The sequence below is a fragment of the Mustela lutreola genome, chromosome X (assembly GCF_030435805.1).
Source record: "Mustela lutreola isolate mMusLut2 chromosome X, mMusLut2.pri, whole genome shotgun sequence".
Taxonomy (NCBI): domain Eukaryota; kingdom Metazoa; phylum Chordata; class Mammalia; order Carnivora; family Mustelidae; genus Mustela; species Mustela lutreola.
This window is the reverse complement of record NC_081308.1, coordinates 8173799-9327231: the sequence shown is the minus strand read 5'-3', so window position 1 is coordinate 9327231 and position 1153433 is coordinate 8173799. Positions and strand designations below refer to the sequence as shown.

At 43.4% G+C, this 1153433-nt stretch overlaps 6 protein-coding genes, 4 long non-coding RNA genes and 1 pseudogene across 21 annotated transcripts in view; 3 read left to right on the top strand and 8 right to left on the bottom strand.

Annotated features, from left to right (window-relative positions):
- Positions 1-1202, top strand: part of LOC131822013 (uncharacterized) — an 8905-nt gene extending 7703 nt beyond the window's left edge. For all 3 annotated transcript variants that reach the window (XR_009350055.1, XR_009350054.1, XR_009350053.1), the window contains one exon: positions 681-1202. This is a non-coding gene — a long non-coding RNA (uncharacterized LOC131822013). The remainder of the gene's footprint in view (positions 1-680) is intronic.
- A 120032-nt stretch (positions 1203-121234) lies between these two features.
- TMSB4X (thymosin beta 4 X-linked) lies at positions 121235-123459 on the bottom strand. Its single transcript, XM_059156443.1, has 3 exons — positions 123320-123459; positions 122124-122237; positions 121235-121673 (listed from the first exon to the last, which is right to left on the bottom strand). Exons 2-3 carry the CDS (start codon positions 122221-122223, stop codon positions 121639-121641), a joined length of 135 nt encoding a protein of 44 aa, XP_059012426.1. The 5' UTR covers positions 122224-122237; positions 123320-123459; the 3' UTR covers positions 121235-121638.
- Positions 123460-123623: 164 nt separating this feature from the next.
- LOC131820749 (uncharacterized) lies at positions 123624-130950 on the top strand. Of its 2 annotated transcripts, none has more exons than XR_009349762.1 (5): positions 123624-124380; positions 126800-127298; positions 129172-129348; positions 130065-130222; positions 130852-130950. It is a non-coding gene; the product is annotated as an uncharacterized LOC131820749 (long non-coding RNA). The 2 variants fall into 2 exon arrangements; XR_009349761.1 differs by having other exon boundaries at positions 128951-129348.
- Positions 130951-150548: 19598 nt separating this feature from the next.
- TLR8 (toll like receptor 8) lies at positions 150549-181117 on the bottom strand. Of its 5 annotated transcripts, XM_059156437.1 has the most exons (6): positions 178738-181117; positions 177489-177655; positions 174932-175044; positions 166697-166847; positions 165816-166045; positions 150549-153723 (listed from the first exon to the last, which is right to left on the bottom strand). In XM_059156437.1, exons 5-6 carry the CDS (start codon positions 165951-165953, stop codon positions 150598-150600), a joined length of 3264 nt encoding a protein of 1087 aa, XP_059012420.1. In that variant the 5' UTR covers positions 165954-166045; positions 166697-166847; positions 174932-175044; positions 177489-177655; positions 178738-181117; the 3' UTR covers positions 150549-150597. The 5 variants fall into 5 exon arrangements, with proteins under 5 accessions (XP_059012420.1, XP_059012421.1, XP_059012423.1 ...); XM_059156438.1 differs by lacking the exon at positions 166697-166847; XM_059156440.1 differs by lacking the exons at positions 165816-166045; positions 166697-166847 and adding an exon at positions 154353-154407 and having other exon boundaries at positions 178738-181115.
- A 576-nt stretch (positions 181118-181693) lies between these two features.
- Positions 181694-202467, bottom strand: TLR7 (toll like receptor 7). The gene is made up of 3 exons (XM_059156442.1): positions 202290-202467; positions 201869-201955; positions 181694-186815 (listed from the first exon to the last, which is right to left on the bottom strand). The coding sequence occupies exons 1-3, from the start codon at positions 202302-202304 to the stop codon at positions 183666-183668; spliced, it is 3252 nt and encodes a 1083-aa protein (XP_059012425.1). The 5' UTR covers positions 202305-202467; the 3' UTR covers positions 181694-183665.
- Positions 202468-217124: 14657 nt separating this feature from the next.
- On the bottom strand, positions 217125-251654 carry PRPS2 (phosphoribosyl pyrophosphate synthetase 2). Its single transcript, XM_059157309.1, has 7 exons — positions 251441-251654; positions 243696-243879; positions 228565-228663; positions 227709-227833; positions 222266-222439; positions 221187-221346; positions 217125-219514 (listed from the first exon to the last, which is right to left on the bottom strand). The coding sequence occupies exons 1-7, from the start codon at positions 251560-251562 to the stop codon at positions 219422-219424; spliced, it is 957 nt and encodes a 318-aa protein (XP_059013292.1). The 5' UTR covers positions 251563-251654; the 3' UTR covers positions 217125-219421.
- Positions 251655-253553: 1899 nt separating this feature from the next.
- On the bottom strand, positions 253554-274627 carry LOC131821647 (uncharacterized). Of its 2 annotated transcripts, none has more exons than XR_009349956.1 (3): positions 274400-274627; positions 259746-259904; positions 253554-253800 (listed from the first exon to the last, which is right to left on the bottom strand). It is a non-coding gene; the product is annotated as an uncharacterized LOC131821647 (long non-coding RNA). The 2 variants fall into 2 exon arrangements; XR_009349955.1 differs by lacking the exon at positions 253554-253800 and adding an exon at positions 258693-258878.
- Positions 274628-294520: 19893 nt separating this feature from the next.
- On the bottom strand, positions 294521-845173 carry FRMPD4 (FERM and PDZ domain containing 4). Of its 4 annotated transcripts, none has more exons than XM_059157257.1 (17): positions 844841-845173; positions 491470-491586; positions 387559-387719; positions 382622-382724; positions 340888-340933; positions 332979-333083; positions 329807-329914; positions 325019-325150; positions 321107-321226; positions 315597-315733; positions 312670-312796; positions 310407-310496; positions 309606-309788; positions 307227-307365; positions 301917-302981; positions 300201-301487; positions 294521-298485 (listed from the first exon to the last, which is right to left on the bottom strand). In XM_059157257.1, exons 1-17 carry the CDS (start codon positions 844870-844872, stop codon positions 297161-297163), a joined length of 5277 nt encoding a protein of 1758 aa, XP_059013240.1. In that variant the 5' UTR covers positions 844873-845173; the 3' UTR covers positions 294521-297160. The 4 variants fall into 4 exon arrangements, with proteins under 4 accessions (XP_059013240.1, XP_059013239.1, XP_059013241.1 ...); XM_059157256.1 differs by lacking the exon at positions 844841-845173 and adding an exon at positions 843593-844105; XM_059157258.1 differs by lacking the exon at positions 844841-845173 and adding an exon at positions 608239-608675.
- On the bottom strand, positions 386028-386237 carry LOC131821281 (large ribosomal subunit protein eL38-like; annotated as a pseudogene).
- LOC131821280 (E3 ubiquitin-protein ligase SIAH1A-like) lies at positions 751904-753688 on the top strand. The gene has a single exon (XM_059157260.1). The coding sequence runs from the start codon at positions 752021-752023 to the stop codon at positions 752864-752866; it is 846 nt and encodes a 281-aa protein (XP_059013243.1). The 5' UTR covers positions 751904-752020; the 3' UTR covers positions 752867-753688.
- A 243072-nt stretch (positions 845174-1088245) lies between the features above and the next one.
- Positions 1088246-1140850, bottom strand: LOC131821892 (uncharacterized). The gene is made up of 3 exons (XR_009350010.1): positions 1140584-1140850; positions 1103149-1103278; positions 1088246-1088360 (listed from the first exon to the last, which is right to left on the bottom strand). It is a non-coding gene; the product is annotated as an uncharacterized LOC131821892 (long non-coding RNA).
- Positions 1140851-1153433: the final 12583 nt, after the last annotated feature.

Below are 1153433 nucleotides of genomic sequence, written 5' to 3'. Positions count from 1 at the left end.
GGTAGCATTCAGAATCTAAATTCTGCTCTTAGCCTTCAGGTGCTTATCCCATTCTCCAAGTCCTCAGTGGTGGGTTACAGGGCTCACAATAAGTCTTCTCAGTTTCTTAAGATGTCTCTTATGCCAATAAGGAGACTCAAAAATCTTGACAAATAGTATTATTCATTCATTTTGGAAATACTGGAAAAATCAAACCACTTTCAAGTACATCAAATGGTTCTCCCCAAAACTTAGTCTCTTAACTGTCTCTTAAGATAATATTCTCATATATCTCTATTAAGCACTTTCTTCTCTTGTCTAGAGACATGAGACTTTTTTTGTTTCTTAGGCTTTTTAACTAAAATAAGCCTGTTAGTTCTTTTGTTTGCCTTTCTGAGCTAAAATGTAATCATTATGCTCCTAACTTTCTTTTCTTTTCTTTTCCTTTCTTTCTTTCTTTCTTTCTTTCTTTCTTTTTGGACAATATCCTCATTAACAATTAATGGGTAGGATAAGATGGCATTGTGCCTTGTCACATATTGCCCAAGGCGCAGCATACTAGAAAATAAAAATCTAGTTTTGAAAATGGCTTGTGACCATACTTTTTAAATGGGAGAATCAATTATATAATAATCTTTCGCAATATTATTCTTTATATGATTCAATCAAGAAAAATAATGCTCTGCATCCTTTTTCCACAGCCGCCCCCCACGAGGAAGAAAATCACCAAGGGCTGATAGATCAACATGACCCAGAAACCAGGTTGTTTGGAGGCCGCCCTACTCCGCCAAATGTCCTAGCAGCACAGTAAAAGGGTCAAAACAAAACTCTGTGTTATTATTGAAGGCTTCTCTACTCTAATTGCATTTGTAGTTCAAGGAATTCTTCATGGTGCCTCTAAATTTTCTAAAGAAGCCACAGAGCTTAACACTTCTTTCAAGGATAGGGAGCAAAAGTCCTTTGTAAGTTTCCTTCCAGACAAAAGGCGACTGTGCCTTTCTGTGCATTTGGTTTCTTACACTCCGTGATCCCTATATTTGGTTTTCCTTAGCAATTCTATGGATCTACACCGAGCCATGGAATGGTTCTTTCATTGTGAACTTTTCACACAGCATATTTTTATTTTTCACTTTCAAAAATGATCTAAGACACTGGCTGCATTCAGAAACGTGTGCCAGGCCCCATCTTCTCTTCTCCTTGAGCTAGTTCATCCTGCTATTGTAACTTCCGTGAGGGTAGGTACTGCTTACATCTTGCTACTGCTATGCCCCTAATACCTAGGGCAGGACCCAGTATTCAATAGGGCTCCATGTGCATTTGCTGAGATAATGAAGTGAATCCTTTCCCTCAAAGACAAGGTATAAAGTAGGAGTTGCTCATTTGTTTAATGGATCTCAACATGCCATTAAACTTTGCGGGGCCAGGATCTGGAGATGTGGTTCTGGAATTTTCTGTGTGCCCTAAATGCTTCCAGAGACATAGTGAAGGCCGTGGACATTCTGCTCGGGCTCATCCGACAACTTAAACATCGACCGATTCCCAAACTCCCACCTGTAGGCTCTACCTTAAGTACATCCTCTCTTGGCTGCCCATGACTGATTATTTGTGAAAAGACATGCCCAGGACTGAGGGCTCTGAAAAGGAATGTGGAGGACCTAAAACAGAGGCTCGGAGATCACTGAAGGCCAGTAAGGGCCACAGGCAGATGTGAAGACAGTCAGAGAGAAAGGAGAAGAGAGGCTTACCCAGCACTGAGTTATTCGAGCCTGCAAGTGTACCCCAAACGCAAGGGTCTTGTGGGGGGAGCCCTTAAGTTAAGATCTGGCGGTTAAGCAAAGGAAATTGTGATCTGAAACTGAGCCAGGACTGGACGGCCAAAGCCAAAGAGTCCTTGTCTTTCACTTACCAGGAAAAGAGTGTCGACAGCCCTAGACTAGCACACAGTGAAACAGACAGGGGATTAGCAGAAAAAAAGAAAATGTACTTTAACTCATCATACTTCTTTTTTCCTTAAAGAATTTATTTATTTGTCAGAGAGAGAGAAAGCATAAGCAGGGGGAACAGCGGGCAGAGGGAGAAGCAGACTCTCCCCCATCTGCTGAGCGGGTAGCCTGATGCGGGGCTGGATCCCAGGACCCTGGGATCATGACATGAGCCGAAGGCAGACACTTAACTGACTGAGCCACCCCGGGCATCCTGACTCATTATACTTTTAATGAGCACCTGCTTTGCTTTGATGGAGCGAGGAGCTTACATGACTGCCTCTTATATACTTCAAAATTGGGAATGACAAGTGTGCCAAAAGGAGCCGAGCTAAAAGGAATCCTATTAGGGGTCATGTGTAACCCCACAATTCCCCCATACAAGAGAATAGTGCTCATCTGGGAGCAATGTCGTCCCCACCTCCCCAGGGACACTGGGTAATACCTGAAGACAATTTTGGCTGTCATACCTAATCAGGAGGTGCTTCTGGCCTCCAGCGGTATGAGAGAGACTGACCCAGCCAAGATGCCCCAGTGCTGAGAAGGAAGAAGTATGCACCAAAGGGTTTAGGGCACTTCTGTCAGCTGACCAGATTGTTCCACTGCTTCCTGTTTTGCCTGACACATTGTGGGGAAAATGCAGGATTCCCCTGGCTTGGTCTTTTTTAAAAAAAATCTATTTATTTATTTGACAGAGAGAGAGAGATCACAAGTAGTCAGAGAGGCAGGCAGAGAGAGAGGAGGAAGCAGGCTCCCCGCCGAGCAGAGAGCCCGATGTGGGGCTTGATCCCAGGACCCTGAGACCATGACCTGAGCCGAAGGCAGAGACTTTAATCCACTGAGCCACCCAGGTGCCCCTCCGGGCTTGATCTTCAGGAGAGAGGTTCCACTGGCTCCCCTGTGTTGTGGCAGTGGAAAGTTACCCAAGCTGCAATGAAACCCCCCTGGGAGCCTGGTGTTGGGGGTAAATTTCATCAGAAGGTGTCCTCAGGGAACACCAGGGCACTGCCAAATGTCATCGCAGGATCGGGAGGGCGATTCTGGTACAGCAGGCAGCAGAGACAACTCCCCCTGGGTTAACAGGAACGGCGTTGGCATCAGCTCTGTCCCTGCCTCCCCCGCAGCAGGGCAGCCAAGCAAGAAATAATGGGGCTGAAGCGCGAAGGGCAAACCCAATGGGCTTCCTGTTGAGCATGACTCTGCTTCTCTTTTAGTCAATTTTCTTCCAAGCCTTACGTCACTGGAAACAGGTAAAGATGTGCCAACTGCATGTACCTCCTTTCTTCACCCTTCAGTTTTAGGAACCGGCAAATTAAGCACACACGAACTAGCCGGGTCCAGATAACACTGCGGATTTGCTTACTTAGACTTCTGCGGCGGTTCTCTTTCTTTCTTCCAGGACACTGTGCTTCCATCAGGAGGCCACCCAGGCATGTCCTTGATCTGCGCTCCTTCCTGCTGACAGGTGTCCTGGCCTGTCCGACCCAGCATCTTGCAGGTCCAAGGGCACTCTCTTCATTCGTGTTCTGCGGCTGGAGCCGCTCCATTCCGCTCTCCTGAGTTGGAAGGAGCCCAGAGCCTTGGAAGCGGGCCTGAGTCCATGTTGTTTTTATGGAGTACAAGGACTGTTCCAAAAGTGATTATGATTCAGATGTTTCTTGCTGGCCCGTTCCCCAAATAAACTTGCTTGATGGAAATAAATTAATTTTATGGGTCACAAAAAGATATTCTGGTTAGTAAATTCACTCCATATCCATCGGATGAGCAATCAGGTGATGGTTTACAGAAGCCCTAAAAGAAGAATGCCAAACCAAAAAGCCCACGTGTCTTGTGTGAGCGTAGTGCTACCAAGAGGAGGGATAGACAAATGAGATGTTTGGAGAAAATTAATTTCAAGATGTCAGAGAAATCACTACGGTGGAGGCTATGGAGATTAATTGGCATGTGTATGGCGATAGTAGAAAGGAGTCTGATGGGCGATTGGGTCAGATGTAAAATGAAATATGCAAAAGAAAATATCTAACAAAAAAGCAGATTTCTTCTTCTTTTTTTTTTTTGCATACACAAAAAGCACGCGAACCCTGTTGAAGATAGGGGTTACAAAGATCAATTTCATTCTGGATCAGTTTCTGGACTATGCCTAGAATATCTCCATGAAAAAAATCCAACCACATTTTTGCAGTTATAACATATGCAAGCCACAGGATTGAGGAACCTGGTCCCAAGCCCATATTACTCTCATTATGACTTAACTGAAAGTACATAGTTTAGGAAGTTTCAGTAAAATGAATCGGTCAGAATATATTCCTTTGCAGAAAATGACTACTTACATTTCCAAACTCTCGCTATGAATATGGTCAGCCTTTGGAACTCAGATAAATAAATACAAGGTGAGAGTCTACTAGAGGAATTTATTATATGTGCTGCCGAAGCGAGCGCTCCACTAAAGGAATTTAAACAAATAGGAAAACCTAGCTACTTGAGGTTAACACAGGAAGTTGAAGGTTTCACATTCACAAACTAAACAGCCCTAGGAAATGAGAATGTATTATATACCAAAAGCGAACATGAAAAAAACATTTGCAGAACACTTAGAACAGTTCCCAGCACACAGCGTTGGTTTCCTTTCAAGCTGCCATCATAAACGCAGGAAATCTGGAAGAATATTCTACATCTAACTTTTAACATTACAATATACAAGACTGTTGTCTTTGGCTGGGTTCGAATGCCTCTAATGTAGAGGTCAGCAAACTGGGGCCCATGAGCCAAATCCTCCCCGCCGGTCTTCATAAAGCCTGAGAGCTGAGAACTGTCTTTACATTTTTAAATGGGAAAAGAAAAATCAAAAGGAAAATACTATTTTGGCACAAGGGAAAATTAATGGAAGTTCTAATTTCGGTGTCCATGAATAAAGTCTGTTTGGCACATGGCCCTCCTCCATTGTTTACATCTTGTATGTGGCAAATTTTGAGCTCTTTTGAGCTCAACAGTGAGTTTTTGAGCAACAGTGAGTCCTTTCAGAAGAGACCCTATGGCCTGTAAAGCCAAAAATATTTACTATCTGGACATTTCCCGAAAAAGCTTGCTGATCTCCCCCTTAATAGGCCAAGATAGTTTAGTCTGAAAGTAAAAGTACACACACACATAAACAGAAAAAGAAAACGAGAGAGAGAGAGAAATGAGTTGATTTTCTGAAACTGCACTTGAACCTTTCCTACGTATCTGCACCCACTTTTTAGGGCAGCCTGGCTGTCTCTGATCGAAGAGGGCCGTGCTCCCTGCAAACATGTGACTGCTCTTTCTGCCATGTGATCTGTGGAAAGCTCAGGTATGGTATGAAATGTGACACACAAGTTGGAATGAGTTCTCAGGGTATTTGGTTTAGGTGACCTAGGTTACACAACAAAATTAAAATAGCTGAAATATCTACGTAAATGAAAAATGAGTGTACACGGAGAGGGAGCACTCAGTCTTTAGAAGAAAGAGGAATGTTCTTTTTGATGGGACATCCCCCCCCCCACTTTGTGAGTGAGCTTGTTGGCTCGGAGTGAAGAAGTAGAAGGACCAGAGGGACTTCTATGGGTCCCCTTGGACTTCCATTCAGCCAATAGCACAGAAAAGTTGGTTGACTATGGGCCGTGGCAAAATTTCAGGATGCCTGTTTGTACTGACGCTATAAAGGGCAATGCGTATTTTGTAACAGCTTCCACATAACTTCATGGTGTTGGGAAGATAATCACTTGGGAAGTGATCTGCATGATACGTTTTATGAGACTTTTGCATGCTTCTTTTTTCTTGAATTCTAGTGAAAATTAGCATCAAGTCCTCAGAAATGCCAGAGGTTGAGGCAATCAGTTAAAGACCTTTGCTCTTTTTTTTTTTTTTAAGATTTTATTTATTTATTTGACACAGAGAGAGATCACAAGTAGACAGAGAGGCAGGCAGAGAGAGAGGAAGGGAAGCAGGCTCCCTGCTGAGCAGAGAGCCCGATGCGGGGCTCGATCCCAGGACTCTGGCTTTAACCCACTGAGCCACCCAGGCACCCGACTTTGCTGTTCTAAGTACAGTGTGGTCTGTGGGCCAGCAGCCTCAGAATCTTCTGGGAGCTTTTCAGAAATGCAAATTCTCAGCCTTCCATGGCCATGTCTGCTGAATTGGAATCTGCATTTTAACATGATTTTCAGGTCATTGGAAGACACATTAATTTTCAAGAAGCACTAATCAAAAAATAAATAAATCAATAAAAAGACACACAGGCCTCAGAGTCTTCAAGATCCTGTCACAGGTCCAGCTGGTGCTAATTCACTGGAGACCTTGGGCCAAGTCCTCACTGTGTTTTTGTCTTGGTCCTCTTCTCTCCAGAGTGGGGCTAAAATTGCCTTCCCCCAATTTTTGAATAATGCTCGTACTATCACATGAGCTTGGGAACATGAACCTGCTTGAAAGAATATCAATTCCTCAATGGTTATGAAATATTAGGAACACTAAGGGCTAATATCTACAGAAGCTTACCCACGTGTCCTGGTCTGGACTGACCTCTGAACATGGAACTTTCATTTCAGTCTCCCCAAACCACAGCACAGTGAGAACAAAGGCATGACCTCTGTTCAACTTTTAAACATTTTTTTATCTTTATATTTTAAAAAGGGAAGAAAATTTTAAAAAGAGAAGTTCCTTGGAGATTAATGGCTCAATGTCCCAGAGTGCAACAAAGCAACTTGAATGCGTTCATCAAAAATGGTGGCCAACCAGTTTCCTCTGGATTTTGCTTCTAGTAGGTATGAATCCGATGACGAGTACGCCCAAGACGCTGAGACCTCCCAGGCTCTTACCTACTGAGACTCACTGTATCTCTTATTTTCTAAAATAAGTACTTGGGATCACAGCTGAGGGAAGGTCAAGTCTTGAGAGTAGAAACTTAGAGATCTGACCCCAATTTCAAAACTCAATGCTAAAATATTGGCGATATCGAGATGTTTTGCACATTTTGCAGGTTCTACTCTGATCTGTTTAGCAGCGGAAACTTACAGCTTCCAAATAGTTCTGAAAAAAAAAAAATTGTGCTCTCATTTGAAAGTCTCTTGAAAATCTGATCTTCTGGCTTTGAGCTGATGTTTCTACCTAATTAACTTTGTGCAGGGCACTCTTCTGACAGCTTTTCCAGTCTTAACTCAACTATTAACCCTCTGAACAACCTTTTCTGGCAGGTTGGGCACTATTACTCTAGATCATGATTTAGATGGCCTGGATTACTATTCAGCTGAGGAAGCCCCGTGAGATAAGTGAGTCTCCTAAAATTAGAAAGTATCTGGGAGAATTGAATTTCAGACTGAAGGTGGTAGGTTCAACACTCTGCTCTTAATTACTACTCTAGACAACCTACAAGTAAGCCTACCTCTCAGGGATCTTTGTTTTTAACTTGGATTTTACTATGATTTGAAAATATGCTATTAAAGTAGAATCTGGAGGCTACATTGGCCAAATATTATCTGTTATAAGGAAGGAGGCAGTTTCGACAGCTTGATAGGGTTTGATCACTGCCCCGGCATCTGTAGTCTTAGCCTAGAGCAGAGGGGGGATTTTGTACTCTGCCCCTAAGGGAATGTTTGCCAGATGAAATTTCTGGAGGCATTTTTAATTACCACAACCTGGGGGGGCGGGTGAGAGTAGGGAGCTGCTACCAGCATCTAGCAGTTAGAGGACAGCGCTGCTTCTAAACATCGTACAGCCCAAAAAACAAGGATCTGACCCTAAATGTCAATAAAGCTGATGTTCAGAAACCTCCCACAGAAACCTCTGTGGGAATTATGAGTAGAAAGCATTTATTGGGTACTAGTTAAGAATATACCCAATCACAGACAAGAGAGGGTGCTGGATGTTAGATGCGACAGACAAGTGGAGAAATTGTTATAAAACCACAAGGAAGGGATGCCTGGGTGGCTCAGTCAGTTAAGCATCTGCCTTGGCTCAGTTCATGATCCTGACATCCTGGGATCAAGTCCTGCTTCAGGCTCCCTGCTCAGTGGGGAGCCCGCTTCTCCCTCTCCCTCTGCTGTTACCCCTGCTTGTATTCTCTCTCTCTCTCTCCCTCTCTCTATCAAATAAATAAATAAAATATTTGTGGGAGGGGAACACCCAAACCATGAGGAACATGCTGGAATGAAAACTGTGCAAGGTGCTTAAAGGTGCATAGGAGGGACTAGTGCCAATGACCTTCACCGTGACCCAGGGTGAGTCTTAGAGAAGGAGGAACATGAGTTCACAGCAGATAAGAACCTGCCCAAGGAAAAGGAGCATGGGGCTTGGGGGTGGTTTTACTTTGCTGCTAACTCCTAGACACTGTTTTTAGGTCTGGCATGCCCCGTTGTCGGCTTTCTGTCTCCGCGTACGAGGTGTTCCTTTGGTCACCCTTAAGGAGACCAGTGGAAACTTCAGGAACAGCCAGTTGTAAGCTGAACCAGAACTGCAAAGGGTGGAAAGACTCCACAGAATGTGATCAAAAGTAAATCCACTGTTGGACGTGACCCATCCTAAATTAGGGCACAGGGTGTTCGGATTGCAAAAAGTGATGGGTAATGTCAAAGCTCTGATTTACTGGGACCATTAGAAGCTTTAAGGGAACAAAACACAGCATCAGGCAAGGAGCTAGACGGTAATGACGGCACACGGTGGCTCTATTCTCCTAGTTAGTTTCATGAGCACCCACACAGGGGAAGATTCTTAAATCCTCTGATGCTCACCATTCACCATTATTTGATTTGGTTTTCACTCCCCAAAGGGAAGAGGTTAACCCAAAGGGGCTTAGAGGCAAAGCTGCAAATGGAATATAGACAACCACGTGGTCCACACGCCTGAGCACCACCACGGTGACCTGGTTTGGCCCTTGTTCTGAACACAGCACCCTCCTGGGCAAAAAGTCGACACCGTCGCGGCGGGGTGGGGACGTCACGGGGTTCCAGGTTTTCTCTGAACCCTTGCTTTTTGCTAAGAGAGAGGAAAGGTAATTTTACATGTGGGTCTTTCTCAAACCCAAGGGGTCTTTGGAAATTCTCTTCCCCAAGTTTATTTTCAAAGCTAGAACAGCGCAGGAGTGCATGCCTTTGGGGGGAAAGTGGGAGTCTGTTTTCATCAAACTGAATGTGTCATCTTACTGAAACTAGAGGTTCCCTGGGGTCAGCTGCTCTTTTGAGGGTTGGGAGGGAGGGTGAAGAGGCTGTGAGAGAGAAAGCATCAGCACCCATTTTCATACGGCCCCCACTGGGACTTCGGGTCAGTGGGGTTTATTTTCAGTGTGTACAGAGCGCGGCTTGTACAGATATACTGTGGATGAATCAGCTTCCAGTCCAGCAGCATTTCCACATGGAAAAGAGCTTGTGGGGAAGGAATGCATCAAAACTGTGCCCGGAGAGCCTTGCTGCTTCTTCCTGGAATTCATTCCAGATCTCTCTGTGAAAAATGGTGCGCCGCTAAAAGCCATGAGCGCCCTTCTGGTACATAAACTCAGATGTATGTCCTGTCGACTTTTATTTTCGGGAAAGTTTGTTTCCAAAAATGAGTGAAAGGCTTTTTGAAGAGATCCTTGTACTCCCAGAGATCTGTGAAAGTTCTAGAATTTGCTGGAACTGAGGCAATATGAAGACCAGCCAAATAAACACGTTCAGAATCCTACCAAGAGCTAGCTGTCAACAAACCGCTCTCACACGCTGGAAATGAAGGTCATGACTACAGAACAATCTGAAATCCACAGACCGCCCCCCAGCCTTTCAGGCCTGGGCTTCCCGGGAACATCTGAGTGAAATAGCTCAGGGCCCAGTCCCATATCCTGTGACAGTCTTAGTCTTGCCCTCAGGCTAAAGTTCCTGAACATTCCCGAACATTCCCAATATTTAGTTCCTTCTTCTTGGTTGTTGCCTCCTCTTCTTACTCTGGACTCCAGCCCCGGGGTCTTCCTCATTTTAGGTCACATTTAGGTCTCTTGCCATCTTTGGCATGGCTGGTTCCTACTCCCTTCACACAGAGATCTTTATCCTCATTTCCTCAGAGTCACCACGTTCCGGAGTTCTTGAGTTTGAAACCATGCGGGAAAGGAATGGGCGACTTCTAGTCGTTCCTCCACAGGCAGCCCCAGACCTCGGTCTCACCCCCATGCCCCACCCTTCTGCCACATGAAGTTCTGGGTCCAGATTTTGAAACCACAGATTTTCCTTAGAGTCTTTATTTCTGTCTTGATCCTGATCCCGTTCTGAGAGAGGAAAGGCCACATACAGACCACCCCCTACCCCCCCCCCCCCCAGCTTCTTTCAGGTGAACCCCCAAGGACCAGCAATTAGATATTTAAAGAAGGAAATGAAGGGTTTTCATAGGATCCAGGTCAAACCCAAGAGAACGTAAATTTCCAAAGGAGGGAGATAAGCCACTGAAGACATGAAATAAACAAGGGCGGGCCAGCACATGCTCCTGAGGAGCTCCAGGTGAGTAGGGAAGATGAGATTCATCCACAGAGAGAAACCTTGAAGTTGGTCGGACAGAAGGCCAGACAAGAAATAACAGCACATCAGATTAGAGCAGATGGGGAAGGAGGCTCTTGGGTCGGATGAGAAATCTACGGAGACATTAGATAACTCTTCCTGGATGGCGATTTCCTTCAACTTGTCTTCCTCCTCTTCCTCCTCCTCATGCCTTTCAAACCCTATTTTCTGAACCCGTTAGCATCACTACAAATGCCATATCCTTTGACAGGTTCAGTGGATGGTCAGTGGGTATCGATACCTCAACCATCACTTTCCACATTAGAACTTCAAAAAGAAGCGATACGTTAGGCCACCCAATAAACACCCTTTCTCAAAGCAAAAGGAGAACCGACGAGTTCGTAAGAAAGTGAAAACGTCCAGAACAAGTCTAATCTTCTACCTGAAGAGCAGGAGCTTTTATGAAATCATAACTTTGTCCTTCTTCGTGAAGCCAGGAAATTGTTCAGACCCACCAGCTGAGGCCACGGGGCATTCCCCTTACTGAGGGACTGAGCTAAGGTTGACCAGCAAAACACAAGATTTCACAACAGGAAGGTGCTGTTTCCACTGGTATCCATGGGTCAGGGGACCCCTCCTGTGGCCTGTGGGCCTCTGGGAGTAACTAGCCCAACAGGGGGCTTTGAAGCACACCCAGCTTCCTTCCCGAGGCAGCTCTGCCCCCAGCTTCCCGTGTGGCCTAGTCAGCCTCCCTTGAGGAGGCTGATAGGAGAGGATGGGGGTGCCTTCACGGGGCGCTCCCAGCAGGCAAAGGGGCAGAGCCCTTCAGAGTGGAGCTTGCTGGCAGGACTTCCAGTGAGGCCCCGTGCGCAGCCTGGCCCGCAGGAGGCCTGGCGGGTTTCCTCTCCTTCACATGTGGCCCTGTACATGTAGCTGCAAACTGGTTCTCCCCCAATCATAGGGAGAATCTTCTAAACAGGACTGAGTCCCTTTTTATATGATCATAGCAGCCTACATTTTTTTATAGACATTTGAAGAAAGTATAGACACGCATCAAGGAGACAATAAAAATCAGCTACAAAATAAAAGCCCAATATAACCTCTGCCAACTTGCGGCTCACCCCACCTTTTTTCTTTTTTTTTTTTAACTTCCACACCAACATGGGGCTCGAACCCACAATCCCAAGATCCTGAGTTGCACACTCCATGGGCTGAGCCAGCCAGGCGCCCCTGCAGGGTGTCTTCCTCCAGTCTTATTCCCAAGTGGGATTTTTGTTTTTTTCACCATTCAGACCATTTCACATGTACCTGCCTCTCTCTTATCTTTTTCTTCCATCATTCAGTGGCTATACCACTGTTCACAGACTGTTTGAGAAGTCTGGTGACATAGGTGGTTACCAGGGACACAAGCTGGTGCTGGTGGATGGCGGTCAGGGGTGACCACTGCCTGGCATCTCGGAGCCCCTCAAGAGACCACAGCCTCAAGGCACACAAATGAACAGATTTGTGTAACAGCAGTTTCAGCGCAAACACTCACCAGGGAAGCCCCAGGCTCTCGTCCACTGGCTTCCTGATCCGGGTCGCTCTTGTGGTAGAAGTCGGCTCCCTGCCGGGACCTTCTCCCCTGAACATGAAGTATAATTCATAGTTAGACCTTCCCGGCCCCATAAGAGGCGTGTTCAGAATAACACAGCAAGACACACTTGGCGTATTTATGACTTTGCACGTTTTCCACAAGGACACTTGCAGATGTTTTCCGAAGTGGCGGAGATGGCAGAAAGTGTGCGCTTTGTGACCCTTAACTCACTATTCTCACTTTGTTCCCGTTTTCTAATGTAGAATTAATGGACAATATGGAATAGCAACCAAATCTACTCCAATATGGCCATGTATAAGCAAATCCTTTTTGTGTTGAATAATCGAAAATGATTCATCAAAACTCCCTGTATGTTCTAAATGCTTAGGTCATTGAGAGATTCAAGTGGCTCCAAAAGTCCATCCTCCTGCTTTCTTTGCTTTCTTTTCTTTTTCTTTTCTTTTTTTTTTTGCCAGTCAGGTATTTATTTATTAAACATTAGACTTATTGAGTGTGGATTTGGAGACATTCATTCCTATAGGGATTTTTGCCCTTTGTAATTCAACGATCATAAGGGAGGTGATGAGATATTTAATGATGGGGAGGAAATATTTTATCAAACAACTGCTTTGCTGGGGAGCAGTGGGGCCGGGACGAGGTTACAAGAACCCGGAAGTAGGTCATCAGTACAGTTTTGTAACTAGTGATGAGAGTTAACGGGGTTGAGTGCGCACCCTTTTCCAGGAAATGGTCAAAGTTTTAACTCATTTAACGGCCACAACCTTGGAAAACTGAGCTTATCAGTAGACCCAATGTACAGATGGTAAAAAGGAGGCACAGGAAGGCTAAGTAACTCAGACACAGTGCCAAGATACAGAGCTGGGACCCGAGTAACCCAGCCCTGTAAGCTCCCCTCCGAAGCACGACACTATACTATGCTTGAAAGGTCTTGAAAGGGTCTCTGCTTCATTCATCTGGCAAAACCCCAGGAAACATTTACTAACATTCGCACTTACTGTGTGCCAAGCTTGTCCGGGGCCCTGGGAACACAATGGTCAGTATAATGAGACTCTTGCCCTCAAGGAATACATTTTGGTGGGGAGGGTGGGGGACAGATAAGTAAAAATAGCAACTATAATCTCATTTTACCTTCCAACAGAATCAAGTTCAAGCAATTCCAGACAGATCAGAATGACCAGGATTGTTAAAACTGGAGGAAGATTACATAGGCAAAGAATGGGCGGGGGTCCATAGGGTGCCCCTGACCACAGCCCAGAATGAATTCCCGTGCCCAGAAGGCAAGGAGGTCAGTGCTCCCGACGTCTGTCCCGCTGCGGCAGGAAGAACTGTGTGAGAACCGGGCCCAGCTTTGCACACGGAGCCTGGGAGTAGAACGCGAAACCACGCCAGATGCTCCCTCCCACAAAACGCAAGAAAATCAGGGACTATGGGTGAGCCTGTTCTCGTTAGTTCCACCTTATGCCTTTTTATTTTTGTTTCTAGCTCAGGCTATGAACAGTTAAAGGCACTCAGGGATGTGGACAGATGTTCTTAGAAACGTATAAAAAACTCTTTATAAGAAACCACAGAAATGTATTTCCTACCACTGCCAAACACCCCTCTCTCTTCCTTTTTTTTCTTTCATTTTTTTTTTTTAAACATTTATTTATTTGAGAATGAGAGAGCATTAGTGAGTACAGGGGAAGGGATAGAGGGAGAGCATATCTAAGCAGCATCCCACCAAGCTCAGAGCCTGATGTGGGGCTCAATCCCATGAACCATGAGATCAGGACCTGAGCCAAATCCAAGAGCAGAACACCGGACCGACTGAGCCATCCTGGCGTCCTCCCCCATCTTCTTTCCCTACAAAAGTGAGTCCTTCTGCTTTTGGTATCCTACCTAGCTCCTCCTGACGGGGCTTCCTCCCAAACTGGGGCCTGATGGCAAATTGTTAGTTGCTGTTTATGATGCCTCCCCAACCGGGCCCTCCGATTACATAACCGCATCACTGCTCATCTGGTTTATTGGAAAGTCTCTGGACTGGACAGTTAGGCTAATCACCCTCCTCTAGGACCTGTCGCCTACGATACTTCTCATAGCCACTTGTAACAAAGACGGAGGGGGCCCCCCTTCCGCCCCATCTTCTGAAGATTGTTTTCACTATGGCAAGTTTGGGAAAAGGGTGTGGTTGGCCAGATTTCTTTAAAGACGTTACAATTGAGCAATCACTGAAGTTGGCTGAAAGCCAACAGATAGAGCAGATAACAAGGCCGGATTGGCTTTTCAGCAGTTGTGATTCTATCCTGAACTAAAAACCTGTTTACTCTTATCTTAGGAAAAATCCAGGCCCTACTCTCCTTGCTTGTACTGGAAAGGGCAGGGTAGGCTTTGGGCTTATCAGCAACATGTTTATTTTTCCTCCAGTCCAGGAACCCTGATTCCTACTGAGACCCAAAGATGGCAGAAAGGCTTAGCAGCCGATTACAGAAGTATTCTGTTTTCTCTGAAGTTCCCAATTTTACCAGGCCCTTCCAAGCACAAGGGGCATTGCTTTGTTGTACCTGAAGGCGTAAGAAGGGAAACCTCTCCAGTTTTCCTTAGAGAGCAGAAGGCATGTGTTTGCTCTTTGTCCTTACTTGGGTTCAGTTTCCTCTGATGGCTTTTTTGAGTTCATCGCTCAGGCCACCAAGAGTAGACACAGCAAATTCGTTTGTGGAAACGGTCTGGCTTTGGTCTGTGGTATGTATTTTTAAATATAATTGAGTTGTCTATTACCGTTCTGTTTGGTAGCCACCCACATTTGGAACGCTTCCAGCTTGAGTGACAGACGTAGCTTTTTTCATTCCCATTTTAGAATTTATTTTAGAATTTCGATTTTGTCATTCAGGGTACAGGATGGCCGGAAGATAGAAACTCTCGATTCTCGGAAGGGCCACCTACATCATGTATGGGGCCCAGTAGAAAATGAAAATGTGAGGCCAGTGTTCAAAAATGATAAAGATGTTCAAGAGAGAGACAGCAGAGCACTGAACCCGGCCTGTGAGGCCAGCCCCGATCCTGGATGGTTTAGAGGCAACTGGAAAGTTATCCAGGCTCTGTGTTTTCTCTCATTCACTTTCCTACTTGCTGGTGTGAGGCTAATCTCCCGCCCTTCAGAAACTGCCCTGTTAAGTTGTGGACTGGGAAGATAACAATATAAATTGAAATTGACTGATGTGGCTTAAGGCCTTTCGTGGAGAAGATACTGAATAGTGGGCTACATCTCCAGTGCCTGATTACTTTTCATTCGTCCTTATTGTGAAACCGTGTGATAGCATGGGAGAAGAGCAAAACCACTAAAATGAAATCCAGATCAAAAAGCTGAACCTAGAATCATCATAGGACCCAGTAATTCCATACCTAGGTGTCTACCCGGAAGAGTTGAAAACAGGGGTTCAAGCAGACAGCTGTCCAGTGGTGTTTACCAAAGCGCTGTTCATCACAGCCTAAAGGTCAAAATAACTCAAATGTCCATGAATGGGCAAATAGATAAATCATGGTAGATGCAGCCAACAGAAGACGATTCAGGCATAACAAGGAAGGAGGCATCGATACATACAACATGGATGAACTTTAAATCGGTTCTACGAGGTGAAAAAAGCCAACCCACAAAAGGTCGTCTGATGTATGATTCCAGTTACCTAAAATGTCCAGAACAGGCCAGTCCATAGAGACAGAAAGCAGATTGGCGGTTGCCAGGGCCTGGGGGAGGGGGAATGAGAAGTAAATGCTAACACGCTTCCCTTTGAGTTGATTAAATGTTTTGGAACAAGATAGAGGTGATGGTTGCCTAACATTGTGAATCTACCAAATGCCCCTGAATTGTTCTCTTTTAAAGTTTAGGTTATGTGCATTTTACCTCCATTTCTCTAAAGCTGGAAGCCAAGGGAACAATCCCTTCCGGTGTAGATTTGAGGTGGGAAAAAAAGGCCCAGAGCATCCAAGCTATTGTCCCCAGCCACCCCATCATGGTATCTGGAGCCATGACCATTAGGATCACTCCAGAAAGATCCCGCTTCACTGCAAATAGGTTAGCAGGGAAGTGTGACACAGACGTACCCTGAGGCCAACTGAACAAATTCCTTGTTGGTGACTTTTTGGGCCTCGAAGCTTGAGAGAGCCAAGTTCAAGGGCTGAAAGGTGGTTACCTTGGGAGTGTGACCTCTGTTCTCTAGGTCACGGTGTGCTCACCCGCAAAATGAGGGAGCTGGAGTGGATGTTCCCTAAGGTTCTTTAAGACTCCTGTGTTCATCAGACTGGAGTGCACAGGGACTTGTAGGGGGGAAAACCAGAATGGGGATTGATCCCTGAAGTAAGGCAAGAGTAGGAAGGCTGAGGTGGTTTACACCTGGGGCCCATAAGAAAAGGGGGGATGAGAAAAGACAAAAGAATTAGGGGTCTGAAGGCAAACTGAGCCCAGTGCATGATTTGGTCTAAATAGGAGAGACTTACTATCCGAGTTCTAGAAAACAGTCCATTTGTAATAAGAGGTATAAGTCATGAGGTAAGGAGATGATTGATGATATAGAACATATAAGCCATCCATCACAATTTGGGAATTTTTTTTTTTTTTAATATTACAGACATTCAGAGATGAAGAGGCAATGAACGAATTCAGTGGAAGAACCAGACATTGGCGGCATAGATGCGGGCCACTGCAAGTGTGGGCTGTGCGCGAACAGCGGCAACATCACCTGGGAGCCTGGCAGAGAGGTAGAACGCCAGGCCCACCTCAGATCCGCGGAATTGGAATCTGCATTTTAGTAAGAGCTCCAGGGAATAGAAATGCATGTTAAAGTTTGAGACGCGCCATCTAGACCGTATTTCTGGAGATATCAGCTCACTACAACCTTATTTACACTCACACGCTTAGCCTGCTGTGCTCTCTACTACAGAATTTTTAGCAGTTGAAAAGTACTTGGACAGAGAAGAACTGAAAAGGAGAGGCTCGCATTGGAGGGGTCTATGAAGTCCGGACCTTGGTGGTGGATCATTGTAATTGGGGATCAGTTGCTCCATCTTCGAGCAAAGGGCCATGTTAGCAGCTCCTGGCAAACCTTCAGAATCTAAGGACTCTTGTAAAACAGAAGTAAGCAAACCCTTTCTGGAAAGGTCCAGTTAATACATATTTTTGGTTTCGCAGGCCCAGAATCTCTGTCTTTGGCACAACTACTCAATTCTGCCATTATAACTTGAAAGCAGCCGTAGATAACATGGAAATGCTCATGCCTGGCTGTGTTATGATATTAACTTTATTTGTGGACAATGAGTTTTGAATTTCATATAATTTTCATGTCATTAGATACTCATCTTCTTCTGATTTTTTTTTTTTTTTTGCAATCATTTGAAAGTATAAAAACCATTCTCAGCTCCCAGGCTATAGAAACACAGAGAGTGGGCTGGATTTGGGCCGTGGGCCAGAGTTTGCCGACCCCTGTCCTATAAGGAACACACTCAGCCTGGGGAGAAATAGGCAGAAGAAGTCTAATGTGCTTCCTACTCAAAATTTGGAGCAGATGAGGGGTGGAGAAACATGGACTTATAGTGTTCAACTCCCTGCTTTCAGATTTTGGACCATGACAGGGGGGCGTGGTGAATTCCCCTTTTATGTGGGCTAAGATTTCAGACACAGCAAAGAGAATTTATCACCCGACACGGCTGTGGAATGCTTTGGAAAGTTCACACGGAGACTCTAAAGAGTTTATGTAAAGAAGCAAGATTACAGAAGTGAGGAACAAACCAAATACCCAGAATTCCTTTTCTTCTGAAGACGCCATGTCACTTGAACAAATCTAAAGGAGACTTTCTATTCCATGGACTATGAAAGTCCTACGCCTAGAGAACTGAGCCCCAAGTCACTCAGTGACACTCTAGGTGCCAAGCCACTTCCTGCAAGAACTTCTAAGCCCTGTTGGTGTAAAATAGAAGCCAGAACTGCCATGATGTGATTTTTCCTCAATTAATTTCTTGACTTGCACATCATTACACCCTGGTGATAACTTGATGGGCTTATACAGAAGTTTCCGGGAATTAAACCCTTTGTGTTTGTTTCAAAGATCTACGGTACACTCTTCTTTTTCCACTGCAATTTAAAAAAAGACTAAAGTAGCTTGTTCTTAGGACTATTCGTGGTATAAGAAATCCACAGAAATAGGAAAGATGCCATCTCTGAAATCCTTCATCAAGAAAAGGAGTCCAAAATTCGATGGAAGTAAAGCTAATTGGCTGTGGAACTCTCTCTGGTAACTTGTTTCAGAATGCCAACCCTAGCGGGCACTTTCATCCCAAAGCTCTTTTGGCCTTAAGGCTAAGATTTGGCAAATCTTTTCTATTAACTAAGAATTTTTTTCTTCCCAATTATGTGAATGTTTGGAGTATAAATTGTCACAGAATGTATGGAAAATAATTTTACAACAGAGATCAGGAGTTTGCAGTATTAAAACTCTTTGACATCATTATTCCATGCTTTGAATCTATTCTCTGGAGAGAATCCAAAATATAGGAAGAGAACATGTGAGCCCGAGGATGTTGATGAGAACGTTACCACACATTCACAAAACAGTAGAAGCAATCCAAATTTATAACAAAAGGAAATAATAAAAGTAAATTAAGATTTTATCATAGGATGGATTATCATACAGTCATTGACATGCTTAGTATTTCAATTTGTGAGGTGTCCCCTCAAGGTACTAAAATATGAATATAAATCTTCTAAATTATCAAATGAAAAACTCATGTGTTTATATGTTTTAAAAACAGGAAAGCTAAAACAAGATTACAGAATTAAGCCCAAACGTCTAACAGTAGAAGTGAACGAAATAAACATAATTTCATTTTTTAAAAAATCTCTCAGATTGAAATAAAAAAAACAAAACAAAACTTCCAACTCTCTGTGATACACGGGAGAAGGATTTAACCCATGGTGACTCAAAGTGGAAGATGAGCAAATGCATTGAGCAAAGACAGAAAGAAATAAAGAAAGAAAGGCCAGACTCATGGCATAAGTACGTTCACAGTGTTGCACAGTCATTGCCACTATGCGTCTCTAGAACTTTCTTGTCATCCCAAACAGAAACTCTGTACACGTTCAATAATAATTTCCCATTCCCCTCTTTCCTTAGCTCCTGGTAACCACGATTCTACTTTCTGTCTCTACAAATTTGCCTCTTCTAGGTGCCTCCTGGGTGTGGAGTCATATATTTGTCCTCTTGTGACTGGCTCATTTCAGTTGGCATAATGTTGAGTTCATCCGTGTTGTAGCACATATTAAAATTTCATCCATTTTTTATGGATGAATACTATTCCATTGTAGAGATAGACCACATTTTGTTCATCTACTCATCTGTTGATGGACACTTGACTTATCTTGACTTTTGGGCTATTGAGACCAATGCTGCTGTGAACATTGGTGTACAGGCGTCTGTCCAACTCCCTGTTGTTGACTGTTTGGAGCATACACCTAGGAGTGGAATTTCTAGATCATATGATAATTCTGTAAAGTGAATATTTTTAAAATCTTGATGCAAAGTAAGGCCTTCCAGGCAAGATGTAAATTCAGAAGCCATAAGGGAAACTATTGATACATCTAGCTACCTAAAAAACATGAACTTCATAAAACTTTATTTCTAAAGCTAAAGACTGACAAAAACATTGCGGCATGAATGAAAGTGAGCTCCCACCAATCATTATGAACAAGATGGATGATCCAGCAGAAATCAGGCAAACAGGAAGTTTCTGGAGGAGAAGGGGGAGGAGACAAAAGCAAAAGAGCCAGTGAACTTCTGAAAAGATACTCACTCGCACTTAGAATTGAAGAACTACGAATCAAGACCCCAATGAGATACTGTTTCAGACTATGAGTGGCCCCCAAAGTTGAAATGCTACAACACCCAGTAGTGGCAAGAACACTGGTAGACATTCATGTACACTTTTTGGTGGACATGTAAATCTTCTCACCATTTTTGGAGAACAAGTTGGTGACATCTGTTGCCGTTTCAATGGCATGTAATTTTTGTCCCAACAGAGCCATAGATTACTGTATCTACACATCTATTTTTGTTATGCAAAAAGGATGGAAGAACCCTGAAAGTTTATCACTACGAGACTAAATGAATTACGATACCCCCAGACAAGGGAACGTATTCAAAGATAATGGTAATTGAGTTATTAAAAGAATCCAGACTTTCTGACCTCCTGTCTTCTCCATGGATTCTCTTCACCAAGTTTCCATATGTTTGAAGACCCCTAGAATGGTGCTTATGCGTGTGGGGGGGTAGGGGTGTGTCGGAATCTTTATTTTTCACTGCTGCTGCACATATTTTGTTTCTTGTCTTGCTAATGTCAATCCCAGGAGCTATAGAGGGAAGTTTCTTCCCAGTGAAGCTGCCATCTCCAGAAGAGACCCTAGGTCTTCTAGAAGTTTCAAAGGCCTCCCACTATCAAGGAATGCAGAACAGGTGCACCAACACTAGGGTGTCCCTGGGACCCTGGCAGGTGCCACACCTAAACTTGTTCTTGCCCCGCCCCCCAGGCCTGGAGTTCCAGGACGTGCACACGTCCTCCAGCTGTCTACCCACACGGCTGTGCTCCCCATTTGCCTGAGGCTGGGAAAGCCCATTTCTTCTCCTTTGGGAGTGTTAGTCTCAGAATGTCTGAACCGCAGTCATCAGTCCCCAAAACTTCTTCATTTTTAACCAAGAGGCCAAAAGGATTCCTAGTAACCTGTTCTGATAAGCCGATGATCCAGTGTTTGACACACAGTTGGGCTTTGCCCCCCGCCCCCTCCCCACCGCCCCATAATGACCTTTGCTAGATATGCTTCCACTCACTACTTCTGCCATCAAGCCCCAATTTGTGTGGGATATAAATACGCTGCTGAACATTAATAAGAGAGTTTAATTCTCCACTTGTGTCCCATAGTTGTTAATTCCTAGAAGCGAGAGAATAGGATCACAATCGGTTAAAAAAATCAAGAGCTGACATTATTATTTACATGATAATGCACGCCTCATTAGAGAAGTATTTTGATGTCCTCATCTTCCTAGCATGCATAATAAATAAAAAAGAAAGAAGTTTATGCTAATTTAACTCTAAAGTTTTAAGATAATGATCTCTATCTGATTTTATTAACTAGAACAGCAATCTATTTGGGCCCTAACAATTCAAGAAGAGAGAGTTATTTAAAATACAGGTTGGGGGGCGCCTGGGTGGCTCAGTGCTTTAAAGCCTCTGCCTTCTGCTCAGGTCATGATCCCAGGGTGCTAGGATCAAGCCCCATATCGGGCTCTCGGCTCAGCGGGGAGCCTGCTTCCTCCTCTCTCTGCCTGCCTCTCTGCCTACTTGTGATCTCTGTTTGTCAAATAAATAAATAAAATCTTTTAAAAAATAAAATAAAATACAGGTTGGAGGGCTCCTGGGGAGCTCAGTGGGTTCAGCATCTGCTTTCAGCTCAGGTCATGATCTCGGGGTCCTGGGATTGAGTCCCCGCTTCTCCCTCTCCCTCTGACCCACCCCTCTGCTCATGCTCTCTGTCTCTCTGTCTCTCTCTCTCTCAAATGAATGCATAAAATCTTAATTTTTTAAAAAAATAAAATCTTTTTTAAAAAAAATACCTGTTGCGTTATATAACTGCTGGGTTTTGGTAGCCATCGGAGATTTTCCATTGTCTTTTGAAAATAGTCCCGAAGTGCCTGTAATTACTGATTTTATCTGTTGGGCCTCTCGCCTAAACTCTTGGACATGCCCTCAACCGACTGTAGCCTGCTGGATCACTGCCCTCTTTTCTTTCCTGGTGCAGGCGGCGCGGGGGGCAAGCACGTGTGACCTCTCATGGTTCCTGTTCCTGTTCTCTCAACTCCCTCCATTGCTCGCTTTCCCCCAGCTTCACTGACACATCGCTTACATACAACATCGAGTTAGTCTAAGGGTACTGTGTGCTGATATTTGATACACGTGTGTATCACAAAATGATGACCCCAGCAGGGTTACTTAACGCTTCCTTCCCCTGGCACAAGGTTTGGTTTGGTTTGGTTTGGTTTGGTTAGGTTGGTGGTGAGAATATGTACAATGTACGCTGTTGGCTACTTTCGAGTATACCATATAGTCGTACACGGGCACCAGGTCGCGACAGTCACCCCGCCATATGTGACATCCCCAGAACTTATTCATCCCACGACTGGACTTCGGACCCTCTGACCAACAGCACCCCATTTCTCCCATCCCCAGGCCCCAGCAACCACTATCCTCTGCTGTTTCGGAGAGTGCAGCTGTTTTAGATTTCATGTATAAATGAAAGCATACCGTATTTCTGGTTCTCTGTCCGGCTTATTTCACTAGCACTTAGCTCAGTGCCGTCAAGGAAGATGTGATTCACACAGCGCACATCTTTTTCAAGTGTACAATTCGTTGCTTGCCAGTACATTCACAGCGACGAACAGCCATCACAACCACCCACTGTGGACCACTTTCAGCACCCCAAAAGGAAACTCTATACCCAGTAGCAGCCCGTCCTTCTTCCTCCGGGCCCCCAGCCCCCTGCAACCACTAACATCCTCTCCGTCTCTATGCGTTTGACTATTCTGGACATTTCATAGCGATGGAATCATACAACACATGGCCTTTTGTGGCTGACTAGTTGCACTCAGCATGTGTTCAAGGTTCAGCCACATTCAGCCACACAGCACACACCAATACTATGTCCCTCTTCGTAGCTGAATAATCTTCCGTTGTATGGACAGACTACATTTTGTTGCTCGACCTGTGGCTGGACATCTGGGCTGTTTCCAGTTTTTGCCTATTATCAAGAATGCTTCTGCGACTCCTGGGTGGCTCAGCCAGTTGGGCATCTGCCTTCACCTCCAGTCATGACCCCAGGGTCCCCAGATCGAGTCCCATATCAAGCTCCCTGTTCAGTGCGGAGTGTGCTTCTCCCTCTGTGGGCTGCTCCCCCAGCGTGTGCTCTTTCTGACAAATAAATAAAATCTTTAAAAAGAAAAAAAAAACGCTTCCATTGACATTTCCATTCTTGTGCAGACCAATGTTTTCATTTCTCTTGGGTATGTACTAGAAGGGGAATCGCTGGTCACATGCTAAGTCTACATTAACCTCTTGAGGGACTGTCAAACTGCTTCCCAATGTAGATGCACCATTTTGCAGACCCACCCACTGTGTGTGAGGGTTGGGTTTCTCCACATCCTCTGCAACATTCGTTATTGTCTGTCTTCTAGATCTCAGCCACCCCCCTGGATGTGAAGTGAGATCTTATCGTGGTTTTCCTTTGCAGTTCCCTAATGTCCAGTTACACTGAGCATCTTTTCATGCGGATCTTAGCCATCCGAAGAGCTTCTTTGAGGTCAAGTTTATTCAGATTCTCATCACTCTTTCTAATGTCTTTATCTCCCGCTTCCTTGGCCTGCTAGCAACCACTCACCCTCACCTTCACCCCCGCAGGTCAGCTGTGTGGGTTAGCAGGCGGACGTTAGTGCAGAAACCCATGTCCTGGGCGAGCCCACAGGGCTTGCAGAGAAGTTCTAGAAGAGCAGGCCTAGCTCTCAGGCTCTCAGGCTCTCAGGCTCTAGTCTCCTCCCATCTCCCCGCCCTGCTGCTGGGCTGTGAGTAATTCTTTGCTCTCTTTCCCACCACACCCAGTCCCCAATGAACGCTCACTTCCTGGTCTTGAAGCTGATACTCCAATTGTTAAGGACTTCTCTTTCTCTTTGCAAGAGGTCAGAACCCTGCCGTCTGCAGGATGCCGGCGCTGTACTTTGATCACCAGGGCGACCCTTTCCTACTGGGGAGCGACCATTTTCTACTACTGAGACCCCCAGCATTGGCGGGGGGGGCTCCCTGCAGCAATGCAAATCTGCCTTTGGCACAGGCCCCAAAGTAGCCCTCCCCTCTGTAACTGCCCTGAGTTCATGGACTTGCCTGGTTTTTACCCCAACAGGAAACACCTTCTAATCTGATCTCACCCAAAAGAATGCCCCCCATCTCTACTGCCACCCCCCACCGCGTACCCTCTTACTGAAAACTCATCCAGTATCTGTGCTTTTTTTCTGCCTCCACCCTTCCCCACCAGTCTTGGGAGGCAGGACCGGGCTACACTGCCCTGTCTGTAAGGATGAAATCTTGAATTAAAAAACCAAGGCAATGTGGCCGCGAGAAGCAATACAGCCAGGCTTTGAGAACTCTGGAACCAGACCACCTTGGGTTGAATCTCAGTTAACAAGTTCATCGATCGTTCCTTAACTTGGTTTCCCTGTCGGTAAGCAGGAGTCCCCACAACACCTACATCACAGGGATGGTGCCTTAGAAGAGCAACACACACATAGGTTTGCAAGCCCATATTAGAATTCAGTAAGGCTGTTTGAATGGATCACAAAGACGCATATTTCTTGGCAGGCAAGGAACTTCACAATACAGCATTACATCAAAGAAATAAAGGTCAGGACTGCAGACATTTGAAATACCCCTGTATCCCAACATGTATGGACCCACAGAAGCATATACCCTGAGAGGCTAACGGTAGTTTTTACTGAATAACAGAATTTTAATTGATTGTATTTATGATTGGTCTGTTCCTTATTTTCCAAGTTTTCAGTATTCATTATCCATGACTTGAATAATGTTTCAGCATAAAGAAAAGGATTCTCCGCTTGTCTCGTTGAACCCTGTAACTTCTTGGTTTCAGGTCCCCTTTGTATGGGAGGTACCAAAACTCTCATATCATTGCGACTGTTTTGTTCATTCGCTTGCCCACGTTGGGGGCATGGATTATATTTAGAGAGAGTAGTTGACCATTTTGGTCTTAGTCTTCCTACAGATTTGTTTCCTTAAGTACCAACTCTCCTGGAAGTTTAAGGAGGCAAAGTTTGGCTCCAGCAAGAAGTAAAATCCATGTTTCTTGCCTCCCGTTCTGGGCTTTGTCCTTACTGTGCCATCTTTGAAGATTTTATTTATTTATTTGACAGACAGAGATCACAAGTAGGCAGAGAAGCAGGCAGAGAGGGAGGGGGGAAGCAGGCTCCCCGCTGAGCAGAGAGCCCGATGTGGGGCTCGATCCCAGGACCCTGAGATCATGACCTGAGTCAGAGGCAGCGGCTTAACTCACTGAGCCACTCAGGTGCTCCTATGCCATCTTTGATTGGCGATCCTTAACCATTCACATTTGCTAAAGCCCACAGTGCCCTACTCTGGGAGATTCGTCAATCAGTTGTCATTTAAAGAAACATCCCACCACAGGATTAAAACCACAAATTATTTCAGCTGAGAGGTACCAGCAAGTTTGAACAATAACATTTGATTAATTAACCTGGAAAATCAGGTCAGTCCCAACTGGTTTCTGTCTGTAGATAAAACTTAAATCATGCTGCTTGTAATTACGAAATGTCAGAACAGTGTGTCCAACTGAGCAAAGACCTTGGGTTTAGTGTCACACGGCCCAAACAGCTGGATGCCTGGCGGCATGGAGTGGGGTGTTTGGGGGCTACTGTCTGTGTTTCCTTTTCTGTAAAAACCGGTAATGACTCACTCCAACATCCCTCATGGCCTTGTTCAAAAATATGCCGAATAAGCTCTGCCCAGGCCCCGAAATTTTATCATAAGACAAAAGATGTTCCACGCATCCCCGCTAAAAATTTCAGGATGACCTCCATTAACTAGGGTGGATCTAAAAACCTGGATCAGAATCTTCTGTGACACAACAGCTGGCAGCCTTGGACCTGACGTAAGGAAAAGATGTTATTATTCATGATCGAGGTGAAGAATTTCCTGACATTTCTTGGGCTGCCTGGGTGGCTCAGTCAGTTAGGTGTCTGCCTTTGGCTCAGGTCATGATCTCAGGGTCCTGGGATCGAGCCCCACATCAGGTTCCCCGCTTGGTGGGAGCCCTGCTTCTCCCTCTACCTCTGCGTGCCACTCCCCCTTGCTTGTGCTCTCTGTCAAATGAATAAATAAAATCTTAAAACAAACAAACAAACTTCCTGACATCTCTTAATGTGTCATCATTTACTTCTTAGCCACCTTTCCCCTCTAGTATCTATTCAAAACAAGTATCACACTCGGCAGGTACTTTTAAAAGACATCCGCCCAGAATTAAGACATGCCTACACTAGCAGAGAGAGACAGATGAAGGGATGGGCAAATGTTTGGTGATAATGTCCTCAAATCGCTGCATCCTTGGTCTTTCTTGTTTTTGTCCAGTTCTATGGTAATGTCTTCCTCCTCTGACTTCTCCCACACCAGCCTGTGTAGGACTGGATTGACTTGGCCTCCTGACCACAGAGGACGTGACACACTGTCAGTGGCATTAGAGTCTCCGGGTTTCTCAAAATACCTTCCAAAGCCACCCGCATCTAGATAATCTGGGCTATTGTTGAATATTGCAACAACCTGTACCTCACCACACAGCTACTGAACACACATATCTAGGAGTGGAATTTGGAAATCTGCATGTTAATCAAACTTGCCAAATTATTCTAGGCACACACCACAGTTAGAGAGCGGAGTGTCTGTTGGCTGGGTGAACATTCTGTCTTTTGGGAGACTGACCTTAACCCTCAGCTGGAGTATAAGGGATTGGGTCAAAGCCAGTGGCACCTCCTGGCTCCTTACTCTGCCGTCCAAGATGGTGGAGGGGTCAGGAGTGGGGCAAGGAACAATCCCAGCGCTGTGAAAATGATTCAGGGTGCACAAAAGGACACCGGTAGGAGAATGAAAAGGCAAGACGAGACAGGGAGAAAATATTTACAAATCACATAACTGATGAAGGACTCATATCCAGAATTATCTAAACAACTCTCACATTCCAATAATAAAAACAAAACAAACAACTCGATTTAAAAATGACCAAAAGATTGGATCAACCACTTCACTCAAGAGAGGCAGACAGCAAATAAGTACATGAGTAGATGTTCAACATCATTAGTCATCAGGGAATTATGAACTAAACCTAGCAGGAGATCCCACCACAAAGGGAAGAATGGCTATGATTTTTTTTTTTAACTGATAATGCTGCCAAAGATATGAAGCCATCGAAAATCCTACTAATGGCAATGGAAAATGGTCCTGCTATATTAGAGAATTGCTAGTTTTTAAGATTTCATTTATTTATTTGACACAGAGAGAGAGAGCCCAAGTAGGCAGAGAAGGAAGCAGAAAGAGAGGGAGAAGCAGGCTCCCCGCTGAGCAGAGAGTCCAATGTGGGGCTCAATCCCAGGACCCTGGGATCATGACCTGAGCCAAAGACAGATGCTTCACCGACTGAGCCACCCAGGAACCCCAGAAAACTGGTAGTTTCTTATAAGATGAACGTGCACTCATGGTGTCTGGATGGCTCAGTCTGTTAAGCATCTGACTCTTGGCTTCAGCTCAGGTCATGATCTCAAGGTGGTAGGGTCAAGCCCCATGTTAGGCTGGGCACTCAGCACAGTGTCTGCTTCAGATTCTCTCTCCCTCTCCTTCCTGCTCATGCTCTCTCTCTCTCTTGCAAATAAATAAAATCTTTAAAAAAGAAGAAGAAGGGGCAACTGGGTGGCTCAGTGGGTTAAGCCTCTGCCTTAGGCTCAGGTCATGATCCTAGGGTCCTGAGATCGAGCCCCGCATCAGGCTCCCTGCTCTGCGGGAAGCCTGCTTCTCTCTCTCCCACCCCCTGCTTGTGTTTCCCTCTCTCGCTGTCTCTCTCTCTGCCAAATAAATAAATAAAACCTTTAAAAAAATAAAAAAGAAAAAGAAAAAAGAAGAGGAAGAATGTGCACTCAGCAAACAACTCAGCACTCTCACTACCAACCCCAGTGTGATGGTATCGGGAGGTGGGACTTTGGGAGGTGATTAGGTCATGGGGATGGAGCCCTCACGACTAGGATCAGTGCCCTTATAAAAGGACTCTCTCACCCTCTTTTTTATTTTTTTAAAATATTTTATGTATTATGAAAGAGAGCAAACACGATCAGAGAGGGATCGGGAGAAACAGACTCATTGCTGAATGGTGCGCTTGACGGGCTCGATCCCAGGACCCTGAGATCACAACTGGAGCCAAAAGCAGATGCTTAACCGGCTGAGCCACCCAGGTGCCCCTTGCACTCTTTTTTTTTTTTTTTTTTTTTTTTTTAAATATGGCACACTTCACAAACTTGCATGTCATCTTTGGTGCAGGGACCACACTAATTTTCTTGACAGAGGTCCAGTTTTAGTGTGTGAGTTGCCAAAGTGAGCCCTCTCATGCTGTCTTTCTGCCATGGAGGCTACAACGAGAAGACAGCCCTCCACAACCTGCAAGAGGCCCCCCACCAGAACCTGACCAGGCCTGGCACCCTGGTCTTAGTCTACCTGCCTCCAGAACTGTGAGATATTAATTTCTGTTATAACAGCCTAAACTAAGACAATAGGAGAAATGGAAACACACATCCACATGAGCGTCTGTACAGGGGACTTTTATAGGGGAACCATCCACAGTCGCCCCAAACTCAAAACAACCCAAATGCTCCATCAACAAGGAAACACATAAACAGTCTGTGATACATACGGTGATCAGGACCTCTCTGCCGTAAAAAAGAACAAAGCACTGATCCGGTCGATAACACGAATGAACCTCAAAGGCATTATGGGGCATAAAGATAGGGAGAGACAAAAGACGATATATTGTTAAGATGCCGCTTATGTGGCATTCTGTAAAAGGCCAAACAGATCAGTAGTTGTCAGGAACTGGGGATTGGTGGGAGGCAATGGGCAACTCTTTGAGGCGATACGAATATTCTGTATCTTGATGGTGGTGGTAGTTACACGACTATATCTGTTTCTCAAAACTCCTGGAACTGTATACATAAAAAGGACAGATTATACCATTGGTAAATGATGCCTCACAAAACCTACATGATCAACAATAAAGAAAGGTCACAATAGAGTCTGTGGGCCCACAAGGGCATTTACACTAATATAGTCACCATCTTCCAAGTAAAGACTCACTTGTGCTGGAAGAACTGAAGAAGAAAGTGTTTCCAGAAACAATATGGCACACCACTGTGGAGGCTTCTGAGGTCTGCTGTGTGGGACTGGAGTGGTAGAAACATCGACTTCTATAATAAAAGATGCCTCTGCCAGAGTCCGTGGCCACTTCTTCCGAAGCAACCCCGCATGCCCTTTAGAATAAGAGAGAAATGAGCTCCAAATCATGGCGGATCCAAAATGTTGTACATTAAAACAATTCATACAGCATTTGAGCCTCCAGAAAGCAATATAAAGAATGTAGGGCCAGAGTGCCTGAGTGGCTCAGTTGGTTAAGCGTCTGCCTTCAAGCTCAGGCCATGATCCCAGCGTCCTGGGATCAAGTCCCTCATGGGGCTCCCTGCTCTGCGGGGGTCTGCTTCTCCCTCTATCTCTCCCTCTGCTCCTCCCGGCCCAAACTCATGCTCTATCACTCATTCTCTCAAATAAATAAAATATTTTTTAAAAAATAATGTAGGGCTAGTTGCTCCTGCACTGTTTACCAACCCCCCTGCGAGATCTAACCTCTCTTCTGAAAACAGTTCCAAGGCAAGTTCAGTCAACAGTCTCTCTCAAAAATGGAGAAGAAGATCAAGTAACAGGTGATCTTTTTTTGTCCAGAAAACAACTTTCTACACAGCAGGAGAGCAAGGGAAAAATAAATGTTTAATAATAACAACAAAAATGAAAAATAAAAAAAAAAAACAAAAAAAGATATCAAATCACCCCTTTGTTTTAATTTCCCAGTGCTAGATAAACAACCTGGGTGACTGACACTTCTTCTTTTCTTTTCTTTCTTTTTTTTTCTTTTTTAGAGATTTTATTTATTTGTTGTGACTGACATTCCTTATTCACTGACTCAATCCATTTGGTGCCACTCAGACAGGTCCAGATTTTTCTCCATGGATGGGAAGAAAGGGCCAAAGAGGAGAATGAGGATTTTAGGGACACCAGGTGCATGATGAGACAGACGGGGTAGACTGGATCACAGAAGCAGCATCGCAGATTCTATAAGAAGTTTTCCCTCAGCGAAGCGTAAGACGCATGTCATGGGTAAAGATCCAAGTTTTCAACAGCAGATAGAGTGGGATATGGGTCAGCCTGAAAGCAACCAGACGGCGCGTTCCGCTAGAAACACTGTACAAAACACCCACTTGGGTGAAAAGGGATTTGCCTTGTAATGAGGCATGGCCGTTGGGAAATGCACGTTGTGGAAAAACAAACCCAGTCCCAGTCTTAGCTCGACAGTCTCACGACAACACTACAGCGTCTTAAAATAGTTTCCCCTTCTCCAGTCACTTTTGCAAAGCTCTTTAGGATTTCTAGAGTTCAGTGGCACTCCAGTGGGGAGCTGGTACTCAGGAATGCCCTTCCGAAGGGAGCTGGCAGCTGGCCGCAGGGCAGGTCTCGGTGCCCAGGCCTCAGGAGAGCTGTGGATTTGACAGGGGAATAAGCCTTTCTCAAACCCTCACAATGGACGCCACAGAAGGATCTGATAGGCCTTGCCCTGCACAGTCCACGTTCCTCACGCTGCCTGCAGTTGTCATTTCAATCAGGGCTTCACTACAGAGCAAATTTTCCTTCTAAAATATTTTCTTTCATAGGGAACCTGTTCGTGTGGGCACTATGTCCGATCCACATGCCAGGCAAGACCAGCTTTAAAGACACGGGCTGGTGCATGTAGAAACGGGTATGAGAATGTGTTTCTGTGCATGTGTTTCTTCTATTCTCTGTGCTTTGTGACCCTCCAGCTTTCTCTATGGCTGGTTCAGTAAGCCACGCATAGGGCAGCACTCTATTTCTTTAAGAAATGACCCTCATGGGGGCGCCTGGGTGGCTCAGTCGGTTAAGTGTCTGCCTTCGGCTCAGGTCATGATCCCAGGGTCCCGAGATCGAGTCCTGCATTGGGCTCCCTGCTTACTGGGGAGTCTGTTTCTCCCTCTCTCATTCCCCCTCTGCTCATGATCTTGCATTCTTTCTCTCAAATAAATAAATAAAATCTTTTAAAAAAGAAATTAATGGGCAGACTTGGGAAAAAATAAATACATTCTTGTCTAAAAATCTGCTTTCTTGTATCCAAACCATGAACAGTGATACTAATTTCGATCAAGTTAACCAGACACCTTCTCTGCGGCCCAGCATTTTATTCCTAGGTATCTTAACCAAGGGAAATGAAAGCACAGGGCTGTAAAATACAACACGTATAGCAGCTTTATTCATCATAGGTCCAAGCTGGAAATGGGCCAAATGCTAGTCAACAGAAGAATGGATACACCAATTGCAGTGTATCTTTACGGTGGAAAAATACACAGCCTTTTTTTTTTTTTTTTTTTTAAAGAGAAAACTACCAATATACAACCACATGGATAAATCTTAAAAATACTACTTGGCGAGAAAGAAGCCAGATGATTCCATTTATATGAAGTTTACAAGTTAGTAAACCTAGTTTCTGGAGTATAAGACAGAATGGTTCAGTGAGGTATGAGGAACATGGGGGTTAGCTGGCTGGGAAAGGGAACAGGGGAACCTTTTGGGGTAATTGGAGATTCCATCTCTTGATCCAGGCAGTTGTTCCAAGAAAGTAAAGAGAGGGAGAAATTCATCAAGCTGTACAGGTAAGATACGTGCATTTTACCACGTGTAAATTTCACATCGGTTTAAAAACAAGAAATACCAAATGATGACCATGTCCCCTTGTTGCAGATGGGGCAGAATAAGGGAGGATTCCTGTTTATCAGCATCAGACTTGGCTTTGAGCTTCTTGACCTGCAGGCAGTGAAGAGAACGAAGTAACATTTCTCATAGTAAGCACACATTAACCACCGACTGAGCACCTAATGTGTTTGTTGATGTGCTGCGGTCCTTGGGAGACTTCACAATAATTCAAACAGGGTTCCTGCTTCCCAGTAGCTCAGAATCTAGTCGAGGACATACTGCATGGATGTTGACAAGAAATGGAGGTAGAAAGTGACAGCAGCCTCAGACGGGTTGGAGCCGAGCGCTGGGACCGCCAGATGCCTCATCCAGCATTCGCCGGAAACTGTTCCCAGAGTGAAGCAGAGGGAAGGTAAATGCCATGTTTTCACAGGGGAGAGTGCTTCAAAGAGAGCATGGAAAAGGTAAGCATAGAGAGGGAGGTGCAAATGAAATGTCCATTTTCCCCTCAAATCCTACCCTAGAAGGGCTTTGACTTTATCTGTATGGCAAGGATTTTCCCCTTAGCCTCAAGTGATCGATCTGGAGACACAAGGGGTGTCAGGCTGTGTTAGTTTCCTAGGGCCGCTATAACCAATGACCACAAACTTAGTGGCTTAAAACAAGGAAAATGTATTCTCATGGTTCTGGAGGCCAGAAGTTTGAAACCAGTACCACTGAGCCAAAACCAAGATGTTGGCGGGGCCGTGCTCCCTTTGTTTGGAAATTCTAGGGGAGAATCTGTGCCTTGCTTTATCCTGCTTCTGCTGACTGCCCACATTCCTTGGCTTGTGGCCCCGCTGTTCAGGTTTCTGTCTCTCCGATGAGATGCCTTCTCTGCTGTGCGTGTGCCATGCCTCCCTATGCCTCCTTCTTGTAAGAATGCTTGTAACTGCAATTAGGGTCCACCCAGAAAACGCAGAATAACCTCCTTATCTCCCAAAGCTTAACTTAATCACACCTGCAAAGACCATTCTTTTTTTTCACATTAAGTAACATTCCCAGGCTCCAGGGTTTAAGACCTGACATCTTTGGGGGCCATCATTCTTCCTGCTGCACGCGCCCAGCCCCTACGTTGGTTGCAAGGCGTGTAAACGGAGGCAAACACTGACCTCTCTCTGTCAACATGAAAGATGCAGTAGAAACCTGTATGCACGGTCCTGCCCTCCCTCCTTCCGTCTTCTGCCTAGTGGTGCTTGCGGGCCGCTCGCTTCCTGGTTGCTGAATGACTCCTTGAAGGAGCCCCACACAGAGCTTCCTCAGAGCTGTGGGTAGAATGCACGGAACCAAGACTCTCGGGCAGGGCTGCTCACCGCAGTGACAACCCACAATGTCTCCAAGCATCGTCACACGTTCCCTGGGGTGGGGCAAATTGCCCCCTGCCCTGTGAGACCCCTGCAGGGAGGTGATGGGGCCTCTCTGTAGCCCCAGGGGAGGCTGGGCTGCCTTATCACCTGTCTCCCCTTTCTCCAGTTCCCCCCAGTTTTAAGAACACAGAGGCCCACGCTGCTGGGTCTCACCTCCAGCCCGGGTGTCTTCAGCCCCACGGGGGAGGGCCTTCCACAGCTGGGTTTCCTGAGACTAGAAATAACTGGGGCTCAGCCGGCAGAGCATGGGTTCTCTCTGTCCAGATGGTTCTGGATGTGATCTCTTAGGGGTCACTGGGAACTTTCCTAACCTCGGGCCTCAGAGAAGCTGAGAAACCTTGCAACCTTCCCTAGGATCTCAAGAGTCAGAGGAGATTGAGGCCTTGAAGGTTGGGGTCCCAGGGCCATTCCATATAACTTAGGGCCTCTGTTCTTGCCCGTAAACACAGAAGAACGTCTCAGTGTTGTAGAGTGGTGTGTGGTTAAGAGCAAGGGCTTGGGCATCTGACCGTTGATGTAGATTCCTAGCCTCACTATTTACACGCTCAGGCACCATGGACAAGTAAAGCAAACTCTCTGGTTCAGTTTCTTCATCTGCAAAATGTGGATAAGAATAGGGAGTCCTTTGTGAGACCACGGTGGGACCAAAACAGACAGTACTTATAAAGTGGTCGCTAAATATTCACTTTGAAAAGTTAGGATGAGGTTTATTGGAGTTCCGTTATATCCTTCCACCAGACTTGATCATCCTGCACAAAGAATGCCGAAGAAGAAGATCTGAGGGGTGCATTTATTTCCTGGAGTCTGTGAAACGGACCTCCTGCACATCAGTAAGACACGCAGCATTCCTTCTGCAATACCCCATAATCTCATAAGCCACTGCTGGTTCTTTTTGCACAAGACAAGACTAGTTTCTCTTTCCTATGTATTTTCATGTAAATGGTACAAAGCCAGAAGCCACACTTGAAGTCGGGTTGTTTTTTGTTTGTTTTTTTAATGACAGTAAAAACTAAGTTCCCTAGTCTGGCTCCTTTCTTTGCTTTGAAGCTACCCTGTAAGTTCACGGGCAGGCTCAAATGTGTAGAGCTAAGACTTCTTTTATAACAGGGAGAGAGACACACACTTCTCAGAGCCTAGCTTTTCAAGCACATATATTATAAATTTAAGCAAATGAAGGAAGATTACGGCCAAATATGGGAAGAACATGATGAAAAACCTCAATCGTGATTGGCTTTTGACTTGCCCCAAAAAGAGAACATTGTGGTTTAAACATCGTCCCCAGGAAGTGTTGAAATCAACTGAATGGTTTTTCAAACTCCTTCTCATCATTTCAACCAGGGCCCAGCCTCACCACGATTGGCTGCTGGAAGAGCCAAGCTCTAAGTCCGGGCTGACATTTTCAACCCTTGTTTGACAGAACATAATTAGTGGAGAAGCCACACCCCAGTGGCCTTGACATTGGAGTCTCAAGAGCTTTCAGTCCCCATATTGGGTAGAATTTCAGTCGTCTTTCCTGCCATGCTGCCAATTTGCACCACTGTAAGCCGAGCAGCTTGAACAGCCTGAAAAGCAAGCTATTGCTCGGCTGGTTTTAAAACTCCCATTGAAAGCCCCGTGCTGATAAAAGGATGTGGATCGCGTGGCTCCAAGTTGGCCCCTCTCCTCGATGGCCTGCGATGATAAAAATGCCTTGCCACTGAAATGTCCACCGAGCATCTGAAAGCACAGGCGTTCGTTCCAGGCCAGCATAATCCGTTATCAGCAGCCCAGCCACTCCTGTTGCTTTTGTGATCAGAGCATGAGGCTCTTGCTCAGTCACCCCAGAAACTCTGTGACGATGAAGGCTATGCACGCTGCCCTCATCCTATGAGCCCCCAAGGCACCCGAGATAGCCATGCGGGAGCCCGTGCCCGAGCTGGCGTCCCTTGTCGATCATTTGCACACAGTCAGGTCCTCGCCTCCAAACCTTGATGAACAGCAAGTCAGCCCCAGGCATCCCCTGGAAAGCCCACGGGGAGCGTTATCCCTAGTGGAGAAACAGACTGACGCAGTCCGTTCTGGCCAGAAGCAGAAGAGGACCAGCACCGGTTCACCTCGATTGCCCACGGCACAGAGTGCCCCGAATGACCTCAAAGGTCAACTTGTGCATTCGCTTTCCCTTTTCACAAGAGCTAGTCACAGACACATGCCCCGTCCCCTTACTGGAGCCTCAACCCCTAACTGGCTAGCCTGTCATGAACTCTGACTGGAACGGGGAAGTATGGGTGTGGGGGACATAAGGGAAATTTTGGATGAGGCTTTTGTCTTTTTTTCATGTTCAAGTCCAGGGCCTTTTGTGCTTGTCTCTTTGATAAAGGTCGGTAGCTCTGACAAAATGGTCCTTGAGGGGTCACTTCCTTCTGGAATGACCCTGGGAAGTACCCTCAGCTTTAAGTCTGATCAGTTTTCCTCCTGGATCTCTAAATCCCACAAACGGAGCTGGTTCGTGCTGCTTATTCTCCCTCCAGATGCTGCAGCGTCATGGTCAGTCCTCAGTACCAAGGATCCTTTCAGTAATAAAGAAACCCTTATGGGACTGTAAATTGGCAGAGCCGCTTGGAGGGTGGGCCGATAAAGTGCCCCGGTCCTCGCGATGACCATTCGTAACCACGTCGTAGGAAAACAGGGCTAATGTGGCTAAAATACCACGTACCATGAAATAAAAGGGAACAAAACCGCAAGGGCAGAGTGACCTCGGTCCATAAGAAAAGAGACAAGTGTTCATGAATGGTATGTACTGGTGGAGACAACAAACACCAGAAATGGTGGCTAAAAGCTCGTGCAGTCCCGTGGGGAAGGAGGTGGCTGCTCCCGCACGCTGATTTGGGGACCACGTACTGTGATCCTTTGCCTAGCTGCCTGAGGAGGCAGGAATTCTGAGCTGATGGGCAGGGAGGGGGAAAACCCAGGCACTGGGGTCTGGCTAAAACAGTCTTCTGTTTTCCTGAGTCAACACAGGGGAAGAGAAGGCCTTGATCACCCATAGCCTTCAGATCGCACTGAGGCAAACCCTGGGCAGAGTTCGAGGAGGAGCCTAGAGGCCCCGGGGAGGCCCTATTTGGGAACCTGTGGCCATGGTCACAGTGCTCTCTTATCATCAGGAAACGGCTCACCTTGCAATTAGAACCTTGACGGCAGTGGTCCCGGGTGACCAGAAGCCTGTCCTTAACAGCACTGAGTATGTGTCTGTCGTAGCTTTCGAGACGAGAGGCCGGAACCCTTTGGGAAGGCACAGAGCTCACTTGGGAGGTCCGATGTGGACCTTGCATGAGGCCACGTCCTGCTCCCTGCTCTCTAGTTGGTCTTCACCAGGTGCTGGGCTCAGTAGGCAAGGCAGCAAGCCTCCTGACCTCCCAAACCAACCTGCCCGTGCCCACCTCATCTGTTCCACCTTTGAGCACCACCTTGCCACCTGTCAGTCATGTTCCTGATGCTTCCTTGGAAGTCCCTCTGCCAAAGCACACTGCTTTTAGTCCCCGAGATATCCCAACTCCTTCCCAAGGTCTACATGAATGGCTAAACCGGCTCTCCACTTTCCTCTCTCTCTCTTTTTCTTTTTTTTAAGATTTTATTCATTCATTCATTCATTCAGAGAACATGCAAGTGGGGGCAGGAGCAGAGGAAAAGAGAGAGAATCCCAAGCAGACTCTGCCTTGAGCACAGAGCCCGACAAGGGGCTCCATCCCAGAACCCTGAGATCGGGACCTGAGCTGAAGCCAAGAGTTGGCCGCTTAACGGACTGAGCCGCCCAGGCGCCCCTCCTCTCTATTATCTTGTAGTATCTGTGCACTAACACAGAGATTTACAGATGTCAGGCCCTCGTGCATACCTTAAGATACAAAAGTTTAAAGTTTTTCTCCCATCTTGGAAAGAGCACAAAGACAACGAAACCGGGACTGCAGTGTGCAGTCCTTCTCATGAACCACACATACAAAACAGGAAGCTTCTGGAGGGGCTCTTGCAAGCATGGGCTATAGAGTCATGGTTTCAGTGCAACAGGTAGATTTTGCAGCCGGAAATGTTCACACAAGACACCCTGTATGGCTGCTGTCCGACTGTGGTGTGTGTTAGATGCGGTTCCTTCACGGTCGACAAAAGCTGTCTGATTTCTCACACCGTATTTATTTGTTCTTATCGCTCCGCCTGAAGGTACCACGCGGAGGAGCGCAGACTGGATCCGGCCGAGGAGAGCCCTGGGAGCAGGGCCTCTGTTCACCTGCTCCTCAAGAATACCTAGCACTGAGCCATTTTCCCTTGAGCAACAAACCCAGAAACTTCTAAAGTGACCACTTGCCGAGAAGAGCCCCACTTCACTAATGCCGTGGAGGGAGCTCTTTTAGGAAATGAGGCTATGAGAGAGAGACGCTTTTAGCTGCGTGGTTATTCATCTGGCCTCCGCGCCAATCAGTGTCATTTACCACCACTGCGCCAACATTAACGGGGCATCCGAGAGGGCCCTAAAACCCCAGCTGCTCAGACTCTTCGGAACCACACGTTCAGATCCCAGGGGCACAGGGCCAAGCTTTTCCCTTCCAAGAAAGATGAAGTCCACAATTGAGGACGCATGCTCTTGGGCTTTGGAAGCAGCTTACGCTTCCCTATGAAGACAAAAAAATAAACAAAAACACCTCTTGGACCATCTATTTCAAATACAACCATACCACAAGACAGAGATGATACATCTTGAACAAGGTTTGTGTGTGTGTGTGTGTGTGTGTGTAAGATGTTTATTTATTTATTTGAGAGAGAGAGAGAGCACAAGCAGAGGAAGCAGGAGAAGCAGGAGCTGGACACAGGGCTTGATCCCAGGACCCTGAGATCATGACCTGAGCCGAAGGCAGATGCTTAACCCACTGAGCCACCCAGGTGCCCCAGAAGAGCACTGTAGGCAGAAGGGAAGCCTTTGTAAATATTGACATGTTTCCCCATTGAGGGTTTGGTGCATGTGTGTATGTATTGTTGTTGTTGTTTTTAACTTTAGACAGAGTTAGCAAAGGAAACAAAGCTGGTTCACAAGACCCCACACGGAGATGCTTTCTCTTTCATTCTGTTCTCTCCATTCCTCACTGCAAACGTTACGCACCTTGCTAAAGAACCTAAGAGACGTTTCTGAACAGGCAACACTCGATGCTTTAAATTGCCTGTTGGGCCCATGTTTCATCTCGCTAGAGCCGCCATGATGGCCTGCCTTCTTAAAACTCGTTAGTGATTTTGTAAGCCCACGTTTCTGCCATCGCATTCACCTTCTTTCTTGCTAAACTGCTGCTGAGAGGACAGTAAACAAACAATAGGACGAATAAATGAAACGGGCTTGGGATTCCTTTCCCATTGCTCTTATGGCCCATCTTAAATCCAAGGCCACAAAGAGAGGCCACGGCAGGACATCATCAGGGGGAAGCAGACGGGAAAACCGTTCCTGAAATCATTGAACACAGCTGCAGAGGGACGAACCTAGACGGCTCAGGGCTCGGGGTGGGAGGGCGTGGGCTGGGGAAGAAAAGTGGCTGAGAAACCAGCAGAGCCGGCCTTCCCGAGGGTTCTTTCGGGCCTGGGTGGGTTACGTCCTTCTTTGTAAGCTGCCTGTATGATCTGGGCATGGCTTCCGGCAAGAGATTTCCTGTGGAGGAAAAAGCACGTCGTGATCTCTGCAGTCTTGCTCCGTGTTCCCTCCTGTTTTTGGCTTTCAAGGGCCCGTCACAGAGAAGACACTAGGTGCCAGAATGCTGTGCTGTGGGGCAATCTACTTTGCAGACAGATTTGCTTGGAAAACTCTAAATTAATTAACATGAACATTCAGGTGGACATCGAGAGGTGCTCTTATCTGAGGGGGGTCTCAAGGCCCCGCTGGACACAGAAATGGCCTACGATTATACAGATGCCCAATCCTGACCCTTTCGGAATGACACATAGATTCTGAACGCCGGACAAATACTCGAGATCCGCCATCACAGATTACCCAGTTTCATTCATCTGCTGAAGGGAAAGGGTCTTCATTAGTTACCATCCTTTCAGAGCCGAGCAGGGATTTGTTCTCTAGTCTGTTGACTGAAACAATAAGCCCACAGGTTCTGACCGACCACTTAGCTACTTTTTCATTGGTAGACGTGACCGGGAACGTCCGGTGGTAGGATGGAAATCTCAAGGTCGGCCTGTACTAAGCTATTTTTGTGTGATTGCTTTTTAGTTTAAAATGACATCAGAGGTCAAAACCTGGAGCCTTTGTTTGGCAGATGAGAAAAAAACTGAAGCCCAAGGTCGTTCCGGTAAGTGATGGTACCGAGGGCCTCACAGCCCACACCCCCCAGTCATCCCCATCGACGCTCGTTGCACCGAACCCTCTAAGCCAGGGGCAGGACTTCCTGTATTCAGCATCTTCAGAGTATCTCCGGCCTCATCTTTCAGTAACAATCATCAGGTTTCTAACAAGTGAAGTTCAGTTTCCTCTTCTGGCCAACAGATGAGAAGAGCAACAAGTGTAAGCCGTTGCTCTCTCAGGCTGGAATTCTGCTACACGTCACATACTGCCCTGCCTCTGGAGATAGCACTAACCTAAATTCTAGTCGGCCTTCTGAAACTGTGGGGCAACTGTCAAACAAGCTAGGTTTTTGTTTTGTTTTGTTTTTTAATTTTTTATTTTTTATAAACATATATTTTTATCCCCAGGGGTACAGGTCTGTGAATCACCAGGTTTACACACTTCACAGCACTCACCAAAGCACATACCCTCCCCAATGTCCATAACCCCACCCCCTTCTCCCAACCTCCCTCCCCCCATCAACCCTGTTTGTTTTATGAGATTAAGAGTCACTTATGGTTTGTCTCCCTCCCAATTCCATCTTGTTTCATTGATTCTTCTTCTACCCACTTAAGCCCCCATGTTGCATCACCACTTCCTCATATCAGGGAGATCATATGATAGTTGTCTTTCTCTGCTTGACTTATTTCGCTAAGCATGATACGCTCTAGTTCCATCCATGTTGTCGCAAATGGCAAGATTTCATTTCTTTTGATGGCTGCATAGTATTCCATTGTGTATATATACCACATCTTCTTGATCCATTCATCTGTTGATGGACATCTAGGTTCTTTCCATAGTTTGGCTATTGTGGACATTGCTGCTATAAACATTCGGGTGCACGTGCCCCTTTGGATCACTACGTTTGTATCTTTAGGGTAGATACCCAGTAGTGCAATTGCTGGGTCATAGGGCAGTTCTATTTTCAACATTTTGAGGAACCTCCACGCTGTTTTCCAGAGTGGCTGCACCAGCTTGCATTCCCACCAACAGTGTAGGAGGGTTCCCCTTTCTCCGCATCCTTGCCACAAGCTAGGTTTTTTGAAAGAAGGCTCTTGGTGCCCCCCTCACCTGTCATTTCAACACGTTTAGCCAAGAGAAGCTTATGCTCAATTTTTACTGTTACGGTGGTTTCAATAATTTTATTGGGAACAGAAGAGCTTCTAGAGAATGGCAGACATTACAGGGAAACATTTAAGGATATGGCTTACAGAGTCTTTTTTTTTTTTTTTAAGATTTTATTTATTTGACAGACAGAGATCACAAGTAGGCAGAGAAGCAGGCAGAGAGAGAGAGAGTGGGAAGCAGGCTCACCACTGAGCAGAGAGCCCGATGTGGGGCTCGATCCCAGGACCCTGAGACCATGACCTAAGCCTAAGGCAGAGGCTTTAACCCACTGAGCCACCCAGGCGCCCCAGAGTCATTTTTTTTTTAAAGGTCATACTTAACATTTATTCAGTGGTTCTTTGCAGGGTAGGAAAGAGGAAGGAGAGAATGTTACTTACTAGGTTGCTTGGTTTATGTTTTATCAGACTGTTGTTCTGGTAATTCTACTAATTGGGGGTGGTTTCTAATGGGTCTATTTTTAGAACATGGGTTAAGATGAGGGTTTCTCAATCTCGGCATTGGTGACATTTTGGGTTGGATCCTTCTTTGTCATGACGGGCTGTCCTGTGTGTGTTGGGTGTTCAGTAGAGTCCCTGGCCTCTACCTATTCAATGATAGTAGCAATGCCCACTCCCCTGAATCATGACAATGAAAAATATTCCCAGATACCGCTAACTGTGCCCCTGCCGACGTGCCCCTGGTCCAGAAGCCCTGCGTTGGGCAATCTTTGGAGTCTTCTAGGCAGGTTTCACTGTACATCATCAGAGCTCTAAGAGGAACTGGCCTCTCTGGATATTTTTGGCTCAGTTTATGTTCCAAAAACTATGAAAACCCCTACATGATGACTCCTGCCTCACACCGTCACGAATCCGCCCTCCAACTCCCACAGTGAAAACACAAGTACCTGCTATTATTTGAGGAAGCTTAAGGCATTAAGCCTTCATATCAGCCTGCCTTACAAGTTCAGAAAAAGAATTGTTCCTTTGCCATCAGGCAAAATTCTGCTCTTTCCTATGGGGGCTAAGAACGAAACAATTCTGTAGCATGAGAGTGGCCAGTGTTGGGTCATGCTACTTTCACGTTCTCTGAGATTGCAACGTTCACAAAAAAATCCCACCTCCCCTCTGCTTCTTGAGCCTTTCTTTCCTCAGATGGGATCCATCGGAGCAGTGGGTCCAAGTCCAAGCCAGGACACAGGGATGAGGATTCATGGAGCATGTCCCTCAGCCGGATAAGAGAATGGTGACTGACACAGGGAAATCCTTCCTGGCCAAAGCAGCAATTCTGTGCCCTAGAGCTCTCTTATTAGAATTCTACTCTAAGGGATGCCTGGGTGGCTCAGTCAGTTAAGTGTCTGCCTTCGGCTCAGGTCATGATCCCAGGGTCCTGGGATCGAGCTCCCTGCTCAGTGGGGAACCTGCTTTTCCCTCAGCCTGCTGTTCCCCCTGCTTGAGCTCTCTCGCTGACAAATAAATAAAATCTTAAAAAAAAAAAAAAAAAAAAGAATTCTGCATCAAATTTTAGATACCTGATGAATTCTGACACTATGATATTCCGGTTCTTCCCGCTTGAGATAAACAGACCCACACAGAAATATGTTTTAGCTCTAACGCCGACACTGAGGAAGGGAGGTAGCGTTTCTTGTCGGGTTTTTGCATCAATCTCCAGCCACAATATAGACCCACATGAACAGAGACGCCCCATCTGCAAAATGTAAGAGCTTTAAGCTCATGATATGATTTTCTAATCATAGACTGCCTTGTGCAAGGTCTGTGAGCAAGAGTCTGCGGCCTGGCTTTCCGAATGCAACTTCCTGCTCGTGTACAAAAATATTTCAGGCAGAGATCTATTTCTAAATTCTTGTCCCTTCTTTTCTCTCCGTTCCTTTTTTTACCCCCCTTTCTTTCTCGGACCTTTACCCCCCTTCTGAAAAATCCACTTTGAAAACGAGTATGTATGTCCTTTGGATCTTCCACGGTCACCATCAAGGCCCTGCACAAATTTAATAAATGAACTCAACCACAGAAAGAGGTTTTACATTCCACTCCCCGCCTCCCGGGCCCCATCAAAGCTGTAATGATCCCAAATCTGCCTGGAGAAGAGAAGATAACGCTATTTGTTAAAAAAATTAGTTACCTTCTCCCAGGAGAATATATTTTCCACTTCCACAGCCTTCCATAATGAATAACTTCCAGCCCAAAGTAACTCCTTCAGGTTCAAAACTCAAACGAGTTGGAAGAAAGTTTTAACTTCAACCCAAAACGCTTGTACGCCTGTATGACGTATGCATATTGGCAAAGAATAAAAAACCATAATGGCATTTTACTATTAGATTTGATACTTCATTTTCTATGGCTATTTCCTTCAGAATCCACTTAATTGAATCATGTGTAATTTCTTGTTAGTGGATTCTGTGGACATTTTGGAAAATTCACACTAAGTGAACTCAGAATGTGGAAACATGCTAAGACCCTTTTCTTAATGGAGCTACATTCTGATGGTGGCAGTGAAGGGGAAGGCTGAGAACAAACAACAGACAGAATAAATCAGTAAAAGCACAGAGCTTTTTAGGAGGTAATAAAGTAGAGCAGAATAAAGGGAATGACGCTTGAGGCCGGTGTCATCGGAAATTAGGTGGCTAGAACAGGCTCCCTTGGCAGGGGACATCAGAGCCATAAAGGGGGTGAGGGAGGGAGCCACAAAGGTTAACGGAGAAAAGTGTCTTCCAGGCAGGGGGAATGGCCTGGGCAAAGAGGAGTGGAGGGTGGGAGCACATGTGACACAGAAGAGAAACCACATGCATGGAGGCCCGAGTGCCCCGGAAGGGGGGGGGGCGGGGACAGGAGGTAACAGGGCCAGATCCTACGAGACTTGGCAAGCCACTGTAAGGATTCAGCTTCTATTCTTAAAGAAATGGGGCGTCATTGCAGGTTTTAATACTAAACATTTTTTCTACCAAGGTAAAATTCATGTAATGTATAATTAACCATTTATTGATTCATTTGAGAGCAAGAGCACATGGTCACGTGTGATGGTGGGGGTGGGGGAGAGGCAGAGGGAGAGGGAGAATCCCAAGCAGACCCCCTGCTGAGTGTGGAGCCCAGCTTGATCTTACAACCCTGAGATCCTGACCTGAGCTGAAACCAAGAGTCAGACACTCAACCGAAGGAGCTACCAAGGCACCCCGAGAATCAACCATTTAAAAGCGACCAATTCAGTGGCATTTAGTGCCTTCACAGTGTGGGGCGACCCCTCCCCTTTTTAGTTCCAAAACCTCATCACCTTGAGAAAGCCCCAAACCCTTAGAGCAGTCACTCCCCATTTTACCCTCCCCTTCAGGCCCCAGCCACAACCAGTCTGCCTGTTGTCTCAATACATTTGCTTCTTCCTTGTTCTGGCTAAGTAATATTCCATCACATGGACAAACAGCAATGTGTTTATCCACTCCCCCGTCCACAGACATTTGGGCCACATCTGCCTTCTGGCCATCATGAATAGCGCTGCTGTAAACATCGTAGGTTTTTAAGTAATAAAGAGACGTGAGCTCCCTTCCATTTTATGCAATATATACAAGGCTACTGTACAACTTATCTGCTAGCCCAACTTCGTAAATCCATTTTTAAGTACGAAAAGTTAAGAAGTGAATCAGTGTTTCTCCCACTGTGCTCACTGGAACCTCGGCCGTGTGCTACCCTCTGCTTGACTACTTAAAATATCTACTCCCACCAGAACCATTCATTACATTTTTACAATTTTCCTCTACCATTGGCAATGAAAGGCCAATCAACTATTGAATATAAGAGTATCCTCAGTATCCAAAAAATTAATACCCAAAACTGACATAAGGATTTGAAGAAAGATAGGCAATAATGATTAAAAATGAAAATTCTCCAACCAAAAGGAGAAATCACCTTGCTTAAAAATACAGATGACTTGGGGTGCTGGGTGGCTCAGCCTGTTAAGCCTCTGCCTTTGACTCAGGGTCCTGCGGTTGAGTCCCCTATCAGGTTCTTTGCTCAGCTCAGAGGGGAGTCTACTTCTCCCTCTGCCCTCATGTGCATGTATACACACACACACTCTCTCTCTTGCAAAAATAAATAAATCTTTAAAAAAAAAATACAGATGACTTAATATAGCATGGTGTCCTGGGCTGGATCCTGAAACCGGAAGAGGTCAGCATCTGTGTCCTTGTGCTTCTGAGGCCAGGGCACGCCTGACTCAGAGAAAGTTTTCAGCCTTGGGGCTCATTTTGCCTCCTCCACCAAAGAATCCAAGTGCCTACACCTGCCAGACACTGCTAGGTGGCAGAGAACACATAATAATGACACATTTTCCTGCATCACAAAGCAGCAGTGAAAACAAAATGGCACCCAAGAGGGCTGGCTGAGAGGCCAGACCTCCATGTTCAGGGAAGCCAATCCCCCTGCACCAGGAATCCCACTCAGGCTGGAAGGAGCTTCTGACTCCTGGCTCTCCACCCCCTGAACTGTTGTGAGTTCCAGAAGTCCTTCCGATGAGGAAAATGAGAGGTATTCCAGTGACAACATCTCCCACTGTGCATGGGCTGGGCTGGTCAGAAAGGAAGCAAGAGGCCCGGCTGATCTCCCAAGCAAAAGCTGAACCTAGAAGCACTTTCCTTTTCCAGCAAGGAGCCTCCCTCAGATTTCCTCCCCAGCGAGTGCTTGAGGCCCTTGGAGAAAGACTCTGTGGGATTTACTGGGCTCTAAGCAAGCCTTTGTGATTCTGGAAAAGGCTGGGCCAGGGGGAAAAGAGAGTGGGGGCCAGAGAGAAAGGGCCCCTCCTGACATCTTTACCCAGGCAGAGCCCCATGAAGCGTTACAGTCAGCTAGCCTGGAAAACAAAGCTACATCCCCAAACTCAATTTTGGCTTCTTCACCTTCTTGGCAGGGTGGGGGATGGAGGCGAAGAGGGAGAAGGATGAGACCACAGGCTGACATGAGGTTTAGGGCACCCCAGGCTTGCTATTCTGGCCATTTAGCTTCTGAAGAAAATGTCATCCTCAGAGGAATTGGAAATAAGCCAGAGCTGGATCCAGGTGTCTCCCCACCCCACCCCTGACCAAATTCCCGGGGGGGGGGCAGGAGGAGGGCTGCTTAAGAAAGGATTCTTTTTTTAAGATTTTATTTATTTATTTGAGAAAAAGAACACAAGCAGGAGAGCAGCAGGCAGAGGGAGAGGGAGAAGAAGGCTCTCTGCTCAGCGGGGAGTCTCTTTCTCCTGCTCTCTTTGCGCCCCCTCCCCTGCCTTGCCCTCTATCTCAAATAAATAAATAAATAATCTTTTTTTAAAAAAGTTAGCTTTGAGGTCTAATTACCTAGGTTCAAATTCTAGCTGTGTGACCTTTGGCAAACAGTTAGCTTCTCGGTGCTTTTTTATCATCTGTAAAATGAGTAGATTGGTTCCTACCTCAGAGGTTGGCTACAAAGATTGAATTACTTACTACATGCAAAGTGACTCATACTAAATGCTAGTAAATGTCAGCTTAAATAATCTTGGTTTAGAAAACAGCTCATTGCACATGGATGAGGTCACTGGGAGTCTCATCAAGTCGAGGAGAAGAGGGACCAGAAAGGGTCATGAGGAAGCCTTCTGGGCACTGATAAGGTTATCTCTCCTGATCTGGTAACAGGTTCCGCAATCACATGGGGTGTGTGGGATTCTATCAAGTTGATCTATAGAAGTATCAAGACCTGTGAAGACTCTCAGATTTGACCCTACTTGCAAGCTGACAAATTAGCCTACTGTAATCTTGTGGATACCACCAGAAGCCACTCAACTCTGGGTTAGAAACAAAGGACCGTATTGTTCACAGCACAGCAGGCAACAGCATGAGCCTCATATATGCCTCAGTCTCCCCTGCTCCCATAGTCCCTGGGATTCCCAGGGCAACATGGAAGGGCGCTTCGCATGTTGCACGTACAGTGGATTTGTGTTAGGGTTGAAGAACCCCGAGTGTAGGGAACCCACATCTTTTAAAATAGGCAGTCAGTCTGCCTGACATTTGTCCTGGAGAGAAACATTGTCTTTATTACACTGGACTGGCTTTATTATACTGGACATTCACTCTGGAGGGAGACCCTACCTCTGTCTTCTGAGGCAGTTTGCTCTACAAACCGCTCTTGACAAGAGAATTCAGAATGAATGAAGTCAGTGCCTCTGCTCCAACACTTATAGGAAGGCAAGAGACCTAGGATGCATGGCCACCCCACAATAATATGTACACTATTCTGATGCACGTCCTACTTCAACAAAAAGGTTTTGGAAAGCGCAACCTGAAAAAAAAAAAAAAAAGTTGCTCTATGGTCAGATAGATTTGGGAAAATCTGGAGTAAATGTTTTCTCTTTAACATTGGACTTGACAGTGGCACCTGGGCGGCTCAGTCATTAAGCGTCTGCCTTCGGTTCAAGTCATGATCCCGGGGTCCTGGGATTGAGCCCCACATTGGGCTCCTTGCTCAGTGGGAAGCCTGCTTCTCCTTTTCCCACTCCCCCTGCTTCTGTTCCCTCTCTCGTTGTTTCTCTCTTTCTCTGTCAAATAAATAAATAGAACCTTTAAAACACACACACACACACATACATTGGACTTAGCAGGATCCTTCCTATGGTAACATGGATCATTCATCTTCAAACAGGGGACACGCACGTAGTTGTTTCTTAGTGCTTCTCAAACTCTTCCCACATATACGTACAAAGCCCCCTGGACATCTAGTTGAACGCAGACTCTGACTCTGCATTTAGATCTGGGGTTCCCAGGAAGTGTGGATGCTATAGTTGGTGGACCACCATACATCAAAGAGCAGAGGGCCAGGAAGCTCTTCTTCCAAGGAGCTCCTCACAATACTGGATACCCGCGATCGTGCTGGGCGAATATTCAGATCCAGCTCTGCTATGGTGTCCCATCAAATATGGTGGGCGGGGAATAACATAAAATTCTGAAAAGCAACAATCTCAGTGATTTGTAATTCCGGTCACTCAATGATGGGTAAATGTAAAATGCAAGACTACCAAAATGCTCAGGAAAGTTCTAGGAGGACACAGGTATTTCCTACAGGGTAAGTAAAAACCACGACTGAGGGCTGAAGAGCAACGAAATTGTAATTTTGCTGTAAATGGCAACCTCAAACACAAAAATCAATTGAACGTGATTTTGCAAAGCACAGGAGACCTAAGCTTCATCAACTTAGGCCCAAGTGGCAGAGGCCGGAGACCATTAGAGTCATTGGTGGAAGTTTCCTGAGATTCAAATAACAGGGAGTACTTAGGCCACCCTGATCCTACTGGGGTGACCCCTATAGGGGAGTGTTGGGGCCAGAAAGCTATTCCTGAGTACCTTCCATTCAGCACTGGAAAACTGGGATGTCAAGACTAGAGGCAAACTGGCCCTGCCTTCCCTAGTCCTGTCCACCATGATCTTCCTTAAAAGGCCGGTCCTCGACCCTAGCTGTGCATCAGCATCATCGGAGAAGCTTTGGAAATCCTCCAGATTCCCTGGCTCTTTCAGACCAGTTAATTAAGTATCCCTTGGGACAGGGCCCATGCTTTCGTAGCTGTAAAAATCCCCCCAATAATTCTGATGGGAACTGCTACCCTTAAGCCTCTAACAGATTTCAGTGAAGGAAGTGAAAGCCTTCACAGAGAGTAAGCGGGGCATAAATCCCCAAAGAACGCCTGCTTTCCTCTTCCGCATCTCTGATTCGGCTACTAAGAACCACCATGTTTTGAGAAGTGATCACCGAGAGCATGGTTCACTTCCTTCTAGAGATCACCATGTCTCATCTCGCTATAGCTCGTGTTTGGCACAAATGACAGGTCTCCTTTTTAGGGAACAGCACACAGGCAACTCCCTCCATAAGACTTCGTAGGATATTTGACCGGGATGAAATTGATTATGGTTCACGTTTGCGACAGCTGGGTATTCTACTTTCTCACCAGTTGGGGATGATAACAGTATCATTCTATTCAGTTAAGATTTCTGGGTTGGGTCACAGCTTTCTCTGCTTCCCAGCCATGTGACCACACTGGGCAAGTGACTTTGCCCCACCGATCCTGGCTTGTTCCTGCACAAAATGGGGAAATTCATGAAGTTCAAAGAGCCGTGAGGAGCGTGAATAGAAGGTAATTCATGCGAAGGGTTACACACAGTGTCCGGGGAGTAGTCAGACCTCCGTAAATACCAGCTATTTTTTTATAAGTTGCTTGAGTCTCATTCAAAGGCACGATGCCTAGGCTGGTGCTGGTCTGCGGACTGTTTACTTCCCCTCCCTCAATGACATATGTACATTGAGAGTAAATGGTGAGAAACTTTTAGACTCATTTGACAGAGAAATTATCTTTATCTGATCTAATAGTAACACCTATGTAAGCTTGCAGTCTGAATGCCTTTCTATGTAATTTTTCTAACTTGTTTTTATTTCACTCTATGAAAGCACTGGTCTCTGGGTTTGTACTTTGTCTGTTGTAGGTCTCTTTAATGTTTCCTAATGGTTCATTTTTATTTCACTTTAGGAAAGTTTTCTCCACAGACAGGACACGGAAGCACTGGTTTTTCCCAGAAAGAGTCTGAAAATAACCAGTTTAAAGATCAGTTTATGAATACTGCATCATGGAAATGAGTAGAAAACCCACCGCATTGGTTTCCTATGCTGTATCCCGAATTTAGCGGCTCAAGATAACACGCATTTACCATTCTATAGTTTCCCTGGATCAGAAGTCTAGGTGAAGCATGAAAGGCTTCTTGCTAGGGCCGCCATCCCATCTGGAGCTCCATGACCTCTTCCAAGCGTACGTGGTTGTTGGCAGAGTTCAGTTCCTTGAAGCACTAGGTCTGGGGTCCCTGTTTTCTTATTATTACTATCTGCCAGGGGCTTCTCTCAGCCTCCGAGAGGGCCCCTGAAGTTCTTTGCCATGTGGCCCCCTCAAAGACCCTCCCCCAACATGGCCGCCCACTTCTTCAAGACCAGCCAGAGAGAGTCTCTCACTTGGGTCCAGCAAGACAGTCTTACACAACGTAATCAAGGGAGTGACATCCCATCACCTTTATCATATTCTAGTGGCTGGAAGCAGGTCACAGGTTCCCCTGGCCCTCAAGGAAGATTATATAAGGATGTGACTCACTGGGGATCACCTTACTATGTGTTCACCACACCCATCCACAGATAATCTTGTTTAATGGGCTGAGTCTTCCACCAGTAAGCCATCCATCACCATATAACCCCAACTTGGCAGCAAGTAGTATGCATCCATTTATGAGAACAGATTAAAAGAATCATAGAGAATATGGATAATCCGATGCTCATCTCATACCGGCCATGAATGAGCCAATCTATAATTAATCCTGCAAAACCGCCATGCTACAATTTTCAAATAACACACAAAAAGGAAACATTACTTTCGATCTCCACCTTTTGCATCACCAATGCTTCTGAAAAATTGGTGTGTATGGCACATTTTTCTGCAATTATTTTCTGATGAATACAGAGTCCAACATAATTGCCCTTGAAATGAGATATTTAATGATATGAAAGCTAATGACCATGTCAATGGTGATTCCCAATAAAGATCTACTTATCCCCATAAACTCCCTGAAATAAAATGCTGTAGCTGTGGAAATTGTTTAACGAACCTCTTTAAATCTTGGCTACTTTTTATAGACTACAGGTGAATTTTGAGGGACTTTTTTTGAAAAGCCCCAGGCTCTGCCGAAATCTACTTGAGAAATTCCCAAAGGGCCTGGCCTGACGTCATTTGCAGCAGTATCTGTGTGGATGTGGAATTACTTTCCTTCAGGAGAAGCCCCAGTTGGACAGAACAAGAGTGGGAAAGCGCATTTCTATGCTTATGAAAGGTACCTCCGCACTTTTTGGACTTTTGGATTGTGTGCGGGATATACATCTCAAATGAATGAAGGAGAAAAAGGACAGAAAGCTATCAGTAATGGAGTGTGGTTAAAAACATCTCACAGTGTGGCAATGCAAGTGACTTGGTCGTTAACGGCACCACCTAATTGTAAAGATTTTTTGTGGGGAAGTTGATACAGGAATAGGGCAGAAGGGCTCATATGGAAACAGGTAGAGATTATTTCATGGGAAATCAGTTCCAGACCACATAATATTGATTGTAAGACAGCTAACTACGCCTCTGGCAGAAAGTTAATATTTACAGAAAGGCCACGTATCTACAATGCTTGGTTTAAATACATGATCCCAAAATACCACCTTCCCGGCTGTTGGAAATGCATCTTTTTACTGGGACACTTGGTCAGAAGTGATCAGATTGGAAAGAGTCCTGTGAGCTCACTTCCTTTTTTTTTTTTTTTTTTTTAAGATTTTATTCATTTATTTTATTTTAGAGTGTGAGCGAGCGAGCTGGGGAAGGGGCAGAGGGAGAAGGACAGAATGCCAAGCACAATCCGCCCTGAGCTCAGAACCTGACACAGAGCTCCATCTCACGACCCTGAGATCATGACCTGAGCTGAAACCAAGAGTCGAATGCTCAACCAACTGAGCCACCCAGGCGCTCCTGGTTTCTAAGAGGGTAATTGAGAATATGTCTTTCACAATCTTGAGGGACGTTTCTTAAAGCCCACACTCCACAATAATAATGGTGTGAGATTCCCTAGGCTCAGGGGTTGTTAGCTTTGGGGAGATGAAACAGAAGCAGCAGCAGCTGCAGAGCTCAGGGAGGCGTGCCGGGGAGACTCTCTTGCCGGACCACATAGAGTAGCCGTGAGCAGTGTCCTGGAGTTGAGAAGGAAACAAAGAATGGAGGCGTCAAAGGCAAACACACCCCCATTCTTCTATGCTTGCCCTGACAGGTTCTTGTGGCTCCAAGAACCATCCTGGGGAAGAAATACTCTAGGGCTTTAAGGTGGCCAATCTTTATTGGCTGAACTCATGCAAGATTGAGTTCAGCTCTATAGAGTAGTGCTCGCCAATGGAAATACAGTGTAAGCCACAAACATGAACCACGTCTGTAACTGACAAATTTCCGGTCACATTCGGAAAAGTACAAAGAATCAGTTGAAATTAATATAATACATTTTATTTAATGCACTATATCTAAAATATTATCATTGCAGTATGTAATCAACAGAGAAATTAGCAGGTGTTTTATATTCTTTCCTGGTACTAAGTCTCCAAGTTTAGGTATGTATACTACACTTACAGAACCTTTGAGCCTGAATCTGACCCATTTCAGTTGTCGGTAGCCACATGTGTATACTCTACAGAAAAAGGCAGGTCTAGAGAATGGTGTTCTAATAGATCCCTAGCTAGATGCAGAACATTCAAGATCACATGTTGGCAAGGTTGCTGTTCATCTAAAACACTAGAGAGTAAATCTAGAACATTCCACACGATCTTTCATGGAAAAATTCAGTCATCAGGAAATTTTTTCAAGAGGAAAATTGCCTATGAAGAAATTAAATACCAAAATATAAAGGTACATTTATTGTTATGTGCATATATTAAATAGTTGCTGGGCTCTTACCCTAGAAATACTATGTTAGTTATGCATAAATAGGTACACAGACACAATATTCAGATGTCCTTAATTTCTCAAACCATGATTGATTTGGGGAAACTGAAGCAGTCGTCTTTGTCATAGCCTCAGAGTAGTAAGGTGACAATGATTAATGTCCTCATTTTATAAGTGCATAATCTGGCACTGTTCCTTCAGGGACACATATGGGTTTTGGCCTCTGTGGTGAACTAAACAGTGTTCCTCCAAAATTCACATTTGGAAGCCCTAATCCCCAAGCAACTGTATAAGGAGATAAGTCTTTTAGGAAGAAATTACAGTTAAATGAGGTCATAAGGGTAGGGTCCTAATCTGCTAGCACTAATGGCTTTATAGGAAGAGAAAGATCTCTCTCAATCTCTCCATCTCTTGCTCTCTCTCTCCACCCCCACCCCGTCACCCCCTTATTGAGGACACGGCAAGAAGTTGGCCTTCTGTAAGTTGCGAAGGGAGTTCTCACCAGGAACCAAATCTGCTGGACCTTGAGCTTGGACTTCCCAGCCTCCAGGACTGTCTATTGTTCAAGTTGCCCAACCTGTAGTGCTTGTTATGGCAGCTGGAGCAGACTGATAAAGTCTCTATTCCTCAAGTGAACCAGAATTCAGGGTCCAAAGTGGATCTTACTGGTGGACATCTGTAGATAAGCTATACATCTATCACTAGAATGACTTTGCACGAGTTGCCTGTTCACTGCTCAATTACACGTTGTAGAGATGATTCATCATCCAGAGACTGACGTCTATAAATATCATCTTATTCTTTAGAAAAGAAAGATTCTGTGCCTCTCCAAGATGGTACTCCTTGCTCTTCTGAACCCATTAGTCTCATTTAGTCTCATTAGTCTTGGGTCATGGTCCCGGGGTCCTGGGATCGAGTCCTGCATTGGGCTGCTTGCTCAGCGGGGAGCCTGCTTCTCCCTCTCCCTCTGCCTTCTACTCCCTCTGCTTGTGCTCTTGCTCTGTCAAATAAAGAAAGAAAATCTTGGGGCACCTGGGTGGCTCAGTGGGTTGGGGCCTCTGCCTTCAGCTCAGGTCATGGTCTTGGGGTCCTGGGATCCAGCCCGGCATCGGGCCCTCTGCTCAGTGGGGAGCCTGCTTCCTCCTCTCTCTCTCTCTGCCTGACTCTCTGTCTACTTGTGATCTCTGTCTGTCAAATAAATAAATAAAATATTTTTTAAAAAAAAAGAAAGAAAAAAAGTCTTAAAAAAAAAAAAGGAAACAAATATTCAAGGATTTCATGGAATATGGTGGGTTGTACACCAGGGCTAGAACTAGAATACCAGCATGCTCCAGGCATGGCATCACTTTTACAGACTTTTTTTTTAAATGATTTTATTTATTTATTTTGGTGGGGGGCGGGGGAGAACGTGCATGTGCAAGTCAGGGGAGTGGGAGAGGAAGAAGCAGATTCCCCGCTGAGTAGGGAGCCCAATGCGGGGCTTGATCCCAGGACTCTGGGATCATGACCTGAGCCAAAAGCAGATGCTTAACTGACTGAGCCACTCGGGTGCCCACTTCTACAGACTTCTAATGGTAGGAGCAATTCAGGATATCGGCCCAGAGTTGAGGGAAGAGACCTCACACCTTGAGAGGGGGATGAGCATGTGCGTCCGGGGAGAGAAGGAACTGACGGCAAACATCATGGGAGGCCACCATGTGGGGATAAGAATCTGGGTGTTGGGGATATAAGAGAGGGGATAATTTTCTCACATCTTTCTTTTCCTCTGTACTTTCAAATGCTTCAGTGAGCACCATTTTCATAATACCAATGATTTTTAAATGGTGCTAAGTTTGTAAGAATAATGGATTAAGCGGTACAATGTTGAACGTCTGGAGTAAATACATTAGGGAGAGGATGTTTCTATGCTTTGTGAAACACGATACTTGCTGGGAAAGCCTGTCCACAAGAAGTTCTTGGATTTGCCTCTCTGCAGAGCAATAATAAACCAGCCACAATGGTAGCTGAAGCACAAGGAGAAAGACAGATTTCTTGCTGCGGACTAAAAATAAAACCTTGCCCCCTTAAGTACGCTGCCCCTTAGTCACGTGGCCTCCCTTGCATCTGTAGGAGGGCCAAGGCCTGTGCCCTTGCAGACAGAGTCACCCACTCAGCCCGTGGCCCTGAGCTTTCTCCTGCATGAGACCTTGTCCCTTCCAAACCAGTCCGGTGTCTCCTACAGGACCAGGAGGCTCCAGAATGTGCCGTCTGTGGGCCGCAGCACAGGAGAATGTTTTTGTGCCACCTTTAAGGCCGGAGCCTTCACTCCTTGCTAAGCCAGGCCTCTGTGTCCCCAGTGGTTCCCTCCATCTTCAGGTCCAATTTTGCTCCTCCACGTGGTGCTTCCTGGGACTTGACTCCACGAGGCTGCCCTCAGCGTGGGAAGGGGGAAAAGGACCACATTTGAAATGCCTGCTCCGGGAGAGGCCCAGCCTGGGGTAGAGAGCCACAAGGTTGCTGCAGCCCTGCAGAGCTGGCCGTGGCCATGACCATGACTATCTCCTCTCCGTCATTCAGGTCACCTGGAAGTCAGACTCTCATCTTTGCGACCCCCAACCCACCCCTGGGCTCATGCAAAGAGGGAGCCATAGGTGGTCCAAAGTATGGACCCACGGGCAGCCTGCTGAACCCCAGCTGGCAGGTGCCTCGCTCTCTCCTGTTCTCTTGCACGCACACAGGGCCAGTTCCCAGCTGTCCCAGGATGTGCATCCGCGCAAGGGACACAGAGCAGATGACGAGTGATCACAGCCGTCTTCTGTCCAGCCGGGCAGGAAAGAGGTTTGCAGCAAGGCCCAGCATTGTCACGCTTCTCATGACATTTTTATGCATGGAGGAAAATAGAGGGTTTTGAAATAAAAATATACCATGCTCACACACAACAGGTTTGTTATTGCTGTATGTAGATAAAGTGATAAATATTTTTTAATTTCTCAGATTTTATTGCCACGATGGTAAAACTTGGGAGATTTGGCGCACACAAAGAAAGGCTCTTGGTGGGACGCCTGGGTGGCTCAGTTGGTTAAGCAGCTGCCTTCGGCTCAGGTCATGATCCCAGCGTCCTGGGATCGAGTCCCACATCGGGCTCTTTGCTCAGCAGGGAGCCTGCTTCTCCCTCTGCCTCTGCCTGCCATTCTGTCTGCCTGTGCTCGCTCACTCCCCCCCCCCTCTGATAAATAAATAAAATCTTAAAAAAAAAAAAAAAGAAAAGAAAGAAAGAAAGGCTCTTGGAGGTCCTTGATAAACTCAGAGAGACCAACAGGGCCAGAGACCAGAGCTTTGGGAAGCACCCATATGGCCCCATCCTGGAGACAGATTCCCTCGGTTCTAATCTCGGCGTCTCTCATTTCTCTGAATTACCAGCTATGTGACCTTGGATTAGGTCCCATGCTTCTCTGTCCTGTTTGTCCATCGGCACACCTGGAATCACAGTAAAAACACTGCCATGCAGATTAAAGGAGTTCATCGAAGACAGCCCTTTGGAAAGGTGCCCAGTGCACAGTTTGAGCTCACACGTTAAATCACACTCATTTGCACTCACCCAAGCGCTCACATGCACCGGGCCCCACGCTGGCCGCCAGTGACCAAGAAATAACTAATTTACAGTCACAGTCCTCGGGGGACCCACATGGGAGAAAGAATCCCAGAGAAACAGACCCCATGTGTGTGGACTTGGCCAGGGCGTAGGGGACGACGCAGCTAGGACCTTCAGCGAAGGAATTTAAACATCTTGCTCCAGGAGCTGCTGCTGAGACAAATCCCTCAGCGAGTCCAGAATGTTCTGAACTGACATATTGGTCGAGAACGTTGACAGACCTGAGACTTATGAAAGGAGGGCTGGCTGGGAGTCGGGTTACCAGGGACATTCCTTTTCTGATTTGCTCTAGCGACTTATTAAATAAACAGCAAACATCTGCTGTGTTCCCAGCGCTCTACTAGGGTAGATGGACATCAAGATGATGGAGATCCCCCTCCTGCCTCAAAGGAACTCCCAGAACAGAGAGGAACTCAGCCCGGCCGTTATTCTGTACCACAGAAAATACAAGAAAAGAGGTAGTCAGGCCACCTAACCACCCTGACCCATTTCTTCACCTATCAGAGGAGCACAGCACTGCACCAGCAACATTTCTTTCTGATCTAAGACCCCGGCACTTGATTTGAATGTGACGAGTCCTTCCGGAAACCGTGTTTAGAGTTGGTGATGTGTGTGTGTGTGGGGGGGGGGGGGTCATCGTGAACACTGTTAGATAATTTCCACAGCTAATCACAAACACTACATTTAATCTACCATAACCCCAAATATAAGGATTACACAAGTAGCCATAATGGGGTTTTCCATTTTAGTTTAGAATTTGGACCTTTACATCCTGTATCCTATGATGGCATTGCTGGAATGGTCTAACCTTAGCTAATATTTACAGAGCTGTGCCAGAACTCGATTGATTTCCATGCAGAGAAATGTCTGAGCTACCACTTATATTTGCATAGGGAACATTGATTCTAATTACCGGAGTACTGCATGCCCAACTTAAATGTCCATAGACTGGTGGAAAGCGTTTCGCTAATGTAATGCTTTGGGTAATCAGCCAAAGCTAAAAGAAATGTAGGTCAATCAAATGGAAGAGAGAAGCGCCACACAAGTTTTGTAGTTGTCATTTTCCTTTTATAAAACCATACCTGTGAATGTAGGGAGACCTGTTTTAAGATCGAGTCTGAGACCCTGGTTCATTCCACGGCCTTTTGACCTTCCATGATCCCTCCTCCACCCCTAAGTGGTTAACATTATACCTGACCACCCCAAACCTTTTTTTTTTCCCCTTTTCTTAAGTACTAGATTCTTAAGGTAGGCTCTAAGTTGGGAGTACTCGATTTTTAAAAACATCACTGCATCCCCACCTAACCCACAGATCACAATCATGGAACGATGAGTCCCATACAACCAAGTTCTCTAGAATTCTACTTTCTGTCAATCCTTGCCTGAGTCACAGAGTCCACGTATCCCATGTTCCTGCCCACTGCCTCCCATCTTCAGAGGCCCAGTCAGCCTGATAACCAGTCTTCTCGGAATTATGGGCAAAGCAAGAGCAATGAGGTCTGAGTCAGGATCAAACCCCGGCCGCCTTAGAGGATACACCGGCCATGTTGCTGCGGTGATACGTGGCCTGTCTGAGTTAGACGCTGTACACAGGCAGATCATCACTGTGGCCAGTCTCACCACGTCCTTATCAGTGAGTCACTGGTTTCACTCTGCAACTATTTATTGAAGCCGGAGCCTGGTTTCACGTCGTCGTCAGACTCCAGGCTGTCTCCATCTGCTCGGGCGAGCAGATCTTTTCATCTTATCCTTGATGAGTCATCCTGTCTGTTTTCTGTCTCTAAGTCTCAAGATATTAACCTCTCCGCTGCAGATAAGAACAGCTCGCTCGGCCCCTCACCATGAAGCTCATGTCAAGAGTCTATCTTCCTAGAAAAGCAGCCTGCTGACACCAGGCAGGAAGCCTCTCTGGGAAGGGAGCTTCCTAGGCCACCAGGACAGAAGACAGAAGACAAAAGGTGCCGGAGAGCTCACTAGGGGGGTGGTGAGCAGGCCATGGGTTTAAGGCATCTGGCCACAGTTCCCCAACTGCAGTAGGATCAGAATCCCTTGGGATGCTGGGCAAAAGTCCAGTTTCCTGGGCCCCACTCTTAGAAATTCAGATTCAGAAGATCTGGGGTTCAGCTGGGAAACTGCCGTTTTAATCCATACCCTGGGGGACTGTGATACGAGGGTGTGAGCGCTCTCACCGTTCACGGGGAGCACAGGACAAGCACCCCAAAGCAGCTGCTGGTCGGGCCAACCTCGTAAGAGAGTGAGAAGGCTTCATCCCAAGGAGAGTAGTATTTGTACAAAAGCCAGAATAATGCAGTTGCCAAAAAGAAAAACACCGACGAACGCGAGCATATAAATACGGAGTGTCACGGGGTGTTTGGACTTCTCATAAGGTCATCTAACAAGAAAACTCAGGCAACAAAGATAGCTATACCAAATTCACCTCCAGACTTGAGACAGGCCCAGAAAGGATCTGCAGGTTCTCTGGGAGACAAAGTACCACGTGAAACAAAGTACCCCAAAGGGACAGCATTCTTGTTAGTCTTTAACACATTAATAGCACAAAAGATGAACTTGAACGGGTGGTTTGAGCCCTTTGATATGGAGTACCTTCAACTGAACATAGTACCTTAACTCAAGAGGTTCTTAGCTCAGAAATCAACATCCTGGGAGGCACAAGATAGTACCCCCCACCCTCACAAAGAATGATTCTCCAAAGGCCAATAGTGTTGATTTGAGAAATCCATTCTAAAAGAGACTTTGTAAAAACATAAACACGGTGCCATTATCGCACCTGAAAATAATAATTACTACTATATTTGAGTAAAGCATGAGATCCCTAAAGCAAGAATTGGGCCTTTCGTGCTTAGGGTTTTTATGGTAAAAAGATCTCCAGATGTGTATTAAGGTCTTAAAGTAGCTTACAACAATGGACTTACTGGGCATCAGTGAAGTCATCTGTCCTCAAGCTACTCCAAGAAGATCAATTATGATTCTCATTTTCAGATAAAGGCAGTAAAGAAGGCATTCCACGCTATAATGTTGCCTCTGCCAGCCCCTACCTATGGTCATGGATTTTTTTACTCCAGTTCGGCTTTTTTCCACAAGAGAAAAATTCAGCAGAGAGATGTGCAAAATATGAAACTATAGAAAGTGATATGCTTCGGCCCATTTCTGGGATACTAAGAATCATACAAATATGGGTGGCGGTTGTCCTTGTCACCGCTGTTTTCACTCACAATCTGGGAGCTTGTTTCCATTTTGGACAAGTTGATTATGTAGGCATAGGCATTCAAGACTGAGCAGCAGGGACCCTGCTGGCTGGCTCAATGGTTCGTGGTGCTGAGCAGCATCTGAAGGGGCTGAGAAGGGTCCCAAAACCCAGGGGGAATAAAGCTAAGTCTTCATTCCAATGATTAACATGGAGCTCTTGAATGTTGTTGCGGAGGCAAGTAGGAAGGACAAAGTTCGTGTTTGGCTAGGGAGAGGGTTTTTAAAAAAAGGTATGGCAAAAGAAGTAAGCATGACAGGAGGAATTGTTCCTCCTACATGAAGGCATTTAATTAAATGCCATCCTACAAGGAAAAGCATTCAGAAAACTGCAAGCATGAGGTGACCATGAAGGATTATTATTAGGGCTGAGAATCATTCAAAATAATTACAACAGACACCAAGGGATGGAGGTTAGATGAGGTCATGGGGAGCTAATATGCTGCTTTTAAGGAGGCATCGATAAAGGGGATCATAAATAAATGATAATGTTGTTCCAGAAACAGAAGTCAAGACCTCCCAGTGGCGATCAGTTCTCCTTTCTCATTTTTGGGTTATGAGGCATTCCTCATATTTAGGAACAGTTCTCCTGTGTGGGGGTCTCCGTAGAAGAGTTCCCAAAAGGAAAGCCAAAAGATGTCAAGCAATTCCCTCTCCCAGGGTGCTCTGCGACTGGGACTTCAGCACATGACCTATGCTCAGCGAATCAGCAAGTCCCATTTCTGACCCTGCGCCTTGAAGGAGGCCGGCATGAGGTTATTCCTCATGGCCCGTGGGTAGAGTCTGGAGTTTCCAGGTGTGCGGAGGTCCAGGAGTAGCAGTGTCCCCAGTGAGGCCCTGACTGAAGCAGAATGTGATCTCGGCCCTGAGCGTGGCCATCGGGCCCACTGTTGGTTCTTGCATTTTTTCTGAACCCAGTCTCTCCTTTTACTGGGGGTTATATGAACCACTGTGGCCTTCTAATCAATTCCTTTTTGCTTGAGCCACCCAGGGTTCGATTCTGTATTTTATAAACAACAATTCTGATGGCCTGTGTCACTGTCATCATCCAAGGGATACTTAAAATGGCCTGAGTTCTAAGGAATAACAAATAATTTAGGGCAAAGACTTCCATGAGTAGTTGTGATACTAGTAACAAGATTTATTGGTCCACATTTATATGCCAAATAAGCAAATTCACAGTAGTTTTCTAAATAGCAATCTTCACCATTTCTCTCGTGTTCTCTGTGTTCCTGAAATCTTCCCGCTCCATCTTCGTAATCAAAGTTCAGCGTGGATGTGAAGGGCTTCCCATAAGCATAATGCTGTATCACCGGGACACCTGCACGGCATGGTCACCTAAGCCTCTGACTCTTGGTCTCAGCTCATGTTATGATGTCAGTGACATAGGACTGAACCCTGTGTTGGGCTTCAGACTCTCACTCCCTCTCTCTCTCTGCCCCTGCCCCGCTCTGTACTCACTCTCCCTCTGAAATCAATCAAACTTTTTTGAAAAAATTCAGTATAAGTCACAGCATGCACTTGCCGCTAAGTGCTCGAAATACAAAAATATCTGCTAATCAGCTCACAGACTATACGAGAGAGAGTGAGCAAAGGCTGTGTTCTCAACTATTCCGGTGATGCCTCTGCTAACACACGTGCCCCACCTTCCTAAGTATTTACAACCCGCTTTCATGCCAACATGAAACATGCATCACATCATGAGATTTTAAAATACACTCTAGTTGACCTAGGGTTTTTTTTCCTTTTCCTACAAAGTTGCACAACTGAACAATGATATAAAAATACCACTTTATACCAGCAGAAGGAAAAAGGCTGGAATCAACGTAGGGAACTGCTTAAAATAGGCTCATACAACAGACTACAACGCAACCACAAAATAAAGCAAATGTACACGTAATAATATGCAAGGATGCCCAAGACTCACCACGAGGCTGTATAAAAGGCAGCTGCCGATGTGCAGTATGAGCCATTTTACCAACTGCTTCGCTTCCACTCACAAGGTTGCTGAGGAGGAAGTCAGGGGATATCAATTGCATATTTATAAGTGGAGTAAAAACTATTCCAGAAGCTTATATAACACGGCGTCTGAGCCCTCCGAGGAATGGGACTGAGAGAGGGTAAAGTGTGGCTTATGTGTCCTAAGTCCGTCTCAGTTTTAGACTCATATTTCCAAAGGTGAAAAGTGCTGTGATTGAGCTAACTAGGAAACATGGATTTGAATCTGTGGACTGGTCAGGAAACTTGTCCAAATTAATACGCACTACTTCTCATCAGTGTGATGAACGAGCTGCACTGATTTAGGGCAATACTGATTTGAATTGCTTTGCAATTCTCATTTTCTGGGACTAAGCTGTGACCTCCTGGTTTTTATGATGTTTTGCGATGATCTCAGTAATTGCCCTGGTGAATATTAATGGCCAAAGATTACCTCTGTGTCTCAGTCCCTTTTGTGTTGATAGACTCGTATGGGTTCATGAATCCTGACCCATCCGAAAACCGAACAGAATAAACTGGTGATTCAGAGGGTTCAATACTCAATGCTGATTACGTCTGAGTGACTAGTCATCGGTGGTTTTAAATCAAGAAGAGGACAGCAAACTTCTCTGAATAAAGCACCTTTGGAAAAACCATTCTGGGGATGGTCTGAGGTAAATACAGAAAAATCTCCTTCACTAAAATACCATCAGGGTCCCACAGTGGATTGCCCATACTCTGGCTGATGGACATTTCGCAAGGTATGAAGAGCGCGAGCACTAAGCTGGGCCGTTTCAACTAAAAGCTTTTCAGATGTCACCAGGTTGCAAAGTGAGTTGGGCCCCAGGTCTTGGTTCTGAGGTGGAAAGATCTCGATCGTTAGCTGAGACAGACAGCGATGACCAGGCCAGAGCAAAACGCTTCTCTCATAGGAGACTCAAGAGTGACCAATCATAGAAATGCCATGTACATGGCTTCAAACAGTCATTTAGGCCCGGAGGCAGTAGGGCTTCAAATACTCTACGGATATTTGTTCATGCCTTTTGCATTAAAATTCAGACAATGTGGTCACCATTTCCAAAATGGTCCCTAAGGGAAACTTTTGAGGCTCTCCAGGCCTAAAGTCACCACATCCCAAGAAGGCTCCAGAAACTCTTAACTAGTTCAAGAGTCTCATCTTCAGATGTGCCCAGAGGTCAAACCATTCAAGTTCTACAATGGCCACGGGAATCTGGACCCAAAGCTCAGGGCAGGGGGGTCAATTTCATAGTTGCCTTAGCAGTTTGAGTTCACGTAAAGGACTCGCAGGAGCCCCCCCGGCCAGCAAGCCTTCCTGCCTTTCCATGGTGGCCCTACCCACATTTGACAATGAGAGACGGAATCAAAATCTACCTTACCCAGAAGACCTTTCAACCATGCCAGAGCTGAAGCCATGAGCATGACAATGACAGGGGAGGTGGTCTGGGAGCATAGCTTTGGCCTTGGAGCTGGACTGCAAGGGCAACACAGGCCTGGCGCCATAATTTAAAAATACTGTGGGGGGGCACGTGAGGATGAGCAGGGAGGAAGGGGGGGAGGACATTACAGCGCTGGTAAGAGGCACCTTTTCCCATTCAAGTGGAAGGAATATGAGGAACTTTGATGCCAAGTTTTATAAATATTAATTGAAAATTCAGGACAAATCTCTTTCCTTTTTCAAAATGATTGTTTTGCCATCTTTGTGGCTAACTGCGACCTCAGAAAATACCCAAGTGTTGCAAGTCATTTCTCATCTCTCTGTAATTAGTTGCTTGGATCAACAAAAAGGAATCTGGGAAGTTTAATTTAATGTTCAGCGGGAATCTTAATAGCATAACAAAAAACAGCAGAGGCAGGAAGCAGAGAGGAGAGCACAATGGTGAGGGTGCTCTGACCCCTCAGCATCAAACAATAAAAAGCCCACAAAGGCACTTGGAGCTGGTCTGGCTCTGGAAACAGCCATTGTTGTCTTTGAAGCCCTCAGTGACATTGTTGAAATACATCTTCAAAAACAGGAAACTGGGTGATTTTGATTTTCTGGCAACCTCACCCTTTCTTGTGAACTGCCAACCTGACCGTGAGCTTTGATTCACGCTGAAGGATAACAGCAGAAACACAAGTGTTTCCTTTTCACTTAAGTGTCCCTGTTCTCAGAAACAGCGACAGAGCCAAGCCACTTGGGTTCATCAAGTTGCCCAACAGACGATCCTGAAATGAGGTCCGTACAGAGGATGAAAGTGCATTTAGCTTTCGTTTGGGTTTGTAGCTGGAATGGGGAGGAAAGTTCACCTTGAAGAGAGGAGCACTGAGTCCCTGATGACAGAGGGACTAGAGAATCAGTCATTCTGGGGGACGTTACTGCTTTGTCGGAGCACGACAGCCAGTGGAGAGAGAAATAAAATGGGGTCTCTTGGGTGTGAGGTGTCCTCAGTTCCTATTTCCCTCCACTGAATGGCCCAGAGAGTCATTTAGACCATTGACTGAAGCTCTCTGAAAAATGGAAATCGCAAGCAAAGGAAGGAAAAACCACCTTTTCTCTGAGAAGAGTCGGGAGTAGCAGAATGTAGAGAGATGAGAGCCAGGACTGCCGTTTGCACTTTTGCCTTCGTGGAGCCCCTCCGCAACCAAAATATATATGTGTTCGAAGTTTGATTTTTTAATGACTATGTTGGTTTGATGGGGAGTATCACCCAGGTTTTTTTCCCTCTGGTTTTTAGAAGAAACTGAAATAATTTCATGGGCCCTTAGCTCTGTGCCTAATGGAGAAGTTGCTGCCAGGGGTTTTTGTCAGATGTTAGTAAAAGCAAAGAAATTCATTTTAAAAAGCTCGTCATATAAAATATTTCCTGGCTTTTTAATTTTATTTTAAAGATTTTATTTATTTGACAGAGAGAGAGAGAGAGGGAGAGAGAAGTAGGCAGAGAGGCAGGCAGAGAGAGAAAGAGGAGGAAGCAGGCTCCTCACTGAGCAGAGAGCCTGATGCGGGGCTCGATCCCAGGACCCTGAGACCATGACCTGAGCCAAAAGCAGAGGCTTAACCCATTGAGCCACCCAGGTGCCCCAAATATTTTGTGCTTTAAACAGTTTATCCTTGTTTTAAAGAAAAAATGTAATTAACGTCTGTCAGGAAGAAATGCTGATGTTGGTATTGGAACTACATTTATCCATAAAATATTTGGGGACGTTCTTAGATTTTGATATAAGGATGAAAAAAATTACTCTTTTTATATTTCAAAATAACTTATTAGGAACAGAAGGAAACTGGCATTCTGATGATGCTGTTCTTTTTTTCTAGCTTTCTACTTGACAAAAATTGTATATATTTAAGGTATACAGCATAAGGTTTTGATATCTATTTACACTGTGAAATGATTACTACAATCAAGCTAATTAACATTTCCATCACCTCACATAATTACCATTGTTCTTCGTGTTTTGCTTTGTGGTGAGAACACTTAAGATCTACTCAGCAAATTACAAGTATACAATAGAGTATTATTAACTCCAGTCCCCAAGCCGGAGTATCACTCCCCGGAACTTACTCATCATCCTACAGAACGGACACCTTGTCCCTTTTGAGCAACCATCTCCCCATTTCTCCCATCCCCCCACTCCCCACCCCAGGCAGCCGCCATTCTACTTTCCGCCTCGATGAGTTCCACTTTTGGGGGGGTTCCACATAGAAGGGATTTCATGTAGCATTTGTCTTTCCATGTCTGGTTTATCTCATTGAGCATAACGTCTTCCGGTTTCATCCACACTGTCCCCAGTGGCAGGGTTTCCCCTCGTGACTGAATGGTGTGCCAGCACGCATGGGCGTAGTGTAGTGTAGTGTTACCACGAACAGAGCAGTACGGGTAAGTCTTCAAGATCCCGATTTCATTTCCTTTGGATCTAGTACCCAGAAGTGGGATTGCTGGATCGGATGGGAGCTCGATTTCTTCATTTTTTGAGGGACCTCCATATTGTGATCCATAATGACTGTACCAACCTACTTTCCTGTCCTTCAGTGCACAAGGGTTCCCAGAGCAAATAAATATTGCTATCCTCTGTTCATGCTCTAGCAGTGAGTGAAAGCCAGCTGTCACCTCTTTGGCTGCTACTAGAGAAGGCGTCAGTCTCAAGCAAACACTCCCTCGATTTTCATTCTAGAAATCAATTGAATCTGCTGCTTTATATCCTGATGCATTCGATTTCTTCTTCGGTTCCTCCAGCAGAAACCTTACGCCAGTGTGTTAGGCCCAGCCATCCAGCAGCAAGTACATACTGACCGGGGACACAAAGGCCAAGGAAAAACATGAAATTTGTCCTTACTACTTACAGCCCATTGACTAGGATCTTAGCTGGGATCTTAGCTGCCTCCATGTTAATACTCTCCTAAGGGCAAAAGGCAGTCTTAGCTTAATGTTATCCCAATCCCCAGGATTGTAGAAGTCTACTTTAACATACAAAAATTCCTTTGGAAACTTCCTTTATCTCTACCCGCTAAGATCTATGCTAACAGTCATCCCCAAGCACATGGCCCACCAGTGTTCATCCGATGGGTCTCCTAACTCAAGTTTTGTGAGACGGTAATAAATGATCTTTTCCTAATAATAGCTAGCCCCCTCAAGGTCCTAGAAACCTTGCTTCCAAAATTCCTTGGAGACTTATGCTCTCTCTAACCCCCTCCCAAGTAGAAAGTAAAAAATGGCGGGAGGGGGGTGCCCACGCCTCATGACTCCCTGTGCAGCTCTTTCTGCCCACGGGTCCTGTCCCTGTACGCGAATAAAACCATCTTTTTGCATCCAAGTCAGTTCAAGAGTTCTTTCTGGACTGTTCGCTCTGAACCCCAACAACCAATTCCTACATTGCTCTCCTTCTATTTTAATGGCCGCATTTAACACTGGGAATAGACCTGTCGTTAGCTCATTCGGAAGCTACCCTTCACATGGTCCCCTCAGTCATCCACAGCAATACAGAGAAACCGTAGCTCTGATCATGCCAAAGTGAATTCTACTTTTCCTTACAAGGCATTTTCTGGATTCTTGGAAGTAGGGAGCAGAGTGGGATTCTGAGGAAAGGTCCTCAGTGTGCCTTGCTAAGGATTAGGTTTATACGACATCTCAATTTCTCTCAAGAGCAAGGAAGATGAAGAATGCTTTCAGGCCCAGTTTCTCAAAGGGGTTTTGAAACGCAGGGGAGTATAAACTTTATATTAAATCCACACAGACCCGGTCAGGATGGGAGGCAACTTGTTGTCTTTAATACAGAACTTGGAAGCTCGGGGCCTTTCATTGAATGTGCAGCCCTGTGTAATGAGCTTCGTTTTTGCATTTAGAATCTCTCTCAGGATTGTCGAGAGAAGCATCTGGCCCCATCTGAACAGCGCCTGGCCCAGGGGAGACACTCCTCGGGCCAGCTTCCCCGATCCCTGGAGACGCCCCGACCTGCATCCCCAACAGCTGACTCAGATGCACTTTGGAATCACCAGCAGCAAAGAAATCACTCTGACTGAGAAACCCGAGCTAAGTCCATGGTTGACACAGGCTGTGGGGGGCCGGGGTGGGGGGTGTCTCAGTCTCCACACTGTTGACATTTGGGCCAGATAATTCTTTGAGGTGGGGGTTGACCTGCACCCTGTGGGCTGTCTAGCGTCTCCTGACCCCCACCCACTAGACACCCCCTTTCCCAGATGCAACCAAAATAGCCTCCAGACACCACCAACTGGCCCCTGGAGGCCAAAACGAGCCTCTGTTGAGAAACACCGACTTAGACGCGAAGCTTGTGTTCTGGAACACCTGCTCAATTATCCTGAGAACCAAAGGAAGGAGAGTAAGGGAAAATGCTTGGGAGCCAGTAAAGCTCCACCCCAGGGCTGGAGGGAGTCCCACATCCTTAGGCCCCCAGCCGCATCTCAGCACGGTTGCTCAGGAACTCAGCAGGCAAGGCGGAGGTGGCCCTGGAATTCCCCGAGGGACTGGTGGGGACGGCGGTGTGATTCTCGGGACTGGCCTGGCCGCCGTGGGGGAGGGCCCGAGCCTAGCGACTGGGGGAGCCGACGAAGGACCAAGGCAGCGTGTGCGGCCGGCCACCATGGGCCTGCTGTGGGGGTCCACATGGAGAAGCCAAGCCGGCCAACAGAGGAGCACACAGAAGAGAAGTGAGGGGGGAGGGGTGGGGAGTAATGAGAGAAAATTTCCTGGAGGAGATGAATGCTTTTGTGGATTCTGAAACCGCCAGTGCCCAACATTTGTTGCTGGATTTGAGCAAAAACTTTTGCCATGTGTCTAGAAGTTGGGGAAAATGCTGAAACAGAACACAACACAAAGCCCTCAGAGAGCTAGAGGATTCCTCGTGGTGGAAAACCTCCATCAACCACCGCCCCGTCCAACAAATGAGCAACGTCTGATTGGCTGTTGGGCTGAAATGGCTCATTTGGGCTACAGAGTATGGGTGCCCCTGGTCCTTACAGCAACAGGCACACAAAGGTGTTAAGACGTTTTCACAGTGATAGGTTGGGTTTTCTTCCCCCCTAACATTTTACCATTAAAAATTTCAAACATGGGACGCCTGGGTGGTTCGGATGGTTGAGCGTCTGCAGTGGGCTCAGGCCGTGATCTCAGGCCGTGATCTTCTGGCGCTGGGATCGATCCCCACGTGGGTCTCCCAGCTGGGCAGGGAGTCTGCTTCTCCCTCTGCCTCTGCCCCGAGCTTGTGCTTCCCCGTCCACCCCCACCTCTGGTTCTCTCAGATGAATAAAAAAATCTTTAAAAAAATTTTCAAACATAATGCAAAGCGGAAAGAATTTAATTACAGAACACATTGTTATATTTGGCTTATCCATCTGTCTGTCCTTCTGTCCATCTACTAATCCAAGTAGTACTTCTTTGAGTTCGTTCATTTTGAGCTTCTCAAAGAAGCTCGTACTTCTTTGAGTTTGTTCTCTTCGCAAAAAAAAAGAGTGAACGTTAAAAAAAAAAAAAAAAAAGCTTCTTCTACATTTGTTAGCAGGCATAATTATTATTTGTTAGCTAAGTCATAGAATTGGGTGGAGTACGTGGTTGGGGGTGGGCAGAGTCCGGCCTTCAGTTGTTAGAAACCAAGTCTCTAAATTACTATACTTATCCTAATAACGCTTGAGAAATAGCCTTTGAATTTGCTTAAACATTTCCTGTGGTCTTTGCAGATAACCTCCAGTGGGGGGAAAAAAAAAAAAAAAATTGAAGTGACCATATTGGGCCCTGAACCCTTTGGTTAGTTGACAAAAAAACTCTGTGAAAAATATCTTCTGCTTCCTCAACCCAGAGGGGCCTCGGATAGACTTCCTCCCTTTACAAAGGCTTAAAGACTCGCATATGGTGCTGTTTCTTTTTGAGAGACGTCTCACGAAGACTCCAGTTGGGGGGTGCCTGCGTGGCTCAGTGGGTTAAAGCCTCTGCCTTCGGCTCAGGTCATGATCCCAGGGTCCTGGGATCGAGTCCCACATCGGTCTCTCTGCTCAGCAGGGAGCCTGCTTCCCCCTCTCTCTTTGCCTGCCTCTCTGCCTACTTGTGATCTCTCTCTCTGTCAAATAAATAAATAAAATCTTAAAAAAAAAAAAAAAAAAGACTCCAGTTGGGAAAAGAGATAAGTTGTCCCATCTGAGAGTTCAGAAGAATTTCTTCCAGGTTTTGTAACTTGGACACCTGGTGTTCTTAAAAGAATGTTCTGTGGAATCCTCCTCGGTTTCCTTCTAGATGGTCAGGTCTGATAAGCAGTTTTGTAATCCTCATTTGTCCACACCTGACATCTCATCGGGCTTTGTGAGGGAGAACTGTTCCTTGATTTGACAATCTTTTAAGAAAAAATGAGAGAGCACTGAATTCTTAGCCAAATACTGCTCACTGGGGCGTGCGCGCGCGTGTGTTTCTGACAGACCCAGAATTCTGCTTTCAGCTGAACTCCTTGCTGGGGCTTTGGTAAGTTGTACTGATCCAGAGAGGATATAAAATAGTAAGAGTAGTCACACAAAGTCCTCACCAAGATTTGTCTTCTTCCTAAACTCTTACACATCTTAAGGTCAAAATCAAGGGAAACCTGAGGCAATTATGGCTTGAAATTAGCCAAGATGTCTGATCGGCTAATTAGGGTGCCAGGTGGCTGGAGGGGAGACGGTGTCTAGTGTCAGGAACCAGGGATTCCCTGCGGGTTAGCGCGAGCTCCCGGATATGAAGGCGGGCTGACCCCGGGGGTGAAGATGGCTTCCATCCCAACCGTGGAAATGACCTTATCCAGACAAATCTCCACATGAAGGTGTGGCTGGCCGGCGAGCCTTGGGCTGGAGCAGTGCCCACCGCCCCCACTGGCTGTAGCCATGTCCGTACCTAAGGCAGGAACCCACGTTGGGGTGGAGAGAGCGGTCTGGGACCAGCAAGGGGGTGGGTCAGAGGGGCAGCGACCCAGAGTGCACAGGGAGGAAGCAGGCCCAGGGGCACTCTGGGGTTCCCACACACAGAGGGTGAAAGAGGTGTAGACAAGCTTGTCCCCGATCTCTGAGGCTAGGGACCCTCACGTTTCCAAGCCCACCATTTTAGGCAAACAGACACTTGGGCCCTGCAGGCCTCTATGAAAGGCCTGGAGAGAGTCAAATTTATCCATAGCTTTGGTGGTCTAGAAAGAAGAAAGGGCTTTGGAGGAGCTTTCTAGCAGAGGAGACAGGCCTGAGCACATAGCTAAGGGGCCCCCAGTCAGTTGTTCCTTCTTGCATGACTTAAGAGACCTCTGGCTCCAGGGTCCATCCAGAGAGCAGGGCAGGAAAGGCATGGGCAAGGGGTCATCAGCACCTGTGGGGGCGGCCTCCACAGTTAAAGAACGGGCGAAAACAAGCCGTCCAAGCAGCCAGGCTATAACGGGGTATGCTTTGGATGGCCTTGATCATGGTGGCCTGTTGTTTGTTCCTTCCGAAGCAGGGAAGTTCACACGAGGGTGAACTCAGTGGCAGGGGGAAGGAAGCCCCAGTTGCAGGAAGACACAGAGCCCTGCTCCCAGAACATTCTGTCTGCACCAATCCCCTGTAAGCCATTTGCGGGGCAAGTCTAATTTTGTCGATTTGCTAGAGGACAGTGTAATGCCCAATGGGAGTAAACAAAGTATGATCGGACCCAATTAAATGTCCAAGCCTGTGGCAGGTCCTCCTCCCTCGCAAGCCCAACAGAGACTTGTGAATCATTTCCGAAAGTAGAGAATTTCTGAAAGCAGAGAATTAAGAGATCCATCAAGACATCTTAAAGCAACCAGTCCCCAAACCAGGCCTTCTTTTCAGTCGTCTTATTGTCATGGTGAACATTCTTTGCCTCCGTAATATCGTGACCTCTATATTTTAATGAACTTGAATGCCCAGAAAAATGTTGCCTAGGACTTCTCTAGAACCTGTCTTACTCCAAAACATTCAATGAAGAAAACCGGAGGCGAGAAAGAGTAAAAGGAGCAGAAACGGGAGAAACCAAATGAACCACACTTGGAAGAGACCGGTGACCGACTGAGTGAATAGACATAATAAAACGCACAGAAATTTCCAGAAGGGAACTCAGAAGCTGCCAAATCCAGTCATTCGGCAACGTCAGTACAGGCTGAAAGTGGAACACAGCTCAAAGCACAAGGGAATAAAAAGATTCAGCCCCCAGAATGCCAAGACTGATATTTGATATAAACCAAAACTGTAGGAAGGCTCAAACCTAATCAGTCCAGACCAGTGACAAGATGCTCTCCAAGGAGGAATCTGACATCTTGAGTTTAATATCGTTTTAACCACAGGAACAAACTTCATCAAGAATCTTTATAACGGGCAAAACAAAATATTTGGCTGCTTTTTTTCTTAAGGAATATTACCCATGAGCGTTCTCTAGTGCCATTCCCTGTCGAAAAGCTTTGTTGTCTCTTTCTGTTCTCGTCTTGTTTCCTAATTCCTCTTACATGCATTATTTGTATTTCCTGTTTATACATTTACTGTGGACATTAAGAAAGAGATCACGATTCATACTCTCGGTTTATTGTTCAAGAAATGGTTTGCAATAACAAATCCTTGAGATGAGAAAACCAGCTGTAACTGGCTCCGGAGCTCTTGGTCCCACCTGACTTCAGCCTGTGCTGGTTTTCCAAATGACTGGGGTATCTATTTCCTTTGTAAATTAAGATGCTTTTCCCTCTGGGTCAATTTATTGGGGCTGATTGGTTATGCTCTGCACTGCACTGGAGGACCCTGTCTTTTCTTTGGCTCACGTACTGTTGCCTTTCCCTATTTGCAGCTCACTGAGGGAGGCAAGTTTCCTTTGAATGTCATTAACGCTTTGTAATTAGCCAGGAAACCAACCAGAATACTAAATGCCCCTTTCCCATCACGGGGCAGCCCTTGTTTTGTTCTTCTCTCCTGAACCTCAAGCAGGGACTGATGCAGATATAAAGGCCCCTCTACACGAAGAGTGATTAATTTCACTGGGAAGTGAAATTTACACAGCACTATCAGAAGCTCGGCAAACTTTTCCTTCCAATTGCCATGGTTAAAGCCTTCGTGTTGCATAGCATCTTCGCTCCACAGCTTCCGCCTAACACAAACGACAAAAGGCCTGTGGATTCACAGGCGAGACAATCATGCTACTGAAAGGCAAAGTGCAGGAGTGCCAGAGGTCTGGAGTCAAGCAGACTCAGCTTCGCGGGGAGGCCTGGATAAGACGCACGTTATTTTTCGTTTTCGTTTTTGTTTTTGTTTTTCAAGTCAGCTTGTGAGGTGTGACTTACATATAATAAAACTCGCCGAGGCCTGGCATTTGGAAGTGCACTTTTCTATAATCCATGGGGGAGACTGAACCTGTTCAGAGTTAGGAAACTGGTGTGCGGGTCCTGCCCCTCTCCATCCCGCCACCCCCCGCCCCCCACGACTGTCGCTCTGACCTGCGTGCTGCCTCTTCCATAAAATGCAAGAGTTGAACTAGGTGACATTAAGAGCCCCTCTGAGTTTTCAGTGAATACTTTTGTTCCAGATGCTAGATGACTCTCAAACCAAATCGAACCGAAAACTTTTGTCTCCACAAAAAGTGTTGTTGTTTTTCCTTTTTTCGTTTTATTTATTAAACACAGAGTGGGAAAGAGAGACAGGCAGAGGGAGAAGCAGGCTCCCCACTGAGCAGGGTGCACGACACAGGATCAGACTCGATCCCAGGACCCTGGGATTATGACCTGAGCCGAAGGCAGATGCTTAACTAACAGAGCCACCCAGGTACCCCTCCCCAAAAGGTTTTTAAGATTCTTATGAGTGAAGTTTACCACTAAAAGGATGAAGCTTCTGTGGCTCCAAGTTTTATTTTTTTTAGTTACTGATACAAGAATTAACGGCTCCCTTGGGGTGCCTGGGTGGCTCAGCTGTTAAGCATCTACCTTCAGCTCAGATCATGATCCCAGGTTGCGGGGATCGAGCCCCGCACTGGGCTCCCTGCTCAGCGGGGAGCCTGCTTCTCCCTCTCCCACTCTCCCTGCTTGGGTTCCCTCCCTCTCTCTCTGTCTCTCTAATAAATAAATAAAATCATACGAAAAAAAAAAAGAAAGAATTAACGCCTCCCATCCCTTGCTTTTAAACTAACGTGCACCACACGCCCCTGCCTCTGTCACCCCAACTGTGCAGTCAATACCTGCACTGAGAACAGGAAATCAAGCTTCTCAGAAAGTTCAGGCTTCCTTGGCCAGGTGCCAGATGTTACTGGAGTAAAAGTGTGGAAGTCAGGCCCAAAGGGTTCTCTTCCTCCAGTTACACAGAAACTCTCTCCTTACACCCCTCCCTTAAGCCGACCGAAGCATAAACGCAAAACCATTTGTGCAGCTGGGGAAACATCCAACATTCTTCGGTTACAGATTTGGGGCCCAGTTTCCGCACTGTTGGAGCAAGACATTAGTTTGGCTCAACCTTTGGTCCGTTCTGCGTTGCTGCCCCCCCCCTCCCCTCCCCTCCCCTTCCCTCCCTCACACCCTCTCCCTTCACACACACCCCCGGCCCCAGCCCCCATGAAATGACTGAGTGCTTGCAATTGGCCACACACTCACATTCCTGGGTCCAGGTTTGTCTCTGGAACCGAAATGAGACACTTACTGACATCATGTGACGAGCTTCGCCTTTCTGGCAACGCTCTCCCCGTGTAACACTCCCAGGCTTGATTCCTGCAGCCAGGGAGGAGACCCGCAGCCACTCTCCGGGCTTTTCTCCTCCAGGGGGACCCCAAAGCCTCAGACTTGGAGGCCATTCCAATGGGAAGACTGCCTCATGGTCTAACTCCTGGCCTTCTGGCGGCCTGGTGTTAAGTCCTACAAGAGGGTGATTTCTGTGGAAGCTTGCCAGTTGGACTGGCAAAACCACACCAAAGCCTACATTCAGTTGGATTCACGTCCGAATCAGGTTGCATCCTTGGCATGGCATCTCATGGTCCTTGACCCTGATCTAGTGTCTCCAAATTGCACATCTTCGCTTGTGCCATACAACAAAATTTTTGTTTTCATTGTATTTATGGTCCATCTCCTCTCATTAGACTGTAAGGGTGTTAAGAACTGGGATTCATGGCTGTTTTCTTTATTACTGAATACACAGGTCATCGGGGCACCTAGGGGGCTCCAGCAGTAAAGCGTCTGCCTTCAGCTCAGGTCATGATGCTAGAGTCCCAGGATGGAGCCCGTGTCGGGCTCCCTGCTCAGCGGGAAGTCTGCTTCTCCCTCTGCTCCTCCCCCTGCTCATGCTCCCTCTCTAATAAACAAATAAATAAAATCTTTAAAAATAAATAAATAAAGAGGTCATCAGGCTGAGGAGGCTCTAATTCTAAGCCTGCAGATGCCTCAAGGTTACCAAGTTGAAACCCCAAAACAACCAACCGCAAACAGCCAATGAAGCTTGAAGCGACAGCCAATCCATCATTTCCTCACTTGGCTTCTGCCTTTTGTCCGCATTAGCTCTCCCTGAGGTCCTGTCAGCGGCGCACTCCTAACCATTTCCAGTTCAGCACTGCCCTGGCCAAACTGACGTTGGCTCAGATAAACTCTGCACATTTTTAATATGCCTCAGTTTCTCTTAACACTAGGAAAGGCACAAGCTTTGCAGCACAGTTAAATTGAACCAGTAACCTCTCATGGAATCCTCTTGGGATCCTTTTGGAAAACCGTTAAATAAATCGATGTATTTCTTGGGTCTATGATGAGCCAAACAACAAACACATAGAATAAAGAGAATAAAATGGCGTCAGCAGAATAATCTACCCAGGGAAGTAATGGCTAAGCTTCAAAAGATATAGCATATGGAACACGACACAGGAGTAAAAAGAAATGAAATATGGACAGAGAAAACGGGACAGCTCACAAAATATTTATGCTGAGTGCAAGAGGCCAGACAAAAAGGATATCTACTATATCCTTTCATTTATATAAAATTAGCCTACAAAATACAATCCATAGTAACCAAACAGGTCAGGGGTTGCCTGGGCACTGAAAGGGGGAAGGCAAGGCATTAGGACCAGGCACAAAGAAACTTTTAGGGATGATGGGTACATTCATTATCTAGACTGCAGAACTGGTTTCACAGGTGTGCATGTGGATCAAAACGCACATTTTGAATACATGCAGTTCGTTGTATGTCAATTACTCGTCAATAAAGCTGAAACACGCAAAAACAATACATTTAAATGCACCAATCAGGAACGGGCCTCTGAGCGCCCAACAGGCAGCTCACCACTTTGACTCTCGTTTTCCTGGTCTCTACCTCCTCGGCATCTTAGCATTAAGCAGACAGGCACAAAATGACCTGGTGTTACCGAGCACATTTTTGCTTGTCATGATCCCGTTTCTGTTTCAGCAGCAAAGGAACCATAACTATGATCCATCGACTTTCTGGTTGCTAACCTACTTCTCTGTCTCCATTTTCCCCAGAAGAGCCGCCTTGCATTTTTATCGCTCACTCAATGAGTATTTGTTGTACTCTTTTGTTTATGAGCTCTTTTTCGATTTCCTCTGATCTCTTTTGAATTCCGATCCTGCCTTCCAAGCTGCTGCATACCCACCTTCCAATTCCCAGTCTCCTTTCCATAAGCTTATCTTAAAATCTAGAGAGCAGGTGCAACCTAAGACTCATTGCTAAAATGAAGGGCTATGTTGTCAGTAGGAATGACTACCTAAAATGAAAAGAAAAGCGAGAAATTGATCTTTGCTTGACATACCACTTCCCTGCTTGGCATTCTTTCCTGGGAGGGCTTCTCCGCTTCTCCGGATGATGCAGTCATTTGGGTCACAGTCATTCCTATGTGTACTATAATTGACTAGGTCCCATTCACGCCCTTGTCATTTCAGGAGCTGTCTTCCTTTTTAGACACTCTTGGGTCACATTTTCATTGCCCACACACATCTCCACTTTTTAAAAATTATATGTGATACCATCTCTCCCCCCCCCCCCGCCCCCGTGAGGCTAGTGCAGGTATAACGATGAAGGAGAGACAACAGGCCCCCAACCTGGATTTGAGTCCTAGCCTTGCAGTCTTCTAGACTCCGAGACTGCCAGGGACTCTCCACACCCCGGTTTCCTCAGCAGTAAAACAAGGCCTGAGGATACTAACCTGCATTTTATTAAAACACAAGGATTTTATTGCTAGCGAGCAATGCATTATTAAAACATCAAGGCTGAATTGAGCCCTTGCTGAGTGCAGGCGCAGTGATGTTTCCCTGACAATCTCCCCGGGAGTGCATGAGTTCCCTGTTAGCCTTTGAGAAAATCCTAGCCTCTTAATTGCATCAATAGTTTTGTTTGTTTGTTTTTGTGTTCTCGGTTTTTATTTCCTCTTCTTTCCACTTGGACATGTTACTAAGCCTGAGGGGTCTTGGTTGGAGAGAGATAAATCCCCAAGCGGCTGACTTTTACTGCTATTGATCTAATTACACAAAGACCTCTGGGGCCTGTCAGACATTTGCTAATTGTGTTAAATCTAAGGCAGTGGGGAAGTTGGGTGGTTTTCTTGGAAATACCCAAGTTCAGAGATGTAGGTCATGGATCTTCTGCAGCTTTCTTACAGGGAATCAAACAGGTCCAAGTGATTGAAGTTCTCACATTCAAGTCAGTGTTCACCTCTCTCCAACCACTTACTAGTAGCCTAACTAGTACTTTCTGGCTGTGGTCCAGATTGAATTGCTTTGTAGATAAAATGGTTTTCTATATATAGTCTTAAATCAAAATCAAAATCTCTCTCTCTCATTTTTATAAAATGACCTATATTTCTGATCTGCAGTAGATAGCAAGGATGATTCTTGCAATCTGTGGTACCATGATCTGTGCACTTTTTGTTGTTAAAAAAGAAGATTCTGGGGGCGCCTGAGTGGCTCAGTCGTGAAGCATCAGCCTTCGGCTCAGGTCATGATTCTAGGGTCCTGGGATGGAGCCCCATGTGGGGCTCCCTGCTCAGTGGGGAGCCTGCTTCTCTCTCTCCCTCTCCTTCTGCTTGTGCTTTCTCTTGCTATCTCTCTCTCTCAAATAAATAAATAAAATCTTTTTAAAAAAAGAAGAAGAAGAAGAAGATTCTAGAAGAGGCCAAAGAGCAAGTGAAACTACCTCCCTTTCCTGCCAACCCAGGCTCCTCTAAATGTGACCCTCAGAGGACAGAAGAGATTGCCCTTTCTCCTGGTCAATAGACCCACTCCCCGAACCCATGGCTTCATGTCGGTCAAGTTTTCCTTATGCACACACACCTTTAAATTATTTTGAAAATTCAATCAAATCTTTATAAATTGGCCACCCACTTAAGGGTGCTAAAAGTCTTCTTTTCGCTTTGTATTTGCAGAAGACACCAGTGGACACAACATCGGCACTCAGAGAGATGCAGAGGGGTGGGAAACTCGTTAGCTGCCTGTTGAATTCAAAGGAAAACAGGTATTTCCTCCAGATGTGCAGGCCAAGGAGCTGGGCTCCTTCTCACAGGGCGGCACAAAACAGTCAGGCCCATTGTGAGACTTGGAAATAGTCACAGGGTATCCTCCTGTTCTGGGGTCGGGGGGGTGCGGGGAGTGGGGAGAGGAGAATCCTCACGGAGTGTGCACAGGATAAAAGGAAGGAGCTTCCAGGGCACCATCAGGGATGCTCCACAACCCTTGGAAATAATGCCCCACCCTGAGAGTGCCTAGGGCAAAGCAGGGAGACCCCGGCCTGGTAACCAGCAGGCTACCCCCCGCCAATGGGGTAGATTTGATATTTACTTCACCCGGGCCCATTCTGCAGGGGTGCTGGAGCCGGGCTGGTTGGGAAAAGAGCGCAACGTCTCCTGGGCAGCCCAAGGGTCCACAAGGCAACAGGTGGCTGGAAAGGAAAGATGTGTTCGGCTAAAATCCTGCTGCTGCATTTACGGGACACCAGGTCCCTGCTCCGACTGGCTTCCCTTGGCTCCCATCGAGCAGTTATTTGAATCAATGGACCCCAGCTACATGGAGAGCGGCTTCAGAAGGGAATTTGGGGACGGAGTCAAGCCACAGGAACATGACGCCCAGCCGAGGTGCCACCCGAGCTGACGCAGGAGGTGAGAGAGATGATGGCCTGATCTGACCTGCGACAACCTGCAGACCGACCTCTCTGGCAATTTGAGATTCCCTGAGGGCTGGCAAGCCCTGTTCCAAGGAGCTTCCCATTTCAAGTAAACAGGCTGTTGGGGAGGGGGGTAGGGTTCCTTTCAAGTCACTCTTATTTTTCTCTTGGCCAGAGGGTGGTGGCCCCCAAAGCAAAGCAAACACAAGAGCACCAACCCGGATCGTGTCCCCACGTGCAGCCCAGGCCCACGGCCAGTAACTCGGGCTTCTCCTTCCTCCGTCCCTTGCTAAGCCATCATCTCCACCTGTTGCCCACGGAGGATCCCATCTACCTCCAGCCCGAGGCCTCTTCCCCAAACTCACTAGAAGGACAACATCTCCGAAGTGATCCTACCCGTTGTACTGTTCTACTTTCATTACGAATCATCTGATCGCTTCACTTCCCTGCTTCGGACCTTCGACTGGTGTCCACTGCGTGAAAACCAGATGGCAGCAGTATAAGGGCTTGGGCTTTTTTCCCCATGGCTCACACCCTGGGGTTTCCTGAGAGGCAGCATCAGTCTTCTCTTCTCCCCTACAGCACAGCAGACAGCTTCTCACCCTCCAACCCGCCCCCACTTCCCCACAGGGCCTTTGCACTTGCCACCTCCCCACCTAGGACATTGTGCCTCCCTGGTTTCCTCCTGCTGGCTCACTCCTGTCATTCTTGCCTGGCACAAGCTCTCCTTCCCAGTAGCAGTAGCAGGGCTTCCCCAAACCTTCCAGAGAAATCCACCCCTCCCCCCATCCCTTTCGTGCTCTGTAGCGCATCACCCTGGTTTCTGTCCTTTGTGGGATTTCTCCCATTTAGAAATTATTGTCTTCAGGGGCTCCTGGGTGGCTCAGTGGGTTAAAGCCTCTGCCTTCGGCTCAGGTCATGATCCCAGGGTCCTGGGATCGAGCCCCGCAGAGGGCTCTCTGCTCAGCAGGGAGCCTGCTTCCCTTCCTCTCTCTGCCTGCCTCTCTGCCTACTTGTGATCTCTGTCTGTCAAATAAATAAATAAAATCTTTAAAAAAAAAAAAAAAAAGAAATTATTGTCTTCATTCCTTGACTGACTTGCTGATTGCCTATCTTAGAATTTATATTCTAAGAGCAGAGATCCTACCTGACTTCTTCAAGTTATATTTATTGAATGAATAAAGGCCAACAAACGCGGGCCTGCTGCCTCCCCCTGCCTCCCTACCCAGGATTCAACTGCGAAGACTCCAATTCCTGGAAACTTTGCCACCCACGCTGTACCTTCCCTCCCCCACCTCGCCTGTTCCCTGCCCCTTCCCCACACACCCCTTCCTCCCACAACCTTACCCTTCCCCTACCCACTCCCCCAACCCCTCATCTAGGAGTCCTCCATACAGGCGGACCCACACTCAGCCCTGAATTGCTGGGTCTCTCCCAAATTCCTTGAACCCTTCGAGGATCTTATTCATATGAGAATCCCCAACATAGGCTTGACCCACATGCTCAAGAAATACTTGCTGAATGTCAAAATAAACTAATGAATGGATGAAAAGGGCTTATTAGCACAGCCGGTGGCCATTTTTTTAATATTGGGTCATGCTGGGGCTGGGGGAACTTCTCCTGCACAGGCCCTGCGGTCTCTCTTGCAATGACTCAGCTCTTCCCCGGGGGCAGGGAAGCAGCCACAGGCCCTATGTTAACCGATGAGCAGGCTGGTTGCCAAGAAAACTTCATTTATAAACATAGCTGGTGGGTTGGATCTGTCACCTACCTAAGATCTCATACTCCTTGCTTAGTCCTAAAATGCCTTCAAGAAGATACAATTGTTTCCTTCTTGTAGAGGAGAAAGTGGAGACTCAGAGGGGCTGAGTCACTAGCTTCAAGTGGTAAAGCAGACCTTTCCACTCTAGAGCCTCTGCAGAAAGACCTGAGCACAGTTGTCTAGGAAGAAGGAGGTGCCTGTCAACTGGGAAGGACGAGGGGGAGTCAGAGGGGGTCCGCAAAGTGCTTTCTTAACAACACTTGGGCTCTGCAAGCAAGAACGTTTAAAATGAAAGATTAAGTGTTTTTCTTTGTTCTTTGGAGATGTGGAACATTTAAGTGATTTGAAAGGGGAAAAAAAAATGTCCTACAAGATATAGATTTGGAGAAGCTCCTTGGGCTCTTATCTGGCACAAAATGTTCAGATGTCCTGAGCTGTCTGTACCTGGAGGTCTGGGAGGGGGCTGGGTTTGGGGGAAAGGGATGGGGCCAGCTCCAGCTCCTATGGGGTCCCCTGTCTGCAAGCTTGTCTCCCCTCATTCTCAGTATTACCCTGGAGTTTGTCCGTGATGAGCCTTCATTAACAAGAAAAGGGAACCAGTTCAGATCCCTGCACAGGGACAGCAGGCTGCCCCGTGAGTGTGTAGGAACCTTGATCTGCGAGAGAAAGTGACTCAGTTCGACCCTGAAGAGACTCCCCCGACCAACTCTTGTCTGCCTTTGTTTTGGTATCCTATAAAAATTACAAAACAGGGGCGCCTGGGAGGCTCAGTCGTGAAATATCTGCCTTCGGCTCAGGTCATGATCCCAGGGTCCTGGGATCGAGCCCTGCATCGGGCTCCCTGCTCAGCGGGAAGCCTGCTTCTCCTTCTCCCTCTCCCCCTGCTTGGGTTCCCTCTCTGGCTGTCTCCCTCTCTGTCAAATAAAAAAAATCTTAAACAAAAATTATAAAACAAAAATAAAAAGGCTCTTGATCTCAAAGCATGAGGCACTAAGAAACTAAGCCAAGTTTAGATTTCTGTTTTGCATTGGGTCTAACTCGAGAATGTTCTCCCTTAGAACACGGAAATGAACATCGTCTACCTAAGCTAGGGCGGGTGATGTTAGAACCTCTTCAGGGTCCTACTTTGACTTTTGCCTCTGTCTGCTGACTATGGGGAGAGAAGGGAGAGAAAGAGGAAGAAGCTGGATCTGCCGCCCATGGCTCCGTGGCCTCAGACAGGTTACTTGACCTCTCTGTGCCTCAGTTTCATCTCTGTGAAATGGGCACGGGGATATGTGGACCTCACGGGGCTTTTCTGAGGCCTACACGCAACCTATATGATAAAAGACACCATTGTTACGAGAGAGGAAGTTCTCTCAGCCTTTACCATCAGCTGAAAAGAGGAACTGCGGAAGTTGTCAGTGCCACAGTGGGCCTTTGAGTCCAACCCCTCATTTTAAAAATAGAGAAACTGGGGCCAGAACATGTTACTGACACACGGCATTTAGATGCAAAGCTAGAGTGTCTGTCCAGACTGATGCTCTGAGGATGTTTAAAAAACATGTTTTCCACTATCTATTTTTATAATGCATGCCCTTACTACTGATTTAGTAACATAAAAGATATGCTTCATATATATATATGTGTGTGTGTGTGTGTATATATATATATATATATATATATATAACATTTTATAAACAGCTTCTCTACACATCTTTCTAGTAAAATGACACATACTTGAGTGAAAAGGCAAGTTGGTGTTTCAGAGTGTTTGTTTCCAGCACAGCCTTCCAGCATGTTCCTAGATCAAGATGGAGGGATTAAAAATAGTCCCTTGGAAATCCACTACAGTCTTGGCCCATCTAATCGATTATTCCTTTGTGATAAGTTTGTATAGCTCTTTTTTTTTTTTTTTTTAATTTCTTCCCCCCATACCCACAATATCTATTAGGTAAAAAATGAATAAAGTTTTTAAAGGAGGAATGCCACTCCAGGAAATATATTCCACAGAACTTCTCGCACACATGCACACGATCCCGGCAGGAGGACACTCGCTCAGTGGCGGCAGACACTTTCCATAACATTAAAATCCCTCTCAGACACATCATTTAAATAGATGCTTCATATCCCGTTTGGTTATACTATAATTTATCTGCCTGATGTCCTTTACTTAGACGTTCAGCTTATTTCAAACTTTCTCTCTCTCAGTCAGACACGCTACAAATTCGTGTGGGGACCTTTCGCACCCAGTCGCCTCTCTGAAGAGAGAAAAATGGTGAGGGGCTGGAGATCTACCGTCAGAGCACACACAACATCAGACAGAGAATTAAAGAAGACAGCACAATCAGGGAGTTAATTAAAACCTCACTGCACACAGCGTGGTGTCTTCTGATAAGAGGGCAGGGTGGGCCCCTGGTATTGAAAGCCTCTCCTCACAGAGAAAGGAATCCTCCCAGGACTGGCTGGCAGTCCTAGCTACTGATCTGTCACGGGCTCATCCTGTGGTGATTTATGGAGAGAAAAGTGTGCCCCTAGCTCTGATTTTTAAAGTACCCGGGGATAAGCACATATGGAGAGTTTCCTGTGCAGGAAATCTCAGGGGCTCTTTGTCCTGGGTACAGAGAGAGGAACCATCATGGCGGACGAGGCCATGAGCTCGCGGCCCTCGTCACACAGCATCCCAGCTTAGAGATCCTAATGAGACAATGGAATGGAGGGCGAAAAATACCACAAAAGCTCTTTTCACCACAGAATTCGGAACAGGAATTAAATCTGTAAATAGACCTTGCTAATGGTATTGCTGGGAACGAAACCCCGCGTAGCTAAATAAATGCAAAATTTATTTTAGAACAGAATCATCCGTTGTAATTAGTGAGATTAAAGTGTGAGTTGCTTTTAGGGGGAAACTAGAAACCGATTATTGGGGCCTACACCGTATCAACTGCTCCCTCACTGAGCCACAGAGAGGTACGTCGGCCTAGGCAGTCCCTTGGTGGGGGGAAGGATACAGGTTATCAGGGGACCAGAGTGTGTGGTGATAGTCAAAATGATTATTATTGACAAGCTGGGCTAGGTGGCTAGGTCAGATTTATCAAATCAACTCATCAATGCATTCATTGGATAGATATTTCTCCAAACCGGTTTAGAGGCAAAAGAAAAGAGGAGAGAGGACTTTGAAACTCTGTGTCATTCTACAGGTCAGTCATAAAAATAACAAACATTTAAATAGAATCTATGCTGTACTACAGTTTTTAGCAGAAAGGAATTCCAGCTGGCAGCTTGAAGATAGCGAGTTTCCCCTTCCTTTTCTCTTTTTGTTTGGTTGTCATGGGAGTCTGTGTTTGTGGGGAAGTTCCGAGTCTATTTGCTGCGAGAGACTGTCTCTGATTTCTTAGGCCAATGTTCTTCCAAGCAGCAGAAGAGCAGGAGGGTGTGGGTTTACTGAATGGGAGTTAGGCAAAAGTACTCTTCTTAAAACCAGACTCGATCAGAAAGGTGTCTATAGGAGATGGGTTCGTGGCCCTGTGGAAAACATCAGGCAAAATACGTCATTTTGTTCAAGCGAGTCTTATAATTTGAAAGTCTACCTCGAGCCTATCATTCAGGCAAGTACACAGCAAATGACTTCCTGACACACCCAGGGAGGCAGGAGAGAGATGAAAACATGTGTGAAAATTGTCATCTAATTGTCTGAGGTGCCTTAGAGAGAAGTGAGTGATCCAGAAAACGATGCGCACTCTCCGAGTATGAGCGAGGTAGGCGGTCCCCCCACACCGCTGGTGAGGGCAGACAACATGGCAGAAAAGCACGTGGCTGTCCAGTCAGGTGACCTGAGTGGATTCTGACAGTTACTCTACCTCAGTTTCCTCACTAAAATGGAAGACAAAACTTTCTGCCTTGAGGATGGCTGGAAGGATTATGGGAAATGGCCAGCGTCCACCCTGTGGTAGCCGGCTCAGTAAGAGGGACCTACTTAGTTCTACTCAACCTGGGTGTCTCTTCCGGGTCCAGCTCCCAGCAGCCCCTAAATGGCTGGGCTCCTGTGCACATAGAACTGAAAGCTCCCTTCAGGGTTGACAACAGAACATTGGGGGGCTCTGCTCCACAGGTGACCATGAGCAACCCCAGTCTATTGTCCCCAGTCCGGAGCGCTCTGATAATGGGTCAGGAGGTGGAAATCGTCCTCATGATTACTTGGCATGGTAGACTGGTTGCTTAAGTAAAAAATAATCCATTCTATTAGGTGTTTCACAATACACTCACCACAATCCCATACGGCATTCTGTCAGATTCTGTGGAATATGGGACAAAGGGAAATATGACGGAAAGCGGACCCAAACCAAATTATACAGTAGAGGTAGGTATGATTTGGGCCCCACAGTGGGGGGAGGACTACCAGACTGATGGTGGAGAATGGCGTCTACTATTTGCTAGTGTGTTTACGCAGCATTGTAAGCATTCGCCTGCCTGGTTCTTTTTATCTGTCATCCCATGAAAGACGCTGTTATTAACACAGCAATAATTAATTAATCATAATCATAATAACAACAACAAAAGGCCTTCTGTTCCTCCTGTGTGCACGACCTCATCCGTGCTCTCTCAACTGGCCTTTGCCACTGGCCCTGTCTTTCTCATTTTAGAGATGAAGAAACGGAACCTTGGAGAAGTAAACTCACTCAAGTCCTCCCAGCCAAGAAGCAGGATTACTGCCGCTGGAACTCAAAGCTGATGCCAAATCTTTCTTTTCCCTGTACCACACCACCCCAAGGAAAAGGAGCTGCTTAGGATGTGGGAACTGACAGGTGTTTGCCCTTTCATCCAACCTTCTCTCTGGAAGGTTACAGGAGGGAATGACATTTCTGCGCTGGGTTGGGAAGCAGGACCCGAGTCAGTGCGAGGGTCTGAACGGTGGCGGGGAGTTATGCCAAGAAGGCCTGGCCATGATTTTCTGCCTGGAAATGCTGAAAACCATAGAGCAATATTTCCACAGCACCTGGAATATGTCGAAGGCCAGTGGACGTGAGGGATCTGACAAGAGTGATATTTAATTTTACCATGAGCTTGCATCAAAAGACCCAAAGGTTTGAATTCCAGGCTGTGAAAGGCCAGGCTAAAAATGTGATGGACTGAAGCAATAAAGGGACCTTTCTTTATTGGTCGCCCAAGTCCTCAGCATGAACACGGCCAGAAGAAATGAGGCCTCGAGAAGATGCCGTGCTCGCTGCCACCACAGGGCCCTGCAGTGTCCCTGCCTGGGCCCTGTACCTCAACATAACAGGACAGCACCCTGCCTCCCTTCCCATTCCCAGGCAAGATGCTCAGAGTTGAACACTGGAAACTGTCCGACATTCCTCTGCAAAAGGAATTCAGTCGCCATGTCCCCTGGAGAATACGAAAGAGGCAAGATGGTGTCCTTTGCTGGCCTTCACAGCCTGCCCCGAATGCTGCAACCCCCCAAACCTGACAGTATAGGAAACAAAGTGGGTCTGTTCTCATGTTGCCTTTTGTTTGTTTGTTTGTTAAACTTCCTTATACACTGTGTCCCTGCATGAAAAATGAGCCCATGGTTTCACTTCCAGCGTGGCCAGCGTGCAGAGTGCTACACACAGGGCTTTGAGATGGAGATAAAGTCTGGGGGCAGGGTCCGGAATGTCACCTACTGTGAGGACAAGGGCCTGAATTCACAGCAGGAGCCACTGTTGAGATCGGTACACCCATCCACAGACCCTGCGGGGGGGGGGGGGGGGGCGGGGAGTAGGACAACAATCTACCTCTTATAGACATTTATACAGGAAGAGGAAAACCTACCTCATCGTTGAACCCACACAAATGTCAATAAATATTTATCGTAAAGATTCTCAACAGTATCAGGGCTCTGAAATTTGGATTTGAGAGATGTCTTCAGGAACAAAACTGACATCTGATCCCTGCTTTGTGGCACTTAGACTCAAATGGAGAGATCGAGACACCAGACCCCGAAAATGGTCTGTGAAAAGGGGAATTCGATTTAGGCCTTTCTTACCGCACAATTTTGCCATCAACACCATGAAGGCCGCTTCGGCATCAGATTTGCTCAGAAGGTCAGCCAAGGGACAGGAAACATCTTAAGTGAGATGAGATGTGTCCTGTTGGAGCCCTCCAGGGCTTTTCTTTACACAGATAAATTACAATAACACCGAAGTGTCATTAAGCAATGACAAGGGGAAAGAATACAGTCACCCAGACTTTCACTGCTAGAAGCATGGTGTCCCCAATACTTAGTATGGCCCAGAGGTAAGGGAGTTGAAAACCTGGGCTTTTAGTCCCTATTTTTCCAAGTGCAGAGTTGAACAAGATTGTCAAACCATGCGACTTTTCTAGTCTGGGTTTTTAAGTTTATAACAGAGGCAAGACATCTAATATCCCTTCAAATAATTAAAAAAAAAAAAAGAAGAAGAAGAAGAAGGCCTGTGACTTGTAGCTGTGTGAGCTCAAAGAAGGATGGTGTCACAGAGAAAAACTCAGCAGAACGGACGGGCAGAAAGCGCAGAGATGAGGCGGGACAATGCCCAAGTCTGGGGAAGGAGACAGACAAGTCCTCCAGACCAGTATGGCTGGTGCAGAAACTTCTGGAAGGCTGGTTGCAGGGAAGCAGACTGGAAAAGCAGCAGGAGGGAGAGAACTGGAAAGCTCTGAGGGCTGGGTACTAATGGTAGCACGTGCTGGTGGGGGCTGTTTCCTGGGCCTGCAGGCTTTCCTTCCCTGTGTGCTTGGCCTGGTTCCACTCCTTCTCGTCCTCCCCAGTGAACCAGAATAGCTACCACCGATCAAAGAGTCTCTGGCATCAGACTCTGCTCAGCAGCTGTGCCCTGTTGCCTGACTTCATTCTCAAAACAACCCGAAGGCATAATAAGCTTTACGGGCCTTCCCTGTCCTCCAACCGAAAGACCCCTTTGCTGAAAAAATCTCAATTTTTTAGAAAGATTTTACTTATTTATTTGAGGGGTTGGAGAGTACAGAGAGAGAAGCAGACTCCCTGCTGAGCAGAGAGCCCGATGCGGGGCTTGATCCCAGGACCCTGGGGGTCATGACCTGAACCAAAGGCAGATGCTTAACCCACTGAACCTCCCAGGCACCCTCAAAAATCTCAACTTTTGAGTGTTCAGCCAAAAAAGCAATGCAGGAAGTCTCTGCAGTTTCTCACGGTGCTTTACCTGTGTAAAGCTAGCCCCCGGGAGCACACCTACAGGACACATCCCATACCCACTTACGATGTTTTCCCTGTCCCTTGGCTGACCTTCTAAGCAAATCTGCTGCCAAAACAGCCTTCGTGGCATTGATGGCAAAGTTGGGTGATAGGAAAGACATAAATCGAGTTCCCTTTTTCACAGACCACGGCGCCGGCTTCTGTGGCTCCTGGCCGTGCTGAGACAACCCATCTGTGCTATGGGGCCGCCCCCTTGGGTGCCTATTTCTTTCGGGGGCTTTTAATCTCCAGACCAGGAAAGAGCAGACACAAGAAGAAAAGGACAGGCTGCATATTCACATGCAGTTAAAAGAGCGGCTCTATCATGCTTGCAAGGACAAGTTCAAGGGGCCGCTCTTCTTCCTGCGTCCAGTTCAGTTGGCAGCGGAGGTCCTTAACTTGCATAACATGGAGGAACCCAGAGCCCCGTTTCCTCATTGTAGCGCCAGACGCTGCTGGGGGGGGGGGGGGGCAGCTGTTATGAAACGGCCTGAGCTTCACAACAGGAAGTCCAATCCACCGCCTGTAAATAAAGCCCTTCCTTCCCGTTTTGCAGGCCTCAGAACTTCCCCCTCCTCGGTTCCAAATCCTTTTACAGATGTTTAGTGGGGAGTGTGCATTTGCTTCTCCCTCTCTGAGCTCCTCCACAGGGATCAGGCAGCGTGAACAGGCTTTCATCTACCTCTTGTTTTATGTTAAAAGCAAGCCGTGCCAGCTCCGTTGTTCCCAGAGAAAACTGGAAATCACAGGGGGGGGGGGGGGAACGCTCGCTTGACGGGGTCTGTCTTTCTTCTGGAAATACGTTGAGCTGGGATCTAGCAGCATCGCTTTGCCCTTGAGTCGCAATTTTCCTTTTCATCCACCCCAGCACAGCCTGCTCAAAACCAAATCGGGGAGCCTGAATCAGGCAGGAGTATTCTGTGCATAAATATTGGCAAATGGGATAAGAAATGTCAAAAGAGTTCTGGACGTAGCTGCTCTCGCTCAGCAACTATGGTTCCTGCCAGGCAGACAGGGAAAAGCACGCATACGTCCAGGATTGTGCACAAGAAGAGTGAAAGAGGTTCCTGAAAACCTGTGCAGCTGATAAACCCTGCACGCCCACGGCCGGGTCAGAATTCCTACCGACAGGTGACGTAGCTTCCTATCGCGACTGTGACACATTACCACAAGCCCCATGGCTTCAAACTATACAAATCTGTCATCTTAGGGTTTTGCACAACCAAAGTCTGCCATGGCTCTCACTGGGCTAAGAGCACGGGATTGGCAAGACTGCATTGCTCTCTGGAGAGTGAGAATCCATCCCCTTGCCTCCCCCAGCTTCTAGAAGGCTGCCCGTCTGCCTTGGCTCGCGGCCCTTCCTCCATCCCCACGGCCCACCACGCCAGGCCCCGTCCCTCCTCAGCTGGCACCTCTGGTTATCTCTTCCACACTCACTCCTTCCGCTTTCACTTTCAAGGACCCTAGCGATTACTCTGGGCCCGCCCAAATACTCCAGGACAGCCGCCCTATTTTCAAGTTCATCCACTGCAGCCCGGAGGCCACGGGCAATCTCAAGTCCGCTTTTGCCTATAGCAGAGTTGGTTCCCGGGTCCAGGGTTTAGGACACAGGCGTGTTTGCTCAGCCGTTAGCCTCGGTGCCACCAGAGGCAAAAAACCTCGATTTGCTTCTCTTAGTAGCATTAAGGGCTGTTTTCATTTTACTGCATTGAGACCCTCATGTTTACTAGGAACTCAAATGCAGCCAAGTGCAATGCCACCCGCTCCTGAGGGCTCTTTGGCCAGGCAATGTACTCTAGATGGGTGTTCATCTACCCCTTCGTACTAGAGCCTGCGAAATAGACAACGCAGATAATAATATTCTCCTTTACAGATGAAAACCGATCTGAGGGGCAGAAGATAGAGGTCTACCTGGCTACCAGAATCACTCTGGCTTTCATTCAGCCACGAAAGACACCCTTTTCCCTGCCTTTTCCACCTCCAGGCCGTCACCCACAGACGACCACCCCCAGACTCTCGTCCTCTTTTCTTGCCTTTAAAATAAAAAAAAAAAAAAAAAGAAAAGAAAGGAAAAAAAAAGGGATGCCTGGGCGGCTCAGTGGGTTAAGCCTCTGCCTTTGGCTCAGGTCATGATCCCAGGGTCCTGGGATCGAGCTCCGCATCAGGTTCTCTGCTCAGCAGGAAGCCCGCTTCCCCCTCTCTCTCTGCCTGCCTCTCTGTCTCTATATCTCTGTGTCAAATAAATAAATGAAATCTTCGGAAAAAAAAGATTTATTTTAGAGAAGGGGGGAGGGGTGGGAGAGGGGCTCAGGGAGAGAATCTTCAAGCAGATTACACACTGAGCGAGGAGCCTGATGCAGGGCTCAGTCTCACGACCCATGACATCAGGACCTGAGCTAAAACCAATAGCCATACGCTCAAACGACTGAGCCTCCCAGGCACCCCTCTTTTCTGGCCTTTAAGTCAGGCTCACCTGCCGGGTGAGGGCTTGAGCTAAACTGCCAGCCTCATGGCAACGCCCCCCACTCCACGCCCAGCAGCCCCGCCCTCACCCCTCCATCCACTACCGAAGTCTGGGTTTGCTGATGCATCCTGGGAATTGTGCAGAAGAGCACCGATGCTACAGCTTGGCCTCCTTTGCACCAGGAAAGCAAATTCTTGTGGGAAAACAGAAGTTAAGCTCTGATTATGGGAAGCAGAACCTGGGAACCCTCTGACTGAACCCTACTTCAAGTCCTACAGGTCAACCCTGCAATGGCTTCTGCCATCTGTGGGTGTCCCGCTTTGGGAAAGAAAGGCTTTTGGCTTCGTGTTCAGTCTCTTTCCCTGGGATACCCCATGATCTTCTCTGGAGACTGAGCTGAGGCTGTGTGGCAGTCACGCGGCCCCACTGGCCTACAGACATCGTTCCACTACCCACACCTCTGCTGTGTTGAGAATCAGAAGCACTAGGGCGAGGCACGCGCAGAGTAATGACCATGAAACCCACAACCACCAAAATGAAGTGGATGATTTTCTATCTGGGTGCTAGAACATTATAGGATTTTCAGCATCTTCCAGTACTTTCGGCCTAGGAACAAAGGCTCCTTTTTGTGAGTTCTTTACCATGAAATCAAATAGTTCAGTCAGCAACCATGTAGTAAAAGAAAAGAAAGGTCGATAGGGTTTCTTCCTAAGAAGCTCCAATTAAAAAATCTCACAAACACACATGCACGCACGTGTGCACACACACAAACGCAATTTCTGTCCATTCCAAGCAGCTGCAGCTTGAATGGCAGGCTCAGCTCTGCACAGTAATTTCCCTTTCCTGTTGAAGTCACGTTGGGTCGAGCCCTGCTAAACCTTCCCAGACTTCCTTCCCCAGCCGATTCCTCCAGTTAGGGACGACTTCGGATTTTCCCAGGCCCGTAGCAAATGTGTTCTCAGGCTTGCGACACAGCCGGGTCCAGGTTTGACAATCCCGAGACACTGTTTGAAACTACTTGGGTTGTGTGCGTCTCATGGTGGTATCTGTGCCTCAGCTCTCCCACGGGACAGGCAAACCGCTGAGGACTTACTCATCGTGGCCTCAGAGCTGGCCCAGCCAAGGTCCTGCTCAGAACAGGTGCTCAGTAAGGCGGGTGCAAAAATCTGCTAGATTAGCTCAAGTGGAATTAGGTAGAAAGGACGAGCTACTAAATGCAACATGGTACCCTGGATTGGCTCCTGGAAGAGAAAAAGGCGCATGTATGGGAAAAACTAACAAAACCCAAATCTAGAATTTGATAACACTGCATTTGTGTCAATTTCTTCGCTTTGATAAATGAACATGGGAACTGTACGATGTTCACACTCAGGGGAGCTGGATGAGAAAGTATATGGGAACTTTCTACTATCTTTGAAAATTAAAAAAAAAGTTTCTTTCAAAGAAAACAAGCAGGCTATATTGCTCTTAAGAGTTGTATCGTAAGAAAAACGGATCAAGCTTTTCTCCATCAGTCCCCACGCCACCTCTCTCCTGGGGCCCGGCTCACTGCACAGACCTATAGGAGGCCCTATCAGTAGGTGTCCTCTCACATACACCACGTCTGGACGTGTGGACACTTAAAAGTACAAGTGATTTAGCCATTAAAAGTGACAGTGAGAAAGGCCACTTGACTTAAAAAGGGTTTTTCCTTTCTCTTCCTAGAATCTTCTGCTGGAAACAGTTGGGGTTTGCCAAGCCGAGGCTCTGCCCGAGAGCCTCATCCTTGAGACACTTGCCATGGATGAAGATTTGGTGAAGGAGAAGGGGCAGTTTGCCTTTGCTATGCCTTTGCCCCAGGCAGGGGAGCAGTTATGGCTAGAGCGAGGTTAGCCAGAGAGGGCCAGGGAAGAGCAGGCTTTGGTTTCCTAGATGGCTTATGTGGGTCATGACAAAGCATTCTAGTGACTGATAAGAGAGATCACTTCTGCTTGCTACCTCTCCAGTTCAACTTTGAACAAAAGAGCCCAACAAAACGTCCAGAGTGAAGTCCAACCTCTGGGTCATCGGCTGGTGGTCCAGAGTGTTCCATTGGTCCTGCGAGCACGAGGGAGACTCCAACTGTTCCAGAGTGAATGACCACTTTCCCCCAGGGGTGACAAGTCCTGACTACAGAAGGAAGAAGGCAGCCTAAAAGATGTTGGCGAAAGCCCTGGTATCCAAAATCCGATGTCTCCCACCCTCTCACCTCCCCATCCTCATGTACACCGCTGTGGGGTCTCACTGGACACAGACCAAATGGTCTAAAGTGTCAAACTGAAACATAGGCCCAGGTCACAGTGAAAGCCTGTACAGCCACCAGAGCTGGTGGTTTTGCCTCCATGAAAATAAGGGCAATCAGCTTCCATCCACTTAGATCTATCAATTTCATTTTTTCTCACTACCTTCGTTCCCATTGTCCTCTGACAGAACCCGAGCTTGCAGAAACACCTGGGCAGCCCACCTCCCCCAGGCCCAGCCAGATAGAAGGGCAGGAGCTGGCTCCTCCCTCCCGAGCTGCCTCCTGAGACCCCAGGACATGACTTCACATGTCCAAGGTCAATCAAGGTTATCACCAGCAAGACACTGCAGCGAGTAAGCAAGTCCGCTCACAGGTGAAGAGCAATGAAGGCAGGTGTTCCACGAAGCCTGTTTCTGTCCCAAAGAAGGTCCTCGCTCCCGCTCACTCCTCCCTTCGGGGTGGCTCCAGCAGAGGACAGCTCAAGAAGGCGGCAGGCCCTGGGAGAGGACGAGTCCCCTCACCGCATGTCATGGCCAATGGCCCAAGCTCTCATTTGCAGACACAGATGGAGTCACGCTCGCAGCCCAGATGAGCACGCAGGGGTCGAAACTCCCAATCTGGGGGGCGAGGGAGACGCTCCCAGCAGTATTCGCGGCCACCGCAACCCTTGCTGGTGGCCCACCTCCCTCAAGCACACGTACCCCTTTGCCCCTTGCATATGTGGCATCTGCCTTGACCGTGTCTTCAAGCTAGCAACTTTGTCACATGACCCCGGTGGCGGCCGGCAGAGCTAACCCTCCGTCTGAAACATCTGGGTTTTGCCCAGATAATTGCGTGCCTGACATTGTAATTCAGGCTTGGCACTGGTGTTTCACAACATTTTCTTTTTTTAAGCTGGATTCTTCCAGGGGAGGGGAGCTGGGCAATGAGGAAGTGAAGAAAGAAAAACTAGACAAACTAGTGCACCGGCGCCTGGACCCTCGGGGCTCAGAGCATGGTCTCTGGACCGGCGACATCAGCATCACCTGGCCAGCAGAACCGCAGCCCCACTTAGACATTTTGAATCAGAATATGCATTTTTCACAAGATCCCCTGCTGACTCATGGGCACATTCAAGGTGGGGAAGTGGAACTGTTGTCCTGGGTGTGTCACATCGCCACGAAGGGTGCCAAACACCCTCACCGACGCTCACTGATGGCACAGCTAGGGGGTCCACCTCTAGACAACTCCAAAGCCACCAACCAGTCAATTGCCCCATTCTAAATATTAGGGACCTTTCCTGCTGGCACAAGTTGGTATGGAAATAGTGTTGGACAACTCGTTTCAGACTCATGAAAAACATTCGATATAAATTGATCACCCAGGGAAGAAACGATAGATGCTCACAACTGACGGTGACAACCCATTGACGGTTGTGGACAAGCCTCGGCTGGAGACAAGAGGAAAGAGCACTGGTCTTGGGTCACGAGAACTGGGTTGTATTTCTAGTGGGCCACTAGGCAGGTGGGGGACCATGGGCCATCGCTCAGGGACTCAGGTTACTTCATCTGTGCGGAGAAAGAATGGTAGCTAGCCGTAATCACCTTTGCGATCATAAACTATAGAACACAGCACGGGTTCCCCCACCCCCACCATGTTCTCTACTGCTTCTGTTCTATTTTACTTTTTGTCAAAGTGTTTGCCAGTACATCTGCCATATCACCTATTTCTTTGTTTTTTGCCAGCGTCCCCTCACTAGAATGCAAGCTCCCTGAAGGCAGGAACTCTGTGCTTCACGGTCACTGAGTCCCCAAGGCCCGTGGTGGCTGTCCCGCAGACATCAATCTTTCCCATCTCTAACATTCCACGACAGACCTTTTGAGTATTTATTTTTAAATGGGCCTCCAAACAAGAGAAACTCCAAACAAGAGAAATATCAACATCACTTTCAATTCTTCCTCATTTTCTGATTCTCTAGGGAGATCTCTGCACTCACTGCTCTATATCACCAGATTATGTTGTTTTCTCCCCCGGGGTCTGACTTTCTTTGAAGCCTCGCCCGCAAATCTATACATCACGTTTCCTTTAGGTACCTTTGCACAACTGATGATGGGTTGGTTTTTTGTATTTGTTGTATGCATCATATTCCCTACCCTTATTTATCATTCTGAGAAACAGATGTTTCCCAGGAGGTCCAGTATTTAAACAGGAAAACAAATCTCCTTCCCCCTAAAAAAAAAAAAAAAAAAATCCAAAGAAAGCTTGGAAAGACACTCACAGGCAGATAAGTAACAAGTTCTTTCAAAACCCCACTTACAAATGCTCCAAGCCTATAAGATGTTGTCTTTGACATACCTTCCATTTTTATATGACATTAAAAAGAAAAAAAAAAAACAAAGAAACAGAAGAATAGCTTGAGTAGGCCGGTTACAACTATGGAAATTCAGGAATGGCCAAAAAAGGAAAAATTCCAGTGTGGTAGCGTCATATGTTTTTCCTTATTAGTGCTTCCTATTTAAATGCTTAACATTTCTCTCTCTTAATAATCCCGAGCAACATTTTATTTTTTTTAAGATTTTATTTATTTATTTGAGAGAGAGACAAGAGACAGAGACAGTAAGAGAGAATATAGGGGGAGAGAGAGAGAAGCAGACTCCCCGCTGAGCAGGGAACCCTGACCTGGGGCTTGATTCCAGGACCCTGGGATCATGACCTGAGCCAAAGGCAGATGCTTAACTGACTGAGCCACCCAGGCCTCCCCGCCGAGCAACATTTTAGACTTCTCTCGCTCCCTGATTCATTTTCATATTTTCTCTAAGAACCAGTATGACAAAATCCTATGACAAATCATGCAGATAAACATTTGCCTGGAACAGGTTTGTCTGTCAGGACCCACATGAATCTAAAAGTTGCTAACGTGTCATTTACAGGCCATGTGCTCAGACCCCTTCGTGACGGGGACCTCTGCCTGGGGAGGAGACTGTGGCAAGTCATGGTGATGCACCATCAGCCATGATCGTCACACAGTTCAACTTGAGTGTCACCAATCCCACAGAGCTGCTTGGAAGACGTTACCACGTGTAGCCTCAATCCAAACAGATTTCTCTCTTAGCACTATTCTTGTTTTGTTTTAAAAGCTTTGAGACTAAGCACACTTCTCTACCTTCAACGGCTCAGTGAAAACGTCCATCCCAGAAATCCCCGACACACACCAAGTGTGGCAGACATAGAAGTAGGTGGGTTGGTCGAGGGCCTGTGAGGCTCTCCATGCCGCCATGTTCCATTGCTCTTGGTTCAACAGTGCCTCTCACAGAGTGTGGCAAGATCTCTTTTGTTGTTGTTGTTGTTTTTCTTCTTTTTTGGCTTTGAGTAGTGCCGTGCTTTGTTCCAAAAGACAAGCACCAATGGAAAGAGGTTGTATGTGGCTCGTCCAACCTCAGGGCTCTCATCCCAGGATCCATCTGCCCACTCACTGCTTCCTATGCGAAGGTGTTTCAAATCAAAACTAAGTCAGAACTGAAACTATGTGGGTTTCAGATCTCCTTTTCCATTTGCCTTTCTTGAAAAACCAGGCAGCCCTGTGTGGAGGGGTGTGTGTGTGTGTGTGTGTGTGTGTGTGTGTGTGTGTGTAGGACAGAGGACATACACACACACCAGGAACGGGGAGCGAGGCTCTGGGTGCGGAACCCACGATGACGCAGCTCACCTACGCACCACAGACCTTTAGAGAGGGAAAGGACCGGGAAGAGGCTGAGAAAGAACCTGATCCACTTGCATCATTTTAAGAATGAAAAGTTCAAAGCCAGAGCAAAGGGCCCACCTGAAGCCACATGGCTAATTAGAAGCCAAGACCAGACCCATTCATCTTGGTTACCTAGGTGCAGTTACTGTTAGGCCCGAATCTGGATCTGTTTGGTCTGCTACCCTCCCCCCACCCCACCGCCAACATCGGAGGACCACACCATTTAGAAAAGCTGGAGCTAGCCGTCTTCTGTTAGGGTTACAAACATTTGTAACCCTATGAAACAATGCCACTCTTGTCACTGGTTTTTGTGGTTGTTGTTGTTTAGGAAAATACATTTTTCATAAAAATATGTCAAAATTTAATACGATTGTTATTTTAATTACAGAAATATTCTTAAATGTCCGTTCTAATTTAGAACACTGGAAATACCAATATAAACCACATAAAGAGAAAAAAAAAATGCTGGAGCTGATGGCCAGTCCTTGCACATTATTCGAAACTAAGAAGCGTCTCCACTTGTTCTTGGAGAAGGCGGCACATGCCGGATGTAGACCCACGAACCGTTCTGACTAGTCCTTATACGGAGAGACACAGGTGACTCCCAGCCGGCTCTATGTACCCACCGTTAAGGTGACCTACATTCAGCACCCATCTGGCAACCCTAAGAGGCGAAGCAGTGCTGATGAGGGCGAAGCTAACTGGGCGGTTGTTGCAGGAGGGGGCAAGGGTCTGATGACGTTGCCAATTAGCTGAAGAAGCCCCTTACATCCAGCACCGCACCCCCCTCCGACACACACACAACCCAGACAAACAACAACAACAAAAACCCAGCCCACAAGGAAGGCGGTGGAGACTCCACTGGGGGAAGGTTTGTTCCAATGTCAGGATTTTCAAAACTCGTTAATTCCAGCCCCACGTTACGGACAACGCAGTAATCATAGAAGCCTCCAGAAGACAGCTTGCTGTGCTGGGAACTCATGGAGTTGTTTGCACAATTTTTAGAATAACTTTGTCGACAAGACGATCATGAAGACAGTGATGAAAAGAGCTCAGAGACAAACCATCTTCAAAGAGGACGAAAGCACACATAGAAACGGTGGCCAACAGGCCCCTATTTCTTCCCTATTTCTTCGAGAGCCACCGGGTCCAGCCTAGACCCTTTGTCCATCCAGTCGAGTGGTCCTGATGTTCCTTTCTGGAGGGATTAGGTCTTTGGAAACTTTCTGCTCGTCGGAAAACCAAAAGACCCTGCAATAGTGACAAAAGAAAGCAAGACAGGCTTCAAAGGACAAAGACTGCAAAGATAGAAGGTGTTCATGCATGAAAGTCTGGTCAGCTTCTCACCAGCTGGCGGTCAGGGGTCCTTCTCTTTTCACCCAGAGACAAAACAAGTTGGGGAAGCCAACGTTCTGCTTGCAAGGCCAGCGCACTGTCTCTCACTACGGCAAAAGGCAATCAAGAGAACGGACCAAGCAAGGCGTGAACCACTAGTTTCTGAAGCCATGCTATGCGGCAAACCCCAAGAGAGCGAAAAAGATGGCCTGATTCCCATCTGCTAAAACTAGACACTGAGGAGCAATCAGAAAACAAGGCAAAGAGACAGCCCAATGGCTCAGTGAGAAATCCCCAGAGGACCTTTACTCTGGGCCTCACAGTCCCGGGGTCTCACAGGGCAGTAAGAGGGATGAAAACCTCCATCATGGAACAGACACTTTCCCAAGCCAACGAATGTAACTCCTCAGCTAGAAGCTTCTCCCCTAATAAATTTCAAAGTTCTAAAAAAATAATTATAATGTCTTGTGGGAGGGCAGGAAAATTTTAGCAGGCACAAAGGGGTCACTTTTTTACAAGTTCAGAACCATTGCTATAGCAATATAAATGGGAAGTTCGGAGCGGGAGAGACCAAGGGATTTTGTAGAGGAGAAAGATCATGAAAGTTCTCAAAAAGGAGAATTATAATTCTTAAGCTAATTCCATGATAGTTTCTAGAATCCCAGAGGTGGATAGACGGTTCTACTGATTTTAGAACGGGGGAGGGGGGCTAGTTAGCAGAACGTGTGACTAAAGCCAAGGCTTGGAGGAAGAAGCATCAATGAAACCTCTGAAAAGGGTTTTTGTTTCCAATCCAAAAGAAAAAATTTATGACTTTTTTTTTTTTTACTGTACTGAATGATTTATTCATACATCGCATATATACACAGAAGTAGAAGAGAGAAATATTTCTGTAACTTTAGGGCCTGCATTTTCCAGCTCTAAAATGAGCAAAACATTGTCACAGTCCTTGCGGAGACAGAGCAGCACAGCTTAATTAAATTAACCCTCACATTTTTAGGAGGTTCTTTGCAATGTTTAGCTCTAATAGGCCATAGAAATGCAAATAACTGACAGGAAGTGAGAGAGTGCCAAGCCACTATGGTAGCTGAAGGCAGATTTTCTCAATAAATCTCCCCACAAGGAGGTGGGTGGGGGAGACTTTCGAGATGGGTGATCTAAACTTCTCACTCATGATTCAAGCCTAACATTATCCCCCACAGAAGGAGAAGGACAGATTAGATGGATTAAAAGAACAGAAGGACAAGGCCAAGTTTTCTTGCCTTCAACATACCCCCAACACTACCATTTGTGCTTGTCAGGGACCCAGAGGTGAATAAAATGCCGCTTCCTTCTCCCTCAGCGCTCACATGTGACTGAAATTTTAAAACCTTTAAGGTCGTGCAATTTTTTTTAAAAAAAGGAAAAAACAACAACGTTCAAAATCAGGGAAGGGAAATCCAAAAGCATCTCGTGCTTCCTCCCATTCTGTGCTGCGTTTCCCGGCCTACCCCCACTCCCTGCTTTACAGGACATAAATGATAGACATTTAAAAATCACTCCACTATATGTTGTCTTAAAACCAAAACCACACAAATCGCATGCCAGCACTAGCACAGAGAGAATGCTAATGTAGATTTGTGTATTTAACCACGCATTTTCCTAAAGAGCTAGAACAAATGGATCGAATCAGTGATGTCTGAGAGGCTTGAAGTTCATTATCAGTCTGCCTGGAAGGATTTGGTTCCTCTCTGGGCTTCTTGATTTTTCTTCCCATGTGTTTCTGCCCAGCTGGCTGCTCGAAAGGTCAGGAAGAAGAAACACTACTGCCTGGCCCCACTCCTTTTCATTCTGCAGAAATGGCTTGTGCTGGCTCCCGGGACCCGCTCACGCTTCGAGAATATCAGGGGCTTGTCAAGCAACAACTGCGCTGCTGTTTCCAATGCCAAATTCAAGGCCACTGTCTGTGTTTTCATTTGGTCAGCAAAGAACAGGCAGCAAAACAGATACGCTGCTGGCCTGCTGGTTTCAACACTTTCTTAGCAAGTCCTTAGAAGAATGTTCAGGCCGACGTTTCTGCCGTCCGGAAAAACTGCCCTGCACAGGAGCACACCAGGTTTCACTTCCTGTTAACCTTTAGCGAGCAGAACAGAGCAACTGAAAATGTTGTCGCTGCGAGCAGAGAGTCACTTCCTGGCTGCCTCTGGAGAGAGAGACCCTTCCCCATGACACATCTTCAGGCAGCATAGAGGGCCATCCGTGGCGTAGGACACCTTGCGTGGAAAGAAACATTTAAGTAATGTGGACTTTCATTCAGCGTCCTTTAAAATGAACCTCTCTGTCTGGTATTCAAGGGTGCTCTAAGGGGACGCCTGAGGGGCTCAATCAGTTAAGCATCTGCCTTTGACTCAAGGTCCTGGGATCAAGTGAGCACCAGGAGGAGAGGAGCAGGAGACACAAATAATACCCGTATTAGGTTGGTTGCTCCTTTCAGAAAAACGCCACAACTGTTTAAGGAACAGAGGCATTCATAAAATCGCAGTAGTCAAATTTGAGGAGCTGGTAACTTATAGGCGTTTGCTCTCGGGACTGTTCAGCGTGATTCACAGCATCCGCCGACAACATGAACTCCCGTTCACATCCAACACTTCTCTCCTTGTGATAAATGTGAGGGCTTCCTAGTTTTTCCAGAAAAGTCATCTTGGGTAGAAGGCTGAGCATCGAGCAATAATAAAGGTCTTCTATCCTGTGGTGCCCAAGGACTAAAAAGGAAACGGGAAGAGTCAGGTGGGAAGAGAAACAGCCATGGGAATCACACACGCAGGAAGCGTCAGGTGATCCCCGGCACAGTTTGGAGATAATCAAGCCTCCCTGACAGGAGCTGGACTGGCTGTTTGTCCCCCCACAGACATGGAAAAGATCAACACAGGTCAGAAAGCTGACTTGCTACTTCTAGAAGCCTTTGGTTTGGCTGTTGGTAAACTGGAAACCAAGCGAACCGTATTTGCCGAACTACCAGTCAGGTCAATCTGACTCTTGCTCTCCTCTGGAGGTAGGCAATCTGTGGGATGGTTTTGACCATCTTTTCTGGAAGATGAGTGAATGAGGTATATGGACGTCAATACAGCTTAGAACATCGCTTGTTCCCAGATTTATAGTCGCCGGGATAGGACCGCAAATCTCTTAAGGCCAGAGTCTCTCTGTGTTTCACTCGTGTGTTTCACAGGGTCTTACCACAGTGCACATGTCCTAAGCGTGCGCTGAATGAATGAAGTCTGCTCCCCGCCCACCCCCGCCCGCTCCAAATAAGTATGGAATAAATGAAAATATAATGACCCCATGTGAAGCCCAGACGATGTGTGTCTAGGTGTATTTCCACACTGTCAGATGTACCTGGAGGTTTGGAAACTTCTAGATGGTTGTCTCCACTACTCTATTTTCCTCCAATTATTTAATGACAAAAATGCAAAGATTATATACAGGGGTCCTGAAGTAAGGCCAAGAAATGGTCGACCAACCCTGTGGTCCCTTTGTTCCTACTGCCTTCTAAAACAAAATTCCTGTTTTATGAGAAATTGAGTAAGATCTTCATCAGCCATGAAGCCTGGTTTGCCAGTACTTGACGAGAGACTCAGAACACTGCTGTATGTTGCTGTCACTCTCTCTCCCTTCCTTTCGCTCCCTTTCTCTCTCTCTCTCTCTCTCTCTGTCTTGCTCGCTCTGTTCTCTTCCATAAAATTTTAGAACACTTAGCTCTCTGATTCCCTCTAATAGGAATTCTGAAAGCACCTGCTTGGCTCAGAATTCCAGAGGGGCCTAGTTCCTGGAGCCATGACACAGGCCCCTCTCCCCCCGCCAGGATTTGTCCTCTCTGAGAGTCCCCAGACACCACCCACAGCCACAGCAGTCCCGCTGAAGAGGGCTCCTCCTCACACAGGCCCGCTCCCCAGCAGCAGGCCGGAAGCCATCCTAGGGAAGAAGACGGCCATATAGTGAGCAGACAAAAGCCGGCCCTGTGTGCTTTTCTGTCTGCCCATTGTTCGGAGCCACGTGGGAACTCGGGGGGTGGGCATTCTCGGCATATCGGGAAGTCTGTCATCAGGGGAAACTCTTTGTTTTTTATTTCCAGGGATGTGAGCAGTTTAGACTGGTGTTCAGGGGAGGGCTTTCTTGACTTTTGGTTTTGGTTTTGTGGTGGTTGTTGTTTCCCTGACCCTCCTGCACTGAGGAAGAGCGTAGTGCAAGCTTTTCATTTGACACTGGGAGATAGCTGTGAGCTGGTTTTCAGGACAGAGAGGACCAGTCCTGAGTTTGAGGTTTTCTATTTCTCTGTCTGCTACACAATGCTTCTTTAAGGTCTTTGGCTAATGTGCTCACACGTCGACCCTCTCTATTGGTTTCATACTAAGAGTCTACCTTAGGGGGGTCCCTGGGTGGCTCAGTGGGTTAAAGCCTCTGCCTTCGGCTCCAGTCATGATCCTGGGGTCCTAGGATCAAGCCCCGCATCAGGCTTTCTGCTCAGCGGGGGGCCTGCTTCCTCCCTCTCTCTGCCTGCTTCTCTGCCTGCTTGTGATCTCTCTCTGTCAAATAAATAAATTTTAAAAATCTTAAAAAAAAAAAAGTCTACCTTAGATCAGCACAGAAGGGAGGGGCCGTGTAGCAAATTAAACGTTTGTCATGTTTACATGGGAATAAAGGGAAAGAAATAATTAAGGAAAGGGCTTTGAAACTAAAATAATCCCATCAATTAACCTGTTAACAATGATGGAGCATTTGTTTCTGTCCAGGCATGAGAGCATCAAGAAATGGTGCTGTTCAAGAAATAGCCTGTTCTTAATCACCCCCAGAATGAGCCCTTTCTATCATAAAACCAGGATTAATTTGCATTCCTAATATCCTGCCTCTCGTCTTGCTCTCTTGGAGAGCCGGTCATGGACATTCTGTTGATGTGTGATGTGAATCTTCTGGTGTATGAATAAAACGCATGAAAATGAATATCTAATGGAAACGTCTAGCACCTCTTCACCACTGGCTGTTTGCCAGTCAGTGCACTAGACCCTTACAAGCATGATCTTATTTAATTCTGACACCAGCCCAAAGCGGTAGGTGCTAGGATGCTGAGATGCTGCTAGCGTGATGTCCAATGTACAGGAGACAGGGAAAATTCAGTTACTTGTGCAGTCACATAGCTAGCAAGTGAGAGAGCCAAGATTCTGGGCTGGCCCCCTCGAAGTCTTGGAGCCATGTTTTCTTGCCCATGGTGGGATGGCCCCAATTCCAAGATGGCGCCTAGGATCTCAGCCCCATGATGTCGGGCCGTGCTGAGTGAAAGGGTGATGGAAGTCACTCTCTTGATTATGTTACCTCATATGGCAAGGTAGAAGGGATTCTGCCAATGTAATCAATGTCCTATATCGGTTGACTTTAAGTAACCAAAAGGGGGCATGACTTAATCGGTTGGGCATCCTTCACAAGAGCGGGAAGGCCTTCTCTGACTCAGAGACTATATCCTGACAACCTCGCAGAAGCAAGCTGCTGTGTGTTCTACGGCTTCAAGGAAAGGAATTCTGCCAACAACTACTCAAGTTTGGAAGGGGCCCCGAGCTTCCAGATGAGGGCATGGCCCTGGCCAACACCCTGCTTGCAGCCTTGTGAGACCCTGGGCCAAGGATCTTGCTAAAGCCAGTCCCAGACCCCAGAGGGAAGAAAACTGTGAGATAAAAAAATGTGTGGTAATTTGTTACACAATAGAAAATTAAGCCAGCAAGCCCAAGAACTACTCCATAATACAAATAAAGCACCAAAATGTTGGAGCACACAAATAGGTAACAGTAACATACTTATAAAGGACATACCAGAACTGCGATGCCAAGAGATTATGCCACAATAAAACACTCCACACACACATATACACACAAACTGGGAAAAAATGACAGATAGCCATTGTCCTACACCACGTTCCTCCTCCAGCACCAACAATTCTCTTCCCTGTTGTAGAGGTTATAACAAGTATTAAAACTCTAGCCCTAGCTATCCCCTCCCAGAATGGACTAAAATAGGTCCCAAATAAAAGGAGTATGCGGGCTTTTTGAGCCTGTTAGACTCTAACACTTCTAAGGGGCCACTGATGAAAGGACACACCCCGGCCCACTCGCCCCACCCCCATGGCCACGAAGTAGGTTGGCTTTGAGACCCTACACGTTCAAAGGTTACCCTCATCACTGCCTGCTCAGAGCAGAATCAAAGCTGGCTGTTTCTCATGCACCAATCAGTCAGCAAGGGTTAGAGACTAAGGTCTAGGGCTGCACAGCTCTGCTTCTAGAAGGGAAGCATGCCAGTCCAGAATGGGCACACTCTGGCAACATTTGATCTATTACACCTTGCATCTTTGTGCTCTAGTTTTCAAACTTTCCCATTGTGCAAAATTCAGGCCTTCAAATTTTGTTTTGTTAAGCCCCAGATTTTTAGTTTCCCGGCTTCGACAAAATGCTTCATTAGAAATCCTAGCCCACAAGACATTTGGTTCACGCTCACTCCATGCCCATTTGTTCATGGTGGTTATTTTTCGGCATCTATACCTTTTGGGCTGTGCCTCAGTTCTCCTTCTGAAAATAGCTTTGTCTACGCCAGGAAACAGCGCACTTTTTCTGAAATGGGCCACAGAGTAAATATTTTGGTCTTTTGCAGGCCGTATAGCCTCTGTCACCGCTAGCCCATTCGGCCATTGAACATGAAAGCAGTCACAGACAAGCGACAGATGAATAAGCATGCCAATAAAACTTTATTTATGGACACTGAAGTTCTGATTTTGTAGAATTTGTGCATGCCAAGAAGTAGTATTCTTCATTTCCAGTCATTTACAAATGTAAATATAAGCTTAGCTCTCCAACTGTAGAAAAACAGGTAGCCGGCCATACATTTGGCCCCTGGGCCAAAGCTGGCAGACTCCTCGTTTGCAGAGAGATATCAGAATTAGTGAATTAATCACTGTAAACGATTTTTCTCTTTTTAGAATGAAAATATGGTGGAAAAAATAGCCAGATGTATGTATATACAGACCTATACAAAATTAGCAAAGATGTCCTTACAGAGGTCAGGTTCACAATTTATGCCAGATCTTCAAAGAGGACACTGATTTTACTTCTGCTGATAGAACTGGTTCTGCATGTGCATTTCGTTCTACACAGCTCACGAAACTGGGATGCACCCTACAGTTCCTATGGTTGAGGGCCCAAGCACGGAGCCAAAATGATCATAGAGTCTTTTACGCTATTTTTTTTTTTAAGATTTTATTTATTTATTTGACAGGGAGAGAGATCACAAGCAGGCAGGGAGGCAGGCAGAGAGAGAGGAGGAAGCAGGCTTCCCGCTGAGCAGAGAGCCCGATGCGGGGCTCCATCCCAGGACCCTGGGATCATGACCTGAGCTGAAGGCAGAGGCTTAAGGCACTGAGCCACCCAGGCGCTCCCTCTTTTACACTATTTGACACACACAGGTCAGTAAGAAACAGGCCATGTGATGGCAGAATCCTTAGACCTGATTGGTAACAATCAGCCAAGATAATGAAGCCGGAAGTGACCCAGCCAAATCCAGATCGCTGTGGAATTAACGATAATCATGGGCAAACGCAAATGTCTGGTTTTTTCCATAACCTCGTTCATCACTCTGAACACAAGATACATACTTTGTTAGTCTCAGAATCACCCGGCTACAGCACTGGGTGGGCATTATGATATGAAACAAACAAGTATAATTGCAAAGTGCAAAACACCAAGGTAGAGTCTTAGGAAAGGCATCTCGTTAGCTTACGGGAAACATGGCAATTGGTGGTCCCATTCTTCAGGGTCCAGATTCATAGGACCCATGCATATTAATAATTTTGCCTCTTACAAACCTCGAGAGGAGGAGGAAAGGAAGGCAGAACAGAGGAAAGCAGGGAGGGAGGAAGAAAAAGATGAATGATTTTTTTTCTAGACCTGGACAAGAAAACATTTTCATGGTTTTATATTGTCCTGTCAGGCCGTTCAGAGTTTTGCTTGAGGATACCGTTTTTATGCCATTGTGCCCACTCCCATGTGATATGTTGATGGGTAATGAAAAACCAGGGGTATCCACTTGGGTGGCCCGGCAAGAATTAACTTTAAAGTAAATTTAAACTCTCTGGAGATATTTTCCCTGAGGAATGTGCTTTTTAAAGCTCATTGTTTGTTTTACTCCAATGGAAAAAAAAAAAAAAAAGATAAAAACTAAGGAGCAAGATTATAAAGTACAAATATTAAGGCTGGCAAATGGAAAAAGATGGTCAGGGTGTGGACGGAAGGCCAAGTTCAACTTTCAAACTGTCCTGGCAAAATTTTCATTACATAAAGGATGAAGGCCCACCTGAGCGTAGTACCTTTGTTTAACTCAGTAAGACCTAATGAAAAATCTATTAGTATATGTCCTGATGATGTTTTCAACTTTGTATTTTATTTTTCATGATCTTAAAGTGATACATGGGGCGCCTGGGTGGCTCAGTGGGTTAAGCCTCTGCCTTTGGCTTAGGTCGTGGTCTCAGGGTCCTGGGATCAAGCCCCACATCGGGCTCTCTGCTCAGCAGGGAGCCTGCCTCCCCCGCCCCCCCCGCCATCTCTGCCTATCTCTCTGCCTACTTGTGATCTCTGTCTGTCAAATAAATAAATAAAATCTTTAAAAAAATAAAAGTGATACATGACTACACACACACATACACACGTTCGGAAAACAGGCACAAGTACAGAGAATATATAAACTATGAACAGCCAGACCTATCACTCAAGGATAACTAATTCCTTCTGTTTTTAAGGAGAGGTTGCATTAGGGGGTATTATTTTTATTATTACAATAAAAACTCCAACCCTTTTGAACTAGAATAGTCAAATAAGCTTAATAACCCAACATCTAAATATACAGCAATGGAAACTCTAATCTAGAAAGGCCACGACATAACCGAGACCACCCAGATTCTCACATATCCAATAAGTATAAGCAATCAGTCCTCTAACTCAGTAGGCTAGCCAGTAAAGGGCCAAATATTTCAGACAATCACCCTCGGTAAGAACCACAATTCGTCCCCAGCCCTGGAAGAGCGGTGATTTACAAAATACCAGCCTCCTTACAAAATGAGATCTTGATGTTGAAAAGAATTAGTGTTCCTTAAGTTTTGTAGCTCTCTAATTACAGAGAGGATTTTTAGACCTGCCCCCCAGAGGTTTTAATATTGTTACCTTAATTTATAGCTGTTCTTTAATTTTAATAGTCAAATGAAAGTTTTAATTATAATCAAGCAGGTTTTCATATGGAAAGGCAGCGCTGTTAGCTGACTGTCCAGAGAACATGCATTTTCAGTTCTTTCCTGGGGGCTCGGGGAAACCACAGGATTGACCCACCGTGGTGCAGGGCACATTTGCACAAGCTCTTTCTAGACAAAGCTGGGGACAGAGAGAACGGCTGTGGAAGCGAACAGAACTAACAAGCCCATGTTAAATCTTAGTCTTGATTTTAGCAGCTTTATACACTGCATGGCCTGCTGTAAACTATTACAAAGGGAAGACAGGCCTTTTTTTTTTTTTTTTTTTTTTTTAGATTTACTTATTTATTTTAGAGAGTGAAGGAGAGCAAGTGGTGCCAAGGGCAGAGAGACAGAAACTCTGGTAGACTCCCCACTGAGTAGAGAGCCCGATCTCACCACCCTGAGAACATGACCTGAGCCAGAACCAAGAACCAGAGTTCATCCCACTGAGCCACCCAGGCGCCTCTGAAGACAGGCCTTTACTGTGCCAAACAGGGCAGGAGAAGTGTTGAATTATGAGAACAAATCTATGTTGAATCCTCAGTACGTGATCAGAAGAGGTTATCTTTTGGATTCTGTGTAATTTCTTAAACTAAATTTCCTATTGGAATAATTTTTGTATTTATAGAAAAAGTACAAAAAGAGGGCAAAGGTCCCAGTTGCCCCCCACCCAATGTCCCCCGTCATGAACAGCTTACGACAGTGTTGCTACGTTTCCCACAGCTAAGAAACTGACAGCAGTACGTTACTGTTGACCAAACTCAAGACTTCATTCAAATTTCACCTGTTTTTCTACTAAACATCCTCCTTCTGCCCCCGAGGCGGTTTCAGTCTGGGACACCACACTCCTCTGAGCTCTCCTCTGAGCTGTGACAGACAATTCCTTCGTCTTTCTGGGCCTTCCATGACCTTGACAATGTTCTGTAGGGCTGGTCAGGAGTTTTGTAGGGTGGCCCTCAGTGTGGATTTACCCACCAGTTTTCTCTTCAGCCTGGGGCTATGCCTTTTGGGGAAGAGGCGAAGTTCCTTTCTCACCACAACCTACCAGAAGGTACCAGAAACCTACAGGACATCACTTGTGAGGTGACCCTTCGTCACTTACTTAAGGTGCTGTCTGCCAAGTTTCCTCACCATAATGTTACTGTTTCTCCCTTCATGGAGGAAATTTCTTTCCTTCTGAGGGTGGGGAGGGGACTATTAATAGACATATTTGGGATTATTCTGTAGGGAAGCTGCATTCCTGCCTTCTTCCCCAGGATGTGATCTTTTAATGCCCAAAGCAGGAAGACTAGGAACTTCTCCATTCAGAGAAAACTTCTTTTGAAAGTCAAGAGTTCAGTAGAGAGCCGTGTTAACGAAAGCCCACAATTGACAGACACCGAACCCTATGTTCTTCCCGGAAAATTTCACATAACCATCTACGAGAAATTGGACATTTCCTTGTCTAATTAATGGTGGCTGCAAGGTGGGGAAGACACGAAAGAGTTAAATCTTTAAAAGGTGAAGAGGGACACCTTGGTGGCTCAGTCGGTTAAGCCTCTGCCTTCCGCTGGGGTCATGGTCACAGCGTCTGTCCAGGGATCAAGTCTCACATCTCTGCTCAGCGGGGAGCCTGCTTCTCCCTCTGCCTCTGCCTGCCTCTCTGTCTCCTTGTGTACACACTCTCTCTCTCTCTGACAAATAAATAAGATCTTTAAAATAAAATAAAATAGGTGAAGAGCCTGGAAAGGAGAAGGAAGAGGCCAGGCCAGGGAAGTGCCTATCTGCTGTTATAATGGGTTATTACGGGCTAGGACACATTACGCCCACTTAGCAGGAGGCACGGTCCCCCCAGGGCAGAAGCTGTACCAGTCAACTTCCCTGGAGACTGGTTTTTGCTGGGTTGTTAGTCCACTAATCAAGGGTCATTATGCTCTATGCATTTGGGTTCTTGGTCTTTTACTCGAAACAAAAAGTTTTCCTTGGGCAGCAACCTTACCCTACGGACAAAACTGTGTCTATAACAATTAAGTGGCTTTGGGGCGCCTGGGTGGCTCAGTGGGTTAAGCCACTGCCTTCAGCTCAGGTAATGATCTCAGGGCCCTGGGATCGAGTCCCGCATCAGGCTCTCTGCTCAGCAGGGAGCCTGCTTCCTCCTCTCTCTCTCTCTGCCTGCCTCTCTGCCTACTTGTGATCTCTCTCTGTCAAATAAATAAATTAAAAAAAAAAAAAAAAACAATTAAGTGGCTTGAATGATTATAATCAATCCCATCCATGCCAGAAATGCACAGCTTCAGCTTTGTTCCCCAGACCCTTTCATGGACTGGGATATTTTCTGATCTGGGACGTTTAGGTCCATGTCTCAGTTGTGCTGTGTAGATCCTTCCATTTTGTCGTTTGTGTGCGTTCTTTTGGATTCCTTGTCCGATTTTTCCATAGGGCTTCGCTACTCTGAGGGTCCTTCTGCAAATCTGGTTTCCTTTTACCCCCTTCCCCGCTGTGGAAGACGGAGTCCCTATGTACAATCGCGTCTGTTGGACAGGCGGGGTTTCCTCTCTGCTGTGTTGTACTCACACCACGCCTCCGACCCTCCCACCCCTTGCCTTTAGAACTTCCTGTCTTTAGGTACCTGCAGTAAGAGTTGTCCTACCCGTGGGAAGTGGTTCTAGAGTTCTCTTTCAAACCAGTATGTGCCTCCGCTGGAGGAGGCCCTGGTACCCAGTGACAGTTTGGTGTCTTAGCTGAATCCCACCCAGAGGACCATCTGGCTAAAAAAATCAGTCTTTGGCATGATGCCTGGTTTTCTCTCTTTAAAGCCTCCCTATATAGCCCGTGTTCTAGGATCAAAGGAGCCACCACACTGAACACACGTGGCAACAAGAGGATTGTGCCTACTTAGATTCTGTTAGGTCAGAACACATCTTCATCCTCCAAACGTGGAAAGTGGAAAAAAACCCAGAACTCTAGTGATTCACAGTAAGGTCAAGTAAGTCAACGAAGTAAGGAAGTAAGTAGGTAGAGCAAGGTAGGCAATGTGGATGTGAGCTGCCAACTAATGAGATCTACAGTTGCAAACAATGTCTTAATTAACGAACATGAGTTTTGGACCTAGTTGCCAAAATGTGGGCAATACGGACCACACGCTGAGCCACACCATTCAGTAAACATCAGCAAAATCCAGACTGTGGGAAGGTTCATGAGTCAAATAGCCCAGGTGCATCAACAGGAAAGCCGTAAGGAAGGGCTGGGCTGGGGGTGGGGGGGCATCAGTGAGAAGACACAAATTTCAAAAAATGAGTAAGACTAGGCTTGTTTTTAGTAAGAATATAGCACTCGGGATGCACCCATAGACGATAAAACCGTAAGGAAACAACAGCAAATTATTAGTGTAAAGGTAGGGAAGGGATTAATTTGAGGGTGTTGAGACTAGAAGGGGGCCCGTGGAGGCCTCCTGGGGTAGGTAGCAAAGTTCTGCTTCTTGTCCTGGGTGCTGGTTACAAGAATTGGATGTTTGCCTTATAATTACACATCAAGCTATATATATATATATATATATATATATATATATATATATATATATATATTTTGTAGTTTACTTTTTCATTGTAAAGTAAAAATGTTTTTACTTAGCTGCCAGTAAGTAAAACTTGAAAGACTGCAGATTTAAATATCTGTATTTCTGCCATCTCTTGAAAAATCAGATGTGGCAACTCTGGGTCCGAGTTTCCTTATGGTAATTGGCTAGAGCCAAGAAAGGCCTGCCTCTCAGCTTGTAGAACTCTCCAGTTTTTTATGTGACCTGCTGGGCACCTACAGACACATGGGTCTGTGACCCTGCAGGCAGAGAACGCTTGTTCTGTCCTCCACCTTCCATCGCCAGTGTTCCTAGAAGTAGGACATACGTTCTATGGAAGACAATTCAACTTACATTTCTCAAGCACGTACCCCCGGAGCTCCATGCTCGGATCTGTTCTGTTCTGCTCCATGCTAGGATCAGGGCCTCTAATCTGGTGAGGAAAAGAGAGGGTTCATTCATTAGTTGTGGGCTCTAGGTCTTCATAGAAAGTCCCAGCAGAATGTAGTGGGGGCATGGGAGGGCAGAATTAATCTGAGTAAAGATCTAGGGAGACCTCTTAGAGGGTGTGAAATGACTTGGGTCTTGGAAAATGGCTGGGATGAAGAGGGGACACATTAGGGAAGAGTGAGCTTGACAGAAGCAAAATCCTGAGCCCAGACACCGAGCTGGAGTTTTGTAGAGGAGAGCATTAGGGTTAGATCCTCTGTGCTGTTAAGTAATGGATGGGAGCCATGAGGGACAAGGTGCAGTTGGCTTGTCATGTGACTTGAACAATAACAAAGCCATTGACCAACTTGGGAGGACAAGTTTTGTAGACAGGATGACTTTAAACAACAATCCTGGGAGATGTCTAGGCAGATGGCATTGAGCCAGATGGTGTCCAAGGCAGACAAAGTGTGACCAGAGTAGAGAGTAACTCAAGCCTTGAGGAAAGAAAGAAAACAGATGAAAAAGAGCACAAGGTCAAGATTAGCTCTTTGGACAAACCAGTATTTAAGGGACAGGTAAAAGAAATAGAACCAGAGGGCAGAAAAAAAAATAATAATTAGAGTGAAGAGAAGCAGGAAAATTCGAGACAAGGGAAGACCCTGGAACACTAACCAAAAAAAGTGGCAGGTAGAGGAGAGAGAATTTTCAGGATGAGGGAGGACAAATCTGGTCTACTTGGGCACTGGGATTTAAAAAAAGAAAGAAAGAAAGAAAAACTCCGTAAGAGTTAGCCAACTTTTTATTTTCTAACTAAGTTATGTCATTTATTATAATGCCCATTTGTTTTAAATTTTAAAAAATTGTGTTGACATTTTAGTTACATCTTTACATTTTCTAACTTAAGTCTTTTATTCATTTTGATGAATTCTCTTTCACATTCTATGTCAACAGAGGCATAAAGTTCTCAAGAGGAGTTGAGTAGAGATGACTGGTAGCCTCCACTTTGTGGTATTTCCACCACAGATATCATTAACCATGAGAGCATAGATAGTCGTAAAATGTAGTAAAATAATTAAGCAGTAATAAATTGGTTACTACCTTTGCTTTTAATATGATTTCATTGTAAGTTTATATAATTTCATATTGAAGACTGGCGGTGTTTAACCAACCACCAGCTCTCCAATTTCTGAGGAGCTTAACAAGTAGCTCTTGCCACTAATACGCTGTTCGGAAACATCTGGAATTGCCCACACAAAACTGTTAAGAGTGGCTACCTCTGGAAAATGAGTTGGAGGTTGGGGGGAACTTCTTTTTCATTCAGTTTATTCTATATTGTTTCCTTTATCTTAAATAAATATGTATTTTTCTTATAATAATTCTAAAAGTTTAAAAATAGTGTATTAGAAAGACTTAAATTGTGTAAGGAGGGGGAGACAAAAATATCTATTTGCATATATATATATTTATATGAGGTTAAACAAGATACTAAAAAAAAAAAAAAAAAAAAAAAGCATCGCCCAAAGGGGACAATGGGAAATCAGCCAAACAGGAATATACTTTTTAATATTGTTTTCAAACTCATATCGTATAAATGTGTTATGTCCAAAAATTAATCATCAAAAACACGTTTGAAAGGTCAACTACTATCTCCTCACTTCCCCAAAAAACAAAAGAAAATTCTCATTATTTATGATTACATATTGGAGACTCTCTCTTGAGGATATCCCCACATTGAAATCACAGACTTTCCCCCGGTTTCCATAACAAATATGTGGCCAGAGCATCCTTAAAATGACTTTGGGGCTGAGTCATTGTTCAAGTATGCAGTGCTTTGAGCACTGATCTCAAGACTCAAGATAGGATAGGACAGCATGCATAGAAGCAAACAGCCGTCTTGGGGTGGAGACATTCTTCCCAAGGAGATAATGCAAGAGAACCAGACATCTTTGAAGCTCTCCTACGGTTTATTCCTCTCTCGCTGCTGTTGGGAAGGTGTGTTTGACCAGCAGGGCAGGTGACATTTGCTTAAGGTCTGCAGAAACACATGGCACCTGACCCCCAAAGTCAAACTCGCAAATCTGAAGCTGCTTCTCGGTTCTCAGAGAAGGAGCAGAAGGCTTCTTCGGTGATGTGGATGCAGAGGGCCCTGCGGATTATTCCAGTTGGGCTCTGCTGTCCTTTGTAACACACACTCCATTGTCTATCAGGAACCTGAGAAGGATCTGCTCCCACTACCCCTCCAGCCTCGGCAGCCGCCTCACAGAACTACCAACTGGCCCTTTCTCGGCCAGATCAGGAGTCATATTTTTTAGATGATCCAAGTTAACATTAAAGATCGGATTTGAACTGAATGGAAGTGACTTACACATACGCAGTTGTATCCCTTTTTAAAATCACAGCCATGCCTCATGTGAATGTGACATAAATAAATGAAATCTTTAAAAAAAATTTTAAAAAGGGACCCCCTGGGTGGCTCAGTCGGTTAAGCCTCTGCCTTTGGCTCAGGTCATGATCCCGGAGTCCTGATATCCAGCCCCGCATCGGGCTCTCTGCTCAGCGGGGAGCCTGCTTCTCTCTCTGCTCTCACTCTCTCTGACAAAGAAGTAAATAAAATCTTAGCAAACAAAGAGAGAGAGAGAATGTTGGTCTCAGGCAAACCCAGAGCGGACTCTTACAGATGGAGTGACAGCACAGGCCTGCCGGCATCAGCCATATCTTGAAAGGGCCCATGGAAATCTTCCTTACAACATGGTACCTCTCTAATGTTGAGAGACGAGTCAGGCAGAACAAGCCCACAGGCCTACATGTATGAGCCGCTTTGATTTTTCATGTTGTTAGAATGGAAATTTTGGAATTGCATTTATCGGTGTATGCACAGAAGGGAGGACACAAATATGAGAAGTCACATTAGAAGGAATCTATAGAGTTGGAAGTTCCCTTTTGTTGACATCATAGAAATCATCGATTCAGGCAAGAATCCTCAAAGCGTCTCGCCACAGGTTACTTACTAATTACAACGGGGAAAAGATGGTTTGACAGCGCAGAATCCTGGTGGCAATGGTGTGGACAAGCCATCACCCTCATTGCCAATAAATGGGACAAGCTGACATCACGTGCCTCTTTTGAGGCAGCAAGGACACAAGGTCCCTGACAGGGGGATCCTACCCCAAACCATCAGATCCCAGCTGTGAAAAAACATCAGGCAAACCCAAGTGGGGAGAAATTCTCCAAACCAGCCGGCGTGGATCCTTCAAAAATGTGAAGGTTTAGAGAGACAAAGCACAACAGGAGGCTTTTTGCAGATTATGGTGATTTGACAAATAACTGTGATGCCTAGCCTGACTGGATCCCCCAGGGAGAAGGAAGAAAACTGCTGTAAAAGACAAGAAATAAACCACCAGCAAAATCTAAGTAGAACTTTGTAGCAGATAATACCAGAGTCCTTGTAAATTTCCCCATCCTGATCCTTATCCTATGGTTGGGGGTGTGGGGGGGGAAGAATGTGCCCATTATACAAGCGGCCACCTGCTGAGCACCAAGCGTGGGCGAGGTGCACCTGTTGCTTCCAGCCCTCCCCAGCAAGCCTGCGGGTTAGACCATCCCCTCTCCTACTTTGCAGAGGAGAAAAAGCAAAGCTCAGAAAAATTAGGAAGTGTGGACAAGGTTGCATAGTGAAAAGGAAGCTGAGCAGAGACAGGTAGCAAGTTGAGTGGTAACCACGGAGAAAAGAGTATCATTTTATTCGTTAACCCTTGGGAGCCTGGGTGAAGGAATGGTACACAGGCTCGTGGAGGGGATTTAGGAATGGGTTCAAAATGGACGAAAAGTGACTGACGAGGAGGGCAAGGGATATGGAGAAAGGAAAGGGAATGAGGCCATCAGAGATCAGGAGGTCGGGAATGGTTATCTTGGTAAGTGTGACTCTAACTCACGCTGAAAAAACAGTTTACATCACAGGCCAGTACACAAAACACACACACAAACACACATTCTCCTACACGGATAACTGAAACAGAAGTTTGCTCAGACAACACCTACCTTTACCCTGCAGGAGAGGCCGGTCATTCCTGTTCTGTTTCTCCTCAGCCATCTGTTTTAGCTTGCTGGCTTTTTGTTTGTTTGTTTTTGTTTTGTATTTGTCTTGAACGCTGGAAAGCATCAGCTAAATTGATTCCCTAGAACCGTAAGAGGACACAGCGTGTGGTTTGAAAATTGCCCTCTGAGGGGTGACCCAAGTGGGGCAGTGCGAGGGTCCGGGAGCCCGCTGTCGGCCTGGGAGCCGTCCCCTGCGGCCCGCAGGCCTTAGCTTACAGCCCCCGTCCTTCCCGGGCTTTGTTCACCTGGTCCGGTGACCCAACGCCCGAATGGCCCTCCCAGCCTCCTGTGGCCCTAACTGGGAACACCTGTGGCAGAAAGCCTGGCAGCAGGAGGGCCGTGGTCCAGCCCAATGTGTAAGAAATTCTGAACATACATGGACGCCAACATGCACAGGCGTCAGCTAGCAGGAGGGGGCGGGGAGGGGAAGATCCATCAATGCTGTTTCAAAGGAATATGGTCAAGAGTGCCGGGTGTAAGGCAGATGCGCAAGGCAGATGGATGGGTCTCGAGGTCTGATTTAGAGTCGATTGACCTCACCTCTTTCTAATCTGAAGAATTCATTCTTTGAAGTGTGGGTTGAGGACCTGAAGAAATTTACTCTTGGGTAACCACCTCTCCCATTAGGAAACTTAATGACCCTATTCCAGAAAAGCAGTGTTGATTGGATGAAGGTTCTCAGCATTAGTTGTGGAAGCATCTGTTCTTGCCTATACGTGTTTGTGCCTGTTAGAACCCAGAGCTTTCAAAGAGAGTCAGTGGAAGCTTAGAGGACTACCTTCAGCATCTATGTATGGTTTCGAGAATTTCTGTTGGCTTATATGAACTCACGGTGCTGTCATCATCTTAGCTCAAAGTCAACAACTGTTTGTGAAATGACAAGGTTGGGATTATACATTATAATCCTTTCTTCAAATAATCCAGTTTCTATTCTTTTAACTTGGTTATTTCCTTTTTAATTTTCAGGATTGGCCTCTCCAACTACTTCTATTATATTCTTTATTTTCCCCAATGGCATTTTTTCACTCCCCTTGAAGACATTTCAAATTACCATACCAGCCCAATTGTTTTCCTCCGTGACCACCCGTGGTACTCACCTCTGTAATCACAGTCAACATACAAGTGATTCCCAAACCTTTGATGTTCCTTCTAGCCTATGCCCCTCTGTTTCTACTCATTCGCAGCTCCTGGAAGTTTTCCATATCAATCCTCAGAGCATGGAGTAACTAACTCTTCAATTACAGGAAAAACCTGCCACTATCCTCTCTCCTCCCACAAACCCAGTAGTTCATTAAAAGGTCCCTGCCCACAGTGCAGCTTGCCACCTTACCCCTCCAAGCATCACAGGGCAATGCCCCTACCAGGGGTCCTATTGGTCACGATTCCTAGTGGGTCAAATGGTAGCCCCTCCAATAAATTTTGCCCATATCGAATCCCTACAACTTGGGAATGAGAATTTATAAGAAAAAGGAATTTTCTTTTTTTAAGATGTTATTTTCAAGTCATCTCTACGCCCAACATGGGGCCCGAACATACAGCCCCAGGATCGAGAGCCTCAAGCACCACAGACCGAGCCAACCAGGCCGCCATGGAAAAGGTGTCTTTCCAGATACCCCTTGATGTTGGACTTCTCACCTGTGGACCTGAGAGGTAACGAGATTCTTTTGTTTGAAGCCACCAGGTTTGTGGTCATTGGTTACAACAGCCTCAGGAAACCAAAACACGATTGAAGACCAGCTTTGAATGCGCAGACCCTACTATGGGACCATGCAGGTCTCGGCCATCCCACCAAAAACATGTCATCGTAACCATTTCAAACACACGAACCTGGCCATACCAGTATGAAACTTGGTAGCAAATGAACAGGAAGAGTGCTTACAACATGGAGGTGGCCCAGCCCATTTTATTAAAATGTAGACGAAGGAGTAACACTACAAGTATGATTTGTTACCTTCCCATACTCGGTTAATGTCACTCTGATAATCGGCTTTTTGGATAACAAGTACGGACAGCTTCTTCTTTGTTCTTCCCCGCATATAGCTGTTTCTGCGCAGAAAGAGTCCCCATGTGATCTCCTGTGGGCCAAATGGTTTTACTTCTAGAATCTTCCTTCACTGGAGGGTAATTTTCAAGCCTCTCAGCCAGGCATAGCGGCCCTTTATCTAGTTCCAATTTCTCTCTCAGCCTACTGTATCACCTGGCAAAAAAAAAAAAAAAAAGAAGTTTAGGGAATAACTGTTGGACAAATGAACAGATACAAGCCTCTAAGTGTAGCTCACCCGGGGCCTGCCTCTCCCATGAGGTCGGGGTCTGATTCATCTCTGTTCCCAGCAACTAGATAAGGGCTGGGCACCCAGGAGGTGCTCAATAAATGTTTGTTGAATAAACAAGGGATGATTCTTTCCACCCTTCACGCAAGTCATTACTTTATTATAATTTTTTGTTTTGCAAGCCATTACTTTAGATTGAAATAACTCAATAGCCCTCAAGATTCTATATAAATATGTTTTTTCATCTTCTGAACTATTTTGGTTTCTAGATGGGGAAAATACTATCAAGAAGTCTCTGTGTGGCCCAAGGGTATCAGCCACTTGCAGAACTCTGTGTGGTAATGAGGAAAGGCCTAATTTCCTGTGGTTTGACAACAATGCGACAGGAATAGCTCCAATGCTTTGTATAGATCATGAACAGAACTTGGGCCATGAAAGCCATGGAAACCCACTAAACTAATGTGACCCAGCCATGGGTCAGAGAAGCACTATCCTTATTGATATCCTGATGTGGTCATCATTTTGCTACTTTCTCGGGGGCGGGTGGCGATTGCAAAATTCAAGTGACTGTTTCTGTCCCCAACTATCTTACAGTTGAACCGGAGAAAGAAGGCTGACAAAAGGGTAAGGATTTAGCAAGAAGAAGTTCTTCTCTAGAAATTCGGCATCTATGTCATACAATCCTAGAAAAATATTTTTTTTTTAAAGATTTTATTTATTTATTTGACAGACAGAGATCACAAGTAGGCAGAGAGGCAGGCAGAGAGAGGGGAGGAAGCAGGCTCCCTGTAGAGCAGAGAGCCCAATGTGGGGCTCGATCCCAGGACCCCGAGATCATGACCTGAGCCTGCGGCAGAAGCTTTAACCCACTCAGCCACCCAGGCACCCCTAGAAAAAGATTTTAAAATGATATCCATTCGGTCCATTTATGAATCTTGGGCATCCCTCATAAAGGATTATCAAAAGGTAACACGCAGCTGGCTGGCTCAGCCAGTAGAGCCCGTCACCAGCAGGCTTGATCTCAGGGGTGGGAGATAAGCCCCACGTTGGATGTAAGGATTATTTTAAGAAAATGAAACAAAAAGGTTAACAGGCTGGAGTTACTATGCCCAATCTCTCTATGCTGATAAAATATTTGATTGTGGTGCAAAGAATCAATTGATTTCCATCAAATGTCACTCACCATTGAGCTTTTGGGGGGGGGTTTTGAATGCAATCATTATAGATAAATTTGGGGGAAAAGGTCACGGTAAAGCATAGTTTTGTTTTTTTTTTATGATTTATTTATTTACTTGGGGGGAGGGTGCAGAGAGAGAGGGTGAGAGAGAACCTCTAGCAGATTCCCTGATGAACGCAGAGCCTTACGGGAGGCTCACTACCCTGATCGGCCGAGGTCCAGCCGGAGAGGTTTAACCATCTGTGCCACCCAGGTGCCCCCAAAGAATAGATTTGAATACATATTTGAAAACTCAAAGCCTAGGGGTGCTCTGCTGGCTCAGTGGGTGCAGACTGCAACCCTTGAGCTCAAGGTCCTGAGTTCAAGCCCCAGACTGGGCATAGAGTTCACTTAAAAAAAACATGTATTTTTTCATATGACAAAACCCTCAAAGCTCTTATGTTCATCATTCACCCTAAAAATAAAAAGGAATAATTTCTTAGCATTTTCTACTCAGATTTAGAAAAGGACACCTTTAGCCAAGGGAGCACACACGAGGGCAGGGACTGCATTTTACTCATGACATTCAATACATGTCAGGGGGTCAACTAATGACCACGGCTCCGGCTTAATAGCACATGGTCAGCTGTACGTGTCGATTCAAATCAGCTCAGCCGGGGACAGTGGCAAATTCGCACTCCAAGCTCTTTAAGGACATTTGTTAAACAAACCTTTGGTTTCTCAAGTGGAGATTCCACATTATCTGTGAATTTCTTTGCATTACATTTAGGTGAGGATTAACAGTAAGTATTGAGGAAAATGTCCCTGTGTAATCTTCTTGATTAAAAAATATTAAAATATATATATATATGTATATATATATATATACACATATATATATATATGAGGCCAAGCAGAAGCGTAATGAGGCTTAATATACAGAATCAATGCCGATGTGCTTGGCTGGCCATTCTTGTCTGAGACTGTCACAGAAGAAGGAAGAACGTTCCATGGAATTTGGTATGACTGCTTCTAGGTTATGGCTTTTTTGGCCATTGGTTACTGACAACCATTTGCTTAATTACCAGTGGCAATGATTACTGTTATCTGTGAAATGGTTAAAACACCACTTCAAAGTAAGTTTACATATATATAAATATTATAAATAGTATATAATATATAAATAACACATATAAATATTATAAATAAAATTATATATATAAATATATATATTTAAAATTGGGCTATTAATATGACACTTGCATATTCAAAGGTACCTACCCAAAACAATCATGTTACCTGAACTCTCCATCCGTTAAGAGGAAAAGAGCGTATACTGAAGCCCTGAGATGTTCCTGCTCCCAGGCAAGGCCCTGTTGGACATAAAAGAAGAGCACCAGAGTTGGAATGGCGGATACACGCATATCCTGCCCGCAGAGGTCTCAGAAGCCGAGGGTGGGAACAGTCCTAACACAACTGTCTGGCTGGACAGCTAAGAGGTTAGCTACAAGGATCCAGGGAGAAAATAAGCCAGGTAAATGTAAGTCTTAGAAACATTTTCTTAGGTTACTTCATTGCACATCTGTCTTAAATTTGTAATATAGCCTCTTCTCATGACAAATACGGTTGAACGTCAAATTGCTGTGTTTAATTCTCTTAGACTGCACTGTAAGGTCCTATTAAAACAGAGAGATACCGGGCGCAGGGAGGGGTTTTTTCTTATTCTCTTGCTAGAACAGTGAAGGCTATGACGGTAAATCAAGAACTAAGGGCTTGCAACGTTATGAAATAATATTTTCAATTTACAATCTTAAACTAAGAAAGGGTGTGAGGTTTTGTTTTTGCTTTTGTTTTTTGGTTTTTTGCCAAAACGTTGTTTCCAAAATTTCTTGTTCTTTTTAGTAAGCACAAAACTGGCCCCATACGTTTAGAGAGGGTAGAAAATTATTTTAGTTTTGCGCCTCCCAAGCAGTTAGACGCTTCTTCAGGGAAATAAATAGATCTTCCTAGTGCATTCGAAAAGAGACAATGCCTTACTCAGAAAGGCATGGGGAGGATGCGGGGTGGTTGGGCCCGGAAGAGGCCCCGTGCAGAAGGGGGGGACTCTGCTCTCAGACTCTGCCGGCCTCCCCGCCAGCCCCCACCCACTCAACACACAGTCAGCGGTAGACACCCCAAAGCGGTGTTGTGCTCCGGAAAGAATTACGTAGCTTTAAAATTCCATGCATTGGAAGACCAAGCAACCTGGTGGTGATGGTTGAGGAATGTGCGGGGTTTGGAAATGAATGACTCTCTGTCCCAAGAGTCCTCTGGTGAGCCTTTTTCACTTCCTCTATTTTTGCTTGATTCGGCCTGATCCATTCAAAATTTGCGGAAGCCCTACACAGGACTGTGTGACCCTCGGCTCTTACATAAGCAACCTTGGCCTGCTTCCTCCTGGGGGAGGGGAGAGGGTCAAAGATGCGAAGGCTGGGGTCTCCTTCAACTTGAGCAGTCCCCCGGTCCACTGAGCCGCACCCCCCGCCCCCCCGCCCCGGCTTGGAGTCTGCGAAGACTGTCCACCCCAAGCTCCTAATAGTATCAATTCCCGTCCGGATTCCTAAGTACCCCAGGCCCTTCTGAGAAGATCCTCTCTTGGGAAGAAAAAAGAATGCACTCATAAAATCTTAAAAAATAATAATAATAATAAAGTGACCCCTCCCTCCCAGTTACTGCCCCCCACCCCCACCCCATGGCCCTGTTCAGCACTTAAGGGCACAGGGTGATATGCCCCGAAGCTTCTGCATTTCCCCATCCCACACACCATGCAGTCCAAACTAAATCATTACCAGATTTTTCATTTTACTTTCTCCTTTTTGTCCCCGGCCCCGCGCCCCCGCCCCCGCCAGACCCCCCTGTGTATCTAGCTTTGCCCTCTCAGCACAGAAAGGTCTTCTCCCTCATTTCATTAATCATCCCTTTCCCCCTTAATGCTCGTCTTTATTTTTAAACTGGAGAACGCTGGGGTTAATTTCTTAAATCTGATTTCATCTCTGCCTGGTCTGAAAAATGTACACAGCAAAAACCCATGTGGGCTAGGTTTCCCTTTGTGCCTCAGGCATTTTCACTTTGCCCACACCCTTTCTTGTAGGAGGGAAAAGAAAAAAGCAGGGTTGGAGGGCCGGTTCCTTCTTGAGAAGCCTCCCGGGCCTGCAGGCTCCTTGCTCACCTCTGGGTTTCCAGACTTTGCAGCCGCGCGCACACAGCCCTTCCCTAACACTGCAGATCTGCCTCGAGCTGACAGTCTGGTCCCTTGGCTAAAGCACAGGTAAATGGTTTCCTGTGCATTTCTCAAAATAAGTGTTGAGCAAAGGAAATGAATTCAAGCGGTTTAATACCAATCAACAATTTGCCTTCCACCCTCTCCCTCCAAAAGGGCCTTTTCTTCAGTCTTGGGGTGGGGGGGCGGGGCAGCATTTGACCTCCTGGACATTTGCTGAGATGCTGGGTGAACAGTCCTCCTTAAATTGGGAGGAAACAGATACAAATTTTTTAAAAAATATACTTGCATCCTTTCTTATAGTACATCTATGAGGGATGTTGAATGACCTCTTTTCCTCTGTGCATAAATGTCCCGAAAGAAGGGCTTGGCTTTTGCCGACAACTTAAAAACAAGTAACTGAGAAGTTCAAAGCCTCAACAACAAAGCCTCAAGAGTTACCAATGAAAATTCCAGGGAATTTAAACTTAACACAAATTTCATCCTTGTCCTAATGTCCTCTAAATCCAAAGATTGTTCTCATCATCCAAATGGAGGACTCCATAATTTTAAAATTATATTCATTAATCTTAAGTGTACAGATCCCCTTATGAACGCAATTTTGAATGCTGGAACCAGCCATTAGGCGAGGAAACACGTCTTGAATTCTACAAAGCAGCTGTTAATATTTCTTCCCTTATGACAAACTGCTTAAATCCTAATTGTGTCAACGCTGGTAACCGGCTACTACATAACCAACTTTGGTTTGACACTTGAAACCCGCTGTTGTGAATTACCAGTCCTTTCTTTTTCCCCATCAGATGCAATTTTGTTGGCTTAGCAAACCCTATGAAATCCAAGAACTGCAAATGTTTTCCTCCAACTCCTACTAGGAATTCAAGTAGCCTAAAAAAATTTACCTTCCCATCACCTTAGTACCCATGAGGTATTCGTGTACCACTAGGCCGCTCCTTCAAGACACTAAACAGTCACAACCAACCAGGTTTTAAAACTTTTTATTGCATATTAAAAAAATTGTGCATTCCAATAATTAAAATCATTTGAACAAAAAAATGGCACTCTGATCAAACTGCGTTTTACAGCCTGCAGGACATCTTGGACCGGCCGGATTTTTCCTCTACTCTTCCCTGTCCTCCCACCCAGCTTCTTCCTTCACCAACATGCAAGTTCTTTTCCTTCCCTGCCAGCCAGCCAGGCAGATGGGAGCGGCAGGTGCCTTCGCGGTCAGTAGTTCTCCATTCTTTGATGTGAAAAGGGGCAGCACAGTCATTTAAACTTGATCCAACCTCTTTGCATCTTACACAAAGTTAAACAGCTAAAAGAAGTAAAATAAGAAGGCAATGCTTGTGGAATGTACAGTGCATATCGGCGGCGCCCGCCTCATTACGATTCGCCCGCTTGCTTCTCCTGTTCAATCGCTGGGACAGGAAAAAAAAAAAGAAAAGAAAGATGGAGGGAGCACATTAGGCAGACTCAGTACAGCCTAGTGTTGAAGCGTTAAGATGATCGTACTTTTCGTTTAGTTATCTTCCCGTATCATAAAAGTCCAAGTATCAAGTCATCCCATCGTAAAATAGGACCATTAAAAAACCATTTAACAGATAAAATGGTATAATAGTGCATATTAATATAGTATACCAAACATCCCGTCATTATTAAATTATTAAAGCCCTGTTGTTTGTTGGCTGCAAAAAATTCTTAATTAACCTTTCCAAACCACATTTATCATAAAAACTGTCAGCTCCTCCCCCGCACTCCCTGGTTCCCCACCCCCCCTCCCCCCTCCCGAGTCGCGGTCCTGCTCCCAGCCCCTCCCCTCCTCCCTCCCGCCCAACATTTTTCTCTGGGGTGGGGGGGGGGGGGCTTACTTTCTTTTGAAGGCAGTGGATTTTTCTCTTGTGTTTCTGTCTTCTTCAATTTCGACTTATCGAATTTCTCAATCTCAGCCATATCGGGTTTGTCAGACATGGTTGCAGAGGAAGCTGCATATACAAAGCCAAGAGAGGGGTTGAGATCGAGCGAGCGATCCACCCTTGTCTCCCCCGGCTCAGAAATGCGCTTTTGCCCTCGCATCCCCCGCCTGAAACCCCAACCTCTCCCTCCTTCCGCTTTCATGGAAGGCTACAGCTCGTCCTCTTGCTACACACAAAAAGAGAACCCCTCTTCATTATTTCCAAATGCGGGGGAACAAACTGGGAAAATCGCCGCCTCATTAGGAGGCAAATCTTCCGGAATAAGAAGATTGACTACCGTGGGTGTCAACTACAATGTCCCAAAATTCAAATCTGGCTAGAAGAGTGAAACCATGTCAAGTGGGGTAGGGGTGGGGGGTGGGATCGAGGAGAAATTCTTAAAATGAGGCCGAGGCTGCACAATGCTTCCATTTTACATGGGTCTCCCCCAGAGATGCGGGCCCGTGCTGCTTTTCTCCTCTGCTCACAAAGGCGGCAGCAGCAGCCGGCACCCCGACCACCGCCCTACCGCCGCCTAGCTCGCGCTCAACAATGCAGCCGGCCGCCCACAAAGCGGCCCCACACCCCGAAAACCAGCCCTGATCTGCGTTTACGGGCAATTCGGCAACCCCGGCACCCATTCCCCTGCAAGAAGGGTTGGATGTCCGTCCTCCCCATTATGGCCCAGCCACCCTAAATCTGGACAGACGGGAGTGCAAGAAGCCATCACAGACTACAGTAAAAACGTTAATTGTCAAAGCTCCCGGCTCGGGTGGGTGGGTGTTAGAACAAAGGATTTTTCTGTTCCAGCTCCATCACCCGCTAAGAGGCAGTGCAGAATGCCCGGGGTGGGATGGGGGGGGGGGGGCAGTGGGTAGGAGAAGAAAAATGCTGCTCCCTCGGAGCTGCACGGCCAAACGCCCGGTTTGGGGGGGTGGTCTTTAGACCACCAAGTTCTCGACCCCGTACCCCAGCATCTGGAAGGGCCTGGCATTCCCTAGGCCCCAAGGCAGGCTTCCCGGGAGGACCCCTGGGCTGGGCTGTAGGGACGCCTCCGCAGGGAGACGGGCGCGAAGGGACCGAGGGCAGCAGGCAGGGACCCCGGGGCTCACCGGAGCGAGGAGCGCGAGCGAGAGAAGACCGGTCTGCTCAGGAGCCGCCGCCGAATGCCGGGCGGGGCGCGCCGCGCGCTGCTTTATGCACGCTCGTATGTAAATGATGTGACGTCACCCGCTGGCCCGCTTAACTCCTTCGCGCCTGATCTCCGCCCGGTCCGGGGGCCGGCCTGGCGTTTGGGGGACCCCCGCCCGGCGTGCACCGGTGCACCCTAACCGCCACGATGGCGGAAAATTAAAAGGAGCCAAAGCCCCCTCCCCCCAGCGCTTCCTGCATCCTGCGTTTCCCCCGCCTCCTGTCTATTTTATCATAATGGATTTTTGCAACAGCCGCGCAAACCTGCTCTTGGGGACGGGGCAGGGTAACTGAGGGTTTGGCCGGTACCTAGGGCCACAGGCATTCCCTCACTGCGAAGCCGGCTTTGTCTGGTGCGGACATCCCCGGGCGAGGGCGCGGTGGCCGCGCTGGAGGGCCTCGCCCACTGCAGGGGTGCGATTCCTGTGACTCAGCTTTCGAGCGGGCCGAGGGCCTTCGCCCCACCCCGGCCCTCTTTGTCTCCTCAACTGGCTTCTCCTGAAATTGGGTGGGAGGTAAAGCACCCTTAAGTGATTCTTTTCCCAAAAGCTGCCTCACTGTAACAGGCGTATTTTTTTGATCGCTGTAATTTTTTTTAAGCGAGCACCCGAATCAAATAACCGGAGTATTTGCTGGTTGGAGGTTCATCTACCTGCATTTTATAGCGTACGACGCCTCCCCGCTTAGAAAAGTAAGTCAAGCTCAAGCTCTGCTATTGACTTACTGCCTAACAATAAGGAAGTTTTTACTATCCTGTTCCTTATTTTGCTAAATATAAAAGCGATTGCTAAGGAGGCTCGTGCCCAGTGCCAAAGACTGCAATACCAGCATCTCTGAAATCGAAAGATTAAATTTAACCATCTCACTGTCTTGAAGAGAGCCTTTGCAGCACAAGATGTTTTTGAAGTGCACTTCTAAGTTACATCCGGAAATACAGGAGATTTCGATAGAGAAGAGCAATTTTCAAAATGGCACCTTGCCTGTGAGTACCAGTGACCCCCTTGCCGCCGAAATCAGTCTCCAGTACCGTGCCCTGGGCCCGCAAATGGCACGTGAAAGCAAAAAGAGCCGCGGGTTAGAAAAGACCTACTTGAGATTATTTTAAGACCCAAAGCAGTAGGCGCAAGACTTATCCCTTTCAGCAACCTTGAAGAAATGTTTCCAGAAAACCCCTTGCAGATCATGTTTATGGCCGAGGCTTTTGTCCCCTGGGGATTAAAGTCAAGTGTTCTATAGACCCTCAAAGGCCACTACTGAGCAGCTCAGCTCGGACTTCCCCATTTCTTTATCCACTTGACTTCCTTCTTGGTTGTGGGGGGAGGCAGGAGGGGGGCCAGGGGCAGGTGACTGTCTGGCTCCCCAGTTCATGCTCTGGTGGGTGGCCGCCATTCTGCTCTCCAAACAGGATGTCACCTCTTTGGTTACACCTCCCCCCCTGACCCTACCCTGGATGACTGGCCTGAGAGTCCCCCTCACTGTGGAAGCCCATTAGAGATCACGCAGCATGAATTCTTGGCCCGTGGCAGCAAGCAGCTGCATGAAACACTATCTCTGTAGGTTCCGGATTCCATGTTGCCTCACTCAGCTGCTGTCAAAAATCACTTCTTTCCTCCCCCGGTGTCTCTGGATACAAGGGAAGGCCACTACCAACCCAAGGTCCTTTCCTCAGAAAGACTTGGGCCTTACAGAGCTGTATTTCCAGAAGAGACAGAGGAGTGGAAATTTGGAAATGCCTGGAGAATTTTTCTAGTCCCGTACCAAGCAGCCTCCTGTTGTGTTTAGTGACAGAAAGAAAAAGGCGGCCACTTGTTAAAAAGAAGGGAGTCTTCCAGACTGGGCCTGCCTTGGCCCTAGTCAGCGACCTAGAGGAAGCCGGCAGGGAGGAAGAGGCAGATGACGGGGAACACAAACTAAAGAAATATTTGTAAGGGTTGTATGACCCTGGCCATGTGAATTAATTTTCTGGGCCCAAGTTTTCTCATCTGTAAAATGGGACCATTGCAAGACCCTACCTCACTGGGCTCCTGGGGAGCCCTAAAGGCTTAGGACAGTGCATGACACTTGTGAGCGCTTTGTATTATTGTTATTTAGGATAAAAATTTGAGGAAAAAAATTAATATTTAGTGTTTAGGATTGCAAATTTTAGAGGTTTTTAGAGTCATCGTTTCTCTTAAAAAGTACCAGTAAAAATGAGATCTTTTGTTATTTTCATGGCACATAAAAACTCACCCCCACGGGGTGATGCCTTGTCAGAGGCAGACCCAGTCACGGGTGCTGTACGTTTGCTTCCGGCCTCCACCCACCCTGCTGCCCTCCCCGCTTGAGGATTTAGTTAGTTTACAGGATTTATTAGGATTTATTAGTTTACAGATAGGGCAACTGAGCTTAGAGATCCATCCTTGTGATAACTCAGCCGGTAGCTACTCTCTGTTATTTGTGTTAAGGGGTTCATAAAAGTCTTCACACCCCGTGCCCCCGGTCCCCCAAGTCTGCCCCCGAGAACCATTAGGAAGCGCGTGAGGGGACAGGCTGCTGTGTTTCCCATGGCACTGGGGAGAGGGCACCGACTCAATGAACAGCTATGGCCTTGCGTTGAGCTGACTTGCTCGAGTGAGGAAGGTCCCAGAACCCAGCTGGGCCAAGCTCTGACCCTGTGGCTCCAGCCACCTTGCTTCCTTCCCCAGATCGTTCAAAGCTGTCACTATTAGCGTCCCACGCATCAGGGGTAACTCTCGCCTCCCCGAAGCTACTGCTGTAAGTGGGTTAGCGCGTGCTGGGCACGATCACCATGGGGGTTTCGATCCCAAGTGAAAAGATCAAGGTTGAAAGCAGCTGGGAGCAGGATGCACTCCCAGCTCGGGGCTCTCGGGGAGAAGATGGGTGAAGCACCCACCAGCCGCTGGCCCGGCCTTCCACAGCTTGTAGACCCCGGCCACCCATGTGCCAAGAAGAGAGCATGTCTTGGACGGTGGCCCTCCTCCAAAGCCCATGCCTGGTGGCACCAGGAAGAGGGCTCAGGGCACACCCTGTCTTATTTGCCTTTCCAGGGTAGGCCTGGGACACATGTGTAGCTATTTGCAAAGCTAGAGAAACAGCCACGGAAGTCTGGGTATGTGAAAATTAGTCCTATTATTTTTAAGCTATTAAATTCAGTGCAGAGCGCTGCCCAAAAGAAGGAAAGGAACAGGAGAAAGTGACCAGGCCTCTTTGTCTTAGTTTCAGGGCCGCCTCCCAGCTGCCCTACCTGCCTGCGCCCCACTATCCCCGGTGACCCCGCAATCTCTATCCGTTCATGTAAATCCCCTTAGAGACACAGCCCTAGGCCTCCTGCCCCCACGCAGGAAGGGATATTGGGCAGGCTGTCTGTATATAACACCTACTTCAATTCTCACCCTCTGCAGTGGGCACGACTACCAGAATTGCACTCCGGAAAACCCTGAAGCTCCGAGAATCTAAGCCAGCCTTTGCGCCATCAAACACACCCACCAGTCTCAGGAGCCTCTGCCCGCCCCTGGGGCCCTGTGTCCCCAACCCCAGAGTGTTTCGGGGACTCCCACCTGCCGCAGCTCCACCGGTGCTCAGTGTGATGGTAACAGAAGGCTCCCTGGGCTAGTGTGCTACAATGAGTGCAGGGGAAGCCGAGAGGAGCCTAGAGGAGCCAAAGGCAGCTCTCCAGCATGTCATGTCGAACTTGCCGTGCCGCTGGCTTTCCTGCTCACTGTGTCCATCCGATGGACTCTGAGAGCCAAGAGGAACTTTAAGGGGGATCTCACTCAACCAAGTTCCCTCCCCGTGGCTTGAATTCACCTCTACAACATCCCCTCCAAGTGGTTGCTCAGTTTATGCACAGCAAGGGCAGGAAAAAGCCAGCAGAGAAGCTTCCAGCATACACAGGGGGCAGTGAGTAGCTTAGTTTGGCGGGGGCTTGGGCAGAATGAGAGAAAATGACAGGAAATAATGTGGAGAGGCAGGCAGGGGGCAGATTCAATAATAAAGTAATAACGATAATAATAATAGATGGGAGCTCTCCGTGTTTAATCTCCCCAAACCCTTACACAGCCCTGTGACAGAGGCACTCTTATGTTCCTCATTTTGCTGATGAGGGAGTTCTGGGGAGATGAAATAATTTACCCACAACCACACAGCAAAAGCCAGATGCAGGGTTCGAACTCAGATTGGCTAGTTCACAAGCCGCGTCAGTTAAACACTCCGCTGTTCTAGAATCCCAAGATAAGGCCCTTAGATTTTGTTGTGTAGGCCTACCGAGGGGAAGGTTATATCCCATCACAATAAACCATGCAACTTCTCCATCACTAAAACTTTGAAACACAGATATCATAGTCATATATCATATACATTAAAAAGCAGCCTGCTTCAATTTTCAGATGATTTCATTACAGAAATTCAGTCTGCCCTCTGCCCCATCCGACCGAACCCAGTGCCTTCGCAGTGAAGGTAATCTGATCTTGAAACACTGGCAGTTTCACACAGCTTTTCTCTACCTTAATATTAATATTAATATTCAGTCATTCATATTACACGAGGTCACAAAAAATTGGCAGGTCAAGTCACACTAAAAGGGGAGGCATTACACACTCCCGATGGCCCTCTAGGTTACAAGAGATAGAATTTTTATCCTGTCGTGAAACAGAATGACCATTAGCAAGTAGTAAGTGTTCAGGTGTTTTAATATGCTGCTGCTTCTGGGGACGTCAGTGCCTTTTCCATAGAATGCAGCTCTCACACCATCAGTGGAAGGCGGCTGGTGGCTTTGTGTAAGGAAAAAACGAAGCACAGGTGGGCACCAGATTTGATCACATAGGCCAAGGTCAACCTCCTTGGCTGACCCGGACCCTCTCCCCTCTGCGGGGCTGGCTCCAAGGGCGTGGGCCCTATGTGGTGGCACGAGGCCCTCACACTCACAGAGACCCTTCCCTCGGCTTCATGCTCAGCTGTCGCCATCTTGAAATTGTTAATAATTTTGAGCAAAGGGCCCCACGCTTTCATTTCGTACCAGTTACGAAGCCAGTCCAGCCCCTCTCATTCTCATTCTCTGGGTGCCCCCGGTGCCCTAGCTTTTCCTAGGACCCAGGAATGGGCCCATTTTTCATAGGCCCCTTGCTCTGCCTGCAATGCCCTCTCTGGTATTTCCTGAGAAATACGGGTCTGCAGGTGTGCACAGGATGGTTCAGCCTCTGTGGCCTCTGCTAATCTCCCAGCTGAGCCTAGTTGTTCTTGAAGCTGTTGATGGCCACACATTTCTAGGGCCCCGTGCCAAGTACGGACACCTTCTCTTCCCTTCCTTCCTGCCTGGTGGTTTTGTCCTGTCCAAGGAATGCCTATCCCTCTAGGCTTCCTTGCGCATCAGAACTCCCCTGCATGTACCAAGACCACAAAGGAGCAAGGCTTTATGGCCATCTCCGCCCACTTCTCCAGCTCTGATTCCTTCACTCTCCGGAAGCTTTCCTGGGGAGGAATTCCACAGTTAAAATTTGTATCGAGACAAGAAGAGGAGGATGTCTTTTTTTTTTTTTTTTTTTTTTTCTGCACAGAGGCCAAACACGGGGCAAATGAAACACCAGGAAAGAATGCTTGAGTTCTAGGCTTTTCCTGTGGCATTTACAGCCGGGACTCGATTGTCTGAACTGGAAAGGTGACATGGACAATGGAGATTCACAGACAGACCGTCCAGTTAAGTTGCTAAATCTCACTTTAGCAAACAGATTCAATCGAAAGCACGTATTCAAACAAATATTCATCTTCTTGTTCATAGCAACACCAATCCAATAGCCCAAAGGTGGAAAGAGCCAAATGCCCATGGACGAATGAATGGCTAGATGACAGGTAGTGTAGTCATCCGATGGGACAGTATTCCGCCATAAAAAGGAACGAAGTCTGTGCACGCTACAACATGGGTGAACCTGGAGAGATGCTGAGTGAAAGAAGCCAGGTAGGTCCTACAGACCACATATGGTAGGATTCCAATTATGTGGAACATCCAGAATGGACAAATCCATAGAGAGAGAAGGAGATTGGAGGTGGCCAAGGGCTGAGGGGGCAGGGGGAGGGAGGAGCCAAGGGGAGCACCTGCCCGGTGGGTATACAAGGTTTCATTTTAGGGTGATGAAAATGTCTGGGAACTAGACAAAGGAGGGGGGGCTGGGCAACACTGTGATGTATGAAAAGTCACCGAACTGTTTGCTCTCAAAGTGTTAGTTTCATGTTATGTGAACTTTACCTCGATTAAAAAAAGGGGGGGTGTAAGGAGAGAGAGAGAGAGAGAAGAAAGGAAATCATAGCCCCATTTCCTCACACCCCTGTGTCTGGTTCAGAGGAAATGGGAGGGGAGTTGGGGGCCGAGGGAGAGTCGGTTCTTAACTCTTTCTGTCACACCAATCTGATGAAGCCCAGAGACCCTTTCTCAGAATTATGTAAATGCGTAAATTTTTAAAAAAAAGTAAATGAAAGCAATTAGATTCCCGAAGAGCTACCAAAAGAGCTTTAAACACTGTGATGGAGTCATCTCCGTGCTTCTTTGTGCATTAAATAACACAAGCCGATAGTCGGTCTCAGATCCAGCATAAATTGAAAATAGTGGGGAGTGTGTAGATATCTGCAAAATGTTAACAGATATAAAAATATCTGTGGTGTCTGTTGTTGACACAGTCACAGGAACTGCTAATGCTAGCGAGCTTCCTTGCTGTTATGGACTGAACGTTTGCCTGAAGGAAGGCAGCTGCCCATAAGTCAAGCAAGAAAACAGGTTCTCATCAGGAACCAAATGCACCTGTGCCTTGATCTTGGACTTCCCAGCCTCCAGAATGGTGAGAAATTCATGTGTGTTGTTTAAGCTGCTGTTTGCCTGGAGTTTTGTTAGGGCAGCCCATGCTTAGAGAGTTGCCTGCCCGGTGTCCTTGAAGGAAAGGTTAATGCTCTTTGAGGGGAATGAAAAGATACAATCTTTTCCCTTTCCAAATTCATGGACCCCCCCGATTGTCTGCAAAGCTCTCCTGGATGTCTGTGGGCCCTAGTCTGTTGAAGGGAAGGGGGGGTGGTCTCTCAAATGAGAAAAAGTCACCAAGAGAATTTCTGGGAGGGAATGGGAAGAGATGGTGGGGTGGCCTTCTAGGGACCAGATAAACCACCGAATATTTGCTTTGGAAACGTAATTCCCCATACTAGTGGTTTACTCCAAAGGGCTTAGGCACCAGCTCAGAGAAACCAGTCAGTGGGACAACAGTTGGGGGAAAAAAAAAAAAAAAAAAAGACCAGCTTATAGGTGCCACCTTACATCTTGGGCTCCAATAATGCCTTACGTAATACAAGTCGCATTTATCTGGTGTTTGTGAACTTTGTCAATGCACTTTTTTATCGTTTGTGTCATTTTATCCTTAAAGCAGTCTTGTGCAGATAAAGGGCCTGGTATTGGTATGAATTTTTTTTTTTTTTTCAGAGGAAGAAACCCAGCCCACAGAGGATAAGTGACCTGCCCAAGGATGACTCTTGGTACTGGAGGTGTTCCCGAGGCTAAGTAAACAGCAGCATGCCTGGGTTTTGTTGTGCATGGTTTTTTGTTAGTTAATTTTGTCATCCAAGAATCCATTGCTCAGATTTGAACCTGCATGCTTGGCTTCCAAAGATCTAAATTTACTCATTCATGAAAATGGCTTCCCCGACATACAGCCCCCCCCCCCCATTTTAAACTACTCATAGTCCTTGGCTCAAAGAAAAAGCACACATTTGGACATAAATCTTCCTATTTATCTGTCTACTGGGGCACAATTTTAGTTTGGGCCAGAAGGAGGTATTTTAATGTTTGAATATCATATTTTGCACTCTACAGCGATGTTTGCACAAATGCCTCTTATTTTTTTTTTTTTTTAAAGATTTTCTTTATTTATTTGACAGACAGAGATCACAAGTAGGCAGAGAAGCAGGCAGAGAGAGAGGAGGAAACAGGCTCCCTGCTGAGCAGGCACAAATGCCTTTTAGAGCTAGAAGGCTGGATCTGGTTTTGCATCGCCTCTGGAAGGAATGCGACTGCCCTTGGTTTAAACCCTTCCCATTTCCCTGGTGGTAGGAGTGTCTTTGTTATTCCTGGTGAGCCCCTCGGACAGTGCCTGCTTGTTTATGATAATGAGGTGACTTACAGAAAAGTTGCAAAACTACAATGAAAAATTCCTATACGTCCTGCCGCCAGATTCATCAGTTGTTAATATTTTGCCCCATTTGCTGTATCATTCTATGTATCTTCTAAACCCTGAGAGCAAGTTACAATCTCCCAGAAAACAAGACCCTCTCCACCACAGCCACAGTCCAGCGATCAGGAGGAGGAAGCCTCCCATTGCTACGCTCCTGCCATCTCTTCTACAAATCTTATTCAATTTTTGCCTGTTAGCCCAATAATGTCCTTATAACAACTTTTCCTTCTGGTCCAGATCCCAGCCCAGGAGCCTGCCTGGCATTCAGTCCTCCTGTCCCTTTAGTGTCTCAATTTAGAGCTTCCCCAGCTTCTCCGGCTCTTCCACGGCATGAAGACGACAGGCCACTTGTTCTGTGGAATTCCCCTTGATTCAGGACTGTCTGACGTCTCCTGATGGTTAATGTGGGCTTGGCCATGTTGGCAGGAATCCCACGCGAGGGAGGCTGCGACCTTCTCGGCCTCTCTAATCCGGACGCGCACGGTGTTGGCCTGACCCGTTACTGGGGTGGGGTGTTCACTTCGATCACCGGGTGGTGTTACCTGCCTGGTTTCTCCACTGTGAAGCTCTTTGTTTTTGAGACACGCTCTTTCCCGCATCTCTGCCCCCTCGGTGGTGTGGCCGTGTCCTCGTTCATTCAAGCTGCCCCGAGGAAATCGCACACACACGCGGGTGGGCTTACAAACAACAGATGTTTATTTCTCTCCTAGGAGCGCAAGGGCGGTCCCGTTCAGGAAGGCTCTACCCTCCTGACCTAGTCACCTCTCCAAGGCCTGCCTCCTGCTATCCCCGCCGTGGGGGATATGCTGGCAACAGGTGAATTTGGAGAAGATCCGAATATTGAGACCAGAGCCCCCAGTACTGATGGGATTACGTGTAGCCTCGGGGGCGGTGAATTCCATGCCCAAACCCACATGAGTCTGCGGCACCGAAGGACCCCGTGTCAGCGCCAAACCCACTTACAAGGCACTTGGATTGGAGGTTGCCCTTCCAACCAGTGCCCCTACTTTGGTGTTTATGGCTCCCAAGGGCCTTCAACCAGGCCAGCATTTAGTAGGTGCTGCGAGTCATCCAGAATGGAGGGGACTTCACTGGTCTTGCTGGGGGGCGTGGGCTGAGCACTTCGGGGGTGGGGGATCCATGGCTAGGAGTAACCACACAGGTCATCCGGAGTGCTTGCCGGAGCTGGGCACTGTCCCATGGGCTTTTTAATTCCCTGAGTGACGGGGCTGGGTGCAGTGGACACCCCATCTTACAGAAGAGAAACTCCGAGATGTTCCATGCCCCTGGTCACTCGCTAGTCCCATGGACTGCTTGATGCGATCATTTCAGTTTTCTCTTTCAGCATTTTATTTGCATTTTCCTCCCTCAAGCAGGGGCAGCAAAGACGAAGGAATCCGGTTTTCTGGTTTTTGTTTTGCTCTGATGGGAAACACGCTGACTTTGTCGTGCTGTCTACTTCTGTTGCTTTGTTGGAGCCTTTCCATCACCCCACGTCTTGGTCTTAGGATGCTTATTTTATTTTATTTTTTTATTTAATAATTATTGTTTTGGATTTTATTTACTTGTCAGAGAGAGAGTGCACAGACAAGCCCGGGGAGCAGCAGGGTATGCAAAGAGCCTTATGCGGGGCTCGATCCCACGACCCTGAGATCACCGCCAGAACCAAGGCAGACGCTTCACCGACTAGGCCATCCAGGCGTCCCAGGATGCTTGTTTTACAGATGGGAAGACTGAGGCCTTGGCCATCACTATGGGCAAGTGCCTGAACGGGGATGGCATCCAGCTCCCTCTGGTCTGGCCCCGAAGCCTCTCCTCTCGGATGCGGGAAAGGCCCTCGGTTAGCAGGCTTTCAGATGCAAATCAAACAATCAGGCCCTTTCTGCCCCCTTTGACAGACAAGAAAAGGGTGAGTGCTGAGGTTGGGCAGAAGGCAGGGCAAGGAGAGTGAGAGTGGCGCTCGCTTGCCCTTGCTGGAAGTGTAAACCGGTAAAGATTTTTCAGGGGTACCAGCCACTCTCAAAATCAAAACAGCATTTCCAGTTTGATCCAGCAGTTCCACTGTTAGAAATGTTTTCTAAGGCCGTATTCGGACAGATACACTAAGATTTGTCTTATATTTGTACACACCCAGATATCTTTTCCCCATGACTTCCCAGTAGCTTTTCCCTATAGCTTTCCCCATAGCTTCCCCATAGTTAGCTCCATTGTAGGTAACAGGAAGCGCTAGAATTAACCTAAGTGTATGTTAATTAGATGAGTTAAATACACGACAGAAATTTATGCAGCCCTTACAAAATGACTGAGGGGCGCCTGGGTCGCTCAGTTGGTTGAGCATCTGACTCTTGGTTTGGGCTGAGGTCGTGATCTTGGGGTTTTGGGTTAGGTCATGATCTTGGGTCATGGGATAGAGCCCCGCTACCCCTGCCCCTGCTCGGTCTCTCTCTCTCTCTCTAAATAAAATCTTAAAAAAAAAAAAAAAAAAGCGCGAGAAAAAGATTGAGGCAGCTTTATTCATGATGTCCTGGAAGGATAGCTAAAGTATACCTTTTTCTTAAAATTTTTTTTTTGTTTTTTTTACCAAATCTCTGTACCCAACATGGGGTTCAAACCTACGACCCTGAGGTCAAGAGTCGCATGCTCCACCAACAGAGCCAGCCAGGCGCTCCTCAAGTATACTCCTAAGTAGAAAAAAAGGAACCCTCTAAATATTGTAGGATCTACCTCCATGTAATATGAAAGTGAGGTTATAGAGACAATTTCCAGAACGGAATTTTAAGAGCTATTAACAGAAGTTACCTCTGGGGAAGGGGAATGGAGAATCTTCTACCACTTGCATCTTTACTGGAAGCATGTATTACTTATATATTTTAAAATATTTCAAATACCATTTATGTTTTACCTTCATCTTTTCTATAATTTCAAAAATAATGGAGCGCCTGGGTGGCTCAGTGGGTTAAGCCTCTGCTTTCAGCTCAGGTCATGATCCCAGGGTCCTGGGATAGGGTCCTGGGATCCAGCCCTGTATTGGGGCTCTCTGCTCAGCGGGGAGCCTGCTTCCCCCACCCTCTCTCTCTGCCTGCCTGCCTCTCTTCCTACTTGTGATCTCTGTCTGTCAAATAAATAACTAAAATCTTAAAAAAATATATATTGTGTAAATAATGGGGGAGGCTGTGCACATGTGCAGGCAGGGGCATATGGGAAGTCTCTGTACTTTCCGCTCAGTTTTACTGTGAACATAAAACTGCTCTAGAAGATAAAGGCTATTTAAAAATAAAAAGTAAAAGAAAAAAATGTGTATATTTTCTTGCTCCAGAAATTTCATAAAACCAATACAAAGGCAGTTGAGTCTGCCTTTGAAAGAAATAGACGTGACCTTGGACTTGGGGTTTCTTTAGTAAGAAAACACCTCTGAAAGGAAGTGAAACACACAGCCAAGATAGAGTAGGGGCACTTCCTGCTTATCTGCAATTAAAGGAACTTCTGTTCTTAAAGGGGCAGGAGCACAGTTACTAGGACAATCTCCCTTATAATCCTAAATCAAAAGGACTGTAGACCTGTCCGCCACAGGCCTCCTTTATGGAATGCAACTGAGGCAAACACAAAGTTCAATTACAGAAGCTGTGTCTTCTGTGTTTCACTTTAAAATGTGAGCACAGTGTTGTATTTTGGTGAACTGAATCATATTTTCAGCAAGGTACAGAAGGTACTCTTCGAATCATGCAACAATGTATGTGTCTGAATATTCATGTGTTGGATTCCTCCAAGCAGAAGCACCTCTAGCTGGGCTGAACCACCATCAACATGTACATTTGTACAGATGCTTCATTTTTAAACCTTACCAGTGTTTTGCCCCTGCCAGCTCATTCTTGCTCCTGGAGGCCCCGGAGGGGTGTGGCTGTGTAGCTGGTGTCCCATCTACAACTGAACATACGGGACACATGGTCAGTGACTCGTCCAAGGTCTCTGGACATGTAGCAAGGCCAGAAGTAGGTCCTAAGCCTAGCAGGTTGGCCCTTGGCTGGGTGCCTGGGCAGGGGATGAGCTGTGGTTTCCTGGAGTTTCATCATCCGTCCCTCTATTTCTGGGCAAGGAACTTTCCACTGACTTCTACGAAGACCCAGAGAGTTCGGCGCTAATGCAGCCATGAAGGGAAGGTTCTGAGGTGGGAGGGTGCCACACAGGTAGCGGTTGGGGTGAGCCTGGGAAAGCAGGTGAGGCCGGTGGCGTGCAGGAGGGGTGTCTGCTGCCCTCTCAGCTTCTTAGCCAGCCCCCCCCCCCCAACCCAGCTGGCTTGGAGAAGGGAGGGAGGAGCCACACTGCGGAGGTGGCTGTGGGGAGGAAATGGAGCACATTCACAGCCGTTCTGCCAACTGCTGCTCACCCTTATGAATTATGGGACAATCGCATAATTGCTTTTGTGGAAGTCGAGCAGCGCAGCCTCTGCCCACCCTGTGCTCCCCATTATCCCTGCCCTTATGGACAGTGATTCCGAAGCCCTGGGGAAGAACCATGAAGGCCCGGCCCCCCTTCTGCTCCCCGAGAGTGCTGGGGAGCTCTTTTCCCCTTGCCCACTGCTGCCCACCGGGCCCCAGGAGGGTTGTTAGATTTATCAGGATCAAAACACAAAACCGCCACTTAACTGGGAATTTCAGATGAATAACAAAGACTTTGGAGGTAAGTTATGCCAGGCTATATCGGAGACATAGTTAAAAACTAAAACTATTATTTCTCTGAAATTCCCATTTAACCGGGAGTCCTGTATGTTATCCAGCAACCCTACCTTGAGGGGAAACTGAGGCCCTTTCACTGATTGTCCAGATCTCCCAAACACACACACACACACACACACACACACACACACACACACACACGGGCCTTAGTAAGTCTCAGGCCTCACAGTTCTGGCTTAGGGAGCTCCAGCCAGCCCTGCCCCAGCGGGGTCTGCCACCAGGGGGAGGGAGGAAGGGAGAGGGGGAAAGAGAAAGAGAAGCTCAGAAGACAAGGGTGTTGGGGGAGGGGGCTGGGAGCTTGGCCCAGCGGAGTCTGTAGGCAACTGAGCTCCTGGGGCAGATGGGAGCCCCAACACGACAAATGTGCCTTCCGGGCTGGGGGGGCCCGCCAACAGGGCCCTGCATTCAGACCGGAAGAAGAGTAAGCAGAGAGACTTCCCTGAGCTCCCCGGGGCCTGGTGAGGCCGGTAGCGGAGGCCCCTCCTCGGCAGAGGCTGGCTTCGGCCCTGGTGTCTGCACAAAGACAGGATTCAGACCCAGGACCAACCAGGAGCCGGCTGCCAGGGAAAACAGAAAGCTCCAGCACGCTCGGCCCTTCAGGGTGTCATTCAGCAGAGAGCCCACAATGTGCCATGCAGAGTGCTGAGGCCACAACATGGTCCCTGTGCCTTAGGACTCTTGTCTACAATCAACTTGGGTGAGGTTCCATTTACATGAAACTAAATGCAGTCATTCTGTGGGTGCTTTCGATGGGGACCGATGACCACGCGAGCCTGTGGAACCACCATCCCAGATAAGAGATACCGAATTTTTCCATCCACCCAGAAAGTTCCCTGTCCGGCGGCCATTTTAGAGACTAGTGCTTAAATGCCGGCCACAGCCCGGGAAGCCTTCTTTACTTCCTGAGGCAGAATGCTGTCCTCATAACCCCTGTGCCTCAGAAAGTCTTCCCTTGAGACATTTGTCCCTATTTTTTCACTAGTTTGTTTCGCTTCTCTTCTTCCTGTCAGGCTGGGTCTCCTCAGTGGTGGGCCTAGGTCTTTTTTTCCTCTCTGTATCTCCAGGGCATAAAAAACATGGGGCCCGAATGAATGCCTGTTGAATGCTCAGCCAAAGACTATACTGGGCCAGCAGAATTCCAAGTCATGATAACCTAACTTCATATAGATGTTTCTGATCTTAAATGTCCCTCGGGATCATTACAGATCTAGAGAATATGATAAGTGACATTTGTGGCCTCCTTTCTGCAAGCCAGGGACTGGTCAAGGCATTTCTCGGTAACACAGTAGGACTGAGGTAAGAACTAGTGTTGTTACCCCCACTTTAGAGAAGGGATCCAGGTTACCCTGACCTGACCAAAGGTGGGAGCTGGTGTTCGAGCCCAGGTAGCTGGGCCAGAGATGCCCCACTTCTGTTTGAGAGAAGAACATGGTAGAGATTTGGAAAAAAATTTTTTTCCTGGTTTTGTTTTTAATTGTATGGTTTCCTCTGAAATGTACAATTATTATAGGACATAATTACCTGCAAATATGAGATACAGGCTACATGATTATATGATGGTCAAGGAACTGATAAATGCCTGGGAAAACTAGAAGGGAAGATTTTAGGGGGAAAAAACCCCAATTGAGAAATGACTGAGTTTATAGACAGTAACAGCTGTTCTTTTTAGAAAATTAAATTGATTTTTTTTTCTTTTTTTTTTTCTTCTCAAAGAGTTTCTGCTTCCTCAAGAAATGTTTCCTCTTTGCTATGTGCTCCAAGGCAAGCTTTGGGTATGTGATTAACATCCTCAGACTGATGTCCCCAAAACAAAAGGCTAGGCAATTAGGAATCAGAAGCTTTTTGTTTTTCCCCTCCATCCTCGATATCTAGCTTGTGACCCAAACTTGTCATTTCTACTTACCCCTAAGTTGACTGCCTCTCCCCATTTCTCCTGCCCCTTCTGCAGGAGCCCCTCCTCATGGTGCCCCCAGTCTTGCCCCAAAGCCTCCTCTAGGGGGTGTTCTCATCCCAATCAGCCCTGCTCTACCCTGTCCCCTAGGGTAAGTCCCCAGACTTGTGTCCACATGGCCTCCGACTTCCAAACCTTCCAGCACTCCCCACCGCTAACAGCTTCAAGGGCAAGGGCCTCCAGAGGGCCACAGCCTGGAACCAGTACTATCCGCCGGCACATTTCTCTTTCCTCAGTAACCACAGTGGTAGCCACAAGAGTTTATCATTTTTTAGGCACATCACTCTCCTGGCATCCACTTCTGGACCATTACTCATGCTGTTCCCTCTGCCAGGAATACATTAAGTCTCACTTGCAACCTCACAGCCACCTTAGGTCACAGTCGTCATTGCACAGATGCTAAGATAGAAGGTTCTGGAGTCAGACTGCCCAGGGCCGTCTTCTTGGCCGTGCAACTTGCAGAGTCACCTCGGGCCGGCCCCGGGGTTGGTCTGATATTCTGCTGCTGCCATCAAGAGGTTTGGTCAGTTTGGAAGAATGTCGCTGGGCTCACAAATTACTAGGTTTTTTTTAAAGATTTTACTTATTTATTTGACAGAGGGAGATCACAAGTAGGCAGAGAGGCAGGCAGAGAGAGAGGAGGAAGCAGGCTCCCCGCTAAGCAGAGAGCCCGATGTGGGGCTCGATCCCAGGACCCTGGGATCATGACCTGAGCCGAAGGCAGAGGCTTAAGCCACTGAGCCACCCAGGCGCCCCTGGGCTCACAAATCATGCAGTTGGTCCCGATTCTAATGCTGAGAAGCTGTAAGACTGTATGATGAGGATAATGGCGAAGGGCTTAGAATGGGAAAGGGTGGGCTGCATGGAAATAGATCAATACAGGGGGCCTCCCATGATCCCCATCTCACCCCGGAGGAAACAGAGGCTCAGCGACTGGGTGAGCCGCCCACAGCTGTCACATGACAAAGTGACGAAATGCACTTTCACTTCCCGTGTGAATGTGAACTTTCCTGCCTAGCCTGGTCTCTTCTCAGCACATGGTCACATGGGCTTCTGAGGTATTAACTAGGTGACAGTGAGCAAGGCCTGGCCAGACCTCTTTTACTCCTTTTTCATCAGCCTTGAAAGCAAGCAGAGCACAGAGCTGGTCTTTTTCAGGTTTGATAAGTGAGGACAGACTAAACAAGGGACTAGCCCAAAGGCCCAAACCCAACAGGGGCTTCACTGAGACCAAGATGACAGCAGCAGAGTCTGGGGCCCCGGGAAGCCCATTCATCACGCCTGTTTCTCTTTGGTCTGGAGCCAGAACACTCTTTCTTCTGCAGGAGACACTGCGGGACTGGGCAAGGCTTCGTCTGCAGGCGTGGGCGGGGGGGGGGGGGGGGGGCTCTTGCCCCTTCCTGCAGCTCCCAGGCGCCCTGGAGGGAGGGAGCAGGGAGTGCCCGGTGCCACCGAGAGCAGCTTTCAGCCATCCCGCAGCACTGACCGCTCAGCGCCAGGATTTCTGGTGGCCACAAGGAGACAGCGCTATCGCCATGGTCAGAGTCAAGCACTCGTTCATCTAATCCCACATTCACGCTTGCTAGGGAGAAGGGCTTCCGCTCCGCTCCCGGGAAGGAGCAGGGCTGCTGGAAAGGCAGGCCAGTAACTTGCCTCGGGGATGAGGTCAACTGCAGTAAGTGCTCAAAGCCAGATACTGTGACAGCTCAGAGAGAAAGCCCGCGGTCTGGAAAGGGCCAGAAAAAGCCTCCGCCGCCCCCACCCCCCCCCCGCGGCCGAAATGTGCACTGAGACCTAAAGGCGGTGAAGGAGGAGGAGGCCTAACTACCGCCTGCCCCCCACGCCACCCGCCGCAGTTCCGTTTTCCTCTGGTCTCCCCTCGGGCTAAGGACCCTTGTGATGGCTCGCCCCCGCCCTCCCCCAACAGACGGACATGTGGGGCGCGGTGGGGGGGGGGAGGAGTAGTGTGCCCACCGCACCCATTTCACAGGTTGCTTTACTCCGTGGCCTTCAGCAGTCGGTTCCAGGCCTTCTGAGCCAGGAGAGGCTTCTCATCCCCACTCTGCCCTTCCCCGAAGTTGCATCTGCAAAAATGCTTTAAAAATGGCAAAGCCCTGGGTAAAAACACCTGACCTTGCTTTATGCTCAGCTTCAGTCCGGGTCCTATCCCTCTGCCCCTGTGCTCACTTTCTCCGATTGAGCCTTGGGTTTATTTGCAATGTGCTCAAGGCTAAGGGGTCTACACTAGCTAGCGGGTGTGCGGATTTGATTAACGCGAGAGCCGAGGCCGCCGGTCTCGCAGTGACCCTCTGTCTCCGCGGCACATTGACATCACCTGGGGTTCTTTCCAGACTCCAGGCGCCCAGGTGGTATCCAGGCCAGATCATCGGAACCTGGGGAGCGGCCCTGGCACCCGCAAGCGCAGGAAACTCCCCGGTGGTTTCCAGGTGCAGCCGAGGGCCGGCCGAGCGGCCTGGGAGGTTTACTTCGCTCGCTCCCACTTTGCGTTGCTGTTCTTGGATTTTCTGTTGTTTTAACAGCCTTTGGGAAGAAGCATTGTATGCACTTACAACCGATGGCCCTGGTTCGAGGGAGGTGAAAAGGACTCGGAGTTTTGGGTTTTTTTGTTTGTTGTTTTTTTCTAGATGTTCCAGGGTTTAAGAAACCTCCCACCTAGAAAACCAGTTCTCCCAGCCTCGTGTGACATCACTCGGAGCCAATAGAAGACTTCCACTGGAGTTTACCAGTTCATGTCTAAATTGATTAAGCCTGGACGTGGCTGGACAAACAGTGTAGGATTAGGGTCCCCCCCAAACTGTTTTATTTTATTCTTAATTAGAGAGAGTTCATTCTCTGATTTGCAGTAGCCCCAGCCTTTACTGAGCTCTCTTAGTCCCAACACGTTTGCTCCAAGGCTGTCCTGCTGCTTGGGGGAAAATGCCCCCCCCCCCCCCCCCCGCAAGCCGGCGACAGGCTGGTGTCCGAGGCAACAATGGGCCCTGAACGCTCCGCGAAGCGAAAGCCGAAGCTTTAGGCAGAGTGTTGCTGCCCCCTATCGGCAGCAGCGAGTAATGGCTGCGGATACCCCGGAAAGACTCGCAAGCCCCCTCACGGCAGCGGCAATTCCCAGCCGTCCCCGGAGGTGGCTGTGACCTTGGCTAGCGGGGCCAGAGGCGGAAAGGGTTTGGCCCTCAGATGTAGCATGTGGGGGTCATGAGATGGGAGAGATGCGCTCGCCTACTAGCGTACATGATCTTTGGGCCGCGTTCACGTGCCTCTTCAACGAGCCTTCCTTTTGTAAGTTTCCTATACTGTGTTCAGATTCGTTCCCCATGGGAAATTTGTGGCGTGGCACACTGGGAAGGTGTGCAAAGCCGTTCTGATGAGCTGGAGGAGCGGGGAGACCAGAAGCCAACCTGTTGCCCTTTAAGCATCCTTCAGCACGTGTTCGCCCTCAACGTTACTCAGCGGGACATCATTAAAAACACATTCATTGGGTTTCAAGATAGTGCCCTCAGGAAAGCGTGGAAATCTCTGAAAAGGTTAATGTGTGTGTCATTTATATAAAGATGCTATTATTAGTGATAATTGGTGATAGTGATAGTTATTGGATCACCTTCTGGAATTTTATTCCAACTTTTTTTTAACAGCTGCTAGCCAAGATTCACTGTGCTTGATACTCTGGGAAATACTACTGTAGCTAGGAGTAAATTGTGGTCCCTGCCTTCAAGGAATTTATCATCTTGTCGGGGAGGGAGATGAGATTACTGTGTCCGAGACAGAGCAAAGAAGCGCACTGGTAGAGGAGCAAAGTGCTCTCCGCCCTGGAGAAAGGAAACCATTGATTCTGAGTGTGCTCCATGGCTGATGTTTACACCAGTGGTTCTCAGAGTGTCTGTCCCCAACCAGCACCAGCACCTGGGAACTTGTTAGAAATGCAAATTCTCAGGCTTGCCCCAGGCCTTTTTTTTTTTTTTTTTCTAAGATTTTTGTTTATTTGAGAGAGAGTGCTACTGAGAGAGAGCACCTGGAGGTGGGGAGGCCGAGAGCAGAGGCAGAGGGAGAAGCAGGCTCCCTGCTCTGAGCTGGACGCAGGGCTCGATCCCAGGATTGCGAGATCATGACCCGAGCGGAAGGCAGACGCTTCATCCACTGAGCTCCCCAGGTTCACACACCAAAGTTTAAGAACCACTGCTTCAAAGAGAAGGTGATATAAGGTAAAAAGAGGCCTCAAAAGACACACGGTACTTTTCTAATGAAGGCATGGCCAGAGGGCATTGATGCTCATGAACGCTTACATTGGCATTGTGCATTTCACCCTGTTATCGGACTTAACCTTTACAACAGCAGGACAAGAGACAGAGGAGGAAGTGCAAGAAGTTTAGGTTTGGAGGCAAGTAAGAACTGGGTACAAATCCTTATTCTGACACAAAGCTATGTCGGCTTACCCTTCTGGAACCTGCTTTGTCACCTGTAAATGAGAACGGTGATATTCATTGGGCGGGGGGGCGGGGGGGGCGGTATAGATGAGATCGGATACATATAGAGAGTTGTTGCTCACCAAATGGCTATTATTTTATTTTGAGGACAGAGGGAGAGAATGTCAAGCGATTCCCCACTGAGTGTGGAGCCAGCTGCAGGGCTCCAACCCAGTGCTATAGGATCGCAGGGTTCTCGTCTCTCGGAGTCGAAGAATGAATCTCGCGGACACAAAAGGGTGAAGTGAAGTGAAAGTTTATGAAGTGAACGTGAGAGCAGAAAGGAAAGCAAAGAGCTCTCTAGAGGGAGACAGCACCATGGGTTGCCACCTGGGGGCGTGTCACTGGCGGTCTTTTGTTGGGAACTGACCAGGAAGCCTGTGGCCTTGAGATTCTTGTGCCGTGTTGGTCTGAGCAAGGACAATCGGTAACACCCTTAGTGTCTTAATTCTTTGAGGTTTGGCCATTTTCTATGATTATCCTGTAACAGCCAAAGAAGACTACTCCCTCACACTTGGGGCCGCGTGGTCTGTTTTCTTATCTCCTGTTTTCTTAGGCTTCGAGCTTCTGCCTGCCAGAATAGTTTGAGTCCAGCCAGGGGTCCCCTACCTCTCTCTGCCTACACTTAACCCTTCCCTTATTCACCAGGCCCCTGAGATCAAGTCCTGAGCCGAAACCAAGTCAGACGCTTAACCTACTGCGCCATCCAGGTGCCCCGTATTTATTATTTTTATAATCCCCTATTGGCCATGAGAAAACCCAAGCTTTATTGTGGACGTGAGGCTACCACTTGGGTTCCTGGAGACTCTCAGTCCTGGGCTGGTTTCTTCACCCCCCAGTTTTCACTACAGATGGGTTCTCTACAAATGCCTTCTTGCCATTCATGGATTTGTTTGCACTTCTGGGGTTACCCCAGGTGGAACTATGGAGGCTCCACTGGGTCGGTGTGCAAATGGCGGCCACTAAGGCTGAGCTGGAGCAGATGGAATTGAATCAAGAAGTACTGGGGGGACACCTGGGTGAAGCAGTGGGTTAAGCCTCTGCCTTTGGCTCAGGTCGTGATCTCAGGGTCCTGGGATCAAGCCCCACATTGGGCTCCCCACTCATTGGGGAGCCTGCTTCTCCCTCTCCCTCTGCTGCTGCTCCTGCTCATGCTCTATCTCTTTCTAGTAAATAAATAAATCTTTAAAGGAAATTGCATTCACTTAGTATCTTAATATCTACTAATCAGTCAATTATGACCATCTTTATGTAGATAGTTCTCCACATGTATCTGTATGTGTACATTAAACATACCTGTACACATTTCAAAGTGGTTTGTGATGCAAGCAGTATTGCTGAAGTATCCAGACTTGGTTGGGTTGGGGTTGCTGATTTAATGGTGGAAATTCTTTCAAGATCAGAGACTAACCGCTGTAGTTGTTCCCACTGGATTTAACATCTTCGAAGCCACGATATTCCTTACATCCCTAGAGAGCTCGTTCAGCCACAGCCAAGGTTAGCCCAATCAATGGAAGCATCGTGTCTGTTTTCAGTTCACGTCAAGTACAAAAATTACCCTTTATATGGCTACTAATGTTTTAGAAATGAACATGAACCACCTCGTCCTAAGGAAGAATCTATCATTTTAGTTTCATTATTTACTGCTTCTGACTTATGATCGGCTTTATTGTCACTCCTCTCTTTAGAAACAACAGTGTCCCCTCTGGAGACCTAGTAGGCCTAGTTCAAGGAGCCAGTGACTGGGCTCACATGCCTCAAGGCATGTGGCCTAAATTATTATTTCTTTCTGCTTTTATTTTATTTCTTTGAGAGAGAAAGAGCATGAGAGAGTGGGAGAAGCAGACTCCCGACTGAGCAGGGAGCCTGATGCAAGACTTGATCCCAGGACCCTGAGATCATGACCTGAGCTGAAGGCAGATGCCTAACCGACTGAGCCACCCAGGTGCCCTTTCCTTCTGTTTTTAAAACAGAACAATTCATGTCAGGGGCTCACCAGGTTGACTGACTCTCTGTTCAGCCTTCAAACCAGCATTTCCAAAGAGAAAGAGAGAACATTAATTCCAGCAGGAGACTTGCAAAAAAAAGGAAAAAAAAAAAAAAAAGGAATCCATGGTCAAACAAATTCGCAGCACAGTGTCACGTCGCTCCCTCTTGGAGATCACAATGTCTGTTACCAATACTGTAATAACCAAGCGGTTCCCAAACTTATTTGACCTCAGAAACATTTTTGGTGGAGTGCTTACTGACATGGTATGGGATTAACTTGGGGAAACTTTGCTTTGAATGGGGCCATAGAACCTGCAAACTACCCCATGCTGATACAGTCAGGAACCACCTCCCGTGAGCCTGATTTCAGACTCACTGTTATGACATAATTTTTTATGGACCATCACATGATCTCTATAGAATTATAACCAACTTCTTCTGTTTCATGACCTCTTCTCTCGGCTTCTTCTTTGTCTACTATACTTGGTCTGAACCACAGCACAACATTCAGATAAGAAAGCAAATGACTTGTGCCCAGGTTCGGAGCCTCATGGAATCAGCATCATGACCTCCAAGGTTTTTGGCGCTGTGTAGTACCCAAGAGACAACCGCCGTGCTTGCTGCTGGAAGTGGGACAGGGGAAAAGGAAGGAGGAAGAAGCACTGCCTCCCTGCATAGAGGCCACAATGTGACAGTTGACAGTGTGACCTCCTCCTCATACCACATCTGTCCTAGTGTATAGCTCGAGAAGTCTCTCTGAACCTTCATTCAAGCGATCACTTGAAAAGTATTTGTTGAGAACCCTTATTGTGCATCGGGCATAGTAATCTATATTGGGGACTCAGTGATGAGCAAAAGGTAACATCCCTCACCTCTGAAGCCTACAGTCTACTGGAACACCATGTGTTAATTCCACTCCATCCATCCATTTTGCTATTGTCTACCCAAACAAATTTGGGATAAATGCTAAGATGATAATATAAGGAGACCCCCCCCCCCCGGTGAAATTTGGAATTTAGGGGAAAGGTTCTCTACATGACATTGAACCTCTTCCAGTAGGATGAAGGGAATGAGCTAAGCAAAGCCAGGGGGAAGAGGTGACTCAGGGCAGTGGCATGTGTGGGCGCTGAGGCAAGGGAACTGGGTGTGTTCTCAGCATAAACTGGTGAAGGCTAGTGATAGGGATGCTTAGAGCAGAGGAGGGGCAGGAAACGGGAGGCCACAGAGGGCCTTGGGCATCTGATTCGGGAGTTATGGTTTTAGACTTAATTCAGAAGTCACACCTTCTACAAGAATCACCCTGTCTGCTGGCACTGGATTGGAGGGGCCCGTTGGATCCCAGGAAGCCAGTGGGAAATGCTGGCCATGACAAGGGGTGTCCACCATAGAGGTGGAGATGGAGGATGGGTGGGAAAGAAATTTAGGAGGTTGAATCCCAAGTGCTTGATGGATGGTTGGGTGCGGAGTGAGATGAAACAGGCAGCAAGGAGCCTCAGGTTTCCGGCTCAGGCAACTGCATTTGGGGCTTTTCTTGCAAACGCAGACATGACTCTTGATCATCTCTGCTCTTCTGGTGTTATCATTACTGAGATAAGTGGGGAGTTATCACTAAAATAGTCCAGATACAACATCAAAGGAGAGGAAGACTGGGAAGATAAGACAGAGGGGTCTTTTCTTTCTAATCCTAGAAATGCATTTCTCACTGGAAAAGAAATAAAAAGGCTCAAACAAGCTTCCCAGTGGCAAAATTCTGCTATTATAAGTGGCATTTTGGTTTGTTTTTCCGTTAATATCTTGTGAATTTGAAATCTAGTCTCCTCTCTTTGTACACTGGAGAGACATTTATAAAGACAATTTTCCATTTTGGGTCATTAACGCAGGAAGTCCTGAGATGTCCCCTTCGGGTCCAACACAGTTATTTCCTGCCTTGTATCCTCCAAGACAACATGATGGCCCCATTGATGGGTAAGACACGGGCCTTTATCAATTGCCTCATTTCCTAAAGGCACTCAAGAGCAGAGGGGAAGAGAACACCACTATGTGACCTTCTTTTGTACTCATTGGAAATAATGGCCATTATTATGGCTCTAAGTTCAAGGATAATGACAGTGGGAACCTGGCCATATCACCAGAACAGCTTTATTAATAGCTGAGAGGGAAATTGCCTTTATGCTTTCAACAATCATAAATGACTTTCCTATTCACAAGGGCATTTTCAACTTTCATGGAATTCTGAGTAACTTCAAAAGAAGTAAAGCCATGGCTGTTATGGGTTGAACTGTGTCCCCTGACCCCCCTCAAATTTTATGTCTAAGTCTTAACCTGTAGTGTCTCAGAATGTGACCTCTGTTGAAAATAGGGCTATTGCAGATGGTCTTGGTTAAGATGAAGCATCACTAGAGTAGGATGGACCCTTTATTTTTTTTTTTTTTTTTTTTTAAAGATTTTATTTATTTATTTGACAGAGAGAAATTACAAGTACACTGAGAGGCAGGCAGAGAGAGAGAGAGAAGGAAGCAGGCTCCCTGCTGAGCAGAGAGCCCGATGTGGGACTCGATCCCAGGACCCTGAGATCATGACCTGAGCCGAAGGCAGCGGCTTAACCCACTGAGCCACCCAGGCGCCCCCCTTTATTTTTTTTTAAAGCTTTTATTTATTTATTTATTTGACATAGAGAGAGAGATCACAAGCAGACAGAGACACAGGCAGAGAGAGAGGGGGAAGCAGGCTCCCCACTGAGCAGAGAGCCCAATGCGGGGCTCTATCCCAGGACCCTGAGATCATGACCTGAGCTGAAGGCAGAGGCTCTACCCACTGAGCCACCCAGGTGCCCCTAGGATGGACCCTCAATCCAATATGGCTAGTGTCCATATAAGAAGAGGAGAGAGAGGTGGAAGGAAGACAGCCATGTGACATTGGAGGCAGAGACTCGAACGATGTATCTACGAACCAAAGAACACCAAAGATTGTCAGCAAACACCAGAAGCTAGAAGAGGCAAGGAGGGACTCTCCCATCAAAGTTTCAGAGGGATCATGGCCCTGCAGATACCTGGATTTCAGAGTTCTAGCCTCTAGAACCATGAGACAATAAACTTTTATTGTTTTAAGCCACCTAGTTTGTGGGACTTTGCTATGGTGGTCGTAGGAAACTAATACAGTTGTAATATTTTGAAAATACGTTGGAGGAGAAAACTGTAACCTTCACTAATTTTTTATTCTGTCAACAGAACACTACCAAAGCATGTGAGACTTTACTAGTAATCTGTAATTACTAAAGCTACTGAAAATTCTACCTTTTTCTTTTACTAAAACAATCAGGAAACAAATGAATGAGCTTTGACCAGACAACAAATGAATGTGACCTCAACAGGAATGAGCTGTAACTTACCCCCCCAACACCATTCTTTTGAGGCTTTACTTTCCTGGAATGATCCTGCTTTTATATATTTGTCCCCATGCCTCAACAAACTCAAGCACAAATATCTTCCTATAAACATCATGGGCGGGGTGCCTGGGTGGCTCAGTGGGTTAAAGCCTCTGCCTTCAGCTCAGGTCATGATCCCAGGGTCCTGGGATTGAGCCCTGCATCGGGCTTTCTGCTCAGTGGGGAGCCTGCTTCCCCTCTCTCTCTGCCTGCCTCTCTGCCTACTTGTTATTTCTGTCTGTCAAATAAATAAACAAAATCTTTAAAAAAGTAAAAATTTAAAAAATAAACATCATGGGGACAAAACAGGGTCCAGTGTGACAAAGCTAAAACTGTCCTTGGCAAACTTGTGCTGATTTCCACTTTGTCCTTCCTAAATAACCCTATGACATACCATTTTGTTCAGTTCAGGTTTTTTGTTTGTTTGTTTGAGAGAGAGAGAGAGAGAGAACACAAGTGGAGGCAGAGGCAGAGCGAGAATCTCAAGCAGACCCCCCTCTCAACGCAGAGCCCGACGCAGGGCTTGATCCCTGGACCCTGAGATCATGACCTAAGCCAAAAATCAAGAGTTGGACACTTAACTGACAGAACCACCCAGATGGCCCCATGTTGCTCAGTTCCTTAAAAACACATCATTAAAGATAACTCACCCTGCAAGATTCTGATGGATGATGCAGTAGGGATTTTTCTTCCTTTCCTTCTGAAGTGAGTTTTTTTGAGCTTGGCTAATTTCCAGCTATTCTCAGGTAAATTTCCTAAGGTATCTCTTTAAGATTTATACCTGTAGTGGAGGGAAGGTGCCATAAACTGTGGCAGAGGAACCATGGGGGCAGTAGAGGTGGCAGCAAAAGCCGAAGTTGTTTCATTTGGGACAGTTGCATAAAGGGCACCAACAGGTAGGCGTTCTGACTTTGTCTTCTAAGTGGGGGGTAAAGATAGAATTAATTTCTCTATTAATAATTACTTTAATATATAAACATCATCAAAACTTTTACCCTTTTGTTTTGTTTTGTTTTGTTTTTTTAGATTTTATTTGCTTGACACACATACACACAGAGCACAAGCAGGGCAAGTGGCAGGCAGAGGGAGAGGGAGAAGCAGGCTCCCTGCAGAGCAGGGAGCTTGACACCAGGCTGGATCCCAGGACTCTGGGATCATGACCTAAGCTGAGTGCAGATGCTTAACCCACTGAGCCACCCAGGCGCCCCATGCCCTTTGGTTTTTTACCAAAGATTTTTTTTTTTAAGTATTCACAAAAAACCCAGTGTAGATGGCAATTTATTTTACATCATAGATCTAGTTCCCTACTGTATATTTATTGTATGCTCATATCATATGAAATGAAGTAAAAAACACCTGGGGCACCTGGGTGGCTCAGTGGGTTAAGCCGCTGCCTTCGATTCAGGTCATGATCCCAGGGTCCTGGGATCGAGCCCCGCATCGGGCTCTCTGCTCAGCGGGGAGCCTGCTTCCTTCTCTCTCTCTGCCTGACTCTTTGCCTACTTGTGATCTCTGTCTGTCAAATAAATAAATAAAATCTTAAAAAAATAAAAAATAAAAAAAATCTGAAAATATCCATCTTAGCCTTTAAATGGCATCTAAACCTTAGAGGTCAAATATTATACCCAATATTTAGAAAAGTAATTGCAAAAGGAAGACTAATGCAACCACAGCATAATGTAACCATGTAACCATGGGCATATGATAACCCTAAAGAGCAACTTAACAGCAGAGCCATGAGTTAGAATTACAACAGTTCTTAGATATTGAAAAGAAGGTGCAGTGAGCCAACTCTTAAGCTGGCCCACAATAATCCCCGCCTCCTGGTATTCACAATCTATGACCAAGATGGCAGGCCAACTGCCGCCGTCTTGGTCATAGACTAATTTACCTGGACTGAAATGGTCACTCCCACGGAGCTGTCAGGACCTGTGATTTACTTCTAACAAACCGCATGTGGCCCAGGTGAGGGGCTATCACTTCCCTGATTAGATTACCAAAGGTGGTGGCTTCCATCTTGCTAGCAACCTCTCTCTCTTGCCGGCTTGGATGAAGCAAGCTAGCAAGCTGTCCTGCAGGAGAGGTGCCTGTGGCTGGAAATGGAGAGCAGCCTTTAACCAACACTGCCAGAGGAACTGAATCCTGCAAACAACCACGTGAGTTTGAGCTTGGAAGTGGATCCTAAGCCTGGGAGATGCCTGTGGCCCTGACTGATGACACGTAGCTTACAGCCTTTAAGAGACGCTGAGCAGAGGACTCAGCCAAGCCTCATCTGCATGCCTGACTAGAGATGGTAAGATCAGAGTGCGTTACCATAAGCCAGTAAGTCTGGGGGTAATTTGTTACACAGCAATAAATACCTAAGACAGAAGAGTAATTGCTTTGCATTTTTATTATGCTGGTGAGCCGTGGCTTAACATCCGTTAGTACTGTTTAATGGAATCAACATACAAATTGTTATAACGGGAATTGTTTTCTGTTAAGACTACGTTTTTCAGACTTTGCCAAAATAAGCCTTCCGCCTTGGGGTTGTCGGGCCATTGAAGGATGGAGCTCTTGCAGATCCTCTGCCGCAGCCTCAAATACTGAGAATGCTGTAACACGGGCTCCAGCAGAATAAATACGATCACATCCATGTTCTCTTCCATGAGCCGCTGCAAGGCTAAGTAGAATGCTGTTTTGAAGTTCCAGTTTTGAGCATATTCTTTGGTTAAGACGAATATAGTTTTCTTGCTTTGGTTTATGCTCTGCATGAGGTTATCAATGATGGCTAATCCAGGGTCCCAATCCCTCTCCTCTAAACACAGGAGCACATTTTTCCCTTCGCTCTCCTCTAGGTGGAAACGCAGTTCATTTATCACCCAGTCCGTAACCGACGCATCTTTGGTGTCGTAAGAAACATAGGCATCATAGAAAGTTTGGGACGTGGAAAGAGACCTGTAGCCTTTTACCTTAGCTAGACACACGTGGTAGATAAACCAAACATCCCAGTAAAACCAGTGGTGACCCAAGGCAGCCAACATCACGGTGATGGTGATTAAGGACGTGAAGAAACACAGCACTGCCGCGATGGTATCTGAAATACAGGTTGTTAGCTCCAGACTCATGATGCTCTTCCCTTTCTGATCCCCAGGACTAGAGCAGATCACGTCCGTCAGCCGAGGGATGGTGACATCCAGATTTTCGTCCATCCATCTTCGAAAATCTCCAATGTCACAGGTACAGTCAAAAGGGTTTCTATCTAGTTTCAAAATGGTTAAACTGGTGTTGGTCTTCGTTTGAAGCGTGGACTTGTTGATCATCTTCAGCAGGTTGGAACTCAAATCGAGGTGGATCAGACCGCTGGCTTCGGAAAGAAAGTTGGAGGGCAGGTGTGAAATCCTGTTTCGACGTAGTAGCAGCGTCCTCAGGGAAGGCGTGAATTTGGAGAGGCTGTTAGTTAAAGAGGATAGCCTGTTTCCACTCAAGTCCAGCAAGTGGAGATGTGGAAAGTGTTGGAGTAAAGTCCAGTTAAAGAAATTTAACATGTTATTATTTATGTATAGTTGGGTGAGACTCTGGGGCAAGTTCAAAAAAGCTTCGTTTGGGATAAGATGAAGGTTATTCAAGGACAAATCGAGCCGTGTCAGGTTCCTGAGACTTGTAAAAATTTTCCAGTACTTGTCACCTTCAGCATTCCACAAAATGTCAAGGTGGTTTCCTCTGAAAATTAATTCTTCTAGGGACATGCTTCTCAGGTCTTGCTCTGTTAAAGTATAAATGCCATTGTGGCTCAAGTTTAAAACTTTCAGTTGTGTTAAATTTTGAATAAATCCCAGGCGATGCGTCACCCCTGCTATTCGGAAGTAGTGTGCATTGTAGCTGAGATCTAGAACTTCTAACTCGGGTAGATCACTGAGAGCATTGTCATCGTCAAAGTCTAATCTATTGTTGGTCAGATCCAAATATTTGATATGCGGCACAGCTGAAAATTCAGTTCCATTTAACACTTGACCATTGCCATTTGAAGACAGATTTAAGCAGGCAATGTCATGAAAAGCTTCAAATTGCTCTCGCCCGATGAAGAAAATACTGTTCAGACTTAAATCTAAGGCTTTGCCATAAGCTGTGCATTGCGGCTTTATTAAAGGATGGGTATTATGATAAAAATTTGAATGTGGGTCAAACTCAAAATCTGCTGAGCGTGGCTTAAGCACATGACTTGGAGAGGAGTAACCATTTTCGTCATTTTGCTGGATATCATTTACCAAGGGTGATATTCGGTTTTCTGACAAGTAAATGATCGTCAGATTGGGGAAATCTTGGAAGAGGGTAAAATTAATTTGCTTAATAAAGTTGATGCCCAAGTTGATAGTCCTTAGATGTGGGAGACCCTTCAGGGGATGGAAGTTTTTTGCTGTAAGTTCCTGGAACACGTAACCTCTTAAGTGCAGCGCCTGGAGCAGCTTAAGATTAGAGAAGTTTTGGGAAATATTAATATATTTTGGATATTTTGCCATTTTGTAGTTAAAAGATAAGTCAAGTATTTCCAAGGAGGGCAGTTTCATTAAAAATTCCCCAGAGGCTATTTCATCCACTAAGTAATTGAATTCCAAATGCAGAACCTTCAGCCTGGGCATATTCTCAAACCACGTTACGGGAATCTTCCGGAGAGAAGTGCTAGAGAGGTTTAGGTAGCGAAGTTCCGTCAGGTTTTGAAAAGCAAGAGGATGGATCTGAATTGAAGAGCCTCCTTTACAAGGTGTACAGGGAAATGGGGCGTTGAAACACCTCGGGCAGTTCCCACTTAAATCTAGGACTCTTAAATGTCTCAGTCCCTTGAAATCTTCCTGCTTGATGCTTTTAATCTTGGCATTGCTGAGATAAAGTTCTCTTAGGGAGTCTGGCAGCTTAGGTGGCACACAGATAAGCTTATTAAAAGACAGGGACAGCACCTGCAAATTCGTAAGACTTTCAAATGTTCCGTTTTCTATGTGAAAAGTTTTATTAACACAATTATTGCCAAAATAGCAGTTCCAGCTCAAGTAGAGCCTTTCCAGATTGGTAAGGCCAGAAGTGTTCTTTTTAGTTACCGAAATTATGTTGTTTTTAATGAGACTAAGTTCCTTCAAAGACCCTGGCAAGCCACCAGGTACTTGGTATAACTGGTTGTCTTCAAGCAGTAATTGCTTTAAGTTTTGTAGGTTGAGGAACGCCCCATCTGTGATATTCATGCCTTTTTTGTTTATATCAGGGTTTTCATTCAGGTGCTGCGGATTGCTATTGTGGTTTAGATTTATTTTAGTAAGATTCTGCAGCCCTTGAAATGATTCATTTGTTATGTGTGTAATGTAATTATCAGAGAGGTCTAGTGCTGTCACATACTTGCCCACGGTTTGGGGAACTTCTCTCAGTCGACGGCCGTTGCATTCTGCAATCACAGAGCCATTTTGTCTTTTCTCATCACAAGGATAGCTTCTAGAATAATTTGCTTTATTGAAGAACTCGTAGGAATCAGAGATGAGCAGGAAAAGGCAGGTCAGAAACAAAGATGGGAGGGTCATGTTTTCCTAAGGAAAATCAAAAGCGGAGGCACAATGTTAGAGTAGCAGGCTTTACTAGGTAACTCATGACAAAAATAACAGCGCTTCATGGCACTGCGCATGGATTTTGAAGTAAGAATTCTCTTAGCGATTAAACAAATTGTGTGAAATTAGGTTCAGAACAATTTTAATTTTTATTAATTTTTTTGGTCTTTTTCAAATTTGTATTTAAGTTGTTGTTAGTTAACGTATGCTGCGATATTGGTTTTGGGAGTAGAATTTAGTGATTCATCATTTACACACAACACCCGCTGCAAGGTTCGGAATCACCGCATTCAGCTTCATGGTGCTCAAAGAAGCCTGGGAAGCTTTTGCAGAGTCCTTCACTGAGATGCCTCATCACCGTAACGGGTCTGATGCGGGCCTGTGGCTATGGTTCATGCTAGATCTGGAACCCGGCAAGCTATACATTCAGAGCTTCGACCTATTAGCCGAACTCTCGATGAAAGTTGGCCCATCCCAAGGAGAGTTCAGGTCCACCTTTCATTATGGTATCATCTGAGATCTCCAAGCTAGAGTCACCTCTACCTTATCAACATAGCCATCCCTCAGCACAACCATATCTCTTATTGGCCTTCCCCACAGATGCTTGTTACCTCTCCAGTGGTACGTATCTGGATCTATTCTCTCCTCCAGTGAAGTGGACACCTTCTGTTGATAATGATAACAAAGTATCAGGGAGTGTGCTAACCATAAACATTTTGTCAGCCACATTAATGCCCAGAGCAACACAATGAGATAGGTTCTATGTTATCCGTATTTTATCTTTGATATCCGATTTACCCACTCAAGACCCTTCAGTGGCTTTCGGAAGGATAATACATTGTAGAGCTGGATTCCAGTCATTCTGATTCCAACAGTAGCCATGATGCTACACAACCTCTTTGAAGTCTTTGTGTCAGAACAGCACCTCAGTTGTAGATGGCACTCAAAAAAATCTTGCGGAATGGCTACCAGTATTCCTATGTCCCTTATCACAGGAACGTTGGAATTAATAGCTATTTTTTGGCTGATGTTGTAAACTTCTGTAGGGAAGACATGATGTCTTATTTTTTCAAGCAACCTCTGTAACTCAGTAGAGCGCCTCGCTTTCTGCAGCTCTCTCTTAACAGACGGCTGAATATATTAGCTTTGGTAGTTATACGATGCAATAAACACATTAACGTGATTGCGGGATGAGGGCTGTGGTCAGAAGAACTCTCCAAATCTTATTTCCCCGAGTCTCAAGACCAACCTTCACAAAATCGTGTTTTTCACTAGAGCCGAACTCCTGTCCTTCTTGTGAGCTAAGTCAGGGAAGTGCTTCCTTTTTTAAGTTCTTCTAAAGTTGAGGGTTAATGAACTAACAGTCCCTGTCATACCCTTAGTATGTGGATAGTGATTATGCTGAGGGTCTGGGATCACCACCAGTTCACAGCAGTCGAGGAAGAGCCAGCTGCTGCTGAGATGAAAACTCAGGTGAAAGAGAACTCCCAGGCATTTTCAGTTACTTTCAGTCATTTTCAAGTACAGCACTATCTAGGTGCTGCTGCCTGATGTCTTCCTTCCACTGAAAGAAAGCCCCACTTTACCTGGTTTGGTAGGCAGAATTTCCAGAAGGCTCCTCTGTCCTTTGCTCCCTCATACTACTCGGCCATCGTGCTAGGTCATGTGACAAAAGGGAGATTATCTAGATGGGCCTCATTCCATTGTATGAGCCTTTAAAAGCAGAGAGCTTTCTCTGGTTGGCAGCAGAAAGGAGAATCAGGGAGGTTGGAAGCAGGAGAATAATTTGACGCACTCTTGCTGACTTCAAGGTGGAGGGGGCCACTGGCGAGGAATGCAGGCCACCTTCAGAAGCTGAGAGTGGTGCTCTGCTGACAGCTGGCAAGGGAACACCCCGTCCCCCATCCTACAACCATGAAAAACTCAAATTGCCTGTCAACCTGAATGAACTTGGGAATGGATCCTTACTCAGAGCCTGGAGTGAAGAGTTCGGCTTGGCCAATGTATCAATTTTAGTCTTATTCAATCAAGAGCAGAGAACCCCGGCAAGCCCACCCAGACTCTGACCTATAGAAATTTAAGCTGATAAATGGGTATTGTTTGAAGCTTCTTGTCATATTAATCTGATGTGTTAAATTTGAGTTTGTGATCTTGCAGTGGAGATGTCCAGTAGGCTGTTACATATATGCCCCTTCGGCTCAGAGGAGAGTGCTCACAGAGGGATGGCCTTGGGGGTCGTGGCAGGGCAGTGGATGCCATAAAGGACATTCCATACCTCAGTTCTATCAACAACGATTTCCACATCTTTTTTTCTGGTAAATTTATGATTTCATTTTCCTACACTGAAATATCTTATCCTACTGGGATTGTTTTGGCATAAAACATGAGGTGCAGACCCACATTATTTTTTTCTAAATGGAGATCTGCTTGCCCTAACGTCATTCACATATTTATTTTTACTGAAATATGGTGGACACACAATGTTACATTAGTTTTAGCTGTACGACATAGTGATTCGACAAGTCCATACATTATGCTGTGTTCCCTGCAAGTGTAGCTCCTGTCTGCCATGGTACCACACTATCACAGTACCTCTGACTACATTCACTATGCTGTACCTTTCATCCCTGTGATTTGTTCATTCTGTAACTGCAAACTTGTACCTCCCACTCCCCTTTGCCCATTTTGCTCATTCCCTCACCACCCTCTCCTCTGGGAACTACTATTGTGTTCTCTGTGTTTATGGGTCTGTTTATTTGTTCATTTGTCTTTTAGATCTCACATATAAATGAAACCATACAGTATTTCTCTTTGACTTGTTTCATTTAGCATAATACCCTCTTCGTCCACCATGTCGCAAATGGCAAGATACCATTCTTTTTTATAGCTGTAGGTATACACGCCATCTTCTTTATCTATTCATCTGTCGATGGACATTTAGGTTGCTTCCATATTTCAGCTATTATAAATAATGCTGTAATGAACATAGAAGTGTGTGTGTGTGTGTGTGTGTGTGTGTGTGTTTGAATCTATGTTTTCATTTTCTTTGGGTTAATAACCAGTAATGAAATTACCACATCATGTAGTATTTCTAGTTTTTATTTTTTGAGGAACCTCCAGATTGGTTTTCACAGTGGTTGTACCAGCACCAATTTACAGCCCCACCAAGAGGGCATGAGTGTTCTCTTTTCTGCACATCCCATCAACGTGGTTTTTGTTTGTTTGTTTTTGATGTGTGTTTTATTTAGCCATTGTGACAGGTGTGAGGTGAGCTCTCATGGTGGTTGTGGTTAGCATTTCCCTGATGACGAGTGATGTGGAGCATCTTTTCATGTGTCTGTTGGCCATCCGTATGTCTTCTTTGGAAAAATGTCTATTCAGGTCCTCTTAATCAGGCTATTTTTGTGGTGTTGAGTTGTATAAGTTCTTTATGTATTTTGACTATCAACCCTTTATCAGACATACCACTGCAAATATCTTCTCCCATTCAGTGGATTGCTTTTCTGTTTTAATGATGTACAAACATCACTTGTTGAATAATTTTTTGCTTCCCAACTTTAGGCTCTCTGCTTCATCAATCTGTTCATCATTCACATGCTGGCACCACATGTTTTAATAATTACAGTCCGGGGGGATGTTAGTATCTGATAGATCAAGTCCTGCTCATTGATCTCCTTTTGTGGATGGATTACTTGTATTTTACCTTCTAACAGGTCTTTGCTGCTATAAACTAAGACTACTGATTCCCATATATTAATTTTATACCAAATCACTATACTAAATTCTCTGGTTGTTTAGAATAGTTGTTTCTTCATGTGATATTCCTGGGTAAGCCATTAAACCACCTGTAAATAGTGATTATCTCCCTAATACCCTTTATGTAGTCCAATTTATTTTTATTGTCTAATTGCATTGCCTAGTTACTCCAGAACAATGAAAAAATAGATCAGAGGCCCCCAAAAAGTAGAGACTGGTCAGTGCAACCACATGCAAGTTAAAATTATGCCTTACAAGGCGCATGGGTGGCTCAGTGGGTTAAAATTATGCCTTACAAAAAAACATGGCAAACGATGCCAAAAGTGAAACAAAAAATTAGGAAAAACTATTTGTAGTCCTTATCATAGATAAGGGAGTAAGAGATTTGACACGTAAAGACATTTTACAGATAAGTGGGAAGATAACCCAACAGAAAAATGGACAAAGACATATTAAAAGATAGCTCAAAGGAAAAGGAAACACATAAAGCTTTTAAACATAGGAAAAGATACTAACCTCACTCAAAAAATTACACAGAGATACCATTATTTTTACCAGTTCTACTGTGTAGGTGAGGACATGGAGAAACAGGTGCTGTCATATTTTGCTGGCAGAAATCTAAATTAATGTCCCCTCTAAGACAGTAAGAAATTCTTAACATTTATCAGAATTGGAGACATAGGGGCACCTGGGTGGCTCAGTCAGTTAAGCCTCTGCCTTCAGCTCAGGTCATGATCCAGGGTTCTGGGATGGAGTCCCCCATCACGCTCCCTGCTTGGTGGAGAGTCTGTTTTTCCCTCTCCCTCTGCCCCTCCACCTGCTTGTGCGCATGCGTGCTCTCTCTCTCTCAAATAAATAAATAAAATCTTAAAAAAAAAATTGGAGACATAGACTCGGCAATTCCTAGAAATAGATCCTAAAGATAGACCCTCACATACACAAATCACTATACCCAAGGATGTTCAACATAAGGCTGTTAGCAATAGCAAAAGATCGGAAATCGAATACCTTTGAGTAGTGGCCATACAGGGGAATACTGTGCAGCAATTCAAAAGCTCTATAGCCATTTATTCATTTGTTCAAAACTATTTATTATGCATATACTTTACTTCAGGAATTACTTCCAAACTGGGAATACAGCAAGGAACCAAATTGATTAAAATGCCAGCCCATTTGGAGCTTACCCTACAGGACAGAAGGTTAGATGGTGGAAATCACTATGGAGAAAAATAAAGACAGGAAAGAGGATGGTTATGCAGACTGTCCCTCAACTGGGATTTGTCTGTTGTTCTTCTCATGATGAAACTAGGGTAATGGGTCTTGGGCAGGAAGACCGCAGAAGTCAAGAGCCTTTGTAGCCCCATCACACCAAGGGCACAGAGTAGCAAGGTGACTCACTGTATGTGGCCCGTGATCACCTGGCTGAGGTAGTACTTATTAATTTCCTGCTCTTGTTTTTTAATTATCCATTAATAAAACATTCCAAATGAATGTTTAAAAAGGCCCAGGAGGAACAGAAGGCCAGGTAAGGCCAGATCGGAGAGTCTTCCCTTAGCGTGATGAACAGCTCTGTTGGTAGGAGAGGCATTTTTAGGTGGTTACTTGGGCAGGTCCAGAGGACAGAGCTGTCCTGTGTGGCCTCAAGTTAAGGCCTCTGCGTCTCATCTCAGAGGCGAGGTTCTCTCCTACAACAAGGAACAAGTGAGCGGAAAAGCCTCTAGGGGGCGCTAGAAACCAGGAGGAGAACTTGCTGAATTTCACTGTTTTTTTGGTTTGTTTGGTTGGTTTTGTTTTGTGTTTTTTTTTTCAGGGTGAAAATGGCCTCCCAGAGTCTGGGAGAATCTGAAGCAACTTAAAGTAAACGTCGGGCCATGGAAGGGATCAGCATATTCTGCCCATTTGTGAGTGAGGAGCTTGCGGTTCCTAACTCCACTCTTCCAAGGGTCCTGACATAAGGAGGTGACTTGATGGGAGTTCCAGCTGACCTTGGTTTGGAGAGAAATACATGGTGGGACAGGGTGGGAAGCGGTGAGCTGGCAGCTAGCCAAGGACTCGAGGAGAAAACCCCGAGCCGCCAAGCCTCTCCATCTGCCTCAGGACCTCACGGCTGGGAATGGACTGTAAAGGCCCCGTCATCTTCCCAAGTGCGGGGCTGAGACTAGCTCACTCGTCCGACTGGAGCCAAGGAGGGAGGGGGGAGCCCCCGACAGCCCCGCAGGAGCTGCGCCTCCCTGGCAGAGCCCTTCCTCTTGGCCGCCCCCAGGCTTCCGGCTACTAGGAGTCCAGGCTCCGGAAGCACCTCAAGGGCCACCAAGGAGAATTACGTTTGCAAGTGTCACCGAGTCCAAACCATGGAGTCTGGCAGAAGAGAAATGGCAACTATGCAAATAAAATAGAGAAATGGCCACTCTGGGAATCAGATGAAGGAGGGAAAGGGGCGATTGTGCAAGTAAGACAGAAAGTGCAACTCTGCGAATAAAACCGAACCTGAGACAGAGAGAAGAAAGGATACTTACTTCTGCCACCTGTCCCCCTCCCCCTGGCAGGTCTGGAACCCCTTAAAGTACGAGTCAAGGATGAGGTGTACCAGTTTAAAATCTCTGATGCACTCAATAGTCAACATGTTACATAAACACAGAAGCCAACCCCGCTCTCGCGAGGCCCCACGTCACTTGCCTCCCTTTGATCCCGGCTCCGGTGCCAATAAAACTTTATTTACCGAAAACAGGCAACTAGCCTGCAGGCTGGTGGTGGCCAGTTTGATTGTTTTTTCTAACCGAACATTAAAATATTGTTCATCTTGATTACGGGGCAAATTTGGGACATCCTCCCTTCCTTAAATGTTGCCTCAACTCTCCTCACCCTGGGCTCAGCCTTGCACTGGGGAAAAGATCCGCGATCACTCCAGCACACTCTGACCGGAAGCGACTCACGGCCATTCCTTTTGGGCAGAGAGACTCCTCTGTTGGGAAGTGTTGTAAAATGAAGCTTCTCATCACTTATATGACCCCCGTTCCCGACCCCCACCCTCCACGCCTTGCGTAATAGCGAGTATCCGTCCCCTGAGCAGTTCACCTAGCATGACAGAAATCAACAGAAACAGAAAAAAAAAAAATTCAGAAGCAGTGATGGATAGAGTGAGCCTCCGTCACCCAGGACAGTGGTTTAACACTTAGTCTCTTAATGCAGGTGCTGTCTGTCCTGGCACAGATTCTCGGTCTCCTGTCTGCAAGTTTGAAATCCTAAAAAATCCGAGCACCAGAGAACTTTGTTTTTTAGGACTTACTGGCCACCCAAACCGGACCTGAACTGACTGTAAGGCTACTATAATCTGTATTTAGCTAGTTAGCGTGAGATTTCTCCTTTCATGGAAGAAATAGCCATGTGGGTGACTTGCACCTGTTGGAAGTGTTTTGTAACATATCATCTTGCTAAAATATGAATTCTGAACTCTGACGCCATGCTGGCCCATGGGTTTCAGGTAAGGGATTGTGGATCGATACTCCTGTCTCCTAGGGGACCTTGGCTAAGCATCCGACTCTTCGTTTCAGCCCAGGTCACGATCTCAGGGTTGTGAGGTTGAGCCCCGTGTCAGGCTCTACGCTCAGCATAGAGTCTCCCTGTCCCTCTTCCTCTGTTCCTCCCCCCATGCTCTCTCGTTCGCTCTTGCTCCAGAATAAATAAAGACATTTTAAAAAATACTTCAGTCTCCTTCACTGGGGACATATTAGCAATTCCTGAATTTTCCTCTCTGGTAAATCAGAAATTAGGAGGTGGGGCCAACACACTTTGGCCTTTGTGCACTCCTTCGTCCATTAAGATAAAAAAAACAGTCAAAATTCTCTTTTATGACCACATTGGCATAAAGAGAAACACAGTCTGGCCTGAATTATATGATTTTCCTGATTTTAAAGAAAATGAAAGCTTTCCTTAAAGTGTCACGGGCCCTAGGCCCTGTGGCTTCTAAGAACAGAAGAGCTCTCTAATGAGAAGCTGGCCCTGGTTGTCCACGGTCTCACTCCGGGGTTCAGATCAGGCACAGGGGCACAAGGTGGGGAGACAGCCACAGGCAGGGAGAGAAATATTCGACCGGGAGCAGCGAAGGTGGAGGGCAAGGGTCAGAAAAGGGGAATGTTGCGGGTTCAGTTGAAACCCCCCGAAAGACGAGCTGAACCTCTAACCTCTGTACCCATGAGTCTGAACTGATTCGGAAGTAGGGTCTTTGGCCACAGAATCCAGTCAAAGCGAGGCCATGCCGAGTGAGGGTCTCCCCAGTCCAGCGCCTGATGTCCTTAGAAGAAGGAAGTTTGCAAGGAATGCCCAGGGCTGCTGGCCCCCACCAGGAGCCAAGAGAAGGACCTGGAACATTTCCCTCAGAGCCGCCAAGAAGCTGAGAGGATCCAGTTCTGTTGTCTTGAGCCACCAAGTTTGCGGAGCCCGAGAATGGGCAGCGGGGACTGAGAGCGGCCGGTGGAACCCAGTGCCTAGACAAAGCCCAGCCGCCCGAGGAAGCCGTTGTTCAGAAAGGCTGGTGAGCTCCCTGCCTAGAACGTTCCCTGAGGATGACTGGCTCTGCGTGGTCTGGATCTCTCACTGGGTGTTGCCTTGGAACACCCAGAAAAAGTCAGGACCCATTTCCTTAAAGAAAGCATAGGAATCTCATTCTCTCTCTCTCTCTCTCTCTCTCTCTCTCACACACACACACACACACACACACACACCCTGCTAACTTCCCTCCCCGCCAAATAGCACGGTTTCTAGCTACAGAGGAAGCGATTTCACAACTGTTTTCCTATTTTCCATGCATGCTCCGTCCTTCAGTTGGGTCCATCGCTGACAACAGACCAGGTGTCACCTTTGGGTTCGGAAGGACCCAAACAGCACAACGAGAACAACTGACCCTAGTTCTCCCTCACACCTGCCTTCTCCGCTTGGACACCAACGGACGCCAAAACCACAATGACAGAAGACCAGGGAGTTCTGAAGATGCGTTCAGAAAAGTCTGCCTTTGCTGAGGACGCCGTGAGGGGCCACCCCCGGAACCCCGCCCGAGGGGGTGAGGGGCGCGGGCAGGACAGAAACAGATGGTGCTGGGTGCAAAGGAAGTGCCCCCACTGGGCGATGCTCACCTCAACCCTGTATGTTTTGCTACACAATTTCACAATCTCAGGCAAAAATCATCTGGGGGTGGGGGGCAGGGTGGGGGTGAGGTGGGGGACAAGCCTGCCATCCTGAAATGAAACATGTTTTTGTCTTTCTACATCCTCTTCCTAGGCTGCAAACTTTCTGCAATGATGCCTCCTTCCTTCTCCCTCTTCAAAGGCTTCCTTTGTCTCAGACCATCTCCTAAGCTGTATCCCCTTTCTCAGGATGGGTCCCGCGGATAACCCAGGAGAACCTTCTGATTCTAAAACATGGTCACTTGAATTACTTAGCCATTTGGGCGTGATGTGGTGTTCGACCAGACTTGAATTTTTGCCCAGCGGGAACCTATTTATAATTTTTTATGGGTTCTGATTCACTTGCTGTTGAATCTGTTGCCCGCGGAGACATTATGAAAGTAAATTAGTAAAGAAATGGTTGACAGGGTTTGTCAGCTTAGGTGAAATTTACAACTAATCAAAATATATTTTATCCTTCCCAAATCTGATGGATTCGCTAACGGCTTTGGGAGAGAAACCACTACCATGTTGAATCCGCATGTCAACGAGGAGATGGATCCCAATTTCCTGGCTTTTATGAGGATTAAATACAAAAACGTGTGACTTGCACTGGTCCTGGGGTTTGCTTCCTGGCAAGGCACTCAAGTGCTCCCTACTGTATTTCGGGGGATTCAAATAGCATGATTGTCAGTATGGCACGTGCTACTTTAAGACCCCATTTTCCATGGGCGCCTGGGTGGCTCAGTGGGTTAAGCCTCTGCCTTTGGCTCAGGTCATGGTCCCGGGGTCCTGGGATCGAGCCCCGCATCTGGCTCTCTGCTCAGCAGGGAGCCTGCTTCCCTCTCTCTCTCTGCCCACCTCTCTGCCTACTTGTGATCTCTGTCTGTCAAATAAATAAAATCTTTAAAAAAAAAAAGACCCCATTTTACAGATGGGGAACCTGAGGCCCGAAGAAGCTACTCAAATGGTAGGTGGCAGAGCTGCAGCTGAGCCTAGAGATCCCCGAGGAGTTGGCACTTTGGTAATTCTAGAAGCAAGCAGCTGTTTGGCTATGGTCTGGTTTGGACGGTCCACAGAGAACTCATAGCCACACCAGGAACATTCAGGATTCAAATTCCGGAGGTGGTTGGTAAGAGTTTCAAAAACAACAAATCCCTCAGCTCTGTTTAATAATGCAGCTGAAGTTAACACATTCCTTTGGAATGACGAGCCCCTCGGTGGACTCTGGAGCTGACCCTAAGATGCCCTTACAAATAATCGCCAGCGGACTTGCTAAGACAAACCATGAGTAACGCCATCCTCCTCTGCGCACATACCCTGATGTTGCTGAAGTCTGGGCTTTCCACAAGCCACATCCTGGGCTTTGCAGATGAGGCACACTCAGAGCCTTGATTTTGCTTTCTGAAATCCAACCAAGGGGCTAATGAGGGAGATCTGGCTCTTCCTGGAACCTTCTCACTCCCTACAAAAGCACTGTGCTCTTTAAGCAAAGGCCCTGTGGGCCACTGTTCTAAGGCCATGGCTCTTGGACTCACCTTGAGAAAGCTGCAAGGTTGAGAAGTTACGAACCGACAGGCCCGGGCCCCAACATTCTGATTTCATCAGTCTGGGGGTTCCCCTGTGATTCTAATGCACAGTCAAAGCTAACAACCTCTGCTCCAAGGCCAGGGGCCCGCGAGGTCCTACCCATATCACCAATGGGAGGGAGGGAAGCAGGTCACGTTTCCAAGCTAGTTTGAGTTTTTTATGATTCCATTTTCATTTCTTATAATACAATTATATTGGCTGTGGCTTGCATAGCAGCTTCACAGGCCAAGTAGAAATCGGATAACTTCAATCCCAGTTCCCCATGTGTTGGCGGCCCTGTTGGGCTGTTGCAGTCCGTTCACAAAGCATCATTGAACTGCGGTACGAACCTAATTCCTTTCAAGACCTAAAATGGGCATCGCGTGGATTTCAAAATTAACTTCATTCAGCCATCGAAAAGAATGCAATCTTGCCTTTTGCAACCATGTGGTTGGATGTAGACAGTATAACACTGAGCAAAATAAGTCAGAGAAAGACAAATACCGTGTGATCACACTCATTTGTGGAACTGAAGAAACAAAAACAGATGAGGAAAGGGGGTGAGGAAAGAGAGAGAGAGAAACAGAGAGAGAGAGAGAGACACACACACACACACAGAGAGAGGCAAACCAAGAAACAGACTCTTAACTCTAGAGAACACACTGATGGTCGCCAGGGAGGAGGTTGCGGGGGGGGGGGGGGTGTAGGAAACAGGTGATGGGGATTAAGGAATGTGCTTGTGATGAACACTGGGTTTTGCATGGAAGTGTTGAATCACTGTATTGTACCCCCGAAACAAATATTACACTATATGTTAACTAACTGGAAATAAAATGTAAAATTTTAAAAAAAGATTTTATTTATTTGACAGAGAGAGATGACAAGTAGGCAGAGAGGCAGGCAGAGAGAGAGAGAGGGAAGCAGGCTCCCTGCTGAGCAGAGAGCCCGATACGGGGCTTGATCCCAGGACCCCGGGACCATGACCTGAGCCGAAGGCAGAAGCTTAACCCACTGCACCACCCAGGTGCCCCGAAAGTACATCACTTCTTCAAATTATAAATTTTGTTTTTCAGCCTGACCTTTCCCGACAGTAGCAAACACCGACCTCCTGACTACAGAATACAATTGTAGAAACGATAACAGGTTTACTTAAAAGTCCTGAACAAGAAAAGTAGCAACGAATATTGAACATGCCTTGGAGTATGCTAATTTCAGGCTTTGCCGAGGCCCTAGCAAGTGACCAGAGCATGTGAGATGAGAATTTGTCCTTCGTTTGTAGAGATAGTGAAGGAAAAACACTTGTGCTGCTCACTTTGTTTCCAACCCTTTGGTTCTAGAAGAGACTACTGTTTTTGGCAGGACCAGTCAGCTCCTAACTTAGAATCTGCTTGTTGTCCTGTTCAAATCAGTCAGACCACTGTATTTGATTTTCAATGTCTAGTGCCCATCACTGAGAGGTGCTCTAATACTTGCTGGCCCCATTTATCCCGTTCTGTGTTTGCATTGTTTGCCCCCAAGCTGCATTTCGGAGTCCATCAGAAATCATGCATTTCGTGGGAAAGCTTTGTTAAGAGAACAGAAGTGGCTTACCAGGCTCTGTCGTCCTAATTTCTCATCGGTCACCTGCAGCACCAGGGAGGGCTCCCCTCTGTTACTCGGTGTGCTCAGAGCAAAGAAACTGGCCAACTTCCTGAACTCGGCGGCTTTACCACCAGCAGAACCCGGCATGCAGTTTGCAGAAGTTTATGTGGGAAGAAGGGAACTTGTGATTTCTTAACTGTTGCCAAATCATTTCTTGACTGTGCTTTAAAATTTCAAAACTGAAATTCAGGGGCAGAACGTTATTTATAAAACGATTTAAATGAATGATACAAATAGAACACATATGGGGGGAGTTGTGGGTGTGCATGGTGGGGGGGGGGAAGCTACAAGGAGCCTCACCAAAATGTTAACATCAGTTTGCTCTGGAGAGCAGGATCAGGGGAAAAGGAGGGAGAGAAACTGCGACATTTTTTCTTTGACTTAGAAAACTTCAAGTGTGAGGGGCGCCTGGGTGGCTCAGTGGGTTAAAGCCTTTGCTTCCAGCTCAGGTCATGATCCCAGGGTCCTGGGATCGAGCAGCACATCGGATTCTCTGCTCAGCAGGGAGCCTGCTTCCTCCTCTCTCTGCCTGCCTCTCCCTACTTGTGATCTCTGTCAAATAAATAAATAAAATCTTTAAAAGAAAAAAAAGAAAAAGAAAACTTCGGTGTGTTTTTATAAACTTCACCACACATCACATTTGAATTCCGTTTAGGATTGCCTAAACTCATCTTTTGTTCTATAAAGCAGAGAAATAACATTTGCGTTCCTTCATCTGTGTTCCACGGGTTTCCAAAACAGCACAGAGCGAGGTGGGTGTGGGTCCCCCAGCGGGCGTGGGGTGCAGAGAGGGAGTCTCACCCCCAGTGTCCCCGCACCTCAGCCCGCACCTGGCCCGCGGTAGCAGCTCAGTAAACATCCAGCGAATGAGGGAACAGGTGGCTGCAAGCTCGCGAGCATTCACGAGGCAGGAAGTGTTAATTTCCTGATTCGGTCTGATGAGCGAACTGGATTCCTGGATTCGGGGCTCTCAGAGCGCCTCTGAAGGGTTAAGCACAGGAGTCAGCAAACTGCAGCACAAGGGCCAAATCCAGCGGGGGTAGGGGGGCGTGGGGGATGGGGGTGAAGAATAATTTTTACAGATAAACATTTGTAATCAATCTGATGCTAAGGAACGCTAACCTTGAACTCCAAATACACGAATGTGATTATCCCCAGAGAATGCCATCCTTGTCATTATTAGACCTATATTACAAAAAAGTGCACTCGATTATTGTTTGAATTTTATCAATTAAATAAGCGTGCGATGTGTTTTTCTCTTATTATGTAAGTACCTACCTCATGTCTTTCATGAGCCTCTTGGCCCACAGAGTCTAAAATACTTACTTCCTAGAGAACATCGGCTGACCCCTGGCCAAGAGATTCACTTGGAAAGGGATAGGATGTGTTTCTTCTTGCCGGACACTGGGGACAGGGTGGGACCGGGGTGACATTTTTATGCACACACACGCACCCCGCTCCACACACATTGTATCATTACTGTTCCCCCCAAGGGAACACACCCTGTGGCTTCATGGGCCCCCCAGAAGCCTTCATGATAGTGAGCTCAGAGATCTCATCTACCTGCTACTAGTCTCTTGGTTTCCCTCGAACAATTTGGTCAAAAATGAAGTTTTAAAAAGTAAGTAAAGGGTCGCCTGAGTGGTTCAGTCAGTTAAGCGCCTGCCTTTGGCTCAGGTCATGATCTCGGGGTCCTGGGTCGAGTACAGCCTTGGCTCCCTGCTCAGCAGGAAGCCTGCCTCTCCCTCTCCCTCTGCCCCCCTCTGCCCCGACATGTGTGCTGTCATTCACTTTCTCTCTCAAATAAATCAATAAAATCTTAAATTTAAAAAAAAAAAAAAAGAAGTAAAAAGGATTGCCAGTAGGGCTGAACAAGTGGGCTGAACTTCAGGCTGGACTGCTGGCCAGCCTTTCTAGAAAAGACAGACACACACACCGTGGCTCCCCAGCCACAAAGGGTCAGCCGATCACAGGCCAGTCAGCTGGGCTCCCGCCAAGCCCGGCACATGGTGGGGCGACGCTCACAGTCTAGTCGGTGCTGTGCCGGGCAAGCTTAGGAACCTGGGCCACTTATTCAAATCAAGTGAACCTTCTCAGGTGTTTCCACACAACCAGTAACCATGAAAGAGGGCAATGACATTGACACCGAGGCAGGATGATCACTGCAAACCGGAAGCCTAGTCCCATGCAGAAAGAGGCCAGAGTGAGCCGGCCCTCTACTTGAGCCTCACACTTGGCCCTCAGTAGCCAGCCCTGCTCTCCCTGCCCTGCCCCTCCCGCTCCCCTGGGCTGTGGCCCACAGCGGGCCCGGGGAGCCACGGGCAGGGTGCTAGCCGTGCTCCTTTCCTCCGGCCTCAGTGGGCTGCCGAGCATTCACAGGGCAGCGGGTGGCTTCTCCCACATGCAGGCCAGCCACACAGGGAAATCCCGTGGAGCCCTGAAGAGGGCTCAAGACCTAGGACAGCCCCAGGAACCTGCCATCAGTTGTGTGTCCAAAAAAAATTCAACATGGAGAACAGAAAAGCTACAGTGGAAGGAGTCATAGGAAAGAACCGCTTCTTAAGCAATAGATTTAGATGAAGGAATGCATGAGAGGATTCCTCTACACAAAACCGCATCAGATGTGAGTCCATCCTGGCTTGAGATTGAGGTGCAGAGCTCCTGAGGGCATGGCTGCTGCGGGCCCACGTCTGGGAGCCCCAGTCAGCTTCCTAAGGTACCTCCAGGCCCGCGGCCCCTCCCTGGTCAGCACAGACACAGGTGATGTGGGCCACAGGACTCGGCCGCAGGTAGCAGCTGCTGTCCAGCTCATGGTCCTCCCGCACCTGTTCCCACAATTCCATAGCTTTTCCCCTACTTCCTACTTCCCATTCTTCCCTTACTCCCGAGCCCCTTAACCCACCCTCCAGAGCACTCTGTTAGCCCCGTTAGGCTCATTCCCCACCAGTTTTTCACCATTTGTACATTATTTCTCCTTTTATTTATTTATTTATTTTAAAGATTTTATTTATTTGAGAGAGAGCGAGCGTGAGAAGGGAAAAGGTCAGCGGGAGAAGCAGACTCCCCATGGTGCTGGGAGCCCGATGTGGGACTCGATCCTGGGATTCCAGGATCATGACCTGAGCAGAAGGCTGTTGCTTAACCAACTGAGCTACCCAGGTGCCTGTTATTTCTCATTTTAAACAAAAGCTTAAAGCGCTAGTCTATACAAAAACTTCAAAATCCATGAGAAAATGGCAGCCCTCTGGATGAAAAAGTTAGCTGAAGGCATACTTCCTGTGGCTTATGTAGCCCCAGATCAGAGCAGAGAGCTAGGTATGAAGAAGGAGGGCTGGATTACAGCCTCACTTGGCAATATCGCCAACTACTCTTGAGCAGTGGACAACCTGTGCAACTGTACATGATGGTTCAGCTAAACAAATTGAAGCCTATTTCAGCATCATGAATAGGACTGTCTCCTTTCAACAGCATGTCTGACTGCACAAGCAGGGCCAAGGAAAGGTCTTGCAGTCCTCTGCAAATTCCCTTTTTGAGGCAGTCCCAGGTTGCAGACCAACTATCTGAAAACCTGGGTGTTTCCATTCGTTGCAACCCATTCCTGTGTTTCCTGAAGCCACTGTCTCAAATAATGGGCCAAGACACCACAAAAAGCCATTGTACTTGAGAGCTGGAAGGGCCACCTTATTGCAGGGATGTGGGAACTGAAGGCCAAGGTCAAGAGGGCAGTAGTGGTAGAGAAGAGTATGGCAACCCACCACCCCACTTCTGCTCTGTGCGCTTTCAACTTCTCCCTTCGCAAATGTCCTAAGTGAAAAGCCAGACTTGATCAAGCCTTCTGTCCATGTTTCCCGAAGAGGATGAGGGTGAGTTTTCCAGCTCCCACTAACTCTGTGTTCTAATACCTTATCCACATCATAAAACTTCCCCCTCCACTGACGCACTGCGGGCACACTGACGTTCTGGCTGCTCCTGGTCCGCCAAAGCCAATTTAGGTGCTGACAGGCGTTCCCAGGCCAAAGGGGGATTAGGGAAACAGAAAGGCCTCGTAAGACGTTTACCAGTGAGAGTCCCCTCCCCCAATCCCCAGACCTTCCTCTGGTGGGAAGGGGGCTCTGAGGCAGTCACTGCGTCAGGGAAGGGTCGGTGTCACAGGACCCAAGAAAGTTGCAGTCGAGTTCTAGATGTTCGAAATACATACACCTAAAATGGTATTTCCTCTCCCTGGATAAGGTTTAAGAGGGGCAGATGGTCAGAGAGGAGCAAGACAGAGAGGGCGAGAGATGCCAGCTGGATCTCAGACAAGGGCCTGGTCTGTGTGAAGACCAGGAGGAAACTCAGAAGCCCCAGATAAATTCTGGGAACCAGGAAGAGGGGGAGCCTCCTCCTGATACCCCAGCTAGAATCAGGAGAAATGGCAGTGTCTAGAATTTCCCTCACTACCCCAGAGCCGAGAGCAGTGGGGAGCACGGAGGCAGAGGGGGCTTGACAAGGCTGCCCTGGTTTGCTCTAAACCCCACAGCATCGTGAAGGGAAAGGCTTCTGAGGGGAGTGAGAGCTGGCTGACACAGCAGGGGGCTTTAAGGTCAGGTGGTGGGGACAGAGCGGGGGGCGGCAGCCCGCACAGATGCGCCACAGTTGAGGGACTTGAGAGTGATGGAGCGAAACCATCCTGTGCGATTGTTCCCTTGAGCCCGCGGTCACATGGGAAGGTGTGTGTAGCTTGTAAAGCTTCAAGCCTTAGCCATCTTATCTGTGAGTAAGAAGGGGCATGGCCAGGGGTGGGGGGGGGGTGCTTCAGAAAGTTAAGATATAAAGGGGCTCGGTCGAAAATAGAGCTTATGGCGGGCCGAGGGGTGAGGAGGGTTGGGAAGGACAGAACGTGGCCCTGGGTTGCTTAGACACGTCAGTGGGAACCCATATTTAGCTTAATAGAAACTGACGGACAAACGGAAAACTAAGTTCACTGCTAGCAGGTATCCCTGATACGATGCGTCAAGCAGGGCACTTCACCTCTGTGGCTCTCCCTCCTCAAAACCCATAACCCCAGTCTCATCAGGAGAAAAACATCGGAAAAACCCAAACGGAGGGCTACTCTACAAAATCCCTGACCAGTGATCTGCAGAACTGCCAAGGTCATCCAAAACAAGGAAAACAAGTGACTGTCGCAGCTCATAGCAGCCTAAGGAGACAGGCCGACTACATGTCATAAGGTACTCTGAGCACTAGGGGAAATCTAATGGAACCCGAAAAAAGTAACAGGGTTCACTAATAATACTGTGTCAAGAAATGTAGCATAGTCCTAGAAGATGCTAACAACAGGGGAACCCAGGTGGGGGTTTTACCGGGACTCTCTGTGCTCTTTTTGCAACTATTACAGAAATTCACAGCCAGTCTAAAGTACAAGATGTATTTAAATGCTACAAAGAAAAAGGACTCTATAAACTGAGCTAGGTTCAGATTCTCTGTATATGCATACGGGTCGTAGAGATAGATCAAATACAAGGTGAATGTTCCTACTTGAGACAAGGCAACAAAACTTTTTCCAAAGACAAGCACAGGCAGAAAGTGTGGACATCGGCGCTGTGTTGTTTCCCATCCAAATATGCTAGTCGTGACTTTGTAATTTAGAAAAAAAATTAGGACGAACGGAAATGTTGATGGATAGAGCTCCAGTAAGTAAAATGTTACAGCCGTACAACTTGTACTGCAGAGCCATTGTGGGGGTGAGGGGAGTGGGGGAAGCCGAGGGCGGATCCACAGATCCAAAACAGATGGCTGGGTGGGTTGCCCCTTCCAGCTCCCCAGGGGCAAGCCCCTCCTGACCTAGTCCTTAGTCCTCCGTCTCCCCTCCCAAGTGCCACGCACACCGCCCCCATGTCACCCGTCCACGCAAACTTGGCTCCCTTCTGGGATTCCTCCAAGACGCAGTTTGGACTTCATCAGCTCGGAGTGGCCTCCTCTAAACAGCACCCCCACAAAGCTTCACCCAGCCCACCCCCCCCCCCCCCCCGTGTCCATGCCAGGCAAGGCCTCATGCTCTGAACTCCCAAAGGGTCAGGCCGTCCTGTTTCCCTTTTTCGAACTCTTATCTGGCATTCACTGACCAGGGAGGGCAGAACTCTCATCAGCGTGTCTCTGAGGGCAGAAACGCCAATGTTGTACCCTCCTTGCATAGTGGCAAGCTCGGCGGATGTTTCTGGAATAAAGGGAGAGAGGGATGGAGAGTCGGAGAAGAAAGCAAGGGCTCCCCAGCCGCAGCTGACCCTCAGGAGGGCTCACTCTGTGGCAGGACCAGCCCTTCCGAACTTACTCGCCACTCCCAGGATCCCCTGATGGAGGGACTGTGGCTGTGCTCAGTTTATATCAGAGGGAACTAAAGCACCAAGAGGTTAAAAAAGTCAGGTGACTCTGGCTCCAGAACTGTGCCACTACTGGATATTCCGACAACAGAAAGGATTCCAGGGACCTATAAAAAGTTGTCTAATGTTGAAACACAAGATGACCAGCAACATTCGACAAAGTGGTTTTGAGAGCAGAAGAATCAAAAGCCAAGTTAGAAGGGGTTTCCCAGTAGCGGGGGATGCCATCAGACCCCGTCACCTGGCCCACACAGCAAGGAGCCCAGCACACTGCAGAAGCTTCTAGAACCTCAGCCAGAGCGCCATGAGCAACAGCAGCACGGCCCCGGGAGCGGCGATGCGAGCTTCTCTGCCATCTAGAGCCCATCTCTATCCAATTGTCCCTCGGTATTCTCAGACCTGGTGTCCCAGGCACCCCTCCAGGGCCGTTCCCATTTCCAGCCCACACTCAGCTGTCTTGGGGATTATGGTTTCCGCTTTCAGAGGAGGAAGCAGGCTTGCAGAGGTTCAGTAATTTGCCCACATGATCCGAGAGCTCTGGGCACCTGTCACGCCCTGCCCTACGCTCCATTTTCCCAGGCCCAGTTTCCACGGTCAGCCTTCCGAGGCCGAGCACCGCTTCTTTCAGCCAGTGCTGTCCCGTGCCCCTATCTGTGGATAAACGGTGGGGACACCAGGAGGGAAACTCAGAGCATTAGATCAGTAAAATTAAGGGCCATTTAAAAAATATGGGCCAGTTTTAAAAATATATAAATCTTTCCTGATTCTAAGATTCCCACCTACTTCTAAACATTGCAATTCGGGAATGTGTACCATAGAGGCTGAACGCCCTTCAAATTCCACCTGTCAAAAAGAACCAGTATTAACAACAGGGTATGTGATCTTAACGATATTCTGTGTATACTGACCTGGCGCTACAAACAATGCTTTTGGAAAAATGGGATCAGACAAGTACCGCTCTGGACCGTTTCCACCCAGCCTTGTATTGAATTTGTAGATCCGTCTTATTATGATTTGTAATGGCTCTGCTGTGCGCATCGTACAGCTGTAAGGTTTTACTTAAGGGACCTCCCATTTACTTAAAGAACCTCCCATTGATTGACATCTGGGTTAGTCCTCATTTTTTTTTTTTTTTTTTTAAATTACAAACAATGCCACAGCAAATATCTTTGGAAGGAAAGTAACAGAACCATGTTCCGGGGAGGCGAAACCCGGAAATGGAAAAGCGTGTTTGTACAGCTCACAGGCTATTCCTGATGGAACAGGTTTTCCAAGTCCGCAAAAGGCAAGGAGCCCTGAGAAGGTTGGGTGGGGTTTTCACTTTCCAAGGGGAAGGAACCCCTAAGGGAGGCCCATCTCTCCTTGAGGAATAGTATACGGATCTTGGTGGATGGGCTCTTTTGGGGGGTGCAGAACCTCGTTTTTGTGCAGTGGTGTGGAAGACTGTGACAATAAACATTCTGGTGTGGAGGGGAGGGCCTTGGAACTAGTGCACGGCGGGGAGTCTCCGGTGTCTTTGGGATGCAGGAGGTGAGGTCGGATACTTGGGGGCGAGAGCATCTGCTGGGGGGAAGGGCTCAATACCAGAGCCTGAAAACATGCGAGGAGATTTGGGGAATAATCCATTAATTCAAATAGGAGGGCACGCTGAAAACTGGAGAACAGCCTGTTAGGTTGGAGGCTCAGGTCAGAAATTCTGGAAGGTCCAGCCAAGGGCGAAGGTGTTAATAACCATCCTGCCACCAGGTGGTGCTCCCAGCCCGCTCTTTCGGACTTGTGACTAGCAGGACCCTACCGGCCGTTTGTGTGTGATAATGTATGCAGGAGTATGAAAATTTAAATCGTTGTGAAAGTTAATACAAATCTGCTTGTGTATATAGTCTTTATTCCTAGTTTGGGGGCAGTTTCCGTGACGCCAACCCAAGTTTCTAAACAGAAAGAATTGTCGTTCACGATTTGACCAATGGGTGTCAAAAGGGTTTAAGATTTAAGAAAAGCAAACGCTACAAAATCATAAACTTTTGCTCCCCCCATTTGGGAGTAGATAGAGGATTTTAACGAAGCAATGAGCTAGAGAAGGCTTAAATTTATACATTTTGAGCGATATGAAATAAAGCTCCGACTTCCCAGTGTATATTCTAAGTCTACTTACTGAGTTTGATTTTTGAGAAAAAAAAAACCAGGTTAGGTAGGAAATGCAGCCAGGTGGAAAACGCTTAAGTATTGAACGCGTGGCTAGTGTACGAGGCGTGTCGGTCTGCCCACTGCGACGTGCGGAAAGAAACACTGATTTTCTAGGACTCGGTTTCTTTTCCATCTCCGAGCTTCTCCCTACCTGACTCTCCCAAAACCTAACTCATCCTTCGAGAAGCCTGGATGAGCCTTGCCTCCCAGGGCTTGTGCACGCAGTTCCCGGGTCTGATGCGGTGGTTTCAGAGTTGGGGTGGGTGTGTGTGCACACGTGCATGCCATCCATTTCATAATCATTTTGCACATAAAGTCGGCACATTCCCTCTTTTCTCAGCACCAACAACGGGCCTCCCTGGCCCGTCCAGTCTCTTCCCTCTTCAAAAAGGGTGGAGAAGCAGCCTTTCCCCTGCGCCCTTCCTGGAGACCCAGATGTCCTCGCGTCGCTTTACCTCTCCGAACCCCCTTATGATCCCCTAAGACCAGTAGGCCCCTAAAGACAAAATCCAAATAACTTACCCTGCACATGTCCCCCAAGGCAACGTGCACGGAGCCGAAAGTCAGCTTGGATGGGAACAAAGGAAAGGAGACATTCTCAGTGACGCGGTCTCCCGGCCTCCTCATCTCAGTACCTAAAGCAGTAGATATAAACAATGTCCCGGGGACGGTTTTGCAAAGACTGGTCTTTATAGCACTCATTCGGGGATCATCCGGCTCTACTTAAAATGCAGACGTCAGGACTCAAATGTATTGACCCAGGAGCCCTGGGTTTTCAAAGTGCGGTTTCCAGCCCGGCAGCATTCCGCATTACGTGGGTCCGGCTTGTTAGATATGCAAATTTTCGGGCTCAACTCCAGTCCTACTGAATCAGAAACTGATCTGGGACCTGCCAGCAGCGAGTTTTCAGAAGACCCTCAGGTGAATCTGATGCACGTTCAAGTCTGAGAACAGGTTGTTCAACTTCGCCTGTGAAAGCCCTGGCTATGCCCCAGACCGATTCAATCACAATCCGTGTACGTGGGGCCCAGGCATGGGGGTGTTTTTCAAGCTCCCTGGGTAATTTCACGGTGCAACCATGGTTAAGAACCTACTGTGACAGGCGGGGGCGTCAATATCTAAATCTCCCAATAAGTATGTCCTTCCTGCTGAGATATCCTGGTATGGTCCCCAGCCTGAGAATCTCCATGGTTGCAACCCTCGTGATTGATGGGACAGAGTCACCTCTCACCTGTGTGTGGGCGTGGACTGAAGACTTCAGCATAGCAACCGAAACCACAAAACTCCTTAAAGGAAACATAGGGGGAAAGCTCCTCGACATTGGTCTTGGCAATGATTTTTTTTTTTTAGCCCAAATCACAGGCAACAAGAGCAAAAATCAAGAAGTAGGAGCCCGTCAAACGAAAAAGCTTCTGCCCAGCAAAGGAAACCGGCAACGAAATTAAAAAGGCAGCCTACAGAATGGGAGAAAACTTCTGTAAACCACAAATCTGATTAGGGGTCAATATTTACAATACTTAGGAACTCATACAGTTCAACAGCAAGAAACCAAACACAAACACCCACAACGAAACAAAAAAAACCCAATTTCAAAAAATGGACAAAGGAACTGACGAGACATTTTTCCAAAAAGGAAACACAGAGAGCCAACACATCTATGAAAAGGTGCTCAGCATCAGTAATCATCAGAGAAATGCCAATCAGAACCGCAGCGATTCTTATGCTTCCCACGGCCAACAGAGTGACTTGTCACGGTGGCCGCAGTGGGGAATGGTCACCGCTCCTGTTTGCTCCTGTCTCCCAGCTCTTCTTCTCTTGGGACCATCTGCCCATAAGGAGAGTGTACCCCATCTTTGCTTCCGCTGCCCCGAGTTAGCCCTGTATGGTGAGGAGCCCACGCTCTGGACTGAAGACTTGCATTTCTGTCTTTCTACCTGTACCTGGGTGGGTCGACTCAACTGGGCATCGCATTTGACAAGCGCTGGATCTGAGCCCCACCTGGCACGCGTGTGTCTTGCTCAGCTGCCGAGAGAGGTCAATGACCTGGTCCCTCAGACACCTGTGGTTCTGAAACCTGCAGACTTCCTGGGTGGGATTCGAATCGGCCAAGCGAGCTTCACCGAGGCTGGGCGTGATTCACCGTGGGCGACCAGCCCCTCTTCGGGAGAGATTAAACCCTGCACATCGCATCCTCAGAAGAAAGCACTTTATACTTTTGGTTATAAACCTTGAAATGGCCTCTCTTAAGAAGGTTTTTTTGAATGAAGTTTCATGAGAACAGACGATCAGGAAAAAGTAAACTCCAGTGTGACAATGAAGATGAAATTATGCCCAGAGTTAGGGCACATATCAGAATTCAATTCTGATTCTTATAGATAAGGACCATCACAGGGTTGGGGGATCTGGGTGGCTCAGTCCGTTAAGTGTCTGCCTTTGGTTCACGTCTTGATCCCAGTGTCCTGGGATTGAGCCCCACGTTGGGCTCCCCACTCAGTAGGGAGTCTGCTTCTTCCTCTCTCCCTCTGCCCTCTGCTTCTGCCCCTCTGGTCCTGCTCACTCTCTCAAATAAATAAATAAAATCTTTAAAATGGAAAAAAAAGAACCATCACACGGTTTCATGCAAACCAACATTTGGAACTACTTCATACGTTTGGATTTTCTTTTCTTCTTGTAGGATCATAGGAAAAAGCAGAACTGGGGAAATATAGGAACTTGGATCAACAAAAAGGGACTTTCCTCAAATAAATTTTAAGCAGGAAGTGGTCAGCATTCTCATGGTTAGATAGAAGATTATGGAAAATGAGAAATTATATTTGAAAAAAAGCCCACAGAAATGAGGTCTGGGTATCTGAGACATTTCTGGAAAGTCTGATGGCTTTACAGCCAAAGAAAACAAGAGTCGACCACACAGTGATTGAGACTAGGTAATGAAGGGAAGGGTGAACAAATTGAGTGTCATTCCTTACATGAAAAAATTTTAAAACAGTATATGAATATAGCACATGAAATGTTGAGCAGAAATGGTTTGTAGGAGAAAATTCTCAGACACTGTGTGTTTTAAAAGATTAAAAATATTCACTGTTCAAGGGGCGCCTGGGTGGCTCAGTGGGTTAAAGCCTCTGCCTTCAGCTCAGGTCATGATCCCAGGGTCCTGGGATCGAGCCTTGCATCGAGCTCTCTGCTCAGCAGGGAGCCTGCTTCCTCCTCTTTCTTTGCCTGCCTCTCTGCCTACTTGTGATCTCTTGTCTGTCAAATAAATAAATAAAATCTTTAAAAATACATATATATATTCACCGTTCGAGAATATAAAATCAATCCTATATCTAAAGTAATAAGATAAAAATAATAATATAAGCTAATATTTATGGAGCACTTGATAAATATGACACCCCATGTTGAGTACTTTTCATGGGTTATATCACTTAGTTTTACAACGAACCTATATAGTATTTAGACTTAGCAAATCTAGTAACACACGTATACACACATAAACACAAGCATACACACACAAAACCACACCTACATATGAATGTATATAAACCATATAGCGATAAGCGTGTAAAGCATTCTATCATCTTTGACTTGGTTAACTTTGCGGGAAGGGGCCATGGGCACCTGAGCCTTGTGCCCACCCAGGGAATGTTCCTGAACTCACAGTTCAGTAGGATGAAAAAGACCACTAACTTTTAAACTATCAGATCCCAGCAGACTTCAAAGCTACCATTTACAGACCAGTGGGCTTGAGCGTGACGCCAGGAGACCACGGTTACGGGTTAGATTTTCAGGATATGAGTGAGGGGTGTTCAGCAAGGGAAGCTGAGTGGGAGAGCCAGAGACATACTAAGAGGGATTCGATATTTGCTTAAACCCCAGGGTTAACATTAGGGAAATGCATGACCCCTCCATCTTGAGACACCAAGCCAAAGCAATGGAAATAAATGCTCAAAACCAAGATCTGATTATCTATGGTCTTCAACATTTTTTATACTGCCCTCTCACCAATAAACAACATTTAACATATGTCCCGATATATTTCCGTATTAATGCAATGGGTATCTGATGAAATAGCCACATACACACTTTTGAAAAGATGGTATCTATTTTTGCATTTTCTTCCCACACCTCACTTTGGAGACCCAGCCAAGGGTCTCAGGAAATGAATATCGACAGCCATGAGGTTCCGCTAGGTGGCGCTCTGCACCGTATCCGCAGAACCATGAATTCGGTCAGATACTAGGGAAATTCTAGCAAAGCGCCCTTTAAATTGTGATTATAAGGAGCTCTATTTGTCAGGACTTACGGGACTGTGAATCCAGTTGGCCACTTACCCATCTCTACCCAAATATGTCAGTGTTCTTGTCCAAGTTGTCTTCACATTTTAGCCTCAAACAGAGCAGCCAACGCCATGTAAATAAAGTATATCCCTCCAAATCCAGTGCGGGGGCGGGGGTGTTGCGATTTAAGCGCAGCTCCACTCGCTGGCAGTGGGGTAAGAGCGCCGAGAGTTATACGTGGAAGGAGAAAGAGAAACTGAGCACACCTGGGGGAACCCAGGCTTTCCTTGCTGAAGAGACCCGTCTATTAACCACCCTGGGTGTCCCAGAGGAAGCTGCAGTCCTTCCCAAACTTGGCCCTGTGGACCAGCTGGGGAGAGGCACCTGGGCTAGTTCTAGAATGTAGACTCCTGGGCCCCAGAGATCCGGCTCGCTGGTGTGGAGGCCTGGAATCCACATGGTTTCCAAGCTCCTTAGGTGATTGTGGCCCCCAGTAACACTGGGAAACCAATCGAGCTGGTGGGACAGAGCTGGGTGGGTTTGGGCTGGAACCATTTCTGTCCTCTGTGACCTCAGGTAGCTGACCACACCCCTCTGTATTAACCCATCCATCCTTAAAGGCAGAGCTCCTAACACCAGCCTCACAGAGGCAATGTGAAGATTTAATGGAATAAATGAAGCATTAATTGGCATTTGCTGCTTAAGAAATGTGACTTCCTTCCCTCGCGCTCCATAACATTTCATAACAGTGTCCGGGGACCAGGAACTTCATCCTATGCTGTTCTTCCTGAGATCCTCCTCGCTGTCCCCTTGCCCTGTCATTCCCTTTGGGGGCCTTGCCCTCGGGAATGGGAGCCAAACACGAAATTGTTTCAGATTCATTCTCTCCATTTCAGAACATGTTTCCTGTGTTCTGTCGACTTAGGTGGCCGGCTCTGGGGAGCTGATTATCTCACAGATTAATCCATCATGACACGTTAATGGAGAAGAGCCGTGTGTTAAAAAAATACTTGGCAGGTTATAGGGGCCCCTGGGTGGCTCAGTTGGTTAAGCATGATCCCAGGGTTCTGGGATCGAGGCCCGCATCGGGCTCTCTGCTGCCCACCTCACCCTGCCCTACTCGGGGGGCTCTAAGGCCACGAGGCCACCAGGACTTCCAATCTCCTTCCAGATCCCAGCAGACTGTTGCTGGACCATGCTCCTTGTGAGACACTAGAACTCATACCTCCTCAGTCAGCGTAAGTCGGGGCTCTTCCAAAACATTTAATTCATATAAATCTCCAGGAGGGAGAAGCGATCCATGTAAGTGTGGAGAAATACGACCCCAGAAGCCTATGGCAAACATGTTAGAAATTGACTACTATCCGAGATGAAGGTAATCTTAAAAGGCAGCGGACCAGATCTTATCCGGTTTCTTAACTCAAAGGGTTGAGATTTGAGATAAGGAAGAACAAGGATTTGAATGGGACAGAGAGTCCCACTGCCGTCCCCCACCCCAGGGGGAAGGTCGAAGCAGGCGGGGATTTACTCTGGGTGTGTGGGAGAGGGATCTGTTGGAACGCAAGGGTACACACAGAACCATGGCTTCCAGGCAGGAGAATCCCGCCCGCAGCCGCAGCCACCTCTCCTTCTCCTCATTTGTGCGGGCTACCCAAGTCTCGCTGTGGAGTCCAAAGCCGAAGAGGAAACTGAGAGGGAGGTGGAGGCAAAAGAAAAAAGTTCAGACAGGCTGAGCCCGCCCTGCCGTCCGCGCACCCGCCACCCGCGTGGGGCACCCCCAGCCTGTGTCCACACAAGCGCATGGGCACCTGCGGACCCTTTCTCTCTGTTGGTTGCTGGGGTGGAGACTTGGTCTCCTGGTTTCCTGCATCACGTGACCTCAGTGAAAGGGGATCATTTTCGGTCCTGGGGCTCCCCTAAGCACAGCCCTTTTTTGACTTCCCCTCCCACACTGCTCTTCGCGCCTCAGAAGCTACAAGTGGCCCCCAGGGTGCCTTAGGGTCAAGGGCTCAATCTTCTAGCAGAGGCGACTGGCGGTGTGTCCCATGCACGGACTGCCGCTTGAGTACTGGCGCACAAAGTTCCAAGGACGGACAGGCTCCCACGGCCTGTCCCGTAAACCTGCTCACTTCAGCAGGTGCAGAAGAGGCGGTGGGCTGATTGAACCTGATCCCCACCCCATTCTACGATTTAGCACACGTGCTGTTTCTGCCATTCATCCTGGTTCGGAGGAGAAGGCGGAAGTACATAAAAAGCGTGTTTGCAGGGAGGGGGACAGCCTCCCCCCAAGGAAGGCTTTCTGTTTACATTAAAGAGACCATCTAGACCTAGGGATGTCCAAACAGAGCAGGAAACAGATGTGAACATGGGGCCAGGAGACGCTGATGCAGGAACGGAGCTCTGAGCACCCTCATCACCGCCCCCCTTCTCCTCTGCAGAAGGCTTGCTTTGCCTTTTCTCGGCCATAACACTTGCCCTACCAAATGCCCCCCCACCCAACCCCTTGGATTGGATCCTGCAAAGACGTGGATCCCACGTCTGGCCAAGGCACAGGATGCATCTGAGGAGAAAGCACACAACCTGGCAAGTCCAGTGGGGAAAGGAGCTGGGGGCCAAGCCCTGACAGTGGAGGGGGATTCATGGGCGGTCCGGAGTCCCTTCGGGTGAGCCGAGCAGTGGGACATTCAGAACTTCGAAGGGACCCAGCAGTCACGCGCTCCTGGTAGCCTGACTTAGTGGCCTCAGTCATAGAGAACCACATGGAGGGCCCTCTGAAGGTTCACCAAAGAGTGACCACCCAAGATCACTAAGAATTTGGGATGAAAACCGTTTGTCGATGCGCTTCTGGTTGTTTCCTACAACAAAGCCTGGACACAACATCATGTCAAAATATGCTGTGGTTTCAAAGATGCATTATCTTCAGTTTCCCTTCCTCTTAATCCATTTCACAAGATGTTTAAGCTGTCTTCAAGTGCTTTATGGTTTATAAATCACCCAAATGGCTTCAGCCTGATGTGTTGGTGTGTTTTAATCAAAGAAGCTTTATGATGGCCAAGAGCCAAGTTTTATGACATTATGTTTGTTTTCACTGAAGAAGAAAAAAGGTGTCTATTAAGTACAATAAAGGTTAAAGATGTTGTCAAATAGTTGGCTCTAGCAGCTTATGTCTTTATTCATTCCAGAGACTGATTTGGGAATTTGTAACCCTTACCGATTACGAGTTGTTTGGAAGGAATATATATATATATATATATATATATATATATATATATATTGTGTATTTACAACTATACTTAAAGTCAAACCTTTGGCATTTCATACGTACTCGGTGTCTCCCAACGAATGCTCCAAGATTTGAACCCATGCACACTATTTTCTAAAGGCCACAGGCAGCCTCTGTAAATAGTCCCTCTCATGAAATAAAGCCAAGCGATCAGGTTCCAAATGTTGAACTCCTGAGACTTGAGACCCAGCTGGAAGTGTGTGTGTCTTCAGTATGTCTTGGTCCTTTCTGTTGCTGCCTTTGAGTAGGAAAGCGGGCATTCAAGGCCTCAGCCTTCTGAACACTGAGGTCCAGAAACGTCGGTCTCTCCTCTCCCTACCTGCTACCTGCAGTTTAAAGGAATCCATAGAAATGTCATCCTTGCCCGATAACTGTATTTATTAAGTAAAGAAACGTTCCTGGGGTCCTCCTGCAGAGTTTACTATCAAACCCATCTCGTGTTGACGAATCAAGCTGGCAGATAATTATAGATACACGGTATTAGTCAGCAAAGCGGTCTGAAAGGCCATTGCATGAGGCAATGTTCCTTTGGACACAGAACTTGGCAAAGCAGATAAAAATATCTGAGTGCGCTCAGGCTTCTACGTAAGGAAACATCATAAACCAGGTGACTTAAACAACACATACTTATTTCTCACAGTTCTGAAGGACAAAAATCCTGGCTCAGAGTGCCAGCAGCGCCTGGCTCTGGGGAGAGCCGTGTTCTGAGCGGTGGGCTGTTGACCTGTCTTTGTATCCTCACACCCGGACAGTGGGAACACAGCAAGGAGGTCTCTGCTGTCTTCTTATAAGGCACTGATCGAATGAATCCCTGAGGGCTCCACTCTTCATGACCCGATCCCCTTCCAAAGGCCGCACCCCCTGATACCATCACACGTGGGGGTTAGGATTTCACATCTGAATTTGGGAGGGAACAAACGTTCAGTCTGTGACAACTTTAAGCAGGTCAGTTATCTTCGAAGGGAAAGAGCCTCACTTTGTGCAAAGCCAGATCACTTTAATTTTCTCATGTGTGACTGGACTATGTCCATCAGTACGAAAGATGTTTTTTGCTATCTCCCCACGGAACCCAGCAACAGGCCCAAGGGCAAAGAGAGAGGGGCACCTAGGCGACCACTGGTCAGGAGCCAATTCTCAGTCTGCACAGAAGGGGGCGCTGCATGATACAGAAGCCGTGGGGTGAGGCGTTGACTGTGTTTTCATTTCACTAACTCTGATACATTGTAATATCATAGGCGGTGCTTGCTTTGGCAGCACAGATACTAAAAATGTAATGTCAAAGGCGAAGACCCTGAGCACCTTTTACCATATCTCTAGACAGACATGTACTGGTTATGGGTGTAAGTGCAATTCTCCATACTTTGAGACTGTGTGTTTATTTCATAATCACAAGAGAATAACGGGAGAATCGGAGCCTCGTGTCCTCTCCTTGCCACCGTTCTCCCAGTATCATCTATCCAGGAACAGAAAGGAGAGGCTCAAGGGCAAACGGAGTCACAGAGGGATAAGAAAGATGATTGCATGCGACATAAAAAGTCCATTGTTCCAATTCCTTGGTCGCTGTGACTCTCCTCTCTGGTATGGACCATCCTGGTCTTAGAGAATTGGAAAACACCCTTTGAGTGAGCCATCTATCAGAAAATCTAGGCAGTCAAGCTTCTCCTTGGTAAGGTGGGAAGTCCCATTTTGCAAAGAAGGGCTAGACCGTCTCTTTGAACACCTGACTATAGGTCCCATGATTGTCAGTGGCTAGGGCATTTTTCAGACACTGCCAGAAGTACGGCTGAGCCTGAGGGTTTGTTGGCCACTCAAGGACAGAACTCTTACACAACCTCTTCCGGAGCTGGAGGAACTTGGATTTCTGAAGGGGCTTCTCAAGGAATATCAAGATAATGACGTCCACTTTTTCATCCATGAGCCTCTGATGGGACAAATAAAACGCTATCTTGAAGTTCTCAGTCTTTGCATACTTGTTTGTCATCACAAACACCGTCTTTTTGCTAAGCTGGATGCTCTGGGAAAGGTTTTCCAAAACTGGCTGCCCGGGTAACCAATCCCTTTCCTCCAGACATAAATTGAAATGTTTCTCTCTCGGGTCTTCCAAGTTGGCCACCAGTTCATCCAAAACCCATTCTGTCACCGCGGGATCTTTAGTGTCATACACCACAAAGGCGTCATAGCAAGAATCCAGGGATGTCAGATGCCGATACCCCCTTATCTTGGCCTTACAGAAATGGTAGCTATACCACACATCCCAGAAGTAGAGGTGGTTGGCTGTTGTAATCACCATCAGAGAAAGAGCCACCGACAGGGAAAGGGAGAACAGAATCAGGTTAGTCAGGTCTAACTCACAGGTATACAGATCCAGGGAAACTACACTCTGGCCCCTGTGTGCTCCTGGCCCCACACAAGTCACATCTGTGGCCAAGTAAGGAATGGTCACCTCTGTGTGGTTAACCCACCAGACAAACCACACGGCATCACAGGTACACAGAAACCGATTGTGATGAAGAAGTAACATCTCCAGATTGTTGAGGACGTTTTCGGGAAAGCTGGTCTTTTGGATAATCTGGATTTTATTTGAGCTGAGGTCCAGATACCGCAACTGGAAAGCATCTTGTAGAAAGTACTTTGTCAGTTGCCTGATTTGATTGTACTTAAGAATGAGTTTCTTGAGGCTTCTGGAACAGTTGTATAATCTGTCGGGGACAGTCTTCAGCTCATTGTAGCTGAGGTCCAAAGTTTCTAGATTCTTCAGATGTTGGAGTCTTTCCCAGTTGAAGGACTTGAGCCCATTTTTGACCAAGGAGAGAGTCTTCAGATTTGGAGGCATGCCATCGAAAACTTCAGAAGGCAAGTATGTCAGGGAATTTTCCGAGATGTCTAATTCCTCTAGGTTCAGCAGATTCTTAAAGAACTTCAAGTATCTGTTATCACCATCTCTCCATAAAACATCCAAATGATTGCCTCTGAATTCCAGAATTCTAAGAGACTCGCTCTCCATGGTCCTGCTGGTGGAGGTAGCGATGTCATTGTTGTTCATCATCAGTTTCTTCAGAAGTTTTAGGTTTTTGGTAAAGTTTAACATGTGAGTAATTCCTTCTGATTGAAAGTAATGGCTGTTACTGCTAATATCTAAAACTTCCAGGTTGCGCAACTCCTCGAATGCTGTTGAGTAGAGTAAATCAAGCCGGTTGTTCGAGAAGTCCAAATACTTCAAGCCCACTAAAGGCTGAAATTCACTGCCATTGAGAGTTTGGCCAATGGTATTTCCTGACAAATTTAGGCATTTGAGGAAAGAGAGATGCCGAAAATCGGAGGACTTGATAAAAAATATATTGTTTCTACTTAGGTCTAAGGTCTGCCCATACATGTAACAATCTTTATTAAAAGGCAAGAAAGAAGGAGTCTCTTTGTTTTTGAACCTGCAACTCCTTGCATACTCATCATATCTGAAATAATGCAGTGTTTCTAGGACCTGAGGTGCTTGACCTTCTACAGAAGGTCTGGTGCTAGAGCAGAAGCCAACTTCGCTTGAATCTCCTGAAGGTGATATTTTATTCATTGAAAGATCTATGACTTTCAATGTTTTGAATTGTTCAAATATGCTGAGGTCCGCAATTTTTATGAAGTTAGTGCCAAGATCAAGAACTTCCAGATTGGAAAGACTCCGTAGCGGGGACAGATGATGGCTGCTCAGCTCCTTAAAAACGTATCCTTTGATCCGCAAAACTTTCAGGTGTTTCAGGGACGAAAATGCATCTGACAGATTCAGAGCTGAACGATAGACCTGAAGTTCATAATTGAAGGACAGATCCAACTGGACAAGGTTGTGAAGAAGATACAAAAACTTGGCATCCCCAATTTCTTTGGCCAAGAAGTTTTGGGAAAGATCTAGCTCCTTCAGCTTTTTAATGTTTTTAAACCATCTTTGGGGCACATGCTGAAGAGAGTTACTGTGCAGACGTAACACTTGTAATTCTGTCAGCCCGTCGAAAGCCGATGGGTGGATCTGGAGGGGAGAATTATTTTCACAGGGTGTACAAGGAAATGGGACATTGTAACAACGAGGGCAATTTCCACTTAGGTCAAGAAGTTGCAGTTGATGGAGGTTATTAAAATCCTCTTTTTGGATCTTTGCAATGGCGTTGTTATAAAGATAGAGTTCCGTTAACGTAGATGGCAAAGTAGTAGGGACATAGGTGATATTGTTAGCTTTTAGGGAGAGCAGTTTTAGATTTTTCAGACTCAGGAAAGCATCTTTTTCAATGAAAAACGAAACGTTACAAGGGTTGCGAAAATAACAGTTTTGGCCCAAGTAGAGTCTTTCTATGTTGGTCAGTTCTGTTAGGTTATTTTTCATGATAGAAAAGATACTGTTGGCCTCAAGGCTCAGCAGCTGCAGGTTGGGAGGAAGACCCGCAGGTATTTCTAGAAGCTGGTTTCCATCTAGATAAAGGGATTTCAAATAAGTGAGTCTAGTAAAGCTTCTGGGTTTAATCTGTGGCCTCCTGGGGCACAGATGGTCTTTCGGCCCTAGTCGAACAGGTATACAGTTGCATCGGAAATCGATCTCTACCAGATAGTCTAGCTGGTGGAAGGAGGCTGGAGAGAGGCTGGGTATGTGGTTAATGGTGAGGGTGAGGTTGGTGACATTGGTGGGAATACCTCCGGGGATTTCTGTCAAATGCTTGTCTGTGCAGTCCACAATCACGTGGGCCTTCGGAGGATCCAGACTGACATCACAGGGCAGGGTTTTAGGAAACCATCTAGCTCCAAGGAGTTCAGAAACTAGGCTTATGTTTAAAAGCATAAAGAGCTGTCTCTTCAATGTCCACATTGGAAACACCTGCAAGGATAAGAAAGGCCAAATCACCATCATTCAAAATCATTCTAAAATATACTAAGAGTCAGATTTAAAATTTCCCATCTGCTGCCTCTGTTTTGCTACTGTTGCAAATAAACAACCCAGGTCTTATTCTCAAAGGCCTGAAGGGCATCTCCCCACCTCTCACGACTGTACTTGCCCCATGACGGGGATTCATCACGCTCGAGTTACATGTTCAGCTTTTAGCATGTTAGCTTTTCGATTCCATAGCTTTGAAGGTGGTAGAAGCAGTGTTTTCCTGTCCACTGTTATTTAAAATAGTAAAACAAAGGAACTATCAAATAGCTACCCAAGTCTGAAATTGGTGGATGAAGGAATATTAAAATGAAAATATATTGGGAAGAATGACACATTAAGAGTTTAGTGCAGGGGTGCCTGGGTGGCTCATTCGGTTAAGCATCTGCCTTCAAGCCCCACATCAGGCTCCCTTTTCAGCTGGGTGCCTGTTTCTCCTTCTCCCTCTGCCTCTGCCCCTGCTTGTGTGCGCGCGCTCTCTCTCTCTAATAAATAAAACCTTAAAAAAAAAAAAGACTTTATGCAGTTATGTTTTGCTCACTAATAATCCTGCTCTAGCACACATTGCAAGAGGCTTTCACAATATTCAAGCTTCTTAATATTGTAAGTAGAAAAATTAAGAGAGCCATTATCCCCATTTTACAGATGAAGACCTAGCTCAGCGACGGTAGCTGATTTGACCAAGGACACTCAGTTGTCATTTTGGTGCTGCCATTCTATGAGCTGGCTTTCCTCTTGGACTGTTTTTGGAAATCCAAGATGATCTGGGGATGAACGTTTTCCCTATGCTTTGGCTTTACATTACATGAATTTGGAAAAGAAGAGAGCAGAGTTGGGCATTGCCTGGGTGAGACCTGACTGATCAAAGACGATACTTATGGGAGTGAAAGGAAGGGGAAACCTAGTAATAATTATGCTAAGGCTATAGGCAGAAAACCAAGACTCTCCCAGGCAAACTGGCACATATGGAAATCTACCCGTAATGGTGATTCTTTGGCAACCAGGTTTAGCATGAGAGACAGTAGGACCCTGAGGAGAAAGACCTTGAAAAGTGGTATGGGAAGTACTGAAGAGCTTTGCTAGTCACCATATTAACTTGAACTGGCCCTGCCTTAGAAGGTGGTTTAACCAGGGACATGCCCTCAAGTTTCAGGATTTCTATCAATATTTTACTCCAGAACACTGGCTTTGGTTCAACTGGTGCTAATCCATTGAATGATCCAGTGTGGATCTCTACAACAGGCTTCTAGATCAGTGAGTGCTTTTGTCTTCCCAGTTGACTGAATCAGCCAATTGTACTGAAATCTCATAAACCAAATGCCTCCTTCCCTTAGATCCTCTAATAGAAAGGTCAGTAAGCAGGTTTTCCCTGAGCTTTCCTTTTCTCTAATTCTATTTAGGAATTCTAATTCCTTTAAGGCTTTACCTCCCAATCTGGAGTATTTGAATCCCTGGGAAGATATGGTACTAGGCCAGGGTATGCAGGAGACCCTTAGATAAATATGGTCTATCTCCCTGGAGCAGTGATCTACTCAAAGATTGAGGAGAAATGTTCATCACTCAGGGAAGAGGGGTTGAGTCAAGATGGACAAAGGAGAGAAGCAGAGCGAGCTATTTTTATGGTCCCTGATAAAAGGATCCCAGACCCTGGACTGCATCTCCGGCTCTGCTTCTGTCAGAAGACATGATGGGTGCATGAACCCCAGTATCAGAAGGTGACAAGTACTGCTGTAAAGGGGGCCAGAATGAATAGAGGGCAAAGTGTGAACCAGGTGCGCTCTTCTGATCCCACTCCCAGGAACCTAGATGAGCTCCGGGGAGGAACTGGGAGGATCCCTGAATTAGCAGAGTTAAAAACAGGAAGTGATACCAATCACCACCACAGAGTTTCCAGAATACGCCTAGTTTAAGTATTTCGGTGATGGGGGGACATGGATGCTCTAAGATGAAGACAACTCAGTTATAGAAAAATGAACAGTGGTGAGTTTGGAAATGTTTAACAACCGCTGTCCTCTCCTAACCCACATCTCTGATTTGTGAAGTCCTGATTTATAGCATCGGCCAGTTGCCATAGTGTGAGCTGCCAGTGTGATATCACTGAATGCGGAGTTGGGGAGAGATGTGCAGAACCCTGCCCTTAACACACACGCCTGCAACAATGACTGTGACATTTTTATTTTATTTTTAATATTTTTAAAGATATTTTTAAATTTATGTAGTTGACAGAGAGAAAGAGAGCGACAGCTAGAGAGGGAACACAAGCAGGGGGATTGGGAGAGGGAGAAGCAGGCTCTCCACCGAGCAGGGAGCCCAATGGGGGGCTTGATCCCAGGACCCCGGCATCATGATCTGAGCTGAAGGCAGATGCTTAACAACCGAGCCACCCAGGCGCCCCAACTGTGACGTTGTTAGCCTCTACATATGGACATAGTATGAACTAGCAGGAAAAATTAATCAGAAAGTCTTTTTTTCTCCCTTTCTCTAAACTTTTTCTTGCACCTGTCCATTTTTCTCCTTGTCTGCTACCACCGCCTTCCTGCCGTTAGCCATTAGGTCTTACCTGGACTACCTCAAGATACTCCCAAACGGTCCCCTAAAAATTCCATTCCTCAAATGGCATGAGAGTCTTTATAAACATGAAACTCATGAACTACAATGACTTCCTATTATACTTTAAATCCTTATTATTGCTTATATCATGCATGTTCTGATTCCAGCCTACGACCATGACCTTGAACCCTCCTTCCCCTTCTTTGACCACATGCCAGACATCTGGCCTGTTCTCTGTTCTGCATTCGATCCAGGCTTGGCACTTGCTGTTCCCTCTTCCTGAAATTATCTTTCTCCTCCTCTTCCCACAGCCAGGTCATTCTCATCCCTTAGGTGTCTGCACAAATAGCACATATTCGGACAGACCTCTGGCCAACTCACCCAGTACCCTTCCATGTAGTACTAGTGAAAGTGACAGTAAGGTTTGTTAGCTTAGGTAGCACTTACTATATTCTTAATATCATTTTCAGTGTTTAAATACATTAACTCATGAAATCCTCTTAATAAACACATGTAAGTGGTACTACAGATCCTCAATCCTTCCCCAAAACCTTTGGGGCTAGATGTGTTTTGGAACTAAGAACTTTCCAGATCATAGAAGGTAATGTGATATATGTATCTACATATTATATAATTACGGGGTCCCAGGGCAACATCCCATAATCACACACACACACATTTGTGCAGTGAAACAAAGAATTTTCCACACTAAGTGGGGAAGGAAGGAAGGTAGGGAAATCAAGAAAAGCCAGTGAGCAAGCCCACAAGGACTCAAGCAAGGAAAGAACTAGCTTGTTCTGTTCTGATCAAGATTCACCTCCAAATGAATTCAGGTCATGTGTTTGCCATTGACCGAGTTACAACAAAGCTTTCATTCTGGGGATTTTGCAACTGTGGACCTCTATTATTAATTTCCATTTTACAGGTGAGTCCACTAGATCTAGTAGAGTACCTACTAGATCACCCTGCTTTATTTCCTTCATGGCCCATAACACTGTCAGAAATTACCTTGCTGATAGCTTATCTGCTTATAACTTGTGTGCTATTTGCTTAATGTCTACCCTGCATGAGAAGGTAAGCTGTAAGAGAGCAAGGCTTTGTGTATCCTTGTGTAAAACAGTGCCTGGCATTTAATTCATGTTGCATTATGTTTGCTAAACACATGAATAGAAGAATGAATGCATGCATGAATGAAATAAAGCAAAATACTTCCAACAGATTTCTCCTTGGAGTAGATTGTTTTAGGCTACAGCCCCAGACTTGACAAGAGACCACATTCTATCTCTTCTATTTGCCTGAGGATCCCCTGGGGAAAGAGGTTTCAGGAGCTCTGCTTTCTACTGCTCAGTTTGAACCCGCCTTCTTCAAGACACTCTCTGGGATCGATCTAGACAGAAGTATTCACTCCCTCTTCTCATCTGCTACTGCCCTGATTATGCATGATGTGAAACAACACTTCGGACTGAGGGCTGGAAGAATGGGCTCCCAGTCCTGGCTCGGTACTCCACTACCCACGTCCCCTCATGAGGCAGCCACTGTGCTCAGCAAAAGAGCCCCCTCCAAGAGAATGGCAGACCCGGAAACAACAATACGAGCACACCAAGGACCAAGACTGAGACAGTGGACCTGGACCAGAAAATTCCCCAAAAATTCCTTAGCTAGGAATCATACCAAGTAACTGGTGAGAAAGAATTTATTAAAAAAAAAAATCAGAATTCCACTGACATATTCTTTCTTTGATTTGACAAATATTTATTGAATACCTACTAGGGGCAATAAACACACAGCTCCTGCCCTTAAAGAGCGCAAAACACAGAGGAGGAGCGACAAAAAAAAGTATGGATTTAAACTGAAAACATGGAAAGACCATTCGTTCTTTCTAGACAAGATGTTGATGCTTGTGTTCTTATTCCACAGGGTATTTTCTGATACTTTAAATTAGTTATTTTTATCATCCTCATCAAATTAAATCTCTCTCCATATCTTTGTCCCCTTACTTTCATCTCGTAGTGATAGAGTCTCCCTTATTAGAGTCTATTTCCCAGACTCCCTTGCAGCTAAGCATGGCCTCGTGACTAAGTTAAAGCCAATGTGATGGAAGAGGAAGCGAGATGTGCAATTTCTGGGATATGTCCTTAAACGGAGGGGCTCTTCTCCTTCTGTCTACTTCCATCTGGCTTCTTGTAATATGGGTGTTGTAGCCACCTATGTTGAATTTTGCAAATAAGGAAAATGTGCTATAGGGATGATGAAGCAACAAGGTAGATGAGCCAGAGTGCCCAGATCCTTGCATGATCTCATAGAGAAGAGTATAAATAATGGCTCAGAACTGCTGACCTCTAGGGGCTTATGAGAAATCACAAAGTTTTTATACTAAGCCAGAATTAATTGGACTTTCTATTGTACAAATGTAAACCTACTTTCAGCCAGTGTAGGATTTAGAACTTGGAAGTAAACTTCTGCTCATGAAAGAATGGAAAATATGTGACATTGATGTTATTAGGCTATGGGCAAGACAGATTCAGACGTCAGAGCCTGGAAAGCTAGCAACCCATGTCACACCATTGCAAAATAACTATCATCCATGCCATCTTGGAAGGCAGAACATGCATCAACTGTGACTTTTGTTTTATTTTCCCAGTTTTATGGAGATACAATTAACATATAACATCATGGTGGCTTAAGGTGTTCAACATGATGATTTGATAAACACATATCTGGCAAAATGATCACAGTAAATCTAGTTAACATCCATCACCTCACATCATTACAACTCTTTTTTGTTGTGGTGAAAACTTTTAAGATCTACTCCCTTAGCAACTTTCAAATACACAATATTGTTAACTACGGTCACTGGGCTGCACAGCCTTGAAATGTCAACTGTGACTCGTGACTTTACTTTTAGGGGAAATGGTTTGGCAAGATTCAGAACGATGATGCATGTCGAGGGCTTCTGACTGTTTTTGGCCATCTTGGGAGAGGCATGAGCCGTGGCTGCAGTCAGCCATCTGCAAGCAGGGATGGAAGAAAGTACAGCTCTGCCAAGTGAGGTTTTGTCTGCCTACCACCAGAACTCTAAAGTTGATTAAGACTTCCTTAATCTGAAGCCTTGAGGGCTGAAAAAGCCTCCTGCTTTACCCTAGATGAAAGCAGACGAATGGACAGAGATAATAGCCTTAACAGCCTTAAGAGGACGTAAGTGTGGGCTCACATGCATTTTTCAAACATTTTTCCATTAAGTATTTTCCAGCAGACAACAGAAATCAGTCCAGGGCAAAGAATCTGATTAGGAATGCTGTCTTCCCCTTGATTCATACAGCCTCTAGGGAGCTGATTACATTGAGACTGAGGGACATTGATAAAATACAGAATCTTTACACTTAAAATGGCCTGGAGCTGCTCTGTCTAATATGATAGCCACCAGTCACATGTGGCTATTTAAATTTAAATTAATCAAAATTAAATGTAATTTTAAAATGCAGTTTCATTCTAAATGGTAATTTAAATACCCAACGTTCTTTAGACCAAAGTATGGTGAACTTTTTCTGCGAAAAGCAGAGAGAAAATATTCTAGGCAAAATTGAGATGATTATGTGGGTATTTAAATTACCATTTAGACCGTAACTCATTAAAGTTGTAAAAACCATCCTTGGCTCATGAGCCATATAAACACAGGCAGTAGTTTGCAAACCCCTGGTCTAGACAAAAATCTTGGGCCGTATTAAACTTGTACATAGAATTAATGCTAAGAAATTCAACCCAAGATCGCCAAATATGAGAAGAAATCATATTGCCTACAAAGCCTGTAACTCTGTTCACTGACACCAATTTCAAGCAACAGCATTTAACAAATGATTTCATCATCATTGCAATTCTAAGAAATAGGTTTGTTTGCAACAAGGAGGGTGAAATGCAGAGCCTACAGAACCGGCCTAACGTAAGACTCAAATAATTCAGAAACAGAGCTGGCGCCTTTGACTGCTCTGTCATACCACCTTTCTGGAAGGCTCCATGTCAGTGCACCATTCCTCCCTCTAGATGGTGAATGCTCTTAGGTCCAGAACCTTGCTTGTCTTTATATGTACTCTATCATTATGACGCCTGCCACATAGTGAGCATGAGATCAATAGCTACTGAATAAATCAAGGCTTTGAACTTTCTTAAGATCCCACAGAAGACACATATTGAATGATCATGAATAGCAAAGTACTCCAAAGGTCAGAAACAAGGCAAGGAACTGAGGAGACAACAGGAGGCCTTGGGACCTTTAAAAGAAAGGGGTAAAGTGGGAAAGTGCCACAGAAAGGAAGTCAACAGTGGCAGAGGAAGGCCATGGGAAGTGAAACTGCACAAGGTCTTCTACTCGATTCTTTCTCAGTTCTGTTCCCTTGAACCTGAAACGCCAGTGAGAGCGCAGAGCTCACATGTCTCCCTTGGGAACAAGCACAGCCTATGCTCTATAGCTGATCCCCAGGCCAGCTGGCCCTTGTGATGCTCTACGGCAGGCAGGAGGTCTCTGGGTTTTCCATGCCTGCTGCACCAGGAGCCTGGAACTCAGAGGTACCAGCGAGTTCGAGTTCACATTCTCCCATCGGTGCCAAAGGGAAGTTGAACCGCAATGAGAGGTTGGATTCTGATCAAGCAAAGGAGGAAAGAAAAATGGACTCAATGAACAAAACCTTTCTAAATGTTTTAAAGAGAAATAATACCCTTGGAGGCTTCCAAATTTAAAAGATATTCTTGAGAAGATGATTGAAAGATGTGAAGTTTTGCGGCACCCAAGTGGCTCCATCGGTTGAGTGTCTGACATGTGGTTTTGGCTTAGGTCATGATCTCAGGGTCATGGGAGCCAGCCCTGCACTGGGATCCACATTCAACTCGGAGTCTGCTAGAGATTCTCTCCCTCTCCCTCCCCCTGCTTGTTCTCATTCTCACGCTCACGCTTGTGCTCTTGCTTTCTCTCTAAAATAAATAAATATATAGAGATTAATTAAAATATATGAACAAAAAAAAGTCTTGAAAAAGAGTTCACTCAGTGTTGAGGCAGACCTATTTTTTCATCTGATACAAATAATCCACAATATTTTGTTTTGCTTGCTTTTTGGGCAACAACTGCCTAAAGACAGTGCCCTTTGGTAATTTGATTTGTAAAGTAACCGAATACACCAGGACATAAGCTCAGCGTTGGCTACAAATCACAGCTAATTACACAGGCAAATACGCTGGTAAATTTGGATGCTCAATTAGTGAGCTAAACATGGTTAAAATGGGAATGTTTGACTCTGTATGCACAGGTGTCCTCCTCTCTCATCAGTTACCTCTTTTTGTTAAAATGGAAAATGTGGAATTCACACTGAACAGTCATCAGCTATTCTTGTTTTTTTTTTTTTTTTTTTTATAACAGCTGCCTTTTATCACATGCTTATTACATGCCAGATGCTGAAGAAGACACGGTACTGATACTACATCACTGAGTCCTGACAGTGAAATTGAAAGGACATAGAAATATTCCCATTTCCCTGATGAAGAGGTAGTGATCGGAGAGGCAACTGAACCAAGAGCCCATGCCACGCTGACCCATCTTCTTCAAGTTCCCTCATACAGTTACAGCCAATGCACTTGGCATGTGAGCCTGTGTCTTGCTTTACTTCCATTTCAGCTCAAGGATTCTGAGCATTGTAAGGTTTCCATATTGTGCTATTTAGAGGTTTTTTTTTTTTTTTTTAAGATTTTATTTATTTATTTGAAAGAGAGAGAGAGCACAAGTAGGCAGAGAGGCAGGCAGAGAGAGAGAGAGGAGGAAGCAGGCTCCCTGCTGAGCAGAGAGCCTGATGTGGGGCTCGATGCCAGGACTCTGAGATCATGGCCTAAGCCAAAGGCAGCCACTTAATTGGCTGAACAACCCAAGAACCTTTAGAGTTTTTTTTTTTTTAAGGATTTTATTTATTAGAGAGAGAGAGAGAGAAAACAAGCAGGGAGGAAGAGCAGAGGGAGAGAGAGAAGCAGGCTCCCCGCTGAGCAGAGAGCCCCACACAGAGCTCCATCCCAGGACCCTGAGATCATGACCTGAGCTGAAGGCAGGTGCTTAACCGACTAAGCCACCCAGGTGCCCCTAGAGGTTTTTTTTTTTTTTTTTTTTTTTTAAGATCTACTTATTTGAGAGAGAGAGAGAGAGCAAGAACATGTGATATCCACTATTCCTTGAGGGTTTTTTTTTTTTCATAAAGAACATGTATTACTTTTATCTTAAAAACATTTTAGAGAATCCAGAGCAAGTAATAAACCTTAGCATAACAATAGGAGGAAATTATGAAAAATGAACATTTCAACAAGTTTTGATTGATTCCCGCCACATGCCAGGTAACCACTTCTAAGTGTTGGGTCACATCAGTGGACCAAACAGAAGAGATTCCTGCTCTTTCCGAAGCTTATGTTCTCCAAATAATAAACTGAAAAAGAACAGTAACCATCCCATGGATGTCAGTTGGTAAGGGTTAGAAAGAAAGCGCAGGGCAGGGGGAAGGGGGTCAGGCATGTGCAGCAGGCTTGTGACCACAACTGGGTGGCTTGGGGAGACATCACTGAGAAGCTGACATGTGAGCAAGGATCTTGAGGGAAGGAGGAGGTTGACCAGACAGCTCTGTCCAGGGAAAAAGCATTCCAGAGGGACAAGCCTCATGCAAAGATGGAAAACTGTGCTGGAATATTTGCAAGAATGACCACGAGACGGGTGTGCCAGGAACAAGGGGAGGAGAAGAAGGATAGGAGATGATCAAAGAGGGGGTCCGTAGCCCCTCACCAAGCATGGCGGGCCCTGCCGACCGTTCCAAGGAAGGATGGTAGTTTTTACGGAGTGGAATCCTGAAGAGCGACACGGCCTGACCTATATTTTGTAAGGCTCATGCTGGTTGCTGTGTGGAGAACAGTTAATGAGGGGCAAAGGCGGAAGGACCGAGGCCAGTCAAGAGCCTATTGTGGGATTTCAAGCAACAGACCCAGCTGGCAAGGGTGTAGGTGATGAGAATTTGCCAGATACTGGATATATTTTGAAGGTGAAGCCAAAGAAAATAAGACTTCAAAGCTCTTAGAAGAATGAGGGATTGGAAATAGCAAACATTTCTGGGAAATTTCCTGTAAAGGGGAAGAAAGACACTGGCAGGCATTCACAGGGCCAGTAGGGTCAAAAGAATTTATTTTAGGATGAGAGAAAGAACAGCATGTTATAAGGCTGGTGAGAATGAAGCAAAACAAAACAGCAAAAAGCATTCACGATGATGACGAGGACGACAATGACAAGGATGACGACTTGGAGAGAAAGGACAGAGAATGGAATGTTGACCCTGAGCAGGAGAGCAAGGAGGAGACGTAGTGCTCCAGCAGGGAGGCGGGCCCTAGCCAGGAGCAGAAAACTCTCAGCCCTAGCGGAGGAATCCACACATCTGGTCTCACATCTCCCATCCTTCTTGGAACCCAGGAGGGCTTTTCTGAGTGTTTCCATGGAGAGCAGCAGCAGAAGTGACGCCATGGGACTTCTAAGGCTAGGATGGAAAAGGGAATAGGGGTTTCACCTCACCTAGGGCTCATTCTCTCTCGATTTCTCTGTCTCCCCACTTTCTGCAGGGCCCTGAGCCACCAGCTTTGGAAAAGGCCTGGCTACGCTGTGGCCGCCATATTGAAGAGCCACATGGAGCCGGAAACACAGCTCGCAGCGGCTGAGGCTCCGGGCCCCACCACGCCTGTGAGGGAGGGGTTTTCAGGGGAGCCCAGCCGCAGACAGAGCACACGAGGAAACCCGTGATTACCCAGTGGCAACAAGGAACCAACCCCTCCCAAGCCCCTCACCTTTCTGTAGGTCATTTGCCCTCCCCTTGGGTTCTTTCTCTCACAGGCTTTGCAGAGCTACACTATGCTTTGATTTCATTCCTCTCAGTCACATCCGTCACGGAGGGGGAAATCCATCTTGAGATGGGGGATGCTGGTGGCCGGGGAACAATGACTGCCATGCGCACTGCCATTCCTTTACCCAGCTGGCGGGTCAGTAGGCCAACAGACGGGGTGCCCCCTGGGGCTACTGTTTGCCAGGCTTCAGGGGACAACAGCTCCAGGGTCACACAGGGGGGAAAAGAAAAAGCCAAGTCGCCCTAGAGTCGAAAAGGGTATCGGAAAAGGCATTTCTGGTGGCGGGAGCTTTAGGCCAGCCAGGGAAGACAGGGGTCTCATCTCCCCGTGGGGGATCCTGGGACTGGCTGGGCTGGGTTGAACCAGAGGTGAGGCCTGGCTGGAAAATAATCAGAAAGGGCCATGGAAGAGGCTGGTTGTTGGGGAACATTTGCTGGAAACCCGTGAATTTGGATTCACTCACCTTTTGCCATGTTGATATTGAAACTGTGCCCCTAGGGTTAATGAGGTTGAAACTGCCAGAAAGCTGAAAGCTCGTTTTTCAGACAACTGTTTCTCCCCTCAAGGTCAACTCATGTGGTTCCAGCCAGCAAACCAGCGAGGCCCTAGATTCCTACGCGAGATCAGGAGCCCAACATCCCACCCTGCGGAAACAGGTTCTCCGCTCGGGCAACCTCCTTAGCTCCTTCCCCTGCTCCCACAGGGCCATCTGGCTCCAGCCCAGGAGCCGCACAGGCTTCCTTAACACAATGGGTGGCTCAGTTGTTAAGCGTCTGCCTTCAGCTCAGGTCATGATCCCAGAGTCCTGGGATCGAGCCCCACCTCAGGCTCCTTGCTCCAAGCCCCAAGAATAAGGAAGTTAAACTTAACTTTAGTGAATCATTTTACCTCAGGAGCCTCTGATTTCTTTCTTTTTCTATTTGCTTTATAGACTGAGGCCCCACTTGGAATTACCCTAATAAATTTTTGACAAAATAACCACCCCTTTTTGTTACAAATTTTGAAAGATTTCTTAATTATAGGCTAATATCTGTAAAGTATAATTACCATAAATGTCAAAGTCTCATTATATAACCAAAAAAAAAGTATGAGGATATAACCGACTTATTCTAAAAATAGAGACTTTTGATCATTTATTTCCTACCATTTTAGCCCAACAGGCCTAGTTTTCAAAATAAAAGAATAAAATGATATAAAGAAGTTTTAGATAAATTAGCAGCTTGATGGCTATTACGCATCACAACAAGCACCAAAGACCAGAAGATATTAAATCTTATTTGACCTTACACCTAGTCTGCTTGCTTCCCTTAAACCACCACCAAACCATTGGCACATGTTTCTGTAAGGGGCCAGTTAGAATTTATGTTTTGCTGGCCATCCAGTGTCTGTCACAACTACTCAACCAGCAAGGAGATTGCCATGTTGTGCGAAGGCGGTTAGAGACAACCTCTGAACAAACAATAAAACTGTGGGCACTAAAGTTTGAATTTAAAGTATCTGGGATGGGTCATGAAATAGTATTCTTCTTCTGACTCTTTTTTTTTTTTAAGTTTATTTATTGGAGAGAGAGAGTGTGTGAAAGAGGGGAAGGGGCAGAGGGAGAGGGAGAAGCAGGCTCCCCACTGAGCAGGGAGTCCGATGCAGGACTCTCACTCAATCCCCAGACCCTGGGATCATGACCGGAGCCGAAGGCAGACGCTTAACCCACTGAGCCACCTGGGTGCCCCCTTTACTCTGACTTTTTCAATCACTTAAGAACATAAAAGTTTTCTTAGTTTGGGAGCTGTGCAAACATAGGTGGCAAGGAGGGTATGAGCTGTGGCCACAACATGCCGCTCAGCTCTAAGCTTTGGCAAGCTTCGGAGACACAAGGGATCCGGTCTCGGTGTGCAAAGACACTGTTGGGTCCATCTGTAATGACTATGTTAATTTTAGCACAATTTTTCAAATGCTGAAATGATCTGGCTTGCTTAATTTAGTAAATAAATTTCTCATTACCTCTTTGCTTGGCCACAGAGAAATTTGCTATAGTTACGAGCAACGGAATGCTTTTACTTTTAAAATTGCTTAGCCACAGCTACATACTGACATGTTTCTTTCTAATACTGATCTCCATACTGCTGTCTGTTTCACATAGTGTAAAGCATTCCAGCCTTAGCTAGGGTTTTGTTGGGGGAAAGATTTCATTTTTTTTAAAAGATTGATTTATTTTAGAAAGAGAAAGAAAGCACGAACAGAAGGAGGAGAGGGGCAGAGGGAGAGAGACTCTCCCGCTGAGTGTGGAGCCTGATGTGGGGCGTGATCTCATGACCCTGAGATCATGACCTGAGCAGAAATCAAGAGTCTGACGCTCAACCAACTGAGCCACCCAAGTGTCCCAGAACGATTTGATCTTAAATTCTTATTCTGCCACATAAGAGCTCTCGGACTTTGGTGAATCACTTTACCTCATGAGCACCTTGATTTCTCAACGGTAAAATGGTCAGAATGTGGGGCTCCTTTGCAAAACTACTAAGAAAAATAGGTAACATGTGTGTTCGTATAAATCATGCTCCCGGATTAACCAACATCGAGTAAGCATCTGCTTGAGATCCTTCCCCCCTCTTTCCTCCCCTCTGCTCATGCCCACCCCCAGCACCCCTGTTCGCAAGCTCGTTATAAAATAAATTTTTAAAAGTTAATTAAACATGATTTGATGATTGTATAGATACCATTAAACGGGGACCACAATTAAGTAATCCCTCCCCAACATTTGGCACGAGACATTCTCTTTGCCATGCCGCATTGACAGCCTTGATAAATAATTTGCCACATCCTTGATCATGTCTTTAAAAAGAGTTATAGAAGTGGAGTTTCCATATCAAAGGACAGGGCCTATAACTATTAATAAGGTTGAGTCATTTCCCTGTGCTTCCTGGCCTCTTGTAGCTCTTTTTTTGAAAACTGTTTCCAAGTCTTTTCTTATGAAAGATCTACCAAGTGCCCCTTTACTCATCAGGAATAAGGTATCATTATGGAGTTTCACAGGTTCTGAGGGTCTCCTGGGTAACGCTGTGTGACGGGCTTGGTCTAGGTGCGCAGAGCGGAGGGGCTCGAGCATGGCTCCCGGAGTTGGGCTTCCCCGCTGAGACCACTCAAGCTTCTTAAAACCTCCTGAAGCCTCATCTGGGCCTCACAGGGCTGCTTTGAAGCTGAAACAGAACCTAAGACATGAAGCCCTTGGCACGATGCCTGGCCGACACAGCGAGGGGTCAGTAAACCTGACCACTCTCTGTTATTACCGGCGCCCTCATGCCACCCCTCAAAGGCCAAAGGCAGATGTGGGCATGGGTTTGTATAAAAATAGACATCTGAGTTTCTAGGAAATGAAACTATAAGCAGTTGTTTCCTTTGCAACATAGCCCCCCCCCCCCCATGTGGTTAATCCTTCATTCGCCCTCAGTCGCAAAATGAGCCATGGGGCCCACACTCAGATCTAGAAATCAGCAGGGGTTCCCGCTGACCGTACTCCATCAAGGCTTATTTGGGTGACAAATAATTTCAGAAAAAGGCCACCGATGTCTTCTTCTGAATAATTTTTGACATCCCTAATGGCTCACACTGCTTGCAAAGAACTTAAACACATATTCTGTGACTTGAGCCTCCTGGTGGCCCTGGAAGGGCGCATGGAGAGGTTCTTAGAATGTTCTGCCTCGACAGAGAAGGTAAGGCTGGGGCCTTGGGCTCCTTGCAGTCACTAGGCCTTGATCTTTGGGCTTCTGGGTCGGTCTGCCCAGTGTCAGTCCAGTCAGGTCAGTGTAGCGAGAATCCCTCCCCATTGATCTCTGATCATCCTTGATACCTGCGCACATCCCTCAGCCCCTCCCCTCCTCCAGGTGATCGCTGACCTCCCTGGCCTGCTCACAGCAAGAATCCCGTCCAGTCGGTTTATCCAGAAGCCACCCCCACCCCTGACGTTTTGCTTTTGCCGTTTTCCATCCACACACAGCTACCCTACTCTAGAGAACTCCCCAGTTCTCTACCGAGACCTCTCCCCACCACCCCAAAACAGTTTCCAAACAAAGCCTGCTCTTGAAGCCGTCACGACTGTCCACCAACATCCCTGGTCTCTTTGCCAGCACAGGTCTCCTGAGCTGCTGGTCCTAGGTACCCCCCCACCCCCCACCACCACATATGTACTCGCTCAGAGCACACCACAGGCTGGAAAAAGCACAAAGTAACTTCAGTGATTTGTATGGTTTCAACGCTGGAAACATCGGATGGACAGATGAAGGCCACAGAAGCGATTTCCCTAATTCAAACATCTGTTCCTCCCACCACAGCTCGCATGAATTCTGGCTCGAAGTTGGACAAAGCAAGAGTTGGTTAATCTGAATTTACATAATACCATGATTCATCTTGATTATGAAATATCGATGACGAAGAAGATTCCCCCACCCCGCAAATAACTAAAATACAAATTCTTAAATATCTCTCTGGCCAGCTGGTTTCAGTTCTTCCCACCAAGATGACCGAGAACACTTTTTTAGGGAACTCTTGGCTGTTCTTACCCTTTTTAGTCTTCTTCCACAGAGAAATAGAGAAGTCTGGTTGTAGAGAGCAGAGCAGGAAAGATGCGATGGATCCAACAGCATCAACTAAGATAAAGAGAAAACACTGCATTTTACATTGCGGACAGGTTAAAGGACTGTAGCTTCAAAACACACTGGGACGTCGCTGGAAAATGTGCTCTTGGAAACAGCCACTAATAGTATTTACTTCCTCAAAGTTATGTAAGCTAGAGGTAGACTCCAGAAAACCAGTTCTAATATTATGAAACTGACATTATTTTAGACTACCAAATTTTTCTTTAGATTAAAAAAAATTTTTTTGGCATATGATTTAGGTTCCCTCTCCTGCCCTCCCCACTCCCGAAGAACGGCTCACACACCTAATTACACTACCCAAATTTGTCCACGGGTGGAAAAATACCTTTCTGGGTTGCATGGAGTGATTCTATGTCTGGAGTCTTCGGAGATAAGAGATGATACTCAGGGACCATGGGGTCCCAGAAGGTCTACGCTACCAGCCGTAGGGCTTTCCAGTGCGAGGACAAGGTTGGGGGGCGGGGAGGAGCATGACTGTTAAACCACCCCAGACAGGAGGTTTGCAGAAGCACCAGGTTCCTCTTACTTCTACCACCGTAACTGGAGCAATGTCTTGTCTAAATGCAAACAACCCTGGAGGCGGACCTTCCTTCTCTGAATGGGCAACCCTCTCAACCTCAGCTCTCTGGACCTTTTTGGGGAGATAATTCTTTGTCGCCTGATAAGATGTTGAGCAGCGCCCCTGACCCCTCCCCATGAGATGCCAGAAACACTGCCCTTCCAGTTGTGACGACCACAGATGTCTCCAGACATTGCAAAATATCCCCTGGGGGGACAACGAGCCCCAGGTTGAGAGCCACTGCTCTTGTAGATGTCAGAGAGACAGGTCTAAATTTACCTTCCTCTGTCTTCACACCCCGCCCCCACCATCAAAAGGGCCCCTTTGGTTTGGAAGCAGGGGCAGGTCTTCCAGCTGCTGACTCACTTCAGTAGAATAGGTCAGCTGCCCTTGTCGCCTGGTGTCATATGAAGCCTTGCTTCTCAAAGTGGGGTCTTCGTGAGAACTGTCCCCTTCTTCACCGATGATCTTGTCTTTTGACCAGGCAGGCAAACGATCGATTGTTACGTTTAGAGGTCTTGAGTCCGCCTCATCCACCTGGAGAGAATTTGAAAAATGCAAGTTGGTGTGGGGAGATCAGGTGATAGTGATCAGGGTTAATATACTGAAAAGTCACCAGATTGGCTGAAAAATGACTAGATGCAACAGAAATAGAGATTTACGGGCGGGGTCGGGGGGAGTTGTTACGAGCCAGACACTGTTTTAACTGCTTTGTATGTATTAACTCGTCAAATACTAAAAATAAGTAAATAAATAAATAAGTAAGGAATAAACATAGTATTATATTTTTACGAATACTGAAATTGACATGCAAAGCAGGTAAACACTAGTTACACAGGCGGGAAACATCAACTGTCTTCTTATCAGACCAAATTGCTGTGCAAACAACATGTGCAAAAGGATCGCTGTCTCGCATGTAAACAATGATGGATCCCAAGCGGCAACAGGAGGAGTGAAATCACCCTGAAATAACCCACTGAAAACAGTAACAAACATATGAACTCCTTGGAAAGAAAACCAGCACAGAACGTTTAGGAACGAAGGAAGTAGGAAGAAGGCAGGAGACTAGAATATTCTACCTCATGGGCTATGGGCTTTCCACCTGCCGCCAGGTCCACTCTGCCCACCTTTCCATCCCGCTCCGTGTCAGGCGACCTTGGACTCCTTGACAGCACTCTTTCCGAATACCGCTGATTGTTCCTTCCCCTTGCCACTGGAGGCTTGGGGTTGTGAAGACCTGCCCTGATTGCCCTGAATCCTGTGTACACTGTCTTTAAAAGACACTTTGCTAAATTCATCAATTTCTTTCTTTGTGCGTGCTGCTGTTGCCCGCCCGGACCCTGGAGATGGTGAAGGAGCTGTAAATAAATGAAGAGAAATAGCTCGCTGTTAGGGCTAGAGTCCACAACGCTGTAAAAAATGGAAATCTTGCTTAAATTGATTTATAAATGGTGTGCGACCTCAGCAAAATACCATGAGTGACTTACCAGACTGACTCGAAACAGGAGGCGTTTTGGAAATCAGCTGGGCTTTCTTTATCCCAAAGATTAACATTACCTCCTAAAATAAGGATGACCCCTCAGAGAATGAACAATAACCCCACTGTATCATCTCGTGTTGATTTGGTATTCCAATTTGCCCACTATGTCCCCAGTGTCGTCTCCTTTCACAGAGTAAATATTTGTTATAGAAATGAGGCGCTGGATCGGACTGGGTCAAGACCACATGCGAGAACAGGCAGGTAAGTTCTAACTGGAAAGGTACTAACGGGAGGATTTCGCTTCTGGATCTATAAATGCGTTATAACTCCGCATCGCCGACAGTGCAGTCCCAGCGTGTCAATGAAAGAGAGGAGATGTCAGAATTAAGCAAAGAGGCGCTCATGGGACATTATTTTAAAGTCACATCAATGACAAAGAAATCATTAAAATAATGTTGGGTGGCTGGCTTAATAAAATTTACAAACAATTAAGCTATAGTCCTACCTCTGTTTCTTACATCAAAATTAACTTCAGACAGTTCAAAAATTTAAATGTAAGACCTTGAACATTAAAAGTACTAAAAAAAAAAAAAAACCAGAGAGAGAGATTTTTACAATCTTAAATGAGAAAGTTATTCCATGTAAGAAGACAACAGCAAACAAACAAAAACCCAAGAGCAGCAACCTCAGAGTCCGAAAAGAAACACTGAAATATTTGACTATGTAAAAGTAAATCTACTCTCTCATCTGTCAGGGAGGGATGAGGCTTTGTGATCAGCAAAGACAACTCCAGGTTTCATATGGTAAGATCCTGAGAAATGATGATACTGGTGTGTGGTGTATTGATTATGCTTTCTTGTATTGACCTTTGATTTGTATCTCCTAGCGCTCCAAGGATACTACAGACCCCGAGAGTTAGGGAGGCATCATCCCCAGTCCATGGTGGGTGCTGAAGAAATCAGGCTTTATGATGATGAAGATGAAAGTGATCGTGAACACAAGAACAATTCAATCAATTAAGTTAATCTTGAGAGGACAATGGTGATACAGATTAATCAATTGAAGTCACCAGTCATCTGTTGAGTTTCACTGGCTGTTTAAATGACCCAGTTTGGTTAAATGCCACTTGTCCAGTCGTTGAGCGTGAAGAAAGCCTATGGTTTTTTTTAATTCAAGAGATCCTAAGTCCTCCTTAAATCACTGTGGTGAATTCAGTAGCAGAGTGATTACTGATTTTCTAATAATGGATATTATTAATAATATCTAATAATGGATGTTATTCTTTAATATTGTTTAAAATCATTCTACTTTAACTTTAATTATGTCAGTAGCCTGGTTGTTTAAATAAAATCTTTCTTTTTTTGCCCAACTTGATCTTGCTCTAGAGAAGAGTGGAAGGAATTATATGACCCAGTCTGTGTGCGACAATTAAGCTTGGGCCCCTTTGGTTTTCTCTATTTCTGGATTTATATGTATATATGTATGTATTTCTTTTCTTAATCATTTGAAAGTTGCAAATAACATGACATTTTACCCTAAGCAGGTAAGCCTGTATCTCCTAAAACAAAGATGACACCTGAGAGTTAACAATAATCCCATAATGCCATCCCATGTTGATTCTATATTCACATGTCCCCAGTGTGTCCCCAAACCAACCTTTATAGCTCCCCCACCCCCGATTCAGGAGTCATTCAAGTGTTCACACAGTGAGTTTGGTTGTGTCTCTGTAAATTTTTATACTCTTTCTTTATACAAAACTTTTTTTTTTTTTTTTTTATGTATGATGTCACATCTGAAGGTAACTCTAAGCTCTATGACAAAAATGTTCTCCAGAATAATAGACCCATATTTCCAGTTATGTGCTGGACAATTTCCTATATACAAAGAGGGACAAATTCTTCTGGAACAAATCCCTAAGATTTTGAAACATTAAGGTGTAAAAGCTGGAAAAAAGTGGGGCTTTTTTTGTTTTACAAAAACTAAAAAAAAAAAAAAAAAAAAAAAAAAAAACCCGAGCACTGCTATTTAAAAGCTATAAGAATTTTCTATCTCCTTAGAGATCAAGGCAGCAAAATATGTTATATTCCTTCGTTTCAGGTTTCTTCTCTCTTCCCCCAACTCCCAACTCCACCCCCACCCACTCTTCTCTCTGAAAACATTTTGGGTTTTTTGGTTTGGGTTTTTTTTTTTTTTTTTAAGGCTTTATTTGAGAGAGAAAGAGAGAGAGAGAGAGAGAGAGAGAGAAAGAGGAAGCAGGGGGAGGGGCAGAGGGAGAAACAGCCCCTCACTGAGCAAGGAGCCTGCTGTGGAGCTAGATCCCAGGACCCCAAGACCATGACCTTGAGACCACCACCCCCGTCAAAATCAAGAGTCAGATGCCCAGTCAACTGAGCCACCAGGCACCCTTCTCTGAGAACATTTTGAATGGGGCTTTTAGTTGGGCAAATATAAGGCAAGGACTTTAACTTTTTTTTTTTACTTTTAATAGAAAACACATGATCATAAGGCAAGACCTAATATACAGAAAACAGAAAAAGAACAAAAGGAAGGAAGGGAGAAAGATTGATGGGGCTCTTAGGCAAATATAAAGGACTTATGTTTTGTATTTTAATAGATAGTATACATTTATGTGGTACAAAACTTTTATAGATAAAAAGAGGGGGAGAAATTGTGCTTGGGATCCCCAAGGTCACCCGCAGGTTTAATGATTCACGAGGAGGATTCATGGGACTTAACATATAGTTTACCCACAGCTACAATTCTTTATAGTGAAAGGACACAAACCAAAAACAGCAAAGAGAAAATGTGCATGGGGCCATGACCGGAGAGGAAGCCCAACGTAAGCTTCCAGAATCTTCTCCCAGGGGAGGCCCACAGGAAGCACTTAATTCCCTCTGCAACCAGTTGACAAGGCACACGTAAAATACTGTCTACCAGGGAAATTCCCTTCAGAGATGCAGTGCCCAGGGTTTTTTGTGGGGGACTGGTCACGTAGGCACCCTCTACCTAGCACATGCTAACATTCCAGGCTCCTGGATGGCCAGCCAGTGTTCGACATACATCATAGTGTTCACAAAAACAGCTGAGTGGCAGGGAGCCACTCTTATCAGTTCTGGGAATGGTGAGAACCCACTCAAAATCCCAGTCTCCAGATTCCAAAGGCCAAACTTAAAAGTGGGCCTTTCTAGAGCCTGCTGCATTGTCCCCTTTCCTGATGCACCATCAACCCGATTCCAACCCCACCCCGACCCCCTCTCCACAAGAAGCCACTATCTGTGGTTTATCCTTACTCATCTTTCCCAAGTTTCCTTCTATCTGCAGACCCCCTGCCTCAGGTAATGAATGACCAGAACTTTCCCAGGCCATAGAAGCCAGCCCGTCTAGTAGCCTTGGCTTTCTGATTAGCCGAGCTACTTTTGTAGCAAAATGTTTTTCTTTTTTAAGTCACGCAAAGGATTTCACTAACCTCCCTTTGTGTGTCCGCAGACCTTGCCCTTCCTTGCATAAAGAACCAGGTCCTCTGCGCATCACGAAGCAGGAACCGGTCGCCACTGGCTCCAGCCTGAGCACCAAGATAGTGTTTGTAGCTGGTACCATGGATTCTGCACATCAAGAAATGTGGCAGGCTACTGCACTCCCTTTGCCAATGAACCACCTGAGCCTCTTTGTGAACCCTTGGGCCAGGCAGAAACCCCGGGGTTGGCCTTTGAACAAAGGTCTGCCTTCTCCCCAGGTGGCTGAACTCCTGAATAAAAAAAAATAAAAAAATAAGGGGCGCCTGGGTGGCTCAGTGGGCTGGGGCCTCTGTCTTCAGCTCAGGTCGTGATCCCAGGATCCTGGGATCGAGCCCCACATCGGGCTCTCTGCTCATTGGGGAGCCTGCTTCCTCCTCTCTCTGCCTGCCTCTCCGCCTACTTGTGATCTCCGTCTGTCAAATAAATAAATAAAATCTTAAAAAAAAAAATTAAAAAAAAAAAAACTTCTCCTATTCCTCCCCACTCTAAACCAGTTCCTTGAGTGATGGCCGTTTGGGACGAAGGCCAGCCGAACTTGGGTTGGGTCCCAGTACACTTTGCTATTAGCAAATACTTTATTCCTCTCTTGCTTTTGCCATTCAGAGTTTTTCTACACCTTCTGCCCCTGGGAATGTATGGGGAGCTTCCTCCTGCTTCTCCCACAGCTAGAAAAGCATCCCGTTTCTGGATATTCCACAAGTTGTCTGAGCATCACTCTATCGACGGACATGTGGCTTGATTCAGATCTTTGCCATTACGAGCGGCAGTGCAGCGACTAACCTTGAACTACGAAGGACCTTCTGCTAAAGGGTTCACTGTCAACTATCCCAGAGGCTGAGTGATGACACAGAAGATGGCCACGTTGTCGGCCCAGTCCCCTGTGGCTTCATTAGTTCAAGAGAAATTACTGGATATTGACGATAGACTGCTTCAAGTTGTTCCATGAAAACAGGCCTCTCATTGGCTGGATGCCTTGTACTTGGTTTTCTAAGTCTGACTGCATTTCTTTTCTCCTTTTTGGTGGAAATAAAGAGGATCAGGAGTGGTCCTTGGTGGGTCATTAAGGCTTCGTGCAGGGTTGCTACATTTAGCAAATTGGCACAGGCTTATCCTAAACAATTATTTCTTGTTTATCTGAAATTCAGATTTACTTGGGTATCCCGGATTTCACCTCGCAGCCCTGGTTTAGTGTCATATTTTAATCTAGCGACTTAAACCTCGTGGAACTCCTGGGATTAGGTCTCTGACATGGAAAGCAAGTGCAGACTCGAGCTAACATCCAGCGCGGCGGGGGATCAGGCCCTCGGCTGCGGACCAGAAGCCGCACGTTGCAGTCCCTGGCCAGCCATTTGACTCCGACACGGACATCAAAGTAGTTCCGCAGAAACTTTGTCATACATACTCTCCCAAAGGTGAAGGGAACCTAAGTAAGTCCCTTTACACAAAGTGTTCCAGTCCTCCGAATGCTGAGTTCCCAGCACGGGGAAGTATGACTTCTTCCGTTTCTCTGTGCGAGTTTCTTGGTTTGGGGGAGTATGGGAGCGAGGGGTAGGTATTTACCGCACCCCTCCCCGATTTCTGCTGTTCCCCCTCGCTGATGCTGGCAGTCAGGGACTGCTTGTGAAAAGGGAGAGAGGACTTTAATGGCAAGAATCATGGTATTTTTGTAACGAGCCTGAACTTTTAACCCCTTCAGTGAGATGCAACCTTGACCGTCTCCAAATAATATTCTTTGTTAGAAATTTGCTGATACCGTGAGCCCGCTGTCTGTGAGAGGTAGAACACAGTCTACAGAAATCATTGCAAAGCCCCAGTATCATCATTAACCTGTCTCTGTTCTCCCTCCCCCGACCATAAACCGAAATACCAAGTGTCTCACTGCTTAGTCCTCTAAGTTTCATTTCACCTTGAAATGAAAGTGTTCTGAAGATGTCCTCGACCGGATATGCAAATTCGTGTAACAAAAACCTTCCCTATAAGTACTAGTGTTCACCAGATGACTCCAAAGGGTCAGATGCTTTGAAAAAAAAAAGAAAAAAAGGCCCCAGATGCAAATAATGGGGTAGATGATGTGGTTAAAAGAGAAAAGGCTATTTATGGATGTAATGGCCTGCAACCAGTGGTCTGTCTGGTCATGGGGTTTCCATAGCCCCACGAGTGAATTCATTAGTAGCGAGGCACGATGGAAAGACACTCACTTGGGATTTGCTGATGATTTGGTTGACTTGGAAGCACCATCATCCACAACACCTAAGATGTTGCTGTAACGGTATTTTGAGGATGTGATTAACCTTTACATAATCAGTTGACTTTAAGCAAAGGAGATTGTCCTTGATAACGTGGGTGGGCCTCGTCCAGTTAGTTGAAGGCCGTAAAAGCAAAAACTGATTTCCCACAGGACAAGGAAATCTGCCCTAAGACTGTAACATAGAAATCCTGCCTGGTTTTCCAGTCTGTGGCCTGCCCTATGGAATTCAGATTTGAAAAAGTAACCATGATTTCATTGACTTTTTATTGTTCTTTACCTAACCAATGATACTGAAAAAACTGGTGTTAAATAACTACTTCAATCACTTTTCTCTTGGTTCTAGCTTCCCTCCTTCCATTCCCCTAAAGGAGAGTCTCACATTAATAGAACCATTGGAAATTAATTAGGTATTAAGCACTGTGTGTTGAATCCCTTATTACAAATGATTAAGTACTATTTGTTTTAATATTTTTTGATAATAACTATTTTCACCAATGGAATATTAATAATATAAGAGCATCTCCTTCTACTTTGTGTTCCTGGAAAACCAGCATTGTCTTTTTCTCTTAGTAAAACCAAAACATTAGAGTGGCGTCTAGGTGACTCAGTAGGTTAAACATCTGACTTTGGCTCAGGTCATGGTCACAGGGTCCTGGGATTGAGCTCCGCGTCGGGCTCTCTGCTCAGCGGGGAGCCTGCTTCCCCCTCTCCTCCATCTGCCCCTTCCTCCCCATTCATGCTGTCTCAAATAAATAAATAAAATCTTAAAAAAATAAAATAAAATAAAATAAAATAAAATAAAAGCATTAGAAGCAACTCAAATACCCCAAGAAACTAAGTATCTGGCAATGACAGTTAAGGTGACACAAACACTCCAAACTTCTATTCTAGGTACATTTGAATTGTCAAATAAGTCGAAAACTGTTGTTCTCTCCAAATGTCTACAAAGCAGGCCTAACTTTTGAGTCAAATACAAGAGTTCCAATGACGGACAATGAAATGTGACTAACTTCCCAGAGTCAGAAGCACGTTTATTAAAGCAGATGGGGCTCTTCCCCTCCACGACGGGGATCACTACCCCGGCAAGGGCCAGGCAACAATTTCACTGGTTTTGTTGTTGTTTTCTTTTTTATTTTTTTTATTTTTATTTTTTTTTAAAGATTTTTATTTATTTATTTGACAGAGAGAGATCACAAGTAGGCAGAGAGGCAGGCAGAGAGAGAGGAGGAAGCAGGCTCCCTGCTGAGCAGAGAGCCCGATGCGGGACTCGATCTCAGGACCCTGAGATCATGACCTGAGCCAAAGGCAGCAGCTTAACCCACTGAGCCACCCAGGCGCCCTTGTTTTCTTTTTTAAAAAGATTTTTTTTTTGTTTATTTGTCAGAGAGAAAGAGCACACAAGCAGGGGGAGTGGCAGGCAGAGGGAGAAGCAGACTCCCCACTAAGCAGGGAGCCTGACACAGGGCTGGGTGGATCCCAGGACCCCGAGATCATGACCTGAGTGAAAGGCAGACGCTTAACCAACAAAGCCAGCCAGGTGCCCCCATTTTATTGTTTTTTAAAATTGAGATGTAATTGACATGACATTATATTAGTTTTAGATGTACAACGTGATGATTTGATATTTGTATATACTGAGAAATGATCACCACAGTAAGTCCACTTAACCTCCACCACCACACATGATGACAGATTTTTTTTTATCAATTTTGTTTTGACCAGTGTTTTTTGAAGCTCCTTAGGTGGTTCCAATATGCCACCAAGTTTGCCAGCTACCATCCTAGAAAACCTGGCCTTGCAGAGTAGTTCCCGAACTTTGGTGTACTGAACCCCCATGGCTGCCCACCCCCATGCATGCCACACCGCTCTACCTAGAGTTTCTGATACAATATGGCTGGATGGGGCCCGAGAACTGGCCTTTATCCTAAGGTCCCCGGTGATGGAGATGTTGCTTGTCCAGGACCACACTTGGAGAACCACTGTCCTACAAAATTACCATTATCTGAAAACCATCCATGACCCAGGGCCATTATTTGGAATCTCCCCATGTTGGTATGACGCTGAGAAAGGACCAGGCAAAGACGCGGAGTACGATCAAGACTTTCTGGAAGGAAGAAAGTGAACCACCAAATCTATGGACACAAGCATTCAGGTTGAATAGCTAGCACAGCATAATTTGTGCTTTTCCTCACTGCTCTGAAGCTTCATGATAAAGTGCGCCTTCGTGACACAGTGGTTAATCATCAGAGGTGGCCTGTGTTTCAGTAAACATCTCCTCTCGGTCAAAGCGGTGAGAGGTCCTGTTTCTTCTAAGGACCTGCGTGGCCTTACTGAGCCCGTCACCTCAACTCTTTGAGCCTTAGTTTCCTTGCCTGTAAAATGAGAGGGGACTCATTTGGTCTCGAATGTTCCATCTCATTCCAGACTCTGATCAATTCCGTGACATTTCACAAGAGAGGTGACAGACTCTCTGGTTTAAGCACGGAGAGCTTAGGGCTGGGAAACCTGCCACTTGCCCGGCGCACCAAGAACTGCTCTCCAGAGATCACTTGAAGTCAGACTAAAATTCAGTCACCTCTTTGAAGTTCGCTCTGTTTTCCTCAGTTTCTTGATTAAAACAAAACTGAAAAAACCCCACCCCTGGTGACCCATCATGCGGCTGGAAGCATTCCTAGGGGAAACTGAGAAAACGAATGATTTAGTGACTTACTGAAATCTCACCTGAGTCCTGCCAGACGTAGGGATCCGGGTGCGTAGCCCTGCGTCAAATGGATACTGTGATTATTTCGGTGTTAATTTCAAGTCCTACCGAAACAATGCCGCTTCATTTTCTTAAGTGATCAATGCCATTGCCTTATTCACTTTGTTCCAGAATGCTTTTTTGCTTGAAATTGGTCCCGAAGCCAGGATGGATCTACTCTGGAATTCTGGCTTGAATGAATGTCAGGAAAGAGGATCAAGGAAGAAGGTTCTGGATGGAATCCATCAGTGGTTCTGGACCAGGGGCAAGTTTGTACTCCTCCTGCTCCCCGAACATGTGGCGATGTCTGGAGACATGCTTTTCCTTTGTACAAATGTGTGTGTGTGTGTGTGTGTGTGTGTGTGTGCGCGCGTGGTGGGGGGTTGGGGGGGCATTACTACTTACGTCTCTGAGGTAGAGTTCACGGCATAATCCAGCCTAAAATACCAGTAGTGCTCTGAGGTGGAGAAACCCCGACATAATTCTCCCGGGGAAATAAAAGAAAACAGCCACAGGGACAGAGGGACAAAAAGGAGGGAGCAGAGGAGATCTGTCCCTCAGACGAGGAGAGGCATCTGAGCCAGGGAAAGGCTGGTCCTCAGTAACTCATCCAGTTTCCCTCCCCTTCCCTTAGCAACCCCCCATATCCCCCCCCCACATTCACTACCCCCCCACCCCCCCACCCCCATTTTCCTTCCTCACCTCTGGTCTTCCCTGCCCTCATTCCTCCATTCTGAGATGCCTCTGTCAGGGAGGGACCCTGAGACTCTTCTTGGAGATAAAACTGGCTGTGGGGAAAATATGTGATCAAGAGAAGAAGCTAGTAAACTTAGGAAAAAGTGCTTAATGGCAGAAGCGCCACAGAAATGACTATTAAAACAATAAAGCATCTTAAAGGCGATTTTTAACTGTTGTTCTGTTGACGTTTAATGCTGAGTGTGGCTGCCTAGGTGGGCTTAAGATAGAAAGGATTCTGATTTCAGATTTTTTTTTAAAGTCTTTGTTTTAAAGTTTATTCTTTTCTTTTTTTAAATAATTTTTTATTTTTTTTTAATAAAAAGTTTACTCTTTTTTTTTTATTTCAGATTTTTTAAAAGATTTTATTTATTTATTTGACAGAGATCACAAGTAGGCAGAGGCAGCCAGAGAGAGAAGGAAGCAGGCTCCCCACTGAGCCAACAGCTCGATGTGGGGCTCGATCCCAGGACCCCAAGATCATGGCCTGAGCCAAAGGCAGAGGCTTAACCTACTGAGCCACCTAGGCCCCCCCCTGCCACTTTTTTGTATACCATCAAACTTACACAAAACCAAAGCAGGATATAGCAACACATGGGGAGGGGGAGAAAACACTGTGATCAGCTCTTTCTGACCACGCCCCGCTACAGTGGCCTTGGCCCCAAATAAATGATTGTGTCCAATCAAAATCCATGGAAGCAAGTGCATTTCTCAGATCAACTAGAGTGCCGAACTTGTGTGTGTACAACAAAACAGCTTCAAATGACCAGGGGCAGAACCGTGTTCGTGACTGCACCGATGCAAAGCAGGAAGGAATTAGTGACTCATCAAAAACTGGCCTTCTTGTGCCATATGGGTTTTCCCCCCACACTCTTTTAACTTGTAGGACCTTGTTTGTGAATTTTGTCTTCACCCAGCCTTGTCTTTCAAAGGCTCTGAGCGCAGTCAGCAGGGAAATGAGCACACCGCTGCTGAGGACGGGGGTCTGCCCCCTTTGCGGTACTAGGAGACTGCTCAGTAGCCCTGGGCTCACACAGGATATTCTGGGGCTTAAACAAATTAAGGGTCCGTTCCTTGGTCAGATGAGCACACATCAGTGGCACTTCCTGAGTTCATTCTATAGCAAATATACACCAAAATGAACATTTGGGACACCCTGCCTTTTCCTTGGACTGTGCCCCAGGGTAAGGGCCACTTAGGGGATTGAAAGCAGCTGTGCCAAGGACTGGCCATCCCGCCAGGTCTCAAATGCATTTTCTAGAAGCGCCTCCCTTTTTCCTCCGTTATTTGTGACTACAACTCTTTGGCTTCTATAGTGACTTGACAAGGTATTTTGTAATAACCGTGACATCACAGGTCACTGCACCGAGTGGGGCTTGTGATATAGCCTGCTTTTTGTTGCAACTGGCACAAAATCAGAGCCACGCTTGTGGGATTCCTCAGCTGAGGCAAGCATTGGGGATCCAGAACAATCTACTTTAGAAGACAAAATGGGGGTGACCAAGCATGCTGGTTTGCTCAGAACGGAAGGGCTTCTTGGGGTACAAGGTTTATGGCACTAAAATTGAGAAAGTTCTCCGCCAGCCAAAACAAGTGGTTCACCTGATAGGGAAGTTCTCTTCTTTGCCTCTTGGGAACCACAACCCTCAGTTACTAGCTATTCCCACTAAATCTACAATAGATAGCATAGCCTATGAAAACCCCCATCCCAGGGGACTTCAGCGATCATCTGCCCTCTCATTTTGGCAGATACTGAGACTTAAGAGTGGTGTAGACATTTTCCCAAGGTCACACAGCTTGCTAGTGGCGTATCAGGAACCAGGCTCTAGACCACCACGCTCCCCATTTAGGACACTGTCCACAGCATGCCCACCTTTCGCTTTGCTGGTCTCTTTTTATTGCTCTTTTAAAATGCAAAAAAAAAAAAATGTAAAATGACTTGTGCTGGTTTTCCTTTTGGCCGTGGGACTCTGCCATTAGAACAGTGTGAGCTGGGGCGGGGCGGGGCGGGGGACAAGGAGCAGGTGCGGCCGAGGGTGGTGGCGGCCGAGGCCACCAACTGCATCATGGAGGTCTCCCGTCGCCAAGCAAAAACCAGCAAGAAGCCCAAAGTCAAGAATAGGAAGTCTAAGAAGGATTACTTCATTCCTATGCTCACCTTAGCATTCACGAGATGCTGGAAGATAAGGCCCACGCCCGCAGGTACAGAAACTCCATGTTTCACAACCTGCACCTCTTCAAGGACAAGGTGGTGCCAGATGTGGGCTCTGGCACAGGGATCCTCTGTATGTTGGCTGCCAAGGCTGGAGCCTGCAAAGTCACTGGAATCAAGTGTTCCCGTATCTCTGATTACGCAGCAAGATGGCCAAAGCCAACAACAGAGACCGTGACCATGATCAATCGAGGCCATTCACAACAACCCGATTCGATTCTCCGTCCCAGCACAACACCAACCGAAAGCGGTACCCAGTGTAAGCGGTAAGGGCGGTTTGTCTCTTTCCCCCAGCTAAGGGTTCACTGGCGTAAATGTAACCAAGAGAACGCCAGTTACTGTAGGCCATTCTTCCCTGCCACCTCTACAGCCACTGGGGGGGGGGGGGACTTTCAACACACGATCATTTGTTGCCACCGAACGCGGCCGTGGACAGAGACGGTCACACGCCAGGACTACGTCCCTCTGGGTGAGGGGCTGGTGCTTGTGATTAGACCACATGCACACGCAGCTTAACGTCTCGAAAATGCACGAAAATCTTGCTGCTTCCCATCTACTTATCGTTTCAGAGAGAAGACTTAAGATGCCTGCTCTAAAAGGTGAGATTAGTGTACAAAACACTCCGTTCTAAGCGCCGTACAGAGATCTCATAAAATCCTCATCATCGGCTGTTCTCTCCCATTTCCCATCTATGGAAACTGAGGCACGAGACGTGAAGCAACCCTCCCAAAGAGCTTTCGTTGCTGGTTTCACTGTACTGAGTGGTGAAACCCGCTTCTGAGCATCGCGCGCTTTGCTTTCCAGGAGAGAAAACAGTTTAGGGGCTACAGTAAAACAAAGCAATCGGAACACAGCTCTGGAAAGCAAGGGCAGGGACAAGGTGGAGGCGGTGTTCTCAGGCTACGGGGCAATAAACCAGGAAGATGAAGATTCCTAGTAAAAAGGAGGGGTTCTGTAGACTTCGCACACTCCACATGAACGATATGGTGACACGCCTCAGCCCTTAACTTCCGTCTTCACGGGCCATCCTCACTCGAGCACATCATACAAATGCCCTGTCCTGTCCCGCTCTGGTCGCAGCGGGAATACAGCCATCGGTTGTGGACCATTCGCCACAAATTCTCATCTATACTGGCGGTCCCTTCACAAAGCCCTTTCGGATCTCCTCAGCCCGATTCGGCCCTCCGCCCCCTCGTATTTGCTTTCCCTTCGCCACTCGGCCTGTCCTCCTTGGAGCTCAGCCAGCAGATTGGCTACGGACACGCCGAGATGAAATGAAACACTTCGGAAGCGGTGTGACCGCATGACTAGGTGTAATTGTAAAGTTGGTGACGTTTGGGGATCCCACCTCTCCTTTATTTTCTTCCTCCCTTCTAGTACATTCCATCACGTTGGGTCTTAAATGGTGATCTTCTCGGGCAGACTGTTACTACTTTAACATATAAGTGCACTGTGCCATTTCTGACTTTTATGGGCAACACTGGGAGTTATCAACTTTGGGACAAGGCAGGCTGCTGGTCAGTCCCGAAATACCTTCACCATGGAGAAAAGCGGACTTCAATTAACTTCTGGCTTCTCTGTAATTTTATACGCCAGGCTAGCATCACGAAGTGGCAAACACGTTCAGGAACCCCATCAAAACGCAGCACTTTGCAATGAGGACACAAACTATAACAGAAAGAAGTAGCACGATTTTATTGAAATGTGTTAGTACAGTGTTCGACAACCTCAAAATCCTATATCCTAAACCCATGTAAGCACTGCATCCGAACAGAGGCACGTTCTAACAGGAGCATCTGCACGCGGAGTCACACACTTTCGGCCGGAGCACGAGCAGCTCTGGGGCATGCGTATTTCTGCGGCTCCCCTGCTCGGCCCCACACACGTGAGTCGGACCCAACCGAGAGATGTGGTGGTTTCGCTTAAGGTCCGCACACCAGCAGCAAAGGCTAGAGTTTGGGGATGGGGCTGCTCCCGAGGGCTCCTTCGTCATCCTTCTTGAACGGAAACCATCACAGAGTCGAGGGGGGTCTACGTTGCTGCTGTGTGTGGCCAAGTCTAGTCGAATTAGTTAATGTATCAGAACTACTTGAAAAACAACAAAGTGAGACTAGAAGAGAGAGGCAGTTGTTAATTCAATCATGATCATGCAAATTTTTATCTGAAGATTATTCTGAAACAAGCTCTTAGACTTGAGAGAAAAGGATCACATTTAAATCAACTTTTTTCAGTCATGTTAATGTGTCTACACTTGTATGCCAAGGCTGTCTACGTGTGCGTGTCTGTAACTACATTTTCACTGGTCTAGGCATAGAAATTCCAAGAAATAGATATTCCTCATTTATCAAAACTAAAAATTACATACATCTAAGGAGGCTCTTTACATTATCAAGTTAACTCTACCTAGACAGAGTCAATCCACATTGCACAGCCAACTCTACCGGGCTAGAATACTACTTTCCTCAAAAGTCCATTTTAAGGAACAGCAAGACGTTCATCTCCGCAATGACCCAGACGATATTTTTTGACCTCGACCTCTGCTGTGGTGAAGTTTGAAACCTTAAGGACTGCTGTTCAAGTCCGTTACTGACTTCTGGATTTGGTTTTGCCACCTGCAAAATTTAGATCAATTTCCTCTCTTCGAGTTTTAAGATTCAGCAGAAGAGAGGGACTGCTATTATTCTCAGGCTCTGTCTCTGCAGGCAAATCTCTCTTCTGCCACACGTGGGGAGGAACCTCACCGAGGAGGATGCTGTCAAGGGCCACGTGTGAGTAAAGCAAGCTTTGCCTCCACCATCGGTCTTGGGTCACCACTGGAACGCTACCGTCACAAAACAATGAATGCTTCCTTATCTCTACTTTCTCTGTAGGGCTTGCTTACCCACGTTCTTCATGGAATGGTTTTAGTTAAAATCATCAGTAGTCTAGCAGACTTACTACTTCTGATTACAAAAGGCAAAAGAATATTAAAACAAAGGAGGTCATGTTTAAATATGCATTTGGTGGTACTCAACAGAAATTCACCTTTTTATTATGTCAAAAACAATGAACAGACCAGTAAATCTGAGGAGACTTAGGGGAGTCTTTGTTTTAGCGGCAACCCACAAAGTGAAATTATTGGAAAAAGACAAAATATAAGCCGGAACTAACCAAAGGCCATAAAACAAGACGGCGGGACAGAAGAGCACAGCGTGAGTGGCCCCAGTGAGCCGGAAGGGTGTATCTTGACACTTCCTCAATCAGATTTACCGCTGCACATAATTCTGGAATTTTAGAACATGACATTGCAGGTAAGTGATGGTTATCATGTGTTTTTCAGAAGGGGCAATAAAAAAAAAATGCAGATTGACTCTGCTGTCTCATGTTTATCAGAAAGTAAATGTGTCAGTGGCCATCTTGGGCTGCTTAAATTCTGGTCAAATTAAGAATAACCACAATGGTTTATTTGAATCATGGTTACTAAGAAGAAAAAAATAAAGTAAAACCAAACTCAGGGTATCATCAATTTTCTAAGGTTCCCTCGGAAGTAAAAGGCTAAACTCTGTATACAGGGTTTCACCCCGATGTCCATAGGCTTTATCCTTATTTACACAGAAGGCTTTAATCTGAAGTCGCCTTGGGCAACCTCGAAATACATAAACTATGAACTTTGGCAGTAGAATTCCATACTTGAAAGTTGTGGCCTCAAAGTACTGGCAAAGCAAAGAAGAGGGTCACCTGTCGGGACAAGTCGGGATGACGAAATGTATCTCATTAACAACAGCTCACTCACGAGGATCAAACAGCCACCACCCTCCCCCGCCAACCTGGAAAGAAATGGTCTTGAGCTTGAGAAGGGGGAAACAATGCGTCTTGGAGGGTACAAGATGGGATGCTTTTGCATTATATCCTAGAATTGCTGAGTCCTAAAACTAAGAAGTCAGGTGAGCACGCACAAGTGGGCCGGCCCCGCGCTCCCCGTCGGGGGTCTAGAGTGGCACGTGGCTGAACAGGTAGGACACGGATTCACCGTTGTGTGTTCTCCGGATTGCCTCCGCCAAGATCATGGAGATATCAATAACCTGCAGGCCAACAGAAAAGGGGAGAGCACAGGGGGACACCTCAGTCGTAGTTAGCGAAAACCACAGAAGCCAGAGCCCAGAAAGGATTTCTCCAGCACACAGAGATGCGCGAGCACCAACCGCCCCCGCCGGCCGCCCCCACTTCGATCTTCAAGTTACCAACATGCGTGGGACTGGGGAAGCGAGAGTTCCAGTGCGAACACTCAAAGGCTTTTCTCGGGGTCCGTTAGCCAGAGACGTCCTTTTCTTGGGGTGTCTCTGGTTTAATTTTACGCAATCATGACATGGAAGGCTTTCCTCTCTCTCGGTTTCCAAAAATGCAGTGACTGCGTCACTTAAGATCACCTCACTCGGGTTAGCGCACTAGGTTTTCAGGGAAGGCCCAGGGGTAGTATTTTCAGCTTGCGGGCCAGGCTCAACTCAGCCACTGCAGTGTGAGAAGAGCCACGGACAATACATCGACAAATGAGTGCGGCTATGTTCCAATAAAACTTTATTTACAAAACCAGGTGGTGGGCCAAACCAGGCCCAGGGGCTGTATGTAGTCTGCAGACTCGCAACTACCGTCAGTCAGGGAGGAAGATGAAAGACAAAGCTACTCTGACCATTTTCCAATGCTGCGCCCCCGCCCTGTGCCAAATGAACCTCGCTGCCACTGGACGGGTCAGAAATCACGAAGCGGGTCACCCGGCTCCACCTTCTAGCTCTGCTGGTGACAATGGAGGCTTTTAGTGATGAAATGACTCGCCAAGGTTCCCCGCAGCCTAGAGCCAAAACCGGGGCTCAAATACCTTCGGCACAGTTCCAGGCCATCAGTACAATCTGATCACCACCAACTCTCCGGCAGCCTCCCAAGTCAGGAAGGGCAGGAAGGGGCAAAGCTCTAAAAATCCTTAGCACGGCCCGTTTTCTCGCCTCCATTTTTAAAAAATTGTGGGAACATACCCATAATGTGAGAACTGCCGCTCGCCCCGCCATTAACCGCATTCTCAGTGCTGTGCAGCCAGTTGCTGGCGCCCATTTCCAAAATGTTTCCAGCATCCCAGCAGCACCCCTGTCCGCGTCATGCACCAGCTTCCCCTCCTCACCCCCCAGCCCCTGGCGACCACCACTCTTGTTTCCATCTCTCGACTGGACTGCTCTGGGCCCCTCAGAGAAGGGGGATCGTACGCCACCTGTCCTTCTGTGGCCTGCCGCTTGCGCTGAACACCATGTTTTCAAGTTCACATGTTTTCACCTATGCCAGACTATCCTTCCTCTTTAAGGCTGATGCTGGACCCCACCTTGGCGGTCTACTCCTCTGTGGTAGGACTCCTGGCCGCTTCCACCTTCTGGCTACTGCGAAGAGCACTGCTATGGACAGACATGCGCAAGCTTTCATCCGCACACCCGTTTTCAAGTCTGGGGGTACAGAGCCAGAGGTGGACTCCTGGGGCATATGGTCATGCTGTTCAGCTTTAGCCTGGCCTGTTTTCAACTGCTTTCCTGGTGTGGTTTGATCGGCTGACTGTTTCTAACTTGGACTTCCGCTGGTCCCAGCCTCGCTCGGACCCAGCGGGGATCGCGCCCTTGGTTAGGAGAGGCCACAGGCCCCCATGGAAGACTCGGGGCTGTTTTCAGGATTGGACGGATGTTCCGCGCTGCTTGGTTCTGCCTGCCATATAGGAGTTACCTGAATCTTGGGACAGTGTCTCATTTTGTCCTCTTGTGGAATGGTGTTTGTGACGACAACAGCTTCAAAGGCGGCATTATTTATTCGGGAAATAGCTGGTCCCGAGAAGATCCCGTGTGTCAGGATAGCATAAACTTTGGTGGCTCCAGCCGAGAGCAGCCTGTAAAACAGAAGAAGGGGAAAGAAAAAAAAAAAAAAAAGAACAAATACCCTTGAAACATTCTCCCCTTAGTGTGATTTAAAAAAGCAAAAAGTGTGTTCCACAGAGAAAATGAGAAAACCAATTTCTCTTGCATTTATTAACCTAAAAAGAATCTTTTGAGGTATGCAGTGGCAAAACTCTTTCTGTCAACCTCGGCCTCGGGCCCCCGTAATTCTTTCCTGAGCAGCATCCCTGGCCTCTCCCTCCCACTCCCCCTCACTGGGGACAACCAAAACACGTTTCCAGGTGCTGTCAAATGTCTCTAGGGGACCAAAACGGCCCGTGGGTGAGAAGCACAGGGTTAAACTAAGAAAGCCAGACTATCATCATTTTGAGCTACAGTCAGTACAGAACAACTAGTGACACAGCTTGCATGGTTTTTGTTTCATACTATGTTGGAAACCCAGTGGGCACAATCTGCCCCCCGCACGTCTCAAGTCAGGCCGGCCCCTTGGCAGGTGCTCCGCGGCCGCGCCCGGCGGGGTGCGGCTCCCACTCCCCACAGCCCCGCTCTCAATCCTTCAATCCTCCTGGAGCCAGGGGCTAAGGAGGCTCGAGGGGAGGCCAAACGGAAGGAAGAAGAGGCCAGAAGGAGCCCGCAAGATGGCCTCTCTCCTTCTGTGCTGTTTTAGGGGAAGCACCTTCTCTGACCCTTAATATTTAAATACACAGAAAGCTCGTCCTTGAAAATGGAAACCAGGTCTGTGGGATTTTTTCCTCCTGAGAAAAAAGAAATGGGCCTAGACGGTCCTTTGGTCTGAAACACCTTCTGCAAGCAGCCAGTGATAATTTGGGAACACCGGCCCGATTTTTAAAAGCTGCCATTTCTCCTTTCCTAATGAGATGCCCTCACGCTTGCCCACAGCATCCCTCATACTTGTCCGCGGCGTGACAGATGGTGCCACATGTGTCAGCCATGTCGTCCACGAGGATGGCCACGCGGTCCTTCACGTCGCCCACCAGAACCATCCGGTCCACTTCGTTCGCTTTCTTCCTCTCTTTGTGGATCAAGGCAAACTCCACATTCAGCCTGTCTGCGATTGAGGTGACCCTGTTTGAAGACACGGAGAGACGTGTCAAATCTTGTCCTTATGAAGAAAAGCGCTTGTCGTTCAGTGCTGTGTTCCGGGAAGGCAGTTAACCGACCACACTCAAGACAGCGAGGTCTTTGGGCCTCACTTGGAAAGCCAGGCCTGGCCTGGGATGCGCAGTAAGCAAGCCACGGGGAGAGGCATGTATTGACGTGGCCTTGCGTTCGTGGCAGCCGGTGACGACTGCCGGGCGCCTGGCTAAAACTGGCTAAAACCGCAGACTGAGAAATCCATACGCCACCTGTTAGTGTTCGTGCGACTCTTTAAAAAAAATCAGGGACACGTGCTGAATCACCATACTATCCATCCGAAACTAATGTGACCCCGCATGTCAGCCAGCTGAAATTTAAATAAAAATGTAAAAAAGAAGCATAAGGAAACAGCTGTATGTTTAACAGCATGAAAAGACAGTGTATATGAAAAACCAGTAAGGAAAAAAGATCACTAAGAGACAATTTAAATCAAGTTATTTAGAAACTGCAACTCGCTCAGTTTGTGGCGTAGCCAGTGGGGACAAAAGTCCCGGCTCACAAATCCACATAACACGACAGCGAAGGAGAACAGGCTTCCCTGCACCAGAGGCCTTGGGACTAGTAAACCGTGAGTTTCTCTGCTCATCTGCGGCAAACGCTCCAAAGTTGCCCACTCAGGAAGGGCTGGGCTGGCAACAGAGGGAGAAGGAGGCAGGCCAGACGTCTCCATGCGCCCGTGGCGTGTGGCCACAAGCTCTTCTCCTCTACCTGCGTGAGACTCAATATATGTTCTTACCAAATGATGCTGACCCAGGGTATCACTCTGGATCTTACCCAGAAAAACCTAGAACAAAATATACAGTTTCCTTGCCATTTCTTCCCAACATGTGTTTCCACTGTTTTCAGAAGAAAACAACAGAAGTTCAATCTGAATCCGTTTCACCAAGTTCCCAGCCTGGTTCCGTGTTTACACCAAGGGTGAGCTCCCTTCTAAGGGTTTACTTGCCCTTCAGCAGTCAGCCCCACTGAGCTTCGGAGACTACCCAAGAGTGCCCTCTTGTGGCAATCCTTTTACCTGCAGCGAGTCAAGCTTCAAAGCATTTAACTAAGGCAGCGGGTTCCAATGGGTCTGATACCCATCTGCTTTGGTGAGATGACTTCCATTGCATGGAGCAAAGATACCACTGACCACGTCCACTGTATGTATCACGGGGCATCTGTGCAGCGGTTCTGTCGGTTGGGGACCAGCTTACCCCAGAGGAGGAAGAAGCTAATGACATGTAGCAGAAACTTTGTGGAAAATGAAAGAAGGTGGGAGTAAAATCCACAAGAGCCGCTCCTAAAACGCTTGGCTTTGCTGGCAGAGGGAGCGGGGTGGCTGAGTGGGACAGCCTTGAAGGGGATCTGCAGAAAAACAGCATCTCAGCGCTGGCCACTAACTCTGGTTAGTTGATTCTGCACTTTTATTTTTTTTAAATTATTTTTTAAAGATTTTATTTATTTATTTGACAGAGAGATCACACGTAGGTAGAACAACAGGCAGAGAGAAAGGGGGAAGCAGGCCCCCCGCTGAGCAGAGAGCCCGATGCGGGGCTCGATCCCAGGACCCTGAGATCATGACCTGAGCCGAAGGCAGAGGCTTAACCCACTGAGCCACGCAGGCGCCCCTGATTCTGCACTTTTAAAATCAAGGCTTGGGGTGCCTGGGTGGCTCAGTTGGTTAAAGCATCTGACTCGGGGTTTTGGCTCAGGTCACCATCTCAGGGTCCTGCTCGTGGGGAGTCAGCTTAGGATTCTCTTTTTTCCATCTTCCTCTGTCCCTCCCCTCCCCCACCCCTGCCAAATAAATCAATCTTAAAAAAAAAAAAAAAACCCCACACGCCAGGGTTGGCAAGTAGATGGGGGAATTTGGTATATAAGATGGTGTTTCAAATCAAAAGGGAAAAGATAGATTATTTAATAAATAGCTTTGGAACAACTAGATGGCTAGGGGTAGAAAAGGCTGGATTCTTCTTCACTCTTTAATCCAAAACAACTATCAGATGGAAGAAAAATTGGAACATTAAAGAGGAAAAAGGCAATTTGTCTTGAAATAGATGAAATCATGGAAGAAAAATTGAGAGACAGGTGAATCTTTCCTAAACCCAGAAGCCAGAACACGAAGAAATAAATGACAACAGAAGAAATGTTCCAAAAGTCCTGTAGAACATAAAAATACACAAAGAAACAAAGAACTTGGGGAAGTATCCGCACTATACCCGCACGGAACAAAGGCACAGCCTCCTGTCTTCCAAGAACTTCTAACGATCCACAGCACCTGGGTGGCTCAGTCGGTTAAGCATCTGCCTTTGGGTCAGGTCATGATCTCAGGGTTCTGGGATTGAGCCCCATGTCGGGCTCTCTGCTCAGCGGGGAGTCTGCTTCTCCCTCTCCCTACTGCTCCCCCTGCTTGTGCTGTCGAATAAATAGAATCACTAAAAAAAAAAAAAAAAAAAGCGCAAATAAACCCCTAATGATCCAAAGGAAAAGGCCTCTAGCCAACATGACAAATGATCCTCATGGAAAAGACATGCCAGACCTTGTCCGTAGCAACCAGAATGAGCAGGAAAAGAAACCACATGCCATCTCTATCTGGTTCATAAAGTAGAAAAGGTCCGCCCAACTGCTATGGCAGCAGGCCTGGGGAGAAAGTCACAGGCATTCGTGCTTGGGAAGGTCAACGTGTCTACCTTTTCCAAAAGACCCAATTTTGTTCCTGTTCATGCAAACCAAAATGGCTCTTGCCCTAGGACTGGGCAACTGCCCTTCTAGAACTAGCTCATGTGTGCAAACGTCCTCCAGACACAGTCAGGCCAGTGGGGCAGGACCGTGCTTAGGAGTACACACCACGGGACCTCCGGGCGAGGAACGAGGGGACTCGGTCAAGGGGTCCGGATGTATGCGCACCGTGGAATTATCGCTCAGCCGTAAAGAGCAAGGAAGTGGATTTACTGCATTAGCTGTGGAATCACGGCCAAGACAGAACAAGGATGGTTCTTAAAAAGCACAGGGAAGAGGTGTGTGCGGCAGATTACCACTTGTGTCAACTGAAAAGGGGGATGTGTCTGAACAACAGAATTCTGACGCTGGGAAGAACGGAGGTGTCTAAAGAGGGAGATGGGGAACATGACCCAATTTGAAGTTCCGTGAACAGGACGCGTAGGCTGAGACTATATAATAAAAAACAGGGTCGGGATAGAAAAAGAAAAGGCAACAAGAGTCTGTGGCATCTATTATTCTTTTGGCTTATTAGCTTCCGGAATAGTTTTTCCTGGTTAAAAACGAGGGACCGGGACGCCTGGGTGGCTCAGTTGGTTGAGCAACGGCCTTCGGCTCGGGTCCTGATCCTGGAGTGTCAGGATCGAGTCCCACATCGGGCTCCCTGCTCGGCGGGGTGTCGGCTTCTCCTGCTGACCTCTCTCCTTCATGCTCTGTCTCTCTCAAATAAATAAATAAACTATTTTTAAAAAAATTAAAAAAAATAAAATAAAACGAGGGACCGTGTATTGCACGAGCCGTGCACACGCGATGTCTGCAGAGGCGGAAGGAGGCAGCGGCGGCCGGGGGATGGGGGAGCGCCTGGCTAGCGGGCACGGGTCTGCTCTGCGGTGCGGACAACGTCCGCGAACTGGGGAGGGCGGCGGCAGGCACAGCTCCGGGACGGCGCCGACCTCCGCGGAGCTGCAGAACAGCAGGGGCGGATGCGAATCGTGTCTCACGAGCACCGCCACTAACAACAAGCTCCGTCTCGGGCTCACCTACCTCTGACCTGCTCGTCCGCCTCCGGCCTCCGATCGGGCCACTGCAGTCACCGTGTCCAAATGTAGAGTCCACCGCGTGACTTACTAAAGTGTCCAAGTAAAGGGCAAGCATTTCCAACAGACGGACAGACAGATGACACTCTGCACACTTTGACCTGGAGGTCCCGGGTGAGGGTTTTGCCGCTGCCCGGCTTGGGTCTTCGCCTCCCAACTTTGTGCTACTGCCTTTGATGCAGTTGTGTCTCCTTCCTGGCAACAGCCACTTCCTGCCGCTGTCCAGGGGGGCCGGGCCCCACCTCTTCATCCCCAGCAAGCCCTCCAGAGGGCCGCTTAGTGCTCAGCTCTCGTGGGGGCTCTTCTAAGAATCAGGACCTCCGCTTCCCTGCGTGGGCTCAGTGACGGCTTTCTGGGCTACTCCTGAGCTTTTAAGTTCGATTCTAAGCCCCTCAGCCAGGCTACAGGCAGACAGGGGAGCCAAAAAGGCAGCTGCATTTTAAAGACATCCTGAAGCCCGACGGTCACTGGATACTCTCACGGCCCATTTATCAGCTTCTCTGCGTCTGTGCTCGACTGACAGCCAGAGGTCTCTTGTCCCTCTCCCTTCCTGACGGAGACCCCTACACCTGGGCACTAAAGCGCCATGCCACCCAGTCTTCCTTTCCCAGATGGTCGCTGCCCAGGTCTACAAGATCACGCAGAGTCCGCACGCGTCCGGCCCGTATGGAAGCCACCTTCTACCGTCCTTGTCCTGCATTCTGAACTCTCGGCACTGACCGCTCCTTCACTCCCCAAGTCCGCGAAGCCCGCTAGATTGGCAGCTCGGCATGGCTTCCTGGTGCTAGTCCGGGTGTCCGCAGTCTGATGCTTCTGGTACCATGTCAGTTTCTGTCCAAGTCAGTCATCTGAGAGTCGGTGACTGTTCTAGAGACCTCTATGTGGGCGGTTAACACCAAAACGTCGGCCTCTTCCTGAATCTCATACCTGACCCAGGCCTCGGAAGAAGCAGGGTTTTCAGCTCTTCTTTATTTCTTGGCTCTGGATCTTAATCCCCCCTTTTCTTGTGCTCTACGGACACAGGTTTGTTTTTGAAAGCTCCGTTCTATTTTGGCTTTCCCTGTCAAGGGTTTGTAGTAGGAAGGACTGGCTTAGTGTGTTGCGTTGTTAATGAAAAGCCTTCTTTTCCAGTTAGGCTCATTGCTCTTATCATCAGAAAAAAATGAACTTAAAGTAACACCTTGAGTAAAACACGTCCACTGAAAACAAACACGTGCTTGTGTTTCTTGCACGAACGATGACATGCTAACCTCGAGAGCCGCTCTCTACTCTGCAGGGGAGGCTGCAGTCCCCGTCCTCGTCATTTACACTATAGAGCGTTAAGTAATTTAAAACATGCTGCTTTAGTTAACGCATTAAAAAAAAATAGAACAAAAAGAAAAACCACTGTGCATTTGGGCTACCTTTTGGCTCCCCCGGCGTCAGGTGAAACGATGATACAGTTCCTCCACTCGGCGATGTTCTCCCGAATCCACTGCAGGACCGCGGGCTCCGCGTACAAATTATCCACCGGGATGTCAAAGAATCCCTAAGGGGAGAAGTCAGGGTCACACTGCAGAGTTTTTTGGGTTTTTGTTTTTGTTTTTGTTTTTGTTTTTACAAGATACCCTCTTTCATTATGTAAAATTCGAATTTTCTATTCAAAAGAAGCCTTTTCAACAGACTCCCTTTTCTGAATTTTAATAGAATTAAAGCGAAAGACAGGTTATGTTCCGGGCGCCTAGGTCAGTCCAATCCGTTATCTTTGCAGACATGTTCTAGTCTCTTAGGGTTACCTATATTCTAAGCACTAGGAGAATGGCTCTGCAGGGGAATGGGGGAAAGGGGTCTGCTGTGTCTTAAGCACCTTATTGAAAGCCAAATGCTTCTCCGCATTGTATCACCGAGTAGGTGTAGTATAACGGGGCCTGTTTTATACATGAAGGAACCAAGCTGGGAAGGAGGTCAAAAACGCATACCTGGCAACCCTGCCATGCTAAGTACCTTCGAGAAATGGAGATGGGAATGATAAAGTTTACTACCAAGAAGCCATTCCCCCTCCTCCACAACTATTCGGACGCACTGGTGGCAGACAGCGGAAACAACTGTTAAACTCTGTTTCCAAGCCCAGGAAAGATGAAAATCCAAGACAGCAACCACATACAAACTCAAACACGAGTCGTGTCACCCACTTCAAAAACAATTTAAGTTAACGCAGTTAGGATTTAACCACTCCCATTAAGCCCCTGGTCACAAGGGCAAGAAAGAAAATGCTGGAACCTGGATCTGAGAGGCATGCAGGTCCATGGTGATGATGTGATCGGCCCCGGCGACCGAGAGCATGTTGGCCACTAGTTTCGCCGAAATTGGAGCACGACTCTAAAAAATAAAGACACGGATTTTATAACAGGAAAAGAGAAGGGAAGAGATAACATTAATAAAATTAACCTAAGTCATTTAAAGCTTTAATACTTCAAATTATTATTAATAACAAGAAAATTACATTATTAACCAAAGATAGTCGTTCCATTTTACTCGCCCAACATTTACTATTTCCATATATTGTTGCAAGACAATGTGCTTGACGCTGGGTAGAAAGAACAAATATCCAAGAAGCAAACCAAAAACACACACGTAGCATCACCATCTGTGTTACGCAGAGTGATGAGGGTGAGGAACAAGAGGTCCCAGAGGAGGAGAGCATGGAGGGCACGGAGCGTAGAGAGACGGGTCAGGGCACGGAGTGTAGAGACGGGTCAGCAGAGGCCCCTTCAAAAACTGCTTTTAAGGTGTGGTCAGCAGAGGGGAGACCAGTGTTCCAGAAAGAGCAGCACGTGTGACTTCACTGAGGCCAAGAGGTCACATCCGGGGACTGAAAGAAGCCCAGTGTGGCCACTGAAAGAAGCCCAGTGTGGCATTGGTCTGAGACTGGGGGTGGGGGGGAACGCTGGGAAGCGACGCAGAGGCCAGCCCCTCCTCAGGAAGAGCCCATGTGCCACAGCTAGAAGCGTGTGCCGTCACGGATTAAACAAAAACCAGACTGAAGAAAGAACACTGTACCAGGAATAAGAATTTGGTGTTTCAAGAAGGGATACGAGGTGATTTATTGACGCTGTCTCCTCTTTAACATTAACGTAACTTCTCTGCAGCTTTAGCTTCTACATCATAAACCCTGGACAATAATGGTCTAACTCAAAAAAAAAAAAAAAATTCAGAGACTACACAGACATAGATGAAACCTGGGAAAAGAGGTCAGCATTTTACTGTAAACAGTAATATTCTTATACACCAACCCCAAAATATATACATATAAGCTGAAAAGATTTCATTCAGACTCAGAATGTCATCAATTGCATCTCAAAAGTGAAACAAAAGACATTTCATTCACAGTAGTAAGAAATAACATGATCCCTATTAAATACACGCGTATATTCATGTAAAAACGTACACAGGAAGGAATTACACCATAATGTTAACGGATCATTTGTATCTTCTCTTAACACACCATACTTTATTTAAAAACAAACAAACGGACAGAAACCTACTGCTTTATAATCTACTGGGAACATTAGCAATGGGAACCCTCACTAGTGGGAGTCCGGGGGTTTCGGGAGGGGGAGTTTTCATGCCCTCCCAACTCCTCATCCACTGCACACCCAAGACGAAGAGACATCCCTGACCTTGCCCAGGGATACTACTCTGCCTTTCCAGCAGGAGGAACAAGTGCTTTTGTGGGCCCCAGGGAACAGCTCAGCCAATGAGAGGCCGTCACACTTTGAACTCCCAGGTTCCTCCAAGAGACTTTTAGTTCCTAAGCGCCCTTCCAACCTCCCCCTTCTCTCCTTCAAAAGCCTGCCTCTCTCTCCCCGCTGCCCTCCACCTTGCCTACAGTCTTGCCACACCTTGTGTGTTTGCAATTCTTCCATTCCCAATCACTGTCGGTTGCTGGGAAAGTAAGTGGCAGAGTCTATTTCAAGATCTGCATGACTTGGTGATCAGCCGCGATCCGGAGAGGCCCCGGGGCTGGTGAGCTAACAGGGGTGGTCCCCCTGAGCTGCTGGGGCTCACTGCCTCATCTACGACCCCGGGGTTTTCAGGGGAAGCTTTCTCCTAGGATTTTGAGCTTCACGCCTTGTGTCTAAGCTCTCCGGGCTTTACTTGGGATCTGTGTAAGCCCTGGGTTTTGGGGTTTTCTGTTTTTGTCTGTACCTCTGACCGCACCTTTGACCTTCAGGACAATTCAGACTGTTCCTGATGGAACTGTGCAAGCTTCCGGTTTGCTTCCTGTCAGGAACGGGACTGTTCCTAATGAAACCGTAGCTGGGGTCCCAGGGGTCCCACATAAACCAGCTTTGGCTACCGGCTGCTGACAAGATCTGAAGGCGGAGAAAGGAGCAGTGGTGGAACAGGACAGAACTCATTTCCACCCGGAAGACAGCGGGACCCGTGTCTCCAAGATGGTCTCCAAAGTGCCAGATAAAGGTCTGGGTGTATATAAGGAAAATGTGGGAAAAGGCAGGTGGGCGGCGAGAGTCAGATCGATCCATCATTTGCCTTGGGGTCACCTGTGGGGGGACTCGCCTGCCAGGAACAGCCCACTCCTCCAGGGGGTAATTTCGGTTCCTCTCAGGGGCTGCCGAGCCCTCAGGGTCTTTGGCCTGCGGGAAGAGATAAGCTGGCAAGGGAAACTTAATTAGAAAGTACAGACTCACGCCAGAATGGAGGCAGCGCCAGAATGGAGGCAGCGAAAGTCCTCCCGCAGAACCAGGCTGTTCCAGAAAAACCTCTAAGAAACAGGACCCAGTCATCAAAATGCTCTGAGGGCATGCCGCCGCCCCCCCCCCCCCACCCCTCCACTGGGACTCCAGCCAGTTTTATGTTTAAAAACTATGGTCCCTCCAAACGCACATTTATAAATAAATGGACTGGCTTAACCAGAAGTCATTTAGAACTTCAATGGCCATTATGGGGAACTGTCAATCTTTCCGAACTTAATTTTCTCCAAGTTAAACTGGACAACAACCACGGTTCTCAAACTGAATGGGATTTCTTCTATTTTAATTGGTATTTTGAAGCTTCGAAACACTGTCAGGAATCTGAAATTGCCTCTTTCCGAGATACACTTTATACACTAAATGAGGCAAATGATTAAAAAGAAAAACCGGCTTCTGAGGCCTCTTCACCCGGCCCCCGGGTCCAAGGCAGCCACCTTGTGTTCAGGCCCCACCCCCTGGGCGCCATCTTCTTCCGGTGTCTCTGTTCCCTCTGGTCTCCTGTCCTTTCCTTCCAGTCCTTTTGCCAAACCTTCCCTTCCTCAGAAGCTCCTCCACTCTCTCCTCTCCTGAACCAGTTAAAAAGTGCCCCTTTAATGTTCAGTCTTCCGAGGATCTAAACAGACCCTTAAGTTTCTTACGTTATCTGAACTAAGGCTGAACTTCCAGCCATGGTTAAAGAGTTTCCTGAAATGGCTGGGACCCCAGAGGTTTGCTGAGGAATTTAACATAGTTATTCCAACTTACCACCCTGGTTTCTCAGATTTTTATCAACTAGTGCACATGCTTGTTGGTGAGGGCCAGGCCAAACACCGGACGAAACTAGCCCAATGGGAAAATCCTGAGCAGGATTTAGAAACAGACCCCTACCTTTTGGCAAGATGCAAGAAAACTCACTGGAAATCTCCACTGAACAATTATAATGGCTTTTCGTAAGCCTGTTGATGGAACAAAATTCAGGCTTACACACAAAAATTTGATAAAATCTGTTTATGATTATTATAATCACCTCCCAACTGTCTTTAAAGAAAATTCTGGTCTTCGTTTGGATGATGAATCCGTCGAGGTAACATTTAACTCTATGCTTATTAATGACTACGCCAACTTCCCTTTTAGTGAAAAGGACCAGGATGGGATGAGAAACTACATCCACTTCAGCTATGAGTAACCTGGGAAACCAGCTTGCTCGCACCCTAGATAACGCAACTAAGGGAAAAATGGCTAAAATGTTTGATGTTTAGCTCCAGCAAATGAAGTCCCCTAAACAAAACCGGAAGAGTAGTTTCTGCTATTATTTCAAAGAACCAGGACACTGGGAAAAGACTGTTACAAATATAAGAGCTTCAGGAGTCTTACAACGTCCTAATTCCCAAGGACAGGGGTAGAGAGCAAGATGGAGTCACTCATGTCAAGCATTGACGCAAGCAGTTCAGGGCACTGCAACCACAAGATATCACCAAGCCCAGCATCAGCTGAAACCCCAGAAATCGTAACACGCAGAAGCAGAGGAGGTCTGCTAGTCACACCCCCTAGGAGTTATCAGAGTCTCCAGGGTCCTCAAGACGGGTGTCCTGGGCCCCTGCTTGACCTGAGTGACTCCATCTTGCTCTCTACAACGGGGCTACAGGAAACTACAGGGGCTTTTCCCAATCCTCCCTCTAAGCAGCCTGCAGAAATTACTATTCACGTTGGGCTAAGTCTGTGTCTGCTCTTACTGACACCGCGGCTATACAGCAGGCCCCGCCTCGGAGTACTAAGATGGCTCATAGAGTGGGTGGCTTCTGATCGATCTTGACAGGCTCCTCTCTCTGAACCTGCTCCCATCTGTCCAGGCCCTTTAAGAGATGCACCTGCTTTCTTCCCTGGCTCCTCTGCGCCTATTCATCGACTGGGCCCAGATTTCTTAGAAAAATATGCTGGAAGCTGCTTTCTCGCAAAAGAGGAAAATAATTCTAGAATTTGACAGTAGTAACCAAGATAGCCAACTGGGGGAAATATATGACCCGTCGGCATCTTTTTTATGCGGTCTCTGATGGCACTTTGACTGACACCCCTTCCTGCCAAAAGCAAATGCTTCACTGTGACTGACCTATGTGGTGCATTTCATAGCACCCCGGTTGATAAGGACAACCAGTATTTTTACCCCTCAGAAAGAAAGGCAATGCACCTGGCTGGTGATGCCCCAGGGCTACATAGAGCCCTTCCTAACTTTTCCCAAACCTTAAAAGCGGATTGGGAGGATCCAGAGTTTTCGGCAGGTTCTACTTTGTCACGATACGCAGTCTGCTTCTGTCCCCCTTCTCAAGCCTCTTCACAGAAGACAGCACCCATCTGCTAAAACTTTTGGCCTTTAAAGGGACATCAAAGTCTCCAAAGAAAAACTGTCCTTTGTCCAAACTCCCGTTTGGTATTTAAGGTCTGTGATCTCAGAACACAGACCAGAATTGGATCTGGGCAGACTCCGAGGGAACCTCAATGTCCCAGAACCTAGAACCAAGAGGCTTTCTCGAACTGGCTGGCTCTTGTGGAAACTAGGATTCCAAACCTCTCTCTCCCCGCCCAGCCTCTATGCCCTTTGCTCAAACCTGACAAACCCAGCCCTATTTATTGGGAAACAGGGGCATGACACAGGCTTTGGGGCTTGAAAGCAAAGCCTAACAAAAGCCCCTGCCCCCAGACTTCCTAATTACCAACCTGCCTTTTTCCTCTTCTCATACAAGAGCTTCGGGAATGCCCCCGAGCGCCCACCCACAAACATCAGGCCAGAGGGTGACCCCGCCAGCAACCAGTGGCTCCGCAGGCATCCGCCCTTCGCCTCAGAGCCACTTCTGCCACTGCCGCAGATGTAAGTCACATGGGTCCCACGAACCGTCCCCCTGCTCCACGCCACCAGGCACTTCACCCCAGGGACACCCTCCTAGTCCCTGTTCTTCCCAGAGTCACACTTTCTCACGGCGAGGGCCCTAACTCTGCCAGCCTCCCCCCTTGCGCTGACGAACCCGTCACACTGCCTCACGCTGGAGGCCGCCTTCCGACTGCCCACGACAATTCCCAGCAGACTCCTGTGACCCACGCAGACTTTCCACGGTTTACTGACGTTCTTACAGGACCAAACCGGCAACCAGCACGCTGGGCGTGCCCTGCCCACTCCCTCTAAAGTCACTGGGTCTTGTTCCCCTTTACCTTTAGCTACTTTTGCTACAACAAGGCTGGGTTATCCACTCTTACTCAAGCTTCTATTTTCGCCAAAGGCAAAACCACATACACCTACGGGGACAGTCCGTGTGCCTCTGGGGCAGCTCAAGACTCTGGAATGTTAAGGCAGCAACCGGGTCTCCATACTTGTAATGGGGATAAGATTAAAAACGGCTCCCGTGTCCGAATTTACTGGGTGCCGTGCTTTTGCCGGCAGCTCTGGCTCTGATAGTTCCCACATTCCAGACTCAAGGACATCGCCTTGCTGATACTTCCACCAAAAAAATGATCCTCTCAAGGAGAATGACAGCCAGAGCCCTAGTGTGTTCCAAAGGCAGGATGTTCTTTCAAAGAACAAATTAGAAAAATTGACCAGAGGTGCGCAACAATTAGCCCCAGAAAAAATACTGGAAATCTAGTAACTGTTGCTTTGATGAAGAAAGCGAGCTCGGGTTTAGACCAAATAACCATCCGGTCCTAACAGAAATTCCACTATTTGCACTACTTCCAGCTGTCCACGCATTAAACCATGGGTCTACTGACAGAATGAGAGCATTCATGAACCAATACTGACGGGAAATTTTACAAAGGTTGAGAAAACGTCTACTTTGCCTGCTCCACTTGTCCAAAATACAATCCTGGGAAACCTCTCCACACCATATCTTAATCCGCCTGGCAAATTAAATTGCCCAACGGACCACTGGAGGTTTGGCAACTAGATTTCATGGATACAAGCATGTTTTCATCATGGTTTGTCACTTTTCTCACCGGACTGAAGCTTCCCCTGTAAATACGCCAGTGCCTCTTCTGTGGCTAAAATTCCAGCAGAAAAAATGATTTCCTTCCCGGGGAACCTTTCTTGAACTACACAGTGACTGGGGTCCCCGCTTTACTGGTCAGGTGCTTCTCCAAGTCTAGGCACTGTGGCTAGCTTCACATAAATGTTTTCCACATCGTCCTTAATCCTCAGGGCTGTTCGAATGCACTAAGGACACCGTTAAGACTTAAGTGGCAAAATGTGTACAGTCCAAATGCCTGGGCCAAAGGCATGGCCACGAGTCCTTCTAGATCGCAGACCTTCCTGCTTTTGGAACTCATGCACTCTCGCGCTTGGAGATAATCCCAGGACGACTGTGCATTTGGCCCTGCCTCTTAGGACCCACACCTGATGCAAAGAAAGCTCTTCAATATCATAAAGGTGTAGTTGCTTCTGTTAAAAAAAAAAAAAATCACCATTCTCTGTAGAGCCAAGTCTTCACTGTGTACTCCCAGCAGACAAGCAATCTTACATCATCACCCTTCACAACCTGGAGAATTTGTCTCTCAGAAAGGACACCTGCAAAAAGATCTTTCAGCCTCGCCGGAAAGGCCCCAATTGGGAATGGCTCACCGATCTGTGTCGCCCAACTCAAGAACAGATTCCTGGATCCACATGGTCCCTCTAAACCAAACACCACCTCCTGACCGGACCTGCTCACCCTCAGAGGATGTGAGAGTCAAGATCCCCGGGACTGAAACTCAGAACACCTGGAGAGACCGCTTTCCCCAGCTCTCCGGACCTGGCCTGTAGACCTTCTATCTCTTTGATGGCAAGAAAACACCCTTGATCTGCATTGCCCAATCTCTTGCCGAAAGGGGGAAACCTTTTCAATCAGTAACAGCCTCATTAGGACCCTGTGAGCGTTTCTGAAGGGCGACAAGGTTCTGAATTCACAAGTCTTTCTTTTATCTCAACTAGGAATGGGCCCTGGATTCTTATCCAAATTCATAGTTTCTGAATTGGCAACTCTACAGACTATTAGTGGTAACAAACATGTTTCTAAATAGCACTTTTGAGATAACGCTGTTTTAAAATGTGCTTGCCGAAAGGGTCTGCTTTAACTATTGCTTCACGTTTCTCCGTGTACCGTGGCTTCCCAGATGCACTCGGTTACTCCGTGCACTGCGCTCTCGAGCTAGTTTGCGATTTTATCTCCCAGCCATTTCAGGAGGCAAACGTGACTCCGGTGACCTTCAGAGGGAGAAACTTTTCTTCCCTAAATCCAAGTAAGAACCAATAAATATTTTCAGACGTAGGGTTCTGGTTGAGAGCTAACATACGGTTGGTTCTGTCCTGTTGGTTTGGACTGGCAACAGCTCCGCTGATGGAAAGCCACTATAATAGCTTCCAACTCCCACTTTCTTCCAATGGTCTTTCAGTTCCTAACCGCCCTCCCAACTTCCCCCTTTGCTCCTCTCCTTCGTCCTTCAGACCTGCCGATGCTTTTTTTAAATTCTCAAATAAGCCTACCTTTTGCTAGTAAAATAACTGGCAGTTCTACTTTTCAGGTTAGTAACACATATGTAACACACACACACACATACACACACACACACACACACACACATTTTTTCCAACCCACAAGGAATGAGAAGAAACACCCCTAAATATTAACGGTACCTGTTTCCAGAAAGTGAAATTGTGGGAAAATATTCTTTTTTTTTTTTTTTTTTTTTACATTTTTCAACTGACCACAAACTAAAATTCATGTTTTTATCGTTTAACTCCCTGTTCTGTTCCACACTGCCTTTAGGATAAAAAAGACCCCGACTTTGGGACATCTGGGTGGCTTAGTCAGTGAAACATCTGCCTTTGGCTCAGGTCATGATCCAGGAGTCCTGGGATGGAGCCCCACACTGGGCTCCCTGCTCAGCGGGGAGCCTGCTTCTCCCTCTACCCTTCACTCCACTTGTGCTCTCTCTCAAATAAATAACTAAATCTTAAAAAAAAAAAAAAAAGAACACCCCAACCAGCCTGGCTCCAAGGGTCTTCCCTGCCGTCTGCACTGGGCCCGCTCTCTCCCTCTTCCAGAGAACAATTCAAGCCTTGCCATCTACACCCACATGTCGGTCTCGCTCCCATGCCTCTGCTGGGCCACACTGCATTTGACCCTCCCCATCTGGTTCAAATCTCCAAACGTTGTGACACTCTTGAGAACTCCCGAGAGAAATGGTCTGTCCGTTCTAAAGAGATGCTGCATAGGCTGATCACTTGGCCACTATGGCTGAGGACCGCCTCAGGCCATCTGCTGAAAGACCGACATTAGAAGACCTGAAGTGGGGGCGCCTGGGTGGCTCAGTGGTTTGGGCCTCTGCCTTCGGCTCGGGTCGTGATCCCAGGGTCCTGGGATCGGGCCCCGCATCGGGCTCTCTGCTCTGCGGGGAGCCTGCTTCCTCCTCTCTCTCTGCTTGCCTCTCTGCCTACTTGTGATCTCTGTCAGATAAAAAAAAAAAAAAAAAAAAAAAGAAGACCTGAAGTGTACGGACGTCATAGTTCACAACTGGACCAGGTATCTCTCAAGGGCAAACGACTGGTTCAGAAGATTTTCACATCCTCTGGAGCACATGGCTCGGGACCCTACACATCACAGCTCTTCAGTAAATACTCAACAACAGATTCTCAATCCCATCGCATTTTCAAGGCTTAGTGATTTGCCTCGGTGACTGCGAGAATTATTCAGTCTAACACGATTTCAGAATAATTCAAAGAACAAACTGACCATGGAGACTTCTTGGTAATACAATCTGATTCTCAATGCTCATCAAACTGGGGCTCTTCCTCTGATTTTATAACTGGCCAAAACATTCCTCTGTGGCATCCAGCATGTCCCACTTCTGAGATCCAAACCCCAGGTAATGTCTAAACTCATACTTTCTGAGATTTCCTTCTCCAGACATTGTTTAAGAATTTGTGTTCTGTACCATGACTTTGGCTCAAGACCCAACCGACTCCTGCAGGAAAGAGGATCTTCAAATTAATGGACTTTACAGCCACAGGATAATAATTTATATGACATTTCCACAAAGGTGGCATCCAGGTACAGCGACCAAAAGTAAAACGTTCAACTCCCCTTATGAAACACGGAAAAAGATCAAACATTTGGTGAGCCAGCCCAATCATGAAAAGACTCTCTGGATATTCTAGATCTTATTCAATGTATCGGGTGCCATCCTGCTAGAAATGTACATTGGATGAACTTTACAAATTTATAATATTGGAGAAACCAACGTCAGGACAAATGTTCTCAAGGTTTCCAGTTAAAAACCCAAATGAAACAATTGGATAATTATTTGAAATAACTGAAATTGAAATTTCCATAAATAATATTTTGATGAAATTAAAATAATTGAAAAGAACATAACCTTGAAAACGATCGGGGAAAAAAAGCTGCAAGTCTTGTACCCTCTCAGAACTAACGCTTTCCAGCTATGCCCACGTCATACTGTCTGTACCAGGGAAGGGAACTGGCCGTTACTGACTGCCAACCAGCGCGGGCATCAGCCAGCCGCGGCCGGTGAGACCAACCAGCCTGTGGTCTGTTTTTGTACAACCTGTGAGCTAAGAATGGCTTTTACCTTTTTCAGAGGCTGAAAAACAAATGAAGAACGTTTTGTGACATTTGAAAAGCATATGAAATTCCTACACCGGAGGCACCCAAGTGGTACAGTCGGTGAAGCGTCTGCCTTAGGCTCAGGTCATGATCCCGGGGTCCTGGGATCGAGTCCACATACTGCTTGCTTCTCCAACTCCCTCTGCCCACACCCCCGACCCCCGTTTGTGGTCTCCCCCAAATAAACATATAAAATCCTAAAGAAAAAAACAGATAGGGTGCCTGAGTGGCTCAGGCAGTTAAGTGTCTCCTTCGGCTCAAGTCATGATCCCAGGGTCCTAGGATCAAGCCCCAGGATGGAAACCTGTTCTGAGGGGGAGCCTGCCTCTCCTTCTCTCTCTCTCTCTCTCCTCTCTCTCTCTTCCTGTCAAATAAATAAGAAAAATCTTTAAAAAAAATTAAGGAAAAAAAGAAGTAATTCCCATTCCCGCATCCATAAGCAAAACTTTACTGGAACACAAACAGATACCCCCTTTGCTTACGTATCATCTATGGCTGCTTTTGTGCCAGAACGGCGGAGCTGACCTTGTTGAAGAGATCTGGTGGTCCACCAAGTCTTAAAATTTGACACCTGGCTCTTTTTGGAAAAAAATCTGCCTACCTATGTATTTGCTGTTGGCACAGCATGTCAGAAATAGTAGCAAATGCTATCCTTACATTTACAGATGAGAAAACCAAACACACAGAGTTTAAGCTACCGTTACAAAGAAAGGACGAGCTGAGTGAAGCATGATGCTGAAATTCAAACCTGAGTCCGTTTGTTTCCAAAGCTGTAACCCCAGAGTTCAGGCAATGCGACACGATGCGTTCTACGACTCATGCTACGTCACCTTCCCTTCTCCAGGACGGCACCGCATGTGCTGACGCGTCATGATTTATGAAACCATTCCTTCACTGCCGGAACTAGGCCCTGGTTTCTTGCACATACCAATGAAGCCAAAAATAAAATTTTACAGATGTGCGGGGCTTGCTTAAAAAAAGAAGCAGTAAGATTCAAAATAAAGGTTTTTTTTTTTTTTTTAAATAAAGATTTTGTTTATTTATTTGACAGAGAGAGACACAGTGAGAAAGGGAACACAAGCAGGGGGAGTGAAAGAGGCAGAAGCAGGCTTCCACTGAGCAGGGAGCCCAATGCAGGGCTCGATCCCAGGACCCTGAGATCATGACCTGAGCTGAAGGCAGATGCCCAATGATGAGCCACCCAGGTGCCCCAAAGAAGCAGGTTTTGAATATGAATAAAAGCCTCTAGCTTTTTCTGGGCTTCTCTGCACATAACTCCATAAAGGTCAATTACCCTGGATTTCCTTGTGTTTCAGACATCACAGGCTGCACTATCCTGCGGGAAATAACAGGACAAGAGAAACCAGGGTTTGGGGCGTGCGGGGGCGGGGGGGGCGGGCAGGGGATGCACGTGTGGCCCATGCCATCCTGTCACATTCCAACACTGCACGGCCTTCAGCCTACTCTTCAGTGCTCTTCAGCAGAGCACAAAGGGGGAAGAAGGGTTTCCCCCTCATTCTGGGTCTCAGCTCAGCCCAGTTACTGATAAACACAGTTTGCTCACAGGCTCGGGCCATTTCTCTTAAGCATTTGCCTAGATCCCTTGATACACGCACTTCAAGAGGGAAAATTCACGGAGGTAAGAAGCCAAGTGAAGACACAGACAGGTTGGAGGGATGTGGCCTCAAGCGAAGGAACCAGGCAGCCTCTCTAAGCCGCAGAGGCCAGAAGGATCCTCCCCTAGGCCTCCAGACACACCTGGCTCTGCCACACTGTGATTCTTGACCTCTGGCCCCCAGAATGGTGAGACATTTCTGTCACTCTAAGTGCCCCCCCAACCCCCCACTTAGTCATTAACTACAACAGCCACACAAACCGAACACAGCCCTCCACCATTCCTTCTCTCCTCACCAGTTTTCTCTGACAAGAAGCCACACAATTTCTGCCCTCAGGGCTCCCTCTGCTGCTATCTGTGTGGCCTCTCAACCCTGCGTCCACCTCCCTGCGTGGTTGACAATGAACGTCTTATCTCCTCCATCAGCAGTTAAGCTCGGAAGTCTGGAACTGCCTGATGCGGGTTAAACACAAAAACAGCTACCAGGTTGTTTCCAAGAAACACACTTAGAGCAAAGTGATTTGTGAAGAGGGAAGGGAAAGAAAGACAGGTGTTCAAAAGGGTCCTGAAAGGAATACCGGCCCCAATGATGGCCAGTGGGAACCAGGACAAAGAGCTGGTGAGAAACCACGCCTGCACCGCCGGCTGGTGGGAGAACTGCATAGGGCGGCAGGGGACACACTGCTGGCCAGCAGTGGCTACATTCCCCCTAAGGTGGGAGACAGGTCCCTGCCAGGGGCCAGGGCCAAGCAGGACTAGTTTCTCTGCAGGAAGAAGACTTCGTTAGGAAATAACATGAGCAACAAAGTTTGAAAATGCCACCCTGGAAACAGACTGGATACTTACAAACAAAAACCATAAGAGTGTCCACAGGTATTGGTTAAGGAGAAGTTAGGGCTCCCCTCCCCGGGGCAGTGGGCCCATGGAACAGTAAAGGGAATCAGTTACTCAAGAAGATACAATCCCCTATCTGAGCACCAAATGCCAAAGCCACTAAAAGTGAAAGGAGAACCTGATGGCAAATGACAGAATACAGAACTCGCTAAGCCTCTTGCTACACGAAAGAGAAAGAGCAGAGTACCACTGGCTCCTTTAGGACATGGACAAAAGTGAAGATGTACTACAAGGCTACGACATACACAAACGGAACAACAGACTGTGCTGATGGGACAAAAATCAATAGAAATTCTGAAGAAAAAAATGCACAGAAAACTTTCCAATCAAGTTAGAATAAAAATTGCTTCCTAAATAACAAGGGGGAGGTTATGTGCTTCACGGCAACCTATGTGACCTAAAGGTTTTGGGGGCCCTTAGCTAAAGCTCCATCACCGAGTGATACATACACAGTCACAAAGTCACACACTCACGCAGGTACTGCTCATGAACCAATAATGGTTTTTACATGACTGAACAGCCAGGGGGAAAATAATCAAAACAATATTTCACGGCATGTGTCAATTACATGAAATTCACGTTTCCCTGTCCATCCATAAGTTTCATTGGAATACAGCCACACCCATTATTTATATATCATCTGTGTCTCTGAGATACACCAGAGTTCAGCTGCTGCCACAGCGACCGTACACCCCTTTATAGAAAGTTTGCCAACCCGGTCTAATCCATGCAGGGTAAATCATAACTCAACTGCAGAATGGCGTTCTGGAGACCAATTTCTAGGGAGAGATTAGCTGACAGCTGTGTTCAGCATGGGGTCTGGGAACCACATCGGAAGAGGCATTAAAATTTAGGGGGATCTTGGTATACGAATTCAAATTTATAAAGGGATTTTTTTTCCATATAGGAGGGAATCTTGTGTGCTGTTTGGAAATGTGTGTTGTTTCATAAAATGAATTAGGGAGATAAACAGGGGTGTATTGGGGGAAACGTCTGGCATGATTAGTCATATCACAGAATAGCCATGTGTCTTGTCCATTGCAAGGATTTGTGGAGAACCTGATGAGCCTCTAGCCATCCGTAAGACAGAAAGCACGTTAATAGTTTAAGAGCCAATGGTTATCGTGCTTTGAGTGATAGCCCCCCAAAGCGCATCTACCCAGAACCCTGGAATGTGACCTCATTTAAAAAGAGGGTGCCTACAGATAGGACTAGAGAGTAAAGATCAAAATGGGTAAAGGGTTAAGGGTCAAGATCAAAATGAGATTACTCCAGATAAGGGTGGGTCCTAATCCAATGACCACCCTTTTAAAAAAGAGGGAAGGGCACAGGGAAACAGGGAAGAAAGCTGCGAGATGGGAGTGATGCCACCAGAAGCCAAGGAATGCGAGGAGCCACCAGAAACCAGAAGAAGCAAAGGCGGCTCCCCCAACCCCCACCTGAGTCTTCATAAGGAGCGCAACCCTGATGCCACCCTATTTTCTGAGGCCTGGCCCCCAAATCGTGACAGAACAGGTTTCTGTTGTTGTTTTAGGCCACCCAATTTATGGTGATTTGCTGGACCAGCCCTGGCAAACCAATATAATCCCCTACAAAGTGCCCTCCAATCCCAACTTCTCTGATGTTTTACGAAGGCAAGGACTATTTTAATTTCTTCTAGAAACTCACACAGCCTCCTACAGGGCTAATGTTGTTAAAAGAAAAAGTCAATAATACTAACTTCGTTCTTTGTGAAAGGTTAAAAAGAGGTGTATTTTTTATTTTATTTTATTTTTTTTTAAAGATTTTATTTATTTATTTGACAAAGAGAGAGAGAGATCACAAGTAGACAGAGAGGCAGGCGGAGAGAGAGGGAGAAGCAGGCTCCCCGCCAAGCACAGAGTCCGATGTGGGGCTTGATCCCAGGATCTTGAGATCATGACCTGAGGCAAAGGCAGAGGTTTAACCCACTGAGCCACCCAGGATCCACCCCCCCCCCAAAAAAAAGAGGTGTATTTTTTAAATGAATGTTTTTCTTTTCGAAGACCTGTGGATTCGTATGCAATTGTAATAAACAATTCAGAGATCTGGTTGGGCCCTTTACCCATTTTCTCCCCATAGCAACATATGCAAAACGAGAGTACAGAATCCCAACCAAAATACTGGCATTGATTCAGCCCGGTAATGGGATTCTACTTACCCAGATTAACGTACTGGCGCGGGGGTGAGGGGAGGGTCCAGTTCCATCCACCACCATTAAAGATACACAACAATGTCATTACCAGGGCTACATGCTATCATAATGCCTGGAAATACATGCCGTGTCTGTATCTCTATCTGTAAATATGAACACGATGGCTGGTTCAAAGACAGACCTTTGAAAAGCCCAGATGAGAAGGCTTATGTACTCGATCATTAAAATAGAAAGCAAACATCTTCCCAGATGTTGTAAGGTAATACGTAAGGGGGAAAAAACGCAGATGGTACCCCAGAATAGGTTCTGCCAACGGGACGCACACCTCCTACCTTGTCCTTTTTATCCTGTCGGGCGTACGGAAAGCACGGGATCACGGCGGTCACCCTGGAGGACGACGCGATCTTGCACGCGTTGATCATGATGAGGAGCTCCATGAGGTTGTCGTTGATTTCCCCGCAGCCGCTCTGGATGATGTAGACATCTTCACCCCTCACGCTTTCACCAATCTCGACGCTAGGAAAAGAAAAGGCCCGAACGGTGAGGCAGGCTTGCGCCTCGGAGGTCCCCTGGAGCACGGCCGTGGAGCTAGGATTCACCGAACAGTGGCACTCGTGGCTAGGACCTCCCACGGCCAAAGGAAGCAGAACAAAAGAAGCGAAGGGAAACGGGGGAGGAGCAAACTCCGCGGGCAAGCGGGTGCAAGCCTCACCCCCAGCCACGCGCGGGGACGATATGCCTGAAGTGCTGTCCGCCACGGAGGCTCATCCGTGCCCAGGCTCATACTGGGGGCGGGGCGGGGGGGTGCAGCTGGGGGTCCCACGGGCTCCATCTGCCTGGCCCGGACCAAGATCCCAGACCCCCAGGGGTTCCACATTAAGCACACCACTCGCACAGGTGGGCAGAGAGAGCTGTTCCTATCTGGGAAGGGCGGGAACCCTGGCAAAAACAAGGTTCCCAAAGGCACGCTGAGGACCCCTGGCAAGCCTCGCTTTCTCACATAGGAGGGGACCTTCTACGCTCGCCGGAAATATGTCTCAGTCCTGCCATATTTACCTCTTTCTGCTAAACAGTATACTATTCCGAGTTGAGCCATAAAGCAAACTTCAATCCAGGGTTAGATTTCCCGCCTACACATAGCTTTCGGTGATCTGTCTTCCCTGGAGTCTAACGCCCTACGTTTTCACCTGCTAAGTTTTCTAAGTAGTGAACACAAATTGCAGCGGAAACACTGGCCTGCCCATCTGCATTCCCACCAGGACGGCTGCACGCGCCATCTCCAGCTCACTGTCCTGCCGGGTCTTCTCCCACCACTGGCTGCCCCGGGTTCTCCTGCCTCTGCACAGGTGCCGACCCCCCGGGGAGATCCGGGGGGGATCCCACCATCCCTTCCCCCACACTCAATTCCCCACTTCCTGTAGCCTCTTTCTTGCTGTACTTCTTTGTTTGGTTTGGTATCCTCCAGTAGCTTCTGGAGAAAGAGTAAAGAGAAGCTTCAAAAGTCTCTGAAAACTGCATGTTGGAAAACCCACGTTTTGGGCAGAGAATGGTGAGTGTTCTAGACGACAGCGAGCCAGCCCATCCCTGGCACGCGCCTTCCCGTGGGAAGAAAAGGGAAAGAGCGCTGTGTGCTGGGGCAGGTCCTTCCTAGAGCAGGGCCAGGAACCAAGGAGACCCTCAGCTGTGCTATGTTTTTCCACAATTGATACCTGGAGCATAATACGAATTCTGCATTTGCTTCCACACCGCCTTTCATCCTGAGACGAGAAGGCAGAAAACTGCACTGTCCCCAGCTGAATGGAACCACTGAGAAATACTTGGCGCATGCGCGCGCGCACCCTCCCCACGAGGACCACAGCCACACCCATCCACATCTGGTATCACCATTCCCCACATGCCTTCGGATCACCCTCCCCCCATCGCCTCACAAGAACCCCAAAGCTATGGCCCTTCCGAGACCCGCTTCCACAAGGAAGCTGTAGGTCTTTTTCAGTGGAAAGTGTCATACTTACTACAGCGTTTATGTATTTTTTTTTTTAAGAATTATTTATTGGGAGGGAGCACGACCAGGGGGCAGGGCCAGAGGGAGAGGGAGAAGCAGGCTTCCTGGTGAGCAGGGAGCCTGATGTGGGCCTCGATCCCAGGACTCTGGGATCATGACCTGAGCCAAAGGCAGACGCTTAACCCACTGAGCCACCCAGGTGCCCCACTATTGTTTAAACCTTCAGTATGTGTAGCGTTTTCACCATTTCTGTTGTATCCCATTTTCTTAAATCAAGTTACGGAAGAAGTTTGAGTGCTGGTCCCCCAACCCCAGCTTTCCCATAAACCCTGTGCTTTTTATTGTATGATTTTGCCTAGCAGGATGAGTAGGAAAGCATGTCACACTACAGTAAGATGGTCTGCAAATGTGCTCACCCTGAGAAGAAACAAAATGATTCTTACTGTAAAATTACAAGTGAGGCACATAAATAATCACCCTTATCTATTCTACTATCAGAAGTCAATTATACCCAATGATACTGCTTTATCAACAGAGCCAACTGTTTCTAAAACAACTTTAAAAATGAGTCGATATTTTGGACACCATGCAGCAGTATGCTGAATCCATAGACGCTTCTACCCGACTTCAACTAGAATTAATTGGGACACAAAAATGAAGTCTTTCAAGTCGAACTGATCTGCAAGTCAGCTCTGGTAACGGGGGTCCTGTTTTTCTACGTTCTCTGCTATGAATGGAAAGAGTATGAAGAGAGACAGAATTCTATATGCCCCCTCCTATTTTGAGTTCTAAGGAGCGAACCGTAATTCCCTTGAGAATATCCTGTCAACTGCGGAATAAGGCCAATTTGGAAATCGCGGAGTCCTATAGCTAGAATTAAGGTTATTGACCAGCTGACCTTAAAATAGGGAGATTCCCCGGAGATTATTCAAGTTGGCACAATGCAATCACAAGGGTCCTTTAAATGGGACAGGAAGACGGAAAAGGTTAGAGCGACAGGAGGTCTGAGGCAGGGGGAGGAAGGTGCTGCATGGTTCGCTCTGAAGAGGGCAGGAACCAAGGACTGCCGGCGGCCTCTCCAGGCTGAGACAGGCAAGCGAATGGCTTCTCCCCAGAGCCTCCAGAAGGGAATGCAGCAACCCCTAACAGACTTCTAACCTACACAACCACGAGATGCAGCGGCGACAGAGGGGACATGAGCCTGCCAAGCCTGAAGTATTTACTACCTGGCCTGTTACAGAACAAATCTGCCAGCGTCTGGTGTTAGGACTGTTTATCCCCTAAGACCTGCTTCTCTGGCCTACTTTTCTTCAGGAACTTCAGTCCCCTTATGATTAGCAGTCCAGCAGAGGATGGAAAGTCCTATCACCATGGCAACTCTTCTCCCCAAAGCTATTCCTGCTTCTACTCATAAAGATGATCACGACTGATCTTTCCTGTAGGGTCTTTTAAAAATTGTGGCCAGAAGGCAGCATCCTTTTGCTGTTCAGATGAAGAATCGTCACAGGTTCTGAAATAAGAAGGCAGGTGAGTTTATGTGACTCAACAATGAATGGGTGTAGTGATTAAAAGATGGCTGCGGATGCTTTAAAAACTTTTCCCACCAAGAAGTGGAGTCTAGGGGCGCCTGGGTGGCTCAGTCGGTGAAGCGTCTGCCTTTGGCTCAGGTCATGATCTCAGGATCATGGGACTGAGCCCCGCATCGGGCTCCCTGCTCAGCGGGGAGCCTGCTTCTCCCTCTCCTCCTTCACGTGCGTTCTCTCTCAAGTAAATAACTAAAATCATTAAAAAAAAAAAAGTAGTGGAGTCTAGGGGCACCTGGGTGGCTCAGTCAGTTAAGCATCCAACTCTTGGTTTCAGCTCAGATCATGATCTCAGGGTTGTGAGATCAAGCCCCACGTCAGGCTCCACACTCAGAAGGAAGTCTGCTTGAGATGCTCTCGCCCTCTGCCTCTCCCCTTCCCTTGCATGCACATTCACCTTGCACGCACACACGCTCTCTAAAATAGAAAAAATAAAAAGTGGAGTCTATGTTCCCCTTCCCTCGGATTTGGGAAGACTCTGTAGTGACAATGCCCCAACTTCAGGGCCCAGAGCTTACCAGACCAGCAGGTCCACTGCCTGTCTTCCATGCTGTAAGGAAGCTCAAGCAGCCCTGGGGGGTGGAGTGGGGGGAGGTCCTGAGGTTCCTAACCAAGCTGCCAGGCAGGCGCCGGCACCGACTTACCGGCCATGTGAACAGGCCACCTTCAAAGTAGACCCTCTAGCCCTAGCTAACCATCCCAGACGCCATCACACAAGGCACTGCCCAAACTGCACGTTTGTGAGTCAAATACACAATCGCTGTTTTAAGCGGTTAAATTCTGGGGTGATTTGTTACACAACAGAAAACCAAAACTTTGGGTCTTTCAGTACAGCTAACCACTCTGTGGGCAGGTTAACTGACCAGGAATAAAACGTTACAACAGACCTTCAGACACCTTCACTGTGGGATTTCAGCCATCTCTATGGAAGCCCGTGCAGAAACATCTCTCTGCATATTTCAAATGATTCAGAGGGGCTCCTGGGGGGCTCAGGTCATGATCTCAGGGTCCCAGGATGGGGCCCTGTGCTGGGTTCTATGCTCAGAGATGAGTCTACTTGTCCCTCTCCCCCTACTCATGCTCACTCACGCTCCCTCTCTCTCAAACGAATAAATACCATCTTTTAAAATAAACAAAAAAAAATCAGTAAAGTGATTCAGAGATGAGAAGGGAAATTCAGGAGGCCCCATGTCTGATTAAGTGGTATTTTAAAGGTGGGGAAAGAGGGGCGCTTGGGTAGCTCAGGCAGTTAAGCGTCTGTCTTCAGCTCAGGTCATGGTCCCAGGGTCCTGGGATTGAATCCCGCAATCAGTTCCTTGCGGGGGGCGGGGGGGCGAGTCTGCCTCCCTGCTCGTGCCTTTTCGCTCTCTCTCTCTCTGACAAATAAATACATAAAACATTTTTTAAAAGATTATGTATTTATTTGACAGACAGAGATCACAGGTAGACAGAGAAGCAGGCAGAAAGAGAGGAGGAAGCAGGCTCCCTAATGAGCAGAGATCCTGATGCAGGGCTTGATCCGATCCCAGGACCCTGGGATCATGACCTGAGCGGAAGGCAGAGGCTTTAACCCACTGAGCCACCCAGGTGCCCCTAAATACGTAAAGCATTTAGAAAAAAAAAAGTCGGGAGCAACGAGGAACAGGTGCCTGGCTGGCTCAGTTGGATAAGCATGCTACTTTTGATTCTTGGAATTCTCAGTTTGAGCCCCACGTTGGGTATAGAGATTACAAAAGAAAAATCAAAACTTAAAAAAAAAAAAAGTGGAGAATGGAAGGAGTGATGAGCAGGAGACATTAAAGCACATTTCTGGTCCTGGCTCTGGGGAGAGGTTCAGGAAGCTTACATGAACTAAATCAATTTTCTCTTCTTTTTACCCCATTTCTCATCTCTAGGACTACACAGTAAAAACCAGATCACTAGTACAATACCTAGTACAGAGAGGACTGTTTGTAAAAATCAACCCCTGGACCTACACAGTTCATGGGAAAGAGAAAAGTCAGGAAGCTAACCTGTTATATTCCAAAAATAAAAACATACAGGGGCACTGAGGTGGCTCAGTCATTAAGTGCCTGCTTTGACTCAGGTCATGAGCCCAGGGTCCTGGGATGGAGCCCCACACCGGGCTCCCTGCTCAGTGCTTCTCCCTCTCCCTCTCCCCCTGCTTGTGTTCCCTCTCTTGCTGTTTCCCTTTGTCAAATAAATAAAATCTTTAAAATATATATATATATAATATTATATATATATTATATATATATAATATATATATAATATATATATTATATATATTATATATATATTATGTTGGGGCACCTGGCTGGCTCAGTCGGGAGCATTGGAGTCTTGATCTCAGGGTAGTGAGTTCAAGCCCTTCCTTGGGCACAGAGATTACTTAAAAAAACAAAATAGGGGCGCCCGGGGGGCTCAGTCACTTAAGCATCTGACTCTTAATTTCGGCTCAAGTCCCGATCTCAGGGAACGGGGACCGAGCCCCGCATCGGGCTCTGGGCTCAGCTCAAGAGTCGACTTGATATTCTTTCTCCTTCTGCCCCTCCCCCTGCTCACGTGAGCTCCGGAGCACTGCCTTGCTCTCTCTAAATAACTAAATAACTAAATAAAACCTTTGAAGAGCGAATGGTTAAAAACAAAAAAACCAAACACAAAATAAAAAAAATACATAATATAACTATACAAGCAATTCCCAGACGTCACGTAGAGTGGTTTCTGAGACCTCATGATTTCTAGTTAGCAGGTGGTCGTTATAAAATACTCAAAAACCAAATAAAATGGAGTTAAATATATAATCGTACTTCAAGGTCCGAATGAGTTTCCTCCAAAGGTACACACAGTATTTTGAGCAGAAATCCAACAATGCCTTTGCAATGGACTTCTGAGATTAACTAGGTTCCAGCAACAAAGGAGGGCGCTGCACAGAGAGAACAGGGAAGGGCAACGTATTTGCTTTCAAAATCCACTTCACGCAGAAATTTCTCCTTTACTTACACGATGCCACCTCCCGAACAAAAACTAGTAGCCCACTCCTGTTACGGCTACCGAAACTTGAATAAGACTGGCAAGATATTACAACATTCAAGCCCCGCTACACTAGCCTTTTCCCGAGCCCGCCACCATGCTTCCAGACTTCTCTACTAAACTCCGCAAAGCGGAAACGTTGGGCTCAAGGACTCCCGGCAGGTAGAGCACCTGTTACTCGTTTGCAAACGTTTCTTCACTTACATTATCAACGAGACTATGTATGTATAGTGATTTCCCACTGGGAAGAAGGGTTTCCCAGATCCTATAAAGCTGACTCCACAAACACCACTGTCCCCATATTTCTGACTCTAATTCCTTAGCATCTAAGACATTTTTGACTAATCCAAAAGTCACCCAGGTTTTCTTCTACAAATGTTTCGTTCTAGGCTTCACATTTAGGTCCACGATCCATTTCAAGTTCATTTCTGAAACGGTGGGAAGCAGAGATGTTGTTTGCTGCGTTTTGGCAGCTCACACCAATTGTTCCCTCACCACTTGTTCAAAGTGTTGGTTGCTTTGGACCTCTGCCAGACATAAAAATGATCAGCAACTGCGTACAGTGCTGGACGCCTGAGGGAGAGAGCTAAAAAGGAGACCCACTTGAAACCGGTCAAAGAGCTTTGTGGACTCAGGCAGGTGGAAAACGGAGCCCCTGTCCCGTTTCGTGGTGGGGGAGGGGAGCAGGGGGGTGAGAGCGGGGGCGGGGGAGGGCACCGGTCTGACCTCACTGAACCGAGGCGACCACGGCTCCTGGACCTGAGACACCGGTAGCGGTTACGCGGGCCAGGGCCTTGCCGCTGGACACAGCAGAGTCCCACAACTACGAACATGACCAAAAGTCTATCACCTTTGAGGCAGAAAAATGAGAGGAAGCCCACGGGAACAAGCACGTGCGCTCGGGCGCTCTTGAAACCCGCCGCACAAACACCGCCTCGGCTCAACCCAGAGGTCGGCGCCCGGGCTGCAGGGGAGTCACCTGCGAGCTTCTGAAAACGCAGACTCCCACCCAGCCGTGGGCCAGGCAGGGGAAGCGGCTTTCCGAACGACCCCAGGTGAAGGCAGCGCGCAGCCGGGGCTGGGGACGTGGGCGGAGCCGTCCCTCGCACGCCCGGGGGTTTGGGACCAGCCCGGAGGGGGACGGGGAAACCGGACGGGCACAGCCGGGGACGTCCCTCGCCGCGTGCCCGGCACCGAGGCGGTTCCCGCCGGCCCGCGCCCACCTCTCCTCGACGCTGTGACCGCCCCGAGGTCGCCCTTCCGGGCCAGGGGCCGCCCTCCTCCGCGTCTCCCGGGCGCCGCAGCGGTGGCGCGGAGGCCGCGTCGTGGCCGTCCCGCCCCGGAAGGGGGAGCGGGCGGCCGCGGAGTGGTCCCGGGCGGGCGACGGTCCCCGCCCGGCCCCGCAGCCGCGCGCCCTGCGCCTTCCCCGGCCCGGCCCGGCCGCCGGCGCGGCCCCCACCTGGTCTCCTGGTTGCTGAACTTCTTCGTGACCACCTTGCCCAGCTCCAGGCCCAGCCGGTCGGCCACGCGCTGGGACAGGTCCTGGTGCGAGCTGCCGCTGAAGAGCACGATGTTGGGCATGGCGGAGGCGGCGGTGGCACCGGAGGCTGCGACGCGAGCGGGAAAGCGCGGCTGTCGACCAAAGGAGGAGCGGAGTGGAAGGGAGCTGCAGGGGGCGGAGTCGGGGCGGGGATCGAGGGGGCGGGGCGGGGCGGAGCTGAGGGGGCGGAGGCGCGGGAAAGCGCCGCGGCGAGACCGGGAGGAGGAGGAGCTGGAGGGGGCGGAGCCGAGGGAGGGGGTGCTGAAGAGGGAGCGCTCTGGGCCCCGTTTTTGACCTTTCTGCCCTGCCTGGAGAGGGAGGGCCGATGTACCAGCTTAACTGGGCAGCGAGGGAGGGTGCAGGAAGAGGCGACGCACGTGCCTAGCAACCAGGAGCAGCCCCCCCGCAACCCCGAATACCCCCAAACCCACTGCAGACGACTGTGTGCCACTACGAGGGTCTCTAAAACTGTGGCCTGCGGGTCACATCCACGGTGCTGTTTGTACCAGAGACCTAAACATTGTTCTTACACGTGAACATTTGCAATCTGTGTGATCTACAGCTGTACCACGTTTGCAACTCAACTAAGAAAAATAGTATTCCCATCAAAAAAAAAAACAATCAAAAAACCCCCTTTCCTCTAATTAATAGTGTGTACTGCAAAATGTTGTACTAAATTCTTCTATTTTTTCAATAAAAATATTGTGAAAATTTGTTTTCTCTCGTTCTGTAAGGACCTACATAATAACCTCTCCATTTTGCTTGGTGGCCCACAAAACCTAAATTATTGGCTATCTAGTCCTTATTCAAAATTCGCTGATGCCTGAATTACAGAATGGCCCTGTGTCCTTGAAAAAGTCATGAAACCCCTGGCCCTCTGAGCCCTGAGCGCAGATGGAGGGGCAAGGTTGCTCTCCATGGTGATGGTGAAACTTGATCAAATCAAGGCCCCTCCAGATGCCTCATTTTTAGGTAATCAGGTCAGTTTTGCAACTTCTTGCCTGATCCCGGGAACCTCACCCCCAGCGGCCCCAGATCCACCAGGTGGTGTCATGTCATCCCCATCCATCCCCTGCCAGAGCCCTGGAGTTGGCTGTCTTCCCCTCCCTCCCTGCATACTGGATCAAAAAAGGTTTTCTCAAGCAGATGCGGTCCTGGAGCCAAGCCCTGTGCACAAATCAAATGTAGGGGAAAGAAAAGTATTACGTGGAACAGAGGACCCACATGTTAGTGATGCTGGCGAGTTTCATGCTTCTCAATGACAACAGATTAAACAGGTCAGATAAATGGCTGGTTTTTACATACTGTGGCCAAGAGTTGGCCCTCTGTCCACACCAAAGTCCTCCTGCGGGAGGGCTGTAGCCCACTGTAACCTGATTTCGTATAACTGGGATTTGGGGGATTCCTGGGATTATTCATATAATTGGAACTTTTCATCTGGGTCCATGCACTTTTCAGATGTACCTAGCACATTGAGTATTTCTTTAAACTCCTGAATCTGTCTGCTTACCAAAAAACTGTCCCAAACCACCAATTCTGACAGCATTTCTGCCCCGTTTCATTCTTCCTGGGGACATGTATGTGCTCTATTATTAAAAAAGAATAAAAAACACAACACTACTTGCAATGATTTATTACCTATGTGTTTTACGGTTAATTACCATAGCAATGAGATTTATACTGATACTCAACCATATGTCTAAAATTTTTATTGAATGAGTCTGCTAATGTAATCATTTTTAAACTCTAATAAAATTTTCTGCTAACAATATTTACTGTAATTTTTATGTCCTTAAATTTTTTCTCATAGACAAGCTATATACATGTTCTTTTCAGGGGGAAAGCGGCTTCTGGATAGCGTGGCAGGCCATGGTAATTGGGTAACAAAACTGACAGACTCTACCTTACAGTAGAAGCTAAAGCCCCTGGTCTCTGAGTATGTTAATGGTCAGGGGCTGGAAAGCTAGGGTTGAATCCTCACCAACCATGATGTCAATACTACCAAGGAGAAGCAAGATCTAGGTGGGGAAAACTTACCAAATGGTTGTTGGTTCAACTCTTTGATGAGGTACTGGGCTTGAATGCTGAGGGTAAACTGGGATCATCCAAAATCATCATGAGAGGGACGCCTGGGTGGCTCAGTGGATTAAGCCTCTGCCTTCGGCTCGGGTCATGATCTCAGGGTCCTGGGATCGAGCCCCACATCGAGCTCTCTGCTCGGCAGGGAGCCTGCTTCCCCTGCTCCTCTCTGCCTGCCTCTCTGCCTGTGATATCTCTCTCTGTCAAATAAAAAAGTAAAAAATCTTTTAAAAAATCAAATCAAATCAAATCATCACGAGTAGCAGACAGTCCAGAAACCTGTCCGTGGCATATCTATGCGGGATTTAAAGAACCACTGTAGGTGAGTTCGTTCAAGAGCAGACATTTTCTCTCCACAGCCCTTTATCTTTGACCCAAAGGACCCAGGCTGTGGTGACAAAACCGTGGTCTAGAGCAGGTTTCTCAAGCTTGGCACTACTGACATTCAGGCTGGGTAATTCCTTGTGATGGTGCTGTCCTGTTCATCGGAGGATGTTTAGCGACATCCTTGGCCTCTACCCACGAGATGCCAATGGCACCTTCTGACCAGCTATGACAATCGGGTCTCTGCAGACATTGCCACATATTCCCCAAGGAGTAAAATCCCGCCAGCTTGATAACCACTTGTCTGAATGCACACTCCTGTCCCTTTCCTCCACTCGGATGAGCAAATACTCATCGAGCCTCTGTATTATCGAATTTGCCAAGTCCCATTGGTCAAAGCAAGTTATGTGGCAAAACCAGCATCAGGATGGTATGCGGCCACATACGGGCATCGATACCAGGTCCGCTAGTCCACCAGAGATCTACCACAGCACGCTTCTGGGACGGAATGTGGAGTTGAGAGAGCCTCCAGGAAAATCGACCACACATACAAAGAAAGACTCAAGACTCAGGATGGAGAGAACATATGCCATGTGTATATGTGATCTCAGATTTTGGCCATATTGTAAAATGGTCATTACTTAAAGACATTATTTTAATGTTAGTGGAGAAAATAAAATATTTCCACTGTTGGCCTCTCACTTCACTGACTCATCAATAGGACTACTATGAGAAACACTGATTTGAGTTTACGAACAGTTTCACGTTTTATATTCCCCACATCATTTAGCCAAGATCTCTGTGTATAGTAAAAGCTCTCAACATTTGCAGAGTGAATTTATTCCCACCTACCCTAGGGCTGAGAAATGGAAGAAATGGCCCAAAGTTACACAGCTAGTAAAAGGCAGCAAGGGAATCAGAATGCAGGCCTTTGAACTCAGTCCTTTCTCTCCAGAACAGTGATGCCCAAAAGTAGTATAATGCAAGCCACATATGTAATTTACATTTTTTCGTAGCCATATTTAAAGAGAGCAAAAACAGGGGCACCTAGGTGGCTCAGTTGGTTAAGCATCTGCCTTCGGCTCAGGTCATGATCCCAGAGTCTTGGGATCGAGCCCCACATCAGGCTCCCTGCTCAGCAGAAGCCTGCTTCTCCTTCTCCCTCTCCCCCTACTTGTGTTCCCTCTCTCGCGGTCTCTCGGTCAAATAAATAAATAAAATCTTTAAAAAATAAATAAATAAGATAAAATATTAAAAAATAAGTAAAAAGAGTAAAAACAGTGACGTTATTTTAATGATACACTTTATTTAACCTAATAGGTTAAATGTTATGTCCCAAATGTTAATCCCTCCTACATGTATCGATATTAAAAAAAATTAATGAGATATTTTGCATTCCTTTTTTAATTTTTGCTCACATGAAGTCTTTGAAATATACTTTACAACTACAGCACACCTCAATTTGGACTATTTTTCAAGGGCTCAACAGTCACCTGTGGCTGGCAGTTGCTTTAAGAGCAAGAAGCTCTAGAACAGTGGTTCTTAAGAGCAGTGTCAACACACCCTTCTGCATTCATTCAATTGTGTGTATTTCTTAGGAGTGCGGCGAGTAATTTCTAACTAATTATAACCTGCTTGAGTTTATAAATAATTTGCTTTAAGATGCAAGTTAAAATAAATACAATTTTATTCTCTATTTCTATATCATCTCTGTTTACTTTCTATCATTTAAAGAAAAAAAATTTAATAGAGAAGAGTAGAATTAACATCCATAAACCCATCACCTAGATTTAGCAACTACCAAAATTTTGCTAGAGGGACACCTGGGTGGTTCAGTTGTTAAGCATCTGCCTTCGGCCCAGGTCATGATCCTGGGGTCCTGGGATTGAACCCTGCATCGGGCTCCCTGCTCAGCAGGAGGCCTGCTTCTCCCTCTCCCATTCCCCCTGCTGTGTTCCCTCTCTTGCTGTGTCTCTCTCCAATCAATAAATACAATCTTAAAAAAACTTTGTTTTGCCAGATTTGGGGTGTCTGGGTGGCTCAGTTAGCCAAGCTCCTGATTCTTGATTTCGGCTCAGGTCATGATCTCAGGGTAGTGAGCTCCACGTGTACAGCCCTGCATTGACCCCCACATGGACCACCTCCTTCCTGCCCTGCTTTGCTCCGTCAGCACTCTGGAGAGACTGCTTCCCCTCTCCCTCCCCCGCTGCCCCTCTCCCCACTTGCATTCTCTCTCTTAAATAAATAAAATAAATCTAAAAACAAATTGCCATATTTGCCTCATCTGTTTTGTCCGATATAAACTACAGTCATTGTATATTCACCTCTAAATTGTTCCATCTGTGTCTATAAAAAGATAAAGAAATCACACCATATAGGAAAATTAACTAAAAAAATGGACCAAAGCCCTAAATGTAAGAGCTACATTTGTGAAATTCTCAGAAGACAATGTAACTGTTCATGACCTTGGGTTAAACAATGATCTCTTTAATATGACACCAAAAGCACAAGCAACAGCAACAATATAAACAGATGAACTAGACATCAAAATTGTAAACTTTTGTGTTTCAAAGGAGACCATCAAGAAAGTGAGGATAGACCAAAGCGTAGGAGAAAATGTTTGCAGCCAATCTCTCTGATGAGGGAACTGTATCTAGGATGTATAAAAAATGGCCACAACCCAGTGAAAGACAATTTTCAAAAATGGGCAAAGGAGCATGCACAAGGATATTTATAGCATCTTTTTTTTTTTTTTAAAGATTTTATTTATTTATTTGACAGAGAGAAATCACAAGTAGACAGAGAGGCAGGCAGAGAGAGAGAGAGGGAAGCAGGCTCCCTGCCGAGCAGAGAGCCCGATGCGGGACTCGATCCCAGGACCCTGAGATCATGACCTGAGCCGAAGGCAGCGGCTTAACCCACTGAGCCACCCAGGCACCCCTATTTATAGCATCTTTATCCATAATTGGCAAAACTTGGGAGCATCCAAGATGTCCTTCAGTAGGTGAATGGATAAACAGTGGTCCATCCAGACAATGGAGTATTATTCAGTGCTCAGACAAAACGTGCCATCAGGCCATAAAAAGACACACAGGAACCTCCAATGTATATTACTAAGTAAAAGAAGCCAATCTGAAAATTCTGTGTAGTGTATGATTCCAGGTACGGGAATGTTCTGGAAAAGGCAAGACTAAGGAAACAGTTAACAACAACAATAAAAAAGATTAGCCTTGCCAGGGTTTGGAGGAGGGAGGGAGGAAGAGATGGAGCACAGAGGGTTTCCAGCACAGGGAAACTACCCCGCATGACCTACAGTGGAGGCTACCTGTTGTTACACATTTGTCTAAACCCTTGGAAGTTACGTCAAGAGTGAACCCTAAAGTCAGCTACGGATCTGGGTTGATAATAATGTGTCCCTGTTGGTTCATCATTTGTAACAAATGTACTGCTCTGGTGATGCTCAGGGAGCCTGGGCTGTGTGGGGAGGCAGGAGGTATCTGGATGGGAACTCGCTGTACTTTCCACTCGATTTTGCTGTGAACCCAAAACTGCTCTTGAAAAAAAAAAAAAAAAACCAACAAAGTACATCTAGAAATGGAAAACGAAAAAAAAAAAACGAAGAAAGAAAAGAAGCAAAAGGATCTGAACAGCTACTTCTCCACAGAAAATATATAAAAGGCTAATAAACACACAAAAAAAGATCGGCGTCATTAGCCATCGGAGGAAAAGCAAATGAAAACCACAGTGAGATACCACTTCACATCCGTTAGGATGGCCATACGCAAAAAAACAGGTAAGACGAATGGTGGTGAGGATGTAGAGAAACTGGAACCCTCGAACACTGCTGGCAGGAATTCAAAATGGCGCCACTGCGCTGGAAAACAGTCTGGATGTTTGTTCCTCAGTTAAACACAGAATTACCATACGACCCAGCAGTCTCACTCTTGGGTGGATAGTCAAAAACTGGGAAAACAGGCACTCAAATAAACAGTCGATATGAATGTTCATAGCAATACTATTCAAAGATAAAAGCCACCAGATGTCCATGGACTGAAGAGTAGCCAAACAAAAGGCCATACCTCCACACAATAGAATATCATGCAGCCATCAAAAGGAATGAAGTTCTGATACAGGCGATGACGTGGGTGAACCTTACGAAGGGCACGCTAAGTGAAAGAAGGTGGTTACCACAGAGGACCGCATGGGGCTTCACTCCATGTTCAGAACAGGCCCAGTCTATAGACCCAGAGTAAGTGAGGTCGTGCCAGGTGCTGGGGGCTGGGGACACTAGTGCGTGATGGTTAAGGGGGGTGGGGTTTATTTGGGGGGTAATGAAAATATTCTAAAATTCTAAAATGGACTGTGGAGATAGAGGCCCTACTCTGTGATTATACTCAGAGCCACTGAATTTCACACTTTAAATGGGCGAATGGAATGGTACATAAATTATACCACAGTAAGAGCAGTTCAAAAGAAAGATAAGGACATTTTTCTTCATGATTCCAACACCATGATCCCATCTAATGTATTACCATGTCATTGTCCTGCTCTCAGTGACACTGAGATTGATCACTAGTTTAAGGTGGTGACAGCCAAGATGTTTCCACAATAAAGCTTTCTGCTCTGCAAAATGCTAGTTTTCTAGTTCTACCATTCCTTCTGGTCTACAAACACTAGCTGGAATTCCTCAGTAAAGAAGAGCTTAAAAACAAAAACAAAAACAGAAGAGCTTCCCTTAGTCTTCTGGGGCTCCTTGTTTACCTCAGAGTAGAGCTTGTACCAGAAAAGCAAGACAAAAAGTTTCTTTTTCTTCCCTTTGATTATCAGTCTTCAGGGAAAGGAGTTTTGTGTGTAAATGTTGCCTCCCCCTAACAGGAAGCAGAGATCCTTGTGGATTTGGCAGATCCAAGGTCTGGGGCAGGAACAATGCGGGTCAGGACGTCTTGCCTCGGCTCTGTCAAAGACAAGGAGGAATATGTCTAGAGGATAAAGAAACCAGCTTGAAGGAGTGGGTGCTGATCAAAGGTAGGACAGTGTGAACGTCAAAACTTCATGGAATGATAATTGCCTGAAATGCACCAGTATGTTAAAATCAATGAGTCTACAATGACACTCAATTAAATGAAAACCAGAACAAAACAAAGTAATCCTCACTTGAACCCAGTAAGGTGAATGTTAGACTAACTCCTTTCCATGAAAATTGGCCAGTAAAGAGTCAGCTTTCTGGAGAGGCAAGGTGAAGATGGTATTAACTGATTTCTTGGGTGATTACGTATCCTCTGATGCTGTTCAGGGGAACGTCCTTTCCATGTAGGTCGGATCAGTCACTTCTGGAAATTAGATCAAAGATAAAGGCTCTGGTGCCATGAGTAGGCTTAAGGGAGCTAGACACAGCATACATAATTCAAGCCGAGGAGTCAAATGGCATGAGATTCCCATACCAGGGGGGAGATGGGTGTATGAGGAGGTCTTACAGTGGTGGAACTAGAAGGTTTTTAAATGGGGTACCCCATTCGCATTGTCGTGAGAAGGTGGGTTAGTGTTCTGATGACAAGAGCAACAGAGTCAGGTAAGTAAAACCGAGCTTCATTTTAGTGTGAGCCAAACCAACAGAGAAGTGGAGGGTTTGTATTTTGGGACCAATAAGAGCGAGTAGCTGCAAATTCTTTCTAGAATAAGGTAGCCGTTGAGAGAAGGAGTAATGATACTGGACCTGTATATAATACTACACAGCAGACCTGCACAGCAAACCTATGTAATCAATCTTATGACTGTTTTCACAGGTAGAGAAACTAAGGAACAGAGAGGTTAGGTAACTTACCTGAGGTCACACAGCTACACAGGGGAGCCAGGCAGCTTTAACAACTGCTTCTTACTTCACTCCATTATGGAAGTGGGAGCCATTGAAGAAGGCTGTCCATTTTGGATCAACACGGTGTATAAAAAGAGTACTTCTTCCTTATGGTAGTGTTTCCTGTTCCTAAAGAATCCCAGGAACACAATTTTGATAAAGATTACCCCACCCACCCAACATTTTTTTTACAATGTTGTTGGAATACCTCCAAGCATGATCCTGGGCTTTCTTGTCTTCTTTGCTCTTTTGATAAGCTCTCCTTACCGGTCATCTAGGCCCATGACTGAATCCCAAGGACTTCCACATTTGTATCTCGAGTTCTGCACTCGCTTTCTCTCTCTCTCTCTCTCTCTCTTTCTCTCTCGTAGACTTGAACATCCAACTCCACGACAGGGGTCCTGGCAAACTAAGGTTTTACCCATTCATGCACTTACCCATTGCATCTGGCTGTCATTATCTATGGCCACAAGAACAGAATTGAGCATTTGGGGCAGAGGTCATGGGGTTTTAAAGCCTAAATATTTACTGTTTGGTCCCTTACAGAAGAAGCTGGACCTCTCCACTGAGAAGTCTTTTTTTTTTTTTCCCCTCCAGCTTTACTGAGATATAATTGACATAAAACTTACAAAAAAAAAAAACAAAAAACTTACGTATGCTTAAGGTGTAAAACGTGTTGATCTGATACCCTTATGTATTGCAAAATGATGATTACCATGGCATTAGCTAATACCTCTGTCATGTCCCATAATTACCATTTCTGTTTTGTGGGAAGAACAATTAAGATTTACTCTCTTAGTGACTTTCAAGTAGATAATACAGTATTATTAACTGTAATCACCATGCTACCTGAGCGCCCCAGAGCTGGTTAATCTTATAACTAGAAGTTTGTACCCTTTGACCAACACGTCCCCATTTCTGCCACCCCATGGCCGCTGGTAACCACCACTCTGCTCTGGGTTGTTCTGAGTTTGGCTTACTTATTTAAAAAAAATTTTTTTAGATTTTTATTTATTTATTTGACAGAGAAAGAGAGATCACAAGAAGGCAGAGCAGCAGGCAGAGAAAGAGAAGGAAGTAGGCTCCCCGCTGAGCAAAGAGCCCGATGCGGGGCTCGATCCCAAGACCCTGGGATCATGACCTGAACTGAAGATAGCCTTCACACAGCATAGACACAGCATACTGAGCCACCCAGGTGCCCCTTATTTTTAATTTTTTTTTTTTTTTTTTTTTTAGTAATCCCTACACCCAGCGTGGGGTTTGAACTCACAACCTTGAGATCACGAGTTGCATGTCCCACTGACTGAGCCAGCCAGGGACTCCTTTGGCTTTTTTGAGATTCCACATATAATTGAGATCATACAGTATTTGTCTTTCTCAATCTGGCTTATTTCACTTAGCATAATGCCCTCAAGGTCCACCCATGTTGCTGAAAACAACAGGATTTCCTTATTATTCATGGCTGAATATTCCACTGTACACACATGCACACACACCCATCCTTTTTTAAAGATTTTATTTATCTGAGAGAGAGAGAGAGAGAGAGAGAAAGCACATGAGCAGGGGTGGGGGAGTGGCAGAGGGAGAAGCAGGCTCCCCGCTGAGGAGGGAGCCCAATGCGGGGCTCAATCCCAGGACCTTGGGATCATGACTTGAGCCGAAGGCAGATGCTTAGCCAACTGAGCCACCCAGGTGTCCTGCACATCTTTTTTCATTCATCTGCTGACTTGATGCTTCTCGCCTCAACAACGCATTCTTCCCTCATTACATAACACCACTAACCATCCAGTTGCTTGAGTCAAAAATATGTGCAGCATCCTTGATCCTGACCTTCCCGCTGCTTTCATGGGCTGAGACTGTCAGTTCTGTTTGCAAAGTCTCGATCCAAGCCTGTTCCCTTCTCTCCATGTCTGTGGCCAGCAGCCATCCCCAGCATGGACCTCCTCCACAAAATTTTCATAGCTTAATCTCCTCTAGCCCCTTTCCACACGACAATCGGAATCATTTTTTAAAATCAAAGCTAATTGTTTCACGTCACCCTCCTGCTTAAAACCCATCTATGGCTTTCTGTGCTACCTGGAATTGGGCCGTGCCTGAACTGCCGGCTCCATGTACCCTTCCGTCACCGACCTTCAGCTTCCCTAGTCTCTTGCCTGAAACACATACAAATCTTCTGGCCTCAGGACCTTTGCATATGTGCCTTCCTCCCTCACAGAGCTCTTTCCACTGGCTCCTCCATCACAGGCTTGGCTCCTTTGATCTCCTGATCTCAGTTTATAAACGTCATTTCTTAAACCTCCCCTCAAACCACAGGGCTCCTTCCTCTCCCACCCTGACTACAGTTTCTCTTTTTCTCATTGCTCCTGTGCCGGCTGCCGCCACAGCGTTTATCTTAATCTGTAATTATCGTCTTGTTGCTTTTATGTGCACATTACCTCTCTGTTCCATTAGTAACTAGACTGTAAGTAGCACAAAATCAGAGATTGGGTCAGTCTTGGTCACAACTTTATCCTCCGAGTCCAACACAGGATTTGGCCAAAGAGTATTTTCAGCTTTGCCAGCTATAGGATCCCTGTCGCAAATACTCAACTCTGCTGTTGCCGCACAAAAACAGCCACGCAGGGAACCCAGTGCACATGGCTGTGTTTCAGTAAAACTTTATTTATGGGTACTGCAATGTAACTGTCATTTTATTTAATGTGTCATGAAATATTATTCTTTTGGGTGGTTTTTTTTTTTTTCCTGCCTCTAACCACTTAAAAGTGTAAAAACCATTCTTAGCTCAAAGGCTGTACAGAAGCATTTGGCCATAAGAAGTTTGCCAGCCCCTCATCTAGCACATTGCATGGCAGATTCTCACAATTTTTTCTTTCTTTTCTTTTTTTGGAAATAAAGAAGACATGCAGGGAAGAACTTAAAAATGAGAAACGTTCTCCAAACAATACTCCTGAAATGTGCATTCAGAGAGGATACAAGGCATAGTCAGATGTAAATGTGATTATTTTGCAATTGACATGATCCACATAGACAGCAACCAAAAGTCCCTTCATTGTTTGGCGGCTTTTGAAAGATCCATTTCCCTCTGGGCTGTGCAGACACGGCCACTCTCCTAAATACTCCAGTGATAAAATGGGAATTAATATCAAGTGATCCCTAGAAACCTCTTAGAGAGATGTCAAAGAAGTCAACAAAACATGTCTATCTGATCATTATATGAGGGACACACCCACCCCCTCCACACACACCTCCCAAAGCTTTCCAATTCTACCACTGGCTTTTTGGCCCTCTGCATTCTGAATTGCCCCAACCTCCCCTTCTGTTTCACCAGAGCACTGAGACCCTTGTCCTTGGAGGAGCAGGTCATGACCACAAGAAGAGCCCTCAAGTCAGCAATGCGCATGCTCCCCTGTCTCTTTCCTCTGTTCTTTATACCACGGTCCTCGGTTCCCACCGCTGTTCAAGTCTTCAGGGTTGTGATGGTGAAACCATTTCTCTTTGTGCTAAAACTCTTTTGTTCCTCAGGCTTAGAGGTGTCGGTTGAAAAGAAACTGTTTATGCCACCTAATTAATTTAGCGAAGGTAGTGGGGAAATGTTGAGCCCAATGACTCCCTGTATTTATTTTAAAAAAAAAACACCTTTATTTAAAAAAAAAACAGTTCATTTCTTTTTATAAGGAAAATGAATAATTTTTTAAAAAAAGAAAATGGATAATTTTTGGAGACTTTTTTTTCTCTCCAACATATAATGCTCAAGAGGGTAAAAGAGTTCAGAATGTACTTTCTGAAGATTTATCATATAGAAGAATCTGATTTAAGAGCACAGCTTTTCAGCAAAAAAAAAAAAAAAAAAAGTTCATGTCTCTGAATGCCAACTTAGGACAACTATCTCCATTCAATTGTCAAAAGCATGATGTGATCTTCTTGATCTTCTGAAAGAAGAATAATGTGACCTTATTCAGGCTTGAAAAAGTCTCAGCTCAAGTATCTTTGGGGAAAAAGCCATGCTTAGTAAATCATTAACCCCACTGGCACTCCTTCAAGGTTACCCTATCATAGGTAAGAGAGGGACTGTAGCCAAGTTCAGGAATTTTAGTTCAAACACTCTCCTCTGGAATATTTAGACCCTTAAATTTCGGGTGCTTTAAATTCAGGCAGTAGAATAGGTTTAATGAACACCGCTACTGAGTGAAATACAAAGCACTGGGTGTAAAGCATCTCAGGTCAATACAGAAAAAGGTTGCTTGTGAATTCCTTCTTTAATGGAAACTCCAGAGGGAACTTGAGTTCCTACTACGTGCCCCACTGCTTCGCATACAGACATTCAGTTCTTCCCACAACCCCGTGGACTATGGAAAACTGAGGCTCAGAAAAGGTTAGTGAGGCATCCAGAGTGCGTGGCGGGCAAGCATTTGAACTCCCCTCTTTCTTTTTTTTGTTTTGTTTTCCAGATTATTTATTTACTTGAGAGTGAAAGAGTGAGAGAGAGCAGAAACAGGTGGGGAGGAGCAGAGGCAGAGGGAGAAGCAGACTCCCCCCTGAGCCAGGAGCCCGATGTGGGACTCGATCTCAAGACCCCGAGATCATGACCTGAGCCAAAGGCAAACACTTAACCAACTGAACCACCCAGGAGCCCTTGCCTCTCTGTTTCTATGTTTCCTTTTTAAAATATGTATGTTGAAACACAGAATATAATTGCTCAGTCTTCAATATTGGATTTGGGAACCGGTGGGATTCTAAACACCTGATGATGGCCACCAATGAAGTAAATATATTTACAACTGCTGTGGGAATAAAATGAACATAAAAATCCATATACACATAAAATTATACATGTGCTCCCTGTACACCCCAAATAAATGAAACTGTACCAATCTCAAACTACTTACCAAGTAGCCTAAGTGGTAGCGCATTGCTCACTGGACTTCGTAATAATTTCCAAATCACTCCTGATTTTTTAGAAATTGCTGATCTGATCTTTCGTTTGACGCAGCTAGGATTAGCTAAATGATGCCTGTGTCCGAGCCACGATTTAGCACAAGGAACCACATCTAACTCATCCAATGATGGTCCCCTTAAATGGTCGTGGGCCCCAGTGCCAGATCGGATGTGTTGCCGCCTGGGGACCACCAGATGGGGTGTTCCAGATCTCAGGTGGCTGAGCCAGTGAATATCATGACATACGGTGTGGCACGGACCAGAAGAACTACGGCTCTGCAGCTCTCGGGGCCACCAACACCTCTTGCTCCAATGCCATCACTAAGTACCCTCCACCAGCACTGCCCCCACACTCCACTGCCTGCCTCTGAAGCTGCCCCCGCAAGCTCTAGTATCTGGTGACTTCTCATCTCATTAGCCAAGAGCAGACGCTATGGCAACACCATTATTCTTGGCACTGAACTTACTTTCCGCCTCTGATGGACTCACAGCAAATTGATGAAAACATTTTTCAGCTGCTTTTCCTAGCTGGGCTATTAATATATTTAGTATCTCTATAATCTACTGAGACACACGGCCACTGCGACAGTTGGTTACTATGACGTTCAATGATGTGGCAGTTATTTTCCACTAACAAGTTTTTTACTACTGCCAGCAGTCACTGGGCTGCTATATACCAATGAACATAGACATACAGTCGTGTCAGGTTGAAATCTCCGAGATTGCTGACAGTCAACCATTTCTGATCGGCCAACACAGCAATTTTGAAATGTGTGGTTATACCTGCCAGTTCTAACAATTTGAATGGTGGTTCTGGGTATACTTGGTCCTCAAGCAGGGGCAATTTAGTCCCCAAGTAGTGCTGAGGCTGAGAAAGCCCCCTCTAGGCTAATCTGTAGACTAGCCCGCCACGCCTGGGTGTGCTGCCCTGGCTTGTATTTCACGTCGCTCAGTTTCTTCTGGCCGTTTCTCTGTGCTGAATCTCACCCGGGACACACCTTCTATTCAATTACCTTGGTAAAGACAAAACAACTGAAAGCCAGAAGCTAGGAAACTGGTAGACCACAGATGAAAAAAGCAGCTCTGCCGAGATTATAAAACAACATTTTGGGATGCCTGGCTGGCTCAGCCAGTAGACCATGTGACTCTTGATCTCGGGGTCGTGAGTTCAAGCCCCAGGTTGGGTGTGGAGCCTACATTTAAAAAACAAAACAAAACAAAAAAACCCAGACTGAAAAACAAAACAAAGAAAAAAGAAAAACAATATTTAAGTCGAGAAAGAACAAGTGAGCGATGCCATTGTCTACTGCCTACACAGAATCCAGGTCTATATTTTTTTCAGACTTTCCACCAAAAATGTTCCCTAACAAATGCTCTGCCCCACCCACAGTGGTTTACCCAGTTGTCTTAAGATACCTTGTTCTTTCTGAGATTTTTGCTTTTACCCATACCCGAACTCAGCTGTGTTTTCACCCTGATTTTCTACTTACTCACTACACTTATGGTGACGGTCATGAACAACCTGTTTGTTCAATATGTGTTTTATGAATTACCTGAGTGAACGTATTTCATGCATTATTTTAGACAGTTCCTTTTAAAGGAAACTGTAGCAGGGCACCTGGGTGGTACAGTCTGTTGAGCATCTACCCTTGATTTCTGCTTAGGTCGTGGTCTCAGGGTTGTGAGATCCGAGCCGTGCATCAGGCTCCACACTGAACGTGATATCTGCTTGAGATTCTCTCTTTCCCTCTCCCCCTCCCCCTGCTTGTGCACGTGCTCGCTCTCAAATAAATAAATAAAATCTTTAAAAATAAGTAAATAAATAAAACTATATTGTGGGATAATTTTACTTTTTTAAATTAAAAAAAAAATTTATTTGAGAGAGCGTGTGCGCAAGCAGGCAGAGCGGTAGGTAGAGGGAGATGGACAAGGTGAGTCCCCACTGAGCGGGGAACTCAATGTGAGACTCAATCTCAGGACACTGGGATCATAACCTGAGCCGAAGCAGATGCTTAACTGACTGAGCCACCCAGGCATCCCGAGTTGCTAACTTTTAAAACAGAGACTAGTTCCTAGAAAAGTCGGATCTAGGACTTCTCTTGAAGAATCCAAAGATCCGGACACTGGTCCTGCTTTGGCATCGAGCCACAGTTGTTTACCCCCGAGTCAAGGCTGTCCCCTTTTTGGGGGGGGAGGGAACTCTCTATTTTACCCCATGGAGGTCAAGTGTCAAGTGTCCTTTCTCATCAAGATTGTGCTTCTGCTTGTCGTTCTGCCATACCCTAGCTACACATTTCCATGGCCATCTTGGCTCTCGAAAGCCGCTGATTTTTCCTGTCTACCTCTAAGCCTTAGGACCCACTTAAATGAAAGAACAAATAGCTGCTTGGCTCCAATTATCCTGGGCCTACAGCTTGGGACATGCACGCATCTGGGGAAATTTAATTATCCTCCTAGAGAGGGATGGTGCTTTTACTGTTGAAGAGGAAAACAAAACAAAACAAAACAAAACAAAACAAAACCCGAAGAGCATATCGAATACATCTGTATAAATGGTGCCTGAATCTGGAGGGTTACAGAGCCTGGCAGCAGGGCTGAGGTGGGGGAGTGGAGACCCAGACTGTTAGCGGATATGTGCTCCTTATGGCAAAGGATCTGCCCCTCCCTCCCTCAGTGCCTTGTACTTTGAGAGAATTAAATATAATCCCAATTATGAAGTAAATAATGCATTCCTAAGAAAGCCAGTAACAGTAGGATTGTCTGTATTTTGATATTTGTTTCAGACACTGGTAGTTGGCCATTTTCCTTTCCATTTCAATTATATGCAGGTTTAGCCTAACTGAGATTTGCAAGTTTAGCTTCACTCCCCAAACAGCAATTATTGTGGGGAATGTGTTTATATTTTAATTGTCCTCTAGAAAAAGGCTTTTATCGAATCATCGTTTCAGTAAGAATTTTCATTTTTTTGTCGGACACTTTCTCTACGACTTGGGAAAATTCAAATACGGCAAGTATGGGTCTCATGGTGAATTCAGCATCACAGAAGGGAAGGAACCAGAACCCTCTATTTGACCTTTCTGAAACAGAGTAACTTCCAGCAAACTCATTTTTCCTAAAAGTGCAGGAAATATAAGAATGCTTTACCTCTTGGTGATTTTATTGATATGTGTCTTGAGAGCATATACTGTTAATTTTTAAGTTTGGGAAAAAGGAAACTGCAAAGAAAGCATCCAATTATCTTGAATTGAAGATCACCATATGCAAATCAAACCTTTAGCTGTCTTATTAAACTAGTATCTCACTACAGTTGCATTACAGATATAAAAATTCAGAAAGAAACACTGGGGAAACTTCTAAAGAGAGAAATAAGGTTGTCCTAGAAGTTGTTCTTTCCAACAAATAACAAAATGATAAAACTATACTTAGTGTATTTGGCTATAATATATATTAAGCCCCTATTATGCATTCTCCAAGCACTGTGCTAAGCGTTCATGTTTAGTATTTCCATTAATCTTCACGAAAGCCAAGGAGTGTGAGTTACTATCTCCATTTTACAGATGAATGAACTGAAGAACAGACCGCACACAGCGGAGCTGGGGTTTGAACCCAGGTGGATCTGATCACCCGAGCCTGTCACCTGAGCGAGAGGCACATGCTGTCCCCGCTTACTGCTATGGCTTTCTGTCCCGTGATTCCTATGTGTTAAGAAAAAGGACAGCAAAAGCGTGTTTCTGTCCCCGGCCACCCCTTCCTCTTCCGTGAGCAGGAAGCAGGGTCCGGGGTCTCCTGGTCTCTCATTTCCCTAGTGCCTGCCTCTTAACGAGATCGCAAAGGCTCGGAGTTAGAGATGCGTACTTCCACTTGGTGTGTTTCTTTATTCTCATTCCTTTCCTGAAGGGATGTGGAGCTACCTGAAGAGCAAAGGCACAGAAATCATAAAACCAAACCGACTAACACAACTTCAAAAGACCCAGTGGGTTTGGAAGAACTCCATTAGAAAGCCAAGCTAATAGAGAATGCTGGAAACCCCAAATGGCTCTGGGCTTCCAGGCAGCCAAGGAAGGCGAAGAGGGGCAAAGTAGCGTCTACAATTCCTGGAGCTACCTTGGAGATGGGGGGAGCCCCCAGACTCAGGACTTTGCAAGACAGCTTCTGATATTTACCGAAGACCCCGTTGCTGGAAGAAATGAAAGGACCGGCCTGGCCAGAAGCTAAAGCAGCTCAGCACCTCCGTTCTTAATACATCAATTTTACGAGTCCTCTATTCCGCAGGAGGCCGAACCATCCACGCCAGCAAGCAAGGCTCACCCCTTTCCCTCCCAGAAACTGCTTTGTGATTCCCCGCTGAGAGAGGCTTCCCCTCACAGGTAAACACATTTCCAAGGCCATTTGAAACACAAAACTGATCATATTTTCGAGAAGAGGTTAAACTTGTGTTTGAATATGGGGGGAAATCAGTATATGGTCAGTAGAGGCAAGATTGACATTGAAGGTCGATGAGTCATGATGTGTGTTCAGGGGAGTAAACAAGATCTTTCTATTAGTTGAGTTTTTCATGTTTAGAGCACAAGACATGAAGTTCTCTTGAATATGGATGAGCTGAAACAAGTCTTTTTTAAACATGTTCTCAGAGAAAGTATTTAGAAGGAGAGAGAGAGAGAGAAAAAGAGAGAGAGATGATCTTCATGTACCTGGAGAAATGACCTGAACCAGCAGGAAGCCATCCCAGGAGAAACAGTACTGGCCTTAAAGTGACAGCTGCTGGGTTTGACTGGGGGTTCTTGCTAAACTGAGCTGGTGGGCAACCAGCTCTCATGTTAGAGACACAAGTCAAACAGCCCTCTTTCTTCCTTCTCAACACCTAGTGTCAAAGCAGCCCCACCATGCTGCTGTGATTCCCATCACTGGCAATGTGGCACAGGCCTCTTGGAGTTGTGCAGTGCACAACCTATGTACCCATACACGGCAGCCCTGAGGGAGGGGAATCTCTTTTCTTTTGGAAAGTTCCTCTTTCTGTTTTCTGGTCTGCTGGATGGACAAGTACAAAAATATAGAGCCAATGACTTAGACAAATATGTTGATGTGTTTCGCTTTAACCCCCCCAAAATTACCAAGTAGGTGAACATAGAATTGGGTTTTTAAACTAATTTAAGAGGGGCGCCTGAGTGGCTCAGTGGGTTAAAGCCCCTGCTTTTGGCTCAGGTCATGATCCCAGGGTTCTGGGATCGACCCCATGTCCGGCTCTCTGCTCAGCGGGGAGCCTGCTTCCTCCTCTCTCTCTGCCTGCCTCTCTGCCTACTTGTGATCTCTGTCTGTCAAGTAAATTAAAAAAAAAATTTTCTTTAATTTAAGATACAGAAAAGGAGTCAGCTGCACTAAGAAATCCTGTGGTGAATTTTTTCATAAAGAGGGGAAGCCTTTCACCAAGTAAATAATCATCCTATATAATTCGAAAGTCTTGGATTTCCTTGCCTTTGTTTTGCTTCAAATAAAGTATGTTGAAATGAAGAACATTGATCTGGAATGTGACTTGGGCTGTGGAATTTTTAAAAGATCCCAGGTGATGCTAATGTCCAGACAGATGTCAAAACCACTGGGGTAGTCCAGTTCTCTCCCCTTTCTCTAGACAAATCTCTCCTAGGAGAGATCCTTACTGGATTAGAACACAGACAAGAGCTTAGCCATCACGTCTGTCTGTTTTCTTTCACATCCTTGTGTGTTTCACATACTACATCTTGAAACTTCTGGTTGAACCACATTTCATTTTACGTCAAATAATTTTGAACATCTACTCTGCATTAGGCACTTAAAAAAAAACCCAACTGACATTTCAAGGATCAGAACATTGTTCAAGAGAGAAGATGCGTTCTTAATTTAGCCACTAGATGGCAGGAATTTGTAAATCAAAGTGAACATATACCCAAAGCCCACCCTAAATCAAAGCATTTTTTACTACAAAAGCAAACAAATGGCCCCTAGGTAGGGATGGGACAGCCTTAGGTAGTGTTTTAACGGAAGTGCAATTTATCTCTGATGCCTCTAGAGTTCCCTTTCCCCCACCTGCTTCGACTCTGCCCCCATTGGGTGCTGCCCAGCCCCATGGCCCCACGCTGGTGTGTGATCTCCAGGTCCACTCCTCCTGCTGGGAGCACCATGTCTCCTGGCGATCAGGAAGGGCTGGGAGAGCCGACCAGGTGGCTAAGGTGGGGCACAGTGAGTTTTCATCTTTTCCCAGTCTGTAGTGGCTTCTGGAGGACAATGCGACTGGCAGAGCTGGGGTGGGAATGCGGACACAGGATCCAGGATGCCTGCTGACCCAATCCATGGAGGCCCCAGGCCCGTGGAACCCTAGGCAAGTGGGTGTGCTGGCTTGGATGACATCCCCCTGCAGCTGGCATTAGGACTGTTCCCCTGTTTAAATGATGACAGAGAAGCCAAAGTCTGCTCTATGCCCCACTCTGACCTGTCAGCGCTAGCAGATGGATAAGGCTGTTTCTGCTTTAGTCTGTTTAGCCTCAGACTAGGTAGGCGCTCTCCCACGGTCTGAGTCCTTGCAGAGACAATGTCTTTTTTAAGGCTCAGCTAAAATCCCTACCTGCTAATTTTCAGCTACCCAAGTTATAGAATGAAACTGCTCATCTATAGCAATGACCGAGTGCTTTTGACAGTCAGGCGGGACAAAAGAAGCCTGTAGAACACCCATCTGGGGGCACCTGGGTGGCGGGGTCAGCTGAGCATCCAACTCTCGATTTCGGTTCGGGTCATGATCTCAGGGTCCCAGGATCGAACCCTGTGTCAGGCCCCGCACTCGGTGCTGACTCTGCTTCATTTTCTCTCTCTCCCTCTCCCTCTGCCCTTTCCCCTGCTCATGCCCCCCCTTCCATCTCTAAATAAAGAAATAAATAAAATATTTTTTTAAAACAACCACATCCACCTGACTCATTGCCACTTTCCAGTGGAGGAAAGATGTAAGCAGTAACAAGGGAATCTTGCTTTATAAGCACTTTTGGGCAATAATAACATCTTTAGCAAGAGGTATGGGGAAGACCACCAAAATCCACCTGCTCCTTCACGGGCTCATGGCCACACACGTGAAAAGTCGGAGAAAAACCTACTGAGCATGTGATTTGGAATGGTATCTAAAATATTGTTGTAAAGTAAGTCCATCCTGTGTTTCCTGATGTTTCAGGTATGTGCAAATTTCCCAGTTGCGTTTACAGTTAGGGGCGGGCTGGTGGCTGAGTTTTAGCCAGTGGAACTGGAGCAGAAATGACATGGAGCTCCATAGCCTCCCCCATGGCCTTCCTCACTCCCTGCGGGCCTAGGGCGGGGTGGGGGGACCACTGCAGTGTGCCTGGAAGCCTCCTGCTGAAGACGGCAGAGCTGCCATCAGCCTGGGACCCTGAGCCACTGTGTGGAGCAGAGCCCCTCCCTTCCCTCTCCCCACCGACCTCGCCCACTGCACCCCACTCCCATCCTGTAAGGACCTATTTAGCAAGAGGATTTCATTAAAGTTAAACTGTCCCTGCTCCCCTTCCCCCAGGGGATTCAGTTAGAAACAAGTCCTGGAAACCAGCTCCAGGTAACAAAGCCCAGATACAGGGGTGGGTCAGGCCAGGTGGAGACATCCGATCAGTGGGGGGGTGTGTGTGCATACTGTCTCCCTAGCTACCAAGCAGTATGGGCCCCCGCCCCTTGGGAGCCTTTTGGGCGCCAATCCCAATCAAGGTGTAATAGGCTGGTTCAAATGTCTACTAGGGTCAATTGTAACTCAACTGGTCACCTAGCATCACTGTGGAGTTTCCTGTGTGTGTTACAATCTCATTGGCCACCTGTGCGTGGCCAGGCCTGAACACATGGCCTTTGCCCTTAAAAGCTAGTCTGTGAAACAGAGAAGGGTCGCCCTCTCTTGTAAGAGGTGCAGCCCCGAACGTTCGGTTAGATTCTTGATGCTTGGCATGAAATAAAGCTTTGCTTGACCTTCGCTTTATATCAGTCTCGCTCCTTTAATCACGGACCCATTATTGGGGCATAACACATCCCTCTACTGGGGAGATTATAGGCTCCCAGTTGGCAAAAGCATACCTTGCACCAATAAAATCACTGCCAACAAGCTAGAGGAAGACTTCACGGTAGAGGGCAACTGCAAATCACACTCTGGGCATCTCATTTCCCTGAGGGCTGCAGGACTCTGGCCCTCACTGCCGGACGCCAGACTAGATCGCCCCACAAACCCTGGTCACGTGCTCTTTTCGTTCATGAGCCCTTACTCTAGTGGCTTTTTAATACCCCACCTCGACGGAAAGCCACTTAAAGCCAACGGTGGATGAGTGGACCATAGCAGCGTGGAGGTAGACACAGGGCTGGGGGGAGGGGAGGGACCAGGGCCTGGAGAAAGATGAAAGGTCCCCCCACCACCCAGGACCCTGGACCAGCTGCCCACCCTCCACCCCACTCCCACCCCCGCGGCTGCACACAGCTGTCTCCTCCCTCGTGAACAGTGCACCTGCCCGTGGTCTCTTCCAGCGCTAACATTTTTAGGATTCTGTTGACATTCATTTTTGGGGGGGGTACATTTTTGCTTTTCTTTCATTTAGTTTTTATTCTGATAAACACCGACTTGATAAATTTTTCATTGGCTAATCCCCGCCATCAATATTGTATTGGTTTCAGGTGTAGAAACGCGGATCGTTTAAAACGGGGGTTGGCAAACTTCTTCTGTAAAGAGCCAGATGGTAAATATTTTAGGCTCTGTGGGCCTCAGGGGCCCTCCCCCCACCCCCACCCAAAGACTCCCAGACTTAGTCTGCCCTTGTCATGGGAAAGCGGCCAGCAAAGGCAAGCCAGCAAATAGGCGGGACTGTGCGCCAGGAAAACTTCATTTACTGCAATAGGCGCTGCTTCCCAGCCCCCATGCTCCACGGCCCCTCCCCCACCCCCGTGTTTCTGCCGCAGGTACCACGGCTTGCAACCGCCCCATTTCGACCCTCATTAACCTTGGTAGCGCTCTAAAATATGTACGTACAATAGTTACTGCCCAGGAAGCTTGCACTGTCTCAACTAAGCCTCCAGCTGATTTAAGTTCAAGTTGGAGACCCCTGCTCCAGAGGATTTTCTCTGTTGTTATTGCAAATGTATGTAAAACAGTGTTTAAAAATATGTTTGCTTTTTTCTTAAGCCCAGTCCTCCTGTTACTAGCCCCGCCTTTATCATCTCCACTTTCTTTGAGACTCACTCCCTCCTTTGGGGGTGGAGGTGGCGGAGCGAGCCTGTCTTCCAGTAGCTTCCGGAGCAATAATGCATAGGAAATAAAGTTTTTGCAGTTCTGCAAGTCTCAAAATGTCTTCAGTATACATCATTCCCACAACTCCAAGCTTGGATGGCTGTAGAACTCTTAATTGGAAATTGTTTTCTCCCAGTATTTTAAAGGTTTCCTTCTATAAACAGTAGTCCCCCTTATCCGTGGGGAATTAATTCCAGAACCTCCGATGGATGCCTGAAACCCCATCTAGTATGGCAGGCTACATGCCATGTTTTGTCCTATACACACAGACAGGGTTTCATCTATAAATTGGGCACAGTAAGAGATTAACAGTAATAATAATAAAACAGAACAGTTACAACGATGTGCTGTAATAAAAAGGCAAATATGGCCTCTCTCTCAAGACACCACCTTGGGCTGTACTCACCCTTTCTCTTGGGATGAGGTGACCTGAAGAAATGCCTGCGTGATGAGATGAAGTGCGGTGATGGTCACAGGCACTGTCACACAGCGTTAGGCTACCCTTGACCTTCTAAGGAGGCGTCAGGAGGAGGAGCATCTGCTTCCCAACAGCAGTTGACTTTGGGTAACCCCAGCCACGGAAAGAGGAACAGCAACAGCGGATAAACAGGACGGCCCTAGTTCTTCCAGCTTCTTTTCTGCTGAGAAACTCAGAGCCTTTCAACTTTTAGAAAAAAAGAAAAGAAAAGAAAAAAAGCCTTTCAGCTTCTGATTTTTTGGCACAAGATTGTTTCTTCCCCACTTTCCCTCTGGAAGCATTCCTCTGCAATCTCCACCCCCCCTCGGGCTTTTTCCCAATTTTAACATCAGAAGATTCCCTTTGATGATAATAATATCACATAATAAAAGCTAACATTTGTATGGCACTTACAGTCTGGCAGAAACTCTTTCAAGCACTTTACACATATTAACTCACTTAATCTTAACATTCCTAAATGCAAGGGGTTATCAGAGATGAGGACACCTGAGGCTAATGTTTCAACCTTCGGCTAATATTTAAGACACGGCACCAAAGAGAGGAGCGGAAGCCGTGTACCAGAGAATGGGGCTTGTCAACCAGGGGTTCCACGGAGAGTGATGGAGACATCAGTGACAAGTGGAATAATGGCCCCCAAAGATGTCCTCGTTCTCAGCTCTGGAACCTGAGAAAATCTTGGTCATTAAATTGATATTTGGGTGTTTCAACAGAAATGTAGAGAAAATGGAAAATGTGAAATTCCCATTTTTTCAAAACTTACCCAGGGTCCTTTGCAAATAAGTCAGATTCGCTACAGTACAGTACATTTTAAGCACGTTAATGAATATACTGGCAGATTTTTGAATTAGCACCAAATCTCTGTATTTGAACGAACTTCCTTGAGGTCTACATAGTAAATGAGGGATTCGTGCTAATTATCTGAAAAACATGTGCTGAGAAATCGTTGAAATGTTTTAACCCCCAATTAAATGTCCAGGGAAGTGCATTTTGTATTTTATTCATTCTCCCAAGTCCATCAAAGTGATGTTGCTCATAAAGCTAGAATATTCTTAGAGACAGCGGTGAAGTTCTTGTATGGACCATAAGCCCTGAGAAGGAGATGGAGGTTTCAAACGATTTTCAGCCCGAACAGCTTCTTTTCCACGCTGTTTGACAGCACCTTTAAGGACTTATACGTTTTTCAAAGATTCCCAAGTCCTCAGCTGAGAAAAATTCCCGCTCCTCCTAGAATGGGCCCCACTGTTTCCCACTTTGCATGGAGTAAATTGATTTCCCATGTAGCTGCAAATAAAGTGCTCCTTCTCTCTCAAATCTCACATCCAGGGTGGGTCACAAACTTAAAACATATTTTAGAATACAGACCTTTACAGGTGACTCTTAAGAGTAGTGGTTCTCCGGGCACCTGGTGGGCTCTGTTGGGCAAACGCGTGACTCTAGATCTCGGTGCTGTGAGTTCGAGCCACAGGCTGGGTGTAGAGATTACCTAAAAATAAAATCTTAAAAAAAAAAAAAAAGAGCGGTGGTTCTCCAAGTGTGGGTGCCCTGGTCCCACCCAATGTTAATATCACCTGGGAACATGGTAGAAATGCAATTTATTGGGGCCCGTCACAGCCCTAGTGAATCGGAAACCCTAGAGATGGGTCCAGAGTGTTAACTAGCCCTCCCCAGGGAACTGCAATGTACAGTCAAGTTTGAGAAGTCCTGGCTTCGAGGACTCCAGGATGAATTGCAATTTTAGCAGCTGGCGCCGTGTTGACATCCTGAGGATACTCAATAAATTTTTCAGTGAAGGAACCTAAGAAAGACTCACTTAAGACACCCAATATTGGAAGAGACAGCTAATGGGCATAGTATATCTTTAATCTTTATAAAGGATCAATAGAAGAACCCATCATGCAGGCAGCCAATGACGGTTATGTAACTGTAGTTAAAGGTGTTGTGTCGACTTTGCGACCAAGTGTCCTTTACTCAATACCCTGCTGTGATAAATGAGCTTACTTTAGGAAAAAAGTTTGTTTCTGAAGAAGAATTAAAAAAAAAAAAATACATAAGCCAAGTCTGCCTTCTTCTGCTTTGCGGTCCAGAAGCTTAGAGCCACGAGAGCCTTCTCCGCTCTCTTTGTCACTGGGTCTCTTTATTTTCTCTTTACCCTGTTGTGCCTTTTGCACGCTCACGGGAGTAGCCTCAAAGCCTTTGGAAAACTCAGGGTATAGGTTTGAGATAAGAAGGTGCCCGAAGGGCTGCACGCAGCCCCGAGGCCAGGGCCAGGTAGCAGAAACCAGGCTGTAAAGGTGACCTTGATCACACAGGACAAAGCAGCAGCCTGCACTTGAGAACAGGCTGAAGACTCTGGAACAGGGGAAGAGACTCTGGAACACTTGGCAGGATGGGGGTGCAGCCAAGAGAATGTGAAAAACCCTAAGGGAATGGCAAACAGGAATTTCTGGAAATCACACCCGGAGCTCTTCCTCTCTTTGATCAGTTGGGTGACTTAAGGGAAGATCAAGTTTAGTGGAGCTTGGCCTTCCAGTTGGGGGCATGCATGGGCTCCTTCTGGGGGTATGTTGCTCACAGATCCTCTCTACCTTGTAACTATACTGAAGGAGCTTGTATCCTTGGCCTGGGATATTTCCAGCAATTGTATCCTTGCCCTGTTGTGACAACCAAGCAGTAGTTTAAAACAGAAACGACGGTGGGGCACCTGGCCAGCTCGGTCAGTGGGGCCTGTGACTCTTGATCTCAGGGTCATGAGCTAGAGTCCCGTGTTGGGTGCAGAGATTACTTGAAAACATAAAAAATAAATAAAATAAAAACGACTGAGATGGGGTGGTCTTAACACATGCCCAGAAATCCTTGGCCTTGGCTCCCATCAAGAGCTGCTGAATACAGGTGGGCGTCCATCGCACCTGTATGAGAACGCAGCTTCATGGAGGGAGATGCTCTGTGACCTCTGAGGCAAGGTCATCAAAAGTGATGTGAGGGCGGGAGAGGCGAGGCTGCTGGGGCACCGCCGCAGGGAGGAGTCACGGCTGGAAGACCACCACACTACAGAAAGACCTTGGAGGGGGGCTCCGTGGCTCCCCGCTCCAGCTGATTGCATCTGCCCAGCCCACCCGCAGACCAGGGACTGAGGAGCCTTGAGACAACTGCAGCCTCGGCCATCAGCTGACTAGTCACATGAGAAACCCCAAGCCAGCACCTACTTCGTGGCTCCACTTCCCAACCCCGTCATGGGCTCTTCCCCTCCGGCCAGTCTCTCCAATGACTTGCTTCCTCGAGATCCTACCCTCTTCTCTCTCCATTCTTTGACCTTTCCTTGGATCGCAGCACCCCCATTACTCCCATGACCTCAGCTTGGGGCGGGAATAGTGGCAGGTGCTGGTGACAGCCGGCCCACCAGCCATGGCACTGCTGATACAAGAGGGACACGTTCAGGTCTCCGGTGGCGACCCCTGATCTCATCCCCAGCACCAGGGGGTGAATCATGATTGGTCTAATTTTAACATGGGGGTCTCGTTCCCTTTGGCCATTGATTGGTTTGGGGGGAGCATTTCTTCCAGGGCTGGTCATGAGCTGACAAGGGAAGTTTGCTCGGGAGTTTGCCTTCCCACGTAAAGAAACTACAAGAACGTACGAGTTGACAGGGAGGGACCTTCTGACCATCATCGTTTCCCACGTCCTCCTGCTTGAAACATGACTGTTACGTCCGGAGATGGAGCAGCTTCTCAACCTCTAAAGCAAAAGGCCAACAGGCTGGGGAAGGAGGAACCACAAGACAGAAAGCATTTGGCTTCTCGGGAGCATTACCATCGCCCGATCTCACTCTTCCAACTTCCTCCCTCTGCATCTTTTTGTGGAGGAAGGAAAATCACACATGGAGCCCTTAGCGTTCTGCACGAATTTCCTTGGATAGGCTTGCCTGGTTGCGAGGGCTACTTCTCCAGTCTTGGCGCACGTTGCTTCTAACCATTCACACTAGTGACCTTGAGTTCTACTGCCGGGCAACTGGATCCAAGGCAGCTTTCAGGGGGAGATGTCACAGCACACAGTCTTCTTGGGCAGCAGTAGCCAACGACCTATGGGGTTAGAGCTTTGAGACCCAAACTCTTTCTTCTTCTTCTTCTTTTTTTTTTTTTTAAAGATTTTATTTATTTATTTGACAGACAGAGATCACAAGTAGGCAGAGAGGCAGGCAGAGAGAGAGGAAGGGAAGCAGGCTCCCCACTGAGCAGAGAGCCCGACGTGGGGCTCGATCCCAGGACCCTGAGATCATGACCCGAGCTGAAGGCAGTGGCTTAACCCACTGAGCCACCCAGGCACCCCAAACTCCTTCTTCTTGAAGTGAAACACCCCAGAGCCCCTCCAGGATCCCAGTGACTAAGGAACTAGGATGAGAGTCAGACCCCAGGCAGTCTTGTCCCCTAGGTCAGAACTCTGTTATTTTTGAACTCTTGATCACACTCTATTGAAATAACAGAAATCCCAGAGCAAAAGGGCTCACAGCCCAGTTAGGATTACATTCATGTTTTCACGTGCCCTATCGCTTTCTAGTTCTTCTCAAGTCTGTACATTCAATTTTTGTATGTTTGCAATAAAAATTTTTTTACAGCATTTTATGTTTGATGAGTCCCTGTATTACCAGATGCATTCTTTTCCATCTGATGATCTTCTGTCCCCAAGGCCTGCTCTGCAAACCTTTCTGCCCTGGCCCTTTCTCCACCTGTCATGAAGACAATTAGTTTTAAGAACCGGTAGAATGATGTAAATGTGAGAACACCAGAATTTGGCTTTGCTCTTTGTGGGTTGTGTGATCGCAAGCATCTTTTGTCATTTCTTTGTGCCTCATTTCCTCATCTGTAATACTGGGATCATAACACAAGGATTTCCCTCCCAGGGTTGTTGGGAGGCTGAAACGGATATTATCTATCCTTGCCCACAGAGTCCCTGGAGCACAGGAAGCGCTCAGCGCACTCTCGAGTTAAACATCGCACACCTGTTTGCTATGTGTATTTCCGCCTGGCAGGTCAAGACAATCTTGGCCAGATATTGGGTTCTTCAACTGCAATTCTTTTTTCTCCATTGTGTATGGATGTCATTCACATCCTTCTAGGTTTTTTTGTTTTGTTTTGTTTTGTTTTTTTGAGAGGGAAGGGACGGGAGGAGGGGCAGAGGGAGAGAGAGAGAGAGAGAGAGAATCGCAAGCAAGCTCCACGCCCAGCATGGAGCCCAATGCAGGGCTTGATCTCATGACCCCAAAATCATGACCTGAGCAGAAATCAAGAGTTGGATGCTCAGCCAACTGAGCCCCCCAGGTGCCCCAGGTCCTTCTAATTTTAAATATTGTTTATGAGAAGTCTGATGGCTGCCTGATTGTTCTGCCTTCCTAAATAATCCATGATTTTCATATGAACTATGCTTATAAGATTGTCTCTGGGGGCACCTTGGGGGCTCAGTGGGTTAAGCGTCTGCCTTCGGCTCAGGCCATGATCTCAGGGTCCTGGGATAGATCCCTGCATTGGGCTCTCTGCTCAGCGGGGAGCCTGCTTCCCTTCCTCTCTCTCTGCCTGCCTCTCTGTCTGCTTGTGATCTCTCTCTCTGTCAAATAAATAAAATAAAATAAAATAAAAAAGATCGTCTCTGTACCCCTGGAACTCAGGAATATCATCAAGACATTGAAAGGCCAGGGCCTTTGATTTCCATTAATCTTACCTGGATCTCGGTGGGCCCTTTTGGTCTGCGGCCTTGTCTTTTCTTCAGAACAGGAAAATCATTCTTTTATTATCTCTTTAATTATTCACCTCCCTTTTGTTCTTTTCCTGCTTCCAGAACTCCTGTCACTTACATATTACTGTCCCTGACCTCGTGTCTTCGTGTATCCTATCTTGTTCTTCCTAAATTCTGCTTCGGCAATTTTTCTCCAGAACTTTTTCATCTTCCCAAACAGAAACTTTATGCCATTAAACAATTCTCCCCCGCCCCAGCCCCCATCACCATTCTATTTTCTGTCTCTATGAATGTGACTATTTTGCATACGTCACAAAAAATATTTTTAATTAATTTTTTTTTTTTTTTTTAAAAGAGAGGAGCACCTGTCTGGCTCAGTCAGTGGAACCTGTGACTCTTGATCTCAGGGTCGGGATTTGAAGCCCCATGTCTGGTGCAGAGTTAACCTAAAAGAAAAAAAGATTAGATACCTCACATTGAGTAGAATCACATAGTATTTGTCTCTTTGTGTCTGGCTGATTTCAATTAGCATAATGTCCTCGAGGTTCACCCACATCCTAGTAGGTGACAGGATTTCCTTTCTTTTTTAGGCTGAGTAATACTCCATCGTAGGGACGGGGCCACACCCTGGTTATACGTTTTCCTGTCGGTGGAGATCTGGGTTGTCGCCATCTCTGAACTACCGTGAATGTTGCTATTCTGAACACCAGTGTCCACGCGTCTGCTCAAGCCCTCGTTTATTTGGGGGGTATACGCAGCTGTGGAATCGCCAGGTCTTAGAATAACTCAGTTCCAATTCGGGAGGAGCCATCACATTGCCTTCCACGGTGACTGCTCCGTGTCACATTCCCAGTGACAATGCAGAAGGATTTTCCTTTTCTCCACGTGCTCGCCAAAACAGTCAGCGCATTTCAGCAATTCTCCCACCTGTGAGGTAAAGGATCTCCAGGAGGAAGGCGTCTCTTTGTCTAATTTGCACAAAGGTATCCTACGGACTAATGGCAACGTTTTTGGCTGTGGCGTTAATGAACGCTGCCAGCTCTTTCTGCCATCAGCTTCCCAGCTCCGGCCTCTGGCCCATCCCCCAAACACACCGTTCCTCTGAGAGTGTAGAGTGTAGTGTCCAGTCCCACTAAGTTATTCGGCAACCATTTACCGAGGCTCCCCCCGGGGGGGGGGGCAGGGTTCTACAGGGTTGGCCTGCCTATTCTCAAAGGCACGAGTGTGCACCCTGGCAAGGGGGCCCCAGGCAGCCGAGGGAATGCCCATCAGATGGCTGCCTTCTCCACAGTGGCTTGCTTTCAAGGCAATAAAACCCGGAAAATAGCGTAACTGGGATTTGAACTCACGTCTGTGTGACTCCCCTGACCACAGTTCCCAGGTTCACTGGTCCCTGACGAAACATGACTGTCTCTCTCCTGCATGTGTCAACAGAGGCATTTGGCTTCTTCTCCCAGCTGACTAAGGAGCAGAGCTGGTAGTCTGGTCCTCTGACCACCATTCACGCAGAACGGGAGCAAGCCTCCTAGCAAGTGCCCACAAGATTTAATGTGCCACTGAATGACCGGGTTGCTAAGACTGGTAAACAGACATCTGGTGCTCACAGATTCACAAAAACACATAAATTTCATAGAAAGTTCTGTACTTTTGAAAACAACCAATAAATTGGATTTTCTTCTTCATGACATCCCCGAGTGTTTATGAAAAGAGCCAAGAAATTATAAGCAAAGGCTGATTGAACGATTACTCACAACTAATTTCAAAAGTGAGTGATGAAAACCGTGTCATTCTAAATATACATTCAGTGTGGGATACGGGTGATTTGTTGACATCTTATTTCCCAACTTCTCACTGTGAAAATTTTCAAATATATAGGGAAGTTGAAAACAACAGTGCAGCCACCACCAGACAGCGGTCACCTAAATTCCACAGTGACCCTGTTTTACTGTATTTGCTTTGCTTATCCAGTGACCTGGCTTTACTTTTGCTGAATCTCTTGAAAGCTACAGGTGCTATCACGGATCATGTATCTCCTCAAAACAAGGATGTATTCTTTATGATCATAATAACTTCTCACACTTAAGGAAGTTAATAATGTCCTCACCACCCTGCCGTTTGCTGGGCTGCCCCGGCTCCGCCAAGCACTTCTGGCTTCCGCTGGGTTCTCGCGCTCAGCTCTGCACTTCAGCCAGTCAGCGGGGCTGTTCTGGTCCTGGAGGCTGCCTGGCTATCAGCTGGGGTGTTGGGGGCAACTGAGCCCCGCGTCTCTCCCCACCTAGAAGGCTTGTCTGAGGTTTCCAATGCGCTAGCCACATAGTCTGTAGGCCACAGCCTTCTCGAGGGTCCCAGCTCTCTCCTGGGCCTGCACCCCTGTTTTCCCATTAGCTTCACCTTTTCTTCCTTACCTCAATTAGCCACCATGGCAACACCTTGACTCTGGAAAACAGTTCTGGCTTGCTGGGTGTAGCGTTTTCGGGCAATCTGGGCTTCTAGCTCGTTTTCCTGCCTTTGTCTGCCTCTGTCCTTTTTGGCAGCCCTTCCTGGCCTTCAGCCACGCAGCCACGGGAGGCAGTGCTCCGAAGGACGGCGGCCAACCGCACCTAAGCAACCCCACCAGTGCAGCCGAAGCCCCAGCCTGCGGGCTCTTAAGGCCACCTGCTTCCTCTTAATCTGTGGGGCTCACACTGACTAGGAGAGTAACTGAAACCACCCCCTTTCATCCTTCATTTCCTTCTGCCCAGCCTTCTGGATGTTTCTCTCCCCTCCGCCCACCTGCGCTTCCTGCACTCAGGAGACCCTTCCGGTGGGAGGCAACCTCCACTCCCAGAGCAGGGGAGTTGCTGGTGGAGTCACGTGAGCGGGCCTGGTCAGTCGGCCCTTGTGGCAGATCTCTAGGACTTACTGAGCTCGTGCAACGGAAGCGTTACACTTCTTCAAAAGCTGCCCATTTGCCCTCCCCCCAGCTCCTGGCAATCACCATTCTGCTTTCTGCTTCTCTGAGCTCGACCGCTGTAGAACCCTCATATAAGTGGAATCATGCCACATTTCTCCTTCTGCGATTGGCTTATTTTGCTTTGCAAAATGTCCACCAGGTTCATCCATGTTTTTGCGGATGGCGGGACTTCTTTTTGATGGCCGAACATTATTCCAGTGTATGCGTATCACATGTAATGATCTCTATATAATGCATTATATCTAAAATGCCTACATTGGAATAAATATCTTAATAGATATATATAACGCATTATACATAGATGTGTAAAATGCATGTTCTGGATGTAGTCATCTGTCAGTGCACACTCAGGTTGCTTCGGCATCTTGGCTGTTGTGAACAGGGCCGCTGGGAACATGAGGGTGCAGATCTCATGACCCATTGAGCCACGGAGAACTAGGAAGAGCCGGACTTGGATTAGCGCCGTGTCTGAAGCCAGCAGCAAAGCGAGGGGCTCCAGCCGCTGAAGGATACGGGGGAGGCTCACCTGGGTCTGCAGTTAGGAGAACGACCCAAACCAGACTCTTTTGGGGCTCTGGATCTGGGTGGGGGGAAACATCGCCTCTGGCTATGGTTAGAAAGGCCACACCTTCCTCCAAATGTGTTTGGTTTTGGTCACTCTTAAAATAATAAGAGTGAACATTTATTAGGGCTTATTATACGTCAGATAGTCTCCTAAAGACATCTATTAACTCATGTATTTCTTCTGAAAGCCATATGGCAGGAGCTGTTGTTTTGTTCCGGGAAGCAAATTCAAGCTCAGAGACTGACTTTGTCTTGGCCAGTAATTTATTTAACACAGGTTTATTTACTGCGGAAGTCTTAGAAGCCAATAGCGCACAGGATAATGTCTCTTAATAAGCCAATAAAGAAAGAACATAGTCCAAACCAACAATAGATTAATCACACCATTGTTCCAGGCAAGGGGAGATGAAAGGAATAAAGTCCAAAGTTAGTCGAGGTGTTCTTTCCTCCAAGCGGGTGGCGGAGTCCGGACTCCGCCCCGTTGCTAGGGCGCGTTGCCAGGGAACGCGGGCGCTGGAGGCGACTGCAAGAGGGTCGCCTGCCCGGAGTGGCAGGGCTGATGTCGCTGCCGGAAATGCCCAAGACCGCAGATCAGCAAAGAGCCGCCTTGTCCAGATCCAGCTCCGGCGGGCCCCTCTGTGCTTCTCAGTGACCACGGGTTGCGGGACGCCATCCCGTCTCAGCTGACTTCACTTTTCCAGCAAAACAACTTTACTCATGAAAACAACTCCATTTTGGTCATACACAAGTGGATTTGAAATCCTATCAAACCAATGTACAACAGCTGTGTGTGTGTGTGTGTGTTTTAAGTAATCTCTGCACGCGAGGTGGGACCCGAACTCACAACCCCCGCACGCTCTACGCACTGAACAAATCCGCGCCGCCCTCCCTACCCGCCCCCCCCGCCCCACAAGAGCTGTTTTATCCTCGTCTTACAGATAAGAAAACCGAGGCCCATACATATGAGCGCCTCACCCAAAAGTCACAGCTGGGACACGGCAGGGCTGGGGAAAAAGAGGAAGATGGATTTGTCACTCTATTAGCCAGAAAAGTGTTTCTAACTAAAAAATAACTTCTAAAGTCGAAAAAAACAAACACCTAAGTGCAAAAAGATTTCTTTTGTTAATGAAAACTTTTACAGTAATAAAAGCCCTAGTTTATTTATAAAAGCAAGGCCCTGTAGGAAAACTTTTCTTACTAAAGCTCGTGATAAAGAGCGGCAGTAAAAATACTTGCCTGCGAAAATAATTCTATGTATCATTAAATCTGAAAATTAAAAAAAAAATCATTTATAGTTCAGCAACCACGGATTTGTCCCAGGAGAGTCATATTCAGCATTGAATTATGAGTCTCTCGTTCCCAGTGCTACTTGGTGGGGCATGCCATTCCAGTGATAGTTCAAAGCAGCTAAAATTAGAGAATTAGCATAAAGCCAGGACCTAAAGGGCTATTTGGAGCCCAGGGTTTATTACTTTTATTCATTCAATAGCAAACATTTAATGAGTACCTGCTCTTTGCCAGGGGTATTCTGCGCTTGAGAATAAATAGAAATAAAACTCATCTCTGTCCTCAAGGAACGCAGAGTCTTTTTGTTGAACTAGAGAACTAGACCACCATGGTACTGCTGAAGGGTGAAGGTCGGAATTGCCTGGGGGGGTTCCGGTGGGTCAGCAGAGTGGGGCTTACAGCAGCTCAGTGTTGAAGTACAGATAGAGAGATTGAGACTTGGGGAGGTTCAGAATTTCCCAAGGGGATGTAAATTACAGCTTCAAGACCCAGAACTGGAAGCCAGGATTGGAGCCGAAGTGGGGACGAATCTCTAATACTGCGGGCCACCAACTCACTGTCACGTGACCGGTGGTGTTGACTTGCTCCCATCTGTTTCTCTAACATCACCTGTGTGAATGATTGGATTCTGGCCATTATGGATGGATTAGTCATTGATTACCATGGTTTCAAGGTGACGTTTAGAGCAGTGGTTCCCAAAGTGTGGTCCCTGGACCAGGCAACATCAGCCTCACCTGAGAACTTGTTAGGAATGCAAAGTCCCTATCCCACCAGGACTCACGGAATTTGGAGCCCTGGGTCCTGGGCCCAGCTAGATACTTGCTACTTCCTGTATTGGCTGGTGGATCAAAAAAATCTGCATCACCTGGGAACTTGTTAGAAATGCAGACCCTCAGCCTTACCCCAGGCCTCCTAAGCCATTTTCTGTATCTTAGCAAATGCCCAGGTGATTTACATGTACGTTAAAACTTATGTCAATACATAAAGAAGGTCTTTGGCATTTCAGTTCACTCTAAAAAAAAAAAGGCATTGGGGCGCCTGGGTGGCTCAGTGGGTTAAGCCTCTGTCTGCTTTCGCTCAGGTCATGATCTCAGGGTTCTGGGATTGAGCCCCGCATCGGGCTCTCTGCTCAGCAGGGAGCCTCCCCCCCCCCCCCCCCGCCTCTGCCTGCCTCTCTGCCTACTTGTGGTCTTTCTCTCTGTCAAATAAATAAATAAAATCTTTTTAAAAAGGCATTTATTTATCTTTTCTTTTTAAGAAATATCTACACCCAGTGTGGGGTTTGAACTCACGATCCCAAGATCAAGAGTCACATGCTCCCCCACTGAGGCGACCAGGCACCCTAAAAAAAAAAACCCTTTACAATGGAGTGTGCTATACTCCGGGTACAGTTCAAAGCACCGGGAATACAAATATGAGTAAGATGCAGGTATTTCCCTAAGCAAAACAGATTAAAAAATGAAAGCTAAAAAAAAAAAATAATAATACTGTGTGAGTAATGCGGGGAGTTTGACTCTTGAGTAGGGTTAGAGGGCCAATCACAGAGGGCTGTCCGGGGAGGTGACCTCTGAGGTGTGATTTGAAAAACAAATAGGACTTCATTAGTTGGATAAAGCAGAGAAAGGACTTCAAGTTGGAGAGTTATTTTCCTTAGAAAAAGGTCACTTCAAATGATAATTAAGAATTCAAGAAGTATTTTTCAAAAATCAATCATTATTATATTCTCATCTGTACTTATTCCCTGTGTTTTCCCAGGCACCTGTGACCTCTACTCTGCCTTCTGTTCTGTATTCTCAAAGACAGATAAAAATGTCTTCCTGAATTTAGTTATTTTTTCCATTATGCTATTTTATTTAAGATACATTTAAGGATGATTTAGTGATATTTTTACATGATTAAATGTTAAAATTATAATGTCTTATTTCATATCCATTTGCCTTTAACAGTATAAATACTGTATAATAGAAAAATAATTCTAAAATATAGAGTCATCCTTCACTCATAACAACATGAATGGGAGACATATACAGCCTTGGTTTCAAGAATAAAAATTTTTTTCCTTTCGAAGTGCAATTTACTCCCAGGAATGTAATTCTTATTTAATGAACCTGAAAATAAATGATAGTTTCACCCCACCACACAGTAGAGAATGCAGTTGACATACATTGCTCTATTTCCCCGACTCCATCAACTGTGTGGTTATAGAAGGGATTGACTTAATAGCAATAAACCATAGCTTGGCTGTTCTCACGCCTATCTAGTAATTCAGGACTTTTCTTTCCTGTTAACATCTTATCCAGTTTCTCCTGGGACATCTTGATGGTACTGCACATGAGTTGACCAACAGTTCTTCCCAGAACGTGGGACATTTGCCATGTTCTTCAGCTTTAGTTCATCCTTGTTGTGATCTGCACACCTATAAGCGGGTGGGGAGAGCCTCAGTTTTTCCCCAAGCCACTTCACCACAATGGAATCTGTGTCATGGCCAAGGGTGTTCCCTCCAAAGATTTCCAAGCAGACCGGAGGCAGAATGTGTGTAAGTTAGAAGCGATACAAATCGCCATCCCCAACCTGTCCACACTTGGCCATCTAAGCCTCGACATATGCTGCTTGTCTCACAGGATCTGGTCAGCGATCTGATGTTGAGGAAATGGTCTACATCTATGGGGAAGAGTAAAAGTGGATTCCTACTTGACTCATAGAAAAAAGTGGATTTCGGATGGATTAAAGACCTACATAGGAATGGCGGAACTATAAAGTAAAGAGAAGAGGAGGCATACATCATATGGTCAAAGATTGGTGGACTTGATTATTTCCAAACTAAGGCTTTCTGTTTTCGAAAGGAAACTATGGACAAAGATTATAAGTGATGGATTGGGAAAAGATACTTGCAATGTCCCAAGCCAATGAGTGCATCATATAGAAATACATAAAAAACATCTGTAAATCAACATTGAAAAATAGAAAACTTAACTGAAAATTGGGCAAAGGACATAAAAGGAAATTAAAGGAAAAAGAACCCCAATGGTCAATGACCACATGAAGAAAAGGTGAAACCCTTTATCAATCCCAGAATGCCAATTAAAATAACAAAGAAATAGAAATCCATCAAATAGGCAAAGTCAGAAAGCGGGATAGTGCACACTGTGGGTGGGATGTATCAGTCAAAACTCTGTGGGAGTATAGACAGGTGCCATCATTTTGGTCACATTAACTTTCCCTTGTGATCCAGTATACGTGTGTGTGTGTGTGTGTGTGTGTGTGTGTGTGTGTGTCTTGTTGCTCCTGTCTCAGAAATCCGGGGCATACTAAGTCCGATTCAACAAAAGTCTGATTCAACGACATAGCTTTATATAGCTCTGGAAAATCAAGGGAGAGGAAAAAGGGTCACAGAATCTAGAAGGAAATGAGCCCTGTTTTATATTTGTCTCTGTTGGAACCCACATGAAGGAAGCAGCATCCTTTCAGGGCACTCTGGCCAGGAGTTCCAAGTGGGACATGGTGGGGTGTTGAACCTGAATGAGTGGAGTCCACCTCCAGCTGAACCACTTAGGACCAAGCAACCTTGCTTGACTCATCCCCCTTCTCATAAATACTTGAGAAGGCATGGTTATGCTGGTTAAAGTTTGGCATCTTTAATAATCCCTCTGCTGGTTGAATTATGTGATCTAACCTGATCTTGAAGTCATAACTTGACTCTAAAATGAGTGTGGTGAAAAAAGTCATATTGCCACAGGAAGGTCACCTATGGTCTTAGCGCTAATAAAATTCTGACCTGCACAGGTCAGTACATCATAATTATTGGCATTTGCAGCCAGAGCAACTTGGCCTATTAACAGGGAAATATGTCTAGAGAATGGGCCTGGGCCAGGGCAGAGAAAGCTGAAGGCTGCGGGGTCCTGAAGGTCTTTCAAGTCTATGTTTCAAGTGGTTACACTATTTCTTCTGTCCAGAGGAGTATTTCATCTGTCGAGTTTGTAGCTGAGGGAAAAGCCTTAGAGGGCGTGGTGGACAGACCCTAAAGTGATCCCCCACAATTCCCACTTCCTAGTATTTACAGCCCAAGCAGTCCTCACCTCTTGAGTGTGGGCAGAACCTGTGGCATGCTTCTAAGTGACAGAGTGTGGCAACTGTGATATAATATTGGAGATGCACTTACGGTCCCAACTCAGTCTTTTTTTCTTTTTTTAAATTTTGCTCTTAAGTAATCTCTATACCCAACGTGGGGCTCAAACCCACAACCCCGAGACTGAGTCTCTTGCCCTACCGAATGAGAAAGCCAGGCGTCCCCAACTCAGTTAACTTTGAATTAATCAAAAGGGACATTATCCTAAGTGGGCTGACTTAATCAGGTGAAACCCATAAAAGAGAGACTGGACCTTCCCTGAGGTCAGAGCTTCTCCTTGTGGCCTTGATAAAATAAGAAGTCATGTTGGAGATGCCCCTGTAGCAAGGAACCGTGGACAGGCTCTGTGACCCGTGGGTAGACTCCAGACTCCAGCAGCAAAATACCAGGGCTACTCTCTAGTCATATAGCTGCAAGAAATTGAATTTGAATTCCAAGCAGACTCATCCCCAGCTGAGACTTCAATGAGACTGCAGCCTAGCCAAAACCTTGGTTTTAACTTTGTGACACCTTGAGCAAATGACCCAGGTAAGTTGTGCCCAGACTCCAGAGCTCTAGAAACTGTGAGAAAATAAATGCACCATTAAGTTTGTGTTCACTCATTAAACAGCAACATAAAACTTGGGACGCCTGGGTGGCTCAGTTGGTTAAGCAGCTGCCTTCGGCTCAGGTCATGATCCCAGCATCCTGGGATCGAGTCCCACATCGGGCTCCTTGCTCAGCAGGGAGCCTGCTTCTCCTTCTGCCTCTGCTTGCCATTCTGTCTGCCTGTGCTCACTCTCTCCCCCCCTCTCTCTCTGATAAATAAATAAAATCTTAAAAAAAAAATACAGAGGGGCGGGCTGGGGGGTGGGGGGAGATTAGGAGGGGGAAGTAAAGGGAAGAAATAATAGATAGTGGCGATTAAATTTAAATTGTCTTTCACCAAACTCTGGGCTCACATCTTCCTTTATTCCTATCCCTATGTATATTTTAGACCGCAGAATGTGCTGGTTACATCTGAGTGGGCTTGGGTGAGGCTTGGAGCCCCACCAAGAAGGAAGCGGGGCCCAAGAACTGGTAGAGAGATCAGGAAAAGCAGAGGAAAGTTCCAGCTCTGGGCTAAGGGCTGGTATGGAGTCAGAATGCGTTGGGAAGGACACCTTTTAGGGAACAGACTGCTCATGCTGGCTATTAAGTCAATATTTGCCACACTTCCTATGCCCCAGTGCAGCTGTCAGTCATTCACGAACTAATGTGCACTCAACAGCTGATTTTCAGATCTTAGGGAAGAACTATTTATCCATGCAAATCACACATCAGCATCCTTGAAGGCACCCAAAGGCTAAGAACAAGTGTGCATGTGTCTGTGTGTGTATTTGCATTATTCAGGGGGTACTCAGTTGTCTTTTGACCTGGGACTTAGGAAAGGGTTTGGATAAGTCAGAGCCCATGTTTAATGAGGGAGGGTCTTTATCTGCTACTGTCTCTAATGCATATAACATTTAAATATCTTTAGCGGGGCCTGTGTGAAATGGGGGTCATGTACCAACTGATCAGAGCTGGCTCCTTCGTTCCAAACCTAGACAAAGTCTTGACTTATTTATAGTTCCTTCCTCAGCAGACTATCAATTTTCCCTCTTAAAACTTACTGAAATTTGTCATTATTCTGTTTATTTTACTCTTCTTTGCTTGCCCCCTAGACCTGCACTTGCCCACTAGACCTCCGTGTGCCACTAGCCACAGGTGGGTTTTAAATTTAAATGAATCAAAGTGCATTGACTTCAAGATTCTGTTGCTTCATCATTCTGGCCGCACTGAACATCCACAATAGCCACGTATGACTATTGGCTACAATATTGTGCATCACAGACTTGGAAAATGTCCATGATAGCAGGAAATCTTATTGGACAGTGCTAAACACTACCTGTTCAGCTATTTTCACCACTGGCTTCAGACTCTTTAAACATTAGTGTCCAGGCAGTCCTCATTCTGCATGGGTCTGATATGCATGAATTTCAGTTACCATGGTTTTATGAAATACCCATCCCCCAACAACATGGTTTAAACCTCAGTTACCATGGTATGCTAACTGTGAATCATTGCACAAAGTCCAAACTTCGTGATTACCTCTTCAATCCAAAAATCACTGTATAAATAAAAGAGGTGCCTGATGATCAGTGACCAATTGTATCACTTCTTCGAACGTCCATTGGTATGGGCTGCCAAGCTTCTGCTATTCAGCTCAGGCACAGACAGCAAAGGATGTAGTTGTGCTGTCTTCTTTTTCCCCCTACCGAATGATAAAGCCACATAACATTTAGTAAAAATGGATGATTGAAAGAGGGAACAGGCCAACAAAGATGAAAGTGCAGTAGAGAAACAAAACATGATGATGCTGGAAGTGAAATAAGAGAGAATGTAAGTGGAATGATAGACAAAGTCGCTGATTATGGGAATGCAAACACAGCCTTCCTTGGAGACTGGACGTAGGCAGCCAGAGGAAGGCAGTGAAGGCAAGGGGGGTGGCTGTGATGAAAAGGGCGAAGCTGTCCCAGAGGAAGTAACACCGAAAAAGAAACCCACCTACATTAAAGGAACTCTTGGAGACATTTCACAACATTGGAAGCATGAACGATAAAATACGCGAAGCTGATCCAAATTTAGAAAGCAGTATGACAATTTGCCAAAGCATAGAAAAGATGCTCCTTCCAGATTATAAGCTAAATGGTGAAAAAAAGAAGACAAACACTGTTCACACTACCCTCTATGAGGCTTTACCAAAAAGGCCCACTTTAATTCTCACAGTTTCTAATGTTTAAATCACTGTGTACCAAATAAGTATCCGTTTTACTCTATTTTTTTCATGTCCCTATATATTTAAAATTGACAGTAAGATAGTGATGTTTTCACAGAAATCTTTATAGGTCATGGAACAATTGTAATTTTTTTCTCACTGTCTATTAAGACCATTTTGCACATTTCTGGCTGGCTTGGTTCTCTTTGAGGGCCTGCGATCTCATGCAAAGTGAAAACTGCCTGCAATGCTCACTTACTCTGAGCCCCTCCTTTCTTGAGGAATGGCCCATTCTAGAATGGGTGCTCCATTTTTGGCAAGGACCATGTCAATCATTCACCATCACGTCCCACCTCCAGCACCTAGCAGTGTTTGCCCAGATTAGGAATGAATGAACGGACTCATCTTGACTCTTTAAGTGGGTGACAGAAAGGAGAATTGGATCGTTCAGTGAAAGGACAAGACATGCAAAAGGTACTAATCAGAGTGAAAACAAATACATTACTTGGTTGGGGGTTAGCAAGAAGGCTCAGCTTCTCAAATCCCACATACCTCCACTGCCAAAGCTAATTCCCCTAAAGTTGTGAATGACAATGCCGCAAACAAAATTTTGGTCCAGGCTGTGGAGTAGAAAATGAGAATTAATAGGGAGAATGAAAAAACCCCAAAGAAACCCACAAACAACTCAATGCTTTGAGGTGAATGTGTAACAGAAAATCGAGATGCCATCATAAATACAGAGGTAAGATTGGACAAAGTTTAGCTGAAGGCAGGAGGTTAATTTCAAATTGAATGGCAAAATAAGCTACGTGGGATAAGTGGCTATCTACTTATTTCAGTGACCCAGGATTTAATTCATTTCATTATTTTCTGCAGCAGAAACACTTGATAAAGATATGGATTTCCTATGTATAGGCTTTGAAATTAAAAAGTGAGTTGGGTAGGCCAGAGAACAGGGAGATAATGAAAAAGTATCCAGCTTAGTGATGTTCAAGATCTTATGAATAAAAATTCAGTACAAAAGGTTAGATGCCAACTCTGATCTTTCAAAGCAGGGAAGCTCTCTCTGCAATGTTAACTTTAAAGGAAGATTTAGGAATGTTATACAGAGAACGTTTTATCATAATTTTTGTACTGCCACAGGGGAAACAAGCTCTGGAATCCATAAAACCAAACTGAAAACTAGTCTTACGCTCCCACCCACCCACACAGAGCCCCTCAGACATCTCCCACCCCTAAGCACCCCTCCACCCCCCAAAATGTGGAGACAAAGTCAGGTTAGAGAGAAACAATGTAATATATGTACTTTGATCCTTATAAAGATTTCTAAATGTTTGTTTAAAGATAAGGAATCATGCAAACAGAGCCAATATGCTCATTTTCCAATTTAAAAATCAGTTAACACAATTATGAATGGTAAACAAAAGAGAGTGGATTTCTCCCATTGCCAAACCAAGAGTAATCCAGGAGAAATAAATTAGAGTAATACCCAGAGTAGCTCAGAAGTATCATTCAGAGAGTAACTGGCATTTGGAAATACATGAAAAAGGAACATAAATGAAGACTGTCTTTCTTAAGATAGATCATCATGGAAGATGAAATTCTTAGCAAAAGGAATTGATCCTTTGCAGTGTTGCTGTACTGGTCATTCCAGTATTTGTTGGTCTTTCTTTTCTGGAAAGTAATTTATTTTGCGATTAGACTGATTGCAGTTGGGCCTAAGGGGTCTGTGTTAATTTCAGTGTCTGAAGCAATTGCACTAGTTGTTGGATGTTACTAGAAGCCTAAGGCTGTGGGGTTCATCTTCCTCATTTCATCTTATTCTTTCCATGTCTATCGTTCCCCTTCTGGCCAATCCACTTACATAAAGTATGCTGGATATGGGGATGCAGCTAGAAGGGCACTTGCAGTCAGAACAACTCTGAGTCAAAGGTTAAACTCACAAACCCAGACAATAATATATACATACATATATATGTGAAGTTGAAAGAAGGTGCCCTAACTTGTTGACAAGGACCGTCTTTGGGGGTTGGGTTTATAGGAATTTTCACTTCCTTCTCTAATATCAAGGAAATACTTGATAACATTAAGAAATTATTGATTTTTAGAGGTGTGAAAATGGCATTGTGGTTATGTTTAAAAGTCACCTGTAAGAAGTTCTTACGAAATGAGTTGGTGTGTGAGAAGTACACACGATTCATTATATGACTGTGTCTGCTTTTGTGTATGTTTCAAACCTCAGAATAAAAGATTAATAGTGACACACTTGGAAAACCAGGCTGAGGACTTCAGTATAAAGGACCACAGGTACAGGGGCATCTGGGTGGCGCAGTCTAACCGACCCCTGGTTTTGGCTCAGGTCATGATCTCAGGGTTCTGGGATAGAGCCCCATGATGGGCTCTGTGCTCAGTGGGGAGTCTGCTTTTCTCTCCCTCTGCCCCTCCCGCCACCCATGCGTGCTCTCGCCCCTTTCTGAAATAAATAAATCTTAAAAAAAAAAAAAAAAAAAAAAAGGACCTGGAGTTAGAAGGAAATTTTATTCTCTAGTTCAGTGGTCTCCTAACTTGTGTGAATGCGACCCTACCTGTGACAAGATTTTTGCATACATGCACCAGGCATATGCTTATTAATTGATTTATTTATTTAAAATGATGTACATATACCACCATACTATTATGCCATTATAAAACATACACAAACATAAAAAAGGCTAGATAAAAATAAACACAAGGATCATTCGAACATGTTCTTCCTACACTCTAGTGGACCTGGACCCCACTCAGGAGCCCCTTGTGTAGTGAATTGGGTGGATGGGTGGGGGCTTGAGGTTTTCAAAGTACTAAAGAGTTTGTAAGAAACAGAAATGGACCAGAGCACCCATAGGTAATGGGAGATGATCTGGAAAGACCCAGAGCTGCTTCACAGAGGCCTCGCAAAGAACTGGAATGGACTGAAAGCTGTTCTAACTGGAAAGGATTTGAACAAGGATCACCGCTTCCTTGTATGCTCCTTTTAGACACATGCAACATACAGAATGTGTCCTGCCCGTACAGGCAGGAGACAATATGCAGATAAAGCAAACACCCCCCCCCCCCCATCAGCTTGGGCGATATATTTGACGTAATGACTATGACGAAATTATCTTAACATTAAGTATTTACTCTGCTGGGTAATGCAGTAAAACTTTCACACACGTGATTGTACTTAAAAGTCATGACAATCCTATGGAAAGAGATTTTCGTTTTCCTCTAAGGAAATCGAGATTTAGAAAACACAGATTAACTTTCCCAAGATGAAAGGGGTAGAAAATGGCAGAGTCCAAATGTAAATCAAGAAGGTTCTGACCCCAGGCCCCATGTCCTTAACGATTAAACCATATTGCCTCCATAGGGAATTAACAAGTGTCCAAACCATAAGATTGTTGTGATGGTTAAATATATGTGATATGTTCAGCACATTGTCTGACAAAGAACACACATCCTATTAATGTTAGCATTTTAGTACACAGAATATTTACCAAAAGTTTCCACAGTAAACACCATTAATATTGATCAATATCAAACACCAATATTTATAATTATAAGAAAATAATGTATTATTTAAACATTATTTATAATAACACACACCTAAACTCCTTTTGTTTGCTACCATCTAGAAATATGTGTGACTTTTGGGATGGAGTCTCTATGAAACGACTGATGAGAAGAGATAGCGACTACAGACTGTTACGCCTTCTGCCCAGTAGGCTACAAAAATGAAGTATTTGCACCTGGCATACTCCTGTCATCTTTTAAGGAGCCGTCTACACAAACAGGAGTAGGTGGAGCTTGAGCACTAAATGACCCATTAAGTACATATGTACATTTCAATTTTATTTGACAGTTGCGGCTTGCGTCCTTTTGCTTTTGACCCAAAGATACATTTGTAGACAGAGGACAGTTCTGAAAACTTCTTTACATTCTATCAGTTTCCCCAAAAGTGGTCAAATTTACCACTTGTTTGTTTGTTTGTTTGTTTTTACCCCCCAGCTTTCCTATTTCTATCTACTGATCCAAACGAGAACTTCTAAACACTTTCTTGATCGTGGCTTCTGTAATAGAGGAGCCATCTCTCCCTGATTTTCTGAAACATTCCAGATTTGAAACTGTCCCGATGTTAGGCTGGGGTTCCAAATTTGGTTGGAAACATTGGCCCCTGTCGAGGTGATGCACGGAGCTCTAGGTGGAGCGCTGTGCCTCACAGGCTAGCGTCCCGTCCGCTTTATGGGACTGGATCTGCATGGACTCCGATGATCACTGATTGTTGCTTTTGGTAATTTTGCAAATACTTCACTAAATGTTCTGTCACTCTTAATGGAATTCTAAGTTTCGCGGTTGAGTTGGGGTGGGAAGGAAGATGACGTCTTTGGTTTATATATTTTGACATTAAATCAAAGGAGATCTTTCTTTTCATCAAAAATTTAAATTTGATATTATTAATTCCTTTCATTTTATGTAACTAGATAATCTCTAACTCTAGGTATTACCTAGGAACCTGCCCATCGTTAGCTCTCTTCTCCTATTTGGGAAGTATTTTAATTATAGAAACAACGTGATGAGCGTTTGTAGGGACACAATAGAATCCACCCCCATCCCGTTTCGAGTCTAAACGGCATAAGCCAAAATTAAATTTCATGTAGGATTCTTGGAAGAAAGCATCAGATAACCAAACACTAGGAGCAAAAAATTCAAATTAATTATATATATTCTCTATTAATTCATAATAGCTTCTTGGATTTTAAACATCTTCTTTGCTATTGCCAATGCTTAAAAATCGTAATTTTAAAATGTAAGTACTGTTTTATATACACTGTGATTTCTTTCTCTTTCTCTCTTTCTGTTTTAACTTCTAAGTATGAATGATATGGTCTCCAAGTGTCCGCTTGGAGGGAGAGGGGATAGGATTCATTGTTTTGCTCTAACACGGTAAAATTTAAAACTTCACATCATTTAACTGGAGTTTCAACTATATGAAAAATAGCCAAATGTCATCACTTGGTTGGATATTTCTTTTTCGTGTATATATACGTATAATATAAACAGAATACATCTGATTAGTACATTTCAACATTTCATCAGTGTGACTTTTATCTCCTATTTTATATAAAATAACAAAATATACAGAGAGAAGAAAGGAGACATCTGTTCATCGTACACATAAAGTAAATAAACGTTCACGTATGGCTTTGCAAAGGTAGATTATGATGTGACTTTCATACTTTATTTATTTAAAAGCATCTTGAGAGAACGCGTTAGTGTGCTTACGAGGGCGGCCATGGTGGTTGAATGTCGCGCCGAGAGTCCAACATTAGGATCCCCACTCGTCTTTCCCGTGGCTGCCTCTGCAGCTTTCAGGAGACAAATGTAGTTTATGACCACTTCGTTGATCTTCGCTACGATTTCCTGCCGCTGTGTTTCTGAGTTCACGACTTTAACTAATCGCATGCAAGCTTCCGTTAGGCAACAGAGCACTTGAAAGCTGGAAGTCATGGCTAGGAGCATCTCCTCTGGGCTCTTCTCGGCCATCGCCAGTTTCCTACAGGCACTTCCCAACTGTCTGGATTCGATGGACAACAGTTGCTTGTACTGAGAAAGCGTAAGGTCATATGCTTCCGGGCGTGACTCCTCTCTCTTCCCCTTTGTCGCCCTGACTAGGCAGAGCAGCTCATTGGCATCGTTTTGGGCTGCGAGGAACCCATCAGGCATGGCGTACGTGCTCTCTTTTAGGGCACTGATTCTTGCAATCCGGGCATCGAAGGCCAGGTTGCTAAAGTCCGCATCCTCTGGGCCAGGCAGGTCTTCCGCCCAGACCTTCAGCACTGACGCTCTGCTAAGCTCCCCTCCTTGCTTCTGAATCCCAACAGCCAGAGGCGGACTGATGGGTTCTGGCATGGCTTGAGTCATCTGTGGTCGAAAGAGGCAAGAGACCTGGCGGGTGGCCTCTCCCTCCTCTTCATCCTCATCACCCTCTTCATCCTGCCCTCGGTTCAGGAAGCAGTAGCTGAAAGGTCCCCGGCATCTCCAGTTGCTGCCTTCCAGCTTGCGCAAGGGTAATGTCCTATACAGCTTGGAGTCTTTGTGAGCCACCGGGGACCTTTTGTGACCTTTCCCTTCGGAGCTAAAGAACATCGAGCTTTGGGAAAAGCTTTTGGTGAGCTTCTTCCCCAGGGGGAGTTCTGCTCGCCTTTCCGAACTGGCCTCCTGTGCTTCCGTGATACCCGGACACTTTAAGCTGACCGCACCCTTGGTTCTCTCCTGGGAGGTCTCCAAACCTACAGATCCCAAGAGGATACTGCTGCTACATCCCAGAGCCCTCTGGCTGGGGGGTGTTCCGAGGCTCTCCCCTCTCAGATCCAGTGGCCGCCAGTTCACAGCCTCTCCATATGCCAGATTTGCTTGGGAGAAATCATTAGGGTCTTGATTTGGATTTGGCACCTTTGATTCCGAGTGAAGGTTTGATGGTAGCAGGATGAGATCAGCTTCAGGATGTTGAGACCAAGCTGAAGGCGCGCCTCCTCGTCTCTCCTTCCCAGGCTCTGTCAAAGCTACACTAGGGGTAGCAGAGAAACAGAGAGAATCATTAAGCATCGCATGGGTGGTCATTTTCCCTCAATCTCTATGTGCTGTTTGTCACTTTCCAAGGATGGACTCTAGAAGGGCCGCGTTTGTCAGGGTCGGCCCCCTTTTCAATGGCTGCCTCCTGAGATCTCATCAGATTTCCATTTCAAAACATTTCAAGAAAGACAGGGAATCTGTTATCTCTGAAACCACGGATTTCTTTGGAATCACAATCGTTTTTGGAGACCATGGCGTTTCATGACTTGCCTTGTCCCCCACATTTATCTATCGGCATTTAGACATGTAATTAGAAAACACACGCCCTAGATCTCGACTGTGCAAACATATTTAGGACACTGAAGTTTCATTCCAAGAGAGTTAGGTTAATGCTGGCATCAGTTATCTTTTTCTTTTTTTCCCCCCAAGGAGGTCTAACTTAATGAATGCAAAGTAAATAAGGTCAGCTTTTCAAGAGAACCCCGCTAGGTCTGTCTGGTACTGGATTTGAAGCAGAGACCCTGGGCAAGTTGCCCAACTTCTCTCAAAAAAGTTGTCACATGAATTTAAGTTAAAAAAAAAAAAAGTTGTCATGTGAAGAAAATATTCCCTCCTCACAGAATTTTTGTGAGAAGAGGGACGCCAGGGGAAAGCTCTTCGTAAACCATGAAAGAGTAAACAGCATGCCCGAACTGGAGGTCAAGATGCTAGTGGAATCATGAGTTAAGGAACATTCATAGACGGGTTTCCCGAGGCGGGTGGTGCCAACGGTGGGTCTGCAAAAGGAGATCATCTTAAAATGGCAGGAACGGAGAACCAAGGCAAGCTCTCCCTACCATCTACTGACCTAGGACGGAAGAGACCATTGCTGACACACTTTGATATTTGAGAGTGTGAAAGAACATTGGTTTTTGCCACGTGATGGCTGGCCAAGTAGATTGGTGAGAGGACTATGTGCCCACTGGGTGGCAGAATGGTGAAGGTGGGCGCAGAAGGTGGCTGTGTTCTTGTTTCTACCTGTGCCCCTATTTTATTCTTTGGGGGAAAATGTAGCAGCTCGTCATGCGTACCCCTGGAGCCTTCCTGACCCCGAGGTGTGCCAGATACTTTAGGACACGTGTCTAAGAAAGTCTTACAGAGTAGGTTGGCATAGTAAGTATTAGTGAAGGGCAAATGATCTTCCCTAACCCCTTCGACCTCCCCACTACCCTGCTCTATTAACCTGCCTTGCCCCTCAATAATGAAATGGCAAAACCAGAAATTCGAAGTCTTGAGAGGGCTATCAGACTCTTGGGGCTCTACATCATACTGTCTCATAACCAAAAGTCCTGCTGAGTGCTGCTAAAAATCCCCATTTAGAATTTAGAAAAAAAAAAAATGTATTACTCCCCCACAGTTTGGAAGCAGGCACAGAGCAAGAGTCCAAACAGCAAATGCTGTTTCCACTCTTGATCCAGATCCAGAAACTTCAGTGTTCACCGAACATTAGGGGGAGGGGAGGACCCATGATCGCTACTTAGGCTGGCCATAGTTTTTCAGCCTTTAAAAAAAAACAAAACCCCCAAACCCCCAAAACCAAAAACAAAACTCCCAAACCCCCTAACTTGTCCTTTTCTTCCAGACTTTATATCTTTCGGTTTGTCGTAAATCTGGTTTACGTGTCTTGGGTGCATAACGCAAAGCACTAAATCCATCATCGCTGTACCTGTGGTTTCCTTAATCTTGGGGAGTCGATGACATCCATCTCGCAAAGTGCCGAACAGGGGTTCCGCGTTAATAGCTGTGTGCAGGGCGGGCACTGCCATCCGCGGACACATCCCTTCTGCCTGTGGGTGTAATTCCTTAAAGGCGGCTCCGTGGGGGGGCAGCCCAGAGGCTCTCTCCTCAGAGGGAACGTAACTCATGCCCTTCCCTGAAGTCTCGGGAATCAGGTGCTTGCCCATGGCGGGGCAGAGTGGGGACTCCACGGGCGTGGCACTCGTGCTGCTGCTGCCCGTGCCACAGCCCGCGTCCACCGACGAGCCTTGAGAGCTCTGCAGAGAAAAATGGCACTCGCTTTGTAACGAGGACATCCGCTTGGCCAAGTGGTAGTCACAGAGGCGGGCCACGCTGTCTTCCGCCTCAGGAAGCTTGGAAGGATGGTCACAGGTAGACGGGTCGGTGTCCTCGGGATTATCTAAGTCTTTGGCTGAAGATACACAGGTCACGTCCGTTAAGAAGTGATCCCGTTGGCCAAGTGCTGAAACCTCACTGGCTTCTCCGTCAGGAGCCCCTTCAACCTTCTCTTCTGCCTCCCTGGTCCCCAGACCAGCTCCTCTCGGGAATGGGATCCCCGTTGCCGCTTCCAGGCCACTTTTCTCGGCCACCGCCCCCTCAGTGGCCACGTACCACCTTTGGCTGTCCTTGCGAAAGGCAGTTCTTTCCAGGTTAAAAGTGCTTAGGTGTTGGCTGTCCCTTGAAGACACGGTGCCAAATTTACCTTTGGCTTCCTCCTCTGCCTCGGCTGTTTTGGTCCCCTGCTGTTTTTTCCCGGGCAGGTTCCCACTAGGGGGAGCCTTCCCCTCCCCGTCGGCCAGCTTGCTTTTCCTTTTGCTGGTGCAGGAATACACCACCGACCCCATGTGCAGTTTGCTAAAATAGTCAGTGACCGACTTGGTCTCCATGGTTTCGGGCTCCATCTCCATAGGGTCCGGGGGAAGGATCTGCTTGGAAGGCACAACTTTGGGCGGGAGGTCAGTCACGGGGCGGGCGGCCAGGGCGTGGGCGGACTGGGGAGGCAAGCCCCCGGCGGGGGTTCTGGAGGTGGGGAACTCTGTCTGTTCCTCCGCCAGCGGGTGGTAGCCTTCGTGAGTGGCCAAGAACATGCGGGAGAGGCTTTCTGACTGCTTCTGTGCTGCGGCCAGTTCAGAGCTCTCAGTCATTTCGGAAGAGTTAGTCTCATTGCCCGAGTCTGACGAAGACTCGGGACTATAAGCCCGCAAGATGGCTACACCTGCATGCCGTGAAAGACAAGAACCGATTACTGGATGCATCAGAGGCACTAGGAGACATGTAAGAAAATGGGACTCGTTATTACTAAAAAACAACAACAACAACAACAACAAAAGACAAACAAAAAAACCAAGGTTTTCCCTTTGCAGTGAGGACTCTGAGTTTATTGCACAATTGTTCCAAAAATGAGGAAAAATACATGCCACATATTTAAAAAACAAAAACAAAAACAAAAACAAAAAACAAAACAAAACATAAAAACAAAGGAAATCATATACACAAAAAAACCCATGATGGTCGTTTTAACACACTTATGAAGCGGGACATGCGTGAAATGGAGAAGAGCAGGTAACAGGACTCCGGGGGTAAATGGCTTGAGAGGACGAAATGCACGGGTATCAGTGAATAAATGTAACAATCGTGAAAGAACCTGAATTGTCACTGGTCTGCTGTTCTTCTGACACGGACAGAGCTTCTAGAGCTTCCAGAGTGGAAACCACGGTGTTATCCAGGCCCTTCTCGCACTTCCCCTCGGCGTTGGTGGGCACCGCATCAATGAGAGACACGGGGATCTCATCACCTTGCAGACCTCTGCCTGGCTCCTTGTCCTCGAGGAAGGAGGCTGCCTGGCTCTGAGAGTCCTCCTCATCTGAACTATCTCGAAAGCCAGGTGGGGGTGCAGCGATGGCCATGTTCAAGGAACGCAGCAGGAAGTCATCCTCGTTGTCGTCCCCTTCCGGAGGGGGCAGGGACGTGAGGTCAATGATGTCATCGCTTGAGCCAGACAGGTTGAGGATGGCCGGCTGGTTCATCTCTCCCACCACGAGGTCCTCCTCACAGCTCACCTCGTCCTCGTCCTCCGCGTCGTCGGTGTTTTCTGCGTAACAGATGTCGTGCAAGAGGGGCTCCTCTATCCCCTCAGCAGTCTCGAAGGTCTTCACGTCGCCTATGTTTGCATAAACGGAATTTGCCACAAACTGGATGCTCTCGGGATCCGGAGCAAGATCCAGGCCCTTCATGTCGTTGGCACTGGCCATGTAGAGACTCCTCTGCTTCTCCAGCAGTTCCGGGCTCTCCTCCAACAGTCTTTCGTAGCCGAGAGTTGGGGGATTCACGCCATCATCCAAGGCGAGATCTCCGAAAATAAAGGACACTTTAGCTCCTCTCGGAGACTCCTGTGCTTTCTTCAGTGTTTCTGGTCCTGAGAGGGTCAACAGGGACCGCTGAGCTAGAGTCCTGTAGTCGGCCTCACATGGAGCGTCTCCCGGCTGGGTCAACGGCTGGTTAAGTTCATCCGGATTATAGGTGTTGTCTAGATACAGGTGCCGGTGGTCCTTGGGACACAAGGTGCCATCTGAAATATCGACCGTCTTCTGTTTTGAATCTATATATGTGATTTGGGCTTCCTGTTCCCCTTCGCCAATGAACGTGGTCATCTGGGGTATACAGTTCCAGTCGGGGCCAAGGAGGTTATGTTTTCCTTTATTTTCAGTTCCTAAGGAGAAAGAATCATGCAAAGACAAGGTTACTGGAAGGCCTGGTTTCTTAATTTCATGGCTTGTAGTATCACTTTTGGAAATACGGTCACGCAGCTTTCCGGACAGCGAACCAGTCGATGGAGGCTTCAGGTGTCGGGCTTTCCTGGTTAGGAGAGCTGACCTTAACAAAATCGAGCCCGCACAAAATAGAATTGCTATTTGATTAAAAAAAAAAAAAAAAAGAATACCATCTGAGAATAGGGAACTAGAGCTTAACTCCATGTGACCCTTGGTTCTATTATTAGAAGACCTCATTTCCGCCTATGAATGGGAATATACAACACGCCTTTCAAATTCCTTAAAGGCCATAGTCGAATCAGCTGTCATTCCAGAAAATAGATCCCCCTTTTCTCAGTAAAGCAAGCGCTGACATTCCCCACCTTGTGGAAGATGATGTTGGAATTTTTCCTCCCTGAGTTAAGAGAAAGTCTTGTATTTTCACCACATATTTTAGGAAATATTGTAGTGATAGTATAATAATGTCACAACAAAAATAATCTAACACATACATACATAAGAATAGGATAACATTGTAATGAGAACACAAAAACCTCTATCTTCAGTCATTGTATATCCTAGTGGGTGTTAAGGTTTTCACCCATAAAGGTCAGGATGGAAGCCTGTGTGTGCGCGCATGTGCACACGTGTATGATTGTGTAAGGTGGACTGCATTACAGGTAACATACTTCTTCTATTTCTTTTCTTTTCTTTTTTTTTTTTTTCTCCTCTCTGCTGTTTCCAAGCATACTTAACAGTTTAGCTAATTTCAATTGTTATTGGTATCAGGAGAACTCCTGAGGGTTTGTTTGATGTTCCTCATGAATTAAAATCGCAAAACCCTAATTTAAAAATCATTGTTTTGGCTGTTCCTCAAGGGTCTTCCAAGAGGGAATTCTGATGTGGAGATTTTGCTCTGACATTTAACAAGACAAGGCAGTGTGTCATTCTGTCAATATTGCTTTGTAGATTCCAGAGGAAACATTCTGAGGAAACGTTGGGGCCACACATTCTCCCATTTGTGCCCTCGAATTGCCCCCGGGCCTAAGTCTGGATAATACTGACATCAGCTGTACAAGACATACGGGGAGAAAAAAATCAGTTTTACAGAAGATGTTTTTGCTTCCCCCAAGTGCTACACATTAAACTCAATGCTGAATGTTGCTCCAAGTCCTTCTCTTAAATGCATGTATTTTTGCGAGTAGAAAGTAAAGATATGATTTTGAAGACCCTGAGCTACTCCATGAGAACCATATTTACATGTTAGCTGATGATAAACAGACATGTGGGGGTTCAGCACTGTTTTATGAACAATTTTGATGACGACTGGCTGTGTGTGGGGCAGTGTGTGGGGGGACTGAATTGCTGGAAGACGGAGAGCAGTTTAGCAAAGCCATGACAGAGCTCTGGGTTTACACTAGTGGCTGGCAAATTCTTCCTACAAAGGGAGGGCTAGATGGTAGACATTTTAGATTTTGTGGGTCGACTGTCCGGTCAAGCAACCACTCAACTCTGTTCTTCTCCCAAGAATGTAGCCACGGCCACCAGCCAAAGACATGCATGCAATGGGCTGAACAGGGGGCCTCTTCAAAAGACAGGTCCGCTCTGCAAGGATAATTCAGTTATGGCTCTTGAGATGAGTTCATCCAGATTATCCGTGCGGGCCTTCAATCCAACAATCAGTGTCCTTATAGGGGGAAAGCAGAGGGAAAAGCGGGGAAGGCGATGCAGAGATCAGAGTCATGCAGCCATAAGGAATGCTGCTGGCCCCTGGAAGTTGGGAGAGGCAAGAAAAGGTTCTCCCCTTGAGCCTGTGGAGGAAGTACAGCCCTGCTGCTGCCTAGATTTTGGACCTGTAGCCACCAAAACTATGAAAGAGTAAGTTCCTGTTAAGACTCAGGGTTTGCGATAACCTGGCATGGCAGCCCTAGGAAACAAGTATAATGTGCACAGCTGAGTGCCAGTAAAACTTTATTTACAAGAACAAGATCTGACCCGTCAGCCATCTTTTGCCAACTTCCGGTTTAGAACAACATTAAAGCTGAACAGAGCGGTGGCTAAAATGGTTGATTGATACTTAACTCAGCTCCTCCTAATGCTCAGAGGTCATCGCTATGTGGGTTCAGGGATTCTGAAAGTAATCAAAGGTTAGTTTTCAGGATAGGGAAGAAATGGGGGCTTGCTGTTCCTTATTAGAGATCTTGACTAAGGTCTCTGATCAATTTGAGGTAAGAAGAAAATACACACTCAGTCTTGGCTTCCTTCCAAAATGGTGTACTAGCTTGGCTTTTGGAATGATTTTAGAGACACAGAAGGATGTGGGTTAGGAACTGGGGTCTACACCATGGCCTAATCTTGTGGGAAGACAGTGTGGACCAGGGATGAGTCTAAACAAGTCTAAACAAGCTTTACCCTCCATGCTTCTTGGGTCTCGGAGGGTCACATGACATTGTGAGTCACTATCTAAAGGACAGAATGTAGGCCCTTATTACTGTGACTGTTGTTGAAATGGTAGGTTTCGTCTTCTACACACACCTGTACAATCTCAACAGTCTATGGGGAAAAAAGGTTCCATTTTCAAGATCAACTTTAAGATTTGAAAATAAAAAGCAAAAAATCGGTTCTCCAACATGACAGGGTTGTGTTACACCGCAGAATCGATCTTTGGAATTTCCCAGGCCGGGGTGAAGTTGTTCAAAATCTCCTAGCTCGAAAACATGTGATCCCACAAATGTTCACCACCAGAGCTGGCGTACCCTTGCCACCGCCTTCTTGTTCCTTCCCTGTTTATTTTTGATCATTTGCGTGTCTCAGGGTCTTCCCTTGCCTTATGTCTGTCTTCCTTTCCTTTCTCCATTTCTGTCACTTTTGTTCTCAAGTTCTCCCACTCCTGCTTCCCTGTCCCTTATTGACAGAAGTTCTGGGCATCCTTTTAGGTGTTGTACACAAATTCCTTTTGAACCCTTCCCTTGCCCACTAGCTTCTTGGTCCCGATTTTACAAATGAGAAAACCGAAACTTGGAGTAATGGAAATAAGACGCTTCCAGGTGGGGCTGGATCACGTCCAGTTGTAATTCCAAGTTGCCTTCTGGCATGCCTTGGCCATCGCCCTCATTTTCTCTCAGGATCCCCTTCTTTCTGTGACCAACTGCTTTCCCCTCCCCAGCCATCATCATCAGCTGTGCGTGAGCTGTGTGGTTGTGCGCGTCTACAAGGAACAAGATATTTAGGGAGTAATGATACACGTTTTCTACTAAGTTGGAAAGTGAGAGGATTTTCCCTCCCCCACCCCTTTCAGAAATGGTGATGATGGAATTTGTTCTTAAGATTTTCCCTTTAGGAGAAACCCTGATTTCAGAACCCCCCGTGATGATTTGTTCATGGGTCAGCAGCTCTGGCTTGAGTGCTAGTGTCTGTCCATCAGCCACATTTACCGAGTGTCCCCAGTAGATGGAAGAAATCCACAATCAAACACTCAAGAAAAGAAAGTCTAAAGCAAATGAAAACCACCCACTCTCAGAGAAGCTGTTAACACCGCAGTCCTCCTTGTCCCCACTTGGGAACTATCTTGTCCTGTCAAGTGGCTGAACTGGTTGGATGTCTTTGCCATATCAGTGCTCCCACTACAGAGTTCTTTCTAGAGGCCCAAGTCCAAGTGCTGGGTGATCCCTAAGCCCTCCAGTGGGTCTCAGAGCTCCCAGAATCCTGGATATAAGTCGGATATAGGAGGAGGTGCCCAGACATCTAGGCCTAGGGCCCCTTAAGGAAGGAAAAGCCCTAAGCAGGGTGGGGGGCTGGGGGGGGTGGGGGGCCTTACAAGTCCTACCGTGCATTCCATCATTAGTGCTCCCCATCCTGAGTTCTGGAAGAGCAAGACAATAAAAACTCCGTCACAAAGACTGATGCTTACTACCTTCAGAATAAGAAAATCACTCCCTTTGAAACATGTTCAGCATTTCCAAGTGATGAGTAAACACCACTCCCTTTGAAACACCACCATTTCCAAGGGACGAGTAAAACAGGATGGAAAAAATCAATATTTTCATCTAAAAATAGACCATATCAGAATTATTTGAAGGTTTTTGGATTACATTTGGACACTAGATTTTTGCATGAGCACAATTTTAACTTTTAAAGAAACATTCTTATTGTTGTCAGGTAAGGCAGGGGATGGGTAGTACTTCGTGAGTTTAGGAAGAGAATACCTGTTTCCTGGGTCCCTGTATTTTTCTTGTTGGCCATGTTAAATATTGACCTCCTGGAATCCACAAGTAGCCGGTAGTAGCCAGCAGTCAAGCAGGCCAAGTTCATGGCATCTGATGATTCCATCAGGAGTGTAATGGGCTACACAAAAGAGAATATTTTGGTTAAAGCCATTCCTCCTTAATGAGTTCCCTCAGGCTGACAACAGTTGCACTGGTGCTTATGAAATATAACAAAGAAAGTTATTGGGCGGGGCGCCTGAGTGGCTCAGTGGTTTAAGCCGCTGCCTTCGGCTCAGGTCATGATCTCAGGGTGCTGGGATCGAGTCCCGCATCGGGCTCTCTGCTCAGCAGGGAGCCTGCTTCCCTCTCTCTCTCTCTGCCTGCCTCTCTGCCTACTTGTGATTTCTCTCTGTCAAATAAATAAATAAATAAAATCTTTAAAAAAAAAAATCAATAAAATCTTAAAAAAAAAAAAAAAGAAAGTTATTGGGCAACCATTTCATTGGAGAAATACAGAAGGTCAGAAGTAACACCAAGAGCCTTGCTGAAAAACATTTCTGTGACACCATCTTGAAAGCGGAGACATTTTGAATCTTCCCAGGTAACACTGGGATGGGAGAAAAAACAACACTGGTTTTGTTTCCAAATAGTTAACATTTTGAAAAAGTGACAGTTAAGGGGTCAGTTACCAAATGTGAACCTGTGATCTAAAAAATCCTGGGAAGATGAAGTTGGGGTTCATAGTGCAAATTAGTGTTGAAAAGAAGTAGAAATTAGGTGTTGTACACAAATTCCTTTTGAACCCTTCCCTTGCCCACTAGCTTCTTGGAAATTACATCCAAGTCGAATGTACAGTGGAAATTACATCTAAGACCGAATGCAAAGTGTCCAAAAGATTCAGGATGGGCTGCTTGTAAAAGAAACTGTAAATTCACAGGAGAAGAAACCCAAGATGGGAGCTAAGAAAAGGCCTTGGTAAAACTTTCTGGAAAGAGTGAGGCTAGCATATGATTGGAGACAAGGTTTGGGCATATAGGGAAGAGGTGGTTAGTTGAAGCAATTATTCTCTTTGAATTAGTAAGGGTGGACCTGCTGGTGGATTCTTGGTGAAATTGCAAACTTGACAGGAATAAGGGAGCAATACAAAAGCAGACACCCAGAGAGGCACAGAAACATCAAGGTGACGAGCTCTTGCTTTCAGTCCAAGGTATAGGACCCTGGCCACGTTTGATGGCCCTGGCTCATGGGATCCACCATTCCGTCCAAAGCCCTCATACTTCTTGATAACCTGCCTTTTCTTTCCATTTCAACTGAGGGCTTCCCTCAAAGCATCCCACAATTCTTTCCTTATAGGAAAGCAGGAGACCACCCATAGGGTCTTGCCACCTACTTCTGTTGGGTCAGATCATCCCGTTATCAGGTGTGTGATGACTGCCTCCAATTCACTCTTTCCCCTGCTCTTTCTGTGAGGGGGGCCACTGTTGTTAGCATCTCTGCTCACAGAGTGGGCCAGAGGTCCCAAGTCTGTTCTTGCACTTGCGCTGCCACGAAGTCAACCAGAGGCCCTGGATTCGGCCCATGAACGCCACCAGCCCTGGCCGCCATGTCTGAGCTGCATACTCTCCAGTCCATAGTCACTGTTTCCCGCTATAGAGGCTTTTCAATTTGCTGTGTAGACAGAACCCTCGCCTGTTCTCAGAGCACTCCTCCTGACTGACACGGTTTCCTTTTCTCTATGGAAACATCTGGCCCAAAACCAATGACTCATCCACTACTGGGACAAGAAGGTAGGTAGAGGGGACCTGGATTATTTCCCGTCAACTTCCGCTTCGGGAGTTGAGTTCTGCCCTTTGAGGACAATGTCAGATTGTTGTTTTAAATGGAATGGCCATGACATTCATAGGGGCCAGCGGTTCAGTCAGTACTAACGGCCACAGCAGATAAAGGCTAACTGACAGAAATGCTCAGCTTTTCCCAAAGAATAAACACACAATGGGCCAAATGGCCGTTCTAAACAAAGTTGGGAAAAATATCCCTGACTCTCTGGACAGGAATATTCTAGAAGGCTAGCAGGGAAAAACCTTCCCACTCTCTCTCTCTATGATTCACGCACTCAGGAGCTACAAAGGACCTTAGAAATGAACTCGTTTGCTTTCTCGTGTACAGATGAAGTGGTCGAACAACTCGTCCCCAGATCACACGGCTCTTTAGGGAGGACTGGAGGCCTCGGGCCGGACTTGGGTGGATTTTTCTCTGTACCTCGGGCCATCTCTGATCCTCTGCCCACCGTGCAATGTCAACGGCTTTGCAAATAATAGCGGTGTTACCACAAACGAGCTTTTCAGATCAAGGTGCCGGGTCAACAGCTGAAAGATTTACCTTCACATCCAGCACGTGCAACTCTACCCGCACGAAGCTGTCCTCCTCGGTAAACATCTCGATTCTGTTGACGTGGCTGAAGTCGGCTAAAAGAGCCACTAGGTTTGTCTTGGTGTTTATGACGTGGCTTATGCCATATCGGGGCCCAACCAGGAGAGTCACTTCTGAGCGCTTTTCCGCCTGCTGAGAGAGAAGGACAAATCCTAAAAATCCTAGACCTCTAAAACACCATGCAGACTTGAGCCTGACAGTCTGTTCTTATAAGATCACATTTTCTTTAGCAAGCATTCCTCGATTATATTGTACTAAGTCAGCCCGTTAGAAGAACCAAACATGACGATCGCATCAAGGCGCTGATCAATCATGAATAATGTAGAAAGTAACTATTATCCCAGCACAGACATTCATAATCATGAGACACTCTTAGAGACGAGGATTTTTGGGTTTTGTTTTGTTGTTTCTTTTTTAACACGAAAGCAACTTATGGCCCAATGATTTAAAAGAAGGCCATTGTTAGAGTACATCGATGCTCTTGGTTCATCATATTTCTTTTTCTAGGGCATTCGACAGTGGCGTTATCTAGTTTAACATTTCTTCTGATATTTCCAGACTGTGCTGCAGTCGCTTAGAAATGAAGGCTGGAAAAGATTCGCAGCTGATTTGCTTTTGTCAAAGGCAGCTCATTCAAGACAGCCTATGGCATTGCTATTTTGCAGGTCTCCGTGGCTCCCAAGAGAAAGCAGAAAAACAAAAACAAAAACAAAAACAAAAACAAACCACCCAAAACCAAAAAGCAATTACCACTAATGTTGCCTTGAACACACGGCCCCCATACAGTCGAAGGTCACTGAGGAACTTGAGATAATGGACCTTGGCTTGCAGCGCAGAGAGCTGAGGAGAGAAAAGAAACCTCAGGTGTTAATTGCAGTGGGTGTGGCCGGGTTTCTGCGGGAGACCAGCGGAACGACAGGGCGAACTGGGGGGCACGACAAGGAGTCTGGATGAAGAGTCAAAGTAAATTGCTATGTGTTTGGTTTCAGGATAAAGGGCTGTAATAAGGGATCCAGATGAAAACCTGTTTATTGGGGGAGAAATGTATGGGAGTGGTTGGGTCACAGACATGGATACGCTGGGCCAGGGCACTCAACAAATGAGAACAAGATGGTAAGCTATTCCACTGAACTGTCTGCTTATTGGAGACTCCAAGAGTCGAGTGGTGCTCTCCGATCGCGGGTAGGGACAAAGTGGGTTGTGTACAGGAGACTCACCTATACAGAGTTCCTGAGAGCCATTTTGAACACACACTGGCCATCTACCTACCGCCCATGAAAGAGGCTCTCCAAGCTCATCTCAAGTTTCCTCCGGCCTTTGTAAGTTTTTGGGCGTGGGTAGACTTTCTGTGCTCCAATCATTGGGGAGATGCTGGAGCTTGCGGCAAGTCCCTGCTTGGTTAGTTCAACTCAAGCATCTTTTGAGTTTCATGAAGGATATTAAAAAAAAAAATACTTTATCCAGATAAAAGCTATATTTTAAAGATTTAAAAATGGAGATTCCCACCTCTTAAAAGGAGTCCTTGATTGTTAACTCTACCTTTCCTTTCGAAAACCAGGAGCACTTTGCAAATTGATTTGAAAGCAAATCACTCACTGTTGGCTAGAAAAACCGACCTTCAGAGAAAAACAGTGATAGATAGATCCTAGAGCAGTTAAGCCGATTATTACAAAATCAGTGGGCCATGCTTGAAAAAAATCCTGTTGAGCCAATCGAAAGAAATTAACTTTCGGCCAATCAGAACTAAAATTGAAAAAAAAAAAAAGAAAAACTTCTTGTTTTTTTAAAAGTTTATTTATTTAAGTAATCTTTACACCCAATGCAGGGCTCAAAATCATGACCACGAGATCCAGAGTTGCACGCTCTACCCACAGAGCCAGCCAGGTGCCCCTATAAAACTTTGATCCCTGACATCCCGCTGGATTTCTGTGAGCTGAATGCTGAATGTAAGGCAACAGTGGCTAGAGGGTGTCAAACCTGATTTTACATTTTAAAGAGCCATGGGGTGAGGAGGGAATAGCGATAAGTATGTTTTGGCCAGTAAAAATGACTTATAACCCAATACCTAGACCAAAGAATTACCCACATAAACAGTGATTTGTATTAGAGCTGCCCAAGTTTCTATGGCCAATATCAATTGTTAAAGTGTTCTTGGGCTGTTACACTGCTTTCGACTTTATAGGTCCTGTATTTTTAGGTTCCTCTTTCTGGTTCTTGAAACCCTTTGCTTTTTATTACCTATACACATAACTCTCTATTCTGACCCACAATCTATTTTAAAATGTCCTTTCTGTTTCTTCTGATAAAAAAAAAAATAAGGGAGACTTTAACACTAACGATGGTGAATGGTAGAGATAATTTTACCTTCCCTTCCAAAGTAAGATTTAATTCAGTGGTTGTCAACCAGGGGTGATTTTGCTCTTGGGGGCCCATTTGGCAGTGTCTGAAGATATTTTTCTATGTCACGATCGAGGGCATCTTGTAGGTAGAGACCAGGGATTTTGCTAAATACCACACAGTGCACAAGAGGGCCTCCCTCCCCCCAGCAAAGAATGATTGTAAATGTCAACAGTGGGGAGGCAGAAACCCTGGTTTAAATAATGTGATAGCTGGTTTGCGAGGACCCTTGCTGGCTGCCATGCATTGAAGATGGCACGACGGAAATGTACAACTGTCTTGCAATTCTGTTCTCTGATCACAAGGTCTCGGTGGCTAGGCAAGGTTCTCTCACACGCACAGGTGCACACGTGCACACACGCACAGTCCATATAATAACTCTATAGCTTACAAGAAAGAAATAAGTTTCCATAAGAACACTGACTTGTCATTAGCCTTAGAAACAGGTTGATAGTGAAAAAAAAAGGGGAAGGGGCTTGGGGTTGTACAGTTATTGCCTCTGAAAGTTCGGTGCTTGCTAAGTATTTTATTCATGCGCTAATTTTAAGCATTTTTAAAAATGCACACAAGCCTTTCTCTTTAAAATCCATTTTCTATTAAGATGCAAATGTGATACCTTTTTACCCGGTGGTACCAAGTTTTGATTTGCTTTGACAAGGTGTGAAAGTGCTTTCTTTATGTTCTTCTCCTTCATGCTTTGCAGCACAGCAGAGGGAAGGAAAGTCTCTAATCCCCATTCTTTTCTGCAATAAAGAGCATATCTTTAATTTCACATTCTTGTGATGATTAGTTATCTAAGACAAAATGGCGCCCTGATGTTGGTTGGAACAAATGAACTGTGAGGAAGTCAGGAAATGGAGGTAGGTCCCCAATTAGCGAGGCAACTTTGAATTTACTCTCGGGAAACCTACTATCCGATGGGTAATACATCTGTTTGCATTTTCAAGGAAACGTGTTCTTCCCTCTCCAGGGGGAATGCCTTTGGGACCAATGGGAATTGAAGAGACAATTTATCAACCCACCGCTGAGTCTCATTGAGTTCATTTATGTGTCTGAGTATGTATTTCCAACACAATTTCTCCTGGTTCCTTTGTTTATTGCCATTGTTACTATTCCTGCCCCCCCCCCCCCCCAATCAACCCCACACAGTTTTTCTCTCTTCACTGAGAAGGGCCCCGGGCAACTCCTTCGTGCTCCCAAAGCCATTCTTCCCTTCCCTTCCTCCTCCCCAGTGGTGGCTTCGCTAGAAATACACACTTGTCTTCTCTGCCAGCAACATTTCTGCCTGGTGTGTGTGTGTGTGTGTGTGTGTGTGTGTGTGTAAGGAGTGCTGCTGGTGTGCAACCAGCGTGGGGTTCATGACCCCTAAGGATGTGTGACACTGATGGGGAAGTGCGAACGTCACCAATAGGTGCGCACACACAAGAGGAAGAGAGAGGACTGTGTTAATACAGGTTTGCCGAAGGCCCGTGTCCCCAGCGACGGCTACAACCCTACCCCAACAATGCTCCATTTCCATCATGAAATCTATGAACTCTACCCTGATTGGCCGGGTGCCCAACCAGTGTCTCCTAAATACTGTAAAGACCGCCAAGATTTGGTCATTTCTCCTATGCCAGATCCTCTCCAAAGAAGGGGAGGGAGACAGCCCTCCCCCCACTTGACCATCCACGCCCCTGCTAGTTACGACGGGGTTTTTCATGATCACCATGTCCTCCTCCTCCTCCACAGGCACCTATTTCTACCCATTGTCTTGCCCTCCTTACGGGCTGCCTGGTCATTCTACTTGTATCAGTATTTTAAATCGTATCTATCTTTTTTCGGAGATTTCATTTGTTTGTTTGAGAGAGAGCACACGCATGTGCACAAGCAGGGGGAAGCCAAGCAGGCTCCCTGCTGAGTGGGGAGCCAAAGCAGGACCGCCAGATCACAACCCGACCTGAAGTCAGATGCTCAACCGACTGAACCACCCAGGCACCCCTCGTATCTTTATAATCAGATCACAAGTCCTTTAGGCTTATTTGTACTTTCTGCTGGCCTAGTGTGAATCCCACATAAAATGCTCAGTGAACAGGTGAGTAAATTAATTAATGAGAACATTATCGTAGACTGTAAGAGCCTTACTCAAGCCAGTCATCTCTGGGAGGCTTCTGATGGTACCATGTTCCCACTAGCCAAACGTGGGGATGGACAGTAAGAACAGAAATGCATTTTAGGGGCGCCTGGGGGGCTCAGTGGGTTAAGCCGCGGCCTTCGGCTCGGGTCATGATCTCAGGGTCCTGGGATCGAGCCCCGCATCGGGCTCTCTGCTCAGTGGGGAGCCTGCTTCCCTCTCTCTCTCTGCCTGCCTCTCTGCCTACTTGTGATTTCTCTCTGTCAAATAAATAAAATCTTTAAAAAAAAAAAAAAAGAAAGAAATGCATTTTAATGGTCCGAAAACCATGGCAGGTTGCTCAGGCCGCCTTTTCACACAGAGGCCCATATCATCCGTGCCCAGGAGCACACGAAAGGGGAACGGATGAGGGAGCGAGTGCGTCCGACTGAGTGTAAGACCCCTCTGGGAGCTGAGTCTCTCTGAGGCGACACTCACAGCCTGTGTGGCAAGACAGACACAAGCCATCCGTAAGAACGAGTGAGCTGAGAACGGAAAGCCCGAGGTTCTCAAATTGTACGTGAGGATTTGTCCCTCGGGGTAGACAGGAGAACCGAGAGTTGTGAGACTAGGGGCCTCGGAATCCGCAACCTGGAGCTCTCACCGTCCCCTACACAGGCTCATGAACTCTGTTGAGAAGAAGCGATTTTATTCCCTGGTGGGTCAACCCAGCACGCAGGAATTTAGAAAGGTTTTACACGCAGCCCCCGGGAAGCTTCTCTGGAAGGTAGGATTTCACATACCTTGCCCACCCCTCGTGCACATGGGGAGGACTCTACGGCCTTACTGTTACGTGGAGATGTGGCTCCTTTCCTGCCATAAACTTTGAAATACGAACTCTCATCAGAGCTGCCAAGATTAAGGGAGGGGGTGGCAGCCTGAACACAGGTGCTTCCACCAATCACACCGATGGTAGCACAAGGTAGACCCCCCCCCCCATAACCCTGCACAGGACCTGGGTTCGAATCCTGAGCCCTCTAGCTAGTAGCCCCGGCACTCAGCCAAAGCCTTATGTCCTACTGTGCATGGGTTGGCTCATCTGTAAAATACAGCAAAAAGGCTAGTTCTCTCCCAGGGACATCATGAGAATTAAAGACCGTCATGCCTGAAAAGCGCGGAGACCAAAGCTTGGCTTAGAATCAAGTCTGTTCGGGACTTCGAGAACCTACACTTCATGTGACATCCGATCCTCCTTTGAACCATGATTCGCTAAAGGTGGCTTATGGAAGAAGTGGGTCTCTCCCCCTGCAAAACGGACGCCGTGTCCCCGTTGAACGAACGCCCCGCCGCAAACATCAGTGTTGGAAACAGAGACAGACGTCAAAAACACCCGTGGGCCTTACGGAGGCAGCATCCCTGGGCCTGAATCGCCTCCGAGGCTCAACACTTACTCGATGTACTTGAGGGATATTTTCTGCGTTTGCTTGGTGGTCACGGTTGCGATGTACATTTGCAAAGCCGCCAGCCGCAGGGCTATGTCGTACTTCAGCTCCGGCCCAAACCGCTCCTGCACCACGTCGTTGCAGCTCTGCAACAGACACCAGCAGAGGGCGCCACGGGTCAAAGAATGGGCCGCCGCGCGCTGCCTCGGGGACAGGCGACAGCCCTTCCCCAAGGAGGCCAAACGTGCAAACCTTTCCACCAGGCCGCTTGGAACCCGGTCGGAGCTGGAAGGCATGCACACAGACACAGAGACCACGCGCAACATGCCACATTCACTGACAAGTGAGCTGCTATTTAACTATCAAGGTTTTGTAAGAATAATTAGGAATTTAGGTCCGTCTCCTAACACAGGGGATGCAAAAGAACACGAAAAGCACATGTGACTTCTGCTGAGGTTGGAATCCTGGGTTCGAATCCGGCTCCTCCACTACAGAGGGGAGGGCACTTGGGCATGCAACCTAAATATTCTGTGCCTCAGTTTTCTCTTTTGTAAATTGGGGACAATACTGCTCCCCATTTACAGGGTTACGGTGAGGATTAAATGAGGTAACAACATCAAGCCCTTAGGGCTCTACGTGGTATGTTTTAAGTGTTTGGAGGCATATACAGCTGTCATCAGGAACATCTTTAACTTCCTCTTTGCTGTGTAGAGCAGCTTTGGGGAGGTAAGAGTTAGCAAGGTGACGGACAGTAGCAGCTCTGGACTCACCCTCCTCACCCCTGTGCCACCCCCAATCCCCCCTCTCCCGCCTGCTTCAGAATCCTGGCTTTGCCAATGCCCCCTGCACACATAACTCCAACTACTTTACTCTCGCAGCCTCAGCTTACGCATCTGTGCAATGGGGATTTGTGCTAACGACCTCACTGGGGGTTGTGCAAAGACCGAGAGCTACACATCAAAGCTGTGCACTGGTGCGCTCGGTAAAGGGTTGCTAAGGAAATCCTTGGTTCATTCCAGGGCTGATCACCCCTGCTGGGGCTCTGAGAGCATCATCTCTCATCCCCCAGCCTCAGTTTGCTCGTGTGTAAGAGGGAAATGCCTACATCACAGGGTGATGAGGGGCAAATTGAACAGTGGCCGAGAAATGTGCTAAGTTTTTTTTTTTTTTTAAACGATTTGATTTCTATATTTGACACAGAGAGAGCACAAGCAGGGGGAGTGGCAGGCAGAGGGAGAGGGAGAAGCAGGCTCCCTGCTGAGCAGACAGCCAGATATGGAGCTCGATCCTAGGACCCTGGAATCATGATCCGAGCCAAAGACAGTGGCCTAACCGACTGAGTCATCCAGGTGCCCTGAAAGGTGCCAAGTCCACTGGGACCACAGTGACTGGCTTTCTAGTGGTGTGCTCAGTCGTCAGAAGCAGGGCACAGGGCTACACATCACCGGGAAGCACGGTATTGCTTCATTATATCCTACATATGTGTGCACATGCATTTTTCCGGAAAACTAGGCTAGCCTCCTTCTTCCTTGTCTTGTTCCAAGATTTCAAGGGCAAAATGGTCTCAGAAACTGTTTGGCTCTTTTCCAAGAAAAGCACATCCGTGACCCCTTCCTATATCGACTTGACTCACTGGGAACACGTACCACTGCACGGTTTCTGTGCAGAATATTTACCTTTCAAATACTTACCCATGCCCTAGTGGGGTCATATGACGCATGCTCTGTCCCTATGCTCTAAGTTCGTGCCTCTCGGCTTATCCCTTCACCCCTAAGAGGGAAGTCCCATTCTAATCCCGCCTCCATCCCAAGACCTAAGGGGTATCCATTAAGGGGCACCATGGGGTGGAGCGTCACCTTACAGTCTCGTGAAGGGTGATGGTGAGGAAGGCACGGGGCCCAGTGCCAGGCCATCACAAGCCCGTGATGCTTGCTGGTCAATCATTTCACTGACTGGCTTTCTTCTAGGACTGCTACTGCAGGTCACGTGTGAACCAGGATTTTAGCGCAGGACTGAGAGACGAAAGCTTTTGATCCTCGGCTCTATCAACCACTGAGCCAAGGACCTCAGATGTGGCATTTCATCTCTCAAGCCTGTTTCATTACCTGGAAAGTGGGATAACTCTCAAGGTTGTTGGCACACCTCTTAAGGATGTTGTATACATTGGAATGCGTTTTATTAGGGTGAGTCACCGCCATCATTTCTCCGAGGAGCTGTGACGGGGACCGCTGCTTCCCCTCCCTTTCATACCCCGTGTTTAACCAGACTTCTGGGTGAGGTTTTTGTCAAGGTGATTAGTCACTTAACTACATTACATAATGAGTTCAGACGGACCCTGAAGAATCACCGAGAAGTCTGACGTATATGTCGTGTGGGACAGATCATGCTTTTATAACTCATAACTTCAGGACTTCAAGGACAGTTCACACAAGCAAACGGCGGGCACGGATGTGCTGTAGCGGTCCTCACGGGCTCTACTCTAGGCCTAAAACAAACAGTTCATTTACAATAGACACGTTGGGTATTAAAAAGGAAACCAACGCTGCACCGAGACAGAGGACAGGAAATTATGAATTACAACTGTCTGAAGGGTTAGGGTTTTCTGTTACTATATATGCTAAAATCTGTAAGATACTTCATGGCCCATTAGCGAGTGGGAGGTTAGCAGAAGTGCCTCTATTTTCATTGTCATGGTTCATCTAGAGTCAACGGCTGTTGTCCTCCACAGGAACCCACTAAGCTGAACGGACTTCGGTCTTTGTCATACAAGCGATAGCACTTTTGCTTACTCCTCTGTTCTCTAGGCTAATTTTCCTGTATTCTTTTAGTGCCCTAGCATCGACACTGGCACCCAGCACCATTTGCAGACCCACTGACTTCTGTTAGACAAGTTGTCTTAGACATACCTCACATGCTGCGAGACCCAGGCTGATGCCAGGAACTTCTCATTTCCTATTCTTGGTGGCGGACATAGGAGATGACGGTAGCTTAGTTTCAGTCCACCTCCTTCCCTCCCTCCATTGGCTACTCCTTGAAGAGCTGACTGGCTGGTCCATCAGCCATGCAACAGCCAAGGCGGGAAAGCAGAAACATCATCTATGGTTTTTTCAAGTGCCCAAGCGAGATCCCCAGGCAGGGACAATGGTTTGGAAGCGTCCTCTTGTGAATGGAAGGAGTACATAATTATAGAGAATGACAAGAGCATACATCTGTCTACACCAGTGCTCTGACTGGCACCTGTAACTATCTCCTTACAACTAACAAGATTAAAAAAAAATCTAGTGTATCCTCGGAGCTGCTATGGCAAAGCCCAGGGTTGGGTCTTAACAGAAATGAGGGGGATGGGGCGGTCACATCTGGGTTCTTGGGCTGTCCGGGGTGGGGGAAACAGGGGTCCAGGTGACCGAACTGGAACATTTAAAAAACCCAGGTCTTGACAGTTTCACATTTCTGGACGAACAGGGCATGCTGAATTGGACTTGGCTTTTCCAAATGACTCAGGGTTATCTTCAGGAACATTAATCATCCTACTGAGCTGGAAGTGGCACGGTCTCTTCCCAAGACCACGGAGGTGGGGGAATGTTTAAGCGGGCCTTGCCCTTAGTGCCCCATCTGTTGGAATGTTCTAGTACACATTCTGCTTGCTTTTTTTTTTTTTTTTCCTTCAACTTAATTTCTGTGCTCTAGGGCTTATTGCCACTTTAATTTATGTCACCATTCCTACCCTCTGGCATTTATCTTGTCTGGGTCTCTTTGCCATCTTCTACTGGTTTTCTTTATCTACTCAACTTGTTAAAGACCACAGAAGTTTTGAAATAAACAAGAAAATACTGAGAATAAGAAAACAAAAACCAGTGTATTAACTACCTAGAATTAGCAAAGGTTTCTTTTTTTTTTCCTTTTTCTAACTTTTTTGTTTTTTTATTTCTTACAGCTCCAGAAATCCTTGCCTTATATAGGTATGCTCAGCTAAAGGGAGCACGTCTTTGGAGGTTTTTTTGGGCCTCATTTTGGTATTTTCTCCCCCCCCCCTTTTTTTTGGTGCCAGGGGAGGTTACATTTAGGTTTACAATTTCTTTGAGTAGATCTAATGTGAGATGCTTAAACTTCAGGTAAACGGGCTCTTACTGTTTAATGTGATTGTACTGGGAATTTAAGTGAGAGTAATGGGAAGCAGTTACGGAAAAATACAGGAATATCTCCTAAATGTCAAATGAGTAAATTCCCTCTGGGGCAAACTAGCAAAGATTTTCATCTCTTGAAACCTTGTTTTTTGAGAATTGTGACCCAGAACCGGAGATAGTCTGCAAAAGATACTATTTTCACAAAGTCTTGTTGCTTTGAAATTAATTATTCCATTATAAGGAATATCACATTTCAGAACAACTGAAGCACCGAATAAATGCATGAATAAAGGAGTAAATAAAGAAGAAATAAAATAAAATATTTTTATAGTAGAATACCAATTAATAAATGAAGAAATAGTGGAATTAGAAAAATCATCATGTTGAACCATTGCAGTAGTAATGGATTCGGGCAAGAACCATCGGTGAATACTAAAACCAGTAAGTGAAAGGGTATTAAGAAAGTTGCAAGTGCCTCTCCACAAATTACTTATTAATTATAAAAAAATAATAACTTCTCAAAGGATAAATTTGGAGAACATCGCCATAACCAAGAGTCAAACTCAACCTCATCATTATGGGGACAAACGGACATCATCTACCCCCCAGTGTGGTGCACTAAAGATGACATGAAGTCACGCATGTCTTTCTTCTGCCCAGATGACATAACCTCGACCTTATCAGGAGAAATTTGAGAAAAATGAGAGGTTGTTACAAAATAACTGACCTGTACTCCTCAAAACTGTTATGGTGTCGAAAGTCAAAGAAAGGCTGAGGAATATTCTGGACTTAAGGAGCTGAAGTGACACGACAATTAGATGCAAAAATGGGATCCTGGCGCGGATCCTATTATAGAAAAAATGGGTTTCTAGAAGAAAAAGGCCATTTGGGGGACAGTAGGCAAAATCTGGGTATAGACTGTACACCAGGATGGAAATGTATCTGTTAAATTTTCTTATTTTGTTAATTGTGCCACAATTATGTAAGAAAAGGCCCTTTTTACTAGGAAATACACACAGAAGTAGTTGGGGTAAATGAGCAGGATTTGGTAAATGACATTTGTGTTGTTTAGAAAAATAACGTGTGTGTGCGCGCGCGCATGTGCAGGCATCGCAAAGGGGGAATGGGTTCTCACTAAAGTATGGTAAAATGTGGACATCTGGTGAATCTGGGTGAAAATTATCAAAATTCTTTTACTACTCTTGTAACTTAAGTATGAAATGATTTCAAAACCAAAAGGGAAAATTTTTAAAAGCACCATGGAATCATTTCACAATGCATGAAGCTTGGGGTGGGGGACAAGAGAAAGATCCCAAAGAAAAGAATTTAGGGGCAAAACCCCGCATTAATTTATCCCCCAATATTAATACAAAATGTCCTCAAATTCTCACATACCTGGACATAGAGATACTCAAAAGCAACTGGATCTCTCCTTAGAAGGTCAATTGGATCCTTTGGGACGAAGCTAATTCGGAAAAGACACCTCATCTTATGGGAGCTCGGCCGCTGTGTCACCTAGAAGATCAGACCAAACATAAGACTCCTTCACTGCTGGCAGAGGGACATGGAGGCATAGGCAGCTTTGTTTCAACACCAAGGAAGAGTGGTCAAAGTTCTTTTACAATGTCTCCCAGATACCGACTCCCCAAAAACCGCACATATCCTATGCTGTGTTCCCCAGAAGCTAACCCTGAGATAAGGGACCTGCTGAGGAACTGCTCCCGGGAGAGGCTGGTAAAGGAGTGGGGGGAGCAGGTCAGGCAGGAGAGGAGCCAACCAAGGGCATAGTGCACAGAGGCAGGTAGCTACAGCCTAACCCACAGGGGACTCAGGAGGATTACCTACACCACAGAGCCATGGGAACCTGAGCCAAAGGACCACAGATCAGCCATTGGTTTCAGGCTGTCCCAAAGGGATATGAATTTCCAGGTGTGGCGAGAATGGGCGACCAAAGTCTATGGGCAGTCCTCTGAAGATCTGAAGATGCTGGTGCAGGAAGTGATAGCGCACCAAAACTAGGATGGGGTTGGGGGGTCAAAAAGGGGATCTGGAGGGAGACCACGGAGACTGTGATTATTGTATGACACAGCCATGGATTTTTTTTTTGTTTTTTTTTTTTTTTTCAATGAGACTCCAGACTGACTGCAGCAGGGAAAGCAGGAAAATGTCACCCTTGGATAACAATGCTTTGGAAAGTCAGAAGACAAAAGTTTTGGCCTGAGCACTAAATCTGGAGTCCACGAGTTTCCAAACTACCCGAAACTTTCCATAACGGGACACTTGTTCAAGGGAGTTCAAGGGAGTCGAGAATAGAAGTTGTTCAAGGGAGCTTAGAATACACCACAGGTTCTTTAGGGCTAAGGACCATGGATTGTTTGGTTTTCCTATTTTATAGCACAGCATATGCCAACTATTAGGTGTTAAGTTTCTTAATTCCTTTTGCAACTGAAGGGAATCAGCCAATGTAATAGTAGGTGCTTCATAAACAGCCGAATGAATACAAGATACTGGACTCCAAGGAAGAAGGTAAAAGCTCTTCGATTTCCCTTAAAGAGGTCAACACGATGCACCTGAACCATGCACCACGAACCAACAGTTGCTCTACTTGTAGTTTCATATACTTGTGTGTGCTTTTCTATGTATCTGTACGTAGCTTCATGGCCTTGTAACTCCTTCGTTACAGAGGACAAATCTGGCAAAATAAAAATGTTTGTGAACGGCAATTGAAAATTCAAAATAAAAATAACAATAGTTTTATTGAACACCATGTTGTGTGCGTGTGCACACATTCTTCCAGTTGCCATCCCTACTTTTGTTGAGCTGACGAATTTCAGTGGGAAAACAGTCCTTTTAAAGGTATAAGGCATCCTGAGAAGCAGTAACACTGACCCAGCTTTCTGGCTGTGGGTGCGATTACAGGGCTGACTGGACTCACCAGCCAATGGGCTGGAGGCTGGCTCTTCACCAGCTGCAGGTCAAGCAAACCAGGAAGAAGAAAATGTGGGAACTCCAAGAAGCTGGAAGCACTGCTCAGGCCTGCTATGGGGTTGTAAGGTGAGGTCATAGGGTATTTTGTCAGAAGGTCTGGGCTGAGATTAGAAAGTTGGATTATCATTTCATTACTGGTTAGAATCTATCTTTCTCAAATTTTCCACAAGTGATCTTGAGTCTACTTTTATCATCAGGAGGTTTTTTGAGAAATCATGTAATGCAAAAAAAAGTGCTTCAGACTCATTAGAAAATGTAGTTCCTAAAAAGAACAATCCCTAAAACAAACAAGAAAACAATTTCCTGGAAATTTGCAGTAGTATGTAAATAGACAATAATATTTTGTATATAAAGTTTAGTTATAAACTGCCAGAAATTCGGAGCTGTTTAAAAGTTCTTTTGGGGGTTCTCACCAAAATGGAATATTTTTAATGATTAATTTAAATGATTTTTGTCATTAGACACATTTCTTATACTTACTCTCCCTTTCTGCTATGCCTATAAATATTTCGGTGATCGAACCTTTCATATGCAATGACTTGCAAAAGGCATATAACTGGTTAGTCTCAGGATATTTAAATCAACCAAATTTCTTTCTAGAGAGCATACTTAAAGTTTTAACACTTTGCTTTTAGTTCTGGCTAAACATGAAACAAAGCCTCTTTTAGAAAGATAAGGGAAGCATCAGGGTTAGGGGCTTTTTGTTTCCTTTTAAGATTCGAGTCGAAATTTAATAACTGGAAATCAATCTGGAACGAGAAATTATGTGTACCTAGCACCAAGAGAGACTGAAAAAATCTCTCTCCAGCTAAATCAGCAAGCAGTTTTCCCATGAAGGCTACGCAATAGATAGAAGTTCAGAGGGATAGTCTAACTGCAAATATCAGAAAATTGTGGGAGGTTTCATTAGGCTCACAGCAACTGGCATTTACTGCTCCCAGCTGAAGGCCGCTCACTGTAAACACCTGTGACCACGGGCCAGCGCCCCACAACCCTGCACAGCCAGGGAGTGACTGCCCTCAGGAGCAGCCATCACCACCACCACCAAGGGACAAATACCCCCGTACCCCAGCCCTTAGGTGGGATACCTCTGCAGCACGTTCTCCACTGGCTTGCAGTGTTTCCCAGTGGGACCGAGCTCCAGTTGCCCACAGAGGAGACCGGCTCATTACTGGCACCCCCATTCCCCCCATTTCCCTTCCACTTCCTTTCCCAGCATTTCCCAATATCGCCTCCCAGTGAACCATGTGCCCCCAAACCCTTGTCTTAAGTCCGGTGTCTAGAGGAACTCCAAGCCGAACTCCTTTCACATGGGGGAATTCGGATTATCAGGGCTTGTTCCCCTAGAACAAATTATAAAAGAAGACCTGTTTCCAAGGGAGTTTTGGCACAGGTTAACAAACAACATGTGATGTGATTTCAAATATCTATAGGTTGCTTTAAGCCTCCTAAAGCGAGTTCAATTGGAGGGAGAGGGCTATAAATGAATACCAGTGAGAGCTTTGTCACTAATTCCCTGCACCGAGTTGGACCGAATCAAGAGATTTAGGGATATTGTGGGAGCAAACTTTCTGCTAATCCGTCCATCTGGGGGCACCTTGACTCCTCGCTTCTCCTCCTGGTCTTCCCGCGTATCTCGCTCCCTCCCGAAAGTCCCCTCATTACTGAGCTCTCCTACAGAAAGGGAACTTGTTGAAGTCCCTTATACTTCCAGCAAACACCCTGCTTGTGTCGAATCACAAGAGAAGTCAGGGTGCTACACTGAATTCAGCAGCCAAGCAGCCTGCTTGTCTCCCGACAGAACAGATGGGGGTGGCATTTTAGTAAGCAGGAACTGGGACACACGGGGGAATTTGGATCACACTGGCAGATCACATGTTTACAGTGGGCAGCCCTGGGGCAGGGATTTCAAGCTTCCACAAATAGTCACCAGTATGCACCCAGAACTTAAGACAACGAAATATGATATTGGCTTCATTTGAGTAATCGCAGGAGCTGGTTTCTTTTTAACAGTTTCAAGAGATCAATGGTCAGAACAGGTGAGCAAGTCATTTCCCATAACATAAAATAGGACCGACGGAGGCACATTCCCAGTGAGTAGCTGCTGAGTCTTTGATAATTCTGGATGTGACACCGACTGAGAAATTGACAGAAAGGGAAAACGTTACCTTGAGATGTGAAACCCATTATGAATGCCAGGGCATTCGTTAGTGGAGATACCCGAGGCTGCAGTGAGCAGATTTAAAGGATTCGAGAGGACAGGGGATTTCTGGGGCCGGGTAGCCTCTGCTCTCACCTGGGGGGTGTAATTTCACACACCTGAGTTAGAGTCTCCTGTTCATGAAGCAAGAGCAGCTTGGTTCCGGCCCCTTCTGTCCTCTGCTCCAGCATGAGGGAGAAGTGTTCGATGCCTTTGATGGAAAGCTTTTCTTGAAGAGTCAAGATGACATCCTTATAGAGAAAACACGGACAAGATGCCATCAGGATGGGCAGAGCTCTCTCGCAGAGTTTACTGGGACGGAAAAGGTTGCACAGAGGGGCTTCAGGTGTCTGCACTGTGTACCTTTGGTTCATTCCGAAGCCTGATGCTCCTCTTCCTGACCTCGCCCACCACCCCAAATCACTATGGAGATCAGAAACAGGGAGGCAACAGGTTGATCTAGCTGGAGGAGGTGCTTACTTGACTCACAGAGCTGATCAATCCATGGCGGAGGGGAGAGGGTTCAGGTCCCCTTGCTTCCTAATGGGGTGGTGATCAAACCTCTTCATAAAGTGGTCTACCCTTGGGGGTGGGCGAAATACCCCCCGCATGCCAAATCCAGCCCACCACCTGTTTGTTTGTGTAAATAAAGTTTTATTGAAACACAGTCACGTTTCTGTACTGTCTATGGCTGCTCTTGCCCCTTGCATTGGCAAGAGAGACTGTGTGGTCTGTGAAGCCCAAGATATGTGCTGTCTGGTCGTGTACAGAGAAAGTTTGCTGACCCTTAGTCTATACTTCGGGTTTTTTGTTTTTGTTTTTGTTTTTGAGAGAGCGAGCACAAGCTGGGGAGGGGGGGGGCGGGGAGGGGCAGAGGGAGAGCGAGAATCTTAAGCAGACTTCACACTCAGCGTGGAGTCTCACAGGGGGCTCGATCCCACAATTCTGAGATCATGACCTGAGCCAAAATCAAGAGTCAGAGGTGGGGCGCCTGGGTGGCTCAGTCGGTTAGGCCTCTGCCTTTGTCTCAGGTCGTGATCCCAGGGTGCTGGAATCAAGCCCCTAGTTGGGCTCCCTGCTCAGTGGGGAGCCTGCTTCTGCCTCTTCCTCTGAGGCTCCCCCTGCTTGTGCTCTCTCACTCTAGCACTCTCTGTCTCAAATAAATAAATAAATTCTTAAAATAATTTTTTTAAAAAGTCAGATGCTTAACCCACTAAGCCACCCAAGCAGCCAGAGTCTCTCTTGGTAAGGGCATGCGATCAGGAATGTGGGCTCTGGAATGTGGGCTCTACTCCCAGCTCGACTTCACGGGAGCTGTGCAGCTTAAGGCAAGTTATTTACCTTCGAAGTGTCTTCATGTCCCTGCTTCTAAACTGGGGATGCTACCAATACCTGCCTCAGAACAGATGTAAGGACTAAATGAGTTCACACAGAGAACACATTTACTGTAGCGCTATTTGATATAGAGGTAGGGGCTATAACAATACGCACACATTCGCTTTTACTTCACATCCCTGGGGAGAGAAGAAGGAGCAGGCTTTGTTAGCAATCTTTGGCAGGATTAAACATTTATGATGAGGTGGGTGTTCTATACATAAGCACTTGTTTACTGCATTGCAAAACAGATGTCTTTGAAAATGAAAAAAGAAACACCATTTTTTCCCCCATGTACTCGAAAACTCGTAAATGATCTCTCTTCAGGATGATTTATACTCAGATGCTAAAAATCCCAAGGAGCAGTGCTATTCCAGCCCGGGGCGATTCTACCTCACAGCAATTGGTAATTTCTGGAGACATCTATGGTGGTCACAAGGGGACTGGGGCTGCTCTCAATATTGAGGGATACAGCTAAGAATCTTACAATACCCAGGACATGCCCCACCAAGAAGAGTTACCTGGTCCCAAGTACCAACAGTGTCAAGATAGGAAAACCCTGCAATACATACAGATTTGGTGGTGGTTGTTGTTGTTGTTGTTGTTGTTTTTTAGCTCATCTTTTTGAAATTTTGTTTCTTCCCTGTAGACCTTTCTCAATTTCTTCAGGCCCCTTTAATGGCTGTTTTGCTGTTGTTTATTTTTTGTTATTAAGTAAATGCCATCCCAGTGTAGGGCTTGAACTCACAACTCCAAGATCAAGAGTGGCGTGCCCTACCGACTGAGCCAGCCCAGCGCCCTTCTCCAGGCCCCTTTAAAACAAGGACCCTCACACCTAATCACCACCTCAGACATCATTCAACAGAAATGCCTTGACTATATATTGTATTTCATAAAAAAACACTCTCTGTGTCATCAGTTTTGTTCAAGGGCCAGAAAAGAACAAACAAACCAGCCTCTGTGTGGCAACAGATACTTTATAAAAGAGTCTCCTCAAACACCAGGGAGGACAACGGAAAATCGATAGCAATAGTTTTTCCTCGCCGTGATTCTCTAGCAAGAATTCTGGCAATTTTTATTAACCAGTGTCGTATTCCTTTCATAACTCTACTTCTCTTTTACAACTCCCAGCCAACGTCTGCGGCCATAGTAAAGCTGTTGGGTGCGAGCCACAGTGAGCTTGAACTTGCTGCCCTCTGTCTTCTCGGTGCCGCCCACCACCCTCAGGGAAATCAAACTCACTCACTCTAGTGTGGGTTCCCAAGACCAAGGCCAGAGGGAATGAACAACAGGACTCTCTTTGAAATCGAGAGGGATTTCGATGAAGGAATGTATTCAAGTCTTGACCTATATCTTCAGATGGGGCAGGTGGTCTAACAGCAAGGAGATTTCCTGACCACGTGACGTGGTAGCATAGACCAAGCTGTGGTGGCACAGGGAGATCTAATAATGTGGCCTGTGGGTTACCTTGGGGATCTGCAAAAACCGATGGCCTGGCCCGAGCACGTAAGCTGGCCACGCCCATTCATTTACATATTGTCTTTGTAGGAAAGGAGTCGTCTTGCCCAAAGAAACATTTGCCTCTCTGCTCCTGGCTCTTCGGGGGAGTGTCTGTCCACCTGAGAGCCGGAGAGACAGCCGAGAGCCTGTGCCCACGACATGAGGGCCTTGGGCCAAATGTTTGCAGCGCGACGTCCGGAGGAGCGGGATCCTACAGTCAGGCCCACGGGGGGCTCAGCTTGTCTATGTGGCCAAGCTCGGACAAAAACTCTGAACACCGAGGCTCACTGGAGCCCCTCCCCGGCTGGCAGTCCCGCAACCGTGCTGTCTCGTGCGATTGCTGGGAGAACGAAGGGGTTGGGAAATTCTAAGCTGGCAAACTCTCCTGCCCTCTGCACCTACGCCCACTGGTGGTTTTAACCTGGGTCCTCTTGCTGTGATGGAATACCACCATGAGGGCGCCTGGGTGGCTTAGACCGTTAAGCCTTGGCCTTTGGTTTAGGTCACGGTCCCCAGGTCCTGGGATCGAGTCCCGCATTGGGCTCCCTGCTCAGTGGGGAGTCTACTGCTCCCTCTCGCTCTGTGATCTCTCGCTTTCACTCTCTCACAAATAAATAAACAAATAAATAAAATTTTTAAAAAAACAAAACAAAACAAAACCCCGTAACTGTGCTTATAACAATTTGCCGAGTTCTGCAAGTCCTTCAAGTCAACCATGGAACCAGAGGGCGGACTTAAGGACCTCCGGAGCCCACCGTCTATGGCTGCTTTGCTGACACAACAGAACAGAGTAGTTTCGAGGGAGATCAAACAGGCCACAGAGCTGGAAATACTTAATCTCCTTCCAGAAGTCTGCCCACCTCTAGGCTAGCAGATCAATAATAAGAGTAAGACATTGCTATCCACGGATTTTGAGGAGGAATAAAGGAAAAGGACTTTGTCAGTCACCCCCATTTAAAATGAGCGGTGTCGCACGAAGGTGATGGTTCAGTGCGGAAGGATTTGAGGACGGCTTATACGCTCCATCATCAATCTCGAACACTGTGCTCTCCATCACCTGCTACATCGGCACCTACTTCAAGCACTTCCAAACGGGCTGCTTGTTGGTATCACGGCAATAAGGGAACAGGCGTCTGCAGAAATGCTTCTACTTGTGCGGTCTATGCTGACTAATTTACAAAACCGAGAATGAGGGGTTGACTATTGACAGACATTTTTAACACAGACTTGATAGTCTCTTGATACATTGTTGTACAGATCATCACTAGGGACTTTTTTTAAAACCTCCATAAAAATCTCTTTTATTGTGCCATTTGAAGAAAGCCTATTTTAGGCTGCTGGAACATTAGGGAGCAATCAATTTCTGCACACACTTTTCTCCAATAAAAAAGAGAATATGCACTTTTTTTTCCCCAGGAAGAAAGCATGGGGGAAAAGAACCCATCTGCTTTGTTCTAATACCCTTTTTGTACCACTCACCTGTGGCTCCACAGTAATAGGACTGCTCTGTGACTCTTCCTTTTTACCCCTTCTCCTGAGAAGCATGCCTTATTTCTTTCTTTTTAGGCATTAATTTTATGAAATTGGTTACAGCAATTAAAAGCAAATGTTATCTTTATATCATCCTACCCCTTGTTTTTGCTGGACACCAAAGAAGCAGATATTCAATTAACAGCTAGCATCTTAATCTTCCTGGGGGCTGACATTGCTAAGAAATTTTAGGCAGGGTGCCAAGCCTTCTTGGGGACCGTCATGCTCTTTTAATTACACCGGAGTTGCATAAAAATAACTAGCCCTAGTGGTTCATCACACACACACACACACACACACACACACACGGAGCAGAACCTTCTTAGTTTAAGCTTTTTTTTCCAGTTTGTTTTTAAGTATTCACACACTACCTTATTTGGAAGCAACCAAAAAAGTCTCAGAAAGAAACAGTTTGGCAAGAAGGTGTGGCCACATCAGGCTGACCGTGGGACTTTCAGGCCACACCTGCCAGTGTCCAGGTGAAGATCAGGGGGTCCGCTTACCTTTATGGAGGTGCTGCCATCAAAGCGAAATGATTTGGTCTGTCCATTTTCCAGATACACTTTCAAAACATTTGGCATAAAAAGAAGTGAATTATCCTTAACAGTTTCCTGTTTAATGACAGCAACAAACAAGAAGGTCAAATGAGCATTCTGCCCTTTGCAGAAGCAGTATCTATCTACAATGTATTCTAATCCCAACATGAAAAAAAAGTGTGGCGGGGAACTCTCTAGGGCTAAAAACTGTCCCTCCCGTGATATCTGAGTTCTGTTGTTCATAGCAAAACTCTTCTTCTCCAGCTACAAATAACTCAGTTGATGCAAATAAAAGAACTTTTTTTTTCCCATCTGAAAATAAATCCGTTGAATGTTTTTTTTTTTTTTAAAGATTTTATTTATTTATTTGACAGAGAGAGATCACAGTAGGAGAGAGGAAGGGAAGAGATCACAGAGAGAGGAAGGGAAGCAGGCCCCCTGCTGAGCAGAGAGCCTGATGTGGGACTCGATCCCAGGACCCTGAGATCATGACCTGAGCCGAAGGCAGCGGCTTAACCACCTGAGCCACCCAGGCGCCCCCGTTGAATGTTTTTTAAAAGTCAAGGTTTCCCATCGGAAAACCCAATGAAGGAAATAATTTCTTTGTAATTGAACTACAGTGCTCAGGACAGCAAGGCCAGCCTTTGCAGAGCAGTCTATCTTGAAAAGAACGGGACCAGCAATGATAACCTTTGATGTGGTACCTTTGGCACCTGGTAGAGCTCATGCAAAGTGAGTAACAAGCAAGAACATGCTTGAAGTATACAGTTGTTTTAGGAAACAATTATTTTTTAAAAATTTTATTTATTTGAGAGACAGAGATCACAAGTAGGCAGAGAAGCAGACAGGGAGAGAGAGGAGAAAGCAGGTTCCCTGCTGAGCAGAGAGCCCGATGTAGGGCTCGATCCCAGGACCCTGGGATCATGACCTGAGCCGAAGGCAGAGGCTTAACCCACTGAGCCACCCAGGCGCCCCGGAAACAATTATTTTTAAGTAGGCTCCATGCTCAATGTGGGGCTTCAACCCATGACCCAGAGAGATCAAGAGTTGCATGCCCCCCCCAACGGACTCAGGAAGGTGGAACAATTTTTAATCCATTTAGAAATGTTCCTTAAACTCAAAGGGGACATTTAAGGAATGGATGAGCATGGTAAAGGTTAAAACACTGAGTCTATAACAAACATTTTAACTCAAAAATAATTCAAGAAGAAATGCTTGGAACATGACCAGAAATGAACAAGAGAAACGTATTGCTTTCAATTTTCTCTTTAACTGAAAGTAGGGAGAGATGGCAGGGGAAGAAAGAAGGCATGTGGGATGCGCTCTGCCAATCCTTTCTCCCATGCAGCCGGTCACGGGGTCACAGAAGCCAACTGGAACTCAGCAGTCATGAAACTCTATGTCCCTTGTTTTACAGATGAAGAAACTAAAGACAAGATGTCCAGAGATTGGCTAATGTCCTACAGATAACCCATGAGATTCAATCCCTGGGTATTTCTGTAAGAGACTTTGTGCCTTTCACTTTCTGCTCCTTTCTCTGAGTTTCCTTTCTCTCCTTTCCCCTCCTGTGGACTTGACACCTGACTCCTTGCTACCCAACTCACCGAGTGGGTTTGGCTCCAAGGCCACATGAAGAGATATGCAGTGACTCAGTAGAGCAAGAGTAGGCTGGACATAAAGATGGTCCCAAAGGTTGAGGAACAGACACGTGAGTGAATGTCCCTGCCACACACAGGCCTGTGGGGAGACAGTGGGGGGGCCGCAGGTGATGACCGACCCTCAGAGCTGTCCTCACACACCAGCTGTCTTGAATGAGCCCTATTAGATCCAGGATGAAGTGAGACTGCCATAGCAGCTTCTAGAATCACATTCTTGCTAAAAATACATAAACTGATTGCCCAATCTCATGCTCGGAAGCTTGAAAAAAGATGAGCTAAGGGTGGCCTTCTGTGATAGTGTGATTCCTCTGTGACTGGTACCTTCCAGCTTTGTCTTGTAAGATGCTAACGGATGCTAACTACATCCAGAGGGACAGGGATACACTATGGCGGGCGGAACAGTGTGGGGTGAACAGGGGCAGAGGAGACGGGGTGGGAGATGGTGATTGGGAAGACAGGGGCCACAGCTGAAATGCTCCCAGGGCAGCACAGTGACAGCCCGAGGCCCCTCCCACAAGCATCCCATAATTGAACAGATTGGCCATCCAACCCCTGGACTCCAAGCAGGGCAGACACAGGTCAGAGAGTTTTGACAAGGACACACTTGGACCAGGAGGGCCTCGCTCAGGATGTGCAGGCCACGCCTTCAAATTCAGACCCAGGACCGCCCTCGGAGAAGACTTTGTGACCTGTCACGAGCAAGTCATGGATGAGATTTTGTCCTCGTGAGTTCATGTAAACTCCGCCACCAGCAACAACATAACCTTGACCACAAACGCTGGTATTTCAGAGGCTCAAAAATGATTAGTGCCTTACATGACTGCTTTCGAAAAACTAAAAACATGAGGCTAGATTTTCTTGGGAGAAAAAAATGGAAACTCAGCCTCCAATTGATGTGTGCACTATTCATTTAGAAGATGAATTACGTGCCTGGGCAATCGTGATTTCCATCAAGACCTATGGATGAAGATTCGGGCTGTATATCTTTACTTCTGTTGGCATATATGACCCTTTCCCTGCATCTTCACCTCTTTCCCTTTTGATCAGTGAAAAGAAATGGAGACATTTAATTCTGAATAAGGAAAAACTTAAGGGAAGCCTTTCTCAAAATATATAATGGAAGCGTGCTCACTTGGCACAATGGAAAGAAGCACGTGGAAGGTTCAGAGGCCTATTTTACTCAACCTGGGGTGATGCCAGAGATCACAGACAATCAACTCCTCTGCAAAGTAGTGAGGTCTCTAACATTGGAAGCGTTCGAAGAAACACGGGACTACATATTCTGGATACTATAGAGGGAACCCATCAGGAGCAACATGGTCATCTCTCAAGCCCTTTGCAATTCTGAGATTTAGCAGCCCCGTGAAATCCAACCACGAATTCTCTATTGAGCATTCCAGAGGGGTGACTGGCTGTGCTGTGGGCAAAGCCCCTATTTCAGCCACTCTCTTTGAGCCGCAAGCAGGCAACGGTCAACTCACCGACACTTGGCCATTGATGATGACCTCCTCGGAGAACCGCACTTTGACCGGATTGGACTTTAATCTTGCCTTTTTGGCAGCACTAATAAATGCTGACTTGGGAGACTAGAAAAAAGAAAACACTGGGTATCATTATTGGGAACATAGAGCAAACCCTGGAGCAGTTGTTTTCTAGCTTTCTCCTCTCGTATATGCAATATTTCTGCTAAAAAGTACATTTGGTACATGTCCAATTTGAGGATGAAACACAAATCATGGAAGCAATCAAAACCCTGTCATGCTCATAAAGTAGGAGCTTTGATTTAGTCAAACAGCGCGCTCTATGTTCTTGCTGAGCACCTTCCCAAGGATCTTTTTATTTTTCTTTTTTTGAGAGGAGAGAGGGAGAAAGAGAGCAGGGGCAGAGGAAGAGGGAGAATCTTAAGCAGGCTGTATGCTCGGCGCAGAGCCCAACACAGGGCTCATTCTCACAACCCCGAGATCACGGCCCGAGCTGAAATCAAGAGTCTGACATTCAACCGACTGAGCCACCCGGCTGCCCCACTCAAGGATCTTTTAAAATAATGCCTGCAAAAGTCACAAACCGTGCTTTGAATATAGAGCTTTGAGCGCAACATGGAGGGTGAAATGTTGGTCAAAGGTAATGTTGGGTTCATGTCGAATTGATCACTCATTATTTTAAAGAGGTGGAGAAGATTCACTAATAGTTCTAAGGTGATCGATAGTCCCACTGTTATTCACACAAAGGGTTTAAGGGCGTGTGAACAAGCAAGAGCGCGCACACACAAAACACACCCACTTTATGTGCCCCAAACTTGAATTTCAGCCTCTTGCTGGTAATCTGTCATCCAGAGTTCTTGCAGGATGGGGCAGAGACCACTTTGGCTTACAATTGAATGTTGGCTTCATATTCTGTCTCACTGTAAAGGTTCTTCGTAGAGTTGACCCTTCAACAACATAGGATCCACTTACGTGTGGATTTTGGGGGGAAAGTACAGTACAATATCATAAATGCATTTCCCTTTTCAACATTTATATTTATTTTATTTCTTTAAGTAATCTCAACACCCGATGTGGGCTCAAACTCATGATCAACAGTCAGATGCTCTACTGACTGAACCAGCCAGACACACCAACATAGTTTCCTTATGATTTTCTTAATAATATTTTCTTTTCCATAGCTTGCTTTATTCTAAGAATACAGAATATAATACATCGAACATACAAAATACATGTTTACATTATCGGTAAGGCTTCTGGTCAACCGTAGGCTATCAGTAGTTAAGTTTTGGGGGACTCAAAAGTTACATGCAGGTTTTTGACTGCATGGGAGTTGGTGTTCCCAACACCCACGTTGTTGAAGGGTCAATTGTATTGTCTTTTGTTGGAAAGGAGCTGAGTAACTCAAGTTTTCTTCCTCAGAAACTAAACGTGCAAGAGGGAAACTTGCTCAGAAGTGTACTGTGATCCAGAGCGAACTCCTGCTGCACAGTTCACCCCATCTGAGAATCATCCTTCTTGCAGAATTTTAATGAAGCCTGAGGAGAAGGGAACTCACACTTAGGAGGTGTCCACTATGTTGCAGGCACCATTTGTTTATTTTAAAAAGGACCACATTCTCTACTGAATCTAATAAACAGGAAAATATTTAGTTTGAATCATGAAATTGCTACTTGATAGATTAAAATTGTCAAGCACTGCAAATTGCAAATTGCAAATTGTCCAACCTAATCGTTTTTGTGGTATGTGGTCCCAAGAGGTTCAGGCTGTTGTGGAAAGAATCCTAGTAATTGACTCGAGAACAAAACATAGAGGCTCGACTTTCTGTGCCCTGTATTAATCTCAGGGCACAAAAGCCAATTAGGGGGTCCCAAACTTTGAATTTTGAGTAAAAATGAAAAAGGTTCCCATCTTTGTCAAATGCAAGTGTACTTGAGATCAATTAAAATGATATGATAAAATAGAGAAATGAAATGACAAATCCATACAATGGAGTATTAGTCAGCCATAAAATGGAATGATGTTCTGGTTTGTGCTACAACATGGATAAACCTCAGGAACATTATGTTGAGTGAAAGAAACCAGACACAAAAGGCCATGTATTGTAGCATTGGACTCCATTTCCATGAACTGTCTGGAACAGGCAACTCGATATAGACGGAAGGTAGAATAGTGGTTACCCCGGGCAGGTGAGGACAATGGGGAGTGACTAACATCTGCGGGGGTTGATTTCCTTTTGGGGTCATGAAAAGGTTCTGGAACAAGACAGCAGCGACTGTTGAACAAGATGGTGGACATACTTAATGTCCCCGATTTGAATGCTTTAAAATAGTGAAAATGGTAGATTTATGTTACGTGCATCTTCCTGTAAAAAGATAAAATCGCTGTTGGCACTGTGTGTGCCTGTACCAGGGAGGAGTTTTGCTTGAATACTGGACACAATCCTGTTACCTTAAGTTTCCCTCCACACCCATCCCACCTGCTGCGCTCATCCGTGTCTTAGGGGACAGGGTGGATGAACGGATGGTTTGGTCGCCGGAGCTTTAATTTCCCTGTTTATGCAAGATGTTTGCAGAGAAGGCTGACCTCTTGGAACACAACAAAAGAAAACAGAACCAAGAACTCAAAGCTCTAAAGAACAACATGTTGACATGTTCAATATGACTTTTAAAAGCCCCACTCCAGGGCGCCTGGACGGCTCAGTCTGTGGGGCTTGTGCTTCTTGATCTCCGGGTTGGGAGTTCGGAGCCCCATGTTGAGTGTAGAGGTTACTAAAAAAAAAAAAAAAAAAAAAAAAAAAAGTCCTACTATAGAGCTTAAGGGATGGGATGGTGGTGTTCTCCTCGGATCGCTGTAATTATAGGCTGAGTTTGGTAATGATTAACGAACAAATCGTACAGTAGTGAGTTCTTTTGCTTTCGATATGCCACTTTTTAGCTGAAGGGAAAACATTATTTTCTCTTAATGATTTTAGGCAGGCGATACTTACACTGGCACAATGGGTTTCACACAAAGGGAGTGGGCTGTCAGAAAGCTACCAAGAACAGAAGCTACTAATTAGATAAGGGGCTCAAGCTTTGAAGCCCCCCCCCCCCCCCCCACCAACCACTGCCGCCTCGGGCTCTAGCATCCTTTATTCATGAAGGCTCTCATGTGTGCTCAACATGCCAGATATAGAGGTTGATTCCCCTGTGCATCTGAATCTTTTAATATAGCACTTTGCCACGTTTTCCTGAAATGATCTATATCACTCATTGCCTCAATAAAAAAAGCACTTCACAGGGGTGTCTGGGTGGCTCAGTGGGTTAAGCCTCTGCCTTCAGCTTAGGTCATGATATCGGGATCCTGGGATCGAGACCCGTGTCATGGTGGGGGGGGGGTCCCTGCTCAGCAGGGAGCCTGCTGTCCCCTCTCTCTGCCTGCCTCTCTGCCACTTGTGATCTCTGTCAAATAAATAAATAAAATCTTAAAAAAAAAAGCACTTCACAAGGACACTTGGGTGGCTCAGTCGGCTCAGCATCTGCCTTTGGCTCAGGTCATGATCCCAGGGTCCTGGGATTGAGCCCCGCATCCAGCTCCCTACTCAGTGGGGAGTCTGCTTCTCCCTTTAACCTCTTGCCTCCTCCGCAGATTTATCTGCCCTGCCCTAACCACAAACCTGATGAACGAGGAGAACCAGCCAGGAACTAGATAGCTAAGGAGTTAAGTAAATACTATTCTATGTGTATTTTGAAGCCAACAGACTTGGGATAAAAGGCCGAGAATTCAGGCCAGGGCATTTTTCTTATTCCAGATTTGCGACTATTTTATGTAATTGACATATGTTTCAAAAATTACTTTTGGATAATAAAAACATAAGCTCCTCAAGTCTGAAGGTTACCGAATTAGAGTCAACAAAATAATGGCTTATTCCACTGGCTGGAGTTACATGTGGCATGCGGGGTACGTAATCCCATCACGACTGCGGTTTTCACTCTGATCTTCTTTTGCGCCTCAAAAAACATACAATGTACACCCCTCAGAACCCGATGAGTTAATTCTGAGCAACCTGCAGGCCTGTAGGTGCTGATCACAAGCACTTCCTATCCTGTAGTGGAAATGATGAGTGATTACCATTTAAAATAATCAGATTCCCCTGCTGTTAATTAATTTAAGATTAGAAGGGCTCTAATCAACGTCTTTCCAAATCTGCTGTTGCTTTTGCTGGGCTTTTAGAGGCTCAGAAGTCACTAGAACATCGTTTGGAAAAAAAAATTACCTAAATAAGATAAAATTTCTGAGGGTAAAGCATAGGGTCTTAAATTTACAACTCCTATATGTCTACAGTACTCTGTACGTGGAAGGTAGGCATGGAGTAAGTATGTGGTGAAGTCTGAGTTAGCCCACAGTTATCACCGGGTCACTTAGCGTGGAGTTTCCCCAGAGCAGCGCCTAAGACAAGGACTGACAAGCAGGAAGCTGAATGGGAGGCGCTCCCAGGAAACACGCATGGATGACCAGGAGGAAGGAAGAGTGACCCAATGAAGCATCCCACAAGCCTGAAACTGGGCTGGCATGACACACGGCAGGAGGATCTGGTCTGGATTCTGGGACTATCTAACACATGGAGGCTCCCATAAGGAGATAGGTAGTCTCTCCCGGTGTGTGGAACATAGTAGAAGTTGGGCAGGAAGGAGAAGCAGGAAAGCAAGTCCCTCAGCTCTCGGGTCCAGAAAAAAGCCGAGTGAATGAAAATCATGATTGCGCCAGCCTACAGAATGGACAGTAACTTATCCCAAGTGCCACAGAGCCAGCACTGTGTAATGGGAGGGAATTGAAGAATTTCAACAGTCTGTTTCTCAAGCCTCATTACACTAGGAAGTTCTGGAAGTTCCAGATTTGGGAATGTGGGAGGTAAAGTCAAAGGAAAGGAGGAAGGAGCCAGCAAGAAAGCCCTGGAATAAAACACAGAGTGCGAGGAAAGAAGATGGTGCAAAAGATGGAATAAAATCCACAAGAGACCCAGAAATTTCTTCTTCAGAATGTCATCATAATGGAAGGGGGGAACTTCTCACTAGATATAGATAAAGACTTCTACGCAAAGGTGTTGTGTGCAGAATTAGAAGGGAAGACCACTGAGATCAGTATGAGAGGCTTAATAAGAGGGTGTTGGCTAAGTAAATCTTGGTTTAGTGTAATGCTTTCCAGCCATGCATACGATGCTGATAAAGAATTCTCGATGGTATGAAACCATGTTTATGACAGACTAAGTGAAAGGAGCAGAATAAACTCAATGTCCAAGATCTCCACTAGTGACAAGGCATCTATCACATGACTGGAAGGAACCAGGCCGATAGTTTACACTGCTTGTCTCTGAGGAAAAGATGGGCTGACGTATATTTTTTTGCTCTCGTGTGTGTTGCCTTCTATACTTCCACAATTTTTCTTTAAGAAATAAAGGAAACATGGCAGAAGGGGAGAGCCATATATAACACTTCAAAAACAAGGCAGCAGCCTGTGAAGAACGACTTCTCAAAAGCCTCAGGAATCAATGAATACTGTTATGCTGAAAAAAATAAATTAATTAAAAAAAAAAAGCCTCAGGAATTTCCACAGCAGGGCTCACTGTGGGGGAGCCCCGGGCCCATGGGGAGTGACGTAAGAAGGGGCAAACACTGGTTCTCTGTCTTGACGGGGCCTTACTAGGCAGAAGAAATACAACATAACAAATGCTGGCCGGCAGGTTACAGAATAAATTAAAATGCTAATTTTGAGTATCTGCAATAAAAGCAGAATTTATACATGTTCTTTCAGCCTGGGGGCCCATCTGTTTCAGGATGCCGATCCTGGCTGCCGAGAGAAATGGTCAGCAAGAAGGGTTTGGCTAGGCCGAGGAAGTATTGGGGTAGGATATGTGGTGGGCTTTTCAGGAAGGAGGGCTAATCCAGGGAAGTCAAAGACGAGGATGCCACCCAGCGACCGAGCAGGGAGAGAGTGCTACGAGGCGCAGAGGTGCAGCTATTGGCCAGAAGAACACACAACACTCGCTCCTGAAAGTTGTGGTCAAATGTTGACTTTCATTATAGCGCAAGAGCAACAGCCTCCTGAACTCCTGGAAAGTTCCAGATGATCTATTATAGGAAGTTCCATGAATCACTGGTAATAATGAGGATTCATATGAATAACCAGTCACGCGCACTCGAAACCAGCAAGCAAAGCCACAAGACACAACCCTTAACTTAAATGCCAAAGTCCCTGTTCTTTCTCCAAGTCTACTGCATGGGGTAAAACATTACCTCACATTGCAAAAATAACCTGGTTTGGAATACAATGGTTCCGATCTCGCATGTCTAAGAGGTTACAAAGTGGGAAGAGGGAAGCCAGGAGACGCAAGGTGAACTTGAAGTTTCATTAGGAATTTGTAGTGGGCCAACCACTTGGTTTTTGTAGGCATTTCTGTTGGCTTCACTCAACCTATTTGTTCCCTGCAAAGAATGAGGAAACATGGATAGATTTGAAGCGAGTGTGAATGACACTCTGGTTAACAGAAACCATGTAGCTGTTCTTTCTCTGGAAGGAAGCAGGGAATTATGAGACAGCAGAGCAGGGAAGCCCTTGGACGTGAGTCAGTGTGAGAAGCGAGACAGATTTGGAAGTCCGAGCAGGTGCGGGACTGACCTGTTCTATTGCCGAGAACTGGATCTCAAATCTCAGTTCTCTTACGTCCCATTGTCTCCTTGGTTTTCAAATCCAGACATGCATGTGCAGTTGTGGCACACACAGGGACCACGAGCAACAGTCCATAGTAAACTAAGTTTTTATTGTAAGTAGCAATGTCCCGGATGGCACAGTTTGTTGTCTTGCTTAGTTCTATTTGTCATCGTATCACAATCTGGAACACTTTTTTTTCCCTGCCTGAAATGCTGAGGCCACAGTGCTTCCAAGGAGGATGCTGGGACACGGGAGAGGAAGAGTTTGGTCAGGAGACGGAGAATGACCCTTAGCAGAGCCTCCAACTCCACGGGGAAGGAAGTAGAAGTTTAAACAGTTGGGAATCTCTGCCAATCCCTGTGAAGGCCATGCAAGGTACTGATGGTAAACCTTTGTGGGAAAATCTGAAGGACTTTGCCTTGGTATTTTTGAGCTCAACTCCCAATGTACGGACTTCACAAGCAACAGCAAATCTATAGAAATGGGCAACCAGTCGTTGCCTGGGATTGAGGGTGCGAAGGGGGTGTTCACTGTCAATGGGAACAAGGGATCTCAATGGGCTGAAGGAAGTGTTCTGGAACCGGACTGTAGTGATGGCTGCATACCTCAGTAAATTTTATACAGAGCATTGACTTGTATGCTTGAAATGGGTGGATTTTAGGATATACAAATTATACTGTGATAGAGTTGTTTTTAAAAAAAAAAAAAAATCATGGCAACCCAAGGCAGTACTCCCCATCCTCCTGACCAAGGCTGCTGAAATCAAATTCTGACAGTCGCGTTTCCTCTAATAGCCACCTTTAAGTGTGTGTGTGTGTGAGGGGCCTCCCTGAAATATCTACCAAAATAATTAAAAAGGAATATGGAAAAGAATTATGCTAGAACACCCTACAATTAAACATTCCCATTCCATTTGCGATTCTCAAGCAAGAAACAATAAGAAAGTCTTGAGTCTTGTGTGATTTCCAGATGTGAGTGCCATTGACTGAGAGCTGGTTTTCCAGATCTATAGAAAAGGCGTTACTTTCCTTTCTTGCTGCGAATGGTTTTGCTACCATGGTGCATAAAACACAAATAATGAAGATTTCTGAACTCATATTGTGAGTGCATGCTGTTTTTCTCTGCTGTTAATTCATTGTCACGGTTTCCCCGGACTGGGAGGAGGGGAGACTGGATTCCTGGGATCTTACAGCGGCACTTTTACTCACAGGACACTTACAGGGTAAGGCTGAATGACAGTGAGGAGTATCGATTCTTTGCAGCTTCTGAAAGAGAAGAAAAACAAACATATTTATGAAATGCGCAGAGGCCAGGCTCTCTATGACAGCGTTCTTTTGAAATGCGACGTGTGATGTGTTGGCGAACATTTCTGGGGCTCTCAGGCGCAGTAAATCAAAAAGCTCAAAAATGGGCTTTCAGGCCTCAGAGAAAACCAAAATCAAGTGTTCACCCAGTGTAACAAACAGCCTGATTGAAAGCTTCCCATGCGGTGTATGTTGGGCGCTATCATCTGTGATGCCAAACAGCAGGGCTTTGAAATAACCCTCGCCCAGGGAAGGACTGTTGCAGAAGCCTGGTCTCCGTCAGTCCCTGTGCTTCCCGCTACCCTCCACATTCATTCTCCCCCTTTGATTTTAATTTTCTAGAAAGGGAATCGATTTCTTAAAAATTCGTAACATCGTTATCTGCTCAGGGTCAGCAGCACAAAAGCGAAGTGTCAGTGTGGGTTTCTTGTGTGCAAACAGCATCCCGCAAACATCACTTCCCCACGCCGGGAGGCCCCCTGGGTCCACGGTGGCAATGCCCAGGATGTTGGGGTCGGAGCTATTTCAGACGGGTGCCGGCTGGGAAACTGTGTTCCTGATAGGGGATGCCTTGTAGCGGAAAGCAGAACAAGGCAATATCATGGTTTATTTAATTTCCCTCAAACAACCCAATCCTGATAAATAACTCAACTCCTCAGGGAAAATCGTGCTGTGGGTGTAACAGTTTCCTTCCTTCCCTTTTCATCCATACGAGGAAGGTCTGTTGCCACTTTGTGGAGGAGATGCGGACTTCCTACTACTTCAGGGCTTAATGAACACCTGCTTTTGTGATTTACTGTCCACGTGAATAAAGTAAAGGGAATCCGTGGCAAGGCTGTTCCCTGGAAGAAGCCACGGCAGATGGTATTGCCAGCAATCTTTGCGCTGTGGTGGGCACCCTCCCCCCCAAGCTAGTTCCGGCCACTGGCCACGGCAGCGCTGGGTGGGGGCTGGAGGTGGGGAGTGCCGTGGGGGAGGAGAGCAAGAAACAGCAGAGAAGGGAGGGATAGAAGTCAAGAAACTCGAAGAAGTATCAGGACATTTCAGATGACGGTAAAGCTGGAGGACCGGCCGCCCCGCCCGTGGGCTCCCACGAGTTCCCAGTTGCCAAGGGTGGGTGGAAAGCTCCAGCACCAAGTGTGGCAGCCAGAATCGCCATTAGATGGGGAAACAGAGCCACGGCACGCCCACAGCGGAGTGCCGCAGATACAGGGAGTGGTTGCGCGTCGCGGCTGGCTGTGTGGACAGGGGCAGCCCTTCTGCCAGGCCTTGTGGCATCACTAGGCAAACCTCAGTGCCACATGCACTATGACCTCAGCCTTATCACTCTGGTTTAGGTCCCAAAGACATGCTGCCGCTGGACTTTAAGGGCTGGGGGAGTTGGGGATGTTGCCGGGGTGGGGGGGGGGGTGAAAGGCTAGAGAGCAGTTAGGGCTCCAGCCACAGGAGTGTGGCCATGGACGTGCGCGGATGGCCAGCACCCAAGGACGGGGCGAGAAGAGGCAGGAGCTTAGCTGCGCTTGGTAACTCCGGCGTTGGCGCAGGGCAAGAAACCGGACCCGGTGCGCAACAGAATACCCTCGGCAAAAGTGCAAAACACACGCACACACTAAAGGACACACTAAACGCGTTCGAAGGGATCTCTGTCGGGCGAGAGAGAGAGAGGGCAGGCGTGAATATAAATAAGCAACATCAGAGGAGAGCGGCCTTCCGTGGGTCTCTGATGATGCTTTCTAGCCTGACCGGATGAGTTTGATGAAGTCCACTGTCTGCACGTATGGTTTCATAAAGAACTTGCAATTTGGAAGAGGGTGAAGAAATGTGGGGTAGACGTACGTTCGCGAACTCGCGAACTGCTGAAGGGGAGGTGGCTCATGGAGCTTTTTGAAGTAATCCCTCATTTGCTCACAGACAGCGGAGGACCCGCTGCCCAGCTCTTTTGGGGCCATCCCAAGGCAGGGGACCTAACCCCATCGCCCAGCCCCCACTGTCTCCATACAGGTGTCTGCGTGAGAGGAACACTCAGAAGGCAACACAAGTATTGCTTCTCAGCTCTCCCTCGAGTTCCTCTTGTTCGAAGGGACCAAGGAACGCCCAGCAGAGGAGAGAAAGGATCCAGTTGATCGAAGCCTTTGTGCACACGGCCACCGCGGTAGTGGGCGTGCCCTGCCCAAGGTCCGCCCCCAGGGCCCTGGGGAGCCGTCGCTGGGCCCAGGGATCTGTGCTCGGGGCACAGCTGATTGGACCCAGAGTTTGGAGAGAGCCAATCAGATTTCCTCTCCGCAGGATCGGAACTAAGACACCCAAGACTCCCAACAGGGAGCTGAGGGTCAGTAATGGCTGAGCAAGAGGGGAGGTGGCAGGGGCGCGTCCTCCCCTGTGCAGTTCTGGCGCCCACTGTCTTATTAGAAAGAAAACAATTGATAGGAAAATCTCAATCGAAATATCATCAGCTCTGTGAACAGCCTTTCATTTCCGTGTTCTTTCATCTACAAGTACTTAATTATCCCCTGTCAGATGTGAAGAATGAACTCCATAGCGCTTTGGGTCCCGTAGGGTTTCTCACTCAGTCCTGTCAGGGGTGAAACGGCAGCAGGAGCAACCACAAGGGCGCCCTCTGGGCTCATGAGTTACAGGAGGCCACGGAGCCACCCGAGGCCTTGGGTCAAAAGACATCGCTCACCTTTGCGCACCAAAGCAGGGTGCCACAGACCTTTGAAGGAGGTACTGAAAGCCAGGGTTTAGGGCCTTTAACATTGTATGCACCTGGGAGCCGGGCTCATTACTTAATTAAAAGCAACAACAAAAGGCAACCGGGAGAGTTTGGTGGAAGCAACATAACCCCTAAGAATAGAGATGTTTTCAAAATCCCTACCCTTCCACTGAGGCAGGCCTACGGGATGCAATTCCTGGGGCCAGTATGTGGAAGACACAGTAGAAATGGAGCCCTGGGGTCACTGAATAAAGGCGTCTGGCACATCTGAGCCTCTATAGGGGTGACCGTACCTGGACAGGGGCAGAGGTGCAAGGACAGAGCCAGCCTCTGGGTTCTCTCTGACTCCACGTGCTGCGGTTGGAGCCACACAACAGAGAAGTCTTCCAGGAATCCACAAACATGTCCACAAGGGAAAGAGTCAACCTTTTTTTTTTTTTTTTTTTTTTTAAAGGTCCTATTTATTTATCTGAGAGAGACAGTGAGCATGAGCAGGGGGAGGGACAGAGGGAGAGGCAGACTCCCCACTGAGCAGGGAGCCTGACATGGGGCTCGATCCCGGGACCCGGAGTTCATCACCTGAGCCGAAGGCAGCTGCTTAACTGACTGAGCCCAAAAGTGAATGTGCATTATCCTCTGTAGATAAGAGGACACCGATGCCAGATGACATTGGTGCCAACCAAGTGAAGCTTTTCACTTCACTGTCCTGGTCCCATTTCCATACGGAAGGAGCCAAAGCTAGAGAAGAAGGTTAAGGAATGCCCCTTAGCCCACTGCAGGCATCCCAGGCGCAAAACAGGGGCAGGGAAGGCATTTGTGGAGCTGGGAGTTTCGATTCTTACGTGACAATCGAATGTTTCAACTACCGATTACAAGCTGTTGTGATTACGAGTGTACAAGACACTGGAGAATTTCCTTAAACCTGCTTGAGATACGGATGGGGCCTGCCTGAGGCTTTGAGGAGGGCTAAGGAAGAGCGGGCTCTGGTGAGCGGTCATGAATGGGCAGTGGGGAGGAAGAACCACAGTTGCTGGAAGATTCCACCCTGAGACCCGTTGGCTACACTCCTCTCCAACTTCTCCTTCCTCCAACTGACTTGAGTAGATAGTGTTCTTTGAGTCCAAACAATCCTTGACTGAGGGCTCAGAGCTCTAAGGAAAAAACAATACAAAGGAAAACACAACAGTGAGGGACAAGAGGCGCTGGGGCAGGCAGGAGGCGAGATGGGCACACAAGGCTGTAGGAAAAATGCTAATTTCCTCCAGAGCGATGCCCAGTGGTCCCATATTCATTTGTTTACTTCTGGAAAGGGAAGCAGATATTCCCAGCTCTGGTGCAGTCTGTTAGGAGCAGACAAATGCCTGGAGATGCAACTCGTTAAGCATCTCAGACGCTAAGCAAATAACCACAGAAATGGGATTAGCTCTGTATCGCTGCTGTGATAAATAAACACGAACTTAGTGGCTTAAAACAACACAAATTCATTACCTTATAAAGAATGGAGGCCCAAAGTCTGAAATGGGCCTCACTGGGCCAAAGTCAAGGTGTCAGCTGGGCTGCACTCATTCTGGGAAACTTCCTAGCTTCTAGAGCCTTCCTGTATTCCTTGACTCATGGCCCCTTCTTCCATCTTCAAACCCAGCTGCATAGCACCTTCCAGTTTCTCTCTGACTCTCTTGCCTTCTTTCAGTTATAAAGACCCTTCTGATAACATTGGGTCCACTGGGATAATCCAGGACAATCCCCCCATTCTTAATGGAATCACAGGTACAGTCACAGGCTCTAGGGATTAGGTTGTGCACATCTTTGGTGGCTGGCTGGGTGGCTCAGTTGGTTAAGCATCTGCCTTTGGCTCAGGTCAGGATCTCAGGGTCCTGGGATCAAGCCCTGAATCGAGCTCCCTGCCCAATGGGAAGTCTGCTTCTCCCTCACCCCTACTTCCCCACTCCCATTTGCTCACTCTTGCTTTCTCAGATAAATAAATAAAATCTTCAAAAACAATTTTTTTTTTTTTTCTCACGAGCCTGTCATCAAAGTGTTGCCCAGGGCTGAGGTCTCATCCGAAATCTCAATTGGGAAGGACCCACTTCCAAGCACACTTCTGTGGTTTGGGGCAGGATTAAATTCTTTTTTGAGATATTGGACCAAGGGTCTCTGTTCCTTGCTTGCAGTCAGCTAGAGGTCACCCTTCATTCCTTGCGACACGGTAACTTGATTCAGCAAAACCAACAAAGGAGAGTTGGCTGGCAAGATGGAAGTTACAATGTTGTATAATATAATCCCAGAAGTGACATCCCATCACCTTTGCCATATTCTATTGGTGAGAAGCACATCAAAGACCCCACCCATACTAAAAGAGAGTGGAATGCACAAAACTATGCATGTCCAGAAGCGAAGATTATTGGGCCCATGTTGGATTCTGTCTGCCACACTAACAAAAAGATTCATAACCAAGTAACTGTAAGTATCCAAAAGTGGCCTCTGCCCATGAATTCACCTCACATGAGATTTTTTTTTCATGGTAAGAAATATCAGCAAAAAAGCATTGTTCGGTATACTCAGTTAATTTTAAAAATGGGAAACATTTTTCAAAATATGTCTATTACATTGACGGCATTTAAAGTTTTTGTGCCTGGAGTGCCTGGGTAGCTCGTTGGTTAAGCATCTGTGTTCAGCTCAGGTCATGATCCCTGAGTCCTGGGATCAAGTCCTGCATTGGGCTCCCCGCACAGCGGGAGCCTACTTCTGCCCCTCCCTCTACCCACCCACCTGTGCTCTTCCTCACTCTCTTGCAAATAAATAAAATCTCAAGAAGTTTTTGTGCTTGAAGTAACTCTCTGTCAAGTTCCTGAAACACAACCTAGCTTGGTTTTAACTTTACCGATTAATGAAAGATGAAGTTATTTAAATTGAAATAAAATATTACAGTATGTTATTTGTCATCCAGACTGGAAATGTGCTTTTCCCCTGTTTTTCTCACCTATAATTATTTCATTAAAACCTGCCAGACAATTAACTTCATAATGTTTTAGATCTTTTAGAATTCCTAACCCCAAGATCCTGGCTGGCAGTTGGGGAAATCTAAGCCATTTTAAAATCGCTTCAGCAGAAAGATTAGACTGGACAGTGGAAGATGTTACATTTCAGTAAAGCAGATAACTTCCTTTTACGGAGGTCTGAAACAGCTGGGAATGTTAAAAAATACAGTTAGGGGCATGTGTAGAGAAGTATTATTTCATAATAAATTCCAAGTGAATCTTCTACTTTTAAAGAATAGCTTCAAAGGGCAGTACCAATAGTTTTGAAATAGTTGAGTTTGTTAAAAACATCATTTAAATCCCTGAATCACAGCGCTGACCTGTGGTGGAAAATAGAGTCTGCCCTCTCTAAACTGCTCTTACCAAATTTGCCTTTGATTCTTCCACAAAAGCATCTTATCCCTTTTTGATGGGATCCCTTGAAACCCGTCTGGGACATCTGGCATCAGTGGTCGCAGGTCACGCTTTGGCAACACATCCCATTTGTAAATTTCACTGGCTGGGATTTCTGCTGCAGCAAGCAAAGTGACCTGAGGGACAGCTAGGATTCTAATGAGGCTTTCAGCATTAAAATCTTTTCCAACAATGCAGCTAAAGCTGATGTGGTCTTTTTTTTAAAGAGCAGCATAGCTTGGCACCTTTCCTCAACTGCCTTTCTCATTTCATATTTACACGAATTTAGTGTCGCCATATGTAGTAATGTTGGCATGCCCTATTGTATATTTCCTTCTGCACCAAAGAAATATATCCCTTGATCAACTCAGAAATTAAGACTGATGTAACAGAGCTCTGAAGAACACTGAGATTTCCTCAGAGATGGGGAAAATGAAACACAACCAAGCCCAAATAACTAAAATATCTAGCAAGATACCTTATGTCAAAATTCAAGAGTCCTGCAAAAAAAAAAAAAAAAAAAAAAAGTCCAAACAAGTTAACTAACTAACTATAAAGTTTTAGACTTCAAAAATGAAGTAAAGAATCAATCCATGAGGGCTGACAGTTTTGGCTATGGGAAGGCAAAATAAAGAGGAAATTTAAGGCTATATATGAAATGATTTGGTAAACTGTAACACGACATTTTAACATGATGCGAGGGACGGATGTGCAGTATTTTTAATTGAAAGGAAAGGTGCTGAGGCACAGAGAAAGGGCACTGGAACTCTCACTTCTAAGGTAAATGCACACACACATCAGATTCTTTCTTCTTGCACTTCAGCGTTCTTTGGCGAGATTAGCAAAACACTTTTTTCTGCAAGCTCATGTGTGTACCTCAGCCCTTAAACTCTCTGCTGGTGGACAGCCGCTGATGAAGGAAATCAGAAATGATTACAACAGCATTTCTCCAGCGACTCTTCACTCAGAAGAGCCTTTCTGCAATCCTAGGATTTTGGTATCCCAGTGGCTTCCTTTCTATTTCTTCTTTCTATCTGAACCCGGAGATGTGAAAAGAACATTAAGATTTTTATGATCTGAGAACCAGCCATAACATGGTCCACCTAGTCAATTGCTGGCAAAGCTGAAGGAAATAATGCTGCCCTTCACTTTTAGAAAAGTTGCCATAGGACTACTTAGATTGGCGGTTTAATGCTTCATCTAGTTGACCTTCCCAGTACTCTGGAGAGAGACACTAACTATCCATTGTATCGATTCCTAACATGTACTGAAGCTGGAAGAGAATGGAAACTGCTAGCAAATGACTAAGCATTCAAGCCAGATCAACACATTAAGGCTAAGTGTGATCTGTCACAGACATTAGGAAACATTAACGCTCTACGCATTGTTGCTGAACCGTGTCTTTACTTCGATAACTGCAAAGAAAGGGATTATTTGTCATTTCTCAGTTATGGTCAGGGGATGCTGGCAAAGAAAATGTACATAATGAAGCCACCATAGTCATCAGGGCAACAAAGATAGAAGAGAAGGATCAAAGAATTCACTTGTCCGGGAGCACCAGCTGGGCTGCTACTAATTCCACAGTGTCTCTCCCAGGACCATTTTACCCTTGACATAGGGGTTATACTATTGAGCAAAAAGACCCCACCAGGTTGGTGGCCAATGGGGAAAATGAAGAGAATTTAAGACAAGATCCTTTTTAAGCAGTAGGTTAAAGACTGAAAAACCGGATGATTGAACTGTTCATCTTTCCCCATCTGAGCTACAGAGGCCCCAGAGATGGACCTCAATGAACCACAGCTTTTGGTGTCTAGACCTTGTGTAGTCTCCTCCCCTTGAATCTGGGCTACTTCCATGACTTACTTTTGACCAACAGAAATAGAGTGGAAGGGACACTGCATGAATCCCAGGCCTTGGTTAGAAGAATTGGAGGAAGCCTTGCAGAGACCCATTCTGTGGCTATCTTAGAACGCTCACGGAGAAGCCAGCCACCAGGTGAGAAGGCCAACAACCCTGAGACCACCGTGTTGTGAGAAGGCTGGCCATGCGGAGTAGCACTGTGGAGAGAGGGGGACCTGCTTGGCCAGCGCACCTGTGTCGGCTGCCCAGGTCCAGGCAACAATGCAGGAATGAAGGGGCCACCTGGGATGTCCAGCCCAAACAAGCCTGTATGTGGTTACAGCTCTGGTTGGCCACATGAAAGATACCAGCTAGAATTCTGTGGATGAGTCCAGAACAGAGTCATGACAGATAAGGAATTATTTTATTATTTTATTAAGCCCTTAATTAAGTCCTTAAATTTGTTATGCAGCAATAGAAAACTGGACCGTCATCTGTCCATAAAGACTTTGAAAGCTATGTTTTTAGGGGCCCCTGGGTGGCTCAGCCTGTTAGGTGCCCGACTCTCGGTTTCAGCTCAGGTCATGATCTCAGGGGTTGTGAGACGGAGCCCCACATTGGCCTCTGCACTCAGTACAGAGTCAGCTTGAGATTCTCTCCCTCTGCCCCCTCCCACCCCCACCCCCCTCTTCTCACGCATGCACTTTCTCACTCACACAAAATAAATAAATAAATAAAAATCTTAAAAAAAGAAGAAAACCAATGTTTTTAAAAGGCAGTCATCAAAGGGGTCAAATGATCTCGAAACAGAACATATCTCCCTTCTCAAAGAAAAGACAGTGTCCAATTTAATGGCTCCCCAGAATACCGTGACACAGACTCACATTTAAATACAAAATGTCAGTCCTATACACTGAGGTGGAAATGGCGACAAGGATGCTCTAAATGCTGGAAGTGAGTAGAACACAAGTACAACAATTACACACTTTGGAGACCGGGGTGGAGGAAAAAGAACTAATAAATTCTGAGTCGTGGACTAAAAGTATTTCACTACAAAGAAGAGTTTTGCGGGCACCACTGGCACATTGTTGGGTAGATATTTGAACTTTGCAGAGCAAGGATTAAAGTACATTGGAATTTTAGGTTTAGAATTAAATACTTATATACAGCCAAGGACTATAAATACAAACATAGGGAGAAGCCACAGTTCTTTGCAAAATCTAATTCACATTTTAATGAATGTATTTAAGGCTTAGGCTGGGCTTTTCTTTGTGGAGAATATTAGGTCATTAGGTTAAAATCACATAAATGATGCAGTGATTATCAAAATTAACATTTAAATGAAATCGGCTAATTTGAAGCACTTTTATTGTACTTTTTAAACCGTTGCAGTGAAATTTCAGGTTAGGTGCTCAGAATGTGGAAACCGCTGTCGAGAGTGTTTTATTTGCATGTGATATTTGTTTTTGGCCTGACCTAAATTTTTTGTCTATTTAATTTATTTTCAGCTGAATGAATGTTGTCTTTCGCCTTTGAACCACTTACCTTTTACTAATGGATGAAACCGGTACTTATATTTAAGATTTGTAAAGGACAGCAGGAGCCCTTGAGATAAAAATTAAATTGTTTCACACACATGTGTGATACTAAATAGCTCTCACCTCATTCAATCCTTTAATAGGTATTTACTGAGTATCTTGTAGTGCCCAGCATTTGAGATACACTGATGGTTCTCAACGGGGAATGATTCTGCCCCACAGAGGGCATTTGGCAATGACTGGAGACATTTATGGTTATCACGACAACGGGGAAACTACTGGCATCTTGTAGGTAGAGGATAGGGCCACTGCTCAGTGTCCCACAGGGCACTCATGTCTCGGAAGACGAATAATTTTCAGCCCAAGCTGTCAGTAGTGCCCGGACTCAGAGACCTTGGGCTATATCAGACATAACCCTTGGGAATAGTCACTATCCTGAGTTCATTCTTCTATTCTTTCTCTCTTTCTGTTCTTCCTTCTTCCCTCCTTCCCTCCGTTCCTTCCTTCCTTTGTATTTTTTTTTTTTTTTTTTCAGAGAAAGAGGATAGAGCAGGAAGGGGCAGAGGGAAAGAGGGAGGGAATCTTAAACAGGCTCCACGCCCAGCACAGAGCCTGCTGCGAGGCTCTGTTCTCATGACTTTGACAACACAACCTGACCCTAAACCAAGAGTCCAACACTCAACCGACTGTACCACCCAGGTACCCTGTTCCTTATCTTGACTTCTAATACCACAGGGTGGTTTACTAACTGATGGACATTTGGGTGGTTTTCAAACTGGAGCTGCAAGCTGGGACTGCTATTATTATTCTCAAAAATGTCTTTTGGTGAATGAGCGTACACAGCTCTGTTTGGCGTGTACCTAGGAGTGGGGCTGATAGGTCACGGCGCATGCAGGTGTTCAGGTAAAAACGGTGTTTTATTTGACTATGCCATTCCTTCGTGGTCCTGTGACGTGGATACTTCTTTAATACGACGAACTCTACTAGTTTTCCTTGACCTTGTTCTTTTACTCTTCTTGGTGTCTGACTAAGCTCCGAGAATGTCTTAAACTTACTCATACACAGTTAAAGCTCCGTTGTCTTAGAGAGGGGTGCAAAAAGGTATGAGTGTACAATATTCAACTCATCCCAACTAAATACCACAAACTGTATCAAAATTATTGGGAAGCCCACAGATTTCCAGCTGTGCTCCATGCAACCCTTCTGAGACAAGGTCATAGGCCAGTAGGAAGAATCTTGGACATGCTGTTCATGTTCTCCTTTTCTAAAATTAATTTTTAAGAGTTTTTAAAAAAGATTTTATTTATTTCTTTGACAGAGATCACAAGTAGGCAGAGAGGCAGACAGAGAGTGAGAAAGGAGGAAGCAGGCTCCCTGCTGAGCAGAGAGCCCGATGTGGGGCTCGATCCCAGGACCCTGGGATCATGATCTGAGCTGAAGGCAGAGGCTTTAACCCACTGATCCACCCAGGCACCCCAATTTTTAAGAGTTCTTATTATTTATTTGAGAGAGAGGGATCACACAGGCAGGGAAAGGGGAAGAGCGAGAGGGAGAAGCAGGCTCCATCCCAGGACCAGGGATCATGACCTGAACTAAAGGCAGACGCTTAAGCAACTGAGCCACCTAGGCATCCCCTGTTGCACAATTTCAACCAGAGACTCTCCAGGGCTTTACCCATTGGATTGTGAGTTAGTTGTCTATTGAAGAAAGGGTTCTACTGCTAAAAGCAAATAAGAAAACCAGTGGAGAGAAAGATTGTGATTGGTTCATCAAATTCCAATTGGCCTTAGTGTGCAATTCTAAATCTCATTCTGAATTTCCATGAAGCCGTCCAGCATCCTCTTCTAACTTTAACTTCCACTCTTCAACAAAAAGTTTTAAAAAAATAATTGGAGGGTGCCTGGGTGGCTCAGTGGGTATTTTGTATTTTTGTATTTTGTAACAACTATCAAAAGCAGGGTTAGCTGTATGAATAGCAAAAACGTATGCTTTATAACAAGGAACAATGGGGCGCTAGGGTGGCTACATCTGTTAAGTGTCTGCCTTCAGCTCAGGTCATGATCGCAGGGTCCTGGGATCGAGCCCCGAATCAGGCTCTCTGCTCAGCAGGAAGCCTGCCTCCCCCCCCTCTCTCTGCCTACTTGTGATCTCTGTCAAATAAATAAATAAATAAATAAAATCTTTAAAAAATAAATTGAAAAAAAGTAAAGTTTTGGTGGATTAGGTTGCTTTTCTACTCTTTACATTTTAAGAACAACAATAATATCGTTTGCTATTTAACATGGCAAATGTAGAGAATTGTGGTAAAAGTCACAACACTCTACAGGATCGGAAAAACTATTATCCCGTTTTTATCGATAAGAAAATGAGGCTCGGAAAGGTCACAGTGACATTTTCTTTCCTGACCTGAGGCTTTGGGTTTGGCCATGAGTTGCTGTAGCCAATGGAAGAAGGAAAGGAGTGACAGCGCACCAGACCACAGCCCACATTTTTGGAGGCCTTCGGTGTTCTCACTTGTCCACTATTGACTGTACTCTAGCCAGCTCCCTGGCCCAAGGAGGATGAAGTCCCTGTGTAGAGGACCAGCCCCTTACCTGTAGCTTCTGGGAGAGCTCGGCCAAGATCAAAAGAACCACCCCAACCAGTTTTCAGATGCATGAGAAAGAAATGCTCATTTCTAGACACAAAAAGACAAACATTGTAAGAGTCCACCTAAGAAATCTCTGGACTAGGCTGAGTCATAGAGCCAGAAGGCAGATTAAAGTATACTGGGGGACTAGGAGGAACGGGGGATGGAGACGCTTTGCTGAATGGGTACGGAGTTTCTGTTTGGGGTGATGCACAATTATTTGGAAACAGTCAGCAGTGATGGCTGTACAGCACTCTGAGTGTAATTAATGTCTCTGAGTTGTACCTGTCAAAGTGGTGAAAATGGCAAATTTAATGCTATGTGATATTACCGCCGTCATGAAAAAGAAAACGTGTGTTGTCACAAGCCACTGAGACCTTGTGGTTATTTGTTATGAAGCAATATGGCCCCTAAGCCAACAGTAGGGCTAATGTTCTATAAAGAGAAGAATGGGAATTTGATGGAATGCTGAATATGAGTACGAGGTGAAGAAAGAGGGGGAAAATGTCAGAGTCAACATCTGGTCTGCTGAATAAAATCTCTCCATGGTAAAAATAAATTAGGTCGCTGGCCAAGGAAGGGACTGATGGTTGTTGGGACCATTAAAAGAGACCATTTGGAAGTGGCTCATGCCATTTTCAGGGTCATTCCCATGGAGGCAATGCTGTCGTGGAGCGTACAAAATGACAAGCAAAATTCAGGGAGCCGGAAACATTAAAAAATTGGAAGCCAATACAAATTTGGAGCCTGAAAGATTGGGAGAGATCAGAAGGAGCCAGGTAGTGTCATCAGCTAAGCTGAAGCTGTTGGAAAGAACAGTTCGCATCCCGAGTGGATTCTTTAAAAAAAAAAAATTAAAAAATAAATCACATTGTTATGCAATTCAAATCAATTTGCCCTGACAGTTGCTTTCCCTTTCTGTCTTAGTTCAGAGGAATTTTCTGTGTGATTCTGCCCTCTTTCAGGGCTTACAGCACCTTCTGTTCACCAGCCCTGCAGTGCGCTCACAATACAGGGATTTAATATATTTTTAAACGATAAAATTAAACAGAAGGCCAGAGACTGTAATGGAATACGTGGCACAATGGCAAATGGGAGGTGGCAGTAGAAACCTTTTTTATACATAAGCCGAGGGACGAACATTGTTCAAGAAATGAGGTGTTGTTGGCCCAAAGTCTCAGCAGCGAGCGATGTGCCCACAAAATGGAAATAATAACAGTAATAATAATAACAGGCCTGTTCAGGGGATTGTTGGGAGGAGTACAAATTATAGATGGTTGAAGTGCTTTCAGTATCTTGGCAGAAAGGTATTATGTAAATTCCATTTCTTTTTCTTTTCATTATTTTTCCTTGAAGACTGCCAAAAAAAAAAAAAAAAATCCTAGTGGGTGGATGAGAATGGGGATTGAGGGAGGAAGGGGAGAAAAAGTATTTCAGAGAAGCAAGTGATAGAGAGAAGTACTTCTTGGCCATTGCGTTTGCATTAATAAACTTCATCTACTTAGGCATGCGGTATGGAGGATACAGAGTGTCTGCGGGATTCCATCCCCCTACTCCACCCTTGCCCAGAAGTAAAGTAAAATCATAGATTTTATGGTCATTTTGCTAAAAGGATCCTGTCCATCTTGTTGACACGGCTATTGCCTTCACTTCCAACATTGTGCTTCTGTGTTTCAGCATGCACCAGGAGTGTCTTCCGCAGGTGACTGTAATTGCCCGGTCCCAAGGGCAGACACGGACACTCCATGCTCTAGGCTCTAGGGCAGGTGCATGCAAAGGCCAGTAAGAGCAATTCTTGTTTTAAATGGAACATTCTGGAAGGCAGGGCTGAAAGTCAGCATGTTGCAATTTGTAGTGAGAGAAATTAAATTCTAATCTTGGACTCCACGGATGTATTCGACGCCGTCAGGTGAGATGATAAGACGACCCGGCTTTTAGACAGCCAACACATGGCTTGGCCTTCAGGTTCATTCACTTCATCCGCACACTTGGAAAAAAATCGCTTCTCTGTCAAGAAGTGGAATGCCTCCTGTCTCCTTTCTCTCTGGTCTATTTGGAAGCAATCTGAACCATCTTCCTGAGCTAATATGTTGATCATACCACTTCCCTTTGCAAAACACTATAATGATTTCCAACCGCATCTTATTGCATGTAGGATTCTTAATCTCTGCCTGCCAGGAGAGGACATCCCTTGCAGCTCTCCACTTAACATTTCAACTTTAAAAACCACTGGAATTCATGGAACAAGTGTTTGACAAGCCCCTACTATGCATCAAAGACTCTTCTGGGCTATATGGATACATCAGTGACCCAAACACAAAGTCATCTCTGCTCACCAGCGGTTGCCCTTCTATGGAATCATCTGGAACTTGGACATTGAGCAGGGGATGCCCTAGCTGGGTGGCAGTGGGCCTCAGCGAGCCCCTTATGCCTCTGGCCATTTGTGTTCTCATCCCGAAGATGCAGAAACTGGAAGGAATCTCCAAGTCCATGGCTTTCTCCCACAGTGCTGCTTACTCTTCCAGTTCCCAACATTAAGCAATCTGTTTGGTTCAACGTCTTTTACCTAAAACTGCCTGAAATGTCTTCTCTGACTACAAATAACACGCTAACCTCTTTCCTCAGACCACTCTCCAAGAATCACTCCCTCCAAGTCTTCTCAGATTACCGCATCTGTCTTCAAATCTACTGCTGTCCATGGCAACCTTTCAACATTCAGAGACAGCTTGGAAGGGGCAGATGGGAGGAAAGATGGACTCTCCTTAACGCAAAGAGGGAAAAAATTGGGGAAAGAGAGAAACAGGTTGCTTCGTTACTTGGAGTCACATGGCGTGGACTGGTTTTATGAAAAGGCTACTGCACACAAGTTTCCAGTGTAGATAGGAATGAGAGATGGTCAGGATCTATGTGGGGGCCAACTGGCAACATTCTGAGACCAAGTACTGGTACAAGTGAGCATTTATTTCACACCTACTGCATGCTAGGGACAGTGCAAAGCACTTCATACCCAATATTTCCCATGTATTCCCTTCAAGTAAATTAGGAATTAAGCGTTGCTATTTTCCATTTAGAGATGAAGATACAGAGGCTCTGAAGATGAAAATACTTTGAACCCAGGTGCACGATGTTGGAAAAAAAATCCTCATTTATCAAAGCTTACCCACTCTTGCTGTCCTGCTGGAGGAAGGTCCTCACTACACATCCAGTCACAGGCTCACCCCCGGGGCAGAATCTGGGTCACGAGTGGCAGGATTAAGTACGGATAAGGTATGATTGCACACGACCCTGACCCATATGTCTTTGTTGTTGTCATTTCAACCACAATTGTTTTCATTATCATTAATGCCTCTCTCCAGAGCCCAGAGGGAGAACATTCTAGAAGATACAGAGGAGAGTGTGTAGCCCAGTGATGGAGTTGCTCATTTCACTGCAGCATACAAATCGCTCTTCCCTGACCAGGCAGGCTGCACGGTCTTTGAGCTTCTATCTCAGCTCACCATCCCTGAGGTTCTGAGAAGTCCTGCAGGAGGTGACGGGAGGCTCGAGATTCATTCTCACCTGTGACTTGGAGAAACCTGGGAGGGTGCTGATTGGCCACGTAGGTTTCTAAAGCAGGAACCTGACACTCTTCCCGGTCGGCAGCCTCCTAGGATGGGACTTAGCCTCTTGGGTGTGACAAACACTTTCTCAGGCCTCGCCCAGTCCCCATAACACTGCGTCTTGCCTGGGATGTGTGTCCCTGCTGGTATGGTCCATGTAGGAGATGACAGGGAACACTGCAAAGCCGCCGACTTCAAGACATTGCAGCTCTGTCAGCTTCTGTTAATTATTCAACACCAACTGCACCAGGCCTGCCTCAAGCTGACCCTCATCATCTCCTACCTTTAAAATAACTCTGCAAGGTGTTTTTCATTATTTCTGCCCCCACGCCAGAAAACAGGCTCTCTGCGGAGGCTAAGCATCTTGTTCAAGGCAGCGCTGCTCCTGAGAAGGGGAGCCAGTAATCCCATGAGGGCCACGCCCTGCAGTATTCTTTGCCTCTGTCCATGGTAGTCATTATCCACATTCAGAGCGCCCACATCCCAAAGTTTTACCCAGGACAGCTGCCTAATAAAGATACATGTTGTGTATAGGCCCCAAAGCATGTTCCAATAGCAGTTCTCTATATTTCTGCAATGCTAGTGACAATTAAGGATTGAGTTCTCCATTTCATAGTTGACTACACTGTGGTGTGGACAGGCTCGTGTTCTGCTGGATGGGCGCGCTTCACCTAGCAGGGCAGGGTTTGGTGGCTATAACGCCGAGGGGTGGAGGGGCAAAGGAAGGATTTTTTTTTTAAAGATTTCATTTATTTATTTGAGAGATTGAGAATGAGAGAGAGCATGAGAGGGGGGAGGGCCAGAGGGAGAAGCAGACTCCCTGCCGAGCAGGGAGCCTGATGTGGGACTCGATCCTGGGACTCCAGGATTATGACCCGAGACGAAGGCAGTTGCTTAACCAACTGAGCCACCCAGGTGCCCCAAAGGAAGGATCTTAAGCAAGCTCCACTCTCTGCGAAGAACCCGATGTGGGGCTTGATTTTACGACCCTGCGATCACAACCCGAGGAAAATCAAGAGTCAGGACGCTTAATGGGCTGAGCCACCCACACGCCCCAGCGAAAACAGTTCCATAGGCAGGAATGCTTTGTGGCTGGTTAGGGAATAGTGCATTTCCAAGCGTAACTAGGACACAAGATGGGTAAGTTGCTTTTGAGAGAGGCTGGAAAAGAAGACCGGGAACAGGTGAGGGAGACCCAGTTGAGGCAAAGAGTCCTGATGAGAACCACCCGTCAGTAGCTGAATCATTACTCAATGAGAAGTAGCTGGCAGAAATTATCACGTGTGTCAGAAAACAAACGGAGTTACAGGTGCACATTTAAATGTATTGGTGCAACTTGCGTTTTTAGTGGGTGTCATACAACAAGGAAAGCCAGGGAACACTTGTTGCCACTATTAGAATCTAGAAGAAGTGCATTAATGTTTTCAGAAAGAAGCCAGATGCAAGGATAAAGGTTCCCAAAACCACCCAGCCATATCTGGATCTCATTCATTCAGATAGTCATTCATTCATTCATTCATTCAGTAAACATTTACGTACCTGGAAGCATGCTAGGCAACAGGGATATGATGAACTTAAGATTTCTCCGATCCTCAAGAAGCCCACGGTCCAAACTCACAGATAAATATAACCGTAACAAAAGTGCCATGTAGGAGCGTATATGGGAACATATACTGGCATGAAGGGGGAGGGATCAATTCATTCCCCAGTACCTGTAAGGAAGGTTACACTCAGGGAGGCATTCACAAAGAAACAGATGCTTCATCTGGTCTTTAGGGATGGAGGAAGAGTTTATCAGATGAGCAAGGGGAAAAAAAAAAGGAAATTTCAGGCAGTTGGGATAACAAGTCCAAAAGAAACAGGGTCAGTACATGTGGGGGCTGCTGGAAACGTGCTCTGCCATATGAGAGCACAGAAAGGATACAAGGCTGAGCAGGAGTGTGGGTCTAATGACAGCGCGTCTTGAATTGATGTAAGCAGCGTGTACCTTATCTCAGATGACAGTGACCACGAGATGGCTTCTTTAAGCTGGGGACTGATATAATCAGTTTTTTTTTTTTAACTTGTTTAAATTCCAATTAGTCAACATAGACAATCAGCTTTATTTTTCTAAAGGTTCACTCGGCCCACAGTGCAAGCAAATGTCAGGGGCATGGGGAGAAGGTGACTCAGGGATGAAGCTCTTGCCATGTTCCAGGTGAAGGGGAATGACTTAAAGAGGCAGAAAGGGTGACGAGGAAGGGATCTATGAGGACGATTTAGAGGAAACTTGTGTTCAGAGGCCTCACAATGTGAATGGTATCCAAGAATGAAAAGGTGAAAGGCACTGTTGGAGTTCATGGAACGGAATGTGCGGATAAGGTTGTTCCAATGCCAGAAGTAGCTGGGACTTCGCAGGTGTGCCTAGGGGTTAAGGACCATAGCCACTAACTCCCAATCTACATGAATTGGAGCTATAACCACGTGGAGCTCTATGGGGGTTGAACTTGTGCTTGAATATTAACAAGGCAATGGTCGTCTTGGCACTCTCGTTCCAGTTGGTAATTTTCACATGCATGTCAGCGAACAGGGGGCACATGTAAGGAGAGAAATACTATTTTTAATGTTGGCAAGGAAGAGAGGTGAGCCCGAAGGAGAAGCTGTAATTCTCAGATGGCACATACAGAGAGTACTTGGAAAAAGCTGCAAGACAGACTCTACCTTCCTGCTAGGAGGAGAAATCAGGGTTAAGGAAGCACAGGTACAAAGCACAAATGGCTATCCTGAAACAACGTCCCAGATCTCAGAAAACTAGCAGTGCCCTAATCCCTTCTAAAAGTTGACAGATTTTCAGTCAACCATGATCATATTTCACTGATGGCAAGAGGTCGTGGGATTTACACTAAACTTTTGAAGTGTGCCTGCCACGTCTGAATTTAGCATCAACCAAAGAAAACTATTTATAAATTAATCCATGGCAAGACAGAGAGAAATCTTGTTTTCCTATCTATTGGGAAATAACTGCTTTGAACGTGAACTTCACTGCGCTAACCTTGCAACTGAATTCTGAGACCTTTCTGCTTTGTATTAATAGGGTTTGTGATCTACATTTGGGCTGATGATATGTAAAAAGAAAGTGTTTCACTCTCAAAGGTATCTAATTACTACATGAAGAATCCTATGAAGATTACTTTTCAAAAGCAGATATCTGCGGGGGTTAAAAACAAACAGCAAACAAACATAAGTAGTAAAACAACTTCCTTCCTACAGAACCTAAGAGCGTTGTTTAGATCATTTTTCAGTGCATCCCCAATATACTAAGAGATAAAGTTTCAGCAGAACTGCCCTTTTCCACTTTCAAGGTCATTAAGAACAGAGGGTGTGGCTGGTAATTTCCATTTGTAATCATCCTGGATTTTTTATTCCTGCCACCATATGGAAGCATGTCTATAGCCAAAGACAACTCAGAAGGATGCAAGTCAAAGCGTATGTAACAATCTTAAAAATATGAACCGATTTTTGTCTTTTACACTATTTTTTCCCTTGAGTTTCAGGAATGTCCAAGGAACACCAATATTCAGCTAGGTGAAATAGAAAAAAAGCCCCACAGGGTGATGAGGAGGTAAGAAAAGGCAAATATAAAAAACTGAGTTAAATAGCGAGTTTTCAAAATTACCCATTGCATAATACAAAATAACATGCATAGAAAAACAGTTTGAAATAAAATCCAACAAGGTCTGAATGAATCATAACATGTTGGAAACAATGGTAAGGGATTAGTAGGAAATATAAAATAGGTAGGAAACTACTGCTCTGTGAGTACTGTTTTCAGAAAACGTGAAGTCTTATTTTTTATATTTGACGAACAGTAGCAACATTAAAAATACCAGGAGACACGATTACACAAACATACATTAGGAGTTCTTTTAAAAAATGCATTTTCTTTGCCCAAATGAGACATTAATAGCTCCTTTGAAACTCATGTAATGTATCATATGAATAGGTCTTTAAACATATGCCTTATAAAACTCTTAGGAGGAAGTCTGAACAGAGCAGGTGAAGTCGTCCATTTGCATAGTCAATAAGTCACTGTTCGCATGCTTTGCCCTTATCCACATGCCGTTTCTCCATGTAGAGGAACTGCTATTCATTCAAAGAAGAGGAAACAAAAGTCCTCCATATAGATCCCCAGAAACTAATTATGTGTGAACTGTAGTTTGAGCTTGAGTTTGAAACACTCAAGGCAGCCTGGTCATCCTTCAGCTTCCAAGGTTAGCCAGGTTCTAACCTGGGCCAGGTCTGCCGCCTGGCAGATGTGGGTGGAAGGACCGCGGGGCTTAAACTCGCATTCCACCCAAGGGGAGCCGGGAAGCCACCAAGATAGATACCTTACTACACAGTCTCTTACTTGCACAGTCTCTCGTTCAGGTTCGAAGCCCTCAGAGCTACTCCTGGCCAGTCGATGGCCAAGCACAATTCTAGAATCTCCTGATTTTGAGAAAGGACCTGAGAAATGTGAGTGAGGGGATCTCCCACGGCTGTCACAGACAAATGTTACAGTGACAAGGACCCCACAACTATTTTGAATCCTATGCTGTATGTTCTCCAAGATGCTCTCTGCATGGTGTATGTGGGTACATATATAATTCACAACTGAAAGATTTTAATCAATGGTCTGAAATGTTTTTTTAAAAAGATGAAGCTCAAAATTAGCTCGTGCTTATGCATAATATAAATTATACAGAAACTCTGTCAAGTCTAAAGACAAGGCCACACAATTACAGGCGTATCTGCCTAAACCAGATCACTCTGACCATATCTCTGTGGATCGATTATACAATCACCTCAAATACCAGCAGAGGAAAGATTTATTGTTCGTGATCCTAAGTCAAAGGTACGCACTCCACTGAGAGTTAAACCCCTGCAATGGCTCCTATGGAAGGCCACACTGCTTACTGGAAAACCATGATGAGTTGGTCTCCCCCGCAGGCTTGGCTGACACAAGAGCACAGAACCCTGAGCAACTTGAACTTACTTACTCGCCTAAATGACTTCTGCCAGCTCCTGTGGGCTTATCTCATGGCCCAGCGCCAGCATTCACCCACAGCTCGAGCTAGAAATTCTGGAGCTACCCTCCATTCTTTCTTGTCTTTCAATCTCTACCAAATATGCCACCAAGTCCTACCAATCTATTCTTCTTCTATGACACAGCTTTTATGACTCTCGAGGACTACCCTGGGCCAGGTCTCTAGCTGTTATTTCTCACCTGGACTCTTTTCAGACCTTCTAATGGCTTCTCTGTTTCTACTCGTGTCTCCCATATTCCATTCGCCACACAGAGAAGCCAGAGTAAAATTGTCAAAATACAAACTGGCTTATTTTACTCTATTGCTGAAAACCTGTTAGAGGTCCCCCTCTCCTCTAGAATAAAATCCAGACTTTTTTTCATAGTCTAGATCAAAGGTCAGCATACTTTTTCTGTAAAGGGCCAGACAGTGAATATTTTAGGCTTCGTGGGCCACACGGCCTCTCGCCACCACCCTCATCTGTAGTCATAGCACAAAGACAAGATGTAAATGCGTGGTTGTGGCTATGTTCCCAAAAAAACCTTGATTTACAAAAACAAGCGAAGGGTCACATTTGGCCCTTGGGCCACAATGAACTAACCCTACTCTAGAAGGCCGTCCAATGCTCAGTTCCCGTCTCTCTCTCTCCGGTCTTTTCATACCACGTTTCCTTTCACTGGCCAAGGACAGTCACATGGTGCTATTTTTCTCCCCCGAAAGAAAGCTTTTTTCTTCCCTCCACTCTGCCTGGTTAACTTCTCCCATACTCTCAGGAACAACTTCAACATCCCCTCCTCATTTAGGATTTCCCTGAGTCTCCTACTCCTATACCATCATTCTCCCTTTCATTCACCCTAACCGTACTCACCTATGTATTTGCTTGTTTCACTGCTGACTGTCCACTGTACCTCTTCCTCACGAGACCACATGCTCGAGGAAGGCAGGGACAGGGCCTGTAACCAGCAACTACCCCCAGGCCTAGCACACAGCAGGCACCAAAATATTTATCAAATGAACACATTTTGTTCATTTGAGTCCTAGATCCTTCACTTCTAGAATGGCAGTAACAATACGCCTGGCCCCTTCAGCTTGTGTCAGAACTGCTGTGTTGACTAAGTATTTCAAGCACCCCAGGGACATGCTCAGACTTGGACATTTTCCTTATATTTATAAGGACATATTTCCTTATATTTGGCTCTCTTCAGCACAGATACAGTTAACGGATAAGATTGTTTGTTTAAAAACCCATCCATTCTCTCAAGTGGCATTCAAGAAGTCGGGGAGCCGTCATGCCAGTCAGGATGTTCAAGCTACTTCAGTTGCGGATTTATCATGTGAGTTAAAGATTAGAAAAGCATATTTTCCTTTTTATAGCAGATGTTTTTTCTACTTCAATTAATACACTCTCAAGTCCTTTTTCTAGAGATATTTGTCAGTAAACATGGAATGTTGGGCTAGAAACAAATGTTGGATTGGGGCAGGTGGTCTCTGATGGTCGATGTGTTTCTAGAAAACACAGCCGAACTTGAACGTCTTATGCACCTCTGCCTGCTCAAGATGCCCATGGAAACTCTAGGATTTGTTGGCGGAAGCAGCTAGAACACATCACGCGCAAGGAGCGGAGCGAGAGCACCACAGACAGTCAGTGTACAGCACCGATGCTGAGCCCAACAGCTTTTATTACCATCACCTGGCACCTGGACTTGACGCCGTTAAAGAAATACCCTCAGTGCTATGGAGTTGGCCATTGCCTCAGAGTATGAAAGGTGCACTAGAAGGAACTTAAATGCCCCAGGGGGAAGACCCTAACCAGTGACTGTCTTGTGGTGGAGAAGGACCACAAATGCCTCTGATGGGACAACTACTAGGTGTGATGGAGAAGTTACCCAGAAATCCCTTGTGGATTGAGCCAAAGATACCCATTTGGAATATGGTCTTATATGGCATCTTGTTTGGCTTCTTTTTCTTCCAGGTCTGACTTCCCTATTCCCCTATTTAGTTTTCGAGAGAACTCTTCCTTTGAAGTCACTTGCACATGAATCCGCATCTCAGGGTGAGCTTTTGGTAGCCTGACCTAAGACAGTGACTGAGCACTTAATGATGAAACACCGGTATTCCCACTATAAACCGTCATTTCAATTCCACATCTCAGTGGTCATGATTTGGGCAAACATTTTGTAGAAGGGATACATAGACAAGTCCAGCTTACTTGGAAAGTTGAAAAAAATGCCGTTCAACAATTTCGGGACTAGAAAGAGTAGTAGAAGAAAACTCGAAGTGTGTAGAGCTTGGAAATAAATATGCAACAGACCAGATTAAAAGTAAAACCTCCCAAGTCAAGGCCATTCTGGGAGCATTTTCTTCCATCAAAACATATTGAAATAAGTATCATTAATAAAGATCATTCTTTTAAGAGGATGACTGGAAATGTTCTTTTAAACCGAAGAGATGCCAATCTGCATTAGTCTTACATAAAGGATTTCTCTGAGCAGAGGTAATTACAGCCTGACAGATGCCTAAAATAGCCTCAATGCTGTGTTTCTTTTTCAATCCAGAGGTGGGCAGAAACCACCCTAGAGCCTCTCTGAATTATAGCTTACGAAACTTGGGAGAAAAAAAAAATGATATCTATTGAACTGCAATGTTTAGACTACCCAAGACTTTCAAAAGGCTTCTCCTACCCCCTCCTCTCCTCACCATCCTGGAAGCAAAGGAGCAGTCTAAGTTCTCTTGTCCAATGGAAACTGTTCAATTGCCTTCTTGTGTTGAAAATGGCGCTGCAAGTTTTCTGCACATGCTGGTCTGATGGTTCTCCAACTCTGTTCCCCTCAGCAGCCGTGTTCAGCTCTGGGCTTTGCTATTTATTGCCTGCAAGAAAATACTCTACTCCTCTCGAGCCTCTATATCCTCATTCACAGAATGATGGCAATCTTTGCTACGAGACTACTGTTTTGTGAAGGTGAACAGTACCCTTTACTCATCTATGTCGATCACGGAAGAACATATAGTAGGAAAATAATACTGGCAGAGGCAATGCCTTCACTGGATTGAATATTTCACATGCTACTTTACAAGTAGATGCTTTACAGCGCAGGAAGTCAATTTTTAAAATCTATGCTTTGTTTGATGTCCCCAAGTGTAACAGTCTCAACATTTAAACTTCAGATGGCAAATTTCACAAGTACCATAAAAACTGGTCTGCTATTCACTTCTAAGGAAAAAGGAAAACATTGAACCATTTTGTTTTCAACAGAAGAGATAGGTTTTTTTCCTTCTTCCATAAGAGAGGATTATTTCTTCTTTATTAAAAAGAGCCAGACTTGACTTGAACCCACGATCATTGCCATTTGATTATATTTGTTGGCTGGGCCTGCAAGAGAATTACCCAAATGAAAGTACTACGTGCCCATAAGAGATACTACATATTTGTAAATAGTTCTTCGTATGTGAAGCTTTTCAGTAAAATCTGCAGCCATTGGAAGATTAGGTGAAACTGGTGAACCAGTGTTGAGCTGGCCCATAAAAAGAGAGAGAGCAGCTAGGAGAGCAAAGCTCCACCAGCCCAGCAAAACTGCATGTGAGCTATCTCCACGGCAGCTACATTGGAGCTGGTGAAGACAGGCCACCGAAGTATCTGTGTGGGAGGACCTGGAGGGAAGGGAGAGGGGCCTCTGATCACTCAGAGAGCAGAGAAACCTTGGAATTACCAACAGGTCCCCCCCCAAAAGTGCGAGATTCCCATCCAGGAAGAGCAAAGCACACACTTCCTTGGAGAACTACTGCTCTGATGTTCGAAGGGCAACAGGGAGCATCTGTGTTAGTTCCATTCTGACAAGGTGGATGTAGTATATCCATGTAAAAATGGCTGGATAGGGGCACCTGGGTGGCTCCGTGGGTTAAGCATCTGCCTTCGGCTCAGGTCATGATCCCGGGGTCCTGGGATCGAATCCCTCATCGGGTTCCCTGCCCAGTGGGGAGCCTGCTTCTCCCTCTCCCTCTGCATCTCCCCCTCTCTGTCAAAAAAATAAATAAAATCTTTTAAAAAAATGGGTGGAGGAAAAGGAAAACCGGCCAAGAGCAGAGGTAGGTAGACACTTGCCTTATAGGTATTAATACGAATTGTGAGTATAAAGATAATAGTTCAAATTCAGTGTTCAAGGGGATGGCAAGAAGGGCAAAGAAGAGGTTATTTGCTAACTTCAAACATGTTCAGAGTAGGGAACCATTAGATAATAGCCTGAAATAAAAAACCGTGGGTAGGTGTGTGTGGGGGGAGATGGCCATTATGTAAAGCCACCAGTCTAATGACAACCACCTGACCAAAACACCTGTCTTCCTAATTACAATGAGTCACCCACAAACACACACACGTGTGTGTAAGAAAAATGATGATATGATGTAGTGATCCACAGGATCTACAGTTAAGAGAAAAAAGTATGTTTCATTTACTGCTATTTCTAAGAATGGAGACAAATTGGAGTATGTGCTCATTTTAAACAACGGAAGAAAGAACCACAGTATAAAATAAAAAATAAGTGTTACATATCAGGGAAGAATTAGAGAGGGGAGCACCCGACAGAATTTATACTTCCTTGACATAATTATAAAACACAACTAAATAAAATCCCCAAATATTGCTTTTTTAAAATGAAATAAAGAACCCACATATCCTGTTGAAGGAATGGTTATAGCTATGCATAATTTTAAAACAAAATTAAACAAAGGAGCCATCCTAGCAATTGTAAGTAAGATGAAGTAATTGTACCTGTGAATCCAGTTAGAGGCAGAGTGACAAAGAGAGGAACTGTCCCAAGTGATTTTAAAACAGCATTTTGAACATTCTTGTAAGGTATATCAGGAAGACAAAAAGAACTGCAACAAAATGATCTTAAAATGCAATGGGTAACCAGGTCATTTGTGGTAGTGCTGTTATTCTGAGGCGGGAATATGGGTGGTGGGGGATCAAGCTAGAAGTCATGATAGGGTCCCCGAGAATAGGGATTTAGTTTGAGAAAAGGGAGATAAAGATGAAAGATATATGGGGTCGTGTCAAAATGTTTTGTATTGAACTTGAATTAGACATATCAATATCTCCTCATGATGTATTTTACCTTTAAAAAATGTACACAAATGTTGTAGTTCTATCCATCTCAATGAGCACACCGACATTCAGATTACCAAACACCATTTCCCACTAGAAGCAATCACGGCTTCTTGGAGGAAGGACTGATTCCAGATCTGGAGTGACAAACACACGAGCCAAACCTTGAGCATCCTGTCTTATCAGAAAGTCGAGACACTAATACAGACCCTCAGGGTCATGTCACGAGGACTTGATAGCCCACTGCAACAGGCTCCCACTTACCAAAGATGAGACGAGTTGAGCTTTGACAAGAATACCAATGGATTTAAATAATCAAATATACCTAAATCCATGAGTTCAAAATAACATTAAAAAAAAAGTTTTGGGGAGAAAAGCCAGTGAAACAACTCATTTTGAAATCTGGTTTTGGAAAGTGGCAAATGAAGGGACAGAATCAAATATTTACCCTGCCTTCCATGTGAATCATTCCTCGGGTAACCAAATTTATTTTCTCTCCAGAGTCGTTCAGCTAATGGGTTCCATGCTAGTCATGGAACATACCCATAAGTAAGTAAGTAAGTAAGTAAATAAATAAATAAATAAATTTATTCAGCTAATAACTGAACAAGAAATAATAGAATTAGTGTACCACTTTGTTACAATCACTAACGAAATGAGAGATTTGGCCAACATTATCAACAGTTGCTTACATTATACAAAGAGACACAACCAGCTATCATGCACTCCTGGAGATGGAAGGTACACAGCATCTTCCATAAGGAAACAAATCCAATTCTTACAGAAAACACAGGAAAACAGAGAGGATCTTGGGACATGACATCCAGGGATAGAGTTGGCAAATTCGGGGTCCAGGATTCTCTATAGGACAAATAACTTTTTTTAAAAAAAAGAATACAGGTATGTTGTTTTGGAAGATAATTTAAAAAGAAAGGGAAGGAGAAAGTATAGTTTAGAAGAGTCATGGGATGCCTAGATGGCTCAGTTGGTGAAGCATCTGCCTTTGGCTCGGGTCATGATCCTGGGATCCTAGGATGGAGTCTTACATTGGGCTCCCTGCTCTGTGGAGAGTCTGTTTCTCCCTCTGCATGTCCCCCTGCTCTGCCTGCCCCCTGCTAGCACTCTCTCTCAAATAAATAAATAAAATCTTGAAAAAGAAGTAAAAATAAAAAAGAGTCTTAAATGACATATGAACAACTCATATTATATGGACTCTATGGGACTCTTGATTCAAATACACTCTAACAAGAAATTATTTTCTGAGGCCATGGAAGAGATACGAATACTGGGACTATCTGATTACATTGTATACTGTAAGGTATAATGCTATGAAGTGTTTTTAATTTTTATAAGGAATACTGATCTCTTAGAGGTACATACTGAATTACTACAGATGAAATGATATGATACGTTGGGGTTTGCTTCAATGTCATGAACGAGTAGAGGGTGTCCTGGGGTATGGATGACTGACTGGCCGTGAGTGAGAACGGTTGAAACTGGGTGAGGGCAACATATGTTGACTACACTTTTTTTCAACACTTAGGATCTTTTTCAATATTTTCCATCATAAAATGTTTCCCAAAAAACCCACAGCCATGACGGACTGATAATGTCAGCAGTGGTTTCCTTGGCTTGACCAGGATTCAGTCCACTCTTCTAGAAATGGCCACCAGATATCCTTTGCAGAGCCAACCTCTCCAACTGTCAGGCCCTAAAACTCCAGGCAGGGCTGATCCCATCTTCATCACATGACCCAGACCTGCCCCCCGCCCCACAGCCCCCAGGGCACAGTCTACTCCCCAAGCACCAGTAATTTATTTAGGGGTGGACAGTCACCATACTGGGCCAGTAAATGCCCTGTCTGGGAAGGTGGCTTAGATATTTGGGGAAAATGGTGGGTCCTCACCCTCTTGAGTTGTTAAGCTGGTGGCCTGAAAGCCTATAGGTCTGGTTTAGCCTCACCACTGCTTGGAGAGAGCTCTCCTAGAGAAGCAAACACAGGAAAGTGGGCCAAGGCCAAAGATGGTGGACAAAGGACTCCTGTCACCATTGGGTTTCAACACCTGACTTCTCTTAAGCCTGACCAGCTGCACCATCGATCTGTTTGGACTTCCACCAGTCACTAGATTCATTTTTTTGCTTAGGCCCATTTGAATTGCATTCCACATCTGCCTGAAAGGCTCTTATTAATCACAGCTATGCTATTTTTAAGAACTACCGTATATTTGCGAGACCAAGGAAAGGGACTTCATGGAGAAAAGAAAACAAATTACAGAGGAAGTCCACCCCTAAGGGCCTCCCACGTATTGAATTACTTCATAAAATAGTGGAAACTGGTACCTCACTATGTTTAAGACACATAATAGATGCAGGAAATTAAAGGGCGAGAAGTGTGAGCCTTCAAAAAAAAAAAAAAATGGTCACACTTCTAGAAGCTTTCCCCAAACTTGGTATGTTTTATTATAAACCCCGAGAGAGGCTGGTTTTGTTACTGTGTTCGGCTATTCAGTTTTGAAATTACCAAGGTCCCAGTCACCCAGACACCCTGAAGTGCTCTATGAGAAAGAACGTTAAGAACGTTCCCTGTTATTTCCAGAATTCAAAGCGAGCTGATACTGTTGATTGGGTTCAATGAGGAACAGTCTGTTCCACCTCTAATATCCTTGATTGAACATTAAATATAAATGAAAACACCCTGGGGCAGAGTTTCAGAGCGTGTGATGAAAATTCAGCTCTGACATGCTTCTTATAAAAACCCAAGAATGCTCAGCCCACAGAACAGTCCCATTTATTAGACACAGAGATGTGTAGACTATTTTGCGCATAAATATATAAATAGATAGCAGCAAGGAGGTAAAAGGAAAAGAAGGATGTCTAATAGTGATAAATTCTCATATGGGGGAAACTAACAAATCTTTTGCTTTCTGGGTCCTTTATTATTTGATCTAGAATCAGCAATGAATTTTGCCTTGGTTGTTTAAATGGGAGATACTCAGGATACGAGAAAGCAAAGATGTGGAAATAGAAATGAAATCTAGTTTAGAATAATAATATATTACACATGCTGCTGTCAAAATGCCAAGATTCGTAATTTTTTCTTGGTACTTTTCTGTCTAAACATATGTAACTTACAGAGTAAATGAGCTTATATTTCATCTTTTAAGTTGTAATCAAATGGCGTATTAACTGCTTTTTAATGTCTACTATGTGCTGGCACATAATTTGCTTAATAAAGACTGATTTATAATATACAGGATACTGAGAAGCCAAAATGTTGAAATTAAAGCTGCTTTGAAAGATTTTTTTTTTAATTTATTGGACAGAGACAGAGAGAACACATGCGTGAGCGTAGGCAAGGGGCAGAAGGAAAGGGAGAAGGGGAGGATCCCACGCAGACCCCTTGCTGAGGACAGAGTCAACACGGGGCTTGATCCCACAACCTTGAGATCATGATCTGAGCCAAAACCAAGAGCGGGACGCTTAGCTGACTGAACCTCCCGGACTCCCCAGTTGCTAATTTGAAAGACATAAGCTTGTATGTTTGCAGGTGGAATCAAAATGCATTTCAGAGTGGACAAATGGCCTTCAGGAAAGTCTTCCTTTTCCTTGTGTGTGCATTTTGTCCAATGTAAGAAAAAGACTAGGTAGCAGGTACAAAATTTTGACCCCATAACACTAGCTGTGAAAAACATCCTTTAAAAAAATGATTTCCAGGGCGCCTGGGTGGCTCAGTGGGTTAAAGCCTCTGCCTTCGGCTCAGGTCATGATCCCAGGGTCCTGGGATTGAGCCCCGCATGGGGCTCTCTGCTCAGCAGGGAGCCTGCTTCCTCCTCTCTCTGCTTGCCTCTCTGCCTACTTGTGATCTCTGCCTGTCAAATAAATAAAATCTTAAAAAAAAATTATTTTCACTCAATGTATCTCTACTCTGAACTCCTTCCGGGTAGCCTGGTGGGAGACATATTCTTAGTTGTGTCTGGGAAGAGCTACCTTCTTGCCCTGGTCATGCGAGGGTCCTGGAGATGTCACTCGGCTCTCACCATTCAGGATGGGTGCTCTGGTGCCAATCCACATAGCCACCAGAGACGGGTCTGCTCAGGGTTCAAGGGCTCCCCAGACACCAAGTGACGGATGGAGTAAGGGATAGTACATACCATAGATGGACACAGGACTGACTTCCTGGCTTCATCAAGTATTTCTCAACTGACCTTGAGCAAATCATGGAATCCCGCTAGCAGAGCTTCGAGCCCAGCAGACACTCAGCATGAGTTGAACCCTGTTTTCTTAACTAGAAAGGAGTCTGATTACTCCCAGTCCCAGAGAAGTGCTAGGATTTGGTGTGTGGGGCCCAGAGGTGGGGTTAATAAATGGTGGTGGCTTCACGTTTTCTTGTTTGAAAAACTGGGGTTCAAGGACCTCTTTCAGTGGTTTTCGTTTGCTTGAAAAAACAAGAGAGCCAGAGTGGCAAGGGAGTACAAAATCTCTCCTTGCATCTTACTTGTGCAAAGAATCCTTTTCTGCCTGAGATTTACAAGCCAATACATTTTTTATAGATCCTATTTATAACAAAAATTCACGGTCTCACCATTTAGTTTATGAACATAGGGTCTCTGCTACCACGCCATCTGGACTCCCAGCAGGGAGAGGGTGGCTTTTGATGACTGCTGCCTCCCTGCTCCGCGCTCTGTTGCCTGGGAACAGGGATAGGACTTGCCTCATTACCTCTCCTCCTCTCTTCCTAACCATTTCGTGTATATTTCCCCATCTTTGGACATTCCCACTCATTGGGGAACCATTCACCTGCGGGAATTGGAAATGACACCCTCTTGAGAGAAAGGGGAGAGGTGTCTACTACTGATCATAGCATGTTTAAGGTGGCCATGATTTCATAACTCTTACCTCCAGTGGTCTTCAATGGGGCAAGGACATCCCCAGTCATTGGGGAGCACCACCAGGGTTTAGTGGATGAGGCACCAGATGTCAAATGTCCTTCCATTCAAGGACAGACCTTGACAATGAAGAACGGTTTCACACACAAGGATTACGATCCTCCCTCACCAACTTTTGGGGCTGCGACATGCCCAGCTTGACAGGGCTGGTTGGGAGCTACTGGGGAAGAACACCGATCTTCTCTGTCCCCCCCACAGTTCGATCTCACACTCCTGTGCTCAGCATCTTCATGACCTGGGGGCATGGGAAGATTACACAGCACCAATGCCGATTCAGTCAGGAAGGGAGAAGGTTTACCTGTCAGCTCACATGTAAGCAACGCATGTCTGGCACAAATAAAACCTTTAAAAAGCCACACTGTGTTTTCTTAGAGAAAAGAGAAGTTTAATGTCCACTGGCGGGCATCTTCAGTATGGGCATAAATGTAACTCTGGTCATGCTGAGTATGGGATCTGACACCACCCTGAGGCCACGGGAAAGTTTAATTCCAGAATGGTAACTTGAACCACTTACTGAATACCCCACTTCTAATCTATGAGCAGAGGCCAAGGTGATGCGAAGAGGCTGAGACCAGTGAAGTCAGGAAAAGTGAGGTAGACAGAGATAGGACTATGAGCTGAGCTGGGGAAGTATGCGGGTGTTTGGAACACGGGTGTCCAGACTAAAATCAACATGTATGCAAAGGCATGAGACAAACCAGGGACCTGCTTCGGACACGACTGCTGAAAAGCTTAACAACTTGTTTAGATTTGATCAAAGGAATAATGAAACGGATTGTATTTAATCATGTAAAAGGCAGCTCCACATTAAATCCCCTTACAGAGGACTTCCTGGAAACATTGACTTCTATTCAATTTTGTACTGGGCCCTCCACTAGCACGAAGGCTAGCCTCAATGAATAAAAGATGATCTGTGCCGAAAGTGGCCGAGTGCTCCACAAACCAGTTTCACCTATCACACCCAGCTCCCCGCATGGGGACAGTCACCCATGTGGCTGACTTCCTACCAAAGCGAGGGGAGTGTAAGCGCTGTATACCCCCAACCCCTTCCTTCCAGGCCTGGTCTGGCCAACCCTCCCATGGACCCTTCCAAACTCTTTCCTCTCTGCCATATGACAAGGACAAAGCCAAGCAGCATGCTGAAGATGGCAGTCACAGACCAGGTGGGGTCTGGGTTGGTCCCTGGATTTCAGCCCCGCCCCACGGGAAGGGGAGCTGTCCACCAATCAGGAGCACTCATTATGGACTTATGTCATTTACAAATCCCCATTGTGACCTAAGCGTGGTATGGTTTGGGTTTTGTTACAGCAGCCAGTGTTCTCCTAATCCGGGTCCTTGTCACTAAGAAATACAGACTCATGACAGAGACCAGCAAGTTCAAAGATATGGCTAACCTTGGGTGGTATAGATTATAATAAAATCTCTGTACATTTCAGCGGCTCAAGATATGGGAGTAATTAACATTGGGGGATGACTGGAGAGGATAAGGGAAAGCAATACAGAAATCTGTGATGTTTATCTGTTTGCTTGTTTTGTTTTTGTTTTTGTTTTTGTTTTTGCCATGACTCCTCTTTCCAAAAAAGGATTTTAGGTTGCCACAGAGTTCATCATATTGGTGTTATCTTTACTATTTTTGCTAGCAAAACAACAACAACAACAAAAACACCCAGCACCCTCTGCTTTATTGCTCTGCCTCTCTGGTCCCCTTATCTTCAGAATAGATCTCAAAGTTTCATTGGTTTAAGTCAGGGGCCAGTAGACAACAGCCTCGGGGCTAAATTTGTCCTTCTCTGTTTCTGTAAACAAAGTTTTACTGGAACCCAGCCACACTCATTTGTTTACATATTATTTATGGCTGCTTCTGTGCTACAATGGTAGAAAAGGGTTGTTGTGACAGCGACCATATGGCCCACAAAGCCTAAAATATGTACAACCTGGTCTTTTGCAGAAAACGCTTACCGACCCCTGGTTCAGGTCGTTCCTAACCTACTCATAACCTCAGCAGGGCACACGCCAAGAGCTCCCAGATCTGCCCACACCCCCTTCACCCATATGACATGACACTGAATCCCTCTTGTTCCAGCCACCACCTCATTGCCCTGCTGCACACCTGTGTGAAGCCCGAGTCAAGTTCACTGATCAACACTGCTGGGTTCTAGCACTCTAGGGCTGAGCCTTGGCTAGCTCTGCCAACAAACCCTGGCGGCCTTCTGGGCTTTTTCATCATTCCTCAAGTTTTCTTCATCCTAAAAGACTAAATTTCTAAACAAAACAAAACAAAAAACAAAACTCAATTTCTGCTAAGGTTCCTCTCTTTGGTTTTGACGGCATATCTGGATTGGGATCCAATCTCTGGCTCGGCAGTTCCATGAGCATTAATGACAACATGTGACACAACAACTTGCCTGATTAGAAGTCACCAAGTGCTCTCGCAATACGTGATGTCGTTCTGGCTTAGCTAGCTCTCACGACTGTATGAGATAGATCTCCATTTTATGGCTCAAGAGACAGGCTTATGTAAATAAAGTCCTTGCCCAACGTCGGACACAGTGAATCCATTTCGGGGACTGGTCAGATGATGGGGAGACAGCAAATCTTAGGGCACTTAGAAGAGTACCAAACTGGGGGTGCCTGTGAAAGAGCACACATTGTCCCCCTCTTTTCAGAAGCTTATCCTCCAGGAAGATCCCATTGGGAACCCCCAAATAGGCTGGTGGAATGAAACAGTACAATGACCTGTACATTTTCTTGTAGTCAGAACCCTGGGAAGGTGACAAGACCCTGAAGGAAATGAGCCCTAGAGAGAAGTCCATGTCCCAATATGGCACAGGAGGGGCAAGTGTACCCAAGATGGCGGACAAGTGGCTGAGGAAGTGCTGACAGCAGTGAACAAGGGACGCCATAGTAGCTCCCAGCCAAGGTGAATGACCGCAGACAGTCCAGATGGGCACAAAGGTATCTCAGCAAATTCTAGTAAGATGGAAGATACAGGCTAGGCAGATCTGCTTTGCTTCCCCCAAGCCTCCTCCTGTTCAAGCAACCCGCCCGATGGAGACGCAGCACTGTGGAAAATGGGAAAACTGACCATACCCTAGGATAGGAACTAGGAATAATTTGGATTGTTATATACAATAGATAAATAATGGTACAATTCTGGGGAGCCAGGCTGGCTGAATTGGGAGAGCATGTGACTCCTGATCTCAGGATTGTGAGTTTAAGTCCTGTGTTGGGCATAGAGATTACTTAAAAAAAAAATGGGCTTCTTGGCCATCTGAGCATGTGGCCTGAGATTCTTGCCCACCCACTATGTTGGCTGTAGAGATAGGTTCAGGTGTTAAGCTCCTGAGACCTTCTATTAAAATCTCTAGGAAACGGGGCTTCTATTTGGTCCTGGGTACGTTCTGACTGCAGGTTCACTGGGATGTGTTTTTTGTTTGTTTGTTTGTTTTTGTCTTTTCAGCTACTTCTAGAAAGGTTGTGGAATAATTTATCTCAAAGATCAATAGAACATAGCATAGGGCCAATAATCATCTTCTATCATTTTTCCTTCAGGTAGATAAGATGTGAAGACGTTCAGTAGTGTCAACCATAGGAAATCACTGAAAATACACCCTAGTTGAAAACTTGTTCCTTATTCTTCAATCTCCGACATTCATTCACCATCCATGAGTTGCAAAAAATGATACAGAGTAATGGAGAGATCTAGTGAGAGACGAGGAGATGCTCATCAACAAGATCTAAGGCACGCTGCAATAATGCAGATGAAATCACTTTTCTTATTAATTCTCATTATAATCCTTATGAACTATGGACTCAAATCGCTTTTTCTACTTTGTCCTTATTAGAAGGTTTTCCCACACATCCCATTTTCTAGAATCACTGACCTCTCTCCCCCCCAGGCTCTGTAATTTGCAAATGCCAGGAAATGTGTGCACTGCAAGTGTGTATTTGGTGAGTCTACAATGTGCTGCGTCAGCATACCGAGGGGCTGTTTTTTCCTGTTTTCACTGAAATTGCTTGCCAGTCTTCCTCTAATAAGGCCTTATTATATCCTACATCATCATGCATATTTTATATGCCTGAGGCTCGTGGCTGCTCTCTGCTTTGTTATTTCACTAAGCGGCATCATGATGCATCTAAGCCGAGCTGAAACGAGACAGGAAGGTGACCCTCCATACAGATTCCTTTGCAGACACCGTGCCCGTGGAACATGATCTGATTTGACTTTCTATTATAATTTTGGCGAGGAGAGCCTGATCAAAACACAGAGGGGCCGAGATCTGATCTTGTAGATGGGTCCCTTCTAAATGGTTTCTTGCCGTCAAGCTCTGGCCAATCTCCCACTGAGGGCAGCGAGGAGGTACTCCTGAGTACTTCCTGCAAAAATCCAAGCAGAGCCTTGGCAAACCTGGGGTAGGAGACGGGCTCTGTGCATATAATTCAAGAACGGAGGTGCTCAGACCCACGATCTCAGGGCCAAATGCAGCTCCGTTGTTGGAATGGGCCCACCAAGTGAGTACTTGGTAACTAGACTTGGCCCTGTGTGAACCGACAGGTCCTGGTAATTCCTACTGGCTTCTTCCACCCCCACTGCATGCCTCCCTACTTGCCCTGAGCAACTGCTTTAACTTCTTTAAGCCTCCTCTTCCAGGCTATAATAGGGGTAAAGAAACAATACTTGCTCCTAGGGCTGTCGCAAGAAATATGAGCTGAACAGGCAAAGCACGGTCACTAAGGAGGCAGACTGCGTTTCACTCCACCACTGACTAGCTAAGGAACTTGCGCACATTCCTAATCTTTCTGCACTTTGGGTTCCCCATCTGTAAATCAGAGGTTACCCCTGGACCCAGGAACCATCGTGAGGACTGAATCAGTTAATATACTAAATGTACACGGGACAGGGTACATAGTGAGCACAGTGCGAGTATTATCTGGTCTGAATACTAAGGAATGAAAGAGTTTAGCATACGATAAGGACTTGCTCCATGTTAATTCTCTTAGTTGGGATGCGACCAATTACATTTTCTTTTTTTCTCCTGAGAGTCAAAAATGTTACCCTTAACTGAGTTACACACAAAGCTCTGGCTTTGACTGTGGACGTGAGTTGGCTCACTCGTTGTACTAGCGTCCTGGTTGTAATTGTTGGGATGATCATCCTGGCCTTAGAAACAAATGTGGACATCACCTGGCATGTTTTTATACATCTTAGTTACTTAGGCAAAAGGAATGTCGCTAAAAATTCGTGTTTGTCCTTCGTGAATTAAAGTGATGATGCGTCACTTTCAGTCTATTCGTATTCATAGTCTAGTTACTTATCGGGAAGAAGCCTAATGCTCCCCGGAAAAGCTGTCCAGTCACAGGACATTAGTACAGAAGGGATGACGTGTCTGATAGATGCGGACAATCTTCTCTAGATGTGGCTGGAGCTCTGGCACAGCTCATTAATTAGATCAGCAGGCATCATCAGACTAGGCCGTGTGAGGAGACAGATGGAGGGATGGTCAGCTGCCCCACTGCAGGGGAAGGGAGAAGGGGAACTAGTTTCCAGTTTGACCCTCGTGCCTTCTCATCATGGGGTGGGCTGCCCTCGGCTTTCACTGCCCTGATAGGAAGGGGTAAGACTGAACTGCTCACACGCCTGGCTCTTCATGTTGCCTTCTGATGGAGACAAAGGGAAAGGATGGGAGCCCACACCTTCAGAATATGCTGCCAGGGCTCTAAAACCGGGACTGGCATGCGGGGATGGGGGCCGAGAAACATTCTGACACTACAGGCAAAACTGTGTGTGCCCGTGGATGCTTCTGGTTGGAGGCGCAGGTCCACGCTATTCATCCAATTCTCAGATGGGTCCTGACTCCCCAAAGACAAATGCCTCCAGTCCAAGCCAAGCCAGGAGCTCTGTTGCTGCCTTAAAGGGGTGACAGCAGGAAGGCAGGACCAAACTTTGATGTCACGGTTTAGGACGACCATGCGGGCAATGGATATTTCTCTCTCTGCAGATGGGAAAGTAAGTGTTCATCAGGAGGGTCTGGGGTTTCTGGGGACGAACTAAGATGTATTTGATAAGCCTTTCTCCAGCCATGAACCTGCTCTTCCACTCAGGGTTCACAGCTACACATTGCCACCTTCATTACACTCTTCTACATCCCCATCCAACCTCGTCAAACATTCCCTCCAAACGCTACCCTCCGCTGCGGCCTTGCAACACTCATAAACACAGGGAAATTAGCTGGACGTCTCCTCCTGAAGGGCAAGAATGATGTCTTTGGTATTTATACATGGCCAGCACCCGCCCCATCATCTGCTACCTAGTTAATGCTCAGTAATCGTTTGTTGAAGTCAAACGAGTTGAGTTGGGTTGGCTAGCCTTGAGGGATGGGGCATGATTCATGATGTCTACAAGCAATTATACTCCTTAGTTTTCAAAAATAAAATTTTGGAAATTGTTTCAAGTTAATTTGTCTAATTATGAAAAGCCAGGGGAAATTATCCACGGCTACTTCTAAAGAAGAAAGATACGGTAATTTGCAAAGGGCAAGAATGCTGCAAAGATTTTGCTCCTCGGCCGCTATAAAGTATGAGACCGAGTTAAGAACTTAGAAAACTGAAATGAACAGAACTCGTCTAATTTCAGCACAGCAATTATAGCTCTATCTGAGGACACGTGAAAAAAACCCAAATGTGGTTACTATAGTAGTAAATTGGTCTCTAAGAAACTCCTTCATTTTCTCTAGAAAAATAAATAATTTTCTATCATAGAGCAACCAAATGATAAGAAAAATAACCCACAAAGAAACATAAATGTATCTGGAAAGAAGAAAAAGAAGAAGAAGAAGAAAAAAGATCTGCAAGCAAATGCCGCGATGGGAGAAAAATGAACAAAACAAGACGAAACCATCTAGACGAGTGGTGATACCAATTTTTAAAGAGCGAATTTTACAGGGTTATTAAAATGATGAGTGTTTTTCGGAATTTCCTTAGTGGCAAAGAAAATGGGGTATTTTATTAAAGAGAGAGGGAATTTATCTTGTGTAAGACACAAACATTAAAACACGTATCGGCTGAGAAGCCCAGGGATGATGTTACGCGAGCCCTGTTTTTAAAGATTTGTACACATATGGCAGACAGATGACTAAGCTGATGGAAAGGCACGGGGAAGATTTTTCTAATACTTGAACTCTTTCATTAGTGAGAAATGCGTTATTTCCGAATTCTGGTTTAATGAGTTGGAAGGTATCAGCCACAATAGGAACTCGGCGACCGACTGCATCTCATCTCCGTGAACCTACCGTATTATTATTGCACGAGGCTTTCTCTGGTTAAAAGATAGCACCTTGTTACTTTCATGCAGATAAATGAATCGCACGGAGATGAAGGAGCAACCTTGAGGGTTGTGGGACACGTTCATCATCTCCATGGCATCCATGGCCAATGTGTTTTTCTCACTAGCAGTATCCCTTCGAATCTGACAAAACTCCCCCAAGGGTTCGATGTGGGGTCTTGTCTGTCTCGAGGAGGTCCATCCTGAAGAGACAGCACTAGCCATGGTGGCAAAGGACCATCAGCTCCCCGAGGGCTGGGTGCTGTCTCATCCCTCTCGGTGTCTGGTGCCTTCGCTCTGTGTCCCGTGTACACAGTAGCTGCCTGATCAAACACGGGTCTCCTGAGAGGTGGACCCCTTAGCTGACATTCATGCTTGCAGAACTTGAACTGAAGGAGGGGCTGGGGGAAACCATGGCAATGGGGAGCTTTCACAAAGCGCTCTCCAGAGCCCACCCACTCACTCAATGCACGGTCACTGAGCACTACGTGCCCGGCTTTGGAACAGGTCATGGGGACACAGAAGGGGATGACACAGACAGGGTCTCTTCCCTCATGGGATGTAGGATCCAGGTCACCTGTTTCCACCACATCCAGCTGCATTCTGTATTTAAACCATGTCCTTGTCACACAGCAGTGGGACACCCATGAAGAGACTAAGATCACATTCCAAAGGGAGTTGCAAACAAGTGAGACCCCCCCAGAACTTTCTAGAAAGAGGCACCATGGGATCTGCTACTGCCAGCCAGTACCGCCTCCTCCCCTTTCCTCCTCCAGCCCAGGTAAGGAGTTGAAAGCGGGACTTTTGGTGTTGTCAGAAGGGCCGAGATCCAGGGAGAGGTGACTTCTTGTCCTCTGTGACGGGGTCAAGCAGACAACTTGAAGGGTAGCTGTTCTTGCTGGTGCCAGGCCCCCGTGCATGTGGGGTGGCTCCTCAGGATGTGTCCCTTCCTGCCTTCAGAGACGTCATGGGTGAGCTTCAGGGGATAGCCAGCTTCTAGGGACCAAGGCCACCAAGAGAACTGACAGCCAGTGCCAGTCAGAGGAGCAGCCCCCACTTACCAAGGGGTGCTCTGACTGCAGGCAGTTTGGCGAGAAGACCTCGGCTCTCACCGATTGCCCTCCGACCTCTGACTCCAGGGTTTGGCCTTGACAGGGGAATGGGAGTTTAGGCACCTGAAGTATTTAATAATGTTTGAAAAGCATACATGCTTTCCATTTCAAACACAACCTCGTGATCAAGTATGCAGGCATGTTGGAGGGATCAGAAGCGAAAATGCCATTAGTTCCTTTACTCTCTCCTGCTAGAGGGACCGACAAAATTTTCCTCTCAAGGGCCAGATGGGTGTAAGTCACAAGTATCCAGCTCTGTTACCGCAGGGAGAAAACCCTCTGAGATGACGCATAGAATGGTGGCGTGCGACTGTTGGCATGTTATTTATGGACTCTGGAAACTTGCATTTCACATGGAATGCATGTGTCACAAAATAGTCTTCTTGTATTTTTTTCCCAGCCATTTAAAAATGGTCCAAACCATTCTTAGCTCATGGGCTGTGCGGAGACAGGTGGCAGGCTGGATGGGGACCGCGAGCTGTCGTTCATTTAGTCAACACAACTACACTGGGCCCTGGTACACAGAAAGTTCTTTAGAGACTTTGTGTAAGGTGAGGCCATTTTCTCCCAAACGCGTTAATGCAGAAGGAAACCGTGTTTTGGAAAACCTCTCTCACGATGCCCCTTTAGGACTGCTGGGAGCTGATCCCACTTTCAGGCCCCGGCTGCCGTGTCTCGGTCCTGCAGCGAGCCGGCCTGATTCCACTTTCAGACCCTGGCTGCCGTGTCCCGGTCCTGCAGCGAGCCGGCCAGTCCCAGCACAGCCACACAGCCGTCTCCGATATCCTACTATCCTCCGGGGACACAGGGCAACAGAGCTGATTACGGAAGGGTGTGCCCAGGGGGGTACAAAAGAAGCCCGTGGCCTGCCATCAGGCCTGAACAAGACACTCCAGGATGCAGGCCTACATAAGGCTTGGAGCTCGCCTGGACGACACCTGTCCCCGCTGACAAGCACAAGCATCTCAAGAGACAAGTGGCTCCAAATGACAACACTGCAGCTCTCTCCCTGGGGCTTGACAATACAGAGTCACCCCCAGATTCTTGCATTCCTGGCCCCCAGGAAAATTGGAGGTGTTGCCAGGTCTCACTCCTGATGCAAGGTGGAGTCTAACATGAACCTCAGTGCCTGTTCACAAGGAGGAACCCTTGAGAGATGTGGACGCCCCTTGCAGACTTGGCCAGCCAGTTGCAAAGGCTCTATGCCCCTGGTCTACACGGAAAAGTAGGGTGGCCAACCCTTCTAGAACTGTGAGGGTGCCCAGGAGGCGGGCCTTGCTGAGCTCAAACTGGAAATGTTGCTCACCCTAAAAGTAAGCGGCCTCTATTTCTATTCCTCTGTCTTCTTACCCCTCTCCCAGTACTTCCAAGGACTGACAGGACCCTCCAGTGCTTCTCTGTGAAGCAGAAGCTGCAGAACTTGGGAAAGAAACTTTCTCTGGAAAACCCCAGAGATGCTCCACTTAATGCCTTTTCAAAGTACGGATGTACATTTTGTAACGAAAGAGCATCAAGGTTAGAAGATCCCCTTTTCAGTTTAAAATGTTCTGATAGCTTTAGCTTCTTCTTCAATATTGTTTGGAAAAAAAGATCGGTTTGTAAAAGACAAGTGTCACACACCCATCATCCCTTAACACTCCCGGAGCACACGCGGATCTGCTCAGACAATAGACATGGTTACATTTCTAACTTCTAATGACCCCTTTTTGCCCCGAGTACGCTGTGGAGAGGAAGTCCAGTGGGCTTCAAGGATCTCTTGACCAATATTTTAACATCATATAAAACAGATTTTCTGGTGCTCCACTAAGACTATCATACAAAGAATTATTTACATCAATGATCAAGCTAAGCCAATACACTAAAAGCACATTTTTAAACTGTCACAGCTTTGACCTAACTATCCTTTTGCTTCAGTTGATACTTTCACAATTTAGTAATGAATCAGTCAAGTATGAAAAAATCAGTGAACTCTATGTTTGCATATCCATGGGATTATATAAAATTACTCTTCACTTATATGGAATTTGGGCATTGCGTTTTGACCTCCTCAATTAGGCAATATCTATGTGTCAGTAAGGCTGGAAGGGGGAAAAATGCAACCTTTGGATATAGCAATGAAAGTAGGAGTGAAAGAACACTCCAGCTGAAGCATAGGCACTTTGGCAGTTAATAGAGAATGGGCGATTGGGTGTTCGGTGCTTAGGGGGCATGCGTTTTTAGGTTAGAGGTCAGTGTCGCCAGCACCGTCAAGGTGAACACGTGGGCTCGTGTTACTGCCCTTCACTGGCTCACAGGAATTCCTCCACAGGACGAGGTCTCAGAGCTGCGTATCAGCCCTCGCAGCAGAACAGGGCCCAGGGGAGGGAGTCACGCACCTGACCAGGTCGATGACCCGCTCCCTCGGCGCAGCGCTGACCGGCTCATCGTTAATCATTACAATCTGATCTCCAGGGATCAGCTTGCCTTCGGAGGGGCCACCTGGAGACAGAGGAGAGCAAAGCGCAGGTGAGAAGACCATCGCCGATCCATCCGTGTCACCCTCGCCCCGTCACCACTCATCATCAGCACCTGGCGCTGTCCGCCGAAACAAAACCCAACCCTGGTGGCACGTTATTAGAGAGACCTGGGGAGGGGTGCCTGGCCGGTTTGGTCGATGGAGCACGTGAATCTTGGTCTCAGGGTCATGAGATCAAGCTCCATGTTGGGAGTAGAGCTTATTTAAAAAGAGAGAGAGAAAGAATGAACTGGGGAGTTCTGGATAAACTCCAGAGGCTCAGGCTACACCCTGGCCGATTAAATCAGAATCGTTGGAGGTGGGAAGCAGGCACTGGCATTTCTCTAGAACGTTCCTGGCAGGTTTGAGACACAGCGGCCTAGGAAAACTGCACACTTGAACGGACACGCGCAAGCCTGGGGACCGTGGAACCCCGCAGGCTGATTCCGTAGATTTGGAGGAGCGATGGGGAGGTAACGCGCTTCTCACCAGCTCCCAAGGGCTCCAGACGCTGCTGGTCAACTGAGTATACTGGTGTGGAAGCCCCAAAAAGAAGGTGTTGCCCCAAAGGGATGGCCACCCAGCTGTGCAGACGGCCTGCGGCCAAAGCACTGGGGCACAAAGGGACCTGAACAAAGTTGCGTTTACTTACTCAGCCCAACTAGGGAGGCCCCATACTGTCGGCAATGGGGAGGCAGCAAGCCCGTGAGGAAGGACTGACAGGCTGGGGCCTGTGTTCTATGCTTCTGGGGAGGCTCAAGAAGTGCGGTCACCTTCGTGATTCTTGTCTGAAAGGTGGGGGCAAGGAAGCAGAGCTAAAGCTGAAATTGTTCAGGAAGCAGCAGACAGTCGTGTCAGCTGGGGGGTGAGGTCGTTTGGTCCCTTCCGTGGCTGGGACCGTGGCAGGGACCAAGCCTGGGTGCGTGTGCCCATGCTCGCACGAGATGACAGAGGACTCTTGTGTTTGTCTTGGTCCATCATAGTCGTTTCCATTGGTTTTTGCAAGGAGGCAGGGAGCTAATATTTGCTGAGCATTTATTACATACCAGGCAAAGGCCTAGCTGCCTTGCCTAGAATCCCAATGACACTTACAATCCCTTCCATAGAATGAGAGGCCCCAGGCTCACACAGGTGGAAGAAATGGCTTAAAGGATAGAACCCGGTTGCAGCTCAGGTCTGTGGACTCGGTCAAGTTCAGGGTGACCAGCATCTCTTTTGAGCTTGCTCCTATAATTGAAAAACTGGTCACTGCCAGGTCTCCTGACAGATAAACTTAAAGCCACAACTGCATAAAGCATACATCAGTATCAAATAAAACCTATAAATGAATATTTCAACTACCTCCATGTCTAATGTAATTACCTCCCAAATATTGATAGGGTACTATAATTTTCATTTTACTTCCAGGTCTGTCACTAGGTCATAGGTGCAGCTGAAAGATGATCTCTCAAATATTACTGCGATGACTTTATTCAGTAATTGAAATGAGCACTTCATAGCCAGAGACGGGATCTCAAAGGAATTCAGATGCTTCCCACCCACCCAGACACTTGGCATATGTGTCACTGAAGCTGGAGCATAAATGAATCTTCTTTCTGGGTAGTAAAAAAGTAGGGAAAACCTTAATATTTCCTCATATCGTGATAAAAAAATATTCATTTCAAGATGTGGGAACTGAGAATTCAGTGTTTGCACACATAAGAAATTCTGAAAATCACTTAAGAGAGTTTATAGAACCATTGGATTATCTGCAAACATTTGCTCAAATTCAGTCCAACAAATGGTTAGAAATCAGATGCTGATCAAATACTGAAAAATGTTCACATGGATTGGCTGATGGACGTTAACTACTTTCCTGCGAAAACCACTTGCCGATTAATAGGCCATACTTTTACATCTGACCCAGGCTTTTTGGCCAAATGGAAATATTCTCATTTAATCAAGCAACTTAAACAAGAATTTCTGAGGGAAGCAAGACACAACTCCTTTCAGAGAACTGTTTCGTGCCCCATACTCTGAAGGCTTGGGTGTCTGGTACAGAAAATCTAGTCAGGCCACAGAAATCATCTGAGACTTCAGCAGAGTCATTTTGATGAAAGCCACAATTTATTGGACCATTATTTTCACACCTCAAAATGATCGGAAATGGTCATCTTTGATCTGTTTCACTTTTGTCCACTGTTCTCAAGATTGTCGAAAATGAGGTGTCGGTGTTTGAGTCAGGAGAGTCACGGGCGAAGAAGAAGTTAAAGGAACGATGAAGCAACACAGGAAAACCTAGAACAACACTCAGATCTCCTGCCTGCTCTGGGGAGGACTCCTCTTTAAGAGAATCTCAGAATCAGAGATGTTAGTGTCCCTCTATCAGAAAGCAGCAGCTCAATGTCACCCCACTCAGGAAAGGGTGTGTGCACACACACCTAGCCTACATTATATAGCTCATACATATGACATATAATGTACGTACCCTCATACACAGACTTGTCTCCTCTACATACACAATAATGGTTCGCCCTGGGGGCGCCTGGGTGGCTCAGTTGTTAAGTCTGCCTTTGGCTCAGGTCATGATCCCAGGGTCCTGGGATCGAGCCCCACATCGGGCTCCTGCTCAGCGGGAAGCCTGTTTCTCCCTCTCCCACTTCCTGTGCTTGTGTTCTCTCTCACATGGTCTCTTTCTCTTTCTCTAATAAATAAATAAAAATCTTTAAAAAAAAAAATGGCTCGCCCTGAGTAGTAGGAGCTCAGGTGATTCTGTTTTTTTAACTTTCTCCTCTATATGATCTATATTGTATGTTTTTCATAATGCGGGTGTATTATTTTATTATCACAGTAGGCGACAAATCTCTTTCATTTTAGTAATACAATTCTCAGCCGCGTCAAGCTCAACAATGCCATACAGAGAATTGAGGTAGGACCTACAGCTAAGAAAAGAGGAAGCTTGGCAAACAGGAACAGGTTGCGTGGTGAGTCAGTGGTGGGAGAGAAAAGGAAGCCGATTCTTCCCTGTACGAGTCTGTAAGGTGGTTGACTGTGGTCACAGGGCTTACCCTGGACTATATGATGTCAAAAAAATGAAAAATGCAATCAACTTTTGAGACATCTACTACGCACTAGATGCCTTTCATTCTCCTTAACTGGCAGACTCAGTAGCCCAAATATTTTAGAGTTTAGTAATAATAACAATAAATATATTTGAAATGAGAAGGAGGTACCTGGCGCTCTTTTATGTATTTATTTACTTTCTGAGCTTTTAAAATTTTAATACAGTTCCAATCAGTGTACCGGCTTCATTTTGGCTTCTTCACTGCCAAACCTGGGGATAGGGACAGCGTCACGTGGCTGCCTTCTCTTTGTCTGGGATGATCAGGGTATAAAGGTTTCTGCTGCACTGGACTTAGAACTTCACATGATCCTTATTTTTCTTGATCTTGACAGGTTTAGAATCCTTTTCCCTGCCTAAGAGCAAAGTCCCCGATTCCTTCAATTTCATGAGGCATGGCGACCAGGGACGCAGGGCACTGGAGGCCGGCACAGTAAGCATAAAGATGTGGGGATGGAGAAAAGCTACCTGCACTCTTAGAATGCGTTGCATTCTGTCCCGAGCCCTTGAAGATAGATATGAGCATGAGCCCCATTATCCAGAGGATGCAGAGAAGTGTCCATCAAACTGAAATGCAGAGGAATTAACATGGAAGCTCAACACGTCTAATGGGGGCAGAGGCGAGCTCCAAACCCGTCAAACCCAGGCAGTCCATTGCCAGAGGCTGTGCTCCTCACCACAGGACTGTTCTCCTGAGCTCTGTCCGTGATTTGCCAAATCCTGAGGAGGAATAGTATGGAAGGCAATTTCCTTTTGTGTGAGAATAAATCCAATACAAGTCCATTAAGATAAACTCATAAATACATATCATGAAAAAAGAAATCAGTCAAAGAGCCTTGTTTCTGGAAAGGCCAGGGCGGCCCACTTCAGGTAATTGCCTCCTAAGGGCACTATTTTCAACTGTGTGGATGTCGAACATCTGTAGAGTCTAATAAGAAAGCCTGAGGCAGAGGACATTAATGATTGGCTCCTACTGCGGGATGCTGGGAATTGTCCCGTTGGAGATCAGTCAGCCATTACTGGATGACGAACTAGCGTCCGATTCAGTAGGCTTTCCGATGGTCACTTCTTCTCGGGCGTCTGGGCCTTTCGGATGAGCACAGACAGGCTGAAAAGGTAAGAGCCTCTTGAGGGAAACTCTCCTGCCGCTCCCATGACAGAAATCCAATAGAGAAGGTCAACAGTACAAGCACTTGTCAAGCCTCTGAGTGTCATCTCTGCTAATAGGCCGTTGGCCAAAGTCCGCAACCTGGTCCAGCCCAGAAACAGCGGGGTAGAGAACTATATTCCGCGTCCAGTGGGGGGAGAAGAGCGCATCCTCAGAACACAATCCAAGTGCTCTGATGACTAAAATCCTTCTGTGACTTCATGCCACTCTCTGCTTTTGTTCACTAAGGAGTTTAATCGTGAACTTACCGAAATACAGCACAGCGCCTGTCTCTTTTGATGTGCATTCATACTTTAAGAAGTAGGTCATTTCCATGGTTACAAATGATAGATCCGTGTTTTCCGAAGTCAAAAGATATGATGCATTTGGCAGTTGAAACCCATTCTACAGAGCCCTTTGTGTCCCTCTGGCGGTCTGACTCTAGCCCGAGGTTGGAGAAACTCCACAGCTCAACGTGGAATGGTATGAAACTTATGGGACTCAGTGACACTCCCTGGGGCAGGGTGTGATAGGTGACCCCAGGAGACCGGGAGCGGGGCCCGGTGCTTACCTGGTGTTACGGAGCGAACGACCACCGGCTTCTCACTCCCAGCCACAAAACCAAACCCCAGTACGGGGTCCCTCCTCATCTCCACCCTCCGAGGGGCCGGAGGGAGGATTTGGCAGCTCTCCAACCGAGGGTCGTCAAATGGGATGCCCTGCGTCATGTGACTGTGGGAAAAGCACACACAATGGAAAAAAGGTGTTAGTGTAAGTGTTTGGCAATGGCTTGGCAATCACATTCTCCCTCTCCTTTCCAAACGTTCAATTCCCTGTCTGGGAGAGCCTGGGGAAGACGCGGGAAGGCACACAGTTATGCTTCCTGCATCCCCTCCTTAATCCCTTGAAAACACCAGACCCATTTCAGCATTAGGCTATTGCACTGGCTGTTCCCCCAAGCGGAAATGCTGATCCTACCACTACATGGGTGTGGAGCCCCCTACCCGCTCTCTGGTCTGCTCAGGTGTGACCCTTTAGCCACATACACCGCATGCCTGGTCCCCCACACCCACAACCCCTTTACCCTCTTCTACATTTTTTTTAAAAGATTTTATTTATTTATTTAACAGAAAGAGAGAGATCACAAGCAGGAGGCTGGGGGGGGGGGCGGGGAGGGGAGGAAGCAGGCTCCCCACTGAGCAGAGCCCGATGCGTGGCTCGATCCCAGGACGCTGAGATCATGACCTGAGTGGAAGGCAGAGGCTTTAACCCACTGAGCCACCCAGGCGCCCCCCTCTTCTACATTTTCACTCATAGCACTAATTACTTGCTGATGAGCTATAGAACACACTTTTTAAAAAAAAAAAAAAATTGTTTTGCTGTCTACACTCCTAGAGAGGAAGCTCCACGAGGACAAGGAAGTTTCTTTTGTTAACTCATTCATCCCGGCTGCCTAGAGCAGCAGCTGTCACAGGGCAGATTCACGATCAATCATTGAATGAATATGTAGAGAGAGAACTGTCTGCGGAACACTATTGATTTATAACTGATATGCCGAGAAAGCAGCTCAGAAGATTATGGATATTCAGTAAGTAGGATCTACAGCTTCTGGCTCCCATGAAACGGAAGGGATGGGGATCATTCCAGTGGTGATACGTTATTCTGGTGTCGACCACATTTCCCCCTTCCAAAAAAGATGGGAAACTAACTCCTGGCATTTATATTCTGGAGAAATTTTCAACTGATTTAAATGAATCTCTTTGTTCACATCTAACTTCAGAAGTTTTATCAGTAATTTAAACTCAAGGGGCGCCTGGGTGGCTCAGCGAATTAAGTGTCTGTCTTCAGCTCCGGTCATGATCGCGGGGTCCTTGTGTGGAGCCCCGCGATGGGCTCCCTCCTCAGCAGGGAGCCTGCTTCTCCCTCTCCCTGTGCCCCTCCCCACCACTTGTGGTCTCTTTCTCTCTCTCTCTCTCTCTCTCTCTCTCTGTCAAATGGATAAATAAACTCTTTAAAAAACATCATTTAAACCTCAAAATAGGTATGGCATTCAAAAATTTTCAAAATGCATCCACAAGTATCGTATTTGACGCCCCGAACAATCTGGGAATAGCGAGGCTGGTGTTACCATCTGCATATCCCAGGAAGGAAGCCGAAGTCAATAGTGGCTTCTTGGTTCCCAGGGCCCACGCTTCATATGCCGGAGTGTCGGGTCAAACCCCAACTCCCCGGACTCTTCATGAAGGCTTCGCTCACAGACTGCAGCCAGTGTAGCCTTTTGTGAGCGAAGAGCTATTAGTCTGAACACCAGCACCCTCCTGTAAGGAATGCAGGCACTGTTATTTCAATGATGTGGACTTCATTCAATTTTTTTTTTGCTCTCTAATGTTCAATAAGGAAAAGAAGACCATTTTGAAATACCTCAAAAGATGCTATTCTATATGCCATGTGGACAACACATTGTTCAAATGGGGGGGGGGGAGAAGATTGAGAAGGACGAATTCTGTGGTCTTTTTGTGTAATTAATAAGAGTTGAGAAGAACGAATGGAAACCCTCCAGGATCTGTCCTCTAGGCATGTACCACCGACTAAGAAAATAAAAGTTTAAAATTCCCCTTTACTCAGAAAGGACACGTCTTCGATTTAGCAGCTCGCAGTCTGAAAGGCTCAGAAAAAGAGAAGTGTTTGTCGAGAGCTAACGTGTTACACGTTGCACGCTGACACTCATCTGTTACCCGATGTTATCTTCAGAACACCCCACAGGAACGGCAGTTTGACCCCACGACCTCCTCAGTGCAAATGCCAAACACAGAAGAGTAACTGGGTCAAGGTCACACGATTCTCAGAGGTAAGCCAGGTGCAACTCACACCAGGTCTCCTAAGTGTCACACGCTTGACCAGCTACATAATCTGCACTGACAGTGCAAAATCAAAACGCACACACTGTCACCCGAACCTAATTCAGAACCTCAAGACAGCAGAATGTGAAACCCAGGTCAGGGCCCTGTGTTACTGCCTGGGTCACGCACCCAAGAAGCTGGCCTTGGTGGTGTCCCATTCCAACGTCCCACCGCCATCCTAGACGTGTGCGGGCTCAGAGTGACCGCACCGAAGGGTCAGCGGGGAGGGAAGGTCTCTCTGGACCCAGAGTTCAGATGTGGCTACAAGGGCAGGTCACACACTTAGGATGAAGGGAGGTGGGAGCTGCAGGCAGAGGAGGAAGCAGGCTCCCCACTGAGCAGGGAGCCCCATCTGGGACTCTATCCCAGGACTCTGGGATCATGACTTGAGCCAAAGGCAGATCTTTAACGGACTGAGCCACCCAGGCATCCCTCTGAGCACGCTGTCCTTAGGCTACCTTTGTAAATGGGGCTCTCCTGCTGGCCCCAGATGGAATAACGGGGAAAAAAGGGAAGGGGGTTCCCATAGTTTTAGGGTCTGGTCTTAGGCTAGTCATTTGCACCATAACCCCCAGAAGACATATTCTAAATGAAGAAGGTGGTGGAAGTGAACTGACCTGCTCATGGTGTCCCGTGTTGCAGAACAGAGACCTGGACCCCGGCTGGCAGAACTTCCCGTTGCCAGGGTAGAAGGGACAGGGGAAAGCTTTGCCCCGTGCCACTGCCAGTCTGTGAAAAGCTTCTGGCACGGGTTCCCAGCCTTGGCTGCACATCAGAATCACCCGGAGAGGATTCAAAAGTCCTAATGCCCAGGTTTCCCGCCAGACCAATCATATCAGAATATCTGAGGGTACGAGGCAGGGTTAATCTTGAAAGAATCCCCTGGTGATTCCAAAGTGTACCGAGGACTGGGGACCACTTCCTGCTCAGGGAAATGTGGCATCTAGCTCTCCTTCTAGGTAGTAGGACAAGAGAGCACAAATGATGCCCCAGACCACCTCCTCCAGCCTCTACTGCAAATGTAAGTTAGGGTATTTAAAGCATTTATAACTTGATTATTCTCTTTCCTCCGCATGATAAAGTAATAGTCTCCAATTTTTAATTCATCATTCATTCAATAACTCTAATATTATTATCTTATGAATACCTGACATTTATTAAACACTAATTTCATGCTAAGCAATTTTTGAAATTATTTCCATATGTTAGTTCATTTAATTCTCCGAAACAACTCCATAATGCATTCATTTAGTCAACAAATACTTATTGAACGCCCACAGGCTTCTCGCTTCCAGGGATACAATGGGAATCAAAGCCGAATAAAAATAATAAAATGTTCACTCTGGTATTCAGAGACAGAAAATGATCTAAGAAATTAGTAAAATGTATCGCATATCAGGTCTTTATAAGCACGTGGAGAAAAATAATGCCAGAAGGGGACACTTTGAGCTTCTAGCAGGAGTCGGATAAACATCTGGGGGAGGAGGAGTATTTCAGGGACAGGAGCCTCTAGGGGCAAAGGTCCTGAGACAGGCTGTGCCTGGGGAGAGTGTGCCTAAGGGACAGCGGGGAGGCCAGTGGTAGGACGATGGGGAGGCGCTGAGGGACTCAGGGGTAAATAAAGGACCTGTGTGTGTGTGTGTGTGTGTGTGTGTGTATGTGTGACACAGCCTCTTGGAGGGGCTTTGTGTTTTGTGCTGAGTGAACCCAGCAGCCTTTGGAAGGTTCCGAGTGGAGAAGTGATTGCGAGCGGCCCTTGCCGAGGGCAGACAGGAGGAGACTGGGCAGGGCAGGGGGCAGGGAGAGCTTTACAGGGCCCGTGGGGTCCATCCTGACAAAATACATGGGGGCCTGGACCAGAGTGAGAGCGGCGGGGATGGCAAGAAATCACTGGGTTTTTAACATATTTGGAGGCCACTTCGACAGGGCTGGGATTCCTATTCTGAAACCTCCTTCCTGCTCACGGAGGACATTGAAGTGAGGAAGGACATATCAGCACATCGTCTAGTGCAACTCTTACGTCTTGATGTGTGCAAATCGCAGGAGCCATTTTGGTTGCGAACAGCTAACCCTTTATGGTTTCCACAAGAAACACACAAATGTTCCTGCCCAAGTACAGGGCAAGTGTGAGACTCATAGGGTCGTTTGCGGGCAGATTTTGTAGCCGGACTCTCTGAAGCCCAACTCTGCAGCTCCCACCCCTACTTCCTAGCAGTGCGACGTGTAAGAACTACTTCCTGACTCTATGCCTCAGTTTCTCCATCTGCATAATGGCAATATGAGCAGTCACCATGGCTTAGGACAGCTGCAAAGATGAAATGAATGAATAGAAGTGAAGCATTTAGCAAAATGTCTGGCATGGGGTGCCTGGGTGGCTCAGTGGGTTAAGCCTCTGCCTTTGGCTCAGGTCATGATCCTGGGGTCCTGGGATGGAGCCCCACATTGGGCTCTCTGCTCAGCGGGGGGGCATGCTACCCCTCCCCCCACCGCCTGCCTCTCTGCCTACTTGTGATCTCTCTCTGTCAAATAAATAAATAAAATCTTAAAAAAAAAAAATGTCTGGCATGTAATCAGCATTCACCAAGTGATGTGCTGGGCACCTGGGTGGCTCAGTTAAGCATCTGCCTTGGGCTCAGGTCATGATCCTGGGGTCCGGGGATTGAGTCCCACACTGGGCTCCCCATTCAGCAGGGAGCCTGCTTCTCCCTCTGCCTGCTGTTCCTCCTGCTTGTGCTTTCCCTCTCTTTCTCTCTCTCTGTCAAATAAATAAATAAAATCTTAAAAAAAAAAAAAAAAGCAATGTGGGGGCGCCTGGGTGGCTCAGTGGGTTAAGCCTCTGCCTTCAGCTCAGGTCATGATCCCAGGGTCCTGGGATCGAGCCCCACATCAGGTATCTGCTCGGCAGGGAGCGTGCTTCCTCCTCTCTCTCTCTCTGCCTGCTTCTCTGCCTACTTGTGATCTCTGTCTGTCAAATAAATATTTTTTTTAAAAAGCGACGTGTTATTTTCATCTCTCGAGGTCAATGAATAGAAAGGAATAGATTTCAGATATTACGAACACATTCACTCTTAAAATATGAACACAAACCCAGTATCATTTCAAATGTCGATAGCCCAACGCCCGATGAATTGTCTCACCAAATCGTAGCTAAGCTCTGAGAACTTTCATTTGAAAAATCTTATCAAGTGCGATGACACAATAAACACAAGTATAAGTATGCCAGAATACAGATCAAAGAAGAACGAATAAAATCCAGGCTCTCTAAGGACTGAATCAGTAAATTTTTCTTGGCCATGTTTCTAGAACTCTAAGTGAACATGCAGTCCAGGGCTGGGAAGGAACCCACGTCATGGGGAAAATGAGAAGCACCACTTAAGTTCTAAGGGACAGAGGAGATGGAGATGCTGCCACCAGCTGTGTCCACAGAGAGTGTGACATTGGTCTACATCCCTTCATTGTTCTTTCCCCGCCCAAGTAACATTGAGACCCACAACTGAACGTGTATTTTGTGGTCGGTGTTTGCTGCAGCATTTTCATTTTTTGCATTCTTCTTGTTTTGTTTGCACTTGAGGATAACCTTCCAATGGTATTATTATTCTTGTGCAACAGGTGGTATTTTCAGAATAAATTATCTAAAAATAATCAACCTGTCTTTTTTCCAGCAGGAACGGCTCTACACAAAAATGTGCCCCCATGAAACATCATTTGGTGGTTTGGATTAAGGTAAGCACGTTTTTGGCTCTCACCTTGCAGTATTTTTCATAAAGATGCTTGAGTCCTTTCACAGTGAGCTGAGAAAGCAACACCTTTTTTTACCTGCTCGACATGCTTCAGTGAATTCTCATGCTAACGCTGCAAGAAGACAACTGATGAGCTCCACAACCTTCCAGTCCCAGCCCCCAACCTTCTGCAACACATACACCACACACACACACACACACACACAGGCCAGGAATCAGAGACCTAAAAATCCAGGCTCTGTTAATTGAGATGGAAAACGTGCCCACCAAGATTCAATGAATAATCACCCTGTTCCTGACAGATTCATTTTAAAGGAATGATGGTGATCTTGCTGTCCAACCCCCGCCCCCATAACAAAAGGAAAGGGCTTTCCTAAAGTATTGGGAGACTTTCTTCCTCCACAGAAGTCAAAGACGGATACACTCAGCATATCACAAGAACTGACTTTGACTGGTAGATAGAATGCTATAAGAAGACCCAAAGTGATTCCATTTTTATATGCACTTATCAGAGACAGTGATGTCCTTTTATGGAATATGTGCGGAAGGGAAAGACTCTGGTGGGAAAAACTAAATTTGGAAGTTATTACTTGTGTTGTCAAATTAAAAACTGTAGAAACATGGTGGCAGGTCGGATACATGGGTAGGTAAGACTGGAATGAAAAGAAGTATGAACGAACAGGTGCACCCAAGTTCTACTCAAGAAGGCCATTGCCATTGTGACTCTGCAAGGGGAGGCCAGCTGGGATTAGGTGATAGCATTACACGTCAAGATATTCCATGTTCACCTCGCTAGTACTGGTCTCTGTGACCAACTGAATTATTCTTCATTTGCAGCCCAGGATGTGACTGGCCACGCTATGCCACGTGCCTTTCAGAGCCTCCCACTGCACGCAGTTCACATTTCGCTGTCCCTTGACTCAGTTAACACCTTACTGTGCAAAGCGAGCACACGGCAGAGCCCAGGTGTGACAAACAAAAAACACCTTTGTAGTTGGTCTTGTGCTCTTGCTCCTTTATCGTCACCACGCACGTGGAACAAACCAGAGCTGGCAGCTCAGGAAGGAGCCACGTGGAGCGAGCGGAGCTTCCCAGCCCCCCAGCCTAGAGCAGCTGGCCAAATACGCGCTAGTAAGTAAGTAATGATGGCGTGACACCGAATTTGGGAGATGCTTGTTAGGCACCAAAAGCTCACTCATACAATCATTAAACAGTGATTTCTATTGGTTAAAACCCCTGGAATTCCAGAGTTCGCCTTGGATTCTATCAACCCTATTGTCCACACCATTTATGACTGGATGTTAACATTTCACAAACACGACAGACACTTCCAAAGGAAACTGTCCCTAACCCCCGCCTCATTATCGCAGTTGACAGGACATCCACAGGAATGCTATAATCTCTTCTTCATGACTTTCTCATACCCCTGAATGCACATGGGTAGCAGTGTAAGGGTAAAAATTCCTAAGCCCTCCTGTGGCCTGTGAGGGAGCCTAATAAGAAAAGCTCTGAACAAAAGTTCTAAGTTAGGCAAACCAGAATTCCCTAGAACAAGAAGGAAGGAAGGAAAAAAAAAAAAAAAACCACAACAACTCCGAAGTATGGATTATTCAAGTTGACAGATGACAGCTGAGGGAGCTCCGGAAGTAGATGAGACCACAGGATGGGTTTTCAGCAGGTCCAGATTACAGTGATGTGTGTGTACCAAAGTGACATCCTGAAAAAAGTGTTTGCTGGCTTCTCACTGGGTTTGTTCCTCTACGGGGTCTAATGAAGAAGACAGCCTGGTGACCATCCCTGAGCAACTCCACTAAGGAGGCAACGGCCAAGGGTCCTGTGAGGTGGCAGAAACTTCGGGTGTTGGTGCTATGTCTAGTGAAACACCAAGATCCACAGGTTGGGCCTAAAGAAATGGCAGCCCGTGAACTTCAGGGACCTCCTCAGTCTTGGGCCAGGGTACCTTGGAGCAGGACTGTGCACTGAAGACCAGAGAGGTCTGCTCAGATCTCAACTTGGCACACATCCAGAGGACGTTTGAGTATTGATGTGATTATGTTCGAATGGACAACCAGCGGGAGTGTAATATGATATTCACACGTGACTTTCTTGATTTTCTTTCAACACATGACTAGTCTGTGCCGTGTGTGAGAACAGCAACTGTGAGTAAACAGAAGCTCTGAGGAAGGAGCGAGGAGAACCGGGAGGGCAGTGACTAAGCCTGGAGAGAAACCGTCCTGAGCAGGGGCATCATGCTAGGAGATCCGGGAACTCCTGCTAATACGGATCGAAACGCCCCGAATCGAGAACGTCCAGGGCATTCCACCCCTTTCACGATCGATGGGTTTTTACACTCAAAACCCATTTTTTGAAAGCAAATCTGGGCAAGCCTCTGGCCTCAGGGATCAAAAAGGCTCAACCATACGCCGCCACTGAAGAGGAGTTGAATTTAATATAAAAGTAAATAACTGTACATAATGTATTTCCAGCTCACATAACATACTGGGTCTCATGCTTTCTGCCTTCATGAATATTCATACTGTGGGTTCAGAAGAGCTCAACCTTCACTAATCAATTCCACAGGCCACTGTCACTCAATTCCACAACACGGCAGGAGCATTTAAAGATTTCCAACTGTTTGGTCAAGCTTGGAAGCTTACACAGTACTCGCGAAGCTAACAGAATCCCGGATGCTTAACGGAGAAGACACAAACTGTTTAGAAAAATCCTGGAGAATTTTATGAGAGTTTGAAATAAACGGGACTTCCTAATGGGTAGACAAAATTTGAAAATCTCGGCTCTCTTTAAGCTAATTTATAGATTTAATGCTATTCAATAGGATATCTCAATAGTCAATTTTAAAGAATTCAACAAAGAGAACTCTGAATTTTGTATGATCGTATAGAAGAACACTTTGAACAAGAAAAACACTGGCTGTCGATCCGACAGGATACTAGACCCTATTAGAAAATGACAATTCTTAGGATGCTCTGATCCTGGCGCAAACAGAGAAAAGTATAAACTGGTGGAGTCGATGCTTCAGCTGGAACAAACAAGGCTTCCAGGTACATTTAGAGATGCCTGCCTCTGGAAAGAACTGAACACAAGCCAAGGAACCAAAGAAACAAGTGCTTTAGCATGTCAATAAAATGGTTGGTTTTGAACCAAAGCCTTTAAATCTTTTGTCATCCAGAGGTTGTCTCTTCAGAGTAAAGGAGCTATCAGAATAATGAAGGAGAGAGTAACTTCAATTTTAAAAGAAATCTGGGTGTGTGTTAAGAATGTAGGGAAACAGATGTTTAAAAATGATGCTACCGTTATGTGCTTGTTTTATTGAAAATTATGCAAATACATATCTATAAAAACAGCAGCCTTTGAAAACCTGGAAATGAATTTTTCCAACCCTTTCAAAAATCCTCAAGTGAAGCATTTCAGTGGTGTGTGAACTCATTTGTTAAATATAATACCAAGTAACATCTCCCATTTGGTTTGTGAGAACAGCTGAGGGACAACAAGGAACGTGGAAGCTTTCTGGCCGAATCTTGGCAAACTGACTTGCAGAGATGAGAATGGAAAACAGTAAGCAAGCTGGTGAGACGTTCTGTCCTGTTGCCTCTTGATAGGTTTCTGCTTCCGATGACAGTGAGTGAAACCAAGTAAAGCCATAAGCTGAACTTGCAAACAGACCCTCAAGTTTTTTTAAAAAAATTATTTATTTGACAGACAGATCACAAGTAGACAGAGAGGCAGGCAGAGAGAGAGAGAGAGAGAGAGAGGAGGAAGCAGGTTCCCCGCTGAGCAGAGAGCCCGATGCGGGACTCGATCCCAGGACCCCGGGATCATGACCTGAGCCGAAAGCAGAGGCTTTCAACCCACTGAGCCACCCAGGCATCCCAGACCCTCAAATTTTTATTCAACAATGTGGTAAATGACAGTGCTCAAAAATAAATAAGCATCCTCAATCATGCTGCTGTCATGAAAATATTACAGAATTTGGAATGCAGCAATAACAGTGTGTTTACAAGTGATTAAAAAATATACCCTGCCTTCATCTCATCTCATGTTAACATTCCATTTTAATACCTTTTTCACATGTGCTTCATGCTTTCCATAACATACGCTTTACTGTGGCGTGGGTGTATATACATATAAATTACATATAAGTTAACACATATTCGGAGTTTACATGTTCAAAGCCTTTTTTGGTAATAGGAATGGAGGGCCCCTGGGTGGTTCAGACGGTTAAGGTTAAGCGTCAATCTTTGGCTCTGGTCATGGTCCCAGGGTCCTGGGAGCGAGCCCTGCATCAGGATCTCTGCTCAGCAGGAAGTCTGCTTTTCCCTCTGCCTTGCTCCCTGCCCCGCCCTACTCATGCCTGTGCTCTTACCTCTCTCTCTCTCTGAAATAAATAAATAAAATCTATAATGGGAATGGAGTACAAAAGCAAAAAATGTGGAGATTTCTGTTCTGTATAATCTGATTTATCGTGTGAGCCCAAAAAGTGTTTTACATATGCAAACATGACAGACAGAATCATGGATATTACAAAGCTCAGCACAGCTCTTAAAAAAAGCCCAGCTCTCACGTTCCAATCTATTACGAATCAAGTTTAGAAACCTACAAATGAAGTTAACATGCTGATGGGAAATGGTACATTTCATTCTGCTTGTCTAATCCTTGCGAATCCCAGCAAACAAGATGAAACAGAGTGGCCCCAGGTTTGGGTCAGATGAACTGATGGTTATTACATGTGTTCCAGCTTTGGGCTCCAAAAGACTGAACCTTTAGAGGTTGGAAACCTAACCACTCCAGATCTTTCTAAGTTTCAATTGGTATCTGTCGTTTACAGAGCATAACGAATTACAGGGCAGGGCAGGGCAGGGCAGGGAAGAACATTCCATCTTGAATGATTACCGTTATTTTTTTGTACCTACACGAAAATCCACTTTTGAACAAAAGACTTGATAACAATGAGCGAAGCCTTTCTCAAGCTGTTAAAATCATCACTTTAGGTCTGAAAATTTGTTTCCATCAAATTGGAGTCTATCCACACTTTAGAGCAGGAGACGACGGAAGCAGAGGGTTGAAGATGCAGGGGGTGCCCCTCCCCCACTCCCAGGGGCTGCTGTATAGATCTCTGTGATTAATGTGTATTCTTTGAAAATTTCTATTATAGTTTTATATTTGGAAAGTGAAAACAATCCCATGGGTTTGTAAATTCCAACTATGAGTTGTGAGAAACCGTGACCTAAGATAATATTGAAAAACGTGAACTGGTTTGGGGCATGTGGCCGGCTTAGTTGACAGAGCAGGTGACTCTTGATCTCGGGGTTGTGAGTTCGAGCCCCATGTTGGGTGTAGAGTTGATGAAAAATAATTAAATAAATAGGTACAGCATGGAGATATTTTAAAAAACATGAACTGATTTTTAAAAAGGACATACTTTTAGAGGGATGACTAGCCACACTTAGTAAATTTCAAGATTTTATAATCTTTACACAAAGGATTTGAAAAAGTGATTAGGCAGTAAGGGTCCCTTGATGACTAAGAACTTTTTCTTTTTTTTAAAGGTCTTATTTATTTATTTGAGAGAGAGAAGGAGAGAGAACGAGCATGTGAGTGGGGAAGGGGAAGGGGACGGGGAACATCTCAAGGGCACTCCCCGCTGAGCACAGAGCCCTGTGCAGGAGCTTGATCCCATGACCTAGAGATCAAGACCTGAGCCAAAATCACGAGTTGGATGCTTAACCGACCAAGCCACCCAGGCACCCCTGATGACTGAGAATGTCTGACAGATGTTAAAAGAAGATGGCAAAGAAATCACAGAATTAAAGGTTTCAGCTAACGGTTCTATTTAATCAAGAAACTGTGGTCTCCTGGGGCACCTAGGTGGCTCAGTCAGTTAAGCATCTGCCTTCGGCTCAGGTCATGATCTCAGGGTCCTGGGATCGAGCCCCGCATTGGGAGCTCCTTGCTCAGCGGGGAGCCTGCTTCTCTCTCTCCCTTTGTTCCTTCCCCTGCTTCTGCTCTCTCTCAAATAAATAAATAAAATCTTTAAAAATTAAAAAAGAAATTGTGATCTTCTAATCTTTTCTGCATTAAAATAATTGTTCATAGCCCCTACCTAGAGAAAATTCAGTTTCCTTAGATATTGAACTATGTTACAGCCCAAGGTTCCACATCTTTCCTGCTTTGAGTTTTGTTTGTTTACTTCATTTTCCCCTCTTTTACGCTCCATACACATGAACTCAACCGCTCTACCTGAGGTCCCAGATCCAAGCCTGCTTCCTTCTCTGCCTGCTCTGTGCGATGGGTGCTTCAGTCCCTGCAGGCGACAGCACGTAGTGGTGCTGTCCCAGGTGCGGCTAGTCGGTGGTCCCTGGGTGCCTCAGTGGGACTCACTGATTTCTTTATCTGTGCCTCCATCTATCCATTCTCTGCCAGGATTCAACCACACCATCCCTCTCTCCAATGTAGACACCTGCTGAGTCCTAGGAATCACACCCTTGGCAATGAACTGATGAGGAACGTCCTCATCCAGACTCCAATTGGAAAATAGGATTAGAAGTTCTGTTCTAATGCTTAGCCAAGAGCAATAATCATTTCTGCACTGAGAGCAATACTGAGATCAATTATTCAATTAATACTATTTATAATACATCAACCATACCTATATTTACACCTACAGTTCTTAAAGCACAAACAAATCCCAAATACCTATTAAATAAATACTTCTTTCTGGATGCAATGCATTTTCCACATATAAACCTTTAAATACAATGAAGACTTTAGCTTCCTGGATTGACTGCCATAGAATTCATTTCTAACTCCCTAATTTAAATGAAAAAACAATTTCCTTTTGTCCTAACTGAAGCATTTTCTCTGGTTGTCTCTGTAGAAGTTCTCAGTAAACTATCTTTTGTCAGTATTACCCACATACCAGCCATTTTCATGACTTAGAGGAGTCAACAGGCTAGCCAGGAGATTTTTGTCTATCCTTTCCTCCCAGGCTAACAGCCACTGACTTTGCAAATTCAGTCAAAATCAGGCTCTTCTGTTATTTAATTCAACAACTATTTAGTGGAACCTTTCTATGTGTCTGGTACCCGGATGTGGCTGTGATTCAGACCCACAAGCTTCTCTTCTAGCCCAGGTGGCAGCAAACTGTAGCCCACAGGCCAAATCTGGCCTCTGGCTGCTTTAATAAATAATGCTTTATTGGAGCAAAGCCATGCCCTTCTATTAATATACTGTGGTTGTTTTCACGCTACCAAGGCAGCAGTTCTAATGGTAACAGAAGCTTTCTGGCCCACAAAGCCTGAAATATTTCCTACCTGGTCCTTTACAGAAAAAGGTTTGCCGGCCCCTCTTCTAGTGGAGAGACAGAGGTGATAAAAATCAAACATAAACCATATCTCATATTATTGGTGGCTGATATGATTTTACGTAAAAAAAAATATATATATATATATATATATATATATATATATACAGCAGGATCGAGCGTGAAAGGGGGTGGGTGAGTTGCATGAGACGGGAGCGGAGGCCTCTCCGAGGAGGTGACTTGAGACCTGGATGAAGTGAGGGATTCAGCTGGGAGGCTAGCCATGTAGAAGATCCCAGGCAGAGGGAAAGGAGGTAGAATGATCTTGAGAGGACAGTTTCCCTGCCATTGGTCTACTCATACATTCATTCCTTTATTGAAAAAAGTTGTAGTCCAATGGAATGTGAAGTTCTCCATGGTTCTATGCCCTGAAGGAAATTCTAGTCCAGTAGGAGAAGCTACAGATAAAAACATCTGAGTCCAACAGATTGCTGGAGGCAGGTGCCAAGGAAAGATATACGCCATACTCTGGGGGCACATTCCATGGGGGTAATCAGCCTATGCAGTCGGGGGACTAGGAAGTACCTCACAGAGAAGATGACCATGAGTAGAGTCTAGAGATATGAGGAGGTAAATACCAGATGGCTAAGGAAGGAAATTATGTTCCAATCCAAGGGAAGGGCAGGCAAAGCCACAGAGACATTAAAGAGACTGGTGTTTGGGACAACTGTACGTGTTACTTGCTGGGTAATAGGGAAGAATGTTTAGGAGAGCGAGTGGTATCAAGGACAAATGAGGTTAAAGAAGAAAACCATTAGCCATGTTAGAAGGCTGCCCTGTACCACTCCCAGACCCTTTATGTAAGCAAGAGTACATCCTTCCTGCAAAGGTCGGAGGCTCTAAAATCTACCACTTGCATAGCAGCTGGGATACACTGGGTTGGGAAAAGAAAAATCCTGAAATTCTCTCCATGTTCTAGGAGATGAAAGTAGAAGATCTCAGAAAAGAAGGTTAATACAGTTCTTAAATATTAACTTGAATGCACACACTATTAATTTTACTTATGAATCAGTAATATTCATTTTGAGGGTTATAGTTCAAAGGACTACACAGTTTAAACAGAACCCAGACAGATACATTTTTCTCGTCATGCCTTCAGCTTTAGCAAATGAGATGCAATAAATGAGGGACCTATTCGGGCTGGTATAAATTCACATCCAGAAGAGGTTCCATTAATTCATGATCAACTTCATCTTTCAAGGACTTAGTTCTATTTGTCAATACCACTATTGAAAACCATTTCAACAATTAGTCTTTATCAACAGCCAGCTCATCTACCCAGATTTTTATCATCGTTAAAGATGATGAATTCAGCAGAATGCATATTGACTGTGCCTTGTGAATCTAATTGTAGGATCTAAAAGGGCAAAAATGTTTGTCAGTTTCCCTAAAGCTGAAAAATCCCTACAGCTAGGCTGGTAATCAATTACATTAATTGAGTTCAGTTCAATGTGTTTAAGAGGTGACTTTTATGTTAACGACACTCTAATGTGTCAGAGGCAATAATAATCAAGTCACATCCTTGGGTTGATTGAGGGGCTCAGCAGAGCTGGTAGTTCTCAAGCTCACCTCATACCATCAAGCCAGATAGGCATGACTCCCAAGGAACCTGAAATTGAGATTTATTGGTGATTGCTCATTTAAAAGACAGGTAATATAGGAAGGTAGCTACACAATAAATGCTCAGAATCATATGCTTGACAGTAATCTGTATAAACAGTGTGCCATTGGGGTAAATGTAAGTCAGTGTGAATTGAATTTGAGACGAGGCTATACAACATTTCGGATACCACGAGGCATATCTCTTCCTGGAGACTACATCGGAATAACCATGTTAGAAAAGGATGTAGCAGTAAGCCCAACCTTGTAATTCTCAACCCTGACTTCTGAGCTATTGGATAGGACCCAGAGGTAGGGATCTTCAGAGCACGCCAGTGGTCCTCCCACGACACTTGGTAGGTAGTCCTAAGGTTTGAAGGGTGCACCCAGCAGACTAGAGGAGCTGGCGAGCAAAAGGAAAAGTGGACTGGGAAGAAACCAGATGATTTCCTTGTTCTGATTCCAATCAAGAGGGAGGGTGATCAATTTCAGCAGGAAGAAGAGAATCGTCACTGAGAGAATGGCCACTATCTTCCAAGACAGTGACTATCCTAACACCGGGCTTCATTTTAGAACAAAACTATGCGGTTACCGGTGGGTTAAGCCTCTGCTTTCGGCTCAGGTCATGATCTCAGGGTCCTGGGATCAAGCCCCACATCGGGCTCTCTGCTCATCAGGGAGCCTGCTTCCCCTTCTCCCTCTACCTGCCTCTCTGCATACTTGTTCTCTCTCTCTGTGTGTCAAATAAATAAATAAAATCTTTAAAAAAAAAAAAAAAGCAAAACTATGAAACAAAATAATTAAAGAAAGTACAATACTCTGATATTTTCCATGTCTACTTCAATGCTATTTGCTTAAAACGCTTTCATTTTCCAGACCCAATTCAGCTGATAACCTAAATCACACTTCAGTTTGTCCCATTAGTTAATGTAGCATTAGCCAGGAAGCTGTGCTTTTAAAGGCCATTCCAGGGGATTCTGGGGCAAAGCATTGGGTCAGTGGGAGACATCCAAGGAGGGAGCTCAAGAGATGGAAGAGACAGCCAGCCTCCTTCTACCTGGTACTCTGCAGCCATGCCCACCCACAGCTTGCCTCGGTGACAACCTCTGATGAAGCACCTGCTTCCCTGGGACCATCTTGAGAATCCGAGTTTCCAGATGGAGAAGCATGGAAGGGAGGCAACAGCAATTCTTGATGATAAACAACTTCATGGCCTGGATACAACACTTGCCATTATTTCAGCACGAACCCAGGACAGTCTCAAGGATTGAAAAACGTACAGATTAGAGGCACACAGCTCAGCCTCTAGTGTATATCGCCCTGTTGAGAACTGGTGTACCATCGATGACAGGACAAAGGAAACTGCTTTTCATTGTTTTATTTTATTTTATTGTGCTGATCCAACACAGATTGCATCTGATGAGACTTGAGAAAATTACCACCTGAACATCTGGAGTCTAAACCAAGTATCTTTTATGGACCCTTGGCTATAGCAATTTCCATTTGCCTTTCGTCTTATTAAGGGAACTTTGGGAAAAATTTTACTTCATTTCCTATCATTAAGATTCATTTGGATTAAAAAAAATTCATTTGGATAAACTCAGAATAGCTCAAACCTTCAGAGGACATGCGCACTTAAAAGCATCCTGAAATTTAAAATTAAAAAAAAATTTTTTTAAAAGATTTTATTTATTCATTTATTTGTCAGAGGCAGAAAGAGAGAGAGAGTGAGCATGAGTAGGGGGAGGAGCAGGCAGAGGGAGAAGCAGGCTCCCTGCTGAGTAAGGAGCCCGATGCGGGGCTCTGTCCCAGGACTTGGGGATCATATGAGCTGAAGGCTCATATGAGCTGACTGAGCCACCCAGGCATCCCTGCATATGGGAACTTTAAAAGAACTCAATTATTTTAAAAAATAATTAACATGTATCCGCAGTATCCATTCTACAAGATGCAGCTTTCTTATGATCATAACTGATGTTTAACAAAACATGAAAGATAGGCATTTTCAATGACATATTTAGCAATTTTATGTATGCCTAATTAACTTGTTACAATAACATTCATTTAACTCAATTTAAGGGCTAAAAAGTATTTTCAGCTTTTATTAGTGTGACACTTATATTCTGGGCCACACAAATCATGGCGGTAAACAAATCAAAGACACAGGATGAAACTGGGAGATTTTGCCTCAGTCCTTCTTCACCTTTACGAAAGGGCATTAGAACTTCCTGCTCTTCTCTCTTCATCACAGGGAGTTGCCCTTCCCTTCAATACTTTATACTTAGTATACTTAGTATACTTATACTAAGTATAAGTTAAGTATAAGTATAGTATAAGTATAGTATACTTATACTAAGTATACTAAGTATGCTACTTCATCTACTTTTTACATCAGGCTTTTGATCAGGCATTGAGCTAAGCCCTGAAAAAAAAAAAAAAAAAAGAATCATTACCATAAAAGCAGCAGATACTGTGAACAGGCCCGAGCTTGCCAAGTACTTCTGTTGACAACACACTTGCATTGTCACATTCATTCTCACAACAAACCTACTAGCTGGGTAATATTTTCACCATTTCTACTTGAGGGTGCAGAGGGGCTGAGCGGCCACATTTAAGTTATGAAAGTACTAGAGGGGCACCTGGGTGGCTCAGTGGGTTAAAGCCTCTGCGTTCAGCTCAGGTCATGATCCCAGGGTCCTGGGATCAAGCCCCATGTCCGGCTCTCTGCTCAGCAGGGACCCTGCTTCCCTTCCTCTCTCTCTGCCTGCTTCTCTGCCTACTTGTGATCTCTGTCTTTCAAATAAACAAATAAAATCTTTAAATAAAAAAGAAAGTACTACAATAAAATATTTCTTAAAAAAAAGAAACAACAAGCTCAAAATGGAGTCACTTGTGCTAAGCCCCAGATCAGCAAACCAAGACTGAATACAGAACCTTACTGCAGTTCCAGCCTCTTCCAGGAATGTAACCTTTGCACTCAATTTGAGATTACCTGATCAGCGCTAGTGGGGGTAATCTACCTCATAGACCCTGCCTATCCCCCTTAGGAAGGAAGCTTTGTCTGCAACAACCTACTCTTTGCTAGAAATTTCTTTTTCCTGCCCCCTTCTTTCCATAAAAGCCTTTCATTTTGTGCAGCACTTTGGAGTCCCTTTCTATTTGCTGGATGGAGTGCTGCCTGACTCATGAGTCACTGAATAAGGCCAATTAGATCTTCAAATTTACTCAGTTGAATTTTGTTGTTGTTTTCCTTCTTAACATACTAAAGAATACATCTAGAGTCTTGTGGCAGGAAGGGAATTTCCAAGTATAATGTGAAATCTAAAAGCTACAAAGGAAAAGACAAATAGGTTCAACTCCATAGAAATTTAAGAGGGCAAAAGCATAAGCCAAGTTATAAGAGAAAATGCTGGAAGATGTGTGCAACATAGACAATGGACAAATGTATGAATACGTAATAGATAAAGAGTTTGTACAATTCAAAAACCAATATCCAGTAAAAAACGGTGACTTATATAATCAGGGACATAGATGAAAATAATACAAAGGGCTAATAATGTTCTGAAAGTCACTCCTTCTCATTGAGAAATGCAAAGTGAAATACTGATATGCCACTTTTCCCCCCTTGAAGTAAAAATGTAAGCTGGTGCAACCTGTTTCTGAAGGGCCCTCATGAGCTTCCAGAATTTACATGCACATATTATGTGTCTCAGCAGTGTTGGTTCTAGGCCTGTATCCTATAAGATAGCTGGGGAGAGCCGTGTGCCCAAGGATGCCCACTGCGGCACTTTATCGAAAACAGAAATAGGGAGGGAATGCGAGAATGACAAGGTGCTCTTGAAAAGTAAATATATACTTTCATATTGAATTCAACAGAAAGCTTGAAGGATACATTTTTAAAAAACCCTTCAGACATCTGAATAACAAGACAAGGTGTTAGAAATATAAAGGAAACCAAAGAAAATTACATATGATCAATTCAGGAAAGCTAATACAAAATTGGTAAGAATTTCTAAAATCAAAAAGTGCAAACAACAGGGAGAAAGGAATCACCAAAGAAATGATTCTGAACAGGCTTTGAGCTGAAGGACCCAGAGAACTTAGCTGGAGAGCCTTTAGCCTGATGATAAAAGTACCTTCCCACCTGGATGCATCATAATGAAATTTTAATACACCAAGTTTAAAGAAATGATCTATAAAGCTACAGGAAGAAAAGATACTTTGAGGATGAAGGAATGTGAATCAGAGCATTATCTCGGTGCAGGACTGGTGGCCTGAAGGCAACGCAGTCGGAATCAAAACCTTCCCGGGAAAATAATTTTCAACCCAGATTTCTACGTCAAGTGTGAGGGCAAAACCAAGACAGGTCCAGAAATGCAAAGATCTAGAAGGTTTACTTCCCACACATCTTCTCTAAGAAAATGGTCAGAGGATGGGCTCCAATCAAATCAAGAGAGAGAAAGGCATGAGATCAAGATAACCTTGGCTCCAACACAGGCAACAAGGCAGCAAAGTCCCAAGATGACATTTTGCTGGTGGCTCAGGAAGTCAGCAATCAAGATTAGAACAGCAGGAGGAATTCAGGAGGGACAGGCTTGGGAAAGAAGGTGCTTCCATAGATGTAGCACAAAAGTGTTCAAGACAGAACATGCAAGGGGGAACATGAAAACACAGAACCTGCTAGAAAAACAAAAATTTTAAAGTAGTGGCAATATAACCAGTACTAATTAGTAATACAATGAATACTCTTTTTTATTAATAAAAATTAAAACTCTTCAGTGAGCTTGAAAATTTAGAACCAACCTACAGGTAGGGCCCCAAAGGCTCTGTAATGATTACCAGGCAACTGTAAAAGCTTTCAACCTTTGTGATATTAAAGATAAAACATGCAAAACAAAACATGGGAAAGCAGAGGCTAAGAAGAAGCCAGCAAGGGCGCCAGAATTATATTTTCACCTCACTGAGTGGAAATTACCAGTATTAGGACATTTTGCTTATAGTAGAAGGAAAAAGAAACAAAGGTGTGATCTATCAATTAGAATTGTAAAGTGGCAATAACTGAACTACCTGGAGAAAAAAGGAGCATTAGGCGAGGTAGGGAATGGTGCCATTGATCTAGGTTTTATCTGGCAGAGCGAGCAACAGCAGATAAGGTCTGAAATTGGTAATCTTAGAAATTACCAGTTTAAGCATAATATTCAGAACAGAAGTTAGTAAGCAGGTAGTTTTCCGTAAGGGGCCAGGCAGCAACTATTTTAGACTTTTCGGTCATTTGGTCTTGATCACAAATAGTCAACTTTGCTATTGTAGCACAAAACCTGCCATAAACAAATGTATAAGGAATGAACAGGACTGTGTTACAAGAAAACTTTATTTACAAAAACAAGTAAAGGGCCATCTTTGACCCAGGAGCCAAAGTCTGCTGAGCCCAGATCCAAATCTACATACGAAATCATCATATTACAAAAACCATAGAGGAAGATTTTAAAAATTACCATTAGAGAGATTTTGAAGCCAAACACTTATATTTACCTTTTAGTTCCTAGGAGGACTTCTCTTCTTTGATTCTTAAAGTCATGTCAAGAGCAGAAATGCTCTGCTAATACTAAACAATTGGTAGCTTTTTCCCAAATGTGATGACAGGAACGGTCAAGACCAAAATGTACCTAAATTTAAGGTTTATTCCAGTATTTGTTTTGGTAAATACTACTAGGTTCCAAACTCCTTGAAAGCTGTGTAATGGCTCTAATTTCAGTCTCTTCTATTGTGTATGGGATACAGTTGATGTGTAAAGCATACTTGGAAAACGCAGATATAACTTAGCAAAACTCCCCTATTCAGTTACTTTACATTTAATTTGACAATATATCATGATGTTTCCCAAAGAATTCCAGAGATGTTATTCCCCACATGAAGTCTTCGAATCATTGTTTTAATTTTCAACTTTGGGTGGTCAGCATTGTTTTTATCTGGTCAGAAGAAACAGAGACTATAAAATGAGATGACGAGCCAGGGTTGGGTCTTTTTGTATAGGTATTTCCAAAGCTATCATAAAAGCTTTAAAAAAACATTTTCAAGGCAAAACTCAAAATTTAATGCTGATGATAAGCACATTCTAAAGTTTGAGAGTAATATCTATTAATGTTGAAGAGGCAATCATTTTCAAGTTTCCATTTATTTCTCAATTCAAGAAATTGCCTTCTCTCCCGAAAATTAAAAAGGTTCCCACGGGGACTTAAACTGTGTTGGAAATGAATTGCTTGTTTATATTACACCCCCGTTCCCAACACCAAATGAAAGTTAAAGCAAAGAAATAAACTTCTGTGATTTTAGTTCACATAAAGCCTTGTCTATACACTGGAGCAAAACCACATTTCATCATTTAATTATAGATAGTCTCACATGATAATTATGCAAAGTAGACTTTCATTATGTCTCAAATTGAGCCCTGAAAAATGTGGATTCTGTGGGTGGAAGGAATCAGCTGATGAATTTTTGCTATGGAGCTTTGCCCCAATAATCACAACCATGAAACTGGGAGTGTAGGGTGACAGGAAGAAAAAAAGAAAATGTTTGGTAGAAACATCTGGAAATAAATCTAACTCCCCTTTTCAGAGAAAGGATGTCTTTGAAATGTTATGGCTATAAATATTATTTTATGGGCATTATAAAATCATGCACAATTAAGAAACAAATTAAGCATGGAAAGGCCACAATTCACTTTTCAGAGGCCTGTCTCCAGAAGTGTTTAATGATAACAGCGTATGAAAAAAGAAGGTTATGGAGACAAAGAGTTGAAATACTTGTTCTCTGGTCATATCAAACTTAGGGGTTTGTAGAGGATAACAGGAAAATTGCTGGGACTTTTGAGCTTACCTGGGCTACATAAAAAGATAAACATGTTCGGTGTGCTAGGGTTACTGTAAAACAGAATGTAACACCTTTTGTATTCAATTTCAGATATGTTAAAATCTGAGACTTTTCACACCGGTGTAAGCCTGGTTTTCCCTCCTCACAGCGTTTTCCTTGAATTTGGACAATTTGTTAAGAAGTGGCCGAATGGGTAGGGAGGGGTTAATCTCTGTAAAGACACCTACACTAAGCGTTCATCAATATCATCAACAGACAATCAAAGCTTCAAATAAAACACCTGCTTTGGCCCCAAGGGAAAAGATCAGGTTAGACATTAGCTCAACTGAAAACATAGTGGATTAAAATTTTCTCAAAGATTCTAAGACTCAAGCCTATTGAAGACCAGTGAACCTAAAACGCTTAGGTCTACATTATGAAAACAATCTAACACACTCAGTAAATAGTCTGAATTATTTCAATATGACTTCGACCAAATATTTGGATAATATCGACTAGGGAAAATCTTTGATCTACTAAAAGCTGGTGATAAATAATGATACCCCAAGATCCTTAAACAACACCAAAGGGCATTGTAGACACTGTATTTTTTAGGAATGTTGATGGTTGTCCATAAAAAATAATCTATGTATATATACAGACCTATGCATACACACACATTTGAAACGAGCTGAAAAATCATTCAAAATAAGATACATTTGAAATATACTGGTAAGCAACTGAATGTTCTGAGCAAAATGACATTGCTGTGGGCTGGAGATCTCCTTACAAACTAAGTACACCGAATTGGAAAGAGATTGACTTGCCTACATCGCGGAGCACCATCTGGCTTACTTTTAGCAGGGAGAGAAAGCAAACCGAAATGGGAAATATTGGCGGGGGGCGGGCGGGGGGAGGCTGGGGATCCTTACTGCTAATTCGCGTCTCTGATAGAGCAACCGCATATGCCCAGGTGTCTCCAACAGCCCGTTCTCTAGCTCCTCGGAAGTGGCGTCACCTTCACTTATTTCTGTGGTGAACATAAAGATACTCGATTTTCAATTCGGACACCCACAGCCAGGCACAACCCGGCTGATGGCTGACAGTAGAGGAGGGTGCAGGACATGGCATGTACTAGACTCTTGTTTTACACCCAAAGGCAGGAAATCCTGGGTCTTAACACTTGGCACTTCACATTTCAGTCATTTCAGGGAACAATTCTCTTAATTATGGTCTTTTATCTATCCCTGAATTCAAAGCAAATACACAAGCATTCTACATACCAGGCCACAGAGGATTTGAAAAAGGCACGAAATATGGCGGTTGACCAGTAAGTCAAACACAGAGTTGCATACAACTCTGCAGTTCCTCTCCTAGATACATACCAGAGTTTCTAGGTGAGTGGACAGAGCTTTTAGGTGGGTTTGTAGCTCTTTTAATATCTACCCAAAAGAAAGAACTGAAAACAAGGGTTAAAGAATTGCACATAAAATGTGTATAGCATCACCATTCGTGATATATCCATTTTTCTATTAATGGACATTTGGGTTGTTAACACTTTTTGGCTATCAGGAACAGTGCTGCTATACACATATATACATACATATATAGTGGGACATTATTCAGCCATGAAAACCAATGAATGCTACGACGTGGACAAACCTCGAAAACATGATGCTAAAATGAAAGAAAGCCAGACAAAAACGCCACATGAAACAGAGATAGAGCAAGGAAGCTCCATGCTCTTTCCCCAGTCCTGACTCTACATCTCCTTCGTCTGGCTGTTCTTGAGTCATACTCTTTTATCATAATCTGGTGATCTAGTAAGTAAAATGTTTCTCTCAGTTCCGTGAGCTGCTTTAGCAAATTAATCAGACATAAGGAGGGGACACTGCATAGAGGTTGGTTAGAAGCCCAGGTGACAACGGGCACAAGCGATCGGCCTCTGAAGTTGGGTGGATGGGGAGAACACTTGGGAAACCAAGCACTTAAACTATGGAATTGGATGATAGCTCCAGGTAGAACCGAGCTGAGGACACCCAACAGGTGTCAGAGAACTGCTTGGTGGTGCGGGAAAAACTCACACCATGGAATTCAGAGCAGAATCAGAGCTGTTCATATTATGAAGGTACAAATGTCCCTAACAGTAAATTTTAGGTTAAGGGTATTTTACCACAGTAAGAAAAAGCACTAAAGTATTTCCTTTCAAGGCGCTAATTTTCTCCCTGAATCTGCCTTGTTCCCTTCAATGCTCCTATGGGAGAGTGCCTGGGAGTAGGGATAATACGAAAGAGAAATGAAAGTTCTCTTGCCACGTCCAAGCATTCAATTTCCTGAAACATGATTCACAGGATTTTCTTCTAAGGAAGGGAATGGGGAGAGTCGGAGGTGGGGAGGGTATTTGTGAAGGAACAGTCTGAAAGAGAAGACCCAATGGGTCCTACCTGGTAGCGGAGGGTTCTACAATCATGTTTGGGCAGGTTCCTGGTCTGATACACGGGGTTTCGGATTCCGAGCAGGAGATTCACAGGATGGATTGCTGTGGAATTAGCTTCTGGTCCTCACACTTCCTGTGTGTCAGTGAGTGAGCTGTGACAGCTAAGGCTATGTCTGCACCGTCTGGTTAGTAACGTCAATAGCTAAATTTAAGAGGGTAGACCACTGCTACAGGCCAACCTTGCCGTGGGTAACCAGCACTGAAGAGTGTTTAACTGCAGAAAAAACGAACAGCATTCAAAGAGGGGCCAAGACACAAACACCAGCTAATACAGATGTCCCTTTTTTTGAGGAACCCAGAGCCTATGATCTCTTTGGCATCAGATCCATTCTTTCTGTGTTTACAGAAAGTGAAGAGTAAGCTTTGAGAGTGGTTAAGACTGAAAGTTGACTGTTCTGGAACCAGTAGAGGCTGGCAGAGTTTCTAGGTGAGTGGACATAGCTTCTAGGTGGGTTTGTAGGTCTTTTAATATCTACCCGAAGCTACTTCTCCAGTATTTAATCAATTCTTGCCTCGAGCAACAAGGAAGAATGGGAAAGGTCCCAGCATGCAGTGTGAGGGGACTTGGCTGTGTTCCTCACTAGCGAAAGCTTATAGTTTCACTTTCCATAATACAGCAAATATTTCTTGAATGCCTCTAATATACAAGAGAGTGTAACAGGCACTTCCTGAAGTACAAAGATACAAGAATATATTAATGATCTATTTCAAGAGTCTCCTATGGACCAGGCACTGAACACACATTAATTCTAGTTTTTGCAACCTTGAAGAGTTTAATACTTCCAATTTTCAGAAGACATAGGTAGAGTTGAGAAAGCAAATTATTCTTACGCTAAGTTTGCAGTCCGGTGAATGCTGGCAAATCTATTCATAATTTTAACATACAGGAATATTGTAAGTCACAGAATCAGAGAATTCTTGGCCTTGGAGGTATTTGAGTGGCCAGAGTGCAAACCCTTGACAGATGAGTAATTGGACACAATGATTTCTCCAAAGACAAATAGCAATTCTGTGTCAGAGGTGGGGGCGGACCCCAAGGTCAAGACAATAATGAGGGGTCACAAGAATGAGAGTGCCGTGAGGTTCTGGGACCCAGGAAAAGCTTGACTGAGAAGGTAGCAGAGAATATCAGTCTTAAAAGGTGGGTAAATATGGAAGGAGAGAGGGCAAGGCAGGCAGAGTGTAACCAAAGAGTAGTGAGAATAAGGCTAAAATGGTGGCAGATGTTGGCAGTGTTCCATGGTCTGTATACCTAGAATCCACTGCGCATTTCCTTACATCCTGTCTCCAGATACTTTCTTTCCCAAGAGCTAGCACCCTGATTCTTGGTTGGCAGACAGCACCAGGCCACCAGAGCCGGTCTTGCCTCTGCTCAGAGAGAGCCAGAAACAATTTTACAATGAAGGGAGAGGAGCCTGAAGGTATACTGGGGTAGAATTACTCGGGCTCCTTGTCCCCACAGTGTAGACAACTCTGGAGATGTTAACTGAATTGTCCATAGTGCTCCCCTGCAGGGCTGGACAAAGATTGCCATCCTTCCCTGTGACCGTCTGGATGTTTCCACCTGGCTCGGCCTCCCTCCCTTCCCTGTCCTCCACTTCCTGTCTCGCACACAGGGGTTTTCCTGTGAAGCGTTCCGATAACTCGCTTCCCCAGAAACCCTGGTCTCAGGTTTTACCCCTAGAGATGCCACCTAAGGCAATGGCCATACCACGGATCCTTGAATAATAGGATGTGAGACACATTCTTAATTTATTGGGGGCGGGCTGGGCAGGCAAGTTTTCAAGCTTTGGAAAATGAACTGGTTACTGACATGGATGGCATGAAGAAAACGGAGCGACGATTTTCATCAGGCAATCATCGCTGACTTAATCACCACAAACTCGTCCAATTCCGCTCCATTTATATGTATTTTCTGACTCAAAAAGAAACCAAGGCAGAGAGATCTTGCTTTCCTCTAGGATCTACTTGAATATCTCCCATTCTGTCAGGGGCAGACAGTGAAAGTATGGCAATCAATTCATGATTATAATATGTGGCACAAGGAGATAGAAAAAGGTCCTTCAGTCCTTCATGCATTTCATGAATATTTTTAACAAGCTACTCCATGCCAAGCTCTGTTCTAAGAACTGCAGAGATAGCAGATAGCAAACAAAAGTCTCTGCATTCAGGGAGCCTACATTCTGGGGAGACAGACAATACAATATGGAAATGAACAATACATAAGGTGAGAGGCTAATAAGCAGTATGGAGAAAAAAATCCCAGGAAATGGGTTATAAAAAGTGTCAGGAGGCAGAGGTGAGAAAGGTCTCCTTGAAATAACAGAGTTCCAGGAAGAATCTGAAGGAGCAGAGGGAGTGAGTCATGTGGCTTCCTGGAGGAAGGGCATTTTGGGCAGAGGGAACTACACATGAAAAAGCCATAGGCTGGAGGGTGCCCAGCATATTCCAAGAATCCGCGGCAGGCACTGGCCTGAAGGGGAATGGGCTGTCCTCTAGTCCATGGGCAGACAGGTGGAGCGGACCAACCACACAGGGATAGTAAGGCTTTTCCCTTAATCATTGGTTCAGCAGATACTTGACCTCATGGTGAGTCCTGGGGGCACCCTTCCAGACCCAGGAGCTCCAAGGTCTGCCAGCACCCTGCTTGTTCATGCTTTCCTACCTTGACCTGGAAAGCTTTTCCTTCCTCTTGACTATCTGCTAATGTTTCCTTCTCTCTCGGCTCGGTTCAGTTACCACATTTGTTAAGAAATCTTCATTGGCCACCTCTATCCCAGGCCAAATTAGGGGACTGCCTTCATTGTCCACTTCCTTGTCAAACTCAGGTATAAAAGGGACTGTTTCCAACTCCACTATGCATTGGGGGTTCTGCACTCAACTCTTAATCCTGCAAGAGGGTCCATGAGAATTTCCCAGATCACTGTCTCATGGGAGACAGGAATTTACTCCAGGCTAGGTCAGAATAAGGACTTAGACCTAGAAACATCAGTCTCAGTGCCTGCCCCATTCACAGTTCTCTCTAAGGTGCACCACCGTGCCTAAATTCCCTGAACCATGTCACCCCCATTCTACCACTGGGCCACATCTAACTGGACAAGGACAGACTCCTAATACAAGGCAAGTCCATTCATAGGCTGACCACTGGACTTGTGATTTGGCTCAGCAGCGGAAGATGAGCTGGGCTAAACAGTGTGTCTGCTGCAACAGAAACTGGGATACTGTATCTCCTCGCAAGCAAGCTACACCCAGATCACCAGTCAATAACCACACACCTCTGGAGTATCCCATCTCTAGAGGCGAAGGAGAATTCACATATTCCTCTTCAGTCGATGCTGTGGGGTTCTTGGATTAAAAAAAAAAAGCCAGTACAGCAAGTTTTATTGTCCACACAAATGAAAGATGGGAAGAAAATAATCCATTGTTGAGTGGTAACAATTCATAGGTACTTTATACCAATTTTTGTCCTGCTCAAAAATTGTAATAACTTGGACATAGGTTAGACCAAGCTTGTTACTGTACTCTACGAAAAACAAAAAAGATGTAAGAAACAACTTAGTGAACAATAAAAGATTGCATAAGGGGGCACCTGGGTGGCTCAGTTGTTAAGCGTCGGCCTTCGGCTCAGGTCATGATCCCAGGGTCCTGGGATCGAGCCCCGCATCGGGCTCCCTGCTCGGCAGGAAGCCTGCTTCTCCCTCTCCCACTCCCCCTGCTTGTGTTCCCTCCCTTACTGTCTCTCTGTCAAATAAATAAATAAAATCTTAAAAAAAAAAAGATTGCAGAAGATCTTTTAGTCTTTTCTTAAAACTTTAGACACCACCTTGGTGTAATATATATACTTAAAATTCTCAAGCAGGCTACAAATGACTGGTGGCTGTTACTTAAAGCAAGAGTTCTTGACAATTTATCTGGCACTAGTATATATTATTATATACATCTTAAAATAATTGTACTCTACTGACTTTTCAGATATCACATTTTTCAATTCTATAACTTCCTTTTTTTTTTTTTAAATGAATTCTAGTTCTCTGCTGAGATTTCCAAGCTTGGTTTTGCTCATCCACATCATCAATACTGCTCTCGATTGATTGTTTGTCTTTTTTTAAAAGAATGATTCACATTGAGGTGCCTGGGTGGCTCAGTAGGCTTAGGTCATGATCCCAGGGTCCTGGGATCCAGCCCTGCATCGGGCTCCCTGCTCAGCAGGAAGCCGGCTTCTCCTTCTCCCTCTTCTACTACTCCTACATGTGCTCTCTCTCTCTCTCTCAAATAAATAAAATCTTTTTTTTTTTAATATTTTATTTATTTATAGAGAGGGGGGGAGAGAGCGAGCACAGGCAGACAGAATGGCAGGCAGAGGCAGAGGGAGAAGCAGGCTCCCTGCCGAGCAAGGAGCCCGATGTGGGACTCGATCCCAGGACGCTGGGATCATGACCTGAGCCGAAGGCAGCTGCTTAACCAACCGAGCCACCCAGGCGTCCCTCAAATAAATAAAATCTTAAAAAGAAAAAAAGATTCACATTTTTGGGGTGCCTGGGTTGGCTCGGTCAATTGAGGATCTGCCTTTGGCTCAGGTCATAATCCCATAAAAACTGGCAAACCTATCCTGGAATTCCTTTCCTCCAAGGGTCAATGCCACTCCAGAATATTTTTACCTTTGTTAATTTTCCAGTGTCTGCGGTAGGTGTTGCAATTTTTTCCCCTATCATATTCAGAGTTTATAATTATTGTATAGAAGAGAATCAGTCTCTCAGGAGTTTCTGTGGCCATACTGGAAATGGAACCCCATTTTTATTTTTAAATAATTCTGAAATGTGAAGGTGTCACCCATTTCAATAACTTTCCTTCTCATGCAATGAAGTTTGCTTTTATTTTCCAAAGACATTTTTTCTCCTCATTTCAACATCTTTTTCTTTCAACCTCAATTTTTCTAAGCCCCAGAACAAGGAAGCGTTTTGAGTTTTAGTTTGCTTACTGGGAGTACTTTTGAACTGCAGTTTGCGAGAGGAACTAGATTTAACTTCTATCCCATACCCATTTCAAGTAGGCACTAGATAATTAGCTCCTGATGGATTAAAACAGATTTTTGTCCATAAAAATCCATAGATTTTTAAAAATAAAATATCCAAAGCATTATTAGGTAATGATGAATAACGTAAGGCTGAACGTCGGCCGCGCGGTTGAACGGGCACTCTCAGCCCGCTCCGTGCCTCGTCATCACCGCACGTGGGCTCCACTGGGGACCTACACGACTTGAGACAAGGTCAGCAAGCGGCTGCCCCTGAAGCTGCAATTCATCAGACAACACACAACGGATCTGCTGGGGTAACTCTCCTCAGTAGATCACTCTGCAGTGTGTCCCCAGTGATACTAGAATCGGCAGTCTGATCCAATTAAGAAAACGAAGACGGATCTCAAGGGCCATCAACAACTGAACTGCATGGTAACAAGTAGGAGACAACGGCTGCATTATCATCAGATGGGAAGGGTGTTCTGAAGGGTGTCTAGAAACAGCAGAGTGGAAAAAACAGACTTTGAAAATTCATTCAGCATGCTCGATGAGACAGCAATATTTTATACATTGTGGAGTTCGAACTGGATTTTTTTGCTAACCTACGATTTTATATGTTAAGAGTGAGGGATAGTTCATCCGGTGTTTTTATACCTTGGAATGAAATTACTTTGCACAACTCCACACGTTACTTTCTTTGGCACAATCGTCTTCAGGCACTCTTTTTACCACCCCCCTCCCGCTTCCGTTTTCCTGGTAGGTGGCTGGAAGGTGGGAATATTCAATCGTTTGGGAGGTAACATTTTCCACTGTGAATGAATCAGCAACGTCTGATTTGGTTTCCTAACTCTTTTGTGAAATAAGGTAACACACAAATGACGGCACGTGCGCACACGTGTTATGTGTTCTCAGGAGGCGCGGTATCGCTTCCCAGGGGGTGGAAATTGGTTCTTAAGAGGCAAAAATCTTTCTCTTTTTATATAGAAAGCACAGATATACACACAGTACATAAACTTATATACAGCAGAAATACCCATGTTATTTTTATTTTTTTAAAGCTTTTATTTATTTATTTATTTGACAGAAAGAGAGACAGCAAGAGAGGGAACACAAGCAAGAAGTGGGAGAGGCAGAAGCAGGCTTCCCGCTGTGCAGGGAGCCCGATGCGGGGCTCGATCCCAGGACCCCAGGATCATGACCCGAGCTGAAGGCAGATGCTTAATGACTGAGCCACCCAGTGCTCCCAATACCTATGTTATTAAATGAAGGGGCGATTAGGAAAAAAATTGTTAGATTGTTGAGAAAAGCTTCTTCTCCTTGGTAGGAAATAATTGAGAAAACAACTGGGAAACATGGACATAAGCCAGCACACACACACAGGTATCTCAGAATACTCATTAGAGTATAGAGTATTAGAGTATATGTTTATAACAGACAGCTACATAGATACCGATTTTATATCTAGAATTTTCTTTATATCATTTGGGGCTTTTGTGTGAGTCTGTCAGCTTAATATGATTGTTTCAGAAGCTCTGTATGTCCCAACCTGCGTCTGATAATCACCACTTCTCACAGTGGATAAAAAAACACACAAGACTAGTCACTAAGGCCCGACCTGGGCAGGGCTCAGCACATCTCATATCAACTACAACAGCCAAGTGTAGGCAGCCCGTGCCCCAATCCAAGCTGCCCGTGCCTAGTAACTCTTCCCCCTCTCCCATCTGGGCATGTCAGCTTTGGCCAAGCCTGAGGGCTTCGGGTCCCCCATACTCTCTCATCGCTGCCCACGCAGCCCTCCTGTTGCAGAAGGTCTCGGCCGCCATCTTCGTGTGAAAGAAATTCCCGCAGACACCACCAACCAACTCAGAGCCTCTTCCCCCAAACCTGCCTAAGCCTCCCTCTGGAAACAATGCCTCCCAGGCCCACAAGCCCCACCATCCCGCCCTCCTCAGCCTTGTTTCTGCTTCTCCAACGACACTTCTCTGATTTGGCTCCCATGACAGCTGTCTGCATGAGTGCCTTCTCTCTTCCACTGAGGTGTGGCCTTCTCCAGGAGAGAAGGTGGCTTTGGGGAGATTTATTTCAGAAACACAGAGCACCTAACACAAGGCCTGGAAGGAATAAACAGCTGGGGATTAAGACCCACCTGTCATCTCTCCCCGGTGAGTAATAAGCTTTTACTGAACACCCACTATGAGTGAGGGACCGAAGGCTAATGATGAGGCGGGATTCTTCTCCTCAGGGGTCTCAGAATTCAGGAGGGATCCTAAGACAAGTTCATGGATTTACAGTTTAACAGAAATCAAAGAGGCTTCAGGTGACAGCTATCATGGACTTCAGGCGTCTCTCTCCCTTAAAGACCTTTGGCCAGCCCAAATGACAGACACAGCACATTAAGCCGGCCTCGGAGTGAACAACCATGCCTACACATTTTCTTACTACAGACAGAAAGTGGCTAAAAAGTGACAAAGCCTTCAAATGAAAGGATCTCACTTTCCTTTTCATATTCCAAACAAGATTTCTGAAATTTGCGACATGACACGTGTGGCAGTGGGCTGCCATGGGGTCAGGCAGGAGCAACCACCTCCCCAACCCGTGGCAGCCCAGGACACCTCCTAGAAGGTTCCCTCCCTTCATTTCCTCTTGCCAGGACAAAGCCAGCCTCCTGCAACCTTGACAACGGATTTGTTTTTCTCACTCAGATTCCCACGACAGTGCCCGAGGGTGCTGCTGTGATGGAAGGGACTGACAGCTTTCCAGATTCACAAACTGTCCCCTGCAGGCCTGCAGCGGCTGAAAACACACTAGGATAAAAAGCAAAGTCCCCCAGATGGATGAACCGCGTCGGGAGACCTTGCAGGCCCGGACACCCTCAGAGTGAACATTTCCGTGGGCTCTGCTCGCAGCGGGAATCTTTTTCACGGTCCCTCCCCAAATTCAGCATGATTCATTCACAACCAGAAATGAACCTCTTTTTCTGATTTTGAAGGTAAAGCCCTTATTTTTTATGAGAAGCACCTATAACCAGCCCATTTTAACTGTGAACTTGGCTGTGGATGAGAAGGCAGGGTTTGGATCCCACGGCTAGCCACAAAATGACACTGGGGAACGCAGCCTGGGGTCATGGCCCGGGGAGAGGCCTCCTCCGCCAGAACTGTACCGAGAGCTGCGCGCGTGGGCATGGCTGTACACGGTCCGCTTTCCCACGGGTGCTGTGACCAGTTGTCCTAGGTTCCAACCCACACGAATTTATGATTTTATAGTTCTGGAGCCAGAAGTCTGCAGTGGGGCTCACTGAGGTAAAATCAAAGCGTCTGCTAGGGCTGGTTCCTCTCTATCTGGAAGGCTCCTGAGGAAAGCCTATTTCCTGGCATTTGCCCACATTCCTTGGCTTGTGGCCTCCTTCCGTTTGCAGTCAGAAATGCCAGTCATTTCCTCCTCGTGTTCCGTCACTCAGAGGCTCACCCTTTTGTTTCCCCCTTGCTCATTCAGTGGGCCTTGTGACCGCAGCGGGCCCCCCCGACAGAGCGAGGCCCATCTCCCTGTTTTAAGGTCAGCTGAGGAGAACACCTTGATTTCACCTGCAACCAAGACTCCTCCTTTGCCACTTTCGGTAACATGTTTACAGGTTCTGGGGAATGAGGGCATGAAACTGTTTGGGGCGCCCTTATTCTGCCTACCAAATGTCTTTTTCAGGGGGAAAGGGTTACGAGCTGTGCAAAGATCCTCAAAGGGCGACATTAAGAGGCAACGGGTTCAGTGCTAAAAGGTTTCTTGAAATGCGAACACAGCTCGAGGTTAAGAATGCTACCGACCTGCTGTGCGTTCCAAGGTAAGGGATTTCAGCTCCCCCATCTCGGCCTCAACTTGATGAGAATGAAGGACAGAGATGGTCACAAGAGACAGAAGACACACTGTTGCAAGTCTAGGTCTTTACGTGTAAAAATTAATTTACAGCTTCCTTTTTAGCCAATCAGGAACTAAAGTTTTTTGGCTGGTTTTTATAACCTACTTAACCAATGCGGGGGTGGGGGTTGGGATTGGGGGCCGGGGGGGGGGGTGGGTAAAGAGAGGAGAGATTCCTGGGAAGACAGACAGATAAGCCTGATGATCCAGGCTAATGTGGGCCTTCTGGGTTTTTTCCCCCATGGATTTAAATAATCGTGCACATTAATGACTTCTCCACGAACGGCAAGCATCATTTGAGGGACCTCCTTGGTCTGTCACTTCCAGGAAGGAACAACGGACTGGGCGGAGAGGACAACCAGACAGCTGAAGGACCTGCGTTCCCACGTGTGAGATCGGCGCGTCTCTTTATGAGTTAGTAGAAGGTGCAGGTGATGTGAACGCCGTCAGGAAAGAGGCTCATGTTATTGATCTTCCTGTTCACGCGTGCCCTCAGGAGATAGGAGAGTGTCAGAAGAGAAACCTGATTTTTAATGGGGCATTTTATTGGGTTGAAGATGTTAATGAATCCCAGCCCTGAGACTTGAAACTACCTTTCAATGTGTATTTAAAATGCTCCCCCGCGCTACTGGCTCCTTTGAGTTTAGTCTGATGTTTCCCTGTCCACGCACACCCACCCAACAGAATCTTCTCGTTCTCTAGCACAGTCCTTAAACTCTTGGACACAGCACCCGTTTTTCTCTGCCCATGAATTGCTGGGGAACCTCAGAGAGCTTTCATTTAGATGGTTGAAATCTACTGATCTTCACCAAGTTGGAAATAAAAACTGTGACCAACTGTTAATACTTATTAATATATTGGGGCACCTGGGGGATACAGTCTGTCAAGCATCTGACTCTTGGTCCTGGCTCGGGTCGTGATCTCAGGGTCATGAGACCTGGCCCAGCACTGGGTTCTGTGCTCAGCTCAGAGTCTGCTTGGAATTCTCTCTCTCTCTCTGTCCCCACGTCTGCCCACCCCAACCCATGCTCTCTCTCTGAACTAAATAAATCTATAAAAAACAAAGAAGTACTTATTAATATATTAAAATAAACCTATGGATTGTAACACAAACAACATTTATAAAATACAACTGTTTGACAAACAGGAACGAGTAGGGAGGACAGCAGGATCGCGTTCCATTTTCATAAATCTCTGTGATGTCTGATTAGCGCAAGACAGCTCGTTGCTCATCTCGACTTCCTTACTGCATCTTGTGTAAGATCACATGTGCCACAAACGCCACTGTGTACTTGTGACAGACTGAGATGGAAAAGAGCAACTAAAATCCCAGCGTTATTATGCAAATCGTTTCAATATCGCGGACCGCCCCCCATGGGTCTTCCAAACTCACCAGGGTCCTGAGAGCACACTTGGAGAGCCACTGCTCTTCGTGGTTTTCCCCAGGGGGTTAGTGCCATATGGGCTCCTGATCAGTAGTAAATGCACGGGATGCCCGGAATATGGGCTGGAGCTGAATCCGAGAAAGCCCGTGTTAAAAAGTGAAGTTTTGTTCTAGGGGTCCATGTTACCACTGTGAATGGATTTAGAATTTGTTTTTTTAAGTAGTCTGGACACCGAACGAGGGGTTCGAATACAGGACCCCAGGATCGGGGGTCGCACACTCCACCAACTGAACCAGCCAGGTGCCCCTGAATTTAGTTTTTAAAACTATGAGAAGCAGGAAGAGTTTTGGGGAGTCCGGTCACCCACCAAATCTCTGGTAGGGGGGAAGGGCTGTTCTACCGGCTGTTCCCTAACCTGCCCTCTGCGGAGCTGGTTGAGTTGTTACCCTTCTTTGGCTTCTGAGATTTTTTGCAACGGCAGTTTTGTTTTTTTTTTTTTTAAGATTTTATTTAATTGTTTGACAGACAGAGATCACAGGCAGAGAGAGAGAGAGAGGAGGAAGCACGCCCCCCACTGAGCAGAGAGCCGGATGCGGGGCTCGATCCCAGGACCCTGAGATCATGACCTGAGCTGAAGGCAGAGGCTTTAACCCACTGAGCCTCCCACGTGCCCCTCAACTGGCAATTTTTAAGCAGCGTTTCAGCAGTGATCTACGAACAAAAGCAGATTGTCTTTTAAGTCCCCTTTGGTGACTAAGACGGGTGGAGCACTGTTATGCTTTAAAGGTACAAAACCAAAGCACTGGATTAGGGTTGTCTTTGGAGATCTCCTGGCCTTACTTCTCAGTTATACTAAGCAAGTAACTTCAGATGTTTTATTTGGTTCCACCTTAAATATTAGATATTGCCGGAAGGGAGCAAGTTACATTTTGAGCATCTTGGAATAGTCCACGTGGAAAAGGAACTGGTGCCTATCCACCGTTAGGGAGCTCTAAGGCAGCTGTTCCTGCATGGTGCAGTCTGGCCCCCTGGTATGCCTCTGCCAGTTCTGGAGACTTTTCTGGCTGTCCCAGCTGGGGATGGCAGGGACTCCCAGCTTCTAGTGGTCCAACCCAGGGGTGCGGCTTCACCTCCTACAGCTTCAGCCACCCACTCTAGCAAAGGAGCATCTGGCCTTCGATGTCAATAGTACCCCAACTGCGAAGCCATGCTATACACGATGAATTTATCTTTCATTTTCATCTTAGAACAAAGGCAAGTCTTTTCCTAAAAGCAGCATGTATTTTGCTCTCGTCAATGAGACCCTAATCACCCCTCCTTTGAGCATGCCTTTTAAGGAGTTTTTGGAACCCCAGTATGATGAACTTAGAATGTATATGATAAGACCTGAAAATGTTTGAGTGCATTCTAACTCCCTTCAACATGGGAGGGTCTCACAGTTATCTGGGAGACAAAGTATCCATCTAAACTGGAAAAAATAAGAGTAAACTAAATGAGGTTTGTTGCTGCAAGAATCGTTAGAGACTTTTAAAGTCCAAATCACACTGTGGGGGTGCCTGGGTATCTCAGCCGGTTGAGCCGTTGCCTGGGCTCAGGTCAAGATCCCAGGACTCTGGGATTGAGCCCCGCATTGGGGGGAGGGTGTCCCTGCTCAGTGGGGAGCCTGCTTCTCCCTCTCCCTCTGCCACTCCCCCTGCTTGTGTTCTCTTGCTCTCTCTCTCTTAAATAAATAAATAAAATCTTAAAAAGAAAAAAAAACACAACACACTGTGAACATCAAAAATCAGTATATCCTGCATGTCATTTTGGGAACATGGACCCCTTTATTTAAGGAGCCCTTTCGGTGGGAGTATCTGAGCAACATTTGGAATAACTGTGAAGACAAGGCAAATCGTTTCAGAATTTTCTATACATGACGCGAAAAAGCTCACGAAGCTTATTAATTTTTTTCTCGCTGTTTTCTTCAACTTCGAAAATACTGCCTTTGTTTAAGAGAAAGAGAAATCAAATCACGATTACTCTACCCGGAGGTTCACTGCTGACCACACAAAATAACCCTAGTGGAAGCAAATGAAAGTTTCCACGACCTTGTGATTAGCTGAGCATAGCTTTAGAGCTAGGGAATTTTCAGTCGCGTGACCAACAGTAATTACGCAATTCTCGTCAAAGTTCCCCGGATTTTAGAGGACTTCTCACCCCACCTAACTAGAGACACAATCATTCAAATGGCGAAGAGGCGGAGACGGAGGCTTGCCCAGAAGGGTAGGAAGAGCGGGCCGGGACGCTTTAACGGAGCACCCCCGCGACGCCAGGACATGGCCTATCGCCAATTACAAAGGGGAATGAAAATTGATCATCTACAATTATGAGACAGAATGACAGTTCTGAGCTGTTCGTCACAACAGAAAGCCTGAAGTGGCTGGGGCAAGAAGAAACCGGCAGGAAAGGAAAGGGGCAAACCCCACTGACTCTACTTCTCATTAAGCCACTGCCACGTTCAATGTCCCACAAACGCATACTTGAAAGAAATTACGTAAGACCCATACCTACCTCGTGTGCCAACTGTTCAAAAATTAAGAAACAAATTGTTTCCATAGCAACAGCTATCTGTAAACAGCACAAATATGTTTTATATGCAAGTTAATAAGGGTTTTCTTAGGATCATTTGTGCAGTTTTTGTTTAATTAATTCACAGGCATGCTTGGCTGAAGAGTGAATTATTCATTATGAGAGAAGAGAGCTCAGGAGTTCAATAAACGAAGGTCAGGCTTAATGATCGGGGAGAGAATCTTGACCTGAGAGTTTGGGTTTGGATGCAGGTTACTTTGAGACATTTGAAACAAAAATGACATTTAGTGCTCCTTACTGAGATAACAGTATTTTTGCGGTTCGTACTGCGGTGCTACGGCAAGGGAAACGCTGAAGGCAGATGCCGGTTTGGTGGTGAAGGTTGGGGGAGCAGAGGTCTACCTTGTCTGGCAGGTGGCCGCTGGATTCCACCCTGCCACCGCGGTGGGAAGGGCTCCCATTTACCAGGAGATGCCCTTGGCGGAAATCTGAGTCCTGCCTAAGGCAAGCGTCTTCACCTCCTGGCAACTCTTGGGAAATACACATGGACCCAAAGTGGTAACAACGTAAAAACAACTATGAAGTGCTATTTGATTTTTCAAAGTGAAACAAACCAGGAGGAGTATACATCAAGAGGGTAAGGCCGACACAGGACCAGAGGGTAATGGAAGCAACTTAAATTAAACTCAGTGCATATTTGTGACCCAGAAGTGAGCTCGTTTTAAGACACAGGGTGGCGGGTGGGGGTGGGGGCCCTGGAACACAGCACGACAGGGGAGTGGCTGGATTTCGAAGAGGAAAGGAAAGGATGTGGGGAAGGGAGAGAGATTATTTATGCCCGTCAGTAGACATGGAGTCCTCCTGAATGATCTGTTGGAGGCGGTGGGGCACCTTTGTGTCTTTCGTCAAGGGAGCACGTTACGGGGAGGGGAGCGCGTCTCCAAGACTGATGTAGCTGCCCTCCCCAGCCAAGGGACAGGAAATTCTGTGTGTCGCTTCAAGGTCATTCTCTTTGGAGACAGGGGAGAGCAAAGGAGAAGCGGCTGCAAAAAGGAGTCCCAGAGAGGTAAGAAGAGGTTCTGGGAGGCCCAGGGGCTTGGGCTGAGTGGGCCCGCTAGGCGGGAGGGAAAGGACTTTGAACTGCCCTGTAGACACTCAGGGAGAGGCCCGGAGGCCCGGCGAGGCTCTCCAGGGGAGGGCTGAGGAGGAAAAAGGGCCCAGAGTGACAAAGTTGGAAAGAACTTGAAAGGCCACATGACAAGCTGGTGCAGAACACTGAGCCATTTGGGGATGTAGGACAGCGCCTGCAGATGGGCTAGGAAGGAGACTCCTTCAGGCAAAAACAAACAGCTCTGAAATCAGCCAAACCTGGATGGCAACCCCAACGACCAGCTATGTGATCTACATCTAGATCAATTAAAAAAAAAATCAGTGGCGTGGGAAACTGTACCTCAGTGGAAAAAACACTGCCCAGAACACATCATTCCCAATTACCTGATTCTACGGTGGTTATTTTACAACTATTTAAATCATGGATAATGGATAGCAATGCAAAATCATTCCTGCCCAGAGACAGATGTGCAAATTCCACCCTGGAAGGCCAGGGAGCTGCCAGGCTGTGCAAGCTGATTTTGCCTTCATTTGCATATTTATATAAATATTCCTGATCTGCATGGGTATCTGTTCTCGGATTCTCCTTTGGAGTAGTTGTAACATCACAGCACTTTCCAAATTAATGAGTTAAATGAAATCTATTACACAGGTTAGTTTTATTTTATTTTATTTTATTTATTTATTTGAAAGACAGAGATCACAAGCAGGCAGAGGGAGAGGAAGGGAAGCAGGCTCCCCGCCGAGCAGAGAGCCCGATGTGGGGCTTGATCGCAGGACCCTGGGATCATGACCTGAGCCGAAGGCAGAGGCTTAAACCCACAGAGCCACCCGGGCGCCCCCACAGGTTAATTTTAAATCTGTATAAGAGTAGAGGTGCCCGGGTGGCTCAGTCACTGGGCATCTGCCTTCGGCTCAGGTCATGATCCCGTGGTCCTGTGATCGAGTCCCCGCATCAGGCTCTTCTAGGGCTCTCGCTCTCTCAAATAAAGAAAATCTTTTAAAAATAAATAAATAAATCTGTATGAGAGTCATGCTGTTCCCTTGTTTTGAAAATTACCTTTAATGGGTAATGATTAAGTAACTACTAATACGTCTAATGCTGTACCAGGTAGTGCTGTAGATATATGAATATTATATAAGTTCTGAACTTAAGGCTTTTACTTCCAGAGTGAACCATCAAAACTAATTTCTACAATATCTCTGATTTAAGCGCATTTACTCTTGCTCATTTCTTTCCATTGACATATATTGTGTTTTTAAGGTATATTCCCAGGTCACTAGACCAAGAGAAAAAAAAATCAGAATTAAATGTTATTTTACCAATACAAACGGAGTAAAAAACTAACAGTAGGAAACAGAAAGTTAGGAATCTGTTCTTTTAAAATCCTTTTCTTCAAGTTTCTACCTGAATTTCTTAGACTTTAAGTCTTGGGTAAAAAAGTGTTGGTCTCCCATTGATACGTGTGGATACAATCATTCCCATTCTGTTTACTGATAACCTGTGGTGAGGAGAAGAAAATACCTTAATATTTTATTCTTTCTATATTTGTAATGTCTTATTATATGATGAATGCCTCAATCAAGAGAGAAATTTTACACTGTGAATCTGACTTACAGCTTAAAACTATTTGAATACAAACTTGCATTAGCATCACTAGTTTTCTTTACCACAATTTGGTTTACCTCTAATGTTCACTTGCCATATCCTAAATTTCACTCTCAAGGAACTTCTTTGGTATTTGAAATTTAGATGTGATTTTTGTAGACCATGGAACTCTGAAATGTCCATCTTGTTCGTACGCCAACCACATTAAATTGTCTACATCACGGACTGGGGCTCATGTTCCAATTTATAATCCTAGCCTGGCTTTCCAAAATGATAAAAGTAAAACCTGCTTTAGGAGAAAAATTCACATAGTACAGAAGAGTATAAAATGAAAAATACAGACCTTGCCCCAGTTCCTCAGATCCCAGCCCAATGCCCAGAAGACATCATTACTATCGATTTCTAGTGTACCTTCGAATAAAAATTTTAATGATACACAAAATTCACATAAAATGGACTTCTATGTAGCATTTTAAAAAAGACTTATTATTTTAGAGATGAAGAGCGCTCAGAAGCAGAGGGGAGAGGCAAAAGGGAGAGAATCTAAAGCAGACTCCCTGCTGAGCAAAGAGCATGACATGGGGCTCGATCTCACAACCCAGAGATCCCGAGTTGAAACCAAGAGCCAGATGCTTAACTGACTGCACCATCCAGGCATCCCTCTCTGTAGCATTTAAAAAGGACCAGAGAGGGGAACCTCGGTGGCTCAGTGGGTTAGGCAACTGCCTTCAGCTTAGGTCATGATCTAGGGGAACTGGGACCGAGCCCCAAGTTGGGCTCCCTGCTTGGCAGGGAGTCTGCTTCTCCCTCTCCCTCTCTAATCATCCGCTTCCTTTGCGATCTCTCTCACATAAACAAATAAAATCTTTCAAAAATAAAAGTAAAAAAAGAAAAAGGATGAGAGAGGTATATGGAAAATATCAAGATGTATTAATTTAGGGGCGCCTGGGTGGCTCAGTGGGTTAAGCCTCTGCCTTCGGCTCAGGTCATGATCTCAGGGTCCTGGGATGGAGCCCCACATCGGGCTCTCTGCTCAGCGGGGAGCCTGTGTCCCCTTCCCCCGCCTGCTGCTCTGCCTACTTGTGATCTCTCTTTCTCTGTCAAATAAATAAATAAAATCTTAAAAAAAAAGATGTATTAATTTAGCCTTTTATTAATCATATGTGAGGCAAATGTTTTCCCAGTTGGCCTTTTAAACTTGTTGTGGTATTTGACCCTTAATCTATTTAAATATTGAAAGAATTATTGTTAAGTGCAATTAACAGCTAAGGTTTCTAAAGCATGACCCTTAGATAAATAAAGTATGCTGGAAAATTATTTGAACTACAAAACCAGAAGTCAAAAGACTTCAAAATGCAAGGAATTACCAATACCAGATAGTACCTGTCTTGACTGAGTTTCCATTCCAGCTGCTATACATTAATCTGGTTATCTGAAACTTTCCCAAATGCCAGTATTTTTCTTTCTAAACAAAATGAAGTGTGATGCAGACTCCAATGATTTTCTCAAAAGGCACTGAGCCCTAGCAGCCTCTAGAGGGCAGCAAAGAGCCCTCTCCATTTTGTGGCTGTCATTAGGAGATTTATTTTTTAGACAGTCTTTGTAGAACTGTTGATAATGCTTTGAATACACATAATTGGGTCGTTCTCAAAACAGTCAAAGATATGAAGAACATTATTATACACCACGACTATGCTATAGGAACCTCTAATGGTTCCACAATCTGTAGAGGAAAAGTCCAGTGTCTTTCGGGTAGTAAACCTAGCTCTTCAGAACCTGTCTTCAGGGGTACCCGGGTAGCTCAGCTGGTTAAGTATCCGTCTTCAGCTCTGCTCACGATCCGGGGGTCCTGGGATCAAGCCCCACGTCAGGCTCCCTGCTCAGTGGGGAGCCTGCTTTTCCCTCTCCCTCTGCTGCTCCCCTCCCAACTTGTGTTCTCTATCAAATAAATAAAATATTAAAAAAAAGAACCTGCCTCAAACTGTGCTCTCCACGATAGCCTGGCATGGGACCTCCCTAAAATCCAGGGACACTGATTCCAGCATAGTGAACATGTAAATTGTTTCAGGAGCCCGACAGTCCATGCTAACTCCCTCTTTCCCCAAAGTTCAAGGCTTCTCTACATGGAGAACTCACGCTCATCACATGTACATCATCTCATCTACTTAAACCTTCTCCAGTTGCAGTCATTTCTGGGGTTTGGCACCAGCCGCATTGTACGGTGATCATCTTCTTACAGGATACTGAGTCCCTCTGTGAAATAGTAAAGTCTTCAGCGTAGGGCCCCTTGGTTTATTCACTTCGTAATCCCAACACAAGTAGCCGCCAAGTGTTTAAGGAATGGACAAGTGCACACACGTGTGTGTGCAGGAATGAATGGTTAGAGGGAGCAAGGGATTTTAGATTCTATTTTCCTAGAAATATCAATTCTATGTCCCAGAAACATCACAAAGAGACAGCGATATTTCACTTCAAATAAAACCCTTATCTTAAATCGAAATGGCTCCAGGACAACCAGCAGTGGAGGGCTGCTGGAAGAGGTCTATTGTACAAATCTTTGACCTTGAAGCCTGAGGTAGCAGAAGTCCACCTTCCTCAGAAACCCAGAACAGTAAGAATACAGTTATTTATTATAACTTTGACAATGGAAATCACCTGCAGCTCCGAATGTGTCTGTGGGTGACAGAGCTAGCTGAGGGAGAATTTAGTCAAGAAGAAAAAAATTGTTTCCTTTTAAATCTAGGACAAAGAGGAAAATGTCTGATGGCTTGGCTTACCTGTCTTTGTAGGAAGCATATACCGAAATGAAAGGAAAGAAATCAGCATCAATTCCTATTTTCTGTGCGTAAACTTTGGTTTAGGACCAAGATTATAATGAAGAATTTATATCGCAAGGGAGAAAAGAAAGGTGGCTTTCTCACAACGGTGAGCTAAGTGAGAATGCCGGTTTAGGGTGTGATCTGGGGGGAAAGTTTCTGCCATTTTTTTAAATGATTCCCAAATACTTCATACTTCTCAAACAAGAGTCCATTCCTAAATCCAAAGAACAGTGAGCGGTTCTTAATATGATCTGCTGCGGAGAAACCCCCACCCTCCTACCTCAAGAGAAAGATGAAATAAAGATGTTAGATTAAGTAATTTCTTACTCCTTCAAATTTTAGAAATTTGAGACAGTTCATCTTACAGCTGCTGCTTTTTTGGCGGTCTTGAAATTCCATGGGGAAAAGGGATTCTTCCTTCATTTCATTTCTTTCGTCTTGATGAAAACAATCACACAATAAAACAATATGCATTGTTTATACATATATACATACACATGTACAGATTATGATATTAAGTTGCCTGTGATTTTTTTTTGAAGTGAATTCTTTTTGTAAGAACAAAATAAGTATGTGAATTTTGAGTATTCAGGAGGGAGTTACTGTGGTAAGATTAGAAAGCATATATAGAGGGGCGCCTGGGTGGCTCAGTGGGTTAAGCCGCTGCCTTCAGCTCAGGTCATGATCTCAGGGTCCTGAGATCGAGTCCCGCATCGGGCTCTCTGCTCAGCAGGGAGTCTGCTTCCTCCTCTCTCTCTCTGCCTCTCTGCCTACTTATGATCTCTTTCTGTCAAATAAATAAAATCTTTAAAAAAAAAAAAAAAAAAAAAAAAAAAAAAGCATATATAGAAAACAAAAGGCCTGGTGTCAAGAATTTTAGAATTATTTGAAAAACAGGAGTCTTCTCTAGAGTTTGCAGGATATTGGGAGTGGACGAAGTCAAGCAAAGGCACGAAGCCGACCGCCATCTTGGAGGGTCTCATGCCTGACACAAATCCTTTGCACGCTTGGCCGCATTGCATTTCCTGGAGTTTTCAAGGCCCCGTTGTAGTCTCATTTATCACCGATGGAATTCTATGTCTTGCTAGCTGACATGCCGTGTAAGACTCTGGGTCGAGACACAGGAGACAGTTTTCAGTCCCTGGCTTATAGGTTCTCAGCTCTTAGGCCTTCATGACTGCTTGTCTTTGACCTATTTCCTGGACCCCCCAGTTCATACACTTGTCTGCAATGACTCAACGGCCTTCCTCAGGAATGACTGATCTGATCAAGAAGACTGTGTTTCAGATTCATGGGTTCAAGTTTCACTCCATCATTTCAATACATTTTGTACTTCAGAAAGATTTTAGATTTGCAGAAAAGTTACAAAGATAGCCCAGAGAGTTAGTTCCATTTTACCCCTCACCACTTCCCCCATTTTCACAGCTAAGAAATCTACAGTGGTATGTTCCTATTAACCAAACCCTGGGCTTTATTTGGATTTCTCAAGTTTTCCCATTACTGTTCTCTTTCTGTTCCCTGGGATGCATTTGGGGGTACTCCATTATGTTCGGTTGTCACATCTCTTTTAGTCTCCTCTGGTCTGTGACAGCTCCTCAGTCCTTCCTTATTTTTTATGACCTTGACAGTCTTGAGGAGTACTGGTCCGGTATTTGATCGAGTGTCTCAAGAATCGGGTTGGTCTGACATTTTTTTTCATGATTAGACTAGGTTATGGATTTTTGGAAAGAACATCACTATGGTGATATGCTTTTCTTATTACATTATGTCAGCGGTACCTGCTCTGGACTGGACTTATGGCTGCTGATATTAACCTTGATCACCTGGTTTAGTGGTGCTTGCCAAGGTTTGCTTTTTCTTCCTCTTACTCAACTCTTTGGCAGCAAGTCACAACTCGCAGCATATACGCCAGAAAAGGGGGTAGGGGTAGGGGGCTAAGCTCCACCTCCTGGGGGGGAGAGTCACAGATATGAATCGGCATTCCTTTGTAAGGGAGATTTGTCTCCTTTCTCATTAATTTACTTCTTGAATTGCTCATTTATTTCAGTAAGGGCTCTATTTATGTCAATGTTTGTTTATGTCTATTTATGTTTACCTTGGGTGGCAAGGTAATACTACACTATTATTTTGTCGCTGAAATTGGCCGGGTTTGGCCCTTGGGTGCCCTGTAAGTTCTGCCGCTCCTGTGTTCCTCTGATTTGGCTTCATTTATTTTTATAAAAATGTTTCCGAACCTTCCAGCACAAGATGCTGTAGGCTCATCTTGCATTTTCCCATTTCGGGTCCCCAAATCACCATTTCTCCAAGGAGCCCTGCTTCCTTTTACTGGAAAATTGTATAATTCTTTCAGTTGATGCAGGCCCTCATAAGAGTCATGTGCCTTAACCCATCTTGATCTACTTATTGATTCCAATGATGGCTTATTGTATATAAAATTCGCTTACCACACTAAGTACCTGCTTGGTAAAATTAAATATTAAACTGTGAAACTGCAGGTTTGGACAAGACCCATGTGGGGGGAAATCATTGCATTTATATATAGCAGTAACACTTAAAATTAAATAGTGTCTGATGAGGGAGCAGAAAACAAGCTGACTTCCCTAAGTGCTCCCCCATGCCCCCCAACTCCAAGGTGGGATATGGGAGACATTCCTCAGGCACTCCTGGCTCCCCTAAAGATAAGGGAAGGAAAAAAACCAAATGGTTACACTAAAAGAGATCACAGTCTAGCAAGACATGAGTCTCCCTCAGTTTACAAATGTCTTAGTGATTTACAAGAAAAAAAGCATTCTTATCAATAACCTAACTCCCAGAAGGAAACTCCCAAGTGTCTTCCTACCCTTAATGCTTTACTAGAGGGAAAAACAACTTTAACTTGACAATGGCAAGGCCTCCAATATCTTGTAGCACATAAACATTTTTTTGAAAAATTTTTTGAAATTCTTTAGCATACAATAATTCTTTTGAAAAACTCCCTTTTCCTACCCTCCAACTCCCAAGTATAGAATCAGTCACCCCCTCACAAGCCCAGTAGTGAGCTCCTTCTGCCCACTGGTCCTGTCCCTGTGCTTTAATAAAACCACTGTTTTGCAGCACAGGCATTTCAAGAATTCTTCCTTGGTTGTTGGCTCTGGACCCCATCAACCTCATCTATGTTAAAAAAAAAATCGCCTTCGCGCAGTAACACAGAAGAATTTCATTTTGACAGATGGAATAAAGTCGATCAGCGCACGTTTTATCTTTTGTTATGATTTTACCATAAAATAGAAACCTGTGCCATCCGGGTTACAAAATTTACCCAGTTACACTCAGGTTCTCTAACTGTGTTAATCAGCACGCCTATTCTAGTCTGGAAGTCATTTAAAGGAATCTCCAGGAATAGGAAGTCAAGTTCCCTGCGATTTCCACGGCACAGTTCAAGTACATCAAAACCCAACGCTCCATGAGTATTTGCATGCTTCGGGATGGTCAAGGCTTACTAAGAAAACAGCAGTGGCACCTGGTTTAAAGGATAACTGAATAGCAACTTGAGTAATCGAAGGACTGAGGCCTCCCTAATGACAAAGTCCCCAGTAGGCCCCGGGGCCCTGTGCTTCCATTCTACAGTGGTCAAGTGCGGACGGCTGCCTCCTCTCCCCGCGGGGACTGTCTACGTATCAGAGCAATGAACTCCTCTCTCTCTAAAGCGGAGAATGGACAGATGTGTCCGCAGTTCCTATATTAGCTCTGGGGTTCATAATTCTGGAATTCTTCTCCTGTGTTGGCAAGCTTCAACACACAGCTAGATGCATTTACTGAGTTGCCCTCTAAGAACTAGCGCTCTGGCTGCGTGTGTGCGTGTGTATAAACATATAATGGTGAGAGGCCCATTTGTTAGCCTGAGAATAACACTTTAGACACCTCGCTGTTTCAGACTCAACAGTGAGCACAAACACCCCCAGGAAACCGGGATGTGTTTCCATAGGCAGCCCCTGGTCCGGCGATAAGATGTCATTGTTGACAGGGATCTCCCCTCATTTCTCTGTCCATTCTATAAATGCTGTGACAATATTTTGAACATCACCCATGATGAGAAACACCACACATGTAAGCTCCAAGGCTTCACCTGGGAAAAATGTCTTTACTTCAGCACATGGGAACAGAAAGGGCAGGCCAAGACTTCCTTCTGCCCAGACACGCTTCGCGACACATTTTCGCCAAATCTGGTCTTTCAGTGGTTTTTCACTCCAGGTCTCAGCATGCAAGGGCAATTCACAGAGGGTGTGTTTATGTGAATTTTCAACTCAATTTCCTGTCTTTATTTTGTTTCATCTTTCAACTAACACCACTGAAAAAGAATAAAAGAATTAATCATAACACTTTGTACTTCTTTTGCACATTTTTTTCTCCCGAGGAGATGATAGGACTTCACACTGAGTTCCACAGAGATGGAGAAAGAAGTCTGTGAGGTAGACAGACCGTGAGTATTTTCATAATTGTTCACATGAAGGGAATGGAGCTAGAGAGGGATTGGTATGGCCGATACTGGGAAGCGGCAACGTGGGTTTCTTTCCTGGGATCGAGCCCCGCATCGGGCTCTCTGCTCAGTGGGGAGCCTGCTTCCTCCTCTCTCTCTGTCTGCCTCTCTGCCTACTTGTGATCTCTGTCTGTCAAATAAATAAATAAAATCTTAAAAAAAAAAAAAAAGAGAGCCTGCACTGGTCTTAGGTAGCATGTGATAACTGTACGCAGCGTGGGAATGTGACTTGGGTTGGCTGATGTCCAACAGACAAAAAATTATCTTCCCAGTTTCAATATACCTACTACAATTAGGGACATGGACTCACCCTTTTGACTGGATGGTTGCATAATACCTAATTTCATCTAGCCAGCGCGAACTTGCTTTTCTCTTAAAGAGATATTCAGGGCACCTGGGTGGCTCAGTGGGTTAAGCATCTGACTGCTCAGGTCATGATCTCAGGGTCTTGGGATTGAGCTGTGCAGTCTGCTTCTCCCTTTCCCTCTGTCCCTCCCCCTGCTCGTGTGCAAATGTGCTCTCTCTCTCTCTCAAATTCTTTAAAAAGAGAGAGAGAGAGAGATGGGATGCGTGGGTGGCTCAGTTGGTTAAGCGTCTGACTTTGGCTCGGCTCTTGATTCCACTGGGCTCCCTGCTCAGCGGGGAGCCTGCCTTTCTCTCTCTCCCTCTGCCTCTTCTCCAGCTTGGGCTCTCTCTCTCTCTCAAATAAATAAATAAAATCTTTTTTTATAATAAAAGATTTTTATTTATTCATTTGATAGACAGAGATCACAAGTAGGCAGAGAGGCAGGCAGAGAGAGAGAGGAAGGGAAGCAGGCTCCCTGCCGAGCAGAGAGCCCAATGCGGGGCTTGATCCCAGGACCCTGAGATCATGACCTGAGCCGAAGGCAGAGGCCCAACCCACTGAGCCACCCAGGTGCCCCATTAAATAAAATCTTAAAATCTTAAATATATATATATATATATATATATATATATATATATATATAAACATTTGCTTCTTTAAAAAAAAGAGAATGCTATTAATTTTGACTTTTATTAAAATAATAAAAATAAATAAAAGATAACCTCTGTGAACATTAAAAAAGAGAGAGAGAGAGAGACAGATGGAGAGATATTCACAGAGCCACAGCTATCTTCATATTTTTCTTCCTTTCAAATATAATGTGCCATATTTTCCTTTTACTTCCTATCATTATTGTTTATCACATCAAGGTTAATCTTCAAAATAACCATTTCCTGTGGCTCACAAAATGAGCTTCAGTAAAATGCTCTGAGAGCCAGGGAAGAGTCATTGTTTTGCTCCATGAGTTCAAGTTCATTGTTGTCACCGGAAACCAACCTGGTGCCTACAGCTTTAGCGGGGAATGTATGAATCTGTAAAATAATATGCACAATTTTGCATATGTATAATCTAGGAGCAGGTTCATTACTGTCATCAAATTCTCCAAAAGTATCTGGGACCCAAATTAAGAAGCCATGTTTGTCAACCTTCCTTTTTCTTTAGACAGTTTTCCTAATAGACTACTGCCCTCACGTGAAATTTCATCGAAGATTTATTTAAATTGTTTACGTACTATATTCGTATCTGTGCTTTATAGAAGAAAAGAATAAAAGGCTTTTGTCTCTAAGAAGCAATTTTTGCCCAGGCTGGAGTGGTATCAGCCACCACTGAGAAGGCCTGGTCTATAGGGTCACAACCAAATCCCTCTATCTGGTTCACATGCTGCTGTTTCTGCTCCTCCCAGCACCAACCAAGCCCAAGCTGGCAGTTTCCAGCCTATAATCCACTCGCACAGTCGGATCTTTCACTCGTCCAGCAACTCCACGAAGTTCATATTAGATGCTTGAACTTACTCTTCCTCCAAACACCTAAAAGTACTTCCATCTCAACAATTTGTCCATGGTGTCATCAACTTTGGCCTGTTTATCTTTTCTCTTTGGAAATCTCCTTTTCTCCCATGACACAGAGCACGAAAATATATACTAGAAGCATGGCATCATTTTTGGGTTTGTTTTAGATAGCACGCAGTCTTGGCCCACCATTAGTAGGTATCCGATTTTGAATAATGGTGATTAAAAAAATGTTTATTCAGCAGACAGCTAATTGACTTTGCCAAGCATTTTCCTCCTGCTCAAAAGTTTTCCTCTGAAAAACCAGTTGCTACCCCTTTAACCCATGTCTTTGTTGAGGCAACCCCCAAATCGGGATCCTGCACTAGTCACATGATGTAGTCTAGATAACGATTGCATCCCAGCAGGACCAGTGACATAATTTGTGGGATGTGGTTTATTATATTTTAAGATTTATTTATTTATTTGAAAGAGAGCGTGCACAATCACATACAAGCAGGGAGAGGGGCGGGGGGGGGGGAAGACAAGGAGACTCCCCGCTGAGCCCACTCTATCATGTCCTGAGCTAAATTCAAGGGTCTGCTTCTCAATAGACTGAGCCACCCAAGCAACCCCATGCTATGCAGTTTAAAATGAAAATACGGGGTGCTTGGCTGCCTCAGTTGGAATAATACACAAATCTTGATCTCAGGGTCTTGAGTTTGAGCCCCACATTCGGAATAGAGATTACTCAAAAAAATAAAATGAAAATGGAGGACTCCTTGCTCAAAAATTAATACTGATTTCAATGTAGTAGAGGATAAGAGCAAGCATGGGGCCCTTCTAAGTGCAGGGTCCCGTGTGACCACACAGATCGCACACCTAAGGAGTGGGCCCTGCTTCCCATGCTTCCTGCCACAGTTAATGGTTCAGGGATGGATATAAAAGAAATCAAGGTTGTTAGACCTATACTTTGTAGGACTCAGAAAGAGAAACACTCTAGCTACCAGATCCAAAGTTTGCAACAAATATCCCTGAAAAGGGTGGTGGTCCAGAGAATTGGCTTGAATATGAAGCCAGGACAGAGGGCAACTCAGGTGGGAGAAAGGAAAGATACTGAGTCTTGGTAACACTGTTGGAGCCCCTGAGTCCAGACCTACCACTGGAAATGAGTCACCAGAACCCTCTTTGTTCTTAAAGCACTTGGAGTTGGAATTTCTGTCACTTGCAACCAGAAGAGGCTTGACTAACAAAAAAACTATGTTTTAGGGCTGTAGGTGGAAAGAATTAACATGGTACAGGGATCCGATAAATATCAGCTGTTATAATTATAATGATTGATATGTCAAACTCTGAAAACACTGCCACTCTTCTCAACTTGGAATGCATCACTACTTTATAGTGTTGATTTAGGTCTATGACAACCACATTTAAAGCTTTTTGAGAACATAGGATATTTTGGAAAATATTTCATAAAACCTTGACTTGAATGGGAAAGATAAACTGCTAAGTATGTCAATACGATTGTGTTGAAATATGATGCGAACTGATCCCTCATTTAGCAACCTGGAGGAAAATTAAATATAGATAAGAGTGTTTACAATATGTGATTTCATTTGACAGAAGCAGACAATTCTCTGAGGTGCAACACAAAATTTGTGAAGTTTCTAATTTATTATGACTTGTAGCAAAGGTTCTATTCCAGGAAATTTACATCCCTTGGTAATATGAGATTGAACAGGAAAATATGTTTTAACCTATTTATATATTTGTGTGAAAAAATTATTTCAATCATGAATGTTGCATTGAATCATTGTGGTCTCCAATTAATTGAAAAAGGAGAATATCTGTAGATTTTTAGACACTTAGACTTACAAATTTCCTGAAGGCCATGAAAAGTAAAAGTAGGTAAAAGCAATATTCACATGTTCCATTTGACTGAGAAATTAATGGCGGAGCTGTCAAAAAAGATAAGGGAAGATGTAAACACTGGGGAGAACTGCTACTCTCAGATGCTGGGCTGGTACAAAAACTATATACATACCAATTACTGTCCAGACACTTGTCATGTCAGATTTATAAAAATACAGCAAGACTGTATTGAGAATCACTGCAAATAATAAATATTTGCTGCTAATGAAACCGAATTGTGTTAGTTCCAAAACTTAATTGCCTTGTTATTCTTAGCAGGATTTTTGAAAATTTACATCATAGCTTTTTTGTGTTCTTCAAGAAACCATGGGCTATTTACATTTTTTCTTACAATTAAGAGTCCCTGTTATGAAGTCAAAATAGTGTCTAGTCAATATCCCTCCTTTGAGGTCCTTCAGTAGATGTGGGTTTATTTTGGTTCCTTCTAAGTTCCTTTTCCTCCATCAATCCAGGCTGCTTCTCTTTGTATGTCCACAAGATTTCACCCCTCTTACATGTCTTATATGTGGTTTTGGCAACTCTAAAACAAACGAACTTCAGGTAAGAAAACACAATCATATATTTGAAGACCGATTTTGACAAGGGAAAAATATTAATTACAAAAATCACAGGCCTTTGTATTTAAAGGGGAACAGCTCCCACCTGGGCATATATTGCCTATTCTTTTATTGTCAGAGTTAAATCAATGTTTTCATCAGTGGAGTTTGAAAAAGTCCTGTGAATTGTTAGTTAATAAATTTTGTCACTTCCTAACTCAATAAAAGATCTATTTGAATGCACTGTAATTGCAATGCATTTCTAAAAGAAAACTCTATTTTCTCTCTGAACTAGATCTTGGGTTTACTGCACTGAAAACAGGAAGGGCATATCGAAAATAGAAGAGAAGGTTTTATTCTTCTGAGAACAATATCTAATTTGAACACATCAGCTTTCTCTTCCCCAAATTTAAAATTTAAAATAATTGTTCAACCAAGCAAGTCACAAGTGCCCAACACTGTATGAGTTTCCGTAACTAAATGTTTGTTTGAGGAAGGTAGTTTTACTCCAATAATAGTTATAGGAATGTTTCAGCAGGGTGTGCTATGATGCCCTAACGGGAAGGTTCTTCTGCCACTTTTCCAAACCTCCTTACTTTTGCTTAATATTTCCATTTTACCTACCCATTTCTATAAGTATTTCTTTCCACTCCACCACAATTTCTCTTTTGCTTTTATTTTCTCAAACATACTACTAATATGCTAGAAGGTATGTTTATTACTTAGTTAGTTAACCAATAAACCATTTCTCAACCCATATCTGGCAGGGTATCAGAGATGCAGCCCCAATAACTTTTCTGTGCTTTAGAATTATCTTGGATAATGGACAGGCAAATTTCGTCGGCTTCCAAATTGAAAAACCTCCTGGCTCCAATCCTGAGGCCAATATAAAATTCGAGAATAAAATCTATAAAGTAGTACTGAAGAGGTTCAAAGAATCTCTAAAAAATTGTGTCCCTTTGGTATGAGGAATATTTTCAGCTGAAGGCAATTGAGACCCTAGGGGCCAAACACAAACTTCTGCCCCTCCTTTGACAACCTGGAAAAATCTAAATTGGGGTCCTTTGATTATCAGAGTTACCTTTTATCTGAGTGGCCCGTCCGTATGGGAGGGCAAACGTGAGTGACCACACACCTGCTCCTCTTCTCCCCGCTGAAGCCTCAGGCTCGTGTCCTATTGCTTACTTCCAGATGGCACTGATACTTCATTGTACATTTCTGTCATTGAACCTCTCAAATTTGAGGGCCTCCTGTATGAATGAAATTACATTTGACTTTCTCAAGTTAATCTGTCTCATGTCAATTTAGTTGTAGACCAGCTGGAAAAACCTTTGCACGGTAGAGGAAATTTCTTCCTCCCCAACCTTCTCATGCCCTGAACTTATTTCTTTTCATTTTGGGAGGGGATTTTAATGCTGTCCTTATTTGAATCAATCCATTTAATAGCTAAGGCTGCTGTTTCCCAAAAGTCATTACTTTTGCTTAGCCTTACATGTAAGGGAAAAGAACTATATGCATTTTATCTGCTATCTCCTATTGAAGAAAGTTGGCATGTATCATGCTGTAACAGGTATCGTTTAGCAAAAAATAATTTCTATTTTAAAGGCAGATAACTTCCTGAGGATGTCTTGAATTAAAAACACAAAATGTGTTTTTCATTATAACCTTATACTTGCAGAGACAGATTAACCATGTTGCTATTGCTCTGTTTACAAAACAACAAGGATGGTCATCTAAATGCCTGAGGGCCATTTTCTTTTCTCCTTCTTATTATCAATGACTTGTTAGGCAGGAACCTATTGCTGTTCCCTTCCAGATTACGTACTTTCAACTTTATTTAAGGGGAGAGCACAGGACAGTTTTGCATGATCAATCGGCCTTGTGAGAGCAAATGAAATGCAGACAGGTTAATTGCAACCCATGAAGGAATATACAAATGGCAGGCATTATCGTGACTCATGAATGGTTTAGTTGGTGACTTTGGGGAAGAATATGCAAAGTTTGACATCCTGTTCATCTATTTTATACAATGTGGTGGCAAAAGACTGGTTTTTTGGTATCTTTCAGACTAAGGACAGAGTAAAAAGGAAATGATGTTAAGTGTATGTCTTTGGTTGACTTCATCTCCTTGAGACTATTGTTGGTCTCATTCCCAAAAAGGGGAAAAATAATGCCTAATCCAGAGGTGCCTGGGTGGCTCAGTCGGTTAGGCATCTACCTTCAGCTTGGGTCATGATCCCAGGGTCCTGGGATGGAGCCCCACATTGGGTTCCCCTCTCAACAGCGAGTGTGCTTCTCTCTCTCCCTCTGCCTGCTGCTCCCCCTGCTGTGCGCACTGTCTGTCAAGTAAGTAAATGAAATCTTAAAAAAGAAAATAAAATGCAACTTAAAACAAAATAATGCCTAATCTAGAAGATGGTGATAAAATTAAGTGAGTTTACTGAATATTACAGAACTTGATCCATAGAAGGTTTCCAATACTGATTTATCTTCTCCTCCTACAAGCACTAGCTCCCCCCAGCTTTTAGAAATATTTACTTATTTTAGAGAGCATGAGTAGGAGGGGCAGAGGAACAGGGAATCCCAAGCCAACTTCCGGCTGAGCCCCAATGTGGGGTTGGATCTCACAACCCTGAGATCATGAGCAGACCCTGAGCAGAAAACAAGAGTCAGACAATTAACCAACGGGGCCACCCAGGCACCCCTTATTGTGCTTATGTCTTATCACAACTTCCTTGAGGCACTGATGAGAGTGTTTTGCAATGATGAGAGTGTTTTGCAATGACCGGTTACAATCCGACCATCAGATCTGAAAAGCCCTGACATCAATGGAATGTATTGATGACCACACCCCACAAGCCCTTTCCCTGCCCAAGATTAAGGGCTGAACACATACTGACCACCCCCCCCACAACACCACCACTTGCTCCCTGCCTGCACTGAGGGCCCTGAGGCTTTCCTATACAACTCCGATTGTCCGTCTTACAGGCGGAGAAGTTAGCTTTTAAGGCCTGAGCCTGACACCTCCCCAAGACACAGACACCCGAAATTAATCTCTGGCTTTTTCTTTTCCCGACCTCATTTCTTGAGTTATTGGTTTCTCTTAGGACAAATATATTTGGCAACACTGTTGGCAAACCCACCCAAGGTCTATGCTTTCGAATTGTCTAGGCCCCTCGGGATCCCCCGGGACACAGCAACTCGCCAAGGCAGCTACAGGGCTCATCAAACCAATTCCAGTTCCTAAATTAGTAGCTGTGAGAGATCATTCCGCAACAAATGGAGTTCAAGAGTTACTAACCCGCCAAAGCTATGATTTGAAAAACAATGACCCCTTTGTTAATCTTTTCTTTGCATATGAACCACCAGAGTCTGCACTGAGGCAGTGCTGGAAAACAGTGGGGGGCCTTGCATTGGAGATTAGCTCCTCCTGGAATCCAAAAAACATACTTCCACAGCCTATCTCATTTGTCAAAGATGTGGGTTAAAGAAATTATGTTTGTATGGGACCAACATTTATATAACATACCCTATTACACCTGGGCAGAATTTCCTAGATCATATTTTTGATATGCAAATAAACATAAGTTAAAATATAGTATTAAATATAAACATACATATAGATATTTCTCACAGGTGTTACATTTTGTTAAAGTAGAGTTAACTACTTGCCCAATTCTAAAACACGGATATGTCTCTTAGTATGTTCTTTGATGTCTAAATACACAAAGGAAAGCACAAACTCATAATAATGAAAACACCCCAAAGATGACTACTTTTTCCCCCCTTCTAAGGCCTCTGAGGTTCCTGACATATATTTTTCAATATAAAAGCCCCGACCCCACAGCATTAAAGGTCAGGTGATGATTTTTTTTGGAATCCCCTCAAAATGTCATCACTATAGAGAAATACACTTTCCAGGACATTGGAAAGCTGCAAGTCAGATAGATTTTTCAAGGGCACTGATGTTTGTAAACATCCTTTTAAACGGAATAACAAGATATATTTGCATATGTCCTCCTAGAATACTGACAAGGCCAGGATACAAAATGGGCGTTGGGCAGCAAGACTTGGGCTTTGCAGAACTAGAATTACTTGACATTTTAAAAAACTATGTTTACCATAATACTGATTTTTTAAAAATTTTCATTTAATAAAGGAGGAAAATACAGTCATGCAGTTTTATATATTGCTGAGTGGGTCATAAATTAGGCCCTAAACTTGGAGGGAAATCTAGATAACTCATGGTGTCTACAAGACAAAACTAACAGCACTTAAAAGAGGCACAGCTGTTTTTTTTTTAAATTTTTTTTTCAGATTTTATTTACTTATTTGACAGAGAGATACAACCAGAGAGAGAACACAAGCAGGGGCAGGCTTTCCACTCAGCAGGGAGCCCCATGTGGTGCTGGATCCCAGGATCCAGGGCTCCTGACCTGACCTGAAGGCATTCTCGAAACGGCTGCGCCCCTCAGGCGCCCGGTAGCACAGCTAGTTAAAATACTTCAATGAAATATATGTTTCTCCTGAAATGCTTCTTCATGAAAGATAATGGAAACAGCAGACTCCAGCTTTCTTGGACCTAGTCATTAATTTAACAGGATTTGGGCCCGTGAGTTCAGTGCCTACAGTTTTGGAGAGTTTGCGCAAAGACCTGTGGTTCTGGGACACCAGGGTGGCTCAGTAGGTTGAGCATCTGCCTTCGGCTCAGGTCACGATCCCGGACTCTTGGGATCAAGTCCCGCATCGGGCTCCCTGCTCGGTGGGGAGCCTGTTTCTCCCTCTGCCTGCTCTTCTCTCTTTCCCTCTCTCTGACAAATAGATAAAGGACTAGATGTATTATTTTGGAATATGGATAAATGTCGCAAAGTTGGTGTGCTCTTTGTAGTAGGACAAAACTAGAACTAACCCAAATGTCCATTAATATTGTCTGCAGTTGCAAACGAGAGCAAGGACTGCTTCTGTATTTCTCCAGCAAGCGTCTCCAGAATGTAAGGTTAAGTGCAAATCATGGTGAAACAAAGCATGATTAGTATGCTATTGTTTATTTTAAAACCAAAGATAGGTGTTAAATGAATGAAACAAGGAGGTCATTAGACTGGCCTGGCTTGAATACCAAGGTGGCCCACTTGAGCAAACTGAAATCTAAGCCTTTAAATGCTGGAAGTTGATAAAATCAAAACACTAAGAACAATCAAACACAAAGAGCCACTGGACTCTTTAATACAGCCATTCAATCATTTCTTTACTTTGTTTCTGCCTTTTGTCTAGAAGTCTTTGCCCAGCGCCCCTCACTGGAGTGTTCCTAACAACTCCAGGTTTGGCACTGCCCAACTGGAATCGATTTTTGCTAAAATCAACTCAAAATTGTTAATCTGCCTTAGTTTACCCTTAATCAAAGGATGGAATACAAACCAGAAAAAAGTAAAACATTACCTCTGAGGGAGAGATTGAAGAAGGTGGAATGGACAGAGAGAAAATTTCATCTTTGAATACGTCCCATTTTAGAGACTGCGTACTGGGATCAGGTATGGGTTTTAAATACTTGTAGAACCAGATTGAATTTAAAAAAGAACTTTTATAAATAAAAGCAAAAAGAACACAACTGTGAATTGGGTTGGTGACTAAGTGTAAAGAAAGGAAACATTTCAATTAAATTTAAAACACAGAAATGTAACTAAACATCTCTAGTCATTCCTTAGGACAGGGTAAAATTAAAAAAATATATAAATACTCACAAAAACACATATGCAGATGATGTATATATATGAAAAATGGAATACACTACTATATGAGTATATGGGATTATATATACTATTTTATATATATTATACTCACTATGAAGGAGAGTATCTACGCAGAGAGAAAAAAAGATATGCAGATGAGCACGCATATGGGGGGGCATTATGTGAATCAAGAACAATTAATGTTCTAAGAATTGAGGAGTATTATAAAATCAATCTTCCTCACCCAAGGACCAAAAGGGAAAAGAAGGCTGCGTATATACGGAGAACATTTTTTTTTTTTTCCTACATCATTTGATTCTGGTAACGATTACTCCTTAACAAATGGGTTGGAAAACTGCGTTCAAAGTTGAAGCTGCAAACACAGTACTGAGGCTCTTGCACTTGGACTTGGCAATGCTATGGTGTAATATTCAATACCACACCTCAGTGAATCCCAAATAAATCATTCTACTCTTGCCTGTGGAAAAATAGCAGATAGAATGCTCTTGTTTATTTATTTATTTTATTTGTATGAGCTTTACATCTTCAAGTAAGATGCGACCTTCAAGGTCATTATGTGTGAGTCTAGTCCAGGAATTTGAGCTTGGTTAGGTTCTACACCTCACACAGAACTTTACCTTAGAACGTTAATAGAACTAACTGTCCATTGATAGCAGAGATTTTAATTATGGCTTGAAAAACTCAGAAGTCTGAAACCTCCACTATATATACCTGTCTCTTTCTAATGTGCTAGACCTCCTCCCTGTTGGAAAAGTATCTCCCTAACTTCCAAAATGCTTGCTCTATTTAAAAAAGGCATAAATGCGATTTCTAACTAAAGTTGACCCTGTCACATTGAAGCTAGGATCACAAAAAATTATACCTTCTCTGGTTAAGAGATGTAAATCTCCCTAACTTTCTGCATTAGATGCATTATTGCCCTCATTGCTATTCTGGTGAACTCATCATGGCTCAGGGAGCAATTATGGGTACAACTAAGGTGGGGGGTGGGCTTCCTGAGGTTCAAAGGATTGGGAAAATGCAGGGTTGAAGGGCGTGAAAGGGATTTCTTTATTCAGAACATATAATGCTATGGGGTATTATGATTCTCCAAAAAAGGCAGGAAAGTGAGGCAGAGTTTCCAAACTTCTATTCCTTGGAAGCTTTTGCTTTCAGAGTTTTGTTGAACCAGTGTTCAGTGAACCACAGTTTGGGAAATGCTGGCATATTGGCAGGGGCTACTGCCAACAGTAGGTGCTGAGGTCTAGCAGCATGGAGCCTGTCAAATCTTTTTTGTAGTTCTAACTCAGAATCAAATGCAGAGGTTGGCAAATTTTGGAAAGATAAATAAGTCCTTCTCCAAAGACACATCCTGGGCTTTTGTATTAAAGTGACCTTCTACAAAGTACAAAATTTGTAGGAATTAATTAAGAAAATGAGGCTTAATTTGTAGCTATAGAATACAAATGAAAAAGAGCTATAATTTGAGTAATCTAAATTAATGGAAAATAAAAATTAGTTAACATTATATAAGAAACAGAATTTTGAAATCAGATTGTAGGAATCAGATTTGTGAAATAAATGCCATTTTTTTTCTTCTCAGAATCTTCCAAAGAGGAGGCTGGGTTGTTAGTGGCTGTGGGCTCACCTAGGAGAGGAACGCTATGGGGCAGGGCTGGGGGTTGGGGGGTTGGAGGTAGCACCCATAACTCCTTGAGGTCCCCACCCCCAACAGACACAAAACAACCTGTGGAATTCCTCCTACGATGGCTAGAAGTGATGCTTTTTAAAATCTGATAATCTGGGGATTTTTTTTTAAAAGATTTTATTTATTTATTTGACAGAGAGAAATCACAAGTAGACAGAGAGGCAGGCAGAGAGAGAGAGAGGGAAGCAGGCTCCCTGCTGAGCAGAGAGCCTGATGTGGAACTTGATCCCAGGACCCTGAGATCATGACCCGAGCCAAAGGCAGCAGCTTAACCCACTGAGCCACCCAGGCGCCCCTGGGGATCTTTTGCTAGCTGTAGCTCTATCCTCCCCGTGCTGCCTATGAAATCCCTGAGAACAGAGGCCAAAACAGGAAGTTTTTGAAAGAAGTCAAACTTTTGCAAAAAGAAAAAAAAAAAAATTAAGCTGGAACTCCACGGAAGGCAGTCTCCTGCAATCCTTCCCAGGGCCGGGCACTATCCATGGTTCTGATCTACCTCCATGGGAAACTCCAAATGAAGAGTCAAGGCCCTGAGCTGGGCAGTCGGGGGCCTCATTTGCTTTCATTACCAGTCTCATTTTTGCTTCTCAGAAACGGATTAGCTAACCACTTTCCAGACCCATGCCTTCCTTACAATGACGAAAACCTACATCTTCTGCCTGGCCTGACCAGAAAAGACGGTCTACTATAAACTGTCGGTAGCTTGTCTCCTGTCCATTTAACTGTTGACTGTACGCCATGCTTTAGACTAGCTGTCCAAGTCCCTACAGGTTCCTGTTAGGTTACTGTTCATTCAAGCAGTACACAGAGAGGTGGAGAAACTACCGGACAAGGAAGCCATAATGGACTGACACTCTCTAATGAGAACCAAAGGACAATATAGGGTAGAATTCACTGCAGTTACACTAGATATCATCATGATGGCACGTGGCCAAAATGGGTGAAATGCACATTTTCCATAGAATCAGACAGGACTGCAGACTGTAGCATTTTGCAACGTCACGACTTTGGGCAAGTCAGCTTTCCTGAGGTTCAAATTCCAAGAAAGCATTAAACCACAATATTGTAATAACTGAATGACATGAGGCGGGAAAGCGTAACCCGGAGAGCTGGATGAGTATAGTACTCAAAGGTCCTCTTTAGAGTTATTACACCTGTTATAAAATCCTTTTCATTTAAACTCATCTTTTTTTCCTGTTTTACAATGCCCAGGTATCAATGAGATAGCTTCACTGTTAGTGATCTCTTTCAACACCTTTAATTTCAATAATAATAACATAGAGCAGCAGTACATCCAATGAGGCAAAATTTTCTTTTCAGGATAACCATATTAAGGAGCTGACTAAAGATGAAACAAACAGAATCTTAAGGTCTACATTTCCCCCTATTTTAGAATTAATAAGGATACATATAGAAACTAAAGATAGTTAGAAATATATAAAGATCATACTTGTGAATGTGTCATTTAAAAGTCTTGTACTGAAAAAGGGTGCGTGACTGGCTTACTCAGAGGAGCTTGCTACTCTCAATGCCAGGGTCACGAGTTCAAGCCCCATGATGACTTCAGAGATCACTTCCGAGAAATACAATAAAACAAAACAAAAATAAATAAATAAAACACAACTCTCGTAGTGAAAGAAAAATTCTTGAAATGTACTTTTGGTGATATCTAATTCCTGAGAAGTGATTTACACCTAGAGGTTATTAAAATGGAAGAGGTACAGTTAGAAACTTTGATCCCACAGTCCTTCATTCAAGAACTACATGTTTTTGTCATTGATACTTTCTTTGATAAGTATCTTTGATAAATTAACTTACCCTGTGCTAACCTACTTAATTCTTGAGGTTCACACTGTTATCACAAAAGCCATACCTGATCACTGGAGAGAAGGCAGAAAAGGTAGATTAAAAAAAAAAAAAATCACACCTAATTCTATACTCTGGTGTTAATGTTTTAGTGTATCTTCCCATGTATTTTCTATTTTTACTGTATTTTCCACTATTTTCTGTTTAAACGTTTTATACGAATTAGAGGGATCATACTTCCTATTATACTTTTTTATCCTTCATAACTATGCCATAAAGCTTTTGTCATATTCAAAATTCTTTATAACAATAAATTCAGTGGTTGAAAAATAGCTTGTAATATGTCTAGCACACATTTATTTAAAGTTTACTATACTGTTGGGTTGCTTTCCATTTACTCTAGTATAAAAATCATCCCCCAGACTATTTTTATATATAAATCATTTCTACGTTCATAATTACATCCAAAGGCTAGTAGCCCTGAAGTAGTTCTACTGGGCCAAAGGAAATAATTTTTTTTTTCAATTACATGTATGATTTACAGTATTATAACAGTAATTTTAGATCAAAAGGTTTTCAAAACCCTTAATAAGTGACTTGTAAATCGTAACTCCATAGAAATTGACTCATCTGTTTACTTTGACTTCAGGTTTTCAGAAATGTTGATCTCAGAGGACACAACAAAGAGCAGCAAGGGTCAGGTGACATCTGACCTCAAATTCCACTGTGCTAAGTTTTATTGGGAATGCCAGTGTTTAGAGGCATGGAGCATAGAGAACCAAGCCCTCTGTGTGAGAGCAGAGACTCAGGGGACCCAGGTATCCTCTTGGTCACCACTGAGCGGAGGTGCAGGGAGATGTCATCGCTGCCTTGGCTGGGGCGACAGGGAACTGAATGTCAACACTCCACCCATGGTCCCTGGGCATTCAACCTGCAGTGTTTAATACTTGCTGCCTAAGAAAAAGTTCTTCTGGCAACAGCGCTGCCTCAACCTGAGAAGTAATTGGCAAGGTGTTCATGCTTCCAAGCAGTTATCCTTCCATCAGGGGTAATACCATGGATGTCTGCCCCCCAGGTGGCTGGCTCTAGAGTTCCCCAGAGGAGGACAGAGCCCGCAGGAGCTATGAATCTGATAATGCATCTTCTGCGGACTCTATTCCCTGTGCACACGTGCACATATGGGGGGGGAGGGGGGAGAGAGAAACACGATTGAATTCTTTCTTCACCTATCAACTGAGTAAAGATTTGAGGAGAACATTAAAGATTTTATTTATTTACTTTTTAAAAAGATTTTATTTATTTATTTGACAGAGATCATAAGTAGGCAGAGAGGCAGGCAGAGAGAGAGGAAGGGAAGTGGGCTCCTTGATGAGCAGAGAGCCTGATGCGGGACTTGATCCCAGGACCCTGGGATCATGACCTGAGTCGAAGGCAGAGGCTTTAACCCACTGAGCCGCCCAGGTGCCCCTATTTATTTACTTGACAGAGAGACTGAGAGAGCACAAGCAGAGGGAACAGTAGAGCAAGAGGGAGAAGCAGGCTCCCCACTGAGCAGGGAGCCTGATGCAGGGCTCGATCCCAGAACCCTGGGATCATGATCTGAGCCAAAGGCAGATGCTTAGCCATCTGAGTCACGCAGGCACCTCTGAATTTTTTTTTTCAAAATATTTTATTTATTTATTTATTTGACACCACGAGAGAGAGAGAGAGAGAGCAAGCACAAGCAGGAGAGTACAGAGGGAGAGGGAGAAGCAGGCTCTCCACTGAGCAGGGAGCCTGATACCGAACTTGATCCCAGGATCCCGGGATCATGACCAGAACCAAAGGCAGACGCTTAACTGACTGAGCCACCCAGGCGCCCCTGCTCTGGATATTTTTGTACAATCTTTTAATATACATTTGCAAGAACCTCTCACTACTAAATACTTTGGCTGCATGTTAAATTCCTCAGTTACAGAGAGTACATTGCTACAGGCTGGAGAGGTACACTCTGCTTAGGAATGGATCCGTAGTGTCCCTTCCTGTCAATACCTTAAGCCTCTCCCAGGCAGCTGGATTTGGGGTCCCTCTAGTCCCCCTAGAAGTTCCCTTTGGTCTTCCTGGAGCTCTCCTGCCTAATGAGCCACCAGTGAATAGGTCTTAAGAACCACTGGGGCAACAAGACAAAAAAAGCCTCAAGATCAAAGCCTTTGAGAGACCCTTAACATTGGAAGCCAGTGGGGGCTTGCAAGGAGGGGCAGTCACCAGGGTCCTGAAACTAGGGATTGGGCCATCTGGCATCTTCTGAATGGGAGAACCCTGTGCACTAGCTCCAGCAATGGGAGGGAGACAAATTTGTTTCTTCAAAATGTCAATATTTACCGAGGATTCATAATAACATAGACATAGGGCCCGAAAGCTTTTCAGGCACGACAGCAGAGACTGGCAAGCCTCCAGAAAAGGTCCAGATAATATTTTAAGCTCTATAGGCAACAGGGTCACAACTACTTAATTTTCCTATTCTGGCCCCAAAGCAGCTAGAGACGATATATACATGAATAGGTACGGGCTGTGTTCCGGCGGCTGGGTTCCTACGTGAAAACAGGAAATTCTATTTCATATCATTTTCACATGTCACACAATATTCCTCTTCACCCCTCCCAATGCTTTACAAAATCATTTTTTGCCTCAGCGCCCCACAGTAAGAGACAGTGCACCCAATTTGGCGGACAACAGCACTAAAGCAACCAGGAGCACTGGGTCGGAAGCCAGACCACTTGCGATTCAATAGGTTCAGCTGCCTGAGAGCTCCATGACCCCGCACAAGTTACTGGACATTTCTGTGCCTCAGTTCCTCACCAGTGAAATGGAGAAGAAGCACCGCTCTGTAGGATGGTCGTAAGGGTGATGGATCAGTGACGGACGCATAATAAACATTTAATAAATAGTAACTTCTTATTATTGCTCTTGTCATATTTAATGATTTTTTAAAAGATTTTATTTATGTCTTTGAAAGAGAGAGACAGTGAGAGAGGGAACACAAGCAGGGGGAGTGGGAGAGGGAGAAGCAGGCTTCCCGCCAAGCAGGGAGCCCGATGTGGGGCTCCATCCCAGGACCCCGAGACCATGACCTGAGCTGAAGGCAGAGGCCTGACCCACTGAGCCACCCAGGCCCTCCTTGCTCTTGTCATATTTATAGGTAAACACAACCATAATCATACAAGCTAGATACCAGGGTTTTAGTGGAGGATGAGGTCAGTGGCAGGTCCAGGCTCAGCTGGATTCAGTTCTGAGGTTTTTCCTGGGTGGACTCGTCTGCCACGTCTGCCCGAGGTGGGGGGTGCAGAGAGCTGAAAAGAATGGACCATACTACAGTGCCGCGTGGGGAAAATACGGGGAAAAGAGTCCATAATCCCAAATACAGCTAAATTATATTTTAACTAAGTACCTTTTGTTGGCTAGCCTGGAATGTTGCCACCATTTTTAACATGATTTCTACAGAAAATTACATTCCACCTTCCAATCTGAGGCTTACAAACCACTGACTGGAAAACATTCTGGTAATAAGGACACACTGTAATAGAGCTGCCTGTGGGCTACTGAGAGCAGGAAGAAAGGCACTTGGCACAAATGAAAAGGGCTCGCGATTTAGGATACAGGACCTTTCATGAAATGACAGCTGCTATAAAAGTAACATTCATTAGGAAACACGATGCAAAAATCTGGACAACTCTTATTGCAACTGGGGCTCCACACGAGGCCTGGAAATGACATTTCTCCTGAAACCATTCTTTCAGCTGTTTCTAGCATGGCTTTTAGAGCAGACCAGCTAACTGCTGGACCATAAAGATAAGTAAAGGGGCTAACTGACAATTAGGGATTCTCAGCCCTGCTTTCTAGATCTGCCACTGGCTGGGACTTGTCTTTACTTTTTCAATTTTCCCTAGGTTTTGGTGACCTAAACTGGAAAGGATATTCTGATCAAGCATTGGCCCGTGCATGAAAGTACAGAAAGGTCGGGGCATACGATTTCCCTCCTCCTTGCCTATCCCCTTGGAGTTTATCGCAAAACATCATTACCTTGATCCTTAAACTAAGCCTCGTTACGGAAGTCTACAGCCTGGACAAGTCTTGTGGTCGTATTAAAATAGCACAGGATTGAACAGGGAGAAAAAAAAAAAAAAAGCACGGAGAGCCCATTTCCCCCCACCTGGCAGAGTGTGCGAACCACTTTCCAAATGAGTTATGCCCATCTGAATTATTTTTGGAAGTCTCGGGGGTTTATACTTTTTATAAGTTGTTCGTGGTGACTGCCCTAGGGCTCACAGCCATCCAGGGAGACTTTCATGTATCTTACACTTTGGTCCCGATGACAGGAAGACATAAATGAGAAAACTGCTTATTCTGCAGCAGACCCAAAGGGAATGAATGGCTGAATTTGAAGGAGCAGAGGAGAAGGACTCTAGAATCAACAAAATTCTATTATTCGATATGCTAACATGAGAGCCTCAGGAGTTCTGGTGACAGGCTAGGTGGCGGGGTAGAGAATTCAACAGGATCAGGTTTAAAAATCCAAGAACCTGGTGGGTGCTGAGCATATAAAAGAGGCACTATTTTGCCCCCAGTACAAAAATTCTCCAATTACACACAAAGGGCATTTATGCTTACATAGAGGCAAAACTCCGCGAATTCCAATTGAGTGGATTAAGCTGGGTGCGATCTGCAGTGTTCCTGGAGAGAAAAGGACTAGGTCTTGTATGTGATTCAGCAGCAGGGATCTGGGCTGCCTGCCACACCCCTAGAAAGCCCTGGGCTCCCCAACATCCCCCCAGGAGGACAGGGATAGCACAACACATGAGGATTCCTCACAAGGAGCTGCTGAGGTCCTGGGCTGAGACGGCTTGTTGTTCGAAATTTTCAGGAAGCTCAGAGGGCAACCCCCAGATTTCATGGGACAATACGGTAGTCTGCATGAAAACAATCATCTTGGATGTGTTGAAATCACGCATCTAAAGTCATGTCAGAAACAGACACTCTGTTTGACTTGCTATGTGCAAAGGCATCTTTAAAATCTGGGAAGGTGGGGCGCCCTGGGTGGCTCAGTCGTTAAGTGTCTGCCTTCAGCTCCGGTCATGATCCCGGGGTCCTGGGATGGAACCTCACATCAGGCTCCCTTCTCGGTGGGGAGTCTGCTTCTCCCTTTCCCACTCTCATTGCTTATGCTCCCTCTCACTGTGTCTCTCTCTGTCAAATAAATAAAATCTCAAAAAAAAAAAAAAAAAGATAAAATCTGGGAGGGTTTAGAACTCAAAAGAGAAATAACAGAGAGACTGAAAACCACTATATTAATATTTCTTGGTGACAGCATCTGTGCAAATTTGGCATGGAATAGTCTTATAATAGTTAAAAGAATTTGATCTATTAAGATAAATGTATTTTTTAAAAGATTTTATTTATTTATTTGACAGACTGAGATCACAAGAAAGCAGAGAGGCAGTCAGAGAGAGAGGAGGAAGCAGGCTCCCTGCCGAGCAGAGAGCCCAATGCAGGGCTCGATCCCAGGACCCTGAGATCATGACCTGAGCCGAAGGCAGAGGCTTAACCCACTGAGCCACCCAGGCGCCCAAGATAAATTTTCACTTAAAATTGAACTCTAAATAAATTTATTTCCATTCTAAAGCATTGAATGATGGTTATTTGAACCAAATAAGCCCCAGAAGAGTTGCTGCTGTGAATCAAAGCTCCCATGAGACCAACAAAGATCTTCTAGCAACAAGTGGAAGGTGACAAAAATCCAATTAGGTGGCTCAGTATGGACCCAGCAATGAGCTAAATCTTTCAGCACAGTGTCCCTCTATCCTCACAGCTATATACTAAGTCAGCATCAAACAAACTTTTTTCTGAGAAAGGACAGATGGTAAATATTTGGGGGACTGTGGGCTACAGGCTTCATGTTGTAACCAAACTCTGCCATTCGGAGGTAGAAGCAGACATGGATACCACGTAAATGAATGGGCATGGACTGTGTTGCAATAAAACTTTAAGGACAAAAACAGGCTCCAGGTTCTATGTGGCCAATCGGCCCCAGTTTGCTGACTTTGGGTGAAGGACAATTTTATCCATCTTGTAAATGAGAAAACTGATTCCAAGATGCTACGGTCTGAATGGTTGTATCTCCCCAAATTTCATATGTGGAATCCAAACCCCTCAATGGATGGGATTATGAGGCAGGACCTTTGGAAACGGATTAGGTTGGGAGGGTGGGGTCCTCATGACTGGGATTAGTGCCCATCTGAAAGAGGCCACAAGGAATAGACATTTTTCTTCTACAATGCTCAGCGCAAAGCTCAAAGGTACACACTGTCCATGAACCAAAAAATGGGTTCTAACCAGACACCCAAACCGCCAGTGCCTTCATCTTGGGCTTCAAAATCTCCAGAAGTTTGGAAAATAAACTTCTGTTTTCAAGACAGCCAGTCTCTAGTGGTTTGTTATAGAGGCCCAAAGGTGCTAAGATAAAGACAATGAAAATGATTTGAGCCAAGTCCCTCCCATAAGCTGTATGGCTGGAGTAGGCCCTTGAACCTTATCTTATTCCAGGGTGTCAGACTACCTTGCAAATCAGATAGTTGAGCTACAGTTGGGAGGTCTACGAACTGAAAGATCTGAATCCAGGTAATGTCTACTCTCTCCTTTAACCTATTTTGTGCCATTTGACAAGTCTAGTATGCCTATGAGACTCTTCAAAGAACCAAGTACATAAAGGCATAAAATAAAATACACAGGATTACAAAGGCATTTAATTATAGTTATCATAATTAAAAAAAAACAAACTTAAAGCAGGCCTCTTAGTTGCAGCACTATGGAAATTTGGGACTGGATGATTCTTTCTACTAAGGGGACTGTCTTGTGCATTTTTGGATATTCAGCAGGCTCCTTGGCCTCCATGACTACCCAGATGTCAATAAAACTTCCTCTCCTCGTAGCAACAATCAAAAATGTCTCTGCACCTTGTGAAATGTGACTCGTGAGGCAAAAACTTGCCCTGTTGACAAACATGTGCCTATGGGAATGGATACACCTCTTCGTTACTGAGTTCAATGGGAAGAGGGAGAAGCTCTAAGAAGCTCCAAAACGTTAACGTAGCGGCAAATACCCTGACATTTTGATAGCCCCAAACCTGTCCTGTGACATCAAATACACTTGTGTTTTCTACTGGTGACAAAGTTACACATTGCAAATACTCTTGTAGTTTGTCATTTATACTCCTGATTAAGGAAAATGCTCACTGACAGCCAGAGGGCAGTGGAAGTAAAAATAGAACTCCACACACCTCCTTCCCAGCGAATCAAGGTTCATGGACTCTCTGACTTCTACTGACAGAGTTCTTGTGGAGATCTATGAACCTCATGTTAGGAAACTCTCCTTTAGTTAGACACATCAGGAGGAGATGAGGCCCAGTCAGCCACTAGGTAATCAATTTTAACAGACCACAGAGGATCATTTAAATTTAATGTACTATTTTATAATCAACAAAACGTTGGCTCAGGAAGGGTAAGCGATTTCCTCAAGGTCATGTAATTGTTTAGCATAAAGGTGGAGTCTAGGGCTGCTTTGTTTTGAGCTAAACCAGCATTCCCTAGTAACCAAGGAGGACTGCTTTACTCCTCTGTTTTTGTCAACCACAATGCTGACCTCCTCAAGACTGCAAGTGATTGGATCCCAACTTCTTACTTAAAAAAGGGACTAGGTCCCTGACCTCTGAACCTTCATTGATTATGCCCCTTTGAAGACTTTCACGAAGAGGAGATGGAAGACTGAGTCTAGGGACTGGAAACAAAGCATTCAGGTAAGAAATGATGCGGGAAAGTGGAGGGAGGCGGGGAGTCAGCTTTGACAGCTTCACTAAGGATGTGGAGGAAGGTAAAGACAGCAGGCAGGAGCGATCCTCACATATTAGCATGAAGCTGGATGAACTAGGAGCATCAGGGAAGGGATAGATAATAAAACTTCACACAGGGAGGCTATGAGCAATGGCAGGAGGTAAATGAAATTATGCGTTGAAAGGCAGCTTGCAACTTGACTGTGTCACCAAAAATAGAGGATGTCAGCCAAGTCACCAATAGTGAATGGTCGCTTACCATCCTGGGCATTCCAAGGGTGATCCATGGATCAGCAGTGTTAGAAATGCCTGGAAGCTTGTTAGGAAAAGAAGACTGCCAAGCCCCAGCTCAGACCTCAAAGTCAGACTTCACATTTTAACTAGATCACTAGATGATGCACTCCAAAGTGTGAGAAGCACTATTTGAGAAGATACGAGGTCCAAGAAGCCTGAAAGTTCCCAAGAAGTATGGTTATGTCAGGGACAGAAAATTAAAGGCAAGAAGAGTGGTGTAGGATAGGAAGAGAAACTTTTGATTTGAGTTTCTGGAAGCATTTTTTCCATGTTCCTATGTCCCTTACTAAAATTATAGGGACGCTAAATGGCACCAGTCACCAGACTGGTAGTTGCTTTGCATGTTTAGAATACAGTGCTGAGAAATTTAACAGGTTTCCAAGATGTTCATACGATCTGCCTAAAGAGTTTGGTTCTCTAAGGAAACTGTTCTTTCCTAAAATTTGTAGAAGCAGATGGAATAACAAATTCTTGATGAAAACTAGGAAAGTGGGGATTAACATAAAGAAGAAACATGGGTTAGTTTTCTAATTGCTCTCCTAAATCTTCCCACTGTCACTTTAGCCATCTGAAGTTCTTACTACTACTTTCTATGCATTTCCTTATATATCCCCCAAACTGATTTCTCTACTGTGTTCCCTTGGAAGTTCAACAACACCATCAATAGACCCGAGCCACCCCTCCATCCATCCAACATACATCATCTACTCATCTGTCAACCTGCCGACTGCCAACATTCACCTACCAGGCACCATTAGGATATTGAGATTCTGTTATCAAATAAGACATGGTTCCTCTTCTTAGAGGCTTTTATTCTCTTAAAATAGAAATTCCATAGAAATCCTTGGCTCTTCCATATCCCTCCCTCACTCCTAATAACTCTTGCTTGAATCTGGCAATACTGTCAACTCTGGTCCTAAAACAATGCCTAATTTTGACCACTCCATTTCCATGGCCTTCTTTTTTCTCTATCTTATTTTACACCCCCCAACTCTCCTTGGAATATTAACTTTTCTTCTTTTATCTAGTATCTCCAGCAAACGCTCAGTCTTCCCCCCATAGTTCATTTCTAAGGCATCTATCTCAGCGCATAATTCTACTAATTGCAGAACATCTCTGGCACTCTGCTTTCTATATGCTAAAGCCCACAGCCCACGTTCTAGCATTCAAGTTCTCTTTCCTATAACCACACTTCATATTTGCAGACATATTTTATGCCATTAATAACTCCCCTTCCCTAAACATATTCCCAACATTCTAGCCATATTGGAAATTCCATTGTTCCTGGAAGGTGTCAAATCACACCATCTCTCCATGCCTTTCATTGTGCTAGTGGAAAGCCACTCCTACCTACTTGGTTTTGTAACAATAATCCCTGAAAAGTTAACTCTTTTGGGAATTGAGTTGGGGAGAAAGAGTAGTGTTAGAGAAAGTTCCACAGAAAAAGTGTCAGCATGTTTATTTAGAACTATGAGAGAAACTGGGAGTCCCATGGTGGGCTCAACATGAACAAAGCCATCCCTCTTTTCCATATGCTCCTTGAGTTTTGAACTTGATTTTAGTGTGACATATTACAAGTTAAAGTTAGAGGTTAACATGCTCATGTTTACGAAGCAATTGTGAAATACTTGAGGGCAAAGATACTTATGATCCAAGTTGCACCTAGTGGTGACATGGATGAAGGATAAGAGTTTGCTAAATGAAATCAACACAGATCGGATTTCTAAGAGATGTCTGCAAACACACTCTCCCTCTTGGTATTGACTGCCTTGCGTAATCTCCGCGCTCTGAGCAAACTGTTTCTATATAAGAGAATACGCAATGCTCAGGAGATACGCTGGTTGTGATTAGATTGTACAAATTATTATTTCCATCTTGCTAGCAGCCTGTCTCTATGGCCTTCTTGGATGGGATGTTATGATAAAGTGAGCAGTTCTGCTAGAGAGACCTACATGGCAAGCAGCTGCAGACGGCCTCTCAGGTCCAACAGCCAGTGAGGAACTGAGACATTCAGTCAATCCAAAAGTGAAGAAAGTGGCTCTGTCGATAATCACGAAGTGGGTCAGGAAGTGCCCCCTTCCCCACTCCAAGTCTCACATAAAACCCCAGGCATCAGCCAAGTTCTGGAGTGCAGCCTACTGAGAACTCTGGGGGAAAGGAACAACCTTAGCCACATCCAAAGTACTGACCCACAGAAACTGCGAGAAAATCAATGTGTTTTGTTTTGAGCCACAATGTCTTGGGATTATCCATTAGGGCAGCAAGGGTAACCAACGCAGTGAGAATACCGCTCTGGGTGGGTTGATTAATAATCATGATTCAAGGATAGTTACGGGGGATCGTGGATGCTGGGTTAAACAGGAGTACGAAGAAGGAGTCTTTGAAAGGTGAGATATACTCAAGGAATCCCGATGCTGGATTTTCATACACTGTGCATCTACACTGTAAAGAATTACGCCTTGGAGCAAAGGTTAAGATACGTCGAAGAGCAGACGGCCACTTAGCAACGCTGCTATCCTTCTCATCATGGCAAGTATTTGTAATGTGAGGAACCCGGTGCCGACAAGGTCAGGTCAGGGAGGCTCGGCAGTCACATCAGAAGTGAAAGAAGTCACCAGAAGATTGGCTATTAAGAGGGAGATAAAGCGTTCTGCCAGCTACTTCCTCCTGGAGGCTCTGTGCTCTCTGATCTACCGCCCGAGCTCTCATACACAGTGTGCTTATTTGGCCTCAACTAACTTATGTGTCTGACACATACTGGGTGTTTAATAAACATTCATAAAATGAATAAACAAATAGATGAATAAACTGAGGCTCCTTGAAACCTGGGCAACATTTTGTATTTTTTCCTATTTCCTAACACATCACTTGGCATGCAGTGATGGTTCAATATATTCATGGTGATTAATTGGTTGATGGATAACACATAACGTTTTTTAAAATGCCAACAGTGATAACATGAGAAAATATTTCGATTTCCCTACTAAGCCAAAAGCTTTTCCTAGGCTTGCACATTATACTGGGATGAATATTTGAGACGCCTCATCTAAATACCTTAGGAGAAATTTCAACCATGGCATCTCCGTGTTCTAAGTAAATTTTCCTAGTAGAACAAATGAATGTAGCACAGGCATCATGGGGGGTGGTGTTCACTTCCGGATGGTTAGAAATGAAAACATTGCATAGGTGTTTCACGTATGGTGACATAATTCCAAGTGGGACTGTGTGTATACATTTTATTGCTATCCCGATGATGGTTAAGATAGGAAAAGGGTCATTTTGTTGATTGGAGGAGTGCTCAGAAATGCAAAGCCAACTGAACCAACACGCCAACAAAATTAAAAAAAAAAAAAAATCCGCTTTCCAAGGAGGGTGATTTGCTTCTGGTTGACAAAGAGGGAAGTCAAAAAACCAAACTGTGACTCAGATCTCTGAGGCTGGGTAAGGGCCAATTAATATCGCAAGCCCTAAGCCTGAAAGATTAACAAGGATCTCTTAGAGTAACAGAAGCAGGGTCAACAAAATAAACAGAAATGTACATTAACAGGGGAAGAAATGAGGCCACATAGCAGGAGACAGAAGACTAAACACTTCTAGGCGTGGACACAGGTGGAAAGATGTCATTTCCCTGTCATTTTCCAGGAAGTAAAAAATCAGCAACAGCTTTAATGAAGCACTGTGAGGTATGTGCGCTCATGTGGTTCCCCAACTGGTATCCAGCTCTCAGGAGACACACTGATAGTGAGTTCACAACTAAACATATATATATGTATATATACACACACATACACACACATACATACATATTTACATACACATACATACACAAACACTAAGGCCATTATTTTCTTCAGGGATCACTTTACTAATTTTTTTGAACTTCCCCCAAATTTTATCTCGGTTATATGGGAACCCATGAAACTAACTGGATGTTGCGAATGAAGACTGAGTGTAAATAAAAAGGACCATTCTTCCTTGTTTTTTGATCTAATTCTTTGACCGGTCCTCCTGGGAGTCTGAGGAGGAGCACTTACAACTTAATGTGTTGCAAAAGACGAGGAATTTAACAAGCTCCCGATGCAAGTAATTCCTCTTCCTGTATGTATGCTGATGTGCACACGAGACAAGATTATTTTAAAGCACAAGAAATCCTTCTGCCTTCGTGGAAAATCAGACCGTTTTCCCGGATAATTTCTTCTCGAAATTGAAAACTTTTCTGTTGTCGCCCACCAATGATCTCACTTGGAAACCCAAGATGCTTCGCGAGCGCACAATTGCACAACGCTGTCAAAGGCACTTCCCATGCCCATCTGACCACCAGATGGCCGAGGCTTGCGCGAGAGCAAGATTTAGAGACACTGTTATGAAGGTTGGCACTGGAGGGCAAAGGGAAAAGGATGCAGAGGGAGACGAGCGGCGAGGGGAACTGACATTAGGATTCCTCTCAAGTCCTTTAGAAACGGACTTCTTTGCAGTCAGCAGTATATGCAGTCGTCCACTGGACTGCAAACAGCATGCTTGCTCCCAAGGGGCTCGTGGTGAATGAACAGGCAAACTTGTGCATGTATTAAGAATGATGCACCAGGCAAGGAGCTCATTAAGGGCTCCTGTCACTGGCTGTGAGCAAACACGAAGACTGAAGGTGCCTAAAATTAAAATTCAGAGCAGATGATGGCTAATGTGAGACCCGGCTCTTGCTTTTGGGAGACTGACACAGACAAACTCCACTTTGATGAGCCGGTCCCACTGAGGGAACAGAACCAGCTGGGGAGTCTGCAGATGGCTTATGTGCTTGTGGGAATTGGTAATCAGTGCTGCACCTATAAGGAGGTACTGTGAAGGCCTGGGAAATTTAAACCGCCTCACTGGTAGCACTCCCAGATGGAGAAAAATTTATTACAAAATGTTTCAGGAAATAAAAACAGAGGTTTTCTCCTGAATAGATGAAAAACCCGTATAACTCATTTAGACGAATGTTTTGAGATCCCGCTTAAAAATGGGTAAAAGATTTGAATAGGTATTTCTCCAGAAGAGATGGGCAAATGGACACAAAGCATAGAGGAAGACACTCAATATCAAGAATCATCAAGAAAATACAAATCAGAACAATAACGAGCGGGTGCCTGGGTGGCTCAGTGGGTTAAGCTGCTGCTGCCTTCAGCTCAGGTCATGATCTCAGGGTCCTGGAATGGAGCCCTGCATCGGGCTCTCTACTCAGCAGGGAGCCTGCTTCCCCCTCTCTCTCTGCCTGCCTCTCTGTCTACTTGTGATCTCTGCCAAATAAATAAATAAAGTATTTTAAGTTAAAAAAAAAAAACAAACAAATAATGAGCTAGCACTTCCATCCACGAGGATGGCTGTATTTAAAAACAGAGATAGTCACAAGTATTGGTGAGAATATAGAAAGAGAAAACAATTGGTAGTTTCCCTAAAAGTTAAACAGACTTAACATATGATCCAGTAATTCCGCCCCTGGTAATCCACTAAGAGAAATGAAATCATATGTTCACAGACAAAGACTTGTGCATGAACGCTCACAGGCTGGAAGCAGCCAAGTGTCCATCATGTAGCAGGCAGGCAAACAAAATGTGAAATATCCATACGATGGAATGGTATTCAGCCACAAAAAGGAATGGGATATTGACACCGGTACCAATATGGACGGAACATAAAAATGTTGTGCAAAGTGAACGAAGCGAGGCACAATGGATCGTATGTTAGAGGATTCTACTTACAGGACATGTCCAGAAAAAGCAAACTCACACAGACAAAAAGCAGAATAGTGGATGTCCGAAGGTTGATGGTGAGAACAGGGAGTAACTGCAAATGGGCACAGAATTATTTTGGGAGTGGTAAAAATGTGCTAAAATTAGATCGTGGTAACAGCTGCGCAACTGCTACTTTGCTAAAAGGCGTTGAGTTGTACACTCAAAATAAGTCAATGTTATAGAATGTAAGTTACATTTAAAGAATGGAAAAGAAAGACATCTCTTCTAGGTGTACCTATCCACAGTCAGGTATCCTTTAGCAACCTGTTTTCCCATTCAACATTCTATTTGAGATATGTCAATGTTGATATGTTAGAACTTGTAAACTCTATCAGATGCTTTGACTCTGCTGTATTGAATCGATTATCACCATTTCCATATGATGGTTTCCATTTCCCAAAAGCATTAATTAATGTACTTAAAAGTGTCTACTACATTTAATACCTTGGTAAAGGCAGTTCATTGGGGAAATTGGGCCAGGCTCTAGTGGGTTCAGAGCACGGTGAAGGGGGAGATAGCAGAGTGATCTCTTCAGTGATTTTACATACAGGGAGAAAGTGAAGCTATAGGTACAAAGCAGGTTGTGAGGGAAAAGTGGTTTTGTTTTATCGTATTTTAAATTTTATAATATATTAACTTCTGCATACTTAGATACTGATCTGAGGGTTGCCTGGGTGGGTCAGGGGGTTAAATGTCCAACTCCTGATTTCGTCAGGTCATGAGCTCAGGGTTGTGAGATCCAGTCCAGTGTCAGGCTCACACACTTGGCATGGAGCCTGCTTAAGATTCTCTCTCTCCCTCCCTGTCCCTTGAGAACTCCCCAACCCCTCTCTGACCCTCTCTTAAAAATCTATAAATCAGGGGCGCCTTGGTGGCTCAGTTCGTTAACTATCTGCCTTCAGCTCTGGCCATGATCCCAGGATCCTGAGATGGAGCCCTGTGTCCAGCTCCCTGCTCGGTGGGGAGCCTGCTTGTCTCTGTCCTTCTGCTCCTCCCCTAGATTCTGTGCTCTCTCTCGCTTTCAAATAAATAAAGTTTTTTATAAAAATCAATCAGTCAATCAGTCGATCAACCAATCCTGATGTGCAGTTGCCTGGATCATAGATACTAAACATTAAGCAAAGAGATGGCATGATCGAGGAAATCAGGTTCCAAAGATGGTAGCAGGGTTTACATCATGGGGCTGAAAATCATCTGGGTCTGATGAACAGGGGTTTCCTCTCTATTACAATGAAGAGACCTACGTGGGTGAGCAATGATAAGAATGTGTCTACGAGTAGTAAAAGGTAGTAGAGAATAGGGTAGTAATGATAAGCAACCTTAAGCAATGATAAGCAATGATAAGCAAGTAATGATAAGCAATGATAAGAATGTGTCTATGTGTAGTAAAAGGTAGTAGGGAGGTCACTGACACCAAAACTTTCACTTTTAGGTTTAATTCTACAGTTAAAGACTCTGTACCCTTAATAAAATGCCAACAGCCCTGGGAAACACTATTACACTGGATTCCCAGTACTTCAGATGCTAATATGGCCAGCTCTGTTATGTGCATTCCCTACTGAAGTTTCTTTTTCCCTTCTATATTTTAAAATACATTCCTTTTTTTCCTTAAAGATTTTATTTATTTATTTGGCAGAGAGAGAGACAGTGCGAGACGGAACACAAGGAGAGGGAGAAGGAGAAGCAGGCCTCCCGCCGAGCAGGGAGCCCAATGCGGGGCTCGATCCCAGGGCCCTGGGATCATGACCCAAGCCGAAGGCAGACAGTTATCCACTGAGCCACCCAGGCAGCCCTAAATACGTTCCTTTTTAAATTTTTTCTTTTAAAACGCATACCACACGATGATTTGAGAAACATTCACATTGGGAAATTATTGCCACAATCATGTTAATTAATGCATAAATAACCTCACCCAGTTACCATTTTGTGTGTGCGTGGGAAGGTGGATAAGAACAAATGAGAACTTCTCTTCATGAATTTCAAATAGACAACACAGTGTTATTAACTACAATGACAGTGCTTATGCTGCATACCCAGAACTTACTCATCTCAAAACTGAAAGCTCGTAACATTTCACCGACACTTTCCCATTTCTAACCCAAACTCTGGCAACCAATTTATTTTGAGAGATTGACTTTTTCTGAGTCCACATATACTGAGATCATAAACTATTTGTCTTTCCCTGTTTTGCTTATTAAATTTAAAATAATGACCTCCAAGTTTATCCAGGCTGCCATAAATGGCAAGATTTCCTTTTTTATTATGGCTGAATAATATTCCATCGTATACATAAACCACATCTTCATTCATGCATCCCTCAACGGACACTTGGATTGTTTCTCTGATTTTGATTACTGTGACTAATGTTCCGATGAACAAGGGAGTACACATATGTCTTGAAGAATCTAATTTAATTTCCTTTGGCTATATAACCACAAGTGGGGTGGCTGTGTCATATGGTAGTTCTATTTTTAATTTCTGAGGAACCTCCATAGGGTTTCCAACAGTAGCTGTAGCAGTCTGCATTCTGACCAACCGCGTGCGAGGGTTCCCCTTAGTCACATGCTCACCAACAGCTCGCTCTCTTTTTTATAATAGTCATTTTGACAGGTGTGTGGATATCTCACTGCAGTTTTGATTTGAATTTCCCTGATGATTAGTGATTTAATATACCAGTTTGTTATTTGTATGCCTTCTTTGAGAAAAGGATGGCGTCCATTTTCAATCAGGTTATTTCATTTTTTTAAAAAGATTTTATTTATTTATGTGAGAGACAGAGACAGAGATAGTGCCAGAGACAGTGAGAGAGAGCACAAGCAGGCAGGAGAGGGAAAAGCAGGCTCCCCTCTGAGCAGAGAGCCTGATGTGGGGCTGGATCCCAGGACCCTGAGATCATGACCTGAGCAAAAGCCAGATGCTTCACTGACTGAGCCACCTAAGTGCCCCAGGTTATTTCAATTCTTGATATTGAGTTGTACAAATCACTTATATATTTTATTTATTTATTAAAAATATTTTATTTATTTATTTGACAAAGAGAGAGAGACCACAAGTAGGCAGAGAGGAAGGCAGAGAGAGAGAGAGAGAGGGAAGCAAGCTCCCCGCTGTGCAGGGAGCCTGATGTGGGACTCGATCCCAGGACCCTGAGATCATGACCTGAGTCAAAGGCAGAGGCTTAACCCACTGAGCCACCCAGGCGCCCTATTTATATATTTTAAATATTAAACCATTATCAGATATAAGGTTTACAAGTACTTCTCCCCATTCTAGAGGTTGAAATTTTGCTGTTTCCTTTGGTATATAGAAGCTTCTAAGTCTAATGCAGACTCACTTGTTTATTTTTGCTTTTGTTGCCTGTGTCTTTGGTGTCATATCCAAAAAGTTACTGAGACTACCAATGTCAAGGAATATTTTTTCTTTGTGTTATCTACTAGAAATTTTATGGATCCAGGGCTTACAGTTAAGTAGTTAGTCCATATTGAGTTAATTTTCATGTATGGTGAAGGACCCAGTTCCACTTTTCTGCATATACATATCCTTTCCCCACAACATTTATTAGAGACATAATGCTTTCCCTATCGTAAATTCTCATTTACTTATATATTTATTTGAGAGAGAAGGAGAAGCAGATTACCAGCAGGGATCAGCAATCAGGGAGCCTGATATGGGACTTCATGCCAGGATCCCGAGATCATGACCTGAGCCGAAGGCAAACACTTAACTGAATGAGCCACCCAGCGGCCCACCGCGACACTGTAAATTCTTGATGCTCTTGTCAAACACTATCTGACCAAATAAACATGGGTTCATTTCTGGGCTCACCATTCTGTTCCATTTGTTTATAGGTCTGTTTTTATGCTAGTACCATAGGGTTTTGATTATTAGAGCATTATGATACAGTTTCAAATCAATAATGGCGAAGCCTCTACCTTGATTCCTCCTTCTTAAGATTGCTTTGACTTATTTTGGTGGGTTTTGTAATTCCACACAAATTGGACGATTGATTTTTCTACTCCGATGAAAAAAATGCCATGTGAATTTTGATAGGAATTGCAGCGAATTTGTAGATTGCTTTGGGTAGCATGGACACTCAAACAACATTAACTATTCCAGTTGATAAACAGGATCTATATTACCATTTATTTGTGTCTTCTTCAATATCGTTAATCAAAGCATTAATAGTTTTTAACTCCTTGGATAAATTTATTCCCAAGTTTTTAAAATTCTTATAGATGCTTTTGTAAAGGGCATAGTATACTTAAGTAGTTTTTCAGATGGTTTATATTTTGTATTTTTTTTTAAGTTATTTATTTGTCAGAGGGAGAGAGAGCAGAAGCAGAGGGAGTGGCAGGCGGAGCAGAGAGAGGGAGGAGCAGGTTCCCTGTTGAGCAGAGAGCCCAATGTGGGGCTCAATCCCAGGACCCTGGGACCATGACCCGAGCCAAAAGCAGACGCTTAACTAACTGAGCCACCCAGGTTTATCTTTAGTGTATAGAAATGCAACTGTTTTTATGTATTGACCTTTTATTCTAAAACTTGACTGAATACATTTATTCTAACAGTTCTTATTGGGGTGTGTGTGTGTGTGTGTGTGTGTGTAGTGTTTTCTCTATGTAAGATCCTATCATCTGCAAACACAGACAAGTTAACTTCTTTTCCAAATTGGATACCATTTATTTCTTGTTCTTGCCTAACTACTATGGCTAGAACATTCAACATTATGTTGAATGGGAGTAGTGAGACTAGGCACATTTGTCTCATTCCTAATTTAGAGGAAATCTTTCAGCTTTTCATCGAGTGTGAGGTTAGCTGAGAGTTTGTCATTATGGGCCCTGTCATGTTAAAGTACATTCATCTGTATGTAACTCATTGAGAGCTTTTATCATGAAAGAATGCTGAATTCTATAAATGTTTTCTCATCCATCTATTGGGTTGATCATATGATTCTTATTATTACTCTGTTATTGTGGTGTATTATGTTTATTTGTGGCTGTTAAACCATCCTTGCATTCACAGATAAATCTCACTTGGTCACAGTGCATAAGCTTATCAATGTGCTTAAATGGGATGTTTTCTTAATTTCAGTTACAGATAAATCATGGTGTAAAAAAAAAAAAAGTAATTCATTTTTGCATACTACTTTTGTTTCCTGATGTGCAGTTGCATTAGATTTATAAGAATTTTCTTGAGGATTTTTTGTCTGTAGTTATATTTGCCCCTTGTAGTGTTCTTTTCTTTTCTTTACTTTTTAAGATTTTATCTATCTGGGGCACCTGGATGGCTCAGTGGGTTAATCCTCTGCCTTCGGCTCAGGTCATGATCTCAGGGTCCTGGGATCGAGCCCCACATTGGGCTCTCTGCACAGCAGGGAGTTTGCTTCCCCCTCTCTCTCTGCCTGCCTCTCTGCCTACTTGTGATCTCTCTCTCTCTGTGTTACATGAAGAAATAAAAAAAATCTTAAAAAAAAGATTTTATCTATCTATCTATTTATTTATTTATTAGAGATTTTATTTATTTATTTGACAGAGATCACAAGCCCGATGTGGGGCTCGATCCCAGGGCTCGATCCCAGGTCCCTGAGATCATGACCCGAGCCGAAGGCAGAGGCTTTAACCTGCTGAGCCACCCAGGTGCCCCGAGGTTTTATTTATTTATTTGACAGAAAGAGAGGGTTCAAGCAGGGGGAGCAGCAGGCAGTGGGATAGGGAGAAGCAGACTCCCCACTTGAGCAGGGAGTCTGATGTGGGGCTCATTCCCAGGACCTGGAGATCACGACCTGAGCCAAACACAGACGCTTAACTGACTGAGCCACTCAGGTGTCCCTCTTGTAGTGTTTATATCTGGCTTTGGTATGAGGGTAGTGTCAGCCTCGTAAAATGAGTCTGGAAGTGTTCCCTCCTGTTCAATTTTTGGAAAAATTTGAAAAGGATTCAAATTAATTGTTCTTTAAATACTTGGTGGAATTGATCCATAAAGCCATCTGGTCCTGGACTTTTCTTTGTTGGGAAGTTTTGAATTCTTTTGCAGTCTCATTCTCATCATTTCCTATTCAGATTTTTTTATTTCTTGATGATCGTCCTGGCAGGCTGTGTGTTTCTACCCACATGTTCTACAGCATTCAGTTCTCTGGGGTATAAATGGTCATAGTAGTCTCTTATAATCCTTTATGCCTCTGTGGTTATCAGGTGCAATGTCCCATATTTATTCATTATTTTATTCACTTAAGTTTACTCTCTTGGTCTTTTGGTTATTCTAACTAAAGCTTTCTCAATTCTGTCCATCCTTCCAAAAAACAAAGGCCCAACTTTGTTGATTCTATCTACTGTCTCTCTAGTCTCCATTACACTTATTTCAACTCTAGTCTTTACCATCTCCGGCCTCTACGATACCTTTGCGCAGCCCACTCTTCTCCTTCCTCAGCTGGGTTGCCTCACTGAGACATTCCTTTTTTCTTAACAAAGGCACTTATTGTTACAAACTTCCCTCTTCGAAGTGCCTTTGCTGCATCCCACAAGTTCTGTCATCTTGTGTTTCCATGTCCATCTATCTCAAAATACACTCATCTCGCCCTGTTGATTTCCTCCCTGACTGATTGGCCATCCATGAGGGGGCATCCATTTTCCAGACATTTGTGAATTTCCCATGTTCCTTTGCTACTGATTTCTAGTTTCATACCATTCTGTCTGGGAAAGACAGTAAATATGAATTCAAACTTCCCAAATTGAACAAGACATGTACCAAGGCCAACTTCTGATCCATCCTGGAAAATGCTCCAAGCGTGCCTGAGAAGAAATGTACTATGCTGCTGCTGGAAGGAACACACTGCACATGTCTGTTAGGTGCGCTGGTCCACAGTGTTATTGAAGACCACTATTTCCCCATTAATCTTGTGGCTGCTTCATCCATCCACTGGTGAAAGTAGGGTATTATAGTCCTCTGCTATCATTGCATTTTTGTTAAGTTTCTCCCTTGAGTGCTGCTCATTTTATGTCATCTGGGCTGACCGAAGACATGCCCAGATACCTGCTAAAACATTATGTCCAGGTATGTCTTTGTGGATGTTTCCAGATGAGATTACCATTTCAGTTGGGAGACTGCATAAACAAAACCACTGTAACCAATGCATGTAGGCATTTTCCAATCCCCTGAGGGCCTGAACAGAACAAACAGAAGACTAGTGGGCAAACTGGCCGACTGGTTGAGCTGGAACATCGATCTCACTCTTCTCCTCTTCTAGGAAGTCGGCGTTCTGGAATCCCAGGCCTTTAGACTCAGACGCGTATATACAAAATTGATGCAGTTTGATATGGACTGAAATTATACCACTACTTTCTGGTGTCTCCAGCTTTTACATAACAGATCATGTGACTTCTCAGTCTTCTTAATCACAAGAGCCAATCACTCAAAAGAAATCTATCTCTCTCTTTTTTTAAAAAAGATTTATTTATTTGTCAGAGAGAGAGAGAGCACAAGCAGGCCGAGTGGCAGGCAGAGGCAGAGAGAGAAGCAGGCTCCCCACTGAGCAAGGAGCCCGATGTGAGACTCGAACCCAGGACCCTAGGATCATGACCTGAGCGGAAGGCAGCTGCTTAACCAACTGAGCCACCCAGGTATCCCAACAAATCTCTTTCTATATCTCTGTATGTAACCTATGGGTTCTCATTTTCTGTAGAATGCTAATATACCTTACTAATATAATGCTTTCTTTACAAGTATGTTTATTTCAAAACAGACAGGGATTAGAAAAGCACACATCAGATGCCTCAAGACATCATTCCCAAAAAGTAAGTTTCCTTACTTTTTCTACAACTCGATCAGTGACCAATGAAAATAATGATGATGCTGCTGCTTGAATATTTACTGTTCTTAACACATAACATGAATAAGGCATCTAACACTCTTAAAATTCAATGAAATACGAGCTACTATTATGCCCTTTCGACAGATGACTAAAAGAAGACAGAGAATGATTAGGTATCTTGTTTAGCATCAGATAAGAAGAAAATGAAATATACAAAGCCAGGCAGCTGAACTGCAGAGCTTGCATTCATAACCACCAAGATTTCCCCCACCCTAGCTTTTTTTGCACAAATAATAAAAACACTAAATAAAAATACTGTTTATAAGTCACTCTCTTATAAATGCAGTTATTTGGAATACAAAAGTCAAGAATTGGAAAGGATGTGGCTGATGTAAACCTAAAGACTATTTGAACAGAAGAAGGAGATACAAACGACCTTACCACGAAAATTGTCTCTTTCTCTTCCTCAGAGTCCATAAGCATCTTGCTTAGAGACTATTAACTTTTAATTTATGATTCTACCAAGCCCAAACAAATGCTTTCCTAGTCATTATGAGATTATAGAGTATAAATTAAAAGGGAGTCCTGTCATAGGATAATTGAGGGAGGACCTACTATTAGGGGGCACATTTATTTATTTATTTATTTTAAATATTTTATTTATATACTTGACAGAGAGAGAGAAAGAGAGATATCACAAGTAGGCAGAGAGGCAGGCAGAGCTAAAGGGAGAAGCAGGCTCCCCACTGAGCAGGGAGCCCCATGCGGGGCTCCATCCCGGGACGCTGGGATCATGAAGGCAGACGCTTAACTGACTGAGCCACCCAGGTTCTCCAGAAGGCACATTTGAAGATGAAACCTGTGTCACCATGTAAGGCAGGAATCCTCCAATTTAGAAATTAAAAAGAAGGTAAAGAAAAATTCAACAACAAGGTTAGAGAAAACAGAAAATCAGCAAAACTATCCTGGAAACGCTTAGATTTTGGATCTAAACTAACACTCTCTACTTTCCTTTTTTCATCATGGAGGCTCCAGAGAGTTTGAAAGGAGGTACTGAATACTATTCATGGGGAAATGTTCCTGTTTGAGCAACTGCTAGAATAAAATTCTGCAGTTTATACTATTAATGTGTTGGTATTAGACCAAGTAAGCTTTGTGAGGAGCTATGCAGTTAAATCTCAGTTTGATACATACATTATCATCAATGCATGCAAACTGCACCTAGGCCTTCACCGTCCTGTCCCCTAAGTGGCCTTTTGATCCTGTCTGAAAATCACACCCGGGAAACGACTGTTAAGAAGACCGCCACCCGGTTAGTGTCTTTGAGCATGACCCGTCTCGAACTTAGGGCCCTGCCACCGAAGCATGGCCCGAGGGCCAAACTGCGATTGAAATCTAACCTCACAGGGCTCCAAAAACCTTGACTAGTATCACAAAGATGCCACAAACTGGTACACAAGATTCCAAGTGGCGTGCCATTTTAATTCAAATCGAGAGCTCCAAAAATGAGTTGAGACTCGCATTTTTTTAGAAGTAGGAGGGCCATACAGAGTGAACAAATTTAAAAAGTCATTATATGTGCTAAAGTATTTGGACAACAATTCAAAGGCTGCCAAAACACATTTGACCAAATCATTCCACGGTTGCCAATTTTAGTTTTAAAACAGATCATTGCCCTCCCACAGCACCAAGCTATTCCCATGAAGTTTGCTTTCTCCCAAGCCTGTTTTCTTTTCATCTTCCTCCAGAGATCCTGCCAAACTGTCCCCTTGTAGGAAATTAAAAGCTTCCTTGACTTTATTCTTCCTCTGCTCCATACTGTTGAGCTCCAGCTCTAATTCCCCTCTCTCCGGGATCACTCTCTGACACTAAAGATCCAGAAACCCACATTTTGACTACTCCCTTCAATCATTTACCTAATGGCGCTCTGGTCAATGGCTGGAAAATAAAGCTATTAAGAAACAGATCTTTCTGAGGACTGTTTTAGTCTACTAAATATTTAAGATAGACAAAAGGACCTGAGGGTAAGTCAACAACAATAGGAGAAAAATTGCATTGTAACATGACAACAGTTTTAACCTAAGTCAATTCATCATGCCTGCAGATGTGAAGGTATCTCTTTTTTCCACTAACAGTAGAGAAGAGTCATTATCTCTAATATTTAACAGTACGCTGCCCTGTGTGTGCAGAGTGTTGTCCTGTGGCAACCAAGGAATTATGACAATTCAGCACACAAGGGCCAAGGGAAAGAGATCGCACGACCTTCCAAACGCTTTGTTGCAACTCAGACACAAATGCCTCTTTCAAGAGCTAAAAGGCATTTGGACAGATTATCTTGAACAGGGAATCTGCAAACTGCTGCCTGTGGGCCAAATCCTACCAGCCATCTGTGAGCTAAGACGGTTTTACATTTTTAAATGGTTAAGAAAAAACAAAGTAAGGATGACATTTCATGATAGATGAAATTATATGAAATCCAAGTTTGAGTATCTGTAAAGTTTTGCTGGAATGCAGCCACATTCCCTTATTTAAGGTCTCCGGCTGTTCTCACGCTACAACTGCAGAGATTAATAGCTACAGTGGAAACCATATATGACCCACAAAGGAAAAATATTCAGAATATAGCCCAATACAAAAGTCTGCTGATGCCTGGTATGAAAACAACCTCTCTCCTGAGTGGTAAGGCAAGGATTGATTTTGACTTGCATGTTTCAGGGTAAGCCCTGTTTGTTTCAGGTCAGTCAACATTTCCCGTATGTCCAACCATGGGTGATCTGTTGAAGCTAGGGATATGTGGCCTATGCATGGGGAATGCTGGGAGGCTGCTTATCTCTCATGCCAACGATGACTGCAAGAAAGGGCAGGATTGCATTCATGAGGCATGAAACTGGAGAATGAAGGCAGAACAGCGAGAATCCAGAGACAGGGAGAAGAGCTCTGATGACCTTGGGTGCCCTTGAAACCTCTTCTGAAGCTGGGTGCTAGTTCTGTGTGTGTGTGTGTGTGTGTGTACATATATATTTATCAGAGTGAAAAACACATATCTTAAAATGTTCCCTCTTCAACATCTTAAAGTGTACAATTCACTAGTGTTACGTACCATTACATTGTTGTGAATCATTTCCAGGATCGAGACTGTTCAGACCCAAAACTTTATCCTTATTAAACAACAACATTCTGTTCTTACCACAAACACTGGTAAACACTATTTGACACACACACACACACACATATATATATATATATATATATATATGAATGGAATCTTTCAGTACGTTTTAAGACTGGCTCATTTTATAAGCTTGATTTCCTCAAGGCTCTTTCATGTTGTAGTGAGCCACAGGATTTCCTTCCTTTTAAAGGCTACATATTGTATCACTATAAGTATTTACCATATTTTGTGTGTCTATCCATCTATCAATGGACTTTTGGGTTGTTGGCACTTCTTGAGTCTTGGGAAGGCTGTTGGGATGAACTTGGGTATGAAACTATCTTTGAGACTCTGCTTTCAATTCTTTTGGAAATACACCCAAAAGTGGGATTGCTAGATCATACATTATTTCTACTCTTAATTACGTAAGGAATCAATATGCTGTGTTCCATAGTGCTTACACCATTTTACAATACTAGCAACAATGTGCAAAGAGTCCCTTTTTTCCTGCATCCTTGCCAACAATTCTTATATTTGTTTTCTTGATAATAATCGCCCCAATGAACGTGATATTTGTGGATTTGATTTTCATATTCCTAGTTATTAAGAATACTTGCCATATTTTAATATAATTGTTTGGGCCATTCATATACCATCTGTGGAGAAATGTTAAGTCTTTGCCCATTTACCAAATTTACTGACAAAATTTTTTGTTTGATTTTTGAATATTTTCTGCCATTCCTTAGGTCATCTGTTCACTATGTTATTACTGTCATTTGATGCACAAAAGACTTTAAGTGTGATGTAGTCCAGTTTCTCTGTTTTTCAACCTGTGTGTCCATGCCTTTGGTGTCATATCTAAGAAATCATTGCCTACTCCACTATTATAGTCTTTTGGAAATTTGTACTTTTCCATCTTTAGTTCAGGTCTTTAAACTTATTTTTTAATTTTTATTTTTTTTTAAGATTTTATTTATTTATTTGACAGAGACCACAAGTAGGCAGAGAGAGAGAGAGAGAAGGAGGGAGAGAAGCAGGCTCCCTGCTGAACAGAGAGCCCGATGCGGGACTCGATCCCAGGACCCTGAGATCACGACCCGAGCTGAAGGCAGCGGCTTAACCCACTGAGCCACCCAGGCGCCCTTATTTTTTAATTTTAATATATGGTTTAAGATCAGGTTGAAGTTCCTTATTTTCTCTGTGAGTACCCAATTTTTCAACACCATATGTAGAATTCTGCCTTTTCCCCATTGAGTGATCTTGGCACCCTTGTCAAATCATTTAGTTCAATACACAAAGGTTTATTTCTTTTCTTTACTTTTTATAAAAAAGACTTTATTTATTTATTTGAGAGGAAGAAAGAGAGTGAGGAGGAATAGGGAGAGGGAGAAGCAGACTCCCCACTGAGCAGGGAACCTGATGTGGGACTCGATCCCAGGACCCTGGGATCATGACCTGAGCCGAAGGCAGATGCTTAATACATTGAGCCCCCCAGGGGCGCCTGTTACTTCTTTTCTGTGTCATTGGTTTATAAGTCTATTTTGATACTAGTACCATACTGTTTTCATTCCTTTATCTTTATAATATAAAGAGTTTTGAAATCAGGAAGTGATTACTATAGCTGTCTACTGCTTTTTGAAAAATCTTGACTATTAAGGGTTCTTTGAGATTATATATGAATTTTGGGATATTTTTGCTTTTTCATAATCTTGGTGCCCAAACTGGGGTTTGAACTCATGACTTTGAGATCAAGAATCCCATGCTGTACTGACTCAGCCAGCTAGGTGCCCCTAGGATGATATTTTTCCATTTTCCCCTAGGATGATATTTTTCTATTTCCACAAAAAAAGGCCATGGGAATGTTGATAGGGATTGAGTTAAATCTGTACATCACTTTGGGTATTACTGATATCTTAATAATATTATATGTGCCAACTCATGAACCTACGTTATCTTTGCATTTTTTTGTGTCTTCCTTAATTTCTTTCAGCAATGTTTTGTAGATTACAGTATACATGGCTTTCACCTACTTGGTTAGGTTAATTCTAAAAATATTTTTTTGATACAGTCATAAACAGAATTATTTTTTTAACTTTCTTATGCAATTGTTCATTAAAAAGATATAAAAACATAACAGATTGCTCTATGTGGATTTTATATCATTCAACTTTAATGAGCATATTTACTAGCCCAAGCTTTATTACGATTTTTTCTTCTTTTCTTTTTCTTTTTTTTCTGTGTGTAGAATCTTTAGTATTTTCTCAATATGACATCACGTAATCTGAACAGAGATAATTTTATTTTATTTTTTTCTAACTGGGAAGTCTTGTATTTCTTTCTCTTGGCCAATTACTCTGGCTGGGATTTCCAACATGACAATGATTAGAAGATTGAGAGCAGACATGCTTTCTTGTTCCTTATAATAGAGGAAAACCTTTAAGGTTCTAACCACTGAGAGTGATGTTACAGGCGGCCTTTATTATGTTGAAGTCATACAGTTTTATTCAAAGCTTATTTAGTGTTTCTGTCATCAAAGGGTGTTGGATGCTGTCATATGCTTTTTCCTCAATCAACTGACATGATCATGTCGATTTTCCCATCATTCTCCAAATGTGGTGTATTATACATTACTTGAATTCCATATGTTGAAGCATCCTTACATTTTAGGAAAAAATATCACTAGTTCATTATATATAAAGATATTAAGAGGCTGTTAAATTTACCATGCTAGTATTCTGTTGGAGGATTTGGGGATCAATACATCAAGGGTATTTGTATTTTTCATCTGTTTGTCTGGATTTTGTATCAGGTTAATGCCACCCTCACATAAAGAGATTGTAAGTGCCACCTCATATTCAATCATTTGGAAGAGTTTAGGAGGGTCAATATTACTTCTTCAAGTGTTTAGTATCACTCTCCAATGAAGTCAACCAGTCCTTGACTTTTTGTTAAAAGGTTTTTGAATACTGATCCAATCTCCTTATTAGCAACTATCCTGTTCAGATTTTTTTTATTACTTCATGATTCGGTATTGGTAAGGCTGTGTGTTTCTAAGAATTTACCGTTTCCTCTATTATTCAATTTGTTGGCATACATTTGTTTCAAGTATACTCTAATATTCCTTTTAATCTCTGTGACCCTGATTCTAATGAAATCTCTTTCATTTCTGAGTTTAGATACTGAAGGCTTCTCTCCTTTTTCTTTCCTTTTTTAAAGATTTTATTCATCTACTTGACAGAGAGAGAGAGGGAACACAAGCAGGGGGAGTGCGAAAGGAGAAACAGGCTTCCCACTGAGCAGGGAGGTCTATTTCATATGACCCCAGGTGAAGGCAGACGCTTAACAACTAAGCCACCCAGGTGCCCCTTCTCTCCTTTTTCTTAAACAAGATAATAGCCTGCCAATGATTTTGATCTTTTCAAAAAACCACAGCTTTGGTTTTATTGAATTTTGTCTCTTGCTTTACAGTTTTCCATTTCATTAATTTGAGCACTCATCTTTATTATTGCACTTATCTTTATTATTTCCTTCCTTTGGCTAGCTTTAGGATTAATTTGTTCACATTTTTCTAGCTTGAGGTGTAAATGTAGCTTGTAGATTCCAGAAGGTTTGCTTTTGTACATTTTGAAGCTACAAACTTCCCTCTTAGGTCTGATTTCAATGCATCTCCCAAATTTTAACATGTTGAGCTTTCATATTCATTTCTCACAAGATTGTTTATAATTTCCCTTGATACATTTTCTTTGACCAATTTGTAGGTGAAGTACATCTTTAAATTTTTACATATTCATTAGTCTCCCGCTTTTCCGTCTTTTGTTGACTTCTAGTTCCATTGCAATTTAATCCAAACAGAGATTTTGAATAATTTCACACTTTCAAATTTGCCGAGACTTCTCTTAGGGCCTAACGTGTGTCTATCTTGGATGATGCTGGAAAGGTTCATTGAGAAGAATGTATATTGTGTTGTTATCTGGTACAGAATTCTGTATATGACTTCTAGGTGCAATTAATCTATTTCCTGATTTATCTTCTTTCTCTTTTACCCACAGTTGAAGTGGACTATTGGAAGTCTCTGACTATCACTGTGTTGCTATATATTTCTTGAAATCTGTCAATATTTGCTTTATATATTTAGGAGTTTAGTATGTTTGTTGTATGAATATTTATAATGATTATGTCTTCTTGGTGAATTGTCATTTTATCATAGTAGAACATCTTCCTTTGTCTCTCGAAATAGTTTTTGATTGAAGAATGATTTTGGGAATGCCCGGTGGCTCAGTTGGTTAAGCGTCTGCCTTGGGCTCAGGTCATGATCCCACGGTGCTCCCTGCTCAGTGGGGAGCCTGCTTCCCCCTCTACCCCTCCCCCTGCTCGTGCTCTCTCTCCCTCATATAAATAAATTTTTTAAAAATCTAAAATAAGTAAATAAATAAATAATAAATAAATGAAACGATACATAAAATTGATTGTTGTCTGATATTAGCATAGCCACTCCTTGGCTCTTTTGGTTACCATTTAAATGTAATTTCCCCCATACTTTCACATTGATTGTTGTGAAATCAAAAGTGAGTTTCTTATACATAGTATATAGTCTGAGTCTGTGTTTCTATAATACCTTCTTACTCTGTGTTTTGATTGGGGAGTTTAATCTATTTGTACTTCAATAGTTACTGATACAGTAGGACATACCCTTGCTACTTAAGTTGTATCTTTATGTCCAACCCTCCCTCTATTACCACCTTCCTTTGTGTTTCATTGATCTTTTTTGTACTGACATACTTTCATTCCCTTCTCATTCCATTTTTCTTCTCTTTTACAGATAATTTCTTTGTGACTATCATTACAATTACATAAAACAGTATAATATTATACCGTTCTATTTCAAACAGATTAAAAACTTAATTTCAATTGCATACAAAAACCACTCAAAGAGTTCTACCTTCCCTGGCACATCACGTTACTGATGTCACAAATTGCATCTTTAACTATCATATACTCATTTTCATGATTTACATTATTTTTCAACGTTTTTGTCATTTAAATTCTATATAGGAATCAAAACTGAATTGATACATAGAGATTCTATTAAGAGAAGAGGCTATTTTTGTCAATACACTTAGTTTTATCAGAGAACTTTATAATTTCATTTGATTTTGCATTAAGGTATAGCATCCTTTCCTCTCATCTTAAAGTTAGACTCTTTTGACCATTTCTTAAAGACCTTCCCTTAGCATGTCTTAATTTCTTCATTTATGAAGGACAGTTTACCTGGATATATTATTCTTGCTTGAAAATTGTTTTTTATTTCAGTAGTTTGAATATATCGTCTCACTCATTGTAGTCTACAATGTTTTTGCAGAGAAATCCATTCACAACCTTATATAAACTTCCTTGTATGTGATGGGTTGTTTTTCTCTTCCTGTCAAAGATTCTCCCTTTGCTCAACTTTCACAGTCTGATTATCATCTCACTGATTGGGTGTCTTTTTGGATTTATCCTAAATTATGCTATTTGAGTTTAGTTTCTTCAATTACTGTGTATATTTCTTTCCTCAAATTTGGGAAGTTTCCACTGCTACTTGTTCAAATAATGTTTATGCCCAGTTCTGACCCTCTTCTCTCTTTGGCCTTCCCTAAATGGATACAATGTTGATTCGTGTCTCTAAGGCTCTCTTCATGTTTCTTCTTACTATTTTTCTTTTTGCTCCTTTGACTTCACCATTTCAAATGACCGGTCTTCAATTTCACGTGTTCTTTTTTTTTTTTTTTTCTTTTCTTTTTTCTACCTTATCAACTCTGCTGTAAACTCCTCTAGTGTACCTTTCATTTCAACACCAGCACTTCCACTTGGGGTGTTTTATAATTTAAATATCCTTCTTGAAATTCTCATTTTGTTCATGCATTGTTTTCCTTATTTTGTTTAGTTTCTACCTCTGTTCTCATTTAGCTCAATGAGCTTTTTCATGACTGGTCTCTTGACATGTGAAACAAAGCTATGCACATGGATGCGTATCACATTAGAGTCCACTTCAAGCATTTAATTTTGTTACTTTGCTTGGCCCATGTTTCCTTGTTTCTTACTATGCCACAATTTTTTGCTATTGTTGAGACTTGGGCATTGGAGGGGAAAAAAAAATCTCTTCCAGCCTTTATATGCTGGCGTTATTAGAGAAATACTTCACTGATCAGCCCAGACAGAGATCCTAGGACATTTCAAACATTTTCTGGGGATTTTTCTTCTCCAGATTTGTGGGTACGATTTTAGTAATTTTAAATTCAATGGGTAGCTTATTCCTACTTCTTCTCAGAACCCCATGGTCTCTTATTCCTCCTGACACCAGCCATTGGAACTGTAGTTCTAATAAATACCATAGCAATAGCATCTGGTGTCAGTAGCTTCCAAATAATACTTTTAGTCTGATCAGCACTCCATGACAAGTAAGACAGATTACAGTCCCTGAGGGAGCCCCCAAACTAGCTAGAACACCGGGTGCATGATATATGCTCAATTGTTTGTGTCCTGAACATGAATCTTTGGCGTAGGAGGTTATCTTCCTAGTTGCACCATGGTAGGTCACATAGGGGGAGGAACATGGCCAAGGATGTAAGAACACAAGAATTTAACAAACCCAGTTACTGGAATTCTTTCTTTGTCTTACACTGGGTAGGGTACTATTACTTATTAATTTGTCTCTAGAACTCTCACAAAGGTATTTTGCTCCACATAGAAACACAGTGTCTACATGGCAGAGTGAGGTTCTAAAGCTTCTTGGACTGTTATCTTGCTGTTATCCTGCCACTTTGAGTATTTCTTACATCCAAACTATTTTAGAACACTTGTACAGTTATAGAAAACTACATAGTTCCCATTCATCTGGCATTCAGTTTTGACTAATGTTAACATCTTACATTAGCATGGTAAATTTGTCACAACCAGTGAACCAATACTGATACATTATTCATAATTAAAGTTCATATTTCATTCAGGTTCCCTTAGGTTCTACAACTAATGTCATTGATCTGTTTTAGAATGCCATCCAGGAGATTATATCACATTTAGTGCTCCTACCTTCTTGGGCTCCTCTAGATTATGAGTGTTTTACCACTGCATTTAAGTGATATAAACAAAAAAATTCGGTTCATAGTCAAAGCCAAATTTGTTAAGAATTTTCTGTTGCTTGGAACTCACTAGATTACCAAACGATGCTGTTTTCTAGTTCAAACACACTATTTTATAATGATCAATGTGAGGCCAGGCCCACAGTATCCAAATGGTTACCCACCATTACATAACTAGTACTGAGAAGAACTAGGATCTTAGCCCAAGAATTTTTAGTTTTTACCATCCAATTTCTGCCCTTTACATTGTAACTACATTACCCCTGAAATTCACCTTCATTACATCCTGAATTTTGAACAGCCAATAGACAAGCATAATAAGATATGAATTTAATGACAAGGATGTGATGATTTTTCAAGTTCTCAAGGTTTTATTAGGAAATATGTGCTTTATCAATGTGCTCAAATTCTGTTAGTGAAATTCCTAAAGTAGAAAGTTCACAGGCGATCATGTTAAGTCACTGACTTATCGATCATTGTTTTTTCTAACAATTTACTGAATATACTGCTTCAGAAATAGTTCTATTCATGTATCTATTACTTCATCCATCCATCTACTCATATCTACATACACCTAAAGATTTTTATAACAAAGACTTATTAAGCATCTACTATTGCCCAGAAAATATTCCGGGCAGTGATAACCAACACTGATTAATCTCCTGGAGAGGAACAGTCATGAGTTTTCTGGAATTTTTTGGACTGAAATTAAATGGTATCAATATAATGAAATTAATAAATCCATTTAACTTTTTGTAAGATCTAAGTAGAAATGTAGGCTTAATAATGTGGGAAACTGAATTTTAATCACTGAACTAAAGAATAAGAATTAGCTGAGGAGAAAAGAGAAGGAGTGAGTTTGGAGAAAAAGAAGGGGGTGCTATCACAGAAGCCAGGAGAATCACTTAGAACAGAACATCACCAGAAATGAAGTGGGGACTTCTATTTGGGAGCTTTATAAAATTCCCCCATAAAATGAGTAGTATTACTTCAAAACACTATGGACAATTAACTTTTTCAAAGTACAATGGGGCTGTTTCTCTGTAGACCACTGGTGACAACAAGTTGCTATGTAATTTTCACATCCCTAATAATTATTTGCACTTGCATTTGGCATTCCATTGTGACTGGGTTTTATGTTGCTAGTGTTGCTCCCCCTTCAACCCCTCCCACAAAGGTGCTAGATGTTGGTGGGAGCAGCTGCATGCCCCGTGATCAGCAGATTCCTCTCCCTCAGTCCCCATCACAAGGGAGGGAGGGGGGAGTCATGATATTCTCACAGTGAAGGTTTTACTTCTCTGTTGACTTTTGATGATGTTAACCCTACAACACTCTTTAGAGGTAGATATTGGTTGTTAGAGCTATGCAACAAGTTCCTGCTGACAGCAGCGCACCACAGAAGTTGGCCTTGCTCACGGTACAACCTAAGAAAACAGACTCTACCGATGTCTATGCTAATTTCCGTCATACATAAAACTAATGGCAACTTCCCATCTCATGGGAGGGTTTTATAACTTTATCAGACAGTGAAACAGAAATACAAGAATGGGGTCAAATGCAAGATACTCCAGAGTAAGGTTTGGAAAACAATTACATCCCATAGGACAAAGGTGGCCCGCAGTTTCTTTTTGTAAATAAAGTTTTATTGGAATACAACCACATCCATTTATTTGCACATTTCCTATAGCTGCATTCATACTACAGTGGCAGAGTTGCCATGATCATTGTCAATTGCTTTGAGTTGTGACCAAGACCACATTACTTCCAAAGCCTAGAATATTTACTGTGTGGCCTCTTACAGAAAAACGTTTGCTGACTTGGCCTACAGAAAAAAAGGCTAAGAGTGGAGGAAGAAAATTATGTACCTTTTGATGAGAAAACCCATCCATAACAAGGCAAAGAGAAGACTTTCTGAGAGAGTCGCGAGCTAAAAGCAACCTGTCCTCTTTCCTAGGCCTTTAAGGAAAATACCACATGAAAAAAATTATAAGTGGGGCGCCTGGGTGGCTCAGTGGTTAAGCCGCTGCCTTCGGCTCGGGTCATGATCTCGGGGTCCTGGGATCGAGTCCCGCATCGGGCTCTCTGCTCAGCAGGGAGCCTGCTTCCTCCTCTCTCTCTCTCTGCCTGCCTCTCTGCCTACTTGTGATTTCTCTCTGTCGAATAAATAAATAAAATCTTTAAAAAAAAAAAAAAAAAAAAAAAATTATAAGAAAGAAATCAGGAGGTGAGATTGGGAGGTGAGGTGTGAAGGCTAATCAGTCTTTAGCATTTACAGCCTTCTAAGAAACAAGAGTGAATGAACAATCCTGTCATATCCTTTGTGACTTGTATTCTTTCCCTATATTGGCCAAAAACATATACCAAAAATGATGACAGAGAAGGAAAGGGCAAGATAGGGCCCTTTCCTTGCAATTTTACTACAGTCAACAGCAAGCCAAAAGTAGGGAGTTTTGGTAGAGTGTGCTCATACCGAGAAGTAAAATAAAAACCATTAAATTAATTTTGTGTACCATTTCGACTTTTGGGGTTGGAATGAAATACGTATAAGTGTATAAGCTATGAAATACAAATTGTGCCATTTCACTGATTCTGCACAGAGGGTGAAGCTCCCATGTTTGCATATAAAGCTCACTTTGCATCATCGAAGGATCATCAGTAATATTCATGCTAATAAATTAAAACTTCTAATTTTAACTTAATGAGAATGGTGACAAAAGGCAAATAAACAATTATGAAATATTGACAGACCACAAAAAGAAGGGAAACCCTGTAGATTTTTAGTGTATTTGTCTTGCTCCTTTTTTTCTTTTTTTTCCTCTTTTTTATCTTGCTCCTTGAGTAAGGGGACACTTATTTTCATTTTGCAATGGGTGCTGACAATTAAGGGGCTGGCCCCGTGCACTGACCAACACCCTTTAAGATCGACTTGTCTGCTTAGAGAGTGTCTCCTAGCCATCACAGCCTGAGCTGCTGTGGCCAACCGCAAGCTCTTGGAGCAGCTGAGCGACACACTCCACGAAAACAATGGAGTGACATGCCTACTCACGACGCAGGCTGATCCGTGTGTCCACTGGCACAAAAGAGCAGTGCCGCTTCTCATCAGCTTTGCGAGGGAAGAGACTCCTCTCCAGAAAGTGGCCATTGCCAACAAGGTTTTATTCAGGCTGTGAGAGGCAAGAGAGGACAAGGGCTTGGCAGGGAGCGCGGTCCCCGACCCCTGGGACACCACAGCGAGGCACTGTAGATTCAGCCCTCCTCTCCTTGGTGCGGGGGTGCAGACAGTCACGAAGGGACACCTGCCACAAACGTGATACTGTGTCCTCTTAAGTTCAGTCGATTTATTTGGCAAAAACACCCACACCCGCCAGTTGGCACTTGGCACCGGCCAGAATTTCCTGCCTGTGTCCCAGCCTTAGGCGAGGACATCAAAATTGCTCTCTGCAAGGGTTGGCTCAAGCCAGAAAGAAGGGCTCCAAAGGCCACTCAAAAGAATCGAGAGGTGGTAGCAGCCTCAAGCTACTCTTTCAATTACAGGCTGTGACAGAAACCTGGTCACCCAGGTGCTTCTGCTTTTCACAGTTTGGCTATCCCTGTGATCCTGAATGGCCTTTGTGACCCACTTCGTGTACATCCCTAGAGGGTGCTCAAAAATGAAAAAAAAATGAAAAAAAAATGAGAAGAAAGAACCAATCCTGATCACCACCAAACCGGCTGTCCACAGTTCTGCGTGCCATGCGTGTCCCAACTCTTTGTCACTAAGTGGCCCAAGGCAATTCAGGCAATTACCAAACCTTCAGCTCTGTTGGCTTCCTGGACAAAAAAAAGCCAGGAGAGTTTGAGGGATTGATGCAAGAGAGATGGATCGGTTATGTGACCCTGCCACATTTCGAGAACAAACGCCCAAGATGGGAAGAGCCACTGATACAGGCGAAGACTGCGTCGCATCGCCCTTTCCACCACATGCCAAGTTAGAGCCGGAACGACAGTCGTTTCCAAAGCCTTACTTTTCAAAGGGGCTCCGGCAACTCTGCAGACTCACGTGCTAGCTGGGAGGAGTAATTACCAACTCAGCAGATAGGTGCTTTGTCAGATATGAAAGAAAACAAACCTGTTTCAGTGAAGGGAATAAACAGCCCCCGATGTTCAGCCAGGGAAGCTGGTGCGCTGACAGGACGTAATTACCTTTCATTGCATGTAATGATATTATCACTTTTACTTTGTTCCTCCAATTCCAAAATTATAATATACCTCCCTCGCTTAAGTGGATGCTTGGGTTCCTCGGGAACTCATTTAACTCAACGGCATTTGCTTTTGCCATGAGGCAATTATTTGCATTTGGTGAAGAATTCATCGTGTGTCCTTGGAAGCAGTATGTTTTATTTAAGTGTTCTTCATCACAGAAACCAAAAAACGAGGCACACCGCCTCTTTTCGAACATAATGCCGATTTGTAACTCTTTGAACAGTTAAAAAGTCCCCAAATAATCCATCAACCCAGCTCGAATAAATCTCCTCTATTTCCATCCATGTCACACCTTCCAGTTTCCACAAAGAAACTTTGGTATTTCATTCCCAGAATCAAAGGGTAACCACCTATGTAATCGCTCAGATCCATTTGTCCTTTGTTGGATGCTGGTTAATAATTCGGATTAATGAAGTAGGAAATGGATGTGCCATTTTGAATATGAAAATAATACAGGGGGTGGTGGGGGCTACCACAGTATCCAAATCCAGCTTTACAACTTTAAATTTTCAGAAAAGGAAAACATTAAAAGAGCTCATGAAATGGAACAAATGAAGGGACTGACCCACAGAATATGAGCCAGACTCTCTTCTGAAATCTTGGGGTAAAAGCAAAGGAAAAAACACCCCAAGATTAACCCTCTTGGGGACATATTAGGTAAAGCCAGGGGAACTGCTTGGGGGCTCAAACTTAAGGATGAAGTAAGGATTTGCTGTTTCTATTTCCATGATGACAACAACAAAATGCTATCACAGTGACTTGAAGATTCTGCTTGGGATTAACAAAACGGGGAGGTGGGACCCATACGCTGCTCGCATTTCCTCAGATGATTCTCTCCTGGAGCTAGAGAAGTCAAAAATACCTTTCACACTGACTACGGAACTGACTGGCAGTTGGGAATGGCTAGACTTCTCCCACGATGGGCAATGTCCATCCTGGAGAACAGAGTGGAAGTTTCCACATCTCATTACAAATTTCCACTATTCACGTTTCAGGATTGAACTCTCTTGCATTCAGAAGATAGTGACTCGGTTTAATTGCCCACCATGGGAATTGCTGGCAGAGTAACAGAACAGTATGTCTGGTCCAATAAGCATGCAGAGCTACTTTTTGTAGGCTTGCAGAAGACGACGATGAAGACGAAGACGAAGAAGAAGGAGGAGAAGGAGCAGAGGAGGAAGAGCAGCAAGCCTTTCAGATGCAGAACTTGAAAATGAGGGCATGTACTTTTGCGATGACCCTCCCGTCTCCTTTCCCACGTGCAATTGCTATCCCCAGACTCCAACTGGGCTGGCTCTTCATTAACAGCGATCTTGCCAACAAGTGCTCTAATATGAATTTTGACCATGTTTTAATTTTCCTTTCAATCTTCAAAAGCCAAAGTTTCAAATTCATGAAGGACATTTCTTCTTTTGTATTAACCCTCCCGACCCGCAAAGTCCAACCAGAGTGTTTTTACTGTTTAACAAAGAAATGGGATATTAGGAACTCGCTGCTCCCTATTCTCTAGAACATGTATTATATGTCTCTAAGGAGATAAAACAGATCTTGCACAGTTGAGAATGACAGCAGGCCCATCACTTCCACTGTACTCTAAGATCATGGAAAGTAGGAAATTGTCTTACTAATCTTGGTATCTTCAGCATACACTCATGTTCAATAATGTTTGCTGGGTATATGTTGGGAGGGCCAAGGAGTGCTTTTAAAGGAAGCACATGACCAGACCACCCGGCGGATGGGCCATTTCTAAAGATGCTGAATGGGGAGGGTAAGCCAGGGAAAGGTGGTGGTGAGCGTGTAGGGCTGCGTGGTTGCTGGGATGGTGATTAAGGCTATGGATTGTAGGGGGCATAGCATGCATTAGACTCCAATACAAAGCCAAAACAACTGAGGCTTTATATTCTGATGATGAGGAAGAAATGCTAGTCTGACTACACAGAGGATGTGGCAATGCCCAGTCCTGGGGAGCCTCACCTTCTCCCCAAAAAGTAGATTCCTCAATGTAGCTCACTATCTTCCTGGTCAGTTGTCAAGGTTCAATGAAATCTTTGGTCTCGCAAGAATTTTCTGAACTTGCTTTATCTAAATCAGATCACATTAGGAGCCAAAAGAGGTGCTATCCATAATTATGTCAGAACGATAATCATAAACCAGGACACTCCTGGGCAGACAGGGTTATACGCCTCTATCTGCACACATATGATCTATATCATCTATATGCTATATCCATTTGTAACTATATCCACAACTACACGTGTATCTGAATCAAGAGCTCTGTTGATATCTACATTTCTATCTACAACTGTATCTAAGCTTTATGCATCTTGATTCACAACCACACGGACATCTGTTATTTATGGATGCTGTTCTTAGAGCAAACATTGCAGAGGGCCTCAAACTCGCTATAATTCTTTCTTTCTCTTTCCTTCCATTTCTCCCTTTCTCGCCCCTTTCTTAAAAGGACACTCTTTCCTGAGAGTCATTCCTTCCAGTTCCAGTTTCTCTCTTCCCGTCCAACTCTCTCACTTCCCCTGCTTACATGGTCATAACAGGAAACTGACAAACTCTTCCTCTACATCTCCCATGTTTCATAAACAATATTCACTGTTGCTCAAACACATGTATTTCCTGTTTTTCTGACAATACTAACAAAAGCTGTCTTTTTCTAATGCAGAGTTGGGTGTATTTGACCAGGTACATGTGTAGACATTTGGAAAACCATTTGATGACTCTGAGTCTCACTTTTCTCATCTGGAAATAGGATCAATATTTCATCAATTAAATAAGGGAAAATGCAATGGGGCAGCTGCCAGTCCTCGGGAGGAGAACCTGAAACTATTTCTTGGCTCTACCCAAGATCCAGGGTATGCACTGAATGTGTGTGTTCCTCTAAAATCCATTTGTTCAAACCCTAATCCCCAGAATGATGGTATTTGGAGGTGGGGCTATTGAGGAGAGGGTGGTAATTAGGCCACGAGGGTAAAGCTCGCATGATAAAATTAGGGAACTTCTAAGAAGAGACCTAGAGATATGATCCCTCTCTCTGTGTGTCATGTCAAGGTACAGAGAAAAGACAACCACCTCAAGCCCAGAAGAGGGCCCTCACCAAGAATCCAGGCTTGCTAGCACACTGATGGTTGATTTCTCAGACTTTCCAACTGTTGAGAAATAAAGTTCTGTATTTCAGCCACCCACTCTTTCAGAGTTTATTATAAACCCCCAAAAGACTAAGACAACTAGCCATCAGGATTTTTTACAGTTCCTGACCCTATTTCAAAGTGCAGCAAACACTGATAACCAGTAGTCTACTGTCTATATAATGTTATTTAAGTGTTCATTAATATGTGCGTAATGGCATTAATTTTTTAATCCTATGCATTACCAGCTTTTTTTAAAAATAAAATTTAAGGTATTGATTCCACTCTAAATAATTGGGGATGGGAAAAAGAACACGAAATTTGAACACATTTAACTACCGTGGGCTGTGTTCTGAAGGACTCATCAAGATAGAATTAGCTCATTATTGAGCTAGAAGACTCTAACTTTGAACATGGGAAGCCTGGATCTTCCCATAGCTTCATTAATAACTTGAAAGTAGTTGTACCACCATCAAAACCAATTGTATGGTTTGGGATATCATTTGGATCCTATGACAAGATAAAAAAAGAGACATCTAACATCTTTCAAAGAGAATATGTAAAAGAGTAAGAAATTAAATGCAAAGGTGCTAATTACTAGCCACAGCTTAATTTTCAAATTGTTCTTTTAACGTACAAAACTAATGAGCAGAGATATACTCCACACTGCAAACCAGAGGTCGACAGAAACTTGAGTAATTAGAGTATTGCTCTGTAATGGAGGGAACTCAGTAGATAAGGAAAAAAATCCCACAGGAATGATTCTCATTTATAAAACCCACTAGGGATAAAGAACAAACACCTCTGAAATCAGGTACTTGTTCTTCACATCTGAAAACAATGAGTCTGAGAGCGCTATGGAAACTTAACTTTTCCAGTTAAAAAAATCCTACAGATTCGGTGGCTCCATAGGTTGAGAGGCCAGCTCTCGATTTCTGTTCATGTCATGATCTTGGCGTTCTGAGATCGAGCCTGGTATTGCTCTGGTCTCAGCAGGGAGTGTGCTTGAGATCCTTTCCCTCCCCCAGCTTGGGCACATAAGCACACACACCCGTGTGCACGCTCTGTATTTCTCTCTCGAGTAAATAAATAAAATCTTAAAAAAAAAATCATCTTACAGATTGGGAAAAGTGACACTGGTGACATTCGTTTTTAATGTTGCTATTTAGTGATCAGTGCAGGTTTCTCTATGAAGTTGCTGATTTACTCTTAACAGGTTTCAACAGCTGGCAGTAGGCCAGGGTAAATGTTACATTCACATGTGGCCTTGCCCTTAAAAATGTCAAGGACACGAAGTGAAATGCACGTGGCTCAAGTTAGCTGGGATTCTATGGCCAACAGGCCCTGGTTTGTGTTTCCATTTAATTAACTGGTTTGGAAAGCACAGGAGCCCAAATCCGATGAGGAAACAGAAAAATCCATTTTCCTTGGAAAAGTCTAAGATATACCTCCATAAATTTATAATCCGAATCTTTTAGAAAGTACATTTCTTTGGCAGAAATTCTTATTGTTTTGAGTCAAAGCATCTAGGCAAGCTCAACTGAGCCAATTACATGAATTCATAATGATGTTACAAAATAGATAGCACAATGTAATCTGACAAAATATCATCTTTTCAGCAATATAAAGCACTTGGGTAAACTATGAAATGAACATCTCAGAGTCTAGGGTATAAGCAGAATTGTTGGTCTTTCTTCCAGTCTTTGTGCTTTCTGGGAGATTCTACTCCCATCGCCAATTCCAGTGCAGTTCCTATGGTAGGGCACCCTCAGGAAAGCCTTGAAGAGCCAAAGGCCACTGCCCACGGGCTCCCTGTAGTGGGTCAGGGTCATGGGCAACTTGAAACTTCCCAGAAGGCCAGGCCCTCAAGAATGAATTGTACTCTGAAGAGAGCTGCTCTCCCCTTCACAGGAAATTCAAGAAAGAGGGGAGACTTGGGCCGCAAAGACTGGAAATCTGACCATAACGTTCATATGTTTCTTGCATAGATTGCCTCCCATAATCACCTGGAGGTGCTGGGCTGTGCAAAGACCAAATCCCCAAAAACAATCGTAAGAAAGATTTTTTATCTTTATAAACATGATCCCCCACCTCACCGTGACCCTGTTTGCTCATAGTCCACAGTCAGATTGACAAGAGCAAAGAAATGCTGCCTGTAATCTGAAAAATGCTTCTTTTGGCATCCAGTCTCAACTCAATTTTTTCGGTTAGGATCAAACATGCTTACTGATCTAAAATGTATTTTCTTTTCTTTTTTTAAGATTTTATTTATTTATTTGAGAGAGAGCATAAGCAGGGGGAGCAGCAGAGGGAGAGAAAGAAGCAGGATCCCTGCTAAGCAGGGAGCCCAACGTGGGGATGGGTCCCAGGACCCTGGCATCACGACCTGAGCTGAAGACAGACGTTTAACCAACTGAGCTACCCAGGTGCCCCTAAAATTTATTTTAAATATTCTCTTACTTAAGAATGCTGCACATAGCTTGTAAAAGAAAGCAGGGTGGGCCCTTGTTTTTTGATAAGTGCAATAGGAAAACTTATCTCATACAATTGAAAAAAAAAAAAAACCAGAGAACTAGGGCTACTGATTCCTCCAAAATTCTTCGGTGGTTCCCTCCAAAAGGTAAACATAGAATTATCTTATCATCCAGTGAGTACAATGCTAGGATATATCCACAAGAATTACAAGCAGGGACCTATACAGATACTTAGGAAGCACTAGCCACAGCAGCATTATTCCTAAGATCCAAAAAGTGCAGACGACCCACTTTTCCAATGACAGAAGAATGGTTAAACACACAAGGTTATCTGTAAAATGGATTATGTACAATGGAACATTATTCAGCCCTGAAAAGGAACAAAACAGTTATATATTCTATGCCATGGAAGAAACATTGAGGACATTACACTAAGTGAAACGAGCTATACACAGAAAAACAAATACTTCATGATTTCACTTATACAAGATATCTACAATAGGCAGATTCATAGAGAAAGAAAGTAAAATAGAGCTTACCAGAGGGAGGAGGGGGAATGGGAAGTTATTTTTTAATGAGTACAGAGTTTCTGTTGGGCATTATGATGATAAAGTTCTAGAAATGGACAGTGGCTAATGGTTGTACGATGTTCTGAATGTACTTAAATGTCACAGAATTGTACACCCCAGAAAGTTAAAATTAAACAAAATTTACCTTTATGCTATATACATTTTAACACATTAAAAAAAAAAAAAAAGCAAAAAAAAAAAAGTCCAAAATCTTAGGCAGTGTCAGCGAGAGGAACGCATATAATTCTGTTAGCTCATGTTTTTTTATTACGAATAACCCAGTAACATTTCTATCTTGACCAATTCTACAAAGCAATGGAAATTGTTCAACTTTAGTTCTAGCCTCAGACAGTGGGTACCACTGGCCTTGGATATACTAAAGAACACTTTCGCTCTTTCTCAGAATGACCTTACTATCCCTAGAATTATCAGCCTAACAGGGCAGATCACCAACTATGAAGCAACTGCAAGTCACAAGACATAGAAGACAGAGAAGATTAAGCAGCTCGACTGATGGCCTCCAAATATCTATGAGTCCCAAATGGGGGCACGCTAATTCTGAGTCAAGGCTGGAAGTAGAGACAAAGAACAGGTAGAAGATTCCACACAGTTCAAGCCATCAGTTCTACCTACTTGATGAAGCAGTCTCGGCCATCCCGGTTCGCAGTCATCTCCCATCCATAGGGTGGCACCTGGTTCAAGCCCCAGGTGCCCGAGGGAGGTGGCCAGCCAGAAGACTTCGTCCTGTGGCTGGGAAAAGAAAAAAAAAAGAGAGAGAGAGAGAGAGAGAGAAAGAAAAGCATCATTACACCTGACTCCTAAACATTTCTTCTTAGAAAAACACCAGAAGGAGCATGGGATTTGCTCCTCTCAACTGTGGGCTACATGCTCAGCTGATTAAATGAATAAATACAATGAATGATTTTACAGTAGGTACCACGCTCATTAGTTCTCCTTATACTATCTTCCTTCCTGAGGTAAGGACATATATTCCTTTACACATATTCCATTTTACAGATGAGGAAACAACAAATGGCTCAGAAAGATTAAGTAACATTGTTCAGGACACGTTATCCATTTTAAACAAAATTTTTGCATACATTTTGCAATGGCATCATTGCACTACACTTCCTGACCCCAGACATCAGGAAGTGTGGCAGATAGATATTGCATGCCATAACAACACATATATGTAAACATTGTTTTTATGGATATGAAGCAAATAATTGGAAGCTACAATTCCCTGGCCTCCCCTGACCCAAGCATAACATTTCCACTTATATTATCCACATTCCTGTCAAAGTGAGCTATAGCCCAGAGACAAACTCTCCATTTAAGTTGCAGAGAAAATCTACACATTTGCTTTTACACTTGCAATTCAAACCCTGAATCTCAATCATCAGCAAAAGGGAAGGGTAGGCTATGGAGAACTTTCTAGAAGCCGGCCCTCCCAAGAGCAAGAGGAGAGGTGAAGTAATTGCACGTGACAAGCCACTGGGACAGGCAGGGCGGCACAGTCACTATCTCCAACCAGATACTAAGCCCACGTTCTGGAGCATGGCTGAGTCCTGGCCACTCCTCTCCACCAAGGACCTCCAGAACTTCCACCTTCTGCTCAACAACACTGAAAATTGCTTCAGAGCAAAATCACAAGAGGAAATACCAAGTGCCGTTTTTGGATCAGCCAACATCCTTCACTGTTTGGTCTACCCACACCACGTGAATTTCTGGATGGCCTTGGAGATCTTCCAGGCACTTGCAGATTGCAAACTGGGGTCCAAACGACGTGGCGGGGGTTGGGGAAGCAGGACTCACATTTAGGGGGCCTCGTGCTCAGCATCTGAGTAGAGCACCAGGGAGCCTCTGACAGGGCCCCAGGGACCACACGCACAAGGTGTACAACTCTGTGTGGGCAGCCGTCCAAAGCCAGCAGCACTCCCCCTCCTCCGCAGCAAGCATCCAAGGACAGGGTGTCACCGTTTCTGAAAGGAGGCACCTCTGAATCTCCCAGAATACAGGGCAACTCACCCCCACCTCACAGCCAATGCACACATCTGATCAGAACCCAACCCTTCCAGGCAGGTGAAACAAGCCCATTTCTAGTACAACTTCTAGACGGGAAGGATCTCACAACATTTAAACCACCTCTGCTGCTGTTTTTTAAACTTCCTTGCAGGTTTCCCACATCCTTCATGAAATGTGGTGAGCAAAGGTCACAAATCTAAAGCAGGGCTGGCGGATTTAAAATCCCACCACGGGAGCCTTTCTTGCCCCTAGACTATTAAAATACAAGACAAGGGCAACAGTTTCTGTTCCTCTTCTTCGCACGAAAGTCAGCAGGGGCAGTTTCCTCTTAGGTTTTATAAGAATGGGCTGCTTCCCTACAGTTGGAGAACCCTTCAACTTGCCATCCTGTGGAAAAAAAAAAAAATAAACACCAATTTCTCCCAAGTAGTAGAGAATACATGTGGAGAGCTTCCTAAGACTGGACCAAGGACACAAGCCCTTAGGCAAGTGAACAGAGCATATCCTGCTATTAAAAAGTGTTCCAAAAGCAACAGTACGGTAAGAAGTAACACAAGGAATACTTGAGCAAAAGACTATTTTTGTAGAGAATGCAACTGTTTACACTAGATGACTAAATGAGGGCCTGCATCAGAACGTTAATCATTACCAGAGAAGGCTACCTTACTGAAAACAGACTCTCTCTTCTTTTCAGTATTTCTCTCTTTCATCGGCCACAGCCACCAATGTCTAAATCACTAAAAGAAAGACACGGGCTTCCTAATGTAACTGCCATGTAAAATATGGTATCAGTAGACCTGAATTTTGTTATAAAGTACATTCTGTCCTGTACTGTATGTTCTGAAAGCAGAAAAAAGCACTTCATGATGATGTTTTACAGTAAAGACTTTTGTCATGAAACACCCAGTGAAGTGCAAATACTAGACACGTTTACAAATGCTAATTTAATACTTCCCTTCCAGGACATTGTTTGATATAAAAAACTGAATAATTAAAATCAGTTATGTCTGTATGTCTGTTAATGTGTTGTCATATGTGAGTTGGAAAGGAATGAATGCAATTTAGCAAATTAAAATGCTCAAAGAACAAAAGAATAACACCCTAAATATCTAAACCTAAGAGTCTTAAGACTCAAGGACAAGGGTCATAACTGTGGAAGGATTTGGTTCCTGCTTCTATGAGGGGGATTGCTGGAGGTCCACCCAACAATATGTGGCCGTATAAGCTGATTGTTTGGTCTCCCTTTTTCTAGGCACCTCCGTTCCTGGCTCTATCCTCTGTGTCTTCACCAAACCCTCTAAATTGGCCCATCCCAGAACTACTGGGAGACACAGTCTTTAACACCAGGAATACAACAGTTCGCATCTTACAGAGTGTAGATGGGGCCAGTGCTTGTAAAAGTAGAGATCACTTAACTGATGTGTACCAGAGGCCTCTCTGATTCAGATATTCTACCTCTGCTGACAAGAGTTCTGTGCCCAACTCCTCATGTTTGGAAAAAATGCTGACTCTGGGTCCCAGTGTGAGATGCGCACCCTTTATATCCCACAATCTCTCAAAGAGTCCATTCAGAGTTCCTAGGCAGTCTTCCCGAGCACTGACACCTTTGGTATTTCTCCTCTTTGAAAGAGGACTTACTTTTCTTTCTTTCTTTCTTTCTTTCTTTTTTAAAGATTTATTTATTTATTTATTTACTTGACAGACAGAGATCACTAGTAGGCAGAGGCAGGCAGAGAGAGAGGGGGAAGCAGGCTCCCTGCTGAGCAGAGAGCCTGATGCGGGGCTCCATCCTAGGACCCTGAGATCATGACCTGAGCCGAAGGCAGAGGCTTTAACCCACTGAGCCACCCAGGCGCCCCAGGTCTTACTTTTCTCGTCCAAGTTCCTATTAGTCTCTGAGTTGCTCTGACCACTTCCATGGAGAACAAAGACTATTCCGTAAGTAGGAACCTGCAAAGCTGCTCAGGAGCCAGCAGGACTGAGAATGGTAAGCAGGCTGGCGCCACTGAGATCATTTCTAGAATGTTCTCCAGCCTAGAGTTGCCAGATTTGCCAAATGTAAATATAGGACATCAAGTTCAATGTGAATTTCATATAAACAACATTTTTTTTTTTTTGCATCAGAAGATATCACATAATATTCGGGCATTACATGTACTAAAAAATGCATTCATCATTTATATGAATTTCAAATTTGACAAGACATCCTGTGTTTTATTTGCAAACTCAACATTAGCACCTTAAATAATTGAATACTCAGATTCTCTTCCACAATCAAAAAAGGCAGCTTTCCTACAGAACTAAAATATCATAGCCCAGAATTCTTAAGACTTACCCTCACCTAATCGTGGGACCAAATACTACTCTCACAGAGTCTATGATGTGATAAGGAGCACCCTCAGCTCCCGGACTAGCTTCAAACCAAAGTATACCCTCCAAACATGTCTGTGGGAATAACAGGGGGATTACAAGCAGTCATGAGCTAGGCGTTGATCTATTTCTCAGATTTAGCTGCAAGAATCACCTCACATTGTTCGATAACTATAAAGATAACTAGACCCTAGAAATTATGATTTAGCAGGTCTGGCTTAGAACTAGGAATCTATGAGTGAGAGAATGAGGGTGTGTGTGCTGAAACCAGCAATTCACATAATTCTCTTTTGAACAGGATTGCTAGATTTACCAGTCCAAATGAAACAAAAGAAAACAAGAATGCCCATGTCAACTGAATTTCCAATACACGGTGAATAATTTTTAGTGTAAGGATGACCCATACAATATTGGGAAATACTGATTTAAAAAAACCATCCCGATTCAACCGGACATCCTATATTTTATACAGGGGCTATGGGGTTTGGAGAACACTAGTCCATGGTCATGTGGCAACCCAACAGCATTAGAATCTACTGGGTTGTTGGCATGACGTGAAATCTGCATTTTATCAAGATCCCCAAGTGATTTCCAAATGCATTCAAGTTTTCTAACCACAGCCCAAATGGGTGATTCCCAACGTGAAGCCTTGCAGCAGGTTGGAATCCCGTGATGAAACTTGTTAAGTCCAACTGCCCAGGATGGAGGCCAAGCCACTAGAGTCCTATTCCCGGAGGGTGAAGCCTAGGCATTGGTATTTCACCCCAAGATGGCCACTCACTGGTCAAAGTCATTTTATATTTGTTTTTGAGCTGATTGAATCACAGCAGTATGGTGTGGCAGCTCAAGAGCCTGTTCTCTAAGTGTGGCCCCGGGGACAGCAGGGGCGCCACCAAGGCGTACGTATTACCCCAGACCTACCAAAACACAAAACACTCAGTGCCAGGGCTGACCAAGCAATTTCTGTTTAAAAGGCCCGCAGGCAAGGCTGGGGCCCACTCAGCTTTGCTAACCACTGAGAATCAGACTCCCTTTAATCCAGGCGCTGCCGATTCTTTTCCACAATCTTCAACAAGTTCCTCAACCTCTAACCCCCTTGGTCCCAGCGACTCCTCTATAAACGCTGCTAAGAGGACCAGGGCCTCGGAACAATATTAAATTAGTTCTGGAGGTCATTTCATACCATCTGTGCTAAAAAGTCTCTGCTAAATAAATCTCAGCTGAACGCGGGAGACAATAAGGCATCTGGGGGTAAGGTAGGAATAGGTGGCTCTACTCGTTCTCAAAGTGTTAGAAGTGTTAGAAGGGTGAATGTCTCGGGCCTCTATTCCTTTCCCGACGGGCAAGGGCAGGGTGATAAGGGGCTGAATCAAGCCAGGTTATACCTTCTTCCCAGGTCACAAGTTGAGTTCAGCTGTTCCGAAGGCAGAGGAAAAGATCAGAAAATTGGGCCCAGGAACCAGTAACCCCAGCTGTGTGTGTGATCCCCGGTAGAGAGGCCAATTTCCACGGTTCCCAGGCCCCACCTTGAGACTGCCTGCGACCGCAGGCTCCGTCACTGCAGCCCGAAATCACGGTCGTGCGAACCACTTTCAAACACTTAGCTCAGCCTTCAAAATAGCGACCTACATTGCCAGGGCTATTTCAGTCATTCCAGAAATTCCCGGCCGCTTGGCTGAACTGCTTTGCAATGCTGTGCTTTCTCACATCTATTGTTTGCAACAGATCGAAGAGGGCCTGAACAGAAAAGATCTTCAGACACTAGATGAAGCGAGAGCAGCCAGGAAGTGGAGGGGTAGAGCTGCGGCACTAGCGGTACTGGGACCCAAGGTGGAAGCCACGCCCTGTTTCCACCCGTGGGCCCGCCTCTAAGTCCGGGACCCAATCCGGAGGCCAATCTACCCGGGAGAAGGCGGGCTCTTAGAAACCAGGGGCAGGCCAGTACAGTGACCTTGGGGGCTAAAAACACAACTCAGGAGGAGAGAAGGGGATTATCCCCAGGTGAAGGACCGTGAGTGCGGTCTGGTTCCACAATCCTGAACAAACACATTCAAATGCTGTCCCAAACGAGCTTTGTGACCCCAAATTCTAAACACGCCCTATTTAATTTTCATCACCTGTAAGAATGACTTAGTCTGTCTCAGTGGTTCTCACCTGCGGGGTGGAGGGTGGGGGTTGCTACCAGGAAGATACTGGTTTTGGAGACCAGTGAGGTGGTCCCAAAGGGGGAGAGGGGAGACACTTGAGGCACTTAGTGCGTACAAGGCATGGATGCTGCCACACATCTCCTGGGACACAAGTTACCCCCAACACAGAGACAGAATGACATCAGGGCCCCTGCTCAGCACCTAAAGCTGTCCCGAGAAAGAAACAGAAGGAAGAATACATGGTTCTGACCACTTTCCTTGATGGAGACTTGGGGTTCAAAACATTTTGGTTGAAAACAAATACACAAGACACCCCGCAATTTCTCAAAGTTTCCACTGAAACCTGAATTCGGATAAGCAGAATCGATCTTTCCATCACAATGCAAAAGTTCGAAACCCAGGTTTGCCACTGAAACCTTCAAACTTTACTCAAATGATTTGGGTAAATCATTTGGCCTCTCGGGGTTTTAGTCCTATGGGTAAAAATAAAAACACCAACATCTGCTCTCAGGGATGTTCTTCAGATAAATAATACGTGCCAAGAACCAAGGTCCAGTGTTTGACTCACTGAGAACAGTCTCATCAAATGTTCTTGTGTTAGAAGTGGTTATCATCGTAATGAAGGTAATTTTAGTATTTGACCTCATAGATTAAACACCACTTCTACATACAGAATTTCTTTTGGTCAAAGTCAGCTTCATCATGGAACAAAATGCTAAAGCATTCATTGTTTTGTTTTAAATATGCAGAAATGGAACTCAGAGAGAAAGTATAATTTACCCATTAGCTAATGGAGGTACCATATTGGCCTCACTGGAGGGAAACAAGGGCAGCCATGGACTTGGACTAGAGACCACATGTTGTGGCAGGCACTGTGTGTTTCACGGATTGTACCAGGGATGGAAATGGTGGGGAAGAAGTTAAAGCCTCTGAAAAATCTCCCCATGCACACATCCTACTGCTGCGACACAGCTAGTTAGGAGAATGTCCAAAACAAATCCACGGCCTCCGACTCTAAATTCCTCTTACTTACACAGCATCATGATGAAGTGTGACTTCAACATATAGGTTTATTTAGATACCTGATAATATTTTGGACGACTAACCAGAATTAACGTGCATCATTTGAGAACTGGTACTGAGAAAGGAGCTCTTATATGCATTTCAGATATGGTAAAACCTAAGCCACGTCTCTTCAGTTGCTCATCTCGGACATACAATGCACTTAAAAATCCAACCAAATCCAATTCTTCCCCAGAATTTGACCATCCTTATCTCTTTGGACTCACAGAGATTATTTTCAGAATACCCCAAGGTTATATAGTGTTACAGATGATGCTACAAAATGTAAAACATGTTCTCATTTGCATTGCTCTAAGTGGTGACAGGATTACAGTATCCAAAATTCTGCAAGAATGCCTAAGGTCACACAATATACAAGTGGGTGATATATAAAGTATCTGGTAGGTTGAATGGCCTTTTGGTTTAAGGTAAAGGAATTAGAGAGGGATTGAGACAAATAAATAAAGAATGCTTTCAAGGGCACCTGGGTGGCTCAGTGGTTGAAGCATCTTGATTTCGGCTCAGGGTCCTGGGATCAGTTCCCAGGTCATGCTCCTCACTCAGTGAGTTTTCTTGAGATTCTTTCTCTCCCTCTTCTTTGTCTGTCAACCCCGCTAGTGTGCTCTCTCTCAATCTCTCTATAAAATAAATCAATAAATCTTAAACAAAACAAAACATAAAGGAATGTTCTGGATGAATTGAAAAAGCTCCATGATTAGTGGCAGTCTTGTTTCTATGATGACCACCTCGCTGAGCCTCACCTGGATGAGAAGGGTTCCATTGCTACAAAGTTTCGGGTCTCCAGGGATCAGGGAGGAATTGACTGGCTAAGTCTTTTGGCTCCAGTAAAATCATGCTATTGACACAAAGACACATCTTAAATCAGCTGCATTATGTTGTCTCAGAATATAACTCTCTGCCTTCAATTCAGCTGTAGTCACAGTATGTCAATCTCACTCACGAAGCAACAGCTTTCTAGCCAACTACCCTTTATTAGACACATCAAGGTCAAGTGCATGTGCAGAAAGCTTGATTGGAGAGAAGAATAATATCAAAGCCATAGACAGAAGTAAAAACCACCCAACCAATTATTTGTAAGATTTCACTTCTCTTTTAACAGGAAATACAAAAAAGTACAGTAAAAAGGGAATCACAGTTAGTTAAAAAACTCATTTGAATATTACTGACATACTGCACAAATGCAAACGGTATATACATTCCAAAGTCATTAGACTCAAACAAAAATGTATGATTAATCAAGAGTTTAAAAAGACATCTGGGGGCACCTGGGTGGCTCAGTGGGTTAAGCCTCTGCCTTCGGCTCAGGTCATGGTCCCAGGGTCCTGGGATCGAGCCCCACATCAGGCTCTCTGCTCAGTGGGGAGCCTGCTCCCCCCCCCTTCTCTGCCTGCCTCTCTGCCTACTTGTGATCTCTCTCTCTCTCTCTTTCTCTCTCTCTCTGTTAAATAAATAAATAAAGTCTTTAAAATAAAAAGATATCTGGGTATAATTTTAATAACCTAATTGAAAGATTTTTCTGGCTGTCATTTGCTTCCCACACCAAGAGTCCTGAAACGTACACAGTGCCGGCCATTCGTGACAAATGAAGTTTTGCCTTAAACTGAACTTTTGTTTTTTGCAAAGTGCATTTGTACGTATTAGCTGGCTGAACTCTCTAATTCTGTGAATGGAGAAGGACAATTATGATTAGCCCTGTAGTATACAAAATAAAATAAGAGACTAGACACGGTAGCCAAGGATTCCCAGAAAGGCAATACAGAGCTCTACATCCGAACATTCACCCAACCAAGGGTGCATCCACCTTAGCTGGAAAGCTGTTGAACTACTCCAGGGTTCAGAGTCCTGTCTCCCAGGTAACCACATGATGTCAACTTGGTATGCTAAGCTGGGCACACACCTGTGACAAGGGTCTTCTTCACCCTTATACTCTATTATTCACAATAGTATCTAGCACATAAGTGATAGTCAGTGTGAATTGAATTAATAGAGGAAACCAAGGTACAAGATGCTAGTCACTCAGAATCATGGGCATTAAAACTGTGGCTTCCTGCCTTTGGACATTTGACAGTCTGTGAGAGGAAGAGGGCGCGATAATGAGATTAATAAATGCTATTCGGCAGGAACCACTCCAGGAACTTTCACAGGTTATTTCTTTTTAAATCTCATGATAGGTGAGAAGGGGAGCCTGGTTGCCACCGTGGTGGCTAATCCAACAATGGATACCATTCAGCCAAAAACCCAAATGGTACCTGAAGATTGACTGCTGTAAGATTTACAATTCAATGAGCAAAACTGGTTACAAGAGGAGTGACCGCAGCATGACTGACTATGTAAAAGGAAAAGGCTATGTACGCAGGCATAACAAAGCCGTATGAGGGAGGGATCCAAAGTCACTGTCCATCAGTTGTGGGATCGAGGTGGGGTTTTTTTGGGGGGGGGGTGGTTTTCAGTGTGATTTTTGTCTTTCCTTATATCCTATGAGAAAAATGTATTACTTTTGTAAATAAATTTTTATTTTAAACAGAAGAAACGGATAGGATTCCGTATGGATTTCTGGTGGATTCACTGGAGAAACTGTCCAAAGGCTGTACCGAAAATCTGAAAACAAGGTGTCAAAGAGGCTGTAAGGAAATACGCATTATAATGTACTGTTCAGAGTTCATTTCAACAGTCCCCTATGGAGAACAATCTAGCAGTTTCTATCCACATGGCAAATGTGGATACCCTCTGAGACCCAACTGGTATGAGATGGATTAAATAAACGACGACACAAACATGCAGTAAGATAGCAGGCACCTATAAAAAAGGACTGCAGATCTGCTTTGTTTACAGATTTATGAAGACCCTAAAGTGGAAAAAAAAAAAAAACCCACACATGATAAAGAAATGTGGACAGCCATCTACCATTTCATGAATATCAGGAAGTAAAAAACTCCACAAAAGACAAACCCATAGAATCTAGATTTAGACAGAGCAACGACATTGAACATTGGATCGAAAACTTAGCCGGTTCCTTTTCCTTCCCGAAACATCAGCATTATCTTCTGAAAGCTAAGGCTAATACGAACCAGCTTGCCAGGACTATTGTGAGGAGTGCAATGATTAATTGTAAAAATGAAATACTATCGTTATAGCTTGTACATAGTAATGCAAAAACTAGTATTGATCGAGTGAGTACACAGTCAGTAGATGCCACAGGCTGTCCAAGGGGTGGCAATGCATCAGTGAACAAAAGAGATGCTGAAAATAAGACTCATGAACACAGGAAATAAACACCCCCATCATCTGAAACAACCCCCCCCCTTTTTTTTGGTAACCTAGCATCACACTCACTTTACACATGCTTCTAATGCGATGGCCTCTGGCTAAAACACACTTCTTCCTCCATTCCAAACCCTCCTACCTCTACATAATTGTAAAACTTGACCCATGCTCCAAAACTCATTGCAAATGCGACAACGTGCTTAAAGGAGTCCCTGAACAGCCCTACTCTAAAATGATTACCTCACTTGCCCACAATGTTTGGAAATGACGGATTGCACTATGGAGGTAGCATCTACATTATGTAATTAACAATAACTCTGTGAGGACGTGTCTTCCTAGATTATAAGATCCTGAGAGTTCATACAATTTAAAAAAATCAAATATTTGCATGTTCATATACTTAGGGCAGCTTGAAATCGGCTCATTTGCCTTGCTGCCTTGAATGGGAATTATCTCTTGTTTATCTGTTATACTGCAGAGCCAGTTCTGACTTTCAGAAGGTCGGGGGGTGAATCTCCTTCATCTTTCTATCCCTGGAATTCACACAGAACTTGGCAATGATAGCTGCGTGATACGTACTGTGTGTTCAATGAGCTGATACAGAAACTGTCTTGGTATGGTTGGTTTAGTAAGGGCCTCGAAATTGTACAGTAATGGGAATTTTAGCTATTGCTTTTGGAGGGGAGATCTAAACACATGAGAACAGGAACCTAACTTCTTCAAATTGCCTTCTATTGTCGAATGGCCAGGTAGATGTATCTGTGCTTGATGAGAACGTACAGACAGGGGATTCATGGAACTCCTAGGCCAACAGCGCTCACCTCTCTGATCAGCAATAGGCACCAAGCCCGGGATCCAAATCCACGACCTCTCCTTACATAAGTATTCAGTGCATAAACTGGCACATGGAGACCATTTTATAACAGGATTTCTTGAAATAAATGAATGAATGAATAGCAGTCAACTCTGTAGCATCCTCCAAAATGAGCACAGTGATGGTGCCTGCTTGGGTCCAGGATTACAAGCAATGGACGCTACAGCCAGGAAGAGAACGCCATATAATCAACAGCATCCTCCTACCTTGGGATTCTGGAAAGACTCATGTTTTCTTATAAAGATAACATTGCAACTCAGAGGACCCAAAGGGATTAAATATAAACTTAATGATGTTAAATTATCAAGGCTTGATGAGTTTCATTGATATAAGCTTGTTTCTTGATCTTTATCAGATCAAGGATCCCGAGGTAGGAAATGGCTCTTCATTGGTGGTGAGCTCATAGCCACAACAATGACTATATCCCGGACTGACCATTCTGAGAAAGTTCGATCACACAGAAAAGTTGGAAGAGTACACCAACCATCCATTTGGCAATCTTCTAGAGCAGTAGTTCTCAACGAGAGATGATTTTGCCCCCCAGTGGACATTTGACAACATCTAGAGACATTTTTGTCACAACAACTGGGGGTGGTAGAATGCTACTGGCATCTAGTGGGTAGAGACCGTGGATGCTGTTAGAGTGCCCAGGACAGGCCCACAGCAAGGAACAACTGGATCCCAAATGACAGTAGTATGGAGGCTGAGAGACACTGACCAAGGTTTACCAATGATTTCTAGTTGGCAACGTTTTCCAATTTCTTCTCTCTCTCTCTTTCCGAATTTGAAGTATCTATTTCAGTCATCTGATACGTACTAATAGCTGTTATGTTCTAAAGGACATGAGGACACTTTCCCCGAAAATTGTACAGAATCTAACACTTAAGAAAAAAAAATACTCCTATATAATCACAATACCATATCAGAGTAAAATTTAATATTTATACAATATTGCATAGAATCCATATCTAAATTTCCCCCAAGGATACAACTACTTTTAAGGGTTTTTTTGGGTGTGATTCAGTATCCAAACAAGCTCTATGTGCCTTGCATTTAGTCATGCTGTCTCTTTATTAAACACTCATTTAAGGAGGCAAAGTAATCATAAAAATGAGGCAAGGAAGTATGGTGCCACCTCAACCCCGCCCCCAAGACACAATGATGACCAATATTTGTAAATGACACGGCAGACTCTATAAATGGGACTCCTAGGGTTCGCAAAGTGCCTAGCAATTCTAGTTGCCCAGGGCTAACACACAAGTTGTTAGAAGCTATCTCGCAACACCCTGATACTAGTGGGAGTTTGGGACAAGGTCTAAAGGGCCCCAAAGAATCCTAAAATTTCTCAAAAGCAGAATTCAAGATGACAACATAATGTATCAACTTGTGAACAAACAGAAGGCAAGACCACACGTTTCCAATGATTTATAATGAGGAAACCGAACAAGTACCAGAGGCCCCGATATTTTGCAAGGCAAGAAAGGCATATAAAAAAGAGAGGCAACAGCAGCCAGAAGAGCGGTCTGAAATCAAACAACTTTCTGCCTCAACAAGAAGGCCCTCACAGACCTCTTCATGCGCAACGAGCCCAGTGCACGGGAAGACCAGGCTGCTTCCATTTTCTGAGGAATGCAGACACTTCGTTATCCCTCTTGTCCCTCCTCTTCCATTCAAGGATCTGAGATGAAAAAATAATCTTTCAGAAGGACAATGAAGAGTTTGGTTTACCTGATGACTTGGGGAGAGACTTGTCGATCTGGATTACCAGAAAATTCAGAGTGGAAACATGTGGCCTAAGATGAGCTAAACCTCTACACATAGAGGGAATTCCAGACAGTCAATGACCATCCATTGTATCCGCTCTTTTGTGCAAGGTTCTGGTCCCCTGTGTGTAAAATATAGCAACCCTTTAATACGCAGTTCCTACTCTCTGGATTATAAGGTAGAGTCTAAATAACTGTTTTCTGTTTCCGGCAGCTAGTGCCCTTATGACACTAAATTGATTCCCTCAATCATTTAAAACATTTCATTGCGGAATTTCAAGGCACTTGTTGTATGGGACTCTGGCGCTGTGATAAGCAGATAGGATGCCTGCCCTCTTGGAACTGATAACACTGCCAACCTAGACAAGCAGGAGAACATCTCACCCAACTTCCTCAGGGTACAAGCTCTGGATTGCTCCATGCCCACTAAACATTCAGTGAAACTTGGCAGGAAGGAGTGCCAGGCTAGGGAATTCAATCATCAGGGGACAAGCAACTCTTCCTTATGCCCCTCGATCGGCCCACAGGACAACTATTTCACCCATACTGAAAATTAAATAAAATTTTCCTCCTTCGTCTAAGGTTAGTCCTCTTCTCTCGCTTGTAATATGGAAGCTGAAAATGCTCTGAGGACCCACCAAATGCACTGTCATAGAACTTGACAGTGATGATAAAATAAATAAAACCCAACATCGACAAAATCTACCAAATGGCCTAAGGTAATTTTCCAAGGTGTTGTTAAAAACGCTTCTGCAAAGATTCATCATTTTGAGAGGCCGATTCATGTTCACATTTGACTTTTTAATAGATGACTCATAAGCTAATATCGCTACTCACCAAGCTTAGCCAAATCCAATTGGCTTCCCATTAAATGTCCTCATGAACTGTATATGAAAACTTCAAACATTTCCCAAGTTAGTTAGTGAAAGTTATATTTTCATTGTTGGTTGAGGATACCCTGTATCTTCATGTTTACAGATAATCATATAAAGTATTTGCTCTTTTTTTTTTTTTAAAGATTTTATTTATTTATTTGACAGACAGAGATCACAAGTAGACAGAGGCAGGCTGAAAGAGAGAGAGGAAGAAGCAGGAACCCTGCCCAGCAGAGAGCCCGAGGTGGGGCTCGATCCCAGGACCCTGGGATCATGACCTGAGCCGAAGGCAGCGGCTTAACCCACTGAGCCACCCAGGTGCCCCAAAGTATTTGCTCTTAACGACTGTAGTTTTCTTAACCTTCTTAGTCTCGCTTTAGGACTTTCAGCATGGTACGTTAAAAGTAGATCCGTTAGCTAAGCAATCTCCCATTCCACTGAAGTTTTTCAAAAATTTCTTGGTAAGGTAATAAAGTATTATTTAAAAATTATTCTCACTTTGAAATAAAAAGGAAGAGATCACTAAAAAGAAGAAAGCGGAGAGACAATGGCAGGAACTGATAGGACTGTATGTGTACCTTTTGTGAACTCAAAGTAAGAAAGAATATAAATGGAAGACTAATAGCCAGGAAGGCCAGAAATTTCCATACAGGTGGTTGATGAGCAAACTTTCATGTAAAGAGACAGGTAACAAATATTTTCAGCTTTAAGGGTCAGATGGTAACTGGGTTAAAGGTAGAGAACTCTACCCACTGCATCAATGTAGCCACACAATATGGAAACTAACAGAAAGGGCTGTATTCCAATAAAACTTTATTTGGAAAATAAAGACTTGACATTTGGCACACGGGCCAGTTTGCTGATCTTACAGTGACACTGTGGAAAAGTCATTTATACTTCCATGCCTCACTTTTCTTATTCAAAAATAACAGTGCTGACCTATATGATATTTGAGGCTCCATTAAAATTCAAAATGTTCACCTTCAAAAGCTAAATAGGTCTCTTTCTCAAAGGCCATAATCTTTAACAGAATTATAAGAGATCCAAGTAGACAAATTCTGCAAAACCTATTTTTCCACAGAGATACCAGTTTGACAGTCAAAAGTAGTGAACAAGATTCCTATTTTTTTATTTTGTTAATAGATTTATTTATTTGAGAGAGAGAGAGAGAGAGATTAGAAGTGGAGGGGCAGAGTGAGAGAGAGAAGGAGGCTCCCCCCTGAGCAGGAAGCCAGGCTGGATCCAAGGACTTGGCAATCATGCCCTGAGCCCAAGTCAGAGGCTTAATCCAATGGGCCACCCAGGTACCCCAAGGTTCCGATTTTAAACAGCATTTGAGCCAAGGATAAAAATATTACACTTCAATCAATCACATACCTGAATATTTATGGGGAGTTTAAAATCTCTGAACCATTTATCTTATCTTATAAATAGGACCGCTATCTGGGTGAATAGTATTTCAAATATGCAATATGTAGGCAGTCTAAAACCAAAATGAGAAAACTCACTCTAGTGGTTGCATTCCAGAATTCAAATAAAGATTCTTTTTGGCTTAAACAAACAGCATCACAAGCTGATTATTCTAGAGTTTTCAAATGTGAGGTTTGAACGTGGTTTTAATACCAAATAGTATGATGCCTAATAACATAACCATGGCTCTATCCTCATTCATATATTCTAAACAACCAAAGGGCATTGATCTTACAAGCTACAATGAGTCTATTTTCAATCAAAAACATGCCTGACTTTGGTTTGCTATGTCCGAGTCTACTGGGGACTTCTTTATTTATGGTTGAATTATAATCCCTGAAGAACAGGTGTTTCTAGGACACCTGCTGACATCCTTAACAAGCTAAGACAGAATGTTACAGTCAGTATATCTAAGTACACTGACACACTAAAATGTGTTGTATGGCTTCATTCCCCAGAGTTAGACTGCGTTTGCAATGTTGTTAATGGGTTATTTACAATACAAACAAAACACATCAACCTAGTGTTACTTTATTTTTATCTAACTCCAGGAAGATTTCTGATGGCTTTTCATTTAGAGTCATGTAATACAGAGATTCCGGGCTTTGTTCCTGCATTTACATAACTGTTGCCAGTCCCCATCACAACCCTGAATTCATCATGCATTTCCAAGGCTTCTCTTAATTTTTGAAACGATTAACATAGACGCAACAAATGGGCATGTGAGGCTAAGCGCAGAAAATTAAAATTATTTCATTAACACGCCGCCTAGATAACAAAGGGGAATACATTATGTCACTAGATTTCTCGGTATCTGCTCACCGCCAAGGTCACTGAAAATGTATGAGAATCAAAAGCACAAAAGCCTCAGAGGAGATATAAACACATATATTTAAAAATACCTATCTACCCTCAGGGCCTCCCCTGCCACTTTTTGTTGCAAGGGGGTGGCAGTTCTTTAAACAACTGGGAAGATCAAAGGGAGAAAATGTAAGCTAAGGATGAAGAGAGAACTTTCTGGTAATATTTTATTGACCTTACTCCTATTTCTTTTGGTTCTATACCTCCTAAATTGCTTCTAATAAGCACCACTGTATGGGGAGAACTGTGACAGAGGAAGATGATAGAACGCTGTCTTCCAAAAAACCCACAATATAATAAAAAATAGAGAAAGGACAAGAAGATCCTGAGCACGGGCTTAAGAACCCAAGCAGGAGGTCACCAGGATGAATGTGGGGAAACCACAATGTGCTGGAAAGTCTCTGAGTCAACCTGAAACCCAGGGGAAAGGAAGGACATACACGTGTTGAAGAATTATCAGCATTTCCCTTTCTACCGTCATATTTTCACAACAGTTTGGATAACAATGATATTTATCATGAGTATTATAATAAAAACTCTCAAAGTTAAATGGTGCCATTACTAAAAATAATGGGTTGCTTAGTTTTTCCCCATCTTTTCCAGTTTCCATTTGGCATTCATTCATGCTTTTCATTCCAACTGTTCCTAATATAGGTAACTTAACTCTGAATAGAGGGAAAGATCCAGAAATTCCCGGTCCCAGCTCAAGTGATGCACACAAGTAGACTCTGCTACCTTCTTATGTGCTGACATAGTATCGTTTTAGGAATCAAGACAAAAATCATCGTGACATTTCCCTAAGAGGTGTCCTAGAGAAGAAAGGATATGAAACAGGAGAAAGGCTGTGAGCTCTGAATAGTGTTACATTATGGGGTATTCACTTCCACGGTAAGAAAGATATTTACTTACAAAGTGTGCCGACTTACAAATTATTGGACAGCGCTATATTGGAAGCAAGTGTGACAGGCTAAGTTTTTACCAGAAAAGTACCGAAAATTTGTCCTTTTTTCTTTTTTAAGATTCTATTCATTCGTTTGAGAGAGAGAGACAGAGAGAGCACAAGCGGGTCGGGGTGGGGGAGGCAGGAGGAGGGAGAGGCCGAGGGAGAGGGAGAAGCAGACTCCCCACTGAGCTGGGAGCCCAACGTGGGGCTCCATTCCAGGACTCCAGATCACGACCTGAGCGGAGGGCAGATACTCAGCCATCTGAGCCACCCAGGTGCCCAGAAAATCTGCTCTTCTGATAATGATAATATATACTACAACTGATAATATCTCTAGGAAAGATATTAGCAACTACATGATACATGCGTAAATATTAGCCAAACATCTTATTAAAAGACAGGTTCAGATTCCTTCAGTGTGCACTGGTGCTCAATTTCCAAAACCTCCCAGGTGGTGGTGACGGTGCTGGTCCAAGGGACGCAACTTGAGTAGCAGACTTAAATGTGTTTGGAAAACAGAAAGCAAACTATCACAGCTAGACTTGGAACTCCCAGTCAAATAGTTTCAAAGGTGTCTCTGAATCCATCCAGGCTGGCCTGGCAGGTATTTGGAAGGATAGAAGTCAATAGCTAGTCTTCCCCTGACACTGACCTTGGCAGACCCAGGATAACTGATTTGAATAAGGAAAAGAAAAGGAAACAAAAGTATGTCTCATGAATAATAGTGGCACTTCATGGTCATGGTTATCTTACATTTAATATATGAGCATGGTGAGCATGCATTAAATGGAGCACTAAATCTTTTCTGTTGGAAATTACAGAGCCTGATGTACATTCTGGATTCAAAGGATTCACTTACCTAGACAAGATTCTGGAGTAAGTGTCTAACTTAGAAGCTCTATCAGCATCCCCAACTATAGAGAAAGTACATAAGACATGGCGGGGCCCTCAGCTTTGGCAGTTGCTTTGGTTCCTTAGCACAACAGGAATTCAGCCCTCTGGGAAACTTTCCTTAAAGACCCTATCCTACTACTCTCGACACGGATTTATCGAACACTTATTGTATTGTACAACTCAACTAAACTATTTAAGACCACAGACTGATGACCTGGTCTCCATTCGCAGAGAACATGTACAAAAGCTGCTAAGAGGGGTGCGGGGGGGGGCCCTCAGTGGGTTAAAGCCTCTACCTTCAGCTCAGGTTATGATTCCAGGGTCCTGGGATCGAGCTCCACATCGGGCTCTCTGCTCAGCAGGGAGCCTGCTTCCTCCTCTCTCTCTGCCTGCCTCTCTGCCCACTTGTGATCTCTGTCTGTCAAATAAATAAATAAAATATATATATAAAAAAAGAAAAAGCTGATGAGAGGTTAACTACTATACAGAACATTATTTGAGAACATCAAAGAATAAGATAGATTGAAAATCCCTACAAAAATGTTAGATGTCCAAGAAGGACCATTTCTTGTACTACGTCCTTCACAAAGGCTTAAAATTGGGTGTAGTTGATAGTTTCTCCCCACTATTCCACGGAGCACTGAACAGCAAACTACAGGCCATGGATTTGGATCACCACCCACTTTTTCATGAATACAACTTTATTGTAATATGGCCATGCCCATTGATTTTAGGATAGCATACGGCTGCTCGTTTGAGAAAAATGGCAGAGTTGAATAATGTGGAAGAATCCAACTGAACAGCCTGCAAAGGCTAAAGTATTCACTATCTAGATCTTTAGAGAAAGACTTTGCCAATCCATTATCTAGACTAATGATTCATCACCATCCTGACATCACTTCAGTTTCGTCTTGTATTACAGTCCACCCAAGATAGAATTGGAGGGAAGGCAAGAGAGAGAGAGAGAGAGAGAGAGAGAGAGAGAGAGAAACACAAACAGAGAGAAAAAGGAGAAGGAGCGAGTGAGAACCAGGCAGGTGCACAAGCTCAGGGGACATGATGACTCGTGCTATGTCCTGAGAGAGTCTGTATCCTGCAGGCTTGCAGTTCTCCTAAAGGTTCTGGAGCCCCTTGTGTCCGAATAAGTTGGAGATGACCAGCATGAGGGTTTGCCTAAACATAGAGCTCAATGACTCTAGGTGACTGAAAGTAAAGTAGAGTTTTTCTAGGGTACAACTAAAGCTGTGATATTTAGGATGGTGAAATGCCTGAGAGCCAGAAGCGAGCATCCAATTATACCTGTAACTAAATTAACAGAAACCAAATGGTGCTTTTGGCAGCTCTGTAAGAGCCATTTTCATTCACAGGGATTTTCAAGAGGTTCTATAATGAATTGCGGCCATAAAATACTTAATACTAGCACTACCGATCCATGGTAAATCTTCAAAGCCATAGCAGAGATAAAGAACACGGTCTGCCCTTTGCAATGCAAACAACCCAGGGGCTCAGTCATGGCCATGCTGCTTTATGGGCTGTGTACTTCTCCTTCTGTTCCAGCACCCCCATTCATCTGTTACTTTACAATCTTAGCTGGGCTCCAAGGATCCAGTAGGAAGACAAGGCGGTAACTACACTTTGTAAGCAATTAACTTCTTTCTTCCTTTGAACATTTACTCCTGTATGTTCATCAATTCTTAAGAACGAAACAAAAACATACACCTTCTGTCATTGCCACTGGAAAGATGATTAAATGTAATCTTGGCCAAATTACTGTATGTGTTCAGTGTATGGTTCTGACGTTCAGCGTCTCATTCATTTACTATCATTCTTTTTTTTTTTTAATATTTTATTTATTTATTTGACAGGCAGAGATCACAGTAGCCAGAGAGGCAGGCAGAGAGAGAGAGAGAGGGAGAAGTAGGCTCCCTGCTGAGCAGAGAGCCTGATATGGGGCTCTATCCCAGGACCCTAAGATCATGACCCAGGCTGAAGGCAGAGGCTTTAACCCACTGAGCCACCCAGGTGCCCCATTTACTGTCATTCTACGAGTCCAACAGATTCCACACTTGGACAATTCTGGGTACCGTGATCCACACAAGTACCGCTAGTCACAAATATCCTGAAGCAAAAGGGTTCCCAAGATGGTGGTGACTTTTTCTAATTTAAAATAAATTTATTTATTTAAAGTCAATATTTATGGACAAAGCATGCTATTTCCATTAAAAAAAAAACATTAAAACCATTAAAAAAAACCAACAAAATTAAATTTTCTCACCCCCAAAATCTGTACCATAACATAATACATACGAGCCATTGACTTTTTTGTTGGTAGAGCACGCAAGTCTTGATTTCAGGGTTGTAAGTTCAAGGCCCACTATGAGTGTACAGATTACTTAAAAATAAAATCTTTAAAGGAAAAAAGAAGGGGGTGCCTGGGTGGCAGAGCCAGTTAAGCATCTGCCTTCAGCTCAGGTCATGATCTTGGGGTCCTGGGATCAAGTCCCGTATCGGGCTTCCTGCTCAGCAGGGAGCCTGCTTCTTTCTCTCTCCTGAGCTCTCTCTCTCTCTCTCTGTGTCAAATAAATATATAAAATCTTTTTTAAAAAAGGACATGTTCTTTAAAAAAAAATGAAAAAGAAGTTACTATATAAACTTAGAAAAATATTTTTTAAACTTAGAAACAATTTGGGTAGAAAAGCACTAGTAGTGCTTAAATGCTTAAAAATTTTTTTTTTTTTAAATAAGCTCACGACCAACTCAAGATAGACACCTACCTCCTCTTTTCTTTGAGTGTTGGAAGTTTCTAACTCCTCAAGCAGAGAAGCATGCTCCAAGGCTCCCATTGCCACTCTCCCAAATGACCAAAGCCTAATGGTTCATCCTCCAAGGAACATTCTGTCAACCTGGTTTACCCATATGGAAACCACACGTCACATACAGGTCCTTTCATTTAAAAGATTTTCTATTGAAGTAATCAACACTCGACATGGGACTGGAACTGACAACCCCAAGATCAAGAGGGCAATGTTCTCCCGACTGAGCCCGCCAGGCAATCACACAATATATAGTTTCCTGAACACAGCAAATGTGGCGAGTGCAAACTGAGATGTGCTCTGTGTGTAAAATACACAGATTTCAAAGACTTAATAGGAAAAGAGGAGAACAAAATATCCCCTGAACTATTTAGACACTGATTATATATTGAAACAAGGCTATTTTGCATATATATGGGGTATAGTAAAAATCTATTACTCAAGTTAATTTCACCAGCCCCTTTTTATTTTTAAAATATGGCTGGCAGAAAAATTCAAATAACACACATGGCTCAGGTTATTATTGGACTATGCTGCTCTAGATTATTGGAGGAGGGTCAGTGATCCTCTGACAGATTCCTTTACATCTCTCAGTCTTTCTCTTAATTTACCCGGTGGCTTGTGGGTCTTTTCTGGGTGCTGTTAGCTGCTGAAGCATGGACCTTGTTCTCCTGATCAGGACGCCACCCACGGCTGACCCACAGAAGACCTCCACATATGTTCTCTGAATAACAAGAACCACATTATGAATCAAGAACTGCTGTCACATTGTCCTCCTAGGTCATGAGTACTGTGAAGGATTAGCATACATTATCTCCACCAGCCCGTCGATATCCATGGACGGAGATGTCTATCACGGATTTGTACCAAACTGTTGTTTTCTTGTGATATTTAGATCTTCCCCCCAAAATGCCTTGTTTTGTTATCTTTCACAAGACGCAGTAAAGGCTGATACCTGGAAAGTCAGTATCAATTCAACAAATAGTAAGCTAAATTTTTTTACAAGTTCTGCAGGGCGGGCCTGATGTAGAAGGAGAAGTGCCGAGATTGGCTGGATCCCTTCAATCGGCCACACATGTGGAATCTCTGTCCCGGGAGCAGGGGGGCTAAGCTCAGGGCTTGGGGGCACTAGTAGGCCAAGTGGGGGGGGGGGTGAGGACAAGAGGCACGCACCACAGGCTTGGCAACCTCCGCAAGTCACTTGTGCAAATTCCCCGTTCCCCGCAAACACCTGAAGACGCCAGTATGCAGGAAGGGCTGTTTCCAGCCTCTCTCCTACTTCATCCCCTGGACAGTAAGGAGCAATGAAGAAGTAGTGCCCTGAAGGTTTTCTAAATTACTGCCTGAGTGATCTACCTCGCCCTGGAAGGGTGTCTTGAGACCCCAGATCAACTATTCTTCGCAGCGCACGATGCTTTCTGGTAGAAATAGACAAATTTAATTTACACTGTAACAAGCAAGAACACAACTGAACAACTGCAAAGATTATTTAATGAAAACAGCCACATCAGAACATATGTTTGTTCTAAGGCTTTTTTTAAAAGGAAGCTTGGAAGCCGGCTGTCCAATCCGTCATTATTTACAGGCTCACAGTCTCCGTTAGCTCCGCCGCTGTGATGAACGCTTCTGATGGGGGGTCCCAGAGTCATTAAGATCATTTCCCTTATTCACGCAAAGCATGCCAGCCATCAATCATGACTCAGAAGACAAAGCGATAACGGCCAATCGCACTGTAGCAGAAAGAAGCAAGCTGAAAGTAGCTTTCCCGAGAATACAGGCGAGGGACTTGAAAAGGAAGAAACTCAGCAAACAAGAAACTTCTTCGTAAACTGTACAAACCCTAATTCTTAATTATGTTCCGCAGGAGTCTGGGTGCATGTCTCCCATTGATACCCAGGATCTTATGACAGAAGACTCTTTTCGGAGAGATAAAGGAATCAAAGATGCAAAAGGGAAATTGGAAATTTTCCTATCCCAGTTTCATTTCTTTTTCTTTTTGAATGTAGCCTACCGGAAGCTTCTATTCTCAAAACTCTCTGATCACCACTGGAGAATTCGACATTCTAACTCTCAAAGGTTTTTTGTTTTTTGTTGTGTGTTTCTCCAAACACAGCGTCTGCCTTCCTCCAGTTCTGGGATTTTGGCCATGTGTCCTTGAAGCCAGTCTCTGTTTATGTAATTGTTCTAATTTCTTTCCTGCAATTACTTTTCTGTTCTTTTTTTCCAAATCTCACCCTTCGTTCCATTTCTTTTTCATCTCTTGCCCTAGGAAATTTCATTTTCTGGCAGGCTCCTCTTGTTCTCTTTGGCAGTATTTCACACAGGCACGGATAGTCGTGATGATCAAAGTGTGCACGGGGAAAGGGGGCCTTACCCAGGAGCCGAGGCCACTCACCAGACTTATCTCATCATTCTGCCCTCTACTCTGCAAATTAGGGACCTATTTCCCAGTAGACACAGTGGAGGGTTGAGACAGCTGCTTTATTAGACTTAACAGAACCAGGAAGGGACAGAACTCATTTACATCACATTAGGCCTCATTACCTTACTTCTCCCTACCTTTCCTGCCAGGCTCATCCTTCACTGTCTCCCCAACACAAAAGGGGGACTCATTCCCTGAGACTAACATCTTATTATATATATATACTTAGTAATCTCCTGCTGTTCCCTGTTGAATGAGGCACAAAGGGGGAAGAAACCTAAGTGTGGTTTCTTTGTTTATTTATTTATTTGTTAACTTATTTATGTATTTAAAAGTAATCAGTACGCCCAACAGAAGGGCTTGATCTCAGGAGGCCAAGATCAAGATTTGAATGCTCTAGCAAATGAATGAGCCTACAGACCCATTAGCTTTGCTCTTGGTGTCACAGGCTGTCCTGGTTCCTTGCAACCTGGTTCCACCGCTGTACTATTACATTTTACTGACATCTCATCAGTACTGTTTATTTATTTATTTTTTTAAAAAAGATTATTTATTTATTTATTTGACAGACAGAGAGATGACAAGTAGGCAGAGAGGCAGACAGAGAGAGAGGAGGAAGCAGGCTTCCGGCTGAGCAGAGAGCCTGATGCGGGGCTCCATCCCAGGACCCTGGGATCATGACCTGAGCTGAAGGCAGAGGCTTTAACCCACTGAGCCACCCAGGCGCCCCTCGTCAGTACTGCTTAAGAACGTGAAAAGAGGGGCACCTCTGGCACAATCAGTTAAGCGTCAAACTCTTGTTTTGGCTCAGCTTATGATCTCAGGATCCAGAGACCGGAGCCCCTGATGAGCCCTGCAATAGGCTCCCCAGTGAGCCCAGAGTCCCCTTGGATTCTCTCTCCCTCTGCCCCTCCCCCCTCTCTAAAAAATAAATAAATCTTAAGGAAAAAAAGAAAAGAACTTTATAAAGAAAACTCTTTCAGAGGCGCCTGGGTGGCTCAGTCATTGGGCTTCTGCCTTCGGCTCAGGTCCTGATCACAGGGTCCTGGGATCGAGCCCAGCACTGGGCACCCTGCTTGGGGAAAAGCTTACTTCTCCCTCTCCCATGCCCCCTGCTTGTTTTCCTGCTCTCACTGTCTGTGTCAAACAAACAAATAAAATCTTAAAAAAAAAAAAAAAAAAAAAAAGAAAAACCTTTCAGCCACACACCATGTTCCTCCCCACCCACGGTGATTAATGGGGCAAAAGGTTCTGACGAATTCAAAGATCTGACCAGTTTGGAGGAGTGTCCAATCTAGCTACATTAGTGAAGGTGTCAGGTTTGTGGTCAACACGTTTATTCATTTTAAAGCACAGTATAACAATCATTTTAAATTATATCAATAGTGCTATAATGTCATTATTCTTATTCTGGTTCCACAGACAAAGAAAGATGGTGGAGCCCAAATTTCAACCCAGGTTTGTCTCACTAAAAGCCGGGGTGCCTACACTTTTGTGTTCAACTACACCATTCTTGTCAAGTCAAAGAACCGGATCACCTCCCCCTCATCACCACCTTCACCAAGGTTTGGCAGGGCGTGACCTGACTAGCCATCCCCTGAATTTGGAATGGTCTTTTCAAGGGAAGCAACAGCTCATCTAATGTAGACTACCAGCCCCTGGGAATGGAAAATGCTGGCCAAGGGACATGCAGAGCTCATCATTTTCTTTGAGATTTGAAATATAAGTCCCCAAGAGGCAAGACAGTTTTGCCTGCTAATGCGCTCTTAGACAAGTGTTTCCTAGGACACAGGGAAGTTAAGAGCTTGGGAACGTGCTCTTGGGCCTCCTGTCCCTATTTAACCACAGGCAGTTGAGTGCTCCAAACTGTCAGGGGGTCCCCAGGGCAGAAACTCTGAAATTATTCCAGCTTTCTAAGGGAGGCAAAAGTGTAGTGGTTTTATTTGTGGTGTTGTTGTTTGTTTGTTTGTTTGTTTTTTTAACACGTTTCTGCTTGGAGATAAGAAAAACAAAGAAAATGCTACAAGTACCTTAAGGTGGTTTATGGCCCTTATAATCTATAAACACATGCCCCTTCATTCACACCCATTTGTTCGTGTAAAATTTTAGATTACACATTGCGTCGCCATAAATAAGAGATGGACAATAATCAGTAACAAAGCGGCAAAAAGGGAAATGTGTAAATGTGCAAAGCTTTCAGATCATTTTAAAAAGCGTAAAAGAAAGAAACATGGCTTCCCTACTGATCTAATTATCTCATCTTCCAACCTCTCCTGGAACTGGAATTATCTGCAAAGGCAATATTCCCTGAAAGACTGAATAACGTGATCATTAGAGACGGGTAGGTTCGCCAGAAGAAAGAATGGCATGAAATCACATCTTCCTCAATGCAAGCTCTCCGCCAACATTTTAAGATTTTATTTATTTATTTGACAGACAGAGAGATCACAAGTAGGCAGAGAGGCAGGCAGAGAGAGAGGAGGAAGCAGGCTCCCCGCTGAGCAGAGAGCCTGACGTGGGGCTCGATCCCAGGACCCTGAGATCATGACCTGAGCTGAAGGCAGAGGCTTAACCAACTGAGCCACCCAGGAACCCTCAACAGCTGTGAGTTTAGAACATTGCGGAGGAGAGGGCGAGCGCAATATTTTAGAGAACTTTGAAACCGAATGGATGACAGTCATCAGAGCATAGAGCTAATACTCTTTTCCAGTCTGCAGATGGGTCCTCAAGATAGTACCAAAAGGGACTGGAAACTAAACAAGACAAGTCGTGCTTTCTAGGGCTACATCCTAGAGCCCTATAACCGTCTAATTACCCTGTGCTGATATGAGCAAACACAATTAAGATCCAAGATTAATAAGGGGTTTTCCTGTTGAAAATTGCTTTTAAGAGCTTACCTGTTTTATGATTCAAGGCACATATTGTACCCATACCAAGGGTGGAAACACATGCACGTTCTTGCGGTGTGCGTGTATTGGGTGGGATTCCAATGACTGAGCGAGTCTCCCAGATTTCAGGCCACATGGGTCATTATATGTGGCAAATTCTATATAGCAGGAGTGGGACTGGATTCGAATGGTGTGACGTTCTAGAGTTGGGGCAACCATCTTCCTAATTATTTTTTTTTAAATACCCTACAAACTCTATTTTTGCCTATTACCACAAAAGCAATACGAAAACTTTTGAGGCTAACTAAAGAAATAATCATGATGGTTAATAGCTACATATACCCATCGGAGTATTCTCTTTCTATGTAACAAGGGCTGAATATTTGTCAACAAATGACTGCGATACCATCTCATCTATTGCTAATTATGAGTTATGCTTCTTAATAACCCCCCTGTGTTGAACACATGGCCCTATTCTCAAGGAGCTTTCAATGTTTGCAATTGGAGTTTGTATTCAACGAGGCAGCTGGAAGGGACCCAGCTGAAAATACCGATGTCTACCCAGCAGTTTGCTCATGCTCCCAGCATGGTGAGGCTTCTGAATGATTTATGGCAAAAGCAACAGCTTCTTAAATTCTATGCAGGTAAAAACCCAGGATAGCCCTTTGCAATGAAGGGCTCCATAACGAGGGTTCTCAGGCTCTATGTTGCCCTCACAACACATACTGTACTGGAAATAATGCTTCTTTTAATAGTACTTCGATGTTATAAACATCATGTTTGCACAAAAAAACTGGGTGATTGCTTTAAGAAGTAAAACTTGTATAAACTTGCACTCTTGAGTGTGGCTAAAGCTGGGAGAATGAAAGCTCACGGAAAACACTGCAAAACTCTTCCACTATTCTAGAACAATATATTTTTAAGGAGGGACACTTTTGCTTACACGTGTTTGTCTGCTCCACTCAGCTGGGGTTTGCTTCCCAATTTCTGGAAAGATTTTTGATCGTCACAAACTTGGGGGAAGGTGAGGGGTGACTACTACTGGCAGCTAGCGGGTAAAGGCCAGAGGTGTTGCTCAGCATCCCACAGTGGACAAGATAGATGGACAAGATGGAGTAGCCAGCTCTAGGGATGGATGGCGGGGTTGGAAGTGAGGTTGAGTCTGGGCTCTGTTGTGGCAAGTAATTCAGCATCAGTATCCCTTTGCAACATGAAAACTATATTCTCATTTGTTTGGAGGTAAATTTAGTGAGTTAATGAATGCCAAAGACAGAGTTCAGTGTTCTTCCATCTTGATGGTGGGTGAAACTACAATAGTGAGTCTTCAGCTCTGTGCGGGGCCATCTACAACTTCCCACAATTGTGGCAATAACAAATAGGGGATGGGTACTATTCTCCTTAATGAAAGGCCAAAGAGGAGCACCACAAACTCAACAACACAAATCTCCCTATCAACTGTGAGCCAACCATTCTCACCACGTTTGTGCTTCTGATGATGGTTGATCTCTCACTCGTGCATAAAAATGGCCAAATCAAATCTGCCCTCACCCTTACCATTCCAAACCCAGCAATGCCATCCAGCTATGAGGCTCTTCTGATAAGTCCCTGGCGGCCATCTCCTGAATTCCTGATAAAAACAATTCTGTGAATGATACTAATGTTCTTTAAAACTGAATTATTTTCACTTTGGATATCCTCTGTGAGAGTATTTTAGATGTTTCTCATTATATTTATTCTTGCTCCAGTAGTCATAACCTGCTTAAATGGTTTTGTGTTTCTTATTTCTTGAGCATCTCTTCTTGGGTGAAATTTACTTTGTTGCACAGTGACTCTTTGTGTGAAGCCCCTCTTCTCATATCAGCGAGGTCAAAATTCACATGGGTCGTGAACTATCGGCCTACCCATGCAAACTTGGAAAGACAAGGTGAGGAGCAAACTTGTGAAGGTCCAGGTGCTGATTTGAATGGTAGACGTGAGAAAAATGGCAGCTGCATTAATTAGATGAACAGGGGAAAAGTTTCCATGAAGAAAGCACCAATAGAAGGAGTCCTTAAACTAGGGTCTTTGAAAGGATCTAGTAAATGACATCATATGCTAAATAAATATGTGTTGCTTGGATGGATGGATGGATGGATGGATAGATGGACACACATTTAAGAGTGGTAAACAATGAAGGGGTGTGAAGCATAGAGCTAGGTTTCTGAATTTGTTTCCAACAGAAACAGTGAGATACTAAAAGATTTCGATAAAGAAGACCTACTTAACATGACATGTAGAGAAGATACATAGAAATACTGTCAGCAAGGGACATCCGACTTAGACACCTGATTATACCAAAGTGATCTAAGAAAAGAGATAATACAGCTTTCCCAAAGGAATTTTGGATACAGTTTTCTAATACATTGGTTTTGTATTATATTTCAAATAAACACAAATAATCATAATGATACCAGAAATAATTACTCGATGTTTAGCATGTGTGAGCCTAACCATAAGGACATCAGGCCATTTCATCTTTGTTGCTGGAAAGAAACCATCATAGTTATTGTAGTCAATCAACAATGTTAATGAACAATTCATTTCTTTGCTACGCAACAGCAATTTAATGAATGGGGTCATACAGAAGAATCGGGTCTTACACATTCCCCAGGGGTGGGGGGCATCAATGGCTGTAAGTATATTTATTTATTCTGAAAATAATGCCATTTGTTCACTAGTTAGATGATTATTACACTGGAAGAAAAGAAAGAATATATATTTGTTAAACCAGTTTCCAACTATGTTTAAATAGAAAGAGAGCCTAAGAATCCTACCTTCTAAGAGATAATGATTTTTACTACTCCCTCAGTGATCCTGAAAGGAAGGGTTTTTTACTCAGTACTGCACTGGTTTTCCATGAGATTTCATGGTGATTGGCTCAGGACTGGATTTCACAGTAAGGTCACATTTGTATTCAAGGCCGACATAAATATAGAAAACTATCACTACAAAACACGGAATGCACGTACGCTGTCGATAATCACGACATGAATATCCTGAATCACAGCTTTTCCTTTAAAATGTATTTCACACCTGCCATTTCATCTGACTCTAACTATAGGAGCATGGAGGGTGAAAATCTACCAAAGTAAATAGCATACAGTTTCGCAGCCAGGTTCAGCAATGCTCGCACTATTCTAGGTTAACTACTTGAAAAACTACACTCCCAATAGTAGGTCAGGTCAGACATTACTGGTTATTTTTACTTAATGGATGACTTCTTATTTCTCTGCATACATTACCCAATGATAAGCTGAAAGTGGATAATTAATTTGAAAGAAGTTCAAATATTTTCAACTCCTCATCCATCATATTTAAAAGCTGAGATCTTCATCACCTGGCTTCTGAGTACTGGCCAGTGCTTAGCTTTTAAAAAGGTAATTATAACAGCCGATCTACCTCAACCTGAAGTATAATGACCCCAGTGAAAAACAATTTATTCCTGAAGAGATAGTTTGCCAAGATAATTTTAAAAAAGGAAAACCAAGAAGAACAGATAAAAAGGGGGAGGGAGGCTGGGCAGGAGAGAACAGAGTAAGGTAAGACAGACAGAAGGCAAAAATGAATCTATGTGAGATCGAAATGACCAAATTATTAAACTCCACTCTCTAAAGTCCCACAGAATGTTCGCTACAGTTCTTTACATTTGGAATACTAAACCAACTGTCCAGGTCATTCTAAGCAAATGGTATGACTCAATAATTTTAACATGGAAAACAACAACAACAACAAATCACATTCAAAATGGACATTTCACTAAATAGCCAAGGCACTGGTTTTTCCTTCTCCAAATTTGCTTGACGGTTTTCATTAGGATGTAGCAAATATTTGGCTTCAGGACTCAGATTTGGCCACGCTAACCCAAGAGTGTGGCTCAGAGTTAGACGTATGTTTCTAATGCACTTTTCCTTGTAAGATCACGGAGTGTTTTTAGGACGTTTCATTCCCTATGAATATCACCAGGAATTTCCATAGCATCGTCAAGGGAATGAAAGATCACTTACCTTCTTAGTATAGGATTTCAAGGTGACTTGTGGGTCCCCCGTTAGGAGGGTGAAAATATGGATAAAATATTCTCTTCATTTGGGTCCCATTTGGGGCCCGTCTGCCACCTATAATCCTCAAGTCAGGCATGCACAACAACAAACAAGGAGTTTTTGAGAATTCAATGGATTCACCCAAATGAACTATTTCTTTTCTGTAGAAGCGGCCAACACCGTGATTCTTCAGGGGGCCTGAACACAGACATTCGATAAAGCTCTGAGTATCAGGTGACATAAATGTGGCTCATAAAAGGCGCAAAGGCAGGACTAATGAGGAACAGGATGCCTCCCTGTTCCTGTTAAATGTTCACTGTATGCATGATTGCTTTTGCCACCATTGGAAAAAATATCTTTTGTGTTCTCTTGAAAGACACTTATCATTTAAAAGCGTCATTTCTTCTAGTGCTTTAATACGATCTCAAGTAGATACAGGTGGAACCAAATCCTTATTTATTCATGACCCAAACCTGATGCACCATTGCCACAAATGAAATGAGGAAAACGCTCCTTCAACGCTTTAATGGCACCGAGATAAAATTCATACACAACCCAAAAGGCAGCTGTCACGTGTGGGGATAATGGAAGTAAAAGGGATTTCTGGGTAATTGACAAAAAGTCACAAACTTGTACAAAATCACGACTCACACCTCCAATTATTTATATCATTCCATTTTCTCTCTGAACTGTCACTTGTTACTCTGTGCCCTGAGTAACTCCGAGACTTCCAAGAAAAAAGAGGACAAGTACATTAGTACTTTGTAGGACAGCAGCGGTAAATTAGCAACTGTTGTCTTGCAAGCATGATGATCACAAAAGACCTCTTCTGTTGGACTCTGGATATGGACTTTTACTTATGGTAGCTCTGATTTAGTGTCACATGCTGTAAAATCAAATCCCTCAATGAGGCATTAACCATGGAAAGGAGTTTTACTGAACACCAGGCAAGTCGGCCTTCCCCCTTGTTTGCATTACACTGGAATGGATTGACTTAATGTTGCAGGACAATCAGTGCCCTGTCATCTTAATTAAAAGATAGAAGTGTTCTATCTTCTGGCTGAAACTCACCAAGCACTTTTCATTTCTTAAAATGAAAACAGATCATTTCTCCTGATGGCTCATAGGCTCGAATTTCATCTCAATCTATTTTGCTGTGTCGTACCAGGCACGCTCGTGCTCGGAAACCAGCACCATATCACTTGGAATCAATCCTGGACATTTTCACCATCACCCAGGACGGGGGCTCCTCCAATAGGGACAGGCAATGACAATGTCCATCAGGGTGGGCTGCTACTAGGATGTAAAGGCACAACTGTCGGGAAATGAATACTTTTTTGAGGAGACCCCCACATACTGCTATTCCATATCAAAGGACTGTGAGTTTGGCTCAATGAGCCTCTGAACCTGAAGTGAAATGCTGTGTCTGGCATAAAGGGAAACCATGATGGAAATTTGATTAACCAGATAGACTGACTGCAGCACACAAGTTGGCCTATTTCAATGGAGCCTGTGTTGGGGGGATGCTCTCTTGCACGTTCTTCAACTGGAGAAGGACTGTGTATGCCAACTACTTCTGTTTTGTTATCCAGAGCATATGGACAGACAGCTTAGGTGTCTGCTTGCTGATATTCACAAAAACTACCTTAGAGCCGCACAATTAGCATTCCTGAGCAAGCAATATCAAACACGCACTCGTGGAACGGGCACAGGGTGAATTTTCTATGGCAACAGAAGCACGCGTGCACACGCTGAACGTGCTCCGTTATTGGGGAGACGAACGCAATTCTAAGTACAGAAGAAGAAAGGGTTCGAAGCCAACCACAACTCTCCCAAAATGAGCTCATTGGAATACATCAAAGCTGGTAAAAAATACATGTTGCTTTTCCTTAAATAGGATCCCACCCTTCCCAAGATGCCCGCCAAGTTAACTCTCGCACAGCTCTGACCATTCCTTCCAGGGCTATTTATCAGTTGAGGAGGATGGAAACAGCTCTGCACAGTGATTTAGAACTCCCTGTACATTCCCTGAAGCTCCATCTTCAGGCAGCTGCAAAACAATTTTTTTTTCTATGACCCTCACTAATAGGGCTTCTTGTTTACTTCCTGTCTTCCTCCATGATTTGAAGACTGCAGGCATTCAAAACTGGAAGTTTTTTTTGAACATGTTCTAAAAAACAACAACCAAAAAACCCCAATGTGTTCACAGGCTATAGAAGATCAAGAACAGAGGATAGGAAAAAAAAACTGGGTAATTGGAAATCAAAACGAAAACCAAGAACATCTCCATTAGGCTTAGGGAGTGAACACCACGACTTAATTTGCAAAGAAAAAAAGAGTTTCTTAATCACAGGGTTTAGAAGTATGATCTTCATCTCTTATTTCTTTTCTTTTTTTAAAGATTTTATTTATTTGACAGACAGAGATCACAAGTAGGCAGAGAGGCAGGCAGAGAGAGAGAGAGGAGGAAGCAGGCTCCCTGCTGAGCAGAGAGCCCGATGGGGGGCTCGATCCCAGGACCCTGAGATCATGACCTGAGCCAAAGGCAGAGGCTTAACCCACTGAGCCACCCAGGCGCCCCTCTTATTTCTTTTCATTGCAGGCAATTTTGAGGGGATCAAACAACACTGTGAAAAATGTTAAACTATGCTCTTTCCTGGTCAAACATTTTGTTTGCCTGTTTAGTCCCACATGGAATGCTGGGAAGGCAAATCAAAAAAGCTCATTCTCAGAAAAAGAGTTCCAGTCCCCCTGCTAGTGCTCCATTTCTGTTGAAGGGATTGATAATGATAAATCTAAGAATATTCAGACTGGAAATCCCCTGTCATCATTTTAACTTCTCCCCTCACCCCCACAAGTTTGAAATACAGTCACCATCCCATTTGGGAACAAAATTCAAAAAGTCCAATGTAGAATCTAATTTAAACGTGTTTATAAATACAGATGATGTGTTAGGAAGAAAATGCAACTGATCGCTAGGTTTCTCCGCAGTAAGAAAGAGGGCATGGGGTAGGAACTTGATGCTTCAACCAACCCACGGAATCCATGGGGGGCAAACTAACAGCAAAAGACATCCATCTGCTGTGTCATTTCTACATTTCCAAGGAGATGTGGTAAATACCGTATGACTGTCAGAGGTTGTTTTTTTACACGAAACACGAAATCCTTATTTTGACATGCTATCAATAATACCTACAACAGCAATAATTGTACAATTGAGGTACCACATTTATTTCTTAAACTCCCCTCTGCTTAATCTTACAATTCACAACTCATAAGCAAACGCTTATTCAATGCTAGGCCTTCAAATATAAGAAGTACGGCCTCAAAGATGATAAACAGAACTTCTAGAACCCAACTGAAACCCAACAAAGCATTCATGTTCAGGCACGGACGACAGTGAAAAACCTGTGTTTTCTGAGTAATGGGATGCGATATTCATACCAGGTTCAGGGAAGGATTCTACTCTAGATTGTTTTATGTAAAATAAAGCCTCACTGATGTTATGTGGAAAAATAACCATTCAGTCCAAGTATTATTGGACTGGGATCTTTGAGGCCATCAGGACAAGAACCCAATTAAGGGTACAATCAGGTACCATTTTACCAGACCTTTTATTTCAATGATCGATCCTAAGAGTGGAAACAATGCCTAGTTGGGGAATAGGTAGTTTTTTCAAAACCAATGACATTTTGTTTCTCCTATACCATTAAGTCATGGGGACACTGACCAAAAAATTAACACCTTCAACCTCCTAGGCTGTGATCAACCACTAGAATTAGAGTAGATAAGTTGCTCCTGGGAAGTAAGGTTTGAGTATGTAACAGCCCCACTCACTGTAGCTTCCTCAAGATCTGTCTCCTATTTTTTGAAGAGGCAGTCACTTAAAAGTATTGCTATGCATATAGGTTCAAAATGTTCTCTACTGCAAAATATACATTATATTTTATGAAATGACTGGTTATTACCTATAACAAATGATATGTAGAAGAAATCATTGGCCATAAACTCTCCCTTGGGATGATGTTAAATGAGGGGGTTCCATTTCATAAAATTCACCTTCGGTTTGCCATCTTGCATCCATTGCTTTGCTACTCAAAATCAGTCCCTCTATTTTTAGTCCCAGAGCGGCACGGCAGCACCTAACCCACCCGTAATTCTTATATAATCCAACTCCAGAGTATCTCTTCATGAGAATATGGCAGGTGTTAGTTTTGTACATAATTGTGGATAATGAGCATCGCAAGCAACCTCAAACAGAAAATTGTTCTTCTAGGAGAAATTCCACTCCATAGAGCTCACCCTTGTTGTCAGGCACATGCATTATTTAGAAGCTATCTGTTGGACAGGGGCTCCTGTCGGCTCTGTCCCTTAGTTTGTGACAATGAATATAATTCCAACTTCGTCAATCTGTCTAATATATTTTACAAAATTACCTTCAAAAAAACCCCTGAAGGCCACACGTATATGCAAACAGACTCACACAACTACCATTTGAAAATGAGATATCTATGATAGCCAGAATGTTCTGAATGATGGTAAAGGGAAAGCAACGTTTTTGTGGATCAAATAAGCACAAATGTTGGTGGGTGAGAATAAGCTAATCTTTGCAAAATAACGGCATTACGACAGCTGGTTTGAAAGCCTGTAGGGGAGCTGTGGTAGACAATTCTAGGTCCAGTGGTGGTCTCACTTCAAGGATGTTAGCTTAATGACCACTGCAATTTTCTGTCACAAAGCTTTCATTTCAGTTCTTTAAATGCACTTCATCTAATGGTGAGAAAAACTCTTGGCTTATTGGAAGGGTTCAGTGAATACCTACCCTATTTTTGCCTTTCAGAAGGTCAAGTTGGAGATAAGTTTTGCCCCGGAGGTCAGCAAACTTTTGCAGGGTTGACCCAAATATTTTTAGGTACTCTTAGATGTTTTAAGCCACATGATCTCTATCACATATACTCAACTCCCATCACCGGGGCACAAAAACAGCCCAAGTCCTAATGTACACAAATGCATATGGCGGCATGCCAATAAAACCTATTTACAAAAAGCCAGTCAGGTTGAGCCCACCACATGTCATTACCTGCCTTCTGTTCTATAGGACTCCTTGGAAATTCCCCATCAGTTTGGGCCTCAGATACCCACACTGCCAACCTACCGCAATCCTCTGGGTTTTTATTTCTTCTATCACTCTCACATTTTCCCCACTAACCTAACAGAAAAAACTTCCTGCTTCCTAGAATAACCTCCCAAATAAACTATTTACTTGCATGTCTGTCTCTCAAGCATCAGGCACAGGCAACTACTCAGTGTCTCTTAACAGAAGTAATGGAGGAAGCACCCAAGCACAAATGTGGACAGCCATTGTACAGCAGCTGTGGTAAAAATGGCTGCTTCCCCGGGAGGTGGCCATTAAGATCAAACAGCACCATAGGACCAAGGCTTGTTCTAGAATGGGAGTAAACTGCATCACCTTTACATGCTGCATCCCATACTCATCATTTACTTAATGGCAAAGTATGACAGCGGAACAAGGCTGGTTCATGCACAACTCCAGAACAGGACAAAGAACGCTGGCTCATACATCAGTGTTGACAAAATGGCCCTGGAGAGGACGGCAAACCGGATGCTTTTCAGGCAGTTTTCCAAAACCCTGCTAAGATCTAGTCTATCCACCCTCTCCCAGAATATAGTGAACATGAACCACAGGTGGGGATCCCTGCTAAAAACAAGGCAACCAGGAGATGGAAGCCTTTTAATGGCCTCTACAATCATTTCTTTTGTTAATCAAATTCTTAGAATGTACTTTTTTTGCTGCTTTTCATGGATGGAGTGGGCTTTCAGTTTCAGCCCTATCTACCATCTCTTAGATTACAATAGCGATAAAAAAAATCGAGCACTCTTCCTTCGGTAATGGTTAAATATGACCTTAATAGTAACTTGATTTTCTAATAGATGTAGACTTAAATTAACCATGTCCCTCACTGAAACCTAGATGTGACAGCAGACCGACTAAATGCCACTTTAGGAGAGTGCTTTTGTCTATTTAGGTTTATTGAATAATGGAAATATGGAAAGTGGGCAAATATTTGACCATTTTCCATAAGGGCTTAAAGGATATGTGACTGTATGAAGTCGGTAATGATAAGTGACTAATCTCACAGTCAAATACAAGGATCTCAACCACAGCGGAGCCCATAAATTCCCAACGGATTCAGTGCTTAAGGTTCCACCTCAAATAATTTTAAAAATATGTGGTATCCGTTGTGTTCTCCCTTCCTCTATAAAACAATCACCTGTTTCAATGTTCAATGGCCCATGGGCCTATATTGTTTCATATTTCCTTCTCATTCTCCTCCATTTCTCGCCTGCATGCTTTTCATTCATTCACAAAATAAGAAAATACAGTTAACCCTTGAACACCATTGGTCCATTTATATGGGGATTTTTTTCCAATAAATACAGCATAATGCTATAAATGTACTTTCTTTTTCTTACAGTTCTCTTAAAAACATTTTCTTTTTTCGAGCCTACTTTATTGTAAGAACACAATGTATACTACCTTTAACATACAAAATATGTGTTAAGGGACTATTGATGTTATTGATAAAGTTTCCAGTGAATGATAGGCTACAGGGCCATACATTTCCAGAGTCAGCCCTTGAAATTTGAATTGCTTAAAAGTGAAATATAGATATTATCTACCAAACCACAGAAGGTGATTTGGAACACCGTATTCAATGTCTTTTCCTAGGGCCAGAGGTATCTGCTCACCCCACTGAAGCCGAGCTTAGACAACTGACTTTCTTTGGCCAATAGAATATGAGTACACGTGATTAAACCCTTCTTACTAAAAATCCATAAGAACCATCAGGTTGATCTACCTTCCATTCCATTTTAGCTAGTTCCAAAATAATGGTAGCATGGCAGACAGCAAGCCAGTAAGTAACAATTACTCTAATATATGGTGTGAGTTGGGAATAAGGGCGATGTTTAAGGACACGACTATCAGATTCAGAGAGCCCAGGTTGGTAATACCCTGTTGCTTATAAGTTGAGCTAACGTACACAAATAATTTAACCTGAGACATACAAATATAGCTTTAAAAAAAAAAAAAGATTTATTTATTTATTTGTTTGATACAGAGAGACACCAAGAGAACACGAGTGGCAGGGGCAGAGGGAGAAGGAGAGAATCTCAAGCAAACTCCACTCTGGGTGTGGAGTCCAATGCAGGATTCGACCTCAAGACCCTGAAATCATGACCTGAACTGAAACCGAGAGTCAGAAACCGAACCTACTGCACCACCCAGGCACCTCTAAAAATATAGTTCTTAACTTGCTCGGTTGGAGTGAGGAATAATGGGATTGTATTACCTATTGTTCAGAAGGAGACAAGATAGTTTGAATAAAGTAAGTGCTCCACCCAATCTGTGGACAATTCAAAGCTATTTAAGGGAACCCAGCATAACACTGAGGGACTTTTAATGGCCAAGAGATTTTACAACTTATTTTCGCTAATGATCTTGAAGTAATTGTTCACCATATAATAAGACAATGTGTGTTGTGTCTTAAGAGCCGGTATCAACCCTATGAAATTGGTAAGTTACTAACACTTCATTGAAAAGATAAGATAAACTTCTTGAAGTTTACTCCAATGGGTAAAGCTAACACAAAAACCTCATTTAATTCCAAATCATATGCTTTCTTAAAGCTCATCTAACCCTGTTGTCTCTGAAAAAAAAAAAAAAAAAAGGATTTCCCATTATAGTGGATAGATTAACTAGGAGAAATGGATTGATATTTATCCCTAATAAGCTGCAACAAAGCTCCAAATCTATGTTGCCTTACAACCCACCACCAATGCATCTAGAAAATCTCTGCTCACATGAGGTTGCAGCTTCCTTTTTGTTATAAAACTATGTTCGCAGAACTGGTCTTGATCATCAAAAAGGTCATTTTCCTTTACAAAATCTCCCTCCAGCCATTCTTTGACATTTAATATTCTCTGCAGTCCGTGATCATGTGATGATTCTTAATTGCATTGCAGAATTGTACAGTATCGTGGAGTGCTTCCAGAAATCTCATTGTGTTCAATGCACACATGACTTTTAGAAGTGATTATAGAGCAAGAAAAGTCGTCTTAGCTTAGAAAATGGGAATTTGTCATGCAAAAGTCACCTACCCACATTCTAGAAGAAATATGTTATCAACCCAAATCTCTAAAGCCTCACTGAATTCAGGAAAATAAAAAATTCAGCACTTGAGGTTGTATCACTGAAATTTTACAAAAAAGAGAAGCTTATTCAGTGCTTCTCTGTTGTGTTCTGGAAACACAACTTCTTTAGAACGTCAGTATTCAAACAAACATATGCATCTGAAGAAAAATGCTTAGCTAACTCACTAGTAACGTACATTTCGAATATTCTCAAAAGTCATAATGAAGATACTTTTGGGAGGCAACTGTGTGTTCCATTGGCTAAGCACATGACTTCTGACATCAGTCATGATCATAGGGACCTGGAATCTAGCCACTGGACAGGCTCCTCCATCAGTAGGGAGTCTGCTTCTCCCTTTCCATCTCCCTCCTCCTGCCTCTCCCCCCACCTTGCTCACTCTCTCTGAAATGAATAAAATCTTTAAAAAAGAGAGAGATTACTTTTCATCTGCTTAAAAAAAAATTCCTGAACAAAAAGGAAATCTATTTATGACCAACGAATTACTTTACCATTATGTCTTTCATTGCTATTATCAAAACATAAGAAACATAAATAACAAGACTTTATGATAATACGGAGGAATAAAATTTGAAAAGATATCAACTGGCTCAGTATATTGATAGGCTAGCTAGAGGAGCTGGGAAACATTAAAGTACAGGACAGAGATTCACTATGATTCACTAAAATCAAGATATATTTTAAAATTATTCTGTAACATACACATGGTTAAACTATGGTTCTAAATCACTGAAAAAATAATGATAGGACTTGGTGATGACTTTTTTCAGGTGGCAAACCCAAACTTCCTATAACCTACCCAAGGTAAAGGACATTGATATCATTCAGAACGGATTCGGAAGGATGATACTGAAACCAAGGAACCCATGGTCCTAAGGTTACAGTTTTACTCCCACTGACAACATAAAGCAACACTACCTCAGAATTAAGAGGGAAGATTTTCGTTCCTTTCAGAAAAAATCAATAAAGGAACCAAGTAAACTGTTACCTTCAAAAGTAAATAAAGTCAAGGACAAACACAAAATGGCAGCTAAACAGAAAAGGAACCCAGGCACCCTATTATGAACATAGACTTTCTGGTGGAGCCTGGTTGGATCAATGGGCAGGGGATGTAAATCTTGATTTCAGGGTGGAGAGTTGCACACCATGTTGGGTACAGAGATGACGTTAAAAAAAAAAAAAAACTAATTAAAACAAACTTCTATAGCTACTTTGTTTTACAAGTGAATCTTCTTCTTCTTTTTTTAACATTTATTTATTTATTTGAGAGAGTGAGAGAGTGAGCATGAGCAGGGGGAGAGGTGGAGGGAGAAAGGAAAGGAGAAGCAGGCTCATCATTGAACAGGGAGCCCGATGTGGGGCTTGATCCCAGGACTCTGGGATCATGACCTGAGATGAAGGCAGAGACTTAACTGACTGAGCCCCACCAGTGTATCTAATTTTCTAGCCAGAGAACATCTTACAGTTTGAATGATTATCAAGGCCCGACTCTCTCCTATATTTTCTTAATTTGTTCCACACACTGTAGGAACTTTGTAAACGCACAGGAGATAAAAGAAGATCTTACAAGGGGCAACAAAACAGAACATGACCATTGATGAGTTCCATGCTCCTCGAAACTTAAGAAACAATGAAAAATACATATTTGATTCTATTTAAATAATGAGAACCACCTGATATAATTACACTTTTTGAACACAACTGTACCTTCTGTAGTCCAAATCAAAAGTAGCAGTAATTATGTCCCTGCTGGGCTGGAAGACTGGCCTTGCCATTCGGAGCACCAGGACAGCAGCCAGCAGGCATTCATCAGGTCTGACCGGACGGTGGGAGCAACTCGTACAGCGGTTTGGAGGTAGTAATTCAGGGAACTACAGGAAGCCCTCACAGCAGTACATCTTAAGAACTAGCAATTTTAGCCTCATCAGTGGTAATTTACAAGTGATTTAATGGACCTGAATCATGGGCCTATTTCGACATTTATGAGTGGACATAAAAAGTTATGATAATTTGACATTAAAAATGAATATTAATATTAAAAATAGGTTTGGCTCTTAACTGATACTCCATATCTGAGATATTTCGCTATTTCAGGGTATTTTTTTCATATATATAAACATATATATATATATTCATTATATATATGTATACCTTAAAACACAGGTACCGGAAGACACAGATGGCAGTGGCTGACACAGAACAGAAAAAGAGAAGAAGCAGGACAATGACAATGAAGACAACTACCATGATGAGATAGTGGCATTTTCCTGATAACAGCTGTTTTTTGTGTGATATGGCACAGTTTTATATTTGCTGCTCCTTGCTCTCCTCATCTAGTTGTTTGAAAAAACAAAAAAAGCAACAACACGATAGGGCCATGAATATGCTGTAAATATTATAGAGATATTCTACACATGATAATGAAATGCACGACAAAGTGGGTGTACATGAAACTGCATCTGTATGTCACATTTTGATTACAAGTTATAATAAATTGCTTTTGAGAAACGGTTGAAATGACCACTCATTCGCAAGTAACAATTTAAATGAGAGAATTTGCACAAATAAGCTGTTCGTATTTGTTCGTACAGATACAGAGATTTTCTTGTCTGGGCCATGTGGTCAGATACAGAAGCACTTACTGATCTTAGTTTTGCAATTTAGGGGCTGATTTTCACTGACAATTATCGTTGTAAATGAGCCAAAGGACGTAGCGGACGAGAGAATATCCAGCTGAGAAAATTATATGACATTAGTTCTGATCGCACTCCTACAGAGCCTCTTGCTATAAGTGCGGAAAGAAGGTAGGAGATAAGGAGGAAAAGAAGAGAAAAAGGAATGGAGCAGTGGTAAATATTCCAGGGGAGGAGAAACAGTCCAGAAAAAATAAACAAGTTAACTCGTGAGTCAGGACACCGAGAATAATACGGAGAATTTATTAAGTATGTTAAAGACTTGTTGCTCACCTAAGAGTGGAAAGGAGAAAAGCAAAGAGAATTCCCACTCAGGCACACATGCAGAGACACACGCATCACGGAAGCTACCAACAGTGGGAAGCTATAAGGGATACGCCGTGCGCAAACAGTATTTTACAACAAAAACTAAAAATTGAAGGGAAAACAGTCTTAAACATTAGATACAAAGACATTACGTATTTAAGTATACTTTTCCCTTGGTTTCATCCCATGAGTCTAATTGTATATACATAGAAATAGGTATTAGCCAAAATTAGTGACACTGATGCCATTTTAGTCCCTGTCCTTTAAGGACACGCTCTTTGTGAAATTCCTCTCTCCTCCCTTCTCAACGAAATGGGTGGGGAAATTATCTCATGTAAAGAGAAAATTACTGCACCAAAGCAAGTTCTTGGCCCATTTTACAAACACAATCGGAAAAAAGGCAAAGTGCTGTCACTTAATTCTTTTATGAGGAATGGAACACAATGAAGAAAAGTCAGCATTCTGCGACTTCTAGATCAAGGTAGAGTAACAGTTCTGATACCCAATTACACTGTGGGCTGCAACAGAGGGCCGCTCCAACAAGCAATTTTCTCACACCAGCTGGATATCCTAGACCTCAACCCAATTCTGTCACCATCTACCAGAAGACAGCATCTGATTCCAAAGCTTGAGGGCGGAGTCCCACAAGACTGCCCACTCCTTGCCCATTTCAGATGCCACAGGCAAGCCCAAGTTGTCATCTTTGCCTCTCACCAGCTGTAGATCTGGGGTTCCAAACACCACCTGCTTGGATCTGATTAATTTGCTAGAGCAAGACACACAGCTCAGAGAAACATTTTACTTACTTGATCACCAATTAATTATAACAGGATATGACTCAGGAACAGCCCCACTGAAGAGATACAGGGCAAGGCCTGAGGAGAGTACTCTGGGCATCCACGCCCTCTCCAGAACATGCCTATCCCTGGATATCCACTTATTCACTGACACGGGAGCTTGCCAAACACCACCTCTGCTTTTGGGAGCTGAGGGAGGCTTCATTACATAGACATGGCAGATTAAATAATTGGCCATCGAACTCAACCTCCAGCCTTCTGCCCTCACTGGAGGTCAGGAAGATGGCACTGCGAGTGCAACCCTTCCTAGAGGGGGTTGGGGGGATGGGCGAAAGAGGTGATGGAGTGCACCTGTCCTGGTGAACATCAGGTGATGGCTGGAAGTGCTGAATCACTATATTGTACACCTGAAACTACTATTATACTGTCTATTGACTACATGCAATTTACATGAAACCTTAACATTAAAAAAAAAAAAGAGCAACTCTCTAATTCCATGGTTGGGCCACTTGACAACTAGCACTCATCTTTAGGTGCTTTCTAAAACTGACACATTAACATAAAGAGAAAATTTCATGTCTCCTACAAAGAGTTTTACAAGCTCTATGACAGAATGGGGGATGAAGACCAAATATTTTATATATATATATATTTTTTTTTTAAAAGAAATTTTATTTATTTATTTATTTGAGCAAGAGAGAGAGCATGAGCAGGGGGGAAGGGTGGAAGGAGAGGGAGAAGCTGACTCCCCGCTGAGCAGGGATCCGATGTGGGACTCGATCCCAGGAGCCCTGGGGTCATGACTCTAGCCAAAGGCAGACGCTTAACCAACTGAGCCACCTACATGCCCCCGAATATATATTTCTATCTATAAATCATAATATAACAATAGGTTTTACTAAAAAAAGAAATTTGAGGAAAGGCTTGAAGGATGAAAAGGAATGAAGCAAGCAGGTCCCGAGGAAACATTTTAGTCCCAGTGGAGCAGGCAGGGTGCATATCCTAAGGCAGACACCTGCTTAGTAGGTTCAAGGTTACCGTGTCTGAAATAGAATGAGCAGGAGGGGATGTAACAGACCATTTCGTGGAGGGCCATCTCCATTTGTCATTTTAAGGACTTTGACTTTTGCACTGAAGTGAATAGCCATTCGCTTAATGTACTTTCTTCATTTATAGAGATCCTTAACTTAGATAAATTTTACAGCATCGACTCCAAAACAAAGGTAGATGCTTTCATTGCCTTCGTGGGAATTACTAAGGGCAACAAAATCCCCCACAAACATTTTATCTCCATTAAACGGAGTGTTATTTATGCAGGGGAAAGTATGGCAGATTCTGCTTCCCGAGAGGAACCGTCCCTGCTCACACAGTAAAATAAATCCCTCTTGAATTCATCTGTAACATGTGCACCAAGAAAACCACATGCCTAGCTCCAGAACTTGTTGAGGCCACGTGGTTACGTTCTGGCCAATGGGATTGCCGGGGAAGTATTGAGTGGGATTGCCCGGAAACATAGGGGAAGCTAGGAGGTGCAGCCCATCTGCACTTCCTTACTCCTCTCTCCATCCGTCTTTTCCTCGCTGGAGAGCAGAGGACATGGTGCTCAGATCACAGGACATCTGAGCACATCAAGTAAACTTGAGATTTATTAGAACATCAGGTGAACTTCAGGTTAAGACCAAATCACCGCCGGGGCAGAATGAAAGGAAGAAGCACGCAGGATCCCATGGGGACTGTGTTGTCCACCCAAACCTCGTGCGACCAAATGTGAACAGGTGAGGCAGACTCCTACCTTCTTACATGCCTGTTTGATAACTCCTGATCTCCTATTACATGCAATGGATCCAAATTCAAACAGCTCCCATATTTTAGTCTCCTGTCTTCGGCTCCAATTTTTCATTTTTTTAAAGCCATTCCTTTGGATTTAAAATAATACATCCGTCTCTCCCCCAAAATAACTACCACGAATTTAGAAAATCTATTCACAGGGGAAAAGAGTGCCAGATCAAATAAACAGCACTGCCTATAATTAAGGACACGGAGTAGTGAACCATTGAAGTCGACTCCAAGAAAAGACCAGACACTAATTGGTAGAACTACATGGAGACTCACTGAGGGGTCAGTACCCGGGATGCCTGTAAGAGGGCCGTGAGCATTGTTCAAATTAATGCAGCAGGCAGAAGCAGCCACACCCATTGGAACTACACACCACACATGTCACCAAGTAGAGGGAAAACTACTCAATGTCAAATTCTTCCCCAATTCCCTCCTCTTAAAATATATGCCAAAGTGTTCAAATTTTAGAACTATATGGAATACTAATAAGGATTTCATGCTCCTCTGACAAGCCTAAACTCTGATGTAATAAAAATGATAAACATATCGTCACTTCAGGCATGACACACAGCAGGTGCTTAATAAATGTTCATTGAGATTTCTCCATTATAGCCCCAGTTTATGTCATCGGTGCCACTTTTATTTCATTAGTCAAACTTGACCAAATATAATCTCCTAATATTTTCACAGGACTGTGAGAATCACAGGAAATAATAGGTATGGAAGCCATCTAAATAAATGAGTAGCGTTGTTATTGGTACTTGTACGATTTATGTCAGTATTGTATTTTCATTAGATTACGAAATATATTTATGGTTCATTCCACAGGTCTAGCCATTCTTATAACACAATTTCAATTACTAAGAAATGACAGTATTATCTTTTATGTTGAGATGGATGACTGTTGCGAATATGTATAATATGCAAATACAGAGCAGTTAAAATGGTTACTCTCTCTTAACTGAGGACAGGGAGGATCACCCAGTTCAAGGAGCTGGTACAAAGCTACTCAATTGGGAAGGGAGTAGGGAAGTTTTAGATGGGAGTCTTGTGGATGCAAAAATCCAGTGTACTCTTTCAATCCCATAGTTAATCTCTGCAAAATGATTCCCAGAGAGCAGAGGATGACCACAATCCATCTGGCTAAAAGAGGTATGGTTAAAATCACTTTGCTAAGAAATTCAAATAGCAGAGTCTACCAATGGATCCTTGCATATGTGAATAGCTCAAGCAAATGCAAAAGGGTCAGATAATTAGTTCCTTTAAGTATTGCACACACACACTGCCTGGCCATCGGAGAGACAAGATTTCTGGACAGAGGAGGGATGTTCAGAGTTGTATGGATGGACCAGAGCAGAGTGTAACTCTAAACCTGGCAGACATGGAGAGACGGGTGGGGTATCTCTTGGACAAGAAGCGGTGCTCTTCTGGAAAATACCGTTTTTGAGATCAGGTCTACCTTCCACCACTCATGTCATCAGGAGATGTTTACTCTTCAACATATCGCTTAACTTCAAAACAAATCTACAAATGTTGACTATACAAAATAGAAATTCAATCATTTCAGTGTGAGCGATCTCTGATCCCTGTATTTACACGAACAAAGCAATAATTCTTATCAATCTTTCTTATATTAAAAAGAAAGAAAAAAGCAAACTCTGTGAACTATACTGGAAATTACCTGAGTGGTACGGTTGGTTTAGCAGCCAACACTTGGTTTGGACTGAGCTCAGGACTTCAGGGTCATGTGGTTGAACCCCCAGTGGGCTCTGTGCTCAGTGTGGAGTCTGCTTGGGATTCTCTGTCCCTCTCCCTAGGCCTCCCACCCATCCCCTGCTGTGGCCCTCTCTCTTGCTCAAATAAATAACTCTTTTTTTTAAAAAAAAGACCTAATAGAAAAAATAAGCAAACCCATTTATCTGAATAATTTAATATTTCTCAGGCATCTGAATAATTTAATATTTCTCAGGCATCTATCAGAAATATTATTTACTTTCCACCCCACGCTATCTTAAGGTTTGGCACAAATAATAAAATTCACAAAGAATAAAACCGAACTGATTGGTTGAATTTGCTGAGACTACAAAACACATTTTACCAATGTTTATTTAAACGAATGGTTCCATTTTATTTATTGAAGTGTTTCTGAGCCAAGAATTAGGTAGGTTTTTTTCTTCATTACTTCTTATAAATGCTCTCATCTTCTTATTGACCAACAGCATGAGTTCGAAAGGACAAACTTCTATTATTCTCGGCTCGAAATATAGTTGCCATTAAAACAGAGAACAAAGTTCTCACAAATGCATAGATCATTTCATTTATCGGGAGCAGCAACACTCAATTAATAAATTTGAAGAGAAGCTTGTTTAATCTGGAAGCAAGACACTTCCACTTTGATTAACCGAGTACACAAATACTCCATCATTCCCTAGATGTGCACAGTCAGTGGATTCTAAAAACATTCCTGCAATATTTGTTTTATGCAATTAATTACCATCCTGTAAATACTGCCTTTGTAAAACAAGGGCAGTTATCACCACTGTTACCTAAACCTGAGTTATACTTCCCAGAAGAAGCAAAAGTAGGAATCTCGTGGGGAGGACAGACCTACATTGCAAAAGCAAACATTTAAAGGCAATATTACATTTAGTTTGATGAAATAAAATAGAACATAAACAAACGAAGAAAGGTGAGAATCTAGTAAACACCACAGGGAAGATGCCTGTTTTTTCAAGGATGTTGATTGGAAAATATGTGCAAATAGGCCTTAGCCTTACATGTCAGCAAGTGTCTTTGTTCCTTCAGACGAGATACCACCAGGAACTGATGCAGACCGCAATTTCCATCTTTATTCTACATGTAACTGAACAGAGTAAACCCCTGGATATATGATGCAACTAAGCTGGAAAATGATCAGTTATCCTCCTGTGAGCCAGAGACATAGAAGAATAGCAGGCATTACCCGCCTCACTCTCTAGATGATCAAGAAACCCTGATGTTCTGGTTCTATGGAGACATGATCTCCTCCTAGAGCCCAGAGGGATTTAACCTTCTTTCTTTCTTAGACATCACATTAAATCTTATTGTCACAAACAGTTCACCACAGAAGGTATAGGAAATAAGATTCTGGGGGAAAGAGAAAAAAGCATTAGCACTTTGCCCTTTACCAAGGTCTCTCGGTGACTCAGAAGAGTTACAGGAGGAGACAGCCTTGTACTTGGCATGCCAAGTGTGAACTCCCTCTACTTGCACGCGACTGATTTTAAAAGTGGTCTTGGGCTCTCCTTATTAGACAAGTTATCTACAACAAGGGTGACATTTTCCTCCCGGGGCAGATAGCCAGACTTATAAAGATTTGTTTAAAGATTTATTTCTTAATTTTGGACCCAGAGAAAGAGAGAGGCGAGTGGAGGGTGGGGAAGGGCAGAGGGAGAGGGAGGGGAAAACTCAAAGCAGACTCCCCGCTGGGCATCAAGCACAAATCAGGGCTGGAGCTCACAGCTCTGAGATCAGAATCGGAGCTGAAATCAAGAGTCAGATGCTTAACTGAATGAGCCACTAGAAGCCCCTGTTTATATTTTTGATTGTCACACGTCCGGTGAGGAAGGCAGTGCTAAAGACATCTAAATTCAAGGCCAGGGAATCTGTAAAACACTCTCCAGTGCAAAGAGCAGCTCCCAGAACAAAGAATCCTCTCTCTCCAAATGTTAAGAAACTCCACCTTGCTCGTCCATGCTGCTCCCATCCTGGCTCTCCTTCTATCCCTAAATTAGGAGTGGGTCGTTACATTTGGGAATTTAAAACAACAGGAACCTAGCTCAAAGACACCCTCAGATTTAGTCTTTGTTTTGGTAATGTCCTATTCCCTAGGGGACCAGGCTTTCCTGTTGGCAATGAAATGCCCAATGCAAGTTTGGCAAGAAAACCCCTGCAGGGGCGCACTGCCCCATACTCCTCATCACGTCAACATTTCTGCCCACCAGTTCTTCCCAAATGCCCTTGAAAAGAACAGAAAGGTACCATGTGGGGAAGAACTTGAACATCTCCTTACTACCTACAGTTGTGAACTTCCGAAGCCTCAGTGAAGGACTTTGGGAACCAGAATCTACTCTTTCCAATCAATTTCAGCATCGCTGGTTCTCTTCTTCACATCTGAATAACATTCACTATCTATGCCATGTACATGAAGCACCTTAGGTCACCTAAAAACGTGTGCTGTCCACAGTGTTTTACATATTGCAAGATTCTCAACATTGCCATGTAGTTGCCCGTAAGTGGAATGCTGAGCCATTATAGTGGGTGGTGGATAACATTAATAAAATAGCAAATTGCACAGTCCATCACACATACAAACCAAAGTATCTGTCTTCTGCACTTCTGGTTGTTTTGTAAACATGTCCGGAAGTTTATATCCTCAGATGTATTGCAAACTGCATTTCCAATGAGGAGCCTTGCTTTTTGTTTTGTTTTGTTCTGTTTGTTTGTTTGTTTGTTTGTTTTAAAGATTTTGCATTTACTTATTTGAGTGAGAGAGTGCATGAGGGCATGGAGGGGCAGAGGGAGAGGGAGAAGCAGACTCCCCATTGAGCAGGGAGTGGAAGGCAGATGCTTAACCAACTGATCCACCCAGGGGCCCCTCCAACAAGGAGACTATTTCTTTCTCTCTCTCTCTCCCCTCCCCCATTACCTCACTCAACCTTGGGAATAAAGACCTTGTCACATTATCAGCAACAAGCCCATTCCATTAAAGAACCCTCATAATAAACCATCTCTCATTCTCCTGTTCCAAACGAGATGCCATTCAATGTAAGAACACATGAGATCAGTACAAACTTGCCTTCTTTGCTACAACTGGAAAATCCTTTTGGCAAAGTGCTACATACACAAGTAGAAAAAAAGCTGGAAATGCTATGTCATCAATCAACTCTTCATAATACAAAACAAAATGACAACAACACTCACTCACCAGGAGCTCACTACTTAGACACTACTATACCTTGCTGGACTGAGCAAGTAAACACGGCTGAACTCAACTCCAATTTCAGTGCCAACTCTTATCACCAGTTAACGGGGCACAGATTCCTTATCCTCTTGGAATAACCATTTCTTTAGTTATAGAGAAGGGCTATAAAAGGATAGCTACCCCCAAACTTTCACATATGCTAAGACTGGAGAGAACGGATGGAAAAGGTGCGGGAAGACCATCTTCCACATCACAGGTTTTCAACGAACGATTCAGTATCTTACAATCTCTATCAACACAGCGTTGCTCTACTTCTGCTATTGAAACCTTGTCAAACTAGAGTTTCCCCGCTATTTCACTGCTATTTATTTTTTGAGTCCCTCAGATGGAGCAGAAGATGATATACCCATAGGATCCAATGCTGGATATCAGCATTCTCAAATGTAAGCATACATGACAATCACAATCGCTGCCTAACACACAGTTCCCAAAGAAACAGATCTTTGGGGCCCTGACGTTTTCATTCCCCCCTATTTTCCAAGTGTGACGGATGAGCTCTTTCCCATGTTCCAGGACCACTGATCTCTGTGGACTTTTAAGGACAAACGTAGCCACTGATCACACCACAAGCACCAGGAAAGGCCAGGAAGCAGTTGACCTGAGCCCAAGTAAGGTCAGGACACTTACTGCTAGAATAAGGGGAATACAAACTACTGAAAGACAGTAATAAGGTAAAAAGCTTGTCCTCAAGTCCCCAGAATGTCAATGTCCAGGAAAAAACCCCAAAACACTGTGTCTCCATTTCTAGATTAAGAAACAAGTGTCCATCCATTCCCAGGCTCCTGAGCCACTGACCTAGGCACTGTTGTTCGAGGATCTGAGAGTAACTTACCACCCCTTTATTCCCAGCTGTCCACACCAACACACACTGCAAAAATTAATGACGGACATACTTCTGCTTTTATTTGGGCAAGAATTTTCCTTTCACGACCTTTTGTTCCTAGCGTTAGAAATTCTCCGCTTTGGGAAAGAGAGCAGAGTCTCCACAGGTTATTCTGTCCCTTTCTCTGTTTCACAAATAGCCCCTGGGTCACACCACAGGATATTGAAAAGCCTGTGTCTCTCACAAATTAGGGAATAAGCAGAATAATATACAGGGAGTTGAGATGTACTCTGTGCACCGCTGATCAGGTAGGAGGGCACCAAAGCCACCAGGGGGACAGAACATTGGAAATTGCAAAATCAAGTTTCCAAGTGGAGTTAGTGCAGAGATGAGTGTTAGGCCCATTTTTTAAAAAATGTAAAAATGGGGGGAACTGAGGCAAATGACATGAAACCTTGAAGTTCTTCAAAGAAAGCAAACTTACCCCGTGGCGGGGCAAAGCTAATCTGGAAGACCAGAATATAAATGGGAATGGAGTCGATTGCGAGCTGTGGGGTTGCTATTTTCCTCCACGAGCAAAAACATCTGCGTCCCACATTCATTTTGGAGGCCATAACAGATAGTGCTAGAAGTTACAAACAAGCTGGCCCTAAGAATACAAAAAAACCAATGAAATCATGCTTTTATCTGTTTCCGCTCAAACCAAGATCCCAGAGTAGCTGAGGATACTTGGGCCTTCTGATGTAACCTCATTACACAGACCACACACCAGCCTGAAATAAACAGCGGTGAGTGACCATTAGCAAGGTTCACACTCACCACCACCGTGGCCGCAGGTCTCATGTGACACTCGAGTCTTTCAAATGGGGGTGAGTATGCATTGACCAGTCCTTGGGAATCTATAACCCAAACTGGACTTTTAATATGATGGTACAAGGACATGAATATAAAGTGCTTTGCTAATTTCAGAAATATTGATGGATGTTGAGATAGCATGTTGGACAAATTAAGTGAAATAGACTCAATTGTTAAAATTATTTACACCTGTTTCATTTGACCTCCCTTAACATATGATAAAAATTTATACTTATATATGTGGCTTGCATTTTATATACATATAAGACATATTACTGATACCATTCGCATACCATTCCCACCTTTAACATGGACAAGGGAAAGCTTTTTAGTATGTTAACGGAGTTCTGTAATCATTGCTGCTGGCTATTTTTAGAACATTGTCACCACCCTCCATAATACCCCTGTACCCGTTAACACGCCTTCCCCAAGATGCTGCTCTGGGGCTGCTGGAAACAACTCATATACTTCCTGTCTCTAAGGCTTTGCCCATGGTAGACATCTCGGATACGTAACATCGCACAACGTGTCACCTTTTACAACTGGCTATCTTCAGTTCCGACCATGTTCCCTAGGTCCATCCAAGCGGAAGCTTGTAATGGTAGTTCATGCCTTTTCATGGCCAAAGAATATTCCATGGTAGGGATAAACCACAATTAGTGTAACCATACTTCATTTGACAGACGTCTGTGCTATTGCCACATGTTGGCTTTCATGAAGACTGTTGCGATGAACATTCACGTGAGTGTCCACGTGTCTTCTTTTTGCGTGCGGTACAGGGAGGAGGGGAAATTCCTGGGCCATGTGGTCATTCTATGTTTCACACTTCCGGGAACTTCCATTTGACTTTGAAAACAGCCCCGTGGTTTTCTATTTCCACCAGCAGTGTGTGAGGGTGGAAATGACCGCAGATCATCATGAAAACCTGTCTTTACGGAACTTGGTCGTGTCCAGGAACCCAAGCAAGGCAAAGTAGTATGTTATTGTACAATCATGTCCTTTATATATTCCTCACCGGGTGCCCGGTGAGATGGGATCTGAAAGAGCCACAAGAGCTTCCATGTGTCAAATGTGCATTCACCAGTTCAGTTCATTTGGATTCTTGATGTTAATTTCCTGTCTCCTGGCTTCTCTTCCAACCTAAAAATCCACACGTCTCCACGGCAGACTTTATAATCACGCTGTGCTCAGTGAGCAGAGGTACCATGACAAATAGAGCGAGTATTAATAATTATGCTGACACTGCAGGCATAAACAAAAAGTGTCCCGGCAAACGGTGACATACGATCACCCTACTTATAGCCCACTTGTGGCACACTGGTTGGTAAGCTTGCTCTAGAAAGCTCTGCCGCTCTGTAATGAGTTTACTGCAGAAACACCTGAAGCAGAGGAATCAAGGAGCTATGTATTCCCTAACCATTTTGTAGCAAAATGCTACCAGTGGATCAGTCTCAAATAATCATCTCCACAGAGGCCCTGGTGGTTGGTAATACTTCTGCATTGAGCTGGAAGACCCCGTTCTGTGGTTTGTTCCTACCAAGTTCATTTTCAGCCTAAACACTCAGTTACCAAAGATCAATCTCCCACATGCCTTGCCAAAGACTCTTGACCTCTTCCATCTGCAACACCATTTTTTCCCATTTGCCTCTAAAGAAGGCACAAGGCTGGGGCAAAATGCCCTCCCCAAGAGCCAATCATTTCGGGACCTTCGAGTCTCACACTTGAGTGTAAGGGAGTGGGGATTCTATTAGTATCCCTTTGTTGTGAAGGCGTTATTGGAAGGGAAGAGAAGAGGTAAAAAAAACAACCAAATAAAATAATGATTTCCATACACATTTTCTTTTCCACTCCCGTAGTAAGCAATTTTTAATTCTAATGTTGATTTTTATGGGCCAAGCAAAGCATACAGTATCCTGGGAAGAGTTCCTCAAAATTACAGGGTCTTAATGTGCAATTTGGGCATCGGTTTATGGCCATTCAACTTCTCGTCACGGCTGTTCACACAAAGCCATGTAACACTTCATGGACTTGCAAATGATGCCCTGTAATCCCCCCATGAGATGCCCCTTCATGGGTTGTAGATTGCATGTTTATACTTGTCTCCAGCTGGGCTTTCAATACCACAGTAAGTAGGAGGCTGTTCCTCTTGGATTCAAGGAACGCTTGCTCTTTTTTTTTTTTTTTTCTTCAGTTATGTGCAAACAAAATAGAGACGAGATACTATTCAATGTCCTAAATGAGTGGGATGATGGGAGAAAAAAACTGTCCATACAATTTGGACCCTGATCTATGGGAGAGAAAAGTCCTCCAGCACTTCGGGTTGTTAGGGTTGGAGGGGTTGTGCCCTGCCCTCCCAATTTGTTCTCTGAAATCCTAACCCTTAATGTGGTGGTATTAGAAGGTGGGGCCTCAGGAATGAGATTTAAGTCCAGAAGGTGAAGCCAGATGATGGCATTATTGCCCTTGTGTAACAGGCTCCAGAAAGCTGTCTTGTCCTTCCATTGCGTGAGGATGCAACGAGAAGACAGGGGCCCATGAACCAGTAAGCATGATATCACCATGCATTGAATCTGCTTCTCACCTTCATTATGGATTTCCAGACTTCAAATCTCTGAGAAATAAATTTTTATTATTTATCAGCTACCTAGTCTATGGTCTCCTATTACAGCAGCATGAACAAAATAAGACCATTTAAAAAATATATTTTTTTAATTTATTTATTTTGGAGAGGGAGAAGCAGACTCCGCACTGAACAGGGAGTCTGATGCAGGGCTTGATCTCAGGACCTTAAGATCCTGACCGGAGCCGAATGCAGATGCTTAACCAACTGAGCCACCCAGGCACCCCAATAGGACCATTTCTTAACTGAATCTGGTTTCCCATTTTCCTTCAATCTGTTGATACAGACCACTCATGGTATTCTGTAGTTTCTACAGCTGTGTCCTGCACACTGCTGAATGTGTTCCAGGGAAGAATTGCTTAATAAACCACCTGACCAGGGGCGCCTGGGTGGCTCAGTGGGTTAAGCAGCTGCCTTCGGTTCAGGTCATGATCTCAGGGTCCTGGAATTGAGCCCCACATCAGGTCTCTGCTCAGCAGGGAGAGCCCCCACATCGGGCTCTCTGCTTCCCCTCCTCTCTCTCTCTCTGCCTCTTTGTGATCTCTGCCAATCAAATCAATAAATAAAATCTTAAAAAAAAAATAAACCACCTTAACAGAAATCAGGTCAGGGTTGATTTAATATATGTATTATCTGTCTATAGGGTTGCGAATAAAATACAGGATACCAAATTAAAATTGAATTTGAGGTATACAGCCACTGAGTTAGTGTGTGTCACATGCAGTATCTGTGACATACTAATACTAAACAGTTATTTGAAATTCAAATACAACTGGGCAAACAGTATTTCTATACAGTAAATCTGGCATCCTTTTCAACTAGACCCTCATAGGAACACATTAAAATGATGATTACCATTTATCAGATTAGAAAATAAAGCTTCGAGAATTTTACTGACTTCCCAAATGTCAAAAAGGAGTTTGCAGTTTTCTGGCTCCTATCTGGGAATTCCTTCTGTCTTGTTCCATCATCTCATTTTCTTAAAATTCTGCACTCTTCAACTTCCCTATTGGGAAGGAAAGTTTCCTAAAGGAAATTTGGCAAACTAATTAAAATTAAGGTTCCAATGGCTAATAACCACTTGGTGTGTTGAACCAACTGAGAATATGCATTTAAACAAACAATGTCTTAATTAGAAAATGTGGACTATTCACAATGGAAACATCTTGTCAGCTGACAGGTGACATTGGCCCACTCCTCATACATTGTCAATGACCCATTTCCTAGGCCTCTGAATCAGGCTGGATAGAATCGAAAGGACTGTAATAGACAATGAAATGAGGTCTGGACTTGATCCATTCAGAGTGCAGTAATAAAGCAATTTTAGATACATAATGGGCTCTCGCTGAGATTATTCCTGCCTATTTCCATGTGAACAAGTACAAAGCAGAATTTCAGGCGCTTTGGCTCCAAGGTTCATTGCACATGGGTTCAAAGCCCACTACTCCCTAGTGAGATGATTTTGACTCTTCCGAAGCTTTATGAACTGTGGAAGGGCAGAGATTTAACTCTCCCAGCAAGGTAATGGGTTAGTTGGGTACATCGTCATATTTCCTTGCACAAGACACTAGACAGTTGGGTCAAAGATAAAAAGAATTTCCTACTAACAGGTATAGCAACAGCCAAAGTGCCACCATTTGTGCAGTTGTATACCCTAAATCTCAGTGGGAGACACAAAGGGACCAAATGATACTTGCACATAATTCCTTATAGAACGGGGACACCAAATGTAAGGAACTTGAATCTTTTATAATGGACAGTAAAGACTTTCTGATCTTGCCTGGGAGGGAACTATTATCTTTAATCGTGATAATCAATAAGACACAAATCTATCTCTACTCCATTTGGAGTCACTGCCCTGTTGTCCAAGTTTCTTCTCTATATAAACAATCTTGTAAGTGTATTTTATAGAAAGGATACTCAGTGTCTCTGGTTGAAAGGTGATGAAGGAAGGTGAGAGATCAAAAGAGAATTGTCTCTCAACACTAAGATTATACTTCCTTATTTGTACATGGGGAAAAAATAGTTTCTTTCTTTCTTTCTTTCTTTTTTAAAGATTTTATTTATTTATTTGCCAGAGAGAGCGAGTGAGCACAGGCAGACTGAGTGGCAGCAGAGGCAGAGGGAGAAGCAGGCTCCCTGCCAAGCAAGGAGCCTGATGTGGGACTCGATCCCAGGACGCTGGGATCATGACCTGAGCCGAAGTCAGCTGCTTAACTAACTGAGCCACCCCGGCATCCTGAAAAAATAGTTTCTACTTCATTGAATTCCTCTTCACCTTTTATTTAGTAAAGCTCCTTTATGCGGACAAGTTCTGATTCTTGGCTCCTCCAAACCAGTTGTATAAGGGCATATAACTGAATGCATTTGAGAAAGTAGAAAGTGCCTTAGGTTTTAGAAACAGAATCCCCGATCACCCACTCGTTAAGCAGATACAGTTAAGATCCTACCACTGACAAGTCTTTGTGATGTTCTAGATTAAACCCAGGGTGTGAGGCTTCATCCAACAACTCTTATTAGACAGAGAATCTGAATCTTTCCGAGGCTTCCTTCTGTATCAAATAGGAAAATCTTCACTTTGTCCATAGCCTCATTAGGAATCATGAGCATATAAATCTATAAATCTATTATTGCCCAAAATTTATTAAAGGGCTAGCATATATTAATGACCAAGGAGATAGAACAATTTCATATAGAATCCCAAACGGCATAAAGGATGACAGAGAAAGAAAGACCACTTCATTGATATTCTGTTCTTGGATTTCTTATTTTGCCATATTTGGGTGCTGGGTCTGTTTAAAATGACTTATGTAACTTTCTTCAAAGAGTGGGGATAATTTTAGTAATAAGTTCATCTCAAAATCTTTTATGGATAGGTTTCCTGATATTATCAGTTGTTAAATAATATAGTTGCCTATAACCCAGAGATTTTAATTCTTTTTAAAGCTGGAAAATCACTAGATAATAAATCTCAAAAGGCAAGAGGAAGCATTGATTTATCTATTTCTATCCCTTATTTTCAAGATTAGGTAAAAGATTGATGGAGGTAATCTCACATCATTTTTTATCAATAAATTTTCATCCCTGATTTTGAACAGAACTCACAGAACAAACTCTGATTCTAATTTCTAATTATAGGTAACCAATGGCTGTTGAGAGCATAATGTAGACTAGTTCCACAGTGAATTGCAGGAAAAGAATAAAGTGTATAAACATGTAGGCAAAGATCACTTGAGTCTGAGAGACTTTATACCAAAACTCCCCAAAATCAAGTGGAAGGAGAGCATCATGAATGGAAAAGAGGCAAAGGCTGGTTCGTCGTGACACACAAATGGATGCAGACCACATGCGAAGACACAAGGGAGTAATATCGTTAATGAACTGACTACACAGAAAGTCCAGAAAGGGAAGAAACAAACCTAGAAGCCAAAACCACCATTCAAAAATTAGTATGAAAGAAAGGCATTTTCGGACACAGTAAACCTCAAAAAGTTTTAAACCAATAATCCCAACCATAAGGGCAGAATAGAAGAACTGAGGCCAAGATGCTTTAAGTTCATAAAAGGCGGGCAGACAAGGGCGATACATACATGAAGAGAAAAGGATAAGAGAAAATAAATTCTTCAGATTAAATCAATACTATTTGAAATATAAGTGTGAAAATGTGTATCTGTGTGTATTTGTGAGTGAAATAATAATTTGCAAAGAAAATTCCAGACTCAAAGTAGTATTATTCAGGGAGCTGAGAGTAGGTGCTGGATTGGGAAAACAAACACAATCTAAAGTGTCTTGCTTGAGAGAATAAATACTAAGTATGCTTAGATTTTAATAAAAACAATCAAAGTGTGTTTGCTCATTATTAGAAAAATAAGCACAGATAAGAAAAATGTAATTCATAGCTTCCAAACATTTAAAAAGGAACAAAAAAATACAATCAGAAATCAGAAAATTAAAAAAACATAAAGATACCAATTCAACCAAAGAAGGCAAAATATCTCAGTACACTAAAAAATATGGATAAGTTCACCTTATCTACTAAAGTCAGGTATTCAGATTTTAAGAAAATCATCTATGTATTAGGACAAATAACTCCCCCTTAATATCAAATATCTGATGTCCTACTGCCCATAACCAGTCATCACAATGCAACAGATAAAAAAGACTTCAATCTCCAAATATTTTAAGACAAAAATATATGTCTTGGGGGCACCTGGGTGGCTCAGCAGGTTAAAGCCTCTGCCTTCGGCACAGGTCATGATCCCAGGGTCCTGCGATAGAGCCCCGCATCGGGCTCTCTGCTCAGCGGGGAGCCTGCTTCCTCCTCTATCTCTCTGCCTGCCTCTCTGCCTGCCTCTCTGCCTACTTGTGATCTCTGTCTGTCAAATAAATAAATAAAATCTTTATATATATATATATATATGTATATATATATATATGTCTAAATAATTCAAAGTTAAAGATGAATGAGAAAAATATTATATAAAATATAGAAGGGAATTTAGGTGAAAATCGGTCTAGATTGAAATTAGCCAGGTAAATTAAAACAGTATATAAATATTGATATATCTTTTAAAAAAGAGAAAAAGTAAAAATAAATGAAGTGATCAACTGTTAAAGCTAGAAAACGCCAAATGGAGCCAAAACAAGAAGATGGAAGGTGACAAAAGATACAATGGAAAATAAAAAACAACTGATTCCCCACAGATCAATGAATCTAATATTGGTTCTATGAAAATGTAATGAAACACACAAATATCTCCAAAGAGAGAGGGAAAAAAACCCACCAGAGTATACGAAAATAATAATATTAAAAATAAAGGGCATAACTACAGATGTTAAAGTGATTTCAGGAATCATTACAAAGCACAATTACACAAATTTAAGCCAAAAAATATAAAATCAAGGACATAAATTTCTACAAAGAAAGATTTAATGGAGGAGTGAACATAAAAGCAACTAAATCAGGAATACAAATTCAGACAAAAACTCCAACTAAGCCTGGTGATTTTACAGGACAGAGACTCAACTTCTACTAAATTCATTCCTCTCTTAGAATAGCTTTGCTTTTCAGCAGTCAAAAGATGTCAAACTTATCACCTTGTATCAAGAGGCTAGCATACCTTTGAAACATAACCAAAGAAAAGTAAGAGAAAAAAATATTTAAAAAATTTATTTATGAATTCTGATGTAAAAATAATCATAATCAAAGTGATAAGAGAATATGGTATAATTTAATACCAATTCATAATGAAAATTTGTAATGAACAATTTAAGAAGGAATTCTCCTATGTCAACAAAAGGGTATACACTAAAAAGGAACAGAAAAAAACCAACTCTGTAGTTATATTTAAGATGAATTACAGTGAATATCCAGATAGAGCAGAAAATCTCTCTGCCAGCATATAGCCCACACTTAGGCAACATTGTATAAGACATTCTACCAAGCAAAGTGATTTTTTAAATGAGTAAGAGGTTTGAGAATTATAAAGTACGGGACAAAATTTTCATTACCTAAGGATAACACATTAGTCAAGATAATCAATGCATAATTATGATTTATATGAGAATTGGGCAGGAGCCTAGGGACAAGATTAACCTACAACCATCAATAAGACCTCAAATGCCTCAAATACAGCATTCTAACCAGTTAGAATATGTAATAGAAAACCAAATCCTGTTTCCAGGAGCTACTAATACTATAAAATATCTTCTCATGGATCTAATGAAATCATTCCAGAAGAACCAACTATGAATAAAAGTTTAACAGGTTAACAGAAATTAAGAAACCAGAGTAGCAGGGAAGAGTAGGATAAAATCTCCGCCGAGGGTCAATTCTGCTCTTACTTTAATTGAATTTCATTCAACATCTGGAAAAGACTTACGATGGCACTTAACTAAAAGTTCCTGAAATTATGAGGCGCCTGGGTGGCTCAGTGGGTTAAGCCTCTGCCTTTGGCTCATGTCATGATCTCAGGGTCCTGGGATCGAGCCCCGTGTCAGGCACTCTGCTTGGCAGGGAGCCTGCATTCCCCTCTCTCTCTGCCTACCTGTCTGCCTGCTTGTGCTCTATCTCTCTGTCAAATAAATAAATAAAATCTTAAATGAATAAATAAACAAATAATAAAATTTCCTAAAATTCACACGGAGGAGGGACTATGCAAGCACAGCAAAGGCAAAGACGGTTTATAAATGCAAACTTTGTATATTTAGTTCTACATTTGTACCCCGGTTAAACCATGAATACTTGGACCTGTCGTTTTCTCAAACACCCCTTCCAACCCTGCACTGAGTAGCTGCCGTGTGCCAGTCGTACACCAAGGATGGCCAAGAGTGATAAGATCAATCAAGTCCGGACCAAGAGTCCCAAGGGAATGTGGTTTCAAAAGCAAAGTCTCAGCCAGTCAAGCTATGGCATTTCCAGTCTGACAGAAGAGGATTCAGGAAAGGGTCTATGACATGATTCAGACCCAGGAGCCTGTAGGGAAACATCCCTGGGTGCTGCTGCTGCTTCTTTTTTTTTTTTTTTAAGATTTTATTTATATATATATGAGAGAGAGAGATAGATAGAGAGAGAGAGAGACAGCAAGAGGGAACACAAGCACAGGAGTGGGAGAGGGAGAAGCAGGCTTCCCGCAGAGCAGGGAGCCCAACGCAGGGCTCGATCCCAGGACCCCAGGATCATGACCTGAGCTGAAGGCAGACGCTTAACGACTGAGCCACCCAGGCGCCCCATCCCTGGGTGCTTCTTGAAGGAATAAAATACCCTAAGAGTTAAAGACGCCATGCATTCCCTTACTTTGATGTTCTGTAGCACGGGGAAGCAAAAGGTATGCAGCCAGCATCTTGAAATTGGCACAAGGAGGGAGCTAGGACTGAGAGGAAAGGAGTAAAGAAACACAGGGAAATAGAGTCACAGGCACCAGGTCAAGCCAACCCGGAGGCCCTCGTAACAATTTCTGGTTTTGTAAATTTACAAACTTCTCCTCCTGAAGAGGGTGAGCGTTAAGTACTCGACACAGGGTCTCCCCGGACAGCAATACTCATGGGGCCTTCAAAATACAGCTCAGTTGGTGTAAATGAGCACACAAGCAAAGAAGGAAGAGCAACAAGGAAGAGACAGGGCAGAAGAGAAGGTTGTGTAGACGAAGGCCTGTGGAGAACAGATCTTTCATGAACTTGAGGGCTTCTCTGCCAGTCAGGCCCAACAAGCATTCTAGAACGTTCTTTTTCTCCTTCCACATAAAGCTTCTCTGCTCTTGAGCCCACTTTCCATTGTCTCACAAACAAGCTTCTAAATAAATGTATGCGATCCTACTGGGAAGGTTCCCAACCACCTCCCCTACACATTCATCTTCCTCTTGAAAACCCAGCTGAGACGGTCACTCCCAGCGAGTAGCTGCCTGCCTTCCATTCAGTCTGAAATCACCAGGCTGGCAATTACAGTTCTATTTCCATGCGATCTCTTGCGCTCCTGCAAAGATCCGTTAAGATTCAAGTTTTCAAATACTTGCCTTCTTTCCAAATACATTTTAACCTACTTGAGAACAAGAGTAAGTCCAACTTTAATGTTCCCTTATACTTTGAACATACAAAGCTTCTAGAAAATATTGTTGATAGAATTGGGTTTCTGGAGTCCCACTGTTTGGAACATCTTCGTTCTCACTAGATTCTCCTTGCCACTCCATTTCTTCGAGCCGGATTTCATTTGCGGTTACCATTACCTTGCCTCTAACTTGTAGAACTTGCTCACTCCCCTTTGATCACTTAACTCTGGACGACATAACTATGAATTCTGGCTAACCTCTCCAGACTATCTCCCTAGCAGCAAGAGGCCAATTCAATCTCCACAATTTCAGACCCTGGGAAATCATTTGTACCTTGGGGCACTGTTGTGTCCAGAGAGGAGAGGAGACGGCAATCCCTGGGCTTAATCCTATTTATCTCCTTTCCAAGGCAGCAGAAACAGATTGCTTTTTACTCTGCTCTGTTCTGTGCTGCCCAGGACTTCATTTACAAAAACAAACTGAAAGATAATGAACTCCTTCCTTGCTCCTGAAAGCTTAGCTAGGTGCTTGACATTTTTTTTTTTTTTTTAACAATGACGATTATCAGAAGTCAAAAGTTCACCAATAAAACTTGCAAGAAGTCAGGATGCCTAATTATATTAATGACGCACACACTTATCTTGAAATCTCCCTTTTTGAGACATTGTTTTCACAACCCTCTGTGGCTGATTGTCAAATCACACCACAGAAAAATGCAGTTAACTTTCTATATATGAAACTGTTAATTACCATTAGTTCTTAGTTAACTTAAACCAGAGCTGATAAAGGCTGACTTAAATCGTACTTAAGCATACCAGCGCAAGTAACCACCAGGCAACTGAGGGTGTCATTAAATGAATTAAAAGACTATTTTAAATTTTCATTCACAAAATGTATCACATGTGTAAATGTGCTTTATTGACTAAGTAGGGATTTGACTATATTGTTATCAAAGGGTCACAAACTTTCTATTATGGAATGCAAAAAAACTGGAGCATGAAGCCTCATGTTAAAAGGGGGGAAAAGCTCTGTTTTTAGATGACCAATTTTTCTCGCGCAGTGCTTCTCACCTGTAGGCTATTTTGCCCACTTAATCCTGTCCAGGGACATCTGTCAATACCTGGAAGCAATTTTCATTGTTGGGAGAAAAATGGGTTGTTAACCAGCATCTGTTAAGTAAAGACTGGAAATGTTGTTCAACAGGCTACAATTCGTAGGGCAGCCAAATCAATTGCTATCCCCTCCCCGTGTTAATAGTGTCAGCTTTGAGAACTCCTACCTGGAAGGCAAGAATAAAGAAAAATCACTCTAAATGTAAAGAAAATAAGTGGAAATATATGTTCACGGTGAGGAGCTTAGTATACATGCAAGAGAATATATTTGAAGAAAAAAAAGGACTGATATACTTGTCAGTATGAAAATTGAATGGCTTTCATATCAAAACATAATACAGGGGCACCTGGGTGGCACAGTTCGTTTACAGCCTGACTCTAGGTTTCTGCTTGGATTATGATCTCATGGGTCTAGGGATTTAGACCCACGTGGGGCTCTGTAATCAGCACAGTTCTCCTTGAGACTCCCTCAGCTCGGGGCGCCCGGGTGGCTCAGTGGGTTAAAGCCTCTGCCTTCGGCTCAAGTCATGGTCTCAGTGTCCTGGGATCGAGTCCCGCATCGGGCTCTCTGCTCAGCAGGGAGCCTGCTTTCTCCTCTCTCTCTCTGCCTGCCTCTCTGCCTACTTGTGATCTCTGTCTGTCAAATAAATAAATAAAATCCTTAAAAAAAAAAAAAAAAAGACTCCCTCAGCTCCTGCCTACCTGTGCACCTGTGCATGCTCTCTCTCTAAAATAAAGAAATAAATCTAAAGAAAGAAAGAAAGAAGATACAAAAATCTGTGACAAACTGGGATAAGCTAATGGTACCAAATATTGGCAATACAGAATGGAGTCCACAATATAAAAAGAATGCTTACAAATCAATATTAAAAAAGGCTACCACCCCCCCAACTAAAAACAATCATCGTGAAATGAACTTTGATTCACAAGACAACAAAATATGAATATATGATAAATACATGAAAACAAGTCAGTCTCAGTGGGGACCAAATTGAATTTATCAAGCTAGAAAACCCTACGAAGATAATACTACATACTTCTGACTATGGAAATGTAAGTGAGATAGATAATAGATCAAGAACATATAATTTAGCATAGCACAGTTTGCTAATCGGGCTCAGGAATTTTTAATATGGACAAAGCATTAAACTCTGAAGTATCATTTCAAAGAAATTACTAAGAGAGAATAAGGAAATATAGGTTAATAATTTCTAATGATTGGCAGTTATAATTGATAACAGAAAACAAAAAATGTATCTCCAAAAGTCAGGTAAGGAAATGATGCTACTTCTTAAAATAACATAAGGGGACAGGAGATGTGAGATGGGGGAAAAACGGGAAAACTCCTATAAGACACTATTCGGGAAAGGCTAGTTGAATTAGTATCCTTAAAATAATCAAGTTAAATGTCAACGGATACTCAGTGTGTGAATGAACAACAAAAAGCTTAAGCATATTATCTCAAGATTCATAGATAACAGATATCGGAATGAAAGACATACCTCTAACTAGTTTGGGAACAAGAGAATTTTCAATGAGGAATTTGTTCCTGTGAAGATTCAGGTATAAAACTATAGTAGATGGAAGAACTGAAGTTCTCCGTGGCTAAGGCTTGGAATGCCAAAGAGTAAAGATTAGTATGGGGGGTTGGTGGGGGAAAGAGATCCAAGAAGTTATTAGTGAGTATCAATTTGTTTCAGAAGAAGGATGCAGTGCTGTAGGGTAAACATTGAGAAAAATTATACTAACATTAATCTAAAAAAACTCCTTTATTTTGGGACACTCGGGTGGCTCAGATGATTAAGTGTCTGCCTTCGGCTCAGGTCATGATCCCAGGGTCCTGGGACAGAGCATCGGGCTCCCTGCTCAAGGGGAGTCTGTTTCTCCCTCTCCCACCCATCTCCTTGTGTTCCATCTCTTGCTGGCTCTCTCTCCCTCTCTCTCTCTCTGTCAAATAAATAAATAAAATCTTTAAAACAAAAACACAAAAAACCCCACTTCCTTTATTTTATAAAATGCAACATTCAACAAACATCCATTGGATTTCCCTACATTCCCGGAGCCATAGAGACTTACCAGTGGGCATAACAGGCAAACTGCCAGCGCGGCTCCACAAGTTTATATTTTGGTTTCTGGAGGTGAAGAGTTAAAACAATTAATAATATAAGGCATGTAGTTGGTATGCTTCTAAGATGGCCTACAATAACCTTTACCTCCAACGTGATTATAGTCCATGTCCTTGGGAAATCCACAATCCAAATGTGTGGACAAGACTAGAGACTTTCCTATGATAGAATTCAATGAAAGCGTTAGGATTTTACTTTTGAGATGAGCTTTTAAGAAAATTACAGCCTCGGGGTGTCTGGGTGGCTCAATGGGTTGAAGCCTCTGCCTTCGACTCGGGTCATGATCTCAGGGTCCTGGGATCGAGCCCCACATCAGGTTCTCGGCTCGGCAGGGAGTCTGCGCCCCCCCCCTCCCGCCTCTCTGCCTACTTGTGATCTCTCTCTGTGTGTCAAATAAATAAATAAAATCTTAAAAAAAAAAAAGAAAAGAAAATTATAGACTCCATCACACTGACAGTCTCTCAGTGTTGCAACCTGGCTCACATTGATGACGTCCCCCGCCACGTTGTGGGCTGTGCTACAGGGAATCTGAGGGAGCAACTTAAGGTAGCTTCTGGCACACAGGCTGAGGAACTAAAAACCATCATTTGAATAAGGTGAAGGAACTGAATTCTACCAAGAGTACAGGAGATGATCAAGGAAGAAAAATTGTTCCAATTAAACGCTGGGATGCCTATGGCCATGGCTGAAACCCAGACGGCAGCCTTGTGAGGGACCCTTAGCGAGAGAGCAAAGTCAGGCAATGCCCAAATCCTATCCAACAGAAATTGTGTAAGAATAAATATTGGTTGTTCTCAAGTACAAGAGTTTAGGATGAGTCCTTATATAACAATGGATCACTAAGGCAGAATACTTGGGGGGGGGTTCACTACAACGGATAAAGATAAAGAGTTTAAGAGATGCTGAAGAGGAACTGGTCTCCGGTTTGTTCAGAAGTGATCAGTGACGGACTCTGAGGAAACACTTTAGTGCAGAGCTGAAAACAGTGTAGCTTTAGGTCATGGTCAAATCTCAAGGAAGTGCTTTCTAGAAAAAGGGAACAGGTTCACAAGTCCGAGTTAGACATAGGCTTCAATGTCCAGTCCTGACAAAGACCAATCTAAATTAAATTTAGAACCCTGAGTTAAGGAGTACAGAGAGGGGGCTGCCAGCGCTGCCCCTTCCTGTTCTCCCCACAAGGGGACCTTGTGCCTGTTAGGTCTTTCTTATATTGAGGTAAACATTCTTTTTTTTTTTTTTTTTTTAAGATTTTATTTATTTATTTGGCAGAGAGAGAGAGAGAGAGAGATAGAAGGAGGATATGCACAAGCAGGGGAAGGGGCAGAGTGAGAGGGAGAGGCAGGCTCCCACTGAGCTCGGAGACAGACTTGGGACTCGATCCCTGGACCCTGGGATCCCGACCTGAGCCAGAGGCAGATGCTTAAATGACTGAGCCAACCAAGCGTCCCATAAACACCAGATAAGGGACCAAAGGTATTATTTTTCTGTGCTTCAAATGATGTACTATGAATAAGAATAAATGAAAATGCTTCCTATACCAAGAAAGAAATTTAGCACAAGAGGCAAATGTAACATTAAGCCAAAAGTATTGATCATGCGGTTTGTTAGGGATGATCTTTGGTACAACAATCAGGGATTGCCACTCTTCGGTGTGCTAAAACTTAATAACCACTTCAAAAGGACCAAAGGGCCCCCTACTCCAGATTCTGAACAGACCTTGGAGATAACACAAATCTCCATGGAATGGAAGTAAATGGAAAATTCCAACCATTCCTATTTACCTACTAGGTTCCCTGTATGCTGTTTTAAATATCAAAGCAAGGGGCTCACCCGTGGCTCAGTGGGTTAAGCCTCTGCCTTCAGCTCCGGTCAGGATCCCAGGGAACCCAAGTCTGTCTCTGAGCTCAGTGGGGAGCCTGCTTCCCCCTCTCTCTCTGCCTGCCTACTTGTGATCTCACTCTCTCTTTGTGAAATAAATAAATAAAATCTTTAAAAAAATATATCAAAGCAAACTCATGTTACCAGTTTTATTAGGTATGTGTAAATATTGGGACTCTCCCCTAGTATACATTAAGTAGTCAATAAGTGCTTGATGGATCATAATCTAAATCTCACATGAACAGATTCGCATTTATGGTGTTATTTAAGAACTTGTTGAGAGTAACAAGATTACCTTTTTCCTCATTATGGAAGCTCAGTCATCAGAAATCCCACTTCTGTCCTTTTACACTGGTGTCATGAACCATTATATATTCAGATGGGATGCATTGTATTTTGCTTGTAAATTAGGGCTTTTTTTCACCCCAGAACTCCTTCGGAACAGAGAACATATCTTATTTCTATATGCATACCGAAAGCCCCAAACTTGCTTGACTCATAATAGTTTTCAATAAATGTTTGCATAAATGAATGAATAAATGGATTGAAGATATGTCCCTAAAAGCCAAAATTGAAAGCTATGTCTCTCTTAAATATAATATTTAAGATGCAATTTGATTTGTAAGTCAAGGATAAGAATGAATTTCTATGTGCAATTTGAATATAAATACTCTTCTGAACCCTGAATGTTATGGAAATATTGTTCTGGAAAACTAACAGCAGCAGTTAAATGCTTCAGAGAATGTTTTTCATCTAAAGCAGACCGCAATAATGCCATTTTTTCCCCCTGAAAGACAGCTATGTCTATCTGAGAGATGTGAGAAAATAATGTTTAAAATGCTTAACAATTTAAAGATCAAAAAGAAAGGGGCGCCTGGGTGGCTCAGTCGGTCAAGCATCTGCCTTTGGCTCAGGTGATGATTTTGAGGTCCTGGGATCAAGCCCCATATGTGGGGGGGAGGGGTTGTGTTCCGCCGGAGCCTGTTTCTCCCTTTCCCTCTGCTCTGCCGTCCACTTGTGCTCTCTGTCTCTCAGATAAATAAATAAAATCTTTTTTTTTTTTTAAAGGAAAGGATGAGTAAAAAACAATTAGAGATGAAACAAAACTAAGAAAAAACAAACGTGGAACTCGGACGGTTAATTCACTCATCAGATGGACGATCGAACAACAACTTCTCCCCATTCTCATAATCTCATTTCCCCATTTAGAACATTTAGAACATCCATCTCCAACTCCTGCTGAAGCAGACGTTGGGATCAGAACAGACCAATCCAGGCAATAAGATCGTGGTGGTCTTCGTCTTTTAGTTATCATCCTAAATCATGCTAAAGTTATCATCCTAAAGTAACAGCCTTCATCCATGCATTGAAAATATATGAAATGAGCACCTCCTATAAGCAAGGAACTGTGTAGTCACCAAAGATTCGCAGATAAATCAATGAGATGATGTGTCTCCCTCCAGCAGTTCTGGAGACCGATGTGTAAACCTGCCATAGGATTGAAGAGAAGACAAGACTAACCTCAAAGAGTTAACACCATACAAGACAAGAAACAAAGATGTAGATCTTCTTATGAAAGTCACATTTAGTACCTGTTTTCCTTGAGCTCTGACAGTGAATGGCAACTGTGGAGAATGGTAAATGGTTTCATAAGGAAAGACCACGGAATTCATTAGGATAGAATTGAGGGAAATGAGATTACGAGAACAAACTTTAGTTTTGTTACAAATCACTCTGGTCTGGTAATGGAGCCCTATGAGGCAGATGCTAGACAACTCTTACCAACCGGAAGCCAGGATGCACAAAATGGCATCCGAATCATATTTTCCAGATGGAAGAGGAAAGACATTACACACAGTACCTTTGACAAAACAGGGAAAATCTCACGGCAGGAACTAAATCTCAAATTACAGAAATCAAACTGGAGGAAAGCATAATGAACTTGGCAGTGACGAAAAAAATTGAAGCTAGATACTTTGGTGAAGAGTTAAGAGTGCAAATAATAGAAGCAAGTGCTCTCCTTCCTCAGGACCCCCAAGAGTTTGAATAATCAGAGACACAGATTACAGTGGAAAGAAGGGTGAGGCAGCTGTCCATGAAAAGATCCCTTGATTGATGATCGATAGAAATAGCTTCATTCACATGGGTTTGGGACCCCACTGAAGAAGCCAGCTGTCCTCAACCAATGGACAAGCCAGGAAGTTTGGCCATAGTAAAAACAGAATCCCAAGCAGAGCTGAATTTGCACTTAAACTCTCTAAGAAGTAGGAGAAGGTATTAGAGCCAAACGCCCTTTCATAGAAAAATAACGGAGGATAGGCTCCATCAGAGGGAGTAAGCCTAGGCGGAAATAACAAGGGCTTCAAAAGAAAGAGATTCAAGCAGCAGTGAAAGAAACAATGAAAATTTATAGGAAGATACAATGGAAACGTAAGACCCCACCTAAAAAGAAAGCTTCAGAGTCCGCCATAGGAAAGGCTGCCCAAGATATGTGGAGGTGAGAGGGGGAAAAATAAACACAGACCAATTATCTATCCTCCTGGACCCTAAGGAAAACTGTGTTGAGAGGTAGTTTTAGGAATTCTTATGGGCATGCGAAGACTTTTCCAGATGATTAAAAAAGAAACAAACCAAAGCAATTGTAAAAATCAAATCAGTTCTTCAAGCAAAGGAAATGTACCAGGGATACGTAGCTTAGGACAGAACAGGATTTAAATGAACATCATAATGAATCTCTCCCTGTGGATTTAACAAGAAGTAAAAATGGGTGGTTAAAATCTGTCAGAATGAAAAGCAAGAGGATAACAACTGAACCTGGATGAATAATACAGAGAGCAATTCATGCATTCCGATAAAAAATATATATATATACTTCTAATTCACAGAGTAAATAAGCCTTGGTAGATGACTTTGCTTCAGGGGAGGAGGGCAGAGCAGGGGATAGGAGGGAACGGACTTTGGAGTCATCTCATAAGCAATTTAGAATAACCGGCCTTCTAAGATTATTGCCAAGTAAAACTGTGATTCAAAGTAGAATAAACAGCATCTTTTATGAAACAGAGTGACACAAACCACACTTTTTTGGCATGGGCAACCGACACGGGCGACTGGAGACAGCACCTGGGTGGGGGGTGGCTTGAGCCAGGGGCGCGGGCAAAGCCAACGGTCTTGTCCCAGGACACCGCCGCCATCTTTCTTTGCTTTCTCCAGTTTATTCCGCACTCCGCGGCCAAATGAGACGGACCTAGGGCTTGCTTCCTTTCACTCTTGCACCAAGACGTTATTGTCCTAGTGTCTCTACACCCTGTTCTCTCCCTGTCAATCAGACACTCATCTGGGACACGTACCCGGAGGTCAATGAACTGACCTAACCCAGAAACAGTAAGTACGTGCTGGCCTGCGTCTTGGTTTCAGCCCGCAACATCCTGACTGCTTGATGGTGGGCTTGTTCTGACGGGAAGGATTGAGCAAGGTGGCTACAATTGGAGGAAAAACAGGGCTCACTACAGATATAACCTGTTGTATGAAGGACAGCAAACATTCTTAAATGGGCAATGATACAGCCCCAGCAAAGGTGTTTCAAAAGCAATTCATTATCTTTACATCAAAACAAAATTTAGTACTAAGGTGTACACACCGAAGTCAGTTTCTCTATATACACATGATCGTGATAGCTCATGTTTTTATTGTGCTTATAACGTGTTGGACATTGTCTTAAAGAGTTGACATACATTCGTTGAGCTAATCATCACCATCCCATATACAATGTACTGGTTGTTATTGTGTTCATTTTCAGCGAGCTGAGGCACAGAGAGGTTCTACAACGTACCTGAAGTCCCATAGCAGGTGAGAGCCAGGAGGATAACCCACTTGAAAAACACTGAACTCCACAGCTAGGAGCCCAAGCAATAGACACAAGACTGAGAGTATTTGGTTTTTAAGGGCCAAGAGGCTCTGAAATCACCCCTTTTATTTTCCTCACCTTCTGAGATTTTTGTTTCTTAGTCTTGTTTCTTCATTTGTGGCGACGGGGACACAGATTATTGTTCACCGGCGCCTTCACTAAGGACAACTAAAGTAGAGACATGGGAGTGGCCTACAGAAGTCTGTGAGCGGGTTAGCAACTCAGATGAAAAGCGATAAAAAGAGCAATTGCAAACAAAACTTGTCCATATTGGCTTAAATTAGGTCATTGATTTCGGGCCTCAGCCTTTGCTTTATATAATCTCGCTACAGTTTCCGTGGATAGCAGTGGCCGGCTGCCAGCAGGAGTCTCCAGAGTGAGGGGCTAGTCAAGCCTGTTCGCCCCGGGGCAGGGGAAGACTCTGGGAACACTGGCACGAAGGGTGCCCACGTTGTCCACGGGCACAGAGGATGAACGAGATTCAGAAGGACTTAGCTTGTCTCCACGCTGAATGCGTCCGCGAGCCCCATTAGCAATACTTGGCCAGAAATAGGGAGCGTATCGTGGAACCAGGGGGAACCTGGTCTTTCTCAAGGGGTAGTTAAACCGACATTTATTTCTGAATAAATATGCTCAAATGACAGAGTGGCACAACACTCCTGATTTGAAAAAGAAACGAGTGAAATGTTTAATGGTTTCGTATATATAGACATATTCTGGTGTTGAGAACATAAAAAAAATATCCTGGTCACAAACCATAGCAAACCGTGAAAAAGGATCCAATTTCGCTGACAAACAATATACACACAGTTCTTGATTATCTAATGTGAACTGTTGGGGTAACATCCTCACACAGCCAAACAAGTAGGCAACACTATATCAAATAACAATAAACCAGGGTTTCTCACCCTTGTCACATGTGACACTGAGGTTCAAATTATTCTCTGTTGCGGGAAACTGTGCCACACATTGTGGACTATTTCACAACATCCCTGACCTTGACTCCCAGGAAGTCAGCAACCCTCACCTACCCTCAGTCCTACCCAGAGTCCCCTTGAGAGCCAAACGATCATGTCCAAGGCCTGTGATTCACCACTGTCGGGGACATAAGAATTTATCAGGTATTATCTTATCAAGAAACTATTAAATTCAAATTTTAATTTGTATTACTTTTTAGACCACAAATTATTCTCTATCTAAAATATGATGCTCACAGATTCCTTAAGCAGAGAACAGGGAGCATGGTTTAGACAGCACAGAACTCTAAGAAAACCTAAGAGAAGTGCCTTTTTACATGTAATTTTTATCTGCTTCCTATTCCATATCAGTAATGAGATGGAATAAAAATACAACTTGGGATTACTGGCCGTTTCTAAAAACTCTGAAAGTTGTTCTGCCAAAGTACACAGAAGAACATTGTGAAAGGCAAAGCTAAAACACTAAACAGAAGAACCCTGGCATTTCTTTGAGGAATGTGGTCTAACCAAATAGAAGCACTGGGGGGAGGGGGGAAATGAGCTAAGCCTAAACCTAAGCTCAGTATATATGCGTCTTCAGCCAAGAAGACAAGGTTCTAGCTGACTTGTCCTTGTTTTGTCTTTGTAAGTGATGGCGCAAGTGATTACTTAGCTAATAAGGAAGGATTTCTTTTGTTTTGAATAAAGAATTATTTATTTTTAGAGAGAGGCAGCGAGAGAGTGAGAACAGGGGGAGAGGCAAAGCGAGAGGGAGAAAATCCTGAAGCGGACTCTGGGCTGAGTCTGCGGAGTCCAGCTCGGGACTCAATATCAGGACCCTGGGATCATGCCCTGAGCTGAAATCAAGAGTCGGTTGCTTAAGCAACTGAGCCAGCCAGGCGCCCTGGGAAGGACTTATTTAGAGCTGTTTAGGAATCTTTTTCAAAGAGGGACTTCACATATTCAACCTATAAAAATCTTCCTTTGCTATATTAGTCACCTTGCACTGATATAACAAAATACCCTACACTGTGAGGCTTTAGCAACAGACATTTATTTCTCAGAGTGCCGGGGCCTGCGAAGTCCAGGTTCAAGGTCTCAGTAGATTCAATACCTGGTGAGAACCATTTTCTAAGCCTTCAGAAAGCCAACGAGGCAGTTAGAGAGAGAAATCTGGTGTCTCCTGCTCTTCTTATAAAGACACTAATCCTATCCTATGTACTCAATTCCTGATCTCATCCCTACGTACTCACCTCCCCAGCATCCCCCACCAAGTCCCATCATGTTAGAGGTTAGGGCTTCAACCTCTGAATTTTGAAGAGCCAAGAACATTCAGTTTCCAACATGTGGGAAAAATTAGAACTGAGTTATGGAGAGATTTGTTCTAAGAGGAAGGCCTGTCTTTGAGAACACCAAAGCATTATATAAATAACACTGCCTTGATCCAAGACTGAGTAAATATGAAATTATAATCTTTACTTATAATTCAGGTAGCATTTGCAAATCACATGACCAGAAATGATTCGAATAAGTCAAAATTTGTTAGGAGTGTTCATATTTTCATGATGTGACAATGTAACTTTTCCCAGACAGAAAGACAGAGACATCAGGGGGATACACACTCACTTCTTGTGTATGCTGAGACTAAGCTGGAAACTGAACTGAACTTCAAACTTGGACTTCAACCTTGCTTCTCACAATGTGATTGGTGGACTGACATTATCAGCATCACCAAGGAGCTCATAAGAACCAAAAAAATCTAAAAAAAATAAAAATAAAAAACCCCCAAACCAAAAAAACTCAATACCTGACCGAGATATATTTAATCAGAATCTGCATTTTGACAACATAACAAGGTAATAATCACACTCACTGAAATCTGAAAAGCCCTGCTCTAGAGAATTCAATTTTATCATTTAGGATCATATTGTACAAAACCTTTTGTGCTAACCAAGGCAAATATTTTTTTCAAAATGGTCTTTTTAGAACTTCATGGAATATATGAAAAAAATTCTTTAAAGACCTTGTGATTTTCCGGGAATAATATATTGTATTGAAAATACAGGAATAGAAAACAAAATAAATGTAACTAGTAAAACGATGACTAAGCTCATCATTTATTGTGGATGTTTTCAAAGACAGGTTATTCTGATTGAATTCAACAAGGGCCATGCTTCGAGCTCTAAAAAGAACCTACTCTCTGACCAATTACTGTACCCACATTGGATACTCCCCATCACTTCTTACGGGTCACAGATTTTGGTTCTTCCCCACAAACATAGAAAAAGCTATGTTAGCACTAACAAGAAAATAAAACAGTTATTAAAAACTTTTGGCCAAAGACTAGAATGCATTTTATTTTGAAAGCTTCCCTTTGTTTCTCTCACCTAATCTTCCTTCCTTCCTTCCCCTTCCCTTCTTTCTCTCTTTTTTGCTTAAGAGTTTAAGGTAACAGGTGTCATTTGTTACCAACAGCTGACCAGACTTTGTGATCTCGGCCACTGAGTGCTTTTGAAACTTCTGAGACGGGGAAATCTGGGGAAGCTTGGCAAAAGTCCCCCCACACCAACCCCAGTGGTTAACACTGCTCTTCTTTTAAAATGATAAGCCAAGGCTCAACGCACAAGATTAAAGAACATCAATAAATAGCAGGCAATTAGTTCAATAAATGAAAAACGATCTCATGTAATTAAAAAGCAATTGTAAAAATCTTTTAAAAAATGAAATAAAATTAAACTCAGCCACTGAACTGTAGACAAAGACATTTCGGGTACATTGAAGGGGTTCATTTGGCTCAGCAGCCTTTTTATTCCCCGACTCAGAGAACAATAATACTGGAACAGGAAATATGTCAAAAAGGTGGAAGATTAGAAGCTTAAAGCCCATAATCCTTGTGGTGGCAGCCAAAAACATCATTAAGGAGGAACACTCATTTATGTTTCTGTTCTCCTCCAAACCTAATCTTGCTTTTTTTTTCCGGAGCAGAAGGAACAACAATTGGGGGTCAACATTTGAACAGTGTTAGAGGACTGCTTCTTGGACCCAATGACCTCACTCAGAATGAGATTGTAAGAGTAGGAATTTTGAAAAAGATATTTGTCTCTTTCAAAGCTGAAAAAGTCATCCTTCTGCAGAAGAATGCTGGGAACACTAGGGTGTTGGCTCTAGAGTTTGCTTTGGGAAACCTCCTGGCATTCCACAGGGAGCATGGAAGACACTCAGCTGTCAGGGAAAGCTTTGCCCTCAACATCTCAGCTCGCTGTATACAGTAACAATCTCCATAGGCCTATTGCCCTCCCAAGCCTTGCAAAAAGCAGCTCTAAACGATATGTCGCATCTTTCCTATTTCCGGTCCTCTCCTGCCTTTCTACAAGGCCAAGCAAGAAGAAAATAACAAATCCCAAGGACTAGTCACTCAAGTCTGGGCAGATGATCACCTTCATGAATATTAGACAAAACCAAAGAGCAAGAATACTCATTTTAGAGAGATATGGGCGTAACATTTTCCCACAACTATGAACGCGGATTTCCTCATTTGTTTCTCCATTATCTCTATATTACACTCCTTCTGGAAGCAAAACATTTCTTTCTAGCTTACTTTGGAATCCTGGTGAATTTCTTGGTATCTCTCATTATCTTGCTCATAAGGCCATTATTTCCTGAGTTCCGCCTCTATGCCAGGCACTGAAATAGTCACTTAATGGACTTCACCTAATTTCTTTCTTTTTTAATTTTTTTAGAGATTTTATTTATTTATTTGACAGAGAAAGACACAACGAGAGAGGGAACAGAAGCAGAGGGAGTAGGAGAGGGAGAAGTAGGCTTCCTGCTGAGCAGGGAGGCCGATGTGGGGCTCGATCCCAGAACCCTGGGATCATGACCTGAGCTGAAGGCAGATGCTTAATGACTGAGCCACCCAGGTGCCCCCCGCCTAATTTACTTCTTAATGTACTTCTGAAAAATGGGAAAAAGGATTCCCATTTTTCTGAAGAAGAAAGTTGGATTGGAGGTAGTGAAGGTAATTACAATAAAAACTCCACTGATCAGGTTTTGGTTTTCTTGAATATTTTATATATTTATTTGACAGAGAGCAAGAGAGCACAAACAGCAGGCGCAGCGTGGGGAGAGGGAGAGGCAGGCTCCGGCTGTGCGGGGATTGAGCCACCCAGGCACCCCCTTCTAGGCAGGTTTTAGACACCAAAGGTGATGGCGTGTAGTCTACCCTCAGCATCCGACATGAAGTCTTTCTGGAAGACTGCCAATAAGTCTTTGTCCCACTGAAGAGATCTGAAGAGAAAGGGCTTCACTCATTAGATAAGGGGGCAGGTCCTCCGAGGGAAACGTACCACGTAAGAGAAAAGGAGCTGGTGGTCATAAGCAGCAAACTCAAGGCCATAATCATTGATAAACTCCCAGATCAATCACCTAAAATTATAATACTGGAAGGAAATGCTTTATAAACAAACCTTAATTTCAAAGAATCAAAAATAGTGGACATAAATGTCTTAAGTGTTTATGACTTAAAGTAAAGGAAGGTCTGCTGAGTTGCCCACAATACTGGGAATAAAATGAGAAGGGCGAGAGAATGGAAAGCAAGAAGTTGAACAAAGCGGGAACCCGAATGCCCTGGTGACATGGTCTAGCTTTAAATCAACTTAGTGTCTTCCGGGATGGACTAGAGATTATAGAGTTCTATGAAAAATACAGAAGAAAAAAACATTTTACCTCTTTTCCAAATATTTTACTTCTTCCAAAACCCAAAGGTAGCATGGACGTAGTTTTTCCGTCAGGCGTCCTAACCTACCAGATTAACATTTATGTAGGGCTTATCTCCTGTGATGAATTGTAGAGTTTCATTTTTTCACCTCCATGATAGAACAGTTTTAAAGAAAGGCACCATATTTATATTTAGGGGTTTTATAATTTTTAAAGACATTTGGGGAAAGAAGAAAAACAATGGGATTGGTTTTGTGACGTGCTCATCACAATGTTTTTACCAGATCCTCAAAGACTACAAGCACCTTCCTTATGTTCCAGTTGAAGTTCTGAACCCGGTCACCATGTTGCCACCTCCGATTTCCACCCCAGCACATCAGTGTTCTTTCTTAGATCTGTCCTGTGGGTGGTAGATGAAATTATACCCATGCTGGCTTGGGGAAACCATGAATCGTGTATTTGTAAATTCTGAAATCACTGCTATTCTGTGCTCAAGGCATTCTATGATTACTTGAAAATTGAAAATCATTGAAATCACTGCACCTTTCAAGGAAAAAATAATTTTAAAAATATATGAGCATCCTCACTCGAGAAGTAGGTACTGAGAATTTCTGGTGAGATTGCAAATGCTTCCAGGATCCGAAGACAAATAAGACAAGTGAGCTTACTGGCCTCCTACAGGTCCCATCACACAAGTGATTACATCAGTGGATTGACAGATGCCATAGCAGAGCACTTAGGGCTCTATGGAGGCTCTGACAAAGGGCAGGGTGTAGGCAAGGAAAGGCTCACTTGGGGAAGAAGGTCTACTCTAGAAAACAAAGGACAGAGATGGAGTTAGTGAGAACAGCATACACTTGACGGGGAAAAGATGCAGGTGGAGGAGCCGCGTGCTCACACGGGATGAAAGAAAAGGAGGCATGCAGGACCGGAACAGGGAGAACACAACCACATCAAAGCTCTTCCGGGCAGCACGGGACGAGCTGAAGAAGATGAGAGAAGCAGCAGCTGATGTGACTGGAGACAGATGATCAAGACTGTTGAGGAAACACTGACTGGTGACATGTGGGTCGTGGGGGGTGGTGCGGGCAGGAGACCTGTGGCACTGTGGAGACTAACTGAGGAGCCAGCTAGATCTTTGCAGGCATTCAGAGCAGAGACCATGGGGATGAGGGCAGGGCATGAATACAAATTAGAGATGGAGGGTTGGTTTTGAGGACGGAGGACCGGGGTGACCTAGACCTTGGACATTGTGAGCGATGTTGAAGGCTCAGTAAAAAAGAAATTATCAAGAATTGTTTCCGAACTTCTGGATGGAGCGACTCCATGGAAGATGGATGAAGGAAAGACAAATGAAGGAGCCGTTGTGGTGGTGACATGGTAAGTTCCATTCATGACATATTAAAATGCAGGTGCCGGTGGAAGATCCAAGTATTGGTATTTCAGGAAGCTGTTCAATATTGGGGTCCAAAGAGTAGGGATAAAGGCATAAAGGTATCAAATCAAGGCTTTCGTCAAGCCAGAGATGGTAACTGCAAACAGTGAAGCAATGAGGATGTTCAGGCAGCATGGGAGGAAGCCAGATCCCCAAGGGTCACTTACCTTTACAAGAGGTAACAGAAAAGGAAGCACAAGAAGGAGATAGAGGAGATGGAATGGGAGGGACAGGAGGAACACCAAGAGTGGGCTTGGCTCCTCTCTTGACTACCTTGAGGCAATATAAAGGCATTTCCAGAAAATAGGGGTGGAAGCCACATGAGACTGGCTCGCAGAGTGGAACAGAGGGGAAGAAACTGCTCCCTAAGGGTAAGCCAAGAAGAGCACTTCTCAAACGATCTGGCCTCTTGACACCTGTATGCTGCCAAACATGACTGATGACCCATCCAAAACACTTGCTTTCATGTTGTTCACATCCGTTGATTAAAATGCACTGTTGGGGCGCCTGGGGGCTCAGTCAGTTAAGTGTCCTATTCCTGGATTCAGCTCAGTTCAGGAAGTCAGGGTTGGAAGATCAAGCCCCGAGATCAGAATGGAGTCACTTTCCCCTCTCTGTCCCCAGCGCCCACTTGCTCTCGCTTGCTCCCTCTCTAGAATAAATAAGCAAATCTTAAAAAAAAAAAAAAAAGAAAGAAAGAAAGAAAGAAAAGAAAAGAAAAAGAAAAACCAAACTGCAGTGGAAGCTGAAAGTGGAAAATGATACAAATATTTATTCATTAATTTAAAACAATAATAACTCCATTAACAAGTACTATATTTTTAACAATGTAACTATATTTTCCTAAAAAAAGCATGTGGTCAGAAGAGTATCATTTCATGTTTCCAGATACGACTCAATATACACCTTAATGAATGAAAATGGGTCTCCCCCATTCCTCTCTACTCCTGGATGCAATTTGTAGCAATATTATAACAAACAGGGCATAAGACAGAAAGTCTGCCTTCCCTTCAAACAGGAGAAAAAACTAACTTCCCATTCATTGTAACGAGGGCAAGGAGGCAATTTTGGGTGTGGATTTAAGTAAAAGAACAGGTTTTGAGGCAGCAGAATGAGGGACTTTTCAAACAGTAGGTCGTACTTTCCCAAATATAGGATCATGATGCAGTGAAATGAGAGAACAAAAATTTGAAAAGTGTAGAGAATATCTAAGTAGAAATACTCAAGTGACCCTTTCTTCTCATGAAACCCACAGGATGAGATCTCCTCTGAAAAACGCACATGAAATACCACAAAAGGTATTTGCATTCATTGAGAAATTTATGAGCCATCTGGAAAACTAAAATTCATGACAAAAGGTTTTAAAAGAAACAATGCAAGCAATGCAACATCACTAGCCCTTCTGGAGAAAGGTCGAGAACGTGGTGGCTGTTTTCAGCTTTTTGTAGACTAGCAACATGGTATTATCGTGCAATAGAACAGGAGAGTAACATGATGATGTCTGACGTAATACCATTGTTCTTCTGCGCATATCTCAACCACGTCACATAGAAACAAATGTTGTTTATAAACAGAAACACTGATGGAAGCTCAAATCCAATAGGCATCAGTTAGACTAGAAACATCCCAGAGTCAACCAACCTCTGCTCTTCTCTGCACCCGTGAAATTCCAAAAACCCTCTCCAGAACAATGATAAGAGAATCAGTCAATGACTAAGATGGCAGCCAGTGCAAGGGCACATGAAACCATCCCCTCAAACGTCACTGAAGTGCCTTTAACTTCTGGAACATGTTGTTCCATTAGAGGCTCTTAACCTTTCCTAGGACACAAGCTCCTTTCCTGGTCTGCTGGAGCCTCAGACTCCACAAAACAGTGTTGTAAAGGCATAAAATAAAATAATTAGAACTGGAATTTAAAACTGATTTTATAATATAGAAAAATGCATGTGTCAGTTACCACCTTCCATAGAGAGATCTAGCACTATTTTTACGACCTAGTTGTGTCACAAAGATCCAGTGTGAGGGGGACTGCTAGCAACATAAACAGTAGTTTACAGCCTAATGGGAAGGCAAACCTATAAAGAGATAAATTGAATAGACTGAAGAAATATTAAGGTAGTGCACGCACTCGAGGAATTCGATACAGTGGAGGGTCTCTTAGTTTCCAGGAGGAGATGCTATCTGAGCTGAGCCCTTAGGTCATGAAGATTTTATCCTTATCTATAAATTAAGCAAACAAATTTTCAATTAAGTAAGGGTAGTCTCTGGATGACTATGGGAAGAGATTATGCAAAAATGAGATGAAACCTCAAAAGCTTTTTAGCAGGGTTTCAAAAACAAAGGATTTTAAACAAAGATGGAAAAAATATATGATATTAGCAACTTCTTTTGTAAAGGGGCTCAAGCCTCTAGATCTACTTCCCATGGCCCTAGAGCAAGTATCAGGTGGAAAAAGCCAGATACCTTTTAATTATTTCCTTTGCCCATAAAGCAAAAAAACAAAAAACAAAAAAGAAAAAAAAAAAAAAAAGAAAAAAAAACCCCAAAAACCAAAACCCCAACTCCCCAACTATTATTGAATGTCTCATCTCCAAAGAGGCAAAAAGGGTGAACAAAGGAGTCATAAGACACCAATTAAAAGATCCTCTCACCACATGAATTTTTTTTATTTTTTATTTTTTATAAACATATATTTTTATCCCCAGGGGTACAGGTCTGTGAATCGCCAGGTTTACACACTTCACAGCACTCACCAAAGCACATACCCTCCCCAGTGTCCATAACCCCACCCCCTTCTCCCAACCGCCCTCCCCCCAGCAACCCTCAGTTTGTTTTGTGAGATTAAGAGTCACTTATGGTTTGTCTCCCTCCCAATCCCATCTTGTTTCATTTATTTAAAAATCAGAAACTAGAATTTGGTCCCATGAAAATTTACCTTGAGTAAATGAGTTGTATTAGGCTCTTTTCGTGTTACCGACATCGGGAAATGGTGCCAACCAAGGTTATAAGTGTAATAAGAACTTATATAAATCTAAAGGGGATTGATGATCAAGACTGTAACTTGAGAAATATGAATCCGAGTTTGAGAAAATCTCCAGGCCTTCAAAGAGTACATCATACAAGGTGTTGACAGCCATGTCAGTGGTGTCTTCCCACACCGGGCGTGGAAGGGGAACGTGATGGCCAGTGATGGACACCAGGCGAAAATGTGCGGAGAAGGAGACACACCGACACCACTTCAACAACTGATCTTGTCAGAGAGACAGACAGAAAACCAGAAAGACAGAGAGAAAGAGAGAGAAGGGAGGAAAGCAGGGGCTAGAGACCACAGAAAACACTTATGAACAATACATTTACAACTGCTTAGTAAATGCTAGCATTTCCTAATAGCACTTCAGCATTTAACACAAGATGGACAAGTTCTTTCCCTTTAACATTAGATACATTACCCAAAGGGCTGCAAGTTTCTTCCTATGTTTGTGAAGAATTCTAAAAAACCAGCAAATTTCCGGAAAGCTCAGTGTCCAAGGGCTGCGGCAAATATGCTAAGGGACTATGACCTTGAAATGACCACAGTCACAGGTAAACAGTGGGGTTACAAAACATGTTTCAAAGGGAAAGACCGGTAGATTTTCAGGAGATAATAAGCAGCTCTTCTCTCAATCGTGACCATTCGTAAACAGCAGGTTTTGCTACATGAGCAAAAAACCATGAAGAGTTCAAATACATCCACATTCAAAATTAGCTGCAGGAAAGAGGTAATTTCAAATATCGACCTGTATATATCTAACTATATATACTTATAGATATATATAAACATATATAGCTATATAACATATGTTATATATATGAATGTATATATATTCATAATATGTAAATGGAAGCTGGGGACTAGTCAGGACATTTTAGTAATGGTAGGAGCCTGAGGAATCAATCATATCCCCACTCTAATTGTAGTGAAAACAAGAAGCAGGAAAGGAAATAGAAAAACCTAAAGTCGCATTTCACCTACTTCTGAATTCTGCTCTTGAAGAGCCCAGGAACTTTCATTTCACTGAATTCCTAAGGGGAAAGCTACAGTCACTGTTGTCTGGTAGCCCATTATTCCCCCAAGAGGAACGCACATATCTCCCTCCTTCAGACTCACTTCCAGCATTCATACTGTGTGCTGGGGTGGGTAGTGGTAGTAAGAAAAACAAACAAACAAACAAACAACAACAACACAAAAACCCTTTTGTTAAAATATCACCTGAAAATACCATATGAAAATAGATTAAATAGAAAATTGAGTTGATAGGGGCAAAAGGGGAGTTAGTAGAGGAATATTGATACAAAATCTTTTCAGCACGTTTCAGCACGTTCAGTATGACAGTTTTGATCACACCAAAGACAAAAGAGATGAGAATGTTCAGCTGGGGAGAAGAGAATGAATGAAGAAGGTGAGGGTTGCAAGTCTCAGAACCATCTCTATGAAAGTCATGCATATTGTCCAACAACATTATTTCTCTGGAGAAATGGGGGCCAACCTAAGATGCTCGGTGTGGCTGTACTTGTAATTCAGACATGTTATTCTCAGGTTTCAGGTGTGTCCAATGATTCCAATGGGAGACATACCATCCAAGCAGCATTCTGCTGTCAAAATAGAACATAGGTAAACCAGGATCATATGTGCCATTTAGAATGGCTAATAGAACACTGGGAACCACAAATGGATTCACAATGCTTTCCCAGGCTCTCCACATCCTTCTTAACTTTTTAATGTTCACTATCTAAATGAAGTATCTAGAAATACACCAAAATTCAGGCACTTGCCCTTATAATGTCATAGAAGAGATCCCCCCCAAAAGCCTACAAAATTCCATGCATCCCAAAACCAAAGAAATCTACCATGTAGCATGAAGGGTTTCAATACCATCTGGTAATGATGTATGGAAAAAGAAGTGTGGAACCAGATCTGTTGTTGAAGAACCCAAAGGTCTCACTGGTATGATCATGAACATGGGAAAATAACTTACTTGCTTTCTGGTTTAAGATAAAAGGAAGAGACATGTAAAGCATGATGGTAAGGCGATGAACAAAATGCTTTCTTAATAAATGCTAGGTCCTACCAGTATTGGACATTCTCCTTCACGGATTTTGCGTTCTCTCTTCTTGAACATTCTACCATGTGACAAAAGCATTCATGTTGTCCATACACTGACCAAGCTTCAACACTTGAGAGAAGCAGAATCTGGGGTTCCAGAATTTCATACTACTTTGTGACTGGGAAATATAGAATATATATCCCACGACTCTCCATGCCGATGCAAAGTATTTCAAGGATGTTATTGTTGATTAAATTGAGAGGGAACAAGTAACAAAACAAAACTATTTATACTACAAAACAACAACTTTTTCAATACATAAAAGGCTTTTGAAGTAATTCAAATACATCTTTGACAAATAAAACTTCATAAAACTTCAAGCCAAATCAATGATATACCTTTTCAACGATAATCTGAAAGAAATGAGATAACCTAATACTTGAAATTGTGCAGTTAAAAGTTACACTGACAGGAATTGGTTAATGAATTATGGTGTCTATATATGGGAAGGATTAGCGAAGCCCTATTTGAATTACCAAATGGGGATATTAAGATAGAAGGTAGAAGCAACACGTATTAACTTATCACTAAGTATTATTACATGAAGTCTTTGTGGCAATAACTTTTTAATTCCTTTTCACTTAGCTAAGATATACTCCTATAAAACCACCAAAACTCTTATTTATTGTCACACTGACAAACGTTAATTTAACAGTGAAAGTCACCATCATACAAACAGTAAATCCATAGCCCTATAAGATTTAATTAAAAGACATTTATCATCCAGACACTAAGAGAGTGGAAGGAAATAAAAGACAAAAACATCACCTTCTGGATTGCTGACAACTATGGTGAGTTTTTGGCTGGTAGAGCTGAACATCCACAAAATAGGAACTGATTTAAAATCAATGCCCTAAGGAGGTTGATTGGTGGAAACACCAGATCCCCCAAAACTAGACTTTGCCCATTTAAAGACTGCTAAGAAATGTTCAAGGAACCAAGTCATAAACACACACTTCACATGAGACCACATATTTTTGCATTGGAAATATAACTAAATCTACAGTCCCTACGCAATTCCTTTTCTATCTGATCAGCACCTCCACTTGCTAGAAAATTCTCTACACTCCTTTGCTTAGCTGATGTTGCATTTCTTTTGTGTACCTAGAAATCAGTCTATGAATCCAGACTCTTTTTGAGCCATAGACGGCCCCCCTCTGACATTTCCCTTACTTCTTTTTGTTTCAATTTCCAGGTTTCTAAAATTAATGAAATGCCATGATCTAATAAACAGGGCTGATACTAATATTTATCTCAGTTTGGGATTCCCACAAAGTAGACCCCCAGACAAAGATTGTACTGCAAAGCAGGAGAAGCTATAATGTGAAGGGAGAGAGCTTAAGAAACCAAGTATCCCACTACTGGCTCCACAGTGGGTCATGGTAGCTTAACCCTAACAGGAAATTCTGAAAGCAGTGGAAAACCTCCACCCCTGAAATACCACTTCTGAGGAGTAAGGGAACCGGGGTATTTATATACCAACTCTTGTCAGTCATTTCTGAAACACTCCTGGACAAAAGTAAAGCAGCAAAAACAGTCACAGGAGAATATCTCAGCCACGGAGATTCAGATATGGGCTACTGGGAGTCCTCTAATACACAGTGACATGGTATGATGCAAGAGATATGAGTGGGTTGGGTGTATTACTGTACATAAGATGCCCAGAACCATATAGAGGAGATGGAAAGCATTCCATAAATGTCACTTACCATTACGGTCAGGATTATTAGTTTGGTAGTGAGGAGGCATTAGACAAGCTACCCAGTATTGATGTCAATGTCCTGCTACCAGGAAACCAGTTCAGTTCCCCAGAAGAATAGCTATTTCAAAACATGTAATCATCATCAATATGTTGATTGTCATTCAAGTAGAGGTTCATGCTGAACAACAGGGTGTCAGTTGCTTTTGTGCACTTATAAATCTATGAGAAGAGAACATGTACCAACAATGGCCAACCCAATACACGAAGTCCTCTTCCAAGAAGTACTTAGTCTTTCTCCCCCAAATCCACGGCCTCTGCCTTCGCTTCCATTTTCAGGCATGATTCCAAAAATCTCATGACAGGTTGTAGCTGGTTTTCTTCATTCTCAGTGCTATGGAAATGCCTGACCCAGAATGGAGGCCGACCACAACATGGATTCAATTTTCACAAAGGACATAAACAAACGCTAAGTATTTCCTCTTTGCAAGCTGTTGCATTTACTAAATTCCTTATGGACTCAAATAGGGAAACTCAAACACAAAATCAGCTGGAAGCAGCGAACACTAATCCAGGCCACTGAAACCAGATGATACCAAACCCACAGATGGCGCATTTGTTGCGTGAAAGTGAATTTGGACCCTGGGCAGCCAGGTGGGAGGTGGGGAGGGTGACTATGATGGAGGAGACAGGTCCACAGCCTACTTAGGCAGAATTGGTAGAGCTACACAAAATAGCAATTATCACAGATAGGCTTTTTTTAAAAATTTTTTTATTTTTTAAAATTTTTTATAAATATATAATGTATTTTTATCCCCAGGGGAGATATGCTTATTTTAAACTGAATATTACGGTGAGAAAGAAATCTTAAGATTTGTCATCAGGCCTTACATGCTGAACTGTCCTCTGATTCGAAGTAGCCTTAAGCGGGATGTCAATCAGGGTGCATGGGGAGAGCACCTTTCAAAATGCTCTCATTATCCCTTGTCTCCTCTAATAGAAACACCCCAATTTGTTCCCACAGTTAAACTTGTCCAGATAAAACCCTACTTTCCTAGCCAACCTCCTTTTCAGATATATGCATCCAATGAGTTGTGTATCCTCGGCTTTGGGTCCTTTCAGACTTTCCTCTCTGACTGGAGCTAACAAACTCTTTATGCATCCTACAGTCAGTCACCTTGACATTGGAAACCAAGTCGTAAGAATGCAACAGCAGACCACAGGGACCTACATTCACTGATGGACGATGAAGATACCATATTGAATTTTTAGTACCTACCTCTGAACAAGTCTTATAGAAAATGTACATTTTTCACACTTTAACATTTTAAAAAATGGGATGAGAATTACACTTGATGGTGTTTCAAATTGTGAGCGATCAAGCCATAGTGGTTTGTCCCGCTTATGTTTGAAAGATGCACTCATAGCTACTTATATGGAATTATGTCTAGTGTTGATGCCACTCCTGTTAAGTTTAAATGCCACATAAAATGTCTTCCAAAAGACTGCACTATGATTCAATATTGAAATTGAAATTTGCTGGCACATAAAAAGGCTTTTCAACTATGCAGCAGAACTATGCAACTATTCAACAGTGCAACAGGCCATGAATTCAGTATTAGAAAAACAAATATTCACTTTTGAAGAGTGAACATGTTGTCACAACTTCTGGCAAAACAACAAATGAATTCAGGACCACACAAGTAGATAAAGCTGTGTTATACTGTGCTACCAAAATACTCATGAAACTATTACCTCTTCCACACCAAATAAGAAAAACTCCAATGTTAAAATTTGCAGTGTGGGTTTTGAGAATTTGGGGGAAAAAAATCTCACATAAAAGTGGAGCTTGCTACAAAACATAATAGATGGCACAAAGGAAAATACTGGATGAACAACAGTTGGCATCAGTGATTTTCAAAAAGGCATCCAAAGGGGGTGATGAACCCAGCAAGAACTTTAAGGAATATCTTAAGCAATATATTTTGATTCTATGTTCTTTTTTATTTTTATTTTTTTAAATATTTTATTTATTTATTTGACAGAGATCACAAGTAGGCAGAGAAGCAGGCAGAGAGAGAGAGGGAAGTAGGCTCCCTGCCGAGCAGAGAGCCCGACGTGGGGATCGATCCCAGGACCTTGGGACCATGACCTGAGCTGAAGGCAGAGGCTTTAACAATGAGCCACCCAGGTGCCCCACTATGTTCTTTTTTAAATATACGTTCCAGGGTGATACAAGAGAAAAACTCTAAGACTAAAAGATGGCAAAATACAAAAGGTACAGGTAGACACAAAGGCCAGTTCAGACACCATTTCCTGATGTCAGTAACACGAAAAGAGCCTAATACAACTCATTAGGAGATGGTCTTTGGAACACTTAACTGCCTCACCAAAATTATAACCTTGGTAGAATTTAGGAAAGCTTGGGGATTCAGAGATTTTTCTTCTATGGAATTGAAAGCAAGAACATTTTCATGGGTTGTGGGAAGGATCAGTTTTGAGGGACCTGAAATTGACATTTTAAGTACTATTCACAGCTAGTAGCTTTTCCTTTCATTACACTTTTATGACTCTGTAATAAAAGGGGCAAAGGCAGAACTACAAGGAACTAGTGTAGAGTGACTCTATCTCAAAAACCTAGATGTCTGCATACCACAAAACATTATGTGGTATTTAGAAAAAATAACAGATTAGAAGAATACAAGGCAGAAGTATACAGAAATAGTATAAACATCTTCAAATCCCAAGTCTCAGAAAATACAAACAGTGATATTTAACTCAATAAACTTTATGCAAATTGAATAGTGTATGTAAAACAATAACATTCATTTGCAAAAATAAATGCATACAAAAAGATCTACATTAAACTCAGTAGAATAATTACCTGGGTATGTAAATCATGATGGCCTAGAGAGAAAGGAAAATGAAGGATTTCTTCTTTAACAACATGAAGGCATCTAATTATCACAGATGATAATGTGTTCAGAAACTGATAAAAGCATTAACTCAATCTGATATGCCCACATTAAATAAAGTTCCATCTTCAATTAAAAGTTCAAATGTAGACTGACATAAAGTTTCCATAAGATATTTTAATGCCCAATTCTCCTAAAATTTAGAAGAGAGAAGAAGGGGTGCCATTTACAGATTTTGAAACTATTATACACTTAAGAAGGAAAGGAGTTGAAATGTTTTGTGAACACCAATGAACATAAGGACTTTTTCTCCCATCCAAAAATAGTCACTGAAATCCTATTCTATCCAGGAATTTTTGCATGGAATAATTCCCTTAGTGATACTGAAAAACATACAACTGATTCTTTATCAATGAACCTATTTTAAAATCTTTTCCATTTTGAACCAGTTACGTAGAAATAAAAGTGGCACATTCAAGTCCACTAGAGAACAAGCATTGTGACAAACTAGTTTCATCAGTGCTGCATTAAACAGTGAGTACTTTCTCATGCTACTGTATTCCGGAGGTCTTCAAGGAGAGGACCAGCCACCACAACAATGAAACAACAACAACCAGCTCTGGAGAGAGAACTGCATGTTCTCCTATCTCCTCCTTCTAATATGCACCTAAATTTTTCCTTGGTGACAAACATTCCCCTTCAGTCACACTGAGGACGAGGCTTGGAGGCTAAGGTGTCCCACTCTCAATGAGCCTTGGAGTGTACAATCTGCTTCTGAGAAAAAAAAAATAGCACCTGTCATTCATCCACCTAAAGAATTCTTGAAAATCCCTGCTGATTGCTGCGCATCTGATACCGGGAAGCTGACCAAATTTTTATCCTTTCTAGTACTTATCTTCCTGGAGTTCCCTGAGAGTCCACTCTATCTTGCTTCTAATTTCCAATTTTGACTACATTAGCCAGTTTGGAATTTTACTGCTGGCAAGCAAAGGACCCAAATGATCAACGATGATTGACTGGGCTTAATCGTGGCCTGGGCCTTGTGCTAATGGTCTGTAATAGGTTCCCTACTCCTACTCAGGAGATGCGGATCTTGCTCGCACCCAGGATAGGACAGGCCCTACTCATGGACGGGGAAATAGAAACAGGGACAAGGAGCTTTTTCAGCTTACCAGGATCATCTGGAGCAGAGATTTTTAAAAATCAAATGCCTAGGCCTTGCCCCCAGAGAATCTGACCCAATTTGGTTGAGGTGGGGGCTGAGAACGATCCATTCTTTTCCAAAAGCAGTGTCAGATTCTTGCTATGAACAAGGCAGTAATCATGGACACTTAATCTGAAATCAGGCATGGAAAAATAAGAGAAATTATATCTTTTAATTAGAAAAAAAAAACACCCTGAAAATGTCAGGTGGTACTGTTATCATAGTTAAAAAGTTCTTCAGGAGATACCAATAATGTAGCTTGGGTTGAATCCTGCTATTCTAGACTAGGGATTGGCCAACTATGACCTGTACATGCCAAATCCACCATGCTGACAGCCTTTAAAAATCAAGTTTTATTGGGAGGCAGCCACATCAATTCATTTACATATTCTCTGTAGCTACTTATATCACATTTTAAATGTTGAAAAGTAACAGAAACTGCCTTGTTGTAACGCCAAAAATGTTTACTATGTGGTTCTTTACAGAAAGGTCAGCTGACCTGTCAAGTCTTTTGTTTAGTCCTCTTCGCAGCCAAGGTATATTGAACGATTATTATGCACGAGGGGTTACACATACTACTATGAGTTCGTTATTTCCTTTATAGCCCGCAACAACAGTCCTTCCAAGTAGATACTGGAATGCCAATTTAGAGACAGGGAAACTGAGGCAAGTTGAAGTAACTTTCCTTTATCCACATAGCTAAAAGATTGGGAAGCCAGTATAAGAATTCGGAATCTATCTCTGTGTAGTACAAATAAATTATGTGACCAACTGACACCATATTTGGCAGCCTTAAAGCTAAGGGAGGCAGAATAATGGCACCCAAAGATATTGACGTCCTAATCTCATGGCTTACAAATACATCACATTACATGGCAAAAAGGACTTTGTTACAGTAATTAAGGTTAATATCTTGAGATAGTTACTGAATACCAGATAATCCATGGGTCTAATGTAATCACAAGATCCTGATAATGGAAAGAGGAAGACACCAGAGGCATTGAGAGAACACGTGATGATGGACTCAAAACCAAAAAGTTTGTGGTCATTTGTTTTTACATCACCCATAGGAAATGAAAACACAAGCCTTGTTTTACTCTCTTGAGCCACACTTTACTATATACCAAATGGAAGCAATAGAAGAACTTACTTGAAATCAGACTAATGGTTGATCATTCACAGAGCATCCATCTGCAAAATTAGATGGGTTTATAGTTGATAAATAAACATGGGGATAAAGAAATACCTAGAAAACCCAAAGGAAGAATTGAGAGATTGACTCCCCATATAACAACACTGATTTCAGCGTATCTAACTAACTAACCTACTTAGTAGCTAGGTGGTAATGGGGATGGGGGCGGGGGTAGGGGGGATTATTACACGTAGCTAGAGAGAGAACGAAAGCAAGCTTTGGCAAGAGCTGAACTGTCCCATGGTCGAGACGTATGATGAGGAATTCTTTGTTATAGGAGCAGGACTTCTTCTAATGTAATTTTTTCCTTCTAGCATCCAAAAGCAAACTTCCTGATAACTAGATCTATTAATGCCACAGCCCCCAACTTTATTAAAAGCTATCATTTTGACTTCAGAGGTTATTACAAATTTGACCTATGAGGATAATACTTTAAGTACTCCTTAAAACACCAGGCAAAAATTTTCCCTAAAGGCAGTATGTCTGACTATATTAGACTACTCCAGTGTGTCACAGGCATGGGTCTATTGACATTTAGGACCAAACAGTTCTATGTGGTGGTGCTGTCCTGTGGATTGATCCGGGCTTAACGGCGTCTCTGCCTACCTTTGCCGGTAGCACCAGGACCAGTCATAGAAAACAAACAAACAAACAAACAAACATACAAAAACCTGCTTCTACACATTGCTAAATGTCCCCTTGTTGAAAACCACCATAATGGCGGACAGCCCCCCTTTTTTTATATTACGTAATTATAACTCCCTATTATGTATGTATACAAATCTCATCACTGCTGAAAAGCTTCACTAATCAAACATAAATAAAAGAACCAGTGGCACCAGGGAAATATTAAGACAATTAATTCAGAGTTAGCACACAGAACTTAACCCATTGTCTCTGCATTGTTTCATAAGTACCAGATTTTTATTTTCAATTTGTTTAAAAAAAAAAAAATGACCCTGAGATTGAAGTCAATATAATGTAAATATTCACTTGCTTTTTGTCATTGATATACCAATTCCAGAAGAGTAGGATAATGACAACGTGGAAATGAACAAAGTCTATTGGAAATGGGACTTAATTCTTCATTCTACTCTTGATGTCATGTCAGCCAGAAAGACAGGACTTTTGAGAAATTAGACAAGGGATGGCTACAGTATTTGCACAAAACTAAACCTATTCATCATTCAAGGATGGCTCCAATGGAACAACCTAGAGAAACTTTTCGGGTGCCCTGTTCTTTCTTTAGATGGGCTACTGCCCCTTGTTCTTTAACAATTATTTAACGAGGATTTCTATTAGACTTACTTGTTCACATGCCCATCTTTGTATTCCTTCTCTCTAGTGGGGATAATGCCCTTTAAACCAGAGGTTTTCAACAATATCTACACATTGAAGTTAGCATGGAGAGCTTTTTGAAATAACAATGAAGCAACAGTACCTCTCATTACTGGTGGGAATACAAAATAATAGACACTTTGGAATAGCCTGGTGATTTCTTACAAAGACAATCATCCTCTGACCATATGATCCAAAGCTTGCACAATGTGGTATTTATTAGAAGGAGTTGACAACGTACATTCACACCAAAACTTTAGTGTGGTTGTCTACAGCATTTTTATTCATAATTGAAAACAACCAAGACATGTGAAGGGTTAAATAAAGTGGTGAAGGGTAGTGAAGGGTTAAATAAAGTGTGTTATACACAGACAGGAGAGTAGTATTTAGTGCTAAAAACAAGTGAGCTATAAAGCCATGAAAAGAAACACTGAAAACTTAAATACCTATTAACAAGTCAAACAAGCCAACATGAGAAGGGTACATACCCCAGAACGTTCTGGAAAAAGTGAAACAGTGGAGATAGTAAAATGATCAGAGAAGACAAGACTTAGAGGGATGAGGAGGTGGAGCACAGAAGATTCCTGGAGGAGGGAAACTACTCCATGTAATACTAGAATGGTACATACATGCCATTATACCTTTGTCCAAAGACACAGAGTGTACAACACTGAGAGTGAACTATAATTTTATCTAAACTATGGACACCGGACGATTATGATGGGTCAATGTAGGTTCATCAATCCTAACAAATATACCGCTCTTGATAGGGAATGCTGCTAATGAGGGAGGCTTGTATTAGTGGGGATAGGGGATATATGGAAAATCTCTGGACAGTTCCCTTAACTTTGCAGTAAACCTCAAACTGCTCTACGAAATAAACTCTTAAAACACAATCAAATTCCTGTCAAGGCCCTACCCCCTGAGATGAAGATTTAAATGATTTTTGGCGGTGGTGGGGGGGGTGGGATATGGAGAGGGGATGTGGTGCACTGACATCAGTATTTTTAAATACTCTTCAAGTGTTATTAATGGCCTAGGCTGAAAACCTATATTTAAACAAGGAGGGAACATACAAGAACATGCAAGCCAGTTCTATGAGCCACCTACTATTGTAAATAAAGTTTTATTGGAATATACCCATTTTTATTTGTTTACATATTATCTACAGCTACACTCATGGCCTAATAGTAAACAAGGACTTTCCGGATGCCAAAGTTGAAATTGTTTTTGACCTGGTCCATTACTGAAACAGCTTCTGAACACTGCTTTAAATGATTGATGTTAAGAGAGGAATAGCTTAAGAAGAAAAGTCTATTTACCCCACAGATTCCTGGCTGATTCTAAGAAGAAGCAGAGGAAAGAAGGACCTAGGTTTCATCCCTAGCACCCAATAGTAGAACAAAGACAAATTGTGTTCACCCAGATGGAACATCCACAAGATGTAATACCAACAACGTGCTTTATGGCAACCTTCCCAAACTTTGAACTTCATTCAGACCTTTACTTGTAATTTTCCGTAACAAAAATTATAGATGATAAGAGGAAACGTTAAACAAAACTACAACAAAGCAATTTTCCAGATCATGAAAGGAGATATGCCACGGGACAGGACTTCTTCCACCACCATGATGAAACAAAAGGCAGGCAGTTAGTCTACATGAATGAGAACCTAGACATGGGGGCCACTACTGAATGCTAGTTAGCGACATATTTGGGGAACACCTGAGAAAAGCTGAATACAATCTGGGGATTGCATGATTTGAAGGCAGTGTGTGCTATGCTGTATACATAAGCAAATATATTTGTTAAAGGTACAGGCTGAAGCATGTGCAGTATATAATCATGATTTCTGTCATTTCTTTTAAAATCCTTCTTCCAAATCAAGCGCAGATAGAGCAAAACCTTAATGATTCTTATATCTATGTGATAAAAAGATGAGGAAGGTGCTGAGGTGTCATTGTACCATTCTCTGGGCCTTTTTCTGTATTAGAAGTATTCTTAATTAAAGATCTAGAGCACCTGGGTGGCTCGGTCCGTTAAGCATCTGCCTTCAGCCCAGGTCATGATCTCCGAGTCTCACGAGTCCCGTGTCAGGCTCCCTGCTCAGCGGGGAGTCTGCTTCTTCCTCTGGCCCTCCCCCATCTCATTCTCTTTCTCTTTCAAACAAATAAAGAAAAATCTTAAAAAAAAAAAATCTAAGAAAGGTGACACGTGGTCACATCCACAACATGAATAGTAGGTCAGGCTGGTAAAAGCATCCTGACGCATGGGCATCAAACTCAGCGTGCCAACACACTCAAAAAATGGGCCAACATCATGAACTCACTGAAGAGAAGATATAGCAACACGGGAAGAGGAGGGAGATTGAATTTCCCAGAGACGAAGGCCGAAGAAGAACCAGTAAGGAGCAGACAGCATCCATGCGTGAGGACACCATCGTGCGCATGCGCGGCTGGGCCCTGTGTCGCTCCTCTAGTCAACATGAATTCCCTCAGTGCTCAGGTCTTGTTCTAAATGCTGGGGAGACAGTGATTCCCAGGATAGGCAGGGCTCACAGGATATTCCACCCTTAGGAGCAGTGGAGGGGACATGGGAGGAGTGATAAATAAGCAAAATAACAAGCGCAAATGTCTAAGATCCTAAAAGCCACCTAGAAACCAAAGCGAGGAGACGGGATAGCGTGGAAAGAGTAGAAAGGGGGAGCTACTTGAGATGGAGTGTGAGGACACTCGGGCCTTTTCTCAGGAGGCTGGAGTATGAAGATCTGAGGAAATAAAACATTGTAAAAGGAGACACAGGATATAGGAACTCTGAGACAGGAAGAAAGTGGATGGGTTACAAAACCAAGAATAGCAAGTAGGAGCAGTGCGAAACGGGGAGCGGGGGGCGGAGAGGCCCGATCCCCAAGTAGGAAGGACTGGGAGGCAGGGCAAGCTTAGCACAACCATGTGGGACCTGAGGAGGATTTGAGAGTCGATTTTTGGTGCAGTGGGAAGACACTAGTGCAATTCAGAGCAGGGGCTTAACAGGATCAAGGCATGTCCTTGAAAGAACTTTCTGGCTGTTCCATAAAGAATGAATAGCAAAAGAGGAAGAGTGGAAGCAAGAAGGGCGATAAAGAACCAGGTGAAGCGACACAGGTGAGTTTTGAAGGCGGACGTTCCTGAAAAATTGTAGGGAGCAAACAAAAGGGGCAAATTCCCGAATCAAGACAACACATGGGATGTGGAGAGATTAGTGAGGGGGGCAGAGGAAGCAGGGATCACTGTGGCATTTCACGGGAGTGTCCGCAATGATGAAATTTACTGAGGCAGGGAAAGTCTCTTCATCTTACAAGCAATTAGTTTTCTTTCTGGAACACCCGAAGCTTTATTCTCAAAGTCATTAGATTTCTCTTCCCTCTTCCCGGAACATTTCTTCCCTCAGATCTCACGAGTCACATGTAATCCAAGAAGCCACATTCACACAGAATACTGTTCCTGACTACTCTGCCTTAAATAGGATGGGAAGCAGTAGGGGCTGGAGAGTACTAACTGGCTTTAATGGAGAAAGCCTGGATTACAAAGGATGTGAGAGGTGGTACCAGGTCCATCTCACCAAAAGTAGGCATGACAATGTCAAAATACTGGTTGCATTTAGAAGAACTAGGGTCTTCCTCCTCTTTTACCTTTGCTTCTTCTTCTTCTTGACAGCCTTGAGAATCAAGGCTCTCACTTCCCTAAGACAGGCCAAGGTGCCATGGGTTTCACCTCAGAGCACACAAGCAGTTATGGCCACCAACCCACGATGGCCCAAGATGGCCTCATTCTCATCCTCTAGGACCATGCTTACCCAGAGCGTGACTTGACTTTCTGGAAAAAACTGCACCTGTGCTCACCTCTACACTTGTTCCTCATCTTCTCTGCAGGAGAGGACAACAGCTCTGACTATCTTTGCTCTCCCAAGGCACCCAGTACATTACTTTGTACATGAATAAATTAGCAATACTTTGCACTAATTTGCAAATAAACTATTTGTGGAATGAATGAATCTGTAACTATTGAAAACAGGAGACTTCAGATCTCTTACAGTATCACATAAATCCTTATTATATCTAAGAAATATCCATATGATCATATTTCTAAAGGCCAATTAACTGTATAAAACCAATATTCCTTAATTATCATCTGTGCCAAATTAACTAACACATCCAACTTATGTTAGATATTTACTCCTCTTTACTTATTTCCACATTTATCTCTGGCACATTTGGTCCTCCAGAGACAGGGAGGGTGTTGGGGGATAAGAATAACAAGGGAAATCTGGAACATAAGAAAGACCTGAAATGAGGATTAACATAAGCCAAAAACTCTTAGAGGCAAGTGTCCTCAGAATGTCACTCAGCCTGCCATGAGCTGCTGAAATAGGCCAACATTCCCATGAACATTTCTATTTGTATAGATGGAGAATAATATTTTCCAGAGAGGAAAAAATGGAAGAGAGAGGGAGAAAAGAGAGAGGAGGATGAAATTAATTTGCTGTTCGAAACTGACCAAAACTGAAGGTTGTAATTGATTTCAACTATGTTTAAGTTGTCCATTTTTCTACTAAAAAATTAAATGGACATGTAACAGGAACATTAGATTTCCCGTTAAAGACAGATTTTCTTCCGTGAAGATCTAGCTTAAGCTGAGGGCTATGCAATTTAATTATGTTCTAACAAAACATGAGAATTAATCCTTTCTATGAGACTTACTAAAATGGGAATTAGGAGATTTTTAGCTTCAGGATTCTGTGTCCTTTTCATTCTAGGTTAGAACATAACTTCCAAATATTCTCTTAACATGAGGGTTATCACAAAATCTTTCCTGCCCTTAAACTATCAAAACAGGAACAGTAATAAAACAAACTATACTTCAAAATGATGAAACGCTTTGGTAATCATGACATTTGGCCACAGCTTATTTGCAAACCAAACTGGAAATCAAACTGAAAAGGTATAAAAGTTATATAAATTAGAGTGGTGGTTTTGCATGCATCCTAGGTGGAAAAGGACACTAATAATACCAAGATAGGAGTAGAACAAGCAGAAAAGTAATGCCCACAAAATCACACTTTATAGTTGTGAAATGACAATGATTAATGTCACTCGCCTTTACACCAAATGAACTTGATATGCATAGGTCATGGAGCTTGCTGCATTCAAACATGTAGTGACATCCAAGGTAGGGGACCATTAGAACGAATACTCCTCCAATGATTTTATGCTTTGCACTCTGTCAGCTGGCGTTTCCTCTCTGCTTTCAGCAGATTTCCCAAAAGGATACGATGTTTGCCCATTTTCTAATCAAAAAGCTATCGCGGTGAATTAAATATGACAAATATGAAGAAGCAGATGGTTAAACGTACTTTCTAAAAACCTCACGGAAGGTTAATGCTACTAATTATTTTACATGGACTTAATTTCACCTCAGTATGGGGGCAGAACATTGCTATACACTCAAGAAAAGGGGTTTATTAATAAATGTACTCTGGGCAGAACGCCTCTGTCAAATTCCCCATGTAAGGAATTAGAAGCATGAGCAAATAAATAGCAGCATTGATTTCCTTCTAAGGCTATTTTGCCAAAAAATACAGATTTAAGAAACCAATACGAGCCAACATTATCATACCTAAGGAATATCCACAAAAGCTTAGGTTCCAGAACAAATAAAAACTGAAGTGGACTGTTACGGCATAAATATTTGGGAGAAAGCTTCAGTGTCCACACTGTATTGATATTTAGGGGCCTTGAGGAACTCATAAGATGCTGTTATTTAAAAACAATCTAGGGGCACCTGGAGGGCTCAGTCGGTGAAGCCACAGCCTTCAGCTCAGGTCATGATCTCAGGGGCCTGGGATCAAGTCCCACATCAGGCTCCACATTCAGTGGGGAGCCTGCTTCTCCCTCTCCCTCTGGCTGCCGCTCCCCCTGCTTGTGCTCTCTCCCTTTCCCTCTCTCTCTCTCTGACAAATAATTAACTAAAATCTTTTTTAAAAATTAAAATTAAAATTAAAAAAACCTCTATATCAAATATCTACAACTCTATCTCCATCTCTACACCCAACAGCATGCCTTACTTACATATATGTCACCGATGAGATAGAAACTCCTGAGTGCCCCAAACATGCACCAGTGAAGCAGGTAGACTGGAACCTTCCTCAGGGACCCTGCTGCCTAGAGGGCAGTGCAACATCGTTTCATGAGCACTCAAGTGATGGCAGGCGCAGAACTCTGGAGACTCCCCTCAACTAGCAGCTACACCAGGCTGAGAGGCCAAGGAAAGACAGAGCCTTTGTGGCTCACTGGAATGCCTTGTGCACCTGAGTCCTGATATGATGTTGAGGCAGGTCCACAGATATGTTCGAAATCACCAAAGAAAGTACTTTAATACACAGGACAATCAGGGCACAAAAGACGAAAACAGTATCACTGTTGTCACATGTAAAATAATTTCAGCCAAAGAGATAGCTGCAGATTTCCTTGCAAAGGAGTTACTGCAAATAAGCCAAACTCATTTGTGGGGATGAGTTCTGTTTCCCCTTATTTTGTCATACTGTTCCTTCCTCCTTGGTAATTCCTTATAAAGTGAATGAGCATGTTGGACCTCCTCTCCCTTTAAGAACAATGGTGAAAAAAAAACAAACAAAAACAAAACAAAACAAAACAATGGTGATCAGGGGCACCTGGGTGGCTCAGTCAGTTAGACATCTGCCTCTTGATTTCAGCTCAGGTCATGATCTTGGGATCCTGGGATCCAGCCCCACTTCCAGGCTCCCTGCTCAGCACAGACTCTGCTTGAGATTCGCTCTCCATCTCTTCCTCTGTGCTTTCTCTCTCTAAATAAATGCATAAAATTGTTAAATAAAATGAAAATCACAATTTAGGACAAACTAACATGACCTTGTAGCCCTGAAATTATCATGGTCACCACATCCTCCAAACAGAAGGATGTCCCAGGTTGGAGGAATAATATTGTCCAGCCAGGAAGAACAAAAAGAACAAAAATAATGGAAGTTATTACTATAACATGGGACTCTCCCAGCCAAGGACTTAGAACCACGCCGTATAGAGAAGCTAGTCAGGATCACTGCTGCTAACCCCTAGAGCCAGGTATAGGGGTCACCCTTTCCTCTGGAAGCCAAGGGGAGGAGCTTGCCTACGACCACCGAAGTCACAGCCTAACAAACATGGCCGGAAAATGTAGGTATGTAAAAAACCAAAACTATCACCTCCCTTACTGAGTCATGTTCTATTTCATATCTTTGGTTTCAACAAAAAACAGGACTTCTTGATTCATTTTCCAAAACTGTATGTCTTGAAACTCTGGAATGTATTCTTTTATTGTCATTGGAAATCAATTGAACCTGCTCACTTAATCTCCACATGTAATCTTCCTCTGTCACTTACACTGCTTAAACACCACCCATATATTCCTGCCCATTGTTATCACACAGTGTGTGTTTTCCAAAATGTATGCCACACACATAATGCTACTTACAAGAGATGTAATTTTGTTTATAAATTTGTGGGGGTTTTGGAATAAAAAAATTCTGAAAAATACAGGAAATCCTTCACTCCTGCTGACCCAGGTTAGAGAGCTGTTACCCAAGTATGGGGTCCTAGAATACTCACTCAGATTCTACTCTATCTTGAGGACAGTGAGTTTGGTTGTGTGAAGAGTAAGAGACCAAGAGACCATCTTTTTCTCTGAAAACCAAGGTTTGGTTGGGGAGACAGGTCATGGGAATGCATCCTAGGGCTGTTCTGCTCAACACATTTCATGGATATGGGCCCCAGAACTCAACACAGCCAGCGCTGGGCTGGGCTCCTCACCTCCTGGGAAGTAACTCTTGTGTAATTTATGAGCATATTCATAAGACACATTGAAAATGACTTAGGAAGCAAAAAAAAACAGGGGTGCCTGGATGGCTCAGTAGGTTAAGAGACCACTTTCAGTTCAGGACATGATCTTTGGGTCCTGGGATCACGTCCCGCATCAGGCTCCCTCTGCCCCTCCCCCCCTGCCCATGCTTGCATGCTCTCTCTCAAATAAATAAATAAATAAAATCTAAACAACAACAACAAAACAAGAAAATCACCAAAGGATTCAACTGCTAGTAAAAGAGAAATGAATCACAATGAGACGATTTTCTTTTCAAATTAATAAAGATGCAAAACACAATGTTGGTAAGGAGGTGGGTACAAAAAAAACCTCTTAGAAGTTGATTTTAGGAGTGGAAGCACAGAAACTGCTTACACAGTCACATGAAGAGAGGCACTTGCAAACACACGTGTACACATGTACGACATAAAATTGTAATTATGGTTTCAGGGTAAATAAAGTTTTCTTTAAAAAATCTCCAAACCAGGACAGATGCGAGGCAAGAAGTGTACCAATGACAAACACTCAGACAATCAGACTTGTAGCTCTATGTTCTCCTCACTCCTTCTCTCTCTGCATTTCTATATTGTTGTGACTTCTTTAATGGGCACCAATTTTCCCGAAGGATAATAGTAAGTACTTATATTTCATAGGGTTCCTGAGTCCACCAGCCATACATGTCTGCATGCCACTACAACCTAACAGCAGTTCCTAAGAAGACATGTGGAGAGTAGAGATGATATGGCTAAACCAGAATACACTAAGCATTAGGAAGTTATCAACCAGACATCAGGGAAAATCACATGCCAGTTTTTACTATCATAAATAGGGTTTCTCATAAACGATTTACGTGAAAGATGGCTAGCTGTCTACCCATTCTCCAGGGCCCTTCCACACCATGAACATTGCTGAGATCGATCCAGCCAGCCCCCCAGGGACAATGTTTTCCGGCCTCTCTTATTTTTAAGAAAGAGCTGGAACCACACACTGGGCAATGGAATGTGGGTACAATCAGGTCAGTCCCTTCCACACCTGCCCATTAAAATAGGCAAATGTCCATGCTTTCTCTTTCCACACCTGTCTGCTGACGATCAAGGTCCAAGTCAACCCCAGAAACGCCAGGTTTGGAAGAGCAAAGCTGCCCCCGCTTTGGTGGTTGAATGACCAAATCAGGAGAAGATTTACTTCCCAACAGGCCCTGACACCGACTGGGCTTTGTTGTATTTGTTGAGACCAAGATTTCTATGATTTTAGGACTGGATGATGAGTATCACAGCCACCCACATTATCCTAAGTCATAGCAGAAACTGCCATGAACCATCCAAAAAGCTTGCATTCCCTTGTACTCCTTATATAGTAGGACGTCATACTATGGGGGCACCAGGGGGGCTCAGTTGGTTAAGCATCTGCCTTCTGCTCAGGTCCTGATCTCATGGTCCTGGGATCGAGTCCAGAATCCAGCTCCCTGCTCCACAGGGAGCCTGCTTCTCCCTCTCCTTCGGCTCCTCTCCCCTGCTTGTGCTAACTCATCTCCCTCATTCTCTATCGAATAAACAAATAAAATCTTTTTTTTAAAGGGTATCATACTATGAGACTAAAACTGAATATGTTCTAATAGATGAAAATTGCAACAACAACAACAACAAAAAGGTGGTATAAACTAAAACTGAAAAACTGTTTACCTTCGGGGAGCTCTGAAATCTTTCACCTTTCTCTAATCTGTAAGGTTACACATTCTTTCCAAAACAGTAATCACTCAGCCCAGTTGAAAGCACTATTAAACTGTATATAGACATTCAGTAAAATATACACTCAAAATGACAACCGAGTTAAAGAAAGGTCTCCAGAGCCCCAAATAAGGTTTCAAGGGAAAATACATTAGGGAACCGTAGATAGAAATAACTTTGATATTTTCCAGGTAATATGAATGAACCACCTATTAATAACATCCATATAAAAATTTTGAAGTTGTAATATATTCATCCTTATTAGAGGAGGAACTGGAAACAAATTTGCAAGTTGCTTTTATGAAAACTTGTTAGTTTGTAAATTAAAATATAGTGCATATCATAATCTTTGTGGGAAGAAACCCAAATAAGAGAGGGGTCAATTTGATGACTTTTATATCCTCAAGGGAACTCCTTTTAATTCTCCAAGTCAAACTGGCCCTAAGAAAAGGTTTGCTTGTAGGCCTAATTAACTTCCATTCCACGACCACCTAGTTTTCCAGGGAAGCCACAAGGAACTAATTAATCAACCAGTGTGCCTGTCAACAGAGCTTAACTAAGTCTGCCTGGTGCCTCACAGGAAAGGTACAGAGCTATAATTGCTATTGGTCAGTGCCCAACACCTACACCAACAGATGTCTGTTAGTTAAATTTGTCAACACGACCAAATAACTAGGGAATTTCATGCTTCAAATGAGACAAGCTGGACCCAGGCTTCTCTGAACCCAGGAACTGCCCACCAAGAATATGCTGGAAGCACGGGACATGCACGAAAATCTCATTCATCTGCACCACATGGTGTGCAAAAATGATGCAACGCCTGAGTGCAACAGCCCGCCGAAATCGTCATAACGAAGTATTCTGCAGTGTGCGTATTCCACGGATGAGCATTTTGAGTCAGATCACAAGGAAATCCAAACATGGGGATTAAAAAGAGAATCTACTGCAAGTTTGCACGGCGGTTCCATGTTCTGCATTAGCAACCCAACCAATGACATTTTCCTACCAAAGCAAAGGAAGGAAGGAAGGAAGGGAGGATAAAAGGAGGGGGGGAGGGAGGCATGGGGGGAGGCAGGGGGAGAGAACATAACCGCTGACTCCCATTAGTTGCCCACAGGAGAATTTTTCAATTGGTGGCCCAGGTACAACTGATACCATTTGAAACCATTTACGCGAAGGATAATTTTTATTTTGTTTTAAAATATAACTACAGGGGCGCCTGGGTGGCTCAGTTGTTAAGCATCTGCCTTCGGCTCAGGTCATGATCCCAGGGTCCTGGGATGGAGCCCTGCGTCGGGCTCCCTGCTCAGTGGGACATCTGCTTCTCCCTCTCTTGCTCCCCCTGCTGTGTTCCCCCTCTCACTGTCTCTCTCTCTCTCTGTCAAATAATAAGATCTTAAAATAAAATAAAATACAACTACAGGGGTGCCTGGGTGGCTCCGTTGGTTAAGCATTTTTGGCTCCGGTCATGATCTCAAGGGTCCAGAGTTGGGAGTCTTGCAAGGAACTCCACGCTCATTTGGGGCTCTGCTTGGGGTCCTTTCCCTAAGCCACTGCCCCAACAATGTGTTTGTTTATTCTCTAGCTCTCTAAAAAAAATAATATTAATAAATTAATCTTAGGAAGGAAAGAAAGAAAAAGAAAAGAAGGAAGGAAGGAAAATGCAAATAAAGCAATCCCTAAATGAGAAATGACAAGTGCCAGAAAGAAGAAACTGGTAACAGAGTAAAGGTAAAAACAAATTCCATTTGTCGTTGGCCTTGAAAAGGAACCACGATTCTCTTTCACCATCCTACATATTTATTTTATTTTAAAAAAATTTTTTTTAAAGATTTTATTTATTTATTTGACACAGAGAGAGATCACAAGTAGGCAGAAAGGCAGGCAGAGAGAGAGGAGGAAGCAGGCTCCCCACTCAGCAGAGAGCCCGATGCGGAGCTCGATCCCAGGACCCTGAAGTCATGACCTGAGCCGAAGGCAGAGGCTTAACCCTCTGAGCCACCCAGGCGCCCCCATACTTATTTTAAAATTTCCTCATTCCACCATCTCTTAGCTTCAGCGCGGAGACGTGTGGTTCTTTCTCAGCACTAAGTTCGAGGAGTCCACCATGATTCTGTCCTCCTTCAACGGTTTTTCTTTTCGTTTTGACAACCATCACTCAATGGCAGCAAAATGAATAAGTCATGACACTTCCATGTGGATGTCAACAATATCGCCTGTTCTTATTATCACACACAAAACGTGATTTCACATAAAGTTTACACAATGGACACAGATGCTTATTTTTCACAAGTTGTCAAGCAGCTAAGATTTTCTTTAAAAGCTCTGGTGTTTCAAAATGTGTCTGGTAGAGCTGTACTAAAATATTTCATTACCTTCTACTCCCTCAGGGGTGAAAATGCTATCCTGCCAGCTGCATTACTTGAGAAAAATTACGTGCAAATTCTTAACCTTCTTGGAGACAGACATTACTCAAAAGCAATGTAATCTTCAGTAATTTTCATGAAAACTCAGTATATTGGTTCAAAAAATATCAACAAAACAAAGAATGCTCTTGCTTTAAAAAAGAAGTGATCAGTAGTTTGGCTCTTTTCAAAATGAGACCTGTAAACATGTAAACAATTTAGAATGGATATTAATGAAATACAATGACTCCTTAGAATTCACACTTCATTTCAATACCTACTTAATTCTCTTACAGACAAGTAAGAGATAGGCCAAGCCAATCTTAATTTAGATTAATCATGTGTCTTTTTAAAAAATTACCTCTGTATATAAGGAAATCCTATTAGGGAATTATTCATTTTTTAATTTATTCTTAAAGATTCATTCATTTATTTGAGAGAGAGAGAGAGAGAATGAGAGAGACTTAGCCAAGGCGTAGAGGGAGGGGCAGAGAGAAAGAATCTTCCAGCAGACTCCCTGCTCAGCACAGGAGCCTGAGGCAGGGCTCCATCTGAGGGTCCAAGAGATAGGACCAGAGCAGAAACCAAAAGTCAGAAGCTTAATTTACTGAGCCACCCAGGAGCTCCTCTATTAAGGAACTACAAATGAAGGGGAAAAAAGATAATGGAAATTTACATAAGAATTTTTTTCCAACTTATTCCTTTCTCCTTGAAGAAACAGAAAGAAATAAAAACACATGCAAGTTGGTGCAGCCACTCTGGAAAACAGTGTAGAGATTCCTTCAGAAACTAAAAATAGAGCTTCTCTGCAATTGCCCTACTGGGTATTTACCCCAAAGATATAGATGTAGTAAAAAGAAGGGCCATCTGTACCCCAATGTTCATAGCAGCAATGGCCACGGTCACCAAACTGTGGAAAGAACCAAGATGCCCTTCAACGGACGAATGGATAAGGAAGATGTGGTCCATATACACTATGGAGTATGATGCCTCCATCAGAAAGGATGAATCCCGAACTTCTGTATCAACATGGACGGGACTGGAAGAGATTCTGCTGAGTGAAATAAGTCAAGCAGAGAGAGTCAATTATCATATGGTTTTGCTTACTGGTGGCACATAAAGAATAACAGAGAGGACATGGGGAGATGGAGAGAAGGGAGTTGGGAGAAATCGGAAGGGGAGGCGAACCATGAGAGACTGTGGACTCTGAGAAATGGACTGAGAGTTTTGGAGGGGAGGGGGTGAGGGTTTGGGTGAGCCTCATGGTGGGTATTGTGGAGGGCACATATTGCATGGAGCACTGGGTGTGGTGCATAAACAATGCACAATGAATTCTGGAACACTGAAAAGAAATTTTAAAAAATAATTAAAAATTTTAAAAAAGAAATAAAAACACAGAAAAAATGCTTTAAGAATGCCCAATAATAAGTTTACCAGGAAAATACAAAATACTCAATTAGAACTGAATCTCAGATAAACATGTAAACTATCGCCTATTATTATCTATATAATATAGAAACATTAATTATTATTTATTACATAAATCTGGCAACTTTACAAGTCATCCTTTATTTCTTAAGAACTAGGGATATTGAGGCAAGAATCATAGACAGAAAAGAAAGTGCCAAAACTTAAAAACTGGATTTGCATTCCCTGTCAGCCAGACCACTGATGTAAAGAGTTCACATCTTCTCTATCAACCTTTCAAAAGTGGATAGATAGAAAATGATGTCTTAATGAATGCAGACATATTTTAAAATGGCATGCTTTGTGGGGCGCTCGAGTGACTCAACTGGTTAGGCATCCAACTCTTGATTTTGGCTCAGGTCATGATCTCGGGGTCATCAGATCAATCCTCGCATGGGGCTCTGCGCTCGGTGGAGGGTCGGCTTGTGACTCTCTCTCCCTCTCTGATAAACAAATAAAATCTTGAAAAATAAAATAAGATAAATAAAATAAAATAGAAGATACACTTTTATCTCCAGGATACAGGGAGGAAAAGGATAGTAATGGAGTCACTTTGATCTCATTTGGAAAATGATAGACAAAGGCAGGAAGAGTTTGTGTCCAAGACTCCAGCTCATAGGCACATGTGGCTCTTTATTTTTAGATTAATTAAAATTAAATTAAATAGAAAATGTAGTTCTAAACTCTTGATTTCAAGCACGGAGTGGCCACATATGGCCATGATCATAGATTTTTACCATTGCAGGAAGCTGTGTTGGACAAGGTAGGCTAAGACCCCTGTAAGGCCCTACTTAGCAGAGGCTGGCATTTCTGTTGGGCTGATATGGAGGTAGCAGAAGCAAGTACTCAGTAAGCGCCCAGCCTCAAGGTGCAGTCCTATCACGGGTGGGGCCCTATGGTCCTACTCTACCCAGATGCTCTCCACACCTCCTTCAGGAGCCTCAAGCAACAGCATTTTCAGCATTTTACCCTGTGGTAAGGTTACTCCAGCGAGGACAGAGCCCTGGGGCAGGAGTCAGGATTCTGAGAATCCCGGCTTCAGAGTCAGCTCTCTGGCCTCTAGTAAGCTCCATTCCTTCACTGTACTGTCACTTCCTCATTTCCAAAATGAGGGCCAGAAAAGGGCTGATTGCTACCAGGTGCTCTGGCTCTCCGATGCCGTGATGGGATGAGCCCCCGGCACTGAGACGGGAGACCCAGGGAGCAGGAGCAAATCGAGAGGACAACCAGAAATGCAGCTTGCCTAATTTGCTTCCAGCCATCACAGAAGCACGGCGAGTTCTCCAAGGGCAGCGCACCATGCTGGGGATTCATTATTCATACATGTGTGCAGGTAGCAATAACTTCTGTTCAAACTGTCGCCCCTGGAGAAGCTCTCTGTCTCCTTCTTGACAAACTAAAGACTCGAAATGTCAATAGTCTGATTTGTATTATTCTGCTCTCCCCTTCCCAATTTTAATCATGTAAATAAGGGCGGGAGGTGGGGAGGGGGATAACCAGCGGCTGCGCAGTAAGGATTATCATTGTCTTTAAGGAATTTTACTTATTAAAAAAATTCAAAACATTTCTCTAAAGAAGCAGTCTGTGAGATGTTTATGACTCCGAGTTTCAGATGGTCTCACTCTCTAAGGTAAGGGAATTCAAAGGAGCATCTCTTACAGGCCTTGTGCTCCACGAGGCCGACTCTGTCAAGGACCACTAATTTTTTCCATGCCTTTCCAGAAACCTCAGAGATTCTGATACACAGTGAACTTGCTGAGACAAAAGGAGGAATGAATTTACATTTGATTTCCATCCACATGCTCTTGATGACATTTTTAAAGGATCTCTTGAGCCCTTAGGGTGATATCAGATATCTATCAGAGGAAAGCAAACAGGAGACCATTTCCGAAAGAAAGAAAGACCCAAGAAATTCCGGAAGTCCACATAACTTGTGAGAAACATCGTAAGTAATTCATTTGAGACTTCCCTTCATCATCACTGAGCAACACAGCCAAAAAACAAACAAACAAACAAACAAACAAAAAACCCCTACTGAACTCGTGGGAACACCTATTCCCAGCCATTTCAGAGGCCACTGACCTCGAGGGTCCCAAAGGTGATCGCTAAGGACCCAGTCCCATTGAACAATTCTGACATTTTAGGGGTAAAGACAAAGGGAATCTGAAAGTGAAGCTGTGCTCCTTTGTTGCATTATCTAGGAATACCAAACATCCTGGAGAGCACAAGTAATGCAGATTAAACACTGTGCAAAAATCTGCACTTTCATTAGAGGGAAAGAATTGACAAAGTAACCATCCCTCAAAGATGTGGTATAAACTGGAGCTTTCGAGAAAACTCCACAAAGGTAAAAAGTGGCCATGACTCAAGTAAAGAGAAAAACTTCACCTGTTTATTATTTACAAACAATTTTATTTCTATTTCATTGAGTTTTCCTTTCTCGTTAATTTTTAAACACACACAATTTATACTCTCCCTTGCATGTGAATGACAGATTGAATCCTTGGACCAAAACAAACTTAAACAGCAGTGGCTCCGGGTTTTGGTAAGCTACCTTTGATTCCTACAACACGTTATTCCTCCTTCACAAAACTAATGTATAATATCAAAGCCTGGTACTTAAGTTAGCTGCATGGGGGAATATTCTAGAACGACTAGAAATGACAACAATCAAAGCTAATAGTTTATGAGACCATTTTCAGATTGCTTTCTAACACAGTCACAATTTCAGTATCTCCTCCAGTAGACCTGAAGTGAATTAAATCTGGGGTTAAAACTTGGCACAGTCCTGCTTGGGAGCTACCTGACAGCCAACAGCGAACATTCCTGGAGGCAATATATAAAATGGGAATGGGAAATGGGAGATGAGGAAACATATGGGAAGTTTGATGGAGAGTCTCTGCTAACATTACTAATTATACAAAATAATACTCTGGTCACAGTTCAGAACTTCTCTTCCTTAAAAAGCAAAGTCTTCTGTACATTCACAAGAATGCATCTCAGGATCAAATATGTGATGAGTTATACATTTTGTCACTGAAGTCTAACATATACAATACATAAATCTTTTTTTGTTAAGATTTTATTCATTTACTTGATAGAGACACAGTGAGAGAGGGAGCACAAGCAGGGGGAGTGGGAGAGGGGAGAAGCTGGGTCCCTGCTGAGCTGGGAGCCCGATGCGGGGCTCGATCCCAGGATCCCCAGAATCATGACCTGAGCCGAAGGCTGACACCTAACAACTGAGCCACCCAGGCGCCTCACAATAGATAAACCTTAAGCGTATAGCTGAGTTTGTCCATATGTATGTACCCACACAGCCAAGACCCATGCCAAGATACAGTTCAGCACCCAGATGTCTGTGTCCTATCCAAACCTAGCCGTGATCCACCTGGCACCTAGCGCTAACCCCTTGTGTGACTTCTATCACTGTACATTAGCTGAACGTGTTTTTATCCATCGTCTCAATGGAATCGTACAGAGTACAAATTTTGATCTGGCTTTCTTCACTCAAACACTACATCCCTATGACAGTAGCTGGTTCATTGCATCGCTCTATACTGATTTCATTGTTGAACTAAACCACTATCTGATAGAGGGCAAGGGGGCCCGATACTCCAGAAGTAATGTAAAGCTAGCAATGAAAGAATCATCACAGTGACAACTGAGGTGATCAGTAGATCGTGACACCACAGTTGGACGCGGACACTGGCTTTCAGCCCAATGAAGACCACAACCGAGCCCGACCGACCAACTGTATGAGAGGAAGGGAAGGAGAAAGAAGGGGCAAAAAGTTCCAGATGGTTTCACGATTTGTTTTCTGTCAAACCATTCTACTCCTTTGGTGCTCACACACTGGTTTTATTAAAAATAAAAACACAAAAGTTCCTGAAGTGATACAAGTACATCAAATTAGGAAGAGTAAGACTATTAATATAATTTTCATTAAATCTCATAAACAAGAGAGATTTCCAACAAGATGTTGATGCATGATTAATTCACTTTAATTATGTTTTTCTTATTTACCTGATTTAAAGTTCTCTCTTCAATCATGACATGTTATTAAAAAGGTGTCTTCATAGACATAACTTTCCTTCCGCAATCTTCCTGTCTCTGAGTGAGATTCATTTCACTTTATAATCAATAAGCCTTGTGTTCCATTGTGCCTCCTTCAGCCGGCTGCTTTCACATTATTTAATCTGCCTTAGCGATTCCTAGGGGCTTAGAGATTTAATGTCGTAAAATAGAAATGAACAGTCTTTAATCACCAGGTTTGCCAGAAATGGTGTTAACCCAAGTTTAATGTCCCTGTGTCCCAGGGGAATGTTCGTTGGCTCCAAAACAGTGAAAAATATTTTTCACGCTTTCATTGCAAATTTTCTGAGTAAAATGCTTGCTCGCATCATTAGACATTCGTCTCACATGGACACAAACAATGGATGGCTTCCCTATTGTTTTACGATATTCTTAACCTGGTAGTTCCTGGAATGGTGCAAGTCCATAAACACATACTCAAAATGAACACATACTTAAAACAAAATACAGCAGAGAAAAATAGCCAACAACAAAAGCAAAGAATCTTTGCTTTCTGTCTTGTTTGCCAATAATTGCATGTTTTGATTCCTTTCTGGTATAACTGCAAAATGTTAACCAAATGTTTGTCTCCCGATATGAATAATTAGCACAAAAACACAAACTTCCCATAATGATTCTTAAGGAGGAGGCTGTGCCCCACCCCCACCCCCCAAGAACAGCCGTAGCTCTTTAGTAAAATTCCATTTTCAATAGTGAGTTCTCTGCCCTTTCATCTCTTAACCTCCATCACCATTCACTCCTCTTGCTGAAACAACAACTCTTGTCCCCTGAGCTCTGCCTCAGTTCCTCACTAGCACCTCCGCTCAGCCTGGGACAAACAGAGAGCAGCGCCCGAGGCATTTCTATGCAGACACCATGAGTTGGCCACTAGAAGCAGAGGATTCACTTGGGTTCTTTTCCTTTCTTTCCTCAAAGCCTACAAAATGGGTAAAGTCTGTACCTAGTGAATGAGCAGTCAGCCATGATGCACACGCTCGGAGAGGGCTGTGGAGACCCCAGAATGATCTGAGGAGCCCATTTAGCAAACTCAAGGCTGAGACGTGAAAATTAGAAAAAGTCCCCGCCCCCCCACATCAATCTATCCACGCATCTTTGTCCTTGGGCGCTCACAGATTTCCCTGCGCTCCCTCATGGCATCAACCGTTAAGTCTATATTTGGGTGCCAACCTTCCCACGTGTCCCCCCTCACAGAATTTGCCATGGAAATGGCCTGTTGCTTACACTATGTCATGGGGTGGAAATTTTGGCTGCACTGAGATCCATCCAGATGTGAGGAGATCGAATGCGGAAAACGTAATTTCCCTATGAAGAGCTAGGATCTGTTTCCAGTCACAAGACAGATACTCATGCTCCTCATGTGATCCCCCAACTAACAAGGTTTGGATCATGGTGAACTTGAATGTCCTCAAGTTCAGTGACGAAAAGCAAGAGGGGAGCCAACTCCAAACTCACATGAAAGCAAAGGGTCCTTATTCTGCATACCTATAAACTTGCTACAAGTCTGCAAATACTGCCAATAGGATAGTTCTAAAGGCCTTGGGTTACCATTAAAAGGAAATTTGAGAGGAACACAAGGTAATATTTTAAGCTTCCTTGGACAGCTTTTGGAAACAATACTACCTCATTTTCTTTGAACTACTCTTCGGGTAGGATCAGGTGCAGATTTTTATCTATCATTTAGCTCCATGCCAATCTAGATGATTCTTAGAAGCTCTAGGACTCTTCTTTTTTTTTTTTTTTTTAAGATTTATTTATTTGACAGAGAGAAATCACAAGTAGACAGAGAGGCAGCCAGAGAGAGAGAGAGAGGGGGAAGCAGGCTCCCTGCTGAGCAGAGAGCCCGATACGGGACTCGATCCCAAGACCCTGAGATCATGACCTGAGCCGAAGGCAGCGGCCCAATCCACTGAGCCACCCAGGCGCCCCGCTCTAGGACTCTTCTTTATCACTGTTCTTGAATCCATGCTATTTTCCTTTCGGTAAATTCACCAAAGGCTCTTATGGTAAACATTTCTGTGCAACACGCCCTTTCTGATGAGCTCCAATTCACTATATAAAATATAAAATTCACTATATATAAAATGCGCTACGTACAGGGCTGAGTTTGTGTGATGTTATTGTAAATATAAGTCGATTTAAATATTAACCTTGTAACACTCATGTAAAATATAGGCTTATACTAATTATCCCAACACAAAATAGAAAATATAAAAAATACTAGGCCTACTGTCTCCCCTCAACACATTCAAACTCCCCATGTGATTGTCTTCAAAATCATCGATAACCAACTAAATGACAACTGACTTGCCAAGGCAACATGGTCTCATGTCCAACCCAGGGTCTTCCTGCATGACACGGCTTCAGTACATACTGATTTCTCTGAGACTGGGCTCACAAACGACTCTCTTAAACCTTGGCTTGGAACTGGGAAACCTACTGTGAGAAACTGAATATACCAAGGCAACATACTTTGGCTGGTTTTTCAAAAAGATACAAGGAATGGGGAGCAGGGGAGCAAACATGGGCCATTCTAAGTCTACCAGAAAGTTCCTCTGGGGGTAACTAGGTGGCTCAGTTGGTTAAGTGTCTGCCTTCGGCTCAGGTCATGATCCCAAGGTCCTGGGATCGAGCCCCACATCGAGCTTCCCACTCAGGGGGGAGCCTGCTTTTCCCTCTCCCGCTCCAGATCTCCCTACTTGTGTGGTCTCTCTCTGTCAAATAAATAAATGAAATCTTTTTTAAAAAAATCCCTCTGAACCATAAGCTGTCCCGACACATTTCTGTCAATTATATAGAGAGCTGAGGTAGCACAGTATTTTTCAAGCTGTATTCAGAGGACCACTGATAGGGTAATATAAATGATCTCCCACTTGGTGAGCAGGACAGGAGCCACGTACTGAAGGACGCTCTTGGAGAAGTAGACCAGAGAGGAAAACCTAGGAGGCATCCTTCTACACACATACCTGCTTCTGTTTGTTTACCGTTGCATTTTCTAAATTTATCTGACCACATAACCCTGCTTTCGTGTAATAGCCTCTGCAAATAATATTCCCTTTAGGAAAGTCTCGTACAGTGAAGAGCACAGAAAGGAGAGCCCCAATGCCCCTTTCCGGGACTCTGGATAAAGCTCCTGACACCTGTACCTCCCAAACGTACTCCTCTCCAGAATGCAGGAGATTTACAACATTTTCTTGAGCCCTAACACTCCATTATTTTAAGCTCTGTATTAATAATGAAAATAATGAGCACATTAGTATAAGGTCAAATTCTACAATGCCATAGAGATGGGATTTTTATGTTTCACATTCAATACTGCATTGGGGTGCCACTTTATCTCATCATTAAAAGCAATTTGTTGTGCCAAGTTTTAGTCAGGCTGATATACCGGCGACACTGTAGCATAATGAAGATGTACCAAGACTAAGAGCTCAAAATCATTCCTCTCTTGTTTCTGCTGTTTACCTGTGAGAACTTAAGTGAGTCATTTCACATTCCTGGATTTCAAATTCCTTGCTTCACTTGGATTTAAGACTGTTGGAATGAATGAGCCCTCTAATCCCCTCGCAGCTAATATTCCATGACCCGAAGCACTGTGACCGTCTTAAATGGAGACATAAAATGTGGCTGCTGCAAATCTGCTTGTACACCCTGAACTTGACCCTACTGATTACTTCCTGTGGAGGCCTTATGAGAAATGCTTGTTTCTAATGGTAATGATGTTCCAAAGATATTAGTGAAGCATCCTTTTTTTTTTTTTTTAAAGATGTCATTACTCTCCATTCATTCATCAGTTTAACTGTTATTTATTAAATGGCTGATATATGCCAGGTGCTCTCAACTGGGGGGGGGGGGACACAAACATGCGTCAGGCTGCCACCCACAAGTGGCGTTTAATGACAAACACGCGCACATGGGAATTATCATAAAGGTTCTAGTTTAAATCAGGGCTTCTCAGCTTCAGTGCTATTGACATCTGGGGTCAGCTGACTCTTTGGACTGTCGTGCAGTGCACTGCTGCACGTTCCCTGGTCTTTACCCACTAGATGCCAGCAGCACATCCCTCCGACCACCAGATGGGACAAGAACACTGTCTCCAGACATTTCCAAGTATCTACTGGTAAGAGAGGAGCAAAATTACCCTTATTTGACGAACACTGGTTTATTTCTTCATTTTTATTTTTTTATTTATTTGAGAGAGAGAGAGAGTGTGTTTGAGGGTAGGGAGCAGCAGACGGAGAGGGAGAGAGAGGGAATCTTCAAGTTGATTCTCCACTGAGCAGGGAGCCCAACCAGGGGCCGGATCCCAGGACCTGAGATCACGACCTGAGCCAAAATCAAAAGCTGGATGACTGAGCCACCCAGATGCCCCGACAAACACTGATTTAACTCTATCCTTTTATTTCCAGAGAATTTTCCATCTGTGTGCTATGCTCTAAGTGATTCTGACCATAAAATTCTAAGGATAACAATTCTATCCTATCTTTATTGCTGTAATTTCTGTAATTTTGTAATTATTTATTAAGTGCCGCTGCAAGTGTAAGGGGCTATCCTATTCACGAGAGGCCTTTAAAAAATTAGGATAACATAATTATCTGCCCTCAAAGGTTTACCGTCTTGTTTGGGAGAGTGATCGGAACACAGAACATCTCCGGTAACAGTCAGGTGGAACAAGTGCCAGCTGGGGCTATAAATAAATGAATCAGGAACAAGTCATTTATTCCACAAACATTTCCTATGATGTTAGTGGCTTTGGGCTCTAGGGAGGAAACAGTAAACGAGATAGATCATTGCTACCAGAATGGAGCCTCCATTTCAGTGTTCACAGTAAAGACAGTCATTTCTCCCTCATGTTTCCCAAGGCACTTCTTTTTCCTGGAGCTTTTAAAACTGACATATTAGGATCTTTTATTTATTTATTTATTTATTTTTAAAGATTGTATCTCTTTATTTGACAGAAGGAGAGAGAGCACAAGCAGGGGGAGCAGGAGCAGAGGGAGAGGGAGATGCAGGCTCCCCAGGGAGCAGGAAGCCCAACACGGGGCTCAATCCCAGGACCCTGGGATCATGACCTGAGCCGAAGGCAGATGTTTAATGGACTGAACCACCCAGGTCCTCCCACTGGCGTCCATTATGTTCTGTTCTCAGAAATTCTCTTGCATCACAACAGCCTTCTCACTATGGCAGCAAAGAGCCAGGTTCCCTGTTGGCCTTCAGGATTCTGTCCCTAACTGCCTATACCGGGGTCAGTGTGAATCCTTTGGGTTTCTTCAACCTCCACTGGACCTTGTTCTTCCCCCTTCATTTGGTCTCCCCTCCTGCTGGGAAAGCCTTTTCAGGACTTGTCAGCTCTTCACAGGGTTTCTAGGCTGTTTGTTGTTTCACATTGTTTCTGGCTGCATCCCTCCATTTGGGGGCACCCCTCCCCCTCTCGGATGTGGACCTAGCAAGGGACAGTGCTATGGGGTTCTAGTCCAAGGTTAAGGTGGGCTATTCTATCAAACTGCCCTATTACTAGTTCCTCCGTTTTGCAGAACATTCTCCTAGCCTCCATCTGCCCTAGTCCGCCACTGCATGACGTTATCAGTCGTGCATTTTTCAATCTGCGCATAGGCAGGACAGTTTCTATTTGTAACGGTCTGTAAAGTCCTTGTCTTGTCTTTCACATGTTTGTGAATCTAAATGATAGACCAAGTACCAACTACTGATGTGCTTATTTCTATACTGAAATCATACCAAAAAATTCAGGACAGACATAACTTCTTTATCCGTGATATCATTTTCTTATCTGATAACAGGGACATAGCTGCATCTAGAATAACCACTTAATAGAGTAGGAAAGAAAAAGAATACACTTCATGAGAGCATGCAAACAATTTTTTATCTAATAACTCAATGATTTTAACTCAACTTTGAACAAACTTGGCCTGCCTTAGTGCCGAATAGCTGAAACACCAAAAGAATGTGTTTCCTGACTGTCATTTTTTTGGTTCATGTATCAAGGAAGTCAACTCTCTTCAACTCTAAACATTAGGTAAATGTCCTGTCTATGTCCTGTTGCTTTCTGCATTGGTTGTAAAGACCTCTGGTAGCATCGGTTCGTTTTGCCACCCCACAAGTCTGTCCTTCAGGGCTTCCATTCCGTTTGGCCATCACAGATTTCAGAGAGCTCAGTGGGACCCTACAGCCACAAAATGGAAGCTGTTCCTCTTGAGCTCAGGAACCATGGGTGCACACTGACAGCCAGCTGGTCAGATAACATGATCAAGCTCAGATAACATGACCCACCAAGCTCATGTTGGGTCACCATTTCCAAGCTAGATGTCAGTGTTTTTCTGATTCATCTTTGAAAATTACTCTACCTATTGGTCCATCTATAGTCTGACCTGTAGAGCAGAGATAGCATGAGCTCATTCACTGTGGCATTCTGATCAACAGCGTATGTCCCCAATACACTGAGCTCTTCACAACAGGCTGGTCTGTAAATATATAAGACAATCAAAACTGCTTTGATAAATCACTCCAGGATAGAAACCAAGCACAGACATTCCTGACTTCCAAAGTCATAGAACTCTTCTTGTCTGTTTCAACAAGTCCAGGATGGACCCTCCAATAAATGAACAGTGCAACAAGAGTTGGTGCCAGTGAGATTTTGGACACCTTTCTTCAATGGATCAGATACTTGCTTTTGTGCAAGGAAAACAGTCCACAGAACAAAAACTGCTCGTCTATACTGGCTGAAATATTCTAGAATATAGGCCCAGCAGACTATCCCGATTTCCTGCTTGTACCCAGCTCCACATTCACTAATTAAAGGCATTAAGATAACAAAATTTAAATACCAATTGCAACTGAAGGGAAACTGATAGGCTCTCTCCTACCCTAGGCTCCTACATCAGTGCCCTTTTCTAAACTCAGTAGCCATTACTCAAAACTATTTCTCAGAAATTTAGTAACTTATCTTTTCTAACATCTTTGCTTTTCACATGGACATGCTCCTCTAAAATATTCTATAAACCTCATGTTTATACCTTTACAAACCCAAGAAAAAGGTACTGGAAAAATCTGACACCTTAAATAAGAAATCCAATGAATAAAATAAGAGTGGTAAAGATAGTTTCATAGGCTTCAAAGGAAGAAGCAGCTACCAATGATCAAAATTGGTTTTCCTATGATGTCACCATAGAGTTGATCCCTGTGTTAGCATGGACACATCTAGAAGCTACTATACTGCTTCCAATACCAATTTCCCCCAAAGACTTTGAACCCCTTCTCTTACTCCTTCCCCTTTCCCTGTCCTTGCATCCTCCAGTGAGATGTGCGCTTTCTGGTATGGAAACTAGGAACAACCTACCAGAGCATAAGGAATCCCTGGATAATCACCAGCACTGTTTCTACAGTCACGTACCAACAGATGAATAGTTGAGCAGACCCCATATTTATATGCCAAGAATGCTTTACTTTCCTCCATGCCTTTTAACTAAGCTACTGGCCAATTCTATTTCCCCCAATCTAATCATTTGAACAAAATCTTCTTAGAGGTACATATAATGCACATGCACACATATTTAAAGGACTTCCTATCAATGATATATACATACACACACACACATATGTATAAAAAATGGGCATGCATATACGATAACACAAATTACATTATGTGTTTATAAATATCTGAGTGTTAATTGAAACTGATAGTCACTTCTGTGGGATGGTAAAAAAAAAAAAAACCTCAAAGATCTAAAGGGTAGCAGTCTGATTTTATTATATGTGCTGCTGAAGCGAGCACAGCAGTCTGATTTTAAAATTGCAACATATATGACCAGTCTGTTAAACACGAGAGAATCCCATTGTAAACATACCCACATGACTGCACTTCAGCTCCCTAGAGTCAAATACAATGCATAATTTAATTACAATTTCAACCCTGTATTTTTCATGCAGCTTGTAAAAGAGATCAAAGAGCTGGCCATGAGATTTACTGGGCACAAGCTAAGTTCAAAGTCAAAAAACTTACCGTGAACTTGGTCTGAACATGCACTGCTAAGAGACAGAGCTTACTTCACAGTCTTAAGATACAGCCAACACGTGGAAGAATGATTTACAATAAACAATACTAACTTGCCCTGAGCAGACGGACAGGCTTTGACTTAGAACTTCAGCCGCCCACCCGTACTCTCCCTAAGGGATTACGTTAACCACACACGCCTTTAGGAACAAACCTGAGCGAGAGGTGAGGTTTCCCAGTCTTTCTGTGTCTCTGAAAGCTATTTCTTAACAGGTTTAGGAAAAACAAACAGAGCCACTCAATAGAAATAAAACAACCAAGTGAATCCCAAAGATTTCACCTTAAAGAAAAGAGAACCGAAGAGTGCCCTTCCATTTCCATGGCGACAACTTTACTTCTACCCAGGTTCCCACCGACAATACTCCTGTCTCAAGGACAGAAGTCCCGTATAGTTCTGAGTGCTCGGGGACAAGAATAGTCCAGCAGCATGTGGGAACGTCAGGATCATACTACACCCTAAGTCAACTGCAAGTTGCAATCTCTCCCCTTCTTCTTCTGCTCTGCTGGCAATAAAATCTAGGAACGTATCATTCCAAACGAAATGAAACAAGTCCGCCTTTGCCCATGCATTCCCCCTCAGCCCACATTTCCTACACGGAGCACACATTTCATGCTTTACCTTTTAATTACTGGATTCTGTCAAGGGCTCTTCCTACGATATCCAGCAGGAACGCAAGTTGATGCGTGTAGTTCACCCCCGAGTGGCATTTGACTCCACTCTATGCAATCCCTCTATACAGTATGGATGAACGGGCCAAGTTCAGGTTCACCTCCCTACAGTGTCTTTATTCCTCACAGCACAAGACTAGAGAGCAAGCAAGCCACTGCTGCCGGTGATACTCCGCTCCTGTGAAACCTAATGGAAAAAGCATGTTGCAAAAGGCTTTTTACAGGCTCGCTCTCCTCACTCTCGCTGTGCCAAACTTAAAGCTGGAACACTGATAAAGAAGAACAAAAGACAGGGGGAAAAAAAAAAACAACCCAATACAAACTGCCCCCTCTGGAGGAGCTTTGTCTTCCAGCCAAACATTACCCACGCCAGGCTTGGGCACAACAGATGAAGCCACGTATGAAGCCTTGAACTTTATTACCCAGAAGAGTCCGGCCAAAATCGCCTGGATGCCTGAGCCGAGCAGGCATCAGTCCGCCCAGCGCTGCCTCTTTGCAACGTGCGTGGAGTGTGCAAAAAGAGAGCAAATAAACGCCCAATAAACAACAGAGAACGCAGCCAGCAGCTTGACCTTGCTCCTGCCTTCAGAAACGCCAGACTGCTCTGTTTGCTCGGGACTCTCCTTTTACCTACATTCAATTTGAATGAGCCGGTGCGAACGCACTGCCCCTCCGCTCCTGAGAACAGGATGCATTTATGTGAAACACGAGGAGCATGCCTAATGCCCAGGCATCCTGTGCATTCCCAGGAGATTTTATTACACGGCGAGCTTCCATTTCACGGCTGAACCCCTGCCAACACCCACCGCACTCCTGCAGCCGCCCTTCCTCCAAGCCACACGCGCTCCCGTGCACCTGACACGCGGTGACGTCCTGTGCGAGGAGAAGCACCTTTTTGCAAGCTGCTGCCGTGCGCACCCAGGGGTGCAGGGGGGGATAGAAGTGTTGCCCGGCGTCGCTTTTCTCTTTTAATCAGCAACTTTCGAGACGGGGAGAAAACCAGTAGCTGATGAACTGTGGAGTGTCAGCTTTATTCTGACAAGTAACTGCTCTGTGGGCCGTTATTAGAAACGGATTCATGAACACAGACCACCCTGGCTTTAATCCTTCTGTGATAGATAACATTAAATACAAGCTTAATAAAAACCCACTGTACAAAAAGTGCATGATGTCCTAGAACATAAGAACGCGTGCCTACCAGGCCACGGCCAGCATCCCATCTGATTAAAACGACCTGCTACCAGCAGTGACGGAAAGCCGGTCTGCTTGGTACATTTAATTTTACATGTCCCCCTCACGTATAGCTCATAATTGATTGAGTGGAGAAGACACTATGATCACACTGCTATTTTTCTTCCTCCAAATTGCCCCCACTGTACAGCATGGTTTGAGGAGGAAATGTAGATGGGCTGCCTGTTATGGGGGCCTTTGAGCCCAGGCCTTCAGGACAGTGTGCCTTGACGGGGACTTTCCCGAACCTTCTTTGGGACCTCTGCATTTGGGGAATACACATTTGGATGAAGCAGGGAGGTTTTCCATGACTCTCATTCTAAGGGCTGAGATGACGGACGCTGCCAGACACGCCACGGAGGTGGCAAGCTCCCCATCGGGAGGAAACAGTTTGGATCTGGGGCAATATTTCACAGGGAATGCTGAGTAGATGCCACAGTGATCCAAGAAATTCTCTAATCCGCAGGTCCAGACACTATTTGGTCACTGGACCGAGGGCTTCTGCACGTCTCTGGAATGTCATATTAATCCCACTCACGAGACAATGATGTATAAAGCAGATGTTAATTTGTGAAGTATAATTCACCCAATAAATAATGTATGACAAAAATCAATGTTTTTCTGATGACCAGAATTTTCACATCGACCCATCAAGCTTGAATCAACTCTATGTTTTCTCCTAGATTCAGGTACCTAGGACCTGGGTTAATATGATTATTTAAGATTTCTGTTGCATAGAATGACATTTTTGAAACAGAAAGAAAAAAGAAATCTAGTACAAAACCTAGCATAAGATTTGGTACGGGTACATTACCTTCTATGAGTGTCTCTTTGAAGCTATAGCCTATTTGCCCTCCAGGCATTAATAAAACATTTTTTCAGGTGAGTGAGTGCGTGCGCGCGCGCGCGCACGTGTGTGTGTGCACTGATGTACTGGGAATAAATACCAAGCGATATCAGCCTCACCCTTTAAGTTAATCAGAACTTAAAAGTGTCCTTAAGAGATTTTTTTCAACAAATAGTTAATAAATGCCTAACTTAAAGTAAAATGTAATGGCTCCTTAGAGTTATAGGCCAAAGTATACGGATGCAATTTCTAATCCTGGCACAGATACTCAAAACCATTAGCGTAAGACAGGGAGGCAGGAGTGGTGAGGCAGAGGAGACATAGATGCACAGGTTAGCGTCAAGGACTAAGAAAGGACATTTTTAGGCAAATATCCCAACCCACTTTCTGAAAAGGTACTTATGATAATGATTGCTCACACATAGCCTGGAAAATCAGAGGACGCCTTCCAGTGTGTGGGCGCGTATGGAAACAGCTGTTGGGAAATGATGACTACCTATATCTGTTCAAAAATAGCAGTTCTATCACTTGGTAAAAGACTCTCAGGACTGATCAATTCATTTATCCATTCATTTCTTCACGGCAGCCTTTCCAGACTGCCTCCCATGGCCCAGATTCCAGGCTGCCCATCAGGGGACATGGAAATGAATAATAGATCATTCCTCCAGACCAGATGGGGCTCATGTTCTTAGAATCAAGGATGTCTTTCCTTATTTCCCAAAGGAATACCTCAGCCAAAATCCCACAACATGACATTACAGGACTTGACGAGAGGGACGTCAGACCCATCAGGAATAGCCTGGGGCGTTTTAACCCATGAACCCAATCTTCCCAAACACCTTAGGGGAGAGAATCTGAGGAAACACCAAAGATGAGGGGCCTGTGAAGTACCAGCAGAGACTGCGAACAACCGGCTGACTCCCATGACCTTCACCTTCTGCTCTCTGACTGGGGCTTCCAGACACTGTCGATGGAACTGCAGTACGGTAGTGAAGGTAAGGTGACTCACGGGCTGGCCTTGCACTAGGAAGGTGATCCTAGATGGCCCCAATGGGTCCAGTGGAATGACATAAGCACCGACGGCCAAAGGAGAAGGTGGAAGAGGAAGTTAGAGCCCAGAAGCCTGAAGAAGATTCGGTGTGCCATTGTTGGCTTGAAGACGGAGGAAATACAAGTTGGAGACATGGATACCTCTGTCCTACAGATGCGAGGGATGGACTTCTGCCCACAAACAGGGAGCCTGAAGCAGCCCCCAAGCTCTACAGGCTGCGGGTCACAGTCCTGGCGGATACCTTGAATTTAGCCACGTGAGACCCTCAGCAGAAAATCGAGCCATCCCACGCGGGGCTTCTGACCGGAAAGAGTCGAGCGAATACGTGAGTCCTGATGACGTCACTAAGTTAGTTACAGTCTCTTCCACAGCAGACCTCTGATAAGCCAGCAAGGCGAATGGCCTAGGTGGGTGAACTTCTATGAACCCATCAATCATCTTGGCAGACTTTCTCCTTCCTTTGGCTCCTCCCAGAGGAGAGTAAGCCCTACCACAGCCACAGATGCCACTGGATAGACAAGCCAAACCCAGAAAGACGTGAGGTCAACACAGGAACACCCAAAGGCAGGGCACGTGATTGTAGGCCAGACAGAGCGGAGGAGAAATGGCTGTACAAGTAAGTGCCGGACACGGTGTTGGCTTCAGGGGATTCCGAGGCAAGGAAGGCAAGATCTTTGTCTTCGAGGGTGTTATAATATAGCGAAGGAGTTGAGGCAACTCAGGGAAAGAAAACCAAGAACAGAGATGCCAGGAGCAGAGAATAAAGTCATCTCTTCTATTCAGAGGAAGGGGGTTGGGAGGTGGGGGGCCCTGAGCCACAGACGGTATGAAAACCAAGCTGCCTCTTTTCCACAGATGCCAGACACCAAGAAAAAAGATCGATGACTATCAAAATCTAAACATTTTCTCTCTTTCTCTCTCTCTCACAGACTGTCTCCAACTCTCCATGTGCATGACCCCCTCTCTCTCTCACCTCCTCATCGTCCCAGCCACACTGGATTCTGTATTTAAAATAGCGAGAGTTTGGGGCGCCTGGGTGGCTCAGTGGGTTAAGCCTCTGCCTTTGGCCCAGGTCATGATCTCAGGGTCCTGGGATCGCGCCCCATATCAGGCTCTCTGCTCAGCAGGAAGCCTGCATCCCCCTCTCTCTCTGCCTGCTTCTCTGCCTACTTGTGATATCTCTCTGTCAAATAAATAAATAAAATTGAAAAAATAAAATGAAATAAAATAGCGAGAGTTTGATTTCCATGTGAACTTCGGCTTTCTTATTCCGGACCGAGACGAACACCTCTCTCACCTCTATCTAGTCTGACTGAAGTCCACGATTCTTATCTTTCCAAAGATTGAGAAATGCTCACCTTGATTTTCTGGATGACTAGTCAAAGGACTAATCTACTTTCCTGCGAAATTAGAATAATTTCTCGCCAAAAATTTCTAGAGTTCCCCTTGTGGAACTCCAACAAAACTATAAAGAAACTTGAACTGAATGTAAAGCTATCAGTAAATTCAGGGACAGCAAAATCACAGTTTTTCTGCATTCGGAGCATAAGGAGGTCGATCTGCTTGTCCACGTTCATGCAGATGCTAACACGGGTTGCCCGAACCACCAGCTGACCGGTGTGTCGAGGTTACCGGTGAACACAGAACTCTCTGTTTCTCCTTTGAAGCATTGCCGCCTTTGTGGGCTTCATTTTCTGCTTTAATAAAAGGAAAACGGAGCCACAAAATGGTGCTCAAAGGGAACTCTTGAGTTTCCCAGTGGCCGACTTCATATTTAATTGTATCGTTTTTACAATAAGGAGGAATCTTTTCCTCTCAAGTTCTAAAAATAGCGGGAGACCACACAGTTTCAGCTTTGGATTATCGACAGAACAATTTGTTCCATTGGCTTTTTGACTTTGTTTAGTTGGGAGATATTATTTTATTGTCAGGTTGATGTGGGTTCCTTCTAGCTGTGAGTGGGCTTAACACAAAAGGTGTTCTCAGGGCCAATTTAAACCAGCAGGTAGAAATTATTACACCTCTGAATCAAAATAGAGAGGAAAAGTATACGCCACTTGCTTTGATAAACTCCCACCATTTATTAGATGGGACTGAGGTTTTTAAAATCAAACACTTTGTAGAGTTTAAGCAATCAGTATCTGATTAGTACTCAATGACTGATCTCTCTTAAAGGCTCCATTTTCATTAAAATGCAAAGAAGGCAACAGAATATCTTGAGAATTTACATTTTTAAATACCCAGGTTAAAGTTATATACCTGGTCCCTGCCAAGGCATATGAAACACTCTCTCTGAAAAATGAACTATTTTCTTTCTACTAGGCAATCAGTTACAAACTCCAATACTTCGGCAGAACATACAGAGAAGTGGTTGAGTCAACTTGCCCAGAGAAAACAAACGTATTGCGATTATACACTTAACTTTACAAATCCAGGGCTAACTTGGGCATTTCCAACTTGAGGAATATCCAAACCAAATGGAAGTGTCCTATAACTGTAGAAGCATCTGGTGAGGCAGCAGCAGGAGCTCACTCAGCAGGACTGGTTCCCAAAGCTCTAAAGTGCACCTCTGCTCCATCAGGGACCTCATGGCCACGGGTGGGGGACTTTGAGTCCCTGTTTCTCCTGGAAGCCTTCCCAGATGGTGCCAAGGCCCTGTAGTACTCTAGGACTGATGTCACTATTTATTCAGTCATGGACATTTTCTATCTCTGAGCTCACTTTCCTTCTCTAAGGGCCTCAAACCCTCCTGAAAAGAAGGGCAGCTCTATCAGCGTCGGACAAAAAGGGAAAATGCCCTGGACCTTCCTAGGGGCCTTTTCCAAATTTATTAACAGTGTGTGGGCCCAAGATGCACAACCTAGAGTAAAAGGCAATGGTCTAACCTAGACAGAGTGCTAGGAGAACCCAACACACCCACTTTGCAACTGCAGAAAGTGACAGAAACAGATGGTTTGGATGGACTCAGGATGGAACCAGAAAGCTGAGGCAAGAAACAATGGAGAAAGGGCTAGGAGGTGGTGACATTCTTGCATTAGAGCCAAGCATACAGGGGGCCCGTGAGCCAAGCAGAGCGGTCCCATCACAGGTGATACATTGGAATCATGCAGGAAGCATTAAGAATACTTGTGCCTTGGGGCCGCCTGGGTGGCTCAGTGGGTTAAGCGTCTGCCTTTGGCTCAGGTCATGATCCCAGGGTTCTGGGATAGAGACCCACATCCCTGCTCAGCAGAGAGCCTGCTTCTCCCTCTCCCTCTGTCTGCAGCTACCCTTGCTTGTGTTTTCTCTCTGTGTCAAATAAATAAATAAAATCTTAAAAAAAAAAAAAAGAAGAAGAAGAAGAAGAAGAACACTCATGCCTTTTCCCACCCAAGAGATACTGACATAATTGGTCTAGGCTGGGACCAGGGCATCAGGACTTTTGAAAGACCCTCATGTGGGATTCTCTCTTTCTTTCACTCCCTGCCCCCACTCTCAAATCAATCAATAAAAAATCTTTAAAAGATCCTCAGGTACTACTAACATTCAGACAAGGTTGAGAAGCACCACTGTAAGGCTCACAGGTATTCAGCAATTTTCAAACGTTACCAAAGGTCAGATACCAAGAGGCTGCCCATGATGGAGGTAATCTAAGCAAAGAGACAGGAGATCCGAATAAAATCAAGAAACTGAGGGAACTCAGGCTTCTCGTGAAGCCTCGTGTCTCGTGAAGAGACACGGAGTGGCTGAGCCTTCTGCACAGAGAAGCAGAGCTGTTTCTGGAAGTATTTCAAGCACTTATCCCAGGCAACCACTCTGCCCGTTATTCTGATTTGGGATTGGATGATGGGATACAGAAGGCCCGCCTACGCACGGTACTTACTGCTGAACTGAGAAGGCTTTAGCATATCTCCCAAATAATGCATGGATAATACTCTTTGGTATAAATATTTCCCAAATATTGCATGGGCCATACTGTACTAAAAAGAATTATTTGTTGTTTATCTGAAATTCAATTTCACTGAGCAGCCTGTAATTTTATTCACTATGTCAGGACCCAGGAAGCCTATTTACTCTTTGCTGCCATCACAAGAATATATACTGATCTCACGTGCCAGCCACTGTGCTAAGCTCTGGGCTTACGCTTCCTCTTCCCAGAAACCACACGTGAGAACTGAGCTCAGAAGTTCTCTTTGCCCGAAGGCGGGAGAGTTCTTCCCCCTCCGCACCCCTCCCGCAGAGCAAGTGGAGGTAAATTGTGGGGTGTGCACCAAGGCGTGTAGACCCACTCAGGCACCTCCTTGCACCTTGCGGCAAATAATGGAGCCTTTCTTAGCCCCAGTTCCCTGCTAAACAGGGGCTTTCTTGTGGATTCTATGGAGAATCAAGAACTCTGCCAAGTGGGAATCCCGGTCTTCGGCATATAAATGCTTGTAATCATCGTGATCATGGCTTCCTAACAAGGTGATGTCTTTGACATACCAATTTTAAAAATGGAACCAAAAGAAACTCTTAATAGAGGAATTTTAGGCTTGATTCTTTAAGCAACAAGTAAGTTAATTTAGAAAATATCGTTCAATTAGGGACACATTTCTCGTCAACTTCCCATGTTTCCACCCAGACCCTTCTTGTCATTACACGGGCCTCTCGAATGTGTCACCCTGTCCACTGCAAGCACTGGATGTAACCATCACTGTATGATCTGGATGTGACAGGGGACATGAAGCAATGGGATATGGGGAACTAATTCTGCGTTATACATATTCGCAATCCACATGTTACTGAGATGACATAACAAAGAACCAACGATCCAAAGAAAACACTGCTATAGGTATAAAAGTACGAAAATTCAAATCAAAGGAAAGGAGATCGTTTTACAAAAAAACCTAAACTGAAGACCACTACGGCAATCTAGTGTAACAGGGCCCTGAAGCCGAGGTCAAAAGGGACATGTAATATATCACTGAGTTACCTGTCTCATGACCACCAACACACTTTCCTAAGAAAGAGAACTTCCTCCTGGCAATAATCTCATATGCCCTCTGGCTCCCAGACCACACAGTAGCCTGGCTCTATTTTTGTATTTCCCTAAACATACAGCAGCATTCTGGGTTCCAAACTTTTTTTTTTTTTTTTAAGATTTTATTGGGGCACCTGGGTGGCTCAGTGGGTTAAAGCTTCTGCTTTTGGCTCAGGTCATGATCCCAGGGTCCTGGGATAGGGTCCTGGGATCCAGCCCTGCATCGGGCTCTGCTCGGGGGGAGCCTGCTTCCCCCTCTCTCTCTCTGCCTGCCTCTCTGCCTACTTGTGATCTCAGTCTGTCAAATAAATAAGTAAATAATCTTTTTTTTTAAAAATATTTTATGTATTTATTTGATAGAGAGACACACAGCGAGAGAGGAGTGGGGAGGGAGAAGCAGGCTTCCCGCCAAGCAGGGAGCTGGATGCAGGACTGGATCCCAGGACCCTATCCCAGGACCCTGGGATCATGAGCTGAGCCAAAGGCAGACGCTTAACAACTGAGCCACCCAGGCACCCCAGTTCCAAATATTCTTAAGGATATGATATTCCCAAACATAAAGCAATCAAGAAACATATTACAAATATGTTTCTGGAAAAACTTTGGGTTCGTGCAATTGCAGAAATGCCCGGCTCACAGGCTGAACAAACTGGACAATTTCTGATTACAGCCCAAGGTTCGCAGGAAACTTCCCTTATTCTCGCCAAATCCCTTTGTCTTTAAGACACTTGTAAGATCTTGCAGGAATCTTCCAGAACCCTTACCTGCTCCCAAGACATTTTCTAGGAACGGCGGGGGGCGGGGGAGGAAGGGCAGTACACTGGGATGCCACAGAGACCTGCCACCTGGGACTCCCCTGGGCACTCCCAGCAAAGCCTCTGCAGCACATTCGCCTGCTCCCAGCAGGGGCTCCTGCCTCCACAGGGTCAAACTCAAGGGCAGAGAGGCCCTGAGCTCTGGAACTACTGATGGGAGCTTCCAGGGTTGAAATTGCTAGAAAAACTCCCAACCCATTCGGCTTTTTTGTCGCTTTTCTTCATCGACTTCTCCAGTTTAAAATCTATGAATAAAGGCACCGATGTGAAGCAAATTCCCTGTGGACACGTGAATTATGTTACTGTGGAACAGTATAGATTTTTTTTTTTCCTTTTAAACAGGAACATTATAGGGAGAGAAAGAGCATTTGCTCAATACTAGGAAACTCTTTGACAAGCAAAAGTTCAGGCCAACCCAAAATAGACCCATTAAGTCTTACACAGGAGGCAAAAATTATATATTATATAATATGCAGGAGGAGAATCAATACCCTGAATTGATGATTTAGATGGTGACAATGACTGAGACTAAACTCTTTAGCATAGTAACGAGGCCTGTTGGAATGTGCCCCCAACCCTCCTCACTGATCAGCACTCAGGCTCCATGAAATAATTTCCTTGAAAACAACAGGCATTTTATGGGTAGGCTTTCCGCTTCCTATTTCTCTCCAACTATTGAACTGCGAGGTATTTCTCTTCCAATGCCACCTCCTCCTCGCAGCCACCCCAGAATGCCGCAGACTAGATACTTGGCCAGCCTGGCATTTTACAGGGACACTCGTCATGTAACATAATTACACATTTGAATCCACTTCCCACCCTCCCTTGCACAAGCGCCACTGTGATTTCCTCATTTTTGTGTTGAGACAGTACCAAACCCCAGCAGACGTGCTGAATTTGAAATCAACTCACACAAAAAGGAGGCCCAAAATAATGACGTGATATCACTCGTGCTCCAAAATACTGTTTTGTAAGAATGGCGTAGAGACAGACCAGTGTGATTCCAAATACACGCATGATTTCATGAATTTAAAAAAGGTCAAAATGAAAAGAACTTTGAGTTTAATTTTCAAATGCCCTTACATAGACCAGAGTGTGCCCTCAAAATGCCAAAAGTACAGAATGCACTCTCTACGCTACCACGAAGTCCAGTTTTCTAGGGCTAGTTTCTAAAGAAGGGCGTGTGGAGGGCCGGAGGGAAAGAGAGAAAGAGCCACGGAAGAGGCAGACGACATTTAACGTCAGTCGGAATCTATCCTACACTTTGTGTAACCTGGGTGTTCACTTATAGCTTCTCCTACACATCATCTTGTTTTTAGAGAACAGTTTGTGTTTATATGTTTCTAATCGGCTGACGAGCAAAATCAACAACAAATACCAGAAAACGTAAAACATGTTCCCTCACTGGCTAGTACTCCGCAAACCGCTCTTGGGTACTATTTTTCTTTTCTTAGGTTGCAACTGGCCTTCCTGTTCTTGAAAACAACATGGCATGTAGAGCTCATGCTAGCTGATTTTGCCTTCACAGGCACATTGCATTCAGCCTCTTTTTTTTTTTTTCTTTTTTCCTTCCCTCATAACATTAGCTCTTGTACACAGACTCATATCCAGCTCCCCATAAAGGTAAAGCCTTAAGCACTGGGCTGCAAGGTCTCCGTTCTATATTGTACACTTCTTTTTTTTTTTTTTTTAAGATTTTATTTATTTGAGAGAGAGAGCATGAAAGAGGCGAGGGGCAGAGGGAGAAGCCGGCTCTCTGATGAACAGGGAGCCTGTTGTGGGACTTGATCCTGGGACTCCAGGATCATGACCTGAGCCGAAGGCAGTTGCTTAATCAACTGAGCCACCCAGGTGCCCTGTATACTGCACTTCTGTGAGCGCCTACCTCCAGGCTTGTTGGGGGGAGGGAAACTGAGGCATGGAGATGTAGCCACTGTCTCTACCCCAGGGGCCTGGCACCTAACCACCATTATAACCAACCCCTCAGCCAAGCTCTGGCCTGTGCCAGGAGGAGAAAGTGTCTGGCCTGGATCGGCAGTTCAAGGTCAATACCCTGATGATGGCATCAGTGTGGCAGCTCAAGTCAAGTAGGAGGCCGAGTGGGGGAGGGGCAGTGGGCGCAAGTGAAGGTCTGAGGGTGTCAGTGAGAAGAGGAAGCAGGTGTCAGGGGACAAGAATGTCCTAAGAGGAATATTTGGCTTTGATTTGTATTATTATTATTCTTTATTTAGTCAGAGAAAGAGAGAGAGATCAAGATGGGGATGGTGTCTCTGCCACTGGAGTTGGGTTTTCCTAATGTAATCCGGTCCAGTTTCCCCCCTTACACAATCCTACCCAGTGCCAGTGGCCTTCAGTATACAGTTCGAGTCCGCGATTATACTGCATGAGATTCTTCACCGTGCGGCCTCCGCTTTAGGTCAAGAGCCTGGGTCCCGCCTACCTTCACTACCTTCTATGACCCTTACAAGGCTGGACATAACCTTTGCCTTGATAGAAGCCTCCTCACCCCCCCTCTTAACCTGGCCAACCCCTCTGGAGCCTTGCAGGCCCAGTGCAATAGTTCTCAGGGCCCATGCTTTCCTGAAATGCAGGGCCAAGTTAGTAGCACCCCGCGCTGATTCTCTATAATTCCCTCGCGCAAGAGTAAGAAAGACCATTACTTATGTATTTGCGACTCTGAGCTTTGGAGGGCGGGAGAGCGGTTATTTATCTGTCTATCTCCAGTAACGGGCAGAGCCTGCTGCATGGGCCTATTGAATGAATGAGCGAGTGCGCAAATGAAAAACAGGAATGACTTAGGGAGGAGGAAATGTAGCAGAAAATAAGAAAATGAAGCAGAAAATAATGCAGCAGAAAATAAGACAGGGCAGAGGCAAGACGAAAGTGGTGGAAAGCTTCATAAAAAGACCCTAAAACACCAAGCTCTCTCCTTCCCACGTCCTCAGCTCGCATGGCTGCCAGCCCCTTCCCTGAGCTGGCACAGGCAGACACCCCCCAACCCCCATCTGGGATCGACTCATGGAATGGGGGGTCAAGCCCGGTGAACTAGTAAGGATGCAGGAGGGGGAGGACATAGATGGGCCCAGAACTTGTGTTAGTACACAACGTGGCCTCTCCCCAAAGAGACAGGCCCCCACGGAGGATGGCAGGAAAGCCCAGAACCCGGGAAAGAGCCTAGGAATGGAAGAAAAGCAGGAGCAAAACGAAAGCCGTGCAGGCTGAAAACAAACTCACGATTTCACGGCCACCACTACCGTGGAGCCAGGAACCAAAGCCAAAATAGATAGGACTAGATCTCGGGCTTCATGGCAAAACCATTGCCCCAAACACCTCATCAACCCCTCCTGTGTGCCCCACCGCCACACACATTTCAGAGCTGCAAGACCCAAGGCCCAGAGGCACGTCTTGCCCAAGGCCCTGCTGAACAAAGCTGTAGGGCTCAGACTGGATCCTAGGCCTTCAGACTCAAAAGTCGGGCTTCTTTTACCCCATAAATTCTCCCACAAAAGTCTCCACATTCAGAAGCCGCAGAGAAGGCAAAGAACCTTCCTTCACCCCATGCAGGTGTTCCAAGTTGGCCTCCATCGGCTGGCTTCCGCTGGCTATCTACCCTCCCCAGCTGCATCTAGAGGAAGCAAGCCCACGATCTGTTGTCACATGGACTGTTTGCCATGATGCAGACTCGAAGTAAATGTCCCATCTTAGGAGAACACCTGCTGGATGTGAAGGGCCTCTAGACCAGGGCTAGCGAGCTGAAAGCCTGCCCCAAGTACCGCTCCCTTGCTTGGTGTGGCAGAGAGAAGGGGAGGGAGGAAGAACCAGCCAATCCATGAGGATCTATACTCAGATAGTCTGTAAGCCATGGAAGTACTGGGAACCTGCCCACGCCAGGCTGTTGCCTTGTAATGGAGGCATGGAGGGTTCAAACTGGGTTCCCACTTTTGGACGAGAACTTTTGATAACATTGCAAGTGTATGTGTAATAGCCATGTTTCTAGGTTCTGGAAAATTGATGCCTTACCATCTCCCCTACATGCATAAGCCAGACACTCCTTGACCGGACAAACAGCGCTAGCCAGGACTGACCTTGTCTCAGCCCTCTTCCTCCCTCATGGTCTGTAATTCCTCGAAGGGCTCCCTTGGCAGGCGGCATGTTTCTCCATTGCAAACCAACCCAAACAGGGCCCGCACCCTTAACCACCCCTTTTATTTGACTCTCCCACACGAGGCCATTATTCTCTTCCCATAACCACTCCCAGGGTGACAAAAGAGAAAACTAGGGACAACCTCTATGTTCCAAAACAGACTACAAGTAACCAAATTTGCCAGTCCTAAGCTCACTGGCTGGCCTCGGCCACTCCTTCCTAGGAAGACCATAATAGAGGCTCTGGCCACAGTTCGCCTCTTCTTTCTACCTCGTGACTCTCCCCGTTGCCCCTCAAAAGGCAGGGCGGGGCCCTTTCTACTTATAAACACGGAGTCATAAAGTATCTGTTCAAAGTCAATCATCTCCTGATCAATTAGCCTTAATATACCTCAAATTTTCTACTGCTCCGACTACATTTTAGCAAGGGGGGGAGGGAGTACGTGTGGTGGACCATCTGATTCCCCAGTTATCTTGAGGGAAAATGAAGGTTTCATTTTTCGCTTGATATGAGAATCCAAGTTTCCAACACCAAGTACATGCCAAATATGAACAAATGAAACTTCTAAGATACAATGAACCAGTGACAGATATCTGAATGGAACTTAGGAGTCAGCTGACCTCATTCCAAAGTGCTCTCTATCACCTGATATGCTCTCAGCATCTACGCGTGTGGAGCTAAGGCCAAGGGCATCACCTTCCTCTCCACTTGTGAGACATCACTTTCTAGGCTGTCATGCTGACAACTTGTCACTTCCCTCCCTGAAGAGGCTGTCAAGTTCTGCTTTAGAAAACACACCACAACAATGGAACGAACCACCTCACAGTGACTCAAACTTCGGCCGTCGGGGTGGTTTCATGGGCCAGATGATGGCAATGACAGATAACCACAGTCACAGCTGGGGTGGGTTCTGGATGGTGCAGTGCAGCCTTGTGGGGGTGTGAGCCCCTCAGGTACCCGACTAGGACTTCCACAGTCTGACATGTGGTTCTTGCTAATTCCTATGTCCTTGGAGCCCTGGATATCCCCGGACTCAAAGAGAATTGCAAATATTAACTAGTACTTGCACAGTACCTGTACCACTATATCATTCCAACAAGGCAAGTATTTTGACAGAATCAGATATTCTGGGGCACCTGGGTGGCTCAGTCGATTGATCACATGCCTTCAACTCAGGTCATGATCTCAGGGTCCTGGGATCGAGCCCAACATGGGGCTCTCTGCTCGGCGGGGAGACTGTTTCTCCCTCTCACTCTCCCTCTGTGCTCTCTCTGGGTCAAATAAATAAATAAAATCTTTTATAAAAAATAAGATATTCTACTAAAAGAAATGTAGTTTAGAATTATAAGAGACTGTAAGTTAGGATGAAGAAGGTCACCAGATGATACACTTTCCTAGGAATATTTTCAGAGACCTGGAGAAGATTAAGATTGACTACATGAACAGGACAAAAATAAATGGACAGATTTCTACTCAATACTAATTTAATCGACTCTCCTTTGCTCTGTCCAGTGGGTTGAAATGTGACCCTCCCAAGAAATATAAAAGTCCCAATTCCTAGTAACCATGATGGGGAGCTTACTCGAAAGAGGGGTTTTTGAAATAATTATACTTAACCTCAAGATGGGAAAATCCTGGATTAACAGAGCGGGCCCTAAATTCTGTGACAAGTGTCCTGAAAAAGAAGAGGAGGCAGAAACAGGAAAAACACACAGGAGAAGGGCATGTAGAAGACGGAGGCAGAAACTGGAGTTGCGTTTACATAAGGGCAATGATACCTGGAGCCCTCATGATAAGGAAGAAGGGCAGGTTTTGCACCTAGAACCTTCACAGGGAGACTACACCTGCCAACGTCTTAATTCTGGACTTAAGCCCTCCAGAATTGCGAGGGAATACTCTGCTCTTATTTTAACCTAACCAGCCATCACAGTACACTCATGCTTTATCACATGTATATCCAATGTCCCCGAGGCCCAAATAACAATCCAAAAATGTGTCACTGGATAAAAATAATTGAAAATCACTGTGTTCAAAGATTGCATCTAGCTCTTTCCCCTACAAACAGGAAAAGCTAAAGGTTCAGATCTTCTGAGACACCAAAGAGAAAGGCAGGGACCAGTGTTCCCAGGAAAGCTTCGTGTTTCATCTGCACGCTCTACTGCATGAAGGAAGGCCTGTCCCTGTGATTTCTAAACTATCACACAGAGGCGATGTCAAGATAGGCCTGGAATCCTTCCAGAGCCATCGAGCCCATCATTCTCCATGACAATTTTATGCTATCGCTTATAGATCATACAGGGAAGGTGTCCTTAATATCCCCACTGAACGTTCACTGCTCTGGCTGTTTGTTAAAAGCCATCTCTTAAGCAATACATAAATATTCTTTACAATTACCTCACATGTGAGAGTCAGAAAAATGCAATGCCAGGATCGCAGTCTCAAAGAGTTCAAGAAAAAGCTGATTTCCATTATTTGGTAAGATAAGGCCATTAAACTCAACCATTCCATCGCATTAGTTTTTTTTTTTTCTTTTTTCAGAGAAATTCCACGTTCCTTTAAATCACTTGGAGGTGACAAAACAAGAGTATGTTTCAGTACTTTGGTGATCCTTCTTCAAAAGCTCAGAGCTCCACGTAGGTCTGCAGAATTCAAAATACTTACCGATTTCTTCGTTCTATAACTTAAGACGTGAGCAACAGACGCATGGAACTCAAGCTGCCCCAGATATCTCTGTTACCCCCTCATGATTAGGGAAATAAGAACATAGAAGGCAGAACTATCAGGAAAAACAAAACAAAAAACAAGCCTACATTGCCTGAGGAATCAATTACTTCTTAAATACATTTATTTCTTAAAATGGTGGTATGAAGTTGTGATCACCTTCTCCATGGAACAACATGTAGCATGTCTAAAAATTTCTGGCAACCAACCGGTTTTTAACTACTAAAGAAATGTCAGGAATTACTCCGAGCATGATGATGATATAGGACCTTTTAGTCTGTGGGAAGGTGAAAAGGAATTTCTCCCAGTTGGCCAACATGACTACTCTTCCCACCTCCCCCCACCTCCACTGGGATCTAATTAATAATTTGTGACCACACTGAACAGCTAAAAATACGGGGGACTGATAGTGATCAACACGTGTTCAGAACTGGAATTTGTAGAAATGGGTGATGGATGACACAGGAATCTTTTTTCCTTCATTTTTTTCCCTACATGTTTAATTTTAACATACAAAGTAAGATTGAAAACATTGGGCTTGCCAGTGTACATACATGGATGGTTGCCCTCCATGAAACCATCCCCATATGTCCAAATAGACCATATGGTTTTGTTCACCCAACTCAACTTACAGAGTGGGCCAATCTTTCGTGAAATGTCATAGCAATTGGAATTTGGTCTTGACGTCCCTTAATCCCAATCACATTCAGAATAAAATCACACGAACTCATTCCCACTTGAGGCACGAAGAGCTGATATAATTTAATTGAGTACATATCTAAAATACTCAATTCTTTAAAGATCAACTGCTACTGGTATGGTATATACTTAGACCATTATTTTTTACAACTTTTGCCAGGTAAGCCTGCCAGAGACATAAAAATAAAAGCAAAAGCAAAAGAAACCTTGAATCGACAAAATGTATTACTTAAGTATAGAAAAGTAGCATTATATCTAAACATAAGTATCAGAAGGGGCAGCTTCAACAGACTTCATTGAACTACGGTCCAATGTGGTCATCAACACAGTACGTGGAGACACTGATGTAAGATAAAGAGACTGGGGTCCGGCCTTGCCCCAGAAGCATGGACTAGAACCAACTGAAGAAGCAGGAGAGGACCAAGAAGCACAGTGCCCCCTCTACTTCCTGCCCTCCAGCATAAAGGTGACACAACAATGGCTTTTTGTAAACAAACAAAATGGTGGGAAGATGAGAATAACGACATCTACAAGATTTCTTCCTTTCAATCAGATTAACTTCAAAGTAATGTTTATATTCTCGAATGGTCTGATGACAAAATACAAATTTATGTATACACACACACACACACTTATTTAAATTTACACCTTCAAACACAATATGCTACATATTCATGAGGAAAGATTGTCAAGTGCCCTGGATTTCCTTCAGTTCATTTTGGTCATCTCCATTTTTATAGAGCTTCTTTAATTTCACAAGTCCAAGGTCAAAAATCAACTCTGAGCTATTAATAGATCTACCAGCAATCACATCTGCAGCATCATGGAAACAGACATCACATTCTCTCCATTGAACATTGATGATAGCTTCCAGCATTCTGTACCCTTGTTAACATTTTTTTTTTTTTATAGGCAGTTGTTCCCTTCAAGGCAAGCTTTGCAACATATTTTGCAATATTGTTGAAGTTAGAGAAGTAGTGTTTATCTAGATATCCAGTTAAAAGTCATTAGGAATGGCACATTGAAGGAGGCAAAAATCAAATTATTTAAAAACAAAACAAAACAAAACAAAAAAAGCCAGAACAAGCCCGGGACACCTGCCTTCTGAACATTTTTAGTACCCACTTGTTCTCATAGACATGCAGCACTTTTTGAAGCCATCCTTTTCTGCTTTGAAACTATAATTAAATCTTCTTTCTCTACATTTCACAATTTATTGCCTCCTTGAATTTCAATTATGGTATGGAAAGACTGCTCTCAGAGGCTCCCAATGACTGAACTCTAAAATTAATTATCGAAGGGAGGGATGTAGAAAGGATGAGTAAAACTACTCTAAGAACTACGATTTGGGAGTCTTCAGGAAGAATTATGAAGTCTACGTAAGTGACAAACTGTGGGGTTGGCAAGATGAATGCCCTTACAAGACAATCCTGTGAAATGGAGACATGCAGCCAATAATATAGAAAATACTGTATTTCCATTGTCAACAAGTAGCACAGAAAAATATACAACATAATGCAGTCATTGTTCCAAATGTGTAAGCCCTTTGACCTTAGAATCTAAGAGACCTGGTTTTACTCAAAAGTCATTTTATCCAGGCAGGAGAGCTTCCAGCTGGTCTTAGTGGGGGCAGGGGAGTCTCTGTTTATTCCTCATCCACACAGAGGTGTGGGGGATAGGGAGAGGCTTGTGAGAGAAATGAGAGGTCAGGTGCTAATCACATCATCTGGTAAGTAGTAGTAAGTTAAAAAAATCATCATAGCAGCATTATTACTACAAGCCAGAAAAATGAAAACAACACATATATTCATTCAGTGGATAATGGATGAACAAACTGTGGTATATCCATTCAGTGGAATGTGGCTCGACCGTAAAAAAAAAAAAAAAAAACCAAACAAGTGCTGATACACATTACAGCATGTATCAACCTCCAAAACATTATGCTATGTGAAAGAAGGCAGTCACAAAGAACACCCTGTATGGTCCTATTTACAAACGCTTTTCAGAAAAAGTTTAAACCTACAGAGACAGAAAGGAGAACAGCACTTGCCAACACTACACATGGGGACAGGGAGTGACAGTAAATGCACAAGAGATCTTAATATGAATTATGGTGATGGGCTCAATGCATTCTTTAAAAATCCACTGACTGATATACTAACAAGGGGTGAACTGTACAGTTTGTAAATTACACCTAAATAATGTCATTAAAAAACAAAACAAAACAAAACAATGAGAGTCCACTCCAATGTAGTGGAGCACTGGAGCTCCACTCCATTCCTCCAATGGAGTGGGGCAAAGCCATTAAGAAATAAGACAGGCTACACATGCCTCTTCAAGTTCTCCTTCCCTGAGAGCCTGCCTTCAGAGATCAGGATGTTCACATCAGGTCCTAAAATACAGTTGTTTTATATCTATGCTCGCTATTCTGAGAGAGATCGTAAAGACCCAAGTAAATTGCAAGGACACGTGAGCACAGAGAAAGTGGATTATCTACAATTACATAAGGTTTCATTTGCTACGGCCAATAGTGGATTCCATCCAATGCCATGGCCAGCTCTCCCGGATATGGGTAACCTAGACCAATATCTGACTCAAAGACATTTATAATTGAGACCACAGATGTTCAAGATCATGTTCCAGTTAACATTTGTCAGGAAAAGAAGATGATGGTACCTACCCAACAGAGCTGTCAAGATTAAATGAAGTACCACATGTATATTACTTACTTGCCAAGGCCTGGAAACAGACCTTGTTCAATATGTCAGTTACTGATTACTCCGCTCCTTGGGTAAAGCTAAATAACTCTTGAAAAAAAATTTTTTTAAGATTTTTATTTCTTTATTTGACAGAGAGAAAGACAGCAAGAGAAAGAACACAAGCAGGAGGAGTGGGAGAGGGAAAAGCAGACTCCCCACTAAGCAGGGAGCCCGATGCAGGATTCAATCCCAGGACCCTGTAGCCAAAGGCAGATGCTCAATGACTGAGCTACACAGGCGCCCTAATTTTTGAAATGTTAAGACCTCATTTTTTACAATGAAAATTAGATGATTTTTGCCCATGACATAAGATAATTTCTCAAATCCATTATTGGAAATGTACCTACTAATTTATTCAACATCACTGAAATTCCTTTTTCAAATGAATAAAAAATTATGGAAAAAATAAGAAAACTAAAATCATTATGTCCATCATGCCCGGTATGCTACTGAATTGAATGAGAAAAATAATGGCATGGGGCCCATGGCTGGCTCAGTCAGTAGAGCATGTGACTCGTAAGCTCAGAGGGATTAGTTCAAGCCCCACATTGGGTGTGGAGCCTACTAAAACAGTGATAATAAAGTAAAAATGTGAAAGAAATGCATATTCAGTTATTTAATCGCTTTTTAGTGATATGAGTGAGTTTTCAAGTACAGAGACATTATATCTTAAAGCAGTTTTAGGTTCACAGTGAAACAGAAGGAAAGAGACAAAGATGCCACTCTGCTTTCCTCCAACCCCTGGCCACCCTCGCCATCACCAGCGTCCTGAAGCAGAGTGCTACATTGCATGTGCTCAATGACCCAACCCTAATACATCGTTATTAAACCACGTACAAATTAACACAAGAGATAAATCCTTATGTTGCACATTCTAGTGATTTTGGCAAATGTATATTGTCATATATCTACCATGGAAGTATCACACAAATAATATCGCTGACCTAAAAATCCCCTCAACTCCACCTATCCACCTCTCTCTCACCATCCATTACCAATGATCATTTGAATCTCTCCACAGTCTTGCCTTTTCCAGAATGTCATGTAACCAGAATCATACAGAATGTAGCCTTTTCGACTCTGTTTCTTTCTCTCGGCCAGATCCATTTGAGAAGGGGCGCCTGGGTGGCTCAGTGGGTTAAGCCTCTGCCTTCAGCTCAGGTCATTATCCCAGGGTCCTGGGATCGAGCCCCGCATCGGGCTCTCTGCTCAGCAGGGAGACTGCTTCTCTCTCTCTCTCTCTCTCTCTCTCTCCCTGCTTGCCTCTCTGCCTACTTGTGATCTCTCTGTCAAATAAATAAGTAAGATCTTGGGAAAAAAAAAAAAAAAAGATCCATTTGAGTTTCCTCCCTGTCATTTCACAGAGTGAATTTGTAGGTGTCTGTTAACAATATTTCCTTAGAATGAGGTTATTTACAAAATTAGTCCTGAATGAAATAAAATTTTGTGTATCTTCAAAAATCAATCAATCACAGTGAAGTCAGTATTACCTGTGGAATATCTAGATGTTTTGAGGTCTACAGAGATAGTAAGTCGGTGTTTTCTCATTCTGGCAGAGCTGCTAAAGATAAGATTGGGACATTTTAACAGAAATGATAACCTTCCTGGCCATGGCTTGAGAGAACAAGAATGTGGCCCAAGCCTTCGAGATAGTTACATGAACATACCTTGGAACAAAAGGAAAGAGACATGTAAATCATTAGAATGGTAATCGGTCTAATTTAAATAAAGTCCAAGTGTCCTTTACTGGGATGAAATTGGTTTTCTCTAGCAATATCTCACAAAGGAAATATACAAAGATCCCAAGGAAAATTTCAAAAATCAGAAGAGTTGAAGAAATAGATGGTGGGAAAAAAACAATTTCTTTCCTACAGAGATTCCGAGAAGAATGTTATTAGAGCTGAACAAGCCTTATAGATGATTTCAGACTGTCATTTCAGCAAATGCACATGCGTGGCAGCAGAGACAAGGAAAGGACTGTGGAGAGAAGCCCGGATGATACCATGAGAACCTATTATCTGTAAAACAGTGTTTTCTATACAGAGGAGTGCTGCCCAGTAGAGACTCCTGAGGTGACAGGGAGTATTCTGTATCTCTTCTGTCAAATATAACAGTCACTAAACACATATAAACATTTTCGTTAATAAACAATTCTATAGTATTTATGTAAATTAAAGGTATTTGCATAGAAAACAATAACATACTTGACAGTTACCTATGTTTAAATAACTTCACTTCATATCTTTATTGAGATATAATTCATATACCATAAAGTTAGTGGGCTGAGTGGTGTTTTTATATTCATAAGGTCGTGAAAGTATTCACCATTAATTCCAGGACATTCTCAGCACCCCATTAGCAACCACATATCCATTAATAGTCACTCCCCATTCTCCCTTCCCCCCCAGCCGCAGGCCATCACTAATCTAGTTCCTGTCTCTATGGATTTGCCTATTATGGGCATTTCATACAAATGGATTCCTATAATGTGGTATGTTGTGCCTGGCTTCCTTCACATAGGATAGTATTTTCAAGGTTCAATCCACTCATGCATGTATTAATGCTTTATGACTTTTGATGGAATAATAATATTCCATTGTATAAATAGAGCAAGGCTTTGTATCCATTAATCAGCTAATGGAATTTATTGCTAACAATCATTTGAAATGTGCCTAGCGCAACTGATTATTCCTTTTCTTTCACTTTAATCAACTTACATTTCAATATCCCTTATCTCTAAAGACTACCACACTGAAGCCCTATTCTGGAGCTTCAAGAAAGGCTGCAAACACCATCTTGATTACATGGAGAACCACTCCTGTGGCACAAAAGCTCCCCTACCTATTGTTGTTTGTCCAGAACCTACACTTCATCGTATACGTCTTGGGGTGCCCAGGAGACTCCAGGAACAAACATGCTAAGCCAAGCATTAAAGTCAACGTCGCTACTGACGACCCTGGCTTCCGGGCTCTTCAAGGTATCTCTCTCATGTTAAAATTTTGGTGTTCCCTCTCCAAAAATCCCCAAGGCAGAGCAGCTAGGAATGACTATTAAGCTAAGCACATCGAGGACTCTTTTGTGTGTGGGTGCTACTGTTGCAAAATGCATATAACATAAAATTTACCATTTGAAATGTATTAAGTGTTCAATCCTGTGCCACTTAAGTACACTCAGATTGCTGGGCAACCACTAACACCATGCATTTTTTAATCATTCAGAAACCTCAGCTCCATAACCACTAAACAGTAACTCCCTGCTGCTGCCTTCTCTCAGCCCTCGGCAACCACCTCGCTATTTTCTCTATGAATTGAAGGACTCTAGGCATCCCTCGAAAGTGGAATTAGACAATATTTGTCCATCTGTGACTGGCTTATTTCACGTGTCATTAATGTCTTGGAGGTAGAGCGAGGTTGTGTCAGACACTCCTCACTCATTAAGCTGAAACAATGTATTTCGTTGCATGTAAATATCATATGTTGTTTATTCGTTCATCTGTCCCCAAACCCGTGGGTTGTCTTCACCTTTTGTTGCTTTTAAAATGGGTTCTCTCTTTTGAGTGTCTGCTCTCGTTTCCTTGGGTGAGTGTACCTGAAAGTGCAATGGCTGTGTTGTGTGGCAATTCTAGGTTTAATTCTTTGAGGAATAAGAAACCCATTTACACAGAAATGGCACAACTTCCCATTCACACCAGCAGTACACGTGGTCCCAGTTTCCTAATGGGTGTGAAGCGGTAGCTCGTTGCGGTTTAGATTTGCATTGGCCAAATGTTAGTGATGTTGAGCATCTCTTCTCATGACTATTGGCCCTATGTGCGTCGTCTTTGGTTCAATCGAAATTCTGGATTACAATCTCCGAGCAGATATAAGCTATGCAAATATTTTTCTCCCATTCTGGAGGTTGACTTTCCACCCTTCAAACAACATCTTGGATACAAAAAGATATTTTTAATGTTGATCAGGCCAACTTATCTGTTTTCCTTTTGTTGTCTATCAACCTCTTTTATAGGTTAAGAAAATGGAATTCTTTTTCCTTATAATTAAAAGATAATGAAAATAACAATAAATAACACCACCCCTGATTAGACTAACAAGAGTTTCTGATGGGCGAATAGGTTTCAAGTACGGCAGATACTGCTAGCTCCACGCTGTTTAACAATGTGGAAAGGGAGTATGTGACTCACTCACGGTCAAACACATCCTATAGCTCATATTAAGCGCAAGGACTCTCAGGCCAAGGATTTTTCTCCTCTGCCCCATTCTTTATGGTAGCTTTGATTGTGTTAACTTTTGCATTAAGTGCACAAAACTAATATGAAATGCACAATTTTCTGCCTCTTACAAGGAAACTACAATCCTATTCCAAAAGAGGAATGGAGAGGAGGAGTCAAATCATTCACCTACCCACATTCACCTGGAAAATATGTCTTTCATTCTGAAGGAAGAAAATTCACTGATATGTTCCACTTGTCCCATTTCCTAATATAATAAAACTTGCCATTTGCCATACTTTTATTAAAACTTTGCAGCTACTTTGAGAGCTGTAAAATATGCTTTAAGTACATATGGAAATGCCTGAATTTTAAAGAAGGCTTTAAACTTTTAACTGTTTAAAGTAGTAACCCACAAATATTAGAATATCGCAGGTACAAACATCAGTGCTCACGACATATCCGAAATATGCTAAGAGGACACTGAATTCCCAGGAAGGAAATCTGTCCCATCACCTCTAGTTTAGAGGAACTACCATACTATCGTTACTGAATGTTTTCTGAATCGCTTTTTCATTCACACACATTAAATCCATGTGTATTATATCAAGGAAAAACCAAACTGAGAAACCTACCATAAGTGAAAATCGTACACATACAGTGAGATTTGGTGATATTCTCCCCCAAACATCTTTCATCTCACTACATTTTTTTAAGACTTTATTTATTTGACAGAGAGAGAGAGAGAGAGAGCACAAGCTGGGGGAGCAGCAGGCAGAGGGAGATGGAGAAGCAGTCCCCCTGCAGATTGGGGACCCTGACTCGGGACTCCATCCCAGGATGCTGGGATCATGACCTGAGTGGAAGGCAATCACTTAACCAACTGAGCCACCCAGGCACCCATCTCACCACATTTTAATTCCCATTCCTGTAGAAGGAAAACAAAAACAAAAACACAAAAAACAGGCAATGACATTTGACACCATTACTGGACGCCCATGGATAGATTTTATAGTTCCGGTCAGACTCCCTGTGCATCATTTAATGCGCTCTTCAGCAAGCAGATTTACATCAGTGATCATTCAGCTACTTAAAAAACATTGACAATACCCTAAATATTTGAAAGGTCTAAATTATCAGTAGTAGTATCTGATTTGGGTCTGCAAAGCCAGGAATGTTTTTCATTAAGAAGCAAAGGAATAAAGTCTTAGCCCAATGCCAAAGCTCAAGACTAACTCTCCACAGTCCTAGAATACAAAATCTTTGGCAGAACTGAATATAACGGGAAAGACAGTTAAGACTATGGACATGACCGCAGTGTGGTTCAGGTTTTCCAGGAGCCCTGTTTTCCGTTCTTGTCAAAGTGTGCGTGGAGGTTGTCCCCTCGGCCTGCAGGACTTCCGCCACTCCCCAGGGGTCAGCCATGCTGACCTTCAGAAATCAAGGCAGATAGGGATTCTGATTCACCTGTTCTTTTTTCTAAATGATTTTATTTATTTATTTACTTGAGAGAGAGAGTGAAAGCGAGAACTTGGGGAGGAGACAGGGAGGCAGAGAGAGTCTGAGGCGGGCCTATGCTAAGCCCCATGTGGGGCTCGATCTCACAAACCTGAGACCGTGACCTGATTGGAAATGGAAGAGTCAGATGACCCTTCACCGACTGCCACCCAGGTGACCCCTGGCTCACCTGTCTTTAAGTTTTATCCTCCACGTGAAAATGGCTGATGTTCCATGGCAACATCCTCCGTGTTTTAGAGGACTCATTGGAGAACACGGCCTTGCATGCCAAGAACTGGGTGGGACATAGTTATTTCGCAATAGAGAACATGCTTCCTTGGCAACTAGAAACAATACTGGGTGTCCTTATGAATACGTTCCATGTTTTCAGTGGGTCTGAGATACGAAATCATTTCAATGTTATAGTAGTTATTAATGTAAGCCCAGTGCCCTGGCAATACCACTATTTAGATACGAGTCCCTGGCAAATCCTTTCCAATGTGACAAAAATGAGCGTGTGTCCCCGGAGCACCGTGAATGTGAAATGAAATCCAGTACGGGCTAGCACGGAGCACAAAATGAGTGCTCGGCAAAGAGTGACCAATGTTCTCATTCACTAAAAACCACTTCACAATTCATTGCAGTATTCGACCACTAAGACCTCTTAGCCCTATTTGAATTCCCAAGTGACTGGCCAACAGTAAAAGAAAATAAAGTAAGAACTAAAACAAAATTTAATAACCGAGCAACATGCCAGACAGCAGATGCCTGCTTCCTGTCCATGTCTTGTGGGATCAGAGGATTAGCCCATTTGGTTGGGGCTGCCCGAAGAGTAAGCATCCGAAATTAGATACGGAATCTTATATGGAGTCCATGCGGTGAAAAGCTGTGAAGCTTAAGAGCGGGCAAACTCCCAGTAAATTTGTCCTCACACCACTTGCTGGTGAGCGCCCCACATGTTTGGAGTTTCAGCTGGCGAGTCGAGCCTGATTGGTTTCTAGCCACAAGGCAGAAGTCACTCTACTGTGAAGAATGTCATGCGGATGGTAAAAATAGGACTACGAAGCAGATGTTAAGTGATGAGCTAAAATGACGCGACCCGAGGCAGGGAGAGAAAAGGGCCTGCATGATCAAATGCCACCTCTAGAATTAGTTAGATGCATTGTTTCTGAAGGCCAGTCTGTGCACGTGTGTTGATCACTGGCAAGCACTTTACTGGTTCTGGGATGCATGTGAGACCTATTTCTGTTGAGGCTGGTGGGTCCAGGTCAGAGCAACATCCTCTCCCCGAGCCAGTGCAATCAGGACGTGCCCACTGGGCGCCCTTTCTCTGGTCCCAAGTCTCCATTCACAGGGCTCTAACAAAAGAACCATAGCATAATCACTCATTCTGGGCCAAAAGGTTCTTCCTCATTTTGTGCTTTTATTTTGGGCACATCTAGCTCTATCATGATAAATCCTCCACCAAGAATTTTAACGACACTCTTTCTGGAAGAACTGTCCTTGGACCTTAGTCTACTGAGATTTTCTTTGCTCACCTCCAGGTTTCATTTCCTGTCTCTTGACCTGCTTTTAACTTATTACAAAGTTAATCTGAAATGTCTAACCTTATTCACCATACAGTTCTTATCAAGGTAGTTTTAATCAAAAAGATGTTGAAAATTTAATTAGATAGGAGACAGTTCATCTCTACCCACTATTGTGGGTCCAAAACCACTTTCATTTGCAATAAAGATGAGGTCACAATGACCGGAGTAGAATCTGGCCCCTATAAATGATTCTCACATGTGAATCTGGAGGTTCATCTACTGAATTCTAGCAAAGAGAAAAATGCAGAAAATTTACACTCGGAAAACAATTAACACAACCATTAATGCAAATCTGGAATTTGAAGATTGGAAAAAAATATTGCCTGATTTTTTAATAAACAATAATAATATAACAGCCCCGTGATACTAATAAATAAAACTAGAAATCAAAGCCTACAGCATAAAGGGGATATGGAACAAAAGGAAAAGTGCATTAACCTCTGTCTTTTACCACACTCCAACTCATACAGCTTCAACACTCTTAGTGTATGCTCTTTATTGGTTACCTTTATTTTATATATTCAAACATTGGTTTCATGCATTACTAACCACACACAGGGAGATAAACTATCAAGTCGAAGAGAAATGAATGCATGCACACTTCTTCCTAACTTCCCTCCTTGCTCCACTAGAAAATTTTGATGTTATGTTATGATTTTGGTTCCTCTAAAAAAGTAAACTCGTATTTTTATTAATTAATCTATTTATTTATTTATTTATTAAATATATTTTATGAATGATCCTATTGATTTTGGTTCCTCTACTGGTTATCTTTATACTCTTATTTTCTTCTACTAAGTAGTTAATTATTTAATTAATTTTCAGTGGGCTCCAGCCTAGCGAGGAACCCAACATGGGACTTGAACTCACAATGCTGAGATCAAGACCTGAGCTGAGAACGAGTGGGACGCTTAACTGACCAAAACACCCAGGCACCCCTCTTTCTACTTTTAAACAATACTTTTATAATGTAAGCCTCTATTGCTGGATTTATTCATTCTGGGTAGTATCTTTTTTCTCCTGCCTATGAATCATGAGGAAATACACCCCAGAAACTTCTCCAACATTCTAGCCGGCTATGAATTTTTGCCCATTAAGTTAAATAATTTAAATTAATGATCCATTAGGAAGACATAAAACATTTGCATTCTCTTCCAGATCCTTAATTGCCATAACTATTTATATATTTCTACTGAAATGGACTTACTACTCATTTCAGCATTTCTGTTAATTCCTAGTTAAAGAAATCTCTACATTTTCTGTTTCAAGATGAGCACACAGATGTCATAAGCACTAACATGTTCAAAATTGTCTCTCTTTTGGCAAACCTGGGTAGCTCAGATGGTGAAACATCTGACTCTTGGTTTTTGACTCAGGTCAGAATCTCAGGGTCCTGGAATTGAGGACCGCATCGGACTCTTCACTAAGCAAGGAGTCTTCGCTAAGCAAAGACTCTCTCCCTCCACTCATCTATCTGCTCTCAAATAAATAAAAACTTATTTTTAAAAAATCTCTCTCTTACCTGTATACCTGATTCTTGGCTTTCCCTGTCTTCCTGACACTAATATTGTAGGTATCAGGCAACCCTGAGACTGAGCTTAGCTATGGAAAATTCTGGGGGAAGCCTTACCACAAGACCCTGATAGGGAATCCTAACAAGGTGACTTGCTTGCCTGAAGGAGGGATGATTGGGAGTCTTTATCCTCCTTACCAATTTCCAGGCAAACAAAAGGTCTGTAAATGCCATGCAGGGAAGCCCTGTATGTCTTGTTTCTATGTATTTGTAGGGATTACAAGTTTTAAAATTTATTTATGTGTCTTTGAGATTAGCTGCTGCAAAGCTGACTAATGCCCAGTGTCTATCCTTCATCAGGCCACTATTTGAGTTACCCTACCTCATACTTTGGTCCCTGAGAGGTACAGGAGTCACCCAGGCACCCAGTCCTCAACTATGATAGATATTACTGGTGCTTACGAACATGCTTTCCCCCATGTATGAGGAACACCCTTCCTTAAGATGTTTTGTCTTCTCTAGAGGGCCCCTTCAATTTAGGTGAATTCCCTGTGGATATCAGCTGTCATGATTGGTTTGTTTCACAAACTTTCATAGCTTGCTTCTTTGGTGTCATCAAAGATAGAGTATTCTTCTCAGTGTAGATTTCTTGTTTTTCCATAGTTTATGCGAGGATAACTGGGATCAGAACACCCAAATTCTGACATCCTAAAGCATATTTCTCCATTATTCCATTTAGAAAAGCAGTGAAGTCAGTCAAATGGGACCCAGGCTTAGCCTGGACAATACGGATCCTTCAGTTCAGTCCACAGTCTAAGTTTCGGTGGCCATCTGGAGCAAATACTCATTCAAGGCCAACTTCTTTCTGAAAGAACTAAACTTAGTCTTTGCTGATTGGAACAGGGAAACTCTGGGTATGTATCTTCAGGTCTCATTCCAGAAAGGAATGAGAAACACTTGCTTCTTCCTGATCCCTCTACCTTGCGTTCGGACTGGAATTCCTGGGGATCTCCATTTCCATCGCTCCCTCCTAGCTTGACAAGTACTTCCCTCTTGCTCATGGAAATATGGGAAATTTGGGTGCATTGTCTTAGATTTTTCTTTGTCAGAGGTCAACATTAGTAGATGGAGAGTCCCAGCCAGATACAGAGATAGGTTCATAAGCTGATTGAAAATAACACTTCATGTATATAAAATCTACAAGGTATTTTTTAACTTGGGTTCATTGTTAAAATTAGGTACTACCCATGCAATGTAAGGGCCTGTAAATATTTTTAGATGACTATCAAGCAATAATTTATATTACCAGCCTGAACTAAGTTAATTAGATAAAATCTATCCCTAATACTCAAATTTTTTTTTTTTGTAAATAAAATATATTGTCACAGCAGAAACTAAGAGTCAAATGTGCATGCCCTAATTTAGGAATATATTAAATGAAAATTGATGGTATTAATATTTTTAAGATGTTATTTATTTATTTGACAGAGAGAGAAAGATCACAAGTAGGCAGAGAGGCAGGCGTGGGGGGAGGGGGAAGCGGGCTCTCTGCACAGCAGAGAGCCGGATGTGGGGCTCGATCCCAGGACCCTGAGATCACAGCCTGAGCTGAAGGCAGAGGCTTTAACCCACCGAGCCACCCAAGTGTCCCAGATTTAATATTTTGAAACTTCTATAAAATAATGAGGAGAACAGAAATTCTATTATCTACTATTTATTTATTTCTTCTCAAAAATAATCCTCTGTATTTTTGTATATCTAATGAAACTAATTAGGGGGTGAAATTTTTATAATAAGTTTTCTTTTTAAATTCCAAATTATTTTACTTTATTTATTAATTATTTTTATTTTATTTTAAACTTATTTTATTTTGCAACATTAAACTTATTTATTTTGGGGGGAGACAGAGAGAATGAGCAGGGGGAGGGGCAGAGGGAAAGGGAGGGAAACACATAGAACCCCCAGGCAGACTCCAAGCTGAGCACAGAGTCTCAAACGGATCTGGATCCCAAATCCTGAGATCATGGCCCTGGCCAAAATCAAGAATTGCACACCCAACTGACTGAGACGCCCAGGCACCCCTAATTCTAGTTTTTTTTTGTTTGTTTGTTTGTTTGTTTGTTTTTAAGATTTTATTTATTTATTTGACAGACAGAGATCACAAGTAGGCAGAGAGGCAGGCAGAGAGAGAGGAGGAAGCAGGCTTCCCGCTGAGCAGAGAGCCCGATGCGGGGCTCGATCCCAGGACCTTGGGATCATGACCTGAGCCGAAGGCAGAGGCTTTAACCCACTGAGCCACCCAGGCGCCCCCTTAATTCTAGTTTTTAAAAGGAGATAAATCATCCAGAATTTTTATAAAAAAATGGCCATGGAAAAGACTAAATATATAAAATAGTAAAGGCATATTTTCAAGAGAGGGAATATGTTCCAGAAGAAATATCAAATGTACCCAGCCTGCATTCCTATGACGAAATCGAGAGAAAGCAGCTTTTCCTCAATTGGATTATGTGACTTAACAGAATATTCCTAACTAGGCTGAATCACTGTATTATCACAAATACTCCCAATTAATTACATAAAAAGAAAATTATATAACCACTTTGAGACAGTGAAAAACATTACTTATGTTAACTACTTGTCTCAGAATATTGGATAACAGAACCCACATAATTTCACATCCAATTTTCAAATGCCACTTCTACTAGTAAGAATTAATGAAAAAGTCTCTTTAAGATTTAAGAGAGTAAGACAATCCTTCTTAACAGAAGGGTATATTACTATATTATTCAAGATAATAAGGCAAATATCCAACTGATTCACTAAAAATCGTGATTAAAAAAAATATCTCTAAACAAAAGAAGGAAAACTATCAAGGAATCAGTACTCTCTCTCAACAAATAAAAAGGCAAAACAAGAAGGTGAATGGAAAATATTTTTAAAAATTCATATCCCAAGGCACCTAGGTAGCACAGGTGGTCAAGGGTCTGAGACTTGGTTTCTGCTCCTGTCCTTGTCCAGGGTCCTGATCTCAGAGTAGCAAGACCCAGCCCCATGTTACTCCTCCACAATCAGGGAGAGTGCTTAAGATTCTCCCTCTCCCTCTGCCCCTACCCACTGCAGCCCTTAGCTTTCTGTCTCACTCACAAATAAATAAAATCTTTTTTTAAAAAAATGCATATTCCATTTTTGCCAAAACTAGGAAGCAGACTACAAAATCTTTGTTAAGGAGTATGAGAAGTGGCTATTTATAAGAGTGAGTCTGGAAGGAATTGCTGTAGAGTTAATAATATACACTGCAATTTTCTGAAGAAGGTATTATTTTGCCAATTTTACAGATATGGAAATCCAGGCAAAGAAATCACATAATTTTGCCAAAGTTTCAGCAGGAATCAGTGAGAGAGATATCTGACCGGGAACTCACTTCTGAGCTATCATGCACGACTTTTGTAAAAAACTGGTAATCCCCAAATACAACAATTTCAGACTGGGCACTGCCCTTTCTGCCCTTTATTTGCATAATCTCAGTGCAAACTAATTTTGTTCTTGCAAAACTTGATCTTCCCAAGAAAGCCTTTCCATTCATTCCTTGGTGAGCCATAATGGATAATTCATTAATGTTAACATTCAATGCACTATCAATTTGCCATCCCAAAGACATATGAATATATTTGCTTACTCATTTGTTTTTCCATAATTAGCTTCACAATTGCGAGAAATTCAATTACACTAATCTTTAGTGAACATTTACCTTTAACTACACATTCCTTAAAAATTGAGATATTTTAAAAATTCTGATGAAAAAGTGTATTTCAAAGACAAAACTGACTTCTGAGGTTTAAGACAGTAAAGATGATTCCTTTTCTTTTTCATTATTGATTTCTAGTTTGGAAAGTAGCTTAACTAATGCTTTTCATAAATTCAGAGAAAAAATATTTCTGGGCTCTTTGTCAAGTTTGTATGCCTCAAGCACACCATATATTGTTGTATTTTTAAAAGCTAGAGAGATTACTAATGTTTTATAACATGAGAGTAGATTTAGTGTTCAATAAAGTACAGAATTAATAGGATTGAACTAAATTGGCTAAATTAGAAACAGATTAGATTTTGCTACCATTCCTCCCAGCCTCCTGATATACCACAAATCATGCATCCATATGACAAAATGTAGGCTTATCCACCAGGAGACCAGCAGGGAGAAATACATCTCAGCAACATAAGGAATTGAAAAGGTTCCTGAATTCTCCAAGAATTCAATATCAATAACCCTGGTTCACAGTTCATAATTCTATGAATGGAAAGCTTAGGTCTACCATTCATTGGTCCTGGATCTTTGGAAAACTTATTCAGCCTTCCTAAAATGGGTGGGAAAAGGGCAAGAGGAGCAACTGCTAGACGAAATGGACAGGAATTTTTTTTTTTTTAAGATTTTATTTATTTGACAGACAGAGATCACAAGTAGGCAGAGAGGCAGGCAGAGAGAGAGGGAGAAGCAGACTCCCTGCTGAGCAGAGAGCCCGATGCGGGGCTCAATTCCAGGACCCTGGGATCATGACCTGAGCCGAAGGCAGAGGCTTAACCCACTGAGCCACCCAGGTACCCCTGGTCAGGAATTCTTGAACTGATGCTAAACAGGTCTGAAGTGCAAACTCAAATACATTCATAACCAGACCATACACATCCACTCACTTCTCGCATGAAAGGAGAGGAAACACCTCCATTCACACATTCTGTCCATCTATCTATCCATTCATCAGTCTTCTATCATCAGTCCACATACCCACTTTCCATCCACCTACTCTTCTAACCACCTGCTCATCCATCCGCCAACCACCATCCTCCATCCTCCAACCACCCATCCACCTGCCTACCCATCCATCCGTCTGTCCGTCCATCTGAATGTCCTCCATTCACCGATCCACTAAGCTATCCACCTATCCAATATCCAACATCCATCCATCCATTCATCAGTCCAACCAACCTCCATTACCCATCTAGGCAGTGACTGCCTACTGGGATGATACCAAGATTTTCATTTGTTCATTATTAACACAGTTAATTTATATTTTAAAACAGACAAGAAACAAGAAAGGCATTTGAATGACTTTTTTTTTCCCTGCCATGTGTGTCCTGAGGGAGGGGTCAAAGGAGAATTTCAATGTTAGATTTTCCTGCCCCTGCCTCCTGCCCAGCAGTTGTAGGCACAAGGAGGTTTATAAACACTTGGTACATTTAGCACTTGCCATCTACTGAAGCCTTAGGGAAAAAACAAACAAACAAACAAAAAACAAAAAAATACTTGAACTGAGAAACAGAATTCAAAGGCAGTCAACAACACCTGTCTGCAAAGTTCAGCAAAATCAGACTCAAGTCCAAAGACGCAAATGCTCTTCAACTATGAATCCACTGTACACAATTTATTGACCGTGGCTCAGTTCTATTTCAATAATTAGCATGATACAATTACCATTGGCATTTCCATTCCTCCTCTCCTACCTCCTAATGATGATAAATAATAACAAGAAAGCACTAGGTTGGACAAGGGTTCCAAGTGGACATGCAAAGGAGGACACAGAGAGGAGGTCAGGTTAAGTGTCCTCATATTATAATGTCAGCAAGGCCATGCTACCAGGGGGACAGAAGAGAGAAGTAGAGGAGGAACGAGAACATCGCTGACAGGAGAGGGAGATGGGAAAGAGAAGGACACCATGGGAATTTGGGGGAGCTTTGCAGGGAGCTGTGATGTCCCGACCTCCCACACATTCATGTCCTTGGGATGACCAGCAAGGACCTTAATACTATAAGGTTTCCTGGGGTAGCATTTGTTTCTTTGGAAGTCCCAGCCTGCTGAGGTGAGCCCAGAGACGAGAATGGGCAGGTGAGATAGACATCAGTGATGCATCTACCTAAGGCCTTTGGGCAAAAATCCAAAATGACACTAAGAAATTGAAGAAATTCAAAGTCCATTGCCAAAATTTGGGACATGGGGCAATGGCTCCTCAAAACACCTTTAATGCCACACTGCATTTTGGCATCCCAAACTTCAATTAACTTAATTTAATTAATAGAATAAAAGCATTAACAAACAGCCACCATAATTTCACCAGCAACACATGATGCCCCTTAGAAAAGGAAAGGACGTTGGGATATCAAGAGTGGTAAGATTTGAGTCAAATACACAACAATTAAACATTTTTCAAAATAAAAAAAATTTTAATAGATAAATAATCCCGAAAACAAGAAAAAGAAGGAAAAGAAATGTGAGTGGAAGACCTGATTTCAGGTTCTGAGTGTGCATTTAGTAAGTATAAGGCTGCGGTGGTCATGCTGCTGAAGAGATTTCATGCAAAGAAATAGCAAATGTAGAGACCAATAAAGCAGGGTCATTAGAGCTTGAACCCTCAAACTCATAAGGGATTCCAAGAAGACACAAAACCAAGATGGCAGGAAAGAGAGCAGCTAGAGCTTCACATCTTAAGAAAGACAGGAACTATGGAAGAAGCGATCTAGAAAACTGTAATGGGCTTCTGGGCACCTGCTTCTCCTCCTGACCTGTTCTCTGGAGGAGGCATGAGGGCTCCCTCCGCCTTCCATCCTCTCAACCCTCTGCTCATCCCCACTAAAGCAATTTCAACAGGCACATCCCTGGAGGGCCCCCTGAGTCCATTCAGGGTCCTGATGGCTTTGATCTGAGTTGGAGATGCAGATTTCCAACTGACTCAGTGGTATGGCCAGATGGGTGGCCTGAAGAGACCTTACAATCAGCTGAACCAAAATGGGATTAATTCCCGCAACTCTGAGGCATTTACCACTCCGTGAATGAGCAAATGGAAGCAGAGAGGTTCATCCACAAACCCAAGGAAGGGCATGGCCAAAATTCCTACTTAGAACTCTTACTTCCAGACCTTAAGCCAACCTCACTAATCTCTCTGACCTCACACATGTTTTCATTGCTAGTCGCCTCCACAGACACTGAGTGCCACCTAGGCAGAGCACGACAGGAACCTCAGTGGGCCTCCCCAGCCCTACTCGCTCACCTTTCCGCTCCAATCTTCCCTATTTTTCAGGTCCTCCCTTGCGGTCATGAATCCAATGACATCACTCCACTTCTTAGTAACATCTAGGGCCACACCACGGTTAAAATCGTGCTTTCTGGGCGCCTGGGTGGCTCAGTGGGTTAAGCCGCTGCCTTCGGCTCAGGTCATGATCTCAGGGTCCTGGGATCGAGTCCCGCATCAGGCTCTCCGCTCGGCAGGGAGCCTGCTTCCTCCTCTCTCTCTCTCTGCCTGCCTCTCTGCCTACTTGTAATCTCTGTCTGTCAAATAAATAAATAAAATCTTTAAAAAAAAAAAAAAAAAAAAAAAAAAAAAAAATAAAATCGTGCTTTCTGGAACCACACTCCCTCAAGTGGAATCCCAGCTCTAGCTCTTACTAGTTATGTCGTGTAGGCAAGTTTGGCTTTGTGTAGGCCTTGTTGCTTCATGTGTGAGATGAGAATGGTTATGATAACACAGAGGCTCCTTATGAGGAAAACAGGACTTAAGGCAGTAAGTGGCCACATGGTCAGGTCTTTGTAAAGGTTGGCTACTTTTTCAGACAGTTGGGCCATGCCGACCTCTACAAACTGACGCTCACCCACTGATCGGCCACACTGCTACACGTACAGGGTATTCCTAACCAGGTTGACTGCTTCAGACATTTTCTTCTGACTTTGCCCACCTCTGTTATTTTACAAATGTTTCCTCAGGTTGGAACTCCCTTTCCATCCCCACTGAATCCAGAGGGCAAGTGTGAACTAGCCAATCACATCCAAGCTCCAAAGTTCTCTCCTGCGGTTCACCACATCCACCAATCACCCCATTTAGGGTACAAGTTCGGAGTCATCCAGACTCATCTGAAGCTCTTCCCTTCCCCTAGTATTTTTGTGACCCTGAGCAAGTCATTTAAACTCCTTGGGCCTCAATGTCTACCTCAAATATAAAATGGTAATTACAATAGCACCTTCTTTATAAGTCAGTGCCCACTGTGTGAGCTAATGTTCCTGGCTCAGAAGAACATTCCATAAGCACTACCAATTGGTTTTAGAAATATGCCTATGGGCTTTCATAGGTGTCTCCCAATTTTAGAGTGTGAAAGCCTATGAACACTTGCAAATTCCTTTTGCCATGCCCTGCTCCAGATCTAGCTCTGAGAAGATGTCCCCCAAACAAAGTGTCTGTAAAATGAATGAGTATCAATCGGTCAGTTCACTTGCATTCGTAGTTCAAGTACAGCCAATGTGTGGGTCAGGTTCACAGATCTGAATTCTTCTCCTCCGCTGAATATCAATTACCAAAGATACAAGATATCTGGCAAACTCCAGAGACAAAAATCAATAGATTGTTAATGAAATATTTTCTTTCCAATTACCCTTTAAAAAAGTTTCCCTATAGGACTGGTGCACAAAGCAATTCTACCGGAGCTTCCAGCTCCCTTTAATTATGGTGCCCCAGGACGTTTTGAATTTTAATTCCGAGAGCAATTAAAATATCTGAACAGAGGACTTTGTTAAAAGTTCCTTGGCTCAAAGATGGTTCATCCAGTTTTTTAGGATATTAAACTCTGTGTGACACGTAGAGTCAACCAGCAAAAAATCAAATATAGCAGAAAAATACAAAAGCTCACAGTTTTGGGACACAGGGACAGTCTTAAATCAGTCACTTGCCAGCTCTGTGACCTTATGAAACTGACTTCTTTGTGCCTCAGTTTCTTAGTAAAACTAAGACACTACAAAAACTGTCCTGTAAAACAGTAGAGAGCCTGAAAAGTAAACACTCTTTAAATGGTACGTGCTAGGGGTGCCTGGGTAGCTTAGTCGTTGAGCATCTGCCTTTGGTTCGGGTCATGATCTTGGGGTCCTGGCATCAAGCCCCGCATCGGGCTCCCTACTCAGTAGGAAGCCTGCTTCACCCTCTCCCACTCTCCCTGCTTGTGTTCCCTCTCTTGCTGCCTCTCTCTCTGTGTCAAATAAATAAACAAAATCTTTAAAAAGATAAAAATAAACAAATGAATTGTATATGTCAATAAAAATACCAATGACTCAATTATAATAATTGAGAAAACAAATTGGACCTGTCCTCTCAAATCAGTAATCAGGATACAAATTTTCCCATGAGGGACACCCAGGTGGCACACTCAGTTGGGCGTCCCACTCTTGAATTCCATTCAGGTCCTGATCTCAGGGTCCTCAGACCCAGATCTACCTTTGACCAGGGTCTGCTTTAAATTCTCTCTTCCTCTCCCTCTGCCCCTCCTGTTTATGCTCTCTCTCTCTCTCTCTCTCTCTCAAATAAATAAATAATTCTTTTTAAAAAAAAAAGTTCCCATGAACTAAACAGCAATTACAGTTTGGGCTCACCAATTGGGTTCTAATAAAATCAGTAACCTAGCCATTAAGAAAAAACACAAATTGTTCAATATGCTTCCTTTTCTTCCACCATTACTTTCTGATCAAGGTTTTAGATTCATTTTCTAAAATGATGTGATTATGAGAGATTATTTCATGGCCGAAGATAAAGGGAAACACTCTGGCAAGCAAGTCTTCACGAAAAATGGTCCTAAGCACAGAATCCAAGGCTCAAAAAACTTGAAATATCACATCCATAAGCCCAGTATTTCTTTTTAAGATTTTATTTATTTATTTGACAGACAAAGATTACAAGTAGGCAGAGAGGCAGGCAGAGAGAGATGGGGAAAGCAGGCTCCCTGCTGAGCAGAGAGCCTGAGGAGAGGCTCCATCCCAGGACCTTGGGATCATGACCTGAGCCGAAGGCAGAGGCTTTAACCCACTGAGCCACCCGGGCACCCCAGGCACAGTATTTTAAAAAAATAACAAGTTTGGCTTGAAAATAAAAACCAGCCAAAGAAATAAAGAAAAGCCCAAAGAACGTAACCTAAGCTAAAGCCTGGTTAGAAATAAAAATGAAGTTTGCAATTTACCAGATCCTAATTCTCAAGCCACCATGCAAACAGCAGAAAGTTCTCGGCAATTCACCTAATGTGATTTCAAGGTAAATACCTTTTAGTACAGTAATGGGAAAGTGAAGATTAAGATGTCACTTCTTTGAAACAGACAATTTAGTTAGACCATTGGTTACAAGGATGGACATCTTCAAAAACTAGAGTAAACGCTCCTGTCAAGGTAGGTTAAGAGCCAATCAATGTTAATGGCAAAAAAGAAAACACTTCACTGCATACAAGAACCGAAAATCAAGATCCACAAACTATACACAGAATAACAGAGACATGTCATCTGCGCTCCTCACCTAAAACCTCAAGGTTTCCCCAAACATACACAAGAATACAGATGGTCTCCTTTGATGACTGTTGGCCTAGTCCTAAAGGACAAAATCCTCATGGGACATCTTTCGCAGCCATCTTACCGGTTTCCAGAACAAATGTCAACCACCATTCAATGTTTCTAGACTGATTTTTTTTTCCTCCACTCTCCCACAGAAATCCAGTCTGCTTTCTCTAGTTTTTGACCAAAGTCCATAGACCATTTTCCTCATAACTGAATATTCACGAAAATACGTAAGTATGTTTGAAAAGAACTGAATACTGAAATGGCACACTGCTTTTCACTGTAAAAATGACATTCATGGGATGGTTAACAACTTTTATAAAACTATCAACATCCTGCTGGTATGACACCGGTTGTAATCAGCCTAAGCTTTACTTCTCTCTCTGAGATTCCGAGCCTAAGTGCCACTGACAGGAACCTTATAAAACCCAGCCCTGATGGGAAGAACAGCTCCAAGGGGAACATGGAATTCACTCTTCCCCATCTCATTTACCATTGAGTCAATTGATTGCTACCCCAATTTCTGTGCTAATGCTAATTTGTTTCTAATGGTACCACGGTATGTCAGCAAGAAGTTGGTCAGGTTATGCGTGATCTCTTACCTTGGATGTTCCCAGAAATGCTGAGAGAATAAAATATGGTGGAAAGTAATGAGCAAATTGTGGAAGAACACACGGACACGGGTTTTACACAGGGTAGGAGAACTACCGAGTAGGTCATCAGTGGGGTTTAAGGTAGAAAAAGAAAAGATGACTCAGTGACAGAAATCATCCAAGGCATAAAAGCAAGAACAACGAAATAACCACCATCAAGAAAATCTCATGTGTGGGGCACCTGGGTGGCTCAGTTGGTTAAGGAGCTGCCTTTGGCTTAGGTCATGATTCCGGGATCCTGAGTCTGTTTCTCCCTCTGACCCCTGCTCATGCCCTATCTTGCTTTCTCTCTTAAATAAATAAATAAATAAATAAATAAATAAATAAAAAATCTCATGTGAGCCATAGTCCATAGATAGAAGTCTGGTATCTGAAAAATAAGTATATGCATCTGATCCAAACACAGATAGACTGCCCTGTACCTTTCAAAACCCGTGATTTATTTTTTTTAAAGATTTTATTTATTTATTTGACAGAGAGAAATCACAAGTAGGCAGAGAGGCAGGCAGAGAGAGAGGGGGAAGCAGGCTCCCTGCGTAGCAGAGAGCCCGATGCGGGACTTGATCCCAGGACCCTGGGATCATGACCTGAGCCAAAGGTAGAGGTTTTAACCTGCTGAGCCACCCAGGTGCCCCCAAAACCCATGATTTAGTCCAATAAAGGAATCTTTTCTCCTGATGCCCTTCGCCCCAAAATGCTTGTCCCCAATTCAACATTTTGACATTTCTGTGCCTTTTCACATTCTCTGTTCTCAGGTTGAAATTTTCTTTACTTACTTAACAGTGTATTCTTACCCTTCAAAAACCAACATGAAACAGTGGCAAAGGGTCTCCTGAATGAAGTGACCTGAGATTGAAATCCTGGCTCTACTTCTGGTTAGGCATTTGCTCTGGTAGGAGATGATTCACCTCTGGAAGCCTCCCTTTCCTTATTCAAAAAAAAAAGGGTGGGGGGGGCAACGATGATATTACTTGATGACCCTTGTAAACCTTAAAATACCCCATCAAGTGACTAGAAGGCTCCTCTAGGTAGTATATTTTTTGCAGCTGTGTCTTCCCTTCTAATGACTTCACTTACTTGGCTAACATTAAGAAACCATTCCCGGGGGATGCCTGGGTGGCTCAGTCAGTTATGCATTTGCCTAAACCCTGGGTGGCTCAGTTGGTTAAGCAACTGCCTTCAGCTCAGGTCATGATTCTAGAGTCCCAAGATCTAGTCCCACATTGGGCTCCCTGCTCAGTGGGGGGGTCTGCTTCTCCCTTTGACCTCTCTTCTCTCATTCTATCTCTCAAATAAATAGATAAAATCTTTAAAAAAATAAAATAATTTTAAAGAAACCATTCCTGAACTCCTTCAATACTTATATACACTTCTAACACTCAGCAGTTTGTCATTGAACTATATCCCTCCAAAGTGTGTGAATTTTTCCAGATAAGAGAATGTTTTATCTACCTTTAGTACTTGTATTACATGAAACAAACATGGTACATAGTAGGTGTTCAATCAACGCTACAACAGGAACTCAAAAAATGTTTACAGAGTGAATGGACTGTAAGATGAATAATATAGGTGGCTCTCTTCAGTAACAGGCAAGGTCAAACGCAAATTTATACAGATAATATGCTAATCCCCTTTAAACCTGCTTTTTATCTTCCTTGTCTGTAGAGCTATACGCTGTCTAGGACACCTATCAATGATTAAGACACTTTTCACCTTATGAGTAGATACCTCTTTTTTTCTTTAGGTTTCTAAGTTCAATCCAAAAATGCAGAATAAAATACTACTATGCTTTATAAAGACATTTTCATCATTATGGTAGGACATGATAAATTAATAGTAAACCAAATAACCATATAAAAGAAGTATTTTCACCCATTACCCCTTCTCAAACTATCAATCTTCCTCAACATTCATTCTGCAAAGCCGCAACTGACCTTAAAGCCCACTCCGAGTATAGTATAAATCACTCTTGCAAAGAAGGGATACTATCTTAGACTCAACGGGGACTCAGTTATCGGAACATCTACTAAGGAAAACAGTAGTAGCCCCTGACAGTGTCTTTCCTTCATGTTGTCAAGAAAGTTTATAATAGTGGATCTCATTAACTCAAACACAAATCACAAACAAATTCCACAAACAGGATACGTAAAAATATTGCACAGCATACTGCTAGAATGTATGTGCCTTCCTTAAAACCCTAACCGAGGGGCACCTGAGTGACTCAGTTGGTTAAGCATCTGCCTTCGGCTCAGGTTATGATCCCAGGGTCCTGGGATGGAGCCTTGCATCAGGCTCATTGCTCAGTGGAAGGCCTGCTTCTCCCTCTCCCTCTGCCCCTCTGCCCACTCGAGCCACTTCAAATAAATAAATTAATTAAATCTTTTAAAAAATAAAAACAAAGCAAAGCCTAACTGATTTGTTTCTAGTCAGGTACACTGAATCTCTCTCAGGATCCTCAATTAACAATTCTAAAGAGCCCCATGTTCTAGAACAAAGGGAAGAATGATAATTTTTTATCTCATTTTTGCAATTAAAAAGATATTGAACTAATAAATAAACAAAAGTCTCATAATGAATACATGCCTCCAAAAAGATCATAATTAATTCTGGTACTAATCATAAGGCAAGGAATATGTACCATGTGAACCGGAGGATGATTTTTGGTTGTGTTTGAATTGCTGTAATTGTTCTCCAGTCGGATCAATGTCACCCAGATTTTCATCCTTCAGTATGTTCTACTGCCAACCCCTTAAAACTTAGCCTTCTCTCCGTTTTCCACTTAGCTGTCCTATCACACACAAGCCTGAACCAATTGTTAGCGTTTTCCGAATGCTATCAGCATAGAGGCGACTGACCCACAACGCATACCTGCTGCTCTCCCCGGTTTATCCTCCTGGTTCAGTCCACAGCTACTTACTAATAAAACCTCACAGCCCTCCAGAACACTGCTCACCTTCTCAAACCTCCCTTCCTATGCTTGAAGTAGAAGGGAAAGGCCTGATGTTGAAATTGGACATTTTTCCTGGACCAGCTGCGTGACCTTTGAGGCCCAGCATGGGCCTAGTTTGCTCAGCAAAATCCAAAACCGTTTTTAAAAGTCCGTAACGGGGGAGTGTCTGGGTCGCTCAGTGGGCTAAGCCTCTGCCTTTGGCTCAGGTCATGATCTCGGGGTCCTGGGATGGAGCCCCGCATCTGGCTCTCTGCTGAGCAGGGAGCCTGCTTCCCTCTCTCTCTCTCTGCCTGCCTCTGCCTACTTGTGATCTCTCTCTCTCTGTCAAATAAATAAATGAAATCTCTAAAATAAAATAAAAAGTCCATAAGGGATTTTCCAGGAAAGATCTTCTGGCCTTTCCGCCAAGATAAGCTTTCCTGGGTGAGATGTTAGAGTTCTGTAAACAGTATCAGTGTTGCCTGCTGACCCAGGTCCCGTCAGGAACCAGCCACACGCCAGGCATCACTCTAATGCCCCGATTTAGGGAAAGATGGATGTGACTCCTGAAACCAGTATTTACTATGTTTTAACTAACTACTTTTTTTAAAACATTTTATTTTTTATTTATTTGACTAAGAGAGGGAGATCACAAGTAGGCAGAGAGGCAGGCAGAGGGAGAGGGGGAAGCAGGCTCCCTGCGTAGCAGAGAGCCCGATGTGAGGCTCGATCCCAGGACCCTGAGACCATGACCTGAGCTGAAGGCAGAGGATCAACCCACTGAGCCACTCAGGTACCCCAACTAACTACATTTTGACTAAAAATTTGAAACGAACAAAAAAAAAAAAAAAACCCCAACAGAACGAAAGGTTTCCCTGTCTTGCCCTCCCCCACACCTCCTGAGGGGACATGTCTGGGACCACAGAGCCAACATTCAGCTCTCTGGGTCCCACACCCGATGAGGCCTCACAAGTCACCCAAGGAGAAAGAATCCTCCCAGCCCAAGACTACCACGTTGAGCGTTGGCAAGGCCGTGGCTAATGCTAACATTCAAATCTCAGTGAAAACCTATGCGAGCTGCTGGATACAAAGAATTTCTGAAGCTCCAATAATTTTCCATTTTGTACTAGGCCGTGAAACAGTTTGTGTTCAACTTGTGTCCTCTAAACTGTAAACATTGTCATGGACATCTCAGAGGTAGCTAAAGGGAGATGCCGAGAAAGCTGGTCCTTGGGGCACCCGGGTGGCTCAGTGGGTTAAGCCTCTGCCTTCAGGTTAGGTCATGATCTCAGGGTCCAATTATCGAGCCCCGCCTCGGGCTCTCTGCTCAGCAGGGAGTCTGCTTCCCCTTCTCTCTCCGCCTGACTCTCTGCCTACTTGTGATCTCTGTCTGTGAAATAAATAAATAAAGTCTTTAAAAAAAAAAAAAAAAGAAAGCAGGTCCTTATTCTCCCAGTCCTCAAACCTGGTGATGCCCTCAGCCTGACTGCAATGAAAAATGGCCATCTCTCTCTCCTTTATAACAGCAAAAAAGTAAATTTTGAAACTGAGGAAATTCACCTCCTTAAAGTAGTTCACACACAGAAAAATCATGTCCTATGCTGAGATAGAAGGCTTTGCGTTGAGAACCCCAACCAGGCCGACTCAAGCACCAAGAATGAACATCAAAGTGAGTCCTTCTGTTCTTTTCAAGAGACACAGTGCATGCCTTTGTGCAAATGAGAGTTACAAGTGAGGTGACAGAAGAAAAAAAAACAAACTATGGTATTGTCACAGCTGATGGCAGTGGAAGCTAATTACTCTAAAGGAAGCCACATTCCTCTCTGGGAGAGAGCAAAGTCTTTGGGGAAATCCCTTGATGGAGGGCATGATGTAAAACCCAGCTTCCCTTTGAAGCTGTGGGGAGGCTGAAAGAAAGGACAGGAAATGTGCTGTGCAGGAACAGGTAAGGAGATCCCCCATTATCCGTCTGGCAGAAACTGGAGTTTGAGGGTCCTGGCGTAAGGAGAAGAGAGTTGACGGTAGAAGAGTCTCAGTGGGGAGAAAAATGGCCCCCGAAAATGAGCGGGTAATGCACACGGAGTCCAAGAAGGGAGAGGCCCGTCATAGATCCCTTGTGTTGGGGAGGGGGCAACATATTGTTGTAAACAGCATTATTGGATAAAACCAAAACAGCTTTATGAAGAGTCCAAAAGTTAAGGAGGCGGTGCTGAACTAGCACAACCCTGAAAACCGAAGCACCACCCTTCCGCGGGAAAATGGCAAACCAACATCTCCCGAGATAGGGTCCCGATCCTGAGTGAAGCCAGCACGCAACTAGGTGAATTTCATAGTGTTATTTAACCCCAATTGTATCATCTGACAATGGGACAATAAGCCTTAGTGTTACTCTGCAGGTTAACGGGCATATGATATATCCAGGGCTCAGAACAGTACCTGATGACCATGAAAAGCACTTCATGTTAGCATGTAAGTCCTAGTAACTGGATTTGCTATACGAGGGCATGTTTGGGTCTCTTCCCTTTTGCAGCTTACGAGCTCCATGGGGCAGGGGCTCTGTGCCATCCAGCCTCACACTACAGCTGGCACACACAGGTGCATAATGTATCCTGAATTGAAATGAAACAAGTAAAACTGTCGCTATGTATCTGCAAGGGCCACAATACCTCTTCTAGCTACCTAGTACATAAATTCTCTAACTTATCAATGAATACAGTTCCATAAATGCCATACTTATTTATAGGGAGGAAGGGAGAAGAGGCTTAACAACTTAGCTGGTATGGAAACTTCCTCATTTCCTAAGAACGGATGCCTTTATATGAAGGTCACATTTAGAATGAGTTTGCATAGCACTCGGTTCTTGTCCTTGGCCTTGACTTGTCAGATCCACTGATTTCTTGGTGGAGGCCTCACTACCTAGCTACTGAGGCAGATCCTTGAGCTCCAGACAGATTGATGGTCTGCACCTAACACAAATCCAAGAAAGAAAACTAAAAGTAAGAAACAGAGGAGAGGGGGCGCCTGGGTGGCTCAGTGGGTTAAAGCCTCTGCTTTCAGCTCAGGTCATGATCCCAGGGTCCTGGGATCAAGCTCCATATTGGGCTCTCTGCTTGGCGGGGAGCCTGTCCCCCCTCCCCCGCCTGCTTCTCTTCCTACTTTTGATCTCTCTCTCAAATAAATGAATAAAATAAAAGAATAAGTATTCATTTTTGAAGCTACCATAGCTGGCCATCATAATTCTTTTTTCATAAACATAAGCAAATTTCAGTGACCTTTATCATGTCCAATCTCTGTAACTATGTGTTCACTAACAAATAAATAAATAAAAGAATATTCCCTAGTGGCTGTCTTTGTACGAAAACATCCCAAATGCAAAAAATACTCAGTGTGTATTAGGTAATGAATCATATGTGCTTGCAAAATTTCAAGCACATAATTGCCTGTCCATGATAATTTTTGAAAATTAGCCCATTTCTAGAGTGAGTGCATATGGCCCACAAAACGTGTCACTTTTTCTATGACTCATAGACTTTATTCCAATTTTAAGGCAGATGTTTATATTTAAATGGGGTAGAAAAATATAATGCCTTAAAAACTTAGCCTACGTTTATTATGGTAAAAAGTGGCTAACATCTGCAGTTAGGAAAAATATAGTAGACTGTTCTAGTCCTGTGGGAAACCACAAATTAGGGGTTGACAAGTTGCAGGTCTTTAAAATGTCTGGCTATATTGCCATTCCATATAAAATACCGAGTTTAATCGGGATTATATTTACTCTGCCCATATGTTGTTTTCAGAATGCAAGGGCACCTTGCTTACTGATGCAGTATTTTTAGTGTGAACTCTTCAAGAGGAAAGAAAAAACAATATAGTGGACTTATTAGTTGAAAATTTAAATTATGTTGCTAGGCAATTAGAAAATTCTACTTTCTAAAAATGCCAGGGTGGGTACCTAATTCAGGATTAATTATCAACCCAAGAACCTAGTATCTTAAGTATTAATATTAGCTCCAGCTCAAGTCTGGGTGAAAATAAGTAAGTGACAATTTATCTGTTTCCTGAAAGAAAATAAATTCCAACATAAATATTGAAGTAATCTAGAAAACACTCTGCATTTAATCAGACTTTTGTCTAAGTATTCACATTTCAACGACTTATTGTGTATCCGAAGACCACACATAATCAACTCACTTGTTCCCTTAGATCTAGATTTAATGATGCTATTGTTTCTATATATTGGCAGTTTTGAAAACAGGGAAAATAAAATTGTGAGCATAAAGCAATTAAACTCTTTGCCTAATGTAAGTTTTACTTTAAAAAACAAAATGCCAACCTTTCGAGGTCTGTCCATATATAAAATTCCATTTTGTGTGTGTGTGTGTGTATACATACACAGACATATATATAATTGTTTCAAAGGGGAAATCAAATGTTAGTTAAGAATGGCACCGGGCAACCAAAATTTTTCAATCACCCCTTTATTCTCTTTACTTATACTCATAGGTGTTTCAAAAGTGACATCCAGAGCCTGAATGGCTCAGTAGGTTAAGCATCTGACTTTTGCTTTCAGCTCAGATCAGGATTTCAGGATCATGGGATCGAGCCCTCCATTAGGCTCCACCCTCAGCAGGGAGTCTGCTGGAGACTCTGACTCCTTCTCCCTCTGCCTCTGCCCCCCCCCCATCTCACTTGTAAATAAAGAAACAAACAAACAAATAAATAAAGTGACATCCCAACTTAAGAGTCTCTAGTAGTGAAAACTCACTCATGACCAGTGGTTCATGGATTACAATGAAGCCCTGACACCAAGGGCACCAAAAAAAGATATTTGCTCTGTGATGTCCAGATTTTCAATCCCAAGTTTCTCAACCCTCTTGCCTATACCTCAAGTCTTCGTTGGTTCACTGGCTCTCTGAGATCTGCCTACTAGGTTATTCACATAATTATTGTACTACCCCTTCAGAAGTAGGAATAAATAAGAGATTTCTCTAGCTTTTCTACCCACGAGATGCTAAGCTGCATGAACAAATGATAACATAAGGGCTCTCTCAGTTGGGTTTTCAGACGTCGGTTCAACTGACAGCATGCATAACATCACTAGAGAAGGGGACTGCCCTGACCATATGAGGAAACCAAGGCCCAGGTGGCTGAGGTGCTGTGTCGAAGGTCACACCGCCAGAATTCCATTCCTGATGCCCAACTGAATGTTTTTTTGTTTAATTAGCATCCATATTTTTGAGTGTATACCAAGTTGCAGACACTTGTAAAAAAGGATTCTACACGAATCATGTCCTACGAATCTCAGAGAAATCCTATTAAAAGGTTCCTAAGTAATTCCATTTTCCAAATGAGCAAACAGAGGCAGTGCAGATGGAAGAGATTTACACCTGGAAGGGAAAGCTCCCATTAATCTCCGAGGATGGGCAATGGCTGACTTTTGACACCTGCCCAAGATAAGGATTAAAAGCGTATTTTTTTATGCTTTGACACTCCCGTGGTCGCCTTCCTTATTGAGCATTTACAACTATCCTAACTAGTTGGAAGAACCTCGCTGGATTATGACCAAGAGGATTTAGAAGTGCTGTGCGCTGAGAGGGACTCTGAGCTTTCCAGGCCAAGACCAGTCACACAGATCTTGGTTCTCCAGCCAGTGATTGAATATAGGCCTGGGTGCTCCAAGAAAAGGGCCCTGGAGAGTATGGATGGTTGGAATGGGTCTCGAAGTCCAATGTGTACCCACACCTGCTTCTCAAACTTGCAGCACCTTACCTGTCACCTCTAAACAAAAGCCTCCTATGAATTATTTCTGGTACCACCGAGGACTTCCACGTATCCAAACGTGGGAAAGCAATATAGAGAACAATAGAGACCGTGTTCCCTCCTGAGACCATAAGGCTTCCCTGTATGTGAGCCTGGAGTGAGGTCTAGCTCTAGCTGACTCTAGAGTTCACGGCTACTCCTTCCAGTTGTGAGTGCTATGACCGCACATAAGGAAACCCGAGGGAGGAAGAGGGTCTACTTTGGAAACGTCTGTGTCAGAATAAGGGTGTCATTATCTGACTCCCGCACCCCTAGGATTCGTTTCCCCGAATCCCACTTTTAATGATCTTTCCCTAGAGAGCACATCATCCCAAATTTATGTTTTTATTTTTTTAAAGATTTTATTTATTTATTTGACAGAGAGAGAGAGACAGCAAGAGGGGGAACACAAGCAGGGGGAGTGCGAGAGGGAGAAGCAGGCCTCCTGCTAAGCAGGGAGCCTGATGCGGGGCTCGATCCCAGGACCCTGGGACCACAACCTGAGCCAAAGGCAGACGCTTAACAATTGAACCACCGAGGTGCCCCACATTTATGTTTTTAAAGATTTTATTTATGTATTTGTGATAGAAAGAGAAAGAGGGCACAAGCGAGGGGGAGGAACGGAAGGAGAAGCAGACTGTGTACAGAGCAGGGAGCCAGACCAGGCCCTGAGCAGAAGGCAACCGCTTAACCAACGGAGCCACCCAGGTGCCCCTCATCATCCCACATTTAGAGGCTGAAAACAACAACTACATATCACAACTCTACAAGTTGGCAGTTGAACTGCGTTCAGCTCGGCACGTCTGTCTTCAGCTGGGACAGCTTCTGTCTGTCCCACGGGGTCTATCAGCTTCCAGCACTCTACTCTGGCTTATTCTCATGGGAGCTGGGCAGGGTCCCAAAACAAAGACAGATGTGCAGGAAATCTTAGGGACTTGGCTGAGAAGAGGCATGTCATTACTGCACCTGCATTCCAAGCAAGGCAAAAGAACATCCCTCACTCAACGGGAGAAGAAGTAAGACTCCAACTAAGTGATGCGAACATCTGAAAATTCATTGTGTGGGGCACATGGATGGAACCAATGTCGTGATCAATCCAGGATATTCACAAAGGCGGGGTATGTACTGACAGGAGCAGTGGTCTAGATGTAATCATCCCTTTCTCTTTGGGAAATGCTTAAATACCCAGATGAGACTATAAATCAGATCTGCCAGGCAGGACTTTCATCCCAGGCGGTACACGGAAGTCAGTCCTCTGGCTGCCCCAGACTAACTCCTTCTGGTAAGCGTTATTGCCATCAATTGAATCAACTACAAATTTGCATACCACAACTTCCAGAAATAACCAAATAGAAAATAAAGTTCAATATTTGGAAACTTAATATTTTAATCATTGCATAATACCAAGTGACTTTTTTTACAGGAGTAAATGAGTTAGGCTTAATCACATTGGGAAGGTTTTCTGAGGGCCATCATTACTCACACGGAAATGAGCAAATGCCGGCTTTCTTCCTCACAAATAATAGTCCTATTACCAGCCGAACGTGTGATGAGCCTGTCAGGGAAACCAGCTACACAATTTAAGACATTTGATGATGATTTTGTAAAACACACTATAGAGATGAATGGACCACATAATGAACACGAAGCAATAGCCAATTTCTAATTTGAATGAAAATTCCTAAACCATGAGAATCAAGTTGTTTTATAGATTATGAGGAGAGACTCCAGCTCCAAATGCCGCAGAGACAATACATATTTATGTCTTTTCCCGCTTGAGATTCTTTAAAGCGACTCTAAAGACACAAAAGGATCTAGAACTGAAAGGAGAGAACAGGAAAGAGGACAATGGGCCGCTGAGGGAGCCCGAGCGTGGGGAGGATGAGGAGCTGATGGAGAAGCAGGGCCCGCGCGGGGGTGGGGGTGGGGGAGGGGGTGGCGGCGAGGCAGGGCTAGGAGGCTTCCCTAACTCTTCATTTCATGACTCACATGGCAAGCAAACAACATCATCATGCCGCACTGGATGAACACAGAGAATGTTCGAGCCTGGAGGCTAATATCCGGGGCCTCTGGTAGCACCTATAGTGTGCAGGAAGGCAGTTCTTTTTCAGCATTCCTGTGACTCAGTGGTTCTCCATGAGGGGCAATTTTGTCTTACAAAGCACACTTAGCAACGCTTGGCATCATTTCGGGGCATCACAATTGGAGAGGCTAGGGAGGGGACTGATGCCGCCTAACGAGAAGAAGCAGGGATGATGCCGAACACCTTACAAGGCACAGGGAAGCCCCCAACACAACGGAAAATCTGACCCCAAATGGCACTCAAGCGAAGGCTGAGAACCCCCATGGTAAGCCGTCCATTTGTGGCCCAGTCCCAGAGGCTGGGAAGCTTAGATATGCTCAGAGGGATCCAAGCATAGGAAAGTGGATCTGGCTGGAAAGAAGACAGAAAGGTCGGGACGTAGAAATGCCAAGTACAGAACTGGCTGAAGTGAGGCCTGCCAGAAAACAGAAGGAAACGCCAACATCTGTACGCAAAATCAATCACCACACTGAATCTTGTGGAGGCCGAGGAAATTAAGGCCATCTCACTTCAAGTTTAGCTGATGTGGGAAACAGAGGCAGAAGAAAATCATTAAAACTCCTTATCTACTGACAAGCCCTTGGAACAGACAGAGTGGCTCTCCCCTGGGACTCAATTGCCCTCACCTTGAGGTTTTGCTAAGGACAATCCTAGCCTGACCGACCCCCTACCCCGACAGGTCCGACCAGGATCCCGTAAGTCTACTTTAACAATTCCTTCAGGAAACTTTATCTCTAAACCTCCAAGATATTGTCGACAATCATTCTCAAGTATAGGGCCCACTGATATATATCTAAAGGGTCTCACGAGAAGATTTTTATTATTGGTAATAAATAAGCTTTCTCCCAACAATAGCTAGCCCCTCAAGGTCCTGGAGACCTTGCTTCTGAAAGTTCTTGGAGACTTACATCATCCATAATTCCCTTTGTCCTCAGCCACCGCCGAGGCCACCCCTACTCTGCCTTTACAAACTCTGACTATAATCTGGTTCGGGGTCCAAGTCCCTACTCTGCTGTGTGGGGTATACTTGGGCCCAAGCTTAAGCTTGTCAAATAACCCATCGTGTGATTGCTTGGCTCCTTGGTGGTCTCTCGGACACGAAAACTTGGGCAGAACAATCTCTCTCATGCAAAAGCCCCTAAAGCCAGTATTTTCCAGGGCAAGAGATTATGTGGCTCTTCCTGAGGAAATGAGGTGAACCATGTGAGAATATCTAAGGCAGAAAGTGGGGGGTTACTTGCGCCCCATAAAAAGATCTCCATATTCTAGCTTCATAAAGTCCGCAGCAAAACATCTAACTCCCTACCCACTCAGCCTACTAGAAAGCCACTCACAACACTGGTTCCCTTCGCAGAGCTTCCTTAGGAGCTACTCTGGCTTCTCTCTGAAGAGCCAGTAGGCCAATGGCTCTTCCAGCTTTGAGAAGATCTTATTAAATGTAGATTCTGATTCAGGACTGAGGTGGGGTCTGATAATCTGAATTTCTAAGGAGTCTTGGGCAACATTCCATGTCATTGCATGACAAGGGTTTGAAGAAGCTGGCAAACCAGGAATGGGCCAAACGCGGCCTGAAGGCTGTTTTTGTAAATAAAGCTTTATTGGAACATAGCCACATCCATTTGTTTACATCGTATCTATGGCTGATTTTACACTACAGGGCGAGGTTCGTAGTTGCCACAGAGACCACATGGTCTGCAAGAGCAATGATTCTAAATGCTAGAATTACCGGGCAGGAATGCGAAACATTCGATAGTACGACGACTTTCTGGGAATGCAGTAAGTACCTACATAATTCTAATGGTGCATCTGGGGCAGCCTGGGTCCTGGGATCCAGCCCCACTTGGAGCCCCGTGTTGGGCTCCAAGCTCAGGGCAGAGTTCGCTTGTCCCTTTCCCTCCCCCTGTCCCTTGCAAGCGTGCACGCTTTCTCTCTCTCTCTAAATTAATTAAATAAATCTTTAAAAAAAATAAATCCTAATAATGCATCTGAATTACAATTTCTATAAAAGACAGCAAATAGTGTTGACTTTCTATATTCCTATAAAAGACACCAAAGAGTGTTGACTTACTCCCTTCAAAGTAAAAACTGCATCGAAGTGACGGGAGTTAATCAGCTCACACAGGTCTCAGTCACCTAGAATTAGACTGTATGTCTTGAGAATATATCCAACAACATTTCCTTAAAAGGTATACTACACAGGAGTCCAGTATTGTTTTTAAAAATTCAAAATACTATATGAAACTATGACATATTTTATAACAAATACTACTTTTCCAGAGTAGAAAATGGAGAACAAACTAGATCAATTTAAAATATTTCCCTCTTCTGTCATATTTTAATTTGTGTTTTGGGTATGGGAAACACCATAAAAATAAAAACAAACTGAACTGAAATTACATTAAATAACTTACAGCTTTGACAAAGCATCAAACAAAATTGCTTTCTGTCCTCACAGAATTTTATTGAATACGTAGAACCATTTCTTGTCATCCAGATATTAAAAGACAATAAAATACCAGGTTTTGTTGGGTAAAGATCTATTCTGGGGAGAAAAAAAAATCCACATCCATTATCTTACTTAATTAGAAAGTATATTAGTAATACCAACTGCTTTCTAAATATACTGACCAAGGAGAAGGTAATTCATTTGTATGCCTCAATATATCTACTTACGAATACATAGTCTGCCAGTAAAAAGAGAAGTGAAATAATTTAAGAACTTAACATTTCAGGTCATAAAACAGTCCATTCGTTATAGATAAGCCAAAATAACAAATAAATTAGGATAATTTCATTGTCACATTGTTTATTTTTAAACTGCCATTTAGGTAACTGGCAACTTCTGTTTTGTAATACATTAAAATGGCAGTTTCTCTTCATAATGCATTAAAATTACGTTTACAAACCATAACATTTCTCCTAGAGAACAATGAGCAAGCACAAGCGAAATGTGTCACTTTGTCAAGCTCACAAAATACCCTTTCATGTTGTAAAGCCTAGCCATAAGGGCAGAAGCTACAGCCTGAATGAAAAATTCAATGAAAAACAAATTATCACATGCTAATTTACCCATCCTGGGTAGCCTTCAGCAATTTGATTAATTTTACTCATCATCTGCTGACAATTAATAAAGGGCCTATTTTGTAGTACATGTTCGAAGATGGTATACGATGACTAAATTCAGTTCCTTGGGAAAAGGTTACACAACTTGAACTACACATCATCAGAATGCTGAAAAGATAGTTCTTTGTTCCTTCTTCCTGTCTACATCAGAGAAATGAAGATACGCTTTCACCAGACAGAACTTGGAGAGGGGGAAAAAAAAAAGCACACGTCTTTACTTCCAAGGCAAGACAACACAGATACTGATGTCATCCTTCTACTGCTTGGTTCAAACCACCTGTGGTCATTTGCATACCTTACAGTTATTTCCAGCCTCTCCTGAGAGGAGTTGAGGTAAGCTGTGATTCCAGATAAGACATTCCTCCCCCTCCTTAAACCAAATGACCTACCTCAGAGGCTCCATCGTGCCTTTAAAGGAACTGAAGTCATATATGCGCGGATGTTATTTACCTAAGTCCAACTCAACAATGTGGGATTCTAGTCGCCATTGCTTCAGAAACAGCCTGGGCCTCGCTTCCATTTAGTTCCAAGAACCCAGTCCCCCAATCTTAGATTCCTAAAGCACAGTCAGGCAGGATCTCTCCCCGAACACACTCTACCTAGGTAATACGTTAGAAGACGTCACTGAGACACCCATGCAAAGTAGAAACAGTGAACAAACCACGTGCTGGCTCTGGATGAGAAGTAGGCAAAAAGGGGACCCCAGTGAAGGCAACCGCCCCCTCCTCCTCCTGAGGCTGGCTCTCTAGTGTGACAGGCTGTGTGCCCCATGCATCGTGAGGGGGCTTGCACATTGTTCCCCCACAATCCTCGTCTTGGTAAAAGCTGAAGTCGGTCTTCATTCCTGCTGATTTCCCAACCAATGCATGGTGCTAGGAACACCCCCAAACCCTGTGAATTCATGGGCTCCCTTTGTCCATTGGGCAACCTCCCCTTACATTTAGTTGTCAAGGCTTAAGCCTGTTGGTTTGAATGCACTCGTCTGATACAGTTAGACTGAGAAACAACTGTATTTTTGCTTTTATCTCCTCTGAATAGCCCCACAGAGGATGGGAACGTCCCATTTTACTTGGTTTTCGACTTCCCTTGGGCTGCTGCAAACTTGCAAACCACTAACTGGGGCTCTAGAAGTAAAATACTGTGACTCACAGTTAGAAATAAATATTGGGAAAAAATAGAAAGAAAGGAAGGAAGGAAGGAAGGAATAGAGGGAGGGAGGAAGGTTACATAGTAACCTACTTCACACGTGCATCTCTAAAACATTTATACCATATTTCATCAACCAGTCACATCATTGACCACGAGACCCACCTTGATTTTAGAAGAGAGGTCCACATTGGAAAAACGTACACTCAATATAAAGGAAATATTAAAACAAATGTTTCATGAAACAGGGGCACTGGGTGGCTCAGTTGGTTAAGCAACAACTTCAGCTCAGGTCATGACCTTGGGGTCCTCAGATCGAGTCCTGCATCGGACTCCATGTGCAGTGGGGTCTGCCCCTCTCCCCGCTGGTGCTCTTCCTCTCTCCCTCTCAAATAAAAAATAAATAATACCTTAAAAAGAGTTTTATGAAATACTCACTATAGTATATACAAGGGACTCTCATAGTTTCTAATTTCAGTATTTAAAGGTTATACTGTGACCAGCTAAATTGATCGATTTATCCACTGCCTGGCTAGAAGACAGACTCTGAAAACGCAGAAGGCCCCCAGAGCACTTCCCATCTCACTTCTGGAATGGGCCTAACCCAGGCCCCTCATGGCCCGATTCCTGCAAATCCCGAACTTGGCTTACCTCCCTGCTCGTCCATGATTGGCCCACGTCCCCCAGCCCACCTCCCTGCTCGCTCACGATTAGCCCGTCTCCCCCTTGCCCCCTCCCTGCTTGCTCATGATTGGCCCACTCCCCCCCCCACCCCCTGCGTCGCCCATCCTTCTTAAGACCCCCGAACACAGCGGGCTCTTCGCCCACCTCACGGTGTCCTCTCTCGACGTACCCTTCCTAACTTACTCCTCTCATTTGCTCTTCTCTGTGTCAGCTCTAAGTTTAGCTCCCTTCTCTCTGACACCTTTGAAGCTGCTTCTATCACAGCACCTCACGTCCAGGCTGGGAGGTAATACAGGTGTATCTGCACGTCTCCTCAGTCAAGGGTACCAAGAGCTCTGTCCAAGGATGTTTGGAAAGCAAACAGGCTGGAAGCTACATATAGGGGAGCCCTGGCTCAGATCTGTTTCCCGAACAAGTCAGAGAAGCCCGACCTCCCCGTCTTGAACCTCCACGTACTCTGAGGCATTAGAGGATTGGAAAGTCTCCCTCTCTCGACAGAGAAGATCTGCTCAGCTTCCGGGCTGATAAAGCGAATCTGTTAGAAGGGAGGACGGACAGGTTGGCTTCTGTATTGGTTATAATTTGGGAGTTTCCTAAGCTCTGTGGTTTCTCAACCGAGACACAAATTTACAACGTGCCCAGCATCTACCCAGAACCTTCCATCCACATCACCCTGTGGAACTCAGGAGCAAGGTAAGCAAGGAGAACCTGCTGTGCCCAGACTAGGAACTGTGTAAAACCATTTGGGCTCCTTGGTTCCTTACAGATCAAGTTTATGTAAGTGTGAAACCCAGCCTAGCAGTCCACGGCCTCTTGGGGGCGGCTCAATGCGGGTTGACAGCATTACCTGCAGCTGGACTTCCTGTTTTTATTCTCCCCTTATTGCCAAACTCTACCCCACCCACCTCCCATGACACTGGAACTCTCCTGTGGACAAAGATCAGGTCATAGTAAAAGCGTTAATTAAATGTTTACCTCTAGCCATCAAGTTAATAATTTACAGCTGCTACAATGTACTTCTTTATCCACATAAGCCACAGCTGTAGAAACTCTTAGACATCATATTAGTGGACAAAAAGGTCTCATTATTATCTCAAGCAAGACTTGGCTTGAGATAATAAATACTTAGAGTTGGAGACACTTACAGATAAAGCATCAAAAAAATAATCTCGATCTATGAGAGTTCTTGGTGAATAAACATGGTTTAGCCATGGTTACGGAATATTTTTGACAATTTAAAAAATTTATTCCACTGCCTGAGAAAGTACAGAGAGACAAGTGAATCTTGTTTGATAATTTAGTGTACTGCTTTTCCTCAGGGTCATTGCCATGAATATTAAACATGATTCCATGGTACAGAAAGAGGTTCTCCAATGGAACCTAGTCTGGAAATTAAAATTTTTAATAAACTAACAAGGACTGTTTTTTCAATGTTTAATTCTTTCCAGATACCGTAAAGTTGGGAATATTTCTATTTATCTTCTGCTCTGGCTAATCAAGTTTCTGCAGTACCTTTTTAAAAGCATTCTAAATGAAATAAACAGCACAAGCAAATGCTAAATCACACCATTGAGAAAACATAGCACTGGTTATCACCTTCTCCTATAGAACATTGGTGGCATTAATTCACAACTGCTGGGGAGAGTACACTACCTATCTTGAGTCCCTAGTTTCATTTTAAAAAGCAAAATGTTGGTTTCTCGAAGGATCTATTTTTATTTATGCCTTTCCAAATTTGAAGAAGTTTTTCTTACGGCAAGAGCAGGGATTTGGTCTTGTGTTTTACTACAAAAGCATCTGCTGGGGTTGCTTTGTATTCAGGGAGGATGTAGACCAAGAGGGTTTTATCACAGTCCAGCAGTGGAGGAAACCAGGGGATGAGGGATGGGGACCTTGAGCTCTGGGTCTCCAATGGCTCCTCCTTGAGGCATGTCCTTGAGGAAGTCCCCTGTCCTCATTCTCTCTCCCCATTTTAAAAATACGAATACTACCTGTCAGTGTGAATTAACTAACTAATCAATTTTTTAAGATTTTATTTATGTATTTGACAGACAGCAAGAGAGGGAACACAAGCAGGGGGAGTGGGAGAGGGAGGAGGAGGCTTCCAATTGAGCAGAGAGCCCGATGCAGGGCTCGATTCCAGGACCGTGGGATCATGACCTGAGCCGAAGGCAACCGCCTAACCGACTGAGCCACCCAGGCGTCCCTAACCACAACCAATCAATTTAAATGGCTAAGATAAAAGTGTTTTAGACTCAAAAGCCATTTTATAGGATGTAACCTACTTGCTTCCCAATACTCCATATGTGCCACTCTATCAAGCTAAAGAAAACAAACAACAAAACGGTGTTTTCACAGCAAATTATATTAAGTGCTTTAGAAATTCCAGAGGCAACTGCTGATAAAGGTTCTAGAAACAGTGTTTACAAGGACAGCCATGCACAGAGTTACAAAATAACATTATGTGGCAGGCATTCAGAAATAGGCGTATTTCCAAAATAATCCTTAGTTTCTAAACCATGCAGGCAAAGAAATCGATCATGTCCAAACTTCTAGAACTTCAGCTCGTCTTCCACTGACCTGTGAGAGGAAGAGAACTAGCAGGAGCACTGCCAACAGAACTTCTGTGTTCAGTGGTAAAAATAGGCACCAGAGGGCCAAGGAAACACTGAAAAAAGGAGACAATAGAAGTCCTTGGGTTTTATGTTACAATGAAGTCTGGAGAATCTCAATCTACTTTCTTCTTGCCATAACCCCCAGAAGTTTGTTTGAAGATCCCCTATGGGTCCCCAAACTGTCCTCATCCTGCCTAATGTGGGGACATTTCACCTCAGGCACTAGTTAGCTAGAATAAGCAGGCCAGAATGGCTCCTGTCATGCTACTCGGGGCTTTGAACCGGGCTTGAACCTGCGGAGAGAAATTTCCCTCCCATCAAGGAGTGTCCAGCAGCAACAGGCAGCAGTTCCCAAGCTGGACTGCACACAAAGTTCCGATGTCGGGCTTTTAAACATCCTGGTGTCCAGGTCCTACCCCTACTAGTTACAACAGAATCCCTGCACACACGTGGGGAGATTGTGGGGTGCAGCTAGCAATCTAATTTTTTTTTTAAGATTTATTTATTGATTGAGAGAGAGAGACAGAGAGAGAAAGTGGAAGAGCAGAGGGAAAAGGAAAGACTCTCCAGCAGACTCCCCTGAGTTTGGGGCAGGAAACAGGACTTGATCTCAGGACCCTGAGATAATGACCGGAGCCAAAATCAAGACTCAAATGCTCCACCCACGCAGCCACCCAGGTGCCCCAGGCATCAGTAGTGTTTCAAACCACCACCGGGTGCAGCCAGATAGGAGACGGAGTACAACTAGGCATGCTAAATGGTATTAACGGAATGAAAGACAGGGCAGAGCTTCTCTTTCCCATTGTTGCCTTATTAACCTCCACCAGGGGTCTGACAAATGTCTGTAAAAGGCCAGATTCTGAACACGTTCATCTTTGCAGACCACACAGTCTCTGTGGCAACCACTCAACTGGGTTTCTAATCCAAAAAGCAGCCATAGGCAATATGTAAATTCGGAGGCACCAGGTCACTTTGAACAAGTGAGTCTTATTTTGCTGGCCCCTGACCTAGTCCAGCCTAAACTATTTATCCAGCTCACAGTAACAATGCCATTCACATTATAAAGCACGCTCAAATGACAATTTTCAATGGACATAATCGATGTATCGTTAAGTACGTGTTTTATTATGAATAGTACAGAATGTGCTGTTCTGGAATTATTCCTGCTAACAGTTTTTATGGAGAGCAATTCATTTACAAATGCTTAATTAATTTTGAAAAATTTCGTTTCATACTCCATGATACAGCAATCTAAAGGACTGGCACGAACTTCATTGTCAAACTTGCATTGGTGGCTCTCAGACTGGCAGACAACCTTGCCAGAGTTCTGTTGACTGAAATGCTGACTACCTGAATTTTCCAGCTCATGACGCTTAGTTTTCAACCATGCCCATCAACCAGGCCATTGTTTCTATTGAACCTCTGGAAGTAAATGCCCAACTTCCCCAGCAACTTGCCCTAGAATCTAATTGGCACCTGTTTATTTTCCATATTTTTAATACATGATGCCGGAACCCAGTGAAACCTTCAGTCAAGAAGCTTTGTTTAAACTGGGTTGGAGAAGTCTGTCCCTAGAGCTGACTCTTGGTTTCAGTTCAGGACATTATCTCAAGGTCCTGGGATTGAGCCCCGCATCAGGCCTCCCGCTGGGTGGAGAGTTTGCTTGAGTTTCTCTCCCTCTCCTTATGCCCCTCACCCTGTTCTCCTGTGCTCTCTCTCTCATTTAAGTAAATAAATCTTTTTTTTTTTTTTAATTTATGTGACAGAGAGTGACACAGTGAGGGGCGAACACAAGCAGAAGGAGCCGGAGAGGGAGAAGTAGGCTTCCCGCTGATCAGGGAGCCCAACACAGGGCTTGATCATAGGACCCCTCGGGATTATGACCCTAGCTGAAGGCAGACACTTAATGACTGAGCCACCCGGGTGCCCCATAAATAAATACATCTTAAAAAACAAAAAAAATGTCTGTCCCCCAAGGATTTTCACCAAGTAGCTATGAATGTGGATAGGTAATAGAACTCATCATTTTCATACACAATATATATTCATTTAAGAATGCGTAACAATGGAAACGCTCACAAGTATTATTATTATTAATAATATTGTATACTTCTTTTTCTGAAAATAACAGACAAAATGTCTCCAAAAAGGCTACTAGATAGTATACCCTCCTGACATATTGGGAAAATAAATTTTGTAAAACAAAAAGTGACACTTTAAATTTGAGAACATTATTAAGAAGTATTTTGCAATGAGATAAGATGCAAGCCTCTGCAAAAATCAAAAGAGTTTCATGGCTGTGTTCCATCTCATTACCAAGAACAGTAAAGCGTCAACTATTTAAAGGTATGTTTTTATTTGTTTAATGTCTATATTAGTACTACACCCAAAGAGGGACTTGATCTAACGACCACGGGATCAAAACTCACATGCTCTACCAAATGAGCCAGCCAGCCAGGTGGCCTTACCACTGTTTTAGTTAAACTAGCAACACTACTGCCAACCCGGAGGATGTCTGTGGTGACACATTATAGCACACCAACATCCCAACATCCTGCTGGCCAATAGGGTGCGAAAGTACAGTTAACAACTCCTTCAGATCAGAAAACTGCTACGTTTATGACCTGACAGACACATGATCACACATGAAACATGAACACAAAATGATGTGGCAATGCTGGGGTATAGAGCAAACGGTCAAGAAAGAACTAATTCTTGACACATCTTCAAGGCAAAAAGCATGGGGACAGACCCATGGGCAGAAAGAGCTCCACTGGGGTTGTCTGGGGGACTGATCATATATGTTCAAGTTGGGAGGGATTAGGGAGAGCATTAAATCTCTAAGGAATCTTGGAAGCAAGGTATCCAGGACTTTGAGGAGGCAAGTTATTTTTAGGAAAGGTCATTTATTACTGTCTAATGAAATCTTACTCAGGACAACCTTCAGATGTATATCAGGGGGCCATAAGCTTGGAGGATGATTGCTAGCACATATCTTGGAGTAGTGGCGATAAAGGAAGTTTCCAAAGGAATTTCTTTTTTTTTTTTCCCTTAGATTTTATTTATTTATTTGACAGAGAGAGAGGGATCACAAGTAGGTACAGAGGCAGGCAGAGACAGAGGGGGAAGCAGGCTCCCTGCTGAGCAGAGAGCCCCATGTGGAGCTTGATCCCAGGATCCTGAGTTCATGACCTGAGCTGAAGGCAGAGGCTTAACCCATGGAGCCACCCAGGCGCCCCTCCAAAGTAATTCCTATTTATTAAAGTAGAATCACAGGATCCTGGGGGTCAGGCTAATATTGTCTTTTGCCCTTCGCCAAGTGTCAATATCGAGGCAGCTAAGCTCCCAGAGAAATGTCACTGCCTGTTTCAAGGACTTGTCATGGACTTACGGCTCAAGTAGTAGGAGATTTAATTTTTCCTTTTGCCTTTCTTACCCATATCAATTACACTAACATGAAACCATGTAAATTACAGAAGTTTGTAATAAAAAAAAAAAAAAAAGCAAATATAATTCTCCACTCCGAATCAACACGCTGCACTCTCAGATTGGTAGTCCAGTGCTGAAGAGGAGCTTAGTAAAGACCGTCATCGCATGGTATGCACACCAACACCCTCCCTTCTGACGCCAGCAGCAGACATTGCAAATCAATCACGTGCTTCTAAGCCTCTAGGACTCCAAGGCCCCAAATACCAATACCAAATAGTCAGGCAGTGAAATGAAATCCATCTTCTTATTTTGCATGTAGGTTAAAAGGCGCGGTTTATGATTTAGGGAAACTTACAAAGACATTGCATTTCATCCCAAGCAACTATAGGAACAAAACAGTCAAGACACTCCCCCAAATTACAATTTTCAACTTGTCATTTCCCCTACATATTCTTATCATTTTTCCCTACATTCTCATCAAAACAAAACAGAATAAGGGAAGTAGGTTTATTAGTGGCAAGGAAACATATAAGTCGTTTCCATTTACTTGAAATTCACTTTATGCAGCTCAAAGTGAGCAGAATATGTAACCCCAAAATATGGCTCTTTGGCACAAAGATAATTGTAAAATGTTTTTTTTTTTAAATGATTTTATTTTATTATTTGACAGAAAGAGACGTAGCGAGAGAGGGAACACAAGCGGGGGATTGGAAGGGGAGAAGCAAGCTTCCAGCTGAGCAGGGAGCCTGGCATGGGGCTCGATCCCAGGATCCCAGGATCCCGGGATCATGACCTGAGCTGAAGGCAAACACCTAACAACTCAGCCACGCAGGCACCCCTAAAATGGTTACTTTTAAGAAACTGGAGACAACTGAGAAGCTCTAAAAACTGGTATAAGTTACTCTTTTGCTTAAGAGATATTTACATTTATAAGGAAAATCTCTGTTTGTAATGGGGTCTCCTACAGTGTACCAGAAAAATGGCCAAGACAAAATCTCTTCAAATCTGCATAACAATTCTACCCGTGTTTACGGTGCTTTGCCTGATATCCTCCCAGAACTGACTCTGCACCCCCAAAATCTTGTCTTTAGCTGAAGATGGTATTTAGGGTAATGTTGTGGCCAAATCAGGGTGTTACCTCAAGATTTCTAGGGTTTCTCCCACGTATACAAGAGGTATACATGTGATCAAACTTCTGTTTATCTCCTGTTAATCTTTCTTTTATTACAAGTTGGTCTCAGCAAAGAAACAGGAAGGGTGGAGGGTAAACTTTTTTCCCTCCCCCACAGACATCAAAGACCTTAAAATTCAAATGACTGCTGTACTGAGATCTTAAAAAGCCAATAAAGGAAGTTCCGGAAATGAGAGCTACACATTCTTCAGTGAATATGAATTTTAACAATTTTAGCAACATTAAAAAATGCAAAATTGTACATGCCATTTTCAATCATAATCCCCGTAACTATAAAAGATTTTTTTCCCTTCCAAACCAGACAATGTGATCAGTACATTCTGGCAGTTATATGCCTGTCTTTAAAGCAAGCTTTGTAATGTAAAAGAAATGCCAGAGAACCTTGGAGGATTTTTATGACACTCTTTGTAATGCTAAAAGCTAGCACACCATGCTGTGGATTTACCTGGATACCCTTGTGAAGGAATACATTTCATAGGTGGGTCTAAAACAATAAGAAAAGGGAAATGTGAAAACTATCCACAAAACTGATTATCTATGATAAGAAATAAGTAGTCCCCCCCTTTATCCACGATTTTGTTTTCCTGTTTCAGGTAGGCATGATCAATGGCAGACAAGAGCAGATTATCCTGTTTCTGATGAATAATCCGAAGGTTAATGGTAGCCTTCTGCTCAGCCACAATGCCTCCATTATTCCCCTCACTTCATCTCATCCCCCGGTCATTTTATCATCCCCCACCATCACAAGGGTGAGTACAGGAAACTGAGATGTGCTGAGAGATCACTTTCACATAATTTTTATGATAGTGTACTGTGATAATTGTTCTATTTTATTATTAGTTATTGTTGTTATCTTTCTATGATGATTAATTTATAAGTTAATCTTTATCATAGGTATTTATGTATAGGAAAAGAAAACATAGTATATACATAGGGTTCAATACTATCCATGGTTGAAACCACCCACGGCGTGGGGGGGGGGGTCTTGGAATATATCACCCGCGGCTAAGGCGGAACTGTTACACATAAGTGTTCAGCTGAATTTAATAAAAGCTACCGTAGGGGAGCAAATTTTCTAACCCCAAGGCATACTGATTACTTAGCTGATTATTTTTAAGAAACTACCAACACAAGAGAAGCTCTAAAACCCGAGTAAAGCTACTCCTCCTAGAATTTACAAGTACAGGGAAAATCTCCCTTTGTAAGGGTGTAGCCTGGGTTGTACCAGGAAGAGGGGGCTGACTCGGAATCTCTAGAAACTGTTATCAGTGAAGAAGCCACCTTCTAAAATCTGCACCACCACCAAGGACCCTTATTCATTGTGCTTTTCCTGGTAAGGGGCCAAAATTGACTCCTGGCCTCCAACATCTTTTCTCCTTAGTTCCATAAGGTATTGTGGCCATTCCGAAGAGGCCTCACTCAGTTTTCTTGGGAGTCTCTCAGGTAGACTGGAGGTATACATATTATTAAAACTTTGCTAATCTGTCTCATGTCAATTTGATTCTTAGAGCAGCTAGGAGAACCTTAAGGACAGCAATGTTTTTGCCTAACACGATTATGGTTATATAATCCTCAAATACTCAGTGGTTGAGAATCTTTTTAATTTTGTGTTGCTCTCCTGAGTTGAGATCATGCAATTACCTCTGAAGATATTGCCCTTGAAGAACTCTAATAGTTCACAAGTTTCCTAAACCAAACCTGGCATTTGAGACCTGTGCATACCTTCAGTACTACCTTGTGCCCTGCCATCCCATTAGCTATGGAGAGTGGATTCTCACTGTCCACACAGTTGATATTTGGGGCCAGATAATTCTCTAGTGTGGGGGTCGCCCTGTGCTCTGGGGGAGGTTTAGCAGTCTCCATGGAGTCTACCCACTACAAGCCAATAGCATCTCCCCTTCCGTCCCGATCTTGACCATGAGGGCATGCTACCAATTGTTCCCTGGATGACAGATGTCCCTTGATTGAGAATCTCTGGTACACCTATCAAGCTTAACTGACAAGATATGTTTTTTGGGTGCCTAGCTCTGATTCTCATCCACCTATCAGGAATCCTGCCTTTTCCCTTGCTCTGGGCTCTGCAAAGGAAGCCTTGGATATGTCTTACCTACTTCATCCTTGCGATCTACCTTATTTTGTTTTAAGATCATTTATTTATTTATTTGACAGAGAGACTGCAAGAGAAGGAACACAAGCAGAGGGGGTGGGAGAGGGAGAAGCAGGCTTCTGACTCAGGGCTCGATCCCGGGATCCCAGGACCCCCAGGATCATGACCCAGGGCGAAGGCAGATACCTAACACCTAATGACTGAGTCACCCAGGCACCCTAAGATCTGCCTAGTTTTAATCCATGCCTTGCCCTTGTAAGGGCCTATTTAGCCAGAGCAGCTACAACCCGTTAAACAGTGATTTTGTGATTTATGCAGTAAAACTTCAACTGTCCCTACCCCCCCAGGGGACTTACTTAAAAACAAGTCCCAGAAACCAGTCTCAGGTAACAAACCCCAAAATACAAGTGTGGGTCAGGCCAGGTGGAGGTATTCAATCAGTGGGGGTGCATACTGTCTCCTAGCTACTAAGGAGTATGGGCCCCGCCCTTTGGGCGCCAATTCTGACCAAGGTGATAGGCTGGTTCAAATATCTACTATAATATTAAATTGTAATTCAATTGGCCACCCGTGTGTGACCTAGCATGATTGTGCAGCTTTCTCTTTGTTACAATTTCATTGGCCACCTGTGCATGGCCAGGCCCAACCACATGGCCTTTGCCCTTAAAAGCTAGTTTGTAAGGCAGAGAGAGGTCGCCTCTTTGCAAGAGATGACCCTGGCCGGTCAGTTTGATTCTCGCTGCTTGGCGGGAAATAAAGCTTTGCTTGACCTTCGCTTTGTATCAGTCTCGCTCCTTTGATCACGGACCCAGCACCCTCATTATGCCAGCCACCTGCATAAACCCCAAGGATCACCAGCTGGTTTTCCCAGGCTAGTCACTGCCTCTCGGGCTTCCCTCTCTGTTCCCTCTGCCAAATCCACCAATTTCTGTACAGGAGACAATGTTGCTGGGGCTCAGGACACATGACTCAAAATATGGTTCCTTGGCATATTGAATACTTTAAGTTGAAGGAATTTGAGAAGCATGAGGTTCAGGAAGGACTCTCTGACATCCTACTTTTCCTCTGGGATAGGTCAGAATCCCTTCAAGTAAAACACGCCTTTCCAATAACCGGAAGACAGGAGCATCTTTATGACTGAAAATGGATCCCTGCTGAAAGGAATGTGTGAATAAGCCTTGCTGCGTTTGCTCTAATTTGCTACTCTTACCTCAGAGTCTTTGTCCTATGACACTTTTCAGTGGCATCGCACACCTCAACAAACCTAGTATAAAAATGCTTAGACTGGGGCACCTGGTTGGCTCCGTCACTTCAGTGTCTGACTTTGGCTCAGGTCCTGAACCCAGGGTTCTGCTCAGCAGGAAGTCTGAGTCTCCCTCTCCTCCCTATTTGTGCTCTCTCTGGCTATCTCTTGTCTCTCTCTCTCAAATAAATAAATATAATCTTAAAAAGAAAGGGGGGGTGGGTCCTGGGATCAAGACCTGTGTCAGGCTCCCTGCTGGGAGCCTGCTTCTCCCTCTCCCTCTGCTGTTCCCCCTGCTTGTGCTCTCTCTCTCTCTCTCTGTCAGATAAATAAAATTTAAAAAAAAAAAAAATCCTTAGACTGAACTCTTTCTCTGAGTCCTCATTTCCTTGTGAAGGTTCTCATATCACATAAAGCTTTTATTAAATAAATGTGTAGGCTGTTCTCTTATAAATCTGACTTTTGTCAGTCCCATTCACATGGCCCTAACTACAGCACCTGGGAGAAAGAAAAAAAAAAAGAATTTCTTCCTCCCCTACCTTATGAGAGTGTCAGGGGAATGTCGTTATTTAATTCATATTTGTCAACATATTGGTGTAAGTGGTCAATGAATAAATATTACTGCGCTCATTTCAAAACAACAAAAGGGAAGATTAACCCCAAACATTTATACAAGAAAAAAAAAAATCCCGTTGTTTGCAATACTAAAATGAAATGAGTTTTCCAGCTTGCTCTTTGAAAAGAAAATGAAATTCATTTTAATGGTCTTTAGCCAAATTTTCTGGCAAGCAAACTCAAAACTTAATCACACAAGACATTAAATAGTATATTAGTCACTCGACGCAAGTTAAATTTATAACTGTTAAATTAAGAAAGCCATAATCAGAGAAAGTACTGAATATCTAAAGTATAAGTAGTAACACCGACTAATAAATATGACATGCAAAATGTTAGCTATAGAAATCGCTGATCCACAGTATTTACTGAAATGCCTGCACATTAAAGATAAAGCTTTTCTCCTTCCTTTAAGAATGCACTAATTGTGGTGCATTTGTGTTTCTTCAGGCAACCCAGCAGCTGTGGTTCCAAACATGAGCCTTTGAGAAATACATTTAAATGAATATTTATAAACTTTTCTCTGGCAATTATATTTAGCAACTGTAGCAGATGCCTCCGCTTTCGCAGTGTTCACTGTGTCACTAATTACAGCCCCTCTCTAATCCTGCTGTCCCCCGGTCACTTGTCTCTTCCGTGGACCACCACCACATCGAGGAGAAGGAGACACACAGAGGTGTAACAAGTTTTATTGCCAAGTTTTTTTAAAAACGCTCATAAAAACATGCATAAACCATAGGCACTGAGTGTGCATAACCTCAGATTCTCCCCCAAGCAACTATAGGACCATTTGAAATTGAGATTTTTATCTCCTGAGCATCTCAATAGGATATTAGCTCAAGTAATGCCAGATAACCTCCCAGCATCCTTTACGGCCCCTCTGCCTCGGTGTAGGGGCCACAGACCACCGGGCCAAAACCACGCAGACTCCTCAGATTTACTCCTAAAGCTGATCTCGAAGATTGGGGAGGAGTCTGGATATGCCCTGTTTTTCTGGTGTGCTTAAGTTTGCGAAGTACAGCTTCTCAACAGTTCAGGTCCAATTTCTCCAGGAACCCTGCTCAAAAACTCTCGAAGCTGGTGTACAAACGTCCATCTTTTGTATTTCCAAGGAGCCCTGAGCGCCCTTATTGTCAAGCTCTTACTATGTCCAGTGGAACGGGTTCCTTCGTTTCTTCCCTCTTCCCTCGCAAATAACTGAGGAGATTGTCTTAGACTTACTGGCTTCTGCATGCCCAGTGGATGGGAGGCAATTAGTAATTGCTTGACTCAGTAAACACTTTCAGCTTTCTGTCACTGAGAGTTATGTTTTAATGTCTCGGGTGTCAGCATGAATTCCAGAAATATTCACCCACTTTGAACCCTACAGCAGCTTCCAGAAACAGTATTTATAGCCGTGTTTCATTCTTTGGTCTTGATTTCCATTTTGTAATTTACTGCACTTAACATTACACTACAGACATTACACTCATTAGGATTCACTACGCATGTTACAATCGATTTTGGAGAAGATCCATTTAAACCTTTGAAGCCAGAGGAATTCTGAAAAATTGGGGGGAAAGAGTACAGCTACAATGAGGAAAAACACAGAAGTGAAAAACAGCAGAAAACTCAAGTCAGGAAATAGATTGACACAACAAGAATGAAACTATCCACTCTTCAAGATTATTAACAGCAGCCAGTTAGAAAGATAAAAAGAAATGCGGAAAAGAACTCGCAAAGCCTTACTCCTTCAAAAGGATGGGATTTTTCCACTTCCTGGCTGTTTTACATTACAAGATGGAGATCTCTGGACATTGGTCAAAAGCCCTCTCAACATTCCTACTTCTCAATTTCAGGTTTTGGTCCACTGTTCATCTCTTTCTGCCTTGCATGTTTAGTGACTGAGAGCAAATTCTAACTCCTTCAAGGCTGAACTTTTCCCCAGCTTCCATATCCCGCTCCCTTTAGCCAACTCTTCTACTATGACCTGCAGCCTTTCCCCTCCAATTTTCCCTAAGAATTTGCCTAAAAACAAAACAAAACAAACAAGCAGAACTTGAGTCCTTTTGTGTAATTCGGGAGTCCACAAACATCTGTGAAGAGCCAGAGAGTAAATAATTTTTGCTTTGTATGTCATGCAATCTGTTGCAACTACTCAACTTTTCTATAGATAGTAGGGTTTTTTTTTTTTTAAATTTTTAGAGATTTTATTTTTTTATTTGACAGAGAGAGATCACAAGTAGGCAGAGAGGCAGGCAGAGAGAGTGGGGGTGGGAAAGCAGGCTCCCTGCTGAGCAGAGCTCAATCCCAGGACCTTGGGCTCATGACCTGAGGTGAAGGCAGAGGCTTTAACCCACTGAGCCATCCAGGTGCCCCTAGACAGCAGGTTTAAAAGAAAAAAATGGGCAGAGCTACATTTCAATAAAACTTTATTTCCAAAACAGTCAACCAGCTAGATTTGGCCTGCGGGCCATGGTTCCCCAAAGCTCAAGGCCATCTCCATAAGTGAGTGCAACCAGGCCCCATAGGGTTAATGAGGTCCAAACGACCAGAAAATTTAAAACTGGTTTTTCTGAGAACTGTTTCTCTCTAATCAGCTACTGTTTCTTTGCAAACCCCACTAAAAACCCACTAGCTGTTGTCATGAGAAGCCTGGACTCCAAGTGAACGGACACCGTTCCAGCCTATGATACAAGCAAAGCCTTGCATTTCTCACTGAGTAAGGAGCCCAAGACCCCATCCAGTTTGCACAGGTTCTCCATCCCTGCCCATAGGCTCCTCTCCTTGTCCTTAAGGTAACCCCTGTTGACGTCAGGGGCTGAAGTTGGCTTTTTTCTCGTGCTAAATCTCCACCCCAGAGTGAACATAGGATGTATGTCACATATATTTGCTTGCTGCGCATGTTCCATCGTCCCTCATGAATAGTCATAAACTTCCCTGCCCTTTTCATCAATATGTATGTAATCTCAACCCCTGTGATTATAAAAAAAAAAAAAAAAAATTCTCTTCCCCTTCAGGGAGACCGATTTGAAGCTTGCCCTCCAGCTTCCTCATTTGGCTGCCTCTCAATTAACCCTTTCCCTCACTGCATACCTGATGTCTCAGTGTTTGACTTTGATGCACCAGATTGGGCGTTGTGAGGTGGGCGGGGCCGGGGGATGGTGTTCAGTGACAAAAGGGCTTCTCGTGGTTCCAGTTCTTCAACTATAAATCCTCCATCATGTTACTACCCGTGATCACAGCAGTCCGGACTTCCACCGACCAATGCGGAAATTATTCTCACAAAGGTCATCAATGACCACCCAACTGCCCGATCACATTCCCTGTTGGCCTGTTTCACTATTAACTTTCTCAGGTTTAAAACCAGCCCCTACTTCCCAGGAAGTCCAGCTCCACTAGCCTTCTGATTTGTAAAGAGTACTTCTCAAGTCTTCTTGGTCCCTTTTTCTTCCACTTCACCCATAAACTATAAAGATTTTCCAGACTTGGTCTTTCCCTTTTCTTTAGGGACATGTGATCAAATTCATCCTTCATCCATCACTCCCCCAGAGAATCCACCCTGCCAAGGCTCTGGGCTTCCTCTTTGTTCTCCCACTGCACCATGTGTGCATACTGAATTATTGTTGATGGCTTCTTGGCCTACTATCCCACAGTGTAATGAGGGCAGGGAATGGTTGTCAGTTTGCAGAGGAAGCCCGCCTTAAGAAAATATGTGATCTTTTAAAAGAGGTAATTTATACTTGCAGTGAGTCTGTGATTCAGATGATGAAATCAAGTATTTCAGGATGCTGTCTCCCAAAGCAGGAGAAAGAATGCCTGAAGCAAGAGCACCCAGGTTCCAGTAATGAGAAGTTTAATTATTTGCATCAGTCTATCTAGATGAGAACAACTGACAAACATATAAATAATAAACACCATGTGAAATCTACAAGGAACAGTAAACTATACAGAGAAATGAAGCAGACTGAAAAAAGAAACTAGAAATTACACAAATGAGAATACAAAAGCTAAGTTTAAAAACTCAGTGGATAGGTCTAACAGAAAATCAGACAAAGCTGAGAAAAGAATTAGTGAACTGGAAGATAAATGAGATGTAATTATTCAGAATGCAACAGAGAGAGAAAACACATTGGTAAAAACAGGAGAGGGCACAAGATCCACAGCATCTATCTACCCTTAGATAGGCCTTAGAAGGCCTGACCTACATTGGTAAGAGTACTGCAGAGAGGCAATATTTGACGAGATCATAACTAAGAAAAATAACAGTCCAGGGGCGCCTGGGTGGCTGGATCCATTGAGAGTCTTGGTTTAGTTCAGGTCATGATCTCCTTCCTTCCTGATCTCTAGGTCCTGGGATTGAGTAACACCCCCCACCTAGGGCTCCCAGGGAGCCTGCCTGCTGGTGTGTTCTCTCCCTTGTATGTGCTCTTGCTCTAATGAAGAAATAAATCTTTAAAAAAAAAAAAAGGAAGAAAGAAAAGTAATAGTCCACAGTTCCAAGAAAGACCCCCAAATTATCAAAGATAAAATTTGAAAAATGCACACCAAGAAATGCATAGATCATAAAAAAGAGAGACTGTCTTCAAAAGAGTTACATAAGAATTATCAAGAACAATGAAAGTTCCAAGAAAGTAGAATAATACCCTTAACGCACTGAGAGAAAATAATTTCTACCCTAGAATAATATACACAACAAAAATACCTTTCAAGAATAAAAACAAAATAAATACATTTTTAGCCAGATGAAAATGGTTAACTACCAACAGAGTGACTCAAAATGAAATTCTGAAGCATGTACCATCAACCAAACAAAAGAGAACAGATGCCAGAAGAAATTTATAAGATACAGAAAGAAAAGAAGAGCATAGAACGTAGTAAGTATTTGGGTAACTCTAAACAAACACTGAGTGTATCAAGCAAAATTCATCTTATTTTGTGGGATAAGTTAAAAGACATAGTCACAATAATGGCATATATGTTTATAAGGAAAAGAGCGAGCAAATGGAGTTTAAATATTCTTGTTAGTTCATAGGAAGAATGAAATATTAACTTCAGACTTTGATAGCTAAAAATTCACGTTTTCCCCGCTATGGTAACAACTAATAGGATCAAAACCTGCCAAATCATCTACCCCCGGAAATGGATGGCAGTGGACGGTCACACCCAAGCCCAGCCGTCCCGACAATATATGGTGGCAAGAAGGGCTTTACGTTAGTAAGCCCAGATCCCACCCCTCCTTCAAAAGAAACAAGACAAGAAAAAATAACCAAAGATCACAGAGTCATTGTGACAAATACAAAGTACAAAATTAGGTGGTGGATTTAAATCTTTGCACATAAATATGTATAATTACATTTCATGTAAATGAAGTCAATGCTCAAATTAAAAGATAAAAATCAGATTGAATATTTCAAAATTTCGACTTCATGCCAGGCATAAGGCACCTGAACTTTAAGACTACAGAGAAAAGTTAAAGGATAAATAGAGCATGAGGAAATCGAGAGAGGAACATCTACCTACTAGCAGAAATAGAGTAGAAAATGTAAACTAATTCTTGATCTTCCCTGCTGGGCAGATAAGGATTTCTGGGTATATTAGGGTAAGCTACTACTCAGGTTGAAAATAGTTACCCATTATGACCAACTTCTCAAATTAAGTAAACCTAGCTGCATTGGCTGGGGGATAACAGAGCTTTACAAGCAGTCACTCCTCCTTTGCCCCACATGAATGCTACTTTATGTGGGATAGACAAGAAAAACTACTGATTTCATTCAATGACAATGATATCTGTTCATTAGAGAGAAGGTAGGAAACTGGACTGTTGATGGTTTCTGAATTTTCTTTTCACATCCTGCCTTCCTTTTTACTGTGGGGATGGACTAGGACTAAGACCAGTCAAGAGTTATGTTGACGATGTTCAGCTCATTAGGCCGGAAGGGCAGTGCTCAGAACGCAAGTGAGCAGAATCCAATCTGCGGGGACCAGTTAGTTTTGCTCCTGCACAAGCACAGATGTCCTTTCTAATCCAATCAGCAACTCTTACACCGGGGGGATCAGCAAGACTGTGTCAACAGAGCAGAGCAAACCGGGAACACCACAACACAAAGCAAGGATACCCTGCCAAAGGCTGCTCCCAGACTTCATCTGAGGACAGCCTGTTTTGTGCACGGGAATTGTATCATAGCCATTTGCTTCCAAAATAACTATTCCAAAACATCAGACAATCCTGTCTGCATGCCCCATTCCTTAATTCTTTCCACACCCACCCCTTAATTCCTTCATTTTGCGCCTGTGACAGGGATACGGTGCTTAGTGAAGAAGACCGCCTCTATCATCCTGGTGTACACAGCTTAGATAATGATCACATTGTCTTATTCTTATATAACAATGTCTCACTTCCCAAAACAAATTTAATTACTCTTATGTAGTACAGACAAAGGTTCAAGGGCTTTAAAGTCATCTGGTGCTGCTGTTCTACCAGGCAAAAACACAGCTGGCTTCAAGAATTCCCACACTGTGTTTTTGGATCATTTTCCATCAGTGATTTAAATTTTAACCCCTAACCAATGAGAGGTAACTCTCTAGGTGTCTCTCAGACATAACTCGATGTAGACCAACTTCCCATGTTTCAGTAGCAGCACGAAGACAGAGAATTTAATACAGTGACTCACTGAACTTGGCTCTGAGCATGCTCCTAGAGCAGGGGTTGGCAAACGACAGCCCACAAGCAAAATCTCACAGCCATTTATTTTTAAAAATAACGTCTGACTGGAATAGAGCCTTGCTCATTCATTTATGTATAGACTACAGCATACGCCATGTTGGAACAGCAGAGCTGAGCGGCTACAACAGCGATCATATAGACCTCAGAGCCAGACATATTTACTGTGTGGTCCTACAGGACAAGTTGGCTCTAGGCAGAATCCAGGGAGGGATGTTGGACAGCCAGGGGAAAAGCCCATTCAGCAGCTAGTAGACAGCCACAAAGCTGGCTTTATAGAGTTGGCTAGGCGGTTATTGAATAAAGACTCCTATTAAAACAAAACACTTACCTCCATGTGATTAAACCTAGCCTACCTTGCTTCCTTATCAAATGCTAACAGGGCAGCCGGGCCACCTCAACTGCGTCGGTGAGCCAGGATCAGAGCAGGTCTCCAAAGAGCCCAAGTCGTTCCCAATTGTTCTCAATGTGACTGCCTTCCTGTGAATGCCTGGAGTCTTTGTCATCCATCCTCCAGTGCCTGGCATGGTGCTCTCTGCTGGTTCATCAGAGAGCCCCAAACTCCTGCCAGGACAGTGGCTTCTTCAAAAACTTCCTGTTCAATTCAAATTCACAGGCCCCAAACACGGCTAATTGGCCATGTGTGAAGCCCAATCCCCATTTCTCCAGGGCCCAGCTGTACACACAGAAATGAACAGACAGGAAGAGGCAGTGCATATTCATGGCCTCTTTCTGTGGTTGCCCAGACAGAATCCAAGTACCCTTTGCAAACTGGCTACGGGCATCAAAATTTCTCCATCATGGGGGCCCTGAAAAGACAAAGCTTCCTCTAAGTGCAAGCTGCAGAATCTTCTGGATCTGGTGTGGTTTCTGTGTAAGTGTTACAGTAAACTTAGCAAGACAACTTCTAACGGGCTCAGAGTGAACGGAGGCGCCATATGCAATACAAGGTGAATGGTAATGAGATGCAGAGGCTCATGGAATGTGAAGGACCCCCGGGGAGTCCTCTGCTTCTACAGACGGAAACAAAGGGAACAGAAGCAAGCCAGGATATGCTAGGACCTTGGAGCCAAGGGAAATGCTGTCAAGGCTTGCAGAGGTAATGAAAATCAAAAGGTTGCCCTGGCTATATGATACCTAACACCATGGACATCCCACATTTTTAGTTGCTAAGGCAACATGCAGGCAGGCGTTCATGCATAAGTACGCACGCGTGTGCGCACACACATATATTGATGTTAACCTGCCCCTGAAAACTTCAATGCCCACTTCTACTCCTCTCCCTTCTCTGAGTCCGCATTCCAAGGGTTTGGCAAGCCCAGGACTCTGCCGGCCTCATAAGTGCCGTACCGTTTAGCTCTTGTCATTGATTTCAACTTCAGGCCCCTTCTCCTCCACAAAACTATTACACTGGTTTTCCTTCATCCTATCTCTTATTTTTCCTTTATTCTAGGTTTGATTGTTTCATTGCCAGACAGCACACATGCAGCAAAGTGCACAGATCCTGAGTGTGCAGTTGGAATGGATTTTTCCCTATGGATGTGTTCATGTATACATACTTCCGGTACCTGAGAAGACCTCCTCGCATGTTTCCTCTGTCAATACCCCTCTCAAAGGCAAACACTATTCTGATGGCTCCTGCCAGAGAGTCGTTTGGCCTATGTTTAAATTTCATACGAATGAAATGATTTGTGATGGCTTCTTTGCTCAACACTGGTCTACGAGATTCATCCAAGTTGAGGCGTGTAGTGGTATTCATCATGGTATTTTCATACCAAAGGCCACTATACGACAATGTCTTCACCTGATTTTACCACTGATGGACATCGAAGCTGTTTGCAGTTCAGGGCTATGATGGGTAAAGCCTGCAGTGGTCCTTTATTAGTCTGACTCCCAGGCTCTTGTCCATCACTGGATCTTGCACAAACAGCCACATTTACTACTCTCACAGCCAGGCTTCCATTATAGGACTCCACAGCATGCCAATTACCAATGGCTTCTCATTGGCTTTCTCAATAAAAACTCTCTCCTCATTCTAGCATTCAACAGCTTCTGCTACTGCATTTGATTTACCGTCCAGCCTTTGTGGCCCATCTCTGCCATCCATGTTTGTGTTCTTTCAGACAAATTATCAACCAGTGCCAAAGCACACCCTGCTCACATTCCCACTCGGGGGCCTTTGTTTTTGCAGTGGCTTGGGCAGTGGAGGTCCCCCTCCCTACTACACTCACTTATGCTTATAGGAAACATGCATAGCTTTCTGGGCCCATATAAAAATGACAGCTCATCCAAAAAGTTTTCAGAAAACTTCCTATCTTCCTGCTTAGAAGACTGTAGCATCTGAATATTCTCTAACAATTCCTGTGGCTAATACTGATAATGAGAGCGACTTCCTCATAACGATTATATGGAGGATGGAATGGAACGGAGGGTCAGTTATTTTCAAATTTCTGATGCTACTTATACCGGACTCCTATGGACAGCCTTTTTGGGTTACTGGAATTCCATTCAGCAAGTAAATATTGAGATTAATGGTTTAATCACTTAAGCAGTAGGTGATCTGAGCAAGTGAAGAAGTCTATGGGTTGCATGTTATTCTGGTTTTGGTTAATTTTAATAAAATAAGGCTCTAAAAGACATTGATTTTTGTGGGCATAATAAAAGAAAGAAAAGAACTAACAGAAAAGGATCGTTGGTTATATTCAGTCTGCAATCTCGTAAGGGATATCCATTCCTTCCTCTTTTCCTACATAGTGACCACAGCAAAGCCCTGTGCTGGGAGTTGGGTGGGGTATGGGGAGGGGAGATTGCAAACCTCACCCAAGAATTGCACATTCCACGGAGGAAAACAAAAAGGATAATAATAGGCTATGCGCTAGAAATATTGTGTTTGGAAAATCTTCCGAGCAAATAGAAAGCACATAAGGAAAGCTTTTTGAGACCCATGAAAAAGAAATACAATCAGCATTTCTGGTTGTGCCAAGACTTTCCGTACAAAGAGCCAATGTCAATTGAGAACCCATGCTGACACATTATCAGCGAACTTCCCTGGGGTGAGGCTTTTGGGGGATTTTTGAAGCACAGAGTAAGTCTGTAAAATTAATGACCAAAATTTCCTGCAAAACTATAAAGTGGAAATCCAGCTCGGGTGCCTATTAGGGACTCAATTTTGCATCCAGTCACTCTTGGAACTTTTTAGAACAGCTCAGAAGATAGTCATGATGGCTTTGTCTAGTGATCCTGTGCAGAAATTGCAAAGATGACTCTACAAAGAACTATGGAGAGATGTCAGTCATTAAACCCTTTAAATGTTTTGCTGCCTAAGACACTTCGGCGCCTTTTAGGAAGATCTCCAAAACAGACTTTTAGCTGTGTGTGGCTACCATTGGCCCCCTGAAGACAATTTCAGGATTCTCTCTAACTTTTCCCTGGTCAGTGTGTCTCTGCAGCCACTTGTCTGCCCCGAGAGAACTCAGTTCTCTGTCAGTTGTGGAAGAACCTTGAAGGCCACTCACTTAGTCTTTCTAGAGTCTTCTCCAACTCACAGAATGTTCTGTTTCCCCACCCGACAGTGGGCACATGCTAACTGGTGAGGCGCTGGCCAGCAGGATCGCTGGGACAATGTCGTCCGCACCTGGCCTCCCCACCTGGCCTCCCCTCCTCCACCCATCCGACTCCTCACTGTACACAGCTGAGCTGAGGAAGTTAAAAGTGCCTATGAGGCTACCTTGGCGCATAAAGGTGATGAAAAATCCTTATGAAGATGGCTTCCTCCTGAGGAGTTATCTTTGAGACAGGGTATGCACAGAACTTTTTCTCATCAGTCATGCTTCATGATTTCTAGGTTCGAATCATCCTTCCCCATAATGTTGCATTGGGCTGTAACTAATTGGTAAAATGTTGGAGTCAAATCTGACCTACAATGTTCATATTTTATTGATAGTCACCCAATTAATAAGGTTCTCTATGGCATATTGTTCTACAATAGATTGTATCATGTCTTCGTCATAAATAATTCATGCCACATGATACGCATCAACTCAAAATTCAAACTCATGCATAAGGAATCTATATTTTATAATTGATGATAAAATAAAAATTTTCCCAGGGTGCCTTCCACCTCCAGAGAATGAATGAGGGATGGCAGGGGCTGCCTGATGTCAGGTCCACTGGGCAGAGACAGCCAGGGAAGCTGCTCTGTCTCCACTCGTAAGGAACACTGATGGGAACTCTCGACCTCCAGGGGCTCATCACCAACTTAGTTTCTGACTTTCTATTATCTTAAGACTCAGAGGAAGGTATAGGTTGTATTATTAGAGGTTTACTATAATGCAGTGGTTTTCAACCACGCATAATTTTGTTCCCCATCGGACATTAGGCAACGTCTGCAGAAACATTAGCTGCTTGTTATTTGGCGGACTGAGCGTACTGGCATCTAGTAGGTCACGATCAAGCATGCTGCTAAGCATTTGACCATGTACAAGACAGACACTCAAAAGACAAAGAGTTATCAGGCCTCAAATGGCAGCAGTGCAAACGTTAAGACACCTTATTTTAACATCATGTTACCACGTCAATTGTGCAAGGTTTTTGGGTAACAGGCCCCAAATTACTCCTTAGTATCTCATAATTAGAATCGGCAACCAAAGACAGAGTATATGGGAGATGATATTTGGGACTAACCTTTGGAAATTGGCATCATGACTTTTATTATGCACACATATAAATAAATATGTCATGTCATTTTCCGAGAAAGAAACCTCCTGGTTGTATGTGTAGTGAATTCCCCTGCACCCGCTTAGGTACCAACAATCGAGATCAGTCCTAACTGCTGCATAAAAGCTTCTTCCTCGGAGTGCGCGGTCTACCTTGGCAAGTTCTCAAGTCGGACATGTTAGATTGACATTGAAATGAATGCAGAGCTTGCTCTTAACCTTTTAGACTGCTGGTACAAAGGAAGTTTTCCTTTGACTTTAGTCTTCTCTGTGTCTAAAATCTGCTTTTCCTTCGTGGTGACCATAGCATTTGGCCTTTCAAAGCTTCATTTTTATGAGGGGTCCACCCCGTATGGCCACCATCAGCCTAACTTATCGACTGAGAAATTCCGCACTCTATTTTCCTTTTTAACTCTGGTTTTCCTCATTTGGATGATTTCCATTAATCCAAATAATAAAGGACTAAATAACACTTCCCAAAACGCTGTGACATAATACATCCACGGGATACCATTTAAAATGACAAATCGATCTTATATATATAAGTGTATACAGAAGTCAAACATTCTGTAAGATTATAATCTTTGTTCTATATTCTGAATTTACTATTACAAGTTCATTTATCTTTTAACTGAGATGGTTAATGAGAAATAAAGCAAACATATGCTTTCTCTTTCCAGTTAAATCTCAATGTCATTGTTACTATAACCGATTAATTTTACCCTCCTTCATCTACTTTATCTGACCTACCCACAATCAAACTTTCATTTCATTTCTTTATTTAAAGCTTGTGGGAAAGGATCTTACATTCCACTTTCAGTGTAAATTGTATACTCAGATTTTATGCCATTTAAAGATTCTTCTGGGGTGCCTGGGTGGCTCAGCTGGTTGGGTGATTGCCTTTGACTTAGGTCATGATCCTGGAGCCCCGGGATCCAGTCCCATATAGGGCTCCCTACTCAGCGGGGAGTCTGCTTCTCCCTCTGACCCTCCTCCGCGCCTCTTGTGCTTTCTCTCTCTCTCTCAAATAAATAAATAAATAAAGTCTTTAAAAAATAATAAAAATAAAAACAAAGATTCTTCTTGGATTAACATTGCACTGTTAACATTGAGCAACAAGATTCAAATTCATTAGAAGAGCCTACATGTTGGCAACCCCATACTCTTGGGAATCAGTGAGTTGATTCCAGCAAAAGCAGTTGAGGAGACACATGCCTCCCCCTCCCAATGACCCACTGGGCCCTGTACCTCCTTCCCTTCTTGAACATCCACCAGTTTATTCCATTGGGGCTATTTGAAAGCTGTGACCGAAAGGCACCTACACTATGCATTCCATTTACCAGCTTGCGCGCATACCTACTGCTTGGTCCTCGCACAGGATGTGTCCAAAAGCTGTACCTAGTAATCACATTAAACTATATATTTTGCTGGAAATTTTGAATTTGTACAGATTTCAATGTCCTGCTTGCTTCTAAAATGCCTAGCAAAAAAATAGGAATAAAAGTCTGAGTTTCTTAAAAAGATCTTACTTATTTGTTTGAGAGAGCATAAGAGAGAAAAAGAGAGCAAAACAGAGAGACCATGAGCAGGGGGAAAGGGCAGAAGCAGACTCCCCACTGAGCAGGGAGCCCTATGTGGGGACTCTCCTCCTGGACCCTGAGATCAGGACCTAAGCCACAGGTGGACACTTAAATGACTGAGCCACCCAGGAGCCCCAATTATAAGTTTTTAAAAATTTATTAATAATATGAGAGTTGGGGGTCTTCCTAACCTTTTTTTTTTTTTTGTTAAACTAAAATTTTATACTAAGAAAGTTCTTCAGGTAACAGCAACCAGTACTAAGCTTAGTAGAAGTGAGGCAACAAATGACCTAAGCATTAGAAATTAGGTTTCTTTTTAAGAGGGGTCATGATAACCTCAGGAAAGTGTTACTGGCATCAGAGCACAAGACTGTCATCTCAGTCTCTGGCCAGGTTGAGCTGAGGATGGGATGGGCTTCTCCAGGGAAATCTCACTTAGTATTTCTTTGCCTCTAATAGAATCCTAATGACAGTAATTCCTCAGAAAATTATGACGAGCATTAGGACTATTAAATACAATACTGCATGCTATGTGCTTGATAGTACCTCACACATAGTAGACAGTTAATAAAGAACCATAATAATAAATTATCTAATATCTAAGAATTATCTAATAAATCGTGTAGTTTCGGGGAAAAATGAAACTGACATTTGGGAGGAGTGGAATTCACAAGCAACAGTCTAGAGTGAAAATTTCCAATGTGTATTTCAAATATCGAGGCAGCTCATGGCGGGCTAAAGAGGCAGTACAAGGAGGGAAACAGCCCAGGGAGGGCGGAGTGACTCCCACCCCCAAAGCAGACTCGGCTTAGTTTACCCCAAGGCGGTGTATTGCTGCCCGAGCCCAGAGGAACAGGCGGCCTCCTCTGCTAAAGCGGTAGTCCCGAGACTCAGATAGGGGTGCCTCCAGGGCTGTTCTCACTTTTTCTTTCCAGCTTCTTTGATTTTGCTCACGTTAGTAAAAGCAGCAAGGCATCCACAAAGCCAAAACTACTTTGCTACATATGGAGGGAAAGCCCAGAGATACAAACACCACAGAGTAAACACAGAGATGCTTCTTGTTTTATAAATTGTCATGATGAAGCCTGGCTTCGTTTATCATATCCTTAAACGTCTGCTTCTCTGGATTTTACTCCAAGGCCAAAAGGCTCACACTGAGCTTCCATTATAAACTACAATGTGGTGTCTGGCACTCACTAAGGGTTTTGGAAAACTTAGCTGATTTTGACTTTGATCTTGAATAAATACTCACTGGACATCTACTGTATGGTAAGCACCGTTTTAGCCAGACGCCGGGTTCCTTGGCAAGTATACTACATGAAACTAACAGATAAGGATGTACAATGCTGCTTTTGATTTTTATAAGATCCACGTGTCAAGGGAACAAAGAAATTACAGGTACTATATTGCCTTTGGGGAGCCCTGGTGAGTGTTTTTGGAGAAGTTGATGTTCAGGTTGAATCCTACACGACACACCACAATGGGAAGAAGGAGAAGAAAGAAAACCCAAAGAAGACCCCGGGATAAGACACAGAACAGAATGGGGGCGGTTGGGTGTCTGACTCTTGGTTTCAGCTCGGGTCGTGATCTAGTGGTCACAGGATCGAGCCCTGCATCGGCCTCCACTCTCAGTACAAAGTCCGCTTGGGACTCTTGCTCTCCCTTGTGCATGGGCACGCACTCTCTCAAATAAATAAAAAGATAAAATCCTCTTGGGGCACCTGGGTGGCTCAGTGGGTTAAGCCTCTGCCTTCGGCTCAGGTCATGATCTGGGGGTCCTGGGATCGAGCCCCGCGTCAGGCTCTCTGCTCAGCAGGGAGCCTGCTTCCCTTCCTCTCTCTCTGCCTGCCTCTCTCTCTGCCTGCCTCAGCCTACTTGTGATCTCTCTCTCTGTCAAATAAATAAAGAAAAATTTAAAAAAAAATTCTTTCATAAAAGTTAAAAAGGAAAAAAAGACATAGAGCAAAATATCTGTGGTTTAGGGCCAGCCATAAGACGGGACGGTGTGGAGGGCTGGTACGTTCATGGGGTCTAGAAGAAGGGGCAGGAGGGAAAGGAATGCAAGGAGGTCCGCTGGAGACACGAAAAGGTGGAGCGCCCTGTGGGACAGAGAGGCACGAGACAGCGGAAATGCCCACAGCTTCTGTGGAACCCTAGAACCCACTCGCGTGCTCCAAGCCAAAACTTGACCCCTTTCCCTCCTGCCTCGGAAGCCTACCAGGTGCTGCCCCCGGTTGTGTGGGGTCCTGTGGCTGCCAGTCCGATGGGGATGTGGGTAGCTCTCGGTCCCGGAACGCTGTGCCTGCCTTCCCTGTCTTCCTTCTTGGCCTTTGCAGTGGAGTCATCGCCACGCTGAAATCTTCATCAGCACCCCGGGGCCCGTGTCAGGGAATCCCAACACCTTGGCCTCTAAGATCTGAACCCCACTTGGCTTTTGACATGCATCTACACTGATGCTCCCTCCCCCAACCTCCCGACCCCTCCTACCTGCCAGTCCTCGCACGGAGGCCCTGTCTCACCTCTGTCCTTTGTGTTTGTTTTCACACTGCTTCCTTCAATTCAGTGCTGTGAGCTTTCATTTTTTAAAAAATTTTCAATAAAAAAATTTTCTTAAAATTTTCCTCTACATCCAATGTGTGCCTCAAACTCACGACCCCCAATCAAGAGTCACATGCTCCACCAACTGAGCTGGCCAAGCACACCTTCAATTTTTTTTTTTTTTTTTACCTTCAAATATACGTACGATTGTCCCAGGTCTATCTCAATTATCTCCGTTGAGAAACCTTTCGTTCCTTTTGCTTTGGCTGTACAGTCTCATAATTGACTTGTCGAATCTAATTACCTTAGATTCTTGCCTTGGCCTGGGTTCCAATAGTATTTTATTCCCATTCTTAAACACCGTCTATCACCAACATGATTTACTTTGTTTCCTACAACCATGAAAGTTAGTATAGGGCAGGGACTATATTTTGTTCCTTTTTCGCATTTCTCTTGGCCCATGAATATTTGATTGTTGACTAAAACTGAAATGACCAATCCTAATCATACACTAGGAGTCCTAAAAAGGTTGAGTGTTGGGAGAGCCAAGTGTTTTGAATTAGATTGCATTTTTTGGTCATTCTTAGCCAGAAAACAAAAACCACAACGTCCCCGATCTGCCAAGAACGGACTGGGCAGATGGGTGGCCGTATAGGCTTCTGTGGACTGGCAGGGTAGGAGAGGACCTGAAAGGGGTCAGCGGAGAGCAGAAGGGGTTTGGTTAGGTGACTGGTCGGGAGGGAACATACATGGCAAGGCCAAAACTCAAGAGCATGGCCCTACTGGAGAGACGGAGCCCAGAGGGTCATAGTATGTTGTATCTCTTCCATGGTATGTCTTATCTCCCACCACGCTTTCTTTTGACCTACAAAGCTCTGTTTCCTCTCAAAATTACCTATTCTTTCCCATAATCCTCCCTTCTCTGTCACAAAACTCAACTTATTTCTTCCAATTCCCCATTTGATCCCAAGATCCTCCACTGATCCCACAGTCTTCGTTCTCTCTCGCTATTCCCTCTCCTGCAATCTCCATTCTTTCCCACAACTCCTTGTTTCTCCCACAGTTCTATTCTCTCGCTCAGCTTTCCATTTTCTCCCACAACTATGTCCTTCAATGTCTATTTGTCTTGCCTGCCTAAGAGGTTTCTGAAGTCCAAAGTATTTCTTAAGTGTTTATCCTGTATATACGTTAAACATCAGCAGCGTTCACTTCACACACCACACTCCCCGTAGTGGTCACGCTTACCTGAGCTTTTTCCCTGAGTGCGAACCTCATGGCTCACCCCTGGACAACTCACTGATTCCTTCAAGCCTCCTTTATACTTGCTCATTGGCTGCTTCAGTGACTGTCTTTTTGTACACCAGGAATGAAGCGACAGAGGATGGTCCCACTCCAGTGCCACGGTCCAACCCAAGATAAGCAGCTTGTTCTAGAACGCCAAACTAATATAGCACTAAGCACGGTGTTTAATTCAGATGATTTTTTTCCATAGCGAAACTTTCCTGGGAAAAGAATCTGCTGTTTTCCTTTGTTGGGCCAGCTCATCATCGCACTGGACCTCAAAAATAGAGATATTACTGGTGGCTCTGATTTCCTCTGGAATAAAGAAGTAAACGCCACTCTCAGATTAGTGGCAAGTTATTAAAATTAATGCTAGTATCCTTCCCTCTCACGTAATTTTCCTGGGAAAATCTGAGAAATACAGAGAGATAATGAAGACGTGAAAACCATTAATGGGCAATATTTCCTCTAGGATAGAGATTTTCCACAAGGGATATTCATGACCGCCAGGGGACCTTTGGCAATGTCTAGAAAGAGCTTTGGCTGTCGTAACTGGGGGAGGGGCATGTTACTGGCTTTGAGCGGGCAGAAGCCCGCGATGCTGCTCAAACATTCTACCATATACAGGACAGTCACCACAACAAACAATAATCCATCCCCTAATTCTAACCCAAACATCATTAAGGCTGGCTTTTTTTTTCTCTTTTTTAAGGCTACAGTTCATTCAACTTATTTAAACAATAAATATTTATTAAATACCCAGTAGGTGCCTTACAAAGAAAGCTTGTGCCATGTGATCCTCACAAAAATTTTATGAGATTATTACTATTATAAGAAAGAGTTCTTTCTTGAAGGCAGACCATAGCACAGACCATATACACAGTGGCTAGAAGAGACAGGCTCCCTCCACACCAACCAAATACCCCTTTCCTGATCGCTTGTCTAGAACTAGAAGAACCTAATGCAATGACACAACCCACTGACATCACGCACAACCCCTATTCAGATTCCAGTCTCACCAAAGTGACCTTTTAATAATTTGGTTTCTCCTGTCAGTTCTCAGTAAGGAAAGAGTGAGCAGGTCAAGCTGACCTGAACCTCCAGTTGACTCAAAAGAGCTCATTACTTTGATGAATCTGGAAGTCTGATTTTAAGTTAACTTATCACAAGCACTACTGCACGGAAGGAAGGTAACGGACATGAGAAAATGAATATTCTGGTCTGTTTGAGAATTGTATTTCCTTCTCATGATAGAGTCATACATTAACATTTCAACAGGAGAAACATATTTTAAATATATATAGGTATGTATATATAATATCTGGTATTTACATAAATAAATGAAATATGTAAATTTATACAGTGAATCTATAAAACTGACTAATAGGATTCCATCTGATTATCCTTCAGAGGCCAATTTATACTCAGTATGAGAACAAATTCTGACTCCCAAGCTCTACATCTGAAGACCAGTTTGACCATCAGGGTTATTACCTGGCCTTCTGAATATAGTTACTCATTTAATAGGGATAACTAGGCAGAGAGCCCTCCTCTAGTGGGAGAGGCCCCAACCTTATCAGTGACCTTTTAGAAATTAGACCGAAGAGGTCTCTGAAAAGATCATACACCATGTAGAGAAATCCCTATGGCATATTATGTGACAGCTGAGGCAGCACCTTGGTTACAAAGATTTTATTTAACTGCTACATACCAAACATAAGCACACCGCATTACAAAGGGGTATGTGTGGGGGTGTGCACATGCGCACACGACTATGTGTGTGTTTACAGCTATAGGTTTATGGCCCTGTTTTCTAAAGTGTTTACTATTCACATACTGTTTCAAATACTTCCTTTGATGAGCAAATTTAATTACTTTGATCTCATGGTTCATCTTCTAACTCCTTTTGGACTTCATATAGATGTCCCCTGTTGGTTTACATCTCTTGCTGCCATGACAAACATTAGCTTTTCAAAGGGGCATATTATTTCATCATGTGGAGCAAAGAGTCTTGACACCTTATTCGAAGTGCTTTCAGAGCTCTAAGAACACCCTTCAGAGCCACGTGGGCAGACCAAGAGCCTTCCTGAACCTCACTAACAGCCTTCCTTGCAAAAGCACCTTGGTACTGTATCTTGTTTGGAAAGCAGATTCTGAAAGAATCTGAAGAAAGGGATTTATACCAAATACTGATGTAGACCAGAAACTAGAGTTCAAAGGCCTCCGTCTCAAACTCTGTTTTCAGCACCTAATCCCCATCTTAGACCAGTGAGTACCCAGAAAATAGTTCCTGCCTCAGGCCTCTATTCTTTCTGTAAGTATAATACACTGCTCTGAGGGCTCAGCTATTATTTTTGGTCAAAGATACCATTAGTGAAAACTAAACTTAAGGACATACGTAAACTATTTAATCAGCTTTATGTGTTGAAAAAGAGCAGGGTTTGTAAAATCATTCCTACGTTGAGTAATATACGATAGTATGCAACTGAAGGACAAAAGTAGAAATGTTTAATTCACAGCACAATTGATACTAAAGTGCTAGCTAATATTTAAAACACACTGCCACCTGAATTCTACCGCTGATCAATACTTGAAAATCACCACAGCTGACTTGGACTAAATTCAAGCAAAATTACCTAATATTCATTCCAAAGTCAGTGGCATTGTCTTGTGCAATACAAGTCTGTCGATCTTCATTCATTAGTCTCTCTCGTGCAACAGTGGGCAACCACTGCAACAAGAATCATTTAAGGGAAGGCAACGAGCAAATTAAATGTAGAAAGAATCCAGTGTATCTCTAAGAATTAAAATGGACAGTGACACCACACGTGAATTAAGGTATAAGTCTTTCTGGCTATTTCAAAGAATGGAATAATTTGCATATTTATTCTCTGCTGTTGGGTTTCACATTGTTCCCCCTCTCCAGGCAATGATGTCCATCGCATAGCAATGTAACACTGCAAACGGACTCCCCTGAGATAAATCTATTTGCCAGATCTGATCTCTTTCTGCAACATAATTCTTAGTATTCTTTTCCCAAGCCCTGCTTTCGACAATTCTATACTCTTACTGTTAGCTGCTAACTTATCCTTCTAGCTGCAAAGTTCTGCAAGTACGTATATGAAGCAGCCCCCAATATCGCTGAAATTTTCCTAACAACAGACCAGTCACTGAACATTAACAATCTGCAGGGTGACGGACAGAACAAAAATGCAGCCACAATTACAATCAAATGTCCATTTAAAAAATCCATATTCTGTATTCATAGAAGAATATTAAAATGTGCATATGTGCCCATGTGAACGGACCCATACATCCAAAGCTTTTATACTTGGATTAGGTTCACTGAAGAGATCCAGCATTTGGCTCAGTTTTCTCAGTTAGGCTCCAAGATAATAGAATGACCGAGATCATTCACTATTTTCCCTAATGCCAGTCAGATTTCACAACCTGGGTAGCATGGTTTGAATGGAATAATGCATATGGAAAAGTTGTCATGTAAATTGACATATTCCATGTGGAAAACACTGAATCATGTAGTTAGACCCTGGTTCAAGTCTCATACCTCAATTTTTTTGAGTGTGATCATGAGCAGACCAGCTAAGGACTTCACACTTATATCCTCATCTACAAAGGGGGGTTGAAAAGAATTAGTTTCTATTGTCCTGAATCTGAGTCACATAATGAACTCACAAGTGCTTCACACTGAAAAGAAATATATAAATACAGAATATTTAGTCTACCATTTTGTGGGCCAGGCACTGAATTCCTTATGAAAACACCGTTAAAGCAATAATCAAAATGGGAAATGTAGGGGCTAAGGGCAGGCCACCCCAAAATGTGCCACGGTGGGGTATTGATCATTTCAAATAAAGGTTACAGAAGAAAATAACCAGGTACAAGGACACTCAGACCCTCTTCCACCCCCTGAAATCAGGAAAGAGCCTTCCGGATGAACGTACTCTCCCTATACCAAGAGGGAAAAAGAGCTCATCTCCGGAAATGGCAACTTTATAGCCAAGAAATCTGAATGAAACGATCCTTGGACCTTTACAACTGATCTACCACCACAGAACAAATTCTGTTTAAAATTCAGAGTTAAAACTCCCAAATATCTGTTGACTTTATCCTGTCAATTCTTCAAAAAATAAATTGTCTCTTAGACAAAGTACAAAAACTACCTGCCATGGTCATTTTTTTAGGTCTTAATCTCAATAGTGGGCCTCAATGCATGTGTGATTACACTTTTTTTTTCTCCTATCTCATGTAAATTTAATTTTGAGATCAGCTGAAAGACCCTGGAAGGGCAGAGAATTTTTTCTTCCCTATATAGCGACACTGCCCCAAGGTCCCACCACCACCCAAAATAACAATCGGTAACGCTTGTCATTTACTATGACTCTAAGCACTTAGTACATATACCCCCACAACACTTCCGGGTGAGGGCTACTATTATTTTTATTTAACAAAGAAGCAAACTGAGGATGGTAAAGGTTAAGAAACTGGCTCGAAGGTGTACAGGCGGCAGGTTATTCATGGGGGAAGGGAGACTCCAACATACTACACGGCAAGGTAGGAAGGGCCATCACAGAGCTCTGCTCAGGAGGAAACTCTTGATGACTCTGTATTTGCCAGTCAGAAATATAAGGGCTATAATCAGGGTCTGTGTCCAGAAAAGGCCGACAGCTGAATGGCAAGAAACGTCTTAGCATGGTTAAGAAAACTCAGACTTTCAGTGTGGCAAAAACAGCAAAGCACGAAGAACAGTAGGACCACGTGGGAGAGTGTGGGTCAAGGATCGAGAAGTCTAGAGAGCCCCACTGGAACCAGCGAGCCATGTGCAGGAAAAGACATCTGAGCCCCAGGGAGAATTTCCTATGAGCACTTTCAGACCATCAACATCACACAGAGCCACTCTGTGACCCATAGTGAATCAGGGCAGAAACAAGGGCTTTCTGGAATTCCATCTGTAAACAGACAAAATGAGAACATTGTCCAAACCAAAGAGATGGCCAAACATCACTAGCTCGGCTAGTAAGAATGTCTGCTGCTTCAGGGTGCCTGGGTGGCTCAGTCAGTTGGACATCTGCCTGCCTTTCAGGTCATGATCCCAGAGTCCTGCGATCGAGTCCCACATCGGGTTCCCCCACTCAGACCCTCTCCCCTCTGACCCTCTCCCCTCTCATACATTCTCTCTCTCCCTCTTGCTCTCTCTCAAATAAATAAACAAAATCTTCAAAAGAAAAAAAAAAGTGACTGCTGCTTCTTCACTAACGTAAGCCTCCACTATTTGTTCTCCTCATGCTTCTGATTTCTAGATCCAGTTTGTTACTCCTACCTAGACTTTGAGAATTGGCCCTGCTTCTGAAGCATCCAATACAGAGCAGTCCTATTTCTCTGAAAATCCCCCCAAATCCTATCACGAGCACAATCCTACAGGGCACCCTTCCTCATACTCCCATGCAGATGCCACACGGTTCCCCACAGTGTACATTATCCCTCGTTGCAGTGGGCAATACATCCAACTTGTATGACTGCAGGGGTGTTCCTGGCGGTCAACATCTGAAAAGCATCTTTTTGCCAGGTATAAACCTCTGCGTTTTTAATCCCTAGGCAACAGAGATCGAGGAAGAAGCTTCCAGGCAGAAAGTGAAATGAAAAGTACGGTTTAGGAAACTCACTCTTAAGTAATGTGACCAGGAACTGAGCGGGGAAGAAGTTGGTGCAATGAAGACTGAGTAGGAAACAATGACTGTAGTAGAGTTGAAGAGGCTAAGACAAAGTCAATGAGTGCCGTTACGAGGAAAGGAGACTACACTCACGACACATGTCCAAGATAGAACTAAGAAAGGACCCAGGACAAAGAACCGAGTATAAAAATGGCTTTTAGAGTCCTCTCTGGAAACACTGTATTGGTCAGGATGTCATGAGTGGTCTTGGCCGATGGTTCCAGTACTCCAACACTGGCAAAAACTCATTGGGCAGGGCACCTGGGTGGCTCAGTGGGTTGAGCCTCTGCCTTCAGCTCAGGTCATGACCTCAGGATCCTGGGATTGAGCCCTGCATCGGGCTCTCTGCTCGGCAGGGAGCCTGCTTCCCCCTACTCTCTCTCTGACTGCCTCTATCCCTACTTGTGATCTCTCCCTCTCTGTCAAATAAATAAAATTAAAAAAAAAAAAAAGTCATTGGGCTAGGGGCGCCTCGGTGGCTCCATCGTTGAGTATCTGCCTTAGGTTCGGGTCATGATCCCTGCTTCCTGGGATCAAGCCCCCTATCGGGCTCCCTGCTTGGCGGGAAGCCTGCTTCTCCCTCTCCCACACCCCCACTTGTGTTCCTGCTCTCCCGCGCACTCTCTCTCTCTCTGTCAAATAAATAAATAAAATGTTTAAAAACAAGAAGAAGAAGTCATTGGGCTTGCACAGTATTGATCTGAGCCCTCTCATACACTGAGGATTTTCTTCTGTTTTGTACTTGCACCAACATTCAGTCCCATGAACAATAGGCTTAGAAGATTTTATGAGCCTGAGTCAGAAACGGCGCCTCATGCCCCTAAGCTCTCATATAAAGCCACTCATCTCACTGTCTCGCACCCTGTACACCCCAAATATGCCGAAAGGGTAAAAAAGGCAAGGGTGTCTGGGTGGCTCAGCCAGTTAAGCATCTGCCTTCAGCTCAGGTCATGATCCCGGGGTCTTGGGATCAAGCCCCTCACTGGGCTCCCTGCTCACTGGGGAGCCTGCTTGTCCCTCTCCTCTTGCTCCCCCTCCACCACTTGTGCTCTGTCAAATAAATAAATAAAAGTCTTTAAAAAAAAAAAGAGTAAAAAAGGCAAGGCAAGCAATCATCAAGAATGGCACATTCCAACAGAATTTTCAGCAATGATGCAGACATTCTCACCAAATTTTTCAGCAAGAAGGCCACTAGCTAAAGGTTGATCTTGAGTATGGAGCTGTGGCTAGTGCAACAGAGGAACACAATTTTTATTTTATGTCTTTAAGTTCGTTTATTTTAATTTTTTTAGTAATCTCTACACCGAGTGCCCGACTTGATCTCAAGACCATGAGACCAAGAGTTGAATGGTCTCCTGACCCAGCCAGCCAGGCACCCCAGGGACATATTTTTAAATTTTGTTTAGTGTTATTATCATATCATTTTGGTAGCTACACATGGGCTAGTAACTTTCATATTTGAAATCAGAATGCAGTGTAAACACCAAATGGTTCAATTCCCATGATAAATAGAAAAAAAAAAGCGAGGCAAATGGGGAAAAAGTCAAAAAGCTTGTTTCAGATACTCTGAAAAAAGTCAGAGAGTAAATAACAACACTAACATTTGGGGTTTTTTTGTTTTTGTTTTTGTTTTTGTTTTTAACACTAACATATTTCAAACTCTTTCTGGTGAGGCTGGCATTTATTTATTTATTTATTTATTTAAAAGATTTTATTTATTTATTTTTTAAAAAGATTTTATTTATTTATCAGAGAGAGAGAGAGAGAGCGAGAGCGAGCACAGGCAGACAGAATGGCAGGCAGAGGCAGAGGGAGAAGCAGGCTCCCTGCTGAGCAAGGAGCCCAATGTGGGACTTGATCCCAGGATGCTGGGATCATGACCTGAGCTGAAGGCAGCTGCTTAACCAACTGAGCCACCCAGGCATCCCAAAAGATTTTATTTTTTAACTAATTTCTATACCCAACGTGGGGCTCAAACTTACAACCCTGAGATCAAGAGTTGCATGTTCCCCCTACTGGGCCAGGAGGCTGGCATTTAAAAACTAGACCAGGGCACCTGGCTGGCTCACTCCATGGAACATGAGACTTTCTACGTTGGGGTTGTGGGTTCAAAGCCCATACTGCATACAGAGAGTACTTAAGAATAATAAGATCTTAAAAAAACTCAAATAAGACAAAACTGAAGAAAAAGAAGTAGGAGGTGAGGTGAAGTGCAGACAAATCCAAGGAACAGAAACTTCATGGGAGGGAGACAAAGAGGGGAATAAAGACTAAGAAAAAAAGGAAGAAGACAGTAAGGTATAAACCACTGTCTCTCTCCCACACAACTCATTTACTCAGGAAACTAGGCAAATAAATGAATGCAACAGGAAAATCATCATCTTTTGAGCTCATCCTAGCACTCTGCTCTGTTAATGCCTCTCCCAACACACCTGGGGGGCAGGAGCTATTATTAGCCTGGTTTCATGCGCAGCCAGTGAGACACTGCCCTCTCACCGTGCCAAGAGAACTTATGCATCGTATTGGTTAACACCCATGTGCTCATGCCTTCCCCTAAGATTCATAGCCAGATCTGAGTGTGTGAATAAAAATTTGTAATAAATAACAAATCACCAAAGCACTTTTTTCAAAAGGAGGAATAAATTCCATTTACTGCTCAATTCAGGTAGGGAATAGCACTTTTCCAAGCCAAAGGATAAAGCAGAACATATTTGCCCTAAGATCATAGCTCATTGATCACCAAGAGAAGGCCGGTCTGGAATGAACAGGATAGGAGATGCAAAAATTCTAAAAGAATAGGGCCATAAGATTTGGTACAAAATTAAAATAATATGATAAATTTGGAGAGTAGGAAGTGTAATTTCTCCAGGGCACTGAAGCTTCCACCTTTCTTCCATTGGGTACCAGTGAAAATTCAAATTCTGTATCTCTATAACATCGCTCAGCTAAGATGGGCATACCCAAACCCCACTCATTATGCCTGAAAACTAGCATTTATTAAAAAACAGTTTGGGTGGAGATACTGGTTAGAGATGAACAGGTGAGATTTCCTTTATTGGTTTTTAGTGCACACGACTTTAAGCCACTCTACTTCTCTGGTTGACGATCACTAATAGTTTTGGAAAACTACGTTGGATTGCCGCTGTTAATCGGGTGTTCTTTACCAGCAGCCAAACTATGGCTCCCCTGCAACAATGCCATACTTATTATTTAGCAGTAAAATATTATCTTTCAGTCTCTACCCTGATCTAAGACTTTAGTGGCTCCTGAATTGATCCTTCTATACTATCTGTAACAAAACTTAAGGCATCACCACATCTGTCCTAGAAGACTTGGATCAAACCAACAAACTCAACACTTGGTTCAGTGTTTCTAAACCTTGGTCCAAATCAAAAAATGGCCTTTTTCTGTCTAAAAATCTTCCAGTGTCTCCTAATTACCATCCAGCTAAAACCCAAACTCCTTGCCAGGTGCTGAAAAGTCCTCCATGATCGGGCCCTTGATGGCCTCCAGCAGAGCCTCTTGCTGCCGTCACTTTTACAAGGCTCCAAAATGTGCCATGGTCATCTTTGTTTCCAGTTCTTATCCTCCAGTTCTGAACTTGTCTTCCAGTTCTGATCCTACCTCCAACCCCCCACTGGGCATAACCCCTTCCTGGGCCATGGGACTCAACTCTGTGACTAGTCCCACTAAAAAAGAAGTCTTCTAGACCAACTGGGACCTGGTTTAGCTGTCCCTCTTAGGGACTCCTACTTCATACTATTCTTCCTTTAACTTTACAATTGTGTACTTACTTGTCTTCTCTCAATCCCTCCACCCACAACACAATTATCTCCCAAAGGGCAAACACTTAGCCTTGCTTTGTTTTTCGCTGTATCTCCAGCACCTACACAGAGCCAAGAACATAACTGAAATTCTTTACATGAACAATATTGAATGAGCGTATGAACGAATAGATGCTCTTTCACCTCCGGCCTCGACTGTGAATCAATAAAGATACCATAAGGGATTGACCCATCCTCCCAAGTGTTCATGACTTCTGCAGACTCAAAGTTCCTGAAGGCCAAGTACACTCCAGCTGTGAAATGCAGCAAATGGTCCTATTACTTTCATTTCTGCATTGGCTATAATGAGGGAAAAAAAAAAAAATCAATGGACCATTTTTTTTCATTCTTTAGAGGGCATCAAAATGTCATGCACTTGACTCTCTTAAATCTCCACATTCTTTAGCTTTCTGAACAGCTCACTATTGTCTACACAATGACAAATGAGGCCCCTACAGTCTATCACAAGATATAATTCTCCACTCAGTCTATGACAAATTTTATCAAGGCTGTAATGATATTGACATCCCCATAAGGCACAAAAAGCAGAGGGTTCCGTGTGCACATTCCCATATTCTGGTAATCACAGAATTGCAATATAATATGTGAAACTTTCTCAAAGCCCAAGTGCGTGTTTCATAAATTTCATTAACGAGCCATAGAAATCAGAGAGTTCAAAGCGATCTTCCAGATTGCCCAATTCAGTGCCACAAATTCAAGGCATATTGCACTGCCAATACCATTCACATCATAGCAGGGGTCCTGCTCCCATTATAGATGACAAAACCGGGCTGCACTTACAATGCGTAATTTTATATATACTGGGAGAGTTCAGCATTAAGGGGAAAAGGATAACAAGATCTTTCCGCTGAAACCCAAATCCTTCCAGAATGCAAATCATCACCCCCAAATTCATCTGTCAAGTATAGTTAAGTGTCTGCATATACATGCCTGTGGGGGAAGGGGGGAACACTCTACAACACATTAAAATATTACCTTTACCTACTTCGTCTTCTTTAGGAGGCACTGGCGTGTATACAAAAGGTATTTTGCTCATTGCAATGGAAAGCTCCGTAGGTAAAGAAGTAGGCTATTATTTCCTGCTGACGCTGGATGGAGTGAAAATGGGATGTGTCACGACACACTCGACTAACAGGGAAACTTCCTGCACACTCCTCCATTTACTCCGCTATTGGGTAGAACATCCAAACCAGGAAACTTCTGATGTCAGACCCGTCTGTCCACAGAATTTCCCTAACTCTGAGTATATGTAAGTGCGTTACAGGAGATTTATTACCTGATAAGAGCAACCCCTATGCGTTCAGTCCTCAGATACACCTGGCATCTCTGCCGCTGAGTGCTGGACTTCTAGAAGAAGTGTAGCAAGAGAAAGTTCTTCTGAGAAGAGAAAAAGCATGAAAGTATTAAATGTTCCTCCACAATCTTTCTCCAGAGTCTGATTAGAGGATCCCTTATTTAAAATATCTGGGTCATCAACAGCCTGAAGAACCTGTTTAACCTTTCGAACTCCAGACTGGCCCTTTCCGTCCTGGCTTACTTCACACCATGGTCTCCAACCTGCCCACCCCTTCTCTCCTGTCCTCACTTACATGCGATGCCTCGGCTGCACACACAGACACCCATCAAATTCCCTGCCTCGGTTTCCTCAAACATATCATACACATCACTATGGGTTTGCTCATCTCATTCTTTTTGCTCTTAAGCTCGTCCATGACATCTCAGAGCATAAAATGGCAAATACCAGGCCCGGATTTTCCCCAGACGATTCTGACACTCATTCCTGCCTCACCATAAGAAGCACTGATCTAAGATAATCCATTGTTAACAATTGTTACATTTGATGAAATCCTCCTTGTTCCTTGGGAATAAGACAGAACCATGTGTGTTCGAAGAAGTACTGAAGATTTCTAGCTGACTGAATGGCCAAGCTCAAAGGGGGCTGAACAATGATTAGGTCTCCCATCACCCACCCAGGCAGCACCCTAGAGTGGAAAGTCAAATACGCCCCCAAGCCCACCCCCATGCAGGACTTTGGCTACCGACTAGAATGTGGATATAAATAGAAACCCGGTCAAACGTAGAGCGGGTGAAAAGGTAGGACAGCTGAATACATTTATCAAAGGTCAAGCTTGAAATAATACTAGTAATCACCTTACTTACCACCTACTGCAAAGCCCTCTCTCCTACTCTGGTCAGGTTACAAAAGGAATGTTTCTTGTCACGAGGGGCAACCAAACCAGTCACTATCCAGGGAACACTGAGAGTTTGAGGGGATAAGAAGGTAATCTGTCTGGCACCCGGGATACCTTACACAAGGAATGTCTTATATAACGGAAAATTCCAAGCTGGGGGTGCCTACTGCAGACGAGGCTGTGAAAAGAAGCAGCAGAGCTCCTGAGTTTGTGTGGAGGCTTGTACTCTGTCTCCGAAGTTTCAAGAAATAACACTAACATGCTATTCAAGGACTTGCAGAAGGGGTGACTTGTAACCAATGAGATGGAAGAAAAGCCGTAGATCATCTTCAATAGACTTATTTATTACAAACTATTAGATTCATGTGCAGTGCTTGCCACACTAATTGTCAAGGTTTTGTTCGCTTTTTCTGAAAACCCATCATCATGGCTCAAGACACAGAGGGGTACCTCGAAGCACAGTCTGCAGAAATGTGTGGTGATATAATGAACTACAAGATATAGTTCCTGGGCTGCATACACATCAAAGGCTAGTAATAATTTGTTTCTAAGGGCACCTGAGTGGCTCAGTCGGTTAAGCACCCAACTCTTGATTTCAGCTCAGCTGGTGATCTCAGGGTCCTGGGATCAAGTCCCACATCGGGCTCCCTGCTCAGCAGGGTGTCTGCTTCTCCCTCTCCCTCTGCTCATGCTCTCTCTCTCTCTCTCTCTCTCTCTCTCTCTCTCAAATACATAAATAAAATCTTAAAAAAAAATTGTTTCCAGGGGCGCCTGGGTGGCTCAGAGGGTTAAAGCCTCTGCCTTTGGCTCAGGTCATGATCCCAGGGTCCTGGGATCGAGCCCCACATCGGGTTCTCTGCTCAGCGGGGAGCCTGCTTCCCCCTCTCTCTCTGCCTGTCTCTCTGCCTACTTGTGATCTCTGTCTGTCAAATAAATAAATAAAATCTTTAAAAAAAAATATTTCCTTTCAAACAGATTTTTCAGAATTTCTTAAATTTATGTTCTACGACTATTAGAAACAAGAGTCTTAAGAAATACACAAATATTCTAGGTGAACTCATGGGCCTGCCTGGGGTGTTATTCCTTGTTTCTCTGTGCGGGCTGGTAAACGGGATGTGAGAACAAGTACTAGCAATGAAAAAAGCAATTGTTCATGTACTTATAGAGGAATCCAATGTATCTTATATGCTAATTACTTAGGCAACTGAAACTCTGAAAACTCAGTGGAAATAAAAGGTTTACTAGAAAAAACCATAGTCCCACTAAAAACTCATTAATTAAGAGCCCATCCATTTAGCACACACCGCCATGTGGCCCTGCCGAGCCGAAATGTATGTCTGCACTGCGAAGCTTGCGTTCATCAGCTCGAGGGCACAAATGAGATTTCCAAAGACGGGCTTAATTTGCCCACGAGAGCAAAATGATCTCAAGGACTTGAAAAGCACTCACTTAGAGTTAACGACAGAACTGACCGCAAATCGTTCCTAGCTTTTCATTCACCAGGCATGCCTACTTCCTTGGTTTTCCACGTGGCCTCCTCCCTGAAATGCAGGACCCTGACAGCAAGAGACAGAACTTGACAAGAGCGGCACTGACACCAGCCTAAACAAGATTGGGTAGCCTGGGGTTCCTTCTCTGAAGGGTCTGGGACTTAAGAGTTTGCTCCTGGAAAACCACGACACCAATCCCCTTATGAAAGCTTGCAATACAGTTTCTAGATCAGCACCGTCTAACACAACTTTCTATGCTCTGTATCTGCTCTATCCGATAGGTAGCCCCTGGTCACAATTAAAATGTGCCAGTGTAGGTCAGCACCTGGGTATCGCAGTTGGTTAAGCCTCCAACTCTTCATTTTGGCTCAGGTCATCATCTCAGGGTCACGGAATCAAGGCAAGCCTAGGGCTCATGCCCAGGGCTGCCTGAGATTCTCCCTCTCCCTCTGTTCCTCCCCACCCCAGTGCTCATGTGCACTCTTGCTCTTGCTCTCTCACAAATGAATGAATGAATGAATGAATGAAGTGGCAGTAGATATTTTTATGTGTAAAAATATAATCTTTAATTATACTCCATGTGAATTAAGTTACAACTTCATTAGCCACACGGGGCTGCTGGCTCTGTGTTGCACAGAGCAGGTATAGACACTGGACAATTTCTGAGCCTCCCCGCTGGACACATGTCCTGACAATGGGCGCCCATTGGCCCTGTAGAACTTCCACAGAGCTCGTGGGGCTAACTGGTCAACCCAAGAGTAAGCTGATGGGAGGCTGCAGAGGTAGTTCCAACACGACGAAGCCCCTTCCCTCCTCAACGGTTCTAATTTCCTTTAGTTTTGCAGATGACCAATTGCTGCTGTTGCCCTGTTGCTTTATGACAGCTCTGAGCTACTCCAAGCCCAGCCTCAGGATAGTTCAAATGCCTGTAAAGCCTTCAAAATAGTACAACTAGATTTGCATGAAGCTGGTTTGTGCTTCAAGCTTCGGTTTCGGTTGCCATGTGCCACAAGGCACTTTTCCTTTTGCCTTTGTGCACCCCTTAAGCCATAAAAAAATTTTAAAAAACAATACTGTATAACTATATTGGTAGAAAGAATTAAAATATATTAATTTCATATATTCAAATCTTTTCTTTGACCTACAAATCTTTTCTTTGACCCGCACATTTTTTTTTTTTTTGGACTGTTTAAAAGAATGCCAAATGCAATGGTCCTTTAGCCCTGTGCCTGATGGGGAGGTTGGCCTTGCCTTCCTGTCGTGATCCCTTGCCTGGGCCTAGCCCTCCAGTTTGCAAAGATCTGTGACTTCCCGTGGGGCCTTTTGGCAGGTGAAAAGTCTGTGGGTCAGGGAAAGGGTGAGGGCCTCACAATGCAGGAACGGTCACATAGTTAGCCTGGGCAAAAATTCCATATTGGTGACATCGGAGTCATCTGTTTTCAAATTTCTTCTCAAAGGATGAAAGCATAGCCTAGAGAGTTCCCTCAGGCTTCTTCATTTGTGATGGCATCAGTACCAACAGTCCATTAACAACCACTTACTAGGAAACAGGATGCCTAGTAATCAAACTACAGAACTTGCTGGTACCTACAGGGTGAGTAGGGAGAGAATCTCAGATCAACGCCATATAGGCTTTAGAATCTCATTATTTCAGATTTAAATCCTGGGTCTACTGCTAACACTGACCTTGGGAACATTAATTAATATCTTTGAATCCCAATTTTCAAATGACTCACAGAAACAGAGTAATATCTACCTGACCAGATTGTGATGACAATTAAATAAGATAATTATCTGCGAAGCACAATGTCTTTCATGGAATAAATCCCAGAACTAATATTAAAATTAACAAAAAATGACAAAAGTTTGCTGTACTGGAGAGATTTTTTAATAAAGATTCAAAGGGTGTGGAATTCTTAGCTTTGAAAACTTACTTCATGTGAATCGTGGTAGATTCTCTCTTTTTTTTTTAATCTAATTCTTTTGCTTGGGAGATGAAATTCCATAAGAAAGGAAATTGTACTTCAGCCTAACATTCTGTGGAAATTTATTATTTTATTGTGTCTTATTTTGACTGCAGTATGATTAACATGAAGCGAAATACGAGTTTCAGGTGTCCAATATAGTGCCTCAACGTGTCCACACATTCCCCGCAACCATCACGATAAATTCACTCCTTCATCCCCATCACCTACCTCACCCATCCCATCACACACACACACACACACACACACACCCCGGAAAGAATGGGCAAAGGGAAAGTTGTTCTACTGTCATTGGAAGTTCCCTGCCCCCTGGGGTGGGTGATCAGCACTCACTACTGAAAACAAAGCAGAAGCTAGCTTTTTGTTTTCCCTGGTGTTCTTTTACTTCTTTCCTCATCACCCTTGGGGCTTCTTTTACTTTCCTCCAAGAAATGGAAGACAGAATCAAAGGAAAACCAGTGGTAGAAGCTGAGACGGACCGTGAGCAAGCAGCATGTGAGCAGGCCTCGGGTGCTTCCAGAAAGGAGCCGGTCGTGGGAGCAGAAGGACTCGGCATTTTGATACAGCAGGCCTGCCAAGAATCAGGGGGACAGGCCGCCCTGACAGACAGCGGGACTCTGGTGATGGCGGGGTCTCCAGTTTGCAGGTGACCAGACTGAGGGGAGGAGAAAGGGAGCCGTTCTTAAGTCATGGCTAGGGAGCGGGAAGCCTGGGACAGAGGAAGGGAAGATTGTCAGAGGACATGGAACTCTGTAGGCGGCGGCATGGAAGGCTCGCCCTCCCAGCAGCCTGGCAGTGTTGCTCCCCTGAGGGAATGGGGACTTTAAGGTACGGGAACAGTCACCATCCTCAGGCTTAGTATGGCTCAGATGAAGTAAACGGACTTTTTCTGTGGAGTAACACTCTTTACTAAACAGCAGGCCCCAAATGCTTACCAGGAGGGAGCGGTCCGGCTCTCAGGGATGGCAGGGGTGCTCTCCCTTACTCCAGACGGTGGCTCAAGTCCAAGGAACTGAACCTGAAATCCAGTCCCCATCTTCCCTGACCAGTGTGGCCAGCAAATAACCTGGGTCTTCACAACACAGTCGCCTTGGATTCAACATTTATACTACAGAGGTGTTCCTTCGAAAAACTCTCTTTTTCTCTCCTAAGCTTGGTTTTATTCTCTCTCTCTCTCTCTCTCTCTCTCTCTCTCTCTTTTTTTTTTTTTTTATAGCAGTTTTACTAAATATGAAGCACTGAGAACAGAAGCTTACACCAGAAACCTGAAGCAATTAAGGCCATTTTTTCCCAGCGATTTTATTTATTCCTTTGCAAGAGAGAGCCGTGAGCATCAGTGGGGGATGGGAAGAGGGCGAGGGAGCGGCCGGCTCCCTGCTGAACGTGGAGCCCTAACCGGGGCTCGATCCCAGGACCCTGAGACCAGGACCTGAGCCGAAGTTGGACATTCCACCGACTGAGCCACCCGGGTTCCCCATTTAAAATTACTTTTTACCTCTAGGTTGTGTGTTAGTGTGTCTGAGACTCAAGGGTGTGTATGAAAGTGTGTATGTGTTTGCGTTCATACGTGCTAAATAAGAAGGCAACAGTGTGCCTGTGCACAGGACATTTTACACGGGTAACCTCAGTTAACCTTCCTGACAACCCTACAAGGTGAGTCACGTGATCATCCTCATTTCGTAAATAAGGGAACTGAGGCACAGAGGGGACGTGGGTCTTCTGCCAGCAAGTGACGGAGCACGGATTGGAGCCCAAGCAGTCTGGTTCCATCCAGAGTATGTGTCTGGGTCACTGAGCTCTTCGGCTGGACCCGCCAGCCTGCCCCGAGAAGCATGGCATCTCTGCCCCCGGGAACGTCTGGGAGCAAAGGGGAAAGAGGATGTTGCATTCCCTGGGACGTCACAGTGTGGAGTGAGGAAACCCCCGGGGGTGTTAAAGCAGGCCTGGGGACAGCCAGGGCCTCACATGGAAAAGGACTGAGAAATGGAACACTCTTTTCAGAGGAGATGCATGGCAAGGTCCAGAGGAAACTACCCGCCCTGGCTGGCGAGGAACCTGCGAGGAATGGCTACCATGCGTGAGCCCGCACGAGGTGGCCCTGAAGAAAGAGAGACCGAGACCCCGCTCACTGGAAGACTAGAAAAACCACTGCACTACCTGAAAACAAATCGCCTTCTGTGCTTAGAAAAGGAAACCTTGAGCAGCCCTGGGCACCCAGGCAAGCAGGGGAATAGCAGATGCTGTGCTGCCGTCAACCAGACGAGGCCAAGATGGCAGCAGGCCCCATGAGTGACGGCCAGGGGAAGGTTTGGTCCACCAAGAATACCAGCTCCATCCCTGGGTGCTGCTGGAAAGATAAGGGATGGGACAGACAGGTCTGGAGCCATTGCAAACCCGAGACCAATGTGTATGCAATGGCAGAGATTTGGTGAAAACACTTGATCTGTGAGATGGTTCCAGAAGTTCTGATATAAAGAGCAGGGACGTGAAAGGGAAGGCAAGGAGAGGAGTGCTGATCACAAGTGAGTGCTGTGGGTGACTGGAGCTCAGTCCTGATGGGCACCCCTGGGAGACTGTAGACTGTGCTTTGTGGTGATTCTACCTGAGGAGGAAGGAGCTGGGGTATTTACACTCCAAGTCCCAAAGGTCATTAGATGAGGACCGCTCTCAGAAATACCGACGCTCTATAGCACTTTTGACTTACCCCAGGGAAGAGCAAAACAGCGTTTTCACCCAGTGAATCCCAGGCACTTCCCACAGGGAGCCTTCAGCCCACGCAGGTACAGGGAGTGTGCAGGGTTTCCTGTGGGGCCCTAAAAGCATTTGCTGTGCCATGTCATGTAGGTAATATGGGAAATCAAGACACTGTAGCGCCCCCTTGCAGCTTTTTCCTTCCACTTCCGCTCCAGTCTGAGAGGAGCATCTTCTCTACCTCCTTATTTCCCCCGGAGGAGTTAAGCTGCGGGCTAGATGAATTGATGTGCTGTTTTTTCGCTTTTCGAATTAGATTTGGAAATCATGCCGTGACTTTTTCTTCCTGGCTGCATGTGGACAAAGCTTTTCAGACTGAATGGGCTTAATAAATGAGTGATGGCTGGAATCTGCTTTGCCAGTATCAAAACAAATGGGAAGCCAGTTGGGAAAAGAATATATTCAGAGAACAGGTGGCTGGGAGCATTTGTGACCAGAAGCAGCAACTGAAATGGGTGAAAATCCAGCAAGAGCTGAAAAAAAAAAACAATCATTCCCGGGTGTTTCCATCAGAAAATAAACTTGGTGCTTCTTTGGACTGGGGGAGGCAGGGTGGGGATGGGGGACACTCTTATTTGTTAATAATAACCCTAAGTTTTAGGTGGGATCCTTTTTATTAAGAAAAGGCACTGCCTTCTGAGACTTGAGACCTAAGCAGAGCCCCCATCGGGACTTCTAACTGGAGAATAGTAAGTGGGATTCTACGATTCACCCAGAGGGCTGACTTTGGGGACATTTATTCAGTTATTTCTTGCAATTCCTAATACTAGCTACATCGGCCACAAGTAAGACTAATTAGAATGTGAAACGCCAAATGAAAAATTCAGAAATCTCCTTTTTTTTCTTTTAAAGATTGTATTTATTTATTTGATAGAGAGACACAGCGAGAGAGGGAACACAAGCAGGGGGAGTGGGAGAGGGAGAAGCAGGCTCCCCACTGAGCAGGGAGCCCGATGGGGGGCTCAATCTCAGGACCCGGAGATCATGACCTGAGTTGAAGGCAGATGCTTAACGACTGAGCCACTCAGTGGTCCCCAGAAATCTTCTTTTAAACCTTAGTCTAAAGCTTTCTATCTGGGCACCTGGGTGGCTCAGATGGTTAAGCATCTGCCTTTGGCTCAGGTCATGATCCTAGAGTCCAGGGATAAAGCTCGAAGTTGGGCTCCCCGCTCAGCAGGGGGCCTGCCTCTGTCACTATCTCTCTCTCTCAAATAAATAAAATCTTAAAAAAATAAAAGTTAAATTTAAAAAAACAGTAAAATGTCTTAATGATACTTTTTACATTGATCACACATTGAAATGATCCTTTTCTAGATCTTTTAGGTTAAGTCAAGTATGTTATTAAAATTGATTGCACCATTTGTGACTTTTTTTAGTACGACCACTGGGAAATTTTTAACTTCTTACATGTCTTGTTTCTGTCAGATAGTGCTACTTTGTGTAAAAAAAAAACCTTGAAAATTGGTTTATGATCAATCAAATATCTGATATTTTAGCTAACCATAAGTTTTATCTTATTCCTTTCCACCTCTACCATGCCATAGGGAGGGGGGAGGTTTTTGTGAATCAAGTTATAGGACGGGAGGGGCGCCTGGCTGGCTCATTCGGTAGAGTATGTCACTCTTGATCGCAGGGCCCCGAGCTCAAGATCTACACACGGCGTAGAACTAACTTGAAAAAAGAAAAAAGTTATACAGCTATTGATCTTGACCCATAATGTCTTGGTGGCAAGAAGGAAACATTGTCTATCTAGAGACCAAGGTTGACTCCCTAGTTTACTCTGTGGACTTGACAAGTCACTGCCCCTCCTGGGTCCAAGTTTACTCATCACTTAAGTCAAGGGGCTAAGCTAAACTCACCTCCAAATCACCCAAATACCATCAATTACTCTTCCTCAAAGATCCTGTCACTTCCAATTCCATCTTCTTCACAAGCTTCCCATTACCCACTCAACAAAAGGACAATTCCCCCCCAGCCCCGCTGGCTGTCCAGGGAGGGGACTCCTTTCTGACTTCTGCTCTCTGTTCCGTGCGTTTCTGTCTCAAGGAGCTGGCCTCGTGCCCTTCCCTCCTCTGAGACTTGTATCAAGTCCTCTGGAATCCTGTTGAAATCCTGTTTTGCCGCATCCCCACACCTTCAAATGTCACCCATCAATCAAAGTCGTGCTGAAATGTTACCTTTCTGGGAGAGCTTGTATTTCCTCAGCTGGCAGTTATCTTAGCTTTCCTGGGTTCCTGTAACACCATGTCTCGCTGCTGCCTTCTGAAAAGGAAACGTACCCTATCCTGTACAATGGTTATTTATTGTGCACGCCTCCTCTCCAGAACTCGAAGCTGAAAAGCCAGGGCCATCCTGGGATCCCAGTGGAGCGAACATATAGACCCAGAAGGCAGAAAAGCCACAGCCAGGCCCCCTGCTGCCTTCCTGGCCCTAACCGCCCCCTCCAGAAACAAATCCTCCAGAAGGAATAGATGCAACAAACGAAGGCCACGCTCAGTGGATGACTTGGCTACTGACATAAGCTATAAAACTCAATCATGTTGTTTCTTTGCTTTATTGTTCTCTCGGTGCTATCTCCTTTTTACAGAAGTTTAAGATGAACATGCGCTTGGTCAGAGTGGAGTGGCCCATTTTCACTCCGAAAAGGATCGACTGAGAGGCTAATGACATCTCCGTTTAAAGGCCCTAATTGCGCAGCTCCTCTTGGAGGCTCCAGGCGTGGTTCTGCCAATTTGTATTCATAATTTTGGATTATTCTTCCCAAAGAGGGCTTTTCATAATATAACAGCTTCTGGCTGCACAAAACCTGGATCTGTGCCTGATTTTAGTTCTCTTTTAATTTTTAATTGGAAAGAGCAAATACCAAGCCTATATTTTTCAATCTTAAATATATATATATATATAGAGAGAGGATATATATGTTAAGGGAGATATATATATATATATATATACATACATATATATATATATATATAATATGACACACATGTTAGTATGCATATATATAGGATATATATATATTAGGATATGTATATCCTAATGGCCATTGAGGGGTCCCCAAACCCATGGGAATATGTTGACCCCACATTCTGTTCTCATAGTATGTCTCTCCTTCCGCACACGAAAGACTCATGACTTACTGACTCGGCGAATGGATCAATAAATATATGGATCAATTAATATATGGATGAAATGTTGTGATGTCATAATCTCCCATAATGAGTAAAGAGAAACAAAGTGCAGGGGACAAGCCAGTAAAAAAATACCTCAGTCAAGGATGCAAATGAAATCACAGGCATTTTTATACCCAGAAATGCTGATGTACTACAAAAAGCAAAGTTTCCCCAACAAATTCTCTGTAGACAAAGCAGAAAAAAGCCACATAGACTTTCATCCTCTCATCAAGGCATAGACACAGCAAAAGCAAAACATGCAGATTAACATAAATCACAAGCACTACATACTCTAGTAGGTGCCGACTAAAATCCCCCCACCCCATCCCGCCCCATGAGACTGGCACTGCAAAGAACCAGAAGCTTCTATAAACTAAGAGCAAGCTATCATCTTAGTATATCATATGATTAAACCATACATTGACACAAACCATTATTTATATCCCTTTCAATTTTTTTAGTTCATGATATGATCTGTATTTGGAAAACAAATCTATACCACCTTTTATGCTTGAAAAATTTGTTGTGTCTCTGAATGTGTTTGATTTGAAAGCCAAATTACCCTAAGTGCAAAAAACATGTCATACTGTACTTTGGCAAAAAATATAAATTACAAGCAAATTGAGTAAAATGGACAGGAACCTTCTTTTTTTTAACAATTTCAGGCATTTACCTAATACTTTCAAAATGTCACGTTCCTAGCATTATATAAATGCTTTTGACCCAAGTTCATTTTGTAAAACAAAAACAAATAAAATATACCTACTATTCCATAAAGTCATCTTTATCTAGAAGAAGAAGACCACAGCTGGCAGGGGGCACGAGCTGGATTTTATTGAAAGACTAAGTGGGCATGTCCGTAGCACTGGTTACTAAAATGACAGGAGTTTTTCTTCTCTTAGGTTGTGGTTTCATGCAAGAATTGTGTTTTCTTTTAAAAATACCTTAAGTATGAGGTTTATTTTCTACCTTGACTTATTCCTCTACAAGCTAGCTACTAATTACCAGCTAAGAACTGTTAATAGATTTCAAATAGGCCAAGGTTCAATGTTCAAACATTGACATCAGATGATCTAGAAAGAAGATGAATCAAAAGTCCTATAAACTGCCACTTTGACAAGTCGTCCTAAGCCCAACCACCCAATCATTTATTTCATCAGGGTCTTGCTCACATATCAAGAGCCCACACTCTCACTGCTTACAAGATGCCAACCACTGCCCTGCCATTGATCTGACTCTGGGTACTGCAGCTCTGCCCATGCCTTCACGACGCCCATCCCAATCCAAATGCCAAGACTGAACTCTAGCCTTAACACCTCTCCCAGAAATACCTACAGACCCACCTAGAAAGCCAAATGGTTACTAGTTTAGTGTCAGTGATTGACAGAGACTAATTCCAACTGCCCAGGCACTGACTGACGAAGATGATCTTTACTGAGTACTGACTATGCCGGGCACTGCTGGAAGCATTTCCCATGTATGGCATCATTCAGTCCTCACAAAACCCTGCTATGGGGATGCCTGGGTGGCTCAGACAGTTAAGCATCCAACTCTTGATTTCAGCTCATGTCATGATCCCAAGGTTGTGAGATCAAGCCCTGTGTCAGACTCAGCGAGGAGCGTGAGACCTGCCTGGGAATCTCTCTCTTTGTCTGCCCTTCCCCAGCCCACGCTCTTTCCCCCTCTAAAAACAAAACAAAAGAAAACAAACAAACAAGCAAACAAACAAAAACCTGCTATGACAGTTCCCCCCAGGACAGATGCATAAACTGAAGCAGAGAACTATTAGGAAAGTTACTCGTCCATGGGCATATGGCAGAACAAGGATTTGAATCTGGACAATCTGGCCCAGGTCCCTGAGGTCAACCATCACATAGTGCTGCTCCAGTTATAAGATAATGTCTACATTATTGTATTATAATAGTGTCGCGCAGTGACGATGGGAGCTACACTTGTGAGCACAGCATAACGTATACGCTTCTTAAATCTCTACGTTGTACACCTGAAACTAATGTAACATTGTGTTTCAACTATAATAACACGGAAGGAAGGAACGAAGGAAGGTAGACAGAAGGGAGGGAGGGAGGGGATGTCTACATCAGTGTGGTCCTTGTGCCCACTGCATCAATATCAGGGGGAGGAGCTTGGTAGAAATGCAGAATCCACGACTCAACCAAACACCTACAGCATGAGAATCCGCATTTCAAGGAGATCCCCAGGAGCGGTCAGATGCTCACAGCCTTTGATTTGTATTTGTCTAAGAGCTCATTAATGACAAAAGATGCAGTACTGACTTCTTGTTACCATGCAAAAACCTCACTTTCACCTAAATAAAGGCTCCTACTCTTATCTTAAAATGACATGCAGAAGCTGTAACTTAAGTTCTAAAATTAAGGAGAACCTGGGGTACCCAACCCTACTTAAGCTCAGCTGGCACAGGTAAATGGCAGAGAAGAGATGGAGGGCAGCTCTTTGCACGCGGTGGTAGCAGGGAAACCTCTCAACTGAGCAGCACACACCCCGCCTGCTAATATGTGCTGGACCCACGTCTCTCTCTGGGTAGAAGATGTGAGATGCTTGAAATTTTACTAGACCAAAGTTAGAAAGTGTTAAAGCTAATCTAGAGTATCAAAAGGCAGAATATGGGTTAACCTTGGCAAGGGTGGCGTCCAGTTAGGGATTGAGGGGGTGAGGATGTGGTGGCCCTGGGTGTTGGTCATAATCCAGTCCTGATCTGGCTGCCCATGCCATGAGTGTGTCCAATTCGTGAACACTCACTAGCTGTGGACTTGAGATTTCTAAGTGCATGTGATATGTTGACAAAAGTTTACATGAAAGAAATTGTTTCTATAACATAGTTTCACTCATTCACAGATGTAACATAATAGTGTTTATAACTGAGTGTTAGGAATCACATAGTACATGTGGGAGTATTATTACATTTTCCGACAAAAAAGCAAGGTGTGCTCTCTTTTTAGGAAAACTATTTATATGTTTTTACTGTTGGAAGCAGGAACACCACCGTAGTTGTTTTGATTTTAACATCTTGTTTTAGACTCACAAAAAACTGCAAAAAATAATAGACAGCTACCATGTCCCCTTCACCCAGCGTCTCTGAACGCTAACTTAATCTTCCCTAACCATACTGTATTGTCAAAGCCTGGAAATTGACATTGGCACAATACCACTTACTACAGACTCTACTGAGATTTCAGCAGTATGAATATTCTGCCTTGGCTTCCAAAGTCATACCTTGTGGCCCCCTCATAGAGTTAGAAAAGAAACAATGATGCATAAAGGAATGCTGCAAAGTAACTTTGCCTGTTCATGACATTGCCGTGTAATTTGATCTTAATCATTTGGTCCTACCACTTACCCAACCGAAAACTGGGATGGCTCTGTATCTGCTCCCCTCTCGCAGTTCCTTAGGTGAAACTAATAAACAGATTTATTACAGGAGTTATCAGGAGTTACGAATCAACCAGATGGTCAGAGAATTTTAAGAGAATAGAAAAATATTGGACACGTGGCTCAGGTATGCAGTTCATGCAAAACAAACCAAGAAAGATATTTTTTAGAGCTTTTATTATTATTATTATTATTTTTTGAAAAAACACAATGGCATTCATCATGCTAATTACTACTCCTCACCGAAGTGATACAAAGAATTGTTAGAAGCCCATGGGCATTTCTGCATCCGGAAGTTCTCTCTGAAGAATCCAGGAATCTGCAATTTCACCAGTGAGAACTTCCTACAAGTCCATTAGCACTTTGGGAATTAAATGTTACCAAATCCAGGGGCGCCTGGATGGTTCGGTTGATTAAGAGGCTGACCCTTGATCTAGGCTCATTTCATGATCTCAGGGTCCTGGACATTCTCTCCCTCTGCCCCTCCCCCCGCTCATATGGGCACTCTCGCTCTCTCTCTCAACTAAATAAATCTTTAAACTAAATAAATAAGTAAATGTTACCAAATACAAGTACATGATTTTGAGGGACATCTTCTCACTCTTCCCTGTATTTCTCCTTCCCCTCATCCATCCACGCCAAATTCTAAGTTACACGGGATTCAAAAAAAATACCCACTTCCTCCTCAACCCGCCTCCCCTTATCCCAAAGGCACAACACTGGAGGATTTGAGTCTCTACCTTCTGCATCAAATTCCAAGTTCCTCAGACTCAGCAGTATTGACATCTGGAGGCAAGAACTCTTTGCTACGGAAGGGGTGGGGTGGGGGTGTCCTGCGCCCTGTGGGGGCGGGGCAGCCTCCCTGGCCTCGACTGGCCAGATGCCGATAGCACCCCACTCAGACGAGACAACCAAAAATGTCTCCGGACACTAGAAGCATCTGTTGCGGGGGAGGAGGCAAACCTACCATAGCTAATGTGGCACACCTCAATGCACCTTTGAACAAAAAATCCATCCGTTCAATAATAAACTAGAAATATCGTGAAATGACTAGAAATAGTATCTATCACTGACTTGAGTAGACCCTCAAAACATCCTAAGTTTTCCATTCCAGCACTAAAACAGTTTCCCTCCCTTGCCAGTCAACCGATATATATAATAGAGTCTATAACTGGAAGGCTTAAGAGCTTCAGAGAGGACTAAATTTTTATTTTATTAATTAACACACTGAGGTCCTCTGAGAAGGTAAGCAGTTTTCCACAATCACCCAACCAGCCAAGCCGTGTGTTTTCTAGTCCAGTTACCCTGGAGGGTCTCCTCGGCTTCTCCCACACTCTCATTCACATACTTTAACAGCTAATCACTTTATAGATAGGTAGCCATCGATTACTTATTTATGGGCTATGAAGCCACAACCCCAGTCTTCCATACTGGTAAGCAATAGTGCAATATCAAAATAATAATAACAAAATATAAAAAATGGCAACAGAACCAAAGCTAACAGTCAAATTTCACTCCAGGGCAGGTCAGGGCCCAACTGGCAGTGGAAGGAAGGAACTGCGGACTGTTTCTAGAAGAAAAGGGAATTGTGAAGACTCTCGAAGACAATTTTCAATAAGGAGGTAACGCTCAGATTAGTTTCTATCAAAACTCCATCAGTAGTGCAGTTAGGGCCCCTGAATTCTGAACTCCTTGAGTTCCTTGTAAAGGCTGTACCCCCTAAGGAACTAACGTGCTATTCTCGTCAATGAAATGGAAAACTTTTATTTGGAAAAGCGAATCACAGAAAGGCAATCACAGGCTATGCCTAGCCCTGTGCAAGGGACTGTAGAACATAACAGAAAGATGATACTTCCCAAGTAATTTCCCAAGTGCAGGGTGGTCCTTTGACCCTCGTCTTCATAGGGAAAGAAATGAGGAATGAAGCCCTAACTATGCGTGGGTGCAGAGCTGGGTCCGGAGCCCAGTTTCCTGCTGGGAAGCCTGCTGCTCTCGGCGCTACACCTCAACTGCCTCTAGAGGTAGGCTACAGTCGTATTCCCAAAACCCTCCTGTCCGAGGCTATGGAGGAGCCTGCTACAGCACTGGGATTTGCTTTCTCCTCTTCTTCTTTCTGCAAGGTTAGGTTTTTCAGCCCTCTTTTTAGCTGGCCATGGCTGTGTGATGAACTCTGGCCACAGCAATCAAAGTGAATGCACTAGTCCCAAATCTGCTCCACTGAAACTCTCCCACGTAGGGGCCTCACTCTTTTAACCCACTCCACTAGCTTAATGGAGACTCTACAGATCTACAGTAAGGCGGAGCCACCAGACGGAAGGAGGCTGGGTTTCTGAATGACCACGTAGAGCTGGGCCGTCTCCATCCAGAATGTGCTGGCTAGGGATGTGAGCAAGGAATAAACTTTGATTGTATGAACCACTTCTGGGGGTTCAGCCCATAGAAGAGTGATATAGACATTCTCTGTAGATTCCCAAGTACAGTGTCTGGCTTGTGTGGGGAAATGCAGCAGGCTGGAATGGAGGATCAGAAAGCCTTTCTACCTCCGCTCAAAGAGTTCACTGGCCAAGGGCTTTCTTGCTAGGCTCCTCTTTGACGACACCCCTAGTGAGAGCGGACATTGAGGCAATAAACACTAGCTTTGCCTCACAAAACTATGGAAGACCCCAAGATACCCAAGGGAACGCCCATTCCCAAACATTTTCCAAGCGGAAGAATACATCTAAACCAACAAGGCAAGTAACACCTTATCATCATCACCCTGCCAACAGTGGTAACCCAAAAGTGATCCAATAATTTGTTGCTGAATTTATCAGTAACTCACACTAATAACCATGCTTCAAGATTGCACTTCCAAGCTTCCCATCTGTCTTAGGAAAAAGAAGAAGCTATTTGTAGCACTACACACTTTTTTTATATCGTAAAGGGGGGAAAAATAGGCTGTCATAATAACCAAGCTTAGTGAAATTACCAGTACTTAATATTCTGGAAGAAATTTTGGAAAATTACAAGGTGCTTTTAAAGTCATGCTTGAAATATTTTTTTCGTCTAAATAGGTAAGACCTATGGTGTGCAGAAAGAGGGCAAGTGGTTAATTGTATAGCCATCGAATTCAGTCTCGCAAATCAGCCTCAGGCCACTCAAAACATATAATCACAGGAAATGCATCTCCCCTGTTATTTCCAGAGCAAAGGATAAAACATGAAAACATGTGTGGACTTTATTTCCAAGTTTTAAATACACATACAGAAGTCTTCTAATTAAGCAGAACCCATGCGAACACAGAAGACTCTTATGACACTTCCTGGGCTGTTTTTCCCTTCTAACAACAGGATTTGGTGATGATAAAAACCTTCACTGTTGTGGCGCCTGGGTGGCTCAGTCAGTTAAGCGACTGAGACCGACTCTTGATTTCGGCTCAGATCGTGATCTCAGGGTCCTGGGATGGAGCCCCTGCCTTGGGCTCAGGACTTAGCACGGAGTCTGCTTGAGATTCTCTCCTTCTCCCTCTCGTCCCCGCTCCCTGCCTGCCCTGCCCCACACCTGCATGTGCTCTCAGACTCTCTCAAATAAATAAAGTCTTTAAGAAACAACAACAACAACAACAAAACCCTCAATGTTGATGGACCAGTAAAACACAGGAGAAGAACCTGTTCTGGACCGACCAGAGGTTCTCTGATTTGGTGGCACATTATAATCACCTCGGGAGACTGAAAATCTCCTACGGCCCAGGTACCACCCTGGACCAATTAGGCCACAGTCACTGGGAGCACGCCCAGGTATTTTTCAAGTCCCCAGATGATGACAACGTGTGGCCAAGGCCGAGAACTACTTCGCGCCTGATGATAGGCGGAAACCAAAACACAGGCGATCCCGGCTCTTCCACGTAGATGAGATCAACAAGGTAACCTTTTCTTCTCCTGAAATACCTAGCCTGGTACCGGGTCGCATCGGGCCTTGCTTTGCCCCACAGCAGCTCAGTGCAAGCTTATTTAGAGGGAGGGAGGGAACAGCTCATTTCCCTCGCAGATCTCACAGCAGAAACCAGGCTTAATACAACCCAACTGCGTCTTTTCCCATCTCCATTTCCCCAATTCCAAACAATTTAAAATAACTGTCTCTGGAAAATTAGTCAAAGAATGCTTTTAAATCAACCCAACAGTAGCTTTAGGCATTCTTCAAGAACTATGGCATAATGAACCATCTCCTGAGATTCAAAAATTTGCTTTGTTAAACTAATAGATAAACTCATTAAAGTCTTGTGGGAAAACAAACATACGGTAGCCCACACTTACACCTCACTTAATTCCAATCAACACCTGTTGTGGGAGATGGATTTATTATCACACTGCATTTTTAGACCCATTAATACAGGACAGAATTGGAATAAAATGTTTGCGGGAAGCAGCTGTGGTGTGAAACAGCCACCCCCATCACGAACTGAGAGCCTGGGGAACGTCTTGAGTCCCCGTGGCAAAAGACAGGCCAGTCCTCTCTTCTGAACCCCCTACGCAACATTCCCACTCGCATTTCGAACAGGTACCTCCATCTTGACCCCTGAACCTTCCCTTTCAAACGCTGTTCCTCTCGGTCTCCGTCAATGGTCTTTTTCTCCTTGGCGTAACTCAGGACAAAAACTCACCAGTCACCCAGAATCCCACCACCTCTCACAGCTGCGGCGACCTCGCCTTTAGCCTGAGCCAATGTTAGGAGTCAGACAGTTAGGGAAACAGGGCCAGGGTCATATGGAAGGGAGGGCCAGAAAATATGGAACCAGGGCAGTTGAGATCAAACAGCAGTGACATCCTGTTTCCTGCAGCTTAGACAGGACCGCACGAACATTCTGCTTTGCAGAAATCACTTCTGCAAAAAGTCTTAAAATAAAATCATGAACCACAAAGCATTTGTCACCATTGCAGGCAAGGCACAGTTAAGACTAGGCCCTCAAAGTTCAGGGAAAAAAAAAAAAAAAAAAAAAAAAAAAAGAAAACCATCCGCACATGGACATGACCCTAATAGGTAGACAGATCCAATTGACACAACTGGTTTGCACGATTCTGATTGGCACGACTCAGCATACCGTGTTTGCTTACAATAGTTCCACAAAAGAGTTCATAAAACCCTCTAAACCTAGAAACACAATGGCAACCCTCTGAGGTCCCCTCCTTCTCAGTGAGATTTGGACCCTCACTCCATAAATTCTGCTTCACTGCCCATCACTGTTCATCTGGTCTACCTCTTCATTCTTCGAAGCAGAGTGACTAAGAACTGGAAGAACTAAAGGCAGAGAAATCCTGCCATACCAACAACATCCTGGCTCCTGAATCAAGATGGTAGCTTCTCCCAGTGAGCAAGGAAAGGGTTAAGATAGAGGCAGGAAGAGACAGGAGGCCCCTGACTCCCCTGAGGAGGCTCACAGAAATCCCAACTGTGGAGAAATGCTGAGGCGTACAAAACCAGGGATGAGGGAACAGACCGGTCCACCTGGCCCTGGATGTTAGGGAATTGGGTTTTGTTTTGCTTTGGTTTTTTGCCAGCTACCCTGTAACTACAGAAAATGGCCAGACCTCAAAGATAAGTCAGTCACTAAGGGTGTTATCGATCGTCCCTGTTCGAACCAAGATAGCACCAGAATCTCAAGGCCACAAGCTTCCTGGTCAGTTCCCAACAAAAGACCGCCAGTGACAGCGCCCCGCCCCACCCCCCACACTGTGGCAACCCACTGGGGACCCGTCTCCCTCTAGAGAGCTCTTTGCTTTCCTTTCTGCTCTCACCTTCACTTCATAAACTTTCACTTCACTTCACCGTTTTGTGTCTGAAAGGGTCATTCTTCGACCCGGTGAGACGAGAACCCTGCGACCCTATAACACCAGCTACTTTAAGCTTTGGCCGAGCTGCTCTCATCCCAAGCCTAGGTCACTCTAGGACCTCCCAGATTGCTTTCCTGCTTCTGTCCTGGCTCTCTCTGCGACTCTCAAAAGAGAAACCAGCACGGGCCTTCACTAAGAGACATCAACCCATGTCACTCCAATGCCAACCGCCCACGGCCTGCCTTCCGCTCCAAGTCGAAGAAGCCAGTCCTGAAAATGCTGACAAGGCCCTGAGGCTTCTGCCACCCCCACCTCACCTCGGATCCCACTGCTTGTCACCCCCCACCCCGGTGGATGCCGGCACACCCCGACAACAGCCACACGTGTCTGCTCGCTGATCAATGCCAGGCACACTCTTGCCCGTAAGATCACCAACATCCAGGTCTACAGGGAACCAAGAAGTTTCCTAGGATGCAGGACCTTCGGTGCTATAGACCAGTAAGGACTGGCCAAACCGGGGCACCCTCTCTCTCCCACTCCCAGACACCCTCGCTGGCGTGCTTCTTCCCTCCTGCTAGGTTAGCACGCTACCTGGATCTGGATCGAAAACGGACTCCTTCCCCCTCCCCCACACCTCTCCCATCTTCTTGCTTCCTTTTCGTCGGAGACCTTCCATCATCATCTACCATGCTCCACATTTATTTACGTAGCTTCATTTCTGACTCCCTCCAACAGAAGATAAGCCCACGAGGGCTGTTTTTACTTGCTGCTGTACTCCCGGAACTTAGAACCGTGCCTGGCACACAGTAGATGCTCCGTAATTATTTGCTGAATGAGATATTTGCTTATACTATAGAATACCGTTCCAGGGAATCTTCACAATCCAAGATGACAGTATTGTATCTAGAGGACAATCCTGGATCAGTGCTAATCTTTAGTGATATTATCAAGACTCTAATTGGAAAGATTAGAAAAATCCAGGGCACATATGAAATGTGATGATTGTGGGAGAGAACAGACTTGAAATTTGAGCCGAAGTCTACCTAGAAAGAGCTGACTAAAAGGTAGGCATTTAGTGTGACATTAAATGCATTTTGCTATTTGTTCTTCCATTTATTTTTTTTTTTTAAAGATTTTATTTATTTATTTGAGAGAGAGACAGTGAGAGAGAACATGAGCGAGGAGAAGGTCAGAGGGAGAAGCAGACTCCCCATGGAGCTGGGAGCCTGATGTGGGACTCGATCCCGGGACTCCAGGATCATGACCTGAGCCGAAGGCAGTCGTCCAACCAACTGAGCCACCCAGGCGCCCTGTTCTTCCATTTAGATACCTTAAAATCCATTTCTGAAAAGCACATGGAGATTTTTGTCCAAGCGTAATATAAATTAATTATTATAATCTCTTCACCAACAACATCCTAATGATAAAAACCCATCCAAGCAGGAGGAAGATGGAGAAGACATTTTATTTTCATTAAAGACCAGTAGAATATCAGGTATAGCGCCTATGAGAAGCCACAATCACCTCATTTCACCCACAACTGGTTTCATAAGCAAATTTATTTTATTGCAAGGATATACTGACAGAGTCTGTTTTCCTCCCAAATAAATATCTCATTTTAAGAGGCAAATGTTTACTTCATGAAGATAAATGGGAACATTCCTAACAGCTTTCTTTTTTTCTGCCCTGTTATGAATATTGGCTTTGATTTCACCTTCTGGATATATTTTTCGATCAAGCGTTTGAGATGTGAAATTCAGGGCACGCGGCACTCATTAAGCGGCACAGCAACTCGCAGTGTGCACCATCGAGCTCCTTCCGCGACAGCGTGTGTAATTGCTGTCCCGGCTACCGGGTCCTGCCTGCTGGGGCTCCCTGAACTAGCCCATGTTTCTGCGGTGCAGACCACAATCTGATTCACAACATCTACAGCAGAACAGCAATCAAGCCCCCATTCTGCTCAGAACAGAGACTCAAACAATCCTAAGCTAGTATTTCCCGTGCCAAAATCTGTATTCTAAAGCTTGTTTTGAATCTATCTGTAAACTTCCACGGAGGGGTACGTACCTCCCCGTGCAGTGTGGAGGGGCAGCACCTCGTGTTAAAAGCAATGTCCTCATGTTAAAAGCAAATGTACAGGGGCGCCTGGGTGGCTCATCGGTTAAGTATTTGACTGACTCTTGGATGCAGCTCAGTTCATGATCGCAGGATCTTGGGACTGAGCCCCTGCATCGGGCTCCCTGCTCAGTGAAGATTCTGTGTGAGGAGTCTGCTTGATATTCCCTCTCCCTCTGCCCCTCTACTTGTGCTCTCCCCTGCTCTCTAAAATAAATGAATAATTCTTTAAAAAAGGAGGGTCCTGGATGGCTCAGTCTTTAAGCATCTGCCTTCGGCTCAGGTCGTGATCCCAGGATCCTGGGATCGAGCCCCGCATCGGACTCCCTGCTCAGTGGCAAGCCTTCTTCTCCCTCTTCCACTCCCCCTGCTGTGGTCCTCTCTGTCAAATAAATAAATAAAATCTTAAAAAATAAAAAAGAGCAAATGTACAAACTGACTACCCAGGATTATACATCAGTCTTGTGATCTGTTCAAGAGGGAAGAGCTCACTCTTGGAGAAATAACAAAATTCAGATCCTAGACCTTTGCAGCTGAGGCCTAGACTCTGAACTGTGGTAAATTAATCAAGATTTGGATTATTACCCCAGGAAGTCTCGAGGGCCTGCCGGCCAGATCTCTGCAAGGATCCAGATGCCCGGTACCTCCGTGCAAGAGAGAAGAGCTGCAGAAACACACTAACAGCAGCGGCCTCGGCTCCTGAGCCTTTGGCAGGTTCCAAGACTTTGTTGACTTCATTCCTTCTAACAGTCTCACAGCGAGGGATCTAATTATCGCCCTTTCGCAGATACAGAAACTGGCTTGGCCAGAATAAGCTGCTTCCTCCATTCCTAAGAGGCACACCGGCAGTCACCAACAGTACTGGAATGGTCACGAGGACAAAGTGAACAGTACTTACCAGGGGCCAAAGCGCCTCCCGAGTATTCCCCTGTGTTTCAACTCTTGGGCTCCTCAAAACAACCCCAGAAGTTAGAGACTTTTCACTTCTATATATAGAATATTAAATTGTCTCAAAGAGATTAAATGACTCATCTAAGGGCCCATGGGTGATAAGAGGAAGCTTCTACGCTAAGCCAGAGGTTGTCAAACTTTATCTGTAAAGAGACTGACAGAAAACGTCTTGGGCTTCATGGGACATAGAATCTGTGACAGGTAGCCCACTGTGGCCCTGTCACCCAAGAACAGCCACAGACGTTACACAAATGCAAGGGGACGGCTATGTTCCAATAACACTTTATTTTCAAACACAAGCAGGGGCCACATTCGGTCCACGGGTTGGTGTAGACTTGGCTCTTACTGTAAACCACTATACCAAAGTTCTTCCTAAAACAATTTAAAAGTGGATATAATATCATTCACAGGAACACCAATTACTTCTCTGAGGTTTTTTTGGCCACATTTTATTAAGTAAACTAGACCAAAAAAAAAAAAAAAAAAACCCAAGTAAGATAAACTGCTACAATTCAAAAGAACAACAATCTATACATATCTATATATTTATTTGGTATTTATGGTATTATTAATTGATGATGGAACTCTTTTCCACCTAGGTATATTGGCCTTGTCACTTCTGAATACAAACAGATGAAAGCCACAACTTTACCACTGAAGAAAAAATGGGGGAATGGCAATGCCTAGGTATACAGACGATTCAGAAAAGGCAGAATGTTGATCATGGCTTGATAAGGTCTGTTCTGCTCTTCTGTTTACTTTAGGCATGTCCCAAATGTTCTTAATAAAGAGTTAAAATCATGAAAACCTTACTTATTGTTAAATACGTGCACGTAGTACCCAAAGTTCCTTGGGTGGGGGGGCTCCTTGGGTTCTGACAGCCTCTCTCCTAAATGTCAAGTCCTGCGGGTAGGCACTTGGGCAGGAAAGATGCACTGGTGGCATTTTAACAGGATGCAAATCACCAGATTTTTGAAGTCCAAGGTTCTACAAAGCTCAAAACAATGTTCCCTTGCTTTTCCCGTAAATCAATAAAACCCAAGGAATCAGACAGAACTTATAGCTGGTGTATTTTGCATTCTGTGAGTGTCATCTTTAGTGATTCTGTAATGCAGTTTTCATGGATTTCTATGAAGTAAGGCATCTTTTTTCTCCTTTGGGGTGTGAGGGCGACCAACCATCATCTGTGGTCCTGTCCAGGCTCCAAATCTCTATTCAGGTCCTCGGTGAGAAGCTCAGCTCCGATGAGCAAATATTTACTCAGCATCTATTATGCTCCAAACCCGACCACGTCAGGTCCCAGGATGTGCTTCTCTGCCCTCGGGGAACCAACTCTTGGCAGCAGACACATAAAGAGGGATTGTGTGTACCATTGTAAACTCCAAGAGAGGGAGAAGCCCAGGGTGTTGAGTAGAGCCCAGAGGAGAGAGAGCAACTTGAGCCAAGCTTACAGGCATTGTAAGAACAGACTCCTGAGTTGCCTAGAAGACTAAGAGGAGCAAGTTCCATGCAGGAAAGAGAAAAGGGCATCTAGGGAGAAGCACCAGCTTTGGTGAAGGCATAGAGGAGTGAAACAGCATGGCATAGTAGAAGAAGAGAGGTTAGCACTAGGGCATAAAAGGCAGACTAAGGGGTAGAGAGAGAGGTCATTCATAGCCTTCCTGGCCACACTAAGGAGCTCACATCAGTATAGTAAGGGGTCACCTGTGAGTGAACAGGGAACCAGTGCACACAACCAGCATTTCAACTAGAACATTCAACTACCGGTATGGATAATGGATTCGAAGGAGGCAAGACTAACAGTGAGAACATTAAGATCTCCTGAAATCAAATCCAGTGAGGAATACCGAGATAGAACTGGCCAGTGGGTGGTCAGAAGTCAAGAAAGCTCATTTCAGGTACATGAAGCAAGCATTAGGATTTCCTTTGTTTCAGGTGAAGAAATGACTCAGAGCCCAAGTTCTTTTCCCAGGTCATAAAGCTAACAAATAAGCAAGTCAAGACCAGAACCCAGGTTCATTTCGCCAAAAAATAAGAACAAAATCTCATGTTCTTTCTAACACACCTGGTAGATTAGAGGGGCCTTCTCACCTAATTTTGTTGACCCTGATGCTTCTCCTGCTTCAATGGGCAAAAACCAGAAGAAGAAAAAAATATATCAAAGCAAATGAAAGATTTATTCTGACTTCCATGAAGCTAGAAGTAGCAAGATAATGAAATAACAAGGAAAGTCTCAGGCCTCAAGCATAAATACATTGAAAATGATTCAAGAATCAAAGCATGACCCCTTGTTTTGGTGTTAGGAGGCCCAAGAAGGCGTAAATCACATACCTAGGATTTGTAAGGTGGTAGAAAAGGGGGAAAAAAAAACCCAAAACAAAACAGAAACCACAAATGTGATAGAACCTAAAATAATATTTTCAACCTAGAAACCACCCTCATCTAGGCACCTGGGTCTTGAGGATTTGCAAAGAAAGGTCATAAAGCCAAGTGTTGGTGAAACAGAGTGACTCGTAAGTACCAAACAATTACAGCATAAAGAAAACGAAAATGTTGACAAGAGACACCTCGGCAGTAAAACCGCGTAAGAAACATCTACAATGAGGAGTCATTTCGAGGAGCATGATAATTAAAATTTAAATGAGAAACCGGATGGTATTTCTAACACTTGGCAGTGAACATCTTTTCTGGGAAATATTTTTACAGAGTTGCCACACCTCGGTCATTAAATAAACGAGAACACTGAGATAACAATTTGATTTCATCAACAAAAATACAGGGAATTAGGAAGAATTGTGGGATAACCTACAATATCAGAGGACACTGGTGTGCCATGAAAGGGTTGTAAGTGTGTGGAGATATTTAACTGGAGATGCTTTTAAGATTTTATTTACTTAAGAGAGAGCAAGAGAGAGAGCACAGAGGGAGAGGGAGAAGTAGACTCCCACTGGGCAGGGAGCCCGATGTGGGGTTCCATCGCAGAACCCAGAGATCATGACCTGTGCTTAAGGCAGACCCTTAACTGACCGAACTATGCAGGTGCCCCTTAACTGGGGATTCTTAACCAGATTTTTCACCAGAAGAAGTGGCCTAGGACAGTCAGTCGCTAGGTCTGTACCTTCTGCCACAAATAAGCTCACCCCATTACTAGATTCTGCATTGGTCATGACATAAGAAGGCTCGAAGTACTGACGTATACACAAAGAGAGGTGTCGACTTTATGAACAGGCCACTTTCACAGGACCTGCTTAGGACTGTTTCCTGGTCACAGGCCTTTGAGATCATCCCAACGACAAGGTTAATCAAGAACACCTGCCACGAGGGCCCAAGGCTTACAGTCACTCGGTCACTTGATGCGGTGCAGACCTTGGCCTCACCCCCCCAGGTAGCGATGAGCACTGGTCCTGGTCACCTGCCCATGGACCTAACGAGTGTACAGGAAATCCTGGCTGGGTTCCCGGGGCAGAGGCTCTAGCTGTGTGCTGCTGGGGATATGCGGGCCTATCATCTTAGGTCCTCCCTTCCTCTCCGATTTCTGGGGAAGGGGACCGGGCTGGGCAACGACATTTCTGGATGAAACATGGCAAGCATCTGAGATTCTGTGCAGCCAACATCCCTGTGGAGCTTATTGGGAGCACCATAGGGGTCTGGGTGAGAAATCCGCCTCAGAAATCTCACACTGATTATGCGCCCACATTTCATCCCAGGGGGCCTCCCTGTAGCGTGGTGGTCAAGCACACGTGAAGATAACTGGCCACCTGGCCTTGGTATTGGCATCCGACCTCTAGACCTAGCCTGTGCACCCGGAGATGTCAGGTTGGTGATCCAGCCCAAGAGGACAGGACTCGGCTTTCAGCATTAAGAAGCAAGTCCCCACAATCCGGGCAAGGCCTGGACTAGTACCACTGCCCATGGCTTTGCCCTGTATCCAGCCCTCTGCATCCATCTCACAAAATAAAAGTCACCCACGTGCAGCCGGCTACTCTGACGGACACCAAAGCAAGAAAGCGATGTGTTTCTTCTATCTACAAACCTGTCACCTTGACGAACAGGCGCTCACTTGCATGGCCAAATTCTCCCTTTTAGCTAGACTGAATAACATCTCATTTTGCATACCTAAATATTGGTATTTAATTTTTTAACTTACACAGTACTTAAAAATAAACAGAGACAGGATAATTATACATCCATCGAATATCTGAATTCTTTAAAGAAAAGCCTGCATTATCACAGAAATCCAATTGAAGCGATTCATAAAATACTCCCTGCGCTCTAATAACAGAGATGATACGGCTGTTGATAAATCATGGCCTACAATCAGACAATATTTCTTCCTGAAGATTCTAACCACGCAGTTATCCTATGGCCCCCTTTCTCGTACCACCCCCACATCAGGTTCTCTTGACAAATATGACTCGGGCCTAAAAATTGCTCCATCTTTTTCCCTTTTTGAAAGTTGAGCAGAAAACTCTGACAAGTCTCCTTTGTCCCTCTGTCTTGTGCCTAGATGCCATCCCTTAGCCCAACCACGCCCCTTTTCGTGACCCGTATGCTGGTCATCCCAAATCTTATCTCTAGTCCCACTTTCTTTTCTGGATTCATAACCCAATGTTTGATGGAAAACAAGTTACTAAACATCAACACTGTGGCTTACTTCTGCCTTATTTTATTTCCAGGAGACAAGGAAGTGCTTTCGGCTCCATTCCAAGAAGGACATTGCTGAAAACTGCACGTGTGTAGCCGTCCACGGCTGGAGCAGGGCAGGCCCTGGCTCTCCCTGCAGGGGAAGCTACTGGAGAGTCTTGGGAACGGTAAGAGTGAGGACGGAGCTGGAAGTACCGTGGTGGGCTGGCTCAGCCAGTAGACTGTGAGACTCTTGATCTTACGGTTGCGGGGCTTGAGCCCCACGTGGGTGTAGAGAGCACTTAAAAATAATAAAATTTTAAAAGTAAATAGATTTTAAAAAATGGAAGTACTGCGATGTATGGAGCACAGCGAACTGACTCCCAGAGGAGTCTGCAGGAAGGATCTAGAAAACAGTGGCAGAAAGGGTCTTGAGGAAGAAAGACATGGCCGACTCATCTGGCAGGAAGGCAGAAAAACAAGGGGGTTAGAAAACGATTGATCTAATGTTAGAGCTTCAAGATCTACCTTCAAGTTTGCTAAATACATGTCTTGCATAAGTAACTGTCCTTGATGTTATCAATAAAGCGGGACTCTCTTCCACGCTTGAGAACACACAGAAGAGGAGGAATACAGCACACAAAGACAAGGAGACAATCACCCTCTTGAACGAATTCAGCAGAAGCAGAAATTCACACCGAGATGAACACAACACAATTTGCACCGTGCCCCCCTACCACCACAGTCGTACCATCAGGAACCCCAGGCACTGGGAGGGCGCTGGCCTCCAACCGGGTGTTAATTCAAGTCCCACATAATTTCATCTGGATCCCAAAAGCGAGTTGCCTCAAGGGCCTTCCACGCTATACCGGTATGTTCCACTGCCCACTGGACATCTTCACCCAATGCCTCACAGACACGCATCTTGTCATCAGTCTCAGAACTAAACTAATGATCTTGTCCCCAAGCCTGTTTCCTGTCTTGCTAAAAGGCACCAACAGGCATCTGCCTAAGTGTTCATCAGGGCCTCCTGGCCAGAATTTCCCTCCTCACATCTTGTTAAGTTTAAGAGTTCCATCGATTCTAACATTTTGTTTCTCTACTTTCTGTACTTCTCTTCCCTCCAAAACCTAAATAATTTCTGCAAACCTACATCCTGGCTCTCTACCAGCCAATGCTGCCTTGGCCCAATCTAATCTTTTCCAAGAAAAACTTCACCAGCACATTTTCTATATTGTGTCTATTCAATAGATTGTATCTATGTATTATGTGTATGCATGTATATATGTGTGTGTGTGTATAGATACAATATAGAAACTATTATATACTTTATAGAACACACACATATAGATACAAGATAAAAACTATTATATTCAACATAGAACGCACACATATACTTCTTGACTGCACCCGTAACACTGACTGATAGGGCACCGGAACTTAGTCCTTCGTGGTGAACTTCCCTCTCTGGAGAAAGGGGTGGGGGGACTTACTCATAGGCGCTCCTGAGACTATCACCTTGTTCCCATAGTACACTCCCTAGTGATGATCTCCTAGTAGAAAATCTCTTGTGTTTTGTTTGCTGGGGAAAGATCTTTTCCTTCAACCCATCCTTGAGAAAGTGTTTCTGGACACAATTACTGGTATGGAGTGCCTCCCTCTCTCCGTCTGTCTCCCCCCCACAAGCACTCAGAAGATAGTATTACACTATACACACATGTTCCAATTACTTTAACTAAAAATATGCTTGGAATAATTCTGTCCATTTGAAAAAAGACCATCTTCATTTTTATAGGAGAAGTAGCATCAATAATTAATATCCATTGCTTTTCGTAGAGGGTAATGACATTATACGTGGTACATTTGACTTCAAGACACAGCTTCTTAACTAGGCTCATAGAAATCACAAGGGTATAAAATTCATGACACTTTAAAAATATCTTATTAAGAACATTGACTATGTTTTAATTATAAGGACCACAAATGATTATGAAAATTAAAATGAAATATTCATAGCAGTCAGGGATAGGCAGAACTTACTCGAAGCTTTCTACAGCATCTTTGCTAAGTGGGAAACACCTCTAGTGATGGACAACCCTCTCGCTGTTTGCAGCTGAGCTGGAAGAAAGCGCCTTCTCTGGTCACCTCACTGTGACTCTCCCTCCTCTGATTTCTGTTCTACCTTCTAGAAGTCCCAGCTAGAAGCCTCCACCCCCACCTTCACCCAGATCATATCCCTCTCAGTCCTGGAAGAACATCCCCATACTGCCAAGTGTCTTGTTTGTATCTGCACTTCGCCTCAAACAAACAAAGAATGGAGACCCCTTTCTTAACAGGACATTACTCTGTGCCTTTCCCGCTCCAACTGTTCTGTCCTCTGCATGCTCTCATAGACAGCTGAAGTCTCTCAGATCTGGCAGCCTTAAGCCCTCCAGGAATCTCAAATATAATTTGAAGTCCTTTATATATTATTCAAAGTCCTATTTATAAATAGATTCCCTACCCTTGAACGCCCTCCCTAATCTAGTGAGGTGCAATCACTTTCTGTCATCCATTAAAGACTTGACTCACACATGCCCTCCAACATCAGTCCGACCAGGTGAGATTTCTGTGCTTTGATACACTGAACACACCTGAGTTTTTTTCCTCCCAGTACATATGCTTTTCCATATGTCTGATCTTAATTTCTTTGGGAGTAATTAACACATACATAAATTCAATCATATGTAAATTTATGCACATGACCTTCACATTTTCTATGTGACATTTTCAAATTCACAGATTCAAGAGCTTCTGTGAACACCATCATCTAAAATCTCTTTCATTTCCTCTCCCTGAGGTAGAAGAATCAATACCAGAGATTGGAATCATTTGAAATGAAGAGAGTCTCATCTATTGAAATATTATTCCTCGTGGCATTCAGAGAATACTTAGGGGATACACTCTTACTGCGTTTGTCTTCCTTTATCTTACACCTCCTTCCTTAGTAACAGACGATTTCTCATTGCTCAAAATCTCATGTCCGTTTTCATACACAGGATCCAATGTACTCGATGGTTCAAGCAAACCCATTTCCCAAATGCCAGGCCACCGGATGCCTAGAGGTTCTGTGACCCCAGACAAAACGGTGCCCTGCTAGTCCAGACCCCAGGGTCCGAGTCACGGACCACAGCAAACCATAATTCACACACAGTCACTGGCTTTTCTGAGTGTGTGCACTCACCTACAAAACGAGTAGACGTATTGCTGTGCTGCTCTCTCTTGGGAAGCTTCTGACTCACGCTAGAGAGAATTATCTGAACTTCTGGACTCCTCTGAATCTTAAGAACAGGGTTTTCTACACAGCTCACATTTACTGAGGGTCTGATATGTGCCACGAACCAATGGTTTTGAGCATGATTTCTTTTCAGCTTCGCACCAACGTTATTAGTTTGCTCTATTTCTCCTCCAATTGGCAATGGAAGTGAAGCTCAGAGAGGTTAGCCATTTGGCCTGACGTTCCACAGCTAACAAAGGAAAAGCTGGGAGTGCAATCAAGGATTCTAGTTGATAGCTTCTGCTCTTACCGTTAGCCGCATAGCCACCTGAACTTGGAGTTGTTGGCGTCGGTGCTCGTGAGCTTGGTCTCCAGACATATGTGCCGACCGGCTATCTTCATCCACGTCCTCCAGAAGCAAACACCGAAAGGAGGGCTTCCATGCCTGTGGCCAGACTGGCACTACTCCCACGGAAGGGTTGGCGAAGAGGGAGGAGGAGCAGCCCAGGGAAGGGCAGGAAGCCGAGAAGGACAGCCCCCGGAGAGCCTCCCTGGGTCATCACAGGTAACTTCAGCCTGAATCCCACAAGGAACTCTGCAGTCTGCGCTACACCCACCAGCTGGTCATTGGTCAAGAGCTACACGTTTGTGTGTAGGCCATGGGGCCAGCGGCATGAGCTCCCAGGTACTCCCAGCTTCCTATTCAATCAAGCACGTTCAAAGTGGGCCCTAGGGCTCAAGAGAAAATCACCCACGAAGGGTTAAAGGAGGGGCACCTGGTCGGCTCAGCTGGCACAGTGTGTGACTCTGGATCTCGGGGATGTGAGTTCAAGCCCCGTGTTGGGTGTAGAGTACTTTGAAAAGAAAGGAAGGAAGGAGGGAGGGAAGGAAGAAAAGGGAGAGAGAAAGAAAGAGGAGCGCCCGGGGGGCTCAGTCAGTGAAGCGTCTGCCTTCGGCTCAGGTCATGATCCCGGGGTCCTAGGATCCAGTGCCATGTCAGGCTCCCTGCTCCCCGGGGTGTCTGCTTCTGCCTCTGCCTGCCACTCCCCACCTGTGCTCTCTCTCTCTCTCTCTGATAAATAAATAAATCTTTTTTTTTTTTTTTTAAGGGAAAAATGAAAGGAAAGAGAGAAGGAGATGGGGGAATGCAAGAAAGGGTTAAAGGAGGGCGCACACACAGTGAACGGTCTGTGAAGGGACCAGGCTGACCCTGACATTGTCTGTCCTACCTGCAACCACGGGGAACCACGGACCGTTTTCCCAGCTTCCCCGTGGATGCCACCTGCTCCTAGTTCCGTTACCGGTTGGGTCTCCTAGGTCTTCAAGGGAACTGACCGAGACTGTGACTCATTAAAGGGCATTTCGGAACATTAGGCAATTTTACCCCATCTTAAATGCCGTTAGTAATGTTTGGGATTGTTATTCTTTTCATGGCAGATCTTCACTCACAGTGAGGCCCGTTTTAAATGGGAACAGCAAAACTGTAGTTTGGTGCTTTGTGTTTTTTTTGTCGTTTTTTGTGTAGTTTTGGTACTTTGGTGTCCAGCAGAAGATAGTGGGAGGGTCGGCCTGGAGTCTAGCTGGAGTCTCCAGGAGCAAGAGAACAGAAGGGTGAAGGTCAAGTGGCCAACACGGGTCTAAGGGGGGGGATTTCTGACCTGAAGCATGAACTAGGTGCACCATATACTTTCTGGATTCTCCCTCTGCAGTTCCACAACGCTGACACGAGGGGCGCTGCTTCATCACCCTCCTACTTGTTTTTTTCTTAATGCTTTGTTTTCTTTTTTAAGTAGTCTCCACTCCCAACGTGGAGCCTTAACTCATGCCCCTGAGATAAAGATCTGAGCTGAGGTCAAGAGTCAGATGCTTAACCGACGGAGCCACCCAGGTGCCCCGAGACTTTTTTTTCTTAATTAAGGCAAAAAGATACTTTAGCCTGTGGATGAACTGGCAGTTAGGACCATTTGCATGAAAAACTGGTGAGCAAAAGTTTGTATTTGTGTTTTTTTAGTACTGATCTCTCTCTCTTTTTTTTTTTTTTAAAGATTTTATTTATTTATTTGACAGAGAGAGATCACAAGTAGGCAGAGAGGCAGGCAGAGAGAGAGAGAGAGGAGGAAGCAGGCTCCCTGCTGAGCAGAGAGCCCAGATGCGGGACTCGATCCCAGGACCCTGAGATCATGACCTGAGCCGAAGGCAGCGGCTTAACCCACTGAGCCACCCAGGCGCCCACTGATATTTCTTTTTAATAGCAGTTCTATGCCGAAGTAAAACTTTGACAGCATAAGGACACTAAATTAATTTCGGGGAATTTTAATTTTCACTATACTTTAGTGAAATCTTAATTTTCTTTCTCTAGGGTACTCAGTTGGACTTATACAAAAACTATCTACTTAAGAGATTTCTATATTATGCTTTCTTCTTTTTAAAAATATTTTATTTATTTGGCAGAAAGAGCAAGCAGGGGGAGTGGGAGAGGGAGAAACAGGTTCACCACTGAGCAGGGAGCCCGATGCAAGGCTCGATCCCAGGACCCTGAGATCATGACCTGAGCTGAAGGCAGACGCTTAACCGAAAGAGCTACCCAGGTGTGCCATTAGTATGCTTTCTACTATGAAATTAATTCTATAATATGCCCCACAACCTCCCCAAGGATATTATTCCCTTTCCAGCGTGCATCAGCAGTGAATCCTGCCAAAGAAACATCTGGTCAAACCTGGAAATCTGATTTTATAGTGAAGTACTCACATATGGTATTCTCAAGAAAAGTGCCTTAAGAATTCCTAAGATGTTATAACCTACTCCTTAGAAGTTGAGATACGTCTGGTGATCACATTAGTCTATTTTGCTGTGAAAATAATCACTGCCAAATGAAAATGTTAAGAAAAACAACTCTCGAACCTCATTTAGGGATGGCAGAGGACATGGGTAAATGCCCAATTATAATTTGCTCCATGGACAAACAGCTTCCAGTTGGTATCACAGTGTGTTCTTGAAAATTAAGTCACTAAGCAAACCTCCGTCCCCGAATATCATCACAAGGGACCGTTAGCACACCAAAAAAAAAAAAAAAAAAAAAAAAAAAAAAAAAAAAAAAAAATTCTCTTACGCCTTTCATACCTACTATATTTAAAATTTTGAGCAGAAAGATGGAATTCATATATATAACAATAAATAAGACCAAAACAAAATAGCTTAAACATGGGTACTCTGCCCAATAAAAATTATTTTCAGAACTCTGTCCTACAAAATGAGCAGACTGATTTCACAAGGGGATCAGCAGATCGATATTCATTACACACAGAACTGCAAAATGCAACTTGACTGGTGTGGGGGTTTTGTGTCCTAAAATTAACATATCCATTTTTTTAAAGATTTTATTTATTTATTTGACAGGGAGAGACAGCGAGAAAGGGAAGGCAAGTAGTGCGGAGTGGGAGAGGGGAAGCGGGCTTCCCGCTGAACAGGGAGCCCGATGCGGGGTTCAATCCCAGGACCCTGGGATCATGACCTGAGCTGAAAGCAGAGGCTTAACTACTGAGCCACCCAGGCACCCCTAACATATCCATTTTAACCACCATTAAATAGCTCAGTAATACCTTTTTTTGTCTTCTGATAATTTAGGAAAGTTTTCACGGGAATGATTAGGACATAAATCTCTAAAAACTGCCCAAATGCTCTTTCTCTCTCAATACCCTTCCAGTTATTAAGCAGACACTTTCTAATGTATCCCACTTGTCCCGGAGGTCCACCAAACAGAGAAAACAGTCAGTGAATGTGTGTTGCGGTGGGGCTTCGGGCCCCAACAAGCATCATTAAGTGGGGAGCAATCTCTCCTCCCCTCACCTCTCCATCCAGCTACTGCTCCAGGCACCAAGGCCCAGCAATGGCCTCAGGAAACAGGAGCTCATCTTTTTTTGGGTTATCCTTCCTCCTATTAACTGTTCCCGATTTTGCTACAGCACAATTACAAAAAGAGTAAATTTTTCATAGTAATTTCATAGCTGTTCAACAGAATAGATATGACCCTTAACAACTTCTCCCAGATTTTGGAAGGCAGCCAATATGTAACAGAATCCATTCGCATTTCCACAAACCAAGAAATCAGTTACCAGGTTAGTCAGCTGGACTCTGCGAGGACCAATGTCACGGTAGCTCTTATGGAAAGCGCTATGGCAAGAGCATATCTGACGGTGAGTATGTCACGATCTCCTGTAACAGGAGTACGAAGAGCTTGTTTTGGGGGTTTTTGCAGTATGTGAAGCTTGAAACTGCAAAGAGCTGCCTATAATGAAAATTACTGAGTGTCAGCACAGCTGGAATGATTATACTTGTATTACCACCACCGAACGGCGATAAAGCTGAAACTGACACCAAGCTCAGTTTCTTAGAATTTCACTGTTTTTGTGACTTACGCAGAACACTACATGCACAAAGGATGATGTCTTTCTGTGCCAGGTGGCAGGTAGAGAAGGAAAAGTATTAGCGATCACATGGGGCAGTTGGGAGCAACTAGGACTGTCTTGACATTCCGCAATACCTTGAACACCAGGCTACAATCCAAGAGACCACAATGGCATTTCTGTGTGATCTTGTTCAAGTTACATAATCTTTCTGATGTCTCCATTTCCTCCTCCATAACCTTACCTATTGGAGAAAATTCCTTTAAGTCTCAAAAAAAGACTAAGTGATGAATAGTAATGCTATAAATGGCCTCTTATTTTTTTTTCTTTTTTTTTTTTTTTCACTGATCAGACATTTAACAAGCTCCTCTTCTAAAATGCAGTATGTTGAGGGATGCCTGCGGGGTTCAGTCAGTTGAGCCTCCAGCTGGTAAGTACAGATCAGGTCATGATCTCCTGGGTGATCTCCAGTCCCAGGGTGGGTTCCAGGCTGGTGTGGGGTGGGGGGCATTGTCTGCTGGAGATTCTCTCCCTCTGCCCTTCCCCCCACTTGCTCTCTCGCTCATAAATAAATACATCTTTTAAAAAATGCAGTAGGGGCACCCTGGTGGCTCAGTCAGTTAAGCCTCTGCCTTCAGCTCAGGTCATGATCCCAGAGTTCTGGGATGGAGTCCCACATTGGACTCCCCGCTCAGCAGGGAACCTGCTTCTCTCTCTCCCACTCTCCCTACTTGATTTCTCTCTCTCTCTCTCTCTCTCTCTGTCAAATAAAGAAATAAAATCTTTAAAAAATAAATAAATAAAATGCAGTATGTTGGTCTGAGTTCAGCCCATGACACATTCATGGAATAGGGTGAACCACTTAAACCAGGTGACCAATCACACCCTTTTCCGTGTGGGTCATGGCTTAGTGGGGAAAGAACAAGAGTTTGGAGCATGCGCGTTCCCGAGGGGTCACTGGGAGATGGGTTGCCAGTTCGGAACTCCAGAAGGTAGCATGGAGTACCTGGGTGACTGGAAGCCGTTAGAGAAGTTCTCAACCAGGAAGGATTCTGCTCCACTTCCCCCAGGGAACATCTAACAAGGTCTGGAGACATTTTTGGTTATCATTAACCGGGAGAGGATCCCACTGACATCTAGTAGGTAGAAACCAGGGAAGCTACTAACCAGCCTACCATACACCAGAGAGCCACCACGACCACAAGCAAAGCTGCCCTGAACGTCACCAGTGCTGAGGTTGGAAATCCCTGCTCTAGAGACAAGAAAGTGGGAAAGAAAGAGGGAGGCAGGAAAAACCAAATTTCACCTCCTCTGCTAATCCCCTCGGGAGTCCAGTTGGCACCGGCTGCTGGTCCTTCCAACCAAAAACTTTTCTCCTAGACTTACGAGTCGCCAACACTTCTAGTTTGAAATCACAGACTTAGGGTGATAGAAATCGGGTATCTCAATTTTTCATCTCCTCCTTTTAAAATTGTAAGAACCCCGTCTGTTGGCAGACATACTGGTGCCCTGCTGACCATCACATTAAGGGAAAGTGAGACCTTAATTTTAAGGTGTCTGAGAAAGATTATACTAAAATGTGCTCAGAAAAAAGAAATGCTAAACTGACTCAGAAATCTCATACAATATGCATCTCCTTTTGTCTGCACTACTTCTTATCAGTAGGAAAAAAAGAACAGAAATCGTAAGAATCATGCAAAGAAAAATGTGGGTTTTTTCCAGTGACTCTAAGTGGTTTAGCAGCATTATCAGAGAATGTGAAAAATATATCCTTAAAAATGACCTCAGAGCCAGTCTCCTTTCAGTTTAAGGAAGCAGACACTGAAAAGCCTGGGGAAAATAACGGGCTCACCTTGGACGTCACAGTGGCTCTGTAGCAGGTGACCGTACCCTGGACCATTGGTGAAGAAATGATGCTAGCAGCTGAATAATCTTACAAGTCTCTTTCGACCACCTTAGCGTTTTGTCTGCTACGAGGCAGAGAAATGTAACCTCTACAGATGCAAAGATGGTGGGGGACTGAAACTCTTCATTTCAGTCAAGCAAGTGCAAGTCAGCTTTTAGAAAGAGGAGGACGGGTCACCTCATTTTGATGTAATGTGAATGAGACTTCTCTTTTAGCAGAGCAGCAATCAGACTGGGAAGCCTTCTTTTCAGTACCCCCGTGGGGTCCAGGGTTCAGTAATTCCAAGGAAATGAATCACAAGCAGCAATCGTGAGCTGTCAAAACATCTGTTTGCAAAGCCCAAGGGGCAAAGAACTATCAGAAGGTACTGGGACTTCACTTCTGTCCAGGTGGTTCAGCAGCAACCCCCCCACAGTGACTGTACCTGGACACACTCTACCCGATGGAGCCGAGAAGCCGGGGAAAGAAAAGATCGGTGTGTGAGCAAGGACACAGGGTTGGAAAGAGAGACTGAGTGGGCCGTCTCAATCACTACTGCTTGGGGTGAAGACATAGTGAATCCTGGCAGTTAACCAAAGACCTACTGGTACTTCTCAGCCCTTGGAATCTCTTCCCCCTTGACAAGAAATTAATGGGCTTCACGAACCTCAGGGCTGGTCACAGACACAGTTCTTGAGTGAGGGAAGAATCCCGCCCCACTGTTGTCCCTGCTTTATCATCTCAGGGCACGGTTCCATTAAAAGGCAGGCAGGGTCAGATTAAAGGGTGCGTGAGTCAGGAACCACCTCCCAAAGTACGCGAGTGCCTCTAGCCCTCTTCGGGGCAGGCTCATCCTCAACATTCACCAGGCTGGGCCAAGAACAGAACTAGAACCCCACACACCACACATCTATGGATATAGAAGTTCCAAACCGAGCTACTAATCTGTTAAGTCAAGTCCGTGTTTTATCCTCCGAAAGTGACAAATGTCCTTTGATAACAACATGTAATAAGAGGCACATTTCCCCTTTTTGTAACTTGCAGACTTCTCAGAGTCCCACCCACAACATGGTGTCAAGGACACTGCACTCACAGGGGCCGGATGCCCTCACCTCTCCCCACTCATGCTCAGGCTCACACCTGAGCCCACATGCATCACCTCCGTCCTTGTCGTCTGCCATCAGCCACATCTGACTATTCCTTGGTGGGGCCCTACCCTTCGGATCCTGGAAGCAGGCTCAGGAGTGGGGCAAGGAATTCTAAGTAATTCCAAGGTCCCAGATACCCAAAACACCAGTCTAAAGCAGAAGCTGGTCACTGTGTCCTGTAAAAGGCCTGTTTTTTGAGCCAGTACTTTAGGCATTCCGGGCCACACTCTCTCTGCCACAGCTACTGAGTGCAAACAGTCATAGATAATATCTAAACGAATGACTGTGGCTGTGCTCCCCAGAAAACTTTCATTTACAAACATAGGCCATGGGCCAGAGGCCACCGTTTGCTGGTGCCTGGTGTAGGAGGCAGGAGGGAATGGGCTGAGGAAGACATGTGCCCTTGGACTTGCACATTCCCTGAAGCATGGAAAGAGGAGTGCCTAGAGGAGAACCAGAGTGGGCCCTCTGGAACGGTCTAGTACTCGAGCCACCAGCCACACGTGGCAACGGAACACTTAAGATGTGGTGGTTGGCCCAAACTGAGATGGGCTCGACATGCAAAACACACAAGACGTCAAAAAGTAATGGACAGGAGGCGCCTGGGTGGCTCAGTGGGTTAAAGCTTCTGACTTCGGCTTGGGTCATGATCTCAGGGTTCTGGGATCGAGCCCCGCATCAGGCTCTCTGCTCAGCGGGGAGCCTGCTTCCCCCTCTGTCTGTCTCTGCCTGCCTCTCTGGCCACTTGTGATCTGTCTGTCAAATAAAAAAAATAATAAATAAAGTAATGGACATGCCCAAAGGTCTGCAGCCAGGCAATAGTGACTTGCTAATCCACACATACCTCCACCTCCCACCCTCCATGCAACTGTGATTTTCCCAAAGCCCTCCAAGAACTCTTCTAGACCCAATGCTGACTGCACAAAAGTGACCCACCTGGACAAGGTCTGAGACAGGCCCATTCCAGTCTGAAGCCCAAACAGAAAAATCTCCAGAACTTTATAAAACTCCAGTCTATATACCATGTCTGATGTAACTGATACATCATTCTAATTTCTCTTGCTGCTGGCTTTTTACAAGTTATTTCTGATGTCAGAAAATTCCCAAGAACTCCCCAAAATTAAGTATCCTCTCGGGTTTTATTATGAAAGTTCTCCCTTTAGAAATATAAAACTCTGATTGCTGTATTTGTGTTGTCTCTTTCTTCTGTCTTAAAAGAAAAATCTGGCTGATCATAGTCTTTGAATTTATAGGACCTTCTACTCTCACATGATATTTATACTCCAATGAAACATTACCCTTTGGGAAGGTGCCCATTTGACAATAATTCACAAACATCAGCAGGTGTAATCAGACCAAAAAGAAAGACAACAAGATCCAGAAAAATCAAACATGGCTTTGATTGATATTTCAAACACCTATTGCATGACTAGTTCAGTAAATACACAAATGAGCCTGTCAAACCCAACTCAATTATTGGACACCCCTGCTGTTTTCAACACATTGCTCACGTTGATCTTAAAAAAGAAAGAAAGAAAAAAAAAGGAAGAAGAAGAAAAACGAAAAAAAAAAAAACTTCCAGAAACCAAAAAAACAGATTGTCTTTCATTCTGCGACGATGGACGTTGAGGAAGTAAAGTGTGAAGAGCTGAAATAATGACAGCGTGCAGAGGGGAAAGGAAAGAGCGCAAGCCTTTGTAAAAACTTCCAATCAGGTGAAGTCAGAGTTGAGGCCAAGGTTCTAGAAGGAGACTATAGAAAAAAACATTTTTCATATAAAATGGCAGACATTGACAGTTTTGTCCGGTACCATCTGTGTTCTCTCTTCCATGGCCCTTTGCTAGACCTCATGCTCCAGCCTCCCTTGCAGGGACTGGGCTACATTTGTGTGGAGGCCACTTGCGTAGGCAGAGCCATGGGCTACCTTGCCCAGAAACCTCTAGCAAGCTCCGCCAGGCTCCCTCTCTTCTCTCTCCAGTGGGGATACTATGAGACCCCAGAAGATGATCAAGCCCTTAGACCAGGAGTTGCCAAACTCTTCTATCAAGAGCAGATAGAACATATTTAGACTTCGTATCTGTGCTGCCGAAGCGAGCACGAACATATTTAGACTTCGAAGGCTACATGCTCTCGGTCATAAAAACACAACCTGCCTTCATAGGAAGCAGCCATGGACCCTAAGTAAACAAATGAGTCTGGCTATGTCCCAATCAAACCATGAATGATGGACACAGAAACTTGAGTTGTGTATGATTTTCATGTGTCACAGGACACCTGAGTGACTCCGTCATTAAGCATCTGTCTTTGGCTCTGGTCATGATCCCAGGTTCTGGGGATCCAGTCCCGCATCGGGCTCCCTGCTCAGCGGGGAGCCTGCTTCTCCCTCTCCCTCTGCCTCTCCCGCTGCTTATTCATGCTCTCACTGTCTCAAATAAATAAATAAAATCTTAAAAAAAAATGTCACGTATCACAAGGTATTACTCTTTGTTATCTTATTTTTTTTATTTGTCAGAGAGAGGGGGAGAGAGCGAGCACAGGCAGACAGAATGGCAGGCAGAGGCAGAGGGAGAAGCAGGCTCCCTGCTGAGCAAGGAGCCCGATGTGGGACTCGATCCCAGGATGCTGGGATCATGACCTGAGCTGAAGGCAGCCGCTTAACCAACTGAGCCACCCAGCCATCCCTCCTTTGTTATTTTTAAACCACTTAAACATCAGAAAAATGTAGAAACTGTGCTTGGCCCTGCTAGACTGAAACGATCAGGTGTGGAGACGTTTCTCTGCCAACCCCACACTCCCGCTATCGCACAGTGGCAGGAGGTAAGAAATGGGTTTTCTTGTGGGAGGTCTCGGAGCCTCTTGGAGTACCGTGACTGATACGTAAGTAATTGCAGAATCTTGACCATCGAGAAAAGAACAGATACCACACAAGCTGTTTCAGAACGGAATAAAGGCTTGCCTTGGAGAAACACACATGTCCCCACCCGGGTCCTTGTGAGAAACTTCAACATCCAGATTTTCCTGGATATAAAGCCTGTTTACAATTTTTAAGCAGGCAGTTGCTTTCTTTGTCTGTCTCCTGCTTCTTCTCCTTCCCCTTTTTAACATGTGGCGAGGATAATCTGGAAGGACACCTCCCCCAGGTGTTTGTGAGACAAATCCTACCAGCGACCGATTTCAAAATGACAGATTCCTAACAACAGAGGTGGTACACCTCTAAACAGAGAAGTGCCTTCTTGGCGATGGTGTCAATTCTGACCTAACGTGATATACAGATGCCACAGAATTCAGTTATAATGACATACAATAATATGTCAGTTTCTTTTTTGCAGAGAGAACCACAAAAGAGACCATTTTATGCAATTTGGAAAATCCTGTTCCTAAAAGCATTATTCCAACATCGAAAAACTACTCAGAAAAGACACTGAAATTAGGTCCTCTAGCATTCCTCATTTTATAGTCTATAACTGCCTGGCTCATGTTAAAGGGAGTATTTAAGGACAGTAAAAGTGGACAGAAAAGATTAATTAATAAAATTATTTATAGTCAGGCTGAAGGCTATAGACTATGTTATCTGAGAGCACAGTTTTCCTAAGAGGAATTCGTTTTTGGAAATGTGAATGACTTTATTATATTGATTTTTTTAAATACATATACTTTTTCTATTTGAGAGGTAAAGAGATATGAAGGGAACTTTAGGATGATAAAGTACAAATATATCACAGCCGAATAATGATCATACTTTTAAATTATATATTGTGACACATAATAAAGGACAGTTAACCTTTTTTAGAAAACCTTTATCCACAGTTTATAGCAGACTACAGATCACTTTTTTTTTCTTTTAAAGCCTAACCATGGGGCACCTGGGTGGCTCAGTCAGTTAAGGGTCCGACCCTTAATCTCAGCTCAGGTTATGATCTCAGGCTTCTGGGATGAAGCCCCACCACAAGGGCTTTGCATTCAGTCTGGAGTCGGCGCGAGATTCTCCCTCTTCATCTCTGCCCCTCCTCCTGCCCGGACTCTACCTCTCTCTCAAGAATAAATAAATGAAATCTTTTAAAAATAAAACAGGGACGCCTGAGTGGCTCAGTCATCATTAAGCGTCTGCCTTCGGCTCAGGTCATGATCCCAGGGCCCCGGGATCGAGTCCCGCATGGGGCTCCCTGTTCAGCAGGGAGCCTGCTTCTCCCTCTCCCACTCCCCTTGCTTGTGTTCCCTCTCTCAGTCTCTCTCTCTCTGTCAAATAGATAAAATTTTTAAAAAATAATAAAATAAAAAATTAAATTAAATTAAAAAATAAAATAAAAGGGCTAAACTTGAGGGGGCCTGGCTGGCTCAGTCAATGGAACACAGCAACTCCTGAATCCAAGGTCATGAGTTTGAACCCCACATTGGGCAATAGAGCCTACTTAAAAAATTAAAAGGCGTAACCTTTCCTACTAGGGTTGGAAAGCTTTTTTATTTTTATTTTTTTTAAGGCTACATAGTAAACAGTATTAGCTTGTGGGATACTGTATCTATCCCTGTGGCAGCTGCTGGAATCTGCTGTTACTGTGCAAGAGCAACCACAGGCGGTGTTCCGCAGCGTGCCTGTGGCTATGGACCAATAAAACTTGATTTACAAAAACAGGCCCCTGCCCCCGCTACAGTCTATCAAGTCCTGTTGCACTGATCCCCAGTGGTAACCTAAAAGACTATATTAAGAAAGTAGTTGTCTTGGGGTGCCTACGTGGCTCAGTCGTTAAGCGACTGCCTCAGGCTCAGGTCCTGGGATCGAGCCCCGTATGGGACTTGCAGCTCCACGGGGAGCTCTCGCTGTGTCTCTCTGTCATATAAATAACTAAAATCCTTAAAACACACACACACACACACACACACACACTCACACACACACACGAGGAGAATGGTTTTTCCGTCTCGATTTTAACTTTAAGAGTAAATGATGTCTCGAGTCAACTATCAATTCACAGGAAATACAAAGAACAAAGAAACTTGTTAGGCCCTGCCGTGGAATTGAATCAGCAAACTCCAGAATGAGTAGAAATTCTACAGGACAAATGACCCAGCTTCTTAAAAAAAAACACATCATAAGAAAATAAGAGAGATGGGGAAACCTATAGATTAAAATAAACTTTAGAGGCCTATCAATAACTTATAGCGGTAGACCTTATTTGGATTCTCACTCAAATGAACAAGTTACAAAATAGTTGAAACGATTCTATTTAGAATCAAGCAAACAAACAAAAACCAAGAGGACTGTTGAGAACTAGATCAGGGTTAAGTAAAAAAACATCAAGGAGAAAGCAGTAGCAGAAAATACGGAAAATTTTCCAGAAATCCTCAAGGTTAGTATCTAAATGTAGCCTCTTTTTTGGAATTTATCAAGTATGAAATTCATAATATAAAAAGTACATAAAATACATTGACACCAAGAAATGAAATAGAATTTAATAGGCAACGTCTTTGTAAACTTCCCTCCCCAAAAATACGGAAGATACTTGTTCAAATGTTAAGAACACTCCTAGAACAGAGCAAGACTAATGGCCAAAATCAAATACGGCAAGAAATGATCCTTTTCTGGCAGCCATTTCATTTATGACCAGGATGAATGGAGCATGTCTGAACACACCGCGATCATCTATTTTTTGACACAGGTGCAAAGCACATAGGAAAAACAGAACATAGGTTAGAAAACTTTGATGTATACCCTGGAAAAACGGTGTAAAACCGTAGTTCTTAGATGTAAAGACAAAATTCTAAAAATATTTTTGTTCTATCAAACACAGTGCATTATTATTAGAAGAAAAACTCTGCCTAAGGAATGTCCACATATATATTCGTTTTAGGAAATAAATTTAAACCCTGCTCTTTTGTGTAGTTAGAGATCTCTCAGCCTCGGCACCGTTCACATTTGGGGACAGGTAATTCCTTGTTGTGGAGGCTGCCCTGTGCACTGTAGGATACGAGGTAGGATCCCCTGGCCTTTGTTTCCTAGATGCCAGGGGCAATACCCTTGTGCCAACTGTGACAACCCAAAAGGTCTCCAGGAATGGCCAAGTGGGGGCAAAATCATCCCCAACTGAAATCAAATGATATAGATCAATTCATGTTCTAACATCCAAGAGAAATAAATATCCGTTAACACCGCAATAAGCTAGGAACTCCAGACTTAGAGGAACGCATGGAGTTAGTTCCTAAGCCATGACCAGGACAAGGCATTCAGAGTTCAGATTTCTGGTGTATATATCTAAGCTTGCTGTCAAGCATTCTTTCTGATCAGATTGGCACATGTGTAATTTGGGAGTTATTTCAGGCTGCAGCAGTACCAGTCAGTGAGAACCAAAAGCTCCTCAAAAATGTGGATTTCATTTGGTCAAACATTCCATTTATGGAAAAACACATCGGCAAGACAAGGGCAGTGTCTCAAATGTGTTTCATGGAAAAAAAAAAAAAATCTTCATAAAGTGCCCAAGAAGATGACTGGAAATGCTCCTTTTCCTTTCTTTTCCTTTTTTTCATTTCTTAAAAGCGACTTGCTCTGGGACGCCTGGGTGGCTCAGTTAAATGTCCGACTCAGTTTTGGTTTGGGTCTGATTTTGGCTCAGGTCATGATTTCAGGGTCATGAGATCCAGCCCCGTGTCAGGGCTCCACACTCAGTGGGAAGTCCACTTGAGATTCTCTCCCTCGGCCCCTCCCCCTGCACATGCTCACATAGCTCTCTCTCTCTCTCTCTCTCTAAAATAACAATAAATCTTGGGCGCCTGGGTGGCTCAGTGGTTAAGCCGCTGCCTTCGGCTCAGGTCATGATCTCAGGGTCCTGGGATCGAGTCCCGCATCGGGCTCTCTGCTCAGCAGGGAACCTGCTTCCTCCTCTCTCTCTCTCTGCCTGCCTCTCTGCCTACTTGTGATTTCTCTCTGTCAAATAAATAAATAAAATCTTTAAAAAAAAAAATAAAATAAAATAAAATAAAATAACAATAAATCTTTAAAAAATATAAATTATATATTTTGGTTACGATTCATGTTTTTTTAAGGTTTTATTTTTAATTAGTCTCTACACTCGGTGTGGGGCTCGAACCTACAACCAAGATCAAGAGTCTCATGCTTCCCAGGTACCCTAGGATTCACGATTTAAATTTAAAGCACTTTTCCAATGAAATCATTTCAAATAATACATGAATTATTATATATGATATGTAAATTACATATATATAAAATAATTCCAGTGAAATAATTTTTTCATTGTAATTTTTTATAGAAAAATATAGAAGATATATCTGTGGAGGGTTTCATTTGGTGTCTAATTTTCAGATGCAAAAATTACTTTTGAATGAACTCTCCTTTCATTTCTACTGATTTGTTTTTAAATTTCGCTCTATCGCTTTCATAGTAGGATTAGAAAAGTACACATACATGAGTTCTGGGGACATGGCTGTGTGTTGTATCATTCTTCACGCTTGAACCACATTTGAAAATATCCTTACTGAGTTATTTAAATAAAGTAATTTTTTAAAAATATGCACACATCTACTCTTAGTGCCATAGTTTTTCTTCTTGTTTGTCTATTTCTGATAAAAAGCCATGGGCCTTCTATGCCTGTACTGTGACTTTCAAATATACGTGTTCAGTAATGGCTCTACAAAAATACAATACTGCGTAAAAAGTACAATACTGGATATAATATCCTACACTGAAACCTAAACACTGTCCTTTAATTTATACTTACTCTCATAATTACTGATGGTTTAGTCTTCTAAAGCAGCTTAATAGTACTAATTACCTCATTAGTTATGCATGCCAAAATTTTTTCCCTTTTCTCTGGTACAGAAAAAGCATGAATTTTTATCTTTAAAAAAAAAAATGTCTTAGAGGGCGAGAGTCAGAATCTGTTTAGAAGCCCAGAGTGAGAAGTCTCTCCAGGATACGTGGGTAGGGGATTAGCTGGTTGGGATTTGGAGAGACTAACAACGGACCATGGAAGGATGGTCAACCCCCGAAGCAACGGTCAATGATGTAAGTGTGGAGAATGTCACATGAGAAATGAAATTAAATCCAGAGATCCAATTACATGCAGAGTATGTGGATGCAGCATTATGTACTTTGAAGGACTATAAAACTGGTGGGGTTTGATGCTTGATGAAACACAGAATTCAGAGGATTATCTTTGCTTATATTTGGATTTACTGTTAATGTTGTATAGTTTTTTTTTTTAGATTTTACTTTTTTAATATTTTATGTATTTATTAGACAGAGAGAGAGCCAGAGCAGGAGGAGTAGAGGGAGAGGGAGAAGCAGACTCCCCGCTGAGCAGGGCCTCGATCCCAGGACCCTGGGATCATGACCTGAGCCAAGGGCAGTCACTTAACCCACTGAGCCACCCCGGCGCCCAATATTGTATAGCTTTTTTTTTTTTCTTTTTAAGATTTTATTTATTTATTGTAGAGAACGGGGAGGGGCAGAGGGAGACAGAGAACCTCAGGTAGACTCCACGATGAGCGTGGAGCCTGATGCAGGGCTTGCTGTCCCAAGCCTGAGATCATGACCCGGGTGGAAATGAAGAGTCACACACTTAACGGACTGAGCCACCCAGCCGCCCCTGTTGCACAGCTTCTGATTTGTGTGCTCATCTTTACGGTCACAAGTACACACCCATGATTTCATTTTAAAATCCATATTGTATTAGCATCAACTAATAGTTTATATAAAGGAAACCTTATTGCTCAATTAAAAATTTTTCTTTAAATAAAAGAAAAAGTTTAGTTATCTGATTGTCAATCAAAAACCAGACCACCTAAAATCTTCAGTAACCGTGGCCCCTATTTTGGTGGAAGGCCTCTCTTCCCACGGCAAAGTCACGGGGAAAGTCAGCTGCTATTAACCACAATTAAATTTAGTCTGTAAAAGGAGAGAACATTTCATCCTGTCTTTTCTCCTTGCTTTACCCTAATTTGTCCTTCAAGTCAGAACATATTATTTCATTCTCAAAGCCATTACCATCCTTATCTTCCCCAAAGGGATGTGTAGCACCAAGCACATTTGGGCTCTCCATGGTCACCGTTGGATGAGCTCTCCGAATTGGACGCTCTGATGCTACGCCCTCTGCCCAGCTTCCAGTAGAGGGAGGACAGTGTTTGCAGGTGGAATGGCAATACGGGCATGTCCAAAGAACCCACTCGAACCCATCCTTTGTGTTATTCAGCCTACTGTTCAGCACAGAGCGCACAAACGAAGAAGGAATGACTGAATCACAAGCAAATAATCAAAATCAGATAACACCAGGGCAAGCCATTCTGCACATGGCATTTCAAACAAGAAGAGTGATGAATTCCCAAGAGTTTGATTAAAGCTAAAGGGAGAGGGTAGTTCTATTCCCCGTTTCTAGCTCTTCCCCAAGCAGGGTCCAATCCATCAGCAAGGTGTTAGCATGTTTTGTGGTTCTGTTTTGTTTTTTCTTTCCAACGTTGTAATTGCTACTCCATTGCTTGGTTTGGTTTTCTAACACCCAATCCCACTGCTCCTAAGTGTTATATATATATAATTGCATTTTAAATAAAAGGGAATTTATTTTAATTTTGTTTTGGATATTTCTTAACACCCCTGGAGGTGGCTGGCAACATGCCAGGACGCTGAAAATCAGAGTCACCAGAAAGTGCAGTTGGAGGAAAACCAAGAATGTTGCCAAGTAGAATCATCTTTCGGTGGTATTTACACACCTCTCTGCTCAAGCCAGAGCAAACGCTCAACAACCTGCTACACAAACTTGTCTCGAACACTGGGTCATTTCTCACCTTCAGAACTGACTTTGGCTCATTTTGTAATTAATCTGTACTTCGAAGGTCCTAACGTAAGTTTTATATTGTAAACTGCCGACACAGCGATCTAGCTTTCACATGGGGCTCACACTCTGTCTCTTTACAAGCACAAACACACCCTCACATTCAGCACTAATGCTAAAAGGAGTCCTCTGCCTAGCTTGGCTGACCACCCGGCCGAACAATCCACTCTTGCTCATACTGCTTCTTTTGCTGAACCCCACGGGGCCATTCACAAACTTAAATAAGAGAAGCGCATATGTGCAGGAGCCAGCTAGGAAATAAATTAGCCAAGTATTTCATCTCCTAGTGGATTACGCAGAAGGAAAAAAAAATCAGAAGATAGCCCCTTGGATGAGGTCATTTAATGCCAAATATTTGAACAGTTACTACATGCAAGAACTGTGTAAGCTATGTGGCAATGCAAAATGGAATACAGCACAAATCCTGCCTTAACAAAGTTTCCCTGCCTTGTCTACATGGCCACAGCTGTCACTCTCCATTTCCAAATCTACCCCTGGTCCTGGTCCTGCTCTACTTAGCTCCAGCCACTGACTGCCTTCCCTAGAAATTTTAGTAAAGCCACACTGTTTATAGGTGCAAGGCAACTGCACACACTTGAACCTGGACTTTCCATTCAGTAACTTCACTGTCCACTCCGACTCATCACAGTGGTCTCTCTATCTGAGTCCTGAACTATAGTAGCAATAAATAATGATTTTTGAGAAAATGAAAGAAAATAATCCCATGGTGGGACCTGGTTAGGGCTATGGTTATAAAAATGACCAAATCAGAATTCCAGGAAGTTTCAAACACAGCTCTCCAAGTATGTAGGGTTGCCAGATAAAATATAGAATACCCAGTTAAATTTGAATCTCAGATAAACAATGAATGGATTTTAGTATAAGTATATCCCAAATAATGCAGGAGACATACTCTTACTAAAAAGAGAAGCTGTTCACTGTTTACCTGAAATTCAAATTTAACTGAGCATCTTTTGTATTTTTATTTCTTAAATCTGACGTTACAAATATACCCTTTTGAGAATCATTTGCATTGAGAGAGCTCCCTTTTGAGTTAAAAATAGTCCTTAGGATGTTCATACCCTCCTATCAATTATTTTATTTTTAAAAGTTTTATTTAAGTAATCTCTACCCCCAACGTGGGATCAAACTCACCCCAAGGTTAAGAGGGGCATGTCCGGGGCGCCTGGGTGGCTCAGTGGGTTAAGCCTCTGCACTGGGCTGGGGTCATGGTCCCGGAGTCCTGTGACAGAGACCCGCATCAGGCTCTCTGCTGAGCAGGGAGCTCAGCAGAATAAATAAAATCTTAAAAAAAGAATTTTTACAAAGAGGGGCATGCCCTTCAGACTGAGCCAGCCAGGGGCCCCTCCTCCTATCAATTATTTTAAACAGTCCTTACGGTGCATTAATGTCCTCAGAAAACTGGCTTTGTGCTTGCCAGGCTGGCTCAGGCTGTGGAGCATGCTACTCTCGATCTTGGGGTTTTGAGTTCAAGCCCAACGTTGGGTGTAGAGATTACCTAAATAACTAGATATTTTTTTAAAAAAGAAAATTCGATTTGTGAACAGGAACGAGAGATAGCCTAGGAGAATTTAGAGCTTGAAGCATTGGTATCCTTACCACCGGGTAGGAAGGCTACATAGAATTTAGGATCACAAAACACATTCAGGGCCCCGCCCCCTTTGGGCTGCTGGCGCTTAGAGACCTACCTTCTCAAGGCTGCTGCTGTAGGGTGTGGCCAGAACGCGCGAGGAGCGCGCTCTCGAGCGTAGGGGGCGGCCATTGTGGTGCGCACTCCCGAGTCTGAAGTGACCCTTGAAAGGCGCGCTCTTGAGCTGCCAACGCGACGATTGAAGGCGCGTTCTCGAGCTTCCAAGGCGACCGTTGAACGGCGCGCTCTCGAGCTTCCAAGGCGACTGTTGACAGGCGCGCTCTCGAGCTTCCAAGGCGACCGTTGAAAGGCGCGCTCTAGAGCTTCCAAGGCGACCGTTGAACGGCGCGTTCTCGAGCTTTTAAGGCGACCGTTGAAAGGCGCGCTCTCGAGCGTCTGAGGCGACCGTTAAAAGGTGCGCCCTCGAGCGTCCCAGGCGACCTTCGAGAGGCACGTTTTCGAGCGGCGGCGGCGGCCCGGCGTGTCCCGTCGGTGTCGGTGTCGGTGTCGGCACTCGCGCCGGGGCCGGGGCCGGGGCCGGGGCCGGGGCCGGGGCCGGCACGGAGAAGAGGCGGCGGCGACGGCGCGGCGCGTGTGAGCCTCGAGCCGGGGTGTGAGGCGCAGCGTCGGCCTCCAGAAATGAAGCGCCAGTGCCCGGCGGCCTTACCTCCCGGAGCGGCGACGTGTAACCCGCCCCAGAGGCTGCCCTCCCTGGCCGGCACGACCGTGCCCAACAGCGACTTGGCGAGCCTTTTCGAGTGTCCGGTTTGCTTCGACTATGTGCTGCCCCCCATTCTTCAGTGCCACAGCGGCCACCTCGTGTGCAGCACCTGCCGCCCAAAGCTCAGCTGCTGCCCGACGTGCCGCGGGCCGCTGGCGTCCATTCGCAACCTGGCCATGGAGAAGGTGGCCAACTCCGTGCTGTTCCCGTGCAAGTACGCGGCCACCGGCTGCGAGCTCGCCCTGCGCCACACCGAGAAGGCCGAGCACGAAGAGATGTGCGAGTTCCGCCCGTACGTGTGCCCGTGCCCCGGCGCGCTCTGCAAATGGCAAGGCTCGCTGGAGGCCGTGATGCCGCACCTGATGCACCAGCACGAGTCCATCACCACGCTGCAGGGCGAAGACATCGTGTTCCTGGCGACCGACATTAACCTCCCCGGCGCCGTGGACTGGGTGATGACGCAGTCCTGCTTCGGCGTCCACTTCATGCTCGTCCTGGAGAAACAGGAGAAGTACAACGGGCACCAGTTCTTCGCCATCGTCCAGCTGATCGGAACGCACAAGCAGGCCGAGAACTTCGCCTACCGGCTGGAGCTGAACGGCCACCGGCGCCGGCTGACCTGGGAGGCGACCCCGCGCTCCATTCACGAGGGAATCGCCTCCGCCATCAGGAACAGTGACTGCCTCGTCTTCGACGCCCGCATGGCGCAGCTCTTTGCAGAAAACGGCAACCTGGGCATCAACGTGACGATCTCCCTGTGTTAAAACGGCAGGCCCGCGGCTTTCCCGCCGCGGCCGAAAACCCTCGTACTCAAGTTCACGGAGAACAAGGCACCCACGTTAGCCCATCAGCCTGAAATTTTGAGAGGTCTAGACACACGAGGTAAATAAAAGGAAAGGCTGTTCAATACAGGAAATAGCTGCATGTAGTTACACGAATATATTTAAAAATAAGTCAACAGTAAATTATATAAGGTATATAATTAAATATTATATATTGCACACACACACACACACACACACACACCCAGCATGGGCATCTCTTGTATTAAGAAAGGGAGCATTGTTAAAAAAAATTATGAATTTGTGTTGCAGATTGAGTGTACTGTTCAAAAATACATACTGGGTTTTTGTTCTGTGTGTGTGCCCCAGAGCTAGTGTGTATGGGGAGTGGGGGGAGGGTATTTTTTTCCTTTAACCAATAAGCCATGTTGAGTGCTCTCGAACCACTGTTTTTTTTTCCCTTTGTGGGTCAACATACAGTGCTGCTATGTGTGTATATTTTGTGGGTGTATGTATTTGCTAATTCTTATTAATTCCAGTTTTTCATTAAATTTGATTTTCTTTTCTGTAATTCAGGTTTTTCCTCGCCTTTTTGGGGTGCCTTTTTAAAGTTAGTGCCTTTCTGATATGCATAGTTGTTTATGATAAACCTTATACATAGGTATTCGATACATATTTCCTTTTCCCCCATTAATCAGTTTATTACAAATATTTTAGGCAGCAGCTCTTTCTTCCCACGGGTCCTGTCCCCGTGTTTTAATAAAACCACCATTTTGCACCAGAAATAAAAGAAAAAAACAACAAAAAAAGAAAAAATGAATAAATGAAAAAAAGAACAAATACGAAAAAAAGAAAAAATAAGTATTTTACATTCAACTCTTTTGAGAAAGGAAAGTTCCAGAAAGGAAAGGTAACAGCAGAATTATCAGAAGCTATTTAAAGCAGCTATACGATGGTCTCTATTTGTATGTTTCTCTCTCTTTTTCTCCAGTTGACTCATACCTTTGAATTTATTATTTGGAAGGTTAAGTAATACTGATTTTTTTTAAATACCAGAAAAAATGTGTCCCCCCCCCAAATATCTTGGACAAATCACATGTTTAAAATTTGTTCTTGGGGTGCCTGGGTGGCTCAGTAGGTTAAGCATTTAGCTCCAGTTGCGATCCCAGCATCCTGGGATTGAGTCATGCATCGAGATCCAGTCCTGCATTGGGATCCAGTCCTGCATCGGGATCCAGTCCTGCGTCGGGATCCAGCCCTGCATCAGGATCCAGTCCTCCATCGTGATCCAGCCGTGTATCGGGCTCCTTGCCCAGCGGGGAGCCTGCTTCTCCCTCTGCCTGCTGCTCCCCCCAACCAAAATAAATAAAATCTTTTAAAAAATAAAATAAAATTTGTTCTTGTATTTATTGGTTTTGCAGAAGAAGGCATCGTCTTACACAGTATTTATAATCAAAAGCAAATCATGTTTTAAAAAGGCAGTTTGAAAAAAAAAGGTTTTATTCTTTTATAATTCTCGTTAAAAGACTACCTGGCAAATTTAAAAAACACACATTCAGAAAGTAAAAGTGGGCCACTGAAAGTAAAAGAAATAGGAGAAACTGGGAAACAATGGAGCATTTTGGTGAGGTTCCTGGTAGTGGCTCGGGTCCAGTTGAATATTATTTCTGAGTTTACATGGATTCCCTGCAACATGTGAAATTGCATTTTTTCCTAAAAGAAACCTAGACTTAACTTCACACAGTATTTGAATGGCTGGTGCCCTCACTTATACTTCCTACTATACCATTAGCTCCATTAAGGCAAGAAATCTTTTATTCTGGTGTCCCAGGGCCCAGCTCATCCCCATTTCTATGGTGGGTGAGCATAAATATTTACTCCCTCTTGTGGTTGATTGAGTTGATATATCTGGATTTAATTCAAAGGCTACACAGCTCAACATAGTCTAGTTCACAGATCATTCCAACATTGTTCCCTCCCTGCCCCAATCCCACTGAACAGTGGTGTTTGCCAATCTAATCTCCCTATGTTCCCATGGGTGCCAAATAAAGTATCAGTAAAGAGAGAAGCAGAAAAAAAAAAAAAAGGCAGATCTACTCCCATGTGACCTTCTTCAATGGGTTTTCCTCTCGTTAATCTATCTGTTTTGACTTATGAGTGACCATAGAGCCCTGTTTGCTTGGGACAACTCTGGTTTATGTCTGTTGTCCCAGGGTAATTATTAAGGGCCCCCCTTTGACTCTCAGAAGTGCCCTGGACCGGAGGGTCACCCCACTCCGGACACTCAAGAACTCATGGTAAGTAGGAAGGTACTATAGAAATAACCAATAGAGCACACAAATGTTTGTCCTCAGAATGGCCAAGACAAAGACATTCACGCCGTTTAATGTGCTCTACTCAAGAACTAGAAACCAGAATTAACAGACTCATAAGGTGGGCAGTGCTGGGGTTTTTAATCTCATCTGTTGACTCTTGATGCTGGTGAAAAGCCTAGCTGCACAGAAGAATCACTTGGGCTCCAGGAGCTTTCAGAGCACACAGAATGACATTCCTCGCCCTACACGAGGAGGTTCTTACCTAGCAAATCTGGGTAGGGCTAAGGAATCTATATTTTTTTAAAGCTCACCCGAATGAGTCTTCCAGATACTGAGGCTCATAAATATTAAGTAAGTTTCTACGGCAGCCTCAAGATTGAAACAGAAACCTCCCTATCTCCCTGACTTGAATGCATGATAAAACAGAAAAGGGAAATATGTTACCAGGGGAAAAAACTTATCCACATCACAATTTTAGCTACTGTGACATTAATCACAATATCCCATGTGATTATGTGATAGCTCTTGCCGGAATCCCTCCTACCAATTCCACCAGCTTGGTCTTATCTCACTTCCTGTTTAAGAGATAACTTCAAAAGGAGCAGCTGTCAAGCATAAAATTTGAGAGATGATTTATGCAAACAAGAGATAAAAAACTAATTTATCTTCCACTAAACATAATGAAAAACACCCCATAAATCCACCAATTGATCCAGCTTTCTAAACACGAAAACCAAGGCTACTCTCCAAGTCTTAACTACACCCTTAATATTTTACCTGGCAACAAAGACAACATATGAAAAACCCCACAGATCCAAGAAAAAAGGCGGTCTTATCCAATGGTGACCAACCTTGTGTCCCACACAGGCAAGGAAGTCACAAATGACTGTCAAACAAGTTTTAATATTCCATAAACCTGTTGTAAAAATGGGAGTGTACCCCAATAAGGCAGCTCAAGCTCTGTGAAAGGCCAAACATGTTTTCTTTCACCAGAAGCCTATCAACTCAATGTGTTAACGGTGGCTTCTTCAAAGTTCAGATGAACTTCTCGTGTCACTATCAGAAATTCTACATCATGTCTGATGGACCAGAGATGCTCACTAGCAAGGATTACAATGCAGTGCAAGGACAGGAAGAGTTTAAGTTTGCAAATGACCTTAGTTAGATACAAGCAACAAGTGTTAACAACAGGCATTGCTGAAAAGCTCGTAAATAACCTGAATGTTTCCTTTATTATTTATCACTACTTCAACTGTGACAGCGCTATCATATTACTATAAAGCAGTCTCTGGGATGTGCTCTCCCAAACATTGGTGCCATGAGATTTTAGGTTAGTTTTTGTTTGTTTGTTTGTTTGTTTAATTTTATTTATTTATTTGACACAGAGAGAGCACAAGCAGGCGGAGTAGCAGGCAGAGGGAGAGGGAGAAGCAGGCTCCCTGCTGAGTAAGGAGCCTGACACGGGGCTTGATCCCAAGACCCCGGGACCATGACCTGAGCTGCAGGCAGTTGCTTAACCAACTGAGCCACCCAGGCACCCCAGTGCCATGAGATTTTTGTGCATGTTATGCAAAAAGAGGATTCTGTGATCAGGTGAATTTAGCAAAAGTTGGTTTAAATGAAGTTCAAGAGCATCCTTAAAGGCAGGATAACCAAGAGTCTTTAATATGTTTTTGTGAAGTATAAATCCCCAAGAGGTAAGGGTATAATATTCAGCATTTTCACAATGTATTTGGCCAAAGGTTTTCTTCTGTAGTGTAAATGGAGGAATATCCTGGGGTACCTCAAAATATATTTGGGGAGCACTGAAACAGACAATTGATAGTTACACATCATTGATAAAATCTGGACCAGAAACAAATCAGAAAACCAGTGGACCCGGGTAAATCAATCTGACTGTGTCACTTCCTCATTACTGTTCATTTTTTTCTTATCAAATTAACATTTCTACACACGAATAGACACACCATAGTAATTAATCTTTTAAATCGGAAGTAGTAGAAGCCCTTCTCCATCTAACCTGTGTTCTGCTGAATCTCACTTCCCCAAACTGTTGGGGAGCCTAAAGTTCCTTATAAAGCTGCTTCCCTTGCTTCTAGACCTCTCAACAAGCGTCGAAAGGCTCTTGAGTAATTCCTGTTTGTCCTTAAGAATTTCTACCATGTACTCCTCCCTTGGCTGCACATCCGTGTAGAGATCCCTCCTCAGGGCCTTCCAAGGCCATGAAGGAGCTGCTTCCCATGGGGTTCCACTGACGCCACCATCAAGTACCACCACCTCCAGAATCACCAAGGGACAAGAGCCACCATACCCCGATAACACAGTCCTTGAGATGCCATGTGTGCTTTGGAGTCATTAATGTGCCGTAGCTACGCTCTCCCTTTCTGTCGCACTTGGTCACATAGGACATCAAGGCAATGTTCCTTTGCACCCTTCCCTATCTTCCAATATAAACACAGCTTTCAGATTTTACTATCAGAAAGCAACTTCTCATGGACTGCTCCCCTATCTACACATCCTTCCAGTGGAGGCCCTGACTGCCTTCTGTCTCGGACTAATTTTTCAAAGATGTCTGTACACGGAACAGACTTAGAAGATCTAGGGCTTCCTTCCTTCCCTCCAAGCAAAGGGCAGGAACGCTTGCCGCGTAGGAAGGTAGAGACTGCTCCTGCCTTCGGAGCGAAGGGTACACATGATTACTGCCCCCTCGAAGAGACTGGGACTCTCTAAGCGCAGGGCTCCTTTCCTGCAGTGGAAACCACCACATGCCCTGCATCCACCTGCTCCTCTTTGTGTTGCCGCATGGGCACTGGCACTCAGAACAGACACAAAAGCTGATACTCTGCCTGCTGCGAGCAAGAGCGAGGTTCTTCCTTGTCCAAGTGTCTTGGTCTCCGACAAGGGTGTTGTGTCTTCCTTCTGTCAGCATCCACGAAGCTGCAGCAGGCTATCTTAGCTTACAAGTAAGGAAAGAAGATTTCTGACCCCCATCAGACACAATGGGGGATGGGCGTGGGGGGTGGGTACGTGGTTGGCTCAGTAGAAGAGCATGTGACCCTTGATCTCAAGGTCTTGAGTTTGAGCCCCATGCTGGGTGTAGCAATTACTAAAAAATATAAACTTAAAAAAAAAAAAAAAAAAAGCTCCCATCTTAAAAATCTCCAACCCCTCACAGATCTTGACACTTATATTTAGGAAACTTTTGTCTGGAATTAAGATCTAAAAGCAGATTTGGGGGACACCTGGGTGGCTCAGTTGGTTGAGCATCTGACTCTTCGTTTCGGCTTGGGTCGCAGGATGGAGCCCTGTGTGGGGCTCCACGGTCAGTGTGGAGATGCGGGGGGGTCTGCTTCTCTCCGTCTCCCTGTGCCCCTTCCTCAGATGATGCTTTCTCTCTCTCTCTATCTCTCTCATATAAATAAATCTTTAAGAAAAATAAATGCAGAGGCACCTGGGTGGCTCAGTGGATTAAAATCTCTGCCTTCAGCTCAGGTCGTGATCCCAGAGTCCTGGGATCGAGCCCCGCATCGGGCTCCCTGCTCTGCGGGAAGCCTGCTTCTCCCTCTCTTTCTCTCTCTCTACCCGCTTCTCTGCCTACTTGTGATCTCTGTCTGTCAAATAAATAAACAAAATCTTAAAAAAAAAAAAAAAAAGAAATCCAGATTTTAGAACTAAACTAGAGAAAAATCCAACAGTAACATATACTTGAAACTTGGCTGAGTTCTTGTGCCAGATACTGATCTTTTCATTTAACGCTGACAACAGCCCTAAGAGGCAGTCACTACAATTCCCTCCCGGGCTGGCTGATGCCATCAGTAATGCAACGGGCCCACCACCCTACGTGCCCTGGGCCCAGGGACAGCACACCACTTCGGGCCAGCCAGGTTTCTTCTTCACTTGCTTCACTCTTGCTTGTGAGATGCTACAGGTTGCTACAACACTCACTCCGAGCAAGAGCGAGGTTCTTCCTTGTCCAAGTGTCTTCAAGTAACACTACTCCAGAGAATTCCAGCCCCTGAAAGGTTGCTAGCTCTGTATGAACGAAGCCTGGCTGTCATAGCCCGGCTTCTCATTCGTGACAAAGCTACATCTGCGATACTTCTGTTCCATTTGCAGTTAGGCAGAAGGGCAAGAAACACTTTCCGTTCGGTCCTGAATTACATCAGAATTTTAGAGCACACAGAGCCCTTAGAGAAAGTCACTGCTGATTAAATATTAGCTTCACTGTTACGTAAAGCGCCATCGGGATAGCCATCTATCCTTCCTTAGTTTTGGTTAAACAATTTTGGGCCAATTTAAAGATGAACAGTGAAACAGTTCTGCCCTCATCTTATTTGCCATAATCGCTCCTTCTATTTCCTATTCCCTTGGGTACATTAGTGCTCACTTATACACACAACCTTGCTGTTAATAAAAAAGATTTATGTACCAAGTAAGATTTTATTCCTTCCATCAAATGTTTACTTAAGGAGGCTTTATTGCATAAAATACTATCCTTACTCAGTGCACAAACAGATTTCTCTTTCTAAACCCATTTCCTTTCTTTCCATACTTCAATCTTAATCTGTTGTGGGGATTTTATTTAGCTCTAGAATTCTGACTTAGCATATTGTTTGTTTCATATATAGGATCTTCAAGAAAAGAGAAGTTATTACTGTTACTGTTAAAAACTTGCAAACTGGCACAGCGGCTTCCTCAAGATGCACAGAAAAGACGGTTTAGTCAAAGACTATCTTTGGTACAGCAGGGCCCCTACAGATGGGAAATGGACATTTCCTAACTGGTCCACATTTAGAAAACAAAGAGGTAATATATATTACAATGAATTTCAAACCTTAGGTCCTTTATGCTAGTAATACTACTCATAGATATTCACCCTAGGAAAGTAATTCCAAATAAGAACAATAAAAACCATCCCAACAGAGCACACAGAAAGGCTGAACTTGAGAATACAAAATCAGAGCCAAACTCAATCACCAAAGCATCCTCCACTTACCAACAGAGACTTTTGGATAAAGATCAGAAGGAAACGCAAGAAAGGAAATTACACTGCTGTCAGGATGGTGAAGAAACAGGATACACAGATGACCCTTACGCAACACAGGTTTGAACTGCGTGGGTCTACTTATATATGGATTTTTTTTTTGTAAATATAGTACTGTAAATGTATTTTTTCTACCATGTGATTTTAATAGCATTTTCTTCTCTCTAGCTTAAGAATACAGTATATAATACATATCACATACAAAATAATGTTAATTGGCTGTTTATGTTATTGGTAAGTCTTCTGGCCAACAGCAGGCTACTAAATTTTGGGGCAAGTCCACTATGGTAGACAAGGGCACCTGATGGCTCCGTCGGAGGAGCAGGGGACTCTTGATCTCAGGGTTGTGAGTTCTAGTCCATACAAAGACTCTGATGCCCATGTACATAGTTACTTTATTTGTAATAGGTGATCCCTGAAAACAATTCCACTGTCAAATACCTGGCAAATCAACAAAATATAATACATCCCTACAACAGAATACTACTAAGCATTAAGAAGGAAAACACTTATATGTGAAACAACATAGCTGACCACCAAGTAATTAATGAGTAAGCTTAAGGGTTGCGAAAGATTAGAAAGACAACTACCAACTTCAAATGTCAAAGAGCTACGGTTAAGAAAGAAAGCCAAGCAGAGACATTTATCTTGTGATCTAAAGACACAACTAGTACACATCTGGACAGTCTGCAGGATCCCAGAACCCATCAGGATCAATTAATATTGTCTATGGTATTCGGGATAGGTTTAACAAACGAGTTGTCCCCAGAAGTTCATGTTATTTTACCTTCTCTAAATTGCCAGCCGTCCACAACTCCACCTAACAGTATTCGAGTAATCATTAACTTAAATATATATCTATTTGGGAATGAATGTAATTTCTAAAGAAAACTAAATAAAAGATAAAGAAAAAAGAAGAGTTAAGTTAGAAGGTATGTAAGCTTTTGGGGCGCCTGGCTGGCTTAGTCATGTGACTGAGCGTGTGACTCTCGATCCTGGGTACAGAGATTACTTAAAATCTTTTTGAAAGAAGGAAAGCAAGCAAGCTTTTATTTAATCTGCCACACCTGTAGATAAGCATAGAAAGTATCATTATTTGGACCATGAGATTATATTCTAGGTTATAAACAACTATAATAGAGAAAATATTACGCTAACCACACCAATTCCCTTCCTGGAAACAAAGAGCACATTTCCCAGTACCCTTTACAGTTAGGCTGAGGTCCACATGTCATCCTTCTAACCAATGGAATGTGGTAGAAAGAGATTTAAGCTACTTCTAAACCTGGAGCGCCTGGGTGACTCAGTCGGTTGGGCCCCTGCCCTCAGCCGGGGTTATGACCCTGGGTTCCTGGGATCAAGCCCCACTGCCAACTCCCTCCCGGCTCAGTGTGAGACTGCTTCTCCCTATCCTTCTGCTGCTCCTCCTGCTTGTGCATTCTCATGCTCTCTCTTTCCCTGTAAAGTAAATAAATGGAATCTTAAAAAAAAAAAAAGAAAGAAAGAAAGAAAGAAAGAAAGAAAGAAAGAAAGAAAAAGAAAACAAAACAAAAACAAAAACAAAACGCCCTGGGGTGGGTATTAAGGAGGGCACGCATTGCATGGAGCACTGGGTGTGATGCACAAACAATGAATCTTGGAACACTGAAAGAATAAAATAAAGTTAAACATACACACACACAAAAATGCTAGTTCCAAACCTGAACTCAGAAAAACCCTATATGTTAGGGTGCCTGGCTGGCTCAGTCAGTGGAGACTCTTGATCTTGGGGTTGTGGGTTGAGCCCCACAGTGGGTATAGAGGTTACTTAAAAAAAAAAAAAAACATATATCCCATGTGCCAGCTACACTTGCTGGGGATGGGGTGGATAAACGGCTGGAAAAGGAAACAAAATGTGTGCTTTAAGCTCCGTTTCTCAGTGGGCTGGTTAAAAAGTTGTGCTCAGTTGTAACAACCCATTCAGCAGCACACTCGTGATGGTGCTTCTCTCTCTGTGTCTGTTACAGTTCGGTAACAAATTCACAGAACATGATTTTACATCCCTCTTCCTCTTCCATGGCCACTTGGGGCACCACCTGTTTTTGATGACCAAGTCACAGGACAGCCGCAGTCTCAGGGGAATGCCAGTAATGGGGTTGGTCCCTTCCTGCAGCACAGGACTAATGTCATCTACCTGGGTGGCAGTTCACCTCCACAGAGGGCACAGTACCTCTGTGAATACTAGAATACTAGTTCTGGTGGTCTTCAAGATGCAACCACAGAGCTTTATGACAGTGGGTTTCAAACAATGGTGCATGGACCGTTGCATCGGAAGCATCCGGGATGTTTGATTAAAATCCAGATATTCCACAGCAGAATTTCTAAGAAGGATCAATGAGAAACTGATTTTTTTTTTTTATACTGAGCTCCCCCAGGTGATTATTATGCATACAAAAACTTGAGAACTATTATTATAATGTGATGACAAAAGTTACAATAGCTGACAAATACTAAACTATTGTTTTAATACCCTTAAGTAAGGGTATTAAAAATACAAAGGCTTACCCTTTTGTCTCAGTGGATTAAGGCACGGGAGTCAGCTCCTCCTCGTTATAGAATCCTAGATAAAAGCCCTTGATTGAGCACAAAAGAGCTAGATGCTGAGTGCAGCCCTACTCTAATTCTCCGCCTGAGCCAGGTGAACTCATCCACATTGTGGCCGCCGCTGCAGTTTCTCCATCTGCAAAATTTGAAGAGCTCCCCTAGGATCTATGGTTTCAAACCATTTTACTAAAAACTACTCCTATAGCAAATCTTGTGTGCAAGGCAGTACATGGAAAATAGAAGCAACAGCTTGTTTCGGTTGGAAGGAGAGGGAGCAACACTGAACCACTCCCAAGCCTCCAAATGCAAGGACCCCTGTGGGTGCCCCAGAGAAGCTACATACAGAACCACAGACCGAGGAGCAGAGTTCAAAATCTCCCGTCTAGGGGGCACCTGCGTGGCTTAAGCATCCAACTTCGGATCAGGTCATGATCTCAGGTCCTAGGATCGGACCCTAGAGCGGGCTCTTGACTCAGTGGGGAGTCTGCTTGTCCCCCTGCCCCCTCCACCTACCCTCCGCTAGTGTTCATGTGTGTGTGTCTCTCTCAAAAAAATAAAATCTTAGAAGAAAATCTTTGATCTAGCTCATATCTTAGCCTCCTTTTATCTGGAAATTCTGACAGTCATGATTATGACCCTAAAAACTCTTTAATTAAAGTCACCTCTACCATTCTCCTGTGTTTAGAGCGGACTTACTTCCTCTACTCCCAGCTGGAGGAGAGGGCGGGTTAAGCTGGGAAGGGAGAAAAACCGATTCCAGAGATCTACAAACCCTGATGATGAATTCTATGAACTCCCCTAACTAAATTCTCAGACAACTTTGTATTCTTTGACTAGGAAGATTTCTGTCCTTCTTTGAGTACAGTCCACAGATGCTAGCCTCTCCTTCCCAGCACGTCTGGCCGGTGTGGCGCTTCCTATGATCAGCCGGTGCTATCCATACGTGACCGAATATTCTGTGCGTAACGACAAGGACTCGCCCTACTGCAGCCATTCTGGAAAGTAAGTGGAAATCGCTCCACAAATTTCTTCGAACCAAATATCATTGTACATTAACAGGATGTTACTAATAATTGCTTTTTCTAAAGAGTTCATCCCCTAGATTCCTAGCTTCTTGTCTTGACCTCTTATTTTGGTCTCATTAATTCTTTTGAAATTTTTTTAAAAATTAAGGATGTGAATGAACACTTAAGACTACATTCCTTTTTTAGAGAGCTTATTTCTCAGGTCCAATCAGACAAAGACCAAAATGAAGAGGTATCTTGATTTCTCTGGTACCTTTATACAGTCTAAATACATAATTCCGTGTCAGGTTAAATATAACCTAACTAAAATTTGCTGTGTGGGGTGCCTGGGTGGCTCAGTGGGTTAAGCCTCTGCCTTCGGCTCAGGTCATGATCTCAGGGTCCTGGGATCGAGCCCCACATTGGGCTCTCTGCTCGGCAGAGAGCCTGCTTCCTCCTCTCTCTCTCTCTCTCTCTCTCTCTCTCTCTCTCTCTCTCTGCCTCTCTGCCTACTTGTGATATCTCTCTGTCAAATAAATAAATAAAATCTTAAAAAAAATTACTGTGTGATCGATTCACTGTATTAGCTGACAACTAAATGGAAAAATAAATGTACAGTATTAGTTCAAATGGCAACATTATGTTTGGTGTCAGCAAATGTTTTCTGTAAATGTGCGGAGAGGAAATACTTTGCCTTGCAGACCATACGATCATCCTCACGAGTGCTCAGTCCTGTCACTGTAGTGTGAAAGCAGCCGAACACAACATTCCAGTGAATGGGCTGGACTGATTTCCCCTAAAACTTTACTTACAAAAAAGGTGGAGGGCTAGATGCTGCCAATAGGCTAGTCTGCTGAGCCCCGGGACTTAGGTGGAAAATTTTATAAGGGGTGGAAAATCATAACCATGGTATTATTTCCTGAGATGAACTGTAATGACTACCCAGTCTGCCAACTGAAAGTCTCATTCAAGCTTATTACCCCAAGAACATATGTGGTAGAACATTGAAATGTCATTTCCTGCTATTCTACCTTTTATTTAAAAAAAAAAAATCATTTAAACATCAAAGGAAAGTTTTGTTTTTTTCTACTACCTATTGAAGGCTTCGCTAGAAGACCAACAAGAAGGGTTCTGGATGTACTTTCTAACTTTCTTTTTACCTTTCCCTTTCTTTTGGTAAATCTCAAAGGAATCCTGCAGAGCCTATCTCCCCAAAGACCATGAAAAATTACACCTGGCAAAAAGGTTAGTTCAAACATAAGGAAGCCAGTAGCAGAACCAAGGGACGACATAGAGACATCAAGCTCACTACCCACAATCTCTTTTTAATAGTGTGCATTGACTATCCTTAGTTGTGTGTGAGATACACATTCATTTTCAAGACAAGTGTCCGGTCCCCTACCAAATACACATTTCACATCATCTGAGTGGTCAGGTGCACCCATTTTACATAGAATTTCTGCAGACCACAGAAAGGTATAATGAATATTTTAAACTTAGGGCAGAGCAGAGACCTTGCTTAGGCACAGGGAGGAAATTCAGTCACTTCCAGACTTTATGATTTGATTCTGACTCAGAGAAACAAACACACTGATCATTAACATACATAAAAAGAACAGAGCTAGAGGCTGAGAGTAATCCTCAGGGTTTAGATTAAGATTTTAGTATTATTTGGGTTCTGGGACCTGATTTCAATGGGGGGGGGGGGTTCCCCACATCAGCAATCAATCCTTGGACACCACCTGGGTCTCCTACAATTCAACTCAATTATGACACTAACAGAAAAGCATCAGGTCCTACAGGTTAAAAGGTCAACGTTATAAAAACTGCCGCCGCCCCCCCACCGGATTTCTGAGGCCAAGTGCAAGTCCAAGTTGTCACCTGGCTTCTGATAACCAACCATAAATCAGATTCCCACAACCCTCTCTTTGGGTTTTATTAACTTGCTAGATTGGCTCACAGAACTCAGAAACCAGAGATCCATTTGACTTACTAGATCACTGGGTAGAACTCAGAAACAGCCAAAGGGAAGAGCTGCATCGGACAGGGGAGAGCTAGGGAAAGGGCGGGTAGCCTCCACGGCTCTCCAGGCCGGCCACTTGGCCACATCTCCCTGTGCTCTCCATCCCGGAAGCTCTCAGAGTGCCGTCCTTCTGGGTTTTATGGAGGCTTCATTACATAGCCGGGATTGATTCAACCACTGACCGTTGGTGATTGGTTCAGCCTCTAGCAAACCCCTCCTTCCCCCGCCCGGAAATCAAGGGGTGGGACTGATAATTCCAACCCTTTATTCAAGGTTGGTTCCCCCAGCAACCAGCCCCTCTCCTTAGGTGTTTTCCAAAACTCACCTCATTAACACAAACCCCATTGTGGTGGAAAGGGGCTTATTATAAATAACAAGATACTCATTACACCTTTCAGGCTCTGAAGGGATTTCAGAAACTGAGGACAGGAGAGCCCATATTATAACAAAAGATGCTCTAATCGCTCAGGAAATGCCTGAGCTCCCAAGGGTTTTGGGAGCTGTGAGCCAGGAACCACGGATGAAGACCAAATATATATAAGAAATAAATATTGGTCATACGCATGACCAAAATAGGTTTTTATAAATCACAACACCGCAGGTGTTTTCCACTGACCCGAGATAGGGAAACAATGAACATGACTTCCAGCTACAAGATGAGTGAAGGTTTTAGAGGAGGTAGCGCATGCAGATTTGTTAGCCTAGGACCCTAAATGAGGTCGCTGTTGAGGGCCACAGAGATACTGCGATGTCTAGAGTTAAAGACAGGTAGGCGGGTGGTGGTGGTACTTTCATATTTCCAGACCCAGTCACAGCCCCATGCACTTCTTACCACTGGACATCAACACCCTCCCACTGAGAGGCGACACTTGTATTTTGTCCTTTTGACCGGGAGTGGCTCCTTGTGATGGCTTTGACCCACGGAACACAGAGCAGTGGCACTGTGCGACTTCCCAGACTTGTCAGAAAAGGTGGGACAGCTTCCATCTCTCTCTCTCTATATCTCTCTCTCTCTCTCTCTCTCTCGATGCACACACTGGGAAGCTCGAGCTACTCGGTCAGAGGTCTGGAGGACTGACACAGCCAAGCTGGAGAGGGCTTGGTGGGAGAGCACGCAGGGCTAGGGCGTGAGGCCAGTGAGGCCCCTGCTAAGCCGGTCCCCACGTGTGGGGACTGGAAAGAACGGTGGTGCCCTGTCGGGATTCCTGACGCACGGAATCCGCGAGCGTGGTAAGTGGTCATTTTTATACCGCTGGGATTTGGAGTAATTATTACACAGTAACTGGAATAGTTGGATCTAGAAACTGTATTTTAGACCAGGGGTCAGCAAACTTCTTCTTTAAAGAACAAAAGGGTAAGAAATAGACCAGGCCGTGCAGGCGCCATGGTCTGCGTCACAGCTACTCAACTCTGCCGCGCGGGGAAGGCAGCCAGGCAGTATGTAAACGACCAGGCGGGACTCGGTTCCAATAAAACTTTATTTACAAAAGCAGGTCTGGTGTGTGATGTGGGAAACAAAGGTACAAGAAAAAGTATTAAATGTCCTTACTACCTACGGCCCACCGACAAGTCCTTGAAACAGGCAGAGTGACCTTCCTCTGAGGACTCAGCTGCCTCGACGTTACTACTTTGCTAAGGACAAAAGCCAACCTTAGTCCAACTCCCAGGATCCTGTAAGTCTACTTGAACATATAAAAATTGCTTTTGGGGAAAAAAATTGCTTTGGAGAGACGCCTGGGTGGCTCAGTTGGTTAAGTGTCTACCTCTAGTTTAGGTCATGATCTTGGGGTCCTAGTATCCAGCCAAGGTCTCCGCTCCCCCCTCTCCCATCAGGCTCCATGCTCAGCGGGGAGCCTGCTTCTCCCTCTCAGTCTGCCCCTCCCCCTCCTCATGCTCTCTCCCTGACAAATAAGTAAAATCTTTCTTTTTTTTTTTTTTAAGATTTTATTTATTTATTTGACAGAGAAAGAGAGAGACAGCAAGAGAGAGAACACAAGCAGGGAGAGTAGGAGAGGGAGAAGAAGGCTTCCTGTCAAACAGGGAACCTGATGTAGGGCTCCATCCCAGGACCCTGGAATTGTGACCTGAGCTGAAGGCAGGTACTCAACAACTGAGCCACCCAGGCGTCCCAAATGAGTAAAATCTTAAAAAAAAAAAAAAAAAAAAGAAAAAGAAAAAGAAAGAAAGAAAGAAAGAAAATGAAAAAAAATTAAAAATAAAATAAAAATTCCTTTGAAATATTTAAAATAAAACAATAAAAAATTAAAACAAAATAAAATAAAAACAAAAATTCCTTTGGAGATTTCCTTTATTTCTATCCTCCAAGCATATGGCCCACCGACATACATCTGAAGGGTCTCGTGACTCAGGTTTTATTAGACAGTAATAAATGACCCTTTCCCAACACCAGCCAGCCCCTTCAAGGTCTTGGACACCTTGCTCCCAAAATTCCTTAGAGACTTACACGCTCTCCCTAACCCCTCCCAACTTGAAAGTACATAATGGGCCACTCTTCGAGACCCCGATGCAGCTCTTTCTGCCCACGGGTCCTGTTCCTGTGCTTTAAGAAAACCACCTTTTTGCACCAAAGTTGTCTCAATAACTCACTCTTGGCTGTCCACTTCGAACACTGATGTCTCTCCTACATCAGTGGGGAGCAGACGAGGACAGATCTGGTCTACAGTACACAGTTTGCTGACCCCTATTCTAGGCAAAGGAAGAAAACTGACATTAGGCCAGAGGCAGAAATGTGGCTGTTTGTTCTAGAAATTACAGAAACTACCCTGGAGGCAAAATAAGGTACTTACAGATCACGACAGCTTGGTACTTCAGGACATGGCCTCTGGATCCAGATTACCTCTTGCCAAGCCACTTACCCTCAGTTTTGTCACCTCATCTTAAAATGGGAATGATGATACCATCTACATCTTTGGTCGCTATATATGACCTTGGATGACATGTATGGGCCTTACAGCAGTACCTGGCCCATAACAAGCACTACTTAAGTTCCTGCTGCTATTTCTATTGTGGCTCCCTAGGGAAGAAGCTACAGAGAGAGAGAGGAGAACACAAACATGAGAAATATGGCAGAAGGGGGCGACTGCGTGGCTCAGACTAAGGACAAATACTATTCACCTGCAAATGTTAACGTACGTGTGATTAGAAATTAAATATTCCTGAAATTTTTTATATTTGATAATTACTATATATAAAGGAATGATACAAATATATATACCAAAATTATAGGTTACATATTTATCTATGTATCGGTTTTTTACTTAAACATGATCTCTTGAGCATCTTCTCATAAAATTAAGGTGAGTTTTATAAAAAGGTTTTTTTTTTTAAGATTTTATTTATTTATTTGGGAGAGAGAGAGAGAGCACAAGTGAGGGGAGAGACAGAGGGAGAGGGAGAAGCAGACTCCCCGCCAAGCAGGAAGCTGACCCTGGTGGAGCTTGATGACCTGAGCAGAAGGCAGCTGCTTAACCGACTGAGCCACCTGAGTGTCCCTATAAAAGGATTTCTAAAGGGTGCTTACTAATCCATCTACTCGTGACTGTAGGAGACATACATTGTCATACGCAGCCCAATAGCATTCATATGAAGATGTGGCCATTACTTCCTAAGGGTTCTCTACTATGACATGATGTTCTACTGAAAAGGTGACAAAAGACCTCTGTGACATCGGTGTTCTAGAGCCCTATTTGTCCAGAATCATTCTTTGCCATGAGGTTTCTTTTAACTCTTTCCCACAAACAAGCAATACATTTTATATTCTGCCTTTAGCTGTGAGTCATTGGTCATTAGTAAGTTGATCTACAACAGGGTATAAATCATGGCAGATAAAAAAAATATATGTATAATTTGAGTTTCAGTAAAAACTAAATTCCAACTTATCCCTAGTCTGCAACGTGGGATCCTGCCGAGCTAAGTGACACCAGACTTTAAATGGAAAATAATAGGGGCATCTGGGTAGCTCAGTTGGCTGAGCGTCTGCCTTTGGCTCAGGTCATGATCTCAGGGTCCTGGGACCGAGCCCCGTATTGGGTTCCCTGCTCAGGCGGAACCTGCCTCCCCCTCTCTCTCTGCTTGTGTTGTCTCTCTCTCTCTCTCTGTGTCAAAAAAATAAAATCTTTTTTTAAAAAAGGGAAAATATTATGTGTCTAATGGCAAGAGAATATCTTACTGCATAAAGCTTGCACTCCTTAAATTTATCTGGTATTTCTAAAGGTCAATAATCAGGAACAAGCTACTTCAAAAATGCCAATTGCTAAGAAAAAATACATATACAAAGAAAAACTTCAACCATTCATACTGCTAGAAAGCTTTTATTTTTAATTAACTTCAAACTTAATGAAGAACTTAATAAATGATTATCATTAAGTTAATATAACATGACAACCAGGAAAAATATTTGAAATGTGTTATAATAGTCCCTTAAATTTTAATATTCCAAAATCAAATAGCTACAGATTCTCAATAAACATTTAACTCCATTTTAAGTACCGATGTGATTTGGCTTATTTTTTTTTTTTTTAAGTAGGCTCTATCCCCAAGGTGGGGCTCAAATTCAGACCCTGAGATCAGGAGTCACACACTCTACCAACTGAGCCAGTCAGGTGTTTCCCTAACTCCACTTTCGACTAGATTTTAAAAACATGTGTCCCAAAGGCAAGTCAAATAAATGTACCAAGAGATATGCACTCTTCAATATATGCCTACCTTAGTAAGACAAAAGTTTTTGTTTTTTTAATTTTTTAATAAACATACAATGTATTATTAGCCCCAGGGGTACAGGTCTGTGAATCGCCAGGTTTACACACTTCACAGCACTCACCACAGCACATACCTTCCCCAATGTCCATAACCCCACCCCCCTCTCCCTACACCCCCCCCCCCCCCGCCACCCTCAGTTTGTTTTGTGACATTAAGAGTCTCTTATGGTTTAAGACAAAGGTTTTAAAGCCACTGCATGTAACAAGTCACTGAGGACCAACACTTATGCCACTTTCAGTTTCATAAACAATACGAGGAGTTCCCTGGGCAGAATTTGGTGAAGCCATCCTTTTTACCCGTTCCCATTTTCCACAAAGGAAGGAAAGCATCCCAAGATTGCAAGTAAAAAGGAACACATAAGGGGCGCCTGGGTGGCTCAGTGGGTTAAGCCTCTGCCTTCAGCTCAGGTCATGATCTCAGGATCCTGGGATCGAGCCCCACATCAGGCTCTCTGCACAGCAGGGTTCCTGCTTCCCCATCTCTCTCTCTGCCTGCCTCTCTGCCTACTTGTGATCTGTCTGTTGAATAAATAAAGAAAAATCTTTATTTAAAAAAAAAAAGGAACACATGAAATCTTCTCCAAATATGTAAAGCCCACACTCTGAAAATTTAGATGCAAGCCATTTTGAAGGTACTCAGTAAGTATGCAGCCAACAAGAACCTCAACTAGAAAATACGCATCAAACAGAACTGATGAAATTCCCATCCATCATTTAGAACTTACAGCCAAAATCGGGCCACTCAAGGAAAGTACTCTCAGGGGTTCAATTCCTCTTTTGAAGAAAATGTGTCCCAGCATCGTGACAAAACATTTTCCATAAATTCTAGATGCTTTCTACCCTTCAACTTTTATGTGTGAAGAGACCAATTGATTCTGGCAAAATACATTTATATTGCACAATTTTATTTTTTTAAGTCTGGCAGTGAGAAGTGTCACCAAAAATTACGCCTTTATTCTAATTTTCAAAAGCACAGGGAGTAAGAGAATTAACATCTATGAAGTTTCTGCTATGTCCCAGGTACTGCTATGTCCCAGAAAGCGGGCCATATCACCGAATGAAGACATGAAGGTAGATTCCATGTTGGAAGGAGCCTGGCAAAGGGAAGCCAGAGCTCTACAGCCTGAGAAGTCAGAGCAGATGATCAAAACTGAAGGTCAAAAACACAGGAGCCAGGAAGAAAGGCAGCGGTGGCCGTGGCCTCCACCAGTCAGACGCTGGGTCTGAGGAAGAAAGCAGTAAGGGAGACTTGATTGAGGGCCTTAAGGGTAGAGTCCCAGTGTCTTTCCTGCCTCACATGGAGGCTGCTTTTAGGCAGCAGGATTGGGTAATGAAAATGTGATGGAGGCAAAAGGGCCGCACCGACCACTGAGCTGATGCAAAGAGGCTCATTAACCGATCCACCTGAAATAACCATAGGTCCTAACTAACCAATCACAACCGGGCACAGTTCCTAAGATTACCAAAAAAGGGGAAATTCCGTATGTTCCCATACTCCCTCGCTCCCTCTGTAACTGTGGCCCCTTACCGCCATCTCCTGGAAGACAGTCTGTCCTCTGCTGTCCTGCCTGCCACGCCCATGAAGTGTCTGTAATAAACGTCTCTCTCTTTTGTTCTGCTCGGGGGCGGGGCGAGGGGAGTTCTTTTACTGCCCAAACCGCCAACCTGCACCCAACTGGGTCGCCGGAGCACCCCACACCTCAGGTCACAATTTATAACACAAGGTTCAAGGATCCGCATGTCCTCACACACAAACAGCCCTGCCTTCATAAAAGAAACCAGCCAAACAAACAAACACCCAAAACAAGACCCCAGAACAGTGTCATTGGGACGTTTTTCCCCAAGTGGCCCCTTGTCCAACATGGGGCTTGAACTCAGGATGCCGAAATCAAGGATCACATGCTCTACTGACTGAGCCAGCCAGGCACCCCAATGTCATTAGAATTTCTAAAAAGCTATGAAGAGAATTTAAAAATCCAGTAAGGGGCACCTAGATGTCTCAGTTGGTTAAAGACCTGCCTTCAGCTCAGGTCATGATCTCAGGGTCCTGGGATCAGTCCCTTATCAGGCTCCCTGCTCAGTGGGGAGCCTGCTTCTCCCTCTCCCCTCCCCCACTTATGCTAGTGCGCTCTCGCTCTTGCTCTCTCCCTAATAAAATTTTAATAAAATAAAATAAAATAATAGAACTCCAATGAAATAGCATTAAAATTTCTGTACCTCTGGGTCAGGGATGCAGGATTTTATCATGAAAATGAGGAAAAGATAAAAGCGGTTAGCAATTACTAAAGAACTAGTTAATTTTAATGACAACCATAATGTGATTATGAACTTTTGACTCACTAACTTGAGATCCCTTGGGTTATGAAATCTGTCCCCTTGAAAGTGGATTAGTTCAAAAATAGATTTGGCTTCAGGTTATAGTGACATCAGCCAGAGAGAAATTTACTTTTCTCTCCCATCTAAGGCTAGGCTGGTGTGTCAACACTGCTCTGTGAGTTGTGGGAGTGTTACAGCGTCACACGGTCCCACGGGGTCTACCTCCTTTCCTCTAGACACTCTGCCAACCCTGCCATGCTGACCTTGACCACTGGGCCAAGATGGTGCACCACTAAGTCTGTATTCCAATCCAAAGGAAAGAGGACAGAAATTAATCTTGCCTATCTACAAGGAGTCTGGGAAATGTGTACCCCTAAAAAAATATCTCTACACCCAACATGGAGCTCAAACTTACAACCCCAACATCAAGAGTTGCACATTCCTTGGACTGAGCCTGGCAAGTGCCCTGAAAATTTCTTTGCTTAGGGGGGCCTGCCTGGTCTAGCATGTGACTCTTAATCTCAGGGTCATGAGTTCAAGCCCCACCTTGGGCGTAGAGTTCACATAAATAAATAAATAAATAAATAATAAATAATTTAAAAATTCTTGAACAGGGGGTCAACAAACTCCAACTCACAGACAAAATTCAGCCCACCGTTGTTTTTACAGCCAGAGGGTTAAGAATGGTTTCCACATTTTCTTTTCAAGATTTTTATTTATTTATTTGAGAGCATGTGTGTGCACGCACACTAGAGAGAGAGAGAGAGAGAGAGAGCGCGCACACTCATGGGCAGGGGGAGGGGCAGAGGGAGGAAGATAAGCAGGCTCCCTGCTAAGCAAGGAGCCAGATGTGGAGGCCCAAAGACATGGGTCTTGATCCCAGGACCCTCGGATCATGCCCTGAGCCGAAGGCAGATACTTAACTGACTGAGCCACCTCGGTGCCAAAAGAATGGTTTTCACATTTTTAAATTGTTGTTGAAAAGAGAAAGAAAGAAAAAAAAGATAATTGTGACAGAGCCTTGTGTGGTCCACAAAGCCTAAAAAATTTACTATCTGGCCTTGCACAAAAAAAGTTCACTGATGCCTGTTAGAGAGGGAAGGAATATAAGATATAGAGAGAAAATGGAAGTTTCTGCCACAGTGGCAAGTGTCTTTTCAGCTTTGGGAATATTTAGAATTAAGTAAACAACTGAAATCACACAATGTCATACAATTTGTATCTTTTAGTAAATTTTATGAACAGTCTGCATTTGTTATATAAGCGATTTAAGAAACTCCAACATATTTGCCTTTCCATTTTAAGCTGAAAAGAGAAAGAAAATTGATTTTTTTTTTATTAAAGATTTTATTTATTTATTTGACAGAGAGAGATCACAGTAGGAGAGAGGCAGGGAAGAGATCACAGAGAGAGAGGAAGGGAAGCAGGCCCCCTGCTGAGCAGAGAGCCCGATGTGGGACTCGATCCCAGGACCCTGAGATCATGACCTGAGCTGAAGGCAGCGGCTTAACCCACTGAGCCACCCAGGCGCCCCAAGAAAATTGATATTTTTAAACAGAATTTGAACATTTCACAGAGGTTGTCTGCTCTATAAGTTTAATGCATTATAAGAGAAATTTTAAGTGCTTGGAAGGCTTTTGATCGTTTGCACATCAAGTTGTCCTGTCAGTCACTGGAAACACTTCGAAGAAAAATATAACATATTAAATGCATAATAGTAGTGTAAAATATTTGAAGGAATTCAATGAACTACCTTCGAAAATGGCTCTGATTATTTAGATAAGTTATCATTTGTTTGACATGAACCCATGAAATATTAGTTTAAGAAACTACCAAGGTGATTGTCTTTCTTTTACTAGTTTACAAAATGGATTAATAAGATTTTTTCCCTGAGGTTCAAAACACAAGAAAAACAAGAATTTTCGCAAGTGTAACTGTAGTAAAGTAAATATGAAGTGAAAAGCAGTTACTGTCAATAATCCTTTCCATACACACAGGCTTCCCTCCGACATCAAAGAGCTCATGGGCTGGTAAGCAGATCTGTAAGCCAAGTGGAGCAAATGGGGGAGGGGCGTTGGCAACTAGAGCAGGAGGAAGCAGGAGACACATTCCAAGTCTAGAGAAGATGCTGCTGCTTTAGCCAATCTTACATTCCACTGTTTCTTGCCAGAGCCCCTCCTGTAGTGGCTTATCAAAGCAAATTCGAGTATAGCCAGAAGCTCAAGCAACCCACACCATTCGTCTTGGTGGATTCAATCCTGTTAACGAGAACTACAAAAATGCCAGTCATTCCAACTCTGCCATAGTCTGAGAAGCTGTTCTCTCCCGGGTCCTTGCTGAGAACGTAAAATAAATGCCAGAGCGACCAAACCATCACCCGCTGAAATCGAACACTTTGATTTTAACAAAAGTACCTTTCAGAAAGATAGCCTATTTCAGTTTGTCATTTGGAAATTACAGCTGTGAAATTTCTTTCTTTCTTCCTTTCTTTTTTAATGCCTAGTTTTGACATTTTAAAACCTTCCTATTTCTGAAAGTCTAACATTTCGCCATTTGATATTTTAAATACAACTTACCATTTAATGTTGTCTCTTTAAATCTGGCGAACGTTAAGGCTGTCACTGTCTCTCGAACATCTAAATTCAAACTTCAGGTTGTCTGGTTTTATTTCCCCCTTTTTGAGTGTGTGTGTGTTGGTGTGCGAGAGGGCAGGGTTCCAACAGTGACACACGATGACCGCCTACAGAGTTTCCAGAACATCAGACTGTGCTCATCGGGAGCACTGCCAAGCTCTTTGTAAATGTGTGTCAAGAAGCTACACCCCCTTGTCTTTTAGGAAAGATGAGGACATCCTTGTCTACCCTTCTTGCCTACCCCCTTCAGAAAGTCGTCCTGGCGAGCCCACACTCCCTATCAGATTGGGGCCCATATTTAAATTGGTGATTTCAGGCTCCAGCAGAATCAGTCAGTGCCAATCTAAAGTCCCTCAAATATGTGGATTTCTCTTTGCCAAATACTCCAATCATTTACAGATTAACACATGACAGCGTGAAGGCAGGTTCCCTGGGTACCCTTGGCCTCCCTTAGTAGATCACTTGTCACACTGCGGGTCATGGCTGACTTCTCTGGAAGGCGGTCATCTTCCTCGGAGGCAAGCTTCCTCCCGACTCTGTGTCCCCTGTGCCCAGCAGAGCAGCTGGCACCCCAAAGTTCAAAAAATACTTAGACAAAGAAGAATGGAAGGGAGGGAAGGAGACTGTGGAGGGAAGTGGCAGAAGCGGGGTAGGACAGACTCCCGGGATTCCAGAAGGAGAAGGTATGGATGCGCCCTTGTTCTCTGTCCCAGGAGCTCTCCATGCAAACAGAAGCCAGAAGCTCTCCACCATCTGGGGGAAGGAGGCCTCCCTCCTGTGCTTCTAACCAGGTCACCCTGGCTTGTGCTAGCCGGAGCCGGCTGCTGCTCATTTAAGCTGGACTCTGCAGGTTCAAGCTAGTTTTGCTAACCTGCATTCTTTCCCACTCTAACTCCACTAACTGCTGATTACCGGGAAGATCCGTCCCATTTTGAGTTGTGCATCGAGCAAACGTGAGGTCGCCTAAGGCACGTGTTTCATTTATTAACATTTAGTTTTTTGTTTTTGTTTTTTTTTTTAAGATTTTTATTTATTTATTTGACAGCCAGAGATCACAAGTAGGCAGAGAGGCAGGCAGAGAGAGAGGAAGGGAAGCAGGCTCCCCACTGAGCAGAGAGCCTGATGCGGGGCTCCATCCCAGGACCCTGGGATCATGACTTGAGCTGAAGGCAGAGGTTTTAACCCACTAAACCACCTAGGCGCCCCCCAACATTTGGTTTCAAATCATCATATATATATATATATATATATATTTTTTTTTTTTTTTAATCTAAGATTCTTGTATACTTGCTTTTACCACATACTTTACGTGCTGTCTTATTGTTTTGGGCAGGGTTTTAAGAATGGCTTTAAACCTTTTCTTGAATAAGGTGAAGCATAAATACCTTGATATGCTCAAAGTCACAGGGCCGATCATTCTTCCCAAAGGCACTACCGCAGAAAGAAAACCAAGCAACTGTCACTTAAGGGGAACCTGTGAGAATATGGCAACAGCTTTCCTATTTTACAAAAGTAACATTTGATACCGATGTATCATCTCCTCTTTTCACATGCAAAATGATTCTAAGAAATAACCAAATGAATATTCCTTTAAGCTGAGTTCTTTTTGTCAATTATTAAAAATTAGGAGCAATGAGGAAACGAAAGAGATTCACCACTGTCAATACTGAAAAAAGATTATGGGTAGGAATTCTTCTTTTTGGAATCCAGGACACAATTGATCATTATCTGAAAGTTACAAATCCTCTTCGCAGAAAAGGACCAACGTGTACAGACAGATACATTTTTGCAAACACAGTCAAGGGACTCACAGCCTTAGCCACTCCCACCCACACCCACCCACTACACTGAAGCCCGTCACACACAGCAGGGGTCTGCAAATGGTAAGCTGTAGATTTGGGTTAAGTGAGGAGGTGTTCAATATTCTGCAGTAGAAAAAGAAAAATGAGGTCTGTGTGGTGTATACAGAAATAGATGTGACTGTAAAACGTTTAAAGTTCTTGCTTATGGAGGATTTCAGTTTCTCTTGTTATTATGCCTTCCTCAATTAATTTTTGATTCTGTTATTTCTTTTATGAAATAAAGATAGGACATGGTAGTGGTTTTTGGTTTGCTCTTTCAAATATCCAACCTGAAACTCACAAACATTCAGAGTTAATCTCAAAAAATAGACTTTTTAATATATTACTCTGTAAAATCTAAAAGATACAGGGATGTCTGCTCTTAGTTTTATGACCAGCAGATGAAAACCCCCATACTACATTATAGATAATTAAGGAAATATTTTATGATTGGAAATAATTTATGTATTGATGTAAGATACACTGGACCAATTCATAAGAGGGCTGAAAATAAAAAACAAACTGTAGCAACTACGTCAATTTAAAATGACAAAAGTCTGGGGCACCTGTGTGGCTCAGTTAGTTATGCGACCAGCTCTTGGTTTAGGCTCAGGTCATGATCTCAGGATCCTGAGACTGAGTCCTGCATCAGGCTCTACGCTCAGCACAGTGTCTCTTTGAGGTTCTTTTCCTCTCCCTCTCCCTCCCTTTCTGCCTCTCCCTCCGCTTGCTCAAGTGCTGCATGGGCTCTCTCTATAAAATAAATAAATAAATCTTTAAAATGACAAAAGTCCATTAGAGTTTAGTTGTGTTGGGTTTTAAGATCCCTACTGTCACAAATAGATTTTATATCTGATGACTAAAATCAATAAATTGAACACCTACTGAAAGCTAACTTACTTCAGTTAGCTAATTCTGAATAGGCAAAACCACCGTACCAAAATGATTCATAATCATTGTTGTAGTTTCTTCCAATTATTTCATAATTTTGTCAAAGATGTCTCAAATAGAGTTTTTCCATAATTTTACTCTTCACATTTTAAATATGGGTGGTAAAGGGGCGCCTAGGTGGCTCAGTCAGGTGCGCATCCCACTCTTGATTTTGGCTGAGGTCATGACCTCGAGGTTGTGGGTCATGGATACACCACATGGTCTCCATGCTCCGCAGGGAATCTGCTTCTCTCCCTCTCACTCTGTTCCTCCCTTACTCACAAGCTGTCTCTCTCTCTAAAATAAATTTTAAAATCTTTGAAAATAAATAAATACATACCTACATATGGTCAATGCAATAGATGATTGTATTAAATTGGGTAGAGTGGCTTAATTGAAATAATTTCTTCAACTGTATTCAAAAATCGCTTAGATACATTACTATATTAATTTATTATAAACTTATATGATACTATAGTAAGGTATTATCTGCCAATTTTATATGGGCTAAAGAAAGAAACCTAAATTAATGGGTTTAAAGAAATCTATCTTAAATATAATTAATAATCAGCTATGCATAAACAAATCTATTTGGTATAAAGGCTTTGTAAAGGATATCAAAATGAATAGGATAACAAATATATACTATTATTTCCCTCTTCTAGGATTTTTATTCAGTTCTTTTTTTTTTTAAAGTTTCCTTCACTCTACTGAAATTCTGCATCTTTTTACCCACTGTACTCATCTTTTCCTATCATTTTTTAAACACAGTGGTGTGCCTGGGTGGCTCAGTTGGGTAAGCATTCACCTTTAACTCGGGTCATGATCTCGGGGTCCTGGGATTGAGCCCTACATTGAGCTCTCTGCTCAGTGGGGAGTCTGCTTCTCCCTCTCCCTCTGTGTGCTCTCTCTTTCAAATAAATAAATAAAAATCTTAAAAAAAAATTTTTTTAAACACACTATAGTAATTATTTTAAAGCCCTTGTTGGTTAATTCCAACATCTGGGTGATGTGTGGATCTTCAGCTATTGACCTTTTTTTTTTCCCCTTGATCATGGGTTACATTTTCCTAGCTCTTACATGCCTAGTAATTTGTAATTACGTACTGACATTACTGACAAAATGTTGTATACAGTCTGGATTCTGTTATCTTCCTTTTAAGGGTGTTAATTTTTGTTGTAGCAGGCAATTATATCACTAGAGGATCACTTTAATTCTACAGAGGACTGGTGTTTAGGTCTCTTAGGATGGTCTATTTCAAGTTTGTCCTTATTTCAAGAGCATGGTCCTCATTCCTGAACACAGTCCCTACTCCTAATGTGGCTTCTCTAGGCCTCCTATGAAAACCTTTAAGTGGTTCTCAAACTCCTACTACTTGGCAGGACTTGTTCTCCAATCTCTGTTTTCCCAGCACCAGGCAGATGGTAAAATCTCTGCTCAGGTCTTCAACTTCCCAGCTACTATTTTCTGTTGTGTTTCTTGGAGACACACATATGCATGCACAGTTTAGGATCCAATAAGAGATTTATATGTAGATTTTGATGTTCCACCTTCCCAGGATTCCCTCTCAATTTCCAGGTATTTCAGCAGCCCTGAACTCTCACCCCTGAGTCCTCCACTTAATTAGAATGTCATTTTCTGCTTGAGGTCTATCCCTATGTGCTACATGAATGGGGAAGTATCATCCACTAAAAAGAATTAAGTATGCATCTCAGTGAAGGGTCATATGCCTTGCAGTTCCTGCTTGCTTTTGTTGTTCTCCAGATGGCTTTCAAATAGTTATTTTTATAGTTTATGATTTTGAATTTATAATTGTTATTAGCAAAATGGTTAGTTCAATAATAGTATAATACTCTGCCAGTGCAATACAAGACAATACCTTGGAAATTTATTTTTTATTAACTGTTTGTTGTTTAATTTTTTTTTAAATGTAAGTTCTATGCCCATTGTAGGTCTTGCAAGATCAAGAGTTGGGTGCTCTACTGACTGAGCCAGCAGCAAGTGCCCCTGCTGTTGTTGTTTTTTAATTAAAGAGGTACTCTTTTTTCTAACTCACAGCTTTGGTTAAAATATTGAAAAATTTCTATCTACAGCAAAGAGTTTTGGGGCTTAATAGTCAGGTTTTAAAACAGAATATTGATGAAGAGTAGTGAGGCATTGCTTTTCATGCCAAAAACAGAGAGTCACAACTGTTTTTTCTCTGCATATGGCATTGTAGGTTTTAGCAATTCTACAAGGTCTATCTCCCTGTCATGTTGATCTAGCATCAAAAGAATGGAAACTGTGGGACACTGTTCATTTTTTAATAAGAAATAACATGTAACAATAAAGAAACATATAGCATGGTTGAAAAAGTGAAAATGCAAATTAACTGAGAAAGGATGGTCATAAGGATCCATTTAATATAGAATGGAACAGTCTTTCCCTCTTTGATAGCCTATAAGAGATCACTGCATAACCAAAAAACTTATTACGACGATTATAACAATATTTTTATTAGTTCAGTTCAAGTTGTGAGTATTGGAAACAAGATGTGGGTAACATAAGCTCGGTGGGGAGGGGCGCCTGGCTGGCTCAGTCAGAAGAACATGTAACTCTTGATGTTGGGGTTGTGAGTTCAAGCCCTACACTGGGTATAGAGATTACTTGAATAAATAAATAAACTTAAAAAAATAATAAACTCAAGGGGCACCTGAGTGGCTCCGTGGGTTAAAGCCTCTGCCTTCGGCTCAGGTCATGATCTCAGGGTCCTGGGATCGAGCCCGGCATCGGGCTCTCTGCTTGGCGGGGAGCCTGCTTCCCTCCCTCTCTCTGCCTGCCTCTCTGCCTACTTGTGATCTCTGTCTGTCAAATAAATAAATAAAATCTTAAAAACAAAACAAAACACCTCAAAGGGATTAATGAAAGGAAATACGGTTGTTCACGAAGGCTGTTCACGAAGGTCTTGAGACCAAGGGCTGGAGGCAGTGCCCAAAGGGTCAACATTAAAAGTCACCTCACAGGGGTGCCTGGGTGGCTCAGTCGTTAAGCGTCTGCCTTCGGCTCAGGTCATGATCCCTGGGTCCTGAGATCGAGTCCCGCATCGGGCTCTCTGCTCAGTGGGGAGTCTGCTTCTCCCTCCCCCACTGCCCCTGCTCCTGCCCTCTCTCACTCACTCGCTCTCAAACAAATAAATGAATAATCTTTTTTTTTTTTTTAAGATTTCATTTATTTATTTGACAGAGAGAGACACCGTGAGAGAGGGAACACAAGCAGGGGAGAGGGAGAAGCAGACCTCCCTCTGAGCAGGGAGCCCGATGTGGCACTCAATCCGAGGACCCCGGGATCATGACCTGAGCCGAAGGCAGACGCTTAACAACTGAGCCACCCACGTGCCCCAATTAAAAAAAAAAAAATCTTAAAAAAAAAGTCACATCACAGATCAAAACACTAATGACACCACTACTGCCACCACTAAGGACAGATACCGAAACTTGCACAGTGGACACCACCAGCGTGGACTTGAGCCGCCTTTGCCAGAACTACAGCCATTGAGACCTCTAACGACCAGGGACACTGGCTACAATCGAAATGACGTAGCATCAGAATGGATTCTTGTGGCCCCTGCTTCTCCAAACCAAGAGCCACTAATTCAAGGACAGGCGTGGGTGTGCCTGGCTAGCCATATGTCCCACCACCGGCTGCCGAAGGAAGCATCTTCCGATTTTATGGTAGGGTGGGCTCTGCCTCATGACTTGGGAGGGTGCCCACATGCAGGAAGGTAGTTTTGAAACCAGGAGGAGACCTGCTCCCCCTCAAGAAAAGAATAAAAGTCCTTTACGATACTTTTGAATCATCAGACAGAGAAGACAGAAACGACATTTATAAAGTACCTCCCCAGTATCAGGCCCTTTGCTTAGCACTTTTAAAGCCAGTTATCTCATTTAATTTAATTTAACTTAACTTAATTTGATCTAATTTAATCATCACGATGATCTTTAAGGCACATAGGATTTCTTTCCGTTTGCAAGGATAGGTTCTGAGGCTCCGAGAGATCACACAGGCACGATGACCAGATTTGTCACCAGGTTCATCTTGGTTCAAAGGCATATGTTCTTGAAGAATGCTGAAAAGCATCCTTACTAGAAAGTTCTATACGAAATGCTTCCCATTTTACTTTGCGCCTCCTGCTACACGGAGCCAGTAGGCCCTTCCCGAGCTCCCTTATTTACATGTCCAAATTCCCTGCTCGACTCTCTAAAGCCCCCTCCAGGTCAAGACAGCCTCTTCTCCAATTCTATAATTAGCCCACATAGTGCCCGAGCACACAAGAGAAGCTCAACCCTTGTTGGCTGCATAAACTGCACAAATCGCAAAAATTCATTTCCATGCCGAAAGGGGAAATGCTGAGGTAGACAGAAGTGCCCTCTGAAGTCGCATAATTTAACAGCTGCCCTGGAGGAAGCTATGAAGGAAACAGCACAATGCACCATCTTAATACAGAGGGAGAGATGACGTCTTTGGAGGAATCAACACCCCAATACGTGAGTCATCTTGAAGGAACTCTGGGCATTCGAAGTCAGCTGTGCGGGAACACCCTGAGAGTAAAGAAGAATCAAACTCTTTTCCTTCCCTCATCCAATCTATCATCTTTTCAAGCTACTCATGTATTCTGAATTCCAATCCCGTTTGCCAAAAGCCCGAGCTTAGCAATTTCTCCGGATAAAAATAAAAATCCTCTTAACTTGAAGGGACACAGTACTGTCTAAATTTCTTATATATAAAGAAAATCTTAACTCCTATTTCAAAGCGTATTACTCTATATTTTTCCACAACGTTGATTCCTTAAGAGGCCGGAGATGGAGGTTTGATAGACGCCGGCACTCAGAGCCGGCAGTGAGGAGCTGGAACGGCTGTGAAATTTGCCTCTCTGGACCTCTGTGAGAGCGGACAGATCGTCTTCTGTCTTGGATGATGGGACGTGGACCGCCTGCGTGCACTGGGAACACGCTTCGGGGATTTCCAAGGTCCCTCCCAGCCCACATGATCGTCACCTTCACCATCAGACTGTCTTTCTTTAGCATCAAATTAGCCTCAATTTGGGGTCCGGGTTGGTGGCAGAGCACTACAGGGAGCCTTGTGTTTGCCCTCGAAGAACTGAGTCTTCAGTAACCCAGAGAAGGGACTTCTCTGGCATGGAGCAAATGAACAAATGAAAACAATTAGCCCAATTCACAAATAGGGCAATTGACAACCTGTGCAAATTCGGGAGAGCACCCTGGGCATCGGGGACCAAGTGTGTGTGAACAAGCGGGGTGGGAGCGGGAAGGCAGATTGCTGCAGCGTCGGCTCTTCTCCGGCGGAGGCCGTGAAGATGAGCGCGTTGAAAATGTCAAGACACCGATCATTTGGCAAAGGGCAGGGGTGAAGGGGAGAGCCACAAGGGAAGAGAGGAGAACAAGCCTCTCAGCCATGTGACGAGACCCCGAGACCCTTCCGAAAACGCAGGCAAATGGATGGACGGGCTGTTTCCACACTGTGGGAGGAAGGAGGCTTTGAAAGAGTGGGGGTCTCAGAATGGAACCAAACCAAAGAGGGGTTCAGAGGGAGGGGACACACTGCCAGCACGCTGGCTCTGCCCTGGGCGGCCAGGGGCAGACTGCTGGCTTCACCTGTCGGCAGGCTGCCTACTTCAGAGGACGGTGAAGGAGTTAAGGCAGGGGACCTTCAGACGACACTGGTGGCAGCAGCACTAAAAAGATGACTTGAGGTTAGAAAGGGGTCACAATAATAAAGATCTACCTCACCTTTTCCCTCCAGCCACATCTGGGGCTGGATCATTCTTCGCTGTGGGGCTGTCCTATGTACCCCTGTAGGATATTTAGCGGCATCGCTGACCTCTGACCACTCAAGGCCAGCAGCAACCCCTCTACTCCAGTCGTGAACACCCAAATGTCTCTAGACACCGCACGAGATGTGCCCTGGGAAGATGGCAGGTGGGAGTCGGGGGTCTTGGGTGCACAGTGGGAAGTAAAGTTGCCCAACTGATAGCCACTACTCAGACCATTTAGAGGAAGCTCACCATTTAACCAGAATAGAATAATATATTTGAATAAAAACAAAAGGACAGCAACGGAACCAAACGTCAGTGCGCGCACAAGGAGAAAGGCAAACGGGACCAAAAGCCCGAAGGGCACAGCTTTCCACCTACGGTTGCTTTCCATCTCTGAGGACTCCTCAGAAAACACTGCTATTAGCGTGGCCCTGTTCCAACTAGGTGTCAAATAAATTGATTCACTTCTTTGAATTAAATCTTTGGGCTTAGTAAAGCGCAAATAGTTGTGAGAGAACAAACATTTTAAAGTATTATTGGTCCTTAATGCCTTGGTGTAAACGAATAGGTCATCAGAATCCTTCGGAGAAGCATGTACTTCTGTTCTTGTTTTGAGGGAAACAAAATTAAGATGGGTAAGCAGGATATCCTCTCCTGTGGTTAGTTCTGCCCCTGCCCTACTACACTCTCCATAGGGTCACAGGGCTGGAGGCCTGGAAACTGCACTTCCCAGCACCCCCTAGCAGCGAGGCACCATTTACATTCGATCAATGAAAGTCATTCCCAGAGATGTGGTGACAGCAGCAGGAGCAGACGTGTGGGCACAGACCATTGACAAATGCAAAGTTCTGCTGGGATCTTCCAGGCAGCTTCCTGCAAGTCACCCCAGAAAGTGCTGAAAGCCACTGAAATACCAGGTAGTGGTCTCTTGCCTTCACTGTACTTCCCGAGTTCTGGATACTAGAAAGGCTTCCCTGACTTTTGATCCCCAAGCCAATAATTCTCTATATTCAATCCAGTCCCTTCCTGCTCAATATAACTAGAGTGGTCTCTGCCTACCTTATTCAACCTTGACTCGTGTATGGGTGAAGCTGTAAGATACTGGTGTGACAGGCCGGGGGAGTGCTAGACACTAGGGAAGAAAGGGGGACATTGCTGGGAAGTAGGGGATACTGTATTAGTTTCTTAGGGTTGTCATAATAAATGACCCAAAACTGGGGCAGGGGGACAGGGTACTTGGAACACCAGACATTTGTACTCTCACAGACTGGAAGCCAAAAGTCTGAAGTCAGGGTGTCAACAGGGCCATGTTCCCTCTGAAGGCTCCAGGGAAAAAGCCTAGATTAATAATCCTTCCTTTTCCCCTCCTATCTTCTAGTAGTTGCGGGCAATCCCTGGTTTGCAGGTGGATTACTTCTGTCTCCATCTCTTGTCTCCTTCTCTTGGTGTCTCCATGTCCCTGTCTTCACGGGCCCTCTTTCACTGTCATTACACCAAGCCTGTGAGAAACCCATAGTCTTCCTCTTGCCTTTATTCCATCTGCAAAGAACCTATTTCCAAATAAGGTCATGTTCATGGTTACCAGGACATGAATCTTAGGGGGGACGCTATTCCACTCAGTAGAGGCATCCAAGACCCTCTTGCTCCTTCTCTCCCAAGGCCAGTCCCACCCCAAGGGCTGGTGCCCGGAGCAGGCCGGGAAGCATGCCCAGCACCATAGCGGATGTGGTGTTTTCACAACGAAACCTCCAAATCAAATGTGAACACCGGTCCCCCAAGCGTTTCCTACAGGTGAAGTCATTCCTTCCAAGAGCAGGATGTTTTCATGGCCTCACACAGGGCTACTCCAGAAAGGTGATACGTAGCTTGATATAAGTCAACATTATTCAGCTCATCCATTCAACAAAAATATTTTCGCACCAACACGCACACAGCTCTGAGCTGAAGCAGAGAAGGGCGAGAGACTGTTGTTCAATTATTGACGTGATCTTTATCATTCTCATACGACGGGCGATGAATATAACCTTCTACGGCTACCCAAAATGTTCCGTGTGCACCGTCAATGAGATGCACGCTGTATTGTATGTGTGGGACAGCTTCTCTGCAAATACCTCATCAGTCAGAATGAGGATTATAAGGAAAGCCTGGCACCCGGGAGGACATGAGGATGTTAGCCAGAAGCACGACGGCCTGAGAAGGAGGGGGAAAAAAAAGAAAGAAAACAACGCCTAGAGCAGGGAAAGACAACAAATCTCTGGGCAATAATCGATACCCCGGCAAACACTTACGAAATAATATAAGCCATCAGCATGTTTATTAGCTCTTTGCAACAACTGGGGAAACAGCTCTGTTTAATTTTCAAATGAGTTCTATAAATAAGCACATTAACCCGAAGGAGGTTGCCTGAACTCAGAACCATCTCTTCGTTAATAAATATCATCACACGGTTATGGGAAGCAGCTTCCCTTCCGACACACCACGCGGAGCCACTGTCCTCCCCTCGCCCATCCGGAAGCTGCTCATCCGCAAACGGGGCTCTTCCTGACTCAACAGAAAAGGTTAGCTTCTTGGAGCTACATTCATCCAGCACAAGAGCTCAAAGCCCCTCTCTGACTTGCCCACGCACCTTGGTCGCACCAGCGGCTCTTGCAAGTGGAACTATTCTAGGACTGAACACAAAGCTATCGATGATCAGGCGACCCACCAGAAATAGCAGGTTATGATGGGGATTGTGGACCACCGCACATTTTCTGCCCCTACTCTCCTGCTGTTATCTTAACCCCAGGACCCTACAGCGAGCTCCTCTGTGGCTCATTCATTGCTTTTGTTGTTGCTGTTGAAGGATTTAGCACAAACAGGGGAGGAGGGTTTCTAGTTGTTGTGCTATACGGAAGTAGGGGTTCCTTTTTACTGATTATTAAAAAAAAAAAACCCATGCTCTCTTAGAAATACTGTCAAACTACAGAAACACTTAAATGCATAAATTCAAAAGTAATAACACAAAATCTCACCACCCAGAGATGACAACTTGCAATGCTTCTGTTCTCATTTCAGACTTTAACATATACATGCACGTGGGGAAAAGTCATCTTTTAAGAAAAAATTAGGCATTGCTGGGGCGCCTGGGTGGCTCAGTGGGTTAAAGCCTCTGCCTTCGGCTCAGGTCATGATCTCAGGGTTCTGGGATCGAGCCCCGCATCGGGCTCTCTGCTCGGCGGGGAGCCTGTTTCCCCCTCTCTCTCTACCTGCCTCTCTGCCTACCTGTGATCTCTGTCTGTCAAATAAACAAATAAAATCTTTAAAAAAAAAATTAGGCATTGTTTAGGCACCAAACTTTAGAACACCTTTCTAAGCTGATTCTGACGGTATGGTGGCTCTGTATCTTTTGTTTGAACTATTTGCAAGTCTGGAAGTCATGCATAACTGGAAGCAATGCAAAATAATACTTTGCTACAGACAAGCAAATGAGGTCTGTAAGGTGCAGGTCCAACTGACTCCCCTTCCCCCTGTTGAAGAAGCCAGTCTCTCAACCCTCGGCAAATTCACTTCACTCTTCCTGATCCATAAACATCCTTGTTCTTTGGAGTCTTTCAATTCTCCTTCAAACTGTTCTAACATCTTATTGATTCCCTCACTCATAATGAGTTGAATAAAATGTTCAACATGTGTTCATTTTATATCTGCATGAGAGTCCATTTACTTGGTTTTGAAAATTTAATGCACACATTATTTTTTTTTTTTTTGGCAATAATGTGATCCCACTGTAATGACTTTGTCATGGCCCACTTTATTCTTTAAACAATGCATCATAGGTCTTTTCCATGATGATAATATGGATTTGTAACGAATACATGAATGTTCCATACTGATGGCTATTTGGGTGGTTTCTAATCTTTTGCGATGGTGAACGATTCCACACTGAACTTCCTTGAACAAAACTGCATACCCCTCTGGTAAATACTCTGGGCAGATGTCTAGAAGTGGAACTGCTGGGCGAAGATGCCTGCAAATCTAAACACAGATACCTAGTGTGGGCAAGCTATACACAAATACACTTCTGCGAACACCCTATGAGAACCTGTTTCTAGTAGGCTAGCAAACTGAACAGCCCACAAGGCCAGGCGGGCACCAGAGCTTCGTTACCTAGGCCTCTATGAGACCACAGCGTGATGATCTATGATGGGAACTGAAGTAGCTCAACACCACTAGTGTTCACACGTGGGCGCACGCACGTATGCATGCACGCGCGAACACACACACTGTTGCGCACGTGTTTTCCAAAAATTTAAGTTGCCTAAATCTATTGAGTAAAGAAATGTTAGTGAGAAACTGGGCCTGGAATTAGTTAGTTTAAATAAAAACTTGCTCTGAGATGGCGCACTTCTCATCTAACAGACAGAAAAAGTCACCCAGCAAGCCGCATTGCCTGACAATCAAATAAGGACTCAGTGGGGAGGGGAGAGCAGGCACAGCCATTATTGTTAAAACAAACCCCCCAAATCCTGCATCTGTATGAAGGTCTTCAATCAGTACAAAGTATCTAAAAACAATCTAAAAAACCACTTAGATACAGGAAACAACTTCAAAAAATGCTTTACTTTGTATTTATAAAACTCAAGAGAGTTTAAGTTATTATTTTGGCGATCTTACCCCCCCCCCCCAGTCTTTCTAATCTGTTTTTTTTTTTCCTAGTGAGTTATTCCTCTGCATTTATTTCAAAACAATCATTTTTTCCCCTCTAAGTGAGTCAGAGTAATTTTCATCTTCAAGGTTCTTTTAATTTTATGCCAACAGAAACACAAAACCTGAAGAAGTCTACAGAGTCTAATGGGGCTGGCATTTGAATGTCTTTAAGAGAGTCAAAGAAATGGAAAACCAATCACACTGGGAGGGCAGTTAGGTATCTCTGTGGGAGAGGATGTCCTCTGTGCACAGCTGAAAGAAGCATGGAAATTGCCACTAGAACCAGCCCTTTAGGCCTCATCCGGGAGCTGGTGAGAAATGGAGAATCACGGGCCCACCCAGACCTTCAGAATCAAAGGCTTCGGTGTGACAAGAAGCCTGGGTGATTCGTGTGTCCATGAAAGATGGAGAAGCACGGGTCAGGAACTAAGGCTATTACTAGCAAATGGTATTTCTCATCAGCGGCCCAAGAATGAATAAAGATCAGGCCTGTGACTCCCCTGGATGAATGAAAAATGGGAGAAATAGAGGGGCGCCTGGGTGGCTCAGTCAGTTGAGTGTCTGCCTTTAGCACAGGTCATGATCCCACGTCCTGGGACTGAGTCCACCATCAGGTTCCCTGCTCAGCAGAGAGCCTGCTTCTCCCTCTGACTGCCACCTGCTCTGTCTGCCACTGCCCTGCTGGTGCTGTCTCTCTCTCTCTGACAAATAAATAAATAAATAAATAAATAATATCTTTAAAAAAAGAAAAGAAAAGAAAAACAGGGTGAATGGAGAAGGGAGACCCAACTTGCCTTGGTGAGAATAATATTTTCCCTTATTGGATGTCATTTAACCCTGAGAAGGTTGAGAATCAAGTGTAGAAATGATGGAATAAATCAATCCCACAGCATTAATATCTTTGTATTAAGTTTGGAGTTAATCTGTAAATATTTAACATTATAAGTACTTTTTATTATTTAAGAGAATTTGGCATAGAGATTAGCTAATCTAGTCTCAGAATTCTAATTTAAAATGTGTACTTGAGGGTCACCTGAGTGTCTGCCTTCGGCTCAGCTCATAATTCTAGAGTCCTGGGATCGAGCCCCGCATCAGTCTGCCTGCTCAGCGGGAAGCCTGCTTCTCCCTCTCCCACTCCCCCTATCTGTATTCCCTCTCTCATTGTGTCTTTCTCTGTCAAATAAATAAATAAAATCTTAAAAAAAAAAAAAAGAATTATTAAAAAAATAAATAAATAAAATGTGTACTTGACAGGAACCTGGCGGGCTCACGTGGAAGAACGTGGGACTCTTGATCTCCGGCTTGTGAGTTGGAGCCCCACACTGGGCGCAGAGATGACTTCAATAAATAAACAAATAAAGTTTAAAAATAAAATAAAATGTGTCCTTGAGTAACTCATTCAGATTTGGATTTATACGCCAGAAGACAGTAAATGGGGCTGGAACATTTAAGGGTACCAACCACTTGGATTTGTGAGTTTAAAACACTAGCTTCATAAGAGTAATTGAAATGCTTCGAAGGATTTCTTAGACATCTGAAGGATGTCAAAGAAATACAGAAATGCCACCTTAAATGTATGAGGGAATTCGATGATAAGTCTTCCTAAAAGTGACTATGAAATTTTGCTACATTTACTTCTTTTTTTTTTTTTTTCAAAAGGAAGAAACTGGATTTTGAATACGTAACTTGAATATACCGCTTACCAGGTTAGTCCAAAACCTTGCCCTCAAATAATCTTTTTTAGGTACTAGAGTCACCCTCAACCCACACACAAGAAAATCACATTTGCAGCCAGACGGTGCAGCAGGGTCTTTGAGAACCCAGAGTGCCCTCAGCGAGCTTCCCTGCGTGGGCGCCTTACTTCAGCTGCCACTCAACTCCCGGGCCCACTTTTCTTTTCCACCTTCTCCCAGCTTCCGTGGTTCTCCACAGCAAGTGATCAGTGGAAACGCAGCAGAAGACCAAGAGCAAATCCATTTCCGGGGGTGTCAAATGTCTAATTGCTGGTGCAATCCCAACGGCAGTAAGTTCTTCCGTAGTATTAGCCTTTGGCAGTTGGGAAATGAATCTCTGTTTTGTTGGGTCTGTATAACCCCATTTCGTGGATGAGGAAATGAAAGCTTAAAGCATCATGACTAAGCTCTCTTGGCGTTAACCCTGGCCACCTGGAGTCCTCACACGGTCACTCTGCTGTGCCCCAAGACCCGTTTCAGCAAAGGAGTACAGAAAGCCTCTTCACATTCAGGGAAAACCCCAAGAGTAATCGTTAAGAAAAACGTAAATATACGTATTTGGAAACAGGTGATATATGTGAAACATGCACTTTTGTTAAACTGTAGTATGTGATAAACTAATGTTACCCGAATGAGATAAGGAGGCCATTAAACCGAGATGGGTCTGTGGCCTGTGTCAACAAACCGAACTCTAAGCCTCTACGTCATGAAACTGATACCTAAGGACAACCTTGGGCTTGAAGTGACAACCAATCAACAAGTTCCTTTCTTTAAAAAAAAAAAAATAATAATAATAATAATAATAATTTCCTTTCTTTGCTGCCACTTCTTTGCTGCCACACCTTTTCTATGTAATTCTTTCCCCCGGATTCCATCAAGGAATGTTCCTGATCACTTCCAGTTTGGTACTACCCAATCTGAACTTAGTTTTCATGTGCCTCGGTTTACCTTTTTAAAAAATTTTTATTTATTAATTTGACAGGCAGAGATCACAAGTAGGCAGAGAGGCAGGCAGAGAGAGAAAGGAGGAAGCAGGCTCCCCGCTGAGCAGAGAGCCGGATGCGGGGCACGATCCCAGGACCCTGAGATCATTACCTGAGCCGGAGGCAGAGGCTTTAACCCACTGAGCCACCCAGGTGCCCCCTCAGTTTACCTTTTAACACCCAAATATTCCATTTCGTGATGGAGCTCGATAATAGTGTTTCTTACATATCTGTAAAGACAGTTCACAGAAAGTTAAAGAGGCGCCTAACTTCCGTAACAATTCAATCTTAAGTGTGTTTCTCTTTGCATTCTGGATAAATTCTTTTTTTTAAAGATTTTACTTATTTATTTAAGAGAGAGAGTGAGCACAATCCAATGGGGAGAGGCAGAGGGAAAAGCAGACTCCCCACTGAGCAGGGAGTCCGACGCAGGACTCGATCCCGGGATCCAGGGAATCATGACCAGAGCAGAAGGCAGATGCTCAACCAACTGAGCCACCCAAGTGCCCCTAGAGAGTTACATTTAAAAGGGTAAAGAAAGAAACACAGATTCAAATGTCTGCTTTTTTTCTATCCAGAGGCTCTGCTTCATAAACATTTTGTACTCCATCCTTAAGTGGCCACACACACTTCCATGCTCCTTTTAATATATATGTGAGTACATCTGCGCTTGCGCGCGTGTGCGCACGTGCACACACACACACACACACACACACACAGAGCTTCTTTTTACAGCAACAGAAGTTCTGCATGAGAAGTCTGGACTAAATCTGATTCAGGCTCCTGCCAACAGGCCAGAGCATCTGCCGACGCAGACATGACGGGTCGACGGCCATATCCTCTTCTCCTATTTCCTTTTCTCATCGCTGATGTGATTACTGTGATATTGTGCCCTAAACGGAAGCTTGCCCTGTGATGAGCACCGGCTCCATCCAAAACCGGAGGCTGAATGTGACTGCGACATGGCCCAGGCCAACGCAGGCAGCCCTGTGACCTGTTCTCGCCCCCACCCCCCGCCTTGCCTATGACCAGCGCAACACAACCTGCTCGCAAGTCGGAAAATATACAATGTGCTAAATATTTAGCAGGTAGCTTGGAGAATCTAGGAAGGAGGTCACATTCAGATTACTGTGGCCACACTGCCAGAATTCTGGGCAGAAAATATGAATTTTATCGTCTCTAAATTGTACCTGCAGTTCAAGCATACTCTACAAAATAGCCAACTTGTAACTGACACGTGAGACTACAACCCCACTGTCCACTGATGCATCCACTCGTGTTTCCAGAACATCTCCAGGATGTTTCCAGAAACAGTCTTTAGGTTTCTCTTCAGGTCTCTCTGTCATCCCGGGTGCCAGGGAAACATGATAAATAGGCTGGGACATCTGCCCTCAAGATGCTGACAGCCTCATACATTAAGTCAAACAAGCATGCATTTATAGATTGGTATACAAAAGAGAATATAATAGCATTTTAAAAAGTATACACCTCTGGAGGAAAGGGTTAACCTAGTCGGCCTGAGCTATTTGTTATCTTAAAAGCAGGTCAGCTTGCAGGGTTGGCTTCTGGCTGGCTTCTGGGATCTCAGTTTCAGGAAAGTTCCCTATGCTAGCAGGTTGCTTTGCCCCCCTGGGGCTTGAAACACCTGCTTTCCTTGGGGGAATCCTGAATTTCAATAATAGCGGCTGGTCCTTGTGATGACGTGACTAAAATCTCTATGCACTGAGCCTCACATGGCCTTTCCTAGGCAGGACTTGAGCATTATCCTGCTGGGGGGAGAGCACTCTGCGTGGCCTCATTCAGGGGCAGCGTAATAAGCTCATGCATGGATTTTTCCAGACACTGCCCTGTGCCTTTTCCCCTCTCTGGTTCCAGTGCGCATCCTTGCTGTGGCAAAGGAAGGAAAGAAGGACAGGAAGAAAGAAATCCATAATACACACACACACACACACACACACACACACACACACACACACGGCTCTACACTGAGTCCCCGGGAGTCCTACAAAACAATCAAACATGTGGGTGGTCTTTTGCCCTTCTTTTTTTTTAAGTAGGGTAAGACTTGAACTCAACGACCCTAAGATCAAGGGTCGCATGCTCTACTGACTGAGCCAGCCGGGTGCCCCCATGCAGATGGTCTCTTGGACCCCAAAACAATCTCACTGTCCCAACAGTCTATATTCGGATTGGTATTTATACACTAATGCCCTTCTGGAAAACTAGTCGGTGAATTTGAGAATTTGAGATAAAATTTTAAATTAGGTAAAATAAATCTCTTTTCCAAGTTCATTTTAATTTTGACCCACCTGCCTGTATAGTCAGTCTTTTTTAAAAACCAGAAAATCTATACAGTATTTCACAAACACACAAATATGTATATGGACACACAGACACATGTATGTGGTCATGACATTGAATTTAAAAGTTGGAGCTGCCCATCAAATGGCATAAAGAGAAAGGACAGAATTAAGCCAAGGGCAACATGACTTCTGTTAAGCTTTCAGCCTCTGTCTTTCATTCAAGTTTATTGGCAAATTAAATGATCTCGGATAAAGGGGAAAGCCAGCATTGGGAACTTCATTTCATGTTGTCATTGTTTTCAAGGATTAAACGCAGGGCTTGCTATCAGCACTATCCAAGTGCTGTGCTCGGAATAGGAAAGTGTGAAAAGAAACAGCATTCCCTCTGAAAAAGATCCATCCGGCTTTTTCAGCATGGCTTTGCTGTTGTTAGCTTTTTTGTTCCCTCCCTTAGAGAATCTAAAATCCTGGGTCTTCATGATGGAATTTAAAAACACTAAAATTGGGGCACCTGGCTGTCTCAGTCAGTAGAGTATGTGACTGACTCTTGAACTTGGGGTCTTGAGTTTGAGCGCCACGTTGGGGATAGTGTTTACTTAAAAAATAAAAATAAAAACCACTAAGATTACTTCTCGGGGCTCCTGAACAGCTCAGTCGGTTGAGCGTCCGACTCCTGGTTTCGGCTCAGATCATGGTCTTGTGGTCGTGGGATGGAGTCCTGCCTTGTGCTCTGTGCTCAGTGCAGAGTCTGCTTCAGACTCTCACTCCCTCTCTCTCCCTCCCATTCACACACACACACTCTCTCTCTAAAAAAAAATTTTTTTAAAAAAAGCTTTTTTTAAAAAAAAGATCGCTTTTGGGGCACCTGGGTGGCTCAGTGTTAAGTTAAGCCTCTACTTTCGGCTCAGGTCATGATCCCAGGGTCCTGGGATCAAGTCCCGCATCGGGCTCTCTGCTCAGTGGGGAGCCTGCTTCTCCCCCTTTCTCTCTGCTTCCCTCTCTGTCTACTTGTGAGCTCTCTCTGTCAAATAAATAAATAAAATCTTTTTTAAAAAATCACTTTTATAAGGTTTGCTTAAATACTAACCTAAATCATACACAAAACATCCAGATTTTATAGGGAACACTAGTGTTCAGGGAACACTAATAGTCCCCAGACTTCTTTCTTAACCTCCAACACCTACACCGTGTATGCCTGATACTGGGGCAGCCCTCCCCAAATTGTTTTAAGTCTCTCTGTGGTTCCCCTGTAAAACCTGACGCCTCACCTCATCTAGCTCTGTTTTATAACTGGAACAAAACAGTGATATGTATATGGGTACATAAGTTAATTTTAACCCATATCCTGAAGCTAATTAGGTCAGATTTAAGAGCCCCTAATCAGGAATTCACACTTCCCGAGGCAGCAAAGGCAAGCACTTCATCCGTGTTATCTAAATCGGCACCACAGGCTCGTTCGTTGGCATAAGTGGGGTCAGACCTCATCGTTCTCCAAAGAAATGGGAGGTATTGCAGAAATATAGTAGCTAGGAAGACGATGGAGGCCCCACTGCCCTTGCATGAGACAAGAAGCGGCAGTGGGCAAAACCAGCAGCCATGAGCAAGCGACACTCTCACTTCTGCCAGGCCATCTGGTCTTGCACCCACCCCTCACCCTCCCCCACTACCCACTTGACCGAGGACTTGGTGCCCAGTCCGGCTGCACACCTGACACCGGTCTGTCTCCAAGCGAACTCTTCAGGCCGGTACTGCTCAGAGATGTCACTAACCGCACAAGGAACACGTAGCCAATCTGCTCTTTCTTTCCTTTCCTTTCTTTTTGCCAGCCCACTAATTAACATCTATACAAACCCTGATCTGAGACATGCTTTCGCTCTAACACTGTAACATACCACCCGCCTGCTGGGTTATGGGAAAAAGAGATTTAGATCTCACCTGTCTCTATTTGTCAGCCTTTTACCAAAGACACAAACACTTTTCAAATGATCCAATTAGCATAAATCCCCGGACAACTACTTCTTCAGCCGCTACTTCACGCCGGTCGGGGCCCCTGAAGGCAGAGATGTCCGATGCAATAACTGAATGTACGGGACCCAGATATTTTTGACATTAAAGGAATGTTTGATAACATTCCTTAGGGGAAAAAAAGGAATTAATTACCAACAATTCAAGAAGGTCATCAGGCCATATTCAGAAAATGACAGGGGCACCGGACTGCCTCAGTAGGTGGAGCATGCTTTTCTAGATCTCAGGGTGGTGGGTTCGAGCCCCACATTGGCTGTAGACATGACTTAAAAATAAAATCTTAAGAGAAAGAAAGAAAATGACAAAGTTTTTGAAGTCAATAGATTTATTCAAGAAGCTGATTATGTGTAGAAACTGTAGCACCACTGAGAAAACCAGCTAGCAACTAGCAATCCTGAGACAAACGAATAGGTGAAAAACAGAACTGATTTGGGAGCCAGACACCCAAAGTTCCCGTTTGTCATATTTGACATCGCTCTCCACCTTCTGCTGGCTCTTTGTTCTCATTTCATGCCATTTTTGCCAATGACTTAAAAGAAAGGGGCGCGCTCTTTTTTTTTTTTTTTTTTTTAATCTGGAACACTCATTGTATTTTCTTTCAAGACAAAATGTTCTGAGCTATTTGTCTGTTAATAAAAAGTCAGATATACACGTATACTACTTTTTGGTGTCTTCACACCTTCTACTGAGAAAGTGAACCTTCTAGAGCAGAAGTTCTTTTTAAGATTTTATTTTTTTAAGTCATCTCTATACCCAACATGGGGCTTGAACCCACAACCCCAAGATCAAGAGGCCCATGGTCCTGCGACTGAGCCCACCAGGTGCCCCATGGAGAAGCTCTTAAGGTGTAGTCCCTAGACCAACAGCATCAGCATCGTGTGGAAACTTGTTAAAGATACAAATTCTCTGGCCTAACCCCAGCCCTAATCAATCAGATGCTCTGGGGATGGTCCAGGATCCAATGATAGGAAGCCCTCCAGGTGATTCAGATGAACGCTAAGGTCTGGAAATCACTATTTGACATTTGGCACACGCCTTGTTCAACTTGGAAACACTTACTACAGATGTTCCCAAATCGTCATCTTTACAGGGAGGGGAAACAGATGACGAGGCGGGTGGTTGTCTGTCAAGCTTGACGGACAGGTGAAGGAGAAGCGATCATGCAGAATTCACAATATCCTTCCTCCCACCGTATCAGACTCGGCTTTGGCGTCTAGCGCAGCTGCCATCTTTGCACACACTCCCCACTTACCAGCCACCTACAGCTACAGCTTTCTACAGGCAAAGCTTCAATATGCCTGTTGGTACCTAAGGAAAACGGCCTCTCTATACCTCTACAGAAATAACAAAGGCAACTTAATTAAATCATCACAGATGTCCAGGTCACATGGTATCCAGTGGCGTGGAGGCCAGTCACAGCACTGCCACCACAGGGCTCTGAGCTCCAGTTTGAAGAATGTGCCCAGAAATTTTGGTTGTGTTTCAAAATGTGATAAAGTTGCTTCAACCAGCAGAGAAGAGACAGTCATTCAAGCCAAACCCAAAGAAGACTAATGCCTTGAGGGGAAAGCTCTCTAATAAGAAAACAGTTGGTTCATAAAGCAATTCTTGGTTTGATCAATTTTTAATAGCCTTTATTTTTAATTTTTTTATTTTTTAAGTAAGACATGGCTTTTTTTTTTTTTTTAACGTTTATTGATTTATTAGAGAGAGAGAGCAAGCACTGTGCGCATGTGCCGGAATCATGGGAGGGGAAGAGGGAGAGAATCTTCCAGCAGACTCCCCACTGAGACTCAAGGCTCAAACCCACTGAGCCACTGATGCACCCCAATAATCTTCAGTTTTTAGTTTTCAGTTCACAGCAAAATTGAATGGAAGGTATGGAGAGTTGCCATCTAAATGGGTGTTAGATTTTGTTAAATGCTTTTTCTGAATCTATTGAAATAATCATGTGCTTTTTCTTTTTCAGCCTGTTGAAGTGATTGATTACACTGACTTTCAAACACGGAAGTGGCCTTGCTTACCTGGGATAAATCCCATTTGGTCACGGTGTATAATTCTTTTTATACATTGTTAGATTCAATTTGCTGATACTTCGTTGAGGATTTTTGCATCTATGTTCATGAGAGTTATTGGGCTATAGTTTCTTATAATGTCTTTGGTTTTTTTGTTTGTTTTTGTGGGTTGCCGTTTCCCCCCCGCCCTTGGTCTGGTTTTTGTAGTAGGGTAATGTTGGCCCCAGAAACAGAAAGTATTCCTGCTGCTTCTATCTTCTGAAAAAGATTGTAGAGAATTAATATCATGTCTTCTTTAAACGCTTGGTAGTAGGACATACCATTCATCTGGACCTGGGACTTCCTATTTAGGAAGGTTATTAATTATTGATTCAATATCTCTACTAGTTACAGGCCTATTCAAGGGCACCAGGGTGGCTCAGTCGGGTAAGCATCCGACCCTTGATTTTTGGTTCAGGTCATGATCTCAGGATCATGAAATCGAGCCCCACGTCTGGCTCCACGCTCAGTACGGAGTCTGCTTGAGATTTTCTCTCTCCCTCTTCCTCTGCCCTCCCCACTAGAGCATGCACGTGCATGCTCTCTTTCTCTCAAATAAATAAATAATTTTTAAAAATTAGTTATAGGCCTGTTCAGATTATTTCTTCTTGTGTGAGATTTGGCAGATTGTGTTCTACAAGGAATTGGTCAATTTCATAGCCGTAACAACAGAGATTTTTGTAATTTTTTTTTTATTATTCTTTTAATGTCTGTGGCTCTGTAGTGATGTGCCCTCTTTCAATTCTGACTTCGGTAATTTGTGTCTTCTCTCTTTTTTCCTTAGTTAGCCTAGCTAGAGGCTTGTTGATTTTATTGATGTTTTTAAAGAACCAACTTTTGGTTTTTGGTTTTTTTGTGGAAACGAAAGTAAATTTCATCCACTTGTTTAAAGACTGACTTGGAGACAACTAAAATACAGTATAATGTGGTCAATAATGTAAAATATTTATGAAGAGATAGGGAGAAGTAGGAGGAGGCCCTATGAAAAACAAGGGAATCTGGCTGAGAAGGACAGATAGGAATGGTGGCAAATGGACAAGTACATTCAAGGCATAAGGACAGGGCTATACATCTTGTTTATTATTAGGTGGCCAGTGTCTTCCAAAACAATTCCTCCAAAAATCCTATTTACTTACAATACTGCCACCTTTTCCACTCTATTATGTTCTTTCAATAATCAGAGAAGAGAAAATCATGCTGCATCTTCATATACAATATAGGTAAGACATTCAGATTTTCTAGATGACCTGCACAGAACCTCCTTAATTTAGCTCCCTTATACCTGCTGCTGTGCATGGTCTTTGAGGAGATACACATGAGAGATTACAGGGAAAATATGAAGATGTATTGATGCATTTGTAGATATACTTTTCTCCCAAAAAATAGTTGGAGAAAAATATACTGTTGGAGAAAAAAGATACTGTGCAATGGTGCAAGTAGAGATAGTGGGAAAAGACCATATAAAAAGACATTATAATGGTTCTATTTCCTTCCCAGAATCCACAGCCCGGGGTGCCTGCATGGCTCAGTCGGTTAAGTGTCTGCTTGGGCTCAGGCCCTGGCATCAAGCCCCATGTCAGACTCCTGGCTCAGTGGGGAGTCTGCTTCTCCCTTTCGCCTGCCCCGCCTCATGCTCTCTCTCTCTCTCTCTCTCTCTCATAAATAAACAAATAAATCTTAAAAAAAAAAAAAAGAATTCACAGCACAGTTTTCATTTTATGAACAGAAACGTATTATTTATTTTCCTCTTAATAAAATTCTCTCTCTATCCTCATGTCACATACCAAAGACATATTTGAGCCTTGGCTTTATTTTAGTATTTTGTTGTTAGGAAGTCACTGTTACTGATTTTGAATAGCCAAGGTACCAAAATATATTATGGCTGTCATCACCAAAAATTATTTAAGTCTTTTCTTTGGGATACTGTCATACTGTTACGTGACATCGAGTAAGTAAAACAGAAAACAGCACCAACAAGCACTTTGGGAAATTCCATTTAAAGATTTTATTTTTAAGTAATCTCTGCACCCAGCGTGGGGTTCAAACTTACAACCCCAAGATCAAGAGTCACATGCTCTACAAAGCAAGTCAGCCAGGAGGCCCAGGAGATTCTATTTAAAAAATAACAATAATTACATGGAGCCATTTTTTAAAACCAAAGATCCCAGCCATTCTCAAGTACTATAAAAGTATGACAGTAGTAAGGAAGACCGGACTACCCCTGCTTTCTTGCTTGAAGGGAATGCTGTGCTTCAGCAGCGAGGACTCTAGTCTTTTGGTCATGGAGCGCACCGCTGGTGAGATTTTTAGCAGGTGTTTATATGAAGTACAGAGTTGAAATGCCTCGAGGCAAAGGCAATGCAAGGAAGTGTATGCAAACAGTAAAAGACATGACAAATACAGATCACTCTCCTTTAAAATCATTTATGGTGTGGGGGCCCTGGAATTGTACCTATAGGTTTCCTTTTATAATCACTTAATCATCTTTCAAATGGGAAGTGATGGGCATCCAAAAACATCATCTGCAAGGCTGCAGATCACCTGTCATTCCATTTAATCAGGCTGGAGTTGACAGCTGTGATTTCTTATTAGAGGGAATTTTATGGCCAGGGGTAATGTAATTCAAAAACTACCAAAATGTAATGATTTCTTGTGAATATGCAATAAAGTTATAGTGGGATTTGATAAATGGAGCCCCGAGAATAAACTGAGTTCCTTAAACTATCATCACCATTAGCACTCCATTTTTTCCCTTTGTTAGTTATGGAGGCCAGAATTGCTTCCATTTGCAATGACATTGTATTTTTTAAATTCTTTTTAAAAAGATGGATTTGGGGGCGCCTGGGTGGCTCAGTGGGTTAAGCCGCTGCCTTAGGCTCAGGTCATGATCTCAGGGTCCTGGGATCGAATCCCGCATCAGGCTCTCTGCTCAGCAGGGAGCCTGCTTCCCTCTCTCTCTCTCTCTCTGCTTGCCTCTCCATCTACTTGTGATTTCTCTCTGTCAAATAAATAAATAAAATCTTAAAAATAAAAAAAAAGATGGATTTGGCAGATTGTGTCCTTCAAGGAGTTGGTCAGTATTCAGTATTTATTTATTTGAGAGAGAGAGAGAGCATACACATGCAGGAGTTTTGAGGGGGGAGAAGCAAAGGGAGAGGGAGTGAAGCAGACTCCCCGCTAGGCATGGAGCCTGAAGCGGGGCTCAATCTGATGATCCTGAGATCCTGGCCTGAGCTGAAATCGAGTGGGATACTCAACTGACGGAGCCACCCAGGAGACTCTGTAATGCCATTTTAAAAATGAATCAGTGAACAGGTTGCCCCTTGGAGGTGTTTTCCATTCCAGGAACTGTGAGAGTGTGTGAGTCGAGGGGGAAAGACAGACGGGGTCGGGGTGGGCAGGGTGGGCGATTACAGGTATGGAAGGACTGCTGGAAGAGTCAGCCCGGGCATGACATCTAATGGCACAAGAGAAGGTTCTCGGCTTCATATTGTTCTGCTAATTCTTAATGTGATTCACTTGTGGGGTCTTAATTCTCTACCCGTGTCAGAACACCATCCCCAGAATTCTGATTTGGTGGGTGGGGAGTGGGGCCTGGGCATACTTTATAAAATCTCCACATGGGGCACCCGGGTGGCTCAGTCGGTTAGGTGTCTGCCTTCGGCTTGGGTCATGGTCCCAGGGTCCTGGGATCGAGCCCCGCATTGGGCTCCCTGCTGAGTGGGGAACCTGCTTCTCCTTCTCCCACTCCCCCTGCTTGTGTTCCCTCTCTTGCTGTGTCTCTCCGTCAAATAAATAAATAAAATCTTCTTTAATTTTATTTATTTGACACAGAGAGATAGCGACAGAGCAGTCAATAACCGCTTCCATGGCGACTATGCCCATCTTCTACCTCTGAAGTAGGAGCTGAGGAATTGCATGTTGCCTCGCCAGGAGACATCCTTAGATGACACAAACCTTGGTTTTCACCTGAGGACTTACGGGGACAAATTATGCCATGTTGGTGCCCTCGGTGCCTTTCAGAAGGAAAATGGATTGGCAGAACCCTTACTGTAATTTTTTGTGGCAACGGGTGATGGTTTTCATTACAATTTGTTTCAAGGCCAGACATGTAGTGGGGGTATTTATCCCTTTCAATATGTGAGCGGCCACCGGAGACAATGACTTGAACTTTGAAATCAAACTCAATGATAGTGTCCTACGCAGTGTAGAAATTCACGGGACACTCAGGGCCATCTCTGTAGGTCTAGTCAGGCAAATATTTTTCAAAAGGCTGCTTCCAAATGTTCACCTCTTTGATGTTCAGGATTTTTATTCCTGTTTCCTAAAGCTGTGGTATGTTTTAAATCGGTGTAGTTCTGTTAGCAAAGATACGAAAGTCGCTTGGGACTTCTAAAAAAAAACCCCAACTGTGCCACTGACTGCTTTGTGAGTGAATTCGCACAGAAATGTTTCTTTCCTTCTTTTTTTTCTTTCACGTGTCTCCTTTATCTACCCAGGTGATGTGTTCCATTTTCAATATGCAGTTCTAGTGAAGAATAATTAAAGATTATCAGAAAATTGTTGCCCTTCTGATTTTCAGGGAATTTAAAGAGAACATTTCCTTGATTTGTCCTAGGAGATCTGCCATTTCGGAGAAAACACTACAAGACTTAATGAGCCCAAAACAGGCACCTCAGCCTAACTTTAATTTCTAACTTAGTTCAGGGAAGTCAATTTAGAAAGCTCCAAGTGTGTTTTCAATGCTTCTATTTATATTCTGAAGAGCCCTAGACTGGTGTGCTTGTCTTAAAAAGCCACGGACTCTGAGTGCCTATCCGTGGGGAGAAATGTTAAAGTGACCTCCTTGGAAGATAGAAGGAAGGAATTAAGCCCGTAGACTTTACAACTTATATTAAAAATCTTTAAGACCAACCAAAGCTAAGCACAGACCTGTACAGTGGGAAAAAATCTGAATATTTGGGGAGAAAATTATTTGACGTAATTATTAGGCCAGATTTTAATGTCTAGGTTAAAGAACAGAAAATTAAGTCTTCCTTGAAATAGCTCTTCTTTTCCCAAAAGCTTTAGGACTTCTCTATTCTAGTGAGGATCTTTGAAATAGGAAGGAGGCAAAAAGACTGTCATCTTGAACTTTCAATTAATGTAGATTTATGCCTCATGGATTTGGGGAGGGTGAGCTATGCTGGTTAGGGAACGATGCTGGGCTGAACTCAGCCAATGTAAATGTATGCCACTGTCTGCTTAGCCAAGCATATGAGTAATTGATAACTTGTTTACATTAACAGGAACTCAAGGCATTCCCATTTCGTTTTCTGTGCTAGCATCCTAGCTGAATGACCCAGAAAAACGAATCCGATGAATCAGCAGGTGTGGTGGACCACTATTTTTTTGTTTGTTTGTTTTGAGATTTTATTTATTTACTGGAGAGAAAGCGAGAGAGCAAGAGCAAGCTGGGGGAGTGGGACGGGCAGAGGGAGAGGGAGAAGCAGACTTCCCAGTGAGCAGGAGCCTGACGCGGGAGATATGTAGAAGCGGGGCTCGATCCCAGGACCCTGAGATCATGACCTGAGCCGAAGGCAGAGGCTTGACCCATTGAGCCACCCAGACGCCCCTGAAAGCAAGTGCTTTCTAATGTGTAGCTGCTTTCTAATGTGTTCATGCTGTAGGTTTATAAAGATATATAAGGATACACAGATAGCAACAATGACATTTCTACAAACAAGAGAAAGCCAGCTCAGAGAGGCAAACTGACCCAAGGAAACACAGCTTGTGAGTGGCAGGACCAGGCATCAAGCCCCAGAGGTCCAGCTGCAGACGCCTTCTGTTGAACTTCTGCCTCGGTGCAGCTGACTTCAGAAAAGGGTTCTCCATGAGCCGTGCGGAGCTACGGCCGGCGCAGACTGAACCAACCACCCCCCGCCTTCCCGGATAAACTGATCGAAATACAATTGTCAAGTCAGATGCCCCAAAGTGTCAGATTTGACAAGAAAAATAAGGTCAGATGCCACTAGATTAGAAGGGATATCCTGGCTGAGCTGATTGGCGTGTGTAGTGATTCCATTACGACAACCATTCTACGCGCTACCTTCATTCTCTTCCCCTTTCCAGGCATCAGACTCATGATTTCACTAAAAATGTCAAGTTTTGAGTAGAGCGTGTTAAACCACATGCTGGTTCAGCAGCATGACTGACCAATACAGAAAGCAATGACTAACACACACACACACACATATGTATATTTCCTCTCCTAAGAAACTCTGCTCCTAAGAAACAAAGTTTTGAATGAAAGATGGGTCTTACAAATATAATAGAGTTCCAGGGAATATTCTTCTTTGATTAAAATAATTTCAAGGCAGGGCAATAAGTGTTGGATCTCAGAATCTTGACAGAGAGTTTTTAAAGTAAGAATATGGCTAAGAACACAAATGTTTTACTGAATATACATGAGACAGGAAAAATCTTGCTTGCATACCTGAGGAAACAGAATTTAAAATTTAGCACTCTTTAGAGGGAAAGGAATCTGTTCAGTTATTGGCAAAATTTCTGAATTAAGACTTCCTCTGACTTTGAGTCCCCTCGTTACTGTTCACGATTAGTTTACTAACCAGAGTAGACATTTATTATTGGACTACTCTGTATGCCTTACCCTTTCTCCAGGCAACTGCTCCATGTTTTTCGTTCTGGAACTATCACTTCTCTCGTGTTCCTTATGGTCTGAGTAGTGCTGACTCTGTTCTCAGCTTCGGGGGTTCACAGGTCACCCAGTTCTGGGCAAAAGGAGCAATACCATGTGTCCGAAATCAGGGATAAGAAAAGTTTATTTGAAATTGTCTGGTATCTGCTGCTATTACCAGGGGAGAAGAACACACTTTAGCCCCTTAAAAAAAATATATATATATGTAAGCCTTGAGCTGCCAGTGAACAAAGGCTGCTAAAAAATGGGAGTAACCTACAGAAAACCAGAGGCAAGAGGCCAGGACGGAAAAGACCACGACCTGGAGGCAGGGCCCACAGCCTGTGAGTTTCACGGAGGTTTCTGTTTGGAAGGGCCCCACCCTTGACTTAAGGCTATTCTGTCACCATTTTGATATTCTTATTTTTTGACCAAGGGACCCTGCTTTTCTATTCTGTACTAGGCCCCGCAAATTGTGCAGCCAGTCTGATCGAAAGACTTTGGTAAGACCTCTAAACCCAGCCATGTCTGAAGTCAGACCTATCCTGGGACCTTTTAGTCGTATAAGCCAAAAGATTTTTCTTTCTTTTATTCTTTTAAGGATTTTATTTATTTTTTTTTTAAGAGAGAGTGTGTGAGCAGGGGGAAGAAGAGAGGGACAGGGACAGGGAGACTTCACGCTGAGCGTGGAGCCTGATCCCACAACCCTGAGATCATGACTGGAGCTAAAACCAAGAGCTGGACACTTAACGGACCGAGCCACCCGGGCGCCCCTAGATTTTCTTTTTTCTTTAAGCTACTTAGGGTTGGGATTTCTGTACATGCAATTTTGTCCTAATCTGATAGTAGAACAATTTAGAAGATTATCTTTATAAACTTCCACCTCTTTTTAGAACAAATTCTTCAATCAACTCACAGATAACAATACATCCCTTTTCTGAAACCCTTTGGTTGTAAAAAACTACTTTGTGAGGTAGCCCATTTTGAAACAACTATAATATTCATTCATTCATTCATTCATTCATTCATTCATTTTAAGTAGGCTCCATGCCCAGCATGGGGGTTGAACTCACAACCCTACCGACTGAGCCAGCCAGGTACCCCCGAAACAGCTATAATGTTCTTAAAGTTCTCCTTTTATAGACTTGTACCTATTGGTTCCTTTTCTAATCTCTAGAATTATTCAGACAAATCATACCTCCCGCCACATGGCAGGACTTCAAATACTTGAGGATAACGACACTCACATCTGAAAATAACTCACCATTGTGAAGTCGGACCTCAGCTCCTTCCATGTTCCTTTTATTCACTTTCCAAACCCTTGAACATCCCATGCAACACGGACTGCCAATATCCAAACCGACTGCGAACTCCCATCGTAAACTACAGTAGGACTCCTCAGTCCCTGACTTTGGATGGAACACGTCTGTTAACAGAGACCTAAATGGCATTTCCTAAGGCAATTGGCTCAAGTCAAACCCCCAGCCAACCGAAGACTCCCAGGGCACGGTCAGGTGAATAGCTGTTAAGCCAAACTTCCTCATTTTGCACTTGAACAACTGACCAAGTGCAGGGGTCAATAAACTACAGCCAGCAAACCAAGCCCAGCCCACCACCATTCTTGGTAAATAAAGTTTTATTGGAACATAGCCCCGTACAACTTTTCACATACTGTCTAAGGGCTGCATTCAGGCTACAATGTCAGAGCTGAGTAGTTACAACAGAAACTGGCTGGCCTGCAAAGTCAAAACTATTTATCAACTGTCTCTTTACAGAAACATTTGTCAAGCCCAGAATTAAGTCAACAATATAAGCATTTACATTTAGCCTTGTTAGGTTTTATTCTGTTTTGGCCCTTCATTCCAGCTTGGTTAGATTTTCTCTAAGTCCATCGGTTTGTAACCCATATCTAAACTTTTTATTCACAAATGGTCTTGAACATGATCATATTTTTTTCCCAATCCCCAGCCTCCATCTGAAATCTATTTTAATTGATCCATAATGCATTGCAATGGGTATTTTAGATCACATAGGAAATTACCCTTAATCTTAATCCACATCATAGGGATCTAACCCAGGCCCTACCTGTTTTATTCTTTTTTTTTTTAAGATTTTATTTATTTATTTGAGAAAGAGAACACAAGCAAGGGGAGAGGCAGAGGGAGAGAGAAAGGGAGAAGTAGACTCTCTGCTGAGCAGGGAGCCCAATGCCGGTCTCGATCCCAGGACCCTGAGATCATGACCTGAGCTGAAGACATTCGCTTAACTGACTAAGCCACCCAGGCATCCCACGTGTTTTATTCTTTTTTTTTTTTAAGATTTTATTTATTTATTTGATAGAGAGAGATCACAAGTAGATGGAGAGGCAGGCAGAGAGAGAGAGAGAGAGAGAGAAGCAGGCTCCCTGCTGAGCAAAGAGCCCAATGTGGGATTCGATCCCAGGACCCTGAGATCATGACCTGAGCCGAAGGCAGCGGCTTAACACACTGAGCCACCCAGGCACCCCCCACGTGTTTTATTCTTAATTGGACAAGACATATTAGAAAGGTGCTGTCAGATAGAACTTTCCACATTGATGGAAAATGTTTCACATCGGCACTGTCCAAAATGGCACCGACCGGTCCCATGTAGCTATACTGAGCACTTGAAACATAACTGGTACAGGGGCCAATAGCTGTCTCAGTCAGTGAAGCACGGGGCTCTTTTTTTTTTTTTTTTTTTAAGATTTATTTATTTGAGAGAGAGAGAGCGGGGAGGGGGGTGTCAGAGGTAGAAGAAAAACCAGCTCCAAGCAGACTGTGCTGAACACGGAGCCCCACACAGAGTTCAAGCTCATGACCCAGAGTCCATGACCTGAGCCGAAACCAAGAGCTGGCTGCCTTAACTGACTACACCACCCAGGCACGCCTGGAGAACGCAAGCCAGGCTCAGGTTGTGAGTTCAAACCCCACACTGTGTGCCGAGCCTACTTAAAAAAAAAAAGAAAAGAATGAAAAAGAAATATGGCTGATACAAATGAGAAACTCAATTTTTCATTTTACGTAACATAATGAATAAAAGACTAATATGAATACACACATGCGGCTAGTGGCTACTGTTGGACAGGACAGCATTAGGGAGTGAAGAACACTAAGAAATAGTAAAGTTCCATTTCCTTTAAGCAACATTTTCTTGTTCAGGGCTCTTCTGGACTCTCCTCTAACTACCTCAAGAGAATTCCCTCGTCTCTCTGGTATCCAGCACCAACAGATGACTAGCAGGGTGAAGTCCATCTTGTCCATGATAGTTAATGGCAAGTTAGGGCTCTGAACCCATCTTGTATCTGAATGAATTCTGGGAAGGAAACAAATACACCACCTTTTTTTTTTAAAAAAAGGTCAAGGTTAGCAAGACAGCATGCAAACTAGAACACTAAAGAAGCTATTTAGGTATTCATGAAGTTTTAATTTTATTACAATTTCTTTACTGAACATAATAAATCCTCATATGGGCAATGAATGTTGTGGTTAGGACTAGGGATAAAAGCCAATTTGCTAACCTAGTTTCCATAGAATCACCACAGGAAGTGAGACTGGATTCTTTACTTGTTGATATCTGTTAAGTTTCATTTTTCTGTGAAGTCCTGTGTTCTCCCACCCAATATTTTGGGGCATCTCTCTCTCTCTCTCTCTCTCTCTCTCTTTTTTTTTTTTTTAATACGCTCTATGTCCAGTGTGGGGCTCGAACTCAGAGCTGACCTGAAATCAAAAGCCATATGCTTTACCACTGAGCCAGCCAGGTGCCCCGAGGGGGACATCGCTATCTTACATAACAATTGCCATTATTGGGGCTCCTGGCTGGCTCAGTCTGTTAAGTGTTTGACTCTTGATTTCAGCTCAGCTCTTGATCTCACAGTCATGAGTTCAAGCCCCACGTTGGGCTCCAAGCATAGCATGGAGTCTACTTTAAAAAAAAGAAAAAAAAAGAACCACTATTATTGCACAAGGAGCATATGGAAAACTGCTCTGTTCCTGTGGCCAGGATTTAGAAACCTTTCATTTGTACAGCGATAACTTCCAAATCTCTATCTTCGATCTGAATCACTTGAGCCTCGGAAGCATCTCGGCCACTATGACAGATTATAAAATGTGGCCATGACTTCTTCCTGTCCTGTGTGCAAAGACCCTTTGCAAGGTGCCTTTGCTGCTCCTCCCTATAAGAAAATGAATCTAGGGGCGCCTGGGTGGCTCAGTGGGTTAAAGCCTCGGCCTTCGGCTCAGGTCATGATCCCGGGGTCCTGGGATTGAGCCCCACATCAGACTCTCTGCTTGGCAGGGAGCCTGCTTCCTCCTCTCTCTGACTGCCTCTCTGCCTACAGGTAATCTCTGTCTGTCAAATAAATAAATAAAATCTTAAAAAAAAAATAAGAAAGAAAGAAAGAAAATGAATCTATTTCCCAATCCCTCAAAGCTGGGCTGGTCTTGAAAATTGCTTATAGCAGCAATCACATATTTGCCTTCCAAAGCTGGGCCTTACTAAGCCTTGCCACTTCTGCTTCCACAGCCTTGGAAGGCGGCTCAGAGACCGTGAAAGGAAGAAAGCCAATCTGGTGTCCTGCAGGATCAGAGACCACACGGAGAAGAACCAGGCTACCCCAGTCAAGCAGAGACCCACTGCCAAACAAGCATGTGAGGCTCTATTGGACCTACCAGACTAGCTGTCGCCCTGGATGAATGCAGCCATATGAGTGAGCTCAAGCAAAATCAGCAGTGGAACTGTCCAGAAAACCCAATGAATTGTGAGAAATAATGCACTGTTGTTATTTTAAGCCATTAAGTTTTAGGGTGGTTTGTTATGCAATGAGAGACGAGAGGAATGCCAGCTCTCTCCAGGATGTTTCCACTGGTACATCTCAGAAGCATGTCAAATGTTGCAAGTCCACAGTGAAAGGCGCCCTCATCCGCTTCCAGATTCCACACCCTTCCCTAATGCCCCCAGCCTCTGTCTGGTGAGGTGCATTTGCAAATGCTTCTCTGTCTAGCACAGGGTATTACAAACTCCTATACTTTCTCCCAGCTGTCAGGGCGCACATTAGATTTGCATTTTATATCCTGTATCCTCTAGCTCCTAGAACAGTATTTGGCACACAGTATGTGCTTAGTAACTATTTATTAAATGCCAAATGAATGACTCACACATCTAAGGACCTCAGCTCTCTAGAAACACAAAAATAATTGGGGGACGGGGGTGGAGAAGACAGCAAGGCAAAGAAGCAAGAGCCACTCATCCACAACTCAGGAATTTACTCAAAGCCTAGTGTGGCTTATTTTTAACACATTTATAACAAATCTAGTGATCATCTTGCGCAGATTGCAATAGCAATGACCCAAATACTAGGCAGGAAAGTCAAAATCAACTAACTAATTAAAAAAAGCAGCGCCTGGGTGGCTCAGTCGTTCAGTGTCTGCCTTCAGCTCAGGTCATGATCCCAGGGTCTTGGGATAGAGCCCCACATAGGGCTCCCTGCTCAGCAGGAAGCCTGCTTCTCCCTCTCCCATTCCCCCTGCTTGTGTTCCCTCTCTCACTGTGTCTCTCTCTGTCAAATAAATAAAGTCTTAAAATAATAATAATAATAATAATAATAAAAGAAAAGAAAAGAAAAAAAATTGTGGTAGGCTGAAAGGTAACAAAAGCAACATGTCGGAAAGAGAAATGAGATGAATGAAATTAACTACAAGTAACAGACAAAAGAGCCAGAAAAAGTATAGGACTCTGGAGCTATTTGGTATATCTTCTTACTCAAAGTTCTCATCTAACCCCAACAGCCAGTAGAATAAAAGTGCCATGAGGGTGGGGGTTCTTGTCTCCTTTATCCATTCAACGGTACTCAACTTCAGTGCTCAGTAAGTATTTGTTGACTGAATGAATGACCTTCAAGGCAATCACGGTAGATAGCACTGAACAGACTGTCTGAAGTGAGAATGGACCTGGGTTATCAAAACAAGGTAAAAATATATTTATTATTCCCAGTTTAAGAACACAGGGCAGGAAGGAATATTCGGGGGGAAATTCTACAAAAATTATTTTTCAAAGTTTGCATACATAAGCGGTAACCTTCAGTCATCTGAAAAATGTATGAATGTGGACCACCAGGCAAGTGAGTTAGAATGTGTCTTTATTGTCTCTTGCTCTTTCTACATTTTCCACTCTGCCTAGCACACCAGGTAAAAACTATAAAACTGAAATGAATATTTTAAACCTTTTATCATGGAAAATTTCAAACATACATAAAAGTGGAGAATCATTTAATGACTCTCCACGTGACTATCACTCTGCTTCAATAATCATCTACTCTTGGTCAAGCTTATCTCCCGAAAACCACATCCACCTTCCCTGCCCCCATACTATGTGAGCATTTTGGAATGAGTAATTGGTTCCAGATCCAGTTCGTCACTATAACCTATAATCCAGTAGGCGAGGTGTCCAGATTTATTTGTATTTAATGGACATTCATTAATAGCATCTTTTCATTAGTGGGGAGTTTATCTAAGTATATGAAGAATAACCCATGCCTCGTGGCTTTTTATTTTTATTCATCCACAGAAAACCAAATGTCACACTAGAATAAATTATTCATCTTTATTTTAATCAATTATATATTTGTTGCTCTTATTAAGCCATTTTTCTTCCAGAGGAGCCGAGAAATTGCATTTTTCAAACATGACTATGACAAGCCACATAAAAGAAAATCACCTTATGGTTTATCTTTTTTACTAGTATTAGATTTTTCAAAATGCCACGTCTTTATATTCCCTGTGCCTTTTAGTCACATTCTATATTATAGTTTATTCTAATGTTTAGAATATAAAACATTGCTGTTTTCCTTAAGCTTAGAATATTTGAAACTGGTTTTATTTTATTAATTATTTTTTAAAGATTTATTTATTTATTAGAGATAGAGAGTGAGCACATGCGAGCAAGCACTGGGGGGAAGAGCAGAGGGAAGGGAGAGAGAAAAACTCAAGAAGAATCTTCACTGAGCCCAACGCGGGGCTTGATCTCATGACCCTGAGATCATGATGTAAGCCAAAACCAAGAGTCGACGCTTAACCGACTGCGCCACCCAGGCACCCCTGAAACTGGTCTTAAAACAGTGATAACATCAATCATGATCTTAAAATATACCTGTATGGCGAGAAAAAAATTCTCTTGTCTAAAACCTAGTATTTGGTGACCAAAAGATTTGATTTAAATTACTGAATGTAAACTAAATTTGATTATAGTTATACAGATGTTCTACATCGTATTTGGTCTTATATTTACACAAAAATTTTTTGAGAAGAAAATTTGCAGAAATACACAACATTTTACACAGTTTTGATTCTTGGTTTGAAAACCAGTGGCTTCCCTATAGAACTTGCTCCTGTCATGGTATGGAAAAGAAGAAACAGGAAAAACAGGAAGTATTTTGCCCACAACTGGGTGAGAGGAATTCGATTCCCTACTTTATTTTGCATGAACCCCACCGCTGTTGAGTGCAAAATGTGCTTCACACTGGAATCACCTGGGGAATTTCTGAAACCATCCTGATGCCCAGGTCACAACCCAGACTGATTAAGCTGGAGCTCTGTGGATAGAACCAACGTGGGCTAAAGCCATCTTGCTCCTACTAGCTCCCAAGAGCCAGTAGCCTGAGAGTGGCGATGGTGGGAGTATTTATACCATGGAAATGGGCACACACTATAAGTCAGGGCTCTTCACCTTACAAGGAGCCGGTTGTTCAATGCTTACCAGCACATGGCTGGACTGGGGACGGAGACATAGGCATCACTATTTTTTAAAGCTCTCTAGATGGTTTCAATGGGCAGCCAAATCTGAGAACCGGCTATCCAGACGTGGTGGTCCTTAAACCTGGCGGCTCATCAGAATCACTTCGAGGACTTGCCACAGAACACTGATGGTGTTTCTGACTCAGGGAAGCTTGGTGCCGCTGCCAAAGGTGCATTTTTAACAGACGATGACACTGGTTCAGGGACCGCATTTTAAGAACCGCTAGCCCAGGTCATTCAATGAGTGTGAACTGACAAGAAGACCCCAGACATTGAGAGGAAGCAAAATAAACCCACACAGATCACTGCTCATGGTAAAAGCTGGGGAACAAGACCTAAATACTCGTAATCTCTATTTATTCACACCTTTCATCTCCTGCCATGCCTGATCACTTACCCTCCATGCTCTGGGTGTTTTCATTCATTCATTCATTCATCCCACCATCTGTTAGTGACTTTATATTATGTCTAGTATGATACAAGGTTAGACATACGAGATTAAAAAAAAAAAAGGAAGAATGAAAGAAAAGATCAAAGGAGACGTGGTCCAGTCTAGAAGCTTACGAACCAGTTGGGAAGATAAGCAACTACCCATTCAATCAAAGTAAGGCCTGGTAATTGCGCCATCAAAAAGTTATACGCAGCTTGCTTTAAGAGCTCAAAATAAGACAGGGGTCAGGGAGTCTGCCCAGCGGTACTACCAGTTGACATGTTTTTACAAGATAAGAGTAGGTAATGCAGACCAGAGGAAGGATGGATCTAAACCATTCCAGGCAAAGCAAATAGCTGGTTTAAGAGCCGGATGAGATAAAAACACTGAAGCCAGGGGGAGTCTCAAAATCGGGAGAGCATCAGAATCACTTGGGGAACTTGATCAAATGCTCTGTGTTCTTTATTGATTCTCCAGTGATTCTGCTATACACCAGAGTTGGAGGACCGCCGACTCAGCATCCTGACCAGACAGGATGTGCTAGCGCAGCACCAAGGGTCCCCGAAGGAAGGAGGAGCTGGAGTAGAGAGCGGACCGGGACCAAAGCGTGAAGTGTGATTTGAAATTATGTTCAAAAACAAAAACTGGGGGGCTGGCCGTCTCAGTAGGTAGAGTGTATGACTCTCAATCTCGGGGTTGTGGGTTCAAGTCCCACGCCACGCTGGGTATAAAAATTACTTAAAAATAAAATCCTAGGAGCGCCCGGTGGCTCAATTGATTGAGCATCTGACTCTTGATTTCAGCTCAGGCCATAATCTCAGCATCGTGGGATCAAGCCCCACATCAGGCTCTGCAATCAGTGGGGAGTCGGCTTCTCTCTTTCCTGCTCTGCTCGTCCCCCAACTCATACACAGATTTGCCTGACTGTGCACGTGCACATGCACACACACTCTCTCTCAAATAAATAAATCTTTTAAAAAAATCTTAAAAAACAGGGCACCTGGGTGGCTCAGTGGGTTAAGCCGCTGCCTTCGGCTCAGGTCATGATCTCAGGGTCCTGGGGTCGAGTCCCACATCGGGCTCTCTGCTCAGCAGGGAGCCTGCTTCCCCTCTCTCTCTCTGTCTGCCTCTCCGTCTACTTGTGATTTCTCTCTATCAAATAAATAAAATCTAAAAAAAAAAAAAAAAAAAAAAAAAAAAAAAAAAAAAAAAATCTTAAAAAACAAAATAAGACAAAAAAGCAAATAAAACCCCAAACTGAGGAATTGTTTATATCTTCTCCTGACCGCCCGGGAATCCACTGCCACTGAGGAAAGACAAAAAGCTTTGGTTTTCTAAAGCATGGTCAGCAAACTGCAGTCTACCGGCCAGATGGGGCCTACCACCTGCTTTTGTACCAGCTAAAAGTGGTTTTCAAATGGTTGGAAATGGTTTTTTCAGTGGTTTTACATCTTTAAATGCTTGGAAAAAATGAAAAACTAGTATTTTGTGACACATGAAAGTTCTATGAAATTCAAACTTCCATTCAAAGTGTCCATAAAAAAGGTTTACTGGAACACCCAAACTCATTCATTTACCAGTCGTCTGTGGCTGCTTTCATGTGACAATGGCAGAGCTGAATAATTGCGCCAGAGACCACGGTCAGCAAAGCCGGTCCTTTATAGAACAGTTGGCTGTAGTCGGCTGATCCTCACTTGAAAGTCTAAGCCTGTGAAGGTCTGGAGCTGGAGAAGACTCTAACGGGTGAGGGAGAAGGGAGTTAGGGTCCCCTGGCCTGGGCCAGCCAGCTGGTGGTTTCCGTGCACAACAGAGCCCTTGGAGACCCAGACACGTGGTCACAGCCCCAGTCTGGGCCCCAAAGGCAGTAGATGTTTTCTAGGACCATCTGGTCAAGGGCTTAGAGAAAGACCACCAAGATCTTCGGCCTTGTGAGCTGCAGAAAAGGTTCAGAGGCCCACCTTATGAGGAGGGAAAGCAGGCCATCAGCCAAGGCACCCACCTTCCAACATGGTCTAGGACCCGGAGCATCTACAGCGGCCATGATGAATACGGACGAGAGGCGCCACTTGCACAGTCCTAAGAAGCCCCAGTGTGGGAGCAGAGACTCCGCCCCCTGCACATTCCTCCCCTCAGGCAGGTGGTGGCTAAGCCACGTTGAGCTTGATTGAGGAAAAAGAGGAATGTGACATTTCCTGATACGCCCTCCTTTCCCAACACTCAACACTCGGCTCAGATTTCGGATGACCTTCTCTTCAGCTGGCTCTCCTTGAATCTGAATATGAAAAGCCATTTTTCTTTCTGGCCTTACTGACACACAGCCAGAGGGGAAAGCTGGTGATCCCTGGAGCAAGAGTCTGAGCACACCTGTGGCCCCCGCCTCAGCGCCGCACCCCACCTCGGCTGGTTGCAAGGAGGCTATGCCTTGCTCCAAATATATCTGCTGGAGAACAGCCCAGATTTAATTTACTACTACACTCTGGGTGCAGGATCTCTTAATATCTTCCAATTACCTGCCTCACACAACCATAGCTATTTTAAGCAGAAGTCACTGAAGGCTTCCTCATCATAGAAAACCTTCCCATTTCCAGAAACTTCTGGTCAGAAAAAAGGTCAGAGACCTTGAGCTTGGGCTCGGCCCAAAGTTTGCATTTTATATCGCGGAACTGAAAGCTGCGGCAGTTTGGGGGTTCTTCTGGGTAGAGAGCCATATACGCTTTAGAGAAACGACTGTGTTATTTGGCAAAAGCTGCTTGAATGGACCGCTTAGTTAAGCAAATGGAAAGTGGAGACTATAATTAGTAAAAGAGAGGCTTGAAATGCTAAAACTACATTAGTGGTGGCCGAGGTAGTGGCTGGAAGCAGAGTGCGTCCCTGCGGATAATGTGTTTTAAAGAGGGATTTCTTGTCTATGATAGATTTGGCTGCCCTGTGTCCACAACTTCGAGATCCCACTTCAGGAGGCAATCGGGACTTGTGGTCCGAGCCAAGCAGGGAGGGAAGCTCTGAGGCCAGCCTCTCGGGCTCGGAGCATGGCCCTAGCCAAGAGCCAGGCTGGGCTTCAGAAACCTTGGTCCCTTCCTTCCTCCCCAAGTCTCTGGTTAACTGTTGCTATGACCTTCTTTGCCTCCACAAGTCAAAGAACCCAAGAAATCTGTGGGTCAGCAGAGTCGTGGGTGACTGGGAGGCGCGAAGGCCCACGCGCCATCGGCCTGCAGGGAGAACAGCTCAACCAGGTTTTGGCTTCTCAGTCAGGGACAGCTTTTGCTTCATTATGTTGGGCTCTAGAAAAATGAATCTGCAAGCACTGCAATCCTCCAACACTGCCTTTTATCTCCAGTATCTTGCCAAGTTGTAAGGGAGCTCTTCAACCTGAGCAAGTTAGAAACACACACACCGAGCTCTAAAGTACCACCGATTTCTCTGTTGTTCTTTTGCTGTGGGAAACAGCCTCCGCTCTTTGAAAGGCCTTGAGGAGCCTACAGAAGCAAAGCATAGGAAAAGCGAAGGCTTTATTTCTCATTTTGAAAGCTGCTCACATAACCATATCTGGCATAAAGAAAAAAAAAATAGAACTTACAGCCCACACTGGGCCGTACAATCGGTAGAAAGGCCCTAGCCTCAAGCCCGGGTCCTCACCTGGCTGAAGGCTGAAGGCTGAAGGCTGGCTCCTCCCGCTAGGCTCCCCGTGGGTTTGAATCCTTTGCCTTTTCAGTGTGCAGGATCTCCTCTACAGGGGAGAGTTCTGGAAATTAGTAGCCCTCCCTCCACTGTACTTGGGGTTACCTAGTATTCTGACCCCAAATGTCAGGGAAATTAAAAAGGGGTTTCTAGGCCCCAAATGCTGGGGTATCCTGAGACTGAGAAAAACAGGTCCACTTAACAGACCCTCAGATGCTTTCTAACGTTCACTATAAACAACTTCTCTGAAGTGCGACACCAGTAGCTAGAAATCGGGAGGAGTGGGAACACCTGCATGTTAGGCACAAATTTTTTTAAACACACCAATGAATGGAAAGCCACTCAAAGAATGACCTCATCCTGTTAACCCAACAAGGGATTTCTAGACTTCCACAGGACACCGACGTTCCACAGAGGAAAGCGGAGAGGGCTTAGTTAAATTGCAAAATGTTTACACCAGATCCTGCAGCAGCCCAGGCAGAAGCCACCAAGCCTCCTGAGCGGAGGGACTCAGCCCCTCTCGCAGACCCAAGTACCACTGCCATCACCCTGAGTCGCTGTGGGACCCCGGGAGAGTGCGGCAGCTGCAAATCTAGAGACTCGGGAAAAATGTCCATTTCCATGAGGTTTCACTTTGAGCCTTGGTAGGAAGTCTGTTTAGCTTGACAAAATAAAGCAACGAATGAACAGAAAATCTCAAGTATATGAGTAGTGCCTGGCTTACAAAAGACTGGCAGAACCTGAAACTGGATCCTTTTCCCCTTCCCTCCCCTCAGTTAACCAGAAACTAAACCACTGGCACCTGCAGGGGGGGGGGGGGGGGACCAAACTACCGTATTTTTTGAATTCTAAGAAGCACATGCCTTTCACATCTTACAGTCTCCAGGTTCATCTTACAATGAATGGCATTTCTGAAGCCTGGCCTTCCAGAACATGCACAGTCAATTGGTTACTTCTGGAGTCATGATTGGACAGCCTTAATCCCTCCCTGATTCAGCCAACAGACTAAAGACTGTTTGGGGAAGGAATGCGAGACCTGGTTGTCCCTGAAAAAAAAAAAAAAAATCTTTTGAAAACTTCTCAGAAGATCAAGAAAGTGTCTGCATCAGAGCATGTAGAATGGGTTTCAGCATCTTGGAAGAAAATCTTAGAGGCAATAATGAAGTACCCATTCAAGAAATGCTGTACCACTGACACTTCCCACAGCACCGGGGAAATTATTTTGTGAAAAATCATGGATACTACTTACTGCAATGAAATGTGATTCAAATGGGTTGAGCTCCATATGTTATATCTACGAAAGGTTGAGGAACACCTTAACTAAGTTGTTTGCTTATATTTCAGTTTCTGTATGCTCAAGAGCATTATTTGATTAAAATTGATGCCTAAGTCTAAAAGTTAGTTCAAGAAATATAAAATAAAAGTGTAAGGGGTTGCCAAACTTTTTCTGTAAATGACCATATGGTAAGGAGTTTGGGCTCTGTAGGTCATACAATCTCTTTTGCTGCTACTTAATTCTGTCATTGTTACCCGAAAAGAAGCCTTAGACAATACATAAATGAATGGGTGTGGCCGCGTGCCCAAATATTTTATTTATAAAAACAGGCAGTAGCCCAGATTTGGCCCACAGGCCAATCTGTCAGCCTACGATCAAAGTCATAAAGCATTATGTCTTAATTTCCCAGTGGTACACACCAAAAGATGCCTAGCAATTGAGGGATGCTTAGATTCCATAAAATCTGATATATATGCCAATGTCACCAGTTGTGGCTAGTCAAGGAAAAAAATCCTAAGTCTTTGCTTCCCACCACCACTTTCCTTCCTATTTAGGGGAAACATACATAGAAAGTGTTTCCTCTTCTCTTCTGGATTTCACTAATCACTGCTTTAGCAATCATCTTTGCACATATACACACTCCTAGCCTCTTTCTTTATTACTGTGTCTTCTAAACTTCTTGTCTAGTGGCATTAGAAAGCTACCTCTGTATGAGTCAAAATGCGGGCGTCATCATGAATAATAACTTTAATAGCTGTATTAGGATGTGTTATGTCAAACAAGATGAAAGAAACACTCCGAAGTGAGATAAGGTAATAAAAAGTCAATGTCCTCCTTCTGATCTCAAAAGGGCGCAAAATAACTTTCAGAAACGTACATTTCCTTATTCGCTAATAAAATTGATTTCCCCTGCTTCACACGCGGGCATTTTTTTACTCTTTTGTTCTGAGGGCATGACAACAAGGTCGTGCACTGTTCATTTAAGTTGCACGCACATGGCAGTCTGATCGCACTACACATTAGAGAGAATGTTCTTTTTTTTCAACCAGGCTTTGAATTTCCATTAGCAAGAGAGGCTACTTGCCACCACAAAACAAGCCCAAAGTGTCCGTGGTTGAACTCGGTGGAAGTTAGTTTTCACTACCCTGGTCCAGTGAAAGTACGGAGAGGTAAGGCAAGGAGTGTGGCCGTGTTTTGCGCTACAAAGTTGCTCAGGGTTCCAGGCATCTTCCATCTGTGGTATCTGCCTCCTCTAAATCTTTAGACCAGGATTTCTTAATATTGGCGGGGCTGACTTTTGGGATCAGGTCATTCTTTGCTGTAGGGGGGTGTCCCCGGCATTGTAAGAAGTTTAGGAGTAATCCTGGCCTCTGTCTGCTGGATACCAGTAGCACACCTCCCCTAGGGTGTGACAAGGAAAAATGGTATCTCCCAATATTGGTAAATATTCCCTGGGGGCACAAGTCTTCCCCTCCCCCAAAGCCTAACAGTGAGAACCCCTGACTTACTCAAAAACAATATTATCACCCATCAGAGATTATGTGTTCCATTGATTCCCAGACTAGTGATGTGTTAATTTTAATTTTTTTTTCATATTAAATCAGGTTATCTTTGGTCATGTAGTACATGTGACACATGATTCCAAAGGCTGTTGGGCACAATGTGCTCAGCTGGAAAGCCCATTATATCATCTTTCCATAAAAAGCAGGGGTCCTTCTGGGGTGCCTAGGTGGCTCAGTCAGTTGAGCATCGGCCTTCGGCTCAGGTCATGATCTCAGGGTCCTGGGATCTCAGTGTTCTGGGATCGAGCCCTGAGTCGGGCTCCCTGCTCAGCAGGGAGCCTGCTTCTCCCTCCCTCTCCTTCTCTCTCTAATAAATAAATAATTTTAAAAAAAAAAAAAAGGCAAGGGTCCTTTCTTCCTGCCTCGAATTACTTCACAAGCATTTCAGAAACAATTCTATCCATGAATCCCAGAGAAAGTCTCTCAAAGTCTGAGTAAAATGGGTCCCCATGATTGTTTTTCCAGACCTCAGTGAGTACCACTTGATATTCATTCCTCTCTCCTTTAGAAATCCACCATTCTATGCACTTCTCTCCAATGGAAGGCCATAATCCATGCACAAAACCACTTCTGTGAGTGAGACCAAATCCCACGAGCATGTCAAAATGGCTCTTAGAAGCCAAACGTTGCAACCCCTAATAACTACTTCTGTGATCCTAATTCCCTTGAAACTGTCCTACCTCTCACTTTTGCTGAGGCAAAGCTGCTAAAAGCAATCAAAGACAGGGCTGTATCTTTTGTATGTTCCCATCAACATTTAGTGGTTGCTTAGGAAAGAGTCGTATAATTAAACTGCTGATGTTCTGCCTACATCAGTCACAGGCTACAGCCCGTGACGTCATTCATTGGAAATCTCAAAGGCGAAAGGCATACTGCACTGGTATGTGTAAACATGGCCTGGCTGGCACTGAAACCCTGCAGGCTACAATTCACCTCACCCAGTTGACTTAGAACAAAGGCTACCCACAAAACCAAACTTTGAGATCCCAAGGTCTCACATACCACTTTTTTTTTCCCTACAAAGGTCACTGGAACAAATACACCCAACTGGGACCATCAAGAAGGATCCAATAATAGTGACTATATAATTGAAAATAATAATAGAAATAATGTTAGGCCCAAAGAGTAGGAAACATGGGGAGAAACACCACTCCAGAGAAGGAGGAGGAATAATTGGAATAGTTTATCTGGCTCCAAGTCCTGGGAAAAATGTCACTAACAAATATCCTTAGATCTTGGGTATCTCTGTGGTGGGTTTACCCATGCGCTGGGGAGGTTAGTACCCCTAATTGGAGCATAATAGCTCCATCTATCATTTGGAAACCATCTTCTGACCATCATCGATTTCGTTTTTACCCTCTTTCCTCCCCCTTTCATGATGTGACCTAAGGAGGAGGCATCAAAATATGTTGAGTGAGCTATTCACAAGAAGAGGATGGAGAAGGCTCACTTTCAATCAATCTGGACATTTTAATAGCAGAGAAATTCACAAAAGTTGAAGAATGTAGTTGAAGAAGGTCTGCGGCTAATCATAACATTTGAAATTAGAGGGAAAAGAAATCTATCAAATTGCATCATTTTTGTAACATAAGTATCAGCTCGTGTGTCGGGTCAAGAAAGAATATCCCTGACCTGAAAATGCCACAGTTCACCCCAGGGAAGGGGACATGCCACCTGCTAGGGGTAGGAGCAGAAGAGTCTTCCCAGGTTTGCCTGGGCTCAATCCCAGATGCCGCTGTCAGGGCGTCTGTGGGGGGCAGTGAATCCCGAAGCATATGTTAGCATCGCTGTGACTCATTGCTACACACACTAACTTTTCCTGGCACTCGTGGTCCTCAGTTTCAAGGGCACTGGTTGTAAATGTCATTGAAAATGATAAACAGGAAGCAAGTCACCAAAAAAAAAAAAAAATCATCTCCTTATAAAACAGTCTGGATTCAATTTACTATTGCATTCCGAGTGGGGAACCTGGTCTTCCCACTAACACTCCTCATGCAACCACATCTGTTCCAAGAAGTTGCTGCAGTAATTTCGAAGCCTCTCTTCCTTCACGGCTCTTTATCTTGTTCTTAAAAACCACCAGCAACTTGATATGGTGCTGCCCAAAAGGGACCGCACAACCGCACCTGATTAATTCTGAATTCTACATTGTTCCCAACTGGATAAACACTGTTAAGGCTGAGGAGCCTGGTCCCACCCAGGAGTTAATACACATGCTGCTAGGCATTCTTAATCAGACCCTCCAACTATGACTCCAGGAGGAAAAGAGCTAGGTTTACCTACGATTTCAGATTACCTCCACGGCGCAGACCTCTCTACATTCTCTGACATCTCATGACAGCTATGGTTCTTTTGAGGAGACTGCGCTCATCTAATTCAGAAACAAAATGTACAAAAGCAGGATAGGTTCAAAAGAAAGTAGGGAATATGCAAGGACACGCTTATCTATAAAGAGGGTTACTCGGCATTTGTGAAATGCCTAACTGCTCTGTGTCCTTTTGTGGTAATGATAACCATTCTGCTTTAAAAGAGAGGGAAGAACCCATTTTCAGTAATGCCACATTGTTGGAAATGAGACTATTAGAGTTTGAGTCCATAGCTCTGAAAAGATATAAAATACAACGAGGAACATAAATATTCTCTTTGCCATAATGTGGTATTATCTAAAAAGACATCTCCATGTGATCACGGGAGGCAAATGAGAAACACATCAAAGTCGCATTCATTTACTCAGTATGCTTGGCGGTTTCATGTAGGGACTCTGCAGCAATGGTCAGATCCTGATGATGGGGGACAGAAGCACAAAAATGTCCCCTCTCAGCCCAGAAGGCTGACTGATGACCAGTAAGGATCGAACACAGACTGGTCACTTCTTGCTTGCTTGCTTTTTTAAAGTTTTATTTTTACACCCAACATGGGGCTTGAACTCGAGACCCTGAGATCAAGAGCCACATGCTCTTCCGATGGAGCCAGCCAGGCGCCCCAGTTGCTCCATTCTTAAAGGATCTCATGAGTGCCTGCAAGTTTCACCAATAGTTAATACCGAACTGAATGATAAGCACCAGAGAAGTCTTACAGAAGTGCTTTATGAGTAGAAATCTGAAGACATTAATGATCAATACTCCCCACACGTCCCCTCTCCCTTGAGCACTAAACATTTAACCACCAGCATCATACAGCAAAAGTACAGCTCTTTCTGCCCCCCAGGTCCTGTCCCTATGCTACTTAAATAAACTTACAAAGTTGTACCATAAAATGCCTCAAGAATTCTTTCTTGACTGTCATGCAACAAGCCCGCAACAACGGACTCTTCTTTTTTCCTTGGCTAAGTCAGTGCTTTACCTTCTCTGTCCCTCAGTGTCCTCCTCTGCAAAATGGGAATAATCACAGCACCTATCTCACCGAGTTGTTGTGAAGATTAAATACTTGAGCAGTTGTGGATAAAATGCTTATCAATGTACCTGAGACGTAATCAGCCGTCAGTACACTGTAGGTAGTCACGGTAGTAGCAGACGGCGGCCGGAGTAGCAGTAGTAGTCGGTAGCAGTTAGGAGTATTATTGCTCATAGGTTTTAATTAATCTGAATAGTAAAAAGTACCGTCAGTAGTAAATAAAACTGCAGAACTAAGTAACAATAGTAATGCTAATATTAATATTAGTAACACGCTCATTAATGCTAATAGTTGTATTTCTAATAATATCATTGGTGATTGATAACACAAAGAGCACTAAAATTACCACTACTAGGCCCTGAAATCATTGCAGAGTCAATAAAAATAATGTGATATGAAATTGACCTGTTTCGTACTGAAGATTATCATTTATTTTGAACACAGGGGTATTCTAAAGAGTACCTTCTGCCTTCCCTTCAAAGAAGATAATTGTATCTTGGAGCAGTATTAGGAAAACAGAGAGCAATCTTCACATAGGTAAAAGGGAATGAAAGCCACACAGGAACCATTAAAGTAAGGGTTATTTATGAGTTGTGTTGATTACCAATGAGGAGAAAACATCACCCTGAAAAGAATCAGAGAAACACACCTGAAAGGAAGAAATTAGCATATTCCTTTAGCGACAAGTTTCCAAACTACGATTCCTGATTACTTAGAAACGAGCCACCTGGTTTGAGGATGATGCCAGCCAAAAACATTCTGCAGGGGCGCCTGGATGGCTCAGTCAGGGAAGCATCCAGGGTCGAGGGATTGAACCCCGGGGCCAGCTCTATGCTCAGTGCCAAGTTGGCTTGGAGATTTTCTCCCTCTGCTCCACCCCCACCCCCAAAGTACACAAACAAATGAATAAATAAACTCTTAAAAAAAATCGACAAAAATATGCACGTATAAGAAGATGTGTACTAACAGGGACTGTACTGCAATGAATAGAGGCCACTTTATGTCTACTCGTAACCCCCCGCGCCATCCAGGGTGACTCAGCTCTGCTACAGCACTTGTTTGTAAGTGTGAATTTGTTTCAGTGGGACTGATACAGCAGGGAGGGATTTGAGGACGGTACAGATTTCCTGTTTGCTGAAGCACTTCAAACTTGGAAAATCGCATCTAGCCCGAATTGAATCCTTCAGTTCACACCTACCGTGACAACCTCCCTCTGACCTGAGATCACCCTCCTCCACCCCTTCCCAGTAGCACCCAAGCTGCGACCCTCGCTATTCGCACTTCCATGAGCTCACTTCCGGACTTCTGGAGGGAACGGGAACTGTGTATCATAGTAGTACTGTAACTCTTAACTCTTAACTTGTGTAGAACTGTGCTATCACTTTTATTGGGTTTTCACCTTTTGTTCTAATGGTGTCACTAGAGGCGCCTGGGTGGCTCAGTCGGTTAAGCCTCTGCCTTCGGCTCAGGCCATGATCTCAGGGTCCTGGGATCGAGCCCCACGTCGGGCTCCCTGCTCGGCAGGGAGTCTGCTTCTCCCTGCTTCGGAACACACTCTCTCCATTCCAAATAAATAAATAATAAATAAATAAATAAATAAATGATAAATAAATAAATAAATAAAATCTTAGGAAAAAGTTGTATCACTAATGTTTTTTAATATTTTCAGTGCCGTGTCCTTCACCCATTTTTCCTAACAAGCCTTGTGGTGTTATTACTGGACTTTGCAATCATGCTGCAATTTCAAGAATGCCCATGTTGCATTATAACAGAACTGACCAAATCTATCTTCCAAATCTTCCCCAGATTTGAACTGAGATGTTACTGCCAACCTTCTGTGCGAGAATATAGAACATGGAGACTGGCTATGGTGGCCAAGAGCAACCATCAGGGGGAAAGCCTATTAGTCCTCAAGACTAATTTTCTCACTCTGCAGAGGAGGACTGAGTATGGGGAAGGCAACAAGCTCTCAGGTAAGTGTGAAAGGACTCTGACTGAGACTGGCCTGCTGCTCCCCAGAGCAGGTTGTCTGATTCAGGACGTCCATTAGACTATGAAGCCCAGTGTCTCCCAGCATATGGTGTGGTTAGATTAGCCTAAGAACGAGTTCTCAGTAATGGATGAAAGCAGAAGTGAAACTTGTGCCTTCCTGCCTGCCCTGTCCTCCTTACCAAATCGGCCTGCTTTATGCACCCAAGCACGATGTCTTGGAAGCTGCCTACCAAAGACGACGGAGCTGCAGACAGAAGGAATTCAGGTCCCCATATCACCACTCCGAGGGGACCTTCTGAGAGCAAGACAAACGATGCTGGTATTGGGCACTACGCATTTGGATTTATTTTGCTATAGCGGCTTGACCTCAACATATTAAATCCAGATAGGTTAGCCGACAGCGCCGGCCTGCGCACTCGGGTCTTACCCAGCCGAAATGTTAAAAGAGTTAATGGAGGAGCCTCTCCGGATTGTCCGAGAAGTCTGCGCGCTTTCCGTGCAACAGCTTCTCTGCTACGTGTAGGGGTCAGATGACGGTGAATAAGATATCTCTCCATAAAAGGACTTTACAGTCTAGCAAGAGCAGAAACGTGAGTGACTGCAAAGGACAGGTACAGAGCCAACAGTTCCACTCCTAGGAATATGCAAAATGGAAATATGGTTGACCCTTGAACCACCTGGGTTTGAACCGCACAGGTCCAGTCATGTGCAGATTTTTTTTTTTAAATAAATGCAGTATAGTACCACAAATGTATTTTCCTCATGATTTTCTTTCTTTCTTTTTTTTTTTTAAGTAGGCTCCATGCCAACATGGGGCTTGAACTCCTGACCGTGAGATCAAGACCTGAGCTGAGATGGAGAGTAGGACACTTCACTGACAGCTGTCCAGGCGCACTCCCTCTTATTATTCCCTTAATAATCTTTTTTTCCTTTTTTAAAAAAATTAAAAAATAATAATAAAAATATTTATTTGAGGGAGAGAAAGAGAGAAGGAGAGCAAGCGGCAGGAGCGGGGTAAGGGCAGACAGAGAGAGAGAGAGAATCTCACGCAGGCTCCCCGCCAAGTGCGGAGCCTGACACGGGGCTCGATCTCACGACACAGAGATCATGACCTGAGTCAGACCCTCAAGCGACCGAGCCCCCTAGGTGTCCCAATAACATTTTTTCTCTAGCTTACTTTATTATAAGAATACAGTATATAATATATAGAACATACAAAATAGGTGTTAATTAACTGTTTATGTTATTGGTAAGTCTTCTGGTCAACAGTAGGTATTAGTCGTTAAGTGTCGGGGGAGTCAAAAGTTATAGGCACGTTTTCGACTGCATGGGGGGGCCATCGCCGCTGACTTCTGCATTGTTTAAATGTAAACTGTACTTCCATGAGCTGCAATCAACAGAATAAAAAAAATTAAAAATGATAGAACAGAACGGAATCAGATTGTGTCCAAATCATTACTTTGTGAAACTTGCTTCCGTTGTGCATGTAGGTGTTTGTGCGCACGTGTGTGGTATTTGTGTGCACTGGGTAACCATGGCAAACGGATTTCTTACTGTGAGTTTTGGTTAAAATAACTAACACTACTACAATATTCTAGGCTATCATCATCGAACATCAGATTTGTTTAACATGTATGCACATCACCTTCCCATCCATGGGAATCCTCCGATATGTTTCCGCTCTCTCCCCATGCCTTCAAATAATGTGATGATGGCTATAGATACACAAGAAGGTGCAGCTGAGACATTTTTATTATGTACTCTTACACCTTATTTAATCAATGAGAAAACGATGAGCATGAAGAAATGCACCACTATAAATTTCTTTTCAATGAATACGGCCTAATACATTAATTGGTTTTATCATAAAGGCCAAGAAAAATTATTTTAAATTACTTGTTTATAATTGTCTTTTAAACCTTACTTTCAGTCATATGGCTCACACATTCCTGTTGGAAATAATTTGTTCGTTACAGAACAGCTTGCGAGAAAAGGCCTTTGTGCTTCATGTAAACCCCAACCCCGTAGTAGCTGCAACACAGGAAAGCACGTTTCCCACGGATGTAAAACTCCAGCACCATGAGCCGCTCCCCATCAGGGCCCCCGCTGTCCTCAGCCGATGAGTCAGTCCATAATTATCAGGTACCCATGCAACCATCCCTTTCTGGATATCAATTTAGCAAATCCTCTCTGCTCTCCACAGCCAGCACTTTTGGTTGCATAACCAACAATTTCCTCTCCTTCTTTCCTCCCCATCTCCATTTTGCAGAGGTATTAGATGGCCGTCTACTGGGTTGGGCGTAAGAGGGGGATAGCAGGAGCTGACGCCCTCTCCCATGCCAGAAAGTGACTCTTAATTAATATTAAGTCAATGTTTGTCAATGTGAAGGTAACCCTGCTGTTTGAGTGGGACAACCCTTCATATTTTATTCATGTCAGGATGCTCAGTATCCCTGGTCTCTTGCCACTATATGCCCATAGGACCCCACCACCACCACCACACACACATCATAAACAACTAGAACACTCAGAGGCATTGCCCAATACCTGTTCCCCATTTGAGAACCACTGATTCTCTAAACCAGGGGTCAGCAACCTTTTCCTATAAAGGGTCAGATAGCAAATCTTGTGAGCTTTATGGCTCCTATGGTCGCTGTGGCAACTACTCAACTCAATTGTTGTAGTGCAAAGGTAGCCATAAATTTTAAGTATACAAATGGGCAGGGCCATATTCTAGTAAGTCTCTATTTGCAAAAACAGGTGATGGGCTCTATTTGCTCCACAGATCACAGTGTGTCAATGTCTGCAAGCCTAAACTGGCCATGGTGATTCCCTTCGTTGCGGGGGAAGACGTGAGACACAATGATAGTCCTAGACAATGGAAGAGCAAGGTAGTCTGCGATGAGGTTTCTGGCAGATGTCCTAACACTCTCAAAAAGAGAGGCATAGAAATAACATACTCTGCTCCCCTCTCATTTTTGGTAAGATTTTATTTTTAAGTGATCCCTTCACCCAATGTGGGGCTTGAACTCAAAACTCCGAGATCAAGAGGCACTTGCCCCACCAGCTGAGCCAGGCAGGTGTCCCGTCAGCTTTGGGGTGTGTGTGTGTGTGAGAGAGAGAGAGAGAGAGAGAAGATGTAATAGCTAGAGATACTGCAGTCACTTTGTGACCACAATAGATTCAGGCCACATGCTGACACGGTGCATGAAAAAGATGACAAAACCCTCATCCAATTAACCAACCCTAAAATGGCTCTACCTCTCGATTTTTTTCTTTTCCTTTTTTTCCCCCAAATTTTATTTATTTGAGAGAGAGAGCATGCACTTGTGCAAGCAGGGGGAGAAACAGAGGGAGAGAGAGAAGCAGACTCCTTGCTGAGCAGGGAGCCCGAGGAGGAGCTCGATCTCAGGACCCTGGGACCATGACCTGAGTCGAAGCAGATGCTTAACAACTAAGCCACCCAGACGCCCCTGTAGTTGTTCTTCTGCTACCTGCTGCTGACAGCCTCCTAAATAATACACTTTCCATTTGATCACAGAGCAATAAAGGTCACATAATTCTACCAAAATATGATTATAGTATCTGAATGGACATTTGATAGCTACCTCCCAAACAAGTGCTTCTGCAAACAATAGCTTTGTTGCTGTTCTCCAAAAGTGCAGCTCTGAATAAAAGAGAAAATATTAAAGAAGAATAGCATGTTGACTGCTTTCTCATCTTCTCTTCTTTTCTTCTTCTATGCTAGTAGAACTCTGAGTGTTATGATCTCTGAAGAGGTAAGTCAGAAATGAAAATCTGATTGCCCTTTGCCAGGGGTGGCCATGAGACCCATTCTGGTCAAGGATACTGTAAGGGAAGAGTCTCGGCTTTTGCAAAAGATGCCCTTCCATGATAAAAGAGACAAGGAAAATGCTCACCATGTTCCAGCCACCCAGCTTCCTGACTCTGAACCCAGTCCTATGATGATATGATGCCTGGAGCTGGGGCAGCCACTTTACAAGCATAAGGTAACAAACATAAAGCTGGTGCAGGAGAAAGAAAGACAGAGCGAGCCTGGGTCAATGAAGCCCAATCCAGGAACCACCTACCTCTAGAAATATATTGTGTAAGCTACTTTTCGGAAAGCGTTCCTTTACTTGCAGCTAAAATATCCTGATACACACAATAAGAAAGCACAATGAGGATGACATTTTTAACCTTTAAACATAGAAGCTGTTTAGGTTATACAGGAACTACTAAGTACTGGTGTCCCTAAATAAACGACCCATGTTGTCGTGGAGTTCTGATGTAGACTTCCTTGGAAGTAGACACGGTCAGATAAGCAAGTAGGGATGGCCAGGTGGGTGGGTGGTGGGGGTCGGGGGCACACCCTTTTTTCTTCTTCTATCCCCCCCACACCTACTTTTCCAGTGTGGTTTCTACACTTTGATTCAAAGCATCCACCTGTCATAGCAAAACAACCAGTGGGCAAAGGGGAAACAGTTTGTCAGCTTTTTTGCTTGGAACCCTTTACTACATAGCGTGTGTGGGTTATTACATCTTCCTTGTGGGAAATCAAGCTCAGCGGGAGGATTTAACCATTTACAGGATGATTTCTCTCTCACTTCCTCTCTTTTGTTTTTCTTTTTTCTAGATTTAAAAAAAAAATTTTAAGTAATCTCTACACCCAACGTGGGGCTCAAACTCAGGACCCCGGGGTCAAGAGAAGCATGCTCTTCCAACTGAGCCAGCCAGGCGCTCCTACTAGATGATTTCTATTCAAGTTGTTTAAAATCTACTGGAGAAGAGACAGGATTGTCACAGTAAGAACAATTATACAGAGAATCATCTGTAAGTACAAAGTGATACTGTCCAGCATCCCATTTATGTAGAATTTCCAAAAACCCAAAACGATAAAAATATTTATATATCTAAATCTGTATCTACATATTTATTTTTAATTCCCTTCTCACCAAGCACCACTTGATATTTGATGACATAGGACAAGCCTCAGCAGACTTTCTGTACGGGGGAGATATTTTAGGCTTTGTGGACCATCTATTTTCCATAGCAACCATTCAGCTCTACCATTGGATCAAGCAAGCAGCCACAGACAATACATAATGGGCATGGCTATGTGCCAATAAAACTTTATTTATGGATACTTAGATTTCATTCTCACATAAATTTCACATATCATGAAATATTCTTCTTCTTTTGGTTTAGGGGAATCATTTAAAGCTATAATAACCATTCTTAGCTTTATACAAACACAGGCAACAGGTTGTACTTGGTGCACAGGCTATATTTTGCCAGCCCCTGATCCCTAGCTAGGACACAGGGAAAAAATCAGAAATGACCTCTAGGTCAGGGGACTCCTGGGTCATTCGGTCAGTTAAGTGTCTGCCTTCAGCTCAGCTCATCATCCTGGAGTCCTGGAATCGGGTCCCACATGGGTCTCCTTGCTCAGCCGAGAGCCTGCTTCTCCCTCTGCCTGCCAATCCCCCCACTTGCTCAGTGTCTGTCATTTTCTCTCTGACAGATAGATAAATAAAATCCTTTTTAAAAAAGGTTTTAAAACTATGAATTATACCCCAGTATCGTTTTATGCATGTATCTTCTTGTGTTGATATCTTCAACAAATGTTAACACATATAACAGAGAGTTTGATCAAACACATCACTATATTCTAGATAAATGGAAGTTTAGGTAGTTACATATGACCACAATAGTACTAAAGTGAGGTCAACTAGAGAATTAACCAGTAGAGAAGAATTAGGCACTTTATTGCCTCCTGCATGTGTTCCATTAACTTAAACAGCATTCTATTCTTCAGCCTGTCAACATGATCTCAACCAGAAAGCCAAATTATGAACTAATGGCATCATAATCGAATTACATTCCTAAAGGAAACATCCATCAGTACATCCCCAGAATGTGGTTCTCCAAAACACACCAGGTTGTCCCCTTTGATGAGCGGAAGATTATCGGAAGATAGGATTTTTAGTATTGTTGTTAAAAACAAATAAAATTTAAGTTTAAAAACATATAAAATAAGCATTCCTTGTTGGGAGGTAGGGAAGAAAAGAAAAATATTTTTCTGTTTATACTCTTATCAGAGAAAAGCTGATCTAGATAGAGGAACTGAAGAAATTTTGCTTCAGAGTACTCAATTCTATACAAAAAGATATCACTTTTTAAATACCATCTTCCAGCTTTATCTGAATTTGCTAATGAAAATTACCAAGAAGATTTTATAGATCTGAAATTTCTATTATACTTTTCAGATCTATATCCGTAATATATTGAATTATCTCTTATTTCATTAGTTCAAAGGAGAGAAAACGAGGAACTTATAAGTTAGAATGGTCTGATTTAGCAATTCATATTTCCATCCAGAGTTAATTTTTCAACATTTTAACATATTTGGAGGGATCATATTTACCCAATTTATTTCTCTTCTCTAAGTAAACATTCTTCTCCCATCTCCCCCATTCTGGTTTTTTTTTTTTTCTTTTTAAGATTTTATTTATTCATTTGGCAGAGAGAGAGAGAGATCACAAGTAGGCAGAAAGGCAGGCAAAGAGAGAAGGGGAAGCAGGCTCCCTGATAAGCAGAGAGCCCAATGAGGGGCTCCATCCCAGGACCCTGGGATCATGACCTGAGCCGAAGGCAGAGGCTTAACCCACTGAGCCACCCAGGCGCGCCCCCCCCCCCCCCATTCTGTTTTTTATAAGTAAGCTCTACGTTCAATGTGAGGCTTAAACTCAGGACCCTGAGATCAAGAGTCCCATGTTCCACTGACGCCATCAGCCAGGTGCCTCTAAACCTCATTCTAAGAACATTTTTATTATTTTCTTATGTATCCTTACAGATTTTTATATGAATACAAGCATGCTTACTGTTCTGTAATTTATTATTTTCCCTTAATATATTCTGGAGATCATTTTTTAAAATATTTATTTATTTTTAAAGATTTTATTTATTTATTTGATATATAGAGAGAGACAGCTAGAGAGGGAATGCAAGCATGGGATAGTGGGAGAGCTAGAAGCAGGCTCCCTACTCAGCGGGGTTCGATCCCAGGATGCTGGGATCATGACCTGAGCCAAAGGCAGACGCTTAACCAACTGAACCACCCAGGCACCGCTGGAGATCATCTGAAATCACTGCACGGAATGTTCTTTTTTCCTTTATTTTTTACAACTGCATAGGCTTTCATGCTATTTTTATTTTAAAGATCTTATTTGTTTATGACAGAGAGAGATAGTGAGAGAGGGAATACAAGCATGCAGGAGCTTGCAGGCTGCCGGCCGAGCAGGGAGCCCGATATGGGGCTCGATCTCAGGACACTGGGATCATGACCTGAGCTGAAGGCAGATGCTTAATGACTAAGCCACCCGGGTGCCCCCATGCAATTTTAATCTAAGTTCTCATAGATGTGTTTTTTAGAATCTGCTTATTCTATGGAAAAATGATGGCATTTTAGAAATAGAATTAAATTTAGAGAGACTACTACACAATTTCTCCACTGTACAATTTGGGGAAACAAAGGCTTGACTTGCTCAAAATCAACCTGAAGTCCCAACCATCACTACTCAAGCTTGGCCCATCACCAACTACTTCCGGTCTTGTCATGAGGCCCCCGTCCAGGACAGATTCTGCTCGTCCATTCCAATATCTAGAATGTCCACAATTTTAGCATAAAATCTGAATATCACTTAATGGCATCTCAAACTACCTTCAGACTTTAATGAGTTTTGAAATATTCAGCATGCTATTATTAATGTCATTAAAAAGGCTGATAATCCAAAGACTTGGCTGTTTATTGCATCACAGTGTTTGTCCAAGGCAAAATTTTAATTAAATAAGAGGTCATTCACTAAACTGTAGCAAGTGTTGCTATGTATTTTATTTATAAGGAATTTTTAAAAAGATTTTATTTATTTGAGAGAGACAGCAAGAGAGAGAGAACACATATGGGTTGGAGGGCAGAGGGAGAGGGAGAAGCAGACTCCCTGCTGAGCAGGGAACCCAAACTGGGGCTTGATCTCAGGACCCTGGGATTATGACCTGAGGCCGAAGGAGGACGTTTAACCAACTGAGACACTCGGGTGCCCTTATTTATAAAGAATGTTTAATGAGGGGCCCCTGGGTGGCTCAGTTGTTTAAGCATCCCGAAGGCAGACGCCTTTGGCTTAAGTCATAATCCCAAAGGCAGGCACCCAACCAACTGAGCCACCCAGGTGTCCAGTTATCTATTTTCTTTAACCTTTCCAATTATTTTACATAGTATCATATATATACAAGTCTACACATAACATTTTTACAAAAATGTTTTCATATCCTTAAAAATTCTTTTTTTAAAAAAAGATTTTACTTCTTTATTTGAGAGAGAGAGAGTGAGCAAGAGAAAGAGCATGAGCAGGGGCAGAGGGAGAAGGAGAGGGAGAAATAGACTCGCCTGCTGACCAGGGAGCCCAATGCGGGGCCCGATCCCAGGACCCTGAGATTATGACCTGAGCCAAAGGCAGACACCCAATCAACAGAGCCACCGAGGTGCCCCCGGTGTGACATTTTAAAAGGCAATATAAAAACTAAGTCCAGGTTAAATACGTGCACTTTATTTTTAAAAAAAAAATTTTTTTTTAAAGATTTTTAAGTACTCTCTATATCCAGCATGGGGCTGGAACTCCCAACCCTGAGATCAAGAGTCACATGCTCTGCCCACTGAGTCAGTCGGGCGCCCCTACATAGGTGCACGTTAGCAAGACAGTGCCTGTCATTTAGTATAGTGAGTAGTTCACTTCCCAGTTATTTCATTTACTCAGTGTCTTGTATGCAAGATATCCCGATCATCGATTCTTTACTAGGACATTTAAGTACACAAAAGTCTCATTATCCAATCTTTAAGGATGTTACAGACAGCATGGAAATTCTCTTGCAGTGGTAGAGCGATAATGTGTGTCATTGGAGACTAGGACTCTCAGGACTGGAGCAGAGGGAAAGGAAACAAGCATCAGAAGGAGAGGTTCTGGCTGCCGTCGCCGTGGCAGGCCGTGGTTCCCTGCCTAGTGTCCCATGGGCACAAGTCCTGGAGGCAGATTCCCCAGATCAGGAGCTGTCCATCTGTCCAGTGGAGGCGACAGCAGCCCGAGCTGGGACAGTCAACACCGGATGGCGCGTGCCATGCAGCGTGGTTTCCCTCCGCTTCATTCCTAATGCACCCAATCCTTGGTATCTACTCTGAACCAAGGAGGGGTCCCATAAAGAAGCTCAAATAATACAAAATTAAGGACTGAATTATAATACCCTGCATCCTGGTCAACTACTGCCACAATAATGCTGTGTAACAGACGACCCAAAGCTCCGCGCCAGCCGACCGATACCGTGTTTTCCTGCTCGCGGGTCTGCAGGACGGTGCTGTGTCATGTGAAATCTAGCTTCTGCAACCAACACACTACCCCAGGCTGTTCTTGCTACAGCGATGCTAGAAGCAAAAAAGAAACGCACGCTGCCTCTTAAGGCCTTCTGGCAAAACCGATCCTCTGTGACCCCGGCCCACCTTCTGCTGGCCAAAGCAAGTCACCAGCCCCACAGCAGTGAGGCGGGGAAGGTCATTCCCCCTCCGGCAGGAGGCACTGCTATGCGACACAGAAGAGGCCGGGATTTAGGAAGGGTTCAGGAATCGGGGACGAAGAGCCATCGAGCACATAGGGCATAACTTGGTACGATGAAGTCAGAACCCAGGATGTGCAGCAGAGAGGGCGCACAGCTGGATTCAATTTCCCAGGGATCCTTGCAGTGAGGCGTAACCAGGGTCCTGGTAAACGGAGCGTGGGCAGAATGACAGACTCGGTTCCAGACATGGCTTTCCCAAACCTCCCAGCCAACCTCCCCTATTTCTCGCCCCTCATCTGTCAGCTGAATATGGATGGCCAGGGCCACCCGGACTCTCCGGCTGAAGAGGAGAGAGCTTCCATCTCGCAGGTTCTCTGAGCATGTCTCAGAGTCGCTCCATCAGGAACACCTGTTTGGGGCTCCAAGTCAGCAGAGATAAGCCGCTAACTGAGGGGCTGACCCACTGAAGCAGTTAGACTATCTAAACTAACGGAAGACTAGTCAGCCACTCCACCCAGGAGTGGGAAGTTGGGAGAAGGAAACTGGAACAACCTCAGATCGAAAACTCAAACAATCAAAAACAAACCAAAAATCCCCCTCCAACATAAAAGACAAACAGGACTTTTTCCAGTGAAAAGGAGGCAAGGTAGAGTGCTCCAGCCAGAATGAAAGCCCAGAGGTGTGACATCATTTAGGACTTATAGAAAGTTTAACATTTGGACAGCTGGGTAGCTCAGTCAGTTGAGTATCTGCCTTTGCCTCAGGTCATGATCCTTAGGTCGTGGGATCGAGTCCCACATCAGGCTCCTTGCTCAGTGGGGAGCCTGCTTCTCCCTCTGCCTGCTACTCTTCCTGATTGTGTGCTGTCTCTCTCTCTCTCTGACAAATAAATGGAGTCTTTAGGAAAAAAAAAAAAAAAAAAGGTCAACATAAAAAAACAAATGCATTAAAAAAAATAAATGAAAATTTCAACACAGCTAGGGGTAGGGGTGCGTGTACTTGTGTGCTTGTATGTAAAAATGTGCGCACATCCGTGTTTGGGGGTTGAGTAGGAGTTAAGGCTGGGAAAGAAAAATCACAAACGTCCAAAAATAAGGTGGCCAAAGAAGATAGGGCCAACCCCAACAGGCTGCGCTAAAGAATGGGGATTTTGTCCTAAGGATATTAAGGAGTACAGAGATCAGTTTCACGCTTTAGAAAACTTCCAGGAGCCCCTGGGTGGCTCAGTCGGTTAAGTGTCTGACTTCAGCTCAAGTTATGATCTTGGGGTCCTGGGACAGAGTGGGCTTCCCACTCAGCAGGAAGTTTGCTTGTCCCTCTCCTTCTGCCCCTCCCCCTGCTAGTGCTCTTGCCTCCTCTCTCTCTCCAGTAAACAAATAAAATCTTTACAAGAAAAGAAAATTAAATTCACCCTCGAGTGGTATGATGAGTGCTAAGAGGCAACCCCCCCCCCCGAGAAAAGATGGCCAGAATGGCTGGGGGTGGTGTGCCCCCATCCATATTCCGCCCCTCCCCCTCCCAGCAAAACGGGCAGACATCCAGGGAACCCCACTCTGACCCCAAAGGGGAATCTGAGTACTGAGTTCCAGGAAGAACAGTAAAATACTCCTGTTGAGGGCAGAGAGTAAATACTGTAGGCCTTGCAAGCCCTGTGGTCTCTGCCCCCGCTATTTAGCCCTGCCACAAGCCACCACAGACAGTCTACAACCAAATGAGCACGACTGTGTTCAAATAAAACTTTGTTCACTAAATCTGGCAGCAAAGCTCTGAGAAAATAAGCACATAAAAATAAAAGCAAGGTAAAGAAGTTGGGTGGCCCAGGCCACATTAGGGAACACTGCCCTGTGCCACGATTCAGGTGGACACCTCAAGGACTTGCGACGCGGGCTGCGAAGTCAGATGGGCGGTTGTAAAGTCGCCCCGGCTAACTGTCCGCTCTGCTGCAGAACCAGCACCGCAGCCACGAATTAGCCAGATGGCCTCACGTTCTCCACCAGAGCAGTCCCTCCTCGGCTAGTCCAGGGTCGTGCCGGCTAAGTCTGGAAATGCCTTCCATCCTACACGCGCTGCGCCAAGTTTCCCAATTTTATGAACTTCGGCCTATTTTCTTTAAAGCTCGTCATTGTCAGAAGATTATCACATCCTCGTTTTCCATTAAGCAAACCTCACATGATTTATGGAACATAGGAAAATGACCACGTAAAAAAGTAAAACCCTCTCATAAACTGCAATTGCAGGAAAATCACTTTTCCTTCTCAAACCTGACAAACATTTCTTTCATAGAAACGATAGTATTTTCCTATCGTTCAAAAAGGAATTCCCGAAATAAAAACTTCCCTGACATCTATAAAAACCCATTTAGCACAAACCTAAGTTAGCTCGTGGAGCTCATAGCAGTAACACACAGATTTCTTAGAAGTCCATGTTGGTGACTTTTTAACCACCAATCACAAAAAAAATAAATGCTCCAAAGGTCGAAACAGAAATAAAAGTTTATTCTCCAAGACCCAGTCCCAAAGCAGGCCATTTGTTTTTAACGTATGTATTCCTTTTCATTTCCGAGTTACTGACCATGATAATTGCTCAGCTAAGCAAATGATGAGAATTTATTTGCAAGAGGTATGAGAACTTTACTCACTCATTATTTAGTACAGAGTATTTATTGTATGCCGAATCCTGTAAGTTATACTTGAAAATATATTTCTGAAAGAAGAATTCAGGCAGGAAAACCTTCCTATCTCTTTGCCAGGAAAAAAACAGGAATGCTAACTTTGTTATCTAAAACTCAGGCTTAGATTTCTTGTAGATAGTTTTCGCAGCTTTAGTACATAATGACCTCAATTGCTCAGAAGCAAGGCAGCATACTTTTGAGATGTTTTCGCTGGGCTGAACTAAAGGTAGCCTCTGGTTTTTCATTACAATGCGCTCAATCAGATCATAAGAAAGTTGAGTTGAACTCAACTCCAAATTAATACAGCCTACATCCAGTCCTCCGCCCACGACTAAACCCACTTATCTAGTTTTCTTTCCATTTGGAAAAAGATGAATGAAGGTCATCAGCCATTAGCACCAGATGGCTCAAGTGTACTGTAAGGAAATACCAGGCATTCTCCCATGGACTTGTTTATCAGCTTGTGGGCACATGTCGGTTGAGGCTGTACAAATATGACTGCCCACTCTGAGTTTAAAGGCCTGTGGGAGGCAAGCATCACTCTCACGAGTAACTAACTCCCCAACACAAAGATAGCAGGCCCACCTATTGACCAAAGAAGAAGTACTCCGAATTGTCCCCAGTGCATCAAACACCAGTAGAGCAATTACGTTCACTTCTCATGGTCGACGTCCAACCGTTAAATAAGTAATCTGAGATAAGAAGTTTAAATAAAGATAAGTCTACATGAATTGTGAATGTACGTTAGGGAATTCATGCACTCGATATGCTACATTTTATATTGGCAAAGTTTCTCTCCTTAACCAAACTTCTGCCAGGTTCCTTTGAGCCCCTTCTCGACTAGGCCTCAACCTTGGTCTACCAGGACTTGAACAAATACTAACTCAGTTTCTAACAGCTCAAGGCCACGCATCCCTAGGATGACTCCAACCTCCCACCCCCCTAAAGGGCCTGCCTGAGAAAATTCAAGGCTGCTAAAAGAATTTACTGTTTGCTCCAGCCAACACCTGAAGAGAGGGCCCCTATCCCCCAGCTTCAGTGGGAGGGTAGGAGCCTACCTTGGATAAGTGCCCTTAGCAAACTCGGATGGGATTCACATGAACCAATCTCCTCCTTGGTTTTGGTACTTTTTTTCCACTTCCTGCCTCTACCAAGCTCCAGCTGATCCCCTTCCCTAGGTCCTCCCTGTCCCTTTAAAATGCCCAGTCCCCCCTGTACACATCGAAGTTGTGTTGAGTTTACACTGGACTCTTTTCCCTATTAAAATACTGTGGTACTGATGAAAATCTGTCCTTACTGCTTTAAGTAATGTCTGGCTTCACTGTTCTTTGACAGTGTGTAATTGGTTGTACTTGTGCCCACACACATGTGTCAGCGATGTAAAGAAGAAAAAAACAGGAAAGGGTATTGTTTAACCCCGAGGTTAGTAAACTTTCTATGAAAGACCAGATAGTAAGTCTTTTAGGCCTTGTGGGCCATAAGGTCTTGTCAGTATCTATTAAACTTTGGTGTTGTACAGTAAATGTAGTCCCTGACAATATGGAATGCATGAGCTTAGCTGTGTTTTCTTTTTTAAAGATTTTATTTATTTATTCATGAGAGACAGAGAGAGAGAGAGGCAGAGGGAGAGGGAGAAGCAGGCTCCTTGCTGAGCAGGGAGCCTGCTGCAGGGATCGATCGATCCCAGGACCCTGAGATCACGACCTAAGCTGAAGGCAGATGCTTGACCGGCTGAGCCACCCAGGTGCCCAGCCCAGCTGTGTTTTAATAAAACTTTATTTACAAACACTGACACTTTAATTGCATACTATTCTTTTGATTTTTTTCTTAACCACTAGAACAATTTTTAATTTTAAAAACCATTCTTAGCTCACATTCTATACCAAAACAGTCAGCAAGCCAGACCTGGCCCACAGGCCATAGTCTGCCAACTCCTAGTTTAGCCTATTTACATACTTCTCTTTCCTTGCTATGATTAGCTCCCAAAGTTCAAGATCATTTGATGGTAAGGTTAGTAGGTTTGGGGGTCATATTCTCAAAAACTCGAAAATGCTCTCAATTTTCCTTATTGAGACAAGTATGAAATCAGTGATTTTAAGTCAACTCTTCTTTTTAAAAAAGATTTTATGTATTTATTTGTGAGAGAGAGAGAGAGAGAGCATGAGCAGGGGAGGAGCAGAGGGAGAGGGAGAAGTAGGCCCCCTGGTGAGAAGGGAGCCCGATGTGGGGCCGGATCCCAGGACCCCGGGATCACAACTGGAGCCAGAAGTAGATGCTTAACCAACCGAGCCACCTAGGTGCCCCTGTTGTCAATTCTTAAAGATAAACTCCTAGCTCATCAATTACATATATTTTCTCATAGGTAAACTCCCATGGCAAATGGCAAATGGAATATTAAAGTAATAAGATTGAACAGTACATCTCTGTGTGTGTGTGTGTGTGTGTGTGTGTGTGTGTAAAGAGAGAATGAATAGCTGTTAAGGTCCATAGCAGAAAGTTAAAATTTTGACGTCATGCATTTAAAGTATAAGAAAATTTCACTGCAGGTGACTATCTATATGAAATTCTGATAGCAAGCAGGTGAAATTCACTTGCCCCAAAGAGAGAAAGGGAGAAAGAGACAGAGAAGGAGAGGGAGAGGGGAGAGAGGAAGAAAGAGAGAGAGACTTGAAATGGTATATAGCCTGAATTAGACATCTTCCCTCCAGAACTGCTAACAACTAGACTTTCACAGCTGCAAACTAGCAACCCCTGGGAAACTAGAGTTAAATATTCCTAAAACAGGAATCTAGTTCTGTTATGAAACTGTTCATCATTTCACCTCCTGACAGCCACAAAAATCAGCAGAACTCGGAAAGGACTCGGATGACGAGCAAGTAGCATTTTTAATAAAATTCAAATCCAGAGTCTTTGGGGGGGGGGTTGGTTGCTAGCCTTGAGAGCTCACTATTATCGGCAATATTGATGTAATTATTCAGGTAAAAAGAGAGGAGATGTGAAAAATAGGACCTTTCGCATTGCTACCTTAACTCCCCTTCTCCCCCAGGGAATACTTAATTCTGAACAAGGGAAAGGTGAAAGACAGAAGTTTAGTAGTCTTTAAAGAGGTTTTACGGAAGAGTCTGAGGAAGCTCTAAATATATAGTTTTATTCTTCCTCAAGCGTATGACACTTGTAACAAAATTATTATTACAGATATCAGTCACCATTCTTTGCCACAAAACAGCCCATGCAACCACATGATGATGTGAAACAGAGCAGCCTCCAAATTTACCGACCACTATAAGGAATAATCTTCATATTAATAGCTGGGACCCAATCATTATCTCAAAGTGTGCTGTTTTGCATCAAGAAGAGACATGAAGTTAAGCTATTCAATAATCCCCAAAAGCGGCCCTCGGTTTAATAACACCCCTGTGAGTTTTGGGTTTCACATCACTTCCCTCAGGCAAAGGGGGCAGAATCATATGTTTTTCTACTGAACTGCATTCTCCTTTAAACATTTCAAAGAGTGCATCTGGTTTACAAATGAACTCGTCGATACGAAGAGCAGTAACAATAGAAATAGATGCCTATTTTTCTACTATTACTGGTTTATAAGGCAATCATCTGTAATGCTCTCATCTACCAGGATGAAAAATGATATATAAGTGTTACCAAGGAAACCAGGAAGTAAAATTGCATGTAAACTATCAAACAGTTTAATAACCAGAAAATTAGAAGAACAAGAACAAACATCTCCAGATAGAACCGCCATACATTGCACCACCCACAACGGGTACCATCAAGGGTCACAACCAGCCAGCTCTTCCGGGGCTCAGCAGCATTGGTTTAAAACGGTGACCCTAAGGTGGTACTGAATTCCTAAAGGGGAATTTGAATTCTGCTTTTTTTTTCCCCCACGTGAATGAAAGGACAGAGATCCTGGGAACAAGTGGTTAAAAGTGGGTACTTTGAGAAGTCAAAATACTCCGTTAATTCCAGCATGGACTCGTGCTCGCTCAATAATTCTCTGTAATTACCAGTGTCTTTACTCACAAACAGGACATTCAGCAAATAGCAGGTATGCTCTCCCCAGCAAATGCTTTCCAAATCGACATTTAGAAACTCAAGTTCTTGGGAACCAAAGACAAGGCGCAGGCCCGGGGTAACTGTGTGTGTTCACCCCTAAACCACGAGAATTTTAAGCACTCAAGTAAGCATGCTGATCAAAGCTAAATCCTTTAGGAAGATTATCCATTCCGAAATCAGGAAAATCCTGCAGTGTAAGCACTTTTACACTGCACCTTTGAGAAAAGAACTTGATTTCTGAAACAGTGTTTAAAACACATGCACAAGACTATTCCTACAAGGGCAGGGAGCAGCAGCTGTAAACATGTGTTTCTGCGGGCTGGTGACCCCCTCCACCAGCTACTTCAGCTTGGGGTCGTACCTGGGGAAGTTCTGCTACTTCAGCTTTGGGACCATGCCTGAGCTCACACGGAGCCACAGGAAGAATGCCTATGGATGGAAGATTTCTTAATGGGCACATAAGCTCAGAACATGTGCAGCTTCTCTCTTTAGAATAAACACTCTATTTGGATCATGTTAAGGACAGAAAGTGAAATTCACACTCATTTACTAAATTTTAACCTCTCTTTAAAATAAGATACTAATCCCCCACAGCCTGGCTTGGGTTTTGCAAAAACTCAGATTTGTGAATATCACGAAGGCATCCCGGAATTTAGTAAAATGAATATAAACCATCTTTTCACTGACATACAGTACTGTCCTCTCCCAGACTCCAAAGTTTGAGGACTAAATCCAGGCTCTAGATTATTTGTGTTTTCTTTTTAACACTGATCACTTTTAGCATTCGAGGCCACCAAAATCCGTATCTTGGTTACTCTCAACGATGCCGGTGAACTTCTCTTTCCCTTGGGCAATCTCTGTCCATCACACAGACGGCACCAGGCAATCACACAGACGGCACCAGGCAATCACTAAACTGTTGCTCACAGCCATTTACCGTCCACGGTTTGTGATTCGACAGCTGTTTATAAACCCGCCAGAGGCAGAAGCATGCAGGAAGTTAACAGAACGGAGGTGTGAAGCCACGGCCCTCTATGATATTGACGTGAAACCAAACCATTTGCCACACTACAATCCTGCACCGTTTGACGTATCCGTCTTCTGACGTGCGGGGCAACACCTCTTCGTGGGCTGCTCCAAGACATATATGCCCACCAGCCGTATAGCTCACGTCTACCCAGACTAAGTCACGGTGGGGTCCTCTCCCCAGAAACTCAGCCGTGACATGAAGACTGACTCACGTGAACAGAGAGGGAAGGTGGACATGGGCCAGAGGAGCAGAGGAAGACCTGTGGATGCCGGGGAAAGGCACAGCTGAAAAGCAACACGCAGACCCAACTGATCTGAAATGGCCCGGATGGAAGGGAGCCGGTCAAAGCCCACAGGCATTTCTGATTGTGGCTCTCTGAGGCCGTTCTCCTTCGCCTGCTGCAAGCCACACAGCCCACCCTGACCCTGAGGAATAAAGGCAACCCTGGGATTATTCTCTCGCAATTGCAAGGAAGTCTAAACATCCTGGAAAACTCCTAAGGCAGTGGTGGTAACTGGTACGGGGAGAGCCGAGCTCAAGGGGCAGGAGGCTCGTCCTTCCACAGACGTAGGGGGAGGACGTGGAGCGTGGGGGCTTCTGAGATTTCTCCCACCACGCACCTGCCGGTTAATGCCGTGCTGGCAGAAACACAGACCTACGTCCCGGGCTCCAAAGACTTTGGAAGCATAAGCAGGGCAGAAAACCTAAGGCGAATGCTCTGACCAGGTATTACCTAGGCAGCCAGAGTGGAAATATGCTTCCTCGATCAGCCCTGCCGGAGGAATCTGCCTGAATTGATGACTCTTTTTCTGTTTCGACAACATGGCCACTTGGAAGCAAATTTCTAAATCTTTCGAGGCTTGGGGACTACACAGTTACCCAAAGACAGGCTAAAGGTCTCTCTCTTCCGGCTCCCTGCCTTCGGCATCTAGGTCACTGCTAGGAACACGGGACAACTTCCCAGGTCAGCGTACAGGCTGAGTTTTCAGGGTGTGGAGGTCTAATTTAGGGGGTGGAGGCCAGGGGCCACTTCTGGTCACTGCTGCTTGGGAAGCAGGGACCCAAACTCTAAGCACTTCTGGCTTTCCCTAGCAGTAGCAATTACAACCACCTTCTCCTGGCCCTGAATTATACATGTGACCCCAAGCACCACTGGGGCTTTTCCTAAGGGAAAACAAACTGTCATGAATATTGGTGTGTGCCGGAGGGTGCGTGTGTGTGTGTGTGTGTGTGTGTGTGGTCTCCAGCCTCCGATACACAAGCCCCACCAGCCAGTGGGAGATAAGTTGAACGCAGCAGCCCCTGGCCAGCAGCAGCCCCTGGCCACCTGGTTTCAGTCCTTTCTTAAGCCCCGCTGCTCTCTCCAGCTTTTGCTTCTCCCCAAGCCTCCCGAAAAATAAAGCACCAAGTTGCCAGCTGCGGCGGCCCCGGGTGCAAAGGAACCGGCGCAGCCCCTACCTCGAGAGCTTTGCAATCTTCACAAAGCTGAAGACATCCATGCAGGCAGCCGGGCACCCCGAGCTCGGAGGCTGCGGCGCCCCTTCTCACGCCAGCAACGGCAGCCCCATGGCCGGCCGGGACCTCAGCGCGCCCCGGGGCTCGAGTGGCGGCGACAGCGGGTGGCGGCGGCGGACCTGGAGAGCCCGCACCTGGAGGCGGTGGCTGCTACCCCCCTCCGGCCGTGAGCTGCGTGTGCATCCCCGAGCAGGACCATTGACGGGCGCCCGTGTTGGAAAACTCAATGGAGAAGGGGGGGGGCCAGGGAGGGTGCGAGGGGCGGGGGTGGGGAGCGTGGCCCCGGGTGGTGCGCCCTGGCCTGGGGGACTGCCGGGCGCCCCGGGGAGGCGAGGCCCGGGCGAGGGGCGCTGCTCCGGCTCCTCAGCCCGCCGGCCCGGCTGCCCCGCGTGCGGAGGAGCGCAGACTGAGCCGGGAGGCGGCGGGCGAGCCTGGCACACGCGCACGCACCCCTCGCGGCACTGCAGCTGCCTCCCTGCCTCCTTCCCCAAGCTGAGTCCCTTCTCCTCTCCCCACCCCCACCCGCGGGGAGGGGGGGGGGCTCTCCTGTCACCAGCTGCGTGTGCCTCCAGATCTGAAAGATTGATCTAACAGTCTCGGGCACACCGGGGACGGTGAACGCTACCCCCTCCCTCCCCAAACCAAAGGAGAGCCGTGCAACTGCAGGTTGCCCAAAGCCTTGGTATGTTCCATAAACCAAAACTAGCGAAGGGAAGGAGCAGGGATGATCCGGGCTGGGTGGTTTGTCAAAGGGAAGGGGAGGGAGATGCCCAGCACGGCGGGCTCCGTTTGGAGAGCACAGAGGTCCCACCGCTTCCCCCCAACCACTGGAGCTAGACGCGACAGCTGGGCTGCCTGGGAAGGTGTGTCTTTGGACAGCAGCACCGGGGGAGCGTTGGAGAAATAAGAAAATAAGAACGGGAGGCAGTCGGAGGGGCGGGGGTACGCCTGGCTGCTTGTCACTACAAGGGTTCGGAGATGGGGGTCCCAGACGCCAGTAGCGGGGAGAGGATTCTGAATGCGCTTCAGAATCTAAAGAAAGAGAAGGGATGAGAACGGGGTCTGGAAGGCAGAGCTGAGCTGCTTTCTCCAATGGAGCAGCCAGTACAGAAGGGGGAAAAAAAACCAACAAAAAACAAAGCCAAAAAACCTTACTCATAAAAACAAAACCACGGAAACATAAACACTCACCTTAGGCAGAGTAAACTCCAAGTTGCAGCCATGTAGCACTCCTACCCTCCTCTTTTACATAATTATCTCGGGTAATCAGCCCTCTTCATTAACTCAGTTCTCCCTCCCCGGAGCCTCAGGCTTCTCCGGGCCTCTTCTTCTTCTTCTTTCTCTTGGAGTCTCCAGGCCTCTTCTCCCCAATCCTTTAAAATCTCTCCCCAGACTCTCTGAAGGTCAGATGGCCACACAAAGTGTGTGCTCTCCCACCCAGAAACGTTCACCTGATGGCAGGGCCACTGCGAAGAAGAGATACCACTCCCGAAATGTTGGAGGATCTGGCCAGTGCGCTTCTAGCTCTCGGAGGGGATTAGGGAAAAGGAAATAGGTTTAAAGTTCCCAGACTTCTGCTCCTTGCCGGGTCTGTTGCTGTTTTTCAAGTCTCCAGTATGGGAGCCTAATACCTGCACTTTGTTGTTTTAAAGGCATTTCTTTCCAAAAGGAAACATAAAATCACTAGCAATCAGGAAAAAAATCTAAATGATGTGAAAGCCGGGCATAAAATTACATGATTTAAAAAATAAATAGGATCAATTTTCCTTCAGCTCCTTGCAGACAGGCTAGTTTCATCTCACAGATGGGGTCACCTCGCAGCATCGGAGGAGGCAAGAGGGACCTGGGCTTGTGAACCCCCCACTGTCTTGCAAAATAGCTAGTTGGGTCTGTACTGTCCTGTACCTTTTTTAAAGCATTTTTGCATTTGAGTCTCATAGCAACCCTGTCATATAAGTAAGGCAACGCATTTAAAAAAGAGAAATCTTTTCTTTTTATGCCACCATCTCTACTCCACGTACGCGATGGAGAGATGCATTTTAAATGTGTGTCGGGCAAGGTTACTTGTCCAACTGAAACTCCACGAAAGCTCTCCGGTCCCTTTTGAGCGGAAGTTGGTGCTCCTCCATGACCGCGACCAAGAAGGCTTTCGATGCCTAGCCCTTGAGCTCTCCGACCTATCTCTTCCTCCTCGCCTCACTCTCTGCCATGTCTACTCCCTTCAACACTAACTGAGCCCCCGCAACACCAGCCTCCTTGCTAGTCTTCAAACTCCGCAGGTAGCCTCCCAGCTTTGGCTCTTTGCAATAGTTGTTGCCTCAGCCTGGAATGTTCTTCCCTCAGATGCTGGCATGAACAGCTCCTTCACCACATCGAGCATTTGCACAAAGACCACTTCCAACCGGCCACCTCTGAAAAGCCTATTTAAAATTGCAAGGCCCCCTGTCTGGGATTCCAGGGCCCATTAGTGGTTTTTTTTTTCGGGGGGGGGGGGGGGGTCTTGTTTCCATAGCACTTATCACCCACTAATGCTTTATAGAATTTATTTTTATGTCTACTGCTCCTTATTTCCTGTCCGATGCTCTTGCTGGAATAAAGGCTCCACAAGGGCCGGGGTGTCTTGGCTTTGTTTGTTTGCTTGCTTGTTTTCATGGAGGGATCCTAGATGCCTTGAATAGCTCCTTGGAAGTAGAAGGACCTCACTACGTCTGCGTTGAATGAATGCATTTTATGCTGCTGAGATTCACAGTCAAACCAATGCTGGTCAAGCATCCCCAGTGGGTACTGTTCCGTCTCTGGCCTTCTCACTGGCATCTGTCTGTCTCCCCAGCATTCCTCCATCCCGGACATCCTTCCTCCTCCTTTCCATTGCCCGTGAACACAGTGAAGGCCCTCTCCCGTTCGCCAGCTATTTTGCCCCTTCACGCTTTCTACCTTTCCCACAGAGGGGCCTCCGACACAGTCCCTCATCTCTGTGTCCACATCTGGCAGCACAAGACCAGCTCTTGATGGGGAAAGGGACATAAAGCAATGCCTTCGGAGAACGTGTTTTCAAAAAGTAGTTCCTTCTGAGAACAGTTTGGCTATTCTTCTTAAAAAGATAATGCTATTGGGGCACCTGGGTGACTCAGCTGGTGAAGCATCTGCCTTCAGCTCAAGTCATGATCTCAGGGTCCTGGGATAGGGCCCCCGCACTGGGCTCCCTGCTCAGCGGGGAGTCTGCTTCTCCCTCTCCCTCTGTTACTTCCCCCTGCTTGTGCTCGCTCTCACTTGCTCTCTCTCTCAAATAAATAAATAGATAATCTTAAAAAAAAAAAGATAATGCTATCAATCAAAAATTATTCCAGTTATCAAAGACCTAGTTATTCAGCAGTGACAATGACAGGAAACAGGCATGGTGTTTACTTGTAGAAAGACAGCCTCCCTTTAAGACATCTGGTCTACCTGGAACAGCTTGCTGCTTGGGCTTCGGTCTGTGCCAATTTGCGCACTACAGTTATGAATGGTGCGATGCCCACTCTCCACAGCCTAACAGCTACCAGGAGAGGCAACTGGCTCCTCCAGGTCTTCGTACACCTGACGCATTCATTACCTCTTGTGTTTTCTAATGGTCTCTTTTTAAAGCAGAGAGATTCCTCCTCTCCTTTGTTTTTCATTAACATACAAATGGCAGAGTCTACTCCCTTGAAACATGCTAACACAGCCCAGTTTATATCTTTAAGTCTCGGCAGGGAGGCAAAGATTTGAGTGGCTGGTCTCCCAGCTCTGCTCCCTCTCTGTGCCCGGTGTGTGTGGCGGAGGTTGGGATACATTTCTTATCTAGCATGGAACGGATCTGCCTAAACAAACAAAAAACAACAAATGGCATTTGAGTACATATGTGATCTTCTTAAGTTTTATTTTCAGCCTGGATAGCCTCTAGGGCCCCTTCCAGAACTTGTAGAGATTTACTCATTGGAAACTGTATTATCTAGCCCTGAGAATCTGTTTAATTTGCTTCACTTGGATCCAACTGACATTTGGTCATTTCCGAAAACCAAACATAGTTTCAAACACTGTTGAATGTATTCATGAATAAGAGAGTCAAGGGCATGACATCCAGAGCAAGTCATAGAACTTCTCTGAGACTCAGTTTCCCCACCTATGAAATAGAAATGGCAATCGACCCCTACCTTACATAGAACGAGCCCTTGAGGTTGAACACCAGTGAAGAGCTGTATACATGTGAATTGAGTCACGTGGATATTGACTATTTTCACAGCTGTCTTGAGCTACCTACCAAGCATCCTAACTTGGCCTCCCTTAAACATGCTAGGATATTTACATTAGCTGACAGCTGGGCAAAATCATCTCACGTAAGGCCTATTTTATAATAAAATGTGGAGTAGCTCATGTAATGTATTAAAGACTGTACTGAGAGAGACAAAGAGACTGGTTGTCTGGGGACAGAATGGCTGTCAGTGTATCACTTATTGACCTCATGATTGTGTGGCTGACTGGGAGCTGTGGCTCACTGTCCCCGCCCAACATTGCAAGAGAGGACTGTACCACATACCGCTAGCCCAGGAAAAGATCAACATTCAAAATTCAAAGTACAGTTTGTACTAAATGCGTATCATTTCTGCACCATTGTAAAGTTGAAAAATCCTAAGTCAAGCCATCGTAAGTCAGGGACCATCTGTACCGTTAGGAAAAGTTTCAGTTGCTAAGAACGCTACTTCAAACATGAAAACATTTGCTTTGGTTCAACAGAGGTCTGGTGTTCTGCCTAAAAACCAACCTTATTGTTGCCTGGTCAGTCACCAAAGCCCTAAGCAATAGTAACATTTATGCTCTGTGGGCTCAGGGTAAAGAGGGAGGAATTTCCTCCTCACCAGTAAGGCCTTATCTCAGGCTGGTGTCAGGAATTTGCTACTGGGCCAGATGTTCTATACAGGATGGCAGCTTGGACTGCTGCTGCTGCCAATTGCATTAGCTAGAGCCTCATGCATTTCTAAGATAGACTGCAGCATCCTGACCATCTGATTGCAGTCTTGAAAACAGAAGTGACTAAACCAAAGGAAGGTATCTGTCAAGTCAATGAGTATTTAAGAAATTTCTCTTATGAGAGGCACCTTCGTGGCTCAGTCAGTTAAGCATCAGACTCTTGATGTCATAACTAGGTGATTATTTATGGTCCAATGGTCAAGGAAGACCTCTCTATGCAGGTGACATTTTTTTTAAAGATTTTATTTTTAAGTAATCTCTATACCCAATATGGGACTTGAACTCATGACCCCGAGATCAAGGGCCGCATGCTCCACCATCTGAGTGAGCCAGGTGTCCCTCTATGTGGGTGACATTTAAAATGAGATATGAGGAACAGGAAGGAGACCGCCACTCAACATTTACATGGAAAAGCATTCCACACAGAAGCATCAGCAAGGACAAAACAATCACAGAGTCCCTGAGTTGGGAACAACTATTGTTGAAGGCAGCCAGTGTGCCTGAAGGGTATTCTGTCAAATGGAGTGAGAGTGGGTGAATTTGCAGGGGTAGACAGGGCCGTGATCACGTGGGGCAGAGAATGCCATAACTGTCTACCTTCTGTTGTGGAATGGGGATCCGTAAGAGGGTCTTTAGCATGAAATGGCAAAATCGGATTTATATTTTGCATAGCCGTTTCTTTTTTAAAAAAAGATTTTATTTATTTGTCAGAGAGAGAAAGCACAAGCAGGGAGAGTGGCAGATAACGGGAGAAGCAGGCTTCCCACTGAACAGGAAACCCAATGTAGGACTCGATCCTGGGACCCTGGGATCATGACCTGAGCCAAAGGCAGCAGCTTAACCGACTGAGCCATCCAGGAGCTCCTTGAATGACCATTCTTCAGGGAAGTGAGCATGGGGACAGAAAGACAACTTAGAAGCCTATTGCAATAATCCAGGCAAGAGATGGCGGTGCCTCAGAAAAGAACATGACGAGGATACGATGAAAAGTAGCCAGGCTCAGAATATGTTGACGGATTGGCTGTGGGAGGTGAGCACAGAGAGGAATCAAGGGTGACCCCGTGATGAAGATTACTTTAAAAATACGGCTTCACTTCACCAGGTATTGACTATGTAAAAACTGGAAGAGTTTCTCTGCCTCTGTGCTCACGTACTCTGCCTTCCCTCCTGTTTCTCTCAATAAACTGCCATGCTGTGGAGGCCGACCCACCGGGTGTGTGTGCCCGCGCCTCCCTTGCCTTCCCAAGGTCCTCCCTCCAGCACGTACATCGGAGTTTCTTGCTGATCGACTAGATCATTCCCATGGGCACACAGACATGCTGTAATTTATCCCATCCTTCAGACATCTCTTAACACCTACTTCCAGCCCCTTTCAGCTAAGTCTCATTCTTCTGCTCATCTTTATGGCAAAAGTCCTCCAAAAACCCGTCTCTCTTTGCTATCTCTCAGTGCATTCTGAATCTACTCCCCCTGCATTTGCTCACCACCCTTACGATCAACAGTCCATGGAAATGATTCTTCTTAAGGTAACCGGGGACATCGGTGGAGCTCAATCCAAAGACCAGGAGCTCAGTGCTTATACTGGACTCAGTTGACCATTCCCTCTTTCTGGAAACTTTTTCTTCACTTGACTTTGGGGATATCAAACTCTCCTGGTTTTCTTTCTTCCTTGCTGCTTGCTCTTTCTGAGTGTCTTTGGTTACTCTTCGGTCACGATGCTGCATCTTGCCAAACTCTAAACATTGGAAGGTCCCAGGATTCAGCCCTAGACCTTATTCTCTTTGAATGTCTATACTTACTTCCTAGGTAATCGCATTGAGTTTTATGATGTCTTATGCTATCTCTATGTTGACAACTCCCACATTTGTATCTCTGGCCTGGATCCCTCAGCTCCAGACCACCTACTTAACATCTCTATCCAGACAAGGCACCTTGAACTGAACATATCTGAAAACTGATTCCTATAGAGGATACTCCTCCTTACAATCATTCCCATGTCAGTGAATGTCAATTCTCTTTTTCTAGTTGCTTAGTTCTAAATTCCTGGTACTACCTTTGCCTTTTTTCCCCTCTTAAACTTCACATCAAACCCATCATCACATCTTTCAATTCTACCTTCAAGAAAGAACCACACATTGGGTGGGACATCTGGATGGCTCAGTCAGTTGAGTGTCCAACCCTTGATTTTGGCTCAGGTCATGATCTCCCTCTCCCTCTGTCCCTCTTCCCTGTTCACAAGCACTCTCTCTTTCTCTCAAATGAATAAATAAATCTTTAAAAAAAAAATGCACACTGGGGAGCCTGGGTGGCTCAGTGGGTTAAACCTCTGCCTTCGGCTCAGGTCATGATCCCAGGGTCCTGCTTCCCGCTCTCTCTCTGCTTGCCTCTCTGCCTACTTGTGATCTCTGTCTCTCAAATACATAAATAAAATAAATAAAATAAATAAATAAAATCTTTTAAAAAAATGCACACATCTGACCAATTCCATCCCAACCACTCAAGTCCAAGCCATCATCACTCTCCTGGATAATCACAATGGCCTATCAGCTGGTCTCCTATTCCCCCCAGAGTCCCCACACTCAACAATGAACAGGCTTCTCTTAAAACAGCAGGCAGATCATGCCATTTCTCTGTTTAAAACTTCTAGCAGTTTACCCATCTCACTCACTAGGCCATAGGTGATATGGTTCCTTGGTCCTTTCTGACTTCATAAACTGCCCCCCTCTCCCTTGCTCATATCAGCCACTTGGTTGTTCCACTAGTTGGCCATGAGGCCTTTGCACTTGTTCTCTTTGCCAGGAAAGTTCTTCTCCCAGATATCAGGAAGGTCTTTCTTCTATAATATTCCATTTCAAATAGAAATACCCTACCCTCTAGACTCCTTACTCCTCTTTGTTTTATTTTTCTCCATAGTGCTTCATAACCTAGGATAATTTTAATGATGTGTTTTTAATTTCTTATTTCCCCTATCAGAATAAAGGTGAGGAAAGGGATTGACAAACATTGTTGGAAGAAGGAATGAATGAATGAATGAATGACTGAATCAACTATGTTTCATATAGGTGAAATTATTTAGAGCCACACATATAGTTAGTAGCAGAGTGAAGATCAGAAGAACCCAGTGTGCTTTGCAATATACCATCTAACATCTCTCATGTCTGACCTAGCCCATAACAGACAGCAGATTGTCAGGCAGAGAAATGGCAACTGGGGGTAAAGAGGGAATGCTTCTCAAAAACGGTGATACTGTGCCTTAAAAGGTACGTGAGGGTTGCATGGATGGCTCAGTCAGTTAAGCGTCTGACTCTTGGTTTTGCCTCAGCTTATGATCTCAGGGTCATGAGATTGAGCTCTGTGTTGGACTCTGTACTGAGCAGGGAATCTACTTCTTTCCCTCTCCCTCTGCTCTGCATCCTCCCCTCCCCTTGCATGTGTGCTCTCTGTCTCTCAAAAAAATTAAAAATAATGTATCTTAAAAAAAAAAAAAAAAACTTATGTGAAGGGGCACCTGGGTGGCTCAGTTGGTTGGGCATCTGCCTTTGACTCAGATCATGATCCCGTAGTCCAGGGACCGAGCCCTACATCGGGCTCCCTGCTCTGCCAGGAGCCTGCTTCTCTCTCTGCCCCTCCCCCTTGCTTGTGCTCATGCTCTGTCCCTCTCTCCCTTTCTGTCTGAAATAAATAAATCTTAAAAAAAAAAAAAGTTATATGAAATTTAGTTACCCTGAAGGTAGTGATGTGAGTAGGTACAGAGGGCTTACATGGTGGAGGGCACAACATTATAAAACAGGCATGACATGGTGTTGTAAATGCAGGTAGTGTGGCTTGATTCTACAGTGAGGAAAAGGGAGAGGAGAGATATAAAGCTTGAGAAGCAGGAAAGGGTAGGGTCAGGGACTAGACCTTATGGTCAGTGGGTTTCCAACTTTACAGCAAAATGTTTTATCCCAAAGCAATTACCTCCAAGAACCTCAATGCAGAAAGCAAATACAGAGTGGGATTTCCTTGTCTGAAGTGGGAACGTAGAACCCAGCCCAAATAGCATCCCCTTCACTTTCTTCCTTCTTTCCAACTAAGGCATTCCCATAGCTCCATATGAACTCAGTTTGAGAACCATGGTGCTAGTGATGGGAGTCACTAACAGGCATGAAGCAGATGATCTGATCAGATGGTTATTTTAATTGGATCCTTCTTAAGGCTATGAGGAGAGGAATGGACATAAGAAGGCCAATTAAGGGAATATACAAGGAGTCTATGGTCAAAGGTGAAAGGATGGAGAATTGTGTTAGGGAAAAAACTCAGGAATACATATTTGATAACATATGGGAGTAGGAAGTTGTGGAGGGTCAAGGAACTCTCCAGGTGTCTAATGGATGTATCTAATGGATGTATCTGCCACTGGAGTTGCCCCCAAGATAAGAGGTATCTGAGAAACAGTTTTGAAGGGAAAGATGATGAGTTCACTTTGGGACATGTTGAATTTGAATGAGTGATGTCCGCAGGATGTCGTATGTACATGCCTGAAACTAAAGAGCAGGTGTGATATGTCAGTGGGCCACCAACATTTTCACACTGGGCGTGAATAACAGAGCAATGTTCTCTGAGATGGACTGGCCATCTAAAGACAGTGGGATACTTGTGGTGGAGGTGGGGAAATGAATGAAATGGGTGAAGATATGAAGAGATACAAACTTCCATTATAAAATAAATAAGTCACAGAGATGAAAATACCAATAGGGAATATGGTGAAAAATATTGTAATAACATTGAATGGTGACAGACAGTGACTATACTTACTGTACTGAGCACTGAGCAATGTACAGATTGTCGAATCACTGTGCTATATATATAACTGAAACTAATATTTATCAACTATACTTCAAGAATAATAAAAAATAAATAAAAGGCAGAAACATAAAGACGATGGGATTCTTGAGAAATGAGGTTAAAAAAACAATAAAAGTAGTAAAAGAAGGATTATTCTAATTTTCTTTCTTTTCTTTGTTTCTTTCCATTTTTACTTTATACCTTGTTTACATATCTCAGTATCCTATAGGGGTGGGGTTAGGACTAGAGGTTGGAAGCCAGGACAAGCTGGTTTTAAACTTTACTATGCTTGGAACACCTGGCTGGCTCAGTTGGCAGAGCCTATGATTCTTGATCTCTGGGTTTGAGTTCAAGTCCCATGTTGGGTATTATTTAATTAAGAAAACTTTTTAAAAAGATTATTTTGCTTATTAGTATTAAATAAGGAGATGAAACATGCTGTACATTTGTAGCCTTTCATTTTTCTAAATGCTTTCATTCCATCAGTCCTTGAAATAGCCCTACAAATTACACAAGAAAGTTACTATTACCCCATTTCAGTGATGACAAAAGGTGAGATCAGAAAAGCTCAGTGATGACAATAATTTCTACAAACTATGAGGACTAGTATAAGAAGCATTGGTTCCTGAGGATAAGTCTAGCATCAGTAGGTAGTTTAAAAAAAAAAAAAAAAAAGATTTGTGGAATAAAAATTGCTCAAATTCACAGTGCTTGGGTGGTTCAGTAGGTTATGTGTCTGACTTAAGCTCAGGTCATGATCCCAGGAGTCCTGGGATTAAGGCCTATGTGATGCTCCAAGCTCAGTAAGGAGCCTGTCTCTCCCCCTCCCCCTGCTCGTGCTCTCTCTGTCTCTTGCTCTCTCAAGTAAATAAATCAAATCTGTAATATAAATAAATACAAATTGCTCAAGTTCTATCAATATAATTCTTTTTTTTTCCCTCCCATATTTTATTGTCTTACATGAGACTCAAAAATTAAAGATGCTATATGGGGCATTAGAAAAGACAACCAAGGCATTAGGACTTCTCGGTTCCATTCCCAAGTCTGTAAATAGAAGTGACCCTTGAGATATCACTTAACTTTTCTTAATGTTAACTCCCTCATTTGTAGGATTCGTGAGTTAGAATAAGTTTGTATTTCCCATTTTCTTCCCCCTCTCATGCAATATAGATAGACAAGAGAGTCTTCCTAAAAGCCAAGAGATGGGAGATATTTTGAGATCCCATGTATTCTCCTAATTGTGTAATCAAGAAGAGATAGGGCAGCCGTGTGCTCATTGCAGAATTATTTACAGTAGCCAAGATGTGGAAACAACCTTGGTGTCCACTGATGGGTGAATGGGTAAAGAAAATGGTGTACACATATATGGAATGGAATATTACTCAGTCATAAAAAAGAAGGAAATCCTGCCATTTGCCAGAACATGGACGGACCTTGAAGGCATTATGGTAAATGAAATAATTCAAACAGAGAAACACAAGTACTCTATGATCTCACTTATACGTGGAATCTTAAAAAAACAAACAACAAACACCCAGTGGCACCTGGGTAGTGCAGTCGGTTAAGCAGAGTGCCCAGCTCTTGGTTTCGGCTCAGGTCATGATCTCGGGGTTGTGAGACTGAGCCACACAACAGGCTCCATGCTCAGTGTGGAGTCTGTTTGAGACTCTCTCTCCCTCTGCCCCTCCCACTCACTTGTGCTCTCTCTCTCTCTCTCTCCCAGATAAATAAATGAATCTAAAAAAAGAGACAACCACCCCCGACAACCCAAAGCTAAACTAAGGCATAGATACCTAAGGCATAGAGAACAGATTGGCAGTTTGGGCTGGTGTTGGGTGTGGGTGAAGTAGGCAAAGGGCACCAGAAGGCACAGACTTTCAGTTATAAGATAACTAAGTTCTAGGAACATAATGTACACCATTGTGGTTCTAGTTAACAGTATTGTAACTTATACTGCAAAGTTACTAGAAGAACAGATCCTAAAAGTTTTTATTACACAAGAAATTGCAACTATATATGGTGATCCACTTTAACTAAACTTTTTGTGGTGATTATTTCACAATATATAGACATGTCAAATCATTACATTGTACATTTAAAACTAACACAATGTCCTCTGTCAATTATATCTCAATTTTTTTAAGATAAAAAATTTTTTTAAATAAATTAAACAAAAGAAGGCTAAGTTCTACAGGAACAAATTCAAGATCAGAGACTTTTACTAGTCAGTTATATATCAATAAAATAGAAAATTATTAGTCTATCCTCCTTTTAGCTTAACTCTATTCAAGGGTAAGAACCACATTTGCTACATGTACCTTTCACTAGGCCATATTAGGTCACCTAATTTCCTTTATGTCTTTATCCCCACCCTCTGTCACCATTTTGCTCAGGCATACATGAAACGTCTGTCAATGTGGGAAGGATTATAATTACTGCTTTCCCGCTGAATCTCCTCTTGTCTGATGAGGTATTGAAAGGCAAAGGGGGAGGTCATTTAAAAGATTCTGCTGGTGTATAATTTTCAGGATATAAATTTTTACTGTGATATACCCTGTAACAATATTTTGAATTCCTATGCAACAATGTATAAAAAGAAAACCATAAAGGTTCATATTGTCTGAGACATATTTTAATATTTCAGACTCATTTTAAACCTCTCAGATCCAGACTCACTTTGATGCTGTCTTTCTAACATAATGTTCCCACATCTTAGCCCCTGACTAGACAAAAACTAATCAAATCACTTTGAATAACAGCACTTCTACTTGAAGGATAAATTGCTCTAATCCTGAAGGCTATTAGGAGGGTGAACTTTAAGGAAGATGTATGCACAAAAATGGCTGGGTCGAGACCAGTTATTTCAGGTTTTTGAATTCTCATTCATGTATTGATTATTTATTAATTTGTTCAATTAATATTTATTGAACACCTACCATACGCCATCTACCATACACTAGGCACTGAAGAGAGGAATTCAGATGAACAAGGGTTGATTCCTGTCTCCCAAGGCTGTTAGTAGACAAGTTGCCCCTCAACAGGCAGGCTCTCTTTTCACATGGAAATGGAGTCCATCTTGCAGCCCACCTCTAACCACATGGGGTCCACATAGGGGGACCCCATCCCCATCCCTGCACGCCTCCTGTTTCCAAATGAGGTCATCAAACTTCCAGTCTCCCTCTGCCTCTAGCTCTCCCTGCTTGTGCTCTCTTTCCCTCTCTCTCTCTTTGACAAATAAATAAATAAAATATATTTTTTAAAGATTTTATTTATTTATTTTTGCAAGAGAGAGAGTGAGCACAAGCAGGGTGGGGGTGTGGGAGGGAGGTGGAGGAGGGAAGGGCGGAGAGAGAAGCCGACTCCCCACTGAGAGGGAGCCTCATGGTGGACTGGATCCCAGGACCTCGGGATTACCACCCAAGCCAAAGGCAGATGCTTAACAGGCTGAGCCCCCCACGCACCCAACAAATAAAATATTTTTTAAAAATTTTCTCAAATAACTATAGTATGAAAGATATAATAAGGCAACTATATGAATAGCTAGAAGATAAATCATGATGATATCCCACATTGGTAAAATGCTTTCCAGTCTAGAAAAGGTTTCTGTATACATATCATGGCATCTACAACAATCCTATGAGGCAGAGATCCTTATCTCCCATCGGTAGATGATGATACTGAGGTTCTAGGTGGCAAAGCCATTTGTCAGAGATAGCACGGTAAGCAAACTAGAAGCAGCAGCTCTCACACAGGTGGGTCCACATTTCTGTCCACCTAAGCTCTCAGCTGTAGGGGAGTGACCTCAGACAGCATAGTGGCTCTGGGGCCTGGGGCACCCCTATGGGTGGGGCATTAGACAGAGGTGAGGGGCGAACAGTATTGGGAGGAAGGAAATCTATCAGGGGCCGAAACAAGAGAAGCGTCGTAAAGAACTGATGCCTTCTGAGCTGGGCCTTAAAGGATGGCTGGAACTCAGGAGAAGGTCAGAGGCAAGACGCGTCCAGAGGAAGAATATCACCAAGATGAAAACAGAAATATGCCGAATATACTGAGCAAGTATTTCAACTGGGGTACAAGCACTGAGTTAGAAAGAAACGAAAGACACAAGGGACATGAGAATTCCGAAGCAGGGTCTTAGGCGTCATGCCAAGGACTCTATTTCAGTAGACAGTGGGGCTCCGTCCGCAATGCTAGAAGAGAGACTGTGGGGCAGTCACAACAGGAAACCAGGTTCTCCCCCACACAGCTCTAGGTGTATGGTGGAGAGAAGAGAGCTCAGAGCAGAAACCAGGAAGGGGGGTGCGGGGACTCTGGTGGGGAGACCAGAGAAGAGAGTGCATGACCAGCCAGACCAGAGCTAGGACATCCACAGTGGGAGAGACGCGTTGGAATTGGGCTGGTGGCCTGACTTGCCTACTGGGTATGAGAGATGGTGTGGAACAGACAAACCAAATGAGACTTCAAAGAACTGCCACAGACGTGGGTTTATGGAAATGGCAGAGAGAGCCACCCGCTGGACCAAATGGTCCGGTTTGCCTACAATGTGGAACCTCTTGCTCACACCGCCCAAGATCACAGCCAGAATTTCAGCTCCATCTTAACTGTATGGCTGGTTTGGGGAGACCTGAAACTCTGCCTCTCACACCCTGACCTTCAGAGCAGAAGATTGGAGGGAGGCCCATCACCCAAGGCACGAGCTTTGTCTCTGATCGAGAAATGTGATCGGCTCATCTCTATGGCTTTTTGTTACAGTTGTTATTATGTTATTCCTTGGGAATTTCCTCGGGATCCTCCTCGTCCTTCGTCAGACAGATGTCCTTCTTTACGGTTCCGCCTATGTCCTACTGTGTCACTGGGTAGCGACAAGCAGGAGCTGAGTTGTCAGCTCCCTAATTACAGGATAGTCTAATTACAGACGTGTTACACTTGCGAGGTATCATTACCGAGGCCTTGTCTGTCATCGCCCAGAAGTAATCTAGTGAAATGTCCTCACAACTGTTAGGGAACTGGTATAAGGAGCGATGTAAACTCTCCCGTGCATGCTTGGTCCTGGGAATGCCCTTGGACTCGGGGCCGGGATCTGCTGAGAGTGCTGAGGGAAATACTAGGTAAGAGGGGAGGGCTGAGCGAACAGGACGGTGGGGAATGAAGTCGGGCCACTAAGCTGGATCCCCCTGGGCTGTTTAGTTGTGGCATGGCAGTTTTCTGTGTCCCTCCCCCTAGTCAATCCTTGCCCTTCTCACTCTGAGAAAACTTTGTATCTGTTTTCTTAAGCTTAATAACATTTGTATTCTGGGGGTGCCTGAGTGGCTCAGTTGGTTAAGTGTTCAGCTCAGGTCATGATCTCAGAGTCCTGGGTTCGAGCCTGGTGTTGGGCTCCTTGCTCAGTCGGGAGTCTGCTCCTCCCTCTCCCTTTGTCCCGACTCCCTGTTCAGGCCTCTCTCTCTCTCTCTCTCTCTCTGTCTCAAATGAATGAACACAATCTTTAAAAAAAAAAAAAAAGTAATATTTGTATTCTTGTTATGAGGGGCTATCAATGGTAGCAAGTGGAGAGTTTATGTTTTGATTGTTCTACAAGGATGTAAATCTATTCCTGTAAAGGATTTCACCTCTGGAGGGACATATTGGTTCCCTTCCAGAAGAGAGCTAGGAGAGACAGCTTCTACCCACCTGATCCCAATATGTTTGCCAGGAAGGCTCCAGAAAGGAATGAGGGGTAGAAGAATTAAGAGAAGGGATACCAGGGAGGGAAAACCACCCAAGTGTCTATCAGAGGGTGACTACCAAGCTGGAAAGATTCCTCAATGAGAAAAGCAATAGGCACTGTCTTCCGGACTTCCTGTGTATTTGAGATTAGCCAATAATGAGATTGCTTTCTTTCTGAAAATAGCCATGGAAAGCCTTCCAGATACGATTTCCTTCCAGTGTTGTACAACCTAACAGATATCCTTCTAACTCCAGATGTCTGACATCTCAGGATGACTAGCCTCCAGGAGAAAATTCTGGGAAATTGGTATAACCTACATTGGCTCACAAACAAAAGCTATGGCCATATCAGAGGGTATTACCACAGTGGAGGAGAGTTTTGGACCCTCAGCATGGACTCATTGGAAGAGCTGACATAGCTTTGGTAAAACCCTGGGGCCCCAAGTATGGTCTGAAGATCACTGACAATATCATTTACATGATGATTAAAGAAGCCAGCAAGGCTGTGGGACTGTTCGACACTATGTTCCTGTAAAGGAAGTGGTTCGACACTATGTTTGTCACTATGTCTCAATGGCAAAGAGGGCAGAAAGGTTTTCAGGTGATGTGCAGGTTAGGAAACAATCTATGCAATGCAGAAATCCCAAACCCAAAGCAGAAATCCCAATCCACTGATTTGTGGATTCACTCATTCTTTTGTTCAGTAATATTTAGTGAGCAATTACTACACGGAAAACATTGGGTAAGACAATGTGGCCCTAACCGGGAGCTAAACAGACGCTGCTTCTAGCACCTTCACCATCTAGGCCGTCACCGTCACCTCACAGTATATCAAGAATATTAAAACACACCCCCATCATGCATTAAGTAGACGTTCCTATACAATTCTTAAAAGGATTTTCAAAATACTTGTATTGAATTTTGTTCAGAGTAAAACATTCAATTTGTTACTGTGCTTTAAGTTTCATTTGTAGACCTAACACTGTATATACATAAAGACTATATGCATATACACACACAGCTGGGATGACTTGTAAGGACGAAAGTGTAAAGGCAGGCAATTCTTACACAGTTGCGCAGGCTGTGCACATTGGTACAGGGCATAACCTGCACAATGGTACAGGGCACCATTCATATTATATTAATTATAGATGTGCATATTTGCTCTGACAATTTTCTGCAACATAGGACTGAGGTGTCTTAGGAAAATAAGGTATTTTTCTAACTTTCACTAAGATGTTATATGGGCGGCTTAGCATTAGCTATCATACTAAAGTTTTTTGATGACTAACTCCAGGCCTGTATATATTTATATTTGAGGACCTAGGCACTGGAGGCCTTAAAGAAAAAATCTTTCCTGTTGGGGACAAAGAATTATTGGTAGGCCTCCTAAAGTATCAGTTGACCTGTGATCTCAGACCTGGCAATATTCCTGGAGTTTCCACATTACTACTTAGCATAAAATTCTTCAGAATGCTCCTGTAATTATAGGCTTAATTCTTCCCTTTTCCTTGTGTGCACCTAGACTCTATTTCCCAGCATCCCTCACCACTGGGTGTAGCCCTCTGAGTGATTCAAGGCCATGAAATATTAGTGGAGGTGCTGACTTGGCCTATAAAATTCTCCTAAGGGAAGTTTCCCGTCCATTATTTTCCCATCAACTGGATGAAGGTAGAAAACTCCAAGGGCCTGCGGATAAATGGAGCTGCAAGACAGAAAGTTCCTCGGTCTCTAAGTGACCATATGGAGCCCTCACCAACCCATTTCGCACTGGAACACGAAGAAACAACTCTTCTATCAGTCTTCTGTAAAGTTTAGTTTGTGTGTTAGAGCAGTTAGCCTACCCTTCCTAGTTCATTGCTAAGGGGGTCCTATATATGGCCATCAAATCTGTAGGGAGGGTAATAAAATACAGTGCTCAATGCCATAAAACCAGGAGCCAGAATACCTCTGTCTGAATCCAACTCCTGCTCCTTTCTAGCTGGGAGACTTTGGGCAAACTTACTTAAATGTTTGCCTCCGCTTCTTCGTACATAAAATTGGGATAATAATTATACTTAACTGCTAAGCGTGTTGTAAGATTTAATACATGTAAGTTGCCTAGACCCATGTCTCAAATGGCACGAGGGTCCAGATCAGCTATTCCGAGGCTGATACTCGAACATTCTGACGACACGTATGCTCAGAGACGTGCCGATGAAGACTGCCAATGTTCCAGGACCAGGCCTGTCACCAAGTCCAGATCTTCCCCAAGATCCTTCCTTTACTCTAAAATGCCATCGATTTCTGTCTCCCAGAAGAGAGTAACCTGGCAGAACCCCTACAGTTCAGGAAAGGGATATGTTGTGAGGTCTGGATAGGATGGGGTTGCCTAGGGAACCAAGCACACAGTTTGCTTCATTTTGTCTGTCGGAGAGGGATCCCGAACATATGCACTCTCTGAGGGGTTTTCCTGAGGGTCCCACAGGCCATCAGAGGACCATGGGAGGAGGAGAGAAATTTAGAATGTGTACAGATCACACCGTGCAAGGTCACTGTGCAGGGTGAAGGAGCAGACCAGTGGTTCGCCAACAATTTCACTTTAAGATCCCTATCACACTCTTAAAAATAATAAAAAAAACCTCAAAAAAAATTTTTTGCCTAAGACTTATCTATTGATATTTACCACGTTAGAAATTCAACTGAAAATGTTTAAATGTTTATGAGTTATTTAAAACTAAGAACAAACCCTTATATGTTAACATAAGTTAATACTTCTAGTGAAAAATAACGATACATTCAAAATAAAAAAAATTAAGAAGTAGACTGGCACTGCTTTATACTTTTGAAAATTTCTTTAAGATCTAGCTTAAAGAGGCCAGCCAGATGCTCGTATCTGCATCTGCATTCAATCTTTTGAGATATCATTCACCATCATTCTTCAGCCTCCAGAAAACTCCACCAGGCATTCATGAGAGAATGCGATTGAAAAGAAAAAAAAAAAAAAAGTCTTCCTATTATTATAAAAGTAATTTTGCCCTTGTAGCACCCTCCCTGGAATGAGTTTTAGTCCCAGGATCCCAGACCACACTTCAAGTAGGAACGGTACAGCGTGTCACAGGGTCCAGTGCTTGCTCATTTCCGAATGGTTCTCCCTGTCGGGCAGGACTTGGGATACTAACGGCCTGGGTTTTATTCGGAGTAATCATGCCTTAATGTATCCTGAGGAAGATGTGCTACGTGCATTATTTTAATTTGAAGAAGAAATTAGGCATGAAGAGTTTACTGGTTTCACCCAAGGTCATATAATACAATGCTCTGGAATCCCAATCTTGGGTTTTCTTCCACCCAATCAAACTTCTTACTTGGCCCAGATACTACAGTGGAGTATCAACATAGTCCACTATTAAGTTATTAAATACAGATAAAGTGACTATAGTACACTTTCCACAAGAAACCTCAGCTCTTGTCCAGTCCCACCTTGAGGCTATACTCAGCATTTTCTATGCATCTTAACACAGTCTCAACTCCACGATTCAATAACCAGAGACAAATATTTAACAATGAGTTTATGGGAGAGGAGTACAGAAAGTATTTTCTGTACTTTTCATTCTACTTTCAAGAAAGTATGTTCATTTCTCTAATGGAAATGTCCACCATCTTTTCCCATTTCTGGTCACTCCATCTCTCCTGACTCTCTTCTTACAGAGTCACTTACAATCCCACTTTATTATGGAGGAAAATGTAGCTTTCTGCTTTAGTTTATAACTCCCACTCTACCAAAGAAAACCCAGGGATTGGTGACAACTGCTGGCTCCTATGACTGCCCCTCAGACAGCACAACTCATTTGGCCATGCTTAGAATAACGGATTAAGAAAAATGTGATTACAAAAATCTTTACTTCTTTCTTACGTTTCTACTAAAGTATCATAGAAGTGACCTCAGCCTCATGGAGCTTGAGGCAATCTCAACAAAGTTGTCTGATTTATACTCCTGTGACTATGATACCACATTCTGCTCCAACAGATATATTTATACGTCTTATAGATAAAGGGAGTCTGTGAATTTCTCTACATGTAGCATTGCAGTCTGAAAGGTTGAGTTTATGCTGTCATTAAAATCTATATTCTGTTGTATATTAGATCAAGGCAATAGAGAGGAGCTCAATATATTCCTGCTTCACCTTCATATGTTTGGGGAAATTCTCACATCATTACTCTGTCTTCTCTTCTTCAGGCTAAATAAGCCTATCATCTTCCTTAATTTGAAACTCACATTTTATTTTCTTTCATCTTTTCCTTAGCTTTCCATAGACCCCCTCCAATTCTTCCATCTGTTCTTTTAAATTTGCAGGCCCAAATTGTACCCAGCCTCTAATAAGTTTGATTTTTAACCATGTAACATATAGCATATGTGATTATAAGAATTAATTCTTAATTTTTTCATTTCATACTGATGACATCACTCATCAGTCACATGTTAATTTTAAGATTAAATTGACAATTCCTCTCCTATATCATAGTGAACTAGCTGCTAAAATTGGAAAAAAGCAAAGAAATAGCCATAGGGTGTTAAAGAAATTATTCTTTAATATTACTCAATGAGAAATCTCAAAAACATATACCACACTGAAATTTTTGTAGTGGAAGCTTCAGAACCTATGTGTGATTCCATTCAAATCCCCCTTGAAAGGACAAGACCAAGTGTTCATTTTTATAATATGTGGCCCCAATCCTAAATAGTGCTATTGATCAATGATGACTTGACCTAAGGTCAACCACCACTGGCAAACCAAAGATTAGCCAGATTCTTTCACTTGAGAATTTGAACTCAGAGTCACAAAAATGAAGTCAGCCAATGGTGATGGAGCTGTAAGGTCATGTAACTTGGGCCCTCTTGAGCCTTTAACAAATGATCGACATTGTTGGAGAGCAGAGACCAAAAGAAGCAACAATGGAAGAGATCCTGTGATTGCTTACAGAGTTCAAGAGGGACAAAGAAAGTCAGTCCCAGACCTTATCTTCTCCCATTCTCAGGAAGATTGCTACCTTTTGATTCCCGTGTCTGAATGACTACATAGTGTAAATATACTACAACTCCTTTCCATGAATTAGTTTGAGCAGATTTCTAACCCTTGCAATCAAATGATTCCCAGTCAAGACCATCTTCACCACCAGACAACTTAGGTATGAGAAGCATGATGCTCCAAGTCCGACATAGTCCTGGACATCCAACACAACCCTGGCTCAACTTCCACTCTTCAGTGGCAGAAGATGTTCTCATTGAGTCTCCTAGACACACACAGAAGGACTTTCTGCTTCCATTGACAATGCCAAGGACACAGCAATGACTTGAAAATGGTTTGCCTGTTACTTGGTTTCTTAATAGTCAGCAGTGATCTGCTGTGGACTTTTATTTAGTTATTTATTAAAAAAAAAAAAAAAAGGTATAGTAATCCCAGGGCACCTGAGTGGCTCAGTCAGTTAAGCATCTAACTCTTGGTTCCAGTTCAGATCATGATCTCAGGGTCGCAGAATCAAGCCCCAGGTGGGGCTCCACACTCAGTTCAGAGTCTGATTCTCCCTCTCCTGCTCCTCCCCCTGCTCTCACTCTCTCTCTCTCTCTCTCTCTCTTGCTATCTCAAATAAATAAATAAATAAAATCCTTTTAAAAAAAAATATAGTAATCCCCACTTATATATGGATACATTCCAAGACTCCCAGTAGGTACCTAAAACCACAGATAGTACCGAACCCTATAAAACACCATGTTTTTTCCCCCTATCCAATCGTACCTTTGATAGAGTTTATCAATTAAGTACAATAAGAGATTAACAACAATAATAATAAAATGGAACAATTATAGCAATATACTGTTAAAAAAAAGTTATGTGAAGATGATCTCTTTCAAAATATCTTACTGCCCTATACTCAACCCTTTTTTCTGTGATGATACGAGATAAGATGTCTGTGTGAGGAGGTGAAGTGAGAGGAATGACACAGGCATGTGACAAAGCACTGGGCTACTGCTGACCTTCTGAGAATTCATCAGAAGGAGGATCATCTGCTTCCAGACTGTGGTTCACTGTGGGTAAGTGAAATGGCAGAAAGCAAAACCACTGATAAGGGTGAACTACTATATTTAGCAATTTGGTATAAAAAAGAAAAGAAACTGGGGTAAGAGTACTTCTAAACATTTTACAAAAAGTCTCTTCTTCACTGTCCACTTAAGTACATATTTAACAGGTTAATTAATGGTTCTTGATGAAGAGAGTTCCAGTGGACAATTCCACTTACCAGTATGTAGACAAGGCAATAATAGAGTGTAAGAAATAAAATTAGTATTTTATTTATTTATTTATTTACTTACTTACTTACTTATTTAGAGAACGAGAAAGAGAGAGAGAGCATGAGCAGGATGGGGGTGAGGGGACGGGGGCAGAGGAAGAGGGAGAGAGAGAAATTTAAGCAGGCTCCATGCCCAGCACAGAGCCCCATGTGGGGTTCAGTATCAAGACCCTGAGATTATGGCCTGAGCAGAAATCAAGAGTCAGATGCTTAACTCACTGAGCACCCAGGTACCCCAACAATATTTAGATTGAAGAGAGTTAAGCAGGCTTTTGGAAGGAGATTTTGATAGATTTTGATGTAGTACTACAGTGTTTTAGAAGGAAGTAAGGATTTTTTTTTAAAGATTTTATTTATTTATTTGACAGACAGAGATGACAAGTAGGCAGAGAGGCAGGCAGAGAGAGAGGAGGAAGCAGCTCCCTGCTGAGCAGAGAGCCCAATGTAGGGCTCAATGCCAGGACCGTGGGATCATGACCCGAGCCGAAGGCAGAGGCTTAACCCAGTGAGCCACCCAGGCACCCCTTTAAAAATTAGAATTTGAACACTCTGTAATTCACCCTTTTCCTATTTTCCCTAATCATTTTCCTAATCATCCAATGTGTGTTACATTAAAAATAAGAGAAAAAAGAGTAAAGGAATTTTAAACATAAAAAAAGAATTATCCAGATGAAATGAAGTATGGAAAATAGAAAAATAAAAAGCAAATCAGGCAGAAAAAGAAGAAATGAATACAAGTGAATATGCTCAGGAAACAAAGTGGTTGGAACATGAACATTGGAAGGAACATTTGGTAAAATCTGATAAAATTTTTTTAAAGATTTTATTTTATTTTTTTAATTTTATTTTTTATGTAGGCTATGAGGCTATAACTCACGACCCTGAGATTAAGATCTTAGCTGAGATCAAGAGTTGGACACTTGGGGCACCCGGGTGGCTCAGGCAGTTAAGCATCCGACTCTTGGTTTTGGCCCAGGTCATGATCTCAGGGTCACGAGACGGAGCCCTGTGTGGAGCCCTGTGTGAAGACCTGTTTCCGGTCCCACACTCAGCAGGGTGTCTGCTTCCCCTCTCCCTTTGCCTCTCTCCCTGCTCACACACTCTCTCTAAAATAAAAATAAAATAAAATAAAAAAATAAGAAAAAGAGGAGCCTGGGTGTCTCAGTTGGTTAAGCATCTGCCTTCAGCTCAGGTCATGAGGTCAGAGTCCTGGGATGGAGCCCTGTGTTGGGCTCCTTGCTCAGTGGGGAGTCTGCTTCTCAGCCTCCCTCTGCCCCTGCCCATCATGGGCACACGCTCGCTCTCTCTCTTACATAAATAAATGGATGAATGACTGAATAAATAAATAAACCTTTTAAAGAAATAAGAAAAAAAAAAAAAAAGAGAGACACTTAACCAACTGACCCACCCAGGGACCACTTAAATGAAGATTTTATTTTTAAGTAATCTCCACACCCAACATGGGGCCCAGAATTCACATCCTCAAGACCAAGAGTCACACGCTCCACTGATTGAGCCAGCCAGGTGCCCCAAATCTGATTGATTTTTTAAAAGTCAATAATATAGGTTGCAGAAAGGACGGAATGGTATGTATAGCATAAGTCAAAGAGTATTCACAGAAGAGAAACAGCTCAGAGTGGAGTGAAGGAAGCAAGCTGCACTGATAATATGGTGCTGAATCATAGGACAACTTGAGTGCCAGACCTATGAGCTTCAACATAATGTGAAAGCCAGTTGGTATGATATTTGGAAGAGAAATGATATTATATCCTTTTATTTGGGGGGAAAACTGACATGGGTTCAGCATCATTGAAGGCGGAGAGTGAAAGAGGTAGATGGTGGCATCAGAAGATGACCAGAGAAATGTGGGCCAACACAAGTAACACCTAGACAAGGATGGTGGTAGTAGAAACAAAAAGAAAAAGTAGACTCTGAATGACAATGTAAATAAAGATTGATGTGTGTGGTGAATGATTTGGTATAGGGAAAAATGAAAATGAAGGAATTCCAAAGTTTATTTATCTAATTATTCAATAAACACATATAGCCACAAATACATATTCTCTGATGCTGCTGTATCAGAAGAGGGTCATATCTGTTAGCAACCCAAACTGAATCTAGTTAACTTAGGCATAAAGGGAATTCATGCTAATACCAGGTGCTCATGCCCTCAGTGAAAGCTGGGAGGGCCAGGCTTAAAAAGATGATAGATCCAAAAATGCATCATAGCAATGTTTCCAAACTGAGTTCCTTGAGAAAATTAAGCCCCACCACCCTATAGCAGACGCTACATATAATGACATCACTCCTCTCCTATGCATCTAAAATGGTATGGGTTGGGACACCTGGTTGTCTCAGTCAGTAGAGCATGTGACTCTTGATCTCAGGATTGTAAATTTGTATCCCAAGTTGGGTGAAGAGATTACTTAAAAATAAAATCTTAAAAAAAAAAAAAAAAAGAAAAAACGAGTAAAATGGTTCTGATTATGTGCCATCTCTGGCAGGATTGAGAAAATTGTCACTCAAATCATTTTCTGTTTCTGTGGCTTAGATGAAGTACCCCAGTTGAAAAAGCTGTCTGGGGGCTGAGCAGAAGGCACCAGAACAAGATGGTCTCGACCACCCACTACTCACTGCCTTTGTTCTGAAATTATTGCTTCGCTTGCTCAAGATTTAAAGTCCCAGGAACTTGGGAAGAGTTCATGTATCTGGGAAGGCTTTAAACAGAGATGCTTCAAAATGGGTCTTAAGAAAAAAAAAAAAAAAAAATCAGGGAATTTTGCAAGTTCAGCAAGAAAGAGATCATCATGGGTACACCTGGCTGGCTCAGTCAGTAGAGCATGAAACTCTTCATCTCAGTGTCATGAGTTTGAGCCCTATGTTGGGGGTAGAGTTTACTTATAAAAAATGAGAGATCATCCTGTGCAAAGACAGAGGCTGGAAGTGAGGGGCTCGGCCTGTTTGGGAAATGGTGAGAAGAGTGCTGGGGCGGGGGATAGTGAGTCTGGAAGCTGAGGGCAGAAGATGAGGTAGGAAATGTGAACAGGCCATGAAGGGCTTGATATGTTCTCACAGAGTTTAGACCTCACCCTCTAGATCCAGGAAAGTCACTGAAGTTAGTAAAGTTTGAGAGTGACATGATCCGACTTGTTTGTCACAACAGGAATACTGATGGGGGATGAGTTATAAGAAGGAAAGACTAGAAGAGGAGGAAAACGATGGTGTATATATATGATATGCCAGGGGCAATAAGCTATTCATCCATGACTCTATGTACATAAATCAAGACTCAAAAATGTTAAGTGACTAGTGTAGACAAGCACAGCTTGCAAGGGAAGAGGGAAGATTGAAACCACCAGGAAGCAAGGAAACCATCCAGAAATGAATTTAAATCACCCGGGTGATAAATGATAAGGTCTTGAAAAAAGGGAATGGTAGTAGCAGTGGGAAGGAGGAGACAGTGTGGGAATGATAATAAGGCTGAGGAAAGGGTTGTGAGTCACTCTCAGATCCTATAGAATTATCTCAATATGTGTGACATAAAGGCATAGTCTGAAGTAAATGAGGAAGAGAATGTAGAGGCCAGCATTGCGGGATCCTCGGAGTTAGGGGATGAAGTGAGGAAAGGAGCCAGCAGAGGCTACAGAGGAGCAGGAAGAGTATCAATGATGCAATACCATGGCGGGGTGGGGGAGGGGGGCATACAACACTGGAGAAAAGAGACACTTAAAAAAAAGAAACCATAGGGACGCCTGGCTGACTCAGTAGAGCATGTGACCCTTGATCTTGGAGTTGTAAGTTTGAGCCCCATGTTGGGTATACAGATTACTTAAAAATAAAATCTTAAAAAAAGGAGGGGGGGCACTTGGGTGGTTCAGTTGGTTAAGCATCCGACTCTTGATATCAGCTCAGGTCTTGATCTCAAGGTTGTGAGTTCAAGCCCCATAATGGGCTCCACAAGGGTGTGGAGCCTACTTAAAAAAGAGAGAGAGAGAAAGAGAAATTAATCACAAAGACCAGAAACATCCTCCCAAGGAGATACATGTTATTTCTTTCCCCCCAAATCCCTCAGATCCTCATCTCATTTAAAAAGAAAGTACAAACACTTCTAATATTGTTCATATGACAAAGAACAACCTCATCTCCTTGCTTCTTTGTGTAAGCTTGCTTCCATCAAAATCTCATTTACTCTCTGGGGTATTTATTCTGACAGCATTAAAAGTCTACTAGAGATAATTAGTTATGACCATATGGCTTGGCCTGGTCCACTACCTTTAGGAATATATGCCAAGGAATTACTTAAAAACACATTTAAGACTGGTTATAGCTGTATTGTTCATTGTATAAACAAACAAAGCAGCAGGGGAAAAAAGCAGCAGAAAAGATACTGAACAAGTGAGCAAAGCTGGTATAGGATTACATGTAGTATGTATAACAGTATGCTGCATTGCACATCAAGGAGATACACAAAAACATTTACATGGATTAAGGAAAAAGGAAGAAAAATCAAACCATGAATGTACCAGAACAAGAACTGGAAAGCAGTCATAGAATCATACAGATAAATAAGATCACATTTAAAACTTGTTTTGGGGGTGCCTGGGTAGCTCAGTCAGTTAAGCATCTGCTTTTGGCTCAAGGCATGAGCCCAGGGTCCTGGGATGGAGCCCCATGACCAGGGAGCCTGCGTCTCCCTCTCCTCCCCACCAGTGCTCTCTCTTGCTATCTCTGTGTCTGTCTCATAAATAAATTAATTAATACAATCTTTAAAAAATTTGTTTTGTATTTTTGTTGTCTATGACATAGTTATTTATATGTCTATTTTAAAGATGGCTAAATGGGGAATAAAAATAAAATATACAATAGTTACTTCCTGCATGTTAGTACAATGAGAAAAGAAACTCCATTTGTTGGATTAAACTGCCATAGATCATATAGTTAAATTCCACTGTGTAAATAAGGAGCTTGTGCAATATATCTGATGGTGTTCAAGACATGTCCCTCAAAATATGGCATACTACAAGTTTTAAGCTGAGAGAGTTTAAGGACACAGCAGAAGCAGAAGATCAGTCTGACCTCCTCCCCTCCACGCCCTTCTCCCCTACAACAGGCCCTGAGACCCTTGGGAAAGAGGGTCCCTTCCTATATCTGGAGGAAAGGAGCATCCAGATGTCCAAAGACAAAGGGACACCAAGAAGAATCCCAACAAACAAGCCTCGCTGTTTCCCCCAATTTACTACACTTCCCTCATATTCCTTAACCTAGCCTATTCTTCCACAACTATCCACTCTTTTTCAAACCAGCATTAAAATACACAGATCTAACTTTCTTTGAGGCTTCACTTCTTTATAAAGTCTCCCATGTCATGTAAAACTTACATGAAATCAATTTGTATAATTTTCTCCTAATAATCTGTCTTTGTCAGTTGACTTTCCAGACCCAGTCAGGAACCCCAAAAGGCTCAAGGAAAAATTCTTCTTCCCTTACATATTCTTATGAGCAAAAAGTCAAAATGGCCTGGTAAAATAATATTTCAATTAAAAATAGATACAATTGTAATATGCATGAGTAAAGCCTAAAAATATGATTTTATAAGCTTTTCAGGAAAGTAATACAGGGCTATATTATTTACATAGAAACAGCAAAGAATAAGAACAATCTTGGAAGAAAAAGATTTATTTATTCATTTATTGTGAAATGGGAATTCATGTTTATTTGATACCAGCCAAGAGAATTATCATAAAACATTCTTTAGAACAACCGAACCACACAATTTTCTTTGAAAAAAAGGACAAAAAGGTTTGAGCCTATTTCCCACCCTCAAAGACACACAGAAAAAAATAAAAATAAAAATAAATATTCACAGAAACAGTAAATAAGGGAAAACAGTTTAAATTTAAGAAAGAAGAAGATGAATATTCTGAAAAATGAGAGAAGTGACAGTTGAAAAGGAAAAAGAAAAATGGAGAACAAGAGGAAAAAATATTTCAGAAAGGCTCTGTAGCATATAACAAGCTATAGGAAGCAAGATATTTGAAAGGTGAACTTGAGTGAGAACAAGAGCATGTGAAAAAAATTCCCAGTTGGTAGCATAAAAGAACTGAAAAAGATGGTTAAAAAAGATATAAAGAGATTAAAGGACAGGAAAATACTGGAGCCATTTAAAGTTATATGTATAATTTAATGTTCTCTGTGCAATTCTTTCATCTTTCCAGGAAAAAAAAAATGCTCCATAACTCCAAATATCTATATAAATGTCCTTAAATTGCCCCAATATCTCATTTCCTTTTTCTTTTTTTTTTTTCTTTTTGGGTGGGGGAGATAGAGATATAGAGAGAAAGGAGGGGCAGAGGGAGAGGGAGAGAGAATTTTAAGCAGTCTCCATGTCCAGTGGGAGCCTGACACAGGGCTCGATCTTACAACCCTAAGATCATAACCTGAGCTGAAATCAAGTCAGGCGCTTAACCGACTGAGCCACCGGGGCGCCCCTTATTTTCTCTAATATAGTATTTTTTTTTTTAAGACTCTTGATTGCCAATGACAGTGTTCCAACTCAGACCAGCTTTAACTAAAGAGGAACGAATCTGTTTATTGTGCTAAGTCCCCAAAGGTGTCTGTGTTCTAATCCCCAGAACCTGAAAATATGCTTCCTTACATGCAAAAGAGACTTTTGCTGATGTGATTAGGTTAAGGGTTTGTGAGATAAGATGATTCTCTTGGATTATCTGGGAAGGTCCACTGTAATCGCTAGGGCTCTTATAAAGGAAAGGAGGGAGGTGAGCAAGAAAGTCGGAGACAGAGAAAGAGAAAGATGTTATGGAAGAAGCAGAGGTCAGAGCAATGAGGAGCCCAGGACTGTGGGCAGCCCCTCGGAGGTGTAAATGGCAAGGAAATGGATTCTGCTCGAGCCCTGCAGACCCATTTGAGCCTTCTGACTTCTAACCTACAAGATAATGAGTATGTGCTGTCTGAAGTCATTAAGTGAATGATGACTTGTTATAGTAGCAATAGCAAAATCATTCACTCGTGTAACCAGGAAGTTCAAGAACTCTAACTAACTTCCAGCCCATTTGAATCCAGTGGTTCAGCTGATGTTGTGAACCTGTCCATTACAATAATCTCTAAACAATGCTTTCCTCTATGCCAGTCTCATTTTCAGGTAGTTCCTCTCCATGTCATAGAAAAGATAAACACAGGTAGTTCAAGGCTTGCCTTGTCCTTAATGAATGGAGATCCCTTGAGCTATACTGTGTGGTAGCCCTTCTAAAACCTGGCAACCCCAGAAAAATATCAAGAGCTTTCCCCCACTATACTCTAGAAAAGCCCAGGTGGGAATCTGACTGGCTTAGAAGAGGTCACTCTTTTTCCTCGAACCAATTATTTAGTTAGGGAAATGCGGTACTTTAATTTGCCAGGTCTTGTTTCTCTTACCCTTGTGTTTGGAGCAAGGGGAATGGGGAAGGGTCAGCCCCATAGAAACCACATAGACTTGGGTCCCCACAAGAAAGAAGGGTGCTGTTACCAGAGGAGGGAAAAGGAAAGGATATTGAGTAAATAGGAATCACAGCTTCCACTGGAAACAAACATACTATTTCAAAAGTATGTATTCAGTATTTGATCAAAAATTCAGGGCATCTGGGTGGCTCAGTGGGTTAAAGCCTCTGCCTTCAGCTCAGGTCATGATCTCAGGGGCCTGGGATCAGGCCCCACATTGGGCTCTCTCTGCTCAGCAGAGAGCCCGCTTCCTCCTCTCTCTCTGCCTGCCTCTCTGCCTACTTGTGATCTCTGTCTGTCAAATAAATAAATAAATAAAATCTTTTTTAAAAATTTCAAAATTAACGTACTTCCCTTGGCTACTGACTATATATACATATATATGTATATATATATATATATATATATATATATATATATATATATATATAAATTTTTTAAAAAGTAACCTCTACTCCTATCATGGGGCTTGAACTCATCATGACTCCAAAATCAAGAGTTGCATGGTCTATTGATTGAGTCAGGTGCCCTGATTATCAATTTTTTAAAGATTATTTATTTATTTATTTGTCAGAGAGAGAGTGAGCACAGGCAGACAAAGTGGCAGCCAGAGGCAGAGGGAGAAACAGGCTCCCCGCTGAGCAGGGAGCCGGATGTGGGACTCCATCCCAGGATGCTGGGATCACGACCCGAGCCGAAGGTAGCCGCCCAACCAACTGAGCCACCCAGGCGTCCTCTGATTATCAATTTTTAAAAAACATTATTATAATATGAAAACCACCTGCCAGATTTTGATTGTATGTGTGGTTTCATTAATGCCCTTGATCCACCACCACCCGCCATCCCCATTATGGATACAGCTCCTAAGATATTGGCCTGTTCTATATTAATAAATGAATTTGGTAGCTCAGCAATAAAAAGGAATGATTACATAAATAACAGGTAAAACGCAGTATCTAAGTGGCATTGATTTCTTTCTCTTTCTTTCTTTTTTTTCTCTTTCTTTTTTTTTTCTTTAGAGACAGAGCACACATGCACAAGGGGAGGGGCAGAGGGAGAGGGAGAGAATCTTAAGAAGGTCTATACCTAGTGCGGAGCCTAACTGGGGGTTCAATCTCACCACCCTGAGATCATGACCTAAGCTGAAATCAAGAGTTGGACACTTAACCAACTGAGTCCCCCCAGGAAGCCCTAAGTGGTCTTGTTTTTGATCCAAGGTGGGACATGGTCACTGTTTCAAGGGCGCTTGGGACACCGGGGTGTCAGAATTCTGAAGAAGTGATGTTTGGTGGAACCAGATGGGATAGTATCGGGACCCCGCCCTCCTTTACTGATCTGTTATCACTGCCACCTCCCTTCCTGCTTTGAAGATCCTGGTCATGCCCAGAAAGTGGTGGTCCTGGTGGTGGTGGTTGTGAAGGTTGCATGGAAGGTGGTAGAGCCCACAGAGATGGAGTGACCCACAGGGTCTAGCTCTCAGAGAAATGTCTCATAAAGCAATTTAAATGTGTTCACTTTTTTCGAGGTGTCTTCACATCTCAGGTGAATGGGACCAACTCTAATGCATCAGTAGGAGTAGAAAAGGATTTGAATTTACTTTAAAGACTTGGGGGTAGCATACAAGTTGATCTATTATCTACAGTACCTTCATATCTCAATCAGCCTACCACAGGTCCTACCACTCAGGAGGAGCTCAATATCCACATACTGAATGAATAAACGGGCTTCAAAGTGTCGCCCTTCCTCGCTTCCTGAATATAAATTTATCTTTAAGGCGATACAAAAAGGCAAAGCTATCCTTTTTCATCTTCGTTCTGCATTTTTATTATCATCAACATTCATTTGGACGCTTGCTTCTTTCTGATATTACATTCATGTTATGAATCTGAAGTCAGGGGTTAAGTGAAAGATTAAAGGAGTTATACAAGCGATGATTCTGGTGTTACTAAAACCACAAACACACACACACACACACACACACAAGCATATATATACATACACACACTGAGCGTATTCAAGTTAATGCAAATTCTAAATGCCTAAGATAATGCAGATTGGAATGCAGCCAGCAAAAATGTCATTTTCTGACTTAATGGAGAGATTAATAAATCAAAACCATGAATTATATATGAAGTCTCACCCAGGATCTCAGTTATTTTTAGCACAGGAGAGTAACATGATGCTGCAGGTACGGTTTGTGCCAACACCATAACTGGAAGAAGAAAGTACCAAGGAAAGCAGGGCTGGGATGTCTCAATCGACAAAAGCAGAGACAAAAAGTCAACATCCTCCCAGAAGAGAGAGACAGCTTTTCTCGTGTGCAAAACCGAATGACAAATGTGATGGAAGGAATCACAAGTGTAAGGAGGGGACTTCACCAGCATACTAATAACTATGCAAATAACTGAACTCTGTCTTAAGTGCATCTCTGCTTGTCAAGTGACAAAGGTAGGCCACAGTTGGAATTTTAACCTCCCCTACTCTAAAGAAGATCGCCATCTGAAACAAAAGTGAAGGGGATACTTAGCACCAGACAAAGCTACAGCAAGTATACAGAATAAAGACAGGTCCATCGACTCAAGTTCAAATCCTGGTGCTGACCTGGACTTACTCTCGGTGTTGACCTGGACAAGTAATTCAACCTCTAGAAGCCTTAGTCTACTGGTCTGTGAAATGAGAACAGTATGTCTATATCATAAAGTTTGGGGAAGGATCCAATGAAATGACATGTGTATTCAGCATGGTGTCTAGTACACAGCAAGTGCTCAGTAACTAATTCTCAGAAATGTAAGTATGATAAAAACAAAAATAAGTACATGGATGTGCCCCCATCTTAACTTTTAAAGTCACAAAGAATTTACTGTATGCCTGTATAAAACTTACAGGATATGGATTAAAAGGTTTTGGCAGATAGGCAACATAGTGACACAAGTCCAGACCCCACAGATGCTAAATAATTCGGAAGCAACTAGTGTGACAATCACCTAAGGAAGTCTGCTATTCAATGAAGAGAGAAGACAGCTCTGATGAGAGTAAATCTATCATCTTTTAGTTCTCCACCTCTTCCCTGGCCTTTAGTGCCATAGGTACTTGACCCAGATAGTAGCTCCGCCCACTAACTATCATAATTAAACCTTAAGGTTAAGCCAATCACAAATAAACCAAGCTCCCAGAGACCTATAGAGGGAAGGGATTGAGAACATCTTTCTACTTGAAGAATATTCATTGACTAGTCACCAAAATGTAAACTCTAGTTATCTCGGGGGGGGGGGTGGTAAAGAAAGTGGGGGGAGGGATAGAGGGAGAGGGAGAGAAGCAGAATCCCTACTGAGCACAGAATCTGATCTCACGATCCTGAGATCATGACCTGTGCCAAAATAAAGAGTTGGACACTTAACCAATGAAGCTACCAGGAGCCCCTCGACATTTTTTAATAGCTAACTTATAAATTTTAATTTATATATATAACATAACTACATATGTTATATATATTTATAAATAAAATCTTTTTTTAAAAAGAAAGTAAAAGAGAGAGAGAAGGAAGGTTGGCTTGTCTTTACTATTAATTTTTTTAATCAATTTAATTTATTTATTTCAGAAAGAGAGTGTGAGAAAGAAAGCACAAGCAGGGGGAGCACCAGAGGGAAAGGGAGAAGCAGACTCCCCACTGATGCAGGGTTCGATCCCAGAACCTTGAGATCAGGACCTGAGCCGAAGACAGACGCTTAATCCACTGAGCCACCCAGGCGCCCCTTTACTGAGTGTTTACTATGTACCAAGCACTCTCCTAAGTGCCTTACATATATTAACTAATTTACGTGGCATGACAGCCCTGAAGCGTAGGTTCTATTATTATTGCCGTATCATAGATGAGGAGCCAGTGTGCCTTGTCCAATGTCATTTGTTGAATTTGACAGGAACAGACCCAGAGAATCCAAGCTCCAAACCTGTGCCCTTAACCAAGCAAAGCAGCTCAACTCTTGAACCAAAAGGTATCCCTGCTGCGTGACCCTTATACACCTTAGTCTTCTGCAATTTCGGATTTTATGTTGTACATTGTTGTCTTGAAAAATATGTCAAGCCTTGGTTTTCCTTAAGACAGAAGTCACCAACTCCTGGCCCACTCGTGATGTCTTCCCATAGCTATGTTTTTGGATGGCACAGTGCTTGCAAAAAACCAGAATTTAAATTCCTGGGAGTGGGCATGTCCTCCCCACCCCAGGGCCATGACTCCTTCCTTAATAGTGAAGACAAGCCAACCTGTGATGGGATTCACAGCCAGCTGCCACTCACCTTCACCTCTCTGCTAGGCCCTGAAAGGCATGTCGGACCCCCAACCCCAAAGTCTTGACTTTGGTAGAGGAAAGCCTGCTGACGAGTGAGGGGGTTATATGCTGTTATCGTGGTAGGGGTCCTGTCTCGAGCAAAACAGAGATCCCCCTCTGAACAGGAAGGGGTGAGAGTGGGAGAAGAACAAATGTTTGTCTGCAAGTCTGGTCCCCCTGGGCAAACTCGGAGACTCCTGTGAGAGAGAAAAGGGAAAGACAGAAAGAAGAGGACACCCTGAGAGGTGCCATGTGGTAGCGTAGGGTGTGGGGGTTATCGCAACGCTTTCAGGACACCTCCCTCAAGATACGTCCTGAGAATCTTGGAAATCATTGGGAGGAAAGATTTTGCTGGATGCTGGAAGCACATTCTCATGTACATATTGCTACCTGATACGCCATGAGACAAGTCATATAAACAAAAAGGCCAACAGCCTGAAAATTTAATGCATTCTCAACTTACACTCTCATCCCAGCCGACGTTCCACTGCGAGGACAGCATCACTCTGAGAATACCAGCTAAGCCTTTCTGGAAGGTTTCACTAAGCAACCATCATGCACCCTATGAAAATCTGGCAAGGGCCCCATTTCAAGGGAAAAAAACAGTCACATAAAAAATTTGGGTAAAAACTCCAGGGGTTCATAAACCACTGACTCCCCAAATACCCATTGATTCTAAGGCAGCTATAAACCCTTGGTTAAGAACTCTGGCTTGAGAGCATTAAAACACACACACACTGCATTTCCTACTTCTTTTGAGTACACAGAATAACCAGGGATCTGAAATGTGTTATAACACAGCAGAGAAACTGTGCTACTAAATTTTCTAAGAAGCTCACATTTACAGGCATCAAACAGAAAAAGCCAACATCTAAATATATAGTTTATCACCTTGAAGAGGAACAGAGAATAAAATGAAAAGGAGGTGTTAAGACCTATTGAAATTCCTTTTTATTATTTGTACAAAGACACACACATATGCGCACACACACATCATGGGACAGCTTGAACGAAACACAGCGATAGCTTTCATTTCAAATGAGCTCATTCTGTCTCCCGTATGCTTTACAGCTTTTACATATATAAACCATCTCCTCTCTTCCCTTTTCTCCCTTCCTTTCTTTTGGAGTTATACATTGTCCACGTTCTTTAGGATGAATATTCATCATCTTTGACATCACACAAAAAGCTACCTTTGGAACAGAAAACCATTGATGTACTAGAAAGGATCAATATAAGCCTCTCCCAGAAAACAAAAGGTCAGAATTTTGCCTTACGAGAAACATCGGAAGGATGGCGTGATTTCGAACAGGGAGAAACCGTAGGCTCTGGAGAATGAGAAAAGATTCATCCAACACTCCAAAGAAGGACCGCAACCACGTAGGGGAGGGACGAATTTTCAGTCTGGGAAGCTCCGGAGAGTCTACCGAGGACCAACACGCAGAAAAGTCAAGGGACAGTCACTGAAGCTCACTAGAGAAAAATATTTTGCCAAGATGAAAGTGTGCTAAAAAGCTTGACAAGGCTCCCTCTCTGTGGAGGCGCCCACCCAGACGACCAGCTACAGAAACATACCCCCAGGTGTTAGTTAACCATTGGTGGAAACACGCCTCCAGATGCCGGATGACCATCTGTGCGTGTACATATTCAGATGCTGGATGACCGTACATGGAAACATACATCCAGATGCCAATGACCATATGAATAGGCAGACCGCAGCCCTCCACTGCCCCCGCCCCGCCATGCTGGATGTCCTTCTTGGCCACAACCCAGCGTAAAAAGTGACCCTGAGGTTGGTTTTCCATCCTTAAAGATAATCCTCAGAATTGTGAGATATGTCCTAAAATAATAAGCCACAAAGCCAATCGCCTGTCTTTGGGGGTGGCAGTGTTTCATGACTATGAAGAATGCCCTGGAACCGACAGCACTAGTGACTCTTAGCCTCAGAAGAGCTGCACGGTAATGCTCAGCTATTCCTTTCAGCCACCTGCTTTATGGCTTTGCAGATGCAGGAGATACACACTACCCTCCCCTTCAAAAGGGCTCTCAATTAAGAAAGAAAGGGGAGAGCTTCCAGAAGGAAGAAAATACAAGATCAAGGAAAAGGGGAGAAACAAGGGATGATAAGGGATGGAGAACAAGGAACACAGCAACAAACTAATACAAATATAAAAGCTTTTAGAAAACATCTGATGGCAAACATTCAAAATAAATGTACACTCTGGCCTCGGAGGTTTAGTCATTTGCCTAAACAATCAGCTGCTTCAAAAATTGTCCTGCAAAAGGTCTCACATGATATAAATGGGCTGTTTAAACAGGAGACAAAGAAAGACCAAAACAGCTGTGATATTTACATTTTCATCACTGATTCTCCTAATTAGCTGTGTGACCCAGATAAGTTACTTCATCTCTCTGAAACTCCACTTCTTCATGTACAAAACGAGGATTGTACTCACCGAGGCTGTCGTAAGAATGAACGATCTCCTTACCTGTAGGTACATACTCACAGGTGTTGAATAAATCCTAGCTTTAGGATTACGGTCGTTGTTAAAGATCGTTTCTTGGGTCTAGAAGGGAATAGGTTCTAATATTTCTCTGAGAGCCTGTGTGACTTGAGATTTACATACACCAACGTAAGCAGTCCCCATTTGGCTTGTGGGCAATACTCTGTTGACCTCTGAGCTAGATACAATTCCCAAATTACCAATGAAGAAACTATTGTTCAAAGTGCTCGAGCAACTGTTGTAAGCGACTGCTGCTCAAAGTCACTTGGCTCAGAAGTGGCAGGCCTGGGATTTGAGGACCATAAGTCCCAGAGCTCATGTTCTTTCCTCCATGCTGAGTTGTGTTAATTGGCATTATACCTTTTGTAGTTATTTAAATGCAGGATTTATGGTTCAGAGGAGAAATCCCACTCACCTAAATACACAATTGCTGCATAACACAAATGGTGCCCAAATAATTCAAGTAGAACCTATCAAGATTCCACTAGGGCCCAAGCTCACTGTGAAATTTATAGTCTCGAAAGGGTTTTCCGGTATTAGTGAGAAGTGCTCTTGCCAAGATCCAGTGAACAATTATTACATGGATGTCAAAAAATAATTTTAACCTGAATTTCCTGGAAGATACAAATAAATGTTTTCTTATTTGGGTTTCAGTAACTGAGAGATTTGTCCTGAACATCCAATGCATTGTCACAGAGAAAGGTGCTGAATGATTGGTTCTTCACAGAGTAAGAAACAGGAAGAAGAAAATAGCCATTCTTCCAATTATTTATGTGAAACATTAATTTCCTTGAAAGATGGGCCACAGACATTTACAAAATACTTAGCATCGGTGTTTTTCAGTTGGGTTGCAAAGGAAAGGAATGGAGAAAGAAGCACTTCACAGAATTAACTGGAAATCTCTACCACAAATACACACAGTCCAGTCTTCACCTCCACCAGCTCAAGATTCAAACACCCTCCCCCCAGCCCCAGGGTTGGGTGAGGAAATGACTTGGCATCTGCACTTAGGAAGCCAAATCAGGGGGAAAAAACACTTAAGAAGTGATTCTAGTTATTGGCCCTTCGGGAGCACTGGTTAAAGCAGACTCTCCCCTTTCACCCTACTTCCTAACGTTCTGAAGCTGGAGGAGCTCCATCGTTGGAGTCGCCCTGTGCATCGCGGGCCACGGAGCAGAAGCCCCGGCCTCTACCCACTAGATGTCAGTAATATCCCGTCCCCAATCGTGACAACAAAAAATGTCTCCAGACATTGCCTGAGTGTTCCCTTGGGCGGCAAAGTTGTCTGTGTCAGAATCAAACTCATCAGATATTGGCTTTACCTTAATGCTCAATCCAAAAACATGGAGAAGTCCCCGTAAGCTCTAGGTAGAGCACTTCTCTTCTGCCTTATTTAAGGACCATGAGCCCCTTCATGGCCCCAGCTTTTTACTGAAGTGGAGCCATGATTTTTTAGCTTGGAAGTCATTGCAAATCTGACATATGCACTAACATGCTTTCCGGATATTTTTTGTAGTATCAATTATCACTTGGGCTTCACTGTAATAGGTTTTATGTCAATAAAACTCTTTGGATCAACAGTTTTTCCCTGTTTCTTTTTTCTTTTTCATTCTGTTTTGTGGGTTGTTGTTTTTTTTTTACACATTTTAAATGATCTTGGAATTCATATTAAGGTCCTTCAAAACTCATGTCACCTCTAGCCTTCCCTAGCTGAAATTAGTTACCTAAAATATGTAATAAAAATTAACTGGCCCTCAGATAAATGTCATTCTGGTGTCATTTAAAATAGCACCCAGGTCTTGACAAGAACAAGCATTGGCCAAGATGGAGAAAAATTGGACCTCCCACATATTGCTGGTAGGATGGTAATACGGTACAGTTACTTTGAAAATAGGTTGGCAGTTTCTTAAAAAGTTAAAACATAATTTCTCATAAGACCAAGCAATTCTACTCTTAGGTATATACCTAAGAATGAAGACATATGTTCACACAAAGACTTATACCAAATAACAGCATTATTCATCGTAGCCAAAAAGCGAACACAACCCAAATGTTTACTAACTGGTGAATGGATAAACAAAATGTGGTCTATTCATATTATGGAATATTCTACAGCAATAAAAAGAAATGAAGTCCCGACCCAAGCTAACCATGGAAGAACACAGAAAACCTAACATTGACTGAAGAAAGGCAGACATGAAGGCCACCTATTTCATGATTCCATTTATATGAAATGTCCAGAATAGGCAAATCTCTAGAGACAGAAACTAGATTAGATAGAGCTGGGTATATACATGGCGGGGAGGGATGGGGAGTAACTGCTAATATGTATTAAGCTTCTTTTTCAGGTAATGAAAATGTTCTAAAATTAGATCACAGTGGTGGTTTCACAATTCTGTAAATAAACGAAAAATTACTAAATTGTATACTTTAAATGGGTGAATTTTATGATATATAATTTATATTTCATTAAAGCTGTCAAAAGTATCTGTTGCACAGGTCTGGACGAAACCTCTCCTGAATGAAAATTGAGGTTTACTTCCCAGACTATCAACTCAGTCTGTAAGCTTCCCCTGTCGTTCCATTCATCAGGCCTAACTACAGGGTTCAACAAGAAGACATTTGTCCATGTCTCTCTGTCACCTTCAATTCTAACATTCTCTGCATCCTTACAATTAATGAGACAGATAAGATATCAAGTTATCTTAGGTTCTGATTCCATTGCTGCAGTGACATTATAATGGAATCACAGACCAACTGACTTATACATACGGAAGTGTATCAATTAGTAGGCCATCCTTCATTTTGGTAGAGTAGGTAGTAACTACTTTCTGGGTGATTCAGAACCATTTGAAGTCCTCACGTCTCAATGTTCCCCCTTCCATTCTGTCCCCAACTCCCTTCTTTTCGGCTTAGGCATTGATTCTAACAGTTCCTGTCAAATGTATACTAAACAAAGTGCTTTGATTAATGAATTTCGATCAAGCTGGAAGAAAGATTCCAGTGGCTTGCCACAGGACTCTTGTTTGTTATCAACATCACTGAAGACAGGGTCCTTTTGCAATTTGTTATTCAAAAATAGGAGGAACAGAAAATACATTAGTTAATAGAGCTAAGGTTAAAAAGTATCTCAGTAAGATAGAACAATATGCTGAAATCAACAAAATAAAATAAAAATTCAATATTAAAGTTCAATAAATCCATTTCACATGAACAGAAGGAAGGAGACCCAGCTTCACAATCACTCATTTAAAAGAAGTCAGTGGGGTATACATGTCAACAATCTCCATATGTATTGCCTACATCACTTATTTATAAGACTAATATGGTCATGGGCCGCAGTGACAGAGGTACAAAATTCCAATGACATTTGGAACATTACACCTATTTCTGAATGTGATATTTTCAGAGTTGCATGGCAGAGTGGCGAGCCAACAGCCTTCAAAAAATAATTCAGGTATTGGTGTGGGACACCATGCTGGGCACTGGGAACCTAGGACAACACGAGGAAACAGAGTCCTTGTCCTTGTGAAGGCAGGTCTTGAGTCAGTCATTACTAGTATGGTGGGTCTTTCAAGAGAAGAGGGAAGAGCTGATGCGAGAGACAAGGGTGCACCTAGCCTAGGTGCTCCTGCGGAGGAAGGTGATCTCAATGGTGAGTGGTCAGGAAAGAGTAAGGCACACTTGGGAGATGTAGGGATGGATAATTTAGACAAGAGAGGACTGATGGGGGGTGGCCGAAGTACTGTTATGTGACTAAAGAATTACCCTTATATTTGTTGTTTTGAAGAAAAGAATTAGGACCAACAAGGAGATATTCCAAGGGGGCAGGCTTTCTGTGTGGGTATTTGTGAGAACTTCCTCGGACCACAGAGGAGGGGGCTTCATAAAGTAGTAAACTGGCCGGCACAGAAAGTATTCGAGCTGGTGACCAGTATGGTAGACTAGATCAGGGGTCAGAAACATTTCTGTAAAGGGCAAAGAGTAAACCTATTAGGCTCATCAGCATATGCAGTCTCTGTTGCAACAACCTGACTGCCACTATATCCAGAAAGAGCTACAGGAAATTCAGACATTAATGAACATGACTGTGTTCCAATAAAACCGCACTTATTGACCCCGAAAGTGGAATTTAATATAATCTTCACGTGTCATGAAATATTCTTTTGATTTTTTTCCCTAGCAATCACTAGCTTGTGGACTGGCGGTAGGCCAGAGTTGGCCGACAGGATGTAGTTTGCCAATGCCTGGATTGGATGACGTTGGAGACCGTTTCTACTTCTGTGACTCTGGGTTTGAGGAAAACCTGACAGACAAGGAGCAGCCTTGTATTTAGTAATGCCTTTTTCAGAGCTTTAACTTCTTTGTTTTAGAGAGAGAACATGAGAGAGCATAAGCAGAGGGTGGGGAGGGGGAGAGGGAGAAAATCTGAAGCAGACTTCCCACTGAGCAGAGAGCCCGATGCGGGGCTCAATCCCAGGACCTGGGGATCATGACCAGAGCTGAAGGCAGATGCTTGACTGACTGAGTCACTCAGGCGTCCCAAGGAGCGACTTTTTAAAGGCTTATGGGATTCTTTGATTTTTTGGTTGGTTTTTTAAATTTTTAAGTAATCTCCACACCAAGCGTGGGGCTCAAACTCACAACCCCGAGATCAAGAGTCACGTGCTCCCCCGACTAAGCCAGCGAGTGTCCCAGAACACACATAGCCAGCGACTAAGCCCCAGGAGTGTCCTTTTAAACCTGTCAGTCCTTTGCCGATAATTGCAACTATGGGTAACATTCATTGAGACCAAAGCATAGGGAATGTTCCACAGCAACAAAGTGGTGAACAGGGGACTTGAACGCAGGCAGCCAAGCGCCAGAATCATTCTTCTGTATATCCCTTCAGTGAATCTATGCAACAAACCTAGAAGGCAGGTGCTCCACATGCGAAAACTGAGGCACAGGACCCTTAAGTCACCCAGACACACTCTCCAGAGGGCAAGGACTGGGAGCAGACTCCCTCCCGTCTGCCCCACAGGCCACAAGCAAGACCCACCCCTGAGGGCGCAGAGTAAATGAGTTCCTGCCCATAAACTGCTTAAGGCCTTTAGATGGAACCAAAAAAGTCCAAGAATTACAACAGGACAGTTGATCTGCATTTATTGTCGCATTTATGAAGTTGTCCACTTCCTGGTCTTCAGGAGGGTGTGCGGATAAACACCGGTGCACTCATTATTCTCAGAACTATTCCTAACACCCTGAAAAATCAAGACTAAATGGCAAAAGATGAAGGCCACTGCCACTTAGAAGAGTCAGAGAGCCAAAAAATTGCCATCCTTGGAATCTCTTGCCTGTCTCCGTCAAGCTGTGACTCTGCTGTGGGACCGACAGGACAAACCTTGGCCCTCGTGCTGCTTTCTTTCTAAGTCACGGGAGCAGGAATGCCCTGCGTTTAGGAGTTCTTTGGCATGAAGGCAGTCTTCCACCTTCTAGAAGGCAGTAGGTTGTAGAAGGGCAGGAACTAGACAGGTAAGGCAGGAGAGCTGGTTGGGCTGAGGCCCAGTCCAGTATTTAAGCGGGACCCTAATTTTCAGTCACCTCATCTATGAAGTCTTCCCTGATTTGCAGGCAGGGTTGGTGTCTCTCCTCTGGACCTTGGTAGTACCACGCGCACCCCCATCGTACTCCATATGCCTTTTGGACACTGTTGATTTGCTCATCTGGCAAACAGGATATCCCTCGAGGGCAAGACTTTTTTGTCATGGTGTTGTCTGTAGCTAGTGCAAAGCCGGGCAGTGTGGGCTCCCAATAAATGGCAATAATAATAAACAATAAACTGTCCTTGATTTGCTTATCAGGATAACGAAGGAACAGGATGAGATGGTCACTGACGCCTCTTCTGGCCTTGAGATTTAGGTAAAGACCATGGCTCTAATTCCCAAGCAGACTCTTAGGTAATTGTGCTTTAGTTTAGGGGAAGAAAGGGGAGGGGAGAGAGTCTCCAAGGACAAATACATTTCCATGACTGCGTCCCTCTTCCTACAGAATGGACATTCTCTTCTCAACTCGACGTCCAGAGATACCCATTTTCAAACAGGGAAGCCCTTATCTCTCCCCTGCTCAGAAGCCTGCAGATGATTCCCCACCTTGCCTAGAAAGCTACCAACCCCCCTGTGGCCTACAGTCGCTGTACTGTCTGGCCTTGTGCCCACCCACCCCCTGACCTTGGTCCGAGGCTCACCGCAGTCCCGCCACGCCAGGCTCCTCAATCCTCTGCCATCTACCACATACCTCCCCCCCTTGAGGTGTACACCCTTGTGGTTTCCTCCTCCTGGAACATCTCCCCCTAGCTACCCCGGGGCTTGCTTCTTCACCTCCTTCAAATCGGCCGAAAGTCACCTTCACAGGCAACCACCACATTGATGGGCTGCAGTCTCCCTTCTGGCGTGCCCCGTCCTCCTTGCTGATTTATTTCTCTCCATAATGCTTCTTACCTTTCATTATCCGATAAAGGGGACTTTTACTTTCTAGGCTCCTGCAGCCGGCCCTTTCGTCCAGCCCCAATCACTGCTGTGCCGCCGCGCCTCTAAGACCGCCAGGCATGCAGCATGGGGCTCAATGGATGTCTGCTGGATGAATGAGCACAACGAAGGCAGCACAGCGAGGTGAGAGCGAGGCTCAGCTCATGAACCTCAAGCCCCACTGCTTTTCCTGGTTGGCCTTTGGGCTATGGCTCTAATCTCATGTTCATGGCCTCCTCCCGAGTCCACATTTGCTCTGCTCTTCCTATGAATTTGCCTTTTGTCAACTCTGTTCTCTCTTTCGGGACTGTGGGAGCTCCATCCCGAGGTAAATTAAGCAGGAGGTAAAGTGACCGAAAGGGAAAATGCCTGCATGTACTAATAGAAGGCAAAAGCTATTATCAACAGGGAAGGCATGGGGTTGACCATTGACCTTATTTCTTGATGTGGAAAAAAGAAGCAAACATCAAATTTTAGATCCCAGACTCTCACAAAAGCTATTTTTGAGCCAATGCTGGCTAGAGTTGCAACTTTACAAATAAAACTTAAATACACAAATCTGGCATTCTTTTCTAGGTGTACCTGGTGTTCAAGGAGGCTGTCCAAACTTAGAAGGCTTTGTGACCAATGATATAATTCATTGTAATAATAAGAAAGGCAGCAGGGTAGAATGGGAAGATGCAGACTTTGGATACAGGCACTGGCACTTCTTCATACAAAGAAACAAAATCTAATACCTGCTTTATGAATCCATTTTAGAATGAAACAGGATATTTTAGGACTGGGATATTATTATGTACAATTATCCAGTCTATAATGGGCACTCAACAGATGTCAGCCATCACCACCACCGTCGTCATCATAACTGTCATTTGGAAGGGTTGATTTGCCTCAGAGGCAGTGAGAGAGAAGAGTGCCATCATGCAGAGGGAAATAGAGAAGGGGGACATTTTATAGGCTGAAAGAGGAATCTGGTTCAACTGGTCGAGGGTTACTCAAAAGTGGCACAGCTGACATCCAGGACCATATGACTCTTTGCAGAAGGGTTCCTACCTTGCATACTATAAAATGTCTAATGTTATCCATGGGCTATTCACGCCAGATGCAGTAGCACACCCCCCCCCCCATCGTGATAAATAAAAATGTCTCTAGACATTGCCAAATGTCCCCTGAGAGGTTCCATCACTCCAAGTTGGGAACCAGTGATGTCTGACCAGGAAACAAGAAATAGAAGGCAGTAAAAAACACATCTGACTTAAATCTTTTACATACACAAGGGGCAATACGCCTGTACGCTTTACAGCAGAGGCCAGCAAATCAGGGCGCACAGGTCAAATCCATCTCACTTGTTTTTGTAAATAAAGTTTTAGTCAAACATAGATAGGCTTTCTGTTTACAGTATGGTCTATGGCTGCTTTCAGGTGACAGAGGTAGAACTGAAGAGCTGAGATTGAGTTAGCATGGCCCAGCAAGCCTTAAATATTTATGATCAGGCCATTTTAAGCCAAAGGTGTCCATCCTTGATTTATAGCACAGATAGGATCTGGAGGTAGGCTGCTTGTTTTTTAATCCCAGGTCAACTGCTTATCACCAATATATTTTGCTGCAAGGTCCTTAACCTCCCAGTGCTTTAGCTTCCTGATCTGTCAGTAGGGCTGATGATGATGGTGCCAAAGTCACAAGCAGTCCTGGGCACTCAATACGTGTCTGCATTGGTGGCCCTTTTTCAAGGGAAACAAAGAAAACATGGTGGTATTACTTATTAGGGGACTGATTTCTATAACTATAAAATCTGCCCAGAAAAGAATAAAATCTCTCACATCTAATCAACTTATTGGTCTCTCTCCTTTAATCGTCTCTAATTTTTGATGTGCTCATTTCAAAGAAAAAAGGATCAAAAGCCTTTGAAAAATAGGAGTTTAAAGTACCTGATGGAAAACCCGAGAGGAGAAATATAAATTGATAGTGAAACGGATATGGGCTTTATGTACTTTCTGACTGTTTCATATTAAGAAAGGCTGTGCTTTCGTTATTTACCATCTCATTGGAAAACTCTTACAAAGGAAAGGCTTTCAGGTAATAATGTACGTTTACGTAGGCCTTGATGTATATAGAGTTGACCCTTGAACAACACAGATTTGAACTGCGTAGGTCTACTTACACGTGGATTTTTTTCTTAATAAATGCAATCCAGTACTGTAAATGTATTTTCTCCTTCTTATGAATCACATTTTCTTTTCTCTAGCTTACTTGAAAGTAATAACACAGTATATAATGCACATATCATACAAAACATGGACTAATCAACTGTTTATGCTTTCAGGAAGGCTTCCGGTCAACAGTAGACTATTAGTAGTGAAGTTTTCGGAGGGTCAAAAGTGATATAGTGGATTTATGACTGTGGAAGGCTGGTGCCCCCAAACCCCACATTGTTCAAAGGTCAACCGTATATCCTCACCAGAAATCCCTGACCCTGACTAGACCTGGAGCCTCACCACAGAGAATCAAATTCGATTCTTGCCTGGCTCCTTTGCTTGAGTTGTATCTGCTTCTCTAATTCCTATCTATTCTCCGAGTCTCAGCATGGGTACTTTTCTTCCTGTGGCCCTTGTCATGCTCTCTGAACTATTTCTTCAAATTCCAGAAGTACTCAGAGGACTTCAGCTCTCAACAAGACACTGCATCCCACACTTACTAGAGCTCTTATTCAACGGCAGCTCATGCGGCTTTCTTGGCTCCAACCAAATTTTTTCCCAATTTTTAAAAAAGATTTTATTTATTTATTTTAAGACAGAGAGAGAAAGAGGGAGGAGGAGGAGGAGGAGGAGGAGCAGGGGGAGAGGGACAAGCAGACTCCACACTGAGCACAGAGCCCACTGCGGGGCTGGATCCCATGACCCAATGATCATGACCTGAGCCAAAATCAAGAGTCATATGCTCAACCAACTGAGCTACCCAGGCGCCCCTCCCAATCAAATTTTAGATGACTCGTGGCAAGGACCTAACTTAAGTTTCTCATGTGAATCTCCTGTTGTACTATGCTTAGAGGGGGAGCTCTTAGCAGGCACTGAACACATAAATTAGTTAAAAGTTATATTGGTTGACACACATCCATACTCAATAAAGGACTCAAATTATATAAATATAGATGTGTATAGTCCTACAAATCAATGAAAAAGCAAATAATATCACAGTTACATGGGTGAAACACTTGAACAGACACTCCACAAAAGAATTTATCCAAATGTCCAACACACATAATGAAAAGATACTCAACTGTATTAGTTATAAAGCCGTGTGTTGCTTTCATTAGACACCTACCACAATGTCTAAAATAAAAAAGATGGAGAACACAGACTACAGTAACTGGAATTCTCACACACAACCGATGGGACCACAGAATAATACAACTACTTTGGAAAACTGTTTAGCAGTATCTACAAAATCTCCACATAAGCCTATTCCATGAATGAGCAGTTCTACTCCTTGGTTTATTCTCCATAGAAATGTATATGTATGTTCACTAAAAGTAAAATACCAAACATTCATAGTAATACCATTTGTAATAGCCAAAATGTAAAAGCCACCTAAATGCTGATTAGTAGTAGAATGAATAAAGAAATAACTATAGTCTTCTAATGGAATATGATACAGCAAAGAAAAGGAACAATATACAATATTCCCATCAATATGGATGAATTTTACAAACATGATACTGAGTGAAAGAAGCTAGACAGAAAAGGGTATATAGCGTATGAACCAATTTGTATACAGTACAAAACTTACTGAACAAACCTATGCTGTTAGAAGTTAAGAAAATGGAGTGCCCGGGGGCTCAGTCGGTTAAGCCTCTGCCTTCGGCTCAGGTCATGATCCAAGGGTCCTGAGATTGAGCCCCACATTGGGCTCCCTTCTCCACAGGAAGTCTGTTTCTCCCTCTTCCACTCCCCCTGCTTGAGTTACTGCTTTTGCTATCTCTGACAAATGAATGAATAAAAAATCTTTTTTAAAAAGAAGAAGAAGACAACAAGACAGAAGAAAGAGAAATTAAGGAGTCAATGCCATTTACAATTGCACCCAAAACCATAAGATACCTAGGAATAAACCTAACCAAAGAGACACAGAATCTATACTCAGAAAACTATAAAGTACTCATGAAAGAAATTGAGGAAGACACAAAGAAATGGAAAAATGTTCCATGCTCCTGGATTGGAAGAATAAATATTGTGAAAATGTCTATGCTACCTAAAGCAATCTACACATTTAACGCAATTCCTATCAAAGTACCATCCATCTTTTTCAAAGAAATGGAACAAATAATCCTACAATTTATATGGAACCAGAAAAGACCTCGAATAGCCAAAGAAATATTGAAAAAGAAAGCCAATGTTGGTGGCATCACAATTCCGGACTTAATAAGCTCTATTACAAAGCCGTCATCATCAAGACAGCATGGTACTGGCACAAAAACAGACACATAGATCAATGGAACAGAATAGAGAGCCCAGAAATAGACCCTCAACTCTATGGTCAACTAATCTTCGACAAAGCAGGAAAGAATGTCCAATGGAAAAAAGACAGCCTCTTCAATAAATGGTGTTGGGAAAATTGGACAGCCACAAGGAGAAAAATGAAATTGGACCATTTCCTTACACCATACACGAAAATAGACTCAAAATGGATGAAGGACCTCAATGTACGAAAGGAATCCATCAAAATCCTTGAGGAGAACACAGGCAGCAACCTCTTCGACCTCAGCCACAGCAACATCTTCCTAGGAACATCGCCAAAGGCAAGGGAAGCAAGGGCAAAAATGAACTATTGGGATTTTATCAAGATCAAAAGCTTTTGCACAGCAAAGGAAACAGTTAACAAAACCAAAAGACAACTGACAGAATGGGAGAAGATATTTGCAAACAACATATCAGATAAAGGGCTAGTGTCCAAAATCTATAAAGAACTTAGCAAACTCAACACCCAAAGCACAAATAATCCAATCAAGAAATGGGCAGAAGACATGAACAGACATTTCTGCAAAGAAGACATCCAGATGGCCAACAGACACATGAAAAAGTGCTCCATATCACTCGGCATCAGGGAAATACAAATCAAAACCACAATGAGATATCACTTCACACCAGTCAGAATGGCTAAAATTAACAAGTCAGGAAATGACAGATGCTGGCAAGGATGCAGAGAAAGGGGAACCCTCCTACACTGTTGGTGGGAATGCAAGCTGGTACAACCACTCTGGAAAACAGCATGGAGGTTCCTCAAAATGTTGAAAATAGAACTGCCCTATGACCCAGCAATTGCACTACTGGGTATTTACCCTAAAGATACAAACGTAGTGATCCAAAGGGGCACGTGCACCCGAATGTTTATAGCAGCAATGTCCACAATAGCCAAACTATGGAAAGAACCTAGATGTCAATCAACAGATGAATGGTTAAAGAAGATGTGGTATATATAAACAATGGAATACTATGCAGCCATCAAAAGAAATGAAATCTTGCCATTTGTGACAATGTGGATGAAACTAGAGCATATCATGCTTAGCGAAATAAGTCAAGCGGAGAAAGACAACTATCATATGATCTCCCTGATATGAGGAAGTGGTGATGCAACATGGGGGCTTAAGTGGGTAGGAGAAGAATAAATGAAACAAGATGGGATTAGGAGGGAGACAAACCATAAGTCACTCTTAATCTCACAAAACAAACTGAGGGTTGCTGGGGGGAGGGGGTTTGGAGAAGGAGGGTGGGGTTATGGACATTGGGGAGGGTATGTGTTTTGGTGAGTGCTGTGAAGTGTGTAATCCTGGCGATTCACAGACCTGTACCCCTGGGGATAAAAATATATTATATGTTTATAAAAAATAAAAAATTTAAAAAAAAAAAGAAGAAGTGAAGAAAATGGGGGTGCCTGGGTGGCTCAGTTGGTTAAGCATCTGCCTTCAGCTCAGGTCATGATCCCGGGGTCCTGAGATCAAGCCCTGTATCGGGCTCCCTGCTCAGCGGGGAGTCTGCTTCTCCCTCTCCCTCTGCCTGCTGCTCTCCCTGCTTGTGCTCTCGCTCTCTCTGTCAAATAAATAATAAATAAAATCTTTTAAAAAAGGAAGTTAAGAAAATGGTTATTCTTGCAGAGGGGGTATGATGGGTCTCCTCAGAGATAAGAGCTAATGTTCTGTTTTTGTTTTTGTTTTAATCTGAGTGTTGGTTATATGGGCATGTTCAATTTGCGAAAATTTATTGAACTGTTCAATTAAAATATGTACCTTCTTCTGTATGTAGACTATTTAATATAAAGTTAAATTATTTCAGTTCATTCAGTAAGGAGTAAATCAGCAATATTCATCTTTACTTCTAGGTACTGCTTTCTGTTTTGTGCATAGTATGTAGGTAACAAGGTCACCATTCCCTGCAGAGAACAACCTATCATGTTCAGCTCACGTGGTCACAAAAGCCCTTTCGTTAACCAGCACCAGTTCACCACCTCCTATCTTTTGCTAAATACACAGGAACATGTCATTCTTTACCCAGAACTCAGCACTGAAAACTGGAAAGAACTTCATTTTACAGGACAGAAAACGGACTCTAAGAGTCCATGTTGTTGGTCTGAGACCAAACAGTTAATTCACAGCTGAGATAGAAGTGAGGTCCTAGAACGCCGCCTCCAGTTCCACTCTGGTCTCCTGTTTGCTTGGAATTACCAAACTCCACAGGGAAGGTCCACAGTTTACACCCTCCTGGGGGGCAACTGATCATCCCTGGAGTACACACAGAAAATATTCTGCCTGCTGCAAAGGTACCAAGAGCTCTCCATCCCCATACTTTTCTAAGAAAACTTGACAGGAATTTAATAGGAGAGGATACATTTATTAAATTTTGTCTGAGGCCAATTGTTTCTTGCATGCTACATGTATGTGCTAATTTCTGTAGCTAAACAGCAGACTCATAATCTAGTACTTGGGTAATAATGATACGGTACATGGTATTGTAGGGTTGTTTCATGCTATGGGGAAGGAAGGAAGAGAGAAATCTTACAAGTAGCATGTTTTTGCCTTGTCATTTTGAAGGCAAAAGAAAAATAAATCCGTATTTTGTATTCAAGGAAAACATGTTTAAATTAATGATGTGAATATATTTTTTGTTTCTCCCTGAACAAGGCTTTTGTATCTCTTCTCTACTTAATGCATACTGATGCCAGAAGGAGGTGAAGCTACAGAAAAGGCCACAGTATTACATAACCCAGTCTGGGAGACTTCCTGAATCTCGATGCTGACCCTGGGTGGTACCAACAATGAGCAAGGAATTCTAAGAAGAGAGCACTGAGTGCATCAACTCGTACATCAAATATAGGCTGCAGAGCAGGATGGAACTGAATGCAGTTATGAAAGGGGACATGGCCTTAGAAAGCCTGTTGCTGCCGTATTCAGAACTTCTCCCTTCTCTTTGATTTTCCCCTCACCTCTCGGCCCCCGCCTCCTCCCTTCCTCCTTCCTCAGCCCCTTGGTGCTTTCACTGGACACGCCCTAAAGTCACCCCTGATGACAGCTGTGAGACAATGAGCAGAGGATCCAGCTCAGCCCACGCCTGGGCTTCCAAGCCACAGAAACTAAACGTGTGTTGTTTTAAGCTAGTTTGTGGTAGCTTGTCATGTAGCATCAGAAAATACACAGGAACAGAAAAAAAGCTGGAAGTTTCATAAATATCTGGAGGTTAAATAACATGTTCCTGAACAACCAATGGGTCAAAGAAGATATCCAAAGGAAATCAAGAAATATCTTGAAACAAGTGAAAATGGAAGCACAGCATATTAAGACCTATGAGATGCTGCCAAAGGTATTTTACACTTGATCTTAGCCAAAAGGCTGAGAAGTGATATTCTAAAAGAGAAGTTTATAGTGGTAAATGTCTACATTAAGAAATATATCTTAAAAAAAAAAAGAAATACATCTCTATTGAGGAGTGAGGGAGTAGTGATAGGATAGAATAAAAAAATAAAGCAAACCTAATTATGAGAGAAAGGAAGGGAGGGAGGAACGAAGGAAGAGAGAGAGAGACAGGCATCTGGGTGGCTCAGTTGGTTAAGTGTCTGCCTTTGGCTCAGGTCAAGATCCCAGGGTCCTGGGATTGAGCCCCACGTTGGGCTCCCTGCTCAGTGGGGAGCCTGCTTCTCCCTCTCCTACTGCCTGCCCTCCCCCTGAGATGCTCTCTTTCTCTCTGTCAACTAACTAAATAAAAATTTTTAAAAAGTAATTTAAAAAGGAAGGAAGGGAAGGAATCTCAAATAAACAGCCTAACTTTATACCTCAAGGAACTAGAAAAACAAACTAAATCCAAAGGTAACAGAGGAAATGAAATAACAAAGGTCAGAGCAGAAATAAATGAAATAGAGACCAGAAACACAATAGATCAATGAAATTAAGAGCTAAGTGTTTGAAGAGATAAATAAAATTGTTAAAACTTTAGCTAGACCAACTCAGAAAAAAGACAGAACTCAAATAAGATCAGAAGTGAAAAAGGAGACACTATAACTGATACAACTGATACCACAGAAATACAGAGTCATAAACAGCTACCATGAACAATGATATGGCAACAAACTGGATAACCCAGAAGAAATGAACAAACTCCTAGAAACATACAACCCACTAAGACTAAGTCATAGTAGACAGAAGAGAAAGAAAATCTGCCCAAACCAATACTAAGGAAGTAAACGGAATCAGTAATCAAAAACCTCCCAATATAAAAAAGCCTAGGACAAGACAGTTTCACTGATGAATTCTACCAAACATTTAAAGAATTAAGGCCAATCCTTCTCAAAGTCTTAAAAAAAAAAAACTAAACAAACAAATAAACTGAAGAAGAGGGAATACTCCCAAACTAATTTTATGAGGCCAACATTTACTTTAATAAGAAAGCCAGATAAGGGCACTACAAGAAAAGAAAATTATAGACAAATACTCCTGATGAATATAGATGGAAAAATTCTCAACAAAATATTAGCAAACTGAATTCAATAACACATTAAATGGATCATACACCATGATCAAGTGGGATTTTTTTTCCCCTGGGAGGCAAGGATGTTTCAACACATACAAATCAATAAATGTGATATATCACATTAGAATGAAATATAAAAATCACATTATCATCTCAATAGAAGCAGAAAATAAATTCAATAAAATTCAATACCTTTCATGATAAAAGCTCTCAGCAAACTAGGTATAGAAGGCACACAATAAAGGCCATATATATCAAGCCCAAAGCTAACACCATATTCAGCAGTGAAACGTTGAAAACTTTCCTTCTAAGACCAGAACAAGACAAAGGTAGCCACTCTCACCACTCCTATTCAACACAGTACTAGAAGTCCTAGCCAGAGTTATCAAGTAAGAAAAAGAAATAAAAGGTATCCAAATAGGAAAGGAAGAAGTAAAATTATTTTTGTTTGCACATGATATGACTTTATATATAGAAATTTCTAAAGATTCCACCAAATTGCTGCTAGAACTAATCAACAAATTCAGTAAAGTTGCAGGATACACAATCAACATACAGAAAATAGTTGCATTTTTATATACTAATGACAAAATTTCTATAAAATAAATTCTAAAAATAAAGCCTGGGAGGCTCAGTCAGTTAAGCATCTGGCTCTTGGTTTTGGCTCAGGTCATAATCTCGAGGACGGGATCCAGCCCTGCGTTGGACTCGGTGCTAAGCATGGAGTCTGTTTGTCCCTCTCCCTCTGCTCCTCCCTATGTTCTCCCTCTCCCTCATAAACAAATTAAAAATCTTAAAAAATAATAATAATCAATTTCATTCACAATATATAGCATCAAAGTGGGGCGCCTGGGTGGCTGAGGTGGTTAAGTGTCGGACTTCAGCTCAGGTCATGATTTCAGGGTTCTGAGATAGAGCCCCACATGGGGCTCCACACTCAGTGGGGAGTCTGCCTGTCCCTTTCCCTCAGCCCCTCCCTCTGTTTGTGCTCTCTCTCTCTCTCTCTCTCTCTCATAAATAAATACAAATTTTAAAAAAACAACAAGATAGCACCAAAAATAATAAAATAGGAATAAATTTTACCAAGGAGATGAAATATCTGTCCACTGAAAACTATAAGCCTTTTTTTTTTTAAACTATAAGACTTTGATGGAAGAAATTGAAGAAGACACAAGTAGATGGAAAGATAATCCATGTTCACAGAAGAATTAATATTGTTAAGATGTCCATACTGCCCAAAGTCATCTAAAGGGATTCAATGCAATCCCTTTCAAAATTTCGATGACATTTTTTACAGAAATAGAACAATCCTAAAATTTGTATGGAACCCCAAAAGATCCCAAATAGCCAAAGAAGTCCTGAGAAAGAAGAGCAAATCTGGAAGCATCACCCTTCCTGATTTCAAATTATATTACAATGCAACAGTAATCAAAGCACTACGGCACTGGCGTTGAAAACAGACACATAGTACAATGGAATAGAATCGAGAGCCCAGAAATAAACCCTTATGTATGTGGCTAAACAATATTTGACAAGGAGGCCAAAAATACTCAATGGAAAAGGCAGTCTGTTCCACAAACGGTGCTGGGAAAACTGGATATGCAGAAGAATGAAATTGCTCTCCTACCTTACACTTAACTCACAAAAATTAGTTTGAAATAGATATTAAAGACTTAAACCTAGGACCTAAAACCACAGCATTCCTAGAAGAAAACATAGGAGAAAAAGCTTTTTGATATTGGTCTTGGTAGTGAGTTCCTAGATATAACATCCAAAGTACAAGCAACTAAAGCAAAATTAAAGAAGTAGAACCACATCAAACTAAAAAGCTTCTACACAGGGGCGCCTGGATGGCTCAGAGTGCTAAGCCTCTGCCTTCACCTCTCTGCTCAGCGGGGAGCCTGCTTCCCCCTCTCTCTCTCTGCTTGCCTCTCTGCCTACTTGTGATCTCTCTCTCTCTCTGTGTCAAATAAGTAAATAAAATCTTTAAAAAAAAAAAAAAGCTTCCATACAATAAAAGAAACCATCAACAAAATAAAAGGCAACCTAAAGAATGGGAGAAATACTGGCCAATCATATTTCTGATAAAGGGTTAATATCCAAAATATGAAAACAACTCAAAACCAATAGCAAAAATACAAACAATCCAATTAAAAACTGGGCAAAGGACCTGAATAGGCATTTTCCCAAAGAAAACATACAATGGCTAAAAGGTACATGAAAAGCTACTTGACAACATTTATCACCAGGGAAATGCAAATCAAAACCACAAGAAGATACCACCTCACACCTGTCAGAATAACTGGTATCAAAAAGACAGAAGAGCGGGGTGGCTCAAAGGGTTAAGCCTCTGCCTTCAGCTTAGGTCATGGTATCAAGGTCCTGGGATCGAGCCCCACATCAGGCTCTCTGCTTGGCAGGGAGCCTGTTTCTCCCTCTCTCTGTCCGCCTCTCTGCCTACTTGTGATCTCTCTCTCTCTGTGTCAAATAAATAAATAAAATTTTAAAAAATATTTGTTAATCTTAAAAAAAAAAAAAGACAAGATACAAAGTGTTGGCAGGGATGTGGAGAAAAAGGAAGCTTCATGTACTCTTGGTGAAAGTGTAAGCTGGTGTAGCCAGCACGGCAAAGAGTATGGAGGGTCCTCAAAAACTAAAAATAGAACTATCATATGACCTCGCAATTTCACTTTTCAGTATAGATTCAAAAGAAATGAAGGCAGGATCTCAAAGAGCTATTTGCCTACTCCTGTTTATTGCAACATTATTCACAACAGCCAAGATATGGAAGCCACCTAAGTGTCCATCCACAGATACCTGGATAAAGAAAATATGAAGATATGAAAAAGAAAATATGAAGATACAATTTAGCCACGAGGAATAAAGAATCCTGCGATTTGTGACAACTTGGATGAAACTTGAGGGCATCATGCTAAGTGAAATAAGTTAGAGAAAGACAAATACTGTAAGATCACACTTATGTGAAATCTAAAAAAGCCAAACTCAGACAGAGAGTGCAGTAGTGGTGACCAGGTGGGGAACATGGAGAGATATTGGTCAAAGGGTATAACTTTCAGTTATAAGATTAACAAGCTCTGGGGGATCTAATGTACAGCCGGGGTTTACAGCTAATGATACTGTATTGTGTATTTGGAAGCTGCTAGAGGAGTAAACCTTCAATATATTCACCACAAAACAGAAATGGTAATTATGTGACAGGATGGAGGTGTTAGCTAATGCTACTGGCAGTAATTATTTTGCAACATGTGAATGTATCAAATCAACACATAGTATACCTTAAACTTACACAATGTATGTCAATTACATCTCCCTAAAGCTGGGGTGGGCCCTGCGGTGTGTTTGTGTGTGTGTGTGTGGGGGGTGATGGAGAACAAATACAGTGTTCTCAGGATTAGCTTGACTTTCCCAGACCCTCATGTCATGACACACCCAAGCCTCCCCATCTGCCCCATCTTTGAAAGAGGCTCTCACAAACAAACAAAAAACCCTCTTTCCTCAAATATCCAAACTCTCTTATTTCTCCAGAGCCTGAAAGAGAATTGTTTGTTAATCTCTGATAGACTGATTAATAATTAAACATTAGTGACTCTGTCATCTCTCCATTCCAGGAATGTAAACTTTTTAATAGAAAGCATCAGTATTGGGGCGCCTGGGTGGCTCAGTCAAACATCTGACTCTTGATCTCAGCTCAAGTCTCGATCTCAGGGACGTGAGTTTAAGCCCCTCACTGGACTTCACACTGGGCATGAAGACTACTTAAAATAAAAAAAGGAAAAAAGAAAACCTCAGAATTTTCCCAGATGTGCTCCCTGAGTTATTGTTATAGAAAAACACAAAACAAAACGAAAAACCAGTTCTGTGGCCAAATGTTTGGGAAATGCTGAGCAAAGCAAAGTTAAGTAAGCCCCCCAACCCCCGCAGTAGTTCTTGAGCTTGTAACATCCTAAAGGAGTTTAAGCATCCACAAAAGGAGATAAACACACAGCATTTGTATAACGTATTTGATTATAGAGCCATTTCCTCCTCTCCTTTTAATATGTGTGCTTTTGTCTGCATATGTGTGTGTGGAATCTTACCAGAGAGCAACACAGAGAGCAGGCAGGCAGACAGACAGACACACACACATATGAAAAGAACTAGAAGAAATTAAAATTGAATGTCTATAAATAATAGTTATATCAGTAGTTATTATATAACGATGGGTTTAAGGACATTTACTTGTCTCCTCTATGTTTTTTATTGTTTGCAAATAATTTTTGAAAGGCAAAAAAATTAGAAAGAACAACAAGCATGTATCCATCTTGAGCCAGAGATTATTATTATTTTTTAAAGATTTCATTTATTTATTTGAGAGAGAGAGAGAGAGAGAGCCTGCGCATGCGAGAGAAAGCCCACAAGTGAGCGCGAGAGAGCACAGCATTGATGGAGGAGAACAGAGGGAGAGGAAGAGGCAGGTTCCCGACTGAGCAGGGAGCCCAACCAGGGCTCAATCCCAGGACCCCGGGATCACGACCTGAGTCAGAGGCAGACACTAAACGACTGAGCCACCCAGGCGCCCCAACCAGAAATTGTTTTTTAAAAATGAATTGAGGGTGATTATTCATAATGCAATCAGATCAATTGATTTTTATCAGTATTCAAAAGATGTCCACAGGTTTCTATAAAAGATGAACCTCCTCATACATTTTTATGTTTCAATTTTTAAAGATTGAAATACACATGTTTAGTGCAATAATTGCCGTATGGTAGATTCACAAAAAGACTTCATTTAATTGAACTCTTTGAAGCCACATTTACTGGGTAAAATTTACCATCTGGTGGTATATTTGCTATTATGGGGCATTAGCAAATACCATTATCAGAGTTCATTATTTGAAATTAGTGTTTCATGATTTCTTTTATCCCCAGCACTAAGTTGTAAATGGGCTACGTTCAGACTAAAAGCATTTTATCTATGATTTTTTCATTTTCTATTTATTCTTCCATTATTAGTGATCCCCTGATGATAGCCAAACATCAACATTTTCCCCTAACACTTTTCTGGCTCTAGCAAAATTCAAGATGTCATATGTGAGTTTGCCTTAAGGCTTTTTCTGCCACCAATTTGCTTATTCTCGTATCCAAATCTGTGTGCCATTGAGTCGCCTGCATACAAGGGGATCTCATACCCAAGTCATTGGCCTTTCCAAAGCTTCCACCCAATGTGGCTTCTCTCTTCTGACAGTTTCCTACACCAAAAGAAGACAGTTTCCTACACCAAGTAGTGAGTACACCATTCTGATTTCATTCACGGTGGAGAGGCAAGAAATTTTAAAATCCATTGCTTATTGGTTTTCTTGATATGTTGGACATTAGTCATTATTTTAGATAATGAAACCACCAAAATGTCTAACTCTTTTGATGAACACAAATAAGCCTTGATATTAACATCGGAAATTCTTCATCATTCTTGGAGAATGAAATTATCTGCTATTTCTTTCATTACTCATTGTGAAGTATAAGATTTCACAAAAAGAAATGTGTTTCACTTTTTTAAAAAGATTTATTTATTTATTTGAGAGACAGAGACAGAGACAGGATGAGCAGGAAGAGGGACAAAGCGAGAAAGAGAGAGAATCCTCCAGCAGACTCCCCACTGAGCATGGAGCCTTAACATGGGGCTCCATCCCATGACCCTGAAATCATGACCTGAGCCGAAATCAAGAGTAGGCTGCTCAACTGACTGAACCACTCAGGCACCCCAAGAAGGATACTGTAGAATGCACATGCGCGTGCACACACACACACACACACACACAAGCACATAGAAATATGATTCGATATTCTCAAAGAAACAAGAAATAATAAATAAGGAATTAACTGCAGCTTATATCATCATTCCATTTGGTTAAAACCTTATTTTCTTTAAAAATTAATTAGTCTCCTAAAGAAAATGACTTGCGCTTTATTCCTGGAAGAAACAAACTAAAAATATCATGAGTCGGGCTACACTGGGTAATTTCAAAAGCATAACTCACCAACTGTCTGAATAATGTCACTGTGAGAGGGAAGAATATTTATGGTGGCTCCTTCCTTGCATCATAAATTTCATAGGAACGAGGAAATTTGTTTCATATACAGCAGAGAATACTGATGAAATTTTCGAAGGTAGGAGCTGTCAATTTTGGTGACATTAGGGGATTTCAAATGTAGTAAAAAATGAAAAGCACAACTCCTACAAGAGTCCATGCTCATGTATTTCTCCTTCTCCATTAGAATCTAAAATTATACTGAAAGAATTAAATAGAAGAAACTGGCATTCTAAAAACAGCAACCCCAGCGTCAACAGGCGTGGGAAAGGCTGGGCAGCTCTGTTGTTCCTTTTCATCCGGTTACTAGATCTATGAGCTTCCTTCCTCCCAGTTACGTACTCAAGAGTATATAAGACAATGGTCATATTCACAGCTGAGAAAGCAGCCTGGCAAAAGAGAAACCACAAGTAATGACAAGCTCGCTACTTATAAAACCGTGACCTGAAGACTGCCTGACAAAGACTACTCTGCTCATACTAAACTGTAAGCAAAAATATGTGCCGTCCTCTCACACTGTAGCTTCTGGAAAAATCTCAGCTAAAAAAAAGAAAGACACTTTTATCCTAGAGGGGAGGAAAATGTTGTTGCCATTAACCTCCTCCAAGTCATAACACATAAGTTGTTGTATCTATAAGCAAAATAAAAATAAAGCGACAAAGTAAAATTTCTATTCATTCTCTGCAGTCGTAGCCCATGGGAGGACCAGGGTTTTGTGCTGGGTGCTGGGCAGCAAGCCGCAGTAGAACAGGACAACTTAATTTTTGGTCATGTACAAACCACTCTCTCCAAGGTGACTTAGCTCATGAAAAGAACCAAAATGAGAAAGTTGGGAAAGATTTGCCATGATCAAGTTTCCTGTTGGGTAGCTTTGAATATGCGGACATTCGTATGGGAAGAAAGGCAGACAAATAGGTAAATAATTCACAGGGGTTGCGTGTGATACATTTTCAGAAGATAATAAAATGCAATATTGATGCTTTTATAAAGAAATAATTCAGCTTTGCATTGTTCAGCTGAGTTGCTCAAAAAAAATCTATGATGCTGTTGTATTGACCTTCTACAGTTATCTAGAAAAGCAGCTGTAAGCACTACTGAAAGGGACATGCTCATAAATTCTCTTTGAATCAGAATTCCCAAATAATCACAACATAAATAATTTCTAGAATGCCAGATGCTTTCTTTTATTTTTTCTTCTCAACGATGATCTTCTATTCCTTCTTCAGATTCTGATATTTTGTGATTTTTTAGTGTAGATTTTGTTTTCTGCTTCCAACTTTTAGAAGTTCTACTGAGTGCTTTGTGCCCAGCTAATGTCTTCTCACCGGTATCTATGAGTTAGCATCTCTCTCTTTTTTTAAATAGACTTTATTTTATTTTTAGACAGAGAGAGAGAGAGAGAGAGAGAGAGAGAGTGTGTGTGTGTGTGTGTGTGTGTGTGTGTGTGTGCGGAAAATGGGGGCAGAGAGGGAGGGAGAGAAAAGAATCCTAAGGAGGTTCCATGCTCAGAGTGGAGCTCGACACGGCTCAATCTCATGACCCTTTGACCATGACCCAAGCTGAAAACAAGAGTCAAAGGCTCAACCACTGATCCACCCAGGTACCCTTAGATTTTTCTTTCTTTCTTTTTTAAGATTTTATTTATTTATTTGACAGACAGAGATCACAAGTAGGCAGAGAGGCAGGCAGAGAGAGAGAGAGGAGGAAGCAGTCTCCCTGCCGAGCAGAGAGCCCAATGTGGGGCTCTATCCCAGGACCCAGGGATCGAGATCTGAGCCGAATGCAGAGGCTTAACCCACTGAGCCACCCAGGCGCCCCAGCTTTTTTCTTTCTTAAAAATCTGCCAGGAGAGGGTGCCTGGGTGGCTCAGTGGGTTAACCAACTGCCTTCACCTCAGGTCATGATCCCAAAGTCCTGGGATCGAGTCCCACATCAGGCTCCTAGCTCCACAGAGAGTCGGCTTCTCCCTCTGAATTTCTCCTCTCTCATGCTCTCTCTCACTGTCTCTCTCTCAAATAAATAAATAAAATCTTAAAAAAAAAATCTTCCAGGAGAAAAAACCTTCTCTAGCTGAGGGATGTAAGCCAGAAACAAGAGCACTGCCTAGTGGACCTCTACGGCAATACGTCCCACACGGAACCATGGACCGCTTTCTCTTCAGCCTCCCTCAAGAAGTCCTGGTTAAAGAGGAGGACTATATATGCCATGGTCCAAACCAAAATGCTTGTGAGAGCAAGTGGAAGTTTTGAAAATATGGACACCCAGAAAACAGATGTAAACCAGGACTGATCTGAGCAAACAGGGATGTATGGCCATTCTAAGTATTAAAGTTTGAAATCGCGAATTTGTCCCTGGGAAGCTGAAGTGAGGCAAGAAATAGAATTTGTTTACTTTTGAAGAGGAGACCAGAGAAAGTCATAGTGTTGGTAATAATACTATCATTCTCTTCTCTTCGGGCAGGATATCCTCATTCTACCTGCACTCAGAGAAAAAAGCACATTACTGATTGAAAGGATATAGTACCCGATTTCCGCAAGTTTCCAAAAGTTATAGGTTCAGCAATAATTTTCAAAATGCGAGAACTTCATTTCCACACAAATGCGTAAATGATCCAAATGGCACATTAAGCTATAACATACCTTTGGTTTTACTTCTTATTTAAACTCTGGAATATAAAGAGATATTCGTGTTTCCGGCCAATTTATATTACAGGTTATTAACAGCCCTTCTCTATTTTAAGACTTTGGTTGCAGAATATACTTCAATTAATACTGCCAATAGCAAAATGACCTGAAGAGATGGGTCAAGACTGCAGATATTTACAAAATAAATGAAATCATCAGGTTATGACTACAGAACTGGCAGGACTTAACACTAACCTCAGCTGGAATGAAAAAAATTGCATAATAAAACAAAATAAATGGAAATAATCTTTCACGAGTGCCAATAATTCAGATTTATGGGGTCATCGCTACAAATTGCAATTCCTAATGGATTGCCAAACATGTGTCTGAGGACTTTCATTTCCTGTTTTGTACATTTTATTATCATTTGAAGGGCTAGAAAATTGGAGTCTTAAAGTGCAAAAATGGGGACATAAACAAATGTTTGGAGAATGGATCGTGTGCAGAGATTCAATAAGCAAACTGTATGTTTCACAAGTTTTTACTATTGTTTAATTGTGTACCTTGTGAAATTTCATTCTTTTCTCAATTAAAAGAAATGTCCTGAGATTGTAAATGGTAAATTCAGATATTCCAACCGCCAGGCCCATTGCCCAGGCAGGGGGGATTTCAATAGGTGCGGCAGTACTTTCCAAACCAAAGTAACATTTCTGTGATGACAATACCCTTATTTTATGGAGGTGTATAAAATCTACCTTAGTTTACAGGGAAAGTGACCTGGACAGAGAGAACATACAGTCCAAACTAGAAATGGAACCCTTTAGACCCTACTAGGTTGCCTGAAGCATGGCTCGAAATTTCCCACTGCCTTATATCATCAGTTGTAATGCAGTTGGGTAGACTCACAGCTGTATTCATACCAATTCCATCCTAATTATGGTTCCATGAAATTACACTGCATGGATTTTATTGCAATCAGGAGATGCCCACTGTCTCCTTAATGGAAACCTGGGAACGACCCTGGCTTAATGGATCTCAGCTGAGGCTGATTATGCTCTCCTCCTTCCACGGGACACTTGGCGATGTCTGGAGACGTCTTTAGTTGACACATCCCTGGAAGGGGGAGGAGGGGCCAGGCATGTCGTTGAAGATCCTACAGTACACAGAACGGTCTCCAACAACAAAGAATTAACCAGCCTCACAAGTCAATAGTGTCACAGTTGAGAAATCCTGTCCTAGACATCAGCACGGTTATTTCCAAGTGATGTTTTGAGGCTAGAAACCACCCATTGGATAACTCATCCCACACAGTTGATGTTGATGCCTACGGGCCTTTATAATTAGTTTACAGATTGTGGGAGTGTACTGCACTGGAAGCTTGATATTGCCCATTCTAAGCATTGCAGGATCTTTAGAAAGTATTTTGTGGCATAGAAAGGGAGGGAGGAAATTCTGAGGGATTCTGCTAAGAAGAAATGGCCAGCCTCTCTTTCTTCATATCCTAATGTGACCTCCAGTGAGTCACAGCTCTGTAGAGTCCCACCCTCTTATGGATGGCTGGGACCTGTGACTTGCTTCTAGTTGACAGCATTTGGATAAGCTGACGGGATGTTACTCTCACGATCATATTTCGTTATAGAAGATTCAGTCCCAGAAGACTGGAATGGGAAAGTCTGCTGCTGGCCTTGAAGAAATAAGCTGCCATGTTGTGAACCGCCTGTGAAGCGGGCCGTGTGTCTAGGAAGTATGGGAGACACCCAGGGCCCGAGGGCAGCCTTCAGCTGACTCCCTTTAAAAAGCCAGCCACCTCAGGCCTAACACCTCAGGAGAGGACCTGTGGGAAAAGCTGAGGAGATTTCTGACAGGGTCCTTTCCCAGTCAAGCCGTAGCTGACATGGCAGTCCTGGCCGACTCCAGAGTTGGCAGTTGTGAGGCCCCAAACAAAGACCTGGTTAAGCTGTGCCCGAACAGGGCCCACAGAAACTGTAAGATGGTGTGTTGTTTTAAGCCGCTAAAATCATGTAATTGGTTACGCAGCAACAGGATGAACTCCCCACGGAAGAGCTGTGTCTGTGGTGCTGAGGAAAAAGTGTAGAGCCACGTGCCACTCTGCTTGATTGATCCGAATTCCTGACTGAGAGAAAGAAGGTCTGGGGGGTGTTGCTTGGCCTTAGCATCACTATAAAACAGCATCTGGAGGCCAAGCAGGGACCGTGGATCAAAGGGAGCTGCATATAGAAAATTCCACTGTTTCACCAAACACAATTACGGAGAACCTCCATATTTCACTCTGGCCCATTTTCTCTCCACTGTGACGAGATCACGCCTAAGTAGGCAGAAAGCACTGTGCTGTGGCCTGACACAGGAAGCCCCTGGCAGAGGAGTGTCTCCAGGTAATGAGGGAAATTTCAAGGAGATGAGTTCTCCATTTCCAACTGAAAAGCCCCACGCCGTCTCCCTGTTCTTCTAGGAAATGGAAGGGCTGGACCACGACGAACTAACAGCAGCTCCAAGAGCTCCACGTGGTGCTCCAAGAGGAAGATTCAAACGGGGTTCAGGGAACAGTAGAAGTGAATCAAGGGAGCCCTTGGTGCTGCTCACTGAGGAAAAAGACGGTGGATGCAGCTGTCTGAGACCAAAGAGAAGAAGATGCAGGAAGAAAGGTCTATTCAGAGAAGCAGGGAGAAAATGAATATAGAGCCATTTTGTGCGATGTGTTCAAGGAGTTCCTAGAACCGTGAACAGTCAGGGTTAAGTGCTAAGGGAAGATCTCGGATGAGTGGACAAAGTGGGGGAAACTTTCTCTCTGCAGAGGAAGGAAAATTGGAGGGCCTTCGGCTGCAATGCCCTCAGGGACTTTGATCTCTCTGCGCTGCTAAGGGCAAATCTGAGCTTTCCAGATCAAAGTGGGAAGTCCCTAACCTGCAGCCTTCCACCAGGACTCAAGCCGCTAAGAGAGTTCTTAGTAACCACCCTTACTTCTAACAAACGGACTTCCATTTGAAGGTAATTTTTCGTCTTTTAGAGAAGATTTCTGCCAAAGACTCTAGGGACTCTAGGCGCTGTTATGAATCCCAGCTTCTCCACCATGTCACCCCCTTTCTGTCTCTCTCAGGAAAGGGTTGAAGCTGCAGTTGATGGGTTCCCCAGTCTTATCCCGTCTAAGGACTACTCATTTGCCAATGGAAAATACCACTTGGTGCTCGTCTTAGCAGTTAAGGGTCAGTGAGAGGGGCCGAATGCTTTATTCATGCATTTGATATGCTTTCGTCAACCTCCTCTAGAACGGGCAAATGTTCTTCATTGTTTACCCCAAGTGTCTACCCAGAGTGCAGGGAAGAAAGCAATGAAAATCATTCCTGCAGCTGTTTTAAAAGAAGAAAAGGCAAGCAACAATTCCAGAAAGAACTCATAGGATAATTTCCTGAGCTACTTATTATGAAGCAGAGGCCAGAATTTGGGGTTAAGGCACTACTAACAACCGGGTAGGCAAAGAAAAGGACTTGCACAGTAAGGAATGTCTTATTTTGCATTTTCAGATTCACACTCCCAGTACTCTTTGAGTCAAGACTCACAGAAAACTCAGTTCAGTCCAGGCAAAGCAAATCAGCAACCACTGTGGTCATTAGCTGCTTTGCTAATTTGCTATTTTAAATAAAGTCTGGAGTGAGACCTGCTGCTCTGTAGTCATCATTAGCTCTGGCCCGGCAAGCTAACTTTCCCACGATGCTGGTTGGCTGGGCAGTGGGGAGAGCCAGGGCACCCGTATCATGGCCTTGTGCTCGCCAAGATACCGGCGGCAGAGCATTTCGGTGTAGACAGACAAGAGCTTAGCTCTCAGAGACGGAGCTTGATCAACGGAAGGCTCTGAGCACCACTCATTGGGTTTCCTTGATCAAGTCACTTTAATTGACTAAGCGTCTTTTTTCTTGCCTTTCCAGAACAAAGAGGGTCAACTGAACAAGGGATACGGTGATGAGGCACAACAGCACCTGCTTTAAAGCACTGTCAGGAATAAACGACATAGTATAAGTACAGTGATTAGCAGAGTGTATGGCACTGTAAGTACCCTCTTATACAAGTACTATTACTTCATTATAGATTTTATCACTTATGTTGATAACAAGATGGACCTTTTTTTTTGGTTTATTTATTTAAATAATATCTATACCTAATATAGGGCTTGAACTCATCACCCTGAGATTAAGAGTCACATGCTCTATCCATCCAGCCAACCAGGTACCCCAAGACTGACTTTTTAAAAAGAAGACCACCAGAGCTTTCAATCTATCTTCCTAACTTGGCTGTTTTGGTCACTGGCAGGGTCTGTGAGGAAAAAGCCACTTTATCTGTGCGTGTGCGTGGGGAAGGTGGGGAGAGGTTTGGAACAGGGGCAGGGGAAATTTGGGGCCTTTGAGCCCAAGAGCAAGGTCCTCGCACAGCACCTATCCACCAGAATGCCATTATGCGTTTCTTTCTCTTTTTTCTCTTCTAGATTGTGAGTTCACAGAGAGCAGGTGCTAGTCCTCCTCCCCTGGTTTCTTTTCTTTTTTTCTTCCCTTTTTAAAAGGATTTTATTTATTTATTCGAGAGAGAGACACAGGAATAGCAACACCGAGCACAAGCAGCGGGGAGAGGGAGAAGCAGAATCCCCGCTGAGCAGGGAGCCTGATGTGGGACTCAAGTCCAGGACCGTGGGACCATGACCTGAGCCAAAGGCAGATGTTTAACTGACTGAGCCACCCAGGTGCCCCTACGTCTCCTGGTTTCATAACAAGGCTGGCTAGTTGGACTGAATGGGACAAAAACATAATTTTGGTAAAGAACTGTCAAGTCTCGATTTCAAAGTCGTATCTAATTGCACTTGTGTTGACCATCCCTTTTCTGAATGCCCAAGTCACTAATACAGGTCTTATCTTTTGAGACACAGGCATGCTTTATTCAACTCTCAGCACTGTCAGTACTATCTTTTCTGAGTAGCGGTAATATCTTGTCCATCCTCCCGGGATTTATCATTTACCATCACCATTACCATCAACAACCCCACCAGCACCACCACCACTAGGAAACGGACATAGACATTAAATATAAAGAAGGCTAAACGCGTCCATTTTCATCCCTCTGTCTTGTAACATCCACTGCAAGGAAGCATCTCCCTCCTCCCTGGTACTCATACAGAGTTTTTACTGTGAATATTTGTATCTTGATCAGATCCCTCAGGCCAGGCTGCTGAGTTCACTGTGCTGCCATCCTCTCCTTCTAGGACTCAGACTGGAAAGTCTTGGTATACTCATTCCCTGAGGTTGCTTGGCGGCATCTAGCATATCCTTGACCCAGGAAGAGAAGTGCTGTTCAGATCTGTATTTTTTCAGATTTCCATTCCTTCTTCTCTCCACTCTGTGGTCCTGAGTCGTTTCATTATTCTTTCCTTGTAGGCAAGAAGAAAATTACTTCCAGAGTTCTCTGAAAGGTGCCTTTCGTTTCTTTCCAAATCTCACCATCACTATTCCTGTGATCTTTCCAGAAACCTCCAGGCAGCAGTGTCTGAGATGCTTCACCATAGCCCATGCCCTCCCAAATGGGGATGGCATTTACTGTACCGTTGGCACAATGTTTTTGATCTCTGGCCACTCTCATATGCTCAATGAATACAGGCATATACAAATAATAATTTCTAATCTAAAAAATGAAAGAGCAGGGGCACTTGGGTGGCTCAGTTGGTTGAGTGTCTGACTCTTGATCTCGGCTCAGGTCATGATCTCAGGGTTGTAGCACTGAGACCCATGTTGGGCTCCACACTGGGCATGGAGCCTGCTTGAGATTCTCTTTCGCCTTCTCCCTTCCCCCACCTTCCCAAAAGGAAGACAGATAGAAAGAAAGAAAGGGCAAGCAAAGTCAATCATTACCTGGTCTGTTCTATGCCCAGGCAAAGCCACTGAATGTCTCCAGGTAGTAGACCCTCTCGGTCACCGGGTCAAGGGTAGATTCAATTTATAGTGGATTCATAAGCATCGGATCCACTCACTCCTCCATATCTGACATGACCTGGCCAAGGAAACTACCTGCTTCCACCCTCAAGCTTCCGCCTCCACCTATCATTGGTTACAATCCTCTAACCACCCAGGTTGCAAGATCCTTCTTCCCTTCATAAACACTGAATTTCTCTTTAGAAAGACCATAATTTAAAACATTTGGTGAAAAATGTTTCTGAACACTGCTGTAAGAATTATAGGATAAGAGAGATTATCTTAATTATGTCACTCAACACAGTGCAAACCCATGCAGAGCAAATGTAGTTTCAATCTCTCATCACTGGAGAAAAGCTAGCAAAACATGTAATACATTTTTGTAACACTTACATTTTTATTATCTCAAATTTTGTCAAATCAATAATATGCTGTGTTGAAGGAATAATCTCACCTTGCAGTGGTAAGGCAGGTCTACAGCAGTCTAACTGGCTTGATTTCAGGGAGTCAAGAAATCCTTTTTTTTTTTTTTTTAAAGCTGACTGAAGCTTGAAATATTACATCAGTCAATTATCCCTTTGGGTGAAGACATTGATCTCTTTGGAAAAATCTCTGAGCAGGTATGTGAGATTTTTATGTCCGTGGGGCCCCGAGAGCAGGATAGAACTGGACACAGAAGAAGGAGAGGAAGGGGCAGTTCTGGGAGAGGAGGTTGGAGGAAGACACAGGAAACAAAGAAAAGTCAGAAGGATGGGCTCGCCGAAGATGAGTGTCACCCTGTTTCAATTTTGGAGTGGGAGCTGCAGTAGTAGTTGGTGGTGGTCTTTTAAACAGACAGCAATGATTTTTTAAACGATTTTATTTGTTTATTTGACAGAGAGTGTGCATAACGGTGTGTGGGGGGGTGGTAGGGCAGTGAGAGGCAGAGGGAGAGGGAGAAGCAGGCTCCCCACTGAGTAGGGAGCCCAATGTAGGGCTTGACCCCAAGACCCCAGGATCATGACTAGAGCCGAAGGCAGACGCTCAACTGACTGAGTCACCCAGGTGCCCCAAACAGATAGCAATGATTTTAAAGCCAGTAAATTAATCTGGAAATTTCTTTAAAAAAAAAAAACACAACCTATGAATAAAATATTGATGAATTACTTATTAACTGTGCTGGTACAACAAAGACATGCCACAAACTTGAGACATTTGCAATATAGTGTCTCTTTCTGCCAAAGAATTAGTATGCAGAATATAGAGACTCCTACAGACTAGCTTTAGAAAAAGGCAAACAACCCCCAAAAAACTTGAAAAGGAAACAGGCAAATCAATAGAAAAAAATAAACTAAGTGATTAATGAACATATGAAATATTACCTAGAAATCCTGATTGAATAAAGAGATGGAAAGGCCAGCTTGTAGAAAACAACTATTTGTTAATAGTTAATAGTTAAATAATACTTGTTAATAACCATTTCCCATATATCAGATAGGCAATACAGAAAAAGTCTGATAACAAGTGTAGATGAGGCTATCAGAAAATGTAGATAGCAACAAACTATAGAAATGATCCCTGAAAGTATGGTTTGGTGAGTGCTGTGAAGTGTATAAACCTGGCGAGTCACAGACCTGTACCTCTGGGGCTAATAATACATTATATGTCAATAAGAAAATAAAAAATTATTTTAAAAAATGTATTCTGAAAAGTTAAAAAAAAAAAAAGAAAATGTGGATAGCAATACAAAGAGGAATTAATGCACTGATTTTGGAGAGTAATCTGGAGGAATTACACCAGTCATTTGATACAGTAATGCCACTTTGAGATACAGCCCTTAGAGCAAGGGACAGCAAATCATAATTTGGGCCAGATCAGGCCCAGTGCCCATTTTTTTTTTTAAAGATTTTATTTATTTATTTGACAGAGAGAGATCACAAGTAGGCAGAGAGGCAGGCAGAGAGAGAGAGAGGAGGAAGCAGGCTCCCTGCTGAGCAGAGAACCTGATGTGGGACTCGATCCCAGGACCCTGAGATCATGACCTGAGCCTAAGGCAGCGGCTTAACCCACTGAGCCACCCAGGCGCCCCCAGTGCCCATTTTTGTATAGCCCATCCATGAGCTCAAAATATCTCTTAACATGATAAAGTAGCTGAGGAAAAAAAATAATAATGCACATGAAAATGATATGAAATTCACATGTCAGTATCCATAAATACAGACTCGTTGCCACACAGCCATGCCCATTTGTTTACATATTGTCTGTGGCTGCTTCATGCTACCAGGGCACAGTTCAGTAGTTGTGACAGAGGCCAGATAGAATTGCAAAGCTGAAAATATTTACTATCTGGCCCTTTTCAGAAAAAAAAAAAAATATTGCAGAGCTTGGCTCTAGAGAAACACTCATCTGTGTGTGCAAAGAGGGTATGCAAAAGTGTTCATTGAAGTATTGTTTTTATTGGGAAGAAACTGGAAGCAATGTGAATGTTCATTAAGAAGTGACTGCCTAAATCAATCTTAGTATATTCATACAATGAAATATAATAGCTTCTTTTTAAAAAGATTTTATTTATTTATTTATTTGACAGAGATCACAAGTAGGCAGAGAGGCAGGCGGGGGGATTGGGAGGCAGGGGGAAGCAGGCTTCCCGCTGAGCAGACAGTTCGATCCCAGGACCCTGGGAACATGACCTGAGCTGAAGGCAGAGGCTTTAACCCACTGAGCCACCCAGGCGCCCTGAAATATAGTAGCTTTTAACTAGTAGAGCTACACATATCAACCTCGATAAGCCTCAAATACTCAATGTTGAATGAACAAAAATATGTTGCCATTATAAAACTATTTACATATATTCTGGAAAACCTAAAATGATGCAAAATATGGTATATGGATTATACACAAAATTAAAGCATAAAAATATGGATAGGAATAACACACAAGCTCAGGATGCCTGTTTCTGCAGTGGAGGAGAAGGGAATGGGCTGGAAACCTTTATCTATTGCTTTAAAAAGAAAAAAAAAAAGTCTTGGTAGCCAATAAAAAGGAAACAATGTGTTTACTATGGGCATATGTGTGTTTACTGCAATGTGGTCTGTATCTTTGAAATGTATAAACTATGTTCACAATTTAAAATATGATCTCTAAATTAGACAATTACCCCACTATTATTTCTGTTGCCTACGTTTTCAGCTGACCACAACCCTGTCTGTGACTGCCCTCTGAATTACGTAACACTTGGGGAAGGCAGTCAGGTGGGAGGTTTGGTTAGTGTCAGCCCTGCATTGTTGGATGCTAGGAAATGCGCAGCAGTGGGCATGATTAATTACATAGTCCATAAAGCTGTGTTCTCCCACTATCCACCTAATTACTGTGACACCATAGGGTATGGGTGACAAAATAATTGCTGTAACCCCAGACAAATGTTTTATGGATATTGGAACAGAGATGGAAATGGAAGAGAATTCAGGAGCAGTATATTTCACGAGGAGTGCGCATTCCCCAATCACCCTTCTGTTAATAGACAGTGTACATTTCCCAGACACGGTGAATGAAAAATAGCTTCGTTTCCAACAACGGTATCAGGAAAAGGAAGAGAAATGTGCTCTTCCTGGCTATAAGTCGAGAAGGATGTAGCTATGAAGCATGATTAAATACTAATGAGAATGATGTCAGACGTGGTGGGAAACTTACACCATCTATTTTAATGCTGGGCAGTTTGAGGTTTGCCGGTGCCAGAAGGGTGTTCGTGGAAACTCACGTTCCTGTCTAATCACTCACTGCTGGGTCAAACGCCTGCCGGCTGGGGTCCTTCCTTTTGCTGGTAAGGGTGGAGGTGGAGCACCGGAAAAGTTTTCACGACTCTAGGGAAAATTTTATGGAGAAAGGGAAAGCAGCAGGCACGGGTGCTTTGGCAGGCTCTATCAGCCTCGCGGTCCTGCCTGTTTGCCTTCACTAACGAGGAGGCAAGGAGGCGAGGAGCAGAGATTATGCAGCATTAGGGCAAGGATCCTGGAGCCAGGAAACCTGGATTTGGTTATCAGCATTGCCACTTGCTGTCTGTGCAACCCTGGGTGAGCATCTTGACTTCGCCAAGGCCAAATGAATGAAACTGTAAGCTAATAAGGGTGAATATCTATCCTGCAGGACTGTGGAAGGTCTAAAAGGAAAATTTCTGCTAAAATGCTTTATAAAGGGTTAAGTGCTGTAAATGTATTAGCTGTTCTACCAGATGCTTTGTGCAGTGTGCAACTTAGAATATTTCCACTGATCTGTGTAGTATACGTCATGGTTGGGGGATTTACAAAGGGGAGGGAGGAGGAGGAGGCAGGAAAGGGGCCGGAGGGAGGGGAGAGAAAGGTGAGGGAGGCAGAAAAGCAGGAAGCGAAGGAAAGGGAAGAGGAGGAGGAGGCGGAGCAGGAGGAGGGAAGGAGAGAGAAGAAAGGGGAAAGTGAAGCTGTCTCTGCCCCCAAAAGAAAATCTTGACGGGGTCTCATCATTACTCAGGGACCCATTCTTATCAGCGCTATGTATGGGCTCTGGGCAGGTAACTCAACCATCTTATTATTGTCACCTGCAGTATGTAGCTAATTTAACCAGTCTCTCAAAAATACTGCAAAGTAATTTTCTTAGACCAAAAACCGACTCTCCAAAACAAGCCCAGAGCGCACACTCCCCTGAAAGGTCTTCGTGACCAGCACAGCCCCGTGCTTTGCAATGCAAATGTCCCAGAAGCTCTAAGGCTCACTCTTTAGATGATTTAGCTCAATTGTATCTCATCTTTGGAAAACGCTGTTTCATTACATTGACAATATCACTTCCACAATATATATCTATTTTTTGGCCCAAAGGGCCATCTTTTATATGAGATAATGATGCTGACACACTATCATTGGAGCTGGGTTTTTTCCAGTAGTTTGGAGGATCCTGAGGTGAATCAGCTGGACGTGCTCAAGCTCCCCCAACCTTCATTCATCTGGCTGGCTTTAGTGCTGCAATCCACAGCTGACCAATTGTTTATCTGTTTAAAGCCCAGCAGGACGACAAGGGGTTGGAGCCTTGAACCGTGGCCTCGACTTAAGTTTCTAACAAAATGAGTTAAACCAGAGACAACTGCCACTCGGTTAGATAGCTGTCGATATATATTGGTTTCTTCTGAAAGCCCAGGTTTTAAAAAAACATTATGTCCTGCTGTCCCCTCCTAATCAGGACAATTTCCAGAAATTTCTATTTTTCTCTTTTTTGCATCAAACCTACCTATTTTGAAATGCCTCTCACACTAAAAAGTGGCACAAAAAATCCTTTGTTAAAATATAGGGCCCTTATCAATTAATTGCTCCGAAAACACGCGACCAAGCTTTTCACAGGACCCTTGGGTCCCACCCCCACTTTTTGATCACTCAAGCAACCTGATGCCTGCCTCTCCCGCTTCTTCAATTCCCCACTCTCTATTTGATCATCGCTATCCTCATTCAAACATCCCGTAATCTCCCCACTATTAAAAGTAAAAGTCCTTCGGTGGTCCCCCATCCTCCTCCAGCTACCACCCTTCTAGAAAGGTTTGCCTACACTCACTTTCTCCACTTCCTATCTACCTATTCTCCCTGGACCTACTGCATCAGGATTTTTTCCTCCATTATTCTATCTGAACTGCTCATTCAAGGTCACCAATGACTTCCCAGGGGTCAATTCCCATAACCCATGCTCTGCTCCCATCTGTGTCATTTTATCCACATGTCAAGGGTGTGAGATGAGATTCCTTCCACGCTCCTCACAACACTGTGGGGACTCCAAGCTCTGTTCTCTTCCCTGCTGACCGGCAAATCCCTCTGAGTCTCACTTCCTCTACCACCCAACAAGGCGGTGCTCTGGGCCCAGCCCTCTGCAAGCTGCACATTCCTCCTCCTCGGCATGTTCAGTAAGACTCCTGGATTAAAGCACCATCTACGCACTGACGCTTTCAAAATTTAGGTCTACAGCCTGGACTTCTCGGAACTCCAGATTCACATCCCATATCTCACATCCAAATCATGAGCAAATCCCATTAGCACTTCCTTAGAAATATATCCAAAATACGGTGACTAGACACCACCTTTGCCAAAGCAACTGGGCTCTAAAACAGCATCACCTCTTGCCTGGATTCCTATTCTCTCTGTCTCTGGCCTAATCTCCATAGAGCAGCCCGACTGATATTTACAGACTGTCAGATCACCGCACCTCTGGAAGCATCCCATCCTGTTCAGCGTGAAAGGCAAAGTCCTAACCATGGCCCTCACGAGCGGCCCGGTTTACCTCTCCAAACTCTTCGCCAGCAGTCTGCCACTCATTTGCTGGGCTCCGTCTGCAGGCATCGCTTCCTGTCTCATTGACTATGCCAAACACCTGCTGGCCCAGGCCCTTGCCCTTAGTTGGGTTAGTAGCACTGCGCACTTCCTCCTTGATTTCTGGTTCTACTCAAAATGTCACCTACTTAGAGTGGTCTTCCCCACAACCCAATGCCCTCTACTACTCCACAGGCCATTTATTTTCCTTCACAGCACTCATCACTGCTGGGAAAACTGTGTATTTATGGTTGTTTTCTTGTTTCTTTGCTGTGTATCTCCTCCAAATATGAGAACCCCAGGGGCAGGAACTTTTTTATTTTTTTATTTTTATTAATTTTTTAAAAGGATTTTATTTATTTATTTGAGAGAGACAGAATGAGAGAGAGCAAGCTTGAGAGGGGTAAGGCCAGAGGGAGAAGCAGTCTCCCCGCCGAGCAGGGAGACCGATGTGTGACTCGATCCAAGGATTCTAGGATCATGACCTGAGCTAAAGGCAGATGCTTAACCAATTGAGCCACTCAGGAGCCCAGGAATTTCTTTTTTATATAGTGCCTAGGATTGAGTCTCACATGCCATGGATACTCAACAAATGTTAAATATTTCATTTCATATTTTATGGATATTTATACGTGACTATGTTCGAATAGCATTTTGTCAACTAGTCAACAAGTTCAGCAATTATTGACCATGTGGACCTACCTACTGTGTGTTAAGAATTTTGCTAAAAACCAGGAATGAAATGAAAGAAAACAGAGCTCTTAGATCTCATAATTTTTTCCTAAAGATTTTATTTACTCACGAGAGAGAGGGAGAGAGAGAGAGAGCATGAGCAGAGGGAGAGGCAGAGGAGGAAGGAGAAGCAGACCCCTGTTGAGCAGGGACTCCCAACTTGGGGTTCAACCCCAGGACCTGGAGATCATGACTTGAGCCCAAGGCAGATGCCCAACAATCTGAGCCACCCAGATACCCCTCAGATCTCATATTTAAGGGGAAGTTAGAAAAATAAGCAGTCTAGTTCCATAGTTTATGGCATAATGTGTTCATCAGACTTTGATAGTAAGGAAGGAGAAGTAGGGGTTGAGGGTCTAAGGGTCCCTACACAGATCAATCTTCAACAAGAACATTTCTCCCTTTACATTTTCTGAAGAGTAAACATTTTTTAAAAATTGAAGTTTGGAGGGCGCCTGGGTGGCTCAGTGTTTTGGGCCTCTCTGCCTTCCACTCGGGTAGTGATCTCAGAGTCCTGGGATCGAGCCCGCCATTGGGCTCTCTGCTCAGTGGGGAGTCTGCTTCCCCCACCCCCCGCCTGCCTCTCTGCCTTGTGATCTCTGTCAAATAAATAAACAAAATCTTTAAAAAAAAATTGAAGTTTGGGGATGCCTGGGTCGCTCTGTCATTGGGCGTCTATCTTCAGCTCAGATCATGATTCCAGGGTCCCGGGATTGAGTCCCGGGTCAGGCTCTAATCCTTCATTGGGCTCTTTGCTCAGTGAGGAGCCTGCCTGCCACTCCTTCTGCTTGTGCTCTCTTTCTCTCTCAAATAAATAAAATCTTTAAAAAAAATAAAAATATGGGCTCCTGGGTGGCTCAGTTGGTTGAATAACTGCCTTTGGCTCAGGTCATGATCCTGGAGTCCCAGGATCGAGTCCCACATTGGGGTCCCAGCTCCAAGAGGAGTCTGCTTCTCCCTTTGACCTTCTCCCCTCTCATGCTCTCTCTCTCAAATAAATAAATAAAATCTTTAAAAAGACAAAAAAATAAAATAAAAGTTGGAGTTTGTTATTACAATCAGAAAAAAAAATGTGGTCTGTTTTGAAAAATACAAAGTTGTCTTTGTATGATTTTCTTATTGCTGCTGTAACACTCAGTGGCTTAAAGAAATACAAATTTATTCTCTTCCATTTTTGGAGGCCACAAGTCCAAAACAGGTCTCACGTGGTTAAAATCAAAGGTCAGCAGCACCATGTTTCTTTTGGGGGTTCTAGAGGACATTTTGCTTCCTTGCCTCTTCCAGCTTCTACAGGCTGCCTACCTCCCTTAGCTTATGGCCACTTCTTCTGTTTTCAAAGCCAGCAGAATCACATAGTCAAATCTCTCTTGCTTTCTCTCTTTCTCCCTCTCCATCCCCAACTCCTGCTTCTGTCACTCTACTCTCCTTCTCTGTCTCCAATCCTCCTGCCTCCCTCTTGTGAGGACCCTTGTGATGACACTGGAACTATCCGCATCATGCAAGATAATCTTGCCATTTCAAAATCCTTAATTTAATCTCATCTGCCTTGTCCCTTTGGTATGTGAATGAAGAGGTTCAGGCCTGCTGAACCTCTGAATGTGCCACCTTGGACTATAGATTATATAGAGCTAAAGGCATTAGAGACCCTATGGGCACAAAAGAAACTTTTGCCACTCCCTTAACTACATAGAAGAATCTAAATAGGGCAGTCTTCACAAGAATAAGGGTTATTAGCAGAGATAAATTTTACCTGCGTGATCCATTTGTATGGTAGGGCAAATGTCATTTCTTTCCTCTAAAATCCCAGACCACTCCCCACTTCTTCTTAGTTCAGAATGACATATAGACCTCATGTTGCCTGCCTGTCTTTGGAATTTCCATGTCAATGTGGATTCCCTGTACATATGCCTACTAAATTTTATTTTCTCCTATTAATCTGTCTCATGTCCATTTGGTTCTTAGTTCAGCCAGAACCTTTGAGAGGACAGGAATTCCTGCTCTGCAACAGGACATAACACTCAGGATTAGGACATGGACATCTTTGGAGGGAGGCCATTTACTGCCTACAGGAGTCATTCAGTGTGAGGCCAGAAGGAGAAGATGTACTATTTTGAGTCACCAGATCAGTAACTTAGGCCTGCCAAATCTGTAGCAGGACTTGAAAATATACAGATTGTTTACATAAAATGTACTCCACTTAATGCTTGATTTTGAGTGACCAGGAGGCCAGAAGGGGTGAGCGCTGACAGCCCTGATTGGCCATAGGCATATCTGGGACCTGGACACTGTCTGCAAGCCAGTGGAGGAGCAGAGATTGGGCCATTTTGTCATCTCCTCATGGGGCAAGAAACTTATCATGGAGGTCAGTGCTTCTTTAGAATCTTGGGGCTGCTGCTGTGTTTGTGCTTTAGTTTGTTATGTAGTTTTTATGGTATCTGGAGCTATAAACTATAGGAACTAGGGTTTGAGTTTTATGATAGTGTTCCCCCCCCTTCTAAATAATGGCTGCTTTCTTCTGTTTCTGTAAAAACAAAACTGTCCAGATATTTTAAAAGGTTATAATAAAGCATTATTTCAAGAACTAGTGTGGTCTACAATATATGAATCTCATATCTGTTATTACTCTTCAAGCATCCCAAATATTCAGAAACCTAAATGCTCCATAATTAAAAATTTCTTTCCCCATGAGCAAGTCCAAAGTACTCATATTTGTTAAAGCATAAACAGAACTTAAGTTGTTTAAAAGGCAAAAGGCAGAAAAGAAATGCTGACTGTCTCATCAAATATATTTGCTTGATTGACCCTTCCAGTGGTTTCGGTGCACACCAGGCTCACAAAAAGGCACATCCCTGGGAAGTTAAATTTCAAGGGTTCATCTCCAATCATGGACAATTATAGAAAACACAGTCTTAGAATTTGATTTGTTTCCTAGGTAACACCCCATCAAATCTGGTATCCATGCCTCATCATTTTGCTCCTATATGTGGATAAAGATCCTGAAGCTGCCTAGTCTACATTTCAGGTACAGAAGATGATGTGAGCAGACATCCCAAAAGAAGGATCGGGGGGGGGGTGTTATTCTTCAGAAAGAAATTTAATTTATTTAAGTTAATAAAAATAACAGGAGAAAGAAACAAAATCGGAAACTTGCTGCAACTTAATTCACTGCTGGATACTGTTATCTAGCAGGTTAATCTTGGACCCCAACCAAATGATTCAAGTGTCTGAAACACATGAAGTATCTCATAGTTTAACCCAATGGCTGTGACATAATAGAGCTCTCAGGGGAGGAATACAGTTAGATTTATATGTTTAAACAATTGTGGTTGATTTCTGAACCTTAACAATGGGAATGACTAGAAACATAGCATAAATGAGATTTATACAGACTGAAAAAAGCAAATGATTTCCCACAGAGTCCCAAGGTACTAATTTGGATTACTAAACATATAAACATTACAATTACTTTGATACTAAAAAAGCCATCCCTCAAGGTATAAGAACCAAGGGCAAACCATAAGGTGTGTCTAAGTCCCCAAGTCCTGATGTAATATTCATATTCAGGGAATATTTTGTTTAAAATAATCATCAAAGGTAGCCTTGAACCACAAAGCCAAAAGCAGAAATGAGAGCAGCCACCATAGGAAGACTGCTGCAGGAATACATGTACAAAGTGAGAAGAGATACTCGCATTCAATATGCAGCCTCAAAAGTTGGTATAGAAATGCAGAAGGAAGAAGGAATAATATAGCTATGCATCAGCCAGGCTTGGTGCTCCCGATGGTCAACCTAGCTGTCCCTTTGCCCCTTTTGAATGGAACTGTCCTATGTGCTGAAATGGGCCCTTGAATAATCCTCAGCTCCCCTGGTAGCAATGTGAAATTGTCACCACTGTTTGGCATTGGTTGAAGACACACTCTCCTTTCCACGCCTGCTGCTACTGTGAGTCATTGCATTTCCGGCTACCTGCTTCTCACAGGTATCAGTACCTGAGACTGGCCAGGGACGCCTACTCAGAAAGGGAGAAATCAGAATACCTGGAGCCCCCACAGCAATCTGTTTAAAGGTTTGATAATCTATTTCCTTCTAGTATTCATCGGCTTCTTAAAAGTCACAACACGCACTCGATTTGCCAATTGAGAATGATTTAAAATTCAATAGTATTTGCAAATAGGAATCTTTATGTCCTTTTACAAACTACAGCAGCCTAATTACTCTATTTTCATGTTAACTGCCTCTTCTTCATTTAGTAAATGCAGGTTATTAATTATGCACACTGACATTTAAAAACCATATGAATTCTATGTACTTATTATTAGTTTGAAGGATACAAACCATATAACTTCCTCCACAAATTAGCTCATTTTTGTTAAACCAGATAGAGAATTTTTAGTAATCTTTATTAAAAAGTTACATTAGGGACGCCTGGGTGGCTCAGTTGGTTAAGCGGCTGCCTTCGGCTCAGGTCATGATCCCAGCGTCCTGGGATCGAGTCCCACATCAGGCTCCTTGCTCCGCAGGGAGCCTGCTTCTCCCTCTGACTCTTCCTTCCACTCTGTCTGCCTGTGCTCGCTCTCATTCACTCTCTCTCTGACAAATAAATAAATAAAATCTTTAAAAAAAAAAAAAAATAAAAATAAAAAGTTACATTAATCCACTGAAATGAACATTTTTTTCAATTATTTTTAGGGCTCAGTTAATTACCACATCTTGCCCAAGAAAAAATTTTCTCCCGGTATATATTGTCAGGAATTCCTGTGATCTATTTGCCTTTTTTTTTTTTTTTTAAGATTTTTACTTATTTATTTGACAGAGACACACAGTGAGAGAGGGAACACAAGCAGGGGAGTGGGAGAGGGAGAAGCAGGCTTCCTGGTGAGCAGGGAGCCCGATTTGGGGATGTGGGGCTTGATGCCAGGACCCTGGGAGCATGACCTGAGTTGAAGGCAGACACTTAATGCAGATGCTTAATGACTGAGCTACCCAGGTGCCCCCTCCATTTTTTTAAAGTAAGCTCTACGCTCGATGTGGGGCTTGAACTCATGATTCTGAGATCAAGAGTCACGTGCTCTACTGACTGAGCCAGACAGGTGCCCCTCTTTACATTATTTTTAAAGCACTGGAGAGAAATCACCTAATCAAGTAGATGATGGATTTCTTATTCCTGCATAAGATTAACCTCAGTGTTCCTCACTTTTCATTCTCCTGTACCTCTCTTGTGTGAGTAACAATTCCAAACCTCCACATGTAAGTGTTTTCAGTGCTAGACTTACAGCATGCTTTGACTCAATTCTAGAAAAAGACATCTGACCAGTAACTCAAACGTCAGACACATTTTTTTTTTTTTTTGGCCAGGTACCTGTTAGGCTTGAAATAGACCCAGGGAGGTATATTCTGGGAATACAATGATTTATCTACACCCTGAAAAGGTGTATCACAATTCAAGTTTGTGCCAAAGACATGGTTCTTAGGGGTACCAGATTATGCCACCCCAAAATATGCGTCTCTGACATACGGGTTATTTTGAGCTAAGAGCCACTGTGAACCAGCCAGAGCTCTAAAAACAGAGCCCAGGCTTTCCTTTTGTAAAAGAAATTTCCATGCATAGACATGTCTCCCTCTCCTTTACCAGGAAAAGGACTCTACAACTCCTATCAATCGGGAAGGCTCTGACTTAAATCTGCATCAACCAGCCTTTTTTGACAACCGTTGTTTCCCATACTTTTCCAGGTCATCTTCCCTTAACTTGCCTCCCCTGCACAGCAGCCCTAAACTCCTTTTCCTTTGTTGGTATTGCATTGAACCCAAATTCTAACCACCCCTTTGGGTTACTCGTTGCTAATTGCTGCCTTGTGTACACTTCGATGTGTTTGTCGATAAACTTCTGTTTGTCTCTGTCCTGCTAATCTGTCTTTGGCCAGTCTTATTTACAGCTGGAGAACCAAAGATAGATAGGTAAAGGGAAAGATTTTTCCTCTCATACTGTACGGCCTCATTAATTTTCTCCTGCTGCCACAGAATTTGGTTAAAACCCTAACTCTGCTATAAACTTGTTCTGGAATGTTGAATAAATACAATACCCTCTTAAATCTGCATTTAGGCATTTGTACAATGTAAGTGTTAATATCTATTTTACAGAGTTGTTTAGAAAATTAAGTGAGATTATATACACAGAGCATCTTCCTCAAACAATGCCTGAAATAAGCAGATGATTGAATAATAATATGTCTGCCAGACAGGTAGAAAATAGGGGGAAAGTGAAGCTCATCCTTCATCCTGATCTTCAATCACTCCCTACAAAAGGATAAGAGTCAATAGCTTGTTGTGCTTCCCAAACTGGGGCTACGATATAAACACTCATCATTATCCAAAACAACAAAAACACCATGGCTAACAGTCTAGGTGCAATTTGGATATATCTTTTAAGACAAAAGCAAATCCTTTTAGTGTTTCAATAGATATGGCCCTGATAAATTTGAAAATCTAGATGAATGGAATAGTTTCCTATGAAAATGTAAATTTATAAAATTAAGTCAAAGAGATACAGATAATAGGAACTGCCTAACAACCACAGAATAATTTGAAGTTAGTCAAAATCAATCCCCACAAAGGCGTAGATGGCTTTATTGAAAAATTCTAACAAACATGCAGAGATCATATATTTCTATTAAGGTAGTCCATCATATAGACAAAAATGAAAATTGCTTTTTTCTTTTTACTAGGCCAAATATCTCTGAAAACTGAACAAAATAAGGAGTATTACAGATCCCTCCCACTTATATACAAAGTCATGAACTACATATTAGTAAATTTCATCCTGTAGGTTTGGTTTTCACATAACCATGCAATCAATATTAGGAAGTGTATAAATGAATGTCACTACATTATTCTGCTATAGCAGAAAAGCATATTATCTTTTCAATACACAATAAAAAGTATTTGGTAAATTTCAATAGCTGTGCTTATAAAACTCAGTAGTATCGGAATGGCGGGAAATCTTAATTTGAATAAAAATCTCCACCAGAAAATTACAGTAAACTTCATTCTCAGTGGTAAAATATAAGAAACATTCCCATAAAGCTATGAATAAGGCAATACTCTCGGCTTCTTCAACTTGACTAATTGACATTGGACTGGGAGTCCTATCTAGTGCAAAAGAATATAAGAAGCAAAAATATTGTGAAATGACAGAAAACTCCATCATGCATATTTTTGTTATAATCTGCTGACAGAGTATTCTTTTTTTTTTTTTTTTTTTATTTTATTTATTTATTTGACAGAGGGAGATCACAAGTAGGCAGAGAGGCAGGCAGAGAGAGAGAGGAGGAAGCAGGCTCCCCACTGAGCAGAGAGCCCGATGCGGGACTCGATCCCAGGACCCTGAGATCATGACCTGAGCCGAAGGCAGTGGCTTAACCCACTGAGCCACCCAGGTGCCCAGAGTATTCTTTTTTTTAATGCAATTTTCTACCTAGAAAATTCTAGCCTCTATAGCAAAAAACACTAAAACTAAAACAACAAAAATCAGTAATATGGTAAGATAGAAAACTTTATAAAATCAAAGTGCCCCTGTATACCACCTATAACCAACTGGAAAATATAATTTAAAAAACAGGCATGGCCTTTTCACAATAATACAAACACATCTATCCACACATCTACCCATCCACTCACCACTTGCCTTTTCATACACCTACATGAACAAAAAGAAGAGACAAATACTAGAAAACTAGGAGTAAACTTAACAAAAAATGTGTAAGACCTAGATGAACCAAATTATAAAATATCACTTAAGTGTTTTGAAAACACTCGTAATTAAAGGAAAGACTGATCATATTCCCAGAAGAGAACACTCAATACTGAAAAGAGTTACTTCTCACAAAAAGAATCTATATTAAAAGCTAAATTTTATACATACATATTTTGGAATATCATAAAGCTACAACAAGATGAAAAGATTAACATGTACTGACAAAGATAAATAACCATAATGCATTGTGTGGGAGGAAAAATTTTTCTCCACCCTTCAAAATTCTTCTAGCTGGTCTAAGAATTAAACTGACATGAAACAAATTAACATGGGGAAAAAAAGTTTAATTACATGTGCACAGAAGCCCAATAATAAAATTGAGACCCAAAGAAATGACCAAGGCAGGCAGTCTCTCTCTCTCTCTCTCTCTCTCTCTCTCTATATATATATATATATATATATATATATAGGCTTTTAAAAAAAATTTTTTTAGTTATACCTTTTAGATGAAGAGATGATAAACCTGTGAGGAACTGGCAGGACAAACAAAACTTGTGTTCAAGAGCTTCAATTAGTAAGGAATTCTAAAGAGAATTTGGGCTGGAGTAGTAAGTTAGTAAAAGTACAAGGTTTATTTATATAGCCTTCTCAGCTCTGAATTGTCTATCTCTGGCGATAAGAATGTTTCTTTACCTTCTGGTGCAGGGAGAGTATCTTATACATGGGAGATTTATTTTCCACTTTCTGGAGACAAAGTGGAGGGGGTCAGAATTTTCTTGAGCTGGCTGATTGCTATTTCTTACTTTCCTCATCTATAATATGGGTATAATGGATTTGTTAATTCAAAATAATAAATTTGCCGAAGTGGCACATTCTGGGAACCCTGTTATTGGCCCCAACAGATGTCAAATAAAATAAAGTTTCCCAGAATGATTCCATCAATGCCAAAGAAATTTTTTAATGGTGTATGAGTGTTTGTGCATAGATCCAGAGGTTGTACATAAGCAATAATGACATGGGGAGTTAAAGGGGTAGGGTAGGGGCAGGGAAGTAGAATTGTATTTTATCCCTATGACTGTACCCTTTGGGTTTTTACAACAAGCTTTATTTTTTCTACCTAGAAAAACTTTAGGGGTATAAAGGGTGCCTGGATGGCTCAATCTGTCGAGTGTCCAACCTTGACTTTGGCTCAGGTCATAATGTTAGCGTGGTGAGACTGAGCCCAGTAGTGGGCTCCATACTGGACATGAGCCTGCTTAAGAGTCTCTCTCTCTCTCTCCCTTTGCCCTTCCTCCAAGTCTCTAAAAAATGTAATCAATCTTAAAAACTTAAAATTTTTAAAAAAACCTTTAGGGGTATTAAAGACTTAATAAATTTATTAGCTTCTTCTAGGTGCTTTCAGATACAAATTGTCTATATCTCATCTGAGTATAAGAACATTAGTGTCCTAAACTTAACTCAAAATAGGTTTTAATAAAATCTCCCTAATCTTCATGATCCCAGGGTCCTGAGATAGAGCCTGGCTTGGGCTCCCTGCTCAGCAGAGAGTCTGCTTCTACATCTCCCTCTGTCCTTCCCATCACTCACACTTTCTCTCTCTCTCTCAAATAAATAAATAAAATCTTTTTTTAAAAAATCTCCCTAATCAGTTCAGCACACCTTGATTTATAATAAATACATGATAGACTTTGAACTTCTTGGGAAACAAAAATGCTCCTCAATACAATGGAACAGAAACATGCATTAAAAACAAACTATTTTTTTTTAGATTTTATTTTTTAGTGTAAATGCCACCGCCAACATGGGGCTCAAAGTGACCACAATCAAGAGTCTCATGTCCTATTGACTGAGCCAGCCAGGCACCCCCAGCAAACTATTTCTAAATAGTTTTTTAAGCACAACATCCCAATCATTCATTACATTTATTGTTACTATAAAAATGTGAAGTTTTCATTTTCAATTAAAAAAATATGCTTACTTTGATGATCATAAATTAAGGATAATTTAATTTTTTTTCTGTTTTTATTTGCTACTTTGTGTCCTTTCTCTTAATGGATCCCCATTTGGCCATCCCAGTTACATTGTTTCCTAGTTGGTGAACTTGATTTCTTACTTCTATTTCTTATTTTCCTCATCTCTAATATGGGTATAATGATCTTCCCTATCACACAGGAAGATTAAGTGGCAAATATTATGCATTAAAATATGTCAATTAGGGACGCCTCGGTGGCTCAGTGGGTTAAGGGGCTGCCTTAGGCTCAGGTGATGATCCCAGCATCCTGGGATTGAGTCTCACATCGGGCTCCTTGCTCAGCAGGGAGCTTGCTTCTCCCTCTGCCTCTGCCTGCCACCCTGCCTGCCTGTGCTCTCTCTCTCTCTCTCTGACAAATAAATAAATAAATCTTTAAAAAAAAATGTGAATTATTATTATTCCCAAATAGCAAGGAGTCAGGAAAATGTGTAGCAGCCAATTTGGATACACAGCACATTAAATTACAAATATAATCATGACTCATTGCTTGTAAATGTAAAACCAAAACTATGTATGGTAGTCATACCTACAAAATACATTATTTTTAAGAAGATTTTAGATGAACAGAGAAGGGGGAGGAGGGAATACAACCGGCAGGTGAAAAGGGGTGGGGAAAAAGAAGTTAGAATCTTCAAAGATTTACTCTTTCATTCCAGGCCAATGATCCATTTAGCACCAACTGTTATGTAAAATATATTCTCTGTTTAAATTTATAAATAAGGGGGAAACAGTTTCATTCCTTAAAGATATAGGCATGGCCTGGAAACTACATCAGTAAACTTTTTTCACTGTACTAGAATAATATTTAATATAGTTAAGTACTTTCACTTAATCCAAAATTTATCAACTCAAGCACTATTGGCTGCCACTATCAACCACTGGGTTGGACAATTATTTGTTATGGAGGCCTTTCCTGTGCACTGTGGGATATTTAGCAGTATCTGTCATCTCTACCCATTATGTGCCAGGAGCGCCCCTCTCTCTTAGTTATGACATCAAAAATATCTCCAGACATGGCTAAAGACCTCCTGGTAGTAGGGGGAGTGTAGGCAAAGTGGTCCCAGGTTGAAAAATCACTGATTAAGTGAACTGATGAACATTCTACTTTGTCATGAAATATTCTCAAAAAGCATCTTTTAATGATCTTAAAATATTACCACATATATTAACTTACTTCGACCATTATATATAATTAGACATCTTAAGGTTTTTTTAAAAAGGATTTTATTTATTTATTTATTTATTTGACAGAGAGAATGGGACAGCACACTCAGGGGGAGCAGCAGAGGGAGAGGGGGAAGCAGGCTCCCTGCTGTGCAGGGACCTAGATGCAGGGCTCAATCCCAGGACTCCGAGATCATGACCTTAACCGAAGGCAGCTGCTTAACTGACTGAGCCATCTAGACACCCCTAGACATTTTAGTTTTTTCGCCTTTTTTTTTTTTTAAAGATTTTACTTATTTATTTGACAGAGAGAGACATAGCAAGAGAGGGAACAGAAGCGGGGGGAGTGGGAGAGGGAGAAGCAGGCTTCCGGCTGATCAGGGAGCCCGATGCGGGGCTCGATCCCAGGACTCTGGGATCACGACCTGAACTGAAGGCAGACGCTCAACGACTGAGCCAGCCAGGCGCCCCTAGTTTTTTCACCTTTTAATTTATTTCATGGTAAATAAGAAACACAAAATTCTTTGGTTGGATAACTGATGATTTTCTTAGGATAAACTCCCTAGGTTGAATTATTCAATCAAAGGGTATAAACATTTTTTAAAAATGAATCTGTGGTCCACTCTCCAGAAATGCTTATTCCAAAGACATGTTCTTTTGCACGGGAAATGTGTGTTTATACCACCAATACTAAGCAGCCCTGTGTATTATACTTGATAAATATTACATATGAAACCAGTGCCTGAAAAATGATGTAACACATCATGGTGTACTATTTTTATTTATTAGTGTTTCCTTTCTATTTACCCTCCAATGAACTTAAAGTCATTTTATTTGATGATTGAGTCTTGTATTAAATAAAATCCTTCTGTTTTATGACAATATTTCTTGAAGTAATTTCTAATTTTGAATGATAGATGATACCCTTTGTGTTCCCTGTGTAATTTTAATTTACTAGCCCTGACCCCATTGCTTAAGAACTATTTGAAATGGCGTGAGGGAAACAACGTGAAGGTTTGTAGATACCCTGTAAGAGGAAGCAGCCATTCTTTCCTACCAGCCCAGAACAAGAATTGCTTACTTTCCTACTAATAGATAGCCTAGTATAAACTCAGGCCTCTGGAAACCAGCCCTGAAGCAAAGATAAAATGGCAGAGGCAGAAGAAGTGACTGTAAGTATAACTCAAAAGCTGTTATCAAATTGTGCTCTAGGACAATTCTAACACCTGTGTAACAACAAGGTACACAAATGGATATTCATGATACTATTTGTGCATTTTCAGAAACATCAAGTGAAGTATAACATGGTCTGTTTGAGAAGGTAGAATTCTAAGGTGGTGGCCTCCACGCTCCCTACCCTCTCAATGACAGCCTTGGTGGGCCCCAAGCAAACCCACACCTAGACTCTGGACCCACAGAAACTGGGAGATAATAAATGTGCCTTGTTTTAAGCCATTGTTTGTGATTACTCAGAATGGAAAATGAATACTGTAGGAGTAACTAATACTGATTTAGGATGACTGCTGTGTAAAATGGCTAGATGATTTGAGCCCTTGAAAAAGTAAACTTCAATTATTTTATCCAGAAGTTCATTCTCTTTGGATACCTTGGACCCCAACAAGGCTTGGTGAGAAGGAGATAGTTCGTTGTCTTTCACTACCTCTTAAAATACATCACTAATACATAACACAGGACAGCATATCCACATCTAAATTCCTGATCTAACTATTTAAATATAATCCACTTATGACAAAGAAAAGAAGCAACATGAGAAATAACTAAAGTGGTACATTCTGATTTGATTCTTTTCAGTGATGCTGATGAAACTAAATTATGCTCTGTTCAAAAACACCATCACCAGTAATGTAACTAATTGACAAATGAAAGCAGAATGGACATCTGCCAAAATTTGGGTAATGAAAATAAATGCCGGTCTTCATTATGTACACATTAAATTTATCACACAATTAGTGTATGGTGCTTATATTCTTTGCTTCAAAGAATTTTATGGTATCAAAATTTTTTTCTAAAAATAAGTACTAGAAGGGCACCTGGCTGGCCCAGTTGGTAGAGTGCGCAGCTCTTGATCTTGGTCATGAGTCTAAGCCCCACTTTGGTGTAGAGATTTCTTAAACAAATACACTTCAAAAATAAACATCAAAATAAGTACTAGAAATTAAACTTACACAGTGGTTAAAAAAAAAAAGACAAGTAAGAAAACAATTTATTCTCAAATAAGTTTTTCACTATTTTAGGAGTCATTTGAATAGACATAGTTGCATAATTCCTAAAATATATAAGGATGATCATTACATTATTTGTTCTAATAAAACATATAAATACCCCACATACTCATCAAAGGTTGTTGAATAAATTCTGGTATATTCATATCATAAAATGTTATGTGGCCATTAAAAAGAATAAGCTTGTCAGAATGTACTGTCCTGGATATCCGTAATATTTCACTGAATGAAAAAATGTATAATATATATGGTTTGATGACACTTTTATTTTCTGATAACACCTTTATTTTAAAAACATTATGTGCATATCTGTATCTTGTGCATAGAAAAAGTTTAAAACACAAGATTTGTAAAAAAAAATAAAACAACAAAGGGGCACCTGGGTGGCTCAGTCAGATAAACATCTGACTCTTGATTTTGGCTCAGGTCTTGAACTTGGGGTCGTGGGATGGAGCCCTGCATAGGGCTCTGTGCTCAGCATGGAGTCAGCTTGAGATTTTCTCTCCTTCTGCCCCTCCCCTTGCTCATATATATATATATATATATATATATATATATATATATATATATATATATTTTAAGCAACAACAAAGATTTTTAAAAAACAACAACAAACTGCTAAGAGAAGATAACATTTGGGGAGAAGGAATGAGGAGGAGGGACTTGGGAAATTTCTCTTTTCTTTTGTTCCCTCTGGCCCCTCTGAGTCCTAAACCCAGGCAGTCCACACAAACAGAATGATCAGTGTTGAAAATGCCTTATTTCCAATCCATCTAATTTCTAAAAATGTCTAATTGTGCATCTTATAAGCATCACATGAGATTCAAGTCTGAACCCCCAGAGACATGAATGATATTTCTGTCCCATTTTGTCCTAGTCTACTACTCTTCTTCCTGCTCTCTGGTCTTTTATGAACCAACAACAATCAGGTTGAGACAGATGTTGCTTATTTTACCACATCTCTCCCAGCCCCCAAGCACAGAGAGGTCTCATCTTCCTCTAACTATTCTCTGGTTAAACCCCAAGCCCCCAGGAAACTCTTTGCAAGGGATGTAAACTCCTCTTTTCTTTGAGGAAATTCAGGCAGGGAGATTGGAAACACCTATACATTAATAAATTATGACTTGTCACATCACACTTTTATAATGTTTTAAAAAATATCAGCATGTTTTATTCAGGTTAACTTTTTTCCCCCTGATATGTACTTTTTCCCCCTCCATTTGCTTCTTGGGAGTAAGGTCTGTTCCAGTTACAAGTTTTCCATTTTCATTTGATCAGATTTAATTAAGTTTAATTCAACAACTATCTCTTGACCAGTTGGTGACCAAAATGAAGATGGTGACCAGATGAAGACTGATGTTCTTATAAAGATTACATTCTAGGGAGACAAGGCAAATGCTTAAACAACAGACATGACAAATCAATAAATTGTATGGAAGAGAATAAGAAGAGGAAAAAAAGGATAATGAAAATGGCCAGGGTGGGGGTGTCAGTTAGGCTTTTAAGAAACTAAACAAACTTAGGAGGAACGAGTCCGAATTGCAGAGGGAGAGTAGTGGCCTAGGGGAAGGGAGATGTCTATCTGTCTTCCATTTCCACCAGCTTGTCCTTTAAACCACTGTCTGTGGCTCTGCAAGTGCAGCCAGGCCTCTCACCCCAGAGGCTGTAATTGCAATTGAGTGCCAATTCATCTTTGTTTCCCAAAAGTCGTCATCCACAGAGTTTGCAGATGCTTACAATTAAGAACTGACCATGGTTCAATTGTTTACTGAAATATTTTCTTCTCACCTTTTTCAGTAGAGATATGTGGGCCTCAATTGTTTCCCATCTGAATCTGTCCTGTAAGTTCAATTCTTCAGAGTATTTTACTGGAATCCTGAATCTCGCGATGTGTCATAGATTTAACCAGAGAAAATGCAGTCCAAGTTTCGAAAACCTTTTTGCTGACTACCCTCATAGACTAATCTTCACTTCCTTGAAATACTTCTCTCCCTTCCTTGTCCCTGCATACTGCCACATTAGGGTTTTATTAATGTTAATATTAGGGAATTATTGCCAATTTATTATAGGTGCTTTTTTTGTTGTTACTTGTTTACAATAAACTAATTGAGAGAATGTCTAAAGTGAGAGACTTGGAAAGGACTCCAAATACTGGGGGAAATCTTGCCTTCATGGTTATTAGATGACTGTGGACAAAGCAGATAAAAAGACCTAGGACACTCTATGATGGCTTTGGAATGGCTGATTGATTTGCCCAATGACCCAAAGCGACAGAACTAATGGAAGGATAGAATTCATGTTCCTTGCTTTTCAATTCAGGGCTTTTCTACCACACCCATTTTGAATGGAAGTCAAAGTATATATTCCTTTGCCTACCCACACAAACACAAAGGACTGTATTCGTGGAAATACTGTAAAGACATTATCTGAGTACTCAGATGCTCTTCCCTCCCCAACTCCCTACTGATTCTCTCACTGAGTGAGATCAAATATACAACCCCATAAATTTCTTTGATGTGTTGGTTAGACCATCAATATAGCAAGCTAGGCAGAAGACAAAGGGCATTTAATGACCACAAGAAACACTTTTACAATCTTCCCTTCTCTATAAATCTGAGACCGTGATTTATAAAGGACTCATCTGAATCTACCTCCAACAGTAGAAATAACCTCAAGAATGTGGAGCCTGGTAAAAATCTTGATATCCTTATTTAGCACAAGACATCGAAATGGCAGAGCACCAATGGACCAATACCTTTGAGGTACACCATAAAATATGTCTAACTGATTAATGAACAAAGTCACTGTCTACATTTAATGAAAAGAATTGTTTTATATTCTCTATATTCAACACAGCAGAAAACACTTCCACTGATCAAATTATTACTTCCCTCTTCTGTGCTTCTGGAACATTTGGAATATACCTCTACTCACACGGTGATGTAACTATTTACTTTCTTATGTTGCCTTCTGCTTGACTTGGAGGAAAAGGAACACAGTTTATTTCTTTTTCATTACTTTAACCATCCCAGTGATTAGTATGATATTGGGCATTTATTCAGTTCATGGCTAGATGGATGGATAGATGGTTGTATGGTCATGTTATCTATAACATGTAACCACAACCACCACAATATAACATTTTCTCCAAGTTTTGCTTCTCAATTAGCATACACCTGCTATAGTAAGATTTCCTTTGCTACTCAGTCTAACCAAAAAAGTATGGTATTACAAAAAATACTTTTGTACCCATCTGAATAAAATATTACAAATACATTGAAAGTTCTTTGTGTACACTTCTGCTTACACCCCTTAGAGTTTGCATTATTCTGAATTTGTTGTTCATCCATTTCCATGCCCACCATTAGACTTTTTACTACAGGGCATGTATGCTGAAACCATAAATAGTATTGTTTTACATGATTTTAAACTTCATATAAATGGTATTATACTATATGTATCATTATGCTATGTGCTTTTTGTCCTTCAACATGAGATTTATCTATGTTAATACATATAACTCTAGTTCATTCATATTTCCTGCTGTGTAGAATTCCATTGTAGTAATATGCCACAATTTATTTATCCATTCTCCTCTTGATGGATATTGATGTTGCTTATAGTATTTGGTTCTAACAATGTTGATATGAACATCTTGTACAAGTTTTTTTGTACTTGTGTACAAATGTGAATCACATTCAGGTAGTATTAGAATGACTGGGTCATAGGATGTGACTTTACTAGATATTGTCACACTGTTCTCCAAGATGACTGTACCAATTTGTATGCCCACCAGCAATATGGTAAAGTTCTTATCATTCTAAATCCTCACCAATACTTAATATTATCAACTTTTAATTTTTCTTAATCTCAATGATATGTACTAGTATCTTATTTTAATTTGCAATTATCTGACTATTAATACAGATAAACATGTCTGTTGTCCATTTAGCCTTCTTTGTTTGTGAATTGCCTGTTTCTACTCTTTGGTTATACTGAATTTACATTATTTGTGGGCTTTTTTCTATTGATATTAATTAATATATTCTAAATAATTTGTTGTCAGTTTTATGTATAATAAACATCTTTTCCAAATTTGTGGTTTAACTTTTCTCTTTTTTAAACTGTGTTTTGATGCATGGAAGATTTTTTTTTTAAGGTCCCTTTTTTTTTTTTTTTTAGTAATCTCTACACCCATTATGGGGCTTGAACTTTGAACCCTGAGATCAAGAGTCACATACTCCACCAACTGAGCCAGCCAGAAGCCCCATGATGCATAGAAGCTTTTAACATTTAATGTAGCTAATGTATTTATCTATTCCTTTATGGTTTGTGCTTTTCATGTCTTATTTAAGAAATCTTTCCCTACACTAAATTCTCAAATTGTGTTCCTATATTTTCTTCAAAATACAGAAGTTTTAAACTTTTAAAAAATCTTTGTATTTTTTTAATTTTCTTAAAAAATTTTATTTATTCACTTAACAGAGAAAGAGAAAGCATAAGCAGGGGGAGCAGCAGAGAGGCAGAGGGAGAAGCAGGCTCCCCACTGAGCAGGGAGCCCCACACGGGACTTAATCCCAGGGCCCTGTGATTATGACCTGAGCCGAAGGCAGATGCTTAAGGACTAAGCCACCAGGCACTCAGAAGTTTTAAATTTTTTTTTTAAGATTTTATTTGTTTATTTGACAGAGATCACAGTAGACAGAGAGGCAGGCAGAGAGAGAGAGGGAAGCAGGCTCCCTGCTGAGCAGAAAGCCCGATGCGGGACTCGATCCCAGGACCCTGAGATCATGACCTGAGCAGAAGGCAGCGGCTTAACCCACTGAGCCACCCAGGTGCCCCTCGGAAGTTTTAAATTTTAAAGTTTTGCTTTTTGCCTTATAAAAATTGTTTAATTTTAAATCATGTTTGCTTGCACTTGACCAATCTTGCATGAGTATACAATGTATATATACATGTACACACACATACAAATGCATATATTTGTATGTGTGTAGACTTCAAAGAATAAAATTTTGCCCAAGTTGAACTACTTTTCTATTGTATCTTTGTCTCTTATTCATTTCGATTCTTTATTAGTTCTTTCTAATTTTGAGGGGTTTATTCTAATATCTTAACTAAAATGCTTAGCTTTTTAATTTTTAGTTTTCTTTTTATTAACATAAGAATTTAAGATTATTAATTTTCAATGTCCACTTTAGCTACATCCCTCAAGCTATGAAATATAGTATTGTTTTATCGTGGCTTAATTACAAATGATTTCTAATTTAATTATAATTTTTTCTTTGGTACATGGGTTAACTGAAAATGTGCTCTTAAATTTCCAAGTGTACAAGTACTTCTTGGTTGTATTTTTGTCATTGATCTTTTGACTTCATTGCATCACAGTTGAAGAACTGGGTCTGTATGATATCAATATTTGGACATTTGTCGAGACCTATTTATTGGTCCATTTTTGTAAATGTTCCACTTACTGAGAACAGTTTGTTAAAACCTCCCACTAGGGATTTATTAGTTTCTCCTTGTAATTCTGTAAATAGTTGCTTTTTATACATTTAAGATTATGTTTTGACTTTGTCATGAAAGTTTAGAATGGGGGCACCTGGCTGGCTCAGTTGCTAGAGCATGTGACTCTTGATCTCAGGGTTGTGAGTTCAAGCTCCACCCTCGGCATAGAGCTGGCTTTAAAAAAAAAAAAAAAGTTTAGGTGTGTATCTCTAGGTTGACATGTAGCTTTCTCTTATTGTGCCATGAACTTCTTTATCCCTAATAGTGATTTTTTTTTTTACTTTAAGCATATTTTGTCACAAATTAATGAACATTCCTCTCTTTTCTCAAGAACACAGGAACCTTAGAACAATTGGGCTCTGCAAATACCCCATCCATTTTGTGTGCCACTGTAACCCATTAATTTATTTTCTCCTTGCATTTTTCGACCTAAAATTTGGACATTGACATTATCTCATGCAGTCATAATATCACCCTTCTAGTGATATTTTTCCCCTTAAATCTCCATTCTGAGTTTAATTTCCTTCTTGCCAAGGACCCTTGAAGGTCTATAGACCTGAGTAGAAAAGATAAGACTACTAAAAAAATCCCCACACCAGCAAGGCGAACAGGGTAATGTGTCTATCTCACCACGGGCTCTTGCAGGGGGAAAAAAAAAAAAAGCAGTCAGCAGCAGCTTTCTTCTGGAATTTGAAATCACAGACCAGCCCTTAGGGTTCATATGTCCAATGTTGATGTGATCTAGGAGCCTCTGAGCCAGGGAGAGGATAATTACAAATTGTTCCCTATTTATAATGCCCCTAGAAATAAAGAAAAAAAATTCCTGGAAACCTTAACCTAAGAAAGAAATAATAAAAAGGTGAATTGTAGTAATTCTGGGAGTAAACACAAAACATACTTGGAGACAAATAGCTTCAATCTAGGTCTTAATATGTGTTTAAAATACAATGTGGCAAAATCCTTCTATAAAGGACCAGGTATTAAACATTTAGGCTTTATAGGCCATATAATTTCTGCTGCAACTTCTCATCTTTGCCATTTTTGCATGGACTAAAGCAGCATGGACTCACACTCATCAACAAATGAATATGGTTGTGTCCCAATAAAAGTTTATTAATAAACACTGAAATCTGAATTCTGTATCGTTTCCAAATGTCACTAAATCTTATTTATTTCTCAACATTTAAAAATGTGAAAAGCACTGTTAACTCTAGGAAGACTGAAAAGAGGCAGCCAGGCAGATTTGGCCCACAGGCAAAAGTCTGCCAACCCCTGGTGTAGAATATTTTCTAAGATCTAGAAAGCAATGTCTGTGTTTGCTACTATTACTAAACTAAGAGGCATCACTGATCACTAATTTAAAGAGGATACTTTTGTTTTCATAGCAAGCTTCCCAGAAGACGATCTGGCCCAAGGAAACCTCTTATTGTACCACAAAGCAAAGTCAGAGAGCTCAACAGTACATGAGACCACAGTCTCCTGTTTATTGATCTGATAAGATGGTCAGGTCTGCACTGATCTGGGAAAACAGAACATTAGAGCTAGCTGTCGCATAACTGAGACCTGAAATATTTAAGTGACTTGATCATTGCCTGACACAAGGAGAGTGGCACAGAGAACCCTACTCATTATTCAAAATCCAGCTCAGATTGGTCACCACCACCACCCACCCCGCGCCACCCTGAACCTTCCTCTGGACTGTCCAATGGTAATGTTTCTGTCACCTGCATGCACTTTATTCCTCTGTATACACCCCCTGTAACACTTAGCAGTCCACTGCAATTGCTTCTCTGCCTCGCTTGAGTGCTCCTTGTTGACCTTCGCATCTCTCTTGTCTAGACCCATGAAGCCAACACCTGGGAATGGCTAATGTAAAGATTATTAAATAAATGAATGTAGTCTCCATAGAGCACAGCTCACGTTATTTCCAGTCGACAGCACCAACTGACAAGCGTAAGGACGATCAGGGTGCTTATCATACAATACAGGAAGAATGATGTGATCTGTAAATCCCTTGCATCCCCATACAAAGCTCAGGACCTTCCAAATACAAGTGTTGTGATGGCAGCATAATGAAATGCTCTGAGGAGGATTCTGGATTGCTGATTATAGAGTCATCTAATCATTGCTAAGTTGATTTAACAAAGAAAGATTTAAGAACTGTGGGTGAATTTTGTCCCAAGCACAAATAAGATTTTATCATTCGGAAAATTGGTAAAAATTAACTCAAATAGCTAAATTACACAGAAGGGAAAGCAGTCATTCATTTTTCCTGTCAGTTGTGTAAAAGCCTTTCTTTATGAAGAACAAACCACATTATAATATCCTAAGATGATATTTTCTCCATTTCTTCCACTTCTATTTAAAAACTGAGTGAAATTGAGAAAAGAATTTAACACCTCAGGATTTGCAGTAAAATTTCAACATGCAAGGGAACAACATGCGGTAGACAAATATTAATGTTGCCAAAGGAGAGCATGATATGTCCATCCCTCTACTATCACCATTTCGTAGGAGAGAAATAGGAAAACAACGTTACTTTGTGTAAAATGCTGTCCTTTAAGTTAAATTGATGTAGCTTTATGAAAAGCATGTTAAAATGTTAGTATATTCGAAATTGTGCTATGGATTAGAGAAAATACTTTCACAGGCCCCAAAGACCCCAAGAATCCCTGGCCCACTGTTTGGGGGGTTACTTTCTACGTTAGAAGGTATCCAAGGTCTCTTCTCATGTGAATTTCTTAACATAATTAAATTCTTCTCCTGCATCTTTATTAGATGCCTCTCCCCCTTCTCACAAGCCTCACCACTGATCACCACAGACAGCTCCTTGAGAAGCTTTTCACTTTTCTTAAACTTGATATTGAATTTAGTTTCTAATTTACATTTTTATCAATTTCAATTATCTTCTTGTCTGATTTATACGCTTTTATCATTACCTCACTACATTAGCCATATATCATTTCTTTCACCGCCAAAAAAAAAAAAAAAAAAGGAAAAAAAAGTCATACATTTGTCATTTAAAACCAGTATAACTGGCAGAGCATCCACCTCTGACCGAGTGGAGATTTCGGCAAACCCTCTCCTCCAGACACATATAAAGTGGTACAAAATGATCACGAACGACCATTTTAGAGCTGCAACAACTGACCAAAGGCGAATGATAGAGAAGCACAGACATCTGAAAAGCTCCCAGGACCTCAGGCAAGAACTGTGGGAGTCTAGGGCTGCTCCCCTCTGGGAGCCAGGGGTGGAGGAGGTCCGTGTGTGGAGCGTGCCGGAAAATCCGCAGCCTCACTCCCTGCCTGAGAGCACGGACAGACCTGGGAGCAGAGCTGGAAATTACTCCCAGCAGCGTAGTCAGGAAAAGGAGCCGATTCTGCAGGAAACACAAGGAGAAAAGCCACAGCCTGTGGGCGTCGGCTTCCAGGGCAAATGGGAAGCCAGGCAGAAATAGAACAAGGAGCTAGTCCTGGAAATGAGATCACCTGAGAAGCGCAAGAAAAGCTCCCCGCATGTCTCGGACTGACTGGGAAAATTATGGGTCTGGGCAGGGAGAGTCAACAGGGCCTGGTGGAAAGCAAAAGCTGGGGTCACCTTCCAAATTACCTAAACTTTGAAGGTGCTCCCAACCCACATTCGAGTTCATTGGCACCTTGAACTGTTTGAACACAGGCTCTGCCCCATCACTGCCTGACTGTTAAGTTATGCAGACAGAGCTGTGGCCTTAATATAACCAGGATCAAAATCACAATCAGAGAAAACAAATGAGCACAAAGAGCAGTGACCAGCGCTATGTGCACCTAATTTTACAGAACACTCCACTCAAAAGCCGCAGAATACACACTTGTTCTCAAGCACGTGTGACGCATTCCTCAGACTAGACCTTATCCCAGACCACACACACACACGCATACACACACACAACTCAGTTAATTTAGATATATCCAATTGCTTAAAGTATGTTTTCTAACCACAGTGGAATTAAGTTAGAAAACAACAACAACAGAATTTAGGAAAGCACTAATTATTGGGAAATTAAACAATACTTTAAAAATACTATACATATAGGTAAAGGAGAAATCAGAAAGGAAATTATTAAGTATTTGAACTGAATTAAAACAAAAATAACATATATTAAAATTTATTAGATGTAGTTAATGTAATACTTAGGGATAATTTATAGTTCTAAAAACCTATATTAAAAAAGAAAAGAAAGAATGGTTTTAAACCAATAATGTTTCCACCCTGAGAAACTAGAAAAAGGGAGAAATTAGTTCCAAAGTTAGCAGGAAATAAACTATAAAGATTATGAGAAACCAATCAAATGGGAAACAGAAAAACAATAAAGAAAATGAATCAATAAAATTGATAAATTTCTAGTCAACCCATCCCAAAAAAGAAGAAATAAATGACCAAACTCAGGAAGTTAAGTGAATTACAAGAAAGCATTATGAACAAATTGATACCAACACATTATGATACCAATTCACTGAAATAGGCATATTCTTTTTTCTTTAAGATTTTATTTATTTGAGAGAGAGAGATAGTGAGAGAGAGCATGAGAGGCGAGAAGGTCAGAGGGAGAAGCCGACTCCCTGTGGAGCTGGGAGCCTGATGCGGGACTCGATCCCAGGACTCTGGGATCATGACATGACCCAAAGGCAGTCGCCTAACCAACTGAGCCATCCAGGTGCCCTAGACATATTCTTAAGAAGACATTTTGATGAAGACCCAAATGTAAGAGCTGAAATGAAACCTCCTAGGGGGGGGCGCCTGGGTGGCTCAGTGGGTTAAGCCGCTGCCTTCGGCTCGGGTCATGATCTCAGGGTCCTGGGATCGAGTCCCGCATCGGGCTCTCTGCTCGGCAGGGAGCCTGCTTCCTCCTCTCTCTCTCTCTGCCTGCCTCTCTGCCTACTTGTAATCTCTGTCAAATAAATAAATAAATCTTTAAAAAAAAAAAAAAAAAAAAAAAAAAAAAAAAAAAAAGAAACCTCCTAGGGGAAAACACAAGTGAATACTTTTGTGAGGTCAAGTTAGGCAATGATTTATTAGATGTAGATGAAAAAAGCACAAACTATAACAAAAGTTGGTAAGTTGGACTTTATCAAATGTCTGCTCTATGAAAGATACTCTTTTCTTTAAAAAAAAATATATTTTATTTAGGGTGCCTGGGTGGCAGAGTTGGTTAGGTGTCTGCATTCAGCTCAGCTCATAATCCCAGTGTCCTAGGATCCAGTCCCACATCCGGCTCCCTGCTCAGCGGGGAGCTGGCTTCTCCTTCTGCCCCTCCCCCTGCTTCTGCTTGCTCTCTCTCTCTCCCAAAATAAAGAAATAAAAAAAAAAAGATTTTATTTATTTGAGAGAGAAAAAGAGAGAGCACGAGCAGGGGAAGGAGCAAAGGGAGAAGGAGAAGCAGACGGCCCCCTGAGAAAGGATCCCGACGCAGAGCTCAATCCCAGGACCCTGGGATGATGGCCTGAGCAGAAGGCAGATACTTAACCGACTGAGCCATCCAAGTGCCCTACAAAAGACACTCTTAAGAAAATGACTAGGCACTCCACAGACCTGGGAGAAAATATCTTTCAAGACACATATCTCTTAAAGGGTTTGTATGTAGAATACATAAAGAACTATTACCACTCAAATAAAGGAGGTGACAAAAGGACATTTGGATGGAAAATTAAGATCATAGTGTTATACCACTACATATCTCCTAGAATGGCTAAAATGAAAAGGACTGAAAGTACTAAGTGATAATATAGATATGGAATAATTGGAAATCTCACACATTGTTAGTGGGAATGCAAGGTGGTGCGACCCCTTTGGAAAATAATTTCCCATGTATTAAAGACTTAAACATAGATCTAATATATATATACCAGGAATCCCACTCCTAGATAATTACCCAAGAGAGATGAAATCATATGTAAAAAAAGACTGGCATATAAAGGTTCATAATAAGTTTATTTATAATCAGTCAAGAACTGGAAATGCAAATATGCCATCAATTAATGAATGGATAAACAAATAGTATATCCATGGAAGGAGATACTATTCAGTAAAAAAAGGGAGCAACCTACCGATACACACACAACTATGGACGAATTTCAAAAGTCCTATGCTAAGTTGAACAAGCCAACCCCAAAAGGTTACACTCTGAATGATTCCATTTATAGCACACCTTGGAACATGCAAAACAATAAGGACAGGAAACAGGTGTAAAGGAACCTGAGGGAACTTCCTGGCATGATGGAAATGTTCTACATCTTCATTGCAATGGTTGCATGACCGTATACCTTTGTTGAAATGCATCTCACATAAGTAAGTACAAAAGGGGAAAAAGATTATTGGTAAGTATAATCCTCATGTGAAAATTCAGGTGTGGAAGTAGGTCTCCTTATCCTCGCATGCTAAAAACTCAATATTTATCTATAATCCAGCTGAGAACACTGGAGAATTACTTAGAAGTTCCACAGATCCGTGCACCTGGAATGGCACAGTTGGTTAAGGTCCATCTCTGGGTTTTGGCTCAGGCTGTGATCTTAGGGTGATGGTATCAAGCCCTGAGCAGGGCTCCATGCTCAGCGCAGAGTCTGCATGAGATTCTCTCTCCCTCTCTCTGTCCCTCCCGCTCATGCTGGCTCTCTTTCCCTCTCTGTAAAATAAATAAATAAATATGAAGAAGGAGAAGGAGAAGAAGAAGTAGTACTAGTTTCACAAGTCAGTGCACTGCCTGTATGAGGAGAAAGACATGGTCTAATTTGTCTGTATAGTCCCAGTTCCCAGCAAAGGGCCATAATCTCATAACTGCATAACAAGTATTTGTATAATAAATGGACAGATAAATGGTTTCTAAGATACTTAGCCAAAATCAGATGCTCTTCCAGGTGTGAAGGTGGAATATTAAATGGTGAAATCTGAAAACGGAAGATTCTATAAATTCACCCAATTCCCCACACTACTGTGTCAGTGGTCCCTGGGTGGCTCTTCTAGAATCTCAGCACATAACTGTACGGCCGAACCAGCAGAGAAACATTTTTTTTTTTTTTAAAGGGATTGTATATAAAGAACAAAATGCCTCTCCAATGACTCACTAGAAGATTAAAACAGATAAACAAATCAAAATAAAGAAACTCTACCCAAATCTTAAAATTCTCTGCAAGTACAATTGATCTAAGTTAGATAATACTGAAACAAGGTTCTGTAATAAATTTGTTTCCCTTGAAATAGGCAGAATTTCTTATTTTCTTGCATTTTGAAATCATGAAACAGACTCAAAGGCTTCTCTGCAAGCTGTTCATTTCTTAGCTCTAGATTGCTTTCAAAATAACATTCAAATCAATTCATATTATTTCTAAAGAAATGTCAAAACGTTCTCAATTATTTGTAAAGATACTCCTATCTTTTCTTGCCCAACTTTTTATTTTGCAAATTTTCCTAATAACATCCTTTATAGCAATTTTGGTTTTTTGATACAGATGAAACTCACTGCATCTACTTACCATTCCTCTTCAGACTCCTTCAATCTGGAACAGTTCTTCTGCCTTTTGTCTCTCATGATATTTCCATTTTGAAGAGTAAAGGCTAATTTTTTTGTAAAATGCCCCTCAGTGTGGGTTTGTCTGATGCTTCTCATGCCTAGAGTGCAGTTGAGCATTTTAGGCAGGGGCCGAAAGACGTGAGGTCCCGACCTTCACATGGTGTCCCATCAGGACCCACACAAGGTTCGTTTGTCCTGGTGTCGGAAGTGTTAACTTGGATCACTTGGTGTCGGTGGCATTTGTCAGATTTCTCCATGGTAAAGGGATCTTTCACCCTTTGTAATTGATAAGTAGTCCCTGGGGAAATACTTTGATAGCTCATAATTGAGTTGTATTACATATACCGGAGTATTAAAGTATTATGAAATTACAAAGTATACCTTTGAAAATAAACACATTTGAAAATAACCTCATTTGAAATAGTTTTAGGATAGAAAAATATGTTTAGGGGCACCTGGGTGGCTCCATGGGTTAAAGCCTCTGCCTTCGGCTCAGGTCATGATCCCAGGGTCCTGGGATCGAGCCCCGCATCGGGCTCTCTGCTCCGCGGGGAGCCCGCTTCCTCCTTTCTCTCTGCCTGCCTCTCTGCCTACTTGTGACGTCTAGTCTGTCAAAGGAATAAATAAAATCTTTTAAAATAAAAAATATGTTTACTTGCTATCGTATATTTCTATTACTTTTGAGGCATAGATCTAAGTAGATGTTGCTAGAAGGGCTCTATAGAAGATGTCTATTTTCTTCCAACGTGAGGCTCATTGCTTATGCTTTTGTGCCCATGAGCCCTGTTGGACAGTCGTTTCTTCTGTTTAAAATTCAAGAGCAGTGCTCTTCATTCTGGAGGAAACAGAATGCTCTTCCAATGTACTGAAAAATGTACCATCTCACCAAATATCAAGAAACCCAAGAGGCCAGACTAGATCAATAAATAAACCTTCAGCCCCTGGCCTAAGCTCCAATGATTTAGTCCCATTTATAAAGTGTTAACCTTGAAATATTGTTTGAGATCAAGCTGAAGATACTTTATTACAATACAAACTGGTAGCACACTACAGACTCCGCTTCTTCAAGGTTAGCGCCTTATAACAGAATGATCCCTAGAGTTTACAACAGCCAATGTTTTTACCTGAAATCCATCACTCTAACGTAGCCTTTGGTAATCCACTTTTCCTTTCTGGAAATCCAGTTACTCCTCTTTAAACTGGGGGCTCACAGTACTGACTCTGTGGGGTTGTCTAAGAAATAAAACATCTCATGCACCAAAGAGCTTTGGAAGCCAGAAAACACTTACAAATGTTAGCCAAAGAGGGGAGAATGCTCTCCAAAACACCATTATATTGTTATTTCCCACATGAAAAATCCTTCAACTTAGACTTGATGCCAAATAAAAATCTATTTATTAAAGAATTTTCAATGCTCCAAATGTCTGAAAAGGCAGCGTTTTGATTGTACAAATGAAGCAACACTGAATAGAACAGAATTTAAACGATGCCAAGAACCAGGCATAAACGGCCCGAGAGACTGACTGCTCTCCATGCTCACTTCATGAAGTAAAGTGCAGGAGCAGCTGCCAGCTTGGTGGGAAGCCACCGCATACCTTTTACAGTGACGCTAGAGCTACCTAAACACACAGTCACAAGGAGACACTCAGTCACAGGCTGCTTTTTACCAGCCGTGTGTACATACACACAGGTGTGCATACACACAGCAGTTCTGGCAAAGAAACAGATCACTGAACCCCAAGCGTGATTCCCTTCCAGTGATGCCTGCATGCCGGTTTATGAGTTCATCGAAGCCAATCCTTGAGTGGTTAAACTTCAGGGATGGTGGATGAGCGGACCTTCCCAGTGAAACAACCAGAAAGGATGGAGCCCAAGGGCCCAGCGGTCTTGGAGCTGGTGCTCTATCAGCAAGGGCTACAGGAAGTGCCGGTGAAGGTTTCCACTTCCCCTGAAGCTTCAAGGATTATGGACCAGGTGAAAATGTTTTCAGTGAAATCAATTCTCAGTGGAAAGAAGCAGCAGGAGGCAAGAGCTAGACGGATTGGAGCTCAGAATGAAGGATAAGCAAGAGGAATACTGAAAGCACTTGCAGGCCTTGTGAACATAGAGAATGTTCAGAAATTAGTGTTGAAGTGCAGAAAAATGAACTGATCATCTGAATACTGACCTTGCTTGTATCCATCTCTGTCTCTATTCCAATAACCACAGCCCTAGATCAAAGACCTCATTACTGGGGCACCTGGGTGGCTCAGTGGGTTAAAGCCCCTGCCTTCGGCTCAGGTCATGATCTCAGGGTCCTGGGATCGAGCCCTGCATCAGGCTCTCTGCTCAGTAGGGAGCCCGCTTCCCCCTCTCTCTCTGCCTGCCTCTCTGCCTACGTGTGATCTCTCTCTCTCTGTCAAATAAATAAAATCTTAAAAAAAGAAAAAAAGACCTCATTACCTTTTCATCTGAGTTGTGTCTGCCCACTCTGACCAATCCATTTTTTTTTAAAGATTTTATTTTTAAGTAATCTCTACACCCAATGTGTGCCTTGAACTCACAACCCTGGGATCAAGGGTCACATTGTATCCATGGAGCCAGCCAGATGCCCCGAACCACTCTGACCGATTCTTACATCCTCTCTCATGTCATCTCCTTAGATATGTTCACAGGGATTTCTCAGGACAGTGAAATAACAGGTTTTTTCTTCTCTCCCATGTATTCTTCTCAAGTTCATTAAGCAAAAAGATGTCCACATCCCATAGTGTGGTAGAGAAATAGATCTAGGACTTCCTCAGCCTGCAAGGCCTCTTCTGTAGACCACCAATCCTATATCCTGGGTTTAAAGTATCTCATGGGTCAGGGCACCTGGGTGACTCAGTCAGATAAGCATCCGACTCTTGGTTTCAGATCAGGTCATGATCTCAGGGTCATGGGATCGAGCACTGCATCAGGCTCTGTGCTTAATGAGGAATCTGCTTGAGATTCTCCTCCTTCCCTATGCCCCTCCCCCACTCACGCTCGCTCTTTCTCTCTCTTAAATAAATAAAACATTTTAGAAAAAATAAAATACTTCATCTGTGGATGACACCCAGCACCACCTTCCCCTCACATCCTCCTTGCCATTACCTTTATGTATTTATTTATTTATTTATTTTAGTTGTACACTTTACTTATTAACTTATTTATTTTTAAAGATTTTATCATATTTGAGAGAGAGAGAGCACAGAGGGAGAGTAAGAGGGAAAGCAGACTCCCTGTTGAGCAGAGAGCCCAATGTGGAGCTTCATCCCAGGACGCTGAGATCATGACCCGAGGCGAAGGCAGCACCCAGGCACCCCTATTTATTCATTTTTTAGAGAGGGAGGGGTACAGGAAGGGAAGAGAGAGAGAATATTAAGCAGGCCCCACACCCAGCATGGAGCCCAACATGGGGCTCGATCTCACGACCCTAAGATCATGACCTGAGCTGAAATTAAGAGTCTGACCCTACCAACTGAGCCACCCAGGTGCCCCACCATTACCTTTAAGTCTCTTTCCACACTCCATGAAGGCGTTTCTCCTTCAACAATCCACAATGACTACACCTCTCTGGTCCATGTTAATTTGGATACTACATTCAATGACCTTGTCTCTTGAGTCCTTGATTTCCGTACCTACAAATACCTTCACTTTTGCTTCACTTCCGCCTAATCTCAAACTCGGAGCACTCCCCCTGTAACCGTAGCCCTCACTTCCTCCACCTCTGGTTTCTTCAAGGAGCTATTCTCTCAGCTAGAGGGGCCCTTGATTTCCTTGGTCATTCTATTGTTTTCTCTTTATCCGCCACTCCCCATCCTGTCTTCACTTCCTTCTCCATTTCACTTGGGTTTTGGACATTTATTCTACAATACCCACTCTTTTTTCTTTTTTTAAAATATTTTATTTATTTATTTGACAGAGATCACAAGTAGGCAGAGAGGCAGGCAGAGAGAGAGAGGGGGAAGCAGGCTCCCTGCTGAGCAGAGAGCCCGACATGGGGCTTGATCTTAGGACCCTGAGATCATGACCTGAGCCAAAAGCAGAGATTTAATGCACTGAGCCACCCAGACACCCCCACAATACCCTTTTTTCACTCATTTTCCCTCAGATCCAGTTGGCCAAACCTTAGCCCTAATAAACAAAAAACTCTCTACCTTGACACTGCCTTCACCAAGATGCTGACGACTGCTGTCGAGAATGTCAAACAGAATGGATTTGTGGCACCACGATGAAGGAAGCCAGACCAAACTGGGCCTCAGAATTCCTTTGATTGGAGAGCCTTTGTGTTTCTTTGGTCATACCTTTTTTCTAATTCTCACAGCAGCACTTGCCAGATGCTATGTCTGACGTTCCAAGAATACATTTAATGCACAAAATGGCACGAATACACATTGCTTTGAAGGGACTCACAATAATAACCTACAAATCCAGATAGCTTATGTTAAGAAAGATTAGAGAGGTGTCAGGGTGGCTCAGTCAGTTAAGTGTCTGACTTCAGCTCAGGTCATGATCTCAGGATCATGCGATCAAGCCCCATGTTGGGTTTTGTGCTGGCGGTGGGGCCTGCTTAACCTTCTCTCTCGACCTCTGCCCCCTGCCCTCCACTCAGGCACACACTTTCTCTTTAAAAAAAAAAAAAAAAGAATGATTAGAAACTCTATAAAGCAAGAAAGTTTCTTTCTGATTATGAAAAAATCATATACACGGATATTCATATATATGACTATTAGATGAATAGTAATTCAATGGAAATGTAAGAAGAAAATCATAACTGAAGAAAAGAAAGGTACAAACTATTCTAGCTATCATGTTCAGATGCTCAAAAATCAGAAATGAGCTTCAAGTTTGGCCCTGAACCCCCTGGCTACTAAAGCAAAAAAGGGCAAGAAGATCTATTACGCGGCTCTTATTAAACAGGAAATGCAGGAACGTTCCTCGGCAAAGGGTATTCTTTTTTACCAGCAATAAAATTAACATTAAATGTCTCATGTAGGGCATGAACAGTGTCTTTTTTAGTAAATCAAAAATGTCATGGGGCGCCTGGGTGGCTCAGTCAGTTCAGCATCGGACTCTTGGTTTCAGCTCAGGTCATGATCTGAGGGTTGTGAGATCGAGCCCCGCCTCTGGCTCCACTCCTCAGTGCCTAGTCTGCTGGGGAGTCCCTCTCCCTTTCTGTCTGTCCCTCCTGCGTGTGTGCACACTTGCTGTCTCTCTCTCTTCCTCTCTAAAATAAGTAAATAAATCTTTAAAATGAAAGAAAATCATAAATGTCATGTTAAATTTTGTATGTTTATTTTTAGTGGAGGATTTTGACAAAGGTAAAAAGTAAAACATTCAACTGCATGATTGTACGAGGTGCTAAGCTAGCACCGTCCAAGGAGGTAGCATTTGCCAGTTCAACTTTATCCAATAACAGAATGCAAGTTCCTGGAACAGCGTTTCACACGTTGGCACAACTGACCTTTAGGACCAGAGGGTCCTTTGCTATAGGGGGCTGTCACTGTGGGATGTTGAGCAGCACGCCTGACCTCTACCCACCAGATGCCAGTAGTACCGCCTGTCCTCCCCGCAGCTGTGACAATGGAAAGGTCTCGAAACATTGCTGAATGTCACCTCTGGCCTGCGGACTTGAGCGATAGAAAGCAAATGACTCCTCAGCTTTGACCCTCCTGGGTCCTCGTGTACTCCCATCATCTCCGCCTTGCCGCCGGCCTCATGAGCAATTCACCACCGGGGACGTCATCTCCTGCAACATTTTTGAGCTTTCATTCTTGACCCTCCTCCAGTCCTCCACATTTCCTCTTAACCTGTCAAATATCTCTCGCAGACATAATTTCAGAAGATTTTAACAAAGAATTTTTTGCTCTGCAGGCCCTGTATTATATGGACACAGATGATACAGGCTTCTCTAGTCACGGCAGTTTCTACCAGAAGACTCACCTCCTGAGGGAAAGCGCGGGCACTCCTGTGACTGAAAATTGACCAGGCATGTGGAAACACGCTTTTCCATATTCATTCCTCCTCTCTCTCCAGTCCTCTCATGAATTACTGTGAACGCTGGTGTCGAGCCCTTAGAGTTGTCTCCTCTAGGGAGATGGCACTGTGGACCCCTCTTACTGTGTCTCTTCAGCTCCTAAAGCTCAGCGTTTGCCATGTGCATTTATCATCTGCCAGGCATTATGGGAGGCATTCGAAGGCATTCCTGGGGTCCCTCACCCACACTCTTTTATAGACATATTCCTGGCATCCGTTCGGGAATCTTCGAATAGGAAATGCTCAGTTAGATTTCGGGTAATACTAGGCACTCAGCTTAACAGAAAAATGTCTGCTGTCAGAACGGAGCCTGCATTTCTCAGCTTTTTGCTTTGTTTCAACTAACATTCTGTCTCTCCTTACCTCTAATAAGTCAATGGCTAGCTCTAACTTGACTTTTGGTTTCCTTTTCTTTTTTCTCCTTACTAGTGCTAAAGGATAGTATCTTCTCTAACAACATTCATGTCCATTTGTCTTCGAATGGTCCAGAGTCCCTGTGTAACTAAGCGATGGTCAGATGTGTGTGGTTCATTGGCCTTCCCAGCTTTGCCAGAGAGAATATATGCCCTTCTCGTGGTCTGTCTTGCCAAATGATGTTGGATTTGCAGAGATTTCAATTGCCAAGAAATAAGGTCTCACTAAGTAGCTCAGGATGACACTTTCCGTGCTGCTGACCATAACCAAGAGACCTCAAACAACCAAAATGGAAGCCAAACACTAATGGATCTCACTGGGCGAGAAGGTCTCATTTGGAGGTTTACTCCGCCATCCTGATTGTGGGTGTTCCTTCTACTTATCATGGGGTACTGTGCTAATGGCAGTGGCACTGACCTGGGAGAGGACCATGAAGGATCTGACAGTGTAGATACTAACTTTTCAGGAAAGCCTGTCCCTTTGAGATGATCAAGAAGACATAATATTTTCCTTCCAAAATGCCAGTGTGCCTCATGAAGTCTGGGAAGCGTCTTATGATTCTATAAACCAGACTAGTTTCTATCTTTGTCATAATAGCATAAAGAAAAACACAGAGTTATTGCTAGGAGTGGGGTCCTAATATCTCCAGCAATTCTCGGTTGATGGATGATATAAGTGAAGCTCAGGGGTATTAGGATCAGAAATGAGCAAATGGAATGTAGTATGTTGAATTCTGACGTGGTCCCCCCAAATGCCCACTGCTCCACTGCACATGCCCTGTACATCCCCCTCTCTTTAGATGTGGACATGACCTGTGAATATGATGGGACAGTTGCTCCCATGGTTAGGTTACATTATTTGTCAAGGGTAGAGGAATTCTGCAGATATAATTAAAGTCCCTTGTCATTTGACATTAAATTAATCAAAAGAGAGATTGTCCTGGGTGGTTCTGACCTAAAGAGGTGAGCCCTGTAAAAGAGGTTTTAGAGATCACAGAGATTGTCCTTCTGGCTCTGGAGATGTAAGCTGACATATTGTGAGAAAGTCAAGTGGCAAGGAACTGCAGGGGTCTCCAGAAGCTGTAGCAGCACTTGGCTGACAGCCAAGAGGAAGTGGGGTTGTCAGTCATACAACTGAAAGAAACTGAATTCTGTCAACAACTACATGAACTTGGAAGTGGACCCTGAGCTCTAGGAAGGAACACGGCCCACTCAACATTTTGCTTTCAAATTTGTGAGACGTTGAGCACAGAACCCAGTTAAGCTATGCATGGTCTCTTGACTCATAGAAACTGTATGTTTTTTAAGCCACTAAGTTTCTGGTGATTTGTAATGCAGCTAATGAAAATCAATGCATCCTGGGTGCCCAGCTGGCTCAGTTGGGAGGACATGTGACCTTTGATCTTGAGGTTGTGAGTTTGAGCCCCACACTGGATACACAGATTACTTAAATAAATAAAAATTTTTTTTTAAAAAGAAGAAAACTAATGCATCCTTAATGTTAAAATATGAAACCCAACAGTTGGCAACTGAAGACCAGTGACATATATAATAAATTTGCTTCTTCCATGATACAGAAATGTTAAAGACATGGGCAATATTTAGACACCAGTAACAGAGGGGCACCTGGGTAGCTCAGTCTGTTAAGTATCTGTCTTCAGCTAAGGCCATGATCTCAGGGTCCTGGGATAGAGTCTTGCATCAGGCTCCCTGCTCAGTGGGGAGTCTGCTTCTCCCTCTCCCTCTCTCCCTGCTTGTGTCCCCTCTCTTGCTGTGCCTTTCTCTAATAAATATATAAAATCTTCAAAAAATAAATAAATAAACACCAGTAATAGAAAAGGATGTTATAGTTTATAAGCAAATGATTCTTACGTATTAAGATACTGACCAATGGAGCACATGGGTGGCTCAGTCGATTAAGCATCTGCCTTCAGCTCAGGTCATGATCCTGGGGTTCAGGGACTGAGCCCCATAGCAGGCTCCTGCTCAGAAGGGAGTCTGCTTCTCCCTCCCCAGCCTGTGCTCTCACTTGTATGCTCTCTCTTCCTCTCAAATGAATTAAAAAACCTTAAAAAAAAAAAAAGGCTACACTGACCATTTATCAGCAATAATTTCATCTGCATAGGTAACATATCCCAGATATTGGCTTTACTTTTGACTAGAAAAAGAAGGTACAATTTAGCTCAAAATATTGCATTAGATATTTATAAATGCATCACAAAGTCCAATTTATAAGAAGCAAGGGCTGAGATTTTTTTAATTAAGACTATCTTTCATACTTATTTACGTCTTATTTATGCTCCAGGCAAATTTGTTTTCAGAAAGCAAGGACTGAGGAATGAGTGTTGACTTCCATAAACAGTTTTTGCTTATCACTTTGTCACCCTCCATGTAACAGGAAGGAATTGTTGCAGGCTGATTCTAGTTTTCCTCACATAGATTGCTTGCTCACATCAGATGACTGCATCAAATATCTATGTGATTGAGGAAATTATAGTTTCATACAATTCAAGTTCTAAGACTGTCTGTTGCTATAAAGAATCCATTGAAGTGATGTGAGGACATACAAAATTACCTTTGAAGACCAGAAGTAATAAGCCATCTAAAAACCTTAGTCAAGAAGGGTAGAAGCTTTTTGATATAAATTTACAGAGCAGCAATGGACCCTAGGTTAGAATCACTCAGCTTTGCTAGAAGTAAACAGGCCCCACAGACATAAATCAAAGTAAAGAAGATTCTGAGGTGCCTGGCTGGCTTAGTTGGTAGAGCGCCTGACTCTTGGTCTCAGGGTCATGAGTTCAAGCCCCACATTGGGCACGGAGCCTACTTAAATAAATAAATAAATAAATTTGTAAAAAGGAAAGAAAATTCTAATTAATATAAAAAGTCACAACAATTTCATCTTTGTAACAATTAAATGAGGTGCTTTGTGTGACAATGAGTTGCTAATTACTAGAAATGATTATGCAGCAGCTGGAAGATCGCTGGTTATGAAGACTGTGGGGAAATTTCCACACTATACTGGAGAGTCAGTCCAGTGACCCATAAAGTCCCCATTTGAACTCTAAGAGTTTTTATGATTCTAAAGAAAAATAGATTCAATAATTTCAAGAGATATCCTATACCATTATAAGCTTGCACTGGAATACTCATTCATTGTACATTTTCAGGAAAAACTTTATGACTTTTTTCCTTAGGTATAATGAAAGCTTGATAATTTGCCCTGACTCTTTGACGGGGAAGGTGGGGAAGAGCACCCAACCATAGCTTCTGGTATTTAAGGCCCATCCCTGGAGATTCTTTTATGTGGAGGGTAATAAAGAAAGGAAAGAGAAAAACTAGTCAAATGATGGAACATAATGCCACATGCATAGCTTTATCAATCACCACTTTCAGCACCATTCTAGAAAATTCTGCCTCGAACAAACAAGTTTGAAAGCCCCTATGACCAAGAATGATCCTCAAATCAATTTCTTGAGAAATCATAAGCAAATTGGGATCTTACTAAAATAGAACCACATATCCCTTCCTCAGAGAATTTTCACATTTCTCAGTTAATCTTATAAGATGTTATCTCCCTTGCAAACTCCATGACTCTTGGGACCATGTTAGGTTTTGATCACCATCCCTAGTACTTAAAAGAAGGAGCTCAGTAATAAAACTTTATTAAATAGGAAAATATAAATTAACAAGAAAAAAAGGGCAGGAGGATAAAATGTCCTTAACGTCAAAGAGCAGGTCTTTCTCCCTCAAAATAAGAAATGATGATGGCTTGGCCTAGTGTACATCATTGGAGAAAGAAGTTGAGATATGTATGTTAGATTTTGAAGATAGAAGCTACAGGACTAACAAAGGGATTACTATAGAGGATGAGGAAGAGAAATGAGTCATAAAAGAATCTAGTTTAAAACCTGAGTTATCAAGTGGATGGTTTATTGAAATAGGGACTGTTGGAAGGTGAGAACGATTTGTATTAGTTATCTAACACCATTTAACAGATTACTCCAATGCTTAACAGCTTAAAGCAACAAACGTTTATTATCTCATCCTTTCTATAGGTCAGTAATCCCAGCGTGCCTTGGCTGGATCCTCTGTCTCAGAGTCTCACAAGAGCACAGCTAATGTGTCAGCAATGGCTGTGGCCATCACAAGGCTCAACTGTAGCAGGGACATCTCATGGACTTGTTGATAGAATGCAATTCTCCACTGGTGTTAGGCAGAGACAGCTTTCAGTTTCTTGTCGTGTAGGCCTCTCCATTGAGCAGCTCACAACCTGACAAATGTCTTCATTAGAATGAGAAAGCAAGGAGAGCTAGAAAGAATGCAAGCTGTCTTTTATAATCTAATATTGGAAGTGACATCTCGTGTCATGCTTTTGCTCTACTCTACTCTATTCCTTAGAAGCACTCACTAGATCCAGCCCACACTCGGGAGAGGAGATTACACAAAGATGAGACTACCAGGAGGTGGATCCTTGAGCACCATATTAGAAATGCTCTACCATGGGTTTAGATGGAGAATGAAGAGTCTCTCTCTTTATCTTTTTAGATTTCTCAAGTTTGAACTTAAGTGGCCTCTGAGATATCTGCGAAGAGGTGTCAAGCAGACAATTGTCATGATTCATACGTGGAGCTCAGCAGGAAGATGTAGGCAGGAGACAGCACTGTGAGTATTTAAAATCATGGAAATAGATGACACCATCTAAGAAAAAAATGGGCGGGAGAAAGAAGGGTAAAGGGTCCAGTACCACATTTGGGGGAATCCCCCAAATTTCAGGTTAAGTGAAAGAGGGCAGGAAGGTAAGGAAAACTGAGGAGTCACCAAAGGACATGGAGAAAAACAAAGACTCTTGATGTTGCAGAACAAAGAGAGAAAAATGTAGAAGAATAAAAGTGGCTAACTATGGAACATGTTGCTGAGAGGCAGAAACCAATGAAGACCAAAAAGCGACATTACCATTTTCTAAATCAAAATACGGAAACAACCTAATTATATATTAATAGGTGGCCAGGTAAATAAATTGTGGCATATTCATGCAATAGAATACCATGTGCAATGAAAAGGAATGAAAGAAACATGGATATCAACATGGAAAAATTCCAAAAAACGTAACACTGAGCTAAGCAGAAGCAACTGTTACAAAGATATTATCTAAAAACTGTTACAATGACAGATACAAAAAGTATTTTTAGTAGACCCATTTGTATATAGGAATAATGTAAAAAAGCAAGCATATGAACTGTTTTTTAAAATTCATGAAAGCAGTTACAACCAGGGAGGGAGAGGGGCAGTGTGATCAGGGAAAAGCATACAATAGGCATCACCTTATCTGTAATGTATTAATCCTTTTAAAAGTTGAAGACAATATAGGATTATACAGGAGTATTCCTGATATTATTTTCTCTTTTTGTCTATATGTTTGAAATGTTTCATAGGAAAAATATGAAAGTAACAGAGATTGGCAAGATTTGGCAATTGCTTAAGAGTGATTTTATCTTGGGGTGCCTGGGTGGCTCAGTGGGTTAAAGCCTCTGCCTTCAACTCAGGTTATGATCTCAGGGTCCTGGGATCGAGCCCCGCGTCGGGCTCTCTGCTCCCTGGGGAGTCTGCTTCCTCCTCTCTCTCTCTTCCTGCCTCTCTGCCTACTTGTGATCTCTGTTTGTCAAGTAAGTAAGTAAGAATCTTAAAAAAAAAAAAAGAGTGATTTTATCTTAACTATATAGAACAAATGGATGGTTACCAGAGAGTAGGTGGGTGGGGGGTGGGGAAAATAGGTGAAGGGGATTAAGAGCACACTTACCATGATGAGCAAGCGGTGTATAGATAGAATTGTTGAATCACTATATTGTACACCTGAAACTAAAATGACATTGTATATTACCTATACTGGAGTTAAAAAAAAAAAAAAAAGAATGAGAGGTGAGGAAGGGTGGGTTCTTTTTTTAAAAAGTTTATTAAAAGAAATAAATAAAAATTTAAAAAAAATTTTAAAAACCTGTAACCTGTAAAAAAAAAAAAAAAAAGAAAAAGAAAGAAAAAAAAAAGTTTATTTTACCTTCCAAGTGATCTTTTGTTTTGTTTTTTAAAGATTTGTTTGTTTGCAAGACAGCGCAGGCACATGTGCCTGTGCAAGTAGGGAGAGGGGCAGAAGGAGAGAAACTTCAAAAAAAAAAAGATCTTGTTTTGCTCAGCATGGAGCCTGACACAGGGCTTGATCTCACAATCCTGAGATCTAGACCCTGAGATGAAGACCTGAGCTGGAACCAAGAGTTGGATACTCAACTGACTGAGCCACCCAGGCGCCCCTGCCTTCTGAGTGATCTTGAAGAAGTTATTCCACCTCTCTGAACCTTAGATTTCTCATCTATAAGGTGGTATTTATGTGTATGTGTGTACATATATATGCACATACGCACAGATTCACACATGCAAACACACACACAAATGCACATATAGACAAATGTATTGCAGAAAATAAATAAATGAGAGCTATAATTCAACTTTCACAGTGAGGGCTGAAAAAAAGACAATCTTTCAGAGCTTAGCTAGAATACGGATTACTGATGAAAGAAATGGCAGGGGAAAGAAAATGGCAAGGAATACTGCCAAGCCGTGTTCAGATCTGTCTGTATTAGTACAAAGAAATGCGAAGAAAAGACGATCTTCAGAAGCTGGCCAAACTTTGTGGCTGGACTATAGTTACGTGACTTTCTAAAGAAAGCAGTCTTCTGTCCCTACCCTTTCCACCACTGCTCTGTCCCAAAAAGCCTACAGTTAAAAAGGGAGCGAGCGTCTCTTCAGCAACTGCTCGCCCAAGAAAAGACAGGCTGGGTTTGGAGCCTGAAGGGTATGGCCAATGTAGTTGTGACTTTGGATGAGAAAGGCAGGTGAAGCTCAGAGACTCTGAACAGAAATTTAAAGGGAATTCATGCTGGAAAGGAGAGATGAGGCAGAATTCCCGCAGGGGGTAAGGAAGCAGAAGCAACCTCTCCCAAGGGCCACATGCCCATTACCGGTAGAGGGCCACTTGATGCTTGTTTTTCCAGTTTCTACCACGCGCCAGGAACTGTTGTGCCACTAGGAAGAAGTGGCAGACAAGGCAAAGTCACTGCTTTCATGACAGTTGTATTCTGGAGGGAGGACACAGACAATAAACAATGAAAGAAATGATCAGCAATGTTAATTTAGAAAAATAACACAGGTGAGCACCTGGGGGAAGGATAGGAAATTAAAAATCCAGTGAGCAGGAACACAGTCCCTGGTAAGGTGACATGTGACACAGGTAAGGATGAGAGTCCGGGAGATGAGGGATGACTTGGGGGAGTCTGAACTTCTTGTGACTCCCAGTTCAAACAGGGATAAGCAGAGATTTGATCTGGTGGCTTCAGGGCACATCACTGGTGGCATCAAAGCTGTGAGTGTGGGTGGGGAAGGAAGGGAGGAGAGGAGGGAAGCGGAGTGATCCCACCGGCTCCACACTGATGGCAGCCCAGGGGCTTCTTCTCAACGCTGGTTTGCTCTTATAAGTAGTTTGAACCAAATAACCTACTGAAACACTGAACTGACAGAGGAAGAAATATATTTCGACTCTTGCCTGGGCTGGAAGAAGCTATAAAGAACGCTGTGATTAAAGGCATCAGTACAGGGGAGAGCCTGAGTCCTAAGGGAGATGACCAAAGAGACATCTAGATCTGGGCTTTCAGAGACATCATGATGCTGATGATGTCTAACGCATGGCTGAGAAGGCCTGGTGCCCCATGTCCCGGCCCAGCTCCACACTGATTTCACATCCCAGAATGATCCAGGAGGGAGCTTTCCCTGGTAAGGGAGAAGGAAGGGTGCTGAGTGAACCCATGAGTATTTCATCTTCACATATATTTTTTTCTTTTAAAAAAAAAATATTTTATTTATTTATTTGACAGGCAGAGATCACAAGCAGGCAGAGAGACAGGCAGAGAGAGAGAAGGAAGCAGGCTCCCCGCTGAGCAGAGAGCCCAATGCGGGGCTCGATCCCAGGACCCCAAGATCATGACCTGAGCCGAAGGCAGAGGCCTCAACCCACTGAGCCATCCAGGTGACCCTTCACATATATTTCTGACAGAAATTCTGTTATTGACAATTTTTTTGATGTTTTATTTTTAGTAGGTGGGGGAAAAGGGGAAAAAAAGATTTTGTTTTTAAGTAATTTCTATAGCCAACATGAGGCTTAAACCTACAACTCCAAGATCAAGAGTCACATGCACTACCAACTGAGTCAGCCAGGTGCCCCTGGTATTGAAGATTTTTGATGTGTGTCTTCTTGGCAAGGAATGAGCGGACCTAGCTACCAACAAAGGTTCAACTCAGCCACTTACCTGTGCTAGGAAATGTGCTCAGGGCACGCACACTGCCAGTGATTCCCATGAATACAGACGGACTGTTCTTCAAAATACTATCAAACAATTGTACAATGCTCACACCGTACCAGCCCCTTTCCCAAGCACTTTACATGTCTTGCTTTACTGACTTCTTTCCATTTACACATTGGAGAAAGGATTAGGACGGGTAAATTTGAATTTGAACTGGCAACAGAGAATCCCGTAATTCATAGTTTCTGTTCCCTGGGAACAACGGAAGCATGGTCAACAGGATAGTCTGCACAACAAAGCAATGTGCAGAAGACTGCACACCCACCAGAACGGCCAAACTCGGGAAGAGTGACCACACCAGATCCTGACCAGAGTGAGGGTAACAGGAGCTCTCCTTCACTGGCGGTAAGAATGCGGAAACACTAGAGCCACTCCGGAAGGCAGTTTGGCAGTTTCTTATCAAACTAAACAGACTCTTACCATCTGATCCAACAATCATTCTTGTTGGTATTTACACAAGGGAGTTGAAAACTTACACACAAAACCTGCACACAGATATTTATAGCCGCTGTATTCATAACTGCCAGGCTTGGAAGCAACCAAGATGTCCTTCAGTAGAAAAATGCATAAATTAACTGTGGCCAAGTCAGATGACGGAATATTACTCAGCCCTCAAAGGGAATGAGCTATCAAGCCAGGAAAAGACATCGAGGAACCTTATACGCATGTTGCTAAGTGAAAGAAGCCAATGTAAAAGGCTATGTACTATATGATGTTAACTACATGACATTCTGGAAAAAGCAAAACTGTGGAGACAGTAAGATGATCAGTGGATTCCAGGGGTTCCCAGGGGAGGAATGAATAAATGAGCACCGAGGATTTTTAAGGCAATGAAAATACTCTGTATGATATTACAGTGATGGATACATGTCATGATACATTGTTTCAAACCACAGGATGTACATCAGCAAGTGTGAACCCCTGAGATAAAAGTGTTCTAAAAAAATCACTTGGGTGGAATTTAAGAAATCAAACAGATGAACGCAGAGGAAAGGAAAAAGAGAGAGAGAGAAGCAAACCATAAGAGACTTAACTACAGAGAACAAACCGAGAGTTGGAGGGAGGGAGGGAGGCGGCAGATGGGCTAGGTGGGGGATGGGCATTAGGGAGGGCACTTGCTGTGATGAGCCCTGGGTTATATGGAAGTGACGAATCACTGAGTTCTACTCCTGAAACCAATATTACACTATATGTTAACTAACTAGAATTTAAATAAAAATTTGAAAAGAAAACAAACAAAAAAAGGAATTAATAGCTAAGTGGTTGGAATGTGGACATCTAAAACAAAGGCCCATTCATAAAATCAGATTCCAGGAATTAACAAGTCCCTGGCTGGCTGAGAAAGGGATTCTAGAAACATGGTCACAGGCATGAAGTCTGGCTCCTATTGTATGGGACCTGTACGGGGTTATGTGCTCATATGAATTTCCTGCCAAGCGATTCCTCTCTTTCTGCTTGTCTGCATGAGACCCTATAGAAGAGCTCCATGAGTTGCAAGGGCCCAGCCCAGGAACCAGGGAGGAAGACAGAGGATGTCAGTGACGGACTGAGCAAATATGGGAAGTCAGAGCAGGAAATGGATGAGAAGCCACACGACAAGCCAGTAAGGAAGCACACCCAACCATCCAAGATCAGGACAAGTAAGGATTCCAAAGCTAGGTCAATCAGCAAGAAGTAGGAGTATATAAATAGGACTGGTATATGGGGCAAGCACTATTCTAAGGCGAACAATAGCCCAGCAAAGGGAGAAAATAGAGAAACAGTGTAAAACTCAGGAGGTCAAGTCAGATGCAAGTGCTCGAGCGGTGAGACCGGAGTTGGCCTCTAATGAGAGGCTTTGGCCTGCTTCATGGGAAGCCCACGACTTTCCCTGGTGTGGACAGTCTGATGCCCACGCTTGGGGTCATTTGGAAAAATCTGTCTGGAGGAGGGAATGGGGGGCAGGGGGCTGGGGACAGAAGTGCCCAAGGTTAAAAAGCACACTAAGTCATCTACGACATATATGAAAGTCACTAGAGAAAATAAATAAATAAATAAATAAATAATAAATAAATAAAATAAACCTCCCTTCCCCAAAAGCTTCCAGAGAAACACATTTGCAGAGTTGCATTACTCATTATTTTTCTAAAAAGATGGCAGAGCATAGTTGTACAAAATCAATTCATTCTACATTTAATGCACTCTGGTTTGCTTAATGCACATAATAACTACATTAACCTCATAGAGCCTCTCTCCTCCAACCACACGTAATATTAACAGGAACATTAGATATACCACAGACCCTCATAACTTCCCCTCCACTTCCTTTGACGTAACTCGTTCAGGGACTGCTCTTCCCTTCTCCAGTGGGGTGCTTTGTTCTCCACCGACTTCTTTAATCACGAGTTCCCAGGAAGGGTTATGACTCCTCCACATTACTCCACAGTCTAAGAAAATCTAGCTCTCTTCTCTAGGCAAAATAGTCCCCATATCATTCCTTCTTTGCTTATCCTTCTGTGCCACTAGACAAACAAACGAATAAAACCGGAAAAAAAAAAACCATGACAATCCCAAGGTGGTTATTTTTCTGTAAAATGAAGTCCCAAGGACTATGGTGGCTCTGGGATAGCACTAGGAGAAATCTGTGCTGCGTCTCTCTCCTTACTCAGCCTCAGCATACCCTGTGCCTTTCAGCGGATGCTGGTTGCCTTGTGGGTGCAAAGTGGCGGCTTCTCTTCCAATGTTGAGACTCTGCCCACAGCAAAAAAAGAGGGAGCATGACAGGCAAAAGCCGCCCAAGTCAACTGTGTCTGTTGTCATTTTAAAGAGCATTCCCTGCGCGGCACCTGGGTGACTCAGTCGGTGAAGCATCTGCCTTTGGCTCAGGTCATGATCCTGGATCCCCGGGATCGAGCCCCATGTTGGGCTCCCTGCTCAGGAGGGGAGCCTGCTTCTTCCCCCCTCACCCTGCTCTTTCTCCTTCTCTTGCTCTCTCTCAAATAAATAAAATCTTAAAAAGAAAGAAAGGAAGGAAGAAAGAAGAAAGAACATTTCCTGAAGCCTCACTGTATAATTTTACCAACATCTTAACGGTTTGAATTATGTCACATGACCAGCTATAAATGCATAGGCGCCTAGGAAATGTAGATTTTAGGTAGAAAAATTTCCACCTCAAACAAAATAGTGTTATTTTAGATAGAATTAAATGGCAATAACACAAGCAGCAGAAGCAAAAGTCAACAAGTGGGGACTACATTAAACCGAAAAGCTGCTGCGCCCCAAAAGAAGCAATCAACAGGATGCCTGGGTGGCTCAGTGGCTTAAGCATTCAACTCCTGATTTTGGGTGGGGATATGATCTCAGGATAGTGAGATCGAGCCCCGAGCTGGGCTCCATGCTCAGCGGGGAGTCTGCTGGAGATTCTCTCCCTCCCTCTGTCCCTCACCCCACTCACATATTCTCTTTCTCTAAAATAAAGAAATAAATCTCAAAAAAAAAAAAAAAAAGGAAGTGGGGCACTTGATGGCTCAGTAGTTAAGCATCTGCCTTCAGCTCAGGTCATGATCCTAGGATCCTGGGACCGAACCCCACATAGGGCTCCCTGCTCCGCGGGGAGTCTGCTTCTCCTTCTCCTCCTCTCCCTGCTTGTGTTCCCTCTCTTGCTATGTCTCTCTCTGTCAAATAAATATATAAAATCTTTAGAAATAAAAAGAAGCGATCAACAAATTTAAGAGGTAACCTACAGAGGCGCCTGGGTGGCTTAGTTAAGCGTCTATCTTCAGTTCAGGTCATGATCCCAGGGTTCTGGGATAGAGCCCCATGGAAGGATCCCTGCTCAGCAAGGAGTCTGCTTCTCCCTCTGCCCCTCCCCCCTTCCCTGCCCCAGCTCCTGTGCACACATGTGGGCTATCTCTCTTTCAAATAAATAAATAAGTAAATAGAAATGAGAAGAGAAGGCAACCTACAGAATGGCAGAAAATATTTGCAAAGTATGTATCTGATAAGGGATTAATATCTAAAATCTATGAGGAACTCATACAACTCAATACCAAAACAAACAATCTGACTCAAGAATGGGCAGAGGAGCCTTCAGCTCGGGTTATGATCCCAGGGTCCTGGGATCGAGTCCCACATTCGGGCTCTCTGCTCAGCAGGGAGTCTGCTTCCCCCCCCCCTCTCTGCCTGCCTCTCTGCCTACTTGTGATCTCTGTCTATCAAATAAATAAATCAAATCTTTTTAAAAAAATGGGCAGAGGATTGGAATAGACATTTTCCCAAAGAAGACATCAAGATGGCCAACAGGCCCAAGAAAAGGCGCTCAACATCATTAATCATTAGGGAAATGCCAATGTAAAACCACAATGAGATAGTACCTGACACCCATTAAGATAGCTATCATCAAACAGACAAAAGGTAACAAGTGCTGGCAAGGATATAGAGAAAAGGGAGCCCTGTGCACCACTGGTGGGAATTTGAATGGTGCCGCCACTGTGGAAAACAGTATGGAGGTTCCTCAAAAACTTAAAAATACCATGTGATCCAGCAATCTCACTTCTGGGTATTTATCCAAAGGAAATAAAAACAGGATACCGAAAAGATATTTGTACTGCCGTACTGCAGCATATTCACAATAGCCAAGATGCGGAAACAAGCCGTCAGTGGATAAATGGATAAAAAGATGAGCATATACATGGAGTATTATTCAGTCATGAGAAAGGAGGAAATCCTGCCATTTGCTACAACGTGGATGGCCCCTGAGGGTGTTGTGCTGTAAATCAGGCAAAGGGGAGGTAAATCAGAAAAGACAAACACTGTCTGATCTCACTTACACGTGGAATCCAAAAGAGTTGAACTTGTAGAAACAGAAACTAGAACTGTGGTTGCCAGGGACCGAGGAGAGGAAGAATTGGGTGGATGTTGGTCAAAGGGTACAAATTTACAGTTGGAAGATTGAGGAAGTTCTGGAGAGTTAATGCACAACACTGTGCATACGCACAGTTAACAGTACTGTATAATGTATTTCAAAGTTGCTATGAGACTAGATTTTAAATGTTCTCACCACAAAAAAAGAAATGGTAATTATGTGACATGATGGAGATGTTACCTAAGGCTAAGGGAGGGGGCCAATCATACTGCAATATACAAACGTATTCAGTCCACACACTGTATACCGTAAACCCGACACAGTGTTCTATGAGATTTGTATCTCAATAAAAAATGGGGGAGGGCAATAGATAACAGCAATCTGGTGACAGACATAAGGAAATAATTATAAAAATACACAGTAACACGTTTTGATAAATTGTAAGATGAAACAGTACAGGCTGGTGGAGAGTATATAATGGGGCAACGTGATCTAATGTGCTAAATAAAGATGAGATGGTCACAAAAACCTTATTTCCTTTTTTTAAGATTTTATTTATCTATGACAGAGAGAGACACAGCAAGAGAGGGAATGCAAGCACAGGGGAGCTGGAGAGGGAGAAGCAGGCTTCCTGCTGAGCAGGGAGCCCAATATGGGGCTCGATCCCAGGACCCTGAGATCATGACCTGAGCTGAAGGCAGACACTTAATGCTTAATGACTGAGCCACTCGGGTGTCCCCCCAAACCTTATTTCTTTAAAGATTTACCTATTTATTTGAGAGAGAGAGAGAGAGAGCATGAGCTGGGAGAGGGGCAAAGGGAGAGCAGAGAACCTCCAGCAGACTCCCCGCTGAGCAGGGAGCCTGATGGCGTGGGGCTCAATCTCATGACCCTGAGATCATGACCTGAGCCAAAACCTAGAGACAGAGGCTTAACTGACTGCGCCACCCAGGCACCCTGATCATAAAAAACTCAAGTGAAACTGGAGAAAGAAATAGGAATTAACTAGGTTGGGGGCAATGTGTTTCCTCCTTGCCACCTTCACACTGGGGAGCTGGCCAAAGAGCCAAAATCGGAAAGAAGCTTTTAAAATTTACTATGAAATGAACTATATAACATGGCGGGTGTGTATTTTTAAAATTCCTAAACTCGGAGGCAACAATCTTGCCAAAGCTAGTCTACATCGCGATCAATTCCTTTGTCTGACCGCACTCTCAGATTTGTGGAAAAAAGGAAAAAAAAAAAAAAAAGCCAAGATTTGTTTTTCCTTTTTTGAGAAAGCCAGCACAGTGCTGCCAACGACAGAATGCAGCGAAGACACTCACCCACCCTTGCCCTTCGTTCTATATCCTTGTGTCCAAGCCCAGAGTCCTCGTCAAGCTAACGATTCGTCCTCGGCTGCCTAGAATGTGATTTTGGAGTGTTCTCTGTTGGGAAATGGAGGGCGATTTGCAATTTAATCATCACAGCTGCACCTCCGCCGCCTTGGATCCCACTTCTCAGAGGCAGCCTGCACTACTTGTATGGCGACTGCTTCCATGGAAGCATCCGCTCTGTGGCATCAAGGAGCCCTTGATGCTGTATATTCTCAGCAGCTCTTCAGGTGCGACTCTCTCTAGAATTCCTGAAACACACACCTCCACCCACGCTATACACATGCATAATCAAGTCTGTATAGATTTCTAGTTCTGTATCGATAGACATTTTTTTTTCTTCTCTTCTTTCCTTTCAAAGCACTGGAAACCCTGGTGCCAGGTTACTATCTTTTGCTTTTCTTCTGACTTTTCCACAATAACCTGGCTGAATATTCTGCCAAAACAGGCACTGAGCAGACACGGATGGCCATACTCTAGCACGCAAATCAGTACCAGCCAAAGGTCTGAGCTGGTAGAAATAAGCTTCCAGACTCACCAGACAACTAGAATATAACATTAAGAATAATCACTTGTAGCTAGTAAGTCAGGCAGCAACTTGACATTGTAAAATCCAAATGGTACAAAAACAGGTCAACTACTACTCAGGGAACAGAAGGATAAGTGCCATTAGAGGGACATGTCCCCATTAGGGGGACACTGGGTTGAGGCTCCATGGGCACTAGTTGTCCTCTTTCTAGTTGAGCAAAGAGGGACAGACCTTAAGAAGCTTCTGCCCCATTTTTTTCTTGCTGCTTCCTAGCAGGAATCCACCGGGCACTGCTGACAGGGCTCACATCGCCAAACCTGTCCGGTGTCATCCGGATGAAGGAGTGCTGGAAGGCTCAGCGGACACCTTTCTGCTTTTGGCTCGGGGAACGTGTAGGAGAAAAATGAGATCTCAGTCTAGTCCAGTTTTTGATAAGCACATTCCTTGGTTCTCAAGAAAACTAGGGAAACATAGTTTAACCAATGGGCCTGACTTGAGGATCGTTTTCACAGAAGTACTAATAAGTGATTTGTATTAAGTCAGTTTCATAAGGGTTAGTGCTCAGTAAACCAGGATGATTTCATAGTGACTTAGGTAATGGGCTTAAAGAGTAAATTCACACAGTATTTTCTTAATAAGGCTAAGTTGGGGGATGTGGCTGACAGCTACAGAGAAGCAGCTGGAACAATTCTGACAAGCTGGAGAACTGGGAGAGTATGTACCTGCTGCAGGTCAATGACAACATAACTGGGTCAGACCATAAAAGAAGAGAAAAGGAATAGCCCCAGAAATAGGCCTATGTCACATTCACATACAGCCATTGTGAATCGGGCAAAACAAATCCTCAAGAGTTGGTTATTAGGGATTATAAGGTTGTTAGCCGCTACCAGTAAAGATGACCCACAAAAGAACAGTTAGCAATGGTCTCCATGGGGCAGAGTCAGGGACAGCTCTCACTCCAAATTACTGCCCTTCCTGCTTCTAGATATCTGGATGTTCAGTGTTTGGGAGCCACTACCTGGGATTAGGTATTGTCCACTTGTATGAATGACTGACAGCTGCATAACAAATTACTCCCAAATTTAATGACTTACAAAAACATACACTTATTATCTCATAGTTTCTCTGAGTCAGGGATCTGAATGTGACTGGCCGAGTCCTCTGCTTTCTGGTGTCCAAGGAGGCTGAAACCAATGTGTCAGCCCAGGCTCTGGGGATTCGTCTGAAGGCTCAACTAGAGAAGGATCCACTTCCAAGCTCATATGGTTGTTGACAGGATTCCATTCCTTGAATGCTGTTAAATTGAGAGCCTCAGTTACCGACTGGCTCTTGGCCAGAGGCGGCCATCAGCTCCTTGTCATGTGGGTGTCCCCAGCACCGTAGCCTGCCTCACCAAAGCATTCAGTCAAGAAAGCAATAAAACAATGGAATATTATTCAGTCATCAAAAAGAACTAAATCTTGGATGCCTGGGTGGTTGAGTCGCTTAAGCCTCTGACCCTTGGTTTCAGCTCAGGTCATGATCTCGGGATACTGGGACTGAGCCCCATGTTGGACTCCCATTCAGCAGGGAGTCTGCTTCTCTACCTCTCTCTCCCTCTCCATTTGTCCCTATCCCCTGCTCACACACGCTCTCTCTCTAAATGATAAATAAATAAATCTTTTTTAAAAATAATGAAATCTTACCATTTACAATGACATGGATGAAACTGGAATGTATTATGCTGAACAAAATAAGTCCATCAGAGAAAGACGAACACCATATGATTTCCCTCATTCGTGGAATTTAAGAAACAAAACAGATGAACAGAGATAAGATAGAAAAATAAGATAAAACAGAGAGAGAGGCAAACCATCAGAGACTCTTAACTATAGGGAACGGGTGATGGGCATTAAGGAGGTCACTTGATGTAATGAGCGCTGGGTATATTACATGGAACTGACGAATCACTGAATTTTACCCCTGAAACAAATAATACACTATATGTTAACTAACTTGAATTTAAATTAAAAAGCAAAAAAAGCAATAGAGTCTCCAGCTAGACAGAAGCTACAATCACTTGTAAAGTAATCAAAGAAGTGACATCCCATCACTTTGCTGAATTCTGTTCATTAGAAACAAGTCACTAAACCAATTCCACACTCAAAGACTGGGAACCGCATAAGTGCGTGAATACCAGGAGAAAGAGTTCACTGTGGGCCATGTCAGAAGCTGCTTACCACACTACTCCTTGCTCTCCTGGTGTTTTAAAACCAGTTATGTCTCTCTGGGGAGACATAACTGTGAGACCACTATGAATAATGGATTCCAGATCTAGGTTCATTAGATTAAGTTAAAGTTTTATAGGAGGACCTTTGTGGAAAGACTCACACGCTACCTATTCATGCAGCAAAAACACCTGACTAATATACATTAACTCTGTCTCGTCACGTACTAGTTCTTGAATATTCCATGATCATTCTACTTCCTTGTCTTTGCTCATGCAGTTTCCCCAATTTTCCCTCCCTTTCCCATGCTTTAGCTTATCCTTTTCAAATCTCCACCTTCTATCTCCTAAAACAAATTCCATTGTTTTCCATGTCAAAATAATAAATTTCAGGGGCACCTGGGTGGCTTAGTTGGTTAAGCAGCTGCCTTTGGCTCATGATCTCAGGGTCCTGGGATCAAGTCCCACATCAGGCTCCCTGATCTGCAGGGAGCCTGATGTGTCCCTGCAGATCAGGGAGCCTGCTTCTCTCTCTTCCTCTGCCTGCCACACCCCTGCTTGTGTGCTTGCTCTCTCTCTCTCAAATAAATAAAATATTTAATAATAATAACAATAATAATAAATTTCAAACAGTAATGGTATATGGTGCTTCTGCCAAGAGATAGGTTTCCCACTGTGGTAGGACATGAGTTCTGCCCTGATTCATTAGCAGTAGCCTTAACATAGATGGCATGGATTTGTTTAACTCATCCATGTACTCTTGTCTGGCCTTCCTAGAAAGGAAATTCTTTAGGGAATGCCAGGTATAATGAGTCACCCAGCTAGTTTCCACTCCCATAAGTAGCTAATAGAGGAAAAAAAAAAAAGAAAGAAAGTAAGCGAAGGAGCTAATAGAAGGTGATAAATGAATTAAATGAGCAGAAGGGAGCATGGACAAACACATCTCCATAATAAAAAATAAAACAAACTCAACACACTAAGAAGGGAACTCCCTCAATATGTTAAAGGGCACATATAAATAATCCACCGATAACATCATACTCAATGATGGAAGACTGACTTTACATGTAAGATCAGGAATAAGACATGAATATCGGCTCTAACCACTTCTCTTCAACACTGTACCATAGATTTTAGCTAGAACAATTAGGCAAGAAAATGAAATAAAAAGGGCCCCTGGGTGGCTCAGTCGGTTAAGCATCTGCCTTCTGCTCAGGCCAGGATCCTGGATCAGTTAAGTGTCTGCCTTTGGCTTAGGTCATGATCCCAGGGTCCTGGGATTGCATCCACATTGGCACCAGGCTCCTTGCTCAGCTGGGGGTCTGCTTCTCTGCCTCTCCCCTGGCTCATGCGTGCTCTCTCTCTCTTTCTCTCTCAAATAAATAAATAAAATCTTAAAAAGAAAAGAAAATGAAATAAAAGGCATCCTATTGGAAAGGAAAAAGCAAAACTATCTCTATTTGCAAATGAAATAATTTTGTACACAGAAGCAAACATGGAAATTGCCTGAAGATGCAGATATGGTATCACTGAAATAATAGCAATGTCTTATATTTATGAAGTATTTCACAGCTTCCAAAGAGCTGTGCATCATTTTGTCTTGTAAGGTAAGTACTAGTAGGACCCCTATCACAGATAACAAAACTAATACAATTGACCCTTGAATAACACAGGTTTGAACTGTGCAGGTCCACTTATATGGGAATTTTGGTTATATATATACATATATATACATATATATGTATATATATGTATATAATTTTGGTTACATATGTACATATATACAGGTATATATATATGTATGTGTATATATGTATATACCTATATATACATATATATGTATATATATAACAGTACTATAAATGTATTATCTCTTCCTTATGATTTTCTTTTTTTTTTTTTTTTTTTTTTTTTTTTTTTTAAAGATTTTATTTATTTCTTTGACAGAGAGAAATCACAAGTAGATGGAGAGGCAGGCAGAGAGAAAGAGAGAGAGAGAGAGAGGGAAGCAGGCTCCCTGCCGAGCAGAGAGCCCGATGCGGGACTCGATCCCAGGACCCTGAGATCATGACCTGAGCCGAAGGCAGCGGCTTAACCCACTGAGCCACCCAAGCGCCCCATGATTTTCTTAATAACATCTTTTGTCTAGCTTATTTCATTGTAAGAATACAGTATATAAAACATATACAAAATAGGTATTAATCAACTATTTATGTTATCTATAAGGCTTCCAGCCAACAATAAGCTATTAGTAGTTAAGTTTGGGGGGAATCAAGAGTTATACATGGATTTTTTACTGTGCAGAGGGTTGGTGACTGCAATCCTTACATTATTCCTGGGTCAAGTGTCCTTAGAAAGTGATGTACAGGTATCATCTGCTTTCCAAAAGTTCATGTTAGCCCACTTCCCTTTTTGAAAGATCTCTCTTTATACCTGGTTTTGCTAACCAAATGAAATCGAAAGAGAATTTTAACTTTTACCAAGAAAAGCCATTACTGTGCTAATATAGGTCTTCATACAAGCATAGTAGCCTAATGTAAACTTCCAGAAAGTGGGGGAAGCTCTTTGATTTACACACGTTTGACTTACAAAAGGTTTCACAGAAATGCTCTACTTTTTGGATAGCCAGGGGAACCTGTATCGGTTAATGGCACCAGTCACTAAATGTCATAACTGTCATCCAAATCTCCAGCCCCAGGACTCTAAGTTAATGCATAACAGTTGCTTGATTTCTTATCTCGTAAGAGCAGCAAGGGCCGATAATACCTTCTGCAATGGTGAAAATGTTCTATATCTGCATCATTCAGTGTAGTGGCCATCAGATACAAGTGGGGACTGGACACTTTAAATGTGGCTAGTATGACTGAACAACTAAATTTTTAAATAGCCACATGAGTCTAGTGGCCACCATGTTGGACACTGTAGCCTCTAAAGAGCTAGACCCTGTTCTGAATCAGACATTCCTTCTCATGGTTCTGTCCTTGGAGTAGTGGACCTACGTGCAATTTCTTATTGATTGATGAGGGGTAGCACCATGAGATGAACAAACCACCCTTGGGACTAATTACAAATTGCAGCACATCCTTAGAAGTACCTAAAATGGGGATGCCTGAGTGACTCAGTTAGTTAAGCATCTGCCTTCAGCTCAGGTCATAATCCCAGTGTCCTGGGATGGAGTCCCACATTGGGCTCCCTGCTCAACAGGGAGCAGGCTTCTCCCTCTGCCTGCCACTCCCCCTGCTTGTGTTCTTGTGTTCTCTCTGTCTCTCTCTCTCTGACAAATAAAAAAATGAAATCTTTAAAAAAAAAAAAAAAAGGAATCACCTAAAAGGATTCTCCAACATAGAAACATGTAAGAGATCTAACCAAGCAAAAATACAAGAAATACCTTCCTAAGCACTAGAGCTTAGTATTCATTACGGACGTGGTGCGAGGTCAGAAATAATACAGCTTACATTGAAGTGACTACATCCGCTTCTCTTTCCTTCCACCCACTCCAGTGAAGTCTTGCTTCTAACTTTACCCCTATAGTTAGGCCAAACAAATTGCTTGCTCTTCTTTACTCATTTGATTTTTCTAGAGAGAGAGAGAGAAAGAGCGAGAGAGCATGCAAATGTGTGTGTGAGTGGGGAGGGGCAGCGGGAGAGAGAGAATCCCAAGCAGGCTCCATGTCCAGCAAGGAGCCCAATGCAGGGCTTGATCTCACCACCCTGAGATCATGACCTGAGCAGAAATCAAGAGACGGACACTTAACTGACTGAGCCACCCAGGCACCCCTTCTTGCTCTTCTTTTAAATACCCCCTTGTTATTTCCACCTTTCGACCTTTCCTTGGACTATCTTTTCTGCTGGGAATGTCCTCCTCCTTCACCTAACAATTCAAACATGCCCACATTCTTCAAGGCCTAATTCAAGTCAGCAATCTACTAGAAGACTGTGTCGCCTCAGATGGATGTCCTTGACTCTTCATTTAATTCCTTTGTAGTACCTAGTACTCTGACTGTATATTACAGTTACATGTGCACATCATCTCTGATGAGACCCAGGGTCAGCAAACTACAGTCTGTCGACAAAATCTGGCCCACCGCATGCTTTTGTATATAAAGTTTTATTGGAATGTCACCATGTTCAGTACATGACACACTGTCTATGACTGCTTTTGTCCTACAACAGCAAAGTTGAGTAACTGTTACAGAGACAATTTGGCCTGCAAATCCTAATATATTTCCTATCTGGCTCTTCACAGAAAGTTCGCTGGTTCTCTATTACTATAAGCTTCCAGAGTGAACTACAGAATCTACCTGATTTATTTTTTTTAATCTTCACAAACCTAAAATATTGCCCTACATATAGTAGTAAATCATAAATATTTTACATGAATTTTTTGTTTAGAAGGAAGAGAAGTACTGCTTATGTATATCAATTTTCTATTCATAAACATTATCCCATCCAATTTGCCATTTCCTAGTCAAGACAACTTCCTGACACAGAGAAAGTAGGTCTCATTATCTACATTTTACACTGTGAAAAATTAAGGCACATGGTCACACAACTAGTAAGGAGTTGCAAAACTGGGTCATAAACCCAGATCTTCCCATTTCTGGCTTCAAGCTACCCCATTCTGCCTCTGTGCTTATCTGCTTTCCCTTAAATTGAACTAAGATGCTGACAGAACCCAAAATAACAAAACACTGTATCTGTATCTACTTAGTATATTAATAATCATGGCTCAAGTAAACCATGGTTATTTTTAATAGAAATGGAAGTATTTTTGTGAGAACTAGTCAGTTTAAAATATTTTTATGTATTTATGTTCTAAAAAAATTTTAAATTAAATTTAAAACTGAATTAAGATGTAAAAAGATTTATGAAAAAAAAAATAACCTTCTCCCCTGACCAAGAAAAAAAATAAATGAAGGGATCTTTTATTCAACACTTCAAAAGATACAGAAAATGTACATTTTCTACTCTGGTCACACTGATTCTCCCTGGTCTGTTCTCTTCCTTACAAAGGCAGATACTCTTTTTTTTTTTTTTTTTTTTTTTTTAGATTTTATTTATTTATTTGACAGACAGAGATCACAAGTAGGCAGAGAGGCAGGCAGAGAGAGAGGGGGAAGCAGGCTCCCTGCCAAGCAGAGAGCCCAATGTGGGGCTTGATCCCAGGACCCTGAGATCATGACCTGAGCCGAAGGCAGAGGCCCAACCCACTGAGCCACCCAGGCGCCCCATGCTCTTTTTCATTCAACATCTTCAAGTTATTGACTTCAAGTAACTATCAGATTAAACCGTAAGTAAGAATAACTTGCCCCCATGGTATGTTCAGTCTGTCCCAGCCAAGTTTATCTAATTCAAGCCCATTATCTGCTCAGCAACACCTCTTGATTATTCAGTATGGGCTGTTTACACAGCTGATATGAAACACTGGAAAAAAGCAGAGTGGGGAGAATACAGGACAATTGTTTTATGTCTTCCAGTAAAAACATTCTGACTTTATTCTGAATGTATTAAACACTAAACTCATGAATTTTTTAAAAATAGTTGTAATGTCTTTGCATTTATATTAGATAACTACATCGTGTTTTGAAACACAAACAGGATTTTTTAAAAAAATATGTACCCCTTTCTCTGAAATGGGTAGCATTCTTTACAGTTATGGAGAGTCTACTTATTTCTGCCCAGTGAGAAAGAAGGGATTTGTTTTTGAGCTTTTTTGAGGTGTTAAATTATGCATGCAATTTAATGCAAATGAAAGGTTTCAGTATAAGCAGGTGGCTCTCTGAGCTGGAGGCTACCCTATTGGCAAAATCCATATCATGAAGTATGCATTTAATTCTCTGTGGGCAACCAATAAATGTTTGCAGACTAAAATAAATCTACGTCTATTTTTTTAAAGCAAGAATTAATATTTTTAAAAGTCACTGTAGTCAGTGTTATTAGAGCTTGTAAATTCAGGAATACATGCCTAATGCAAATGTGACCTAGTTTCCTGGTTGATCACAGTAAAGGCCAGTAGGCTAACTGGGTGATGGGCTAGGCCCCCAAATCTTCATTCTTAATGCACAAAACTACTCTGTGGTCTTTTATATCAGTTTCTGTAAGATACGTTTCCACATTTGTTCATTTTCACCCTCCCTTCCTCCGAGAATAACTTTAAACAGCCTACAAAAGGACATATGATATATCTAAGATTAAAATGTGTTTTTAAAAATATTTTATTCATTTATTTGAGAGAGAGAGACAGCATGGGTAGTGAGGAGGGGCACAGGGAGAGGGAGCAGCAGACTCCTCACTGAGCAGGGAACCTGAAGGAGGGCTCGATCCCAGGACTCGGGGATCATGACCTATGCCGAAGGCAGATGCTTAACTGACTCAGCCAACCAGGTACCCTTAAAATGTGCGGTTTTTTGTTTTTATTTTTTTAAGATTTATTTATTTATTTGACAGAGAGAGAGAGAGCAGGAGAGCCCAAGAAGGGGGAGTGGCAGGAGAGGGAGAAGCAGGCTCCCTGTTGAGCAGGGAGCCCGACGTGGGACTTGATCCCAGGACCTGGGATCGTGACCTGACCCAAAGGCAGTTGCTTAACCAACTGAGCCACCCAGGCACCCCTAAAATGTGTTTAAAATAAGAAAAATGAAGCATCTCTTAGCTCGTGTGACATGAGTATGACGTGATCCACAACATGAAGCAAAGACTACAGGTGCACTGGGAACTCGGACTGGGCTCCCTGCAGTCTTTGTGCCTAGAGTTTTGACGTCAGGGGTGACAGATGATGAAGCCAGGTCCCCTGGGATTGAATCCTGGTTCTGAATTTGGTGATGCACTGTCATGCTGGGCTGGCCGAATGGCCTCTCCTCCAATGCCTCAATTTCCTCAGACATAAGTCAGGGTACTAGTAACATGCCTTAATTCATACAGGATGTGGAAACGTCACCCAGCACCAAGAAAGCCCTACTATGTCGTCGTATGGAAGGAGTATTAGTATTAATCACAGTGATGTTTCATCATCAGCCCCACAGGCAGTGACTCAGGAATATACTCTGCCTTGGGCAGGGTAAACCACCTAAGTGTATTTTTGACATAGTCCCCATTTCTCATCTCTTTTTTCTGTACATCTTTGCTTCCTCTTCTCAGTGGCAAGTGTCCTCACCCTCTTAGCATTCTTTGGAGGGCAGGTCCCATCCTGTGGCCACCAATAGGCCAATCCTTGCTCTTGGCTAATGGTCACCAACCCCTGCTCACAATTTAATATCACAGATTTCCCTACACCCTTAAAGACCTGTTTATGTCACCTGGGTGGGGCGGCAGATATAGAAGACTGAGAAGGTTTTCACCTTGATAAAAGTGTTCTATTGGTGTAACTAGCGGTAGGTTGGAAATCTCAGGCTACTTCTTGCTTTTGACCTCAAACACATTACTTGGTTAATCAGTGGGCTCTGAATGAGAGAAAGTAATACTACAAGGATGATGGAGCTGGGGGAGGGTATGGAGCATTTTAGACTATGGCATTTGCCAGGGAAAAGAACTGGAAGGACACCAGGACATCCGTTCCAAGTGTATCATGGGTTTTGGAAATTTCAGCAGGAGCCTGCCTGAAAAGCTCTGCCATGAGAGCTGTTGCATGGTCTTGGCATTGTCTCAGCATGGAAAAGAGTAGAAAAGTAGAAAAAGGAGATGCTCTTTGTCCTGGATATCTATTGCTATACAGAGAATCGCAATATGAGAATATGACTTCAAAATTCAGCAGTTTAAGATAATGACAATCATTGATGTTGCTCCTGAATCTGCAAGGTGTACAGGGTTTAGCAGGAAGGCTTACGTCTGTACCACACAGTAGCAGCTGGGGCAGTTCTGCTGCAGCTGGAGGCTACGATTCGAACATGGTTTACTCATGTGGCTAGCAAGTTGGTGCTAGCTGAGATCTGGTCTCAGTCCCTCCATGTGGGCCTTTCCACAGAGTTGCTTAGGCTTCCTCACGACATGGAAGCTAGGTTTCAAGAATGGGTTTTCTTTTAAGGTTTGGGCCCAGAAACTGGCACAGCAATATCCCACTGTATTCTATTGCTCAAGCCATCACAAAGCCCACCAAGATTCATGTAGAGGGGGTCATAGAATCTTTTTTTTTTTAAATTCATTTGAGAGAGAGAGAGAGAGAAAGAGAGAGCACATAAGCAGAAGGAGCAGAGGAGAGGGAGAGAGGGAATCCCAAGCAGACTCCATGTGGAATGTGAAGCCCAATGTGTGGTTTGATCCCATGACCCTGGGATCATGAACTGAGCTGAAACCAAGAGTCAGACACTTAAACAACTGGACCCCCCAGAAGCCCCATGGAAGGGTTACAGAATCTTCCAATGAGGGGCATCAAGGAATTTGTGGTCATATTAACTTGCATCCTTTTAAAAAAGATTTTAATTTTAAGTAAACTCTACACCCAACGTGGGACTCGAATTCACAACCCCAAGAACAAGAGTCGCATACCTTTCCAACTGAGCCAGCCATATGCCTCATACCTTGCCATACTTAATTGCCTTAAAGTAGAAGAGACGGCTGAGACTCAACCTCTCTCTCCTCCTTCTCCATCACCTCGGCAAAACAGAAGAGTGGTGTGGCCCTTCCTCTAGACTCAAGATCACAGAAACTCTTTGGACTTTGGGTTGTCATATTTTAGAATCCCTTCTCTTTGGGTTCCTGGTATCCCTTCACAAAATCCACCTCCTGCTTTCCTGAAATTGATGGTCTCTGTCTCACCCAGTAAGATTAAACTGTAGAAATAAAATGTTACAGTTATGGGGAGGGAGGGAAGGATAAAATGAAATGTGCTGTGTTCCTCTCCAGGGATCCTTGGCTTCATCAGCCACCAGGTGATTATGAAATTTTGATATGCTTCAAAATGACATTCCCAACTCCATATTTACAGATACAGGTTCATTAAAAACAAAAAATTGGCTATTTTAGTGAGCTTTCTGGTAGTAAACTCATTAACACAACATCTAAAAACAAAAACTGATCGTTTTGGCATCCTTCTGGTAGTAAACCCATTAACATGGCATTTATTTAGCCCAAGGCAATGGAAACATGCAAAAATTTCTTGTAATATAACCCCAAATTTAAAGACATTAGAGAAATCTTGTTTTCAGTTATTTCTGCTTCAATATAGATATCTATTAAATCCTTCTGTCCGTAAGTGAAAATTTGTACATACCTACTCCAGAGGGCTATTTTGCTAAGAATCAACTTCCATTATGGATTTTATAATGGGTTTAAAGAGCAAATGTTAAGTGTATGATAGAATTAGTTTCTCAAATCCTAGGTTTGAGGGGGCCAGGAAATCAGAAGAGCCAAGGGATTCTCAAAAAAAGCTAAAAAGATAAAGCTGGTTTAGATGTAGGGACCAGGAGCAGTGACTCCTGTGGGAAGATTGCCTTTGTCTGGAAGAGAGGCAAATAGCTTCATTGTACCAAGGCTATAATCATTTTACCATTTCTCCTAACAGCCTGAAAATTTTCTTAAAAGATCAGGTTCTTAAAATTTACCCAAAGGGAAAAAAGAAGCAGGAGAGAGTCTAATGACTAATGATTTCTTCTCTAAAAATAAATCCCACTTTTGAATGTGGCAGCCTGGGAGGAGACAGGCCTGTTCACACAAGCATGGAGGCAGGAGGCTTGAGTAACAGGGTTGCGAGCCACCCCTTCTCCACTTAGCGCTGGCCACAGGGTTTTCTGTCACACTTCTGGGACAGCCTTCAAGTCAGAGCTACTGTATGATGGGCACACTGAAGCCATCATTTCACATCAGACCCAAAGGCATATCAATTCTTTCTGCAGAGCTCAGAAGAATGACATAATGCATTTAGTGAAGGCTCACATGTCTGTTAAAAGATGATTCATCAGGGTAAAAAGTAGGACAATAAAATTCTACACAATGGTTCTGTATCTCCAGGTACTTAGGGATTAAAGGAAACACTGGAGGTGAAATGGACTCTGTCTAGACTACAAAAATATATATAATGGCAAAATAAAGAGAACCAAGCAAATGATCATCTTGTCACAAGTTCTTTGCACTGGGGAGGCTCAGTAATGATCCAGCTGAGGTTCAAAGAGAAACTGTCAACTTGGGATGGGATATCTGTGATTGAGGCCAGTGCTCCTTGAAGTATCGTCCACCGACCAGCAGCAGCAGCATCACCGGGCATGTTGGAAGTGCAAATTCTTGGGACCCATCCCAGAGCGACTCAATCAGAATCTCTTGGCGGGGGTGGGGGGGTGGGTGGGGGGGGAGGATGTCCAACCATCTGTGTGTTACAAGATTTGCAGATGATTCTTAAGCATGCTAAAATGTGAGAAGCCCCAATTCAGACTGTGGCTAGAGAATAATAACAAAAGACAACTGGTTTACTCAGACTTAATTCTGAAGAATGCATAATAAAATGAGGCATAATTCAGGTGTCATTTAGGTGTTTTGAAAATTGCTAAGAGTTTGACAGAATCTGAATGCATGCTAATTGATGAAACCTGACAAGTTCACAGATCAGTTACTAAAAGGATTTGTCCCCATATTACTGATGGTGTATTTTGCATTTCAGGGAATGATGATGAAGGTTATACGTGGGGCGTAAAGATCTAAATAATGGGAAAGAAGCCAGGCAGAGTGCTGGGCCAGCGGAACATGCTTCCTGATACTGGGATGGAGGAGCACCCAGCCTCAGTACAGAGGCCAAGGGGCTGCGCTGGGCTGGACAGAACATGGCCTCCTGGCACTGAGAGGATGCAGAGCCCAACAGCCCACATAAACATAAGAGGGCACTGTGGACAGCAAGCACAGATGCTAAACCACAAGGTTAAAATCTAGCCTATTTCAATTTGTTTCCATTTTTACCAAGATGATACATAATATAAGGATTTAGGGGCCTAAGTTTATTAGGCACTGGCTCAGAGTGTGGTATGGGGCAGGCCAGGCTTCCTGGCCAACACAGCCAGGCAGGTAGTAGGTGGACTGCCTGGCAATTAAACACGATAATGCCACTCAGAAGCCATGTTCATAATTAAGTACACTGTTGATGTGTCCAAAGCAAGGGAACTCTACTCACTTATTCTCCAGCAACTGAGTAAGCGCCAAGAGGCAGCTGAACTCAGGATCCTACTGCTTTAAATTGGAAGGAGTAGTCAACCTGAACCAGACTGGCAGACCCTTGGCCCAGGCAGATGTCTGTCCTCCATCCTACCAGGACCCACATGGAGCTCCGCTTTAGAGCAGCGGTTCTCAGCCTCTGGTGCTTTTAATACATAATGTCGTCCAGGCTCAGGTCAATTGTGTAGCTGAAGGTGGGACCCAGAAGCAGTTTTAGAAAGCTTGTCAAATTATTCTATTAGGCAACCAGCACTGAGAGCCAAGGGGAGAGGAGAGGAGAGGAAACGCCAGTCTTGGCCCAGTCTATCTTTTGAGAGGTAGACGGAGGGAGGGAGGGACGGAGGGGAGGAGGGGACAGATTTGTAACAGGCCTCAGCTGAGCTCACCATGTTAGAAGCCCATGCGCCTGAAACCCACACTCTATCAGTTGTCTATAACCTGAGATCAAGCGTACTGAAAAAACAAAAACCAAAAAATGGTGAATTTCATAATGTTAATGATGTATGTTTGGGTGACGATGGGTAGATAAAAGAGGCACGGCAAGAGGAACAAAAGGAACCAGGTGACAAATGGGGAAAAGAACTAACAGTTCCTTAGCAGAACCTCAGTAGGGGTATAAGGTTCAAGGTTCTAGTAAGCTGCAACAGATCCCTTCCCTCGGTGCTGTGACATCTCTATTACCCTCTTATAATATCCTTATTTTACTCCCAAGGAAGTCAATCTCATGTAAGTGTAAAGCAAGTTGCAGAGCGAGCTTTCCAAATCAGTCCCCTCAAATCTCAGACTCTCATGCACTGTGTCGGACTAGAAGAGGTAGGAATGGCTGGGGGCACCCAGCTCGAAGCAGCGGCTGCTCCTGCGTCACTGCACTTGGTGTGTTTGAGTTTGAGTTCCTTAAATTGTGGGGACTTGATAAGGGGAGCTTAATGTAAGAGCAGCTTCTAGAATAGAGATTGTAGACACCTATTCAGCTCCTGCTTCTTTTATTAAAACTCCACCCAATAATGTCTGAGAGCCTGAGTCTTTGAGAGAGAAATTCTTTCCTCTATTAGTGGGACTACTGAAATGTATGTCTACCATGGCAACTTTGGTAAATATATTATGTCAGTGCATCTACATGCTCCAAATCTTACCTCTCGAGGCTTAAAAAACTCAAGCATTACACCCTCAATGCCCAATACTAGGAGATAAGTAGTAATTTCTTAATAATGGCCCATTGATGGGTGACCCCAGTGGTGGGTATTAAGGAGGCCATGTATTGCACGGAGCACTGGGTGTTGTACATAAACAATGAATCTTGGAACACTATATCAAAAACTAATGATGTACTGTGTGGTGACTAACATAACACAATTTTTTAAAAAAACGGTCTATTGGAAGAATGAGTGAATGAATACATGATTCCTCAGGGATTCCTCCTCCAGTTTCTGAGGGATTTTTTTCATTCATTCAACAAACATTGGGCATCTACTCTACACTGTGCACATTCCAGGAAGTAGAGATATAGCAATAAACACAAAGGCTGTCAGTTGTCAATACTATTGCATTCGAATTAAGGCCTTAAAAATTGTGCATAAGGTAGAGAGGAACAAGAATATGGTATGATTGCTTTTGCCTTCTAACATGACTTAATTTTACTTGGCTTTTCGGTTACACACTTGCTTTAAATCAGTCTGTGGCATTGTCCCGTGATTAGAAATGCAATTCTAAGAGCAATGCTGTTGAGTTTCTTCAAATTGCTGACTTGACACACAATCAAAGCCACCTGCCTATGAATAAGCCTAGGAAAATATCGGATTCCTCTACCCGCCTGAGCAGAAGCGGCCAGCTATTACTTCTGTATATCATTCCAGGCACATAAAGGGGAGTGAGGGGTCCAAGAACTCGCTAGAGAGAAAGTTAATTAAAACACATCCTTCATTGTCCAGAATTTAGGTAATAAATGCTCTACAGAATGCACTGAGAAGGAAGTCCAATGCTCTGTGGTCACATTTTGCATCTTCCTTTCCAGCATTATGAGAACAAGCCTCTGAGGAGGTGCCTAAACCCGTGTTTAACGCAGAGCTTTGTGTGTCGATGGCTGGTCTGCTGGCCCCAGGAAGAGTGAGAACCACGATTATTATAATTTACTTCCAAGACTCTGGTTATACACAGATACGACATTCATGGCCCACTCTACATCATATTTTGTTTTAAAGCCCAGGCATTGGTCTTAGTCTGTTAATTATGGAAAGTCCATCTTTATTCAAGACCAATAGTCTTTGGGAAAAAAATGATGGGGAGAGGATTAATTCCATGGTGATTCTGAAAAATTCATTTACAGGGAACACTTCCAAAAGTCTCGTTTAATTACAAAGATAAAAATGCATCAGTTTTGCAGGTCAAGTCATTCCAGCAAGCCTCTCAGAGGAAAAATTCAAAACTGAAAATTGGTGTTGTGAGTGTACTAGATAGGATGACTTCCCCGTCTTCTTCAATAGCTTGATTGCTTTCTTTGTTTTTTTCTTTTTTTCAGTTTTTTTTTTTTTTTTTTTTTAATGTCAATTTCTCCGTGTTTCTGGCCCTCTGGGCTGGAGGAGATGGCTTGGCAACATCGTTCTCTTAAATCACTATTTGTCCGGGCTCATAAAATATCTGAGAAATAGATGGTCATTCTTCTGGTCCCTTCTTTCCTAATGTAGACTATCAATCACCTATCACCTTCCTCTATTTTCAATTATACTCATGTGATTGTCAAGTAAATCATCGGAAAAGGCAACTCGCTGAAACTCCCGCACTTCTGACTCAGTTCAATTCCATGTGGTCCACCTTAAAAGAATATTAGGGATCATATAATGGATGTGGTTGTCTCTCAGTCTTTAGTACAGCAGCTGGCACAGCCAACCTTAACTAATGCAAATGCCCACTAAGTGTAGGTACTGTGTCAGGGAACAGCGTGTATGTGGAGAGATCCACCAGCCTCTCTCTGAAACTCTTAGGGTCATACCCATACCCCAAGTCATCCTTTTCCTTCTGATTTTAGAAATGTGAGCAATGCACATACCATTTAATACATAACCCACCAGGAGGGTCCAGAATAGCACCAAATACTCCAGCACATTTAGATTTCTGCAGCTACATGCAGGAACATTCACACGAGGCATAACAAATAAAGATTTCAAATAGATTCATGTCAGGTTTTGTTTGTTTTTCTAATGATTTTACTTATTTATTTGACAGCGAGAGAGAGAATAAGCAGGAGCTGGAGGGAGGGGCAGAGAGAGAGAGGGAGAAGCAGGCCCTCCACCGAGCAGCAAACTGGCTGCAGGGCTCGATCCCATGACCCATGATCATGACCTGAGCTGAAGGCAGATGCTTAACTGACTGAGCCACCCAGCTGCCCATCATGTTAATTTTTTAAAATGTATCTGATGAGTTACATATTGTATCAAGTAGAAAAGTAAGATTTACAGATAAAGAACCATTGATTCAGCAAACTTCTGTGGTACTAGGGGTTTGAGAAATGAAAGACACAATTTTGTAGGGAAGGAGCTCACAGATACATAAAACACAGTAATGTAGTGTGATGGAAGAGCTAGCCAGAGGATGCCAGGGTCACAGAGAGAAAAGTCACTAAATATAGTTCGGGGTTTGGGAAGACTTCCCAGGGGAGAACAACGCTGAAGTTCATCTTGGGAAGTCTGAATATCATCTGAAGAAGGGAAGAATGTTCTCGGCAAGGAAAATACACTCTAATGCAGCTACTGGGATCAGGAAGGAATGAGCAGAGGATGCTTGGAATAAGCTGAACTCACCATCACATTTGACAATTTCTCTACAAGCAAATCATCTATTTTTTGTCTATTATGATATTGAACTTCTTTGCTCCTACTAAACATTGCTGTATATTTATGTCAAAGTTGCTTTTTATTAGACTTTTGTCTTTGTTTCTCTTGCATAATTACAGTCACTGTTCTGGGGCTATTTTCTTTTTTCTTTTTTTTTTTTTAAAGTAAACTCTACTGCCAATGTGGGGCTCCAAGTCACCATCCCAAGACCAAGGGTCACACATTCTACTGACTGAGCCACTCTGACACCCCCGGGGATATTTTTAAATGTGAGTTGAAATCCATGCATGCTTCTTTGGCTTATGGAGCACTTTACCTCCAGGTAACTCAAAATCTTCACAGATATTTTCACAGCCCTACTCTATGCCAAATTAATTGGGCAAAAATAATCCAATCTGGTGTTAAAACCTACAGAAAAGATTTAGTGCAGTAAGAGCAAAGAGAAGGTGGAACCGAGATGGCGGAAGAACTCAAGCAGGTAAGACCCAGCAAAGCGGCTTTTTAAAACTACCACCAAAACACGTGATTCTGTGTAATTAAAAAATAATGAATCTGAGAAGATCTATCATTTTTCCACTTCAAGCTTAATTCTCAAACACGGGCCTTTAAAATATTTGCCAGTTGAATCCCTTTCTTCAAAGAGTAGACGAGAATTCAAAGCATAGAACATCTCTTCAGGATGTGCTTGGTGCGTTGACGAGGAAAGGCTCATCGTTCCCACTTTCTGAATATCACTGATGGGCTCCAAAGACAGACACAGCCGTCAACAGCATGCACAGATGCTCATAATCATTTTAAGAAGAGGCTTTCAGTTGGGGGAGCTGATGCGCTCCATTTGCTAATTGCTTCCTCTGCCTGTTTTTCTGTAATCTCCCATTCAGACTTGCTTTCTGTCTTGTGAGAGTCTCTAATGTGATGAGCAGTGAGAGATACAGACCTAATTCCCGTGTGATTGTTACAGGGTGCGCACGTCACTTTGCATGAGCCGTTCATCTTGTCGTGGTGAATTTGTCAGTAACTTCTATAACTTGCCCCACCAAGTTTCAAACATGTTTTAATGACATCTGGAGGAAATCACTGTGATATACCCAATGTTATTTGTCTTAATTGTATAATCTTTTGTCAGGGTTGTTGAAAAAATTTTATTGCACTTGATAGTTTTCTGATTTAATTGTTAATGTTACTGTTTCACTATTAAAACTTGATGTTAATTTATGCGGTTGGGCCATTTCTTGGATCTCCTCTCTCCTCAAGTTTCTTTAGAACATTAATCGGTGAGAGGTTGCAAGTTGAACTATTCCATTTCAGCCTGGTATAGTTAGCAATGTCTTTATTGCTTCTGGATTGAGTGGCAGGGTCATGGGCAAATACAGCAACTGTCAAGAGAGCCTCGTGGACATGAACATAGGCAGGATGTGGGCACCCAGGATAAAGTGATGAGGCAGAGAGGGGGGAGGCCCATTGGCGGCCATCCCCCAAAGCCTTTCTAGCGCATGGAAGGGCTTCCTAGATGAGATCCATATACACCAGTATTCAGATGATCAACTGTTCTATACTGTGTGTCCCGCAGACCTATAAAATTATGCAAAGACTGATATCCCATTTAAATAGCAATCCTGAGCTACCCCTGCTCTAAAAAACCAAAGACGATTTTTTTTTTTTAACCAAGCAAAGGAAAAACATCATCCCATACAAACTGAAAAGCACTTAGTCAACTAGTTCTTTTAAGTGACTGTGCAGCTGTTCCTGATGTAAGCTGTTTAGAAATAAAAGTTTTAGAGGTAGGATGTGTCAAATTGAAACAATCATTTTTCCTCTGAGTATGAACACTCACACATTTTCTATGATTTAGACATGATTTATGGGTTGACTGCCAAAAAAAAAAAGTCTTTAAAAAAATTCCCTTTTATGGCAGAACTTTCAAAATTAGGATTTTAGATGACAATTAAGCAGAAAAGACTATACCACCATAGTCAAGATTTCAGCACAAGTTTTACTGCAGATGGTGGTCAAACTGGATTTTCTATTCCAAACCTTTCACCTTCACTCCAGTCCCAGACTTTCAGCTATGGAGAGTCAGTTGGATGTCCTGCACTCATCTCAAACCCAAAATTGCCAAATTAATTAGGCAAAAATAATCCAATCTGGTGTTAGAACTTCATTTTCTTATCCTTCCATCCACCTACCCAATAACAACCAAATAAAAAACAAATCAAAGAAAACCTTTGGTTCTGCTTCCCAAGTTCTCAGTTCCTTCTAAAGTCACCCCCATTATCTTGGGCTTATCCAATCAACACACGTAAGGAAAATATAGAAACACAAGCCACATGCCCAACATCCAGGGCACAGCATTAAACTGTGGAAGGTTTTGTGACAGTTATGCAAAAAGTATCAGGGAATAAGAATCAGTGGCATTAACAACAGTCTTTCAAGGGGGGTCAGAAAATCCTGAGAGAAGATAACACGTAGGTTGAGAACTAAAGGATTCAAAGGAGAAAGGGAACATTCCAGGCAGAAAGGAACAGTGTGTGAACAGGAGGCATGAAATCTCATGGTGAAATGCAAATCGGTCAGTGTGATCAGAGTGAAAGAGGTGGGAGCATGGCAGCACAGGGAGGGGAATGTGAGTAGATCGTGAAGAACTCTATTTGCTAAGAAGTTTGATCTCTACACAAGTAAGGAGCCATGTAAATGATTTTTTCCAGATGCATTTCAAAAAGGTTATGCCAGTTTTAAAAGTTGGGGTTGTTGCTCAGAAAATATTCACTTAACTTCCCTTCTATTTGAGTGGGATATATACATCTTTGCCCCATGGACTTGGGCTTTGTCATGTGACTGACTTGGACCAAAGGAATATAACTCAAACAGTAGCTTCAAGTATACTTTGCCCTCCTATGATGATCACAAGAAGAGCATATTCTGGATATCCTCTGCCCCATCAGCCTGAGTCCCATAATGAGACCCAGGCTGCAGATATGAAGCCTGGAGTGCAAAGCCTGATTCCTGGATTCCAAAACCTGAAACCAAGCCCCACCAAGTTGCAGCATGAAAAAGAACCACTTTAGCCAACCTAAAGACTTATGAGCAGGAACAGAAAATGCACACTGTTATAAACCACTAAGTTTGGGGATGATTTGTTACACAGCATTCCTGTAGCAGTACCTGACTAATACATGCATGTTGGGGAAATATGAGAAAAAGTTTTTTAAAGGTTATTTATTGATTTATTTGACAGAGGGGGGGGAGGGAGGGAGGGAATGAGCACAAGACAGGGGAAGAGGCAGAGGAACAAGCAGATTCTCTGCTGAGCAGGAAGTCCAACGCAGGGCTCTATCCCACGACTGTGGGATCATGACCTGAGCCAATGGCAGATGCCTGCCTGACTGGGTGGCTCAGTCAGAGAACAGTTTTTAACTTCCATTTAACCTTATACCCCTTCCTCCAAATCCAAAATATCAAGGAGATATTCTTGTAATCCTTCTTTAGAATTAGATTAGAGAACAGCCTCCTGACCAATATTCTTGAGCCTGTTTGCTCAGTTCTCATCCGTCCTAGACTCTAGGTCTCCACTATTCTTCTTCAATACCACTGTCATGTCACATCTCATGCCAACATCTGCAGGGCTTCCCACTGTACAGCATTTCAGATTCAAATCCTGCCTTGTTTCCAAAAACCATGAGGTAGTTTAATTTGTTCATGGTTTGCATCCCAGACTAACTCTTTATGCCATATCTTTGTTCAGACAGAAGAATGTCTCTCCCTGAACCCCATTTGGAATATTCATTTCTTCTTTTTAGCCCATCTACAAAGCTTCACTTTAAGCCACCTTTCTTTCATGTAGTAATCATCCTTCCCAGACTTCTTAGAGCTACAAGGACTGTACCATTCCTATGACATTTTCAGTCTCTATCACAGGAGCATCTAGTTACACAGAGACTTTGCATATACATATGTGTGCCTATCTCATCTTCCCAACTACCTTGAAATCTCCTTGAAAGTCAGAACTATATCAAAGTTTACTACATTCTCTGGCTCTCCCCTCAAAGTTCTTTGCAGAATTGCTGGACACAAGAGGGAATGCATATTTGTTTGGTACCCTAAAATAGGCTTTCATTTGCTCAATACATACTGATTAATCACCTACTATGTGCCAGGCACTGATAAGTAATGACTGAAAAAGATGAATAAGCTACCGCCTACGGCATGGAGAGCTTTATAATTTACAGCAACAATAAATAAATACATAAAAGGGAGCATTACTATTTTCCTCTGAAGGAGTTTCATTCTATTTTCTGCATATACTTTAAATGTTTCTATCCATTGCCAGACTAAAAAGATGGAAGTGGAGCACTAGGGATGCATTTCCTGAAGATGTAATCATGTCTCACCCAGAGAATTTTCTTAACCTGCCACCACTCCGGGAATATGATTGTCAATTCTTACTTATTTTCCTTGCAAAGGCAGTGAGGAGGGGCCAAAAGGGCTTGTGGGGATGGAATTTTCTGTCAAAGCACACTATTTATGGTTTTTCAGTTTACCAGAAACAAATATTTAAATGTATTTTCTTAATTTTCCCCTTTGTCATCTGACAGAAAGATAGCAACTTCCATAATTTATCAAAAGAGGTAGCATATTATGTTACAAAATCAATGCACCAACTAACGGAACTGCATTTTCTACAGACAGTCTTCCCCCCTGCCTCTTTTTTTTTTTTTCTTTTATAAATGGAGAAATGATCTAAATGACTGAAACTTTACACCTGGCACATCTGGGGGAAATTTTAAGTCCTATTGTTGATTATGAAGTAAAACTCAACAACAGAATTTTAAAGTAATACTGGCCAAAGATTCTGAAAATTAGCCTTGCCACGTTTACAAAAGTGAAATTTAATTGAAGACCACTTATAGCCTCTAATACCCCAGTCACACTTCGTGAATATAAGAGCTTAGATATTTCTAACTCAATCTGATATTAACTATGGAAGTGGATGATTTTTGCTCCCACTTTTGGTCCGAGTCAACCATGGTCCCCAGCCATGACAGATGCCGAATTAAAAGGGGGATTGAGGGGCACCTGGGTGGCTCAGTGGGTTAAAGCATCTGCCTTCGGCTCAGGTTATGATCCCAGGGTCCTGGGATCAAGCCCCCCCATCAGGCTCTCTGCTCAGCAGGAGCCTGCATCCCCCTCTCTCTGTGCCCGCCTCTCTGCCTACTTGTGATCTCTGTCTATAAAATAAATAAATAAAATCTTTCTATAAAGAGGGGGATTGATATACTGACTGGGTGAAGGTCTTCAAGTGAACAAGAAGGATGGCATTAATAATTATGGTGACTTAACAGTGAGATCTTAACAATTTAAATACATTTCTCTTAATACTTTAAGTCACTATGTGCCTAAAAATCTAACTGATGAAAGAGCATCAAAAAATTCATTATCTTCAATTCTCAATCTCTCAATTTTAAGGAGTGTTTTCCAAGGAAAGTAGAGTCTTCCCTTGCGCCTGTCGGTGGGGGACAGAAGTCTGAAATGTGGAAGATTCAACTCTATTTACAGCTCACTGGCAACTAAAATGGGAAACCTGAGAAAATAAAGATAGCAGGACCCAAGCAAGAGTGGGAAAGATGGAATGATAAAATTAAATTTCTCTGGGACCTCCGCCAGCTGATCTGTGACTGAAAAAAATATGAAGTGTTACAGGATGCCACTGTGAAAAACCAGATGTCAGGAAATACAGACCATAGGGGACTGTGCCTCAAAGATTGACCCTGTGGTGTGACTATCTCTGACCTTCAGATCACTTTTGAAAGTTTGTGCCAAAGTCTTAATTAAACTCACCTTTCCTTGTACAGAACCACAATTTCCAAATGAGAACCATTTCAGTACACGGGCAAAAACACAGAATCTGGGAAGAACAGAAATGGTTCAAGGACCACAGATTCAAGCTGTTCTGAGAGAAAAAGGAGAGCTGTTGCAAGTATTTTGGAGTCTTCAGTGGAAAAGGGACTGGGGGGGGAAGGACTTTAAGTGATACCAGTATTTCAAATTATTCTAGTCCTACTTCAGAGCACATATGTGGCATTAAATATGCAACAGTGAAAAGAAAGAACATAGAAACAGAGCTAGAATGAAGGACTAAACTGAGAGCTTCTGACAGAATTGATGCCTTGTAGAAGTCTATGAGCAAAATGTAACTCTGGAGTACTTGAGTTATTGGAATGGGTTGTCTCCGATATCACTCATTAGCTGAAGAATTAGAAAGCATGGAAGATATGGAAAGTTCATTTTATAGGAATCATCTTTTAGATTTAATCTAAAATACAACTCCTCTGCACACGCCCCTGAACATACAGCTTACCATTCTGTGTGTTCATAAACTTTAATAATGCTCTTGAAAACAACCCACCATAAGGAAATGTAGCAATACTAAAGTTCAGCCTTACAGATACCATACCCCTTTCAGCAGCTTCTCCCTCATTTCAAAGATTTCTCCCACTCCCAGATGCACTCCCCAAACACAGTTGTTGTACTTGCTTTATCCTGCAATCTTCTTACCATAAGAGCAAACCGTCTGGAGGGTTCTGACTGTATGTTAGTAACTTAGTAGCTTACCTCTCTCAGGACTATCTGCCTTTTAAAAGAAGAGAATGAGAAGTTTATGCTGGACTCAAAGGAATGAACTTCCCTAGGCCAACAGGGGAAGAATTTTTGCAGCAAAATAGCTGTTCTCTGACCCTCAAGTCACATTGTGTGCTGAGGCCTTCCTTTCTCATATGTATACGCCAGGGTTTCTCAACCTTGGTGCTACTGAAGTCCGGGGCTGGAGAATCCTTTGTCACGGAGGGCTATCCTGGGCACCGCAGAAAGTTGAGAAGTATCCTGGATCCTACCCACCAGAAGCCAATAGCATCATTTCCCTCAGTTCCGAAAATCAGAAATCCCCAGACATTGTCAAATGTCTCCTGGTTGTGGGGAGGGGGGTGCAAATTCACCCAGTTGAGACCTGCTGTCCATGGGAAGACAGGCCTCACTTGCAAACACCAATAATCTTAAATTCATTGCCTCACATTCTGTTTTTTATTCTTGTTCAGTTGCTATTAGCACATAAATCACTCTTTGGAAACAAAACAAAACAAAACAGGAAACCTGTTCATCACAAAATAATTAGCAGAATTGGACTCCAGTCAAGAGCTTTTGTTCTTGTTTTGCTGGAGAAAAATTTACACATGAATAATATTCTCAAGGAAGAACTCACTCAATACACCATCATTCTTTGCCCTCAGCCTGATTTACAAATATCAGCTTGAAAATGTACTAAAGGACAAAAAGTGACTATATTCCTTTAGACTTACGTAGCCCTTGAAATTACTGTACCACAAAAACTGTTAAAAAGAAAAATAACTTTTAAGAAAACGGGAAGAGGCAAAGCTTTGATTTTACAAAAGTTCTAATATTAGATTCCTGCCTTGTATAATACATGTCACTAGCTCAAGTTAGACACAGTAATCTATAAAACATACTGACTTTAAAATGAATGTTTATTTTTGTTTTCTTTTTTGTATTCCCCATCTCCATTCCCTATTGTTTCCTGAGACCAATGGTTCTCAACTGGGGGAAATTGTCAATGTTTGTAGACATGTTTTGGTTATCACGGCTCAGAGGCACAGGGTTGGGGAGGGGGTGTGACTAACAGCTAGTGGGTGGAGACCAGAGATGTTGCTAAACATCCCACAATGCATAGGATGGTGCCACAAAGAATTACCCGTAGTGCCAAAGCTGAGAAATCCCCATCTAGACACATAATTAGAATTCCCCCTAATAGCCCCTTATCTGGTTACAACCTATGGGAAAGGAATGGTACCCACATCTCCTCCATGTGCTTACTGACTGCAATGATATATCCACTACAGGTACCTAATGTGACTGTGACCTGAAAAATCCAATATTTTGGAAGAAGACAAAGAGATAGTATTATTCCTTTTGGTTAAAACATTCTTGGTAAACCAAAAACTTAAAGTAAGTACAGTTGGAATAAAATCCAATTTTTAAATGAATGAATTACAGCATTTGCCAAAAAAAAGCAAAAACCAAGAAAACGAGAACAATAAAGGTCACAAATCTGTTGGTTGTACATTTGAATCTCCAGGGGGTGCTCAAGGCTCTTCTTCAAGCTAGACAGCTACTTCTACCCCCTTGTCCTCCACCAAGAGTAGGCAGCTCCCTGATGGGCAATAATGTGAAGAGCCTTCTGAGGGCCCAAGGAGGCCACCATTGTGTGTGGGGGGGGGGGAGAAGGGCAGTGAATGGAAAAAAAAGAGAACTGGGGGAGGGTAAATAAATAGTGAATATGGAAGCATATTCACTATCTATTTCTCTCTTTGCATCTCTTTGCTGCAATTACAGCTAAAATTTATGAATGAGAATTCTGATCTGACTTAATTTGGGGGGAAGATTTATATAAGAGTAAGCCATTGCTCCAAGTTCCCCAAAGGCAGTGGAATTTAAACAACAACAAAGGGCAGCCCGAGTGTTGAGGCACAAAACATGGGTGGCAAAATAGCTCAGGAAATGTTGTCACCTTGCCCTTGGGACTCTGGGTAAGCTACACTAGAGAACAAATCTGAGAGACAACATGTGGCCCCAGCAATACCATGTTGGTTTTTATAATCCTTGAAAATGTAATAAATAAACCAAATTGCTGCAAATAGAAATCCCACCAGCTCTTCTTGAGATTAAGAATTTAAAGCACCAATCTTCTCCTGGGCTTGGAGACTTTCAGAACAAAAAGTTTTAAGTGGAATTGGAAAACAGTTAAATATTACTGATGCACCCATATTGCTCATGTAATATTTATGAGCCACAGAATGATCATTCTGATTATTCCCAGCTGATTTTAACAAGGGATTTTTCCCCCCCTCTCTTAATTAGGTGTCTGCATGCAAACAAAAGCCTATTATAGCACTCAGAAAGAACATACTGAATAAAATTAGAGTATATCTATCTTCTAAATCACTGGATAGTAGTCTAGATATAAAAATACAACAGTTGCCTGTAATCTGGATGTGAGTGCACTTGCAGTGAAACTTCAATGTGATTTCAATTGCCACTCTTTGCAATTAGGGCAAGTGAACCTAAAATCAACTCTTTCATGCTCTTATAGTGCATCTCACCTGAAATACGAGCTTTACCAGTGTCAGAGATACTATTGTCTCTTCTTCGGTTTAGAAGAGCAAATGGCTAAATGTTTTCAGGTAACTTCAAGGCAAATGACTAAAATTTAAAGGAAATTCACGGTGTCAGGGTGAATCAGAGGGTTAAGCCTCTGCCTTCGGCTCAGGTCATGATCTCAGGGTCCTGGGATCAAGCCCTGCATCGGGATCTCTGCTCAGTGGGGAGCCTGCTTCCCACTCTCTCTCTGCCTACTTATGATCTCTCTCGGTCAAATAAATAAACAAAATTTAAAAGAAATAACTTTTCTTGTTGCTCAAAGCACATCAGAAATACTTCAGATTATACTTCAGAAATAATACAGATAGATGTAAGAAGGGTGGGAGTTTTAGAAGTAATCACTATCCTTAAGCTTGACTTTAAAAGTCTATTCAACTACAATTAGTGTCTAAATTTAAATCCCTATCTGTTGTTGGAATAGAGGTACAAAGTTAGAAATTCTGCTCCAGTGTACACCTACGTGTCTTTTCTTGAGACATATTATCATATATGTCTGTTTCCAGAAAAAGACCAAATAGATTCAAAGGCATGGGATCTTTACAGGCAACAGTAAAAGGCTGGCTCCTTGTATTACATGATAATTAGTTTATGGAAGCATAACTTGGGAGTGTTAATGTCTGAAACATTGGGTCTTATTTTAAAATGCTGTTAAGGAGCACCTGTGTGGTTTAGTAGGATAAGTGCTAAACTCTTAATTTTGATTCAGGTCATGATCTGTGGGTCCTGAGATCAAGTCCCACATCAGGCTTCCTGCTCAGTGGGGAGTCCGCTTGAGATTTTCTCTTTCCCTCTCCCTCTGCCTCTTCCCCACTCATGCACATGTGCACTCTCTCTCAAATAATCTTTTAAAAATGAATGAATGAATGAATGAATGAATGAATAGAATGCTTTTAAGGATTAGACACCAGCAGACAGACCCTAAGATGGCTCCCAGTGAGTCCCACCTCCTAGTGCTGATATATACACCATTATCAATTTTCTTTTTTTTTTTTTTAAGATTTTATTTATTTGAGAGAGAGAATGAGAGAAAGCATGAGCGGGGAGAGGGTCAGAGGGACAATCAGACTCCTTGCTGAGCAGGGAGTCCGATTTAGGACTCGAAGCGACCCGAGCTGAACGCAGTCGCCCAACTGACTAAGCCACCCAAGTGCCCCAATCAATTTTCAAAGATAGCAATAATTACAAAAGTGCTTAATGCTACCATGAATAGGTATTATGGGAATAAAGAGGGACCTATTCTAGAGTAAGTTGTTAGAGTGGAGAGCAGTGGTACAGAGAAAGAAGACCAGAAACACTACCATTCTACATATGCTGGGTTTCAAGAAAAGCACTGGTTCTAATGTGAGTTAAGATCTTTAGGATGCCAAAATATGGAAACAACCTAAGTGCTTGTCAATGGATGAATGGATCAAGGAAATGTACCATACACACACACACATACACACACACACACACACACACACACACACACACACAGAGGAATATTATTCAGCCTTAAAAAAGAAAGAAATCCTGCCACTTATGACAATATTGATGAACATGGAGGACACTACACTAAGTGAAATAAGTCAGACACTGAAAGGCAAATATGGTGTGATCTCACTTAAATATAGGATCTTAAAAGGTTAAACTCATAAAAGCAGAAAGTAGAATGATAACTACCAGGGGCTGGGGGAAAGGAGGAGATATTGGACAAAGGGTATAAAGTTTCAGTTAGGATGAATAAGTTCTGCAGACCCAATGTACAGCATACTGACTATAGCTAACAACACTGTATTGTACATTTGAGATCTACACTTGTAGCAAATTTCAAGTGTCCTCACCACACACACACACACACACACACACACACACAGAAGTATATGAGGTGATGGATATACTAATTGGCTTGATTGCTGTAATAATTTCATAATGTGTGCATATATATATATATATAAACATGTACACCTTAAATATATACAATTTTTATTTGTGTATTACATCTTAATGAAGCTGGGGAAAAAAATAAAAATCTTTAAGATGTTCTTTTCTTTTGTTCCCTAATTTTCTAATTACTTCAAAATAAATTTTTGTATTTGTGGGGCATAATTTAGTCTCTACAAGCACACTCTACTCATTAAGATTCCAATTTTCCTACCAGCACTGAATTATAGTGCTCATAATAACCATTTCATTAATACAGTGATTCAGTTTAGATTTCTCATGCAGTAATTACTAGAAGGATTTCTTTTCCATCCCTTCAAAGATGGGTAACATATATTCTTTGACTTGGTTTTCAATCCCAAGTGTATTTTGTTTTGTCTTTATTTTTTAAACAGGCAAAATGCCCTAGATATGTCAATCTTGCTAAAGTAGATAAGCTGCAGGATTCTTAGATCTAGTTCTCACACCTCCAGTTAGCACCATTTAACATATTCTAGCCTTTTGAAAGAGGTAACCAACCCCTTTTGAATCACAGGGGATGTCAGTCCTGGAGAGGTGGGTTTTTTTAGGAGGAAGGACCACTGTGAAGCCCCCACAACATCAGATCGTTTTGAGAACCCATTAGAACACCAAAGAATAAAAGCACATGGGCTGACCAATGCCCTTGACTCAACTTCGCACACAGACTCCATTTCTGAGACCCAGGACCATACTGGAATAATTCTGAAAAGCAAATTTACAGAAATGCAGCCATTTGCTCAGTTTGTTTTCCATCATTTAGCTACTTTTTAAATAAGAAGCAGCAGCAAAATCTATCAGTCTAAATGCCTCAAGATGAGAAAAACACTACCTGTTTGGTAGTACAGTTTCCGAATGTTTCCATGAACCAGAACTTATACTTTTATTTGTTTTACAAGAAAAAGCCCTTCTACAATAAATATGATCCTGTGTGACGGAAAATTAAAATAAAAGTCTGGTGCAATTTACAAGAAAGGACAAAACAAAGTGAAAATGATCACAGAATTGGTCCCATCAAAGCTGATGAGTCATGGCAAATAAGGAGAAAAGAACTGAGTCTCATGGAGACTGCTGAATCACAACCATTCAGGGGCTCTTTTTAAAAAAGGTTAATCTCTTAAATTGGCTAGTCACTGGCAATTTGTTTGGCATGAATTCTCATAAAGCAACAACCTGAATAAGGAAGGGCTTGTTTGTGAGAAAACAGAGTGTGGGAGCTGAGGAATCACATTATAATTGATCAATTGATCTAATATTTAAAACTGGGTCTTCCCAATTGCTTTGATGATTGTAATTAACATATTCAACGGTCGAACAGACTGATGCCCTTGCCAAAAAAGTAGGTTTTCCTTCCCGCTTAAATGAAAATCAATGTACTGATCAAGGCCACAGCTTACCTGAAAATGGATGTGTAACCAAGAGTGTTTGTGTTTTAAAGGGTTTTGTTTTGTTTTGTCTTGTTTTGAAAAGACATCAAAGCAGAACAATTTTTCTTGAAAGAAACAGTAGCTATTAGAGGAAATACTTTTATCTTTCATGAATATCTTCCATGGTTTTCACTATCAAAAGGCCAGTAGATCCTTCTTTTTCTTTTGCTGACTTTTTCATGGCGAATTTATCTTTATTTGTGTGTGTGTGTGATAAGCTACACATTATTCAGACACTGCTGTGGCAGAATCTGAACACTACGGCCAGAGAACAGCTTGACAAGAATCTACTCCCCACATCAACGTCAGGGAACTTTGGGGTTCATCTGGAAGAAGAGAGGCTTACATGGAAAGAAAATGTTCGGGAGCGCCAAGGACAAGTGCATAAAGGCTCCCTGTCTCCAAACTGTTCTCCAATGGATCCGCCATGGCCTCAAAAATTCGTAGTGAGAGTGTCACTGCTTTGAATGGTGGCATTTTTCTCTGAAGATCTCTGTAAAAATGCAAATGTCTTGTCCAGAAAGGGGAGTGACCTAACTATACCCACCCACCGACTTCAAAAGCAGATCATCATACACATAATTTAATAATCCACCAAGTAAATAGCAGCTCGTTGACTGATCTAAGCTGAGACCTTGGCCCTCAGTGACAGAGACCTTCAGGATTAGCACTAAAAGACTCTCACTTTCCTTGAGGCTGGCTGCCCACCAGACAGAGGCTGCCTGTAAACAGCAGCTGTGCCTACGGCTGTGCCGTGTGCACCTTCCAGGTAGAATTCAACCTTTCCTCTGTCAATTCTGTTTGAAACCAAGAATTTCATTTTTCCTCTTCCACTACCCTCCAGAAACAGAGCTATCACCTTCTTCATACAGCAAATGCAAAAACAGAAACAGAAACAAAACAACAACAAAAACCAATTTGTATGCCTTGAAGACAAAAAGAATATCGAAAGGTCCATAACGAGCACTCACAGGTAGAAGGCTCAGGCAGCAGGTAGGAAGGCTTCCTCCTCCCCACAGTTATTTAGCTGCATCTTATGGAGCCCCTGTGATGTGTCTGGCGTTCCTGTGTTACATGTTCTACATGCTTTAAGCCTTTGCAACAACCCTGCAGGGAAGATCACCTTTTCTCAACTTTATAGATATGGAAACTAAAGCTCAAACATAATTTTCTATAGCCCCAGTGTATCTGATTGCAGTGCCTTCAAATTTTCATGAGAGCATGCTTTGTCCTCTACTCAAAATGCTATCATTTTCTTTGGGTAAAGATTTAGGCAACTGAAAATACTAAACGAAGTACGAGCTTCACTGGTTTGAGATAGCTTGCTCTGGTTCTCTGCAAGGTGCTGCTGTCCTCTGTGATGGGGTTTCTGCTCTGGGTCATCCGTGCTGGGCAGGCTCTAGGTCCAGAACAGAGAACCAACAGGCAGACCTCAGTGTGCCGGGCCAAGCCTCATTCGCCTGATTCTTCGCCTTTCTGACCCGGGCTGACCTTCCATTGTCTTCCTGCCCCAAATGCTCCTTCAGAAACTCTCTGCTCCTCGGCTGGGCAGAGTGGAGAAACCGGGGCTCCTCCATTAATCTTTCTCACTCTTTGACCTCATGGACTTGATCTCTCCTGCCCAGGCTTGCCCTGCTGCTACCCATGGCAGAGAGGTCTGCCTGGGTCAACAGCTCCTGGTCAGGAGCTGCCTCTCTCCTCACTCAGCCAGGAGCCCCCACTCTGTAACAACCTTAGATTCCTGGCGAAGCCCATCCGAGGCTTGGCATCCCACACTCACCAACAGCAAACTGTCCATAGGGCTGACATCCCACATCTCTTACTTTACTGTTTCCCAAACTCTTCAATTCCCAAGCACTTCTGGTTTCTGATTATTGCTTTGAACTTCTGATCTTTCTCTTTGCTCTTTCCTACACCATGTGTGGCTCTGTCTCTTGACTCTGACTTTTTCTCTCCACAAATTCTTCCACTCTGGGTTGACCAGAGTTCACTAGGAACCACTCACTCCCGGTCTCTAGTTAAAGCCTGACTCCCAGCTTCCAGCCCCTCTTGGGACCTGACTCTGGGCCCACACCCTTGAGCTTTGATGAGGGTCTGTTGTCCCCGATCCCCTTTCATCTCAGGGTGCACAGGAAACTTCTATCGTTGCCAGCTGCTGCTGGATCCAATCTGGATTCTCCTCAAGACTTGAGTAGAATGAATTAACTGCCATCCTTGAACCTTTTCTGGCCAAAGACGTGTTTCACTGTGTGTTTCCTCGTGTTATCACAAGCTGGTCTCCATCAGTGTGGTTGCTTTCTTATAAATGATCAGCTTTCTCTCTTCATGACAAAAGAGAATACAAAAGCCCAAAACTAGGAATAAACACTTAGCATAGAGTTACACGAAGCCCTTCTTCCAATTGGAAGAATGAGCCTGCCTCCCAGTCTCTTCTACACACTGGTCCACTTGGGTTTCTGAGACCAGAGCTCCTCCAGCTTCATGGTCATTCGATGTACCTGTTAACATGCAGATTCTGGCTTGGTAGGTGGGGGAGGGGTGTTGTGATGTTTGTACTTCCAACAGGTTCCCATATGACATCCTGGCTACATCAAGGTCAACATTTTCTGCAGCAAAGCCCAGACCTGGGGAGGAATTTAAACCAGGCCTCCTTCTTAAGCAGTACCCACAAAATTAGAGAGCCCTAGTCTCGGATTCAGAACACAGCCCTTTTCTTTGAAACATCACATTTTATAATACATTTAAGCAAAACCAAATGTTTTCAAATGATGATCTCTTTATTCACAGCTATGGGTAGGAGCCTGATTAACAGACACAGAAGCTGTCTCTTTCAACAAAGGGAGGAAAAAGGACAGAGGAAGTATGGATTAGAAAGGAGGCACTGAAGTAGAGGTTACTGGAAAACCAGCCAAAAATAAAGCTACTGAACTCTGCAGCTGAAAGACTAGAAGGCCCCCAAAGACATGAGCCCATGCAAGAGGGAGACGATGTCAAGCCTTCTGTTTCAGAATATTGCACTGGGTCGACTCTAGAAAAGACTTGACTGAATCTAGGCAATTAAGAATCTTATTTGTCTATTATCTTTTTTTAAAAAAGATTTTATTTATTTATTCATGACAGAGAGAGAGAGAGGCAGAGGGAGAAGCAGGCTCCCCACCGAGCAGGGAGCCCCACATGGCACTTGATCCCTCCAACCCCGGGATCATGACCTGAGCCAAGGCAGAGGCCTAACCATTTGAGCCACCCAGGTGTCCTCTATTATCTATCTTGAGGCCTAGCAGCTTTTACTGGCTCAAAAGTTGTCTTTATTTATTCTGACATACTCATGAGGCTAAGGCCACCAGACCATGATCGCTTCTAGTTATGGCATATAATTGAAAACGACTTCTAAGTTTTTCCAATATTAAAAATTACCCCCCATAAGGCACTCATTATGTCTTTACATGCACCAACCTCGCTTAATTCTCTTAACAATACAAAGGGTTAGACCCATTTGGCAGAAGAGGAGAGAGGACAAGGAGAAGTCAGTGAGGTGCCTGAGGTCCTAGGAGTGAGCGATAGAATTCTAACTCAGGATCGGACTCTAGCCCTAAGCTTTCAACCACTTGCTATCCTGCTTCTCTGTTACTTCTTTTGTTTTGTTTTGTTTTCCCCAAACTGGACAATTCGAATTTATTTTCTTACATACCCTCCCTGGAAGACTTGTCTGGAATTATGAAAAGGCCTGCAAATGGACTCGAGAACAGGGACAGTTGTGGCCTGAGAATTGAGCCAAAGTGAGGACACAGAAGGGATATTTTGCTCCATGGACATGTCACATTTTCTTTCACATCTTACAGTATGTAACAGTTGGGATTTCTTTCCCTATGATTTTAACCGCTGCACAATGTATGGTCTGTCCTCTTGAGCTCAGTACCCTTTATTAAAAGTCATACTTGACTTGGGATATTTTAGGTTCCACATTTATTTTCAAAATTTTATTTATGTATTTGACAGAGACAGCAAGAGAGGGGACACAAGGCCAGGCAGGGGGCAGGGAGCGGAGCTGGAGAGGGAGAAAGCAGGCTCTCTGTTGAGCAGGGAACCTGATACAGGCCTTGATCCCAGAACCCTGGGATCATGACCCGAGCTGAAGGCAAATGCTTAACAACTGAGCCACCCAGGCACCCCTAGGTTCCAAATTTTAAAATAAAAAACAGACGAGGACTGGCTGAAAAATAAAATAAATGTCCTAATACATATAACTACAGACCTCCCAAGACATGACAGTGTCAAGAACCCAGCTTCCTTTCAGCATTCCACATGGTCTTTGCGACCATGGGCCATGACTGAGGCCAGCCCTCCTCAGAGTCATAGGATGTTGGTGGCCAAGAACACTGAGAGCCACCTGCTTCCTCATTTGTACTTGAGAAGGGGGCTTCTCTTCCCCAAACTATCAAACACAAGTTCTGAGCTTCACTCGGAACCAACTCACCATATTCCACCCATTATGAGATGCGTACTTCTCGTATTGTAGGAGCTCTGCTGTCAAATATATCTAGATGTACTTTGTTACACATATACATTACATGTTCTGTTACATGTCAATGTATAGTTATGTCAGGGTTTTTCCTCATTTTGTTCTCGGTGGTACCTAAAAGAGTGTGTGCCCTTTCTGGCATCTAAAACTGGGACAACAGGCCTAGAGCAGTCAAGAATGATCCCTAGAGCTGGAATGGCCCCAATCTGTGCCAAATCCATTACTGCTGTATCCCATGAGGAGGCTTGGAACAAATGTTGGGAAGACAATCAAAATGTTAAGTTACTAGCCACAAACCAAGGGGAAAAAGCTAACAGTACAAAGTCATTCATTCTTTTATCTATTCACTTATTTATTCATTAAAATGAAAGCATTTATTGAATCCCAGTTATGAGCTGATACTCTTCAAGGTGCTAGGATATAAATGGCTAATAAGATACAGACTGTGCCATTGAATAGTTCACACTCTATGCTGTTCTTTACAGTTAAGTTACACACATACATATACACCTCTCTGTACATAAGTAATAAAATTATAATATGGTGATAACTCCTGAGTCATAGTCTACAAATATCCAAACAATAATGAAATACACAAAATGGCAAGGCCATAGACAATGTGTTATATGGAAGGTTACACCCAAAAAACTTTGCTGTGAGTGAAGGGAAACAGGTTTCCCTGACCCTCACAAAATCTGGTGCGGATAAGGCAGCAACTCAGATTCTGATTTTGGAATAAGGGTGGCCCACCAGCCCACGGCTAAGACACATCAGTGACTCACAGATTGCAAAAGTCAGGAAATAAAGAAACCCTGGGGATCAGATCACGACCTGTAGAAATCGAGAAAACCCAGTGGGAAAACCTCTAACAAATTCAGCCATCATAAAACATGTGAGACACACAAATGATCTGGAAGAGGGGAAGAACAATTGCCAATTACACATACTGACCACCAGATCAATACTATATTTATTTGTAGGGGAATCTTAAACCAGGGGATAATCAAATGAAATTGGACTGAACCAAAGGGTGATCATCCAATTTCTATGAGATTCTTGGTGCTGGGAATAAATTCTCTGCCTCAGCTGTGGTAGTATGAGATAAATGACAGGCATTTGTGAGGAGAGCCCCAGTGAGGTCAAACCACATTAGCAAAACTAGCAAGTGCTTTAGGCAATCACTGAAACCTTCCGGGAAAAATCATCTCACCCAGCCAAAGTGGCAGAGATTTGCAGTCAGCAGAAATTTTATTCCTGACTTGGCTTAAACACCTACTCTTCCTGTTCCCCTGGTGGTTCTTGGGTAGCTCATATCTATGAAGAGTGGTGATCCAGCTCATTTGCGTAGAGCATTCTTAGTTAATTTTTGTGATTGGGATGGAGCCAGTTAGTGCTAGGGTGAAGCCCTTCTCTTCCGTTTTCTAGGTAGAATCAGTGGGATTAGGCATTTCTCCAGACCAGGATGTGTGGGCAATGAAGAGACAAAAGAATGATCAAGAAGGTCGAACACAATGTGGCAGCATCAGGCTCCGTTTGGGAATGCAAGTCTAAGGGCTGCGATCATCTGCTACAAAGTGCCAAGGGCCTGCGAGAAGTAACATCACCAGATGGACTCAGGAAGAGAAGCAGAAGACACCACAAGAAGCTTTACCCCATAGCCTCCCTTGAAAATCACTGCTTATTATGGGATGAAGGTTGTCATGGTGACAGGAGGGGGTGAAGGTTACTTAGTTGAAAGGGTGCCTTACTAATATACATCTTTGGAAAAGTGTCTCTTTTTGGTTTGGGCAAGAGACCCAAATTGCCTTCTCTCTTAGTGCCAACAGGCATCATAAAATTAGTAAAGCTTCCCAAAATACAACAAATTCTATCTGTCCCTGGTTTTGCTACAGTATCTTAGAAAACCCCCCAAATACCACAGCTCCTGGATCTGAGGGTAGAGGAGGAATGGACTAGCAACAGTTTATGACTGTAACTCCTAATCAGACTACCTGTGCTTTGGATATTCCAATAACGGATTTGTGCAGGTAGAGAGGCAGGAATAAAGGCAGGGAGCAGTTAAATCAACCCTTTCAATCTATTAAACTAATGACCTTATGAGATGTAAGAATGAATTGACATGTTTGTTACATATTTTTACATAGCAAAGCATCTCCCTAATCTCAAATTTAGCCAGACTTTCACAGACCATTAACACTTCACATTTAATCAGTGGGTTTATATCAAAATGGCCTTGGGCTCCTAACTCTTTGATCCTGATGATCAATGCCATCAGAGTAACTTTAAACTTGGACCCATTTCTAAGCTGTGGGACAACAACCCCGTACGATTGCTTTAAGGCCATTTGGAATCTTAACACCTAGGATTCTTTTAGTCCATTATCCAAGTCACTGATGAAAAGCTCCCTATTTTCAGATCTAAGGCCTAAGCCCATGGAAATCCATGGGTGATCTCCCCCCTGGCATGGCACTGCCCCATCAGTGGCATTCTTGGCAATGTCCCTCCACAGCTCAATTCATCAATATTGATGAGAAAGTTCAGCAACTTGGCCTGGTGTCAGTAAACGGATTGGAGATGCACTAGAGGTGTCACCCAAGGCACTCTGCCATCCTGAGAGAGCTGAGAAGAGGTCCCTCTTAGCAGTCCTGTTGCAGAAGAGGAAACGTTGATGAGAAACAGCCTCTGTTTTCGGTCTATTCTCTGTAGGCACGATACAATTGGAGATAAGATCCAATGACCCAGATGGTTCAAGCCAAAATCCACACCGCTTCATGACCTGCCTAGCTGTAAGCTTTGCTTTAATAATAGCCTTGCCTAAAACTGTCTCATACACTGTATTCCCACTTCAGCATCCTGTTAGAAATTTCTTTACAATCCCAAGGTCACTAAAACTTCCCTAAAATGTGATCCAACTTCTAGGAGACTCTTGGTTGGGGATACAATTCACGGCTTCAGTTATGGTAGTATGAGATAAATGATAGGCAATTTGGACCAAAACACAGTGACTTCAAAACTAACAAGTGATTTAGGTAACCATCAAAACTTTAAGGGAAAAAACATTTCAACAATCCTAAACTTCCTCGAGGGACAACAGATGCTCCCTATCTTCCAAAAGGCATGCTTCTCTGCCCACCAGCAAACTCTTGGTTGTCTTTTCCTCCTCGAGACCACCTATCACCTTTTAAAAACACTTCCCTATAACAACTAAACAATAGCTAACAGCACCTCCATGAAAATATCCCGTAGAGTAATATTCATGAGGGTAGTGTATGGCAGTTCAAAGAATCTCCAGATTGGAATGAACGTGATCAAGACAGGAGAGAAGATGAACACCTTACTCAGCCTAAATATTTGAAAGAAAACCTTCCACCAACTCTTTATTTTCTCTGACCAGAGAATAAGAAAGAAGTTGAAATGAAAGCAAATGGGATTTTAGTTGGCCTACTCATCAGGTCTCATGTGGTTGTAAGTGGCAGAAGGAAATGGTTTTATTGTCTCCCATAACTGGGAAGGATGGGGAGAAACGGTGGGGAGCAACTGAGTGACGGTGTGGTCTGTTGGTTGAGAACACAGGTGCTGGAGCCAGGTTGCCTGGATGTGACTCCTCTCTGCCACTAGTTACCCACATATAACTTTGGGCAAGTTACTTACCCTTTCTGCTTTGGTTGCCTTATCTTAGAAAAAAAAAAATACTAGCATCTCCTCATTGGGCTGTTGAAAATATTAGCACAGGGGCACCTGGGTGGCTCAGTGGGTTAAGTGTCTGCCTTTGGCTCAGATCATGATCCCAGGGTCCTGGGATCAGGCTCTGCTGAGCAGGGAGTCTGCTTCTCCCTCTCCCTCTACCTACTACTTGGCCTACTTGTGCTCTCTATCTCTTTGTCAAATAAATAAAATCTAGAAAGAAAGAAAGAAAGAAAGAAAGAAAGAAAGAAAGAAAGAAAGAAGAAAGAAAGAATATTAACGCAGTGCCTGGCGTAAAACAGTAGCTTTTACCATGAGCTAAACCCAAGGCTCAAACAAAAGGGGTTGGGGGTAACAGGCTCCCCAGTTGGTCAACAGAGAAAGTGATGGAAGAGCAAGAGAAGATGGAACCAAAAGAATTGGTGGACGTGTGTGGTCAAACAGAGAAAAGGGGGAATGCAGAACTCTAGATGGTGGCCACCGCCCCCCCCCATCTTGCATTTCTGCTTCTCAGAGAAAACCCAGGAGGTCAGTGACAGTAGCACCTGCAAGGAACAAGCCCACTCCAGCTGCCATCTCAATCCACTTCTCAGTGTATCTTGGGCTCTGACATTCTGGGTCTAAACTGAAGGAAGCTGCTGAGCTTCCCCTCCATTCCTGAGTCTGTTAGAACAGGTGTTCATTGTAAAAATGCAAATGATCAGGGCCTAGGGTAAGAGCTCAAGGCATTGAAAATTTACAAATTCAAATGCTTATTGCTTTGAATGCATTGTGCAACTACAAGTCAAGCAGGAACCTGGAAGGCACAGTTCTAATTGAGGCAGTAAATTGTGACTCTCAAGTTAAACTTAACAAAAATGCCTCTATCAGGGTCTCACAGCACACCATCATGTAACAGTCCTGTCCAGTTCATTACTTCATTCATTTGCAATAGTATTGGGTGGGAGAGGCAGTGTCTCCAATTTCTGAAGGCAATGAAATGGGTTGAAGTCCCACCGTGGATAAGATATATCTTTACATCTAAAGTCTTCCCAATTTCAACTCCAGGATGGCAATAAAATTCTTTGTAAATATTTAAAATATTTTGTATTGCTGTTATCTCTTGCCATGAAAAGCAGAAAAGAAACCCAGATGGGGTGCCTGGGTGGCTCCGTCGGTTAAGTATCTGGCTTCACCTCAGGTAATGATCCCAGGGTCCTGGGATCAAGTCCCGCATCAGGTTCCCTGCTCAGCAGGGGAGTCTGCTTCTCCCTCTCCCTCTGCCCCCGCTGCTCCCCTCCAGCTCGTGCTCTCTCTCACTCTCTTAAATACATACAATCTTTTTTAAAAAGGAAAAAAGAAACCCAGATAAGGGATTAAAACTCAGACCCAAGAGGCACCCGGCTGGCTCAGCTGGTGGAACATGTGACCCTTGATCTTGGGGTTGTGAGTTCAAGCCCCACTTTGGGTACAGAGATTACTTAAAAATAAATACAATCTTTGAAAAAGAAAAATCCACCCAAGCCATTTACTTGTTGATGGCTGGGGAAGTAGGGGCTGAAATGAGGACCATTAGAAGAGGATCCTCCAGTGTAATCCAAGTAAGTGTGGCCACTTAGAATGTTTAATCTGGCCTACTTGAAAAAAAATCAGCTGCATGCATACAAGCTGGACACTTAAAAATAAATGAAACTGGAGATTTAAGAGGTGAAGGGTTCAGGAAGATTTTGAATCGAAGTGAGAATCTGTGTGAATCAAAGGAATTATCACTTGGGTTACGAGAAAGGTTAAACAGTAGAAAGTGAAATCAACTTCGTTGGTTTTACTCACTGACTTTGCTTTAGAAAAATACCAGATTGGAAAGAAAAATTAAGTCTTGATGGAAGTATTTTGAAATCACAGATGATTGTTACATATCCATGCTCTTTTTTCAACTCTCTGCATGGCAAATTGGGGCTATTACAGCTAAAATAACATTATGATTATTAGAAGCAAACATTCCCATGGCGCAGAAAAGGTCCAGTTAATTCTACTCTTTGTACAGAAACTTTTATTTCCCCAAATTTGTATATATTTCCATTAGATTTTCAGCCGCTTTCAGGCGAGGTTTTGTAAGGACCTATTTTATATTTTTATTTTAGCCAGAGGCTTCCACTGAGGTTAAACAAGAACTTCGTTGTTTAACCCTTAGACTGTCCCTGCTCCCCTTCCCCCAGGGGACTTAAAAACAAGACCCGGAAACCAGCTCCAGGTGTGGAGGCCAAGAAAAACAAGGCTGTACCCACCTCGAGTCTAGCCCTGACAGAAGTACAGCCATCTTGGCAAAGCAAAAGCTGGCACCTTGCTCTGTAAGAGTGGGTTAGCATAAGAATGGCCATCCTGAAGGCCGGGAAGCCATTTTACTGAGCGTCCCTAACCAGCCCACAGGGCCTACGTGACTTGAGATAAGAGGAACTAGCTAAAACCTGAAAAAAACAACTTAATCATATACCACCAGGGCAGTTAGGTGGTGGTGCCACAGGGACCAGATGTTAAAGAAAAACAAATGGTTAACTTGCAGAGATCACAATCCTGCAAGACGGGAGTCTCCCTTGGTTTGTAAAATGTCCTAGTGATTTACAACAAACAAGCTGTCTTCTCAATAGCTCAATTTCCAGGGTCAAATGGCGCAGTTCCTCAAGGCCTAAGGTTGCCCTCCCCACCATAAAACTGAAGGAGGCTGAGGCAGAAGGAAATGTAAATAAAGTTAAATTTCTTCTAAACCTAAATCTCACTTAACCGCCAGGGTGACACCGGGGTGGCAAAAAGTTAAACAAAGTTAAACTGCCAAAGTGGAGCGCAAGATATGTATGTAGCTATGAAAAAGTGCCTTGAAAATGCTATATAAACCCTTGGCTTTGAGTGCTCGGGGTCCTTGTTATAACCCACTGCGCCTGGCAGATACTTGGACCCCAGCTAGCTGGAAATAAACTTCACTGTGTGACTTGCATTATCGAGAGTGTTCTCTAATTGAGGGGTGGTCGACTCCATACCCTAACATTTTGTGTCTCAGAGGTCTTTTTATCAAGCACAGTGTTTAAAAAAATGCTCCCTGATTGATTCTTTAAATTTTAAAACATGGAGTTCAGGAAGTATGACCATATTGTGAGAGATATCAGAAAACTATTATTTCCCCTTTTTTAGAAAGGAAAGAACTTTTTGATTTGGAGCTTAAGAAGGTTGCTTCTAAATAACAATCAATCAAGACACTATTCAGGTTCCATACTGGGAGGAAAACAGGCAATACCATTTTCTTTTGTATTCATGTATTGTTTGTTTGTTTGTTTAATTTAAGATGTTGAGAGAGTGGGAAGCAACAGACAAGAACGATGTTCCCTACTGACAAAAGAATGATGATTTCTGTTCCCAACAACAGTGACAAAACAGGAAGATGATTGTGCTGGACTCATCCTGCCAGACTCTCCTGGGACTCTTGAAGTGCAACATTTACAACCAACAATGAGAGGAGCGTGTGATCTTGGAGAAATGACAACAGCTCTGGGAGCATGTATACTGATCTAAATAAGCAGAAGTAATATCTTCTTGGACACTGAGATGCGTTACAGCAAATCAATGAGTTCTATACCAGATTACAATGTACTTCCTGAAATTATTCTGGTGTATGAACTAAGTAACATGAAGGAATAATTTTCAGAGAACTAAAACTTGGAACACTAAAACTAAATCATTCAGCATTTAGCTCAGATTCATCCAACCATTCAACCATTAATTATTGAATGATTACTTTGGCAAAACACCCTTCTAGTTAAAATAACATGTGGCCCTGTCCTCGTAGGAATCTAATTTGGAAAACAGGACATGAGGTAGGCAGAAGAATTGCCCCCCTTCCTCCAACGATGTCCACACCCTAACCCCCAGAAACTGCAAAGATGTTATATTATGTGGCAAAGGGAATGAAGGTTGCAGGGCACTAATTAGCTTACTTTACAACAAGAGAGTGCCCTGGGTTTTCCAGGTGAGCCCCATATACTCACAATACAGTAGGACGCCTTCCCCCATGGGTGAATGCACTCTAAGACCACTGGTGGATGCCTGAAGCCACGATAGGACCAAAAACCCTGTACAGATGGTTCCCAGCTTACAATTTTATGATTTTTCGACTTTACAATGGTGCGAAAGCAGTACTCATTTGGTAGGAATGGTACTTGGAATTGTGAATCTGGGTCCTTTCCCGAGCTAGCAACGTGCAGTAGGATCCTCTCTCATGATGCTGGGCAGCAGCAGCGAGCCACAGCTCCGTCACCCATGTGCTCCCAAGGGTCAACAACCCGTATACGCTGAGAACCATTCTGTCCCCAGACAACCATCTGTTTGTCACTTTTGGCACAGTATTCAGTAAATTACACAAGATAGGCAATGCTGTTATAGAATAGGCTTTGTGTCAGAGGAGTTTGCCCAACTACAGGCTAATATATGTGTTCTGAGCATATTTAAGGTAGACCAAGCTAGGCTATGCTGTCTGGTAGGTTCGGTGTACTAAATGCATTTCAAGGAGCACCTGGGTGGCTCAGCAGGTTAAGCGTCTGACCTGTGATTTTGGCCCAAATCATGCTCCCATGGGTCATGGGACTGAGACCCACGTCAGGCTTGATATTGAGTAGTGAGTCTGCTTGAGTACTCTCCCTCTGCCCCTATCCTCACTCACAAGCACATGCTCACTCTCTCTCACTCTCTCCCTTAAATAAGTAAATAAATTGTTTAAAAAATCATTTCAACTTTTGATATCTTCAACATATGATGGATTTATCAGGACATAACCCATCATAAGTCAAGGAAGATCTGTATATAGCATGTTTTTCCCTATACATATATATATCTATGATAGTTTAGTTTATAAATTAGGCACACTAAGAGATGAATAACTAATAATACAATAAAATTATAACAACATACTGTAATAAAAGTTATGTGAATGTGGTCTCTCAAAATATCTTCTTATATGGTACTCAACCTTCCTGCGACATGAGATGATACAAGCACCTATATGATAAGATGAAGTGAAGTGAATGACATGGGCATTGTGACACAGCCTTAGGCTACTACTGACCTGCTGATGATGTGTTAGGAGGAGGAGCATCTGCTCCCAGGCTTTACTTGACCACAGGTGACTGAACCCATGGAAAGTGAAACTGCTGGTAAGGAGGGACTACTGTAGTTGTTGTCCCTAAACTTGGAATAGGGAGGCAGAGAAGAACTAAAGAAATGGTAGGGTGAGAAGGACTTAGCCTGCTGTTTCTAGCTTTGAAGATGGAGGGAGGCAGACCCGGCCAAGAAATAGGGGTTGCCCATTAGAAGCCAGAAAGGACGAGGAGATAAATGCTCTCCTAGAGCTCCAGAATGGACTAAAGCCCCACCCACACTTTGATTTTCAGCCTCGTGAGAACCATTTCTGATTTCTGACCTCCAGAACTGTAAGATGACAAACTTGCATTCTTTAAACCACTAAGTTCATGGTAATTTGTCACAGCAGCAATGGAAAACTAGTATAAGCGTACTGATAAATGGACAAATAACTATCTGCAGTAGTAATTGCCTAATGCCAAATGGTATGGGCCACACATTTCACAGGATATTCGGACTCTGAAGGAAAAGCTGATTCTCCAAAGGGCCTAGAGTCTTACTGACTAGGTGTCGTAGATACCAGACAGGGTAACATGGGAAGCCCTATTGTGTTTGATCTGTAGTACTGGGAAGTGGTCCTCAAACCACAAAGATCCTTAGAGCATTCTTTGGGAGCATCTTAAAAATATTGAATTCCAGCCCCACCCCCAAAATTCTGATCCAAGTAGGTCTGAGGTGGGAGCCAGGATTTCACATTTTTTAAAAGCTTCCCCCATCTCTCAGGCGAATCTTATGACCCACCAAATTTGAGAAACACCTCCTAGGAGATCTCCCATAGCACATCTAACAAACTCAGAACAACTTGGGGGCAAGTCAAGGTAGTCTATTTGTCTTTGAAAAGAAGGGTTGGACTATATGATCCCTAGGGACCTAGGGACCTAGGGACTGTAAGTCTGGAGCTTAAAGCTGGTTCTGCCTCCTACCATCCCCTACCCTCAAACCTCTCTTACAAAGTATCTGCTGACTTCTGTTAAGAGTCACCAGCTTTGAGGGGCACCTGGGTGGCTCAGTCAGTTAAGTGTCTGCCTTCGGCTCAGGTCATGATCCCAGAGTCCTGGGATGGAACTGTACGTTGGGCTCCCTGCTCAACTGGAAGCTTGCTTCTCCCTCACCCTCTGCTTCTCCCACTTATATTTCTCTCTCTCTCGCTCTTTCTCTCTCTTTTGTTCACTCTCTAATAGATAAGTAAAATCTTTAAAAAAGAGAGAGAGAGAGAGTCACCAGCTTTTGGACGCCTGGGTGGCTCAGTTAGTGAAGTGTCTGCCTTTGATTCAGGTCATGATCCCAGGTTCCTGGAATCGAGTCTGCCTCAGACTCCCTGCTCACCAGGGAGCCTGCTTCTCGCTCTGCCTGCCACTCCCCCCACCCTCACTCTCTTGACAAACACACACAAAAAAATCTTAAAAAAAAAAAGAAGGGTCACCAGCTTCCCTCCAGTTCCTTGCCTGAGGCCTACCAATTTTGGCCTGACTCTTCCTACCTTCTTAAGGAAAATAGCAGTCAGATCTGACACAAAGGAGCTCGCCCACGCATCTCTGCTCTTTCTAGTTCACTCATCTTCAATCAGCGTAGTTAGGATTCGGTTCCATCTTACTTGCTGGAAAGGAAATGGTCCTTAGAAAGAAAACGGTTGCAGTCCTACAATCTGTTGTCTTTCCTGAAAGAAAGTTTACCTGGATAAATCCCTATGAAAACATGGTACTGACAGCCCTCCTGGCAAATTAATGGCTGGTTAGAGATTCCTTATTTATTGAATTCTTTTAGCAAGATATACCTGATCTGTCTAGGATGGTTTATGGCAAACGGGCCTGGACTCGATGGACGTACAGCGTGTGCAACTAAGTAGAAATGTTTTGTGTCCAAGACAGCTTCTACTCTATCATCAATGTAGCAGCATATGCTCTGGAGCCCCACATGTTCAGCCTCTCACACAGCGCTTCCTACACAAGAAGACTCGCAGCAGGTGCCTCCAGCCCTATCCATGCCTCACAGTTTGTATCTTAGAAATTACTGAGATCTAGAGAAAAAAGAAAGAAAAAAAGAAAAAAGAAATTATTGAAATCTCTGGTTCATGTCCGACTTAATTCTATCCTTTCTGTTGTCTCGCCAACCCCAGTACCGGTACTGAAAGAAATTAGATAAATTTAAAAAAAGGAAGATAAGGCAAGAAAGAGCACTGGCACACACTTTGCTTATTAGTGGAGGTAGTGGTGGCAGAGGGAGGAGCTGGGAGGGGGAGATAATGAAGAAACCGAGGCAGCCGGAAGCAGCAACAGCTACAGAACAGAGTAACAAGAAACAGTAGAGATCATATTTAGAATGAAAGTGTTTGACCAGAAGAGAAATTTTTAAAAGAGGTGTCCCCAAACCAGCTATCTGACCCTTAAGCCCTCGACCCACACAGACTCTGGGGGCGGTGGGGTGGCAGTAATTCTGCTGCGATCCCTGGCCCCTCGAGGGGGAACGGTGGGGGGACCACAAACCTCATGAGAGGGGTTTCAAGGGCTGTTGAAGACACTGTGCTGCTGACGAGCTGGGAGCCCAGCCCCTCCCCAAGAGCTGCTGTGCCAGGGAAGTCTCTGTCATCTGGTTGAAAACTCACTCTTCCCTACGCTGCCCTGTAATGCTACATCTCTATGTCTATTTCTGCTTCGCCAGCCTCTCCCTGATAGGCTCTTTCAGTAGGGGCACTAGAGGGGGGCCGGAAGCCTGGAAGCGGAAGATGAGGATGGGTTTGCTCTCCTGAGGGTCGGCCATGGGCATGCAATTCCCCGGGGGCGCCTCGGGAATGCCCCCTCGCTGCAGCAGCAGTTTGATCTTGCGGCTGAACACTGCCCGCCCCAGAGTATGGGCTGTGGGGACTCCTGCTTAGTTTCTAAACTCCAACAGCTGCAACCTCTTCGCTCTTGTCCCTCAGCCACAGAGGTGGTGGGAGCTCTAGCAAGTGGCGGCCTCTGCTACCTCCCAGTCCCGCCTCTTACCTCTGCGGTACTTAGCACCTGTTTCTCTAGCTAATAATTTCCATGAAATATTGCCCGTGTGCTTTCCTTCTCCTGACTGGACCTGGCAAATCAGGAGTGACATGTGCAGGGATGCCTCGGGGAAAAGATCATCCAACGGAGTGGTCGGGGGAATGAAGATGAGGGTCCTCCAGTCTGAGTGTTTGCCTCCGACCTGAAAAGTCTGAAGCGTGAAAGGTGAGCTGGCTAGCTTCTCTGAAAGTGCTGTGTGGTGGAGGGGACCACTTGGCTGGATTTGAACTCTTAGGGTCCATCAGGAAAGATAATGGAGAAGTGCTTCCCAGAGACTAGATGTCAGCTGCTCTATGAGGGTGAGCAGGCGTAGCGTGGCCTTAATCCTGTATAAGATGACCCCTGGGAAGGGCAAACAGACTTAGCAGTGAAATCTGGAGATATTTCCAGATTTGTCAGGGCTAAGAAATGGGTAACAAGGACAGATGTAAATGCTCAAGATACTACCAAAAAAAAGTGGGGCGGGGGGGGGGGGAGGAATCAACTTTATATCTCTGCCTAGTGAGGACACCAAGGCTAGACCTGTCTGGCAGTACCCATCAAGTGAGAAGTTTCCTGGAATATTGAAAGTTGTTCTGTAGATGTTACCTACAAATGTATCATTGTGTCCTTCAGCACAGGCTGCGCTCTCCTTCCTAGCTGACAGTTCTTGGCATCTAGAATAGCAGATAAAGACCAATCGAGTTTGTAAGATGTACAGACTTGCATATTTGGTGACCCTAAAGGTAGTGAACAGATTCCCAATCCCACCCAGAGATGAGTTTTAGCTGCAACATGGAACAACTATAGGACTTACTGGGGAAACATACAGATGTGCTGAAAAGCCTGGAAACAGCAAGGTAATTGTAACTAAGGGACATTCAGGACTCTAATCCCTGCATCCTAGGTCTACAGGAAGACCAGAAGCGCCTTTATATAAGCTGAACCGTCATTGGTACAAGGTGAACAGTCTCCTTTTCAGTAGGAAAAAATTCTTCCTTTTGCCTTTATTCTATTCATCAATTTTGACTTTTTAAAATACCTGTGAAAGGGTTAAGAGGGAAATTCTGCTTAAGTATTTGAATCATCTTTAGTAATGACGGTATATTTATCCCATTTGATTCTTTTTTCAAGTCTTACAAAGTAGATAGTATTACACTCTGAACAAATAAGTTGCTTCCACACACACAGCGTTTTCTTGCCTACCCCTGTTCTGTCTCCCTTTCCACGCTGGAGGAATCAGAAATCATGGTTAACAATCTGAGAGGGCAAGAGGAACTTAAGAGGAGAAAAGAGAGGAAAAGCCAGGCAAGCATAGTCCCTGGCCACAGTAGGTTCAAGGTCAGCATGAGTTTGATGGCGCCAGACGTTTGAGTTATTGGATTAAGATGGTATTGTGCAACCAAAAGTGACCATAGGGCTTTGTCTTATCAAAGAATCACTAGACAACGTAAAACACAACTCTACAGAGCAGATTTCGAAGGATAAACGAAGCAAAACTAAAGTTGCTTTAAGATTCCACCCCCAAGTCCTTCTTTGTTCCACACACTGGTTATAAGTAGGTAATCGAGGGACAGTAAGGTGAGAAGTTAAATAAGGTTTTGACTATCAGGCTAAAGAGTTTGGACTTCATCCCTTCAGGCAATAGGGAATACATTAAATTTAACTCCAACATATAGTGAGCATTGTGCTAGACACTGCCGATATAAACATGAATATAAGAGGAGGCACCACCAAAGAGGGAGCGGATATATACACGCCTGGATTTAACGTGCTTCACTACTCTGTGACGAATGCCACGATCGAGATGTGCGACCAGTGCCGAGCAGGTGACATGCACAAGGCAGAGCTTTGGCAGAGTAAATTCGACTACAGAACAAAGGCAAAATACATCTGGGGAAAAAAAAAAAAAAGAGAGAGAGCATATCCATCTTTGTATTATAGGAGATTTAAATCCCCAAGTATCTATGTGGGCACCAAAATTTTTAACCATGCTTAAATCCATAAATATCTCTAGAAAATTGTGCCAGAAAACTGATAACTGGCCATGGTCTTTAACAATTTCTTGATACGGATCAGTGCATCTCAGTTTCAGACTGCTTCTCGGGGCCTCTTTGGTGGCACTGTGTGGCCTTGCCAATGACAGACTGAATGCAATGACAGCCAGAAGAAGGAAGCAGCAGGTAACTGGTCAACCTCAGGGAAAAAGAACTTGACTTACTTCTCAGCCTTTAAAATCCAAATGGTCCCTGGCAACACACACACACACACACACACACACACACACACACATGCACGTGTACATATGCACACACACACCCCAGATGGAAAGGAATACTGGAGGAAGGAAAAGAACGGGGAATGACAGGAAATCCTAAATGCTCCATAAGGAAGCCTCTCCATTTTGACATATTATTCTCCAACAGTATAATAATCAGTGCTATAGTATGTGTAATATGCTGGGCCCGTTCTGGGAGGCACACCCCAACTGCTGAAAAGGTTAACACACCTGCTATTTTCTGCACATGTTGTTCCCTTTCCACACTGATGGATTAGGGTTTCTTGAATTTGTTGAGTGATGCCCCATCATTTGAGACACTTGAACCTCCAACAGAGCTGCCTGTGGTACCATTGATTATTGTTTGCTGAGATGAATTTTTTCCCCTATGAGATACAGCATATGGCAATTAAGGTCTTTTATATCCTTTATAGGAAGTACTTGTGTTGAGGGCACCTGGGTGGCTCAGTCGGCTCAGCGGCTGCCTTCAACTCAGGTCATGATCCCAGGGTCCCGGGATTGAGTTCCACGTGGACCCCCTGTTCAGTGGGGAGTGTGCTCCTCTCTCTCCCTCTGCCCCTCCCCCAGTTCGTGCTCTCTTGCTCACTCTCTCTCTCAAATAAATAGATAAAACATTAAAAAAAAAAAGTACTTGTGTTGAGAACAAAGCATGTCTACTTCACTTATGGAAATTGTTGGAAGAAATAATATAAAGAAAAAGACACTCGTGTGTCTCCTTTTCTCACCACTCTGAGACAACACCGCTTCACTTCTGACACTGGATGTGTGGGTTTTGCACAGAGCAAGCAAATCTGTGACACTGGCTGAATGTCCTACAATTCAATTCAGTTCTCACTGATTGGAGGTCTCCATGCTCACAGAACAGAATTCAGTTTTACTAGATTACTGGCTTATTACAAAGGATATTCAAGGACACATGTAACCACCAGATGAAGAGATATATAGGGGTCAGTCCAGAAAGGTCCCGAGCACAAGAGCTTCTGTTTTTACAGAGTTTGGGGTGTGTCACCCTTTGACATATGGATGCTTCTTGTTCACCAACATGGATGGTCTCTGAACCCCATCCTTTGCGGTGTTTAGTGGGGGCTTCATTACACTGCACGGACTGGTTAAATCAATGGCTGTTGGTGATTGAGTCAACCTCTAGCCCCCTTTTCTCTCCCTGGAGGGGGGAGGCTGAAAACTGAAACCTCAAATCAGGTATGTTCCCCAGCCAGCCCCCATCCTTAGGGAACCTGGAGCTTTTCAAAAGTTAACCTCATTAGCAAACTCAAGGGTGTTTGGAAGGGAATTGTTATGAAGGAGAAAAGGCATTTATCACTAAATTACTAGGATTTTAGGAGTTCTGTGCCAGAACCAGACAAAAACCAAATGTGTACTTCTTATCATAAATTACTGATGGGATAAGAACATGTTGCCCCCAAATACGGCATCTTGGCATAATGAAGCTGAAGGAGTTTGAGAAGACAGCAGAAGCGAGCAAGTAACTCTCAGCCCTCCTCTCCCACCTCATTCTCTCTAAACTAGGTCATAAAACCCTCAAGTGAGAGGGGGCCTCCCATATACATACATACACACACACACACACACACACACACACACACACGAATATCCTTACCTCTGTCGTTGAACACGCAGGTCTAGTTTCTTTGGCTCTTCAGTTCCTTCCGAGAGCTCCCGAATCACCTATAGCTTACATTAAATACATTTGCCTCCACTTTTCTCCTGTTGATCTCTTTGTCGGTTTAATTTTCAGACCCAGCCAAGGACCCCAGAGGGTTAAGAAAAACTTTTTCCTCCCCAACATCACAATATCATAATATCACCTACAATAATAGTTAGGGCTTTCCATTTAAGATTTCTTTTCAGAAACTACAAACTGCACTTTGATTTTTAACATGATTTTTTCATAATATCTCTCTCTTTAAAATAAGCTTGAGGCCCAACATGGGGCCTGAACTCTCGACCCTGAGATCAAGAGTCACATGCTTCACCGGCTAAGCCTGCCAGGCACCACTTTTTGCATGACTGTTTTAATGCCGATTAAATTAAACTTAATGGGACTGCTTGGGTGGCTCAGTAGGTGAAGCACCTGCCTTTGGCTCAGGTCATGATCCCAGGGTCCAGGGACTGAGCCCCACATCCATCGGGTTCCCTACTCAGTGGGGAGTCTGCCTCTCTCTCTGACCCTCTCTCCCCCCCTTGTCCTCTCAAATAAATAAAATATTTTTTTTTAATTAGAATTAATGGAGAGGCACCTGGGTGCCTCCATGGGTTATGCCTCTACCTTCAGCTCGGGTCATGACCTCAGGATCCTGGGATCGAGCCCCGCATCGGGCTCTCTGTTCACCAGGGAGCCTGCTTCCCCCTCCTCTCTCTGCCTGCCTCTCTACCTGCTTGTGATCTCTCTGTCAAATAAATAAATAAATAAATGTTAAAAAAAAAAATTAAACTTAATGAAGTTTGAAACTAGTCAGTTAAGTGTCTGACTCTTGATCTCAGCTCAGGTCTCAGTCTCAGGGTTGTGAGTTCAACTGGGCATGGAGCCTACTTCAAACAAACAAATGAACAAAAAACCTACCAATGAGGGAACAGAAGGCCAGGTGAGAACAAAGCAGAAGCTGACACCCCATAAGGCCCCTGCCATGGGATATACTTGGCATTCCTCATGCACTCCTGACTGCCCCAAAGCTAAGGAAAGGAAAAACATATAGTTAACTTGTAGAAATGACAATCCTGCAAGACAAGAGTCTCCCTCAGTTTACAAATGTCTTAGCAATTTACAAGAACAAAGCATTTCTCTCAAGAACGTAGCTTCCAAGAAGAAAATGCGGATACAACTCAATGTCCTTATAACCTATAGTGCATTGACAGATACTTGAAGTGGGCAGAGTATAATGTTCCTCCAGGAAACTCCCAACTATCTTCCTGTTAATGCCTTGCTAGAAGACAAAACAACCTTAACTTGACAGTGGCAGGGCCTCCAATACCCTAGGAGTCTTCTTTAACACATGAAAATCCTTTTTGAAAACCTCCTTTTTCCTTCCTCCCCCAACTCCCAAGTATATAATCAGCCACCCCTGATGACCCTGGTACAGCAGCTCTTTCTGCCCAGGGGTTCTGTTCCGTGCTTTAATGAAACCAGCATTTTGCACCAAAGACGTGTCAAGAATTCTTCTTGGTCGTTGGCTCTGGACCTCACCCCACCAAACCTCACCTATATTCCACAACCCCGTTACTACCAACCATAACCTTGACTTTCATTGGCTTTTGGTATAAAACAGTATATGGGCAATATAGAGAACTACATTCTATCACAAAATGCAACTTTCTAAATTATGATAAATGCTGGAAATCATTCCAGATTGGTAGTAAAGAGAGAAGTGTCTCTTTACTCATTAGACATGAGTGTCTAATGATTTAAATATTATAAAGATGCTAATGAGCCTTACCACCATCCAAGTTGCACAGTGACTGGAAGTCATCCTCAACTCATGAAAATTCTTCCTCCTCCCCCATCATCCAGTACAATATTCTTTGGTCACTAGGTCCTGTCACTTTCACTTTCAATATCCCTCTAGCCCAAGCCCCCACCTCCTCAACCAAGGCTGGCATTTTTTTCCTTCCAGGCCCCTTGGTCGCTAATCCAGAGTATATCCATGGATTCCTAACATGAGCTTTTGTTAAAGACATGTATGTCCCTCAAGAATCAATCCTCAAGAACCTGGATCAGAAAATCCAGAGATAGGCTCCTGGATGGCCCAGTTGGTTAAGCGACTGCCTTCAGCTTGGGGCATGATCCTGGAGTTCCAGGACTGAGTCCCACATCAAGCTCCCTGCTCAGCAAGGTGTCTGCTTCTCCCTCTGACCCTCCCCCTTCTCATGTTCTCTCTTATTCTCTCTCTCAAATAAATAAATAAAATCTGAAAGAAAGAAAGGAAAGAAGAAAATCCAGAGATGGACCTGGCTGTCTATATTTCTGAAAATCCAATATGATTCTGGTCAAGCAGACTTGGGAATCAAATGTATTAAGTGCTAAATTTTAATTGCAGAAAAGGCCAACTGAGGGGTGCTTTAAATACTAAAACCTACTTCTTAGGGTATATTGCTAAGAACTCTCAATTGGCCAGTGAAGAAGGGAGGAAAGAAAGGGATCAAAGCCAGGAGAAATCAGTCCTACAATTGCTCTTCAAGATAATGACGGTCAGCACAAGAAGAGGTCAGACAAGTTTACGAGAAAATCTGAAATAAGCAAAAAAGATGACTGGGTATCTCCAAAGGAAATACGGATTGTGTAGAGCACAATCTTCTGGGCTGACTCTAGCCTTTCATTTCCTTTGAGCTATTTTGCAACTCTATAAACTGTAGATAATAGCCATGTAAAATAATTCTTGCCTGAGACATGCAAATAAATTGTCTGGTAGCAGTTCAATCCACTCCCTCAACATCACCCACTGTGAAAAACCAGTTTTGTGTCCATTTGTAAATTCATTTCAGCATTTCTTCACTTCATATAAATTGTACTTTGAACTGGTCATAGCATCTTCTTGGTGCCCTCGTTTAATTAATGAGCTATGTAAAATATTTTATGTGTTCATTTTATATTTGTATGAGAGTCATGAGTTTGCCTATTGTTAAAAATTATCCTTTAATAGGTTCTATCAAGGAAGTTAATATTAAAGGGATCTAGAGGGAAAGGAGGCCAGCTAGTGAGTTCATCTCGCTTTTTCTTACTTATTTCTCTGTTTTTTTCCACAAAACCCACAGCTTTCCTATAAGGAGAAAATGCAATATCAGATATGACAGATATCCTAGTCTTCTGTACCTCAGGGTACATGAATTCTGACTCTGATGATAAACCAGCCTCTTATGAGTATGGTTAGGCTACATTTAAGGCTGACTGACTCAGTACCACACAAGTCCCATTTCTGAAACTCCAAACCTGAGGGCCAAATTCTGGAACATATGTTAGTAGCCTGCCTGCCTCCATTCAGTGACAATTCTATCTCAGTTCTCTGACTTCAACGTGGGGGAAAAAATTCTAATGCTCTTGAAACATTCTGAGTTTATTTTCTGAAAGGCCAAAAATGAAAAAGAACAAAGATGCTATTTAAAACAGATATAAAAGAAGGTTTCAAAGAATTTTCTACACAGAAGGAAGAACTAGGTTACACTAGAGGGTCATTTAAAAAGTGCATCCAGTTATCATGGGACTGTAGCACCAGTGAATCCCACTAAGGGTTTTCTATGGACTAATAGTGAAGCGGGCTCCTCCTGTTACTATATTCAGTGTTGTTGCCGTTCTTTTCTTTTCTTTTCCTTTTTTTTTTTTTTTTTTTAAAGACAGAGACGTAAGTGGGGGTTGGAGCAGAGGGATAGGGAGAGAGAATTTTATGCGGGGCTCGATCTCACAACTCTGAGATCAGGACATGGGCCAAAATCAAGAATTGGACACTGGGGCACTTGGGTGGCTCAGTCAGTTAAGCATCTGCCTTTGGCTCAGGTCATGGTTCCAGGGTTGTGGGATGGAGTCCTGAATTGGGCTCCCTACTCAGCAGGGAGCCTGCTTCTCCCTCTCCTTCTCCTTCTGCCTCTCCCTCTGCCTCTCCCTCCAGCTTGTACTCTCTCCCACTCACTCTCTCTCAAATAAATAAACAAGAGTTTAAAAACAAAAAACAAAAAAACAACAAATCAGACACTTAATCGACTGAGTCACCCAGGCACCCCAATATTCAGCATTTTCTAAGGGAATGGCTCTACATTCTATTTGAGCAGCTAATGTTCTCTAAAGCAGTCCTCTCCTCTCTAAGCCTCACACACATCTTTAACTGAATGTATTATAATCCCACCTTTTGGAAAGCAAGAAACAGAGAACAGAGTGGCCTACAGTTCCAGAGAGGAAAATGGCACGCTAACAAGGAGACTGAGTGGAAATGGCCAGTGAGTCGCAGATGGGGGGGGGGGGTGCCAAGGGCTAGGGCATCGGGAAGGCTCTGGCTCCGAACATCACACCCTCGATCAAGCATTGACAGGCAGTGAGAACCCTAGAGCTCATCTCCCAGAGGGTGTGAGCCATCACAGAGGAGGAAAAATATCTCTTCCTTCTATCCTTCAAGGTTTTCAGCTGGGACCCCTATAATGAAAGGCAGATTATCAAAAGAAAAGCATCTAAATATATGTAATACAAGTTTTATGTGGCATGGGATGCTCCATGATGAAGCATTATGAAGGAACCATTATACCTGAGTGTTTTTATGCTCAGTTGAAGAACTGAAAGTCATAGAAAAATGTGATAGGGCAGAAGGGTATATAAAAGCTAAGCGTAGTAAACCCAGGGAAGCCTAGCTAGTCCCATTCCTTCACTCTTCTCAGTACCTCTCTGCCTTCAGAGATAAGGATGTTCCTTTCCTCCAGGTCGAAGAAGGGCACTCTCACAGGGTTCTCTGCCCCACTTCAAGGAAAGATCAGAATGCCTTTCCCATGCCTGCCTTTTCCCAAAATTCTTCAGCTTAAAATATTCAAATGCTGAGGTACCAGATTTGGGGGTAGTGTATCCTGAGCCCCATAACCATTAATATACTGCCCACAGGTGTCTGAACTGATTCTGCAACTTGGCAAAGATGAGCCTAAAACACGAATTCACCAAGGCCCACGGCAGGGAGAAGCTGCAAAGAGCAGGCCTACCTCTGCTCGCCCCCCTCCATGGCCCCTTACTTGTCCTTCCAAAATCTGGACTCAAAACACCCCTTTCTTTGTCATATATTTTAGAAATTTCCCACGGTGTCGTAAAAAGACAAGAGACTAATCTTTTGGAAATTCAATTTTGCCATCTGAGGAGTAAAATGATACCCACTTAATAAGTTGCGAGGTTTCAATGAAATAAAATGCGTAAACTTCTATTTTCTAGGGTAAGGGAAGCTAGCTGAAGCTGAGTAGGAAGATCGTGATTTATATTAGGTTCCTTGACAATGAGGTGCTTCCTGTAAGTGCAGGGTGAACTAGGTTTAGATTTGCTTTTGGGCTGAGTCACTGGGGTGGCCTCCATTTTGTGAGTCTCGATATAAGAATTCACTTTATCACCACCTAAGACAGCGTCTGGCTAATTTCTAATAAATGGTTTCCTGGTTCTTGCTGCCATTGTGAATGTTTTAGAGTTTTAGGCTAGTCCCTGGTGATAAGACTTTTCTATTCTGCTAAACTGCCCCCAAGGACACCAACAAGGTCAAGAACAAATCCTCAGTGAGAAATCAGCAGTTCCTACAATCAATTTATGATCCTATAATGAAAGACAGACTGACAGAGAACGACAATGCAAACTGTAGAACACTAGGGGCAAGACCCCAGGATGAGAGTGGAAAGGATTTGTATTATTTATAGAAGTTGCAGCCGGCTGGTGGTCATCGTGGACCACAGGACTGAAAAATGTGGCGGTAAAAATGTCACCTTTTTTCCTCCCTCACCTTTACTTAAAGATTCTCCTGCTCTTGGTTGTTCTGTTTTAATTATTAAGCTTTCCACATGGAAAAAGCACTTCAGCCATGATGATTATTTTTAGGAGGTGCTAATGGGACAACTTGTGAACACTCTCTTAGCCACACTGTTCTCTTGTTAGTGTGATTAATGACGTCCCTGCATCTCTTTGTTCACCAAAGTCACCTATTGTGTATACCAGATCTACTGACATGGGCAACAAATATGTAGTATATTTTCCAGTTGCAACTCCTGCATCCAGCTTTAAATAGTTCAGTCAATTCTATCCTCAAAGTACTTTCTTTTTTTCTTTTTTCGACAGGGAGAGAGGGTAGGGGAAGGGAGATGGGGAGAGGGCGAGAAAAAATCTCACCAAATGGGGCGCATGGCTGGCTGGCTGGCTCAGTTGGGGGGGGTGTGACTCTTGATCTCAGGGTTGTAGGTTTGATCCCTACGCTGGGTGTAGAGATCATTTTTTTTATCTTTAAAAATAATAATAATTAGCACCAAGGAGACATATTGGATGGGATGTGAAAATTCCAGTCACTGATTTTTTTTTTTTTCCCTGCACAGAACTGAGTGCTTGTTCAAAAGACCGTTTTAGGCAGTTGGGGCCCAGGCTGCACTTTTCTCCACCCTCTGATAACACTGTTCAGGGCGATCATGGTCCCAGGCTAACTGCAGCCCTCAATGAGCCTGTACTTGACCTCAAGTAGACTTCTAATGATATTGGTCTCATATAAGAATCCAGGAAATCAGTGACATTCTGGATGGGTGAAAAGAGGGGAAATAAAGACTCTGTTCCCCCTCTAGCTGCACCTCACCAACACATCCATAAACCCTTCCACAGCGCTCTCCCCAGACAAAACTTCAAAACAATCAGATCTGTCTTTGGAAACATGCCACCTTCCAAGAAAGTTTCTAAATTAGATGAGGTATGAGCAGCCCTCCATCCTCTTCTGCTTCTGAACAAGTACTCTCTGAGAGTTTCAAGTCTCTTTTGTTTTCCCCAGAAGGGCTCCCAGAAAAGGAAACCTTGAAGCACCAACAGTAAGGAAGAGTGAGGATCCTATTGTGAGACCTCATGGGTCAGTCAGTTTACGAGGGGACAGCTTCCTTATATACCGCCCTTACACCCCCGCAACACCTGACACAATTCACAAGCCAGACTGTACTAATGTCACTCAGTGACTTCCCACTTATCACATAAATGGCACCTCAAGAATCCACCCAATGGCCTTTTCTCAAAGTCTCCAATTTTACCTTAAATCAAAATACGAATACAGTGTGCCCTTTAGGGCCCCTAATTCATGAGCCAAGGAGGCCATTCCAGGAGCTTCAAGTAACATCTCATTAAATTCTAACATAGCAGAACTCTCCTGTGATGAACCTACAAATTTTTAAATCTATTACTTGGTTTTGAGGAGGCAGGGAAAACGTTGTGGGGACCCATATGCTCACGACTGCTAGAGCGTTGAATATTTTTTTAAATGTTATATCAACATGTGACATTAAAACCTTAATTAGCCAGAACACTATGAATAACTCATTCATTTATTTTAAAATGAAATTTATCAAAAAGCCTTGGTTTTCACCTCTTGCTGCCAAAGGTCTCTCTAAAACGTATCACTCTAATGACTTTCAACACTGTTGAAAGGACCCATAGGATTCTTCCTTCAAACAAAAAGTCCTCAGTGGAAACTAATCCATGATGGTCGTAAGGCACAGCTGCTGAGCTTGGAACAGTGATGCTTCAGGCCCTACCCACCCTTGGCCTCCCCGGGGCTCTGAGATTTCCCACCACAGGGCTATTAAGAGGTGCTTCAGGATTCATGGAACGCAGTAGAATACGGTTTAAAAACCACAGTGTTGGGGAGCCTGGGTGGCTCAGTGGGTTAAAGCCTCTGCCTTCGGCTCAGGTCATGATCCCAGGGTCCTGGGATCGAGCCCCGCATCGGGCCCTCCGCTCAGCGGGGAGCCTGCTTCCCTTCCTCTCTCTCTGCTTGCCTCTCTGCCTACTTGTGATCTCTGTCTGTCAAATAAATGAATTTACAAAATCTTTAAAAAAAAAAAAAACACAGTGTTAGCTAATTTTCTCCCTCATATCCAGAGCTTCAGAAGGACTGTTACTATTTCATTCATATTAATAGCCAAAATGACTACAAGTTCACTATAAACCAATTGTGTGCCCAGAGCCTTACTTGTTCTAATTACTTCAGTTCATCTTGGTATCAACACATGAGCATTTACTTACAGTTATTATATGGTCCTTTCTGCATAGGATTTGCTCTGTCTCCAGGTCATTATTTGAACAAGGCAAAATTGCAAAGTAGATGAAAGAGATCACTTCTGCCTTCACCTCTTACACATTCTCGGTTTGCTCTTTCCCCTGGAGCCTCAAGCTCCAGGCACCGTCTCTGAGTCACAGAGGTTTTCAGTGCCTGTGGACTAAGTGTTCACCCCCCATCAGGCACGGAGCCTACCCAGATAAATGAGACAATCTCTGATTTCCAAGAGCTCAGTACAGAGGACATTGCTCAGGACATTGCTCAGGACCTAGTTACTCTGCAGGAAATGGCTATGCTCAAAGCCTGGACACAGTTTGGACTTTCTTGGGGAGGGGGGGGAATGCCAATTTCATATATTTAAATAAAGATCCACAATCTCTTGTCTGCAATCCTTGGCACTGGATCTGTTTCAGAATTCAGAGTCTTTCAGATTTTAGAAAGATAAGGTGGCACTTATATTCATTTAACTGTCAGAGGAGGTTAGATTAGGCTCTAGCAACGAAGATCTGCAAAATCCAGGGTGCTCTGCATCATCTCCAGGTCTCAGGCTGTCAGAGCAAACGTTACCAAAAGCACAGCTGGTCAGAATTCCCGAGGGAGAGACCCTGAAGCTGATTGCAAACTGCCTCCTCAAACTTCTGCTTGGAAGTTACATGCATCACACCTGGTCAAAATCCATTGGCCAAATCAAGTCACGTGGCCATACCTAACTTCAGAGGCGAAGGGAATTGCAACCCTACCATGTGCCCAGGGAGTGGAGGGCTGGAGATATCTGCTACACAGAATGTTGGATCTCCACAGCCATATACTATGTAACAGTTCTAGCAGAATCAGCCACAGCAAGGAGTAGTAAAACCCAATAACTATGCCACCAAAATGTGAATGTTTATAGTACAGGGAGTAAGAAGAGATTATGCATCACCTTCCATTTGTTCAGCTCAGTCTTCTAGGCAAATGAAATCGGGGACCAAATTTCAAAACTCTGTTTTTCAAGCCTTGGGCATTTCAAAATTAAGATAATAAAATTATGGAGTTGTGCTATGCTCAAGGATTTATATTTCAGCTCAGTTTTATGTTTGTTTTGTTATATAACTTGTTTCTTTTTCATAAAGACATCAACCGTTTACAAAATTAAATGTAGAAGCAGTGTAGCCATGACTTTGAGCCCTGGAGATAGACTCCCAGCTCTGCCACTTATGTCCTGTGTGTAACCTTAGACAAGTAACTTAACCTCCCTGTGCCTCAGTTTCCTTATTGGTAAAAATATGAAAATGAGGGGTACCTGGATGGCTCAGTGGGTTAAAGCCTCTGCCTTTGGCTCAGGTCATGATCCCAGGGTCCTGGGATCGAGCCCCACATCCGGCTCTCTGCTCAGCAGGAAACCTGCTTCCATACTTCCTCTCTGCCTGCCTCTCAGCCTGCTTGTGATGTCTGTCTGTCAAATAAATAAGTAAAATCTTTAAAAAAATATAGGAAAATGATAATGCTTCCCTCATAGGGCTGCTATGAGGATAAAGTGAGACACTATATTGAAAGTGCTCCAAATAGTGCCTAAATTTAAGCTATTATTCATAATTAATTAAATATGACATAATTCTCATATTCTTACATTTTAAAAAATCTTATGTTCTAAAACCAAAATTATACTCAAGAGTTGCTTCACTTCCTCTCCCAAGTCAAAACACTCTTTGGCTCTGTGTCGCATGCTGGTGTCAATTTCCTATTGCTGAGGAAAGGAAGCTGGCAGTAAGCAAATGCAGGGCTCCCCCCACCCCACCACATCCTGGGACATCTCCACTTTTCAATCCGATGCAGAGGTTCTCAAAAGCCTCTGTACATGAAGCACCTGGAGGGCTTGTTCAAAGTCAAAAAACTAGGCGCCATTCTAGCTTCTGCTTCAGTTGGCTTGGATGGGGCCTAAGATTTTTGCATATCTAAAAAGTTTCCTGGGGGCCACACTTTGAGAACCACTGCTCTAAAGGAATGCCTGGGACTACAGGAAAAATGGCAGTCACCTGGGGAGACAAACTGCAGCAGAAACATTTCCTAAAAAGGGTGTGCTTTAAAACAGGAGGTTTCAACCTGGCCATGCACTGAAATCACCAGGGCACTTTAAAAGAATTTTTTTTTTCCTTTTTTCCTTTTGATTACTTTGTCTTACTGTGGTAAGGCTCTTAACTGAGATCTACGCTCTTCACAAGCATTTAAGTGTATAGCACAGTACTATTGTCTAGAGATCAACAGCATAGCACATCTCTAGAACTCATTCATCTTGCGTAACTGAAATTTTGTACCCACTGAACAACAACTCCCCATCCTCTTTCCCCTGACTCTTGGCAGCCACCATTCTACTCTCTGGGTTTTTTTGTTTTTTGTTTTTTGTTTTTTTTAGGTCAGAGAGAGAGAGAGACAGAGAAAGAGCACAAGCAGGGAGTAGAGGCAGAGGGAGAAGCAGACTCCCCACTGAGTGAGGAGCCCGATGCGGGCCTCCATCCCAGGACTCTGGGATCATGACCTGAGCTGAAAGCAGACACCTAACAACTGAGCCACCCAGGTGTCCCCTACCCTCTGTTCTATGAGTTTAACTATTTTAGAATCCTCATATAAGTAGAATCATGCCATGCCTGTCCTTCTGTGCCTAGCCGATTTCACTTAGCACAATGTCCTCCAGGTTCATCCATGTTGTTTATGGCAGGCTTTTCTTCTTTTACAGGGCTGTATAATATCCCATTGCATATGTATATACTACATTTTCTTTAGGCATTCCCTCATTGATGGACATTTAGCTTGTTTCTATATCTTGGCTATTACAAATAATGCTACAATTAACATGGGAATGCAAATATTTCTTTGGGATCTTGATTTCAATTCTCTTAGATATATACCCAGAATTGGGATTGCTGAACCACAGGGTAAGTTCCATTTTTTATTTTTTTAAGAAACCTCCATACTGTTTTCCATGGTGGCTGCACCAGTTTCCATTCCCACCCACAGTACACAAGGATCCTGCTCCCTCAACATCCTTTCCAACACTTGTTATCTTTTATTATTTTCATAATAGCCACTTTAACAAGTGTGAGGTGATATCTCATTGTAGTTCTAATTTACATTTCCCTGATGAGTGAGATTGAGCACCATTTCATGTACTGCTTTGGTGGCCATTTGTATGTCCTCTTTGTACAAATGTCTATTCAAATCTTCTGCCCCCCAGCATGGTGAATGCAGAAATATAAACCAATGGAACGGAATAGAGAGTTCAAAAATAAACCCATGCATACACAGTCGATTGACTTTTGACAAGGGAGCCAGAAATACGCAACGAAGAAAGGATGGTCTCCTCAACAAATGGTGTTGGGAAAACTGAATATACACGTGCAAAAGAATGAAACTGGATGCTTAGCTTACACCATACACAAAAATCTACTCAAAAAGAGTTAAAGATTTAAATGTAAGACCTGAAACTACAGGGGAACCTGGGTGGCTCAGTCGGTTAAGCGTCTGACTATTGGTTTTGGCTCAGGTCATGATTTCAGGGTCATGAGATGGAGCCCTACAATGGGTTCCATGCTGGGTGTGGAGCCTTCTTAAAGCTTCCTTCTTTCCTTCTCCCTCTGCACCCCCTATTTGCATACACTCTCATTTGATCTCTCTAAAAGAAAAAAAAAGAATTTAAAAAGACCTGAAACTATAAAACTCCTAGAAGAAAACATAGGGGGAAACGTCATGACATGAGATTTAGAAATGATTTATTGGAATATGACACCAAAAGCACACACGACAAAAGCAAAATAGACAAGGAGAACTACATCAAACAAAAAAGTTTCTGCACAACAAAGAGAACAACAAAATGAAAAGACAGCTTACAGAATAGGAGAAAATATTTGCACATCCTATCTCTGATAAAGAGATGCCCAAAATATATAAGGAATGCATGCAGGAGCTTTAAAATGCTAATTCCCAGGTCCTGCCCCCTGAGAGTTTGATGTCAATAATCTAGGGTGAGCCCTGGGTATTAGGATTTCCAAAGCTCCCCAGGTGTCACCATTGTGCAATCATGGTAGAAAGCCACTGCTCCTGTGGCATTTCCTGCAATATTGAAGGAGGATTCTCTAGTTGGAAAAAACAGTGGATTTATCTTACAGCTTCTCTCCTAGGCCAATATAGCACAAGGAGAATTTTTTATTTTGTTCTAGGAGAGGAAGGAAGAATTTGGGAGCATAATCATGGTTCAAAGACATGTGTGCTGCTATCCCTACCTTATTGGGAGGTGTTGGTTCTGAGAGTGGTTTCTTGTCCTATTTGCCACCATGGCTCAACGTTCCGGGGTGCAAGGACTAGCCACTGCTCCTGCTGGCCTCGATTCTACTTCTGGAAGGTGGAAATAGAAGCAGCCATCTCCAGGTTCTCTGAACACATTTGGCTGGTGACAGCCTCTCCTTGGGAGAGCTGTTTTTCTGACCTACCATTTGCAAATTAGCCTCATACATTGACCGTGCTGCCTAAAATCTGTGGTCTATTAATTTTACATGAAATTATAAATGCTAAGATCCTACCAACTGCTGGAAATAGATTGCTTGAAAAAGGCTAAAATAAAAGTCAGATTTGTGTCACAAGAAAAAAAAAACAAAGATGAAAGAACCTGAACTAGTAGACCCTGCAAAAGGGTAAAACAAGTAAAATCAATTAAACGGCTAGTGTCTGGGTCAAATTACAGAAATAAGTAATGTAAACACCTCACACTCTCCTTTATTAGTTACTGCTTAACTGCAGTGTCCAGGTAAAGGTGACAGAAGAAACAAGATACTTATTTACTGTTGCTCCTGAAACTCCAGGAAAAGGCCTGAAAAAGGATTAAAAACATACAATCTCAGAATAAGAATTGGAGGGGAAACAAAAGACAGCAACAAAATCTGGGAAGCTGGTAAGCAGCTGGATGGGAAGCTGATGAGTTAGCAGACCAAAAGAAGACGAAAACCTGAACCAGCAGCAGGGAGAGCCACAACATAGCCCAACTTCCATCACGCACCAGGGGTGGGGAAATATCGGGTGCACGTCCATTCACTTCAGTCTTGTCTACGGCTTCTTTCCTGATACAGCAGCAGAGCTGAGCAGCTGAGAGAAGCTGTGATTTCATGGGCAGGCAGCTGCATGGTCCCCAAAGCCTCAAATAGTTACTATCTGATCTTTCAGAGAAAATGTTTGCTGATCCCTGTCTTGGTTATTGCAAAGGCTGGAGAACTGGCCATGTCAATTACATCAGGGAGCTGGGGAGAAGATGGCGCTATTTAAAAAAAAAAAAAAAAACCAGGTTGATTAAAAGTATGTTTAAGAAGCAGTTAGATTTCCAGGTTCCTGGGATCTGCACTAAAAGGAACATCCTTTTTGTACAAAAAGGAACATCCTGTACAAAAGGAACATCCAGAGATTAAATAGAAAAGGAGGGTTCACAGAAATTAAAAATAAATAGCTCAATGGATGGGCTAGAAGATAAAATTGAGGAAATGTTCCAAAAGTAGAAAGAAAAAAGAGAGAGAGAGAAAGAAAAGACCAGACTAGTGGTTCAATATGTGGATATAGTAAGATATGGAGAAAGTAAGAAGAAAACAGGAGACACGAAATCATTGATATAATTATTTTTTAAATTTTAGGTACTGAAAAGCATGCATGTTGACACTGAATTGGCTCAGTGAGTGCCCAGCAAAACGAATGATCAGACACCCCAACTGAAGCCTGTCATTGTGGAAGACCAGAAGAGAGAAGATCCCTCCTCCAGCTTCTGGAGAGAAAAATCAGGTCGAAGCAAGGGATCAAGAACCGAAACGACTTTAGTCTTCTCAACAGCCGTCCTGGGACCAAGAAGATAAACATGGGAGCAAAACCTTCAAAATTTTAAAGAAAAATGGTGCCATCTGCTTGGCACAGAGAAGTATTAATAAATGTTTATTAAACTGCAACAAAGTACCAACTTGATTCCTGATTTGCATTTTATTTGTGTCCAACTCCAGTAGAGGGATGTTACATGGGTGGAGCAGTGCGAATACCTGGCCTATTCCATTCTGCCTAACAGAGGATTCTACAAATGACTGCTGTACAAATAGATGCATCTTCACTATGTCCAGGCCACCACTTTCTTTCATTTGGACCTTTTCATTACCCTCCCAACTGGTCACCCTGAGTCTGCTCTTTGCCCTTTAATCCTATCTCCTCACAGCAGCAAGAGAAAAAAACGAAACAAAACACCATTGGCTCAAGTCAACCTCTTACTTGATATTGTCCAATGACTAATGATTCCTTTTATAATAAGTTCTGTACCACAGACTAGAAGTGCTGCCTGATTGGGCCCTTGGGTACTTCTCCAGCCTCACCTCACTCACTGGGTTTCTGATCTTTTCTTGATAGAATGTGCTACGTGCCTTCTTGCCACAACGCCATTCAAATGGCCTTTCTTCTATCTGAACTCTTATATACCACTTTTCACATGGCTGCCTCCTTTGCAACCTTCAGCTCCCAGCTTGAGTATGACATCCTCAGAGAGGCCACTCCCGAACAGTTGGTCTAAAGGTGCTTCCCACTTCCATTATTCTCACTCATAATATGGTGTTCTTTTCCTTCAACACTTACAGCACTGTGCTGCTCCTCATTTTACTGTCTCTGCATGAGTGTGGAGTCTATACATGTAGAGGTAATGTCTGCTTTGTACATCATAGTTTCCACAGTGTTGATCCTACTATAGGCTCCAAAAAGCTCATTTTTTAAAAAGGGGCACCTGGCTGGCTCAGTCAGTGGAGAGGAGACTGTGACTCTTGATATCAGGATCGTGAGTTTAAGACCTACGTTAGGCATAGAGCTTAGTTTAGAAAAAAGAAGAAGAAAGAAAAGAAGGAACGTGGGAGAGCTAGAGAGAGTTCTGGAGGGCAGTAATTTCATATACCAGACTTAGGTCTCTGTAACAATTTGAGATTCTATGGAATTCTGCCCGAATTTCTAGTTTGGGGACATAGGAATTCACCTCAAATTCTACACTTTCATCTATAGTACCTAGGTATTCCAGCATTGGTTTTTGCTCAATTATCAAGATTCTCCAGCTTGTCCTTCACTTCTGGTGTAGCCAGGTGGCAGAAGGAAGGATTCCAGATTGTAAAATCCAACCATTTGCTCATATCCCACTTATGAAATGATAGCTACTGCTCGCTTGGATTTTCCCCTGTTAAAAAACTGATTCCAGGGGTGCTTGGCTGGCTCCGTTGGTAGAGTGCGTGACTCCTGCTGTTGGGATTATGAGTTTGAGCCCATGCTGGGTAGAAAGATTACTTAAAAATAAAATCTTAAAAAAATTGATCTTAAAAAAAATCTTAAAAAATTAAGAAAAAATTAAAAAAAAATTCATATACACGATCCCATGTATCTGAAATACTTAGAATAGGTAAGTACAAAGAGATAGAAAGTAGGGTTCCTGATTGCCTAAGTCTGTACTTGGCTACAAGGGCTGGGAGGAGGGAGAAAAAGGAAGAGACTGTTTAATGAGCACAGGGCTTTTTGGAGGGGTGATGAAAATGTTCGGGAACTACCTAGTGCTGATGGTTGCACAGCACTGTGAATATACTAAATGCCCCTATATTGTATACTTTAAAATGGTTAAAATGCTGAATTTCATGTATATTTTACCATGATTAAAAAAATGTCCCCATGTGCTTTCCTTTTACTTATTCTCAAAATAAGAGACCATTATTATGCAAGACAACCTAATCCCTATTACCCCTTTGTCAGACACAAAATCTGGTCCTAAATTTAAAATAAATGTTATTATACTGGGGGGGGAACCTCCTCTTTTTAAAAAAATTTTAATTCTAGTATAGTGTTTTTTCAATTTTAATTCCAGTATCGTTAACGCACACTGTTGTAATAGTTCTGATGACACTCCACTCTCTTATTTCCAGTTGATAAGATGTGGGGGTTATTGTTTCTCCCTTAATTCTACCACAGCCAGAATTTTGCATGTGCTTCCTCTGTGCCCATTTTTTATTTGATGCTTTTATTAAAGTAATGACAGATTTTATTTTATCTATATATATTTTTAAGAGTCTTATTTTTAAGTAAACTCTACACCCAACACGGGGCTCGAACTTAAAACCCCTAGATCGAGTTGCGTGTCCTCTAAGACAGCCAGGTGCCCCAAAGTAATGACAGATTTTATTTTATTTTTTATTTTTATTTTTTTAAAGATTTTATTTATTTATTTGACAGACAGAGGTCACAAGTAGGCAAGAGAGGCAGGCAGGGAGAGAGAGGAGGAAGCAGGCTCTCTGCTCCACGATGTGGGGCTCAATCCCAGGACCCTGGGATCATGACCTGAGCCGAAAGCAGAGGCTTTAACCCACTGAGCCACCCAGGTACCCCATAATGATAGATTTTAAAATGGATCTTAGTATTAAGTTAATAATCAACATAAATGTCCAGAACACTTCCACAGGGTCAGAGTTTGAAGGAAACTTACTTTTAAAATGCAAAATCTAGCATAAAGTTCTATGAAAGCAGAACTCTTTCAAAAATAGGTTTTCTGGCAGGGATCAGTAGAGGCCTTTACTTGCTATTTTATATGCATCAAAATCAGAAGCCAATTTGCAAGAATGTTTAGCCTTTGTCCTGTTCAAAGCTTTGGCATTCATATGTATCTGGGTAGTGTGTTTTCTTGACTTCTCCACCGCACAAGTCTTTTCTGAAGCTCCTGGTCACCGCTGACAACTGAGGACTGATAATTATAAACAGGGGCCCCTATTAGTTCACACACACTGGATTAGAAGCCAGCATTGCCTTAGGAAGGAGGAAAGAGACCCGTTTTCAGAATAGCAGAAAAAACCTTCTCAACTTGCAGAGTGGTAAATGTGTCCCTCCACGATTTCAATAGTGCTAAAAATAAACTCCATGCCTTCATCTCCCTTCCCTAAGTCTTTTAAAGTAGGGGATAAATCTAGACGCTTGCTTGAAACCGACTGGATTTCTTCAAACTTTGAACACTAGATTTGTTCCCACAAAGGTACTGCTCTCTTTAAGCTTTTAAATACTTGAGGCTGAAGTATTTCTTAAATTAAACATTGTACACGCTTCTCAGTTTGGAATGAGTCTTCATATACTGGAGCTGTTTTTCTTTCCCAAGAGGGAGTGATGTGGACAAATTACCTATAGATACGAAGTGGCATATGGCTAACTGTGGGGGAGCAAGGGCAGAATGCTTCTATATTTCACTAAGTGCTGAGGGCAAGGGGAACGCAGTTACCAGCAAACACCAGAATGGCCTACAGGTAAACATATGGCATTTCTCATAATAATCATCTCTTAAAACCTCCTGACAATACTGTAAAAAAAATTCACCCATAGTTTATTATACTGCTAGAAATCCAGTATCACAAAAGGCCAAAAGTTTACTGACAGATTGATATATATGAACTTGACCTTCAACATTCACAAGAAAAGACCAATTACATGTACTGCGTCTTGTTCACAAAAGATGGTGTAGGTTCTTCCTCCTCTATAAACAAAGTTCAACAACAATAACAAAAACGAACTTGGGCAGTAAATGGCTATGAACTTCAAGGATATCATTCATCCCTTCATCATTCAATCTATAAATATTTATGGACACTCTGCCAAGTATCAGACCCTGTCCCAGGATAGGGATACAGCAGTGAGAGAGATAGACATTGTCCGTAAGTTCGAAGAATTTATATTCTCACAGGAATGCAGATATATAAGCAATTAGAAATAAGTAATCATTTTAGAAAAGACAAATGCTTCGTTCCTCAAGTTATCTATCAAAATACTAAATACTGCCCATTATGTTTGGCAAGAACACACTACTTCTTTGTGTAGAGACACAAAATGCTTCCCCCAAATGCTCCCTTTACATTTATAACGAGGGCCGTCTCTCTTGTGAATTAAGTAAACCACCCTTACCATGGAGACTTTCCTGGGAGTGGCTCTAGTCTAGAAACCACTGTAACTAGAAATCCAAGCAGCCAGAGAGATGTTCTCCATTTCTCAATAACTTTTGTATTGGTGGTGTGCTTGGAGACTTGGGAGTCCGGATGTTCCTTCCGGGCCCTAAACTCCTTGTTTCTATGTAGATCAACTGCCATGAAGGTTGGCAGAACCTTGCTTATGTGAGAACTCAAGCACACTTCACTATTTTAAAAAGTTAGAGAGACCCAAGTAAGGTAAACAAATGGACAAAAGCCCAACAACATCAAGTCCTAGCACCAAGTGTAGTAAACCAATCAGCATGCAGTGGTCCTCCCATCTAGCCAGTATGGTAAATGAAGTTCACACCACTTGCTTGACATTCTTTGAAAGAGATTATCAGATGGTAGACCTGTTGCCTGGCATTATCAAACTACCTTGATAAGCTCATCCACCCTTTAAGTAAGACTAGCAATAGGCCAGGAAAGCTGGGTATATGCCAAGAATGAGCCAGGCCTACTTAACTGAAATAAAAATTCCACACCTTAAACTCTCTTCTGAAGAGTTTAATTTAAAAAGAAAATTAGCACAGAGGCAAACATAAATGAAGGAGCAAGGTTATTGCAAGCTTTTAGCACCAGATTTATCAACAGACTCATAATTAGAAGCTCTGCCACTGAAATAATACAATTTGATGCTACATTTATTCTTGTGAGATATTGATCATCCTTAAAGAAACAAAGTGAACCTCAATACCATCACCAAATATTTTGGAAACTCAGTTTTGATCCTACAAATGGACACAATTGTTTTCCCCAATTGGGGGTTGATAGGTACAATTGGCTCCTGAATTAGAATTGACAGTAGTGGAGCACCCGGGTAGCTCAGTGTGTTAAGCATACAACCCTTGATCTCAGGAAAGGTTTTGATCTCCTCCTCATGAGGACAAGTCCTCTGTTGGGCTCCAAGCTGTGGAGCCTACTTTAAAAAAAAAAAAAAAAAAAGATGATGGTGGAAGCACTGAGAAACAGCAAAGTTTTTAATCCTTCGGAATTCCTGGGCACTGCTTTGGGTGTAGGAAGACTTGAAAATCATTGTGCAACCAGAAAATAAAATGTTTGGCTTTCTGCTGACTTTGTCCTCGTTTATTGCAACTCCTCCCCATCTGGAAAACTTCCACTGATCCAAATGAAAGATATTTCCAAAGAACCATTTGAGGTTGCTGATGTAGCTTATAGCTTAAATATCGAAAAGGAGGGCAGCTACTGGGGGAAGGTGGGGAAGGCCATGAAAGGCGGGGAACCCATCTTCATGAAGAGCATTACGAGGGCAGGGTTAGTATGAAATGATAAATAGTGATGATGATGAGCCATCTTCCAAGGAGAAGAAACAATTCTTTTTTACACCTCATGAATAACAAGGCCAATCTGGAACTGGCAGCCTTTTCCACAATTGGTGCAGATGTCTCCACATTAGACTCTAGGGTTGGCACTCCCATGGGCAGTGTTTATCTTTCCTTTTTGTGGAAATGTGTACCTGTCTTGGAAATGTGTGAGCCCTCAACTCCTGTACATTACATTAAGCTGACATTTGGGGACTAGATCTTATGGACAATACACATGTATTTACTGAGCTGCTGCTAGGCACTGTAGGGTGGCAATGGGAAAGGTAGACCTCTGCTCTCAGTGGAGAGGGACAAATTATAAAAAACTAATCAACAACTCCATGTGTGTGCCTAAAGGAACTGAGAACAATGGAGATGCTGCTTTAATAAGGGTGATGGGAAAAGGCAGCCCTGGTGAGTGAGGCGGAATTTGAGCAGGCCTTGGAGGGGAGTCAGGGGCAAGTCCTGCCAAACAGGTGAGTTGTAAGCAAAGGAGGATATGGGGAGAGGAGGCTAGAAAAGGCACCCAGGAACATGCTTGTTGGGTACAAAGCATTTTTTAATGTTTCTTAATTTGTTCTTTGGTCCTCTTGAAAACCTCCTTTTGTTCAAACAGAATAGTAATTGCTTTGTGTATTTAATACCTAGTACATGATTTGAGACACCCAACTCAAAGAAGTAAATGTTAAAGAACTTCTTCTTTACATTATGTAACTGGAGATTCCTCTTTTAAAATGGCACAGCCAAACCTGGTGATTCACAGACCTGTACCCCCGGGGCTAATAATACATTATATGTTAATAAAAAAATTTTAAAAATTAAAAAAAACTGAAAAAAAATGGCACAGCCATTTGGACAGTTGACCGATCTCTTAATTTGAATAACATTTTCCAAAAGACATATTAATATTTTCCCCCAGCATTTTGATATACTTTTTGTGAGATGTCTGAATCATTGATATAACCAGTAGTATTTAATTTATAACATTAAAACAAAGATAGTATTTTAAGTTAGAAAATGTATGACTCTCAGAATTCCTATCATAGGAAAGAGAGATGGAAAAGATTAGGAAAAGGTAAGCAAAGGAAATAATATGACTTATGAATGCAGAATTACTCGGTAAAGATGAAATGCATATATTGATTTAAAAGCTTTTTAATTTTTTGAAGTTTTTAAGTGAACGGTTCATCTTTCTTAATTCATGCCTGTAGCAGTTTTATCTGCTAGATTAGAATTCATAAGAAATAAAAAAAAGAAATGAAATGTCATTAATACTTCTTTGTAACAAGTATCTTGACTAAATGGCTAGGGGCAGACAACAGTGTCTTCCTGGGGCTTAGCACTGTGGTATATATACACCCTGTAATTAACAACACGATTCATTAATAACACCAGTCCGTGCTGACATTATACTCTTAACCAGACAAGAAGCTTTTCTCTTTTTTCTAATCTAACCCTTAAACAGTATCTCTGGGCAACATCAGTACCATAACCTCACAATTACCCAATTCTCTTTTTAGAGGAATTCAGATATTCTGAAACATGGATGACTGATGGCATGTGTGTATTCACTCAGGCTCTTCATCAAATAGTCATCAAATACCTACACTGTGCCTCCTCCACTCCCATTTGTTCTGCTGAGGGAAAACAACAAAAGTGCAATTTTTTGTACATAGCCCAGAGATGGCGTTAAAGATGGGTGCCCATTCTCTGTCTTCTCCCATCAAAAGATGGAGGTTATTTCTCCTTCCTTGAATCTTGATTATAACAGTTCTGCTTTTTTCAGAATGGAATCTCTAAAAGGAACTCATTACCCTCCATCCAGTAGTGAACTGGCCATTCTGGGAGTGAGATAAAGGCAGCCCATTAAATATCCCCTGGGAGGGTGCCGGGGTAACTCACTGGGTGGGAAGAGGCTATAGAACCTCCTGGCCAAGGCAAAGCCAGTGTCTCTAAAGGCAGATGGTCAGTTTCAGCTCCACTGCACCTCAGGGCTCACCCATAGCTCATCATCATCCCGCTCCCGAAACACAACTGGACTGATCATAATTGCCCAAGACCCTGAAGAGTTCCCAGAGCTGCCTTTCTTTCTGATGGACAAATCAGACCATATCAGTTCCATTTTTATTTTTTTTACAGAGAGAGCACAAGTGGGGAGGGGCATAGGGAGAAGGAGAGAGAATCCCAAGCAGGCTCCACACCCAGCACGGAACCCAGTGTAGGGCTTGGATCATGATCTGCATTGAAATCAATAGTCAGACGTTTAACTGACTGTGCCACCCGAGTGTTCCATATCAGTTTCATCTGAAAGATTATCAGTATTGCCCCTCTGCCCAGCCCCTGCTCTACATTCCTCAGCAAGACATAGAATAGACTCTTCCTATCTTCAGGTATTAGTTTCTTGTGGTTATCATAACAAATTACCATAAACTTTATGGCTTGAATCAACAGAAATGTATTCCCTCAGCTTTAGAGGCCAGAAGTCTGAAATAAAGGTGTTTACAAGGCTGTGCTCTCTCCAAAGGCTCTAGGGAAGAATCCTTCCTTGCTTCTTCCAGTCTCTGGTGGCTGCAGGTATCCCTCAGTTTGTGTTATATCATTCCAACATTCACCTCTCTCTTCCCACCGCCTTATCTGTGTCTGTGTTCTCTTCTTATAAGAACACTTATCACTGGATGTAGGACCCACCTGGGTAATTCACGATAATCTCATTTAGGAATCCCTAGCCTATTTGCATCTGCAAAGACCCCCTTTCCAAATAAGATCATATCTACATGTTCCTGGTGGAAATACCTTCCGGGATGGCACCATTTAATCCACTACACCTCACTCCTCCATGTCATCTCTTCCTCCCCATTGTCCCTGGCCCAGTGATGCTGTGATCTGGGCACTCTTTGCCACTTGCACTTCCCATGACACACTGTACTCATATGTGTGTCTGTATGAGGGCAATCACATGACAACACCCTTCTGCCATTAGCTATATGTCATGGAGGAACAAAGTCTTTGGGTCCAGTTCAGATGCAGCCTCTTCCATACAACCTTCTTAATACCTCACAGGGAAAATTAGTTGCTTCTCACTTCCCATAGCACATTGTCCAGGGTCTTACACAGTCATGGCTAAGTGCTAAATAGATACTTGCTGAACTAGATGGGTCAAGTTTGGCTTATGAGCAGATGCATGTAGCTTCTATCCCCCTCTATCAGGTAGATTACTGGCATTTTATTCCTTTGGGGTTCACAAGGCTTTCTAATCCTTAAAAGTCCTTTGTTAAAACATATGTATCTTGCTGGCTCAGTTTGTAGAGTATAAGACTTTTGGTCTCAGCTTCATGAGTCCAAGTCCCATGTTGGTTATAGAACTTACTGAAAATAAAAAGAAAGAAAAAAAGAAAGGGAGAGAAAACAGATATGTATCTAAAACTCTATGCCACTGCCAGTTAATACTTGGGGTATTATTAACAGCTGGAAGAGACGATCACTCTCAGGAATTAAACACTGGGGATAGATTGTCATATAGAGGGTGACAAAATGCTCACCTATATTTCCCTCTTTTGGGCATTCTGGAAAATCTATATTTCTAAGCCTCCCTTACACTTAAGTTTGGACCACGAGATTAATTCTCATCAAAGAAATGGGGCACCTGGTGGGCTCAGTTTGTTAAGCATCTGCCTTCAGCTTAGGTTATGATCCCATCACCTGCTAACCCTGCTCAGCAGGGAGCCTGCTTCTCCTTCTTCCTCTGCCATTCCTCCCACTTGTGCTCTCTAGCTCTATCACTCTATCAAATAAAGAAATACAATCTTTAAAAAAAAAAAAAAAAAGGAAGAAAGAAAGAAATGAAGACAGGGTGGGGTACCTGGGTGGCTCAGTCAGTTAAGCGTCTGCCTTCAGTTCAGGTCATGGTCTCAGGGTCCTGGGATGGAGCCCCGCATAAGGCACCCTGCTCAGGGAGCCTGCTTCTCCCTCTCTTGCTACCCCCGCTTGCATGCTTTCTGTCTTTCTCTCAATCTTTGTCAAATAAATAAATAAAATCTTAAAAAAAATAAAAGAAGAAGAAGAAGAAAAGAAAAGAAATGAAGACAGAGTGATATACTCCATTTCTAGGTCTGTCCTCTAAAATCTCCCAAGAGATCACTGGTTTTCTCTTGTTTCTATCTATGTGCCTGGAAATGAGGACGTCAAGATCACAGAACCCTACCATGCAAGGAGCCCAGATTCCTGAGTGACTATCAGGAAAGAGAAACGAAAGGAGACATATCCAACCTGCATTAGACTATAACTGAACAAGAAATACATATTTATGTTGTTACATTATAAGCCAATTTTTGTTAGGTTATGCTGTGGTAACCACTCCCCAAGTCTCAGTAGCTTATGACAACAAAGGTTTATTTATAATTCACATTACATGATAACTGGTTTTTGGCTGTGGCTATGCTCCTTATATATTTTTTTTATTCCAATCCATGCTGAAGGATCTGTCCCTATTTGGGACATGCTGTTCTCATGGCACAGGAGAACATGAACCACCAGCAGAGCTGCTATGCAAGGCTCTTAAATGTTCTGCTCAGATGGGACATCTATCACGTTTGCTTACATTCCACTGACCAAAGCCTGTCATATGGCCAAGCCTCAGTTACCAGCATGGAAACTCTACTTAACCCTCTGTTATGGGCTGAATTATGTTCTCCAAAATTCATAGACTGATACCCTAACCACCAATTTGACTATATTTGGAAATAGGGCCTTTAAAGACGTAATTAAGGATAAATGAAATCATAAGGGTGGGGGCCCTAATCTGAAAAGACTGCTGTCCTTATATGAGGAAGAGTCACCGGACTAGATCATGTGAAGATGCAACGAGGACGTGGCCATCCGCAAGCCAAGGAGAGAGGCCTCAGGAGAAATCAAACCTGCCAGAACCTTGATCTTGGACTTCCAACCTCCAAAAATGCAAAAAAATAAAATTTTTGCTGTTTAAGCCACCCAGTCTGTGGCATTTTGTTGTGGCAGCCCTAGCAGACTAATATACCCCCACAAAGAGGCATCACAAGTTACATGGCCATGGATGAGAATGACAGTCTCCTTACCAAGTAGGCTAAATAACTGGGGACAATTAAACCATCTACTACATTATGCCACTGAAGTCAGGGGATCTTTTGTTAAAGCAGTGAGCTAGTGTTACCCTGACTTTTCAGATACATCGAGAGAGTCTAAATAGACACATGGAGAAAGGTAGTTTGAGGGACACCAACAGTAAAACACTCTTCTCTATTTGTCCAGGGCTGACTCTAGGCCCCTAGACCTCACAGAATGCACTGCTTGTTCCAAAAGAAGAGATGGATGTCATAGCTATCGCACTTCGTCCTTGGAACCCGATTTCAATTCTTTGAGTTCTACTGTGTTTGTTGAATAAGAATACTGCTAACTGCTTCCCAGGGTTGCTGTGAAAAGTAAATGAGAGAAAAGTCTTGCTACACAGTAGGTTTTCATCAAATGTTATTTTGCTCTCCTCCTACGTTCTTGTTAGGAACTGAAGAAATTCATCCTGAGGGGAATTTAAAGCTTAGCATGTATCAGTCTTATCAAAAGAGACATTTTCCTTTGTTCTATAAATCATTATTTCAAATCAGAGCTCATCTTACAGGACTAATTACCATACAGAAGATAGTGTGATTAATTGTTGGGGACTGGAGAGAGTGGAGATGGGAAAGGAAGAATGGAAGCTGTTGGAGGCAACCTGCAGGCAAGAAGAAAGGTTCAATGCATTTATTTAATAGGCCACGATGCAGCTGACTAGAGTTTATTTGTCATAACAACACTGGCATTTAAATAAAGATGTTAGCATTAATCATCAGTTGTGGTTAAAGCCCACAGCTATGGCAAAAGCTAAAAACATGCTTGGCTTTTTTTTCCTCCCTTATTTTCCCACTGGTCTCAGAAATGCAGAATCTCAATGGTCCAGAAGAAAAATTCTCTATTTTTATTAGAAACAAAATGGGGTGGGGGGAGGCTTTGAAAGTTATAGGAATATAGAATTTGGTGTGTTTATGTAAAGGTTCATAAAATGATGCCAGCTGTATTGTTTTTAATTCAGGAATTATAGGGCTAAAAAGAGATTTACTCACTATTAAATATCTATTTCCTTATTCTTCAATGCCATATTGTCCTTCAGTAATTTCATACTAATTCCAGAACAGTTTAATATTTACCCAACAGATAGCATGCAATGCGGTCACAGCTCCTAAGCTCCGTACCATTGTAGAAACAGATAATCTTTGAGGAGGAACAAGGAGGGGGGAGAAGACTTTCTAAAAAAATGCTCTCTCTGTTCCAGCTTCAAAACCTTCAGATTTGACTATAGTGATGCAGCTTCGATTAATAGCTTTGAATTAGAAACATGAACCAGTTTTCATGGTAGAATTCCTGATATGGGCAGCATTTTCTCTAAACAGTCATCCCCAAATTCAACTCTTGGAAGTAGGCAGGAATTGTCATTGAATCCCTGCAATGATAACTGCCAAGCATGATTTCTTTGTGCCCACTGTTGGCCCTGACTCCCTAGGAATTCTGTGAAACATTCCAGGTGACCAATCCTCCCTCCATAGCACCCATGATCTCACCCAGCTCCCCTGACCTCTATGCAGAGCCACCTACCCTCCATGGGCCCTATTCTCCCCACCAACCAATCTATTAGACTGATGGATTCTCGTGGACTCATCAGTAATTTATAGCAGATATCTGTGTAGATCTTAATATTTGCTCTTTAGATTTTGACATACATCTACAGCATTTGCCTAGAACAGTAGTCCTCAACTGGGGAAGAGTTTGCCTCTGAGGAAACATAAGAGAACACCTATTTAAAGGCATTGTAAAAGTGTGCCTGGGTGGCTCAGCCAGTTAAGGGTCTGCCTTTGGCTCAGGTCATGATCCCAGGATCCTGGGATCTAGCCTGCATTGGGCTCTCTACTCAGTGGGGAGTCTGCTTCTCCTTCTCTCTCTGCCTGCAACTCCCCCTACTTGAACTCTCTCTGTCTGTCAAATAAATAAAAGCTCTAAAAAAATAAAAAATAAAAAATAATAATAAAAGGGATGTAAAAAGTGGGAGGAAGTATGAGGAGAAGGGCAGTTCCATGTTTGGTCCAGGGCCTCAACAATATCAGAGTTCAGAGTCAGCTTCTTTGCTCTTTTAAGATTTGCCTCATTGTGACAATATGGTGGCCACAGCTCTGTTACATTTTCACAGAACAATGTTTTAAGTAGGAAGGGGAGGGAAGCCTCCCATCTTACCTTGTTCCTCTGTCAAGGAAGAAAGCTTTTACCCAAGCTCAGCTCTACGAGTTCCCTCAGTTCACAATGGCCAGAACTGTATCACTTGCCCATGCCCATGCCTTAGTGGCAAGGGAGGCTGGAAACACAGGTATCCTGCATTTTAGTGGGAGGGTGTGCCTGCTAGCAAGAAAGAGAATGTGGGAGGTTCCACAAGAAGGCACACGACAGTGCATACACTGCCTGGTCCTCCATTTGTGGAACTCACAACCTACTGCAGGGAGAATCAGATTAGTACCAGGCAGTGCTGGTGGCTAACAGCTGCTGCCATCTAAAGTTAGAATATAAGGATGAGGGTTCCAGTCCAACATGATGACACAGGAAGGCCCTGAACTCACCTCCCCCACAGAACACACCAAATTACACCTATATATAGAACAATTCCTCCTAAAGAATAACTAAGGGCCCACTGAACAGCTTCTGAACAACCAAATATAGAACTGCTTCCCAGAAAAACAAATCACTAAACCAACCTTACAAGAAACGTTAAAGGGACTTCTTAAGTGGAAAAGAAATGTCCATAATTAGACATAAGAAAACTATGAATGAAAACATGTAAAATATGACAACATACACATAAGATGTGGAGGAGACAGTAAAAAGGGACAAGAGAAAGAGAAAAACAACAAGACTTTTGTCTGTCTTTATGTTCATTAATTTCCTTTTTTAGAATGTCTTTGAACTTAAATGACCATCAGATTAATATCAACTGCTATTAACTTAGGATGTTATATATGAACCTCATGGTAACCATAAATCCAAAACTTATAGTAGGTTCATGAAAAACAAAGAGAAAGAAAGCCAAACATAACACTATAGAAAATCATCAATCACAAAGAAAGAGAGCAAGAAAAGAAAAAAGAAACAAAGGAGAACTATAAAAACAAACAGAAAACAAATAACAAAATGGCAATAAGTTTACTTATCAATAATTACTTTAAATGTAATTGGCCTAAATACTCCAATCAAAAGACAAAGGGTGGCAGAATATATTAGAAAACAAGACCCATCTCTATGCTGCCTACAGGAGACTCACCTCAGACCTAATGACACATACAGACTGAAAGTGAAGGTGAATGCAAAAACATTTACCATGCAATTGGAAGAAAAAAAAAAAGTCACGGTGACAATATTTATATCAGATAAAATAGACTTTAAAACAAAGACTGTAACAAGAGACAAAAAAAAGGGACATTACATAATGATAAAGGCATTCAATCCAACAAGAGGACATTGTAAATTATAAATACTATACAATTTATGATTGTGAATATCTATGCACCCAATACTGGAACATCTAAATGCATAAAACAAATATTAACAGACATAAAGAGAGAAATTGATAGTAATACAATAATAGTAGGGGACTTTAACATCCCAGTTACATTAAGGGTTATATCATTCAGACAGAAAATCAACAAGGAAATAAGATCTTTGAATGACAGTTTGGACCAGAGGGACATAACAGATATATACAGAACATTTCATCCAAAAACAGAATACACATTCTTTTCAAGTGTACATAGAACATCCTTCAGAAGAGATCACATATTAGGCCACAAGACAAGCCTCAGTGAATTTAAGAAGACTGAAATCATATCATACATTTTCTCCAATCATAATGGTATGAAACCACAAATAAATCACAAGAAAAAGGTGGAAAAAAACACAAACACATGGAGACTAAGCAACATGACACCAACCAACCAAAGGAACAATGAAGTAATCAAAGAAGAAATTAAAAAATGCACACAGACAAATGAAAATGGAAACACAATGGTCCAAAATCTTTTGGACACAAAAAAAGAAGTTTTAAGAAGGAGGTATATAGGGATACAGGCTTGCCTCAAAAAACAAGAGCTTAAATAAACAATCTAACTAACCAGGGCACCTAGGTGGCTCAGTTGCTGAGTGTTTGCCTTCAGCTCTGATCATGATCCTAGGGTCCTGGGATAGAGTCCCTCGTCTGGCTCCCTTCTCAGTGGGAAGCCTGCTTCTCCCTCTCCCTTTCCCACTCCCCTGTTTGTGTTCTCTTTCTTGCTATGTCTCTGTCAAATAAAATCTTAAAAAAAAAAAAAAAAGACCTAACCTTACACATAAGTAAACTAGAAAAAGGACAAACAAAGCCCAAGATGAGTAGAAGAAAGGAAATAATAAAGATCAGAGAAATAAATGCCATTGAAGGGGCACCTGGGTGGCTCCGTTGGTTAAGCATGCAGGTCTTGGACTCAGGGCTGTAAGAGCAAGACCTGCATTTTGCTCCACACTGGGTGCAGAGCCTACTTATAAAGAAGAAAAAAAAAAAAGAAAGAAGAAATAAATGACACTGACACTAAAAAAAAAAAATTAAAAAATTAATGAAACTTAGTTGTAAAGATAAACAAAATTGATAAACCCTTAGCAAGACTTATTAAGGAGAAAGGACCCTAATAAATAAAATCAGAAATGAGAGAGGAAGTAATAACTGACATCACAGAAATACAAAGAATTATAAGAGAATAGTATGAAAAATTATATACCAAAAACTGGACGACTTAGAAGAAATAAATTCCTAGAAACATACAATCTTCTAAAAGTGAATCAGAGGGGTGCCTCGGTGGCTCAGTGGGTTAAAGCCTCGTCCTTTGGCTCTGGTCACGATCTCATAGTCCTGAGATGGAGCCTGCATAGAGGTCTCTGCTCAGCGGGGAGCCTGCTTCCCTCTCTCTCTGCCTGCCTCTCTACCTACCTGTGATTTGTCAAATAAATAAATAGGATCTTTAAAGTAAATAAAAAAATAAAAGTGAATCAGAAAAAAAAATCTTAACAGACTGATTGCAAATAATGAAACTGAATTGGTAATCAAACAAGTACCAAAAAATAAAAGTCTAGAACCAGATGGATTCATGGGTGAATTCTACCAAACATTTAAAGAAGACTTAATACCCCCTCTCCTCAAACTATTCCAAAAAATAGAAAAGGAAAGTTTCCAAGTACATTTGAGGCCAGAATAACTCTGATACCAAAACCAGATAAAGATACCACAAGAAAGGAAGGAAGGAAAGCAGGTAAGAAACTATAGACCAATATCTCTGATGAGCATAGATGCAAAATCCTCAGCAGAGTATCAGCAAAACACATACACAATACTTTAGAAAGATCCTTCACCATGATCAGGTAGGATTTATTCCAGGGCTGCAAAAATGGTTCAATATTCACAAATTAATCAACATGATACATCATATCAACAAAACAAACTACAAAAATATCATCATCTCAATAGATGCAGAAAAAGCATTTGACAAAATTCAACATCTATGTTGAATTCATGATAAAAACTTCAACAAAGTAGAATTGGAGGGAATATAGCTCAACATAATAAAGGCAATATATGAAAAACCCACAGCTAACAACATATTCTTTTATATATATATATATATATATATTGAAATCAAATTTTATTTTTTAACAACATATTCTATGGTAAAAAGATGAGATCTTTCTCTTTAAGCTCAGGAGCAAGAAAAGGATGTCCACTCTTGTGACCTTTGTTCAACAGAGTCCTGGAAGTCTTAACCACAGCAATCAGACAAGAAAAAGAAATAAGAGGCATCTATAATGGCAAAGAAGAGGTTAAACTGTCATTATTTGCAGATGGTGTGATACTATACATTGAAAATCCTAGATTCCACCCAAAAAACTACTAAAAACAATAAATGAATTTGGTAAAACTGTAGGATACAAAATTAATACTTACAAATTGGTAGTATTTCTATACACTAAAAACAAAGAAGCAGAAAGTGAAATTAAGAAAACAATTCCAGGGGTGCCTGGTTGGCTCAGTTGGAGGAGCATGCAGCTCTTGATCTTGGGTGTTTGAATTCCACATTAAGTGTAGAGATTACTAAAAATAAATAAATAAACTGTAAAAAGAAAAAGAAAGAAAACAAAGCCCTTTACAATTGCACCAAAAAGAATAAAGTACCTAGGAATAAAAATCAAAGAGGTGAAAGACCTGTACTCCAAAAACTATTACACATTGTTTAAAGAAATAGAAGATGATACAAACAGATAGAAAGATGGTCCATACTCATGGATTGGAAGAATTTATATTGTTAAAGGTGCACATCACCCAAAGCAATCTGCAGAATCAATGCAACAGCTATCAAAATACCAACAGCATTTTTAAAAGAACTGGAACAAATAATACTAAAATTTGTATGCAACCACAGAAGACCCCAAATAACCAAAGCAATCTTAAGAAAGAACTATGCTGGAGGCATCACAATTCCAGATTTCAATATATATTACATAGGGCACCTGGGTGGCTTGGTCCGTTAAGTGAGCAACTCTTGATTTTTGACTCAGGTCATGATCTCAGGGTTGTGGGATCAAGCCCCGCATGGGGCTCCATGCTGTTGGAAGTCTGCTTTAGATTCTCTCCCTTTCCTTCTGCTACTCCCCCTGCTTGTGCTTGCTCTAAAATAAATAAATAGGGGCACCTGTGTGGCTCAGTCAATTGAGTGTCTGACTCTTGATTTTGGCTCAGGTCATGATCTCAGGATGGTAAGATCAAGCCCCACTTCAGGCTTGCACTCAGCTTGGAGTCTGCTTGAGCTTCTCTCTCCATCTCTCTCTGTCCCTCCCACTCTTGCTCTCTCTCTCTCTCTAAATAAATAAATATAAAAAATAAAATAAAATAAGTAAATCTTTTAAAATAGATATATTACAAAGCTGTAGCAATCAAAACAGTATGGTACTGATATGAAAATAGACATATAGATCAATGGAACAGATTAAAAAGCCCAGAAAGAAACCCACACTTACATGGTCAATTAATTTATTACTAAGGAGTCAAGGATATACAATGGGGAAAAGACAATCTCCTCACTAAATAGTACTGGGAAACTGGACAGCTACATGCAAAAGAATGAAACTGGACCAGTTTCTAACAATATACCCAAAAATAAACTCAAAATGGATTAATGATCTAAATGTAGGACCTGAAATCATAAAATCCTAGAACAGAAGCAGTAATTTCTCTGATATTGGCTATGGCAACATTTCTCTAGATATGTCTACTAAAGCAAGAGAAATAAAAGCAAAAATAAACTATTAAGACTATCTCAAAATAAAAAGTGTTTGCACAGCAAAGGAAGCCATCAATAAAACAAAAAGACAACCTACTAAAGGGGAGAAGGTATTTTCAAATGATATTTGTGATAAGGGTTTAATATCCAAAATACATAAAGTACTTATACAATCCAACACACACACACACACAAAATCTGTTTAAAAAGTGGGCAGAGGACCTGAACAGACGTTTCTCCAAAGAAGACATACAGATGGTCAACAGACACATGAAAAGATGCTCAATCTCATTAATCATTAGGTAAATGCAAATTGAAAATACAATGAGGTATCACCTTAAACATATTAGAAGAGCTACAATAAAAAAGGCAAGAAATAACAAGTATTGGCAAAGATATGGAGAAAAAGGAACCCTCATACACTGTTGATGGGAATGTAAGTTGATAACAGCCACTTTGGATAACAGCATGGAAGTTCCTCAAAAAAATAAAACTAAAAATACCATATAATCCAATAATTCCATTACTGGGTACTTACCATACCATCCCCCAAAACAAAAATGCTAATTCAAAAAGATATATGCACCCCTATGCTTATTGCCGCATTATTTACAATAGCCAACATTTAAAGTAACCTAAATGTCCATCGATAGATGAATGGATAAGGAAGACATGGGGTCTGTATGCATGTGTGTGTGTATACACACATACATTTATACATACATAATGTAATATTACATAGCCATAAAAAGGATGTGATCACACCATTTGTGATGACATGGATGGACCTAGAGGGAATTATGCTAAGTAAAATAAGTCAGACTGAGAAAGCCAAATACAGTATGATTCCACTCATTAGTAGAATCTTTAAAAAAAAAAAGAATAAACAAAAAAAGAAGAATCAGATGTATGAATACAGAAACAAATTGATAGTTGCTGGGTGGGGAGGTGAGGTTAGACAAAACAGATGAAGAGGAGTGGGAGACACAGGCTTCCAGTTATGGAATGAACAAATCAGGGGACTAAAAGGCATAGCATAAGAAATAGTGTTGATACTGTAAGAGCAATGTCTCAGGACAGAGGGTAGCTATACTTGTGGTAAATATAGCATGATGTATAAACTTATCAAATCACTAAACTGTACACCTGAAAATGTTATAACATTGTGTGTCCATTCTACTCAAATAAAAAATGAATAAATAAAGCTAGAATATAAGACACAAAACAGGAGCTACCCCACTGTCTGGAGAAGTCAGGGAAGGCTTCTCAGAAGATGCATGCCTGTTTCTCTTGAAATCCTGCTTCAGTAAGAATATCTCCACCCACATCGGAAGCCCAAGGAATTGTTTTCAAATCCCCCTTTTCCATCTTCCCACATGTGATTCACCTGCATGATTTATCACCATCCCTCTCTCCTTTACTTCCAGACTTTTTGCCTTAGTTCACAATCTCCTCATCCCCCTTTAACCTTTCTGATTGCTGGGCCCTCACCTTAATCCATCTTCCACAATATCACCGTAGTTATCTTTTCAAAACTTAGGTACGATAATGTCAAAATCCTTTGAAGACTCCTTTTTTTTTAAACATTTTTTTAAAAGGTTTTATTTATTTATTTGAGAGAGGGAGAGAGAGCATGAGTGGGAGGGAGAGTGGCTGAGGCAGAGGGAGAAGCAGACACCCTGCTTCGAAGGGAGCTCGATGTGGGGCTCAATATTAGGACCCTGAGATCATGACCTGAGCCAAAGGCAGACACTTAACTGACTGAGCCATCCAGGTGTAACCTAATTTATTTTTTATTTTTTATTTTTTTAATAGAATAAAATCTGGCCTCCTTAGTGTGGCATGCAAAGCACACTACAGAGTCTTTCTTCACCTGCCTTCCTGGCTTCACCTTCTGCCTTCCCTTTTTCAACAGACAAGTTGGGCAATTTGCCATTACCCAGATGTGGCACATAATTTCATGCCTCCATGCCTCCGTGCCTTTGCACAGCCTGAATACCCTGCCACCCCATGGACTTCCCTTCTTTACTTGTTACAATTTATCACTCTGCCCACTTTTTAATCATTCTATCTAGGTCCAACTTAAATGTCACCATTTCCATGAAATTTTCTCAATCTCTGTGTCAGAATTAATTTGCTGACTCTTCTGAGACTTCAGAATGCTCTATAGAACTTTTATTGAGGAATTACTCCCACTGTTTCTATTGTACTTCCTATAGGCCAGATGTTTATAAAAGAATTAAATATTATAAACTCATTTAATCCTTGCAGCAGCCCTCTGATAAGTATCATCTCCACTTTATAGATGGGGAAGCTGATGCACAGCGATCTCAAGAAACTCTTCTTGGTTTCCAGCCCAGTCAGTCTGACTCCAGACATGAGTTCATGATTTCTATACCAGTGCTGTCCAGTGGAACTTGTGATAACAGACCTGTTGTATAGCTCTGCTCGCCAACATGGTAGCCACTAACCACATGTGGCTATTAAGCACTTGTAATGTGGTTATTGTGATGAAAAAACTGGATTCTTAATTTCATTTTATTTTAGTGAGTTTCTGTGAAATGTAAACAGCCACATGTGGCTCTTGGCTACCATACTGGACAGCACAGTTCTGTACCATCTTCGTCTCCATATGAGGGCAGGGACTAGAGCCTGCTCATTATCAGACGCCCCCAGAATCCACTTCCAATGTTTGTTAGATTGAAATAGGCCTATTTCATTTTCAACCATAAAAAAAAGGAGCCCAGCTTTTCTACCCCTACAACTGACAGACAAGACTATTTTCCTGAGTTCCCATTTTGCAGCATATGCTGAACAATCCCCATTATTATAAATTTGGTTAACCGCTCTAACTGAAAATGCTTCTCAAAAGACTGCTTTATTACTTTTGATATAATGACCTCACAAAGTAATCTCATGCAGCTTAGAGAAGAATCTGACCTCTGTGTTCAAAAATGCAATTGCTCTTATTGACAATTCCTAGTTATATTTACAGGTCAACACATAATAACATTTATGAGGTCAGCACATTGCACCCAGGAATAGGAAATAAAAGTTAACTACAGTAAAGATAAGCAAATCCTCAAAGCTATTTGTGTTGCGTTGCTACAAAGCTTTTTTTCTTTTATCCCTAAAAATACATATGTCCTATGGAAATTTATGCTTAAGAAACTTCAGCAGTTATCTGTATCAAGAAGTTACATTAATACAAATTTCTGAACACTATTCACAACTCAGTGTGAAAATATCTAAGTGACAACGGCAATATAGGTTTTGCCTACACCGTGTTATTTAACATATACATACAAGAAAGTTTGTTTTTCTCCCCCATTTGGCACAGTGTGTAGAGAAGAATAATAACTGCAGAAATAATTTTCCCATATGTTTAGCCACCAGCTGCCACAGTTTAAAGAGCACACAGGGTTGTTTCTGTGTTTTGGGTTTTATTTTCTTTCCCAGGGAGAGAAGAGAACCTGGCAGGAAAGTGGTATATTAAAAGTTGTAAAGCATTTTCAAATAATTCAAGGGATTATAGTATTGAATCTATACGGTGTAAGCCTGCAATGGGATACTAATTGGTTTTGTTTGGATCAGAGGTTGTAAAGTGGTGGCCTTTTATTCCACTTACACAATGTTTTTTATAAATGTATACTTGGATGCTTTCAGATAGGACTTGCATGTTCCAATATTTCATTGTTCCCTTCATCCCTTCTTGTTTTACATCTGCTCCTTTCTCCTGTCTACTGTACCTGCCCAGCCCCCTGTAGACATTGAAATTTGCAACCCCTGGTTAGGCAGTATTCCACTACAGGAACTCAGAGCACTCAAATGCTTTTCAAAAGTCATATTCTTACCTAGTTATCATTCAAATGATATCATCATTGAAGGACACTGTGCAATGTGCCGTTCAGATGCAGTGCACTATCAGTTTTCCATGGTAGATGGATTAATCCTTTCAACAAAAAGGACAAATTCCTTTTCTGTTATCTACGAACCTTCTATAAACCTAGAGGAGTTAATTCATCTGGGAAATATTTATGGAATACAGAGCTGTAGACTTGTGTTCTTCAAGACACAGAATTCTAGCAGAACTAGAATTCTAGGATGTATTGGCAGCTCTCACCATCTACTGCAGTTAAAATGATTATAATTACCACATCTAAAAATACTGTCATTCTCCTTCCTCCATATCTGTTTCCTCCAGAGTTTGCTGAGCATCCCAATGAAACAGGAAGCTGGACCTGGGTTCACATGCTGCCTCTGTTCACGTATTCTACCTACCATCTTCAGCTTTTGTCCTTCTTCTCCCATTCTATTTCATAGCTTTGAGAACATTCTTGATCTTTATTCTATGGGAAGTGTTGAAACAAAATCAGATTTTACTTGCTGCAATATTGTATTTCTCCTTATTGGCCAAAGGGAAATGATATTTAAAATTTAAATTCCAGAAAGCAACCATATATTAGATACTTGGAAGTTTTACTGAACAATGCATCCAATATCAACTAGTTTTCCTCTAGGACCCAGATATCTGGAAGAGATCTCGAAGGTAGAGTTCATGTTTTAGTCAGGGTTCTACAGAGAAACAGAACCAATAGGATATAGAGAGATATATACAAGAGGATATTTATAATAGGAATTGGCTCATGTAGTTATAGAGGTCAAGAATTTGCCCTTCTTCTGCCTTTTTGTTCCATGTGGGCCTCCAGTGGATTAGATGATGCTCACCTATGTTGATAAACGCAAATCTTTTTTCCTCAGTCCACTTATTCAAAGCAGATCTCTTCCAGAAACACTCTCACAGATACAATCTGAAATAATGTTTCATCAGCTACCTAAGCTTAGTCAAGTTGACACATTAAAATTAACCATCATAGTCTAATGCCTTATGGAGGAGGAAGGACTGTCAGTTATCATGAAATTACTCAATGATGAAAGTGAGACTAGAAACAGCTAGACCAGAGATTTACAACTCTCACTGTCTATCAGAATGACCATTATCCAGAGGGGGCAGGACTTTACTTTTACATACTGGTGCCTGGGCCCTGTTCCAGAGAACCTGGGGAGAGGTGGCAAGCATTGGTATTTTATAAACTTCCCAGGTGATAGATGTGCAGCCAGCATGGAGAACCTCAGGTCCAGACCAGCACTCCTCCAAGTATTGTGTTCAGTTAGGATTACAATCATAAGGAATGCCTGGAAAATGAAAATTTATGACTATACACCTCCCCCAAAAGCAATAGAATTAGGATCTCTGGGGCCAGGGTTCAGGCATCTGCATATTCCCAGCTCTCTCCGAAATATATAGGTCCAGTAAAGACTGTGAGCCACAGGCTAGACAGAAGTAGAAAACTACAAGTACCACTGGCTTTGGAGGCAGATAAGGATATTAAGACCAATTTGGCCACTTGAAAGCTGTGGGCCACCTGTAAGAGTCCGTTTCTTCCTTTCCTTTTTTTTGCCCCCTGTATAAGGTTCAGTCTCGTATCCTTTGCCTTAGTTTCTTTATCTCTAAAGTGAGACAATGGTAAGAACATCAGAAATAAATAATAAGAAGTAATAAAAGTAGAGTACCCAGACCCATGTCTGGGACAGATTTGGTGGTCCATAAATTCCCTTCCCCATTTTGCTATTGTCTAAAAGAAGCCTCTTTTTTTAAGTAAACTTTACCCCCAACGTGGGGCTCAAACTCATGACCCCAAGATTCAGAGTTGTATGCTCTACCAATTAAGCCAGCCAGATGCCCAGAAGCTTCTTTTTTTGTAATCTCATTTATTCTGCTATATCAGAAAATTAGGAATTTGTTGTCATGTCCTACAATTATGTTGGATAACAGAGTGCTTCCGCTTATTAAAATATTACAAGAATTGATGGAGCATATTTTTTTAAAAGATTTATTTATTTATTTTGGAGAGAGAGATAGATTGCATGTGTGAGTCATAGGAGGGGGAGGGGGGAGGGAGAGAGAAACTTCCAGCAGATTCCTGGCTGAGCACAGAGCCCAATGTGGGGCTCAATCTCATGACCCATGAGATCATTACCTGAGCTGAAACTAAGAGCAGGATGCTTAACCAGCTGAGCCACCCGGGCACCCTGATGCAGTATTTTAGAGTACTTTATTTGACCATAAGGAAATCCTCAGGCAGAATCCCAAATTTTGTTTTGTCATCATGAATACATAGGATTTTTTTTCCTCCACAGGTCAAAATAAGTTCACTAGCTTGTCAGGCCAATGGGCTCATCTGTCAAGTGGCATTTTTGTCCTCAGAGGAATCTGAGCCTTTATATTTCTTTTATATGTTATTATCCCAACAAGCCATTTGCTATCCAACTTCCAGGAGCAGTAGTAAACTAAAACTATCTGTTCATTGTGTCAATCATTTAGACAGAAGACATGCAGGAAAAGATATTTCTGGTAAGTTATCTCCTTTTTGATCTCTGAGAAAAGGAGAATACAATTTGTCCTGCGTTCAGCATGAGTTTCCATTTCCAAAGGTAACATTCTAAGGCTGAACTATGTCTAAAGATGGGAGGCCAACCTGGTGATATTAAAATTTTCAAACTAAGGGGCAAAGAGTAAGACAAGAATCTGGGTGTGGCTCACAGAAATTGACATTCTCCCTAGCTACCAGCTTCAACTGAGAGGACCGAGGGGGCATATTCTTCTCCTTCCCTGGTGGTTTCAGAGTAAGAAGTACCAGCCTCTGCAGTTCAAGTAGCCTGTGAAAGTCTTTCCCTCTCTGTACTGTTAATCTCTTCCTGATAACCAGCCAGTCAGTGAAACCCACAAACTGAGCCAGAACGCCATTCTATTCTTCCAACAAAGTACCCCAAGGGAAAGTATATAGCTCTTGCCTGCCCATCTGCTCTTCTCTGGCCAAATCTGGCTGTGGCACCACTTTGCCGCATCTCAACTATTTCCTCTTCTTGCTTAAATATCTTCTGGTTTAATAACACTCACTTATAAAGCAACTGGACTGAAGCCCCAGCTCTCTCCCCTACCATTATGATCCCAGTAGCTCTCAGTTCTCAAGAGGATGCTTCCCCCGTGTCCACAAAAATGTCTGCCAGCTATAGTCCATCTGAGATGTCTACCCTGTCCTCTGTTCTTGCTCTGGCTAACCTGGTCTCCATCCACTATCCACTCAGTCTCCAGAAGCAGCCTCCCAGCTCCCTGCTCAGGTCCCACCAAAATTATACCCGAGTCTCCCCACAGATGTTCTCCAAGGTGCCAGAATGGAATTGGAGTCCACTTAGAGGGACAGAGAAGTGCTTTGCCAGTCCTTTGACAGCCAGGACCACAACGCTTCTGTAATTGTGGTCAGGGTCCTCTAGAGTACTTGAATGATTTTGTTAACCTTGGCATCTACATTGCTTTCACTGTAGGGAATTTCAAACCAGCCCAAACCATTCCAGCCTCTTTCATCCTTCTAGCCTTTTATCTGTCATCCTCCCTGAATAGGATATCTTCTTACCTTCTCAGTTACCAAATAAATGTATAGAGATAAACAAATGCAGTGTTTGAATTGAGGGAGGGGAAAACAGGAGTTACTATGTATAGCCAGGGTTGGCAAACTATGGCCCAACAGGCCAAATCAGGCCCACTACCTGTTTTCCTAAACTAAGTTTTACTGGAACACAGCTATGCTGATTCCTCCTCATGTTGTCTATGGTTGTTTTTTCACTACAACAGCAGTTGACTAGTTGAAATAGACTGTGAAGTCTATATACTAGTTGTCCCTTCACAGAAAATGTCTGCTGACCACTGTGCTAGACTAATAACATGCTAAAGACAAAAATATGTGGTTACAACACTTAGCAGAATAGATAGTCCCTCTACAGGGATTCTTGGCAGATTTTATTTTAGGGCTACATTTTCATTTCTCTCTAACAGCAGAAATAACTACATTCCTTTAAATATAATGATGAAAACAGTTGATTCTGAAAGTGTCTTGTGATGTTGAATATTAATCCTACCAGGCATTACCCTGTGCCTTGACATGTGTATAACTCCTTGAAGAAGGCTTGATACTTACAAATGCAAAGTCATACGTTCTATTACTATATTTTTAAGTCTTTATGTTTATGTTATGTTGCAAGGTGGGTTTTAATGAGATAATACATTTATACAGTAGTATATGGCTTATAATGCTTCTTCCTGAATTGTCCATTTCTGTTAATACAACAACTCTCTGAGGTGGGAAAAGAGTATTAGCATTTTAACCATGAAGAAACTGAGTCTCATGGACTTAAGCAGATTGTTTATAATGATGTAATTAGTGAATGAAGATTTCTTGAAATGGACAGATCAAAAATTACAGTCGAAAGTTCCAAAATTTTTTTCTCAGGAGTTGAACACGTAAGCAGAAAATCAGTGGTGATGTAAGACTTGACAAACATTATCAACTACCTTGATAATATGATCATTTATAGAATATTTCATTCAATAATAAAAGACTACACATACTTTTAAAGTATGTATAGAATATTCACCAAAATAGACTATATTCTGGGACACAAGACGTCTCAATATGATGTGGGAAACAAAGGCGGAAGAAAAATTATTAAATTTCCTTACTACCTATAGCGCATTGACAAGTCCTTGAAACAGGCAGAGTGACATTCCTCTTGGGACTCAACTGCCTTGATGTTAATACTTTGCTAAGGGCAAAATGCAATCCTAGCCTGAGCCCTCTTTCCCCCAGGATTCTGTAAGTCTACTTTAATGTAGAAAAATTCCTTTGGAAACTTCCTTTATCTCTAAACCCTCAAGATACTTGTTGGAAATCATCCCCAAAGCTTATGGCCCACCGATAAACATCTGAAGGGTCTCATGACTAAGGTTTTATTAGATGGTAATAAATGACCTTTTCCTGACAATAGCTAAGTCCCCTCAAGGCCTTGAAAACTTTGTTGCCAAAATTCCTTAAGACTTACTTCTATCCCTAAGCCCCCTCCCAACTTGTAGGTATATAACCACCACCCCTCACTACCCCACTACAGCTCACAGCTCTTTCTGCCCGTAGGTACTGTCCGTGTGCTTTAATAAAATCACCTTTTTGCACCAAAAAGTCTCAAAAATTCTTTCTTGGCTGTCAGCTTCAAACCCTAACGTCCTTCCTACATCAAATACATTTCAGATGATTGATTACTAAGATGTTCTCTGACTGTGACAAAACTAAACTAGGAATCAATAAGAGAGAGATACTGGGAAAATCTCTCACATATTTGGTTAGGTAACACAGAGCCCAAATAAGTCAGAGGCTGAAGAAAAATCATGATGGATATTAGAAAATATTTTAAACAGAATTTTGAAAGTGAAGACAGAACACATCAAAATTTGTGGAATAAAGCTAAAGCAGTGAATTACAGCATTGAGTGAATACATTATAAAAGAAGAAAGATCTCAAAATCAGTATTCTAAGCTTTCACTCAAGGAAACCTGGCGGCGCGGGGAGGGGGGTGCAAATAAAACCCAAAGTAAGTGAAAGGAAATAATAAATTTTAAAAGAGCAAACATCAATTAAACAGAAAGAAAACAAATAAGTTTAATGAAACCATTTTTTAGAAAATAAAGAAAAATGAAAGAAACTTAGCCAGACTCATCAAAATAACAAGGAATACAAATATTAACAATATCAGTAATAGAGATATCACCATAGATCCTACAGACATTAAAGGATATTACAGGAATATCATGATCAATGTTATGGCAACACATTTCAAAACTTGGGTAAAACAGAAAAATTCCTTGAAAGACACGAACTACCAAAGCTCATTTAAGAAGAAATAGAATACCGATTTGTAGTTTAAAAACCTTTCCGAAAGAGAAAGCTTCAGAGGAGGGAACTGTATGAACTCAGGGGAGGCTAAGAATTTTGGCATAAAGATTATTTCAAGTTAGAAGTAATCAAAACCCAGCAGATGCAGGAAAAGCTCTCAGCCTCCCTGTCGACTGCCTACATTTACATTGGAAAGGAGAGCCTAAAGCAGGAAGAGAGCTATTAATGAACTCTCCCCTTTACCTAAGGGACTTATCTGCATAACAGGGTGACCTTTGTATTTCAAAACATCTCTCACCGTCCTCCAATTCCTTCTTCCCTTTGTATCCTCAGACCCAACAGCTCTCCTTAGCTCATATAAGCCTCATGTTACCTCTTTTCTTTGGAATTTCATGCTTGTGATTCCCCACACATACACCTATTTCCAATTTTATTTTCTCTTGCCTTTAAAACAAAACAAAACAAACAAACAAAAACCAAACAACCCCCCAAAAAATATTATTTTATTAAAAATAAACCCAGATAACTTCAATGGTGAATTCTATCTAATACTTAAAGAAGAAATAAGACTAATTACACATAGACTCTTCCAGAAACTTGAAATAGGGGAATATTTCCGAATAATTTGTTGAGGTTAACATTACTTTGACACCAAAATCAAAGATTATACAAGAAAAGAAAACTGGAAACAAATATCACTTAGGAACACAAATAGGGAATTCTTAATAAAATGTCAGCAACTCAGATATAGTAATATATAAAAAGCATAACATGTCTTGACTAAGTTGGGTTTATTCTAGGAATATAAGAACTAACATTAAAAAAAATTAATCAATGTAAAAGTAGGACCTTCAGTGATTGCACAGTAAAGCAGTCAGCAAATCTCCCAAAAATCCATTAGAAAACTGGATAATTGCCAAAAACAACTATTTCAAAGTGCTCAAAATCAACCAAAGGCAGAAAAAAAAATCTGAGATGTATTTATTAATGAAAACCTGGTAAACCCTAAGTAAAATAATGGGACTCTATGGCACTCTTGCCTGGAACAGATCACACATACCCCAGTCTACTTGATTTGGGAAACAAAGGCAGAAGAAAAATTATTAAATTTCCTTACTACCTACAGCCCTTTGACAAGTCTGTTTTTAAAAAGATTTTACTTAGGGGCGCCTGGGTGGCTCAGTGAGTTAAAGCCTCTGCCTTCAGCTCAGGTCATGATCTCAGGGTCCTGGGATCAAGCCCCACGTCAAGCCCCGCATCAGGCTCTCTGCTCAGCGGGGAGCTTGCTTCCCCCTGTCTCTCTGTCTGCCTCTCTGCCTACTTGTGATCTCTCTCTCTCTCTCTGTCAAATAAATAAATAAATTCTTTTTTTTAAAAAAGATTTTATTTATTCATTTGACAGAGAGAGAGCAAGCACAAGCAGGGGGAGAAACAGAGGGAGAGGGAGAAGCAGGCTCCCTACTGAGCAGGGAGCCCAACGCGGGGCTCGATCCCAGGACCTCAGGATCATGACCTGAGCCAAAGGCAGATGCTTCACCAACTGAGCCCCCAGGTGCCTCTGACAAGTCCTTTTTAACAGGCAGAGTGACATTCCTCTAGGGACTCAACTGCCTCAATGTTAATACTTTGCTAAGAGCAAAGGCAATCCTAGACTGACCCACCCTCCCACACACACTGCATCCCCAATCCTGTAAAACTACTTTAATGTATAAAAATTCTTTTGGAAACTTCCTTTATCTCTACCCTCCCCCAAATATGTGTTGGTAATCATCCCCCAAACATATGGCCCACTGATATACATCTGAAGGGTCTCACAACTAAGGTTTTATTAGACGGTAATAAATTACCTTTTCCCAACAATAGCTAAACCCCTCAAGGTCCTGGAAACCTTGCTTCCAAAATTTCTTAGAGACTTGGGCTCTCCCTAACCCCCTCCCCATTTCAAAGTACATAATGGGCCACTCCTTATGACCCCATGGCAACTCTTTCTGCCCATGGATCCTGTCCCTGTGCTTTACTAAAATCACCTTTTGCACCAAAGATGTCTCAAGAATTCTTTCTTGGCTGTAGGCTTTGAATCCCAATGTCTTCCCTACATCATTCATATTCACTCACTCAGATTATTAAGCAAACAGTAATACTTTGTAGTAGTGTCAGGTGGGGCTGATTGTGTAAAACGAAACATTCACTGCTAGAGGGCGTGCCCTGATTTGAAGCAGAAGGTGGAAAAGCCACAACCAGTGGAAGTGTCAGTAAAAATTCCAAATTTGGTAGGAAACAAAAAAGGAAAGTCCACAGCTGTATTAGCCTAAGGTATAATCCCAGTGGGGGCGAGTGGCAGACCAGCTGGAAAGTGAGAAATTTAATAGGCAGATCCTAACAATTTAGATGCATAGGAGGGCAAGAAATTCTCTACATCAATCCTTGGCTAATTGGCTGTGTGCAGGCTCAGGGCCAATCTGAGTGGTTCTAAGCTCTCCACAGATTCCTAGATGACTGGGAGGCTGCTTGCACATGCAGAGAAGACCCAAGAGGACCCAGCAAAAAATTGAAGAAGATTGAAAACTGCCTAGATTTTGAAAGTGCTTCCACATGCACACACATATCCATCAGCAGAAAGTAGAATCCTTACTGACATAATTTGTTCTAGCATAATTTCTCTCTAATCACTGACTGAAAATGAAGCTGTACAGACAAAAGAATGACCTATAGGAAGCCAGGTGAAAAATAAATGGATGCCTGGGATGTCAGTGGAACATGGGACTCTTGATTTCCGAGTTGTGAGTTCAAGCTCACACTGAGCATAGAGCTTACTTTAAAAAAAATCAAATCAAATCAAGTCAATTAATCAATCAAATTAAGACAAGTGTTAGCAAGGATGTGGAGAAAAAGGAATCTTCCTACACTGTTGATGGGAATGAAAACTGGTACAGCCACTGTGGAAGACAGTATGGAGGTTCTTCAAAAAGTTAAAAATAGAGCTACCCTATGATCCAGTAATCATGCTACTGGGTATTTATCAAAAATAACAGAAAAACATTAATTCAAAGAAATAAATGCACCCCTGTGTTTATAGCAGCATTATTTACAATAGCCAAATTAGGGAAGCACCCCAAGTATCCATTGATAGATGAATGGATAAAAAGGTAACATATATGATGGACTACTGTTCAGCCACAAAAAGAATGAAATCTTGCCATTTGCGATGACATAGATGGAACCAAAGAGTAGAATGCTAAACAAAATAAGTCAGAGAAAGACAAATACCATATGATCATATAATTTCACTCATATGTAGAATTAAGAAATAAAACAAATGAACAAAAGAAAAAGAGAGAGAGAGAGAAGCCAAGAAACAGACACTTAACTACAGAAAACAAACTGATGGTTACCAGAGGGGAAGTAGGTTGAGGGGATGGATGAAATAGGTGACAGGGATGAAGAAGCAACTTGTGGTAATGAGCACTGGGTGATACATGGGATGGTTGAATTACTATACTGTACACCTGAAACTAATATAGCACTATATGTTAATGGTACTAGAATTAAGATTATAAAATATAAAGTAAAATAACAATAAAAATAAAACTTAGAAGTGAAAAAAAAACAAAAGAGACATCACAGCCACAAACATGGGGAATGAGGGAGGGATGGAAGAGATTCCACAGATCAAAGGAAAGCAAGTTACCAAACAAAATAAAACTGAAAAAAGAAAAATTGACAAAAACAACAACCATAAGAGGAAAAAATGCAGAACTCACAGTTTCTACATTATCTAAAACATCTAGGTTTCAATACAGGTTTCAACAACAAAATGACACAAAGAAATAGGGGGGTGCCTGAGTGGCTCAGTGGGTTAAGGCCTCTGCCTTTGGCTCAGGTCATGATCACAGGATCCTGGGATCGAGCCCCAAGTTGGGCTCTCTGCTCCGAGGGGAGCCTGCTTCCTCCTCTCTCTCTGCCTGCCTCTCTGCCTACTTGTGACCTCTGTCAAATGAATAAATAAAATCTTAAAAAAAAAAAAAAAAGAAATAGGTAAGTATAATCCATATACAGAAAAACAAAAGGAGTTTAAAAAAAAAAAAGGGCGGGGGGCGGGGAAGGGCTCAGCAAAGACTTCAAAGCAGTTATTATAAATGTTGTTCAATAAATTAAGCAAAACCATGTTTATTTAAAACAATTAAACAAAAATATAATGATGATGACTGAAGAAATGGGGAATATCAATATATTAATAGAAACTGTAGAGTCAAAAAGTACAATAATGGAAGTGATAAATTTGCTAGATGGCCATAGCAGCAGACTTGAGATGGCAGAAGAAAACATTAATAAGCTTGAAAATACATAAGTAGAATTATCTAATCTGAACAATCGAGAAAAATGGAAGAAAAAATTAACAGACAATCAGAGACTTGGGGAACAATGTCAAGTGTATCAATGTACATGTAATGGGAGTACCAGAAGGAGAAGAGAGAAATAGAATATTTGAATAAATAATTGTTGCAACCTTCCCAAGTTTGATAATACATACTAACCAACAGACCCAAGAAGCTGAACAAATCCCAAATAGGACACACACAAAGAGATCTGTACTTAGACACACCATAGTCAAACTGCAAAAGACCATAAAGAAGAAAAATCTTGCAAGCAGCAAGAGAAAAACAACTCACTATAGACAGTAGAAAAGAAAAATTAAAAGCTAACTTATCATAAATAATGAAGACAAGAAGGCAGTGAGATGATATATTTTAAGGAGAAAAAGAAAAAGAAAACTGTCAACTAAGAATTCAAATTCAGTAAAATTAACCTTCAAAACCAGAGAGAGCTAAACACATTCATTTCACATTCCAGAAAAGGCAAGACTATACAGGCTAAAATGAAAGCCGATGTTTGCCAGGATCAGAGGATTCAGGGAGAGGATTAACTGCAAAAGGAACTTTTTGGAGGGATATAAATGCTCTGCATCTTGATTTTGATGGCTGTTACATGACTGCACATAAAATTTAAAATTGGTTAAATTTATTGTTTGCAAATTACATGTCAATAAAACTTGATTAATAGGAAAAATAGTCTATTCAAAAGCTTTCTCCCTGCTTTACAAAATGAAGTCCATAACCCCAGTTTCTGCTCTAATAACTTTTAGTTAATACTTCTCTTATCATACTTGACTCGGTGTATAAAAATTATCTATTTGAGGGTGCCTGGGTGGCTCAGTCCATTGAGCGACTGCCTTCGGCTCAGGTCCTGATCCCGGACTTCCAGGATCGAATCCCGCATTGGGCTCCCAGCTCCTTGGGGAGTTTGCTTCTCCCTCTGACCTTCTCCTCTCTCATGTTCTCTCTCACTCATTCTCTCTCAAATAAATAAATAAAATCTTTTAAAAAAAATTATCTATTTGAAGTCAATATCACCTACTTGTTGTTGGGGCTTTTGTAAAGATTGTATTTATTCGAGAGAGAGTGAGAGCACCCCCATGGGCTGAGTGGAAGGAGAAGCAGACTCCCCAGGGAGCAGGGAGCCAGACGCAGGACTCGATCCTATGACCTGAACCAAAGGCAGATGCTTAACCAACTGAGCCACCCAGGTGCCCCAATATCTCCTACTTGTTTCTAAGATCGTTTGGAATTAAGAGCACATATTATCAATCTTAATATCCCAAATATGTAGCACAGAATCTGATGAATACTAGGCATTCAAACCTAAGTGTTCTAAGACTAGAACCCAAGTCTGGGCTAACTCAAGGTTCTTTTCGGTAGGCAAACCTTGTTTCTACAAAGTGGAGTATATGGATGATTTGCCCAAAAAATATAACAGAAGATGAATCAATAAGGAATATTTCGGGTTTTTTTAAGGATTTATTCATTTATTTTAGAGAGAGAACACGTGAGCACATGAGTAGGGAGAGAGGAAAAAGAAAAGGGAGAGAAGCAGACTCTCCACTGAGCACAGAGCCATGAAGCAGGGCTCCATCTCATAACTTGGAAATCACAACCATGAGATCAAACCTCAGCTGAAATCAAGAGCTGGATGCTTGATTGACTCAGCCACCCAAGCACCCCAATAAGGAATGTTTCTCACTGAGGAACAGAATTATTAACAATGTAAAAAATAAGCACACTTTATTGTTTCAAAACAAAAGAAGGGAGTTCCTGGTTCAATGCGTCAGAGGAACAAGATCACCAAAGTCTCAGGATCATTTTGATTTTTTCACTTTGTAATCTTCAGTATTTTGCCTTAGTTTGTAACACCATGGTTTCAAGATGGATGTTATCAATCCAAGCATCGTACAACCACATTCGAGGCAGGAAGAAGGAAGAAAGTGAACCGCTGAGGAGGTATCCTCCTAAACTTGCTTTTTTCAGGCAGTAAAATCTCTCCTGGATATCTTTCAGCAGGCTTACCCTTATGTGTCCTTGACCAAAAGTCACATAAGCACCTAGTTTCCAAGAGGGGACAGGAAAGGGAGTTTCAAGGAAAACAGAATGACAGCGCACTTATTTAGACCACTGGTTTAGACTCATCTCCGGGGGGGGGGGGGGGTGTATACTGCCAGCTAAATAAAATTGTGTTCCTGGTGGCAAGGAGAAGGGGGAAGTGTTATTATGGATATAACTAACTTTGCCGCAGAAAGTAATAGAAAAAAATAGTCTTGCCATTTGAGGAGCTACTTCCATTATCACCAAAAATAGATTCATTCTCTACATGTCAATATTACTTTTGTATCTTTAAAAATAATCATATTATAAAAGCTCCAGAGCTCATGGGGACAAGGTCAAGACTTCAGAGTCCTAACGTTGAAGTGAGAACAGCAATCAAAGGATCAATAACGACTGTCTGAGTATGGTCATTGTTGATATTCCTAAAAGGTGGCTGATGAGTATTGACCTCCCATGGGCCTTGGAAATCAAGGCTGCTGCAGAGTCAATTCCAAGTTGCTTCCTGAGAAGGGTGAAAGTGAGGACCAAGACAGGAAACTCAATATTGACTTCACCTAATCGTGCAAAACCACCTGACTCAATGTTGGTTGGACAAAATTGGATGCTAAAATTAAAACCCAAATCAAGCTCCTGTCTTCCTTGCAGCCCACATTAAACAGTGCCCCTTGCCCTTCAACTAAAAAGGCCAAAGATCAACAGGATTTGATGAAAGCGACAAATACCCTTCCTTCGTCTCAAGCTTAGTGGCAAAGTCTCTCCTTAGTGATTTGAATTCAGTGAGTAAAGCAACACTTTAAGAAGATGAACCTTTCAGGATAGAGGGCTCTGTGTTTTTTCTTGAAAGACACTAGAAAAAATAAAAATGACAATGCTTTAAACCAGATGATGACTATTTATAGCCACCTATTCAAAAAAGAAAGACAGAGGGGATAAATGCGACCATTTCAAAATAAATTAACAACGCTTCTGCAATATCCAGATGTTTCACTTAGTAGTCTCAAAATTAGACTCAAAACAGCAGGATATATTAAAACTGAAATAGCACAGGATTTAAAATAACAGTAATTGTTAAAAAGACAACCTGTAGGGCTACAAAGAGAAATGTCTATGGAATTTTGGCCAGCAAACATAAACTCTAAATTTTTTTTTAAGATTTTATTTATTTATTTGTCAGAGAGAGAGAGAGAGAGAAAGAGCACAGGCAGACAGAGTGGCAGAGGGAGAAGCAGGCTCCATACAGAACAAGGAGCCCGATGTGGGCCTCGATCCCAGGACGCTGGGATCATGACCTGAGCCGAAGGCAGCCGCTTAACGAACTGAGCCACCCAGGCATCCCATAAACTCTAAATTTACAACTATGATTCAAGTTTTGGGTTTCTAATATAATTTAATGACTTTTAAATTTGTAACTTCAAAATGTCTTGATTTCAAACAAGAAAGCATGGGACTTAAAAAGGTGGAACTTGAAGAAAATGGGATTGTGATTTGGATTTAAATCAGAGAAGAGGAAGTAGGGCCTTAAAGAATCAAGAGGGGATTTCCATGTGGTTTATTAATCGGCTTCATTATTTCCTAGCTACACTAAAGGTTTTGATGTTGTGGCTCAAGGAATTTAGACTATATACCAGTGTGCTTTGCTTTAATTTGCTCTTCAACCAAGGTTGGATTCAATTTGTCTTCAATGATAGTATTCTATTAGCATAAATACTAAAGTTGAAAATATTATAGCTTAAAAGACAAAGCAATAGATTCCATTGTGGGGTTGAAGTCTATGTTCAATACTGACATATAAACATACACCACTTACTTTGCCCAGCATTTTTCATTTATTCAAAAGTTCTGGAAAATGGCCAGTGGTAGATCACACTCGGAATCATGCTCGAAGACTGCCGACAACATGGAAACTGGCAGCTGTTCCTGCTCAACGCCACTTCGTTCTTCCACATCCTGCCTTCCTCAGGTTCCCTCCCGTAGGCCTGCAAGAACACCGTGTCTGTGGACTTTATTCTCGCAGTAATTCAGGCCACAAACCTCAGTGTTATCCTTGACCCACAGTGTATCTTTATCCAATCAGCAAATCCCATTAGCCTTATATTTAAAACATATCCAGAATCCATCTCCAGAGAGCTCCACAGCTAGCCCAGTGGTGCCAACCCAACCTCCCTCATCCCTCTCCTGGGTAACTGCAACAGCCTTCCAGCTGGTCTCCTGGCCTTTACCTTTGCCCTTCACTCAGCCATTCGTTTTCCTTCTGGGAATTCTCCCACACCGTGAGTGGGAGAAGGACCTAAGAGGCCACCGCCATCTCCATGCCAATTCCATTCCAGGAGAGAATTTCCCATGCCAAGCGTGAGCAGCCACAGAGCAGATTCTTAGCTACTGCATTTTTCTGAGGTGAGAGTTACATAACAAAATCTCGCTGAAAGGCAATTTAATAATCTGTCAAATTATTACATCTTTCATATAGTATTGCTTACAACTGGATGAAAAAGCAAAAGAGAGACAGGGACCTCTCAGCTCATGACAGACCTGAGAGAAACTTACCCAAAGAAAATTGTTCAGAAACCTAGACCGCTGAATCAAAGAGTATTTTTTCCAAAGACCACTCATTTTTTAAAAAGATTTTATTTATTTATTTATTTGAGAGAGAGAGAGCACGTGTGCATGCATATGAGTTAGGGGGACGGGCAGAGGGAGAAGCAGGCTCCCGCCAAGCAGGGAGCTTGATGTGGGGCTTGATCCCAGGACCCTGGGATCATGACCTGAGCCGAAGGGAGATGCTCAACCAACTGAATCACCCAGGCACCCCAAAGACCATGCATTAGAATAATTCTTTAATATCCAATACTTTTGTATTATTGTGGGATTGTGGTAATAGCAGAAAATGATTCAGGGAAATACGATGTTATACTGATAGTGAATAACAAATTGATGGGAAGGAAAGAATACTGTCCATTTATTTTTAAGATTTTACTTATTCATTGTCAGAGAGAGAGAGCACAAGCAGGGGGAGTGGCAGGCAGAGGAAGAAGCAGGCTCCCCGCAGAACAAGGAGTCCAGCGCAGACTCGATCCCAGGACCCTGGGATCATGACCTGAGCTGAAGACAGACAACCCACCTGACTGAGGCACCCTGAATACTGTCCTTTTACTGTATCGCTGGTACTAATTGACCCAGTAGCCAGTGTAAAAATTCTTTCACATAATAGTCCATTTACATGAATGCATACTTATATTCGAAACTCTTTATGAAAATGAAAGTATTATTGTGTAACTCAATGGCCATGGCTAAATAATCTATCATTTAAACCTTATTCCTTAACTCTCATGAAAAGAAAGAGAAAGATGTTGGTGGGGTGAAAAAAAAAAAAAAGCAAAAACAAAGAAAGAAAAGGGGAGGTTGGCAGCACAAAGTGTCAGGTGCAAAATCAACATCACTCCTGAGTCACAGCAATTGAAAATGAGATTAGGATTGATGTCAGGTTTTAGTCTATGGTAAACCCTTCAGCCATTTTCTTCTATACTAACAAATTATTCTGCAACATTCCCCTTGCTACAGTCACCAGCCACATCCTGCAAAGAAGCAAATTCATTCTCAATTACCCAAGTGCATTCTAGGCATGAAAAATGAGGATGCTACAGAGAGGAAGACGGAGCGTATCGCCATTAGCTGCTAGCATCACACGTAGCGCCCTACAAAGTTACAGTTCAGACTTCCTGCATTCCTCAATAACCTTTTCAAATTTGCTTTGACAGAAAAGCCATTTTGTAGTTTTTATGAAGCTACTGCACAAACATACGTCTTTAAGGAAGTTAGATGGGATGTTCAACACAGAGTGGAGGGTTATGTCAAGCCACCTTTAAACCCCTACTTAGACACCCAAAGCATTCTTCCCATCTCGAAGGCAACTCTAGTTTTCTATTTACTCAAGCTCTAACCTTGGAGACAGCTTTCACTCACTGGTACTCTCACAGTCCACGTACAACTGGTCAGGATGTCCTGTCGACTCTACTTTCAAATTATTTTCCCGAATCCAACTTCTTTTCTCTACCTTGGGAGCTTCCATCTTGTCTGACTCTCCCGTCATCTCTCGCTTGGATTAGTGATGGAGCACCTCCAAGGCTCCTCCCACGGGAGGCTGATGCTGCTGGTCCGGGGACCAAACTTGGGCAGTGAGGCTCCGGAGTGTGTTTCAAACTGAAGGAAAAATGAGAGGAGCGGAAAGACTAGAAGAAGGAGAGTAGCCCTGGCTGCGAATGATAGGACACAGAAGCATCTACATGCAGCGTATGAGAGAAGGCCCTGGGGACAGACCAAGCAAGTGAAGTCTCCTGCCAGCCAGCCGCCCTAACTTCCACCCCTGCCCCCTCTAGAGTCTGGTCTCAAAACAGCAGTCAGGTCCTGCTACTCCCAGTTCACAACTCTCAGGAGGCTGCCACTTCAAAGTAAAAGTAAGTCTTTGCAATGGCTCATCTGGACCTGTCACCACCACCACTTCCTTTCGTGCTGCGCCCTCCCTCCCCCACACACCACTCAGTCACAAGGGCCTCTTCTTTTCTGCTTGAGCCTCCTGCCTGAGACTGAAAGACCCCTCTCCTAGAAAGACCCCTCCCCTAGTAGATAGATAGGATAACTAACTGCTTGTTTGCTTTTCTGTAAACCGCTGGCTTTTAGGTATGAAATTAGGTTATCAATTGTGTGAATTGCTCTCTTACCTTTCTCTAGCCGCGTGGCTTATAGAAATAATAGAGACGCCATGATGGCATTCCTCCCTTCCCCCTTCTTGTTCCCCTTCCCCACCTCTCCTTTCGCGCGCGCGGGCCCTCATAACCAATCAGCTTATTCCCCCCTCCCCGCTGCTCTCTTCGCGCCCGGGGGTCCCTGGAGCCAACCCGCAAACTCCAAGTATGCCTTTTTCAAAAGTTCAAACTGTCCACCAATCAGTTGCGCCCCACCCAAAACTTGTTTGTACCTTCCTATAAAAGACCCTGCTTCACTCCGGTCGGGGTGCTCGGTTAGCTGGAGCTGCCGACCACCCGCCGGTACCTGCGTGACAATAAACCTCTTGCTGTTTGCATCCAGTGGCAGTGTTGGATTCTTGGGTAAGGGGATCCGCGGGTCTTTCAAGACCTTCTCAATGCTAGTTCTTAGCCTAGAATGTTCTCTCCCATTATTTACATGGGCTAAATCCCTCACTTCCTTCAGGACGTGAAGCAAATGAAACCTTCTCAGGAAGGCCTACCCCGAACACCCAACTCCTCAACGAGCTCTCACCTGTCCCTCGCGCCGTCTCACCCGGCCACCACTTCCAGTCCCCTTACTCTGGTCCAGGTTTCCGTAACACTTGTGTCTAACATACTCTACAAGGTACTTATTTCTTGATCACCTTCATCAGTTACTGCTTGTCTTCTCTACCAGAATGCAAGCAACATGGCAGTAGCAATTTTTTTTAGCTTCCTTCATTGATATATTCCCATTACCTAGCACAGCACATTGAACACAGCAGGTGTACAATGAATTTACATTGAATAAACGGAAGTAGTCCTCGGAGATAACATCTCTTACATTTGTAAAAGGCATTCATTATGAGAGGAAACATCTCAACAGAAAATCACCTTAAAAAAAAAAAAATGCAGGGGCGCCTGGGCGGCTCAGTGGGTTAAAGCCTCTGCCTTCAGCTTGGGTCATGATCCCAGGTTCCTGGGATCAAGCCCCACATCAGGCTCTCTGCCCAGTGGGGAGCCGAGCCGACTCCCCCCACCCCACCCGCCTGCCTCTGCCTACATGTGATCTCTGTCTGTCAAATAAATAAATAAAATCTTTTAAAAAATTTTTTTAATTAAAAAAAATAAAAAAAATTTTTTTAAAAAGCATTCTGGTCATACACACACATGCACAAAAGTAGCGAGTGATACAATGAAGGCCGCAGACCCAACACGCAGCTTCAATAATGATGAACACATGACCACTCTTGTTTCATATATACCCTGGGAACTTGCTAGAAATGCAGAATCCCAGGTCCTGTCTCAGACTTACTGAATTGGCATCCGCATTTTTAAAAAATCCCCAGGCAGAGGGCACCTGAGTGGCTCAGTTGTTAAAAAATCCCCAGGCGATGAGGGAGCACGTCCAGGTTTGTAAAGCACCTGTTTAAATACTCTTTGGAGAGAGGCTTTGTAATGCAGTCATCAGGCCACACTCTACTGTGTGGCCGCTGGGCCAGGAGGCAGCTGGAACACAATTCACGGCCACTGCTCCCTTGACATAAACCACTAAACGACTCCCTGTATCATCTTGGCCTCTTTACAAACACCAGCTTGGCACTAGGGGGTGGACAGATAAGGAATACCGCAGGACAAAGCAACGAATGCGGTCATGTTTGAATTCCCTTCTTGAAAACGCATATGCCTTTGAGGTTTGGGAAAACTAATTGGATTATCTAAACTCCGATAGCCTCTAGAGCTCCAGGAGGATGTCTGTGTAATTACAAAAGGGGAATCATTGAGAATGCAATGGCTGGAATTCTGAAACTGAGAAATCACACCAAAGAGCAGCTATTCAGGAATAGTTCCTTAAAAGAGAGACTCCTTCAGCCCTCATGTATCCATCTAAAGCAGAAGGGTAGTTTGATTAGAGAGGATTTAAAAATACTGGGAAAAGGATTCAGGTGCAAATATTAATAGGAACTTTCCAAAGGGCTGTCACAGCTCAGGGTGCTTACACAGCTCTGTCAGAACCGTAAACTGACCCAGCTGCAAGAAGGAAACAACCCGTGTGAGCGGGGCGCTCCCTATTAAATGGCTGCGAGGTTCCTGGAACTACAAGGCAGACAGGCCCTGGGTAGGCACTAATGGAAGACAAAGAGGCAGAGGACGTTCCCCATGTTAACGTAACGCACAACGAACCTACGTATTGCAACAGTCTGTCTTCCCCTCCACTGGTGTCCGCGGGGTCGCCGCCAGCAGCAGGACACTCCCCGTTTGCTCTCCTTAAACTGCCTACATTTGCAGTGCAGAAAAATTTTTGTTGATTTTAGTAAATTCATGCTTGGCACACTGGATGAACCCAAGTCCCTTTGTTTTTATTTCCTTCTCCTTGCCGAGAGCTCCCTGTTCTCCAGGGCAGTCACTCGATCTGCCATGCAGTCTTTCTACCTGAAAGTTTTCATGAATGCTCTAAATACTTGACCTTGGAACAGTGCAACAGCCTGTGCTAATTTTCAGTCTATTCCAGTGGATCTCAACCAATCAGAGGCAATTGTGTCCCCCAGGGCACCTTTGGCAATGCCTGGAGACATTTTTGGTTGTTACAACTGGGGTGGGTGGGGGGCACCGGCAGGCACGTGGAGGGTGGAAGCCAGGGCTGCAGCTCACCATCCTACAATGCACAGGACAGCCCCACAGTAAAGCATCACCTGGCCCTAAATATCTATTTGTGCTGCTGTTTAGAAACCATGCCCTACTATAATCTGTCATACAAGCAAGGGCAAGAATCATTTTGTCCAAATCAACCATTCGGGAATCTTTCCAGTCCTTTGAGTTCCTATTTCTGGGAGGAAGCTCTAAGACCTTTTACCAGTGAACCTCCCTGAGCCCCCAGCCCCCACCTCCAGCCTGGGCGTACCCATCCGGCAGGGCACTCTGTTTGCTTGGTCTGCCCCCCAGGGCCCTCTCTCACATGCTCTGTATAGACTGCTCCATATCCTGTAATTCACAGCCAAGAATACCCTCCTCTTTTCCAGCCTCTCACCTCCTCTCAAACATCCTTCAGTTGAAGCACACTTAAGAACCTTGCTCCCCAAATGCGGTCCCTACACCAGCAATATCCTAATTGCCCGGGAGGAGCCTCTTCCAGGCACAGAAACTATGTTCCTACCTAAGCGTTGTGAGTTAGAACCCACATTTTAACACCATGCCTAGGTGAGTCTCACACACATCAAAGTCTGAGACATACTGCTCTGGTCTAGAGCAGTGATTCTAGAATTTGTGCGCTAGAATCATGGGGCGAACTTTACCAACACTGATGTGTGGGCTTCACCTCCACAGAGCCTGATGTAACTGGTCTGAGGTTCACCCCAGGCACTGGGATTTCTACAGCTTCTCATAAGATTCTACGGTGTGGCCAAGGGTGAGAACTACCACTCTGGATTAATTGTTCCCGTTATGGTTGATACTGGCTTCTTTCGTTTATATATTCCACAGCCTATAGAGGAGTCAGTGTAATAGAGCAGTCAAGAGCCTGGCTTTGGGATTAAATTCCCTGGGTTTGAATTCTAACTGTCATTTACTGATTATGTGATCCTGGACAAGTTATTTAATCTCTCTTTGCTTCAGCTTCTCCAAATGTAAATGGGAATAACTACCTCATATGATAAGGGCTTCCATCAATCAGTCTTCAATCTGAGAAGCAGAGCCAGTAGGGGAGAGAGCGAGTGAGAGAAAGAGAGAGAGTATTTTACAAGGAACTGGCTTATGTAGTTGTGAAGGCTGCTTATAAAGCCTTAGGTCTTTAGTGCAGGTAGTCAGGAAGGCAGGATCGTAAGCATGGTGCAGGCCCGTGGGCATAAGCATCAGCTTGTCCATAAACATCTCTCTCTTTTTTTTTTTTTTTTTAAGATTCTGTATTTATTCATTTGAGACAGAGAGAGAGAGAGAGACAGATCATGAGCAGGGGGAAAGGTGAGAGAGACAAGCAGACTCCCTGCTGGCAGGGAGCCCGATGCACGGCTCTGTCCCAGGATCCTGGGATCATGACCCCAGCCAAAGGCAGATGCTTAACCAACTAAGCCCCTCGAGTGCCCTCCCCCCAAACATCTCTTAACTCAAGGATGCATACATTCTCTTCTAAAGACCTTCTAGTTGACTAGGTCAGGCCAACTCAGGATAACTGCGTTTTGATGAACTTAAAATGAACCAATTATGTGTCTTAATCACACCTGGAAAAGCTTTTCATGGCAGCATCTAGACTAGTGTTTGTATACCTGGGATAAGATGTATGTGCTACGGAGCACCTGGGTGGCTCAGTGGGTTAAGCCTCTGCCTTCAGCTCGGGTCATGATCCCAGGGTCCTGGAACTGAGCCCCACATCGGGCTCTCTGCTCGGTGGGGAGCCTGCTTCTTCCCTTCTCTCTCTGCCTGCCTCTCTGCCTACTTGTGATCTCTGTCGGTCGAATAAATAAATAAAATCTTAAAAAAAAAAAGATGTATGTGCTAGTCATATAGTGATACCCAAAATAGTCACTGTGTCCCTTTCTTCCTATGATACTCTTGAAAATAACCCTTGTAGCCCACCCTAACCGGAACAGAATTCCCTAGAAGGGAACCACTGGACTCTTGCTGAGCATAGCCAAGCTGACACATCGAATGCTAGCACATAGTGAAATGCCTTACCGCATCCAGCTCACTAAAGACACTACCTCATCCACAGTCAGCACTCAGTAAATGATTATTGTCTTTATCAGCACCATAAAAGTTTTTTTAGCCAAAGATTCTTACACCGAAGTGCTTGGGCATATAATGTGTTCTGACGTGGCTGAATCTCAGTTTCAACTTTACACTGGCTTCTATTCCAGCCAAAATACGTTTTCATCCCGAACCAAAAATAGGTTATTTGTCACCAAAATGTCACAGATACCTGACAGGCGGCAAGAAATCTTAATAAAACCTTTAAGAACTCAGGGAAAAGAAAATATATACAAAACAGAAATGCAAGCCCAAGCACCTATACAGAAAGGAGAGCCTTACAGTGGTGCCCTTCAGAATCAGAATGAACTTGAAACTTGAAAAAAGTAAATAAACTCCTGGTCAGGATTCCTCAAGACGATCAAGGTCATGGAGAACAAGGAAAGACAGAGAAACTGTTACAGACCAAAGACTGGAGGGACATGACAACTAAACGCAACGTAGTATGCTGGATGAGATCCTTGAACACACAAAGGAAGAACAGAAAGACTGATGAAATCTAGATAAAGTCTGGAGTTTAGTTAATAGCGATGTCGCCATGCACCATGGAAGTCTAGGAACTGGGTGAGGGTTGCATGCGAACTACCTGAAGTATCTTCGAAACTCTTTTATAAATCTGAACTTATTCTAAAACAAGGAGGGTTATTTAATACTGTGGAGGCCGAGAAAATTAAGGCCATCCCACCTCAAGTTTAGCTGATGTGGGAAACAGAGGCAGAAGAAAATCATTAAAATTCCTCACCTACTGACAAGCCCTTGGAACAGACAGAGTGGCTCTCCCCTGGGGACTCAACTGCCTTCACCTTGAGGTTTTGCTAAGGTCAATCCTAGCCTGACCGACCCCCTACCCCGACAGGTCCGACCAGGATCCCGTAAGTCTACTTTAACAATTCCTTTAGGAAACTTTATCTCTAAACCTCCAAGATAGTGTCGAGAATCATTCCCAAGCATACGGCTAAAGGGTCTCACAAGAAGATTTTTACTACTGGTAATAAATCAGCTTTCTCCCAACAATAGCTAGCCCCTCAAGGTCCGGGAGACCTTGCTTCTGAAAGTCCTTGGAGACTTACATCATCCATAATCCCCTTTGTCCTCCACCCCTACTCTGCCTTTACAAACTCTGACTGTAATCTGGTTCGGGGTCCAAGTCCCTACTCTGCTGTGCCGGGTATACTTGGGCCCAAGCTTAAGCTTGTCCAATAAACCCTCGTGTGATTGCATCGGTGTTGGCTCCTTGGTGGTCTCTCGGACGTGAAAACTCGGGCATAACAATACAGTAACAAATATTCAATGATTCTGAAGCAAACTCTGGGGTTGAGACCCATTCCAAGCTTCATTTCTAAAAGAATACTTTCTATTCCGAATCGTTAATATAAAATCATCCCTCCAGGAAACAGCAGATACCTGAAGAATACGAGAGCAAGCCATGCCCAGGATCCTTGCTGCACTTTCCCGATCCCTGACCAAAAGCTGCAGAGCCCAGGGGCATGCAGGTTTAGTCTTCTTTCATTCTTTGCCCTTTCTTTCACAGAGAAAAGTCCCCTCAGTTTCACCATCTGAGAACTTAATTATTGGCAGGGTAAATCCATTCTCCACAAAGCAGATTTTTATGTACTCATTCTTAGGCCTCTGGTTGTATCATAGTGCACTTGTGTCTCCCTGCTTCTCCTGTCTTCCGTCCCACACGTGTGGGAGTGAAGGAGCATCGTGGCCTTCAACAGGCCAAGGCCCGGAGGCCACTCACACCCCCGAAGAGGACTGCAAAATGACTGCTCTGGCAGTTGAATTACAACAGTTAAAAAGAAAACCACAGTCCAAAATGGTATGGCTTACTTAGGTTAAGACCCCGAGTCAGTAAATCAAGACTTAATACCTGACCTAGTTTTACCCCCCAGGATGATAACCTTTAACCAGTCAACAGGGAATATCCTGATCAATACTAGAAAATACTAGGAAATAGACCCCTTGGGAGGGCAAATTTGCCTAAACAATGCAATCCTTGCTAATACATTTCTTTGTTCCTTTTTTAATGGCCTCTCTCTGCCTTTAGAAAGCCTTTTGTTTAGCTGGGGGAACTTCCCTCTACTTTGCTAAATGGGATGCTGACCAATTCATAAATCGTTCAAGAAAGCAATTAAATCTTCAAATTTACTTCTTTGAACTTTGTTTAACGCGACAAAAGCAAGTGAGCGCGCTGTTGCAAGACCATAGTTAGAGCAGAAAGGCTGTACGGTTTCCCTTGGCAATGTCCCTGGCTCTACTGTGAGTATGAAAGCTGTCTCAGTAGGCTCTGAGGCAGGATTTTAACACCAAAGCCAAAATGGAACGGAACGGAACGGAACGGAAAGGAAGAAAGAGCGCGTGTGAGAGTGAAAGCAGGAGTATGCGAGAGTGTGCAGGTACATGAAGGAAGGAGAAAGGAAGACAGAAAGACAGCTCTGGGGAAAAAAGGCGGTGTCATCTCTGACCAACTCAGCAGCATCTGAAAAATCTCTGTCTATCCCTGTCTATATGCATATATATACCTCCTGTGTATACATACACACAAACACAATCACACACTCAACCCTCTAAAGGCCCATCAAGTCCTTTGATAAAGCACAAAAAGAACTGCCAGACTACTATAGAGTTTGTATATTAATCCATTCATCAATTCATTCTCATCAAATAATTAATAAGTACCTACTACGTGCCACAAACTGTTCTGGGAGCTGGGGACATGCCAGTGAACAAGACAGGTTCTACCCGCAGAAAAATTTTAACATTACTAAATAACATTTATCAAATACGCACTAATTGTCAGTTATTGGTGTAGGTAATCCCTTTAAATAAATTTTCCCATTTATTCCTCACAGCGATTGTATGCGGAGATAAAATTATTACTCCCAATTTCCAGATGAGAACCTTGTTGTTTATCAAGATCAAGTAAGTTACCCAAAGAAAGTGATAGCGTGTAGATTTTGATCAAGAGAGGGTAATCACAGTACCGAAGCTAGCTCGTGCGACATGTCGAGTGCCAGATGCCAAGTATTAACCTATCTAGTAGGGGCAGAAAGTGCTGGCAGAAAGGACCAAAGCAAACATAAATATTGCTCTGTTTACTCCAAGATGGAAAGACTCTGGAGCTTTCTTTCTTGGCCCCCCTTCCCTCCCTCAGCTGCTGGGTCTCGGAAGAGGAGTGCCCTTGCTCGCACTTGCTCCTCATTCCTCATGCCTTCCTCTCTCATTCCTGGAAAGGGAACAGCAAGGAGGAAATCGCCTTTCCAACCCACGCACAGCTGTTGGAAAGAAGCTCTGGCAGGCGCCAAGCTCTCCCAGAAGCGGGAATCCAGGAGAAGCCGTTCCCTGTTCCCTGCTCCCTGCCTTGGCTCACCCACTTCGGGATGAGCTCTGTCCACATACCAGCTGTTATGTGCAGCTCAAGGTCTGGCACGGGCCGCCAGTCAGAGCCCAACAGTGTTCTCTGTTCCAGGTGGAGACCTAGAAGCAGAGGGAAGGCACATCTAAAAGGGAAAACACTGGACTGCGCTCTTGGAGCAACAGCCCTTGGAGACACTTCAAGAGGCAGCTGCCCAACTGGCAGGGTCTGTATCAGGCAGCTGTGTGCCCAGGAACAGGGAGCAGGATACATACGGCCGAGCGGGCCCTGCCATCTGTCACAGGCCTGTGCCAGTCTCTGTGTTTTAGGCAAGGTGGGAGTGGGAGGGCACCGGCAGAGAAGTGACCGCTCGCCAGGCTGAGCCACATGCCACGGCTCCCCTCAAACAATCTCTTCCTCTAAACATTTGGACTCTTCCACAGCGGCTCTTTGGCAGTTGCCAGTGTATCTGGTTCCGTAATTAAGGACATGGAGTTCGGAGTCCGAAAACCCTAGGTTTGAATTTGGGGGTACAAGTGTGGGTCTCAAAGTGTCCATCTGCTCTTTTGTAAAATATACAATATAATAATGGTAATAATTATTAATAATACAGTAATAATGAAAGCTGCCATGATGATTAAATTCAGTAATAATTTTAAAGAGCAAAGGGCAGTGCTTCAAAAAATACACAGTAAGTATGAAGTCAAACAAAACGTTTTTCATGCTGAGACAAGTCTCTGATGGTAAAACACTCTTATTTCATAGGTGGTAGGTTTTCTGTCTCGGTTTTGGAAGTAGAAGGAGCAATGGAGCTTTTCGGCACACCGTGATGGGCATTCAGAGCCCCTAGGGATCTTGGGAAAAGGCAGGTTCTGGTTCGGCAAATCTGGGGTGGAGACTCTCGGGAGTCTCCATTTCTGGTGAGCTCCCAGTATTGATGCTGCTGGTCCAGGGCCCACACCTGGTGTAGCCAAGTTCTGGAAAACCAGCTGTGGGACCTTGGGCAAGCCATTTCATTTCTCTAGGCTTCAGCTTTGTAAGATGCAAAATTTTTAAAATTTATCTAGATCATTTCACATTCCTACCACATTATCATGTTGTGACAGGTTATCCACAAAAATGGCTGCCCACGGTTCCTCCCACCCTACCTGTCCTTCTGCAGTGCGAGTTTGCTGCTCCTCCCATGGAGAAGTGGAGTCCCTCCCCTTAAATCTGGCTTGTCCTGTGACCTGTCTGGACCAGGAGAATATGGCAGAAGTAAAGCTGTGTGATTTCAGGTTTAGGCCTGAGAAGCCTGGCAGCTTCCACTCAGTCTGCTTAGAACTCAGCTGCCATGTAAAAACAAGCCTGAGCCAGACTGCTGAGTGAGAAAGGGGGTTTAGGGCTGGCTAGACCTCAGCTCTAGGCACGGGAGCTGAGGGGCCGGACATGTGAGTGCAGCCATGGCAGACATTCCAGCCCTAGCTGACCTTCTCGCTCTCACAAGTGACCCCAGCTGAGAACTCACACAGTATATGAACCACCCTGCTGATCCCAAGCCACAGAAATTACAAAAAATAAGAAGTCTGCCTTAAGCTATTAGGTATTGGGTGGTTCCTTACACAGCAAGTGATAGCAGATACACATGTTCTGCTTGCATAGGAGAGAACAGAAATTTTAAAAGCCAAAACACTTGGAAGAACTATATAGAAATATGTCTACCAACTGGAGAGCAGAATATATGCCAAGATCTGACTTATACATTTAGAGCAGATCTTCTTCATAAAGACCTCTCATCTGTATTCGATTCAATTTCATAATTATTTTTTCAGGGCTACTGGGTGATGTAAGAAAAGTTGGAAACATAATTCTAAGAAATTTGTAATGTATTTGGGAATACTAGTATTTTACAAAGAAAAAAATTAGAAAATATGCCTCAATCAGTAACAGTACACTAAGCACATATCTGAGAATCAGAATATTTTTACATCAAAAACAAAATTCTACAGACACCTAGAAAAAGTTCAGTTAGTGTATTCTAGAGTTATCAGAGAACAGTCCAACAGAGGAGGTATAACTTGAATCTGAATAAATAGACAAGTAAAAATGAGTATGTAATGATTGAGCAGCGGTATTCAAATCTGGTATAGAAAACTGAAAAAGTCAGCCCTACAGACAAATACATTCTAGAAAGTACTCAATGTCTTTATAGAGAGAATGACAATTCTTTTTTTTAAAGAGGATCCATGCCCAGCATGGAGCCCAACATGGAACTTGAACTCACGACCCTGAGATCAACACCTGGGCTGAGATCAGGAATTGGACACTTAACTGACTAAGCCACCCAGGTGCCCTGAAATGACAATTTTATTTTGTTTTATATTTTAAAAATTTTATTTATTTGACAGACAGAGACAGAGCACACAAGCAGGGGGAGCGGCAAGCAGAGGAAGAGGGAGAAATAGGTTACCCCTTGAGCAAGGAGTCCAATGTGGGGCTTGATCCCAGGACCCTGGGATCATGACCTGAGCCAAATGCAGATATTTAACCAACTGAGCTACACAGACACCCCAAGAATGACCATTTTAAATAGGTATGGCATACGTAATTTCACTAAACTAGCAAATTGTGAGGATATAAGAATATCATAGAACATATGCTCCAGAAATAGTAACAGAATTGCAGAGATGTCATAGAGGTAAAAATTGTGAAGGTGTAGTGTTAAAGCCAAAAGATGACTAGAGCTTTGAAGACGAAAGGTGGACACAAACTAGTACTGGAAAATAAACATAAAGGATTTGATGAATGCAGTAATCATCTTTAGGCTTCTCATCTACATCTCAGTCATAATGTGCTTTTTGGGAAATATATTGGATTTAATGGTTGCTACTGGTCACATGAAACCTCAGAATTAAAATTTTCCAATAATATTCCAATAAAATGAGTTTCATATTTAAGATGCAAGAAAATATAAAAAGGTACTTATTTTTCTCAACCTCATAAGCATTTTCTGTAAGGAAATTATGTACTTACAAATCATGTTTTAACTGTACTAGATAATAAATAAATCAATCTACTTTGTTAGAACAGGAAATTAATCTTGTAGGCACCTTTTCAAAACTTCATTTATCTATGTTATCATTTTGCTACCTCTTTCCTCATGAAAACACAGGGAGAAGAAACACAATCCTGACATACTGGTAATGTGAGACCTCAGAATAGTACCCATTTTAGATGAAAGTTTCAACCAAAACTCATAGTCGATCAAAAAAAAAAAATCATAGTCAAGTGTTCGCATACTTACACAGAGACAAAAGACTGGCTCAGTAGCGGTATAATGTTACCCTCCGACTAGCACAGAGCTCAGTGTCAGACCCACTGTTAGTAAGCAGAGTCGTTAAATGAATGGACTTCAATGTGGGCAAGCTTTGTCCAGGAAGGAGCCATTTGAGCAGAGACATGAGTGATAAAACATCCCAGAAGCAGGGAATAATTTGCACAAAATCATGAGTCAGAAGGGAGGGCTAATATTAAGAAATGATTATTGGGGCACCTGGGTGGCTCAGTGGGTTAAAGCCTCTGCCTTCAGCTCAGGTCACTATCCCAGGAGCTCTCTGCTCAGCAGGGAGCCTGCTTCCTCCTCTCTCTCTGCCTGCCTCTCTGCCTACTTGTGATCTCTGTCTGTCAAATAAATAAAATCATTTTTTATAAAGAGGCATGATTATCAGATAACAACAACAATCATACTTTAAAATAGAGAAACAGAATAAATAAAACAGAAGTATGAACAACGAAAAAATGAAAGATGTGATTACTGGAGCTGGTTTGTATGTGCGTGTGCATGCCTATTCCCCCACTTTGGGCTTTGAATTTTGTACTGGAAAGGTGACAAGGTATTCCCCCAGCAAATATATTCAAGGCACAGAACTTCCAAACCATTAGCCCCAGTCCCCTGGGAGGATTGTGTTCAACCCCATCAGCAATTATCTGTACTACAGGATAACCATCTTTACCTGAGAGCAGGCTTTGAAAGGGCAAAGCGCAGTCCTTGCCAGAGGAGGGTCCTTCAATTGCATGTTCAATTGCCTAGGGAAAGACCTACTGACTTCTCCATTTGCTTTTCAAAGCACTGGGTTTGTCTGTGTTTTGTAAGGGGGAGGGGCTTGGGCGGTGAAGGGGGGTGGTGAGGGGAGCGGGGTTGGGCGGTGGGGGATGCCGATGTCTAAATCGATCTCCTTTCTGTAATTCCAACATATCTCCCAGCTGTTTCTTTCTAGAAATCCACTGTACTAAAACAGAAGACTGCTTAATTATCATCTTTAAAAAAATCAGAAAACAGAAGTGCATACTGGAGGAAAATTATGAATGGGAAGTACAAATTGGCGGGGTTTGAATCATTGATTATTATCGGATACACCTTCTTGATGTGTGAGAGAAAAGCTGCAAAACTAACAAATACGATTCCTTGGGGACGTGTGCATTTGTAGAATAAGGTGCCCTCTAAGCCAAGCACTTCACAAGAAACTTTAGCTTTATAAGTATGAGGCCATAAATTCATCCCAGCCACTGAAACTACAGATGGAATCATCAATCACATAAACGAGCCTCAACAAGATTTTTTTTTAAAAGTAGGCTCCATGTCCAATGTGGGGCTCGAACTCAAGACTCTGAGATTAAGCATCTCATGCTCTATCGACTGAGCCAGCCAGGCATCCACAATAAGATTTTGCTTTATTTGAGTATATATTCAACTCAAAGCTTTGAAATAATAGTTTTTGTGCATAGTTAATTAAGTTTACTGAATAGAGACAATTTGTTGAGCAGTACTTCTAAGCCTTTTGGGTGAAGAGGGAGTTTATGTGCCTCTTTGAGGAACTCAAGAAAGTGGGGCGCCTGGGTGGCTCAGTGGGTTGAAGCCTCTGCCTTCAGCTCAGGTCATGATCCCAGAGTCCTGGGATCGAGCCCCGCATCGGGCTCTCTGTTCAGCAGGGAGTCTGCTTCCTCCTTCTCTCTCTGTCTGCCTCTCTGCCTACTTGTGATCTCTGTCAAATAAATAAATAAAATCTTTAAAAAAAAAAAAAAGTGATGAGCCCTTTAACCCAGAAAAATACGCCAACAGATAAGTATTTGCATCAAGCATGGAGGAATTCATGGGTCCCCTGTGTCTACTGTGGAAGCCCACTGCCTTCGAGACACTGGAAGCCAAGAGCAATACCTCAGGTCTGCGTGGCACTGGAAGAAGAATTTTCATTTTGTAGGTGGTATGCACATCCAGGCAGGCTGTGTTGACATACAACGTTTGTTTTTTTAATATGTAAAAAATCTTTTAATTGTGGTAAAATATATGTAACATAAAGCTTACCATCTTAACCATTTTTTAGTGTACAGTTGTGTTAAGTGTATTCACACTGTTGTGCAACCAATCTCCAGAGCTATTCTCATCTTGGGAAACTGAAGCTCTACAACAAGTCCCCCTCCCAGCCCCCCATAGCAACTACCATTTTACTTTGTTTCTATGATTTGACTACTCTAGATGCCTGGTATAAGTGGTATATAAGAGAGTATTGGAGGTTTTTATCTGTCTTATTGCACTTCGCACCATGTCTTGAAGGTTCTTTGCCTATGTTGTAGTGTTTGTCAGAATTTCCTTTCCTTTTATTTATTTTTATTTTTTTAGAAGATTTTATTTATTGATTTGACAGCCAGAGATCACAAGTAGGCATAAAGGCAGACAGAAATGGGGGGAAGCAGGCTCCTCTCTGAGCAGAGAGCCCAATGCTGGGTTCGATGCCAGGACCCTGAGATCATGACCTGAGCCAAAGGCAGAGGCTTAACCCACTGAGCCACCCAGGTGCCCCTTCCTTTCCTTTTAAAGACTGAAGAATATTCCTTTGTATGTATAGACCACATTTTGCTTATCCATGTGTCAGTAGACATTTGGGTTGTTTCTACCTCTTGGCTATTATGAATAATTTTGCCATAAACGTGCATGAACGGATATTGTCTCTTCGAGATCCTACTTTTAATTCTTTTAGATTAATACTCAGAAGTGGAACGACATGATGGTTTTGATACAGTCGTTTTGATGGGCCCCTTTTATGCAAGGAACACCATGACTCAGCAATTGAGAGTCAGGTCCCTCAAAAGCGTCCCTCCCAAAATGTGAAATTGGTGTTTCATCACTAAGTCATGCATATGACAGACTTCTTGATCCTTGTGCTATACTTAGCCCCTCCTCAATTATGTGACTTTTACTTTCAGCTTTATTCCTTTCAGTATTTTTTTTAACTTTTACAGGTATGCATTAAATTTATAATAAAAAGGCAATAAAGATCTTTTAAAATCTGTTAAAACTAAGTATTTAAGGGTATCTTAGCTAACTCTTAAGATACCAATTAAAAATGAATATCAGTAAATGAATTCTATACAGAGAGAATATATATATTCTAATATAATATACATTAGATCTGTTAGAAATTTATTTGAAGACTTTATGTACAAAATGGAGCCAAGAATAAAGACACATAAATTCTTCCTCCTCTTTACCTTTAGTGTCCAACATAACACTGATGAATAAAACTGAGTATATTTGAGAAGACTCCAAATAACAGAGATGTCTGTCCCTGAATTATCAAATGGAAAAGAAAATAAGTTAAATTTTTAGTTGAGTTAAGTGGAACTCGTTGTTACATGTAAACAAGTAGAGCCATTGTCATTTTTTTTTCTTTCCTTTTTTTTTTAAATATTTTATTTATTTATTTGACAGAGAGAGATCACAAGTAGGCAGAGAGGCAGACAGAGAGAGAGGAGGAAGCAGGCTCCCTGCTGAGCAGAGAGCCCGATGCGGGGCTCGATCCCAGGACTCTGAGATCATGACCTGAGCTGAAGGCAGTGGCCTAACCCACTGAGCCACCCAGGCGCCCTGAGCCATTGTCATTTTAAAAGAGAAATTAAATAACATGAGATGTAGACCATTCAAGATGCCATGGAAGCTCCAAAAATGAGTGGTAACTGAGCTTAGAACGACCAAAAGTCCTTTATAAGCTGACAATGGTTAGTTAGCACATGATTCTGTCACGGGTAGTTTGCCCACCAGATGGTGCCTGAACCTTTTACCTTCTCACTTTTGACTCCCAAATGTCCCAAACCCACCACAAGGAGATGAGGCCTCAGGATGGAGAAACGACATCACTTGTTTATTTCCTGGTTGTCAGGACAGCTAGAATTTTAATGTTTTGGTTGGGGGCAGGGGTTGGTCACATCAACATGGTAGCATCAATAGGAACCTGAGTCACAATAGCTCTGACAACACGTCTGGGTTAAAACTATTTCATTAAAAGAATCTCTTCAAAATATCACATGCCCATTTGTGCTGCCCAAAGTCAAAGCCAAGAACTTGGCCTATGTCATTCCAATTATTGTCAGGTCATCAAAAATTGATTTCAGAACATACTCCTTTTGGAAATGTCCTTGATGATTGCTTTGCGACTCAGCCCGTGCATATGTACAGCAAGATTCAGTACCCTTAGCAACCTAGAATTTCTACTTATTTGCTTATGGCTGTTCTCAAGCACCACAAACACAAAGGGTAAAGGAGCTAGCTCTCCTTGTGAGACTCTTAAATGTTTTCAGAACAGGGACCCAATCTACTCTTTTTTTCTATCCCCTCCCCACCCTAGAGCTTAGTATAATGCTCTGCATGTCAGAAACATTTGTTAATTTTAACACCATCTCTTCTAGAAAGATTAGAGAACACTTTACCAGGATGTCAGAAAAAAGGAAACTGGGCAGATAAGCACCCTTGCGATTATAGTGTAAGCTAGATGCATCTCTCCTTCTCACACCTATGAACAAATCTTAATGACAATTCACTGAGAATTTTGGTGAAAAAATAAATGGGTTTTTTTCCAGCTTTACTGACGTATAAAAAATGGATTCTTGAACCAATTCCCAAGGCTCTGATTTCTTTGTACCAGTGACTACTTGTTTGTATTTTCAGCCCAGACTGGTCTTTAGAGGGCCTGTCTACTATGTATTATTACCTCAGAGTCCCTTTACACTTCAAAATTGTCCAAAGCTGAGCTCATTTAGTTCCTAAAATATCAGCTCCACAAGAGCTAGGACTTGGTGTTGTTCACTGTTGGATCCCCAGGACCAATAGTGCCTATCATGCAGGTGTGTGCTCAGTAAAGATCTGTTGAATGAACTGATGAACGAATGAGTGAAAAGGTCTTCCCAGGAGGCTGAGTCTTCCATGACGGCTGCACACTGTAAGAGTGCTCGCCAGCACTTGACAGCTGAGACTGAACACTCTGCTTCTTCCCATGATCTCCTCCTGCCAGTCTCCTCTTCTTCCGTCAAATCGCCCTCTCTGCTGCCTCCTCCCTATCCATCTCTAAATATGCTCAGAATCTAACTATCAAAAACCCAAATGTTCCTTTCTTATACAAGGCTCTCCAGAAATCTGTTCCCAATCTCAGTTCTCTAGCCCCACCTCACCCTTCATACTCTTGTAATCTTGAAAACCCTAGAGCTCCCAACTTGCATCCCACTTGGCCTCTTCTGTGCCTTTCTCGGGCAAGGTCTGACTTGCTTGCAATGCCTAGCCCGTCTTATCCTCCGTTTCCTACTGCAGCCTTTACCTCCCTTATGGAGTCTTTCCCAGGAACCTTGTCCTCCCGGACAAGCAAACTGCTCTTGCTCTGTGCTCTTGTAATACCTTAAACTAGGACTTCCCAAGCTTTTTCACATTTCGGTGCACACAGAAGAAGGTTAAGGGTAAAGGGGCCAGGCTGTTCCTGGCCATAAGCAACTGGCCTGGGTCTCAGGACACCACAGTCCTTGTGCAGCAACCTCTGGGTATACCTGTAGCCCAGTCATGGCATATCGGCAGGACACATCACACTAGTTGACATGCTCTCAGCATGTCACAATCACTGCATTCACCCCCCTATGCTATAAATATTTGTGTTTGTCCTTCATTGCACCTGTGAACTCCTCAAGGGCAAGAACCCTGTATTCTCATTTTTCATGTTTTAAATTATCACACGGTAAAGCTGACTTTTTGATGTATAAAGTTCTATAAACGTTATCACATGTATAGATTCCTGTAATGAGGACCACAGTTAGGATAGAGAGTAGCTCCGTTACATAAGGTATTATCACACCCTTCCCTAACCCTCACCCCCGGCACCCATTGATCTGTTCTCTGTCACTATAGTTTGTCTTTTGGAGAATGTCATATCAATGGAATCATACAGTACATAACCTTTTGAAACTGGCTTCTTTCACTTAGCATAATGCCTTTGACATTTATCCAAAATTGTTGTGTGTATCAATAGCTTGTTCCTTTTTATTGCTGAGTCATATTTCATTGTAAGGATTTACCACAGTTTGTTTATCCATGGATCTGTTGAAGGAAGTTTGGGCTGTTTCCAGTCTGGGGCAATTTTGAATACAGCTGCTATAAACTTTTTGTGAAAGGTTTGTCTGTGAACATGAGTTTTCATTTCTCTGGGGTAAAGACCCAGGAATGGGACTGTATGGGTTTTACTGCAAACATGTATTAAGCTTTATGAGAAGCTACCAAATAGTCTCCCAAGTGGCTATACCACTTGACTGGTCCACTGTCCTGGCAATCAGTGAGAGTTCCGGTAGTTCCACATCCTGGCTAGCACTTGGCATTGCCAGCAGCTGTCCTTTTTGCCATTCTAGTAGGTGTAGTGCGGCACCCTACTGTAGCCTTGACTTTTATCCTCGTGCCCCAGCGCTCAGCACATTGGTAGGTTATCCACAAATATCCGTTAAGCAGAAATCAACTCATCCTATTTTACTTCTATTTTTAACCTCTCTAGTGTTTTCATTATACTTCCTACCAAGCTTTGTGTTTAAAAAACCAAAGAAACTGCAGAGAAGTATTACATTCCTTCCTACCCGCCTGTACTCACTCCTCCTACCAGGTTCTAAATGAATCATTTTTCCCACTAGAAGACTAGAATCTTCCTACCAGAAGATACAGCAACATAATCTATAACTTCCTCTCAAACTTAAGCTGGACCTGAAGGCCTGCGATCCAGATCGCTTCTGAAAGGCTCTGCTATCACTGCTCCTAGCTTACCTGTGAACAGTAAGAATCATCCTCAGTAGGCAGATAATTGGATGAGCCAGGCACTGGGAAAGGAGATGTTCCTAATAAGAACTAACTTACCCCTCTATCCCCATGAGGTAGGTATGATCCTCATTTTACAGACATGAGGACTAAGACTTACTGAAACTGACAAAGTCACCCAAAGCCATAGAGCCAGTAAATGAAGCAGGAGGGTGCACACCGAGGTCAGACTAGTTCTGGAAACTACGGTCCTAACCATTCTGTGGGGCTACTCTACTGGGCAAAGAAAAACCAGGTGCTCTTTAATCAACAATAAAAACAACCTCAAGTCCCTTTAATTTTGAAGGTTATAAAACTTCAGGAAAGTGAACCATTCCCAGGGACCTCCCAGTCTAGGGAGCCTGTACTGCCTGGCTGAAGGACAGACTAAGGATTTTGGATCTTATTCCTGTGAAAAGTCAGCAGCACCAGTGAGACTCAGTTCTGAGTGAACGGGACCGGCAGCACTTGCTCCGTGAAGACTGCCCCTGCCCATTGAATCCTGAACCCCATTAAGAGTTCTATGTTCTATACCTGATGGCATCCTCCACTCTACACATGAGCTGAAGTAATAATAATGGTTTGCTTTTTGTGTTGAGTCATAAAAATAAAATCATATTTTATGTATAAAAAGAAAACTAATAATATACTAACTCAGATCATCTAATGACTAAGCACATCCATGGGTAACACAGAACTTCAGTCTTTAGAAACTTATCTAGCAGTAATTCTAATAAAACAAGACACATGAGACTTGTCACCGGATACATGGAGCTAAAACCATGGCCAATAAACCATCAAACTGGAATTTGGTGGCTTGGCTTTAGTATTTTGATTTACAGTATTTCTTATCTCTTTCATTACCTACTTTCTCCCCAACCTGTAAACAATACGCTTCAATGAGCTTGGAGCTGAGTCTATTTCTTTTCATGTTACTGATCAGGCAAGCAAGAGACACAAATCTCAGGATCCTAGGGCTTAAGCAGTCATTCTCCTTAATCCAAATACAGTCAATCATTTCATTTTCAGGTATGAAATCAGGAAGAAAATGTGCACACTAAAAAGAAAAGTTCTCCAATGAAATGATGGCACAAGCAAACAGTTTGGGGACATCATAGTTGCCAGTTCTAAAATGTCACAGTCCTGTGTATTTTAATCCCATAGAATGACAACCTCTGTTTCTAAATTTTCTCTACAATGAACTACATAACAAAAAGAGGTTTCCTTTGCACCCATGCAAACTGTAAAAATGTTTTAAAACAGACAGTGCTAACAAGTGACTACTACTATGGAAAATTACGGCAACTCTAAACACATTTGGCTCAAAGTGTCAAGTGATAAAAGTCAAGGCTAATGAATTTTACCCATTTGGAGAGCTTTTCTTAACCTGTGGCAGTTCTTTTATATGTGGGCCTCTACACAATGTTCTCATTGCAATGCTTAAACACTCAATAATCATAGAATCTGCTGAAAGAATAGCATTTAAACAAATTCATAGGTGCCAGTGATTAATGAGAAAGCATTAAATAGCAGAATGACTGGAAACTTTCCAATTAGCATTCCAAAGTGTATGCATTACTGACAAACTTCTCACATTTGAAACTTCAACAACCTCAAGAAAGACTTACATATTTATATAAACCATAAGCCACTCATCAAGGATCTGAACTTTCTGTAAAAAGCAGTTTTTTCCAAAGTAGAAAAACTTATTTATCAAGACCAGTGAAGATAAAGAAGCAATGAAATACAAACTAATGTGTATAGCCAATAGAGCATTTTCTGTTTCAAAATCAAAACTTTTCATCCTGATAGATACATTTGTCACTGAGAGCTACTACTTTTAAAAGAAAATAAGCACAGCACAATCCAATTTCCCTTGCAAAAAGCGTAGTCCAAAGTTTACTGTGAATGATAACCTATTATAATACCATATATAAAGATGAGCAGCTAAAATCAGTTTCTCTCTTCCCAAAAGTGCCTCTAGACAGTGAGTCTTAAGGAAATAAACAGCCAAAGCAGTGTATGGTTGTCACACTTTTCTTTGACAAGATATTCCTGCTTCACCTCCAATATTCTTTTTAAAAATTAGAATTATTGAGACAAAACTCATAAGGATCCCATCGGTTTTCTATCAAAGGCATCGTTTTTGTATAATTCTGAGACATGGTCTTCAACCCATGTCCAATTAAATTCATCTTACAAAAAAACATAAGCTAATCTCAGAAAACAATGATAAGACCCCAGATATTTGTACTTGAGGACTAGTACTCACTGGCAGGTATGTTCTCCTTCATCCTCTACTGCCTGGCCGAAGCCCCAGGGAGTAGAAATAGTCTGCCAAGTCTCTCCTTCAAGATCCTCGTCCATGGTAGGAAGGCAAAACAGCCCACCTTTTCCTAAGGATGGAAAGAAAGAACTTCGTTCTTTATTCTTTTAAAAGAAGAATGATTGTATCCTTGCAAACAACTAACTGCTAGGCAAGAAGAGTGAGAGAGGAAGGACAGGAGGAATCAATGCCGAGAGGCCAATCATATTTCATCACTCAGCTACTTGGAAACCAGATACGCTCAGACAATCACATGCTCGGAGAGATTTAAGGATGCAAAAGAGGAGCAGCTCTGTCTTTTGTAAATTATTCACAGGGACTTTTTTTTTTTTTCTGACCATGAGCAAAGTTGCACAGGTTACCCATTTAAGAAAAAAGCAATCAGGTTCGGAATAGAGCATATAAACCGACCAGTCCAGAAACGAGATTTCTTCTGATTGAAGTTCTGCCCCTGACCACTATGAAGCAAGACAACCCAGTGCCGTTAGAATCAAAGTGGTAGTACACTGGGAATGAACTGGCACCTTCTGAAGGTCTGAAGAGGTCACAACTGCAGTTTCAGCGTTTGCCTCTGACGAAAATGAATATTCGCTTCTCGTCTTCTGAGAACTCACTATGGGGTGTTTTGCGCCATGAGCTGGAATGAAGCCACCCGCACGCAACTCACACAGCTCTCTCAGATTTCAAAGTGCTGCCTGACTTCTCTCATGGCTTTCTCGTGTTTCATCCAAATTTGATACGGTAGCATGTCTACCTTAAAGCTATTCAAAAGTTGCCAATTTTTAGGCTAGATCCTACCCAGTAATTTAAACCCAGTGGAAAAACGCCAGTCCGGGAAGCTTTGAGAAAGCATGGGTTTCTCGTGGCAAAGATGGGGGATGTCGGGGGCACATTGGAATTTGGAATGCTTCTTTTTCTCTAGACCGGGATTTCTCAGCCTCTGCATTATTGACATTTTGGGCCGGGTGTTTCTTTGTTGTGGGGGTGCCCTCTACATCAGAAGGTGCCGAACAGCATCCCTGGCCTTGAACTACCAGATGCCAGCAGCATCTCCCCAGCTGTGACAATCAAAAATGTCTCCAGACCTTGCCAAATATCCCCTAGGAAGTACAATCCCGCCCAACTGAACCCACTGTGCTAGACTCATTTCTTTGGTGAAGTTGTTCCAAAGAGGAAGAACGGGATTTACATTTGAGATAGGCTCCTGCCAAAGACAGGTGGTGGGAAAAGTGAAGGCTGTGGGTGAACCATACAACTGACATGCAGGTGGCCAGTTCGATTTGTCAGAATGGAGACATATAGGGGGTGGGGAGTACCAACTCTCCATGGATATTTGCTAAACTGCTCACTACCTGTGATGATGAATTCTGTGTCACCTTGACTGGGCTATGGGGTGCCCAGATTTTTGGTTAGACGTTATCTGAGGTGTATCTGTGATGGTGCTTCCAAATGGATTAACATTTGAATCCATAAACTCAATAAAGCAGACTGCCTTCCCCAACGTGGGTGAGCCTCCTCCAGTCCACTGGAGGTCTGAATAGAACAAAAGGGGGAGTAAGGGGGAAATTGCTCTCTCTGCCTAGTCTTGAGCTGGCCCATGGGTCTTCTCAGTCACTCCGACTAGAACTTATACCCGTGGCTCCCCCGCGTCTCCAGCTTACAGATGGCAAATCATGGGACTTCTCAGCCTCCAGAATCACGCGAGCCAATTCCTTAGAATATACCTCTAGGATCCCTTGTCTCAATATGTGCGTGTGTGTGCATGTGTGTATTCTATTGGTTCTGTTTCCTGGAGAGTCCTAACTAATACACTACTATAGTTTGTAAGTCTCCCAAACCTGCCGTTTAAAATATGCTAATTTCTCCTTAGTTACACATCCTTCATTTTACCTTGGTTTCTGTCATCCCGTTGCAAGTAAGGTTTGCTCTGGCAAACTATTCTGAGCTGATCTTTGACAGCAAAACAAATCAAGGCAGAGATAATGAGGACATAGATTCCCTGCTTATTCGTGTAACCTTAACTAACCCCAGTTGAGATTTTTCCTTATGAGCCTCAGATTAGTGCAAAAAAAAAAAAAAAAAAAAAAGAAGAAGAAGAAGAAGAAGAAGAAGAAGTCTTTTCAGTTAAATACATTAACAGCAGTCTATTTACATTCAACACTGGGAAAATGAGGCAGATGGTTTCAAAAGCAAAAGCGCAGTTCGAGTCCACAGGTGATGGTGGACATCTTGTCATTAAGAAGGATGGCCCGCCTAAGGGTGCAATCTTGCAGACAGGACATTGTCTTGGGAGAAGGAACAGCCTTCGGGGCCTCAGAATTTGCTTTCTGAGTAGGAGTGGGTGTGACCCAAAGGAAGGCAAGTTCCCCACATGGTAAACTGTGTCAGTACAGCCACCTGTCCACTCCAGGGCTTATTCTAGAAATTAGTGTGGAGGGGTCAGTCTCTGAAGTGCTGAGGTTTGTGCTTTCAGGCTCCTCTGAGAAAAGGGTACGGAATAGGCAGAGGAAGAAAGATGCCTGCTCCATGTGCTTTGGGATAGGAAAGAGAAACGAAGTATTGAATAGAGCACATTGGTGTCCTGAAATGTGTAAGCCATGTCTTCCTCTATGAACTGGACTGGAGGAGGAGGAAGCTGTCTGCCTTGGGAAATGTCCAGGATGCTCAGTGTGGCCTGGATGGGGGGAAGGACCCTCCAGGTAAGTGCTGGGTCCTCGAAGAAACAGCTTCAAGAAATAAATCTATTTCCAGCCTGTTCCCATGTTTATTCCTTGGCTGTGTGCTAGGGGTTTTTTCTTAACTTGGCAACGCTCATTTTTTAATAATGTCAAGAGCTACCGAGTGAACTGCTGCAGTTCTGCATCATTGCTGGATAGCAAGGGCTTATTAAACACCTACCAAATGGTCCGCACAGTGGCAAATATGAAAGACTTAGATCACGTTTTGCTACCCTCAAAAAGCCTATATTCTAGGATTCTATGGAGAGATGGTAAATATCCAAGAGCAGCACATTTGAAACGTTTCATGTCATGTTCTCATTTGTTTTTACATCAAACTGGGTTGTTTTGCCTACTCCAAAATACTAAGGTACACTTTGAGTGATTTTATTTATTACTTTTTAAGATTTTATTTATGTATTTGACACAGAGAGAGAGAGCACAAGGAGGGAGAGGGGCAGAGGCAGAGGGAGAAGCAGGTCCCCTGCTAAGCAGGGAGCCTGATGCGGGGCTCGATCCCAGGACCCTGAGTTCATGTCCTGAGCCAAAGGCAGATGCTTAACCAACTGAACCACCCAGGTATCCCTCTGAGTGATTTTAAATTACCTATGAACATAATCATCTTTTTTGACTAGTCAACAGGAAAATAAGACTATTATTTTATAGCTGAGAAGATAATTTTATAACACTTTAAGGAAGGCTTTGAGAATTGTTCCAAATTGTTCAGATGAAGTCCTTAATTCTAGGTCTGACATTCAAGGTCTGACATTTCAGTGCCATGATTTTCCATCTCCAAACATTTGTTTTTTCTCTGTCCTCCCATTAGAACGTCAACTGCCTTCCTCCTGACCAAAATCAATCTTCCCTCAAACACCTGATTCACAGCTGACCTCCTATGATGACTTCCGCTTTCTCCAAGAGAATTAATCTCACCACCTCAGTACTCGGGAAGGACACAGTATCTCTATAAAGCAGCTATCACATTCTGCCATACATTACAGGTACTTGGGTATAATTTTGCTAGGCTCACTTACTGTTCTAGTAGGCTTCTTGTAGATGCTTTAGCATTTTCTACGTAGATGATCATGTGATCTACAAATGAAATCCGTTCTGCTTCTTCCTCTTCCTGTCCTTCTCGCCCCACTTCTCCCCCTTGCCTTAATTTACTGGTTAGAACCCCCAGTACAATGCTGAATAGAAGTGGTGAGCAGGGAGATCTTTGCCCTGGTCCTGATCTTATGGGGAAATCATTATTAAATAGTGGCAAGAGCTGATAAACTGAACTTTATCAAAATTTTTGAAGTGTGGTATTCAACAGGGTGGGTGCAGAGAAAATATTTTTTGTGTTTCTGCAGAGGTGGGGATTTCTGAATAAATTTTGCTGAAAACTTGGGATTCAGAGCCAAGAGCAAGCCTTGGGAAAGTCACGTAGAACAGGATAGATACTGAGAGAACTCCAGCGAGATTCTCCTAACTCTGGAGGTATGTGTTAACATTTCAAGGGAAAAAAAGGCTCAGGGCCTTGGAAAACCTGTCATTCAGGCTTAGCTAGTCATTAAAAAGATACATTCTAAAAGGTTAGAGTGAGGGGCGCCTGGGTGGCTCAGTGGGTTAAAGCCTCTGTCTTCGGCTCAGGTCATGATCTCAGGGTCCTAGGATCAAGCCCCATGTCTGGCTCTCTCCTCAGCAGGGAGCCTGCTTACCCTCTCTCTCTCTGCCTACCTCTGCCTATTTGTGATCTCTGTCAAATTAAAAGGAAAAAAAAAAGGTTAGAGTGAGAACCCAAGATCCTTTCACCCTATCCCCAAGAAGCAAAAGTTTTAATCCCTCTTTTTAAGAGAACAGGGGAAAACAATTGCCTGTTTCTCTTATGCATGAGCAGGGAACATGCATTCTTCTCCATTCCTCACCTATGGACCATCTGGTCCCTCAAAGGAGAGATTTTTTTTCTATCTGACTTTCTTTGTGAGGTCCCAGGCTGTAAGATTGGGGGCAAATGAGCCAATGCAATGATTATTAGTTTTTTAATTTTTTTAAATGTTTTTATAAACATATAATGTATTATTAGCCCCAGGGGTACAGGTCTATGAATCACCAGGTTTACACACCTCACAGCATTCACCATAGCACATACCCTCCCCAATGTCTACAACCCTACCCCCCTCTCCCGACCCACTGCAATGATTCCTATGTAAATAACACTACTGATAGTCTGTCTCTGAGTCAGAAACCTCATGGACACAATCATGATAAAATTAATGAGATGAGTATTAAAAACCTAACAAAAAGACTCTATGCTTTGCTCTCTGTCTCTCCTGATGCAGGAGGCTGTAAAGAATAGGTCTTAATTTTCTGAAAATTGGTAAATGCTATTAGGTCAAAAGCAACTTCTGTGCTCAGTTACCTGTCGGGTTTCTCCTTCATTTTTCCCCCCTGTGATTAAATATACATAACATTAAATTTGCACCATTTTTAAATGTACAGTTCAGTGACATTAAGTACACTCACATGCCATGTAACTATCACCTCTATCCATTTCTGGAATTTTTCATCATCCCCAAAAGAAACTCTATACCCCTGAGGTAGTAATTCCCCATAACCCCTTCCCACAGTCCCTGGTAAAATCTGTTCTACTTTCTGTCTCCATGAATTTGCCTACTCTAGATACCTCATGTCAGTGAAACCACACAGTATTTGTTCTTTAGTATTTGGCTTATTTTTCTTAACATAATGGTTTCAAAGTTTATCCGTGTTGTTACATGTATGAGAATTTCACCCCTATTTATAGATGAGTTAATATTCCATGGTAATGGATAGACCACATTTTTATCCATTCATCTGCTGATGGACACTTGGGTTGTTTCCACCTTTTGCCTAGAGCGGCAAATGTTGCTATGAATATTGGTGTACAAGTATGTTTGAGTTCCTGCTTTCGATTCTCTTGAATATACACCTAAGAGTGAAATTGCTGGATCATATGGTATTTCTATGTTTAACTTTTTGAGAAACTGCCAAACTGTTTTCCACAGCAGCTACACCATTTTTCATGCCCACTGCAATGCACAAGGGTTTCGATTCGCCACATCCTCGCCAACGCGTGTTATTTTACATCTTTCTTCACTTTTGTGCTTTTGTCAGCTCTTCGGTAATTTTAAGCTTTATAAAAAATATTTTATCCAGGGAATTGGTCTGAATGACTGACCCTGCCACTCTCAGACAGGAGGAGACCTCATTTTACTTCTTTTACATACTTCTATGACAGTACCATGCAGATTTGGTAATAAACCTCAAAGTAACATCATTGGCTCTATTAAATAACAAAAATTCAACAGAGTAAAACCTAAAGATTTAATTGGCTATATTGAATGATTCATGAATTGGGCTGCATCCCATCCAGCAAGTATAAAGGAACCCAAGTTGCTGTGCAAAATGGAAGGCTTTTATAGACAGAAGGGAGCAGAGATAAAGAAAGAGCAGATTACATCATCTCCCTTTGGGGGATAGAAGAGAGTCTATGTGGCAGATTACCTCACTGGTGCTAACCAGAAAATTCCAGACTGACCCATTAAGACTACATTTCCAGGGAAGTCTGAAACTGCGATTAGGTTAGGGATTAAGCCCTGGTTTGGTGAGGTGGGCCGGGTATAAGTGACTCCATTTGGGGTCTATGGTTTTCTTTTTAACAGCTCTATAGCATCAGAGAAAACTTATACTACTGACAGAAAAGTTAGAACAAATACATCTTTAATTTTACATTAAGATGTATATTATTTTGAATTCCTAGGTGCATTTTTGGTATTTCTCCATATACAGATTTCTGCCCTTCTCATGTGGTTGACATACTGTTAACGCAGAATGAACTCTAAAGATATATCAGCCATAGAATGAATGATTCAAAGTTGAAACCACCCTTTGGAGACTGGCCTGATTAGAGTTTCATAAAAAATGTTTTTGTCTAGTAACAATAAAAGGTGACTTTAATGAAAATTGAGGACATGTTAACACTACTCTTCTGTTATCTATAGCATTCATTTATTTTTGTATTTCCTTTTATTTTCTCTATAAAAGAGTTAGGAAATTTCACATAGCTTGCTGAGGATAAAAACCAATCTTTTTCAACTTTGAACTTATAGTTAGAAATAATAAACATAGGATGAGATTCTACTTTCCCTGCAGGAAGAAAAGAAAATGTCATTAAAAATATAAATTGATTACAATCTTCTGAAATTGAATGGGGAATGTTCATCCTAAACTCCCTCTGTCAATCTAAATGCTCCAGTAATATTGTTCGAGGTTCAGATAAGTTAGCTATTAGCTAAATTAGCTTTGAACATACAAGTGGCACTCAAAAACCTGGCTAGCCATGAAAGATTTAAGTTGAATGGTCCCTGCAATGAGAAATGAGGAAAGGGTTAGAAAAGCTCATTACTTAGAATTCACACAGCAATTCATATTTTCTATGCTTCTATAATCAGATGCAAGTCATTGCTCTAAAAGGCCCCGTGCAGTTTTTAGTGGGCAGCATTTTCCATAAAGCTCACAAAAGAGAATTCCCTATTTCCGCCAATCTTCCTTCCCTACCCAGTTATTCAGTGTTCACTGAGTACCCAGAGTGAGCCACGTACTGTGCAAAGCAGCGGGGCTAGAGAAATGAATTAATGTCTGGGCAAGTTCACTGACTTTGGCATCTCCTTCCCCACAATGTTTGAGATGGCTGGTTGCAGTTTTGTTGTACCCGGATTTTGCCTTCTTGCTCAAGTTCTTTGATCGTTCCTCATCCACCACTTTACACCCATCTCCTATTTGGTACAGGATATGTCCTTATCTCTAAAGCATTGCTATTCACTCCCTCTACATTCTACATTTGCTAAGCCAATCCCAATCACCCTCTTTTCCTCAGCTCTGGAACAGGTCTAGCTGCCCAATGAGAGTTGGGATTCAGGATGACAGGTAAAATACAGGACCCTCACCATATCTGAATTTCAAATAAATAATGACTTTTTTAGTGTAAGTATATCCCATGTAATATTTGAGATAGAATAAACTTATACTAAACAATTATTTGATATTATCTGAAGCTCAGATACAACTAGGAGTCCTAAATTTTTATTTGCTAAATCTGCTAAGCCTAGTCGGGGTAAACAAGATATATTCCTCAAGGAACGGACCACTGTGATTTAATGCATATGCTACTAGATGAATTGCAGTAGGACTTGCTTGGGGCTAGTCTTAGGTTGAGCTCCCCCAGAAGCAGACCCTCAGAGAAGGATGTGAGTGCAAGTGGCTAATTTGGGAGGTGACATAAGAGAGGGAAGAGAAGGAAGTCAATGTGGTGTGCACTAACCAACAAGTTACTGCTGTGGGTAAGTGAGAACCCACTTCAGAACTGTCTCCCCCAAGGAAAAAGAACGCTGCAATGTCTTTCTTCAGCTCACATTTGGCCTCAGTGGAGGACCACTGCTGGGGATCTGAATTCCCCTGCATTTCCACCCAAGCATGTCTCAGCAGCCAGATGAAAGCCTCTGGCAGAGTGATAGTGAAAGCCTGCAGAAACGGGGAGTGCCAAGGGGATATGAACAGGCACTGCCGTGACAGCATCTGCTACAGTGATATCTCTGGATCATGAGCCCTGCATAAACTGAGTTAATTTGGGAATCAAGTTTAAGTCCAAAAATCATGGGAAGTAAGAACTGGGAAAGACCTCAAAGATAATCTAGTCCAACTCCCTTGTTATGGCTCAGGGAGTTACTTACCCAAAGGCAAAGAGTTACCTATCGACAGGTCTAAGATGCTATTTCTATTATTATTAGGTCATCAGACACTGACGGATGATGTGCAAAGAATATTCACATTTCATGGACACCCGTACTCTACTCCCAAGTGAGAAGGAGCTCTTTTAGTTTGGTTGCGGGGGGAGGGGTGGTGTTGGGTGAGCACCAGAGTTATCTGGTAATTATGTAGACCCAGAAGGGATGCTCTTGCTGTGAGCTGAAAATCCAGCCTCCTGCTTGGGTCTGGGAGACAGAGTAGGACATAAACTAGGAAATCATACCTCTTGCATGCAGAGGTTGCCCTGCATGAGTACCATGTCATTGACCTTTCTCTGCTCCCCAACTTCAGGTCAGTGAGGTGCCTGGTGTTCCCCAGTTCACACAGCAAGATCCCATCTTTAAAAACTCACCTGGAGGAGGCCGGAGCAGGCTGGACTCACCTCCCTACTCTATCCACTCCAATATTCCCCCAGAAGGGTCCACACAAACCTTAGGGTTGAACAGAATCCTTGTTCTGATTCCCTCTCAACGTTTTGTGTGAAAATCGAGTGGGATCATGGTGTGAAATCTCTAAATTTCTATAGATTAGCATTCTGTAAAAGATAACATAACACTGAGATATTCCAGCTCCTGGTGTAGAACTGCCACATAGTAGATGCTCAACAAATGTTTAATGAATAAGGGATAGAGTCCCTGAACTGTAATTCATTGCTTGTCCTCACATAAAAATTCAATGTATTCCATTTCTTTTTGTTCAGTTTGTTAGAGACTCCTGACTCCATGATTTGCTCATCTTCCGTGATCTCTGATACAGGGTATGGCAATGGAAATAGGAGTAGCTAAGGACAAAGATGGCAAGAAGAAATATCCAGTGCAAATTCTGTGACCTGAGCCAAGTATCTGCAGATCTAATGATCTTTGAAAGGTATCCATGAGGCTTTTATTTGCTTAAGCACTCATAATTTAAACCCAAAACAAGAAAATCAATTGAGATAAAGTAATTGGTTCTAACTTAATAGACAATTTTTTCTTCCCAAACCAGAATTTTTCTTCTGGAAGATGTAAGCAACTAATAATTTTCTTATCTGGCCCATAAACAACTTCATAGTAAGTCAAAGAAATTCAGCTGAGATTTTAATGTTATATTTAACATGATTTTTCACTTCTTAATTCAATATACTAGACCCACACCTAAAGCATTATAGATAATAAGCAAACCCACCTTTCAAAGTTTCTTTACAAACTCTTGACTTTCACTTTAGCAAAGCCTTTGGTAAAAGCAGTGGGAAGGAACTAAGCAGCACAGTAAGTCTGCTGATCCAAGCACTTAAACACCAAACCAGAGAAATTAACTCAACCTGGAATGCTCCACACGTCTTTAAGACACATGTGGTAAAATATTTATGCTCATTTAATGAACACATAGCTTCTTGAAATCTTCTTTTCTAAGAAGACACTGAGGGTAACCTTAAATCCATATCACTTTGAGTTCCCAAACATAGTCTCCTGGATTCCAGGAAATACAGATGTGAGATCTGAGAAGGACTTCAGACACCACTGAGTCCATTTAACTCATTTTACGAATGACAAAATCAATGCCCTGGAAAGTTAAGTGACATTCTCCAGCCCAGGGGTCAGCAAAAATTTCCTGTAAATATCCAAGTAGTAAATATTTTAGGCTTTGTGGGCTATATGGTCTCTGTCACACCCACTCAACTCTGCTGCTGGCATGTGAAAGGCAATACTTCAACAAACGAGCATGTCCGTGTTTCAATGAAACTTTGTTTATAAAAACTGGTGGAGGCCTGGACTGTCAGACCCTGATCCACGGTGCACAATTAAATAATGTCAGAGCCAGCCCAGACCCAAATCCCAAGACTGACTATGTTTATTTATTTATTCATCTAACTAATGCCTATTAAGAGTCTACCGAGTACCACACATAAGGCAGGGTGGTGGTGCATTTAGGTACAGTCGATTAACTCCAAATTCAGAGTGTAATACTTTGTCTACAGGGATAAAATTTAGCAGTCTCTACTAACCGTGTCTCAAGAAAACATCTCCAATTGAAGATCAAATTTCTGATCATGGAAATTGTCCATGGACATAAAACTTTGATGTCCTTTAGAGCTAACAACATAATTCATCGGGAGTTGTAAGTCTCTGTTCTCAAATGCGTAAGTGGAATTATCATTTTATTACCAAAAAATAAACCATCAGGACTTCCAGGACCAGCATCCCTACCCAACCCCTGTCCATGAGCATTTCTTCCAGGGAGTTCTCACAGCATTTGGCTTATCCTACAACCACCCACTCTTCAATATACAGTGTCTCTGCCAACTGATACCATGGGAAGGAACTGGTTTCAGAGAAAAATGAGAAAACTAGATCCAAAGGCACTGGCTCAAGTGAGGCAGAGGGACAGGAGAAATGTTCAATCATTTGTTGAATCTCTCCAGAAATATTTACCAGCCCCCCCCCCCCCAAAAACATCCTGGGAATATTGGGGTATACTGTGGAGACAATATCTCATTCTAGAGGCTCATCTAGAAGGCTCAGATTTAGACTGTGGGGGTAGGATTAAACAGATAGTGATAACTTTTATGAAAACAAATAAGTAGAAGAGAATAATGGAATCGAGAGTAACTGAGGGTTAGGGCTGTGGAAAGAGGAGGGGGCTATATGAAATACAATAATCAGGAAGGTCCTCTTCAGGAAGGTATCTTTTGAGCCAAATGCAACATGATGGCAAAATCTAGACTCAAAGGGATCATGTGGGATAGTGAGAAGCACCGATTCAAATGGCCTGAGCAGGAACTTGTTTGGGATGTTCCATGTGGTCAGGCTAGAGCAGGTACAGTGGTGTGACAGGAGGTCAAAACAGAAGGCAGGGGCGGCTGCAACTAGAGAATGTGTCTACAGAGCAGGACCCATGCCCCCCAGGCATGACCCAAAACAATCCACCCGGCTGCAAGATAACAGTATCAGCACTTTAATTTAAACGTGTTTTTTGTCTAAAATAGTAAGAAAGAAATTAAGCTTTGCTAACAAGTCATATAAAGATCGTCAGTGGTACTCTCTCTCAGTTGGGATATCTGACGGTAATGAGCCGAGTATGTTACTGGAAATCTCCTGAGGGAAAAGAGTTACCAAAGGGTTTGTCAGGCACCTGGAATACTTTTGTTCTGTTGCAGCTGATACTGGCTAAGTGAATTTGCAGACTATATTCTCCACTTGGAACTAAAAGAACACTCACGCAACTCATGAATGGCTTAAAAAGCTCTGTGTAAAGGAATCAAGGTGTGACACTCATTGAAATAATGCAAGCACAAGAGAAAAGCAAGAAAATAGAGTTTACGTTTCTCCTTCTTCTATTATAACCTCTTGAACAATGACAAGTCCTGGACAAAAACAATAATGATGCAATTCAGTACTTTCAAAAGCATCTGACTACCACATTTCACATCATAATTTTGTATTTAGGTATTTATATATAGATGTGTAAGTATATACAGATACAGAGATAGGGGTATATAACCAAAAGAAGAGTTTCTTAAAACAATACTTATTTGTATTGTATCTAACATTTTGTCTTTTATTCTATTAAAAAGTAGTATTAGCTATTATTAATAGCATAATCCACCAATAGGTTGTGCTATTAATATTATAATCTACCAATAGGTTATGATATGCAGTCCTTGAAAAATACTGATACAATCAGATCCAAGGAGAAATCAGCCACACAACATTGAAATTAAGAAGGCTCCCTATGGTACTGTTAGCCATCAATCTCAGCACAAAAGTATATTTCTATTTTAGAAACTGGCTAATGGTAGCACAAAGTCATCAAAATTTGCAAAATATTTTAAAACTAAACATCCAGGGGCGCCTAGGTGGCTCAGTGGGTTAAGCCTCTGCCTTCAGCTCAGGTCATGATCTCAGCGTCCTGGGATCAAGCCCCTCATCAGGCTCTCTGCTTGGCAAGGAGCCTGCTTCCCCTTCTCTCTCTGCCTACCCCTCTGCCTAGTTGTGATAAATAAATAAATAAAATAAATAAAATAAAAATAAACATCCAGACTATAAAAACAAACCATTACCATATTTTTCAATAATATTATGAACCTCACGGTTTTATGAGGAACCAGCCCAAGTGTCCCTTGACTGATCAATGGATAAAGAATATGTTGGGTGTGTGTGCGTGTGTGTGTATAATGGAATATTATGCAGTCATAATAAAAGAATGAAATCTTGCCATTTACAATGATATGAATAGTACTAGAGAGTATTATGTTAAGTGAAATAAGTCAGTCAGAGAAAGACAAATACCATATAACATCACTCATATGTAGAATTAAAGAAACAAAACAAAATGAGCGAAGACATAAGAGGTAGGGGGAGAGCAAGAGAGGGAGGGGGAGAGAGAGAGAGAGAGAGAGAGAAACCAAGAAACAGACTCTTAACTACAGAGAACAAACTGATGGCTATCAGAGTGGAGGGGGTGGGGGAATGGGTAAAGCAGGTGATGGTGATTAAGAAGTGCACTCGTCATGATGAGCACCTGGTGATGTATGTAAGAGCTGGATCACTATATTTTATACTTGAAGCTAATATAATGTTGTATGTTAAGTATACTGGAATTAAAACTTTTACAGAAACCATGAGACATATTCAGTCCATTACTTTGCAAAATCTTACTAAACCTGATGTATGTTAAAAGTCTCAGGTCTCATTGAGAGGCACCTCGGTGGCTCAGTCAGTTCAGCATCCGACTGTCGGTTTTGGCTCAGGTCGTGAGCTCTGTGCTCAATGGTGAGTCTGCCTGAAGATTCTCTCTCTGCCTCTGCCCCCTCCCCCTGCTCATCAACTCTCTCTCTCTCTCTCTGTCTCTCAAATAAATAAAGAAATCCTTAAAAAAATAAATAAAACTCTCATTGACGATCTCTTAATATATTAATTTAGTAGTACACTTATCCTCCCTTATCCAAGGGAAATGCATTGCAAGACCCCCAGTGGATGCCTAAAACTACAGGTAGTAACGAACCATATCTGCGCTATGTTTTGTCCTAAACATACATACCTATGATAGAGTTTATAAATTAGGCACAGTAAGAGATAAACAATAATAACTAATAATAAAATAGAACAATTATAACAATATACTATAATAAAGGCTATGTGAATGTGGTCTATCTCCTCAAAATATCGTATTGTGGTGTCCTCACAGTTCTTGTGATGATGAGATGACACAATGCTTGCGTGTTGAGATGATGTAAGACTGGTGATGTGCACTGTGATGGAGCACTGAGCTCCTACTGATCTTCTGATGAAACGTCAGAAGGATCAGCAGTTGACCAAGGGTAACTGAAACCGTGAAAAGCAAAACCACAGGTATGAGGGGACTGCTGTGTATAATCTAGAAATACACACACAGTATTCATGGCCGATCTCAGCATTTTTTGCTGAGATGATGTGTGAACAAACACGTTTGGAGATCATCACTACAGCTCACAGAATTTGTCTATCCTGGGCCTTCAGCAGCTGTCTGTGGATTTCCAAGACCCCAGAACTGAGAACTGTGCTTTTACACTGTATTTCCCCTGCTATTGCTTAAACTCAATGTTTGCAGTCCTTTATTACCTGAACTACTTACCTGGAAACTACTACTCGGTGAAGTCCTTCTCCCAAAAGCAATTAGCTGATGGACATAAGATATCATAAGACCAGGCCACATAGTAGTTCTTCCTATGGCAAAGCCTTGTACAGATCAGAGCATTTTGATTTGGCTTACTCTACAATCTGGATATCCTTGCAGGAGAATCAAATGTGTGAAAGGAGCTGGTGTAGTCCCATCAGCACTCATTTTACCACTTACATAATCTGCCTTGGTTAAGAGAATTACCTCTAGAGATAACAAAGTTGGACTAGTCATATTAGATACCTGAACGTCAGCCAATGTCTTAGTCTCTCTATGCCTCCATTTCCATACTCATAAAGCGCTGAAAATACTTACCTAATGAATCTTATGATAAGGATTCAGTGGAAAACCTACGGAGTGCACCTTAGGACAATGTCCAGCACAGAATGTGGATTCCCTAGGCTGTGGCTATCACTGTTGGCTATTGTTGGAGTTGTCCTTCCTGTAGAGACTGAGTTCTGTGTAGCCCATCTTCATAGGTCCTACACAGCTCACAGAGATGTGCTTTTAAAAAAAATCAAGCCACCTATTTCCACATTCACAAATAAGAAAACAATACCATTCTAATTGTATTTGCAAGAAAACTAAACCAATCTTTGAACCAGATCTGCATTGCTGTCTTGGCCACTCTGTTTTCACAGCCACTAGATCAATTTTTGAAATGATGATGCTCACCTGTGTTTTTCAGAAATGAAGATGAAATGGAAGGGCGGGGTTTGGAATCTTGCATTTTATATTCCATTCTCTGGGCAAAGTTGGGTGATTAAGCCACTTATTTTTTTCTCTTGGTCTCTTTTCCATCCACCTAGAAGATAAATGATATCTGGTTTTCACTACCTTCTTTGTACAAAATGTGTTATACATTTTTAAAGAACAGTATAATCCACTCAGCTTTACTCACTGCGAGAATTCGCCTCCTGAAAACGTCACAAATAGCTGTTCTTCCAACTTTTCTATCTCTACCACCTTCAATTTAAACTACTCGTTAACAATGAATTATAAAGCCTTGTTCACATTTTTCTGCATAGGAACAAACATTTACTAGAGAAAAATCCATTTTACTGCCCAGGGAAACACTCACATTTTACTATAAACAGAAATTAAGAATGCCAACAAAATCAAAGCATGGGATGGTCAATGGAAAATATCCATTCAATTCTTCAGTTCTGGAATGTATCTTTGTTTTTAGGGAATCAGCAGATGACTCGAAGTCTTCAGGGATAAATGAGGCATCAACTCTCTAGAATATTCCCAGAGTAACAAAAGAATGACAGGATGGTTTTGCATATAAAGACAATAGGCCTGGTTGATTTTGCATTTGTTAAATAACCCCTAGGTCACTCAGGATGAAGTACATGCTTTCCCTAAAGGATACCAAAAGCTCCTAATTGCTCAGTTATGCATGCAAATCAAAACCACTGGCCACTTTCCCCTTCCCTTCTAAGAACCCTGTTCACAGTCTTGCTGATTCCTGTGGGCTCTCACATCCCCTAGCTGGCTTCCTCTGTCCTCCCCCTTTGCTGTGTCTGACCACCCAATCCCGTGCCCTTCAAGGGCCTTCAGTCCTCAACCAGGCTCCTCTCTTCTTCCTCCCTCATTCCTTCACTTTTGTTAACTTTCTGAGCAGTCTTTGTTTATTTATGGCACATATTCCCAGTAGAAGCTATTTTCACAGACTCATGCGATATGTGCCACTTGCCAAGGCCGCAGGATGTGTGGAAATCCAGTTTCCCCCCCCCCCTGCCTCTGCTTGGCAGCCTATTGTCTCCTCCAGTTAGCACCTGCAGCAAAGTCACAGCCCAAAGTTGTGACAGTACCAGGAGATCCAAGGCAACCAAGGGCAAGGTCCTAAACATAGAATTATTTCAATGCAAGACCAAGCAGAACCCAAAGCTGAGTAACAGGCGAACAGGGAGCATGTCTTTATTAATGCTAAACTGACTCAAAATAATTTCTGGCTGTCATAAGAGTTCTCTCACAAATTACACAAAGAAGAGGCACTCTAAATTAAGAAGTTGTATGGTCATGCCATAATTCCTGATAAAATGTATAAAAGAATACTGAGGGAAGAAAATAATAGAGAAAAGAATTTCTAAGCTGTCTTTGTCAAACACTTAACAGTTCTAAGTCAGAAGCACTGAACTAGAGGCAAAAATGAGTGTTATTATGCAATAACATATAGTTTATGGCTGAACTATGAAATAATGTGTCATCATTTATGTAATAAGTCAAAAATATTAAGTGACTCCCCACTACCAATACCCAGGGGAACCTAGGGAGGTCCTATAGACCTCTATAATCACCACTAGTTTCACCAAAGTCTCTTCAAATATCCACATGATCTAAATAAAAGCAGTGTGCCAGCCATACAAACACATCTCCCAAGTCATATACCTCCAACCAGTTTGCCACCCTAAACACCTCTTTAGTCCTGGTGCTTTATCTAAGAAGCAAAAGTCAAGACAAGATTAAATAAATGAGTATTTTGTTAATAGAAATAGCTATGCAAAAGAGAACTAACAGGGGTCCTGGGTGGCTCAGTCGGTTAGACGTCTGCCTTCAGCTCAGGTCATGATCCCGGAGTTCTGGGATCAAGCCCCATGTTGGGCTCCCTGCTCAGCAGGGAGTCTGCTTCTCCCTCTTTCTCTGCCTGCCACTCGCCCTGGTTATGCTCTCTCTCTCTCTCTCTCTCTCAAATAAATAAAATCTTCAAAAAAAAAAAAAAAAGAGAGAGAAACAACAGATGGGTTAAGGCAAGGTTAAGAGAACTGACAGACCCCCATTTACTTGAAGCATCCCAGACCCCTTAATATCTAAGGAAGGTTCAGCAAAGTTGTCTGGAGTTCTTGAGGCAAGGTCAACCAACAAAGAGATTGCCTCCTGAATATTCCCCCACTCAGCCATGGCTGGGGAGCAGCCTATGAGAGGCAAGAGACACAATGGAGCCCAGAGGGCAGAGGCTGGGGCTCTGGGACAATTGCTTCCCAGTGTAGGAGGCCTATGAAGTGAATTCTTGGGGACAACATGCCACTACTACATAGAAATTCAGAAGTTTTTATCTGTGGAATAAGTCTTGAGCTTGGCATTCAAATTTTCCCTGATCTCCACCTAACCCACGTGTAACCTTGGTTTATGGCACTTCCTTTTTGGACACTTTTTTTTTTTTTAAAGATTTTATTTATTTATTTGACAGACAGAGATCACAAGTAGGCAGAGAGGCAGGCAGAGATAGAAGAGGAAGCAGGTTCCCCACTGAGCAGAGAGCCCGATGCCGGGCTCGATCCCAGGACCCTGAGATCATGACCTGAGCCGAAGGCAGAGGCTTTAACCCGCTGAACCACCCAGGTGTCCCCCTTTTTGGACACTTTTACATTAGTCTAAGTAATCCCTTGGTCCCCACAGGAGCCCCAAAGGTGACTAAAATGTTTTGCTTTATATATACCATTCCCTCCCTCTAATACTTTCTTCACCTCTAAGCCTCTTTTCAAGCTCCTACCTACTCTGCTGTAAGGTCATTCTGAAATGCCAATACAACATCAAGACCAAATTCAAACCTCTCACCCACCTGCGTCTGCTCAACCTCTACCCTTGCAGAAAGGTTCCTTCTTGCCTTAAAGCACGCAGAGAACTCTGGATTCTCTTGTGCTTAGAGTATTAAGCACTTCCTACTTATTTTAGTTCTTACAAGTTCTATCTTCATAGCCAACCCCAGGAAGAAAGGCAGACATTTTAAGTGTATATTCCTGTACAATTGTACAAACAGTGCATTGAAAAAAAAACAAAAACAAATGAACTAATGAAAGAGAGATTCTGGCCCTGTGCCTATCTATTGACCCAGGACAAAAAATAAAGCTAAAAGAATTTTTTTTCTTATTTTCTTATTTTCATGTTTGTGTTGTTTAAAAAAGATTTATAAGATAAATAGGAGGGGCGCCTGGGTGGCTCAGTCAGTTAAGTGTCTGCCTTTGGCTCAGGTCATGGTCTCAGCGTCCTGGGATCGAGCCTGCATTGGGCTCCCTGTTCAGTGGAGAGCCTGCTTCTCCCTCTCCCTCTGCCTGTAGCTTCTCCTGTTTGTCCTTTCTCTCTCTCTCTCTCTCTCTGTCAAATAAATTAATAAAATCTTTAAAAAAAGATAAACAGAAACTATCAAACCCAAACGAATATTGATTCTTAAATGCAATGCAAAACCCCCACTGACCTGAGAAAGAACGTCACTGCAGTCATAGCAAATCCGCACAGTATAATTAGCTGACATAGGAAACTGACCCAATAAATGAATATTCTTCAAGAGATTTAAATATAAAATCCTAGTAAATTAAACAAGGAGGCCATTAAATTGAGAAGGCTCTAATGCTGTGGAGACCTACAAAAGCAGAGCAAAACCAAAGCCTCTAAATGCCTCAGGGTTACAAAATCAAAATGCTAAGAACAACCAGTCACAAACAGCCAACAACTAGGCATGGAGTGATGGCCAATCAATAATTGCCCTACTTTGCTTTCATGTTTTCTCCATGAAACTCTCTCCCCCAGCTCCTGTGAGGGGAGTGCTCCTAACCATTTCTGGTTTGGCAATGCCCAGTTTGAACTGGCATTTGTTCAAATAAACTCTAAAAAATTTTAATATGGGACGCCTGGTGGCTCAGTCGGTTACGCATCTGCCTTCAGTTCGGGTCATGATTCTAGAGTCCTGGGATTGTGTCCTGCATTGGGGGTTTGGGGGAGGTCCCTGCTCAGCAGGGAGCCTGCTTCTCCGTTTGCCTGCCACTCCCCATGATTGTGCTCTCTCTCTCTCACACACAAAATAAATAAATAAAATCTTTATTAAAAAAGAAAATAGGGGCGCCTGGGTGGCTCAGTGGTTAAGCCGCTGCCTTCGGCTCAGGTCATGATCTCAGGGTCCTGGGATCGAGTCCCGCGTCGGGCTCTCTGCTCAGCAGGGAGCCTGCTTCCTCCTCTCTATCTCTCTCTGCCTGCCTCTCTGCCTACTTGTGATTTCTCTCTGTCAAATAAATAAATAAAATCTTAAAAAAAAAAAAAAAAAAGAAAAAGAAAATAAAGGGGGGCCTGGGTGGCTTAGTCAGTTAGCATCTGCCTTTGGCTCAGGTCATGATCCCAGGGTCCTAGGATCGAGTCCCACATTAGGCTCCTGCTCAGCGGGGAATCTGCTTCTCTGTCTGCCTGCTGGCCCCCCTGCCTGTGCTCTCTTTCTCTCTCTCTGACAAATAAATAAAATCTTTTAAAAAAAAGTGAATAAAATAAAAATAAAAAAATTTAATATGCCTCAGTCGTTTAACAATTCCAGAGCAATGAGAAACCAAACACAGGTACCTGCTGAGCCTCTTCAGCTTGCTGCTTTCTTGCTGCCTGTGGCAATAGTAGACAAGTCCTACTTGCTTCCTGGATCCTAGTTCCACAGCTTTCGTGTTATGAGCTTTCAGACTATTTGAACATTTCGTTTTCCGGACTGGGTCCAAAACTTCTAGGAATGGACTGGGTCTGACCGAAAAACTGGACTGGGTCTAGGGTCAGACTAGATCTGACTTTAACTGAATCAGTGCCAATGAGAGGCCTCAGACAAATAAAATTTTGTTTTAAGATTGAACAAGTACGTTAATCGTACCAAAGATAATCTTCAATTACAGTGGCTTCAGTGCGAACTTTTAACCATTTTAGATAATCTTATCAATTTACAAGATGCCCTAGAGAAAGAGGGGTTTCAGCCAGACACTGACTACAAAGGGTAGAGAGAAAATTATTTTTCTTCCTGTACAGTTTCTGGTGGTCAATATAAGACCAGCTAGGACATGGGACACCCTGGCTCAGGCAGAAGGCATCCTGGGAAAACTGGCAGAGGCCAGAAAAGGGTAACAAGTCTTACCAAAGTCAGCCCTCCCAGACCTCTGTTGCCTGGTGGAGCGAAGGTAAATTTCACATTTTCCCTTCCTTTCTAAATTCGGATCGGCGGAGGGGAAAAAAAAAAAAATTGGTTATCCATTCTTTCTCTCCTAAGGACAGCGATAGCCTTTTTTTTTGTCTCATTTTGCATCTTTCAGAATTTGGCTTGGCAACCATCAGACTGGGGACCCCCAAGAGATAGCTGAACAGAAATGTGTGTTGTGCCTCCATTCATGGCTAGATAAGCCTGGGCAGAAATGTGGGTTGCATTCCATTTGTGGCGAGGGTCCTACCAACTGTTAAAACTCCTTAGTAATTTCAGCTCTCAGGGGGAACAGTCTTCTTTCTATTGGTGATCTTTAGGAGTGGCTCTGGATTTGGGAAAAGTATTATCTTTTGCACCTCTTTGAGAACTCCTCTTGGTTCCGTGGCATTGTTCAGTACTACCAGGAATATTTACTCTTTGCCCCAACTGAAACTTGACAAGTTACTCAAGAGGACTTTTTTTCTCCCCAAGTAGTTTCATGGTCATAAATTGGGCAGATTGGCCCCCGTTATACAAAACCGGGTAGGAACTGGGTGTTTTTTGTTCTTGTTTTTTAAGAGAGGGAGATAGAGGACATATATGTAACTGGGGGAGGGGCAAAGGGAAAGAGAGAGAATCTGAAGCATTTTTAAGTAATGTGAAGTTGTGGATCCCAATATAGGGACTCCATCTCCTGACCCTGAGATCATGTCCTGAGCCGAAACCAAGAGTCAGACACTTAACCGTATGAGACACCCAGGCACCCCAAAGATTATTTTTTAAGATTTTATTTATTTATTTGACAGGGAGGGAGAGATCACAAGTAGGCAGAGAGGGAAGCAGGCTCCCTGCTGAGCAGAGAGCCCGATGCGGGGCTCGATCCCAGGACCCTGAAATCATGACCTGAGCCGAAGGCAGACACTTAACTGACTGAGCCACCCAGGCATCCCCGAAGATTTTTTTAAAGTAATCTCTACACCCAAAATGGGGCTTGAACTTACAACCCCAAGATTAAGAGTCAGTCCCATGCTCTACCAAATGAGTCAGCTAGGCATACCAAAATTTATCGGTATTTTTAATTGAAGTATAGTTGATATCTAATATTATATTAGTTTCAGGTATAGAACATAGTGATTTGACAATTACTAACATGAAATGCTCACCACAAGAAGTATAGTTACCATCTGTCACTATACAAAACTGTTACATTATTGTTGACTATATTCCCTATGACTTATTTATAACTGGGAGCTTTATAATTTGGAAATTGCCAATCCCATTTACCTATTTTGCCTATTCTCTTCCCTGCCCTTTGCCAACCACCAGTCTCTATATTTATGAATCTGTTTCTATTTTTGTTTTGCTATGTTTATTTCTTTGTTTTGTTTTTTTGGATTCCACATTTAAGTGATATCATATGATATTTGTCTTTCTCTGACATTTCACGTAGCATAATACCTTCTACGTCTATCCATGTTGTCACAGAGGGCAAGGTTTTATTCTTTTTCATGGCTGAGTATTGTTCCATTGTGTGTATATACCACATCTTCTTTATCCACCTTTTTTCACAAGATCTTTATAAAAGTTATCTCTACACCTAATGTGGGGCTCAAACTTACATCTTCGAGATCAAGAGTCACATGCTCTACTGACTAAGCCAGCCAGGCACTCCTATTCATCTTTTGATGGACATTTAGATTGCTTCCATATCTTGGCTATTATGACTAATGCTGCAGTAAACATAGAGATGTATGTATCTTTTCAAATTAGTGTTTTCATTTTCTTTGGGTAAATACCCAGAAGTGGAATTACTGGACCATATGGTGTTTCTATTTTCGGATTTTTTGTGGAAATTCCATACTGTTTTCTAGACTGACTGCACCAATTTACATTCCCAGCAACACAGGATGAGGGTTCTCTATTCTCCCACATCCTTGTCAACATTTGTATTTCTTGCCTTTTTGATACTAGCCATTCTGACTGGTGTTAGGTGGTATCTTTTGATTTGCATTTTCCTGATGATGAGTGAAGCTGAGTATCTTTGTATGTGTCTGTTGGTCTCATGGCTAAATTTTTGTTTAAGATTTATTTACTTATTTATTTATTTAAGAGAGAGTGAGAGTGAGTGAGCACTGTGGTGGGGAGGGGCAAAAGGAGAGGGAGAGAGAGAGAATCAACTCAGGGCTTGAGCTCAAGACCCTGAGATCATGACCTGAGCCAAAATCAAGAGTCAGATGCTTAACCAACTGAGTCACTCAGGTCCCTCTAAAAATATAAGATTTCTGTCTGCATTTCTATGTGTGTATGTTATAGATGTGTGATATTTTTCTACCTCCAGATGATATCACCAAAATTAATTTGTAAAGACTTCTATTTAATGAGCTTAAGACATGAAAGTATTTACATAAATCAGTATATTCTTAGAAATACAGGAACTTACTCAAATGGTTTTCAAGTTTATGTCATCTAGAATAATCTTGGTAAATAAAAGCTCGTTTAAGTGTTGTGTTGGTTTAATTATAATAGGCATGTCTTTAGAGTTACCAGCATTAATTATAATACTTTTGTTCTACCTAGGTTTCCTAAAAGTGAAACAAGCTCATGTTATCTTTGTTACAGAATATGTCAGCAGAAATGATGCTTAGCTGCTTAATGCCTTATAAAATTTTCACAAGTAATTTCAAGATAATTGTTAAGAATAAGTAAATTAAATATATGTAAGGAACATAGAGGTTTATAAATGCATTTTCAACAATAATTATGCCTAATTGTCTATCTTCTTAAAAAGAGTTTCCAAAATCCAGGTTGGGAGGATAGGCAAACTAGGTGAAGGGGATTAAAATGTATAAAGTTCCAGTTATAAAATAAATCACAGGGATGAAAAGTACAGCATAGGAAATATAGCCAATAATATTGTAATAATGACATATGGCAATGGAGGGTAACTACACTTGTAGTAAGCATTTCATAATGTTTTTAGTTGTTCAATCACTGTTATACACCTGAAACTAATATTATTTATTTATTTGGGAGAGTGTGTATGCACATGAGAGAGAAAGAGAGAGAGGGAGAGGGAGAGCGAACGAGTGGGGCAGAGGGAGAAGGAGAAGGAGGTTCTCCACTGAGTAGGGAGCACAACACAGAACTCAATCCCAGGACCCCAAGATCATGACCTGAGTCAAAGGCAGACATTTAACTAACTGAGCCACTCAGGGGCCCCTCAAATTAATATTATATGTCAACTATACTATAAAATGAAAAAGATAATGTAAATAACACATCTAGACAGTATATTAAGAAAACTTAAAAAATAAAAAGAACTCAAGCCATTTCTACATTATAAACTGTAGCACTGAATCATGTTATGTGTTTTATGTATATATATTTCATTTGCCAAAAATCATCTGTTCTATTATTTCCATGATGGAAAAGAAATATTTTTAAGATATGAACTAAATATAAAATTATATATATTAATAATATGTGTATTCTCAGTGATCATATATGTATGTTTGTGCATATATATATGTACTTGTATATGTCCATATAATAGTACATGTTTCTTTTTATTTATTTATTTTTTTAAGTAATCTCTGTACCCAACATGGGGCTCAAACTCATGAGCATGAGATCAAGACTCAGATGCTCTATCCATTGAGCCAGACAGAAACCCTTAATAGTACATATTTTATAGGATTAATATTAATTGTATTTAATATTAAATACAAAATGCTTAGAACATAAAAAACACTATAGATTTTGTTAATATTACGATTATCAGTGGGTTATACAATTTTGGGGGGTCAAAAAAGATAGTTTTCAAAATCTCCTTTTTAAGTATTTACTTATTTATTTGAGAGATAATGAGTGTGGGGCACTTGGGTGGCTCAGTCAGTTAAATGTCTCCCTTCAGCTCAGGTCATGATCTTGGGGTCCTGGGATCAATCCTTATGTCGGGCTCTCCCCCCAGGGGCAAATCTTCTTCTACTTCTCCTTCTGTGATCTCTCTTGCTTTCACTGTCTCTCAAATAAATAAATAAAATTTGAAAAAAAAAAAAAAGAGAGAGAGAAAGAGTGTGGGTCGGAAGCAGTGTAGGGGCAGAGGGAGAGGGAGAGGAGGAAGCAGACTCTCTCCACTGAGCAGAGAGTCTTAGGCAGGGCTCCTCTGAGATCCTTACCTTAGCTGAGTGAAATCAAGAGGACCCTTAACCAACTAAGCCACCCAGGTACCCCTCGAAATCTTTTTAGTAACTGGAAACCTTGAAATTATACTGAGATAAGTTAAATGATGGCTATTCATTGAGTATCTCAATGAATCATTCCAAATAGAATAAAATACTAAAACATTAATTACTGAACACAGCTTTATCCACTTTTGGCTTTCTTTTACAGAGGAACTAAAGATATTTGGATTGATTAGTAGACCTCTTTTATAACACATCAAAAATTTAACTGAGGAAGAATATACTTCTAGAAATTGTGAAATATATTTATAAATTTCCCAATCCACAGAATGCTAGTGTAACTGACAGTCGATGTTGCTTACTTCTTAGTTTTCACTAGAAATAAAGGACTCTCCGGATTAAGAATTCTAATCAACATATGTAATTTAAACTACTTAGGAGGGGGGTCTGGCTGGCTCAGTCAGAGAAGCATGTGACTCTGGTCTCAGGGTCATGAGTTCAAGCCCCACGGGGGGGCATTGAGATTCCTTGAATAAATAAAACTTTAAAAAAAAAAAAGCCTACTTAGAAATAATAAGGGTGAAAGGAAACTACTGCATACTCCTGAAACCAATATTACACTGTATGTTAACTAATTACAATGTAAATAAAAAATGGATACAAAAAAAAAAAAAAAAAAAAAGGAAGGAAGGAGGAAACTACTATGTATCTATTACCTGAACTGGATCCTGAATTCTAGTTTCCTCAAGTGTCTGGCTACAACTCTCCAGGCTAACGTTTCTAATTTTCTCCCACCTTTCTGACTTGGAATCACCAAGAACCAAGGCTGCCCTTGAACCTCCCTGGAAGAAATCATAAACAGTCCTTCTCACTGCCAAGACCACAGCCAAACTTCAGGGACTTGAACTTGGGTCCACTTTTCCCCATGAAAAAGGGCTCCTCCAGACTCTTGGAATGGCATGCCAGCTGGAGATCTAAAATTCAAGTTGACTAGGGAGGTTCCTCCTCAGAAGCAGATGGCATCTTGAGGCGGACAGCTCCTCCAAGATCATGGATCAAGATCTTCATCTCCATTATTCCTTCTTCTTCTCCTTCTTCTTTATTCCTTCTGCGTTTCCACCACTTGCCTCTTCTCTCTGATAACGCACAAGAAAATAACGCTCCTTCACCAGGGCAACTATTGCTGAACTACTGCTCAGGCCATAGCTACACAATTAAGTCTCCAGATGTTCTTGCTAAGATGGTTTCGGATAAGAGAACTGCTTTAGGTGACTTACGGGCTGAACAAGGAGGAGCCGGCGCCACAGCAAATACTTCCTGCAGCACCTGGACCAACACTCTGGTCTCACAGCAAATACAGTAAATTCACAAACCAGCCGCTTGGCTAAAACAGGCTGATGTCCCCTCTTTGACTTATTTGAGACCCATTGGCTTGGCTCATGGGGGTTGAGGAGTATATTCCAGTCTGTTAGTGTTATTCTTATAATAAGTCATCATTTTAGTGATCTGGTATGTTATTTCCTCTTAAAGGTCTTAAGTGCATGTTCACAGCCATCAGCAGCACATCAGATGGTCCCACTGGGCTTGGAGAAACAGAAACAAGAGGAACAAGATGAACAGCAGAAATATTTCTTCCACGGATCTGACATCATCACCTATGAGGTTCACAGTAAATTAAGAGCAACTTAACTCTGATGGTGACAGACTGGCACTCATACCAAGGTGCCTGGCTGGCTCAGTCAGTGGAGCATGTGGCTTTTGATCTTGTGGGTTCAAGCCCCACACTGGGCATAGAGTTTACTTTAAAAAAAAAAAAAAAGTAAAAAACAAAACAAACAAACAAACAAAAGAGTGCCACTAATACCAAAACGTGTTCTGTCACATATGAGAAAATGACCAAAAGTGGGAACTGTTAAATTAATAAAATAAAGAGGTCATTAGACTGAGGTGGCTGGAATGCTGAGGGCAGCCTAGATAAGCAAACCCAAATGCAAGCTTGTAAATGCCTCAAGGTTACGAAATCAAAACGCTATGGACCACCAATCACAAACAGCCAGCTAGGCTTTGAGGTACAGCCCTTCAATGATTTCCTGTCTTTGCTTCCTCCTTTGCTTTATAGAAGTTTCTCTCCAAGCTCCTGTTGGCGAAAGGCTCCTTACCACTTAAGGTTTGGTACTGCCTAATTCCAACGGTATTTGTTCAAAGTCTTAAAACATGCCTCAGTTTCTCTTTTAACAATCTTAATAAAACCTCTTCAGCTATCTATGTCCTTTTTATCACTGTATCACTTATCACTTATGTCAGATCTCAGTGTCCATCTTCTCTTGGAGCTTTTCGCTCTTGTTCACCTTTGTACCACATACATCCACAATTAATACAAAGAAATAAAATCAATAAATGCCTATAAGTTTCTTAAGACTCTCAAAGCAAAGATTTAACTGCTATTGTATTTTTAAAAAATTAAATCCTCTGAGAAAGTGTTTCAGGTGAATTCAAGAGTCTTAGACTAAAAAGACAATCTCCAAAGTAACTACTCTTACGTAGAGAACCTTGTAAACGTCAATAAAAGAACAATCAGTAGCAAATGAAGATCGATCAATCAATCTTTATCTCCAAGGATAACCTGGAATTTGAGGTTTACAGTAAGCCCTTTAAACTCCACTTGTGTTACCTGAAGCAACAAACAAACCGTGTATTCCTAACTTGGTTTAGGGAAAATCCAACTGGCTTATAAAATTTTTATCTCTTTCATGAGTTCATTTATAATCAGATTTCAAGAACCTCATAAGATGCTTCCAAGGCAGAAACATTTTCTCCAAGACAATTCGTGCCCTCTAAATATTATTAAAGTATGATTGTCACAGAGCTCTCGGGGAGCTGACACCCAGAGGGAAAAGAACACATCACTAATAGCTAGTCAAGTAGCAATTGGCTCTAAGCTGCCAACTCCCCTTCCTGGAACAACCAAGTATATCTGACCAAAAGGAACACTGATGATCATCAGGAAACATCCTCTGGCATCAATATGCTGCTGGTAAGGGATGAATCAGGATTGCAAATGTCACCTGAGTCACGCAGTGGGTTCAAGTACAGAGTCCAGATATATCCCGGAAGAAGCAGAACCTCAGGCCAACATCCCATTGAAAATTCTCAACCAGAAAGTTCTTCTCACATCTCAATCTCAAAAAAGTGATTAACATGAGAAATAGTAACCACATATAATAACTCTGCATACAACAGCCAGCCAAGGACTATAGCAATGCATTTGTAGAAAACAGTAAATTGAGAAACTATTATTTCCAAAATATATGCCTATTGTCAACGATTTCAAGTGCTCTGGCAAATGTGTTCTTAATTTTATACTGTCCTGAGAAGTAGCCTTGCTGCATTTAATTCCTCATTTGACTCATTTAAGTCAACAATAATTCTTGGGAGTTTGCAACACACAAGGCAAAAGTTAAGCAGAGTTAATAGAAATGACAGTCCAAATCCTCAAATATAAAGACCAGAAAAACCACGTCCAACAACAGGAACATATCCCCAAAGAAGGAGAAGGACACAGGCAGAGTGAAAACATCAGGGAGGAACCAGGGGCCATTCCTGTGAAGAGGCAGCAGCAGCTAGCCTAAACTCCAGGGGAATCCAGTTACTGGGAAACCAGTAACAAGAGACAGATGTCAGGTGGTAAATAACTCCAAAAGCAGAACTCTTAAAATATGTGGAGAAAACAATTCTTCCCTGAACTTCAACCTCAACGGTATTTCTATAGCAGTGATAAACTGAATAACAAAGCAATCTTAACTATTTACCTTCTACAACACAAAAAGGCAAGAACTCAAAAGTCTTGGAAAAAGGCCTTCCTCACTTTAGGAAAAATGGAATTCTGTTGTCCTAACATGGACTTTATTTTTTTTAATTACCCTAAAAAATGTCCACCTCATCTCAAGATTCTATCTCAAAATGATCAGTTTTAAGTTTGACAGAACAAAAGCAAGTATATTTTGCAAAATTTTTATCACATGAAAACATAAAAATTTTTCTTTTAAAGATTTTATTTATTTATTGGAGAGAGAGCATGGGTGGGGGAAGAGGCAGAGGGAGAAGGAGGTGGCCCACTGAGCAGGGAGCCGACACGAGGCTCAATCCTAGGAACTTGGGATCATGACCTGAGTCCAAGGCAGACACTTAACTGACTGAGCCATCCAGGTTCCCTTTGAAATTTCTTTTTAATACTGCATGACAAAGCTCAAAACATTGCATAATGCTATGCTTTGCCTCTTTGTGCTTCCTACTTTTAGTTATTATCAACTTCATATGCCAGAGAATAAAAATTGATATCCTGGATAATTATGTCCTTAGCAAGTATAGTTCTTCCCATGTGCAGTATATGAGTAAGTTTTTAATTAAATAAATGCCAAATAGCTCAGTTCAACCATGGGAATGGTCTTACTAAGGCTCTCTTTATGTACATAAATGTTGAAGAATATGGTGAGAAAAAAAATAATATCTTCACACCTTCACCTGTTTATTAAAACCAGTGATAGGAAAAACAAAATATTTTGACAGCTACATTTTTGAAGATTTCTGCAAGTATATTTGCTTTCTTAATAATTTGCACCATAAATATGCATCTCCTTGTTAAGTTTACCTTAGGAGAATAGGAAGAAACCTCATTTACATAGTGGTGTCAGAAACTGATTCAAAGTACATTTCACAAGTTACTTTATAGTCAGCATCAACTTCTTCTATGAGAGTCTTCCTAGTAAGCATTCTTTTAAAGCACACATGAAACATCCTACAGGATAGGTGCACTTGGGTGGCTCAGTGGGTTAAGCCACTGCCATCGGCTCAGGTCATGATCTCAGGGTCCTGGGATCAAGTCCCAGGGCGCCTGCTTCTCTCTCTGCCTCTGCCTGCCACTCTGCTTGTACTCTCCTGTCTCTTTCTCTCTCTCATTCTGACAAATAAACAAATAAATAAAATCTTTAAAAAAAAAAAAAAGAAAAAGAAATATCCTACAGGATAGACTATAGACTGGGCCATAAGAGAAGTCACAAAAAACTTGAAAAGTCTGAAGTCATACAGTGTTGTCACCATAAGCTCTGAGAAGTGTGAGGAGTGTGGTCCATTTTACTGATGAAGCCTGGTGCTGCCTTCCTTCCTGCTCATACATAAGTAATTCCCAAGTAGAAGTTATGACTATGTGGTCCAGATGATGTGAAATGGACACACAGGAATATCCCAATCCCCACTTCACTCATCATCCATTTTTCAGGCCAGTGCACTGGTCTCTTATTTTCAGCTAATATGTAGTGAAGAAAGGAATCTTGCCACTGGACCATAACAATTCTTTTCTTAGTTATACCAGACAAAAGGATTTCATTAGCTTCCTTGTGATAAAGAATTACAAGTTGAGAACAGAACCTTACTGTATATCTGTTAGAATTGGGATTTTTGTACAAATTTATACCTGTTCCTATAGGTAAACTATACATAATTTGCATTCCAAGGTGTGAGTTTGGCTCCTCTTGAAAATTTCTATTGTCATCATACCTAAGCTAAAGCCAGGTACTTCCCAAAATCCTTTGTTGACAAAATCCATAAGAAGAGTTCAAGATTTAAACATTTATTTTTTTAGTTTTTTGTATCCAGAATACATAAAGAACTCCTGTAACTCAATAAAAACACAAGCCCATTTTAAAAATGAGTAGGAGCCACAAATAGTAATTTTACCAAGAAAGACACACAAATAAATAATAAGCACATGAAAGGATGTACGCCATTAGTCATTTGGAGAAACTAGAACACTTATATACTGCTGGTAAGTTTGCAAAATGGTACAGCCACTTTGTAAAACAGTTTGGCAGTTTCTTTAAAAATTAAATTTATCATACAAACCAGCATGTCTACGCCCAGGAACCTACCCAAGAGAAATGAAAGCATATGTCCCCACAACACTTGTATGTGAATGTTCAAAGCAGCATTCTTTGTAATAGTCAAAAAGTAAAAATGACCTAAACGTCCATCTACAGGTGACTCTAGAAACACAATGTGACACATGCATATAATAGAATGTTGCTCAGCAATGAAAACAAACTACTGGTACTGGCTAAGACCTGGAGGAAGCTCAAAAAAGTATGCTAACTAAAAGAAGAGAGATGCAAAAGACTATTATTATACAATTCCATGTATATGACATTGCAGCAGGCAACTCTGTTCTAGAGAGAGAAAGCAGATCGTGTTTGCCTGGGCCTGGTAGGGATGGGGCTGGGAGAATCGGGCTGGGAATTGTCTACAAATGGGCTCAAGAAAAACTGTGAGGGTAATGGGAAAATCCTAAAACAAGACTGTGATAATGGTTATACAAGTCCATAAATGTACTAAAAATTTAAAAAGAAAACCACTGGGTTAACTTAATCCAAAATCTTTATTTTACAAGTAAGAAAACTGCCTTTTAAACCCATAAAAATGTCTGAATATCCTTCTAGTACCTTTGGTTTGTATCTCACATTTGAACTCTGACATTGCTTTCTAATTCTTCATGTTGAGGGTCCTATTCCTATGAGATAAAGTAAATAGAAGGCAGGAATTTGTGTTAAATTCTTGATGAGTTAATCTGGACTGAATTTACTTAGTTTAAATTCGTAGGAATAAGCATGGTGAGCCTGAGCCATTCTCCTGAATCAGACGGAACATAGTGGCTTTTCTACTCCTTAATTACGCAGGTTGTACTGTTTAAAATTCCCCAAACATACATAGGAATACTCACAACCAGGGACAAACAAAAAGTAGCCTCTAGGATAAAAACAAGAAACAAAAAACGAACCACAAACTGTCGTCTCATTGTGGATCAACAGTCATTTCTGCTTCTCATCATTAGCAGTATGGAGAGCTCTACATGCAAAATGAGGGGACGTGCCAGATGAGCTCTAGGATTCCTTCCAGTTCTAACATAAATCATGACCCTCTGTTATTCTGATTATTTATCATTTCTACCCATTATCACCTATTTCTGTAGTAGCTGAGCATAAATCTATTTTTGTCACACTATTCTTTTACCAAGAATAAATCCTTCGGAAAGTAAGATTTTTTTTTTCCCCAAATTCAGAACAGAAGAAACAAAATCCCAGCTTTTAAAAAACTGAATCCAGGAACATTTCGAAATAGCTTTCTTAAAATCCAACATCGACATAAAGATTTGAGATTCCTAACGTAAAGCATTAACTGGTAGGATTTTTTTTTTTTTTTTAATGAAAAAGACGTGTATTGAAATACAACTCTTTTTCTTTCTTTCTCTCTTTCTTTTTTTTTTTTTTTTTTTTTTTCAGTTTAAAAATGAACTCAAAGAGTGGAGCCTGGGTGGCTCAGTCAGTTAAGTGCCTGCCTTCAGCTCAGGTCATGATCCCAGGGTCCTGGCATGGAGCCCCCAGTCCTTGGGCTCCCTGCTCCGTGGGGAGTCGAATTCTCCTTCTCCCTCTACCCCTCCCCTACTCACTCCTGCCCCTTCACCCCACTTGTGCTCTCGAGACTCTAATACATAAAATCTTTTTTAAAAAATGAATTCAAAGATAAACTTAAATATAATTCATCGTCAGAAATATAATTCATCATCAGAAACATATACTCAGTCCAACATGGCCATGGGCAGGCAGGATGCTTAAACTCTGCCCAGAAAGGCTGTAAGAAAAGTGATTTTTTTAAGGATTAAATTTAGGAATTTTTAGGCTCATATCCTTTTATTTGATATTTTCTAGCACTAACGAACGTGTAAGGCAATAGAAAAATGGAAAAGTGGCTCTCTCTGGGGAATGGAATGGGGGCTATTATTGAAAACCAGATGCATGGGGTGCCTGGGTGGCTCAGTGGGTTAAGCCTCTGCCTTCGGCTCAGGTCATGGTCTCAGGGTCCTGGGATCGAGCCCGAATCAGGCTCTCTGCTCAGCAGGGAGCCTGCTTCCCTCTCTCTCTGCCTGGCACTCTTCCTACTTGTGATCTCTCTCTCTCTTTGTCAAATAAATAAATAAAAGCTAAAAAAAAAAGAAAGAAAGAAAACCAGACATGGATTTTGACCTTTCACTTTGGTGTTTTTGAACTGTCAGACATTTTGGTCATGAACATATACTTCTTTTAGATTTCAAAACCTAATAAAAATTATTCAAAAACAACACACAACTTTTTCATTTTCTCATATGTATGTCCCTTGAAAGAAAGGAGGGCCATGGCAATAATGAACTTTAAAAAGCCCAATTTCAAATTCCCCAGCACTCCAGATATATATATATATATATATTTTTTAATATTTTATTTATCTACTTAAGAGAGAGTGCAAGCATGAAAGGGGAGAGGGTCAGCAGGAGAAGCAGACTCTCCGGGGAGCAGGGAGTCCGATGCGGGAGTCAATCCTGAGACTCCAGGATCATGACCTGAGCCGAAGGCAGATGCTTAACCCACTGAGCCATCCAGGCACCCCCCCAGGTATATATTTTTAAGCTTTCACCAGAGCAAAATGGTTAGGTTTCTCTGTCTCCTCCCTAAATAGTGACCAACTCTCTCACTCTCTCTTTAAATAAATAAATAAAATCTTTTAAAAGGAGGAGGGGCACCTGGGTGGCTCATTTGGTTAAGGGTCTGCCTAGTGAACAACTTTATAATTGGCTCTCAGTCCCGCTGATCACGTTCTCTCTTGTGCCTAACACACTGCTGTTCGTCATTCAATAAATGTTCATTAAGCAAAACTAAACCACTGAAGTTTTGCCCTCCGACTCCCATCTTTGTGATCTTTAGTGAGTCAGTTTCCTGCCTTCAAAATAGGTGACAGAACTACCTCACAGGGATGTTAATTAAATGACACAATGTATAGAGGAACTTAGCACCGTGCCTCGTACGTGGTAGTGTCCACTCCCGTCACCTCTTCTTTTAAGTAAGTTTCTTCTCAGTGGGGAAGAGTAATAACTTTCTCAAGATTAAAAAAAAAAAAAAATCAGCAGTACTTTTTCTGACTTTTAAATGCCACTTTAAAGGCCGCAAAGATGAGCCAGGTAAAACGTTAGCTTTGGTATGCGTTTCGGGAGTCCTAAGACCACCCATATGTTCAGTGATTTGCTAGAAGGACTCGCGGGATTCAGAAGAAGTCTCACTCCGGGGTACGACGCCTTCCCGCAATCAGTAAGGGGAAAGGACCCAGCAGGAGGAGTCTAGAGGAATCCATGCCCGTATTTCCTGCTCTCTCCCTAGCAGCAGGAAGGAACGTGTTCCTCCAGCAAGAACATGCAGCAACACTTGCGGGGTTCTGCCCGGCGACGTCTTCCTGAAAACTCCGAGTTCAGGGTTTTTCTTGGGGGTCTGTCACGTCAGCATCATGACCCTCCACAACGGCCCAGCGGCTGGATGCCCGGAAGGAAGCAGGTTCTCAGTGCCCCGGGTGGGCAAAACAGCCTCGCACTGAGAGAGGGTTTCAAAGGCAGAGTGCCCAGGTGCCAACCAGGGACCTCACAAGAAGGCCTTTTAAAGATAGCAGCCTCGGGCCTCCTGCACACACGGCAAGTGAGAAACTGGGAAAGAAGGGCACAAGTTGCGGGAAGAAGAGTAGTAAGAGCCGCGGAAAGCAGAGAAAGGACAAAATTGCGGAAAAGACAGAGAGAAAGAGGAAGTCAAGTTAAGACCAGGAAAGAAGCTGGGGAAAGGGAGAGGGAGGGCAGGAGGAAGAGGAGATCATCTCCAGGAAATCATCTAACCCAACTTGGCTTCTTCCTCAGGGCCCTGCCCCTCTAGCTCCGGGCTCAGGGCTGCTCCTCCCACAGCCCCACCTCACACTCCACTTCCTAAGCTGTCACAATGCTGCCCTGTACGTGCCTACTTTCATCTCGTGCGTTTGCCCACACGAACAGCAGGCACGTGTGTGTGTGTGTGTGTTTCCTTTGTCCTGCTGGCTCCGTGTAATCTTGCTGCTTTGATGAGGAGATGGAAGGATAAGGGAGAGAAAACCCAACAGTGATGAGATTAAATAGGAAAAGGCATTTGAGCTAAATGAACAAGAGGACGAGAACAGGCTGCCAGAGTCCCTCTGAACTTGAGAGAAATACATAGCCCTTCCGGCTTTCGAAGACAAGAAATACTGGGAAAATACGATGGCAGAATGGATTCTTTTCAATGTACAGTTGACCCTTGAACAACATGGTCATCAGGGGCACTGACCTCTCCCCACCTCCATGCAAACTTCACTACTACCTGCCACTGACCCGAAGCCTTACGGATAATATCAACTGTCGATGAACACAGAGTTTGTATGTTATATGCATTATACGCTGTATTATTACAATAAAGTGAGCTAAAGAAAATATTTTTAAGAAAATCACAAGGCAAATACATTTACAGTACTGTTCTATGAAACATCCACATACAAGTGGACCCATGCAGCTCAAACTAGAGTTGTTCAAGGGTCGACTGTACTTTTAAATTATAGTGGCCTCCTTGACTTCTAAGAGGTCATTGGTTACTGTTACTTTGCCCATTTAAATATCTAGAGCAAGTTTATTTTTTTTAAGTTAAAAGATACTAGGGTTTTATTCTTCCAACCCTCTCTCTTTTTTGGACTTTGAGTTCATAAAAAAGAAAAGAAGATAACTGAGCTATTTCTTGCCCTAGTGCTTTTGTAATTGAAAAATATAACAGATCCTTTTCTCCTTTTCTCACATTTTGTATTTTAAAAATTGCTGTCAGACTAAGGCTTTGCCAAGTTTCAACCCCAAGTGAAATCTTATCAAGAAAACTGAAAGATATATAAAAAGCAGATGGATTATAGGTATAATCATACAGCCTACACACATGTTATGGTTTTTTTAAACAAGTTCATCTCTCTTGTGTTAAAGGTATAATATTAATTATATTTACATACTGAAATAAATGTCTTTTTACAATTGCATTTTCATATTATCAGGAAGGTTTTACTTGTGTAAAAACCACATATGTATTCATCTGGATAAAGACAGATATCCTAGGTAAGAGAAGAAATTAGAAAAAACATGATAGTTTTCCAACTTCCGTTACTGACAAGTCTACTACATGGACAAGTGAGAAGAAATTTTGACAAGTCCAGAGGATGGAGGTTGAACAAATAGAACAGTTTTCATCAGGCACATTAAACTTACTTAAGGAAAAACCTGGTATCCTATATCAGTTAGTCCCTTCTAGAAATAGAATGGCTACTTCATTTATAATTGTCAAGTGAGGGGCATTGTCACTGAGAGTACTCAAGACTGGAATGCCAGTATTAGTGAGGCTCTGAGAAATCAGTGGAGAGCCAATGGAAGGACTGGACAGAAGAGTGAACACAGAGATTCCCACAGAGGCCAAAGACAAAGATGGGCTTCCAAGAATGAATTGGGAGACTGGGAACCTTATTGACATAGGGCACATTCCGAAAGCCTTGTGAGATGGGTCACGTGGCCAAACACAACTAAAGAGGTCTGAAGTTGAAGTTTAGCACAAGCACAGAAGGGAATTCCAACTGGATAGAGAGAAAAGGATTGAGCTCCAAGAGGAAACCTAAGGGTCAGCAAAGAGAGATCTGGTTAGGCTAGACTACGTGAGGTAACAAATTCACCCTGGAATCTCAGTGGTTTAACACAACAAAGTTTATTTCCTGCTCAAAATACCTGTTTCAAAGTAGGGAGGGAGGGAGGTCTGTTTCACAGCTATTCTGAGGTCTGAGCTCACAGAGGTCGGGTGCTTTACAGCTGCTTCATCTGTATCACATGGGCTCCAAGTCCTCTGAACATACAAAACAGGAAAAGGCAGGAGCACTCAGACTCTTAGGGGACTCAGAAGTATAGTGAAGCTTCGCCTCTCACATTCCCATTGGCCAGAGCTCAGTCACACTGCCCCAGCCCAACTACAAGGGAGGCTAGGACACGTAAGGAAGGGAACCGCCATTCAGTGAGCTCAGTTGCCAGAGGAGACACGGCCCAGATTGAACACTTTCCAGGCAGAGATGCTATATACACAAACTCCATCTCAGTTTACTACTCTGTAAGGCCTTCCTTGCCCAGCCATTAAACAAGTTCTGAATTTCTGACATGGTGGGTTACCATTGTTTAAGCATTCAAACAGAAGCTGGGGAACGGCCAAAATCCAAAACACTGACAACACCACATGTGGGCAAGGATGTGGAGCAACAGGAATGCTCTCACTCATTGCTGGTGGGAACGCAAAACCGTATAGCCACTTTGGAAGACAGTTTGGCAGTCTCCTGCAGAATTATAAATACTCTTACCATATGATCCAGCGATTGCACTCCTTGGTGTTTACCCAAGTGAACTGAAAACTTATGTCCATACGAAAACCTTAACAGAGATGTTTATAGCAGCTTTATTTAAAATTCCCCAAATTGGAAGCAACCAAGATGTCCTTCTCTAGGTGAATGGATAAATAAACAGTGGTCCCTTCAGACAATGGACTATTCTTCAGTACTACGAAGAAATGAGCTATCGAGCCATAAAAAGCCAGGAAGGAACCTTCGACACATATTAGTAAGAGAAAGAAGTCAATCTGAAAAGGCCACATATCATATGATTCCAACTTTATAACATTCTAGAAAAGACAAAACTATAAAGACAGTAAAAATATTATGGTTGACAGGGCCTTGGGGGGAGAGAGGGATGAATAGGCAGAATATAGAGGATTTTTAGGATAGTTTAACTATTCTGTATGATACTACTGTGGTAGACATATACATAGACATTATATATTTGTCAAAACCTATGGAGTGTGTGCACACACACAACCCTAATATAAACTACAGAGTTTGGGTGATAAGATTGTGTCAATGTAGGTTTATAAACCGTAACAAACGTACCACTCTAGTGAGGCATGTTGATAGTGGGTAAGGTTGTATAAGTGTGGGGGTGGGGGGTATAGAAGTACTCTCCATGCTTTCCCCTCAATTTTGCTGTGAATCTAAAAGGCTCTAAAAAAAGTTTACTAATAAAAAAAGTAGGGATGTTCCTCTTCAATAAGGCAGTAGGAGGGATGTATTTATTTGGTATGAAGTGAATCAGATGACCTCTTAAAGTCCCGTCCAACCCTGAGCTTCCCTGATTTCTATGCTCTATTTGGTGTTGAGAGACCACTGACTTCTTAGGACAAGAAGGGATTTTAAAGGTCACCCAGTGGATGAATTCTTTTCTCCACGGCAGGACTGCTGAAAGGTCATCTGGTCTATGCTGGAAGACCTTCAGAGAATGGAAATTTGGTGCCTCCTCGATTAACTCTTTCAACACCTCCTTGAATCACCTTGTCTGAGAGTCATCCTTACACTGAGCCAACCTATAGCTCCATAATGCCCACCGTGTTGGTATATCAGTGGGCATCAGAAAGATACCAGCAAGTGTTTGGAGACAAATCTCATATCTATTCAACAGAAATCCCACCAAAAAATTGAAGCCCTTGCCTTATAGATAGGCTTTGCAGGAAAATGAGGCAGGAATCAGGGACAACCAGATAGCAAGCCAGACTCAGAGTGACCCTGAGGTCCTGAAGGACAGAGGCAGGGGCTCAGTTTAGATGCTTGTGAGGTTATCACTGTGTGGGGCCACAAGCAAATTTGGGCAAAGAGCACAATCATTTGTTTTGGATAGGGTCATCATCCTACTGATGAATATTGAGTTTATTTCAACTAAACCTTCCTATACCATACCTTCTCCAAAAGCTTCCTTTAAATTGATTGTAGACAGAAGTAAGAAGTTCACAGCCTTGTTTAGGAAATATAAAAGAATTGTGCCAAATCAACTGGATACTGTTCATTCCTTATTTTGCTTGGTATTCCTTAGAAATCTAACACTACTAAATACTCTTTCTTTAACACTTCCCTTTTCCTTGGCTTAGACCTTCTTTGTCTTGGGCCTATTTTGTCTCAACCTCCTTCATTGGATTCTCTCTCCCTCCTTCTAACAGTGGTGGTTTCCCCAAAGCCCAATCCCCAGCCTTGTTAGTAACACACCTCTACTGGGCAATCTATTCACTCCTATGGCTATATCTACACTCATATGTTGATGGATCCCAAATGTGTATCTCCTGTACTCCCAATTTACCCTCAATTTAACAGGGCACAGATGCCAAGAGTATGGGTGTTCACAATGGATCCCATTGTCATTTACTCCCCTGTTCATGCATTTCCAACTTGGCACCATATTTATCCAGTCTCCAAAGTTGGGAAACCAGAAGTCATCCTGTACTCTTCCTTCCCCATGAACTTCCATAATCCAGGCATGAAGCCCCATCAGTTCTATCTCCAGGCAGCTCTAAAGTCTACCTCTTCCCTCCACCCTCATCACCAATGACATGGTTCATTGTCTCTCATCTGGACTGTTGTAACACCCAGCTTTAACATGTTCCATTTTACTGCATTGTAGTTTAAGTTATTTTATAATGAACAACAAATTTCTTTTAAAGATTTTTAAAGTTTATTTAAGCAATCTCTACACCCAACGTGGGGCTTGAACTCATGACCCTGAGATCAAGAGCTGCATGCTCTACTGACTGTGCCAGCCAGACGCCCCTGAACAACAAATTTCTTGACTCGAACTTATCCTGTTCCGGTCTAGCTCCCCACAAACCACTAACTGAAACTATTACACATATTTGATCATCTAGTAGTCGACACAGTATCTCTAGATAGTATGCTTTATGTCACAATTTCTTGGTTTATCAAAATTAAACTTCTATTAATTTTCTGCTACTGTAGATGAGATTTAACCTATCTCTCTCACCCCCAAATTTCCAGTAGCCCTTCTTCCCAAAATTCTGTATTTATCCAAATATAAGGCAAGATTTTTCCTCAAAATCATCCCATCATTAATAAAGTTCTAACAAAATAAAATAAAGTCTTTATTAAGATTTTCATATTACAAACAGTAGGCATTCTCCCAACTACGTAATTTTGAACAACAAAGTGCTATTTGGGGAAGACACATTAACCTGAAATGACCTCAATCAAACTCAGCTTGAATGCTTATAGAGGTCACTTGACATGATGGGGGAAGGTGAATAAATTTAACACAGATCGAGTCACCATTTCTGGAGAAAGGACTTCAAACTGCAGCTCACGGTGCCACTGCATACAAGTTATTTTTTTTAATCAATTTATTATAATACATTAAATACGTATGTTGGGGAGCTTACAGCAAAGTAATGGGCATATGTGAATCATGGTAAAATTTCTAATGGCAGCACCATGCTGAGAATAAAAAAGTGCTACAATCAACTTCGTGGAAGTGAATATGGTACTGTCTTCAAGTGGCTCTTGATGGAGGAGAAATGAATGTCAATGTGCACGTGTGGAGTTTGAAAAAAAATTGGTTCATGAAACATGAGGGTAAAAAAGAGCAGTTTTGCATAACTATATTTTATATGACATGAGATTTAAAACATGTAGATATAATTAAAGTTCAAGTTAGGGGTGCCTGGGTGACCCATATGGTTAAGCGTCTGTCTTCAGCTCAGGTCAAGATCCCAGAGTCCTGGGATTAAGTTCCTCATCAGGCTCCCTGCTCAGTGGGGAGTCTGCTTCTCTCTCTACCCTCTCCCTGACTTGTGCACACAGGCTCTCTCTCTGTCTGAAATAAATAAAATCTTTTTTTTTTTTTTTTTAAAGATTTTATTTATCAGAGAGAGAGAGGGGGAGAGAGCGAGCACAGGCAGACAGAATGGCAGGCAGAGGCAGAGGGAGAAGCAGGCTCCCTGCTGAGCAAGGAGCCCGATGTGGGACTCGATCCCAGGACGCTGGGATCATGACCTAAGCCGAAGGCAGCTGCTTAACCAACTGAGCCACCCAGGCGTCCCTAAATAAAATCTTTTTAAAAAAGTAATTCGAGTTCAAGTTCAGTATTATAGGTAGACATTTGGCTATTTCAACTCTTTCCCTAAATATTATATATTTAAGTTCAAAAAAGGAGATGTTGTTCTCAACTCTCTCATTTGGGAAAGGGATGCTTTCACTAATATTCAGGGTCCACTTATGCTTGGGCATATATTCTGGTTATAGCTTCAGATCAAGAACTCCACTGGGGGGCGCCTGGGTGGCTCAGTGGGTTAAAGCCTCTGCCTTCAGCTCAGGTCATGATCCCAGATTCCTGGAATAGAGCCCCACATTGGGCTCTCTGCTCGGCAGTGAGTCTGCTTCCCTTCCTCTCTCTGTCTGCCTCTCTGCCTACTTGTGGTCTCTGTCTGTCAAATAATTAAATAAAACCTTCAAAAAAAAAAAAAAAAAAGATCTCCACTGGTCAATACTGCTACTAAGTACACTTCTGTTTCTCTATTTCATGTTCCCTCCATCAGAGGCACCATCTCTTGGCCCTTCATTCTGTGAGGGGAAGCAGTAATGCTCTCTCCTTTCTCTCTACTGCTCCTTCCCTGGCCCTGCCAGCCTGATTCTATAACAAAACTCATCTGTGATGTGCCCAAACTGTGAGGGTCGCAAACTGTGAGCTCCTGGGTGAACAATGACATAAATGTTTTTTGTTTAATTTAAATAGAAATTTCTAAGTTAAATTAGCTTCCCAGTATTTTAAACTGAGAAATGTCACCTGTAACCGAAGTACTCTTTTCTTATTTCTTTTGTGCTTCATTCTTTTGCCTTCTCAATTTTATGACCTTCACCCTAACATCTGGTCATACAGCTGCCTGGAGAGAGACTGGAATTCATTAAAGAAAAAAAAATCTGAAGAGAAAACCCAAGGAAATATTAATCTCCAGGTCTTTAACATCAGGTTTATAGAGCAGGGCACTAATCCTCCAAAACTAACTTATTGCTTGAGAGAGGATTTTTGCAATTACTTTATGGCCCTCTTAAGTTTGCCAAGGAACAAGCTTTGAGGACCTGGCCTCACAGATTTCCACAGTACCCTGACAGTAGCTAATCCGTCTCTGCCAGCTGGACACATGTTACGACAGACAGAGAATATCCCATGGAAGCTCACTAGACAGCCTGGTCTGACTCGTATGGTCCCGTTTTTTTTTTTTTTAGCTTTTTTTTTTTTTTTAAGATTTTATTTATTTATCAGAGAGAGAGAGGGGGAGAGAGCGAGCACAGGCAGACAGAATGGCAGGCAGAGGCAGAGGGAGAAGCAGGCTCCCTGCTGAGCAAGGAGCCCGATGTGGGACTCGATCCCAGGACGCTGGGATCATGACCTGAGCCGAAGGCAGCTGCTTAACCCACTGAGCCACCCAGGCGCCCCCGTACGGTCCCGTTTTACACGTGTCGTCCCTTCAGCCCCTCCAGGTAATACCTCCTTTCAGCTCTCAAATGCATTCCAGGTCACAGGATCCATTTTATGGGTCACCCTAGCTATGACGGAAGCTAAGCAGCACCCTCTGTGATGGTTAATTTTATGTATGAACTTACCAAGCCACACAGTGCTCAGATATTTGGTCAAACACTATTCTCAGTATTTCTGTGAAGGTGTTTTTGAGGGAGATGGAAACTTAAACTGGCGCACTAGGTAAAGCAGATTGCCCTCCCTAACTTGGTTGGGCCTTGTCTAATCACTTGAAGGCTTAAATAGAACAAAAAGGCTGACCCATTCCCAAGTAAGAGGAGAACTCATCCTGCCTAATAGCTTTCAAACTCGTACACTGGCTTTTTCCCACCTTGGGATTCTAACTGAAACGTTGGCTCTTCCTGGGTCTTGAGCCTGCTGGCCTTCAGACTGGAATGACACTACTGGCTCTTCTGATTCTCAGTCCTTTGGATTCAGACTTGAACTATACTGTTGTCTCTGCTGAGTCTCCAGCCTGCTGAGTCACCCTACAGATCTTAGGACTCGTCAGCCTCCATAATAACATGAGACAATTCCTTCTAGTAAATATCTTTAGACACACACACACACACACACACACACAGGTTCTGTTTTCCTGAAGAACCCTATTACACCCTCCTGTCTTCTGATCTGAGGAACTCTCAGAAAGAGAGAGAAAAGCAGGAGAGGATAGTAGAGAGTTGGGCCTCCTGATTTCTTTTCCTTAGCTTGTGCCTGGCAAAGGAGAGACATCATGGGCAAATGCAGGAGAACACAATCTGCAACAGATGAAGATCTCATATGTCTCTGAAGTGCAATCATATACCTTGCCTGATAACCAAGTCATGCAGGAGGAGACCCTCAAATTCAGCTTGCTCAGACTACCCTGCTTTCCACTATGGAAAAAAGCTGAGCTTCTGAATGTAGAATTTGCTAAAGAGAATGGCCACAGAGGGGGTAAGGTGGCATCCACTGAAGATTCTATAGAAGACCACTTAAATCAAGACTGCTATGGTCTCAATGTTTTGACCTACTCCCCCCAAATCATATGTTGAAATCCCAACCCCCAAAGGTGATGGTATTAGTAGGTGATTAGGTCATAAGGGTGGAGCCCTTATGAATGAGATTAGTGCTCTTATAAAAGAGAGCCCACAGATCTCACTAGCCTTTTCTGCCATGTGAGGATACAATAAGAAGTCTGTGACTCAGAAGAGGGCTCTCACTCTGATCTTGGACTTCCAGCTCCCAGAATTGTGAGAAACTCATTTTTGTTGTTACTAGATACTCAATCTTTGGTATTTTATTAGAGCAGCCAAATGAAAGTCTGGGTCAGACTTCAGAGGAATGTGCAGTGACAAGAGAAAGATCTGAGGCCAAAGAAGCCACTGCAACACAAGACCCTTGCAAAGCCAAGAGTGGCCATATCACTGCTTCCCCCATCAAAGATGTAAGCCACACATGCCTGCCAAGATAGCAGCACCCAAGGGAACAAGTGATAATGCTTCCAGAACCCAGAAGGTAACCCAAAGAGCTGGACTCTTCCCACCTGCCACGAGGTTACAAAAACTACACCCTACCCCACACACGCCAATGCTCTTCTAGGGAGAAAAGCAGTAGGAAACTGGGTATTTTTATACTAGTTTGAACCATATTAGTCAGCAATTTTCAACCATTTGTTGAAATGTTTGAAACAACCTCCAATATGACTATAACATATAAAAAGGGTGTGTGGGTGGCTCAGTAAGTTAAACATCTACCTTTGGCTCAGGTCATGATCCTGGGGTCCTGGGATCAAACCCACACTGGGCTCCCTGCTCGGTGAGGAGTCTGCTCCTCTCTCTCCCTCAGCCCCTCCCCCTTGCTTGTGCTCTCTCTCACTCTCTCTCTGTCAACAAACATATAAATAAATAAAAACAATATGAAAAGCTTACAACTCAGTAATAAAAAGATGTAACTTATTTTTTAATGTAGGTAAAGGATTTAAATCAACATTTCTCCAAAGTAGATCTACAAATGGCCAACATGTATATGAAAAGATGTTCAACAGTATTAGTCATTAAGGGAAAAAAATTGAAACCACAGTGACATAGCACTTCATACCCACTAGGATGGCTATAATCAAAAAGACAGACAATGACAAGAGTTGGCAAGAGGTGGAGAAACTGGAATGCTCACTCACTGCTGGTGGGAGTGGAAATTGGTACAGCCACTTTGGACAGTTCCTCAAAAAGTTAAACACAAAGCTCCTATTTGACCCAGCAATTTCACTCCTAGGTATATACATAAGAGAAGTGAAAACATGGGGCACCTGGGTGGCTCAGTGGGTTGAAGCCTCTGCTTTCGGCTCAGGTCATGATCCCAGGGTCTTGGGATCAAGCCCCGCATCGGGCTCTCTGCTCAGCGGGGAGCCTGCTTTCCTTCCTCTTTCTCTGCCTGCCTCTCTGCCTACTTGTGATCTCTCTCTGTCAAATAAATAAATAAAATCTTAAAAAAAGAGAGAGAAGTGAAAACATAGTCTACAAAAAGACTTGTACACAAATGTTCATAGCACATTATCCATAACAGCCAAAAAAGTGGAGACAACACAAGATGTCCAACAACTTACAGATAAACAGGGTGTGGTTTATCCATACAATGGAAACTATTCAGACATACAAAGGAATGACGTATTGATACATGTTACACAGGGATAAACCCTAAAAACATATTAAATTTTAAAAAGCCAGTCACAAAGAGCCACGTATTACATGATTCCATTTATATGACATCTCTAGAGTAGGCAAATTCATAGAGACAGGAAGTAGGTTACTGGTGGCCAGGGGCTGGAGGGAGGGGAGTGACCACTAATGGGTATGGGTTTTGGGGGTTCCTTGAGGTGATGAATGTTCTGGAGTTAGATAGTGGCAATTGTATAACTTTGTGAATATTCTAAAAACTACTGAATTATAAACTTCTGAAGGTGAATTTTTTTGGTATCTGAATTATACCTTAATAATTTAGAAAAGAGGAAAACATTTCCTGGAACTTCAGAGTGGAGTAACATTTAAACAAGTTTGACTTTTAGGTGTTGCTTGTGTCTTCTTGTGCTTTTCCCTCTAGCCAGAGGAAGGGAGATTGGGAGAGGCCAAAATTACAGACTAAGTAATAGAATGAGCTCATTTTCTTCATATCTAGAATGTGGTATGAAAAGGATTTTCTTACCCTGTTATATGCATAAAGATCCATCTTTCTGGGGCGCCAGGCTGGCTCACTCTGTGAAGTGTGTGACTCTTGATCTCAGGGTTGTGAGTTCAAGCTCCAAGGTGGGTGTAGAGATTACTTAAAAATAAAATCTTTTTTTTTTTTAAGATCTACTTTTCTTGTTCTTTTTAAGTGTTTTTATCTGGTAATAGGGGCTGGTCATCCTGTATGAAAATAACCCTCTCAGTCCACCAGCAGCAGTGGTAGCCCACTTTGGATGGGCCATACACTCTCCAGGTTGTCATGGCCCCTTCCTCAACCAGCATCGTTCACTCACACTGCCTCTCTAGTTCTGAATATATTTTAATTTGTAATTCCTGGTAAAAAGAGTCAACTTCACATCTTCAACATCAATAAGCAGTGTTCGTATTTGTTTCAGTTTGGAATATGTTGAGCTGTGAATTACAAACATCTAGATAACACTACCTTAACAAATAGGGGTTTTTTTCCTTTCATATTTCAAGAAGTTTGGAATCAGGTAGTTATTCAAGTTGGATCAAGAGCCCAGTGATAATAAGATCCTGATGTCCAGAGGGTACTGGCTGTCTACCAAATATCTATTTTTCTCTTTTTTGTATTATTTGAAACCTGAGGTTATTTGAAGGGGCAATGTGATGAGCTAAAAACAAAATTTCCTGTTTCTCTTACAACTAGGAGTGTTTGAGATAGTCCTGGTCAATGTGATACAGGTAAAAGTCACCAAAGTGGACTTTTAGGAAGGCAATTTTAAGGGGTTAACACAGTGGGCATATACCTTCTTTTCTCTTTGCTCTTCCCCTTCTCTATGGCTAAAATGAAAATAAGATGGCTAGAGCTCTGACAGCCATTTTGAGAACAGGAGGATTCAGATGTCAAAGCACAAAGCCAAAAGGAGTATAGGTCCCTGGTTATATCATGTAATTACTATAGCAGTCTTAGACTACCCACTGTGGACTAATAGAGCCATAATTTAAGCCACCCTTTTATGGGTTTTTATTACTAGCAGTTGAATGCAATTTCTGATTCACATACTGCCAATGTACCTATGACTCCTTTGGCCTTTTCTTCAAAGTACTAAAATTGATGCTGCCTTGCTTATTACAAGAATATGGAGAGGGGAAAGGGTCATAGGCACAGCTTTCCTGTTTAGTTATAGGCACGGTAAGCACTGGGGCATTATTCAGAAACTAACTGGATATCTTAAACAGCTGTGGTTGAAATTAGGAATATACAAATTCTTCATTGAGTATGTACCACCACACTTCTTGTTAAGGAAGCTTTGCTGGTTGGAACAAATAAAGATGGCATCTATGCAAAACATCACCCTGTAACTCAGAATAGGCCACTGACGTTCTAGTTCAGGTTCTCTGAATCCCATATTTCCAACTATGTGTGCTGTGGAATAACTCGGTTTTCTTATCTACTCCCTCTATCCAAACTAAAGCAAAACTCTCGTTTGAACAGTTTATAAACGCAAATGCACTAAAAGCATAAAGGCTCATCCAATTCACAGTAACAAAGATGTGCAAACAACCTAAATGTCCAAGGGTGGACAAATGGATAAAGAAAAAATGTGGCATATCCATACAATGGAATATTATTCTGCTTTAAAAAAAAAAAAGAAGGAAATTCTGCTATTTGTTACAACATAAATGAACTTGGAGGACATTATGCTAAGTGAAATAAGCCAGCCACAGAAGGCAAATGCTATATGATTCCACTTAGATGAGGAACTCAGTGTAGTCAACTTCATAGAAGCAGAGAATAGAACAGTGGTTGCCAGATGCTGGGAAGAGAGGAGAATGGGGAGACACTACTCAACAGGTTAAAGTTTCAGTTTTGCAAGATGAGTAAATTTTAGAGATCTGGCTACAACACTGTGCCTATAGTTAACAATACTGTATTATGCAGTTTAGAATTTGTTAAGGGTGGGGAGGGTGGTTAGGTGGCTCAGTCAGATAAGCATCTGCCTTTGGCTCAGGTCATGACCCCAGGGTCCTGGGATTGAGTCCCCGCATTGGGTTGCCTTCTCCGTGGGAGCCTGCTTTTCCCTCTCCCTCTGCCTGCCACTCCCGTGCTTGTGCTCTCCCTCTGTCAAATAAATAAATAAGTAAAATCTTTTTTAAAAAAGAATTTGTTAAGAGGGTAGATCTCATGTTAAATGTTCTCTCTACAATAAATTTTTTTGATACACACTCATCCAGATAACTAGAAAAAAATAAATGTGTATACATATAATTTCCACCTAATGAAAACACAAAATTCTGGGTTGCCTGGATGGCTCACCCAGTTAAGCATCAGCCTTCCATTCAGATTATGATCTCAGGGTCTTGGGATTGAGCCCCACATTGGGCTTCCTGCACAGTGGGGAGCCTGCTTCTCCCTCTCCCACTCCAGCTTCCGATGCTTCTGCTCACTCGCTTGCTCTCTCTCTCTCAAATAAATAAATAAAATCTTAAAAAGAAAGGAAAAAAATGGGGCTCCTGGGTAGCTCAGTGGGTTAAGCCTCTGCCTTCAGCTCAGGTCATGATCTCAGGGTCCTGGGATCGAGCCACTCATCCGGCTCTCTGCTCAGCAGGGAGCCTGCTTCCCGACCTCTCTCTGCCTGCTGCTCTGCCTACTTGTGATCTCTCTCTCTGTGTCAAAGAAATAAACAAAATCTTAAAAAAGAGAGAGAGACAGAGAGAAATGAAAACACAAAATTTTTACATTCTTGTAGCAAACAACACACTCCAAGAGAACACCCTTTTGTAGGCTCGGTTTGAGCCATACTGTCCTAAATAGTTAATGACCTCCGTCTTACTCCTTTCTCTGGAGCTTGTATGTGTTTCTCTGGCTGTGCTTGTCATTTTGTAATACTTTTCTTTGTTTTCTCATCTCTTTCCTACTTGTCTGGGAGCCTCTTAAGGTCAGCAACTGCTCTTCTCTATTTCCTTACAGATAAATCTAATGACTTAACACTGGATAAAATGTTCTATAAATACTGGTTGCTTTGAATGAAGCTCTAGATAAAACTCATCACACTTTGAAGGAGGCCCATCAGTATGACAAATTTGAAATTATCTTTACTTGCAATTTGTACAAACACAGAAAAGGAAAATCCATTAAAAAGTACTCAAGTCTTTAAGAACTTGACTTTGATGGCCAGCAAAGAAGACCAAGGAAAGCATGCTGTTCCCCTTGATAGGTATTTTTTATTTATCCTTCCTATCAGAACTCATAGATTTTGTTTATCCTTCCTGTTCAATGAGCACCAAGAGGTGTAATGGTTGGGAAAGGTCTCTAATGTCTTTGGCACCCTCCTTCCAGCCTCCTATTTTAGGGTAGAACCGATGAGCTCATTTACAGAAAGGCTTGCCAGGCTCTGCATATGGTTTGTAATATAAATAGATCACATCTTAGGCATATCAGCAAGATAGAGGAGGCTTGCCCTCCCCAAAATCTGCTGAAGTAGAAATTCTCACCTAAAAAAGTATGCAAGCCACCTCTACTTTCTACTTCTCAGGGAATTTAAGGATGTGTTGTGTGAAAATTTCTTTGGCAAACTTAGATGAGTCTTGGACGATCCAAAAATAAAATATTCCAAAACTAAAGACTAAATGGTAATTCTGCTTAATTTCAGACTTTCACCTATTGTTGGGTTTCATGACTACGTATTTATTAAGATCAATTTATGATCACAATCTGGGGGTTATAACCTATTGCATTAGTGTAAACATAGAGTGATTTGATTCTACATTCTCACTTACAAATAAAACCTGATAATCTGATTTGCTCATGATATGACTCTCCAATAAAATAAAAATGAAACTACAAGGTAGAGTTGACAACAAAACCAAATGATTCGGAGGTATGCAATAGTCACAAACGGGTTGGGGGGGCTCTGTGATCTATTTTAACATCTAAGTATTTGTTTTTTTTTAAAATTTTATTTATTTATTTGACAGACAGAGATCACAGGTAGGCAGAGAAGCAGGCAGAGAGAGGGGGTGGGGGGAACCAGGCTCCCCGCTGAGCAGAGGGCCCGAAGGACCCTGGGATCATGACCTGAGCCGAAGGCATAGGCTTAACCCACTGAGCCACCCAGGTGCCCCTAAGTATTTGTTTTTAATGCTTTTCTATTTGAAATAGCTTAAGACTCACAAGAAGTTGCAAAAATAATAGAGTTCTCTGTACCTGTACCCAGCTTCCCCAAATGAGAACATCTTACATAACTATGGTGCACTGTCAAAACCAGAAACTAACATTGATAGAATATTACCAACTCAGCTAATAATCTCATTTGGATTTCACTCTTTTGCTATACTTTTTGGGGGGTGGAGCTTCAGTGTCTAGTTCTATGGAATTTTATTATATGTTGAGACATGTGCAACCACCACCACAAGCAGGATACACACTGGTATTCTTTTTAAACATTTACGGAAGCCCGACTAGGCACTGTTAGGCAGTTTTATATAGTAACCTCATGAGGTAAACTTACTATCTTCATTTCAGAGTGAGAAGACAAATATAAAAAGGAGAAAGTATACACCATGGCTTCTTCCATCCTTTACTATCAGGCATGTGACTAAGAGGAACTCTTGTCTAATGACATCAATTTCAACATGAGGGACTGATTTTCATAATCTTTATATTGGGCCTTCATTAAGTCATAGCTCTTCATTTTTAAATGCATAAAGAGAGAGTTCACACAAGTTCAAGTTCACATCCTTCAACTATTTTTTTTTTTTTTTTACTACCGTTAGACATGAAGTAAGAGAAGAGACAACAAAACAAAGAAGATCCACCCTGCAGCTCAGAATGGCAAAAGCCCCAGGTCTTGAGTCCCTTTTGCTTTCCCTCAAAACCATAGCAACTCTATTTCTGTTCTAGCTTTTCTCCTGCACCCAGACAATAACATTTTTATCCTCTGAGGATTATTTCTAAAAATAAAATGAAAAAGAAGAAACATGGAGCAGCCTCTATCTTTGGTTTGTAAATGTTACTTTTAACCGGCTATCTAGTTTAGTTCCCTACTAGAAAACACTGTCCAATGCACTGTCATGCAGTTAGAAAACATATGACCTAATACTTCATGTGCCTTGCCACCCCTATGACCACTGGGGGTCCCATAAAGGAAACGCAGTGGGGTTCACCGGGGCTCATCCCTGAGCCATGGGCCATTATTTCTTGTCTGACTTCCGCCTCTGCCTTTCCTCAACCATTACACCCAATCCAGCCTAAACCGTTGGGACCTCACAGCTGAGTTTTTCTCCTACTTCAGTGGCCACTCCTCTCAGTCCCTTTCCCCATTTCCTCCTCCTCTTTCTGACCTCCAAAGTTGCGGTCCCTGGGGACCATCCTCAGCCTTTTGCTTAAGACAGTGATTCTCTCTCAAGCAAGGGCAATTTTCACCCTAGGGGACATGTGGCAGTGTCTGGAGCTGTTGGGGTTGTGACAACTGGGGGTGGGGTGAGCAGAGGCCAGGGAATGTTGCTAAACACCTTACGAAGTATGCTGTAGGATGGGACAGTCCCCCAACAAAGGATTATCCCCCCAAAAAAGAATTAACCCTCCCCAGATGTTAATAGTGCCAAGGTTATGAAATTTTGCCCTAAAAGACCTTATTCAATGCTATGATATACCCAGATTCAGTCTACATGCTGGCCACTTCTAAAGTTTAATCTCTTGTCCAGCCTTCCCCTGCCAACTCCAGGTTTTTAAAAGCAACTGTCTTCATTTATGTCTATTAGGTGCCTCAAACTTAACTTGTCCACAAGCAAACTCTTGCTGTCACCCACACACCTGCTTCTCCCCCAACCTTTCCCATGTTAATGATGGCATCATCCAAGTAATCATCTCAGGTTTAAATTCTGATATTATGGAAGTCATTTGGTGCAGGCATACCATGAGTAGAATCAAAGAACAGTAGAGTCGTTAGGGATCGCTCTTATTCTGGACAAGAGGTAAGCAAGACCCCGAAGTTCTTGTGGTGTAATCTAAGCGGATACATTAAAGCTAATGGCACAGCCAGAATAGGACCATTGTTCCCTACAGCTTCTCTGTCCTAAAGGTTGTGATAACTCTTCCTGTGGATGGCTTGACTCCCTTAGGTAAAATATGCAGCTCGGTTGCTTTCGCTTGTTTCTGTAAGTCAATGTGAGATAGGTGGTTTTGTGGCGGGCACGGGTCATCCTGTGGGCCAAACCTGGGCTGCCACCTGTTTTTGCATGGCCCGTGAGCAGAATGATTTTACCATTTTTTAAATGTCTGGGGAAAAAAATTTCAGAGAACAATGATAACACAAGATATATAAAAATTACATAGGGATGCCTGGGTGGCTCAGTTGGTTAAGTGTCTGCCTTTGGCTCATGTCATGATCCCAGGGTCCTGGAAATGAATCCCGCATTGGGCTCCCTGCTCAGTGGGGAGCCTGCTTCTCCCTCTGCCTGCCTCCCTCCGTCTCTGTCTCTTTTTCTCTCTGGCAAATCAATAAATAAAATTTTTTTTTAAAAGAAAATTAGGTTAAAAACAAATTTTAGTGTGTGTAAATAAAGTTTTATTGGAACACAGCCACATCCATTCATTCATTGGTGCATTATGTATGGTTACCTATGAGCTACAACAGCTGAAATGAGAAGTTGTGACATATATAATCTGACCAGCAAAAGTGAAAACACTATCTGGTCCTTTACAGAAAGAGTTTGCTGATCCCAGTATCCGAAAAGAGCTCAAAGTTTAGAGTTTAGAAAAAATAAGAGATTTCAACTTTGTCTCAGCTGGCACTATGATCTTTGAATATGATTCAGCATCTATGAGCCTCAAGTTAAATGAGGATGATAATACTTTCCTTGAAGGATGTTAGGAGTATCAGATGCAATGGCCATAAAGATTTGGAATATAGTAGGAACTCTACAAACACAATAATACTTATTAATATTAGTTATTAGTATTAACACAAACTCTACCCCTCAAAATTTCCCCTTTGATATGCTTTGAGAGTTCCTACGTCAAATGTCTTTTTCCGAAATCCAAGCAAATACAAAACTTCAAACGACTGTCCTAGTCCCTTTCATCTATTAGTTGGATGATGACAGAACAGGTTCTCGTCACATCATGTTTTGACAGCAAACTGGAGGAAGGTTAATATCTTAATAATTCAAATGTCATTGTACCCAGTCGTAAATTCCCTGAGTAATTAGTTTCCTGGAAAATTGTCTCCTGAGTGATAAAGGTGACACTATCTGAAATAGGAAATTATCCTGCCCTGCCCAATCCTCTTTCCAACTTTGTCATCCCAAGAATGTCACAATTTAAGTTAACAGAAAATGGGGAACTGACTTTGGGTGAGTAAACAGCATGTAGAAGGAGTCTCTGAGCTACCAGAACCCCATCTTCCAGACCTCCTTGCAGGCCCCGCAGAAGGGCCATGGAAGCAGAGAATGGCCTTGATTTGTGATGGGCATCCCTGCAGGCTTCCAGGGGTAAGAGATGGGAGAACGCATGCCTGACACTCACCTTGCCCGTAGCCTCCATCGGGGCCTTGACCTCAGCCCTGGCCACCTCCAGTCCTTCAGACGATTCTGCCATCCCTGGTGGCTTCTCGGCCTCAGGCTTGTCTCCTGGCTTACAGCTCATTCCTGGAGTGGAAAAGAGGTCAACTCTAGCTCTTTTTCTTTGTGTGACCCCATCCTTTGGCCCTCTTGCATCCTGCCATTTTCTCCTGCTCTCTAAGGTAGTTTCGGCTAGACAGAGAGTCACTTCCAGCCTCCTTAGACTTCCTCTTCCTGCTGAACTCCCCTTTCTATGGTACTTTCTGGGATGATCCACATCTCTCACGAGTGACAAGACGTCATCTTGCTAATTAACATATGGCCTAATTATGGCTGTGTTACACTTTAGAAGACAGAATTAAAGTCTGAAGTGACCTAAGTAATTAGGAGGGGCAGACAGAGACAAATGAAAGCAGCAGCAGTAAAGTGGGGGTAGCCACTGACTTGGCCATGTCCTGTGAGGCCGAAAACAACTGGCCATGACTCAGGTGCATGGGCACCTTGGGATCAGCTCCAAGCAGGCTTCTGTTGTAAAAAGGGAGCATCCTATATAGGACAAGATGGGATTTTCTTTCTTCCTCCTGCTCTTTATCCTCTCCTCCATCACCCCGGTGCAGAGGTGACACTCAATAAGATAGAATATGTGAACGAGAAAAAGTCATGCCCACAAGGTTGAATTTTCAAACAGTGCTGCAGAAGAGACAGGACAGAGGGGGTGGGAGGGACGTGACAGTGTAATCATTGTGCTGATGTTGACCCTGCTCGTAAGTGGACCCTGCTCTGCTAGCCAGTTTGCCCTGGAATTAGGACAAACGAGGACATGATGTGTGCTTCGGTTGGGTTCCCCCAGAATTCCACTTTGGGTCAAGAATGTGTGTACAAGTCATTTATTTAGGATATCTAGGAAACACTGGCAGGGAGTGAAAAAATGAGACAGGGGAGTGAAAGAAGTCAACAGAAAGTATGTTAGCAAGCAAGTTAGCACTGGGGAGCTCAGCCCAGCTGGGGAACTAAAGGAGACAGAGTACAATAGCGCTCGGCCCAACTTCCCTGTAAGGGCACAGAGTGAATATTTCAGGCTCTGGGAGCCATGCAGTGTCCGTCACAATGGCTCGATTCTGCCACTGTAGAGAAAAAGCAGCCCTGGATAATACATAAATGCATGTGTATGGCTGGGTTCCAATAAAACATTATTTACAAAACCAGGCAGCCAGCTCAAGGGCTGTAGCTTGTCAACCCCTTGCTGGAGAATAGTGCTTCTCAAACTCCCATGATGAACCAGGTCTTAAAAAGTGCCAAATCCACTGTAGAACAAGACTTTTGTAAAAACAACAAAAATCAGTTGCTAGAAAAATGAAATTTAAAAAAGACATACAAAAGACACACTTCTTTTTAAATTATTAGAATCAAAGAAACAATGTCTCCGTCCAATTACTAGAAGAGCTTCTAAACATTTACTGTGAAGTTCTGCACCTAACATCACCGACAGCTTGGGGCCTTGACTTCAGCCATGGCCATCACCACTATCCACATTTCTTATCAGGTGAGGAGGCCGGAACAGTCATCCACTGACATTTGCCCAGCATAATAAAGGGCCGCCCCCCAGGATATGGACTGCCTGTCTTTCTAACTTACTGGGCAAACAGGCCAAGCACACCTCTGCAGTGGGAGGTGGAGGACCACAGGGGCTCCTGAGAGGAAGCTGTAGGCATGTGTGCCATGTACGGAAAAAGTGAGAACAAAACACATTGTGGACAGGGCACTGTTGGTGTCGCTCCATTGTGATGGAGTAGAAAGACTGGGCTTTGGAGGCAAAGAAATTGAGATGAAAGTCCTGATTCTGCCACTTAACCTCTGTCTCTCCAATTCCTTATTCTAAAAATGAGTATAGTATGCTAAGGGCCAGCTTCAGTTTTGGGGGTTTCCTTTAAAGAAGGAACTTTAGAGCAGTTTGAGGTTCACAGCAAAATCGATGGGAAGGTACCAAGAATTCCTTTACATCCTCGGCCCCACACATGCCTAGCCTCCTTTGTTATTAACATCCCCACCACAGTGGGACATTTGTTACAAATGATGAACCTATACTGCCACATCACCGTCACCCAAAGTCCATAGTTTACCTTGGGATTCATTCTTGGTGTTGTACATTCTATCATTTTTCACAAATGTACAATGATATGTACCCATTATAGTATCATACAGAGTATTTCCACTATCTTAAAAACCCTCTGTGCTCTGCCTATTCATTCCCTACCCATTCCATCCCACTGCCTGGCAAACACTGATCTTTTTACGGTCTCTACAGCTTTGCCTTTTCCAGGATGTCATGCAGTTGGGGTCATACAGTATGTACCCTGTTCGGATTGGCTTCTTTTACTCAGTAGTATGCACTGAGGGGTTTTCCCTGGCTTTTTATGGCTTGATAGCTCATTTCTTTTCAGTGCTGAATAATATTCTGTTGTCTGGATGGACCACTGTTTATCCATTCACCTACTGAAAGACATCTTGGTTGCTTCCAAGTTTTGGCAATTATGGCTAAAGCTGCTATAAACATGTGTGTTCAGAGTTTGTGTGGACAGAAGTTTTGAACTCCACTGGGTAAATTCCAAGGAATGCAATTGCTGGATCATATCATAAGAGTATATTTAGTTTTATAAGAAACTGCTGAACTGTCTTCCAAAGTAGCTATACCATTTTACATTCCTACCAGCAATGAATGAGAGAGTTCCTGTGGCTCCACATCCTTGTCAGCATTTGTTGTCACTGTTTCAGATTTTGCCCATTAGGTGTGTAATGGTGTCTCATTGTTCTTTTAATTTGTATTTCCCCAATGACATATGATGCACAGCATCTTTTTATATGTTTAGTTCACCATTTGTATACATTCTACAGCGGTGTGTCTTTTAAGGTCTTTGGACCATTTTTTAATTGGGCTGTTTTCTTATTGTTGAGTTTTAAGAGTTCTTTGTATATTTTGGATAGCAGTCCTTTATCAGATATGCCTTTTGCAAATATTTTCTCGTTCTGGGTTGAGTCTTAAATGGCATGACAAGCCCTAGCATATGTGGAACATTTGGGCATATTTAACAAGAGCTCAGTAATAACTCCTTCCCCAGAAAATTCCAAAACTATATAAAAACTTAGAGCTAAGGGACACCTGGATGGCTCAGTGGGTTAAGCATCTGCCTCCAGATCAAGTCATGATCCCAGGGTCCTGGGATTGAGTCCTGCTTCAGGCTCCTTGCTCAGCAGGGAACCTGTTTCTACCCTCTGCCCAGCACTCTCCCTGCTTGTGCTCTTTCTCTGACAAATAAGTGAAATCTTTTTTAAAAAAAGGAGTTAACAGAGATCCAATGGACCATCTCCATGAACGTCTATTTTTCCTCCCTTATCCTCCATTTTACATCATTCAATTGTAGTCACTAACCCAGGTTAATGGTGGTAAATGTGGCAAGGATGAGTCATGAAGGAGATGTTGTGGCAGAAGGCACCTGGGAGAATGAATGGGATTTTAACAAGAAGGAGAGAAAGGAGGAAGTCGAAATAGTAAATGTTTATTATGCACCTATAATATCCCAGGCTTCATAGGGTGTAAGTGTAGGAATAAAGAACCGTCCTTATTTTTAAAGAATTTATAGTTTAATGATGATGGTTAAAAGAAGTCATAAGATGAATAATGATATTCATTGATTACCTACTAAGTAACAGGGATCTTGCTAGGTTCTTTGTATACATTAGTGATAAACTAGTTGACAACTGTGCAAGGAAGACATTGTTGACTTCATTCTAAAGAGGTAATTGATGCTCAAAGAAGATGAGTGACTCATTCCAGGCCATAGAGCTAGTGAGAAACAGAACTGGGATTCAAACCTAGGGCTGTCTGATTCTAACGCTCACACACTTCATATACCAAGCTGCTGAGGAAAAGCTTGTAATACAAATCACACATAATTTCACTGTGAAAAGTATAACCTTGACTGGGAAAAGAATACACAAAGACTTAAAATGGAAAACAATCAATACAGAAGATATGAAAAAATGGCCTAATATAATTTAAGTTTGTGAAAAACAAAAATAGGAAAAGTGGAATCACAAGATTGAGGGCTGTGACTGCAAGTCTATGGGTTCTGAAGGAGTTTGCCAGGGCAATGGACACCAGAAACCCTCAATAGGATTTTTTAAAAGATTTATTTATTTATTGTCAAGGAGAGAGAGAATGTGCACGCATGCGCACAAGCAGGGGAAGCAGCAGCAGAGGGAGAAGCAGGTTCCCTGCTGAGCAAGGAGCCTGATGCAAGACTCGATTTCAGGATCCTGGGATCATGACCTCATCTGGAGGCAGATGCTTAACCCACTGAGCCACCTAAGTGTCCCTCAATAGGATCTTTATAGAAACAATAATTTCAGATTCAGCTCAAAAAAAAAAAATCAATCAATCAAATAAGGGGCACTCAAATGGCTCAGTTAAGCAACTGCCTTCGGCTCAGGTCATGATCTCAGGGTCCTGGGATCAAGTCCCGCATCAGGCTCCCTGCTCAGCGGGAGTCTGCTTTTCCCTCTCCCTCTGCCCTTCCTCCCTGCTCTCTTTGTCTCTCAAATGAATAAATAAAATCTTAAAAGAAAAAAAAAATCAAATGAGGGTTGCGTGGCTCACTTGGTGGGTGGTTGAGTGTACGACTCCTGATTTTGGCTCAGGTCATGATCTCAGGGTCATGAGATTAAAGCCCCACAGTGGGCTCCACACTCAGCAGAGAGTCTGCTTGAAATTCTCTCCCTGTCCCTCAGCACCCCCATGGGCGTGTGCTCTTTTTCTCTAAAATAAATAAACAAATCTTTTTTTTAAATTTCATATGGACTGAGGAGATCTTTTTTTATTAAATAGAGAAAAACTGGAAGAAATTTGAAGTCTAAATGTACAGAGTATCCTTAGAAAATAATGAAACATGAAAAAAAGAAATGCAGAAAACAGTTCACACAGCTGATATTCAAATGAAGGGATGGCTAAGGAATGACAGTACTTCAGCTCCACAGAATACTACTATATGGCCATTCGAATAATCATAAAAACTATAGCAACACATTAAAAATAGGTATGATGTAACTATGAGAAATATGGTATAATGCTTTTTTATTGCTGCTGCAACACATTACCACAGACTCAGCTGCTTAAAATAACGCACATTTATTATCTTATAATTTTGGAGCTCAGAAGTTCAACACAGGTCTTACTGAGCTGAAATTAAGGTGTCAGCTGGGTGGCATCCTTTTCTGGAGGCTGTACAGGAGAATCCATTTCCTTTCTACGATCTCTAGAGGGCGCCCACATTCCTTGGCCCATGGCCCTGCCCTGTCTTCAAAGTCCACCAGGGCCCATTGAGACCTTCTCACATCAACATCACTCTGACTTACCTCCAGTCACATTTCCCTCCGAGTCTTCTGCCTCTCTCTTCCACTTTCAAGGACTCTTGTGATTACATTGGGCTCACCCAGATAATCCAGAATAACCTCCAATAAGCAAACTTCTTGGTCTCTAATAAGCAAACTTCATTCCTTCTGCAATGCTAACTTCCAAATTCTTATATAACCTAACAAATTACCAGTCTCAAGGAATTAGGATACGAACATCTCTGAGAGTCCATTCTTCTACTATAATGTATGGTTTCCAACAGACAGAATAAAATATATAAAAATACAACTATAGGGGTACCTGGGTGGCTCAGTGGGTTAAGCTTCTGCTTTCTGCTCAGGTCATGATCTCAAGGGTCCTAGGATCCAGCCCCACATCGGACTCTCTGCTCAGGGAGTATCCTGCTTACCCCTCTCTCTCTGCCTGCCTCTCTGCCTACTTGTGATCTCTCTGTCTCTGTCAAATAAATAAATAAACTCTTAAAAATATATATATAACTATATAATAGGGCAGTGGGACAGTGAGTAAATATTTGGTACTCTATTTTCCAAACCCTATGCATTGTTATATTACTTCCGTGATCTTTTGCAGCCAAAAGAGTGGTGGCTGGTGGGGGCAAGATATGAGAAAGGTTTGCTCGGTTTCAGCCTACTCGATGCCGGGCTAGCACATTAACCAACTGAGCCACCCAGGCGTCCCTTCCGGGCTAGCACATTAAGAGCTATTGCATTGCCATTGCCTTTGCTTTCCTTCTGAACATTTTGAGATTCCTCTCAGTCCAGGACCGAAAGGTGCAGCCCTGACCCACCGCGCTGGTCAGCAATTCTTGCCAAATAACCTCTAACCATACCCAGCGCACACACGTGACCACCATTCATTTTTCTGGAGACTTCCTGTAACAGCTCTGGCCTTCCACACATGCGCTAGAGGGTACTGAACGCAAAGAGCTCAGCAGTGCGGGAGCTGAGAGAAGTGAGCGCGAAGCAGGGAAGCAAGAAGGAAAGCAGGTGTCAGGCTTTCAGCTTCATTACATGTTTCAGAACTAATATTCCGGAGAAGGGCCAAGTAGTATTTCCATTCAGGGAGTATTCAAAGCCAGGGAAGTCACAGGAAGGCAGGGGGCAGCACAGAGGAGGTCACCGACTGGAGGCCACCAGCCAGAAAGTCAAGGCTCAGGGGGAGGCAGCTCCAAAGGCTGCCATCACCTCGACAAGACTGGAACGAGAAAACAACTTCTTGCGACCATCTAGCCCTTGCTATTCAGTTTGTGGTCTGTGGGCCGTGGGGCACTCATGACCCGGCACCATGATAAAATGCAGACTGTGATAGAGAAGGTCTGCTGTGGGCCCAAGAACCTGTGAGAGTCCGCACTGTTAACAAACCACAAGCTGATGCCGATGCTGCGGGCCCGCGATCGCAGCCTGAGAGGGAAGGGTCACCTGGGAACTTGCAGGAACTGTAAATATTCCTGCCCCATCTCCGACCTAGAGAATCAGGAACACCATGAGGGTTTGGGGGGGTTTGGGTTTTTTTGGTGACCGGGAACTTTAATTCCCCCAAATCGGAATTCTTAATCATTTACCTTCAGGATTTGTAAGCCCTTTTGTAAGAAAACAAAACAAAACATAACCAAAATTGCTATGTCTCTACCACATAATTTTGAGCACTAAATATCCATGATGTTTGATACCCAACTACAGAACATGAAAGGCCTTCCTCAGCTGCGGCTGAGCTTTGTAACTCGCACAGCCATCAGTCTGAAAACTGTGGCACGTCTTTTATGTGTGTGTGTGGTTTCCACGAAGGGATCCCGGTAAGATACCTTGCTTAGAAAGAAGTCCAAGCTTTAGCTACCCGGAGGATGCTTTTACTCTGAAAGGGCAGCTGTGGTCCTCCAAGCTTTCTGCCATGCTCACTTAGAACAGTGGTGGGCTGCAGGGGCCAGAATCCGGTAGAAAGGCAGGAGCATCACTGCACCGGCCTGGAGATGCAGAGAGGCAGGAGACACGGGGGTGCCGGGCTTAGGAGGGAAACAGGAGAAATAGGGAAAATTACCCTCGTGCACATGACCTCCTCTCCCCAGAGGAGTGCGATAAACGCAAAGATCTTACCTGAAGCGACAGGAATCTCTCGCTTGTTTCTGCTCCTTTAATATTTGCTTACACCTCAGTATCTCAGGATTTGCTTACATCTCAATATTTATCACAAACATGGTCACAAAGTTGGCATGTAGGTATCGGTCTCGTCCTCTGGACTCTGAGAACCCACATCCTCAGAATCTTGTATGTGGGTACTCTCTGTATGTATGTCAACCCATGAGATGGGTATTAATAACATTAATTCAGGGGTGCCTGTGTGGCTCAGTGGGTTAAAGCCTCTGCCTTCAGCTCAGGTCACGATCCCAGGAGCCTGGGATCGAGCCCCGCATCGGGGCTCTCTGCTCAGCAGGGAGCCTGCTTCCTCCTCTCTCTCTGCCTGTTTCTCTGCCTACTTGTGATCTCTGTCAAATAAATAAATAAAATCTTTAAAATAATAACATTAATTCACACAGGCAAACACATGCTGGGTTAACTTTTCTAAAGATCTTAGAAACTGGGTATATAAGATCCCTCTCACTGAAATGGTATTAATTTTTTTGACTTTGCACATACTATTTTCTCTGCTAAAACAAATGGGGAAAAAACCCCAAGTATTCAAAGTTTACTAATGAAAACTATGCCTCTCGGGATTAGCTTAGACAAGGTGGAAAACCCTATGTTACTTGCATGGTTAATCTGCATTACTGTAAATCATAAATTATAGATTGCCTTTGAGCTAATTTGCATTATTCTGACCAAGTCAGAATGCTAGAATTCGGCAAAATAACGGTTTTGGTGTTTAGAAGTTTGAGAAGTCTATTTTTACATCCGATAGAGCCAACTGCTGAATATCAAGTTTGTCCCAAACAATACCTCTGTAGGAAATTATTAATTTAAAGTACAATAAAATTGGGGCACCTGGGTGGCTCAGTTGGTTAAGCATCTGCTTTCGGCTCAGGTCACGATCCTGGGGTTCTAGAATGGAGCCCCACGTCGGGCTCCCTGCTCAGTGACGAGCCTGCTTCTCCCTCTGCTCCTGTTGCTCCCCCTGCTTGTGTTTTCTCTCACTCTCTCTCCTGCTGTCAAATAAATAGATAAAAATCTTTTTAAAAAACTAAGTACTGTAAAATATGTTTAAAATTCTATGGGGTGCCCAGCTGGCTCAGTTGGTGGGGCATGCACCTCTTGACCTTGGGGTTGTGTGTAGAGATTACTTTAAAAAATAAGATTTTTTTCCTCTCCCTGATATGACGAATTTGAGAGGCAACCTGGGGGGTGCAGGGTAGGGAAGGAAAAAATGGAACAAGATGGGATTGGGAGAGAAACAAACCATAAGAGACTCTTAATCTGACAAAACAAACCGAGGGCTGCTGGGGGGAGGGGGGTAAGGATAGGGGGTCTGAGTGATGGACAGTGGGGAAGGTATGTGCTATGGTGAGTGCTGTGAAGTGTGTCTGGGGATTCACAGACCTGTACCCCTGGGGCTAATAATACATTCTATGTTAATAAAAAATAAATTTTAAAAAAAATACTAAAACTAAAAAAAAAAATAAGATCTTTTCAAAAATCTATTAAAATGCTTAACAACTTTAAACTACAAAACTTATCTTTAAGGTACATCTAATATATACAAATAAGATAATTAACATTCCTTAGTAACAGAATTAATAACATCATCAAGTGTTCAAATTTAAGGCATGGGAGTTAAAAACAAGGGGAAAGACTCCATCATTTTGTGGGAAAATGACTTGTAAGACTTTTAATCTGACTAAAAGTGATCGTATTATTCATATTTTGATAGATAGCCACAGGTTTCAACAGCTCAGTTAAGCTGGGAAACACCAATGCGGTCCCGAGAAAATGCACAGGGGCCGCACTTATACCCCGTCTTGTTCTTCCCTGCTCCTTCTCCCCCAGCTCAGGAAATGGCGACTCTCCTGTGGTTTAGGACAAAAACCATGCAGTGATAACTGATGCTTCCCTTTCTCTCACATCCAAACCTTGAGAAAATTCGGTGAGGTCTGTCTTCAGAATATATCCAGAATGTTCTCCTCAGCTTCCTTGGTATCACTCGTGATTTCTAGCTTGGATTATTACAATATTTATAATCCTAACGTGTTCATTCGTTTAACATGTTCATTCATCCACCCATCTCACAACTACTAATAAACAACCACTTAAAGCGGACATTCCGGTACTTAAGTACACAGAGACTGACCTTGTGGCCTCTATGAAAGGAATACCTCTTACCCATCCTGAATCTTCCTACGGTGTCTTGTTCTACACTGAAAAAATGAATGGCTAGGTAAGGAGTCATTTTTCAAGTTGGGATTTCAGTCTTTCACTTCTAAAGCAGACTAAACTGGAGCACATAATAGATATCTCATTAACAGTATTCTGCTCAATCACTCTCATGAAATCAGTTTTGGCATAGAACTCAGAAGGAATAAAAAGAACTGAACGACATTACTACATTAACATTCTTTTTATTCCTCTCAACTTAAATGAACAAGATGTTTTGGCCTCACATCTCTAAAAATAAGAGAGAGAAAGAACTGATGTTTACCTCTGTCACATTCTAGCAGTGAATAACATCAGTCCATGGAAACTTAAGCCAAATGATAGAAAGCCCGATCTCATTAAGAAATACATTTAATAAAATAGTACTTTTATAATTATTCAGAATTGTGATATTTATAATCAGCTATATACTAATAATAGTTGTACAGGTTTCCTCCACTATCTGAAAGTAGAGCATTCCTGTGAAAACTTTTGTAAGCCAAATTGGCATAAAGAAGCAATTATAATTAATTTACACTGAAAACTTGTTTGAGGGTTCCCAGACCCAAAAAGCCCTATCTCTCTTGGGCTTTTATGATACCTTAGAATATATCTCTCCAAATAGATGCACAAAATAGATCAAGATATAGCACAGACGCAGTTCAAAAGCGTGGGCTGCTAGATGCTGAGAGGCTGGGTGTAATTCCCAGGGAAGGAGCTTGGTGGAGCCTCTCTTGCTCAGGGTGCACCCTGCTTGCTGCAAAAAGCTGAACACTATTTCTGCTTTTCACGTTTTTTGTAAAAGCGAAAATCCTCTACGAAATTTTTTCAGTTAGCAAAAACAAGTACTAGTGTAAGTCTTTCAAAAAGCAAAGTGACATAATGTAAACTTTCAAAAGGCAGAGGATGCCTGTAATGATTTAAGAGAAATGTTTCTCTGGATTGACTTAACATTTAGAACCTTATGATCACAAGATATTCAATAAATATACACACATTTGTGCTGCAGGAAAGAATGATAACGACTATGACTTTCATTCCTGGGGCACCTGGGTGGCTCAGTTGGTTGAGCATCTGCCTTCAGCTCAGGTCATGGTCCCAGGGTCCTGGAATCAAGTCCTCTTCCAGCTCCTTGCTCAGCAGGAAGCCTGTTTCTCCCTCTCCCTCTGCCTGCCGCTCTGGCTCTGCCTACTTGTGATCTCTCTCTCTGTCAAATAAATAAATAAAATCTTTTTTTAAAAAAAGACTTTCATTCCTAAAACCACACTAAGTGAGAGTAGAATTCTGTAGGTCAGGGTTTCTCAACAGCACAGCACTACTGACATTTTGGGCTGGTTAATTCCTTGTTGTTGGGGGTTGCCTTGTGCACTGTAGGATGTTTTGCAATATCCCTGACCTCTTTCCATGCCAGTGTCCCCCACTCCCTAGTGAGGGCACCAAAAATGTCTCCAGATATTGCCAAATGCCCTCTGGGAACCCTTGTCCCCAAATCAGAACCACAGAGAATAGCAATATGATGTAAAGTTTTGACTATCAAAGAGCTAGTTCACTTTTTAAAAATGGATGGTAGGTAACAAAAAAAATTTAATTCCATTGCATACATTTACACAAGAGTGTAAAATGACATTTTATAATGCACTGGAAATTACATTATTTGCCATTATTTAAACTTATGGGAAGAACTTTAAATGTTAGCTTAAAACCCATTAGCCAAAAGCATTCTGTATTTTATAGGTTAGGTGGGTAATGTACATTCACATTCACTTTCTGATCTTTTCTGAAACCCTAATACAGTACTTTAAAGCACTCTCAAGTTTACCTCCTATAGCTCTAAGCCTTTTTCTGCCCTTGAAGAATATATTAAGATCTTGAAGACTACCTTTCTTGATAAAAATGTAGAAAACTGAACTGAAGATAAGGGCTTTTAAACAAATGTAAAATGTTTAGATACAAAGCAAATATTTTTCAAGATTCAATTTGTATAGACTAGTAACTTTTTTTTTTAATTTAATTCTTTTCATTGTAACAGAATTGTTTATGCACCACACCCAGTGCTCCATGCAATATGTGCCCTCCATAATAACCACCACCTTTTTTTTTTTACTTCCACTCTCCAAATGATGCCTCTACAATTCCAAGGATTTGGAGACTGCAAATAGTTTAAGAATTCTAAAAACCTTTTCCATACACCTTTTCCTTAATCCTATTACTATTCCACTGAATAGTGGGTCACTAAGCCCTATTTCTCTCAGCTCAGTTTACTGAAAAGAATGACAATAGAATCATTCACTCTAACCAAAAAATAAAAATGTATGTACTGCTTTTATTGTTTCAAAGGACTATGGGTTTAATTCCACATAAGTTACCTAGTATTAATTGAACATATCTACAGGACAGGTAGAAAAGATGTTAAGGGTAAGAAATTCCCAGTTTAGTAATAACGTGGCTAGTTTGCAAATTCAGCAGCAATCAGCAGAGCTGACATCTCCAGAGCAATTACATCAAACTCTTTTCTTACGAAATCCTCATTTGAGATTCTGCTCATAACTTCACCATGTCTGGAGTTTTGAGGTGCTTGAAGGCAAGTTAAATCAAATTATTGCCAAAGGTGGCAGAATGTCCTCAGTTGTAGCAGCCAAGTTTAAGCAGTCACTCTGTACAAGGCTTTGAAGCCTAAATCTTCCCATCTATATTCAGTGTAATACCGCTTAGAAATCACTTTAATAGCAAATATATTATCCAGATGTCCTAAGGTTTTTTCAAAGTTTGAATTGTGACATCACGAAGGACAACACAGTAAGCTCAACAGGTCTTCTTAAAAGGATGACTCTTTTACAATCAAATAGATGTTGAGAATCATACAGATAAGATGATTTTGGTAATCCAGTATAGATCCTTCTCATTCAGCCCCAGTAGAGCTGATCTATACGTGCTCGTTCCTAGGCTCCTCTAAAAACCGTTGTTCAATCTCTAAAATTAACTCAGTTAAGACAGTTAAGATAATGAATACCGTTAGCAGGAACCACTTGTTCCTCAAAATAACAAGTACT

What these genes read in the sequence shown, in the direction of transcription:
- TLR8 (XM_059156437.1), bottom strand. Translation starts at nt 165,953, where the DNA reads ATGCCGGGTTCTGCTGGTGGTAAAGCCGCCGAGTTCAGGAAGTTGGCC. An exon ending in AATTAGGACGACAGAGCCTG is followed by an intron (nt 153,724 to 165,815) that starts GTAAGCCACTTC and finishes GATTTTCCTTAG; the next exon opens with GAAAACATGACCCTCCCATC.
- TLR7 (XM_059156442.1), bottom strand. An exon ending in GTGGAAGAAGACTAAAAAGG is followed by an intron (nt 186,816 to 201,868) that starts GTAAGAACAGCC and finishes TTATCCTTGCAG; the next exon opens with GTGTTTCCAATGTGGACATT.
- FRMPD4 (XM_059157256.1), bottom strand. Translation starts at nt 843,633, where the DNA reads ATGGATGTCTTCAGCTTTGTGAAGATTGCAAAGCTCTCGAG. An exon ending in ATGGCAGCACCTCCATAAAG is followed by an intron (nt 325,151 to 329,806) that starts GTAAGCGGACCC and finishes TTTCTCTATAAG; the next exon opens with GATGTCATCTTGACTCTTCA. An exon ending in GCAGACCAGTGACAATTCAG is followed by an intron (nt 301,488 to 301,916) that starts GTTCTTTCACGA and finishes CACGGCATGCAG; the next exon opens with GTGTAGCCATCTTGCGGGCT.
- PRPS2 (XM_059157309.1), bottom strand. Translation starts at nt 251,562, where the DNA reads ATGCCCAACATCGTGCTCTTCAGCGGCAGCTCGCACCAGGACCTGTCC. An exon ending in GACAGGATAAAAAGGACAAG is followed by an intron (nt 228,664 to 243,695) that starts GTAGGAGGTGTG and finishes TTTATTTTTTAG; the next exon opens with AGTCGTGCTCCAATTTCGGC. An exon ending in GACACTGTCCCAAGATTCAG is followed by an intron (nt 219,515 to 221,186) that starts GTAACTCCTATA and finishes GTTGGCCTGCAG; the next exon opens with GTTATTGATATCTCCATGAT.
- TMSB4X (XM_059156443.1), bottom strand. Translation starts at nt 122,223, where the DNA reads ATGTCTGACAAACCCGATATGGCTGAGATTGAGAAATTCGATAAGTCG. An exon ending in TCCACTGCCTTCAAAAGAAA is followed by an intron (nt 121,674 to 122,123) that starts GTAAGCCCCCCC and finishes TTCCTGTCCCAG; the next exon opens with CGATTGAACAGGAGAAGCAA.
- LOC131821280 (XM_059157260.1), top strand. Translation starts at nt 752,021, where the DNA reads ATGAAGCGCCAGTGCCCGGCGGCCTTACCTCCCGGAGCGGCGACGTGT.